The following is a 1095114-nucleotide window of genomic DNA, read 5'->3' on the forward strand; positions in this document are numbered from 1 at the left end:
AAACACCAGACTCTGATTTTGAATTATTCAATCTCATTTAATTCTTAAAACTTCCTTTTGAAGAATCATTCTCTTCTACAACTAGGAAAGAGCCTCAGAGTCACTACCTAGTAAGATAGAGCTAAGGATTTAACTCTGGTTTGTCAAACCCCAAGTCTATCTTTTTCCTATATTGCCTTACTGCTGTGATGTCACAGAAATATGGAGTTAAATGGGGACCTAAATATTTTCATGAATGCCTCTGGTGATGGGGGAGCATCTCTCAAATAGCCCATTAGATTATGGGAGAGACTTAGAAAGTAGTTCCTTATATTGAACATCATAGGGCATGGTATCTATGCCAGTTTGGATGTATTTTGTCCCCCAAAATGCCATTATCTTTGATGCAACTTTGTGGGGGCAGACATGTGGGTTTTGATTGGGTTGGAACCTATTGGTTGAGTGTTTCCATGGAGATATGACTCAATCAACTGTGAGTGAAATGTTTGATTGGATAATTTCCATGGAGGTGTTACCCCGCCTATTCAGGGTGGGTATTAATTGGATCACCGGAGTCATATAAAGGACTTCACAGACAGAAGGATCTCGGAGCAACTGAGAGTGACATTTTGAAGAGGAACTGCAGCTAAGAGAGGACAAAACACCCCAAGAGCAACAGTCTGTAGAATGCCATTTTGAAACATAACCTGGGAGCAAGCAGACACCAGCCACATGCCTTCCTAGCTAACAGAGGTTTTCCAGATGCCAATGGCCCTTCTCCAGTGAAGGTACCCTATTGTTGTTGCCTTACCTTGGACACTTTATGGCCTTAAGACTGTAATTGTGTAACAAAATAACCCCCCTTTATAAAAGCCAATCCATTTCTGGTATTTTGCAAAATGGCAGAGCATTAGCAAACCAGAACAGTATCCTTGTCCATTTGGGTGTGCGCCAATGCGACTCTATAATATGGAAAACTCTATGGAGGAAGAGGAGATATGTTCTCCCTTCTTTAGCTACCCTTTCTGGACAGCACAGCTGGTGCTGCAGGGAACATCGTCAACGTGGATCACCATGTGAATGCTGCCCCCCAGAGTTGTGCAGTGTGATGGCTGTGCCTTATGCTAGGAATCAGAACCTGTTGGGCACTGGAAAACATTGCCAGTGCTACTGCTCTGGTACAAAATGGGGGAGAAGGATGTATGAACTTACTTTGTGAAATAAAGATAATAAACCTACCTACTTCTAGGACAGTTACAGGTATTAAACAAGTCATGTTACTTACATAGAACAATACCTGTACATAATAAATATTCAATATGTACTAGACATTTCATTAATAATAATAATTTTCAGACATTCAAGTATTTTCAGAGGATACAATGCTCACAAAGACATGGTCTTGCCTTCAACCAATTTTTACACTATATTGTTCTCCATAATTTTATTGCCTCTATAAGGAATGGGATTTCCCTCACCCATACATTCTGAAGTCTAGTAAATTCTACAACTGAGAAGAATTATTATACACAGGGAGTCATAGCTCTTCACTGAAAGGTGAGCATAGAGGATTCTCCTCCATTCCACCTTGTTTCAAGAGAAAAGAGAGAATTTTCTTCCTGGGTCACTGTGATAGTGAGGGATAAAACCAAAGACTTGACAATAGCTTCATGGTCATTTCCTCTAAAGCGTCACTGCCCAAATATGATAGTCAACAGCCACATATGGCTGTTTTAATTTAGATTTATATTAATTAAAATAAAAAAAAATCCAGCTCTTCTGTTGTACTAGCCCCATGTCAAAAGATCATGGCCACGTGTGCCTACTGACTACCTTATTAGTGCAGACATAGAACACTTTCAACATCAAAGAAAGTTCTTTTGGACAGCATTATACTAAATTGATAGCAAGTCTATCAAACACTTGAAACTCCTGTATTTCATATATTCATATGAAAGTATTTTATACATTTTCAAATAGCATCAAAATAATTTTTATAAGTCTTATCTCTCCCCTGAAGATGATTAGTTTTTCCACCTATATCACTACTTGCATGCATGGTTATGCTATTTATTACGTTCTATTTCATATAGGAAAAATTCTCGTTAAAACAAGCACTTAACCTACTTACAGGTTAACCTTGTCTAGGCCCTTGACAAGAATGAGCAGAGAAGTTGGATTAAACCAGAATTTTTCTGGGGCCTAGAGTGTACAAAAACCCTCTTCCCTATCTCTCAGGATGTTAAACAGTTTTCCAGAAATAGAGGAAGTCATTATCCCTTAGTGAGTGGTATTTTGTATTTGTTAAGATTGTAAATTCAGTTCAACATTTTCAATTAGCTTTTCTAGCAGAGTTAGGGAATTCAAGGATGATTTGGAAAATTGTTCCCAAGTATGTCTGACCCCTTTACTGCTGCATGACCAGAGACCTGCCACAAGTCAAGGAGACTTCATCTTAAAGTCTTGCTCCTCCTACTTCAGAGAAAATAGAACTTAAATACATCTGAATCTAGAATTAAAATATCACTGTTCCAAGTCACAGATAAAAGGGAATAAATGGAAAACAAAAAGTCTTTCAAAATGAAGTGAAGGAAATATGCCAGAGTCTAGGTCTTGACCTTTATGAACAGCTCAGAGCCTTCATTCCAGTGGTGGGAAAATTACAAGAAGTGAAAGTAGCACAGCATCATCTGAGTCAAAAGAGTACATAATTATTGCTCCATTAGAAAGGTAAGGTGTCTATGACAATCTGCATAACCAGACATGGTTGTTTACCTTTGTTTTGGGCCGATTTATGAATTACATTGACATTTTTAATGAGAATAGACTGTTGGGAATGCCAAAATCTTCCAGGTCAGAGTCTAGGGTATTCTTATTATAGCTACTTTCCTCTGATTCTCTCAAAAAGTGTGGATTCAATTATGGATGACAGTCTCTGTGACAATTATATGTTCATAGTTTTCTTCCCTAACAATGTCTCAATACTCTCTATGGGTAACCTTGTCACCCTCAGGAATTCATCCTTCAGCACATCACATTGCTTGGTCCCATATGTGACTCGTTGCCTGGAATGGAATATCTCAATGCATTTGTTCCTTTGTTCATTTATCCATATATACATACAAGCTTATACTCCATTATTCCCATTATTCATTTTATTCTAACACGTATCACTAGATCCAAGGGACGCAACCAAATCACATGCTAATTGGGTCCTTTCTGCTATGCTGGCCTTTCCCACATCACTGGGATTTATAGCAGAAAATTTACATAGTTTCTCTCTAGAGATGAATTTTCTTTGGGAAAGCTAGGCTTCTTTGTGACATTATTTAAAACCCCTGTTGATATTCTAGCACATGCCATATATCTAGCACATATTCTAAATAATGTTTCTCCTCAAGCCTCCAATTTCATTCATGAGAGATGATTATGCCTTCTATATATAAAGATGAGAGAGGATTTCCACATGGGCCTCTGCCTCCCCTCTTCTTAATATCATGCACAGAAATGCCATGAATTGTTGCTGTTTTATTAGTGCCATGTCTTGGCTTCACAATAAGATTCCAAACTCCTTTGAAAGCCAGCACCATACATTAGCTTCTTTGGAAAACCCAGAGTGCCAAATCTAGTGCTGTGGATTAGAAAGCCAATAAACACATGCTGCAAAAAATAAATCATAGGCAAAGCTTAACTCAAGACTTACCTAGTTGCTTTCTTTCAGGGAACGTCCTGCAGAAGGACATTTGAAGTGACAAGAGGCCCCAGGACTGTGTTCTTAAAGTAGAATCCCATGATAGCACTGTGGATGGCTCAGAGGACAGAACTAAAATAAAAAACAGAAAAACTTTAAGAAGTCAAATCCCTGGATATGAATTAGAAACTTCTAACACTTAATATTTTCTTATTAAAAAAAAAAATCTGGCTCCTTCAGGAATATTCCTCCCATTGCCACAGATTCAAAACAAGATTCATGGACTTCTCCCAAAGCCATAGTGGATGATGTTACTATGTATTCAGCTACAAAAGTCAGAACACCTGGGAGTCACCTTCAACACTTTTCTCTCCCTCCTCACTACCCCACCTGATCACCCATCCAATTCATCACCAAGATCAGTTGATTCCACCCCTTGGATATCTCTCCAATCTATCCGTGTTGCTCTATCCATGTAGTCAAAACCCTCATTTTAAGTTGTCATCATCCTTTGCCCAGATTATTCCAATAACCTCCTATATCATCTCACCTCCATCCACTCTTGCTTCCCTCTAATCTATTCTCTCCACAACATCCACAGTGAACTTCTTAAAAATAAAAGTCTGATCATATCCTGGTCCTACTTAAAGTCTTCCCATGGCTTCCCATTGTCTCTTTGGAAAATTTCAACCCTTAAACTTTTGTGATGAGCCCAACATGAGCCCAACCCTCTTTCTCACTTGTCACGTAATGATCCCCTGTCTTTCTTTCACTGTTCTCCAAACACACTGGCCTTCTTTAAGTTTCTTTTACATGCCATATGCCTTCCCATGCCAGGGACTTCACACTGCTGGGTTTGATATTAGACCAGATGACTGCTAACCTTTTACCCATTTCTGTTGTGAGAAAGTTGAAATGAAATAGCCCAAAACATGAGGTCTTAGTCACCATCCAGTACTAAAGGAGAAAACAACACTACCAGGCGCTACAAGCATCAGTCACAACATGATCCAATAGAGCTCAGAAAATCTCAAATATTTCTTTGGGATCTGTGGTATTTTGAAGCTGTTATTTACCCTAGAAAAGGTCATGTTCTTTAAATCCATTCCTATGGATGCACTCCTATTGTAGATGGGACCTTTTGATTAGGTTATTTCAGTTGAGGCCTGCCTTGTTCAAGGTGGATCTTAATCCTCCTACTGGAGTCCTTTATAAAAAGATAAAAGTCACAGAGAAGCAAACAGATGAAATTAAGAGAAGCTTACAGAGAAAAGCCCCACAAAAAACAGAGAGGAAGCCACTGAAGCCAGAAGCTGAAAGCAATGAAACCCAGGAGAGAAGGACCAGCAGATGCCAGCCATGTGCCTTCCCATGTGACAAAGGTGTCCCAGAAGCCAGCAGCCTGTCTTCAGACTCCAGGTATTGTCCTGTTGATGCCTTCATTTGGACATTTTCACGGCCTAAAAACTATAAATTGTAAGTTAATAAACCTCCATGGTAAAAGCCAACCTGTTTCTGGTATGTTGCATTCTGGCAGCTTTAGCAAACCAAATCAGGATCCTACCACTTCCCTCCTTTCTTTTGCCTTAGTTTTCATTCAACTCAAAACAACCACCAACACCAAAGTCTACCAGCTCCAAAGTTTCCTCTACTTATGACTACTTATCTGGGTACCTCTGAAACTGCCTCTAAGGCTTTCCTCCCCATTCTTTATCATAAAGGTCCTTTCTTATCTCATTCTTCAAAGCTTTGTTCTCCATTATTTCTAAGTTGATGAAATAGAAAGAATGTAGGAAAGGTAAGAACATGGTTATGGAACCTGGAACACTGAGCTCATGTTCCAGTTCTATTACACACAGGCCCTGTGATACTAGATGCATCCCTCTTTCCTCATACTCTACAACTGGTTATAAAGAATCACTTTCAATTGTCCTAAGGTCCTCTATGTCTCCAAGCTTTTGTTGTTCCTTCTGTCAGGACCACTCTTCCCATAGCCCCCTTTGCTTGCCTAAGTGTTTAGAGGTAAACTTTGATGGCCCCTCCCCAGAGTACTCATCCTTCAGTCCCTAAGTCTGTGTTGGCTGCCCTCGTATGAGATCCCGTAGCACTACCCACTTCCCTCATCAGGACACTTACAAACATGGTAATTACTTTATTTAAAATTCACCTTTCCTCATTATCTCTCAACTCCAAGAGGCAGGAGAGACAAATATCTTATTTACAGTTGTCTTCTCCAGGGCTTGGCACTATGCCAGAATATGCAGTCAATATATGTTTAGTAAGTAAAAATATTAGAGGGAAACTATTCATTTATCTTTACATTCTACAGTTGCTAAGGGGATTAATTTATTATGTATTTGAATATGGGAAGAGCTATTTAGGTGTTTTCTAGCACTAAATAGCATTAATTCAGTCACTCAAATCTATTTATAACTAGCACTGTCTAAATTACTCCCTCTACAAAAATGCATTATAAGGTGACACGTACCTTTTTGGAAATGCACAGTCTTAACTCATTGGACAGAACTGAGGTATCATGGCAGCTGATTAGTGAACATCTAGTCAGGTAATCTTTTATGCCCTTGGATAACACCACAGTGGACATACCCCCCTTTCTGTCTATATGGGGATCAACCTTTGCCTAGAAGTATTCCCTGAGGTTATAAAGTAGGTGTTGAGCTACCTAGTGCAAATGACAGAGTTCCTGAGAAGGCTCCTGGTACACCTGCAATATCCATAGGAATGCCACGGGAACAGGGGAAAGGAAGCAAGCCTAGCCATGCACTGATTGTATTTGCCTATCAACCGACTGTGATCCCCATCAGAAGTGGTGGCAGTGAAGGAGAGAAATAGATTAAGCAGAGAACTTCAGCTATCAGAAAGAAGCTGACTACTTCATTTTTACTCCATTGCCTCTATGGCTTTTCCCCTCCCTGCTTCTCCCACCAGCTGTTCTCTTCTCCTCCTCTTTGCTCTCAAGTCTCCCATTAGCTGCCTTTCATCCTCCCCTCTCTGCTAACGCTCTATTTCTTCCTGCCTGCCATTGCTTTCCTTTAATCTTGTTCTCTCCCTGACACCCATTTTCATTTCAAATGCCACATGGCTAAACATGGAATAAAAGGGCAGAGAAAAAGTTAAATCTAACAACAATGAAGAGAATAAAAGTAAACCCTCGAAATAGCTTCCTCTTTCTAGGGATACAAAAGCAGATCATCTGAGGTGTCTCAACTTAAAATGGGCATAACACCTTCATTCCTAGAGCTGATGACTAAATACTGTCTTAAAGCTCTGTCCGGATACTTAAAATTGTAACACTTAATGTTAGCCTATTACGGAACTGGAATCATGTCTCTCTTTTTTCACTATTCATTACCAAAATTTTCCATTGTCCCAAATAGAAACTCTATTCATTTTAAGCCTTAAGATCATATCTTCTCAGCAGAGAAAGTTCTCAATGCAAGGGTGAGTATCAAATAGCTTCTAGCCTAAGTAAATCTGCCTCAGCTCTTAGATCCTCCTATAACTGGCTCAGAAACCAGAGAATTAGATCAGGACCTGCAGGATGGTTCCCTTGTTGATGCCTCTGTCAGTTTCAGAAAGATTAGACGGACTAACAGCCAGGGTTTAAAGACTGGGGACTGTGTTGGTTTGGAGAGTGTATGTAACCCCAGAAAATGCCACATTCTTTAAATCTGATCCTGTGGGTAAAGACCTATTGTGGGTGTGACCTTTTGGTTAGACTATTTCAATTGAGATGTGACCCAGCCTATTCAAGGTGGCTCATAATCCTTTTACTGGAGTCCTTTATGAGAGGATAAAAAACAGAAAAAACCCAGAGAGCTCAGAGAAGCTTCAGAGAAGCTGAGAGACAAGGACACACCTACAGAAGCTGAGAGAGGAGGCCACTGAAGCCAGAAGCTGAAAGCAATGAAACCTGGGAGCATAGGACCAGAAGACATGGGCTATGTGCCTTCCCATGTGATGGTGGTGTCCCAGACGCCAGCAGCCTTTCTTCAGAGAAGGTATCCTCCTGTTGATGCCTTAATTTGGACATTTTCATGATCTTAGAATTGTAACTTGTAAGCTAGTAAATTTCCACTGTTAAAAGCCAGTCCATTTCTGCTATATATTGCATTTCTGCAACTTTAGCAAGCTGAAACAGGGACCAAATCTGGGATAAAGGAAATATTTATATGAATTAGTAAGGAATGATACAAACAGAAAGAAAAGCTACTCCAGTGGTTCTCAAAATGTGGTTCCTGGCCCTGCAGATTTAGCATCCATCACCTAGGAAGATGTTAGAAATACAAATTCCTGATCCCCACCCCAGACCTACTGAATAAGAAAATTGTCACCTGACCAATTGAGAATGCCTGGTCTAGCGATAGATAGCAATTAGTGAAGGGTGAAATGGTAATCTAGTAAGAACAGATAAGTTACTGTGAGTAAATTTAATGTTCTGGGAATGCTCATGAATGACTATAGTTTGTTAATTTCTGGTGGGTATGGTAGGAACAAGTTCACAGAAATGTAGTTATCTTAGGTTATCTGTTTTTCTTATTCCTTTCCTGGGTTAGTCTGTATATTTTCTTGGGGTAGAACAGGAACATGTTGGAAGTAATGTATTATTCTAGGATATTCATTTTTTCTTATTCCATTGTTTTGGTTTGGTTTGAAATGGCTTTTTCTTGTCAGTTTTTTTTAATTTTTTGATAAAGTTAATTTAAAAAAAAAACAATGAAAAATATGCAGAGCCCCCCTGAGGAGCCGGGGGAAAATGCAGAGGTGTTGGGCTTCCTCACCTGGATGGTTGCTGATATTCTCACAAACACTGAGGACTGGCGGGTTGATGTGCCGAAGCCTCTAACACGGGACTTGCCTTTAAGAAGCCTGTTACTGCAAAGGAGATGCTAAGCCTGCTTATAATTGTGCCTAAGAGTCTCCCCCTGAGTGCCTCTTTATTGCTTAGATGTGGCCCTCTCTCTCTCTAACTAAGCCACCTCGTCAGGTGAACTCACTGCCTTCCCCGCTACGTGGGACCTGACTCCCAGGGATGTAAATCTCCCTGGCAACGCAGGTATGACTCCCAAGGATGAATCTGGACCCAGCATCGTGGGATTGAGGACATCTTCTTGACCAAAAGGGGGATGCTAAATGAAACAAAATAAAGCTTCAGTGGCTGAGAGAATTCAAACACAGTCGAGAGTTCACTCTGGTGGACATTCTTATGCACTATATAGATAACACTTTTTAGGTTTTAATGTATTGGAATAGCTAAAAGTAAATACCTTAAACTATCAAACTCCAAAAAAAAAAACACTCCTGGTATGAAGGAATCAGATATGGTCTTCAAGTATAGATACAATCTGAAACGAAGCTGAACAAATAATTAGAGCTTAGAAATAAAAAGAGAGGGGGAAATGAGTGCAGACTAAGGCCTTTTCCCCCTATATTTGTGTCCCGAGCTTTTACATTTCTGTTTTGATCCCTTGTTTTATTAATGTGATTGTTTCATAATCACTTTTTAATTCATGGTGATATATTTTGTCACAATTTTCATCTTCTCTAGGACAAAAAATTTTCTTGTAAGTGTTCTTATTCTTTCATCTATTTTTTCTTTTCTCCTTTTGTCTTGTAGCATGTTTTCCTATATTCTGAGCAGATCCTTTTTTATTAGTATTCATCTTTGATGACTTGAATTCTTCCTGGACTATTGGATGGAGGTTCTTGACAGAGAGAGTCCAAGGTCAACATTCCTTCCTAGCAATAATGTTTCTTATTAAAAAGGGTTGCAACTGAGTGCTTTTAAGGCTTATTTCTCTAAGCCAATAGAGATTAACACTGCAGAGCTGATCACAAGGCATAATATCTCCAATCCACTCAACTTGACCAACAGTTTGTTGTCGGGATAGGACTTGCTGTCTGCATCTTCTCTTAATCCTGCCTTCCCTGCCTCTTGAGACTTCAACTGAATCCAGGGAAGGTGTTTTCATCAACCTGCCCATTTAGTTCCCAATTCATAAACAGGGGATTATTAGTTTTGAGGCTTGTATGATGCCACTAATTAGGAGAGCAGTTCTCTGTCAATGTTGTTTGAGAAATACAGCCATAGCTATCCTCTCTGGTAAATCCCAACACCTTTTTTCCCTTTACTTTCACACCATTTGGCAGCCTCTGTTCATATATTATGGTTTGGAGTTACCTAGACTTTTAATTTCATGAAATACATATAGTCAAGCTTATGCTTGTTATGTTTGTTGCTTTATTATGATTTATCAAAGAGAAAACCAGAACACCAGACCAATAAACAACAGGAAATCATGTCCTATTGTGCCAGTTTGAGTGTACTGTGTCCCCCAAATGCCATTATCTTTGTGGTCTTGTGTGGGGCAGAAGTTTTGGTGCTGGTTGGATTTGCTTGGAGTGTGCCCCACCCAGCTGTGGGAGATAATTTTGATGAGATGTTCCCATGGAGGTGTGGCCCCACCCATTCAGGGTGGGCATTGATCGGTGGAGCTATATAAATGAGCTGACTCAAAGAGGAAAGAGAGTGCAGCTGGGAGTGATGTTTTGAAGAGAAGCAAGCTTGCTAGAAAGAAACGTCCTGGGAGAAAGCCGTTTTGAGGCCGGAGCTTTGGAGCAGATGCCAGCTGCCTTCCTAGCTAACAGAGGTTTTCCGGACGCCATTGGCCATCCTCAGGTGAAGGTGCCCGGTTGCTGATGTGTTACCTTGGACACTTTGTGGCCTTAAGACTGTAACTGTATAGCCAAATAAACCCCCGTTTTATAAAAGCCTATCCATCTCTGGTGTTTTGCATTCTGCAGCATTAGCAAACTAAGACACCTATAGATTCCACCTCCTTTCTGTACATTATCTCCTGTCAATTCCCATATCCTTAAATCCACTTCTTAATCCACATCTTAATCCACTTCTTACCTAGAGCTTGTAGTGGTAGCCTCTTAACTGGTCTCACTTCCTACAGTTAGGCCTTTTACCAAACTTTTTCTCAATAAATGCCAGAGTAACATCTTTAAAGTTTAAAATTATCATATTAGCCTCTTGTTTAAAATCATCCAAAGGCTCCCCTTAGCTTTCATGACAAAGTTCAAATTCCTCTACTCAACACCAAAAGCTATTCATGAATTGTTCCTGCTTAACTCTTCAACTTCTCTGCCTCCATTCATTCTTTCATTCTTTATTGAATATCCGCCATGTGTCAAACACTTAAAATTCAGTAGTAAACAAAGAATATGTGCCCTGGTGGAGCTTCTGATAGTGGAGAGGCACCAACACCCACATTTATATAACTACAAGTTGTATAAGAGCACAAAGTGGTGAAGACAGGGTGATATGAGCCAGAATAACCTGGTTTGGGAATACACAATCCAAACTGGGGAGTGATCAGAGTTTGTCAGTCTTTCAAACTGACATTTGAGTTAAGACCTAAAGGATGTCTAGGAGTTAGTAAGGTAAAGAGCCTAGTAAGAGTATTCCAAGAAATGGATGCACCATGAGAGAAGGCTTGGAAAAGGGAAAGAACTTGGCACTTCTAAAGTACTTAAATCCTCCAGAGAACTCCTAGGCCAGCTAAGTCCCAAAAATCCAGAGGCAGCAGCCTCCTCAAGAACATCAATCTGATGCGTCCCCTTTTCCCATAATGTCAACACCTTTTTTCAACAATAGAGTGGAAAAAAAATACTGCTTCACCCAAGCACTATTTCCTTCAGTCAGCAATTTTCTGTAGAGCCTCTGTCCAGTCCTCTGTCACTGTTGTATGAATAAAAGTATACAGAGCAAAAGACTACATAAGTTATAATTGCACACACACACACACACACACACACACACATATGGAACTGGAGTTTATTTTAAATTGTTGGGTTCTATTAAGAAGAGTATAAATTGATATTTTTTTCTTTAAAGAGATAGTTGATTCTTGGTGTGTTTTCTTTTAAAATTAAGATTACAAATCATTTAAGCACTTTTATGTTATGAAAAGCCTTAACATAAGGTTTAAATCGTGCTTTTTCAAGCATATTTATGAGCAGATTACTATCAAGTAAGTCTTTTACTTTTCTGACTGATCATCCTAATATTTAAATGCATCAGGGAAGAGCTTTGCTGGAAAACCATTTATTTTATGCATGACATCCTGTCTGTGCACTAAAGGCTCAAAATATGAAAACCTGCTTTGCGTTTGAAACTTTCTGACCAGCAAAGATCATAAATAAATGTTTTCTTTAAAGTAAAGTTTTTAAGTAGTCACATCCACAAAGATGTTTTATTATTATAAGAAATAATAACAATAACCATCACCATCACCATCTACTTAGCTCTTTCTTCATGCCAAGAAAGTGCTAAATATTTATAACAATCCAATGAGTTCAGTGTCAATAACCACAATTTATGCAGATAGACTTGGTAGATTCAATATAAGATACCTAGCAAAGTGCCGAAAACATAAGACCTCTATAAACTCGAGCCGTTTTTATAGCTTTTTTTTTTAAAGTAATCTTAAAGGCATAATAATGAAACAGTTCAGTGAAGGTGGTTTTCATAGGGCTCAGATAATATGTTCCAAATAAGAAGGCTTTGGGTGGGCTAACTGGTTTAAGAATAGAATTCAGAATATCTAAAAGAGCTCCTCCCTGTCTCTTACATGCAAGTCAAGTAGCAGCATCGGCCCCACATTTAATACCTATGCCTAATGATTGTTAAATATATCTCCATGTTGACACAGAAAAGGCCTTGAGAGGTTGGTGGTATAGAATTATGTACCCCAGAAAAACATGTTCTTAATCTTAATCCATTCCTGTGGGTGTGGACCTTGTAAATAGGACCTTTTAATGAAGTTACTTCAGTTAAGGTGCAGCCCAACTGTATCAGGATGAGTCTTAATCCTATCACTGGAGTCCTTTATAAGCAAAATGAAAGTCAGACACAGAGAGACAGCCATGGGAAGAATCCTGAAGTCAACAGAACACAGAGAAGCCAGGAGAGGCCACCATATGCAAGAATAGAAGAAGACACAGATAGAAGAGGAGAAACACAGAGAAGGTCATGTGGAGATGGAGGCAGAGATTGAAGTTATGTTGCCACACACCATGGAATGACTAGAACCACTAGAAGCTGGAAGAGATGGAGGAGGGCCTCCAGAAGAGTGAAAGAATAAATTAATGTTGTTTTAAGCCCAAGTTTCCCAGGCAGTCATTAGAAACTAACACATGGTGTTTCCTGGAATTACTTCCCAAACCAACTAATTGCACATGAATGTTTGTCTTGGCATCTGCTTCTAAGAAGTATAGGGTTATTGTGACACTTAAATGTATAATGAAGTCAAAATTCACTCCTACTAAATGTAGATTAGATTTTATATTCCATAACTATTCTATTCTTCTCAGAAGCCTCGAACCAGCTAGATAATGGTGGAAAGGGACTCAAAGCTTAAAAATAAGCCTAATTAATAACCAATCTGCTGGTTGATTAAAAAAAGAGACTCCTTCATATTTAAACTAAATTCCAATCTCCCACTTTTGTATCCTCTTGCTTCTCCTCACTATGTCACTAGCCAGAAGTGGTGGGATTTTTCTCTTCTTCTATATCATATTAAGAATTCCCTCAAACCCTGACATACAAAAATGCTCTCTGAATGGATACAGGCATGGCTCTTGATTAGTTCTAAAAGAAGGGCATTTAGAATTGAGAATGCTCCACAAATCTAGGATTTCAAGACCACTGTCTCAATTCATAGCTCAAATGCCGCCTTTGACCAATATGTCTGCTCCTCATCCCCGGGACCATAGGCCTCATGGCTCAGCCATGAAATAGAAGGCTGCACACCAACATAATTGCAGAGAAAATAAAAATTCATCACTTTAATGTGTTTAAAATATTATCTGTTTCACATATGTACAGTGCCTAATACAGGTCCTGACACTTACTCTTGGGATCAGTAATAAGGAAGAAAGAAACTGACAAGGTCTTGCTTTTGAGCTGAGCCCTGGAGTGAGAGATAAAATGTGAACACACAGAGACAGGCAAAGGCATTCCAAGCAGAGAGCGATCTGAGTGGAAAGCAGGACATGAATTAGCTACCAAGTCATTAAGGGGTTTTGAATTTCTGGTTAAGGGTTTTGAACTTTATTCTATAGGCCATGAGGAAGGACACTGAAAGCGGGTGTTTGAGCAAGAAAGGGACATGCTCAGAGCTTTAAAAGAAAGGCCAACATAGAAGCAATTGTAAAAAGAAATTTGTATCATTCTTATATAATAATCAAAATGGAAACATTCAGATTTCAACAGGTAAGATCGAAGAATAAAATGATGCTTAAGTATAGCATTCTTACCCCTTCTTAATTCTTGTTTTGTGCTAAAATAGGAACTGGTCAAAACACAAGAACCCAGCAATGACAGTTATTATGAAAACAGTCATATATATAGATGACAGATAATTAAAGGAGACTATATTATTCTTCATCAAAAAGTGTTCTTTTCAAAATTAACTCTGCTTTCACTGTTAATACTTTTCAAAAAGTATTTTGCAATTATTTTCAATTCTAACACTTTTACAAGAAAACATTTTAGAAATAAACTACCAACTTCCCTGAACCATTTAAAATGTATCATATCACTTGTCTAAGAGTATACTAATCTAAAGCTTACTAATCATAATAAAAGCAGACAGTCTCACCCCAGTTATCAGATTTAAATACAACCAACTAAAAGGAGAATTCACAGTACTGAGATGTCCTAACAAATGTACATGAGACACTCAGTAGCACAGAGTGAAATATTTTACACTTAAGTGTCATTGATTAAAAAAAAAAAAAAAAAGCACATTGGTGTCCTAGATTATCTGAGAGAGCTTCGCATAATTTCTAATTCACAAATTTTGATAATTGCATGAGAGGTAGTCAGTCGTAGGACTGCATAGTCTAGGGCCTATAAAAACATGTTCCAATAGCTTTCAAATGCAGCAGTCACATGAGCCAGGTTTCTTTTGTTTTAGTTTCATACTGGCTCATTTTGTACATCACAGAAAATACTTTTTTTTTTATTTGGGGTTTACTGCAAACGAAGTGCTAATAAAAAAAAAAAAATACTCTAGGCACAAAACACCTACATAATACACAGTAGAATTACCAACAGGTTTTAAAAGTTAAAGTGGACCTTGAAATGGAACAAACTAAAATCAAGTATATTATGAAAAACTAGTGATTTTAAAACAGAAGCAGAGTCATATGTCATATTTTATTGGTAATCTGTAGCTAGCTTTGAAAACATTGCACAGAAGCATGAAGGATTTGGTATTTGGGCTCATCTGAGTCAGCTCGTTATACAGACAAAAACGGAGCTACCTAAATCAGCTACTAAAGTGCCAATCTCAAATGGCTGATAACCAACAGATTTACCCAAACAACATATAACCTTTTTCAAAAATAATTGATATGTATATTCTAAACAAAAAAGTGTACATTTATATGAAACACTGTTGCACTTCGAAAGCGCGCGCGCACACACACACACACACAGTATGATCAGATATTCCATGGGAAAACAGAGTTTGTTATTTTCACCCTCCTGGCCCATAGGCATTAGAATAATGGGATGATAAATGTCTTTTTTGCTGGCTCAATATAACATTATATCAGAGGAACTCATATTATGAAATGCTTAATATATTATAATCATCAGTTATTTTTCTATTTTAAAATCATACCTCAAAATATTGGCAATATTTTTTAATATAACACTAAAAATGTGTATGCAAAAATGAGTTGTGGCAGGATGAATACTCCAGAGATATTGTCATTATTTTTTCCTAGAAAATAAATACCTGGTGAGTGGGAGTGGGTGTGGAAAGCAATTCTTATTTTTAAGTTAAAAGTAAACCCCAGCTAAATGTCTTTGGGGCCACAAGCAGTATTTCTAGGAAGATCTAAGTATTCTGGACACCTGTAGAAAGGAAATCAAGTAGGTGTGTAAAGGATATTAATTCAGCTTTACAGAGACAATCCTGAGAGAATACAGGCATTGTTTTCAAAGGACGTTGGCTTTTTTGTAACATAAAAGAGATACAACTCAGGAGGTGGAAGTTGCAACTTTAATACATATCACACAATGGAAACACCAAATTAAGCCATCACTACGTGAAATTAAAGAATGTGTCATGACACAGAGGTTCCAGGTAAAATACAAGAAGCCACCAGTAGTGCAGTAGTAGCATCCATATCTCCCTCCCTCCCTCCCTCTCTCTCTCTCTCTCTCTCTCTCTCTCTCTCTCTCTCTCTCTCTTTCAAATAAGCCACTTAAAAGTGGTGTATTAAGAAGGAAAATTGTTCATTGATACATACAGCTCTATTAAGGGTAAGCTGGCTTGGGAAAAGGAGGGCATGATAGAAAGCAATCTGAAGCTATTATTTTTTAAAAATCTATAGACACATTCATTTTCATGTTTAGATTCACTGAGTTATAAGTATTTGGGAGAACCTATTTTTAAAGAAACTATACAGATTTGATCCAAAATCTTTTAGCACAATTTGAAATAAGGTTAATATTCATGTCGAATCTGTGAATGCTCCCACTGTAGGAGGACATACAAAACAAATGAGCCACATAATTTCTATTAATGGCATCTGAGGAAATTCAATGACAAATCAGTCATAGAGATTGATAAACATATTTGGCACTACTGGTAAGAATAAAAGTTTAGGATATCAGACCTGAAAAGAAACCTAGGAACTTTTAACTATGGCATCTTTAATTTTCAGACAAGGAGACTGAGTGAGACTCAAAGTTACACCTGGGGAGAAACAGATTCACCCCTCCTCTGCCCCTCAAAATCCTTCACATCCTTCAAGACCCAACTCAACACAGAGATCCCTCGCCACTCTCTTCCGGCCTGTTACTGTCTACACATTCACCAGTTAATTACCCTGCCCAATCTCATTTCTTCTTTTTGCCGTATTGGACTGTGGGACTCTTCTACTGTTTTTTGCCTTTCTTTCTTGCTCCAACTGAATTGTGATACTGCTAAGAAAGCTGAAGCAGGGTTCTAGATCCTCAGAATATTTAGGAGCTAGAGAAGGCATTCAACAAGTAGATTTATGTGGGACCTTTGTACCACCACCAGCAGGTTCTGGCATCTCACCCTGATGTAACTAACAAGTGGGCCAGTGCCCTCTGACAACAGGAGATGGACTCTAGGATGATGAAGTCCATTCACACAGTTTGTCCATCTCCTCCTGGCCATCCGTTTGATAACTCAGGGGGCCTGTCTTGCACGTCCTCTTTATAATTCTCCTTTAGTCTTCTACACCTGTGTATGAAATTCATGTTCGCCCTGGTCATCATGGCACAGTTGTAGGTTTCTACTGGCAGAATCCAAACATACAGAAACCATTCAGCAACACTCTTGGGGGACTCATATCCTTGTTTTCTCACTTGGCAATTGTGAATGACTTCTGTTCCTTGCATCTGGGTGCACTGCTCAGTATCTAGTGGTTCAAACCCATTTAAAGTCTTAAAGCCCAACCTGTAAACCACACTGCAGCAGACCATATCTAAATCAGTAGCTCTTCTCTTACAACAAAGCATAGTACCCCAACATGTTCTCTCTTCTCTTCTTTTCCATATCCTACATCCATACCCCATTCCTAGGGACCAGTCAAGAACACCATGCTGCACCTCACAGAATCCTCATCCAGACAGAAGGATTGTTTTCAGAGCTGAAACTTCTGTGGGCTAGACACACTCACCTCTCAGCCTTCTCCAGGAACTGCCCTTGGCCAAAGAGAGCCACTGCTCCCAAGGACACACCCCTTTCCTGGAAGCACCAGGCACCAGTTGCAGCAGGGTTATGAAGGCCTGCTCCTTTCACTTCAACAGGAGACAACTACAAAGGGCCAACACAGCTGCAGAGGTCTCCAGGGGAATGTGTGAGGCCTGGGTTGTAACTGCATCAGGGCTTTGTCAAAACTGCACCATTGCTGCCCAGCACCCTCTGGCTGTCCAACCTGGCTTTCTTCCCTTCCCTGTGGGTGTTATCCTGAGAGCACTTCCAAGTAAACCACTTGCCGACAAATCTCTATCTCAGAGTGTGCTCTCTGGGGAAACCAACCTGCAATAAACCCTTAACATCCCTTCATTTTCATTCCTCATATTAGCAACATTCCCTTTATCTCCATGTTTAGTCACTCGATGAATATTATGTGGGCACCTACAATGTGCCAGGCATTATTTCAGGTGCTGGTGAGTCATCAATGGACAAGATAGAAAAAATCCTGCCATAATGGTGCTACAATTTTAGTAAAGGGAAAAGGCAACAAACAAATAAACGTAAAATTTAATGCTATATAAGGGTAAATGCTATGAAGGAAAATGAACTGGAGGAATATAGAGTTGCTATCAGGATTAATGTTGCTCTAAGTGGTGAAGACAGGAAGGTCACTGGGGTGGGGGGGTGAAATGGAGCTGACAGCTGAATGAAGTAGCAGAACGAACTATATGAAGATATATAGACAGCATTCAAGGCAGACGAAAGAGCAAAAGTTCTTGGGTCAAGAATAATTGGTATTTTGGAAAATGGTAAGAACAGTGTGAGTATAGCAGGGTGAAAAGGAAAGAAACAGATAGAAGATAAACTCAAATAAATAGGCAGGCAGTTCCTGCAGTGTCAGTAGTCCACGTTTGGAAGGTTGGCAGATTTTATTCTGAGTGTGGTAAGAATCGACTGCAGGATCTTGATCAGGGGAGGATATAATCCAATTAATGTTTTAGAAGATCACTCTAACTGTTGAGTAGAAAATAAACCATAAGGAGCAAGAGTAGAATCAGGGAGAGCTGTTAGAAAGATAACACAGCCATCTCTTGCAAAGAACCAAGAAAACCTAGCCTCATTTGGGGTTTCATGTAATATCAAAAAACTTCATAATAAAACCAAAATATTTACAGAAAGCACATCTAACATCTGGAGTGTGGGGAATGTATTTATGTTTACTTCTCCATTTTCTCCACCTCTTTCACTTTTCTCTTTCTTCACTCTTGATACAAACAGCTCAGAGCCAACCTAACTATGATGAGTCCTGATGATCTCCACTAGGACAGGAAATGAAAAAAATTAACACCCAACCTCATTTTTTAGAAAATCTCCAACAGTAAACTAAAGTGTCTGATGCTTTGGTTTCCAACACAGTGTCAGCACAAATGGATAAGAAACAACAACAAAAGGGATAGGAGACAGCAGGTATAATAAAGAAGAAATATCTGCTCTCAGGACAAAATATGGGTCAAAGAAGTATAAAGAAAAAATTTTAAATATTTTAAACTAAATTAAAATGCAAGTTAAAATTTGATGGGTACAGCTAAAGCAGTGCTTAGGGGGAAATAAATCAATATATTAGAAAAAAAGAAATATCTAAATTCAATTACTTACATTTCCTCCTTAGGAAACTAGAAAAACAAATTAAACCTAAAGCAAATATGAAAAAGAAGAAGAAATTAGAGCAGAAATCAATGAAATTGAAAATAGGAAAACAATAAAGCGAATCAATGGAAAAAAAAGTGGGAACTTGGAAATGATTAATAAAATTAGCAAAACTCAAGCCAGGCTAATTAAGAAAACCTGTCTAACTATGAGAAAAAATATCAAACAAATCTCAGTTGAGTGACATTCTACCAAATATCTGACCAGTACTATTCAAAACTGTCAAGGTCATCTCAAACAAGAATCTCTAAGAAACTGTCACTAACCAGAAGAGTCTAAGGAGGCATGATGACTAAATGTAAAGTGATATCCTGGATAGGATCCTCAAACAGTAAAAAGAACATTAGGGGAAAACTAGTGAAATGCAAAAAAAAAAAGTATGGAAATAGGTTAACATTAATGTATCAATTTTGGTTCCTTAGTTGTGGCAAATGCTGCATGTAGAATGTTAACAATAGGGAAAACTGGATGAGGGGCATATGGGAACTCGGTTCTATCTCGGCAATTTTTCTGTAAATCTAAAACTATTCAAAATAAGTGTTATTTAAATTCAAGAAAAAAATAAGGCACTGGCCTTGGAACACTGTAAAGAAAAATCTGTTCTCAGGTCGAAATAGAACAAGTAGACAATTTCCCCTCTCTGAGCTCTAGGACTACATTTCATCTTCTTTCATCTTGTCCTTGTCTAGAGCCATGGCTTTTTCCCTGTCAGGCAGTCCCTCTGCAGATCTGGTTTCCCTTTTCCTTCTCCTTAGACCTGTCCTATACGATTACTTTAGATGTTTTTCTAAATTGTATTTAAAGTTACAGCCAATAGTCCCCAAATATTCTCCTCAGTCTACCTTGTGTCAAAATATCTATTCCTAAAGGGATCCTGACAAAGATCTATATCTAGGGCACAGGGACATAGAAACTATTTATGCCTCAGGAACTCTTTAATACAAAAGAACAGGTGACAGGCAGTGAAATCCATTAATAGCCTAAAGCCCCACAGGACCAACACTCTAAGTACTGCTTACAAAACAATTCCTACAGAACTGCAAGGAGTCAATAATAACTTCCTGACCTGACTTAGGCTTTCAAAAAATGGCTCTTGGATATACAATTCTACCTTTTTTTACAATTTACAGTTCTTCTTCCCACTTTTCCCAGACTTCCTTTATTCTCAATCCATTCTTCTGTACATAATAATGGTAATATCTCACATTTATTAGTGATTACTACCTGCTACGGGTTCTACGAATTATTTCACTTAATAGTGATAATTCAATGATTACTATTATTATCCACAAATTATAAATGATGAAACGGAACTTAGGGAGGTTAAATAAGTTAACCAAGTTCACTTTTCTAAATGGTAGAGCCAATATTTGAACCAAGGTATGTATGGTTCCAGAATCCAGGCTGCTACATCCTGCTACCTCTGTTCATATCATCTCTTCCCTCAATTATTACCCTTTTAGAGACTTTTAACAGTTATTTTTTTTCTCTTACCACACAAATTACAGTGGCCAATATTTGTGAATCCATGTTTTCTCACACTATCACTGAGGTCCCAAGCATCTGATCAAAAAGACAAAGTCAGAGAAGTCGAACTTAAAAAAAAAAAAAAAAAAAAAACCCTACAGCTGGGCATCATCTCTCTCTACTCTCAACTCATTCCCTATCTCTCTGGTTAGGGCACCCAACTACAATTCTCATTTGCATTATATTCATATCTCCCTCAAAACCTACACCTCAGAAAACAATAAAATATTTTTAAAAGAAGGATAAAGCATAAAATTACAGAATAGTAACCCTTTAACATGCATTATATATATATACTCATTTAACAAGCTCTATGTGGTGTGTGTGCAAATATCTGAAACTATACATCACTCAGTTTGTATCACCATTTTTCACTTTATGCTGGTTACTACCCGATTCACCAAAATATTTAAGATAAAAACTCTAAACATGTTTAATTCCGCAAAGCTAATGAGTTTGTCAGAAAGTTCTCTCCCATTATGATTCTCTCTGATTAGAATCAGAAAGAAAATTTATCTGTTCAATTAAGAACATCTAACTAGAATTGTATTAATAAAAAATTTATGTTCGCAGTTTTATTAATTCCCAAGGTATAAATTCAGTATTATTTTAAACATATCTATTTAAAAAGCACCCCCCAATTAACTAATAATTACCAAGAAAATAATTGTGAAGAAACCACATCTCTTATTTCTTTAGATTATCCATAGAGCACAAAGTGCCTTGCTCATAGTAGAAACTCAAAAAATGTTGTATCAATAAGGCAAAAAAATTATACTGCTTTTAAAAATGTTTATGGATAATCGGGTCAAGAAAAATCCAGAGTCAAATCCAAAGTTTTTGGGACTATTTGTAATTAATTGTTAAGCAATTTTAGGAGAGGAAAAAATATATCAAATTAAAGGTCTTACTTGATCCCCTTTTCATATATTTTCATAACCTCCTCTGTAAAATTTTAAATATAAAATATATTTTTCTATGCCATACATTCTTAGTAATACCAAAATGCTCTACATTGTTCAAACACTATAATTATAAAAACATTTATCCATGTTTTATTAATTGGAGGAAGAAGTGAATTTTTAATACTACCCAACCAGATGAATCAAAACCCACTAAATAGAAGGTAACCCTATGGAGCATGGACACCTTCAGTGAATATAGATTTTCATTAAATGAACATCCAATTCAGAATCATTTCCATAACATATCCTCATCATTAGACACACCTGCCTGAAATGGAACTTAGATATCTCCTTATATGCTCAACTAAATAAGCCATGCAAAGAAGTTCTAATAATCAAGTGCTATATGGCACAACAGGTAGTCAAACTAATTACAGGGCTAAAATTACCAGCCTACAACTTGGATGCATTTTATTTGAGATAAACAGGTAAAGTTATGGTAAATCATATATCAAGCAATAGTTTTTATAATCAAAACACAATTCAATTATTTTATGTAGATTAATACTCTCAATTGATTTGAAATAAGACATTTTCCAAAATGCCATTTTATTGCTAGCTTATTTGCCAGTATTCAGAAAAATTATTTTATGTCAGTTTTGTGTCATTCAGAAACCCCACTATTTTCTTCATCCTAAGCTATCAGTCACAGCATTGAAGACACCTGACAATTACCACAGAGGGAAAAAAAAGCTAATGGGTGAACCACCATTGGAAAAGATGGCAATATACACAGTTTACAAACAATTTATCCAACAAAAAATAAATATATCTTGGACTATTATCTTATTGGTTGTTCCAGTTTGCTAATGCTGCCAGAATGCAAAACACCAGAAATGGATTGGCTTTTATAAAAGGGGGTTTATCTGGTTACACAGTTACAGTCTTAAGGGCTTAACGTGTCCAAGGTAACACATCAGCAATCGGGTACCTTCACTGGAGGATGGCCAATGGTGTCCGGAAAACTTCTGTTAGCTGGGAAGGCATGTGGCTGGCATCTGCTTGCTTCCAGGTTGCATTTTAAGATGGCATTCTCCAAAATGTCTGCATCAGCTTCCAACGGCCACATTCAAAATGTCTGTCTCAGCTCCAGCTAGCTCCTCTCTCAGCTCCTGTGCGTTCTTCAAAGTGTCCCTCTTGGCTGTAGCAAGCTGCTCCTTCTGTCTGTGCTTATATAGTGCTCTAGTGAACTAATCAAGGCCCATGCTGAATGGGCGGGGCCACACCTCCATGGAAATTATCTAATCAGAGCTATCACCTACACTTGGGTGGGTCACATCTCCATGGAAACACTAAAACAATAGGTTCCAACCTAATCCACACTAATACATCTGCCCCCACAAGACTGCTTTAAAAAATGTGGCCTTTTCTGGAGGACATAATATACACAAACCAGCAAATTGGTGAAGTAATTTTTTGCTTTTCTTTTTCTTTCATTATATAGAAAATGCATAAGTATATGTTTATTGTTAAAAAAATCAAAATTAATGCACAGGTATATAAAAATATATCTTTTATCAACCCACCAACAGCAATGTTCAACTGTACTTCCATATGCAAAGGAAACCTTTGTTTAGTTCATTATGCATTATTCCAGAGTATGTAAACAGTTCATGTAAACACACATACATGCATATAATTTCTACATTTTTAAATTTAAGTCCATATAGATAAATAAATTAAAATTTCATGACACCACTTTTACCTTCAAATATATGCAATCCAAAAGAAACCATTTAAATGGAAAAAGAAAGGGGCAATGGACGATTCACATAAGAGAGACAAAAGAGCAGTAGCATAGGGAAAGTGTTCAGCCTTGCTAATATATAATTAATGCAAATTAATATTACATTGCATCATTTTTCAGCAGTCACATCATTAAAATTTCTATTTTTCATTACATTTAGTTTTTTAATATATGCTGGCAAACATTTGAAGGGATCAACACTAGGACCTAAATGGTAGGAGAGCAAATCCACACAACAGGGCAGATCAATAATCCAGGTTGTAATTTGTGTCAAATGATTTAGCAGATTCATAGCCTTTCGCCTATTAACTCCCATTCCTAAAATAAATCCTGAGGAAATGGGAAGAGATGCACATATTTTATATGTAGATATGGTCATACTCTATTACTTATAATAAGTAATATATTGGCAAACCCAAATGACAAACAGTAGGTAAAAGGGTTACAAAACTTTAAAAACATTAAAGTGATCAAATGATGTAGACACACTTAAATTGATGTTTATGAAGAATTTTAATGACTTAGAATTGAGACTACCTGTGTCCACATAATTTAACTATTAGCCTGTGTCAACAAGACCTAACCACTATTTGTTTCAGGAAAATCTTGTCCAGAAAAACTGGACTGCAAACCAACAAACAGCTTCACACTTCAGTTCAATAAATTCTTGGAAACCAATTTGTCTGGGGAAATAGTTTGCTTATTTGGGCAAACAGCTCTTCTATCAGAGCAACAGATTGCTCATTTGGGCAAATACCTAAAGTATCAAACAAGGGCTGACTTATTAAAATTTGCTTCAAGAACCTCTCTCAATGTGCCTTCTAGTCATAAGCTATTATGAAGCAAATTTTGTCAAATCCCAATCAGATCTTCTCCATGAAAGAGCCTGCAAAAAATTGAGACTGCAAAACCATATAGGTATCCTCCGTTGACACTCTCTTCTGTGGTTGCTTTCTATTGAGTCTACTAAGACTCTGTCAAAATGGTGTTCACCCTTGGTGAAGTAAGTTTAACAAACTTAGCTGTGCTTGACCAACAGATTAAATTGGTGTTTTTTAGGGGGTGGTGGTGGTGGTTTTGCAATTAGCATATTGGAATAAACATCTTACAATATAATCTTGAAGAAAAGCACATATATAATAAAAACTTTTTTTAAAATCATATATCATATACATATGCAGGTGCATCATATTAGCTATTACAGAGTGGCAAAAATATGCTATTTCTTCTACTGTTCTGTGTTTTCCAAATTTCTTACAATAAACATATAAATATATCAAAACAAACATAATGGCAGTTAGATATTTAGAATAATGAATCAATATATTTTCATTCTCATTAACTCATTGTTCCTAGGTTTTTCTCTATTCCCAATCAAGAACCAAGTTTGAGAAATGTATTCATAGAGTTTGTTACCTCTACCATGGTTATATCACATGGTTTACTAGCGAAGAAGCATAATTTAGAATAAAAGCAATTCCAATCATCAACTGCTAATAGAAAATACTGTCAATGTACAATTCTACTACTAGCTAAATAGCACTCAAGGTTGAAGGAAATATAAAAATACTTTCAAGCATGAAAATATAGAAATTGTACTATATGCAGATACTCGAAGAACTACTAAAAGTTGTCCATAAGAGAAAACAAATCCAGAAAGAAGTAAATAGACAAAAGAAATAACAGTAGCATCTAAATAAATGAGCATATTCATAAATCTAAAAAGGCAACTAATAAAAAATAATGATAATGACAAATTGGGTGGATTGAAAAGGTGGTATTTTAAAGGCTTCTGGGCAACCAAGATTGCAGCATAAGACACTCCAAGGTGCCATGCCCCTACAGAATCTCTTAACAACTAGCACAAACTGGCAGAGTCATCTTCAATACTACAGAAAACAGTTAAAGAGATGCAGTAACTGGGAAATATGGAATCAAGAAAATTAAGCTGAAAATGGTAGGCAAAGCTCATGGCACCCTTGCTAGCCCCTCATCCAACCCCAACCCGGTACAGGATGGAGCCAGCCTGCACTCACATTATGGGACCCTGGCTCTGTAGCTCAGGGACAAAAATAACCCCTATGCACATAGTAGGCTGCCTGTATGTCAGTGCCAATTTATTGGATGGGAGCCTGAAAAAATGAACCAAGACACTTGTCTCAGGCTCACCCTCCCAGAGCATGTCCTGCAGGAAGAAGCAGCTCACAGAGCTAAAGCCATACAAGAAGTAAGTAAGTTAAAACAGTCTGGGACAAAGGAATAGCTGAATTAGGTCACACAATAGAGCACCCAGGAGGCAGTGACAGTGTATTTCATAAGAAGTAGAAAAGACATTTGATATTTGAGAGAGCAGGAGAGATTTGATTACATTGCCGAATATGAAAGGTTGAGTACTATTTCCCACACCAAATAGATTTTCTTTCTTGAGCATGCAATTCCAACAGTGGATTTAGTTTTCATAAATCTAGACATTTTCTAAATGGGTAAATTGCCAGCATGACTACTTGCTTTTTCTTTCTTGTTTAAGCCTCAACATATTTTTCATCCTTTGACTTTAATCCAAATCAGCAAGTTATGATAAGGGGTTATAGTCATGAACTCTATTACAAAATATACCTGGAATGAGTAGGAATGTTTATATTGTAAATATAAATTTTAGACACACGAGATTTATGACATGTCGTAAGTATATGGTAGATTCTTTCTTGACAAGTGGGCCTGAATGGGGAAACTGCAGCTATGATGAATTAGTTATAATTATGGTAATGTAAAGGAAATTAAGAACAAGCCAAAAAGATTGCTGTGTGTCTTCAGTGGAAAACTAGGCATTGCTTAGAACAGTTAATTTCAATATCCCTGATCTACAAGTGTGTCTACTCTTTGGATTCTCCTTTGAACTGGTTGTATTCATCTAATAATGCAATATTTCACGCATGTTAATTAAAAAAAAATAAACAGACATTTGAAAAAGGTAAATGTGGAAGACCCTAAAGCCACAAGAAAGCACAAGCCCAGGACGAGGAGCAGACTCCATACAGATCTGAATTAGACCCACGAGGACCGTGCACTTCATATTCACTTCAGGCTCATCTTATTGATAGGAGGGCTAAGCTCTGAAGGAGACCACCAGATAAAGCAAAGACAGTTTGCAAAAGACTGTGAAAAGTAACAGTTTGCATTGATTTGTTTGTTTTAGCTGCTGGCACTCAATGAAATTTCTGGATAAAAACATAAGGAAAAAACAATTTAGGAACTAAATCCCAAAGTTAACAGTTTAAAATATTAAAATGTATAGTGTGCAACAAAAGATGAAAACACAATTGAGGAAACAGGAGATGACTGACCCTTCATCTAAAGGAACAAGATAAAAATCCAGAAAGCATCAATGAAGAGGAACAGACTTTGAACATATCAGGTAAATACTTTCAAAAAAGATAAAGGAAAAAATGGAGAATGCCCAAAGAGATAAAGGAAAAAATGGAGAAAGAACTAAATGATATAGGGGAAAAAATGAATGATCAGTATGAGCAGCTCAATAAAGATAGAAATTTTATAAAGGAACCAAACAGAAATAGAAAAGTTAATGACCACAAAAACTGGAATGAAAAATTTCCTAGATCATTTCTAATGGCAGACTGGAGCTGGCAGAAGAAAGAATCAGTGAACTTAAAAACAAGACAATTGAAATGGTTTGGGCTGAGGAGCAAAAAAAAAAAAAAAAATGAATGAATAAAAGTGAACAGAGTCTAAGACAGGTGTGGGACACCATCAAGCATACCAATATATCCATTATGGGATTCTCAGAAGGAAAAGAAAGAGAGAAAAGAGAATAAAGAATATTCAAAGAGAGATAATGGTGGAAAACTTGCCAGATTTAAAGAAAGACATGAACATTTATATTCAAGAATCCCAACAAACCCCAAAAGGGGTAAATACAAAGAGAACATCTAGAGAGAATATCAATAAACAAATAAACATGCACAAATAAAAGACTTAAACAATACTCTAAACTAACTAGACCTAACATACATGTATAGAACACTTCACCCAATAACAACAGAACATACATTCTTCTTGAGTGCACATGGATCATTCTCCAGGACAGACCATATGTTAGTTCACAAAACAAGCCTCAATAAGTTAAAAATATTGGAATTTATATATATATATATATATATATATATATTCTCTGACCACTATAGAAAGAAGCTAGAAATAAATAACACAAAGTTAATTGGAAAATCCACATATATGTGGAAATTTAACAACCCAGTCTTAACCAATGGATCAAAGAAGAAACCCCAAGGGAAATTAGAAAATATCTTGAGGCAATGAAAAACCAAAACTTATGGGATGCAAAAAAAAGGTAGTGCTGAGAGAGAAATTTATAGCTCTACATACTTACCTTTGAAAAAAAAAGATCTCAAATCAGAGACACATAGAGTAAACTAAATGCAAAATTAGCAGAAGGAAGGATAACAAAGAATAGAACCAAGATAAATAAAACAATAGAGAGAATCAACAAAACCAAAAGTTCTTTGAAAAGATGAATAATAGACTGACAAAGAAAAAACCTGTGAGAATGCAAAAACTAAAATCATAAGTGAAGGGGGGGCTTTACCAACAACCCCACAGATACACAAAGGATTATAAGAGGATACTATGAAAAACTGTACAGCAACTTAGACAGAATGGACAAATTCTTAGAAACACATAAACCACCTACAATAATTCAATAAAACTAGATGATTTCTAAACAGGCCAACAATATGTAAAGAGATTGAATTAGTAATACAAAACAAAAAACAAAAACAAACAAACCAAAAACCTCCCAATAAAGAAAAGCCCAGAACCAGACAGCTTCACAGGAGAATTTTACCAAACATTACAAGAAGCACTGACACCAATCCTGTTCAAACTATTCCAAAAAGTTGAAGAGGTGGGAACACTCCTTAACTCATTACACGAGGCCAGCATCAGACAAATACTAAAGCCAGATAAAGATACAACTAAAGAATATACAGACCAATATCCTTTATGAATATAGATGCAAACATCCTCAAGAAAATACTAGCAAACTGAATCCAACAGCACATTAAAAGAGTTATACATCATCATCAAGTGGGATTTATCCCAGACACGCCAGAGTGGTTCAACATAAGAAAATCAATTAATACAATACACCACAGTAACAATACAACAGGAAAAAAAATGATCCTGTCAACTGATACAGAAAAGACATTTGACAAAATCCAGCACTACTTGGCAAAATATATACAGGACTAGAAATAGAAGGAAACTTCCTCAACATGATAAAGGGCATATATGAAAAACCCACAACTAACATTATACTTAATGGTGAAAGAGTGATAGTGTTTCCTCTAAAATTACCAACACAAGGTACAACATGGAACATGACGTTTCAGCCAGAGAATTAGGCATGGAAAAAGAATTGAAGGCATCCAAATTGGAAAGGAAGAAGTAAAATATTCCCTATTTGCAGATGACATGATCCCATATAAAATCCTGAAAAATTCATACCAAGCATCTAGAACTAACAAATAAATTCATCAAAATGGCAGGGTACAAAATCAGCATGCACTATACACTAGTACTAAACACACTGAAGATGAAATAAAAAAAAATACATTTACAATAGCAACTAAAAGTAGCAAATGTACTAGGAATAAATCTAACCAAAAAGACAAAGGACTTGTACTCAAAAAACAACAAAACATTGCTTAAAGAAATCAAAGACAACTTAAATAAATGGAAGGATACTCTGTGTTCATGGATTAAAAGAGTAAACATTAAGCTGCCAATTCTACCCAAAACAATTTACAGATTCAGCCATCCCAATCAAAATTCCAACAGCCTTCTTTGCAGAAATAGAAAAACCAATCATCAGATTTAGGGACCCCAAATAGCCAAAGCCATCTTGAAAAAAGAAGAAGATTTGGAGGACTCACAATCCCAATTTTAAATGCATTACAAATCCATAGTAATCAAAACAGCAAGATACTGGCACAAAACTAGATATATGGACAAAAGGGATCAAATTGAGAGTTCAGAAATAAACCTTCACATATATGGCCACTTGATTTTTGACAAGGATGCCAACTGCACTCAATGAGAAAAGAATAGTCTCTTCAGCAAATGATGCTGGCAAAACTTAATATCAATGTGCAAAAGAATGAAGGTGGACCCCTATCTCACACTAAATACAAAAATCAACTCAAAATGAATCAAAGACATAAGAAGGCTAAACTGCATCTGAAATGTTTGTTTAAAAAATGACCTTAAACAAATAAGGCAAAATGTAAACACTTAGCAAATCCAACTGGCAATGCATGTGTTCATTATACTCTTCTCTATTTTTCTTCGCATTGATATATTTCTTAAAATACACTTCAAAAGAATGTTTTATAATTTTCACACCCAAGAAAAGGAAAGAAAACTCTATCAATCTAATTGAAACAAGGGGAAGAGGAAAAAATAATCTAAAAAAAAGGTTAAACAAAAAATACAATATCCATTGACACACATATTTGAATACATCAGTAAACACAATAGGTGGAAATTGATTAAGCTCACTTATCAGGATTAAGCTATCAAAAATGTATTTTTATAATAATCTGTTTTTTAACTACAGACTTAGTTAAAATATATGTATAGAAAGTATTAAAATAAATGGATGATATAAGTTATACCATACAAATAAACACTCACCAAAAGAAACCGGATGAAATTATATTAATATGAGATAAAATAAATTTTAATACAAAAAGCATCATCAGGGATGAAGAAGATTATAATTTAATCCATAAAATGAAGAATTCCCCCAAAAGATGTAATTGCCATAAACTTGCATGCTCATATCAACAGAGTCCCAGTTTCCCTTGCACTGCCTTTGATATTGAGAAGGGGATTCTCTACACATTTGGTATGGTTGGTTGTCCCTGGAGAGGCATAGTCTCATGATAAATGAACAGTTTATCTGTCTGGCTTATCACTCAGTCTTCTGTGAATTTGTCTAGTGTTAATCTTTGTCTCAGAGGCTGAGCCACTAGCTAATGAATGAAATCTAGCTTCAGAGGCTGAAATGCCAAGAAGCAAGGGCTGGACTGTCTTGTAATCTTCTTATATGGAGCTTGCCTGTAAAGCTCAGGCTGAAATCATCAATCACCCTTGATCAGTCAGAATCCTTCCAAAAACAGATGGCACACTCTAACCGGCTAATTGGCACAGATGAGGGGAGGGTAATAAAGGAACTATTTATAAAGGTGTGTACAGACTTTCAGGAAATTAAAGACAGGGTGTCATCACCACCTTTATGCCTAAATATACAAGGGTTACATGAGTCTGAAGAGTAACACCTCACTGGAGTCAGGAGACTGTGTCCTTTTAGATGTACCACCTTCGGAAACTCAGCAAGGCGAGGGTCAGAGGAATACACACCCTGGACCCCTCTATTCATATATTCCAATCTCATGACAATGCCTCCCACTGAGCTTCCTGGGGCACAGAGCAACTGAAGGGTGGAAGGTAGATCTTCAAATGTAAAAGAGAAACTATCTGTTCCAGTCTGAATCTTGTATGTACCTCAGAAAAGACTGTTATTTTAACCCAATTTTGTGGGGGCAGACCTATCGTGTGTGGGATATTTTGATCAGGTTGTTTCCATGGAGATGTGACCCTGCCCATTCAACATGGGTCTTAATCAGTTTACTGGCATCCTCTATGAGAGGATAAAAGGCTGAGACATTATGAAGAGACTTCAGAGAGATGCTTAGAGAGAAAATGCCCAGAGACATTTTGGAAAAAACCATTTTGAAACCAGAGCCCAGGAGAGAAGGACCAGCAGACATCACCATGTGCCTTCCCAGGTGACAGAGGAACCCCAGATGCCATCAGCCATTCTACAGTGAAGGTATACTTATGTCAATGCCTTAGTCTGGACACTTTTATGGCCTTAGAACTGTAAATTTGTAGCCTAATAAACCCCCTTTATAAAAGCCAATCCATTTCTGGTATTTTACATTCTGGCAGCCTTAGCAAACATAACAATATCCAACACACGCCTTTAAATCAAAAGTTAAATGCTGTTACCTGGAGCCCCATGGTCTGTAGGTAGAAGATTAAAGATGGATGGATGGATGAATGGATGGATATACAGACAGATAGGTATAGATAGCTACTGATAAAGACAATGAGATGATAGATCTGTGTATAGTTTTCTCTTTAAAAGGTTAACTCTGAGGTTGTGGTTGTTTTTGCCATTACTGTTATTTTTTAAATTAAGTATTAATAAAAGTCAACTATTGCCACTTAGTAACCTTCATCCTCATAACCCTGGCCTTAGTCAGCAGGTAATGGATTCTCATCTTATAAGTGTAAGGTATTTCTGTGATGGCCCTGTGAATATTCTCCCCAGGGATTCTCCAAGGTTAAGCACAGTGTTTCTGAACTTGGTTTTTGTAGCTGAAGAGAACCAAATATCAGGCAATGTGTTCACTGCCACTTAGTAGTCTTTTCCAAATAGTTCTAAAATTTACACATTTTGCTTTTGGAAGTCCCAGCCACACTCCCACTGCACATGACCCCGCTCCCACATCATTCCATTTTTCTGCCCCCTCTTTGTAACTTCCGTCTTGATGAGAAACAAGGAAGGACTCCTCAATGAGCCACAGAGTTGCAGTTCTGCATACCAGAGATGATGGTACAAAGTTGGACAAAATAAGAACTGCAGAGTATAGCCAGGACTCACGACATTTACTGTGTTCCAGTCATAAGAAGGCAGAGCTCCTTAAAACTCTATGTATTACCTCTAAAATCAGGAACAAGACAGGGATGCCTGCTGTCACCACTGTTATTCAACATTGTGCTAGAAGTGCTAGGCAAAGCTATCCAGCAAGACAAAGAAATAAAAGGCATCCAAATTGGAAAAGAAGAAGTAAAACTGTCATTATTTGCAGATGATATATCTTATATCTGGAAAACCCTGAGAAATTGAAGATACAGCTACTTGAGCTAATAAACAAATTTAGCAAAGTAGTGGGATATAAGATTAATGCACATAAGTCAATAATGTTCCTACACACTAGAAATGACCTAACTGAAGAGACACTCAAGAAAAAGATACCATTCTCAATAGCAATTAAAAAAATCAAGTACCTAGGAATAAACTTAACCAAGGATGTAAAAGACCTATACAAAGAAAACTACATAACTCTACTAAAAGAAATAGAAGGGGACCTAAAGAGATGGAAAAATATTCCTTGTTCATGGGTAGGAAGGCTAAACGCCATTAAAATGTCAATTCTACCCAAACTCCTCTACAGATTCAATGCAATCCCTATCTAAATTCCAACAACCTACTTTGCAGACTTGGTAAAGCTAGTTATCAAATTTATTTGGAAGGGGAAGATACCTCGAATTGCTAAAAACATTCTAAAAAAGAAAAACAAAGTGGGAGGACTTACACCCCCTGACTTTGAAGCTTATTATAAAGCCACAGTAGTCAAAGCAGGATGGTACTGGCATAGAGACATACATATTGATCAGTGGAATCAAATTGAGAATTTGGAGATAGACTCCAAAATCTATGGTCAACTAATATTTGATAAGGCCCCCAAAACCACTGAACTGGGACATAACAGTCTATTTAACAAATGGGGCTGGGAGAACTGGATATCCATATCCAAAAGAATGAAAGAGGACCCCTACCTCACACCCTACACAAAAATTAACTCAAAATGGATTAAAGACCCCAATATAAGAGACAGTACCATAAAACTCCTAGAAGATAATATAGGGAAACATCTTCAAGACCTTGTATTAGGAGGCCACTTCCTAGACTTTACACCCAAAGCACAAGCAACAAAAGAAAAAATAGATAAATGGGAACTCCTCAAGCTTAGAAGTTTCTGCACCTCAAAGGAATTTCTCAAAAAGGTAAAGAGGCAGCCAACTCAATGGGAAAAAATTTTTGGAAACCATGTATCTGACAAAAGACTGATATCTTGCATACATAAAGAAATCCTACAACTCAACGACAATACTACAGACAGCCCAGTTATAAAATGAACAAAAGATATGAAAAGACAGTTCTCCAAAGAGGAAATACAGATGGCCAAAAAACACATGAAATATGTTCAGCTTCACTAGCTATTAGGGAGATGCAAATTAAGACCACAATGAGATATCATCTCACACTAATTAGAATGGCTGCCATTAAACAAACAGGAAACTACAAATGCTGGGGAGGATGTGGAGAAATTGGAACTCTTATTCATTGTCAGTGGGACTGTATAATGGTACAGCCACTCTGGAAGACAGTTTGACAGTCCCTTAGAAAACCAGATATAGAGTTACCCTTCGATCCAGCAATTGCACTTCTCGGTATATACCCAGAAGATTGGAAAGCAGTGACACGAAGAGATATCTGCATGCCAATGTTCATAGCAGCAATAGTCACAATTGACAAGAGATAGAAACAACCAAATGTCCTTCAACAGATAGTGGATAAACAGAATGTGGTATATACACACAATGGAATACTACACAGCAGTAAGAAGGAACGATGTTGTGAAACATATGACAACATGGATGAACCTTGAAGACATAATGCTGAGCTGAATAAGCCAGGCACAAAAAGAGAAATATTGTATGTTACCAGTAATGTGAACACTGTGAAAAATGTAAAATAAATGGTTTATATTTTAGAATGTAGGGGACCTAGCGATAGCAAATAGTGAAGGGGGGGATGATAATCTAATAAGAACAGATAAGTTAGGGAGGGTAAACTCAGTGTTATGGGAATGCTCAGGAACAACTATGGCTTGTTAATTTCTGGGGGTATGGTAGGAACAAGTTTGCAGAAATGTAGTTATTTTAGGTTATTTGTTTTTCTTATTCTTTTGTTGGGTTATAGTCTATTTTCTTGGGGTAGGGTAAGAACATGTTGGAAGCAATGTAGTTACTTCAGGCTAATTGTTTTTTTCTTATTTCTTTGTTTTGGTTTTGTTTGAAATGTTTTTTATTGTTTTTTTAATTTTTTGATAAAATTTAAAAAAATGAGTGTAAAAAAAGGAAATGAACAATGGGAGGGAAAGGAGAATGGAATGTTTTGGATGTTCTTCTTTATTCTAATTTTTATTTTATTTTTTTGAGTAAAGAAAATGTTCAAAGATTGATTGTGGTGATCAATGCAAAACTATGAACAACTGATTGTAGACTTTGAAGGACTGTATGTTATGTGAATATATATCAATAAAATTGCATTTAAAAAATTCTATGTAATGGTATTTATTGCTCAGGAATCTTAAAGGACCTAAATGGTCCTTTAGGTCTATTATAGTCTCCATTACAAGAGGTCTTAACACTGAGGATTAGGCTAAGTAAGATGCCAAAGAGGTTTGAAATATCTCTGCAAATAAACAAGCAAAAATAAACCACAGCACTTTCTCCCTAACTAGTAATGAGTAACAACAATAGCCATGTTGTTTTCTGGAGGCAAATTGAATTGGTAATGTCCCCTGATGTCTCTAAGTCTCATTCTCTTCAATCAGTAAAATAAGAATGGCAAAAGTACCTATTGGAAAAAGTCATTGTGACCATTAAATAAATCATCTACATAAAAGGTTTAAAACAGAGTCTTCAAAATAGTGGTTATAATTATTATACTTATTGCTGATATTATCATGTTGTTTTTCAGGAATTCAGTTTATCAAAATGTGCATTAAGGTAAGCCCAAATGTCTGATTACAAGGAATAAGAAGTTTTTTTTTTTTTGCCCTGACATCTCACTCTTTATATATATTCTCTGCTATCTGCCCAGCACCCAGAATAGCAACTGGCAAATGAAGGAATAAATGAAAGAATTAATATCTTTTAGCACTATTGCATTTTACATTATTTTCTTTCCCATCTACTTCATGGAAGCTTGCATCTTTATTGTGAAACAATGATTTCTTCTCCATTTCTTCCCAGCATGTACCAGCACACTCTAGTCTTCACATACACTGGTAGTTTTTAAAACATTTGAAATTTTAAGTGGGGCATCACCACCCCCCACAGCTGCCAATAAATGTTTTGCTACTAAATCCATTTAGCACCTCCATGAGGAGCATAAAGATGACTGGGAAGATAGGTAATAACAGCAGGCAAGCTGATCTACCTGCTAAACACGCTGTAGTTTTCTTCCACAGAAAAGATTATAGGACAACGGACCAGCACCTTAAATTTGGAAAGGCAGATCAGTTACACAGGTGTAGCCAGTTGAGTCTATGGAACAACTTTCCTGTAAACCTACTGAAGTCCAAGTCACTAAACAGAGTCGTCTATTAATCTGATTAGATTATGATCATTGCTTGTGTCCGTCCAACAGTTTAAAGTAAAAAGAAAGGAACATCCCTTTTAAAGCAGACATATCAAAAAATTTTCCTCCATTTCTCTTTAATTTCATCCTCTTTTGCTTAGCATGAATTAAAATAAAATTGAATAAGATTGTAAGTCAAGGACACAGCATTCTAAAGTCTCCTCTCTCAATAACCTCTCTCTTCTAAAACAATTCAAAAGAAAAGAGCATATTAATCCAACATTGTAAATCATTTTCACATGTTATTGAAAGAGTCAGTGCTCAATATCTAGAATCAACTTCTATGTCCTAATGATTATTTCCATTAAAAAAATTATTTATATTTGAGAATGTTTACTACCACCAGAATCCCATTCTGGTGAAAAACAACAAAAATACAAGAGAGGAAAAGGGAAGTAGAGTTGAAGCTTAGTCTGAGAAATGATGCTTTTCATATTTGGCAGGATAATGGAATTGAAGGACTTAAAAGGAGAATAGAAGGGGACAACTGACTCCTCCTGAGACATAAATTTAGAGTGTGTTTTTCCCCTCATACTTTTGAAGTGAGGAGGACATCAGATATTCTCATGTGGCACTGACAGTACAAAAGAGTTTCTAGGGCAAACACAAAAGTTACTTTAATCACCCAACTAGGATTTTTCAAACCACTGCTCTGCTACAGTCACTGATATACATAAGAAATAAATGAACATAAACATCTATTGTAATAACTGCTAAATAGTTATTTTTATACCATTCTCTAATTTCTAATTAAGCTACAGGAACAAAGGCATACTATGGCAATGATGAAAATGCACCTCTAAAAGTCCTACTGTGGGATGTATACCTGGCCAACAGCCCTAAATGCTTGCTCTTTAATCTCTTACTGTGTTTGTGATGGAACCTCACTCTCCAAAGGCTGCCCCTAACCAATGAAAGGGCCCTTTGCTGCAAGATGTGGGAGTTCTCTGATGGGCAATTTCAGCTGGAGGAGTCCTTGTTAGACTTGCTGAAGCTGTCTTAAAACTGCACTGCACCCCCAACATATGACATGACTCCCAAGGGTGTAAATCTTCCTAGCAACATGGGACATGACCTCTGGGGATGAGCCTGGACTCGGCATCGTGGGATTGAGAAAGCCTTCTTGACAAAAAGGAGGAAGAGAATTAAAACAAAATGGAGTTTCAATGGCTGGAATCAAGAGGTCATACTAGAGGTTATTCTTACATGTTTTATAGATATCCATTTTTAGTCTTTAGTGTATTAGAATAGCTGAAAGGAAATACCTGAAACTGTTGAACTTGATTCTTGAAGACGACTGTATAACTATACAGCTTACACGATATGACCATGTTTTTGTGAGAACCCTGAGACTCACACTCCATTTCTCTAGTGTATGGACAGATGAGTAGAAAAACGGGGACAAAAATTAATGGAATAATGGGGGACAGGTAAAGAGAATGGGATGTTTTCAGTGTTCTTTTTTACTTTTGTTTTTATTTATTTTATTATTATTTTTTTTTTGGAGGACTGCAAATGTTCAAAAATTGATTGTGGAGATGAATCCACAACTATATGATGATATTGTGAACAACTGTATGCTTTGGATGATTGTATGTATGTCAATATATCTCAAAAAAATTGAATTTAAAAACTGCACTGCCGTCTAAGACCTCCCTTCCTCCCTTTGCTTGTCTTTCTCCTGTCTTTCTCTTCCTGTCTCCTTCACTAGGGTCAGACTAGCACTGCAGTCTGGAAGTTCTCCCAGCCTCTTCTGGCTCCTTCCCCATTTTCCCTCACCAACATTGCCCCCCAATAAATCTCTTACACTTCTAATGCCATTTTGGCACTTGATACTCAGGCAACTGGCACATACACATATATCTCATACAGAAGAAAATTTGGATAGCTCCATTTTTTATAAACAATCATATTTTAAAGTCAATGGATATAAAGTAAGCAAGAGAACTTTTTGTTTGCTATAATCATGCCCTAACTTACGTTTGCTGAATTCTGATTTCTGCTTTTCGGCTTTCTCTCAAGCTCAATGTCATTCTACTAAATCTCCGATCTCTAATACACAAATTGTGTCCATAAAATTAAAATAAAATCATATTCAGTTTATTTTAAAATTTCAATTAAAAGAGCAAGTTTCTCAGTGGGTTTGAATAAATGAGTAAAGGGGCCTATATGATTAATATCCAAAGGAATTTTCTTTCTTTCTTTTGTTTTTCTATCTCTCTCCCACCCCGTTTTTTGTTTGTTTATTTTTGGTCAGTGTGTGGCACAGACAGCTAGCTAACCATTAAACCCCTTTCCTTTTCTTCTGGATAGACAGCAACCAGACTACATTTCCCCACCTCCCCTGAAGATAGCTATGTCCATATAACTGAGTTCTAGTCCATGAAATGTGAGTAGAAATGAAGGACCCCATTTCCACAACTGACTCATGAAAATCCCCCACTGTGATTCTCCATGCTCTTTATTTTTCCATGGAACACTGCCTGCGAGCACAGAGAATTTGGAAACTATGTGCTGAAGAGTGACAAAACAAAAGGAGCCTGGATCTCTGAATTTCCAATTGAATGACAGCTGCCTGACCAGGAACACCTGGACGGTTATATAAGAAATAAACTTCACTATGCTAAGCCTCTGATATTTGATGCATAGCTTGTTACAACAGCTAGTATTACCTTAACTAATATATGGTTTCATAATACAAGTTTACCTAACAGGATTCATAGCAAAGATTGCCCCTGCTGGGCAATGATGATATGGACAGAATGGAAGATGACTCCATGGGTGGCCATCCAAAGTTGTTGCCCTTCCGTGTGTACATGCCATTCCTCCCCTCAAGAAGTGGTTCATTTCTCCCTTCTTAAATCTGGGCTGGTCCTTTGACTTGCTTTGACCAGTAGAACACAGTGGAAGGGACTTGCGCCAGCTCCAAACTTAATCCTTAAGGGCCCAGATGGTTTCTCCTTCAGTTCTTGGAACCCAGCGTCATGCTGTAAAGAAGTCCAGGCTATCCAACTGGAGAGAGAGGCCTGGTAGAGAGGCCTCAGAGGATGAGATACCATGTATCTCCACATGGAGGAGACTCAAGACATGGAGGAGACTCAAGACTCCACAGCCACCTGCCAGCACCACGGCTCCAGAACTGGGTGAGACAGCCTTCTTGGAATTTCCAGCCCAGCCCAGACGGCAGCTGAATGCAGTCACATGAGTGACTCCTGCTGATACCATTTGTAGCAGAACTGTCCACTCAGTTCAGAGTATCATGAAAACTTATAAATTATTGTTGTTTTAAGCCACTAAGTTTTGGGAGGAGGAGGTAATAGAGCAAGAGATAACTGACACATAGGGGTTTCAAATAAAAAGTGAATAGTTTGAAGTAAGAGATAACCTGAGAAGTGATAGCTCCTCTATTGAGTTTTCTGCTCTGAAATTTCAAAATACAAATAATTATAACCTTTAGACTCAAAATATTGTCATTTTAGATGTTAAATAGACTTCTCTGCCGGTAAAAATAATGTCTTTGATTTCTACAGAAATGTAGCAATAGACATGACATTCTTTTGATCTTTTAAACAAAATCACAAATTATATATTTCCACTAAAAAAAAAGGTCAAATTATACAGCAGGAGGTAGAGTTAAAAGTAAAAATATTCCTTTCATGCTTGTTTCATGTCTCCAATTCTACTCCCCTCCCAAGAGGCAACTATTGAGTACATTTCAATTTAGTGTGTTGCAGTCTTCCAGATTTTTTGATGCAATGTTTGTGTATTTTGTAAATGTATGTGCTTTTCTGTATTTTAATATGACTGGAATCAGAACATACGTGTTATTTTGTATTCATTTTTGAATGACAGATAATTTTCATTTGAGAAATATGCTTAAAATACTGTTTCTTCAATTGTTGGAATATATCCCCGTGGGGTATGTAACAGCATCAAAGTGTCAAAAAATAACTAGATAATAATAACAGCTGTAGCAGATTGTCTCTTCTAAAGATGGTTCAATAATATCTCCTATTCCACATGTACCTCTTACAACATTACTCCTTCCACTGAAAGGTGAGATATATATCCTCTCTCCTTAAAACTGATGGGGCTGGGGAACTAAGATGGCGGCTAGCTGAGACAGGGTGAAAAAAATGCCTCTGTGAAAAACACTAGCTAAAAACCAGAAAGTGACCTAGAATACCGGTTACAGCGATGCGCCAACTGGACGAGGGCTCCTAGCTCCAGAGGGGCCGTATACTTGGTGAAACCGGGAGTCGGCATTCTGAAACAAGTAAGCTGGCTGGAAGACCCGCAGCCGCGTGGCGGGCTGGGGAAGCCAGGGATCAGTGTATGGAGACCAGCTGGCTGTTTTTTTGAAAAAAAAAAGGAGCGGCTCCAGTAACAATTGTGGGAACCACGCAGTAAAACACAGCAAGAGGGGGCTGGGCCGGCCTCTTGCCGTCTGGCCGGGAAGATAGCCCACAGCAGATACCCTTGGGTTCGGGGGAACGGAGGGGAGAGCCGGAAGCAGAAAGAAACCCCACGGCTAGCAGCTGGCTCCCGGAGGGCTGGATGAACGCCTGCCCGGGGCCATGCCCACAGCCCAGAGCCCCGCCAGTTGTCCCGGAGCTGGGAAGGAGGAACTGTGCGAGGAGGAGGGGGCTGAGACACCCCGCTTGGCCATTTTTGCTTCGGGCTGGGAGTGCTCCGCCGCACCGCATGGCCCAGCGGCCCAGGGCTTCCCTTGTGGCACGGCGCACACTGGTGACGTAGCACAGCCTTCCCTCGGCTGAGCTACTGGAGGAGCGCGGCTAGGAGGGGGGATCCGCTTGGAAACCCAGGGACGCTATGCCAAGTCCAGTGGTTTATGGATCAGCGAGGGAGAGAGGCTGGGGCTGAACTGAAATGAAGGCTTAGACCCTTGGGGCGGCCTTGAATCTCTGGGATCCTGGGGGATTTGAACATTAGAATGCCCGTCCTCCCTGGCCATCCGTACACACGCCCCATATTCAGGGCGGACAGCTCCAGCAACACACCCAAACTGAGTTCTCCAACTGAACCCACAAGAATCATATCCCCACACAAAGCGGAAAAAAGGTTGACAACTGACTCGAGGGATATAGGTGACTCACAGATACCATCTGCTGGTTAGTTAGAGAAAGTGTACATCACTAAACTGTGTTCCTGAAAAATTAGATCGATATCCCTTTTTCTTTACAACTTGACAGACCCCTATCAAGCAAAACAAATGCCAAGACGCCAAAAACAACAGAAAATCTTACTGCATATGATAAAACCAGAAGATATGGAGAATCCAACTCCAAACACACAAACCAAAATATCGGAAGATACAGTATACCTCACAAAATTAATCAAAGATCTACAATCAAGGAACGAAAACAAGGCAAAGGATTTAAAGGACATCAAGAAGACCATGGCCCAGGATATAAGGTACATAAAGAAGACCCTAGAAGAGCACAAAGAAGACATAGCAAGAGTAAATAAAAAAATAGAGGATCTTATGGAAATAAAAGAAACTGTTGGCCAAATTAAAAAGACTCTGGATATTCACAATACAAGACTAGAGGAAGCCGAACAACATCTCAGTGTCCTAGAAGCCCACAGAAAAGAAAATGAAAGAACAAAAGAAAGAATGGAGAAAAAAATTGAAAAAATCGAAATGGATCTCAGGGATACGATAGATAAAATAAAACGTCCAAACTTAAGACTCATTGGTGTCCCAGAAGCAGAAGAGAAGGGTAAAGGTCTAGAAAGAGCATTCAAAGAAATTATTGGGGAAAAGTTCCCCAACCTTCTACACAATGTAAATACACAAAGTATAAATGCCCAGTGAACTCCAAATAGAATAAATCCAAATAAACCCACTCCAAGACATATTCTGATCAGACTCTCAAATACTGAAGAGAAGGAGCAAGTTCTGAAAGCAGCAAGAGAAAAGCAATTCACCACATACAAAGGAAACAACATAAGATTAAGTAGTGACTACTCAGCAGCAACCATGGAGGCGAGAAGGCAGTGGCATGACATATTTAAAATTCTGAGAGAGAAAAATTTCCAACCAAGAATACTTTATCCAGCAAAACGCTCCTTCAAATTTGAGGGAGAGCTTAAATTTTTCACAGACAAACAAATGCTGAGAGACTTTGCCGATGAAAGACCTGCCCTACTTCAGATTCTGAGGGGAGCCCTACTGGAGGAGAGACAGGGAAAGGAGAAAGAGATATAGAGAATTTTAACAGACATATATAGTACCTTACAACCCAAATCACCAGGACACTCACTCTTCTCTAGTGATCACAGATCTTTCTCAAGAAGGGACCATAAGCTGGCACATAAAACAAGCCTCAAGAAATTTAAAAAAAAAAAAAACATTGAATGTACTCAAAGCACATTCTCCAACCACAACGGAATACAAATAGAAGTCAATAATTTTTGAACTGTAATTCCACTAGTTACTTCCTACATGATATAAAATACACAAACTCTAAGGACAAATCAGTGGTTTTGAACTCAATGTAAAACATGTAATTTTAGGCAACTATATAAAGGTGGGGGAATGAAGGAGTATAGGAACATAGTTTATGTGTCCTATTGAAGTGAAGGTGGTATCAAAGAAAAACAAGATTGATATGGATTTAAGAGGTTAATTTTAAGCCCCACAGCAAACACAAAGAAATTATCAGAGAATATAACCATAGAGATGAAAAGTAGAGTTTGGGTTAAGAGAAATGGGGGAAGGGGCAATGGGGAGTTAAGAAATGAGTGTAGGGTTGCTGTTTGAGGTGAAGGGAATTTCCAGTAATGGATGGTGGGAAAGAGCATTACAACATTCTAAACGTGATTAATCCCACTAATGAAAGGGTAGGGAGGGAGTGGAATGGGAAGATTTAGGCTGTATATATGTTTCCACAACTGGAAAAAAAAAAAAAAGTCAGTCTAACTAGATTACAATTGAATACTAAGGATGAACTTGGATGGGACAGGAGGATAGAGGACAGGTGGCTCAAAGGGACACAGTTGAGACATAAGGAAAAGGAAATATAGAATGTAAGCTTTTTATCATTGTTGAATCTATTGTACTTCTTAGCTGCGCTTAATGGGATTGCATGAAAGAATATTCTTGTTCATGGGAAGTATATACATGAATTATAGTGAATGCTCAAGGATGTGTGCAGCTAACTCTCATATGTTCAGACGACAGACCAATAGATGATGGATGATAGGGAGAGAAGGAAAGAAATAGCGATGTGACAGCAAGTTAAAGTTGGTGGATTGAGCTACCGGGGGAGGGGGGCTCAGGGTATGATGGAATTCTGTGTATGGTGCTAGTATTGTTTTTGCAATTGTTCATATAACTTTGAATTTATTTAAAAAAAAAAAAAAAAAAAAAAAAAAACGATGGGGCTTTTATGACCGGTTCAACAGAGGACAAACAAACTATGAAGCGATGCTATATGACTTCTGAGGCTAGATCATAAAAGCAATTCAGTTACCACTCTGCTGATGAACAATCACACTTTCGGTCCCGAGCCTGTATATATACAATTTGTCTGCCCTGGGGTGGGCAGGCTGTGAGGAAGCCCAAAATAGTCCATTTGGTGGAAACAAATGGAGGAGCTCTGAGATTTCATGAAGAAAGAGGTCCACCCAGCTGCCACCTGCTCCAGCCAGCCCTCCACTGTTTCAGCTTCAGCTACCTCAAACCAAAACCATCCAGTAAAACCTTTCCTAAATTCCTGACTCACAGAAACTTTGAGAGAGAATAAATGCTGTTGTTTTAAGCCACTAGGTTTTGGAGTGCTTTGTTACAAAGCAAAAGACAAGTAGAACAGTATTAATAGTTATTGAGCACATACTAAATGCCAAGCATTGTTTTTAAGAGCATTGTATGTATTCATTCATTTAATCCTCTCAAAAGCCCTATGGGGTAGGATTATTAACCTACATCCTTGGAGCAAAGAGTAGTTTTATAACTTACTTAAGGTCACTCAGCTAGTAGGTGACAAAGATGGGATTTAACCTTGAAAGTTTATTCTTGACCTAACACTCTTAAACTACAGCCTTACTGCAACATGTTGAGAAAAAATAATCATGTTTACACAGAACAAAATATTATGCTCCTTCCTGGAGCATAAATTTTATTTAATGCTAAATAATGTAACAAATTATTATATGTTGTTTATATACATACACGTACAAATATATACATATATACACACATAGAGAGAAACAGAGACAATGACTATGGTTATATTATTGGATAGAATTAAAACATTCAGAACTTTTTAAGATAACACTCAAGACATCAGATAAACATCTGCAGGAAGCTATTCATTTAGACTCTGGAAATCATGCTTCTTATCAAAGCATTTTTTGAAAAACTGTCTTCGTTTTGTTTGGTTTTGCTATTATGAACTTGTTTTTTATTGAAGGTCATTATAAAAAACCGTGATATGAAGAATGTTTCTATATAAGCAGTAAGAAGCAATACTGTAGACCTCTGTGATTGGATGAGAAAAAGACCTCTTGGAATTTCGTGTAGTACAGCATATCTAGACGTGGAAATGTTGTATCTTGTACAAGTACTTTTCTGCAATGAATTTACTTGTCTGGTTTCCCCTATTTAGGACTTTAAAATCTTAACTTTAATAATCAAGTGTGAGCGAAAAGTATCAAAGTGTAGCAATATCTGGAGGGGTTGTTTAACTTGGGAATTTATATAAGAATAAAAAGTACTAATTGAGACTTATGCTGTACTGAGAACAGCAAAGAGTTTAACGTACTGATTGAGTATAGCAAATTCTAAAGAACATGCAAGCCTCAAGTTTACAACTCCTCATTACTGTGAAAACCTCAACTTCTCTGGCTAGAAAAATGACTTCAGCAAAGGTCTATTCTGAATCCTCTTCAGTGGGCATTTGTTCTACACAGGCCCATACGTGGGTCTCAAGGCAACAGTATAAATGGATGCTCATACTATTTAGGATCCATGATCCCTTTTTTCCTTCTATTTTCTCCCTTTTGCAGTGGGAAAGTCTAGTGTATGACTGTCCCACCACTGTTTCTTGTTTTCAAAGTTTCACAGGTCTGTGGACAGAGAATAATTTTACACCAGGCTAGACCAAAGTCTCACAGATACGTGATCTAGATGATTTAGATGATGCAGTTTGGGATTTTTCCAGCTGATATGTAGATGAGATTTGAGGCTTAGAGTTAATGCTGGAATGGGTTAAGACTAGGGATGTTGAGATGGAGTGAATGTATTCCGCACGTGGGATCGACATGAATTTAGGGGGACAAGAGAGCAGACAATATTGGGTTGAACAGTATCACCCCAAAATTCATGTCCACCTGGAACTTCAAAATGCAACCTTGTTTGAAAATAGGGTGTTTTCAGATGTAATTAGTTAACATAATGTCTTACTGAATTAGGGTAGGCCATAAACCCAATATGACTGGTTTCCTTATAAGAGGGAAATTTGGACACAGAGAAACACACACAGAGAGGAGAGGGTCATGTCGAGATGGAGGCAGAAATGATTTATGCTGCCACAAGCCAAGGAGCACTGGGGCCACCAGAATCTGGAAGGCCAAGGAAGGGTCCTCCCTAGAGACTCTGGAGAAAGCATGGTCCTTCCTACACCTCGGTTTCTGGCTTCTAGCCTTAGAATTATGAGAGAATAAATTTGTTTTGCTAAGCCATGAAGTTTGTGGTAATTTATTATGGCAGCCCTTGGAAACTAAGACACTATTTTTAAAAGGTGATACAACATCTATCTCACCTATATCCCTCTCTCCCTACCCTCAGCCCAGTGGTTGCCCCCACCCCCACCTACACCTCTGGACACTCACTCTTGAAATCCAGTGCCCATATTCTGAGGAAACCTAGACTTCACAGGCCACATGTAGGTGTTCCAGGCAACAGCCCCAGCTGAACTCTTGGCAGGCATCCACCACCAGACAAGTGAATGAATGAATCTTAGATGATTCTAGCTCAGCTATTACTGAGTGAAGCAAACAAGCTATCTCCACCCAGCTAGCTCTACCCAAATGACAAATCTGTGAGTGAAATAAATGTCACTGTTGTTTTAAACCACCAGGGCAGCTTGTTATGCAGACACAGATAGCCAGAACGCAGTGTTAAATACTAGTTTTTCTAGTAGCCATGTTTCTAAGTCAGAATACCTGAGAATTTGAATCAAAGTTCCAACAATTACCACTGTATAGATATAACTCTCTTAACTTATTAGCTTCTATTTCTTCATTTGTATGCCAGGGATAATACACTTTCTTCAGACATACCTACCAGGAGTATTCACAAGGAAAATGTAGGTAGAAGCATATGATACCAGACTTTACATTTCATAAATGTTTCCTGAATCCAGATCTGACAATTCCAGATATATAATTTTGCTTTCTTCTCCAACCCTATTACTTTTCCACAAGGCAAACAATTGTTAAAAGTAAGTCTACCTCACCTGTATCTAAAAGTGTGAACAATCTGCAATTTATTTTCAAACTAAAATAAGAAATTATTGCTAGAACATTCTTCAAATACCACAGTCCACTAAACATTCTAAGAAGAAACTCAAGAAACTGAAAGATTTTCCTGTCTGAAGTCATTAAAGACCCCAGAAAGAACCATATTGTATTCCACTAAGAGTATACATACTGATTCATTGTCTGTACATGCTTTCTCACTGAACGGTATGCCCAAGAGGGGAAATTATGCATTAATGCCTGAAACAGCTCTGTAATCTATTCTTGCTATGACACTCAGATGCAGTGCATCCTAATGAATTACCCAAAAACAGAATCTGACTTGAAATGTTGATTTTTCTAGAAGTTAAATTTCAGATATACTAAGTCTTATTTTTTTCATTTTCTCTTAATGTTCTCTAAATGATATCAGAAGATAAATTTCAAAGAACTATAATTTATTTAAGATTTCACTTACCAAACAAACATAGTAAAGGATGACATTAAACATCTGCAGTTTTCAACCACACGGCTAGCAAAGAAGCACAAAATGGTTTTAGTGAAGTGCATAATTTGGCATCCTTGCCATCAAAGGCAATTTTAAACACGTAATTCAAAATTCCTATTGACAGCAGGTCTCTCTTGCTGGATATTAATCTGCCAGGATGAATCTGGAAACATCAATGTCTCTCAATTAGAAGCACAAACTTTAAAAATGAGAAATAAAATCGCAGTGGCATGAATAGGGCACAGGTGGGTAACTGACAAGCCTGCATAACATGAAAAAATCATAGGTTACACGAAAAGTCCTAACAATAATATAAAGCTTAGGGTTTGCACAGCCATTTTCCCCAAAGATATTAAAGCCCCTTACATACATTATCTTGTTAATCCCGCTGCCACCTTGTAGCAGCAACAGTGTTAGGGTAGACACCTATCAGGGCGATTCTGTGCCCCCAACATGCTGTGTGGAAGCCCACTATGAATGCTTTCACTTCCATTCTCTTTTCTGCAGTAAAGTGTGAGATTAGCATTAAAGGCACAGCTGGAGATGTAACGCAGCATCAGTTCTTAAACCAATTCATCCCATTCCCCAACTCACAATACAGAGATAACTAAAATATTTCCATCTACAGATACATTATTAATGAACTGTAACTGGGTCTCTGGAAGAGAGTTCAAAGACATCAAAAACATGTATAACTACTAATTAGAGACTTGCTTAACTACATTAAATTATTTTCAGACAACAGATCATCTGTGGGACTTGTTCCTCAACACCTCAGACACTTCAGACATTTGTTTTTTTCAGTCATTAGATTCTCACTTCCTACTAGAAAGATTATATACGCAGTACAGTGCATGTATGTACAGATCCATGAAAAAACAGGAAAAGAAAAACATTCTTTTCCTTTTATGCAGGCTAACTTTTCTGAAAGTTAGATTATCAAAAACTTATTTCATATCCCTTTACTCATTGTATTTCAAAAAATAAGCCTCTATGAGACATAACTATTTTTCAAATGCTGTTCATTCATATTATATCAATGAAAATTGTCAGCCTATAGCTTCCTTAAGGAAGAAAAAATTACTCTGATTCAGAACTCTATTTCTATGACTTACAAACCTTTTGGTCTGCAAATAACTTTACTATATTAGAAAATTCTATTGGATGAATATTTCTTTGATGATCCATCCAACAATATTTCTGTCAACTCAAATTTCCTTTGAAAATGAAATTCTAAATGTAATGTTTCCACTGACGTTTTAGATCAATGACTTTGCCTCCAAAACATAATTAAATATGCAGAAGCTAACCAATTTTTTTAATTGACAGTGAAGGACACACCTTGATTCTGGGGTACATAGCAGAAGGAAAAGGATCACACACAAACTTTCAGATTGTATCTGCATGGAGGTACTTGCTGGAACTTTTGCATAAAATAATATTGGGGAGGGAGGGGCAAGATGGCAGCATAGAGAGGAGTAGAATTTAATTAGTCCCCTGAAGCAATTAATAAACAACCAGGAACAACTAGGAAATAATCTGGAACAACTGCTGGGGGACAACCATGACTGTCCACACATCATACACTAATCTGGATTGGGTGAAATGGCTGAGATCACAGCATAAAATCTGTAAGTTAAAACTGGGGAAGTGTGCTGGGTGCCCCCTACCTCATGGCAGGCTGAGCCACAAGACCTTGCTGTAGGAGAAAGCAGCAGAACTGGAGCAAGCGAATATAGCTCAGCCCAGCTCCAAATGGGGTTTTAATTAACAAATGTGGACTGCTGAATACAAGCTACAAACAGAGAGAAACCCCTAACAAGCAGAAAGAGGCTTTTAGAGATGAATGACCTTAAAGAACCAGAAAACACCTGTGCTGTGGGAAAGGGACCCCAGGAGAAGAGATGCTGTCTCTGACTGTCAGGAGAAACTGGGGGGCTGTGGACTGGCTCTGAAAGGGGGATTTCTTTCCCCTTTTTACTCTCTCAACCTGAGTGGCTCAGTGGAGAGGGCATCAGCCATTTTCAGTTTGCACCACTCTGACCCAGACAGGGGTTGAGATAGCAGAGTCAGAGAGACAAAGGAGCAATTCAAATGCAGAAGATAACTCCCTAGGGGTGTATCTTCCCTAAGAGGAAGGAGGTGGGGCCCAGCTTTAATGCTGGCCATCCCTTCAGAACTCAGACCCCAGAGCCTGGGGGAAAATGGTCAAAACAGAAACTAAAGGGGCCACACCTCCTTACACCAGTCAGGAATGACAGGCTGACAGGTGCCACCTACTGGGCAGGTTAGGAAAAGCACACCAGCTAGAGGCCTCACAGGAAAGTCTGACATTCTTCTAAGTTACACCCTCAGGGAAACTCGAAACTGAATATAACCCCATTCTGAGACCTGAACATGTTCTGGTCTGGGAAAATGATTGGTCTGGGAAAATCAGATTTTCCCAGACCAGATTCCTAGACAACAGAAAACTACAAACTACACTAGGAAAAATGAAGATATGTCCCAGTCAAAGGAATAAACTTACACCTCAATTAAGATACAGTTGAGACATTGTTTCACTTTAATGAAACAATCAATTAAAGATCTTCAAAGAAATACACTAAATCAATTCAAAAACTAAATCAATGAGTTCAGGGAGGATATGTCAAAAGAGATGAAGGATATAAAGAAAACACTGGGTGAACATAAGGTAAAAATTGAAAGTTTGCAAAAACAACTGGCAGAATCTATGGAAATTAAAGGCACAACACAAGAGATGAAAAACACAATGAGGACATAAAACAGCAGATCTCAAGAGGTAGAAGAAAACACTCAGGAACTGGAGAACAAAACACCTGAAATCCTACACACTAAAGAACAGACTGGGAAAAGAACAGAAAAACATGGCAACGTCTCAGGGAACTGAATGACAACATGAAGCACATGAATGTACCTGTCATGGGTGTCCCAGTAGGAGAAGAGAAGGGAAAGGGGGCAGAAGCAATAATAGAGGAAATAATCAATGAAAATTTCCCATCTCTTATGAAAGACATAAAATTACAAATCCAAGAAGCACAGCATACCCCAAACAGAATAGATCTCAATAGACCTATGCCTAGATACTTACTAATCAGATTATCAAATGTCAAAGACAAAGAGAGAATCCTGAAAGCAGCAAGAGAAAAGTGATCCATTGCATACAAAGAAAGCTTGATAGAACTATGTGTGGATTTCTCAGCAGAAACCATGGAGGCAAAAAGGAAGTGAAGTGATATATTTAAGATACTGAAAGAGAAAAAACACCAATCAAGAATCCTATATCCAGCAAAACTGTCCTTCAAATATGAGGGAGAGTTTAAAATATTCTTTGACAAACATACAATGAGAGAGTTTATGAACAAGATACCTGCTCTACAAGAAATACTATAGGGAGCAGTACACATAGGAAAAGACAGGAGTGAGAGGTATGGAACACAATTTTGGGTGATGGAAGCACAACCATGTAAGCACACTGAACAAAGATGACTGTGAGGATGGTTGAAAGAGGAAGGTTAGGAACATGTGAGACACCAGAAGGAAAGAGGAAAGATAAAGACTGGAACCGTATAACTCAGTGAAACCTAGAGTGCTCAACAATTGTGACACAATGTACAAATATGTTTTTACATGAAGGAGAACAAATGAATGTCAACCTTGCAAGTTGTTAAAAATGGGGTGGTATTGGGGACAAAAATACAATCAATGCAAACTAGAAACTATAGTTAACAGAAACACTGTATTATGCTTCCTTTAATGTAACAAAGGCAATATAACAAAGCTAAATGTCTCTAAGAGGGGGACATAAGGGAAGGGTATGGGACTCTTGGCATTGGTGATGTTGTCTGACTCTTTTATTCTACTTTAGTTTAATTCCATTTTTCTTTTTGTTGCTTTTTAGCTGTCTTTTTCTTTTGTCTCTCTACCTTCTTTGACTCTTCCTCCTTCTTTGTGGAAGAAATGGAGATGCCCTTATATAGATAGTGGTGATGGTGGTGAATGCATAAATATGTGATTATACAGGGAACCATCTATTGTTTACTTAGGATGGAATGTATGGTGGGTAAACAAAACCATCTTAAAAAAAAACAGCTGATGAAGAAACCTTGAGGGCACTATATTGAATGAAATAAGTCATACACATAAGGACAAATATTGTATGGTCCCACTGATATGAACTAATTATAATATGTAAACTCATAGACATGAAATAGAACAAGTCTAAAGAGTGGGGAGCGGTTGCTTATTACGAGCAGAATGTTTAACTTAAGTGTTTGGAAATGGACAGAGGTGATGGTAGCATGTTATTGTGAGAATAACTAATGGTGCTGAGTGGTATGTGAATGTGGTGGAAAGGGGAAGCTTAGAGTCACGTATGTCACCAGAAGGAAAGCTGGAGGTTAAAAGATGGGAATGTATAAAACAGTGAATCTTGTGGTGGACAATGTCTGTGATTAACTGTACAAATATTAGAAATGTCTTTAATGAACTAGAACAAATGTATGACACTATAACTAGAATTTAATAATAGAGGGGTATATAGGAAAAAAATACGCCTATTGCAAACTATGTATTACAGTTGGTAGTATTTTAACATTCTGTCATCAATAGTAACAAATGTACTATACCAATACTTTGAGTCAATAATGGAGGGGTGGTGGTTAGGGGTATGGAGGATTTGAGTTTTCTTTTTTGTCTTTATTTTCTGGAGTAATGAAAATGCTCTAAAAATTGAAAAAAAAATTAATTGTGGTGATGGATGCACAGCTGTATGATGGTACTGTGGGTAACTGTGCACTCTGGATCTTTGGATGATTGTATGAGAACAATCTCAATAAAATTAAATTAAAAAAAGAAGGGCAAAAAAAATATCATTGGTATCCACCTAAACTATAACAACATGTGCATTTTTGGGAGAATTATCATTTTCATTAGTGGATCCCCTATGAGAAGTTGCAGAGGCATTTAGGGATAGTGATAACTAAGTTTGAGTACTCATAATTTGATTCACTTAAACACTAAGTGCAGGTGTTGTATTTATACTGAAGTTTTACTCCACTAACAAAAGGCTGAGTTAAAGTGAGGATGCCAAACCTGTCTGGCAGTTCCAGCTCTTAGTGACTGAGAATCTGCTTCCTAAAATGTGGTCCTGGGCATCACCTTGAGTTCATTAGAAATACATAATCTAGGGACCCACAAGAAACCTACAGAAATAGAATCTGCATTTTGACATGATCCCCAGGGGTGGCCATGCAAAAAAATTGGAGGAAGCACTGAGTTAAAATAGTATCAGAAATCTAGAATGCAAAATTAAAATGTTAGGAGAGTGTTTCAACATAGCTGAAGTCTCTGTAACAAGGTAATACATGGGGTTCAACCTATTTTTCATTCATCAGATCAACAATACTACCACATGCTCCCCCTCCTCCATTTTCAAAATCTGCCTTGATATAGTAGGCAAATATAACATAAATACAGCCAAAAGACCCATTATTGGTCCCCTTGTGGATTACATCAGTGACATTTTCTGCTTTGATAACTAAGAAGGGAAACTTCATGTCATAAAAAGAGAAAAAGGATGGCAAGTGAAGAGCTTTGTGTTCCCGAGAGAAATCTTCAGTCTTGCTTTGTTTCACATACTGCCTAGTTTTTGCTTTTCTCAATTATAATTAATCGGCCTGCCATCCTCCAATGTGATATATTAATGTCATCAACAGAAATAAAATGCATTTGAACTATTTCTACTCCTATAATATTTTATTGTCCTCATGTCATTTTACTATGAAAATGTCACTGAACCCTTCCAAATATTGAATTCTAAACAGAAGCTCTAAATAAAACATTAACATTTTTCTGGGTGTGAATGAATTCACAGACAAATTTGACAGAAGACTCTTATCCGGCATTGAAACGTAGAGTCAATAACAAACTGGAAATTTCCACTAGAGTAACAGAGATCCTCAAAGAGACCACAAGTGATGTCACCAAGATGGTGAAGCAAGACATCCCCTGAAAAATTTCCCCTCAGAAACATCTAATAAAAGGACAAACCTCACTTACTTGAAACTCTAGAGGAAGACAGAGACTGGAGAAGGACTCCATAAATGCTGAATTGAAAAAAAATTAAAAACACCACAACCAAAAAGAAGCGAAGATATTTTCAGCCGGAACCTGCCAGTCTGGACACCTCCCCCTTACTCGGTCTCCCGGGGCTGAAGAGTCCCACAGAGGCAGCACAGCACACTCGGCACCTGCTGCCATGGTAGCACAGAGCCACTCACAGCCGCAGATTAAAACCCCACATCTGTTCAGCCAGGGGACCCAAGGCCGTATAAATCCAGGGGAAAAACCAAGGGGCTGGCCAGCAAGTACAGACAAAAGGGCCCCAGGAAACAAAAGAGACCCCTGGTAGAACTGTTGGCAAGAGGTGCACACACCCAGCCCAGTCTCTAATTGCAGGATCGCCTAAACAAAAACAGGGCACTTTTGAATGCTGACCTCACCTGGCTCCCTAGGTCAGGATACCCTAACATGATAACAAAAGAGACCAATGGTGAAATTGTTGGCAAATGGTACATATACCCAACCCAGTCTCTAATGGCTGGAGCATCTAAATGGAAAAATGAGTATTCTTGAACACTGGCTCCCTGGAGCAGTTTAACCTAATGTGAAATTACTATAAAAGGGAAACCTCACAGAAAAAAATGGGAAAACTGAACTACTACTGGGCAAGATGCACCCCAGGACTAAAAATAGTAATGAAAGAAGGGCACTGAATCAGGGAGAACAGTTAGCAAATCACAGGAGCTATGCAGGAAAATCTGCACATGAAAACAAACAGGACTCTAGAGAAGGAACAGAGGAAAGGAAACCTCCTAGAGGTGAAGTAATTGCACATAATAAGGCAATCTTAAAAGTTGCACTGCATATCCAGGGCAAGAAACAGGTGGAGAATACTCGAGTAAAGCTCAACAGTTAAACACAGGCTACTCTAAACGTTCAGTATAAATTGGACAAAGCATTAAAGAAAAGCCATAACACACAGCCAATCTACAATAAAACCTAGGCAAGAGGGAGAAGCTGACCATCAGAGATAGCACAACAAAATATTCAGATTCCCCAATATCAACCAAAAATGACAAGCCTAACTAAGGAACAGAAAGATCTAGCTCATTCGAGGGAACAAATTAAAACATCACAAGAGACAGAGTTTGGAAAAACTAATCAAAGGAGTTCAAAAAAATCTCCTAAATCAATTCAGGGAGTTGAAGGAAAACATGGATAGAAAAAACCTAAATATGGATACAGAGCTGAAGGATATTAAGAAAACAATGTGTGAACAAAAAGAAGAGTTAGAAAGTTTAAAAAGAAACATAACAGAAATTATAGGGTTGATAAATACAATAATGGAGATTTAAAATACACTGGAGGCATACAACAGCAGATCTGAACAGGCAGAAAAAAGAATCAGCAAACTACAAGATAGCAGAATGAAAATCACGAAATCAGAAGAACAGATAGAGAAAAGAATACATAAAACTGACCGGTGTCTAAGGGACCTGTGTGACAGCATGAATCATACCAACATTTGCATCATGGGAGCCCCAGAAGGAAAAGGGAAGGGAAAGGGGACAGAAAGAACATTTGAGGAAATAATGGCCAAAAAATTCCCAATACTTATGAAACATAAATACACATGTCCAAGAGGTACAATGTCTCCAAACAGGATTAACCTTAAGAGACCTACTCCAAGACACATACTAATCAAAATGTCAAATGCCAAAGATAAAGAGAGAATTCTGGAAGCAGCAAGAGAAAAGTGATTCGTCACATACAAGGGATCCTCAATAAGACTAAGTGCCAATTTCTCATCAGAAACAATGGAGGTGAGAAAGCAGTGGTATGATATATTTAAGGTACTGAAAGAGAAAAACTGCTGACCAAAAATTCTTTATCTGGCAAAACTGTCTTCCAAAAATGAGGGAGACTTTAAGACATTCACAGAAAAACAAAAACAGAGTCATAACCTAAAGACATGCCTGCCCTACAAGAATTGCTAAAGTGGATTCTTCAGGTTGAAAGGAAAAGACAGAAGACAGTGGCTTAGAGCAGGATAAAGAAGCAAAAATCTTCATTAAAAGTAACTTAAATAGGTAAATGAAAAATCAAATAGTCCTGTATTCTAAATATACAATTATATAATTCTACTCATAAATTCCTACAAGAGTTAGAATACAATTGAATAAGAAATTGCCATGTTTCCTGATAATGGAGACATAAAATATAAAGAAGTAACATGGCACAAAAACAACATAGAAAGGGAAATGAGAGTAGAGAATGTGTGTGCTATTGAAGTTAATTTGGTATCGTTTCAAAATAGTATGTTATAGACTTAGATTGTGTAATACAAACCTCAAGATAACCACACAAAAAAAGTATTTAAAAATACACAGAAACAAAAACAAGAAAGAAACCAGACAGATACATCACAAAACATCAACCATACACAAAAGAAGGCTGCCATAAAAGAAAAGAGAAAAAAAAAGATGTGATATATAAAAACCAAAGAACAGAGTGGCTGAAGTAAATACTACCTTTAAAGTAATAACACTTGAATGTTAATGGATTATAAGTCATAGATTGACAGAATGGATAAAAAATAAAAGTATGATCTAACTGTATGTTGTTTACAAGAGACCATATTCAAATACATAATTCAGTGCTTTTAATTCTGTTCTAATTCTATTAAATCTAACCCCAGTATTCTTAGCATTATAGTGAAGCTATCTTTCCTTGTTAATTGTAAGAATATCCTCTCCAATGTCACATTTGCAAGTGCTACAAAAGCTATGAAGGTATACAATCTTTGAGAGAATATTTATCTGCCAAAGTCACTGTGGACTATTGAAAGCAAATCTTCTGAATAAAATAATGTATTTTATGAACATCTAAACTGTGATTCCCCATGTACAGAAAAATAGAATCTCTGTATACTCTGCATCCTACTAATGTCCCAATAGCTCTTACAGAATAAAATAGGGTTTAAAATGCATTAAATAAAGTAAAGGAAGTATGGAAACTATGACACTCAGCTCTCCTCATGTACAGCAACATTTCCCAAGTTCAAAATAAAAAGTAGAGACGTTTCCTCTATAAAGGGAGGCAGGAATTTCACTGCAGGAAAGTGCCATAATGAAAGTTACGTTTAAGTTTTTAAACCTTTCCAAGATTGATAGAATACATTATGAAGATATAAAATAAGAGGTTTAAACATTAATTGAAAAGATATGGGGAGAAACTGAGGGAAACTGGCCCCCAAAGGCTAGATATTAATATTACCTTCCTCAATCCGAGGGCCAGTACATATAAGGCAGCTTGGCAGGTCAACTGCTAAAGGGATCTTGAGGCAAGGATCACTGAGTATGGTCCAAGAGGATGACTGCACCAGGCCAGGTTACTTATGAAATAAAGAATTACTTAATTATCACAAACATAGAAGCTAGACATCTGAATTTCTATCACAGAAAGAAATGCTAACCTTGTATTTCGTGGTGACAAGGAGGAAGAGGATGGCACCAGAAATCCATATGAGGATGAACTAAGAAATGTTATTTCTTAGATCAAGAAGATAAGGGAATCTTCTACTTGGGGTGGTAGGATATGGTTCATGTATTTCTAAGCATGTCAACTAAATGCATGCATGCACACATACACACACCACACACAGACTCAAATCACCCTTTTCAGTACACTGTTGCAAACATACTTCAATATAGCATATAACAAAACTGTTAAATATTCTCTTAAGAAATGACCATGTTTTACATGGTGCACACACGTATGTGTGTGCGTATGCCTTATAATTACCTAGTCCATCAGTAGTTTAAAAAAAAGACCAACACTTAAATTTTTGGTTAAAACCTATCATTGAGATGAAAAATAAGTTTCTAGTAGCTAAGAGGAAAAAGAACAGGGGGCCAATAAAAAAACTTACTGCCTGTCATCTGTGTGATCTGGGTAGATAATACTCCAAAATTTGAACAGCATACTTAGGGATACTTAAACAGATGGTGACATAAGTCAGTTTTCTTAAGACTCATCAAAAGCAAGGGAGGATGAAGTTTTTGTCTGTTTATTAGGACAGTGTTAACTGTTGAAATGCAAAAAAATATAAGTCAAACACAACTGGTGTTAATTTTTTGCTTACAAGAAGTCCAAAATGGGAGGGATTATGAGGGTGCATTCTTGGTTGGTGAAATGCATCATAAAACTTCGATAGGAATACTTAATTCCCAGCCCCTCAGACTGACTTCATCATACTAACTTTGTCCTTCAAAGGGCTGGTATCCCGAGCAAACTCCTGTTAGGGCATGAAATGGAAAGTTCCCACATTGTGCCATTTTATTTTTATTAAGGCCACCATATTCTCAAACATAGTAATTTATTTCTGGTAATTCAGAAAAAAAACTTGATCTCAAAAGGAATCAAAAGTCACTCTGAACCAGAAGTAACAATCAAAATGTCTAACTGGTCCAATATGGGCACTGGCCACGAACAGATACCAAACAATTAGAAAAGAGGCTAGTCACAATCTTGAACTAGTTCATGCCAGGTGATGCCAGAACTGCTCTGGACTTTTGATGATACCTTTTTAGACACTTATTTACCATATGAGGCCCCTGGAAAGATGATGGAATAATCAGAGTAGCCCAATTATGTTGACCCACAGAGGATAGAATGAGAAGAAAAGAACTACCCTTATCAAAGAAGGGCATCATCCCAATCCGAGTGATATCTAAGGGGACTTGGTAGAGTTCAACTGTTCATACCTGGGGGAAAATACAGAAAGACTCCAGGTCCCTGGGAACTCAGGCTACAGGAGAGCATCTGGAACCTGAGGATGAGAGTCTGATCTAATATATAGAACCAGTCATTTCATCCAGACACAAGTCTAATTCTGCAGTTCCTTTAAGCAAAGACCTCTACCAGCCCCCAGGTCCTGGGGGTTCGAATGGGGATGTCTCTCAATCAGGTGGCTTCCTATCATACCTTTTCCTGTAAGAATTCCTGTGGAGTTCAGCATCCTGATAGGGAGGGGAAGGGAGATCATTCTATGTAGCAGAAGTTCATACTTATGGTTGGTGTCAGGATTCAATTACCTTACACCTGGAATATAGGAAAATGGACTTCCACACAGGCCCACCTTGTTCAGCAGTGGAATTCAGGACCACAGGGAGCTAAGCCCAGCAGAAATATATGAGCGCCCCCAATGAGATTTTTCTGTCCCTCTTCTCTCTCTTCATGAAGAGTTTTTCCCGAGTTGTCAAAGATTACAGTGGTGAGAGAATGTGTCAGGGTCACACTCTAAGTCCAAGTTACGCTATGTTGGAGTAGTGAACACCATTAGTGTTCCACTGGATCCCCTCAGATCCCTTTTATACCACTGCCATGCAACCAGACTCCCAGCTTTAGGGTGCTTTCTTCTCTACAGATACAGAGCTAGGAGTGCCTGGGAGTCTATGTTCATAGGATTAGACTTTAGCTAATTACTAATATATGTGGGAGTATGGAAGTCCAGGCACCTTGCCTTGGTTTGGGACAACTCTGAGGCATATCTTATACTCAAGCATTTCACCACAAGATTAAGGCAAAGCTACCACTGTAAAACTTTGAGAATTCATCCTTGCTTGCCTTCTTCCTCTTTCTGTCCCAGTTCCCAACATTTCATGATCTTCCTTGGGCACTTCTGCAATAAATCACTTGCACACAAATCCTTGTCTCAGGGTCTGTTTCTGGGGAACCAGACCTAAGATGCTTGGATTCTAAAGATGATCTTGACCATAAAATGGGCAGTAGCCAACACTCACAGATTCAGCAGAAAACTGGGGAATTCATGGCAGCTTTGCAGAGCCGTAAGTGACTAATCCTATTTTGGTACCTTGGAAAACACATTGAATGCTATGTAGAATTTTCTCTATAAGAATAAAAGATAAAATGACACATGTATTTTAAAGCCAACAGGATCACACTCTTTCGGCCTAGACTCTTCCATCTTTTATTTGCCCCTGTCAAGTATACAATAAATAAGAAACCCTCCACTGGAAAAAAATGCCAAGATAAATTTATCTCCTTTAGTTTCTAATGAATAGAAGTAAGAAGCTGCACCAGATGAATAGCAGATCCAAAAGGCCTTCAGGCAAATACACTTAATTAGCTCAGCTAATAGAGGGAAGAAAGGTCATATATAATCTGAACCAACAGATTATCCAAAAAATAATTTATATTTGCTTTATTTAAGCAGGTTCATTTTCCTATTTGTCTTTTCTTTAGGCAAATATCTAGGTGAGATTTACTTACTTCAGCACACCACAGCTGGGCCAAGAAAAAGACAGCCCAAAGCAATACCAAACAGTAAAGGTTTGAAAATACCATTCACCACAGAGAGAAGATGAAGCACATTTGCTTCATGTGGATCATCAGAATTGAATCCAAGTGATTTAAACATTAGAAGTGAAGATGTTAGACTCAACTTTGGTTAGGATTATTTCACAAATCCTGAAACAGAAAAATGACTTAGTGACTCTGGATACAAATTAAGTTCCCTTTAAATCAGGAATTGCTAAGATCAGAAATGGAAATTTCCATAGAGCAGCTTCATTTTTACAGCATAAAAAAAAAAATTTCAAGGTAGTATTTGGCTACAAATGGAAAATCTGACTTACGTTTTCTTTGGGTATAAAACTGTTAGCAATCTTTAAATGTTAATGAGAAAATATTTTGTGTGGCTTATGGTGATTACTTATTTTCTTTATTTAGATGATATTTTGGCTCATGATGCAACACTGGAATAGAAATTAGACTCTGTATAGTGGATATTATATTAAGCTAAAGACTGTCATTTTAAACTCAATTATAAAAATGAAAAGTTGTTTCATAAAATAATTGATTTGGAATGTTTGATTAGTGATAAAGCAGTACATCAATGAAAGCTGGTTACCAGACAGTCAGCAGAGGACTTACTGAATAGCTGACTTTCAAACTAACATTTGAGAGATAGTTAGAAATTAGCTATTAGGGTGCAGGGTGGGTGGGGGTGGCAGGAAGTGAGGACATTTTTCAGATATAGGAGATGTGCAAAGGCCAAGAGATAAGAAAACATGGCTGAAAGCAGAGATTGAGAAGGAGATAAGACTTGAGAGATAGGTAGATGCCAACATCACACAAAAATATAATACTTAATCTTCTTTCCAGCATTATCATTAGATTCTCTCTTCACTACAAGGTCTTTAAATGTAGGAGCTCTGTCCTCTATCTCTGAATTCCCCAGACATTTAACATTAGGATATATGATAGGTTAAGGAATCAGTCAATCAATCAATCATCTCTACCTTAGATATATCATATGTGTATATCATGCTCTAAAATAACTTTTAAAGGTTGAAATAATATCAGTGAAATTTCTTTTTAATATAGCTTTGTCAAAGAGCCTTCTATTATAGGTCTATAAAATTAAGGAACAATAGAATGTGTTGTTTTCTGCAATAATATCTTTAATTTACAGAGAAAAGAATAATTGTCAGTTTTCTTCCAAGTCAAAACACCAACTACAATTCAGGAAAGGTGAAATAAACACATTGAGAGCAAAAGAAAAGAAATAAAAAACAGTGTCACCATTTATTCTCAATGAAAAAAGCTATAAGCATGTACTTCAGCAGGAATGTAATTGAAACAAGAAGGAAGGAATGGGAAGCAAGAAATAATGCTGAATAAATGAAGTGGTGAATATATTGGTAAGTTAAAATAAGCATTGAATATAAAGAGGCTTTTTAATAAAAATTTAAATTTGGGAGAATTTACAAATGAGATGGAATTAAAACGCATGACAACAATAACATGGAAGATATTGGATCCAGGTTATTAAAGTAGAAACATTCTAACATTTCTGACAGGATATGGAGATATGGATATATTTTAGAATTAGTGACTTATTTGAGGGTAACGCCTGACATACAAGAAGGAAAATAAACTCTTTCCAAATCAGTAGAGGAGAACGGAGCTAAATAATACTCAAATAATCAGACTCCTGCAATCAGAAATGCCAGCAAAAACCAATAGGCACAAACAAAAAAAGTCCCAAGAAAAGCTGTTCTCCCTAGCCAAAGGAATGAGAAAGGGGCAGCCTAACAAGACAGAAAACTTTTGAACAATATGGGGGGAAATATGTCGCCCCACCCCCACCCCATTAACAAAGGCCTAGAAGGGAGCCTACACTTGCACCCCTGCCCAGCCATAAAGGGCTGCTCCGGCTTCCCCCAGGGTGAGGTGTGCTGGTTTGAATCTCTTACGTACCCCATAAAAAGCCACATTCTTTAATGCAACCTTGTAAGGGCAGACTTATTGTGGGTAGGACCTTTTGATTAGATTATTTCCATGGAGATGTGGCCTTGCCCATTCAGGGTGAGTCTTGATTAGTTTACTGGAGTCCTTAGGAGAGCCGACACAGACCCAGATGCAGACAGAAGCTGAGAGAGACAGTTTGGAGAGAAGCTAAAATATGTAATCCAGCATTTGCCCCTGGGAAAAGCTAAGAAAGAAGGACAGACACTTAGAGAGAAAATGCCTGAGACATTTTGGAGATAGCTGTTGAAACCAAATATTTGAAGGTGCTAAGCTAAGAGATGAAGCCCAGAGTTTGCCCCGGAGAAGCTAAGTGAGAACCCACAGATGCTTAAGGAGAAAGCCACTAGAATCAGAAGCTGTAAGCAATGCAACCCAGAAGCAAAGGACGAGCAGACACCAGCCACATGCCTTCCCAGCTGACAGAGGTGTTCCAGATGCCATCAGCCTTTCCTCGGTGAAGGTATTCTCTTGTTGATGCCTTAGTTTGGACACTTTAATAGCCTTAGAACCATAAAGTTGTACACTAATAAATCTCCTTTATAAAAGACAATCCATTTCTGGTATTTTGCATTCCAGTAGATTTAGGAAACTGGAACATGGGGTCAGAGAAGGACAAGTGGGGAGCCAGGACTTTCATTCCTGTCCAGCAAATGTGCAGATGCACGCATGCTCAACACAGATAGACACACATGCAGGATCAGTGGGGTCCATGTGGAAAGCCTGGACCTACACTCCACCCTGTAGTAATAAAGTGCCCCTCTTTCTTTCCTTCCCCACCAGGGTGGTGTCAGAAGAGGCTGAGAGAGAAGACCACCACTTTCACCACCCCTCAATGGTAATTATCCCCCTACCCACCCCAACCCGTCAGTAGAGGTCATGTAGGGAGCAGAGATAAGTTACCTGTTTCGGTTTGCTAATGCTGCCATTATGCAAAATACCAGAAATGGATTGGCTTTTTTAAAGGGGTTTACTTGGTTACATAAGGCCATAAAAGTGTCCAAACAAAGGCATCAACAATAGGCTACTTTCACTGAAGAACACTGATGGCATCCAGAAACCCTCTGTTATCTGGGAAGGCACAGGCACGTGGCTGGGGTCTGCTCCGGGGTTCTGGTTTCAAAATAGCTTTCCCCCAGGATGTCCCTCTCTAGCATCTAGGGCTGTTTTCTTAGTTTCTCCCAGGCAAACTTGAGCTAGCAAAAGTCTGTTTTCAATGGCCATCTCCAAAATGTCTCTCTTGTCTGCTCTTCAAAATGTCATTCTCAGCTGCAATGAGGTCCTTTTTTTTATGTGAGGTCCTTTTTTTCTGTGAGTTCTTTTATAGAACTCCAGTGATTAAATCAAGACCCACTCTGAATGGGCAGGGCCACATCTCCATGGAAATAATCTAATCAAAGGTATTACCCACAGTTGGGTGGGTCACATCTCCTTGGAAATGACCTAATCCAAAGATTCCAACCTAATCAACACTAATACATCTGATCCCACAAGACTGCATTAAAAGAACATGGCATTTTGGGGGACATAATACATCCAAACCAGTACAGTAACCTCTCTCTACCAGCCAGGGTGGTATCAGTGGACACCCGGTAAGGGGTCTGAACTTCCATCCCCTTCTGAATAAACCGTGGTACATATGTACCATGGAATACCAGTCAGTGGTGACAAAGAACAAACTATTGATAGAGGCAACAACTTGGATGATTATGAAGGAAACTAAGCAAACTATAAAAGCCATTATTAACTGTTAGAAGTGGGAACATTCTATAGGAATGTAAAAGCAAACATATTATAGAATACATGACTCAGATGGAAATAACATATACATAATAATTATGTAAACACTGTATACTGATTAAGTCTATGACATAACCATTTTGAAAGGCTGGGGGGATAAGAAATGTGTTTGTGGGTAATGGTGAGTCAAGGTGAGGGAGGGTGTGGAGAAACAGCTAAATCCTCATCTTGCAAAAGGGAAAAATAAAAGATTATGACCAAAACTGAAAAATCAAGAAGTTAGCTGTATATTGATGTCATTTAGAGAGGAAGCTGAATAATAAAATTAACAATGAAAATAATTCAACAACATGATTTAAAATTTCATTTGATATCTAAGTAGGTAAACCACCATCCTACATCAACTGAGCAGTACCACTTCTGCCAAGAATGTGGAAAACTGGCAAGAGCATTATTCCCAGAAAACAGATTATTGGTTTCTGGGGCAAGGGTGGTGAGAGAGTAGGGAATGGGGATTAGCAGGAAACGTGTATCAAAGGGGTGATAAAAATGTTTTAAAACAGATTTTTAATGATGACTACATAATTTGGTAAGTTAATTTTTAAAAATCAATTGTACGCTTGAAAGGGGTAAATTATATGATATGCAAAATATGCCTCAATAAAATTAATTTGAAGAGTGTTGCTCCCACGCTAACAATGAGCAAAAGATGAATAAACCATAAAATCAGAACTTTTCTTGAACACATGAGAGAGTGAAGGCTGCCAGTAAACCAAACAGACTGAAACCTAAGGCAATACTTGGAGGGAGGGGAATCAGATAAACTTTTTAAAGAATGGCTTAGCAAAAGCATAAGCGAGTGTAAGAGTACAGAACCCAAGAATTACAGACAAAAGAGGAGCTGGAAATCACCTGGAGGCTCTTCACCATGGACCTAGCCCAGGGCTCACAGGAAGGACTGGGGACAGGGTAGGAGAATGGAGAGAGCCTCCCTCTGTGGTAGCACTGGCATGGAGAAGGGGAGAGGACACCACCACAGTGAGTCACGAGTCTGCTCCCCACTCCTCAGCCCATGTCAGCCCATCCTCTTGCCTCCCCCACTTCCTGTCGCTGAAGGGATCCTTTTACCCTTGAAACAAAAGCCTCAGCTGCTGGATTTAGGGCATCAAACTTTGCTGCCCTCCAAAGCACAAGTGGTGACCTACTGCAACTGAAAAATGGTAAAATAAGAAATCCTCAACTCCTGAGAAAGGGATAGGAAACAATCCTAGGCCCAAATAATTAGAGATCTCCTACTATAAATAGAGGGGCAGGGTCACTGAGAAAGCTGCATATAGGAAACCCAGGCGTGACCTAGGCAAGGACAGGGGTTTCCCTGAAACTGACGTTCAAGCAGGAAACCAAAGACTTATTGTTGCAGGTAGTAGACCCAAGTTTCCAGGTCTGATTACTGTTGATAATGGGTCAGTTTCCTGGTTATTGTCCATTTTTATATTCAGTCTCTCTGTACTGTTTACACTATCTTAGAAAATATTAAGTACTTAAGAATAAATCTGACAAAGATGTATAGGACCTTAATGAAGAAAACCATAATACTTTACTGAAAGCGTTAAAGAAAAACTCAAACATAACATACCATGTTCATGGACTGAAAGATTCACTATTGTAAAGATCTCAATTGTCTCTAAGTTGATTTAGAAATTCAATATAATATCCATCAAATCCCAACATGACTTTTGTGGAAACAAACAAGCTGGCTATAAAATCATAAGGAAAGTATGAAGAGCCAAAAAATAGTCACCATACATTTTAACAAGTCAAACAATATGGGAGAGCTTGTTCTTCAAGGCAGCAAGGCCTATTATGAAAATCTATAGTATTTAAGCCACTACATACTGGACAGTGATAGTCAATAGGCTAGTGGAATGCAATAGAGTGCTGGGGAAAAAACCTGAGCTTATTTAGACCCTGGTAATATAGCAGGGATAACGGCAGATTGTTAGGAAAAGAATCACCTTTTCAATAAATGTGAAAAATTGATCTAAAAAGTTTTTAGAAGATATTATAAGAGAATATCTTCCTATCTTTAGATAGGGAAGGATTTCTTAAATAAGACTTAAAGAGAATTAACTGTAAAGAAAAAGAGTGACACATTTACTTACCTGAAAATTAAGAACTTTGGCTATCCAAGATACCATCAATGGAGTAAAAAGACAAGTGACACAGAGTGGGAGAATATTTGCAGCACATATAGCCGAAGAACTTGCATTTAAAATATATAAAGATTTCCTAAAAATTAAAAGGAAAAGACAGACAACTAAATTTTAAAATGAGCAAAACACTTGAATGGACACTTCATGAAAAAGGAAATACAAACAGCCAAAATCTTCTTTTTAAAGATGTTTTACCACAAAAGAGATCAAGAAAATTCAAATTTAAGAATAATTCAAATTAAGAAAATTCAAATTTAAGCATTACTTACACACTAAATTAGCAAACATTAAAAAGAGAGACAACCCAAATAAGGATAAAGATGTGTAACAAAAGAAACTCATATACTGCTGATGAGAGAATAAATTGCTTCAAACACTTTGGAAAACAGTTTACCATTATCTGAAAGCCTAAAGATACAAATACCCTATAACCCTGCAATTTCACTCATAACTGGGCATACACACTAGAGAAATTCGCACGTATGTGCCAGGATACATACACATAAATGCTCACTGTAGTAATGTTTTCAGTAAACAAAAATTGAAACAACCCAATTTCCCAAGAGAAACAGAATGTATTTAAAATGTGAAATAGTCATAAAGATGAAAGGTTTGGGAAGGTGGAGGAGTGGTAAAAGATGGAGCCAGACAAGCCCATACATTCTCAAAAGGAGTGATACTGCCCTTAAGGAGGCAAAATAGGAGATGAAAAGTATCTTATTCTTTTATGTCTAAAGAACATATAGTGCATATTCAAATATACAGTACATCTGTGAGAAATAAATTTCATGTGGGAAAAAACACATGATCATCTCAATTGATGCAGAAGAGGCATTAAATAAAATCCAGTACCCCTTGTTGATAAAACACTCAGAACACTATAAATAGAAGGAAACTTTTTCAACAAGATAAAAGACATATACGAAAAACCACTGCTAACATCATACTTAATGCTTAAAGACTGAAACCTTTCCCCCAAGACCAGGAGCATAACAAGGATACCCACTTTCACTACTGTTATTCAACATCATACTGAAAGTTATAGCAAGAGCACATAGACAAGAAAAAGAAATAATAGGTATCCAAATTGTAAAGTTAAGAAGTAAAACTTTCCCTATTTGCAGATGACATGGTCTTGTATAGAGAAAAATACACAACAAAGCTACCAGAGCTAATAAACTAATTCAACAAAGTAGTGAGGTACAAGATTAACATCCAAAAATCAGTGGTATTTCTATACACTAATAAATAATCTGAAAAGTAAATTTAAAAAATCCATTTACAATAGCAACTAATAGAATCAAATAGTTAGGAGTAAATTTAATGAAGGATATAAAGAATTGTACATGGAAAAACATAAAACATTGCTAAAAGAAATTAAAGAAGACCTAAATAAATGGAAGGGTGTTCCATGTTCATGGACTGGAAGATTAAATATAGTTAAGAGATCAGTTCTACCCAAAGTGATTTACAGATTCAATGCAATCCCAGATAAAGTTTCAGCATGCTTTGAAACAACGGAAAAGGCAATCATCAAATTCATATGGAAGGGTAAGGGCCCATAAATAGCCAAAACCATCTCGAAAAAGAAGAACAAACTTGGAAGACTCAAACTTTTCGATTTTAAATTTTAATACAAAGATACTGTAATCAGAAAATATTTGGTACTGGTTCAAGGACAGGTATACAAATCAATAGAATAGAACTGATAGTAGAGAAAGAAACACTCACATCAATAGCCAATAGATTTTTGGCAAGGGAACCAAGTCCACTCAATGGGAAAAGAATAGCCTCTTGAACAAATGGTGCTGGGAAAAATAGATATCCACATGCAAAAGAATAAAAGTGGATCCCTACCTCATACCATTTACAGAAGTTAACTCAAAATGGATCAAAGACCTAAATATAAAAACTAAAACTATAACATGCCTAGAAGAAAACACAAGGGAACATCTCCAGGACCTTGAATTAGGCAATGGATTCTTATCCTTTACACTAAAATTATGAGCAACAAAAGAAAAAATACATTAAAAATTCAAAATTTCAAACTGTTTATTAAAGGACTTTATCATAGAAGTTAAAAGACAACCTATAGAATGGGATAAAATATTTGGAAACCACATATCCAATAAGAGTTTACTATCCAGAATATATAAAGAAATCCTACAACTCAAAAGCAAAAAGACCAACAACTCAATTTAAAACTGGGCAAAAGACTTAAATATACATATCTCCAAAGAAGATACACAAATTGCCAATAAATACATGAAAAGAAGCTCAACATCATTAGCCATTAGTGAAATGCAAATCAAAACTACAATGAGACATCAATTCATACCCACTAGAATAGCTATTATTTTAAAAAGGGAAAATAAGTGCTGGCAAGGATGCAGAGAAACAGCAATCCTTTGTACACTGTTGGTGGGAATGCAAAAAGGTGTAGCCATGTGGAAAACAGTTTGGCAGTTCATCTGAAAGTTAAGTATAGAGCAACCATATTACCCAACAATCCCACTTCTATGTATATACCCCAAAGAACTGAAAGGACTCAGACAGACATCTGCACACTGATGTTCACAGCAACATCATTCACAAGTGCCAAAAGATATAAGCAACCCAAGTGTCCACCAATAAAAGAATGAATAAACAAAATGTGGTATATATAAACCAGGGAATATTATTCAGTCATAAAAAGGAATGAAGTTCTGATACATTCTACAATATAGATGAATTTTGAAGTCATCCTATTGAGTGAAAAAAGCTAGACACAAAAGGACAAATACTTTAAGTCATTTATATGACATCATTAGAATATGCAAATTCATAGAGTCAGAAGTTAGAATATAGGTTACCAGGGGCAGGGTTGAGGATGGGGAATGGGGAGTTATTCTTTAATTGGTACAGTTTCTGTTTGGGGTGATGGAAAAGTTTTGGTAATGGATGGTGATGATAGCACAACATTATGAATTTAATTAACACCACTGAATTGTACATTTGACAGTTGTAAAAATGGGAAATTTTATTTTGTATATATGTTACCACCATGAAATTTTTTAAAAAAACATAGAAGCATACAATACAAAGAGTTAACCCCAATGTAAGCTATGGACTATAATAAATAATATGATTATAATCATAATGTTTCCAGTTATAACAAAGTTACCACACTAATGCCAAATTTTAATAACAGGGAAAACTCTGCATATGTATGTGTAGGAAAGAGTAGCAGGTTTCATATGGGAACCCCATAGCTTTCTGCATCATTATCCTACAAACCTACAATTGCTCTATAAAAAAAGAAAAAATTCACGGTGGGGGGTTGAGGACAATTAGGGTAAAAAATGTCTAAAAAGGTTCCTTAAGGAGATGATAATGAAAAAAAGGTTAAAGAACTGGACTGGACTATGAACAGAGCTGGATGAGGTAAGGATCTGGATGGTGTGGGTTAATGAGAAGACAATTTCCTGGGGTCACCAAGATAAAGGAAGGTGTGAGGCAGAAGAGAAGTGTCATTGAGATGCAGATAGGTAATTAGTTCAAGCAATAGTCCAGAGTATTTAACCGAAGCTGTAGGATCTCCTAAGAGGACAGTTTCTCAAGTGGCTTCCTGGGAGTTTGTGTTGACCTAGGTGTGGAGTAATTCACAGAGAGCAGAAGGTGACAGGAAGATCTTCAGGGTGACCAGTATCTCCAGCATGCTGTAACTTTGACCTATATAGTAATTAGTAGTGCTGGGGACAAGTATTAGATCCAATATGAAAACTTCAATTTATAAAGAACTGTGAGGGTTATGAATGCAGGATTGAGTTCCCCAATGGGTACCCTTGAAAATGAAGAGAGAGAAACTGAAGTTGGTTAAAATTTTAATTATCTAATCAAAATAATTGACTAATAAGTGATCAAATGAGCCATTACAATAAAACCCAATGGGAAATATAATTTTTAAAAGGGCACAGAGCAAGAATTTTTGGAATAAAACACAGTAAAATGGAACTATAAGCTGAAATAAGCAATGAATAAACATATAGACTCACAAAGTAGTACAGCAAGAAGGACTTCTGGTGATAATGAAGCACACAGCAGTTAAATGATTTGCTTTGCTCATGAAGCCAGATGTCAGATGGGGCTGAACCCCTCAAATCTCCTTCTCCAGTGCTTCTCCCAGTAAATTACGCAGCCTCTCAAAATGTAGCAATCAACATTTTTGCCTTAGAGTGATTAGTAGAAAGATGTTTCCCTGTTTGTTTTTGAATTTTTATATTGAACTAGAATCTACAAATAAATTTGAGCTATTTTAAAATAACCATTCAAAGAATAAATAGAAATTATACTCACATGATAAGGACACCAAGATATTGAGAGTTTTGAAAACTATGCCTTTAATTTTCAGTAAAATATATATATAAAACTCTGGACCAATAGTTATTGCAAAACAATTCATAATAGTATATATCATATCACCTTCTATTGCCCCCAAATCTGAAAAACTCAGAAAAATGATATGTTAAAGGGAATTTAAAATGACTGAAGGCTTCCCTCTAAATAAAATAGTATGTGAATATTCTCTCAAATAATTTACATAGATTTGGGAAGAATGTATTAAGATATTCATTAGACAAAAGGGAAGGAATATTAAGTGACACTGATCTTTAAAATATAAACCAAGCAAGGCTGCAGTATCTGTGGATTAGAAACAAAATCAGAGTTGACAAAAATTTCTGATGAGCCTAAGGAAGAGCAAGTCAAGGATACAGATTTAAAATGCATTTTGGATTGGAAATGGAAACGGAAAATTTTTCAAGAGTTGTTCTTTACACTTGGCACTGCTGTTATAGCATTTTGTTGATGACGGATTATAAAGTAAAAATTGTACATAACAGCAGATGGGATATTTCTATTTATCATGGCCAGAGTTATCAATTTATTGAGCTGTTTCATAGGAAAACAGTATCAGTCATAGCAAATCGACTCTGAAGAAATTCTTCAAGACACAGAATCAGAGGGTAAACTGAGGATAACCAGGCTCCTGTTTTTAGGTAGGTGAGGTCTTCATAGTTTCTTTTGTAAATGAGATTTTTTTTAAAAAAGTCCATCAGCGGCTTATCTAAGGTGCCACAAGTAACATGAAACATTATATTAGCAAGAGAAGTGGAGGCTTAATAGTTACCTTGTTACGTGTTGACTTGATCCTTACAGATTATCAACCTTCATAAAATTTGCTGCAATGCAGAATTTTTTGCCTACAATGAAAAACTAATCAAGAGTTTACTAAATCAACACTCATCCTTGGAGCTTATCTATGCAGTTTTTGTTACCTGTGAAATTGTTATATGTAGAAAAATAAAACTGAAGGCAAGAAAAGATAACTGATTATCCGGACACTCAAGCATCTATCATTGTTAACAGTTCTTCTGCACATTATGTTAAAAATGAGTCCTTAAAAACTCATGATTGCTCCTCCTGATGCACAAAAGAATTGCTAATAATAGAGTAAATAAATACCAATTTTTTGTTGTTCCTTTTCTTGAGAAAATTCCCAAGATGAAGATAGGCTATAAATTACCTCAAAATGTTTGAAATCACTGGGATAGTATGAAAAGACTTGTAACCAAGCTTCACTGTCTTTCCTGAACTCCGCACTATGAATAAATTTCTTTGCATAAAAACTGCACACAAGAACAAAAGGACTTCAATAACTATGATGCCTGGGGTAGGGTGTCTTCTGCCTTATTAAATTTCTGATGGTCTTAGGTTTGACTGTAAACTTCTTTTAGGTACTGGCTTATTAAATTTTGCCCTGAAGTACATATTTGTAGTCACTACTATGAACATCAGTTATCCATATTGTATTTCTTAGGCATAAAACCAAACCCAACTCCTGTCCTTGAATCTACTTTATGGTAACTAAATCTCTAATGTCAGTTTATTTTCTATTTGTTTCTTGCAGTTAAAGCCAAATATAAAAATTACTGCCACTTCCAGAGTTCCAGTTAGTGAATTATTTCTATGCTGTGCCCACTTTAAAATGCTAAAATATGAGGAGGAGCTAAGATGGTGGCATAGAAAGGAGTGGAAGACTGTTAGTCCCCCCCCAGAACAATCCATAAATGACCAAAAAACTAGTAAATAATCTGGAATAACTGCGGGGAGACAAACGTGACTGTCCACTCATCAGCCACCAACCTGAATTGGGAGGAATGCCCAAGATCGCAGCATAAAATCTGTAAGTAAAACTGTGGACCCGTGCTGAGAGCCAAGAGCCACTCCCTCACGGAAGCCTCGCGGTGCTAGAGAGCAGCACTCCCTCAGCCCAGCTCCAAATGGGGTTTTAATGTTAACTGCTCAATACAGGCAGCGAATCCTCAACAAACAGACAGAGGCTTTTGGTGACAACTGACCTTGGGAGACTCAGGGGACATATCTGTCTCAGGACAGGGAGCCCAAAGGATCGGGTGCTATCTCTGGCTGACGGGTGAACCTGGGAGCTTTTCTGTCCCTTTCTCTCTCTGTAGAGAAAACCTCAGCCGTTTTCAGCCTGCAGTGCTTTGTAGTAAAGATGGCCTCAGCCATTTTAAAATCAAAACACTTTGATCAGCAGAGTCAGAGAAACAAAGAACATATTGATATCTAGATGACCTCTCTTGAGGGGGCATAACTTCCCAAGAGGAAAGGGAGGGGCCCAGCTCTACTGCCTGCCTTTCCGGAACCAGACCCCAAAGCCTGGGGGAGAAGAGCCACAGGCCACACCCTCTTACACCAGCCCGTGACAGGCTAACAGGTGCACCTGCCAGGCAGAAAAGCACAGGTATATCAATCCTTTAAGAAAAACCATCAGGGAAACCAGATATTGAATATTTCCTCCTTCTGTGACCTGAGCCTGTTCTCATCTGGGAAAACATGACTGGGGTGACCTAGGAGGTCAGATGCCTAGACAACAGAAAACTACAACCTACACTAAGAAAAATGAAGCTAAGTTCCAGTCAAAGGAACAAATGTACACTTCAACTGAGATACAGGAATTTAAACAACTAATGCTAAATCAACTCAAAAAGTTTAGAGAATATTTCACAAAAGAGACAGAGGCTGTAAAGGAAACACTGGACATACATAAGGCAGAAATCGAAAGTTCAGAAAAAACTAGTAGAATCTATGGAAATGAAAGGCACAACACAAGAGACGAAAGACACAATGGAAACATACAACAGCAGATCTCAAGAAGCAGAAGAAAACACTCAAGAACTGGAGAACAAAACACCTGAAAGCCTACACGCAAAGGAGCAGATGGAAAAAAGAAAGAAAGAACATGAGCAATGTCTCCGGGAACTTAAGGATGAAACAAAGTACAAGAATGTACGTATCATTGGTGTCCCAGAAGGAGAAGAGAAGGGAAAAGGGGCAGAGGAAATAATCAATGAAAATTTCCCATCTCTTATGAAAGACATAAAATTACAGATCCAAGAAGCGCAGCGTACTCCAAACAGAAGAGATATGAATAGGCCTACGCCAAGACACTTAATAATCAGATTATCAAATGTCAAAGACAGAGAGAGAATCCTGAAAGCAGCAAGAGAAAAGCAATCCATCATGTACAAAGGAAGCTTAATAAGACTATGTGCGGATCTCTCAGCAGAAACCATGGAGGCAAGAAGGAAGTGGTGTGATATATTTAAGATACTGAAAGAGAAAAACTGCCAACCAAGAACCCTATATCCAGCAAAGCTGTCCTTCGAATATGAGGGAGAGCTCAAAATATTTTCCAACAAACAGACAATGAGAGACTCTGTGAACAAGACACCTGCCCTACAGGAAATACTAAAGGGAGCACTACAGAGTGACAGGAGAAGACAGGAGTGCATGGTTTGGAACACAATTTTGGGAGACGGTAGCACAGCAATGTAAGTACACTGAACAAAGATAACTATGAATATGGTTGAGAGAGGAAGGTTGGGAGCATGTAAAACATCAGAAGAAAGGAGGAAAGTTAAAGAATGGGACTGTGTAACTTGGTGAAATCTAGAGTGCTCAACAATTGTGATAAAATGTACAAATATGTTCTTTTACGAGGGAGAACAAGCAAATGTCAACCTTGCAAGGTGTTAAAAATGGGGAGGCATTGGGGGAGGGATGCAATCAATGTAAATTAGAGACTGTAACTAACAGAATCATTGTATTATGCTTCCTTTAGTGTAACAAAGGCGATATACCAAGGTAAATGCAGATAAGAGGGGGGGATAGGGGAGACATGTTAGACACTTGACATTGGTGGTGTTGTCAGACTCTTTACTCTACTCTGATTTAAGATTACTTTTCCTTTTGCTACTTCCTAGCTGTCATTTTTTTTCCTCTTTCTTTTCTCTCTCTACCTTCTTTGACTCTCCCTCCTGCCTTGTGGAAGAAATGTAGATGCCCTTATATAGATAGTGGTGAAGGTGGTGAACACATAAATATGTGACCATACAGAGAACCACTGATTGTTTACTTAGGATGGAATGTATGGTGTGTGAACAAAACCATCTTTAAAAAAAAATGGGTGGATGACAAAACCTCAAGGGCAATATACTGAGTGATATAAGCCAGACACATACGGACAAAGATTGCAGGGTCTCACTGATAAGAACTAATTATAATATGTAAACTCATAGACATGAAATATAAGGGACCAAAATATAGGACGAGGCTTAAGAAGGGGAAGCGGTTGCTTAGTATGAGCAGAATGTTCAACTAGGATGAACTTAAATGTTTGGAAATGAACAGACATGTCGGTAGCAAGATGTGAGAATAACTAACAGTGCCGAATGGTGCATGAATGAGGTAGAAAGGGGAAGCTCAGAGTCATATATGTCACCAGAAGGAAAGTTGTAGGTCAAAAGATGGGAATGTATAAAACTGAATCCTATGGTGGGCAATGTCCACGATTAACCGTACAAATATTAGAAAACTCTTCCATGAACAAGAACAAATGAATGACAATACAATTAGAAGTTAATAATAGAGGGGCATATAGGGAAGAAATATATACCTATTGCAAACTATATACTACAGTTAGTAGCATTTCAACATTCTTTCATAAACAGTAACAAATATACTATACCAACACTACGAGTCAACAATTGAGGGGGTTGGTTAGGGATATGGGAGGATTCGAGTTTCCTTTTCTTTTTTTTTTTTTTTTCTCTTTTCATCTTTCACTTTATTTCTTATCTGGAGTAATGAAAAGGTTCTAAAAATTGAACAAAAATGAAGTGCGGTGATGGATGCACAGCTGTATGAGGGTACCGGGGGCAAATGATTGTACACTTTGGATCTTTAGATAATTGCATGGTATCTGAACAATCCAAATAAAAATTAAAGAGAAATAAAAATGCCAAAATATGACTTAGAAGTCAAAAGACAGAACATCTATGAAAAAAATGTAAATTTGCTTTTTACCAAGTGTTGATGCATGTGTTCTTACTGGATTGTCACAGAAACTTTATGAAGTGGATAAAGAATGGTCTTACTGTAATGAAAAACTAAAACTCAGAAAGGTTAAGTCATCCTTTACTCTACTTTTTTTCTCACAATTCATATGCAATCTGTCAGTAATTCCTGTTTGCTCTACCCTCAAAATGTATCCAGAATCCAACCACTCCTTATCACATCCACAGGCAACATCCTCCTCAGAGCCACCATCATCTCTCACCTGGATGACTAATAATAGTCTATTGATGTTTCAAGTTGCTTTTCAGTGCAGAACCAGGGCAATCGTTTTAAAACAGAACTCACCTCGTCATTCTTCAGCCCAGAACCCTACAACGGCTTGCTCTTTCATCAAGACCAAAGGCTGAATGAAGTCCTGACCATGTTTTACACGGCCCCACTACATACTCTAGTCCTCCCCTTTGCTCACCCTGCTACGGCCAACCTAGTCTGTGTACTTATGCTCTGCAAACACACAAGGCATGCTCCTGCGCTAGACCCTTTGAACTGGCTACTCCCTCTGCTGGAATATTCCTTCCTCTCCCACATATAAGTGATATGCTCAACTGCATATTTTAATTTTTTCTTGATTATTGTTATTTCTTCGTTTTGTTTTCCTGGCTAATTGGGTCAGAACAGTACTGTTAGGATCTGGAAGCTTCTTTACTTAGGATTAGTTACAATACTTGGTGAGCTAAGAAATGACTAAGAAAAGTGGAGAATATACAGTTCCCCGAAGTGGTCTGTAAACTCTACAAACAATTTGGGATTTTCAACACATAAAATGTGGTGCTGAAGTGTTTACTCATGGCCCTGGACCAGACAGCATCAAAAAAAAATCTCCATATCTCCCATAAGGTAATGTAAGAAGGTAATGAGAGTGGAATGGAAATTGGGAGAAGATTTGGGGATTTAAATTTAGGAGTTAAGAAGAGGTGATTGATTGATGTCTAGAGCACATTGCTGATCTCATCACAAGAAAATATATAGAGATACTTCCAGGCAAGTGGTCTCTGCCATCTCCTGTGTCACAGCTATGGGAGGATGGGTGGGGTAGCCATAATACAACCATTAGGAGAATGTGAGCCAATTATACCCATTGCCATTCAAAAGTGGCAATGCATTCCCATTTAATACAACCACTGCCACACCAGAGCGGCGGGGCGGGGAGGGAGGAAAAGAAATTACAAGGGTTGAATTTCCATAATGGATTCAAGGCACCCTGCATTCTAATTAATATGGGGAACCACAGTTACAGTCTCTTTAAAACATTTAAACAGAATCTTCCAATGGACTCCCTGTGTTTTTTTTTCCCTTGAAGTTTAATGAGAAAAATGATCATTTGGCTATTGAAATGACATGGCCATCTCAAGTTAGCTTTCTGACTGAAATAATGCTTAAAATAAAAAGGATGTCTTTTAACATCTAGAAAATACTATAAAATGGATTTTAGTGCTGGCAATGCACAACCCTGCAGATATTCACTTAAAAGTATACTGTCCTGATGAAATTGAGACTCTCTTCTAGTACTAGTATCTTGATTTAAGCAGACACATCATATTGGAGACCTTATTTATAAAGGAATATGTAGGAATAAAATCATTTAAGCATATCACTTCATTTTAGCCAACTACATAAAGATTGAAATTCCATTTGTTAAAAATACTGTCCAGTCAGAAAAGTCTGATTAATACAATCCATAACTAGAAAATGTGCCTAAACATTGGAAAAATGACACCCATCTGCCTAGACTTGGTCAATTTGTTTACTATATATTCTTGAAGCAAAGCATATTTTCAAATCCTTTCCCAAAAATAATATTTTTAGGAAAAACTGTCATATACTTGGTACCCATAAAGCCAACTTTCTTTAATAGGAAAAGCACGTGCGCTTTCGTGTTAGATAGACTTGGGTTCTGTCATGTATTTACCATGTAACACTATTTAACACTGAACTTCAGTTTTCTCATCTACAATATGGAAATAATAGTGACTTACCTCTATGGACTGTGATGGTGATTACAAAAGACAGTATGTATAAATCATCTTACACACAAGAAGTGCTAAAATAAACAGGAGTTATTGTTCATACCCTTAAAAAAAAATCTTATTGAGATACTTAAATACCCCAGTAGCCTAGAAGAAATGAAAATATCTCTGACAAAAGGATTATAATTTCTTTGAATTTGTTCTCATTTATCTTTCTCCAGCCCTCTGGAGACTGATGGCATCTCTCACATGATTGTGAAAATGACTTCCTACAACTCTTCCTAATCCCCACCACCCTCCAGCCCCAATGCACCTAATTAATTAGCCTCCAAATTAATCTGTATAGTAATATATCATTCTGTTCATAGTTTTCCCTATCAAAAACTTTGAGTAACTCCCTGTTACACACCAAATGAAACAGAAAATTTGGTGATTGGATATTTAAGGCTCTCTACAGGTTTCCACAAATTGCTTTTCCTGTCTCATCTCTCCAAATTCATCTAAACATACCCTACTCTCCAATCAATCTATCCTACTATTGTTCCCCAGTCATTCTCTTGTGGGGGGAGCTTAAAAAGGGTAATACAGAAATGCAATAGGGTTAAGCTATTTTGAGTACATAACTTAAGAGGCAGATGTCTAAATTTGGTAGCTATCTACCATTAATTCTCCCTCCATTGTTCCCCCTGGAAAGTACTTCCATTTGACTCTTTAGACTGCCTTCCTTTTTGTATAGTGTTCATTTGGGTCTGGGGTACAATTAGGTGGTATGAGCTGAGATGCTTAGGGTTGTGATCATGGGGTCACTGGAAACAGAAAAACACACAGAGATCTAAGTAAGAGTCTTTGCCCCAGGGTGAAAGGAACAGCTAAATCTACATAGGGGGATTTCTCCATGCTCCTTGGAAGGTGCTATAAATCAGAAAATGCCAAACATCCACCAGGGTATGGAAAAGTCACCAACGAGGGCTCAGATTGTGGCCAACGTGACAACAGTCTTTCTCCTCCCACTGTTTATGATGCCATTTTTTATTACCTTTATTATGAAATGAGTTTTATTGTCTAATTTTAGGCTAAAGTTTACTGCAAAGAATTATGGGATGCTCTTTCAACAAAACCTTTGTTGGACATCCCAAAGTAATTTGGGTGGAGAATAAAAATATATATTCAGGGCCCCCCTGAGGAGCTGGGAGAGGATACAGAGATGTTGGACTTCTCACTTGGATGGTTGCTGATGTTCTCACAAACACTGGGGACTGACGGCTTGACATGCTGAGCCCTCTGTCTTGGGGCCTGCCCCTATGAAGCTTGTTACTACGAAGAAGAGGCTAAACCTGCTTATAGTTGTGCCCAAGAGTCTCCCACTGAGTGACTCTTTCTTGCTCAGATGTGGCCCTCTCTCTCTAAGCCACCTTGGCAGGTGATCTCAGCGCCCTCCCCCCTACATGGGACCTGACTCCCAGGGGTGTAAATCTCCCTGGCGACACAGGATATGACTCCCGGAGATGAATCTGGACCTGGCACCGTGGGATTGAGAACATCTTCTTGACCAGAAGGGGAATGTGAAATGAAACGAAATAAAGCTTCAGTGGCTGAGAGATTTCAAATGGACTTGAGAGGTCACTCTGGTGGACATTCTTACACACTATATACATAACACTGTTTAGATTTTAATGTAATGGAATAGCTAGAAGTAAATACCTGAAACTACCAAACTCCAACCCAGTAGCCTTGACTCTTGAAGATGATTGTATAACAGCGTCACTTACAAGGGGTGACAGTGTGACTGTGAAAACCTTGGGGATCCCACTTCCATTATCCAGAATATGGATGGATGAGTAGATAAATGGGGACAAAAACTAAATGAAAATTAGGGTGGGATGGGGGGTATGATTTGGGTGCTCTTTTTTATTTTTATTTTTTATTCTTATTCTGTTTCTTTCTGGTACAAGGAAAATGTTCAAAAATAGATTGGAGTGATGAATGCACAACTATATAATGGTATTGTGAACAGCTGATTGTACACCATGGATGATTGTAGGGTATGTGAATATATCTCAATAAAACTGAATTTAAAAAAAAAAAAAAAAAAAAAAACCTTTGTTGGAACTCAGAGCAGTATCACTTGCTGCCACAGTGATGGCAACTCCCATATAATCTTAGAAATATGAAAAACATATTATTTGTGTTACCTGAGAAACTAGGGAAAGTCCCAGTTAGACTTACTGAGGGGCCTAACTTTGTACTAACAACACTAGGTTTGACCCTTCCAGTCTTACACCTTGTCACGTAATACCTTCTCCCTGAAACTTGCCCTGTTAAAATCCTTTCCATTTTTTGTGATCTAGCTGAGCAGCATATCCTTCATGAAGCATCCTTTTATCCCCCATTTCCCATGGAAGGAATTGTTTTCCTCCTTCAACTCCTACTTTAGATTATAGCACAATCTTGTGGTTATTTGTTCATGTTACAGTCAATTTTACATTTGAAGCAAAAAAAAGGGAGGGGGGTTTAAATTTTAGTATTCATCTACATCTCCTAGTTCAGGGCCTTTAAAGAGAAGTCACTCAATAACACTGGCTACAAAAATGAATCAATACAAAGAATGTGTTGGCTTTCCAATTCATTTTCTGGAATGGAGGTAGGGGGGACAATTGAAGTGAGTTTTGAAGATGGAGTAAACAAGAATGGAAAAAGTAAAGAAGGGGATGTATATTAGGAAAGATATCTCTAGACAGAGAATTCTATGTCCTAAGGCAGGAATGTCAGACACAGCATGGTGTGGATGGGAAACAACAGTAAATTTAGCATGACTGGAATGGAGCTAGTCTGATATGCTCAACAGAAAGTATAGTGAATGTTTCTCATGCCAGGGCTGTGATCTGCCTCATAGCCCTTTCTTGGGCTAAAATTAATAAAGCAGTCTACTCAAAAGAGCTTCCATTGTGGTTGTACACATTATGTTTCTTGCTTCTTCTAGAAATTGAAAAGCATTGATGCCACTTTCAAGCTACTACCCAGAAACCTAAAAGGCTTCTGAAATAATTGGATCACTCTTAAAACTGATTATAAGTTTTGTATAAGCCTTCTCTAATATACAAATCAGTTTTGGCTTCCAAAATATATTTATAAGTCAACTGTCTGGAACTCAGGACACAATCACAATGGAAAAGGTGGCAATTAATTTCCATGACTAATCCATGGTTTTCTCCCATTTGTACCATTTCTTCAGTCTCCCCTTACGCTTTTGTTTCCTTTTTCATTTTATCTTTCGTAGGAGTCCCATATTTTTGTTGAATGTAACAATCACTTGTGCATTTGTCCAAAGCATCATCTTATACAAGTAATACTTGGATGTGCTCACTCCCAGAAGTCAATATTTTCAAAATAATCAGTGCACATAATCCAGTGTCTTACAACATAGAGCACCATAAAAGTACATTTAACCTTTTTCACATTCATAAATTCTAGGCAAAATAAGTTCAAGGTCTCTGAGTGCTGTACTCGTGGATGTCAAAGAAATCTTCTAACCAACATGGTAGAGAAATTATAGTTGTTTTTAGATCTGTCTCATCACCCTCACAAAACTATAAGCTCCTCAAGCTTTTAGTAGGAGATGATTTTCATTCATCAATCTATGTCTCACTGTACTTAACAGCACCTAACATTTATTGAGTCCCTACCTTGTGCTACACACTATGCTAAGCATTTTCCATGTATTACCTGAACCCTGATAAATTATCACCAATATCATCCTCCCTTTATATTTAGGCAGACGAATTAAAGTTCCTGTGGTCATATAGTTTGTAAGTGGCATCATATTCAAGTCCATTGACTCCAAACATCATACTTTTTCATTCCATGTTATACTTACCACCTCTCACTTGCTGCTTTCATGACTTGCATATTCAATGATGTTTCTGAATGAAAGAATGACTGTTGAGCTAAACCAAACAAAATTCCTTATTTCATTTGCCAGCAGTGGGGTCAGGGACACCTAAACTGCCATCCCAGGCCATGTGGCAGACTTACTTAATCTCTACATACCTACAACTTAGTGTCTTAAATGAACACTGACTTTTGCTTCAGGTTGTTAAATTATCTCCCTCCAATAATTTTCAAGATTAAAAGAAGAGAAAAAAAAAAAAAACTATGCAGGGATTAAGATGGCAGGGTAGGGAGCTTCCAGACTCAGTTCAATCTCCAGGGCAGTTAGTAAATAGCCAGGAATTGTTTGAAACAATTGTTCCAGGCCTCCAGAGACCAGAAGGGAAGAGCAGAAGGAGAGACTGATAATCTGCAGTGAAGAGCTATGAGTAAAACTCTCCTCACTGCAGACACAGGTGCCCATCCCCCACTCTCATGGCAGGCTGTCCCGGGATCCAGTCCCTGACTGCAAATAAAAGTCCTCTTCCCCAAGAATGGGGGCTGGGGGTCACAGCTGAGCACGGATCACAGCTTTCAGTAAGTGAATTAGGAATTCTGGGTTCCAGCTCTGAGGGCAGCTACAGTTTCAACCAGCCCAGGACAAAAAACTGCTGGCAGCCTCTGTTTCAACCCCATGCCAACAGTGGTGGAAGTGATGGCAATTTAGAGACATAGTGACTTTTTCTTGGGGCTCTGGGGAACAATTTGCTGAAGGGGGATTCTTCCACAAGAATGGGGGGGGAGGGGTAGCGGAGTGGCACAGCCAAGCACCAATCACAGCTTTTTGATTAGCAAATATGGAACAGAACACTGGGTCCTGGCTCTGAGGGCAACTATAATTTCAACTTGCCTAGGAAAAAAGTTGCCTGCTGTCTCTGTATCAACCCTGCCCCCAACAGGGATGGAAGTGGGCATGATTAAAAGTCACAGTGCCTTTGTAAGGCTGAGGGGAACAGTTTGCTGAAGGACAGCTCTTCTCCAAGAAAAGCAGGGGGATGGAGTGCACACCCCAACAGTGTTCACAGCTTTTGATGAGTGAATTCAGATCGCTGGTTCCCAGCTCTGTGCTAGAGTTTCAACTCCCCCTGGACAAAAGTGGCTGACAGCCTTTATTTCCACCATGCCCCCAACAGGGACAGAGTTGGCTGAGACTTAAAGGCACCGTACCATCTTAGGACTGCAGAGAATAGTTTGCTAAAGAGTGCCATCTGCAGGGCAGGCCAAGAAAGCACAGATACAGGGAGCCATCAAAGACAAGCCCGGCATCCTTCTGAGTCTCCTCCCCATAGCACTTTGAAACCAATCTACATCCTTTATGTGGGTCCCTGGCCCTGTTTTGACTGTGAAATACTGCCTTGGGAAAGCCTCTCCTGGAGAACCTTCCTCCCAGAATTTGCCCTCTGGGCAAAAGCAGCTAGAAACAATGAAAGAAGTCTTAAAAACTATAGAGGCAAATCAAAAACAAATAGAAGAGATCAGCATTCCCTAAGAAGGAACAGGAGAAACGAAGCTTTCTCCTGGGGATCAAACAATTGCAAAAATAGTGCAATCTCAATAATTATACTCTATGACCAGGGCAAAAATCAGAAGAAAAAGAGCCAAATAAATGTGACAACTTAAACACAAGCTATTCTAAAGGTCTATATTAAGTTTAACCAACTGTCAAAGAAGTGTCTTAACACAAAGCCAATCAACAAGAAAACTCTAGGCAAGAGAGAAACTGACCTCCAGAGCAGACTCATCAAGATAATCAGATGTCTAGACAGCAGTAACAAATTACATGCCATACTAAGAAGATATGGTCCAGTCAAAGGAACAAATTAAAACTTCAGAGAAGACACAGAACGTGGAACAACTAATCAAACATATTGAAAACACCTCCTAAATCAATTCAAGGAGATGAAGGAAAATATGGCCAAAGAGATAAAGGATATTAAGAAGTCACTGTCTGAGCACAAAGAAGAATCTGAAAACTTTTAAGAAACATAAAAGAAATGATGAGAATGAAAGACACAATAGAAGAGATTAAAAATATATTAGAGGTATACAACACCAGATTTGAATAGGCAGAAAAAAGAATTGGCAAGCTAAAAGACAGGACAGTTGAAATCCTACAAACAGAAGAACAGAGAAAACAATGGAAAAAATTGAGCAGGGTCTCAGGGAATTGAATGACAGCACAAAGCACACAAACATATGCATCATGGCTTTCCCAGAAGGAAAAGAGAAAGGAAAAAGGGACAGAAAGAATATTTGAGGAAATAACAGCTGAAAATTTCTCAACTGTAATGAAAGACATCAATACACATGTTCAAGAAGGGCAACATACTCCAAACAGAATAAATCCTAATAGACCTACTCTGAGACACATACTAATCAGAATGTCAAACACCAAAGATAAGGAGAGAATTTTGAAAGCAGCAAGAGAAAGGTGATTTGGCACATACAAAGGAACTACAATAAATTAATTGCTGATTTCTCATCAGAAACCATGGAGGCAAGAAGGCAGTGATAGATACAATTAAAACACTGAAAAAGTACCAAGCAAAAATTCTTTATCTATAAAAACTGTCCTACAGAAATGAGGGAGAGTTTAAAATATTCACAGATAAACAGAAATGGAGAAAGTTCATTAACAGGAGACCTGCCCTACAAGAAATACTAAAGGGAGTTCTACAGGCTGAAAGGAAAAGACAGGAGAGAGCGGTTTGGAAGAGAGCGTAGAAATGAAATTATCAGTAAAGGTAACTAAAAGGGTAAAAAGAGAGATAAAATAAGACATGACATACAAAAACCAAAGGATAAAATGGCTGAGGTAAGTATTGCCTATACAGTAATATAATTGATTTTAATAGACTAAACTCTCCAATCAAAAGACACAGACTGGCAGAAGAGATAAGGAGTACAATCACTTCTCTTGTAAATGCCATTTACAAGAGACTCACTATAAAACCAAGCACACAAATAGGTTGAAAGTGAAAGGTTAGAACAGATATTCCACATAAACAGTAACCAAAAAAGAGCTAGGGTAGCTATACTAATATCAGACAAAATAGACCTTAAAGGCAAATATTCTAAGAGACAGATGAGGACACAGTATATTAATAAAAAGGGCTATCAATCAAGAAGAAATAACAATCATAAACATTTATGCACCTAACCAGTGTGCCCAAAATACATGAGGAGAAACTAACAGCACTGAGGGGAGAAACAGACATCTCTACAATAATAGTTGGAGACTTCAATACATCACTCTCATCAATAGATAGAATATCTAGAAAGATGATCAATAAGAAAACAGAGAATCTGAATAACTTGAAAAATGAATTAGACATTTACATAACTCTGCACTGCCAAACAGCAGGATACACATTTTTCTCAAGTGCTCATGGATCATTCCCCAGGATAGACCACATATTGTGTCACAAAATAAGACTCAGTAAATTTTAAACAATTGAAATTATACAAAGCATTCTCTCTGAATGTAACAGAATAAAGCTGGAAATCAGTAACAGATGGAGAACTGAAAAACCAACAAATACATGGAGGATAAACAACACATTCTTAAACAACAAGTGGGTCAAAGAAGAACTGCAAGAGAAATCAGCAAATATTTGAAGGCAAATGAAAACAAGAACACAACATATAAAAACTTATGGGAAGTGACGTCTTCAACATGATGATGTAAACAGCTACTAAAAACCTTTCCCCAGAGATTCAGTTAAAAAAAAAAAAAAAAAAAAAAAAAAGGATAATCCTCACTTGTTCAGAACTCTGGAGGAAGGCATAAATTGGAGAAAGATTCCACAAATGCTGAATCAAAGAAAGAGAAAAATATTAGGCCAGAAACTTCTGTCCTGGACTGGCCAGTCCACTCCCCTGCCCCTCACTCAGGCCCACACAGCTCAGGAAGTTTGGCAGACAGAATCTCTCCTACCTCCCATCAGGGATACAGACTATGAAATCTCACAGGAGTGACACAGATCCCCACCTATGTAGAGACACAGAGACTGAACCCTTATGCGTCCCACGGCAAGACTTAAGCAGCGGGGGAGAGCCAAATATAAAAGGGCAGCAAGGAAGAACTTCCAAAATGGAGGAACAAGGAGGGAACTGCAAAAATTTCCCAAAAAGCAGCAAGTAGTCAGGCAGAAAATAACCAAATCAACTGTTTCAGGACCCAAGGGACAGGGAAGGACATTTCAAGGCCCAGGTCAGTGAGGTACAAAGAGTCTGAGAAAATGTGAAGAGAGACTGTGTTTCCAGCCTTGGGTTCTGGTGCCCATTCCCCACCTTTGAGGAAAACAGCAGCAGGAGGCCTGATCCTTGCCTGAAGGATGGCTGCAGACTGGGGCAGCTGGGGGAATTCTCTGCCACAAGCAAAGGGGGGCAGACCCACATTGAGCCAGATTTTGGCTGGTGAAGTGAGGGCACAGGAACCCTGTAGTTTCAACTCTGCCCAATCACACTGCGAGGCTCCAGGAAGTAAACAGCTTCTAAGGATGGTCAAGTACTAAATAGCGTCATCTGCTGGACACACCAGAAAGTACAGGGGAACTGCAGTACTTTTCAGAAACCTCTCCAGAACCTATCACCAGCCCATTGGAGCTGCTCTACAACTCCTGCATGGGTACCCAGCCCTGTTTTGGCCAAGCAGTACAGATGACCCAACTGTCAAACCACTGCCCTAAAACAAATCCAGGTCTTGCTAGCTAGTGAAAAGCAGAGCATTCCTGGGCTGCCTGCTGGTTGGGGAAGTTGAACCTCCCAATCCCACAACACAAGTTCTTTCCACTCAGGAGCCTGGGAATCACCAGACACATTGTAACCACAAGCAGGATCTCAGCCAAGGTGCACAGTGCCCACCCCCTCATACCCAGAGTCAGCAGCTTCCAGTATTCATGGAGACCTGTGGCCTTTACTGGATTGTTGCCTGGTTGGGTCCCTGCCCTGCAGGATATGACATCCAGGGAGAGGTGGGGTTGTGGGGAAAAGGTGGCACAAAAGTGCCATATTCTGGGAAGACAGGGAAAGTGCAGTCTGGTGAACTGCTTTTCTGCCCAGCCTCTTAACAGACTTCTGAAAAGGGGTGCACCTCCTATGTGAGGCTCTGGTCATGGTTTGACTGGAAATTATTGACAAACCAAGGGCCAAAGGAGCCCTTCAATGCAAACTCAAGCAACTACAAAATCTTAGATGAGAAAGGGAAATCAGCATTCAAAATAACCTCATCAAGATAATCAAATGCCAAGAAACCAGCAAAAAATCACAAAGCATAAGAAGAAGCAAGATAATATGGTCAAGTCAAATGACTAAATAAGAAAGCTGGAGGAGACACAGAATTTGGAACAACTAATCAGAGATGTTCAGGCAAATCTCCTAAGTACAGTCAATGACTTGGCTAAAGAAATAAAGGCTATCAAGAAGACACTAGAAGAGCATAAAGAATTTGAAAGAATAATAGAAAAATAGCAGATCTTACAGAAATGAAAGATACTGTTATCAAATCAAAATATACTAGAGACACAAAACAGCAGATTTGAAGAGGCAGAAGAAAGAATAAGTGAACTAGAGGACAGTCAACTTAATTCGAATGTACAAAAGAACAAATGGCGGAAAAGATGGAAAAACTTGAATTGGATCTCAGAGAAACGACTGACAACATGAAGCACACAAATATAAGAAGCAATGGTGTCCCAGAAGAGTAAGGGGCTAGAAGAGTATTTGAAGAGATATTTGAGGAAAACTTCCCAAACATTATAAAAGACATAAATATGCAAATCAAAGAAGCCCAACAAACTCCAAATAGAATAAATCTAAGTAGACCAACTCCAAGACACAAATTAATCAGACTGTCAAATGCTGAAGAGGAGAGAGTCCTGAAAGCAGTGAGAAAAACAAATCACCACATACAAGGGAAGCCACATAAAGCTATGCCCTGGTTATTCATCAGGCACCTTGGAGGCAAGAAGGGAGTGGTACTATATATTTAAGATTCTGAAAGAGAAAAATTTCCAGCACAAAATTCTTTATGCAGCAAAGCTGCCCTTCAAAAGTGAGGGAGAATTTAAAATTTTCACAGATTAACAAATGCAGAGAGAATTCGATAACAAGACCTGCCCTGCAAGAAATACTAAAGAGAGTTCTAGCAGCTAAAAAAAAAAGACAGGTGAGAGAGGTCTTGAGGAGGCCACAGAATTGAAGAGTATTAGTAAAAGTAACTTAAAGGATAAAATTATATATAGAAAAAAATAGATCTGACAAATAAAAACCAAAAGATAAGATGGCTAAATCAAGAACTGCCTTTACTTTCAATGTTAATAGATTAAACTCTCCAATTAAAAGACATGGATTGACAGACAAAAGAAAAAAAGGAGTGAAGATGTAAATAAATAAAATCAGGAATCAGAAGGGGCCCATTACTACTGACCCAGAAAAATAAAAAGGATCATAAGAGGATACTATGAATAACTATATGCCAACAACTAGACAACTGAGATGAAATGGACAAAATCCTAGAAAAACACAAACAACCTACACAGACTCAAGAAGAAACAGAATACCTCAGTAGACCAATTACAAGAAAAGAGATTGAATCAGTCATCAAAAACCTTCCCACAAAGAAAAAACAATAACAAGTGTCTTCACAGGTGAATTCTACCAATCATTCCAAGAAGAATTAAAACCAATCCTGCTCAAATTCCTCCAAAAATTTGATGAGAAGGGAACACTATTTAACTCATTCTATGAAGCCAACATCACCCTAATACCAAAGACAGAAAAGATACCATAAGAAAAGGATAAAGACCAATTTCACTAATGCATACAGATGCAAAAATCATCAACAAAATACTTGCAAATCAAATGTAGCACATTAAAAGAATTATATACCATAATCAAGAGGCTTTTATCCCAGGTATGCAAGGCTGGTTCAACACAAGAAAATCAATTAATGTAACACACCGCATTAACAAACCAAAGGGGGGAACCGCACGATCATCTTGATTAATACAGAAATGCATTTGACTTAATCCAGAATCCTTTCTTGATAAAAGCACTTTGAAAGATAGGAACAGAAGGAAACCTCCTCAACATGATAAAGGACATATATGAAAAACCCACAGCTAACATTGTACTCAGTTGCAAAAGACTGGAAGCTATCCCTCTAAGATCTGGAAAAAGACAAGTATGCCCACTATAACAACTGTTATTCAACATTGTGCTAGAAGTTCTACCTTGATCAGTTAGGCAAGGTAAAGATATAAAAGGCATCCAAATTGGAAAAGCAGCAACATTTTCAATATTTGCACTGGACAAGATCTTATACACATAAAATACCAAAAAGTCCACAACAAAGTTATTAGAACTAATAAACAAGTTCAGCAAACTGGCAGGATACAAGATCAAGATGCAGAAATCAGTAGTGTTTCTATATACTACTAATGAACAATCAGAGGAGGAAATCAAGGAAAAAAATTCCATTTACAATAGCAACTAAAAGAATCAACTATCTATAAATAAATTTAACCAAGGAAGAAAAGGACCCGTACACAGAAAAGTAGAAAACACTGCTAAAAGAAGACCTAAATAAATGGAAAGACATCCCGTGTTCATGGATTGGAAGACCAGTATTAATAAGATGTCAATTTTACCCGAGTTAATTTACAGATTCAATGTAATCCCAATCAAAATTCCAACAGCCTACTTTGCAGAAATGGAAAAGTCAAACATCACATTTATTTGGAAGCGTAAGGGGCCCTGAATAGCCAAAAATATCTTGAAAAAGAACAAAGAATTTTCAGGACTCATACTTCCTGACTTTAAGCACATTAAAAAGCTACAGTGGTTAAAACAGCATGGTACTGGCATAAAGATGGATATATTAACCAATGGAATCAAATTTCGAGTCCAGAAGTAGACCCTCAGATCTATGGTCAATTGATGTTGACAGGGCTGCCAAGTCCACTCAAATAGGACAGAACAGACTTTTCAACAAATGATGCTGGGAGAACTGGATATCCATATGCACAGGAATGAAAGAGGATCCCTATCTCACAGCTTATATAAAAATTAACTCAGAATGGATCAAAGACCTAATAAATATATGAGTGAAGACTATAAAACTCCTAGAAGAAAATATAGGGAGGCACCTTCAAATTCTAGTAGAAAGCAATGGTTTCTTAGACTTTAAACCCAAAGCACAAACAATGAAAGAAAAAATAGATAAATGGGACATCCTCAAAATCAAATACTTTTGTGCTTCAAAGGACTCTTTAAGAAAGTGAGAAGGCAACCTACTCAAAGGGAGAAAATATTTGGAAATCACATAACTGATAATAGTTTAATATCCAGAATATATAAAGAAATCCTACAACTCAACAATAAAAAGATCAACAACCCAATTTAAAAATGGGCAAAAGACATGAATAGTATCTTTCCAAAGAGGAAACACAAATTGCTGAAAAGCACATGAAAAGATGCTCAACTTTATTACTTATTAGGGAAATGCAAATCAAAACCACAATGAGATATCAGTTCACACCTACTAGAAAGACCACTATCAAAAAAACAGAAAACTACAAGTGTTGGAGAGGATATGGAGACATAACAACACTCATTCATGGTAGTGATGTAAAATGGTGCAGCTGCTGTGGAAGATAGTTTAGCGGTTTCTCAGGAAGTTAAGCATAGAACTGCCATATGACCCAGATATCCCGCTACTCAGTATGTACCCAGAAGAACTGAAAGTGGAGACTTGAACAGACATTTGCACACCAATGTTCATAGAGGCATTATTCACAATTGCCAAAAGATAAATGCAACCCAAGCGTCCATCAACCAATGAATGGATAAACAAAATGTGTTAAATACATACGATGGAACATCACTCAGCAGTAAGGAGCAATGAATTCCTGATACATGCGACCATATGGATAAACCTTGAGGACATTAAGTGGAGTGAAATAATCCAGACACAAAAAGACACATACGGTATGATCTCACTGATATAAACTAATTATAGTAAGAAAACTCCGAGTTAAAATCTAGAATATAGTTTACCAGGAAGTAGAATAAGCATAGAGAATGGGGAGCTAATGCTCAATTTGCACAGAATTTTAGATTGATTGTAAATGTTTGGCAATGGATAGATGTGATGGTAGCACATTATTATCAGTGCAATTAATAGTGCTGAATTACATATGTGATCGTGTTTGAAAGAGGAAATTTAGAGTCCTGTATGTCACCACATACACGAAGGAAAGCTAGAGGATAAAACATGGAACTATATAAAATAGTGAACCTTGCTGTAGATGATGACTGCATTAATAGTACAAACATAAGAATGTTCTTTCATGAACTAGAATACATGTACATCATTACTAAGAGGTGTTAAGAATGGGGGTATGTGGGAAAAATACACCTAATGCAAACTATGGACTATAGTTGACAGTAATGTTTTAATATTCATTTGTCAGTTGTAACAAAGGTAGCAAACCAATGCTAAGTGTCAATTATAAGGGGCTTTATGGGATATGGAGTTTTTCTTTTTGGAGTAATGAAAATGTTCTAAAATTAAAAAAAAAAAAACTATGTAAAATTAAATTGTAGAACTACTCTTCATTATTTTAGAACCTTACCATTACTTCCTTCCTTGAGTTTTTAAAGGAAGCCATTTATTCTAATATCACTTTTTGCTCACAAAAGTCTACTTCCAAAACTATATGAAATTATTTTCTTAAAAATAATGTTTAACTTTCTGCCTGGTAAAGCAATTCATTTTCATTCAAGGAAGAAACAGCCCTTTATATATTTGATTTGTCAGCCAATTTTATACCATTTTAAAAAATCAGTATCATTTGAAGCAAATAAGCCTTATTTAATAGGCTTAGAATCTGCAAACAATTAGTTTTACAGATAGAGATAACACATGCATTAGCATTATGCACACTTGACAACAAAAACACATTTATTTGCATACTTATCCTGAGATTTTTTCAAACATATTCTTATTAAGGCAGTTTTATGAAAAGCAAAGCCTCCCTGAGATTTACGGTAGATTAAATCCATTCAATAATGCTTCCTTATTAGTCTTTATACAATTTTAGCTTCATAATCAAAAAAGACAAAATTATTACTGGAAACTTATGTAGCATATGTAGTTGAAAATTACAGAATCTTTAGATTGCAGACCTCATTCCACATTGTTACCGAAAGCTTGGGAAAAATGTCCTGTCCCAAAATCATATCTAATCTTTTTATCCAGCCCTTGAGATTCTGCCTCCACAAGGACATGTTTTAAAGTATAAACTGAGAATAATAAGCAAAATTTCATCTATTGTCTTTTTTCAAAGTTTATAATAGTAAGCACTTCTGATAAAATTATAGAAATATATTAAAGGAATTCATATTTTGTCTACTTCAGGGCAGGCTTGTGTCTAAATTATTAATCGACTACTTGACACTGGCTAAAATGAACAGATAGCAACTCACACCTTCTTTTTCTATTCTGACCTAACTGCATATCACTTCTCTTCCTTATCCATATAGCCATTCTAGATTTGGGTAACCACTGGTGGTCTCCAGTACAGTATTATCCTACCAAGGAAGCAGTGACAGCTACCTAATATTTATTACACACATCTAGAGTTCTAAATTCCAAATATGAAAATGTGAAACAAAGAAATAATTTTCAAATCACATATACATCTCCAACCATTTTACTTTAAAATATAAATTTTGACACATATTTCAAAAAAAAACAATCATATGATTATTTTGAAACTATACCAAAAAAGTAGTTGATAAAACTCAGCTTCTATTTCTTGATTTTATGAATCCAAAGTTACATCCTTAACATAATTTTATAAAATATACTCATGGATTAGGAGATAATGTTATGCTTAATAGTGAACCACTGGAAGCAAAAGCATTGAAATCAGGAACAAGATAAGGATGTTCATCATCAATGTCATTAAACATGAATTTGTAAGTGCTAACCAACACAATTAGATAAGAAACTGGTGATAAGAACATAAATATTGAAATGGAGGAGAAGATTTTCACAAGATTATAAGGAAAAATGCAATAAAAATTTAAATATTTCCACAAATGTAAATCTGCAAAAATACCCAATTGCAAAAACTCAACTAGTGTCTGGCAAGGAAGCAGCATCACTATTAAAAAAACAGCATAAATTGTGTGGGGATTAGCTGAGAAACAGAAGTCCAAATCTGGCAAATCAATAGCTATTTAGGGGTATTATTATACTATATAAGTCAAAAGAACAAGTTGCATGAGACACAAAATTGTAAAACACAAGGATTATAGAGACAAAAATAAACAAAATTTTAATGTAAATTACTTTCACAATACCAACAAAACTATATGAATTAAGGAGTAAATCCGTTCTAGTTATGTATTCCTATGTAATAAATCATCCCGAAACACAGCAGCTCATAAAAACAACAATCACTTTATTAACTCTCAGGAACTCAGGAAGGCCTCAGATGGAAAGCTCAGGCCCAGAGTCTCTTGAGGTTGCAGTGAGGTAGTGGCTGGAGTTGAAAGAGCAGGGCGCTGTAACAGTTGAGGACTGACATCTCTTTCTTTCTCTTTCTGTAGTGTCAGGGCCTCTACGTATGGTGTCTTCATGTGGACTAGTTGGGCTTCCCCACAGCACAGCAGTCTCAGGGCAATCAGACTGCTTACACGGCAGCTGAAGACTTCAAGAGTGAGGACTCCAGCTAAAAATGTGAAAAGTGTCATCACTCTTTCATGACCAGAGGTTATGCAGCGTCACTTCCACTGCATTGTGCTGATTACAGGTGAGTCAAAAGCACATCCAAGTTGAAAGGGAGCAGAATGAGTTTTACCTCTTGATGAGGGCATGCCAAGATTCTAGAAGAGCCTATGTTATGGGAGATAGTGTTGAAACCATCTTTGGAAAGAACAATCAGCCACAAAATGTAATAGGAACTATCCAGAACCCTTATGGAGAGAACTATATAACCTTACAAAAAGTCAGAAAAAAGAGATTTTGGTTAATAGATGTTACTGGTTAGTAAGATGATATCATAAAGATGTCAATGTCCCCCAAATAAAACCATCAATTCAAAACAATCCCAATCTAAACTCCAATGAGATTTTATTTTGAAACTTGGCAAAATAATCTTAAAGTTGACCTTAAGGAGTAAACTGCTAAACTGAGGAATTAGAGTCAGAGGTTGATGGAAATCACAAACTTCATAGGAGTGCTGTGAGGACATAGAGAATGCCTGGACTTAACAAGAACTTAGTAAACGTCAGCTATTCTTGTCATTATGAGACTCAAATAACATATTATTACCCCAATGGAACTCTCACCAAGGTGGAAAAGAGAATAACACCGGTCTAAGGTAAAATATCTGGGAATAATGTGTCCCTGTAATAAAGAAAAGAAATGGTTTGATACCTAGAAGGGAAGTGAAATCCAGAAGGAGAGTTTTAACATTAAAAAAAAAACAAACAAACAAAAAAAGAGCATATTTGTGTTCTGTATGTGAGTTCGTGGACAGGAGAAAAATGGTGATACAACAGAGTAAGGGGAAAATAACTGCAGCCCTTTGCTTGAGTAGGGAAGAGGGAATGATTATATGAATCTACAGCACAAGGGGAAGATTGGTCCTGCACCAGCATTTATCCCGTCAGGACAGTACAGTCTATATGGGCACAGGCAGCTGTAGAGAAGTATATGATCAAGCCTCCAGGAATCTGCATTCTAAAAAGCTTCCCAAATTATCATCATGCTCAACAGAATGTGAAAACCACTGTTCTATACAAACATATGCATTTGACACACGTGGAAACTGAGGCCCAAAGAAATGGAAATAATTGCCCAAGATCAAAAAGACTTCTGTAGCATAATCAGGACTAATTTCCACCCTTTTATTTTCACTATAGAAAATAATTGAGTCTTATATAGAGTTATTAAGGCTATTCAATAATCATTTAGTCATTTGCCTTAGTAAAAAAAAAATCTAAATCAAATTTTCCAGTTTTTATAATTCACTGTGAATTAAGACACTAAGTTAATGATATTCAAACCTACATTGAACAAGATTACTTAGCTTGGAAAAAAACTAGCCCCAACCCCATAAACACAAATATGAATAGTTTCCTACATTGTATACAAATAACTCCATTTAAGATTTTTGTTAGCCATGGGTGATTCCCCTTCCAAAATAAATTCTGCCAGATCTTTTTTTAAATGCAATTTTATTGGGATATATTCACATAACATACAATCCTTCAAAGTGTACAGTGTTTCACATTATCATATAGTTGTGCATTCATCACCACAATCTTTGAACATTTTCATTACTCCAAAAGATAAAATAAAAATTAAAATAAAAAAGAACATCCAAAACATTCCATTCCCCTTCTCCCCCCATTGTTGATTTAATTTTTTTAATTAAATTCAGATTTATTGAGATATATTCACATACCATATAATCATCTATGGTGTACAAGCAACTGTTCACAATACCATTATATAGTTATGCCTTCATCACCCCAATCTATTTTTGACCACTTTCCTTACACCAGAATCAGAATAAGAATAAGAAAAGTAAAAAAAAAAAACACCCAAATCATCCCCCTCATCCCACCATATTTTTCATTCAGTCTTTGTCCCCATTATTCCACTCATCCATCCATACACTGGATAAAGGGAGTGTGATCCATGAGGTTTTCACAATCACACTGTCACCCCTTGTAAGTGACACTGTTTATACAATCATCTTCAAAATTCAAGGCTACTGGGTCGGAGTCTGATAATTTCAGGTATTTACTTCTACCTTTTGCAATACATTAAAACCCAAAAAGTGTTATCTATATAATGTGTAAGACTGTCCACCAGAGTGACCTCTAGACTCCATTTGAAATCTCTCAGCTTTATTTCGTTTCATTTCACATCCCCTTTTTGGTCAAGAAGATGTTCTCAATTCCATGATGCTGGGTCAAGATTCATCCCCGGAAGTAACATCCTACATTGCCAGGGAGATTTATGCCCCTGGGAGTCAGGTCCCACGTAGTGGGGAGGGCAGTGAGATCACCCGCCATGGTAGCTTAGCTAGAGACAGAGAGGGCAACATCTGAGCAACAAAGAGGCACTCAGGGGGAGACTCTTAGGCAAATTATAAGCAGTTTTAGCCTCTCCTTTGCAGTAAGAAGCTTCATAAAGGCAGGCCACAAGACAGAGGGTTCGGCATACCAAGCCATCAGTCCTCAATGTTGTGAGAACATCAGCAACAATCCAGGTGAGGAAGTCCAACACTTCTGCATTTTCCCCCAGCTCCTCAGGGGGGCCCTGCATATATATGTTTATTCTCTGCCCAAATTACTTTGGGATGTGTTGTTATTTCACTCTAAACTATACAAACCTACCATATCTCACTTCTATCCATGGTTCCATGTAATTGTGGTGTTTGAACAAACTGAGTATAGAAGTTACATTGGTTAGAAAATATAGCTCCTACACCAAATAAACATCTCTTCCCTTGGTCAGTTTCAATCTTTGCCCTTTGGCCCAATTTGCCCTAGTCTTAACCAGATCTGCTTCATTTATATCTCTAATTGAAGTCTGGGCTCTTTTTCAGCTTCTTTTTTTTTTTTTTTTTTTAACAGTTGCTGTATGCATTAATACTGACATTCATATCTGCCGAGCTCTTTTGCTAGATCTTTCAATAAACTTTTCTGATTAGTTTAGAACAAAATTTTCTAGTTAATTAGTTTAGATAAACTTCAAGAAAATGTTTCCTAAGATGTAGATTAAATTAGCGACTTTCATTGTCTCACAAATTCCACATTTGGCTCACTCGGAAACATTATCCCTTCAGTATGGATTAATTACATGCATGCCTAGCAAGACATTATTTAATGAAGAATCTTTTTAAATATGTAGAATATAAAGTCCTCTCATCCCAATATTTAGTTAAAAATTTAGAATATATTCACCCATGCAAACCTCCATCTCAAAAGGACCATAGAGAAAGGTAAAGAATATTAGTATTGAGAGAAGAAAGTAGAAAACACAAAATTTAAAGCTTAAGTAGCTGAGGACATTTAGTATGAAGTGTCTGGGAACCAAGCAGAAGAATCAATCTCTACATGTAAGAGTTAAAATTCCTTGCACATGTGTGTTCATGTGTATAGTTCTTTTGGTTACTGATGAGATAGTCAAAACTTATATCAATGGACAATATTCCTCCCTCAGTATTAAAAAAAAAAATGGTATTTATTTCCTAGGGCTGCCGTAACAATGTACCACAAAGTAGATAGCACAAAACAACAAAAATATATTCTCTTACAATTCTGGAGGCTAGAAGACTGAAATAAAGGCAGCTTCCTGGCTTCTGGAGGCCCCAGGGAATCCTTGGCTTGTGGCACATAAACACAGTCTCTGCCTCATCTTCATACTGCAATCTTCTCTGTGTGTCTCCCTCTTCATGTGGCATTCTTCTTACTTTATGTCTCTGTATATCTCTTCTCTTTTTATAATGATAAAAGTCATATTGGATTAGGGCCCACCCTAATTCAGTGTGACCTCATCTTAACTTGATTATATCTGCAAAGGTCCTACTTCCAAATAAAGTCACAGTCACAGGTACCAGGGTTATGAAATGGTTTGTCTTAAACAGTGGAAATTTATTCGCTCATGGTTTTAAGGCCAGGGAAACATCCAAATGAAGTCGTCATCAAGGTGATGCTTTCTTCCCAAAGACCTGCTCCCAGGGATCCCACTCTGTCTCTTGACAAGGCACAGGACAGCCTCAGCTGGTCTCTCCCTTCTCTTCTGGTTTCACTGAGTTAAGCTTCTTGATTTCTCTTTTTTTGTCTGAATTTCATTCTCTCACAAAGGAATCCAGTAAAGACCCATCCTGACTGGGTGGGTCAGACCTTCACTGAAGGAGCCTCATCAAAAGGTCCTATTCAAAATGCATTCACACCCACAGGAATGGATTAGACTTAAGAACATGTGTTTTGGGGGGTACACACAGCTTCAAACTACCACAGAAGGCTAAATTCTGAAGGAAAGGACCAGCTACTGCAGGGCCAATTTGCAAAGACCATGAAAGGTGTTTTCTTCTTCTTCTTGTTCTTTGCATTGCTTTATTTTTGTTACCTTCTGGCACTCAAGAAAAATCTCTGTCTTATCCCTAGCTCAATACAAAATTAAGGAAAAGAAAGCTCAGGGACTAAATTCCAGAGTTAACACTTTAAAATATTAATGCAACAAAAGTTTAAAAGACAAATATTTTAGTTTCCCAGGCTGCTCAAAGCAAATACCTTGAAATGTGTTGGGTTAAACAATGGAAATTTATTCTATCACGGTTCTGAAGATGGGAAAATGTCCAAATCAAGGCATAATCTAGGCAGTGTTTTCCTCCCAAGACTGTGTTGGTCTGGACAGACTGCTGGAGACCCTTGTCCTTAGATTGTCACAAGGCAAGGCACATGGCAGCATCTGTTGGTCCCTTCCTTCTCTTTCAGGTTGAGTTTCTTGCTTCTTGTGGCTTTCTCTATGCATGAATTTCATCCTTTATAAAGGACTCCAATAAAAGGATTAAGACCCATCCTGACTGAGGCGGGACCTAACTTAACTGAAGTAGCTTCATCAGAAAGGCCTTCTTACAATGGGTTCACACCACACAGGAATGGATTACATTTAAGAACATGATTTTATGGGGTACATAAAACTTCAAACCACCGCACTCCACACTCTAGACCCCAAAAAAGGCATGTCCTTTCTATATGTAAAATACATTCGTTCCATCACAATATCCCAAATGCCTTAAGTCATTTCAAAAACAATGTTTAGTACAAAGACTCACCTAAATCAAATATAGGTGTTATCTGCCTTGATGTACAATTCCCTTCTGTCCTTGGACCTATGAAACCTAGAGAACAAGTTATCTGCTTCCACTATACAATGGAGAGAGAGTCATAGAATAAACATTCTCACTCTGGAAGGGATAAATTGGAAGGGGAACAGGGTCACAGGTCTCAAACAATTCTGAAACTATGCAGGGCATATTCCATTAGATTTCAAGGTCTGAGAGTAATTTATGGAATGATGCTTTGTCCTACAGACCTGATGAGATGCCAATCCTACCCTCTTTCAAGCACTTACACAGCACCAATGCTCTCCCAAAACACTGGGGTGGAGGATCTACCCTCTCCAAGCATAGGAGTGGTGGCCAGTATCTCTGCAATCCCCAGGGCACAAGCTCAACCTCTCAAAACACTAGATGGCAGTCAGACTCTCCACAATCCCACACAGGCTCAACCCTCTCAGAACACGTGTGGCAGCACTCTTGCTGAACAATGGGTTGGAAGGCCTGCCCTCTCCAAGTACTAGGGCAGATTCAACCTTTCTACACACATGGGTGGGCCTGCTCTCTTGGCCTGAAACAGTGTCTTTGATTCAGACCTCGGCCTCCATGGTTCTGCCCTTAAAGTGATTTTCCCTTTAATCTGTCCCTCTTCTGTCCCTTTTACCCTAGGCTGGCAGTGGTTCTGTTCATAGATAACTCTCAAATATGTGTCAGTTTTTCATGTAGTAGAGTCCAAACCATCAGACAAAAGAATTTTCCACAAATACTTCCTGGATAATTGCATTTGCAATTCTGACTTCAACAAAAATTGATGAATGGATCCATGTTCAGTTAAACCCTCCCATGGGGCACTAGTCTCTGGGGACTTGCTTTCTAGAAGCTCAGAATTTTCCAAACCATCAATTTCTGGTTTCTTTGTGCCCAAGATTACAGTTCTCAGCTATCCCTTTCCTCTCTCATTTCACTATTAGCTGCAAGGAGAAACCAGGCTGTGTTTTCCATATATAGCTTGGAAATCTCCTCAGTTAAATATCTAAGCTCATTGCTATCAAGTTCTGCCTTCAATCTGACATCAGAATTCAATTTTGCAAAATTCCCTACCACTTTAAAACAGGGATCATCTTTCCTCCAGTTTCTTCTAAGTCCTCATTGGAAGCACATTCAGCATCCACATTTCTAAAAACGGTGTCTTCAAAGCAATGTAAGCTTTTTCTATCAAGCACCTCACAATTCTTCCAGCCTCTACCCATTACCCAATTCCAAAGCTGTTTCCACATTTTTTGGTATTCACAATGGCAGCAACCCACTTCTGGTACCAAAATCTATTGTAGTTTCCTAGGCTGCACAAAGCAAATACCATGAAATGGGTCAGGTTAACAATGGGAATTTATTTTCTCACAGCTTTGAGGGCAGGAAAATGTCCAAATCAAGACATAATCAAGGCGATGTTTTCTTCCTAAGACTATGGTTTTCTGGCTGACAGCTGGAGACCCTTGATCCTTAGCTTGTGACATGTCAAGGCACATGGCAGCATCTGCTGGTCTTTCCCTTCTCTTCTAGGTTGAGCTTCTTGCCTCCCATGGCTTTTTCTCTGTCTGAATTTCATCCTGTATAAAGGACTGCAGTAATAGGATTAACCCATTGTTCTAGTTTGCTAATGCTGCCAGAATGCAAAACACCAGAAATGGATTGGCTTTTATAAAAGGGGGTTTATTTGGTTACAAAGTTACAGTCTTAAGGCCATAAAGTGTCCAAGGTAAGGCATCAACATTTGGATACCTTCACTGGAGGATGGCCAATGGTGTCCAGAAAACCTCTGTTAGCTGAGAGGTCACTAGCTAGCGTCTGCTCCAAGCTCTGGTTTCAAAATGGCTTTCTCCCAGGATGTTCCTCTCTAGGCCACAGCTCCTCAAAAAATGTCACTCTTAGTCACTCTAGGGGTGTTTGTCCTCTCTTAGTTTCTCTGGAGCAAGAGTCTGCTCTCAACAGCCATCTTCAAACTGTCTCTCATCTGCAGCTACTCTCTCAGTTCTGCATTCTTCAAAGTGTCCCTCTTGGCTGTATCAAGCTTGTTTCTTCTGTCTAAGCTTTTATATGGCTCCAATAAACTAATCAAGGCCCACACTGAATGGGCGGGACCATGCTTCTATGGAAATTATCTAATCAGAGTTATCACCTATAGTTGGGTGGGTCACATCTCCATAGAAACACTCAAAGAATTACAATCTAATCAACACTAATATGTCTGCCCACACAAGACTACATCAAAGATAATGGTGTTTTGGGGGCCATAATACATTCAAACCAGCACACCCATCCTTATTGAGGTAGAACACACTCTAACCAAAGTTACACCATCAAAAAGGCCTACTTACAATGGGTTTACACTCACAGGAATGGATTAGATTTAAGAACATGTTTTTATGGGGTAAATATAGCTTCAAACCACCACAACAAAGAAATAGGTAATGATGGGCCATCCAAAGGAGCAATATAAAAATCCAGAAACCTCAAACAAAGCAGACCAGATTTTGCACATACCAGACAAAGATTTTTCAAAAAAAAGATCCTGAATATGCTCAAGGAAAACACATAGAAAAACACTAAAGATTAGGAGGAAACCAACGAATAAACAATAAGAGAATCTCAAAAAAGAGAAAGTTTTAAAGGAACTAAACAGGAATACTGCACTTGAAGACCACAGTTACTGAAATGAAAAATTCCCCAGAGGATTTCAATAATAGATTGGAGCTGGCAAAAGAAAGAATTAGTGAATTCAAACACCAGACAACCAAAATGATTCAGCTTAAGGAGAAGAAAAAAGAAAAAAAAAAAAGGGAACAGAGTCCAAGACACCAATGGGACACCATTAAGCATGCCAATATACACATTATCGGTATCCCAGAAGGAAAAGAAAGAAAGGGGCAGAAGACATATTCAAAGAGATAATGGCAGAAAACTCCCCAAATTCAACAAAAAACAATCCACACAGGATTAACTCAAAGAAAACCCCATCCAGACACATAGGGGTCAAATTGCCGAATGCCAAGGACAAAGGAGAGAGTGCTGAAAGTTGCAAGAGAAAAGTGACATGCTATGTGCAGGGAGCACCAGTAAGATTGGGTGCCAATTGCTTATCAGAAACCATTGAGGCAAGAAGGCAGTGGAAAAATATATCTAAAGTGCTGAAATAAAGCAAATGCCAACCAAGAATTTTATATCCAATGAGACTCTTTTTCAAACATGAGGGTGGATTAAGTAATTCCCAGACAAACAAAAGCTGAGGGACTTCCTTACCACTAGGCCTGCCCTACAAACAATGCTAAAAGGAGTTCTTCAGACTGAAAGGAAAGGACATGAGACAGTATAAATAAAGACCTCAGATAAATGTAACCACGTGGGTAATTATAAATGCCAATAATACTGTAGTGTACTTTTTTAGTATGTAACTGTACTTTTTACTTCTTACAAGTTCTAAAATGCAAATGCATAAAACGTAATGATAAATCGATGGTTTTAGACAGGTGATGTATAACTATATAGCTTGTAACAAGTGCAACAGAAAGGTTGGGAGATGAAGGGTTATAGGAACAGTGTATTTGTATGTTATTGAGATTAAGTTCATATCAAATCAAACATGATTTTTATAGATTACGGATGTTGAATTTAAGCCCCATGGTAACTACAATGAAAAATATGTACAGAAAGAAATGAAAAGGGACTCAAAATGGTACAATACAAAAAATCAAATAAAGATGAAAAGAGGCATTAATACAAGAATTAAGGAACAAGAAAGGTATAAGACTTACAAAGACCAAAGAGCAAAATGACAGAAGAAAGTCATGCATTACCAGTAGTTACTTTAAATGTAAATGAATTAAACTGTCCTGTCAAAAGGCAGAGACTGGCAGAATGGATTAAAAAAAAAAATCACTGACTATATGCTGTTTACAAAAGACTCATCTTAAATTCAAAGATACAAGTAGGTTGAAAGTGAAAGAATGGAAAAGAATATATACCATTCAAATAGTAACCAAAAGAGAATTGAGGTAGCTATACTGATATCAGATAAAATAGACTTTAAGTCAAAAACTGTTGTGAGGAACAAAGGTCACTATATACTAATAAATTTGTCAATTCAACTAGAAGACACAATTACAAATATATATGCCTCTTATGGCAGAGTCCCAAAATATATGAAGCAAATACTGACAGATTTGAAGACAGAAATAGATGGTTCTACATTAATAGTATGATACTTCAAGACATTACTTCCAATAATGGTTAGAAAATCTAGATAGAAATCAGTAAGGAAACAGAAGACTTGAATGATACTATAAACCAACTATTTAGAACATTTCACCCAACAGCAACAGAATACACATTCTTCTCTAGCACACATGGAACATTCTCCAGGATACACTGCATATTAGGCCAAAAAACATTTCTCAGCAAATTAAAAAATATCAAAATCATACAATGTATCTTCTCCAACCACAATGGAATGAAGCTAGAAATCAATAACAGAGGGAGAGAAGGAAAAGTCACAAACATGTAGATATTATATGATGTACTCTTAAACACCAAGGGGTCAAGAAGAATTTCCAAGGGAAATTAGGAAATATCTTGATATTAATGAAAATGAAAAACCAACAAACCAAAACTAATGAGATGCTGCAAATGCAGTGCTAGCCTCAAACACTCATATTAAAAATGAAGAAAACTCTTAAATCAGAAACCAAACCTCAAAGCTGGAGGATCTACAAGAAGATCAAACCAAAATCAAATTTAACAAAATAAAGGAGGTAAAGATTAGAGCAGGGATAAATGAAATACAGAATTAAAAATAATAGAATTAATGAAACTAAAAGTTGGTTCATTGAAGATAAATAAAATGGACAAAACTTCAGCTAGACACACAAAGAAGGAAAGTGAAAGGAGGAAAATAACTAAAGTCAGAAATGAAAGGAGGACATTACTACCAACCCCACAGAAATAAAAATGATCATAAGAAAATACTATGAACAACCATATACCAACAAATTAGATAACCTGAATGACACAAACAAATTTCTAGAAACCCACAAATTACCTACAAGAAGAAACAGAAGAGCTCAACACCAATAAAAAGTAAACAGATTAAACCAGTAATCAAAAAATTCCCAATAAAGAAAACCCAGGACCTGATGGCTTAACTAGTAAATTTATGCAAAAATTCAAAGAAGAATTCACATCAATCCTGCTCAAACTCTTCCAAAAAATTGAATAAAGGGGTATACTTCCTAAACTACTCTATGAGGCCAACATCACTCGAGTACTAATGTCAGATAAATATACTAAATAATGAAAATTACAGACCAATATCCCTTAAGAATATAGATGCAAAAATCCCCAACAAAATACTAACAAACTGAAATGAACAACACATTAAAAGAATTATACACCACGAACAAGTAGTATTTATCTCGGGTATGCAAGAGTGGTTCAACATAAGAAAATCAATTAGTGCAATAAACCTCATTAATGTTCTTGTGTTAAAAAGAAAGAACCAAATTGTTGTATGAGGAGAGTCGGGAAAATGATGAATCAGACATACTTGCAACATTTCCCAAATGGGAGTTCAAAGTGAGCTAGCTCTACATAATGACAAAGTTGTCAAAAGAGCCCAGCCCCCATGGCTTTTGCCTCTTTTGTGGATTCATTTAGAAATATTGCCTCACTAGTCTCCTGAGGCAAAAGGACGAATCTACGGGAAAACTTTAACTCATAGGACTACAAGTTGAAAAGGAATTCAGAAGAAGCAAGCTCTAAATGTAAAGAAATTTTAGAGAAACTGTAACCAACTTATGCTCTATTTTTCATTGCATGGATGCACTAGAGTGAAATATGGCTAAAATTTACATCTAAGTCTAAAGAACCTTCTCTAGATTGAGGCAAATCTCAAAACCAAGACACAATTATGACCAGGGCTTGCCAGAAAGACCATACAAGCAGTTTATGGGACTGAGGACACATCTAAGACATAGCAGTTCCTTAATTAGGCCCACAGCCCTCTTCTGAAGAGTTTCTTAGGTATAGGTCTAGGGACTAAAATCCTATGCACTAGATTCTGTGCTCTATGAGAGCAAGGATAAATTTCCAGTTTTAAGCAATGAAATATGAGATAATTTGTTACAGCAGCTCCCAGAAACCAATACAAAAACAGCAGCAGAACTGCCTTGCATGGAAGGTTATGTGCATCACATCCTTGTGGAAAGCCCAGGGCCAAGCAATGGCATGGAGAAACCTAACCATCAGCCCCTTAACTCAAGATGGGACTAGATCTGTGGTGTAATGAGCCCCCCACGGGGTCAGGCTGAAACCTGTCTCCAGCTGAGGCCTTGCTTCATTCCTTCCCTCATTTTCCTAATCCAAGAGCATTCCCTCAAAACTCATGTTCCAGTTTGCTAGAGCTGCTTTTATGCAAAATACCAGAAACACACTGGCTTTTTAAAAGGGGATTTATTAGATTACAAATATACAGTTCTAAGGCCATAAAAGTGTCCAATCTAAGGCATCAACAAGAGGATGCATACACTGAAGAATGCTGATGGCATCTGGAACACCTCTGTCAGCTGGGAAGGCAAGCATCTGGCATCTGTTGGTCCTTTGCTCCCGGGTTGCATTGCTTTCAGCTTCTGATTCCAGTGTCTTTCTCCTTAAGTGTCTGTGGGTTCTCACTTAGCTTCTCCAGAGCAAACTCAGGGCTTCATCTCTTAGCTTAGCATCTCCAAGCTTCAGCTTTCCAAAGGCCATCTCTAAAACATCTCTCTAAGCTTCTCTTGGGGCATTTTGTCCTTTCTTAGCTTCTCCAGGGCAAACTCTGGGCCTCAACTCTTAGCTTAGCATCTCCAAACATCTTTCTGCATCTCCAAGAGTCTCCAAGATCATTGTCTGTGTCGGCTCTTAGCTCTCTTAAATACTCCAGTGAACTGATCAACCTCTACCCTGAATGAGCAGGGTCCACATCTCCATAGAAATAATTCAAAGTTCTCACCCTAATCAACAGACTAATCAGTCTGCCCCCACAAGATTGCATTAAAGAACATGGCTTTTCAGGGAAACATAATATATCCAAACTGGCACAACTCACATACACAAGAATCCCCGACTCTGCTTCTAGGAAACCTGCCTAAGATATCTAAGAACCAATGCTAAGCACTGGGAAATTACACAGTGGTGAATACAAGAGGTTCAGATCTTCTGCCTGGAGTTTCCAAAGTTGATAGGAGAAAGGAGATAGATATTAAACAAAAATTTAACAGCGAAGAAAGAATTTCATTATAATTTCCACTATTTCAATGAAGGAAATGAGACCATGCAATGACAGGGTAGCATCCAGGTAGGCTACAAGAGTGCAGAAGGATGCTTAGATATTAGATATTTCCCACTAAAGATGTTAAATAATTACAATTGAAGAACTAAAGGGATGCATTTTGTTTTTCCTGTATTAATTGATGACCATCCCAGGCTCCTATCTCTAACTAAGGGCGTTATTTCCTTTCCTTCATAATACAGCCTTTCTTCCTCTCATGTTAATCCTAAGAAACATATTTCAAAATAAACAATCAGAAAATTTCTGCCCATTGAATTATACATTTGTGAGAATATAGTAAATAAATATATGAGAGGAGAGGGTATGGGTGCACGTGCCAGGAAAGTCAACAGTAATAAGACCACATGTTTTCTGTAGCTTCTACAGTTTCCATGGCTCTCAGACTACTTGTGCACCCATAAGAGAATTATGGAGTTAACATTTGAGTAAAATCAAAATGTAAAGAATTCAAATTCATAGTATTGTACTGAGGAAGCTAGAGTTCCCTGGCTAATGAGATAAATACTCATGGTGATTGAGTGAAAACAGTTCCCTATTGCCTACAAATTCTTTTCAATTAAATAAGAAAAAAAGCAGTTTGGCTACCCTTCCAAAATCAGAAATATGTGAACCCCAGGAGAAGAAAAGTAGTCAATTTAAGTACAGATGCATGTGATCGTGACTACACTGAAGAGGCTATAGCAAAAGGAATTGCAGTGGGATTTGTTTGTAGTGTCCTAAAGCTAACAGCATCTTTTTTAAGCCACATTTTTAGAAGACATAATTTACTACCTATATCTGTGGGACTTCTTATTCTAAAATGTTCTGCATGTGAAAAGTCTTCCCAGAGGAGTTCACTATTACTGATTTTCTTTAGCAGAAAAATTTCTCGGAAACAGCATTGGAATTATGCCCAAGAGGAAGATTTTAGGCTACTGCTGTATTTATCAAGGCAGCTCACTCTCTAAGTAGAAATTTTAAATGCTTTTATTTTAAAACTCAGAGTTTTCACCCAATTTGAACTAGAACAGCTAGATGCCATTTTTCTTCTCAATATCCAAATCAACGGAGTGTATGCTTCCCTGTCTAGAAGAATTACAAGGAAAAGAAAAAAATGATCTCTATATGATAAAATTGAGTAGTGTAGTATCATGGATCTGGAGTCTAACAGGCCTGGGGCCAAATTCCAATTCTCCTGCTCCCTAGCTGAGAGAACTTGAGCAAGTTGCTTAACTTCTCTGTGCCTCAATTTCCTCAATTTGGAAAATGGGGATAATAATAGTACCTACCCATAGGGTGGTAACGATAATTACATGTCATCTTAAATGCACAGCACTTAGCACCCTACCCAGCACATAAGAGGCACTCAACATGTTACTTCATTTATTCAAAATTTATTTAATAAATATTTATTGGGTATCTGCTATGTGCCAAGCATTATATTGTTCCTGCTCTCATGAAACCAACTTTCTACTAGAGTATAACGTAGGGATGATGATGGTGATGGTGAAAAAGATTTGATGATAATAATGGGGTGGTGTGGTGATGATGATGATGAAAGCAAAGGACAAATAGGAAATCATTAGGTGTCCCTGAATAACCACAGTGATTTGCTCTCCAAGTTTCACCCCAAATACTCTTAAAAGTCAGGCAGTGGCATCACTGAGATTTAACTGACTCACATATTGGGATGAGACTAAGCTGAATTTTACCCCCTGTTCTATAGCCACAAAGGGCCTCCTAAATTAAGTAATGCTATAAACAAGATGGGAAGGGAATTTTGCCTGCATCAAAGAACAGTTATTTCCAAGCACTTTTGCCTATAATTTTCAAGCATCGTAACTGCAAAGTAAGCAGAAGCCAACATCACTAAGCTTGGCTTTGTACTCGTTACCGATTGCCATTATACACCCAATGAATGCTTGTCCTAGAGCTGGCAAAAGCCTACTGTGCCTCATCCTAGTTATTATGCTCAATTGAAATGGAGAAAAATGCCATAAAATATTATATACAGTGCTAATGCAAAGCCTTGAGTTAGCGCAGTCATTAATAAGACAGCTGCCTCTGGAGTCCACCTGCCTGTGTTCAAGGCCAACTTAAGTCCAGCTTGGCTGTACAACCTAGGGCAGCTAATTTAACTTTTTTATGCCTAGGATTCCTCACCTGCAAAAATGTGGATAATGATAGGATCTATCTACTATAGTTTTCAGGCTTAAAGAGCTAATCTGTGTGAATCATTTAGCATAAGGCTGGCATGTAGTAATAAGCACTTAATAGAATTTAGCTGCTACTATTTTTCAGCATGATTATCATCATTCTAACCACCAGAATCAGTGAGAAAACAGTGGTTCAGGGAACAATAATAGTTTGACAAGGAAAAAAGAGGAGTCTCCAGATTTGCAGAAAGATGAAAATGTGGTAAAAGAAAGAAATACATTCAATCACATGAAATTATACTAATGCACTCAAACAAAAGTCTCTTCGCTAAAATATGAAAAATCCTAGAAGAGAATTACACTATCATCTTTTGTTAGCAACCTACCTTTTAAAATAAATTAATGAAAAACCAAAAAGTACTTTCATCTAGATTGCCAAAAGACCACTTTTATTTTGCTAATTTACTCAGTTAAGAGAGGGAGAAAAAGAGTTGTATTTCTCATAGTCAGGTTTATTGATTCCTCCCTCTAAGTGCATTATCAAACTAAGAAGTGTAGTCACCAGCTGCCTTGCACTAGCTGACTCCAAGCAAACTAAGACCCAAGGGATCATGTTTTCTCTTTAGAAAGTCTATTTTCAAAGTCAAGGTAATTCTGTTAAGTTTTCATAGTACATTCCTCCTTTGACTGAAGCCTGGCCATCACAGTATTGACTTACCAAAGGGAAAAAAAATAATTTTAGTATATTGTCTAAATATTTTTTTAATTTTTATTTATATTTTTTTATTTTATTTTTATTCTTTTGCTAATGTATATTTCAAAGCTTCAGTGCTTTCCTTTTAACCATCCTAGATTAGGAAGACATTCAAATTCATTTTGAAATGATGAAATTCTGTAATTAAATGTAAATTACTTTAATGTAGGATTTTATCTTTGTAAGCTGAATATATTTTGGCACTTTTAAACCAAATTCCAAAAGAGCCAGAGCACAACTTTTGTTTTGTTTCATTTTTCTTTGAGCTATGGTTCCATTTTAGAGCTCCTCAGTTACAAGTTAGGTTTTTACTTCCGGGAGAATATTCTATTTGCTCTTCTCCCACTATTTTCTCTCAGGTGAAGCTGCCTTCTCCTTTAAGCTCAGAACACAGCAAATACTTGAAAACTGTCATTTCATGTTATTGTTTCTAAAATGGTTTGGGACCTGGGCAGCTTCACTTGTGCACTTGACAAATAATCATGTTTGACTGAGAAATAGGAAAAGCTGAAAACGCTTCCAGTAAAACAGATTTAAAATATGAAACTGCTCTAGTGTGACACACAGTGTAGAATAACAGCTGTTTCATGAAAAGGCACTTCAGAGTGGTAAGCGATACTTAGCCCTCATTTATCTCCTCTCCACCCAAATCAAGGAGGCAGGAACCCTTCAAAGGAGCAAGAAACCTGGCCTCTGGATTCCATAGCAGGTAGAAAGAAAAGCCTAATTAACTGGTGGCCTGTTTCTGTTAAAGAAATATGCATACCACACAGTTATGGCTGAAATGAGACCCATATTCGCCCAAGGAAAAGTTCAGGAACCAGCTAAACAGGAGGGCAGGAACAAAGATGATTAACACCAAGAACTTCTCATAAACAGAAAGAAACCCTAAAGAAAAACATTCTCTCTCCTCCACAATCATTTGAATAAATGGAAAAAGAAAATTCATATATGTCTACAAATTTTTTTAAAAGATAATTTACTTCTTTAGTTCCTTGAAGAAGGATTCTACAAATAATTAAAATAATAAAGTGTTGCATATTTAAATAAAGTAGAAAAAGAAAGGCACTGCTCTTACGTCTATAAATGTAGTAAGAATGCTCTATTTTTTTAATGGCCCTTGACATGATTTCATGAAATATCCTTAGTTCATCAGAATCTGTGTGTGTGTGTATGTGTGTGTGTGCACTTCCCAGGACTACCCTACTAAATCCACTTGAGAATCCTCAGGTATAGACATGAAAGTTTTTAACTTTTAAAGCTCTTCAGAAGATTCTGACACACCATCAGGTTTGGAGACATCTGGTTTAAAGGATATAACTAAAAGACAAATCTTCCATGCCATCATATTCTGACTCTATACTCCTTGCATCACAGATGTGGAAATATTGGCTCCCCCATTAGTGAGACCATCCAATAAACCACTCTAAATAGGTCTTGGCCAAAATAACCCATTAGCCCAGGATCAGGTAGGATCAGAGTAACCCTAAACAGGATACTTTTCCAACAAGAAAACACTGACATTTTGCTACGAAAGAGTATCCTTGTTAAATTGTACTTTACTGGTACTGAGCTATACTTTCATTATCCCAAAAGGGATTCTTGATACTTGTGAGGGCATGGTAATATGTCAAGGCAAAAATAGTTTAAAAGAGGTAAGCACCACATTCCATTGTGAAATGTGTCACAAGAAGCAGGTTAAACAGTTTGTATCTCCAACAAGTGGGGAAAGAAGGGAAGACTAAAACTAGCACTTTTTGCTGTTTATTATGTGCCAGACCCTAATTTTATGATATCATGTGTCCAATACTATTAACTCTACCACCTTTGTGAGGTTGTGAAAAGTAAAGAGAAATTGTCCACAAGAGATCTGAGTAACGTACTTTACATATATCAACCTCTAGTTCCATAATAGCTTTCAGCTCTCCCTCTGCTCACCTGCACACACCAGCTCACAGGACAGCCCTGGTTCTGTTAATTCCTCACCAGGAATAATGAGTAAAACAGCCAATTGTGCACTTCCCAGTAGCCAAAGAAATAATCCAAGAGTTCGGATTTTCACTTGCAACATTAAGACAATCTCTTGTTGTCCTGGGAGACCATTTCTGGCAGAGAAGTTTGCAAGAAAAGTTATTTTTTCCCAAAAGAAAAGAACCTACCTAAATACCTTGGAGAATACCGAAAAGGAGATTGGAAATGCATTCTGCTCTTGTTAATTACAACAGCTTTCCATGCAAACCTTCAAAGGAAGTAGAAAATTGAGAAAATGTTCAGAATAAAATTTTCAGATCCAAAGTATCTTTTCATTACATTTCTTGTTTGTTTAACTCAGATTATTCCAAAATGTATCTGTTTTCCACTTTTAAAATTGACACACACATTCTGAGTAAATTCCTTTCATGAATATTATCGGTTTGTATTTTTTCACTTCATTAGGCAAATATCTCTGAGATACATGAGATTTTTAAGGAACCAGAACAGTCAACAGCCTCAAAGAATCCATACATAAGAAATGCTCATATCACAGAAAAGCAACATTTAGATGTCTGTGCGCACCAAACCTATGGGGATATCCAAATGGTGCCCTCACATCATAATTTATGTATTTTACTGAAATTCAAAGAAAAAGAGTTCCACTAGCATTTCCTGGATTAAATGTAAACACAAATGTCAGCTGGAGAGTTGGCACATCCCTAGCTCAGCAGCAATGACAAAGCTACAAGGTGAAAATTAAAAGAAATACATGACCTTTCTGTGGAAGCAGCATATTGAATGATTGTGACACTTAACATCCTTGGGTCTCAGTCATGTTTCCCTAAAGATTAAAGAACAATGATGCGGCATCACACTTATCAAAGCACTATGAGCCAGGGCAAATATAAGCCCACATTTCCCAGAGTTTAATTTCTACTTTCAGGTTCAAAAGTCTTCTGATTTGTCCTACTGCTAGCATTTGATTCTGAAAGATTTAGAAGAAGGCATAATATAAAATTTCATTCTGGTATAATCACTGACATCCTCTATGCAGTGCTGCCCAATATAAATACAATACAAACTATATAGGCTATTTTAAATTTTCTAGTAGCCACATTTTTAAAAAAATAAAAGGAAACAAATGAAATTAATCTGAATAATATACATTTAATCCAATATATCCAAAACGTTATTTCACCATGCAATCAATATACAAAAAATTATTAATGAGGTGTTTTTTATTTTTTATACTAAGTCCAGGGCACATCTCAATTTGTATTAGCCATATTTCAAATGTTCAATAGCACATTTGACTAGTGGCTACCGTACTGGAGAGCACAGATACAGAACATTCCCGTCATCACAGAAAGTTCTACTGGGCAGTGGTGATACAGGGTATGAGGAACTTAAAATTGAGAAAACAATTCTGCCTGCTTTGAGAGGGTTGGTCTGAGGACCAGCAGCCAACAGTTCTATGGTTTTCTTAGTTCTTCCTATATGCCCAGGCTCTAGGGCTAATGATTCCATCTATATAGGGAAGCTCAAACTTTCTCACCTACAATATGCACAGCAAAGAAATAAATTAAGGGAGTTGAAACTGATGATCCCCAAGGTAGGTCCCTTTCAGCTCTCACAACCTCTTAGGCAACTGCTATAGAAATCTGCATGAACAATATTAATTGACCTTATAAGAAAGTGTTCACTTCAAAAGAAACACTTGAAAAGCACACAGCAATTTGAGATTCAATGTTCTTATCTCTGTTGTACCTTGATAGTGACAAAGAAACATTCAGCCTGAACTTGGTTTTTCTTTCCCCTTCTGCTTATCAGTGTTTTCCCGGGAAAGGACAGGCATAGAGCCCAGGAGAAGTTTTCCCTGGAGTTTATCCAGGAGTAATCCTGGCAGTACATTGTTCTCGCTCTGGAGTTCAATGTCAAACCCAGCAGCCTCTTCCCTTCCTCTCTATGTGTGCAGTTGCCAAAAGAATAACTCTTTCTGAAAAATGAATATAAGAAGAAAATGTATGGTTAAACAATTTAATTAAGTCACAAATTTATTGAAGTCATGCCACACTGGATATCTAAATTTGGTGAATTCAAACTTATACATTCAGCAAGAAACAGAAAATACCTATAAAAAGAAGTGCCAAGCTACCACCACCTGCCACTCTACTCATTGAGAATATGTACCTCACAGAAACAACTGGTCTCATTTTTCTCCACATTTGAGCATCTGCAATCTGGTCTTTAAATAAAAGTACTTTTTAGTGCAGCATGGCCCCCAGTTTCAATAGTGTCTAATTGAACTTTACTGCCTAGTTAAGGAATTTATCAAGAGTAGTTTTGATTATGCACAATTTTTGCCTTAAGATCTGATTGCGCAATACCCCGAGTGAGATGCAACCATATGTGCCAGATTTTATATGCTGTGTTTATCTAAGATGATAAAATCTAGGACCTCTTGAAGCTGACACTGTGGTAGGGGAAATAAAGGCATGTACACAGACAATTATAGAATTAGGAAGAAAATCATAATGTATGTAAGACAGTTAAAAGGAAATATGAAAGCCAAAAAAAAGAATGATTTCTTCCAGTCCAAGAGAAAAGATCATGGAAGACTTCTTAGAGGAGGTGACATTTGAGGTCATTCTTCAAGGAAAAAAAGGATTTCAAAGAACATGCATGAGATGGAACAACTTTACTGCAGAAGGAATCACATGAATGAATGAAGATGAGAAAAGAGTGTGTGCTGAAGAAATAGTATTTCAGTTTGGCCAATATGCAAGAAGCATTAAAAAAATAATAGTAAAGTAAGAGATGCATGTGGCCATATAGGCTTGGGCCCAATCCTAAAATGTCTTAGTTGAGGCAGAACGTCTATGGTTATAATAAGCCCGAATGTGTACAATGGTTCAAACATAATAGATATTTGTTTTTCATTGATATAGCAGTTTCCAGCAAAAGTTCTTAGTTTGGCAAGTGCCTTACTTCTACATGGTGATTCATGGACCCAGGCTCCTTCCACCTTGCAGCTCCGTCATACCTCAGGGCTGAGGTCAACGAATAGGTATGAATTGTTTTTGTACTGCAGTGAGCTAAGAATGGCTTTTACCATTTAAAAGATTGTAAAATAAATAAACAAATTCACAAAAGTGAGTATGTGACAGAGATTATCTTGCAAAGCCTAAACTATTTACTAAATAGCCCTTTACAGAAAAAACTGCAACCCGTGATTAGGGCTTCATTGTCTTCTGCACACATCAGCCACAAGAGGGAAAATAGTGTGGAAGGGCCTCAGCCCCTTCTTCAAAGCCTTGCCCAAAAATGACACACATTACTTCTGCTTTCAATCCATTGACTAAAACTCAGTCACTTGGCTGGGAATTTGCTTCCCTAATAAGTTCTCCGGTGACATTTTTTGCACAGTCAAGTCTGAAAGCCTCTATAGTAGAAGAATTATAGAACTACCTTCAGGACCTTAAACCATTAATAACTGGGTTAAATTTCTACTGTAGCAGGGCCTGTGATACGTCCTTGATCTAGACTCACTCATCTTAGGGATTTACTCAGAGCCCACAAGATGAGCAGGGATGGCAAATGGCCCAATGAGTATCATGGCAGCCCCCGTCATTTTATAACAAGTTATATAAACCCTTTTTATAACAAGTTACATAAACCCAACACTGGCCACAATATTCAGATATACAAATCCTCAGGGTAGCAACAGAAACACTATTTAAAATACAATAGAATGTGCCTAAGAAGAAGTGGTATCACTGGTTTAAAAATTTAAAAATCACTTTTGAAAATTTCCCTTAGTGTCTGTGGATAGCTAGCTAGGAAAAATGCCATATTCTTTCCTAATACAGCATATCACAAAGGATTTTTTAGTTTTAAAAAAACGCAAATATCTCATGCCCCGTTTCATATTCCCACGTCTCACCTTTTTGTTTAGGTCACTGTTAGGTTAGGTATAACTGTGGGCAGGCTATACCTGAGAGCATTTTTTCTGTTGTACCTCTTATTTCCAGCTTTCTAACCAGGATTTACCCATGCTGGATGCCTGCCAGAGCCTGCCAAGTGAAACGTAGAAACGCAGAAATGTTAACACCCCCAGGGAAGTGGTTTTCAAAGTGTGGCCCTTGGACCAACAGCCTTAGCTGTTGCTAGAAATGCAAATTCTCTGCCCTACCCCAAACCTTCTGAATCAGAAACTACTCTGCAAGAGAGTTTTCACAAGCTCTCCAGGTGATGCTGGTAGACATTAAAGATTACGAATCAGTAGATGAAACAGAGTCACCTGGAGGGCCTGTAAAAACACAGATTGCTAGGCCTCAACCCCAGAGTTTCTGATTCAGTAGACCTGGGGTGGTCCCTGAGAATCTGCATTTATAAAGGGTTCCCAGGTGCTATTGCTGCTGCTGATAGTCCAAGGGCCTCATTTTGAGAACTCACCCAGGGAAACCCTCAACCAATGTGGAACAGGTGGAGGTGGGGAAATGATTCCCTCTTCCATGTCTCAGTGGACAATCCTGAGGCACCTTCTATGAGAGTCCTAAAGGGTCCCCAATAGGAGCTCCAGTTGGCCACAGCAGTAACCAGTTTAGTTACACATATTTGGTTTGGCTTTACTTCCTTCTCCACTTCCAAGTCCCATGCTACAATTCCCTTGGATCATTTCCCAAAATAAACTATTTCCACAAGTCCTTCTCTCAGGCCCAGATTTTGGGGAGGAATCCACACTAAAACAGCACTTATTTCTTAATGCTCAACACAAAAGCTTACTATCTGACAGATTTCAATCTTTCTTGTGACACCCACTTGCTCAGTATGTGCCTCAAGCTCCTCTTCTTTCAAGAAGTGTCCATATTTGTTGGTTCTGATTTTCCTAATACCCTGTAAGGATATCCCAACTTCTGCCAGGTATGTGCTTAATTGTGTTACAAGAGTATTCTTTCTGTTTTCATTCCCAAATAAACACCTTCTAGCCCAAATAATCTTCAAAATTCATGGTGGGATGAGATATAATCTAATTTCCTGGGCACATCTGATAGCTACAATGTGCCCTATGAAGAGTGTGACAGAAGACAGCATATTTTGTCCCAGTGGGAATGCTAATCAAAAAGAAAGCAAGGCCCTCTAACTGAACAGGAGTGTGCAATTGTGAACTATTTCTTCCCCAGTGTCTTTGCCTTCTAAGATTTCTCCCAAGAAGAGCCCTCCTTAAGGATTTCTTTTTAAAAAGAATTTAATTATACCAATTATATCAAGATCTCCTGTGATCAAGAACAACATGCACCAGTAATGTCAAGAAAACCAATAGGAAAGTTTCAACAGCTGAGAAAGAGTGAGAAAGGAAAACCTAAAGAAATGTTTCCCCTATAGCCTGCTGAGAAATTTTAAAGCCTGCTCTGAAATGGTTGAGATGAAAGAGAAGGATCAGAAAGAAGTCTTCAAATGTATTCCTCTGTTCCTCCTCTGACCAACATAGTTTCTTAAAAGCAAAGCACAGTTTAGTGAAAGAAATAAGATTTATCAAAAAGAGTCAATGGGAAGAAAAATAATACTAAAATCAGCAATCTATTGTTGCTATTTGAGTATGAAGAAGAGGTTGTGTTAGAAAATGGAAGCCTGGTTGCAAGGGGGAAAGAGAGGGAGCCCAAAAAGGCTAAATAAGAGCAGGGAAGTATGTAGGCTGGGAGTGCTTTGGATACTGTGTGCTTAGTAATTTATGGCACCCTGGCATGAGATAAGTCATCTTACCTTTGACTGTAGTTTTTTCTAACTCATTTATTACAACAAATGACGAAATCCAGAGAATTTGATTTATTGCTCAACTCCAAAACCAACCCAGAGAGAAAACGGGGGTTTGAAAACCATCTATCATTTTGAATTAAACACTTGTTACCGAATCATGAAAATGTGTCCTTTATCCAACCTATGTCCGAGATCAATGATAAAAGGTCACGCCTTGGAACCAAGGTGACTCTGAAGGTTTCAGCTAAATCTCTAGCCTTTCATTAACTTGAGCTTCCACATTCAAAGACAATAGGGCATGCGGTTTGGCAGCAAATGATTCAAAAACCTTAATGCTCATGTGAAAATTATGATTCACTTAATTTAAGACACAGGTTCACCGTGAATATTTCAAGTTTTGTTTTGATGCTGGCTTTTAATACTTACTGATAAGTATGCAGAAAGAGATACTTGGGGACATTTTATTACCATATTGCCTATTACTGCTTCTGTGTTTAAAAAATCTGCTTATTGCAAGCACACTACAGTCAATTTGTGTATATTGAATTTAATTTTCTACTAAGCAAATAAAAATGCCTAAATGTAATTTACAGATCTTTTTTTCAAATATTGTACATGTACTTTGATTTCTGGTGCTGTCTGAATGACCCCATGCTGAAAGGATTTCATTTTGCATTTCAAAAATGTATGCAGAACCCATTAAATGAAAGAAATGTAAGCAATTATTTATATAGGAAAGAAAATGCTCCAATCATAATCCAATGATCTTATATAACAATATGTCCCTGTTCTCCTCAGTCGATTACTACACAATGAGGTCACAATTTCTTTGGTATACCCAAACTATAATACCAACATCCTTAACCAAATTGCCATGTCAGCCACTTCTTACAACTCCACCCCCAAATGATCTTCAGCTAACAGTTTCTGATTATTTCCCAGGTTGCTGCTGTAGAGCAAGTTGCTCTATGGTATGTCACAGGAACACAGGCTCAGGCACAACATACACTTTCAGCAAATGACCACTTTATTACTTAAACAGCACAAAGTGTCCAAAAGAGCAGGGAAAGAGATGCCATCATGGCCCATCTCCCAGGGAGGCCAATTGCTCCGGTCAGGGTTGGTGAATGGAGCTCCGCATGCCCCACTTCACATCAGAGAGAGAGATCAATCTATGCTGCAAGGGTGGGGTATTTATATGACCCACGGAAAGGGGACCCAGCCACTGAGCATTCCTGCCCTGATAAGCAGCTGGAACTGCTTGTTCCTGGTTTTCGGGTTTAAGGTATGGTCAGGCCTTTTCACTAAACCTAACATCTTCTCCTGCCCCCCTCCCAGGGGCTGCAAAATGAAAACAGACTAAAACATCTGTGCACAACAGAAAAGGAGGCAGAAGCAAGAAAGGCTGAGAGATGGCCTCTGTGTGTGTCCCCGACTTCTCCAGCAGCTGCTTGCCAAACCTGTGTACTGCAGACACACCCCCTGGTTCTCCCTTGCAATGTGCAAGATATCAAGCCACTGGACATGGTGTTCCTCTGCCACTTACTGCTGCTGCTATCAGCCATGTATCCTTATCTATCTTAAGGGCCCCTGGTCCTCCTGGCCTGCTCAACAGTGAGTACACACAAGGCCTCTGCTGAACTCCCCCAAATATCAACAATCTGTTACCAAAGCAAAGCCAAGTTTAGTCGAGCCACTGCAGTAAGGAAGAACACCATCTTAACAGAGTCTCAGCAGTGTTTTAGAAAGGAGGAATCAGGAGTGGGGTATTTCCAGGGCTCAAAGGATTTCAGACAGGTCTTTCAAGGTAGAGAACAGACTGAGATTGGGCCAAGTTCATGAACTGATGGTTTGGGATTGGTGGGTACAGAGAGTTGAGAGTCTGGAAGAGAATCTTGATAAGCAAGTTGTTTGCCCTGGTAAGCAGACTGCTGGCTCTGCTAAACTGAGCAGTAGGAATCTCCTGAAGAAAAGAGTCAGGACATTTATTGGTGCACAGTCTTATCTTTCCCAGACTAAGATTACTTGGAACAAATATCTAACTCATGTTAACACAGGTAAATTAAAACCTTATGTACATCTTGTTGATGCCAAACTAACAACTATCAAACACCTTCCGAACCATGTGATAGTCCCAGAACCAGCCTATGGTCTCAAACACCAGTTTCCCGCCCCACTCCAGATATGCCTCACCAGGCCGGGGCAGGTCACTGCCTTCTACCAAAACCATTCAGAACATCAGAATCAGCCCAACTGATTATATCCCCATTTAGGGGAACAAAAAAAAAAGGACACTTCCCCTTCTCCTCATCCCAGACTAAGGCCAGCCTCTCATGTTTCCTTTTTCATTGCCCAAACTTAACCCAATCATGCAAGACTGTGGTCTGGCTCTGGCTCTTATGACCCAATAAGAGGATCACAAACCAGTCTAACATTAGTACCTATTTATCAATTTCTGAGTCAGATGGCCTTTTTCATGGTCCCCTTGTAATCTACTCGACCTAAAATGCTTCTATGGCTATATTCCTACCCAGCAATGGTTTTCCTACAAAGTATCACAGAAAAGATTTACTCTGAGGAAGACAATGAGAAAATGGCCCCTTCCTGCACTACAGTTCAAACTTTGATTCAAAACAGCATGCAATTTAATTTTCATTTTAATAATCTGAAACAAAGGAAGCCTAGAATAGACAAACATACATAAATTGAGAAATTAAATACTATGTAATACATATTTTCTTTTTATTGCTTCTTTTAATCCATTTAAAGAAAACAGTCTATAACATATTCCTAAACTAGAACCATTCCTATGCTGTATAAATATGAGATGCTACCAGTTGATGCCTTCAGAATGCCTTAAATTTAAGTGCATTGCCAGGGTCATCTGACTCTAGGATATAAGTTCTGGGACTAAGGTCCCCCAAACACCCTATCTCATTACACAAATGCTTAAAATTCCAAAATCCAGACTATTGGAATATCTTGCAATTTACTCTACAATAAATACTCTCCTGGGAAAGAAATGGCAAAACAATATTATGAAAATTGCGTTACTTGAGTCTATGAGTTACTTGAGGGCAGAGCCTATCCCCAGGACCAACCACAATATAAACGCTGAATAAATATTTGATGATTGACTTACTGAATGAAGGCATGAAAGAATGAATGAATGAATGGCAATTAACCCTCTAGGGCTCAGCACTCTGAATCTGGCCTAAAGATTCTGAAACTACAGTTAGTTAAGACTGCTTTAAGTTGAAACTTTTTTGATACAGCAAATTAAAAGGAATTCCTAAGTTCCAAGGGAAGTTGATAGACCAAAACAACAAATATAGAAAAAGTAGAGTGTACCAAGTTGTCAACAGATCTGGAGGCAAGCCCTTGGGATCAGGAAGAGGGCCTAGGAAAGTTGTAGCCACGCCAACCGGCCGGAGCAACCCCTCCCTCAGGAATGAATCTCTAAAGGCAGTTAATCCAGACTAAGTTAGGCCTTCAGACACTGTCAATGCCATGGTGAATACTGCACACTGCAAGGGGTTGTAGACCTCTGGGCCCCTGCCACCCAGTGTCTGCTTTTTGGCTGTCTAATTGAGAGAATACTGAAAGGTCAGTGCTTCCAGGGCCACAAAAGAGAGAGATTCTCTTAAGCATCTTGTAGGGGTTCTAGACAATAGATTTATGAAGATCCTTGAAAGACAATTCAGTCCCTTATGTCCCAGGCATCTTGAACAGATTAGTCATATCCCCGAATGCTGCATGTTCATTAATTCTGACTTTAGTGGAAGTAAGGACTTACAGTTGTCTCTAATCAAAACCTCAGCTTCGCCCTCACATCTGTGGTCAACTGATCTTTGATAAGACTGCCAAGTCCACTCAACTGGGACAGAACAGTCTCTAACAAATGGTGCTGGGAGAACTGGATATCCATAATGAAAAGAATGAAAGAGGAGCCCTATCTTACACCCCCCTTTATACAAACTAACTCAAAATGGATCAAAGACCTAAATTTAAGAGCTAGTACCATAAATTCCTAGAAGAAAATGCAGGGAAGCATCTTCAAGATCTTGTGGTAGGCAGTGGTTTCTTAGACCACACACCCGGAGCACAAGTAATGAAAGAAGAAACAGATAAATGGGATCTCTTCAAAACTGAACACTTTGAGCTTCAAAGGACTTTGTCAAGAAGGTGAAAAGGCAATGGGAGAAAATATTTGGAAACCACATATCTGATAAGGGTTTGAAATTCAGAATATATAAAGAAATCCTGCAACTTGACAATAAAAAGACAAACAACCCAATTAAAAATGGGCAAAAGACATGACTAGACATCTTTCCAAAAAGAAAATATGAAGGTCTAAAGAGCACATGAAAAGATACACAACTTTACTAGCTATTATGGAAATGCAATTCAAAACCACAGTGAGATACCATTTCACAGCTACTAGAATGAACACTATTAAACAAAAAACCACAAATGTTGGAAAGGATGTGGAGAAACAGGGACACTTATTCACTGCTGGTGAGAAGGTAAAATGGTGCAGCCACTGTGGAAGACAGTTTGGCAGTTACTCAGGAAGCTAAGTATAGAACAGGCCATAGATGTGGCAATCCAGCTACTAGGTATATACCCAGGAGTACTGAAAGCAGAGACATGAACAGATTTTTGCACACCAATATTCATAGCAGAATTATTCACAATTGCCAAAAGACGGAAGCAACCCAGGTATCCATAAACCAATGAATGGAAAAACAAAATGTGGTATATACATAAGGTAGACTATTATTCAGCTGTAAGAAGGAATGAAGTTCTGATATATGCAACATGGATGAACTTTGAGAACATTATGTTGCATGAAATAAGCAAGAAACAAAAGGACAAATATATGATCTCACTAATATGAACTAGATGTAATGAGCAAATACATGGAGTTAATATCTAGAATATAGGTTACCAGAAGATAGAACAGAGATAGAGAACTGATGCTTACTTAATTTATGCAGGATTTTTCAATAAGGTTGATTGTAAATGTTTAGAAATGGACAGAGGTAATGGCAACACATTACTGAGTGTATAAACAACAGCGTTCAATCAGCCATGTGATTGTGGTTGCAAGGGGAAGTTTAGGGTCATATATATCACTAGAAGGAAAGCTAGAGGATGAAACAAGGGAATGTATAACATAGTGAACCTGTAGTGGATGACGAAGGTGGTTAATAGTACAAATACAAAAATGTTATTCCATGAGTTAGAACAAATGTGTGACACTATTACAAGGTGTTAATAACAGGGTGGTATGTGGGGGGAAATGCACCTAATGCAAACTATGGACTATAGTTAACAGTAATATCTTAATGCTCTTCCATCAATTGTGACAAAGATACCACACCAAAGCTAAGTGTTATTAATAGCGTGTATAAGGGGCATGGGTTTTTTCTTTGGGGAGCTATGAAAATGTTCTAAAATTGATTGTGGTGATATAAGCACAGCTCTGTGATGATACAGAGGGCCATTGATTGTACATTTTGGATGGACATATGGTGTGTGAATAAAGCTGTTTTAAAAGAAAAAAAAAAAACCTAAGCTTCAAGATGAATATATATTTCAGGTTCTATTTAAAATCTGATCCTAACAATCCCCTTAGTAGCAACTCTTGTTTGGACCTCAGTATACTTCTCTCAGTACTAGGAATAGAATAATTCTCTCCAGTGGGAAAACCCTCTTAGACATTTGTAGCATGGTTGGATCTCTGAGTATTAATCTCCATGTTCCTATATAGTTCTCTCCCATTCTTCCCTATTCCCTCCGTCTTCCCTCCATCCTCCCTCCCTCTTCCCTCTTCTCCCTCTATCTCTCTCTCTCTCTCTGTCCCCAGAGCAGTGATTCTCAACATGACAGCACAGTAGCAACATCTTGGGAGCTGCTTCTAAAAAAGTACTGATGTCTAGGCCTCACACACAGTCATGCTTATTTAAATGACCTAGTGAGGCACCTGGATGTCAAAACAATTTGTTCAAGTGATTAATGTGTAGTCATTAAAAACAACTGCCCTAGGCCATATTCCCTTGCTGAACTCAACAAAGACTGAAACAAAAATCCACAAGACACTACCCATCTGAGAGCAAGACAAAGGTCTGGCTTTAGGGCCAAATTTTCTGGGGAGATGAAAGGCTAGACCTAGAGAGGAGGAACAGAAAGGTGAGCACAGGCATTTGGGCATCTGGGAAGCAGAGGAAGTCCCTGAAGTGGTAAGCAGAAGGGGAACTTCTGATGCAGAAAACCAGGAAGAGAAGTCTTAAGGGTCTTCCAAAGCCAAGCTGGCCTCCAATACAGTCACTGCCCTCCCTCCGTCCTCTGCTCATCCCTTGAGTCTATCAGACAACCACTTGCAAGCCATCCAGAATATTGCACACCAATATTCATAGCAGAATTATTCACAATTTCCAAAAGATGGAAGCAACCCAGGTATCCATAAAACAATGAATGGAAAAACAAAATGTGGTATATACATAAGGTAGAATATTATTCAGCTGTAAGAAGGAATGAAGTTCTGATATATGCAACATGGATGAACTTTGAGAACATTATCTCCATGTTCAAAGGTAGGAGGCACAGATATCCTGTGTTAGGATGTGGGCATGAAGGGGTCCCCACCTCTGACTAAGGCGGAACTTGAAAGAGCTGGTGAGGAATTTCCCTGTGGGCTCACCTGTCTCATTCACATTTCTTTGTTTCAATTAATCCAACTCCCCCCACCATCCTAAACTTGAAGGGAGCTTCCAAGAGACGGCAACAAGTTTTCAAAATCTATAATCTTAGTATTATTTCAAGGAGTTACATTCCACATTCCTTCCCTCCACCTAAGAGGTTCTCTAGCTTAAAAAGTCTGTAACTGAGTCTGCCGATTTCAAGACCAGACACACTGAATAATGCAGTTATCCCTTCCACATCACAGGGTTAGGGGAGCAGCACTCCCACGATCTGAAAAATCCATGTAAAATTTTTTCTCAGGGTTTCAGGAAACTCCCTAGCTGCCTCTTGATAGGCAGACGCTACCTCTCCTGTTACTTTTACATTGCATAGGCTAAACTTTTTTTTTTTAATTAAAAAAAAAAAAAAAACAGCCTTTTTTGGCCTGAAAATCCATAGAGGTAGAACCTTCACCTTTATTTTCCTTTAGGAAATCATATAAGGACTTAGCCCTTTCTTGCATGATGCCAGAGTCTACCAAAATGCCTTTTCTATAAGAATCCTGCACCCAAAACAATGTTGCACTTTCTACACAAGAGAGATGCAGATCTTGTGGTTTATGTAAATGCTTTGCAGTTGGTGTAGCTGCAGCAGGGGCTTCCTGGATTTCCTTCTTTTTTTTCTTGATATGCCTTAAGGTCAACTCATTAACTCCATAATGGCAGCCAACTGCAGCAGCTGTTTTTGCCTGAGGGAAGCATATCTAATAATTCTACTTTTCCTTCAAGTTCATCACTTTCCTCTGTTTCTTGGGAGCACTTTCCAAATCACTAGGAACACTATGCTTGGTACCCATTATTTTAATAGCATTTATGGCTTTTAAAAGACACAAGATACGAGATACAAGAAACTCAAGATACAAAGATCACTGTGAGATCACCAGGAGATGTCACATGAGAGACTGCTGCAAACACCCTTCACATCCCCAAACCAGTGCATAGAACACAGCTCTTTTACTATGAATTTAAAGAAAAAAAAAAAAAAAATGTAGTGTTCATTTATGTTACTAAACAGTAAAATACATACTATACAGGTAATATTATACATAACAGGACAAACATTTAATGCATTTATGAGTTACTAAACTTTTTAAGATATCTCTACATTTCTAGTCTTTGTGTGTCATCTGCTGACCTTTGTGTGTCATCTGCAGCTTCCACAAAACTCCAAAAAGTTCCCATTTAATTTCTTATGCCAACCCGTGATACATCAAAACCATGATGGGGAAACTCATGATGTGGAAGGGATAACTGTCATTTTATATTGTGGCTACACATGTCAACACAGAATTTCTGATTACCATGGGTTAATTAGTTCAAGTTCATTGCAACCCAGAAATATTTTTGCAAGATGGCTTATTCAAATCTTATCCATTCCTGAAAACATGTTGAACAGTGAATTTTCAAATAGTGGGAGACTCTATTCCATTATTTTAAATAGAAAAGTAAGTATGCATTCCCAGCCCATCCAAAATCCCCAATACATTTCCCTGAATATCACTAAAACCTTTCAACACCCATATAATAGTCCACAAAGAAATTCTATAGAATGCAAACATTTAAAACACCAGTTACTGAATTATTGAACACTTACTCAACACATTAGTGGTTATATCTGCATGTGGTATTCAATGATTCTAAACAGTATTAGATGTAAAACACATATTTCTTCTAGTCAGCCACAAACATGCACTATATATAAATCAGCACTATATTAAAGATACTAAAGAATATGAATGCTATTCTCTAACATAGACCAGGATGGTGGGGCAATGGGGGAGTGGGAGGAGGCACTCAAAAGGGAATGAGATTAAAGGTACAATATAAAGCAATGCCTCAGTGTGCGCAACTTCAGCTCAGCCACACAGAGGCATTCTGAAACATATAGGTCACACTTCAGAGTTGTTCCAACAGCGAGTGAGGGAGCTGAAGAATTTATATACCCTCACCTATTAGTCCTTGCTTAAGGCCTGCCTTCAGAGTGAGGGATGACTAAATTGCCAGGTACTTCTGACTTTCCATGCTTTTGGGCAAAGCAGGTTCTAGGAGCCAGTGGTAGCCCTCCAACAAAGAGGTGCTGGCTGCTGGTCATGACAGCACCCAGGCTGAGCACAGTGTTGAAGATTGAATCATGTCCCCATAAGACATGTTCAAGTCCTAATCCCCAGTCCTATGGGTATGAACTCATTTCTAAATAGGATTTTCAAAGATCCTATTAAGAGGAGGCCAAATAGAATCAGGATGACCTTCAATCCAATATGACTACAGTCCTTATAAGCAAAGGAAATTTGGACATGGAAGCAGAAGCCAGAGGCGGAGACAGGAATAAACAGACTGTCATGTAACAGGCGAAGACGCAGTTATGGACACCAGCAAGCCAACACCAGAATGCTTCAGACTTCAGAGAAACCATGGCCAGCCAATACCTTGATTTTGGGCATCTAGCCTCCAACACAGTGAGCCAAATAAATTCCTGTTAAACATTTAAGCCAACCATTTTTTGGTATTTGTTATAACTCTCCTGGCAAACAAAGACACACAGCTGCAAAGATTTTCTACTCTGATCCCTTTAATGTTCAGATGCAGAAATGAGACATCAAGAATAAAGTTAACTTGTCATACAGCAACTGAGAGGTTCCGCCAGATTCAGTAGGGCTTCTGGCTTCCTACATTTTTATTTTACTAACTTTATCTCCTCTTATCTTTCTTTTTTCCCCAAATAAACATGTTCATAAATGATTGTTTAAAGCCATGTAACCCACAGAGTAGCACCACAAACCTAAGTAACTGCTAGCCTGGTAGACTTATAAGGTATGACACTGGTGCAGCGGGTTAACAACAGAATGGTATATGGAAAAACTACCCATTACATATTAAAGACTATGCTTAATAGAAATATCTTACCAGCACTACACTAATACTAGGGATGAATAATTAGCAGCTGATAAGAGCTCTGGGATATATTATATTATGATAATTGTTTAAAGTTGAGAGTGATGAGGATTGTAAAACTAAGGAAGATAATGAAAGAAACTGACTGTTTATCTTGGGATAGAACATATATTAAGTGAAATTAGGAACACACTACTAAATTAATCAAGCCCTCGACTTTAGACTTGCTCTTGTGAAACTTACGGTTGCAAATGGGAGGCTGAGCCCTCCTACAATTATGCCTAAGAGGCACCTCTAGGGAATCTCTTTTGTTACTCAGATGTGGCCTTTTCCTCTCTAAGCCCAGTAGGCAAATAAATTCATTAACCTCCTCCACCCTCCACCCTACGAGGGACATGACTCCCAGGGGAATGAATCTCCCTGGTGACAAGTGACATGACTCCCAAGAATGAACTTGGCCCTGGTAGTGAGGGATTGAAAATGCCTACTTGACCAAAAGGAGGGAAAAAGAAACATAACAAGCTAAGGTCACAGTGGCTGAGAGATCCCAAATAGAGTCGAGAGGCTATCCTGGAAGTTTCTCTTATGCAAGCTCCAGCTAGACATCCCAAAAGGCCACAGCATGCCATGCCCTTACCAAAAGTAGTCCCCAAATAACTAGTTCCCTACCTGGGATTCTACAAAATATTCACTTGCTAAGTTTTATCTCTCAGCGACTTAAATCCACCAGAGTGCTCCTATGCCAGACAAGTCCTAAAACCCAGAGGCAACAGCTCTTTAAGAAGAACAATCAGATGCAGAACCCCTTCCCCATACTGTCAACACCCCCTTTAATATGAACAAGTTAGGTGATCACTGTCTAGACACCCCTGAAGATGGAGAAAGAGATTAAGTAAGAGGAAGGGGCAGCAACAAACAAGGTAAGATTTAACAAAGGTCTATGAATACTGAAACTTTACATAAATATATATGTATTCTTGGATGCTGGTGTGTTGGAATGGCTAGAGGGAGGTAGATGACATGATGTAACTCTGACTTGCGGCATCCTTTGAAGTTTGCTCTATGGATATTAGTTGAATTGTGCTTTGAAAGTCTTCACCTTTCTGTATATACCCTATATTGCATAATGAGGAAAGAACTGAAACTGTAGAACTATAACCCATGGCAGTTTTTGAATTTGCCTATATAGCTACTTGTTGAGCTGTACATTGAGGGTTGACACATTTCTGTATGTATGCTGTGTTTTATAAAAATGGAAATGGCTGAAGTTGTGAAACTGTGACCCCTGATATTCTTTGGAATTTTCTCTCTAGCTGCTTGTTGGATCGTGCTTTGAGAGTTGTCACTGTTATGTATACATGTTAAAGTTCACAGTGGAAAAACGTGTTTAAAAAAATCCTAATTGCTTTAGTATTCACTCATACAAAAACAGATCCACCAATTTGAATGTTGTGCCGCTTTGGATATGTTATGTTCCCCAAGAAAAACCATGATATTTTAATCCAATCTTGTGGGATATTTGGATTATGTTGTTTCCATGGAGATGTGACCCCCCGAACTGTGGGTGATAATTTTGATTAGATTATTTCCATGGAGGTGTAGCCCACCCCTTTGGTGTGGGTCTTGATTAGTTTATTGGAGTCCTTTAAAAAACAGCCATCGAGGAGGAACCTAAGATGGCGAATAGGTGAGACAGAGAAAAAAACATCTCCATAGAAAACACTAGATAAAAAACCAGAAAGGACCCAGAACACCACTTCCAAAGTAGCACCAGCTGGACAAGTTCTGCTAAAGCCACAGGGAACATGCGTTTGGTGAAACCAGGAGTCTGCATTCTGAAACGAGTAAGTGAGTAGGCTGAATCCCTCGGCCACGCTGCGTTGGGGGGAAACAGTGGATTGGACTTTTTAAAAAAAATAAAAGCAGCCCAAGAACAGCTGCAGATAAGACGGGAGAGGTCTGAACTAATGTCTGGGTGTCTGGGGTGGAGGATACCCCTTCCCACACCCACTGCTGATTGTCTCGGGTCCAGGGAAACAAAGGGGAGACACACAACTTGCAGCAGTCTCCCCAGCGGGCAGGGCTATTCCTGCCCGGGCCAAACACACAGCACAGAGCTGAGCGAGAGGCCCAGCCTCGCAGCCATTACCCCAGAGGGCGGGGCTGCTCCTGCCCGGGGCCGAGCGCACAGCGCACAGCCCAGCCGAAAAACCCAGCCTCACAGCCGTTGCCCCTGTGGGCGGGACTGCTCCTACCTGGGGCCGAGCACACGGCGCAGAACCGAGCCAGGAGGCCCAGCCTCCCAGCCATCTCCCCAGCGGGCAGGGCTACTCCTGCCCGGCTGAACACACAGCACAGACCCGAGACAAGAAACCCAGCCTGACAAGTAGTCTTTCCCACAGCATCGCTCACACGACAAAATATCAGCCATGGACAGTGGCCTTGAATACACCCACGGCTGATTGTCCCTGAGCTGGGAGAGCGGAGCAGTGAGGAAAGGGGGAAGGTAACGCGTCCCATTCAACCATCTTTGAAGTGGGCTGGGAATGCCCCTACACAGCCCGGCGGCCCAGGGCTTCCCTGGAGGCCAGCGCTCACTTGTGATGTGGCATGGCCCGCCCACTCCTCAACAGAGGTCCTGGAAAAGCACAGCATGGAGGGTGGAACCACTCAGAAATCCCAGAGAACCTACGCCAATACCAAGGACTTTTGTGTCAGTGGCAGACAACAGCCTTAAATCTCCAGGAACGTCTGGGAGATTTGATTGTTAGACCTGCCCTTCCTCCCTAATCACTCAGGCACACACCCCTCATTGAGGGCAGACAGCACCGACAACACACCCAAATTAACTGCACCAATTGGACCCCAAAAGAATTAGATCCCCACATACCACAAAAGTTGGGGAGAACTGACCTGAGGGGAATAAGTGACTCACGGACGCCAACTGCTGGTTAGTTAGAGAAAGTGTATGTCACCAAGCTGCAATTCTAACAAATTAAAGACTCACAGATGCCATCTTCTGGTTAGTAAGAGAAAGTGTACATCATCAAACTGTGTCTCTGAAAAATTAGATCGATATCCTTTTTTTTGATACAACTTGAAAGAACCCTATCAAACAAAACAAATGCCAAAAGCCCAAAAACAACAGAAAATCTTAATGCATATGATAAAACCAGATGATATGGAGAATCCAGCTCCAAACACACAAATCAAGATTTCAGAAGAAACGTTGTACCTCGCAAAATTAATTAAAGAACTACAATCAAAGAACGAAAACATGGCAAAGGATTTAAAGGACATCAAGAAGACCATGGCCCAGGATATAAGTGACATAAAGAAGACCCTAGAAGAGCATAAAGAAGACATTGCAAGAGTAAATAAAAAAATAGAAGATCTTATGGAAATAAAAGAAACTGTTGGCCAAATTAAAAAGACTCTGGATATTCACAATACAAGACTACAGGAAGCTGAACAACATCCCAATGTCCTAGAAATCCACAGAATAGAAAATGAAAGAACTAAAGAAAGAATGGAGAAAAAAAATTGAAAAAATCACAATGGATCTCAGGGATACGATAGATAAAATAAAACATCCAAACTTAAGACTCATTGGTGTCCCAGAAGGAAGAGAAGGGTAAAGGTCTAGAAAGAGTATTCAAAGAAATTGTTGGGGAAAACTTCTCCAACCTTCTACACAATATAAACACACAAAGCATAAATGCCCAGCGAACTCCAAATAGAATAAATCCAAATAAACTCACCCCAAGACATATTCTGATCAGACTCTCAAATACTGAGGAGAAGCAGCAAGTTCTGAAAGCAGCAAGAGAAAAGCAATTCACCACATACAAAGGAAACAATATAAGACTAAGTAGTGACTACTCAGTGGCCACTATGGAGGCGAGAAGGCAGTGGCATGACATATTTAAAATTCTGAGAGAGAAAAATTTCCAACCAAGAATACTTTATCCAGCAAAACTCTCCTTCAAATTTGAGGGAGAGCTTAAATTTTTCACAGACAAATAAATGCTGAGAGACTTTGCCAATAAAAGACCTGCCCTACTTCAGATTCTAAAGGAAACCCTACCAACAGAGAGACAAAGAAAGGAGAAAGATATATAGAGAATTTTAACAGACATATATAGTACCTTACATCCCAAATCACCAGGACACTCATTTTTCTCTAGTGATCACAGATCTTTCTCCAGAAGGGACCATAAGCTGGGACATAAAACAAGCCTCAAGCAATTAAAAAAAAAAAAATTGAATATACTCAATGAACATTCTCCAAACACAATGGAATACAAATAGAAGTCATAATTTTTGAACTATAACTCCATTTACTTCCTACATGATAAAAAATACACAAACTCTAAGGACAAATCGGTGGTTTTGAACTCAATGTAAAATATGTAATTTTAGACAACTATATAAAGGTGGGGGAATGAAGGAGTATAGGAACATAGTTTATGTCCCCAACTGAAGTGAAGGTGGTATCAAAGAAAAACAAGATTGATATGGATTTAAGAGGTTAATTTTAAGCCCCACAGTAAACACAAAGAAATTATCAGAGAATATAACCATAGAGATGAAAAGTAGAGTTTGGGTTCAGAGAAATGGGGGAAGGAGCAATGAGAAGTTAAGAAATGAGTGTAGGGTTGCTGTTTGAGGTGAAGGGAAATTTCTAGTAATGGATGGTGGGAAAGAGCATAACATCATTCTAAATGTGATTAATCCCACTAATGGTAAGGCTAGGGAGGGGGTGGAATGGGAAGATTTAGGCTGTATATGTTTCCACAATTGAAAAAAGAAAAAAGAAAAAAAAAAAAAAAGACAGTCTCACTAGACGACAATTGAATGCTAAGGATGAACTTGGATGGGATTGGAGGGTGGAGGACAGGTGGCTCGAAGGGACACAGTTGAGACATAAGGAAAAGGAAATATACAATGTAAGCATTGTATCATTGTTGAATCTCTTATACTTCTTAGCTGCGCTTAATGGAATTACATAAAAGAATGTTCTTGTTCATGGGAAGTACATATGTGAATTATAGTGTATGTTCAAGGATGTGTGCAGCTAACTCTCAAATGTTCAGAAGACAGAGAAATATATGATGGATGATAGATAGGGAGGGAGGGAGGGAAAGAAATAGCAATGTGACAGCATGTTAAAGTTGGTGGATTGAGTTATCGGGGGAGGGGGGTCAGGGTATGATGGAATTCTGTGTATGGGGCTAGTATTGTTTTTGCAACTATTCATGTAACTTTGAATTTATTTCAAAAAAAAAAAAAAAAAAAAAAAAAAAAAAACAGCCATCACAGGCCCAGGCTGCTGCAACTGAAAGAGGCATTTTGGAGACGGCCATTGAAAGCAGACTTTTGCTGACACTTTGGAGATGCTATCCCAGAATTTGCTCTAGAGAAGCTAAGAGAGACAAGTCTAGAGACATTTTGGAGAAAGCCATTTTGAAACCAGAACCATGGAACAGAGGCCAGCCACATGCCTTCCCAACTAACAGAGGTTTTCCAGACACCAACGGCCTTTCTTCAGTGAAGGTACCCTATTGGTGATGCCATAGTTTGGAAACTTTTATGGTCTTAGGAATGTAACTTGGTAATGAAATAAATCCCCTTTATAAAAGTCAATCCATTTTTGGTATTTTGCATAATGGCGGCATTAGCAAACCAGAACAGATGTCTCAGGCACCCATTTTTGAAACTGGGTCTGTTGTATGTTGTATCTTGTCTTTCCAGCCTTTTTAACTTCAAGTGACCAGAACTGATCATATTTTAGGGAAACAAATAATGCAATTACGTACATGTGGAAAATAATACTTTCTCATTTTGTCACAGTGTTTGGGCAGAAGGCCCCAGCTTTGGGTTGACTATTTTGGTTAGAGGAGTCAACTCAATTTATATCTCAAATACCAGTCTACAACCTCTCCTGCACCTCATGCTATCAACCCCCTGACCCCCAAGGTCTTATTTAGGTCTCTTTGCTTAAAAAGCTCTCTCCAAGTCCCACTAAACTTCCTCTATCAGACATAAGTCTGACTCTTTCATCTCTGAAACTGCTTACTTTAGGAATCTTTTCTCCAAGACCAGCTTGGATGGGCATGTGTGTTGCAATAGCATGCAAGAAGGACCCTTATCATGGATTTATTACCTCTAATTGTCTTCTCACTTTATTCTCCATTTATACCATCAGATATTGAACATAAGTACTATGTCTTATTCAACACTGTATCCCCCAGTGCTTGGAACAATGTAGGTGATCTATCAGTGTCGAATAATTAATCAGCGAGAAAATCTCTTCCTGAATCATAATCAGTACTTCAAAATTCTCAAAAATATTGATCAAGATCTTTTTTCAGCCAAGGCAGAGATGGGTAAAGGTGTTCATATCTTAAGGGTAACTTTGGCTCACCTTTAAGCCTGGGGAGACACTGGCACTTATTCCCTTCAACATAGATAAAATACCGTTTCTGAACTTGACTACTGGGAAATATCTAAATCTTTGCCCTCTAATGTGTCCAAATACAATCCTAATAAAAGTGAATTAAATCAGTCCAGCAAAAGACAAAGTCAATATTCCTACTCTACTACCACCCTGACTATGTCCATGGATTTTGTCCTAAACATACACAGATTATCCACAACTACCACTTTCTAACTTCATTTTTCTTGTGAGGAAAAAAACATCTCATACAGCTCAGAACTATCCCTGGTTATATGACTGAACCAAAACCAAAGAAGGTCTTAAGATATTTTCTCTACCATTCTCATAAGATGCTCTTCAAAAAGGTGCATTCCACTGTGGCACAAGTATCATGAAATGTACTCGATCTATGAAGCCACCAGATGAAGTGCCAAGGTTATGTGCCCTGACAGTCACCTTTTAAAATAAAGGTCCAAGGTGACATTGTGATTTCCAATTCTGGTCATAAAACAGCCTAGAGAGTCAAACAAATTCCACTCAAAAATATGTCACAGCTAAACTACTCCCATAGTGATAAATTTTGTTCTCACAATCAATGCAGCCTTTGTAAGGGGTATTATTTTCATCACATATACCCTCACAGTAACCTTACCTCCCACATGGAAATTCTTGGATCTCAGCTGGCCTTGCCTGGGCTTGGCTCCAGGCTGCAGGTTCCATTCAGGTCTGATCCATGTGGCTCTCAACTTTCCAGGGCCAGTGGGCTTCCCAGGGCTTGTCGTCATGGTGATAATAGAAATTCAAGGGCATAGCCTAATTGTACCAGCCTCTGCTTCTCCGCTTATATCACATTCACTAACATCCCATTGACCAAAGCAAGTCACAGGGCCAAATGCAAAGGTAAGTGGTGGGGAAGTCTATAGTTCTCCCATGTAAATGGAGAGAAATGAGTGAACATTTGCTGAACAATGCAATCTGCCATACATGATCAGCATAAAGTCCTTAACATATTGCTGCTTTATCACATAGTAGGCTTAACAACTTGGTAGTTCAGATGTGGTTGGAGAGGTATGGAGGGGCTTGTAGGTCATGTGAAAAATAACAATAGTAATAAATATAGCTAAAACTTATAAAGGCAAGATCTTGCAGGCCATGAATAATATTAATATTTGTTTAGTTTCACCTCATTCAAAAATTTCTCCATCTACTTCAATGTCTAAGTTACATATCTTTGAACCTGAGCCTGTTCCATTCTGTCTTTCTCATTTTATCTTATCATATTTGTTGTTCACCACAAAACCCAGGTCAAGGAGGGGCAAAGAGACTGAGAAAACATGGAAGAAACTTTGTTTCCAGCCCGAGGTCTGAAAGCCCTTCTCCCACCCTTGAGGGAGGCAGCAGCCAGTGATCATTTCCTTGCCTGGGGGACAGCTGGAGTACTGGTTCAGCTGAGGGAGCACTTTGCCGCAAGTAGAATGGCACATCGAGCCAGATTTGGCCAGCAAAGTGAGCGGGTAGGAATCCTGCAGTTTCAGCATACCTATGTAGATGCAGCCTGTGCTCAGAGACAAAGCAGCCTCTGAGGACAATTAAGTTACCAAATAGCACCATCTCTGGACAATCTGGAAGGTGCAAGGCAATTGAAACACTTTTAAAAAGATTCTCCACACCCTTTTTTAGACCACAGGAGCTGGTCTACATGCCCTGTATGGAAACCTGGCCCTATTTTGGCAGAGAAATACAGAAGATCCAACTGTTAAAGCAGGGCTCTAAAACAAACCCAGGTCTTGCTGGCTGGCAGAACATAGAGCACCACTGGAAGCCAGCAGATTTGTATTACCACATACAATGAACATGCTGGGGTGCCTAGTGCCTACCTCCCATCCTGTGGCAGGCCATGGAAAGTGCCTGATTTGGGAGGGAAAACTAGGGGACAGAGCCAATCTGACAACTGGCCAGCAAGAAAAACAAAGAAAAGACAGAGATCAAAGACAACCAACAAGAAATCCCTAGGCAAAAGAGAGAAAACAACCTCTAGAATAAACTAATCAAGAAAATCAGATGCCTAAACAGCAAAAATCAGGAAACATGAAGATATGGTCCAGTCAAAGGAACAAACTAACACCTCAACTGAGATTCAAGAGTTGAAAAAATTAATTAAAGATCTGCAAACAAACCTTCTAAATCAAATCAAGTTGAAAGAAAATGTGACAAAAGAGATGAAGAATATAATGAAGACACTGAGTGACCATAAGGAAGAATTCATAAGCTTGAAAAAACAAATGGCAGAACTTATGGGAATGGAAGGCACAATAGAAGAGATAAAAAACAAAATGGAGACATACAACAGTAGACTTGAAGGGGCAGAAGAAAGGATTATTGAACTAGAGGACAAGACATATGAAATCCTACACACAAAAGAACAGATAGGGAAAAGTATGCAAAAATATGAGCAGAGTCCCAGGGAACTGAATGACAACATGAAGTGCATAAATGTTAGTGTTATAGGTGTCCCAGAAGGAGAAGAGAAGGGAAAAGGGGCAGAAAGAATAATAGAGGAAATAATCAATGAAAATTTTCCAAGTCTTATGAAAGACATAAAATTGCAGACCCAGGAAGCACAGTGTACCTCAAACAGAATTGATCCAAATAGACCTACTCCAAGACACTTACTAATCAGATTTCCAAATGTAAAAGACAAAGAGAGAATTCTGAAAGCAGCAAGAGAAAAGCAATCCATCACACACAAAGGAAGCTCAATCAGAATAAGTGTGGATCTCTCAGCAAAAACCATGGAGGCAAGAAGGCAGTGGTATGATATAGTCAAGATACTGAAAGAGAAAAACTGCCAACCAAGAATCCTTTATCTGGCAAAATTGTCCTTCAAAAATGAGGGAGAAGACATCATAAACATGGCAATGAAAACAGCTACCAAAAACTTCTCCCCACATATTCAGCAAAAAGGGGGGATAATCCTGACTTGTTTGGAACTCTGGAGGAGGGTATGGATGGGAGAAGGACCCTACAGATGCTGAATTGAAAAACAAGAGAAGTATCAGGTGGGAGAACTCCTTTTTGGGCCAGCTGGTCCTCTCCCCTCCCCCTCACTCAGTCTCCCACAGCATGGAAGGAACACAGATCCAGCAGTTATGATTCCCCTCACCTCCCAGTTGGGACACAGACTAAAAAAATCACTCACAGCAGTGAGACAGATCTCCATCATCTGGAGATCAGGGGGATAGGGTAGGACATTTCAAGGCCCAGATCAGTGAGGGACAAAGAGTCTGAGAAAATGTGGGTAGAGGCTGTTCCATCCCTGGTTCTGAAAGCCCTTCCTTGACCCTTGAGGAACATAGTAGCTGGCAGCCAATTCTTGCCTGGGGGCAGCTGAAAACTGTGGCAGCTGGAGGAGTCCTCTGCTGCAGAGCAAGTGGGAGACACAGTCCCACATTGAGTCAAACTTTACCCAGCAAAGTGAGGGCACAGGAAACCCTCAGCTTCAGCCCTGCCCAGTCTGACTGGGACACCCAGAGGTGATTCAACACGACCCAATCAGACTCAGCAGGGCTCCAAGAGAAACCTGAGACCCACTCTGCCAGACTTGGCTGAGCTCTAAGAGGTAATTCATCCCTACCCAACCAGACTCAGCCAGGCTACAACAGGCAATTTAGCCCTACCCAGCCAGACTCAGCTGAGCTCCAAGAGGTAATTCACCCCAGCAGGCCAATCTCAGCTGTACTCTGAGGTAATTCAGCCTCACCTGGTCAGACACAGCCTCCAATCCAAAAGGTAAACACCTTCTGAGGACAATTAAGTCACCAAACAGTGCCATCTGCTGGAGAGACTGGAAAGTGCAAGGGAATTTTAGGAATTCTCAAAACATCTCCAGAACTTATTCCAGGCCCAGTGGAGCTAGTCTACACCCCATACACAGGAAACTGGCCCAGTTTAAGTTGAGAAATACAGATGACCCAGCAGTTAAAGCATTGTTCTAAAACAAAAAACCCAGGGCTTGCTGGCTGGTGAAAAACAGATCACCGCTGGGTGCCAGCAGACTTCTTTTACCCAGAGAATTTTCTGTGGTGCCCAGTGTCTACCCCCCAGAGGCACACTGCTGTTGTCACCTGGTTATAGGAGGAGACTGTGGGAGAGAGCTAATCAGACAATTGGCCAGTAAGAGAGACATACAGGCAGGCCAAGAACCAGAATAACAATAGTTGAAAAATTCTGATCAGTTAGATAGAAGCTATGTTAGAGGACCAGAATAAGTTGGACTGAATGCCAAAGAACAGATAGAGAACAAACCCAACCAAAGAGGAAACCCAAAATAAAAGAAGTGAAAATGACCTCTAGAATAAATTAATCAAGGAAACCAGATGCCTAGACATCAAAAAAAAAAAAATTTATGAGTAACACCAGGAAAAATGAATATATGCCCAGTCAAAGGAACAAACTTACACTTCAAGTGAGATACAGGAGTTGAAACAAGTAATTAAATGTCTTCAAAAAATAAATGCTAAATCAATTCAAAAATCAAATCAACAAGTTGAGGGAAGATATGGCAAAAGAGATGAAGGATATGAAGAAGGCATTGGGCAAACATAAGGAAGAACTTAAAAGTTTGAAAAAACAATTTATAGTACTCATGGGAAAGAAAGGCACAATAGAAGAGATTTAAAAAACACAAGAGACATACAACAGCAGATATGAAGAGGCAGAAGGAAGGATTCAGAAACTAGAAGAAACTAGAACATCTGAAATCCTACACCAAAAAAAGAACAGATTGGGAAAAGAATGGAAAAATATGAGCAACTGCTCAAGAAATTGAATGACAACATGAAGCATATGAATATACATGTCATGGATGTGCCAGAAGGAGAAGAGAAGGGAAAAGGGGCAGAAAGAATAATAGAGGAAATAATCACTGAAAATTTCCCATCTCTTATGAAAGACATAAAATTGCAGATCCCAGAAGCACAGCATACCCCAAACAGAAGAGATCCAAATAGGCCAACTCCAAGACACATAATAATCAGATTATCAAATGTCAAAGACAAAGAGAGAATTCTGAAAGCAGCAAGAGAAAACCGATCTGTCACATACAAAGGACGCTCAATAAGACTATGTGCAGACTTCTCAGCAGAAACCATGGAGGAGAGGAAGCAGTGGCGTGATATATTTAAGATACTGAAAGAGAAAAACTGCCAATCAAGAATTCTATATCCAGCAAAATTGTCCTTCAAAAATGAGGAAGAGTTTAAAATATTTTCAGACAAACACTGAGTTTGTGAACAAGGGACCTGTTCTACAAGAAATACTAAAGGGAGCACTACAGGCAGATAGGAAGACAGGAGAGAGAAGTTTGGAGAAGAGAGTAGAAATGAAGACTATCAGTAAGGATAAAGAGGAGGGGAGGGGGGGAGAGATATAACATACAAAATCCAAAAGACAGAAATGGTAGACAATAGACATTACATCGAGTGAAATTAGCCAGAAGCAAAAGGACAGATACTCTGTGGATTCACTAATACGAACTAATATTGATGAGTGAAATTTGAGAGTTAAAGTTGAGAACACAGGTTGTCAGGAGATAGAAAGAAGTTAGAAAATGGGCATGAGATGCTGAAGGGGTACATAAGAGTAAACAGGATTGATTGTGTAGATCCAGAAATGGATAGCACAATACTGTGTGATGGTAGCACAATACTGTAAATACTCTGAACAAAGATTAGTGTGAGTATGGTTGAAAGTGGAAGGCTAGGGGCATGTATGACACCAGAAGGAAAGAGAGAAGATCAAGATGGATTGTATAACTTAGCGAAACCTAGAGTGGTCAATGATGGTGATTAAGTGTACAAATATAAGAGTGTTTTTAAAAGAGGAAGAACAAATGAATGTCAACCTTGCAAGATGTTGAAAATTGGATGGTATAGGGGAAAAAAATTCAATCAATGCAAACTAGAGTCTAGTTAATGGTAACATTGTAAGATGCTTCCGCTAATTGTAACAAAAGCAATATACCAAAGCTAAATGTCTATAAGGGCAAAATAAGGGAGTGATATGGGATTCTTGCTGGTGTTATTGTTGTCTGACCTTTCCATTGTATTGTACTGTTTTTTAATTTTCTTCAATCTTTCATATTTTTATTCTTTTTTTCTCCTTTTCCTCATTCTTTGCAGAAGAAATGGAAATGTCCTCATAGATTGTGGTGGTGAATACATAATTATGTGATTATACCTGGAATCGTTGATTGTTTGCTTAGAAAGGATTGTATGTTGTGTGAAAAAAAACTGTTTTAAAAATAAATGGAGTGACACAAGTGGTGAGAAAATGTGGAGAGAGGGCTGTACCTATTCACTGTTGCTAGGGAAGTAGAATAGGGCAGCCCATCTGGAGGGCAGTGTGGTGGTTCCACAGAAAGCTAACTATGGGGTTGCCACATGGTCCTGAAACCCCACTATTGGGTATCTATTTGGAAGAACTGAGAGCAGGGACATGAGTGGTGCATTGCACACTGGTGTTTATAGTGGCAGTATTCACGATTCACAATGGATGGAGGTGACCTAAGGGTACACTGACAAATAAATGGAATGGTGAATGTGGCGTATACATACAATGGAATATTGAACAGCAGCCAAGAAGAAATGAAGTTGTGAGGTATGCAACTAGGTGAATGGACCTTGAGGATAGTATGCTGAGTGAAATAAGCCAGAATCAAAGACAAACATTATAAACGCTTCACTAATATGGACTATAATGTACAAACTCTGAGAAATTAATCTGAGAACATAAGTTATCAGGGGAAGGCTTATGGTAAAAGTTCCTAGACTGTAAGCTCTTACAGCAGTCACATCTATTCATGAGTTGTAACATTATTTCTAAATTCTGAGATCATGAGCTGTTTGCGTAAAACCTGGTCAGTCCCTGAATTTTTGGGTATCTGTGTGACACCTGAGACCCAGAGCCAGAGTTCAGCAGCTTTGAATGTCAGCATTGCCCCATACAGCAAATGTTAAAGAAGCCGAAAAAGAGATGACGTTAATTAGAGATATTAACAAAAGATTCAGTAATTACCCTCAGGAAGATTTCAGGGAGATAGAATGATTATGAATCATCTAGAAATATTATGAATTCATCTACATGATGCATAAATAAAGTATTATAGGCAAAACAAACAAGAAACTTCTGACTTAATATAGAACCAATTTATCTACAAAAGCTACAGAACATTTATTAACATACAGCAAATATTTATTGAGCCTCTCCCATATGGAAATCCTGTTCCAAGTTCTAGGATTCAGCAGTGAATAAAACAGACCAAAAAGTACATTACAACTGAAAGTTGCCCAGTTGCCAATAGGACTGCCAATTCAGAGAACAGGCAATCAGTAAATCACTTTTGAGCAACCACTAGACACTGCAGGCAGGTGGGTTGATCTTCATTAAAGCAAAGTTTTCCAGGGCTGTGACTTTCCCAATAGTTTTTGTTGTTTTTTTCTGTTCTGTTTCCCTCAAATCAGAGCCATCTTCATATTTTATATTAGGATATACCCACTTTCAAAGGCTGTTACCTCTGTGATTGGTTTTAATTGGGTTTAAATAAATGGTGTTCCTAACTGAGGACCATTTGATCATATGAAGAAGGGTACATCAGTCCATTTGTAGGAGATCAAGACACAAAAGTTTTCACACATTTATGAGTGCCCAGAAGGAAGCTTGTAGGAGGAATCAGAGACAAGAAAAATTGAAAAAAAAGTAACTTTATAGAAATTTTTATGGAAATATTTTGTGGGAAAAATGGTTGAAGATTTCAGTAAGGAGAGAAATAGAAGTTTTGATGAAGTTACTTCAGTTAAGGTGTGCCCCAAATGAATTAGGATAGGTCTTAATCCTATTACTGGAGAAAGCTTTATAGAGAAGGCACAGAGGAGACAAAGACAGGGAGCAGCCAGAAGCTAGAAGTCAACAGAATCCAGAAGAGATAGGGGAAACCAGGAGAAGTCACCATGTGCATTGCCAAGTGACAGAAAAGCCAAAGACTAAGGATCTCTGGCTGCCAGCCCCAGAATACCAGACTTCTGGAAGAATGCATCGCCTTGAGGATGTCTTGATTTTGGACTTCTCCTAGCCTGTAAACCACAAGCCAATAAATTCCCATCATTTAAGGCAACCCATTGCATGGTATATGATTTAGTAGCTGGGAAATTAAAACAAATATCTTGTATCCATCCAGTGATGTCAAAAGGACATTAATAAAAGAGCTTCTTAGTGGTTGGGGGGTGGGGAGGATATAATTCTTTATTGCTGCATTGATACAAGCTATTAGCCCAGAGCAAGTCCCAGACCCTCATGCATATAATTATGCATTATATTTATTTGAAGCAAGAAGTAATAATCATTTCTCTTGTGCCTAAATACAAAGGCATAACCCTCTTTCCTCAGCTTAGAAGTCATCTGATCTCTGAGCAGTAGCCTGACTCCTGGCCCCATCCAGGCCTGAGTAAGTGCACACCTTATATACACTCACACCCACAGTTCTCTAAGCCCTCTCTCAGGGCACTTAAATCATGGAATCATAATTGCCTGCTTTCGTACATTTCTATCCTAGGAGCTCCATGAGGGCTGTTATGATTTCTCTCTTGTATTCTATTGTGAATAAATGTATGGCCCATGACAGGTGTTTGATATAGATTTGTGAATTAATGGGTGGATGAATGACCGTTGAAAGTAAACTCTCCAAACATGCATACAAGCACCTTCTGAGAGTGCCTGAAGGCAGCAAACAGAACCCCAGTAGACAAGGAAAGGGACTGGTGGATAACTAGACTATCTTATTAATTATTGTCTCTCAAGCTCATGGGAAATGCTTGGAACATATTGAATGGACATACAATAAATGAATGGACAGTTGACTAACTAGAGAAGATGAAATAGGACTCTAAGAGTTTACCTCATTTTAAAATGCCCCCATAATATTGGCTGTTTAACCAGCTCTGGTGCTTATCATATATCTTTATCAATCATAATTAGTTCTCTTCTCAATCTCAAATAAAAGGGCGATCAATCTCCCTCAATAATCCCCTTTCTAAACAAGTCTAAGAATGACAATGTCTTGGCTCTTACTGAAGTCCATCAGAGCAGCAATACAAATCTCTCCTTTGGGGATGCCTACAGGAGCCACCCCCATAGCCTTCTTAATCATAAGATTTTAATCATTATTCATTAAGTGATTGCTTTAATCAAAACAAGTATAAACATGCTCATCAGTGGCTATGCCTACTTTGGTCCTAATACACTGCTAGCTAAGATACTGAAGAATCTTCTGGGTTATAAACACTGCTTGCTGGTTTGAGGCTATTATGTACCCCAGAAAAGGCTATGTTCTTTTAATCCATTCTTGTGGGTGCAGATCTATTGTACATGGAACCTTTTGATTAGGTAGCTTCATTCAAGGTGGGTCTTAATCCTTTACTGGAGTCCTTTAAGAGAGCTCAAAGAGAAAAATAAAGAGATCTTAGAAAGAAAATGCCCCAGAAGAAGCAAGAAGATCCCACAGAAAATGAGAGAGCCATTTTGAAACCAGAGCCCATAGAAAAAATGGACAAGCAGACATCACCATGTGCCTTCCCATGTGTGCTGGTTTGGATGTATTATGTCCCACAAAACACCATTATCTTTGATGCAGTCTTGCGTGGGCAGGAAACATATTGGTATTGATGGGTTGGAGACTTTTGATTGGATGTTTCCGTGGAGATGTGATCACTCAACTGTGGGTGAGATCTTTCATTGGATAATTTCCATGGAGGTGTGGCCCTGCCCATTCATCGTGGGCCTCAATTAGTTTACTAGAGCATTATATAAGCTCAGACAGAAGGAGCAAGCTTGCTACAGCCAAGAGGGACACTTTGAAGAACACACAGAAGCTGAGAGAGTAGCTGCAGTTTGAGGATGGCTGTTGAAAACAGACTCTTGCTCCAGAGAAGCTAAGAGAGGACAAACACCCCAAGAGCAACTAAGAGTGACATTTTTGAGGAACTGCAGCTTAGAGAGGAACATCCTGGGAGAAAGTCATTTTGAAACCAGAACTCTGGAGCAGATGTCAGCCACATGCCTTCCCAGCTAACAGAGGTTTTCTGGACACTATCAACCATCCTTCAGTGAAGTACCCAATTGCTGATGTGTTACCTTGGACACTTTATGGCCTTAAGACTGTAACTGTGTAACCAAATAAACCCCCTTTTATAAAAGCCAATTCATCTCTGGTGTTTTGCATTCCGGCAGCATTAGCAAACTGGAATACCATTTGACAGAGGAACCCCGATGCCTGCAGCCTTTCGTCACAGAAGTTAAGTCCCTCTTGATGCCTTAATTTGGACATCTTCATGGCCTTGGAACTGTAAATTTGTAACCTCATAAATCCCCATTGAAAAAAACCACCCCGTTTCTGGTATATTGTTCTAGCAGCTTTAGCAAACCAAAACAGAATCATATCAATAAGGAGACATAACAGTCCTAAACACATCTACATCTAACAATGGAGCTTCAAAAAAATGAAGCAAAAAATAATAGAACTTAAAGAAGAAACAGACAAATTCACAATTAAGAGTCAAAAAATTTAATATCCCAGGGGACTTTCAGGAAATATGGCCAAGTAGAGAGCTCCAGGATTTAGTCTTCCCACCAAAATATAAAAAAATAAATAAATAAAAACAGACAGGACTGTCTAAAACAACTATTTTGAAACACCAGAGGCCAAAAGAACACTGTAGAGCATCTAGGGAAAAGCGAGAGGAAGAAGCTGATAAATTACAGTAAAGAACTATAATTTGCAATCTCTGCAAGACAGCTAGCTACCAGTGCCCATGCCCCACTCTCACAATAGGCTGCTGTGGGGTCCAGACCCTGGGTAGCTGCTGCTAACAGAAAGGGACACAATACTCCTCTTCCCCAAGAACAGGGATGTGCACAACCCATCAATGATCACAGCTTTTGATTAGCAAATTCAAAGTGCTGCATCCTGGATCTGAGGACAGCTATTGTTTCAACCTGCCCTGGACAAAGGCAGTGACAGCCAATGTTTCAGCCACTTCCCAGACAAAGGTGGCAGCAGCCATTGTTTCAAACCTCTCCATACAGGAGCGAAGGCAGTGGAAATTTAAAGGTGTAAGACTTCCTCAGAGCTGTAGGGGAAAGTTAGCTGAAGTGCTGCATTTGCTGGACAAGCCAGGAATGCTCAGCACTGGGGAAACATCAGACAAGATGTTGCCCTTCCTGAGCCCCCTTACCAGGACACTTTGGAGCTGGCCTGCACCCCCTTCTTGGGTCCCTAGCCCTGTTTTGGATGGGAAAGACCAAATTGAGAAAGTCTTCCCTGGGGTGACACTCCTCACAGAATTTGCCCCCCCCCAGAAGTAGCATGAGACAACAAAATGAGTGTAAAAACTCATAAAGGCAGATGATCAGGAACACAGGCCTGCTGGGTTTAGATACCCAGGAGAGGGGTGTCTGTCTCCTAGGAAACAGAGGGGATAACTTCCTTCCTGTAAAGAGGAAAATTCCAAAGCAACTAAAAATCAAAAGCCCAGGACAAGATAGAAGCCCAGTAAAACAGGGAAAACCCTGCACAGTGCATTCACCTTGGGCAGACCTTCATGATAGGAGGGCTGAAGCTCAAAAAAATCTCTGAAGAAAGAAAAATCTCTGAAAAATGAAGAAAAATACACCCCATCATACACTGATTACACTATCAAAGTGCAAAAGACAAGGAGAGAGATCTGAATGCTTCAAGAGAAAAGCAATGTGTTACATACAAGGGAATTCCGTAAGATTTAGTTCTGATTTCTCATCAGAAACCATGTAGGCAAGAAGGCAGTGGATTAAAATACTTAAAGTGCTGAAGGAAAACAACTTCCAACCAAGAATTTTATATCCAGAGAGACTCTCTTTCAAAAATGAGGGAGAGATCAAGACATTTTGAAATAAACAAAAGCTGGGGGAGTTCATCATCACTAGACCTGCCCTACAAGTAATACTAAAGGGAGTTCTTCAGACAGAAATGAAAGGACACTAGACAGTAGTTCAAAGCAGCATAAAGAAATAAAATCCTGTGGTAAAGGTAACCATTTGGGTAATTATAAATGCCGGTACTATTATATAATATTGTATCATATGCATCTCTACTTCTTCCTTCTTACAGGTGCTAAAATGCAAATGCATAAAAAGTAATGGTAAATCTAAGCTTTTGGACATACAGTCTACAAAGATATAAGGTGTAACAAGTAAACAAAATGATGGAGGTACAGAGGAATATAGAAAAAGTAATTACATGCTATTGAGGTTTAGTTGGTACCAAATCAAATGTAATTGTTATATATTTAGGATGTTAAACTTTAACCCTATGGTAACAACAAAGAAAACAGATTAAAAAACATATTCAGATAGAAATGAAAAGGCACTCAATATGGCAATATATATAAGTAAGCTTTAACAAAAGCGAGGGACAAAACTGTATAAAACATACAAAGGCTAAATAGCAAAATGGAAGAAGAAAGACCTGTGTTATCAGTAATGACATTAAATATAAATGGATTAATCTCTCCATTCAAAAAGCAGAGAGTCGCAGAATGGATAAAAAAGCATGACCCAACTATATGCTGTCTGTAAGAGACACACCTTAAAGTCAAAGATACAAGTAGGTTGACAGTGAAAGACTGGGAAAAATATACCATGCAAGTAGGAACCACTGGGATGGCTATACTAATATCCAATAAAATAGACTTTAAGTCCAAAACAGCTACAACGGACAAAGATGGTCATTACATACTAATAAAGGGAACAATTTAACAGGAATATGCAACAATTGCAAATACATATGTACCTAACAGCTGAGCCCCAAAATCTATGAAGCAAATATTCAGAGATTTTAAGGGAGAAATTGAACATTCTACATTAATAGGAGGAGACTGTAACACATCACTTTCAATAATGGATAGAGCATCCATCAGAAGATCAATAAGGAAGTACAGGACTTCATACACTAAACCTCACAGACATATATAGAACACTCTACCCCATGAAAACCAGAATACACATTCTTCTCGAGTGCACATGGATCATTCTCCAGGATTGACCATATGTTGGGTTGCAAAACAAATCTCAATAAATAAAAAAACATTGAATCATACAACATATATTCTCTGACCACAATGGAATGAAGCCAGAAATCAGTAACAGAGGGAGAAAGGGAAAATTCACAAGGTGGAAGTTTAGCAACATACTTTTAAACATCCAAGTGGCTAAAGAGGAAATCATAGTGAAATTAGAAATACCTTGAGGAAAATGAAAATGAAAATACAACACATCAAAACATATAGGAGGAAGAAAAGGCAGTGCTGAGAGGGAAATTTATAGCTCTCAATGCTTACATTAAAAAAGGAGAAAGACTTCAAATCAGATACGTAACCTCAAAACTGGAAGAATTAGAAAAAGAAAAGCAAACTAAACCCAAAGCAATCAGAAGAAAGGAAATAACAACAGAGTGGAGATAAATGAAATAAAAAAAAAAAATAGAGAAACAACAAAACCAAAAGTTGTTCTTTGAAAAGATCAACAAAATTGACAAACCTTTAGCTAGACTGATAAAGAAAAAAAGACAGAGAGAGAGGATACAAATAACAAAAATCAGAAATGAAAAAAGGGTACATTACTACTGACATTGCTAAAGTAAAAAGGACTAAAACTGTATACTATGAACCACTGTATGCCCATAAATTAGATAAACCTAGATGAAATAGTCAAATTCTTACAAACCCATGAACTAACATTGACTAAAGAAGGAACTGAAGATCTCAACAAACCTATTACTAGTAAAGAAATTGATTCATTGAAAAAAAAAACCTCCCAACAGAGAAAAGCCCAGGACCAGATGGCTTCACAGGGTAATTCTACCAAACATTCCAGGAACACCTAAATCCAATTCTGATCAAACTCTTCCAAAAAACTGAAGAGGAGGGAACACTCCCAATCTCATTCAACGAGGTCAGCATCACCTTCATATGAAAGCTGGATAAAGATACCACAAGAAAAGAAAACTACAGACAAATTTATCTTATGAATACAGATGCAAAATCCTCCATAAAATACTAGCAAACTGAATCCAAGAGCATATTAAAAGAATTACACAACATGATCAAGTGGGACTTATCCCTGGTATTCAAGGTTGGTAAAACAGGAAAATCAATTAATGGAATACACCACATTAGCAGAATGAAAGGGAAAAAAACATATAATCATCTCAACTGATGCAGAATATGCAGCACTTTTTTTATAAAGACACGTGGAGCACTAGGAATAGAAGAGAACTTCCTCAACATGATAAAGGGCATATATGAAAACCCTACAGCTAACATCCTACTTAATGGTGAAAGGCTGAAAGCATTCGCTTTTAGATCAGAAACAAGACAAGGATGCCCACCATCACCACTGCAATTCAACACCGTACTGAAAGTTCTTACAAGAGCAATTAGGCAAAGAAAAAGAAAGAAAAGGCATCCAAACTGGAAAGAAAGAAGTATAACTTTCCCTATTTGCAGATGACATGATCCTATATACAGAAAATCCTGAAAAATCCACAACAAAGTTCCTAGAACTAATAAATAAGTTCAGCAAAGTACCAGGGTACAAATTCAACACCCAAAAATCAGTAGTATCTCTATTTACAAGCAATGAACAACTGAAAGAAGAAATAAAGAAAAAAAATCCACTCACAATAGCAACTCAAAGAATCTAATCTAGGAATAAATCTAACAAATATGTAAAGAATTTGTTCCCAGAAAACTACAAAACACTGCTAAAATAAATAAAAGAAAACCTAAATAAATGGAAGCATATTCCATGCTCATGGATTGGAGGACTAAATATCATGAAGATATCAATACTACCCAAAGCAATTTATGGATTCAATACAATCCCAATCAAAATTCCAACAACCTTCTCTTCAGAAATGTAAAAGCTAATCATCAAATTTATATGAAAAGGTAAGGGGCCCTGAAAAGCTAAAGCCATGTGGAAAAAGAAGAAGGAAGTTGGAGGACTCATAGGCTTGTAAAACATATTACAAATCCACAGTAATCAAAACAGCATGGTACTGACACAACAACAGACATAGAGACAATTGGAATAGAACTGAGAGCTCAGAAATCAGCCCTCACATTTATGGCCTGCTGATTTATAAGAGCTAGAACTATCAAACTCCTAGAAGAAAATGTAGGGAAGCATCTCAGGACCTTGTGTTAGGCAATGTTTTCTTAGACATTACACCCAAAGCACAAGCAACAAAGGAAAAAAAAAAATGGGACCTCATCTAACTAAAAAACCTTTGTTCCTCAAATGACTTTATCATGAAAATAAAAAGACAACCTATGCAATGGCAGAAAATATTTGGAAACCACATATCCAATACAGGATTAATATCCAATATATATAAGGAAATCCTTCAACTTAACAACAAAAAGACAAGCCCAATTTAAAAATGGGCAAAAGACTTGAACAGACATCTCTCCAAAGAAGATATATAATTTGCCAGGAAGCAAAGGAAAAGATGTTCAATGCCAATAGCCATTAGGGAATGCAATCAAAAATCACAGAACTACCATATGACCCAGCAATCCCACTACTAGGTATATACACCAAAAAAACTGATAGCAGGGATGTGAACAGGTATTTGCACACTGATGTTCACAGCAGCATTATTCACAATTGCCAAAAGATGGAAGCAACCTAGTGTCATTCAACTAATGAATAGATAAATAAAATGTGGTATATACATACGATAGAGTATTCAGTCATAAAAAGGAATGAAGTCCTGATACATGTGACAATATGGATGAACCTTGAAAACATCATGTTGAATGAAATAAGTCAGACACAAAAGCACAAATATTGTATGATCTCATTGATTTGAAACAATTAGAATAAGCAAAGTCTCATAGAATCAGAATCTAGAATATAGGCTACCAGGAGACAGGTGGTGGGGTACATAGGAAAATTAAGGCTTAAAATGTACATGGTTCCTATTTGGAAATGTTTTGGTAATGGATGGTGGAGATGGTAGCATGACATTGTGAATACAACAGCATTGAAATACATATCTGAATATGATTGAAAGTGGAAACGTTAGATGCATATATGTTAACAGAATAAAAATTTTTTAAAAATCCATGGAACTGCACTACACAGTTAACCCTAAGTTAAACCATGGACTTCAGTTAATAGTACAATTATAAAAATATGCTATCATCAATTGTAACAAATGTTCCATGTCAATGCAAGGTGGTAATCATGCTGTGGTTTATGGGAATCCTGTATTTGATGCATTTTTGTTCTGTACACCCACAACAACTTCTTTAATAAAAGGAAAAGAAAAAGAAAAAAAATTCAACATCCCTCTCTCAGTAACTGATAGAATTGTCACACAGAAAATAGTATGGGTATAGAAGACCTGGACAACACCATCAAATAATTTGATCTAAAGGACATTGTGAGAACACTTCAACAAAAGCAAACTATACATTTTTTTCAAGTGCACATGGAACATTCACCAAATAGACCATATTTCAGGCCTTAAAACAATCCTTAATAAAAATTTAAAAGAACTAATATCATACGAAGTGCATTCTCTGACTATAAGAAATTCATTAAAATCAATAACCAAAATATCAAGTCATCTTCAGACAGTTGGTCATTAAACAACACATTTCTAAATAACTCACGAGTCAACAGGAAGTCACAATAGAATTGAAACACATTTATAATTGAATGAAAATGAAAACACAGCTTATCAAAATTTGTAGCATGCAGCTAAAACAATGCTTAAAGCGAAATTTATAGTATCAAATGCTTATATTACAAAAGAAGAATGACCTCAAATCTATGATGCAAACTTCCACCTTTCTAGAAAAAAAGAAGAGCAAATTGAATCCAAAGCAAGCAGGATGAAGAAAATAATAATGAGCATAAGTCAATAAAATTGAAAACAGTAAAACAACAGAGATGATCAATGAAAGCAAAAGCTGGTTCTTTGAAAAGTTCAATAAAATTAATAAATCTCTAGTAAGACTGGCCAAGCAAAAATGAAAGAAAACAATACCAGGAATTTCATTACCAGGAATGAAAGAGGGTGCATCACTACAGATCCTAGAGGCATTAAAAGGATTACAAGGGGATATTTTATGTCAATAAATTTGACTACAAATAAAATAGACAAATTCCTAGGGGAAAAAAAAAAAACAGATATGAAAGCTCACACAAAATGAAACAGAGAACCTGAATAGTCCTGTATCTATTAAAGAAACTGGATTCATAGTTAAAACTCAATGGAATTAGTAGTTAAAAACCTCCCAACAAAGAAAACCACAGCCCTGGATGACTGGGAAATTCTACCAAACATATAAACAAAAATACCAATTTTATGCAAACTCTTCCAGAAAATATAATAGGAGGGAGCACATACCAAATCAGTTCATGAGGCAAGTATTACCCTATAACCAATAACAGGCGAAAACAATTACTACAGATAAAAACTACAGACCAATGTCCTTCATGAACATAGATTCATAAATCCTCACCATAACATTAGCAAATCAAATCCAGTATTACATAAACTTCAAGGGATAAAAACAAAAGCAAAGGAAATTTAGAGATTAACAGAGACATATCAGCTAGAAGCTTTATGCAGATAATGTTTGGATACTGATTTTAACACCAACAAAAAAAAATCAGAGAACCTGATACAATTATTCATCCTTTGTTGATAGTAAGAACTTATTGTCCATTTCTTCAGTGTGATAATGGTATTTTGGTTAAGCTTGTTGAAGAGTACTGTAGAGACACATACTGAAATAGTTAGCTATACATATTTAAAAAATACATATCAAATGAAATAATCTCTAGGACTTGCTTTAAAATAATCTATGGCATTGTGATGGTGGTAAGGAATAGGAGGGGTTATAGATGAAGCAAGAATGGGCTATGCTGATAATTGCTGAAGCTGATTAATTATACTATTCTTTCTACTTTTGTATATCTTTAAAATTCTCCATAATATAAACTTTATAAATGACAGTTTAATAATACAAATTTAATGTATAAAGTTTAAAAATAAATGAATGAAAGTACTGCCTTCTTAATATATCCCTAGAGTTTCAGTCCATTAAAGAACAACCACAGACCTACTTTGAAAGGAAGCCATTTGAAGTCAAAGCTCCAATTATATGCCCTTCCTCCCACTGGTTTACTTTGAAAACAGTTAAAATCCTTGCAATTTTAAGGCATTTTGATATATGGTAGTAAATTAAGACTTTTACTTTCTTATTGATTACCTTCTTCTGTTCCCATCCCCTCCCCAAATCATTTGGCTATTTTTTCTTTAATACTTACTAGGCGCACAAAGTTGCATGGATGGAAAGTTGAAGATAAAAAGCATCTTTCTATCCAGTACCTACTGTTCAACAAACACTATGGGATATATCCTTTCACCTGGTGGTATTAACTTCAATTTGCAGATGAGAAAATGGGTTTACTAACTTGATTTATGGACAAAAATATGTGTTAATGTTTAAGCAACTCATTTATCATGGTAGGTAGGATGCCAGATAGTTGTATTGTTTTATTTTGTTCTACACCAGGATTAGCAAGCTTTTTCAGTAAAAGGCCAGATAACACATATTTTCAGCTCTGCAGGCATATTCTTTGTTTCACTTTTTTTGGGGGTTTTTTTTTAAGAACTTTTTAAAAAAAGTTCTCTCTCAGGCCTAAAAAAACTAAGAAAAGGTTATTTTTAAGCCTTCTCTGCTAAACTAATGCATAAAAGTAAAATGAATTCTAGATTAAAATAGATATAGCAAAATAAAATGTGACATTTTCCTTAATGTCCTCATGATCTATCCCCAACCCTCATGCCCCTCAGAGGCCTCATTTGTCCTCAGAAGGATTAGGATTTTTAGCAGAAGTGCAGAAAGAAAGAGATAAAGAGTGATTCGTTTTTTTCCATTTCTAAACCAATTTTTAAATCCATAATAAAGGCCTAAACAGAGCCAGAATTTCTGAGAGGAAAAAAAAAAATTGAGAATCCAAAGTATTTAGACCCGAAGTATGCAGGGCCTAGAGTTTATGCTATAAGCAAGTGATTAGAATGAGAAAAGAAAAAGATCCAGTCAAAAATAGATGAAACTTACTCGAGCTTCAAGAGGGAAGAGAAATGGAAGAGCAACTACTAGGGAAAAGAGTGGTGAAGCCAAGAGGATTCTTGGAAAGAAGAGCCGAATCTGCTTCAACAGAGTGCCAGTCTCTGCCTGCACAGACACTTCCTCTTTGGCACTGATGACCGTCGATGGACCCAGGCAGTCCATCAGCATGTAAGGAGCCCCAAGAGTTGTTTGTGCCAAGAGCTGCTCAGCATGTGCCTTCCATTAACAATGGTCTGCAGGTCCCTGTTGATCGATCGTCCAGCAAAAGCAGTGCCCACCGGTGCCCTGAGTCAGCACAGTCAAGCAAAGTGGGATGGATTGGAATCACTTTGAGACTCCCACTCTCCACCCACGTACCTACCCCAACACCTCAAACATACCCTCACACACGCCATCCTACAGCAAAGACAGTGTTAAAAATTTACCTCTGGATGTCATGACTAAGGTCAAAGAGTGTTGCTTATCCAAGGAGATATTGCTAGCAATCGACAAAGTTAGGTCTCAAGCCTAAGTTGGTCTTGCTCCAAAGCTACTGCTCTTATCCACATCACTATATTACCTCCCAAAACTTGTTTCAAGCCTAAATTTCTATAATTCTTTTTATGGACATCCATATGCCTAGAATAAATATAAGAATAAGAAAAAATATCATGTGTGTCCCAACTACACTCAAAGTTCCTTGTATGTGTTAGCTCACTGAAGCCCCCAAACTACCTGCAAGGCCAGCTGTAGGTAGTGTTGGAGATGGGTACTGGATGCTCAAAGAGGTTAATTAATTTAACCAAGGTCACACAGCTAGTAGATGGCAAAGCCAGGAATTGAGCCCAGATCTGGCTGATACCAAAAATGTTTCAGAAAATCTGAAAACAAACATATATAGAGAGTAATCAAAAACAAATTGCATTGTACTTTTAAAGTTTCCATTTATTTAATGTAAAGCAAGCTGTTTACTCAAACAAATGCCTGTCCGCTATCCTCCAATTTCTTGGCCTGCAGCTAAATATAAACTTAATTTTATTCTGCGTACAATGCTGATCTTTCACAAATAACTTGTCTTATTAGATTCCTGACCTCAAATATTTATTTGCACTAAATTCCCAGCACAGGATTCAGATAAATAAATAATGAGAGAAGAAAGGGAGAAGGAAATGAGTCAGGGAAAGAAAAAGGTAAATGATTGAAACTAGCAATAAAATGGATTGAAAATACCTACATAGATTGACTTCAAAAAATACTGATATTAAGTAACATCTTTAGGATTTCACAAATAAATTGTAGTCTCTTTTTATACATAAAACTCACAATTCTATCTTTTATGTTCAGTTTAGTTAGCTTTAGTCATGACTTAACTCTGTGTTGTTAATTTCAAGACCAAGTGGAATTTTCTCTAGGAACTTGCCAATTGAAGGTGAAACCACCTTCAACAGCTCTTCCAAGAGTCCACCCATCTACCACTAAAAGACTTTCTGGTTGAGGTTCAATTTTGCTCAATCTATTTGAAAATTAATTTTGTAAGGAATCTTCATTGCCATTGATTATAATCACTTTGTTAAACAGCAACTGAATAGGAGTTTTCCATCTTTGACAATGATATACATGAGTCCCCTTCATTGCTATTATGAATACACTACCAATGGATTATACAATTTTTTAAAGATTTACTAGTTCATAATATATATTGCTTCTTAGCCACAACCATAAAATGTATGCTGGAGTAACTAATGGTGTACATATGGAATTCCTCTACAAGACAAAATGAAACACATTTCCTCCATCTAATTTCACTGAATCTATTTAACAAGATCTTCTAAAGCCATGTAGTGATTACTGATACAGCATAAATAAAAGAAAGCAGAATTCACTCTGGCAAACCCACTTAGCAAGCTGCTTATCTAGCAGTCTTTAAATCACCCCTTTAGGATGGGTTGCCTTTTACCCTTTGGATGAATTTGTCAAGGTCAGTGTCAATGAAAATTGTAAGAAGAAAGTTTTGTTTCCTATTTCAATGTCTCTGTTTTTGCTTTCTGACTTCATTCCAGGTCCCTTAACACTCCCCCACCTCCAAGCCAACCTGTCCCACCCTAAATCTCGTGGATTTTTTCTCATAACTGAGTTCTCCCTTACAGTCTTAATCTAGGCCCTGCCCTCATCCTGATCCCATGGGGTCCATAGGTCTTTGTTTATTAGTAAGTGTTTAAAGGACTTTACCTCCTGGGGCATTTGAATGTTCACAGAGGCCTTTAAAAACTCAAGTGTTGATTAAGAATCCCAAAAATGTATTGACATTCCTCTACCCCATAAGGTAACCACCCCTCTCCAGCACGAAAAGTTGAAATGGTCATTGCCCAGATATCCCTGAAGATTGAGAGAATGATCAAATGAGAGGGAGGAGGTGTAACTGAGAAACTAGGATTTAGCAAATTATTATGACTACTGAATGATTATATGGATGTTTCTTTGTAGTTGCTAGTGTATAGGAATAGTCAGAAGGAAATACCTGAAAATGTTGAACTCTAATCCAGTAACCTTGATCTTTGATAATGACTGTATAACTATATAGCTTTCAGCTTGTGACCGTGTGATTGTAAAACTTTGGGACTGACACCCCCTTTATCCAGTGTATGAGAAGATGAGTATTAAAATAAAGATATGCATGAAAAAAAAAATAATAGTAGGTCAGGAATATGGGGGAAAAAATACTCCTCTGTAAACTACGACAATAGTTATAGTACTACTTTAATAAGTTTTCATCAATTGTAACAAATGTAGCCACTGTTAAAAAATAGTAGAATTACCAAAAAAAGTGTTAACATCAACTACAACAAATTTTCCACACCAATGCAAGTGATGGTGGTGGGATGGTGCATGGGGATCCTGCATTTTGTACATGATTATTCTGTAAACCACAAATTCTCTAATTAAAAAAAATAATAAAAAAATAAAACAAAACATATTGACTCAAGGATTAGGATATTCTTCAAGCCATCATTAAAGTGAGAAGGCTAGAAGCTGGCATATATCAGCACACTGTATTTTTAGAATGGCAGTGAGAAGCCACCATTCCTTTTGGAGCAGAAGAGGAGCAACCCACACATATTAAATTTGGATAAAATGCAGCTTGACCAAATTCCCCTTCATTCATTCATTTCCTTCCAGTACTAGCTGTCCACTGGATGCCCAGGCACTGTGTAGGTGCTGGGGCTACATAGATAAAAGACGCTAGACTTATCCTCAGGGAGTCATATTACAGTGGGTGGCTAGCCACATCAACTGACAATCATAATACAATGTGATAAGTTTTTAAATTTCAAGGTTACATAACCCAGATTATGGTGGGTGAACTTGTGGGGAGGAGGATACAAGGGTGGGAGATTTCATGGAAAGCTTTCCAAATGAAAAGACATCTGAAATTAATCTTTACCATACAGTGACAGAGAGACAGGTGAAGGGTGTGAGGCAGGAAAGGAGGAAGGATGGAAAGACAGAAGAATAGAAGGACAGGCAAGCACTCTTTTTCTCTTTAATTCAAGTTTATACACCCATTCCAAGGAACTCAGAAAGCATGAAAGTGGACAGAGAAGTAGGATCTCTCCTGGTTTATCCCAGAGTGTCCCAGCTCCTGTTACCCATGAACATAGCCCAAATAACTGAACCCAAAATTCCACATTTCCATCCTCCTGATACAGCCCCTCACAACCCTCCTATGTCTGATAATTATGCTGATGACTCCCACCCTGACCTGACCTGTAGAAGCTGACTATAACTCAGATCCAGAGGACTCCAAGGTGAGAACAGGGTGCCCCAGAATTTTTTCTCACAGAAGTTGCCTGCAGACAAACAGTGCATTCTGGATAACATAGAACTCCAAATAAATTCTGACCACATATTTCAGAGGGCACAAATCAATGTCAACCTGTGGAGTGTTTTCAAAAAATCATAATTCAGAGCCTACTTCCGGACTTCACCAAATCCAGTTTGCATTTCAGTTTGGTATGTACACCCAACCACCGTATCTTCCATCCCAGCAGCCCATTATACAACAGGCCCAAGCTGAAAGTCTTCTGTCAACTTCAAAAGTTGTCTTCCCCAGTAGATATGGCAAGTTGGGAATCTTCCCACTTCTGTTTGACCCCACTTCTGCAAATGATAAACCAGAAACTAGTTCCATCTGAGTAAATCAGAAGCTCAGGTTTATGAACACATTGGAAAGCCTGCTGATGAGTGCAGACCCCAAGAGTGGGCCCAACTCTGCTGCTATCAGTTCTGTGTCCCAAGAGCTGAGTTAAACAGCCCATGTAGGTTCACTTGCCAAGTGAATCTTCCTAACTACCATCCCGGCTCTTTCCTTTCAAATTCAAGAAAGAACCTCAAAAGAGCCTCCAGGCATAAATGGTGGCTACAAAATTCATCCCTTGTTTCCTTTTTCTTATATGAAATTATATTGGAAAGCTGTAGGTATTTGGAGTTTTGTAAAGGTGAGCATATCAGATTTTAATGTTAAGAAGTTGTAGAACTTTCGTCAGTTAAATAATTGCTGGATGTCCAAAATACAAGTCTTCTAAACCCATAAATCTCAAGGATTACCCTTTATTTGAAGGTAAAGGTTTATTTGACCACCATGGGATCCCTGATACATATACAGTGGCCCTCTCCATTCTTACCGGACAAGGTCAGTAATGAAGAGAATGAAATTTTTACATTTCTTTGCTCCCCCAAAACCACTGCCCATACACCCAAATTTACAACAGTCAGTTCTAAGATTAGCTAAGAAACTCAAGTGCACAGGCCACAGAAAAAGGCCTGGAGGTGTTCCTCTTATGAACAAAAAACAAACAATAAAGTATGATGTTAAAATGAGATGTTACAAAAAAATTTTTTTCATGACATGACTTATGAATATCCAAAGGAATAATTATTCATTTGGAAGGTAAGAGGGAAAAGGTCATTTTGGAAAAGCATCAGCTCACTAGCTAAACAACTCCAGACTGAAATCTAGATAAAGTTACCTCTAAAAAGTTAGATCAAGAAACCTAAGATGGTGGCTAGGTGAGACAGGGCAAAAAAAGACCTCCATGAAAAATACTAGATAAAAACCAGAAAGTGACCCAGAATACCGGTATCAGCGATGCGCCAGCTGGACGAGGTCTGCTAGTACCACAGGGGCCGTTTACTTGGTGAAACCGGGAGTCTGCATTCTGAAACGAGTGAGTAAGCTGGCTGGAAGACCTGCAGCCATGCTGCAGTGTGGGGAAGCCAGGGGTTGGCATTTGGAGACTGACTGGTTCCTTAAAAACAAAAAAAAAAAAGGGAAAAAACCCAGGAGTGGCTGCAGTTGTGACAGTGGGAACCACGCAGTAAAACACAGCACGAGAGGGCTGAGCCAGCCTCTCAGTGTTTGGCCTGGAGGACAGCCCACTGCAGATAACCTCAGGGACAGGGGAGTGGAGGGGAGAGCCGGAAGCAGAAAGAAACCCCGCGGCTTGCAGCTGGCTCCCCGGAGGGCTGGATAAACTCCTGCCCAGGGCCGTGCCCATAGCCCAGAACCCTGCCAGTTGTCCCGGAGCTGGGAAGGAGGAACTGTGTGAGGAGGGGGGGTTGAGACGCTCCATTCAGCCATCTTTGCTTCAGGCTGAGAGCACCCCTGCATGGCCTGGTGGCCCAGGGCTTCCCTTGAGGGACAGCGCGCACTAGTGACGTAGCACAGCATTACCTCAGCAGATGTCCTGGAAGATCACAGCTGAGAAAGGGGCCCATTCGGAAAACCCAGGGATGCTACACCAAGTCCGGTGGCTTGTGGGTCAGCAAGAGAGAGGGTCTGGGGCTTAACTGAAATGAAGGCTTAGACTCTTGCGGCAGCCTTGAATCTCCGGGAACTGGGGGGTTTGAATAGTAAAGCTGCCCTTCCTCCCTGGCGTCCCGGACATACACCCCACATTCAGGGCAGTCGGCTCCAGCAACACACCAAAACTGAGTTCACCATCTGAACCCCATAAGAATCATTTCCCCACACGCCACGGGGACAAGGTAGAGGAGAACTGACTTGAGGGGTATAGGAGACTCGTGGACGCCATCTGCTGGTCAGTTAGAGAAAGTGAATGCCACCAACTTGTAGTTCTGAAAATTTAGATTGGTATCTTTTTTTTTACAACTTGAACCCTATCAAGCAAAGCAAATGCCAAGAGGCCAAAAACAACAGAAAATCTTAATGCATATGATAAAACCAGACGATATGGAGAACCGAATTCCAAACTCCCAAATCAAAATGTCAGAAGAGACACAGTTCTTGGCACAATTAATCAAAGAACTACAATCGAGGAACGAAAACATAGCAAAGGATTTAAAGGACATCAAGAAGACCATGGCCCAGGATATAAGCGACAGAAAAAAGACCCTAGAAGAGCATAAAGAAGACACTGCAAGAGTAAATTAAAAAACAGAAGATCTTATGGAAATAAAAGAAACTGTTGGCCAAATTAAAAAGACTCTGGATATTCACAATACAAGATTAGAGGAAGGTGAACAACGACTCAGTGTCCTAGAAGTCCACAGAACAGAAAATGAAAGAACAAAAGAAAGAATGGAGAAAAAAATCGAAAAAATCGAAATGGATCTCAGGGATATGATAGATAAAATAAAATGTCCAAACTTAAGACTCATTGGTGTCCCAGAAGGGGAAGAGAAGGGTAAAGGTCTAGAAAGAGTATTCAAAGAAATTGTTGGGGAAAACTTCCCCAACCTTATACACAATATAAATACACAAAGCATAAATGCCCAGCAAACTCCAAATAGAATAAATCCAAGTAAACCCACTCCGAGACATATTCTTATCAGACTCTCAAATACTGAAGAGAAGGAGCAAGTTCTGAAAGCAGCAAGAGAAAAGCAATTCACCACATACAAAGGAAACAACATAAGACTAAGTTGTGACTACTCAGCGGCCACCATGGAGGTGAGAAGGCAGTGGCATGACATAATTAAAATTCTGAGAGAGAAAAATTTCCAGCCAAGAATACTTTATCCAGCAAAACTCTCCTTCAAATTTGAGGGAGATCTTAAATTTTTCACAGACAAACAAATGCTGAGAGAGTTTGCCAGTAAAAGACCTGCCCTACTTCAGATACTAAAGAGAGCCCTACCAACAGAGAAACAAAGAAAGAAGAAAGAGATATAGAGAAATTTAACAGACATATATAGAACCTTACATCCCAAATCACCAGGACACTCATTTTTCTCCAGTGATCACGGATCTTTCTCTAGAAGGGAACATAAGCTGGAACATAAAACAAGCCTCAAGAAATTTATAAAAAAAAAAAAAAATTGAATATACTCAAAGCACATTCTCCAACCACAATGGAATACAAATAGAAGTCAATAATTTTTTAATTATAACTCCACTATTTACTTCCTACATGATATAAAATACACAAACTCTAATGACAAATCAGTGGTTTTGAACTCAATGTAAAATATGTAATTGTAGACAACTATATAAAGGTGGGGGAATGGAGGAGTATAGGAACATAGTTTATGTGTCCTATTGACGTGAAGGTGGTATCAAAGAAAAACAAGATTGTTACGGATTTAAGAGGTTAATTTTAAGCCCCACACTAAACACAAAGAAATTATCAGAGAATATGACCATAGAGATGAAAAGTAGAGTATGGGTTAAGAGAAATGGGGGAAGGGGCAATGGGGAGCTAAGAAATGAGTGTAGGGTTGCTGTTTGAGGTGAAGGGAAATTTCTAGCAATGGATGGTGGGAAAGAGCATTACAACATTCTAAATGTGACTAATCCCACTAATGGAATGCTAGGGAGGGGGTGGAATGGGAAGATTTAGGCTGTATATATGTTTCCACAATTGAAAAAAAAATAAAATAAAAAATAAAAAAGACAGTCTAAATAGATGACAATTGAATGCCAAGGATGAACCTGGATGGGATCAGAGGAAGAAGGACAGGAAGCTCAAAGGGACACAGTTGAGACATAAGGAAAAGGAAATATAGAATGTAAGCTTTGTATCATTGTTGAATCTCTTGTACTTCTTAGCTGCGCTTAATGGAATTACATAAAAGAATGTTCTTGTTCGTGGGAAGTGTATATGTGAATTATAGTTCAAGGATGTCTGCAGCTAGCTCTCATATGTTCAGAAGACAGAGCAATAGATGATGGATAATAGGGAGGGAGGGAGGGAGGGAAAGAAATAGTGATGTGACAGCATGTTAAAGTTGGTGGATTGGGGTATCGGGGGAGGGGGGTGAGGGTATGCTGGAGTTCTGTGTATGGGGTTTGTATTGTTTTTGCAACTGTTCCTTTAACTATGAATTTATTTCAAAATAAAAAATAAAAATAAATAAAAATAAAAGTTAGATCAAATAGTTTAACGCTATAAACCATGGGTTTCTACCAATACTGTACTCAAAAGTGATTTTATAGCACCAGTCTGCATTCATTTACAGAAAAGTCAAAGAAGACTTAAGGCATATCTGATGTGATTTTTTCACTAATTAACTTTTTGTGATTTCATGATAGAAATGTAAAAGAATAACACTGAAGTCTAACACGATGCATGCAAAGAAACAACATGGAAAATTCAGCATGTAAATCGCAAAACCTTTAGCTTTACCACAAAAAACTGTAGTATCCAATTTACATAAGATTATGCATGTTGAATTGGGGGTGATAAAATTTGTTTTCTCCCAAAATAGGTACACCAGCCTGAAAGACGTCTGTAATTTCACACCTGCTTAAGTGTGACTTAAAAATATCTAACAAGAAAGTGTTAGAGCTGTTAGAAATCTTGGATAATCATCTCTCCCATGCCTTGACAAGCTGAAGAAACTGAGATCCAGAAAGTCCCATCCAAGTCTCCTGTCATTAGCTTCCCTCTCCTCCCCACCTTCCAGTCACTCCTCAACCCAAACCCAGTCTGAGTTCCACCTCTAGCTCCACCCCCCTCACAGGAACTCTTCTCCTCAAGTGACACTTGCCCATTCTCTCCATCTGGAAAATTCTCTTCTCTTGTCACAACACAACTCCCTGATTCTCTTATTATCTCTGATAATGTTCCCTAGAATGCTCTCCTCTTCTGCCTTCCACTTAAATGGTATCAGTACTCTGTTGTAGACCCTCTTCTCTTTCTCATACTCTCCAGTGGAAAAGTCAACTGCTCCCAAGTCTGAAAATCCCCAAATCTCTATCCTCACTCAGACCTCTCTCCAGAGCATCAGGCACAAGTCTCTGGCTGCCAACTTGACATCTCTGCCTACATATCTCACAGATTTCTGAAAATCAACATGTTCCAAAAGGAATGATCATATACCTCCCACCCCAAATCTTCTCCACCTCCTAGTCACTTGGACAAGGACATTCCTGTTGTCTGAGCCAAAAACATGAGTCATTCTAAACTTTACCCTCTCCTCTCTTCTTCAACCCCTATATCCAACCAATCAGTTAAGTCTTATAGATCTTATTTGCAAAACGATTCTCTGATCAGACCAGTCAAAATAATCTTTCTTGTTATTTAATTACTTAAATCCCTTCAGTATCTCCCCAGTGCTCTTCAGATAAGCCCAAACTCAGACATGGGTGGCAAGGCTCTGTACTGTCTCACTTCTTTTTAACTCTCCACTAACTGCAAATGACTGCCTTGGGGGTTCTCAAATACAGTATTTTTCTTTTCTTTTTTTCTTTTTTCTTTTTTTTTTTTTTTTTTTTTTTTTGCATCAGGATCTCCTGTATAAACACACTCATGATTTTTTATTTGCTTTAACACAGTATGTTTCCTTTTGCCTTTGTGCCTTTACATGCCATTAATTCTGCCACATCATCATGATCAAGCTGTTAATTCTGCACATGTACTGAAAACCAGAAAAAAACATTACTGGTTTCTAGAAATACAGCAGCAATTTTTTTCTTTTGCCATTTCTCAGTTCTACAGATAGATCCATTCACAGAAGGGGAGCTTTTACCAAAGGAAACATCTGGCATCTTTTTAGAATATGGCAGTTTTCCACAGAGAACAGAGACTAGAGGGAAGATGAGGGGACAATCTATGTCTGTGACTCCTTCTCATCATCCCCTGCGAACAACAGTCTTAGAAAGCCACAATTAACCAACCTCACATTGCCAATGGCTTGCCAAGTACCCGTTGGGGAAAAAACCCATTGTTAAAGAAAATATACCAATGCTTCTCAAGATCAAGAGATACTTTTCAGAGTGATCTGGAAAGCTTTTATAAAATAAAGATGTTCTGGTCTGATTTCTAGGGTCTCTGATTCAGTAGGTCCTAGATGAATTCAGCGAATGTGTGGTTTTAAAGTCTTCCAGGCAATTGTGATGCACAAAACATCTAAGAACCACTGAGATACACATTGGCAATCAACTCATAAAGTACTCATTGTATCCTCCCAAGTGTCAGGTTTCTGCAGTTACCTCAAGAAACCTCCCATAAGAATTCCAGAGTTCGGGAGATGAGGAAGACTTTCAGGAGTTCCACCAAGCATCACGATGCCGGTCTAACAGACAAAGCTGTCAGGAAAATAATCCACAGCTAATCCCTCCCTCAATGTATGCAACTCTGTGAAACAAGTAAAAATCTATGCCAAAAGAGAGAAAGAAAATAAATAAAGATGGTAACTATCTTTGTTGACAGGGCAAATATGTGATCTTTTCATTATTTTTTTAAAGAATGTAGGTTCAAAAAACATTGTAGGTATTTTCCAAAAATTTTGAGAATATATTAACTTTATAATGAAAAAAAATCTTTGTGCTTATACATATTTGAGATCAACTCTTTGCTCCACCACTTACCAGCTATATAATAGTGGGTAATTCACTTACTTCACTTGAGCCTCAGTCTTCCCTGTTGTAAAAATGAGGATAACTCTGAATAGAACAAGGGAAAGTTCTCCAGTCAATCAAATTGGCACACAGAACTTGCAGAAGAGCAGGGACTTACTGGGAGGGTAGGAGAAAGTGGTGAGCAAATCAGAAGTGCGGATGGGCAGAGGAGCTTTGTGGAAAATGCACTCTGTGATTGGGCAAGGGGCTGAAACCAGGGATAAAAAACAAAAATCTGTAAAAGTAGCTGAAGAAATTAACGAGCCATTCCACCCACCCTGCTTCAGCACCTAGCACAGAATTTGTGCGACAAAGACACAGCAGAGAGCTGGAAACGGGAAATGTTTTCAAAGCACTTAAAAACTTCAGTCACAGAGATAACTTAGATTTCACCTGGAGGAGTTACATCAGCAGCAAGTGAAGGAAAATGCTAAATGGGACCCAGAGGACTTACTTTAAGACACATCAAGGATCTCTCGCAAACAATAAAGATTCATGAAGTTTGGTCCAAAGACCCCAGAGAAATGGAAAGATGGGAAAGATGACTGGAATTCAGCAGTTGATGCTAAGTTTTGGAATCAAGGCCAATCATTTTCATCTTGGCCAGATCAAACTGGACAGATCTGGAGAAAATTATTTAATACTGTAGGTATGTAAAACTTTTAACACATACTAAGAATTTAAACATTGTTCTATTTTTATTTTCACACCATTTATTAAGTGGTCAGTTGCCCTGGAGTGCAATCTATTACTCTGTCATCCCACTAAACATTTTTAATATAAACAAGAATGCCAAACTAGAAACGAGAATGCTAAACCCTGGTATGGAGTTTCCAAAGAACCCATCCTGATACTTAACAGAACCTCATCTGTAGTGCTATTTTATGACTCCACTAAATCCCACTAAGAACATATTTTTTATTATCTGTCATAGGAGAAGAAAGAGACTGGTCATAATCTTCCACATAATAGCATTCTTAAAATTTAGAGAGATAACCAGACAGCAGGCCATCCAGACAGCAAATCACAGATAAATGCAAAGTATATACAGAAAGTCTTGATTTTTTTGCCTTATTCATGATCTCTGTTAGACAGCTAATACAGTACAGGTATCTATGCTTCTTTGGTGTTATTTAAAATAGTATCTCATACATATTCTGCTGAATATCCCCCCGGTATTGGGGTTATCTATTCAGCCATGCCCCCACTTTTAGGAACTTCCTTCCCACCTGTTCCAGTTTGCTAATGCTGCCATTATGCAAAATACCAGAAATGGATTGGCTCTTATAAAGGGTGTTTATTTGATTACAAAGTTACAGTCTTAAGCCATAAAGTGTCCAAGGTAAGGCATCAACAATTGGGTACCCTCACTGAAGGATGGCTGATGGCGTCCGAAAACCTCTGTTAGCTGGGAAGGCACATGGCTGGCTTCAGCTTGCTCCCAGGTTGTGTTTCAAAATGGCGTTCTCCAAAATGTCAGTGTCAGCTTTCAACGGCTATCTTCAAAATGTGTCCCTCAGCTTCAGCTAGCAGTGAGCTCCTTCTGTCTGAGCTTTTATAGGACTCCAGTGAACTAATCAGAGCCCACACTGAATGGGTGGGGCCACACCTCCATGGAAACATTCAATCAGAGGTCACACCCTAACCAAAGGTGTCATTAACAGTTGGGTGGGTCACATCTCCATGAAACAACCTAATCCCAATATCCCATGAGTTTGGATTAAGAGATCACAGCTTTTTCTTGGGGGATATAATATATCCAAACTGGCACACCATCCATCAGCATAATTAAATCCAAGGCCACCTTTTAATAGAAGGTAAACTCCACCACTGGCTCCATAAGTAGCTGCTTAGCAATCTGAGCCAATAGGTCTCTTCTCTAGGATTTTGGGACCTGGGAAAATAAAGGCTTGAGAACTGTTTCTCTCTCACTCTTTCACTCTCTCTTGCTCTCTCTCATTGTTCTGATATTTCAAGTTTCCCACTATCTGAGATGAACCTGTGTGCAGAGAGAAGAGGCAAGAAGCAAAGGTAGGGTCCTAGCAGCATTTAAGTCCCTGACTCCAGCTGTGCCTGAAGCCCAAGCTGCATACCCACTCTTCCCAAGAAATTGCTGTTCAGCTCTTCTTTTGATCCATGAGACATGCTATTATCTTGCCAATACATTTCCTTTTCTGCTGTTGCTTAACCCAGCCAGAGTCAGTTTCTGTTGCCCACATCCTAAAGAACTTTAATACTTAAATAGTAGCTGCACCTGCTGCTTTAGCAGTTATCTACTTAATGGTTCCTCATGAAGCTGGGTATGGAGTTGCCATGTTGTCTGGCAATCCCGTTACTAGGTATATGCCTGGAAGAACTGAAAGCAGGGACCTGCATAGACATTTACACACTGCTGTTTATGGCAGCATTATTCATGATTGCCAGTGAATGGAGGTAGCCCAAAGGTACATCAACTGATGAGCAGAAGGGCAAACTGTGGTAAATACATGCAATGGAATATTTTGCAGCTAGAGAAAGGAATAAAGTCATGAGGCATGCAATGAAGTGAATGAAACTTGAGGACATTATGTTGAGCAAAATAAGCCAGAAACAAAAGGACAAATATTGGGTGGTCTATGATATTGTCTGTATGTTAAAATTTGAACATCTGTGTGAGACCAAAGGAAGAGATGTTTATTTTGTCCAAAGTTTAATTTCCCTGTAGCGCACACTCTCTAATTTAACCTGTCTAGTCAGTTTAAATAAACTAGTTCCATGTAACCTAATTAAATGGAACCTAGACTAGGGAATGAGATCTTCTTATTCTGTACAGGTTAATGTAATACCCTGATAATATTCCAAAGTATTTAGGGCAGAAAACCAAAAAAGTATTTGCAAAGTCCCTTGAGGGACTGGAGAAAAAAATGTGCAACTGTTAAACTTCCACACCTGGGGAATTCCTGATATTCTTCCAAGCATAGGGACTCCCAATTTAATAAGCCAAGCCCTTGATCTTGAGGATTGCCCTTATGAGATTTATTTCTGTAATGGTGAAGCTAAGCCTACTTATAATTATGCCAAAGAGTCACCCCCAACGAATCTCTTTTGTTGCTCAGATGTGACCTCTGTCTCTAAGCCAACTCTGCAGATAAACTCATTGCCTGCCCCCTGCCAAATGGGACATAACTCCCAGGGGTGTAAATTTCCCAGGCAACATGGGACATGACTCCTGGGGATGAGCCTGGCCCTGGCATCGTAGGATTGAGAAAGCCTTCTTGGACCAAAAGGGGAAGAGAAATGAAACAAAGTTTCAGCAGCGGAGGTATTTCAAATAGAGTCGAGCAGTCATTCTGGAGGTTAGTCTTATGAAAGCGTCAGCCAGATATTGCAAATTGCACAGTATGCCAAGCCCCAACCAACAGTATTCCTGAAAACCCTAAAGAATACCCTCGGCTCTATCTAAAAAAGTTTTACCTATTAAGTTTCAGAAACTTAAAGCCTCCAGATTGTTCCTATGAAGATAAGCCCTAAGACCCAGAAGTACCAGTCTCTCCAAGAATATTAACCAGTTTCATTCCTCTACCCCCTAATATTGACACCCCTTTCCAGCACAAAGAAGTTAGAATGGTCATTGTCCAAATATCCCAAAGATTGAGAGAATGATCAAATGAGAGGGAGGAGTTGTAATGGAGAAGTTAGGATTTAACAAATGATTACTTCTACTGACTCATTATATAGATATTTCTTTTTAGTTTCTAGTGTATTAGAGGAGCCAGAGGAAATACCTGAAAATGTGTAACTGTAATCCAGCAGCCTTGATCTTTGCTAATGATTGCATAAATATTTACCTTTTATCTTGTGACTGTGTGATTGTAAAAACCTTGGAACTGACACCCCCTTTATCCAGTAAAGGGTAAATGAGTAAAAGGGTAGATGAGTAATAAAATAAACACATGCATGGAAAAATAAATAATAAATAATATGATGGAAATATGGGGAAAAATACTCCTATGTAAACTATGAACAATAGTTAATAGTACTACTTTAGTAACCTTTCATCAATTGTAACAAATATAACTACTTTTTAAAAAAAATAGAATTACAAACAAGTGCTATCATCAATTTTAACTAATTTTCCACACCAATGCAAGTGTTGGTGGGGGGGGGGTATATAGGACTCCTGTATTTTATGCATGATTTTTCTGTAAACCCACGACTTCTCTAATAAAAATAATTTAGTCAGTCCTTTTCAAAATCACCTTCTAGAAACGTTTTGACCATCTGAGCAAGTGAATTAACACTAATTATCATTTACATACTATCAGTGTAGTAGTTAAGAACTTGAGCTTTGAAACCAGACATCCTAGGTTTGAAGCACAGCTCCTGTGATATAATGAACTCCTTGACATGCCATCCAGAGCCTTCTTCAGAACTGCAGGACTTATTCTGTCAGCTGTTGGCAACGTCCACCCTCTCCAAGACTGTCCTCTACTGAAAAGAGGTATCTCATGCAAGGTCACAATGCCTTTCCAAAGACAACTTGCATCATGTAAAGACTTACCCACTTGCCCCATTTCTAAAATAACTATGCAGAGCCATTCCTGCTCCAGAATTCCCTATGGGATTGGCAGAAGTCTTTGTTGAGACTGCATTGCACTCACCTTCCCCTGCCAGACCCTGCTTCTAACTCTCCCCCCACCGCCACCCCACCATGTTGGTCCTGGGAGTACTCCCTAATAGATTTCTGAACCCAAATCTCCATGCCAGAGTCTACTTCTCAGGATACCCAACTTGCAATAACTCACCTGCTCTGCAATCTTGCAAATCACTTCATTTCTCTGTGCCTCAGTTTCCTAATATACAAAATAGGGATAATAATATGCCCTACTTCTCAGAAATATCATGAGGATTAAATGAATTAGTTACATACACAGTGCTTAGAACAGTACGTGGTAAATGGTAAGTGCTATTTTACTCTCACTATTATATTTAGTATTATTATTATTATTATTATAACCACACAGTAACTAATTGGCTCTTATTTCCCTTTTATACAACTTAAATTGATCATTAAAACTAGGCAAGTGTCCAATAGACCCTAACTTTGAACACAAAGAAGTTCAGGCTTTCAAACTCCCTGAATCAAACATGTCCCCTCTGACTTGATTCATTAAAAGTCCAAGTATGTAGGCCTTTAGAGCTCACAGAAGGAGATTCATCTACAGACTCAAGCTTGTGCCTGAGAAAGGGTGATGGGAATTAAATTTGAAGCCTGATTTTTGCCAATCTATTGTTTTTATAAGTGGTGCTTTGTACTTGTGCCCAGATGTACTAATGATGAGTGAGTTGCTTTAAACTAGACATAAAACATGTGAAATGGAGCCTAAATCATAAATACAAAAACTGTAACAGCAGGTTAGATTTTACAACTCTAATTTGTCTTATTTTGACATATAGCATTTCTCCTGGCATCACTTGTAGTGGAGAATGTAAATTAAAAGTAAATATGTGGCCAGATAATTAAATTTAGTTCTTTGTGAAGTCACTATTGATAACAGAGCAGTAACCATAACTCTTAATGAAGGAATAATTTTTTATTATTCAGTTGTGAAAGATAAGTAACATCTCATGCATTATTGTTCACCTAGAAAGTGATTAATTGAACGTTTCAGTGAATTTTTATATGAATCCAAGGCAAAAAAAAAAAAAAACATGGAAATTCTGTTAGGAAAAGCAGCAGACTCTGAACAACCCAGAATTTGCCTTCTCTGTAAGTTAGTCATTATTGCCTAAGAATCCTGATGCAACAAGGCAGAGGAGGGGATCAAAGGAGGCAACCTGGCCACCAATATGAGAAGAAATGCCTAGGAAGTAGAAATCACAGGCATTTCCTCCAGGCCTGGTTTTCCTTCTACCTCCCTGATTCCTCTTTGGTTTCTTGTCCTGGTTTATCCTATCTATGCAAACTAAGCCCAGTACAATCGCTTTAAAGACCATAAATATGTTGATAACTCCTGAATCTACATCCATGCCCTCTTCCCCAAAATATGGATCTCCTACATAAAAATTCTACTTGGGCGTCAAATAAGCAACTCCAATGTTGCATGATGCTTGATTTTTCCCCTCAAAACTGCTCCTGCCCCTATATTTCCCCATATCAGTAAGTAAATAAAATCAGCTTCTACTTTGTTGCTCAAACCAAAAATCTAGGAGTTATCCCTGATTCCTCTTTTTCTCCTACCGTTACAACCAATTAATCTCCAAAATCCTGAATGCAAATGCTACTCTCCATCTTTACCACCACCACTCTAGTCTAAGCTGTCATATTGCTCTCCTCTCCTGTGACGTCCCAGCCCCACGGGCTTTCTTTCTGTTCCTCAAACACACCACTGTCATTCCCATCTCCAGGCCTTTGCATTCATTCTTTCCTCTGCTGAGACTGGGAAGACCTCTGGTCTGTGCATCAGTAGCTCCTGCTTGTCATTCAGATTTTTGTTCAAGTGTCTCTTCCTCAAAGATACCTTCCCTGACCACCCAAAGAGGATACTAAAAACTTTTATCATAGCCCCTTATTTAAACTTGCTGCAGACTTCTCATCACTATCTGATGGTTTCTTATTTTTTGTTTATGCAGTTGATTATTGTTTACCTTCCCTACCAGAATGTATATTATAAGAGAACAAAGACCTTGCTTGCCTCTGTCCCCACTAAATCCCTAGTGACTGAAAATAGTGACCTGCCTAGAATAGGTACTCAACAAACATTTGTTGAGTGAATGAATAAGTGGTGGCCACTGAAGATTGGAGAAACAAGTCTAAAGCAACCCCAAATTGATAAAGAAGTGCATGCATAAGTAAAAGTTGGCTATGTTCTGGTTAACCATGTTAACCACTTTTATGTATAATATCTTATTTAATCTAATCAACATCTCCTTAAAGTAGATGTTATTATGCTAATCTCAAGTTTTTAAGTCAAAGAAACAAAAATTCTAGGTCAGTAAGTAATTGTCAAGTTCAAACTGCTAATAAATGGCAGAGCTGTGTCTGACTTTAAAACCCGACCCCTTTCTACTACCACACCAGTTTGCTATCAGATCACAATTCTTAAGTCATTGCCCTTTGTTCTAGTTTACTAATGCTGCCGGAATGCAAAACACCAGAGATGGATTGGCTTTTATAAAATGGTTTATTGAGTCACACAGTTACAGTCTTAAGGCCATAAAGTGTCCAAGCTAACACATCAGCAATTGGGTACCTTCACTGGAGGATGGCCAATGGTGTCTGGAAAATCTCTGTTAGCTGGGAAGGCACAGGGCTGGTGTCTGCTCCAAAGTTCTGGTTTCACAAAATGGCTTTCTCCCAGGACGTTCTTCTCTCAGCTGCAGTTCCTCAAAAATGTCACTCTTAGTTGCACTTGGTATATTTGTCCTCTCTCAGCTTTCCTGGAGCAAGAGTCTGCTTTCAACGGCCGTCTTCAAACTGTCTCTCATCTGCAGCTCCTGTGCCTTCTTCAAAGTGTCCCTCTTGGCTGTAGCTCCTCTTCCAAACATGAGTCTCAGCTGCACTGAGTTCCCTCTGCCTGTCAGCTCATTTATATGGCTCCAGTGACTCAACTTAGACCCATCCCAAATGGGTGGAGCAACACCTCCATGGAAATTATCCAATCACAGTCATCACCCACAGATGGGTGGGGCACATTCCAAAGAAACACTCAAAGAATTACAATCTAATCAACACTGATAACATCTGCCCACACAAGATTACATCAAAGATAATGGCGTTTGAGGGGACATAATACATTCAAATTAGCACACCTTTTTTAATCAATAATGAGAAATAGGCATTCATGATCAAAATAATTTTTATTTGGTCATACACTAGCAAAATTTCCTCTAATTCCAGTTATACTTTATGCAAAGAACTACCAATTCTCTAGTCTTAACTCTAATCAAGAAGTGAAGAAACTTGGAAAGTAATAAAAATTTAACAATAAAAATACATTTCATATTTACCTTTGGAAATGAGACAAATATATACTTGGCTCATCGGGCTAAGCTGTCTTTTGGCTGAAGCCTGCAAACAGGCAGCCTGGATTATTTATTCTCCCTGTCTCTCTCACTCTCTCATTACTATTGCCTTGTAGTTCATATAATATCCCATAAATGCCATTTTATATAAGCTGGGGGACCATGGGCAAGAGACTTAGTATCTCTGTGCTTCAGTTTTTTCCTCTGTGTATAACCCAAGTCTACCAAGTTTTCTGTTCTTTGGGGTGGGAGGTGGGGTAGGGGCGGTGTGGATAGTGGGAAAGAAGGAAAGAATGTTTGTGGACCATTCCAGTTTCCCTAAGTAAAAAAGATAGTTATCTCCAAAAATGAATTTCATTGCTTCCCTGCACAGTAGAAAACACACCAGATTTTACAAACAGTAGCATTTTTATCTTTTGGCCCACCACATATGAAAAGAAGGGACTGTACCAGATGGCCTCTAAGATCCCTGCTAGCACTGGCCTCCAAGGAATCAGCGAGCAGAGTAAAAAGAACACACTCTTTGAAGTAAAACAGACCCAAATTGTAACAGTGAACTTCTCTGAACCTTTTTATTCTGAAATAGAGGCATAACAAATTTGTTTCTCAGCATGACTGTGAAGGCTAATAAGGGATTTAGTACAAAGTCCGGTATATACATATTTTTAAATGGTGTAAAGTTTGATTATTTTGAGTCTAAATTGTTCCTGGTGTATTTGTATTGTTTGTCCACCTAGCAGTCAATGTTTTTCAAACTTTTCTGACAGCAAGCCTCAGTAAGAGGAATATTTTACATAGTCACAAAGCACACTATATACAACATAATACTGACCATTACTATCCAAAATGCACTCTGATATTTTCTATTCTATTCTTTTTAATCTGGTGGCAACCCACTAAATTGATTTCAAAATCCCCAGTGCGTAGTGACCCCACTGGAGAAACACTAGGCTGAATTACAAACTCCTTAAGATCAAGGACATATCTCACTTCCAATAGCACCAAACATAATGATGGACTTGTGTTAGCCAAATAAAGACCTGATGATTGATTTTTAAGGTCAAAACATATTTGAAGCCTTTTTATGCCACTACTTTGGACTTTAAATATGTGCCAAAATATTCAATGCCTAGGGAGGATTTAAAAATAACTACCAGGAAAGTATATGCCAATGACTGGCTATTCCAGTTTGCTAATGCAGCCAGAATGCAAAACACCAGAAATGCACTGGTTTTCATACAAGGGGGTTTATTTTGTTACACAGTTACAGTCTCAAGGCCATAAAGTGTCCAAGGTAACACATCAGCAATCAGGTACCCTCACTGGAGGATGGCCAACGGTGCCCGGAAAACCTGTGTTAGCTGGGAAGCCACGTGGCTAGTGTCTGCTTCAGAGTTCTGATTTCAAAATGGCTTTCTCCCAGGACGTTCCTCTCTAGCTTCAGCTCCTCAAAAATGTCACTCTTAGGGTGTTTGTCACTCTTGGGGTGTCCTCTCTTAGCTTCTCCAGAGCAAAAGTCTGCTTTCAAAGGCCATCTCCAAAATGTCTCTGTAAGCTGAAGCTCTCTCTCAGCCCCCGTGCATTATTCAAAGTGTCCCTCTTGGCTGTAGCAAGCTTGCTCCTTTTGTCTGAGCTTATACAGTGCTCTAGTAAACTAATCAAGGCCCATGCTGAATGGGCAGGGCCACGCCTCCACGGAAATTATCCAATAAGAGTTATTACCTACAGCTGGGTGGGTCACATCTCCATGGAAACACTCAAACAAAGAATTACAGTCTAATCAACACCAATATTTCTGCCCACACAAGACTGCATCAAAGATAATGGCATTTTGGGGCACATGGTACATTCAAACTGGCACATTTCACCCCCTGGACCCCAAAATGGCATGATCTTTCCATAAACAAAATACATTCAACCCATCACAATATACCAGAAACTTACATCATTTCAGTAACAATAGGTAAGTACAAGATTCCAACAAAATCAGTTACAGGGATGGTCTGTCTTAAGGCAAAATTCCCCTCTAGCTGTGGATCTGTGAAACTCAGAACACATTATCTGCTGCTAATAAACAAAGAAGGGACAGTCATAGGATAAACGTTCCCATTGCTATAAGGAGAAACAGTAAGGAAAACAGGGTTTAAAGGATCAAAACAGTTCCTAAAACCCACAGGGCAAACTCCATTAGATTTCAAAGTCTGAGAGTCATTTATCTAACAGCATTGTATCCTTGGGGTTTGAGAAGGTGGGAGTCCAACCCTTTTCAAAGGCTCTTGTGGCAGCCCTTTTCCCTCCAAATGCTGGAGTGAGTGCTCTAACCTACCCACACATTGGGGAGAAAACCTTTTCGGCCCCACCCTCCTCAAACATCAGGGAAGCACTTGGATTCTCTTCCATCTCCGGGGCACACACTCAACCCCTTCAGAACAGTGGGGTGGAGGCCAGGCTCTCTCAAATTCCCTGGGAATTTTCTCCACCCTCTCTGGGGCCTAGGGTGAGAGCCCTCTTTGTGAACATCGAGGTGGAAGGTCCAACCTCCACCTCTGGGGCAAATTCACCCTTTCCATGTGGGGGCCATTCTGCTCTTCCAGCCCGAGACCTCTTTACTCCAGACCTCAACCTCCATGGCTCCATCTTTGAAGAAAATTTTCCTTCAATTTGTTCCTTGTCTGTCTCCTCCAGTCCAGACCAGCAGCAGCTCCATCTATAAAGATCTCGCAAAAATTCTGTTGGCTTCGCATGAAGCACACAGGGGTCAAAGCCGTCAGACAATAGGACTTTCCACAAATCCTTTCTGGATAACTCCATCTCCAATTTTGGCTTGTACTGAAATGATGCTTGCGTTCCATATTTGGTTAAATCCTCACATGGCACTGTAGCTTCTGCAGTTATACCCACTGGAAGCCTGGGATTTTCCAAACCATCAGTTTCTGGTTTCTTTGAACCCAAGAGTTCAGTTCTTAGCTTGTCTCTCTCCGCTCGCATTTTACTATAAGCTGCAAGGAGAAGCCAGGGTACATCCTCCACACATAGTCTGGAGATCTCCTCAGCTAAGTATTCCAGATTGTCACTTTCAAATTCCGCCTTCCATATGACACCAGGACACAATTTTGCCAAATTCTCTGCCACTTTAAAACAAGGATCGCCTTTCTTCCAGTTCACAATAACACATTCATCATTTCTGCTTAAGGCCTTATCAAAAGTATCTTTAGAGTCCATATTTCCACAGTCTCTTCAAAGCAATTTAGGCCTTTTCTATCAAGCTCCTCACAATTCTTCCAGAATCCTCCCCTTATCCATTTAAAAAGCCATTCCAACATGTTTGGTATTTGCAAACTCAGCAGCAAAAGCACCCCACTTCTCTGGTACCAAAATCTGTTCTGGTTTGCTAATGCTGCCAGGATGCAAAATGCCAGAAATGGATTGGCTTTTATAAAGGGGAGTTATTTGGTTACACAGTTACAGTTTTAAGGCCATAAAGTGTCCAAGTTAATGCATCACCAATAGGGTAACTTCACTGCCGTGTCCAGAAAACACTGAAAGAATTACAATCTAGTCAACACTAATATGTCTGCCCACACAAGACTGCATCAAAGATAATGGTGTTTGGGGGGATGCAGTACATTCAAACTGGCACAATGGCAGATGTTTTTAGATCAAATTATTTTATTATAAAAATATATGTGGATGCTTCTTTGATACAGAGATTAGTTCTATCCTGGAAGGTATTAGCTGTCTCCAAGGGTCCTAAAGTTCCACATGCTGCCTTCAACCCCCCAAAATTAGTGTATGTACATCAAGGTCACTTATAACCATAAGGTAGTTTGTATGTTTTTCATCAGATGATATATATATATTGAGAAGGAAAAAAGAAGCTGCTTCAATATTTGATGTCACCTTAATGCATATTAAAAGGACTTCTATCAAATAAATATTAAACAACAAATGATAAACACTTTTCACTGGTGAAATAGGATGATAATCAAATGATGTATTGTACTTTTGAGAATGTCTGTGAATTTATTAGTGATCTACGTTTACTGTCTTGATAAAAACCCAAAAATAAATACAATCAATATTAGAGCAACAAATTATTATTCAGGGCTTACTATATTTGCAAGATGCTATGATTAATACAAAGTCATATCAGATCTGCTTAAAATCTAGTGGATCTTAAAACTATAAGGTTTCTGAATTATGTACAACATGATTACAAGTACAACCATGATTTCCCACCACCATCACCTCCCAGACTCACCTCTACCACCACTACCACTAAATGAACTCGCAATGAAATAAGAAGTGCAAATAGAGGTAAAACTTATATTGGCATTAAAAACTAGGACTGGTGTCATTCACATGCCAAGGGAGTTTAACCCCTTTCCCCATGCCTGCTTATGCTGAGCAGTAGAGTCATTCCATTCTGAACCCACCTAGCTTATGCCTCAAGATTTCCTCCTGGTGCTAGCAACCACACCAAGAAGAAAATACTCTTCCCATCTCTCACCTCTAACGACAGAAATACAAGCTTTGAGGCCTCATCTTAAGGGCCCTCACCATGTGTTCGCTTGGTCATATGTTTCTAAACTTTGCAAAGGTGAGATATTTTAACTGCAATCAGTTAAGACTGCTGTATGTTTCTATTCTGACTTCACCGCCATTGTATTTCCCCTTTTGTAGGGCTGCCTGGGGGTGGTCTCACGCAATTCTGAGATATAAGGGAGAACAGAATTGTGGATACATTTGGTTTAGATTTAGTGGGATCTAGTTCTGAAATTAACAGTCAACTCTGAAATGGAAAAGTTAGTCTTTCAGTGGAAGAAGGGCTTCTGGGAATTCTACTGCCCACCATGTTGAAACACCTGGCACTGTGACATGAAGTAGCAGGGCCAAGGGTTGCATCGTGATATGAACATGCCTGCAGTACCCCACAGGAGATATATGCGTGTCCTCAAGGAAAAACAGTTATTAAATGTAAAGAGCCAGAAGCTAGTCTTGGAAAATTATTTCAAATCTTATATCTCATATATGAGAAAAACTTGACAGAAGTTTTGACGAATTGACAAACCTAAGAATGTACATATCATCAATATCAAGTAGAAACTTTCCAAACAATAAACAATAAAAAAGAGACATTGCTAAACCATTAGAGAAAAGACTCACATTATCTTTCTATTCTCTTTGACAAGGTGATTGAAGAAAATACATACAAAAGATGTAAAAAGAAAAATTATAAAGGTATGTCAGGCAATGTATTAAGAGCCATAGGGAAGAACAGTGAATAGAGTCAGGCAAATGGCAGGAGATCTTAGAAAATGCAAAAAAAAAAAAAAAAAGTCCTTTCTGGAGGAAGGATTTTACCTGAAGTAAAATCTATATCCTCTGTAAGACCTGAAAGAGAAAAAGAAAATAAGGAAGAGATGGAGAGAGGCAGAAGCCCCAGGAGACACAAGTGCAAAGACTTAAGGAAGACTTTAAAGACAGTAGTGAAATATTCTGGAACCAGCAGATTTTAAATACACCAGGACAAATAATCTCCCTGAAGGAAATTTCTGCAAACAGCTAGGCCAGGAAAATCCAACTTATTCTCTATCGAGATATAAAAAAAATTATCGGTACAACCTCAATAAAACAATATTACGAAAAAATAGTGGGAAAGTGTAGCAAAACATACCTGACAAAAGGAAGACTGTGACAAAACAGATGAAAATAGTGATCATGTACTTTGCCATTAGTTTAAAAACTTATTTTCTCTAAAAAGAAAGATACAAAGTAAATGCAAACACTTTGTGAGAAAACAAAAGGAAATGGTGAGGAAAAAGGAATGAGATGAAATAAGTATTGGAAAATTTCAGGAAAAAAAATTGAGGGGAAACAAAAGCATTATATAAGCAAGGACAAAATTAAAGTGAAAACGAAAGAGAATAAACATTGTAGGAATAAATGATGATTAACCCAGATTACAGGATGAGAAAAGCAATCCAAATGAGACAGATTTAAAAAGAGTTTAAAAGAAAGAGAGAGAAATTGAGATTTTTTTTTTAATGGGCAAATGAGATCTACCATAAGCATAATTGCTGTTTTAAAAGAATAGATCAGAGCAAATATTTGAAACTGTAATTCAAGAAAATTTTCTTGAAATAAAAGAACATTTGAATTTAAGTATTGATGACATACCATATACCTGAGAAAACTGACCCAGAACAGTGAGCACTGAGATAAATCCTAATAAAGATATTGTATATTAAGGATTAAAAACATCATTTGAGTTGTCAGGAAAATGGATCAAGATACTTATAAGGGGAAGAACTAGCCTCAAATTTTTCCACAGCATCATTCAATATCAAAAAATGTAGAGCAGTATCTATGAGATCTTCAAGGGAAGAAGTGTGAACATGGGATTTTATACCCAGCCAAGCTATCTTTCTAAATAGAGGTTACAGAAAAGCAATGTTAAACCTATAATCACTCAGGGAATATTTTCCTCATGATCCCATCTTGAAAAAATATCTAAGCAACAGATTCCAGCCAACTGAGCTATGACTGAGGAAAACAACAGCAAAATGACCGGTAGCGTGCACTAAATGCATCTAACTGGAGAACTAGGATTAAAGTAACTTGGGGATTACAGCAACATCAGACTGTAAATGTTACATATGTACATATACTGTGCCAAGCAATTGCCCTCATAGTTTTATACCCTGAAGAAACTCCAGCAGATGTGTCCAAGAAGATAAGTTCAAGAATTTCATTGCAGCATGGTTTAAAATAGCAAAAAAAAAACAAGAAAAGAAAAGAAAAGAAAAAAGAGAAAACCTAATGTTCATCATAGTTTAAAAGCATGCAGAAGAGTATTATATAATATTTATGGATACCAGGGTACATAATTTGCAGGGCTTAGTGCAAAATGAAAATGTACACCCCTTGTCTTGTTCAAAATAATTAAAATTTTAAGACTGTGACAGATGAGCATTAAACCAAGCATGGAGCGCTTCTCAAAGCAGGCCCTGTGGGGCAGCGTAGGTCACATGCCTATGAAGCAGACCCCGGTGAAAACTTTGAAACACACATGTGACTCACAAACACCAAATTCAGAATAGTTTCTACCTCCAGGGAAGGAAGGAGGGAAAATTGATCAGCAAAAACTGAGGGTTTCAACCATATCTACAATAGTTTATTTCTTGAAAACTAAAAAAAAATCTGCACTAAAAAGAGCAAAATGTTAAGATTTGATTAAAGCTGGGTGATGGATATAAGGGTGTTTGTCATAGTTTATGAATGCTTGAACTATTTCAAGCATTATAAAAATGATTAATACAGTAGTATGATTCATACAGACAACAGTTTCCAATTTAAAACTAAAACAGTATTAAAAATCTTTACCTTGTACTTTAAAGCACACAAGTCTTCAAGCCTTATGATGAATTTTGAAAGCAAATTAAAAATTATGAAAAATGTATGTAGTTGTATATTTGCTTATTTTATAACTTGCCCCTTATTCTAGCATGAAAAGGAAATAAAGATTCATGATTTCCCTACATAATTTTCCACTTATTAATTTTTAATACTTTTCTTTTTTGAAACAGCAACATTAACTGTCATCTAAAGACTTACCAGCATTCATCAGTGTCAACATTTATGAGAGAATAACTAGGTAAGGCTGCTTTATTAGAATAAAGGGCAAGATTTAGTAAATGAATTAACTGCCATCTTCTGTTTTTTGAAAGTTACTATTCTTTAGTAAATGCGAGTAAGAAGAATGCCAGAAATCTTACTTAATATTACAGCCCACATTCTGGCAACAACAAGCAAGAATGACTGCCAGGTTTTAGAGGGTGTTCTCATAAGCCACAATCCCATGGGCAACACGTGGCTTTCCACTGGATTTATCTCCGGAGGGGTAGAGGTTGGGAATGGGAGGGATCTTCTGTTTGTTCCTCTAAGCCACGACCCCCTCCTCCAGGGTTCCGTGCCTGCACCACACCATGAGGCTCCCCACTTCTGACTCCTAGTGAATTTTGCCAAATGGGCAGCAGCAGCAGCAGGAAACTGGAATGAGGGAGAAAAGAGAGGCCGTGTATGTTTGCCACTGGCCACCACCCTCCTGCTTTGTACTGGCTTATCTACCTAGGACTGCAAGTCCTGGGCCGCCCTTCACCAGTTCCAGGTACCACTCCCTGCCCCTGCCCTTCACATCCAGAGGTGGAAAAGGACTCTCCACAACTGACAGCTCCAGGATGCTACACTGGTTTCCCTAGACCCTCCCCACACCTCTTTTCAAATCACCCAGTTTGAAGGTCCTAGTGGTGTCCTGCTGGGACTTGGCTGATGAAGGGAAAGACAGAGAGGAAGGGAGGAGGAAAAGTGCCCTACCCAAACGAGGAAGAGGAGCATGAACAAACGTTAAGTACACCGCGGGTAATTCCCTACCACCTTTAATTCATGTCTCTATTTTAGTGGGAAAAAATATAATTGGTAAATGTTATGCAGTTAAATATACTAAATTATTAAGAACAGACAATTTTAATTGTTCCATGCTTCTAAAACAAGTTTATATTTTCCAGAATGCTTTTTGCCCAGTCTTTAAATCATTTACTCACATATACCCTTACCCACAAAACATGTGAGCAGCTTAAGACAGATATTACCAACTCCTTGAAGAGTTCAGGAAAGTGAGCCCTGGTCTAAAATGATTCGATGATTTAGTAAAGCACATTACTGTTCATCAGGAGGTGAGAGCCTACATCTTTGGGATTCAAACCCACCACATGGATTCTTAATGGTTTAAACAACATTTCTATCTTAGCAGAACTACTACCTACAAGCTTAAATATGTCTGATTTAACACTTTTGTTAGCTCACTAAGTTAAATGATAGTTTTCTTTGCCTATAACCTAAAATTAATAATACCTGGCACTGAAAAAGTTGGCTTCCCTGTCATTCCTGCTTCTAATTATCTATTCTGGGTCAAAGGGAGAATTCCAGAAGGAATTTAGTGCCTGAATATTTTATCTTGTTCCTTACCAAACAGAGCCCAGAGTGCCCCCCTGTGTATAAAGTGGAAATAAATCTACACTGTTGCCATTACTATCAAGATAAGTTTAGGTATAAGTACAATTTGGGTGGCAGTTTTTAAAAACTATTATATTTAATAAATTGTTATACTGTTGGCATCACTGTTTTCAATTCAAGCACATGCATTGCTTTTGTTGGAGTTGGGTTATCTCAGGAATGGTGACAAGTCCAAAACACTAATATCGTTTTATTCTAAACTGCAAATTAAGAGCTCCAAATATCTAAATGATTTTTCCCAACTTATAAATAAATACAGGTTGGACCCAGGGCTGAGGCAGGCGTCCCCCTCCCTCCCGCCTCAGTGGATTATGCCCAGGGCGGCAGCAGCGGCGGTTGCGGGGGGGAAGTGACTGGGCGGTGCCGGCGCAGGAGACGATGCCGTTTCCAGTCACAACGCAGGGATCACAACCAACACAGCCGCCACAGAAGCACTATGGCATTACCTCTCCTATCAGCTTAGCAGCCCCCAAGGAGACTGACTGCATACTTACACAGAAACTGATTGAGACTCTGAAACCTTTTGGGGTTTTTGAAGAGGAAGAGGAACTGCAGCGCAGGATTTTAATTTTGGGAAAATTAAATAACCTGGTAAAAGAGTGGATACGAGAAATCAGTGAAAGCAAGAATCTCCCACAATCTGTAATTGAAAATGTTGGAGGAAAAATTTTTACATTTGGATCTTACAGATTAGGAGTACACACAAAAGGTGCCGATATTGATGCGTTGTGTGTTGCACCAAGACATGTTGATCGAAGTGACTTTTTCACCTCATTCTATGATAAATTGAAATTACAGGAAGAAGTAAAAGATTTAAGAGCTGTTGAAGAGGCGTTTGTACCAGTTATCAAACTGTGTTTTGATGGAATAGAGATTGATATTTTGTTTGCAAGATTAGCACTGCAGACTATTCCAGAAGATTTGGACCTACGAGATGACAGTCTGCTTAAAAATTTAGATATAAGATGCATAAGAAGTCTTAATGGTTGCAGGGTAACCGATGAAATTTTACATCTAGTACCAAACATTGACAACTTCAGGTTAACTCTGAGAGCTATCAAACTGTGGGCCAAACGCCACAACATCTATTCCAATATATTAGGTTTCCTCGGTGGTGTTTCCTGGGCTATGCTAGTAGCAAGAACTTGCCAGCTTTATCCAAATGCAATAGCATCAACTCTTGTACATAAATTTTTCTTGGTATTTTCTAAATGGGAATGGCCAAATCCAGTGCTTTTGAAACAGCCCGAAGAATGCAATCTTAATTTGCCTGTATGGGACCCAAGGGTAAACCCCAGTGATAGGTACCATCTTATGCCTATAATTACACCAGCATACCCACAGCAGAACTCCACGTACAATGTGTCCGTTTCAACACGGATGGTCATGGTTGAGGAGTTTAAACAAGGTCTTGCTATCACAGATGAAATTTTGCTGAGTAAGGCAGAGTGGTCCAAACTTTTTGAAGCTCCAAACTTCTTTCAAAAGTACAAGCATTATATTGTACTTCTAGCAAGTGCACCAACAGAAAAACAACGCCTAGAATGGGTGGGCTTGGTGGAATCAAAAATCCGAATCCTAGTTGGAAGTTTGGAGAAGAATGAATTTATCACACTGGCTCATGTGAATCCCCAGTCATTTCCAGCTCCCAAAGAAAATCCTGACAAGGAAGAATTTCGTACAATGTGGGTGATTGGTTTAGTGTTTAAAAAAACAGAAAATTCTGAAAACCTCAGTGTTGATCTGACCTATGATATTCAGTCTTTCACAGATACAGTTTATAGGCAAGCAATAAACAGCAAGATGTTTGAGGTGGATATGAAAATTGCTGCAATGCATGTAAAAAAAAAGCAACTCCATCAACTACTACCTAATCATGTGCTTCAGAAAAAGAAAAAGCATTCAGCAGAAGGTGTCAAATTGACAGCCCTGAATGACAGCAGCCTCGACTTGTCTGTCGACAGTGATAACAGCATGTCTGTGCCTTCACCTACTAGTGCTCTGAAGACCAGTCCATTGAATAGTTCTGGCAGCTCTCAGGGCAGAAACAGTCCTGCTCCAGCTGTAACAGCAGCATCTGTGACCAACATACAAGCTACTGACATTTCTGCGCCACAAGCAAATTCCAGTGAAAGCTCAGGGGGTACATCAAGTGAAAGCATTCCTCAAACTGCCGCACAGCCAGCCATTTCTCCACCACCAAAGCCTACGGTCTCCAGAGTTGTCTCCTCAACACGTTTGGTAAACCAACCACCTAGACCTTCAGGAAATGCAGCAACAAAAATACCTAATCCTAGAGTAGGAGTCAAGAGGAAATCCTCACCTCATAAAGAAGAAAGTCCCAAGAAAACCAAAACAGAAGAGGATGAAACAAGTGAAGATGCTAACTGTCTTGCTTTGAGTGGACATGATAAAACAGAAATGAAGGAACAACTTGATACAGAGACAAGTACAACTCAATCAGAAACTGTTCAGACAGCAGCTTCTCTGTTGGCCTCTCAGAAAACATCCAGTACAGACCTTTCTGATATCCCTGCTCTCCCTGCAAATCCTATTCCTGTTATCAAGAATTCAATAAAACTGAGATTGAATCGGTAAAAACAACCTCAGGGGTCCATAGACAATATCTGCCAACTCAACCTGTTGTCTTCAAATGCTAAAAAAAGGAGAATGGAGGGTACAAGACTAGACATGACTGAAAATGGATTTAGGTTTTTTTGGTGACCTCCCTTACTGGGCTAATCAGCACTTGATCGGAAGTCCAGGTTAGTATGTGAAGCCAGGAGTACTATTATTAATGTGTTAGCAACAGTTGCATTAACTATTTCAACAGATTACTGCCTTTAAAAAAAAAAACACCTCAAGCTATATTTGTATCCATAATTGACATCTGGATTGGGTTTATGTTTGATGCATTGTTTGGAAATTTTGCAATACAAACTGGCATAAGAATTCCTTATTCTGATGATGCACTTTTATGTATTTTTTATTAGAAAGTAGAACTAATTTTAGATTTTCAGCTTGATGGATTTTCAGTTTTTTTTCCTGAGGAATTTTCTTTACCATTAGTCTTCAAATTGAATACCATCGTGCAGTGGTAGTATACTGTTAGACTTCAGAGATGGGATAAGAGTACATCTAGTTCAGTCCCTATGAGGTTGCTGTAACCCTTAAAAATGAAATGTCAACTCTGGTATATATATTTGACATTGAAAGAATAATTAGGAAATACTTGGTTTTGATGGGGTCATGATTAAGAAATGTATATTGGTTTAATTTATAGGATTATTTTGTAGTGCATACAAATCAACGATCAAACATCAGATCTCTTCTCTGAGCTTATCAGAGCTCTGTATTCTTTTGTCTTCAATCTGTTGTCTTTGAAAGAAAAATTTTTTGTTCCCTCTTTAATTTTTTAGTTTTTTTTTTTTTTTTGTGGTTGTATGCACGAGGTAGAAGGACTTATTTTGTTTAAAAAAAAAAAAAAATGCCAGTATTTTCTTAAGCCATGAGGTGAAACCAGTGACCCTGTGGCCACATGACACAGAACACTAAATTTTGGTCCCATGGCTGAAACTTTAGGGTGACTAATAGAAATGCCTGTGAAATACATCTATCTATCTTGGATGGCCATTTGATCTCTGAATATGAGGGATTTTGTACACTCCACAGAACTCCTGACTATACTAAAGTTGATCTTCAATTTTAAACATGTGGGCAAAAAGGCATTTTCTCCAAGAATTTTAAACTAGCTTTTATTTTTAAATAGTTTAACAAAATTTGTCAGTAAATTTTACATATAGGAACGTTTTAAAAATCATTTCTAGCAATCACTTGACATTTAGTCAGCTCTCGTTTTTTTAAATTTTGTTTTATTCTATCAAAAGATTAGGAACTCTTGTTAAAGAAAGAAAAATTCCTCATAATTAAGCAGCAGAACATCCATCTCTAGGAAGTAGGGGGGATGCCAGATGTTGATAAACTTTCTTTCTTTCTTAATCTGGACAGAGCAAACCTAACAGATTTTTCTGATGAGCATGTTTTATGAATCCTCCATTGTACTCCATTCTATCACATGTGCATTGTTCATGTTAAACTGCAATTACTTAAACTCTTCCCCAACCTTCTAAATTAATTTTCCGAAGTTGGAGTGTAGTCTTTTCCCCCTTAGGCTATGCATTAATTGAGGCTTTTCACCATTACTTTATGATGTCTAGTATACGATATTTGTACTTCCCACATCTTTGCTCTGCACAGTCACCTTCTCCCTCCCTCCCAGCACCTGAGAAGAAGATGGTCATACTAACAGGTGAACTGTACCAGGTGTCTGTGTGTTTTGTGTAGCTTCAGAGTTAGATTGAAATTGCCAGGCACAGATTTAGTCTTGTCATTTTGTTTACACATTGGGGAAAAAATTCAGTTTATTAAACGTTTCATGTAACTGCACCCAAGTTTTGCCAAGCTGGAAACTTGGACCTTTTCTGGGTAGTGACTTTTTAATTCTAGTTTTCATAACCTGGAGATCAGACTGTTGCTTTCGCATGATGTACGTAGTGTCTCATGACTGGAGTTTGCTTTGTTTTATAGTATCTGTACTCCTTGTATTTTTCAAGAGCTATTTTGTAAACAGATGATGTATTTCTCCATTGAAAACACAATAAAAAAAAAAAAAAGTAAAAAAAAAAAAAAATAAAAATAAATAAATAAATAAATAAATACAATTTGAGATTAAAAATTCATAACTGAATGTTAAAAACACTTGAAAACAACATTATAACAAAGTTTACAAATCATCACCGTGGGTGTCAAAGGCTTTTTCTCACTAAGGTTCTTACCCAAATTAATTTGCCCCAGATAATTCCTTTCTGCAGCAAAGAGAAGCCCTGAGGGTTTTCTTTTTTTTCCCTAGGACTTATCATGTCATCACTTATCTGTCAAAAAAAGATTTGCTTAATGCTGGCTATTAAGCAGAACTTCCAAGCAAATTCCTAAATAAATGTCCTAAATAAATAAAACAACTTGCCCATTTACCAGCTGAGAAAGTCATCCATCACATTTCTAAAATTACACTTTGGAAGACTGGAAGCACCTGTGATAGAACTTGTTTTTAAATAGAAATACTGATAATATTATTAGAGTTGGAAAGCAATTAAATTTAATTTTGGAGAGTAAAATGTCTCATCCAGTGCAGAGAATTTATTTCAATTCACTTACGTATTCCTACATTCTCATCTATTTGTTGTGTTCTAGTGTCCTCCAATGGATATTCTCAATAGCACTGGTACTGCACAGTCTATTTAGATCTGAGAATCACCAGGAGGCTTAATGTAAATGAGCTCTATAAGCAAACAAACCCTCAAAGAAACCCAGTTCTCCCAGACTAAGCTGAAAACAATTAACATTTGTGGCACATGTTAAAATCATTCTACTTAATATAAAATGAATTTCAGAGTCATTCAGATAAAATCCTCTAATTTCTCTTGTGTACTTATCATATTGAACAATCTTGGAAGTGATGGCCCCATTTAACAAAAGCTTTTGTTGACAAATTTTAAAACAGCATGATTCAGTGACTGGAATTTAGAAACATTGGACACAGTGATAAGACTTTGAATGTCAAGTAATAAATAGTTAATATTTTTTATTAACCTAGAGAAAACCAGAAAGTATTCAGAAAATATTCCAGAATGTAGTTTAATTTAAAACCAGTTTGTTATGCAAAAGAATATAAAGAAAAAAAAAAAGTCATATTACTTAACAGTAATAGATACGAGATCAATCTGAACAACTGAAAAGTCTGAAATGGAACATATATTTTAAAGAACTGTGCTTTTGTATTTTCATCATCAGAATTAGGATGTAGATTCAATACATATTCCAAATAATAATAATACAACACAAGGCTATTCTTATAACTCGACATGTCCAGCAGGGTCTAGCAACCATATCTCCTTAATTCTCTTGTTATTTTCATTTTAAATAATCTCCCCTATTTCCACAACAGGTGTTGAATCATACGTTAGATCAAGTGTCCCAATTTTGATCCAGAAAATATGGTGACTCAAACTGTGGATGGAAGGAAGGATGCACATGATGAGGAATTCAGGTCTGTGGTAATGCAAGAGTAACTGCTTCAGCAGAGAAGAAGGTTGGCTATGCTCTGCTTCCCCACAGAGCTAGAGGACAGTTTAAATATGATATTCCAAAGGTGTATATGTCTCCCTAATGCAATTACTAGGACATTTAAAATAGCCACATATTACTATAACCATATGTAGGGACAATATTAAAGGTGTGATTCTTACACTGACCCCACCCATTTCATGGAAATTCCAAAGATTTCTTTGTGCCTGCAAAATAGGAGATCCAGAAATTTTCTATGCATTGAATGGCAGCCAGATATTCTAATAAAATGATGAGTCATGGTCCTCAGGGAACTCCAATAAGGGGATATTAATTTCAGATTATGAATACTATATTCTGAGTTGAACTCAAGTAACACATATGGCACACCCCAAAAGCAAGTACGTAATAAGCATCTATAAGTTGAATGCAAACATGAAGGTATATGGACTTGCATGTAGTTTCCAGTGGAAACCTGAGAATTACAATGATAGTGCTATAAATATAGTTCTAAATCCCACAAAGCTGTCCATCAAGAAGATTGTCATTCCCATGTTTATTTGCAATACAATCATGAACTAAAGAATGCACAGAAGAGCATGTGAAGGTCCATACATGCAAGCATGTGCATATGGATGTACATATAAATATGAAAATGATTCAATCCTGAGACCAGCAGACCCAAAATCTACAATCTCCTGGGATAAAATTCATCAAGTTTTTGAGACTCTGTATGAGTTAACTAGCAGAAATAGAAAAATAAATATTATGTCCTAAAGGTAAATAAAGAAGTAGGATCCTTAGGAAGTCAGAAGAACTTGAGCTATCACATCAGTCTAAATATCAGTTATCACCAGGAGACATCCAGCAAGGCAGAGAAACACAACATGAGAGGAAAACAGAGAAGATACCTGTAATATGGAAGCCAAGGAAGAAAGAATTTCCATGAGGAAGTGAATGGAAGACAATTTTGGGGAAAATGAATCTAAGCCACTCACTGCGTGACTCTGAGCCAGGAAATGAATCTGAGCCAAGGAAGTGCAGCCTTGGGGAGCTGTCAAAAAGGCTTTTTGGCATCTTTCCTGACCCTCTCCTTGTGGATCTATGGAACTGGTCTGTGCCCACTTCAGAGGTCCCTGGCCCTGTTTTGGCTGAGAAATACTGACTCAGAAACACTCTCCTCTCTAGAGTGACTCTCCTCCCAGAATTTGCCCTCCAGGCAAAAGCAGCTAAAGGCAAAGAAAGGAGAGTAAAAAATAATATAAATCAATAAATAAATAAATAAACAAACAAACTATAGAGGCAAAACAAAAACAAAGAACAGATCAAGATTCCCACAGAAGGAACAGATGAAAGAAGGCTTTCTCCTGGGGGTAAAGCAATTGCACAAATAGTGTAATCCTAAAAATTGTATCACATGTCAAGAGCAAGAATCAGATAAAGAAGAGCTGATTAAATCTGATCAGTTAAAAATGGGTGATTCTAAAGATCTATAAAGTTGAACCAAGTATCAAAGAAGAGCCTTAACACAAAGCCAGTCAACAATAAATCCCTAAGCAAGAGAGAGAAACTGACTTCAGAGTAAACTCATCAAAATAATTGGATACCTAGTAATCAACAAAAAAATTACAAGCCATACTAAGAAACAGGAAGATATGGCTCAGTCAAAGGAAGAGAAAACAAAACTTTGGAGGAGACACAGAATTTGGAACAACTAAAAAAAGATGTTCAAACAAATCTCCTAAATCAATTCAAGGAGATGAAGGAAAATATGGCTAAAGAGATAAAGGATATTAAGAAGATACTGCATAAGCATAAAGAAGAATTTGAAAGTATGAGAAGAAATATAACAGAACCTATGAAAAGACTACCTATGAAAAGAACCTATAAAAATAAGAGGCACAATAAAAAAAGATTAAAAATACACTAGAGACATACAACAGCAGATATGACCAGGAAGAATAAACACAGTGAATTAAAAGATAGAACAATCAAAATCTTATGGACAGAAGAACAGATAAAGAATGGAAATGTTTGAGCAGGATTTCAGGGAATTTAATGATACCATGAAACATGCAAACATACATGTCATGAGTGCCCCAGGAGAAGAGAAGGGAAAGGGTCAGAAAGGACATCTGAGGAAATAATGGCCAAAAATTTCCCAACTCTTAAGAAAAACATAAATATTCATGTCCAATAAGTGCAATATACTCCAAACAGAATGAATCCTAATAAAAATACTCTGAGCCACATACTAATCAGAATGTCAAATGCCAAAGGTAAAGAGAAAATCCTGAAAGCAGCAAGAGAAGGATTCATCCCTTACAAGAGAACCACAATAAGATTAAATGCTAATTTATCATCAGAAACCATGGAGGCAAGAAAACAGTGGTATGATATATTTAAAGTACTGAAGGAGGAAAACTGCCAGCCAAGAATTCTTTATCTGGCAAAACTGTCCTTCAAAACTGATGGAGACTTTAAAATATTCACAGATAAATAGAAACTGAGAGTTCATCAACAAGAGACTTGCCCTACAAAAATACTAAAGGGAGCTCTGCAGGCTGAAAGGAAAAGAAAAGAGAGGGAGGTTTGGAGGAGAGTGTAGAAATTAAGATTATCAGGACAGGTATCTAAAAGGGTAAAAAGAGAGGCAAAAATAAGATATGACATGAAAAAAACAAAGGATAAAATGGCTGAAGGAAATGATACCTTAACAGTAATAACACTGAATGTTAATGGATTAAACTCCACAATCAAAAGAAACAGAGTGGCAGAACAGATAAGTATGATCCATCTATATGCTGCCTACAAGAGACTCACCTCAGACCCAAGGGCACAAATAAGTTGAAAGAGAAAGGTTGGAAAAAAGATATTCCACACAAAAAAATAACGAAAAAAGACCTGGGTAGCTATACTGATAGCAGACAAAACAGACTTTAAATGCAAAGCTGTTATAAGAAACAAAGAAGGACACTGTATATTAACAAAAGGGGTACCGACCAAGAAGAAATAATAATCATAAATATTTATGCACCTTACTAGGGTGCCCCAAAATTACTGAGGAAAACACTTGCAAGACTGAAGGGAGAAACAGACATACAAGCAAAGGAGACTTCAATACACCACTCTCCCCAACAGATAGAATATTTACACAGGATCAATAAGGAAACAGAGAACTTGATTAATATGATAAATGAACTAGACCTAATAGACATATACAGAACATAGCATCCCAAAACAGCAGGATATACATTCTTCTCAAGTGCCCATGGATCATTCTCCAGGATAGAACACATGTCTATAAAAGTGAAAAAACTTTAGCTAGACTGACAAGTGGAAAAAAAAGAGGATGTAAATAAATAAAATCAGAAATGCAAGGGGGGCATTACTACTGACCCCACAGAAATAAAAAGGATCATAAGAGGATACTACGAACAACATATGCCAAAAAATTAGACAACTTAGACAAAATGGACAAATTCCTAGAAACACATGAACAACCTACATTGACTCAAGAAGAAATATAAGACCTCAACAGACAAGTGACAAGTAAAGAGATTGAATCGTTCATCAAAACCTTCTGACCAAAGAAAAGCCCAGGACCAGATGACTTCATAGGGGAATTCTTCTAATCATTACAACAAGAATTAATACAAATCCTGCTCAAATGCTTCCAAAAAAATGAAAAGGAGGAAACACAACCTAACTCATTCTATGAAGCCAATATCACCCTAATATCAAAGCCAGATAAACATACTACAAGAAAAGAAAATTACAGACCAATTTCTCTAAAGAGTATAGATGCAATATAAATCTAACCAGGTATGTAAAGGAATTATATATGGAAAATTTTAAAACATTTGTAAAAGAAATAAAAGAAGACCTAAATAATCGAAAGGATATCCCAAGTTCATAGATTGGAAGACTAAATATCATTAAGATGTCAATACTATCCAAAGTGATTTATAGATTTAATGCAATCCCAACAAAAATTCCAATATCCTTCTTTGCAGAAATGGAAAAGCCAATCATCAAATTGATATGGAAGTGCAAGCAGCTCTGACTAGCTAAAGCCATCTGGAAAAAGAAGAATAAAGTTTGGAGGACTTACACTTCCCAATCTTAACACTTACTGCAAAGCCACAGTAATCAAAACAGCATGGTCCTGGCACAAGGACAGACATATAGACCAATGGCATATAATTAAGAGCTCATAATAAACCCTCACATTTATGGCCAACTGATTTTTGACAAGGTGGCAAAGACCCCTCAATTTGGAAAGAATAGCCTCTTCAACAAATGCTGCTTGGAAAACTGGATCTCCACTTGCAAAGAAAAAGAATGAGGTCCCCTACCTCACACTGTGATAGACTGAAGTTGTACATACCCCAGAAAAGAATGTTATTAAAATTAATCCATTCCTGTGGATGTGGAATCATTGTAAGTAGGATCTTTGAGTGAGTAAGATCTTAAGATGTGACTCACCTCATTCACAATGAGTCTTAACCCTCTTACTGGAGTCCTTTACAAGACAATTAAATTCAGACAGACAGAGGGAAAGCCACAGAAACAAGAAGCTGAAAGCAATGAAACCTAGAATGGAAGGGAGAGGCAGGCACTGCCCTGTGCCTTCCCATGTGACAGAGGAGTCCAGGATCGCTGGCAACTGGTCTTCAGGAAGAAAGCATCATTGTGATGATGCCTTGAATTGGACATTTTCATGGCTTCAAAACTGTAAGCTTGTAAGCTAATAAATTCATCTACTTAAAGCCAATGCATTTTATGGTATCTACTCTGAGCAGCTTAACAGACTAGAATGCATACCATATAAAAAAATCAACTCAAAATGGATCAAAGACCTAAATAGAAGAGCTGGAATTATCAAACTCCTAGAAGAAAACATAGGGAGGCATCTTCAGGACCTTGTGTTAGGCAATGGTTTCTTAGACTTTACATACAAAGTACAAGCAACAAAAGAAAAAAATAGATGAATGGAACCTCATCAAAATTAAAAACTTTTGTACCTTAAAGGACTTTATCATGAAAGTGAAATGATAACCTACATAATGGGAGAAAATATTTGGAAACCACATGTCAAATAAAAGTTTAATATCCATAATATATTAAAAAAGTCCTTCAACTTAACAGCAAAAAGACAACCTAATTTTAAAATAGGCTAAAGACTTGAACATACATCTGTCCAAAGAAGATATACAAATGGCCAGAAAGTACATGAAAAGATGCTCAATATCATTAGCTATGTGGGAAATCAAAATCAAAATCATAATGAGATACCATTTCACACCCATTAGAATGACTTCTATATTCAAAAATGGAAAATAACAGGTGTTGGAGAGGATGCAGAGAAACAGGAAGACCCATTCATTGCATGGCAATGTAAAATGGTATAGCCATTGTGGAAGACAGTTTGGCAGTTCCTCAGAAGGATAAGTATAGAACTACTACATAACTCAGCAATCCCACTACTAGCTATATACCCAAAAGAATTGAAGGCAGGGGCTTGCACAGATATTTGCACACCAATGTTCACAGCAGCATTATTCACAGTTGCCAAAAGATGTAAGCAACTCAAGTGTCCATCAACTGATGAATGGATAAATAAAATGTAGTTTATATATATGATGGAATATTATTCAGATGTAAAAAGGAATGAATTTCTGATACATGTCACAACATGGATGAACCTTGAAGACATCATGTTGAATGAAATAAGCCAGACACAAAAGGACAAATATTGTATGACCACACTGATTTGAAACAATGAATAAGCAAACTCATAGAGTCAGAATCTAAAATATAAGTTACCAGGGGAGGTGGGGAAAGGGAATGGGAAGTTAAGGCTTGAAATGTACAGGGTTCCTATTTGGAATGTTGGATGGTGTGATGGTAGCACAACATTGTGAATGCATTTAACTGAAATATATATCTGAACATGATTAAAAAGGGAAATGTTAGATTGCTTATATGTAACAGAATAAAAAAAAAAAAAAACTCTTGGAACTACACTATACAAACAGTGAGCCCTAAGTTAAACCATGGACTGTAATTAATAGTACAATTATAAAAATGTGCTATCATCAATTGTAACAAATGTTCCACACCAAAGCATGGTGGTGGTAGTGCTGTGGTATATGGGAATCCTGTATTTTATGCATGATTGTTCTGCAAACCCAAAACTTATCTAAAAAAGGAAAAAATAAATAAATAAAATTTTTAAAGTATGTGGAAACACTGATACTTAGGCAAACATAAAAAATGACTTGTGTGGCAATTTAAAGAAATTTTGGAAAACATAATAATTGATATTCTGATAATTCATAGAATATTCCTCCATAAAAGCAGGAAGTTGAACAAGGAGCCATCCAACATCAAAAATGTATTATTTATTAAGTCTTGTACTTTCCTAGGCCAGCTTAGACAAGATCTTGGAAACATTCTAAATAAATAAAGTTTTTGCAAAGTGAAAAAGGATCAGCACACCTAGAAAGAGGGTACCAGACTCAGTTGTAGAATAATTATTCTGTGAGAAATCACTTTTAGAGAATCACTTGTGAATTTAGGTGGCACCAAATATCACTGTCATTTCAACAAGAAAAACATGAGTTATCATAAAACAGTAGTTCCCAGGGATGAGAGTAGGAGCAATTCCCTACGCTCACCTGCCTATGGATCTAGGTACTTCTATCCATGTATTTGTTAATAGTCCATCTCAACACCTAAACAATATGACATCTCTATTTTGACACAAAACATGGGGAAACTCAATTCTGAACTTCAATTACATATTTCTTAAAAATCACTTTCATTATTAACTAGTTGATTCCATTAAGAACAGATTTAAGGATGCTTGTAAAAGGAAGAAATTCTAAATTTTATGAAATTAATCTAGGAAGAAAGAAAAAACTCCCCACTGCCATCCCATTCACTAAGTTCCCTGTTCTGAAGAATTCCTGGAATTCTATGCTTATGACTTGATGAAGAGGAATAATGAAAATCAGGCTTCATGAACCAGGATGTTTGAGTGGCTAACCTCCAGTTCCTCCACTATTGCAATATCCTCCTATCTGATCCCCAAAGCTTTGTTCTCTCACTTCCCTCTCTATCTTCCTAGAACACCACTTGATAATGTCACTCTCAGAAGCCTTCAATAGCTATCCATTGGTTTCCTAAGAGAATCCAAATTTCTCATCCTTCACAATCTGACCCCAAACTACCTCTCCCATTTCTATTTCTTACTACAGTCCTCTATGAACCAAATACTGCTAAGCTGATTTCCCCTAATATAGCTTGTTCCCATTCTTCCCTCTGTCTGCCACACCCTTTCCAACCAACAGTCTTGTATATTCTAGGTTATGTGGAAAGTTGCCTAGAACAAACTTTCCCTAATCAACACTACTAAAATTTATTTCCTCCTTTTCTAAATTCCTATAGCTTTTTCTTTTAGTATTATTTTGTTCTGTCTACTTTTAAAACCCTATAATGTCATTATTTAATAGATGCATGTATTATCTCCCTTCCAAGATGGGAAGGGCGACAACCATATCTTATATATTACTCTTTCTCCCAGAGTGTAATAGACGTTCAGTAATTGCTTATGGAATAAATGAACTGCAGAGGAACTGTAATATCAAGGTTTGTTTTTGTGTTTTGTTTTGTTTTGTTTTGCAAGTTTTCAATTTACAGAAGCTAGGGGTTGATCTTTTCATAGTTCTTTGGATTTTTTCCCCCATAATAAGATTTTTTTTTTAAGTTTTTTAATGAGTCTGGTTCACCAGAAGGTTGACAACCCTGTAAAATGCTAGTTAGTTCATAGAGCCTCTTGGTTTGACCTAGACATGTCCCTACGAATATGCAGTACCAAATCTGACACCAAGTTCTTCTTCCAAGCAAACTGTTTACGAATTTCAGTCAAAAGCTAAACTGAATTGTCTATAGTACCTTCAGATGATCTGAGAGGTCATAGCTTCTGGGTCAAGTTGAGTGAAGATTTCTGTGCAGGATGTTTACTGGGAGTGCTCTCAGGATCAATACCTTTACGAGCAGAGAGGGAAGCAGGATTGGGCAGTGAGACACAGTTGTGACAAAGCCCAGATCCCACACAGAGCTCTGGGGTTGGGATGGGCAAGTTCAGTTGTTCCTCCAGAAAGAGACCTGCCTTTATACTCCTGAACTGATCATTCACTGCAAGAGGTATGTCTTGGACAAGGCGGCTCTCTGCAGTGGACGCAATTCTCAAAGAGACCTCTCGGCAGACAACTTTCCCAGCAGCTGCAGGAATAAACCCTTCAGTTCTTGAGTAGTGATCTGGGCAGTGCAGTCCAGCATCCACATGCAAATGCAAATACATCTGATGTCCTTTCCATCACTTACTAGGGATTTTTGTTTTGTTTGTTTACTATGCCTTAATTCTATAAAGCGAATAATGTTTGATACTCCCCTATTTCTCATATATTTCCCTGCAAGTCTGAAACATATATCACAACACTTTCCCCTAACCCCAGCAATTTTTATTCTCAAAACAAATTAAACATTTGTTTGTGTATCTTTTGTTTTGATGGTCATATTGCAAGAAGAACGATTAATGTAAAGATTTAAATTTGGAAAGCAATGAGGGAGAAAGGGGAGATGGATCCAGAGTCACTGCAGGAAATTTCTTTCTATTACAGTTAGAAAAGCAGCTAAGGAAATATTTTATAATACAGAGGATTCTGAAGAGTCAGCAAATATCTGGCAAATTTGAACAGGATAATTCAGGGTCCTACATCAATTTAGTTGCCCCTTTGGACTAACTTCCTGGTTTTGCCGTCTATGCTTTAGAGTCTACAAAGCGCTTTCACATACATTATTTTATCATTTTATCAAAAAATCTGTAAGATAGCCAGAGATTATAATTATCTCTACTTAAAGAGATGCAAACTATGATGCAGAGAGCTTAAGTGATCATTTTCAACATCACACAACTATCATGGCAAAGAGTGAGATCCTTAGCTTAGCTGTTCTAAGTCTGCTGACATTATCTAACATCAGATCAGCAGATGTCAACCATGGTACTGCCATCCACTGTGAGACTGTCAGAAATCATTTGCTACTAGAAATAATATGCAAAGCTTGCAAATGACTTACTTTTATAGATAAGGAATGGCTGTCTGTATAAAAATGTATCTCTTGCTCATTGCTTTCTCCAATAGAAGGAAATGGCTACACTAGAAAGAAGATTAAGGACTTGATAAACCTATGGGACTGTGTCTGGTGTATGAATATCATTTATCATGTGTGTCTTGGTGACATACTATACTGCATCATTTTGGCTCTAAGATGTATGACCACCTCTCCTCCTCTGCATTTGCTTCTATAGACATCTCCTGAATTTTGGTTTAACCTCCAGGTCTTATTCGTCAAGATAAGAATGAACCATATATTGCATCCTCTAAAACTTCTTATTAGGTGTGCATAGCTTTTTACTAACCAAAGTTAGTCCGGCATTTCCTTTCTTGTTCTCCACCTTGTCATGCCTAGTCATTTTTCTTCTTTTGCACCTAATTCTGTGGCATGACATTTCATTGGTAAAAAGTTTATGAAATTTAGACTACTAACATCAGAACTGCAAGAAGAATATTTATCTGTTAAGGATTGCAAAAGCTCTCCCACATATCAAAAACCAGTATTCCAATGGCATGAGAGATGAACAGAAGTCAGAGAAGACTGGCAACAATGATTCTCAAGGGCAAAACACCAATCAAAGGCATTGTCAATATTTCAGGAAATACATTGGTCATATTTGTCACATAATAGTGCTTTTAAAGAACAGTAGGATCACAAAGGAAAATAGACGTTTAGCCAACAAATTCTGATTGGTGTTAACAGACTGATGAACTTGGTGTAGAATATATTAGAATAAGTTCTCAGAACTCTACCTAAACTTACTTTCTTCACAGTAAATGTATACTTCTTGCTTACATAAATCTGAAAATAAATCACTTAGGATATGTTGTTACTAAAATGGAATAAAGCTTATTTTTTAACAAACTGATTTCAAAATAAGTTAAATGAACAGGCTCTCTTAAGAAGAGTCACCTATAAGGTAATTTCAAAATCTACACAGTCTCCCCTTTACAGTCTTATCTAGGGCAATTACGCTTACAGTTTAACCTTTGCTATACTGTACAGTTTACAGCTCCTGTTTTGTGAACTATCTTCATATCAAATAACAATAACTACTAATTATTGACCTCTTAGAATGTCATATACTATACTAAAATTTTATACATGTCATCTAATATAATCCTTCACAACAACTATCTGAGGTATTATTAGCCCTTATTCCAGATGAGAAAAACTGAGGCTCAGAGAGGTTATGCAACTTAAGATGCCAAGTGGTCCCGAGCCCCTGAGTTGGTAAGTGAAGAAGCTAGTATCTGCACCTAAGTCTTTCTCCTCCTGAAACCCATTTCACTACATAGTCACACAGGTTACATGATGAAGTCAATCAAATTTGGGACTTTGCACATTGCTAAAATTTGATAAACGTGTGTGGAGGGCCCACTATTTTCCAGGCACCACTCCAGGGATACCAAAATGTAAGAGACAAGTCACCTGAAGACAAGATGCAAGTCCCCAAGCGACTAATAGCTGTGAAACTGGTTCTGATTAATAACTGGTTCTTGCCAAAAGATAAATCAAGATGTAAAGGATAAAGCTTTCCTACCACTGTAGATGATTTTTTAAAGGGGATACTTAGAAAACAATGCTTCAGCTATCACTCAGAAAATATTATTAGTGATGTCAATATCACGATTACTTGAGGGCCTCCCAAGGGAAAACTTCAAGGAGGATAGCATTCATTTGGAGTTCTGTTGTATTTGTAAATTTGCAGTTATTACTTTTAGTTGGTGACAGTGACTTGAAAGGACCTTGAGCTCATGACTGTATCCTTTATTAACTGAATGGATGAATTAAACTATTCAAGAAAGGAGATTTCCTTGTGAATTTATTTAACTTGAGAACTAACTGCAAGCTGGACCAACTTGTTAAAGTTACATTCCCCTCTTCAGAGATTTTTAATTGTAGAATATTATTTTAAATGCGTATTAAATACTGATCCATTTTTACATAGCCCCAAAAGGAGTAATAACACACTATCAGTTTGATGGAGGTTGTGAAATTGCATAAGCTATTGTTAGGCTTTCCTTTCAAGTACAACCTATGGTAAATAGATAGATTTTAACATAATAAATTCATTAATGTAGCAATTATCTTAAAATTTGCCTCCATTTACAAAATTTACTTTTGATAATGGAGCCCAGGTGGATATAAAGAGCACGCAAAAGAATGACAAAAAACTGATTTGAACTGATGGTTATATACTTTCACACCCTTAAGAAAAAGAAATTGTCATTTTTCAGAAAATGAAAAGTTTTGATTTTTACAAAAAAACCACACAACCTTAACCTTTTAATAATATCACTTTCCAGAAGTGTTACAGGAGATCATGGAATTTTCAATCTTCTGAAATTAGAAAGATGCTGGGAACTTACAATTTTTGTATGAATATAGATTTTTGCTGACTTACAAACAATGGAAGGTAAGACAAATGGATTTGCAAAAATGACAACCAAATCAAAAAATGTGTTAAGACATTTTAAAATAACTCCAGTAGTAAGTGATAGGCACATCATTGTGCAATATTTACAAATTTGTCTGAGCTTTTAAAATTTATCAGTTCTAATAGCCCAGGGTCAAAGAAATGTTTTCCCCATTTGTACTTTAAAAGTTCCCCTAGTAAGTTGATGTTTTCCGTCAACTAGTCTCCTTTGCTGAGAAATCAGTTACACTAGCTTATCCCCTATTGTCACTCAAAATAATGAATTAAAGTAAGCACAACTGTGTGTGGATCACAGGAAGCTATTAAAACCTGGACATCTAAATTCTGAAAGTTATTATCCTCCCATGTAGCCCTATAATAGAATAATAACTCCTTATAAATTACTGAAATGTAGTATAATAATTTGATAATTATTACATATGTTCCTTTAGTAAATAAGGAGAAAAATACAATAAGAGCAATAAAAAGCATGACAATATTACAGATTTTTAAAATTATATTTATGTTTTGTAGTTTACCAAGTGACTCTGCACCTAACTTTATTTACAATGCCTTCCTAGAGCAGATATTTTATCGCCATTTTATGAATAAATCTGAGGTATGAAAGATAACTGGTCCAAGTTTACATGATTTCAAAATGCATCAAGAATCTGAAAATTAAATGGCTAAAACAAAGTTGGAATGACTGAAGGAGAATTATTCAAATAAGAGGTATTTAAATCCATAGGCCCAGATAAACTACATTCTTGGGCAACTAAATAATTATTCAAAGTCCTCAGACAGTCAAAAGCTGTCATTTTAAGCATCTGTGAAACTGAGACAGTATAGTGGGGTGAATTGTGCCCATCCCCCCCCAAAAAAAGTCCACATAGTCTTAACTTCCAGTACCTGTAAATATGGCCTTATTTAGAAAAAAGGTTCTTTGCAGATATAATTAAGTGAGGGATCTCAAGAAGGGTTCATCCTGGTCAGGTGGGCTACAAATTCAACAACAAATGTCCTTATAAGAAGAGGAGAAACACACAGAAGGCCAAGTGAAGACAGAGGCAGAGCTCTGAGTTACACCGCCACAAGCCAAGACTTGCCTGGAGCCACCAGAAACAGGAAGAGGAGAGAAAGGATACTCTCCCGGAGCCCACAGAAGGAGTGTGGTACTGCAGACACCTTGATTTCAACTTCTGGCCTCCAAAACTAGGAAAGAATAGATTCCTATTCTCTTTTTTGTAGTAATTTGTCATGGCACCATGAAAAATAATACAGACAGTATCTAGAGACTAAAAATATTTAAGACATATTTCACACCAATATTTGAGAAATAATTTCCCCACTAATTATAGAAATGTTCCTTTATTTTATATTTCTAGAAAATGCTGGACAGTGAAAATTAAAGTCAATGAGGCAGGAGTTTCAAAATTCTCAGGATACTTGGTAAAAAATAAACTTATTTGTAAGTGTCAAGTTAGCTCAGATAAATTTAATGTACTTCTAAATTAGCAAAAATAGGAATAAGGAAATGTAAATGGTAAAATATCTTCATTTTGATAGTTTTTTTATTGTGGTTGTTTCATTCTAAATGATGAAACTCATGTGGGAATTATAATTCAAATTAGACCACTAGGTGGTGGTATAAACACTGGAGGTCTTGTCTATAGTGAAGGATGGCTTCCAGGCATCATTACATAGCCTTTATTTTTAAATTGCTATCATCATAAAAAAAATAAACACTCATATGATCCATAGACACGTGCAACTGGAACAGGAAAAAAAACATCCCTAGAGAGGCTGGCTCTGGTCACAGGAAAAATAAATTGTCATACTGCCTGCCTTTGGCTAAAAGGCAGGGGTGGGGGAGGAAGCCCTGCCTAAGAATTTGAACATGATAAAGGAAACCCTGCAATTCCAAAGCTCTCCCTGTGCTTTCTGTACTGACAGGCCTGATACTCATGAGCAGGCGCTGAAACATCTACATAACAGTTCTTAAAACACTGAAATACTTCTCTACCAACTTATAAATAACTACTACCCTGACTGCCCCCTCCCTTTCCCCCAGCAGTCAATCACTCCAGACTTTCTCCTAGGACTACCACTCCCCTAATAAAGGATTAAACCTGGCTCAGTATGAAGCCTCTGGCATTGATTCTGTCATGTTAAATAATTTTAATATCACCCTTAAGTAGGGACCCAGAGTCAGTAGATTTGTTCAGAGCGATTTAATAGCAGTTTCTCTTTGGATTTAATCTGAGATATAAGATACAGAAAACTCAGGGTCTCTGCAGAAGCATTTAACAATAATGTGGGTGGTACAGAAAGTCAAAGAGAAGAGGACAAAGTTTTCACCAAGAAAGGGTCCCTCAGTAACATAATCCTTCGGTATGTGGGAAGGATGGCTAGGGGGAATAAAGATGTCCAGTGGAAAACTCCCTATTAGCACAGTGATAAAGGAAGTTGGAAGACAATCATGCTAATATCCAACTTTAAATTTTTGCTGAACCATGAGATAATCCTTTATAGTTGCCCTCCAAAAGGTTCATACACTGGCATACTGCAATGTGTGACAGGTATTTGGAGAAACAGAAGCTGGTGAAGTGATGTTCCATGCCTGGGGAAATATGGACTCAGTGATAGGGTAGAGGCAAAAACAGAAAATATGCTGCAACACAAAATAACGTTGTAGAAAAGCTTAGTGAACTTGTAGACATAGCAATAGAAACTATCAAAATGAAACTGAGAAGTCCCTAGATTGTAAGCTCTTGCAGCAGTTATATCTATTCCTGAATTGTAATGGCTATTTCCAAATTCTGAGATGCTGATCTTTTTGTTTTTAACTTGGTCAGTCTCTGGAACTTTGGGTATCTATGTGACACCTGAAACTCAGAGCTGGAGCTTGGCAGCTATGAACGTCAGTATTAGCAGGTATAGCAACTGTTTAAAAAGCTGAAGAGTCCAGACTAAAATGAGAGATATGAATGAAGTGGATCTGGTTAGGACTAAGGCAAATCAGGCCAAAGGGTAAAGGACAATTTTGATTGTGTTTTAAAACTTCAACTTCTGGGTGAGACCAAGGGAAGAGATGTTTATTTGGTGCAGGATCTATATTTTCTGTAGCACACTAAACAATTCAACTTGTATGGTCAGTTTATTCAAACACCATAAAAACATGGAACTTTGAATAGGAAGTGAGATCTGCTCAGTTTGTACAGGTTAGTGTGAAATAGCGATACATCCCAAAGTAATTTGGGCAGAGAATAAAAATATATTTGCCGGGCCCCCTGAGGAGCTGGCGGAAAATGTGGAAATGTTGGACATCCCCACCTGGGTTATTGCTGATTTTCTCATAAACATTGAGGACTGACAATTTGGTATGTCGGGCCCTTGATCTTGGGGCTTGCCCTTATGAGGCTTGTTACTGCAAAGAAGAGACTAAGCCTACTCATAATTGTGCCTAAGAGTCTCCTGCAGAGAACCTCTTTGTTGCTCAGATGTGGCCTTCTCTCTCTAGCTAAGCCAACTCAGCGGGTGAACTCACTGCCCTCCCCACTATATGGGACCTGATTCCTAGGGGTTTAAATCTCCCTGGTAACACAGGATATGACTCCCAGGGATGAATGTGGACCTGGCATCGTGGGATTGAGAACAGCTTCTTGACCAAAAGGGGGATGCAAAATGAAACAAAATAAAGTTTCAGTGGCTGAGAGATTTCAAATGGAGTAGAGAGGTCACTCTAGAGGGCATTCTTATACATTATAGATGTATCCCTTGTGGGTGCCCCAGGCCCAGGGCCTTCCCCAAGTGTCTTAAAGACTGCACACAGCAGTTTTCTTGACCTAGGACAGTTAATGTTTGACCTACTTTCCTTGTAAAATCAGGCCTCCAGTGCTAAATGTAATCTATAACTACCTCCTCCCTGAAACTCCCTGTGATACTGTTATCTACAAGATAATCTATAATCGTCCCCTCCTCCCTGTTGACAATCAATCCCTCCCTACGTTGCAAGACCCCCACTCCCACCTTATGATTTCATGCCCATTGGAATATTGAACCCTTAACCAGCTTGTTCAGCCCCCACAAAGTGCTGAGTATCTTCACATTGAGCTAGAACCCGACGCCATTCAGAGCAGCTCCTGAATCTACTCAGAGAAGCTCCTGAATTCAGGGCAACATGACTCGACTTCCCACCATGAAGGTGAGCCCCCAAAATAAAAACTCATGTCTCAGAACATGTCCAGTGCTTTCTTTAGTCCTTTGGCTACAAAAGCCCTCTTGGGCCGTGACATCCCTTTTTAGGTTTTAGTGGTACTAAAGAGTTTTAGTGGTACTAAAGTGTTTTAGTGGAATTAGTGGAACAGCTAGAAGGAAATATCTGAAACTGTGAACTGCCTATAATGTCCCCCAAATGTCAAATTCCATGCCTCTAAACTACACAAAAGTATCCTTTACACAAAAGTCAATTTCTCAACAAGGGGACCTCCCAAATAGCAAGATAGTTATCATGTAGGTGACTGTATAACTTATCATTGAAATTGGAACAATGTGGAAAGTGAAAGATGACTGTAAAATAATTAAAATATTATTTTTGTATTAACTGAATATTAAAAGTTTTAATCTATTTTGAGATCTATTAAAAAGTTCTAGTCCAAAAGCATTTTGAGAAAAAGAATTCTTTCTAAAACAGTAAAAATAGCATATATGTGTGACAGATAGCTAAACCAGATGGGACAATGGGAAGCACACATAAATAGGAAATGACCCAGAGGAACCCAAACATATCATCACTCTGGTTACCATGTCCCATCATCACTTCCCTTATTCAGATTAAACATCCTCAGTTCTTGGAACTGTTCTGACTTCTTCAGTAACCATTTTCCTTCATCTGAAAACATCCACATAAAATATGGCATCAAAAATAAACACAATTATCTCTGACGAGTTCTGAGCAGTGCATATTGCAATGAAGCTGTCATCTCCGTGAATCCAAACATCACATTCTCCTAAAGCTTCCTCCAGAATGTATTAGCTTCCCCAGCAGCTGCACCAATATTGTTAGCTCTTATTCAGCTTCTAATCAACTGAAATCTTTTGCACATAAAGTGCTGCTAAACTCAGTCTTCCTCTTTATGAAGAGTAACAAAGGATTTTATTTTTTAAACCTAAATTCAGGAATTATATCTCGTTAGTTTCAAGTCATCATTACAGACAATTAATACAGTTTAAAATAAATAGCTTGTCAGAAAACATATCTGTTCTTCCAAATTTTGTGACATCCATAGTTTGTTAAGCATCATCCAAATTCCTAATTAAAGTTTTACTGAATAAGGCCCAGGTTAGACTAGCATTAATGATTCAGGTTGATCTGATCAGTTAATGTTTTTTTAAACAGGTAAGAATCCACTTCACATCAGTTCCATTGGGCCCTGATATATGAACCAAAAAAATACCATGAAAGATACCAAACAAGCCAGACACTTCCTTTTGACTGGAAGATGACAGAATCCCCAAAGTCTTTTTCAAAACCATTTGCCATGACAGCCAGTCTACTCATAAGTGTTTGTCTTGTAAAGCAGTCTGAAAACTTTCCAATAATGAAAGACACCAGTTGTACAAAGCTCACCATGCAATTCAAAAGCTCAGCTGTTAAATGCTGCCTGATAAAAGCAAAAACTAGAAAGAAAAGTAGAAAGCATGTAGACTGCATTTTGGCAACCAGTTTCTCTGATTCAATACAGACGTGACATCCTCCTGTACTCTTCTTTGGAACATCTTGGTCTCACGGATGGGCCACTCTGAGTTGTTTCCTAACCAAGAATCACACTTAAGCTGATTAAAAAGCTGTAGCAGAGACCCACTGTGGCTCAATAGGAGGGGATAGTGCAAGCCAAGGATGACCAGGCAGAGACCTAGGATGAAGAGAAACCTTTGACAAGGTGGGGAAAAAGTGTGTGACTACAACTGTTGAAAACTGAAGAGACAGGACACTGGTAATCTCTATATGTCAACAAAACAAAAGCAAATTCATTAAATAAAACTCAGAATATCTGGAATATGAATCACCCTGGAGAGACAATAGTAGTCTCCATAAAATTTTTGAAAAAAAAAAAAAAAAAGGAAAATAAACTTTTTAATTCAAAAGTATTACAGAGGAATTATGACCTAGATAAAATGTGCATCAGATCTGGAGGCAAACTCCAGTTTCTTCACTTACTTGCTATGTGATGTAGGGTTTTGTCACTTAACCTCCCCAAGCCTTAGTTTTATTACATGTAAAATGGAGCCCTTTTTTTGTGCCATGCCATGTTACAAGAAAGATCTAAGTCAACTAAGGAAAATTCCTCCTTGTTCTGTCAAACTTGTTATAAAGGTCAAATGAGAAAATATAAATGAAAGTTTCATACAAATGTGTATTCTTATGATAATTAATCTTGATAGGATTAACACTTGGATACTTTTAGTGAATTTGATTAAATATTTGAAGGTCCTTGAAAGTTATGAGATAGATGACAACAGGTAGATGGATGATAGGGAGGGATGGAGGAAGGGAGGTCAGTCGATCAATTGACTGAGAGTTGTTGGCGGTTGAATCATGTCCCCACGAAAGGCATGTTCAGGTCCCAACCCCTCCCTGGTCCTCTAGGTGTGAACTCATCTCTTCAAGATGTTACTTCAGTTAAGATGTGGCTCAACTCAATCAGGTTGGGCTTTAATCCAGATTACTAGAGTCCTTTATAAGCAAAATGAAAGTCAGACGGAAAGAGAAGCCACCGGAGACAGCCTGAAGCTGGAAGTCAATGGAACCCAGAACTCAGAAGACAAAGGAGAAGACACAGCTCAATGCATTGCCGTGTGATGGAAAAACCAAGGAACCCCAAAGTTTGCCAGCCAATGCCAGAAGATATCAACCCTGGGAGAAAGCAAGCCTTTAGTCTCTGAAACCATGAGCCAATAAATTCCTGTTATTAAGCCAACCTACTGTATGTTATTTGTTTTAACAGCCAGGAAATTAAAGCAACAATAAATAAATAGATGAAAAACATATGAGGTAGATAAGACAGATGGGATGGATGGGATGGAAGGGATGGATGAGTAGATAGGTAGATAGGATAGACAGACTGACAGACAGATAGATAGATATGACATATGTAGATATATTTAAGACAGCAGAGAACTATGTTTAATGGATGCTATCAATGAAATATTCTCATAGAAGAAAAAAAATTTTGACCTTGAATAGAATCTTGTTTGAACCAAAATTCTGACCCTGAATAGAATCTTCTTTTACAATATTATCTTATGTATGAGCAAATAGAAGTTTAATGTCTTAATGGCCTGCCCAAGATCATTAGCAACAAAGCCACAGCTAAATCCTAGAATTCCAGACACCCAGTCCTATGCTGTTTCCACTCCAATAAATGCTAATTCTGTTCATGATGACACAAGATATGTCGTAGACTGCATCTTGGTGTGTGGTTTCATTGGGTAATGCAGGATGGTGAATGCAACATATAAATCTTTCCACTCTCCCTTTCTTCTCCCATGGGCCAAAATATGGCTTCATACTCTTGAAAACAATGGTTTGGGTAGACACTACTAATAAATCAGGGTTGCCACATAAGAAGAAAATTACTTACTCTTCTTAGATCTGTTGGAAAGATTTCAGAATGAGAAACAAGAAACTGAATTCTAGTCCAATCCCTGCAACTCCCTAGCCACATCACATCAGGCAGGAAAATCACAGGCATTCTGTCATCTGTAAAATAAGGGATTTGGACAAAAAGACCCCTTTCCAATTCAAATATCTTCTACCTCTATGACTAATGTCTGCAGCCAGCTTAAATGAAACATGAGAAATAAGATCATGACTATTGCAGATAAAAGTGTGTCCTGAAAGAAAATTATCTCAGCAAGTACACATGTGATTTGTGACACTTCCTGTTTTTGAAACAGATTACCAAATAACAGCTAACAGAGTTTATACTAGTTACATAGGCAAAATATCTGTAGCATCTAAACCCTAAAATGCAAGAGTTCGAACACAACAAAAGTTAAGTCCTCTCTCACCGAGCAGCCCTGACAAGCAGGTGTCTCTGATCCACACAGTCATTCAGGGACCCAGGCTGATAGAGGCTCTACAACTACAGCTTCTAAGGTCATTGTGGTAATTTCCTTTTCAGACCACAGGATGGGGGAAGAAAACGTGTAGGAGGCACACTTACAAATTTAAAGGCTTGGCCCCAAAGTGCACACATCACTTCCTCTCACAAGCCATTGCAAAAAAATTAACCACCTGGCCGTACATAACTTCAAAGTGGTTTGGAAATTGTAACACCATCCACATCCCAGCTACAATTCTATTATTATGAAACAAAGGGAGAAAAGATTTTGTTGGACAGCTAACAGTCTCTGCCATAGATGGTATTTCATTTACGGTGTTTCAATACTGCCAGGCTACAAAAGCAATTGATATAAACCCCAGCCACTCACTCAGGAAAACTGTTACTGGATATCTTTGCTTAGAAGCTATCAGTCTGCTTAAATATTAGCAAGAGTGAAATAAATCCTTTGAGTCCCTACTTTTAAATCCCTTCTACCTATGAACTCCATAGAGACCTGGCAATCAGAAATTGGTTCAATTTCACCCATGGAAGCAGATTTTTGCTTTTCATTTGTTCTAGCAACCCAAAGCAAGCAAGTCCCTTTGAATTCAGAAATTGAATCTACAGCTTTAAAGAGATGCCTTTTCCTGGTAGTTGAGGCAAAGCAATGAGCAATCGGACCGGCTAAGACTCAGTGATTCTCAATAAAAGTCTGTTCATCTGTCACACTTGGCAAAGTTGCTAATGTGCAGTGACATTATTTGTCATGTTTTTTCTTTAGCTTATGAGTTTGAAAAAAAAAAAAAGACATAGCATAAACCAGAATCACCACCACTACCACCCCATTATATCAGGTCCCTCTTCACTGAACATCAGCTCTTCTACTTGCAAAATATAGCAGATGGAATGTTAAATCTAAACTATAATGTCTCCTTCATTCCTAGCTGTCAAAACAAACCATGTGCCTCCTACTTCTCAACTATAATCCACAAAAGCAATGAGACTATTTCAGACACCAGAAGATGTACAAAACAGTCTATTTTGGATGATATTTTTAAAGTATACATGTTGAAAAATGAATGAGTGAACTCAAGCAAGAAATAAGTGTCCTGACTCAGTGAGGATTTATTGACATTTTAATTATCACTGCTCTATGAGAAACACACTTAGGCTTACTAAGGCCAGTAAATGTAAATAATTCTCAATTTGTTTTTGTGCTAAACATTAATATATATTAGGGTTGTAATAGTCTTTATTAATTGCTTAAAACAGTGCTGACCAATATAAATATAATGCAAACCACAAATACAAACCATATTTGTAATTTAAAATTTTCTAATAGCCATATTAAAAAGGAGAGAAAAATAGGTGAATTAATTTTAATATGTTTTATTCAGCCCAGTATATCCAAAATATTGTCATTTCAACATGTAACCAATATAAAAATTATAGAGGCATTTTATACTTTTTTTCATACTAAGTCTTTGAAATATGGTGTGTATTTTACATTTAAAGTAGATGCTAATTTGGACTAGCCACAGCTCAAATGTCCACATGTGGCTAGTGGCTACCATATTGGACGGTGCAGGTTTAGAATCTCCTTTTCAGGATTTGGGGTTTATATGAAAATTAGTGATAAAGAAGTGTGTAATAAGTACCACAAAGTAAATAATTGGCAGGATCTTAACCCTGAACCCTTCCCCCAGGCACACAATGGTTGTAAATCCATGTGTCAAGTCAGAAGCTACAAAAATATTTTGAATTGTATCCATGGCCAAGCATACCACATGCCCTAAACCCTCAGCCCACACTTAACAGCCCAAACCTTGAGTGTTGATAATGGTCTCTGGCTCTAGCAACTAATTCCTCAATCCTGTAGAATGCTATAAAAGTTGTAGTGGGGAAAGAAAAGACTGGGTCTTTGCCAGATGTGATGGAGTTTTGGGAAATCCTAAAATGTGCCAAGTTAATGAGCTGACCAAAACAGCACATAATCTTTGAGAAAGTTAAGAAGCCATCTTCTAGAAACCAAAGAGCACTCCTGGATACAGGGGCCAAATCCATCATATAAAGGGATGAAGAGAGTCAGGTCAGAGAAAACAGAGTCATGACACTAGGGTAAATTGTAGCAGGAATGCCACATCTAAAGATCTTCACATTCAAAATTTATAAAACACTGTGTAAAATCTTGTGTCTTACAGGGCCTTTGGAGAGGGCGGCCTTTTAGTAAGTCCTTACAGAAGGTCACAACCACCTCTAAGAAAGTCTTCCACATTTTACAACAGCATGGGACATCAGTCAAGATTTAGGAGGAAACAGAACTGAAAAAGAATCAGTTTATGTTTTAACAGCTCATCTTTGAACAATCTGAAAAATGAATAGCCTACTAATAATTTGCTGGCCCTCTTTAAGCTACTGTGCTGGTTTGGATGTATTATGTCCCCCCAAAACACCAAATTTTTTGTTACAATCTTGTGGGGGCAGACTTCTGAGTGTTGATTAGGTTAGAATCCTTTAATTGACTGTTTCCATGGAGATGAGATGCAATCAACTCTGGGCGAGACTTTCGATTGCATAATTTCCATGGAGGTGTCACCCCACCCATTCAGGGTGGGTGTTAATTGAATCACTGGAGTCCTATAAAAGTGTTCACAGACAGAAGGCCCAGAAAACAGCTAAGAGTGACATTTTGGAGAGTGCTGCAGTTGAGAGACATTTTGAAGATGGCCGTTGAAAGCTGATATTTTGGAGAACGCCATTTTTAAATGCAACCTGGGAGCAAGCAGATGCCAGCCACGTGCCTTCCCAGCCAACAGAGGTTTTCCAGATGCCAATGTCCTTTCACCAGTGAAGGTACCCTATTGTTGATGCCTTACCTTGGACACTTTTTGGCCTTAAGACTGTAACTCTGTAACCAGATAAACCCCCTTTATAAAAGCCAATCCATTTCTGGTATTCTGCATAATGGCAGCATTAGCAAACTGGAACAGATACCTCATGTGTAAATAGTAGTAAGTGGATTAGACAAGTGCTGGATTATGTTGCTGACTAAATAAACTCAAAGATGATTTTTTTAAGAGAGCCAATTCATACCAATTCTTACCCAAACTGGACCATACCAATAAATGCAAAAGTAGAAAGTTTTCTACTTAAAATGACTTAAAATGATCCTTTTGTATATATCACATGAACTGTTTCTTTAGCAGAATATAATTTTGGTAACACAAGCAAGATGCACTTGTGAAGAAATGACTTTATGTAAGCAAAGACATGCAGAGAGTGCAATGGATCTATAGTCAAGAATCATGTTTATTCAGCCCATCACTTCCTCAAAATCAATATTATCAATACTATGAGCATCATTACAGAAACTAACAGGAAGCATACTGAGTACTTGTAAAGAAATATAACCATGTAGCCAAAAAGCATTAACATTATTCTTCCTATGAAACTAACTAAGAAACAAGGTAAGACAAACCTGATTTGTTATCAAGACTTTGATATAGAAAAATAAACAAAAACTTTCTTCAAAAATTCACAAGTAAAAATCACACCAGAGAGATTCTCCAAATTCTCTGAAAGGTATCAGACTTGATAGCCCTGAAATTCATGATTTCCCATCACTGTTATAACTCTGTACCTCAGTTTCCCCATATGTGAAAAATAGAATAATACCAACCTTGTAGGTTTCTTGTGAAGATTGAGATTATCCAAAGAAAGTGTTCTGAAGAGGGCCTGGTAAATAGAAAGCATCCAATAAATATCAGCAATTATTTTTATATTGAAAGAACACCAAAGATAGGCTAGACAAAGGAGCCCAGTCTGATCTACCTAAATATGTAGAATAGGAATAGAACCTATGCTCTAGATGCCCTACAGGCTCTAAAGTGCTCAGGCTCTATTTACAGTCCAACTCTTAATGGTTGTTAATAGGTCCTTACCTTAGTTTGCCAGGACTGCTGTGACAAATACCACAAACTGGTTAACTTAAACAGCAAGAATTTATTATCTCATAGTTTGGAGTCTGAAAGTCCAAAATCGAGGTACCAAGAGGCCATGCTTTGTCCAAAGTTTGTAGCATTCTGGTGGTGGTTTGCTGGCAATCAATCTCTGCCTCTGTCACATGCCATCTGTCCCTGTCTCCTCCCCCAGCTTCTGCTTCTCCTGCTCAGGCATATATATTTCTGTCTAGATTTACTCTGCTTATAAGGTCTTCAGTCATATTGGATTAAGACCCACCCTAATTCAATTTGGCGTCATCTAAATAGGGCCTTCAAAGACCCTACATACAAATGAGTTGAGTCTACAGCCACAGGACTGGCAGTTAGGACTTGAACATGTCTTTTTGAGGGGCAGGATTCAATCCACCACAGCCCTCAATTCAGCAACTAAGTCCGCTATCTTGTATAATATTTTGGTTATGTAAAGCTGGTCTCAGGAAAGAAGACATGGCTGTAGCTTTGCCAGATATGAATGGGATGGTTAACTGTTCAAAGGAAGCACAATCTTTAAAGAAGAAATAAGTATCCAGTTTCTAGAAACTGAAGACCACTATTTGATGCAGCTAGCCTTCTGTTAAACAAACAAAAAACCGTCTGTCATTGAGGCAAATGACTGCAATAATGATGCCGTTTGTTTAGGAGAAAAAATTAAACACCCTAGATTTATTTTGAGCAATCCATAGAGGCTTAAGCAAATGGGGCAGAGCGGGAACAAGCTTTCTGAATGCAATAGTTGAGACTATTAACATTCCCATATTCTAGAACTCCTATATTTCTCTCAGATTCCCTAGCAGTTAGGTGTGACCATGTGACTGGATTCTGACTAATGGAATGTGGAGCAGAACTAATATGTCACCTGTATGTCCAGCTCCTAAAACGTGCCACATGATCTTCTACATCCTCTCTCTGAACAAGCTTAGAACTCTGTGATGACAGAGACAAAGATTAAAGAAGTACATATTCTGAGTCACTACATGGAGAAGAACATGAGTGAAAAACAAACGTTTATTGTAGTAAGCTACTGAAACTTCAGGACTGTTTGTTATAGCAGCTAGTGTTAACCATTTTCATTTATTTATTTCAGTGGTAATTTACACCCTACTTGGACTCCAGCCTTCAACCTCTTTTGTTCAAATCATCAACACTGTCCCATTCTAAACTACAGGCTTGCAGACCCAATGAAGAAATAGTAAAAGACATAAACTAGTTTTCTACTTGACTTAAGGTGCTTAATTTGCTTTTCTATTGACATTCAGACTGTTACCTTCTCATTTTAACAGCTCCTTGCCTAAATGATTGTTAATCTCTTTGGGGTCTTTTTCTCCTTCTTACCCAAGTCACCATCATCTCCCATCTGAACCAGAGAAATTTGTTCCTAGCTGGTGTTCTTATCTCCTCCCTTCCCTTTCTATAGACATTCACATGGTGGCCAGAATAAATCCCTGCTTCAAACCCTCAAACGGCTTACCATTGTAGCTATAATAAAATCTAAACTCTGAAACACAGCCAGCAGTACCCCCCTTGATCTGGCCCCTGCCTACTCTAAAATCTTATCTCTCACTCTCCCATTGGTTATTGGGCTCCAGACACCTGGTTTTCAGTCATCACCTTGAACATACCAAGTTTGTGTTTGTTCCCATCTCAGAACATTAGTACCATCTCTTTCTTCGGTTTTTATTCTTCAAATGCCACCTCCTAAGAGAAGTCTTCCTTGACTCCTCCAGCTAAAGCAGTGGCCCCATTGAACTATTTTACTTTCTTCAGAGTATGCTTCAGTTTCTAAAGTAATCTCATTTACGTTTTTGTTGGAATGACCCATCCCATCCCACTCTCTTGTTCACTGTTGTCTCCTCAACGTTTAGTCTAGTACCTGGCTCACAATACATCCTCAAAAGAATATATGTTAACTGACTGATAAAAGCATTAAGATGCCCTCCCCAAATGCACTTACAAACAAGTTTGCATATTATTTTATAGGATGTATGAACCCTCTAAAAGCCATGCTTGGGCTACCCAGTGATCCCTGGAACCCAAGTTAATATGCAAGGAAATCCAATATTTTATGGGTAGATCTGAGCTAGTCCAAATCAAACTTGGGCTAAAAGTCTGGGAATCTTTAGTAGTATATAGATCTTCTATATCCTTATTGATTTTCTATCTAATTGTCCCATCAATTATTTTCAGTGGGATACTGAAGTCATCAACTATTATTGTTTGATTATCTATTTCTCTCTTCAACTTTGTTATTTTTTTTCTTTTATTTTGGAACTATTTTGTTAGGTTCATATATGTTTCTAATTCTCGTATTTTGGCAACTTTTTAATAACCCTTTATTACAAAATGTCCCTATTAGAGGAGGGTTTTATAATCTTTATTTACATCACCTAAGGTGACACTGAAATATGAATACATTTAATTATGGAGTGCTATCCAGACCTCACCAGTGGTGTTACAATATAAGTTACTTGCACCAAATTTCCTTTCTAAAATCCAAAAGTTTCTAAATTCCAAAAAACACTTTCTAGCTCCAAAGGTTTTAGATAAGGGACATTAGGCTGTCATTTTCTTGAGGACTTCACAGGTTCCAGACACTGTGCTAAAAGCTTATAGACATCTGGATATTTAGTTTCTGAATTGGCCAGAAAATTAAGGTTTTTCCACATTTCATTCACTAGAGGAGCAAGTTGCCTCCAGTTTCCCTGTGTGGTGAGGCTAGATCAGCTTCAGAGTCTGAGAAGATCACAGTTGTCTACTCCATCTCAGACAGGTTCTAGCACTGCATGGCCAGCAAACATGCAGAATCCCAGCTACAAGAAATCACCACTTGGTCTCCCTGCTAGGAGGTACATCAGTCCCCAGAGTTGGGCTGGACAAGACCTGGGCACTGCCATCTCATCTCACAAGACCTGAATCTCTTCCTCTTCCTGTCAGGATTTTAGCCTCAAATAGTTCAACATTAAGTGTGCATTTGCTTGTTTAAATAATTTGTTTGGCTTTCTCCAGACAAGGTCAGCTATACAGAAGGACTAGAGCTGTCTGAAGTCATCGGATTTAAATAAAAGTTTTCAGATTATTTTCTATGGAACTCTAAGGTACTACAAAGCTCTTCAGTGTTCCACAAAGCCTTAATTCAAATTTTATTTTTTCACTATATTTATTTATTAATCTTTTAAATACTGTAAGAAAATCAACATATACACTTAATCGTCATTCTCAAACTGAAACACTAGAGACTGACAATACATTAATCATACAACATGAAAATGTTATTTTATGCAAACTCTGGTGTAAAAATTCTCTTTTCATTTCTTTGAGTTTAATTAGACTCCCTGTAACTGTATCACAGGGGTGATAGCTCTGCAGTGGTCTACCTTTTCATTCAAGCCTATACATGTCTATAACAAATAAAATCATTCAATTGACTTCATGATTACTAGATACGTGTGAATGTGAATCTGGATTGTCTTGATCTGCACAACAAAATAAAACAGAGAAATAAATTGGATGCAGTAATTGTCATTCATAACTCTCAGTTTCATATATTCTCTTCTCATGAAAAGCCCAATGATTTTCATTTATTAACCTTAAGTGGTCCATTACATTTGTGAATTTATATAAATAAAATTATGCTAATAAAATATTGCTGTTATCTATTTTATGCCCAACATCTACTCTCTCCTTTGTTTTGACAGGGCCCAGGTGTTTTCAGCTGTCTACTCCCTAAGTGACCTTATGGGAGGGGCGGGAAAAGTGGTATTATATATTGCTATGTAGGAAATTACCACAAACGTAGTGACTTAAAATAACACCTATTGATTTACCTTACAGTTTCTATAGGTCAGAAGTCTAGGCACAGAGTATTTGAGCTCTCTGCTCAGGATCTCACAGGCTAAAATAAAGGTGTCAGCTGGGGCTGTGATCTCATCTGAGGCTCACTGTCCTCTTCCAAGTCCTTTCAGGCTATTGGTAGAATACAGTTCCTTACGACTTGCATTTTCTGTTGCTGCATACAAACTATCACTTAGCAGCTTAAAGCAACACCTATTTATTGGCTTACAGTTCTGTGTGTCAGAAGTCTGGGCACGTTGTGGTTGGATTCTCTGCTTAGGTTTCACAGTCTGAAATTAGGGTGTTAGCCAAGCAATGCATCTTTCTGGAGATCTGGGAAAGAATCCACTTCCCAGCTCATTCAGATTCCTGGAAGAATTCAGTTCCTTTCGGTTTCTGGTTGTCTTCTGGAGACTGCTGTCAGAAACTCCAGGCCGCTCTCAAGTCCTTACCATGTGGCCCTCTCCATCTTCAAAGCCAGTGGCTAATAACCTCCCTCAAGCCATATCTCTCTCACACTTCAAATCTCTCGACAATCTGCTATTATGGAGTCTTATACAACATAATATAATCACAGAAGTGAGTATTCCATCGCCATTCACCATGTAATCTAATCTAATCAAGGAAATGACTATCCTATCATATTCACAGGTTCCACCCACACTCAAGGATAGGAGATTACACAAGGTGTATGCGCACCAGGGAGCAGCAATCCTGGCAGCCATCTTGGGATTCTACCACCACAGTGGGCAAGGGAAGGTCTATCCTCAGCTCTGGAGGAACCCTGCTTTGTATAGGCCAGCCAGAATAGTCCGTTTACCCTTATTAGTGCTGTTGGAGCCTAGCATGTGACCCAGGTGTAACTAATAAAACACAAAGTAAAGTCTGCTGGGGAACTTCTGGGAAACTTTCCTCCCTCATAAAATGAGACCAACCCATTTCCAACAATGTAGGCATTCCTAGAACTACACCTGCCATCTTGCTCCCAGTCAGAAAGTAGAAGCATCGTGCAGAGGAAGCCAAGAGAGTTCTATAAAAGTGGAGCTGGAGCCCCGCTGAACCATGCCAAAGTTTATGCTACCTCTGGACTTCTCATTACATGAGATTTATTTACTCATCTTTCAATCTACCTTGAATCAGGGTTTTATTACTTGTAGCACAACATGTTCTTGTGGATAAAGGTCCAGATAAGATTTAATTTGGGAACAAAGAAAGAGTTCAACTGCTAGAGAAAATTTTGAAAATCATATATCTACTGAATAGATTCAGACAGCCCTGGGATTCCAACTTAACTTCCAATCCAATGAGTCAAACTATTTTATCTGAAAGACAAGGAAAAGTAATTCCTATCTTTGTCATTATGAGAATTCAATGTAAGTTTTTTATATATAGCAAAAGATTTAAAGTGAAAATCAAGACTTGTTTCAAATAGCTGATTAAGACCTAGAATGAGAGGGAAGGATGGATGGGGAAGAGGATGTTTTCAACCAGAAGAAAATGGGGAAAAATTAGTTTGGTGGAGTAGGAGGAATGAAACAGGAGAGAGCTATGAGAGTCTGTTGCACTGGACATTACTCCCTCCCCAGATTGGTATCTGAGCCCCAGGGAAGGAGGAGCTACAAGCATAACTGTGGAGTTGACACGCACACACACTTTTGCATCATGTGGGATCAGATGGTAGGAGGTGGCAGAAGCCACAGTGGTAGAAGAGAGGCACCTTCAGGGAGATTCTTTTTCTCTAGGAAGAGAAAAAGAAGTGGTCCACAGTGTTGGACAGCACTCCAAAGACACATCCTAAGGACTAGAATTTGACAGCTGGCTTTAAAGAAGGAACTGGAAGACACATTAAAGCAGCAAAAGAGTGGATGGCAAGGAGAGAGTGGAAAAACATTCAGAGAAACTTGCAACAATTTTCAAAGTGTCTTCACATTCAGTTTTCAGCTCTTACTATGTGCCAGACTCTAGGATGTCATTTTGGAGCTTACACTGTTGTGTCTCCTAAATAAATGTGAATAGCGCTCCCATTTTGATTGATGAGGTGAGGGATTACAGAGTGCTTTTAGGAGGCCAAGTGTATTAGTCAGTTCTTTCTGTGGGACAAACAATTCCAAAATCTCAGTAGCTTACAACAAAGCAAGCATTTATTTTTCTCACTGCTGCGTCTATAGGTAAGCTGAAACAAGTTAGCTTCAAATTGCAGGTGAGTTTCCTATCTCCTCACAGATCTTTCACCCTTCTTGGACCTGTGGCTAGTCAGGGCAAGCAAGTTCTCCTCCGAGTGAACTGTGAGAGGGGTGAGCAGAAACATAGCACACATTAACTCTTGAGGTCTCAGCTCAGAATTGGACTATTGTCACTTCCACCCACAAGTCCACCAATCAAAAGAGGTAATGTGGCCAGGCCCAAAATCAATGCAGTGGGGGGAAGAATGCTCTTCCCACTAGGTGGGAGACACTGCAAAAAAATACGGATTGAAAATTCACTGGGATGGTGAGAAAGATTGTGAGCAATGATTCAATATACCATAGCGGGTCTTAGTGGGTATACAGAATGCACATAATCTAGGCAGACAAGAAGAAAGAAGAAAGGGAAATTAAATATTAAGGACAAAAAAAAAGTCCTCTCCTTCCCATTTTGCCTCAGGACTATAAGAGTCATTACCCTCCATGTTAACAGACATCATCCACCTTAGTTTGAAACTTCTCCCTGACCCTTACTAGCCAAATGACCTTGGGCAAATTACCTAGCCTCAGGCCTCAAATTTCCTCATCCATAAACTGAACATAAAGACTAACTGTGCTGGTTTGTATATATTATGTCCCCCAGAAAAAGCATATTCTTCAATGCAATCTTGTGGGGGGCAGATTGATTGATCTTTTTGATTAGGGTGTGACTGCTTGATTGAATGCTTCCATGGAGATTTGATCCCACCTATTCAGGGTAGTCTTGATTGATTTACTGGAGTCAGTCCTTTAAAGGGAGCTTGCACAGAGAGCAGAGAGATGAAAATGCCCTCAGGATATGCTAAGCCAAGGCCGAGACACTTGCTGAAGTTTTTGAGATGCTAGCCCAGAGTTTGCTCTGGAGAAGCTAAGAGAGGGTAAAACAGCAAAACACCCCAAGGGAAGCTGAGAGAGACTTTTGGAGAGATGCTTGGGAGCTCACACTTAGAGATGCTTGGAGATGCAGACAGAAGGACGCTTGGAGATGCTAAGCTAAGAGAAACCCAGAGACATTTTGGAGAAAGCCATTTTGAAACCAGAACCTGGGGGCAAAGCAACAGCAGACACGCCACATGCCTTCCCAGCTGACAGAGGTGTTCTGGACGCCATCGGCTGTTCTTTAGTGAAGGTATCATCTTGTTGATGCCAAATTAGGCACTTTTATGGCCGTAGAACTATACATTTGTAGCCAAATAAACCCTCTTTATAAAAGCCAACCCATTGCTGGTATTTTGCATAATGGCAGCATTAGCAAACCGGAACACATACCCTATATGATTGCTGAGTATAAGTGAAATAATATCAAGTTACTGGCTTGGAGAAGTTGCTAAATAAATGATAGCTATTATCACACACTATCCCAGGCCCCTCCTTTTGAACTGGAATTCATGAATATATTAGATACCTGCTACGTTTAGGGCAAAATGCCGAATACATACATATCAATGAAAAACCTCACAAATCATTATTACATAAAATGGTAAACAAATCATTATTATATAAGGTAGTAAACAGTGTATCTGAGATCCAAGTAAGGTTTTACATTACAGATGACACACACACAGATGACAAAGGGATTTACAGTATCTAGGAAAGCTGGGGAAGGTTTTACAAAGAGGTGAAACTTGAGCTAGGACTCGAAATTTGAATAGAAGTACCCTAGACAGAGACGTGGAGAGAGGACATTCTAGAAAGCGGATGGCATATGAATAGTTTACTGACAAGAGACCTGTTAGGTTATATTATTTTGGTAACAGCTATAAAAAAGCATCTCAGCACCCCATGTTTATACTAAATTTGCCTTCATTGGGGAATTTGATGGTGTGGTGGGAGTGGTTTCAAAAACTACCCCCTAAAGGGCACAGTTGATGCAAAATTAATGGGGCTGGTAGATCCTTTAAAGCCACTTGAAATTTCTGTTGTCATACATACAAAGACTATCATTTGTGAGAGTAGATATTATGAGAGGAAAAGCTTACAGAGTTTCAAAGCAAAATATATGCTTTCCATCCCTGGAAGAACATTACATGGAACCACAGATTCTTGGAACACTTTGCTTTACTGTGGGAAAGCTGTCTTGTTAACTTTGCCACAAGTAAATAGTCCTTTTTTGTTTGTTTTTCACTCATATCCCATAATAAACCAGACAAGCTAAATCAGATGAGACAGTTCCCCTTTTTCTTTTAACAGCTGTTGTTCTTCCCACCAACATTCTGAACACTCCACTTGGAAATGCTCCATAGGGGATTCCAAACAATAAAATATATGTGAATTTGACATTTAAAAGAAAATAGAAAGGAAGCACTGACTCATACATTCTTGCTCCTCTCAGTTAAAGAATACTTCATATGTGGTTTCTTGAGTTCCAAAAGGAACATTTGTTAAACCTACCTAAAAAGAAGGCCTGGAAGGAGCCATCAGAACAACACTCACTTGACTTCTTTTTCCAGAAGTTGTAACATTTTAATAGTACCACCTCATATTTGCACAGTGCCCTGTGTTTATATTGTCCATTTTAATCCCCAAGGAAATCTTGGATAAAAAATAGTAACATTTTTAGACATGAGGAAACTGATCCTCTAAGATCAACATGTCACTCAAGACACAACAGCTAGTGAGTAGCAGTCAGAATCTGAATAAAGTTCTCAGACTCATTCTCTACAAATTGGCAATATTTAGAATGTTCTGGATCATTCATAATCCTGACCTAGCTAAGGGAACCATTTAGTGCAGGGATGAGGGTCATGGATTTTGGAGACTTCAATCCCAGAATTACCATTTACTAGTCGTGTGTCCTTGGGAAATTTACTGTGTTCTCGAAGTCTGTTTCTTCATCATAAAATGAGAAGATGGAAAGAGTTCGTATATAAAGGTCTAAGCATGATAAACTGTACCAGTTCTCTATTACTGGTGTAACAAATTAACACAAATTTAGTAGCTTAAACAATTGAAATGTATTATCAGGTCATGGGTCCAACATGGCTTTCACTAGACTAAAATCAAGATGTCAGCAGGGCTGCCTCCCTCTCCGTGGGCCCTGGGGGAAGATCCGTTTCTTGCTCATTCAGGTTGTTGGCAGAATTCAGTTCTTTGCAGTTGGAGGACCAAGGTCCCTGTTACAGTTTGCTAGTGCTGCTGTTATGCAGAATACCAGAAATGGATTGGCTTTTATAAAGGGGGTTTATTTGGTTACAAATTTACAGTCTGAAGGCCATGAAAATGAAGGAATCAACACAAGTATACCTACACTGGAGGATGGCCAATGGCATCTGGAAAACCTCTGTTAGCAGGGAAGACACGTGGCTGGCATCTGATGATCCCGGGTTATGTTCCAACTCCTCTCTCAGCTCCTGTGCATTCTTCAAAATATTGCTCTTGAGATGTTTTGTCCTCTCTTAGCTTCTCTGGAGTAAAGTGTCAGCAAAAGTCTGCTTTCAATGGCCATCTACAAAATGTCTCTCTTGGCTGTAGCACCGAGCTCCTTCTGTCTGAGCTCTTAGAGGGCTCCAGTGATTTAATTAAGACCCACACTGCATGGGCAGGGCCACACTTCTATGGAAAGACTCTAACCAAAGGTATTCCCCACAGTTGGGTGGGTCACATCTCCATGGAAACAACCTAATCCAAAGATTCCAATCTAATCAACACTAATACATCTGCCCCCACAAGACTGCATTAAAGAACATAGCATTTGGGGGGACATAATACATCCAAACCGGCACAGTCCCCATTTTCTTGCTGGCTGTCAACTGAAGGAAAGGCCATTCCCAGCTTCTAGAAGCTAGCACATTCCTTTTTCGTGGATTCCTTCCTTCAACTTCAAAGCCAGCAATAATAGGCTGAATCCTTGTTACACTGCATTTCTCTGACCTTTCTTCTGTCATTGCATCTCTCTCTGACTACAGCTTGAAAAGATTTTCCCCACATTTAAGGACACTTGTGATTAGATTAGGCCCACCTGGATTATCCAGGATACCCGCTCCATTCTCAGGACCTTAACCTTCATCACAACTGCAAAGTCCTCTTGGCCACATAAAGCAACACATTCACAGGATGAGGATGTGCACATCTTCAAGGGCCTTGATAAAAGACAACTGTTTTCTCTTTAATGACTAAATAAAACTTTGCAAGACAGTGAACCTATGTAAAATTAGGTTGATTGGTTTAACTAAGTAGTTCCCACAAGGGAACATTTGGCAAGATCTGGAGACATTTTTGGTTGTCACGACTGGGGAAGAATGGGGGACTGCCACTGGCCTCTAGTGGGTAGAAGCTAGGGATGCTGTTAAACTTCCAACAATGTTCAAGAGAGCGCACATACACACAACAAAGAATTACCCAGTCCAAAATGTCAATGGTGTCAAGATTGAGAAACTGGTTTAAGTGAATCCTTTGGGAGAAACTAATTGATGTATATGGGAATCAAATTTTTATTATTATCAAATGAACCCTCATCCTTGCTATAGTCAAGGACCTCTTTTGTTCCAGGAAAAAAAAAAACATCTTTTTCATCAGCTATAAAAAATTTAAAAGATAGTATTCCAGAAAATCTTTCTTGTATTTGAGACATGATTTAAATAGATGGCTATATTTCTATTTTAATTTTAACCTAGTCTTGGAAAATGAGAATTGGCTTATTTCAAAGGCTAAAAAAGTATTAATTCATTCCTTTATTGAAGGCTTAGCAAGTGCCTAGCACTGTTCCAGATACACAGGATGCATCAATGAGCAAAACAAAGATTACTGCTCTTGTGGAGCTGATATTCTAGAGAGGTGAGACAGGCAATGAGCATAATAAATATATAGATGATAAAGTATGTTAGAAGTTGAGAAATGCTATGGAAAAAAGCAGCTCAGCATCAGGGAGATTAGGGTACAGTGGGATGGGGCAGGGCACAAGATGTCAATGTTAAATATGGTAGTCAGGGTAGAACTCCTTAGGAAGTACAACTTGCCTAGTTAGGAAGACGACATGCCATCTCATTTTCTTGACCTTATTTGCAAAGCATTTGCAAATTATATTTGTGAGTCATAAACAATGAGATAGCTTTGCATTTTTATGTCCACTGAATGAAAAAACCCAAGTGGAAAAGAGATGAATTTACTCAGTATCAACCCATCACAAACAAAAGCTCAGGGCTTAGAGAACAACCCTGGAGATACAAAATCGTTTTTTATTTCTCAAAGTCACTCTACCTTCTCACCACACTCCAGTGTCGGTAACAAACAGGCATAAAAGTATAATGAAACCCCAACTAGGCAACAACTTCCCCATCCTCTCAAAAAGAAGAAAAAAAAAAAAAAAAAAAAAAAAAAAAAACAGATCCAAAAACAGGTAAAGTGGTTTAGGACTAGGATTAAGCATATTGTTTATTGGAGCCATTTAATATGCATTATGCCAGTTACATAATATTTGTCATTTAAGTTGAGTGAGATGAAAATGGAAACTGTTAATTTAGTAGTTATGCATATCCTCAATCCTTTTCAAAAACAATTAGATACTTTTTACACATATTGGTCTATGTCATAAATTCTAATTTATGCCTTCAAAATCAAAACACTCAATGACTTCCTGAAAAAAAAGCTAGGACCTAAGTTGCAATATGTCCTGAATTCTTAGAGTTTGTATACCTCCATCATTTTTTTAAATTGTATTAATACTTTGTTCTGGGCTCAAACATATGGTCAAATATTTTGAGAAGCACCACCATTTACTCTTCTAACAGAAACAGGATGATCAAATTTAGAATAAATTGGGTTCCCTGTTATAAGCTGGATCTGATTATGACCATGCTATGAAAATTCAAATAGGCAAGTTAAAACTTGTTGATTTGGGACTTACAGCTTAGCAAATCAAGGAGACAAATCAATATTTTGCAAGTATAGCCTGAGGGAGAACTGCAGCAGGAGGAGGAACGGTATTCTCAACCATCTAGGGAGTCCACACAACAGAGAACACACATTTTAAAATTAACTTTCTCCAAACATCGTTTTATAGCCCACTTTAAAAATATTTCTAGTTACATATTATCCCGTAGTTTGGCTATATTTTTAATATTCTCCCTCTCCAAATTCATTCCTGTGGGGGCTTGCCTGTTGGCAGAGGAGGCCTGTGATTATCTCACTGTGTATAATTCATTTAGCAGCATAATGCGCTTTTGCAAGTGCTGCTGCAGCACAAAGAGAAACTGCCAACATTAGCATTCCAGGGTCAGACAACCCGCCCCATCAGGCCAAGTCATTTGGAACAGACCCCTGCAACAGCCTTTCCCACACTCTGCACTGCACTAGGGACGCTACCTCTACGGCTACCCAAATCTCCCTGGGGGACAGCTGTTAATACCTCTTTAAGAAACAGGAGATTGCTACAAGCTGTTAGTGACTTCACCCTCTACTGCCTCGCAACTCAATGCAAGATCCTTGAACCAACAGTCATGAGACACCACCAGAGAACGTGTTAGAAATGCAGAATCCCAGGCCCCTCTCCAGATCAACTGAAGCAGAATCTGCATTTTAGAAGATGCCTAGGTGATTTTGTGTGCACACTAAAGTTTGAGGAACTCAGTTCTGCTGAAAGGAAGCCAAGAATGCCAGAATTCACCAATGTTTTCGAAGTTAGTCCTATCATTGCTGATTTTTATCAACTATAGATTTCTGCCTACATCATGGCATTTACGATTTTCCTGCCTGGTTATAATTTTTCACATATCTGTCTTACCTACACCCCATCATATATTAAGGTTTGTCTATGTTTAAGCCCTTATTTTTGCCCACATCTTTTCTTTGACTTTGAGTTTTCCAATGACTGAAGGTGATCAAGACAATATTAAATGAGGGCAAATCATTAATTTTCCTCTTTGTTTATAGATATTCAGGGACACTGTAGTGGACCCAGCCCCTCAATTTTTCTTTGGGAAGCCAATCTCAGGTTATATGCTTCAAACATTCCTAACTGCCTGCTCCTGGATGGCCACGTGACCCAGGCCTGGCTAATCAGACCATTCATCACCCTGGTCTCTCTGACTGTCCAGGAAGCCAGTGTGTTCCAAGCCAGGGTGGTGCATGTCAGCCACAGCACACGGGCTGGAAAAGTTGCTAAGCTGGTAAGATAAAAGCCTGGAGCTGCTGGTGACCAACTCTGCCTCTTCCTAGGGAAAGAAAGCCTGCCGGAGAATGAGGCCAGCACAAAGTAAAACAGAGACTAGTGGTGGTGAAAAATTACAGAGTCCATTGCTTGAGCACTTGTGATAGATTCATTTCAGTCACAGAACTTTTTGCTTAATTCAGTTTGTTGCACTTCTTTTACTTGCAGCTCAAAGGGTTTCAAATGATCCTATCACTGTCACCTAGGGCCACTTGTCTGGCACCCAATCTATAGAAAACAAGGCCTAGACAAGTGATGCTGCTTCATGGTCTATCCTGAGGAACACTGAGGTCCGTCCACCAGACACAAGTAATCATGACATCATTGTCATGTGCTAAATCAAACAGGAGACAAATCAGGACCTGGAGAAAGATAAATCCAGGTAGACTTCAAGACCCTGAGGAAACAAACTGAAACCTGGCAAATGCCAGGCCAAAGGGGGTGAGAAATGGGAGCACATGGCCTCAATCCAGGAAAAATACCAAAGCTGCTTGCCTCTGCGTCTCAACCTCTCAAGCTGCATGGATCTGCATGCCCTCTGTGGGCATGGGGCAGTCAGCCATGGGAATGGGGCTAGGAATCCTGTCTTTGGATCTGTTTTTTTTGTTTGTTTTTGTTTTTTTCAAGAGGATGGGGAAGGTGTTGCCTAGCTGGGGCTTCATTATGCTTTTATGCCTGTTTGTTCCTGACACTGGGGTGTGGTGAGAAAGTAGAGTGACTTTGAGAAATGAATCCCAAAAGGGGCTCTCATTTGGTTCTAGGCATGCCTAAGCTGGGCCACAAGATCCCAGTTAATTCTCATGCTTTTCCTATGACTGGCCTTGGGGGTCCTAGAGCTTCACGTTGTGTGAGTGGTTTGGTTATAATAGGAAATAGCCATTCTTGGCCAGTACTCGCAGCAACATTATCACCCTCCATGGTCCTCAGCCTCCTTCCCAGGAAACCCTCCTTTATGTACTCTGCATTAGTCAGAGGAGATCACAGTTGTACAAGTTTCTTAGATGGCCAGTAAGTTTTTCCTTTGATGTGCTAGTACTATGGTCTGGAAACTCCAGATGAATACAGCATCTTATCCCTTAATCTCCTGGTAAATATCTCATGATGATGAATCATCCCCAAACACACATGCATGTTCACACACGTGCAGATGCGCACACACACAGCCCAGAGCAGCTGTCATGAATCCTCTTAGAACAGAAAATATCTTAAGTGTATCAGTAGCTGGACCTATGGAAGAAAGGCAAGTCTGCAATCCCCACTAAAGATCTTCTTAGGTTCAGCACTCAGATTCATCAGACTATCATAGGACATACTTGTCATCCATATACTAGGTTATTGAACAAAAACCAGGCTTGTCAGAAAGATATCTTCAGATGCTCTTTTTCTATGGGAGTCTTTGCAATAGTCTAACAATTCAGATGCAAGAAGAGAAGACCCATATTAAGCAGGTGTAGGATCCATCCTGGCCTGCTGCTAACCCACAGGATCCAAAGCTTCCAAGGTTCTTGCAAGAGATAAGCCCAGATATGACACACAATTTTCATGATAGCCCAAATCATAGCCTCCCCATCAAGCATTCATAGTTCATTTATAGTCCCTCACAGTCCAGATGCAATTTATTGATCCAGGGTCATTTCCATCACAAGCAATATTGTCTAGAAACATGATTGACATTCTGACACTGTCTAGTTACCAGGAGAATAGAGCTACCAAGTTAACCAAATGTCAAACTCTCATGCACAAAGGGAAAGGATTTTATAACCATTTATCCACAAAGTCTACAAAGGTGGTAAATATCCTCAGAAAACATAGGGATTCTTAGAGAATCGATGGTGGCCCATAGTTCAGATGGATATACTGGCAAAGAAATTATGTGGAAAACAAATGCAAGCATAGCCCGTTCCCTCCTGAAGAGCAAGGATTTTTCAGTGATAGGGGCAGGGTTCTCATGGTTGGAGCGCCATATATGGAATGCTCCACCTTGCACAGGCATGACTCTGTCTTTCACCACTGGACACATTTTGCCAAGGAAAATAAATGGTCAGATTCTTTTTGCCAGTTGTATCAGTCCTTCTTGTAGACACTGCACTGGGTCCTGGAAAAGGTGTTTTTTTCCTGCAAAAACATAAGAGGTGAAAGCAGATATCCACTTCTGGCATCCATGCCAATTAGACAGATTGGCATGGCCAAGGCTGACCTTCACATATACAGTGCAATAGCAAGGAATCCCTCATTCTTCCTGCAGTATGTGTCTATATACCACCAATATCTCAACTTCCCAGTCTGGCAAGAAATCAAGAATAATGTACATTTAGCTGCCTTAGAAACTTAGCATTGATAATCAAATGTGGTTACCTGGCAACCTGGCAGAAAAGCTAAGTTTACCAACAGATCATAAGGGTAGTGATACCAAGTGTTACCAATACCTATAACCACCTAAAAGCATAAGTACCATAATCAAAAGCACAGATACCATCAGCATCAAAAGCCACAAATATTATCCACATCACCATAAATATCTCCAAATACCATCATCAGTGAGCCCCCAATACCTAGAACCACAGAACTACTGTTAACTAAAACTACAATTACTATAACCCAAAGCCACAAAATTACCAATATCTACAACTATAGAGGCACTCTGATCCAGAAACATGGTTCAATTGTATATAAGTTAGTTATTACCACAATAATTCTGTGGTACAAACCAACCCAAAATTGAGTGACTTTAAACAATAAGAAGGTATTATTTCTCCTCATTCTACAGGCTGGCTGAACAGTTCTGGTCTGACACCAGTTTGGCCAGACTTACTAACTAGCTGCAATCAACTGGCTGATCAAAGATGCCCTCAGATGGAATGACTCTGCTCTCCTACAAATGATCTCTCATCTTCCAGCAGGCGAGTCGAGGCTTGTTCATGTTGAAGGAAGAAGAAAAGAGGGAGAATAGAAGCACAATAGGCCTTTTGAGGCCTAGGCTTAGAACTAATACATGTCATTTCTGTCACTTTCTGTTGGCCGAAACAAGTGAGAAGGTAATGCCAGATTCAAGGAGTAGGAAATACACACTCTATCTCATGCAAAGTCCCATTGCAAAGGATATGTGTACAGGAAAGCATGGAGAATTAGGGCCAATTTTGCAATCAATTTACCATAGAGACCCTGAAACATAATCCCACATATACTAGGAACTAAAAGTGACACCTACAGCTAAAGATACAAGTTCCACCAAGTGCCACTTTCTTTTAGTCATGAATATTTTAAATTACTAACATGTCAGCATCACATGATTAATATAATAAGAAACCATATACATCTTAATATGGACCTTCATCAGCTACCAAATCCCATGTAGCACAGAGTAGCAGATTAAAACATCTGAGTCCTCTCTCATAACAGACTTGTAAGCAAATCATGCAGTGTCTGAGCATCTCTGTTCTCCATTAAACTAAGGCCTTTGAGAAGAAATGGTACTCTATTTCAACCATAGTTGTTTTCTCCAACTCTCTCATAAACTCAAGAACATTTTTTAATACCACATCCTGACAAAGCGATCTGTGAGAGTAATAAGCAAAATACATGCAAGCAGTAACTTCTTGTATTGTTCCGCAAAATCTAAAATATCCAAGCACTGTTTTGGGGATGGTCATCCTAATGGATAATGTGTCAACTTGCTTCCTGTGAAAGGATCAAATGTATTTCTTTAGGGAATCTTACATGAGTACAATTCCAGAAAGCAAGTGTTTATTTTCTTGGTAAATAAATATACAATATGAAAAATTTCCAAAGAAGGACAAAATGAGCAAAGTTGAATAATCACCAGTTATTACTGAAAAATCAGAAACTATTTACAAAACCTAAAGTGAAATATATGTACAAAGTGAAATAATAAACTTGGCAGAAAACCAAGTTGAAGGAGTTTTAGGATATGTTCTTAGAAGAGCCAGGAATTTTCCATGAGCTCTTACATTTGCATAAGATCTGGTCCTAAAGAGGCCTGCTTACCCCTACTCAAAGAAGATGGGCCACTGGAGGAGTGAAAGCTCAAGGGCCTTCTCTATGGCTTTTATCTGGAAGAAGAGCAGGTAGCTCCAAATAAGCCAATGGTTGCCAAGATATCCTCCTACATCAGACAGATGGGATCACTGAAAGCCAGTTCTATCAGCACCTGCAAAGCCCATTGGTGATACTGATGATTCATGTGAGGTGACACCAATTGATGGGGCTAAAGACGCTGTTCCTCAGAAACAAGCTCATGTCGTCTTAGAGCAAATAATGCAGAGAGCAGTGGGAGATGTTGGCGTATTTTCCTTAATTTTAATTTTGTTTGTCCAGCAATGCTGCTATTAATCTGTCTGGTGGCCCTTTAAGATTTCATTTTGCAGCATTTACTGCTTCTTCTGGGGGCAGTAGGGATACGGTATATTATTATTGTAGGGGAATCAGAGAGTGGCCCTTGAAACTAGGCAAAGATCACTGAGGTAGGAAACCAATTTTTTAAAACTGTTCTGTAGCTGCTATTCTTGGGCCACAATGGACTGAGCCACGTTTCGTAAGTTCCAATTATAATGACTCATTCATTCAACAAATACGTACTGCAAACATACTTTGTGCCTGGAATTGTGCTATGCAGCAGTGATAAAGATAAGGTTCCTGCTCCAAATTGTATATCCAAATATTGAAGTCAGATAATGAACAAAATAATCACAGCTTCTGATAATTGTTAAGAAGGAATAAACAGATTGCTAGGATGAAAAATTATGGGAGGAGGAAGGGCAGGCCAACCTACATTCCGTAGGTGAGAGCAAACAGCACTCTAGAAGGTGACACTGAAGCAGAATTCCAAAGGATGAGAAGGAGGCAGGCATGCAAAAATCTCTAAGAAGGATGGAGCAAACCAGAAGTGTGAAGTCCCTAAGGGAGAAAAGGATCCGTGCTAGGACTTGGCAGAAGACAAGTGTGGCTACCGCAGTGGACCTGTGGGGAGAGAGGCAGGAGATGAAGTCAGAAAGGCACACAGGAGTGAGACGACACAGGGCTCGTGTAAAAGAATGCACAGTTTTCTCTCAAAATGAAAAGAAGCCTTTGGAAGGCATTAAGCCAGGGAGTGGCATGATCTCTTCTACATTTTTTAAAGATCCATCTGGTTGCCTGGTGAAAAATAGATTGTGCTTACATTATCATACTTATTTAAATATACTGATACATACCAGCATATCAACATAAGATCCCCAAAGTGATATTAATTTGGACAAAGGCCACAAATCACCTCACCTCCATATTAGAGTAAATATTGCCTTAATGTTTTGCCAAAAGCAGAACACACCAGACTTAAGTGGGTGTTAATTTTTAATTTGATGCTTGAGCTCCTCCTTGTGGCTATACGGTTGCAAACTCCTTGACAATGCCATTTTCTATATGGTGAGAGGAATCTTTTTTTATTAACCTATCCTTGTTAATAAAAAAAATGCAAAATCTAAAATGAGGCTTTGAAATTTAATTAATGCATTTGAAAAAAGTTTATAGTCTGTTACTATAGATTAGTGTGTGTATATATCTATAAATATATATACTGCATGGTATACGATATGATACAGTTACATGCTCACTAAAACTTGTTGTGTTTTGTAACATTCTTGCCAACATCTGGTGCAAATTAGAGTAAAATACAAGGAATTTGCCTCACCTTAAAGATAATTTCATCAAAAAAACAGAATTCTTTAACATATCTGTAGCAACAGAACAAAAGGAATAAATTTAATGTTCACAGTGGAAAAAAAAAGAGGTGGGACATTCATCTGCTATGGAAGACATAAATGAAATAAACCTTCTCTTCATTCATCATTATATACAGTTGCTCACTGGCAGCTTGAATTAGAGAGAAAATCCAACCATTTGGGCATCAGGGACTTTTAACTGTTATATCCTTTACTTAATAAGAATTACAGCTTTGTAAAATTGCTCTCAGAAGACACATTCATTCCAAAAAAAAACCTCATTTTCAGCCCATTTTTATGTGTAGAAAGCTCTCATGCTCTGAGATATCCCACGCAAATGTGAGCCAGGGAGGGGAGGCAAGTGAGCTCAGCCCCAGAGAGCTGGGACATTTCACTTGAGAATTAAGTTAAATCTTTACCAGTTTAATTCTCTGTATCTCTTTTCTTAGCTCTGCTTATCATTCTCAATGTATTCCCAGTGTGTTTAGAATCTCCAAGTAGAGAAAGCACGGCTGGAGTATAAGAAAGAATGCTGGGAGCTCTATGGATCCAGTGGCCAGAAAGTAACCAGACTAATGGCGCTTTCCTTGGACATGTAGGAATATTGTGATCTATAACGTTCAAAACCTAAAAATGTCCTCAAAATGTGAATTGCAGCCAACAGTAATTCAAGGTAGAATAACACATCAAGCTTTCACTAACGTCACACTCTTTATAAGTGGCTGACCAAGCCCACCAGACTACCCTGGGTGTGAGTCCTGTAATATATTGTAATTAATCAAAAAGACCTATTTGAAATAGCAATAAAGCAAACTGCTATGGAATTCTGTTTCCAGTCCCAACTCATGAGGGTGGCAGTAACCTAAAGAAAGAGTATAAATGCCTGCAGTTACTTGCAAACCAGTAACCATAATATTGGGAACTATGTTGGGCACATGGATAAAGCAATATTGCCTTAAGATGTATGAAGTGTAAATGTTTCAGTCACAGCCATCACAACATTTTGCTGTTATTGTCAAAACAGTAATAGCTCGCTAAAAAATGGGAGCCAATTACCAAACCAAACAATTTAGTTTATGCAATAAATTCATAAAATATAAAAACATTTGCAACACAAATAAAATAAGACCATAGAAAACAAGAATACTCAGAGAAAATGAATGCACTATATCTAAAATGCAGGATAATTTAAACTTAGCGGAAAAATGAAATTAAAACGCAAGTAACTGTAGATGACTTGACTAAAAATTACACTTTAAATGCTCAGAAGTAACCAAACCTGAATAATGATGTTCAAAAGGATTTTAAAATTCAACAGGATATTGAAACTATATTAACACATGTAGACTGCTTTAAAACAAGATTTCCACGTTATTTAGGAGATTAATCAGGACCCTTCTGGTGTTAATGATAGGAAACCAATTCAAACTATTGTAACTATTTCTCATAACTAGGAAATACAAGGATGAAGAGGGCTACAGGTTATAAAGATTTCCTTCTCTTCCGCCCCATTCCCTCCCCTCCCCTCCCTTCCTCTCTCTCTCCTCTCTCCCGCTACAGCTCTGCTACACTCTGAATTGTGTTCTAACTCTACCCCTACAGACTTCTTGCTCTATGCAGCAAGGTTTAGAGGAGAAAAGAAAAGGATATAGACAGAACTAGTCTTAGGAACCCCAGAGGACAGAGAGCAATTTTCTCTCACAGTGCCCCGTATTAAATATACAGAAAGGACTCCAAGTTTCCCAGCTTAAGGCATATACTCACCCTGGGATCATTTCCCAAAGCCTGGGAAATGGGGGTATTATAATTAGCCAGCCCAGGGTCTACTATGGCCTCAGGGGAAGGGGGAGGGGAACAGGATCTTGTGATTTGTTGCCCTTCTACCCACAGAATATACAAAGGAAGGTGCTGTGCCAGAAGGCAGTCATTCAGCGGGGAGAGGGGAGAAAGCTGAGCAGAAAAAAGAAAAAAGAAAAAAAAAAGGTATCCACTGCAGTATCATTAGTTGAATTGATCACCAGCTTTAGAAAATTGGTTAAAGAGAATAAGCCTGCTCCCATATGGTTTCATAGGAATTAAACAAACAAACAAAAAGCAAAGTATAGGGGCTATAGGAAGATTTCACCTCAAATCAAGAAAGAGCTTGCTAACAATTAGAGCATACCAAGTATAGAATAGGTGACACCTCTTCCCATCACATGGCACTGTCTTCTTTCCTTCAGGTTCCTTTGACTTCGGTCTTTGGCTCCTCCCCATGGATTTTTTTCTCACTAATTCTGAATTTCTTCTGCTTCTAAAGGACTCCAATAATCCAGATTAGGCTAACCTCATTCAGTTGGGCCATAACTTGACTAAAAATAACAATCTTCAAGAAATCCTATTTACAATGGGCTCCAAGCCATAGGAATGTGGATTAAGACCAAAGAACATGTCTAAATTTGGGGTACATAACTCAAGCCACTGCAGCCACTCATTTGTATTATTAAAATAACCTCCTACATGGATTTCCAGCTTCCACCCTTGACCTTTTACAATCTATTCTCCATGCTGCAGTCGGATTGATTCTTTTAAAATGTAAATTAGAACCTGTCATTCTTCTGCTGCAATCTGCCCAATGACATCCCCCTTACTCAAAAAGATTTTAAATCCTACAAAGTCTCACACCCTCTGGCCCTGGCTCCTCTCTGACCTCACTTCCTGCTACTCACCCTCCATACCCCTCCTCCCAAACACACCTTCCTGCTATTCTTTGACTACCCCAACCTGCTCCTACTGCAGAGCTGCTGATCTTGCTCGTCCTTCTGGATGGCCATGTGGCTTACTTGCTCACTTCCTTTAGGTCTCTGCCCACATATTACCTTATCAGGGATATCTCAGAACACTCCTATTTTAAAAAACTCCCCTGTATCACTCTTTGTCCCCTTTTCCTGAGTTATTTTTCCCCTTTGCATTTGACATCTTCTGACTTACCATGTATTTGTCTATCTGTCTCCCCTACTAGAAAACAACCTCCATGAAAGCAGGGGTCTTGCCTGTTTGATCACTGCTCTATCCCCAGTGCCAAGAACAGTGCCTATTACAAAATAGGTGCTTAATTAACATTTGCTTAATAAATGCCAAATACGTTATTTAATTAAGTGCTTTGTGCACTACCTGATTCATAGTAGATACTAAATATGAACTATTATCTATTATGATCATTACTTTACTAAAAGGGAACTCAACTAGGCAAGTTTATCTAGACTAGAGTACTAACATCACAAATGCAGTATTATTTAAAACTAAGTAAAAAAGAATTGTGTGTCCAATAAAGTAGCTACTAGTGGTGTGTGGCTATTTAAATTTAAATTGCAAGTTAATTAAAAGTAAATAAAATTAAAAATTTAGTTCTTCCGTGCACTAGCCACATTTTAAGCACTCAGTAGCCACAAGTGGCTAGTAGCTACCAGATTAGACAGGGTAGATACAGAACACTTCCATGGATGTAGAAATTTTGATTGTACAGCTCTGAACTAGAGTTCAGCAAATGTGCTAATGCTGGAATATTGTGTTCTAATGGGATTTCCCTTGTAGGATCAGACAATCCCGTGTTAACAGGGTAGAGTCAACCCCCCCCCCAAAAAAAAAAGTATTATCATTGTCAATCATCCTGCAAAGGGACAAATCTTGAGAAGAAAGGACAAGGATGCTAGTTCAAGTAGAATTTAGGAAAGTAGCCTTGTGAAGTTGATAGCTGGTGCCTGGACTTAAAGAAGTTTGCACAAGCTCAAGAATACTCCCAGAGGTGGGAAAAAGTTGATCTTAAAGAAGGCAATCTGAGAGCTAAACAGAGGGGCAGCCTTACGGAGCATTCTTAGAGATAGATGAGTCTGAAGCTATGGGTTCTGAGAGCAGCCAAATTAGAAGCCAGAAGTGAGGAAGTCAGGAAGTATAATTCTTCTAAGTGTAGTCAGCAATGGTTTGTAAGTAGAATAGGAATTGATGGTCCAGAATCTGTCCAAGATATGACCTGCACATGTAAAATAAGCCTCCAAAAGATACCAAGGGACCTAGAAAGAGGGAAGGGTGCTGAAGACTTGCTATCACACAGCCAGAACGCTTCTAAACTGATTAATGCGACTTAACTTCTACCTATAAACTGGTTAAGACTTATCTAGTCCCCTCTCTGCTGCATCTCCTCACATCATCCCCAATAATAAATGCAAGCCCTTTTCTAATTTAAATGGAGGCCAGCAAGTTACCACTGGAATGAGGATAACTGGGACTACGTCTTGCCTGGGCTTTTTTGGAAAATTGATGGAATGTGTCCACCAGAGGCCTGTTTTGACAGAGGAGAGATGAGGAATCCTAGGACAAAAACGTCTGAGAAGGATATAGGATAGGCCAGGCACGTCTCTGTAAGTAGAGGGACTGCTCTACCTCCACACCAATGAAAGAAGAAACAAGGCACCAAAGGCCAGGCCCAATAAGGAAGCCGGAGCTCTAAGACAGAAGGGGCAATGGATGAGCTCAGAGGCATAAACAGCTCTACTAGGAACACCTCTAGCAAAGCCTTTCACAAAAGCTAAGACGAAAGCTAGGGATTCGGCTCCATTTATCTATTACTGCATAGCAAACCATTCTAAGCTTAGTCGTGTAAAACAATCATTTTTTTATATCTCATGATAATGGAGGGTCAGGAATTTAGACCGGGCAGCATCAGGAAAAGCTTTTCTCCACTACATGGTATCTGGGGCCTCAGCTGGGAAGAACGGGATGGCGGGGGAGGGCGGTTCTAAAGGTTGGACACTGGAATTATCCAGAGTCTTCTTCATTCACATGCCTGGCTGGGATGACTCAAAAGTTAGAATCAGCTGGGACTGCAGACTTCCTGTATGGTTTGATCTTCTCCCAGCATAGCAGCTGGGTTCTGAGAGACTGTGTGTCCTAAGAGGGAATATCCAGAGAGTGACGGATCCAAGAGAGCCAGGAGGAAGTACAGGCCTTTTAGACCTCACCTCAGAAGTCAAATAGTATCATTTCTGCCATACTCTGGTCAAAGCAGCCACAAGTCCACCCAAATTCTAGGGGAAGAGACACAGACCCCACTTCTTGAAGGAAAGAATGTCAGAAAATTTGGACCCGTATTTTAAAATCATCACACATTCTTCCCCACTGTGGCTTTGCCATCTCAAGGGCTCTAGGGCCTCACTTGTGGCAGAAGCATAATTGTTTGGTGACATAGTGGTTCCCAGCATGGGCCTGGCTGGTTTGTAAACACATATGAGACATCCTCTGTGGACAATTAGAAATACTTGAGGGGTACTTCACAAGGACTTAAGATCCTGTGTGAACAGGAAAAGCAAATGCCAAGGGAATTGGCTTATTCTTAAAAATATAATTCCATTTGTAAACACAAGCTGGTGAAACCAGGGGTGAGGGCTAGAGGGGCCTCAGCCTTATGGATGGCCAGATGAAACAGGGCAACCAGAGGAAACCCAGAAGTACTGTAAGAGACATGAATTAAAGCACTACTTAATTCATTCACCACTTAATGCTGCCCAATTCTGGATGGCTGCAGACTGCAAACGAGATGAGCTATTTTGTTCTGTTGAAATAATGAAACAAGCTGTGCTTTTCAAGCTAAATCTTTAACCCAACCTTGAGTCTTCTAAAAAGAATTGCAAGCATGATGCACTTCAAAATGCCAGCCACAGATGCCGTGCAGAAATGAGGAAAGGACTTGATGTTAGGAACTGGCTTTTCAGCCACACCCCCTCACATCTTTAAAAATAAAGCGACAAAAATTATTTTCAAGCACTTGATTGTTCTGAGGGAATCAGAGGGAATTTGAGCCAAAAGGAAAAGTAGCCCCCCTCCAAAAATGATACATATCTGGCCCAAATTTATGGAGAATGCAAATCATCCAAGCAGCAGTCTACTGGCATTGGCTGTTATTTCATCTAATTAAATGGTTATACGAGCCTCAGCATGCCATGTTTCCTGCCAGCTGACCCTATTCCCACGACCTTCCCTCCACAGAGTTCAAGGTAATACGGTACATGAGAAAGACATTACATTTTAAATCTAGAGAAAAATATGGATTTTTACACGAAGGGGCGGTTAGCGGCAAGGGTTTTTCCTTTGATTAGTTTGCACTATAGAAGCTTCTTGGACAACTGTGTATGAGAAACGTAAGCTGCCCTGTTTACAAAAAAATCAGAGGGCAGTCAGCCTCACTGCTTTTTCATTGTCACTGTAGCTAAATTTGCCTGAAATATGTATCACTATTTATCATGTTTGTAAAATAAATAAACAAACAAACTAGACTTCAGCATTTCCAAGGCTTGTGTTTGCTAATAAAATCTTGACTCTTGAGCAATATTGAGTCTCCTGAGTTTTGCTTGGGCACTAGCATGGTGACCTCATAATTAGGCTGATTAGGTCTCAGCAGACACATGGGTTAAAGTCTGTTAATGGAAAATTTAATCTCACCTACCCAGCAAACCTGGAGGATGGTGGGTCCATGCAGGACCCAGCTTAGATGAACCTCCCACAGTCTGATCTCCCTCTCTCTTCTTTCCTCCTATGATACTCCATCAGTCTTTATTGTTTCATAGCTATACCCATAGATTTTTTAAATATTTTATTGAGTTGTATTAAATATTAAAAATGAAATTTTTACATATATACAACCATGTAACTACCAGACAGATCAAGATACAGAATTTCCCAACATTCTACACGACTCCCTTATGCCCCCTCCCAGTCAATACCTCTCCTCAAAGCTAACCACTGTTCTGACTTTTATCACCATAGGTTAGTTTTGCCTGTTCTTGAATATCATATAAATATATAAATTTTTGTCTCTGGCTTCTTTCATTCATTACTATGGTTTTAAGACTCACTCATGTTGCTGCATGTGGCAGTAGTTCTCTATTATATTCTATTGTATAAATACACAACAGTTTATTCATCAATTCTACTGCTGATGGCTGCCCTTGGTCTTTTCTCTCCACTTGTTATCTTCCTCAGATCTCAGCTCTAACACGGGGCGAGATGGTCAGATCCTTCTAGAAGCTGTTAACTATTCCAGGCTCCAGGAGGTAGGTGCAAAGAAGGGGATATACCCAAGCTTTTGAGGTCTTTTCCTGGAGTACATTTTTAGGTCCTTTAGATTATTCTTAGTGAAACAATCCAAGAAAAATAAGCATTCCCTTGCTAACATTGATTCCCTTTAAAGTTTGCTTTCATGTTTAATTAATGGATTTTTTTAATCACCTATTATATACCAGGCACTTTTTAGGTGCTAGGGATGAAGCAACAAATAAGAAAGATTAGGACCCTATTCTCCTGGAACTTACCGTCAAAGAAAATACCAGATAGTGCTAAGAGCCATAGTGAAAATTAAAATAGGACAGTGCAATATAAAAGTCCAAACAGTCTCTCTGAGGAGATCACAGAAAGGTAAGAAACAGCCAGTTGTGAGAGTGTCAGGGGAAGCCGTCAGGAAACAGCAGATCAATGCTCTTAAGCCAAGAATGGCCTTGACCTTCATAAAGAATAGAAGGAAGGCTCATGGGGCTAGAGTGTAGTGGGCAACACGAAAGCAACTGAAGATGAGATGGCAAGGTAAACAGAGACCAAATCATGCATGACTCTGTGGTAAGTTTAGATTGTATTCTTTCTACTTGTGATGGGAAGCCACTGGAGAGCTTTAAGCGGGAGAGTGACATCACTCTGGAAACTGAGTAGAAAATGGCTTGTATGGGGGCAGGAGTAGAAGCAGGACAACAATGATAATGCCAGTTCAGTAATGGATGGTGGTGTCATGGACTAGTACAGTAGCAGAGGAGGAAGTGGACAGAGTCTCATTATGTTTTGGAGAGACAGCATGGTATGTATCATTAAGCTAAGCATTAAGCTGTCTTCTTACCAAGTCATATTCAAGATCCTCTTTATGCACTAGAATCATGTAGGAAAGAACAAACTACATTAAAGGGAAAGAAAACCTTGACTCAGTGATAACTTCCATCAGCCCATGATATGCAGAAAGCACCCTATAAGAGAAGGAGGCAGACATGAGATCATTTTACAAATAGGAAACTAAGGATTTGAAGCTTATAATGAACGAAGTCAAAGACACACAATTAATAACTAGCTAATCCAAGACTTGTACACATTCTTTCAGCATCTGGCCCTCCTCCATTTTGTTTTTCTGAGATGTCTACTCTAATGGTTATCATAAATCTTGAATTTTATTGAGCACTTCATCTTTGCCAGACACTATGGTAATTCATGACATTTACCACCTCTTTAAATCCTGTGATGTAGGTATCATTATCTCTACCACCCTTATTTTCAGACCTGTAAACTTAAGGTTCAAGAATTTCAGTAATTTGCCAAAGCTTTCACAGCTGCTAAATGCTGTAACTAGCATTTCAATCAAGGCAAACTAGCTCCAAAGCCCATTCTCTCAGCCATAATAGTAAGCTATTATCTTAGTTAACCAGACTGCTATGACAAATACTACACATTGGTTTTGACTTAACAACAGGAATTTATTGGCTCTCAGTTTTGAGGCTAGGAGAAGTCCAAAATAAAGGTATTTACAAAATAAAGGTATCAGCAAGGCAATGCTCTCTCCCCAAAGACTATAACTTTCTGGTGCTGGCTCTCAGAAATCATCTATCCCTGCCTCACATAGCATGGTGATGTCCTCTCCTTTCTCTTCTGAGTTCCAGCCGACCTTCAACTTTCAGCCTCTCCCTGTGGCTTTCTCTCTATGTCTGAATTTTTTCTGCTTATAAAGACCTCCAATAATCTAGATTAAGGCCCACCTGCTTCAGTTGGCAACACTTAACTAAAAATAGCATCTAAAGAGACCCTATTTATAATACATTCACACCCATGGGAATGTGGATTAAGATTAGCAAAATTTCTAAATTGGGTACATAATTCAATCCACTGCAGCAAATATAGATAGAATAAGTAGATTATCTAAAAGCCAATTTGACCCTTCCAATATTAAATATCTTCAAGTAATTTCAAATATTAATATTCTCTGAGACCTTGAACAACCAACATTCTAATAAATAAAGATACATAAACATTCCAGACATCTCCCTCCTCATCCATGATCTTCATTAAAAAATCTATTTCTCAGCCTCTGTCTAGACTCTGAAAAAGGTCCAAGACATGAGATCTAATGATCTGCCCTTTTACTATTTAATCCCTAACAACATCCATCTATAGCCACCAGTGTAATTAGAGATTTGTCAAAACATCAGGGCTGTCAGCAGGGTTGATTTTATAAATTGCTGAGAAAATATAACACATCCATTACAGATCTAGCACTTTGTGATTATAAATATTTCCTGAGGGCACATAAGTTCACAATGGACACACCAACTCACACAGATAAAAACATCTATTTGTGACTCCAAGATGCTTGCACCAGTTTGTATATATTATGTCCCCCAGAAAAAACCATGTTCTTTGATGTAATCTTCTGTGGGCAGACCTATCAGTGTCAACTGGATTGTAAGTCTTTGAGTATTTCCATGGAGATGCGCCCCACCCAACTGTGATGATTCTGATTGGATAATTTCCATGGAGGCATTGGCCCACCCATTCAGGGTGGGTCTGAATTAAATTACTGGAGCACTATATAAGATCAGACAGAAGGAGCAAGCTGATACAGCCAAGAGGGACACTTTGAAGAAGGCACAGGAGCTGCAGATAAGAAACAGTTTGAAGATGGCCATTGAAAGCAGACTCTTCCTCTGGAGAAGCTCAGAGAGGACAAATATCCCAAGTGCAACTAAGAGTGACATTTTTGAGGAACTGCAGCCTAGAGAGGAACATCCTGGGAGAGAGCCATTTTGAAACCACAACTTTGGAGCAGACGCCAGCCACATGCCTTCCCAGCTAACAGAGGTTTTCCGGACACCATTGGCCATCCTCCAGTGAAGGTACCTGATTGCTGATGTGTTACCTTGGACACTTCATGGCCTTAAGACTGTAACTGTGTAACCAAATAAACCCCCTTAAAAAGCCAATCTATTTCTGGTGTTTTGCATTCCGGCAGTATTAGCAAACTAGAACAATGCCTAATGTTATTTAGCCAAGTATTAATTTAATTTTTTTAGAATATCAGATTCAGAATATTTTCTGATTAAAATTTTCTTTTGGTGTTGTAAAAACTGAATATGCTATTTGAAGGCATTCTATTAAATTATAGACCATTTAGAGTTAGAAGGACATCAGGAGCTTTATAATCTAATGGCCTCAAGTTACAGATGGAGGACCTTTTTGTTACACAAAGTTTGCTATTTGTCCAGGGTCCCCCAGTAACTTGGTGACAAAGTCAAGACCATGACCCTGGCCTCTGGCTCCCAGCAGTGATGGTATCTTACCATCCCTATTTAAGTGTTCTCTTTACTAGGATATTAATATTCTCCCCCCTCATATAAAGAGCTATTTAGAAATTTAGCCTACAGTCATCTATATAACCATATACATGAAATCATATAGTCATCAATATAGTCAGGTTTTCAAATACCTTACACTCACATAAACTCTTCCAGATTCAGTTCAAATGTGGCTGCTTCAACTCGCGAGGACAGAATGAGTTACTCTGTCATTTGTGTTCCCAAAGAATCATATTCCTATTTCAGCTATAATAGCTATCACATAGTATTCTAATTCATCTATTTAAACTTCTGCCCTCTCAAAGGACTGTGAGTTCATTAAAGCAATTTCCTTAACCTTCCTTTATATACCCCAATAACTTGCATAAAATAAATGTTCAGTAAAAGTTTTTATGAATGAATGCATGTTTGATTTAATCAGTTATTAGAGATCACCTTGTCCTCTCCCTGGGTGCAATAGGACAATTGGCTGACTAGTGTCACACAAAAATATTTTGGTACAAATACTTCCTAAATAAAGCAAAATAGACAGTTGAAGAGATTATTGCAGAGGAGAGATTGTATCTGTCTGGGTTCAATCAGGATACAGAAACCAACAATAATTAAACAGGAATAGTCTAAAATAAGTAATTTATTAAACTATGATAGGAGAGCAACTACAAAGATACAAAAAGAACTCTAAAGGATATCTTTAGACTGGGAGAGAGTACCCAACGAAGGACAAACCTGGAAGGCTGACCCCTCCCCAAGGTTCAGACCTCACTGAGGAAGGTAAGATTGCAGTCGTCTGGATGGCAAAAAAGTTTGCTGGGTTGCCTGGTCCAGAGCTGCTAGGCAAGCAGAAGAAACCCTCGAGGGCTGAGGCAAGCCATGGCTGGTTTTTGAGCATGCAGACTGAATCGGGTGCTACTGAGTGGCCAGACCTGCAGCAGATGGGGTCCACATCAAGAAAGCCACAGGATCCCAACCTCTGGGGCACAACTGAGCTGAGGCTGGTGGGAAGCTGCACAGAAGGGCTGGGGTGCCACTGTGGGCACAAGGCCTGGAGCATCCGATGTCCCTGTAAAGAGGGCCACAGCAAGGTGATCACTGGGCCCAGGCCAAGACTGCAAGGCCGCTGAGGGATTGCCCACTCTGGGTGCAAGACTGGAGCAAGGCACCACAGAACATCCCCACTGACCGACTGTCACAGGCACAGAAGAAAGCAAAGCACAATAACCAGAAAAAAGGAAGAGAAGTCCCCTCTTCATTCTCCTCCAGCACCCTCAAATGACAAAGCTTAACATCAGTCTCACCAAAAAAGGAGAAATTTTTTAAAAGGTAGTCTATTATCACAGTGCAAGTACTGAAGAATGAATTTGGAGCTGAGAGACAATAAATAGATAACTAGCATAGAGATCCAGTATTCAATAAAGAAAAAGCATTTGAACCTAATTATATTGTCCTCTAATTCTCAATTTCCTCATCTGCAAAATGAGGATAAGAACAGAAACTACCTCATATGTAGTGTAAATATTAAACAAGACGTGTGTATTTAGAATAGTGACAACATATGTGCTGTTCATAGAACAGCACATGCTTTACAAGAAGAATTCAATAAATATTTGCTATTATCATTTTCATTACTTGGAAAAGCATGACTAGAATCCTAAGACCCAAGTTTCATCCCCAGCTCTGCTATTAACTGACTGGAACAGTTTTTGCTGCTGTCAAGTGACCCTTTCCCACTTTCAACATTCCATTTTTCTACTTCACATACCAGACATCCACACCTTCTGCTCGACCACAGGGAAAGCCACCTCAGGATAGACAGGGAGACAAACCCTCAAAACTATAGCTAGAAGAAGAGAGAATATATAGGTCAGCTGCACAGAAATGCTGAAGACAGTTACAAGGCAAAAATAACAATTTAATGTTACAGCTCTTCAAAGTCTATGCATTTAGAAAATCTTCCTCGTATAGGTTCTCAGACACTTCTGCTGAGATTTTTTCAGAGCCAGCCTTGGTTGGAAGCAACGGCAAAAACTAGAAAACAACTTACATTTTGCTTAGCTGGATTAGATGATCTCTTATGCAAGACAATCAAAGGGGCATGAAGAAGGTTCTCTTACCTTAAAATTATTATCTTACTACCTCACACACACACACACACACACACACACACACACACACACAATCCTTCAGTTAATCAAGGAAAGGGAATTTTGGGCACACATAGGAAAAATATTACATGGTTATAAATTGTCATATATACCTTTGGTGTGTGGATTTATTAATTAAATGCCTTCCAAGTGGTCCAGATGCAGGGGTCTGGGAATAGCTCTGGTCAATTGGAAGGAAGAAAGGTAGGTAGGAACACCACAAGGAAAGCTGTTAGGGCCTATATAATAAACATTGCCAACTTCATAGTTTTAACTGGAGCCACCTCAATAGGAGGAGACTCTAAATGGAGAGGCTCACTAATATTTTCCTGCCAGTCTATACCAAGTGTTTAAAATTTGATTAATCTTATTCCTTGGATTAGGACAATTTTCCCAAAATCATCTAATTAAAAGAATCATCTAGGATGCTTGTTTAAAAAACAGGTTCATTAGCATTCCATTTCAAGCATGCTGAATCAAATGCTTCAAAGGAGAGGCCTAAGAATTAGTATCTGCAATAAATCCCCTGGAGGATTCTTATAACTAGGTAAGTTTGGTAAATCATGGGTTAATAAAATGTTTCCTAAACTTGCCTGATCAAATACTCACTGGGTAGACTATATATCAACAAGTTTGTGGCCCATAGAACCACTAAATCAAAATACAGAAGACCTCTCAAGCATGCCAGGTGCATATTATGGTCATTTATTTTGAAATCACTGGATAGATTATTGTTTATATGAAGCTTTTCCAAAACCCATCTAATATCAGTCATTAACTCACTGGAAAGGTTTAGTTTAACCATTGGATAGTAAGACCCACAATAAAAACAGCACAGCAAAAGTAAGTTTTAAAGGCACTTTAAAAGATAATTGGTACCACTTCACATCCACTAGAATGGCTATTATTTTAAAAAATTGAAAATATGTGTTGGCAAAGATGGGGAGAAATTGGAATCCTTGTGCATTACTGGTAGAAATGTAACATAGTACAGCTGCTGTGGAAAACAGTTTGGTGGTTCCTATGAAAGTACAGTACAGATATTACCATATGACCCAGCAATTCTACTTTTAGGAATATACCCAAAAAGAATATAAAATGGGTACTCAAACAGATACCTTATACCAACGTTCATGGCAGCATTATTCACAATAACCAAAAAGGTGGAAACAACCCAAATTGTCCATCAATAAATGAGTGGTTAAATAAAACATGGATATATACATACAATGGAATACTATTCAGCCATAAAAAGGAATGGGGTTCTGATATATGCTAGAACATGGATAAACCTTGAAAAACATCATGCTTAGTGAAATAATAAGCCAATACAAAAAAGGACAAATACTGTATGATTCAACTTATATGAAATATCTAGAATAAGCAAATTCATAGACAGAAAGAAGATTACAGTTTATCACGGAATGGAAGAGGGAGGAATGAGAAGCTATTGCTTAATGGGTACAGAGTGTCTGTTTGGGGTGACAGAAAAGTTTTGGTAATGAATGGTGGTGATAGTAGCACAATATTATAAATGTAATTAACACTACTGAAATGTATGCTTAAAAATGGTTAAAATGCATACTTTGAAAATTGCTGTATAAGTACTTGTTAAACCATACTTGGAAAGTTATCACTTTTCTGCATATATGTTACATTTCACAATAAAAAAGTTTTAAAAAATAAAGAGGAGAGAAAGATAAGAGAGTGTCAAGATGGACAACCTCTAAGGTGGTACCTTGAAAGATGAGAACAATTTCAGCGCATAGAAGAAAGTGGAGAGGGAACCGAGACAAGGGCAGCAGGCATAGGGCAAGGCGGGTGACAGCAGCCCTATTCTGTTGGGGTCCTCCCAGGTGAAAGGCCCTCTGCTAAGCCCCTTGCCTACCCCATCTCATATGCCCCTTACACAATCCTGCAAGGCGAAAATTCCTGTCCTCACTTTACAGATGGGGAAACTGAGGCTCAAGGCCAGATTTGGCCTCCAGGGTTGTGATTTCACATAGTTTCTACTCTACAAAGCTCCTCTTGATTTACAAAGGGACTGGAGGAAACTTTGGGGGGTGAATGGTAAGTTCACTAATACCTTGAGTGTGGAGGTAGTTTCCCAGGTACATACATTTGTCAAAATTCATCAAATTGTCCACTGTAAATAAGTACAGTTTATTGTATGTCAATTGTATCTCAATAGAATTGTTTAAAAAATGTTTGAAATGACAAACTTCATGTTATATATATTACGATTTTTAGAAAAAGGTAATTGAGGATTCCATCTAGGAAGACTAAAGTGGGACGTGTAGAGCAATACCATTCAGACTTTAATGCTCATAAGTCACCTAGATATCTTGTTAAAGACTCAGAAAGTCTGAGGTGAACCTGAAATTCTGTATTTCTAATTGGCTGCTAGTCCTCAGACTACACTTTGTGAGCAGAGCAGTGGAAGAGGGTATTCCAGGTACCAGGCCTTCTATGCCTGTGGAGTAAGATGTAAAAGACACGCTTTTCCAACTTAAAATTGGGCTTGGACAACTTGAAAGGTGAAATCACTGCCCTCCCCCCTGCGTGGGATCAGACACCCAGGGGAGTGAATCTCCCTGGCAACGTGGAATATGACTCCCGGGGAGGAATGTAGACCTGGCATCGTGGGACGGAGAACATCTTCTTGACCAAAAGGGGGATGTGAAAGGAAATGAAATAAGCTTCAGTGGCAGAGAGATTCCAAAAGGAGCCGAGAGGTCACTCTGGTGGGCACTCTTACGCACACTTTAGACAACCCTTTTTAGGTTCTAAAGAATTGGGGTAGCTGGTGGTGGATACCTGAAACTATCAAACTACAACCCAGAACCCATGAATCTCGAAGACAGTTGTATAAAAATGTAACTTATGAGGGGTGACAATGGGATTGGGAAAGCCATAAGGACCACACTCCACTTTGTCTAGTTTATGGATGGATGAGTAGAAAAATAGGGGAAGGAAACAAACAGACAAAGGTACCCAGTGTTCTTTTTTACTTCAATTGCTCTTTTTCACTCTAATTATTATTCTTGTTATTTTTGTGTGTGTGCTAATGAAGGTGTCAGGGATTGATTTAGGTGATGAATGTACAACTATGTAATGGTACTGTAAACAATCGAAAGTACGATTTGTTTTGTATGACTGCGTGGTATGTGAATATATCTCAATAAAATGAAGGTTAAAAAAAAAAAAAATTGGGCTTGGAGTCAATAATCTAACACCATTGCAGAGGGTAGACTTCCAAAATATTATCTGGAAGAAATGAGCTTCCAAGTTGGCAGTTCCTGAGCTCTGTTGCTCCCTGTTTTAAAAATAACTTCAAAAATACAGTAATTGAATCTAAATAACAGGTCAGATGTTATTTTAAATAATTATACTATACCATGGGCTCTCCAAATTTCTCACTTCACAGGATTCTTAGCATCTCCCTAATTTTTTTAAAGTGCCTCTAGTCCAAGAGAAATGGCCCATGGTTCAATTTATTAAGTCATTAGGTCCAAACAACCAATGCAGTTTTCTATTCTAATAGAATTTGAAAAATAATATGCATAAATGGAAAGAAAAAGTTTTATTTCATTCTTAAATGACTATAGCTACTTACTAATTGAGATGTGTATGTTTATCAGGCACTGCACAACTTCTCAAACTTTGGAATCAGATTGGACACCATAACCCTAATTTCCTGTTTCACGTTGACTATACTGCAGTACTTGCTATTTATCACAGCAACTGTCGAAAACACAGCTTCACAAATATATGACATCATTGAAAGGAAACAGAGTGCAATCTAATGCAGTAACTGTGAACTCTCTCTTGTAGTTCTTGTGGTTGTGTAGTCCAACACAACTTAAAATTCTCTGACGCCCCCCCAAGATACCCCAACTTGGTTTGGGAACTTCAGGATTATACCCTTTAGAAAGCACTAATAGTGACCAAAGGCAAAGTAACAATTGTAAAAGAAGATAGAAGCATTTGCTATATTGCAAACAATACAACAAAATTTCCCTTAGATTATAAAGAGAAATAGGTTGTTCTCTGACTTTTTAAAGCCAAAGCATATCCTTCTTAAAATATTACTATAGCTATTAGTATTCTTAAAACAAAATATTATGATCTTTAGAAGGAAAATTATCTTCTTAATTTTTTCCGGTAATAATACATCACTTTCCCATCAGGAAAAATATTGCCCATCGAATTATTATTGTTCTTTTATTTTCTTATATTCATCTCCTATTTCCTTGACATCTGATTTCAAATTAAACATGAAGAACAATTTTGAACATTCAAGCCTCGCCAAAAGAAAAAAAAAAAAAAAGAACCTTGATTGATTCAAAGTTTTACTTTATGTACCTACAATTTCCCAGTAGTCCTATTTCTCAATCAGAATTTGAATAATCTTTACAACTTGTATTCCCCCAAACTCAGATTTAATGACTCAGTAGGTTTCAGAAAGAGAAATAACAGCTGCAGTTCATCCCACTGTGCTATTCAGTAATGACAATGTTATACTGCATTAGCAATTGTGACATTAACAAAAAGAAGCCCCTAGGATTAACCAAAGACAACTGACTTTAGTCAAATGTAGGTCAGGCTTTGTTTGCTCAGAAGCTGGTAATAAATTCCCAGGTAAGTGCTCTCATGTGTCACACATATATGTCAGGAGCATAATTTCAGCCCCACTAAATGATTCACATTTTTAAGTTTCTGTAAGCCATTTCTGAATTATTGTTAAGCATTTAATTCCACTGTCAGACCTACAGGCTCCTTAAAATTATTAACTTATGTGACATTACAACATGTTTTTCCTTTAGGCAGCACTTAGGAACACCTCAGGGGGCAGTTCATGTTCACCTTCTAGATACTGACGTTCTTAATAGAAGAGGCTCAGGGGTCACCCCTAATTTATAGTATAATTATGGGGGAAATGGTGTTGATGTGTAAGATAGCCATCTACAAATTGCAATGTCATCATGGTAGCAGGAAATATCATTGTAAGTATGTTAACATTGCATTCTTAATCAAAAAGTCGTGTAGGTTCTATTTAAATAAGAAGCTCAGAACCATAAAATCCAAATTGTATTTAATAAACATTAGCACTTTGGAAAACAATTTGGCAGTTTCTTATAAAGTAAAGCATAAAGCTACCATATGATCCAGACGTTGCACCCTTAGATATTTGCCCAAAGGATATGTTCAAAATAACACTTGCAGAAAAATGTTCATAGCAGCCCTATTCATAGTAGCCCAAAACTGGAAACAATCCAAATCAATAAGAGAATGGCTAAACAAACAATGGGATAGTCATACACTGGGATACTACTCAGCAATAAAAAAGGAACTATTGATTCATGCAATAATCTTGAACAAATCTCTAAAACATTATGTTAAATGAATATAGCTAGACACAAAACAGTACAGGTTGCATGACTGCATTTATGTGAAATTCAAGAATAGTCAAAACAATCCATGATAAAAGAAATCAGAACAGTAGTCACCAGGTAGAGTGATGTGCAGGGACTGTCTGAAAGGGGCACAGAGCAACTTCTGGGGAGATGAAAATATTCTTTATCTTGACAGGGGTGATGATTATATGTATATCACATTTGTCAAGACTCATCAAACTATACACTTAAGATCTGTACTTTGCAGGCATGTACATTATACCTCAATAAATAAAATATATGTGGGTGTTCTGTAAGTTGTTCAATTTTACATTTAAACTTTAGAATGCAATATTACCAAAGTAAGGATAAAATCAGCATATTTAATGAGTCAAATACATATATAATTTCAATTAATTTACATTTTAATTCCTTCTACATGCAAGTGGCATAATTTGAGAACTCTGTGTTTATAAATTGAAAAAATCAGAAAACTATCAATGAGTAAAAATGCAATTAAGTACTTAAACCATGTTTATATTAATGTGGAGAGGCAAACAGAAAATGAGCAAAAATCTTTTGAATTTGGTTTTCCAATATTCAGCACAATTTGCTCGACTCTTCTAATATGAACTCTGCCCCTGACCCACTCTGATTCAGGCCCATTTCACCTTTTTTTTTTTTTTTAAACTGAAGCAGATTCCTGACTGGCTTTCCAGCTTTGTCTTCTCCCTTTGATCCATTAGAGCCACCAAGTTAATGTGAAAGCTCAGTTCTGAGCTTCTCATGCTGTAAATCACGACTATGGTCAGGGTCAGGCTCCCTGGCCTGACACCGAAGGACCACTGCTGGTCTTGTCTCCTTGTATCCAGTCCCGTGGGCCCCCAATTCCTGACTTTGCTCGTACTGCCTCTCTACCCGAACTTTAAATTGCTTTTGTCCCCAACTCAACAAGTCTAAATTTTACGGTCCAGTTTCAAGATCCATGTTAGCCATCACCTCCTATTCCTTATAAATTCTCATCCCATTGTATGCCCAGTTCCCTTATCGTAATCACCACTCTCTACTTTGTATCAGGAAATGGTTTGGACTCCAGCTCCAAAGGGAAACACATGCAGCCTCAAAACCTGGCTCACCAGCTCACCAGCTGTCAGAATTTAGACAAGTTACTTCATCCCTCTATGCTCCAGTTTTTCATCTGTGAAGGAAATAAAGTTAAAATAGCACTTCCCATATGATTATTGTTAAGTGGGAAAGTAGATAATGCACAAAAAGGCTTAATCTGACATACAATATGACTGCTCAATAATATTCATCCCTAAACCTGCTGGCTAAGAGAGAATAAATTCTCTAAATGGATGAATTTTATTCCAAATTTAAGAGAATTTGTAAACAGAAAAAGTTTTAGGACTATCAAGATACACTGAAAGGTTGGAGCTAAATAACTTTTGCAGCAATTTTCAAAATGGGGAATAAGTTAGGTTTTAGAAACTGCAGAATGGCGAGCCTAGTGTTAATTCCAGGCAAGAAGTTTGGTTAAAAAAGTGAAACAAAACAAAAGAAAAAAAAATGAAGTAGTCCAGGTACCAAAGATAAATGAAAACACATGTCCACACCAGGTCTTGCATATGAATATTCATAGTAGCTTTATTTGTAATAGCCAGGAACTGGAAACAAATGTCCATCAACAGGGAAATGGATAAATAAACAAAATGTGCTATATCCCAACAGAATACTAAATATAAAGGAACAAACTACTGATAGAGCAAACCATGGATGAATCTCAAAATCATTACTATCTCAGTGAAAGAAGTCACATACAAAAGAATACATATCTATAATTCCATTTATACGAAATTCTAGAAAATGCAACTAATCTATCATGACAAAAAGCATAATAGTTGTTGCCTAGGGACTGGGGATAGAAGGAAGGAGTGACTGTAAAGGGCATGAGTCAACTTGAAAGGGATGGAAACATTCAGTGTCTTGGTTGTGGTGGTAGCTTCAAGGGTGTATATACAATTTCGTCAAAATTCATCAAATTGTACACTTTAAAAGGGTAAAATTTGTTGTATATCAATTATACCTCAATTAAGTTCATTTTTTAAGAAAAAAATGATCAAAAATAAAAAGCCTTTGGTAAAAGCCTAAAAAACGGAAAGAGAGATAACTGGTACCCAGCACACATTCACTAAGAATATGTCATATTAATCTGACAGTCTTTCCTTCTTCAACAGGGCTGCTGGGTTGCATTATCTGGGAAATGCAATAGACACAAAGTACCTGGACATCAGCAGGATAGGTAAAGAGATTTTTCATGATGTACTTTTGAATCAAATGTAGATTTATGGGCTGGGCGCAAAGACAATTGGTGAATTGCATGAAGATTCCTGTGTCATCCTAGAAGACTTCCAGTGGCAGATCACAGGGTTCTATACGCAGACTGTTTACTATTTTTATCAATTATTTGCCTGAATACCTAGAGGCACAGCCATCAATTTTGTGTTGACTGAATATTGTTGGACAAGAGATAGGGATCTAAATCATTTTGACATACTAGAACAGAAGTTTAGATCTAAGAAGGTGAAACTTTACAAGGACAGCTATTAAATGGCCTCTTTGAGTCTAAAATCCAGCTTTCCTAGTACAAGATAAGGGTTCAGGACATTAGAAAAAAGCAGCCATGGGCCATAATCAACAATAAGAAGTTAGCATGAGCTTGGGTTGAATCAAGAAAAATATAAACTTTAAAAAAAAAAAAGGAGGCAAAAATCTTGCTCCATTTTCCATAATAAGCTTACATTTACAAATATTGCATTAAGTTCTTGATGAGATATTTAAAGGGAGAAAAAAGATTTGAATTAGATCAGAAAGGGAAAAAACAGTATGTTTCCAATCTATGGGTTCCTTACAAACAGGGTCATCTTACCAGCACCAGCACCTATCTCACTTCTTGACACAATCATAATTATTGTTTGTCAAGTAAATATTAAACACTATATATTGATAGGATTTGGATCAATGCCATATAAGTAGCAGAGAAAGAACAAGCACATTTTAACCTGCAGAAGACTGAAGATCTTCTGAAGAGGTGGGTGGGAAATGAGTGAAACAGGGCAGATAGGGTGACATGGGCCCATGGTAACTGTAGTGGATTATAAATGGCTGCAAAACCTTTGTCACCTTCCCCATTAAGAAGTAGAATGTAGGGAAACTGACACTGTGACTGTGCCAATTCCAGGCCTGGTCTTCAAGAAGACTGGTAATTTCTACTTCTTCTCTCTTAGAACCCAGCCACCATGCTTCTACAAGCAGCTACACAGACAAGTGCACATGTAGTACATCAACAGCCCCAGTCAAGCTCCCTGCAACAGGGAGCACCAGGGTAGCCCATGTAAGTGAGCCAGTTGGAAATGGATCCTTACGTCATCAGGCCACCCCAATGGACACCACATGGAGCCAAAATGAGCTGTCCCCACTGTTCTGTCAAACTGCAAGTTCATTAACAAATAAATTATTGTTGTGTTAAGCCATTAAGGGTTAGGGTAGTTTGTTACACAGCAAATAAATAACTGAAACAATAACCGTCTTCAAATATATGAAGAGTTATCACATGCATGGCCCATAGTTTAGAATCAGGACCAACATGCATAATTACAACCAATATGCATAATCAGAGAGACTTGCTGAGAAGCAAGCTGGAACTGCAAATATAAGACAGGACAGGATAATCCAGAAAAAGAGAGTACCAGAGTTGTGGAACTCATCTGGCTTTAGGACTGTCCTCAAGGAAATAAGCCAAGAATGTAAATGAGAAGGCCCAAGAGATCACATCTAACTCAGGATCAACTTAGGAAGGCATCAGTTCCCAAGGGTTCCATCTGCAATGGCAGATGTGGGCATCATAGTGCCAGGGGAGGACATTCAGGTTAAACAAGATCCTATCCATCAAATGGTTACCATTATGAAAAGGTTGGCAGATTGTCAAGACCCAGCCAAGGTGAGATGCAGAGCAGGATACCAATCCCAGAGGGATCCTGGAGTAACAATCCAAAATCAGAAAGAAGCAAAGGCACAAGGGCTAGGCACACAGTGGGGGCTTGAAGGGTGTAGCCTGGAACAGGGGTACACCTTAGGCCTCCCAGACACCAAACATGGTCTTGATTTCACCATCTGATGGGAATGCAAATGCTAATGTATCATCAGACTAGTTTAGGATTGGCTCAGAAATCAGCTAGATGAGGAACTGGCTCAGGAACTGGCCCTGGAACTGGGATAGGCAAAGCATGCAGCAGGAAACTCTTCAGTATCCTTTGCTGGATGAGACTAGGATGAGGATTCTGAAGAAGCTAGAGGAAAGCAGGTGTCAGTTTAACACAAGGAATAACTTTTCTTAGAGGGGTGTGCTTCCATGATTGCAAAAGCCAGAATTATCACGTATCAGGGGATCTACAGAAAAGCTGCATTCATCTAATAAGAATTACATCAAATAACTTTTAAATTCCCTTCCAATCTGAGATTTCCTGACACTTAAAATACACTAACTGCTTGCACAGGGTATACAGGTGCTCAAAAAGGGACGGATGGATGGATGGATGGATGGTTGGATGGATGGATGGATGGATAATACAATCTGACATCCTCAAATTCTCAGCACTCTACAGAAAGTTAGCTGTATGAAATGAACTGGATTCCAGAGAAATGAAATTCAAATGTATTTTTGCCTTAAAGAGTTTGTCAAATATTTATTGACTACCCAATACATGCTAAATTTTTACGCTTATCAAAGCAATTTCTTAAGAAAATTAGAATTTCATATAAAAATCTCTTCATTTTTTTCAGACTGGCCAAGTCTCAGCAGAGATTACCATGATCCTGTCTCATAATGGACTCTGGCAAATTTGGCACAGCTCTGCTCTGACAATCAGGAACCCCGAGCTCCAGTTGCAAAAGAAAAGGCCTGAGCAACAGTGAAGCAGTGACTAGGCAGTGTCCATAAATTCTACTCTTTCTTCTCCCAACTGATGTCACATCCCACCTTTGGCTCTACACACCTTGTACCTATTCTTTAACCATTGCTCCCCTCACACACTCCCAAATATAGGACATTTCTGCAGGCTCTGACTCAGATTGTATACTGTCCCCTCAATAAAAGACTCTTCATGGCAAGGATTTCACTTAATAGACGCTAAAACCTTCGTGCACAGAGAAAATCTTTCCTCTAAGGCAGAAAATGAAACTCTGAGTTCTAAGGAGTGTTTCTGCAAAAATTTTAACTACAACTCAGGGTCACAAAAATATTTTGCATCACAACCTAGCACAGAAAATACATATAAAACAATATTTACCTTAGTATGTGCCAGGCATTCCTGTATTTTCTATTCTATTTCATTTTTTAGCCCATTGGTCAGAACCCATTAATTTGACTTTGTGACACACTAATGCACTTGGTCTAGCAGTCTGAAAGCACTGCTTAAGGGATAATTATTGATTAGTATTTACAGGATATGTGGCAGTGAGCCAAGTGCCCCAAAACTCTGTTGTCAACATTGGAAGCAAAGCCCAGAGCCACTAAAACCTATAATATTATCATTTTCTAAAAATGAAACTAGTAAGAGTTAATACATAATGGATGAGATTAGCTAAATGTAGAAATTAATCCAAGGAAATGTAGAAGGGATTTGAAAATACTGAAGTCAAATCAAAGCACACAGCTATGTACAATATGACATAAGTCTTATTAGATGTAATTCTAATATAAACATTTATAACTCACAGTTTTATTTTGCCTTATCTGAGGAATCTGTTGATAAAAAGAACTGACTACATTGGAGTCTTTCAAGCAGAAAGTCAGAAGACAGGGACTTTTTAATGACTCTCCCATCCAGGGGAAAGGATACTCCAACCACTGAATGCACATACCCACTCTGCTTTGGAGTTCCAGGCCAAGAAGGAAGTGGAGCATCACACTTCCATAGTTCAACGTCACTCATCCCCTTTCTATTCATGTAGGTCCACTAAGCAACTTATGATTATAAACATTGGTTTCCTATATATGTCTTCCTAAAGAGGAGACAACACACTGTCCAACTAACATCAATTTCTCATCTGCTTGCCACTTACATTTCTCATTGTAAATTAATAGACAGGGATCTTGGTTACTATACATCAGTCTGTGGGTTTGGTTACATGATCGTTTCTTTGCTGAATGATCAAGTCGAGACTGTGCAAAGCAAACAATCAGATCTAGATTAGGGCAGCACTGATGGGATGATGGCAATTGAGAGAGAGCCTTCCTGGGCAGCCAGCCAGTCTGTCTCAAAGAAATCCCTCTCTCAACTCTCTCTACCTATAACAAGATGTTCAGAAGTTTATAAATGACAAACCAAATAAAAATGTGTTGCTTTCATGGAGAAAGCATTGATCTAGCATTCCTTTAGACAGCTGGAGTAAAGGAACATTATGGAGATCCTGTCAAGAGTTTCCTTCCCACACCCAGACTGCTCAGTCTTCCTCAGACTGAAGTTAATATTTTCAAGGGAAGATGAAACAATTTGTATCATAGGTCAGGTGGCCATGTCATGCCCCTGTATGTCAAATGAAATGTTGGATCTAGCTTTTCATTGATCATCACGATCATTCATTCATTCCACAAACATATCATGAACACCCAGATTCAGAGGTAATAAAAGAGGTAAGAGCTCTGCCCCCATGAAGTTCAAAGTCTAGAAGCGGAACCAAAGGATAAATAATTATATGTTAGTGTGAAAGAGAGTATTATATGCAAAACACAGTTGTGGCATCAAGTAGGATCAATTCATCCTGAGGGAGGAAGGGGAAAGATTTCACCAGGGAGAAATTTGAGGTGGGTCTTGGGGGAAAATTGGAGGTCATAAAGCAGACCAGTGGAGAATGATCATGCTGGGAAGAGAGAGGATGCACAGGGCCCTATAACACCAAGCAGCAGAGTGAAACAGAAAACAGTAAGTAGTGGGGGGAAGAGATGGAGCAGGGTGAACACTCAGGGTCACATATGGAGCACCTCACATCCCACACTAAGGAGTTTGAACAGGCTTGATTATAAAACTCCCATGAGTTTCAAGATGACTTTTTGTCATTGCAGATTTGTTTTATTTCTAAGGAGAAGAGTACATGATCAGACTTGCACTTTTTAAATGCCCTTCTGGCAGAGTGGAGGCTGGACCAGAGAAGCTAGCAATAATAGCATCGGGGTCTAATAAGACCATTTAAGAGTCTCTGGGGGAGTTGTCCAGGAGCAAACACATACAAAATAGGACTACTGAATTGGGTTTGGTTTGGTTTTGTCTTATCTTGTTTTGATTTCTTACAAAATTGGACTTAAAACTTGCCATAGGAAACCCAAACAGTTTGGTGATGATCTGTTTTGTTTTATTTCTTTTTCCAAAGCAACCCACCATGATAGACAAATCTTTTTAGTAGGAAAGCACTGAACCTTTAGCTAATTTTTTAACACATGATTTGTCTCTTTTTGTATACTGTTAGAATGTATGATGGTGTAAAGGGGGACACTCATTAGAAGTGGTAATGCCTGGCAACTTTCTGCTCTGTTTCCTCAATTATCATGCATAGAAGGAACAGTCTCTGCTGATGTCCAGTTCCCACTCCCAGATTAGTGAGAGCCCAGAGCCCTGGGGGCCGAGCCGGATGGTGGCTGTCAGACCACCAGTGGGGTCTCGGTGATTAGTGATACACAATGGAGATCTCAGGAAAGGCTGCACAAGGAACTGGGTCATCGAGCCCACACAGTCACAACAGACAGGAAGGGTTCAGGCGTGCAGACAACAGGACTGAGGCAGAGTCCTGACAGGAGGGATGGTTCAAAGCCAACAATGTGAGAAAACACCTGGAATCAGTCCTGCACCAATGACAGAACAGGAGCAGCAACTTTTTATGGCATGAAGTGGTTAAAAATATATTCAGGGAGGGGGATGCATAGAAGAGATTTTCCCCTCACAGTTAAAAAAGGATTAGTGTTCCTGTCAAGTGCAGGTGTTGCATATTACTTTATAAAAGCATACTCTTACTATGATATAAGAAATAAACATAGTCAAGTAAATTTATTTCTAAAATCAAAGTTGCGAGGACCTGAGGGCAAGGAGAAATCACATTTTCCTAATTATCCCAAGTTTGAGATCTCTTGTAATTTTTCATGAGTCACTGATACACATAAAAATTAACTCTTTCTGAGCAAGATTATGTTAATTCTGTTACAATGTCTGAATATGGTCAAACTGCCACTATTTTTTAAGCTAGTTGTTTTACTTACCCAGCTGCTCAAGTAAATGGGTGAGCTTAAACAGTGAGAATTTATTAGCTTACAGTTTTGAGGCTAAAAAAAGTCCAAATAAAGTTATCATCAGGGCAATGTTTTCTTCCTGAAGACAGGCTTCTGGGGCTGGCTGCCGGTGATCCTTGGCTCCTCTGTCAATGGCAAGGCACATCGTGGCATCTCCTGGTCTCTTCCTTTCCTTCTGGGTTCCGGTGATAAAGCTTCTTGCTTCCTGTAGCACATTCCTTCTCTCCCTCTGTCCCTCTCTCCCTCTCAGAATTTCAGGCCACTTATGAAGGACTCCAGTAATAGGATTACGACCCATCCTGACTGAGGTGAACCACACCTTCTTAACTGAAGGAGCTGCATCAAAAGGGCCTACTTACAATGCATTCACATCCACAGGAATGGCTTAAATTTAATAACATGTTTTTCCAGGGTACATACAGCTTCAAACCACCACACTATGCTTTATCTTTTTGCTTAGATGTTTGTGTGTGTATACCTCTTTCCAAGAAGAACTGGAAATGGCTTGTTCAAGTAGCAAATACAAAACTGTCTGCATACCATCTTCTTATACTATAGTTAAGATGGCTCATTGATGCAGTTAAAAAATATTTAAATCAAAACATGTACATTTATATTTTAAAACAAGTATATTTATATAAAAATACACTTTAAATATATTTTTAAATAGTAAGGCATTCACCTAACTTAATGCTTTCATGGATACGTGCCCATAACTTCACAAAGTTGTTACCTTTCCACTTGTATATTTAGCATACAAATGATATAGTGTAGGAAGTCAAATGCAGAGGATCTCATTTGTGTATTCAAAAACCAGATAAATCAATACAAAGTAAAGACCTCTCTAGAAGTTCCCAAATTAACATACTACATAAGTGTAAATTCAGGGTTTATAAATTATTTTCATAGTTTTCCAGGAGTTTTAAATTTAAAATGTTAGTGCTAATAAGTATCATAAATTATTTTTCATTTCAGTTCCATGTTTGTTCTTCTATGCTATGTTTCCTGCTGTTCCATAAATATGCCATCCATGTCCAAGTAGCAGCTACACTATAACAGCAATACAACTAGCTTTAGATTTCTATGATTGAATAAGCAATACTGTTTTCACTGATTTCACTCACAGACACAACTTCAAAGCAGTTAAAGTATTCTACACATTCAAAAACAGAAATAATAAGGTAGTTGATTGCACTGTGCATTTTCTCATACATACATGAGTCTATTTGAAAACCTACATTTTATTCAAGGATTTATTGATGTTTTACTATAAGAACTCATCCTTCGTATTTTTAAATTATCAAAAGAATTTAGAGAAAAAGTTGAGATTTCATTTTTTTGTTTAAAAGCTGATTCTAATATTACAATTATTACCTTTACCCGTGATTTATATATGAAGGAAAACCTTGCAAATATTTTCCCTATTCTAGGAGAACTGATACACTTTAAAACTGCTTGAGATCACTGTAACCAGACTGGTGAGACTGTGGTCAATTAATAGTTAATTATCACAAAATTGATAAGCAAAGGCACCTTCTTTAAGGGACAGCCAATTTTACAGAAGAGATCTTCTGCTCTACCACAGTAATTTTTGCAAATGTAGTTTACTGTAAGAAACATTAGTAGCCTTGATATTTCAGGTCAACATTCCTTTGATCTATTGAAGAAACCTCTCAAGATAATAGAAAACTTTTTGCCACCCCAGTAAACATATTTTAGACAGAACCCCAAATATATAAAGACAAAATAAGGAATAACTATGAAATTAACTTCAATGTTATGAGAAATAGCATATAAATATTTTCCATCCTCTTTAAATAAAGAGCAATGACTAAATCAGTGCTTTGCATTTCCTGAAGTCCTATGTTAATGGTTTCTTTACTTAAGTTTTCATTATGTGACAATGAAATTATTTCAACTCTAATTTTAACCAAAAGCAGAATCAAAGAATCTGGAACTCACAATAATTTATTTCTGCATTAGCAAAGATGTTTTTTTCTTTAGTCATAAAAACTCAATTGAAAAGGGCACAGTAGTACAGCCACTTCTTATCTATTTCTGATGAGTGAATAAATTTTTATATCCTTTAAAAAAGGCAATTTGAGTATATTAAGAGCCTTATATTAGTTATCTACTGTTGTGTAACCAATTACCCCAAAACAACAGACATTTTTATCTCTCAGTTTCTATGAGTCAGGAGGGATTCAAGAGCTGCTTAATGTTTTAAGTGCATACAATGAGAACATGAATGGAATAGGATGTGTGGAGACTGGGTGTAAGGGAGGAGCAGGAGGATGGTCTGACTGTTCACACCCCAGCATCCCATTCCTGAGAGTGATCCCTTGCAGGTCTGCTTTGTGGAAAGTCTTCAGGGGAAAGGACAGGAGAAGGGCAACATGAGTCACAATTTGAGTTCATAAGAGCTCTATTGGCGCAGAGTCTTGCTCCCATCCTGTTCCCATCCATGTTCTCATTATGTACACTTGTAATATACTGTCCCCTGGAATTCTTTCTTGTTAGTTCTGTGCATCCATCCCCCAGCTTCCAGGCGCTTTGCTTCTAAGGGCTTGTACCTTGCAACTTTCTTCCAGGATTTCCTTGGAGCTACTGGACTACTTTGGCTGCAAACAAGAGCTGAAAGTGCTTGGGAGGTCACATCTCACCCACTCATCCTAAACACCCTCATGATTCTCACACACACACACACACACACACACACACACACACAAACACACACACCAGCAGCAACAGCCCTTAGCCAAAGACTGACGGACGTGGTAATACAAAAGCCCAGCTTCCTTGCCTCAAGGCAGGGCAAACTCTGAAGTGTAATCTATGTTCCAGAGCTCCTCTGGGGATCATACTGAGAGTGGGACTTGGCCTGAAATATCACTCTTTCTTGGTGTCTTCCCCTGTCCCTTCCCTACCCTACTTCCCAGTGCCCTTTCCAATTCTCCTGAGAGCTCTTCCTTAATGAACCCTTTGCACATAATTCCTCTCAAGGAATTTAGTTGCCTGGAGACCAAGGATATTAAAGGTCTTCATTGCAAAGAACATCCCACACAACAAAAACTGTGCTGCCCAAAACAGCTGTATCTCTCTGACCAAGAAACAATGGGAAAGAACAACCGAAAAAGAATGCTCAGTCAGGACCAAAACCACAGAAAGTCGAGTTGTTTGGATTTGGTAGAGGAGGAGGAGTCAGCTAATCATATTGAAAGGGAGTGGCCAGAGAGAAATAGGGAGAAAACCAGGAGAGTGTGATGTATAGAAACCAAGAAAGGTGTTTCAAAAATAAGGGGATGTCAGCTGTGTTGATTGGTGCTGAGAGGTCACATCAGGCAAGAACAGAACAAGGGCCACTCAGTTTACGCCACTGAAGTCAGTAGTGCCCTTGATGAATGCAGTTTCTGAGGAGTGCTGAGAGTGAAGCCAGATTAAAGCCAGTTGAACCATGAATGGACTTAAATGAAGGGGAGATAGTTCATGTGTTTGGCCTTGAATATGTGCAGAAAAACAGGATTGGAGAGGAATTTGGGACAAGGGGAAATTTTTTTAAGAACATGTTTGCACAACAATAGCTAGGAATGATTCCGCAGAGGAGAAATAGATTGCACATGAGAGAGAGAACAGACGAACATAGCCTGAGCAAGTAAGAAGGGATGGTTGTCCCATCTCCCAAAATTTATTCACCCTTTCCCAAATGCCAGGTTGTTAGCAACATAATGCCTGTACCCCTCCACACTCCACTTTTGACCTTTCCATTGGGGAAAGGGAATGCATTAATTTTTCTCATAATGACTTGCCCTCCCCAACACTTCCTGCTAAGGCATACACAAAAAATATAATACCCACCCACACATACACACCATGCATTCACTTCTAATATCTTGTGCTGTCTTTATTGCGCTGGGCAGGTGGAGGGTGACCTTGATTTTTTTTTAATCAGAGAAGTTGTGGGTTTATAGGACAATCATGTATAAAATATGATTCCCATAAATCACCCTATTATTGGCACCCTGTATTGGTGTGGTAGATTTCTTATGGTTGATGAAAGCACATTTTTATAATTGTACTACTAATTATAGTCCATGGTCTAACTTAGGGTTCACTGTGTCATGCAATTCCACAGATTTTTTAAATGTTTATTCTAGTAACATACATACAACCTAAAATTTCCACTTTTAACCACATTCAAATATATAATTGTGTTGTTACATTCACAATGTTGTGCTACCATCACCACCATCCATTACCAAAACTTTTCCATCATCCCAAATAGAAACTGTACATTTTAAGCCTCAACTCCTTATTCCCTACCCCCACCCTGCCCCCAGTAACCTATATTCTATATTCTGACTCCAAGATTTTGCTTATTCTCATTATTTTGTTTCAGTGAGATCAGACAATATTTGTCCTTTTGTGTCTGGCTTATCTCATTCAATAGGATATCTTCAACCTTCAGCCATGTTGTCATAAGATCAGAAATTCATTCCTTTTTGTGGCTGAAAAACATTCCATTTTGTATATTTACCACATTTTGTTTATCCATTCATCAGCTGATGGATACTTGGTTGCTTCCATCTTTCGGCAACTGTGAATAATACCTCTATAAACATCGTTGTGCAAATATCTGTTTAAATCCTGCTTTCAATTCTTGTGAGTATATACCTAGAAATGGGATTGCCAAGTCAGATGGTAATTCTATACTTAACTTAAAAGACAAATTCCTCCACCCTTGTCTCCTAAATTCTCAGTGGCATCTATGGAGGTGTATGTTCAGATCTTTTAAGGGAGAACTTGCTGCAAGGTATGCAGCTGCTGCACGTTTGGGATCCATCCCTGCACTCACACCAAGGGCACTCTCTGCCCAGGCTTCTCCCAGCCAATGCTGGGAGAATATCAGCAAAGATATTAGAGCTGTGGGGATCCTGCCAACACAAGACCCTCCAACTGGCAACCTTTACTCTGAGGCTTGGCATCAGCCCTATCTATACTTTCTCAGAATGGCACAGCAGTCTATATTTCTTCCTATAAGTCCTCCTTTCATGGGATCAGACCTGAATCACAGTCTACAGGTTTTCTCTGACTGCTTCTGTTCCCTCTCTTTATCTTTCACAAGAGTTTCCTACAATCAATCTCTTGCACTTCTAATTCTATCTTGCTATCTGCTTCCTGGAGGGCCCAAACTGACACAAATTCCTCCTTTTGACATCCAAAACAAACCCGACTGAGATCTTGTTAGTTCACTGATTTCATTCTTGAAATGCCACATGTATAGCATTTTTCAGCCAAGCACTTAGCATCTGAACAAATATTAAATCAAGTTTTTGTGCTTTCATGAGGTAGATGATTAGTAAATTGTTGTTATTATCGATAGCAATGTTAGTTTTATAAATGATTGTTACAACCTCCAAGGGATCTGGCACCAACTCATATCTGTTTGTTCCCTATTGAATAAGCATAATTCAATAGATTGTTATTCTCATTATTTACTCTTTCCCAACAAAGAAATCACAGTGCACGGTTGCCAAATGAATAGACTGGAATAATGTCATGATACAAATAGAGCAAAGAATGCCACCCAGGCATTCTGTATCAGTAGGGTCCTTAGTTACAAGCTAAAGCTAACTGAAGCAAAAGGGAATGATAGGAGGCAGGGGGAGAGGGACTCAAGAATCAACAGGAGGACAAGGCACCAGGCTTGGGAATGACTTAGGAGAACCAAGGAAGGGGGTGGGGGGGCCTGAGTGTCAAGAAGCAGAGAACGGGACTCAGCAATAATTTCATGGTTGGGAACTCCTTGCCAGGACGATGCTCCCACTGCTTCCTAATATGTGACAAGTCACCTGCAACCATCTCCCACATCCCTGTGCCCAGCTGCTTGGGCCCAAGCCAAACAACTGCCACCTGACTGCACCAGGGGACAGGAGAGTGGAGATTCAGGATGGCTGTGGAGGAGAGAGCAGATGCCACTACCACCAAGGCTATGAACAAAGGAAAGGGGAAATCTCTGAAATTAGGAAGGCATTAAGAAGGGGCTGGGTGCTACAAAGACAGAAAAAAAAAAATTAAAAGACAAATCCACCTTTCTGGGTGTCAATTGTTTTAAGCCATGGGAAGTATGTTCAAAGAAAATGTTAGCTTAGTGGTTCTCAACCTTGGCCACATGGAAGAATCACCTGGGGAGCTTTTACGAATTCTAATGACCAGGTCACAACCCAAATAAACTAAATAAGAACTTTGGGGGTGGGACCAAGGCATCAGTATTTTTTCAAAGTTGCCCAGGTGATTCCAACGTGCAGCTGTATTAGTAGAAAGCCCAAGAGAGAAACAGATAAAGCAAAGCTACTCCAGTTGGGTGGGGGAGTTGGCACCTCCTCTAACCCCCCATTGATCCCTTAGGCACCTCAACAGAATCTTTTTTATATCAGCACTTAAAACATTCTGTAATTATAAATTTGTTGACTCCTTTATTTTTCTCACACCCCAAATACAATCTCTCAGATTGGCTCAATCTTCAAATGATATTAAGAATCCAACTACTTCTCACCCCCTCCACTGCTGCCAGTGTGGTCCAAGCCATCATCATCTCTTGCAGGAATTGCAGCAATAGCTTCCTCAAAGTCTCTCTGTTTCTATACGTGCCCCCTGAAATCTGTAAATAAACAAGCCTGGCTGTGCTCCAATAAGATTTTATTTGTGAAAGCAGGCAGCTGGATTTGGCATGAAATCTTTAGTTTGCAGACCCTGCTCTACAAATCAGACACCCTATTATAGCTCCAGCCCGATACCTTCCTGCTCTCCTCCTTGCTCTCTTCTTCCCTGTCACACTGGCCTCCCTGAACATTCCAGGCACTCTCCTGCCTTCTGCACCAGATGCTTTTCCCTTAGCTAACTCCCTTGCCTCAGTTAAGTCTTTGTTAAAATCTTACCTTCTCAATAAGTTCCATGATGACTGCCCTAATTAATACAGCAACCTGCCTCCCCACCCCACCCCTTTGGCACTCTGGACCCAGCTTGCAGTCTGATTTTCTTTTTTAAACAAACTTTACATCTTTTAAACAAACTTTTAAACAAACCATTCATCTTTTAAACAAACTTTACAATTTACTTATTTTTTAAGTTGTTTCCTGTCTGTCTGGAATGTAAGCTCCATGAGGGTAGTGTATCTGTTAGGGGTCAATCAGAGAAGCAGATCCATTAAGCAAGATAGAGAATAAAGGATTAATCACAGGGATTAGTCATTATGCAATTGTGAGAGCAGGTGGGGCAGGATGTGCAGGCTGTTGTCTCTGCATCTCGTGTGAACCCCAGAGTAGCCATAAGTCAACCACTCCAGCAGTCAGAAAGGAAACTTGGATGTGGATGAAAACACAGATACACCAGAACTCACAAGGACAACAGGAACCACTAAGGACAAACTGGAGCCTACATCTGTCTCTCGCTGACTCCAACTTCAGTGCTGTGGGTAATCTGCAGGGAAAGCTGGTGCACTTTGCCACGAGTTGCACCCACACCCGCACTGCACCCGCACTGCACCCGCACTGCGCCTAGGCCTCCAAGAAGCAGGAGGAGATCCAGCAGGACCTGAAGGAGCTGTGGGCCTGGCCCTGCCATCGCAGGCAGGAAGGTAGTCCAGTGGATCAGCTCCAATCAGCAAGCACGTGCTGCAGCACTGCCTGGCACCACACACTGACCTTTAGAGACTGAAGGCTGTCCTCTGCTTCTGCCTCCTGATCTTATGCAAATTTATCTTCTAGCCAACATCAGCCCAGAATTTTACAGGGCAGGAAATTCTGGGAAATGCAGTCCCAGCTTAGATAGGTCGGCACAATATAAAGGCATCAGTGGCAAGAATAATATTATTTATTGGTTTTACTGCTGTATTAGAATCCCAAGAACCTAAAACAGGGTCTGGCACATTGGAGGTACTCAAAACATAGTTGTTGAATGAATGAATGAATGAATGAATGAATACTTTGGCGGTTATTTGATTAATATCAGCTCCTCTACTAGTATGTAAGTTTCATGAGAGTGGAGACCATGTCTGTGGTGCCCACCGTAATATCCACAGTCTCTAGCACCACATTCAGTTTCTGTGCAGGTTTGCAGGCTCTATATTCAAGGAAACATTGCTCAGCAATAAAAAATAACTAGAGAAATTCCAATCCCAATAGCTTCTCTACAAAAATCCCAAGGGGCTCTCACACAGTCCCACAGCAACACTTCCTAAAATCTTTCTCCAGTCCTCAAACCCTCAGTACCTCCTGTACCTGGAAAGCCACTCCAAGGCTTTCTCATCCCTCCTGTAACACCACTGAAATTACTCCTTTGCACTGAAATCTTAGCTTTCCAATGTAAATCTACCTTTACACTCAGTCCCACTCTACCACCAAGCACCCTGACAAGCCCCCAAAATGAGCTTGCAATTTCAATCTCCCTTCGAAGATTCTATATGTGTATATATGTATGTATTCTACATATGTGTATATATGTATGTTATATGTATTATATGTACATATAAATGTATATATGTAATTTTAATATATTCCTTTTCTCCCTGCCACTGAAAGAATGAAAGGACAAAAGGAAGAACAAATTAACAAATAAACAAATCAATCAATAAGTACAGTTTGAAAACCACTGGCCTAAACTACTGTTCTTTTCAGCAGCCCTCCAATTGCATGATCTGCTTACTGGCAATAGGACCTGAAATGAATGATTAAATTAAGTCCCTCTGGATACTAATGAAATAGAACCAAACCAAATGATATTTCACAGGATATATGTTTATTTTATATGTATACCTATATGCTGATGAGAATATTCTAAAATACAACAGGATATTAACTTGAGAAAAGTACACATATGAACCTGTCATTTAAAATCTTTCTAAAGTATGCCTTTGTTCTTATTTAACATATGAAACAATAGTAAGACAGTTAAGTCAAAATTTTTCATTTAATAAAGGTACTAACAATAAAGAAATGGATAATATAATAATATTTTTATTTGGTTTTGAAACGCATTATATAATTTTTTGCAGCAAATTCATAGTTCTATTGATTTTGTACTAGTACTGAAATGAGTTTGCATTTCCTAGCACATATTTACATTCGGGAAAGATAGTCTAAAATTTCCCACTGATAATTCACAAAGTTGGTAATCCACAGGCAAAAATAATCCACTTTTAGCCTTCCTCAAACAGAAAATTAAACGTTCTCTGGATACAATAAACAATAGAGGACAAAGAACAGGGCTGTGCGCCTCTGACACATCCAGAGCAGGGCAAAGAAACTCCCAGGAAATCCCCAAGCTTCTGCCACATTTATTCTGAGTAAAGGTCAAATTTAGCAGGGGGTAAAACACACCCTTAATACTTCCTGAAACTTATTTCCCATGAGAAAATATAGACTTTCTTTAGACCTCACCCCCAAATCAGGCAACCACCATGTATTTTCTAAAATATGATCCAATATATGTGAATGATTAAGGCCAAGGGTAAAAATCCTACAACCACCAGGATTTGTGATAAACTGATTCTGGAGTCAGGCAAGTCATAAAAACCTCTGCCTAGAACATCCTGGATCAGTCTTGGTCTTAATTCCCAATGTAGAACAAATCTCATTCATTTAAGAGCTTCTGGGATAAACAATTCAAGGTGTCCTTGCTGACAGGCCTGCTAGTTTTCCAATCACTCTAGAGTGGCTAGAATCAGACACAAAACCACTATCTACTCTTCAACTAAGTCCCTGCAATCACAAAGCTGACCTTGTTTCTCTATGGGGAAACAGCCTTGCTCAGCAGTGAACTTTAGATAAAGCCAACACTGTGGCTCATTTTTAGAGCACTCATTTTAAAAGAATCATGGTTATGAATCAATTTGCACCAAATGCTCTATAAATAAACCTAACTCACTTCAATGCATCATGTAAGTCCAGGAGAATAAAGTAAAAAAAAAAAAAAAAAAAAAAAATTAAGAAAGAAATCACACTAATATGGAGGACGGGGAGAACGTGGTATGATTTAACTACATTTCATGGTGTTATGTTTAGAAACTAGGAAGGACACATTGTTTCTTTAGGTACTATAATGGTCAGTTTTGTGGGTCAACTTGACTAGATTATGGGGTTATTTGGTCAAACACTGGCCTAGATGTTGCTGTGGTGGTATTTGGCAGATGTAACTAGCATCTGCAATCAGGTGACTTTAAGCAAGGAGATTCCCTCTTAATGTGATGGAGGCCATAAGAGCAAAGAACTGAGGTTTCAAGAAAGAGAAGAAATTTTGCCTCAAGACTACACCCTCTACTCTTGTTTGAGTTTCCAGCCTGCTAGACTCACCAGTGGATTTCAGACTCAAGACTTCAACATAACCTCTTACCAGAATTGCCAGCCTTATCTAGAGAATTCAAACTTGCCAGTTGCCACAATCATGTAAGCCAATTCCTTAAAAGAATACACACACACACACACACACACACACACGTCCTGTTTGTTCTGTTTCTACAGAACCCTGACTAATGCAGGCCCATTGACATGGGGTACTGTTACTTGGTGAAATATACCTGTCTGCCTTCCAAGTGTCCATCACTTCCTAAATTAGTATGAACCAAAATTTATTTGCTCAGTGCACACACCTCTTTGAGCTTATAATAATAATTACTTGGAAATAATGAACTTGACATCCACTTTGCAATAACAAAGCTTTTTGTTTCTTAGGCATAAAGGGAAGACAAAATTTCACTTTACCCTCTTTCATTTTCTGCTTTTCCCAGAGGAAGGAGGAAATGATTCAGCTTCCTCTAAGTACTGGCCATCCCCATTCTCAAATTTATTTTTATATGAATGGGGAGGATCCTATATTCATTCAGCACATATAAGGCATATACCATGTGCCAAGTACTTTAGACAAATCTACATAACATACTATCAAATTTATTGCTAGATATGTTTCTTCCAAATTTGTTTCTAACATTTTCATTTGGTATAAAACCATATTTGCAATAATTATTTAAATTTAATTTGTATATAACTTGTGCTTTATGCAAGCTCACTTGTCTGTAATTTTCCCATCACTGAGTTCCCTATCTTCAGGTCAGCTAGGGTTCACTTTTGTGCTACTTTTTTCAGAGAACTGTCTGTGATACCTACTTTGCTTACTGTCTTAGTTTTTATTTCAGCAAAATTATGTGTGTGTGTGTATCACATTCCAATTCTGAAAGGGTAAGTGTGGGAGCCATGTTCTTTATGGGTTGGCTTAAACAACAGGAATTTATTGACTCACAGTTCCAGAGGCCGAAAGTCCAAAATCAAAGCATCATCAAGGTTATGGTGGCCGAAAACTGTAGCGTTCTGGTGTTGGCTGCAGACAATCCCTGGGTTTTCCAGCTATCCTGTCACATGGCAACGTCCTCTCTTCTCCCTTCCAGGTTCCTGCTGATGTCTGGCCTTCTCTGACCCTGGCCTCTGGATTCTTTTCTTTATAAGGCCTCCAGAAACCAGGATTACTCAGCTGCAGGTGGCCAGACCTTAACTAAAAATAACATCTTCAAGATAGTCTATTTATATAGAATTATATAGAATGGGAGTTTAAGAACATGCCTCCCACACTTACTCTTTCAGAAATGGAATGTGATACACACACACATATATATTATAATTTTGCTGAAATAAAAGTCTTATATCAATCTTTGCCTCACCTATCCCTATAACCTATACTCTTTTAAACTTTATTATAGAGAAGTATGATTTTCCCCTTTGCAGGCCACCTAATTTTCTCCCTGGATGCTTTGGAAGTATTTGTAATTTAGAAATATCATCAGGATACGTGCAAATTTTTTTCATTAATATAGATGAGTGTTGCATTAGCCATTTCTATAGAGCCCTCAGCTCAGGCAAGTTTTATTCTATTATATATTTGAATGTTACACCCATCCTTTTGCTCTGGTCTCTTTTTTAGAAACCTCAATTATCTCTGTTTAATCACTACCCTCTGCTCCTCAGCTGCCTTTTTGTCACTATTTTTAACTCTTGTCCTCTCTCTATATCCTGAAAAGGGTGTTCTCCATTTTTCTGCTTCAAGGTCTTTTCAATAGCTACTCTGTTTTTCCCTTACTTATTTATCCTAGAGTAAGGTAAGGCTTACTCTGTCTTAGAGTTTCTTCTGCAATCAGAAAGGCTGGGTTCACCTATTTCTCCTGATTGTCCTTGGGATCTTCCACTCAGGTTATGATCCAGAAGACTGGTTGGTGTAAATGTATATTTCCCATTCAGCCTGAAGAAAACGTTATGCAGTGGGAGCCAAGGGCATTCCCAGCAGAGAAATGTCTTTGCACAGCTTCTTCCCAGTGTTGATGAAACTGCAAAGCCTCCAGCTTTCTGCTTCTGGCTTGTTATTTTCCAGGCCTCCATGCCAGGTAACAGCTGTGCCTCTGCCTGCCCCCTTCTTGGTCCTGCTGCCAGTGGAATCGGGCACAAGCCTTTCCACTCTGCTGGATGCCTTCCCTGTAGCTGCTGTGTGAAACCAGCTGCCTCCCGGTGCTGCTAATTTCAGCTCTCTGGGCTGCAGAAGTGGAAGAGAAATCCAATAGTGTGTTCTATATGACCCCATGACACAATCTGTACTGCTCCAGCCTGTATTCCACAGATTGGGGGTGTTAATGGGGTCTCCCAAGGTCTCCTCCACTGCGTCTGCATCCCAGTGAAGCTCCCCCTGTTGTGCTGTGTTTCCACTTATGATAGCAACAGCATTTAAAAACCCTGGAGATTCTCTTTGCCACTAACTGATGCTGATCTGCAACTACAAAACAAAATCTGCCATCTATATTTTAAAACTTGTATTCCAATCAGCTTAACATACCTACCATTCTAGAAAGCATATTAGAGCACTGTATTGCAATGGAGTTGGTTCTTGGTGCACAAGAATATTCTCCCCTCGGAACAAGTGACAAAGCTGGAAAGTTGTCTTTCTCTTTCTTTGCCAAAGCGATGTTACCTTCCACCTAGTCCTAAACCCAACTGAGGTGTCTTAGGTCAGAAATCCATAGCCCAGCCCTCTGCAAAACACAGACAACCCTTTGCAACAGTAACTCACACTTTAGGAGTTTGCAAAGAGCTTTGTACATATGCTATTTCACTTGCTTCTTACCAACTCCATGGAAGACAGTATGGCTATTACCTCTGTTTCATTAATGGTAGGAATATGCTCAGCACCATTTGTTACTCCGCCCCACAGACATCCTTTGCCCTGAGCATCCTCTAATAAATTCCCAATTACTTGAGTCCCCCAGACTCTTTCAATCTACCTCCCAAACTTGTTCAGTCTTGCAAGCTCTCTGCTTCCAATTCTTTGGATCCTATTCTTACTCCCTGCCAGCTCCTTGGATGGGGCATTTTAGCCTCCCCTTGCTTGCTGCCTGCCCTCCTCTGATCCGAGGCCCCTCCACATCCCTCAGCTGTAGGCCAGCTCTGCTTGCTCCCATGCCAAACCTGGAAACTCAGTCAGAGCAGAGCCCTGGACTACCTGATTACCTAGGAAAGGATGACAATTATAGATGAGGAAATTAGACTCAAGAGGAGGCAGAATACACAATGCATATATGGTCTGCCAGGCCAGGAAGCCCAGTTTTGAACTGCAACCAAGTCTTCTACTAAGAGTGTAACCTTGAACAAGTGTTTTAATCTTTTTAAGCCTCTAAGCCTCAACTACAAAAGAATATAATAAAAATAATACATTCCCCCTCAATTGCTTTTCACAACTATTAAATGAGATGGATATAAGTTAAGTGCTTAGCATCATGCTTGGGACCTGGTAAGCTGTCATAAATATTAACCATCATTATTACTATTATTAATTAGATCAAAGAAAGAATAAGTGGCAGAGCTAGGAGTTAAATCCTTCTCCATCACTTCATTTCATTTTTAATAGCACATAATTATAGAAAATTAGTTTATGATAGTAGACAGAAATTGCCACTAAATAGCTTTGACTAAATGTGGAGATGCTTGATTACTTTAACAGCTTACTAGAGGTCAGAAAAATATTACTTTTCCTAGATAAATTATACTTAGCCATTTCTATTATTTTATTAGACTTCTCTGACTGTGAGCAATAAAGGAAATCTCACTGCCAATAGGTGACTGCAAACACATTTTATTTTGTCTTTGTTTTGTAAGCAAATACACATTAATTCCAAGAACTTTCTCTGTAGACTCATGATAGCACACCACTAAAAGTATTCCAGGGGGAGTTTTTCTCTCCTGCAATTAAGCTCTGGAATCACTGCACATGGTCATCTATTATTATACGCAATTTTACGGTAGCTTCCTTGGAAGCTGAACATGGATTAAATATGGCCCCTGACATAGGGTTACTTCAGGATTTTTCCTGAGTAATAATATCCCTTTAGTGTGCATGGTCAAAAGGCAGGCTTTCAAAGCAGCCCACAACACATGTCCCAAGGTCCATCCGGTAATTACGTGTGTAACACTTCCGTATTAGCACTTCCAGTTTTTCCTCAATAGTTTTTTAAATCCTATTTGATGGACAAATTGGTCATCGTGATTACTGTAGGCCACAATTTTTATGGATTTTGACAGATTATCTTTTGATAGTTTCCAGCAGACACTGCTATAGGAGAGGTGATGTGTGTTTGCTCAGAAGCTACACTTCTCTTACATTTTGGAAGCTTTTAAGACATGCTTCCAGGTTTTCTGGCAAGGAGATAAACTCTGGGGGCAGCTAGAGCTCTGAATGGATCCAGATAATCTCTCTACATAAAATGCTTAGTTATTGTTCCTCAGGGTTTAGCAAGGGTAGTTTGCACTCCATTATCCAAAGGTTCAACTGGGTGTGCTTTTAATCTGCTCATTCTGAAAATGACCTTTAAAAGACATAAAATCCATGGCAAATTGGAATTAGGCAAACAAAAGTAATCTAGATAGCAAAATAGCTACTCTGGGCCAGGGACTGTGATAAATGCTGCACATTCATGAGCTCATTTGATTCTCATTATGACCCTGTCATGTGGGTGCTATTATTAAACCCATTTAAAGACAAGGAACCTGAGACTCAGAAGGGTTAAATAATGTGCTAACACGAATCTGGCAGGCAAGCTGAGGGGGAGGACTTACCCAGACTCCCTGATCCGGGGACCCCAGCCGTATTTGCCCTCCTTTCTTCTGATTCTGGAACACGCCAAAACAAATTCCACGTTAGGGTCTTTGCCGACCTGTTGCCTCAGCTGTGAACACTGTTCTCACGAATGGCCTCTTTTTGTCTGTCACAGCTCAATGTAAATATTCTATGCTTGGAGAGGGCTTCTTTTTCACACAGGATGCTCAGAGTTGTCTCAGAGGGCAAGAAAGCCAGTGTATTTACCCATCAGCTCCCATCAGTCACTGGTTGAGGGCTGCCCTGGGGGCTCCTGGAGGCTCCGGAGGTCTGCTCCCAGCATGAGCTGGGTATGCGCCTGCCGCCAGAGGCAGAGGGTTGCTGATGGGGCTGTAAGAAGTTAAGCCCTGAGGGAATGGTGAGTAGAGAAAAGCAGGTTTCAAGGTTGATTGATCTAGGGGTTCACTGATTTACTCAAGAACCAGATGATTTCCTTCTCTACACTCAGCTATCCACAGAGTTTCGGGAGGATTCACTCAGGGGCCACAGGCCGAATGCCAGAAACAAAGGAGCATATTGCATCCTTGTTCACATCAAGTAAGAAAGACAGAACACCTCCTCTTTTTGAGTGCAGAAAACTTCCCAGACGTCCAGAAAACTCCCCTGCTCATCTCATTGGCTCAAACTGGGTCATATGCCCACTCCTGAGCCAATTTCTGTTGCCAGGACAGTGCTATATGCTGATTGGCTTAGGCCCCGATGCTTAGACCAATCACTAGAAAGGGTGGGGGTGTGGCGTTATTATGTCCAGGTGATAATAATCAGGGCGCGGAGCAGAGGCTGGGTCTCTCAAGTCATGCCTGGTATGACGTGTGGGTAATTGGGAAGCTGTTTGTTTAGAAGGAAGAAGGCCATCAAGTATCCACTTCACGTAGCATCCGTGCCGCCATCTGAAGACTTTCCTAGGTCTCGGGCATTAATTGCCTAAGCAAACAACTACACCTCCTCTGATGATCCCTCTGAAGCAACCACACTACCCCTACCCGGTCAATTTAACTTGTCCTGGTTTTATTTACATCATTGCATTTATGACTATCTAGTGTATACTTGTTTAATTGTTTATTCACTTCGTCTGTTTTCACCACTAGGAAATAAGCTCCAAGCCCTCAACCATAAAATAATGTCTAGAACACAGTGATGCTTGATAAATGTTTGCTGAATGAACTCATGAACTAATAAATGAATCAGTCTGTAAATACTGCTTTTACTGCACAAAGCCAGGATGTGGGAAGTAGGTTTGTTGAAGCCATCTGTGAGGGGTCCCTCAGTTCCTGGCAGTGCGGAGTGACAGTGAGCCTGGGAGAGAGCTAGCAGAGGGGAATCCTGCTGCCCAGGTATGGGGTTTGGGCCAGGTGAAACCAATCAGGCTAATTCCTGCTGGATATTCCTGGTGAGGAGAGGCTGGAACTAGGGTGGAGCATGGTAAAGGCCATTCTCCCTTCTTTGGAAGATGAAGTAGCTGTTTAAGAGGCTGAACAGCCAATTCAGGGGAACATTGCTGGACAGTGGGATCCCATGTCCCAGAATGACATACTAAAGTTCCATGCCCATACCTACACCCCAGCCATTTATGCCCTCAGACTACTTTGCTTCCTAAAAATGCTAGATTTCACCCAGGCCAAGAGGAGGTGCTGCAGAAATGTAGACAAACAGCACAGATCCCATTGGCCTGGACAAACTGACCACTGTGAACATGTTGAAGGTCTAACCCATTAATCACTACCAAAGACACTAACCATTTCAAACACACTGGTCACTCTAGACAGAATGATCATATCCAAAGCATGGTTCTGCCTGGCCACATGGACTAGTACAGATGCACTGACTACTGTCAGAATACTGATGCCTTAGACAGCAGTAGTGGTCTCCAGCTTTCTATAAAGGGGAGCATTAGAGGTGGCAACCTGGTTAGAGATGGAAGCTAAAGAAATTCCAATGGACTGTAGTGGGCATGCCATTTTTACGTAGAGAGTATGTTATTTGGGGTACCAAATCTGGCACTATTACACACATTGACACACTGGAATTCTGACTACTCTATACACATGTCAAGTCTGAGTCAGCACACGCTTTCTGCTCACCGATAATACTCTGTATACAATGCTTTATTTTTGCAGGCTGTAGTCTCCTAAACAATGAGCTATTGCTGGCCCCTTGCACTGTACCCCAGCCCCAGTATTTTCTAGGATATTGCTCTCTTGATTTAGAAGCATTGATTCCACTAGGGGAACAGGGAAGAAAAAACTCTCTGCCTTAGAAAGCAGTACCTGTACAGTAGAAGAAAAGCTGCCTTGAACACTGGTTTGTAAAATCCTTGCATTCAAGGAGGCAGATGAGGGTTGGGATGGAACTCCTCCTTCCAGACTTTCTGCTGGGCATATGGAGTCTCTTTCTGTTGGCACAGCTTGGATGGGCCATCTACTGCATGTTAGAAGCAGATCCATTATCCTTGTAGGTTGCTGAAATTTCTCCAACATTCTGGCCCTATGTTGAATAACAGCCCCAACTTTTAATGCCGCTTTTTCCTTTGCTTCATAGCAATTATATAGAGGGCAGTAGGCATGGACTACATGAGAATCTATTGGATTTCCCAAACTGAGCTCTTCGATACAAGCAAATATATTCTAAGATGTGCTTAATTTTCAAAGATATGTTCTCCTATCATCTTGAAAGAAATAGTCCTTTGCCCTTTTCCTTTTAATGTGTATATTGGGTTTTCATTCTTTTAACCCAGCCATTTGTTTTGATTGTTAATTGAGGTATAACTTAAAAACAAAAAAGTTCAGTCAACTTAACTGACCAGCTTAATGAATTTTGTCATATGTGTACTCACTTCCTAGATCAATGGATAGAATATTTCTATCACTGGAGAATTGTCCCTTGTGCCCCCTCTCTTTTACTACCCTCTCCCTCAAATATAACCACTACTCTAACTTCTAGCACCATAGATGATTTTGAGTCTCAGTAACCCTTCTTAAATTTTTCTAGAGATGTAGTATTCCAGGCTTCAGGGAACTGCAATTTGTTTGCCTTGACTTCCTGTTATAAAAACTGGTATATTTGAAAAGAGAGGCTCCCATGGTGACAAAAGAGAGCTGGGACAGAAGGGAGGCTCCAGGCTTGGGCTAATCTACTCATTTAGAGCAGTGGCTCTCAATAATTTTTGGTTGTCACAATGGGGGGTGACAGTGGAGACTGCTACTGGCATCTAGTATATAGAGGTCAGGGGTGCTGCTAAACATTCCACAATGCACAGGAGACAACCCCCAACAACAAAGAATTATCTGGCCCCAAATGTCAAAATGCCAAGTTGAGAAACTGATTTAGAGGATGGCTACCTTTAAATAAGGGTTGATTAAGATCTCTTCCTGTCATCTTTCAGCATCTTTATACAGTTCTGATTCAAAGTGTGGGCAGGTGGTATGTAGTTCAAAAATATGATTCTTAATCCAACTCCATTTATGATACTTACTGGAAGTTTCATCCAAAATTTGACTTGCTGTCTTCCCTTTTAGTTTTCTCCTCTGTTGCCAGTTTGTGTCCTTTCTGTGATTCTTGTCAGAGTACTATAATAGAAGTTGGGAGAAGTGGTGTCAGGCACACTAGCCTGATACAGTAATTACCCAGAACACTATGTGTAACATTTATATTAAAAGTGCAATGGATATCAACATTACTATTTTTTTAAAAAAGTAATTTTATGACTAGGAATTAGGGAGCAATTTTACCTTTGGGAATACCAAGAGAGCAGATGAAATTGAGCAAATTGTTTTCTTGACTGTCGCCTAGCTTTTTCCAAGGAAAGGCTATTAGCAAAATTCTCTTTTCACACTGTATTATTGATCAGGTTCCCAGGGAAATTTGCTAGCTCTGTAAAGTAGGTCAGACTCACAATTTATAAGACCACTATGCTTTTTTACCTCTAAAATAACAAATGCTGCAATCAAAGGCAATGCATTCCAATTTCCTCTCCTGGATTTTAAGCAAGAGCATCTCTTGAGCCTTGTTTTCATTAAGATATAAATTGCACAATTTTGTGAAAAATACATTTAGAAAGAAAAGGCTTGCAGAGCCAATGACAGTTTTGCTTTATGTCCATTTAATCAAACAATAAAAATTTTACTGGAAAATACCCATATTCTCTTTGCTCCCATTCAACAGCAGATTCTTCATAGAATAAGACCTCCTTTTATCAGGCATTATTGGGAAATGAGATATTTCACATAAGCAAAATTTTCAGTTAAGTGAAACCTAACCTTTTAAGCAGGAAGACTTTTGTTTATTTTTTAAAGCATGGAATTTCCTATTTCTACCAATAGAAATTTTACCCATGCTTTAAAGCCCATTCTCTTCCTTCATAAGAAGCTTATCTTATTGATTTAATCATAAAGAATCTCTTCCTACTCAGAATTGCATTTCCAAATGTTGCAGCTACATTGAGAGTCACTCCAAGGACTTGTAAATATAATAAATGAGTTTGCTCCCTCAGATAAACTATCAAACCAACATATAATGGACAAAAATGAAGATAAAGAACAGCATTTTAACAAGGATTACATTAGTCAATGCATTTATGCAATTGGAACTGCCTGGCATATCATAAGCCCTAAACAAATATTAGTACTGTAGTTATTGATTTTCTTTATTGTAATTAAACAACATTGACTGCTCCTAGAGAATAATACTTGATTGCAGCAGAAAAGAATGTGCCCATCAGATGGAGGGTTGGCCATCATTGGGAGCCCAGAACAAGGGAATGCTAGAGGCAAATATTGCCTGGACCAGTCCCAGTAGCATCCATAGATGAGGATGTCAGTGCCAGGAAATATCCTGTCTGACCCATGGGTAGGTATATCCCATATGGTGGAGCGGTGATTCCAGGAACTGAACTCTTTTCTCTTTCACATGCTGTCCTCATTGAGCAAGATTACAATAAGCTGGTGTTCCCTGTTGAGAGGCTTCACAGAAACTACATACCATATGGACTGACATGTGGATATATTTTCTCAAAAAACAGAATTAAGTGGCATTCAAAGGATAATTTGGCTTTCTTTGTGGTGTATCCATGGCAGAAGGTGACAGTTGGAGGGCAAGTTTGGACCCTTTGCCTCTTCTAATCTCCCTATGAATTGATAATTTGGTTTTCTACTTCAGGCTCCATGAGTTTAGTTTTTGTGAGTCTATTCCTGAAAAGCAGTACTACTCAGTGAGCTAACAAATTGGGTTTCTGAGCCTGTCCTATTGGCTGGGAATAATTCATCCAGGCTCCTGGGAGAAAGCATAAGGTAACACCCCTCCTCATTGCCAGGCACAAGTTATTACTTCTGCAAGTAATTAAAATGTACAGAAATTAAAATGTATTTTAAAACTAGCATTATTTAATACTGTGATGAAGGAACAAGAATACAAAAGCAGCTTTTTAAAAATTCATGAAAACACAGAATGATTTTTATCGCCATCTATTACAGATATTCGTATACTTGATAGCATTCAGTTGTAAACTCCCATGAAAGCAGTAATTATTCATTACTTAATATATGAAGTGTTAATGAGGGGGTGGAAATGGATATTTTTACACATTCTTAGTGGGCATGCCAATTGGTAAAGACATATGTAGAGAAAAATTAGGAAGTTTCTATCAAAATTTAATATGTGTATATCCTTTGACCAATTCCACTTATCATAATCTACTTTAAGAAAAAGTTTGCACGTGTGTACAAGGAAATGTATATAAGGATGTGTGCTCACATTGTTTATAATAACAAAAATTTGAGGCACACTACATGTCCATCAATACAATGGACAACTAACGATAGTGTACCCATTCTGTGGAATACCAGTCAGCAATTTAAAGAATGAAGTAACTCTAATGTCTTAGCATGAAACATCTCTAAGCCAAATTTTTGGGAGATAAAAAGCAAAACACATGCAAAAAATGTGTACTGTATGATCTTATTCATATAAACAAAAAAATCACAATGTGATTCCATATGTCTACTCTGGGTACATTACACATGCAGAGATGAATAGAAAATTTTGGAGGGGTAGACCCAAAATTTCTAACTGTGGGTAGCCCTATGGAGCAGGAAAGGTTCATCTGAATTTAGGATTATAGCCTTATATATAGTCTCTTAATTTTTTAACAACAAGCAGGTATTCATATATTAATTTTGTAATTATAATTGATTTTTAAAAAGACACAAAATTACAAATTACTGAACGACATGAGAAAATACAGAATAAATGGGGAGATGTATATCTATGAAAAAAACTCAATCTATACAGAAATCAGTGTCCCTTGAATTAATTTATAAAATTAAAGCAATTCAAATCAAAATCCTAGGGTTTTTTGTGTTTTTTTTGGTGGGGGGTGGGCGAGTTTACAAATAATTATATGAGGAAAGGGTTAAAATTGCCTTGGGAAAAAAAAGAATGATAAGAGTAACATTATTGTCAGAAATTAAAATGTATTTTAAAACTAGCATTATTTTAATACTGTGATAAAGGAACAAGAATACAAAAGCAGCTTTTTAAAAATTCATGAAAACAAAAAGCAAAAGAATATTAGGGTAGGAAATTCAAAGCATATATCAAGGAATTTCATTGGTGTGAGAGCTTTTTTTTAATGAATTCACTTTAATGATTCCTTTTAAATTCAAAGCAATGTTACAATTAAAATAAAAAGAAAATCAAGGGACGTTTTTATAAGTTGAATACCTATCAGTCTTTCACTTTTTATTGAACTCTAGCATGCTACCCAAAAGTGTGTAGATCATAAGAGTACAACCGAAGAAGTATCACAAACTGAAGAAATCCATGAAACAACCACCCAGGTCCAGCACCCAGAAACTCCCCTCTATCTCCTTTCAAATCACTAGAGCCCTTTACTCACTCCCCAAGGTTAACCACTATTCGGACTTCTAACAACATCCTTTGATTTCATCTTTTTTAAAATTTATAAAAAATGGAATCAGACAGTATGTTTTACTTTGCATCTCACTTTATTCATTTAACATTATGTCTTCCAGATTCAACTACACTGTTAACTGAACTTATACTTCATTCTCATTGCTGTATAGTTTCCCACAGTGTATATACACCATTACTTATTCATCCATTTTATTGTTCATGGGCATGGGTTGCTGCCAGTCCTACCTAGTAAAATTAGGTAGAGCAACAGACACACTCAAACACTGTTGTTGGGAGTGTTAAGAGATTCAACCACTTTGAGAATCTGTTTGGCTTTATGTATCAAAGTTGAACACAGCATTACTTATGATCCAGCAATTGTGCTCCAGGTATACACCCAAAAGAAATGTATGAACTGGCTTACCAAAATAAATGTACAAGGATGTTCATAGTAGCATCACTCCTCTTTTTATTGTTATTATAATAAGCATGGCAATTGATATATCTGTCATGAATTTGAGATAAACATAATAGATATATATATTTTTAGAAACATTGCTTGAGAGGCCATGAAATGAAATGCTTTATATGTTATGTGACTTGGCCAAATAAAATCATGACTAGAAATGAACTAAATATTACACTTAAGCCTGCTGGAAATAATATGGTTCATGAGACTGTAATCTGTCAATCTTGTTACTGCGCTGCTTTGTTAGAAGAGCTACACATCACCCAGCTCACAGACTTTGCACAGCACTTGGACTTAAGATTTTATTTCATCATGAGCTTGAGGGTTCCAGTAAGCTTTTCATTTAATAATTAGCTTCACTAATGATTGTCATCTTAAATTACTGTTAACTGAACCTGAAATCCACTTCATTAACTTTAAAAATATAAGGCCACTGCTAAATTGAATTTTAAATGTCAGCAGCTAAAATAACAAAGAAAGATATTCACTCTGTGAATTTCAAACCTCCTGTTCCACAGAAGATTTAAAAAAAAAAAACATAGATATAACTCCATGTGTTACATATTCTAAAAACATCATTTAGAGAACATTTTCATTTTACAGACATTTTTAATCAAATCATAAATTAAGCGCCAAGAAAAAATCTATGACCATAGAGAAATTATTTCCCCATATTTGAAACAATGAACTGCAAACACATCTTAAGTAAGTTAAAACTTCAAATTATATAACAAAAGCTAGTTTCACAATTTATATTTAAAAGCAAAATGATCAAAATTATTTGACCATTTGGAAATGAACAGGGGTGTTGGTAGCAAGATGTGAGAAGAACTAACAGCGCTGAATGGTGTGTGAATGAGGTGTAAAGGGGAAGTTCGGAGTCATATATGTCACCAGAAGGAAAGTTGGAGGTCAAAAGATGGGAATGTATAAAACTGAATCCTATGGTGGGCAATGTCCATGGTCAACTGTACAAAAACTAGAAATCGCTTCCATGAACCAGAACAAATGTATGACAATACAATTAGAAGTTAATAATAGAGGGGCATATAAGGAAGAACTATATACCTATTACAAACTATATACTACAGTTAGTAGTATTTCAACATTTTTTCATAAACAGTAACAAATGTACTATATCAATACTACGAGTCAACAATTGAGGGGGATTGGTTAGGGATAGGGGAGGATTAGAGTTTCCTTTTCTTTTTTTCTTCTTTCATCTTTCACTTTATTTCTTGTCTGGAGTAATGAAAAGTTTCTAAAAATTGAACAAAAATTAAGTATGATGGATGCACAGCTGTATGAGTGTACCCAGGGGCAAGTGATTGTACACTTTGGATCTTTGGATAATTGTATGGTATCTGAACAATCTCAATAAAAATGAAAAAACAATTATTTGACCAATTTATCAAAATAAGTCATAGGTAGCTTGTTCTGATTTTAGTTGAAGATTTTGAAAATTAATGTTAAACAAAGATTTACCAAAAGATTCAGCAATTCTACTCTTAGATATCTACCCAACAGAAATAAAAATGTATGTTCACCCAAAGACTTGTATGAGAATGTCTATAGTAGTTTATTCGTAATAGCCAAAAACTGGAAATAATCAAAATGCCCATCAATTGATGAATGGATAAACAAAATGTAGTATATCCATACAATGAAATACTGTTCAGCAACACAAAGCAATAAGTAGTGATGCATGCTAAGTTATGGATGAGCTTCAAAAACATTACACTAAGTGAAACCAGACACAGAAGACAATAAACTGCATGATTCCATTTATATGAAATGTCCAGAGAAGGTAAATTTATAAAGACAGAAAGTAGATTGGTGGTTGCCCCAGGTGGAGGTGGGAATGGGAAGTGACTGTCACTAGGAACGAGATTTCTTATTGGGGTAATGAAAATGTTCTAAAATTAAATATACTAAAAATCATTGAATTGTTCACTTAAATCAGGTGAATTTTATGGTATGTAAATTATGCCTTAGAAAAGCCATTTTAAAAGTAAGATTGAATTTTGAAAATAAGCAAGACTATTACGGACTAGTTGCAGCTCGACATCAGTGCATGTGATTTCTTTCTGTTGGTCATATCAAAAGTTCTATTGTCACATCATCTAATGTTTTCAGAAATTAAAGCCCACTATGCAAAAAAACAATAAAACATATAAAGATTTTCAGTTAGCTAATATAATAGAGGATCAAGCTGATTTGAGGTGATATTTATAGACAAATATATATTTTTAAAAATATATATCCATAGGAAACAGAATAATTTGAGAGGATTTTTTTTTTTTTTTAATTTATCTCCTCCTTCACCCTCACCTACAGAATTCCTTCTCCACCCAGGTTTCAGAGAAGTTGTTTTAAAACATAAATCAGATCACATCACTAGGCTGTGGAATGCCTTCAGCAATGAGAACAATCTTTAGCTGGCCCTTTGCCCCAGTCTGTAAGGCCCTCCGTGTTCTTGCCTTTGTCTGTGTCTCTGCACTTGGTTTACGTGGTATTACTCCTCCCTAAGGAAACTCCAGCCACTCTGCCCTTCTTGCTGTCCTTCCAAAAAAAACACCCAAGCCTGATCCAGCCTTGGGTCCTCTGTACCAGCCACGCCTTGAAAGGCAGCAAAGCAGGAGACAGCGGTCCCTGTGGCCCCAGACTCCCTGGTTCCTGCCTAGGTTTAGATACTAGCTGTGTGACTTTGGGTGACTTACCCCCATGCCTCAGTTTAATGAGAATAATAACTATCTACATTATAGGGCTTTGGGGAGGATTAAATGAATTAATATTCGAGAGGTACTCGTAAGAACTTTAATATAAAATCTTCTTAAAAACTATTTGCCTGAAATGATCTTGCCCCGATTCATTCAGAACTTGGTTCAAATGTCCTCACCTCTACTTACCCCTCATTAAGTAGTCTCAAACCGATTTATTCAATACGCATTTATTAAATGCCTTATTGTGTGCCAGACACTGTTTTGTTGTTGCTGTTGTTGTTGTTGTTTGGATCCAATTCGCCTTTAATTTTTTTTAAATTCAATTTTTTTTAGATATATTCACATACCATGCAGTCATACAAAGCATACATTCAGTTGTTCACAGGACCATTATATAGTTGTGCGTTCATCATGAAAATTAATTTTTGAACATTTTCATTATCACACATACAAAAATAATAATAAGAAGAATTATAGTGAAAAAGATAATTAAAGTAAAAAAGAACACTGGATGCTTTTTTTTTTTTTGCTCCCATTTTTCTACTCATCTATCCATACACTGGACAAAGGGGAGTATGGTCCACATAGCTTTCCCAATCACATTGTCACCCCTCATAAGCTACATTTTTATACAATTGTCTTCAAGATTCAAGGGTTCTGGGTTGCAGTTTGATGGTTTCAGGTATTTACTGCTAGTTATTCCAATTCATTAGAACCTAAAAAGGGTTATCTATATCATGCGTACGAGTGCCCACCAGAGTGACCTCTTGGCTGCTTTTGGAATCTCTCAGCCACTGAAACTTATTTCATTTCCTTTCACATCCCCCTTTTGGTCAAGAAGATGTTCTCCATCCCACGATGCCAGGTCTAGATTCCTCCCGGGGAGTCATATTCCACATCAGGCACTGTTTTAAGTGCTTGGCATACATCATGAAGGAAACGAAGATCCCCGCCCTCATGGAACTTACTAGTGGGGGGAGACAGATGATAAAGAATTACCACAGCAAATATTATAGCAACAGCAAATAAGAAGGGATGCATGCTGTGGAAGAAAAAAGGAGAGAGCAGGGTAAGGGAGATGGGGAATGCAGGAATAGGGTGGGGAGGAGTGGCTGGCATCATTATGAAGCAGTCAGGGACTCTGAGAAGTCATATATAACAAAGTTGAGGCAGAAAAGTATTCACTGAGAGGCCATGTGCAGGAAGAGCGCTCGGTGTAGGGGGAACAACCAGAGCAGATGCCCCGAGGCCGGAGACTGTCTGGTCTGTTTGAGGACGTCCGAGAGGTCACTGGGCTGCAGAAGAGGGACAAGGAGAGAGTGGAGGAAGCTGTGGGCAGAGAGGTATTAAGGGAGCAATCACGCAGGGCCTCGGAGGCCCTTTAAGGTCTTTCTTTTCCGAGTGACGTGGGGAGTGAGACAGAGAGACACCAAGGAAGACTAAGATGGTCTTCGACCCTAAGGAGGGCAGATAGACAATTCCCAACAATGCCCCTCTATCCCAATTGTCTCCAACTCTTTATCCACAGAAACTGTGAGAAAACAGATGTGTATTATTTTAAGCAGCTGGCTTGTGGAGATTTGTTATGCAGCAAAGATGACGTATATAGGCGCCACTGAAGGGTTTTGAGCAGAGGAGTGAAGTGATCTGACCTGTGTTTTAGAAAATTCTGGTTGCTGTGCGAAGAATAGACTAAAGAGAGCAAGCATGGACTCAAGAAGCCCTGTTAGGAAAGTATTGCAATAATTCAGGCAAGAGATGGTGGTGGCTTTGATGAGTGTGTGAGGTCATGAGGAGCATTCACATTTTCTCTTTCTCATAAAATTTTCATACTTTTTGTTATCATAATCATCTTCCTTTCCTGATCCTACCCCTAAATGAATGAAAGTCCTATGAGGACAGGAATCTTGTCCCTCTTGTGCATCCTTGCAACCACTGCATCTGAAGCACATAGTGGGTACTAAGCAAATGTTTGTGGAATGAGTGAAAAGAAGAACGAAATATTGTATGAATGAATGGATGGATGAGTTCATATCCACATTCTATCTTTGGAGGGGTACACATATAATTTTGGTATATCATAAATAGGACATTTCAGATTAATGAAAGCAGTGTTATTTTTAATAATTGTTACTGGGAGATATTGCTATTTGAAAAAAATTAAATTAGATGCTTATCTTATGCTATACACTAGAATATATGTTCTAAAGAGTTTAATATAAAAAAAGAAACCGTAAAAGAACAAAAAGAAAATATAGCTTAATTATTTCAATATGGGAAAGGATTCTCCAATGGCAATGACTTCAAAGGAAAGATTTATAGGTTTGATAACCCCCAAATTTTTAACTTCTGCACAGCAAAATCATCATAAACAAAATCAAAAACCAAACAACAAACCTAAACAAACATACAAAAATTGTTACCACCTGTAGGACAATAGGATAATATCCTTCACACATAAAGGCCACTTACAAATATATAAACAAAAAAAAGTCCTCTGTAGAAAAATTTGACTAAAGTTTAGGAAGAAATAATTATATGTCATAAGAAAGATATATAAATGTTCAGTAAACATAAGAAATATCCAACCTTACTAGGAATCAAATATATGCACATTAAAACATAATAAAATTTAACACTTTTCACCTATCAAATAGGCATTAATTTCTTTTACGGCTAATACTTAGTGTTGGCCAAGTCACTGGCTAATGGGCATTATCATACATTTTTCTCACATTAGTATAAATTGATACAACAGTTCAAGGCGAAATTCAGTAATACGTAGCAAATATCTTTAAAATGTCCATAGCCATTGACTGCCTAATTCTACTTATTTTAAATAAATTATCCCAGAAACACGTAAGGTTGTATGTCCGCATGATAGATTCCTAGAAATATTAAAAATGTTATCATTGTAGGAAAAGTATTAATTATATTGGAAAATGTTCTCAATGCAGTATATTGTTAAAAGGAAAAAAATTATAAAGCAGATTATGCAGACTGATTCCAATTTTTTAAATGTATACATATAAAATTTCAAATGGGTGGTGGTTACATGGATATACATATGTGATTAAATGACATAGAACCATACACACACCTTGTACCAGTGTCAGTTTCCTGGTTTTTGATATTGTACTGTGGTTGTGTAAGATGTAACCATTGGACTTAACCCAGTGAAATTTACATAGGACAGCTCTGAAACATTTTTGAAATTTCCTATGAATCTATACATCTAAAACAAGAACTTTTTACTGTACATACACATTTTAGAGTATGAGGAAATACAACAAAATGTTAATAGTGGTTAACAGTGGTTTATGGGATTTGGGTGATTTTTATTTTCATAACACTTTTTAACTTTTTTGCAATGAGAAATCAGAAAATGTTTCTATAATTTTGTAATCAGGAAATGTTTTTATATTGTTTTAAATAATGTAAAAACCTAACGCTATCCCAAGAATTAAAACTTTTTTTGATTATGTGTGTATCAAAAAATATATACACATAGATAAATATTTAGATATACCTATATATACACATATACATATATATATTAGATGTACATGTAAGGATAGATAGCTAGGTAGATAGACAGACAGACAGACAGACATGACTATGAAACATATGAGATGTTGGAACAAATTATCACAAAAATGTTTTTGATTTAATGTAAAAGAGCATGGATATGTGAGCAACAGACATAGCTTTCGTATGAATTAGTGGTTAGCTCCTATGTTTTTAAACAAATTCAGTTAATAATCATTTATTTACATTTTAGGTTTTTACATTGTTTCAATTTATATAATTTTGTAATATACATTATATTATGATCAACTCCAAATCCAAATGTCATCATCAACTAAAACAATCCTGTTTCTTCTCGCCTGTCTCTCCATCAGTGCAATTTCCTTACCTGCTTCCCTCTTTCTTGCCCTCAAACATTACGTTGTGAACAGTTTAAAACGGAAGAAATCACAGTTTGAATCTACTTTCTTCCATTTAGTGTCTGCGGGTGTGGACAAATCTCTTATCCTTGCTGGGCCTCAGTGAATGCCTCTGTAAAATGGAAATACTAATACCTACTTACAGAGTGGTTGAATGAATTAACTAAGAAGATACGAGCCAAGTGAGAGGGACTAGTGGGTTCTCAGTCAATGTGAGCTCCCTCCTTTTCTTTCTCCATTTACTGCCCATTTCTTGGCCCCTCCTCATTGCCAACGCTTTCAAGTCCTTATTTTCTGAGAAAACAAGAAGATGAAAAAATGTTGCATGGACTGGGGCACTCTCCTCTGTGAGTTCCCATTTTAAGAATTAAGCATTACTGAGAGCCCTTTTCTTCTTCGTGTGGGATGGGAGGAAGTGAAGACAAACATTTGCTTTTACCAAGAGTGCAGTGCTACAAGGAGAGCTCCCTCTCCCAGTTGGAAGAATTGTTGGAGATCCAATTTTACTGAACCATCCAGGAGCACATTTCTCAGGAAGAACGCCTAAGAACTCTAAAGAAAGCTGGGAGCAATTCTATTCTTGAAGCACTGTTTCTTCTCCATGTCATTTTAAATGCTGCTGAATGCTATTATGCCATGACTTCAGTAGAAGACGGCTTTTCAAAATGGCATATTTTCTCACCTATCTCCAAGAATTCACCCTATATTTCACATGGCCTACTTTCAAGCTATTATATCAGTCAGACTAACACATGGTTTCACACTTGGCAGTTTAGGGGGTGCAGAAGAGGGGGATGAATGGACCTGATTTTCACTGTGATATAGCCTGGCTTTAAATCCTTAGGGACTCCGCACCCTGGGGTCACCCCCTCTGCTTTTCCACATTCCCATGGACTGACATTTTGCATTCAGGATGTCCAGTCCTTATTTCCAGCTAACTTTCCCATCCTTCAAATAAATAACAAAACATGTGCTCCATATACAGCAATAAATGAAAAATGAAAAACTGCCTGTTTTATGTCTGACTCAAAATGCAGCAAGCTGAGGAATCTTTAGTATTCTGGTCTCATTATGTAATAACCCTCTGTTTCTGAGCTGCTGGAGTCCTTCTGATTTATATCAGGGTCTGAGTTGTTAAGCTTTTACCATTTTGGCATGGTAGCGCTAATCTAAAAGAATAGAATAGATACTACAGAGTCAAGCAGGTAGGCCTAATTTTTAAATATGCACATATCTAGGTAGAAAACTCCAGTGCTTCATTGTCATGTGCATTTGTTTTCCATTTTCTGAGCCTGGTTGTCCAGCTCTCAGGATGCCAAAGTTTCCAGTAAACTCCTGTTCTGTGTAGTTTGGACAGAGTCAGTTTCTGTTGTTTGTAACCAAGAACCATGAGGGACTTTAAGAAAGAATAATACATTCTAGTAATATAAGATAATGGCAATAGAACAATCTGGAGAACTTTAGACAATGTGAGTACTAATAAAATGTATACTTGAAAGAAAAATGTTTATGAAAATACTATTGGGGGAAAAAGCAATTTACAGAACAGTGTGTACAGTATGGTCCCACTTTTGCAAAAAGAAAATATGTATGTATGTATCTACATGTCAAAAAGACTGAAGGGATATCTACCAAAATGTTAATAAAGTGATCTTCATTAGAAGGACACACTTGTGATTTTTCATTTCATTCTTTTTGTCTCTCCATATTCTCTATATCTTCTGCAATAAATATGTACTCCTTTTGCATTATAAAAAACGATAAATATGTATGACACCAGAAGTAAAGATAGATGATAAAGACTGGGACTGTATAACTTAGCAAAAACTGGAATGGCCAATGACTGTTACTAAATGTACAAACATAAAAATGTTTTTACATGTGGTAGAACAAATGAATGTCAATCATGCAGAATGTTGAAAAAAGGACGGTATTGGGGTACAAACATAATCAAAGCAAACTGGAGTTTATGGTTAACAGTAACATTGTAATATGCTTCCATTAAATGTAACAAAGGCCATATACCAATGCTAAGTGTGTATGAGAGGTTGATATAAGGAAGGGTATGGGATTCTTGACAGTGGTGGTGTTGTCTGTCCTTATTGTATGACATTTTACTTTTTACTTTTATTTATATTGTATTGTATGACATTTTACTTTTCTCTTTATTATCTTTTTTATTATTTGTTGGGGACGCTTGCACCTTCTGGGACGCTTGCACCTTCAGCGATGCCAGAAGCACAACATGGCCGCTAGAGCTAAGAATAACCTTGAATAGCGTCAGCCTTCTTTACGGAAGTAGTAGTTCGCGCCAAGAGTTCGCGCCTAAACAAGTAGCCGCCCATCTACCATCCACCCCAGCAACAGCTACCACCAATCCCAGACCCCCAGCAACAGCTACCACCAATCCCAGACCCCCAGCAACAGCTACCACCAATCCCAGACCGCCACCTGTCCCTATTAGCCACCCCCTCTCCCTCCAGGGCATATATACCCTGCCTTTTCAATAAAGCTTTGCAGCTTGATCAGGATACTTGTCTTGCTGTCATTCTTCGTGTCTCTTGTCCCATACCATTCCTCCCTCACAGGTATCGAGGTCCTAGTTGATCGTCCCGCGGGCCGGGACAACTGGCGCCCAACGTGGGGCTCGAGCCTTGTGAGGGACGGAACGCTGCACCAGAAGAGGCCTCTCACACCCACCGTGACCAGGATCGCCGTGAAGGGACTCGCTCGCGAGATAGATCCTCTCAACGATTGATCAGTGTCAGCGAAAGAAGAAAAAAGAAAGAAGAAAAGGTAAGCCCCCACCCCCACCATGGGACAAGCAACTTCCCAGCACCAATTATATATTAGTCAGGTCAAAGAATCGCTCAAGGCACGAGGAACTAGAGTTAAGAAAAAAGATCTCACACACTTTTTTGATTTCCTACTAAAAACTTGCCCCTGGTTCCCTCAGGAAGGTACTATAGATCACCAATGCTGGCGGCGGGTCGGAGATTGTCTAAAAGACTACTTCTGAACCTTCGGTCCTGAAAGGGTTCCTGTCACTGCTTTTACCTACTGGAACCTGATTGATGAAATCCTCAAGGTCCATTCTCTGGCCCTAGATATTCAAAAACTCTGTAAACAAGGGGAAGAAGCACTGAGGGAGCACTCTTGCCCCGCTTCAGAAACCAATTCAGTAATTATTAACATGTCTGATGTGCCTCTAAACGATGACCCAATCAAAAGTAGACCAAACACCCCTATCAGTCAGGTCTGTCCGCTAGCCAATCAGTATAAGGTTGAAACAAAGTCTGAAAACTTACCTTCTGTAGAGGATAATCCCCTTCCTCCGTTTCGGCTACCTCCTTATGCGCCTGGTCTTTCAGAGCCAAATCCTCAACCATGTCCTCAATTTTATCCAGTTACATCCCTGCCTCAGTTCCACGCTTTAGAGGAAACCGCGGAAAATCTCCGGCTACACGCCGATCATTTCAAAGAGGCCTTCAATCAGGAGCGCCTGCGGGCTGCCAATTTGCTTGCTGACCTCCGGTCGGCAACTCAAAGTATTACAGCCCTTGCACTCCCAGAAAACGTCCCCTCATCACGTCCCCATTGCACCCACCACACCTACGCCTTTCCAGTCACACGTAGTCGAGCCCAACCCCCATCCACTAGATCTCAAGATGGCGCTGCTGAATCCCAAAATGGCGGCGAGTCCACAAATGGCGACTCCAGCAGTGAAAGTGAGGAAGATAATAAGTCAGAAGCCCGTAACTCTAGCGAAGAAGAACAGGAAGAAGCTAGTACCACCTCCATAGCTAAATATAAAAAACTCAGTTTAAAACACTTAGAAAAATTAAAGAAGGCAGCGAATGATTATGGCGCTACCACCCCCTTCACGCTTGCCTTATTGGAAAACCTCAGCGAAAAGGAACTTATTCCTAACGATTGGTCATACCTAGCCAAAGCCGCCCTGTCCGGCCACGATTTCCTATTATGGAAGTCAGACTATGAAGAGCATTACAAAAAATATGCCATACACAATGCTCGAAAAACTACTTCTAAAACCTGGACATTAAACAAATTTTTAGGTCAAAGCCCCTATCATCAAAATAATAAGCAAGCTCAATTCCCTCCAGGTCTTCTTGCACAAGTACAAATGGCTGCGCTTAGGGCATGGAAAAAACTTCCACAAAAGGGCGCCGCCACTTCCTCTCTTGCCAAATTACAGCAGGGGCCCGATGAACCATATAGTGATTTCCTCAGCCGCTTACAAAACACAGCTGAACACCTATTTGGGGCTAGCGAAAATGAAAGCGATTTTATTAAACACCTGGCCTATGAAAACGCTAACGCTGCCTGTCAAGCAGCAATTCGCCCTTTCCGCAATACCGATCTTAATAATTACATAAAACTCTGTTCTAGCATTGGATCCACTCAAACTTTAGGGATAGCTATCGGTGCCGCCCTTCAAAACCTTACAATGCAACCAAAATCTCCAACATGTTACAACTGTAAACAACCCGGCCACTTTTCAAAAAATTGTCCCGTGCCATGAACCAACCCCCCTTTGCCCGCTATCAACAGACCCCCGTTACCACCATCTATTTGTCCCCGCTGTAAAAAAGGATTCCATTGGGCTTCTGAATGTCATTCTCGAGCAGACATTAACGGCCAACCCCTAAAACCCAAGCCCAAGGGAGCTCCTCCTGGGGATTCAGCGCAATCCTACATCCTCCCTATATTAGGCCCCTTAATAACCATACTCCTTATAGTTTCCTTCGCACCCTGGGCAATCAAAAAGGTTATTCAACTAGTCAAAGACCAAATTGATTCTGCGCTAGGCAAGCCTATTCAAGTGCATTATCACCGGCTTCACCTCGCTGACCAAGGTGTGGATTCAAACCAGGATGTTGCCTCCCCAACTGGGTAAGCAACCCCCTCCTACGGGAGCAGCATATCACTCGAAAGTATGCTTCTAGCTTATGCTATGATTGGTACCGCTGGGTGCGAGGCAAAGCACTGCAAAGGAGGGCCAAAATACAGTCAAAGGCCGTTTTCAAGCTCCTTGAGAAGTACGCCTCACTTGCATAGGGGTTGCTCTGCACAACATCCCCCTTCCCAGGAAAACAGAGCCACAAGCAGCTTGGGAAGTGAGGCCTCTACTTCCCCCAGCAGGTTAATGCCAACGAAATGCTTGATCAGCATTTCTCTCTCCATCCTTTTGTAAAACAAAGGGAGGAGATGTTGGGGACGCTTGCACCTTCAGCAATGCCGGAAGCACAACATGGCCGCTAGAGCTAAGAATAACCTTGAATAGCGTCAGCCTTCTTTACGGAAGTAGTAGTTCGCGCCAAGAGTTCGCGCCTAAACAAGTAGCCGCCCATCTACCATCCACCCCAGCAACAGCTACCACCAATCCCAGACCCCCAGCAACAGCTACCACCAATCCCAGACCCCCAGCAACAGCTACCACCAATCCCAGACCGCCACCTGTCCCTATTAGCCACCCCCTCTCCCTCCAGGGCATATATACCCTGCCTTTTCAATAAAGCTTTGCAGCTTGATCAGGATACTTGTCTTGCTGTCATTCTTCGTGTCTCTTGTCCCATACCATTCCTCCCTCACAGGTATCAGAGTCTCCGTTGACCGTTCCGTGGGCCGGGACAATTATTCACTAAAAAAAACACAACTTTTTTTTGGTAGTAATCAGTATGTTCAAGTGCCGACTGTGGTGATAAATGTACAACTATATGATGATACCATGAACAACTGATTGTACACTGTGGATAATTTTATGGTATGTGAATATGTATCTACAAAATTGTAGGAAAAAATATAAATAGGGATAAAAGTGCTGGACAAAACATGGAGAGAGGGATGTACCTATTTACTGTTGATGAGGGGCAGAATGGGGTAGGCTTTCAGGAGGTCAGTGTGATGGTTCCACAAGAAGCTAAGTATGTGGGGGCCATAAGATCCTGCAACATCATTATGGGGTATGTACTTAGAAGATCCGAGAGCAGAGATATGAATGGACATTTGCATACTGGTGTTTATGGAGCCAGTATTCATGATTTGCAATGGGTGGAGGTGGCCTAAGGATACACTGACTAAGGAACAGAATGGTGAATTGTGGTGTATGCACAAATGGAATATTCAGCAACTACAAGAAGGAGTGAAGCTGTGAGACACACAATGCAATGAGGTGAACAGATCCTGTAGAAAGCATTTTGAGTGAACTGCGCCAGAAACTAAGGCAAACATATAATGCCTCACCAATATGGACTAACTACAATGTGTAAACTCAGAATTAAATCTTAGAGCACAGCCTATCAGGGGAACGATTACTGTAATGGTCCCTAGATTGTAAGCTCTTACAGCAGTCAAATCTATTCCTGAATTGTAATGGCTATCTCCAAACTCTGAGAGGCTGATCCCTTTGTGTATAACCTGATTGGTCTCTGGAATGTTGGGTATCTGTATGACAGCTGAAACTCAGAGCTAGAGCTCAGCAGATATGAATGTCAGTATTAACACATACAGCAACTATTAAAAAAGAAGATGAAAAAGAGCCCACACTTCAAGTAGAGATATGAATGAAGCAGATTTAAGACTAGGGCAAACTGGGCCAAAGTGTAAAGTTCGAAACCAACTGTGTTTGAAAACTTCAAATTCCATGTGAGACCAAGGGAAGAGATGTTTATTTGGTGCAGGATCTATATTTTCTAAACAATATAACTCCTACACTCAGTTTGTTCAAACACCATAATTACATGAAACTTTGAACAGAAAGTGAGATATGGTAGGTTTATATTGGTTAAAGTGAAATAGCGACACATCCCAAAGTAATTCAGGCAGAGAATAAAAATATATATGCAGGGACCCCCTGACTTGCTGGGGGAAAATGTGGAGGTGTTGGACCTCCTCACCTGGATTTTTGCCTATGCTCTCACAAACATTGAGAACTGACGGCTTGGTATGCCAAGCCTTCTATCTTGGGGCTTCCCATTATGAAGTTCGTTACTGCAAAAGAGAGGCTAAACCTGCATATAATCGTGCCTAAGAGTCTCCCCCTGAGTACCTCTTTGTTGCTCATATGTGGCACTCTCTCTCTAGCTAAGCCAACTCGGCAGGCAAACTCATTGCCCACCCCCCTACATGGGACCTGACTCCCAGGGGTGTAAATCTCCCTGGCAATGCAGGATATGACTCCGGGGGATGAATCTGGACCTAGCATTGTGGGACTGAGAACATCTTCTTGACCAAAAGGGGGATGCAAAATGAAACGAAATGAAGTTTTAGTGGCTGAGAGATTTCAAATGGAGTTGAGAGTTCACTCTGGTGGACATTCTTACACACTATATAGATAACCCTTTTTAGGATTTAATGTATTGGAATAGCTAGAAGTAAATGCCTGAAACTATCAAACTCCAACCCAGTAGGCTTGACTCTTGAAGACGATTATATAACAATGTAGCTTACAAGGGGTGACAGTGATATTGTGAAAACCTTGTGGATCACACTCCCTTTATCCAGTAGAAAAATGAGGAAAAAGACTGAACGAAAAATAAGGTGGGATGGGGGGATGATTTCAGTGTTCTTTTTTACTTTTATTTTTTATTATTCTGATTCTTTCTGGTGTAAGGAAAATGTTCAAAAATAGATTGGGGTGATGAATGCATAACTTATATGATGGTACTATGAACAGATGATTGTACAGCATGGATGATTGTATGGTACATGAATATATCTCAATAAAACTGAATTTTTTAAAAATGACAAATATTATTCTAAGGAATGCATGCTAAAGGATGAACATAAAGAATAATTAGGGGTTAGCTATTGATTGAAAACTATGTGGGCAATTCATGAAATACTATTCCAAGGAACCGCTTTTGTAGCAACTCTTGAATTATAATGATACCACTGGAGTGTATCACTTATTCTTACTCAGTCCTCAAAACATGTGCAAATAGGTCATGTTATTAATCATGACTCAAAAAGATGAATCACAGCATATAACACACACTAGTAAAAGGCAGTTTAACATATTACCAATCTGCACAGGTAAAATTATCTGTACTATTTTGAGAACCCAAGTATTTTTTTTAAATGATGACTACATTGACTTAGTTTTTGAACAGCTATTTCTTCCTCATATCGTTAAAACATCTTACTCTAATTGCTAGCAATTAGCAATAGTAAAGAAAAATATTAATAGAGGAAATTAACAAAGAATTAATGTAGCTAGATTGTAAACTTAGAAAGCCCCCTTTAATTAAAAAAAATTTAAAAAAATTAAAATAGGAATCCTTTTTTGAGCCCTCTACCACAGGATTTGCCCTTGGGAAGACTGTTGCTGCAAAGGAGAGGCTAGGCCTCCCTATGGTTGTGCCTAAGAGCTTCCTCCCGAGTGCCTCTTTGTTACTCAGATGTGGCTCTCTCCCTCTAGCTAAGCCAACTTAGCAGGTGAAATCACTGCCCTCCCCACTACGTGGAATCAGACACCCAGAGGAGTGAATCTCCCTGGCAACGTGGAATATGACTCCCGGGGAGGAATGTAGACCCGGCATCGTGGGATGGAGAACATCTTCTTGACCAAAAGGGGGATGTGAAAGGAAATGAAATAAGCTTCAGTGGCAGAGAGATTCCAAAAGGAGCTGAGAGGTCACTCTGGTGGGCACTCTTAAGCACAATATAGACAACCCTTTTTAGGTTCTAAAGAATTGGGGTAGCTGGTGGTAGATACCTGAAACTATCAAACTACAACCCAGAACCCATGAATCTTGAAGACAATTGTACAAAAATGTGGCTTATGAGGGGGAACAGTGGGATTGGGGGGGCCATGGGGATCACACTCCCCTTTGTCTAGTTTGTGGATGGATGAGTGGAAAGGGGGGGGGGTAGGAAACAAACAAACAGACAAGGGCGCCCAGTGTTCTTTTTTACTTTAGTTGCTCTTTTTCACTTTAATTATTATTCTGGTTATTTTTGTTTGTGTGGTAATGAGGGTGTCGGGGATTGATTTTGGTGATGAATTTACAACTATATAGTGGTACTGTGAACAACTGAATGTACGATTTGTTTTGTATGACTGAGTGGTATGTGAATATATCTCAATAAAATGAATATTAAAAAAAAATAGGAATCCTTTTCAAAGTTTCAGAGTTAAATCCAAACTTATCCCATGTATTTTAAAAGACTGGCATTATACAGGCACAATAATTTATTCACCTCACGTCTATTCTTCTACCAAAATTCTTTAGAAACATTTGTCTGATTTTTTTTTTCTTTTCATTACTTATTCAGCATTGTGTCTGGTTTAGCTTAAAAGGTTTGAGGCAAAACTTTCAAGTGATCTTAGAATTTATTTATTCTCCTTCCAAAGCATTTGGGATAAAGCATGTATAATGTGATAGTTAAGTTAATGTGTCAACTTGGCTAGGTTATGGTGTCCAATTGTTTGGTCAAGCAAGTACTGGCCTCATTGTTACTGTGAGGATATTCCATGGATTTAAATCATCAGTAAGTTGATTGCATTTATGGCTGATTACATTTAAAATCTACCACGGAGACTGCCTTCAACAATGAGAAAAGTCTCATCTAATCAGTTGAAGGCCTTAAAAGGAGAAGTGATGATTTCAGCAGTCAAAAGGAAAAATTTGCATCTCTACTTGAGCCAGCTAGCTTCTCATGGGGAATTCAACAAAAGCCTTCATCAGAGTTCCCAGATTGGGCCTGCTATATAGAATCAGACTTGCCCATTCCCAAAGTTGCGAGAGCCAATTCCAACAATAAATCTCATAAGATTTACATTATATATTTACATTATATATATATCCTGTTTGTTCTGTTTCCCTGGAGATCTGTAACTAATACAGATTTGGTACCAGGATTGAGGTACTGCTATTGCAAATAGCAAAAATATGGAGATGGTTTGGTTTTGGAATTGGGTAATGGACAGAGGCTGGAAGAATTGTGAGGTGCTTCATAGAAAAAGCCAAGACTGTTTTGCAGAGACTGCTGGTTTCTTCAAAAAGTTGATCTCTTCAAAGTGTGGAAGGTTTCTCCTTGGATTGAAAGGGACAAAAAAAGAGAGGAATTGAAGGAGAATGACTTCAAGGGCAGAACCATGGAAGTCGAGGTCTGGACCAAAGATATCTCCTTAGGCCAAGAAAGCAGACCCACCCATGTGTGCAGAAAGGGTAAATCCACACCTGTGCTTGTAGAGGGCATGTCATCTGCCCCTGTCCTTGGAGAGAGTAGGCCTTGTGCTCCATTGTTCAATGAGAGTGCTGCTACTCCTATGCTCAGAATTGGTGGGGCCTGTGCCCCAGCATTCACAGAGAGCCTGGCTACCACTCCAATGTTCAGAGAGGGTGGGGCCTCTGTCCCATCATTCACAGAGAGCCTAGCTGCCTCCCCAAAGCTCAGAGAGGATGAAGCCTTCGCTCCAGTGTTCAGGGAGAGCATAGCCGCTGCACAAGAATTTGGAAGAGATAGGGCTACTGCTCTATCAGCCTTGAAGGAAAAAACAATGATCCATAGATGATTCTCAGACCTTAAAATCTAATGGAGTTTGCCCTGCTGGATTTCAGAATTTTGGGGACCCATGACTCCTGTTTTCTTTCCAATTTCTCTCTTGTGGAATGGGAATGCCTAACCTATTCCTGTCCCTCCCTAGTATATTGGAAGCAGCTAACTTGTTGTCTAGGTTTCACAGGTCCACTGACAAAGGGGAATTGTGCCAAAGGATAGACCACACCCATAACTGATTCTGATGAGACTTTGTACTTGGTATTATCACTGAACTGATGTAAGGCTTTGGGGATGTTGTGATGGAATGAATGTACTTTGCATGTGGAAAGAACATGTCTTTTTTGGGGTCCAGAGGATGGACTGTGGTGGTTTGAAGCTATGCACCCCAGAAAAACATGTACTTATATGTACTACATTCCTGTGGGTGTGAACTCTTATAAACAGGACCTTCTGATGAGGTTACTTCAGATAAGGTGTGGCTCAGGATGGGTCTTTAATCCTATTACTGATGATTTTATAGGCAAGGTCATTGTGAGAGAAAAAGCCACAGAGGGAGCAGCCAGAACCTAAAAGCCAAGGTAACTCAGAAGAAAACAGAGAGGCCAGGAGAGTCTGTTCATGTGACAGAGGAGCCAAGGATCACCAGCAGCCAGCCCCAGAATGCCAATTTTCAGGAAGAAAGTGTCACTGTTATGACACCTTGATTTGGACTTCTCCCAACCTTAAAACCATTAGCCAATAAATTTTCATTGTAAAGCATCGTATTTGCTTTAGCACTGGGGAAACCAAGGCATTTAATAATATAATCTGTTAAATGCTAACTGATCATTTAGAAATTCTACATCTCTTGGCAGCACCCTTTCCAAGAGTTTGGTCCAGGCCCTCTTCTTTTACATTATTGGTTCTCAACATTTTTTGTCTCAGGATCTCTTCATACTTCTAAAAATTATTTAGACCCTAAAAAGCCTTTTTTTTTAAGTGAGCAATATCTATCAATGTGTACCATATTTAAAATAAAAACTGGGAAAACTTAAAAATATTTCTTTAATTTCATTTATAAATAACAATAACCCAGTATATGTTAGCATAAACAGCATATTTTTATGAAAAATAACTATATGTTCCCCCCAAATTAGTGAGAAAATAGCATTGTTTGACATTTTTGCAATTTCTTTATTATTTGGCTTAATAGATGACAGCTAGATTATCCTTTCTGCTTCTTCATTCACTTTGTTGCAATGTAACACATGATTTAGCCTCTAGAAAACTCCACTATACACTCATGAGAAAATGAGGGTGAAAAGGGCAAATAACATCTTAGTATTAGTATAAAATAGCTTGACTTCATAGAACTGAAAAGATATCAGGTCACTCCCTCCCCCCACAGGGCTCCACAGACCACAGATTGAGACCCATTGCTCTAGGAGACATAAATGAGTTAATGTCATCTCATGGTTGTGCAAGAGTTAAGCCAGATATTTAGTACCTCATACTAAATATTTTGGGGTTAAGAAATACTTTCCTGATGGCAGTTGCCAGAGCAATAGATAAAGATTACCTTGGACCTTTCACTGGGATACAAACAGTTGCCCGACCTCCCCTATTTTCAGCTAGGACAGAAATCAGGGCTACAGGCAAAGTGGATTCTCCTTTTGGACCACTCCCAACTCTGTCCCTCTTTCTCAGAAAGAGAGGCAGAGAGTGTTTGTCTCTAAGTAATCCAAAGATCCCAAACATCCTTCAGTAAAGGAATATCCTTCATTCCCATCACAGATGATATGATCCCAACGGCAGATGATGAGGCTGCCTTAACTTTCTCATTAGTCTTCAAAGGAGAGAGTGCATCAAGATTCTGCTAAAATATCTACCATGGGCCGTACAGCATGCCAACTATTTACAAGCATCTTATTTAATGCAAAGGGAATTCTGACCTTTCTCTATGAAACATCATTATTTGATGGAAACGTTTAGTTGTCATTTTTAATGCAATAAGTGTTTCAAAGATCCATCACAGTCAAACCAAACTCTGCATCATGTGAGCTAGAAAACTGAGAAGAAAAAAAATGAATATAGAATGTTAAGAATAGAAGCAACCCTTATAATATCTTCCACTCGCCCACCCAATCACAGATCAGCAGGTGCTCTCCCAGTCCCTCCAGAAAGCACACTGAAGTCACCTACGGTATGTTGTCACCTTCATGACCAGTATATATACCCACCCCACCTAACTGACAGTTAAATTATATTTTAATAAGTCAGCTATGTTTGTTTCAAAATTATTAATCCCAGTTATGCTTTATTATAATTATGTAATTTACTTAAATATTCTGTAAACAGATACATATGAGGATAAAGAGAGCGTTCTTTCTATGGCTTCACAGCTGAATGCTTTGGAAAGTTTCAGTGAAGGCAAGTCCCTTAAAAATCTAGAGTCAAATCAAGTGTGGGTGTAACAACTTTAAAGGACTGGGGCAAAAGGTAAAATGCTAGAAGGATTCTGTTCTACAGAGCATCTTCAATATCTTCCTCTGCTTTAAAGATGTTGGAAGTTGCAGGTGACTCATAATGGGTGAATTTTATACAAGAATGACAAAATGGTACTTCAAGCAACAAACTCATACTCCAAGAACCTTGCCTTACAATAAAAGATCAACAAATGAATATCGATTTACATTTCAAATATAAATAAAATGTTTAAGATATGTTTGTAGCTTTTCAAAAATGAGTCTTCTCTTTAACCAACTTTTTAAAGAATTTCTTAAAACAATCATTACTGTTCAGCCCATGGGAATATATAAAGAATATATAACTTCTATTTGGAAGAAGCTTTGCTCATAAAACAATTAGAAAATAAACAAGTTAGCCATAATCGAGTGCTAGTATATTGATAGTAGTACTGTAAGTTAGAGTGTTGATTATAAATGCTCTAAAATTCAGAAAGCAAACACCACACTGGGCAGGAGTCAGGAAGGCTCCATGAAGGAGGTGAGACGTTGAGCTGGGTCTTGCAGGATCCATGGGGAGTGGTTCCTCTTTCTGCAATTTGTGACTTCAAACAATAAGATGAATTCAGTAAATCACCCATGAAAATCAATGGCATTACTTCATAGCTACACCACACCCTTATTCTACATTTCTCATCCACCAAAATCTAACAGCTAGTAAAACACCTTATGTCACTGCTTGTTTATTTCCGCCTTTGATTTTCTCACGTGCCTACATTATTGTTTTCTCTATGCAAATTCCCCTTCCTTATAGCTCTAACAGCTTTCACTTTGCCAATTCCAGAGGCCTGGATCTTTGGGCATTCTACAATTCAGACATCTTTTTCCTAAACTTGACTGCCTTTTTCCCCCTGATTATAAAGAGATGTCCAAGTAGCAGAATGACTGTTCTAATATTTTATGATGCAAGTAAGAAGGAAATAAAAATCACAACGTTACCCTAGTATATTCCATTTTCACAAAAACTATTCCCTGAATCCACATCCCTGAGCCCCTTGAGAGCAAAAAATTTGAAGTGTTGTCTGTACATGTTCTTTTCATTTCCACACCTCTCATGTTCTTCCCCTGACTATTCAAATGGCTGGTTCATTTCCCTCCTACAATTGCCAGATTAACTATCACCTCCTGAGAGAGGTTTTGCCCAACTCAACAGCCTCTGTAAGAAACCCCTGCCTCCACCCTATTATTCTATGCCATAGCATCCTGATATGCTCCTTATTTCCTTAATACTTATTAATGATGTCCAATTATTTTTATTTGTCTATTTACTTGCTAAGTGTCTGTTTTTCCTTGAGACTTTAAATGCCATAAGAGCAGGGAGCATATCTGTTTTGTTCACAAATACCTACCCAGAGCCTGCAGAGAACCTGAAATGTAACAGGTATTGTATAAACATTAATGGAATGAATGAATGAATGAATTCATAATTTTTGTTGCTAAGAGATAGCCAATGTTAATCTTTGGTGAATACACTTTCAGAGTTTTTCCTATACTTGCACATATTTATTTCTTGTCACAAAAAAATAGGATCATGCTATATGAATTGTTCTGTTATCTTTTGCGCACTTAAAATTTCTCACAAACATCTTTTTTACAGCAGAACCTGCTGACTGACATGTTCATTTGAATGCATCAGAAGTTTTCATTATATAGAAACTAACCAATTCTGTATGTTGAGTATTCAGAGTTTTTTATTTCCAACTAATTCAAACATATTGAACTCTTTTCTAAATGTGAAAGAAGTACTTTCTTTTACAGCTATCCATTCATTAACTGTAATAATTTTCTCTTACCTTATGCAATCTAAAACTATTGTTTTCTTTTCCTTTATATTTACAAAAAGTGTTGTGCATTTTATTTTAGTACAGCTCTTCTGTATGTTTTATCATATCTAATATTAGTTCAACAAGGGAAATAATAGTATTAGTCCTCTCAAATAGCAAGAGTTTTCTACTTAAACTGCAAAATCTATTCAGACATTCTATTTGACACTTATTCTCTTCACCTTATATTAATCGTTAAATTTTTTATCTTCCTCACATTTCAATATTTCCATTGAGATTTTTACTTTTACAGAAAGTTCTTCTCCCTTTCCTACCAGACTTGTCACAAATATGCCAAGTGAATATCTTATTTAAAGTATGTGTCCCCTTTTTATATTGGCCATATTATTATTTTTACAAATAAAACCCATAATTTTTCTTTTTGTGCTGTATCAATGGTTTGATTACCACTTAAGTGAATATCTTCAAGTCCCAGTAATATTTTTCAAGAATTATCTTAAATTCCCAGTTAAACTCTTTCACATCGCTTTGCTCTAGAATCTCTCCCTTGTGGCTCTGTTCTCCATACATGCTTTTAGTTTTCTTCATTTATTTCTATAATTAAAACAAGCGCAAAATGTGGTCTTTAAGCACCCAAATTACAAAAGCAGACATTCTGTGAGAGCCAAGGAGAAACTGAAGCACCAAAAAAAGAATGATGACTTGATTTACATTAATTCCCCCAGGAAACTATCTGAAAAACTGTGACTGCATTTTACAAGAAAATACAGTAACAGTAGAAAGCAAGAAAGAAAAAAAGACAGAAAATCTGCTAGGTAGTTAGGTGGATACATACAGACAACTAGATGATAGCTGTTAATATCAAGAGATGTCATGATCCCCAAAATCATATAGAATTCTGCTCACTTGGGGAATATAAAATGTATTTGGCACATTTTATAGAGCAAGGTGTATATTGTCCTGGTGTAAAAGGGTTTATTTGAGTTAGAAAAATATGAATGATATCACATATCCAAGGTGGATAGGAAGTCATCTGCTGTGGAAACATGAGGTGGTAAATCCAACACAACTCAAAACGGAGAAGAAAGGGCTACTCCATTTATAGCAATCCTCTATCCATTAAGAAACACTTACTTGGAATTGCTCAAAGGAACCTCTCTTCCATAATTTCTTCATTTTGACTAAAACAAGAAATTTACCTACTTTCTTGCTTTTTTGTCACCTACACTCAACTCTTTAACTTTCTTACCATATATCTATGTTATTTATTTGTAAGTTCATAGTAATTATGTACAAATATCTTAGCTATTAAAATAATTACCATTTATTGAGAACCTACTACGTACCAGGCAATATTAAGCACTTTCTTTACATAGAATTTCTTATCTTTCGAACAACTATATGAAGCAGGTATTGGGTGATTATACAGAGGAAGAAATGGAGACTGAGGTAAAGTAACTTCACAAAAGTCTCCCAGTTAGTAGCAGGTAGACGAAGACTTGGAACTTAGGTGTGCACTCCAACATATATACATTTTCCACATTATTTATTCTTCCTTGCCTAGAAGAGTAATATTTTGACAGCACACAAGTTAGGCGTGTATTCATTCATTGACATGGAAAAGTAGGTTTAATTTATTTCATAATTACTGAACTAAATGCAAAACAATTACATATAATCTAAATTTATAAGGGAAATATAACATTTCTACAAAGAAGGCTTTCTACTTTTGCAATGCACGGGACACTGATAAAAATCCACTGTTATCTGCCTTTTAAATCTTGCCATTTTTCTATCTGAAGCATTTAGGGCTAAGGCAGAAATTCAAACCAAATTTTACGAGAAAAAAGGCAAAAACTTCACCTGTGTTCACTAACCCTTAGGGCAGTTGGGCTTTTCCCTTCCCATTGATCCACTGCAGATATTTTTGCAATCACTTTTTTCTTTTGTTATATAAAAATAAGTTGGGCCATGCCCAGCAGTGTATGCACTCTCCAGCATGCTTATGCTCAGGTGTACCCATCTGAAAGTAGATGGAATTAATGGTCATAGTTCTTCTAGACAAACTCCTCATCTAGAGCCAGTTCAAAGTCAAAAGTGCCATGCTGTATCCTATCCTGTACAATTGCCTCTTTCTCACAATAGGAGAAAAACTTTGCTCACCAGCCAAATTATTGTACCACCCACTGGAAATTGCCTAATAAAATTATCCACCCTCATGATAACAAAGCTGGAGTCAATTCCATTTCTCCAAAATGATAGCCATAATAATTAGCTACAAAAATGATTACAGAGTTTGCTTTTATGAAATAATGCAAAAATAAAGATTATTAATATTAAACCATTGACAACTTCCCATTATATCCATTTAAAGAAATACCCACAGTGGATGTCTTCACTATATTTAAACTTGTAAAATTCCCTTCTCTACTTACAACAGCTAAACCATGCCTAAATAAACATTAAACTGGTATTAAAAGAGTAAACTATTTAAAAATAAAATAACAGCCATACTCTGACATAGTAAAAATTGTACCTTTTAAATGGCATTTCAATTCTACTCAATGGTTTTTCAATTACTCAAATGAAAACCAGGGAAGTTGTTATTTTTTATTTTACATATTTTCAAAGGACATTAATGTGGTTAAGTTTAAGATCATTGTGGAGGGCATACTAGTGTATATTAAATATTTGTGAAAACAAAACAAAACAAATACAGCGTCACCATTCTCCCAAATGAAATTAATAGTGGGAAAATACAACTTTATAGGTATTAAATTTCAATATAAAATATTCTTTTTTATAATTATTCTCCACATCTGGAGATTTTCCTGCAACATGTATTTCAGTCCAACTCTAGCCAATGTCAACATTATACAGTGAACCTTAGCATTAGAAATCACCACCCAGTTCTACAAACTAGGTGTAAGAATTCAACTATGCTTGGCATCACGAGGCACTCAGAGATAAACAAGACATTCTACCTGGTAGCAAGATGTTTATTAAATAAGAAGGATTCTAAAGTGTGTGTGACAAAATTATTAAGCTTTTAAAAGAACCATAAAGAAACTGTCATGAGAAAATGTAGTACTTATTTCAGATGAGGAAAATCAACAAAATCTTAATCAAAGACTTAGTTTTGAGACTCTGAGTTTGGATACGGTTTCAAAAGATGGAAAGGACAGAACATGTGAGCACAATATGAGTATAGGAGAGGAAAAGATAGAAATGACTAAAGCATTAGGTTACAAAAGGAACAGAAATGGGGACATTGAATGTAAACTTAGACAATGCAAACTTAGACAATGCAAGCTTACTGTATGGGCCTAAGATGCTTCTGAAGGCTCTCATTAGTCTTTGAAACCTTTGAGCAAGAAGGACATGCTCAGACTTGTCCTCAAAGAAGTCATTGAACAAAAGGCCAAGATAAATGATTTGGAGAAATGACAACTGGCAAGGAGACGGCTGGAACTGTAAAAGTCAGAAGTTAAAAGAACCTGAACTAAAGCAATTACCAAGCATATAGTAATACGAGCTACTTAATTTTTCCATCTCAGTTTACCAATTCGTTAAATACTTACAACACTTATGTTCCATACTGCAGCTGTCTCCTCATTTGAAACAACAATAAAAAGAAATGTACATTAACTACTTTCAGGATTTCAAAACAATGCATTCAAAATGAAGGTACACTGTAGAAACTTAGCAAACCTCTTAGAAATTTAGTTTGGGGCATCTATAAAGATTTTAGAACTCTAATAATTTTCTACAACAATACTGAACTGATTTTGAAAGTGAATTTGAGGTAAAATTCTCTAAGCTATATATTAATTACGCTTAAATTCTCCAGAGCTAATGTTCAGTTATCATCTTATTGCAGTAAAAATTGCTTACATTTACTGTGAGCTTTGGAAAATCTAGGGCTATTCAATCTATATGGAATTTATTTTTGTTGTTTTAGCACTGGTGTTGGTCTGAGAAAATTTATGTATATGAGGTTTTTATTTTATAGATAATTTGTATATATGGATTTTCTTTCCTCATAAAGTTATTATGGGATGCCACTAATGTTTGGTAGAATATAAAGTTTAAAATATTAAGGTATAAATTGTGCTGCTATCACTTAAAAATACATTTTTTATATATGAAGGTATATATGGTCTTAGAAGTGGAAGCCCTTCATACATTTATGAATTGACAATACACTATATAATATATAACTATACATTAATGTGAAATTATCAGTTCAGCTACTATGAATACAAATATTAGAGAAAAAAATTGAGATACTTTGAAATATAGCTTAGAATGAATTTGAGTTTAACTTTGCTAGTGATTTTTCAAAATGCAAGCAGGAGTAATTCTGCCTGTCCCTCATCTTATCTTTTCATAGCAAGCATAAAAATTTCACGATAGCAATGGCAAAATATTTTTAATATAAGGATAAATAAGAATTGTACAAGGCATTGTGAAGAAACTTTACAAATACAATAAAATACTTAAATAAATATACTTTAACCAAATTTCTGGATTGGTAGATTCAAAATTGAAAAGATATCAGTTCTCTACAAAATAATATGTGAAGATAAAACAATACCAAATAAAATCCTAACACAATTTTGGCGGAGAGGGACCTTGAAACACACAATTCCTAAGTTTGTTTGGAAAAATAAATAAGAAAATTGAATATCCAGGAGTTTTATGAAAAAAAGAAGCATGATGAGGTAAAACTTATATCAGATAGTAAAATTCATTTCAAAAGTACAAAAATTAAAAAGGCTTGGCAATGGAGCTAGAATAGATATATAAATCATTAAAACAGAACAGAATAAATAAATAGGTAATGATGATAAAAATGGTCCTTCAAATCAAAGGAGAAATGGTAGGTATTCAATAATTGTTTTGGGGAAAACTGGATGAAAATCTGCAATTAAAGAAGAAAATTTTATCCCTAATTCATGTATTCATTCACAATAAAATCCAGATTGATTAATGACATAAATACTTTAAATGCAATTTTAAACATACAAGAAGAAAACATGGGTGAATATTTATAGAATGGGGTGGGGAAGAATTTTTTAAACATGATATAGCAAACAAAAAATCAATAAACCTCACTGCATAAAATTATTTCAAACCAAGCTGCAAAATGCTAAAAACAAAGTTAAGCAACAAATTAAGGAAAAAAATTGTAATATCTGAGAGGCAAAATATCATCATTAAAAAATGAATTATTATTTTTTGCATCGAAAAGTCAGGGTCCTGGTAGGAAACAGAGGGCACACTCATGCGGGTGACTGAGAAAATTTAATTAATAAAGGGACTTTTTACAGAAGTGAGGGCAGGTTTAAGGAAAACCAAGCAGAGATGGTGAAGCACCCCAGGCTAGCAACAGCCCCAGGAGGCAGCCATTTCCCAAGTCTAGGTCTGAAAGAGCAAAGAAGGGAGCAGTCACTGGGACCCATTGTGAGTAGAGACCACCAGACACAAATTGCGGCTTTTGCTAGAATATGCAGCTCATCCACCATTAACCTGGCAGAGAAGGAGCAGAAGAATAAACACCTTGACCTCACTCTGCTCCCACCTGCCCAACTCCTGCCGATGCCACAGAGCGCAAGGAGCCCACTGATGCTCCAAAGTGGAGTGAATCTGGTTATGGAAATGGAAAATTTGCCATTGTTAGACATTAAAAGAATGGTTAATATGGTGCAGTAGAGAGTGTGGAGAACTGGAGATTCCAGTAAACATTTGTGGTTGTGTAAATATGTCTACCCTTCTGGAGATCAAGAGGACAATATGAAATTTAAAATGTGCATATCCTGTAACCCAGAAATTCTACTTCAAAAGATCCCCCTTTGGAAATAGTCAAAGAATAGTCAAATCATATGAATATTTATCACTTACTATTTATTATAATGAATATATTATTATATTCATACAATGGAATAGTATGCTAACATTAAAACTGATGGTTTAGGCCTACATTTCTTAATAAGGATAGATAGTCATAATAAACAATTAAGTGACAAAATTAATTCACAGACCAATGAGCATGTATGTACAGAAAACAAATCAAAAAGGATATATACCTTGAGGAGAGTGGTGAATTCTGGGTGATTTTGATTATTATTTTTATTTCTGGTTATGTATATTGTCCAATTTTTGAACAATAAACCTGAATTATTATTTAATAGCTTTTAGGTTTTTTTTTAAAAAGGAGACATTTTAATGTAAAACCACCTATAATATAAGATATTGTTGGTTCTTTTCAATTTGGTTTCTTACTGGTTTCAAAAGAAAAATGTGTGTCCTTTATTTATCAAAAAACTAGATAGAGCTCTGCATCAGGGTAAATGAGTGCCTCTGTAATAAAAAGCCTGGGGAATGGAGAGCTATAAATATTTATGAAAGAATTGTATTTGGTGAGGAAAGGAGATACTTTTAATGATAAAAAAAGGTACATTATAGAGTTGCTTCAGCAACAAAAATGACAGGATCACCAGTCACCAAACTCATCATTTTCTCCAGCTTCTAAAATATAGCATCAACTTCACAGCATGAAGCCCATTATAAATTGCAGCCCTAATTTTACATTAATATCAAAATAAAACCAGCAAAATTTAAGTGTCAAGCAGAATAATGCACACAGTATTATTTATGTTTCATAGATAAAATGAAGTTTTAAAAACTCCCTCAGTATCAATTAGATTAACTAGTTGCTCTTAGCTGTTAGGGGAAAGCAATTTATTCATAAAAATAATCAGAAAATTAGTCTGTGAAATAAAACTAGGTCCCAATCTGGAAGCTGCATTGAAAAATACAATTACTGGCTTCAATTAAAGATGACAGATTGACCAAATACATCTCTCTCTTCCCCACTAATTATAGTTGAAGGAATAAAAAATATGCATAACCCCACCACAAGAAAGAGACCAGGGAGAAAATTGTGAGAGACGGAAAGGAAGAGCAGTGGGGAAGGAGACAGCATAATACGTGCATAGAGGCATATATGGAAAGAAGGACATGAAGTTGCGTGACTCCTTGACAGAACCTAAGAAGGTCTTAGAATTGGAAACCAAAGTATTTCAAAGGGTGGGAGTAACACGTAGAGCTGAAAACAAGAGGATGAAATGAAAGTCAACGTGGCAGTTATCTTCCAAGATGTCCCCCAAAGACCCTTGTCTCCTGGAATTCACACCCTTGTTTACTCCCCTCCCATACTGAATAAAGATGGCCCTATATGACCAATAGAATATGGCAAAAGCGACAATGCGTGCTTTCTGAGCCTAGGTCATAAAAGACTGTAGTTTCCAACTTGTTCCCATGGATTATCACTCTGGAGAAGCCAGCTACCATGCTATGAGAATACTCAAGTAACCCAGTGGAGGGTCCCGAGTGGAGAGGCCCCCAACCAGTACCAATTTTCCAGGCATTTGAGTAAGCCATTCAGAAGTGGATCCTCCAGCCTCAGTCAAGCCTACAGATGACTGTAGCCCCAAGTCTTAATCACCCATCTGAGTCACTAACAAATTTCTGAGCCACAGAGATCTTGAGAGATAATAAATGATTACTGTTGTTTTAAGCTACCAAGTTTTGGAGCTATAATAGTTGGAATAGTTGATGCATGGATGAATCAGGTACCACAACCCCACACATGGAATGCCACCAGGCATCCACTTTCCCAGGCAGGAAATCAGAGGTAGAGTACCTCCAAGTTTTCACATTTGGGAGTCCCCCAGAATCCCCATGTGGGTTGGTTCCTTACTCAATCCATTTACATCCAAAGGCACCAATCAACAATCCCCAACCTTGCAAAGAACTCCCAATCAACTTCTAGCATCTCATTTTAAAATAGAAACAGACAATCAAGGATCACCAAACTTAAAGTCTTCCAGATGAAAGAGAGAGGTCAGTATTAACATAGAAGAGTTCATTTTGAAGACTCCAGGAGAAACAAGTAGAGCTGAGAATAAAAGAGAGCTTCAAAAATCTCTAATTGGTGGCTTCAGAGAAAATTGACAAAATAGTGCATCTATTTTAAAAATGAGGATGATATAAAACAAGTAAAGCTCTTTGAAAATTTAAAAATTGTTGCCAAAATTAAAAATTCAATAGAAGAGATGGAAAATAGAGTTGAGAAAATTCTCCAAAGAATAGGACCACCGAAAGGTGAAAAACATGAGATAAAAGATTAGACATAAAAGATCAATCTAACATTTAGTTTTCCATAAAGAAAACTATTAAAAACAGGGAAGTTTGTCAAAGAAATAAAGAAATTTTTCTAGAACTGAAAAATTGAAAGGGCTCACTTCTACAAGTATGAAGGGAAAAAGACCTATATCAAAATATATTATCAGGAAATTGAGAACACTAGCAATAAACTTAATATCCCAAAAGCTTCCAGAGAGGGGAGAGAGGGAGGGAAGGAAGGAAGGAAGGAAGGAAGGAAGGGAGGGAGGGAGGGAAGGAAGGAAGGAAGGAGAAGAATGTGCATAATGCAATGGTAGTGTGGATGGTTTTGGATTGTCTCAAAAGCAAGCAATACTGGACACTAGACATAATGGGGGAATGCCTACATAATGTTGAGAGACAGTGTGGTGGTTATGAGCATGGACTCTGGAGTCAGATCTCCTGGGATTGAATTCCTTCTGTTGTCACTTACTAACTGCAAGACCTCATTTTAACTACTTTTCACCTGTTCCCAGGTAGGTATCGATGGTCATGGGGCAGTCAGATACAGGATGGGCAAAACAGAAGAAAGGATCAGGTCAGGTTAGACCACATAGTTAACAGGAGTAAAGCCAATCCCAGGCCTAGGAAACAGTGCTGACAGCAAGCAGGATACAGGACTGGGTCCTCAATTTACCACCTGAAGTAGAGGGCTGGCCTCAAGACAATGGAAACCAAAGCTAATTCTGCGGGACACTGGCCTGTAGGGATCAGGAAATTGGAAGGAGGTCTCCAGCTCCCCTTCCTGAGACAGAACGAGCAGAGCTACCACTCAACATGGGTTGGAAGGACCAATTTGGAAGACTGGCTCCATTGGGTGGGAGTTAGATTACTAACTCTGATGCATCACCAGACCCAGACACTAGATCCCTGGAAAAAGACTATTTCTAGATCTTGCTTCCTAGAAAAAAAAGGCAGAATTATCACTTTCAGGACAAGGCCAACTTAGCCAGCAAGCATCATAAATGAGCATTACTATACTGATTCCACCACTAATTTAGTAGTCGCCACTACTAAACTGTGAGAGCTTTAGGGTGAGAGATACAGCTTGTTCATCTCTATTCCCAGTGCCCAGCACCAGATCAGCACTCAATAAACAAAAGAAAAAAAATGCATGCCTCGTTCTGTGAATGAAAGGTGCTTTTTAGAGGCCACAGAATCAAAGACTGAAGGACTGAGATGGCTATCCAGCCTCAGAATTACCTTTGTTGCCCAGCTGCAGCCTCTCCTTGGAGGCCCTGTCACTTCTACTATTCTGGTTTTTGCACTTGCCTTAAGTATATTCCCTCTGGCCACTGCCCCCTGCTGGCCACCCAGACCACATGTGCCATCTGAAGCCTGGACTGCTCTAAAAGATGCCCAATCCCTGGTAAGGACATAAATGTCCAGCCATCCACCCTGACACAGTTTATCAGGATGGCTAAGCCTGCCCAGGTTCCCCCATCTCCTTTCCTCAGGCATGGGGATCTGTTCCACTCCAGGAGAGCACAGAACTCCAATTTTCTTGATTTTTATCTGACTGCCTGTTGGGGATTGAATTATGTACTCCAGAAAAGATATGTACAAGTCTTAATCTGCAGTCCTGTAGGTATAAACCCACTTGGAAATAGGACCTTTGAAGATATTATTAGTTCAGGTGTGGACTCATTTGTGAATAGGATCTTCAAAGATCCTATTTAAATGAGACCAAACCTAATCAGGGTGGGCCTTAATCCAATATGGCTGAAGTCCCTGTAAGCAGAGGAAACTGGACAGAATTCTTTAATCTTCCAAGAGCATATGCCTCCACGGTCTCTCTCTTTCCAGAGGGAGGAAACCTTCAGTCAGAATCTTTATGCCCTATAAATCCTGAACTACACTTTTGTTTCATAAAAGTCAATCCAAGCACACTTCTTAAAAACACTTAATTTATTTTTTTGTATTTATCCTGAAAATATAGCTTCTAGCTTCAATGGAAAAAGCAAAATACCATAAATTTGGAACAAATTCAAGGGACAAGCCTGGGTAGAATGAGAAGTAACATAATGATGGTGCACATTTTCAAGGAAATGAAGCTTCATCTTGGTCACATTCATATATTAACTGAAACTGGACATGCCAATCATCCTTGAGAAGATGAATCTAATTTAATGAATAGATAAAAATTATTCAAATTAGCAAATCAGAGCATCAATCTAAGTCATCACATGGCACAGATTACAGTCATTTCATTTTGTCTACATAAGCACAATTACTGACATTCTTTAAATTATTTATTCTTCATGGGGAACAAACATCTCTTTCTATAATCTTACATTATTCATTCACTTAGCAATATCCTTTTTTTTCTGGATATTGCAAAGGGAAATCTTAAAGCCCTTTCTGAACTTTTAAATTGATCAATAAAACCAAGATTAGTGAAATTTTTATATAATGCCTGAATTATCTGTGTATATTCTAAATAAAGGCAACATCTTGATTTTTAAGTATTTTCCCCATGGGGCATTCATAACCATATATTTGCTAAAAAAATTGTAATGCCCCAATATATTACTGCTCCTTTAATTAATCTCATTCATCTTAATTAGGTGATTGTGTGGAGAATTTGTCTATTTTGATAATCTTTTCTAAAGAAGCTGCTTTAAACTATAATTTATCTTTCCAAAGTGGTTATTTTAAATGTTATATGAGTTACAATATCTTTTTATAGGTCGTTTGATTTTGTCATTCCTCCCTTTTAAAAGTATTCAATGGTCATAATACCAGTTATAGCCAAGAAAACCATGTAATTTATAGCCTAAACCGGGACACTTGTGAGAATGAAAGCGGCACTATTAATAAATACACCAGGGGAAGAAAGATGGCGGTAGCCATGCAGCAGGACTTGGCCCAGCTCATGAATTCGAGCGGCTCTCATAAAGATCCGGTGGGCAAGTATCATAAGATCCTGGAAAAAGCTATTCAGTTATCAGGGGCAGAACAACTTGAAGCTTTGAAAGCCTTTGTGGAAGCAATGGTCAATGAGAATGTCAGCCTCGTGATCTCTCGACAGTTACTGACGGATTTCTGCACACATCTCCCTAACCTGCCGGACAGCACAGCCAAAGAAATATATCATTTCACCCTGGAAAAGATTCAGCCTAGAGCCATTTCATTTGAGGAACAGGTTGCTTCAATAAGACAGCATCTTGCATCTATACATGAGAAAGAAGAAGAATGGAGAAATGCAGCCCAAGTGCTGGTGGGAATTCCTTTGGAAACAGAACAAAAACAGTACAATGTAGATTATAAACTGGAGACTTACCTGAAGATTGCTAGACTATATCTGGAGGATGATGATCCAGTCCAGGCAGACGCTTACATAAATCGAGTACCATTGCTTCAGAATGAGTCTACTAATGAACAGTTACAGGTACATTATAAGGTGTGCTGTGCTTGTGTTCTTGATTATAGAAGAAAATTCACTGAAGCTGTGCAAAGGTACAGGGAGCTCTCTTACAAGACAATAGTCCACAAAAGTGAAAGACTAGAGGCCTTAAAACATGCTTTGCACTGTACCATCTTAGCATCATCAGGACAGCAGCATTCTCGGATGCTAGCTACTCTTTTTAAGGATGAAAGGTGTCAGCAACTTGCTGCTTATGGGATCCTAGAGAAAATGTACCTAGATAGAATCATCAGAGGAAATCAACTTCAGGAATTTGCTGCCATGCTGATGCCCCACCAAAAAGCAACTACGGCTGATGGTTCCAGCATCTTGGACAGAGCTGTTATTGAACACAATTTATTGTCTGCAAGAAAATTATATAGTAATATTACTTTTGAAGAACTTGGAGCTCTTTTAGAGATTCCTGCAGCTAAGGCAGAAAAGCATCTCAAATGATAACAGAAGGACGTATGAATGGATTTATTGATCAGATTGATGGAATAGTTCATTTTGAAACATGAGAAGCCCTACCAACATGGGATAAACAGATCCAATAACTTTGTTTCCAAGTGAATAACCTTTTGGAGAAAATCAGTCAGACAGCACCAGAATAGACAGCACAAGCCACGGAAGCTCAAATGGCTCAGTAAACCCTCACAAAACTTCTATGCACACTGCATCTTTTTCCATGTTGTACAAATTAATTTTACTATGTCTCCAAATCATTTGCATCATGACCTTACACTTTTCAATCCCTTTTATACTGGATTCCATTGAAGGAAGACATTATTAGAGCAGGAAACACAAGCATTTAAAAATACGTAGTTCCCATATTTTCAGGGTCTCTGTGTATCAAGCTAACTCAGATGTTTCAGAAGCTTTTTCTTTAAGTGGAATAAGTGAAATATCTGTGGCTAAAAAGTTTGGGATTTGTGCTTTGTACCTCTTCAAATGTGGGTTATTCTAATAAATGGAGAAATGAGCCAAAAACAAATAAATAAATACACCAGGCATAAATGGGTTTTGTCCTAAGCAAACCAGGAAATATGAACAGGCCAGCCCAGTAATCCCCATCTTGAGAATGCACCCTGAGTAAAATTTTTTCAAAGGACAAAGCTAAATGCACAAAGATTCTCATTGTTATAAAAAACATATTAGTAAAAAATGAGAAGCATCCTAATACGGGAAAAATTAAGTTAAGGGATAGGAATGGTTAACTTAGTTATAGTATATGACTAACTGAAGATTATATAATCATTAAAATTGATCATCATGAAGATGGCATAATAGCATTAAAACAGAATGAAAAAGTATGTATGATATAATTTTGAGTGACAAAAAGCACACAAATTCGTATCTGCGCTGGAATCACAGCTATGCAAAATTATATACAGACATACACATGTATATATGGGTATGACCAACTATATAATTTGTGGGTCCCAGTGATAAATGGAATGTGGAGACTCTTGTTAAAATTATTAAGAATTTCAAGACAGTGACAGCAGAGCATTGAACCACATGTGAAGCCTAAGCCCGGGGCCCTGTGGGATGTGGAAGTCACAGGTCCCGAGGCCTGGAAAGAGAGAGAATGAAAATGAGTTATCTGTAAAGGTTATGGGACTTGGGGTGTGGGTGGGTGGTGGGGTGTTTTATTTTTGGTATTGCTATTATAAAAATGTTTTTTCCATAAATTGAAAGAAAATTTCAAAATAATGGTGGGCTCATCTTTAGGTTAACATCCAGTGAAATAAACTTTGTTTTGACACTGCGAGCATTTTCTCACACCCTGGAAATAGACACGTTCTGGGGCTCTAGTTCTCATTCCTGCCTGCACATCAACATCGCCTGTGCAGCTTTATACATTCCAAATGCCCACGCCTCCCTCTTAGAGATTTTGATGCAACAGGTCTAAAACAAAGCAACCAATACCTGGCTATGTTGCATTCTAAACTGTCCTTTCCAACAGAAGGATTTCAAGTGTTGGTTTTGGCCTTCAGGAACTTATTTCAAAAATAAAGTTTTCATGACTTAATCATGATGACAAGTTCAAGACAATTTGAAGTTTTTTGGGGGGATGGGATATTGGTTAGTCATTTTAATTTTTATGTTCTGGTTTTGTTTTCCTTTGCTTTGTCTGTCTTCAGTCACTAAACCTGGAGATTCTCACCATTAGGTCAGCCTTCAAAATGATAAATACACAGAAAATTTGACGGTAAATGATACGTTTATAAGAAGACCAAGAAGAAATTATTAGATAAACAGAAAGGGAAATCTGTTTAGAGAATTGTTAAGCTTTTCCCTACTATATGTTTTCATGAAAAGATCTGCATAGCTTTATACGTGGTTTGTTGTGGCAAACCATGAAACTTATTAATAAGAAACACTGTTCCAGATAATAGGTAATCAGCCAAAGATACATGGACAATAGCTTTATCCAGATGGATGGTACAACCCTCAAGCAATTCTTAGCATAACAATACAGCATATGAATTGCACAGATTTCATTGCCTATGCCAACACTTTCTGATTAGTAATGTCTGTCTGGGCACGGCAGGATCAAATTAGGGTGATGTAAGCAAAGACCCAGGGTGCAGAATTGAAGGAGGCACTCACTGTCAGGGGCCAACCCTGCACTCACACGACCCCTTCGGTAAGTGCCTCCTCCAATTTAATGCCCTAGGCCTGTGTTAGCCTCACTCTAGTCTGGGCCTTGGACACAGGAGTCAGGATTTATAGCATGTGTGTTATATATATGCTTTCTTGGCTCTAGATCCAAATAAAAAATGTTTCCCTTAATAGTTTTTTAGAGAAAATTCTCAATTATCAGTAAGGAATTATTTTATTTGAATGGTACCATCAGTAAATCTGATTTTTGAAGGTTCATTAATAATGTATCAAATTAGACTTAAGTCCTTTGATGACATAAATAACATCTCTGTACTATTTATTCTGTTCCATTAAGACCTAAATTTACCTTTAAACAAAATATTACCATTACTTCTCCATTCTAGAAAAGATAAGAACCAATAATCCTATACAGATAAGCTAGCTCAACTTTAGTATGCTGGTCTTCATCAATCTGAGAGGTAAAATAGAGTGAGGTAAACAGAATTCTTGCAGAGGGAAAAGAAAGATGGAGATGCCGGTTGTCAGCCCCTGGCAGTCCACACCTTATCTCAGCTGTAGGCATTGACACTTCAGCATACAGCCTCAGTCCACCAAGTTAGGTACTCCATCTCTTGCAACTCGATATATGGAAGAAAAATGGTGCATCAACAGCATGAGCCTTACCTGGGAACGTGTTGGAGATGCAGAATCTCAAGCTCTACCCTATACCTCCTGCATTAGAACCTGCATTTTAATAGGATCCACAGTTGATTTGTACACACATTAACATTTGAGAGGCATGCTCTATTCCAGTCCCTTCCCTTCCCCTGGAGAGGTTTGAATTAGAGTTTGTGTTATAAGCAATGAGACCAGTGTGCCAGAGTGACCCTAGGCTTGCCTGTGTCCACTAAGCTGAAGTCTCTACCCTAACCCTTCTAATGGGTCGCTGCCATGGTTACTTATTAGCAGGCTGGGACTAGTCTATTCATGCTCTGATAGATTAGGATAGTGATTCTAATATAAGGCAGTATCCCACCCTAGACTCCAGAGCACTTTGGAAATTTGTAGGGGCATTTCTGCCAGCCCTAGAGGAAGTTTAGGCAAACAGATGAGACTGGAAGAAGTCTTCTTAGAATCATCGTAGTTGGGGATGACAGTGGGCCAAGGTATGCCCCCAACAAAAATGAGAATAGGTGCCATCCTTGTCAGGAAGAGGTATATAATTTTGACAAAGGACTATCAGTACCCACCAATGCTGAATGGAAGCAAGCCCCTCATTCAAGAAACAAATTGGCACTTGCACCATCCTCACTGAGCTCACCAAGAGCTAGCACAGCATATAGAGCCAAGCAAGTGAAGGCTGAAAGCAAGTCCCTCATCCCCTCACCCCTGCAGAGCCAAGCAGCAATAGCCACACCCAGGCCTGGCCTTAGCTGGGGTTGGGGAGGAGAACCTCTTTGAACCACATTTAAGACTGAACTTTTAAAACAGATATAATCCTAAATACTGAAAGGAAACCATTCTAATAACTGAAACTAATAGGAAAAAGTTACAGAAAGTGACCAAGATTTCATTAAGGAACTCACTCACCAACCTATGATAAAGAGAAATGTGAAATGTCACAGTTGAGGGAAAGCCATTTTTTAAAAAATTAAATCATTTCACGTTTATGTTCCAATGGGTTGGTGCTCTTCAATAATTCATCTTCTTATTTTAAAAATTAAATATATACATAGATGCAAATAAAAAGTATTGGACGGCCACTTATCAGATCATCAATAGTAACTACATATGTGAGGAAGAGGAAGAGTATGGAAAGAGGCAAGGATTAAAGGTAAGTTTTTTTCTGTTCTAGTCTCTCTTCTTTGGTATTTGAAATTAACAAGAAGCAAGTATTTGTGTATTGCTTATAGATTTATTGTAAGCAAAACAAATGCTTTCTTGTACTTTTTCTACATGGCCTTGTGAGCTTACATTGTTAGTCATATATTGTGGGGCTTCGTGGAGCTGACACATGCAAAGCCTTTAACATAAGTCCTGGCACAAAAGATGTTCACTTAGCTCCCCTTCCTTGGCCCTCACATCACTGCCTTTATCATCAGCATCTTACACTAAATGGGGCAGCCCAAACATCATTTCATGTTTAAAAACTTGTAGTTAATAATGCAAATGCACTTACTACCTTAGTTTTTATTCCTTTTTAAAATATTTTCTCCATAAATGAATTTAACACTTTTCTCAGGGTTTCCAATGTCTTGATACTTATCCAATTCTTATTAGGTTCCTTTTACAGTCTTCAGAAATGTGTTCTCTGGTCACCTTAAACACATTTATGACTCAAGACTTTCCTTTCTCTCCTTCGACCCGACGTGCATTTATCCAGTTCAGCCTCACCTGTGGAGCCCCTTCACTGTGCCTCTCAGAAAAGCACACATGAATTTCTGAAGGCCAAAAAAAGTCAGCGGCGGAATTTACCAGAAAACCTCAGCAGCTTCTCCTGTGGTTCTATCTCCCATTACCTCATCAGGTTTCACCTGCTCCCATCCAGGGCTCATACTCCAGATTACAAATCCATGCTCTCCCTGCTGAGCTGGTAATGCCACTAAGGCAATGCCTGGCATTCCACCCTCCGTTCTTCCCACAAACATTTACGGAGGACCTATATGTGTAAGGCCATGTGAGTAATTAGAGAGTAACAACAGCAAAATACAGCTCTAGCTGGCCGCACACTGACCTACAGCCTTCCATTGCTTATGCAAGTCCCGGCTTTGCCAAGTCCCGTAGTTAGGCTCAGCATGAACATCATCCCTCTGTCTTTATAATTTTCAAGAGTGCCTGCCATGATGAAGTTTGCTGTTCACATCATACTTTAAGTGGGTTGGCAAAAAAAAAAAAAAAATCCAAGGGGTTTTAGTTCATTTTCTTTTATATTTGCTGCCTCTTTGGATCATAAAGTGTTAACCTAGTAATCTTAATTTTATGAGCAGTGAAAGCTGGTAGCCATAATTTTTAAAAGATGTTTATTTAACATAACAAAAACCAGACTGGACATGACTGTGGTAGTGGGCCTCTGTCCAGTAGGAGATTTACACAACACTTAGAATGTTGTCACAATTGCCACTAATTGTTGAGTGGGTTTAAATCAGCTTTGCAAAGTGAACTTTTCTGGCATAGATAATGATTCTTGTGGGATGTGAATGGGAGAAGAGGTTTAACCTTTCCCTTAACTATACTGCCTGTAAGTCTACCCTCCCTGGAAGCCTACAATGTTGGGACTTGATTTTGAAATAACTGATTCCCTGTTATTGTCCCAGCCTTCTGCTTATTTGTGCCAACAAAGTTAATATTAATGTAGCAATTCAGATACAAGCTCATCTTTATTTACTTTTAATTAATTCCTCTCTTATCAAAATAAATCCTTTAATAGAATTGCTTCTCTACATTTAGTTTCTTTTATTTGAGAAGGAAACAAAACAAAACTTAAAAGAAAGACTTTAAAGGCTAGAAGAGAGATTAATAAGCCCATGGCATGTGAAACTCACCTCTGAAACTGGCTACTGGGATCAACTCTCCTATTGTTTCTGTTGAGAGAAAATTGTAGGTCATCTTCAGAATCATGCTGGGGAATAAATAGTCCTGCTTCAACATTTCAAAATCCTGGATAGTATGTTTACTTGAATTTTCTGTTGCAATAAAACTGATTATCAAAAATGTAAATAGCATGCTATGCTATCATGCTGAGTTAAAACTAAAACCAAAAAGCTTATTTTCAGGTAGTGTGGAAATGTGACAAGGAAATTTATTTGTTGTTTTAAAATCACTGCTTCTTCTGAATCTTTAAAATCTATTGCCTTCATTCCCCACTCAACTTGAAGCTGACCCTTATCTACTGTTACTCGCTCAAGTCACATTCCTTTTAACTATGAACCCACTCAACTCTTGCCGCTCCCCCAAGCAACTTCTCACCACACTATTCTTTAACAATATTTCAATCCAGCTAGAACAAAATTCCAAGAGAAAGAATGTGACTCCAAGCCAGTATCTTGTCTTTTTATAGAACAGAGTAGAACCCACAGCTATTTGACTTATACTGGCTATCACACAGAGCCAATGTCACCGGCATGAGAGCTTAATAAGCCAATTTTATGATGATATACCCTGGGCAACAAAAAGCCACAAGGAAATGCCAGAGAAAGGAGCAGGGCCAAATCCTGCAGCGAATTTAATTTAACCTCGAAAATCACAACATGTAATTGATAATAGCAATGAACAACAACAAAAAAGCACAAAAGTGAATCCTTAGTCACTATGCTCGTGAAAATAAATTACAGCATTGAAAATACATATAATAAAAAGTTAGTGCTTTTAAAACTGTTAACCTTTTCAACACCTATTGCACTTCTCCTAATAAGCCTAATAAGGGCAGTGAATAGAAGTCCTTGTTCATTTATAGCTCAAAGTACAGGCCTAACATCCTGCAAAACTAGATATTGCCAATTCATCATTTTGACATAGTCACATAGACCATGTATACATACTGCCTCTTCTTTCAATCCCTATAAAAGCACTCCCTTAGTGTGGAAGTATCACTTATTCATAGCATCACTGATTAATAATCTTTGAGAAATTATAGAAAACAAAAGAAATGCCAAAAGGTAGGAGACTGCCAGATATGCCCTAAATTTTTAAATGAGCTAAGAGGTAGATTCCAGAAGTTCTAGACAAGTGCTGTCCAATAGAAATATTGTAGCCACATAAAAAAATGTTAAAAGAGCCAGGAGAAATTAATTTTAATAATATATTTTATTTAATTCAATAGAGACAAAATATTACCATTTATTCATGTAATAAATATTAAGAATTATTGAGATACTTTACATCTCTTCAAAATCTGGTGTGTATTTTAAACTTACACTTCATTTCAAGTGCTCTATAGCCACATGCAGCTCTTAGCCAACACTGGACTGTGCAGCTACTGATCTATAAGCTACTGAGCCCAGAGCAACTCTATAACTGATCATTATGTCTTGGCAAAGCCTGAGACCAAAGTATGTGCTACTACTTTATTAAAGGTGCAATCCTCAGGAAATAGAAATGAGGCAAAGGAGGAGTGAGGCAGGAAAGGAAAGAGAAAACAGGGAATTGTACTACTGAGTTGGCCACTGCTTGGTAACAAGCACAACTACTTTCTCCATCTCATAGGATTGTCTTCTGAGAGGCAACATTACCTAGTACATCTCAGCGGGAGGAAAGAAGAATTTACTGCTAACGTCCATCTCACATTGACCAAAGTTCACTTCCCAGAACATTAACGCCCTCACACTTTCAGATTGCATATGCATGATGTGAGTTCAGATCAGATGGCATCTCAGGCCAAAGGGAAAGCCTGGGCAGCATGCAGGAAATGTACAGCAGGGGCAGGAGGCAGTTCACTATTGGGTTGTGCTCACGTGAGTCTGTTGCCACAGCAGCTGGAGAAAACAAATGGCCAAGGGCCCCAGGGATAGGAGTGTAAAAGAGGATGTGAGATACTGTATAAGAAATGTCTGATGCAACTCAGAAAAGAATATGAAAATGACTACAAGTCACTGCCAGTTCACCCAGACTAAGTCATGTCTAACTAAATTCATACTAGGCTTTGGTTAAGCCACCAGACAGGTATATCATGTTACAAGCTGCCTGGATCACTACTCATCCATCATCCATCTAATCTTCAAATCTGATGCAGCTTAATTTCTTCCTACAAACCAATATCGGTCTGGGTACTCCTCAAAGTTGGGTGCCGCATAGAAAGAATTTAAAGTTCATCAAACCAAAAGCACAACATCCGGAGAGCCTTGCCCTGATTGTCCTCTGATTCTAAGACCCAGTTCTGGTGATGAGTTCTCTTCATTGTTTTTGAGTTCTTACCCTGTTTTCCTGTATTTCCTGAGGCTTTGATCATACTACCTGCCTCACTTCCATCACTTTCTTCCTTTATTACTTTGCTTCCAGAGTGTTGATCTGCCTAGAAAACAGAAGACACACCTTATTGAGCATCTCCCTGTTAGAGATGGCCCCCCTATGTGTCCCTGTCACCCTGGTCTCAGCACACTGCCTTCCACCAGCTTTGCAGGACTTCTTTCTAATGCCTGCAGCTTGATCTCTCAAGTATTGCTTCTACTCTAAAAGGACATCTCTTCCCTAGGGTGCAATGATCTGCCATCTTTTGTCTTTCTTATCTAGGCCCTTCTCCAGGGGCTTCTGTTAGCCCATCCTGCAATTTGTACACCCCTCCACCGGGCAGACACAGCCCCATACCAGGGTTCACAATGTGGTGAGCAAAAGTGCCCTTGTGCAAGATATAGCCTGCCCAACTTCACTTTTGCTCCCTAGAGCACATTTCCTCCATGCTCTTCTAAAGGCTTTCTTTTTATCCTCCTAGTCTCTTACTAAATACTCACCCTCAGAGAGGCCCTCCTTGACCACCCAACTCAAGTAGGTTCTTGTTACCATATCACATAACACCTCAGAGCACTTATCATAATTTATAAATCATATACCCATCTGTTTATTTACTTATCAGTCTTCCCCTTCAGAATATAAGCTCCATGAAAGCCGAGAATAACAATATATATCCAGCCCCCCTCAGAGTACCAAAATACATATTTGTTGAGAGAAGGAATGAATGAATGATCTATTTATCTATCTGTCAAGCTCCTATACTGAAAACTCAAAGGATCTCAAAGGAGTCAGGAGGGTTGCATAATCATGCAAACCACTAAGTTATGACACTAGCAAGAGGCAGGGCTTGGGGCAAACTAGAAGAAGTCCACAGTTCTTAAGGATGTTCAAATTCAAATTTCAAATACAACCAGGGATGGCAGTGGGGGTGGGGACTGGGGAGTTAATACTTATGTTTCTGTTTGGGGTGATGGAAAAGTTTCCGTCATGGAAGATGGTGATGGTAGCAAAACATTGTGAATGCCATCAACGCCACCCAATTATACACTTGAAAAGCTTAAGATGGGAAATGTTATGTTTTATATATGTTTACCACAATAAATTTTTTTTAATTTCAAATACATTCTACCAGCCCAACAAAACGCACCTTGGCCTCAGCACATTGCCTTCCAGCAACACTGTTGGACTTCTTCCCAACTCCTACAGCCTGATGGCCACCATATGGGCCACTAACTCATGAGCCAATGGACATAGTGGTACCTTTAATTCTTTTGTAATAGCTCTTTTGGAAAATTAATAGGGAATTTTACCTCCAAGTCTTTGCATATGCTATTCCCTCAATTCCTTTCACCCTCCACCTTCACTTTGCTAATTCCTACTCACCCAGAGATCTCAATTTAAAGTACCCTTTATCAAGGAGCCTTTCCTGACCATGCCCCAGTTTCTCCTTCCCTGCATGGTCCCACTAGGCCCTGCACTCCTGTTAACCCATTTGTCTACTTACCATATTCCGAAGCCTTAAAAGAAGGGACTGGACTTGTGCCCTGCTGTATCCGTGGAACCTAACACAGTGCTTGGCATGGAATAAAAGCACAACATATTTAAACAGTGAACAATGACTCCACTGCAGGGATTCCTAGCTGGTTGAATCATACTCCTATAGCAAGTAAGAATGGATCTAGATATATGGGAAGGTCTCTAATGCTATGTCAAAAGGCTCCATACTATTCAATATTTTAGAATGACTTGGCTCAAACAGAAGTTTTAATCTGACATGTCAAGAATGCAAAGCTGGGAGGGAGAGCTGATGTATTGGGAAATAGCCAATGTATTGGAGAATAGCCAAAGGAGAAGAGATAAGAGACTGTGGCTGTGATGAGTGTGGGTTGAGGCCTTGATTTTGTAAACAAAGTCTGAATATTTTTTGAGGGCTGGTGTGTAGGAGATATAGAAGAGTGTGGGGAGGAAGTGTGTTCAAGGTAGAATGTACATCTGTTTATTGTGATTCACTCACTGGTGGTTTTATAAGCCTGAGGTTGGAGCAGTTCCAGTTGTTTCACATTTGTTTTGCCAGAGAGCCCATAAGCACTATTTTAAAAGTAGCACTGTTGAAAGGATTCTGTAAATTGACCTCTGCATACCTTTCTCACCCAAGTTCTTGGTTTAAACACTCTTGGTCGGAATTTGGCTTCCTCTCTTTCCTCATCCTATACACATGAATCCAACTGGTTCATTCTCCCCTCTAAATAAATGTACTGATGTTTGCTTTATTCTTAAGTTTGATACCAGGATTGCTAAATATCTGCTGGAAGTTTGGGGTGTAGAATTGATATAAATGGGGCCAAGGAACCCATATACTAGATCATAGTAGGATCTAGTATAAAACTTGGGATGCTATATATAAATTATATATGTCACTTTATTTAATTCTCACAAAAACCAAATGAGATGGGTGCTTGTAGCTGATGATGTCAGTACCCCACATATCCACTAGAACTGTGCTGTCCAAAATGTTTAACCCCTAGCCACACATGGATATTAAGCACTTGAAATGGGGGCTAATCCAAATCAAGATGAACTACAACTGTAAAGCACACACTGAATTTCAAAGACTTAGTCTGAAAAAATGTAAAATAGCTCATCACTAATTATTACATTGATTTTTTAAACTTTATTTATCAAAAAATTAAAAAAAAACATTCCAAACAAAACAAAACAAAGGACTAAGAAAAACAAATATCCTGAAATAACTACATTGCTTCCAATATGCTCCTACCATACCCCAAGAAAAGTAATGAACCATAGTCATTCCTGAGCATTCCCATATCATCAAGTTTACCCTCAATCTCTTCTCTGTTCTTATTAGGTTATCATTCCCCCTTCACTAGTTGCTGTCTATCTCTAGGTCCCCTATATTCCGCAATATAAGACATTTGTTTTACATTTTTCACAGAGTTCACATTAGTGGCAACATACAATGTCTCTCCTTTTGTATCTAACTTATTTCACTCAACATTATGTCCTCAGGGTTCATCCATGCTGTCATATGTTTCACGACCTCGTTATTTCTCACTGCTGCGTAGTCTTCCATGGTATGTATGTACCACAGTTTATTTATCAACTCATCTGATGTAGGGCATTTAGGTTGCCTCCATCTCCTGGCAATTGAGAACAATGCCCCTATGAACATCGGCGTACAAATTTCTGTTCATGTCACTGCTTCCAGGTCCTCTGGGTAAAATTCAGAAAGGAAAGGATGTAAAGGAAAATTCAGAAGTGCTGACGAGTTAATGCCCCCAGAAACAGCCCTGAACCAATGATGACAGGGGAGATAGTGAACAGAAGCCTCAGATCCCTAAACCCTCAGCTGGAATAACTCTGGGGTAAGTATTCCATGCTGTCTCCCAGGGTGGTAATTTTCTTGATAACACAAGCCTCACTAGCTTCATATCCTTTCCTTTCTCATTCCCCACTCCTCTACTTTTGATTCCTGGGATTACCCTCAAAATAAACTATTTGCACTCAAATCGTTATCTCTGTATTGCCTTCTGGAGATATACAAACTGAAAGACTTTTGCAATTATTTTTTATTTACTTATGAAAAAACTGAGATCAGAGAAGTTAAATACATTTTCAAAGATCACACAGAATATAAGCAGCAAAACAAATAGTCAAGCCCAGGTATCCCTGACCCAAAATTCCCCACCATCAATTGGATTAGCCAAGTGTGGTAGACAGGTTCTAAGATGGTCCCCAATGATCCCCACTTTCTAATATTCTTATCCTTATTTAATTTTCTTCCCTTTAGCATGGACTAAGCTTATTGACTCACTTCTAATGAATAGAATATGGCAGAAGAGATGGGACATCACTTCCAAGATTAGGTTATGCAAAGATTATGGCTTCCATCTTGTGTAATCTCTCACTCACTCCCTCTCTCTTGGATCTTGCCAGGTCATGAAGTATCATGTACAAAGGCTTACATGGAAAGGGACTGAGGTTTATCAAAACCACATCAAGTGAGCTTGGAAGAAGATCCCTTCAGTCAAACCTTCAGATGAAACCACAACCACAACACTGGCTGACAGATTGCCTGCAATCTTGTGAGATATCTTGAACCAGAGGCACACAGCTATAATAAATGTTTGTTGTAATTATTTAGGTACCAATAATTAATATAGGTTGCTAAGTTGTTTGGGGGGGGTGATTTGTTATTCATAAATAGATAGCTGGTATGTGGACACAATATGCAATATCAAGGGATCAGGAGGAAAAAATGGTTAAGCAGAGAGTCAGCTCCAAGTGTATTGCCAAAAAAACCAAAAGAGTCAGAGTGAGAAATAACAAATTTGAGGGAGAAGCCAAGTGAAATAGACACAAGGAGGCAAAAACAAGAAATAGCCAGCTGGGAAGCCATTTTAATAAATACCAGAACTAGGGGTTCTAGCCTGAGGCTATACTTCCACATGCTTCAAACTGAAAGGTGTACTTCCAAATATCCATAACCAATGGATAAGGTGGTGTCTTAGTTTGGGATACCCCAGAAGCAGATTCTGAGATAATGATTCAAATGTAAGTAGTTTACTTGGAGGTAATCCCAGATAATACCAATAGAGGAGTGGGGGTGTGAGGTGAGAAGGAGAAGAAAGCCAATAAAGAATGCTTTATCATGCAAATTATCACCATGGGAAACTGAAATGTAATGCCACTGGGTAACTCTGGGAGACAGCCTAGAACATTCTTCTCAGAGTTATCCCATCCAGGGGTGAGGGAACTGGGGTATACAGCCACCAACTCCTGGCAGTCATTGACAGAGAGGAGGGGAGCATTAATTCCTCAACACCTGCAGCCTATAAGACATGCAGATGCCACCAATTAGGAGGTGGTCAGTGTGCATGGTAAGTGCCAAGGGGATGTGGACAGGATGCTGAGAGCATCTGCCACAAATGCCTCCCCCCACCTCCCAAGCAGCCTGTAATTATTTAGGTACCAACTACATACACTCTTTCTAAATGAAATCACTAAAAATCTTTGAGAAAACTTGTCAAAATGAAAAAGGCTGTTAGGCCTTTTAAGAGATTTGAAGAATAGTGTTTGAACTCAAACTCGAACTCAAACTTGCTTTAAAGTCTTGATTTGAGTCAGAGATCTTTGAAAAGTTACTTAATTTCTCTGAGCCTTGGTTTTCTTATTTGTAAATTTGACACTATAATTCCAACACCCTTGATAGTTGTGAGATGAAGTGTAAAAGAGCTAGCAAAGAGGAGATAATCAGTTTAAATTTTTTAATTGCAATGATAATTTGAAGATGCCAACTTTGCCTTTATAAAGAATTGCTCAAACAAAAAAAAATACCATTTAAAAGTCAGTGTTAGTTTACTTAGGATAAAAAGCTCAACAATGCCTACAAATATGGAAATACCTAATCTAGGAGACATTATGTAAGAAATACTTCTTACCACTTTCTTTCACATTCCAGTGTTTAAATAATATTAAAAACCTAATGCTGTTTTCAGGTATATCCAACCCAAATTTTGTTATTACTTCAAACCTGCTTTTTCTGTAAAGCTTTCTTTACCAAAGCTGACATATATAAAGGGAACATACAATCAAAATGAAGAAAATTTATCTAAATAAGTTGACATCATTAGGTAAAAATGAATTTAGAAGTTTAAAAAACAAAATAACAGAAAATGAAGGAAAAGCCCTCCAAAATTGTGATTTTTAAATGGTAAAATCATACTGGCACACATAAAATATATCAGTATATGAACTAGTTGTTGAGAGTGATCATTTTTCTTGGGTTTGCTTCTAGAAAACTCAGAGCTAGATATAAAACTTAAATTCATGAAAGACTGCCAAACAATCTAAGCAGGCCTAATTGGCCAAAAATAAACAAACTCTGAGAAATGAACAGAAATATTGTACATTCTTGTAAGTATCCCAGGGTTCATAAAAATAGTACAAACATCCTAAAATCTCTGATAAACAGATATGTTTTTAAAGTCACATATAAATTGGCAATACCATAGAAGGCACAAAATTACCAATATATGACAAACTTCTATGTTTGGAAATTTTTATTTTCAACCAATTTGTTATTTCAGTCAACTCATTTTCAGTCACTTCTTCTGGAGTCTCTGGCACTGTCTGACACATGGTAGATGTTTGGGAAACATTAGCTTTCTATTTATCAGTATGCCTACATTTCTATTCAAGGAACAAAATGCTGACAAAGATCTCTGAGATGCATTTCCAAGATCAAACCACCCCCCAATAGGGCTTATAAGTAAAAGCCCCATAAAGGGAAAGCAAACGGAGCTTGCTATGAAACTCCAAGGTAGTATATAGAAGAGTGAAAAAGTAACAGAGGCAAAGATCAGACACTGAGAGAGCCAATCAAATCATCAGATTGCACAGTGGTCCAATAGTGTAGGTTGTACACTGCAAAACAAAAACAAAACAAAAAGGTCTAAGAGGCCCGGAAGCAGAGCTTGGAACAAGCAGACAAAATGGAATGGCTGAGAAGCTAAGTCTGTGAATGCTAAGTCATTGTTTTTACTAAAACAGGTACAATACCAGAAATGAATCCTTAGCATGGTCAGAAAGGCTCTACAAACCCCACCTGAAGTCTCTGATCTGTATCCCATGTATAATCTTACAATGGAAAAGGATGAGTCAATAGTCCAACATGACTCATTGAATAGGTTTTTAGGAAGATGCAATTCCTTTCACCTAGATTTTGCATTCATCAGACCTTGATTATTAATTTTTCCCAAAGATCTTATCACTAAGAATGGGATACACTGAGCAGTATACATAAACGTTCTGGTTTTAATGGCCTAGATAAACAAAATTGTGAATTATGACTTGTATTCCAGTTTACTGCCCATTGGTTGAGCCTGACAACAGCTGAATGAAAACTCATTGGGAATCCACATTCAAAGGCATAAGTCACTATGCCTTGACTGTCCTCCAAATCTCAACACCAGGCTAAGCCCAAAACAACTTGCCTGCTTCACATGCCTACAGATATAATCTATGCTTGGATGTCAGCAGTTGCCATCAAACTCTCTGAACCCATTAATCAAATTCTTTTCACATGGCTAGAGGCAATTCTGTTTGGGGAGTTGCTAAGCAGCTTTTTTCCCCCTTCCTGGAAATACATGATTTAGTTGTTAAATGTCTTGGTCATCTTTGATTCGTTGGTTGGGGTGGGGCTGGGGGTTTGTGGAGAGCTGCCCTTTGTTAGGCAGTGGGACAATATCTGTACCCCAGATAATAGCTGTGCTACCTCTCTTTGAGAGAGCCTGTTGCCAAAGTTTCTTGCAAAATGGGAGAAAGGAGAAGGCACTGCTAATTTAGCTCAGTATTTCTCTTAAAATAATTTAATTTGCAAAACTTTTCTCTAAGATTTAGAGAAGGTCTCTGCCCTAGTAAAAATAAACAATGACCTTATCCGGTGGCTCCATGCCATCAAGTCAGAACTTGTAGATTAGCCACTAGGGTGTGCCCAGTCTTCAAGGGGACAGAATTAGGCCTTGGATGATTCATGCTTTCTTTACCCAGATAGCATCATCAGTGCCAGCACAGTCAGCTAGCTTGCTAACAGCAGAACCCAGTCTGCTGAGTGGCTAGTGGTATTTGTTTTGGGTGGTGATGAGGAAAAGTTTCTAGTCAAAATGTGTGATTTGTGACCAAAACATTCACCTGATCTCCGCTCTCACAACCTCGGCATGAATGAATAATCAAGCATATAAAAACAAAGCCCTCAGTCCTCAGGACCAGACCTCATTTTAAAACAGGGTGTTAAATCACCACCCCAAACATCCCAGCATGCAGCACCATCCCGTATAAATAGGGCCAAAGTAACAGGCTATCTGCTTGTACATCCTTTCTCACTCTGCACACCATGACTTTAGAATCAGACAGATAGTTTTAAGCTGAGATCTACCACCTACGATCTTTGAGACACTGATGAAGTCACAAGTCTCTCTGGAGCTTCAGTTTCTTGTTTGTAAAACTGAGATAGTAAGATTCATTTAACAAATATTTATTGAATTCTTAATAGATAGCAATCATTCTTTTAGCTGCTGCGCATACAGATGTAAAAAAAAAGATAACATTTTTGACCATTATGAAGCTTACATCTATATTAAGTGGAGGTGATAAGAGGAACATTATGTTATACTAAATTATTTCAACGTTTTTTGAATAAGAAGCAATGAATCCTTCCAACATATTGCCATTTTGGTGAATAATATTAATTCTGGGAGAAGGATAAAATGGGCCAAAATTACCTCTATCAATGTTCCTTTATGCCTCAGCAGGATAATCTTGGCAGTTGATCTAATATATTATATATTGAGGACCTGTTCTATACAGTGCCCTGTGTGAAAAAAGACATGAGCCCTGCCTCAAGGAGATGACAGTATAAACCTTCCCCCCACCCGAAGACGTATGCAGCTACCATAATACAAAAGTGGAATGCGGTAAGAGCTCTTAGAACAACATAGGCCAAGTGTTATGGTAGAAACAACAAATGGAGAAGTAAATACAGATGAGGAGAGTTGGGGAAGGCCTTGGACACCGGGTAGAATTCCACAAGCAGAAATGGAGGAAAGGGCATAGCCACAGACGGGAGGGGGGCCAACACAATCAAGGAGAAAAAATGGCTATTTATGAAGCTTATATTTTCTGCTCCTTAAGATCGCTCAGAAGAATAAAAAGAGAACAAAGCAAATATAAGTACTTAATGTGGAGAATGTATGAAAGTAAGTATTCAATTAACCTAGAAGTCAATATAGCCCAACGAAACTCTGAAACAACAGTGTAAAAGTTATAAAGAAAACATGGCAGCTATAAAAAAAAGAGACAAAAACTAAAATAGTTCTTATCCAAAACCAATTTTAAATAAAGAATATTTCTTATCCCAGATTCACTGAATCAACCAAAATAAAGTCAACTACAGTGTCTGATACTCAACAAGTATGTGTGATTGTAGAAGAAAAACCCCATTTTCTTTTCTTCTGGACCCTAGCTTGACTACATTTCCATAATTTCCTAGCACCTTTTGCAGGTCTTTGGGCCATGTGGCTGAGTTCTGGATAGTAAATTGGGGATGGAAGTAATAAATTCCAAATCCCTTCAGATTTGGTCCACACAAACCTTTCATGCACACCTCTACCCTTTTTCTTCCCCTTTCAAAGGCTGAATGGAGAAAATTCTGAGAAACTGAAGGAGGGCAAAAGAGTCTGAGTCCATGAAAAACTTCATAGACCAAAAGCAGTGTGCAAAAAATATGGTTACCTATGAAAGGGGAATTTATAAGCAACCTTTTTTTTTTTACAGCTTTTAATTTCCTGTAATTATCAAATTTTGTATAATAACCAAACATCATAAAATATTTCTGTTTTATGATCTAATAAGTTAGTAAAATACTAAACAAAAATAGCTGCTCTTTCTAAGATAAACTATCAATATTCACTCCCTTTGGTAACTCCATGTGGCCCTGGTGGTTTTTGGTATGCTTGTACATTAATATGTCCCCATCACTGAGGACAGGGCCTGGAACACTGTCAGCACTCAATAAATGTAATTTGAAAAAATGAATAGTTTCTGGTATCCTCAGCATTCTTCTTATTCCATCAATATTCCTTTTAAAATGCAACAATTTCAACTAAATAAAACACTTGAGACAAATGAAAATACATCAGTCATCTTCTTCATGGTGTAAAGTACCTTACTATACATGAGAACCATTTTTCTACAAACATAGCCCAAGATTGCATTTGAGGTTTTTTTTTCCATTGTTTTCTTTTTATTTGAGAAGGAGCATCACACTATTGGATCATATTGATCTTATAATTAACTAAAACCCTCAAGTCTTTTTCATATAATTTGCTGTCAAGACTGATCTCCCTCATTCTGCACTTGTACAATTGATTCTTTACTCCCAAATGCTGAGCTTTCAATTGATCCTTGTTAAGTTTTATCTTATTTGTTTTGATGCATTATTGTAGTCCTTTGAGATACTCTGATCCCCCTGATCCTGCAGTCTTGTATATTATCTATCCTCTGCATATGTCTTCTGATAACTGTATTGCTTCTAAGTATCCAATGTTGAGGATAAAACTATTAAGCAGAAAAGTACCAAGTGAGGAAATCTGCTGAATGCCATTAGAAATTTTATTCAGGGTAACACTCTTGGGACAGGTATCTTAGAATGTTAGATTTGAACAGAATATTCAAGTTCATCCAGTCCAGCTTCTAAGACTTGCCCCAAACTCCACAGCCTATTGACTGTTCAACACTTCTATGAACCCACGGCTTCAGATGTGCCCATAACTTCCTTTCTACCCCCATTCCACTTTTTAGAAAACGTACCCTAGTCAATACTTGAGGGAGAATCCCCATTTACTCATGTGACTTCATCCCCATGACTTCAGCTGATTGTAATAAGGAGTAGGCCTACACAGAGAAACTAGTATTCGTTCACTTATTCAACAAATACCTACTGAGCATTATCTACCAAGCATTGTTCTAGGTACTTGGAATAAATTAGTGATAAAGACAGCAAAGATTTCTGCCCTTGTTGAACTTACACTCTAGCAGAGGGAGAAAAATATAAATTAAATATAATATGTAAGTAAACTATAATAAATCCTATGAAAAAGGAAAAAATAAAATGAGACAAAGAATATTGGGAATAATGACTTCAATTTTAAATGGATTTGTTAGGGCGTCCTTGAGCAGGTGACATTTGAGCAGAGTCTTGGAGGAGGTGAAGGAATGAGCCATGGAAATCTCTAAGGAAAGGGGATTTGTGCAGGGGAAACAACCAGTTGCAAAGATGCTAAGGTAAAAGATGGCAGCCTTGTTCAAGAACAACAAGAAAACCGAAATGGCTGGAGCAGAGTGAATAAGTTGAGGGAAAGACTAGGAGACGAGATCAGAGATGTAACAGGTGCCATCATGAGGACTTTAAATGATACTTTGAATGAAAGGGAAAGCCACTGTATGACTCTGAACAATAGGGTGACATTATTTTATTTCCATTTTAAAAAAGATAATCTTGGCTATTGTATCTAAAGTAGAAAAGTAAAACCTATTAGGATGCTATTGTAGTAACCTAGGTGAGAGCTGATGGAGGCTTGGACCAGTGTGGTAGAACTGAGGAATGATATTGGTGAGAAATGCTCATATTCTGCATTTATCTGGAAGATAAAACCAACAGGATTTGCTGATAGATTACATTTGGTTATGAGAAAAAGAGAAGATTTGGCCTGAGCAATTGGATAATTGGAGTTTCCATCAATTGTGATGGAGAAGGCTAGAGATAGAAGCAGCTGGAATACAGATAGTTTTTAAATCCACAAGACTCGTTGAGATCACAAAGAATGAGAGTAGATCCAAGGGCTGAGCCCTGAGGCACCTCAAAATTGAGAAGTTAGGGAAAAATAGGAAGAACCAGAAAACGAAATTGAAATGGAGCAATTGGTAAGGTAGAAAGTCAAGAGTGCGGTATCCTGGAAGCCAAATGAAACAATGTTCTAGAAAGAGGAGGGAGCACTCAACCAGCTCAAATGATGCTGTCAGATCAAGTGCAATGGGGACTGAGTATTGGCGATTAAATGTAGATGACAAGAGTGGTTTCAATGATGTCATAAAGCTGAAAACTTGACTAGAGTGGCTTGAGAGAAAGTAAGAAGAGGAACTGGAGACAACAAACTTAAATAATATTAGAGGATATTGTTCCAAAGGAGAGCAAAGAAAGGGGGCAAAAAATTTTGGTATCTATATCATCAAGAAGAGGGTTTTTAAGTATTAAAAAAAATTTTTTAACGGGAATTATCCTATAAAGAGGGAAAAACTTGATGGAGGATATTTGCAGGTGTGAAGCTGAAGCAGGAAGTGAGGGAATCTAGTTCTCATGTAGAAAGAACAGTTTTGGACAGACACATGAATAGTTCAACTATGGTAATAGGCAAAGGTAAGGCAGAGTAGGTGAGTTCAAATGTTGGTAGGTGGGTAGGTGTGGTGGTGGTAGGGAAAGTTCTAGGGAGATTCTCTTCTAATTGCTTCCATCTTCTCAGTGAAGCCAGAGACAAGCTAAGAATGAAAAGAGGGGAGGGGAGGTTGGAGTTTTATGGAGAGACAGAAGGTAAAATAGTCATCCAGAAAAGTAGAGAATGAATGGATAAGGAATTTATGATTGCCTGACAGAATTAAAGATTCTTAATCCTACACTAAGATTCTCAATCACAAATTTATAATGTGACTAGCCAATGTGTTTACAAATATTTCTCCAGCCTTGTCCAGCTGCACTGGTACAAGTTTGGAGTATTCAAAAAGATGGATTTGACCAGGATTATATTGTTTGCCAACTGAGTATAAGGAAGCAAAATATAGGCAAAGGAGATGAGGCTGTGTTCAAGAAAGTGATTATAATGCTTAAATGTGCAATTTCACCTTGGTAAAGAGAGGTGAGTAGATGTCAAGGGATTCAGGAACAGTAAAAAAAAGTGATAGAATCAATCCATTGGAGGGGGAGGGCATTGAAAACTCCTTGGAGTAGTGCTACTGAAGGATATAAACTATAAAATTTTGAGATAGTATAAGACAGTAGGATGCATGAAATAGAGAGTGTGGGAGGTTTGCAGTTATCAGTTAAGACAAGTTCTAGAGGATGATAATGGAAAGAAGTGACTGAGGTAGATTAGAAGACAAGATTTAGAAAAGATGACGCTAAGGAGTTAAAAAACCAAGGAATTGAAAGATCAACTAGATATATATTAAAATCACTAAGACATAAGAATTATATTAGAAATGGTGATAGTGGGCCAGAGTCTGAAAAGATCAAGAAATTCAGGAAATCACCCTGTGGTCTAAACCAAGTGGATAAGAGGTAGTAGGTGATACAAATTTGATGAGTGGAGATTTATAGTGGAAGGGAAAGGGGTCAAGGACAAGGAAGAAAATGGTCTACAAATGGTAACAAGGAGCAAAGCAAGGAAGAAGATCTAGAAGTAAGAGGGTAGTGGGAGAAAAAGAGTCATTACTTGTGAGGGCTACAGAAGAAGCAGCGTCCTCAGGAAACAATCAGATTTCCATTAAAACAAAATGGTGAAAAGCACTTTGAGTAAAGAGGTAAGAAAAAAAAAATACCATACGATATTTTGCTGATGATGGACCATGAAATCCATAGGGCACTGTAGAAGAGTTTCAAGATATAAGGAAGGGTGAGGAATGAGAACAGAATAGAGAATGTTCGGGGCCTTATGAGCATTAGAGTGGAGGAGATAGAGTTGCCCTACATATCTGAAGGTTCTTGAAGTGACCCTTATAAGCAGAGATAAAAGATATAATAATATTTGTCTTTGTGGATTCAAGGCAGGGAGTGGTGGGAAATCTTGTGAGGGTTGAGTGATGCCAAGAGGAGAATTTCAAGGGCTCCTTTTTCACCCCGGGTGATGGTGATAGAGGTCTGGGGAAGGCAGGGTCTTAGTCCCAGTGAGCAAGCCTCCTCTCAACTTCAAATGATGGAAATAGAAGGATTAGGGGAGGTGGTCTTAGTCCCAGGGAACAGATTCATTTAGACCATTAAGAAGGCAGGTGCTCCATTTTGACCATTCCTGAAGGGTTTTTCATTAATGGCCCACAAGATTTGCTCATCTAGAGTCTGGAATAGGAACCTGGAGAAACTGGGTACAGATATTCAGCATGTGAGGGGCAGAATCAGAGGATACCATCATTTGGAAACAGCTATGATGTTCCATTTACAGGAAGAGCAGGGGAAGCCACAGCTTTCCACAGAGAAAGACAGAAGAATGGATCAGTTTAATGAGAAGTAGAAAGATAGAGAGAGAAAGAGAGTGTGTTTCCTTGGTTACTGATGACTTACTCATAATTTATTGCCCTTGGATTTTATCAACATATTTCTTTCTAAGTACTAAAAATCATTTGGCTAAAAACCTGCTCAAGTTTTTCTGTAGAAAGGCTACAGAAGCTCATGTCTTCAGTTTTTTGAAATCCATATTTTCCCCTTTTGTCTCTCTCAGGGTCTTCAAAGATTATTCCACAAGATTAAACAATTGCCTTTGAAAAGTCCCTCAGAATCCTGGAGTAATTTACCTGAACCTGTGGACAATTACTTTTTAAATACCCCTTATTTCTCACCATCTATCCCAGGCATCAATCCTCTCTTAATCACATTTGACAATTATTCTATTTAATAATGAAGCCAGAAGTATACCCGGAATTGAGCAGTCTTGCTTTCTCTCTGTGATCTGTAAATATTACACCATATGCCTCAAGCAGCTGTCCTCTTCCCCCTTTGTTTGTTAGCCACATAGCTAATCATTATCCTTTGCATATTGTAAGGCCCAGCTGTTATAACTGGAGTGAGCCTGGCCATGAGGCATGCCATGACCTCAGATGCAACGGAGAGGAGGAAGCCAGATCTGTGACAGGAGACCTGCCCCAGCACTAGGGCTAGCACTTAGATGGGAATAACCTGTAATCCAATACTGAATATACAAAGGGTTATGTCAAAGTCATGCTTGACTGGAGCTGGTGTCAGTTTTGGAGAGTTTCTAAGCCTGGGAGTTTAGCTTAGCAGCCGAATATTCAAAGCCACGTGGAGTTCCCCCTTCATCCCTGATGATGGGGGATGGAAGACCTAGAGATGGCAAAGTCTCAGTCCTCAAGTGCCAACCTCCCAGATGATGGTGATAGAAGGCTAAGCAGAGGTGTGGTCTTAGCCCCAGGACACAGATTCATTCCTGACCCTTGAGAGAGAAGCTGATGGGATTATGGTTCAGGATAAACCTTTCAAACGTACCCCAGCATTTGTATGGGATATAGGGGCCATGACTTGTCCCCAAGAAGAGAGTGACAAGAGCTATGCAGGGGCCCAACCCCTCACCAAACTGGATGGGGTTAAAAGTGGGAAAATGGTCCAAGATAAAGTAGAAATATTACATTAAAAAGCCAAAACAGTGGACCTCTCAAGAGGACTGGGTCCCTATGGCAGAATTAACCATTCAGATGGCACCCTTGCACCTGGGCAACAACTGCGTAATCAACGACTGCATAATCAACACTAGACTCCACTCACTAATGTGATGGAAGCTCCAAATACACTCCCTGCTGTAGATAAGAAAACCACACATTGCATCCACTCCAAAAATCACTGAAAGTTTCCTATTTCCTGGGTTTCAGATAAAATTATATTCTTTTATGATTTTTCCTTAAAACTACTACAGCAAACATCATGCAGGCCTGACTAAGCAGTGAGAGAGTAGAATCTCTGCCTCTTCAAATTTGCATAGTACACGACTTCCTTTCTCTCTTAATCTCTGCAAGATGTTGGTAATTAGGTCTGCCCACCCTATAAAATTTGTATCAAGTCCATCCAATTCATTCTATTTTAAAAGGTACCAACCTAATCCAAGCCATTTTCAAATAAACATTGGCCTGGACTGGTGCAACGATCTTCTACTTGGGGCTACTCTATCTACCTGTGATGAGGGACCACTGTTTTCTGTTTTTGTTTTGTTTTCATTTTTAATCCATTTGAAATTGATACTTTGTTACATATAACAAAAATAAATTACTAGGAAAATGACCATGTGCTTGGTCTTGCAATAAGGTCAAAGTGCTATGAAAGTTTCTAAATGCTTCCTCTCAGTTTCTGTACTTATTACATCAGGAACTGGTAACCCAGTACCAGTTACAGACCACACTCTGGGTAACACTGTTTTAATTGATATCATCACTTCCACTCTTTCCCCCATTCTTTCTACCAAAATCATCTAGAATGACATTTTTAAAAAAGAACTTATTTTGAAATACTGTCAAACTTACAGGACAGTTAGAAAAATAATACAAATCTTATACAGAGAACTCCAACACACCCCTATTCCTCCAGATAAACAGATTCACCAATTTTAACATGTTGCCACATTTGCCATATCATCCTATCCGTCAGTCTATCAATCCAGCTATCTGTGTTTATTTATCAGTCCATCTTCTGATCACTCAAATGTAGGTTGTATACATCATACTCCTTGAACACTTAATACTGCCATGTATATTTCCTAATAACAAGGATATTCACTTATGTAACCACCTTAAGTGCCGTTTTCCTTTTCAAGTAATTTAACATTTATATAAAGCTTACAGTCTATACTCTAGTTTTTTCATATGTCCCAATAATGTCTCTTTGAGCCTTTCCTTCTCCCTTGTTAGATCCCATCTGGAATCATGTATTGCATTTAATTGTTGTTGTCTCTTTAGTTGCTCATTCTTTTTTTTTTTCAAACTGTGCATACATATATACAACATAAACCTTCCTTTCTCAACGACTCCCAAGCATACCATTCAGCAGGATTAACAACATTCATAGTGTTGTGGTACCCTCACCACCTCTCTACTAAAACTTTCCATTTTGCCCAACAGAAACCCTACACCCATTATGTGTTAACTCCCTATTCCCCTGCACCCCTGCCCCTGGCAACCTGTATTCTAATTACTGTCTCTATGAGTTTGCATAATCTCTGATATTTTCTTTGCAGTTACAATAGGACTTAAATTTAACATTCTGAATCTATTTGCTTAAATACCAACTTAACTTCAATGGTATATATAAACTATATTCCCTTATCCTCTGTCCCCCCACCTTTATGTACTTCTTGTCACAGATTGCATATTTATACATTATGAGTCCAAAACCACTGATTTGTCTTTACATTGTATGCATTTGCCTTTAGATCCTGTAGGAAGTAAAGGATGGGGTTACAAATCAAAAATATAATAATACTGGCATTTATATTTACCTAAGTCATTACCCTCACTGGAGATCCTTAGTTCTTCACGTGGCTTCAATCTACTCTATTGTCCTTTCCTTTCAACTGCAGCACTCTCTTTAACATCTTATTGGGCTAGTCTAGTGGTGATGAACTTCCTCAGCTTCTGTTTATCTGGGATGTCTTAATCTATCCCTCATTTTTTGAAAGAGAGTTTTACCGGATATAGAATTAGTGTCTGGCCATGTTTTGCGTTCAGCATTTTAAATGTGTCAGCCCACTGCTTTCTTGCCTTCAGGGTTTCCAATGAGAAATCAGCACTAATGAGGCTCCCTTTTACACGACACATTGCTTCTCTCTTGCAGCTTTTAACAGTTGTTTGACTATAATGTTTCATGGTATGGTCTATTTGGGTTTACACTGTTTGAAGTTCACTGGGCATCTTGGATGTGTATATTCATGTTTTTCATTAAATTTGGGGAGTTTTCAGCCATTTTATCTTTGAATATTCTCTCCTCTCCTTTCTCTCTTCTCCTTCTGGTATTTCCACGATGCATATATTGGTACACTTGATAGTTTTCTACAGTTTCCTCAGGTTCTGTTCACTTTTCTTCATCCTTTCTTCTTTCTACTCCTCAGACTGAATGACTCCAATCGTCTAATCTTCAAGTTCACTGACTCTTCTGCCAATTCCAATCTCTGTTGAACCCCTCAAGGGAATTTTAAATTTCTGTTACTGTGGTCTTTAGCTCTGTTTTGTTCCTTTTCATAATTTCCATCTCTCTATTGATGGTCTCTTTGTTTTAATCTACCATTTTCCTGATTTCTTTTGATTCTTTGTCCATGTTTTCCTTTAGCTCTTTGAGCATATTTAGGACCTTTTTTTTAAAGTTTTTGTCTGGTTTGCCCCAGGTCTGTCCCTCCTCATTGATGGTTTCTAATGCTTTCAGTTTCTCCTTTGCCTGCACCATAACTTTCTGTTTCTTTGTGTGTTTTGTAATCTTTTGTTGAAATCTGGACATTTGATATTTTAATGTGTTACCACTGGAATTTGGAATCTGAAGAGGCATCTCTTCCTTAAGCTTGTATCCAACTAGTGTTATGACAGCAGATTGACCTGGGCAAGTGCTCTCCTTCAGAGTTTATACATATAGTGAGTTTAGAGAATAGCTTCAGGTCAAATTGTAGGGGCTTCCGTGAACCTTTCTGCTCATGCATCTTGCCTTGGGCATGTGCTTATGGTCCTAGGTATTCCCCTGTTTACAGAGAGATGAATGTCTTCATTCCCCTAGGAAACAGTTTCCACTTGCTCTCAGGTACTGCACTGTATATCCTACAGCCAGGAATCCGTTGCTCCAGGCAGCCACTGGACCATTGTCCCACAGCATTCTGTAGAAGAACTCTGTGAACTGCCTTCTTCACACACAGGGTAAGTTCTGGAATAGCAAGTCCCTCAGGCCACCGCCAGACAGAATGGAACAGACAGACATGCCCCCAGGGTGTGCACAAGGGTTACTCTGCTCTCCCTGGAACCAGGACCAGGGATCCTCACTGGGAGCACGGTCTGGCTCCACACCAAGCTGGTGAGGGGAGTGGGCAACTAAGGTGCCAGAAGAACCTACTACTTTTAAGTAGCCTTTTTCCTGATTCAGGACTTGTCCTGTTACTGTGGTCTTTTAACTTTTCTGGAGCTTTCAGAAAGATGTTTCTGCTAGTTGTTTCTGGTTATTCAAAGCTTGCATTGGGGTCTGGAGCCCTGAAGCATCTCACTCCCCATCTTGGTCCCATCTTGATTGGGGTGGGGCCTAGAATGACCATTTAAAATGTAAAATGAATTGTGTCAGCCCTCTTCCCTTACAATACGTGAAGGATAGTGGAGTGTTAAGAATATGGACTCCAGACAGAGCCAGAACTGCCTGGTCTAAACACTGTACCACTTACCAGATTTGCATGATGCTGGGCAACCTACAGAATTTCTGTGTACCCTATTTCCTCATCTAAAAGTGGAGATAATAATAGTAACTACTTCATAGTACTGCTGTGAAAATTAAATGAATTAATTTTTATGAAGGGCTCAGAACAATGTCTTAGACATTGTACACTGTATATACCGCTTCTACTATTATTCTTATGGCCTACAATTTTCCTCCCTATCTCTCCAGTCTTATCTGAAACACCATGGTGTCAAGCCAGCCTACCACCAGACAATAAAAGAGCAATACATTAAAGACTGTAAATAGATCATTTGTGGTAGTGTAGATCATTGTTCAACAGATACTCACTTCCTTTTCTCCACCTCCTTGGTGACTCCCTTGACTTTGCACTTGGTCACTTGACTTGCTTCAGCCAAAGGGATGTTAGCAAACATGGTAGACTCAGAGGCTAGTGAAGCTGGGCTATGCCCTTGAGTTTCTGCCATGGCCATGAAAAGAACAAGCTCTGAGAAGCCCAACAGCCCCAGAAGATTGACAGCCACATGGATCAGTCTTGAAAACTCCAGGCAAACTCAGCTGAGATCAGCACAGCAGCCCTAGCTGACCTCTTTGTCTCAGAAATTTTGTGATTGTTTCTTAAACAGCAAAAGCTGTTCACATAATCCTACCTCTATCCTTTTTTTCTTTTTTTAAAATTCTGGTTTATAAGAATTCTGCCCCATATCATTGCCAGGGAAGCCCTGCTCCTATACACAGTGGTGTGTTTTGAAGAAGCAGCATGCTGAAACAATAACATTATACATATATAGTTCCTAGCCCAACCCATGATTTCAGAACTTGGGGAAGCTCTTGATGTCTTACTTTCATGTTTGGCCACTCTAAATGCCCAGTTTTTTAAAAACTAACATATAATACAATATATAATATAATATAATATAATATAATGTAATGTAATATAATATAATATATAATTATATAAGTAGGCAGAGGCAAAGGGCTCTCATCAGGCCAGTGCTTGCTTGACCAAACAACTGGCCATCATAACTTCACCAAATTGACGTATGAAATTAACCACCACAGTCTCCATGCCAGAGGACCATTCATTCATAAGCAAAAAAGAAAGAACTGAAGTTATCACTTTTATTCCTTTCCTCTTACATATTATACAACAGAAGCTAAACAATCCTGGAGAGCTTAGATCAAATCTAAAATTAATTCTCACACATGCCAGCAATATTTGTTTGAAGCAATATTCAAATATTTACTTTATATTAGTCTCCTAAAATGTTTTAATAAACATGGGCTCTGGATCCTATCACAGAATTGTGGAACATTTTGGGCTTTCTTTTCTTACCTGGATATAGTAAAGTGGTTACAGTTCAAGTTTCCTAGGCTTCTTGCAGACTAGTCCTCTGGATATATGTAATCTTGGTCTAGACTATTGTAGTTCATTAATTAGCCAGTTCACATCTTTTATGCATGTTCTTAACATCAACTTGTTGCTTACTCTAAAAGCTTAGACTATGACTTCAAAGTTTATTCCCATGTCTCAAATACACAACCATTTGAGAAAACATTTTGAAGTCTGAACTAAGATAGAAGCTAATGATGAAATGGGCCAATCAGGACCTTGTTTATTTTTTCTAACCAAGAAATACCCTATTCCTTTATCACTTGCTTTTTACCTTATAAAATAATGGCATTTCACCTAGGACTTGCCTTTTAGGGAAAAAAAAAAAAAACTGGGCTAATTTGAGGTTAATACTCCTCACTTTTATAATTCATTGACCTATAAAAATGAATGCTGAAATGGTTTTTTAATCTAGACTTCAGAGTTTTTTTCAGTGTGGCTTTTGGCCATGACTAAGGTTCACTGGATGTATATTTGCTTTGTAAAATATACAAAAATTCCTGCATGAAGGTCATCACCAGGCTAATGGCATAACAACTATATTGCAACGTGCTCAACAATCCACAACTAAAAGACCGAACTCAATTTACCTTCCCTCTGAAAGAGCATGTCAATTCTACTCCTCCAATCCTACTAAAACTAAGGCAAGTGAGGAGTGGGGAGGGGAGGCTTGCTTCAAAAATTCATTAGAAAAAGTACATTAAATCTAGAAGCTACTGGTGACATAGCATGAAAAGTTACAAAAAACCCACAAAACTCAGGGGATTAAAACGCAAACAACCTGATTGATTCTGCAGATCAGCTTCTATTGCAAGTAAGTTTCCAGGAGATTTGATGCCTGGAATTAGTTGAGAAAGCAGAGCTTGAGAGTAATGGTTTACAAAAAGTCTGTGCCAAAGTCTTCCATAAAACACTGAAAAGCATATATCATCCATCTTGTCTCCTCTAAGCATAATTTAGAGACATGTAAGGGAATTATGGGGGAGTGATATTGGTGGTAATGAAATTTACATATTTTTAAGAACGAATTCTGTCAGATAAAAAAATGCTCACTATAGAAGTCTCTTTTCCATAAATAAAACATACAAGGTTGAAATGGCTATTTTAAGATACATGTGGCAAGACTTTCGAACTTGCAGTGTAAAATTATCAGTCAAACTGAAAGCTGCAATGTCTGTTCAGAACAATTCTTACCAAAAAATAAAAGATATTTTTAAAAACGAGACTCATCTTTGGAAAGTAGTATATATCTGGCAAATGAACTATGTAGATTGAAAATTCTAAAATAAATGTTTTTTTTGAGCAGTATAATGTGGAAGAAAAGGTCCAGAGAAGAGGAGAACACTGAGCTGGGTTTTGAGTGGCCAAATTGTGGCCTTGGTTCTGCCATTCGTTGGGCCTTGGGTAAATCAAGAGCAGCTTGCCTTCACATATAGATCTACTGATCAATAAGTGCTTTTATGTGTATCACTGTGCTGGATTGTATTCTTGTTCAAAATCCTTGCTGTCCCTCCCTTCAGGCAATTCCTACCCCAGGGAAGATCATCCTTCCTTCTTTGTTGTGAGGCTTAGCCTATGACTTCTAAGCAGAAGCTTTAAGTGCCAGTATTTGCTTCATCGTGATCCCTTTACCCCTGCCTCAGCCCGCAACATGCCAGAAAACTGCTGCGCTCTCGGCCTGGTCCCAAAGTGAAAATATCATCTAGCAGAGTCACAGCTGACTCACAGCATAAGCAAATAAAGCTTGGTTGTAAACCACTGAGATTTAGGGGTAATTTACTGCTATAGCATAACGTCCTAAACTGACTGATTCAATCAGACTGATGCAATCTGAGTTTTAACTGAGGTTCACAGAAATTAAATTGGGTATACTTAAGGTCACCCAGTTGAATAAACCAGTATCCTTTCCCCCTCCCAGGACTGCCTGCGATTTATATTTTGTACCTTCATTTTTCCATCTCCATATTGAAAGAGTTGGAACAAATAATTTCTAAAATTCCTTCCAAATCAAGCATTCTACGTTCACCTGATTTCTCCTTTTAACAAACTGTTGAGCTTTGCAAGGGTGTCTTGGGTGATATTTGCTACTGAGTGGTTATAGTAGATACATTCCTTTGGATTGGAATCCAAAATATTTGCATATTATAAAAATTCCACAACTATTACAGCAAAGTTCTAGAGCATATTGATTTGAACTCCTTGATACCTTACTTTGTAAATATGTTATTTAGTTTTTATATATTTGCATATCCCCTTTCCAATTAAATTGCAAGCTTCTTTGTAAAAATGAAAATCATTTCTTTCTTTTACCTTACTGCTTACCATGCCTCATCATATTTTGTTAGGCACTTAATGAACTTGACCTTGACCAATCTTTTTTTTTAATTCAAAAATTATGGGAAAAATTATGGAAAGCAGACCTGGCAAAAGGGTAACGCATTCATCGTAAATATTTATAGATGGCAACAAATTCTATGATACTCTTCCCGTTGAGAAGTGGACTCTAATTCTCCTCCCTTTGAATCTGGGCTGGCCTTAGTGACTCGATCGTAACCAAGAGAAGGTGGCAGAAGTGGCATGCACGCCTTGTGAGCATAGGTTAGAAAAAAACATGCAGTTTCTACTTGTTCATTGGAACACTCATTGTTTGAGCCCCAAGGTGCCCTGTAAGAAGTGCAACCACCCTAAGGTTGCAGGAAGCCCAAGCCACAAAGAGGCCACATGGTAGGCACACCCACGGACAGTCCTAGCAGAGCCAGACATACGAGAGAAGAAGCCCTCAGATGACTCCAGCACCAGCTGCTAATGTCACCCAGGTTGTTTGAGTCTTTCTGTCAGGGGCCCCAGACCTTATGGAGTAGAGACAAGCAATCCCCGCTCTGCCCCAGATAAATCCCTAACCCACAAAAATCAACAATGAAAAGGTTGTTGCTTTATGTCACTATATTTTGGGATGGTTTGTTATGCGGCAATAGATAACTGGAACATATGGTATCTCTAAAAAGTCAGCCTGAGCCACAGCGTCTGCCTAGACAAGGGTCATACAAAGAAGGGTATGCAACCGTATGTTTTCCTGCTTTGTTTGTTTTCGTTAGGGAGTAGCAACCCAGTGGTGTAAATACCTCTCCAGCAAGACAATCTGGAAGACGGGAGTATTAAAACATCAGGCAAAGATACGATCAAATTATTATCAAGCAATTGCAACATAAAACGAGTAGGCACTGATAGAATCTCAGAGCCTATTACTTCACCGTGCAATTGCAACATAACAAAAATACCAGTCAGAGATGCAATCACAAAGACAAGTGGAATCAATACTGACTGCAAAATACATTATGGGCCATTTTAAAATAAATATGTAAAATGTGTTTCAAATTGATTCTAGCTCAGCGTGGAGCAAACCACTGTAACAATTTTTATATACAAAGCCCAGAGAAAAGCACAGGGAGTGGCAAGCTGGAGCATTGACAGCTTGTTGTGGAGGAGATGTTCTTCCATTTAAAGTCCTTACTTTACTTTGTAACATGTTGTCCTTTATACTCAACAACGGATTTCACCTTATGGATCTCAAAAGCTCTGCTCTGGGAAAGAAAAACCAACATGTTCAAACCATAATAGCCAGAGAGTTAAAAATAAAGCCAAGTGTTCTTTTATCCCCATGCAGTTTCCTACGAAATATGCACTGAGGGAACAATGAAAAGGGCTAGGTTTCTTTTTTGTTGTTTTGTTTAGGTTTATTTGTTTGTTTTGAAGCCAAGTATTATATTAGTTATATGTACTTAACATAGACTTAATAAAATTTTCTCTGTGTTATCATTGTAGACATCATGGAGATAAAAGATACATTAAGGCAGAGCCTTGCCCTAAAAGCTTTTACATGTTAGCAAGGAAGAGACAGATTGTCTAAAAGTAACCATTGCACAAAGTAGAAACTACTAAAAGCAGCAAACAAGATCTTTTTGCTAAACCTATATCAATAAGGTTTGTTTGGGCATTAACTAATCCAAATCACCCCTGGTTGTTTTACATCCATGACCACAAATTCACCCCTCATTTCCATACTTCCCTTCCAAGATGGAAGCCTCCCTAGACAAAGAAACTTTGATTACAGGTTTTAAAAATTCCTCACCATGCCCTTCAGGTACCTTGCTCACTAACAGGGCTCCATAAGTGTTCATGGAATTAGCGAATACAGTATGTGAGATGCAAGGCCTGCCACTAGAAAGGAGCAGCCCAAGAGAATTTGGATTTTGGGGTCCCAACCTCTCCCTGCCCACTTCTGTGGTGCCAATTACTCTTGCTCTCATCTTCCCACCTTTGAAAGTGCTCTGAGGAGCTACTAAGTGCCCATATGGTTTCAGTAAAACTTGAAGTATCACTTCAAGAATTTTGTATTTTAAACTTTATCATAAATTGTGCCTTAAAAAAGGTTTGGTTGTGTGGGCAAGAAAATGTACTTGCAATCATACCACGCATAGATGACCACACATTTCACCTACAAATGACAAGAGTCCTGGCTTCATTATCCTCCTTCTGGCTATAAAGCTACTATGGCCCCAGATGCACAGGGCCTAGGTCCTATCAGCTTTGCAAGGGCCTTGGAAAAGTTTTGAGATCTGAAGAAAGATTTATTGACTCCAAAATATGAAAAGAAACCTGCAAAATTGAAGTGAAAAAAATGGTTCATTAAATGCCTTCAAAACACGTTGTATCACTTAAATGACTGTTCTTCAACTCTCACATAGTTATACAGAAATAATATTTAATGCAGCCAATGGATACCGTTTAGTATATTTGATAGGGTATAAACTGTTAGGATGCAGTGGAAACTGTTATTTGCTTCCCCAGCCTCCATTTCCCCCTGTTCTTTCCTGACAAGTCTCAACTTTTGTTCAATATCCACCTCTTCCCCAAGCAGCCTTGTGCCTCAGGAGAAAGTGATCCTATCCCCAGCTTGAGCAACAAACCTTATTAGTCTAATGGTGATATCATTTTCTTTGCCAGTGATTGGCTCAGAAATGTGCATACAACTCATTTCTGACCAATAAGATATAAAAGGGGTTCTGCTGGGGGGTGGGGCAGGGTGTTATAGAGAAAGTTTCTCTCTTCTATAGGAGAGGCAATCCCTTACCTGCGAAGTTTGTTCTATGGGGCTACTTCAACGATTTTACTGAAGCCTGAAGAAAAACCAACACTGAGGGTGGTAAAGTGGAGAGATGGAAAGAACCAGGGTCCTTGGTAACATTATCAAGCTGTTAAATCAACCTATCCGAAGCCCATCCTACCTCTGAACTTCCTGTTCCATTAGGTGAAAAATGTCCTCTCTGTTTAATCATTTCCTTCAGGGTATCCTCACTGCTTTCCAGGTATCTTGTACTCCAAGCCAAGGAGAAGACATTCCCTTCCTACATTATCCGTTTCTGTCATGTTCAGCTCAGAGAACTACCAAATGCCTTTCCCACCACTGACTATGTCACTTAGGACCAGGATCATGGCACACTGCTTCCAAACCAGTTAGTGGAAAACATTTCAAAGAAAGAGATTCCTCCCGATATTGATGTTACACATGCATTCATGACAATGGCCAGGCTCAATAGGCTGTCTATTGGATATAATCTAAGGATCACTGGGAAATCTCATGGACAAAAATATCTCCACTAGATTTCTGCCATTAAAGTCAAGGCAGGGTAACATACCAATCAAGTTATCAGTAACTTTAACCTAAGTCTTAATTTGTGAGCCACCTGGACATCTACCTACAGGACTATGTGGTAAAAAATGGGTGTCATTCTTAGCCACTCAAATTAAGTTTATAATAATTTATTACACAGCATTAGAAAATAAATAGTGTGTAATAGAAGTCATAAAAAATTTTTAAATATACAAAACTGATAATATATGCTAGGGGTCAGCAAACTGCAACCTACAAGCCAAATCCAACCCATGTACTCCATATACTATTTTTTTGTGGCCCACAAGCTAGGAATGAATGGTTTTTATATTTTTTAAGGTTGTAAACGTTACCAAAAAAAAAGGAGGAGGAGGAAGAGGAGGAGAAGGAGGAAGAGAAACATAAGAAGGAGGAAGAAGAGGTGCTGGCGGTAAGGGGAGGGGCAGGGAAAGAAGAGGCAGAGCTCATATGTGGCCACAAAGCCTGAAATATTTACAATCTGGCCCTTTACAGAAAAAGTTTGCTAACCCCTGCTATATACTACTCATTATATTTTTATGCATGGGTACAAATATAAATAATAGAGTTTTAGTACAAATACTATGGTGGATATCTTACAATTGCCTCCCTCAGGTCCACTTCCTAACCTTCTCCTTGCCCTTGGTGGCTGATGTGTGGACCTGGCTAGATGTGGCCAATAATGGCCCTGACAGGAGATCCAAAAGCAGGAGGAAGAGACTGGGGTATTCGTTTCCCTGCTCCATCCCTACAGGGTCGCCTCAGGCAGGCTCCGCCCCTCAATCCAAGGACACAGCTCCTGTGAAGGCCACTCCCTCCACACAGTTCTCCTCTTTGGAATCTGTTAACTTCCCTTCACTCTCCCTTCACCCCTTTAGCCTAGGGGTGTTAGCATCCGGATATCCATTGTCATTTCTACATTCTGCCCACATCTGTGTAATGGCCTGTTGACCGAACTCTCCACAAATTACCCATCTTGGATATGACATCTGTTTCTGCTAGGACCCTGATGGATAACCCCGCCAAGTTAATTATAAGGTTACCTATGGAATGAAAGAGGGAAAAGCATGGGAATCAGAAAACTTCAACTTGATGTGTAATGTTGTCTTTCTCTCATTTATAGAACTTGAAGCAAATATGACAAACTTAATAATGGCTGATTCTGGGTGGAGAAAACAGAGACATATTATGCTTTTTCTTATATTTATACTTCTTTAATCTTTCAAAAAAAAAAGACTTTACCAGTCACACTGATTGATTATTGCTTATTAAGACTGTCAAAATCATCTATCTGAATCAAATCATATAGTCTGCCTGACTGCCCTCGTCTTGACTGATTGACAGGCATGGCCCGAACTAGTTATGTCCTCATCACGACTTTCAGCACCAAAATCCCCACTGCCTGCTCTGCTCATCACCACCCAAGGCACGAAGTCACAAAGGAGATGCAGACGAGCAGCACTACATTCAGCAGTCCTCCCTGATGTGCAGTTCCAACGGCTCCATTTTCTCCCCAAGACCTCCTCAGCAGTTCTCAGTGCTGCTTTGGGAATGAAGTAACAAGCCTTCACTGCCAGTGCTTATAAAATGTCCTGGCTTTATGGGATGGTATCTCTCTCTGCTTTGGATGCAAGTCCAGTTTAAGCAAAGACTCTGGAAGCAGAGTGAAAAGACAGTTTTATAATCATTGCACTAAGGATGGTGGAAAAGAAAATTTAGGCACAGTGAAAAAAAGCTCATCTTCAGAGCAAATATGAAAAAAAAATAGGACTGATTGTTTGGATCTGTCTGACTGAAATTATACACATGTGATGTTTAGATTAATCACAAAAGTTTGACCTCTATTAGAAGACATTCCTCCACACAAACAGTCACAAAAAGATATGTCATCACTCCACCCAGTACTATGAAATACCTGCTCATCACTTCACGGTCATCATTTACCTCATATAATCTACCTCCCTTATCTGAATTCTGACTTTTAGTAAGTGACTTTTGTGAGTTATGGATGTTCTGTGGTTTTACATGTACTTCATTTTTTATCAGCTGTGACAAGATTTTTAATCTTGAAACAAGAAAAACCAAGCCCGTGCAAGAACAACCTGTCAGGAATACTTACAGCCTTGTAGTTACCTCTCTCTTGAGTGTGATTTAATCAGCAAGGTGCTGCTGACGATGTGTAATAGAACATAGTAAAAGCTACAGGTTAACACCTCCAACGGTGCCAGAGGAGATGACACAGAGGGTATAGCAGTGAAATGAAAAAGATTGCGATTCAACATTTACTCACCTTGGGCAGTATGCTAACGTCTAAAGAACACAGCATAGACAGACGCAGGTTATCTATAAAGTTCCATTCTTTCCTTAACAAAATACAGAAAAGACTTTTATGATTCTATCTCTGTATAACATGAACTAGGAATACTAAATTCCAAAATAAAGTCCAAAAGGACTTTTGATGTTTATGTCCTCAATCTATATTCTGCTTTTATATATAGCACAATCTTGGGTATCTAGACCAAGAATCAGTAAACTACAGCGCACGGGTGCACCACTTACATTTGTAAATAAAGTTTCATTGGAATACAGCAAATCTGTTTGTTTACAGATTGCCTACAGATGTTTTTTCACTCAAACAACAGAACTGAGAACTTGCTACAGGGATTATATGGCCCACAAAGCCAAAAATATTTACTATTTGGCCCTTTACAGGAAAGTTTCTGACCCTTGATCTAGGTTGGCATGAGGAAAACATGATCCAGATGTACAATGGTCTAAAAGTTACTTATTTTTGTATTGTATTGTAAATACATTTGTATTGTAAAATACTAATGTATTTATTCACATTAATTAATTCATTCAAGATAAAAATTCAATTTAATTTTTTTATTCATAAAGCACAGATGAGATGCCTATTCTTTTGCATATTTGGAGAGAAATGTACATTCCACAGTGAAGGCTGGTATATCACCTCTCTACAACAAAGGCACTCTGCCCTGGTGGAACTATAGGAGATTCTTGCAGGGCAAGCTAGTTTCCCTAGCTAAATGTTTGAAAAAGACCGGAGATCCAGATAGAGGGTTGAATGGAGGATATATAAAATTATACAAGACTCCATTCTACATAGGATATTGGTCCATGGTTTAATTTCTAGAACTGTTCTAAATAAGATTTGAAAACTATTTGGACCATTAAGACATTTACTGATCTTATTTCAAATCTAGTAACTCCTTAATAAAAGAAAAAGAAAAAGAAAAAAACCTCCTACAAGGTACAGGAAGGCTTCTACTTCCTGATTCTGTGGTTATAGTACATTTGAGCCACACAGTCAATAGTGTGATAAAAATCAAAAGGCATTTGTTTATTCAGAGACCACAAATGGCTTTCTTGATATGAAAACAAATATGTTCAAAAAGTTCTAGCCTGAAGGGTTGCTTTTTAAGTCTTCTTTGAACAACCACTTTTAGCACACTAACAAATGTGGACATAGGAAAAATATACTTTCATCAGAAAAGGTCTATAAAGGTGTTTAAATTTCCCACATGCACAGAGAAAATGTAAGTAGCCGTTTTCCAGCACATAAGTGGTGCTTCAAATGGATACTGTATTTTGTTCTACGAAAACAACTTTATGACTTAATCTTACCTGCTTAACATCCAATGTCTGTTCTGGGTTTTTGGCAGCTAACATATGCTCCCCATGACAACTGTATAACATCATATATTAGAAAAGGGGGAAAAAATCCAAACTTTTCAGGCCTAATCACTTCATGAAACTGTTTTAAAATTCAAACTGAACCAAATTGCTCTATTGCTGTTTACAAGCATCTTTCAATTTTACAATTTTAAAGGAACCATTCTGTTTGATATCTTTCACCACCAGGAACTGTGAATAAAAATAACTTTTTCACAAAGAACTATAAAGAAACCATTCAGGTTTGTAAAGAGAAGTGATCAGGGATCAAACTAGCACTAAATAGAAGGGTCAGAATTTGCTTTCTAGACTTGGCTCTGTTAACCAACAAGATGAATGCATGACCTTGACAAGTCACTTTCTTTTCTGGGTTTTATTTTCCTCTTCTATAAAAGCAGGTGACGTAAATCTTTCACCTCATTTCTATGCATGAGAGAACGTCAGAAAAAAAATCACAGAAAACCAAACATGAATTCGATTCTCCCCTTCCCATTTGGAAGGAGTCGTTAAGATGCTGCTGAGCCACAGAGAAAGAGCATTTTCTTTGCCTTTCTTCCAGCACTTCATACAACACTAGACATAAATCTGTTGTTAGTTTCTCTGTCTATATCATTTAGAAGAGTAAAAACAAAGAATGATTTTTTAAAAAATAATTTACGGCTACTTAAAATATTATGGATCAAACACTGGCACACTGCAGAAATAGTTTTAATTACCTAAAGCATGATGCCCCGGGTAGCTTGATAACCTGTCCTTAAAAAAGGATGGGGCTTTGGCGGGTGAACACACTGCCCTCCCCCTACATGGGACCTGACCCCCAGGGGTGTAAATCTCCCTGGCAATGCAGGCTGTGACTCTAGGGATGAATCTGGACCCAGCCTCATGGGATTGAGAACATCTTCTTGACCAAAAGGGGCAAGTGAAATGAAATGAAATAAAGCTTCAGTGGCTGAGAGATTTCAAATGGAGTCAAGAGGTCACTCTGGTGGACATTCTTACACACTATATAGATAACACTTTTTAGGTCTTAATATATTGGAATAGCTAGAAGTAAATACCTGAAACTACCAAACTCCAACCCAGTAGCCTTGTCTCTTGAAGATGATTGTGTAACAATGTAGCTTACAAGGGGTGACAGTGTGATTGTGAAAACCCTGTGGATCGTTCTCCCTTTATCCAGTGTATAGATAGATGAGTAGAAAAATGGGGACAAAACCTAAATGAAAAATAGGGTGGGATGGGGGGGGGGTGTGATTTGGGTGTTCTTTTTTTATTTTTATTTTTTTATTCTGATTCTTTCTGGTGTAAGGAAAATGTTCAAAAATAGATTGGGGTGATGAATGCACAGCTATAAGATGGTACTGTGAACAGTTGATTGTACACCATGGATGATTGTATGGTATGTGAATATATCTCAATGAAACTGAATTTAAAAAAAAAGGGATGTGGCGTCATTGGACCCTCAGATATTGCTGATGGAAGTAAAAAATGGTACTACTTTGGAAAGCTGTTTGGTAAATTTTTATGAAGTTAAATACATACCTATCTTATGATTCTGCCAGAATATGGCTATTGAAATTGCAGCCTTTCATACAAATATAAAATGAATGTAAAATACATCATAGCGCTTCAAATAAAAACCTCTCTCATAAGAGCTCTGAAAACTTTTCTGGAAATAATATTGAGTATCAAATTTTGATAATGTTACAAGCCTATATATTAAGATTCATTGAAAAAGAACACAATAAGCACACAGTCTTTTAGAACAATACTTAGGAAGAATTAAAGGTAAAGGTATGTAGAAAATAGTTATAAACTAAATTTTTAATGACCATGTTGGGAAACTTAGTGAAGATAACTAAAAACATTCAATGATTCCTAATATCAGGAAGGAGTATCCAAGCAAAAAAGAAAACAGTTAAGCAGACCTATCTTTTCTTTTATATGATGAAAGGCCCTCCAGGAGTTAAGGGGTCCCTAAGAGGAGCTGACGGTGTAGGAAGTAATTAAAAGCAATGAAGCAAAAACTGCATATTGGCTATTTTCTAGGACTTTTTTTTTCTAATTTTACCTCAGAGCATTGAGGGAAACAAAGAAAATAGTAATATCCCTAAGCAGCAGTAATTTCCTACTCTTCAGTAATCTCATGCAGCATAATAAACCTAGGAAGGGGGAAGCATCAGTGAAAATGGGAAGATGTTTGATGATGTCTCAGACCAAGCCCATAACAGGCAATGTGATATGAATGACTCAGATAATATCCAAATATTTTAAGCCCAAGGTACCAATTTTATCTGAAAAAAATTCCAAACTCTTCACCCAGCCTACAAAGCTGGGCACAGCTGGCTTTTATGCACTTCTCGGGCTTCATACTTGTGTAACTCTTCTAACCACTATGTTCCAGTTGTTCTTAAAACTCCCTCCATTTGGTTCAGCCTCCAGGGGGTTGCACCAGCCCTGCATATCAGCATGACCTTGTGTCTTTCGGCTCTCAGCTTAAAAGTCATCTCTACTTCTCTCTGACCATCCAAGCTATGTAAATTTTCTTTCCCCCTTATCCTAGGTGACATTTTCTCATGTCTGTTTATTATCTCTCTGCCCCAACTAGAATTTAAGCTCCATGAGAGCTAGTAACTTGTCTGGCATATAGTAGGTACTCAAAAAATATTAACTGAATGAATGAATGAAATCCCCCCAAATTAAAATGATAGATTCGCTATTTAAATTTTAATTGCAACACTTTTCCATTTCATTTTGCAACCATAAACACTAGAAATAGGGCTAAACAAGGAAAAGTCAGGAAATAAACTCTTTACTCCCTTGCAAAGTAAAAAGAGTAAATCTTCATAATTAATGGTACTTTTTGCTCACTTATTTATTCCTCAAATATCTATTGAGCGCTCACTATATTGTGCTGGTCACTCTTCCAGGCATGGGCAGACAAATCTAAAGGATATATTCCAGCCTTTAAGTTCACTGACCACTAAGGGAGTTCACTGTCTACTAAGTGACATCAATAGGACCGGGTATAGAAAATGAACTCAGGGTAGCTGAGATGGGTAAAGGGCAGAGGGGGACCCCTGATTGGCAATGAGGCAGGCAGAAGAGAGACTTGGGAGGTGGAAAACATGGTAAGAATTTTCCAAATGAAATGCCCTATAATGGACTTCTGTCCAAAACCCTGTCCATCTTTCACTAAATTGCAAAACCCAAGATATGCTTGCTGTGATTGGATTTCTTGGGAATGCCAGCAAAGGGGCCAAATTCATGCAGGGCCTTAGAGTCGGCCAAACAGACAAAGGGACAGTTGCACTTCAGGGTATGTTAATAAATTGGAAATCATGACTCTAAGTAAGAAAAATTTTAATCTTACTATTCCAGGTCTGACAATGAAGAAAAAAAAAAAAATACCATAGATGCCCATAAGAATATCATAGTTGTTCCTGATGAATTTGGAGGTATGAAGTAGACGACATCTTCACGTGAGCCCAGTGCTGCTTCAAAAAAGCTGATCATGTGAATTGCAATCTCAAGGGTTTCAGGTATATCCAGAGAGGAGTGAAGAAAAGTTGGGGGGCTCACTCCAAATGCTATTCTTTGGGGCTCTGTCAGTGGTACCAAGGGTTAATGATACAACTTAAAATAATATTTGATAAGCCCTGTGTGCTTTTTAATGTTCATATAACCGATACCTGAGTTTATTATATGTCCTTTAAATAGAGGGGAAAAAAAAGGATTTTTTCCAAAATTTTAACTTCATCTCAGGAGCATCAAAACCTAAAGCTTACTAGGTGATCCTAAACAGTAAAAGCAGAAAGGCTGATAAAGATCAAAATAACAGAGGCGATACACAGTGGCAATGACTTGCAACACATGTTCATTTAAAAATTGTGCTAATTAGAAGCTCTGCTTCTTCCTTGTGAAAGCAACTAATAAGAAGTTGATGACAGCAGAATCAAAACCTCACAAGGAAATTACAGATGTAATAGATACCTCTGGGTGTATATAAGACTTTTAAATCTAAATTGAATCTTTATTTAGAAATCAATTTATGTGGCTAGACTCTTTGCCCAAGGGTATTTGTTTGTTTGCTATTTTATGAATGTTTCAAGCCATCAATTTTTTCCTTAGGGTTATAAATTCCTCTGAAATAAATAAAGTATGATATTTGTATAATAAATATGTCTCTGATATTATCTATTTACTTGTCCATCTAATGTACAGGCTTTATCTAAAATGGTTATTTAACTATCAAACTTTCTATTTTATGATATAAAGTTTTCTATAAATGATTTATTTTCCCCTTTGGTTTCCAAAGGAACTAAAATTGTAGACTTTAATTTATCCCAGAGATTGTGAGGTCAATCTTATCCCACTTCCAAATAAAGTAAGGTACTCAGATTTATTTAACCTCTATTACATGTATCATAATTTAACACAGTTTATTTTTTTTTAAAAGTCTAGAAAATTCTCTCTGAACTTTACCACTTTCTCCTTATTAAACCACATTTCCATATCCTGACATTAAAAATACAAATGGGGTCATAATTCAGGCAGGATTATTTCTTTAGGCCTAGGCTGGTGGGAAAGGAGAGACTCCCTGAATCAGACTGAACCAGGCATTGGGGAACCGCCTCAGCCTGCAGTGAACACTAAAGCTGATGATGCTCAGCGGTCCACGCTACAGTTTCCACAAGAATAGAGTGAATGTGGATTTGACCCGGTTGATTTGGGTACTCAAGGAGTTTGCAGCCATATGTTCACTCATTGGTGAAACAGGATGTCAAGGGGTGACAGCATCACAGATCTATGTGAGTCCAGTGGGTTTGGGAAAGGATTCCAGCCAATAGCAGGGAACACGGAGAACAGAGTACAAGTCTCAGAAAAAAAAAAAGATTTATTGACATATATATATAGCTGGAATTTAGGGCAAGATTCCAGTCCCAGTGAATTCCTATCGAGAATCAAGGGAGAACCACATTCATACTGGCTAGACAAGGACAGGTATACACAAGGGACTTGAGATACATAAACTGTGCAATCTCTCAAGCTACTGCTAAAGATGGGCTCCTAACTCTAATCTCTGCATTGGTCAAATTAAATCCTGAAATTGAATAGGGTTATTCAGTTGTGCCTCTTGGATTCCCTGAACTGGTACAACAAATAGACTTTGTAAAATAAAGTGAGAAAAACTATCCAAGGAAAAATAATATGGAAATCACTGGTGCAACAGCTATATCAAATAATAAGTTAATGATAAAAAGATAAACATTTTTCACTAAAATTATTACAGATTTGAAGAATGAGGTGTTTTTTAGCCCCTCACCCCCAATGTCAAGCTTTAAAGGTAGCCTTCAAGCTTCAGTTTCTCTTGAGCACAGAGTTTCATGATTAAGGATCTCTTTTCTCGGAAAAAAAACTCCTGCTGTGCTTGAGAATTTCTTAATTACATTCTCAAGTTTCTGCTATCATGGCAGAATACTACAGAAGGTAATTATGGAGCTAATAAAAAGAATGAAAAACTTTTTTTCCCCAAAGCATTCAACAATGCAAAGTTGTAAACACATACTTAAATGATTCACTCCACATTTGTCTCAGCAAATTAAAATGCCATCTACCTCTTAAGAAGAAAATGTAGATAGTGAAAACAGGGCCCAGCAAAGTAAAGAAATAAGACTATAGAGTTTCAATCCAAACTTACTGTGGGATTAATTTGAAGCTAAAATTTAACAAGTCTAGGTAATTTTCAAAACTGCCTGTTTTTTGTGATTAAAAATAAAGTAAATTATGGTAGATATTTTGGGAAAAATACCAAAGAGAATTAAAAAAAAAAAAACCCAAAAGCTCAACAATCAAAATTAGCCAAAACTAACATTTGAGTTTATATTCTTCCACTCTTTTTCATAAGCATAAATATGCATCTTTAAAACTGAGTAATCATAGTATTCTTAATTTTTTACAGAGTAGCTTTTTACCTAAAAACAGATTGTAAAAATTCCTTCATGTCATTTAATATTCATTTAGAGTATTATTGCTATTGATTGCAGGGTATTTTATTATAGGGCTATACCACCATTTATTTTACTAATCCCCTATCATCAGATATATAGTTTGTCCAATTTGTTCCTTATTATGTACAATGCTTTAATAATTTCCTTTTATATACATATATATATATATCTATCTTTCTGTACAACTGGGACTATTTCCTCAGGTTATAGTCTTAAAAGTAAGTTTCCTAGCAGCTAAAGCAAATACCATACAATGGGTTGGATTAAACAATGGGAATTTATTGACTCAAGGTTTTGAGGTTAGGAGAAGTCCAAAATCAAGGCTTTGGCAAGGCAATGTTTTTTCCCTTGAGATGTGGCATTCTGTGGGTCGCTGCTGGGGATCTGTGGTCTTTGGCTTTTCTGTCACTTGAGAGTGAACATGATAGCATCTTCTCCTTTCTCTACTGAGTTTCTTCGACTACCAGCTTCTGACTACTCCCTCTGTGGCCTTCTCTACAAAACCTCCAGTAACAGGATTAAGACCCATCTTGATTCAGTTGGGCCACACCTTAATTGAAGTAACCTCATCAAAATGTCCTATTTATGGGTTCACAACCACAGGAATGGATTAAGATTAAGATCATGTTTTTCTGTGGTACATAACTCCAAACCACATGGTAACATTGCTATATTAAAGAATATGCAAATGTTAAACCTTTCGCTATATGTTCCCAAAATGCTTTCCACAATGGTCATACCAACTCATACTCACCCTCCCTACTTCAGCATAAATGAGAATGTTTATTTCCTAGTACCACTGATAGCACTGGCTTTATTACTTCTATCCAGTGCCAAACTGATAAAGGAAAAAATAGTAACCTTTTATATTTGCATTTTGTCTTAAACTTTTAATTTTTAAATAATTTCAAACTCACAGGACAGTTGCAAAAACAATACAAAACCCATACCAAGAATTTCAACTTACAACCCCCCAGATACCCAGACCAACCAATTTTAACATTTTGCTGCATTTACCAGATCATCCTGTCCATCTATATATTCATCCATTCATTTATGTACCTCTCTATTTTCTAAACATTTGAGTAGGTTGTATACATCATGTTCCTTGATATATTGGCACTTTCCCAACTACTAGTCATGCTGCCTATTCCTTCATGCTCATTAGCGATGTCAATTTCTTCTTTTTCAAATTGCTCTTTAAGTCCTGTTTACATTTTTCTACTAGGATGTACAATTTTTTCTTAACTTAAGAGCATTGTATGTATTTTGAGTATTAATCCCCTTTATATAATATATTACAGATGTTTTTATCCAGTATCGCGTTTGACTTTTAATTGTCTTTCAGGTAGTTTTTTGATATACAGAAGGTTTTGCCATTTTTAAATACTTAGACCTATAAATATTTTCTTTTATATTCTTCTACTTTGCGTGTATGCTTAGAGAGACCTTTCCTACCTCAGATCATACAAATAATTACCTAAATTCTCCTCTTTAAGTTTGTAATGTGTTTTATTTTTTACAGTTAGTCCACCTCAAATTTATGTCAGCATTATGGCATTATGGCATAAGATTTTAACTTTATTCCTCTCCACATAATTAAACACTTGATCCAATACCATCTGTCTGTGGTTTTTCAAGTTCCTTTTTATAACAGTAGAGTGCTTTTTCTCAAACAAAATCTTAATTAAGAAGTCATTATATATATTACAAATAAAAGTGGAGCTGTGTAGGGATGGGAGAAGTTAGGTGGATTTTTTGCACCTGTCTGCAATACTCCACAGAGCATCATTTGCAAATCATATATTCTTTCTCCACAGATTTGAAATGTCACTATTACACAGACTATTTACCTGTACTTAGGTCTGTTCTGATCTTCCTGTTCTATTCCGATGATCTATCCATCTGTGCTTTCACCAGCACCCTGCTGTTTTAGGTATTATAACTTTAAAATATACTTCCATATCAGAACATTTAACTACACACACACACACACACACACACACACACACACACACAATTCTTTATCCAAATATTCTTGAATACTTTGCCCATTTATTTCTCCATATGAACTTTTTAATGAATCCATTAGTTCTATTGACCCCCAAATATACCAATAATATTTTACGAATATTACATCAAATTTATAAATTAAATTAATTTAGGGCTAACGGACATTTGAATATTGAGTCTTAAGATACCTTTCCATATTTCAACTCATCTTTTCCTTTAAGAAAGTTTACATGAGCTTTGTACATTTCTCATTATGTTTTTAACTAGGTATTTTTTAAGTTATATTACTGTTTGATTGCATTTTCAAACTGGTTATTATCACTTTATAAGAAAACTTGATTATTATTCTCTTAATGATTTTAAAAATTTTGGCTGATTGTTTGGGTTTTTTAAGACTTTAACCAAATCACCATCAAAAAGTTGTCTGGCCTATGCTGCTTATTTATTTTTCAAATCTAATTGCACTGACTAAACATTCCAGAGGAATTTAAATAGTAGAGATGCTAGTGAGGACCCACCTTTTCACCCTGATTTTGACAGGGATGCCTCATGTAGCAACCATTAAATATATAAACTGTTACAGATAAACATTCCATAACATGCCCCTGACCACTCTCGGTGGAAGACTCTGCAGACCCCCTGAGCCAATCCTAAGACAGGAAGGGTAATAACAATCTTAGCCTCCAGTCAGGGATGCCTGGAGCCATTTCCCTGTGCATAGGCTTGCTCTGCTGAGTGCCCAATGGCCACCAAGATACAAACTTCCCTTAACCAGACCAACCAGCCTCTCATACTCATCCCTGCAGTTTCAGGTGAGTATGCAGCTATCTACATTTTGTCTGCCTCTCCTGGGAAACAACAGGTCTGGCTGGGCAAGAGGCTAGAGCTGCTGCTCCATCAGATCAGTTTTGTCAGCTGCCTTTGGGTACTCTGCACCCAAGAGCCAACAAACTTAGTTGGGTAGACAGGATCAGAGGGAGGAAGGGGCAACCAACCACCTCCCCTGGCAGGGTCAGCTACTCTAGCATAGGACAGCACCCTTAAGTACCCACCTGTAGCTCAGCAGTGGTTCTCAAGGTGTTGTCCGAGGATCAGCAGCATCAGCATTACCTGGGAACTTGTTAGAAATGCAAATTCTCAGGCCCTACTCCAGACTCACTGAGTCAGGAATTCTGCTGGCAGGGCCCACCAATCTGGGTTTTAACAAAGCCTCCAGGCAATTATGACCTGTGCTAAAGTTTGAGAACCAGTGTATATTAAGGCCAGATTGCTGCCAGGTCCTCTTCTGTCTGGCCCTTCTGGGTACCCTCTTGAGGTGGTCTCCCCTGTGTCCAAGCTGGCTCACTTTGTCCTGCTCACCTGATTCATTCTCACTGGCTCTTTTCTCTCCTCTGAAGGAGGCAGAGGTCCAGCCCCCTCCATGCCTGTGCCCCCTCTTCCAGAGTAAGAATGTCCCGTGGCTGGCTTTGTGCCTTCTTCAGCAGGGTTAGGTGTATTGCTGGCAAGAATCCTCCCCTTCTTCTTACAACTCAAAATTCACAGCCTCAAACAATTATTTTCACCACTACTATCAACACTAATTTTATCACACCTTTATTATACATTACGTTGTTCTCCACAAAAGGCGCAATACTCCTCGATTGTCCTTCATCCCTATATGGATTTGTGTACCCATTTTCTGGCACTATCTTCCACCACTCCCTAACTTCTGATGCACTTCTACCAGGCCCTCAGGAATACATGGCCATCGACAACAAAATCCCTAAAACTCAATCCCCTCTCTCAATGTTTGCTTCACCTTGCTGCTGCAACTGAACGCTCTAGCTTGAGGACTCTTAAGTGGTGACACTCATACCATTCGCCTACTTCTCATTGCCACTTCCAGCCTCCTCCTCCTTTGAACTCATCACCCACTGCCATCCATTTCCTCTCCTTATGACAGTCATCTACCCACCTCCAATTCACTCCTACCCATTCCTTGAAGATTTCCACTCTGGCTCATAACACTGCTGTCACAATATTTTCAGGATTTCCATATTCACACAGATGATCTTTTCAATAACCTGATCTCTCACTTCCTTGATCTCCTCACCTGTGATGATTTTATCATCCACCTTACTTCAGCCACTCACTTTCATGGTCATCTCCTACACCTTATAATTACTTGTCCCTTCTGTGATTTCAGTACATCCCATGCTGATGGCTTTTTCCTATCTTTCCAATTCACTATTACTCCAATTCCAACAGTCCTTCTGCTGCACCAGAACCTCATTCACCTCATGTTGTTGCTTCCTTTCTTAACCAGCCTAAGATTCATGGTCCATTAATTTAATTGCACACATCCTCAATCCTTCCCTCACCTCAGGCTGCCTGGTTGGGAAAACTGCCACACTGCTTAAATCCAACTCTCCCCAGTCATACCAATCTTATTATAACACATGGGCTCTTAATGCTGCCCAAAAATCATATTGCATTTCTCCTGTCCATTCACTCTCCCACCCTCCCAGACAACTGCTTCATATTTTATCACTCTTCAAGTCTCCAACACTTGCCCCATCATCCTCACTCTCAGTTAATGACTGCCTCCTATTTCATTGAAAGATAGAAGCAGTCAAGAGAGAACTTGTAAAGGCTCACACCACCACATCTACTTGCCTTCCAGCATCTATCCCCATATGTTCCACATTTTCTCTCACTACTATAGAGGAACTAACTATGGGTTTGCCTCACTAAGGTTAATCCCCCCACATGTGCACTGGGTCCTATCTCTTCTCACTTGCACAAAGACATTGATCCAACAACTTCCCCTCTCTATACTATATCATCCATGTTTCCCTGTCTATTGGATCTTTCCATCACCCTACCCACATGCTCCAATTTTTAAAAACCTTCTCTTGATTCTACTTACCCTTCTAGCCACTGCTTGATTTCTCTTTGTCTCATTACAGCTGAAGTCCTTGAAAGACTTATTTCACACTCACTGTGTCCAATTCTTCTCCTTCCATTTTCTCTGCAACAAACTCCAGTCAAGCTTTTATCCCAACCACTCTCCTAAAACTGCTCTTGTCAAGGTCCACAATGATCAATACTTAGTCGCCATCTTACTTTGACCCAAGAGATAATTTCTCCCTTGTGCTGGTTTGGATGTATTATGTCCCCACAAATGCCATGCTCTTTAATGCAGTCTTGTAGGGGCAGATGTATTAGGTATTAGTGTTGATTAGGTTGGAATCTTTGGATTAGACTGTTTCCATGGAGATGTGACCCACCTAACTGAGGGTAATACCTTTGATTAGATTATTTACATGGATGTGTGGCCCTGCCCATTCAGTGTGGGTCTTAATTAAATCACTGGAGCCATATAAAAGAGCTGACAAACAGAAGGAACTCAGTGCTGCAGCTTAGAGAAACATTTTGAAGACAGCCGTTGAAAGCTGATGCTGACATTCTGGAGAACGCCATTAGGAAATGCAACCTGGGAGCAAGCAGATGCCAGCCATGTGCCTTCCCAGCTAACAGAGGTTTTCCAGATGCCAATGGCCTTTCTCCAGTGAAGGTACCCTATTGTTGATGCCTTACCTTGGACACTTTATGGCCTTAAGACTGTAACTTTGTAACCAAATAAACCCCTTTATAAAAGCCAATCTATTTCTGGTGTTTTGCAAAATGGCAGCATTAGCAAACTGGAACATCCCTCATTGAAACCCTTTCTTCCAATGGCTTCCAGGACTTTTCTCCCTCTTGGTTTTCCTCCTAGCTTATTGGTCACTTCTTCCTTTACTAATTCCACCCAGCACTAATTCCATGGTCTGGTCTATTTTATTTAATGCCCTCCCTAGCTAGACATCAATGCCTATTCAAGGCAGGTACAAGTTTCCCACACACTGTGCTGTGTCCCTCGGTTTTTTGAGTGCAGGCAGTCTCCCTCAACAGACGATCACTCCTGCATTCAAGTTGTTCCTCCAAACCTAGTTCTGCATGATCTGTCTTCTTTGGTTCTCTACTAGCCTACACTGCTGAGGTCCCAGCATGCCTGCTTCACCCATCCTATAACATTAAGAAAGAAGGAATGGCATGGAAGCCTAAGGTGAGAATGTTGGCTAAGTGTCAAAAGGCAAAGGATGATAAAAAGGGTCACTTCCTTTGGATTTTGTAATTATATGGACAGATTGGCATGTTTTTTCTTCCTCCCTACCCACAGATGAGACAAGGGCACCCTCAATATGCCTAGCCCAGAGAGTGAGGCTCTGCCAGGCCAACTTTTTTCTCTCCTCTTCCTCATCCCCAGTCTCAGATCCTTGGCCATCTTTGCCTTCTGTTTAGCTCCCATTGGATTTGATGATTATTCCCCCTCTCTCTGACCTCACCTTGTTCCAGAATCTGCCTTTGTTCCTTGCTTCCCACCACATACTCATGAGCCTGAGACTTTCTGTCTCCCCACTTCATGTCCTGAACCCCCATGGTCAGAATGTATATGGCATATATTCTTGAAGAAAAGCAGTTTGCAAGGAATATAAAAGGGAGGAGTGCATTACAAGATGAACAAATAAAGAAAGACATAATCTGAAAGTCAAGGAGAATTGAGAATTTTTAAGCTAGGATTGGCAGAGCTTGTTTCAAGATAGAAAGGAAGGTGAAAAAGAATAAGAGATTGAAGATGCTAAAAGAGGACATAAATATGACATTTAAATCCCCCAGGAGGTAGAAGGGTAAAAGACTGCCTTCCTCTGATATTTTAAGGAAAGATAAAGTGGCTAATATTAATTGAGCATTTTGTTTGAGCCACACACAGTTTGAAATGCCTTACATATATTGACTCAGTCAATCCTCATTCTAATCCTATAAAGTAGCTTCTGTTATCATTTTATTTTACAGATGATGAAACTGAGGCACAGAGAGATTTAATCACTTGCTCAGGGTCATACAAGTAGCAAGTGGCAGAGCCAGGATTTGAATCCAGGTCATCTGGCTCTAGCACTCTTCTCTTAACCACTGCATAATGCCGGCTATGAGAGAAAAGAGATAGGTACAATGGCATGCCAATATGAAGAATGGGGTAAGCATGTGGGAACTCACTCTGAATAGTCCCAACTTTTTCCTTAAAGGAAGAGGGCAAAGTTCTAGGGAAGTGCTGTCCAATAGAAATAAAATGTGAGCCACAAATGTGAGTAACGTATATAATTTAAAAATTTCTAGCAGCCACATTAAAAAAGTAAAAAGAAACATACAAAATTAATTTTAATTAAACCCAAATATGTCCAAGATATTATTTCAATATTATAGTCAATATTACAATTGTATAATAAACAATATTTTATCAATTGTTGAGATATTTTAGATTTTTTTCCACACTAATTTCCATAATAAATCTTTGTATATTTTAAATTTATAGCAAATCTCAATTTAGACTAGCCACATTCCAAATGTTGCCATATTGGACAGTACAGGCCTAGAGAGTCACTGGTTGGAGGAATGAGAGTGAATGGAGGGTATGGATGGAGATTAGATACTTAACAAGAGGGGGCAATCTGAAATACCTGTGGTTTGGTCTATCTTGAGTAGCTGACGAGAAACAAATGATAAGGCTGACAAGCAGAAGCCAGATCTACATGGAAATAAGACAACATAAATCTTGAGTGTGTATGTTTATGTGTGTTTGTGAGTGTGTGTATGTACATGCACACACATATATTGGGTATAAGCAGATTTAGCATCCATGATTAGTGGGCAAACAATTGGCATAATTTGACATCTGAGAATGTAACCTCGCCCCTTAAAGTGTCTTGGGCTTCTTAGAATAGAAGTCTTTGTTAGGAAGTTAATTCCTTGTTTTTTTCTATACCTTGTCTCATTTCCAATCATGCGATTCCCAGTTCTTGGTCATTTGCAGTCTCCTCTCCAGTCGAATCCCTCTAACCCTTTTCTGTCCCTCACCTTCCTCTTCATTCTGTTGAACTTCTGTTCTCAGGTTTGGATACATATGGACTAAAATCCTGATCGTGGACTCTCTTTGGCACTGCCCTGGCCCTTCCCACACTCACGACTCTCCCACAACCAATATTCTTACTAACAAGAAACAGGGTCCTGTGGAAGGACACCAGAAATCAGCCCATTAAATACCCACCATTCAGTAGGGCATCTTTTTTGTTTTAATGCCTCCCTTTTTTTGAAGTTTGTCATCTCCTGAGTAGCAAATGTACATTAAAGATCAAGGATTCAGAGAATTGTTTAACTGCCATTTAGATTAAGAATCACAGGGCATTTTAACCAGAGGCCAGATTGGAAGACAGGAGGTGGGAAAGAAAATCAAAATAGCTGAGGAAATGTATATCCATAAATATATTTTTAAACTACATAGTGATACAATAGCTATGAAATTGAGTCTTCTTCCCTAGGGTAAGTAGGTAACAGCATATCAGAGGCCTTGGCAGCAAAATAACCCCCTTTTCCAAGTTGGAAGATATCATCCTTTGATCAAAAACGTAAGATCCTTTCATTTTCTGCGCTATAGTCAGTGCTTCAATTTCAAAGGCCACTCGCTATTTCTGATCTGTTATCAGTCAGGCAGACTCAATACACATAAAGAAAGTCACTTTAGGATAAGCTGCTGCCTCCTTTATCACAAAGGCAAACTTAAGGATTCTATCCTGCTAAAACTGTACAGCTGAAGACAAAAAGGTTGGAATGGGGTCAGGGAGAAGCCAACTTCATGTTGGGAAGTTGCAAAATCTATTGAGAGGAGGAGTTGTTGAATGTAGGTGAAATACAGACAGTTGCCTAATGTGACCAGATAAATCCCTTTGTTTCTGAGCCTGTTTCACTCCTGAGATCAGGATTTTCAATAGAAAAATACCAAGATGGTGTTGGACAGGGATAAATATGCCATTGCAACTAAAATGGAAGGCGTGTTAACATTCTCAAATACCTAATATAAGCCAGGCACTGTGCTGCTTTTTTTAAATACAGCAAACATTACAACCACCTGTCCAGGAGGAAAGTGAGGCTCAGAGAGGGTAGACACATGCCTGAGTATAACCTGAAGTGGAGGAGATGTGAGTTCAATCCCTGCTTTCCTACCCTAACACCTGGGCTTTTTCTTTGATTTTTTTTATTGGTTTTCTATTGTTTTTTTTTCCATCCTCTTTCTTCTAAAACACACTGCCTCCATAGAAACAGAGGGAGCTAGAGCATGTTTGTGGACTGTTTCAGCCACAAGGAAAATCCTAACCATGCAAACATTTGTTTTCATTTATCTGTTCTGGAAACATCATAATTGTGCACCCCTCATAAAAAGCTTTTGTCAAATAAATGCAAGACACATGAAAACATCTCTGCTTCATCCCCACAACATAAATCATATTTGCCAAAAGATATTAAAATTGCAAAATCAGTGGTTCATCAGACTTAAACTACTGATCTACTCGCAAGTTTAGCGTCAATGGAAACACAATGCAGTATTCTTCACCTGTTTTTTTCAGGGATGCTTTATTTCACTCATTCAACAGCTCCATTTAACAAATCAGCAGACAGTTGGAATTGAATGACAAATTGGAGTTGAGCTGAACATGAACTACATCTTCCATCCAGTAATAAATGTTGTTTCCCAACTAGTTTTATTTCAGACTTATGTCACTCCTCTTTGTTTCCTTGCAAGATTTTTTTGTGTGAATTAGTTCATTTTAGTGGGTTTTAAAAAAATTATAAAACTAATGTACACTCACTCTAGAAATACAGACCCGATAGAGTCCTTGTGTTAAGTTTGGTGTGGATTCTTCCATATCTGTTTCCATATGCTATACAAACATTTATAATTACATGGAGGATTTTTTCTACTCTTTATTAAAAATAATGTCTATTCATTCTACTCAACAATTTGTATTTTGTCCTTAAATAGATATCATGAGCATCCCTCCAGATTAGTATGTATAACTTATACTGGTAACCTCATTTTCCATTATTTTTATATCAAAATATATTTAACTATTAATATTTAACTATTCCTCTAAAAATGAACATTCAGGTTGTTTCGAAGTATTAGGATCTTGTTGTGTTATTGTTTTACTATAATAAGTACTGTTAGTTCAATACATTTAGTACTCTTAGTACATTTAGCTAGCTACATTTAGTTAGTTATATTTAAAGTACATTTAGTTCAGGGAATATGCACACATTTTTACTAACAATATTATTAAGATAAAAATAATTATTACTAGTCAGTTTTGACAAATGCATACCCTCATGGAACTCACACTCCTATCAAGAGACAGAACATTTCCAATACCCCAGAAAGTTCTCTTGCACCCCTGCCTAGCCAAATCTATCCCCACACCCCAGATCAACCATTGATTCAATTTTGCCTGTTCTAGAATTTCTTACAAACTGAATCATACAATTTGCACGGTTTTGTGTTTGGCTTCTTTTGTTCACCATAATGGCTCTCAGTTCATTCCTTTTTATAATGTGACTATATCACAATATTCATTCATTTTTTATTATATGAGTATTCCACAATATATTCAACTATTTTTCTACTGACAGGTATGTGGGTTGCTTCAGGTATTCTTTTCTTATAACAAATGATTTTACAATAAATTTCCTTATACTCATGTCCTTATTTCATCATATCAAGTAGCCCCCAAAGCAGAATTTTTTAATTCTTTAAATTTTTTATTTTATTAATTGGTGTCAGATTACATTCTTAATAGGTGATAGCAATTCACAATCGCAGTAGCCCATTCCCCTACACTTTTTTAAATCTGAAGGAACTCTTTGGATATCAGAATATTAGCCCCTGAATTTGAAACAATCATTGAATGTGGCAGCCGCCTATTCAAAATACATGTATTAAGCACAAACTTTGTGTCAAGCCTTTTGCTGGGCACTGATGATAAAAAGTTGAATAAGGTCTGATCCTTGTTCCTGATAAGAACAAGTCAGATAAGAAATCAGTACAATTAGTACAAGGATGAAGGTTTTCATGGGTGCAACAGGAGAGGAAATTTAGGAAAATCAAACTGGGAGGTCTGGAAAGGCATGCAGTGGCAAGTAGCTGTAAGCACTAGCTTGAAGAAATGAGAGTGAATTGGATGAAGGAAGATGGAAGGAGTATGCCAGGCAGACAGCAGAGACTGGGAGATGCCATGGAGACGTGAAGAAACCTAATTGTCCAGATTAAATGAGACTAAATAGACAGGACAATTAACTTGCAAAGAGTGATTCAGACCTGGATCTTAGAGCACAAAAACATATGCTAAAAAAATTGGCAAAATATGACTAGGATCTGTAGTTTGGGTAATAGTATTTTCTCAGTATTAAATTTCTTGATTTTGATAACTGTCCTGGGTTAGTATAAGGAAATGGCTTTGTTCTTAGGAAATTACACACTTAAGTATTTATGGATAAAAGGGGCATAATGTCTACAACTTACTCTCAAATGTTTCAGAAAATAAATAATACTAGATAGATATAGGGAGATGAGATAGATAGATAGATAGATAGATAGATAGATAGATAGATAGATAGATAGATATTGATAATGCAAATGTGGTAGCATGCTAATAGTTGGTAAATCTGGGTGAATAATATGTGGGAGTTTTGTGTACTAGTCCTGCAATTTTTCTGGAAGCTTGAAATTTTTTCAAAATGAGTTTTTTGCATTAATATTCAAAATACAGTAATGCCTTCATTGACCTTTAGTTAATGCAAAAACATAAAAAATGAATGATGTAAATGCAAAGTGGTGAGCTCTGAGGACAGAGAAGCAAGCAAATCCTTGAAGGGCCTTGCTCTAAGATGAGAAATCTGAACTTTATCCTGGAAAGCCATGTGGAATAAGGCCATGATACAATAAAATTTGCCTTTAGAAAGACACCTTCAGCAGCTTTGTGCAGAAGAGCTTGCAATGGGACCAAATGAGAGGTAGAAAGAGCAGATAAGAAACTGCCACATTAATGCAGATGAAAGATAATGAGGACCTCCTTAAGGTGATGGCTGTGAGAATGGGAAAAAAGGGACAGCTACCAATCTAACAAGATTCGCATACCCTAGAAAGTAAAAGATGTGGAGGATTCTGGCTCGCAAAACTGGTTAAATGGCTGTGCATACAAACACAATAGAGGTGGATAAGAAATCTTGGGAAGAAGAGTGATGAGTTCTGAGTTGGCTATGTTGAATTCGAAGTACACGTGAGAAATTCAAGAGGAGGCCTCTAGAGCCTAGCAGAGAAATCCAGACAGGAGATACTGACTTTCAAGTCATCAGCATGTAGGTGGTTTGGGCTCTAATAAAAGATTGGTCCTTAAATCTTTTTACATATTTCACCACTACCAAAGTAACATCTTTTGAAAGCATCCTATTTTTAAAAGGAGGCTAAAGTTAAGAGTTATCCTACAATACCTGGATGCACTTTTTTTTTTAATTAAATTCAGTTTTATTGAAATGTATTCACATACCATACAATCATCCATGATATACAATCAACTCTTCACAGTACAATCATATAGTTATGCATTCATCACCACAATCTATTTCTGAACATTTTCCTTACATCAGAAAGAATCAAAATAAAAAATAGAAGTAAAAAAGAACACCCAAACCATCCCTCCCATCACACCCTATTTTTCATTTAGTTTTTGTCCCCATTTTTTCTACTCATCCATCTATACACTAAAGGGAGTGTGATCCACAAGGTTTTCACAATCACACTGTCACCCCTTGTAATCTACGTTGTTACACAATCGTCTTCAGCAGTCCAGACTACTGGGTTGGAGTTTGATAGTTTCAGGTACTTACTTCCAGCTATTCCAATACATTAAAACCTAAGAGGTGTTATCTATATAGTGCATAAGAATGTCCACCAGAGTGACCTCTCAACTCCATTTGAAATCTCTCAGCCACTGAAACTATTTTGTCTCATTTTGCATCCCCCTTTTGGTCAAGAAGATATTCTCAATCCCACGATGTCAGGTCCAAATTCATCCCCGGGAGTCATATTCATATCCTGCATTGCTGGGGAGATTTACACCTCTGGAAGTCAGGTCCCACGTAGGGGGGGAGGGCAATGAGTTCACCTGCCCAGGTGGCTCAGTTCGAGAGAGAGAGAGGGCCACATCTGAGCAACAAAGAGGTATTCAGGGGGAAAGTGTTAGGCAAAATTATATGCAAGTTTAGCCTCTCCTTTGCAGTAACGAGTTTCATAAGAGCAAGTCCCATGATAGAGGGTTCAGCACATCAAACCGCCAGTCCTAGTATTTGTGACAACATCAACATCAGTCCAGGTGAGGAAGTCCAAAACTTCCACACTTTCCCCCAGCTCCTCGGGGGGGGGGGGGGGGGTGCTGTAAATATATTTTTTATTCTCTGCCCAAATTACTTTGGGATGTGTCACTATTTCACTCTAACCTATACTAATCTACTGTATCTTACTTCCTATTCAAAGTTCCATGTACTTGTGGTGTTCGAAGAAACCAACTGTAGAGTTATACTCTTTAGAAAATATAGATCCTGCACCAAATAGACATCTCTTCCCTTGGTCTCACATGGAAGTTGAAGTTTTAAAACACCGTCAGTTTTGACCTTTACCCTTTGGCCTGGTTTGCCCTATTCTTAACCAGATCTGCTTCATTCACATCACTAATTGAAGTCTGGGCTCTTTTTCAGCTTTTTTTTTTTTTTTAAGTTGCTATATGCACTAATACTGACATTCATATCCACTGAGCTCTAGCTCTGAGTTTCATGTGTCTCAGAGATACCTATTGTTCCAGAGACCAATCAGGTTATATACTAAGGGATCAGCATCTCAAAGTTTGGAGATAGGCATTACAATTCAGGAATAGAGTTGACTGCTGTAAGAGCTTACAATCTAGGGACCATTACAATAATCATTTCCATGTTAAGCCGTGTTCGAAGATTCAATTCCGAGTTTACACATTGTAGTTAGTAGATATTGGCGAGGCATTATAGTGTTTGCCTTTATTTCTGGCGTACTTCACTCAAATGCTATGTATAGGATCTATTCAGCTTGTTGCATGTCTCAGAGCTTTACTCCTTCTCGTAGTTGCTCAATATTCCATTGTTTGCATATGCCACAGTTCACCATTCTGTTCCCCAGTCTATGTACCCTTAGGTCACCTCCACACATTGCAAATCATGAATACTGCCTCCATGAACACCAGTGTGCAAATGTCCATTTATGTCTTTGCTCTCAGATCTTCCAATGACATACCCCATACTGAGGTTGCAGGACCTTATGGTCCCCACATACTTAGCTTCTTGTGGAACCACCACACTGACCTTCAGAAAGGCTACACCATTCTACCTGATCACCTGGATGCACTCTTGCAGGTTCCCATAGAAATAGATCCACCAAAAGCATATATTAATGTGTGTTCTATGTTAAAAGAAGCTAAGTGTCATAATCTAGAGGTGTTTCTATTAAATGCAGCAGTGGTGGGCTGTTGTACTGAGCCATGTGAGTGAGAAGTGCATGCTTAGCCCTGAAGAAAGGTCTGATTCATCTCTCCTGCTCTACCCTACATCAGACAGGAGCTTCACAAACACAAGAAATACCCAGCCACATCAACTACACCCTTCACTATCACCACCCAGGGACATAATTTCATGAAGCTGCTTGAGTTATACCACATTTTCTAAAGCCATTTGGGGGAAAATTCATTGTTTAAAAATGGAAGAATTGAGGGGGAAACAGTATAAGACTTACAAACACAAAATAGGAAAACACCAGTAGGAAGTCCTGGTTTGTCAGTAGTTACTTTAAATGTGAATGCATTAAACTCTCCAGCCACAAGGCAGAGATTGGCTGATTGGACAATAAAGCATGAGCCAACTATTTGCAGTTTACAAGTGACTCACTTTAAATTCAAAGACATGAGTAAGCTGAAAAATGAAAGGACGGGGAAAATATACTATGCAAATAGTAATCAAAAGTGAGCTGGGGTTGCTGTACTAATACCAGATCAAACAAACATCAAGTCAAAAACTGTTGTGAGGGTCAAAGAAGGCCACTATATGCTGATAAAAGAGTTGCTTCAATAAGAATACAAAACACACATAAATAATATACACCTACCACCAGAGCCCCAAAATATATGAAGAAAATTTTGACAGATTTGAAGAAAGGAAGAGATTGTTCTATATTAAAAGTAGGAGACTTCAGTACACCACTTTCAAAAATGGATCAAACATTTAGGTAGAAGACAGATAAGGAAATAGAAGACTTGAACAATACTCTAAAATGTAGCAGAGCAGTAGAATGCACATTCTTCTCTAGTGCACACGGATTATTCTCTAGGATAGACCATACGTTAAGTAACAAATCAAGTCTCAATAAATTAAAAAATATTTAAATCATGTAATACATCTTCTCTGACCACAATGGAATGAAGCTAGGAATAAATAACAGAGGGTGAAATGGAAAATTTACAAATATGTGGAAATTAAACAATGTCCCCTTAAAAAATCAATGGGTTAAGAAGAAATCACAAAGGAAATTAGGAAATATTGTGAAGTGAGTGAAAATGAAAACACAACACACCAAAACTTATGGGATAAAGTGAAGGCAGTGCTGAGAGGGAAATTTATAGCTCTAAATGCTTCCATTTAAAAAGAAGAAATATCTCACATCAGAGATCTAATATCACACCTGGAGGATCTAGAAAAAGAAGAGCAAATTAAACCCAAAGTCAGCAAAAGGAAGTAAATAACAAAGTTTAGAGGAGACATAAGTGAAATAGAGAATAAAACCACAATAGAATTATTAAAACCAAAAGTTCATTCTGTGAAAAAAACAACATAATTGACAACCCTGTAGCTAGACTGACAAAGAACAAAAGAGAGATGATACAAATAACCAAATTCAGAAGTGAAAAGGGGGATATTATTTCTGATCCCACAGAAATTAAAAGGATTACAAGAGAATACTATGAACAACTGTATGCCAACAAATCAGATAAAATGGATAAATTCCTAGAAACACACAAACTACCTACACTGACTCAAGAAGAAATGGAAGATCACAACAGACTAATAAGAAGTAAAGAGATTGAATCAGTCATCAAAAACCTCCCAACAAAGAAAATCCCAAGACCACGTGAATTTTACAAACAATTCAAGAATTAAAACCAACCATGCTCAGACTCTTCAAAAAAATTGAAAAGGAGGCCAACGTCACCTTAATAGCAAAGCTAGATAAAGATACTACAAGAAAAGAAAATTACAGATCAATATCCCTTAGGAATATAGAGGCAAAAATCCTCCACAAAATATTAGCAAACTGAATACAATATATTAAAAGAATTATACACCATGATCAAGTGGGATTTATCCCATATATGCAAATGTGGTTCAAAATAAGAAAATCAATCAATGCAACATACCACACTAATACAATGAAGAAGGAAAGCACATGATCATCTCAATTGATGCAGTAAAGACATTTGATAAAATCCAGCACCCCTTCTTGATAAAACTTAGAAAATTAGTAATAGAGAGAAACTTCCTCAACATGATAAAGAGAATATATGAAAAACCACAGCAAATATCTTACCATGGTGAAAGACTGAAATCTTTCCTTCTAAGATCAGGAACAAAGCAAGAATGCCCACTGTCTCCACTGCTATTCAACATTGTACTAGAAGTTCTAACCAGAGCAATTACATAAGAAAAAGAAATAAAAGGTATCCAAATTGGAAAAAAGAAGTAAAATTTTCCCTATTTGCAGTTGACATGATCTTATATAGAGAAAATTCTGAAAAAAAATCCACAATAAAGCTACTAGACTTAATAAATGAATTCAACAAAGTGCCAGGGTACAAGATCAACATGCAAAAATCAACAGTGTTTCTATACACTGGAAGTGAAAAATCTGAAGAGATAATCAATAAAAAGTTCCCTTTACAATACCAACTAAAAAAATCAAATATTTGGAATAAATTTAACCAAAGATGTAAAGCGCTTATACACAGAAAACTACAAACCATTGCTAAAAGAAACCAAAGAAGACCTAAACAAATGGAAGGACATTCCATGTTCATGGGTTGAAAAACTAAATATTGTTAAGATGTCAATTCTACCCAAAGTGATTTACAGATTCAATGCAATTCCGATCAAAATTCCAAGTCTTTTTTACATAACTGGAAAAGTCAATCATCAAATCGACAAGAAAGGGTAAGTGACCCTGAATAGCCAAAAATATATTGAAAAAGAAAGTAGTTGGAGGACTTCCTAACTTTTAAATTTATTACAAAGCTTCAGTAATCAAGATAGCATGGTGGTGGTCTGGGACAGACACAAAGACCGATTAAATCAAATTGAGAGTTCAGAAATAAACCATCACATCCACAGTCAATTGATTTTTGACAATAATGCCAACTCTACTTAATGAGGAAAAAAATAGTCTCTTTAACTTATAGTATTGGGAAAACTGGATACTCATATGCAAAAGAATAAAGGTGGAAAAAAAAAAGTAATGAAGATGGACCCCTACCTCATACCATATGTAAAAATTAACTCTAATTGGATCAAGACATAAATAGAAGAAATAAAACTATAAAACTCCTAGTAGAAGATAAAGAGAGCTTCTTCAGGATCTTGTGTTAGTCAATGGTTTCTTAGACTTTATACCAAAAGTATGAGCATCAAAAGAAAAAATGGATAAATGAGACTTCATCAATATTAAAAACTTTTGTTCATGAAAGGTCTTTATCAAAGACAAACAACCCAATCTGAAAATCGGCAAAAGACTTGAATAGATATTTCTCCAAAGATATACAAATAGCCAATAAATACATAAAAAGATGCTGAATATCATTAGCCATTAGGGAAATGCAAATTAAAACCATGAGATACCATTTCACACCTATTGGAAGGGCTATTATTTAAAAAACAGAAAACAACAAGTGTTGGATTGGATGTGGAGAAATAGGAACACTTACTCTTTGTTGAAAGGAAGGTAAAATGGTGCAGCTGCTATGGAAGAGTTTAACAGGTCCTCAGAAAGTTAAATATAGAATTATCATATGACCCAGCAATCCTACTTCTAGGTATATACCGAAAAGAATTGAAAGCAGGTACTCAAACAGATTCTTTCACACTGATGTTCAAAGTGGCATTATTTACAGTTGACAAAAGATGGAAACAACCCTAGTGTCCATCAACCAATGAATGAATAAGTAAAATGTGGTATATACATACAATGGAATATTATTCAACCATAAAAAAGTAGGGCATTCTGACACATGCAACAACATAGATGAACCTCCAAGACATCAGGTTGAATGAAATAACCCAGACACCAAAGGACAAATACTCTGTGATCTCACTGATATGAAATCATTAGAAGAAGCAAATTCATAGTCAAAAACTAGAACACAGGTTCCCAGGTGCCATTGTGGTGTAGGCAATGAGAAATTAAGGCTTTAATACAAGATTTCCCTTTATGCTGATGGAAAAGTTTTGGTAATGGACACTGGTGATGGTAGCACAACATAGTGAATGTAATTAACACTACTGAAGTATGTATGTGAATGTGGTTAAAAGGAGAAATTTTAGGTAGTATATATATTCCTAGAATACAAAATTTTTAAAAAACATAGGACTCTACAAAACAAACAGTGAACCTTAATTTAAACTAAGGGTTACAGTTAATAGTATAATTACAATTGTCCCACCAATTGTAACAGCCACACTAATGCAAAGTGTTAATAGGAAAAGCTTTTGTGTGAGGGGGAGCATATGGGAACTCCATATTTTCTGCATGATTTTTCTGTAAACCCTCAACTAATATCTCAAATAAAATATAATATATATATTTTAATAAAATAGTATATATTTCAATATATAATAATATATTATATAAAATATAATGTATGTATAAATCTCAAACCGGTGATATAACCTCCACCCCAAATCTGGAAATTATAAGCTTCTTAAAGGTGCAAATTCTATCTTTTAATTTTTTAAGTCTCTGTAACCCAAACTCTAATGTATTAATTCAGTAAACATTTACTGAGTACTAAATGAGCCTGGCACTCAATAAATGTTTAGAAAGGGAAAATGGAGGGAAGAAAAGAAGGAAGATGGAAGGTAGGAAGGTAAGACAATGGTAGGAAAGAAGGGAGGGAGGAAGGAAGAAATTCTAACCAAGGAAACACAAATCTAAACTACAATGAGATCCTATTTCTCTTCTGATCTACCAGATTGGCAAAGATTAAAAAGCTTGACACCATACTGTTTTTGAGGCTGAGGGAAAACAGGCCTTTTCATACATTGCTGGTGAAATGCAAAATGGAAGAGAATTTCTCAATGAGAAGAATTCGACAACATCTAACAAAACTACCTTTTCATTTACCCTTTGGCCCAGCAAGCTCAATACTAGGCATTTGTCCTGAATATATGTTTCCAGTAATATGAAGTACATATGCACAAGGTTACTCATTTCAGCATTATTTGTAATTGCAAGATATTGGAAACTACATAAATGTCCAAGCATAGAATATGGGTTGGCTGAACTAGGGCATATTATCACAATGGAGTACTATGAAACTGTAAAAAGAACAAGGAAGGCTTCTATGAAATGGTACGAATTTATTTCCAGAAGACATTGTTAAGCCAAAAAAAAAAAAAAAAAAAGAGCAATAAAGTGTGTATTTACATATACAAATACATACTCCCTTTAAGGAGTAAAGAAATAAATTAGATAGCATACATATTCCTATTATCTTTCCCAAAAGAAACACAGGAATTATAAGTTACAAAACAAATATGGGAGGAGATGGGGTGGAAGGGATACAGGAAATAGTGATATTTCTACGAGCATAATTTTTGTGTAGTTTTGAACTTTGGAAGCATGTTACTGTTCTACGTATTCAAAAATAACATTAAATCAAAAAGGATGAGAAGGAAAAAATTAAAAACCTAAAACAAAGCAGTCTAAAACAATGAATCCTATTGTATTTCAAATGAATACCATATTCGTAGGAAAGGGTTTGGAAGAAAAAGAAAAAAGAAAAAGACTCCAAGTAACATATGAGCAGAGTATTTGACTACATACCCTGTTTTGATTGAGGTTGTTGAGTGGGGGGGGGGGGGTGGAATTGAATTCTCTTTTTGTAGGCTTATTAAAGTGATGTGGGCAACGTAATTCTGAAACTATTTTGTATAATAGAAGTGAAGAAGTAAATGTGTCACCATTGTTGGGAGCCAGGGTTTTCACTCTGGAAGAAGAAAGATACAAATATGGAATAGGCAAAGCTAAGAAAGAACCCCTTGGAGAGGGACTGGATTTGGAAATACTGGTGAGCTCATGACTTCCAAACTATACACATATATACACGTGTGTACATGTATATGTCTACATGTACATGTAGTTGTGTGTGTGTGTGTGTGTGTGTGTGTGTGTGTGTGTGTACATGTGTATTAGTTTTCCAGTCTGCTGTTAACAGTACCACAGACTACTTGGCTTAAACCATGAAACGTTTTCTCACTCTTCTGGAGGTCAGAAGTCTGAAATGAAGGTGTGGACACGGTCACGCTTCCAAAGCGAGAATCCGTCCCTGGCTTCCGGTGGGTGGGCGTCAATCCGTGATGTCTTGGTTCGTGGCATAACTTAATTCGTGCCTCTGTCAGAAATTAATGACTCTCTATGTCTCTGCCTATCTCTCTCTCTCTCACCGTCCAAATTTTCTTTGCTTAACAGACACCAGTCGTATTGGACTAGGTCCCACCCTAATCCAGTTTGCCTCATCTTAACCAACAACGTCTGCAAAGATCCTGTCTTCAAGTAAGTCCACCTTCACAGCACCAGGAGTTAGGATGTGAACACATCTTATGGGGAAACACAATTCAATCCATAACAACATGGGCATACATTTCCCAGCTCCATCTGCTGAAAAAGCCTACAAGCAAAGACAACTCAGTAGGTAAACAGGTTGTATCAATATATTTACTGAAGTTTTAACTGTACTGTAGTTAGGGGAGAAAGTATCCCTATTCCTAGGAAATGCATACTGTGTATTTAGGGGTAAAGAGTCACAGGTGTGCAGCTGTCTCTCAAATGATGGAGAAAAAACATCTCTCTATCTCTATCTCTCTACCTATATACATACACACACACACACACATACACAGACATACAAACACACACATACACATACACATACCATATTCATAGGAAAGGGTTTGGAAGAAAAAGAAAAAAGAAAAAGACTCCAAGTAACATATGAGCAGAGTATTTGACTACATACCCTCAGTTTTGATTGAGGTTGTTGGGCGGGGAGGTGGAACGGAACTCTCTTTTTGTAGGCTCATTAAAGTGATGTGGGCAACCTAATTCTGAAACTATGTTTCAGAGAGAGTTCATGCAAGTAATAAAACAAATGGAATAAAACAATAAAATATTAACAACAGATGAAACTTGATCAAGGATATATGGGTGTTCTTTGTGCTGTTCTTATTCTTGCAACTTTTCAGTATACTTGAAATTATTTCCAAATGAAAAGTACTTTGTAAAGAGGGTAATATCAAGTTGATTTAGAAAAGACAGAAGAATGAATTTAGCTTAGCCCAAAATAGTATACATTAATATCAAAATAAGCTAGAAATTCATTTTTTTTTGTTTACAGCAGATTTATTTGTAATAGCCCAACATTGTAATAACCAGATATCTTTCAAAAAGTGAACAGTTACACAAACTGCTGTATATCCATACTATGAAATACTTTGGCAATGAAAATGAATAGACTACTTACAACACAACAATTTAGATGTATCTCCAGAGAATTATGCTGAGTTGAAAAAAGCCAGTCCCAAAAGCCTATATATCATGAGTCCATTTATAGAATATTCTTGAAATTACCAAATTATAGAAATGGAGAAGAGATGAGAGGTTGCCAGGGGCTAAGAAAGGGCTGGGGGCAGGAGGTGATGTAGCTATAGCTACATGGCAACATGAAGGATCCTTGTGGTGAAGGAAATGTTCTGTATCTTGACTGCACCAATGTCAATATCCTGGTTGTGATATTGTAGTTTAGTTTTGCAAGATGTTACCATTGGGGAAAACAGGTGAAGGGTACCCAGGATGTCTCTGTATCATTTCTTTTTTTTTTTTTTTTTTTTAATTTTTTTTTTTTTTTTTCAGGATCTATTGCTTTATTTTTTTTATTATTTTTTTTAATCATCATTTTATTGAGATATATTCACATACCATGCAGTCATACAAAACAAATTGTACTTTCGATTGTTTACAGTACCATTACATAGTTGTACATTCATCACCTAAATCAATCCCTGACACCTTCATTAGCACACACACAAAAATAACAAGAATAATAATTAGAGTGAAAAAGAGCAATTGAAGTAAAAAAGAACACTGGGTACTTTTGTCTGTTTGTTTCCTTCCCCTACTTTTCTACACATCCATCCATAAACTAGATAAAGTGGAGTTTGGTCCTTATGGCATTCCCAATCCCACTGTCACCCCTCATAAGCTACATTTTTATACAACTCTCTTCGAGATTCATGGGTTCTGGGTTGTAGTTTAATAGTTTCAAGTATCCACCACCAGCTACCCCACTTCTTTAGAACCTAAAAAAGGTTGTCTAAAGTGTGCGTAAGAGTGCCCACCAGAGTGATCTCTCGGCTCGTTTTGGAATCTCTCTGCCACTGAAGCTTATTTCATTTCCTTTCACATCCCCCTTTTGGTCAAGAAGATGTTCTCCATCCCACGATGCTGGGTCTACATTCCTCCCCGGGAGTCATATTCCACGTTGCCAGGGAGATTCACTCCCCTGGGTGTCTGATCCCACGTAGGGGGGAGGGCAGTGATTTCACCTTTCAAGTTGGCTTAGCCAGAGAGACAGGGCCACATCTGAGCAACAAAGAGGCATTCAGGAGGAGACTCTTAGGCACAAATACAGGGAGGCCTAGCCTCTCCTTTGCAGCAACCGTCTTCCCAAGGGTAAAACTTATGGTAGAGGGCTCAACCCATCAAACCACCAGTCCCCTATGTCTGTGGTCATGTTAGCAACCATGGAGGTGGGGTAGGCGAATACCCCTGCATTCTCCACAGGCTCCTCAAGGGGGCACTACATCTTTTTTTTTTTTTTCCTTGTTTGTCTTTTTTCCTTTTTTTTTTTTTTAACTTTCCCTTCTTTTTTAAATCAACTGTATGAAAAAAAAAGTTAAAAAGAAAACAAACATACAATAAAAGAACATTTCAAAGAGACCATAACAAGGGAGTAAGAAAAAGACAACTAACCTAAGATAACTGCTTAACTTCCAACATGTTCCTACTTTACCCCAAGAAAGTTACATAATATAGCAACATTTCAGTGAACTTGTTCCTACTACATCCATCAGAAATTAACAGACCATAGTCATTTCTGGGCATCCCCAGAACGTTAAATAGCTTATCTGTTCTTCTTGGATTATTGTTCCCCCTTCCTTAATTGCTCTCTACTGCTAGTTCCCCTACATTCTACATTATAAACCATTTGTTTTACATTTTTCAAAGTTCACATTAGTGGTAGCATATAATATTTCTCTTTTTGTGCCTGGCTTATTTCGCTCAGCATTATGTCTTCAAGGTTCATCCATGTTGTCATATGTTTCACCAGATCGTTCCTTCTTACTGCCGCATAGTATTCCATCGTGTGTATATACCACATTTTATTTATCCACTCATCTGTTGAAGGACATTTGGGTTGTTTCCATCTCTTGGCAATTGTGAATAATGCTGCTATGAACATTGGCGTGCAGATATCTGTTCGTGTCACTGCTTTCCGATCTTCCGGGTATATACCGAGAAGTGCAATCGCTGGATCGAATGGTAGCTCTATATCTAGTTTTCTAAGGAACTGCCAGACTGACTTCCAGAGTGGCTGAACCATTATACAGTCCCACCAACAATGAATAAGAGTTCCAATTTCTCCACATCCCCTCCAGCATTTGTAGTTTCCTGTTTGTTTAATGGCAGCCATTCTAACCGGTGTTAGATGGTATCTCATTGTGGTCTTAATTTGCATCTCTCTAATAGCTAGTGAAGCTGAACATTTTTTCATGTGTTTCTTGGCCATTTGTATTTCCTCTTCAGAGAACTGTCTTTTCATATCTTTTGCCCATTTTATAATTGGGCTGTCTGTACTATTGTCATTGAGTTGTAGGATTTCTTTGTATATGCAAGATATCAGTCTTTTGTCAGATACATGGTTTCCAAAAATTTTTTCCCATTGAGTTGGCTGCCTCTTTACCTTTTTGAGAAATTCCTTTGAGGTGCAGAAACTTCTAAGCTTGAGGAGTTCCCATTTATCTATTTTCTCTTTTGTTGCTTGTGCTTTGGGTGTAAAGTCTAGGAAGTGGCCTCCTAATACAAGGTCTTGAAGATGTTTTCCTACATTATCTTCTAGGAGTTTTATGGTACTTTCTTTTATATTGAGATCTTTGGTCCATTTTGAGTTAATTTTTGTGTAGGGGGTGAGGTAGGGGTCCTCTTTCATTCTTTTGGATATGGATATCCAACTCTCCCAGCCCCATTTGTTGAAAAGACCATTATGGCTCAGTTCGGTGACTTTGGGGGCCTTATCAAAGATCAGTCGGCCATAGATCTGAGGGTCTATCTCTGAATTCTCAATTCGATTCCATTGATCTATATGTCTATCTTTGTGCCAGTACCATGCTGTTTTGGCAACTGTGGCTTTATAATAAGCTTCAAAGTCAGGGAGTGTAAGTCCTCCCACTTCGTTTTTCTTTTTTAGAGTGTCTTTAGCAATTCGAGGCATCTTCCCTTTCCAAATAAATTTGATAACTAGCTTTCCCAAGTCTGCAAAGTAGGTTGTTGGAATTTTGATTGGGATTGCATTGAATCTGTAGATGAGTTTGGGTAGAATTGACATCTTAATGACATTTAGCCTTCCTATCCATGAACATGGAATATTTTTCCATCTTTTAAGGTCCCCTTCTATTTCTTTTAGTAGAGTTATGTAGTTTTCTTTGTATAGGTCTTTTACATCTTTGGTTAAGTTTATTCCTAGGTACTTGATTTTTTTAGTTGCTATTGAAAATGGTATCTTTTTCTTGAGTGTCTCTTCAGTTTGTTCATTTCTAGCATATAGAAACATTACTGACTTATGTGCATTAATCTTGTATCCCGCTACTTTGCTAAATTTGTTTATTAGCTCTAGTAGGTGTATCGTTGATTTCTCCGGGTTTTCTAGATATAAGATCATATCATCTGCAAACAATGACAGTTTTACTTCTTCTTTTCCAATTTGGATGCCTTTTATTTCTTTGTCTTGCCGGATTGCCCTGGCTAGCACTTCCAGCACAATGTTGAATAACAGTGGTGACAGCGGGCATCCTTGTCTTGTTCCTGAACTTAGAGGGAAGGCTTTCAGTCTCTCACCATTGAGTACTATGCTGGCTGTGGGTTTTTCATATATGCTCTTTATCATGTTGAGGAAGTTTCCTTCAGTTCCTAACTTTTGAAGTGTTTTTATCAAAAAGGGATGTTGGATTTTGTCAAATGCTTTTTCAGCATCTATTGAGATGATCAATTGATTTTTCCCTTTCGAGTTTTTAATGTGTTGTAATACATTGATTGTTTTTCTTATGTTGAACCATCCTTGCATGCCTGGAATGAACCCCACTTGGTCATGGTGTATGATTTTTTTAATGTGTCTTTGGATTCGATTTGCAAGTATTTTGTTGAGGATTTTTGCATCTATATTCATTAGGGAGATTGGCCGGTAGTTTTCCTTTTTTGTAGCATCTTTGCCTGGTTTTGGTATTAGATTGATGTTAGCTTCATAAAATGAGTTAGGTAGTGTTCCATTTTCTTGGATGTTTTGAAAGAGTTTGAGTAAGATTGGTGTCAGTTCTTTCTGGAAAGTTTGGTAGAATTCCCCTGTGAAGCCATCTGGCCCTGGGCATTTATTTGTGGGAAGATTTTTGATGACTGATTGGATCTCTTTGCTTGTGATGGGTTGGTTGAGGTCTTCTATTTCTTCTCTGGTCAGTCTAGGTTGTTCATATGTTTCCAGGAAATTGTCCATTTCTTCTATGTTATCCAGTTTGTTGCCATACAGTTGTTCATAATATCCTCTTATAATTTTTTTAATTTCTTCAGGATCTGCAGTTATGTCACCTTTTTCATTCATTATTTTGTTTATATGGGTCTTCTCTCTTTTTGATTTTGTCAGTCTAGCTAGGGGCTTGTCAATCTTGTTGATCTTCTCAAAGAACCAACTTTTGTTGATATTTATCCTCTCTATTGTTTTTTTGTTCTCTCTGTCATTTATTTCTGCTTTAATCCTTGTTATTTCTTTTCTTCTACTTGGTTTGGGATTGGTTTGCTGTTCATTTTCTAGCTTCTTCAGTTGATCCATTAGTTCTTTGATTTTGGCTCTTTCTTCCTTTTTAATATATGCGTTTAGCGCTATAAATTTCCCCCTTAGCACTGCTTTTGCTGCATCCCATAGGTTTTGGTATGTTGTGTTCTCATTTTCATTTGTCTCTATATATTTAGCAATTTCTCTTGCTATTTCTTCTTTAACCCACTGATTGTTTAGGAGTGTGTTGTTTAACCTCCAGGTATTTGTGAATTTTCTAAGTCTCTGATGGTTATTGACTTCTAATTGTATTCCATTGTGGTCGGAGAATGTGCTTTGAATAATTTCAATCTTTTTAAATTTATTGAGGCTTGTTTTATGTCCCAGCATATGATCTATTCTGGAGAACGTTCCATGAGCACTAGAAAAGTATGTGTATCCTGGTGATTTGGGATGTAATGTCCTGTAGATGTCTGTTAAATCTAATTCATTTATCAGATTGTTTAGGTTTTCAATTTCCTTAGTGGTCTTCTGTCTGGTTGATCTATCTATAGGAGAGAGTGATGTGTTGAAGTCTCCCACAATTATTGTGGAAACATCAATTGCTTCCTTTAGTTTTGCCAGTGTTTCTCTCATGTATTTTGTGGCACCTTGATTGGGTGCATAGACATTTACGATTGTTATTTCTTCTTGCTGAATTGCCCCTTTTATTAGTATGTAGTGGCCTTCTTTGTCTCTCAAAACATCCCTGCATTTGAAGTCTATTTTATCTGAGATTAATATTGCTACACCTGCTTTCTTTTGGCTGTAGCTTGCATGAAATATTTTTTTCCATCCTTTCACTTTCAGTTTCTTTGTGTCCCTGTGTCTAAGATGAGTCTCTTGTATGGAACATATTGATGTTTCATTTTTTTTGATCCATTCTGCGAATCTATATCTTTTAATTGGGGAGTTTAATCCATTTACATTCAACGTTAAAACCGTGAAGGCATTTCTTGAATCGGCCATCTTATCCTTTGGTTTATGTTTGCCATATTTTTCCCTCTCTCTATTAATATCCTTTATTGTACCCATACCGAATCTCTTTAGTACTGAACCTTTCTCCAAGTCTCTCTGTCCTGTCTTTGTTTCTCTGTCTGTAGGGCTCCCTTTAGTATCTCCAGTAGGGCAGGTCTCTTGTTAGCAAATTCTCTCAGCATTTCTTTGTCTGTGAAAAATTTAAGCTCTCCCTCAAATTTGAAGGACAGCTTTGCTGGATAGAGTATTCTTGGCTGGAAATTCCTCTCACTCAGAATTTTAAATATATCATGCCACTGCCTTCTCGCCTCCATGGTGGCTGCTGAGTAGTCACTACTTAGTCTTATGCTGTTTCCTTTGTATGTGGTGAATTGCTTTTCTCTTGCTGCTTTCAGAACTTGCTCCTTCTCTTCTATGTTTGACAGTGTGATCAGTATATGTCTCGGAGTGGGTTTTCTTGGATTTATTCTATTTGGAGTTCGCTGAGCATTTATGATTTGTGTATTTATGTTGTTTAGAAGATTTGGGAAGTTTCCCCAACAATTTCTTTGAATACTCTTCCTAGACCTTTACCCTTTTCTTCCCCTTCTGGGACACCAATGAGTCTTATATTTGGACGTTTCATATTATCTATCATATCCCTGAGGTCCATTTCGATTTTTTCAATTTTTTTCCCCATTCTTTCTTTTATGCTTTCATTTTCCATTCTGTCATCTTCCAGGTCACTGATTCGTTGTTCAACTTCCTCTAGTCTTGCACTATGAGTGTCCAGAATCTTTTTAATTTGGTCAACAGTTTCTTTAATTTCCATAAGATCATCCATTTTTTTATTTAGTCTTGCAATGTCTTCTTTATGCTCTTCTAGGGTCTTCTTGATTTCCTTCATATCCCGTACTATGGTCTCATTGTTCATCTTTAGTTCTTTGAGTAGCTGCTCTAGGTGCTGTGTCTCTTCTGACCTTTTGATTTGGGTGCTTGGGCTTGGGTTATCCATATCGTCTGGTTTTTTCATATGCTTTATAATTTTCTGTTGTTTTTGGCCTCGTGGCATTTGCTGAACTTGATAGGGTTCTTTTAGGGTTTGTAGACCTACTGAAGTCCTTATCTCTAATTTATCAGATCTACAGCTTCGTGGAGTACACTTTCTCTAACTAACCAGCAGGTGGCGTCCACGAGCCACCTGTTCTCCACAAGCCAGTTCTCCCCTGCTTAGCCTTTTTGGTGAGTGGGGGAGTGAGTCTTGTGGGGCCCAATTGGTGTACCAAGCTTGCGTGTGTGGTTGGTGTTGCCTGCCCTGTATGTGGGGCGTGTTTCTGGGCAGTCGGGGAGGGGGGGTGGCCCTAACAATCAAATCTCCCTGATGATCCTAGAGTTTTAAAGGTGCTGCAATAGTCTAATCCTTCAGTTCAGTCCTGCCACAGTTTGTCTCTGCCACTGACCCACAAGTATTTGGTATTGGCGTATGGCTCCTGAGACTTGCAAGTGGGCCCCTCTTCCAGGCTGTGCACCCCGGGTCCTCTGTTGAGGGATGACTGTGCTATGTCACAGGTGAGTGCCGTCCCCCCAGGGCAGTTCTGGGCTGCTGGGCTGTGTAGGGAGGCTCCCAGTCTGCTCAAATGATGGCTGAATGGGGCTTTGTTAATTCACACTGCTCCACCTTCCCAGTTCTGGTACATTCAGCTGAGGTTGCAGGGAAGGCTAATGTCCACGCCCAGTTTTGTGGTGTGTGCCTGTTATTTGAAGCACTTCCGTCACACTGGGTTGTCTGGGGCAGCTCTGGGCTATGGGGCTGGCGATGGGCAGGAGTGTTTCCTGTCCACCAGGATGGTGGCTGTGAGCGGACACCCCCCTTTTCTTGGGAAGTTGTGTTGTTTATTGAATTTTCTCAGCCACTGGATTATTGCCTTTTGTCTCAGAGCTCTCTTAGTTCTGCTCTTGACTTGACGTGCCCAAATTGCAATTCTTTGAAGCTTTCTGTATTGGGCTTCTTAGAGTAATTGTTTTAGAAAAAGAAAAAAGGATTTAAAAAAAAAAAAACAACAAAAAAAAACGGGCCCTCCTCAGAGATCTAATGGGTTATTGAAATGCTAATACACGAAGCAACCAGGGTCATTAAGGAAAGGTCCACAGGGCAGAGAGATCAGCTTTTCTTCGGGATTTGCATATGCGCCTCAGGGCCTGAGCTCAGGCTTGAGCTCTGCCCTTCCCCCTTCTATGTTCACCAGAACTCCAAAAATCTTCCGCTTTTATTTTGGAGTTTTTCGTGTTGTTTTTTTTCTCTGCCTGTCTCCTCTCTGCTGGGCTGGCTGCTCTCAGAGTCTCTGGTGTCTGGTCTCAGTCTATCTATGGTTGGAGTTTGAATCAGTAGAATGAGTTTCCGATAAGAGCAGCCACTGCACTTCTCCCTTCTCCTTCCCGGAGCTGACAGCCCCTCCTCCCACGGGACTGAACCTGGCAGGGAGGGGCGCGGGTCCCCTGGCCGCAAAAACTTACAGATTTCGCTGATCTCAGCAGTTCCACGTTTTCATGAGTGTTGTATGAAGTATGCCCAAAGTCAGATTGCTCTGTGGTGTCCAGTCCACGCAGTTCCTGGCTTTTTACCTACTTTCCTGGAGGAGTAACTAAAACTTACAGCTCACCAGTCTGCCATCTTGCCCCGCCTCCGCTTCCTTTAGTTTTGCCAGTGTTTCTCTCATGTATTTTGTGGCACCTTGATTGGGTGCATAGACATTTACGATTGTTATTTCTTCTTGCTGAATTGCCCCTTTTATTAGTATGTAGTGGCCTTCTTTGTCTCTCAAAACATCCCTGCATTTGAAGTCTATTTTATCTGAGATTAATATTGCTACACCTGCTTTCTTTTGGCTGTAGCTTGCATGAAATATTTTTTTTCCATCCTTTCACTTTCAGTTTCTTTGTGTCCCTATGTCTAAGATGAGTCTCTTGTATGCAACATATTGATGGTTCATTTTTTTTTTGATCCATTCTGCGAATCTATATCTTTTAATTGGGGAGTTTAATCCATTTACATTCAACGTTATAACCATGAAGGCATTTCTTGAATCGGCCATCTTATCCTTTGGTTTATGTTTGCCATATTTTTCCCCTCTCTCTATTAATATCCTTTATTGTACCCATACCGAATCTCTTTAGTACTGAACCTTTCTCCAAGTCTCTCTGTCCTGTCTTTGTTTCTCTGTCTGTAGGGCTCCCTTTAGTATCTCCAGTAGGGCAGGTCTCTTGTTAGCAAATTCTCTCAGCATTTGTTTGTCTGTGAAAAATTTAAGCTCTCCCTCAAATTTGAAGGAGAGCTTTGCTGGATAAAGTATTCTTGGCTGGAAATTTTTCTCACTCAGAATTTTAAATATATCGTGCCACTGCCTTCTTGCCTCCATGGTGGCTGCTGAGTAGTCACTACTTAGTCTTATGCTGTTTCCTTTGTATGTGGTGAATTGCTTTTCTCTTGCTGCTTTCAGAACTTGCTCCTTCTCTTCTGTGTTTGACAGTGTGATCAGTATATGTCTCGGAGTGGGTTTATTTGGATTCATTCTATTTGGAGTTCGCTGAGCATTTATGATTTGTGTATTTATGTTGTTTAGAAGATTTGGGAAGTTTTCCCCAACAATTTCTTTGAATACTCTTCCTAGACCTTTACCCTTTTCTTCCCCTTCTGGGACACCAATGAGTCTTATATTTGGACGTTTCATATTATCTATCATATCCCTGAGGTCCATTTCGATTTTTTCAATTTTTTTCCCCATTCTTTCTTTTATGCTTTCATTTTCCATTCTGTCATCTTCCAGGTCACTGATTCGTTGTTCAACTTCCTCTAGTCTTGTACTATGAGTGTCCAGAATCTTTTTAATTTGGTCAACAGTTTCTTTAATTTCCATAAGATCATCCATTTTTTTATTTAGTCTTGCAATGTCTTCTTTATGCTCTTCTAGGGTCTTCTTGATTTCCTTCATATCCCGTACTATGGTCTCATTGTTCATCTTTAGTTCTTTGAGTAGCTGCTCTAGGTGCTGTGTCTCTTCGGACCTTTTGATTTGGGTGCTTGGGCTTGGGTTATCCATATCGTCTGGTTTTTTCATATGCTTTATAATTTTCTGTTGGTTTTGGCCTCGTGGCATTTGCTGAACTTGATAGGGTTCTTTTAGGGTTTGTAGACCTATTGAAGTCCTTATCTCTAATTTATCAGATCTACAGCTTCGTGGAGTACACTTTTTGTAACTAACCAGCAGGTGGCGTCCACGAGCCACCTGTTCTCCACAAGCCAGTTCTCCCCTGCTTAGCCTTTTTGGTGAGTGGGGGAGTGAGTCTTGTGGGGCCCAATTGGTGTACCAAGCTTGCGTGTGTAGTTGGTGTTGCCTGCCCTGTATGTGGGGCGTGTTTCTGGGCAGTCGGGGAGGGGGGGGGTGGCCCTAACAATCAAATCTCCCTGATGATCCTAGAGTTTTAAACCTGCTGCAATAGTCTAATCCTTCAGTTCAGTCCTGTCACAGTTTGTCTCTGCCACTGACCCACAAGTCTTTGGTATTGGCGTATGGCTCCTGAGACTTGCAAGTGGGCCCCTCTTCCAGGCCGTGCACCCCAGGTCCTCTGTTGAGGGATGACTGTGCTATGTCACAGGTGAGTGCCATCCCCCCAGGGCAGTTCTGGGCTGCTGGGCTGTGTAGGGAGGCTCCCAGTCTGCTCAAATGATGGCTGAATGGGGCTTTGTTAATTCACACTGCTCCACCTTCCCAGCTCTGGGACATTCAGCTGAGGTTGCAGGGAAGGCTAATGTCCACGCCCAGTTTTGTGGTGTGTGCCTGTTATTTGAAGCACTTCCGTCACACTGGGTTGTCTGGGGCAGCTCTGGGCTATGGGGCTGGCGATGGGCAGGAGTGTTTCCTGTCCACCAGGATGGTGGCTGTGAGCGGACACCCCCCTTTTCTTGGGAAGTTGTGTTGTTTAGTGAATTTTCTCAGCCACTGGATTATTGCCTTTTGTCTCAGAGCTCTCTTAGTTCTGCTCTTGACTTGACGTGCCCAAATTGCAATTCTTTGAAGCTTTCTGTATTGGGCTTCTTAGAGTAATTGTTTTAGAAAAAGAAAAAAGGATTAAAAAAAAAAAAAAAAAAAAAAGGGCCCTCCTCAGAGATCTAATGGGTTATTGAAATGCTAATAGACAAAGCAACCAGGGCCATTAAGGAAAGGTCCACAGGGCAGAGAGATCAGCTTTGCTTCGGGATTTGCATATGCGCCTCAAGGCCTGAGCTCCACCCTTCCCCTTTCTGTGTTCACCAGAACTCCAAAAATCCTCTGCTTTTATTTTGGAGTTTTTCGTGTTGTTTTTTTTCTATGCCTGTGTCCTCTCTGCTGGGCTGGCTGCTCTCAGAGTCTCTGGTGTCTGGTCTCAGTCTATCTATGGTTGGAGTTTGAATCAGTAGAATGAGTTTCCGATAAGAGCAGCCACTGCACTTCTCCCTTCTCCTTCCCGGAGCTGACAGCCCCTCCTCCCCCGGGACTGAGCCTGGCAGGGAGGGGCGCGGGTCCCCTGGCCGCAAAAACTTACAGATTTCGCTGATCTCAGCAGTTCCATGTTTTCATGAGTGTTGTATGAAGTATGCCCAAAGACAGATTGCTCTGTGGTGTCCAGTCCACGCAGTTCCTGGCTTTTTACCTACTTTCCTGGAGGAGTAACTAAAACTTACAGCTCACAAGTCTGCCATCTTGCCCCGCCTCTAGAAATTCATTTTAATCTAGAGCTGAGAAATATTACAAGATAATTTTTTTTAACTCCTTCATTATTTAACATTTATAAGACCATTTACTGAAGTAGATTTAACAAAATAGCTTACAAACCTTAATACAACTAATACAGTAGAGGATATTTAATAAATAATGATGATTTAATAAATAAAGTTGATTAGCTGTGTATCTTCCTGTGAATCTCACAAGGAAGATCTGCCTATGATCAGAAAAGTACTGGGGTGTGTATTAGTTTTTCCAAGGGCTGCTAAAACAAATTACCACAATCTTGGTGGCTTAAAGCAACAAGAATTTACTCTCTCACAGTTCTGGGGGCCAGAAATCCAAAATCCAGGTGTCGGCAGGGCACACTCCCTCCAAGGCTCTAGGGGAGAATCCTTCCTTGCCCTGTCCTTCTGGTGGGCGCTGACATTCCTCGGCGTGGGGCAGCAGAACTCCAATCTCTGTCTTCGTCTTTCGAGATTGAACTTCTTCCCTGTGTGACTGTCCCTTTCTGTCTCCATGAGGAATTCTCACTGTATTTAGTGCCCACCTAATTCTGTATGGACCCATCTTGATTCTTCCCTCAGTTATATCTGCAAAATCCCTATTTCCAAATAAGACCACATTCCAAGTTTGCAGGTGGACACAAATTCAGAGGGACACTATTCAACCCCCTATAGGGTATCTAATCAGCAGCCTTTATAGGTTTGAAATAAAATTTTCTTACAACATCACTCTTAAAATTATATCACATTTCTTTTTCTTGCTTCAAAATAGTATCTTGAGACTCAACAGTAGTGTCTTTTTAATTTCACATTTTTATTGCTTACCTTAACTTGGATATTAATATTGAGATTCTGAGGGGAAGGATACAGAAATTAAATATTTCATGCCTGTGAAAATTTAGTGTTATTTAGTTCACTTGGAGATACAAGGCTGACATCATGACATTTTTATTTCAATATTTGCCTCTTGGGGACTAATATATAATCTATTATAACCTCAATATTCAGACAGTCTATGTTTGCAGGCCTGCTACATACTTGTTCAATGTGCTGAGATTGTTTGACCAAATTGATCCCAAGAGTTGTTTCACAACGTATGACCTCAGGCCTTTCATTTCTGTTTTGTTCCTGTGCTGTTTTATTTTAATGAAAGCTAATTTGTTATAGATCTGAGATATTGTACTTTAGAAGCTTCCTGTTAATGCACTGTAGCAAAAAAGCACAATTTACTTTTTCATGAGTAATTTGCTATTTGTACTTCAAACAAATTAGTTAATTGTTCACTTGTTTATCTAATAGGCTAAGACTAAATAGCCATCAGTGGCTATTAGTAAATGAAATTATATTTGCATTTTTAAAGTTTTTTTTTAATTCCACCCTGCATTTGACATGAAGTGGCTTTATATAAACACTTCTGAAGAAGGCATGACTTTAGGAAGTTAACATTTAAGTTCTTGTAATTGCCTGTATAAACAAAAGGAAAATTCATAATTTATAAATTTTCAAGTAGACATCAGGTCATGTCCTTGAAGTTGCAATTTACTTGGCTCTATTAGTAGCCTGCAGTTTCAACATTGGAAGGGAGATAAAAGGGAGAATTGAATGTATGGAAGGAAGAAAGTAAATGCAAGGAGAGAGAAAAAGAAGAAAGAAGAAGAAAAGAAGAAACAACAGAGGAAGGAGAAAGAGAATGTCAGTGGGAAAGAAAATAGAACAGATGTTCAGAAAAAGATAAGAAAGGGGAAATGAGAATGAAGGGAAGAAAGGGAAATGAGAAGATGAAAAGCTCTCCCTCACCTAGAGAGGTGTTTCAACCTCTCAAGATTCTGAGCTGGAACCACCTCATTTACATTTTGGTAAAAGGAAGTATTAAATTCTTCATCAGAGAAGACTATTTCCTGTATTTCACATTGCATCTCTGTTTAATGTAAGGTTTAAAAAAAAAAAAAACTAAGATAAAATTTAGTTTGCATGAAAGTATTCTTTAATACTTGTACAAGAGTTAAGCACTTGCTTTAGAGACAGAAGTTAAAATGTTAACTATAATAGATGACTCAGCTGAGCAGAGGCTGTGCAACATGCCTGGAATTTGTAAGAATTGCCAACTATTAGCAAAGCAGTTTTCTTCCAGTTGTCACTGTGTGCCATTCTTTGAAGCATTCCCTGAGGAATATTTTTAAACAAGCTTAGATAGAACTTGTCATGGTATCCTATAACTGCTATTGAGCTGTTCTGAGCTTTGAATCAGCCATGTATCCTTTGTGTGAAAAAGAAAAACAACCTGTCATAAAAGTCCATGAAAGTTGACAAGACTTTCTCTAACAGCTATATCCTGGGTATACATATTTATGAATGCTTTTAAACCCTAGCTTGATAAACACAGACTACATTCTCACATTGTTTAAAACATGAACCACTGACCTTAACAATCACTGCAACTTACTTTGCAGATAATCCTGTGGTTTTCTGACCGTCAAGCAGCCTATAAAGAAAGAAAGAACCCATGTTTATTTTTCCTTTCCGTATTTCAATTTATGATTAAGTATATACCTAATGCATAATAACTCTTGCATCTTGCTTAGTGTTTATTTAATTTTCCAAAGTTCATCAATTTTTCTCTAATGGTGTATCATTATAGATTGATGTCAACATGGTTATTTGAAGGAATTAGTGGAGCAAAAATTAACTCAGATCATTTTTCCTTCCATATAAAAATTATTTTTCTCTTTCAATTCTTACAGTTAATCTATATAATTTTTAATGGAAAGTTGTCTTGGTTTTAAGGGTACTGACTTAAGGGCTGAGTAACAATGCTGCCACAGAATGATATATGAATGTTCTTAGGACACATAAAATTTTAAAGGAGAACATGTGATGACTATATTTGGGTTTGCCGAAGCACCTAGAATAAATGATATCCTTACTTTTAATTTATGATGGAGTTGATTTCAGGATTCTCAGTCTGAACACACAGATCTCTAATACAACACCCTACTATTTTTTATCCTTAACAAGAGGCAATACAATTCCATAAAGAGTGGTTTTCATATGCTAGCACTCATAAATGTACCAGCATCGTTGCATTATTTATTTACATAACATTCATAATTGCATCCCCAATTATCTGCCTTTTAAACAGGAGTTATCTGAGGCAAAATGATATTAAAGTAACTTCTCTACCAATTAATTTAAGGTTCATTGTAATTCATGAACTTTTAATTCCTGTAAAGACACTAAGATACCATTTCCTCCCATCTCTGTGACATTTATCTCAAATAAGAGTTAAATACCAAGATTAGCTTCAATATTAAGACCAGAATCAAATTGGGTTAGAATGCAGAAGCACTGATAAGGAACCATAGAATTTTAGAGCTAAAGAAGATTTTAAAGATTAGGTACCCAACATTTTAAAGAAAACTGAAGTCTAAGGATGTGAAAAGATCTGCCAAAAATCACATAGCTAGTTGGGGATGAGACGCTCATGGGAGAGCAAATAGTAATGAGGCTAGGTACATTTGATACGTACATAAGAAAGGGTAAGTGAATAAACAAAGTCTTGGCAATGTAGGTAACTAGACAGCATTCCCATGGTACAGAATGGTTTATGGAACATTCCGCCCAGGAATAACCTCTAACATGGTTGTATGCCTGAAACTAATCTGCTGAGGTTGCTCCTTCACCACAGGCAATAGCCCAGTCTTTTCACCACTGCTTTGGATATAAGGATCCAAGTTATTATAAGATACACTCATAAGCAATTTTACACTGGACTACTACAGTTGCAAATTTTTTTACCAACAGAAAATGCCAGCCTTTAATCAAATGCAGCGAAGAAATGTTTCAAATAAAAAGGTATATTTCCTGATGTTTTTAAAAATGTGAGTAAGGACGCAGAACTGGAAAGATGCGTCAGGGACAGTATAATCTCTATGACTGAGAGTAAGGAGGGGAAACCTTCTAGCCCTGAAAGTGAAAATCCCCTTCTATTTTAAGGAACAGTCCTTTACTTTGAAGAATCTTTCAAATGAGTCATTAGTGTTAGATCATATTCTCCCAGGACATTTAGTTTCCAAAGAATAAGCTTTTAATGCACCAATAAAAAGGAAAAACATAGTCTAACCAAGAAGGAAGAACCACCCCTTTCTGATGCCATCTGTTCTGTTTTTGTCAGCGTACAACATCTAAATGGCAAAGGCAGGAAATATAGGTCTCTACTTTATGGAGATAAAAAGACTCAGACATGAGTTCTCTGGTCTCAGGGTTTTAAATGGCTGCTCTTCTGTGGCTATTGATGCTGCAAAGCCTCTACTTTTCCTTAACGCAATGTGTCTTGGGGGTAGAGAAGTAGACAATATGGTGCTTTGAAAACTTTCAGCTTTCAGGGAGAAAAACATAATTGTGTACTTTAAGTTGGGCTAGAGAGAGACATATATGAATAGCTGCTGTTTTACTACTCACCCATTTAAAATGCAAATGATAGCACCAAAAATTACCAAAGTCTCCACTCCAGATGTTCTAATTATTCACTATGACTTTTTTTACTACACACCCTCTCCTACACGTCTCTGAATTTGTTCCACTACATAACCCTCCTTGTGAAAACTCCTACTTGTTTCTTAAATAATTTTGTTTTATATATTTAAAGAGTTAGAATCAAAAAATAAACTCTCATTTTCCCAAGTAATGAGGAAAACAGATCTTCATTTCCATACCCCAGAAGTCAATTATGTAAAAATAAGATAACAATAACATAAAGTGGCAGACAACCTATTTATGATGCTCCAGTGATTACTCTGTGGAAACAAAAGTGTCCCAGTTTTCAAGAGCATGTGCGGAGAGGTCTCTTGTAGGACCTTAGGAAGGAAGTGAAGTTCTTTGATTGGTGCCCACCTCCACCCCCTGAGATTGTTTAATTCATTCTCCTTGAACCTGAGAGAAAACGCACACACACAGACACACACACACATGAACACACACATACGCACAAAGAAAGCCCAGTCTCTTTCTGCATGAAAGAAAGCCCCTATTGCTAGGCGTGAACTGTAGGATATGGTTCCCAGGAGAGCAGCAGATAGAATCATTCCTCATTCATTCATTTATTCAACAATCATCTGTTAGCAATTTCTATGTATAAGCACCATACTAAAATGAGAGAGATGTGGTCCCTACCTTAAATCCAATGGAAGGAGACAGGGAATACACAATTAACCATTCTGTTGATTAGGATTCTTTGCATTACAATTCATAGAAGCCTACTTCACCAGGACATATTTGTTGGGAATTTATTGACTCATGTGATGTAACTGAAGGTTCTGGGTGTAGATTTCAAGCTGGATTAAGAGAAGTCAATGGGTGATCCATCTCCCTCCACTTTGGGGCTTTGCTTTCCTCTGAATTGATTCCATTCTCAGGCAGGTTCTCACAATGTGGTGCCAACAAGGCCACCAACAATTCCAGGCTTATTTGTCACCAGCTTAGGAACTCGTGGAAAGAGAAAGTTTTTTGCCCAATAGTTTTAGTGAAAGTCCCAGAACTGATGCTAATTTTTCTGACTTGGGTCACGTTCCCACTCTTGAGCCAATCTCTATTGGCTACAGTGATAGAATATGTTACTTAGCCAGCCCAGTAGATTGGGAGTGTGCATTGGATGGTCCCACTAAGGAAGGGGGAGGATTTTCAAGATGGGGAATGGATGCAGGAAAAAGCAAAGATATCCATTGCAACAACCTTACAATGCTGAGTGTGTAAAGAGCTGAAACAAAAGTAGCAGAGAGTGCTAGGGGAGTATAGAGATATTTAATTGTGATGGGAGAGAGATCTTGGGAGGTGAGTAGATGATTGTCAGCATCACAGAAAAAGTGACATTTAAAAAGGATCATGGAAAGACAGGTAGAATTTTAACAAGTATAATCTCATGCCAGTGCATATGAGACATAAGTGAGTTAATTCATTTGTTTGATAAATGTAATAGAGTTGTATGAGGCTGTAGAGGATGCTGTGGTGCACTGCCCTGACCTTCCCCTCAGCACTGAGAGATTCGTTCCCCCAGCTGCTGGGCATATGCCTGCTGACAGCTCTCAGCTGATACCCCTCTCCAGGAATGGCCCTCAACAGAAGGCTGCCTTACCCAAGGACACATCCCCTCCTGCAGCCAATAACTGGTTGATATTAGGGTATAAAAACCCAGTCTTCTTACTCCAAATCTGGAGAATTTTGAAGGGTCATCAAAACTTCAGAGCTCACCATTGGGTTGGTAATCTGTTGTGATTGCATGACAGCTCAACATCTTCCTCTGCCCACTACTGTTTCGTTTCCTTTCCCCACAGGTGGTTGATCTCTAGGGTACTCTCTACTAAACTTTCTGGGTGCTAATGACCTTTTAAGAATCTGCTTTCCATGGAACTCAATCTGCAACAGATGCATCGAAGGGATATTATTAAAGGAAAGACCAGCAAAGTAGGTTTGGGCTGAACTTTAAAGGGCCTTCAATGCCAGGTTACAGAATTTGTGCTTTATCAGCATATAGGAATGACATGGGAGAGGCAGCTCAGGCAGCCAGGTGAAAAATGATGTAGAATGAGGCAGAGAAATGATAGGGATACAAATTAAAAGAAAAGATCATTCCAGGAGAATAGACAAAAGACAATGGGGATCACAAATAAGACTATGGTAATGAAAATGGAAAAAAGGAGAGAAATAGAAACCATAAAGAGAATCAGCTGGGTCTGGTGAGTGATGAAGTGGAAAATAGTAAAAAAGATGAAAAAGACTTCATGGTTTCTACATTGCAGTTCGCTAATAGTAGGACGAGTAGCACAGTGGTAAGGTAGATCAGTCAGGGGCCAGTCAGGAAACAGAAACCACACTAGTTATTTTAACTGAAAGAATAAAATACAATTTAACCAGGTTTGGAGAACCACAAGGCAAAAAGGGAACAATAAGTTATCACGGAGGTAGCGACTGCAGGAAACAGCTGCCATCCCTCAGACTGGGGGAAATGAAGAGAAGAGATTACAACTATCAAACAGAGGAGGGGATGCTCTCAACTGGTGCTGTTGTTTCTGAGTCTGGGGGGTGGTCTCCAAGGGGCTGGAGCCCAAATCTTTGAGAGGGGGGGTGCTAACCAGTGATACTGGTGTGGGGGGCAGGGAAGGTAAAATAAAGATAGTACTGCAAGGGTTAGAAAAATTGCAAGCTGGCATCATCTACTTACTAGAACAAACCATCTCTATTAGGGTGAAGGAGAGTTGCAAGGATGGATACTCACAGTTACAGGAAGCAAAGAGGCCAGAAAAAGTCCCTTCTTTGCCCTCCAGCTATGTAATCTCCCTCTAGGGCCCCTGATAGGCATATCCTGTGTACCCTTGAGTTAGCCATTCAATTTCCTTAATCCTCATTTTCCTCATCTATTAAAGGGAACTCACATTAGTCCCTATCTTATAGTTATCAGGGAAGTCAATGAAATACATATCATATGACATACAGTGAGCTCTCAGCAAACAACTTTCTCTAATTATTATTAAATATAGGGAACTTAAGAGGAGAGAGGGAAGTTGAAGTTGTTTTGTCTTATAGATAGTTTAGGTTTCTTTAAATGGTGGGAGCAAGGAAGAGTGGGTTGTTGGGGCTATGTTCAGTTTGTGGATTTTATAGAAAAGCTTTATTGAATGTCAAGAGAGTTGGAAATGTATGTCCAACCTCAACTGAGAGGTCTGGTCTAAAGGATGAATATGAATGTATTTGTAATAAAGCCATTCAGCTTGGTTAACAGAACTTTTTCTGGCAATAGCCAGCTATGCAAGACCTTGAAAAGAGAAAGATGAGTGTGCTCAATGGTCAGGTGGAAGCTTGTGAAAAGATGCTTAACCTAAGGTTCTCAAATCCTAGCATGCATCAGAATCACCTGGGGGGAGGGGGGGCTTGTTCTCTCTCCCCCCCTCCCCAATGCTGGTTTCTGGTTCCATAGATCTGGGATAGGGCCTGAGAATTTTGCATTTCTAACAAGCTCCCAGCTGATGCTATGCCACTGATTCAAGGACCACATTTCGGGTAGCATTAGTCCAAAGAGCTAAGAACAAAGCTGCAATCATTGTAAGCATCTACATAAGACTACATAAGAAAGGGGAAGAAAATTATTGAGTACATACTAGAGTGGGGAGTTTCACAGGTATTATCTAGTTTAATGAGCTCAACAACCCTAGGAAGTAGATGTTATATATATTTTTTGACAAGAAAATTGCAATTCAGGGAAGTAAGGAACTTGCCCAAAGCTATATGGCTAGGAAAGCAGTAAGGCTACTACTCTGACCCAGATTGGTCTGAGTCCAAAGCCCATAATTTTTCTACCATGTCATGCTCTCAACTTTTCTCTGCAAGTAAAGTCAGGAGGGGGCTGGGAGTCTTGGAGGAGAAGAAGAACCTACAGGTCACAATGAGTTTAAAGGACCACCTAGATACCAATAACTCCCAAATTTATCTCTCCAGGTCAAACTTACCCCTTGAAATCCAGTTCTTAGCTGCCCACCTAACATCTCCAACCTCCTTGTCGACTTGTCCTAAATTGAACTTTTAATATTCCCCTCAAAGCTTCTTTGCCTCAAAGCTGCTTCTCTCCCTTCTCAGCTGATGGCAACTCTCTCCTTTCAAATGCTATGGCCAAATATATTAGAATCACCCTTGACACTGTTCCTTCTCTCGTACTTCACATCTAACCTGTCAGCAAAATTTTGATGGCTTTCTTTAAAATAGATCCAGATTTCCAACCACTTCTCTTTACCTCCACTGCCACCACTCTGGTCCAAGCCACCTGCCTCTCTGGCATCGACTACTGCAATATCCATACTCTCTGCTTCCACCCTTGCTCCTCTAGGGCTTATTTTCAACTCTGACTGATCCTTTCTGCTCTAAACCCTCCAATGATTACTCATTTTGATCAGAGTAAAAATCCAACTCCACGTAATGGCCTACATGACGTAGGCTCCCATTACCTCTCTCCTACTACTCGTCTCCTCATCTCACCTCCTACTACCTTCCCCTTTCCTGTCTTCACCACAGCCCCACTGACCTCTTTACTGTTCTCTAAACACTGCCAGGCACACTCTTGCATAAGGGACTTTGTAATGGCTGTTCCCAGTGTCTGAAACACTCTTCCCCCACATATCAAGACTTCGCTCAAATTTCACTTTCTCAGTGAGGCCTATTTAAAATTGCAACTACCACTTCTCAGGAACCCTGAACTCCTTCGCTCTGTTTTTTTCCATTTTTCCTCACAACCTTTCTAAAACACCATATGATTTACCTGTTTATTATATTATTACTTTCTATCTGTCCCCCAACCCCCCACTAGAGTATAAGTTCTATGAGAACAGGGACCTTTGAATTTTGTTCGCTCGTATATCCAAAATGCCTCAAACAGTGCCTGGCACATAGGAGGTGTGCAATAAATACTTCTGAAATGAATGAGGAGTAGAGCTGAGTTCAATGGAAATGAGAAAGTGGAGGACAGGCAAAGTTAGAGAAATGACGTCAGAGAGAACTACTTCAGAATTAGCGCTCTTGGAGATGGCATGGATCCTAGAGATGAGGGAGTCTAAGGCTTGTGGAAGTGGCGTGGAGCAGAGGGATGGACTGCCAGAAGGACAGTGAGAGAGAAAACCATAGACTCAAAGTAAGAGAGTTTCTCTTACCATTCTCATAAGAAAAGAAATAAAGAGTAAGGGAAAATTGGAAAAATATTTTCCTTTTGAAAGTGTTCAAAGTTTCATAGTACCCTTAAATATATGTATTATTTCTCAAACTAATGTTAGTTTCTTTACCATACTTATCGATCCTTGAAGAAGGAAATAAGACTAACTTCTACCTTAAGAACTGCTGTCATTTTCCATAGTTTGGGTTCCTACACTGTTTCTACTTGAACCAGGTGGGCATAAATAAGAAGTTCTTCCTAGACAGAAACCAAAAAAGGCTCCATCCGGGGTCCAGAATTCCAGGGTCAGTAGTTTTTGGGTTGGCAGTGACAGGAAACTCAACGAAGACTGCCATAAACAAGGGGGAGAAAGACGTTCATTGGCTGTGGAACATAAAAGTCCAGGGTTGAGTTGGTTTCAGGTATGGCTTGATCTAGGCACAAACACACAGTGCTATCAAGTACCTGATTTCCTCTATCAACAGGTTCTGCTTTCCTCTGTTAGCATCATTTCCTGCAGCCTTTCCGTAAATATGGCCTTTGGTCTCCCCAGCTGAAAGAACCTCTTGGCCAATCATTCCAAGATAAGTTCTAGGCCTATCTCTCCATGACTTGATTTAGTTGTGTCCTCTTCCCTAAATCCAATAGCCATGGCCAGGTATGCAGTTATATTGTCTACTCCTAGTCTTACACATGTCCATTCCTGGAGCCAAAAGATGGGTCAGGCCCTCCATGGACTGATTATGATGAGAGGTGGTTCCCAAAAGAAAAGTTGGGACTCTTCTATCATGAAAGGGGAAATACAAGCTAAGCAGGCTGCAAAAGTGTGTGTGTTTCTTCAAAGTGTTATAGGAGAGAATCTTACTGCTTATATAACAATGATTTTAGGAATATGCAAGAAGTGAAGGGTAAAACCATTCTCTTAATTAAGAAAGTCAAGAAGTTATATTCAGTGACTGCTATAGTTGAGGACAAGTGTTTTCTTTTTTTTCAAACAATCCTAGCCACTGCTGAGTCCTGTGTTATCAACCCCCTTAGTGGACAGACAGCTGGTATTTCCCAAATTAAGGGCTAGACATGAAGTAAAATATGGACAGAGGCAAAATGTGCCACCATGTCCCTGCCTTTCCCTATGTCCACAGCCATCTATTTAGAAGCCCCATCAAATGGCATCATCTGGAATACTCTGTTTCCAGGTCTTCCACTCATCATGACCCATCATTCTGCCCAGTCCCGCCATCCAGAAACTTCCTGCAGTCATGAAAAGTCTGTGAAAGTCAAAACTGCAGTCATGAAAAGTCTGTGAAAAGGCTTTGAAAGAATTGAGACCTTCAGACCCAACCTCAGAAAAGCAGAAAATTGTCAGAAGTGCCCTCCTGTGACTGCTCGCAAGTCTGATCCTGCCCCTGACATGCCTCTGAAATCCAACAAGAAAATCCTCAAGCACCAGAGAAGACTTTTTTTTTTTTTTAAACACAATTGGGCAAGCAGTCATGATCCCCTGGGGCAAGGAATTTCAGTGCTAGAAATAAATTCAGTAATCATCTACTTTGGCCCTGTATCATCTTAAGCAGGAAAAAAAAAGGCTTGCAAACAAGCAGTGGAGTAGAGAAGGCCTTCCCCACCGCTGCTGAGACAGCCCAAGTGGTGGTGACTCAGAACAGCAGCAACTGGAATGAGGGGAAAGAAGATGAGGAATCAGTTCTCCCAATCTGGTCTCTCACCCTTTGTTATTCTAAAGCCTTATTTTTTTCTTTTATTTATTCATTTATTCTTTCAGCAAATGTTTATTTCATAGCTATCATGGGTCACATTCAAGGCAGGTCCCAAATGAAAAAGGTCCCATCCCTCCTTCCAGATGCTCAGAGTCTAAAGAGGTAGACAGACACGTGCTGGAATGTGCACAGTAAGTGCAGTAACAGAACTGACAGTTACGGAGGAGATTAAGGAAAACGGCTCCTAACCCAGCTCAGGAGCAGTGGGAGTGCAGGGGAGGGGGTTCTCGGGGAAGGCTACCTAGAGGACATGAAAGTGAGCTGAGTCTTAAAGAATGAGTTAGTTTGGAGTTGGAGGAGGGGGCAGAGCATGGTTGGTAGAAAACATTTCAACAGAAGAACAACAGCAAAAATCAAGGCAGCCAGGATGTAGCTCAGCAGGTATAAGTGCTGCCTGGAGAGTACAACAGAAACCAGATCATGCAGAAAATTTTAGGCCCAGTTAAGAAACCTGCCATTTATCCTGTAGGTGATGCCCAGGAAAAACTATCAATTCATTTTTATGCATGGTATAAATGTGTTCCAAATTTCATTTAAAAATTTTTTTATTAGGGAGGTTGTGGGTTTACAGTCCAATCATGCAGAAAATACAGTGTCCCATAAACCACCCCACCACCAACACCTTGCATTGATGTGGAACATTTGTTAAAATTGATGATGGCACTGTTTTACTAATTTTTCTAACAGTAGTTACTTTTGTTACAATTGGTGAAAAATTATTAAAATAGGACTATTAACTATTATCCATGGTTTACATTGGTACATTTTTTCCCATATACCACCCTATCAACTCCTTGTATTAGGGTCATACATTTGTTATGATTCATGAAAGAACATTCTTGTACTATAAACTACAGTCCGTCATCTACAATAATGTTCATTGTGTTATACAGTCCTATGATTTATCCTTTAATTTTTATTCTAGTCGTATATTTCATCTAAAGTTTCCCCTTTTAACTGCATTAACCTATATAATTCAGTGCTTTTAATTACACTCACAATAATGTGCAACCATCACCACCAGCCATTTCTGAAACTTTACAATCAACCTAAATAGAAATTCTGTACAAATTAGGCATCAATTCCCCATTTTCTAACCCCAGTCTATCCCCTGGTAACCAATATTTTAGATTCTAACCATGAGTTACTTATAATTAGTTCATATCAGTGAGATCACACGATATTTGATCTTTTGTGTCTGGCTTCTTTCACTCAGCATAATGTTCTCAAGGCTCATTCATGTTGTCACATGTATCAGGACTTCATTCCTTTTTATGGCTGAATAATATTACATTGTATGTATATACCATGTTTTATTTATCCATTCATTAGTTCATAGACACTTGAATTGCTTCTGTCTTTTGTCAACTGTAAATAATGCCACTATGAACATCAGTGCACAAATATCTGTTCAAGTCCCTGCTTTCAATCCTTCTGGGTATATACCTAGTAGTGAGATTGTCAGGTCATATGATAATTCAATATTTAGCTTCCTGAGGAACTGATAAATTGTCTTACACAGCAGCTGCACCATTTTACACTCTCACCAGCAACAAATTAGTGTTCCTATTTCTCCACATCCTCTCCAACACTTGCAGTTTTTTTTTTTAAAGTAGCCATTCTGATGGGTGTGAAATGATATCTCATTACGGTTTTGATTTGCATTTCCCCATAGCTAGTGAAGTTGAGCATCTTTTCATGTGCTTTTTAGCCATTTGTATATCATCTTTGGAGAACTGTCTAATCAAGTCTTTTGCCCATTTTTAAAATTGGATTGTCTTTTTATTGTTGAATTATAGGAATTCTTCATATATTCTGGATATTAAATCATTATTGGATATGTGGTTTCTAAATATTTTCTCCCATTCAGTAGGTTGTCTTTTTCTTTAGTGACAAAGTCTTTTGATACACAAAAGTTCTTAACTTTGAGGTCCCATTTATCTGTTTTTTCTTTCATTGCTTGTGTTTTGGCTATAAAGTCTAAGAAACCATTGCTTAACACAAGATCCTGAGGATGACTCCTTCATTTTCTTCTAGGAGTTTTATAGTCATGGTTCTTATATTTAGGGCTTTGACCCATTTTGAGTTAATTTTTGTATATGGTGTGAGATAAGGGTCCTCTTTCATTCTTTTGCATATGGATATCCAACTCTCCCAGCACCATTTGTTGAAGAGACTATCCTTTCCTAGTTGAGTAGACATGGCAGCCTTGTCAAAAATCAATTGGCCACCTAAGGGTACCTCAACTGCTCAACAGAAGGGTAAACTGTGGTGTATACATATGATGGAATATTGGGTGGCTGCAGAAAGAAATGAAGTCATGAGGCATGCAGCTAGGTGAATGAACCTTGAGGACATTATGTTGAGTGAAATAAGCCAGAAAAAAAAGGACAAATATTGTATGGTCTCACTAATATAAACTAACTATAATGAGCAAACTCTGAGAATTGAATTCAAGAGTTTGGGTTATCAGGAGATAGAAAGTGGGCAGAGATTGGGCAATCAATGATTAAGGAATACAGAATGTTCGATATGGGTCATTGTAAAGGTCCCTAGATTGTAAGCTCTTAAAGCAGTCACATTTATTCCTGAGTTTTAAGTGTTATTTCTAAATTATGAGATACTGAGCTCTTTGCATATAACCTGGTAGTTCCCTAGAACTTTAGGTATCTGTGACACCTGAGACTTAGTGTTAGAGTTCTGCAGCTCTGAAAGTCAGCATTACTCCATACAGCAACTGTTAAAGAAGCTGAGAAAGAGACCAAACTTCAATTAGAGATATGAATGAAGTGAATCTGGTTAGGATTAAAATCAATCAAAATGCAGGGTAAAGGATAATATTGTCTGTATTTTAAAACTTCAACTTCGGTGTGAGACCAAAGGAAGAGATGTTTATTTTGTCCAATATTTAAATTTTCTGTAGTACACCACCTAATTTAACCTGTCTGGTCAGTTTATTTAAACAACTTAATTACATGGAACCTAGAATAGGGAATGAGACCTTGTTATTCTGTACAGGTTAATGTAATACCCTGATACATTCTAGAGTATTTGGGGCAGAAAAAAAAAAATATTTCCAAAGTCCCCTTGAAGGACTGGAGACAAAATGTGGAACTATTAAACTTCCCCACCTAGGGAATTCATGATATTCTCTCAAACATTAAGTACTCCCACATTAATCAGCCAAGCCCTCAATCTTGAGGCTTGCCCTTATGAAAATTATTTCTGTAATGGCAAAGCTAAACCTACTTATAATTGTACCTAAGAATCACCCCTAAAGAACCTCCTTTGTTGCTCAGATGTGGCCTCTCTCTCCAGGCCAACTCTGCAAATAAACTCACTATTCTGCTCTACATGGGACATGACTCCCAGAGGTTTAAGTCTCCCTGGCACCATGGGACCTGACTCTTAGGGATAAACCTGGCCCTGTCATCATGGGATTGAGAATGGCTTCTTGACTAAAAGGAGGAAAAGAAATGAAACAAAATAAAGCTTCAGTGGCTAAGTCATTCTAGAGGTTATTCTTATGCAGTATATAAGTATTTCTTTTTAGTCTCTAATGTATTAGAATAGCTAGAAGGAAATACCTGAAAAGTGTTGAACTGTAATATGGTAGCCTTGATCCTTGATGATGACTGTATAACTGTATAGCTTTTATTGTGTGACCATGTGATTATGAAAACCTTGTGACTGACACTCCCTTTATCCAAAGTATGGGCAGATAAGTAATAAAATAAAGACAAAAAAAAATAGTTGGGGATAATGGGTATGGGATGTTTTGTGTGTGTGTGTGTGTGTGTGTGTGTGTTTTTCCTGGAGTAATGAAAATGTTCTAAAATTGATTGTGGTGATGAATGAACAACTATATGATGATACTGTGAGCCATCAATTGTATACTTTGGATGGATTATATTGTGTGTTAATATATCTCAATAACATTGCATTAAAACACACACATACAAAGATATGTCAGGGAGGAAAATAGATGAATGACTGAACTAGCAAAGTGGTAGCAAGGAAAATTGGACGAAATACACTTGAGAAATATTTAGGAAGTAAAATCAGAATTACTTGAGAATTTATTTGGATGTAGGGAATGAAGAAAAGCGTGAACACAGAGGCTGGGTCTGCTTACTGGCTGGTGACTATGAATAACAGGAGGCTGGCTGGATCCATTTGTTATGGAAGGCAAGGAGACAGAACAGTATATGGAGAAATCTGCACTCTCACCATTCAATTGGCAAGGATGCATGTGTTTTCTGTGGATTAAGTGGATTTCATGGAAGGTAAGTGGGTTCAAGCCATCTTAATGGGACCTGCTAAGTAAGTAGCCTATGGGGGAGAGGGAACGTCAGGAGTTAGAGGCTGGAGGATAGACTACCAAGAGAAGAGCTGAGGAGGCTGGACCCAAGAGGTCCGTAGTACAATGCATCACCCATGTCATGCTGGAACTCCCCATAGTGGTTTCTCCAAAGAACCCACAATTGCCCCATGACAGACCCAGAGTATGAAGGCCTGCCATAACAGGGAGTGATGGCCAGATGGTATACCAAGATAGAATAATAGCAGCATCAGTAGCAAAAACAGACTCTTGTCTTTCTTCCTCTAACTGAGAAAGGCTGAGAAAGAGGACTGTTTAATTACATAAATGAGACATTTTATATAGTTGAAAGTGACTAGAAAAGCTATGGATTTGTCCTAGATCTATAAAACAACAAGAAGGGGAGGGATGTGCCATGGTTGAGATGAATGTTTAGAGAAAAATAAAGCCAATTCCTTATTGTCTTGTTTCACTTGAACTTGTTCTACCAAGCTCATCCCATTCTTTAAAACAGTTATAGCAATTTCTCAGTGCCCCATTATCACATAAGGTAAAGATCAACCTTAATGAAATTAGATACATATCTATTTCATATTCGTCTTGCTAATGACAATTAATTTTGGCTGACCTTATCAGATCTAGTTCAATCATTATCATCATATTTTTATCTCAAGTGACTCATGAAGAGTTTATCTAGGAGTAGGAGAGCTGTCGGCGCCATCATTTTTTTTTCTTGTTTGCTTGTGCTTGCATTTAGTATAGTCTTCAACAGTTTCCTTGTAGGAATATTTTTAATCCACTGATTCATTTTGTAAGGGTTAGTTTAGTTAAAACTAGAAGTAATAATTCACAAATGCACTTTATATGGCACTTTATAAGTAAACTACAACAAATCACAATTCTCTGAAAGCAAATGAGTGAGTGTCAGGACCAATCTCTCCCCAACATAGTGGAGCTCCCACTCTTGCCTTAAGATGCTTTGATGACTTGTAACATATAACCATCTGACACACACTAAAGGTACACATGTCAATAGGTATATTCATTAGTAAAGCTTAATTTTAAATGAAAAATTGGAAGTTCTAGCATTCTCTGCCCTCCTCCCAGGGAGTCTTCTAGTGAAGTGCCTGGGGAGCGTGCTCTGCACCTGGAGATCATTTCTGTGGTCCTCTCTCTTCTCTGCAGACCTGTCCTGGGCATCTGTGCTCCAGGCTCTGGCTGCTTTCTCTCCACTGCTCTGTGCCCCTTAAAAGCCCTGCTGCCCTTGCTTAGGCCCTTGGAAACTCCTGGATACTCTCAGGGAGCCCACAGGGCATGGTGGCTCACCGTTTTTTACGCTGAAACACAAAATTCTTTGGTGGGAGTGGCAAGTTGGGAGGGAGATGTCTTATGTGACTCAACTGTGAGGCATCTTTTAAAAGGGTACCATGTGTCTCTTACTGGTGTAGAGATGGAGAACAGGTTAAGCTCTGAGTGAGCATTCTGCTACATGTGGAAGGAGCAATCCTTGAAGGATCAGGTTTGGTGAGGGCCCAGGAAAGCAAGTCAAGTCAAGGGTCCAGTTCTGGGAAAGGATTGTTTATTTATATTTTTTCTTAAGCAAGCAACAAGGATTTGGGTTAGCTGTGAGCTACAGGAAGTTGTACAGTAGTAGCAAGGACCTTCTTCCAAACCTGTCTTAAATTCTGTCCCCTTAAAAGTTTCTGAACTCTTTTCTAAGTAGAGTCTTCTTGTTACCCTCAGCTTCCTTCTACATTGAAAGTCCCTTTTGATCCTGGCCCTTTACTAATTCCCCTGAGGTTATCTCACATAATTTTGTCTACCCCGGAAAACCCTTATCTCTCTGATCCTTTCTAAGCTACTTTTATTCTGAGACTCTTGGTAATTTTTTATATACTCCAGCTCACCTTCAAAGTCTCCCAAATCTCCTATTCCTCTATCCTTGAGGATATTTTTGTAGTTATTGTAGGGAAATATGTTTTGTATTTCCAATAGAGAAATGTACTTTTTATTCTGGGTTCAGATAAATGTTTGAAAATATTTTGATATTGTATTATACATATTTAAGATTTTTGTGTTTGTTTCATATACATAACTCTTTCATGCCTTTTTTAGTACATACATCTAGAACAGAATTCTGGAATAATAAAAATAATTAGTAGAAGAACAAAAAGTAAAAAATAATAAATCATACTCTTAGGTATATCATACATTATTGAGTTAGTTTTACAAACTGAAAAGAGGTAAGAAGAGTAGAGATAATGTTTAATTTTGGTAAATCCCATCACATTATCATATGCAAGATGTTGTATGAATTCCAATCTGCTTTTCCCTTAATCCCATTTAGGTAGCAAAAGCCATTTCCATTTTAGTGCTAGCAGCAAAATGGATATGAAATGACACTGTGTGGGGATTACACATATATATACATATATTCTATTTAGCTGTAAAAAAATCTACCCCATTCTTCTTGCCATCCTATCTCATGCCCAGCAATGCCACCCACCCACACACATATACCAAAGTAGTCACCAATACTAGTTAAGAAGTTTCATCTACCCTCGGTACACTCAGGCTAGCAGAATTTCCTATGTAGACACCTATAATCTATTATATTAATGTTGGTAAAAAACAAATTCTCTATATGCGTCCAGCCAGCTACTGTTTAATTGTCATTGTTCATAGTACAATGAAATCATGGATTGTTTTTGAATTTGGAAGTTTGTTTTTTAATATGAACTTTAAAAATTGACTATAAAAACTAAAGTCACCAGGTCTATCTATGCATTGCAAGTGTTGTTAGTTTCTACAATTTCTTTCCAGAGTATTCATTTGAGCAATATACTTTAATGTATCAATTCTCCCATACTCATCAGTTTCTTTTATTTAAAAAAAAAATCTAACGTATCAGGGGTTACAAATATTATTTCTAGATTGTTTTGCCTTAAGAAAATTCATGAAGACCAAAACTCTAATTTCAGAGATAGGAAATGCTATATTACCTGAACTTCTAGATTTCTTTTCTCCTACATTTGATTTTTCATTAGAAAACTTGGGTCAAGTAATATGACTGAAAAGCTCACCGAGCTTTCAAGACTCCTTTTAACATTTAAAAGAAACCTTATGGGAAGTCTGTGTTTTCTGCATGATTTGCCTGTAAACCTACTTCTCTAATTAAAAAAATTATATTAAAATAAATAAGTAAATAAAATAAAAGGTGACTTGTTACTGTGTATCCTGTAATGTAAATAAAGCCTACATTGCTGGGCCTGTGACCGTGTCCCATGCTTGGCAGCCACACATCTCTTTTACCTAAATTGTCCTAGATGTCGTGAAGTGTTCTGGACAAGGTAAAGCTTTTCTTCTTCATTAAAACCTCAGCATGTCTCCTTGGTCGGAATTATTTGCTTTCTATCTAAGATAAGTCATATCTTATCTTACCATGAAAAAAGAGTATCTGACATGGTTGTTCACATTAAATGAGATTTTCTCATAAATATTTCTTCTTAGTTTTAATGAAGTCACCCTGTCCAACGTTATAGTATTTCTGTTAGCTGGTTGTGATAAACGATGTTTAATGTGAAAAGAAACTAAAATGTCTTCATTTGATGTTCAAAAAACAAAAGCAGCAGCAGTTTGTAGTGGGTGCTTTTGGTGTCTGCCCGGATCCCCTCTGCTTGCTGATATCCCCCATCATGCAGCTGCAGAGTGTTGGCTGCTAATGACTCACAGCTGCTCTCTTCTGAGCATTACCCTCAGCCAAAGAGGAACCATCTCACCCAGAAGGATATGGCCCCAGTCCCTGCCAGGGATAGGCCTCAGCTAATGAACGACTGGTCCTTGAGTATCAAGGCTATCTCCCTTGCACAAAGATAGAACTAAATTTGTAGTGCAATTTGTATTCCAAAGCTTTTTGCATGGGATTAGGTTGAAACCAGGCCACAAGTGAGACCACATCCTTGCTTAGCTATCTTGCTTCCCACACTCCACTTCTTCTAGGAACATTCCCCCAATAAATCACTCACATCACTCACATCACATCACATCAGGTTCTGCTTCTAAGAAACCTATCAATGCATCATCAGAGAATCTTAGTGCAGCAATGAGCTCCAGGAGAAACCCCTTACTTTTTATGTTTGTTTTTTTTTAAAGTAGCAAAACCTTTCAAGGCTGTATTTGGAAGTGGGCAAAGAAGACAGATGTACCAATTTAAAATACTCTGCTTTGAGGAGCAGTTAGACTTTATACAGGAGCAAGAATTCTGCTGCTAAAGAGTATCAAAAATATATCTCTGCAAAATTTTTAGACAACAATTGTGGTTTCCTAGGCTTCCCTTCAGTCTGTCAGTAGTTTCTAACTATACTTCAGCTGCATGGAGCACTTAAAAGTAGTTAGGGTGTCTGGCCAAGTCAGAGAAAACAGGATGATAATTAATCACCTCAAACTTGGACTGAATTCTCAATGTTGTTTTAATGGCTCAGCCCTCCTTTGAGCTATCAAGTCCTTTTACAGAAGGAAGGAAATATGTGTAGCCAACTGTCAATTTCCAGCTTTAATGCAAGGGCTATTCATTCCACAAATATTTATTAAGTTCTTGCTATGTGCATGGCACTTTGTTAGATACCGGGTAGAGCCCAGAGGAGTAAATAGGCACCAAGGATATGAACTGTATTTGGCATTGGAATGCCATGCTTTGGAGGACCTCAATACAAGTCCTTCTGGAAACGCCTACCTTCTCTGTCTTCTCCCCTTCTCCTTTCTCAGTTCTATTTTCTACCATACCTTGTTTTTTTTCTTCATTTGTTTTACCTTCTCTCTGCCAAATTAGAGAGAAAAATTGCTTCTTAAAGAGGTGAACAGCAACCTGAGCTTCTCCTTTTATTCTGTTTCCCCTTCATGATGCCCATCTAACCCTATTTCTTTTATGCTTCTTAGGGACAGGAGAATAAATAATAATTAAGCTATTTAGTCTAAAAAAACATTCTTGATTGACTACTCAGGGATAAAGGAGGTGCTATAGCCTTGATTCGGAGAAAATCCCCCAATTGCAAGAAGACCAAACAGTTCTTTTAACATTCCTGAACTTCGCAATTGTTAAAGAGGGATCTGGTTCATTGGCAGAGTGATTGAGTAGACGGAATGACCCCTTATAGCTACCTAGTGTTTGGGGCTTGGATTTTTGTTTGTTTGTTTGTTTGTTTGTTTTCTTCATTAAAAAAAAACTTTTTAATTTGAAATACTTTCAAACTTACAGGACAATTGCAAAAATAATACAAACCCCATACATGGGTATCTGTGTGTCTATTTATCACTCCGTTTTCTGATTATTTGAATGTAGGTTGTATACATCATGCTCCTTGAACACTTAATACTGCCATGTACATTTCCTAAGAACAAGGATATTCACTTACATGACCATCTTAAGTGCAGTTATCAAGTTCAAGAAATTTAACATTGATTTAAAGCTTACAGTTTATATTCCAATTTCTTATATATCCTAATAATGTCCCATGAGCTTTTTCTCTTCCCTCCTTCCTAAAACTTTCCCATCTCCCTAAAGAGAACCTACGACCCATTTTCTCTGTCCTTTGCCCCTTCAACCTATGCTATAATATCTGTATCTATGAACTTGCATATTCTCTAATATTTTCTTTGTAGTTACTTTGGAGCTTAAATTTAACATCCTAAATCTATAACAATCTCATTTGCTTTGATGCCAACTTAACCCAAATAGTATATACTATGTTCCCAAACCCCTCTGTCGCCCCACCTTTATGTAGTTCTTGTCACAAACTACATGTTTATTCATTATGAGTTCCAAACCACTGACTTCTTATTATATTTTATGTATTTGCCCTTTATATCCTATAAGAAGGAAACAAACCATAAATACAGAAGTGTTTATATTTACCATGGCATTTATATTTACCCATGGCATTAACGTCACTGGAGAACTTTACTTCCTAATGCAGCTTCAATCTATTGTCTATTTTCCTTTCTTTTCAACCTGCCAGTCTCTTTAACATCTCTTGTAGGGCTGATCAAGTGGTGATAATTCCCTCAGCTTTTTTTAATCTGGGAATGTCCTAATCTTTCCCCTATTTTTGAAAGACAGTTCTATCAGATACAGAATTCTTGGTTGATAATCCTTTTACTTTCATCACTTTAAGTATGTCATCCCACTGTCTTCTTGTCGCCATGGTTTCCAATGACAAATCAGCACTTAATCTTATTGAGGCTCCCTTGTATGTGACATACTGCTTCCCTCTTCAGGCTTTCAGAATTCTCTAACTTTGGCATCTGACAGTTTGATTATAATATGCCACAGCATACATCTATTTGGGTTTACCCTGTTTGGAGTTCATTGAGAGTTTTATTCATGTCTTTATTGAATTTGGGAAGTTTTCAGTCATTATTTATTCAAATATTCTCTCTGCTCCTTTCTTTCTTCTCCTTGCTGGTGTCCCACAGATTCCTCAGGCTTTTCTTCATTCTTTCTTTTTTCTGCTCCTCAGTCTGAACAATTTCAATTGTCTTATCTGCAAGTTCTCTGATTATTTCTTCTGCTAGCTCCAATATGCTGCTGAACTCCTCTAGAGAATTTTTTATTTCTGTTACTGTGGTTCTCAGCTCTGTTTGGTTCTTTTTCATAATTTTCATCTCCCTATTGATACTTTCTTTGTGTTCCTCTATCATTTTCCTGATTTCCTTTAGTTGTTTTTCCATATTTTCCTTTAGCAATTTGAGCATATTTAGGACCTTTTTTTAAAGTTTTTCTCTGGTATGTCCCAAGTCTGGCCCTCCTCATTGATGTTTTCTTATACTTTAATCATCTCCTTTGCTAGGATCATCACTTCCTGTTTCTTTGTATGTTTTGTAACCCTTTGTTGAAACCTGGACATCTTGATATTTTAATGGATTAATGCTGGAATTTAGATGCTGAGGTGTTTGTTCCTTAAGCTTGTATACAGCTAGTGCTATGATAACACTTTCCTTAAATGCCAGGAGCTAAGAAGAAGGAAGAGAAGGAGAGAGGAGAGGAGAAGGAGGAGAAGGAGAAAAAGAGAGAGAGAGAGAGAGAGAGAGAGAGAGAGAGAGAGAGAGAGAGAGAAAGAAAGAAGGGAAGAAAGAAAGAAGGAAGGAAGGAAAGAAAGACCAACCCTTCCCAGTTTTTTACAGATTGACCTGTGGAAGTGATCCTCTTCAGGTTTATCCATAAAATGTGTTTGGAAAATAGCTTCAGGCCAATGCGTAGGGGCCTCCGCAATCCTTTCTGTGCATGTGTCTTGTCTTGGGAGCATGTGGCCCTGGAAATTCCCCCATTTATATGGTTGGAATGTACATTCTTCCCTAGGAAACAGTTTCCTCACAGTCCCAGGCATAACACTGTATGAGCTACAGCAAGCAATCCCTTGCCCCAGGCAGCAGGACTTGACTGCTCTCCCACAGCATTCTGTACATTCTGTAGAAGAGCTCTGTGAGTCACCTTCTACATGCAGGGCAAGTTCTGGGACATCATGTCTCTCAGGCCACCAGGAGACAGAATGGGCCAGACATATATGCTCCCAGTATATGCATGAGGATTACTCTGCTCCATCCAGAACTGGACCAGAGATCCTCACTGGCCAGCTCCACCCTAAGCCAGACAGGGGTGGGGGTGGGCCAGCCAGGGTGCCACAAGATTCTACGGCTTTAAGTGGTCATTTTCTTGATTCAGTGTTCACTCTGTTGCTGCAGTCTTTTAACTGTTTTCCAGATTTTTGAAAAAGATGTTTCTGCCAGTTCTTGCTGATTGTTCAAAGCTTCTTGGGGAGATGGAGACCTGAAGCATTTCATTCTGCCCTATCTAGTGTTTTAAAGTTTACAACATTCTTTCCCATACATTACTTTATCTAATCTTCTCAACAATCTTGTGAGGTTATCCTGCTACAGCAGAAGAAACTGGAGCTCAGAGAGGTTAAGTGGTTTGCCCAGAGTCAGCATGTAGTACGAAGCAAAGCTAAGGCTTGTACCCAAATCTTTCAGCCCAAGTTTTTCAACTACTCCAGCATTACCTCCCTTGTGAGAGCCATACATTCCTTAAAGATTTTTGTCCTACCAATCCCCCTCCCATTTCTCAACTCCAACCGCTGCTGAAATTAGCAATATTAATTGTCCTTCATAACAGCCAGTCTTCAAATGTCACAATTTACTCTATACTGCTCAGTTCTTTAGAAGATTAAGACAGATAACATACGGACCATCACTGTAGGTAATTACATTCTCTCTACTTGTCAGGAAATGAAGCTGCTAGACACAATATTTTATTAACCAAATTGGTCAGTAGGAACTACTGGGATTGGAATAGAGAAAGTTGATATGAAGCATGTCTTGCAAGGATTCATGTACTGTTTTTTTAAGCACCCAAGTCCACTATAGGGAGTTACTTTAGAACTAAGTAGCAAGAACCTCACATGATAAAACATTTGGGGTTCTGAGTGGGTGCCTTGTCTTGGTATCTATTCTATGACTTAACTGTTTGCTTCTTCAAATGAATAATGATGGGGCTAGAAATTAATGTTCTCACATTGGATTGATCAATCAAATCTCCTGGGCATCTAATTTTTTAAGACAGTAGCTTAAAGTTTTCATTCATATGTATTCTTACATAAGCATATTGTTGCATCAATATTCTTTTGTATTATTCTTGATGATCAATGCCTTGATCTATTGCTGTTGATGACCATTGCCTAGATCCATTGACTCATTAGGAGTTGCAGAATGGTGGTATTCTAATTCTAATGTTCCTTCAAACATTATTCAAAAAGCTGAAGGAATTAAACACACATACACATGCATAAGAAATGGTATGCACAACAATAATCAAACATAAGTACTTAATTCTCTTTTCAATTTAAAACTTCATCTGAAGGTAATACCTGAATCTGTTGAACTGTAATCCAATAGACTTAATTCTTGATGATGATTGTATAACTATATAGCTTTTATCATGTGACTGTGAGATTGTGAAAACCTTGTGACTGACGCTCCCTTTATCCAGTGCATGGGCAGATGAGTAATAAAATAAAGACAAAAAGTATATAAATAATAGGGGGAGATAAGGGGTATGAGATGTTTTGTGTGTTCTTTTTTTAATTTTTATTTTTTTCTTTATTTTGGAGTAATGAAAATGTTCTAAATTGATTGTGGTGATGAATGCACAACTATATGATGATACTCTGAGCCATTGCTTGTATACTTTGGATGGATTATATGGTATGTGAATATATCTCAATGAAACTGCACTAAAAAAAATAAATAAATAAAAAGTAAAAACAAAAAAACAAAAAAACCCTTCATCTAAGCCAGGAGTCAGTAAACCTTTTTCTGTAAAGGGCCATACAGTAAATATTTTAGGTTTTGTGGGCCAAAAAGAGTCTGTTGCAATACTCAACTCTTCCACTGTAGAGTGAAGGCAGTCATGGAGAATACATAAATGAATGAGTGTGGTTTATTCTGTCCCAATAAAACATCATTTATTAAAACAGGTGGCAGACTGGATTTAACCTGAGGGCCGTAGTTTTTCAACCCTTCATCTAAGCAAAAGCCTTTGCATTTTTTGAGACAACTTTTTATTTTAAACTTTTTATGGTGGGAAATGTCACTAAACACAAAAGCTGAAAGAATAGTGTAGTGAATTATATCATACATCCATCACCAGCTTCAGCAATTATCAATTTAGGGCCAATTCCCTGGAATTATTTTAAACAAATTGTTTTATTTTATCAATAAACACATTTCCATTTTGTCCATACATATTTTGGTAGGTATATTTAAAACATATCCACAGTATAATTATCACACTTAATAATTTTTTTCACAATTTGTGAGATCAAATCAAGAGATTAATAAGATCCGGTTTTAATTGATAGGATGTCTCTTAAGCCTCTCTTGCTCTGTGAGATCTCCCTCCATCTTTCTCCCCCTTGCAATATATTTGATGAAGACACTGGATGATTTGACCTGTAGTTTTTCACAGTCTAGATTTTGATTACTGAATCCCAGTAGTGACATTTAGCATGTTCCTCTGCCATCTCTACTTTCTGTCAAATGGAGGTGAGATCTAGAGATTTGATGAGATTCCAGTTTAATTTTTTTGGAGAAAGTTCTCCGTATGTAGAGCTGCATACTTCATCAGGAGGACCATTTTGTGTTGTTCTCAGGTATTGATGATCATTGTCTAGATCCACTGATCTATTAGGAGTTGTAGAATGATGATATTCTAATTCAAATATTCTTTCAATACTTCCATAAAGATAATTTTTTCCAAAAAGCTATTTAATTTTCCTGAAATATAGCTGGTAAATGAAGATGAGGATGAATATATGATTTTCCCCCTTTATTTTCCAGATTTCAAAATAATGAATTGTTTCCCTAATATCCTCCAAAGGTGACCAATGAATTTCTTCTTAATGGACATTGCCCTAAAAGTACAGATGCCCAGGCCTTACCACCAGGCTGACTGAATCAGAGTCTCCAAGGGTGCAACTTAGCCTCTGAATGTTTAAAAATCTCCTTGAAGAATTCTGAAGCACTAGTCTGCAGCCCAGCTATTGAGAATGTCTGGACCATGTGACTGCTAAGGTCCAGCCCAGCACTACCTTCTATAAGGCTATAATGTGCAATTAGTTATAGATTGCCTTTATTGCTACCCTTTGTTCTCTTCTCTCTAATATGGCTGGTGAAATTGTGCCAACCATATGTCCAGAGAACATACAAACATTCTCAATAGCTTAGCAGCCAATTCCCTTAAGAACAACAAAGCTGGCCAGGGATACTTATTTTTTACCTAGAGGGTAGAGGTGGGTACCTTCAGAGTCACAAATAGTTCAGGATTTCCCTGATGTTCTTCATCCCCCAATTCCACACACTCAAAGATCATGAGCACATGGTTTCAGAGTCTGAAATGGGCTCTTCTTGTCATGAAGGTCAATGAGAGCAACACACAAGGATGAGATTCACGGGGCAAGCCAACAGGAGAATCACTATGGTTATCCACCTATTAAAATATAAGACATTTATTGGGTCTAGAGGTACATTCATTAAAACCCTGTCTCTCACTCTATTTGGGGGCTTGCCCCTATGAAGCTCATTACTGCAAAGGAGAGACTAAACCTTCTTATAATTGTAACTAAGAATCTCCCCCCTGAGTACCCCTTTGTTGTTCAGATGTGGCCCTCTCTTGCTCTAGCTAAGCCAACTCGGCAGGTGAACTCACTGCCCTCCCCCTACATAGGACCTGACTCCCAGGGGTGTAAATCTCCCTGGCAATGCAGGATATGATTCCCATGGATGAATCTGGACCCAGCATCGTGGGATTGAGAACATCTTCTAGACCAAAGGGGGATGCAAAATGAAACGGATCAAGTTTCACTGGCTGAGTAATTTCAAATGGAGTCGAGAAGTCACTCTGGTGGACATTCTTATGCACTATATAGATAACCCTTTTTAGGTTTTAATGTATTGGATAGGTCGAAGTAAATACTTAAAACTATCAAACTCCAACCTAGTAGCCTTGACTCTTGAAGGCGATTGTATAGCAATGTAGCTTACAAGGGTGACAGTGTGATTGTGAAAACCTTGTGGATCGTACTCCCTTTATCCAGTGTATGGATGGATGAGTAGACAAATGGGGACAAAAACTAAATGAAAAATAGGGTGGGATGAGGGGGATGATTTGGATGTTCTTTTTTACTTTTAAATATGATAGTACTATAAAGTTGATTGTACACCATGGATGATTGTATGGTATGTGGATATATCTCAATAAAACTGAATTTAATTTAAAAAAAAAATCCTGTCTCTCCCATTTACTATGTTACCTAATCTCTTTATGCATCAGATTTCATTGCCTCTAAATTGGGAATAACAATACTAAGTACCTCATTGAGTTAGTCTGAAGTTTAAATAAATTTAATACATATAAAGTGCTGAAAACAGTGTTTTACACTTAAATTTCTTACCACTATTATGACTTAGAGTCAGGAATGTGACCTGTGTGATGACTTAAAATCAAGAACAGAATGGCTAGGTACAAACAGATCACTAATTGTGCTTTTCCAAGAAAACCTCAACCAATATTTTAAAGACTCCAGGATTGAGAACCAAGTAGAATGTAATTCTTTTTCTGTTATAAGAGTGGGCACATGAATATTGCAAGTTGGAGGAGGGGTAGGGATCACTGTATCCACATATCTTAGCAAAAATTTATTCAAACCACCACCACTCCTCTGATTCCTCAGCTTATAGAAGTTCAAAGCCTCCCTTCCACTGCAACAATACTTTTTGAAATTTTTCATGACAACCTTAGACCCCAGCCTCTTGCTTTTAATGTACATCCCGTGTACCGTATCATATTGACTCAGGTGAGAAATGCAGCCTTTTCTTCAATGTACACTCACTCCCAAAGAGCATTCATGAATTTAACAGGTCTCTCCGGCAATTTGGGGAAAAGATGAAAGGAAAGGTTACCTCACATCAGTGAAAACCACCACCCCAGGCATACTGATACAGTCATCCTTAGCCTATCATTTGGCTCAGTGCCATCCAATAGAACTTCTATGATGATGGAATATTCTACTTCTACACTGTCTGGTAGAGCAGCCACTAGCCAAAAGTGGCCAACAAGCACTTGAAACATGGACAATATGACTGAGAAATTGGATTTTAAATTTATTTCATTTTAATGTAAAATCTAAATAGCCATATGTGACTAGTGGCTACCAAATTTATTGCACAGCTCCAGCCCTTTCCCTTTCTCCTCGCAGTCTTTTATCCTATGTAGTCCCACACTCTCTGCATCTTTCTTACTCTAATCATTTTTTCAGTCCTTTCTTAATTAGTGTCAAGTAGTCTGCCCTTCTATCTTCATGCCCCAGCACCTGCTGACAGCCATGTTTGGGGGTCTTTATTTACTATGTAACTTGTGGCAAATTACTTAATCTCTTTGTGCCTCAGACTTGTTGTCTATAAAATGGGGATAATAATAGTAACTATCTGATGGAGTTAATCTGAGATTGTAAAAAGTTAATACATGTAAAGTGTAACACATATCCTAAATGGGCTTAGCACAGGTCATCCCAAAGAAAGATGTTTTCATACCTAAAAGTAGTTCTAACAATAGCTGTTTAGAAATAAAATTTTCACCTTGTTAGGTAGTTATAGGCTGTACTGTCCAAAGCAGTATCCATATGTGGCTATTTAAATTTAAATGAATTTAAATTCAAATTAAGTTCGTTAGTTGCACTAGCTACATTTCAAAGGCTCAACAGTCACATGTGGCTAGTGGCTACCTTATTGGACATGACAGATGTAGGAAAGTTCTGTTGGACCACGGGGGAACATTATTGTTATCTTCTTATACATAAATTCAGGGGATAAGCATTGCCACGGTAGGTCACACTGTTTAGACTGGGTGAAACCAATCAACAGCAGGTTTGACCCCTTTATCAACCTCACTCTCATTCTTGCCAGCCAATCTATATTCCCATATTTCATTTTTCCCTTTTACTATTTTACTATTTCCTTTCCCATCCTGACAGTACTAATGAAATGTACTTAATAAATATCAATAAAATATTGTAAGTACGATTTTAAATGTTATCAAGAATAATTTCTTCAGCATTTATTGTCTTCTAAAGCTTCATAACAAAAGAGATTATGTCTTTCTTTCTATTAATAGTGTGTCATATCTAGCAAAATGCCAGGCATAATCGTATTTATTTTCTGCAGCCATAGCACAGTTACGCTCAACAGATTACTTAATAAACATTTTTATTTAGTTCTATTTGTTCATAGGTTGACAGAGCCTGATATGAGATGGTGAGGGAAAAGAGCTAGGATCCACTGTGTGTGTGTGTGTGTCCATGTGTGTGCATATGTGTTATGATTCACAGTGTTCACACCCATGTATAGTATATCTCTTGTCATTAATTGTAATCAACAGGAACTTGTTTGGGCAGTTACTGAAAGTTCTTCCATTAAGATGTTATTCTCTTGGGCATCTGCTCTGAAGCAAAATAAAATCATTGGTGCATAATGGGAACTTTCTCCCACCTATAGAAGCTTATCGTGAGAGGGTGAAGTATTACTCTGGGTATTTTTCTGAATATTGCCTGCCAGAATACTACTGTTTTGATCTTGGTGAGGGCACAAATAAAGAGAAGTGTATTTGGTAAAGAAGAGGTTAAAATGGCCTATCATCCCGAAGAGTGTTTAGTTAGTCCTTATTTTCATTAGAAGAAAATAAAAACAAGTAAATAAAATAATTTTTAAATGCTGTTAAATAAAGAAAATAAAAACAAGCAACTACTGCCCTTCAAAAATTAAAGTTAGCCATATGTTTGGGTGTTTATTGTGCAAATGGAAAGGGCTCCGCATTCAAATCCAGGTGGTTCAAATCCATCGTTACAAGCTATCTGAACTTGGGCAAGCCACTTTACCTCTCTGAGCTTTTGTGTCCAGGCATCTCTAAACCTTGAGCTCAGGTATTCCATACTCCCTCCCTGGGAGAACTGGGTGACATCCACCTCAAAAGAGGAAGACCCAGTTCATTTCCCTGCCCTGGGATAAGCATCCATTTCCTTCAGAGGGAAATCCCACTTTCCACCCACACGGGTGTGTGGTTTGACCTCCATGACCCAGACAAGGCAGTTGCGAGGGTCCACAGTGAACCAAATATGTTAGAAGGGGCTCCCTAGAAACAGACCTTGAGATGAGGATTCGTGTGAAAGTGATTTATTAGGAAATATTCCCGGAAATAACCGTAGGGAGTGGGGAAGTAAGATCAGGAAGGGAAAGAGGCCAAGCAAGGGTCTCAAACAAAGTCCCATAGTGAGTAACTTTGGTTCAGTTCCACACGGGAGCTTTGGGGACAGCAGAGGCACTGCCTCAGAGTTGTCCCCTACAGGGGACAAGGGAGCTGGCATATTTATACTGTTGCACCCATCAGCCATTAGTTAGGGACTGCCTGTGGGAGGAGAATTCCCAGGCACTTCTAACTATCCATTTGCAGGCAAATTGGAATCCAGCCATCTGGGGGCAAGCCTCCAACGAGCACATACATGCCGGCTCCTCTGGAATGGGTAACGGGACTGGAGAAGGTATGGATGGTGTAGATATGATGCTGCTGTATCATCTAAAGTCTGGACTCATCAGTGTTTGATAAACTCACATGCAGTATTATTAAATGTGGTATTGTTATTTAGGTGGGAGCTGAGCCTATTTTCCCAGTTCCTTGACACTATCTATGCTCCAATATGAGAGGAGATAATCAAGTTTGCTTGTTGCTTCCTCCTTGGCTTACAATCCCACACATTTATACTTCTCCCAAATACAAGCAGTAATTTTTAGGTCAGGGCAGTCCTGATCCAGATTAATGAAATGTAATATCAGTGTCATGACTGGAACTAATTTTGGATTCATCTAACAGTGTTTCAGATATATCATCTTCACTTTTAAGCTGGGTTTTGAAACATAGCACTTTAAAATTCATGTATGATGTTTTTATTAGAGACTTATCCTAAGTCCTAAATGCCTATTTGCATAGCATTAGGAAGATTTCTTTTTAGTTTGTCCTTTAAGCGTATACTAGTGATATCCTCAAGGCAATAACTTTCTGAATTGCTGTTTTAAGTGATTTTTAAGAGCTCTTAACAATGATATCCAATTCTTGTAATTATGTGGTTATATCCTCAGTAATAGTTACAATATCTGAGTTGAATTTCTTTGCCTCCTTCTTAAATTTTTTGCTTATTTCGTCAAGTGACTTCTATCAGCATCCAAGACTCATGTTAATGAGGATCATTTCAACCTAATATATCATTCCCAAATAGTACTGTTAGTTCAAAATTGAAAAATCAACAGAGATCCCCAAAATAGGAGAAACATTGTAAAGACTTGAATATTAGGCAACTTTCTCTTTTATGGGGGAAATTTGAGGGTAAAATTCTTACTTTAGATGATAAACAAGATTAAAGGAAGCCAACAATAACCAGATTTAGGTGTTGGTGCTAGTGTGGAAGAGGGGTTATGCTTCATTAGACCTGCTGTAAATAGGCTTTCTTTCTCCTCCTTCAGTTCTCCTGTGACTTTATTGATCCAGTCTAGATGTATAACACAAAACACATTTCTATAAAAAGCTAAGGAAAAGAGAATATTCTCTTTCACTATATGTCTGTTTTGAAGAAATGACAGTATCAAGGAGCAACTTCAATATCATACTAAAATGAAATACTTATTGATTATTTTACCATCTCAAAACAGAAACTAATAATAGACTAGCTCTTGTTTATGTTGTCTAGTAAATAAAGTGCACAAATGCACTTATATATTTAGATTTGATCAGGTACATGCAGTTTAATAGTATTCAGGCAATTTTCAAGAAAAATTACAATTGAAATTGGAAGGTATACGGAGATTACCTGTAATTTGTGGAGAATTAGATTACATGCTCAATTTTCTTAACATTCAATTTTGGCATACTTGCTTTGTTTCTCAATATCTTATGATTAAATTTATAAATTACTATGAAACAAAAATTCTAATAACTAAAAACGACACTGAGTTCAATCTGGGCCTATTATAACTCAAATTTCTTATCTGCAGAAAGGAGAGACACAGGGTCTTGTTGCCTACGTTTTATCTGATTTTGATTGGGAGTCCCAACTACGTTTCTCATTCTGTTGAAGATATACTGAAACCAGACAAAGGATCTCAAGGTAAAGAATAGGAAACAGGTATTGATTTCCTTTATCCACTCAGTCTCTTTGTATCTTTTTGTACTGTACTATGATGGATTAGGTGGACAAGCCAGCAAATGTTTCACGTTTGCTACCAATTTGATGCGCTTTGGAAAAAAGGAATTGAGGCAAATGCTAGTAAAGAGAAGAATCCTTAAAACCAGGACTGGGTCAGTGAGATTAAGTACAAATCATGTATCCCCTACTTCATGTATCCTTCTTGGGGAGGGGGCCCAGGAATCCACATTTCAGCAAAGGAGTTTTATGCACATTTAGGTTAGAAAGTCATTGCTATGGATTGTTACATGAGATTTAACTGGCAAATTAAATAAACTAAGGTACAGCCTTTCCAAGAGCTATTGATACCCATCAAAAACATACAAAACAAACCCACAAGAGATTAAGTCGAGGTGGTAAACCAGCTTCCCTGGCCTCTGCAACATCCCAGCCCCCTCCTCCCTACTCCTTTAAAGGCTTTTGCTTTCTTCTCTTCCTCAGCAGTAAATTATTTACAATGTAATTAAGCAGACATTGTCTCAATGTTTCCAGCCCCTCATCCTATCCCACTCTACCTTTCAATTTTCTCTTGACACTCTCTTTCTCAATCCCTTTAGGAGAGTGAAGTTCAACAAATTGGAAAACTAAAAGTAAACTAATTATGGTAGAAATGTAACCACACAATGAATGGCTCTCAGCCAGATAGCATCAGGGGTAATTGGGCAGTAGGCAGTCTGTTTTAGCCTCCCTCCATTCCCGCCTCCATATGTCTGACTTCTTCAGCATTTGCTCCCTTCCCTCCAGTTACCCAGAGGATGTCCCCAAAATGGCAGGTCACCCAAACTTTCTTCTACAACAATCCATCTCCAGGATCATGCCTTTTGTTTTTCCTTTCTTCTCATAAAAACATTCCTGTTCTGCCTTCCAGGTTAACAAAAACTAAGAACAAACTAATCACTAAGAATATTTTCTCTTATGGTATTTCTCATAATATATATATATTTTTTCATTTTAAATCAACTTTTTTGAAGTATAATTTACATACAATAAAATGCATCCATTTTATGTGCACAGTTCAAATTTTGACAATATACATTTGTGCAAACCTCTTCACAATCAAGACATATAAACTTACCATTGTGACAGTCCCTGGCCTAAATGAAACAGGCCTGCAGACCTTGGCACACAGCAGTCTGCATGACCTAGGCAGCTATGTTTAACCTATCATCTTTGCAAGCCAGTAAAGAGAAAAAGCGTAAATTATGACTTTAAATGGGAAGTAGGCAGGAGGTGAGAAACTCTTGGTCTCATGAAAGAGCAAGAATGTTAATCTAGTCTGCTTGCTTCCTGGCTCCCAAGTGTTATCACCCTTGTGGTTGTTTACAAAGCCCCATCCTATAATTCTTTCCTTCCTGCACCACCCCCATGTCACAGGATGCTCTCCCACCCTTAGAAATGTCTTTGTCTTAAACCCTTATAACTGACTTGCTGTCCTCTTTCAATCATGCGGCCAACTTCCCTGAGAAAGTGGTACCTGCCTAAAGAAAAAAAAAAAACAACAAAGCTGTTTGATTTCTGCCTCCCTGTGAGTAAGCCCCAAATAAAGTTCATGTTTCAGAAAATTCTCAGCATCTTCTTTGGTCTTTTGACTGACAAAGCCCCCTCAGGCTGTGACAACCATCAACCCCACTCCCTGACATTTCCTTCTGCCCTTTTGTGGTTAACCTCACCCTCCACTTGACCTCTCAGCCCCAGGCATCCCTTGACCTGTCTTTGGTCACTATAGACAAATTTTGCCTGCTCTAGAGTTTCATATAAATAGATTCACACCACTGGTACTTTTTTGTCTGAATTTTTTCACCAACATAATATTTTTGAGGTTTATCCACGCTGTTATGTGTTTGGATATACCACAGCTTATTAATCCATTCTCCTTAAGATAGACATTTAGGTTGTTTCCAAACTGGAACTATGATGAACCAAGCTGCTATCACCATTTATCTGAGTACAATTCTTTGTGTGGTACATATATTTTCATTTCTCTTGGGTAAATACCTTGGAGTGGAATTACTGGGTCATGTGGTAAATTTATGTTTAACATTATAAGAAACTGCCTGTTCTTCAAAGTGGGGTTGTAACACCAGCAATGTATGTGAATTCCTGTTTTTCCACATACTCACAGATACTTAGTATTCTCAACATTTACAATTTTTAACCATTCTAATAGGTGTGTAGAAGTATCTCATTGTGAATTTAATTTGCATTCCCCTGATGACTGATGATGATGAGCATCTTTTCATGTGCTTTATTCCCATTCCTACAGCTTCTTTTCTGAAGTGTCTGTTCAAATCTTTTGCCCATTTTAAAATGGACTATTTGTCTTTTTATTATGTATTAGGCACAGTGGTGAAATGTGGAGTCTATTCTTGTATAGGGGAGATTTTACCCCATATAAGCCAGTAAAGTACTGGAGCCCAGTATTAGTATTTCCCCTGCTTTATTTCAGTATATAATAATGGTTAGGCACACAGACTGTGGAGTCAATCAGCCTGGTTCACATACTGGCTCCACCACTTACTAGATGCATGAGCTTGGGCAAAGTGTCCCATCATTCTTTGTCTGTGTCTTCTGCTGTCAAATGGGGCAATGATAATAGTTACCTCCCAGGGACATTAGACTATTTAAAGCACTTTGAAGAGTCCTGATACATAGAGACACTGGGTAAATGTTTGCTGTTATAAGGATGAGGAATCTTTCTGGGTTTAGTCATTAGGATTCAACCAACAACCTTCTTTCCAGAATCCTTATCGCTACACTATCATCTCTCTTCAGTCTTCAATTCTATTTCTACAACTATTTTCTAGATCGGTAATATATGGAAACTAATTTTCCTCTTGCTCCAGGTGATTTGAAAAAAAGCAATGGCAGAGAAGGAGGTGGATGAGGTGGGTTTCAACTGATTAGGTTTACATTTAAATTTACTGATTTGTTCCTTGGAAGTCTAAATCTTTTTAGAATATTTCAACAAATCTCTGAGACAGTTAAAGTTCAAGAGAGGGAAGAGAAACTAGATTCATCCCAGCAGGAAGCTGGGAGTAACATTTGATAGTCAAATTATTTTATCTCAGGACAGAAAATGAATTTCCTCCAGGACAAACAGAGGAAGTGAAACTTTAACAACTTTGGCTTTGAATTTCAGGAAGCCCCCCAAATTCCAAAAGCAAATATTTAAATTTTAAAAAAAGAAAGAATTAAAATGTATTAGATTAATAAAATAAATAAACAAATCATCATCAACATCATCAACAGATGAAGAAAAAGCATTTGACAAAATCCAACACCCATTCATAATAAAAACTTTCAACAAACTAGGAATAGAAGGGAACTTCTTCAAACTGATAGAGGACATCTATAAAAATCCCATAGCTGACATGATATTTAATGCTGAAAGAATGAATGCATTGCCTCTAAAATTGGGAACAAGATAAGAATATCCACTTTTATCATTTTTATTCAACCCTATACTGGAGTTTCCAGCTAGTGCAATTAAAAAAATTCAATTTCTTCCTTATGATGGCCTCCAATAACGCAGATCAAGGCCCACCCTCATTCAGTTGGGCCACAACTTAACTTAAATAACATCCTCAAGAGATCCTAGTTATAAGGGGTTCAAACCCACAGGAAGCAGATCAAGTCCAAGAACAATTCTAAATTGAGTGATAATTCAATCTGCCACAATCTCCTAGGACTGAACATCTTGGGGATGGCTGATGATGAGTCAAGAAATAGTGGTTTGCAGTATATGCTTTCGAGACACTCATGGTCTAGTTATACATAATGGGCAAGTTATACATAAGTAAATCATTACAAGATATTGCATAAAGGAGAATAATAGAAGTATTTGTGGGGCACACAAGTGACACGTGAGATGTGATGATTAACTCTTGTTGTGAAAATGTTTAACAAAAAAAGTAATGTTGGGAAAATGCTTCACAAAGAGGGATGAATTGGGCTTCATAGAAAACCAAGAGGGGAAGGGGATTCAAGACAAAAGAAGTAACATATCTGTGGCATTTACCATAAATGGCTACAACAGTATCTCAGCCCCTAAAAGCTTTTAGAAACTTTCTTGTTCTCCTATCAAGAAGTGACTTTTAAGTCCCTTCTCCTTGAATCTGGGTGGATTTATGATTGCTTCCACAAATACAATGTGGGAAAAGTGACACTCTGTGACTTGTGAGACTACATTAGAGAAAGTTAGGTAGCTTTGGTCCGGTTTTCTTCCGATGCTTGCTTTTGGAACCCAGCCACATGTTGTGAGAGAGCTCAAGCAACCCATGGAAAGGCCCTGATGGAGAGGAATTGAGGTGTCCCTCACCTCCCCATGGCAACAGTTGGGCCCCTAGCCCACAGTCAATGCCAACATGCCAGCCAGGTGAGCCAGCCATCTTGGAAGCAGGTCCTCCAGCATTCGGTAAAATCCCCCCAAGAGACACTTTGTGGAGCAGAGGTGAGGCATTCCCACCAAGTCCTGTTCAAATTTCAGATTCATGAGCAAAATAAATGATTGTTGTTGTAAATCACCAAATTTTGGAGCATTGCTTTTTTTTTTTTAATTGCAGTGATAGAATCCTGGGACAATGTCTGAGGGGTAAAGAGGTGTGCAACAGTGTGGTGTTTTAAATCATGACACACATATCAGGATTTGTTTGTGTATAACTTAGCTATTAGAAATAAAAACATGAAACTATGGGAAATGTTTGGAATGTTGAATTTGTGATATGGAGGGGAAAAATAAGTAAACAAATCATTAATAGTATAAATGTAATGAAGTTTTAATGTGTGGTTAACCATGCTTGCATTAATTATTATTCATGGCTCTACCAGAAAATGTTATAGATATAAATGTAAATGTATATATATGGCAAAGTTTTCTTGCTAGAAAAAATAAATTCTTATTGAAAAGAAATACCAAAAATCTGCTATTGGGTGTACTCTATAGATGAAGTCCAGGTAGAGAATTTACAAAAGGAATTAATTTATAATTCCACCAAAGTGGAAACATGAAACAATTTCAGAAACAAATAAAAAACTTATCTCAAATCTTCCTTAGAGGATAAGACCCTGTCTTCTTGGGGTAAAATCATGTAATTTTGAACTGCCATGAATACCCTTGTCTTCCCCTAAATGCATATTTCTAAGAGAACCAACTAGGAGTTTCTGAAAGAGGTAAAATTTATGACCCTTCTTCAAAGCTGAAAATTTTATTTTCTGTAGGCCTGAGTAGTGGGTGCATGCTTATATGAGACATAAAGATTTAGAATGTACTGAATTAATATGCCAAGATTGTTTTCTGGACATACAGGTCTCCTAAAATTTCTTTTTTATTCTTTTGGCCATAATCTATTGTGTAGTTGAAAAATGATATCCCCATGCAGCATGGGAATTTTTATTGTAATTTAGCAGCTCAGAATTGGAGATTCCTGGGATGGAGATAGCAGGTAACAAATAGCTTCCTTCTGCTCTCAGCTGAGCCAACTTCTCTGGTTCTCTAGTTCAATTTCTGACACCGTATTTTAAGGGAAACACAGACAAATCAGAGTGTGTTTGGAAAAGAATGATTTGGATGGTGAGGGAACACGAAAGTTGTTTCACAAGAGGGATGAAGGAAGAAAAGGGAGATGTTTACTTTAGGGAGGAGATGACTCAAGGGGCATGTTAGCCATTTTAAAATAATGAAAGTGTTTCCCTGCAGAAGAACTGTTAGGTTTATTCTTTAGCCCCCGAAGCACATGGAAAAATGGATTGGAAGGCAATTTTAAGGTGAAGAAAGTTAAAGCTGTCCAACGATGGAATCAGCTATCAGGGGAGGTAGGAGGTCCCTGTCCCTGGAGACATTCAAGCACATTTTTTTGGAAAGCATTCTAAATCAAATGGTGGTTGGACTCAACATCCTGCAAGGTTCTTTTCATTGCCAGAACTTTGACCTCCTTCAGAATTCCCCCTACCTTCACTTTTGGGAGTCACCAGGTATGCTCCCAAATGCTCTCATGATAGAACTCATTCCCTTTCTTTCCACTTCAGGCTTATCAAAAGTGGTGGCATTTCTCCCTGGCAACGTGGACTATGACTCCCGGGGAGGAATGTAGACCCGGCATCGTGGGACGGAGAACATCTTCTTGACCAAAAGGGGGATGTGAAAGGAAATGAAATAAGCTTCAGTGGCAGAGAGATTCCAAAACGAGCCGAGAGGTCACTCTGGTGGGCACTCTTACGCACACTTTAGACAACCCTTTTTAGGTTCTAAAGAATTGGGGTAGCTGGTGGTGGATACCTGAAACTGTCAAACTACAACCCAGAACCCATGAATCTCGAAGACAGTTGTATAAAAATGTAGCTTATGAGGGGTGTCAATGGGATTGGGAAAGCCATAAGGACCACACTCCACTTTGTCTAGTTTATGGATGGATGAGTAGAAAAATAGGGGAAGGAAACAAACAGACAAAGGTACCCAGTGTTCTTTTTTACTTCAATTGCTCTTTTTCACTCTAATTATTATTCTTGTTATTTTTGTGTGTGTGCTAATGAAGGTGTCAGGGATTGATTTAGGTGATGAATGTACAACTATGTAATGGTACTGTAAACAATCGAAAGTACTATTTGTTTTGTATGACTGCGTGGTATGTGAATATATCTCAATAAAAAAAAAATTTCAAAAAAAAAAAAAACAAAAGTGGTGGCATTTCTTGAAGCCTCCAAAGCCTATGAAATCCCCAGAGGTAATTTGCTCTCTACCACTGACAAAAGGGCCTGTGTCATCCCTCACTGATGGGGCCCCAGTATCACTGGGCAAATGCTTCCCTGTGCAAAAGTTGCATCATTGTGGCAAGCTGCTGACCCTACTGGTGTTACTTCCTACTGTATCTGTCAATTCCCTCAACATGGCAGTACCTGATTTCCTCCCTCTTTGCTTACACTGTACAATTGTCATCAAGCCAGGATCCCAGGGTATCAAACTGATCTTGTGAACAAACAGCTATTATTTCTTAACCATAGACTTTCTTCCCTTGGGCTTAGCTACAAGTCTACGGGGGCTGAGTTGGAATCACCTAGGAGCAACAGATGTTATGTAGTGCTAAAAATTGCTTTTATCCATAATGATGTGCTCATTGTCTTTTAGCACATCTTCCATGCCTTCCTTCTTTGTTTCCTTAGGGTCATTTCTTCCTGGATACAACCTAGTCCCTCATTTAAATATCATTCTCCCCCACTAAGGCTTTGCCCTACCACCCCTCAGTATCTGTCTGACCTTCTGAGTCCTGGGTTGAGACTGATAAGACTCAAGCTGTGGTCCTTCCATCTTCCCTTTCCCTTACCCTATAGAATTCTATGACTGAGAAGTGAGAGCAGAGAAAGAGGAAAATAAAGATAATAGATGAAGAAATGTTTCATGAAAGGGGAGGGGAAAAGAACTTTGTGGCGGGATGGTTTAATTAAAAACTTTCAAGTGAATTTTTAAAAAAAGTTCAGTATGATGCTTATACTACTAAATACTGTGACTGAAAAAGTATTCATACAATTTAGCAGTAATAATGAGATTGTTCCATCTTCCATAAAGTTTCATCAATTTAAATCTAGGCTATAAATCAGGGGGAACTCCAACAGCTTGCTGAAAGTAGTACAAAACAATTTTTATTACTCATTCAGTGTTAATTATATAAATTTCAAGAATCCAATTAAGAATTGTACATACATTGTATAGTGATATTTACACATACAACAGGTGGATTAATTGCTACCCTGCAACTCTGAGTTAAAAAGCGGCCTGTTACAATTGTCCTTGGCAAAGTTATGGCTGAGGACAGGTGGAAGAGAGGAGAGCATGCATCTGCTCTCCACTCTGAACTAGCAGAGAGATAAACTATCTTTAGCTGTTCCTTCTCAACCTTCTTTGGAAATGCATAACTCCTTCAAGGTTGTAGTTTTGGTATAGGCTAGGGGGTTGTGGGGGTGAAGTAACCTGTGTGAATTCAGAACATACTGCAGCAGACCTTTTTCTTATCTTTAAAAGAGAGAGAAATGATACAAGTTAATAAAGAAGCTAATAGTCTACTCAATCTAACTTTAAGCCTCAGAAAAAGAGGACAGGCATTTTGTTTTGATTCTCTGAGTTCAGTCTAATTAAATTGGAGCACAGCACAGGATCAAATATATCAACTATTAAGCAAATAAAAGAATTAGGGACAGGGTATCAGGTGTGATCAAAAGCACAAAGCTCATAACCTAGATTAAAGTAGGGATGGCAAACAATAGCACAGTGAAAGAGGTCATCCAGTTATCCAGGCCAAGGCAGAAGGATAAACAGAAGTCAGGGGTCAAACTATGTTCATGAATGTGGAGCTCTAATGACAAAGGGGTGAAGGGAGTGCACAGCTATCCAGATGCATGGCTTGGATTGCTCTTCAGGAAAGAACTTGCCAGTCAGTTGCTAGGAGTTCAGTTAGCTGACAGTTTCCACAGGAGTCAACTTAGTTTTTAAGCCAAGGCAATACTGTTTCCACATAGTACCAGCAAACGGCTGAGCATGATGGAGCAGTAGGACCTGACCTTTTCTGTCCAATGTGGGACCCCTCTATGGGCAATTTTTGCACTGGAATTTTCTGTTTAGTTGGGGCAGAATTTCTCAGAGTAGTTCTGTAGTCTGAAGATCTTCCTACACAATCCTCCTTTCTCCTTTCTCTCCTTTTCAAGTTGCCAAACCTGCTTTATAGCCTGAAGGATTTCCCTGCATACTCCTGTTCTCTTTTTCCTTTATCTTTCATAGGCAAAGCCCCCATAAATCTATTGTACTTCTAGCCTAATCTTTGTATCTGCTTCCTGGAGTACCCAATGAATATGGGGGGTGGGGGATGCCAGTATTTCAGTTACACAATCTGAATAGGACCAGGACAGTAAGGTAAATCACCACCTAGGGGCCTTGACACTTGGCTACTCTGATGGTGCTACCTTTTCATTTGACCTCGGTTTGCATATTAATAGGACACCTCCCCCCCAATCCCCAAATTGCTTACCTACAGGGTCATCATCATAAGCCCAGGTCAATAGACAAATATAACAGAATAGGGAGAAAGGGAAAGACAGCAGAAGAGTCTTTATTTTTCTTTACTCAAAAAAATTGTGCTCTTCCAAGTACAAAAGGGAGTACTAAGATGAATAGTAGAGGAAAATAAAAGTAAAAGGTAAAGACAACTAATAAAAACTTTTTCTGTTTAGTTATGCATCAGGAGATTTCACAATTTCTCTTCATGGAACCTGCAGACAGCATAAGAGGGTCCATGAAGTGCTGGGAAATAGTCATTATTATACTTTTTCAATTTGTAAAAATAGTAAAGAAGCTTATGTGTTCTTTGAAATGGTTGTTGATATGAACATGGAGCAAAGGCATCTAGCCCCCAAAGTTCCATAATTTGAGGAAGTGGCAATTGTAAAAGCAGTTATGTTTGTTTGTTCATTCATTCATTCATTTATTCATTTGGCCATCCTTTATGGGGTGCCTAGTCTTTATATCAAGTTCAGATATGGAGATAAGGCATAGCCTCTGCCCTTGAGGGCTCACAGCGAAGAGTAGGGAATAGGCTTTTAAACAAAGTACAGGATGCAGGGAGATGCCTGCTGTGACTGACCTGGGAGACTATGAGAGAAAGTGGCATAATTATGTGAAATAATAACACCTGGATTTGAGGATGACATGCCTTCCCACTTAACAAAGCACTAGGAAGGCTGGGAGCTCACACATTGATATAAGAACTCTATTCACATTTCAAATTGCTTACCTATATTAACTCTTTTTATCTTCCCCACTAACCCTACATAAGTATTAGCTCTTAAAATAAGGTCCATATATAGAAGAGGATTCTAAGGCTGTGAGAGGTTAAGGAAAACTTGTCCACCATCACATAGCAAGGAAGAGATAAAGACAGGATCATGAATCCAGTTCAGCATCTCTCTACGGCCTAAGAAAGGCACAAATCAGGACAAGGCTTTCCTATCTTCTATCTTTGCTTATTTCCTTCTGAGGTTTCTCTAAATTAAAATTATTTTTATTTATTATACTAATAATAGTATATAACTATAACAAAGAAAACCTCATCTATAATCTCATTGTTCTACAAATCTCTGACTCTCCTATGTCATTATTCTTCCCTTTCTGTTCTGACAGTTTCTTTCAGAGCAGATTCATCCTTTCTTACACCTGTGGTGTCTAAAGATGGCCCTGCTGAACCACTTTTCCTTTTTTCCATTTCTGACCTATGCTTTCTTAAGACTCTTTACCTGTATCTCAGGACCTTCTTAAGCCCCTCTGTTTGTGTTTCTGAGAAATTGGATGCAACAGCAAATTGCAGGAGCGAATGGAACGCCTCATCCTGCAGGAACTGCCACAGCAATAGCATCCTTATATGTAGGGACCTGAGGAGGGAACGTCATCATTAGAGAGCAGAGAGCATGGTGTATCAATGCTCTATTGCTGCATAATGAATGACTCAAAACTTTGTGGCTGAAAACAATAAACATTTATTATCTCACAGTTTATGTGGGACAGGAACTCAAGAGTGGCTTAGCTGGATGGTCTGACTTGGGATCCTTCATGAGGCTGTAATCAAGATGTTGACCTGGGTTGCAGTCGTTTGAAGCTTTGGCTGGGGCTGAAGGATCTGCTTCCACGCTTACTCATGTGGATATTAGCGGGAGACCTCAGTTCCTAGCCTTGTTGGCCTCTCCATAGGACTACTCACAGTATAGCAGCTGGCTTCCCTCTGAGTCAGTGATTTCAGAGGCGGAGGGGAGCACATCCAAGATGGAAGCCATAATGCCTTTTATAAACTAATCTCAGAGTGACATACCATCACTTCTCAGTGTTATACCAACCCTGGTAAATGTGGGAGGGAACTACAAAAGGATGTGAACACCAGGAGGCAGAGATCATTGGTAATTTCCTGGAGACTTACAACCACACATGGGCAGGGGCTACAAGGTGGGAGGAGCATCCGAATCTCTGTGTTTGCATTGTAACTTATGTGACTGGTGCCCAGTGAAGTTTTGCAGTGTACCACATATACAATCGTACATACAGGCCCAGGTGGCAGTCCCAAACCAAATGCAACAGTCAGCATTGTTCTATTCCCTGTTAGGAATTCATTCATTTAGTCATTTATGCAACAAACATTTTTGAGCTCTTGCTCTGTGCCCCTGTCTCAGTATTGAATTAAGTAATGGGGTCCTTAGGGCCTCAGCCCTAATGGAGTTTCAATTTTCCCACATCAGTGCTGCCTGTCTTAAGTAGCCACAACATTCAGAGGGACTGCAGGTGCCTACAGCTCCCTTCAAGCCAGGCTGAAGGAAAAGATCATTGTCTTCTATCCCATTTTGTCAGGGTCCCAATTTTTGGTAAATCTGCACTAATATGATGCTTCTTCCAGGGGAAAAAAATACTTAACAACCACTGATTGTTGGGTGCCTAAACAAGAATGGAAGCTGGTATTCTACAAATGTGCTGTGTTTGCTGATATCCAGCCCAGTTTTCCCCAGAGAGGTCTTTTCCATCTCCTTTCCAGGCAGACTGGAAAACTAATTGTGAGTCTATCTAATCAAAAAGTTGGCAGTAATAAAAGCTGTAAGAAGGGCCCTTCAAAAAACTTTCCCACCTGCCAATTCTAGGGGAAAAATGTAGACTCTATATTAAAGATTAGAAATAACAAGTGTAGGAAAGGAGAGAGTGAGTTTATGATGACAGATTGATGGATCAGAGCAGGAAGGTGAGCTATTTGTCTAGGAGACCAACTTTGAGTCTCAGGGGAGAGGAACATGGAAAATCAAGTAAAATTTATGTTTGTAACACTGGACTCATGACAAAGTGTTGTGAAGTTCACAGACTCCAGAGCCAAACTGCTGATTTCAAATTCCAGCTCTGCCACTAACTAGCTGTGGGCAAGTGACTTAATGCCTCCAAACCTCAGAGTTCATATCTGTACAATTTTCTCATCTCAATGTTCTCATCTATATGATGGGGTTGATTATAATGAAACCAACCTCATGGGAGGTTGTGAGCTAGTATTTTAAAGAGCCTAGAACTTTGCCTGGCGCAAATTGAGAACACAATAAATGCTGATTATTATTATTATTATTATTATTATTATTATTACCGGGGAAATTAGAGCAATGTTTATTATGTCATCAACTGGAGAAGTTCAATTTCATCCATTCAAACAATACTTATTTAATATATATAACCATGAACTCCAACGAACAAAATCCATGTCCAAAAGGAGCTTATATGTGGGCAAAGGGAGGGAGGAAGGCTAAAATAATTAAGTTAAATATATTTTATGCTAGATGATGATCGTGGAGAAAAATAAAGCAGGGGAGGAGGATGGGAAGTGCTCGGGGGTGGGGTGGAAGGGAATAATATGTGGAGATAGGGAATAGTAAAGTAGGGAAATCTTGAAGCTGATTAATGTTTGATGTGTTTCATAATAACAAGGAGGCTAGTGTGGCTGTAGGGAGATGTGGGTGGAGTAAAGTCATACAGTGTGAGGTCAGAGGAGTTCTTGGTAATGGCAGGCAGATCATGCAGTGCTGTGCAGTCATTGTAAGAACTTTGGCAGTGGCCCTAGGAAGGGAAAACACTGGATGTTCAGAGGCAGGAGAGGCATGATCTAACCTATGCTTTAAATGATCACTCAGATTTCTGTGTGTGTGTGTGTGTGTGTGTGTGTGTGTAGGGGTAGGCAGGGGAGAAAGATCAGGTAGGAGGTTGTTGTGGGTTGAATTGTATTCCCCCAAAAGACACGTGGAAGTCCTAACCCCCTGTAGTTGTGTATGTGACCTTGTTTGGAAATAGGGTCTTTGCAGACATAAGCAAGTTAAGATGAGGTCGTACTGAATCAAGGTGGGTTCTAATTCAATATGACTGGTGAATTCAATATGATTGGTGACTTTAGAAGAGAAGAGCCAGAGAGACAGGTGCATAGAAGAGAACAGCTCCTTTTGATAGTCTTGAGTGATTCACGTAAGAATGAGCCCACTTTTTGCTCAGTGATGTTGCCAGAGGCTAGAGGTCAATAGTTGCTTTTGGCAATTGTCAGGGATATTATAAAGTAATATCCAGTCCCTGAAGAAGGCGTTTGATAAAAGGATTTTCAGTTCTGGATCTTGATTTGCTGTTTTCTGAGGTTTTATCGCACTGAATTCTTCAGGGTGCTTGAGTTGCTCTGGACTCTGCTCGTTGTCCCATGGTGAGCTTAGGGCACTTGGTCTGCTAGTTTCCCTATCTAATTAAGTGCCTAACTGGGCAATATTGTTCAAGTGCCAGCACACTAGGTCTATTCCTTTTCTTGAGGGGCTATTTTCAGCCCTGTCTGGACAGAACACCCCATCCACATACAGCGACAGCTCCAGAGTCTGTATATAGGCTGGATTTAGGAGCAGCAATCAGTTGGCAAGAGGGGCTGGGGCTGGGGGTGGGAGAAATTCCCTGGAAGGTGAGTTTGCATATCAGGCACACTTTTATTGTAAAATGGTTATTTGGGGTGAAGATTAAAGGAGAACCTAATGTTTCCTAAAGCCACTCGCAAACCCTCCAAGTGTGCTTGAAGATAGGAAAAGTGCAGCACCCACCCATCTGCATCCCCAATATTTCAAGGCTAAACGGCCTGGAATTCTTGGCACGAACAGGTGTGCATTCTGGGCCACGGCGAGTCAAAAGGCAGAGGGACCTCCGTATTGCAGTGTCGTGTGAAGAGTCATCCTTAGCCTGGGAGAACTTTTCAGGCCAATGCGGAGTTTTCGCATTTGGGTGCATGTGGGCACCACGCGTCCGAGCATGGGTTAGTGTGTCAATCGGGTCAATACCCAAGGCTATTTCGCGTATGCATCGGGGCGAGTGTGAAGTCAAGGGCTACGGTGGGTGGAGGCGGGGGTTGTGAGACAACGCCTCCCCACCGCCAACCTCCCCCTCACCAGCATCTTTAGGACGATCTCCACTTCTCAGCCAGCATATCCCTTTAATGCGCGTGGCCGTCAAGGTCTCCGCGCCCCCTCCCTCAAGCCGCCCCGCCAGCCTCGGTTTCCCCACCTCTCCTGTTCCTGCCATTCCTTCACCGTGGACGTCCCTCGCCCAAACCAGCCCGCTACCCGCGCGCGGGACTCTGCTGTCACTTTACTTTTCCGCACCGCTTCCCGGCCCTCTCGCCCGGCCGGCGGGACAGCCGGCCCGGGCGCGCGCCTGCCCCCTCCCCCTCGCGGCCGCGCGCCGGGTGGAGGAGGGGCGGAGCGCGGGGCCGGTAGAGCTGGCGCGCGGCGCGACGCGGACGACGTGGGGTTCGCGCTCTCGCGGTCTCTCCCGGGCGGGCGCGCGGGCTCGCGCACTGTCGGGCTCGCGCGCGGACGGGCGGGCGGCGGCGGCGGCGGCTCGCTGAGGTGGTAGCTTCACTTTCCAGGACTCGGGGGCGGCCACAGCGGCAGCCGCGGGCAGCAGCCTCGATATCCGGAGCTGGAGCGGCCGGGGGTGGCGGCCGCGGCGTTGAGGGTGAGTCCAGGCAGGCGCGAGCTTGGCGGGGGCAGGCGTGGCCGGGCGTCGGGTGCGTGGGTCTGGGTTTCGGTGACTAGACGGCCCGCAGGGGACAGCAGATCCCCTGGGCCTCTCCTCCCTCCGCCCCCACCCTCCCTAGCGCACCGTGTCCTCCCTCTCTCCCCGAGCTTCAGCTCGAACCCGCGACCTGAGCGGACGCCCCTCCCTGAGGTATCCGTCCGGGCTGGCGTCCCTTCCCCCATGCCCCCCACCCCAGCCACCCTTCCACGCTGCAGGTCTCTGCTTACACTGCCTGCGCCCTGGTTCCTCCCTCTCTGCTCCCCGGCGTGGCTCATTCCTCGCGTCCCCTCCCGCGAGCTACTGCCCCCGTTTCTCGCCCTTCTCACCCCTCCCCCTTCTTCCCATGCCCTCCTCCGGTCCTGCCCCTTCCCTCCTTGCACTTCTTCCACCCACCTCGGTTCTCAGTTCCCTATCTTTCGTCGCCCTCCCGGCCCCTGCCCTCTCCCAGCCTCATCCTGGAACTAAGTCTTTGCAAAAGTACAGGATAAATGTCACGGCGGAAAGTGCCGGGCTTGATCTTTTGCTATTTTCCCTAATTGCATAATTGCTTCACATGGTGTCTTTCCTGGCGAGTGCCGGGTCTGTCTGGCCCGCCGCCGCCGCCGCCCCCGCCGCCCCCGTGGCCCGCGGGGAGAAGACCTTGTGGGGTGTGTTTGTGTGTGCCCTGGTGTAGGGTGTGTGTTGTATAGGTCTTTTGTGATGCCTCGCGCTTGTCACCGTTTGGAGCCGAAGCCCATTTTTCTCTGGTTTCTTCTCTGCAGCCCACACCGGCCTGGTTTGAAACTGGATTCCCTCTGTCCCCCTCCTCCTCCCTTCCCTTCCTCCCACTCCTCTCCCTCTCTTCTCTCATAATGTTTTGATCTTTTTGCCCTTTACCATTTCTAATGAAGATAAAGTGTAGCTTCTTGTGGCTTTTTTTTTTTTCTTTACCACGACCAACCAGAAATGTCCAATCCATCTTCCCTTAAGGAAATTAAGGCCCCTTTAGAAAGGCATCATCCAAGGCTCGGTGTATGTTTTCAAGCTTCTTCGTTATATTGTGTATTCTGTACAGTCTACTCATTTTTGTTTAAAGGTACAAAAGGAATTGTTAGAGCTGACCCTCATATTTTCTTGCACTTCAGAAAAATTTTAAGCACTCTTGGTTTTTATCCCTGACTTTTAAAAAAAGTATGTTTCTGAATGTGATAATTCAGCCCGGACCTTGGGAATCTAAATATTTGTTTTTGCTCCGTTTGGATGCTCCTTGGCTCTGGAGTTTTGAATGTGGGCTGGTGCTGATGATGGAGTGTTTTCATATGTCAAACCCCATTTTCTCTGCCCTAAGACACAGCACCCTTTTCCTTCCATTCTGTGACCTTTTCTCATTTTAAAAAATCGGTTGTTCCACTATTGTTTCTTGCATACATGTCTTTACAGTTAATAGTTGATATTGCTGGAGGATGTGTATATACCATAAACTATTTTACGTTACATTTTAGGAAAATTTAGAAACGTGGGTAGGGAGACAGCCAGATACCAAAAGACAGAATTCAGCATTTTCCTGTTATAAAAACTGAAATGGATACTTGCTTTTGCAGTTTAATGCCTTGAGATAAGATTTGTCTGGATGGTAACCTGGACTCATGGAATGTCGCTTTTATCTCATCAGTAATATTTATAGCCAAATCATTTCATTTTTATAGAACACGTGCGTTTCATTGATTATATATTGGTAATTACCAGGACTGTAGTTACAGCATAAAGTACATAGTTAATACAAGCTTAGATAATTACTATGTATGAGAAGAAACATGTAAACTCTTAATATAATACGTTTTAGGAAAGTCTGCCTTATTAGTTTGTTTTTGTTTAGGAAACCAACTTTTTGTGGTTCAAAGTAAAAGTACCAATATAAATAATTTATTATCCTTGAAACTATCATTGGAGAGTAGGTTGTGTTTATAACCCTGGGATTTAAGTTTATCTTTTCCCTAGATTAGATAATTGGATCAGATTAGCTATTTAGGAATTAAGTTTAGTAAAAGATAATTAAAAAATGTTAATTTAGAAATTAATGTTTAAAGAGTTTTAATTCAGGATTTTCTATTCATTTTTACTTTCAAGAGAGAACACTAAGTTTATACTTATAACTCATTAAAATGACTACTTTCCTTCCTAAGAATTAGTTGCTCCTGAGTGGTACAATAATTTTTCCTCCAAACTTTTTCTGTAGTCAGGCATGGAAAAAACAAAGAAAGCAGAAATTTCACTTACTCTTGATATTTTAAAAAGAGATATGAAAACTTCATTTGTAAACATTTCTTTAAGTGGTTATCTGTGACCTCTGATAAATTTGTCATTTGGTTGGTTAAGATTTGGATAGAATAAGGTATTTTGGGTCAAAAGTAGAAAAAACATATTCTTCTTTATTGTGAAACTATAGAAATTATGCATCTATTTGGGTATTTTTTTTTTCTTTAAGCTTTTTATTTTGAAATACTTTCAAACTTAACAAACTTACTATTTGCAAAACTAATACAGAACACACAATTCTCCAACATCCTTCCCTCCCCCCTTACCCATATCCACCAATTTCAACATTTTGTCGCATTTGCTGTATCATTCTATGTATCTATACGTCTGTCAGTCCATCTCTGTCAATTTTCTAAACATCTGAGAGTGTCATGCTCCTTGAACACGTCATACTTCCATGTACATTTCCTAAGAAAAAGGATATTTATTATCTAACCACCTTAAGTGTAGTTACCAAGTTCAAGAACTTTAACAATGATATAAAGCTTTCAGTCTATATTCCAGTTTTGCATATGTTCTAATAATGTCCTTTTGTGCCTTTTCTTCTCTGTCATTAGATCCAGTCTAGGATCCTGTATTGCATTTAATTGTTGTCTCTTTAGTTAATCTTTTTTTTTTTTTTTTTTTAAAGATGATGGGAACATGGAAACAAACTTTTCCATCTCAGCCACTCACAAGCATATCATTCGTTGAGATTAATCGAATTCACAACACTGCTACCCTCACCACCATCTATTACCAGAACTTTCTATCTGGGCATTTTTTAATAGTATTTTTAACACTTCTCTAGTGACACTAATTCCTAGTTTAGTTGTCCTCTGATATTCTCCAGCAGTGTATGAAATTTGGGTTTTAGATTATGACTCAGATTGTATTATTGACTTGTTTCTTTTTTTAAGAAATTGTAGAGTTGTGGCATGATTAGATATAGTATGTAAAAGCACATGTGAATATTGAGAAGAATGTTTAGCTTAATGACTAATGTAATATAGAACTGAAATTCTAAGCAAGATTTATTAAATTATAGTTTATTATGCTGAAGCCTCAGTAAAAAGTTTTCATTTAGAGTTGTGTAAGGGATTGCTTCTGGTTTAAGATATATAAAATGATTTTTCACTCATTTCACATTTCTTAGAATATTGCTGGCAGCATTTGCTATATCTAAGGGCCTTTCCCTGAGAATGGTTCTCTTTCTCATTCCGATGAATATGTGTTCTAACATCCCTCATGTACATACTTACAAAGTTTTAAACTTCTGCTATATTTAACTGAAAGAAATAAGTTGAGGAAAAGTCAATGTTAAATCTAAGCTTGAGAATTAAAGTGAAATAAAGATAAAAAAAGCAAGAAATATGTTAGGACTGTTAGAACTAGACATGAAACATACTGATATAAAATTTCAGTGTTCTATTAAGTGACTTTAGTGTTCATAAAAAGATGTCACAGCTGTGGAGACTAATGCTCTCCATTTATAGAATAGGTAGAAAAGTAAACGTTTCCTGTCCGTTTCAGAGCTGCAGGGGAGGGGTTAATTTAGTTTGGCAGTGTGGTTGAAGGAGGGGTAGTGGTGTATGTGTGGGGGCAGTTGTCTCAGTGAAGGCATTCAGTATTTTCTGTTAACTCTCTACTTCTCTGTGCTTCCAGATTCTTAAAACCTCTTGCAATCTTTTTGGTGTCTTACCAGAAAAATATCAATCCACTAAAGGTCTGTATTACAGAATCACTTTGGTATAGAGCAGTTTACAAGTTAAATCTTTGGCGATGATGAATTTTCATCAGTGTCAACTAGCTATAATTTGGACTAATTAATAGTCATAAAAAACAGTACTTTATTTGATTATCTTTTTTTCACCAATTGATTCTTCTTAATCATATCAGAAACAGATTTATCTCAAGTCCTAATTTGATTAAGAGTAATATAGTGTTCTTTTCAAGAGGAATTTGTTCAATTTCTCTCTGATTTTTAAAGATATATTTTTTGTTAAATATTCTTAAATATAGGTATTTTGTTTTTTAAATATTAGTTTGAAAGAAACAGAAGAAACTCCAATAGCTTTGATCTGTATTTGTGTTTGTGTTTTTGCATTTAAAAAGGACGGGTGTCAGAGAAGGTAGCTGCAGGGTGCCTTGGTGGAAACAGGGCCATCTAGAGTCTGGGCATTGACTTTGCTGCTTTGGCTCAATTTGTCAGTACACTCTAAGCTAGTTTAATCATAAGGTGTTTATTCACATGATCAGACTCAGAAATTGATTACGCCAGAATGACAGTTGAGAGGTGATAATCCCTTTTCACTTACTGGAATTTTTTGAGTCTGCTATGTAGGTTATAGCTGCTAAGTAGGTATCAAGGTTTGGAGGAAGAAATTGAGTTGGTAATCAAAGAGCTGTTTGGGGAGCAGGAACTCAGAGCAAAGGGAAGTTGAAGGCCTTGAGGGATATTTCATCCAGACTGAAAAAAAAGAGAATGAATTCTCCAGTATCTTAATAGAGTCTTCATCTCTCGAAATTTGGTTGCTTGATATATTGCTGGATCAATGCTGACACCATCATACTGTTCAATTTTTTATTTAGAATCCATGTAGCCCTCTGTGTTCTTCTGTTATCATAAAGTTTACTTAAAACAGTTGACTGGTTTAAAGGATTTTAACCCTAGCCCAGCCCTGAGGATGTATTGATTGGATGTAGATACCAAGAAATCATCCTCACTTTTCTGTTCCTATGGCTGTTTGCACTGACCTTTGTTACAGCTGTTAGCAAGTTAGCTTACCCACTAGACCAGATTTCTCATGGTTGTGGGACCAGTGGGCTAGCATAATGCCCGTTAGAGAGTAGGCCCTCAATTCTTTTAATCCTTTTTTTTTTTTTCAATAACAGCTGTATGGAGATGTAATTCACATATTATAAATTTCACCCTTTAAAATTGTATAGGTCAGTAGTTTATTTAGACTATTTATAGAGTTGTACAACCTCACTATTTATCTAATTTTATAACATTTTTGCCTAAAAAGAAAGCCCATTAGTGGTCATTCCTTAGTCTCCCTCACCCTGAGCAACCACTAATCTGCTTTGGTCTCCGGATTTGCATATTCTGGACATTTCATAAAAATGGAGTTATTTAGTCTGTGTACCTTTGTGACTGGCTTATTTTATTTAGCATGATGTTTTTGAGATTCATCAATATTGTGGTATGATTAGTACCTCATTCCTTTTATATGGCTGATTAATACTCCATGGTGTAGCTATAGCACAATTTGTTCATCAGTCAGTAGATGGACATTTGGATTGTTTGCACTTGTTAGCTATTAAGAATAATGTTGCTATGAACATTACATGTACAAGTTTTATGTGTTTTCACTTCTCTCCTCAATACATTTTGAATGGGTGAAAGAAAAATTTAGTAACTCCCAAAGTTGTGTATTTTGTAAATGACCAACTTATGCTTTTTTCCTGATTTAAAAAAATTTTACAAAATGTTCCATTTTGATGCTAATCTTATTCTGAAGGTACCATACAGTGCTCTTCCCCAATTGAATAAATAATTTTTGATTCTTTAATATAGGCTATAAAATGTCCACTGAGGCACAAAGAGTTGATGACAGTCCAAGCACTAGCGGAGGAAGTTCCGATGGAGACCAACGTGAAAGTGTTCAGCAAGAACCAGAAAGAGAGCAAGTTCAACCTAAGAAAAAAGAGGGAAAAATATCTAGCAAAACAGCTGCTAAATTGTCAACTAGTGCTAAAAGGTACCCAAATAACTGTAACCTTTTATTTTTAGTATCAATTTATCATCTTAAGTTCTATTTTTCTTTTTCATTTAAATATTTTATTGGGTGTATGTCATGAAATTTGTGGATTTTCTTTGCCTTCTCTCATTTACGTGGTTTTAATTTCATGGTGTGTGAACTTTTTGGTATTTAAAGTCAATTAAACATCATGGCAAATTCATAAAATAAGTAAATATACATACTGTGTTTGTGTGTATGTGTGTGTTTATGTATTGTTAGGTAATCAAATACAGGGCATGCATGCAGAAGTATGATGGCTTGATTTATAGTTAACTGACCATAAATACTTTACTCTGTTCAGTAACACAGCATAGAGAGGAGGAATCCGTTGAAATAATTATTAGAATGATAGTTCATTTTCTAGCACTCCCTGTTAGTATAATCAGAAATGCTGGACTTAGCTACAAATGTGTTTCAATTTCATTATTTTAGGCAGTGGGTCAGTGTTGATACACTTGGCCTTTTTCTCTAGAGAATTGATAAATCTTGAGGTAGGTGTTTGAATGATTCTCTATTGCCACATCAGTCACTTATGATGATTGGCATGTCATTGGACTCAGCAGAGGGAATCTGCTTTAATATTATTTGAATATCTCTTAGAAAATAATTTGTGAGGTAAATTAAATTTCTAGTCTTTCCTGATCTGGTGACTTTTTATATTTTTGCTTTGTTTTAATACTTTTTAAATGTCAAATTTGAAGTATAAATAAAAGCATTGTCTAGCTTTTATGTTTGATGAAATGTCAATGTAGATTGATAACTTTATGTGTTTATTGGGTGGTGTATGTTAGGGGGAACTCAAAACCGTTATGTTCTGGTAGACTTTGCTTCCCACTGCTCTAGGCAACCCACAGGGTTAGGAAGAACTTTCTCAGGCCCTCTGATGGGATGTGACTCTCCAGGAAGAGATGTTGGGATGCTGGTGAGTGGTCAGCAACCCATTCCAAGGGACTAGATAACAATTTCTCCTTCTCAGAGGTAGGTCACTGATCCTTGATCTCTGTTAGAAGGAGTTTTGTGGAAAGTTGGGAAAGCCCAAACTTTTTTTTATACTAGGAGTTACTAAAGATGAGATGAAAGGGTGGGGAATGGAGAAAATACATTGAGGTGAAAGAAGGGAAATTGGATGGGTGTGGGTATAAGAGATGTTCAGGTACAGATTGTGGCCCTATGTAAATGTGGAAGCTCTGGTTTACTTCTCAGCCTCTGATAGTCAGGGATTCCACAGGGCCTCTTCAGCTTGTCAGAAAAGGGCTGTCCAGACCTGTTGGAAGCAGGGTCTGCAGAATGCTTTTGCTGGGCCCATTCTCTATGGAACTATGACTTCTAGTTAGCAAAGACTCTTGTCTACCTTTGTGAGGTCCTGCCCTTTCCCCTGGTTGGTAGCACCACTATAAATTATCTCAAAATCATGTTTCTTGGATAATCAAAGACCATATTCTGCCTCTGAGAGAGAGTGTGCTGTATAATATGCAAATATGAGAATTGAATGACTTTTTCAAATGGTTACCTTTTACTTCATTTTACTACAGTATACAGAAGGAGCAGATTATACACTCAAAGCTATTGATAGATTTCATGGAGTAAAAATAAGGAAAGAAGATATTTTCCTCCTCTTTAAATAGGAGATAAAACCTAGCTAGGATGTGGTTAATAGAAATTTAGAGATGGTGTGTTTAAAACATTCAGAATAGTACCTGATTGGCACTAAATAGAAATTGGTATTATTGTATTGGTAAAAGTAAGACATCTTTTGAGTTGCTTCCTGGCTAAAGAAATCTCTCTGGGTGGCAAACTGATTCTTGTGAATTGTGATTTCCAAACTGTGACTCATGATCTTTCCGGAAGATCTCCTGTGGTTTATGGATATGACAGTTTCTGAAGTGAATTAGTCCTTTGCTGTTTGTTTTAAGTATAAGAATGCTGCTTCATTCTTAGTTTTTAAAATTAAAAACAAGGTTTAATTCTTCCCTTGCCCCTTTCCCAATTCAATTGATAGTGAAGTTAGTTTTTTTCCTTTTTCCCATCTGCTTAAGTTTTAAGAACTGAGGAAAAAATTTGGGAGTTACTGTCCATCAGAACAGAGTATAAGATTCATGACAGCTGGGTGTCCATGTCTTTTTAATTCACTGTTATATCCACAGTGCCTACCATAGGGTTACTGTATTTGTTGACTGGTTTCCTTAGAGCACTGAGCTTACTGTGGGGCTTGGCTCTTCGTTGGGTTAGGATCCTAATATTACTGTATTGAGATGATTCAAAGTTAGAAGTAGTTTCACAATAAAATTCTAATTTATGCTTTATTATTGATAGTTGATTTTTATTCAGATGAGGAGTCTTTACCAAATAGTGTCATTTTGTGAGAATAAACAGTAGCAGAGAACAGCTTAGACTCTAGAGGCAGGCAGATCTGTGTTTGCTTCTAGGTTCTGACATTTAGTGGCTCTGTGATCTTGGATGCATAATTTCACATCTCTAAGTCTGTTTCCTCTTCTGTAAAATGGGCACAATAGTTTTACAGGACTCTGATGAGGACTATGATAAAGCATTTACTTGGCTCATAGTAAGATCTCAAAACTGAAGCTGTCGGTTATGTACTTTGTACGCATTAAAGTCTGAAATGATATCTTTCAAGTCTATTTTATAGAAAACTAGAAAAATGAGGTATATGTTAACCTCTGGGAACTTAATGCTATTGTTAATTTGATTTAACATTTTCTTGAAAATCTTAGTTTTCAAGTATTACTGAAAAACTGATGTATAATATAGAAAACAGGTACGTGGTTATTTTATTTATTTTAAACAATTGTATAAATAAATTTCTGGGTTTTTTTTTTACAATTAGGAGGAAGGATTATGCTTACTTTTCTGATATCCTTTGCTCTTCTCTGGCAACAATTTGTTTCTTAAAAAATTGACATGTACTTAGCACTGTCTGTTCCCTTGATATGTATATATCACTCTTATATTTGTGTGTAGCTGGAAAGTAGATCTTGAAGTCAGACAATGTCTGCAGTGACAAATTTTTGATGATTTTGATTAAATTGACTAACCAGTTCAGTAAAACATTTGTTTTGAGATGATCTTGACTGAATTGACTCTCCTGCTTATTACACATGTTGACACTTCCTTAAATGTGAATTTTAAATCAGATCGATTCCAAATTAACTTTGTTCAGGGTAGACAGTATGATTTTGTAGGACAGTCAGTGTAATACTGTTATGGGAATGACATTTGGTTTCAGACTAAATTTTTATTAGGTTGAAAGATTTATTTTGGTGTACACCCATGTGAACTTTTATCATATGGTCTCATCTAAGTTTAAGGCTTTCCAGATGAGAATGAAGTACTACTGTTTATAGAAAGAAATAATCTTTGTAATTGCTGTATTTTCTTGATTCCAAAATGAACATTTTAAAACTTTTTCATGTTTATGAAATTAGGAGACATCTTAAAATTGATGTGCACAATCATTTAATTGATGGTGAGCCATAAAATCATTGGTCTCTTAGAATCACAGAGATATAGTAATTTATCACCATTCAGAATTAAACTCTAGGCTTATTATTTACAATGGTAATATGTTTTCTAGGCTAATTTAGAGACCACTTTGAGACTTAAACGTTTTGAGAAATTAGTTGCATGATGTTTTCTTTTTGTGGATAAGTTTGTTTTGGAACATTTTGGCCAGTTGATTCAGTTAGTTAAAATAGGTTCCCAGGTGTTTTTGTTTCCTAGGCTGTGTAAAGCAAATACCATGATAGATCTGGTTAAACAATGGGGACTTATTCGCTCTTGGTTTTGAGGAAGAGAAAATGTCCAAATCAAGGCGTCATCAAGGCATTCTTGGCTCCTCTGTCACATGACAAGGCACATGGTGACATCTGTTTCTCTTCTGGATTTCGTTGATTTCAGTTTCTTGCTTCAGTGGCTTTCTCTCTCATAAAGGACTCCAGTAATAGGATAGACTCATCTTAATTGAGGTGGGACACACCTTAACTGAAGTAACCTCATCAAAAGGTCCTACTTACAGTGGTTTTATAGCCACAGGAATGGATTAGATTTAAGAAAATGTTTTTTCTGTTGCATACAGCTTCATACCACCACATTCCACCCTCTGGGCCCCTAAAGACCTGTAAAACCTAGAAAAGAAGTTATATGCTTCCAATATATGAAGGAAAGACAGGCATAAGATAAATGTTTCCATTCTCATAGAAGGAAATTGGAAGGAAAATGGGTCATGGGTCCCATGCAATTCTGAAACCCAGCAGGGCATACTCCATTAGATTTCAAGGTCTGAGGGTCATCTGTGAAACAGCGTTTTGTCCTTTGCTTGATGGAGTGGCAGCTCCACCCCTTCCAAGCACTTACACAGTGATCATGCTCTCTCTGAACACTGGGATGAAGGCTCCACCCTCTCCATCTTGATTGTGGCCAGGCTCTCCACATTCTCTGAGGCACAGACTAACCCTTTCAGAATGGTGGGATGTCAGCACTCTTCCAGAACAATGGGGAGGAAGGCCTGCCCTCTTCAGTGCCAGGGCAGAGTCACCCTTTCCACACACATGGGTGGTCCCACTCTCTTGTCCCGAGAAGATGTCTTTGGTTCAGACCTCAGCTCCATGGTACTGCCCTTGAAGTGATTTTTCCTTCAATCTGCCCCTTTGCTGTCTGTATTAGTCCAGGCTAGCAGATATTCTGTTCATACAGATTGCGAAAAAAACTTGTTGGTTTTGCCTTTAATACACAGGGGTCCAAACCATCAGACGAATTTTCCACAAATCTTTCCTGGGTAGCTACACCTCCAGTTCTGACTTGCACTGAAATGGCTGACGGGATCCATGGTCAGTTAACTCCTCACATGGAGCACTATTCTCTGGGAACTTGCTCTCTGGATAATCAGAATTTTCCAAACCTTCAATTTCCAGTTTCCAGGAGTTCAGTTCTCAGCTTATCCCTTTCCTCTCTGATTTCACCCTGTCTCCTCTGTATATGGCAAGACAAACGGAGGCATCTATCTGTTTCTCTTCTGGGTTTTGTTGATTTCAGCTTCTTGCTTCAGTGGCTTTCTCTCTCGTAAAAGACCCCAGTAATAGTATTAAAACATCCTGATTGAGGTGGGACACACCTTAACTGAAGTTACTTCATCAAAAGTTCCTACTTACAATGGGTTTATGCCCACAGCAATGGATTAAACATATTTTTATCGGGTATATACAGCTTTAAACCATCATATCGGGTGACTGAGGAATGCAGTATGCAGGGGAATATAGAAAGTCATCTAGGTGGGATGAGGGCTTATTTTTGGAATAACTGGTAAGAAATCACTTTTGTCAATCCCCATGTTCATATATTCATGTTCTAGCTGGCTCTGAGTGAATTAATTGAATTTTCTTTAATCCAAAGTGTGTGTGTTTTAAATACAGTAATATATAAACACTACATTTTTCTGAACCATTTATCCGGTATGTTGATATTAAAATTAGTGGTTCATGTATCTTCTCCAGTGCATATAATTTTGGTACCATATTCTTCACTTAAGTCAGATTGAATGAATCATGATTATGATCCTTCTTTATTTTTTTTTTAAAGCAAATGACAGTTACTCAGAGTACTCTTATTGTACCCTTAACCATTCCTAAAATAGTTAAAGTATCAAGTAAAAGTCATGCAAACTGAAATTTAGTCTGTATTTTGTTCCTGACTTGTCTCAGCAACTATTTGCAATTTCTGACTTCTGTATCTTGATAACCTAAGTAGTACTGCTAGATGAAAGTTGAAAATTTAGGAAATTGTTTAGTCGATTTATGTCTAAAAAAATCATCTTTGTCTTAAAAGTTTTGGTAAGTGAGGGGTATTTTTGTTTGTTTGACTTAGCAAGATAATTGCTTTGGTCTTCCACTTTACCAGTATACAATAACTAGCCGTAGTTTTGTTATCTTGTAGTGGGGACTGATAAAGCAGTAATACTAGAGAATTCTATGAGATTTATTTAATTCACTTTTAATGGTCTAAGATCATGAGATGAAAGGTACACTGTAAGTGTGAATTACTGGTTCTTTCTGATTTTTCCTCAACATGAAGACAGAGCCTGAAATAGCTACCATTCTTATCCCACATGTCAAGACTGAGAAACTTAATACATGCCATAATCACAACTTTTGAGATAGAATTGAATTGCTGTCGTTGAAAACAGCAGGACATCTTGCAACCATTGAAACAGCAATTCATAGTCTAACCCTTACTTTCTGGAGAAATACAGCCATTCGTAGGTAACAGTGGTTTAAAATATTTTGTAATGTATTGACTCAGTGCTCAGTGTTGTCAAATTTATCAGTAAATTGCTTTTTGTATTGAATAATATAGATTTGGAGTTATAAATCTCTGGAGGGATTCAGGTTCGTTATAGAATTCTATGACAGAAAATTATAATTTACCAATTTTTAAAAAGGGCAGTATAAGCATTAAAGAAGATGTTTTTCTTATTTGAAAATGCCAGATAAATTGTTTTATGTTAAAAATTGTTTTCTTTGATGCTTTAAGATACACATTTGAAAGCCTATTTTGGTTCTTTTAGTTTAAAAACAGGTGGAGTTGGAAGCTCCAGGATTAGTTCCTCCACTAGAAAAACTATTAAACAGGCAGGAATGGTTTAAATCAACGATTTTGAAACTCTGGAGTCCAGTAGAATAGCATCCAGGAAGACCAGGAGGAAGGGGCTGGTGAATTATGGTAAATACCAGTAAATTGTTCTCTCTGTGCAGTGGTTACCGGTACCCATCCCCAACACTTGCGGCTGGCCACAGTGGGATCCCCCCATGGCATAATTCGCTGGTGCCAGTAAGGGACATAAAAACCCAGTTCCCCAAGATCCGGGGTGGGCATAGGCTGATTGTTGATTACAGCTTCTGATTAGTGACTTTGAATTTCTCGGGTGGGGTCTGGCTCTGAGGGCAGCCATTGTTCCATTCTGCCCTGGACAGAGGTAGGGGTTGAAGCCATATGCTTCCTCAGAGCTGTAGAGGACAGTTGAAGCATGTGCTGGGCCAGTCAAGAAAGCGCAGCTTTGGGGAGTTATGGAAGAAGCTCATGGTGCCCTTCCTGACCCTTTCCTCATCTCCTCTCCAGGGCAGTTTGGAGGTAGCCAGCACTCCTTTTGTGAGTTACTTGCCTTGTTCCAACTGGGAAAGACTGACTTGGGAAACTCCTCACCAGTGTACCCCCCCTCACTGCCCCCCACTACCCCCAACTTGCTCTCCAAGCAAAAGCAACTTGAGACAATGAAAGCACTGTAAGGAACAATTAAGGCAGGGGGCCTATGGCTTACCTGCTTTCAGTCATTTAAGGCTGTCAGTGGGACACCACCAGGAGAGGGAAAAGGTCTGTCTCCTGGGAATTATAGGGAGCATTCAAACTCCTGTAAACAGTGGAACTCTGAAGCCACTAGCAAGCACAAGCCTAGGATAAGACAAAAGCGAGGGGGAGGACTTGGGCAGACCTTCCTGATAGCTCTGACATTCAAGAAAATATCTGTCATATCAATAGCTGGTTACAAGCTCAAGAAACAGACATCTCAGGGAATAAATTTCAGAGTTATTAAGATTTTAAAAATATTAAAATGTACAATGTGCAACAAAAGATTATAAGACAAAGAAGCAGGAAATAATGGCTCATCCAAAGGGAGAAGATTAAAAATCTGGAAAATATCAGTGAAGACCAGACTGTGGACATACTGGACAGAGACTTTAAAAACTGATCCTCAGAATGCTTAAGAAGGTGAAGGAAAATACAGAGAAAGAACTAAAGGATATCAGCAAAATAATGAATGAACAATATGAGGATTTCAATAAAGAGAGAGAAATTTTATAAAGGAACCAAACAGGACTACTGGAATTGAAGACCACAATAACTGAAATGAAAAATTCCCAGGAGGATGTCAAGAGCAGATTTGAACTTCCCCCAAAAGAGCCTAGGTGGCTTCACAGGGGATTCCTATCATAATTCCAAGAAGAATCAATTCCAATCTCTTGCTCAAACTCTTCAAAAAATGAGCAGGAGGGAATGGAACACTTCCTAATTCATTCTTTGAGGCCAATATCATTCTCATACCAAAGGCAGGCGAAGATACCACAAGAAAAACAAATTACAGAACAAATTATAGTCTTATGACTATAGATGCAAAAATCCTCAACGAAATACTGGCAAACCAAAGTCAATAGCACATCAAAGAATTATACACCATACTCAAGTGGAATTTATCCCAGGTATGGAAGGGTTGTTCGACATAAGAAAATCAATTAATGTAATATACCGTATTAACAGAACAAGGATGGTGGGAGGAACACATGGTCATCTCAGATCATGCAGAAATTGTGTCAGACAAAATCCGGCACCACTTCTTGATAAAAACTCATAGAAAACGAAGAATAGAAGGAAATTTTCTTAACATGATAAAGGACATATATGAAAATCCCACATCTAACATCCGATTTAATGGGGAAAAGCTGAAAGCTTTCCCTCTAAGATCAGGAACAGGATAAGGATGCCCAGTGTCACTACTGTTATTCAGCATTGTGCTGGACTGTTTCCATAGCAATTAGGGAAAAAAACTAAATAAAAGGCATCCACATTGGAAAGGAAGAAGTAAAACTTTTCCTACTTGCAGATGATCTGATCCTGTATTCAGAAAATCCTGAGAAATCCACAGCAAACCTCCTAAAGCTACTAAGTGAATTCGGCAAAGTTGCGGGGTACAGATCATCACCCCCTTATCAGTGTTTCTATACACTAGTAATGAACAATTGGAAGAAGAAAGCAAGGAAAAAAGTTCGATTTACAATAGCCACTAAGAGAATAAAGTATCTAGGAATAAATCTAACCAAGGCTGTAAAGGACTTGTACACAACTGCAAAATATTGCTAAAAGAAATCAATGACTACCTTAGTAAACGGGAGGATATTTCATGTTCATGGATTGGAAAACTAAATATTGTGAAGATGTCAGTCCTACCCGAAGTGAATTACAGATTCAATGCATCCCAATAAAAAATTCAGCAATTTCCTTTGCAGAAATGGAAAAGCCAATCATCAAATTTATGTGGAAGGATAAGGGACCCCATATAGCCAAAACCATCTTGTAAAAGAAGAATAAAGTTGGATTACTCAACATTTCCTGATTTTAAAACTTATTTCAAAGCCACAGTAATCAAAACAGCATAATACTGGCACAAGGACAGACATATAGACCAATGGAATTGAATTGAGAGCTTAGAAACCAACCCTTACATTCATGGCAAAATGATTTTGTCAAGGGGGCGTAAGTCATTAAATTGGGGAAAAATAATTTCTTTAACAAACAGTGCTGGGAAAACTGGATCTCCATTTGCAAAGGGATGAAGGTGGACCTCTATCTTACATCATATAAAAAAAATCAACTCTCAGTGTATCAAAACCCAAACATAAAATCTAGAACTATCAAACTTCTAGAAGAAATGTAGGGAAATATTATCAGGACCTTGTGTTAGGCAGTGGATTCTTAGACTTTACACCCAAAGCATAAGCAACAAAAGAAAAAATGGATAAATGGGACCTCATCAAAATTAAAACTTTTGCATCTGAAAGGACTTTATCATGAAATTAGAGCGACATGCTACTCAATGGAAAAATATTTGGAAACCACATAATTGATAAGGGTTTAATATCCAGAATATGTAATGAAATCCTTCAACTCAAGAACAAAAAGTCAGACAACCCAAGTGAAAAATGGGCAAAATACTTGAATAAATATTTCTTCAAAGAAGATGCACAGATAGCAAAAACGAACATGAGCAGATGCTGAAAATCATCATTCATTAGGGATGTGCAAATAAAAACCACAGGTTACCATTTCATATGCACTAGAATGGCTACTATTAAAAAAACCAGAAAATTACAAATGTTGAAGAGGATGTGGAGAAATAGCAACACTCAGTCATTGCTGTTGGGAACGTAAAATAATGCAACTGCTGTGGAAGACAGTTTCGCAGTTCTCCAGAAAGATAAGTACAGAATTACCATATGACCTGGCAATCCCATTTCTAGGTATAGACTCACTTGAAGGCAGGGGCTTGAGCGGATACTGGCACACTAATGTTCATAGTAGCATTATTCACTATTACCAATAGATGGAAGCAACCCATGTGTCCATCAACCAGTGAGTTGATAAACAAAATGTGTCATATACACATAATGCAGTATTGTTCAGCCATAAAAAGAATGTGAAGTTCTGATACATGCGACAACATGGATGAACCTTGAAGACGTTATGTTGTGTGAAATAAGGCAGACACACAAGGACCAATGGGTATAATCTCAGTGATATGAAATAATTAGAATAAGCAAACTTAAAGAATAAGAATCTTGAATATAGGTTAACGGGATGAGGTGTGGTTAGGAAATAGGGATTTGAGGCTTAAGATGTGTAGTTTCTGTTTGGGATGATGGAAAAGTTTTGGTAATGCTTGTGGTGATGGTAGCACAACTTTGTGGATGTAACTAATAGTGCTGAATTATATATTTGAATGTGGTTAAACGGGGAAATTTTAGTTTGCATATATGGTACTAGAATAAAAATTTTAAGAAAAGTCCATGAAACTGCATAACACAGTGAACCCTAAATTTAAACCACAACTATATAGTTAATGCTACAGTTATAAAAATGTGCTTCTGTCAGTCATTACAGATGTTCCACACCAATGCAAGCTGTTAATAATAGGGTGGTATATGGGAATCCTGTATTTTATTCATGATTGATTTTTTCTGTAACTCAAAACTTCTCTCATTAAAAAACTTTTTTTTAAGTTTTTCATGTTTCTGGTAACAAATTAAACACAGAAATGTTTATAATGGAAGGCAACATTCTTTTGTATAATCTCTCCCTATTTCCATTTCCACTTCTTTGAAGCAAACTCTTAGTCATTTTTATTTTTAGTTCTTTTGTTGGTTTTCTGCATAACTCTAAATAAAATATCTTATTTGTTGAATTTTTAATTTGAATAATATCTTTTGACTCTCTGCTTTGGCATATGAAGATTTAATTTGTTAACTTGCTCTTCTTTACTTTCCCCTCCTCCTGGTTAATGATAGAAAATAGATTATCAGTTATCTTTGTATTCTAATATATTTAAGCATCAATAGCTTGTTTCTTCAAATTTCAACAGTTATTCTTGATTCTACAGTTTGTAAAATGGGGATATTGATACCTTTGTTCTTCCTTCCACCTACTCACCTCTCTCTGCTATCCACTTTTAGCTGGTTTCTATTAATCACACTTAATTCTACATCTTTAAGGCAGGTATGTTTACATTGTGTAGTGCAACTATAACTTATTTTCTGTTCTTCATGTATAAGTAAAAGACCAATAAACTGTATTATTGCCAGACATAAGAGCATGCTAGAATTACGTTTACTTGCCTGCGTGTGCATTATCATGATCCCGGCTAGGTGGCCTCATGAGTCTAGCATTTAGGTGAATTTCAGATCAAATCTCCTTAATTTTCCCTTAACATCCTTTGCTTGATTAAAGTTATTTTCACATCTTATTTTACTTTATATTTGATCTATGATTCTCTTATGTGGCTTTTTTTTCCTTCTGAGATTTCCGATTGTTGTTCTTTTTTATTTCTCTTGTTTAATGTCTTTATTATGTACTTATACACTGTGCAGCCCCCTCTTGGCTACACTGTCTTGTGTGACTTAACACCCATCTACTTTGTCTTCTAGAAATGTACTGGACTTTCCTATCCTTTGGTGAGCATCCCCCTTTTTGCTTTTATAGGTTTATTCCTTTTTGTACTTCTGTACACCCCTTCCCCCACTCCCGACCCCAGTGGAGTCCTAAAGGGGTGGGAGGTGACTGTTTGTGTATGCTCAGTTTGCCATCTTTAAACTGGACTTATCCGTATAGTTTTAAAATGCCTGTTTTATACTTTTGTGTGTATTCCATAAAATGTGAGTCTTCCATCGTTTAAGTATGGGCCAGATGTATTTCATGCATGTAGACATCATAGAATCCGTGTTAGAAGGAAATTGTAGTGCTTTAAAGATAAAGTAGATTATGGAATTTATCCTAGTTAACTTATTTTATAGGATAGAAAACAGAGAGACTAGGTGTAAGAAGTCCTTTTTGCTTAAGGACTCTCAATGACATAGCAAAATTAAAATGAGAGTTTTCTTTTTTTCTTTGAATTTGTTGGTCTTGCTCTGCTAAATAATGCCCCTCCTACCTTGAACCATATGGTTTAAAGAAGTGAAAATTGTATTAGTATTGTGCAATACCTTTGGGAATCCTATCTTTTTAGGATAGGAATTAGGATAGGAATCCCATTTTATTGCAGGAATCATTTATTCTAGTTCCATTTGTTTTCTTCCAAGAAATGTAGAATGAAATTGAGAGGAAATGTTTTTGGCCAAATTCTTGTTTTTTTTTTAAAGGGCTTTAGTCAGGTATCACCCATGTGCTATCTGAATAATTAGCAGATAGCAGTTATTCAGCTTTTAATGAATCTCATATTTAAAAGTCAAGACAAAGAGAAGTGGCTTTGAGATTTTTTTTTGTCTTTGGTTTAACAAAGCTTAAATTGAGAAGTTGCTAAGTATAATCTTAGCAAACAGTGTGGCACTGTTAACTTTTATATATGTACATGGGGTTTTAGATGCAGTTAAAAAATCAAAGTAGAAAATAAGAGCAGGCTTTAAAAAATACTTGTTTTTCTCTGCCTGAAGCTTATGCAATGACAATAAAATTATTCACGTATTAGTAGGAAAATTCTAACAGAAGGAGTAGCGTAAACTTGAAAGCCCCAACCTGCTCCAACATAAGAGGCTTCAGGGTATTTGGGTAGCACTTTCATTTGTTGGAATGAGACCATGATAGTCCTTTCTTTATCAACTGAGTAGATCAAACAGGATGCTTGGATTCAGCTTAATTTGATCTGCTTTTCATTGTGTGTACAAATAAGAAGTTAAAGTGACCCATGATTTGTGCAGCAAAAGTTTCTAGTTTAAACTAGAAGTGTTGGTTAGTGCTATCAGTGGTTTAGTCAAGTTTTTTTTTTTTAGTTTTAACATGTATACAATGTAAAATTTCCCATTTTAACTACTTTCAAGCATGTGATTCAGTGGTATAACTATATTCACAATGTGTGCTACCATCAACACCATCTGTTACCAGAGCTTTTCCATTACTCCAGACAGAAACTATGTACCCATGAAACATTGACTCCCCAGTCTCCTTACCCTGCACCCCTGGTAACCTGTAATCTATTTTCCTTCTCTTATGAATTTTCATATTCTGTTTAGTTTAATGAAGTTATACAACATCTGTCCTTTTTTTTTTCTGGCTTAATTCACTCAACATGGTATCTTTAAGGTTAACCTACACTGTAGCAAGTACTAGAACTTCATTCCTTTTTGTGGCTGAATAATATTCTCTGTGTGTATATACCACATTTTGTTTATCCATTCATCTGTTGATGGACACTTGGGTTGCTTCCATCTTTTGACTGTTGTGAATAATACTGTTCTGAACATCAGTGCACAAATATCTGTTTGAGTCCCTGCTTTCAGTTCTTCCAGGTACGTTTCTAGAAGTGGGATTGCTGGGTCATGGTAATTCTTTATTTATTAATGACGTTTTAATTTGTCATTGCCTAACCTCAGCAGATGAAAGGCACTAGTATTGCCAATTTCATCACCCTTTGTTGCTGCATTCTCAAAATCATGGCAGAAATTACTGCTTTTTGTTGCTGTTGTTCTATATGATGTTATACTATATTAGTATTTCAAATTAAAAGCATACAAAGGGAGATACTAGTGTGAAATTATGACATTTTAATGAAATAGATTAATGTTGAGAATGAAAACATACCCATTTTAACATAACTTTCTTTGTCTTTATTTTAAAGAATTCAGAAGGAACTTGCAGAGATTACATTAGACCCTCCTCCCAACTGTAGGTAAGTACTTATGGATTTTTATTTACTTGTATCTTTTGCAGAAGGTATATTTGAACTGTTGGCCTCATGTGCCAATATTTGTTGGCAACTGTTGTTGAAGTCTGATTAATTGGTAAAAACATCATTGTGGTTTGTATTTAAATGATAGTGGACCACAGTAGTGGTTGTTGTCTCTGTTCAGAAATGGAATATTCAGCAACTGTGTTTGTAGTGCTAGAGTGGAGTTGCTAAAAATAGAGTAAGTCAATAACAATAAGATAATGGAATTACAGGGTAACAGATAGGTTTATCTTTTAGTAGAAGAGGAGGTGTTAGAGACTTAAATGATTTCTTTAATGATTGAATAATAGTGTGGGCAAAATATTTGCTCTTTGATAATTGTTGAATTGTTCCTTCTTGGAAATTGATATTTTAAAATATAGTAGAAAGTATTTCTTCATGGTTTACATGATTTCTTATGGTTGTCAGTTGTTAGTAAGAAGGGTGATTTGAGATCAATGATGTTAGATTTTAAACACTCCTTGATAACTACATGGTTTCAATTTTCTGGTCAGTGTTTACTTATAGGAAGTAAAAATACTTGCCTGGAAATGATTGATACATCAGTGCATAGAGGAATAGAAAAAAAAATAACTTTTACCTTATATTCTTTGGTCTGGTGCAATATTTAGAAGATGACTGTGGCTATTCTAAGGCATTTATTTGTGTTTTGATAGGAGGCCAGTGTTGGAACTGGGCCAACATGGAGTTTTTATAGTTTAAATTGATACTTTCGAGCATTGAAGGTGAGGGAGCAGGTTAAATGAAAATGTTTCCAGTGTTGAATGGAGGTAGAGTTTATTGTTTGTATGATTTTTGACTATACTAATCTTATCTTTATGTGAAAGCACAGATAGCAGCTACTGGTAATAAGGTGAAAATTCTGCAGATGACTATCTTGATAGTTGGCTAATTGAGAACTATTTTGGATAGGAAAAATTCTTAATAAGGCTTATTATATGTGTGGTGAGTCTAATATGGTTCTTTACACAAGAGTCATGTACAGTATATAAACACGCAATAATAATATTCAAAGAACAAACATTTCTTTGCTAGGTAAAACTGTTTAAGGGTAAATCTCTTTTCACACTTAAAATTATGTTACATCAAAGCCGTTTCAGCTGGCAGATCGCTGTTTAGGCTTTGGTGGCCAATTAATATAAGTGGATTGATTTGTGGAAAAACTCCAGTTTGAATTAAACATAAAACTCCTTGCTTCTTAAGTATGATGCGTTTTAATGGTCTGGATCTCTTTTTTTTAATTAACTGTATTTTATCACATTATTTTTGTAACTTTCTTACAAACAACTGAATTGGTAAATATGCGACATTAATTTATACAATTCTTTGCTTAAATTTAAACAACGGATTATTGGCAAAATAAACTAATGTTTAAAGTATTATGTAATTTTTAATTAAAAAAATAAAATTAATATTTTAATGACCTTGCTTAAGGCTCAGTCACACACATGTAATATTGTGTGATAGACCATTTACAACTTTGCTATCAGGTATTTTACTTTCTGATACATTAGATGGTCTAATTTAGTCTTGAATTATCACAGATAACAATTTAACTTTGATTAAACCAATATTGTAAGCATGTATGAGCACTGAAGAGACTGAGAAAAGGAATTACAAAATGGTTATTTAAATAAATGAAAATATTTAATCCATAGTTCTACTTAAAATAAAAAATCTGAAATCTACTTCCTTAGTTAAGGACACTGTTATCAGTTCATATGTAAGCTCTCTATAACTAAAGAAAATATACACAATAGTTTTTCATTTTTAACTATGGAAGTCACCCATGATAAGCCCTTTAGACAGTTTCAGGAAAGGTACCTACTTGGGTTAATTTGCTTATTTACGGGAATTTACAAGGAAATCCATTTGCAGTCTGAAGACTTCATAGCTGATAAATTTGCTTTAGAATCTTGGTCTACAGTGCAATGGCTTTGACTTATCTTTTTGATCCCCAGATAGCTGCTGGGATTGGGTCAGGCAGAGGTAAAGCTCATCTACCTTTGTGTGGTATTCCCCTTTGTTAAGCAAAAAATCTTCTGTGCTGCGGCTGATTGAAAAGTGATTATTTCAAATTCCTATGTGCTTGTGCTACTTAAGGTAGATGTTTTTCGTGCTTGTTAAGTGGATTACTGTGTTCTTTAGATTGTTTGGAGTAAAATATTTGCTTGTGGTTTATAGTAAATCTGCCTGTCTGAGAATGTGAGATAGTGAGAATGTGGTTTTATCATCTTCAAAAAAAGAAGTTAGAACATATTTTTAGTTTGGTTTTTTTTGGACACAAAGTTAACAATGCTTTTGTGGTTGATCTTTTTAAAGTTCTAAGCTGCCTTTATGTTTGGCCTGATGACTATAATGAATTAGTATATAGAAATATAGCAAATTAAAGCTATCTGCCTAATGAAAGGTATCCGAGTTCCTTACTTAATTAGTAAGGTATATCTAATTTCAGAACAGATCATTCCCTTAGTAGTCCCTTTGTGTGTTACCTCTCTCAACACACATACCTCTCAAAACCCTTTCTTTTGGTTTCTTGAATAGTTGTTAGTCTGCTGTCACAGATAAAGATTATGTGTGAGGGAACATCTGGGGTTTTACCTGTTTAGGCAATCAGAGTGTGGAGAAGGATTTCATCTATTAATTGTCAGAGGGATAGTTGGTTCACATTCCACTCAGAGTGTGGTTTATGCTTATTGTCTGGAAACTTAACAGGCCAATATAGCCCAGTCTTTCTGTGTGTATGTCAGGTTAGAGATCAGACCTCTGAATTTTGGTGCATCTCCTACGAGATGTCTACTTAAACAACTCTTGGAATCATATTAAAGGAGTTAGCATGTGTAAATGTTGTGCAAGTCTGTCATTTGAACATGTTGAAAATATAAAGTCTCCCCAAATCACGTCACTCAAAGTAGATAGATATATTTATGTAAAGCATTTTTAGAGGATATTACTTTACTATAGTATTGTTTAAAATTATTTTTAGGTTTTGAATAAACTTAAAAATTATTTTAAAAGAGCATCCACAAAATGTTTGATTTATTAGATTGAATTAGTTCTTGTCAGAAACATGTGCCTTTGTATTTTTCACTTTTAACTTTTTTGTTGTTTTTGAATGAAGTGAAAATACAGCAGTACAGTTTTATTTGTGAAGCTGGGTTAAATTCTTTACCTTTTTTTTTTTTTTTTTAATTCACGGTATAAAGAGTTCTTGTTTAAAACAGTCTAAAAGTTTCTGGTACATCCAAGGAAAAAAGTCTGTTCATAAACTCATAGGGTCTGTAGGGCCATAGGCTTAGAAAATTATACATGATTTTGATGGAATTTGGTATATACTTCAACTATTTCCTATAAATAGAATATTTTTTGCTTGCTTTTAGCTCTTATATTGGATAACACAATAGATCTGTGACATTTACAGGGCTACATTTTGAGGTTTCTGCAGAATCCATAAATGCTCTGATACTTTGGGCTAAGTTGAGGTGTTGGCTTGTTGGCTAGAATTGCTCACTGCCTGATCTTGGATGCTAACTTAGCTAGATGGAGTGATTCAAATTCATGCTATATCCTTACAGAACTCTAATAGGTAGAATTGCTGCCCCTTAAAACTGATTGTATGTTGTAACTCTCAGGACTCTTCACAGATTTTCAAAAGCCCGGAACTTAAGTCTATGAATGCGAATGGGTCACTTATATTTCTTTGGTGCGAGTGGAAAACTGGCAGCTAGTGGGCCAGAAAATCTCCACATTAAAAATAAGACTTTTGTCATCCAAAGGATAATTTGTTCCTCTGTCAGAGAAGCTGAATTCAAATTCTGTTATGATCTGATATTGCCCAAGTTTGAATTAGCTTTATGAGCATGGGAATGAAAGAGAATCCTTATTAATTTTTGAAAGTAGAGGTTAAGGTAAAATGATTCGTTTGATTTTGATTTTTTTAATCTAGTAATTAAACAAGTAAAAGAAGGATATAAGCCAAAAAAGTGGATGTAGTGCTGTTATAGTAGCAGTTTTCACTTTTCATTTGTATGTGTTTCAATGATTTGCTCATTGAACACTGGCTCTGCTGTACTTTTTTTTGGTAACAGTTTATTGAGATATAATTGACATGGTATATAATTCACCCATTCAAAGTGTAAAATTCAGTGCCTTTTTTTGTATATTCACAGAGTTGTATAACCTTCATTATCTGCAAAAGATACTCATGTTTTAGCAGCCATTCTCTCCTCATTTTCTCCCAACCCTCCCCCCCCATCCTCCCCAGTTTTAGGCAGCCATTAATTTACTTTCTGTCTCTATAGATTTGCCTATTCAGGACATTTCGTAAATATGGAATCATATAATATGTGCTCTTTTGTGACTGGCTTCTTTCACAGAGCATGTTTTTAAGATTTATCCATGTTGTAGCACGTATCAATATTTCATTCCTTTTTGTTGCCAGATAATATCCCACTGTATGAATGTGCCACATTCTGTTTATCCATTAGATAAGGGAATGAGTGCAAGCAGAAACATGAAGGGGGAGAATTAGTAATGTTAGAACAGTGAAGTCAATGGATAGGCCTCCTTTCCATGTGGAAGGCAAGATTTGTTAGAAGCTGACTGGGAAAGATTTTAAAACTACCAGCCATTTTAATTTGAGATTTAAATATTGAGTAAAAAAGAGAGGACTTGAAAGTTTGATAAAAAATTGTTTCATAGAAAGATTAATTTGATAATGTCTAATGTGGAGTGGAGGAGGAGGTAAGGGTGTGGAAGATATCAAGAGTTGGGGAATCTAGTAAGAAAATTGTTGCATGACTACAGGTTCTAGGTGATAAAGGACCTAGTCCAATGAGATTTGCCTATTCTAGAATGAGCAAGAGGAAGGAAAAAAAAAAGCAATAGTAATGGGAAGTGTTTTTGAACTGGCAGACCTTATTGATGGTTTGGTTTTGAGGGACAGAGTTGTTAGGGATGACTCTAAAGAGTGTGATCTTTGTAGTCTAGGAGAATGATGGTACTTTTGGCAGAAACTGAGGAGTTGTTTACTGCAGACTGATTTTATTAACTTAAAATATGCATAATTAGGAAGGCAAACAGATGAAAACTGATTTGTTTCTGTCTATGGCCACTACAAATCTTAACAATAATAATGCTTCACTCCTTACTTTGGCTTCCCTGACGCTCATAACCTTATTTCCTTCCCAACTTTAGTAATTATACAGATCTTAATTAACCACATTTTGTTTAGAAACCTTAACTCTGGTTTTATTTTCCTACCTTTATTTTCCTTCTTATATCGATATTTTCATTTGGCACTTTTATACTACATGAATCTTTATATGCCACCTCAGAGTCTTTTAAGAGCAATGCCAATTATTAGTAAATACACAGTATGAATAACTGAAAGTTGATGTGAATGTGTATTTCCTACTAGAATGCTGGTGTGCCTCTAATGAGAAGTCATTAACATGATAAAATTTAAATACACAGTGAGGGGCTATCTTATCCAGGTTCTGAATTATTCATATTCATTTCTCCTTTCTTTAGTAATGATGATTGTGGAATATTTTTTATTCACTTCTGTGAGTTCTTGACTCCATTATTGCAGTCTTGAGTGAGTAGTTTTGGACTTTACAATTACAGAAGTCTTAAAATAACATTAGAAAGGCACTAAATGGCTAAAATAGCTGAAGAATTGTTTGGTTAACACCTGTTCGTTGGATAGCCATATTCTCTGAATGAGAAAGCATGGTATTGCCTTATGTTAAGACTTTAAAGTTCATTTAAGTTCTTGTTTCTGTACCTTCTTTTATTGCTTTAAAGATGAGCTTCTTAATGAAGCCAAGAATTTATTTATGGTTTTCTTTCTGCCTTTGCCTTGAGGCCATCCTTTCACTTGACACAACCAGCCTAGAACCTAAGAGGGCTGGCTACCTGTTGTTTTAGTTGGGGAGCTTTATTTGTTAATGTTTGTTTTTATGTACCTTCAGTTTCAAATGTACCTCCACTTTCAAATGTACCTCATACCTTCACCTGCTCTCTGGAAAGACATATCTGAATAAAATCACCAAATCCTTGTTTTATTATTTCAAAATATTATTATATTTTTGTCTGCATTTAACTATAGATTTAAAAATGTTTATTTGCTAATAAAAAGAAATGTTGAATGATAAAGTGAGTTTAGTATCCATTGCTTATAGTCTTTTGATGTTTTCTGCTTTAAACAGTACACAAAGTGTCTAAAAAGAATATATTAAATGTTTGCACTGGGATTATATTTTATAATAGCAACAGAGCATTTTATCACTTACTTTACTTTGCCCACCTTTATAACTTGTTATTATTTCAGAGTTATACCTTAGCACTTTAGATAGAAAGTGCTGTATTCCTCTTTAACATGTAGTATTTTAATTCCCATAGCTCTTTTATCTTTTAACATGTCCTGAAAACTTGTATTCTTTTGAGCATCCAAAGCATTTCTTTGTAGTGATTATGTTCAGCAATCTAAATATTTTTGTCAAGCATTATTGCAAATGACAAGTAAAACTTTATTTTGTTAGTATATTGTATTTTGAGAACAATGCAGATTTTGATTTTTAAATTTATGTTGACAGAATTTGCCTTTTTTTATTTTTTTATTTTTTTAATATTCATTTTATTAAGATATATTCACATACCACACAGTCATACAAAACAAATCGTGCATTCAATTGTTCACAGTACCGTTACATAGTTGTACGTTCATCACCAAAATCAATCCCCAACGCCCTTATTACCACACACACAAAAATAGCCAGAATAATAATTAAAGTGAAAAACAGCAACTAAAGTAAAAAAGAACACTGGGCGCCCTTGTCTGTTTGTTTGTTTGTTTCCTTCCCCCACCTTTCCACTCATCCATCCACAAACTAGACAAAGGGGAGTGTGATCCCCATGGCCCCCCAATCCCACTGTCCCCCCTCATAAGCCACATTTTTATACAATTGTCTTCAAGATTCAGGGGTTCTGGGTTGTAGTTTGATAGTTTCAGGTATCTACCACCAGCTACCCCAATTCATTAGAACCTAAAAAGGGTTGTCTATATTGTGCATAAGACTGCCCACCAGAGTGACCTCTCGGCTCCTTTTGGAATCTCTCTGCCACTGAAGCTTATTTCATTTCCTTTCTTTTTTTTTTTTAATCTTCATTTTATTGAGATATATTCACATACCACGCAGTCATACAAAACGAATCATACTTTCGATTGTTCACAGTACCATTACATAGTGTACATTCATCACCTAAATCAATCCCTGACACCTTCATTAGCACACACACAAAAATAACAAGAATAATAATTAGAGTGAAAAAGAGCGATTGAAGTAAAAAAGAACACTGGGTACCTTTGTCTGTTTGTTTCCTTCCCCTATTTTTCTACTCATCCATCCATAAACTAGACAAAGTGGAGTGTGGTCCTTATGGCTTTCCCAATCCCATTGTCACCCCTCATAAGCTACATTTTTATACAACTGTCTTCGAGATTCATGGGTTCTGGGTTGTAGTTTGATAGTTTCAGGTATCCACCACCAGCTACCCCAATTCTTTAGAACCTAAAAAGGGTTGTCTAAACTGTGCGTAAGAGTGCCCAACAGAGTGACCTCTCGGCTCCTTTTGGAATCTCTCTGCTACTGAAGCTTATTTTATTTTCTTTCACATCCCCCTTTTGGTCAAGAAGATGTTCTCCGTCCCACGATGCCAGGTCTACATTCTTCCCCGGGAGTCATATTCCACGTTGCCAGGGAGATTCACTCCCCTGGGTGTCTGATCCCACGTAGTGAGGAGGGCAGTGATTTCACCTTTCAAGTTGGCTTAGCCAGAGAGAGAGGGCCACATCTGAGCAACAAAGAGGCATTCGGGAGGAGGCTCTTAGGCACAGTTATAGGGAGGCCTAGCGTCTCCTTTGCAGCAACAGTCTTCCCAAGGGCAAATCCCGTGGTAGAGGGCTCAATCCATCAAACCACCAGTCCCCTATGTCTGTGGACATGTTAGCAACCATCGAGGTAGGGCAGGCCAATACCCCTGCATTCTCCACCAGCTCCTCAGGGGGGCTCTGCATATTTTTTTATTTATTTTATTTATTTTTTTAACCCTTTTCTTTTCCTAAATCAACTGTATGAAAAATTAAAAAATAAAAAAAAAATTAAAAAAAACATACAATGAAAGAACATTTCAAAGAGACCATAACAAGGGAGTAAGAAAAAGACAACTAACCTAAGATAACTGCTTTACTTCCAACATGTTCCTACTCTAGCCCAAGAAAGTAACCTAATATAGCAACATTTCTGTGAACTTGTTCCTACTATACCCATCAGAAATTAACAGACCATAGTCATTCCTGGGCATTCCCAGAACATTAAATTTACCCACGATAGCTAATCTATTCTTCTTGGATTATTGTTCCCCCTTCCTTAATTGTTCTCTATCGCTAGTTTCCCTACATTCTGCATTATAAACCATTTGTTATACATTTTTCAAAGTTCACATTAGTGGTAGCATATAATATTTCTCTTTTTGTGCCTGGCTTATTTCGCTCAGCATTATGTCTTCAAGGTTCATCCATGTTGTCATATGTTTCATGACATCGTTCCTTCTTACTGCCGTGTAGTATTCCATCGTGTGTATATACCACATTTTCTTTATCCACTCATCTGTTGAAGGACATTTGGGTTGTTTCCATCTCTTGGCAATTGTGAATAATGCTGCTATGAACATTGGCATGCAGATACCTGTTTGTGTCACTGCTCTCCGATCTTCCAGGTATATACCGAGAAGTGCAATCACTGGATCGAAGGGTATCTCTATATCTTGTTTTCTAAGGAACTGCCAGACTGACTTCCAGAGTGGCTGAACCATTATACAGTCCCACCAACAATGAATAAGAGTTCCAATTTCTCCACATCCCCTCCAGCATTTGTAGTTTCCTGTTTGTTTAATGGCAGCCCTTCTAATCGGTGTTAGATGGTATCTCATTGTGGTCTTCATTTGCATCTCTCTAATAGCTAGTGAAGCTGAACATTTTTTCATGTGTTTCTTGGTCATTTGTATTTCCTCTTCAGAGAACTGTCTTTTCATATCTTTTGCCCATTTTATAATTGGGCTGTCTGTACTATCATTATTGAGTTGTAGGATTTCTTTATATATGCAAGATATCAGTCTTTTGTCAGCTACATGGTTTCCAAAAATTTTTTTCCCATTGAGTTGGCTGCCTCTTTACCTTTTTGAGAAATTCATTTGAGGTACAGAAACATCTAAGCTTGAGGAGTTCCCATTTATCTATTTTTTTCTTTTGTTGCTTGTGCTTTGAGTGTAAAGTCTAGGAAGTGTCCACCTAATGCAAGGTCTTGAAGATGTTTTCCTACATTATCCTCTGGGAGTTTTATGGTACTCTCTTTTATATTGAGATCTTTGGTCCATTTTGAGTTAATTTTTGTGTAGGGTGTGAGGTAGGGGTCCTCTTTCATTCTTTTGGATATGGATATCCAACTCTCCCAGCCCCATTTGTTGAAAAGACTATTATGACTCAGTTCAGTGACTTTGGGGGCCTTATCAAAGATCAGTCGGCCATAGATCTGAGGATCTATCTCCGAATTCTCAATTCGATTCCATTGATCTATATGTCTATCTTTGTGCCAGTAACATGCTGTTTTGACAACTGGCTTTATAATAACCTTCAAAGTCAGGGAGTGTAAGTCCTCCCACTTCGTTTTTCTTTTTTGGAGTGTCTTTAGCAATTTGAGGCATCTTCCCTTTCCAAATAAATTTGATAATAGCTTTTCCAAGTCTGCAAAGTAGGTTGTTAGAATTTTGATTGGGATTACATTGAATCTGTAGATGAGTTTGGGTAGAATTGACATCTTAATGACACTTAGCTTTCCTATCCATGAACATAGAATATTTTTCCATCTTTTAAGGTCCCCTTCTATTTCTGTTAGTAGAGTTATGTCATTGTCTTTGTATAGGTCTTTTACATCTTTGGTTAAGTTTATTCCTAGGTACTTGATTTTTTTAGTTGCTATTGAAAATGGTGTCTTTTACTTGAGTGTCTCTTCAGTTTGTTCATTTCTAGCATGAAGAAACATTACTGACTTATGTGCATTAATCTTGTATCCCGCTACTTTGCTAAATTTGTTTCTTAGCTCTAGTAGCTGTGTCATCGATTTCTCGGGGTTTTCCACATATAAGATCATATCATCTGCAAACAATGACAGTTTTACTTCTTCCTTTCCAATTTGGATGCCTTTTATTTCTTTGTCTTGCCGGATTGCCCTGGCTAGCACTTCCAGCACAGTGTTGAATAACAGTGGTGATAGCGGGCATCCTTGTCTTGTTCCTGATCTTAGGGGAAAGGCTTTCAGTCTCTCACCACTGAGTATTATGCTGGCTGTGGGTTTTTTATATATGCTCTTTATCATGTTGAGGAAGTTTCCTTCAATTCCTACCTTTTGAAGTGTTTTTATCAAAAAGGAATGTTGGATTTTGTCGAATGCTTTTTCAGCATCTATTGAGATGATCATTTGATTTTTCCCTTTTGATTTGTTAATGTGTTGTAATACATCAATTGATTTTCTTAAGTTGAACCATCCTTGCATGCCTGGAATGAACCCCACTTGGTCATGGTGTATGATTTTTTCACGTGTCTTTGGATTCGATTTGCAAGTATTTTGTTGAGGATTTTTGCATCTATATTCATTAGGGAGATTGGCCGGTAGTTTTCCTTTTTTGTAGCATCTTTTCCTGGTTTTGGTATCAGATTGATGTTAGCTTCATAAAATGAGTTAGGTAGTGTTCCATTTTCTTCAATGTTTTGAAAGAGTTTAAGTAAGATTGGTGTCAATTCTTTTTGGAAAGTTTGGTAGAATTCCTCTGTGAAGCCATCTGGACCTGGGCATTTATTTGTGGGAAGCTTTTTGATGACTGATTGGATCTCTTTGCTTGTGATTGGTTGGTTGCGGTCTTCTATTTCTTCTCTGGTCAGTCTAGGTTGTTCATATGTTTCCAGAAAATTGTCCATTTCCTCTACATTATCTAGTTTGTTGGCATACAGTTGTTCATAGTATCCTCTTATAATTTTTTAATTTCTTCGGGATCTGCAGTAATGTCACCTTTCTCATTCATTATTTTGTTTATATGGGTCTTCTCTCTTTTTGATTTTGTCAGTCTAGCTAGGGGCTTGTCAATCTTGTTGATCTTCTCAAAGAACCAACTTTTGGTGTTATTTATCCTCTCTATTGTTTTTTTGTTCCCTATGTCATTTATTTCAGCTTTAATCCTTGTTATTTCTTTTCTTCTACTTGGTTTAGGATTGGTTTACTGTTCATTTTCTAGCTTCTTCAGTTGATCCATTAGTTCTTTGATTTTGGCTCTTTCTTCCTTTTTAATATATGTGTTTAGTGCTATAAATTTCCCCCTGAGTACCGCTTTTGCTGCATCCCATAGGGTTCGGTATGTTGTGTTCTCATTTTCATTCGTCTCTATATATTTAGCAATTTCTCTTGCTATTTCTTCTTTAACCCACTGATTGTTTAGGAGTGTGTTGTTTAACCTCCAGGTATTTGTGAATTTTCTAAATCTCTGATGGTTATTGACTTCTATTTGTATTCCATTGTGGTCAGAGAATGTGCTTTGAATAATTTCAATCTTTTTAAATTTATTGAGCCTTGTTTTATGTCCCAGCATATGATCTATTCTGGAGAAAGTTCCGTGAGCACTAGAGAAGTATGTGTATCCTGGTGATTTGGGATGTAATGTTCTATATATGTCTGTTAAATATAATTCATTTATCCGATTGTTTAGATTTTCAATTTCCTTATTGGTCTTCTGTCTGGTTGATGTATCTATAGGAGAGAGTGATGTGTTGAAGTCTCCCACAAGTATTGTGGAAACATCAATTGCTTCCTTTAGTTTTGCCAGTGTTTCTCTCATGTATTTTGTGGCACCTTGATTGGGTGCATAAACATTTATGATTGTTGTTTCTTCTTGTTGAATTGCCCCTTTTATTAGTATGTAGTGGCCTTCTTTGTCTCTCAAAACATCCCTGCATTTAAAGTCTATTTTATCTGAGATTAATATTGCTAACACCTGCTTTCTTTTGGCCATAGCTTGCATGAAATATTTTTTCCATCCTTTCACTTTCAATTTCTTTGTTTCCCTGTGTCTAAGATGAGTCTCTTGTGTACAGCATATTGATGGTTCATTTTTTTTTGATCCATTCTGCCAATCTGTATCTTTTAATTGGTGAGTTTAATCCATTTGCATTCAGTGTTATAACTGTGAAGGCATTTCTTGAATCAGCCATCTTATCCTTTGGTTTATGTTTGTTGTATATATTTTTCTGTCTATTAATGTCCTTTAATGTACCCATACCGAATCTCTTGAGTACTGGACCTTTCTCCATGTCTCTCTCCCCTTTCTTTGTTTCTCTGTCTGTAGGGCTCCCTTTCGTATCTGAAGTAGGGCAGGTCTCTTGTTAGTAAATTCTCTCAGAATTTGTTTGTCTGTGAAAAATTTAAGCTCTCCCTCAAATTTCTAGGAGAGCTTTGCCAGATAAAGTATTCTTGGTTGGAAATTTTTCTCTCTCAGAATTTTAAATATATCGTGCCACTGCCTTCTTGCCTCCATGGTGGCTGCTGAGTAGTCACTACTTAGTCTTATGCTGTTTCCTTTGTATGTGGTGAATTGCTTTTCTCTTGCTGCTTTCAGAACTTGCTCCTTCTCTTCCGTATTTGATAGTGTGATCAGAATATGTCTTGGAGTGGGTTTATTTGGATTTATTCTATTTGGAGTTTGCTGGGCATTTATGATTTGTGTATTTATGGTGTTTAGGAGATTTGGGAAGTTTTCCCCAACAATTTCTTTGAATACTCTTCCTAGTCCTTTACCCTTTTCTTCCCCTTCTGGAACACCAATGAGTCTTATATTTCGACGTTTTATATTGTCTATCATATCCCTGAGGTCCACTTTGATTTTTTCGAATTTTTTCCCCATTCTTTCTTTTGTGCTTTCATTTTCCATTCTGTCATCTTCCAGGTCACTGATTCGTTGTTCAACTTCCTCTAGTCTTATACTATGAGTATCCAGAATCTTTTTAATTTGGTCAACAGTTTCTTTAATTTCCATAAGATCATCTATTTTTTTATTTAGTCTTGCAGTGTCTTCTTTATGCTCTTCTGCGGTCTTCTTGATGTCCTTTATATCCTGTTCCATGCTCTTCTTGCTGTCCTTTATATCCCGTGCCATGGTCTCATCGTTCATCTTTAGTTCTTTGATTAGTTGCTCTAGGTACTGTATCTCTTCTGATCTTTTGATTTGGGTGCTTGGGCTTGTTATCCATATCGTCTGGTTTTTTCATGTGGTTGAATATTTTCTGTTGTTTTTGACCTCTTGGCATTTGCTTAACTTGATAGGGTTCTTTTAGGATTTGTATACCAATTGAAATCCTTATCTCTAATTTGTGAGATCTGCAGCTTCGTGGATTACACTTTCTGTGACTAACCAGCAGGTGGCATCCAGGAGCCACCTGTTCCCCTCAAGCCAGTTCTCCCCCTCTTTGACTCTGTGGTAAGTGGGGAAGTAAGTCTTGTGGGGTCCAGTTGGTGTACCAAGCTTGCGTGTGTAGTTGGTGTTGCCTGCCCTGTATAAGGGGCATGCGTCTGGGCGGTCAGGGAGGGCGGCGGCTCTAACAATCAAATCTCCCTGGTGTTCTTGGAGTTTTAAATCTGCTGCAGTAGTCTAATCCTTCAGTTTAGTCCTGCCACAGTTTGTCTCTGCCACTGACCCACAAGTCCTTGTTATTGGCGTGTGGTGCCTGAGACTTGCGAGTGGGTCCCTCTTCCAGGCCTTTCACCCCTGGTCCTCTGTTGAGGGATGACTGTGCGATGTCACAGGTGAGTGCTGTCCCTGCAGGGCAGTTCTGAGCTGCGAGTCTGTGTAGGGAGGCTCCCAGTCTGCTGAAATGATGTCTGAATGAGGCTTGTTAATTCATGCTGGTCCACCTTCCCAACTCTGGGACAACCAGCTGAGGGTGCAGGAAAGGCTAATGTCCATGCCCAATTTTGTGGTGTATGCGTGTTATAGGAAGCACTTCTGTCACCCTTGGCTGTCTGGGGCAGCTCTGGGCTATGGGGCCGGCGACGGGCAGGAGTGTTTCCTGTCCACCAGGATGATGGCTGTGAGCGGACACCCCCCTTTTCTTGGGAAGTTGTGGTGTTTAGTGAATTTTCTCAGCCACTGGATTATTGCCTTTTGTCTCAGAGGTCTCTTAGTTCTGCTCTTGTCTTGACCTGCCCAAATTGCAAGTCTTTGAGGCTTTCTGTATTGGGCTTCTTAGAGTAATTGTTTCAGAAAAAGAAAAAAAGATTAAAAAAAAAAAAGAAAAAAAGAAAATAAATGGGCCTCCTGGCAGATCTAATGGGTTATTGAAATGCGAGGAGACAAAGCAATTAGGGCTATTAAGGAAAGATCCAGGGGGCAGAGAGATCAGTTTTTCTTCGGGATTTGCAAATGAGCCTCAGGGCCTGAGCTCTGCCCTTCCCCTTTCTATGTTCACCAGAACTCCAAAAAGCCTCCGCTTTTATTTTTGAGTTTTTCTTGCTGTTTTTTGCTATGCCTATCTCCTCTCTGCTGGGCTGGCTGCTCTCAGATTCTCTGGTGTCTGGTCTCAGTCTATCTGTGGTTGGAGTTTGGATCAGTAGAATGAGTTTCCGATAAGGGCTGCCACTGCAGTTCTCCCTTCTTCCTGGTGCTGACGGCTCCTCCCCCCATGGGACTGAGCCTGGCAGGGAGGGGCACGGGTCCCCTGGCCGCAAAAACTTACAGATTTCGCTGATCTCAGCAGTTCGACGTGTTCATGAGTGTTGAATGAAGTATGCCCAAAGTCAGATTGCTCTGTGGTGTCCAGTCCATGTAGTTCCTGGCTTTCTACCTACTTCCCTGGAGCAGTAACTAAAACATACACCTCACCAATCCGCCATCTTGCCCCGCCTCCTTATTCTGGATCATGATTTTTAATGTACATGTAGAACTCTCTAATAGAATGTCTGCATACTTCAGGGGCTTACTTTAAAGTTGTATCTAAATCCTTACTTGTGTAGAAGCAGCACATTATCTATAATATAAAATAGGTCTAAATGTATAATAGGTAGAGCCAAAAGATAAGATTCATTTTATTTTCTAGTACATAGCTGAATAGATTTCTCTCTTTACCCAAACCCTCACATATGTGGAAGATGAGACCTAGTATTAATTCAAAACAAGTAAGAGAGAGACAGTTCTCATACCGAAGTCAAAATTTCTACCTTGCACTTGCTGTTCCCTCCACCTGGAATCCAGCACCCCTGGCCCAACACCTCATTGCTGTCAGTGCTCTTGACACTTTTTATTAAACTGTTTTTTCTGTTTCACCTACCTGGGTGGGAGCTCTTTCTTTAATCTGTGTATTTCAATCTTATAGTTGAAATCTTAGCATTCAGTTGATGCTCAATATGCCTATAAATAAATAAATACAGTTAATTATAGAGGGGCCTAATATTTTGGTGTTTCCTGTGTTTGAGGCAGTGTGCAAAGTGCTTTATCTGCATTGTCTCATTTGATCTCTTGGCTATCCTTGAAGTAGATACTAGTTTTAGATAGTATTTTATAAATGGGAGAACAGGGAGGTTCAGTAATTTGCCAGAGGTTACAGAACAAGTAAGTGGCAGAAATAGGATTTCAGCCCTGGTGTGACTTCAGAGCCAAGGTGTTTTGAGACTGCTATGCTGTCTTGCCTTTGTGAGATAGACTTAGGTGAATCAATCTGTTCTCCTGTTCAGGAGAACTTTCTGCTATGATGGAAGTAATCATATCTGTGCTTATCCATATGTGACTGAGTACTTGAATTGTGGCTAGTCCAACTGAGTCACTAAATTTTAATTTTACTTGGTTTTAAGTAATTTAAATTTAAATAACTGTGTTTGGCTAGTCTTACCATATTGGACAGCATAGATGTAGAAAAATAAGAACTTCTCAAGGTTAAACTTATATTTAAATTTTGGGTAACAGTAAGTAGGTTAGTTCGACTTTGTTTGTTGGGGCTTGTGTTCCTACTTGTAGCTACGTATTTATTTGCCTCACTGATCTTTTCTTCTCCCCCAATCACTACTATATGCTAAGATTCTAGGTCAAGGACTCTTAAATATTTTTATATCTTAGAGTATCAAAGACAGTGCCTTACATGTGGGAGGCACTTATTAAAGTAAAAGATCCTTATAAATATTCACATTATAAGGTGTAAATGGTCTATTTATTTTTAATTTCTTACCAAATGAAAAGGATATTGTAAATCATTGCTTTTAGATAGTCTCATAGAATGTTGAAGCTGGAAAGCTTCAGAGGGAAAATGGGACTTCCCCCAAGGACATACAGTTTAATGGCAAAACCAGGACTAGCAGTCAGTCTTGGTAGTTCAGTGTGTTCCTTATTTCATTGATAGAGTGGACACATTTTATATACTTACAAAATTTAGATAACATTCATATGAACAAAAAAAATTTGGGAATTCTTTTCCATGATCATGAGGTACATTTGAAAGGAATTAGAGTTATTTTGCCTGAGGAAATTAAGGGTGCCACGATAGTTTGTTTAAATGTTTTCAGGACCCTAAAATGGAAGAGAAGGTAAATGTTTTCTTTATGATTTCAGGGAGCAGAACCAGCACTTTTGGGTTAAAATTAGAGGGAAACTATTTTCAATTTGATAGTAAGGTTTCATATTCAGTCAGAACTGTCCAGAGAAATAATGGGTGACTTTGGGAAGTAATGAGTACCCCATCTCTGGAGGAATTAAAAAAGAATCTGTTTGCTTATTTCAGCAGGGTTTTGGGTGTCAGATGGGTGGTAGTAATGGTATTTCCCAGCTAGTGGACCCTAGATCAATGAAGGATGTTTTTACCAGCTTTTGTCCCCCTTACTCATGGATTGTGTTCTAGTTTGCTAATGCTGCCGGAATGCAAAACACCAGAGATGGATTGGCTTTTGTAAAATGGGGCTTATTTGGTTACACAGTTACAGTCTTAAGGCCATAAAGTGTCCAAGGTAACACATCAGCAATCAGGTACCTTCACTGGAGGATGGGCAATGGTGTCCGGAAAACCTCTGTTAGCTGGGAAGGCATGTGGCTGGCATCTGCTCCAAAGTTCTGGTTTCATAATGGCTTTCTTACAGGACGTTTGTCTCTAGGCTGCGGTTCCTCAAGAATGTAACTCTTAGTTGCACTTGGGGTATTTGTCCTCTCTTAGCTTCTCCAGAGCAAAAGTCTGCTTTCAACAGCTGTCTTCAAATGGTCTCTCGTTTGCAGCTCCTGTGCTTTCTTCAAAGTGTCCCTCTTGGCTGTACCAGCTTGCTCCTTCTGTCTGATCTTATATAGTACTCCAGTAATTTAATTCAGACCCACCCTGAATGGGTGGGCCAACACCTCATGGAAATAATCCAATCAGAGTCATCACCCACAGTTGGGTGGGGCACAGAGAATTACAATCTAATTAACACTGATAGGTCCACCCACACAAGATTACATCAAAGATAATGGCATTTGGGGAGACATAGTACATTCAAACTGGCACAGATTGTGACTCATTTTTCCTCTGTTCTTTGCCCTCTTGGAGCCCATAATAGGTAATTTATATATTAACTGGCCTGATTATTTAAAGCAATCTGTTAACAGTTCCATATCTGAATTGATAAGTGGAGTTTTTATTTCCTTCTTTACTCTAAGTTTTAAATTCATAAGAAGAGGAAGATACATGAAGAATATGAGGAAATAACCTCACCTGTTATGGGGTTGAGGGATGTAAATTAGTATCCATCATTTTGATAGGTCCCAGATTATTATATATTTTTCCATTAACTCTGCTTCCTGACATAATCAAGAAATGAAAATGTTCCATTAATCAAATGTTAACATAAATTGAGCTCATTATCTAATGCAAATCTTTTGAGTATTCATTTGGCCATTATGTACACCTTCAAGTTTATTAAACTATGTAACAAACTGTTACAAACATGTCTCCCCTACCCCCTTTGGTTCTAGAAAAAATATTATATCCTTAGAAATTGAATAAACATTAATGAAAAAGATTCATGACTTATTTGGGACATAATTTTTTTTCTGACATAAATATTCCGAGAGTCAAGAATTCTTAGGATTAAAAGGTAAGAGAACTTTTGCAGGGAAGGCAAACTCGTATCTGGAATATGTGTCTATTCCATTTAGAGCAAAAAGCCAGTATCTAATAATCCCTGAAATGCCCGATCATTTCCTTTTCTTCAGTGCACAGTCACCCTGGTGAAAGGCGGTGGGTCCCTTTGGGGAAGGCTGGGAGGAAGATTAGCAGTATGAATTTTTGGCTTTGTAGCAGGGTCTTTGCCCAAGGGGATCCAGCCTTCCCTTCATTCAAGGGGTTCTGGATCTGTAAACTGTCTCTAATCTGGGAACTGATTGAGGAGCCATGACCGTTTTGTGATTATAATTAGACTTTTGTTCACTTGACCTGGAACTTTTCTGTTTATACAGATCAAGGAAGGAGTTAGTAAACTGCCTATCTATTTTTCTTTTAAGATCCTCATGATCTATTAGCCAATGCCTTAGGTCTCTGTGCTTCAGACTATTCTGATTACTGCTTTGACTGCTGTCCATTATGGTAGCCACCTTGCCTTTGGTGATTAAGTGTTGCTAATTGGCTTCTGCCAACCTAGGATCTGATCATCATGTATTTTAAGGATCCAAGTTCAGTGGCAGCAGTTCCCAAAGTAATATTTGACCTACAGAGAAGAGTAACCACAGAACTCTTCAAGGATAATCAAATTAATCTCACAAATTTATTCCTTACAATCCTCATGAAAGGTATGTCCTCTGGGCATTCCTGGGTTGGGTGAGCAGGTCTTACATGATAAATTCACTTTAACATTCCAGTCTCTCTAAGCCTTTGGTTCTCCCTGTCTGCATTATACCAGAGCGGTAGTGGCATTTTAACTTCAGGGAACTTAAGCCATCCATTCAAACAAACTGTTACAGTCCTTGCCTTGCGCTACAGCAATGAATCCAGAATCTCTGCTTAGTGGGTCCACATCTATAAATTCAGTTTGATTCAACTTTATATTCTTTCTCCCACTATCATACACCCTTAATATCCATTTCCACACATATTCCTTTAAGTTCTGTCTATATAAATTGGAAAAATCATGCAGTTCTTTTAGAGTATAGCACATCTCCTTATGGGTCTCACTTTGTACCTCATCTTTTGGGGTACAAAGTCTAATTAAAAGTCTGGAAGAAAAGAGGGGTGGCGTTGGAATGGATCATGAGAGGAATTAGCAGTCTTTTGCAAGCCAGCAAAGAGATTGCATTCCATTGCCAGTTTCTTCTGGTGTAGCTTGATTAACTCTTCAGACAGAGTGTGAGGGCTGTTTCCTTAGGGGAGGCAGTTACAGGTTTATCAGGCACAGCAATGTTAATCTTTTCAAGTGGAGGCTGGATGGCGTATTCCCCAGGGTTGATTAGAGGTCAGGAGACTAGTTCCTCAGGGAGGCTGAAGGTTGGGTGGCTGATTCCTCAGGGCACACCATTGCAGGTTATTTTGACAAAGAAAACTCAGCAGAATCTAGGGTTTCACTGTCCCCACCATCAATATTATCAGCCCATATGTCCCTATTCCAGTTTTCAGGATCCGTTTCCTTTCCATTTGACACTTTCACTTCAATAGCAGACATCCTGCAGTGTTGGGAATTCAATTTATGTTTTAATTCAGCCACTTGCACAGTGGAACTTGGGGTCTGGTGTTCAGAAATCTTAAATCTGCAGCTACACAAAATAAGAGTTTTCTTTCAGGGCATGCATAGACACTTTCATGTCCTTTATGTTGTGTTTAAGCTAGAAATTTGAAGCCTTAATTATCCAGCAGATTTAGGAACAGATAGCCAGTGCCATCATACTTCTTAACTCCACAAAACTCTGTTAAGGTATCAAATACACTCTCATCCAGAGCCTTAGCTCTTAAAAGTCTTTGAGTAGCAGTATTTAGCGGTGATATTTTTGCTTATCTCTATTGCCAATTCGTGCCATGGACTTTCAGTGCCATCTTGATCATTGGAGTAGAGTCATTAGTGCCTTTGAATCTAATCAGATTAGGGAACCAATTCCAAAAATTCCAGAACCAGCTCAGAGATCTTGTCCTTAAGATTCTGTTTCTCAAGAACCACTCTTGGTCTAAAATCTGTACTAGCCAGGATTCTTCAGGGAAACAGAGCTGACAGGATATATATTTACATACATATATATAAATATTATGAGATTTATTATAGGAATTGGCTCACATGAGTATGGGATGGGCAGGTCTGAATTCTGTAGGACAGGCTGAAAGCTGGGAACTACAGTGAAGGTTTTTGATAAATTCGCCAGGAAAAGTTGGATAGTTGAAGTAGAGATGGGAATTCTTCCTTTTGTTTACTGAAATCATCAGTTCCCCTTTTAAGGCCTTCAGCTGATTAGATGAGACTTCTCTCATTGTTGAAGGCAGTATCCTTAGTTGATTGTAGATGTAATCAGCCATAGATGCAGTCAACTTCTTGATGATTTAAATCTACAAAATATCCTGACAGTAACAGTCAGGCAGGTGCTCGCTTGACCAAACAACTGGACACCATAACCTAGCCAAGTTGACACTTGAAGTTCACATCACAAGAACTAAAGACTTTAAATATTACAAATGATATAGTACACTAATGAAGCCATCACTGTTCTTTATACATATGTGTGGAATGCCTGTTTCAATTATTATCTTACTTACTAAGAAAAAACTTATTTTAAACATTTATCAAAAGGTGACTGCCATGTTTGTAGTCAAGGCCTAATGCATCAGAGCAGAACGATTGGAGAAAGTGGTAAACTGGAAGAAGGTGACAAATTCTGTTATAAGTGCAGAAGGAAAATCCTTGCCTGATGCCAGAAGAAAGTTTCTGAAGTTACACAACTGCTCAGTGCTTTAAAAGATTGACATTTGGATGTGAGCCTGAAGTTTGTAGGCAAAGGGAGCCCAGTTTATGCAGTGTTTGGATTCCAAGTGTCCAGGCAGCGAGTATAGGGTTCTGCAGCATGGGGACCGGCACTAACCTGAGCCTGCAGGGAAAGGGTGAAATGATCTAGAATCTGGAGAAGTTGAGCAGTAGGAGACTGGGAGTCAGGCCCCCTTGACTGATGTGGGACAGGAGTAGTGTCTCTCAGTTTTTTCTGAGTTAGTTATCATATTCTGCAGCTTATAAGGTAAAGGATTTGCTTTCTTATCCAAGCCCTTGTGCATCACTTCAGAAAATGCATTGCAACAGCCTGGCTCATGAATCATATTAAATACCATTATGGTTCTACTACTTTGCAAACAACTGGAATTTGAGGGTGGGGGAGAGGGACAGATAGTTTGCCTTTTAAGAGGAAGCAAACAAAGGAGTTAAATTTATTATCCTTCTGCATTGTTTTCAAGTCCTTAGAAATTTTCAGAGTTCATATAATATTTTGTCCTTTAGACTGTTAATACATTGGGACAAAACCTTGTGCATTTTGCTCTAAATTTGAGTTTGGTTATAAGGCACTAGTGGGACTATCCAAATGGCTTGAACTATCTCCGTGTTACTTTAGTTATTGTAGTACCAGAAGAACTTCATTGTAAGTTAGCTTTGTTTAAAAGGTAAAATGGACCTCAAAGACAACATTAGAAGGAGCCTCCACTACTTAGGTGGTTAGACTTGTTCTGTTGTTGATTATCTGCATTGATGGAAAAGGACAGGGAAATTAATAACTCATGCAGTATAAGGTGAAAATATGTCATTTAAAACCACGGAATATGAATCACAGATGATATTCTGCATGTATTATAATGGGCAGAGTGTTTTAAATACTAAATTCAGGGTTTAAATAGATTATCAAATATGTAAATATAGGTATCAGAGAATACTTAATAAATATGTATCACAATTATTCTTTGGTAGTTGTCTGAAATTTTCTTTCTCCTTCCTCAAATTATGTATGGGTCAAATGTGTCCAGCTTTCAAGAGGGGAAAAGCTGTTTAACATTTCTTTCGAGTCTTGAGCTCACCATGGGTGTGGTTTAATGGATTGGTTGGTGATAGAAACTCTGTTCAGGGAATAGAGTTGCATGTGGTTTCTGATGTCATCATTCTCCATGCTTGAAATACCCTTTCATTCCTCTGCTTTGCCATCATTTTAAGAAGTAAACTGTTTTTAGTGGGGCATGACCAAATTGATTGTAGCTTTGTAATCAGCAAGTTGGAGACTTCTGACTAGATTTTGGAGGTGGTGAATTTTAGTTGAGCAGATTTTCAGTCTTCTATGTGGAAGGTAGTCTGACATGTGCATGTAAATGCATCTAGTGACCTTTATCTCCTCTGTGATCAGTTCCAGATAGCTGGGAAGTACTGAATTATCTACAAAGTAGACTGTTTATTTTAGTAAGCATATTATTCTAGCTAAGAGATTAGGCAGTTTTAGATTGATATTTATGTGCTTACAATGTTAACTTTATAAATTAGACATAGGGGCTGTTGGGATTGAAGCCCAGTAGTCTGCTGGAGGCTTGGGAAGGATTGATCCCTGGGGATTTAGGGTAAATGTGTCTTTCTAGGTGCTTGTTATTGAGTTAGGGTAAGATGGAGCAGCAATGCATTTTGCCACATTGTTAAGAGGTGAGAATTTGTCACAGGGTCAAGAATAGTCTTCATGTCTGACCAAGCAGCTGTTCAGAGATTAATAGGGATTAATAGCCCATGTGTATGCTCAGAATAGTACTGGGGCATGGAAAACAGCAAAGTAAAATTACATTCTTGAATAAGAATGTGTAAGGTGCTGTTCAGAAAATAACTACTGCTTGGTTAAGTGAATAATAAGATAAGTTGAGTAAGAGATACTTTGAGATTATTTTTCATTTAGCAGTAAACAAATATTTTCTGAGTGTCTATTATGTAATCAGCATTGTGCTGGATACTGGGGGATGCAGTGAGGAACAAGCTAAATGGAATCTCCATCCCTTGTGGGGCTTATGTTTCATCTGTGAAGACAGACTGGGAACTGTTGAAAAAAAAAAAAGAACGGAAAGAAAAAAACAAAAAAACCAACACCTTGGGAAGGAGAGGAAGATGTAAGCAGACATCATAATTGCTACAAAGGAAACAAACAAGCAATGAGTTTTAGAGTGGGGATCTACTTTTAGGTAGGGAGGGTTGGGAAGACTTTTCAAAGGAGGTGACATTTAAACTGAGAACTAAATGAAGAAAAGGTACTAACTACGTGAGGCATTGAGGACCATGAGCATAGCAAGCTGCATGTGCTGAGGCTCTAAAACAGAAATGTGCTTCTGGTGTTCAGGGAGCTGGAAGAGGTCTGGTGTGGCTGGGTTGAAGGGGAGTGTGGGGTGGGCAGGGGAAGGCCATGGCACAAAATAAGGTTTCAAAACGAGATTGGGGCCAAATTAAGCAGAGTTTGACTTGTATGAAGATTGCTCTGGATGCTGGACTAGAGGAGCTCCAAATAGTCATCCAAGGGAGAGGATGATATTCTGGGTCAGGGTGGTGGCAGTGGAGACATAGAGAGGAGGGTAATTTGAGGTATATTTTTTGAAGGCGGATTAACAGGACTTGCTGATGGATACTTGGTGGAGTTGGGGGACTTGTTAAAAAAAAAAAGGAAGAAATCAGGGTTCGTGTTTCTATCTGTTGGGGAATGGTGGTAACTTACAAGATGGGGAAGATTGGTGGAGGGGAATGGTTTGGAGGATTAAGAGTTCTGTTTTGGAAAAGTTAATTGTGAAATGTCTGTGAGACATCTAAATGGAAATTTGGCAGTCAGTTGAATATAAGATTGGAGTTCAGTGGAGAGCTAGAAATACCAATTTGAAGTTGTCATCATAAAAATATTTAAATCCACAGGAAACTGATGAATTGATATGTGGAAAGAATATAGAAGAAATGAGGCACCCAAGAGCAAGCTCTCTGACTATAGCATTTAGAGGTGGGTGAAGGAGAAGGAGCCAGCAAAGGAGACAGAAGGAGGAGTTCGCCATCCCAGGGAGTAGGAGGAAAACCAGGAGAGAAGTTTCCATCAGAGTGAATGCATACTGTTCTTGAGTTGGGTCTAAAATTGATCATGAATAAAATTTTCAAGTGAATAAAAAGTGGAATAAGATTGTTAATTACCTACTTTCCTCAACAGGAAAGTAATAAGTGAATAAAGATTATCAAGTTTTATTGAGATTGCAAGAGTAATTTCTTTTGTAATTTTCTAAGATTATCCATATTATCTGTTCAACTAGACTCTATAATTGGGCTCAGGAGGGAAGGCCTTCCCCTTGGGAAGTAGGTTCTGCTTATCTGAATGTTGCCCCATCAGGCTCAGGGACCAGCTTAATTAGGAACGCTTTTAAGGATTCATAGGTCCTTTTTTTTCTATGGACTGAACAAAGTTGGTTGTGCTTGTGTCAGTATTTGTTGTCTTTCTCTTAATCCACTCTTTTTCTCAGTGAAGAAGTTGCTGGTAGCTTGGTCAATTTACTTAAGTCTAGCTCCCATCTCTTGGAATGCACAATTAAATATGGTCAGCATATACTCTTCACCATTTCTTTGGTAAAGAGAAAGCTGTCAGGAATGCTACCTCTGGAGAACAGCAAAAGCTACGCTGAAAGCTAGGATTGGGTTAAGTGTACTCTCAGAGAAACATTTTTTGTGGATGTATGGACTGCCTGTCTCTGTCATTGCTTCTGCCTGTGTCCTGTGTCTGTAGAAGCCAGAGAGGAGTAGCAGAGAGAAGTCTTTCTGTATACATATACACAGGATTGACCTTTTCAACATTTTTTCTATTTGGATATAAAGGCCTAGCTCAAATTTCACCTCCCTTCTATAATTTTCTCCAGTCAGAATGTCCCCTTATGCTCTCAGGGCACCCACAGCAACTGTGACTTTGCGTTAGAGAGGCAGTATTACACAGTGGTTTCTTGTCGAGAGGACTTCCTGGGTTACGTAAAACTGCATGGTCTAGTTATAGAGCCTCTCTGTGGCTCAGTTTCCTCATCAGTAATATCTCATGGGGTTATGTGAGGCTTACATGACTTAATATTTATAAAGTACTTGGAGTGGTGCCTGGCACATAAGGGTTTAATAATTGTTAGTTATTGATGCTGTTATTATTATTTACATGGCTTGCTTGCATCTACCATTATTACTTTTGAGGACAATGAAGGCATATGACATGTATATTAGTCATTATCTTCTTAACATTGTGTATAGTAAGTAGTCAAATATTTTTACATAGTTAACAAGGTGGGGAACTTCTAAATCTTTTATTTTTCTCTAAAAAGCAAAACATGTACATAAGTTTCTTGTTACTTGTATGTGACACTAGATTGCTTCATTGTCAGTATCTCTTGATAAAGATTTTCCATTTCTGCTCTATGTAGAAGTTTCATCAGCTGGGTTAATGTCAGTTAAAAGAAGATGATTAGAGAGTTCATTATGAGATTGCACTGATTATTTTATTACTAAATTAGCTCATTAGTTTTTCATGTTTACAAAATTCATTAATTGGGGTTGGTTTATTGTCAGCAAAATATTTTTTCTTTAAAATGTAATCTCCAGTGTTTTTAAAAAATTTTTACACAATTTTTTATTATGAACTTTAACATATGTACATAAAACAGTGATAACTTTCGAAGTACGATTTAACAAGTAGAGAGCAAACATCAAAGAAAGTTGATGGGTTACAGTTCCATAATTTCAGTTATTTCCATTATTGTAAAATATGACATATATACAGAAAGGTGTTAACTTTCAAAATACAGCTCAGTGAACAGTTACACAGGTAATTTTAAAAAATGTTATGTATTATAGTTCCATAGTTTCAATTCTTTCCTTATTGTGAAATACAGGATATATGCAGAAAGTTGCTAATTTTCAAAGCAAAATTCAACAAATAGCTATAGAGCAAATTTCAAAGAATGTTATAGGTTACCATTCCACCATTTCAGTTATTTCCTTCTATTCTAATATATATATTCTAAATATAAGTATATAAACATATATTATATATAGTAATATTTTGTATATTGTATATAATGTATTATATATATTGTATATATTTTATATAAAGTTTCAGTATTTGTAATCCTTTATTAAATCCTATCTTGTCTGTTGCTACTCCTTCCTCGTGTGTAATCACTTTCTTGATCTTTAGGGGTGTCTAGGCAGTAACCACCCTAACTTGTTCATATTCAAAGGGGGTGTCAACATTATAGGGAAGGGGGCTGCTATGATTGTTATTCTTAAAGAGGATGTTGCCTCTGGGTTTTAGGACCTGTGTGGCATGCTCTGGTGGATTTAAGTTTCTGAGAGAGAAAACTTAGTGAGAGAATCTTTTATAGGATCTCAAATAGGAACCTAGATATTTCAGAACTACTGTTGATAAGTACATGGCATACTGTAGCCATTTGGGATATCTAGTTGGAGCTTGCATAAGAGAAACCTCTAGGATTGTCTCTGGACTCTGAGATCTCTTAGCCACAGTAACTTTATTTTGTTACCTTTCTTTTCCCCCTTTTAGTCAAGTAGGCATTTTCAGTCCCTCGATGAAAGAAGTCATTCACAAAAGGCCACATTTTTTGTCAGTAAGTCCTTTTGCCCCAGCCTTCAAAATATATCTCGAGTCCAGCACTTCTCACTTCCTCCATTGTTATTATTCTGGTCCTTGCCATCTTCATTTTCTGCTTCAATTATTGCTACAGCCTCCCTCTAGGTCTCCCTGCTTTTATTCTTCCTTCTCTATACAGTGGTACCTTGGTACTCATAATTAGTTGGTTCTGGGAGGTGCAATGAATACCAAAAACTACAAATACCAAACAAATTTTTCCCATAAGGAATAATGTAAATAAATTTAATGTGTTCCCAAAAGACAATGACATTTTAAGGCAATATGTAGAAAGATATGGTTGTATATCATTACTTTACATGAGAGATAAACCTATAAATTAATAAATACTTAGTTTAAATAAAATGAAAACTTTACTTTACCTGTACTGACAAGAGTCAGTGGCCTAAGGGGATGGTGGGAGGAGAGTGGTGAGGAGGAGAGGTTACATGGAGTGTTGCTTGGAAGAAGAGTCTTCCCTCCAATAGAATATTGGGCACTTGCGCTTCAGGTGTTCTTCCTCTTTTCAACTTGCACCGCAGGCTCTAACACGCTCTTTGTCACCTTCACTAAAAAGTTATCCAATGAGGACTATCTTCTTTTCAGAATTCATTGAAAATGTGAAATTCTTTGGTTCATTCAATAAATTCACATTTCTGCCTGTCAGAGCTTTGTCCCGATGGCAATTCTCCACAAAGTTTTGAACTTCTGTCCATTTTGCGTGCTTCTTTTATCAAGGAACTGGGGACATCCTCCCTTATCTCCTCCTCACCTGAAGAAATCTCTTCAGCTACCTCTTGTTGCTGCTCCTTCTGTAGTTCCTGCAGCTCCTCAGTGCTGAGCTCTTCATGATCCACTAACTCCACAACAGCAGCCTTTTTTTAATCACTTCTTTATTCTTAATGATGGTGGAGACCATTGTTCTAGGCATACCGTATTCCCTAGCAAGATCAGTAATGTGAATACTGCTCTCATATTTTCCTGTTACTTCTTTTTTTTTTTTGCTCAATGGTAGTGCGAAGTAATTTTCTTTTCTTTTCTTTTTCTTTCTTTCTTTCTTTCTTTTTTTTTTTTTTTTTTTTTTTTTTGGTAGGCAATAAAGCTTAGCTTATTAGAAGGTTCAGATTCCAGTAGAGGCTAAGGAGGCTTGTGAAGTCCCAAGTTCCCTTGAAAGGCAGAGGGGGAAAAAATAAAAAAATAAAAAAAAAGAAAGGCAGAGGGTGGAGGGAAAAAACATGGGTTCTGAGGCCAGAGCACATTGGATTTGATGGCCTGATGGTCTGATGATGCTGGGAGTGTTCATTAGGTATATCCAGTTCTGTGTCCTCATATTGCTGTGCTACTGTCTCCCAAAATTGTTTTCTAGACCTCTCTCTCCTGTCTTTTCCTTTCTGTCTGCAGTGCTTCCTTTAGTGTTTCCTGTAGAGCAGGTATCTTGTTTGCAAACTCTGTCATTGTTTGTTTGTCAGAGAATATTTTAAGCTCTCCCTCATATCTGAAGGATAGTTTTGCCGGATATAGGATTCTTGGTTGGCAGTTTTTCTCTTTCAGTATCTTAGATATATCACACCACTTCCTTCTTGCCTCCATGGTTTCTGTTGAGAAATTCACACATAGTCTTATTAAGCTTCCTTTGTATGTGATAGATCACTTCTTTTCTCTTGCTGCTTTCAGGATTCTCTCTTTATCTTTGATGTTTGATAATCTGATTATTAAGTGTCTCAGCATAGACCTATTCAGATCTGTTCTGTTTGGAGTATGCTGCACTTCTTGGATCCGTAATTTTATGTCTTTCATAAGAGATGGGAAATTTTCATTGATTATTTCCTCTATTATTGCTTCTGCCCCTTTCCTCTTCTCTTTTCCTTCTGGGACACCTATGACATGTACATTCATGCATTTCATGTTGTCATTCAGTTCCCTGAGATGTTGCTCATATTTTTCCATTCTTTTCCCTATCTGTTCTTTTGTGTGTAGGCTTTCAGGTGCCTTGTTCTCCAGTTCCTGAGTGTTTTCTTCTGCTTCTTGAGATCTTATGTTGTATGTTTCCAGTGTGTCTTTCATCTGTTGTGTTGTGCCTTTCATTTCCATAGATTCTGCCAGTTGGTTTTTTGAACTTTCAGTTTCTACCTCATGTACATCCTGTGCTTTCGTTATACAGTTCAACTCTTTCGCCATATCTTCCCTAAACTTTTTGAATTGACTTGTTATTAGTTGTTTAAATTCCTGTATCTTGGTTGAAGTGTAAGTTTGTTCCTTTGACTGGGCCATAACTTCATTTTTCTTAGTGTAGGTTGTAGTTTTCTGTAATCTAGGCATGGTTTCCTTGGTTACCCCAGTCACGTTTTCCCAGACCAGAATGGGCTCAGGTCCCAGAAGGAAGAAATATTCAGTATCTGGTTTCCCTGAGGATGTGTCTTAGAAAATTGTTACACCCTGTGTTGCCTCAGGTCTCTCTGCTTTTCTGCCCAGCAGGTGGCACCTGTTAGCCTGTAATTCTTGACTGGTGTAAGGAGGTGTGGTTGTTTTTCCCCAGGCTCTGGGTTCTGGGTTCTGATTTTGAATGGAAGGCAGGTAGTAGAGCTGGGCTCCACCCCTTTCCTCTTAGAGAAGATAAACCCCCTAGGGGGAGGTCATTAGCATTTCACTGGTTTCTCTCTGCATGTGCTGTCTCCACCGTGGTCTGGGTCACATCACTGGGAACTGAAAATGGCTGAGGCTTTCTCCACTGAGCTGAAAAAGAAACAGAAAGTCCCCTTCAGAGCTAGTCTAAGGCGACCCTCAGGCTCTCCAAGGTCAGTTGTCACCCAAAAGCCTCTGTCTGCTTGTTGGGTATTCGTAGCTCCTAGCGAGCAGTTCACACTTGCTAATTAAAACCCCACTTGGAGCTCAGCTGAGCTATATTCGCTTGTTGGGAGAGAGCTTGTCTCTGACACCATGAGGCTTTGCAGCTCGGGCTGTGGGGGGAGGGGTCTCCCAACTTGGATCCGCACTTTTTACTTATAGATTTTATGCTGTGATCTTGGGCAGTCCTCCCAACTCAGGTTGGTGTATGATGAGTGGATGGTCACGTTTGTCCCCCTGCAATTATTCTGGATTATTTACTGGTTGTTTCTTTTTTTTTTTTTTTTTTTTTTCGGTTGTTCCAGGGGGACTACTTAGCTTTCACTCCTCTCTCTGCTGCCATCTTAGATCCTCCAGCCAGTAATTTTCTTTTCTGCTCAGTGCTATCACTACTCATTGTCTTAGGACCCATGATGAGAAAATAAAGTGCGGAAGTACACAAAATGATCACAGAAGCTAAGATAAGACCAAAAGGGGATGTGCCCAGGGCAAGAGCTACTGCGTGACTAATGTGAGATCCTTTGTTTCGGCTGGAAAGGGTAGTGAGTTGCGAGGCAACTGATGCTTGCGCATTGAGTACCAAACAAATGACTAGTACTGGGACAAAATTTTCACGTCAGAATGCATCAAGTACCAAATTCAACAACTTTCAAAGCAGTCAAGTACTGAGGTATCACTGTAGTTTATTCTTTACGTGACAGCCAGAATGATCCTTTTAAAATGAAATTCAGTTCATGTTACTCCTTGGATCCTTATTCCAATGGCCCGTGAAACGAAGTGATCTTGTCTCTCTTTATCTCTCTGACCTCACCTCCTACACTTTTAATCACTTTGTCCCCTGGCACACTGGGCTCTTCCCTGTTCCTCAAACGTGCCGGACTTGTTCCCACCTCAGGCAGAGTCTCTGTACTGGCTGTTTCCTCTGGGTGTATTGTTCTTCCTCCAAATAACTGCATGACTTACTCTCTCTTCTCAGTTGTTCCTCAAATGTCACCCTACCTCAGCATTAGTAGTCTATTTTACTCTGTTCTGTTTTTTCCCCATGGGATTTACCATCTTCTAACACTTCTATCATTTACTTGTTTATTATTATGTGTATCACCTATTTTCTCCCATTTATTATTATGCATATTGTCTATTCTCTCCCATTAGAATATGAATATCCTAAAGGCACTGATAGCTTGAATAGTCCATGGAACAGATTAAGTGTTCAGTAAATTGCTACTAAATGAAAGAATGAGTTAATGTTTTCCTCTTTGAACTTCTTGGAAAGACAAAGGATTCAGTGACTTGCATATCACAAAATTGAAAATCATAAACCATTTCATGATACCTTGTCACTACCAGCTTCAAGGTGGTAAACATGGAAATAGTTAGGTTTCTGTGCAGGTTTTCAGAGGGAAAAATGTATGTGAAAACATGGGAAATCACTGGGTGCAGTAGGTACTACCTTATTATTTTTTAAAAAACCATTTTGAGAAAGACATTCAGGAATATTCACTGGGGAATCTACATTTCATTTTTCATAAGCGAGTGTATTAGGTGGGGTTCTCCAGAGAAACAGAACTAACAGTGTATGTACATACAGTGTGTGTGTGGCGGTGTGTGTATAAAAAGATTTATTATAAGGAACTGGCTACTGTGACTGTGAGGGCTGGCAAGTCCAAACTCGGTAGGTTAGGCCACAAGCTGGAAACTGTTAAAGGTGGTGTTAAAGTCCTCAATTGAATTCCCCAGGGAAGCTGACTGGTTGGTCATTACAGCAAGAGACAATGCTAAAGTTGAGGCAGAAATTCTTCTTGTGACTTTTGAAACCCTCAGTTTTGGCTTTTAATATCTCTAGCTGATTGGATAAGGAGACTCCCTGCATTGCTTTGTTGATTGTAAATGCAATTCTTCATAGATTCAAATCCCATCTAGGAAATACCCTCACGCTAATAAGCAGACCAGTGCTTGACCAAATAGTTGGACACTATAAGCTAGCCATGCTGATACACAGTAACCATCAAAGTGAAAATTTACTAATGCAAACTTTTTTCTTAAGTTTTAAAAATGTATATTAATTTGCATTGTTCCTGCAAAATGTAATCCTCCTGTTATTCCCTTTCATGAATTTTCTGTCAGACTTTTTTTCTATTAAGGAAACAGAAACTTCACAGATAATGAAAGGTTGAAAGTTCCCTTCACAATCAGTGGAAAGTACCCTTATAAATTTTAAATGTTTCTATACAGTTTTTAAATTGATATTTTATAAATATCCATAACAGCATATAGTAACTGCTTTTTGAAAATTTTTACTTAAATACTATCATTTATCTGAAGCATTATGTAGCTTACTTTCTTCATTCAATGTCATTTTCTCAATCTCTTTCTTAATACCTCAGATCTTGTACATTTGTTTTAACTGCTGTAGGTTATTCCGTAAAATGAATATGTAACAATTTTTCCATTCTCCTTCTGTTTTGGTTTGCTAATGCTGCCATTTTGCAAAACACCAGAAATGGATTGGCTTTTATAAAGGGGGTTTAAAGTTGCAGTCTGAAGGCCATAAAGTGTCCAAGGTAAGGCATCAACCATAGGGTACCTTCACTGGAGAAAGGCCATTGGCGTCCGGAAAACTTCTGTCAGCCAGGAAGGCATGAGGCTGGTGTCTGCTTGCTCCCTGGTTGTGTTTCAAAATGGCTTTCACCAAAATGTCTCTTGGCTGCAGCTGCTCTGTGTCTGGGCCTGTGTGCCTCTTTTTGAAGTACTCCAGTGATCCCGTAAAGACCCATCGTGAATGGGTGGAGCAACACCTCCATAGAGATAATCCAATGAAAGGTGTTGCCCACAGTTGATTGAGTCACATCCCCATGGAAACACTGAACCAGTAGGTTCCAACCTAATCAACATGAGTGCATCTGGCTCCACAAGATAGCATCAAAGAACATGTCTTTTTCTGGGGGAAATAATATATACAAACAAGCATACCTTCTAATAGATGTGAGGATTGCATCCAGGATTTATTTTTATAAGCAAAGCTGCTTTTGTGTCCCTTAACATCTTTCTTGTATTTTATGTTTCAGAGTTTCTCTGTGAAATGTGTCTGGACATGAAATTGATAGGTCCTAGGGGATGCATATTTACTAATTTTAGATAGATATTGCCAAATCACCCATCAGCAGTGAATGGCACTTTGTTTCCCAGAATTCTTTCCAACAGTTGTTATTGTGAGACTCTAACTTTTACTGGTCTGATTTTTAAAAATAATTTTATTATGGAAAATTTCAAATACATGTAAAATTTGACAGAATATTATAATGAACTGCTGTGTATTCATTGCTTGGCTAATCTTGTTTCACCAATACCCCTACCTATTCCACTCTCTTCTATATTATTTCAAAGCAAATCCCAGATATCTTATTTAAAAAATTTTTAAACTGAATTATAATATATACTTATAATCTGTGTATTTATGTATTATGTAATATATAGAAGTAGATATAAATTTTCATAGATTATGTATACTCAAATAATATTCAAATTAAGAAATAGAACACTACTAGCACCCCAGAGCCTCCCTCATTTTCCCTTCCATTTATACCTCTCCTCAAGTCTGATAGATTTTAAAGTTACTTTTCAATATGATTAGATATCATTCTCATGCAAATAAAGATCTACTGCAGAGTAGTAGTCTGTTACATAGAGCTTTGTTCTTCAGGCGAGATTTGATTAACCAGATATTTTACCTTGTATTTTCCAGTATAGTCATGAGCAGTTCATAAAGCCAAAATGTATATTGGAACAGAAAGACTATTTGTTGAGTTTATGGAAATGTGCTTTATTTTGTTTCTACCATCTTATTTGTTTCTTACAAAAACAAATATTGGAGGGATGACAGCCTTTAGATTTTACTAGAAACTTTATGATTTAGATGATCTTATTGCATTAACAGTGTGGAACACTTTGCTGATGGTTATCAGGCTGTCACTGAAAGTGAAGCAGTATATTCTACAACTCATGAGTATTCTGCTGAGAAAAATGTAATTACCATTAAAGTAGTATTAGGTTAAATTGAGAGTAAATAAGCAATATTACAATTCCCAAATTTCTTGTAACTTGCTATCACTGTTTTTGCTTGGAAATAGTTATCACTGAATAGAAACATCATAAAGAAGATAAAATAACTATCAAAGTTTGAACTAAAGGAACTGCAAAGAAAGCTACGAAGATACTATCCTAGTTGCTTACTTTTTTGTTGAACAAAATTCTTTACCTGCTACACTATCCAGTAATGTGGACAAATGATTTTCATTATAATAATATCAGTTATTGAACACTTATGTATCAGATCTCATGCTTCATCTTTATGCTCCCAACTGTCCAATAAGGGCAGGTATTACAGTTCCATTTTACTAAATAAGCTCCATTTCTGAACCTCAACTTTCCTATCAGACCTCATATCTTGGAGCCTTCACCCTTCCCCACCGTACCACTTAGCTTGTTCTTGCTTTTTAAATTTTGTGTTTGATATTTTGAACTTCTTCAAACAGCTACATATATTCATTTTAAAACTAATGGCTTTATTTAAAATAATTTAATGTTAAAAATAATACAGTTTTTTGGTTCAGCCAAAAAAAAAAAAAAAAAAGAAAACCCAACAAAACCTCATCTCCCATTAGTTTCAGTGTAATCATTTGGCAAATTTTCAGCCTTTTTTGAAGGAAGTACCTTTGTGAATATGTGTTTGTTTAACTTTTTATTTTGAAATAGTTTCATACTTACAGGACAGTTACAAAAATAATATACCCCCTATACAAAGAATTCTAACATTCCCCTACCCCCCACATCCACCAGTGTTTTTTAACACTTTGCCACCTTTGTTGTAATAGTCTCTCTAACCATGTATCTGTCACTGTTTTGGTTTGTTAAAGCTGCCAGAATGCAATATACCAGAAATGGGTTGGCTTTTAATAATGGGGATATATTAACTTACAATTTACAGTTCTTAGTCTGTGCAAATGTCCAACTCAAGGCATCAACAGGAGAATACCTGGACTCTGAAGACAGGCTGCTGTCATCTGGGATATGTCTGTCAGATGGCAAGGCACATGGCCAGCATCTGCTGGTCCTTTGTTCCCAGGTTTTGTTGCTTTCAGCTTCTGGCTTCAGTGGCTTCCTCTCTGAGCTTCTGTGGGTCCTTTTCTAGCTTCTCTGAAGCCTTTCTCTGTGCTTCTCTCAATTTCATCTCTTAGCTTCTGTATGTGTTTTATCCTCTTATAAAGGGCTCCAGTAAGGGGAACAAGACCCACACTGAATAAGGCGGGTCATATCTCAATCAAAATAACCTAATCGAAAGGTCCTACCCATAATAGGTCTATACAGTTCATAACAGCTTCAAACTACTGCAGTCACTGTCTAGTTATCAGTCCATTTTCTGAATACTTGAGTTAGGTTGTATATATTATGCTCTGTGAATACTTAATATTGCCATGTACATTTCCTAAGATTAAGAATATTCACTTTTGTAACTATCTTAAGTACAGCTATCTGGTTCAGAAAATCTAACATTGATATAAAGCTTATAGTCCATATGGCAGTATGTCCCAATAATGGCCTTTTGAGCCTTTCTTCTACCTTGTTGGATCTTGCCAGGATCATATATTGCATTTAATTGTCATGTCTCTTTAGTTATTCAACTCCTCTTCATCATCATCTTCTTTATTCTTTTATTGTGGAAGCATATGTACCTTCCTATCTCAACCACTCCCATGCATGCCATTCAGTGGGATTAATCATGTTCATAATGTTGTGGTACTCTCACCACCTTTCGTTATTAAAACTTTCCATTAGCCAAACAGAAACCCTTATCTTTTGTTTTAGTTTGCTAAAGCTGACGAAATGTAGTATACCAGAGATGGACCTACTTTTAACAGTGCGGTTTTATTATCTTATAAGTTTATAGTTCCAAGGCAGTGAAAATGTTCAAATGAAGGCATCAACAGGATGATACCAGCAAGCTTGGGCTCCTCTGTCAGATAGCAAGGTACATGGTGACGTCTCCTGGTCCTTCTCTACCAGGTTTTGTTGCTTTCATCTTCTTGCTTCAGTGGCTTCTCTTTCAGCTTCTCTGTGTCCGTCCTTGTCTCTCAGCTTCTCTGGCTGTCTTAGCTTCTCTGGGTCTTTTTTTTCCTGTCTTTTATCCTCTTTCAAAGGACTCTAATAAGAGGATTAAGACCCATCTTGAATGAGGTGGGTCACATCTCAGTAGGAATAACCTAATCACGAAGTCCAACCTACAATAGGTCTGTACCCACAGGAATGGATTAAAAGAACATGATCTTTTTTGGGGTATATACAGATTCAAACCATCACACCCATTATGCATGAATTCCCTGTGCCAGTTTGGATGTATTAGGTCCCCCAAAATGCCATTATCTTTTATGCAATCTTGTGCAGGCAGACGTGTTAGTGTTGATTAGATTGGAATCCTTTGATTGAGTGCTTCCATGGAATGTGACTCAATAAACTGAGTGAAATGTTTGATTGGATAATCCCCATGGAGGTGTTACCCTGTTCACTCAGGGTGGGTGTTAATTGGATCACTGGGGTTGTATAAAGGAATTCCCAGACAGAAGAACCTCAGAGAAACTCAGAGTGACATTTTGAAGAACAGCTGCAGCTAAGAGAGGACAAAACGCCCCAAGAGAGAGACATTTTGAAGAATGCCATTTTCAAATGCCATCTGGGAGCAAGCGGACACCAGCTACATGCCTTTCCAGCTAACAGAGGTTTTCCGGACGCCATTGGCCATCCTCCAGTGAAGGTACCCTATGGTTGATGCCTTACTTTGGACACTTAATGGCCTTAAGACTGTAACTTTGTAACTAAAATAAACCCCCTTTATAAAAGCCAATCCATTTCTGGTGTTTTGCAAAATGGCAGCATTAGCAAACTCGAACACTCCCTATTCCCCATGCCCCTCCTACCCTTACCTTCCACCTTCTGGTAACCTGTACTGTAATTTCTGTCTCTATGGTCTTGCATATTCTCTGATATTTTCTTTGTAGTTATTTAGGGGGCTTAAATTTACATCCTAAAACTATAACAATAGCATCTTCTTGCATATTCTCTGATACTTTCTGTGTAGTTATTAGGGAGCTTAAATTTATATCCTAAAACTATAACAATATCATTTGATACCAACTTAGCTACATTAGTATACACAAACTATGTTCCTATATCCTCTGTCCCCCCACTTTTATGTGGTTCTTGTCACAAATTGCATGTTTGTACATTGAGTCCCAAACTGCTGAATTTTCATTACATTTTATGCATTTTTCTTTTAGATCCTGTAGGAAGTAAAAAGTGGAGTTAGAAACCAAAAACACAATAGTACTGGCATTTATATTTACCTGTGTCATTACCCTCACCTCATATGACCTTGCTCTATTGTCTACTGTCCTTTCCTTTCAACCTGCAGAGCCCTCTTTAGCATCGTTTGTAGGATCATTCTAGTGGTGACAGATTCCCACATCTTTTGTTTATCTGGGAATGTCATACTCTCCCTCATTTTAATTTCTTTTTTATTTTTGTTTATTTTTATCTATCTATCTATCTCCCTCATTTTTGAAGAAAGTTTTGCCAGATATGGAATTCTTGGTTGGCATTTTTTTGCTTTTAGCACTTTACATATATCATCCTCCTGCCTTTTAGCTTCCGTGGTTTCTGATGAGAAATGGGCATTTAATCTTATTGAGGCTCCCTTGTACATAACAAGTTGCTTCTCTCTTGAAGCTTATAGAATTCTCTCTTTATCTTTGGTTATTAGACATTTTGATTATAATATGAACAGTGTGGGTCTTTTTAGTTTATCGTGTTTGAAGTTCGTTGAGTGTCTTGGATGTGTATGTTCATGTCTTTTGTTAAATTTAGGAACTTTTCAGCCACTATTTCTTTGGATATTTTTTGCCCCTTTTTCTCTTTCTTCTCCTAGTGGGACTCCATAATGAGTGTATTGGTACCTTTGAGCATATCCCAGAGGTTCCTTAGGAACCTCTTTATTTTCTTCTTTCTTTCTTCTTTTAGTGCCTCAGACTGGATGATTTCACTTGTCTTATCTTCAAATTCTCTGATTCTTCTGTCAACTCCAATATCATGTTGAACCTTTCTAGGGAATTTTTTTTTATTTCTTTTATTGACATCTTTAGCTTTGTTTGGTTTTATTTTATAATTTCCATCTCTCTATTGATATTCTCTTTATGTTAATCTATAGTTTTCCTGATTTTCCTTAGTTTTTTGCCCATGTTTCGCTTTAAATCTTTGAGGATATTTAGGACCATTGTTTTCAAGTCTTTGTCTAATATGTCCCAGATCTGGTCTTCCTAATCGATGGTTTCTAATGCTTTTACCCTTCTCCATTGCCTGGGCCTTTGCTTCCTGTTTCTTTGTATATTTACAGTTGTTTTTGTTCAAACCTGGATTTTTGATATTTTAAAGTGTTAGTGCTGGAATTTAGACTCTGAGGTGTCTGTTCTTAAGCTTGTATCCAACTAGTTTAATGACAGCTTTCCTTAAAGCCTGGAGCTAACAATAAAATAAAATGAAGGAAACACCTTTCCCAGTTTTTACAGACTGAGTTGTGCAAGCACTCTCCTTCAAGGCTTATCCATCCAATGAATTTAGAGAATAGCTCCAGGCCAAAGCATAGGGGCCTTCCTGGTCCTTTCTGTGCATGCATCCGTGTCATGGTCATGCACGTGTAACCCTAGGAATTCCCTCTTCCCTAGGAAACAGTTTCCTTGCCATTCCACACACTGCTCTGTATGCCCTACAGCCAGCAATCCCTTGTCTCAGGCAGCTACAACTCTACTACTCTCCCACAGCATTGTGTAATAGATCTGCGGGCTGCCTTCTACACACAAGGCAATTTCCAGGAGGGTGAGCTTGTAATGAGTATCCTGGTTCAGACCCTTAGGCCACCACCAATCAGATTGTGCTACATATACATGCTCCCAGTATGTGTACAAGGGTTATTCTGCTTCCTCTGGAATTGGGAACAGGAACCCACAATGGGAGCATGGGCTGTCTCCATGGCCAGTGAGGTTGTGGGGGTGGGGCCAGCCAAGGTGCCATGGGATTCTGCTGCTTTTTAGTATCTTTTCTTGACCCACCACTCACCCTGATTCTTTCTGCAAGCCTTGAACTGTTTTCTGGAGTTTTGAGAAGGTGTTTCTACTAGTTCATTTTGGTTATTCAAAGGTTCTGTTGGGGATGGATCTCTGAAATTCTCACTGCCATCTTGTTTCAGGCAGGCTCGTAGTGTTTAAATCTGAAATTGGCTTTCTGTAACTAGTATTTCTTTTTCTTGGCCTTGGGGCTTTAGTAATGAGATTTTTTTTTTTTTTTACCAAGTAGTCCTTCTCACCAAAATACTTAGATTAAATAGGATGCAGCAGAATTTATTTTACCTAATGCCTATTTAGAGACTATTTTTTTTTTGCCTTTTATATGAAGATTATGATTATTCAGGATCTTTCTTTAGCCTGAGTAGTTATTAATTCATTTTGCCTCCCATGGTATTTTAGCTTCCACTGCATTTCAGTGGCTTAGCCATGATGATTTTTGTTTCTCCCATAGTTATTTTTTTTGAATTCTATACAGCTTTTTCTCTTCTTTCTGTTGTATCAGTTAAGGATCATGTAATATGTAGAAAAACATACCCTCAGTTTTATAGAGAAAAAAAGAATAAATTGTTAAAAGGGAAAATTTTAAAGAGGATGCTTAGGTTGTATTTTTTTAAAAACATGCTTATGTAAAATAGATTTAAGATGAATATATCTTTTACAGAAATTTTAATGGAAAAGGGCTAAATAACCTTCAATAATTATATTCCCTCCATATCTTGACAGATTCACATTTGCACACTTTTTTTGTGAATAAAGATAACTTTGTGTCTGGCTTTATTTGAAAACTGTTAGTATATATTTTTTCCTTTTAAAAAGTTACACATCTCTTTTTTGCAGTTGACCTTTCAGTATTAGTGTTCATTAACCTACTCAATGAAGACTTTTACAAAGTGGAAGAGGGCCAACCTTTAATTGTTGGAGTAGCAGAATAATTAACTATACAAAGTTTGTTTATTATAGCTGAGTACTAGGACCGCCTTCAAAGAGGGAAAGATACAATGAACATGAGTAAATAACAGCAATGTGTGAGACTGGTCAATTGTAATAATGCTTTGGTTGGGTGGTTCTTGAATTTGTAAGCACATGCTTCCATTTTTCAGACAATAGGGACTAAAATGTCTAATTTTATTTGCCCTTATGCCCTTTTGTTTTTTGAAAATAATGGAAATTTTGCTTGAATAAATGACTTTATTGGGGTGTGTTATATATACTTTGGTTTTGAAAGACTTTGAGCTTTTGTTTGCAAATGGGTAATGTTAGAAAGATAATGAAGAGTCACTATAAGGTACAAATTATATGTATGATTTTGTTGAATCAGACCTAAATAAAAAGGATACATTTCAGTAATTAATTTAGAAGGCTTTGTGCGACTCACATTTTCTGAGAAAGTCTTGATTTCAGATACTCCTCCTCGTTTTCTTTTTATGTCAGTACATTTGTAAGCCAAACTGTCCTTTTAGCCTATTTATCATAGTCTAATAAATGTGGTTAAACAAGATTTTAGGTACTGTGGGGATACACCAAAGAAACAGATGAGATGTTGAAAGATACTGAAGTTTTGGTTCCATTTCCATAAAAATGGTGGGTCAGAGGTGAAAAAAAAACCAGAGGATTTATTTATTGTCTGGTAAATTACAAGGTTATAAACTGTTTGAAGGAAGATGAAAAGGAACTATGGAGTTCTCACATATGATAGACATTATGCTGAACATTGTCATATTCATTTTCATTTATTTAATCTTTACAACATAGCATCTGTTCCAGGTAAGTGTCATTATCACTCTCATTTTACAGTTATGGAGACTGAATCTCAGAAAACTTAAATTGCTGAAGGTCATATAATGTTAAAATTCACACCCTAATTTTAAATCTCATTTGCTTTCTACTAAATGGTAGTAAATGATTAGAAACCTCAAAGGATTTCATGTATTAGAACTTGACTGAATTGGCATAGAGTATTGAGTATTTTTAATTAAACACTGCAAATAAATTTAATAAAATATTATAAGCCTTATTAGGTTCTTAAATGTACCAATTTAAATCTAGTTATTCAGATGTTAGGGAACTTTTATGGTCCTGATCCCTATTTTATTAATAGTTTTTTTGTTAGAAAAGTTGTAAGTTTACAGAAATATCATACATAAAATATATAAAATACAGAGTTCCTGTATACCACCCTTTTATTAACACCTTGCATAAGTGAGGTACATTTGTTATAATTCATGAAAAAAAATTTTTATAATTTTACTATTAACTGTAGTCCATTGTTTACAGTAGGGCTCATTATGTTGTACAGACCTTCATGTTTTTTTCTTTTTTTATTCTGGCTGGCAATGTATGTACAACCTTTTAACCACCTCCTAATAGATATTTAAGTGCTTTTAATTATGTTCACAATGTGGTCTTTTGTCACCACCATACATTACCAAAACTTGACCGTCAACCCCAATAGAAATTCTGTACAATGTAACAATCAACTCTCCATTCCCTGTCCCCAACCCAGCCACTTGTAAACGTGTATTCTAGATTATGACTTTATGAATTTGCTTATTCTAATTATTTCAGTAATTAGATCATACAATATTTGTCCTTTTGTGTCTGGCTTATTTCACTCAACATGGTATCTTTAAAGTTCATTCATGTTGTCGCATGAATCAGAACTTCATTCCTTTTTAATGCTGAATAATATTCCGTTGTATCTGTATAACACATTTTGATTATACATGCATCAATTGATGAACACGTGAGTTGCTAACGTCTTTTGGGAATTGCGAATAATCCTGCTGTGAATGGCAGTGTGTTATTATCTGTTCAAGTTCCTGCTTTCAATTCTTTTGGGTATCTACCTAGTGTTGGGATTGCTGGGTCATATGGTAATTCTATATTTAATTTTCTGAGGAACTGCCAAACTGTCTTCCACAGTGGCTGCACCACTTTACATTTCTCCCAGAAATGGCCAATAGTCCTATTCCTATTTCTCCACATTCCGTCCAACATTCACAATTTTTTGTTTTTTTGAGTAGTAGCCATTTTGGTGAGTGTGAAATGGTATTTTAATGTGGTTTTGACTCGCATTTCCCTAATAGCTAGTGAAGATGAGCATCCTTTCACGCATTTTTTTTAGCCATTTGTATATCCTCCTTGGAGAAATGTCTATTCAAGTCTTTCCCCATTTTTTAATTGGGTTGTTTGTCTTTTTATTGTTGGGTTGTAGGATTTCTTTCTTTATATTACAATTTATAATATTCTCGATATTAAACACTTATTGAATGTGTGGTTTCCAATTTTTCTCCCTCTGAGTAGGTTTTGTTTTCACTTTTGTGAAAGACTCCTTTGTTGCACAAAAGTATTTAATTTTGCTGAGGTCCCATTTATCTATTTTTTCTTTTGTTGCTTGTACTTTGGGTGTAAAGTCTGAGAAACCATTGCCTAACAGAAAATCCTGAGGATGCTTTCCTACATTTTATTCTATGAGTTTTATAGTTCTAGTTCTTATATTTAGGTCTTTGATCCATTTTGAGTTAACTTTTTTATGAATTGTGAGATAGGGATTGTTTTTCATTCTTTTGCATGTGGATATCCAGTTCTCCCAGCACAATTTGTTGAGAACACTGTTCTTTCCCAATTAAGTGACCTTGTCAGTCTTGTCAGAAACCAGTTGGCCCTAGATGTGAGATCTATTTCTGACTCCCAATTTGATTCCATTGGTCAGTATATCTATCCTTGTATCGATACTATACTGTTTTGACCACTGTAGCTTTGTAATACGTTTTAAAGTCAGGAAGTGTGAGCCCTCCAATTTCATTCTTCTTTTTCATGATGTTTTTGGCTATTCAGGGTCCCTTACCCTTCCAAATAAATTTGATGATTGGCTTTTCCATTTCTGCCAAGAAGGCTGTTGGAATTTTGATTGGGATTGTGTTGAATCTGGAAGTCATTTTGGATATAATTGACATCTTAACAATATTTATTGTGCCAGTTTGAATGTATTATGTCCCCCAGAAAAAGCCATATTCTTTGATGCAGTCTTGTGGGGCAGACATTTTGGTACTGATTAGATTTGCATGGAAATGTGCCCCACCCAACTGTAGGTGATAACTCTGATGAGATATTTCCATGGAGGCATGGCCCCACCCATTTAGAATGGGCCTTGATAAGTGCAGCCATATAAATGAGCTGATGGGCAGAGGGAATTTGATGCAGCTGTGAGTGATGTTTTGAAGAGGAGCTACAGAGAAGAGGGACACTTTGAAGAAAGCACGGGAGCTGCAGATGAGAGACAGTTTGAAGAGTGCCGTTGAAAGCAGGCTCTTGCTCTGGAGAAGCTGAGAGAGGACAAATATTCCAAGTACAACTAAGAGTGACATTTTTGAGGAACTGCAGCCTAGAGAGGAGTGTCCTGGGAGAAAGCCATTTCAAAACCAGAACTTGGAGCAGACGCCAGCCACATGCCTTCCCAGCTAACAGAGATTTTCTGGACACCATTGGCCGTCCTCCGGTGAAGGTACCCGTTTGTTGATGACTTACCTTGGACACTTTATGGCCTTAAGACTGTAACTGTATAACCAAATAAACCCCCTTTATAAAAGCCAATCCATTTCTGGTGTTTTGCATTCTGGCAGCATTAGCAAACTAGAACAACTTACTTTTCCAGTCCATGAACATGGAATGTCATCCCATTTATTTAGGTTTTATTTAATTTCTTTTTGCAGTGTTTTGTGGTTTTCTGTGTACTAGTCAATTACATCATTGGTTAAGTTTATTCCTAGATATTTGATTCTTTTAGTTGGTATTGTGAATGGAGTTTTTCCCTTGATTTCCTCCTCAGATTGCTCATTACTAGGATATAGAAACCCTATTGATTTTTGTGTGTACCTCACCACTTTGATGAATTTGTTTCATTAGTTCTAGTAGCTTTGTGGTAGATTTTTGGGGGACTTTCTATATACAGGGTCATGTCATATGCAAATGTTGAAAGTTTTACTTCTTCCTTTCCAATTTCAATTCCTTTTATTTTTTTTTTCTTGCCTAATTGATCTGCCTAGAATTTCCAGTACAGTGGTGGATTACAGTGGTGACAGTGGCATCGTTGTGTTATTCTGCATCTTAGAGGGAAAGCTTTCAGTCTTTCAGCATTGAGTATGATGTTAGCAGTGGGTTTTTCATATATGCCCTTTATCATGTTGAGGAAATTTCCTTCTGTTCCTAGTTTTCTAAATATTTTTACAAGAAAGAATGCTGGAGGAGGCGGGGCAAGATGGCAGACTGGTGAGCTGTATGTTTTAGTTACTCCTCCAGGAAAGTAGGTAAAAAGCCAGGAACTGCGTGGACTGGACACCACAGAGCAATCTGTCTTTGGGCATACTTCACACAACACTCATGAAAACGTGGAACTGCTGAGTTCAGCGAAATCTGTAAGTTTTTGCGGCCAGGGGACCCGCGCCCCTCCCTGCCAGGCTCAGTCCCGGGGGAGGAGGGGCTGTCAGCTCCAGGAAGGAGAAGGGAGAATTGCAGTGGCTGCTCTTATCGGAAACTCATTCTACTGATTCAAACTCCAACCATAGATAGACTGAGACCAGACACCAGAGAATCTGAGAGCAGCCAGCCCAGCAGAGAGGAGACAGGCATAGAAAAAAAACAACACGAAAAACTCCAAAATAAAAGCAGAGGATTTTTGGAGTTCTGGTGAACACAGAAAGGGGAAGGGCGGAGATCAGGCCTTGAGGCGCATATGCAAATCCCGAAGCAAGGCTGATCTCTCTGCCCTGTGCACCTTTCCTTAATGGCCCTGGTTGCTTTGTCTATTAGCATTTCAATAACCCATTAGATCTCTGAGGAGGGCCGTTTTTTTTTTTTTTTTTTTTTTTTTTTTTAAAATCCTTTTTGCTTTTTCTAAAACAATTACTCTAAGAAGCTCAATACAGAAAGCTTCAAAGAATTGAAATTTGGGCACGTCAAGTCAAGAGCAGAACTAAGAGAGCTCTGAGACAAAAGGCAATAATCCAGTGGCTGAGAAAATTCACTAAACAACACAACTTCCCAAGAAAAGGGGGGTGTCCGCTCACAGCCACCATCCTGGTGGACAGGAAACACTCCTGCCCATCGCCAGCCCCATAGCCCAGAGCTGCCCCAGACAACCCAGTGTGACGGAAGTGCTTCAAATAACAGGCACACACCACAAAACTGGGCGTGGACATTAGCCTTCCCTGCAACCTCAGCTGAATGTCCCAGAGCTGGGAAGGGGGAGCAGTGTGAATTAACAGAGCCCCATTCAGCCATCATTTGAGCAGACTGGGAGCCTCCCAACACAGCCCAGCAGCCCAGAACTGCCCTGGGGGGACGGCACTCACCTGTGACATAGCACAGTCATCCCTCAACAGAGGACCCGGGGTGCACAGCCTGGAAGAGGGGCCCACTTGCAAGTCTCAGGAGCCATACGCCAATACCAAAGACTTGTGGGTCAGTGGCAGAGACAAACTGTGGCAGGACTGAACTGAAGGATTAGACTATTGCAGTAGCTTTAAAACTCTAGGATCATCAGGGAGATTTGATTGTTAGGGCCACCCCCCCTCCCCAACTGCCCAGAAACACGCCCCACATACAGGGCAGGCAACACCAACTACACACGCAAGCTTGGTACACCAATTGGGCCCCACAAGACTCACTCCCCCACTCACCAAAAAGGCTAAGCAGGGGAGATCTGGCTTGTGGAGAACAGGTGGCTCGTGGACGCCACCTGCTGGTTAGTTAGAGAAAGTGTACTCCACGAAGCTGTAGATCTGATAAATTAGAGATAAGGACTTCAACTGGTCTACAAACCCTAAAAGAACCCTATCAAGTTCAGCAAATGCCACGAGGCCAAAAACAACAGAAAATTATAAAGCATATGAAAAAACCAGACGATATGGATAACCCAAGCCCAAGCACCCAAATCAAAAGACCAGAAGAGACACACCTAGAGCAGCTACTCAAAGAACTAAAGATGAACAATGAGACCATAGTACGGGATATGAAGGAAATCAAGAAGACCCTAGAAGAGCATAAAGAAGACACTGCAAGACTAAATAAAAAAATGGATGATCTTATGGAAATTAAAGAAACTGTTGACCAAATTAAAAAGATTCTGGACACTCATAGTACAAGACTAGAGGAAGTTGAACAACGAATCAGTGACCTGGAAGATGACAGAATGGAAAATGAAAGCATAAAGAAAGAATGGGGAAAAAAATTGAAAAACTCGAAATGGACCTCAGGGATATGATAGATAATATGAAACGTCCTAATATAAGACTCATTGGTGTCCCAGAAGGGGAAGAAAAGGGTAAAGGTCTAGGAAGAGTATTCAAAGAAATTGTTGGGGAAAACTTCCCAAATCTGCTAAACAACATAAATACACAAATCATAAATGCTCAGCGAACTCCAAATAGAATAAATCCAAAAAAACCCACTCCGAGACATATACTGATCACACTGTCAAACATAGAAGAGAAGGAGCAAGTTCTGAAAGCAGCAAGAGAAAAGCAATTCACCACATACAAAGGAAACAGCATAAGACTAAGTAGTGACTACTCAGCAGCCACCATGGAGGCGAGAAGGCAGTGGCACGATATATTTAAAATTCTGAGTGAGAGGAATTTCCAGCCAAGAATACTTTATCCAGCAAAGCTCTCCTTCAAATTTGAGGGAGAGCTTAAATTTTTCACAGACAAAGAAATGCTGAGAGAATTTGCTAACAAGAGACCTGCCCTACTGGAGATACTAAAGGGAGCCCTACAGACAGAGAAACAAAGACAGGACAGAGAGAATTGGAGAAAGGTTCAGTACTAAAGAGATTCGGTATGGGTACAATAAAGGATATTAATAGAGAGAGGGAAAATATGGCAAACATAATCCAAAGGATAAGATGGCCGATTCAAGAAATGCCTTCACGGTTTTAACGTTGAATGTAAATGGATTAAACTCCCCAATTAAAAGATATAGATTCTCAGAATGGATCAAAAAAATGAACCATCAATATGTTGCATACAAGAGACTCATCTTAGACACAGGGACACAAAGAAACTGAAAGTGAAAGGATGGAAAAAAATATTTCATGCAAGCTACAGCCAAAAGAAAGCAGGTGTAGCAATATTAATCTCAGATAAAATAGACTTCAAATGCAGGGATGTTTTGAGAGACAAAGAAGGCCACTACATACTAATAAAAGGGGCAATTCAGCAAGAAGAAATAACAATCGTAAATGTCTATGCACCCAATCAAGGTGCCACAAAATACATGAGAGAAACATTGGCAAAACTAAAGGAAGCAATTGATGTTTCCACAATAATTGTGGGAGACTTCAACACATCACTCTCTCCTATAGATACATCAACCAGACAGAAGACCAATAAGGAAATTGAAAACCTAAACAATCTGATAAATGAATTAGATTTAACAGACATCTACAGGACATTACATCCCAAATCACCAGGATACACATACTTTTCTAGTGCTCACGGAACTTTCTCCAGAATAGATCATATGCTGGGACATAAAACAAGCCTCAATAAATTTAAAAAGATTGAAATTATTCAAAGCACATTCTCTGACCACAATGGAATACAATTAGAAGTCAATAACCATCAGAGACTTAGAAAATTCACAAATACCTGGAGGTTAAACAACACACTCCTAAACAATCAGTGGGTTAAAGAAGAAATAGCAAGAGAAATTGCTAAATATATAGAGACGAATGAAAATGAGAACACAACATACCAAAACCTATGGGATGCAGCAAAAGCAGTGCTAAGGGGGAAATTTATAGCACTAAACGCATATATTAAAAAGGAAGAAAGAGCCAAAATCAAAGAACTAATGGATCAACTGAAGAAGCTAGAAAATGAACAGCAAACCAATCCTAAACCAAGTACAAGAAAAGAAATAACAAGGATTAAAGCAGAAATAAATGACATAGAGAACAAAAAAACAATAGAAAGGATAAATATCACCAAAAGTTGGTTCTTTGAGAAGATCAACAAGATTGACAAGCCCCTAGCTAGACTGACAAAATCAAAAAGAGAGAAGACCCATATAAACAAATAATGAATGAAAAAGGTGACATAACTGCAGATCCTGAAGAAATTAAAAAAACTATAAGAGGATATTATGAACAACTGTATGGCAACAAACTGGATAATGTAGAAGAAATGGACAATTTCCTGGAAACATATGAACAACCTAGACTGACCAGAGAAGAAATAGAAGACCTCAACCAACCCATCACAAGCAAAGAGATCCAATCAGTCATCAAAAATCTTCCCACAAATAAATGCCCAGGGCCAGATGGCTTCACAGGGGAATTCTACCAAACTTTCCAGAAAGAACTGACACCAATCTTACTGAAACTCTTTCAAAACATTGATAAAAATGGAACACTACCTAACTCATTTTATGAAGCTAACATCAATCTAATACCAAAACCAGGCAAAGATGCCACAAAAAAGGAAAACTACCGGCCAATCTCCCTAATGAATATAGATGCAAAAATCCTCAACAAAATACTTGCAAATCGAATCCAAAGACACATTAAAAAAATCATACACCATGACCAAGTGGGGTTCATTCCAGGCATGCAAGGATGGTTCAACATAAGAAAAACAATCAATGTATTACAACACATTAAAAACTCAAAAGGGAAAAATCAATTGATCATCTCAATAGATGCTGAAAAAGCATTTGACAAAATCCAACATCCCTTTTTGATAAAAACACTTTAAAAGGTAGGAATTGAAGGAAACTTCCTTAACATGATAAAGAGCATATATGAAAAACCCACAGCCAGCATAGTACTCAATGGTGAGAGACTGAAAGCCTTCCCTCTAAGATCAGGAACAAGACAAGGATGCCCGCTGTCACCACTGTTATTCAACATTGTGCTGGAAGTGCTAGCCAGGGCAATCCGGCAAGACAAAGAAATAAAAGGCATCCAAATTGGAAAAGAAGAAGTAAAACTGTCATTGTTTGCAGATGATATGATCTTATATCTAGAAAACCCTGAGAAATCAACGATACACCTACTAGAGCTAATAAACAAATTTAGCAAAGTAGCGGGATACAAGATTAATGCACATAAGTCAGTAATGTTTCTATATGCTAGAAATGAACAAACTGAAGAGACACTCAAGAAAAAGATACCATTTTCAATAGCAACTAAAAAAATCAAGTACCTAGGAATAAACTTAACCAAAGATGTAAAAGACCTATACAAGAAAACTACATAACTCTACTAAAAGAAATAGAAGGGGACCTTAAAAGATGGAAAAATATTCCATGTTCATGGATAGGAAGGCTAAATGTCATTAAGATGTCAATTCTACCCAAACTCATCTACAGATTCAATGCAATCCCAATCAAAATTCCAACAACCTACTTTGCAGACTTGGAAAAGCTAGTTATCAAATTTATTTGGAAAGGGAAGATGCCTCGAATTGCTAAAGACACTCTAAAAAAGAAAAACGAAGTGGGAGGACTTACACTCCCTGACTTTGAAGCTTATTATAAAGCCACAGTTGCCAAAACAGCATGGTACTGGCACAAAGATAGACATATAGATCAATGGAATCGAATTGAGAATTCAGAGATAGACCCTCAGATCTATGGCCGACTGATCTTTGATAAGGCCCCCAAAGTCACCGAACTGAGCCATAATGGTCTTTTCAACAAATGGGGCTGGGAGAGTTGGATATCCATATCCAAAAGAATGAAAGAGGACCCCTACCTCACCCCCTACACAAAAATTAACTCAAAATAGACCAAAGATCTCAATATAAAAGAAAGTACCATAAAACTCCTAGAAGATAATGTAGGAAAACATCTTCAAGACCTTGTATTAGGAGGCCACTTCCTAGACTTTACACCCAAAGCACAAGCAACAAAAGAGAAAATAGATAAATGGGAACTCCTCAAGCTTAGAAGTTTCTGCACCTCAAAGGAATTTCTCAAAAAGGTAAAGAGGCAGCCAACTCAATGGGAAAAAATTTTTGGAAACCATGTATCTGACAAAAGACTGATATCTTGCATATACAAAGAAATCCTACAACTCAATGACAATAGTACAGACAGCCCAATTATAAAATGGGCAAAAGATATGAAAAGACAGTTCTCTGAAGAGGAAATACAAATGGCCAAGAAACACATGAAAAAATGTTCAGCTTCACTAGCTATTAGAGAGATGCAAATTAAGACCACAATGAGATACCATCTAACACCGGTTAGAATGGCTGCCATTAAACAAACAGGAAACTACAAATGCTGGAGGGGATGTGGAGAAATTGGAACTCTTATTCATTGTTGGTGGGACTGTACAATGGTTCAGCCACTCTGGAAGTCAGTCTGGCAGTTCCTTAGAAAACTAGATATAGAGCTACCATTCGATCCAGCGATTGCACTTCTCGGTATATACCCGGAAGATCGGAAAGCAGTGACACGAACAGATATCTGCACGCCAATGTTCATAGCAGCATTATTCACAATTGCCAAGAGATGGAAACAACCCAAATGTCCTTCAACAGATGAGTGGATAAATAAAATGTGGTATATACACACGATGGAATACTACGCGGCAGTAAGAAGGAACGATCTGGTGAAACATATGACAACATGGATGAACCTTGAAGACATAATGCTGAGCGAAATAAGCCAGGCACAAAAAGAGAAATATTATATGCTACCACTAATGTGAACTTTGAAAAATGTAAAACAAATGGTTTATAATGTAGAATGTAGGGGAACTAGCAGTAGAGAGCAATTAAGGAAGGGGGAACAATAATCCAAGAAGAACAGATAAGCTATTTAACGTTCTGGGGATGCCCAGAAATGACTATGGTCTGTTAATTTCTGATGGATGTAGTAGGAACAAGTTCACTGAAATGTTGCTATATTATGTAACTTTCTTGGGGTAAAGTAGGAACATGTTGGAAGTTAAGCAGTTATCTTAGGTTAGTTGTCTTTTTCTTACTCCCTTGCTATGGTCTCTTTGAAATGTTCTTTTATTGTATGTTTGTTTTCTTTTTAACTTTTTTTTTCATACAGTTGATTTGAAAAAAGAAGGGAAAGTTAAAAAAAAAAAAGAAAAGAAAAAAGACAAGGAAAAAAAAAAAAAAAGATGTAGTGCCCCCTTGAGGAGCCTGTGGAGAATGCAGGGGTATTCGCCTACCCCACCTCCATGGTTGCTAACATGACCACAGACATAGGGGACTGGTGGTTTGATGGGTTGAGCCCTCTACCATAAGTTTTACCCTTGGGAAGACGGTTGCTGCAAAGGAGAGGCTAGGCCTCCCTGTATTTGTGCCTAAGAGTCTCCTCCTGAATGCCTCTTTGTTGCTCAGATGTGGCCCTCTCTCTCTGGCTAAGCCAACTTGAAAGGTGAAATCACTGCCCTCCCCCCTACGTGGGATCAGACACCCAGGGAAGTGAATCTCCCTGGCAACGTGGAATATGACTCCCGGGGAGGAATGTAGACCCGGCATCGTGGGATGGAGAACATCTTCTTGACCAAAAGGGGGATGTGAAAGGAAATGAAATAAGCTTCAGTGGCAGAGAGATTCCAAAACGAGCCGAGAGATCACTCTGGTGGGCACTCTTACGCACACTTTAGACAACCTTTTTTAGGTTCTAAAGAATTGGGGTAGCTGGTGGTGGATACCTGAAACTATCAAACTACAACCCAGAACCCATGAATCTCGAAGACAATTGTATAAAAATGTAGCTTATGAGGGGTGACAATGGGATTGGGAAAGCCATAAGGACCATACTCCACTTTGTCTAGTTTATGGATGGATGAGTAGAAAAATAGGGGAAGGAAACAGACAGACAGAGGTACCCAGTGTTCTTTTTTACTTCAATTGTTCTTTTTCACTCTAATTATTATTCTTGTTATTTTTGTGTGTGTGCTAATGAAGGTGTCAGGGATTGATTTGGGTGATGAATGTACCACTATGTAATGGTACTGTAAACAATCGAAAGTACGATTTGTTTTGTATGACTGCGTGGTATGTGAATATATCTCAATAAAATGAAGATTTAAAAAAAAAAAAAAAAAAAAAAAGAAAGAATGCTGGATTTTGTATAATGCCTTTTCTGTGTTAATGATGATGATCATGTAGTTTTTCCCCTTTGTTTTGTTAATGTGGTGTATTATATTAATTGGTTTTCTTATGTTGAACCACCCTTGCATACGTGGGATAAATCCCACTTGATCGTGGTGTATATTTTTTTTTCATGTGCTGTTGGATTCATTTTGTTAATTTTTTTGAGGATTTTTGGATCTGTATTCATAAGAGAAATTTATCTGTATTTTTCTTTTCTTGTGGTATCTGTATCTGTCTTTGGTATTAGGATGATGTTGGCCTCTTAGAATGAGTTATATAGTGTTCCCTCTTCCTCTTCAGTTTCTTGAAAGATGTTGAGCAGGTTTGGTATTAATTCTTCTCGGAATGTTTGGTAGGGTTTATCTGTGAAGCCATCTTGTATGGGCTTTTATTTTTAGGGAGTTTTTTTTTTAAAAATGCCATTTTATTGAGTTACATTCACACACCATATAATCCATCCAAAGTATGCCATCAGTGGCTCCCAGTATTATCACATAGTTTTGCAGTGATCACCACAGTCAATTTTAGAACATCTTTGTTACTCCAAAATAATAATAATTATAATAATAATATAAAGTAAAAATATAAAAGGTAACCCAAAATATCCCATATCACTTATCACACTTATTGTGACCCCTAATATTGGTGTGGTACCTTTGTTACTGTTGATGAAAGAATATTAAGATATTACTGTTTGGGTAGAATTGACATCTTAATGACATTTAGCCTTCTATCCATGAACATGGAACGTTTTTACATCTTTTTTAGGCCCCCTTCTATTTCTTTTAGTAAAGAGGTGTAATTTTCTATGTATAGGTCTTTTATATCCTTTGTTAAGTTTATTCCTAGGTACTTCATTTTCTTAGTTGCTATTGAGAATGGAATCTTTGAGTGTTTCTTCAGTTAGGCCATTTCTGGGGACTAGGAAGATTACTGACTTATATGCATAATCTTGTACCCTGCTAGTTTGTTAAATTTGTTTATTAGCTCAAGTAGCTGTGTCATCGGTTTCTCAGGGTTTTCCAAATATAAGATCATATCATCTGCAAATAATGACAGTTTTACTTCTTCCTTTCCAATTTGGATGTCTTTTATTTCTTTGTCTTGCTGGATTGCTCTGGCTAGCATGTCTAGCACAATGTTGAATAACAGTGGTGATAGCAGGCATCCTTGTCTCATTCATGATCTTAGAGGGAAGGCTTTCAGTCTCTCACCATTGACTACTATTCTGGCTGTGGGTTTTTCATATATGCCCTTTATTATATTGAGGAAGTTTTCTTCAATTCCTACCTTTTGAAGTGTTTTTATCAAGAAAGGACACTGGATTTTGTTGAGTGCTTTTTCATCATCTATTGAGATGATCATTTGATTTTTCCCTTTTGATTTGTTAATGTGTTGTATTACATTGATTTTCTTATGTTGAACCATCCTTGCATGTCTGGAATGAACCCCACTTGGTGTATGATTTTATTAATGTGTCTTTGGATTCGATTTGTAAGTATTTTCTTGAGAATTTTTGTGTCTGTATTCATGAGGCAGATTGCCTGTAGTTTTCCTTTTTTTGTAGCATCTTTACCTGGTTTTGATATTAGAGTGATGTTAGTTTCATAAAATGAGTTAGGTGTAGTGTTCCATTTTCTTCAATTTTTTGAAAGAGTTTAAGTAAGATTGGTGTCAGTGTGGTAGAATTCCCCTGTGAAACCATTTGGCCCTTAGCTTTTATTTGTAGGAAGCTTTTTGATGACCGATTGGATCTCTTTGCTTGTGATTGTTTTGTTGAGTTCTTCTATTTATTTTCTGGTCAGTCTGGGTTGTTCATGGATAGGCAGGGTAAATGTTGTTAAGATGTCAGCTCTACCCAAACTCATCTACAGATTCAATGCAATTGCAATCAAAATTCCAACAATGTACCTTGCAGACTTGGAAAAGCTAGTTCTCAAATTTATTTGGAAAGGAAAGATGCCTTGAATTGCTAAAAACATTTTAAAAAAGAAAAATGAAGCTGGAGGATTTATATTTCCTGACTTTGAAGCTTACTATAAAGCTATAGTAGTCGAAACAGCATGGTATTGGTACAAAGATAGGCATATTGATCCATGGAATCAAATTTAGAAATCAGAAATAGACCCCCAGATCTACTATCGACTGATCTTTTTATAAGGCCCCCCCCAAACCCACTGAATTGGGACATAACAGTCTTTTCAACAAATGGGGCCAGGAGAGCTGGATATCCATATCCAAAAGAATGAAAGAGGGCCCCTACTCACACCCTACACAAGAATTAACTCAAAGTGGATCAAAGACCTCAATATAAGAGACTGTACCGTAAAACTCCTGGAAGATAATGTAGGGAAACATCTTCAAGACCTCGTATAAAGAGGTCGCTTCTTAGACTTTACACCCAAAGCACAAACAATGAAAGAAAAAGTAGATAAATGGGAACTCCTCAAAATTAAAAGCTTCTGTACTTCAAAGGAATTTGTCAAAAAGGTGAAGAGGCAGCCAACTCAATGGGAAAAAATATTTGGAAACCATGGCTCTGACAAAAGACTGATATCTTGTATGTGTAATGAAATCCTATAACTCTAAAGACAGTACAAACAATCCAGTTATAAAATGGGCAAAAGATATGAAAAGACATTTCTCTGAAGAGGAAATACAAATGGCTAAAAAACACTTGAAAAAATGTTCATCTTCACTAGCTATTAGGGAGATACAAATCAAGACCACAGTGAGATTTGCACACCCATGAGAATGGATGCCATTCAACAAACAGGAAACTGCAAATGCTAGAGAGGATGTGGAGAAATTGGAACTCTTACTCATTGCTGGTGGTCTATATAATGGTACAGCCACTCTGGAAAACAGTCTGGCAGTTCCTTGGAAAACTAATATTGAGTTACCCTTCGATCCAGCAATTTCACTTCTCGGTAGATACCCAGAAGATCTGAAAGCAGCGACACAAACAGATATTTGCACACCAATGTTCATAGTGGCATTATTCACAGTTGCCAAGAGATGGAAACAGTCCAGATGTCCTTCAGCAGATGAGTGGGTAAGCAAAATGTGGTATACACATACGATGGAATACTGTGCAGCAGTAAGAAGGAATGAGGTCATGAAACATGACAACATGGATGATGCTTGAAGACATAATGCTGAGTGAAATAAGCTAGACACAAAAGGAGAGATATTGTATGTTACCACTAATGTGAACTCTGTGAAAAATGTAAAATAAATATTTTATATTTTAAAATGTAGGGGACCTAGAGATAGACAGCAACTAGTGAAGGGGGAACGATACTCTAATAAGAACAGATAAACTGTTGAGGATAATCTAAATGTTATGGAAATGCTCAGGAATGATTATGGTTTGTAAATTTTCTTGAGTATGGTAGGAACAGTTTGGAAGCAAAGTAGTTATTTTAGGTTATTTGTTTTTCTTATTCCTTTGTTTTGTTATGGTTTGTTAATTTTCTTGGGGTATGGTAGGGACATGTTGGAAGCAATGTAGTTATTTTAGGTTATTTATTTTTCTTATTCCTCTGTTTTGTTTTGAAAATTAAAAAAAATTTTTTTGATAACAAAAGTTCAAAAAAAGGATATACAAGAAAAAAAAGATATTACTGTTAATTATAGTCCATAGTTTGCTATAGATACATTTTCTACCAAATACCCCTGTTATTTACTCCTTAAAATAGTGTCATGCAGTTGCTCTGTTTCATAAAAGAATTTTTAAATATTTGTACTGTTAATTACAGTCATTGTCCACCAGAAGATTCACTGTGTTATACATTCCCATGTTTTCACCTCTAGCTTTTCTTTTGGTGACATGCATGACTCTAAACTACTGCTTTTAACCACATTCACTCACAGTTCAGTACTGTTAATTATACTCGAAATTTTGTGCTACCATCAGCACTATCTGCTTCCTAATGTTCTAAGTTAAATCTGGTTAAACATTCTGGACGTATTAGGCAGTCACACCCCATTCTCTAGCCTCATTCTATCCCCTGGTAACCTGTATTCTAGATTTTATATCTTTGAGTTTACATATTTTAATTAGCTCGTAATAGTGAGATCATACAATATTTGTCCTCTTGTTTTTTACTTCAATTCAACATGTCCTCAAGTTTCATCCATGTTATTGTGTGCTTCATGACATCATTCCTTCTTACAGGTGGATAGTACTCCATTGCAAACAGACATTGCACCACCTATGTTCATAGCAGAATTATTCACCATTGTTAAGTGATGGAAACATCCCAAGTGTCCATCAACCAATGAATGGATATACAAAATTTGGTATATATATGTGATGTATGGAGGTTTTTGGTAACTAATTTAATCTCATTACTAGTTATTGGTCTGTTGAGATCTTTTATTTCTTCTCGAGTCATTGTAGGTTGTTTGTGTGTTTCTAGCAGTTTGTTCATTTCATCTAGGTTGTGAATTTTTGGGTATACATTTGTTCCTATTATGTGCTTATGATCCTTTTATTTCTGTGGGGTCAGTGGTAATGCTCCCTTTCTCATTCCTGATTTTATTTATTTGCATCTTCTTTCTTTTTTTGTCAGTCTAGCCAAAGGTTTGTTAATGTTATTAATCTTCTCAAAGAACCAACTTTTGGTTTATTAATTCTGTTTTAATTCTCAATTTTATTTATTTCTCCTCTAATCTTTGTTATTTCTTTCCTTCCTTTGCTGGTTTGTATATATTATGCCCCCAGAAAAGGCCATATTCTTTAATGCAATCTTGTGGGCACAGATTGATTAATCTTTTTGATCAGGGTGTGATCTCTTTATTGAATGTTTCCATGGAGATTTGGCCCTGCCCATTTAGGGTATGTCTTGAATAGTTTACTGGGAGCTCTCACAGAGAGCAGAGAGAGGAAAATGCCCTGGGATATGCTAAACTGAAACACACAGACATTAGACACTTGGAAGCCAACAGAGTTGCTTGCTGACACTTTGAGATGGTAGCCCAGAGTTTGCCCTGGGGAAGCTAAGAGAGGAAAAACTGCCCCAAGAGATGCTTGCTGACACTTAGAGATTCTTAGAGATGCAGACAGAAGGACATTTGGAGATGCTAAGTTAAGAGAAACCCAGAGACATTTTGGAGAAAGCCATTTTGAAATCGGAACCTCAAAGCAAGGAATCAGCAGATGCAGCCACATGCCTTCCCAGCTAACAGAGGTTTTCTGGACACTAGCAGCTGTTCTTCAGTGAAGGTATACGCTTGTTGATGACTTAGTCTGGACTCTTCTATGGCCTTGAACTGTGACTTTGTAACCAAATAAACCCCATTTATAAAAGCCAGTCCATTTCTTATATTTTGCATAATGGCAGCATTAGCAAACTGGAACACTTTCCTTGTTTTGGAGTTGGTTTGCTGTTCTTTTTTTGTTTCTTCAGGTTTGCAGTTAGGTCTTTAATTTTCACTGTTGTTTTTTATTTTCCTGATTGTATTTATTTGCATCTGCTCTCTCACGTTCTCTCTTCCTCTTTCTCCCTCCCTCTCTCCCTCCCTCCTTTCTCCCTCTCTCTCCATCCCTCACCTCTCCTCTCTCTGTCCCTCCCTCCTCCCCCTCCCCCCTCTCTTCCCTCTCTCATTAGCCTAGCTAAGGGTCCATCGATTTTATTGATTTTTCTCCAAGAACCAACTTCTGGTTTTGTTGATTTTTCTGTCTTGTTTTCCTGTTCTCAGTTTCATTTATTTCTGCTCTAACCTTTGTTATTTCTTTCCTTTTGTTTGCTTTGGGGTTGGCTTGGTGTTCTTTCTCTAGTTCCTCTAGGTGAACAGTTAATTCTTCAATTGTTGCTCTTTCTTCTCTTTTAATATAGGCATTTGGGGCAATAAATTTCCCTCTCAGCACCACCTTTGCTGCATCCCATAAGTTTTGATAGGTTGTGTTTTAATTGTCATTTGTCTTGATATGTTTACTAATTTTTCCTGTAATCTGTTCCTCCACTGGTTGTTTGAGAGTCTGTTTTTTAGCATCGATATATTTCTGAAATTTCCAATCTTCTATCTGTTAGTGATTTCTAACTTTATTCCATTATGATCTGAGAAAGTGTTTTGTATAATATCAGTATTTTTAAACTAGTTGAGACTTGCTTTGTGATCCAACATGTAGTCTATTCTAGAGAATGATTCATGAGCACTTGAGAAAAATGTGTATCCTGCTGTTTTGGGGGTGTAGTGTTCTATAAATGTCTGTGAAGTCTAGTTCATTTATCATACAATTTTAACATCTTGGTTTCCTATTGACCCTATGTCTAGATGTTCTATCCATTGATGAGAGCGGTGTATTGAAGTCGCCAACTATTATTGTAGATGTATCTACTTCTCCCTTCAGTGTTGTCAGTGTTTGTCTCATGTATTTTGTGCACTCTGGCTCGGTGTATATTTATGATTGTTATATTTTCTTTATGAATTGACTCTTTTATTAATATATAGTGTCCTTCTTTGTCTCTTTTAATTATTTTCGTTTAAAGTCTTAATTTGTCTGACATTAATATAGCTACCTGCACTCTTTTCTGGCTTTTATTTGTGTGAATTATCTTTTTCCAATCTTTCACTTTCAGCTTATTTTTGTCTTTGTGTCTAAAGTGAATTTCTTGAAGACAGCATACAGAAGTGTACTGTTTTTTAATCCATTCTGCCTATGTCTTTTTATTGGGGAGTTTAATGCATTAACATTAATGTTATTACTGTAAGAGCAGTAGTTTCTTCTACCATTTTGTCTTTTGAATTTCATATGCCATATCTTTTTTTTTCTCTTTCTCCTTTTACTCTTCCTGATAATCTTAATTTCTACACTATTCTCCAAACCTCTCTCTCCTGTCTTTTTCTATTAATCTGTAACACTCGCTTTAGTATCTCTTGTAGCTCACGTCTCTTATTCACAAACTCTCTCAGTGTCTGTATGACAATATTTTAATCTCTCCCTCATTACTGAAGGGCAGTTTTGCTGGTTATAGAATTCTTGGTTGGCAGTTTTTGTCTTTCAGTATCTTAAATATGTCACAGTCTTCTTGCCTCCATAGTTTGGAGAAATCCATACATGGTCTTATCAAGCTTTCCTTGTATGTGATGGATCGCTTTTCTCTTGATGCTTTCTGAGTTTTCTGTCTTTGACATTGAAAAACCTGATCAGTAAGTGTTTTGGTCTTGGAGTAGGTCTGTTAGGATCTTTTCTGTTTGGGATATGCTGTATTTCTTGAATCTGTAATTTTATGTCTTTCATAAGAGTTGGGAAATTTTCAGTGATTATTTCTTCTATTGTTATTTCTGCCCTTTTTTCCTTCTCTTCTCCTTCTGGGACACCCATGGCATGTATATTCGTGTGCTCATGTTGCCATTCAGTTCTTTAAGACCCTGCTCATATTTTTTCCATTCTTTTCTCTATCTGTCTTATATGTGTAGGATTTCAGATGTCCTGTCTTCTAGTTTACTGATCCTTTCTTCTGCCTCTTGAAATCTGTTGTATGTCTCCATATTGGTTTTCATCTCTTGTTTTGTGCCCTTCATTCCCATAAGTTTTGCTATTTGATTTTTCAAGCTTATAAATTCTTCTTTATGGTCATTCAGTTTCTTCTTTATATCCTTCATCTCTTTTGCCACATTTTCCTTCAGTTCTTTGATTTGATTTAGAATATTAGTTTGGATGTCTTTAATTGTTGTTTCAATTCCTGTATCTCAGTTGAAGCATTAGTTTGTTCCTGAGGCTGGTCTATATTTTTGTGTTTCCTAGAGCAGCTTGTTATTTTTTAGCTGTCTAGGCCTCTGATTTTCTTGATTACCTTATTCTGGAGCTTGTTTTCACTCTTACTTTGGGTTTTCTTGTTGGTTAGCTTTGTTCTCTATCTGTTCTTTGGCATTCAGTTCAACTTATTCTAGACCTGCAACATAGCTTTTGTTTAGTTGATCAGAATTTTTTTGCTCTTGTTTTTCTGATTTTTGTTCTGCCTCTACGTAACCTTTTTGTGAGAGGGTCTTCCCAGGTATCATCGACCCCAATCAGGTTTTTCCAGTCCAGACAGGCCCAGGTCTCAGGAGGAGATTGTAATCCACATGAAGTTTCCCTGAGAATGAGACCCCTGCAGGTTGTGATGTCCTCCTGTGAACCCTCTAGACTCTGTGCTTTTCCTGTCCTGTCCAGCAGGTGGAGCTTGTCAGCCTGCAGCTCCCCACCCCTCTTTCTTTTTAAATGTAAGCATTTAGGGCTGTAAGTTTTTGTCTCAGCACTGCCTTCACTATATCTCATCAGTTTTTGATATATTGTGTTTTTTGTGTGTGTACTCATTTTCGTTTGTCTCAAAATATTTACTGATATCCATTGTAATTTCTTCTTTGACCCATTGATTGTTTAAGAGTGTGTTATTTAACATCCATGTGTTTGTCGATTTTCCAGTTCTCTGGCTGGTATTGATTTCCAGTTTCATTCGATTGTGGTCAGAGAAGATGCTTTGTATAATTTCAGTCTTTTAAAATTTATTCACAGTTTTTGTTTTGTGACCTAACGTGTTACATCCTGGAAAATGATCTGTGTGCTCTTGAGAAAAATGTATATTCTGCTTTTTTGGGGTTCAGTGTTCTTTATATGTTTGTTAAGTCTAGTTCATTTTTCATATTATTCATGTTCTGTTTCTTCATTGATCTTCTGTCTAGATGTGATGAGAGTAGCATATTGAAGTCTCCAACAGTTATTTTAGAGGTATCTTTTTGTCCATTTTGCTTTGCCACTGAATCCATCTTGTACTTTGGGGCACAATAGTTAGGTACTTAAATATTTATGGTTGTTATTTCTGCTTGGTGAATTGCCCCTTTTATTAATATATAGCATCCTTTTTTGTTTCTAGTGGGAGCTTTTGGCTTAAAGCCTATTTTGTCTACTATTAATATAGCTATTCTAGCTCTTGGTTATTATTTGCATGGAGTATCTTTCATCCTTTCTCTTTCAATCTGTTGTATCTTTGGGTTTTATGGGGAGTCTCTTTTAACCAGCATATAGTTGGATTGTGCTTTTTACCTGTTTTCCCAGTTTGTGTCTTTTGATTGGGCAGTTTAATCCATTAACATTCACTGTTAGTACTGTAAAGGCAGTACTTACCAGCCATTTTGGCCTTTGGTTTTTATCTGTCATGTCTTTTTTGTCTCCCTTTTCCTTTGTTGCAGCTTCCTTTTATGTATAGTTAATCTTTTCTCATGTGTCTGTCTGGATCATCTCTTTCTCATTTCTATTTCTGTATAGTTTTAAAATACTTCCTTTGTTAGTGTCTTGGGATTTGTATTATATAACCTATATCTATAAACTAGTAATTTGAAAAGATACCAACTTAGCTTCTATACCATACACATTCTCTGTTCCCATAACTCTCTATTTTCCCTCTTCATGTTGTTTTTGTTCCACTTTATCACTTTATATTTTACATGTCCATTATCAAGTAATATGTGTTTTTCTTATCCAATTGTATTCTGATTCTTATGTGAACTAAACGGTGGAGTTGTATATTGAGGATATAATACTGTTGGTTTTGCATTTACCCTTTTAATTACCCTGACTAATGATCTTCGTTTCTTCACACTACTCCAAGCCTCTCTCTCCTGTCTTTTGCTTTCATTCTGCAGAAACTCCCTTTAGTAATTCTTGTAGGGCAGGTATCTTTGATGAACTCTTTCAGTTTCTGTTTATCCATGAATATTTTAAACTCTCACTTTATCTGACAGTTTTGCCAGATAAAGAATTTTTGTCTTGCAGTTTTTCTCTTTCAGTACCTGAAATATATCATACCACTGCCTTGCCATCTCCATGGTTTTTGAAGAGAAATTGGCCCTTAATCTTATTTAGGATCCCTTGTATTTAATGAATTGGGTTTCTCTTGTAGCTTTCAGATTTCTCTCTTGATAGTGGGCATTTAATATTTTCATTAGTACGTGTCTTGGAATAGGTCTATTAGGGTTTATTCTTTCTGGAGTACGTTGCACTCTTGTACATGTGTATGTATGTTTTTTCATAAGAGTTGGTTGTTTTTCGGCCATCATTTCCTTAAATATTCTTTCTGCCCCATTTTCGTCCTCTTCTCCTTTTGGGACATGCATTATGCCTATGTTTTGCTTCATGCTGTCACTCAAGTCCATGAAGCACTGCTAAATTATTTGTGTTCTTTTCTGCGTGTGTTCTGACTTTTTGATTTCAATTGTCCTGTTTTCTTGTTTGCTGATTCTTTCTTCTACCTCCTCATAACTGCTGCATTATGCTTCTAGTTTGTTTTTATTTTTAAACAATTTTTATTGTGAAATATATATGCAGAAAAGTGATAAATTTCAAAGTGCATTTTAACAAATAGTTAAAGAGGAAATTTGAAATTATGGTATTGGTTACCGTTCCACAATTTCAGGTGTTTCCTTCTAGCTGTTCCAATACATTAGAGACTTACCTACATAATGATTCAGTGTCATAATCAATTGTTAACTCCTGTCTTCTCTGTTGCAACTCCTCCCCCTCATTAGTTCATTCTCTCACTTTTCAGGGATATTTGGGCAATGACCATTCTAACTTTTTAATGTTGAGAAGGGGTGTTGACATTGTGGTGTAGAGGGATGCAACTGGTTGATGTTCTTGGAGAGACTGGTACCTCTAAGTTTTCATGCGTATCTGGCATAGGAACCATCTGGAAGTTTTAAGTTTCTGTAAAATATGCTTCATGAGTGAAACTTTTATAGCATCTCAAATAGAGCCCTAGGTATTCTTTAGGGTTTTCAGGAATACTGTTAGGGCTCGGCATACCATGGCAATTTGCAATATCTAGCCGAAGCTTGCATAAGGGTAACCTCCAGCATAGCCTTGCGACTCTATTTGAAATCTCTTACCCATTTAGTTTATTTAAAATCTCCATTATTGTGCCTTTCATTCTCATAGTTTATTTTTTTTCTTACTGCGAAGTATACACACAAAAAGGTGATAACTTTCAAAGCATGATTTAACATGTAGTTATGTAGGAAATTTCCAAGAATGTTATGGGTTACAGTACCACAGTCCTTTTTTAATTGTCTAAATTCTTTATGCTCCCATATTGGCTTCTTAATATCCTTATGTCCATATCCACCATTAGTTTATCTCTATCCATACTTCCTTTCATTTCCATTAATTAATTTAGAAGATTTGTTTGAACTTCTTTTGATAAGTTGTTCCAAATTCTGTGGCTCCTCTGAAGTGTTAATTTGTTCCCTTGATTGAGCCATATTTTCCTGTTTCTTAGTATAGGTATCAATTTTTGCTGATATTTGGGCATCTGATAATTTTGATGTGTTAACTCTGAAGGTCACTGTCTCCCTCTTGCCTAGGATTTTATTATTGTTTGACTATGTGTTAAGATTCTTCTCTGATGCTTGTTCTAGCTTATCCTGAACCTTTAGAGTAGTCTGTGTTTAAGTGTTAAGACTTTCTCAGCTCTTTTGCATGTGAGTCTTGCCCTGGACATGCAGTACAATTATTTAAGATTGCCTTTTCTGTGTAATTGATTCACCTCCAGGAGAAAATTTCCTTTCTTTTGTTCCTTCTGTAGGAATCTTGATCTGTTCTCCTTGTTTTTCTGCAGAATTTTCTCCCCAGCTGCTATGATTTGTGTACATTTTCCCTCTCAATCATTAGCCCCTTTTCATTATACTTTGCAGTTCTGGAATCCATCCTGTCTTACAGCAGTTCAGTTTCCCACCCCACCCCCTCTTTCTGTTTTTCTGTGTGGCTTTTCTGCCTCTGGTTTCTTCCCCGTTATAGTATTCTGCCCTGAGGAGCCAGAAGAGGTCAATCCAGAAAGGTCTGTTTTGAGTTAGATGGTCCACCAGCAGAGACTGGATTGTGTGTGTTCACTTCTTGCCAGCAGTTCTGCTGTGGTCTGTTTGTCCCCTTGGGGCACTTTTATATGTTGCACTCCTTAGCTGCTTATGTTCCATTCTGTGTCTCTGCAGACTTGGGTCCTTGTGCCTTGCTATGCATGGGGTTCTAACTTTCCGTGGTGAGTGGCTCTGTGGTCTGCATCCGTGACAGGAGGTACCCAGGCCGTTGTGCCGCTGTGCAACTCCCAAGCTTCATGGGACCGAGTGAATGGGAAGGGTCTGTACTGTTGGGTACAGGATGCAAATTTCCTACCTACTTTTGGTGTTTGCTTTTCTTTTTCTTTATTGCAGCATTTGTAGAGTTCTTTTCCAGTCTATTTTGTACTTCAGAGATACAAGCAAGTTTGATTTGTCCTTATATTAGTTAATTCTAAGGTTAGACTTTTCCAGGGGATGTCATACGTCACCAGTGTGATAATATCACTATTAAGTGAGTTTTGATTATTCATAATAATTGCATGAATAGTTGAAATCATCAGGAAAATCAGGTAATTTTGTTTAATAATAATATGTTACGTTAGAATAGCAGTTACAGTTTTAAAGGATGCCCTCAGATCTGTATCTTAGCACCTTAAATCTTCTATGAATATACCAAATGATTGTTTCTTCCCCACTTGACTTTCCTCTATTGAAGAAAAACTGTACCTCTTTGAGTTTGGGAACTGTCTTTTGCATGTTTACATACATTTATCTTTTATTCTTCCACCAACTATTCTACCTGAGGTTGGGAATTTATGAACAAATGGATATATGAATAGATAAATAAAAGTACAGGTTTCCAAAGGGTCAGAAGCAGGAGGCCTCAGATGGATGTCTACCCACAAATTGTTGAAAATAGGCAATAAAATGTATTTTGAGCATAGACTATTTGATAGAATTAAAAATAAAGTATTTTATTAGCTTTTTCTATCCTAAACCATAGTGGTATATATGTATCTTCCCCAAAAATTATACTGGAGTGCCTCACAAAGCCTCTAGAAAAGGTTCCCAACATATTGTAGGCATTCAGTTGACTTATTGATTGAATGTATAAACCACAAAAGAGGCTTTCTAGACCCTTTTTTTCCCTTCAAAAAGCCAGTTTCTAAAGAACATAAAAATTAAAAGAATTTATTAATTGCTGAAGTATTATAAAACTAGACTGTTTTTGTGTTGTATTACTCTGATGATATATTGTCTTGTTCTTTATTGTCTGTATTTAAATCGGAAAATAACTTGGTTATGTATTACTTATGTGTATCATATTTTATACAAAGGTATTTGGGCCTGAAGAGAATATATTTTCCGAAAAGTATGGAAAAGACATTTGTTTGACAATGGGCTGGAATTAGAGGCTCACTGGAGTTCTCACTGCCCCTCTCCCCCAGAATTTTAACTTATAATTGTGTTGACATTTATTCCTTTTTTCCCCTCCCCTTTATTCAAGAGAGAAAATAGCTTGTACAGTGTCACACTTCAAAATTCACTTGTAGTTTTTCATCTTATACCCAAATAGCAACTCTAAAGACTACACTGTAAAAGTCTTAGTATTGTACTTTAAAAGGATATTATTGCCATGAAAAAATTTTGATCAGCATAAAGATTGAGTCCATTGCATATGCCAAGCAAGTACATTTTTGTCACTCCAGTAGCTTCCAATTCTAATAAATTTTGTCCTCATTTCTCACTATTGCAAAAATATAGATCATTTTGCACTTTTTTTGGTATTTGAATACATTTTCCTACATTAAAAAAATGCACTTATTCGCCTGATACACCCCAGCTTTTCACTTTTCTGTAGATGGTTCCATCAGGTGCCTCCCTTAATGACAGGAATCTGATTCCATTTTTGAAAGTGGGGCAAAATGGCCTGAATTACCTCACTTCCTCACTGGTGTTCCTTTCTGTTATAAAGACAGGAAAAATTTCTCTCGCATTTTCCTAAGATTGCAACTTAATCCCCCACTGTAATCCCTGGTTGAAGGAGGGGGTTAGGAGGATAAAGTGGAATTGAAAGTGTTTTACAGAATCCATATTCAGTCAGCTAAGTGGCATATTGAAAATTTAGAACATTCAGCACAGAAACATCTGACCAACTTGCTTTGTAATGGAAACCTCAAAAAAGGATGTTCTGTATTATACAATTAATAATACATAAACATTCAAGTTATATGACATCGGAACCACTTCTACAATTTTTAGTGTAACCACTACCTCACATGCAGTGGCATTGCTTCTTATTTAACTTATGTGAATTAAACTATGTATACTTAATCTCTCCTACTAAAAGGAGAGAACATGCTTGACAGAAAAATAGTTGACTAGTGAGTGCCATTTAACAATTCTTGTCATTCTGATCAATGAATATGTCCCTGAGTAAGAGATGGAAGATGTTCTTTCACTCAATTCTTCATTGTTTGATAGCACAAATAGCTGTCTTTCCTGAGTGTGATTTTGATATTAGTCTTTCCTAAACAGCTACTTCATCTGGTATTTAGCTGAATGAACAGTGATCTGCTGCAGTGTTGGAGGAAAACTGGCTATGTTGTCCTTACTCAGGGATAGTACTTTACAGTGTGATTTAAGAAATACTTAGAGGTAATGTTGACTATGTGTAATTTTTGCCTTTTACAATGATTTTAGAACCTAATTTTGGAATAAGATGCAACTTTGCTGTCACATTACATAAATTAAAGATTAACCAGAACAATAGAGCTGAAGCCAAATGAAGCATTTCAGAACAAACAGCTTTGAAAAATACTGAATGTCTAGTTAAAATATATGTAGAGAAACATTTTAATCCATCAATTTTCTTTAAAATCTGCTTAGTATATTTCCCAAATTCTTAAAATTTGAGCTACGAGTACAAGTAGGAAGCAAGGGGTTGATCCAAGATACATGTAGTTAAATTAGCAAAGATTAGGGATTCCTGTGGCTTTGAAAATAAATGTCTAAATTAATTAAAATTCAGGCTGTTTTTTTAAACCAGCTTTTTAAACTGACTTGTATATTGTTCTAGTTTGCTAATGCTGCTGGGATGTAAAACACCAGAAATGGATTGGCTTTTATAAAAGGGTGTTTATTTGGTGTTACACAGTTGCAGTCTTAAGGCTGTAAAGTGTCCAAAGTAACACATCAGCAATCGGGTACCTTCACTGGAGGATGGCCAATGGTGTCCAGAAAACCTCTGTTAGCTGGGAAGGCACGTGGCTGGCATCTGCTCCAGAGTTCTGGTTTCAAAATGGCTTTCTCCCAGGATGTTCCTCTCTAGTTGTCACTCTTAGTTGCACTTGGGGTATTTATCCTCTCTCAGCTTCTCCAGAGCAGGAGTCTGCTTTCAATGGCCATTTTCAAACTGTCTCATCTGCAGCTTCTGTGCTTTCTTCAAAGTGTCCCTCTTGACTGTGGCTCCTCTTCAAAATGTCACTCACAGCTGCACTGAGTTCCCTCTGCCTGTCAGCTCATTTATATGGCTCCACTGATCAAGGCCCACCCTAAATGGGTGGAGCCACGCCTCCATGGAAATATCTTATCATAGTTACCACCTACAGTTGGGTGGGGCTCATTTCCATGCAAATCTAATCAGCACTAAAACGTCTGCCCCACAAGACTGCATCAAAGAATATGGCTTTTTCTGGGGGACATAAGACATTCAAACCAGCACATATATTAAACCAGATTTTTAAACTATACATTCTTGAGGAATTGTATCATAGCTACATTGTCTTAATATAAGTTATCCTAATAGCTGTTTAATCTGTTTAATCTTCACAGTTCCAGGTGGGTGGATAGACAGAGGTCTTTGTAAAAGTTTTGTATATTTTAACACATTTAATTCCCAAGAACTCTACCAGGGTAAGGACTGTTATCACAACCTTACAGATGAGAAACTTCAGTGTATCAATTAGAAACTTGCAAAAGTCACATAACTATTAAGTAGATGAGCCAGGATTCAAACTCAGACCGACTGTACTCTAAATCTGTTTTCAATGCTGAGTCTTTTTTTTTAAATGCAGTTTTATTGAGATATGTTCACATACCATACAGTCATCCACAGTATACGATCAGTTGTTCACACTATCATCATACAGGTGTGCATTCATCACCACAATCAATTTTTGAACATTTTCATTACTCCAAAAATTAAAAATGTAAATAAGAATAAAAGATAAGTTAAAAAGAATACCCAAAATATCTCACACACCCTCTTCCCCCCATTATTCATTTACTATTTTTCTACTCCTCTGTATACTCTGTATACACTGGATAAAGGGAGTGTGAGCCACCAGGATTGCACAATCCACTGTCAACCATATAGCTGTGTAGTTATATGATCATTTTGAGATCAAGGATGCTGGATTGCAGTTCAGCAGTTTCAGGTATTTCCTCCTAGCTATCCTAATAAACTAAAAACTAAAAAGGATATCTATATAGTGCATAAAAATAAGTTCCAGAATGATCTCTCAACTCTAAATTTGAAATCTCAGCCACTGAAACCTAATTTTGTTTCATTTCTCTTCCCCCCTTTTGTCCAGAAGTCTTTCTCAATCCTATGATGCCAGGCCCAAGCTCATCCCTGGGAGTCATGTCCCACATTGTCAGGGAGATTTGCACCCCTGGGAGTCATGTCCCGTGTAGAAGGGAAAGCAGCAAGACCACCTGCTGAGTTGACTTAGAAAGAGAGGCCACATCTGAGCAACAAAAGAGGTTCTCTGGAGGTGACTCTTAGGCACAGTAATAAGTAGGCTTATCCTCTCCTTTGCTGTAAGAAGCTTCGTAATGGCAAGCCCCAAATTCAAGGGCTTAGCCTACTAAATTGGTAGTCCCCAATGCTTGTGAGAATATAAGGAATTGCCCAGGTAGGGAAGTTTAATATTTCCACGTTTTCCCCCAGTCCCTCAAGGTATCTTTTCAAATGCTCTTTTATTCTCTGCCCAGATTACTCTGGGATGTATTTGGGCTTCACACTAACCTGGAGAAACATAGCAGATCTCACTCCCTAATCAAGGTTCCATGTAATTATGGTGTTTGAATAAACTGACTATACACGTTAAATTATATAGCATCTTTGCTGAGTCTTGATTCTCTATTGCATTATTGTCTCATACAAAGATTTAAGATGCCCACTTCAGTTTATTGAAAGTGGCTGCTTGGATCATCATACAGTGTTGAGGATTCTGAGACCAGGTCTGCACTCAGCAGGGAAAATTTCCTGATTTTGTATTGGAGGCTTCTGTGGGCATGAGATTGGAAAGGGTGGCATAATTTCATCTCTACCCTTGCGTCAAACTAGATCAGAAAAAGTGCTGGATCCTATATTTTAGTACTATTCTCTCTAATTGTATCAATCTTTTTTAGATGGAGTTAGATGAAAAATATTTCTGTATCTCCTATAAAACTGTCCTCAATAGGACATTGTCCTCAATAGGACATTGTCTCTTATTGTGTTTAGTGTTCCCCTGATAAGAATTCACATGATAAATTCTTCAAGAATTTTGTCTCAGAGAGTTTCTTTCCTTATTATCTGGCACTTTCTTCTGTCAGCCATTGAAAATTATATATAGCCTTTTGTGTTTTCCATTAGCTTTGGCTATAAGGAAGCTTGAAGTTGTGTTTCAGTTACAGTAACTTTGTTAGCCTAAATTTTTTATGTAGATAATGTCTTCTCCAATTCTCTGTGACAGGAGTTTTAATCCATGTTCTGTTACTGGCTTCAGGGAGTCCATGAACCCTTCTGAGGATATGTAAAATCGAGTGCAAGTGGAAATCTGGAGGAGTGTCCTTGTCTTTTATAGAATTTTCAGTGATTCCCTAAAAGATAAAGAACATTGTTTTCTGGATTTGCTTCTCATTCATGTATATGTATACACACACACACATTCTCACACATCTGTGTATATATATGTATTTTTTATTATTAGGGAAGGTTTAAGTTTACATAAAAATCGTGCCTAAAATATGGTCATTTTATATATTAATGGTCTAATCGTATAGAGTTTCTTATACGTTGCTGCTACCTATTTTGGCAGTGGTTGCACTATAAATCAAACTTTACACTTAAGCCATCATCCTATTTCTTAATATTGTCAGAAAGTTAAAACAGAGCCTCTCTGTAATTTTAAAAAACACTCAGTCTTAGATACTTAAGAGTGGTTGATATTTTCATGCAAACTATGTGCCTCCTACGTTTATTTCCCATTAAAGGAGCTTGCCTCTCTTAAATTTATTACCTTAAATAGGTAGTAGTAAATTATTGGTAAAGTGATTCATTATTAACTTACATTTAGAATTGACATATTCAAACCATAAAATCTATATATATAAACAGTTTTCTTATATCTTCCTTCTTTGTTTGGGGATTTTGTAGATTTTAAGATACCCATCATCTCTCTGGGCTTTTTATGTGGTAGGAGATACAATTCTTCCAAAATTCATAGGATATAGTTACCAGCAATTATTTGCCATACCCAAACATATTTATAGGTTAAAGCTATAACCATTAGATGAAAATAAAGTCATTGCTGCTAAACTCACTATTCAGATTAATTTACACAGCTGTGATTTTACCAATATTGTTACAGCATTTCGAATGCAAATTATATTAGTAGGTACTCTACGTAAGTGCACTATAATCCAAGGGAGCACATTTGTCATATTTTTGATTGTAGTAGTCGTTGGCCTAATTGACTGTTTCCCTAAAACAGAATAAAATTACAGTTACTGAAGTTGGAAAAGAGTAATAAACTGTGTGCTCTTTACTAGGCAGTGTCTTGGTTATTTAAATCTATAAATTGTGTGTGTGCATATATACACACATACACATTTTTTTTTGTTGAAGGGTTGATGGCTGACTAAAAGACTACCAAGGTGTCATTATAATGAAGGTAGTTGCTTCTGTGAGTTATTATACAGTAGTGTAAGTCATGTTGTGAGTTTGAGTAAATTATTCAGTAGTTCATTTCACAGTTTGTGCATAATAGAGTTCTGAGGACTGTGACTTAGAAAAAAAATAATACATTACAGCTATGCTGTAGGCTATGTATATGAAAAAGAAATTGTATGACTTAACCACAGACGTTAAAATTTGGTTTGCCAATTGTTCATGTTTGCTAAATGCTGCCGGAATGCAAAATACCGGAAATGGATTGGCTTTCATAAAGAGGGTTTATTTGGTTAAAAAGTTACAGTCTCAAGGCCATGAAAAGAGTCCAGGGTAAGGCATCAACAATAGGTACCTTCACTGAAGGATGGCCATTGGTGTACAGAAAACCTCTGTTAGTTTGGAAGGCACGAGGCTGGTGTCCCCTTGCTCCCAGGTTGCTTTTCAAAATGGCGTTCTCCAAAGTGTTGCTCTTAGGGCGTTTTGCCCTCTCTTAGCTGCAGCTCCTCTTCAACATGTCGCTCTTAGTTCCTCTCAGCTCTCTTTGTGTTCTTCCAAGTGTCCCTTGTGGCTGTAGCAAGCTCGCTTCTTCTGTCTGAGCTTATATAGTGCCCTAGTAAACTAATCAAGGTTCACACTGAATGGGCAGGGCCACACCTTCATGGAGATTATCTAATCAGAGTTATCACCTGGAGTTGGGTGGGATGCATCTCCATGGAAACACTAAATCAAAGAATTACAATCTAATCAACACTAATACGTCTGCCCACACAAGATTGCATCAAAGTTTATGGCGTTTGGGGGGACATAATACATTCAAACTGGCACACCAATTAAAACAGGTTTTCATAAACCATATGATTTATATTCCCACAATTGAAAGAAAGAAACCAAATCCTGCAGCATTGTCTTACCATTCATTATAGAGTGCATTTTACTTTTGTATCTGAATTTATTAGTTTGTAAAGAGACTAGTAAGATTATAACAATAGCTAATATTTTAATTTCATCTCTTAATGAATATTTTTTAAAACATTTACTGAATGCTTAACATGTGAAAGGTACTGTAATAAGTTCCATAGGGGCATGTAGAGATGACAGATTCCTTAACAATGGGTTAAAGAGTTCAATATAAATGAAAAATAAAGCTAGGAGAAAATAATTTTAGGGGATGGCTTCTAGAATTGAGAGAAGAAATTGTAAAGAAAAAAAAACCCAATTTGACTATATAAAATTGCAAACTAAACTAACTGCTTTAAAATGTTTGTGTGTTAGAGAAGGCAAATAACAAACTGGGAAAAATGTATTTACAGTAAATAAGATAGGCAAAGGATGACAAACCAGTAAAAAACCATGATGACTGTGTAGGTAAATGCGCATAGTACACAAAACAGTGTTCACAAAAGAGGAAAAATGGTTAGTAAACACACATATGGGAAATGTTCAACCTTGCTAATAATCTAGGAAAGGTAGTTTAAAACAAGAAGGAATCATACACATGCTGGTGAAACTACTGCTCTTACTGGAGGACTGTGAAAGATACAGCTGTAATTGAAAGCATGTTGGCACTGTGCTTCAGTAGCAATAAAAATGTTTGTTCATGATCTTTAATTCAATAATTCAACATAAGGGACTCTAGCCTATGGAAAAATGATTTAAAATACAGACTATTACCTGTAATAATGAAAATGTGGAAGTAAACAATATTATGCCTAGGGAAATGGATAAATAAATTATGGCTAAACTGCCCATTACACAGTAATGTATTCAATAAAAATAAATGGGCAAAGTATATGGTATTATGAAAAGATGCATATAAAAAGGAATAGGCTAACTTACATATACTCTATGATAATAAATATAAAATATAAATATGTAAAAACACTTGGGACACTTGGGGAAAATTTAATTTATAGTCCTCTTTTTAGAGTAATTAAGTTATACGTAATCTCCTTCTCTTGCCTTTCTGAAATTGTTACATTAATTTTAAAATGTAAATGTAGTTTGATATTTTTAAGAAGATCTAGTTCTTGTTCTCAAGGGACCGCAAGTATAGTGGGATACAACTACAGTAGAGAGCAATATGCTATTGACATGAAAGAACAAATGCTCTGGGAAGAATCTTGAAATACAGTGTTTTTACATTCTGGATTCTTAAAAAGTCTTCAAAGTCAATTTTTCAGAATGAAATAAGCTATTTATTTTATTCACATTTTGATTGGAGAAGCATTTATTTACCTTTTTTTTTGCTACAAAGGCTTCAAAATAGCTGACTTTGGAATTAAACATCATTAAATTTATGGAGTGCTTCTAAATCTTCCAGGCATGTATCTTGTGGGTGAGAGTGAATGAAGATGAATGACTTGATCCTTGCTCTAAGGACCCTCTGCATTAGTTGGGGAGACTGATCTTTTAAACTCTGATACCAGCCATGATTTATTAAAAACTGATGTTTACATTAAAAATGACTTGGAAACATGGTGGCGAGAGGTAATTTTGTCTAAGAGATGCTGAGAAGACTTTACAGAGATCGTGAAAGGTTACTAAGCCTTGAAGAATGATAGAAGATCATGAAATAAGTAGTGTTTTTTTTTTTTCAGATGTGGAACTTTGAGGTCAGAAGGAAGATACGAAGTAAAAGCAAGATGAAACAAGATTCCAGGTATAGGGAATAGCACAAGAAAAGGCATAGGAATTTATACATATTAAAGCCCAGTTAAGGGAACAATCAGGTTACTCTGTGTATGAGGAGATGTGGGTAGCTGTTTGTAAGTTAATGATAGGAGAGTCAGTCGTCAGTGTTTGAGAAATTGTTCTGTGCTGTTTATGCAAGTGACTAGGGATACAGACATGAAAAATTCTTGCTCTCAGGGAACATGTAATCTGTGTAGGATCAATAATTAACTAAAATCCTGTTTATTGGGTTGAATTTATATGTTAAGGTTTATCTGACTTTATTAAAATGCATACGTGCAAAATTCCGATTCTAGACATTGTGCTGTCCTAAAGGAAATTATAAGATGTTATGGAATTACATAGGGAGGTGTTTGATTTCGACTGGGCCAGTAGGAGGTGGGAAGGAGTGGCTTAGGAGGACTTTCTGTAGGAAGCCATGTGTGAGCTGGGTTTTGATGGATAAGTAGAAATGAGAGAGGATGGGAGTGAGGAAGAGCAAGCTGGAAAGGTAGATTGTTGCCATACAATTATCAAAATACTTATATAATCTTACAGGGATTTGGAGATTCTGTCAGTTTCTTTAAGGCATAGTTTCCTTTTGCTTGATGACATGTTTAAAAGAAATGTGGTAATGAAAAGCCGGTGCTGTGTAAGTGGTTTATGAACTCATATAACCTGGTTGTCTTCAATATATCTTACTCAAAAACAATTTGTTGTGAGACAGATGAGGGCAATTTCAGGTTTAACTTTTACTTAACTATTAAGTAACACAATTTAAAAGGGAGGTAAATGGTAGAGGTTAACTATTAATGATGTGCTTATATGAACAGAGAGAGCAAGAATTCAGGGATTTAGTGAGGCAGCTAAAGTGTATTGAGAATGTAACTATAGAAAGAGTCAAAGTAAAAGAAATGGCATTCCCAGATAATTGATGTTGGTCTAGGTGGGATGTGAAAATTATGGTTGATAGGTTTAAGCTTTCTTCTTTTTTCTATTTTACAAAATTATGAATCTCTGAACATTTTGCTTTTTATCACATGTGATGCCTTTGTTTCAATTTATAGCAGATTAACTTCTTTAAATCTAAAGAATTGTTTGACTGTTGGATAAATTTCCTAGTAGCTCGGAACAAAATACTCTTAAGAGAGCACCATCTGAGAGAATTTATTAGTAAACAAGCTTTCCCAAACCAGCCTTTTTTTTTTTTTATTAGAGAAGTGGTAGGTTTACAGAAAAATGGTGTTAAACAGCGTCACCACATACCGCTCTATTATAAGCACTTTTCATATTGTGGTACATTTGTTGCAATTGATGAAAGAACAGTTTTATAATTGTACTATTAACTATAGTCCATGATTTACTTTAAGGTGCACTGTATTGTACATTCCTGTGGATTTAAAAAAATTTTTTTTTATTCCGGTAATGCATATACAACCTAAAATTTCCCCTTTTAGCTACATTCCAATATATATTTCAGTGTTGTTAATTATGTTCACAACGTTGTGCTGCCATCACCACCGTCCATTATGAAAACTTTTCGATCATCCCAAATAGAAACTCTGTAGGATTTAAGTGTTAACTCCCTATTCCCCTGGCCTCTGGTAACCTGTGTTCTAGTTTCTGACTCTCTGAAATGACTTATTCTATTTATTTCATATCAGTGAGATTATCAATATTTGTCCCTTTGTGTCTGGCTTATTTCACTTAACATGTTGTCGTTAGGGTTCATTCATGTTGTCAGTGTATCAGAACTTCATTCCTCTTTATGGCTGAATAATATTCCATTGTGTGTATATACCACATTTTGTTTATCCATTCATCAGTTGATGGACACTTGGACTTCTTCCATCTTTTGGCAATTGCTGCTATGAACATCAGTGTGCCAGTGTCTATTCAAGTCACTCTTTCAGTTCTTTTGGGTTTCTCCCTAGTATTGGGATTGCTGGATCAGATGTTAATTCTATGTTTAAATTTCTGAGGAACTGCCAAACAGTTGTTCACAGTGGCTGCTCTGTTTTACATTTCCCCCAACAATGGGGGATATTTCTTTTACTATTTCTCCACATCCTTTCCAACACATAATTTTCTGATTTTTTAAAATAGTGACCATTCTAGTGGGTGTGAAATGGTATCTTGTGGTTTTTGATTTGCATTTCCCTAATGGCTAATGATGTTGAGCGTCTTTTCATGTGTTTTTTGGACTTTTATATATATAAGTATCTTCTTTGAAGAATGTCTATTCAAGTCTTTTGCCCATTTTTAAATTAGTTGTCTTTTTGTTGTTGAATTCTAGGATTTCTTTTATGTATTCTAGATATTAAGCCCCTATCAGATATGTTGTTTCCAGATATTTCTCCTGTTGTGCAGGGTGTCTTTTTACTTTCCTGAGAAAATCATTTGATACACAAAAGTTTGTAATCTTGATGAGGTCCCATTTATCTGTTTTTTTTTTTCTTTTGCTTGTTCTTTGGGTATAAAGTTTTAAGGATTCATTGTTTCATGCAAGGTCCTGAATATGCTTCTCTCTGTTTTCTTCTGAGGTTTTATAGTTTGTACAGATTTCTGTTTAGTATACATATACTTTCAGTATTTTATGGGAAGTATTTCAATGAAATTAATAGGGTTGTATTTATAGTCTCATTTTTCTAATTGAAATGATAATTGTTTAGTGTAGCTATTATATTTGTACATCTAAGCAAAATAATGACACCATCTTGTCATATTGATTGCTTGGGGATTTATAGAACTATTTTTATTTGTTCTTTATTTTAATGGCTATTCTCTCTCTCTCTCTATCTCCCTCCTTCCCTCCTCCCTCTCTCTCTGCTGCCACTATCTCTATCTCTGTTTGTCAGAGTTTTTCTTAGTTATACATAAACTAAAGAAACCTTAGCATTTTAACCTTTGACAAAAAAATAGCATAATTCAAACCATATTTCTGATGTGTATGTTATTTAATCAAGAACATTTTAATTTTTAATTGCTGTATTAATTTTAAAAAGTGAGGAAAAGATTTGTTGAGGTTATGTCAGTTTCTTTCAAAGCAATTAATAAAGTCCTCTTGAAATTATTAGGATATTTAAATTCTTCAAAATTTATAATACTAAATTAGGTCTGTAGCATGGCTGCATTTTTTGCATTATGTCCTTTCTACATTTTAGTGCATTGCATTAGGTATTGCTTTGATTTTTTGTTTTTATTCGTTTGGTATTTATTGATTGCCATGTGCCAACATGTTCCAAACAAGGTCTTAAAATTTTAAGGTAATCAGGTATAAATAAAATGTGTAAATCATATTCTTTCTTATTAATGCTGTTATATCAACAAATTTAATTTTCTTAATATAAACTCTAGACCAGATATAAAAAAATAATGATTCTAGTAACATACAACCTAATAGTTCCTCGTTTTAATGACATTCAAATATATATGTGGTCCTAGATAAAAATAAAAAAAAAAAAGTTTACAACACAAACAGTGAACCCTATAGTGGACAATGGACTATAGTTAATAGTAGATTCTGAAAATGTTATTTCGTGAATTGTAAGAAATGTAGCACACTAATGCAAAATGTTAATAATAGAGTGTGATATGGGAATTCTGTATTTATGCATGACTTTTCAGTAAACCTACAACTTCTCTAATAAAAAAATTAATGGTAAAAAATTTCAAGGAAATCCAGTAAAAGTAAAACATGTTACATTTTTCTTACTACATGCCTGTTATAGCATAATATTGCTTTTAAAAAAGTAGGTATAATAAATCAACACATTAAAATTACTCCCATTCAATTAACAAAATTTTTTTAAAAGATGCCTGTTACTGGAATAAATCTAGATAAGATTATTTGTAAGAATTTATTCTAAGAAATAAGCTGTAAAGCAGATAGTTACTGCACTGAGATGTTCATTGCAGGGTTAATTATATTAAGGAAAAACTGGAAGTAGCCTAAATGTCCAACAGCAGGGTAATAGTAAATTATCCTTTATCCTAAGTGGGATGTTATGCACGCATTAAGGGTGGGGTTTTAAAATAATTTAAATGAAAAGGGGAAAAATTGCAGTTGAAAAGAGCATTAGTAATCATGGAGTCCAGCCTACTCATTTTTTTTTTTAAGTTTAAAAAAATTTTTAATGCAATTTTATTGAGATATAATCACATAACATACAATCATTCAAAGTGTACAGTCAGTTCACAGTATCGTCATATAGTTTTGCTTTCATCACCACAATCAAACCTTGAACATTTTCATTACTCCAAAAAATAAAAAAAAGATTAAAATAAAAAAGAACATCCAAAACATCCCATTCCCCTCCTCCCCCATTGTTTATTTGCTTTTTCTTTTTTAATTAATTCAGTTTTATTGAAATTATTCGTATACCATACAGTCATCCATTGGTGTACAGTCAGCTGTTTACAGTACCATCCTATAGTTATGCCTTCATTACCTCTATTTTTGATATTTCCCTTACATCAGAAAGAATCAGAATCAGAATAAAAAATAGAAGTAAAAAAGAACACCCAAATCCTTCGCGCCATCCCACCCTATTTTTCATTTTGTTTTTGTCCCCATTTTTCTACTCATCCATCCATACACTGGATAAAGGGAATGTGGTCCACAAGGTTTTCACAATCACACTGTCACCCCTCGTAAACTACATTGTTATACAATCATCTTCAAGAGTCAAGCCTACTGGGTTGGAGTTTGATAGTTTCAGGCATTTACTTCTAGCTATTCCAATACATTAAATCCTAAAAAGGGTTTCTATATAGTGTGTAAGAATGTCCACCAGAGTCACCTTTCGACTCCATTTGAACTCTCTCAACCACTGAAGCTTTATTTCGTTTCATTTCGCATCCCCCTTTTGGTCAAGAAGGTGTTCTCAATCCCATGATGCCAGGTCCAGATTCATCCCCAGGGATCATATTCTGCATTGCCAGGGAGATTTACACCCCTGGGAGTCAGGTCCCACGTAGGTGGGAGGGCAGTGAGTTTACCTGCCGAGGTGACTTAGCTAGAGAGAGAGGACAACATCTAAGCAACAAAGAGGTAGGGGGAGACCCTTAGGCACAATTTATGCAGGTTTAGCCTCTCCTTTGCAGTAACAAACTTCATAAGGGCAAGTCCTAGGACAGAGGGCTCGGCACATCAAACTGCCGGTCCTCAATGTTTGTGACAACATCAGTCCAGGTGAGGAAGTCCAACTCTTCTACATTTTCCCCCAGCTCCTCAGGGGGCCCTGCATATATATTTTTATTCTCTGCCCAAATTACTTGGGAATGTGTCCCTGTTTCACCCTAACCTATACAAACCTACTGTATCTCACTTCCTATTCAAATTTCCATGTAACTGTTTTGTTTGAACAAACTGACTGTAGAAGTTATACTGTTTAGAAAATATAGATCCTGCACCAGATAAACATCTCTTCCCATGGTCTCACATGGAAGACTGAAGTTTTAAAATGCAGTCTGTTTCAGCCTTTACTCTTTGGCCTGATTTGCCCTAGTCTTAGATCTGCTTCATTCATATCTCTAATAGAAGTCTGGGCTCTTTTTCTTTTCTTTCTTTTTTTCTGTATTTTGAAATAAATTCAAAGTTAATATGAACAGTTGCAAAAACAATACTAGCCCCATACACAGAATTCCATCATACCCTCACCCCCTCCCCTGATAGCTCAGTCCACCAACTTTAACATGCTGTCACATCACTATTTCTTTCCCTCCCTATCTATCATCCATCATCTATTGCTCTGTCTTCTGAACATATGAGAGTTAGCTGCACACATCCTTGAAGATACACTATAATTCACGTATACACTTCCCATGAACAACAACATTCTTTTATGCAATTCCATTAAGCGCAGCTAAGAAGTCCAAGAGATTCAACAATGATACAAAGCTTACATTCTGTATTTCCTTTTTCTTATGTCTCAACTGTGTCCCTTTGAGCCACCTGTCCTCTATCCTCCAATCCCATCCAAGTTCATCCTTAGCATTCAATTGTCATCTAGTTAGACTGTCTTTTTTTTTTTTCATTTGTGGAAACATATATACAGCCTAAATCTTCCCATTCCACCCCCTCCCTAGCCTTCCATTAGTGGGATTAATCACATTTAGAATGTTGTAATGCTCTTTCCCACCATCCATTACTAGAAATTTCCCTTCACCTCAAACAGCAACCCTACACTCATTTCTTAACTCCCCGTTGCCCCTTCCCCCATTTCTCTTAACCCAAACTCTACTTTTCATCTCTGTGGTTATTGTCCTAGTTTGCTAATGCTGCAGAATGCAAAACACCAGAGATGGATAGGCTTTTATAAAACGGGGGTTTATTTCACTACACAGTTACAGTCTTAAGGCCACAAAGCATCCAAGGTAACACCTCAGCAATCGGGTATTTCACCGGAGGATGGCCAATGGAGTCCGGAAAACCTCTGCTAGCTAGGAAGGCAGCTGGCATCTGCTCCAAAGCTCCGGCCTCAAAACAGCTGTCTCCCAGGACGTTCCTTTCTAGCAAGCTTGCTTCTCTTCAAAACATCACTTCCAGCTGCACTCGTTTTTTTTTTTTTGAGTCAGCTCATTTATTAGCTCCATCAATCAAGGCCCACCCTGAATGGGTGGGGCCACACCTCCATGGGAACATCTCATCAGAATCATCACCGACAGCTGGGTGGGGCACATTCCAAGCAAATCCAACCAGCACCAAAAACGTTTGCCCCACACAAGACCACAAAGATAATGGCATTTGGGGGACACAATACACTCAAACCGGCACATTCCACCCCCTGGAACCCAAAATGACATTATCTTTCCAAATACAAAATACATTCATTTCATCACAATATCACAAAAACTTAAATCATTTCAGTAACAAAAGTTAAGTACAAGATCCCATCAAAATCAATTATAGGCATGGCCAGTCCTAAGGCATAATTTTCCTTTAGCTGTGTATCTGTGAACCTAGAACAAGTTATGTGCTTCCAATATACAAAGGAGAGACATTCATAGGATGAACATTTCCATTGCCATAAGGAGAAACAGTAAGGAAAACAGGGTTAACAGGAACAAAACAGTTCCTAAAACCTGCAGGACAAACTCCATTAGATTTCAAAGTCTGAGAGTCATTAACAGAACAACGTTGCATCCTTGGGGCTTGAGAGAGCGGGAGTCTAACCCTTCCTAAGGGCCTTTCTGGCAGCCCTTTCCTCTCCAAACACTTGGGTGAGTGCTCCAACATATCCACACATTGGGAAGACCACCTTCTTGGCCCCACCCTCCTCAAACATTGGGGCAGCTCCCGGATTCCTTTCCATCTCCGGGGCACATGCTCAACCCCTTCAGAACAGTGGGATGGCAGCCAGGCTCTCCCCAATTCCCTGGAAATGTGCTCCACCCTCTTTGGGACCTGAGGTGGCAAAACTCTTCCAGAGCATCGAGGTGGAAGGCCCACCCTCGACCTCCAGGGCAAACTCACCCTTTCCATGCATGTGGGCTGCTCCACTCTCCCAGCCCGAGACCTCTTGACTCCAGACCTCAACCTCCATGGCTCTGTCTTTGAAGAGATTTTTCCTTAAATTTTTTCCTTGTCTGTCTCCTCCAGTCCAGACCGGCAATGGCTCTGTCTATAAAGATCTCGCAAAAATTCTGTTGGCTTTGCATGAAGCACACAGGGGTCAAAGCCATTAGACAACAGGACTTTCCACAGATCCTTTCTGGATAATTCCATCTCCAATCTTGGCTTGTACTGAAATGGTGGCTGGGTTCCATGTTTGGTTACATCCTCATGTTGGGCTGTAGCTTCAGGGATTCCACCCCCTGGAAGCTCGTAATTTTCCAAGCGATCAGCTTCTGGTCTCTTTGAACCCAAGAGTTCAGTTCTAAGTTTATCTCTTTCCGCTTGCATTTTACTGTAAGCTACAAGGAGAAGCCAGGGCACCTCCTCCACACGTTGTCTGGAGATCCCCTCAGCTAAATATTCCAGGTTGTCGCTTTCAAATTCTTCCCTCCATCTGACACCAGGACTCAATTTTGCCAAATTCTGTGCCACTATAAAACAAGGATCGCCTTTCTTCCAGTTTACAACAACATATTCATCATTTCTGTTCAAGGCCTCATCAGAAGTATCTTTAGAGTCCATATTTCCACTAACAGTCTCTTCAAAGCAGTTTTGGCCTTTTCTATCAAGCTCCTCACAACTCTTCCAGAAACTCCCCATTATCCATTTAAAAAGCTGTTCCAACATGTTTGGTATTTGCAAACTCAGCAGCAAAAGCACCCCACTTCTCTCGTACCAAAATCTGTTCTAGTTTGCTAATGCTGCAGAATGCAAAACACCAGAGATGGATAGGCTTTTATAAAATGGGGGTTTATTTCGCTACACAGTTACAGTCTTAAGGCCACAAAGCGTCCAAGATAACACCTCAGCAATCAGGTACCTTCACCGGAGGATTGCCAATGGTGTCCGGAAAACCTCTGTTAGCTGGGAAGGCAGCCGGCATCTGCTCCAAAGCTCCGGCCTCAAAACGGCTTTCTCCCCGGACGTTCCTCTCTAGCAAGCTTGCTCCTTTTCAAAACATCACTCCCAGCTGCACTCAGTTAGTTCCCTCTCTCTGAGTCAGCTCATTTATATAACTCCACTGATCAAGGCCCACCCTGAATGGGCGGGGCCATGCTTCCATGGGAACATCTCATCAAAATTATCACCCACAGCTGGGTGGGGCACATTCCAAGCAAATCTAACCAGCACCAAAATTTCTGCCCCACACAAGACCACAAAGATAATGGCATCTGGGGGACACAATACATTCAAACTGGCACAGTTATATTCTCTGATAATTTCTTTGTGTTTACTGTGGGGCTTAAAATTAACGTCTTAAATCCATATCAATCTTGTTTTTCTTTGATACCACCTTCACTTCAACAGGACACATAAACTATGTTCCTATACTCCTTCATTCCCCCACCTTTATATAGTTGTCTAAAATTACATATTTTACATTGAGTTCAAAACCACTGATTTGTCCTTAGAGTTTGTGTATTTTATATCATGTAGGAAGTAAATAGTGGAGTTACAGTTCAAAAATTATTGACTTCTATTTGTATTCCATTGTGGTTGGAGAATGTGCTTTGAGTATATTCAATTTTCATTTATTTATTTACTTATTTTTTAATTTCTTGAGGCTTGTTTTATGTCCCAGCTTATGGTCCCTTCTGGAGAAAGATCTGTGATCACTAGAGAAAAATGAGTGTCCTGGTGATTTGGGATGTAAGGTACTATATATGTCTGTTAAAATTCTCTATATCTCTTTCTCCTTTCTTTGTTTCTCTGTTGGTAGGGCTCCTTTAGAATCTGAAGTAGGACAGGTCTTTTATTGGCAAAGTCTCTCAGCATTTGTTTGTCTGTGAAAAAGTTAAGCTCTCCCTCGAATTTGAAGGAGACTTTTGCTGGATAAAGTATTCTTGGTTGAAAATTTTTCTCTCTCAGAATTTTAAATATGTCATGCCACTGCCTTTTTGCCTCCATGGTGGCCGCCGAGTAGTCACAACTTAGTCTTATGTTGTTTTCTTTGTATGTGGTGAATTGCTTTTCTCTTGCTGCTTTCAGAACTTGCTCCTTCTCTTCAGTGTTTGAGAGTCTGATCAGAATATGTTTCAGAGTGGGTTTATTTGGATTTATTCTATTTGGAGTTTGCTGGGCATTTATGCTTTGTGTATTTATATTGTGTAGAAGGTTGGGGAAGTTTTCCCCAACAATTCCTTTGAATACTCTTTCTAGACCTTTACCCTTCTCTTCCCCTTCTGGGACACCAATGAGTCTTAAGTTTGGACATTTTATTTCATCTATCGTATCCCTGAGATCCATTTCAATTTTTTCGATTTTTTCTACATTCTTTCTTTTGTTCTTTCATTTTATGTTCTGTGGTCTTCTAGGACACTGAGATGTTGTTCAGCTTCCTCTAGTCTTGTATTGTGAATATCCAGAGTCTTTTTAATTTGGCCAACAGTTTCTTTTATTTCCATAAGATCTTCTATTTTTTTATTTACTCTTGCAGTGTCTTCTTTATGCTCTTCTAGGGTCTTCTTTATGTCACTTATATCCTGGGCCATGGTCTTCTTGATGTCCTTTAAATCCTTTGCCATGTTTTTGTTTCTCGATTGTAGTTCTTTGATTAATTTTGCGAGTACTGTGTCTCTTCCGATATCTTGATTTGTGTGTTTGGAGTTGGATTCCCCATATCTTCTGATTTTATCATATGCATTAAGATTTTCTGTTGTTTTTGGCCTCTTGGCATTTGTTTTGCTTGATAGGGTTCTTTCAAGGTGTAAAAAAAAAAAAAAACAAAAGGGATATTGATCTAATTTTTCAGAAACACAGTTTGGTGATGTACACTTTCTCTAACTAACCAGCAGATGGCGTCTGTGTGTCACCTATATCCTTCAAGTCAGTTCTCAACCTTGTTCCCGTGGTGTGTGGGGAAATGATTCTTGTGGGTTCAGTTGGAGAACTCAGTTTGGGTGTGTTGCTGGAGCTGTCCGCCCTGAATGTGGGGTTTGTGTATGGGTGGCCAGGGAGGAAGGGCAGTTTTAATGTTCAAATCCCCCAGGTTCCCAGAGATTCAAGGCTGCTGCAAGAGTCTAAGCCTTCATTTCAGTTCAGCCCCATACCCTCTCTCTCACTAATCCACAAACCACTGGACTTGGCGTAGTGTCCCTGGGTTCTCTGAGTGGGTCCCGCCTCCCAGCCGCAATCCCCCAGGAGCTCAGCTGGGGGAATGCTGTGCTACGTCACCAGTGTGCGCCGTCCCTCAAGGGAAGCTCCGGGCCTCCGGGCCGTGAAGCTGCACGCTCTCAGCCTGAAGCAAAAATGGTTGAACGGGATGTCTCAGCCCCCTCTTCCTTGTACAGTTCCTCCTTCCCAGCTCCGGAGCAACTAGCGGGGCTCTGGGCTGTGGGCACGGCCCGGGCAGGAGTTTATCCAGCCCTCTGGTAAGCCAGCTGCTAGCCGCGGGGTTTCTTTCTGCTTCCGGCTCTCCCCTCCGTTCCCCCAGACCCAAGGGTATCTGCAGCAGGCTATCTTCCCGGCCAGACACCGAGAGGCCGGCCCAGCCCCCCTTGCTGTGTTTTACTGTGTGGTTCCCACTCCTGCAACTGCAGCCGCTCCTGGGTTTTTCCCTTTTTTTTTTTTCAAAGAGCCAGCCGGTCTCCAAACACTGAACCCTGTCTTCCCCTCACCGCTGCGTGGCTGTGGGTCTTCCAGCCAGCTTACTCACTCGTTTCAGAATGCCAACTCCCGGTTTCACCAAGAATACAGCCCCTCTGGAGCTAGCAGCCCTCGTCCAGCTGGCGCATCACTGTAACCGGTATTCTGGGTCAGTTTCTGGTTTTTAGCTCGTGTTTTTCCCGGAGGCGTTTTTTCGCCCTGTCTCACCTAGCCGCCATCTTAGTTTCTCCTGGGTTCTTTTTCACCTTTTTTTTTTTTTTTTTTTTGAGCAGTTGCTGTATGTGTTAATACTGACATTCATATCTGCTGAGCTCTAATTCTGAGTTTCAGGTGTCACACGGATACCCAGTATTCCAGAGACCAATCAGATTATACACAAAGGGATCAGCATCTCAGAGTTTGGAGATAGCTGTTACAATTCAGGAATAGATTTGACTGCTGTAAGAGCTTACGATCTAGGGACCATTACAATAATCATTCCCCTGTGTTCCAGTTTGCTAATGCTGTCAGAATGCAAAACACCCAAAATGGATTGGCTTTTATAAAAGGGGGGTTATTTGGTTTTACAGTTACAGTTTTAAGCCCATAAAGTATCCAAGGTAAGACATCAGCAATTGGGTACCTTCACTGGAGGATGGCCAATGGTGTCTGGAAAACCTCTGTTAGCTGGGAAGGCACGTGTCTGGCATCTGCTCCAAAATTCTGGTTTCAAAATGGCTTTCTCTCAGGGCATTCGTCTCTAGGCTGCAGTTCCTCAAAAATGTCACTCTTAGTTGCACTTGGGGTATTTGTCCTTTCTCAGCTTCTCTGGAGCAAGTGTCTGCTTTCAACCACCATCTTCAAACTCTCTCTCATCTGCAGCTCCTTTGCTTTCTTCAAAGTGTCTCTCTTGGCTGTAGCTCCTCTTCAAAATGTCACTCTCAGCTGCACTGAGTTCCCCGTCCGTCAGCTCATTTATGTGGCTCCAGTGACTCAACTTAGACCCACCCCGAATGGGTGGAGTAACACCTCCATGGAAATTATCCAATCAGAGTCATCACCCACAGCTGGGTGGGGCGCATCACCACAGAAACACTGAAAGAATTACAATCTAATCAACAAGATTACATCAAAGATAATGGCATTTGGGGGACACAATATATTCAAACTGGCACACCCTGTTAGGCTGTGTTCTAAGGTTCAATTCTGAGTTTACACATTGTAGTTCGTATTGGTGAGGCATTATAGTGTTTGCCTTTGTTTCTGGCGTACTTCACTCAAAATACTGTGTACAAGATCCATTCACCTCTTTGCGTGTCTCACAGCTTCACTCCTCATAGTTGCACAATATTCCATTGTATGCATACACCACAGTTCACCATTCTATTCCTTGGTCTGTGTACCCTTAGGCCACCTCCACCATTTGCAAATCATGAATATTGCCTCCGTAAACCAGTGTGCAAGTGTCCATTTGTGTCTCTGATCTCACATCTTCCAATTATATACCCCATAATGAGGTTGCAGGACCTTATGGCCCCCACATACTTAGCTTTTTGTGGAACTACCACACTGATCCCCAGAAAGGCTACACCAGTCTGCCCTTCATCAATAGTAGATAGGTACATCCCTCTCTTCATGTTTTCTCCAGCACTTTTACTCCTATTTATATTTTTTCCTACAATTTTATAGAGTTATATTCACATACCATGCATTTATCCGCACTGTAAAGTCAGTTGTTCACGGTATCATCATAAAGTTGTACATTTATCACCACAATCAGCACTTGAAAATATTGATTACTACAAAAAAAAAAGTGTTTTTTTTTTTTACCAAATAATAAAAGATGATAAAAAAAAATAACAAGCCATACAATACAATATAATAGTAAGGACAAAACAACACCACTACCAAGAATCCCATATCCCTTCCTTATATCCCCCTCTCATACACATTTAGCTTTGGTATATTGCCTTTGTTACATTTAATTCAAGCATATTATAGTGTTACTGTTGACCATAGACTCCAGTTTGCTTTGATTATGTTTTTTCCCAAGTACCATCCTTTTTTTAATGCTCTGCTTGGTTGACATTCATTTGTTCTTCCACATGTAAAAACATTTTTATATTTGTACATTTAGTAACAGTCATTGGCCACTCCAGTTTTTACCAAGTTATACAGTCCTGGTCTTTATCATCTATCTTTACCTCTAGTGTCATACATTCCCCTATTCCACCTCTTTCAGCTTTACTCACAGACATCTTTGTTCAGTGTACTTACAATATTGTACTATCATCACACAGTATTATGCTGTCTATTTCTGGATCTATACAGTCAATCCTGCTGAACATTATGTAGTCCTTCAGCATCAAATGCCTGATCTCTGCTATCTTTCTATCTCCTGGTAACCTGTGTTGTCAGCTTTTATCTCTCAAAGTTTGCTCATTAGTGTTAATTCATATTAGTGAGACAATACAGTATCTGTCCTTTGGTTTCTGGCTAACTTTACTCAACATAGTGTCCTCAAGGTTCATCCACGTTATATGTCCATGTCTTGTTCTTACAGCTGCATAATATTCCATCATGTGTATATACCACAATTTGTTTATCCACTCATCTGCTGACAGACACCTGGGCTGTTTCCATCTCTTGGCAGTCGCGAACAATGCTGCAATAAACATTGGTTTACAAGTGTCCGTTTGTGTATTAACTGTCAGTTCCTCTGACCATATATCTAGCAATGGAATAGCTGTGTCATATGGCAGATCTAGACTTACCTTCCTGAGGAACCTCCACGCTATCTCCCAGAGTGGCTGCACCATTGTACATTCCCACCAACAATGAATAAAGTGCCTCTTTTTCCAATCCTCTCCAGCAGTGGTAATTTTCTGTTTTTTGGATAATGGCCATTTTGGTAGGTGTGAGGTAATATCTCATTGTGGTTTTGATGTCCATCTCCCCAACAGCCAGTGAAATTGAGGATTTTTTCAGTTTTTGAGCCATTTGTATTTCCTCTTGAGAAAAGTGTCCATGTCTTTTGCCCATTTTTAAATTGGATTGTTTATCTTTCTGTTGTTGAGTTATAGGATCCCTGTGTATATTCAGGATATTAAACCCTTATCTGATATGTGGTTTCCAAATGTCATCTCCCATTGCATAGGCTGCCTTTTTTGACAAAGTCCTTTGATGTGAGAAAATGTTTAATTTTGTGGAGATCCAATTTGTCTATTTGTTCTTTGGTTTCTTGTCCCTTGGTTATGAGGTCTAGGAAACCACCTCCTTCAGAAGATCTTTAAGATATTGCCCTGCATTTTCTTCTAAGAGTCTTATGATCTTAGTGCTAATGTTTAGGTCTTTGATCCATTTTGAGTTAATTTTTATATAAGGTGTGAGATAGGAGTCCTCTTTCATTCTTTTGGAAACGGATATCCAGTTCTCCAAACACTATTTATTGAAGAGGCTGCTCTGTCCCAGTTGCTTTGGCGTGACTACCTTATCAAAGATCAATTGTCCATAGATTCGAGGGTCTACTTCTGAACACTCAATTCGATTCCCTTGGTCGGTATGTCTGTCCTTATGCCAGTACCATGCTGTTTTGACTGCTGTAGCTTTGTAATATGTTTCAAAGTCAGGTAGTGTGAGACCTCCCACTTTTGTTCCTCTTTCTCAAGATATTTTTGGCTATTCTGGGCACCTTCCCCTTCCAAATAAATTTGGTTATTGGTTTTTCTATCTCTGTAAAGTAAGTTGTTGAGATTTTAATTGGTATTGCATCGGATCTATAAATCAATTTAGGTAAAATTGCCATCTTAACTATGTTTAGTCTTCCAATCCATGAACATGGTATGTTCTTCCATTTTTTTTAGGTCCTGTTCGATTTCTTTTAGCAGTTTCTTGTAGTTTTCTGTGTAAAGGTCTTTTGTGTTCTTGGTTAAGTTTATTCCTAAATACTTGATTCTTTTGGTTGCTTTCATAATTGGAATTTTTTTCTTGATTTCCTCCTCTTGTTGCACATTCCTTGTGTATAGGAACACTACAGATTTTTTACGTGTTTATCTTGTAGCCTGCCACTTTGCTGTATTCTTTGACTAGTTCTAGTAGCTTTGCTGTAGACTTTTCTGGATTATCTACATACAGAATCATGTCATCTGCAAAGAGTGAAAGTTTTATTTCTTCCTCTCCAATTTGGATGCCTTTTATTTATTTATTTATTTGTTTTTGCCTAATTGCTCTAGCTAGCATTTCTATCACAATGTTGAATAACAGTGGTGACAGTGGGCATCCCTGTCTTGTTCCTGATCTTAGAGGGAAAGCTTTGAGTATGATATTAGCTGTGGGTTTTTCATATATTGCCTTTATCATATTGAGAAAGTTCCTTTTTATTCCTATCCTTTGAGGTGTTTTCATCAGGAAAGGATGTTGAAGTTTGTCAGATGCCTTTTCTGCATTGATCGAGATGATCATGTGGTTCTTCTGCTTTGATTTTTTGATGTGATGTTTTACATTAATTGATTTTCTTGTTTTGAACTGGCTTTGCATACCTGGAATAAATCCCATCTGGTTGTGGTATATAATTCTTTTAATTTGCTCCTGGATTCGGTTTGCGAGTATTTTGTTGAGGAATTTTGCATCTATATTCATTAGAGAGATTGGTCTATAAGTTTCTTTTTTTGTAGTATCTTTGTCTGATTTTGGTATTAGGGTGATGTTGGCTTCATAGAATGAGTTGGGTAGCTTTCCCTCTTCTTCAATTTTTTTGAAGAATTTGAGCAGGATTGGTATTAATTCTTTCTTTAATGCTTGGTAGAATTCACATGTGAAGCCATACTTTTGTGGGCTTTTCCTTTTAGGAAGCTTTTTAATGACTGACTCAATCTCTTTTCTTGTGATTGCTTTGTCGAGGTCATCTATTTCTTCTTCAGTAATTGTTTTGCTAGAAGTTGTCTATTTCATCTAAGTTGTCTAGTTTATTAACATGTAGTTGCTTATAATATGTTCTCATTATCTACTTTATTTCTGCAGGGTCAGTAGTTATGTCTCCTTTCCTGTTTGTGATTGTATTTATTTGCATGCACTCTCTCTCTCTTTTTTTTGTTAGCCTAGCTAGTGGTCCATCAATTTTATTGATTTTCTCAAAGAACCAACTTCTGGTTTTGTTGATTCTCTCTATTGTTTTCCTGTTCTCAATTTCATTTATTTCTGCCCTGATCTTTGTTATTTCTTCCCTTCTGTTTGCTTTGGGGGTAGTTTGCTGTTCTTTTTCTAATTCCTCCAGGTGAACAGTTAATTCCTCAATTTTTGCTCCCTCTTCTCTTTTAATATAGGCATTTAGGGCAATAAATTTCCAGTTCAGCACCGCCTTTGTGGCATCCCATAAGTTTTGATATATTGTGTTTTCATTGTCATTTGCCTCGAGATGTTTACTAATTTCTCTTGTAATTTCTTCCTTTACCCACTGGTTTTCTAAGAGGGTGTTGTTTAGCCTCCATGTATTTGTGAAGTTTACCACCTTCTGCCTTTTACTTATTTCTGTCTTTATTCCCTTATAGTCTGAGAAAGTGTTTTGTATAATATCAGTATTTTTAAAGCTGTTGAGACTTGCTTTGTGATGCAACATGTGGTTGGTCCTAGAGAATATTCTGTGAGCACTTGAGAAAAAAGTGTATCCTGCTGCTGTTGGGTGGAGTGTTCTATAAATGTCTGTCAAGTCTAGTTCATTTATCGTACAATTCAGCATCTCCATTACTTTATTGATGCTCTGTCTAGATATTCTGTCCATTGATGAGAGCAGTGTATTGAAGTCTCCAACTATTATTGTAGAGGTACCTACTTCTCCTTTCAGTGTTCTCATTGTTTGCCTCATGAATTTTGGTACATTCTGGCTTGGTGAATAAATATTTATGATTGTTATGGTTTCTTGATGAATTGACCCTTTTATTAATACACAGCATCTTTCTTTATCTCTTAATTGTTTTACTTTTGAAGTCTAATTTGTCTGATATTAATATAGCTACTCCCACTTTTTTCTGGTTGCTGTTTGCTCGAAATCTTTTTCCAACCTTTCGCTTTCAGTCTATTTTTGTCCTTGTGTCTAGAGTGAGTTTCTTATAGACAGCATTTAGATGGGTCCTGTTTTTAAATCCATTCTGCCAGTCTGTGTCTTTTTATTGGGGAGTTGAATCCATTAACATTTAGTGTTGTTACTGTAAGGGCAGTACTTTCTTCTACCATTTTGTCTTTTGGATTTTGTATGTCATACCTTATTTTTTCCTCTCTCTCCTTCTATCTTTCCTGATAATCTTCATATCTGCTCTCTTCTCCAACTGTCTCTCTCCTGTCTTTTCCTATCACCCTGTAGCACTCCCTTTATTATTTCTTGTAGTGCTGATCTGTTATTCACAAACTCTTTCAGTGTCTTTTTGTCTGAAAATATTTTAATCTCCCTCATTTTTGAAGGACAGTTTTGCCAGATATAAAATTCTTGGTTGGCAGTTTTTCTCTTTAAGTATCTTAAATATATCATGCCACTGTCTTCTTGCCTCCATGGTTTCTGTGGAGAAATCTGTATATAGTCTTATTGAGCTTCCCTTGTATTTGATGGATTGCTTATCTCTTGCTGCTTTCAGAATTCTCTCTTTGTCTTTGACATTGGACAATCTGATCAGTAAGTGTCTTGGAGTAGGTCTTTGGGATCTGTGCTGGTTTGAATGTGTTATGTCCCCCAAAACGCCATTTTCTTTGATGTAATCTTGTGTGGGCAGATGTATCAGTGTTGATTAGATTGTAATTCTTTGTTTCTGTGGAGATGTGCCACACCCAACTGTGGGTGATGACTCTGATTGGATAATTTCCATGGAGGTGTTACCCCACTCATTGAGGGTGGGTCTGAATTAAATAACTGGAGCCATATAAGTGAGCTGACAAACAGAAGATACTCAGTGCAGCTGTGAGTGACATTTTGAAGTGCAGCTGAGAGTGACATTTTGAAGAGGAGCTGCAGCCAAGAGGGACACATGAAGAATGCACAGAAGCTAAGATAGTAGCTGCAGATGAGAGACAGTTTGAAGATGACCATTGAAAGCATACTTTTGCTCTGGAGAATCTAAGAGAGGACAAATGCCCCAAGAGCAACTGAGGGTGACATTTTTGATGAACTGCAGCCTAGAGAGGAACATCCTGGGAGAAAGCCATTTTTGATCCCAGAACTTTGGAGCTGATGCCAGCCATGTGCTTTCCCAGCTAACAGAGGTTTCCTAGATGCCGTTGGCCATCCTCCAGTGAAGGTACCCAACTGCTGATGTGTTACCTTCAACACTTTATGGCCTTAAGGCTTGTAGCTGTGTAGCCAAATAAACGTCCTTTTATAAAAGCCAATCCATTGCTGGTGTTTTGCATCCTGGCAGCATTAGCAAACTAGAACACGATCTTTTCTGTTTGAGGTATGTTGTACTTCTTGAATCTGTAACTTTCTGTCTTTCTAAGAGTTGGGAAATTTTCAGTGAATATTTCTTGCATTATTCCTTATTCCGCTTTTCCCCTCTCTTCTCTTCCTGGGATACCCGTAACACAAATATTTGTGTGTTTCATGTTGTCACTCAGCTTGTATTTTTCTATTTTTTTCCACCATCTGTTCTTTTGTGTGTATAAATTCAAATGTCTTGTCTTCTAGTTCACTGGTCCTTACTTCTGCCTCTTCAAATCTTCTGTTTTGGCCCTCCATTGTGTTTTTTCATCTCCTGCATTGTGGCCTTTATTCCCATAAGTTCTGCCATTTGTTTTTTCAAATTTAGAAATTCCTTCTTTGTGGTCATCCACTGTCTTCTTTATATCCTTCATCTCTTTTGCCATATCTTCCCTCAGTTCATTGAATTGATTCAGCATTAGTTGCCTTAACTCCTGTATCTTGGTTGAACTATTAGTCTGTTTCTTTGGCTGCTCCATATTTTTGTGTTTCCTAGTATGGCTTATTATCTTAATTTGTCCTGGCATTTGATTTTCTTGATTAGTTTATTTTGGAGCTCATTTTCACTCTTTTTCCTAGGGGTTTCTTGTTGGTTAGCTTTGTTCTCTGATCTTTTTTGTTCAGTTCAACTTATTCTGGACCTCTAACTTAGGTTCTATTTAGTTTATCAGAATTTTTCACCTCTTATTTTTCTGTTTCTTGCCCTGTCTCTGTGTGGCCTTTTTGTGAGAAAGTCCTCTGAGATATGGTCGACCCCAGTCAGGTTTTCCCAGTCTAGAGAGGCCCAGGTCTCATAAGGGGGATGTGGAGTTTCCCTGAGAATGAGACCCTCCTGTGAGGCCTGTAGAATCGGTGCCTTTCTTATCCTTTCTGGCTGATGGCACTTGCCAGTCCACAGCTCCCCCACCAGTATAAGGAGGTATGGGGCTTTTAGTTCTCCTGGTGACTCTGATCCTGTCAGGGACATGGCTGACTGATGCTGGAATCTGAATTGTAGTCTCTCAGTTCTGAGTTCCCAGAAGGAGGGCTGCCTGTTGAGCTGGACCTACCTACACTCTCCACTTTCCTCCCAGGGGCACTATTCCCTTCTTCCCTTTCTTCTTTGGGGCGACTCCAGCTTAATTTCTTGGACAGCATGAGTTGCCAATTAAAGACGGGGGTGGAGACCTTCTTCAGAAGTGAATCTGGAATTCAAAGAAATTCTGGGTACTCTTTCTCCCCCCAAGACTAGCCTAGATCTTCAACTTGGGCTTTCTTATAGAAAATCACCACATATGTTACTTTTAGATTAAAAACATAAAAAAGAAAAACAAGAAAAAAGAAAGAAAAAAAAGGAGTCCCTTTCAAAAGCCTTTCCCAAGCTTGGATGTTTTTTCTGTGTCAGAATAGAGCATTTAAAGGTGTACTTTGGGTTATTGTCTGATAATTACTCTCCAACAACTTCGAAGTACAAAAAGATAAGGAGTCACTGGAAAAGGAGAAGGGACAAAATGTAGGTGGGGGGAAGCTTTTTTGGAGGCTGAGAATGGGTGCCCGCTTTTATGTGCCTCCCCCCCTTTCTTGGAGCTCAGACCTTCTTTAGCACCCTCAGCTCCAAAAATTAAATAATTTGTTAATTAATTTTGCAGTTGAGGCTGGGTTGAGCCCCCCTTCTTGCCCTCAGCAGATTGTTGTTTTTATTCTTTCCCTTTCAGTGAGCCAGCTGCGAAGACAGTTGGTGGGGTCTGGGTGGTGAGGGGCCCCAGTACCCTGGTCGGGGGAACTAGTGTTTTCTGTGATCTCAGCTTTTCCTCCAGTTTCAAACTTGATGTGTGACTGGCCACTGGAGACCCTGAAAACACAGTTTCATACAGTTCTTGGGTAATTACCAGCTGCTCTAGAGGAGAGACTAAATTCCACGCCTCGCCACTCTGCCATCTTGCCCCGCCCTCATTGCTTTGATTTTAATTGTTCACTTTGAAGATTTATCTACTTGGAGCTAATGTACACATACCTACACACACATACATGTAATATTTAACTTTCTCCTTATTAATGTCTGTTACTGTCTTTCTCCCTAGAGGTTGCTAGAGTGGCATCTGGTCTTGCTTAATATTCAGTGTGTTTCAGTACTTCCATTCACAAGTGTATATTTTTTTTCTTTTTCATAATAATGCACATTTATGAAAAGCAGTTTTACACATATACCAGCATGTTTTGATGGAACACCAGACATTTAAAAAGATTAGTAGCCTATTTGGAAGGCTACCAATAGGAAGGAAGTGATAGCAATTTACTCTTTTCTCCATTTTGCCACCTAAGGTTTTAGGGATATGATGTTATTATGGAACAGGTACTTTTTTTCCTTTGGATGGATGTGGCTTATGAAAGAAGCTGTGTTAATGACTCCTGAACCATGGCTTCTCTGTGGTTTTCATTCAGCAGGAAAGGCAGAGCCAGAACAGTTAGACTAGGACACCAAGTTATCATCTAAGTGAGATGAATGTAATGACAGCCACAGCACATGGCACAGGGTAAGACCTTTCTTCATGATCTTCCTCAACCCATCTTCTCTCCATCAGGCAGTACCAGCCCTTCGCTGGTCTCTTGCCTCCAAGACTGTTAAATCAAACTAGGAGCTCAGTTTTTATTCTTATTTCTAACTGCCAATCTCAGAAGGGGGCTCTGATTACTGTTACTTCTACTGTCTTATCTTTCTTAAGGGAAGACATGCTTAATATATTAGGGCTTTCTTTCAGCTGTTTACTTTTTTTTGATTATTGTACATTTTAAGTCAAAACATAACCCAAATACTAGTCTGCTATATGTGAGCATCACCTTTACCTCTTTTTTTTTATTGAGAGAACGTAACAGTATTTTGTGGAAAACTTTGTAGTGTACATACTGACATTTATTTTCCCTTCTTTATTCTCCAGGATTCTAAAATAATCAGAATTTTAAGATGTCTCCTATCATTGTTGTAATTTCTCATGTTCTGTATTTTTGCTTTTCTTCATTTAAATCTGCCTCTTTCATCTATTCAGCAACTGCCATTAAAAGAAAAATTTCTCTTCTTAGGAGAGGTAAGTGTTAGAAGTGTATTTAAAAAGAGAAGGCTAATGAGACAAGATGACAGTACATTAATCATGTGATTGCTCTATAAAGTATGAATTAATTTTACTGATCACAGAGAGTAAGCCTAGCACTGTGATGGGATCAGAGCTCTAGCAGGATGGAATGGCAACTGCATGTGCAAGTTTAGAGCATGTAATTGAGCATACTTGTGATATGACCAAGAACTTAAATTTGATTAGAAAGGCAAGACCAAGGGGTTTAGCAAAAGACTGGGTGCCTCACAGGGGACCAAAGATGGTGACTAGTAGATATTTTCAGTAGGACAAAAAGGAAAAAATGTCACCAGCAGTTGAAAGTAGAATGATATGAGAGAGGGTAAGTCATTACTTTGGAAATGACTGGATGTAAGTGAAGTCAGGAATGAAGAAAAGCAGCTTAAACATTTCTGTGTCAATTTTAGTGTGGCCTATTGAAAAAGTCACCTGTGTTTGAATGGGCTTCTTTTAAATATTTTGCCTTTCTATGTCAGTTTCCTTAATAATAACAGTAGAATGGGCTTTCAACCATAAATTATATGATTATATTGATGCTAATAAATGTTTATTTTGGTGTACTGATCTTATACAAATGGTTCCCTAAGAAAGGAAAAGTATTTGTCATAATGTTTTGACTTGCATGAAATAAGACTTTTACTGAAACGGGAGAAATTCCTTGTGGTTTATTCCTCTAGGGTGACCATTTTTATGCAGGTGAAATCTTTTATTAAATGAACCTGATAGTAGAAAAGAAGTCTCAAGAATTCACCTTAGATTGTGGAAAATGTATGGAACCAGGACATGAATGTTACTCTGCTGGTTTGACTCTGTTATGTAACTCATAAAAGACTATGTTCCTTTAATCCAATCTTGTGAGGGCAGACCTTTGGGCAGACCCAGAAGGGTGGGACCTGTTGATTCGGTTGTTTCCACAGCGATGTGACCTTGCCCTTTAAAGGTGTCTCTCAGTCATCTTTATTGGTATCCTGTATGAGAGGATAAAAGACAGAGACATTTTGAAGAGAGCTCAGAGACTCTTAGACAGAAACTCCTTGGGAGAAACAAGAGAGAAGCTAAGAGAAACAGAAGCCCAGAGACATTTTGGAGAGAAGGGCCAGTAGTTGTTGCCATGTGCCTTCTCATGTGACATTGGTCTTTCTTCAGAGTCAAGGTGTCTTTGTCTGGATGCCTTAATTTGGACATTTTCTTGACCTTATAACTGTAAAATTGTGAACTAATAAACCCCCATTGTAAAAGCGAATTCATTCTGGTATTTTGCATTTTGGCAGCATTAGCAAACCAGAAAAGTTACCAACCAACACCTTTGTGGAATTTGTAGAGTTACTATAGAAGAGCCACTGAAGCCCCCCGCCCCTTAAAATAAAGGAGCGTAGCCTCTGTTCCACATCCATTGAAACCCCCTAAATCACTATCTTCTTCCTTGGTTGTCCTTCTGTGTGTGTGTGCCCACTGGTGTGCTCACATTCATATGAACAGGGTGTTATACTAAGAGTAACTCGGTTCTTTTTTTTTTCCCTGCTTATTTTTAAAAAGTCATATTTAAATTATCCCTTGGCCATGGTTTTACAAGGAATTGTTGTTTTCTCCTTTTTTCCTAAATATTTAGGGACAACATTGCATTGTGTGTCACTGTACTATTTCTTCTCATTAAAAAAAATAGTATTTAAAAAATCACCTGATTCAAATATTGTAATTTTTCTCACAGTAAAACTTACGGACCAACTTATATATTATGTGTATATGTAACATGTAGAAAAATTACCTTACATCATATGTAACCTGTAGAAATTGTTTTGACAATTCAGTATGTTTGAAGAGCTTGGTGGAGACCTAGTTCCTCAAATGAAAATTTTCTGTGGAAGATTTGATGGTGAAAGGGTTCTAGAGAGTTTTCCCAGTTTAGAAACAAAAGGGGAATTCACTAATTTTGTTTACTTTCTCTGTGATAGAGTGTCCACAAAAGGTATGGGACTGAAAATATATGGAATCACTTCAGTAGACTGCAAAACACAATTTAACTTCATTAAACATTTCTGTGTCCGCTAACTTTAGTATGACCTCTTAAAAAGTCACCTTAATGTGCTCTCGAATTGGCTAACCCCCCCCCCCACCTTTTTTAGACAAGTTGTGGGTTTACAGAACAATTATGCATAAAATCCAGAATTTTCATACACCACCCCACCACCAACAACTTGCATTGATGTGGAACATTTGTTACAATTGATGATAGCATATTTTTATAGTTCTGTTTATTAAAATCCATAGTTTAACTTAGGGTTTATTGTTCATGCAATGTACTTCCTTGATTTTTTTTTTTTTAAATTTATTCTGTTACCATATATAGAATCTAACATTTCCCCTTTTAATCATATTCAGATATATGTTTCAGTGCTGTTAATGACATTCACAATATTGTGCTGCTATCACCACCATCCATTACTAAAACATTTCCATAATTCCAAATAGGAACCCTGTACGTTTTAAGCCTTAAGTTCCTATCCCCACCCCATCCCCTGTAACTTATATTCTAGAATCAAATCTATGAGTTTGCTTATTCTGATTGTTTCAAATCAGTGAGATCATACAATATTTGTCCTTTAGTATCTGGCTTATTTCACTCACCATGATATCTTCAAGGTTCATCTATGTTGTTACATGTATCAGGACTTCAGTTTTGTGGCTGAATAATATTCCATTGTTTGTATTTACCACATTTTATTTATCCATTCATTGGTCAGTAGACACTTGGGTTGTTTCCATCTTTTGGCTATTGTGAATAATGCTGCTGTGAACAATCGGTGTGAAAATATCTGGTTGATTCCCTGCTTTCAATTCTTTGGGGTATATACCTAGAAGTGGGATTGCTGTAATACAGTAATTCTAAACTCAGCTTTTGGAAGAATCACCAAAATGTCTTCCACAGCAGCTGTACCATTTTACGTTCCCACTAGCAATGAATGAGTTTCCTGTTTCTCTGCATCTTCTTCAACACTTGTTTATCTTTGTTTTTTTTTAATAGCAGCCATTCTAGTGGGTGTGAAAAGGTATCTCATTGTGGTTTTGATTTGCATTTCCCTGATGTCTAATCATGTTGAGCATCTTTTCATATGCTTTCTGGCAATTTGTGTAGCTTCTTTGGAGAGATGTGTCTTTGCTTGCCTGATAAAGTGCTTTGAAGAATAAAAATTTGTGATTTTTGATGAGGTCCCATTTATTTGTTTTGTTGTTGTTGTTGTTGTTGTTGTTGCTTATGCTTTGGGTGTAAAGCTTGAGAAACCATTGCCTGCCACAAGGTCCTGATACTCCTACTCTACTTTTTCTATTAGGAGTTTGATAGTTGTAGCTCCTATATGAAGGGAGCTACATTTTCAGTTGATTTTTTTGATCCATTTTCAGTTGATTTTTGTATATGAAGTGAAGTGTAGGGGTCCTCCTTTTTTTTCAAATGGAAATCCAGTTTTCCCAGCACCATTTGTTGAAGAGACTATTCTTTCCCAATTGAGTAGTCTTTGCAACTTGTCAAAAATCAGTTGACTATAAATGTGAGGGTTGATTTCTGAGCTCTCATTTCTATTCCATTGGTCCATACATCTGTCCTTGTGCTAGTACCATGCTGTTTTGAGTACTGTGGCTTTGTAATAAGTTTTGATATTGGGAAGTGTGAGTCCTCTAACTTCATGCAAGATGGCTTTAGTTATTCAGGGCCCCTTACCCTTCCGTATAAATTTGATGATTGGCTTTTCCATTTCTGCAAAGAACGTTGTTAGAATTTTGATTGGGATTGCATTGAATCTAAATATCTTTGAGTAATAATGACATCTTAACAATATTTAATCTTCCAATCTATGAACATGCAATATCCTTTTATTTATTTAGGTCTTTAATTCAATTTAGCAATGTTTTGTAGTTTTCTGTGTACAGGTCCTTCACATTCTTAGTTGGAGTTATTCCTAAATATTTGATTCTTTTACTTGCTATTGTGATCCTTCACATCTTAGTTGGAGTTATTCCTAAATATTTGATTCTTTTACTTGCTATTGTGAATGGAATTTTTGCCTTAATTTCTTCTTCCAATTGTTCATTGCTTGTGTATAAGTAACACTACTGATTGATTTTTAGATGTTAATCTTGTACTCACCACTTTGCTGAATTCATTAATTAGCCCTAGGAGCTTTGCTGTGGATTTTTAAGGATTTTAAGTATATAGGATCATAGCATCTGCAAATAAAGTTTTACTTCTTTTCAGTTTGGATGCCTTTTATTTCTTTTTCTTGCCTAATCACTCTAGCTGGAACTTCCAGTACAATGTTGAATAACAGTGGTGACATTGGGCATCCTTGTCTTGTTCTTGATCTTAGAGGGAAAGCTTTCAGTCTTTTACCATTAAGTAGGATGTTAGCTGTGAGCTTTTCATGTATGCTGTTTGTCATGTTGAGAAAATTTCCTTCTATTCCTAGTAATCTAAGTGTTTTCTCAAGAAGTTGTGCTGAATTTTGTCAAGTGCCTTTTCTGCATCAATTGATCATTTGTTTCCTTCGTTGTCTTAATATGGTGTATTACATTAATTGTTTTTCTTATGTTGAAGAAACTTGAATACCAGGAATAAATCCCACTTGATCATGGTATAAAATTCTTTTAATATGATGCTGGGTTTGGTTTGCTAGTATTTGGTTGAGGATTTTGCTTCTATATTCATCAGATATTGGTTTGTAGTTTTTTTCTTGTGATATCATTATCTGGCTTTCATATAAGGTTGCTGGCTTCATAGTATGAATTAGGTAGTATTCCTTTCTCTTCAGTTTTTTGGTAGAGTTTGAGCAGAATTGGAATTAAGTCTTCCTGGAATGTTTGGTAGAATTTCCCTGTGAAGTCCTCTGGTCGTGGGCTTTTCTATTTTGGGAGGTTTTTGATTACTGATTCAGTCTCTTTACTATTAATTGGTTTGTTGAAATAGTCTGTTTTTCTTGAGGCAGTGAGGATAGTTTGTGTATTTCTAAGAATTTGTCTATCTATTCTAGGTTGCCTAATTTTTTGGCATACAGTTGTTAATAGTATCATCTTCTAATCCTTTGTATTACAGCAGTGTTGGTAGTGATAACCCCCTTTTCATTTCTGATTTTTGTTATTTGTATCCTCTTTCTTTGGTGAATTTTCATTGATCTTTTCAAAGAAAAAACTTTCGGTTTCATTGATTCTCTCTATTGTTATTTTTTTCTATTTCATTTATCTCTGCTCTGATCTTTATTATTTTTTAACTTCTGCTCACTTTGGGTTTAGTTTTCTGTTCTTTTTCTAGTTCTTTCAGTTTTGAGGTTAGGTCTCTGATTTGATGCCTTCTTTATTAATGTAAGCATTTAGGGATATAAATTTCCCTCTCAGTATTGACTTCACTGCATCCCATAGTTTTGATATGTTGTATTTTCATTTCCATTTGCATCAAGATATTTCCTTATTTTGGTTGTGATTTTCTCTTTAACCCATTGTGGTTTAATGGTGTTTTTAATTTCCACATGTTTGTAAATTTTCCATTTCTCCCTCTTTTATTGATTTCTGTCTTCATTCTTTTCTTGTTGGAGAATATACATAGTATAATTTCAATATATATGAATTTGTTGAGACTTGTTTTGTGATCAAACATATGGTGTATCTGGAGAATGATCCTTGTGTACTTGAGAATAATGTATATTCTGTTTTTGTTCTGTGTGCATCTATTAGGTCTAGTTGGTTTAGTGTATCATTCAAGTCCCATACTTCCTTATTGATCTTCTGAGTAGATGTTCTATCCATTATTGAGAGTGGTGTGTTAATGTCTCATACTATTAAAGTAGAACAGTCAATTTCTCCCTTCAAATTTGTCATTGTTTGCTTCATGTATTTTGGGGCATATATATATATATGTAATTATTTTATTTTCTTGTTGAATTTGTCCCCTATATATAATGACCATCTCTGTCCATTCTAACTGTTTTAGGCTTATAACCACTGCAGCTCTTTCGGTTAGTACTTGCATAGTATATTTTTTTCCACTCCTTCATTGTCAGCCTACTTGTGTCTTTGACTTTAAGGTGAGTCTCTTGCAGACAGCATATACAAGGGTTATGCTTTTTCATCCATTCTGCCAATCTCTGCTTTTTGTCTGGAGAGTTTATTCCATTTACATTTACAGTCACTACTGTAATAATGCAGGCCTTTCCTATGCCATTTTACTATTTAGCCTTTGTAAGTTGTATGCCTTTTTTGGTCCCTTTACTTCCGTTAAAACTTAGTTTTATATTTATTTGCTTTTATGTGTTGTGCCATATTCAGTGCCTTCCCATTTCTATCTGGCTACATTTTTCCTATGTTTTCTTTGTGGTTACCATGGAATTAAAATTCCATCCAAAATATATACAGCCATATTTGGTTTGACACCTACATAACTTCAATAGCATGCACATATACTTCTCCTATACCTTTTTGTCTCCCTACCATTTTTTGTACTTATTACCAGTTATATCTTTGTATATTGTATATCCAGAAACCTAGGTTTATCACTGCTTTTTGTGCCTTTGCATTTTACCGCCTATAGGAAGTAATAAGTAGGATTACATACTAAACAATACAATACAATAATGGCATTTAAAATTACCCAAATGTTTACCTTTACTGTGGGTTGTCTTTTTTTATGCTGGTTTGAACCACAGTTTAATGTCCTTTCCTTTCAGTATGAAGAATTCACTTTATCATTGCTTGTAGGACAGGTCTAGTGTTGATGAACTCCTTCAGCTTTTGTTTATCTGATAATATCTTAATCTTTCCCTCATTTTTGAGAGAGAGTCTTGCTGTATATGAAATTCTTGGGTGGCAGTTTTGTTTTTCTTCAGCATTTTAGGTATTTCAGCTGACTGCCTTCTTGCCTCCATTGTTTATGATGAGAAATCGGCCCTCTTTCTAATTGGTACTCCCTTGTAGGTAACACATTGCTTTTTCTTGGAGCTTTCAGAACACTCTCCTTGTCCTTTGCATTTAATAGTGTAATCAGTATGTGACTCGGTGTATTTTTCTTGATGTTTATCCTATTGGTGTTCACTGAACTTCTTTGATGTGCATTTCATGTCTTTTGCTAAGTTTGGTAAGTTCTCTATCATTATTTCTTTGACCATTCATTCTGCCTCTTTCCCTCTTTTTCTCCTTCTGGAACTCCCTTAATGCATGTAATCGTGTGCTTGATAGTTTCCTGGAGGTGACTTAGCCAATTTTTATTAGAATATTTCTTTTTCTTTCTTCTCCTCAGCCTGATTCATTTCAAATGTCTTGTCTTCAAGTTCACTGATTCTTCTGCTAGCTCCAGTTTGCTCTCGAAACCCTTAGGGCAGTCTTCATTTCTGTTATTGTCATCTTCAACTCCAGTAGTTCTTTTTGGTTCCTTTTTAAAATTCCTATATTTTTACTTAGACTTTCACATTGTTCATTCATTATTTTCCTGATATTCTTTATTTCTTTCTCTATACTTTCCTTCATCTCTTTGAGCATTTCTAAGGTCATTTTTTTAAAGGCTTTGTTCGGATTGTTTACATTCTTGTCGTCTTTGTTGTTGTTTTCTGCATTTTTATCCTCGTCTTTTTGAGGGCCATCATTTCCTGTTTCTTTGTTTGTCTTGTACTCTTGTTGCACACTGTACATTTTAATATTTTAAAATGTTAACTCTGAGGCTTGCTCCCTGATATGTCTGTTTTGTAAGCATTTGGTGTTAAGATAGGGATTTTCTTGAACTTCAGCCCTCCTATCAGGAATGTCTGATAGACAAATGCAATGTGCAGGGTTTTCCCTGTCCTTCTGGGCCTCTGTCTTGTCCTGGCCTTTTGCTTGTTAGTTATTTTGGAGTTCTTCTGTTGATAGGAGTTTGAGTATCCCCTCTGTTTCCCAGGAGATAGACTAGACCCCCTTCTCCTATTAGAAGCTTGCAGGCCTTTGTCCCAGACTATCTGCCTTTATAGTTTTTTTTACTCTCCTTTACTTTTCTCAGCCTGCTTTTGCCTGGAGGGCAAATTCTGGAAGGGGGTCACCCCTGAGAGGACTTTTCCAAGTTCGTCCTTCCCAGCCAAAACAGCTATGGACCCAAGAAAGGGGTGCAATCCAGCTCCAAAGTGCCTTGAGGAAGGGTGCTTAAAGTTTTTGTAATGACTCCTCAAAGCTGAACTTTCCTCGTTTGTCCAGCAAATGCAGCTGTTCAGCTAACTTTCCCCTACATCCCTGAGGAAGTATTATGTTTTTACATCTTCACCACCTCCACCCCTGTTTGGGGAGGGTAGAAACAATTGCTGCTGCTGCCTTTGTCCAGGGCAGGTAGAAGCAGCAGCTGCCCTCAGAGCTGGAATGCAGTGATACAAATCTGTTAATCTAAAGTTGTGATTAGTGATCAGCTGTGCCCACCCCTGTTCTTGGGGAAGAGGGTTTTTATGTCCATTTCTGTCACCAGCAGCTACCCAGGAACTGGACCCTGCAGCAGCCTGCTGAGAGAGAGAGAGAAAGAGAGAGAGAGAGAAAGAGAGAGAGAGAGAAAGAGAGAGAGAGAGAGAGAGAGAGAGAGAGAGAGGCAGGTAGTCCCTGCTTAGAGTAATTTACCTTTCTTTACTGTAATGTATTGGCCTCTTCTTCCTTATCTTCCTGGATGCTGTTTAGTGTTCTTCTGGCCTCTGGAGTTTCAAAATAGTTGTTTCGGACACATATTGCCTATTTAATATTTGTTTTGGTGGAAGGACAGTTGAGTCCTTGTGCTCAATACTTGGCCATCTTCCTGATAGTCCTCTCTGAATAGACTGCTTTTTAATATACTGCTTTGGAATAAGCTTCTTGCCTGGAATTCTTTTTTCTTACAAAAATGCATATCTTTCATAAACAATTAAAATGTTATTCTTCGTTTTGTGTGATTTAAAAACATTTTAGAGTTAAATCTTTCCTTCCTGGTTTATTTTATATTCATCACAGTAGAGTTCTAGGTATATGTGTAGCATTGTGTTCAAAATCACTGATCTCTGTGTCTTTGGAGGCATGTGACTTATGAAGGAGATTTCTAAGCTATTAATCCTTTTGTTTGATAAGTTATTTATTAAGCATCATGAGCATGATTGATACATTATACAGTTTAAAAACAGTATTACCTAATCCATTTATTACATGTGTTCATTTACAATTTCATAATTTTTTTTTAGAATTGGAAAACAGCTCTAAATCAGCCTGTGCCAAATTGTAGTTGAATTATTTTCAGTCTGCCAAGAATATTTCAGAGTAGTTTTTATTAAAATAATACATAGAAAAAACTCCAGAAAACATAAAATGTATGTTTTGAAAATAGTTTTTTAACCAATTTTTTAAACTGTGTATAAAATTGAACCTTTTCTTTGGAAAAACAAGATATTTCACCTGTGTAAATCCATATAATTTAATGGAACTCAGTATTTAGAAACAATGTAAAGGTATTGGTAGAATTCTTTGTAACTATGATATTCTATATTAGAAATGCAGTATAGTTTTGAAGAGATTGGTTCTGGAAAAAGTTTTTATCTTTGTAGAAGTTAAAGTGAACCACCGAGATGGGCATGGCATATAAACTTGACTGTTTTTCAAATTTCGCTATACAAAGTCTTTAGCTTCAAAATAGCTACAGTCTCTTTTGGAATTTTGCTGGCTTGTTTTCTAAGTGTCCAGAGGAAAATAATTTTCCTCTAATGGGATAAAACAGGCATGAAGTGTATGCTTCCAAATAGAGTTGTGCCTACTGGACCAATGTCTCCCTTTTCTGTAAGGAGGACAGAAGGAACAATTAACTATTGGGTGTGAGGTAGAAGTGTGTTCCTACCTGAGCCAGAGCATGAGTTTGGGATACAGCAGTAATGAACACTTAATAAACTAACTCTTTTGGCCATTCAGACAGCTGAATTGGTTAGGGGACCAAAGAATCAGGGTTTTCTGTCCTTTAGTTATTTAATTTTTTTACCTCAGGTCTTAGTTTGTAAAGGCTGTTGTTTATATATGAGAGCCATATATAAAGATACTCTGTTTAATTATTTACCAAACAATCTTTTGTGTGTTTGGATTGAACTTCTGAGTTTATTAAACGAGTTACTTTGTTGAACAGAATTTCTGAAGAGCATCTGCCAGTACAGAGGTTTTGGCTTTGGCGTTATTGATATTTAGCTGTTCTGACAGTAATAGGCTAACAGATACAGCTGTTTCTTGAGTTCCTTTTTGGAACCTAGTAATAGGGTCATGTTGTCAACATATTGGAGTTTGCTTAACTTCCTTTTTTATTATCGTAAGTGGAGTGCTTTCATTTAAGAGCCGTAATGATTTGTTAGGTATGTGTTAAAAAAAAAAGGGTGATTGGAACATAGCCCTGCTTAATTTTAATGGAGTGTAATTCCTTTATAGAAAGACCACTTTTCAATCATTTCAATTTTTATAGTATTTTTGGTAAAGGCTTAAAAGGAACATTAAAAGCCTGAAGTTTACACTAGTATTATACATCTTGGTTCATGAAGAGTTGATTTCTTGGATTCAGGCTAAGATTTTATATATAAAAGCTACCAAAAATTACAGTGTTCTTTAAACCTTTTATTATTTTAAAATTTTGGTGAAACAACATAGCTCATTGGTACCTTAGAGTAGGGCAGTCTGAACATCCGTTTTTCTTACAAATTTTTTAGATTGGGTGGTCCAAACCACAGTTTTTTTTCACTCCATCTCATTCCACAAAGGATCTGAGATGACTGAACATGATAATGATTAAAATGATAAAGTGCTTGCTATGAGCCAGGCACATAATCTTATCTAATCCTTACACCAGCCATACTGTGTAAGTACTACTGTTATCCCTGTTTTGCAGATGAGAAACTGCCGGTTTGCATGTATTATGTCCTGCAAAATGCCATTTATCTTTTTTTTTTTTATCATCATTTTATTGAGATATATTCACATACCACGCAGTCATACAAAACAAATCGTACTTTCGATTGTTTACAGTACCATTACATAGTTGTACATTCATCACCTAAATCAATCCCTGACACCTTCATTAGCACACACACAAAAATAACAAGAATAATAATTAGAGTGAAAAAGAGCAATTGAAGTAAAAAAGAACACTGGGTACCTTTGTCTGTTTGTTTCCTTCCCCTACTTTTCTACACATCCATCCATAAACTAGACAAAGTGGAGTTTGGTCCTTATGGCATTCCCAATCCCACTGTCACCCCTCATAAGCTACATTTTTATACAACTGTCTTCGAGATTCATGGGTTCTGGGTTGTAGTTTAATAGTTTCAGGTATCCACCACCAGCTACCCCAATTCTTTAGAACCTAAAAAAGGTTGTCTAAAGTGTGCGTAAGAGTGCCCACCAGAGTGATCTCTCGGCTCGTTTTGGAATCTCTCTGCCACTGAAGCTTATTTCATTTCCTTTCACATCCCCCTTTTGGTCAAGAAGATGTTCTCCATCCCACGATGCCGGGTCTACATTCCTCCCCGGGAGTCATATTCCACGTTGCCAGGGAGATTCACTTCCCTGGGTGTCTGATCCTACGTAGGGGGAAGGGCAGTGATTTCACCTTTCAAGTTGGCTTAGCCAGAGAGAGAGGGCCACATCTGAGCAACAAAGAGGCATTCAGGAGGAGACTCTTAGGCACAAATACAGGGAGGCCTAGCCTCTCCTTTGCAGCAACCGTCTTCCCAAGGGTAAAACTTATGGTAGAGGGCTCAACCCATCAAACCACCAGTCCCCTATGTCTGTGGTCATGTTAGCAACCATGGAGGTGGGGTAGGCGAATACCCCTGCATTCTCCACAGGCTCCTCAAGGGGGCACTACATCTTTTTTTTTTTTTTTTCCTTGTTTGTCTTTTTTCTTTTTTTTTTTTTTTTTAACTTTCCCTTCTTTTTTAAATCAACTGTATGAAAAAAAAGTTAAAAAGAAAACAAACATACAATAAAAGAACATTTCAAAGAGAGCATAACAAGGGAGTAAGAAAAAGACAACTAACCTAAGATAACTGCTTAACTTCCAACATGTTCCTACTTTACCCCAAGAAAGTTACATAATATAGCAACATTTCAGTGAACTTGTTCCTACTACATCCATCAGAAATTAACAGACGATAGTCATTTCTGGGCATCCCCAGAACGTTAAATAGCTTATCTGTTCTTCTTGGATTATTGTTCCCCCTTCCTTAATTGCTCTCTACTGCTAGTTCCCCTACATTCTACATTATAAACCATTTGTTTTACATTTTTCAAAGTTCACATTAGTGGTAGCATATAATATTTCTCTTTTTGTGCCTGGCTTATTTCGCTCAGCATTATGTCTTCAAGGTTCATCCATGTTGTCATATGTTTCACCAGATCGTTCCTTCTTACTGCCGTGTAGTATTCCATCATGTGTATATACCACATTTTATTTATCCACTCATCTGTTGAAGGACATTTGGGTTGTTTCCATCTCTTGGCAATTGTGAATAATGCTGCTATGAACATTGGCGTGCAGATATCTGTTCGTGTCACTGCTTTCCGATCTTCCGGGTATATACCGAGAAGTGCAATCGCCGGATCGAATGGTAGCTCTATATCTAGTTTTCTAAGGAACTGCCAGACTGACTTCCAGAGTGGCTGAACCATTATACAGTCCCACCAACAATGAATAAGAGTTCCAATTTCTCCACATCCCCTCCAGCATTTGTAGTTTCCTGTTTGTTTAATGGCAGCCATTCTAACCGGTGTTAGATGGTATCTCATTGTGGTCTTAATTTGCATCTCTCTAATAGCTAGTGAAGCTGAACATTTTTTCATGTGTTTCTTGGCCATTTGTATTTTCTCTTCAGAGAACTGTCTTTTCATATCTTTTGCCCATTTTATAATTGGGCTGTCTGTACTATTGTCATTGAGTTGTAGGATTTCTTTGTATATGCAAGATATCAGTCTTTTGTCAGATACATGGTTTCCAAAAATTTTTTCCCATTGAGTTGGCTGCCTCTTTACCTTTTTGAGAAATTCCTTTGAGGAGCAGAAACTTCTAAGCTTGAGGAGTTCCCATTTATCTATTTTCTCTTTTGTTGCTTGTGCTTTGGGTGTAAAGTCTAGGAAGTGGCCTCCTAATACAAGGTCTTGAAGATGTTTTCCTACATTATCTTCTAGGAGTTTAATGGTACTTTCTTTTATATTGAGATCTTTGGTCCATTTTGAGTTAATTTTTGTGTAGGGGGTGAGGTAGGGGTCCTCTTTCATTCTTTTGGATATGGATATCCAACTCTCCCAGCCCCATTTGTTGAAAAGACCATTATGGCTCAGTTCGGTGACTTTGGGGGCCTTATCAAAGATCAGTCGGCCATAGATCTGAGGGTCTATCTCTGAATTCTCAATTCGATTCCATTGATCTATATGTCTATCTTTGTGCCAGTACCATGCTGTTTTGGCAACTGTGGCTTTATAATAAGCTTCAAAGTCAGGGAGTGTAAGTGCTCCCACTTCGTTTTTCTTTTTTAGAGTGTCTTTAGCAATTCGAGGTATCTTCCCTTTCCAAATAAATTTGATAACTAGCTTTTCCAAGTCTGCAAAGTAGGTTGTTGGAATTTTGATTGGGATTGCATTGAATCTGTAGATGAGTTTGGGTAGAATTGACATCTTAATGACATTTAGCCTTCCTATCCATGAACATGGAATATTTTTCCATCTTTTAAGGTCCCCTTCTATTTCTTTTAGTAGAGTTATGTAGTTTTTTTTGTATAGGTCTTTTACAACTTTGGTTAAGTTTATTCCTAGGTACTTGATTTTTTTAGTTGCTATTGAAAATGGTATCTTTTTCTTGAGTGTCTCTTCAGTTTGTTCATTTCTAGCATATAGAAACGTTACTGACTTATGTGCATTAATCTTGTATCCCGCTACTTTGCTAAATTTGTTTATTAGCTCTAGTAGGTGTATCGTGGATTTCTCAGGGTTTTCTAGATATAAGATCATATCATCTGCAAACAATGACAGTTTTACTTCTTCTTTTCCAATTTGGATGCCTTTTATTTCTTTGTCTTGCCGGATTGCCCTGGCTAGCACTTCCAGCACAATGTTGAATAACAGTGGTGACAGCGGGCATCCTTGTCTTGTTCCTGATCTTAGAGGGAAGGCTTTCAGTCTCTCACCATTGAGTACTATGCTGGCTGTGGGTTTTTCATATATGCTCTTTATCATGTTGAGGAAGTTTCCTTCAATTCCTACCTTTTGAAGTGTTTTTATCAAAAACGGATGTTGGATTTTGTCAAATGCTTTTTCAGCATATATTGAGATGATCAATTGATTTTTCCCTTTCGAGTTTTTAATGTGTTGTAATACATTGATTGTTTTTCTTATGTTGAACCATCCTTGCATGCCTGGAATGAACCCCACTTGGTCATGGTGTATGATTTTTTTAATGTGTCTTTGGATTCAATTTGCAAGTATTTTGTTGAGGATTTTTGCATCTATATTCATTAGGGAGATTGGCCGGTAGTTTTCCTTTTTTGTAGCATCTTTGCCTGGTTTTGGTATTAGATTGATGTTAGCTTCATAAAATGAGTTAGGTAGTGTTCCATTTTTTTCAATGTTTTGAAAGAGTTTGAGTAAGATTGGTGTCAGTTCTTTCTGGAAAGTTTGGTAGAATTCCCCTGTGAAGTCATCTGGCCCTGGGCATTTATTTGTGGGAAGATTTTTGATGACTGATTGGATCTCTTTGCTTGTGATGGGTTGGTTGAGGTCTTCTATTTCTTCTCTGGTCAGTCTAGGTTGTTCATATGTTTCCAGGAAATTGTCCATTTCCTCTACATTATCCAGTTTGTTGCCATACAGTTGTTCATAATATCCTCTTATAATTTTTTTAATTTCTTCAGGATCTGCAGTTATGTCACCTTTTTCATTCATTATTTTGTTTATATGGGTCTTCTCTCTTTTTGATTTTGTCAGTCTAGGTAGGGGCTTGTCAATCTTGTTGATCTTCTCAAAGAACCAACTTTTGGTGATATTTATCCTTTCTATTGTTTTTTTGTTCTCTATGTCATTTATTTCTGCTTTAATCCTTGTTATTTCTTTTCTTGTACTTGGTTTAGGATTGGTTTGCTGTTCATTTTCTAGCTTCTTCAGTTGATCCATTAGTTCTTTGATTTTGGCTCTTTCTTCCTTTTTAATATATGCGTTTAGTGCTATAAATTTCCCCCTTAGCACTGCTTTTGCTGCATCCCATAGGTTTTGGTATGTTGTGTTCTCATTTTCATTCGTCTCTATATATTTAGCAATTTCTCTTGCTATTTCTTCTTTAACCCACTGATTGTTTAGGAGTGTGTTGTTTAACCTCCAGGTATTTGTGAATTTTCTAAGTCTCTGATGGTTATTGACTTCTAATTGTATTCCATTGTGGTCAGAGAATGTGCTTTGAATAATTTCAATCTTTTTAAATTTATTGAGGCTTGTTTTATGTCCCAGCATATGATCTATTCTGGAGAAAGTTCCGTGAGCACTAGAAAAGTATGTGTATCCTGGTGATTTGGGATGTAATGTCCTGTAGATGTCTGTTAAATCTAATTCATTTATCAGGTTGTTTAGGTTTTCAATTTCCTTATTGGTCTTCTGTCTGGTTGATGTATCTATAGGAGAGAGTGATGTGTTGAAGTCTCCCACAATTATTGTGGAAACATCAATTGCTTCCTTTAGTTTTGCCAGTGTTTCTCTCATGTATTTTGTGGCACCTTGATTGGGTGCATAGACATTTACGATTGTTATTTCTTCTTGCTGAATTGCCCCTTTTATTAGTATGTAGTGGCCTTCTTTGTCTCTCAAAACATCCCTGCATTTGAAGTCTATTTTATCTGAGATTAATATTGCTACACCTGCTTTCTTTCGGCTGTAACTTGCATGAAATATTTTTTTCCATCTTTTCACTTTCAGTTTCTTTGTGTCCCTGTGTCTAAGATGAGTCTCTTGTATGCAACATATTGATGGTTCATTTTTTTTGATCCATTCTGCGAATCTATATCTTTTAATTGGGGAGTTTAATCCATTTACATTCAACGTTAAAACCGTGAAGGCATTTCTTGAATCGGCCATCTTATCCTTTGGATTATGTTTGCCATATTTTTCCCTCTCTCTATTAATATCCTTTATTGTACCCATACCGAATCTCTTTAGTACTGAACCTTTCTCCAAGTCTCTTTGTCCTGTCTTTGTTTCTCTGTCTGTAGGGCTCCCTTTAGTATCTCCAGTAGGGCAGGTCACTTGTTAGCAAATTCTCTCAGCATTTCTTTGTCTGTGAAAAATTTAAGCTCTCCCTCAAATTTGAAGGAGAGCTTTGCTGGATAAAGTATTCTTGGCTGGAAATTCCTCTCACTCAGAATTTTAAATATATCGTGCCACTGCCTTCTTGCCTCCATGGTGGCTGCTGAGTAGTCACTACTTAGTCTTATGCTGTTTCCTTTGTATGTGGTGAATTGCTTTTCTCTTGCTGCTTTCAGAACTTGCTCCTTCTCTTCTATGTTTGACAGTGTGATCAGTATATGTCTCGGAGTGGGTTTTTTTGGATTTATTCTATTTGGAGTTCGCTGAGCATTTATGATTTGTGTATTTATGTTGTTTAGAAGATTTGGGAAGTTTTCCCCAACAATTTCTTTGAATACTCTTCCTAGACCTTTACCCTTTTCTTCCCCTTCTGGGACACCAATGAGTCTTATATTCGGACGTTTCATATTATCTATCATATCCCTGAGGTCCATTTCGAGTTTTTCAATTTTTTTCCCAATTCTTTCTTTTATGCTTTCATTTTCCATTCTGTCATCTTCCAGGTCACTGATTCGTTGTTCAACTTCCTCTAGTCTTGTACTATGAGTGTCCAGAATCTTTTTAATTTGGTCAACAGTTTCTTTAATTTCCATAAGATCATCCATTTTTTTATTTAGTCTTGCAGTGTCTTCTTTATGCTCTTCTAGGGTCTTCTTGATTTCCTTCATATCCCGTACTATGGTCTCATTGTTCATCTTTAGTTCTTTGAGTAGCTGCTCTAGGTGCTGTGTCTCTTCTGGTCTTTTGATTTGGGTGCTTGGGCTTGGGTTATCCATATCGTCTGGTTTTTTCATATGCTTTATAATTTTCTGTTGTTTTTGGCCTCGTGGCATTTGCTGAACTTGATAGGGTTCTTTTAGGGTTTGTAGACCTATTGAAGTCCTTATCTCTAATTTATCAGATCTACAGCTTCGTGGAGTACACTTTCTCTAACTAACCAGCAGGTGGCGTCCACGAGCCACCTGTTCTCCACAAGCCAGATCTCCCCTGCTTAGCCTTTTTGGTGAGTGGGGGAGTGAGTCTTGTGGGGCCCAATTGGTGTACCAAGCTTGCGTGTGTAGTTGGTGTTGCCTGCCCTGTATGTGGGGCGTGTTTCTGGGCAGTCGGGGAGGGGGGGTGGCCCTAACAATCAAATCTCCCTGATGATCCTAGAGTTTTAAAGCTGCTGCAATAGTCTAATCCTTCAGTTCAGTCCTGCCACAGTTTGTCTCTGCCACTGACCCACAAGTCTTTGGTATTGGCGTATGGCTCCTGAGACTTGCAAGTGGGCCCCTCTTCCAGGCTGTGCACCCCGGGTCCTCTGTTGAGGGATGACTGTGCTATGTCACAGGTGAGTGCCGTCCCCCCAGGGCAGTTCTGGGCTGCTGGGCTGTGTAGGGAGGCTCCCAGTCTGCTGAAATGATGGCTGAATGGGGCTTTGTTAATTCACACTGCTCCACCTTCCCAGCTCTGGGACATTCAGCTGAGGTTGCAGGGAAGGCTAATGTCCACGCCCAGTTTTGTGGTGTGTGCCTGTTATTTGAAGCACTTCCGTCACACTGGGTTGTCTGGGGCAGCTCTGGGCTATGGGGCTGGCGATGGGCAGGAGTGTTTCTTGTCCACCAGGATGGTGGCTGTGAGCGGACACCCCCCTTTTCTTGGGAAGTTGTGTTGTTTAGTGAATTTTCTCAGCCACTGGATTATTGCCTTTTGTCTCAGAGCTCTCTTAGTTCTGCTCTTGACTTGATGTGCCCAAATTGCAATTCTTTGAAGGTTTCTGTATTGAGCTTGTTAGAGTAATTGTTTTAGAAAAAGCAAAAAGGATTAAAAAAAAAACAAAAAACAAAACAACAAAAAAAACGGCCCTCCTCAGAGATCTAATGGGTTAATGAAATGCTAATAGACAAAGCAACCAGGGCCATTAAGGAAAGGTGCACAGGGCAGAGAGATCAGCTTTGCTTCGGGATTTGCATATGCGCCTCAAGGCCTGAGCTCCGCCCTTCCCCTTTCTGTGTTCACCAGAACTCCAAAAATCCTCTGCTTTTATTTTGGAGTTTTTCGTGTTGTTTTTTTTCTATGCCTGTCTCCTCTCTGCTGGGCTGGCTGCTCTCAGAGTCTCTGGTGTCTGGTCTCAGTCTATCTATGGTTGGAGTTTGAATCAGTAGAATGAGTTTTCGATAAGAGCAGCCACTGCAGTTCTCCCTTCTCCTTCCTGGAGCTGACAGCCCCTCCTCCCCCGGGACTGAGCCTGGCAGGGATGGGCGCGGGTCCCCTGGCCGCAAAAACTTACAGATTTCGCTGATCTCAGCAGTTCCACGTTTTCATGAGTGTTGTATGAAGTATGCCCAAAGACAGATTGCTCTGTGGTGTCCAGTCCACGCAGTTCCTGGCTTTTTACCTACTTTCCTGGAGGAGTAACTAAAACTTACAGCTCACCAGTCTGCCATCTTGCCCCGCCTCCCACCATTTATCTTTAATGCAGTCTTGTGGAGACAGATTTGTTTGTGTTGATTAGGTTGGGATCCTTTGATTGTTCCCATGGAGATGTGACCCTCACAACTGTAGGTGATAACTCTGATTTTATGTTTTCATGGAGATTTGGCCCTACCCATTCAGGGTGGGTCTTAATTGGATCACTGGAGTACTTTAAAAGAGCCACACAGGCCCTCATGCTGCTACAGCTGAGAGACACATTTTGAAGGTGGCTATTGAAAGCAGACTTTTGCTGACATTTTGGGGATGCTATCCCAGTGTTTGCTCCAGAGAAGCTAAGAGAGGACAAAATGCTCCAAGAGCAACATTTTGAAGAATGCACGGATGCTGAGAGAATAGCTGGAGCACAACCCAGGATCAGCAGATGCCAGCCATGTGCCTTCCCAGCTAACGGAAGTTTATCGGATGCCAATGGCCTTTCTCCAGTGAAGGTACCTGATTGTTGATGCCTTACCTTGGACACTCTTTGGCCTTAAGACTGTAACTTTGTAACCAAATAAACCCCCTTTATAAAAGCCAATCCTTTTCTGGTGTTTTGCAAAATGGCAGCATTAGCAAACTGAAACAATGATGCTTTAAGGAAATGTTCAAAATTTAACATATTCAGGAAGATGGAGCTAGAAGACAAACCTAGGAAGTCTAACCTTTGTTTCTAATCTGACAGAGGAGAAATGGAAATCGAGATAAATGTCCAATCCAGTAACAAAAAGAAAAGTCAGATGTTCATGTCTTTAGGTCTCACAGCCATTATGGCTGGACTATGAGTTTGGCTCTGAATAGGAAAAAAAAAAGTTGTTGAGGGAAGAGTGGAATATGAGGAAACAAAACTCTTTTCTGAGAACTTAATTCTAAGATAAAATCCCCTGTCGAAGGTTCAAAAGGGGCTTCTGGGATATGTTGGGGATTATTTTTTCAACAACATTCCTATGTTACATGTGATATTGGGTTTAAGAGACTGCTTCTTTTTGATTCTTTAATGAAAGTTGAGGCCATAATGCCAAAGCATAATTTTAGTAAGAATAATTCTGTTAGAGGTCATGATGATGTGGTCCAAGCACACATGGTATGATATATATACATATATATATATATGTATATATATATGTATGTATCTCATATATGTATGGAATATAGATCATTGATGTGGCAAATGGATCAGCTCTACTGAGAAGTAAGGGTGTCTGTCCCTTTCCACTCACCCCACTACCCACTGTTAGGGAGAAATACAGATTTGCCTGAGGGGGATTAGTTTATATATATATAGGTATATATATATATATATATATGTGTGTGTGTGTGTGTATATATATATATATATATATATATATATATATATATATATATATATATATATATATGTAAATAAAATCCATAATAATTAAGGAATGGAATGGATGGCCTGAACATTTCATAGTGTATCCTGGTGTTTGGATATACTTGAGAAATCAGATGAACAGATAAAGTTAACATCTTCATTGTGAAATTAAAAAGTACAAATAAGGAATATAGTGGTTAAAACCTTGAGCTTTTGAGATCTGACTTCATTTTAAGTTCTGGTTCTTCCAGTTATTTCTTAGGTGCCTTAAGGCAAGTACCTAAACTCCCAGTTTCCATTACTTTTTTTGTAAGGTGGAGATAATTGTTCATATTATTAAGCTCACACCTGGTGGATGATTATTCCAAGCTAGGGGAATATCATGGAAGCCAAGAAGGTGAATTTTCAGCAAGAAGGCATTTTTCAGTCCTGTGAAATATGCAGCATAGAGATGCTAGGACTGAAAAGTGTCCACTACATTTCTGAGACAGATCTTGATTATTTTATCAAGAACAAAATCAGTGGTGTGTTGCAGAGTAGAAGTCCCATTATATTGAATTCAGGAGTGAAGGGAAGATGAGGAAGTTGCAACCCTGTACATAGACTTCTTTTTGTAGAGGCAGGTGTAAGGGGAAGAGGAGAGAATGAACGGATCTGGAGTTGAAGGAGGATATTTATTTGTATGTTTAAATTTTTTTTTGTTTGAGGAATGGAAGAGGCCTTAGACTGTTAAATGCTAAGAAGAAGGAACTAATGGAGAGGGAAAAGTTGAAGATTAAAAAAAAAAAAAAAAAGATGTTTTAAGGTGGAGGTGGGTGGGTCTGAAAGAGATGGAATTTAGATCATTGATGTGGCAAATGGATCAGCCCTACTGAGAAGTAAGGGTGTCTGTCCCTTTCCACTCACCCCACTACCCACTGTTAGGGGAGAAATACAGATTTGCCTGAGGAGGATTAGTTTAGAAAGGCAGATGAAGTCCAGATCTGACTGGAGAGGTAACTGGGACCAGCAGCAGTTATCTCCTAAACGCTGAAAATGAGAGCAATTGTGGGAGTTAAAAATAAGGCTTGCTAAAGGGGAGTGGAATAAACTAGAGAGTGATGGAGAAACCAAGAATCCTAGTAAAAATGAAAACGCATTCCTTTTTGCTACATCTCCTTTAGTGGATTATTTTGTTGTTCTACCTACTGGACTCACCCAGCCTCGGGCTTCCTTCCAGGAATGCATATGTTGGAGGTGACAGGGAGTTGTTGACAAAGAAGTTGGGTTTGTCATCTTCACATAGGAAGCTTGTTTTAGGTGGGTCTCAAGTACACTAGAAACCTATTTATAGTTGGCATGTGGAATTGAAAGCTAAAGTTCAAAAGCCTTAGAACCTGTGTTGCTGTTGGAGACACACTGAAGTAAGGAAATGTAGAAGCTGCTTAGAGAATGGACCATTTTTATTACCCCGAAAGAAGAGCTGTTTACCAGAAAGTCAGCCATCACCTTCCAAAGGAACAAGATTTTCTCAGGAGTTGCAGGCGTAATGGAAGGGAGGGAAGCACTTTCTGTCATACAAAGGGCTAATTAAGAGAATCTCAGATACTCTGAGCACCAAAGTGCAACTTTAGGTTGACATTTGAGCAGATGCAATAGTAGCAGAAACAGTGCTATATGTGCAGAGCACTAGAACTCTTCATTGGTAAAGACCAGAAAGCGCGTGGCAAAGGAAGCAGTAGTAGAGAGAAATCAGAGGCAGGAAAATGATGTGAAGGCTAATGTGGTAAAGGACCTAGAAAGAAAAGACGGAAAATATTGTTCACTCCATTAGTAAGTGAACAACATGTTTTCTGAGGCCCTAGCCAGCCTGGGGTGGGGGTGGGGGGCTGGGGGGCAAGAATCAAGGAATAAGGATCACTGTTAATACTAGGAATCAGAAATCCCTTCAAAGTCTTGGATTGGCACTCCATCTGTATAACTGTGAGAACCCCAGAAATGCCTTATTCTGGTGCAGACCCTAAGTGACTCATGCATTTGCCTATCTGGCTGGTTACCCCAGCAGCAATGGGCCAGGCAGATAGCTTATCTTTGGGACCTTAACTCTGTGGTCAAAATTCCTTTCCTTTTGCCACGTCTTCCAGTAGATGATTTTGCTCCTTTTATCTAGTGGGTGCCTGCTGCCACAGTGTTTTCATCATTAGAGTCAGGAATCTTCCTTTCCTTATGCCACTCTCAGTCTTCAGTTGGGTGGCAATATTGCTTTGGGTGCAGGGCATGAGTTAGGATGGAGTATTTATGCAGATAGGACTCAGCTGAGCTTGTCTGTTGCTCTCCATCCACTTTTCTCTAGGAGAGCCCTAAGCCTCAGTTACCCTGCGTCAACTAGGAGGGAGCCTGGAACCAAGGCTTGATAGTCATGGAAAGCAACTCAGTCTGGTTTACAAACACACTGGGGCTGAAGCTTCTCCCACCTCCCTGCAAGGGTTGGTGCTACTGTCCTCCTTGACAAATTTTTGTGTTCAGATATTCTGGCCCTCGGGAATCATTGAGTACGTACAGACATGCAGAAAGAACAGGCTCTGATACGTGTACCAACTGAGGATTTGTCTGTGTAGCTGTTTGTCAGGTGGCTGTAACAAGTACTACAGACTAGTTGGCTTAAACAAGAAGAATTTCTTGGCTCATGGTTTTGGAGGCTAAAAGTCCAAAATCAAGGTTTTGGTAGGTCATACTTTCTCCAAGTTCTCTAGAGTTCTGGTGGTAGCTTGCTGGCAATGCATAACTCAGTCTCTGCCTCTTTCACATGGTCATCTGCTTCCCTTTGTCTCCTATACCCTGTGTCCAAATACCCTCTGCTTGTAAGGACTCCAGTCCTATTGGATTAAGACTTTTCCTAAGTCAGTTTGGCTCCTCCTTAACCAGTAACTTCTTTGAAGATCTTATTTATAAGACAAATGGGTTCACATCCACAGGACTGGCAGTTAGGATTGAACATGTCTTTGTGGGAGACATGCTTCAATCCATAATAACAGCCTTTAGTTTCTAAGCCCCTGGCAAAAGAAGAGAGAGATGGTTTAGTGAGCAAGATGTAACTTCTTGTATCTTTAGCTCCTTGTGTCTGAAAGTTCCCTTTCAACTCTCATTTGTGTGGATATATGGTACTAGTTACATTGTTTAATAACTCTTTTTGAAATTTATTTAACAGTTTCTCCTAGATATGTAGTTGTTTTTCTCAAGCAAATCTGGTTTCTGATCACAGCTTACGGAGTAAGAACCTTTACTATCTGACGTTCGATAAAATCCTCTTGACAACTGCATTCATACCATGTTTGTTAACAGGCTGTTCCTGATCAAATCTACCGGTACGTGCTCTAACCTGGAAGCAACTTGGAGGAAACAGGCTTCATATTAACTTATTCATTCTTCTGTTCCCAATCCTTAGCATGCAGTGGGCAGGCAAAAGTGAAGATGTTAGCAATAATGACGAGAGGCATGGACCTTGAATTCCTGGAACTTCTATTCTGACTGGCCTTCAAAAAATGTTGCTTGTTAGTGTGTTGGTGTGTGCATGTAAGTGTTGGTGTTTGGGGGGGTGGATTTGAAGTGGTTGTGGGATGTTTACAGTCATAATAGGAATTGTCACCTTTTTTTTCCCCTAGAATAGAATTTTTCTTTAGTATTTTTGTGTCTTGCTCTGCTTTTCCTAAAACAGTTTCACAATATAAAAATATATATAATTTTAAGCATCACGAAATAAGTGCATGAATGAACTCTAAAATTGTTGAGTTACAAATCATTCTCCCACTTTCTAGGATTATTCTTATTTGAAGTTGAAATAGTACAAGCTGTTTAAGAATGTGATTCATATATCCACAGATGTCACTTTTCTTACTGATTGAATTATTCTTGTGCAGAAACCCACTGATTTAATAGAAAAAAAGTGTAGTTGATTAAAAAGAAAGGTCAAATATTACAGACAGGGCTGTTGATAAACAATTTTTTTTAAAGCACAGTAGGTATGGATTGTTGTAAATGTTGTATATTTTCTTCCTGTATATTTCTTCATCTATATTTTTCATAATTTAATCTAATCTCCTGTCAGAATTCTTTACTTTTAAAAATAATGATGCATTGACTATCCTTGTTTATAATATTCTGCATAGCTTTGATTATTTCTTTACAGTAAATGTCTAGGAGTAAAGCTGTGTCAGTTTTTGAACAGTTTTGATAAATATTGCCTAATTGCCCATATTTACCCACTCTTATATAAAAGCAATATTAATAACAACAGCTAACAATTATTGAGTGCTGGTCAGGCTCCAGGGCCTTGGGCTTTATGTGGACTATTCAGTTTAATCTTCAAAATAATCTTTTGAGGGAGGTGCTATTAATAGTGCCATTGGGAAACAACTGAGTGCCTAGTATGTGCAAGGCACTGTGCTGATCAGGAAGACTAGCTAGAATAATGAGCAAAACAGCCATCCATGGTTGATGCTCTCATGTTCTAGAGGAAATGACCGAGTGAGAGTCAACAACTATTCTCTATTTAATTGTAATAGTGAGAAAGTCTTATGAAAAGAAATAAGGATGCTATGAAAGCACATCAGACAGGGTTTGGGGAGGAGTGGCAAAAAAGAAATTATCTTTGAAAAAACACCTTTAAAGCCTAGCACTGAAGGATGAGTAGGCAGAGTGGGGGAAAGAAGTGTTTTAGGCTGAGGAGGGAGCAAGTGTGAAGACCTTGAGATTGCTAAAAAAATGGACATATTCTAGGAACTGAAATTAGACCAGATGTGACTGAAATCTTGAGGTGTCTGGACTAGAGTGGCTCAATATAGGACTGGAGTTAGATAATACAGGGTCTTATTGACCAAATTAAAGATTTTGGTCTTTTTTCCTAAGAGCAATGGGAAGCCTTTGAAGTGTTTTATGTGGAGGAGTCCCAACGGAATTTACTTTTTAAAAAGAACACCTTGGCTGCTATGTGGACAAAAGGTTTTTAATGTATAAAATTTTCTAATGCCCTATAGTCTTATTAATCTTATTATTGTCAATTTGATAGGTAGGGATATTTAAATTTCTTAATTAAAAAGAAATCAGAAACTTTAAAAAAGAATCACCTGGAATGGGGTTGGGGAGAGAAAGGGAAAAATTGGTGATTCAAGGCTAAGAAGTCAGAGAACTCCTGTTTCCTTTTTGTTACAGTGTCTGGAAGACTAAGTTTGTATTTGAAGCAGATTAAGTTTCCCAGCAGACTGAAATTCATTAAAAATTACAAATTTGAGCTTTTTTCTGTTCATGACTTTGCTTGCCTCCATCTCATCTGATTTCTAAAAACCACATTTAAGAGGATGTCACTTAAGGGACTTACAGAAAGATACTGGAGGCTTTGTAGATTGATAAGACATAGTGTGGGGGAGAAAAGTTAAGATAAACTTTATTTATTTATTTATTTTTACAATTTCTGTCCCTTTTTATTTGCCTTGTGATACCAGTGAAAGTAAGACAGACTAACTGCCATGTGTATATCAGTTGCTAGAAAAGCTCCATGATTGTCAATTATTAATTTCCTTTACATAGCTCCTTCAATAAGTTACTTACCTCCTACCGTTTTTCCTTAAGACACAGACAATAAATCACAACCCATTTCTTAGAATTGTGATTCTGTAAGAGGCAGTTTCATTTATTCTTTTAAATTTATGTTGTAGTTTCAAGAAACAAACCTTTTAAAACTGAACACTAAAAAACTAAAATTGTACTGCCCTTGGGTAAGTTAAAAGTGATTTTGACTGAAAAATTCTAATGTATAAACCAAGGAGAAATTAATTATCATTATCATAGAACTCCCTTTCATTTACCTTCTTTGAATCTTTTCATTTCCTTAGAAGAAAAAAAAGTGGACAGTTTTTTAAAAAATTAATATATTCCATAGTGCTTTCTGCCTTTTAAAATGTTTATATCTAGTCTTACAGCAGGATCATGACAGACTTCTGTTTTCAAATAATCATGCTGCTTTTTCTTCTGATTCTCTAGAGTTAAGCTTGAGTGCAGCAAATCTGTAAAAATGATAAGTAGATAGTATGAATTGTGTTTTGAGGTCTTTTACCATTAGTACAAAAATAAAACAAAATTATTTCAAGATACTATTTGGGATACTATTTTACATTCTAAATATATTTGTACTTGTGTAAAACTGTTTTTATTTCTGATTTTACTGAGATTTTGAGTATATTTACATTACATAAACAAGGATTGATAGAGAAAAAGAAATAGTTCTTCATAGTATTAGTATTTTAACAGAATAATATTTTTTTGTACCTACTAAGGAAAAGCTAATTTAAGTGGTTGTAGTGTTCTTGGAAAGCAAAGGCTTTGTTTGGTGTACATGCTTCTGTTAGTAGACAGTGTGACCAAATCATGTACGCCTTCTTAATGCCTGGCATTATCAGATTGATTAACTCGGAATGAGGTCTAATCAGATTTAATTATGGTGGCAGCTCTGTATTAGAAGAATAGTAATACAGTGGGGGATAGAATCAATTTTAAAATAAACTGTATTTAAATACCAAAAAACCCCATTAAAACTGTTGTATTCACACAGTAGCCTTCTCAAATCCATGCTGACTTATATTTTCCAAAGTTTGGCTACCACCAGAAGCTAGATGTGATGATAATAAGATTTTCATTTGGTAATTGATGGTGTGAGTTTCAGGCAGTTATGATTTCCTGCAATCTTCAAAGGTTAGTATTTCTATCTGCATATTGTATTTCCTGGGTAACCTCATAGATTATACAACCCATCTAAGAACTAGAATCAAAAAAAAAAACAACAAAAACACTGCTTACTTCTCTTAAGATCAACGTAAACATTTCTCTTAAGAAATTAGTCATTGGAAAAGTAATTGTTTCCCCTCTTGCTTTTTAAAAACATAATCTTTGGATTTTAATACATGATACATAAGAAAAAGCTCTAAATTAGAGGTTGTGATTAATTCTAATTCTGGTATTAACTATGGCCTGGACCGTAGGGTTAAATTAGATTTCATTTACCGCATTTTTAGTGAATGCCTGCTATGTACCAATCAATCAGAGCCTTAGGGCTATGTTAGTGACCAAAACAGTAGAGAGATAAGTCCCATTCAAAGTGCTGTTTTAATGTGTGGAAAACCCCTATTGAGGATAATGGCCATCATTAATTACATAAGCATTGAGGATTAATATACATATTATTGAGAAATAGGCATAACAAAAACAGTATGAGTTTCTAAATTGTGTTATGTAAAGTGTATGTACAGTATTGCTATATTCCAGTAGATGTAACACCCAGCTTTTAGTCAGTATTCTAAAGATAATAAAGCTTTAAATAAAAAATCAAATAGTATCCAATCAAGTGTTATCATTTGAGATTAAGGTAACAAAATAGCTGATAAGAGAGTGGGAAAAGTATCTGCAAGTGATTTGGATTAATATTCACCTTCTGGGAGAGCATTTTTCCAAATAAACATGTTTTGAAATACACTTAGATGCTAGCACACATAATAGTCAGATTATATACAGTAAGAAGAAATCTGTATTAAATTTCTCATGCTGCTTAGGATTTCTGACTTCATTAGTACAGCATTTTGGCTGGATTGAATGCAGACAATTAGGAATGTATTTAATATAGGAAAAAGAAACGATTTCTGTCATTTTAATGTACAGTAGCTGCTAACAGGTCTTGTAAATCAATATGGTAGGTTGAATTATGTACCCCAGAAAAAACATGTTCTTAATTGTAATCCATTCCTAGGGGTGTGAACCCCCTGTTCACAAATAGGACCTTTTGAAGATGTTATTTTTAGTTAAGGTGTGGCTAACTATTAATCCAGGTTACTTAGAGTCCTTTATAAGCAGAATGAAATTCAGACAGAGAGTGAAAGCTACAGGAGGAGTAGAAGCTGGTAGTCAGTGAAACCTGGAAGAAAAGTCAAGGAACCACAAGGATTGTGGGCCAGCCAAAAGATACTGACTCCAGAAGGAAGCAAGCATTCTAGCCTCTGAAACCATGAGCCAAAAAATTCCTGTTGTTAAGCCAATCTATTGTATGGTATGCTCGTTTGGATATATTATGTGCCCCCAAAAGCCATGTTCTTTAATGCAATCTTGTGCGGGCAGTTTTATGAGTCTTTTGATTAGGGTGAAACCTTTTGATTGAGTGTTTCCATGGAGATATAACTCACACAACTGTGGGTGATACCTTTGATTAAATTATTTCCATGGAGGTGTGGCCCATTCAGGGTAAGCCTTGATTAGTTTACTGGAGAATTTAAGAGTATTTCAGAGAGAAGCTAAGAGCCAACATGGACCCAGATGCTTGCTGATGCTTGGAGACGCTTGGAGATGCGGACAGAAGGACGTTTGGAGTTCCTAAGCTAAGAGATGCTAGCCCAGAGAAGCTGAGAGAGGAGTGAAGACAGAAGCCAAAGATGTAGGGGGAAGGGTAGTAAATTAATTTGCATAGTTGGCTTAGAGATAATAGGCCACATCTGAGCAACAAAACAGGTTCTCTAGGAGTGATTCTTGGGCATAGTAATAAGTAGGCTTAGCTTTGCCATTGGAGAGATAAGTTTCATGAGGACAAGCCTCAAGATCGAGGGCTTGGCTTATTAAGTTGGGAGCCCCTATTGCTTAAGAGAATAGCAGGAATTCCTCAGGTGGGGAAATTTAATAGTTCCACATTTTACCTCAGTCCCTCAAGTGGACTTTTGTATGCAACATATTGATGGTTCATTTTTTTTGATCCATTCTGCGAATCTTTATCTTTTAATTGGGGAGTTTAATCCATTTACATTCAGTGTTATAACCGTGAAGTCATTTCTTGAATCAGCCATCTTATACTTTAGTTTATGTTTGTCAGATATATTTTTCCCTCTCTTTATTAATACCCTTTAATGTACCCATACCTAATCTCTTTAGTACTGAACCTTTCTCCATGTCTCTCTCTCCTTTATTTCTCTGTCTGTAGGGCTCCCTTTAGTATCTGATGTAGGGCAGGTCTGTTGTTAGCAAATTCTCTCAGCATTTGTTTGTCTGTGAAAAATTTAAGCTCTCCCTCAAATTTGAAGGAGAGCTTTGCTGGATAAAGAATTCTTGGTTGGAAACTTTTCTCACTCAGAATTTTAAATATGTCATGCCACTGCCTTCTTGCCTCCATGGTGGCTGCTGAGTAGTCACTACTTAGTCTTATGTTGTTTCCTTTGTATGTGGTGAATTGCTTTTCTCTTGCTGCTTTCAGAACTTGCTCCTTCTCTTCCATGTTTGACAGTGTGATCAGAATATGTCTTGGAGTGGGTTTATTTGGATTTATTCTATTTGGAGTTTGCTGGGCATTTATGATTTGTGTATTTCTGGTGTTTAGAAGATTTGGGAAGTTTTCCCCAACAATTTCTTTGAATACTCTTCCTAGACCTTTACCCTTTTCTTCCCCTTCTGGAACACCAATGAGTCATATTTGGACGTTTTATATTATCTATCATATCCCTGAGGTCCATTTCGATTTTTTTTTTTAATTTTTTCCCCATTCTTTTTGTGCTTTCATTTTCCATTCTGTCATCTTCCAGGTCACTGATTTGTTGTTCAGGTTCCTCTAGTCTTGTACTATGAGTATCCAGAATCTTTCTTATTTGGTCAACAGTTTCTTTAATTTCCATAAGATCATCTATTTTTTTATTTACTCTTGCAATGTCTTCTTTATGCTCTTCTAGGGTCTTCTTGATGTCCTTTATATCCTGTGCCATGCTCTTCTTCATGTCCTTTATATCCCATGCCATGGTTTGATTAGTTGCTCTAGGTACTGTGTCTCCTCTGATCTTTTAATTTGGGTGCTTGGGCTTGGGTTATCCATATCGTCTGGTTTTTTGATATGCTTTAAAATTTTCTGTTCTTGGCCTCTTGGCATTTGCTTAACTTGATAGGGTTCTTTTAGGATTTGTAGACCAATTGAAATCCTTATCTCTAATTTGTCCGATCTACAGCTTCGTGGAGTACACTTTCTTTAACTAACCAGCAGGTGGCGTCCATGAGCCACCTGTTCCCCTCAAGCCAGTTCTCCCCTGCTTTGCCTTTGTGGTGAGTGGGGGAGTGAGTCTTGTGGGGTCCAATTGGTGTACCAAGCTTGTGTGTGTAGTTGGTGTTGCCTGCCCTGTATATGGGGTGTGTGTCTGGGCAGTCAGCAAGGGTGGGGGGCGGCTCTAACAATCAAATCTCTCTGTTGTTCCTGGAGTTTTAAAGCTGCTGCAATAGTCTAATCCTTCAGTTCAGTCCTGCCACAGTTTGTCTCTGCCACTGACCCACAAGTCCTTGGTATGGCCCCTGAGACTTGTGAGTGGGTCCCTCTTCCAGGCCGTGCACCCCCTGGTCCTCTGTTGAGGGATGACTGTGCTGTCACAGGTGAGTGCTGTCCCGCCAGGGTGGTTCTGGGCTGCAGGGCTGTGTAGGGAGGCTCCTAGTCTGCTGAGCGGACGCCCCCCTTTTCTTGGGAAGTTGTGGCGTTTAGTGAATTTTCTCAGCCACTGGATTATTGACTTTTGTCTCAGAGCTCTCTTAGTTCTGCTCTTGTCTTGACCTGCCCAAATTGCAAGTCTTTGAGGCCTTCTGTATTGGGCTTCTTAGAGTAATTGTTTTAGAAAAATAAAAAAAAAAAAGATTAAAAAAAAAAAAAAGGCCCTCCTCACAGATCTAATGGGTTATTGAAATGCTAAGAGACAAAGCAATTAGGGCTCTTAAGGAAAGGTCCAGGGGGCAGAGAGATCAGTTTTTCTTCGGGATTTGCATATGAGCCTCATGGCCTGAGCTCTGCCCTTCCCCTTTCTATGTTCACCAGAACTCCAAAAAGCCTCCGCTTTTCTTTTTGGGCTTTTCTTGCTGTTTTTTGCTATCCCTATCTCCTCTCTGCTGGGCTGGCTGCTCTCAGATTCTCTGGTGTCTGGTGTCAGTATATCTATGATTGGAGTTTGGATCAGTAGAATGAGTTTCTAATAAGAGCCGCCACTGCAGTTCTCCCTTCTCCTTCCCAGCACTGACAGCCCCTCCCTCCATGGGACTGAGCCTGGCAGGGAGGGGCGCTGGTCCCCTGGCCGCAAAAACTTACAGATTTCACTGATCTCAGCAGTTCGATGTGTTCATGAGTGCTGTATGAAGTATGTCGAAAGTCAAATTACTCTGCGGTGTCCAGTCCACGCAGTTCCTGGCTTTCTACCTACTTCCCTGGAAGAGTAACTAAAACATACACCTCACCAATCCGCCATCTTGCCCCGCCCCCCTCAAGTGGACTTTACAAATACTTTTTAATTTTCTGCCTAAAATATTCTGCAATGTATTGCAGTGTTACATTAGGCTTTACAGCATAACAAGAACTCATTCCCTGTTCTAGGTTCCATGTAATTAGGTTGCTTAAATAAACTGATCAGACAGGTTAAAATTAGATGGTGTGCTACAGAAAATATAAATTTCATACCAAATAAACCTCTTGTTCTTTAGTCTCACACAGAAGTTGGAGTTTTAAAGTACAGTCAGTATCATCCTTTACCCTGTATTCTAATTTACCTTAGTCCTAACCAAGTTCGTTTCATTTGTATTTCTAATCGTGGTCTGATCTCTTTTTCAGCTTCTTTAACATTTGCTGTATGGAGTAATGCTGACTTACAGAGCTGCAGAACTCTAACTCAATCTCAGGTGTCACACAGATACCCAGATTTCTAGGGAACCTTATACACAAACAGCCAGCATCTCAGAATTTAGAAATAACAGTTAAAACTAAGGAATAGAGCGACTGCAGTAAGAGCTTACAATCTAGGAACCTTTACAATAAGCCTTATTGAACATTCTGTACTCCTTAATCATTGATTGCCCAATCTCTGTCCTTGGTATATCCCCAGATAACCTCTGCTCTCAAATTCAATTCTCAGCATTTGCTCATTATAGTTACTTTATATCAGTGGGGCCTTCCAATATTTGTCCCTTTGTTTTTGCCTTATTTCATGCAACATAGTGTCCTCAAGATTCATTGACCTAGTTGCATGCCTCATGACTTCAGTCCTTTTTGCAGCCGTTCAAAATCCCGTTGTATGTATACTGAGTTTGTCCCTCTGTTCATCTATCGATATTCTCTTAGCCCACCTCCATCTGTTGCAAATTGTGAATAATGCTGCCATAAACCTCAGTGTGCAAATGTGTATTTGTGTCCCTGCTTTCAAGCCTTCCAAGTATATACCACCTAAAGGGGTTACAGGATCATATGGCAGCCTTACACCCAGCCTCCTTTGGAACCTCCACATTGTCCTCCAGAGGGGCTGCACCATTCTACTTCTCTATCAACCATGAATGGCTATATCTCTCTCTCCATATCTTCTCCAGGACTTCTGTCTTTCTGTTTACTTTTTTAAACAGTTTTATTCTCACAGTATACAGTCCATCCTAAGTGAATAATCAGTGGCTCCTGGTATAATTACGTAGTTATGCATTCACCACCACAGTCTGTATGAGAAAATTTCCATTTCTTCCACAAGTAAAGAAGAGAAAAAAATAAAAAAAGAATAATAGAAAATAAAAAGGAGACAAAACCATATCAACAACAATCCCATACCCCTCCATTATATCCCCCTCTTAATGACATTTAGCATTGATATATTGCCTTTGTTAGAATTAATGGAAGAATATTACACTGTTACTGTTAACTATCAACCCTAGTTTGTATTGATTGTATTTTTTTCCATATACCATCCCATTTTCAACACCCTACAATGGTGACCATTCATTTGTTCTTTCTGATGTAAAAACTTTGTTACATTTGTACATTTAATTACCATCATTGTTTGCTCTAGGTTTCGTTAAGTTATACACTCCCAGTTTTTATCCTCTATCTATCCTTCTGGGGTCATACATGCCCCTAGCCTTCCTTTTTTCGACTATGCTCACAAAGCTTTGTTCAGTATATTTACAGTATTGTGCCCCCATCAGATAGTATTGTGTTATCCATTTCTGGATCTTTACAATCAATTCTGTTGAACATTCTGTACTCCTTCAGCATCAAATGGCCATTATTCACCCTCTTTCTATATCTTGATAACCTGTGTTCTTAACTTGATCTCTCAGAGTTTGCTCATTATAGTTAGTTATATTAGTGAGACCATACAGTATTTGTCCTTTTGTTTCTGGCTAATTTTGCTCAGCATAATGTCCTCAAGTTTCATCTACATTGTTATGTGTGTCATAACTTTATTCGGTCTTACAGCTCTGTAATATTCCATCATATGTATTTACCACAGTTTTTTTAGCCACTTATTCATTGATGGACATTTGGGCTGTTTCCATCTCATGGCAATCATGATTGAAGCCCTCATTAACATCAGTGTACAGATGTCTGTTGGTGTCCCTGCCTTCAGTTCCTCTGAGTATATACCTCATAATGGGATTGCTGGATCTTATGGCAATTCTGCACTCAGCTTCCTGAGGAACTGCCAAATTGCTTTCCAGAATGGTTGCACTATTGTACATTCCTCCCGACAGTGAATTAAGTATGTCTCTTTTCCACATCCTCTTCAGCACTTGTAGTTTTCTTTTCTTTCTTTCTTTCTTTCTTTTTTTTTTTTTTTTTGTTAATGGCCATTCTACTAGGTGTGGGATGATGTCTCATTGTGGTATTAATTTGCGTTTCCCTAATTGCCAGTGAAGTTGAACATCTTTTCATATGTTTTTGAGCCTTTTGTATTTCCTCTTCGGAAAAGTATCTGTCCATGTCTTTTGCCTGTTTTTTAATTGGGTCCTTTCTCTTTTTGTTGTTGAATTGTATGATGTCTTAATGTAGTCTAGATTTTAAACCCTTATCTGATATGTGGTTTCCATATATTGTCTCCCATTGCGTAGGTGAAGCTTTCTTGTGTGTGACTCATTGCCTCTCTCTTGTGGCTTTCAGGATTCCATATTTATCTTTTGTTTTCAACAGTTTGATTATGTCTTTGTTTTTGTTTATTTTGGTTTATCTTGTTTGAGTTCACTGAGTTTCTTGGATGTGTGTATTCTTGTGTTTAACTGAATTTGGGAAGTTTTTAGCCATTATTTCTTCATATATTTTCTCTACCCTTTCTTTCTTCTTCTGCGACTCTCATGATGTGTATTTATACACATCAGATGTCCCACAGGTATCTGAGGCTATGTTAGCTTTTCTTCCCATTCCTCAGATGGAATGATTTTAATTGTTTTATCTTCAGGTTCACTATTGGTTTCTTCTTCCAGCTCCAATCTGCTACTGAACCCCTCAAAGGAATTTTTTTATTTCTGTTACTGTGGTATTCAGCTCTATTTGGTTCTTTTTCATGATTTTGCTATTTTTATTGACACGCTCTTTGAGGTCATCTATCATCTTCCTTATGTCCTTTAATTTTTTTTGTCCATATTTTCCTTTAGCTCTTTCAGCACATTTAGAACATTTTTTTAAAAGCCTTTATGTGATTGGTCCCAGGAATGGTCCCCCTCGTTCATGGTTTCTGATGCTTTAATCTTCTTTGCATGGGACATTGCTTCCTGTTTCTTTGTATGTTTTGTAATCTTTTGTTGCATCTTGGACATTTTGATATTTTAATGTGTTTTATCTGGGATTTAGACTCTGAGGTGTCCTTTAATCTTGTATCCAGCTAGCGTTATGACAGAGCTTTCTTTTAATGCCAGGAGCTAATGGAAACAAAAAGGAAAATAATGCCTTTCACAGTCTTTGCCCATTGTCCTCAGGGAGTCTTGTCCTTTAGCGCTTAGCTATACAGTGAGTTTAGAGAAAATCCAAAGGCAAAAGCTGAGAGTACTTCCTGGTCCTTTCTGCCATACATCTTGTCCTGGGCATGCATGTGTAGCCCTGGGAATTCCTTTGTTTACATGGATACAAATGTTCTCATTCTCCTAGCATACAGTGTGTCTTCATAGTCCCAGGTGCTTCACTGTATGTCTCACAGCTGGCACTCTTTTTTTCTCAGGCCACTGTGATTTGACTGTTCTCCTACAGCATTCTGTGAGAGAGCTCTGTGAGCCACATGTAGCTAAAGGGCAATTTCTGGGAAGGTGAGCCTATGTGTGTCCTGCTTCAGTCCTTGATTCTCCCCCAAGACAGATTGATATTGACAAACCTGCATTATAGTATATACACAGAGGTTACACTGTTCCCTCTGGAAATGAGACCAGGGATCCACACTAGGAGCACACGCTCGCTCTGTGCTGAGCTAATCAGGTGATGGCGCAGTGGCCTGCAAGGACCCATGAAGTTTCCCTACCATTTTTAAGTTGCCTTTGTTTTCTGATTTTGCATTTGGTCTGTTACTGCAATCCTTTGACTGTTTTCTGGAGCTGTGAGAAAGATGTTCCTCCTGCTGCTTATTCAAAGCTTCTCTTTTCTCCATCTTTCTTGGAGTGAGACCTTGTTACATTATATTTTGTGAACTTTCATTCCAGGTCATTCTGTCACCCATATGTAGTTGGCAGTGGGTGAATATTTGTGGATGATGATGATGAAGTTTAATTATTCTTTTAATGACAGGTTTTCCTTCTAATGTAATTACGTATCAGCTTCTATCCTATTATAAATAATTTTCTTTATTGTTCTCCCACAAGATTTTTGTTTCAGTATAAGCAGTGCACACACATAAAATTCTCATGTTGTCAGCTGGTGGATTTAGAGGGCCTTATAGAAGATACACCCCATCAAGTCTGAATTTAGTTTAAGTTGTAAATAAAGTTTGCTTTGTATGCTGTAATCTAATACTGTATTGATTATGCCAGACTTTGGATTTTGTACTGTGAAATTTAGAGTTTTATCGTTTTTCAAAATAAATATTCTTTTTTAAAATATGACAACAAAAGTGATTTAAATATTAAATTGAATTTTAAAAATACTGGCAGTGTATCATCAAAACTATAGAATATGAGTTTACCTAGGTTTAGTTTATTATACTGGATTCATGTTATGTAACAAACCTTTTAGAGAAGCAAAGGTAAAAATGCAACAGTGAATTAATATGGTAATGAATGAGGTTAATTTGAGGAGAGAAGGCTCAGCTCAGGATGGGTGTTGGAGTTTATGAGAGTGTCATGAATACGTCAAAACAAGCAGAATTTGTAGAAGGCTAAAGTTCATCTTTTATCAGATTGAATGGTAGCATAGTAATAACTCTAAGAAATTGATACACGCTAAGTTTGAGCCCCAGTTAATTCAGAGATAGACCTTAAAGTGTGCAGGGTAGCTAGAACAGGCTGATTTTTGTCATTAAATCTCTTATTCAGAGATAAGCTAATAAACACCATCTTCTACACGCTGTCAGTACAGATTAGTAGATGAAGTTTGAGTGTCCTTACAGGAAAAAATAAAAAAGAAATTTTTTTCTAGAAGAGATTGAATTTTATTGACTCAGCAGGTGAAACCCAGGCTTTGAAAAGTGGACACTTGTTCCCAAAGCTTTATAACTAGCAAGGGCAGAGCAGTGAGACTTGAATCCACCTCCATCTTATTCTAAAACCCATGCTCTTTCCTCTGTGCTGTGTGGGGCTTAAAACAAATACTTCTGTCTGTGATCACTTAAGTATGCAAATTTTTAAGGCTTTGAAAACTTAGATCACAGTTTCTCAAAGTGTAGTCTCCAGATCAAAATTGTAAGTATGACCTGGGAACTTGTTGGGAATAAAATTATCAGGTCACATCCTAGACAGACTGAAACAGAAATTCTGGGGTGGACTCTACAGTCTGCGTTTTAATAGGCCCTCCAGGTGATTCTGATGCATATTAAAGTTTGAGCACCACTGGCGTAGATATCTTTGCAGTTTGAACCCCTGAGAATATAGAAGACAGGGGCTTTGCACAATATAGGGCTTTTTCTACTTAGAGCAATTAATCTGGTCATGTTTGGGGCAAATTCGTTTGGTGCCTCTTTCATTGTAATCTGGGTACAGCCTGAATTAACCCAATTCCAATCCTTGGTCCAAGTGCTAAATTTGGTCAAATTTAGGTTTATCTCATTTACAGTTTTAAAAGCATCAATCAGCCATAATGTTTCTATTAATTTTAGATTTAGCTATGTTGAGAGCAGCAGATTTTGGGTATGAACTACATAATATTTATATTCTTCAATGAAGCAGCCTCCTCCCCCCCTTACATTTAAGAAAAGTACAATATTTAATTTTAAAGAATTATGTGTGATTATTAAAATGTATATATTTCCTTATTGGTATTATTCATACTCCTAAAATATTTAGGCATTTTATCAAGAGATTTTGCTAAAATAGTGTAAGGTGACTTTATTATTTCCCAATGCTTTGGTTAATACTCAGTAAAGAATCTGTTTGAATTCACTAGATATTTGATGAAATTAAGAAATTATTGTTCATTTGTGTGTGGGGTTCAGGATGATACGTTAGATATGTTTAATAGAGTTAGTTAACTTTGTCTTTTGAAGATACATACCATTTAATATAAATATTTCAGTATGTATCTGGGATTCACTTTAAAATAATGGAGTGGGGGTAAAAAAGGGTTAATAAGTGGGAGTAAAGTGGAAACATGGTCAACGGTTAGCTGGTAGGTTAGCTGGTAATTGTTGAAGCTGAATGAGAGGTATATGAGGATCATTATACCTCTTCTCTACTTTTGCATGCTTGAAATCTTTTATAATGTAAAGTTGAAAAAATAAAAACAACAATGATACCGGCTCAACACCTTCCTTACACAATGAAGTTTTGTTACACAGGCTGGCATTTGTGGCACACATATCTTACAAAGAAAAAAGAAAACTTTTCTGAGCAAAAAGCAGTTTGATACATTTCCACTTCCATATATAACTTTTCAAATGTTGTGTGTGAATAAGACATTGCACAAACAAAAGCAAATTGGGAGGAAAAGCTGTTAAAAATGTCACTTGAAGATACCATACTATGTTTCTATAAATAAAATAGGTTGCATTTTCAAATCTTTACTACATTTAAAACATCTTTTTGATGATTTTTATGCTTCTCCTTTATACTTTGAAATATACATAATAGTTGAATGCCAGGTATTTTAAATACTTGTATTTAGTTTCAAAACATTCCAGTATTTCTTAATATCTAGTTGAACTGAAGTTATAAAATGGTAAAGGAATGGTGCTTTCTGGTGACATTATAATTTAGGCCTTTCATTATCAAATTGTAATAAGTTATTTAATTTTAAATTCTATTTTTGGAACAGAATAGTTTTATGAAAGTAATTTTCCTTCATGCGATATAATTTTTCTTTAGAATACAATCACACTTTTGAATAAAGGATTGATAGAGTGTTTAAAATTATTTCTTTTATGATATGCGTGTGTATTCAAAACTGGTTAAAAGTATTCTTTTATTTCTAAAAGAAAATTTGAGTTCACAAAAGGGTGAATATAAAAGATAATTTAAGTCAGTAATTAAACCACTCAATAGTGTGTTTTTGAAAGGTGTCTTTTTAGAACATATATGTAGGAATTATTTGTCACAACAAAATTCAATTATGGGTGTAACCTACTTAACGATTAGATTGATAACTACAAGGTAGTAGCTCCTTCCTCTAATTAGATGAGTAAAACAGATGAGGGTAAGGGGGACTGAAATTGAATTGTGGGCCCTTTCTTGAAGCTAGTCAGGTCACGTGGGCCCAAGGGTTGCTCATCTCTACTAGTCTGGATCAGTGTTTTTCATATTTTAATGTAAGGATGAATCATCTGCAGAATTTTGTTAAAGATGCAGTGTTTGTATTAGTAGGTCTGGGGTGGGGCCCAAGCTTTTGCATTTCTAACAAGTTCCCAGGTGATGCTAATCAAGGTCTGAATATCACTCTGAGTAGCAAGGGACAAGTTTATCATAGTTGTGATTTAGAATTTAAAATTCCAGATGAGATATGATTATAGATAATGTATTTCCACAGACTGTAAAACATTTCAGATTTTATTTTCTTGGACATAAAAAATGTTATTTGCTTAGGGTTGCTGCTAGCCTACACAACAGCTTTGCTGATTAGCTAAAGATACTCCTTGGGGCACACGCACAGCTTGGCTAGTAGAGGAACCTTTCTGTGAATTAGTAAGAGTCTTCTTTAAGTAGATGCAACTCTCAACATAGAGGGCTTGAATTTCAGTCCTTACTTACTCCCTCCTCTGGGAGCCTTTGTGCATTATACAGCTTCACAGATGAATTGGTTGATCCTGCATTTGTTTTACTCTTGGGCACAAAGGGATGGAATAGCATAGACTTTTGACAGGTGTTAACAATTAATTAGAGTGATGATAATATCAACTATTTTAAAAGTCTTCAAGGAAACAAGAAATCTTATCTCTTCATATGTTGTTATGACTTTTCTCCACAATTTAAATATATTTGCTATTTAAAAAATTAGTATTGTTGCTGCAAACTCTGCTAATAGGTAAAATAAAAGGCAAAGAACATACCAAACACACTACTGACAGTATTAATTTAGAAAATAGCCACATTCCCACATTAGCAGAGTCTAAGGCATTTTTCCCCAAATTTGTGGTAACTGGCAAAATGAGAAAAATAAGGCAACATGATGAGATTTTCATATATATGTTTTTTTTTTTAAGGGATTGTTCTTTTCCATTGTTATTATAGGGGTTAAAGTATCTTCGCTATGAAACAATGTTAATAATATATAAGAAGTATATTTTTGTTTGTACCTGTGTACAGGTGTGCATGCCCATGCTAATCTTATTCCTGGACTTAACGTTTTCAAAAGGTGAAACAACTGCTCTTCTTAGTCTTTAACTAAGGAAGGGAATACTGAGGCTTAACCTGGTAAAATTTGGAAGAAGAGAAAATGGTAGTGCTCTTTCACTTCTTTTTGACTCTCAGAGTCCCTCTCCTCTGTCTCCCAGGTATCTCAGTGTTTTTTGTTGCAACGCTTCATGAAAATTCATCTCCTCCTGGTAGGATTTCAGGCCTTCAGAGTAACCTCCTGCTAGCTTCGAGTAGAGTAATGGTTAAGAGCTTGAAACAGACAGTCTCAACTCTGACACTTAATGTCTGTGTGGCCATTACACAACCCTGACAAAGTTGCATACCGTCTTTGTGTCTCTTTTTATTCATATTTTAAATTGGAATGCTAGTACACACCTCACATTAAGTGGTTGTGCTCCCTAAGCATTTTGGCACAGTGCCAGGCATATAATAAGCATTTAGCTGCTTCATTGTTGTCACTCTAGTCTCAGTTGTTGGGTGGAAAGCCACAGATTAAAATAACTACAGATTCCCAGTCCTCCCAATTCTATTTCATTCTCTCTCTGTTAGCTGAGCTTTTCAGGTGGTTCTTAATGTAAAGCATTTAGGAACTGTTACCCTAAAGACCTTCTCATAGTGAAATTCATGTAGGAAGGTCTTTGGATTTTTGATGAAGCTATCGAGCTACATGCCTAAGCTATTAATGACATTCATACACTCAAACATGAAAGGGCAGAGACCTTGTCCATTTTGTCCAACACTGATCTTCAGTGCTTAGCATCATGCCTGGAATACAGTAGATGTTCAGTACATAGTTGTTGAGTATGTGGTCAAACCTCATAATTTTATAAGATAGCATAGTCTTAAAAAAATGAGAACAGTCATTGGTTCTAGAAGTTTTGGAATCACTTCTTGGCCTTTTGGCTAAGATCAAGTGTAAAAGTTATGGAGACCTTAATGGGAATTCACTGAAGTATAAGAAATTCATCATCTGGGCATATTCTTCCTGTGCCTTTTTATAAAAATATCCAGCAAGCTATATTAATCTCTAGAGTAAGACTATCAACTGTCATTGCAATCTTTTCTCCTTTTATTTTGGCTTTAGAACAGTCTTGTTTTTTGTTTTTTGTTTTTTTGTTTTTTGTTTTTTGTTGTTTTTTTTCCTTAGAAGAAATGTAATTTACTTTTCTTTTTGTCAGATTTAAATTTTCATGTTTTATTCAACTTTAGAAGTCATACAGTAATGTTTCTTTTGAATTAAGAAACAGTTCTTAGGCAATTAGATTATTCATAAGTATAATTTATAAAGTAGAAACATGTTTTGCTTACCTTGAATACATAGATCACTAAATAAAAATGCTAAGTAGGTAATAGTCCCACAAGAATAATTGTACATTAATCCTATTTCTGAGTGAAGCATTTTCAACTAGATGTTTGTAGAAGAAGAAATGTAAATGTATTTGCTAGCACATTATCCAGGTCATAAAGATAGGTACAAAGTAATTCTTACTGAGCCATCATAATAAATTAATGTCTTTGGTTAAACTAGAAGAGAGAGTAATATTTATTGTATGTTCTTCTTGATATGATTTGTATATATATGGTCAACTAGTTTTACAAGAATAGATTATTTGACATAGTTTATTGATTGGAACTCTTGATTTCCAATTGGTTTGATGTTTTCTTCTACCTTCCTTGAATACAAGATATGAAAAGATGATTAAGAAAGGACTTATCTGATTTCCATTTCTCTTTAGCAGCTATGTATTGAGTTCAGATGACTCATTGTATCTTTTTATTCCATCTTATTTGCTCTGAAGATACTTTACTCAAAATGTTTATGATAAAAAATATAATGAGGCAGGTAATTATTGTATCACTGTAAACAATTACCTTGTAGAGCCAGTAAGTGCTGAATACAAGAACTTCATTCTTTACAGCTGCCTGAGACTAACACCACTTCTTCCTACTTGCTTGCTGTTCACGTAAATCTCTGCAGTTTAAAAAGAATCTTCTTACAAAGCTATTTACACATGATGTCCATCTCTCTTTTGTTGCTATTGCCATTTTCTGTCTCTGTAGTACTTTTAAAATCTGTGGAATGAAAGCTGTCAGTGACTGCCTTGCTAAAAATTTTAGTGCTCACCTTTGCTCTCTGAAATCATCATCTCCCTTGATTTCTGTAGCACTATACTTTTCTCCTCTGTCCTCTGATCCTTCTTTCCTGATTACGTTTTCTAGTTTCTTTTTATGACTCAAAGTGTTTTCTAAAGCTGAGGTGTCAGGCCTCTGCTTCTCTTCTGTCTTAGAGTTTCAGATTCAAAGAATGAGTAGGCCAAGTAGGGACACAAATATTCAAAAAGGACAGCACTCTTTTGCTCTGGTTTATTATCAAAACTAAAAAGATTTACTGTAAGCAGATCTTCTAATTAATCAAAAGGCATATGGGAAGTCTGTGAAATCTCCCATATTTTGGATGTTGGCAACCAACATAAGTTTGTGAATTCCCAAATAAGGGGGGAATGGAGCATGGCTTGGAGTTCTCTGGTTGGGAGGGGGTTTATGTAGCTTTTACACCATGCAGTTGGAATCATTGCTGACTCATGTCCATTCATCCTCCTGGCCTTGTTATTTCTCCTTGTAAATACATCTCATGTCTATATATTTTCCTCTATCCAGGACTTCTTGAGGTGTCGCAGCCAAAGTTACTGTCCATCTTATCTCCATGCCTCCTCCAGTCTCTGTCCCCAGTCCATGATGTTCCTTCCAGCCATTTCCAGTCTACCTTAGACAAAACTGACCACTCTACTTCTCTGTTCAGAAGCCCCCCCGGTTCCGTTTTCTTAACAACTGTTTATAAGTTTCTCTTTTAGATTTTTCAAAGATCCTGTAACCTTGCTCTTACCCTTCCAACAATATTTCTCACTATGAAATAATTACTCTTTACTCCAAGTTAGGTAGGTGCTTTATTACCAAATTATACCTCCTGATTTTGTTGCTATTTCCCATCACTGAAATAGCTTGGTCGTTTAATCCTCGAGTGAAACCCCACACATCCTTAACAAACAGTTCAATTCCATGCCTTTGAAGAAATCTGTGGTGACCCCAGTACACACTGACTTCTTTCTTTGGATTTCTGTTATACCTAATGAGGGCTGCATGCCTTATCATCTAAGATCACAGATACTTACACAGCAGGAAAATATCTTAGAGATCAGCTGTCATTTTGAAATGATAGAAGAATTGTGACTTGCCCTTGATCATATTCGTTAACAGCAGGAATCCAAACTAGACCTCTCATATAGCTTCTGTGTTTTGTAGTGCTGTTGATGTGCTTTGTCTTTGTCTTTTAAGAGTTTCTTAGTGACAGGCCATACCACGAGAACCTCATTGGTAGCGTCCTGACATAACACAAATCCCTTCTTTCCTTTCCTGTATACTTTGGTGCTGTGTGCAGTAAAAGCACACAGCCCATATAGGGCGATCTCCCCTAGTTTATTACTGAAAGTAAAGTACGAAAGTAAATGAACTGTGGTTAAGAAACTATCAGAAAAACATGAAGTCATGATGAGTCAAGAACCCAAACCAGGGAGTATGCATTTACCGACTAATTGTCACCCTGATTATTCCAGTGGTGGAGCTTGGTGTGATCTGATGAGTTTTGTAAATGCTTTCATAGTCATGTCTCCAGGAGTATCATCAAACTTGTTGTTTTATGAAATAACACAGTCTTCTTAACTTAAAAAACAAAAACAAAAAACAAAAAGAAACTAACCATTGGTTCTAGAGACAATGTTAGGAAAACCTTAATGGGGAATTTGTATGTTATCACTTAAGTATCACTAATTATTCATCTGTGTTTATTCTTCCTGAGGCTTTTTATTAAAAAAAAGCAAATGAGATATGTTAAAATCATAATATAGATCTTTAAAAAATCCTAATGTATACTTTTTTCTTTAGAGGAAAGATAATAAATATTTTTAACTTTGTATACAAGATCTGTCACAACTATACATCTTGGCCTAGGTAGTGAGACAAAGTAGGGAATGCACTGTATTTTATTTTATTATCAGGTATACATTTTCATGTTTAATTCACCTTTAGCAGTTGTACAATAATGTTTCTCGTGAAATTAGAAACATTGCTTTTAGGTAATGAGGATGCTTTAAAATATAATCTATAAAATAGATGTATGTTTTGCATGGATGTGAAGTAATGCTTTTCTGATAACTAATCTATCACTTGAAATCTGCAGAATTACTGTTTTTCTCATATCCAGATACATGGAATGAAATAGAGAGAGATGAAGTTACCAAACCAGGATCACAAAAAAATTATTACAAAAGCTAGAACAAGAACTCATCAGCAATTTGCTTTGTCTGCCAAGTCCATTGAGTTACAGTAATTAACTGCTGACCACTCTGGCCTTTCAGGTTCCTATTGCTCTCCTCAGAGGAATAAGACTGTTGCCCTGTTATCCTGGTGAGAGTCCAACCAATGTAATTATATTGTTAGTCTTACCTGGATTCCCTCTGTAGAATATAATTAATTATCTGAAGTGGATTCTAGCCAGGGCACTAGGTTTAGCACATCTACTCTGAAGGGATCTCCTTATCTTTGGTCCTTGGCTCTTGGATAACTTCATGTCTCCTGCTTAACAATTAACTGCTGTTCTCCATGGAAGAATTGGTATTTCATGGTTCAGTGTAATATATATTTGATTTCACTCTTTACTTTGTATAGGAATAAAACTGACCCTTGCAGGTGAGTTTGACTTTGAGTAGGTCAAAGATGTAAATTGATGAAATTGTAGCAAAAGGGATAAACCTTTTCAAATAAAGATATTGAATCAGTCTTAAAAATGTATAAGACCTTTTGATTTTTGGCAGTCAAATACTATTTTATGCCACGCTGTTAAACCAACAGTTCTCAAGCCTTTTTGTCTTAGGATCTCTTTTTCACTCATACAGTTTATTGGACTATAGCTATTAATATTGCTTTATTAGAAATTAAAACAAACTTAAATATATTTATTAATTTGTTTAAAAATAGCAGTAATAAACCCACTATTTTTTTTAATTTTTATTTTGAAATAATTTCAAACATATAGAACAGTTGCAAATATAGTACAAACCCCATACAGAGAACTCCAACACCCCCCCACCCCCAGGTATCTATATCTACTGATTTTACATTTTGCTACCTTTGCAGTACCTTTCTTTCTCTTTCCTTCCTTCCTTCCTCCCTCCCTCCCTCCCTCCCTTCCTTCTTTCCTCCCTCCCTCCCTCCCTCCCCCTGTCTCTTTCTTTCAACTATATGTTTTATCTTTCTATCAATTATCCATCTACCCATTTATCAACTTCTGAAAATTTGAGAGCAGGTTGCGTATATCATACTCCTTTAACTCATAACACTTCCATGTACATTTCCTACAAACAAGGATATTCACTTATGTCATTAACTGCAGTTAATTCAAGAAAATTAATATGGATATAAAGCTTAAATTCGATATTCCAATTTCTCCTTATACCTCTTTGAGCTTTTCTCCTCCATTCTTAGATCCTATCCAGTATCATATATTGGATTGATTGTCATTAACTCTTAATTAACTTTTTTTTTAAATTAACTATATCAAAAAAAAATAAAAAAAAAAAGACATACAATTAAAAGTTTCAAACAAACCATAGCAAGGGAGTAAGAAAAAGACAACTAACCTAAAATAACTGCTTTACTTCCAACATGTTCTTTCTCTACCCCAAGAAACTAACCTAATACAGCAACATTTCTGTGAACTTGTTCCTACCATACCCATCAGAAATTAACAAACCATAGTCATTCCTGGGCATTCCCAGAACGTTAAGTTTACCCACAATGCTTATCTGTTCCTAATGGGTTATTGTTCCCCCTTCATTAATTGCTCTTTATCACTAGTTCCCCTACATTCTACATTATAAACCATTTATTTTAGAAGTGTGTTGTCTAACCTCCAGGTGTTTGTGAATTTTCTAAGTGTCTGATGGTTATTGACTTCTAATTGTATTCCATTGTGGTCAGAGAATGTGCTTTGAATAATTTCAATTTTTTTTAATTTACTGAGGCTTGCTTTATGTCCCAGCATATACGGTCTATTCTGGAGAAAGTTCTGTGATCAGGAGAGAAGAATCTGGTAATTTGGGATGTGATGTTCTATATATGTCTGTTAAATAAAATTCATTTATCAGATTGTTTAGGTTTTCAGTTTCTTTATTGGTCTTCTGTCTGGTTGATCTATCTATAGGAGAGAGTGATGTGTTGAAAGTCTCCCACAATTATTGTGGAAACATCCATTGCATCCTTTAGTTTTGCCAGTGTTTGTCTCATGTATTTTGTGACACCATGATTGGGTGCATAAACATTTATGATTGTTATTTCTTCTTGTTGAATTCCCCCTTTTATTAGTATGTAGTGACCTTATTTGTCTCTCCTAACATCCTTGCATTTAAAGTCTATTTTATCTGAGATTAATATTGCTACTCCTGCTTTCTTTTGGCTGTAGCTTGCATGAAATATTTTTTCCATCCTTTCACTTTCAATTTCTTTGTGTCCTTGTGTCTAAGATGAATCTCTTGTATGCAACATATTGATGGTTCATATTTTTTGATCCATTCTGCCAATCTATATCTTTTAATTGGGGAGTTTAATCCATTTACATACAGTGTTATTACTGTGAAGGCATTTCTTCAATCAGCGATCTTATCCTTTGGTTTATGTTTGTCAGATATATTTTTTCCCCTCTCTCTCTTAATGTCCTTTAATGAACCAATATTCAATCTCTTTAGTACTGAACCTTTCTCCTTATCTCTCGCTCCTTTCTTTGTTTCTCTGTCGGTAGGGCTCCCTTTAATATCTGAAGAAGGGCAGGATTTTTATTAGCAAAATCTTTCAGCATTTGTTTGTCTGAAAAATTTAAGCTCTCCCTCAGATTTGAAGGAATGTTTTGCTGGATTAAGTATTCTTGGTTGGAAATTTTTCTCTCTCAGAATTTTCGATATGTCATCCCACTGCCTTCTTGCCTCCATGGTGGCCACTGAGTAGTCACTACTTAGTCTTATGTTGTTTCCTTTGTATGTGGTGACTTGCTTTTCTCTTGCTGCTTTCAGAACTTGCTCCTTCTCGTCAGTATTTGAAAGTCTGATCAGAATATGTCTTGGAGTGGGTTTATTTGGATTTATTCTATTTCTATTTATTTGGAGTTAGCTGGGCGTTTATGCTTTTGGTATTTATATTGTGTAGAAGGTTTGGGAAGTTTTCCCCAAACAGTTTCTTTGAATATACGTTCTAGAACTGTACCCTTCTCTTCTCCTTCTGGGACATGAATGAGTCTTATATTTGGATGTTTTATTTTATCTATCATATCCCTGAGGTCCATTTCAATTTTTTCAGTTTTTTCCTCCATTCTTTCTTTTGTTCTTACATTTTCTGTTCTGTGGTCTTCAGGGTCGCTGATTGGTTGTTCAGCTTCCACTAGTCTTGTAGTATGAGTATCCAGAATCTTTTTAATTTGGTTAACAGTTTCTTTTATTTCCATAAGATCATCTATTTTTTTTTTTTTGTTTACTCTTGCAGTTTCTTCTTTATGCTTTTCTAGGGTCTTCTTCACGTCCTTTATATCCTGTGCCATGGTCTTCTTCATGTCCCTTATATCCTGTGCCATGCTCTCATTGTTTGTCTTTAGTTCTTTGATTAATTGCTCCAAGTACTATGTCTCCTCTGATCTTTTGATTTGGGTGTTTGGGTTTGGGTTATCCATATTGTCTGTTTTATCATACACTTTTAAATTTTCTGTTGTTTTTGGCCTCTTCGCATTTGCTTTACTTGATAGTGTTCTTTTAGGATATGTAGGATTATTCAAAGACGAATCTCTAATTTTAGTCAGATCTATAGTTTGGTGGCATACACTTTCTCTAACTAACCAGCAGATGGCGTCCGCAAGTCACCTATTCCCCTCAAGTCAGTTCTCCCCAACTTTGTCTTTGTGGTGTGTGGGGGTCTGATTCTTGTGGAGTCTAATTGGTGCACCAAGTTTGGGTGTGTTGTTGGTGCTGTCCGCCCTGAATGTGGGGCATGTGTCTGAGTGGTTAGGGAGGGAGGACAGCTTTAACAATCAAACCTCCCAGCTGTTCCTGGAGATTTAAGGCTGTTTCAAGAGTCTAAACCTTCATTTCAGACTCGCCACAGATTGTCTCTGCTGCTGACCCACAAGTCTTTGGTATTGGCGTAGGGTTGCTGGGATTTCTGAGTGGATCCCTCTTCCAAGCCATGCCCTTCTAGGGCTTCTGCTGAGGGAAGGTTGTGCTACGTCACAAGTGCATGCCATCCCTCAAGGGAAGTTCTGGGCTGCCGGGCCGTGTAGGGATGTTCCTAGCCTGCTGAAAGGATGGCTGAATGGGGTGTGTTAATTTCCCCCTTCATGCACAGCTATGCCTTCCCAGCTCTTGGACAATTAGCTGCAAGTGCATGAAAGGCTACATGTCCACACCCAATATTGTGACATGTACGTGTGTTGCTGGAAACACTTCCTGTCACACTGGGGTTTTTGGTGCGGCTCTGGGCTGTGGCTGTGGCGCCGGGCCGAAGCATTCCCAGCCCACCGGGAAGATGGCTGCAAGGGGTGTGGTTTTTTCCCCTTTTCACTAACCTCTGCCTTCCTCGCTCCAAGACACTTAGCAGTGGGTGTAAGAAAGGCTGTCTTCCACAACAGATACTGAGGCGTTCGCACAGCCTGTTCCTGCCATGCTTCACTGTGCGGTTCTCACTGCCATATCTGCAGCCACTTTTGGGTTTTTTTAAACAAGAACTAGTCTGCCTCCAAATGCCAACCCTCGGTTTCCCCACACCGGAGCATGGCTGCTGTATATTCAGCGGCTTACTCACTCATTTCAGAATGCAGACTCTGGGTTTCACAAAGTGCACGGTCCCTGTGGATTTAGCAGACGTTGTCCAGCTGCTGCATCCCTGGAACTGGTGTTCTGGGTCACTTTCTGGCTTTTATCTAGTATTTTTCATGGAGGTGTTTTTTTGCCCTGTCTCTCCTAGCTGCCATATTAGTTTCTCCTCAAAACCATTATATTTTAACATAAAAAACATATCTTGTGAAAAATGACTGTTTTGAAAAGTGTGAAGAATGGCATTTTTAATTTGCATACTTAAAGAGTTAAAGTCTGACTTAATAGACAGCATTTGGAGTCTGCTTCTGTATTCACTGTAGTGATATGTTTTTTGCTTGAAGTACATGAAAAAAAATCCTCACATATATATGTAGTTGGAAATAAGAGTGTTTTAATAGCTTTTTTGGGTAATTGTAGATTTTTTTTTAATAATACACCAAAGATGAAAGTGGTAACTTTTATGGGTTAATTGCATTGTAGGTCCTGAAACTGTTCAATAAAGTTGTCATATTCTGTTACACTGAAAGCCATTAGTCAGTTTTACACTGTTTTCATTCATTCATTTATGCATGCATTCATTCATTCAGTTTTGTGTGTGTGTGCATGCAACTTCTAGTTATTATTTTTCTTGTACTTTGAATGAATCTTTTACCCATCTATGATTTTGAAACCTCATATATTGATCATTTGGTTGTCTGAGTTATGCAGTCCTTCCAAATGTTGATACATTTCATTATGCAGTATCAAAAATTCTCATTCTTTAAGATCATTACTGATCTTATCAGAAAAATATTTTCATATTGGTGGCAGATATAGGTTTTCCAAAATTCTGATTTTCACTTGAAATGTCAAATTTTATCACTGGCAGTACTGTCAGTTGTTTTTCTTGATGTAGCAGGCTCATTTCACTCTTTAGTTTTAGAAAATATCTGCCATATACCCAAGTCTGAGTAAGTGTAGTTTGTCTGTCAGTCACTCTTTCAAGGAAGAAATACTTTATGCATACTCAAGGACAAATTTTTAATACAATTAATTATTTTATTGCTTTGTCAAAAACATTCTTAAGTCAAGCTGTCTTTTTTAATTTTTTTTAACTGTTAGTACTACAGTTTGGTGCCACTGCCTTGATTCTAGAGAAGGTACCACAGTTTTATTTACTGTTATGTTTTCATTATCATTACAAATGTCAGTACAGTGAAGAAGGCAAATGAGGTCTTGGTTTTATCATGAAAATAGTTTTCAATCCATTGTCCCCCTGAAAGTGTCTGGAATGTTCAGAGATTTGTGTACCACACTTTGAGAACTGCAGTTATAACCCCTGTAGAGGACAGTATGTAATATTACCTTTTACTTTCTATAGAATAGCTTAACCTTTCTTTTATCTTACCCATTTCTTTGGTATTCTCGAAGAATATTACTGTGGAAACTTTCATTTTTCTAGGGCCAGGCTTTGTTATTTTGTTCACGTGCTGATACAACAGCCTTATTAATAGTTATTATGGGATGAACCTTGAGAAGTTAGGGTATAGATTTAAAAAAAGGAAGATGAGGAATACAAAGTGTTTAGTTAAACTTGTATTAGAAGACTCCCTAGCTCCTAAAATTGTAAAATAAACCAAAATCTGATATGCCTTTTTATTTTAAAATAATGATTGAGAATCAACTGCTTTGAGTGCTCAAATCGAATTCCAAAATCTGTTTACTTTGTTATTCTGAGCAAGTTATTTTACCTATGTATTCCTCACCAGCTCTGATATTTTGTAATTCTGGGAACTGAAGGAGACCTGGGAAGAAACACAATCCTTTACTTAAACCCACTAATGATATTTTAGTTGTGGATTGAATTTAAAGAGCAATATTAGTCAGTTCAGTATCTAGTCAGTCTTTTTTTTTCTTCTTTTTTAGAGCGCATGTATTCATTTTATTTGCAGAAATGGTTAAACTGCTAACCATTGTATTTGCAGAAATGGCTAAACTGCTGTATCTATCAAAAAGATACACATGTTCAAGTTCAGATTATAGATATCAGTTGGATTCCAATAAAAACAAAGAGGTGAGTAAATCATTTAGTTACGTTCATTTTATTTATACTGCAAACATCACTGTTGCACTGATTTGTTATTTATGGCCAGACATATACACATTTTCTCCACTTCACTACTCCTAATTGGCTTTCTTATAGTACCATTCTTCCATCTGGAATGACAAGCAAATGAACCATTGGAAACCTACAGAGCAAGAGCCACCATTGAACCATGTACACTGATTTTGGAGCCTGGCTCTACTGATAAGTGCACAATGTAGGGCAGTTTTATTTGACTGTTTTCCTATTTATTTGACTATTATCCAGACAGACCTATGTACTCATTTTTAGATTTTCTTTAAACTAGATTATTTTATGAAATATTAATTCATTAAGGAAATGAAGTTATTTTTGATTTAAGTGATTAAGGAAAATTCTCTTTTCATAAGAATCCTTTTGTTTATTAATGTAAAGACATTGTAGGCTTTGTGATGTAAGAAAGAACTTCAGAGAATATATTATATATATTTAAATATTTTACTGAATTTTACCTTTCTTGGGTGGTTTTTTATTTTGCCTAAAAAAGTGCAAGCTCACTCAGGTGGACTTCTAATGTTTAGGTTGTCACATTAAACACATGAAGATGAAAGAAGAGAGAATCATAAATTCAGAGACACCAAAGAATCCTCAAGGTTGTAATGTTATTTTTTGTTCAAAGAATGTTGCATCCTTCTGGTACCTGCAGGCTGCATTGTAACTTGCTTTCCAGATAAAGAAGCCCTACATTATTTTGTAATAGCTCTAGGAAATAAAGGTCTGTAATATTCTTTAAGACCCTTGCTCTTTTGTAGTTGTGGTTCTCAAACCCTATACATCAGTCACTTGGAAACCTGTGGAAGATACAGATTACTGTGCCCTGGGATATGCTGTTTTAGGTCTGAGGCGAGGTCCAGGAATCTGTGCAGTGGATATATATATTATTTTGTACATACATTATATTAAATATATATTAAATGTACTATATGTTAGTTATATTTTACAGTATGTGTATATTGTGTATGTGTGTGTGTGTTTTATTCCCAATGTAGTTCTTGAGCAGCTGAGTCACATTACTTCACAGACTAATTTTTGGAATCATTGCTCTAGTATTTTGGAATCATTGCTCTGGGTATTTTCTCCTACAATAAAGATTTCATCAGATGCTAAACCTCTAATAATTTTTCATTTATACTCTAGTGCCCACAAAGTAAAATTAGAAAGAAAATCTTTGAACTCTGGGAGTATGAAATAGGCTTGCTTATCTCTTGTACTTCCACATTTGATGGAGCTGGAGGTATACTTGCCTGTCCTCTCCAAACTGGGCCACTGGGGTTGAGTGTCACCAACTACCTGACAGCATGTACTCGTCCTGCCTCCACCACTCACACTCAGGTGTATGTGCATTATTGCTGCCTCTCTCTCCTACATATGTGATTTGGCACTCTATGAAATATATACTCATGTATATGTATATACAGATACACATATGCATATGTATAGGCAAGTGTATATGTATATCTCTACTCTTAATTCTTTTACTCTGACCACACTGCACTATTTATTGGTAAGTTTCATCTTTTCCGCTTGCCAGACTCAGTAATACTTTTTTTCCTCTTATATGGGCAGATCTCCCATCTGCCTCTTCCTCTCTCAAAAGCCATACTAGTTTTATGGTCTGCCCTCTAAGTTCCTTTATTCTTTTTTCTCTTTTCATTTGGAGAATATGGATGCTTGTTAAGATCAAAATGAATGAATGATTCATGCATTTGTCCACTTGGGTTACAAACTTCAATACTTTTCCATTTTTTCCTGATTTACTAATCAGGTAGCCCCTTTTAGAGAAGTGAGTTTCAAGATCCTAAGACTTGTTATTTTATAAACTCCTCCAAATATAGTAGTAATATATGGCCTTGGGACAATTAATGGAATGTACACCAGTGTTGGAATCAGATGTACCTGGGTTTAGATCCTAGCTACATTGTTTTTTAGCTGTGTTTCCTTAAGAAGGACAAAATGTAAAATGTACTACCTTTTATTTTGGAATTGTTGTCAGGATTAAGTGAGACAAAATATATATAGTACCTAGAACAATGCCAAACACTCAAAGATTAGTTTTCTTTCAAGTCTACTATCAAGGTTTTTATTCTTTCAGGATGATGGATCTCTATTCTCCCATCATTTTCCCATTGCCTGTGGTTTATTTATATTTACTATGTTCATCTCCCCCTGACCCCCCAATGTAGTGACTTAAACATTTATCATCTCTTAGTTTCTGTGGGTCAGGGAACTTGAGCACAACTTAGTTGGGCTATTTTGGCTAGGGGTCTCTCATTAGTTTGCTGTCAAGATGTCCCCTGAGCCCCTGAGGCTACAGAATCTGCTTTCAAGGCGGCTCAGTCTACACAATGCCAAGTAGGTGCTGGTTGTTGGCCAGAGGTTCTTTTCTTCCCCATGTGGACCTTTCCACAGGTAGCTTGAGTGAACCACCACATAGTGATTATCCGAAAGAGCAAGCATTTGTGAGGAAGGAAAGGCAGGAATGGAGGAATGGAGGAAAGGAAGGGATAGGGGCAGACTCAGAAGCTATTTTAAAAAATATAGCCTTGAAAGTCACATTACATTAGTTCTATCACATTCTTTTTGTAAGAAGCAAGTCACTAAGTTTAGTCCACATTGAACAGGAGTGGAATTAGATACTACCTTCTGAAAGGAGAGGTGTCAAAGAATTTATAGACATATATTTATATCACAACAATAAAACATCTTCTCCCAGGTACTCAATTTCATAGGTATCAAGGTTGTAGTTACATTCAGTATTACCTAGAAAGCATTATCTGTCACTGAATCATAGTTAATGTAAATACCATAATGCAGTGAGACAAGGGCTATAAAACCAACACATGTAAAAGGTGTGCCCTTTTTTGATAACGTTGCTAATTTGGGACATTTTTGACTTGGCTCTTCTGCCATCTATAACCAGACTCATAAACCATATCCCCAAACCAGCTTTCTAACTTTCTGTTTGTTGTTGTTACCATTTTTCAGTGAATCCCCTTGATTTGAGGCTGAGCCACATTTTAGGCACCACACTGCAAACAGTCCTCTAGAATGGCTCTCATCCAACCTTTCAGTTCCCATTTCTTGTGTCCTAATCTCTCACTACCCCCACCCCATCCCACTGCTCCATAACTCAAAGGATGAATTCTTACCTCCATAGCTGTTATATTCTGAGACCTACTCCTAGTTTCTCCTTCCTGTCTTGTCTTGTTCTGTCCTGTCCTGTGTTTTCAACCCATTTCACAAGTCTCCCCATAGAAACTGGAGAGATTTATCCAAAGGGAGATGTTAGAAAATGCTCTCAATATGCTTAAATTGTATTCTTATGGGATGAAAAAATAAGGTACTGTATTAGTTAGGGTTCTCTAAGTAAACAGAATCAATGAGAGGTGTCTATGACTATAAAGTTTATAAAAGTGACTCACACAACTGTGGGTATGCACGAGTCCAAATTCTGTAGAGCAGTCAGCAAACTGTCAACTCCAAGGAACTCCTCAGGAAACTAACTGGCAACTTTGACGAACTCCTCAGGAAATGAACTGGGATCTTCGATGAACGTGTTCGATGAACTCCTCAGGAAACAAACTGGCAACTTCAACGAACTCCTCAGGAAATGCTTCACTGGGCAGCCAAAGAAGAAGTGAAGGTCCTCTATCTGTCTCACTTATAAGTCTTCAACTGATTAATTGGATTAAATCCAGCCAATTGTATTCTCTCATTGTGGAAGATGCACCCTTTGGTGCGTCATCAGTCACAGCTGTAGTCAGTTGACTGAGGATTTAATAAATCAGCCTGTTGGTTTATTAACCAGCCACAAACATCCTCACAGCAATTGTTAGGCCAGTGTTTGCTTGACCAGACAGCTAGGTAATATCACCTGGCCAAGTTGACACATGAACCTAACCATCACAGGTAGTATAGCCAAATAATTCTTTTATACCTGACAAAGGAAAATAGACTAACAAGCTTACTGTATTGTGGAGAACATTAGAGGAGGATAGGGAATGGAGAGGAAAGAGACAAGATTTCTTTGGATGAGGCAGAGGGGAGACGTTGAAGCATTCAAGTTGAAGGGGTAACCTCAATTGGCAGAATGAATATAAAAGCGCTTAGAAAACTATGAAGAATTAGAAAGGTTAAGAGAGTGATAATTCCATTATTCCCTAGGAGCCTAACCCAGATGACTGAGAAGTAGCTTGTAGTAGCATGATTTTCAATAGAGTAGAACACTCTACAGTGAGGGAACAGAGAAACATGTGGAATCATTGCTGCAAGAAGAAAGACTTGGATTGCCAGTGGCAGCTCGTGTGACCTTAGTCAAATTGGTTAGAGTCTCTGGACTTAATTGCTTCTTAATCTGGGAAAAGAAATGAGTTGGACTAGGTAATTTCCAGTGCTAACATGTATGTCTTTGGAAAGAATTTATAATTGAAACAATTTGAATTTATCTAGGCTTTTCAAAAACAAATTTTTTCCCTACCTAATGAATGACTCTGAATTTCTCTAGTGTTTTTAATTTTTAGAAGAAATTCTACTAAAAGGTAATTCTTAATCGTCACTAAACATTTATAAAATGGTAATCAGTAGCAAATCAGTTTATTCAATTATGACTAAAGTTGCTATTCAATTAATATATATCTTTAAAAATACACTCTCAGATGGGTTTTTTTTAATTGAGATTGTGTGCATTCCAAACAATTATCCAAAGATCCAAAGTGTACAATCAGTTACCCACAGTACCATCATACAGCTGTGCATGCATCACCATAATTAAATTTTTTTTGAATTTTTAGAACATTTTCATTACTCCAGAAAAGAAATAGACAAAAAAAAAAAAAAATCCTCCCATACCCCTAACATAGTACTGATATAGCACATTTGTTACTGTTGATGAGAGAATGTTAAAATACTACTAACTGTAGTACATAGTTTGCAACAGGTATACTTTTCTCCCTATATGCCCCTCTATTATTAACTTCTAGTTATAGTGTCATACATTTGTTCTTGTTCATGAAAGAGGTTTCTAATATTTGTATAGTTAATCATAGACATTGCCCACCACAGGATTCACTGTTTTATACATTCCCATCTTTTAACCTCTAACTTTCCTTCTGGTGACATATGTGACTCTGAGCGTCCCCTTTCCATCACATTCACACACCATTCAGCACTGTTAGTTATTCTCACAAAGTGCTACCGCTACCTCTGTCCATTTTCAAACACTTAAGTTCAACCTAGTTGAACATTCTACTCATAACAAGCAACCACTCCCCATTCTTTAGCCTCATTTTATATCCTGGTAACTTATATTTCCTGTTTATGAGTTTATATGTTATAATGAGTTCATATCAGTGAGACCCTGCAATATTTGTCCTTATGTGTCTGACTTATGTCACTCAATATAGTGTCCTCAAGGTTTCTTCATCAACCCATTTTTTTGTTCACCCACCATACCTTCCATCCTAAGTAAGCAATTGATGGTTCCCTGTATAGTCACATATTTATGTATTCACCACCCTCACCACCATCTATATAAGGACATCTCCATTTCTTCTACAAAGAAGGAGGAAGAGTCAAAGAAGGTAGAGACAAAAGAAAAAAGAAAAAACAAAACAAAAGAAAACATGACAGCTAGGAAGTAACGAAAGGAAAGATAGCATTAAACTAAAGTAGAATAAGGAGCCAGACAACATCACCAATGCCAAGAGTCCCATACCCCTCCATTATGTTCCCCTCTTATATGCATTTAGCTTTGGCATATTGCCTTTGTTACATTAAAAGAAGCATAAAACAATGTTTCTATTAATTATAGTCTTTAGTTTTCATTGATTGTATTTTTCCCCCAATACCACCCTATTTTTGACACCTTGCAAGGTTGACATTCAATTTTTTCTCCCTCATCTAAAGACGTATTTGTACATTTTATCACAATTGTTGAGCAGTCTAGGTTTCCCTGAGTTATACAGTCCCAGTCTTTATCTTTCCTCTTTCCTTCTGGTGTCCCACACGCTCCTAACCTTCCTCTTTCATCCATATTCATAGTCCTTTTTGTTCAGTGTACTTAAATTGCTGTGCTACTATCACCCAAGATTGTGTTCCAAACCTCTCACTTCTATCTTTTCCTATCGTCTGTAGTGCTCCCTTTAGTATTTCCTGTAGCGCAGGTATCTTGTTCACAAACTCTGTCAATGTCTGTCTGTCAGAAAATATTTGAAACTCTCCTTCATATTTGAAGGACAGTTTTGCCAGATATAGGATTCTTGGTTGGTGGTTTTTCTCTTTCAGTATCTTAAATATGTCACACCACTTCCTTCTTGCCTCCATGGTTTCTACTGAGAAATACGCATATAGTCTTATCAAGCTTCCTTTGTATGTGATGGATTGCTTTTCTCTTGCTGCTTTCAGGATTCTCTCTTTGTCTTTGACCTTTGATAATCTGATTATTGTCTTGGCATAGGCCTATTCAGATCTATTCTGTTTGGGGTATGCTGTGCTTCTTGGATCTGTAATGTTATGTCTTTCATAAGAGATGGAAATTTTCGTAGATTATTTCCTGTTTTAGTTTGCTAATGCTGCGGAATGCAAAACACCAGAGATGGATTGGCTTTTATAAAAAGGGGTTTATTTGGCTACACAGTTACAGTCCAGGGTAACACATCAGTAATCGGGTACCTTCACTGAAGGATGGCCAATGGCGTCCGGAAAACCTCTGTTAGCTGGGAAGGCATGTGGCTGGCGTCTGCTCCAAAGTTCTGGTTTCAAAATGGCTTTTTCCCAGGACGGTCCTCTCTAGCAAGCTTGCTCCTCTTCCAAAATGTCACTCACAGCTGCACTGAGTTCCTTCTCTTTGAGTCAGCCCATTTATATGGCTCCACTGATCAAGGCCCACCCTGAATGGGTGGAGCCACGCCTCCATGGAAATATCCCATCAGTTATCATCTACAGTTGGGTGGGGCACATCTCCATGCAAACAATCTAATCCAAACGTTCCAACTTAATCCCCACTATTATGTCTGCCCCACAAGATTGCAGCAAAGAATATGGCTTTTTCTGGGGGACATAATACATTCAAACCAGCACATTTCCTCTATTATTGCTTCTTCCCCTTTTCCCTTCTCTTCTCCTTCTGGGACACCCAGTACATGTACATTCATGCATTTTATGTTGTGATTCAAGTCCCTGAGACATTGCTCATATTTTTCCATTCATTTCTCTGTCCTTTTGTGTGTAGGATTTCAGGTGTCTTGTTCTCCAGTTCCTGAGTGTTTTCTTCTGCCTCTTGAGATCTGCTGTTGTATGTCTCCATTGTGTCTTTCATCTGTTGTGTTGTGCCTTTCATTTCCATAGATTCTGCCAGTTGATTTTTCGAGCTTTCGATTTCTGCCTTATATTCGCCCAGTGTTTTCATTATACACTTCATCTCTTTTGCCATATCTTCCCTAAACTTTTTAAATTGATTTAGCATTTGTTGTTTCAGTTCCTGTATCTCAGTTGAAGTGTAAGTTTGTTCTTTTGACTGGGCCATAACTTCATTTTTCTTAGCATAGGTTGTAGTTTTCTGTTGTCTAAGCATTTGGTTTCCTTGGTTACCCCAATCAGGTATTCCCAGACCAGAATGGGCTCAGATCTCAGAAGGGGGCAATATTCAGTATCAGGTCTCCCTGAGGGTGTGTTATAGAAGATTCACACAGCCCCTAGCTACTGACTGGTGTAAGGAGGTGTGGCCCCCTTAGTCCTTAGTTTTTGTTTTGGCTGTTTTCCCCCAAGCTGTGGGGTCTGGTTCTGAACGGGAAGCCAGAGGTAGTACTGGGCACCACCTCCTTCCTCTTAGGGAAGATACACCCTCTAGGGAGTTTTCATTTGCATTAAAATAGGCTCTTTGTGTCTCTGGTTCTGCTGTCTCCACCCTTGTCTGGTTCAGAGAGCTGTGAAGTTAAAATGGCTGTGGCTTTCTCCACCGAGCTGCCCAGGTTGAGAGAGAGAAAAAGGGACAGAAAGCCCCCCTTCAGGGCCAATCCATGGTCCCCCTAGCTTCATCTGCTGGCCAGAGATAGTACTCGATCCTCTGGGCTTCCTCTCCCAGCACAGAGAAGTCTGCCAGCTCTTTAAGGTCCATTGTCACTAAAGGCCTCTGTTTGCTTGTTGGGGATTTGTGGCTTGTATTGAGCAGTCTACTTTTGTTAATCAAAACCCCAGTTGGAGCTGAACTGAGGTGTATTCACTTGTTTGGAGAGTGCTGCTGTCTATCACATGGAGGTTTTTCATTTCGGGTTGCCATGGGGGAGGGGCTCTCAGCACGGGTCTGCAGTCTTTACTGACAGATTTTATGCTGTGATCCCAGGCATGCCTCACAATCCAAGCTGGTGTATGATGTGTGAACAGTCATGTTTGTCCCCCAGCAGTTATCCCAGATTATTTACCAGTGGTTCCTGGTTGTTTATTAGTTGTTCCAGGGGGACTAACTAACTTCCACTCTTTGCAATGCCACCGTCTTCTTTCTCCTATCTCTCAAATGGGTTTTTTATTTTTATATTCATTTTATTGAGATATATTCACATACCATGGAGTCATACAAAACAAATAGTACATTCGACTGGTCACAGTACCGTTACATAGTTGTGCATTCATCACCAAAATCAATCCCTGACACCTTCATTACCCCACACACAAAAATAACAAGAATAATAATTAAAGTGAAAAAGAGCAATTAAAGTAAAAAAGAACACTGGGTGCCTTTGTTTGTTTGTTTGTTTGTTTGTTTCCTTCCCCCATTTTTCTACTTATCCATCCGTAAACTAGACAAAGGGGAGTGTGGTCCATATGGCTTTCCCAATCCCGTTGTCACCCCTCATAAGCTACATTTTTATACAGTCGTCTTCAGATTCATGGGTTCTGGGTTGTAGTTTGATAGTTTCAGGTATCTACCACCAGCTACCCCAATTCATTAGAACCTAAAAAGGGTTATCTATATTGTGTGTAAGAGTACCCACCAGAGTGACCTCTCAGCTCCTTTTGGAATCTCTCTGCCACTGAAACTTAATTCATTTCCTTTCACATCCCCCTTTTGGTCAAGAAGATGTTCTTCATCCCATGATGCCGGGTCTAGATTCCTCCTCGGGAGTCATAATCCATGTTGCCAGGGAGATTCACTCTCCTGGGTGTCTGATTCCATGTAGTGGGGAGGGCAGTGATTTCACCTGCTAAGTTGGCTTAGCTAGAGGGAGAGGGCCACATCTGAGCAACAAAGAGGCATTCAGGAGGAGGCTCTTAGGCACAATTATAGGGAGGCCTAGCCTCTCCTTTGCAGCAACAGTCTTCCCAATGGCAAGTCCTGTGGTAGAGGGCTCAGTCCATCAAACCACCAGTCCCCTATGTTTGTGAGCACATTAGCAGCCATCGAGGTGGGGCAGGCCAATACCCCTGCATTCTCCACCAGCTCCTCAAGGGGGCTCTGCATATTTTTTCCTTGTTTTTTTTTTTTAATTAACTTTTTTTTTAAATCAACTGTATAAAAAATTTAAAAAAATTTAAAAAAATTTTAAAAAACATACAATAAAAGATCATTTCAAAGAGACCATAAGAAGGGAGTAAGAAAAAAACAACTAACCTAAGATAACTACTTCCAGCATGTTCCTACTCTACCCCAAGAAAGTAACCTAATATAGCAACATTTCTGTGAACTTATTCCTACTATACCCATCAGAAATTAACAGACCATAGTCATTTCTGGGCATTTCCAGAACGTTAAATTTACCCACGATAGCTTATCTATTCTTATTGGATTATTGTTCCCCCTTCCTTAATTTCTCTCTATCGCTAGTTCCCCTACATTCTACATTATAAACCGTTTGTTTTACATTTTTCAAAGTTCACATTAGTGGTAGCATATAATATTTCTCTTTTTGTGCCTGGCTTATTTCACTCAGCATTATGTCTTCAGGGTTCATCCATGTTGTCATATGTTTCACGACATTGTTCCTTCTTACTGCTGCACGGTATCCAATCATGTGTATATACCACATTTTATTTATCCACTCATCTATTGAAGGCATTTGGGTTGTTTCCATCTCTTGGCAATTGTGAATAATGCTGCAGTGAACACTGGCATGCAGATATCTGTCCCTGTCACTGTTTTCAGGGCTTCCAGGTATGTACCAGGAAGTGCAATTGCTGTTCATTAGAGAAACACTTTACAAAACTACAGGCAAGAAAGAGTTAAAATTTCCATTGTATCTATATAAGTAGCAGTCTGCTTGTACATTATCCTATAAATCAATTTTTAGAATAGTTTTGAAGATTATTTTAACATTGGATCCTTACTACTGTTCCAGTTGTTAAAAAATATTTCTATGAGAAAGGAGACCCTGTGTTAATTTAAAGAAGTGCATATATGTTAAATGGAGAGAATGGATAGTCTGTTATTTTACAGGGAATAAGGGATTTTTATGAAGCATTACTTCTAGTTTTAAACTGGAAACCAAACTTGAATTATAATTAATCCAGACTTACTGTGTTAACCAAAATTTATAAAAGCCTGGTTATATAAACTTTTATCTTCTAAAGGAGACAGGGAAGAGTGTGGTTTTTCCCTGCTTTTAGCAGGACAAGAGCAAGATGATCTTTATTCTGAAATGGGCTTGCTGTCCTGTCAAAACTTATTCTTGGTGAGAAGAGTTATAGGGAATCTCAACCTCCTTAAATGTACTAATCTTTACCTTCCTAGGAACAGTGTTTACGTGTTGACTTCAATAATACACTATAATTCTCTTCATTTTATAGCTAACATTTATATGATGCTATGTGCTAGACACTATTCTGAGCTCTTCTATGTATGTTAACGTATTTAATTCTCCAAACAACCCTATGACTGAAAACTTTAATTTCCCATTTTTTGCAGATTGCCCCTCTCCTTTGGTTCTCAAAGCTGATAGCTGATATATAGCTATCATAGGATATAACTATCATAGGATATATCTGAGATCACCAGTATCTGGCTAGCCTTGGTGGTTTATACCCAGTGTTGGATTCAGAGATCAGTCTTCTTTCAAGAAGTAGGCTTATCACATAGCCTTAGCGGCAGCTATATCTGAAAGCATCCTTCTCTGGGAAAAACTAGTTTCTAGGGTTGTCCCAGTGCCTAATAACAAGGTGACCAAAGCAGAAACCTGGAATTCAGCCTAGCCATCTTTCTTCCCTTAATTCCTCGCATCCAATCTTAAGTACTGTTAGTTCTACCAATGCAATATTTCCCTTATGTTGTGTCCTCATTGGCATAGTTCAAGCTCTCATCATCCCCTGTCTGATTGCTCTTCTTAGGTATGCTCCACTTTAAAGTTTTGCAAGTCGCAGCCTTTGTAGCTTCTTTTTAACAGCTTTACTGTATAACTCACATACTATACAATTCCGTTCAATGTTTTTTAGTAGATTCACAGAGTTGTGTAACTGTGATCCCCAGAAGAAACCCAGTACCCAAATAGCAGTCATTCCCCATTCCCTTCTCTCCACCAAACCTAGGCAACCACTGATCATCTACACTCCATCTCTGTAGATTTGCCTATTCAGTACATTTTAAATAAATGGAATCATACAACATGTTTTTGTAAGAGACTTCTCTTACTTAGCATAATATTTTCAGGTTCATTCTTCAGGGAGGTTGCATGTAGCTCAGACAGTCCCTCTTGTGGTTGCTCCTCAGAAGGCACAGCCTTGGCATGTGTCAAGTCTTCTGGACCACCAGGGACTATTGTGGTTTTAGCTGGGTTCTCCTTGACTGCTTTTTCCACCCCTGGTCTTAAGCTTTTAATTGTCTGTGTCTATTTATATCACACCCAGTGGTTGGCCTCTGCTAATTCTTCTCTCATTGTTCTTTTGTTTTCAGTAATGCCCAGGAGCATAACTTGTTCTATAGTCTGATCCTTACAATGTCTGGCCTTTTGGCAGGACTAGGGTGCTGTCAGTCTTTTGAGAGCCTTGCATTGTGGATCTGGAACTGGGGTGGGGGTGGGGCATTGGTGAAGAGCTGGCTCTTCACCAGTTGTCCTACCTGAATCCTCCTGTAGAGCAGGAGTTGTGTATGGGGTCGGGTGGGGTGAGGTGGGGTTAGGGTGAGTGTAGTGATGAACGTAGGGATGGAACTGGTGCTGCCACCTGACATAGATCCTTCACAGCCTGATTTGAGAAGTAGGAGTTGGGTAAAAAATGGGCTCTGGCTGGCTGTTGCCACTTGCTTGATACAGGTCTTCTGTTGTATAGTTTTGTGGGAAGTGTTGTCTTCTCGTGTTTCCTGGCTGCTGCATCCACTCAGAATAGCTCTTTTACTCCAGGGATCTGTGGCAGATGGGAACTGCTGCTCAGCTGATAAACCCACTACAACATCTTTTCTGTAATACATAGTTGTACGGGGATGGGCACAGACCCTACCTTGATTGCCAAGCAAAGCATTCTACCCACTATTATTAGCGAGTTTCCACTTTTTGTATATTTTATTAAATAAATGCTTCTGATTTGTTGCAAGCCTTTTGATCAATTTCCAGAGACTGTGAATCATTGTCTTAGCTAATTTTGGCCACTTAAATAGATGTTTGGCGGTAGAGGCTTCTCATATTGCCATTCCAGAAGTCTTGCCCTTGAATAGTTTGTAAAGCACCACCTTCAAGATTAGGGTAGGGTAGTAAAAATAGACACAAAATTGGGATGGCATATAACTAACTTATCAGGGAATTTAGGCCATAGGAAAATGATTTCCATTAGTGCTTGATACTACCTTTGATCATATTCAGCTATTGAAAAGTTTACAATCCTTATAAAGACTGAAATTATTTTTTGATTTAATAGCCTGTTTTTTATACCTACATACAAAATACAGAAGAAAACTAAAAAATAAATGATTTGAGAAGAATATTAATGTCCATTTCAATAAATAAAGTTATTCTTGAAATATTTCATAGGCTACATTATGTCAACCAAGTCTTCATTTAGCTGTAGGCTGAATTTTTCATAATGAACTTATAGCCCATCTCTTTCGTGGGTGTTTATTTGATGTAAATGTCACCATCTGGGCTGCAAATTTTTTTACTTATTCATTTAATTGCAAAGGGCCAACAATCTATCTCAAACTATTTTTAAAACTCTAAGGGTATGTCTGCAGGGTAAGTGTTTGTGTAGTGATTGGTTTTCTCTCACCTGAGTACTAAAATTAGAGATGCCTGAAACTGGAGGCTGTTAAAATTTCTATTATTTCTCCCAGACTGAAGTGCTGCTTTTTAGACTAGGAAATTAATTCTGACTTCATTGGTGGTAAGGAATAATCACAAGATTTATTTTTAGTGTTTTCTGCGAAGTTTTATGGGCTGTATCTTACTTTATAGGAGCAGTAAGTACTTCTCTGTATATGTTCATTTGTAGCTATTTTTATTAGAATTTTAGAGATGACTTGAACCTTAGACTTCATTTAGTCCAGCCCTTTCATTTTAGTGAAGTAACTGAGGTCCATAGTGGTTATATTAATTTCTAAGCCTTAGACACTAAGGTTACACATAAAACTTTAAAGACAAGAAAAAAACCTTAGCACTTCCTAAAATCTGAAAAGCAACATTAAATCTTCCTTTTGTAGAACACTTTGGAAAATATTTTTTATTTTTCTTCATGATTTAATATTACAATAATTATTTTGACTAGCATTAATTTGCCATTTATGCCAAATAATTTGACTTTAAGCTTAACTATGCCATAGAGACCTAAGAATTTTTTTTTCTAGTAGACAAACTTTTCCTTTGTCTCCTTTCTCAACCTTTATGGTTCTATCAAACAAAACCACTTGTCACTAGTTAGTATTAACATAAATATAAAATAAAATCTTATCTATGCTCCTTACTTAAATTTATTGAATTCATGAATCAAAAATTAATTAACATTGCAGAGTTCTTGGCTTATAATTGTAAAATTAGCTTAGCAAGGGTTACATGATAATTCATGAGGAAATCACTGCTTTCCTCCAAGATTAATATATTGGAAACATTTTACATTTGTGCACAGAAGTGGCTTCTCTTTCCCGCTGACCATGCTGTAATACATTTAGAGCGCATCATAGAATTCCAATAAAATATATTTTATCATTAAAAAAACTTTCCCCTTGGCAGTGTCCTAAAAGATTTAGGGTTTTCAAGCAGTTAAGTCTAGAGGAAAGGGGTAGGGTATTATATTCCACATAAATATTTTGAAGGTTGAAATACTGAGAAAATAGAATATAATGAATTTGAAGAATTCTAAGTCTACAGATGTACTTCTGTTAAGGGCTGAGTTCCTTTTGGGTGGGTAAAATAAAATAGACGTAAGAAAGAAAGATGTATATATACTCTAAAACTGAGTATTTAGATTGACACAAATGCTTTATGGTCTTGATTTTTTAAAAAAGTCATCACTTCCTGTGAACAGCACCAATATTTTCCTCAAGGTAATTTGACTATAAGAAAATAAGGCAAGTTTTTGGAGTTCTTATTTTTAATTATAATAAAGTGATAGCTCTGTTTTAACTTGATATTTTGATGTTTGACACTGTGGAGCTAATTGAAATCTTTGTTCTACTACTAAAATTTCATAAATTGAATTATGAATGTGACTACTATTTTGATCCACAAAAGCATTTTCAAATGGGTATTCCTTGAATTGGTAACAGATTGCAGTGAAAAATGGTATATAATAGAAGTTACTAAAACCTGTTCGAAGTTTGCAGTTTACAAAATTACAGTTGGTCCCATTGTTCATAGCCTTGGCTTCTTTTTTTATTTAAGCAATTTTTTGTTTATTTGTAGTTCTTTATTTTGGTAGCTTTATTTGTAAAACAAAAGATGGATATTAAATAATGCTTTACTTTTGTTTTGCCTTATATTTGATAAAGAAGTTTCCTATATTATTGTATTTAATAATTCTAATAGGTATCTTATGAAGAAGATAGCTTGGATGGCTTATTTTATCTCCATTTAATAGATGAAGAAACTTAGGTTTGTAGTTTAAGTAACGTGCCTAAAACGTTTAACCTTAATTTACTCCTGCAGTTAGCCTTTGCATGTCACTGGTTAGTCATGGTAGTACTTACTGTCTTGTTTCTTCCAAGGAATGCGAAAGTCCTGATAATTTTTATTTTAGAGAATTTAAGAGGAATAATTTGGGTCATTTGGTGTGGCCTCAGAACTACCCCAGGTAAAAGGAACGTAAGTTAAACTCCCTTTAGTGCCAGGATTCCTTTTCCCCCTTTAACAAACTCCTGTCCTCTCACTTACAGCTCTGTGATACCTGTCCTTTCTTTCCCTGTACCCTTTTCACCAGAGGCAAAAACCTCCTCTGGGACTTTTAATGAACCATAGTGGATACATATTTTTAAAATAAATGGAAGAATGAATATTTACATGCTTGGTATGTGTCTGTAAGGTGTATAAGCCAAACAGTATTTACTCCCTGATTCTGGAATAACTGTGGAGTGTTAAGTTTGTCTACTATATGATGTTGTTGGTTTTTGCTGCATAAATTTTCTGGAGTCTGCAGTTGCTGCTGGCCTGGTGTACAAATACTTCACCTCATCACATAACGTTTATTTGGGAGCTGAATGAAGCAGTTTCATTGTAATGTTGCATTAGTTGAATCTGTGGTTTTATTAAAAACAAGAAGTATTGTTCAGGGCATTTAATTTTAATTTCTTACAAAATTGAAATTTCACTGCTTGAGGTCAGTCATATTTGTCTAAATTTGTTTAAATAAAAATCTTAGTAAACTCTTGATTATACCAGAAGCAAATTTAAGAAGGACCAAACTTCCTTGTAAATTATAAAGGGAGTTTAAAGGTGGATGTATCCAGGAAAGTGTGATTAGGGTCTAATTAACCAGTTCCTGTGTATTCTGCTTTTCTCCTCTTCCCTGCAACATCCACCTTCTGACCATGTCACTATTCATTAACTTTAGTACCAGAAGGTGGAATAAGAAATAAGGTTCACCTCTTTCAGATTTGTTATGTTAGCAGATTCTTTAAATTTAGGTGTGAAGAAGAATGAAAGTAATTTGTGCATCATCCCTGTTATTTCTGCCTCCCATTAGTGATGACTTATCTATAATTGACTAAAATTGCAGGGAAAAAAAAGTAGTTAAAAATGCCTCCTCAAGTTTTCAAAAAAATTTTTTCATACCTTTCTTTTGGAACAAGAAATAAAAAAAAGAGAACTAAATGGATTTTTATTATTTTCCTTATCTATTGTATTTTGTTTTGTTAAATTGTGTTATATAATGAATAGTAGAATAGGGCTCAGTTGTGAATTACAGGAAGTTGCACATATGATAAAGACTGTGGTTTTATAACTGTTCAAGAAACCACTGTGCAACTGAAATGAAACCATAAATATTTTAACAACAACAATTGCTTTCTGCCACCAACCAGGACTAGATCTGATGAAAACCTGCTGAAACAAAATTAATGGGAAGCAGGACAGGAAAGGTCCTTATTTGTTATTAGGCAAACTTTAGCAGTTTTGAATCTGCTAGGCACATGTTCATTTTGTTCACTAAGCATACAAACATAAGAATATTTTACTCTTAAGAATTGAAGTAGCCATAATAGAGCTGTGGTTTCTTTTCTTTGGAACAAAGATTTAGATTTAATAATAAAATGTGTATGGTATGTAGTGGATATTCATGAAACAGTAACATATAGAAAAGGAAATAAAAATACTCAATTTGTATACTCTTTCCATGATTTCCATTACCAGTCTGATGCTGGGCTAGAGGAGGGAGATGAGATACACTCTCCGGTTTATTTAGCTGCCAGGGTTATACCATATTTTCAGGAGGTTTTTTGTTGTTGATGTGTGGTGTTTTTTTGTTTGTTTGTTTTGGTTTTGGTTTTTTGGATAGTGGTGATGGTTAAAGATTTGACCACTCTTCAGGTCCTTTAATACTATATAAAGACTATTAGAATATATTTAACAGAATAGTCCAGGTAATTTCTGTTCTCATTCTTTTCTAGGATTTTTAAGTCAGACCTATAGACTTAACAACCTTTGCCTTTGTCCACAGAAGTCAGAAATTGTACAGCTACTTGTGTTACCATGAAAGTCCTTTCAAATTTATTTGTTCGTTCATTTCCAGCATAGTAAGTCTTGAATATTTAGATTGTACAAGCTAATATGCTACTGAGAAATACAGTAATGAATTTCTAGCTCCCTCATTGCCATTGAACTTCAAGTCTAGTAAAAGAGAGAATTCTTTGAATAACTAGGATACTTTGTATCCTCACATAATTATTGATAGCATCCCCTTTCACTTTCAGATGTCCTGGTTGATTTGATGATAAGTAATGTTGTTACCTGATGAATATATAAATATCAGGCCTTGTTTAAGCATTAGACTACTTCAAATAAAGCACTGTGGGAATTTAGAAGAGGTGGAGATTAATGTAGGTAGGAATGGAGAAAGAGCAGCTGTCTTAAACCTGATACTTTTTCTCAATTCCTGTTTAGATGGCAAGGTATTGTCATTTGACCCTTGGGAACGCTGGTATTGTAAAAGTAAGAATATCACGCTCATTTTCACTTCTTATAGATATATGTTTCCTGACTGTAATCTAAAAGAGATAGAAGGGACCAATTCTCTGGCTTTTCAGTTTTTTTTCTTCTGGTGGTTGGGACTGTCCCTTTGAGCAGCTGTTGAGATTTTTGTTTTTAAGTGGGTTAGACTAAAATAAAAATCTAAGATGTTTCTATTTCTTGCTTTTTTCTAAACCACTTAAGTAGGAATATTGATTAAGTGAGAGGAAGTTTATGATTAATGTCAAGTATATTTTTTAAAAGTTTGAGGTTATATATGGTTTTGGCTTCAAAGATTTTCCAAAAGTCTTTTAATTGGCAAATAAAGTTTAATCTGCAATACAGAATCTGATATACTGCTGCTCCTTTCCTCCCATACTCTTCCACTCCATCTCACTAATGAGAAATGCTTTAAGCAGCCTTATAACTAGGAGAAATACTTTTATAATCCAATACAAATTAGATTGCTTATTGTATTTACAGCCAGCCTTGTTTGTGGCTGCAGTTAGTATTGGAGACTGGCAGCCATGAAGTTATTCTGTAATTGCTTTTTGTATCCTTTCAGACGATGGAAGTATATGACTTCTTTCTCTCTCTTATTTTCCCTCTTGGCAAGGCAAATACAGCTGCCTAGTAAAGTGCTCCTTGTCTCTTCTTGGCCATACATATGGTAAAAATAATCACTACTGAGTACTTAGATAGTAACATTTTATAGAATTGTTGTATAGGCATCAGGTAGGGAGATTGGGGTGGAGCCAGTGCTGAGAGTAGGAATACATTCCTTCTGAAGTCATGAAAACCAATGATGACCTAAAATAAGAGGATGTATTCTAATGAAATCATTGTTATGAATTATCAAATATAAGCCATAACTCTAGTTTTGTTTCATCTCATCAACTCTAGGGAAGACTGGAAACAATCTTATTATTGACTAATGAAACCTTTTACAGGTGTGAAAAAAGTATTGTGAACCTGCTCATAAGATTCTGACAAAATTTGCTTGTAAATTGAGAGTTGGTATGGTCTAGGAGCTTGTGAAGATGAGCCTTTGTAGAGTTCTCATTTCATGCATTATCATTCCAGGTTTCTTTTAATCTCAATTGTAGGATGATAGGAATATACTGATTTCTTGTTTGACAGTGATTACTGAGTGCAATAATTTATTTATTTATCTCTTGGTTTATTACCATAAGATAGAACACTGGTCATAATACAGATAATGAAGGAGATCAAGTGTTTTCTTTTTTTGTGATAGAATGTGAAAAATTAATGCAATATTTCAGAATAATTTGGTTCAGTAAAATAGGAAAAGAAAAATGAGACATGCCAGTGCTTATATTTTGCCAAAGTACAAGGCAGAGTAGTAGTCAGAAAATTGGTATGTAGACAGGCAAAAGGGCAGATTCTCTGCCAAATAGTTCTGAATGAGTTGATGCAAGGAATTTAAATATTAGGTTTTGATGAGAGATTGTTGAGTTTCCTCAGTGGTGCTGTTTCCATTGGTTTGCAAGCTAATTAGACAACAACTAATTGAACAGTGGCTCAGACAGCTTGCCTCCATTGGCAGAAGTGATGGAGGGTGGCACAGTTGGCCTCACTGCTGACCAGGCAGACTTGCATCAAGACCTAGCTGTAGTCATGCCTGGAGATCCTTCATGGTCCTCTCTGGTGAGCCTTGTTTTTCGTGGGCCATTGTTAACAAGGGGCTATCCCAGGGAATTCACACCATCTTCACTGCCTGTGGCATTGATGTAATTTGTACTTATCCTCTTAATATGGTTTTGCAATCTCAAAGCTTCTCCCCTTCTTGAAAAATAAAGAGATCCTCTATTTGACAAGAATAAAAATCATTATAAAGCATCCTGCTTCTACATTAAGTGGTAGCTCAAAACAGACCAGCTGATTTCAGTCTTAATTGTACATTACATTGTAATAGAGTGGAGTCTGCCTCCTAAAATGTTCAGAAGTCAGAAATGATTTTTTAAACTAAAGTGTTTATAAATGAATTTAAATTAATTTTGTCCTTTCACACCTCTAAATATCGTACTATTAATTACATGAACTCTTTAGTTTCTATAGCACACTTCCAAGCTTTTCGAAATAGGACTTTAAACCAGTTCTTTCCTTATTGTGTGAAAAATAGGAAATTCTCAAAACTAAATTTACTCTAGATAGCTGATTAAAGTGGTAGAAAGGTGGTAACTGTCTTTAAAATTTTGATACATGAGTACAAGAGGGATTCGAGTCCATATAGTCCACATTAAATACTGGATAGTGTAGAAATGACAAAGAAGAGGGATTTGGGTGCCTCCTAATTGAGCCATTTGAAATTAGACAAGGCAAAGTGCCTTCCTTGGAGGTATACACACAGAATCCACATGACTGCTTTATGTACAGCAGCATTATGCATTGGAATTGGACAAGATAAATTCCAGGATAAATGATATAAGATTCTAAAGTGCTCTGAATTCTCCATTTCTGTATATTTGCATAATTGCTTCTAAGATCAGATAAAATTAATATCCTTTGCTTGGAAAACATATTTCAAGCCACACATCTTTGCCCAAAGAGTTTATTTATTCTTCCTCAACACAAGTATGTAAGTTAAGAAAGGATTTAACGTATTTGAAAAAGCTAGAACAATGTTATACCAAATTTATTTATAATCCTCCTTTTATGATTCTGTAGCATCTAGGTAGTTTTTCATATAGTTGATATGTTAGTTGGCCACCATGTAATTCAGTTAGTACTTACATCTCATTTTCGAAGTTGAAAATGTTAATTTAGGGAAATGTTTGGCACACATTTTTTGCACTACTACTACTATTTTTTTGATTTTTTTTCAAATCCAATTTGTACTCCAACATTAAATATCTTAATGGTTTCATTTAAAACAAACCAAAAAAATCAGTTCAGTTAAAAAGTCCTTTCCAAATCTGTTCATATGCCACCCATTTATAAAGTAGTTGCCCTTTAGTTTTTTGTTTTCAAATAATCATAACATTTGCTAACATTTATTGATTATTTGTGCCAGTCACTGCGCTAAGCTCTCATTAATCCTTAGCACTGATTCATTATGAAAGAAGTTAATCTATTCGATATATGACTTTCCTTTTCATTATATGTCTATTTAGTTCTATGCAGTTTTGTCACATATGTCGATTCATGTAACCACCACCACAATCAAAATATAGAACTGTTCCATATAGAATGTTATATATGTGGAGTCGTATGTTATGTGACTTTTTGAGATTGGCTTTTTGCACTAAGCATAATTCTCATGAGATCCATCTGAGTACTGTGTATCAATAGTTTATTCTTTTTTCATTGCTGAGTAGTATTTCATTCTGTGGTGTATCACAGTCTGCTTAACCATTCACCTGTTGAAGGACATACGGGTGTTCAGTTTTAGGCAATTAGGAATAAAGCTGCTATGAACGTTCTTGTACATTTTTTGTGTAAACATCAGTTCTCATTTCTCTGAGATAAATGTCGTAGAGTGCAATTACTGGATTGCATCATAAGTGCAATTTTAGTTTCATAAGAAACTGCCAGTCTATTTCTATAGTGGCTGTACCATTTCACATTCTCTCTAGCAATGTATCAGTGATCCAGCTTCCCCGCATCCTCACCAATATTTGGTATTGTCAGTATTTTTTTATTTTAACCATTCTGATAGGTGTGTAGTTGTATCTCATTTTGGCTTTAATTTGTTTTTCTCTGCTTGCTAATGATGTTGAACTTTTTTCATGTGTTTATTTGCCATTTCTGTGTCTTTTTTGGTGAAATCTCTTTTCATGCTTTTGCCTGTTTTCTCACTGGATTTGCTTTTTGTTTGTTTGCTTTTCCTGTTCAGTTTTGAGAGCTCTTAATATATTATAGGTACAAGACCTTTGTTGAATATGTGGTTTGCAAATATTTTCTTTTCATACTTTTACTTAATAGGGTCTTTCGGAGAGCAAAAGTTTTCAGTTTTGATGAGGGCCAACTTACTATTTTTTCTGTAATGGACCATGCTATTGGTATCAGATCTCAGAATTCTTCTCCTGGCCTTAGGTACCCAAGATCCACCCCCCCCCCCTTTTGTCCTAAAAATTTATAGCTTTACATTTTACATTTAAGTCTCATAATCTATTCTGAGCTAATTTTGTATAATGTGACGTTTAGGTTGAGGTTTATTTTTTGTGCCTATGGATGTCCAATTGTTACACCACCATTTGTTGAAAAACTGTCCTTTCATTTGCTTGTTTTTACATCTTTGTGAAAAATCAGTTGGGCCTGTTCATGTGGATCTATTTCTGAATTCAGTATTCTGTGCCAATGTTCTATTGCTCTGCCAATTCCACACTTTCTTTATAGCTGTAGTTATTTAGTAAGCCTTAACATGGTATAACAGTGATTCTTCCCACTTTATTCTTTTCCTTAAAGGTTGTTTTGGCTATTCTAGGTTCTTTGTCTTTAGATATAAATTTAAAAATAAGCTTTTCTATGTCTACAAAAAACCTTGCAGTAATTTTGATGGGAATTGCCTTAAACCCAATTGACATCCTTACTACGTTGAGTTTGCCAATCCATGAATGTGGTATATCTCTCCACTTATTTAGGACTTCTTTGATTTCTTTCATTGACGTTTTATGATTTTTCAGCATGCATAGTCTCTAAATATTTTGTTAAATTTGTACCTAAGTATTTAATTTTCCTGGTAGTGATTGGAATTTCATTTTGCATATGTTCAACTTCCATGTGTTCCACATGTTAGTATATAGAAATGTGATTGATTCTTGTGTACCCATCTTTTGATCTTACTGAACTCATTTACTAGTTCTAGGAGTCTCCCTCTCCCTGCTGCTGCCTCCACTACCCCTCTGCCTTGGTAGATTTCTTGGTGTTTTCTAAGTAGACAGTTGTTTACAGATAGGGGCAGTTTTATTTATTTCTTTCCAATTTATATGCCTTTTATGTCTTTTTCATGCCTTGCTTCAGTTGCTGGAACTTCCAATACTATGTTGAGTTAAGAGTGGTGGAGCAAAAATTTTTGGGTTGTTCCCAATCTTCGGTGGAAAACATTCAGTCTTTTAACATTAAGTATGGTGTTAACTGTATGTTTTTGGTAAATGGTCTTTATTAAGTTGAGGAAGTTCTCCTTTATTTCTAGTTTGCTGTGAGTTTTTACTACGAATGGGTGTTGGATTTTGTGATTCTAACATTTCCCTAGTCCCCTTCTTCCAGTTACTCAGCTCCACCGTTTTTAACATTTTGCCACATTTGCTGTATCATCCTGTCTATTTGTCCATCTTCCTGTTCATCTGTCTATTTATCAATCCATTTTCTGAACACTTGAGTGTGGGTTGTCTACATCATACTCCTTGAACACTTAAATACTGCCATGTTCATTTCCTGAGATCAAGGTGGATATGTGAATCCACCTTAAGAGCAGTTGTATCAAGTTCAAGAAATTTAACTTTTATGTAAAGCTTACAGTTATGGCCGGAGAGCACACTCTATATGATTTCAATTCTTTTAAATTTTTTGAGGTTTATTTTATGGCCCTGGATATGGTCTGTATTTTTGAATGTTCCATGGGCACCTGAAAAGAAGTGTGCTTTGCAGTAATTAGGTGGAGTTTTATATTTATTCCAGTTACTTCTTGTTGGTTGATACAGCCATACCTAGGAGGTATTGCGGGTTTGGTTCCAGACCACCACAGTAAAGTGAATATTTCAGTAAAACAAGTCAGATGAATTTTTGGGTTTCCCAGTGCATGTAAAAGTAATGTTTACACTAAACTGTAGTCTATTAAGTGTGCAGTAGCATTATGTCTAAAAAAGAGTACATACCTTAGTTAAAAATACTTTATTGCTAAAATATGCTAACCATCATCTGAGCCTTTAGTGAGTCATAATATTGTTGGTGGAGAGTCTTGTCTTAATGTTGACCATGTAAGACTGAGTAGGGTGGTGTTTGCTGAAGGTTCTGGTGGCAGTGACAATTTCTTAAAAAACAAACAAAAACAATGAATTTTGCTGCATTGATAGATCTTCCTTTCAGGAAAGATTTCTCTATAGCATGTGCATTCTATTGGATAGCATTTTACTCACAGTAGAACCTCTTTCAAAATTGGAGTCAGTCCTCTCAAACCCTGCTGCTGCTTTGTCAACTAAGTTTATGTCATATTCTACATCCTTTGTTATCACTGAGACAGTGTTCACAGCATCTTCACCAGGAGTAGGTTCTGTCTCAAGAAACCACATTCTTTGCTCATCCATAAGAAGCACTCCTCATCCATTCAAGTTTTGTCATGAGATTGCAGCAATTCAGTTACATCTTCGGGCTCTCTTTCTAATTCTCTTCTCTCGGTATTTCTACCACATCTGTTTCCTCCATTGAAGTCTTGATCCCCCTCAGAGCCATCCATGAGTGTTGGAATTTTCTTCCAAACTACTGTGAATGTTCATATTTTTACCTTTCTCCATGAGTCACAAATGTTCTTAATGACATCTAGAATGATGACTCCTTTCCAGAAGGAGTCTTTGCTCAGATCCAACAAAGGACTCATTCTTTATACCAGCTATATATAGCCTTACAAAGTATATTTCTTAAATAAGACATGAAAGTGGAAATTACTCCTTGATCCAATCATGTGGCTGAATTACCAGTGAAGGCTGTTGTTTCCCAGTTGGCTGATGGATGCATCAGAATTAGTTTTGCTTTTTGGAATACCTAGAGAGAGAATAGAAGAAGACTTTTTCTGGGGTAAAAAATAAAAGGTGTTTAAGAGGCAAGAAAGGTCTTACATACTAAAAGATGTTCGTTTGGTTTCCTTTGTCCCTGGCAGTTATGCACTATTGTCCAGAATGCCCCTTTGTGCTGAGGTTGGGCTATAGCCTTCATAATCTTTCCAAGTCAATCCTCTGGAATCAGATTGGGAGAAAGACAGCTGTTCCCATTCGTTAGGTCAATTTGACTTGCGCAGTGAAGCAGGGATAGGATTTAAACAGGTGCACTGGCTCTGTGGCCTTTTCTTAGAGTGAAGGGGGAGACCCAGTGGAATAACAAAGATGGAACTTCAGTGAAAGTTCAGCCTGAACTTTGACTTTGAGATTATTCTGAGAATACTACCAAACTAGTTAATCTCTGCTGCCTCTGTCCACACCATGTTTTACCACTTTTTTGAGTTACATAGATTAAATTGAATGCCAGCAGGATAATAGAAGAATAATTCTAGTTACTAAAATAAAAGGCTGCCATAACAGCAAACTCTTGCCTTCCCTTCTAGTACCTGCTATGTTGTGGCTGACAGTAAGATAAGCAGGTGAGAAAGTTGGAGAAGATAAATGCTAAGCAGCAATCTGTCACCTTTCAGAAGGTAATCAATCCATAAAACAGATTGTAGAGAGAAGTTTCGTCATTCCTTATAGAGCTGGCTTCTTTCTCATTTTCCCATTGCATAAATTGTTCAACAGGATTAAACTAATCCCTTTTATTAAATTAAATTTTTTTTGTGTGTGTGGTGACATATTGTAGCACAGTTTCCCATTTTGGCCATTTTCGTGTGTATCATTCAGTGATATTAATTACATTCACGATATTGTGCTACATACCATCAGCACCATTCATTACCAAAACTTTTTTTCTTCACTCCAAACAGAAACTCTCTACCCATTAAACAATAACTATCTGTGCCCCCTTTTCCCAGGCCATGGTAACCTGTAATCTATTTTCTGTCTCTAGGAATTTGTTCATTCTAGGTATTCAATATAAGTGGAATCATACAATATTTGTCCTTTTGTGGCTGGCTTATTTGACTCAGCATGTCTTCAGGGTTCATCCATGTTTATAGCATGTATCAGAATGTCATTCCTTTTTATGGCTGAAAAATAGTCCATTGCGTCAATAGATGACATTTTGTTTATCCATTCATAAGTTGATTGGTGTTTTCGTTTCCTTAGTTGCTCAAGCAAATACCATGTAATGGGGTAGCTTAAACAATGGGAATTTATTACTTCAGGGTTTTGAGGCTAAAAGAAAGTCCAAATCAAGGCAACGCTTTCTTTCCGAAGACTGGAGTCCTGGGGCTGGCTGTCAGCGATCCTTGGTTTTTGGCTCCTCGATCACATGGCAATGCATGCAGCGGTCTCTCCTGGCCTCTCCCTTCTCTTTCAGGTTCCATTGAATTTCGGCTAGTTTGTATAATGCTGCTATGAACAGCGATGTACAAATATCTGTTTCAGTCCCTGTTGTCAATTCTCTTGGGTATGTTCCTAGAAGTGGAATTGCTGGTTTATATGGTAATTCTATACTTAACTGTCTGAGGAACCATCAAGCTGTTTTTCACAGTGGCTACATCTTTTTAATTCCCACCAACAATGTACGAGTGTTCCTATTTCTCCACATCCTTGTCAACACTTTTAAGCCATTCTCGTGGATGTGAAGTGATACCTCATTGTTGTTTTGATTTACATTTCTCTTATGGCTAAAGATGTTGAACATCTTTTCATGTGCATTTTGGCCATTTGTATTATCTTCTTTGGAAAAAAAAAATGCCTATATTCAAGTCCTTTGTCCATCTTCTAATTGGGTTGTCTTCTTGTTGATTTGTAGGTGTTCTTTATATATTTTTTATATTAATCCCTTATCAGATATATGGTGTGGAGGCCCAGGGCCCAAGATCCCCCTCCAGACAGAGGGTAAGTCATTGATGTAGCCACCTACATGACCGGGTCAGAAGTTAAAGGTCAGCAGATTTCCTCAAGGAGGAAAGAATGTACAGATGGTATCATAAACCACTTATCTTGTAAAGCATTGAAACTCCCCTCACCTGATCACTGTTGATAACAAATCTCCAGACCCCTGTGTCGTGAGACCCTGCTGAAACTCTGTCTCATGCTCTATGGAATGCCTTTGTCCTAAAGCCTTATAAGCTGTCTCTTACACTCTTGCCTTTGTGGAGTGTTGACTTCTCTAATGGCCGCCACTGGGAAAAATCTTCTCCTGTTGGTAATTCCTAATAAAACTCACATCTGACTCTGTGCCTAGCAAGTACTTTGGTCTTGGAGCTGTGCTGATCCGAGCCCTTCAAGAGCTGGTGGAACATATGGTTCCCGAATATTTTCTTTTGTTTTGTAGGTTGTTTTCTCAGTTTCTTGGTAGTGCCCTTTGATGCACAAAAGTTTTTAATTTTGATGATATCCATTTTATTTGTTTTTCTTTTGTTGCTCATGCTTTTCGTGCTACATCTTACTGAAAAATAGCAAATGTAATATTGGAACAAAGCAGAGATATAGCCTCATTCATTTGTTAAGTTTATTGGTCATTAAACATATATTCTTTAAATACCTGTTATGTGTCAAGTATTGTTTAAGTTTGGAGACACAGTAATGAATGAAAGAGAAGGGGAAAACATGCTTGCATGGAGTTTACATTTTTTTAGAGGAAGAGGAAAGTGAACAAATAACTGTATAGTGTGTCAGAAAATAATAAATTCTTTGCAGCAAAGTCAGGTTGGGAAAGGAGCAGTGATAGGTATTACCAGTGGATGGAGGATTGTTGAGGTTGTAATTTCATATAGGATGATCATGGTGGTCTCTCTGATAAGGTGACATTTGAGCTAAGACATGAAGATGGTGATGTAGCAAGCTGTGCTAATTTCACTGAGAGAAGAGTGTCTCAAGCAGAAAAGGGCATGCTTAGCACCTTCGAGGAACATTAGGGAGACTAGTGTGTCTGGAGCAGAGTGAGCCACAGGAGAGTGGAAGGAGATGACGCCAGAGAGGCAGCAGCAGAACTAGGTCATGTTGAATCATGTGGGCCATTTGTAAAGATTGTGGCATATGTGAGCTGGGAAGTCACTGAAGGCTTTTGACAGAAGAAAAGGAGCACTTGATATTTTATATATGTTTTTCTCCTCTGCTTTAGAAAAGACAGTAGGAAGGTGGAAATTTAATGAAATTGACTTCTTATACAATTTTAAATAAATTTTACAGAAGAGGAAGTTGAACTGAATAATTCCAAAGTTTTTTTTTTTTTCCAGGTATAGTCCCTATGCTTCTTTACATGGCTCTACAGTAATTTATCTTTAAATTTGAGAAGTGTGGGGAGTGTTGTGCAATAATTATATTGTTGAAGGACAAATTCGAATTGAATTTGCAGATTACAGCATTTTATTCGGGATACCAGAGTTTTGCTGCAGCAAAGAAGAACCACATCACTTACAAAAATAGAAGCAGCTTCAAGCTTCTAGGGATGGCAGATGAGTTTTATAGATATAAAAAGGAACTCAGCTTGATTCCTATTGATTGAACAGGAGTTTGTCCATCTTTTAGAGGAGAGTTTAAGGACAGGCAGGCTTTTATTTTGTATTGGGTCAAACATAATGAACTACGGTCTTAATTGGCTATCTGGGTCAGCCACCTTAGTGGAGATTTCAAATTTCAAAAGATATGAAGAGGATGTTCAATATAGAGATCAAAGAGAAAGTAGTTCATGGATTTTTTGTTTGTTTGTTTTGGTTCTAAGGGGTCCCCAGGGCTTTATCTATATAATTCTATCAATATCTACAAATGCTATTGCTTTATGTTTGGTATATTCACTGCTTTGTTAGTTATATCTTGCCACTTATGAAATGGAAACACATACAGGACAGTCATTAAAATAAAGATAAATCATTTAAAAAACATTAAAAATCATGTGGCTATTTAAACCTAATCCCTGGATGTAATAAGACAGTTAAAAAAAGAAAAACTAAGCAAACAGGGCCTATGTAATGAAAGGAAGAACCACAGTTGTGGCAGAAAACTGGCCTAAGGAGAATTATTGCATTTGAACACTGAGCTATCTAGAGTCAGTGGTTTATTTTATTTATTTTTATTTTTATTTTTTGTTTTGTTTTGCTTTTCAAATATGGGTAGCTCTGTCTAGGAATTTTTTATTTGAGGAAAGGTATTTAGTTACCTAGAGGCCCACTGAAAGGTGTCAACCAAATGTATTTCACTAACTTTTGAAGTCACTTTGATAATAACTTTCAGAGACAACGAACATGTTCTACAGACTCCTTTGGCACTTTCAAAAAAAGTCTTGACAGGTGTGCATGGCTTTTAGCTCTGGAAAATACAGCTATGCATTTCCTTACATAGTTGATAAAAATATTTATTGAGAAGTAAAGATTTGTGAAAAAGGATTAGGATAAGTATTTTACTGCTTTCTTCCTACTTCTTCCTCCCGTCCCCCCCTCCCCATCTGCAAGTACCAATACTTGTCAAATATATTTATTTATCTTTGTTCTTTTGGTATAGTGCTAATCTATAAGAACAAATTAAAGGACATTTGAGTGACCAGCCATGGACATTTTATTTTCTTAGAGATATGTGAGAATTACTAGGGCTGAAAGAGATTTTGATATTACAGATCAGCAACAGGGAAGGAGAACCCTAGGACAGGTGTTCTGGCCCCAAACAAACCACAGCAGCTATCTACATGATTCATATTTTTTTTTTATCTGCATGCAAAAAAATTACAAAGACCCCAAAAAGCCTTCTCAGCATTTGTTTTGATTAAAGTAGTCAGTATGGTCAAAGACAGTGTTAAAATAACTGAACCATTTATAATCCTGCTTATTCTTGTCATTGCTAGTAATATCTAATAGTAGAAGGAGTATATGGTAGTGGATAGCTTATGGTTTAAAGGTCATCACCCCATTTCCCAGATGGATAAATCAAGCCTTATAGTAGTTAAGTAACTAGAAATTACTTATTTTACACACTAGTGAGCACTAGAGCCTGTGACTCAAAGTCAGCTCATGACTTCAAATCCCATGTTCTTTCAGCTGTATCATTTGTTAAAGAAAAGTTTCATTGGGTGCATTTTGTCTATACAGAAAGATCAACATTTCCTTGACTTTTTATATTATTTAGAAAAGAATCAGGTTCTATCCCTTCCCAGACTTTTCTTAAATTGAAAGATACACCAATACATACTGATTTAAGTAATAAAATAATATGTACAGGTTTTTCAGTTTAAAAGGTTTCCTCATCTTTATTCTGATAAAACTCTTCCTAGTGCTTTTGGAGTGATTATTTTCATTGATTTGTTTTTTGAGCTTATGAGGAAGGCTTTCAAGTAATCTCTTTATCCTAGGATTTCTTCTGAGCCCTCATAACCTCTTTCTCCATCTCTAATGATGGGGCTTAGCCACTAGTATGTGAATATACTACATTTAAGTATCAGTGGTACCTATTCATAGAAAAGTATTTCCTTGTACAAAAAACAGACAGAACATTCATGCTTCACTCTTTTTCAATGACCCAAAATTCCAAAATTAAAATAAAAAAACAGTAAGTGAAGAAATTATAACCATAAATTTCAAGTATTTGAAAAATCATCTAGAATGATTTGAACCAAAGGAATACATTTCAAATAAGAATGCAAACAAGAAAATAATGGCATTCAATAAACTATATTAACATTTTTAATGTTAAAGATAAAAAATATTATATTTTCCTTTCTCCTGAGGTGACATTTTTCAGACCTCCAAGATAAGCCCTTCTAATGTATTTTTCTGGAAGCAAGCACATTCAACCACAGGCTCTGTAAAGAGTCAATTAGCTGTATGATTCAAGCCAAGAGATATGCTACTGAAATGCTAATTATCCAGATTAGCTCTCCTGATTAAAATTAAGCTGATTTGTTAGTTCTTTTCTTTTGCTCTCTCTCTGTAGATTTTTATATTATGATACAATCAGGACTTTTATTGTGTGAGAATTTGAGAGAATGGAGGCTTTTGGGCCTTAAAAGCTCTAGCATATATCACTGATTAAATATGCACATAAATGAGTACCATTGTTAAATGCAAGGACCCATTTATGCTTGATCCAGAAGTCTCTGCACCCATAACAGTTGTAAACGGTTAAAGTTTCTGTTTATTGGTAATTAGGAGTCATGATATGGTTCCAAAATCCACTTAACATTTCTGGCAGTATTTTTTGTTCATTTATTTAGGCATCCATTCAGTATTAATTGAGCCCTGTTTTTGTTCTGTGTACTCTGCTGGGCACTGGGAATATAACAGTGGGCAATACAGACAAAGCCCCTGGCCTTATAAGGAGTTTATCATCTAGCTGGACAGACAGACTTGGAAGAATTCCAAATATGTGTGCTATAAATTACCATTGAGAAATGCCACCTACTTTGGGATGATTTGACAATTGAGTCTAACCCAGATGGGTAGTTCAGGAACAACTTTACTGAGGAAGTGATGATGTTTAAGTTGAGACCTGAATGGCTTATGGAACTTAGCAAGAACAAGAGGAATATAGGGACAAGTAGGAACACCTTCAGGGTACTGGGGAAAGTACGTGCAAGCTCTGGAGTGTAAAAAAGGAATTGAAAAAAAAAAAAAAAGGCTATTCTAGATCGAATGTAGAGAAAACGGGGGAGAAACTATTGTAAAACTTGAACCTGGAAAGATTGATAGAAATTAGACCATGCAGGGTACTTTAGGTCATGTAGAGAATTTTAGACTTTATTGAAGAGCCCATGGTCTTTTAAAAAAATTCTTTTTTGTCTGTTTGGTAATCAGTTTTGTTTTGTTTCGTTTTTAGTTTTTATTATGGTAACATAGATACAACATTCATTTTTCCATATTAACCATTTTCAGATACCCGGTTCTGTGGTGTTAATTGCACTCACAATGCTGTGTTACCATCAGCACCATCCTTTAACAAAACTTTTCTGTCATCCCAAATAGAAACTCTGTACCAGTTAAGCATTAACTCCCTGATTCCTCACCCCCATTCCTGCTCCTGGCAACCTGGATTTTAATGTCTGACTCAAAAAATATTCTATTTAATTCATACATATGAGCTCATACTATAGTCTATCCTTTTGTGTTTGCCTTATTTCACTCAATATGAAGTCTTCAAGATTCATCCATGTTGTCCCATATATCAGAACTTTATTCCTTTTTATAGCTGAGTAATATTCCATTGTGAGTATATATCCCATTTTCTTTATCCATTCATCTGTTGATGGATACTTGGATTGCTGTTGTGAATGCTGCTGCTGTGAATATCAGTGTGCAAAAATCTGTTTGTTCTGGTTTGCTTATGCTGCTGTTTTACAAAACACCAGAAATGGATTTGCTTTTATAAAGGGGGTTTATTTGGTTACAAAGTTACAGTCTTAAGGTCATAAAGTGTCCAAGGTAAGGCATCAACAATCGGGTACCTTCACTGGAAATTGGCCAGTGGTGCCCGGAAAACTTCTGTTAGCTGGTAAGGCATATGGCTGGTGTCTGCTTGCTCCCAGGTTGTGTTTCAGAATGGCATTCTTCAAAATGTCTCTGTGTCAGCTTCTTGGCAAATTCTGGGCTAGTACCTCCAAAGCATCAGCAAAACTCTGCTTTCAACAGTCGTCTTCAAAATGTCTCTATAAGTTGCAGCAGCAAGCTCCTTCTGTCTGAGCTCTTATATGGGGGTCTAGTAAACTAATCAAGGCCCACACTGAATGGGCAGGGCCACACCTCCATGGAAATTGTCAGAGTTATCGCCTACAGTTGAGTGGGTCACATCTCCACGAAAACAACCTAATCCAAAGGTTCCAACCTAATCAACACTAATATTCCTGCCCTCATAAGATTACGTCAAAGAATGTGACTTTTTCTGGGGGACTAATATAGCCAAACCGACACAGTATCTGTTTTCAATACTTTGGGGTATATACCTCAAAGGGTATATGATTGATGTCATATAGTGATTCTGTAAACTTTTTGAGGAACCACCAGACTGTTTCCCACAGTGTCTGTACCATTTTACATTCCCACCAGCATGTGCAAGAGTTCCTGTTTCTCTGCATCCTTGTCAGTACTTAACTTTTCCATTTTTCAAAAATAGCCATTCTAGTGGGTGTGAAATGCTATCTTATTGAGGTTTTGCTTTGCATTTCCCTGAAGACCAGTGTTGTTGAGCATCTTTTCATGTTTATTGGCCATTTATATTTCGTCTTTGGAGAAATGTCTGTACAAGTTCTTTGTCTGTTATAAAATTGATTTCTATGTTCTACATTGTCCTTTTTAATTGAATTGAAGGAGTTCTTTTTATATTCTCTTATTCTCTAAATTAATCCATTGTCAAATATATGGCTTCCAAATATTTTCTCCCTTTCTGTAGGTTGTCTTTTCACTTTTTTGATAATGCTGTTTTCACAGAGGTTTTAAATTTTGAAGAAGTATATTTTATCTTCATTATTTTTTGTTTCTCATGCTTTGGTATAAAGTCTAGGATTCCATTGCCTAATATAAGGTCCTGAAAATGTTCTTCCATGCTTTTTTCTAGGAGTTTTATAGTTTTGGTTCTTATATTTGGGTTTTTGATTCATTTTGAGTTAATTTTGTTGTCTGGTATGAGGTAGGGGTCTACTTTCATTCTTTTGCAAGTGGAGATTCAGTTTTCACAGCACAGTTTGTTGAAAGAGACTATTCTTTCTATTCTTTCCCCATTAAGTGGTCTTGGCACCCTTGTCAAAAATCAACTGGTAATAGATATGAGGGTTTATTTATGAACTCTCAGTTCTACTCCATTGGTCTATATGTCTGTCCTTGTGCCACTATCGCTGTTTTGATTACTGTAATTTGTAATAGGCTTTAAAATCAGTAAGTGTGAGTCCTCCAAGTGTGTTCTTTTTCAAAATGCTTTTGGATATTTGGGGGCCCTTCCCTTTCTTAGGAATTTGATGATGGACTTTTCCATTTCTGCAAAGAAGGCTGTTTAAAGTTTCATTGGGATTATGTTGAATCTGTAAATCATTTTGGGTAGAATTGACATCATAACAATATTTAGTCTTCCAGTCTATGTATATAGAATGTCCTTCCATTTACATACATGATCCTTAATTTCTTTCACAAGTCTTTTGTACTTTTCCATATGCAAGTCATTTATACTCTTAGTTAAATTTATTTCCACATATTTTGTTCTTTCAGTTGCTATGATAAATGGAATATTTTTTCCTTGGTTTCCTTCTTACATTGCTCATTCCTGGTGTATAGAAATACCAATTGAATTTTTTTTTATTTTAAATTCAGTTTTATTGAGATATATTGAAACACACTAATTTTTGCATTTTGATCTTTACCCATCCACTTTGCTGAATTCGTTTATTAGCTCTAGTAGCTTTCTTGTAGATTCTTTGTGATTTTCTATATATAGGATCATGTCATCTGTGAATAGGGAAAGTTTTACTTATTCTTTTCCAATTTGGATGCCTTTATTTCTTTTTCTTTACTAATTGCTTTGGCTAGAACTTTTAGTTCAATATTGAATAGCAGTGGTGAAGGTGGATACCTTTGTCTCGTTCCTGATCTTAGGAGGAAAGCTTTCAGTCTTTCATCATTGAGTAGTATGTTAGCAGTGGGTTTTTCGTATCAGCCCTTTTTCTATTCCTAGTTTTCTAAGTTTTTTCTTTTTTTTAAATCAAGGAAGTTGCTAGATTTTGTTAAATACCTTTTTTTTGTTGTTGTTGAGTAAGATGATCATGCAGGTTTTTTATTTCATTGTATTAAATGTGGCATAATAGATTTTATGTTGAAGCCCCCATGCATTCCTGGGATAAATCTGATTTTATCATGTTGTACTGTCTTTTTAATGTGCTTCTGGATTCAATATGTGTTTTAGTTTATTAAAGCTGATGAAATGCTATATACCAGAAATTGGTTGACTTTTACAATGGGGATTTTATTCACTTTCAAGTTTACAGTTCTGAGGTCATGAAAATGTCCAAATCAAGGCACCAATAAGATGATACTTTCACCCTGAAGACTGACTACTGACAATCCTCAGCTACTCTGTCACATGGCCAGGTATATGGCAATATCTGCTGATCTCTCTTTTCTCTCCTATGTTTCTTTGCTTTCACTTCTGGCTTCAGGGGCTTTCTCTCTGTTTTTTGTGTGTCCTCTCTCAGCTTCTCTGGGGCTTTTTTCAGCGTCTTCTGTGTGTCTTTTATCCTCTTACAAAGGACTCCAGTGAGAGCATTAAGACCCACCCTGGATGAGGTGGGTCACATCTCAACTTAAGATCCTACTCACCAAAAGATCCTACTTACAATGGGTCCACACCTACAGAAATGGACTAGTTGTAAGAACATGATCTTTTCTGGGGTACATACAGCTTCAAACCATCACAGTGTGCTAGTATTTTGTTGAAAATTTTTGCATCTACCTTAAAAAAAGATGTCAAGCTGTAATTTTTTTTTTCCTTGTGATATCTTTATCTGGTTTTGGTATTAGGATGATGGCCTGAAAGAAAAAATTAGTAAATGTTGTTTCCTCCTTTTCAATTTCTTGGACTACTTTGAGCAGGATTGGTCTTAGTTCGTCTTTGAATGTTTGGTAAAATTCACATGAATTCATCTGGTCCTGGACTTTTTCTTTGAAGGTTTTTGATTATTGATTCATCAAATCTCTTTGCCTGTTGTTATTGGTCTGGGAAGGTCTTCTAGTTTTCTTGATCTAGTTTAACTCATTTGTGTGGTTCCTAATAATTTGTGCGTTTCATCTAGGGTATCTAATTTGTGTACATTGTTCATATTATCCTCTTATAATCCTTTTATTCTTTATTTCATTTATTTCTGCTGTAATCTTTTTATTTTCTTCCTTTTGCTCACTTTGGGTTTACTTTGCTCTTTATTTTTCTAGTTCCTTCAGGTGTGAAGTTAGATCACTGATTTGATATCTTTCTTCTTTTTTAATGTAAACATTTAGAGCTAAAAATTTCCCTCTTAGCATTGCTTTTGCTGCAACATGTAAATTTTGGTAGGTTGTGTTTTCCTTTTCTCAGTCATCTCAAGATATTTCCTAATTTCCCTGGTGATTTCTTCCTTGACCGTTTGGTTGTTTACGAGCCATTTAATTTCCGCATTTTTTTAATTTTTGAGTTTTTCTTCTGTCATTGATTTCTAACTTCATTACATTGTTGTCAAAGAAGATACATTTTATGATTTCAGTCATTTTAATTTACTGTTTTGTAAACTAACGGTAATCAGGTTTTCAGAGTGCAAGATTGTCAGCACTTATTTACATTAAGTTTTTAGCTAAAATATAGATATAGAGTAATTATACATTGGTTTTGGACAGTGAAATTTTAAAAACTATTTGTTTCAGGACAAGTGGGGAAAATAATTTGTATACTACATACCATAGTGTTTTCTTGTGAAGTGTTTGCAGGTGCCTTTCTTGTTCTTGAAAAATAAGTATGAAGTCTGAATAGCTAACAATTATAAGAATAAAGGTTGCCATTATGAAGCACAAAATCACACCTCGTCCTTCTTAAAATAAATGTGCTTAGCTACTTTACACTAAAATACATATTTACATGTCTACAAAGAAAAAAAAGATACTTGAAAGATATGTTTTTGAGGGAAAGCTGCTGGGTGGTATATGGTGGGAATTGGAAAAACAAAATAAAACCCCCAAACCTGAAAACCCTTTTCTTTATACTGAAATAATTACACCTTGGAAATAAATTTCCTCAGGTAGCCTGTTGCAAATAAGTCAAAAGAGGATAGATTGAATGCCAGGAGCAATGGGTGTATTCATTAACACTTAAAACTGAGAGCCAGAAACATGAGTCAAAGATGATCTGTTAGGATCTTTAGGGCAGACATATAAATCATTTGTTTATCTTCTTTTCAGGGAATGCATTTTTTTTTTTTAATATTCAGATTCCTAATTTCCCACACTTTCTTTTTGTGTATGTTCTAGTCTTTGAGCACCCCCTTACCCCACTCGTAATTCCACTGGAGACCAGGAGTAATTCGTCACTACCAGGGGTGAGGTAAAGGTGGGGGGGAGGGGGTGGCGGTGGTGGTGGTGGTGGTTCATTTTCCTGGTATTCCTTTTATTGTTATGCAATGCAAGTGAACAGGTGAGGTTATCTTTACCCATGAAAATGATGAAAGTACCTTGAAACAATAGAGACGATTGTTCCAAGAAGAGTATGATCACATTATCGGAATCTTTGGCTTGTAAGGATGTGTCTGGCAAGAGCCTAAAATTAAACTTGTTTATCTTACTGCAGCATTAAAATTGGATCTAGAGTCCAGTCTGGGAAGCCACAGATTATTTTCTTAGTGGTAATATTACTTGCAATAACAGTGGTGAAATTTTTAGAGCACTTACTTGTGCCAGGCACTGTTTGAATATGTATGAACTCATTTAATCTTCACAATCTTATGTACTAACCATATCTCCATCTTGTAGATGAGGACACTGAAGCACAATTAAGTAACTTGACAAAGCCAAACTGTTGAGATTTTACTTGCCAACCACAAATTAAAAGTTTAAGTTTAGGAATAAGGCCCAAATTCAAGCAACTAAACCAGCTGTGCACTATGAAAAGAAATTAAGAGGTAACATTTTAAAACTTTGTTTCTCATACAATCACTCCATCTGCATGACCTGTATTCTAAAGACTGATCTTTTCCTCCTTTTCACTTTCCCCTTCTCCTCTCTTCCCTACCTCCTTTATTTTCTAAGAATATTTTAATAGTCACTGATCAAACTATTTCCAAAAGCATCTCGCTGATTTTTCCTCCTCTTGAAAAGTAAAAAGGACTCAGCTGTGTATCATTTTATCTTAACTCTCAAAAGGAATTAGTAAGATTATGTAATTATTATGAAGAAATGAAGACCCAAGCCACAAAAGATCTTATAGACTAAGTAACTGTATGTATTTGGTTACTTATAAATCTAATAATTGATAGTAAGGGAAGTGAAAGGGAAGAAACATTTGTCAACTTCCTGCCTATGATTAGGCATTTTGTAAAACTTACTGTTTAAAATGGAGGCTTTGAATTTGAAATTCCAGTCTGGTCAAGTGAATAGGGGTGGAAAGGTGTTGATAGCAGCACTGTCTATTTCTGTCTGGATTGAAAGGGGAATGTAGGCATTATGGAGTACTTTCTCTTGGCTGATTTGATTACATAGTTTATTTAGTATAGTAGGTGTAATGGTAGGAGTGGTAAGAGCCCCTCCTTCCAAAGATAAAAACTCACCCTTCATTGCTTTATAAACATTTCAGTTTAGTATTTTTGAGATTTTTTGAACTATTCTGTGGTCATTGACTAAATTTTAGCACTACATAAACCATGCATCTGGTTATAGAATGCAAATTCTATAATGCACCATTATGTTTTTTATAGTCAAGTTTATTGTTTATTCATATATGCATATTTTTAAATTCCTGGCTGATTTTGTTCTTTACACCAAATAGTATTTATTTATATATACTTTCATTGGAAATGCTATATAATGTAAATTAATTGAAATTTAGCATCAGCCTGAATTGATAAGGTGAATTTGCTAGGAGAGGGAAACTTCGCTTGATAAGTCCTAATGCCAATTTTTAAAATTGTTTTCCCTACTTTATAACTGTGGAAAACTATAGTAACCAAGGCCATGTGGTTAAAAGAATTGATGTTTCAGGACAAATTATAAAGAGAAGTATTATTTCCTTTAGAAAACGTTTCCCTTATTTTTACTCTTACTCTGCTAGAAAAATGGTGAAACCTGTTTTAGGCGGCGTAAGTCTAGTGGTCTGATATGGGAAAGCATTGAAAAGTTATTCTAGATTAACTAACTGGTTAAAAACCTGTCCATATTAGTTTATATGTGTGTGAATGCATACACACACACATACACACATATACACACAATAAATATTTCCTTATTTTCAAAATATCTTAAAACAGTCAAGGTGCGTGAGTTAACATTTATGTTCATGAAACATTAAATAACATGAGAATATGCTTGACTTTGTGTTAAATCAAAAGAGCAAATTTTTTTCTGAAATTAGTAGGTATATTATTTTTTGGGTAAGCTTTTGCGTGTATGTTGCACATAAGAAAAGTACACAGTCATAAGTGTACAGCTTGAAGAATTCTCCTGAAGTGAACACACCCATGTAGCCAGTGCCTTCTATGTCCCTGTGCCGGTTTGAATCTATTACATCCGCCACAAAAGCCATGTTTTATAATGCAGCCCTGTGAGGGCAGACTGATTAGTCTGTTGATTAGGGTGGAGCCTCTGATTGAATTATTTCCATGGAGGTGTGGGCTCCATCCGTTCAGGGTGGATCTTACTTAAATCACTGGAGTTCTGTAAGAGAGCTCATAGACAGAAGGAGCTCAGAGCAGCTGAGAGAGACTTTTGGAAAGATGCTTGGGAGCTGACAGAGATGCTCAGAGATGTTTGGAAATGGCAACAGAAGGATGTTTGGAGATGCTAAGTGAAGAGATGATGCCCAGAGTTTGCCCCAGAGAACCTAAGAGAGGACCCCAGATACTTAGAGAGAAATGCCCTGGGAGAAAGAAGCAAGGATGCACAGGAGCTAAGAAAGAGGAGCTGAAACACAGCCCAGGACCAGCAGACACCAGCCACATGCCTTCCCAGCTGACAGAGGTATTCTGGACGCCATTGGCCATTGTTCAGTGAAGGTATCATCTTGTTGATGCTTTAGTCTGGACTCTTCTTGACCTTATAACTGTGGCTTTGTAAACTAATAAATCCCCCTTTTCAAAGCCAGTCCGTTTCTGGTATTTTGGATTCTGGCAGCATTAGCAAACCGTAACAGTGCCCATCTAGTCACTGCCTCCTGCCTCCTTCAAACAGCATCCAATACATCGTCTTCTAACCACCATTGATTAGTTTTGACTATTTTGAGTGTATGTAATGGAATTAAACAGTATGTACACTCTTGTGTCTGTCTTCTTCTACTCAAAATTGTTGTTTGTGAGATTCATATTTTCTGTATTTTCTCTAGTCCTAATTTTTGCATTCTTATTGCTGTGTATTCATTGTGTGAATATATCATAATTTATCCTTTCTTTTGTTTTTTTTGGCATTTGTGTAGTTTCCAGTTTGGACTTAGAACATTTATTACTTTTATAATTAAAAATGGATTTTTTTTTCCAAAAAACAAATACCAATGAAATCTTGTTTTCAAATGAACAGTTTTTAATTGACAAAATGATTTACTATGCTAATTATTCCATCTTTCTGATGCTTTTTTGCATTTTTTTTTTTTTTTTAACTCTTTTGATTTATCAAGAATCTGCAGATTTTGGGATGTCTAACCATGTCATTGATTAGGTTCAACCTGTTTTTCTTCAAACATAATTACTTTTACCTACCCGGTTCAGAGATTTTCATTCCCTCTTACTTATCATTTCACGCTACCCCTTTTCCAACCTCAGACTCTTAAAAACCTGTCTTAAAAACCTTGCTAAACACTTACCCAGATATTACTTATTGGGCGGTTCCCACTGTCTGTAAAGAAACAGAAGTGCATGTAAAAACTTTCAGAGCCACAAATCCTTGCATCTTAGTCATAAGGTAATTTTGGGTGAATTTTATAAAGCAATCTAATGCCTTGGAATTTTTTTTTTTAACTTGCCTCCATGCTTAACTTCACTTCCCATTTCCCTCTGAGTTTCTTTCCCTGTAGTATCCCTTGCTAGAATGAGTGAATGAAGGAAGCTATTGAGAATTAAAAGTATGGGTGTTAATGAGATAGCATAGAGTGAGTTAACTGATGTTTGAAGTGTGAAGTGTGAAGGAATGCAAAGTGAAGACTCTGTATACACTCTTTATTGGAGACAGTCTTCACAGTGGGATCCTATGCAAATGATTGAAATGTCATTTAAGCACATTCAGAGAAAACTTCTCAAAGCTGTCTCTTAAAGGAAAAGCCTGCTAGTTATACCAGTTGCCACCTTAGTAAATATGGAACACTTAGCTCAGGATTTTTGTAATGATTTCTGAAGGCACTAGCTCTTGTGAGACATTAATTCTTTTACCTTTTCCACTGTCTTGTAGACCTGCCACACTGTTTTCTAATTGTTTCTTAATATGTCTGACTCTTCTTCTAGACTGAGCTCCTTGATGGGGTGGGTATTGTAATATTAAGTTTTTGATACCTGGAATCTAGCACTTCAACTGGCATGTATGTGATTGGTAGATATCTGATGAATGAAAAAGCAAGAATTAAATGAGGAAAGATTTTGAAAAAGAAAAATGTTTGTTAGGAGGAAAAAATAACATTACTTTTGTAAGGTACTTAATGTTCTGAGTTCAACTATAGACCCTCCCCCAAGTCTGTAATCTTGGATGATGAAAACAATATCCTCAGGAGATCCTAGAAGAGAAGGACAGAAATTTTGTCCCTAAACAGGTGCTTGTCAGTTCAGCTGCACTTCTTTGCACAGGTGTAATTCTGCCTCTGACAAGAGATGAACCTACTGTGATAAGTTTGAGTTTGGAGACCACCTGGCTAAAAGTGCACTTCAGATTGCCCGTGACATTGTAAGCTGGTTATAAATGTGATTGTAGCATACAGTAAACTGAATAGTTGTTTTGCCTCTGGTCACCTTGAATTAAACTCCTAAGAGAAAGAAGATGGAGGCATAGAGAGCAGTGGAGGTTAGTTAGTCCCCCTGGAACAACTAATAAACAACCAGGAACAACTAGTAAATAATCTGGAATAACTGCTGGGGAACAAATGTGACTGTACATATCTTCCACCAACCTGGATTGGGAGGAATGCCTGAGAATGCAGCATATAATCTGTAAGTAAAGACTGCGGACCCATGCCGAGAGCCCCTCCCCCATGGCAGTCCAAATTGCAAAACCTTGCTGTGATAGAGAGCAGCACTCTCTGAACAAGTGAATATACCTCAGTCCAGCTCCAACTGGGGTGTTGATTAACAAACGTGGACTGCTCAATACAAACTACAAATCCCCAACAAGCAGACAGAGGCTTTTAGTGACAACTGACCTTAAAGAGTTGGTGGACTTCTCTGTGCCGGAATGGGGAGCCCAGAGGACTGAGTGCTATCTCTGGCCAGCAGGTGAAGCTGGGGGGACCGCGGATTGGCCCTGAAGGGGGCTTTCTGTCCCTTTTTCTCTCTCTCAACCTGGGCAGCTCAGTGGAGAAAGCCACAGCCATGTTCAGTTCGCAGCTCTCTGAACCAGACAAGAGTGGAGATAGCAGAATCAGAGAGACAAAGAGCCTATTTTAATGCAAAAGAAAACTCCCTAGAGGGTGTACCTTCCCTAAGAGGAAGGAGATCATGCCCAGTACTACCTCTGGCCTCCCATTCAGAACCAGACCCCAGAGCCTGGGGGAAAACAGCCAAAACAGAAACTAAGGACTAAGGGGGCCACACCTCCTTAACCAGTCAAGAGCTACAGGCTGACAGGTCACACCTGCTGGGCAGCTTAGGAAAAACACAGTGACTTGAGGTATCACAGGGTGTATCAGTCTTCTAAGACACACCTTCAGGGAGACCTGATACTGAATATTGCCCCTTTCTGAGATCTGAGCCTGTTCTGATCTGGGAATACCTGATTGGGGTAACCAAGGAAACCAGATGCCTAGGCAACAGAAAACTACAACCTACACTAAGAAAAATGAAGTTATGGCCCAGTCAGTGGAACAAACTTATACTTCAACTGAGATACAGTAATTGAAACAACTAATGCTAAATCAATTCAAAAAGTTTAAGGAAGATATGGCAAAAGAGATGAAGTACATAATGAAAACACTGGGTGAATATAAGGTAGAAATCGAAAGTTTGAAAAAACAACTGGAGAATCTGTGGGAATGAAAGGCACACAACACAAGAGATGAAAGACACAATGGAGATATACAACAGCAGACCTCAAGAGGCAGAAGAAAACACTCAGGAACTGGAGAACAAGACACCTGAAATCCTATACACAAAAGAACAGATAGGGAAAAGAATGGGAAAATATGAGCAACGTCTACAGGAAATTAAGGACAAAACAAAATGTGTGAATGTATGTGTCATGGGTGTCCCAGAAGGAGAAGAGAAGGGAAAAGGGGCAGAAGCAATAATAGAAGAAATAATCCATGAAAATTTCCCATCTCTTATGAAAGACATAACATTACAGATCCAAGAAGTGCAGCATAGCCCAAACAGAATAGATCTGAATAGGCCTCCACCGAGATGCTTAATAATCAGATTATCAAATGTCAAAGACAGAGAGAATCCTGAAAGCAGCAAGAGAAAAGCGATCCATCAAATACAAAGGAAGCTTGGTAAGACTATGTGCAGATTTCTCAGTAGAAACCATGGAAGCAAGAAGGAAGTGGTGTGATATATTTGAGATACTGAAAGAGGAAAACCACCAACCAAGAATCCTATATCTGGCAAAACTGTCCTTCAAATATGAGGGAGAATTTAAAATATTTTCTGACAGACAGGCAATGACAGAATTTGTGAACAAGATACTTGTGCTACAGGAAATGCTGAAGAGAGCACTACAGACAAATAGGAAAAGATGCAAGTGAGATGTTTGGAACACAATCTTGGGTGATGGTAGCACACCAGTATAAGTACACTGAACAAAGATGACTGTGAGTGTGGTTGAAAAAAGAAGGTTAGGAGCATGTGGGACACCAGAAGGAAAGGGAAAGATAAAGACTGGGACTGTATAACTCAGTGAAACCTAGAGTGCTCAACAATTGTGATAAAATGTGCAAATGTTTTTACATGAGGGAGAACAAATGAATGTCAGCCTTGCAAGGTGTTAAAAGTTGGGTTGTATTGGGGGGAAAATATAATCAATGCGAACTAGAGACTATTAAAAAAAAACAAAAAAACAAAACTCCTATTGGCTGTTAAAATTTAGGACAGTTTAATGAAGACAGTATTTTACAGAATCTAGCATTACTCAGTACAGTAGATAAAATACACCTTTTTGTCTATCATTTTTTATATGATGATCATTTACCATATGTGGTTTGAAAAATAGCATGATAAAATACTGTACTCTTCAGAATTTTTTTGCAATAACTGATATCACAAAATCAACACATTTGGGGTATTATGTTCCTTTAAAGGAACTTGAATTTCATCTTCATTACATTGACTAATTACTCACAAATAAATAGTCATGGAAGAAAATGGGTATTGGAAGAATAAGTCACAGAAATTTAAAAATATAAAGACATCAAAGATTAGAATTTGTCAAATCAACTTGATAAATTATTTTGTTTATTTTCAGGTTAAACATTTAAAGATTTATAAAATATCCTTCACAATAATTTTGAGCCACAGTTGCTGCTGTATATTTGCTTAATATATAAACTAGGTACTAATATTCTCACTTTGATTGTTAAAGTAGTTTGTTTTGTTCTTTTTAGTTCTGTCTTTAAGGTTAGTAGAGTCGCAGGCACTGTTTGGGTAGGAAAATGATAAACTGAAACTAGAATACAACAAAGAAAGAAAAAGCATCTCACCAACAGTGCCAGCAGCAGCTAATGATTTTCAGCTGTTGATGATCTAATTGATCCTGGTGCTATAACACAAAGCAGTTCTGTGTGATTCACATGTTGTTCTTTTGGAATGTATTCTACTCCCTTGTTATTTTTAAGTCTCCTTAACTCTGGGTTTCCCTTTCCTTAAAAGGCTGTTTCTAGCAGTGTGCTTCATTTAAAGCTAATAATTAACAGTGAAAGAAAAATTGTCAGCCTGCTAACTTTCAACAAAGTTAAGTCTTTTGTTAGACATAGAAACATAATACTCTTTATTTTATTAAAATAAAATACTTAACTACACAGAAATTTGTCCTACATTTGTTAAATGCCCTCAATTGAATTGTTAATATCCTAGAATAGTAAAAGATTGGTACCTTTCATTTATAATTAACCTATTAGGTACAGATTTTGCTTTCAGATACTATAAAAATATTGTTACACATAGGTTGAAAACGGCATTTCCCCAGCATATCATGCCACAACTTTCAGTGAAATGTGCTTACCTGTCGGAGGTCTGCAAGCAGTCTACTAACTGAGATGTGAATATTTTGACTGATGACCAGTGAAGTTTTAGTTGTACAAGTGTACATACTTATAAAGGATTCACTATTTCATTAAAAACGGTGTAATGCATTGCATATAAGATTCATGCAAGATGTTTAAATTCTTTAATAAATATTTTCCTTAAACCATATTTAGTGGTGTTTCTAAGATTGATAAATTTTTAATAATTTAGTCAAAACACTAGAAAATTATGGAACTTTTCCATATTTTCAGCATGTTTCGCCTATGTTATTTTTGTTTTTTGTTTTTTTTTTAACTCATTATAGAGTCTTGAACAACTATGGAAGAAAGTTTTTTAGTTCCTGGAAAACTTGGTTCCTACCCAAATCCCTTGGTTCATACCCTTCTCCCCTGAAATGGTACTGTTACCTGATGGCTCTTTAGTAATTAGGACATTATAATAGCTTCTTGAATGTTCTCCAGTGCCTTTTTCTATTTTAGTCATATTGTCATTCCCCCCCCTTCCTTTGCCATTCCCCCCACCCATCGACATCCCCCACTTTTTGACATTAAGACTGGACCATGAGGCTGAAGCTTGTTGCTAGAGATGCACCTAGAACAGGAAAGCTTAACTTTGAGTTTGAAAGTAGATTTTATTTTTAGTCCTAAGGTAGACAGTACTCTTGAAAGTGAGGCTTTCAAGTGGTTAAATTTTACCTGAACATTTCTAAAGCTGGGTTTTTACATAACAGGAATCAAATTTGGAGAATTAACTATATGGTAATCATGGTGAGATATAGTTAATTCAGATACTATGGAAAGGAAATGTCATCCCTTTTTTGTCTGGAAGGGTTGAGTACATAGAGAGATTCAGAGGGAATGAGTCTAGAGACAGATGAGGATCTACCTGGGCCCTAAGGAAGGACCAAGTTCCTTTCAGCCTCCTTGGCTTTTCACACAAGAAATGGAGCAAGATAGTGGAATGCCCAGAAAGACTAAAGAGTAATCTCTGAACATTCAGTCTGGTACTTCCTTTTGGATAGCCCACAAAGATCACAGGCCTTTCAGAAAAGTTCTGTTTGGGGCAAAATGCTATGCCCATGATAGCAAGTAGAAATGCATAGAGGAATGAAGTATGAAGAAGGTTCCCCAGTTGGTGGGGACACACAGATACACTCAATGTGTTTCTGGGTGATTCTCCAGGGCACCTGACTTCCAGGCTGCTTCAATCTTATGATGCTACAATTGCTATGGTAGGGAAGGAGAGCATGGTAGGTCTCACATGAGCAATTAAATGCTGTTAGTGACATGTTATTTCTGTCCAAAAACCATTGGCCAGAAATAGTTGCTTGGTCTTGTTTAACTGCAAGGAGGAGTGAAGTATAATCCTTCAATGGGCCATTTTGGGGAACCAGAATGGAAAAATGCTTATTAGCATACCTTGCTTGGGCAGTGAAAGGTTTGTATACTGATTATTGACTTCTGAGAAGGAAGAAATTAAAATGATATTTATTACCCTAAGTGCTTTTTTCTCTTACTTGTAGGCTGATCACTTAATTCCTTCTTCTAAAGGGGCCAGTTATTGTTTATTGAGTTCTGAGGATGCCAGTGTTTGGGGACATACATATATATGTATGCATATATGCACATGCGCGCGCGCGCGCGCACACACGCACACACACACATATATGTATACACATAAATGAGATTGTAAGCACATCCATGGAAATATTTAAGTAAATATTTGATTCCTTTTTAGTTCTTTATATTACCTAGTATGACAGATTCAGGGTATTTTTTTTAATCTGATTGTATTAATTGTATTTGTGTTATTACACTCTGAAGTGGATTTGAGGAGTTTGGAGGCATAACTTTTTCATTTAAAGCCATTACTTCTACATGAGAGATCTCAATTATAGAGCAGCTTTTTTTTTTTCCAGAAAATAAATATACCAGAAGGGAGAGATCACTAAAAGAACTAGAAAAGCATAGGTATATCTCTGAGGGGTGATTTGACTCTAGTGACACTGGTTGACTCTTACTTATTTGTAAAAATCTGTGTATTTAGGTAAAATTCCTCTCCTTCTGAAGCTATTGCATCTTTGAAGACAGAAGGAAATCTATTTTGAAAGGTGGAAGAAAACTGATACCAGGACTACTTGAAAAATATTTATCCTCTCCAGCTAGCCGTTTGTTGTTCTGTCAGGGTTTTTAAATTTGTTAGCTGTTTTTTTTGTGTGTTTGTTTGTTTTAGTTTTTAAAGAAAGTTCTGTTAAAGTGCCCATATGATGGACAATATGTAGTTATACTCTACCTTGTTGAAATGGCTCAGATCAGAAACAAACAAGGTGAACTAAGCTTTTAAAAAATAATTTTATGTATGATGTTTCATAATCAACTCATAAAAAGCCTTGCCGATAAAATTAGTCTAGAAACGTTTAGTATGTCTGTTGCAATAAAATATTCTATAGAATAAACCTCTTTAAAAGAAGTGGTGAAAATTATTTTCTAACAGTGCCATCAAATATCAGTAAATCCTTTGGCAAAAAAACTGCACTAATAGCTGTGACTTTTACTTCACTATGTTTTGTTTTTTTTTTAAAATATCTTTCAGAATCAAATTTGTGTTCCTGGTCTACAACTAAAAATTATGAAGTAATTTATTAAGTTGTATGGTTGAAGACAATCATGCTTTCCTTTCTATTTTGCTTATATCCATCTCCTTTATTTAAAAAATAACTGTCACAGTATTGTACCATAAGGGAACTGAAAATAGATTTTAAATATCTAAATACTTTTTGCTGAAGGATAACCAAAAAGTGCATCACATACTTTAAATTAATGTACCACATTAACCTAACATGGGTAGACCACCTGCTTATGCCAGGCATGGCAACCTACTTATTATATATGATATCTCATTTAATTCTAATATAGCCTTGTGAGAATTGAGGTTATGTTCAACACATTTTCCAATGGTACATAACTAATAAATATTTGAAGCAAAATTTGAACTCTCTTTTCACTATACTTTGCTGTTTCTCAGATTTGGGGTGGGTGAGGGTGCTGGGGACAAGGGGAATGATCATGAAGGAGCCATGATCTGTTCCCATTCTTTATTCAACCCTCTTTTCAACTTTCATCATCATGAGCCTTATATTCCTTTCAGGGTTCCTTCTTTGTTTATTTTCATAGGATCTGGACAAGTTACTACTTCTCTGTCTTCACCCAGGTTTCTTCACCTACCTGGACTACCTTTTTGTCTTCTCTATTGTGCCCACTTCATAACTAAATGTTATATTCAGATAGTTGCCAGAATGGGAGTATATCTTCACAGAAATTGCTTCTTTACTAGCATCATTATTTAGATTTTATGCAACACATTGTTTTTAGAAAGTACTGTCATTATCATTTTGTTAGTTAAATCACACAGACATATGAAGAGGAGTTATTACCATTGTACAAAGACTCACAAGACTTTAAAAAATAATTGAAGAAACTGTAGAGGATTCAGAAGAAAGCAATGAAAATGATTAAGAGTTAGAAAACAACACCCTGAAAAAAGATTAAAGAATATGAGATAGTTAAATTTGGAGAAAGGACAACTTAGGGATGACTTAATGACTATCTGAGAATGAGATGAGATATTAGACTGTGAATGATATTAATGCTCTATAGTTCTAAAGAAGGAGTGTGTCCTGATTTGAATCTATTATGTCCCTCTCAAAAGCCATGTTCCTAATTCAGTCTCATGGGGCCAGACTTAGTAGTCTGTTGATTAGGGTGGAACCTTTGATTGGGTTATTTCCATGGAGGTGTGGACCCTGCCCATTCAGTTTGGATCTTGATTGGTTCACTGGAATACTTAAGAGCACTCAGGAGCCAACACAGACGCTGATACTGATGCTTGGAGATGCTTGAAGATGCAGATAAAAGTATGTTTGGAGAAGCTTAGCTAAGAGATGAAGCCCAGTGTTTGCTCCGGGGAAGCTGAGAGGACCCTCAGATGCTTAGAGAGAAACACCCTGGGAGAAAGTAGCAAGGAGGCACAGGAGCGTAGAGAGAGGAGCCCAGAGACATTTTGGTGAAAGCCATTTTGAAACACAACCTGGAAGCAAAGGACTAGCAGACTCTGGTCACATGCGTTCCCAGCTGACAGAGGTGTTCCAGATGCCATCAGCCTTTCTTCAGTGAAGGTATCCTCTTGTTGATGCCTTAGTTTGGACAGTTTTACAGCCTTAGAACTGTAAATTTGTAACCTAATAAATCCCCTTTATAAAAGCCAATCCATTTCTAGTATTTGCATAACCACAGCTTCAGCAAAATGAAACAGAGTGGGGGGAGGGGAAGGGTAAATTGAAGATTAAACAGGCAGAACTTTAAATAGAAGTCTCATTAGAAAGTTTTGCCAGACGTCTACTGGAGCCATGTGAGTGGTGTCAGTGATTTAGGAGCTTCCTCACTAGGAGCAGATATTCTGTCTCACCTAGTCCTGAATATTTATTTCATAGAGTTCAACATTGAATGGATTATCCCATCATCTGCCATTATAAATGAATATCATTTTAAAGAACGACTTTTTTATTTTTAAAGCATTCACACAAGAGTTTTCAGTGAACAGATATGGTTCATAAATTAAGAATTCCAAGGATTCTAGGACATGCTGCTTTGAAAGTGTTGTTAATTAGAGCTACCAGTAAATTAAAAGCAATTTCTATAACCAGATGCAAATATATAGCCACATATATATTTAGGACATCAGTGTATATGTGTGCACATGTCAAATGTGAATTCTGAGCCTGCTTTTGCATTTAAATAAGAACTTCAAAGGGAAAAATTTGTTTTTCATTTACTTTTCCCTTCTCAGTGCTTCCAGAATTGCCTCTTTTGGGTAATATCAAGGGACTGAAATCTTACATCACTCAGTTTTTAGTCTTTTTGGTGACCTCAAAATTTGAGTGTCTTCATGATAATTATTGTTACAATATTATAGTTACCAATATTGTTCTGAAGGTTTCATTTCAAAAGTGGAGATTCCCTCAGTGTCAAGGAATGTGAATGGGTATTCTGGTTTGCTAATGCTTCCATCATGTAAAACACCAGAAATGGATTGGCTTTTATAAAGGGGGTTTATTTGGTTACATAGTTACAGTCTTAAGGCCATAAAGTATCCAAGGTAATGAATCAACCATAGAGTACCTTCACTGAAGGATGGCCATTGGCGTCCGGAAAACCTCTGTTAGCTTGGAAGGCACGTGACTGGTGTCCGCTTGCTCTCAGATTGCATTTCAAAATGGCGTTCTCCAAAATGTTGCTCTTGGGGCATTTAGTCCTCTTTTAGCTGCAGCTTCTCTTTAAAATGTCACTCTCAGTTACTGTAGCAAGATGTCACTCTTAGGTGCTCTTTTTGCCTGAGATTTCTTAACTCCAAACCTCAATTTCCATGATTCTGTCCTTGAAGAAATTTTTCCTTCAATTTGTTCCTCTGTCCCCTCCAGTCCCGACCGGCCATGGCTCGGACTATACAGTTCTCTCAAAAATCTCGCTGGCTTGGCATGAAGCACACAGGGGTCAAAACCATCAGGTAATAGGACTTTCCCCAAATCCTTTCTGGATAACTCCATCCCCAATCCTAGCTTGTACTGAAATGGCGGTTGGGTTCCATGTTTGGTTAAATCCTCATGTGGGACTGTAGCTTCTGGGGTCTCACTTATTGGAAGCCCAGAATTTTCCAAACTACCAGTTTCTGGTTTCTTTGTACCCAAGAGTTCAGTTCTAAGTTTCTCTCTCTCCGCTCGCATTTTACTATAAGCTGCAAGGAGAAACCCGTCTACACTTTCGATATTTAGAGTCAGAATCTCTTCACCTAAGTATCCCAGCTTATCGTTTTCAAATTCTGCCTTCCATCCGACACCAGGATTCAATTTTGCCGAATTCTCTGCCACTTTAAAACATGGATCACCTTTCTTCCAGTTGGCAATGACGTAGTCATCATTTCTGTTCAAGGCCTCATCAGAAGTATCTTTAGAGTCCATGTTTCCACAAACTCTCTTCAAAGCAATTTAGTCCTTTTCTATCAAGCTCTTCACAATTCTTCCAGAATCTTCTGCTTATCCATTTAAAAAGCCATTCCAACATGTTTGGTATTTGCAAACTCAGCACCAGCACCCCACTTCTCTGGTACCAAAATCCCAAACCATCAGACAATAGGGTAACTTCACTGGGAAAGGCCACTGGTATCTGGAAAACCTCTGTTCGCTGGGAAGGCACGTGGCTGGTGTCTGCTTGCTCCTGGGTTGTGTTTCAAAATGGCGTTCTCCAAAATGTTGCTCTTGGGGCGTTTGGTCCTCTCTTAACTGCAGCTCCTCTTCAAAGTGTCGCTCTCAGTTGCTCTCTGGTCCTTCTGTCTGGTAACTCCTTTATATATCTCCAGTGATCCAATTAACACCCATCCTGAATGGGCGGGATAACACCTCCATGGAAATTATCCAATCAAACGTTTAACTCACAGTTGATTGATTCACATATCCATGGAAACAATCAAAGGATTTCAATCTAATCAACTCTAATATGTCTGTCCCCACAAGATTCCATCAAAGAACATGGTGTTTTGGCAGGCATAGTGTATTCAAACCAGCACAGTGGGGATGTGGCAAATTAGAAGAGAAAATTCTTTCTGCTTAACTTGCTTTCTGCTGTCTAAGTAGTGGTTCTAGAGAGGATTTTTGGGTATGAGGCAAATATAATCCTGGTGAAGTATCAGAGCCAGTGCTCTTGTGCTGTTCTTATCTCCCCACTACCAGTTCCTCTGGGGGAAAGGATGGCAGTGATTTTTAGCAGAGAAGGAAGAAGGTAAAAATCACATTCTTTCGGAATCATGTTCCATGTCAAATGGTGTTGCTAAGTTGCTAAGGGTATTTACCTTAAAGTAGTGGCAGAGTATTGGTTCTATCATCTCTAAGTGCTGGCATCTGCTTTGAGAAACATTGTTCTGTCAGTAACCACCCCCCCACAATTTTATTTAGCTATAGTGACATACCATACAGTCATCCAAAGTGTACAGTCGTTTGTTCATAGTATCATTATATGGTTGTGCATTCATCACCACAGTCAATTTTTGAACATTTTCGTTACTCTAAAAAAATAAAAAATAAAAATAAAAGTAAAGAGGAATACCCAAAATATCCCATCCCATCTATTATTCATTTACATTTTTATCCCCATTTTTCTACTCATCTGTCCATACACTGGGTAAAGGGAGTGTTGGGCCACAGCTTTTCACAGTCACACAGTCACACAGTATAAGCTATATAGTTATACACTTGTCTTCAGGAATCAAGGCTACTGGATTACAGTTCAACAGTTGCAGATATTTCCTTCAAGCTAGTCTAATACACTAAAAACTAAAAAGGGATATCTATATAATGCCTAAGAATAACCTCCAGAATGATCTCTCGACTGCATTTGAAATTTCTCAGCCACTGAAAGTTTATTTTGTTTCATTTCTCTTCCCCTTTTTGGTCAAGAGGCTTTCTCAGTCCCATGATGCTGGGTCCGGACTCATCCCTGGGAGTCGTGTCCCACATTTCCAGGGAGATTTACACCCCTGGGAGTCATGTCCCATGTATCGGGGAGATCAGCAAGTCTGCCTGCCAAGTTGGCTTAGAGAGAGAGCTGGTAAGTTTTTAAGATGTGAGTTGATACAGGTTAGGTTTGTACCTGACTTTCATAGGCAGTGGGGCTTGGAGAGATCACCTAAGTTCCTCAAGCCTGCAGTCAGATATGAGTGTGCTGGAGTTTGCTCATTGTGCAAGTTTCTTTTCTAAATAAAACCTATCCACTTTTTCTTCCTGTTCGAATTAAATAAAAAGTTACTTTTGAATAACTTCTCATAACCTCTATAACTGGTATCTGTGGACTTTGAAAACTGCTTTGATGGTAGCATATTCTACAGACATTTGTAAGTTGTTAGAAACCAATACTTGAGATGTAGAACACTTCTTTTTTGCCCACTCTCTGGACATTGCAAAATGATACAGTTTTTATCTTTGTGTAATTCTGAGCTGAGTACTAAGTTTTTTATGTTTACATAATTAAGCATTTTAATTATGTAAAAAATTACACTTGCATCATGAGGACACTTGGAAAATTTGGAATTCTAGTGTACTCAGAAGGGGAAAATTCATGGAACGTAGATGGTAGTATTAAATGTGATCCAGCTTTCTAAACTCTGAATATAGGAAAAAATCTCTGAATCTTTAGGAATATGAAAAAGACCTGATCTGTTACAAAGCCAGCCTCCCTCATTTGATACCTTAGGAGTGACTCAGGACAGCCCTCAATGTTTAGGTTACTGCTTTAACACTCTTGTTTAACTAGTTTTCCTTGGCAACCTTTACTTCTTTCTGCAGATTAGAAGAGGCATCCTCAATTGTAGAAACGCCAGATAGGTGAATTCATGGAAAGGGCAACATAAAGATTTGAACAACATTGGAAAACATTGTAATTGATGTCCCAAACTATGTCCTATAGTCATCCCAAATGTGTAGCTGTTTAGTTTATTCTGCACAATAAGAAAAAGAAGTGATTTATATAATTTAGACAGATTACTGTTAAAAAGTCAGCATTTAAAAAACAGAGCTCCCCTTCACCCTCTGTATTCCTTTATGTGAAAAGATAATTACATTTCTACAGTGTGCCACACCTATACTGAATTCTGTGCACACAAAGATGAAAAAAACATGCTCTTTGCCCTTGAGTTTGCTTTATAATGGTTGAAATAGACATATTAGCAAATAATTAGAATACTGTGTAGTACTTTAATGGTTGCCTTCAGAATACTACTGGGGAGCATAGAAAAGACGATAATGAAATCTTCCTGTAGAGGTATTGGGGGTTGGGATTGGCTTTCAGAACCAGCTTCAGATTCACATTGAATTTTTCAGCTAATACTTCATTTTCTGGTGGTGTCTGATAAATGAGGTGCAACTATATTTTGAAAGATTAATATTTTGGCATTTAATGGTTATTCCTTTATAATATTTATTTTTATCTATTTGCTTGTTAAGTGAGGATAGTACAGATTTTGTTCCACCTTACATGATTTTAAATTTTAAATAATTTTTATACAAACTTTATTTCTTATATAGTAGGTACTTACCTGAGGATAATTCTGTGAAAATCCTCCTTAAAGTGAGTACACTTAAAATTGGAGTCATTCAGAGTAAATTGTGAAAAATTAAACTAAAAAATTAGGAAAATAAGCTGCTTTTAGCTCATTTAAGAAAGTTTATATTATAATTGAAACTGTTCTAATTAGCAGAATAGTGAAAATTGAGTGTTTATTTTATTGGCATAATTATTTTATAAATCATAGTGCATTAGGTTTTTTGCTGTGTATTGGACTTTTACAGTATGATGGCACACCGTTCTTACAGAAAATGTTAAGGTACATCATAAATTTTTCTGAGGGCCTGTCTTAATCTCCTTTTTAAAAAACTTTTTAAATTAGAGAAGTTGTAGGTTTACAGGAAAATCATATTAAAAAATACAGCATTCCATATATCCCTTTGTTGACACTTTGCATTAGTGTGGTATCTTTGCTACAATTGATGAAAGAATATTAAAATAATAGTATTAACCATAGCCCATAATTTACATTAGGTGTATTTTTCCCATATACTACCCTATTAATACCTTGTATTAATGTACATTTGTTAGTATTGATGAAAGAAAATTCTTTGACTTGTTCTGTTAACTATAGTCCACTGTCTTCAATAGGCAGTGTGTTATACAGTCCTATGTTTTATGTTTTAATTTTTATTCTAATAACATATATAACCTAAAATTTCCCCTTTTAACCACATTCACATTTACCTGTTTTTTTTTTTTAAATACTGATCATTCTAGTGGGTGTGAAATGATTTCTTATTGTGATTTTGATTTGCATAATAGCCAGTGATGTTGAGCATCTTTTCATGTGCTTTTTAGCCATTTGTATTTCCTCTTTCAAGAAATGTCTTTTCAAATCTTTTGCTAATTTTTAAATTGGGTTGTTTTTTGTTGAATTGTAGGATTTCTTTATATATTCTGGATATTTAACCCTTATCAGATTTGTGGTTTCCAAATATTTTCTCCCTTTGAGTAGGTTGTCTGTTTTATGACAGGGTTCCTTGGTACACAAAAGTTTTTTATTTGGAAGATGTCCCGTTTATCTATTTTGCTGTTTTTGCTTCCCCTTCAGGTGTACTGTGTAATAAACAGTTACCTCACACAGATCCTGAAGATGCTTTTCTACCATTTCTTCTGGGAGTTTTGTAGTCCTGGTTCTTATATTCAGGTCTTTGATGCATTTTGAGTTAATTTTAGTATATGGTGTGCAATAGAAGTCCTCCTTCATTCTTTTGTAGATGGAAATCCTGTTTTCCCAGCACCATTTATTGAAAAGACTTTTCTTTCCCAATTGAGTGGACTTGGCAGCTTTGTCAACAGCCAGTTGACCATAGATCTGAAGGTCCGTTTGTGAACTCAGTTCAATTCCATTGGTCAATATGTCTATTCTTTTGCCAGTACCATGCTGTTTTGACCGCTGTAGCTTAGTAACATGCTTTAAAGTCAGGACATGTGAGTCCTCCAATTTAGTTCTTCTTTTTCAAGATGGTTTTTGGCTATTCAGGGCTCCTTACCCTTCCAAATAAATTTGATAGTTGGCTTTTCCATTTCTGCAAAGAAGGCTGTTCGAATTTTCATTGGGATTGTGTTGAATCTGTAAATCATTTTGGATACAGTTGACAGCTTAACAATATTTACTTTCCAGTCCATGAACATGGAATGTCCTCCCATTTATTTTGGTCTTCTTTGCATTCTTTTTGCAATGTTTTCTTGTTTTCTATGTACAAATCCATTACATCCTTGGTTAAGTTTATTCCTAGATATTTGATTCTTTTAGTTGGTATTGTAAATGTAATTTTTTTCTTGATTTCCTCCTCAGATTGCTCATTACTACCGTGTAGAAACACTACTGATTTTTTGCTTACTAATCTTGTATCCCACTACTTTGCTGAATTTGTTTTATTAGTTCTGATAGCTTTGTTGTAGATTTTTCGAGACTTTCTGTGTATAAAATCATGTTATCTGCTAACAGTGAAGTTTTACTTCTTTCTTTCCAATTTGGATACCTTTTATTTCTTTTTCTTGCCTGATTTCTCTTACTGGAACTTCTAGTACAGTGTTGAATAATAGTGGTGACACTGGGCATCATTGTCTTGTTCTCGATCTTAGAGGGAAAGCTTTCAGCCTTTCTACATTTAGTATGATGTTAGCTGTGGGTTTTTCATATATACCCTTTATTGTGTTGAGGAGTTTCCCTTCTATTTGTAGCTTTCGAAGTGTTTTTATCAAGAAGGGGTGCTGGTTTCTGTCAAATGCCTTTTCTGTGTCAATTCAGATGATCACATGTTTTTTCCATTAGTTATTTTAATGTGGTATATTCCATTAATTGATTTTCTTGTGTTGAATCGCCCTTGCATACCTGGGATAAAACCCACTTGGTCATGGTGTATAATTCTTTTAATGTGCAGTAGAATTTGGTTTGCATTTATTTTTTTGAGGCTTTTTACATCTATATTCATAAGCGAAATTGGTCTGTAACTTTCTTTTCTTGTAGTATCTTTATCTGTTTGGTATGAGGCTGATATTGGCCTCACAGAATGAGGTAGGTTGTGTTTCCTCCTCTTCAGTATTTTGGAAGAGTTTGAGCAAGAGTGGTATTAATTCTTCTTGGAATGCTTGGTAGAATTCACCTGTGAAGCCATCTAGTCCAGTCCATGAAGCCCTCTAGTCCAATCTAGACTTTTCTTGTTTGGGAGGATTTTGATGACTGATTTAGTCTCTGTAACTGGTCTGTTGAGGAATTTGTCCATTTCATCTAGGTTGTCTAATTTGTTAGCATACAGTTGTTCAGAGTATCCTCTTATGATCCTTTTTATTTCTGTGGCATCAGTAGTAATGTCCCCCCTCTCATTTCTGGTTTTATTCGCATGTTTTCTCTCTTTTTCTTTGTTGGTCTAGCTAAGTTTTTTTTCCTTCCAATTTTATTGATGTTTTCAAAGAACCAACTTTTGCTTTTTTAAATCTATTTTTTATTCTCGGTTTAATTTGTTTCTGCTCTAATTTTGTTATTTCTTTCTTTCTACTTGCTTTGGGATTAGCATGCTTTTCTTTTTCTTGTTCATCCACGTTTAGTTGGGTATTTGATTTTAGCTCTTCTTTTTTAATGTAAGTGTTTAGGGCTATAAATGTCCCTCTCAGCACTGCCTTTTCTGCATCCTATAAGTTTTGATATGTAGTATTCTCATTTTCATTCATCTCAAGATATTTACTGATTTCCCCTGCAATTTCTTCTTTGACTCACTTGCTATTTAAATTCCATATATTTGTGTATTTTCCAGTTCTCTGCCTGTTACTGATTTCCAGCTTCATTCCATTATTGTCAGAGAAGTTGCTTTGTATAATTTCAATCTTTTAAAATTTGTTGAGTGTTCTTTTCTGACTGGACATGTGCTCTGTCCTGGAGAATGATAATGTACACTTGCGAAGAATGTATATTCTGCTGTTTTGGGATGCAGTGTTCTGTATATGTCTGTTAGGTCTAGTTCATTTTTCATATTCTTCAAGTTCTCTGTTTCCTTATTGATCTTTTGCCTAGATGTCCTGTCTGATGATAAGAATGGTGTTTTGAAGTACTCAACTATTATTGTAAAGGTGTCTATTTCTCCCTTCAGTTTTGCCAGTGTTTGCCTCATGTATTTTGTGGCACTGTGATTAGGTACATAAATATTTATGATTGTTATTTCTTCTTGGTGGAATGTCCCTTTTTATTAATATATGGTTTCCTTTTTGTCTCTTGTAACTGCTTTTGAGTTAAAGTTTATTTTGTGCAATATTAGTATAGCTCCTCCAGCTCTTTTTTGTTACTATGTGCAGAGTATCTTTTTCCATCCCTTCACTTTCAACCTATTTGTGTCTTTGAGTCTAAGGTGAGTATCTTGTAAACAACATCGATTTGGATCATGCTTTTTTACCCATTCTGCCAATCTGTGTCTTTTGAGGAATTTAATCCATTAACATGCCGTTTTTTTCTTGGGTTTTTATATGGTTTTTTTTTTTTTTTTTTTTTTTTGGCCTCTCGTTTACTTTATTGCAACCTCCTTTTCTATATAGTTGATCTTTTATGATATATCTGACTGGTCTGTTTCTCATTTATGTTTCTGTATATTTTTAAAATACTTTCTTTTGGTTCCCTGGGTTTCATATTACACAACCTACATCTGTAACCTACTAATTTGAAAACATCCCAACTTATCTTCATTACCCTACACCTTGGCTCCAGTAGCCTTCTATTCCCCCCCTTGTCTTAATCCTTTTATAGTCACATCATTCTGAAAACTTAATTTACCATCCTTATTGATTTTCTCATTTATCAATGGCTTTGAGTGTGATCCCAGCAGTTCTTATCATCCCTTTCATTGATTTCATGAAATCTTCCATGTATTTCAAGTCTCAGTCTATAATCAAATTGAATTTTCCTTGTATTTGTTGAGAAATCTATGTCTTTGGTAGAATGGGCGCAAATACAGATACTAGTATTAAATGGAAAAAACAATTGATTTGGGACTGATTTTGTGAGTCATCACTTCTTTAGTCAAAATTTTTATTATGCAATGACTTCTGTTTATTGTATTATTTTTTAGTTGTAGGAACTGGCATAGATTGATCTTTTTGAACACTTGCTAGATCACTTTATTTATAAATCTCTTTCAATTATTTATATCATTAAAATGGTCCTCACTTCATAAAAATTATAGTCTTTCCTTAAAAGTCAGATAGATTATGAAATGACAAAGATGATGATGCCATGTACAATCATAATGCCTGCCATTTGTGAAGATCATACTCTGTGTCACCTGCTTTAATAGATAGTTTATATAGTAATCCTTCTCACAGTTTAAGATTAGGTAGTTGTTAATTATCCAGACTTTATGGATAAGTCATGGAGATGATGAGCCTCTTAGGAGTTAAAGACAAGCCATTCTAATTTTCAAATTTTTGCTCTTTGCTGTCTATATCTTTCTTTAGTGTAAAGAAGCATTCCCTTCAGAGTTTTCTCATAAATTAAAATATATCTTTTTGGTGCCTATAATTAAAATTTAATTTAATTCATAAATATTTGATTAGTCTACAGTTGAATACATTCAGTAGGTTTATAGATATCTGGTATTAAGAATCTTAGAAGAATTATGTTTTTTCCTTCTATTTGTTATTGAAGGTGTTCCACAAATACATACCCCTTCTTCAGCAGATTCAAAAATCTAAATGGAATGGAAAATGTAGAATTGACCAGATTGGGTTTTCAAAACAAAAAAACCTCATGAACCATTAAAAGCAAACAATTCCTTTTAGGAATTAGGAATCTGAATATAGTAATTTTTTAACCAAATTGCTTAACTAACCAAAGTACATCCAATTCTAAGAGCTTATGTTCAAAGAGAGAATGGTGTACCATTTCTTATCATGATGTGCATCATGGAAACCTGTAATTGCCATTGGAATTGCAGGTGTTTTACAGTGTGTATTTTTGTTTAACCCATTTTTATGCAGTATCAGAATGCAGCATTGGTGTATGCATGAACTGAAGGGAGGAAATATAGATGTTTTGCAGTCTTCTATAGCTGTGGAATCTGAAATTCCAGAAACTATTGTCAATTTAGCCTATGGCATGTTTTTGGTTTGAAAGTTTTATTTCTCATTCAAAGAGCAACTTTAATCAGGACCCTTGGTCAGGGATGCTTTTGGTATTGTTTAAAAAAAAAATCCTTCAACATCAAATATTATATGAGGAAGGAGTCCAAAATTAGCCCTTTAATGGGACACAAAGAAGTTAATGGTCCCAGGAATGATGACCTTATTTGAAATAAAGGTCCTGAAAACAGTAAAACTTCAGGAATTATTGCTTTATTGTCTTGGATTTTTTTTGCCATTGGCCTATAGCATGTATGATTAAATAATGATACATTTTTATATTTAGCCATAAGGTTTCACTGAGATGTCTTTCAGGCTTAGATCTTTTGAGTTTTTATATTCTTTCCTAAGAAAAATGATGGGGTCACACTCTTTAAAGCTGCCCATTTCTTGCAAGTTATTATTTCACATACATGTCATCACACTTTTGGTACATGTCCCCAGGGACTTGCCTCTATTGTTATTTCTCTCTCAGCATGTCTCAAAACTACCAAACCTGCTGATGCATTAAGCATACTCTTTGGATATGCTCTTAGGGATATGAGAATTGCCATATCAAAGTTAGCCATCTAGCTATCATGTATAGTTTTCTGCTTTAGAACACATTTCTGTCTTGCATTAGAGTCAGGCATTAAAGTTCTGTGAGTCTGTTATTTGAGCAATACTGTACAGAAGGGAGAAATTTCATTTTGATTGCATCCAGTGATCTTTTATGCCCTGGAGCATGAGAACTGATGTTTTGTAATTCTAGCCTAGTCAATGTAATTGCAGCGATATTTATATTTATAGAGGTCCCTCATCCTTAAACCAAGCTTCTACTGAGGGAACATAGATTAGTTTTATGTCATCTTAAAAAGTCATCCTCTCAAATATCTTAGATATTTTATATCTGTTGCTGTTTTAAGATACTGGTATCTACTTGTGGGGAATGGGAAATATAAACTCTTCCCAGTGTTGATCACCTACCTTAGACCTGTGTCAACTCAGTCACCAGAATGTATTTTTGCTGTATTACATCTTTGTTTCCTCATCTTTTTACCAAAAGCATGCTTTTTTAAATATTTCATTTTCTTTTGTTTTTGTGGCCCCAATGACCCTGCTTCTTAAAAAAATCTTTCTCTTATCCTGTCCACATTTTTTGTAAAATTTTTTGTCCTCACTTGTGTATTGCTTTTCCGTCATAGATTTCCTTTTCTGCCTTTTCTTTAGTTTGTCCCAGTTTTGAACTATTCCTGTGGCACTCTTCAGAGTGAATTCAGTGGGCATCTGTCCGTTCCATCTAGCAGTTTAGAGAGAAAACATAAAACATTGAAATAGATTATCTATAGATAATATTGTTTAGGTAATTTAAAAAATGCGTTAGCTAGTTACATTCAAAACAAAGGAGTTAAAGTCTTTCTAAACGAATTTTATTGTATTTTCATAGGAAAGATTTAAAAGGAAGAATGGATAAATGTGCTCTATAAAATAGTAAGAAAACAGGAAATTGTGAGAACTGCATTTTAATATTGAAGGACCTGAGATGAAGATGGAGGAAATCGTAATTGCTCCACCAGTGGTGCAGGTGTAACTCTTGGAGCCATTTGAATATGAAGAGAAAGGATGTGATGAGTCCTGGAGATGGAAAGAAGAGGAGAGATTAGGAAAACAATCAAAAGATACTTTAGTGGAAAATATCAGAAGATGAGTAGGCAAATGAAAGGTGGACTTGAGTGTAGCTTTCTTGCAAAAAGGAAGGAGTGAAAGTGGAAGCAGAAAAGAAAAATAAAGAAATAAATGCTTATGAAAGTTTAAACATTTTTAAAAAATGTACTAGGAATATTAGTGAGAGTGACTAGCACTTTTCATATATAACAGAATCTACAAACAGTTGTGAACATATTTTTAATGGACTTTAAAATATTTGTTGAGCACCTGTATCCTACAGTTATGGGCATTTTTGTGTTTTTCCAGTCAATGTCATTCATTGGTTCTTTATATTTACTCAATTAAATATATTCTTGAGCAGCAACTTTTCTACCATGGCCACTATGTCATTGTTCTAAAATTATTGACTGATCTGTGAAATAATAGCTATTTTTCATTTAGGATGTGGGTGAACAGGACCACAAAAGAGAAGAAAATTGTTCTGAAGTATAGAGAGGAAGGTTGAGGGCACAGGGAGGGGGTGGCAGCAAGCCTGAAATTTTGAAACAGATATGGTAGTTTTCATGGAATTGAAGGTGAGTTGAGAATATCTAGAGAACCAGAACTTCTGAAGAATTATAGAGGTGGTCTGAGAGGCATGAGGGAACTTTCTGGGAGGATGGAAATGTTCAGTACCCAAGTGCTGCTTGCATGGGTGTATTCCTATCTTAAGTGTCATTGAACTATACTCTTAAAAGTTACAAATTTTTCTGTATGTAAATTATATCCCCATATTTTAAATGCAGGGATATTTCAGACTGAGATATTCTGTTTTATTTTTATTCTAATGAGTGCTTCAGACTGAGATTCTGTTCTATTTTTATTTTATTATGTCTACTGGATATACATCTAGTATCATCTTTGATGTTCCTCTAAAATGTTCTTCAAAGTGATGACCTAGGAAGAAAAACTAGCCAATAAATTTTATTTATAACTGTCAGGAGTTGAAATTTCCCCAACATTAACCTCTGTTTCAGATTCCTGCTGTTGTTGCTGCACTTCTAGTTGGTGCCAGCAGGGGGTTAACAGGACTCAATTTAACCTTGCTATTTGTACTCTGTTTTGAATTTTTGTCTTTTTCCTCCTTTAACTTCCTTGTAGGCATTCCCCATTGTAAAGTTTGCACATGCACCATGGGGTGTGGACAGTGGAAGACTGTACTGCAGATAAGCACACAATAAAAGCACATTTAAAGATAACAGGAACCTCCCTGCCCTTTCTTTGTGTGTGTGGGGGGGGGGTGGATTACAGTCATTGCTGTGAAAATCATTGGAAAAGGGAAAAACAGAGTAAGCCTCGTGCTGTAATTTTCTGCAAGGATTATAGAACTGTTTAAAATAGATCTACTTAGGTGTGGATTAAATTACAGGTTATGTATCCAGGTATAGGAGCATCTCAGTGACTGTTTGGCAGCTAGACATAGACAAAGGGGCATATTACCTGGAGCCCAACACTCTCCACCCCCACCCTGCCACTTAAACTATAGAATCTGTTATGACCTGGGACCATATCCACCACCACTCTCTGAAATCAGCCCCCATATCTGGCCTCCCTCTCCCCTCCTTTGCTCTTTTATTCTGTCCATGCTGAGCCCTTGTTCAAAACACAGTCTTTAGCAGCAGGAGAGGGAGGAGTGGCTAAACCTCAGATTTCTTTTTCCTTCTGCAAGTCTCCATGGAATCCTGGTCAACTTAAAGACCATTGAACTTATGAGTAGTCTTTATATTTTTTTGAGTGAGTACTGAGTAAAACACCAGATGGATGGAAATGATAAGGATAGAGGGCTCACTCAATTCTGAGGATCCTGTAAGAACAGGAATAATGGGACATTCTTTTTTGAGGTTTAAACATGAAGGAAATTCTACATTCCCAGTTCCTCAGCCCCCAGCCCCCTGCGTTTGCAGCCACTGCTTTGTACAACTCCGGCACACCCTTCTCGTCTAGAGTCTGGGATTCCCATCTGCATGTGCTAGGCACTGTGCTAGGAGATGGAAATGCCAAAGTAGAAAACAACCAACCACCTTCAGTGGCTGGAAGTTGAGGGCAAGTCCATATCTCCCTGTGTGTAGCAGGGAGGAATTGCATTCCTTCTCTCTCAAGTGGTAATTCTGAAAGTATTCTCCAGAGATACATTGCTTTCGTGATCAGGGAGACTAGTAACTTGGGTATTATATCATAATATTTTAATAGTCAACTATTATATTAGGGTGACATACATCCTAGTTTACACAAGCTGCTGTAAAATAATTATTAATAATAGCATTTCACTCCCCAAAAGTTCAGACAATAAATTATGTGGTTACTCTAGTCATAACAAAAATAGGCTTTTTAGGAGAGAGAGGGATTGTCTAACAAAAGCCCAGACTATAATCATACAGAATTAAGTATTTCAAAATTAATGTGCCAATGATGTTGAAAAATATTCTAACTCTGTAAGAAATTTCACTTTTAACAATAAAATTAATTGTTTAAATTTTTCTTGTTTCCAGTTCTTTACAATTAAAGTTAACCAATCCTGGGCCTTCATTGAACATTATTTTACCTAGATTAAACAAGTAATGATGAAAAACAGGTATTGATTTTAGGAGACGAATGTTTTAGGAGACTTTCTCTGTCTCTGACCATTTTTAAAGACAGATTACTTCATATAAATTATTCTTCACATTTATATGTATGGGGATGAAATTGAATAAAACATGTTTTAGTAAGAAAATTTATTTTCTGATTTAATACTGATCAGCCATTTGAATGTGCTATGAAGTCCTACTTAAGAGAGATATTGATTCCAATTATTAAAGTTAATGACCTCCAGTTGCTTCATCTTGTCTTAGTTTAAGACGTTGAACATGTAGAACCTATAATTTCATTAAGATCTGTTAATATTGCCTCTAAGTTCACTTCTCTGCTTTCAGGATGAAGCTTCATTAATGAGTCAATTGAAAACCATTATGTTCCTACTCAAAATACCAGCTTGCTATCTGCACCCATGGTATACAGATTTTCCTGGACTTTCATGATGGAACTTACTGCCTCTTGCCTTTAGGAATTGCTAAACTAAAGGAAATTATTAGTTTTGCCCATTTACCATTCTAATTGTTAAAAATCTCTAGACTATATAAAGGTTATAGCTTCTTCCCTTAACATATTAATACCTTAAAAACCATTAGAAGAATGGAGAGTTACGCTATTCTACAGAAATAAAGGCAATAATTAAAAGAATTCTAGACTCTAATTCCTGTTTGGAAATTATTGGGTGGTAACAAACATCAAGAAATGTAGTGTAGCAGGAGGATAAACTTATAAAATTGCACTGGAAATGTACAGTTGACTTACAGGAACTTATTAGAAGCTTTGTCCCCTGTACCCTCCTGATATATATATACCATTCAACTGAAATCTAATTGTGTCAGTTCACCCACGGGAATTGAACTCTGGGAAATTAATTTGTCCTAACTTAACTCACAAGAGCTTGATTTATAAACCAGTAAATCACTTTTTAATTTATCATGGGAATGCTATCAGTTCCAAGAACCAGAAAAATTATCTGATGTTTTTGAGTTCCCACTACTTTCAATGCACTTATTATAGTGAACACAAAGTTGAGAAACAGTTTGTCCCCACCATCAGTGAATTTATAATCTGGTGGAATTTAGACAACAATTTGTAATATACACATCAGACTACAATAAAGGAGTACCTTTTTTGCTAGGTAAACTCTTATAGTTAGGAAAACAAATTACAAGATGGATTTTTAGTGGATGTATGTGTTTTTTGTACTTTGAAAAATTTATATTGTGGTAAACATATACAACACAAAATTTCCCATTTTAACCACTGTTATGCATACAATTCAGAGATATTGGTTGCAGTCACCATCCATTACCAAAACTTTTTTAACATCCCAAACAAAAGCTCTGTACTCATCAAGCATTCTCTCAGCCTTTATAATCCCTTCTTTGTGTCTAGGTATTTGCTTATTCTAGGTATTTCATGTAAGTAATGAAATCATATGATATTTGTCCTTTTGTGTCTTCTTATTTCACTTAATATAATGCTTTCAAGGTTCATCCATGTTGTGGCTTGCATCAGAATTTCATTCCTTTTCATGGCAGAATAATATCCCTTTTTATGTATAAATCATATTTTGTTAATCCATCCATCCATTAATGTTGGGTTGTAGTCACCTTTCAGCTGTTGTGAATAATGCTTCTTTGAAAATTGGCATACAAATATGCGGTCCAGTCCCCATTTTCAATTCTTTGGGTATATTCCTAGAAGTGAAATTGCTGGGTCATGGGGTCTTTTTAATTTCCTTCAGCAGTAGTAGATGTACTTTAAGGCATTTTTGGTTAATAAATCATTCCCTTTTCCTGGCATATTTCTGTTGTAAAGAAAACAGGACCAAAATGTGGATTTACAAACCAAAAAATACAATATAATAGTACTGGCATTTATAATTATCCAAATGGTTGCCTTTACCTAAAGTATTTCTTTTTGCTACTTTGAACCACTGTCTAGTGTCTTTTCCTTGCAGTCTGGAGAACTCCCTTTAGTATTGCTAAACTTCCTACGGATGCTGAAATGCAGATGCATAAAACGTAATGATAAATCTATGGTTTTGAACGTAGAATGTACCAAGATATAATTTGTAACAAGTACAGAAAAAGGTGTGGAGTTGTAGGGGTATAGTAACAGTGTATATGTATGCTACTGAAGTCAAGTAGGTCTCAAATCAAATGTGCTTGTCTCATATTTATGATGTTTAATTTTAGCCTCATGGTAACCACAAGGAAAATATATGAAAAATATATCAATTTAGAAATGAGAAGGAACTCAGTATGGTAAAATACAAAAAGAATATGAAATTAGGCATTCATGGAAGAATTTGGGGACAAAAAATGATATAATACTTACAAAGACTAAAGAGCAAAATGGCATAAGAAAGCCCTGCATTATCAGTAGTGACTGTAAATGTAAGGGGACTAAACTCTCCAGTCAAGAGGCAGAGATTAGAGAATGGATAAAAAAGCATGACCCCACGGTATGCTGTCTTCGAGAGACTCACCTTAAATTTAAAAACATAAGTAAATTGAAAGTGAAAGGATGGAAAAAAGTATACTGTGCATATAGTAAAAAAAAAAAAAAGAGACCTGAGGTAGCTATACTAATATAAGACAAAATAAACTTCAGGCCAGATACAGTTACAAGGGACAAAGATGGTCATTATATACCAATAAAGGGATCAATTCAACAAGAGAATGTAACAATTATAAATATTTATGCATTTAACAGCAGAGCCCCAAATATATAAAGAAATGCTGACAGAGTTGAAGGGAGAAATTGTTGGTTCTACATTAAAAGTAGGAGACTTTAATACAATTCTTCTAAAGTGGATAAAACACTTTAGAAGATCATTAAGGAAATACAAGACTTGAATGATACTCTAAACCAATTAGACCTGTCAGAGATATGTGGAAGATTTCACCCAACAACAACAGAATACGCGTTCTTCTTGAGTGCGTCATTCTCCAGGATAAACCTTATCTTAGGTCACAAAACAAGTCTCAAATTAAAAAATAATGAAATCATATAATGTATCTTTTCTCATCAAAGCAGAATGAAGTTAGAAATCAGTAGTAGAGAGAGAAATGGAAAATTCACAATATGTGAAAATTAAACAAGTTACTCTTAAAAAAAACAGTGGATTAAAGAGGAAATCATAAAGGAAATTAGGAAATATCTTGAGCTGAATGAAAATGAAAATAAAACATCAAAACTGATGGGATGCAGCAAAGGCAGTACTGAGAGGGAAATGCTTACGTTGAAATGCTTACATTGAAAAAAGTTCGGAGACTTAAACTCCGAACAGGAAGAACTGGGGAAAGGAAGAGCAAACCAAACCCAAAGTGAGAAGAAAGAAGGAAATAACTAATACAGCAGAGATAAATGAAAGAGACTAAAAACAACAACAACGACAAAATCAAAACAAAAAAAAGTGGAGAGAATCACTAAAACCAAAAGTTGTTTCTTTGAAAATATTGATAAAATTCACAAACCTTTAGCTAGAATGATGACTAAAAAAACATAGAGGATACAAATAACTGAAATAAGAAATGGAAAGGGGAACATTACGAATGACCCCAGAGAAATAAAAAGAACCATGACAGGATACTGTGAACAAGTGTATGCCAACAAATTAGATAACCTAGATGAAATGGACAAATTCCTAGAAACACACAAACTACCTACACTGACTATAGAAGAAACAGAAGATCTCAACAAATCAATAACTAGTAAAGAGATTGAATCAGTAATCAAAAATCTCTCACCAGAGAAAAGCCCAGGACCAGATGCCTTCACAGAAGAATTTTACCAAATAATCCAAGAAGAACTAACACCAATCCTGTTCAAACTCTTCAAAAAAACTGAAGAGGAGCGAACACTTTGTAATTCATTCTGCAAAGATAATGTCACCCTCCAACCAAAGCAAGATGAAGACACCACAGGAAAAGAAAATTAGAGACCAATATCTCTTATGAATATAGATTCAGAAATCCTAAACAAAATACTAGCAAACAGAATCCAACAGCACATTAAAAGAATTATACACTACGAACAAGTGGATTTTATCCCAGGTATGCAAGGATGGTTCAACATGAGAAAATCAATTAATGTAATACACTACATTAACAAAATGAAGGGTAAAAAAAACCACATGGTCATCTTAATCAATGCAGAAAAGGCGTTTGACAAAATCCAGCAACTCCTCTTGATAAAAACTCTCAGGAAACTAGGAATAGAAGGAACCTTCCTCAGCATGATAAAAGGCATACATGAAAAACTATAGCTAATATCATACTCCATGGTGAAAGACTGAAAGCTTTCCCTAATCTCAGGAACAAGAGAAGGATGCCCACTGTCACCAGTGTTATTCAACATCGTACTGGAAGTTCTCTTATTGGGGAAGACATGATCCTATATACAGAAAATCCTGAAAAATCCACAACAGAGCTCCTAGAGCTAATAAATGAAATCAGGAATGTGGCAGGGCATAAGATAAATACCCTCAAATCAGAAATGTTTATATACACTAATGATAAACAATTGGAAGAAGAAATCAAGAAAAAAGTTCCATTTACAGTAGCAACTAAAAAAATCAATATCCAGGAATAAATCTAACCAAGATGTAAAGAACTTATACACAGAAAATTACAAAATATTACTAAAAGGAAAAACAAAAGGACCTAAATAAATGGAAGGGAATTCCATGTTCATGGATTCAAGACTAAATATTCTTAATATATTAATCCTACCCAAAGCAATTGACAGATTCATCAAAATTCCAATAGCTTTCTTTGCAGAAATGGAAAAACCAATCATCTGATTTAGATGGATGAATAAGGGGCCCCGAATAGCCCAACTTATCTTAAAAAAGAAGAATGAAGTTGGAGGACTCATGCATCCCAATCTTAAAATTATTACAAAGTCACAGTAATCAAAAAATATAGTACTGCCACAAGAACATGTTGTCCAGTGCAATCAGATTGAGAGCTCAGCATTCACATTTATGTCCTGTTGATCACTGATGAGAGTAAAGACATCTCAGTTGCAAAAGAATAGTCTCTTCAACAAGTTTTGTTGAGAAAACTACATCTCCTTTTGCAAAACTGTGAAGGTGGACCTGGACCCCTACCTCAAACCATTTAGAAAAATCAACTCAAAATGGATCAAAGATATAAATATGAGTCAGAACTATAAAATTCCTAGAAGAAAATGTAGGGAAGTATTTTTAGGACCTTGTGTTAGGCAGTGGTTTCTTAGACTTTACACCAAAGCACAAGCGACAACAGCAAAAATAGATAAATGAAACCTCCTCAAAATTTTTGCCTCAAAGTACTTTATCATGAAATTAAAGTGACATCTACACAATGGGAGAAAATATTTGGAAACCCATATCTAATAAGGATTTAATATCCAGACTATATAAAGAAATCATTCAATTCAACAAGTCAAACAACCTAATTTAGACATTTATCCAAAGAAGATATGCAAATGGCCGATAAGCACATGAAAAGATGCTGAACATCATTAGCATTAGGGAAATGCAAATCAAAAGCACAGTTTGATACCCTTTCACAGCCATTAGAATGGATACTATTAAAAAACAGAAAATTTCAAGTGTTGGAGAGGATATGGAGAAATAAGAACATGCATTCATTGTTAATGGGAATGTAAAATGGTGCAGCCTCTGTGGAAGACAGTGTGGCAGTTCCTCAAAAAGTTAAGTATAGAATTACTGTAAGTCATGACAATCCCACTTCTAGGTATACACCCAAAACAATTGAAGGCAAGTACTTGAACAAATATTGGTACTCCGATATTCAGAGGGACATTATGCACAATTGTCAAAAGATGGAAACAGCCCAAATGCCCATCAACTAAAGGTAGATAAACAAAATGTGACACACAATGGTCTACTATTCAGCCATAAAAAGGAGTGAAATCCAGATACATGTAACATCACGGTTGAAGCTTGAAGACATCATGTTGAGTGAAATAAGCCAGACACAAAAGGATAAATACTGTATGATCTTGCGAATATGAAGTAATTAGAATAAGCAAACTCATGGAATCAGAATCTTGAATATGGGTTACAAGGAGATGGGGTGGTGAAAAGGAATAGGGAGGGAAGGCCGAAAACATACAGGAAAGAAGAAAGGACCAGCCATATGTGATTAGGATACTTTGCTCATGAATACCCGGTTGACCGTCTATCAAATTTTAAAAACTCTAACATGTCCAGGACCATGAAAATTCCCTTTCACTGCACTTACTACATCATCCTCTTTGTTTAGATTATATATGACTTTTGTAAAACAATATTTAGCCACACAAATTTCCACCTTTAGGAAACCAGAATTTGAAGGATTTCTTCAAGCCTTGATTTGAAAGCAGATCTAGGACTTGAATTTAGAATGATTAGTTTCCCCATGTAGTAGATTGGTCAGTGGTATGTTTATCTATGAGATCATGGCCTTTTTTCAAAATGTTAAGGAAATCTCATGAAGGATGGTTTTTAGGATCCAGCATTAAAAGTGTGATGAGCTCAAACTCTGGAATCTAAAGATTGGGTATGAATTTTACCTGTTTCGCTTACTGGCTGGGTGACCTCCTGCAAGTTACTTAAACTTTCCATGCTTCAGTTCCTTATCTGAGGGTTTAGGGTTTGAGATAATTAAATAATATAAAGTGTTTACCACAGTATTTGGTGTATGAGAGTTTAATAAATATTACTTGTTTTTTTATCTTAGTAATATTTGGAATTTTAAGTTTCGGCAACTTTTATGTGTCTCTCTTATATGTGCATGTGTATTGGCAAATGGAAACCTGTAGTTAATTTGATATTTCTTTCTAGGAACGACTACATATATGCTCATGAGGACACACATAATCACCACCTCTCCTAACATCTATATTTTATATCTTAAAGTTAATTACTTATCTTACTGTATTTTCCTAATCTACTTTAATGTGAGGTATATGTCTACAGCTGGTAACTATTACAGGCAAGACAGAAAACCACACAAGTTTCTTAAAACAAAAATACAAAGTGAGCTTAGACATATGCTGTGTATATAGGTAAATAAAAAGGAAATGTAGTGAGTAAACAGAATAATGCTAATGGCTAACCACAAATGAGGAGTAAAACAAATACTACAGTTTACTCTAAAATTACATCTTGCATTCATTTGTGCACATAGAAATTTCATTGTAAATTGCTTAAAAGAAAAACTCAAAGCTATATGTGCTCTAACTCAATAATTGTACTGTGGTATTGATTATATTGTAAAACATACATGTCAAGCTAAAGCTGAATATGAGGTGCTCCTTTGTTCTTCTAAACCATGATAACATGCATGCCATGTAGCCAAACCCTATCCTCTGCAGGAGCCAGCAAGTCAAACTTACGTTTCTCAGAGTTTGGTATGTGAGTTGGTGGCACATGCATGTGTATGCAAACTGTTTGTAGATAGCTCGCAAACTTTTTTATTGATGCATAATTAACTGCAAGTGAGCTGGCTTTTTTCTTATGAAGTTACCCTTTAAAATATATTTACTTACATTTTATGAAAGTGAACTGCTTAAAATATTCAGTATGAAAATTGTTATGGGGATATGGTAAAAATCACAAATGTTTTGCTCAACTGACTGAGGTTTTGGAGACTGAACTAAACAAAGGTGGATAATTGATAATTTAAACTTGAAACATTTGTTTGACATACTCTATATTTTACCTGAGAGAAGAATGACCATATTACTTGTCTTGTTCAACAAATCTGTTTGACTCTCTCTCTGTTTCATTTTTAGTAGCAGCAATTGATTGATATTTGTGCAAATCTTATGTTGTGATCCCCTTATACTCAGTCACTGAAGTGTTTTCTTATAGTTAGTGCTGCTATGTATATCTCTTTGGGGGGGGTGCCCTTTCTAAAAGGCATACTGATTGACTGACTTGTCATGAGTTTGAATATCTTTAATCAGTAAAGTATTAGAAATTCTAAAGTACATAATTAAAAAGTAGCTCTTCACACCTAAAGAAATGTTTCACAGAGTTACCTTTATGTTTCTTTAAGATTATGTATTTATTGAATGCTAATTACATTTCAGGCATGATGCTAAGCTCTGAATATAGTGGTGAACAAAACAGACATGATTCCTATCTTCCTGAACCATTCAGCTAATGGGAGAGTTGAAAATCTGAAGGGGGAGAGGACAGGTAAGATCCCAACTGAAGGGTCATATGCAGATTTGGTACAGAGAGGAGTTGGGTCTGTCAGAGAAATTCCAAATAGACCTGTGTAGGGAGATCTTAGTAAACGAGAAGAGTAGTGAGGAGATGAGGTTAGAAGGTGTTCTAGTTTGCTAATGCTGCCAGAATGCAAAATGCCAGAGATGGATTGGCTTTTATACAAGGGGGTTTATTTGGTTACAAAGTTACAGTCTTAAGGCCGTAAAGTGTCCACGGTAACACATCAACAGTTTGACACCTTCACTGGAGGATGGCCAATGGTGTCCGGAAAACCTCTGTTAGGTGGGAAGGCACGTGGCCGGCATCTACTCCAAAGTTCTGGTTTCAAAATGGCTTTCTCCCAGGATGTTCCTCTCTAGGCTTCAGCTCCCCAAAAATGTTACTCTTAGTTGCTCTTGGGGCATTTGTCCTCTCTTAGCTTCTCCAAAGTGAAACTCTGCTTTCTTAGGCCATCTCCAAAATGTCTCTGTAAGCAGAAGCTCCTCTCTCAGCTCCTGGGCATTCTTCAAAGTGTCCCTCTTGGCTGTAGCTCCTCTTCAAAATATCACTCACAGCTGCACTGAGTTCCCTCTGCCGGTCAGCTCATTTATATGGCTCCAGTGATCAAGGCCCACCCTGAATAGGTGGGGACACGCCTCCATGGACAGTTGGGTGGGTCACACCTCTATGGAAATACTCAAAGGATTCCAATCTAATCAGCACTAAAACGTCTGCCCCACAAGATAGCATCAAAGTACATGGCTTTTTCTGGGGGACATAATACCTTCAAACTGGCACAGAAGGGTAGGCAGGTGTTGTCACTTTATAATAAATCACTTTTCTGTGAAACCAGTATAGAGCTAGAGTTGTTACTTTACCTTGAATGTATATACTTTACCTTGAATATAAAGGGAGAAATATTAAGAAGATTTGAGTACCCTGAAAAATTCCATAAAATTGCTGACTGTTTCCATTGGTAATAAAAACAACAGCAACATTATTTTGTTAGAACTGCTATAAAAAGAGTCTAATTTGCTCAACTTACCCAGCTTGCTGCAGGCCAATGACCACTTAGGAGGTGCCACAGTGTCCATTATTTAACACTGCTTTGAATTTCCCTCCCAATCCATTTTGCCAGCTGTCGTCTGTAACCACAGTGCTATACCTACCATGTTTCCACTTGAATCTAAGAAGGAGATGCACAACTTGGTCTATGGTAACAGGGCTAACGATAGTGACAAGTTCAAAGAGGAAGGAATGGAGAGAGGCTATGCCAGGACATCCTCTCTCTTGTACTCAGCCCTTTCACATTTCTTCCTCAACGGGGCTTCCTGCCCTATGCATTCTGTTTCTGTTTAGCACACAGGCCCCATTTTGTTCAGTACTCTGCAACTTCAGGCAGATAGTATCTTCCTGAGAATGGCCTCCCTGACCTTTTTCCTCTGTACTTCCGTTTACATCTTCCTTGGTCGCTGTTCCTTACTTCAGCCCTGCTGGAGTGCTTATGCACTTGATATCGGTGACTTTTTCTGGGAGTTCTCAATCCAGATAAACAGTGTTTCTTCCTTTTATTCCACCTTTGACTTGCTTTCCTTTAGTTCAGAATTGGATTCTCTAATGATATTCTGTATTTCAGGTACATTATGGGTTAAATGATTTTTTAATGAACTATCATAGAATCTGAGAACCATATATAAAGTAACTTAACTGGGGTAGGTGGGTTCTGGACTCTCAGCAGCTAACTTTTGAAATGGAATGAGTTTAGAGGTTGGGAACTGCTTGAACAAAACTGTGTTTTCTTTTTTGGTAACCTTGTTCTGTGATTCACTGTGAACATCCCCAGTGTTGTCATTGATATTTTTGTGGTGGTTAGTGAATGGAACCTTCATGTCTCCTGCCCTCCTAACTGGGAAGGGCACTTTAATTCTTCTTTTCTCATGAAGATGTTTGGATAATATTCCTATAAATACACTTTTGATCTCTCTTGTTTTGTTTCTATTTTCTCACATTAAAAACAGTCTGAAGATTTTATTTTCAGGGTATTTGTATAGGCTCAAATTAAAACTAGGAAGGGTAAAGTTTAAGGTGTAGTTTAGCACTGAATTCAAATCAGATGGTCATATATAATTTCTTTCAAGGGAAATTGGAAAGAGATGTGTAGAAATATACCCTGGCAACAAAGTGAGAAAAGCTATTCAGAACTCTGTTAAATCTATAAATCTCACTGTCCACGAAGAAGAGAAAATGTCAAATGATCATAAGCTATTAATTTTTGCAAATGTCTCAGAGGAAGATAGGCCTAAGGGTGTTTTTCAAGTATAGGATCACATTTGTTTAGAGGAAAATCTCAAAGGAATGAGTTTACTTTTAGTCATTCTTTCAGAGCTCTGCTTTGCTTCTCAAGACCTTCCTGCTGGTACCCAGGCTGACTGAAATTCAAGTAGATAGAGCATCTCTTGCCCTCTTGAATTATACTGTCAGCCAGGAAGGGGCAAATTATTTGTTAAAAGATACTGTATAATATCTTACAAATGTCATTTAGAAGATACCTGCTGATATTTTTTGCCATAAAAGTGAATGCAGAGAGATCTAAGATGGCGGCATAGAGAGGAGTGGAAGCTCAGTAGTCCCCCTGGAACAACTTAAAAAAAAAAAACCAGAAACAACTAGTATACAATCCAGAATAACTGCAGGAGGACAGATGTGAACGTCCAATCATCATACACCAACCTGATTTGGGAGGAATGGCTGAGATCATAGCACAAAATTTGTAAGTAAGAACTGCGGATCCAAATCGGGAGACCCCTCCCCCATAGCCCCAGCTACAGAGCCTCCTGGTGCCAGAGAGAAGCTTTCTCCCAGTGAGTGAATATAGCTCAGCTGAGCTCCAACTGGGGTTTTAATTAGCAAGTGTGAACTGCTCACTACGAGGTGCGAATCCCCAACAAGTAGACAGAGGCTTTGGGTAATGACTAACCTTGGAAAGCCAGAGGGTCTCCTCGGACTAGCTCTGTTCCTTTTTCAACTCAGTGGAGAGAGCCTCCGCCATTTTGAGTCCCCAGTTCTGTGACCCAGACAAGGGTGTGGCACAGGCAGAGAGAGACCATTGAAATGCTGACCTCCCCCTAAGGCATCCATCTTCTCTAAAGAGGAAAGGGGTGGGGCCCAGCTTTACTGCCTGCCTTTCATTCAGAACTTACGCTAGTCAAGAATTACAGGCTAATCTTTGCATCAGGCAGACAGCCTCCCTGCACAGCCCGGCAGCCCAGGGCTTAGCTTGAGGGACAACGTGCACAGCCTTCCCTCAGCAGAGGTCCTGGAAGATCACAGCTGAGAAGGAGTGCCCACTTGGAAAACCCAGGGATGCTATGTCAATGCCAGTGGTATGTGGGTCAGTGACAGAAAATCTGGGGCAAAACTGAAATGAAGGCTTAGACTCTTGCAGCGGCCTTGAATCTCCAGGAACCTGGGGAATTTGAATATTAAAGCTGCCCTTCCTCTCTGGCCACCCAAAACGTGCCCCACATTCAGGGCGGACGGCTCCAGCAACACACCCAAACTGAGTTCTCCAACTGAACCCCACAAGAACCATTTCCCCACACATCACACAGAGTTGGGGAGAACTGACTGGAGGTGTATAGGTGACTTGCAGATGCCAGCTGCTGGTTAGTTAGAGAAAGTGTATGCCAAGAAACTGTGTTTCTGAAAAATTAGATTGGTATCTCTTTTTTTACAACTTGAAAGAACCCTATCAAGCAAAGCAAATGCCAAGAGGCCAAAAACAACAGAAAATCTTAATACATATAATAAAACGAGACGATATGGAGAATCCAACTCCAAACTCCCAAATCAAAATATCGGAAGAAGCACAGTACTTAGCAAAATTAATCAAAGAACTACAATCAAGGAACGAAAACATGGCGAAGGATTTAAAGGACATCAAGAAGACCATGGCCCAGGATATAAGCAACATAAAGAAGACCCTAGAAGAGCATAAAGAAGACATTGCAAGAGTAAATAAAAAAATAGAAGATCTCATGGAAATAAAAGAAACTGTTGGCCAATTTAAAAAGACTCTGGATATTCACAATACAAGATTAGAGGAAGTTGAACAACGTCTCAGTGTCCTAGAAGTACACAGAACAGAAAATGAAAGAACAAAAGAAAGAATGGAGAAAAAAATTGAAAAAATCGAAATGGATCTCAGAGATATGATAGATAAAATAAAACGTCCAAACTTAAGACTCATTGGTGTCCCAGAAGGGGAAGAGAAGGGTAAAGGTCTAGAAAGAGTATTCAAAGAAATTGTTGAGGAAAACTTCCCAAACCTTCTACACAATATAAATACACAAAGCGTAAATGCCCAGCGAACTCCAAATAGAATAAATCCAAATAAACCCACCCCAAGACATATTCTGATCAGACTCTCAAGTACTGAAGAGAAGGAGCAAGTTCTGAAAGCAGCAAGAGAAAGGCAATTCACCACATACAAAGGAAACAGCATAAGACTAAGTTGTGACTACTCAGCGGCCACCATGGAGGTGAGAAGGCAGTGGCATGAGATATTTAAAATTCTGAGAGAGAAAAACTTCCAACCAAGAATACTTTATCCAGCAAAACTCTCCTTCAGATTCGAGGGAGAGCTTAAATTTTTCACAAATGCCAAGAGACTTTGCCAATAAAAGACCTGCCCTTCTTCAGATTCTAAAGGGAGCCCTACCAACAGAGAAACAAAGAAAGGAGAAAGAGATATGGAGAATTTTAACAGACATATGTAGTACCTTACATCCCAAATCACCAGGACACTCATTTTTCTCTAGTGATCACAGATCTTTCTCTAGAAGGAACCATAAGCTGGGACATAAAACAAGCCTCAAGAAATTAAAAAAAAAAAAAATTGAATGTACTCAAAGCACATTCTCCAACCACAATGGAATACAAATAGAAGTCAATAATTTTTGAACTGTAACTCCACTATTTACTTCCTACATGATATAAATTACACAAACTCTAATGACAAATCAGTGGTTTTGAACTCAGTGTAAAATATGTAATTGTAGACAACTATATAAAGGTGGGGGAATGGGGGAGTATAGGAACATAGTTTATGTGTCCTATTGAAGTGAAGGTGGTATCAAAAAAAACAAGATTGATATGGATTTAAGAGGTTAATTTTAACCCCCACAGCAAACACAAAGAAATTATCAGAGAATATAACCATAGAGATGAAATGTAGAGTTTGGGTTAAGAGAAATGGGGGAAGGGGCAATGGGGAGTTAAGAAATGAGGGTGGAGTTGCTGTTTGAGGTGAAGGGAAATTTCTAGTAATGGATGGTGGGAAAGAGCATTACAACATTCTAAATGTGATTAATCCCACTAATGGAAGGCTAGGGAGGGGGTGGAATGGGAAGATTTAGGCTGTATATATGTTTCCACAATTGAAAAAAAAAAAAGTCAGTCCAAATAGATGATAATTGAATGCCAAGGATGAACCTGGATGGGATTGGAGGATGGAGGACAGGAGGCTCGAAGGGACACAGTTGAGACATAAGGAAAAGGAAATATAGAATGTAAGCTTTGTATCATTGTTGAATCTCTTGTACTTCTTAGCTGTGCTTAATGGGATTGCATGAAAGAATGTTCTTATTCATGTGAAGTGTATATGTGAATTATAGTGTTGTTCGAGGGCGTGTACAGCTAGCTCTCATACGTTCGGAAGACAGAGCAATAGATGATGGTTGATAGGGAGGGAGGGAGGGAGGGAAAGAAATAGTGATGTGACAGCATGTTAAAGTTGGTGGATTGGGCTATCGGGAGGGGTGTCAGGGTATGATGGAATTCTGTGTATGGGGTTAGTATTGTTTTTGCAACTGTTCCTATAACTTTGAATTTATTTCAAAATAAAAACAAATAAATAAATAAATAATTTTAAAAAAAGTGAATGCAAGTCATAGTCAATTCATTCTCATTGGAGCATGATTTCAAAGTCTTAGGTTTCATTTACTTTGATTTACTTATAGATAAAAATAAAAATAATAAAAATGAAATAATAAAAATAATAGATAAATATAATTGGTTATGTTAAAAATACCTTTCTTTAATGGCAGTTTTCTAGTGTTTAGGGTCACTGTGACTCAAGAGTGGGGAAAGGTGGTATAGACCCAGGAGGTAGGGTTGCTGCAAATAACAGGTTCTCTCACAAGGTAGTGTTAGTGAAGTCTCCATGGTCTAAGGATCCTTCGCCATCCTTCTCCTCCTTCCCTGTCCTGGGGACAGTGTGTTCTAACATGAAAATTAACTATATAAACCACCTTTAAAAACAGAGCTGTTTAACTTGAGAGATTGTTAATTTTACTGATCATTGACAATTTACTAGAAGTTAACAATTTTATTACTTATAGCTTATGAAATATGTCCATAAAACAAGCTAGTTTAAGTTACACTACTATTCATAAGTACTAATACTTTAAAATCTTAACCGCCGGTTTTTACCATGAGTATATCAGTGGCATATTTGGAGGAGTTGTTGATACTCAGTTTTAAAAATGACTCCAAATTTTGGTTTTCAGAGAAATAGTATTTATTACACATAATTCATTATTTTACATTTACTGCTCCTAATAAAAATTGTCTTTTGAAATCACAGCATTACTTGGGAGCTTCATTTTTTTATGTAGTTAATTAAAATCCATGGTTTGAATATCATTTAAGGCCTATGTCTCCTCTTAGATAACTATTATACATTTCTTGTGTGTTTTTCTTTATTTTCTTTATACATTTAAAAGCATGCCTAAAGGGCCAGACATGAGAGAAAATGGCATTTTAAAAAAAAAAAATCAGATTGCTAAAAGATTAGCTGTTCCTTGTACTGAGGTAAGAGGCTATAGGGATGAATAGGTGCAAATTCATTTTAAGGAGTTTATCTTTATCTGAAGGTACAGAAGAGCAGTTGAAGGTAAGAGTAACATTGTCAGGTTGAAGTTTGTGGAACTACTGGCAGAATTTGAAAGATGCCTTTGAAGAAGAAAAGTAGAAGTAGGGAGAGCAATTAGGATGTTATTTTATCAATATGGATGAGAATGAGTGTATGGATGTAGATGTTGAGGGGAAGAGGTCAGGGATGGTGCATATGTTTTTGCTTTTGTTTCTTTGAGGGCGATAGAGTAATAAATTCAGCTTTATACTTTCTGAGTTTTAGGTGTTTTCAGGACATCCAAGTGGAAATGTTCAGTAGGCAGTTGAACACATATACATTAGCAAACTTAGAAGAAAGAACTGGGCTAGAAGTATAGATTTGGAAGTTCAGCAAATAGATGGTTGAATACAGGAAAGCAGATGAAATCGCAAATGACAAGTATGTGGAGGAAGAAGTCAACTTGCTTTTAAGAGATGGGCGGAGGAAGAAGTAAGGGTTTCTAATTGCCCCTTATCAATGAAAAGAAAAGTATTTTGAAGATGAATCATAACTTCTAAAATATCCCTTCTCTCATTCCCACATAGATTTCAAAACTGCCCCCAAAGTTTTCAAATAAGTCCTCTTCCACTCTAATTATTTTTTCTAATTAGATGTCCTAATTAATAAATTAGTCTTTTTCACACTGCCTATTAAAATTATCCTTTTATTTGAATTGCAGCCATTATTTGTACACCCTGTCCTGTTTGCAAGCAATTGTTTTAGAATCATGGTCTTTCCAGGGACTTTGCTGATTTCTTACTTTATTATATTACCTTACTTCTTCGATTTTTTTTTCTGTTTTGTTTAATTACTAGTATGTATTGCAGTTGTTATCTACATTTTTCCATTGCTACTATAGATTATTTTAGGTACATTATGGATGAAATTGGCATCTCTGGGCCAGTCTGTGAACCTAACCATTATTTATTGTTTATTTGGGAAAATGCATTCTGAGTTTCCATTACTTAGTTTAAAGAAGTACTTGAGGTCTAACCTGCTTATAAATTAGGAGACTATGTCCGAATATATATTTTTTTCCAGATCCCTATTTGTCCCAGTCTTTCACCATTTCTTAAAATTTGTGGACATATACTGTGTTACAGAACTTTTAAACTAAATTATTCTATATTATTGTACCAATATGATTTACTTATAGGTGGATAAACAGGGAAATAGTCTATGTGCTCATCAATGAAATACAGTATTTCTAATGGAAAAAAAACCACAGTATTTCATTTACTGCTTAAAGTGTTCTGTTATACTAGAGGTGGGAGGAATATTTCCACACTGGAAAATTTGCCCTTTGGGCACTTGACATTCCTTTTTAAGCCAAGCTAACATAACTTTAAATTTTGTCTTCTATGAATCATTAAGATTGTTTGTGCTGTGATAATAAAAGGTGGCGTCTCTAATGATGTTTTTGAATGGCTTTTGAAAAAGGAACTAATTAATCTTTCTAATGATGTTTATATTAAAATGTCCTTTGATTTAGGTTGCAACTATTATTTGTATACTCTGACCCTCTTTGCAAGCAATTGTTTTAGATTCTTGTTCTATTCAATGGCTTTGCTGCAAAGGAATCATTTCATTTCTGATTTGGGTTTATAGTAACAGTTGTTTCCTGGCTGGCTGTCTTGAACTGTGTTTTATCATTTGCTACTGTGATTCGTTGTGCCCTTAACACATTTCTTCTGTCCCCCTAGTTTGTGGTCTTCCCATTTCACATCACCATGCGGTAGCTGCCTTGGATAGCATTCTGCCATCTGTCTTGAGCATTGCTACAAGAATGATATCCAGGGCATGTGCTGTAATTCTGCCATGCTATTTAATGTATGTGTATCTCACAGCTGACTCTGATGAAATGCTTAAGAAATCAGATATGATCTTTAGCAGAGCCAAATCTCATTTTCATATGCAAGGGTAGGTTCTGTTTTGATCAGTTTCAGGGCAAATACAGTATTTCAGAATTCATTCTTTAATGTCTAACATTTTTCCACTCATTAATCCATTCTCTACATTCTGATATTACATTTCAAAATGTGTAGATCCAACCTTTTAACATTAAAAAAAAAAACTATTTTGAAATTAACTTTATTTGCCAATTCTACTGGTTTCTGCTTAGCATCCTAACCAGCCGTGGTAAGAATGGGAACTTAAAATCTTTGTTAATTTGGACCTGCTTGTAGGAAACTGAAAAACATGTCAAAGTGCTAAAAAGAAAGTAAGTTGCTTTAAATCACAGACAAACAGAGTTGAGTTGTCACTATCTTTACTGGCTACTGTACAGCCTGTACTTACCCATTATATTAGGGAAAATCTTGTGAATAATTGAACAAAAAATGTCTTGCCTTTTATTTATTGAAAAACACAAAGCTTGTTGAAAGTGCTTCTAACCTGAAGCAAAATTATCTAATTTGAAATTTATTACATCTTATCTGCACTTTGTTGAGGTAGAAATGAATGATTAAATAGCACAAGCTGACATAAGGAGAAGAAAATCAAGGGCACGGATAATTGACAAATACTCAGTTTGCCCTGAATATTTGAGGGTTGACTCTTATCATCAAATGATTCCCACCTTTAGGTCACCTTTGACATTGTTGCCAAATTGAACCATTCAGTTTCTAGTGTTTCTCATTAGTAACTTTCTAATAGTTTAAAACAGTCCGTTAAAGGATGTTGCCACAGTCATGTCATTAATTGCTTGCAAAATGTGGGTTAAAAGTCACAATTCAAAGTTGTTACTTAAATTGTTACTAAGGACAGAGGGGTCTTTTTCAACCTTTCCACAGATTAAATGTTCTATTATTCTTTAACAAGTAACAGATAACCCAAATAAATTTTTCCAAGTCATTTAGGTGTTATATTAATGAGGTTTTGTTATATAATTTTATGATTATTATCAAAGTCATAAAGCAGTTTCATTTTGTGAGGAAGAGATGGCTTGGGTGGGAAGCCAGAACAATTTTTAAGAGAGAAGATTATCTTTTGTGCCAAAGGTTTGCAAGCGAGCACCCCTTTCTTTAATTGCTATGTAGTTGTACATTTTATAGTTTGATTTTAGTATTCCTTAAAGGAGGCTGTTTTATGCTAAGGGTCAGGATGATCCATTTTTGATCCGGACTTTTTTCATCAGTTTACCCAGCATCTTCACTTTGGTGAACAATATCACATATTTATAGAGAATCCATTATGTTCTCAATGACACTTAAGCCGTTTAACCTTTCTGTACTTTAGATTCCATGTCTATAAAATGGATAGAATGTCGACTATTCCAAAACCTTCCTGGTTGTACAAGGATGATTACTCCAAGTACTCTGAGTATCTTGAGAGCTCTGTTTGGAGTCAGAGAAGTGTTTTTCTGGTCAGCATGACCCTAAAAATGATGGAGCTATTGGAGTTAATGGGACAGCTCACTACTAAAAAAGTCACGTAAAATTTCTTACATTTATGCTGAAAAACCTGGTGAAACTGTATCAGGGAGTTTGTTACTGGACATTAACATTTTAAAGATGTTTTCTTTCTTCAAGATCAGCTTCAACTTTGTGTCTTGTGAACTGGACTCTTATTGGGACTTACTAATAAGTTGTTGAGGTCAGGAGGATATTCTGAGGAGGAGGATCAATTGGAAGCATTCTTGTAAATTAAAGTGACAGAAATCCTAATAAACATTAAGAACAATATGGGGGAATCAGTAACTGTGTTCTTTTTGAATATGTTTCCCAGAGGTGTGCTATGGAGTAGGAAAGAGAACACAGTATTGACCCATAAGGAGCTTATTGTTAGGAAAGAATAGATTTACAAAATAGCCAGAAAACTTCTGAAGTCTTACTTTGTAAAATGCTAGATTGTGTTGGTAACAAAGTTGGTCACAGTAACTCAGAGAAGCCATCAGCATAGGCTTATCATTGTGAAGGAGGCTTCTTTGCAGATTGTGGCACTTGAGCACCTCATATGCTGGATGAATAGAAAGGTTTTCTGACAAAGGAGAAGGATATTCCAAGAATAGGTAACAGCATAATCTGGCACATATAAGTGGTAGCTGCTATAATCACCATCATTATTATTTTATTTTTATTGCTGTCAGAATTAGAGAAATTGGGAAGGAAACTTGGTTTATAGGTTGGGGTGGGTTGTTTAAAAATATATTGGATTTTTTTAAACTCATTTGTTGCGAAGTTAGTTCACTAAAACCACGCAAAATCACAAGCACATTTTTTTTTTCCCTCTGGGTCAGGGCTGAAAGCTCAGGCTATCTATCTGACATTATTTGATGTCAGTAGCTGTCTTTAATAATCATAGAGTGTCCATAAAGCAATAAAAATGATTACACAGGAGAGGAACCTAAGATGGCGACTAGGTGAGACAGAGAAAAAAACACCTCCGTGGAAAACACTAGATAAAAAACCAGAAAGGACCCAGAACACCACTTCCAAAGTAGCACCAGCTGAACAAGGTCTGCTGAAGCCACAGGGAACGTGCGTTTGGTGAAACCAGGAGTCTGCATTCTGAAACGAGGGAGTGAGTAGGCTGATCCGTCGGCCACGCTGCAGTGGGGGGAGTCGCTGGGCTGGCGTTTTTTTTTTTTTTTTTTTTAAAGAAAAAGAGAAGCCTGGGAACAGCTGCAGATAAGACGGGAGTGGTCTGGGCTAATGCCTCGGTGTCTGCGGTGGAGGATACCCCTTCCCACACCCACTGCAGATTGTCTTGGGTCCAGAGGCCGAGCACACAGCGCAGAGCCAAGCCGAGAGGCCCAACCTCGCGGCCGTCACCCCAGTGGGCAGGGCTGCTCCTGCCCAGGGCTGAGCACGCAGTGCAGAGCCGAGCGGAGAGGCCCAGCCTCGCGGCCTTCACCCCAGCAGGCGGGGCTGCTCCTGCCCAGGGCTGAGCACATAGCATGGACCCGAGCCGAGAAGCCCAGTCTTGCGGCCTTCACTCCAGCGGGCGGGGCTGCTCCTGCCCAGCACCGAACACACAGCACACAACTGAGACAAGAAACCCAGCCTGAGAGGGAGTCTTTCCTGCAGCACCGCTCACACGACACAATATCGGCCATGGACAGTGGCCTTGAATACACCCATGGCTGATTGTCCCGGAGCTGGGAGAGCAGAGCTGTGCAGAAAGGGGGAAGTTAATGCGTCCCATTCAACCATCTTTGAAGTGGGCTGGGAACGCCCCTACACAGCCTGGCGGCCCAGGGCTTCCCTGGAGGCCAGCGCTCACTTGTGACGTGGCACGGCCCTCCCCGCCTCAACAGAGGTCCTGGAAAAGCACAGCAGGGAAGGGGGAACCGCTCGGAAATCCCAGGGAACCTACGCCAATACCAAGGACTTTTGTGTCAGCGGCAGAGAACAGCCTTAAATTTCTGGGAACACCTGGGAGGTTTGATTGTTAAACCTGGCCTTCCTCCCTAACCACTCAGGCACATGCCCCTCATTGAGGGCAGACAGCACCGACAACACACCCAAATTAAGTGCACCAATTGGATCCCAAAAGAATCAGATCCCCACATAACACAAAGTTGGGGAGAACTGACTTGAGGGGAGTAAGTGACTCACGGACACCATCTGCTGGTTAGTTAGAGAAAATGTATGTCACCAAACTGCAATTCTAACAAATTAAAGATCAAGTAAAGCAAATGCCAAGAGGCCAAAAACAACAGAAAATCTTAAAGCATATGATTAAATCAGACGACATGGAGAACCCGAACCCAAACACTCAAATCAAAAGATCTGAAGACACACAGTTCCTGGCAGAATTAATCAAAGAACTACAGACAGGCAAAGAGAGCATGGCACGGGATATAAAAGACTTGAAGAAGAGCATGGCACAGAATATGAAAGACATAAAAAAGATCCTAGAAGAGCATAAAGAAGATATTGCAAGAGTAAATAAAAAAATAGAAGATCTTATGGAAATTAAAGAACTGTAGGCCAAATGAAAAAGACTCTGGATACTCATAATGCAAGATTAGAGGAAGTTCAACAACAACTCAACCTCCTCGAGGAGCACAGAACAGAAAATGAAAGAACAAAAGAAAGAATGGGGAAAAAAATTGAAAAAATCGAAATGGATCTCAGGGATATGATAGATAAAATAAAACTTCCAAATTTAAGACTCATTGGTGTCCCAGAAGGGGAAGAGAAGGGTAAAGGTCTAGAAAGAGTATTCAAAGAAATTGTTGGGGAAAATTTCCCAAACCTTCTACACAATATAAATACACAAAGCGTAAATGCCCAGCGAACTCCAAATAGAATAAATTCAAACAAACCCACTCCAAGACATATTCTGATCAGACTGTCAAATACTGAAGAGAAGGAGCAAGTTCTGAAAGCAGCAAGAGAAAAGCAATTCACCACATACAAAGGAAACAACATAAGACTAAGTAATGACTACTCAGCGGCCACCATGGAGGCAAGAAGGCAGTGGCATGACATATTTAAAATTCTGAGAGATGAAAATTTCCAACCAAGAATACTTTATCCAGCAAAACTCTCCTTCAAATTTGAGGGAGAGCTTAAATTTTTCACAAACAAATGCTGAGAGAGTTTGCTAATAAAAGACCTGCCCTACTTCAGATACTAAAGGGAGCCCTACCGACAGAGAAACAAAGAAATGAAAGAGAGATACAGAGACTTTTAACAGACATATATAGAATATTACATCCCAGGTCACTGGGACACACGTTCTTCACTAGTGATCACGGATCTTTCTCCAGAATGGACTGTATGCGGGGACATAAAAACAAGCCTCAATAAAATAAAAAATATAAAAATGAATTTGTTCAAAGAACATTCTCTGCCCACAATGGAATACAAATAGAAGACAATAACCATCAGAGACTTGGAGAATTCACAAACACCTGAAAGATAAAAATGAGGAGGAGATGAAAACATTCCCGGACAATCAAAAGCTGAGGAACTTCATCATCAGTAAATCAGTTCTAAGCAGGCTGAAAGGAAGGGACACTAAACAATTGATTGAAACCACATGAAGAAATAAAGATTTCCAGTCAAGATCACATGGTAGATGTAAAGACCAATACTACTGTATGGTTGAATTACAACTCCACTATTTACTTCCTACAGGATCTAAAATACATAAACTGTAATGATTAATCGGTGGTTTTGGACTCAATGTAAAATATGTAATTCTTGACAAGAACTACATAAAGATGGGGGAATGGAGGAGTATAGGAACACAGTTTACATGTCCTATTGAAGTTAAGTTGGTTTCAAAGAAAAACAAGATTGTTATAGATTTAAGAGGTTAAATTTAAGCCCCATAGTAAACACAAAGAAAGTATCAAAGAATATGACCAAAGAGATGAAAAGTAGAGTAGGGGTTCCAAGAAGTGGGGGAAGGGGCAGTGGGGAGTTAAGAAATGAGAGTAGGGGTTTTGGTTTGGGGTGAAGGGAAACTTCTAGAAATGGATGGTCAGAAGGTGATAGCATTGCAACATTCTAAATGTGATTAATCCCACTAAGGGAATGCTAGGGAGGGGTGGAATAGGAAGATTTAAGCTATATGTATCTTCCCAAAATTGAAAAAAGAAATAAGACAGTCTAAATAGACGACAATTAAATGCCAAAGATGATCCTGGACGGGATCTGAGGCTGGAGGAGAGGAGGCTCAAGGGACACAACTGGGACACAAGAGGAAAAGAAAAAAAAAAGGAAATATAGAATGTAAGCTTTATATCAATGTTGAATTTCTTGAACTTCATAGCTGCATTTAATGTGATTGCATAAAATAATGTTCTTGTCCATGGGAAAGGTATATGTGAATTATATTGCCTGTTCAAAGATATGTGCAGCTTGCTCCCATATGTTCAGAAGATAGAGCAATAGATGATGGGTGTTAGGGAGGGAGGGAGGGAGGGAGAGAGGGAGGGAAAGAAAGAGTGATGTGACAGGATCTTAAAGGTGATGGATCAGGGTATCAGGGAAGGGGGGTCAGGGTATGATGGAATTCTATGTAGGGGGTTTGTACTGTTTTTACAACTGTTCCTGTAAGATTGAACTTATTTCAAAATAAAATTTATTATTAAAAAAATGATTACACAGTAGTTTGATGCTTAAAAGACATAAGTTTATTCTGAAGATGAATAATAAAAAATATTTATCTACTAAGTACAAGAGCAGACTGTTCAGCTACTACTATTATTTTCATAGGTTTATTTAATGTATCATGGATTTTTAATATGCAGCAGGCATAGTTGAGTGAGTTTTCACGTATTAAGGGCCATTGTTAAATTATAATTTTGATAGCTACTACTGCTGGAAGTAGGCTAATCAAGACATCTTACTCAGATATTTTACAATTTAAGATAAAAGTAAATTTTACTCTGTGGATATGAAAGGCTTATGTCTTGGATTTTCTGGTGATTCAATTTTCATAGATTCTGACTTGTTGTCAGACCCCATATCTTGATATTTGTTTCATAAAATATGGTTATAATTTCTATTATCAGTGGTCCTGCTGCCTGACCACCTCATCAGTTACAGTTTACCCAAGACATTGAGTCAGAATGCATAATAGAGTACTTGCTATTTGAAGAGCATCTTTGAAAGATTATGAAAAGGTAACCTATTTGAGGCTGATACCTGCAGAGATTTTTTTTTTTTTTTTTTTTTTTTTTTTTGGTTTAGGGATGGAAAGTGGGGTTCACAATGTAGTCAGTTTAAGACATGCATATGCAGATGTCTCTAGAAGGACATTTTGATTCTGAGTAAGATTTAAATGTAGTTCATGTTTGTTTAAGTAGACTGTGGTTATAGAACCCTCTGGGTGCAGGGAAGCTGTTTTAACAAGCTGTGAGCTCATCTTCATGTAAAGCACAGGGTATTGTTCTGTTCTTTGTATTTAGTCTTTAGTTCTTTCCAAAGGGTGAATTAGATTGGATTTTGATCATATCTTAGATGAATCCTCTACTTTGAACCTCTGCAAAACCTACTTTTTTTTAATTATGTAAACCAGTCTTTGCTTGTCACTGCAAAAGGGAGGCTAAACGTGCTTATAATTGTGCCTAAGAGTCTCCCGAGTGCCTCTTTGTTGCTCACATGTGGCCCTCTCTCTAACTAAGCCAACTTGGCAGGTGAACTCGCTGCCCTCCCCCTTATGTGGGACCTTATGTAAATCTCCCTGGGCTCAGAGGATATGACTCCAGGGATGAATCTGGACCCGGCATCGTGGGATTGAGAACATCTTCTTGACCAAAAGGGGATGTGAAATGAAACAAAATAAAGTTTCGGAGGCTGAGAGATTTCAAATGGAGTCGAGGGGTCACTCTGGTGGGCATTCTTATGCACTGTATAGATATCTCTCTTTAAGTTTTAATGTATTGGAATAGTTACAAGTAAACACCTGAAACTATCAAACTCAACTCAGTAGCCTTGACTCTTGAAGACTATTGTATAACTATGTAGCTTACAAGGGGTGACAGTGTAAATCACACTCCCTTTATCCATTGTATGGATGGATGAGTAGAAAAATGGGGGCAACAACGAAATGAAAAATAGAGTGGCATGGGGGGTGATTTCTGTGTTCTTTTTTACTTATATTTTTGATTCTTATTCTTTCTAGTGTAAGGAAAATGTTCAAAAATAGATTGGGGTGATGAATGCACAACTATATAATGGTGCTATGAACAGTTGATTGTAACTATGGATGATTGTATGGTATGTGACTGCTGGTCTATTTGAAGTGTTGGCGTTTGGGGGATATTCTTTATGCTAATTAACATTGCTTGTTCTCATACATCCCTAATAATAGGGACCCCTGCTAATTATAGAAAACCTTATGCCAGTATGTAGTGTCTATTTATGACAGAATTTCTATTGAAATGTAAGCTATTTTTAAGAAAAATTCTGAGGAATTTTAAAGCTTTTAATAGTACTTTAAAAATATGCATAGTATTTCTTTATTTTATTGAAAAGCTAAAATTTTGTTGAATTTAAAAAAAAAGGTTATATTGGGAGGAGAAAAAAACAGTCTTTGTACATTTGCTGTTATCCGTTAATACCTTATTGTGATTTCCTTCATCTTAAGGCATAATTTTTCTCATGTTTATCTTTTCTTCTCACAGTCTTCACTGAAATTTTGTAAGTGAAATGGACTACCAGAAAATATTATGACAAGGTACAGAAACACCATGGCAATATGAAATTGTGTAAAGTTAATCTGTTATCAATTGCTTATGTTTTTTTCCTTTCTTTACCATCCCTAATTATTTATGTGTGTTTTCACTATTAGGTATATTGTTTTAAGCATTCAGCTTTTATAGTGGATATGAAGTGCCTGACAATCCATTGAAAATAAACCAAGGTAAATTACAGTTGTTGTAGATGTTCCAGTCATTGTTATTCTTAATATGATACCATCAGTGCCTCTTGTGAATTCCTTGAGATGTTTAAAATGGCCTGTAAAACTTCTTAACAGAAATGAAGACGCCCCCTTGCCCCCTATGCTTCTCTTAGGGGTAACATCTAGAATTGTCTTTTAATGTGACCTAAAAATAACATACCATAAAATTACACAAAACAGACATTTGAGCAAAAACAACCATGTATTTCCTTGAGAATGTTATAGGGAAGAATAGTCAAGAAAGGAGACAGAAAATTAATTCCTGAAAATTGAAACTGAGCTTCAAATGAATGGACTGTGACCTTACTTTCAGTTATTCCAGACCACCTGGTAATCCTCAGCTATCTTGAGAAAAATTACCAAACATATTTCAAAGAAATCAAGATTGTAGAAATCTGTGTTTTATTACCATTCTTTACAATCTTGATTCACAACTACTTACGCAGTAACTGCTGTAAAACTATTCGTAAATTAGAGCTGCCTACACTATTTAAACAATATTTCTCAATATTTGCCTGCTTCTATAATTACATTGTAATTATTTTTTATTGTTGAACAGTAAGATATGTAGCATATATTGCAAGTGGAATTCTCACTGCTCGTCTGTTTGAAGTATTGGCGTTTGGGGGATATTCTTTATGCTAATTAACATTGCTTGTTCTCATACATCCCTAATAATGGGGACCCTTGCTAATTATAGAAAACCTTATGGCAGTATGTAGTGTCTATTTATGACAGCATTTCTATTGAAATTTAAGCTATTTTTAAGAAAAATTCTGAGGAATTTTAAAGCTTTTAATAGTACTTTAAAAATACACATAGTATTTATTTTATTGAAAAGCTACATTAATACTCTAGTGCTAATTAAATATTTCAGATTATTTTATTTTTATATTTGGCATTTTATCAACTTCCATTCTATTTACTTAAGAACTGAGCTATTACTTTGGAAACAAAATGGAAATATGCTAAAAAGGCATAGATCAGAGGTGGTAGATTATTTTTATCATTGGTTTTGATCTCTGTATGTGTTACTATATTGCCCACTGTTAAATTTACTCATTATTAAACTTAAAAAACTTTTAAAGTACTGTGTAACATTCTTTTGTGAAGTCTTGTACAGTCATTAGTTTCTTTGTGCCATTTAGTAACAGTAAACATATGTATCTTTATTAACCCAGAAGAATAAATCACTTTTCAGTGCAATACAACAGATACCCATTGAATTTACCTCAGATGTTTATACAAGTGTTCAATGTAGTTATCTTACTTTGAATGCTCTCGGTATTTTAAACTGTGTTCCAGGGTATGCAAAAAATGATTTTCCTTGTTTGGGACACTTAAATATTTCTTATCTGAACTTTAATTTTTTAGATTGAAAATAATACACAAATGTTTAGTATTGCAGAACTGAAATTTCGGTATTAAATTCCTAAGACTACAGCTAGTAACTGAATTAGATGCCTATATCTTGTCTCTCACTTTCAGGTTCTGTCAAGTTACTAAGATTTTTTCCTTTTGCAACTTTTAAACTAAAAGTCAAAATTCTAGACATTCTCTCTCTAAGCCAACTCTCCAGGTAAACTCACTGCCCTCCCCCAACGGTGGGACATGACTCCCAGGAGTGTAAATCTCCCTGGAAATGTGGGACTTGACTCCCAGGGATGATCCTGGTCCCAGCATCGTGGGATTGAGAAAGCCTTCATGACCAAAAGGGGGAAGAGAAATGAAACAAAATAAAGTTTCAGTGGCTGAGAGATTTCATATGGTGTCAAGAGGTCATTCTGAGGTTATTCTTATGCATTATATAGGTATCCCTTAGTGTATTGGAATAGCTAGAAGGAAATACCTGAAACCATTGAACCTGTAACCCAATAGCCTTGATTCTTGAAGACAATTTTATAACCATATAGCTTACACGGTGTGATTGTAAAAACCTTGGGGCTCACACTCCCTTTATCCAGTGTATGGACAGATGAGTAGAAAAATGGTGACAAAAATTAAATGAATAATAGAGGGGATGGGATGTTTGGGGTGTTCTTTTTTACTTTAATTTTTATTCTTATTTTCATTTTTTTTTGGAGTAATGAAAAGGTTCAAACATTGATTGTGTTGATGAATGTACAACTCTGTGATGGTACTGTGAACAATTGATTGTACACCTTGGATGACTGTATGGTATGTGAATATATCTCAATTTAAAAAATGGAAAAAAAATTCTAGGCATGTTACTTTGCCAGAATACAAACTGAAAAATGATTGAATGAACAGTCGAAGGAAAGAAAACGTTAGAGGCATTTCTATCCAAACCATAACAGCATATCCCCTGAATAGAACTAGAGATTAGTTTAACTTACCACATATGTATTAAAATTCATTTTCTCCAATACAGAAGAATGGATCAGAATACAGCAGAATATAAAAGTCTTGGAATAGATCCAAGTCCATATGGAAATTTGGTATATATATAAAAAATGTTGGACATTCCTTGTGGGTTATATTTTAAGGACATATCACTGTAAAGAAACCGTGAAGCTTTATTGTTAGTAGTAATGTTAGTTTTGTAATTTTTAAATTATTTAAGTAGTAAAATAGATAAGTAGGTTATTAGAAGCCAGGATATTCATTGTGAGAGAAAATTACAAATATAAAATCAAAGAAATCAATTCACATTTGTAATGTCAAATTTGAATTGGTAATATCGGTATGGACTAATGATATTTTAAAAAATGTATTATTGGCTCTTTCAAGGGGCCCAGAAGCAGTGCTGTCCCAGTAGCAAGAAGTATACCAGTATCAGGATCTTGCTCTCTAATTAACATTCGCTATTAAAGAAACCAGGATTGCCTAGAGACACAACTGATTTCAGACATACTGGTAGTGAAAGTGTCAGGTGAGCCTGGCCTATCTTGCACAAGGAAGGAAACACTCAAAGCCCAACAAAGTATGTTAAAAGAGCATAGGCATCCCACTTTCTAAATTTTGGATAATTTGTAATCAGAGGGTTAATGATTGCAATTCATTTAACATTGGATAAACAAAAAATCCATGAGTCTTTCTTAGTATTCAGAAGCAAAGCTGGCAAAAACTTTATTTCCCACCATTGAAGGTTACTATGATAATACTTCCTTTTTCCTTATTTTGAAAATTAATATATAAAGGGGAAAGAATTTCACTCTAACCCTACCTCTTCAGGTTGATGAAAGAAAGCTTTATTAATAAGAATATCATCTAATAAGTATGGATGATATGATAAGAGTTGGAAAAAAGTCACTGTTTTTAAAAAGTTCCATGCCCCTGCATGGTATAGGCCTGGTGTTTTAATATCTCAGAGGTAATTTGTCTTCCTTTAGACTCCCATGCCAGTGGGAGAAGTTATCTGATGCTCTCTTTTAAAGGACGGAGCATTTTTGGAGGCTCTCAGCTTTTTGCAAGAGTTTCACTTTTGGCCTCTCCGATCCCTGCTGTCTGGAGGACAGAACTTCTGGATGTTTGTCAAGGCATGTACAAGACTATCTAGTTTAGCTGCCCTATAGGTAGCCACACTGGAGGATTTCAGTTTCTTTTGAGATATTTATGGATATTTTACCAAGCATATCTATATATTGTTTTATGGGAGGATCCCTGTGCTTCTGTCTTTTCCACTATGTTGTTACAAGTCCTGCTGGCAAGTCAGTCCTTAGTCATGTTTTTCACCATGTTGCCTGCAGGGATCCATTAAGATTGTAAAGTAGAACAGGTAGGTGTTAAACAGTAGGAAGTGGTGGGATTGTTGTAGCCTGGCGAGCACATACTCCACCAGAAAGCCACTGTGCCGCTTTGAATGTATTATGTCCCCCAGAAAAAGCCATATTCTTTGATGTAATCTTGTGGGGCAGATGTTTTAGTGCTGATTAGATTGGAATTATTTGAGTGTTTCCATGGAGATGTGCCCCACCCAACTGTAGGTGATAACTGATGAGGTAATTTCCATGGAGGTGTGGCTCCACCATTCAGTGTGTGCCTTGATTACTGGAGCAGTATATAAGCTCAGGCAGAAGAAGCCAGCTTGCTACAGCCAAGAGGGACACTTTGAAGAAAGCACAGGAGCTGCAGATGAGAGACAGTTTGAAGATGGCCATTGAAAGCAGACTCTTGCTCCAGAGAAGCTAAGAGAGGACAAACACCCCAAGAGCAACTAAGAGTGACGTTTTTGAGGAACTGCAGCCTGGAGAGGAACATCCTGGGAGAAAGCCATTTTGAAAGTAGAACTCTGGAGCAGGCGCCAGCCACGTGCCTTCCCAGTTAACAGAGGTTTTCCGGACGCTATTAACCATCCCCCAGTGATATGTTACCTTGGACACTTTATGGCCTTAAGATTGTAACTGTGTAACCAAATAACTCCCCCCTTTTATAAAAGCCAATCGCTCTCTGGTGTTTTGCTTTCCAGCAGCATTAGCAAACTAGAACAGCCACTGTGCAATTCAAACCAGTTATTGCTAAGTAGGAACCCTGGTCTAGTCTTTATAAGTCTCTTTGGTGGTGTTTTTTTGTTTGTTTGTTTTTTAAGAAAAGTTAGATATGCAATGTCTTTATGAGAAGTCCTCAGATGTAATTTTGGCAACTCACACAATTAAAAAAAAGAAATCCCACTCTGATTAGACAGAATAAAACAGCCTCTGAGCCAGATGTGCTGAATTGTACAGTTTTTATAAACCAAGACATTTATTCATATCCCCAGTTCCTGGCACAACATCTGAAGTACAGTAAGGCATCAATAAATGTTGGAAGAGTTCATTGTGTGTCATTGTATCTTTCACTCTTGTACAAACTTTTAAAAAAATAATGATTCTGATATTAATGATCTTTTCCAGCTTTGTAACATATGTAAAGTTACAGTTTTCTTTCATCAAAATTATTTGATGTGTTAAAGTGGACTGGGCAAGGTTCAAAGCACTCTGTACATCACAAGTTGGTCTTAAACCACTGATGAGCACTGTTTGAGTTTGGTTCATCAATTAGCTAAGAATCCACATATTTTTCTGTCTTGAATATCATATGATGGCTGTGCCAGATGTCTTGCAGAAATTTCCGTATACCATGTCTCTAGAATTCCTTTGTCAGTCTAGTAACCAACTCTATTAAAAAAAAGAAAATTAGAATCATTTAGTGTGACTTCTTTGAAAATATACCTAGATCCTAGTATTCATTACTCCTTTTTCTAAGGGTAGTTAAAACCCATCTTTTTGGAAACTGAAGCGTTTGCTTAATTTCTAGCTGTTGGCACTGTGAATTTCTCCATAGTTCTTTGAAGAATATGTTTTCCCCATGTAAATTCTTTCAGTCTGTGTGAATCATTTTAATCAGAATGCTTCATCAGCTACTGTGCCAAAATCAACTATCTGAAGAAAGAAAAATGTTTTTGAGCACAAATAAGTAGTTCAAGCCAAGACAATTCAATAGGGGCAGTTGGCCTAGCCACTGAAAGGCTTGGAGGACTCAGTGAGCTTTTTGGATAGCATGGGATCACCATAAGACAAGAGAGAGTTGACTGACTGAAAGTGTTTGACATTGTTTTAGTTCCCTCGCTGCCAACACAAAAACCATGCAATGGGTTGGTTTAAACAACAAGATTTATTGGTTCATAGTTTTGTGGCTAGGAGAAGTCCAAAATCAAGCTTTCATCAAAGTGATGCCTTTTTTTTTTTAATTAAATTCAGTTTTATTGAAATATATTCACATACCATACAACCATCCATGGTGTACAATCAGCTGTTCATGGTACCATCGTATAGTTACGCATTCATCAAGGTGATGCTTTTTCCCTGAAGACTGTGGTGTTTTGAGGCTGGCTGCCAGTGATTCTTGGTTCTTGGCTTTTCTGTCACATTACAATGTACATGGCAGCCTCCCCTGGCTTCTCTGGGTTGCATTGTCTTCTGGCTGCTCCCTGTGGCTTCTCTCTCTGTGGCCTTCGTTATAAGGCTTTCAGTAATAGAATTAAAGTTGGATTACACCTTAACTGTAGTAGTAACTTCATCAAAAGCTCCGATGTACAGTGGCACATCTAGACTGGCCTTACATGCTGAGGTCTCCAAACCAAGCATGCTGATTTATTGGAGATACGTTATGAAACTCTGAATTCCCCTATTAATGAAGTGTTGCACCATTTTTTTTTTGGGTGTTTAGCTGAATCATTAAAATATACTATCCTAAAAAATTAAATTATTTCCCAATAATTCTAAGTCTAGAATTTTCCTTCTGTGAAATTTCTAAAGTTGTTTAATTTTTCTTTAACTTTTCAGTTTGTTTTAGTATTATCAACTATTGGCAGTTCACAATACTTTCATCTAGAGGTTCTGTAAAATAGCTCTGGTGGGAATGACTTCCTAAGAATATGGAGATTTTTTCACTTTTTTTTTAGCAGACATAGTAGTTGTGTCTGAGTGAGTGATTTATCAGACTCCAACAAAATTATTTGCCTTAAAACATCTTTAAAAAACACTTTCTTGTTGATCTTTGTAGATAACTTTTCTACTTTAAATAGCCTACCCACTGAAAGGGTATGTAAATCTCTGGCTTACAGTGGTTTTCTATTTGTCATGTACTAATGCCAAGAAATGTCATTGTATCTTTACTTCAGGCATTCATATCACCTTAATCTAAATAACAATAATCATCCCATTTTAATAAATTAATAAATAATAATATAGATACAGAAGTTTATAATTGTATATATGAGTTATATAGCATCTCATGCTTATTGGATGCTTACTTACTGTTTCCTTATTTGCTGAATGCTGTCTGCTTTGTATACACTGGAAACATTTAATCCTTACAGTAACCTAAAGTGCTGGTATGTCATCCCCATTTTGCCAATGACATATCTAAAGTTGACGTTATCTAAAGTCATACAGCTAGCCATCAGTATTCTACCACATTCCATAGCCAAGCTTCTTAACTACCTAACTGTAAGTTAAACAGGCAATTCCTAGAAATCAAACTGAGTTGCCAGTTATATCAAGTAGTCCTATATTAATAGTAGGTTTTAGGTAAATTTAGAATATATGTGTAAACCCTAGTTCAGGAATAAGGACACTGCATTGCCCATGTGTTAATATATTAAGCACTCATCACAATATATTGGGCGTCGGCTGTGTGCTGGGTACCAGGATGACACAAAGAATTGGGGGATGGGGTACATGTTCACTGCTCCCAGAAGGCTTACAGTGTAGCTACATGTTTCTCAACCCTTTTGGCCCATGCACCTCTTGGATATATAAAAACAGTAACATGCCTTCCTTAATGTGAAACCTCAAAATAAATTCAAGTTTTCCTTGCCAACTGATTGTTTGGTCCTTACTTGTAGAGTAAGGTATACCTCATTATCCAAATATATTTGGTCCCTGAGTGTTGGATACTGATTAACAGTGAAAGCTATAATAGCAAAGGAAAACAACTCCATTTCAAAAAGTTTATTTCCTGAGATTGGGTAGGGAAGTTCAGTTAAGGAGTGCTTAGATTGCGAGGGACATGTATAGCATCACTAAAAATAAGAAATGAAAGTAATAGAATAAAATGGTGGTGTGTTTTAACATATCATTACTCCTCTGTCATTGTAGTGAGTATAAAGAGATTTCCCAAGAATACCTATTCACTCTAAAAATAATTGTCACAGAAATTTAATAAGTAGATTATGGTATATATCTTAATGTTCTACTTGTGCTGGCTTACATTTATATCTATTAAGTAGGTGAAATGTACATTTAAATATTGGATATGAAAAACATTTAAGGACTTGATCCATGTAACAATAAATTCAGCACTTAATATGTACCAGGCTCATCTGCATGATCCCTGTCAGGTGGAACTTAAAGTCTGGTGAGGTTCTCTACTGTTCAAGAGACAGTATTTACAGTCTAGAGGCAGAGGTCTTGAATTTGCATTCCTGTTTTCCCCCTTACTTTCTGCTTTACCTCGGATGAATTAGTTAACCTCTTTATGCCGCAATTACTTCATGTATTGGGAAAAAAGAGGAGAGAGGAGGAAGAGGAATCTGGTCCTATCTTCCTAATGGGGTTTTGTGAAAAAATAAGTAAGCGAATCTATGAAAAGCTTAAAGCAGTGCCTAGCATAATAAATGTTAGCTATTTTTATTTTTATTTTAATGGGGAGACAGATACTTACAAAAAATTGCACATTAAGGGGATGTTGGTCTGGTCTAGAGAGATCAGGATCAAGGATGACTTTCCAGATGGTGTGATTTGGGCCTGAGAAGTGAAAGGTGAATAGTATTAACTGGTTGAATAAGGAGAGAAGTGGAGTAAGAAAATCCTGTGCTGAGACCAATGAGTATGAGGGGCAGGAAGGAACCTGGTTAGAGTATCTCAAGGACAAGGATAGACCAGAAGAGATTCAATGTGAGGATGAAGCAAGAGAGAGGATAGAGACCAAATCTTGCAGGGTTTTGGGAAGGCTTTGAAGAGTGGTTTTAAGGAAGGAAGTGACAAGGTCAGATTTTCATCTTACAAAAATCCCTCTGCATGCATTCTGCAAAATGTATTGAAATGGAGACAAAGTAGATGTGAGGAGCACAGTCAAAAAGCTGTTGAAGAGAAGTTTGATAGCTTGTTGAAGATGATGGCAGCTTGGAATAAGATGGGAAATGGAGATGGAAAGAAGCAGATAGATCAAAATATACAAAATAGACATGATAATGTTTTATTGGATATGAAGGATGAGGTAGAGCAAAATGTCGAGGAGGACTCCCAGGGCAAGAGGTAGAAGACAGATTGCACTTAACTGAAGAAAGTGGAGGGAATGGTCTAAGAAGAGACTAAGGATATACTAAGTTTGCTAATGTTATTGTGGAAGTTATAACAGTGGTTCTCCAAATGTGGTCTCTTAAAGGCTCAAAAGGACACAATTGGGACATAAGGAAAAAAATGAAATATAGACTGTAAGCTTTATATCAATGTTAAATTTCTTGAACTTCTTAACTAAATGTGATTACATAAATGAATATTCTTGTTCATAGGAAATGTATATGTGAAATATTATTTGTTCAAAGATGTGTGCAACTTGCTCTCATATGTTCAGAAGACAGCAATAGATGATGGATGATAGGGAGGGAGGGAAAGAAAGAAATGGTAAAGTGACAAAATATTAAAGTTGGTAGATCGGGGTATCGGTGGAGGGAGGTTGGGGTATGCTGGAGTTCTGTGTATGGGGTTTGTATTATTTTAGCAACTGTTCCTGTAAGTTTGAATTTATTAAAAAAAAATGTGGTCTCTTGACTAGAAGCATCAGCATTACATGGGTATTTGTTAGAGATCCGTATTATCTGGTCTCCCCAAATCTGTGTTTTCCTCAAATATGTTCACTATGACTAGGCCTTAGTGGTTTGTTTGGATGAGATTCAGTCTTTACATGGAAAAAAGTAAAAACTTTGGAAATTTTTACTTTTGGTAATGGTGGATAAGCTTGTTGTAGACCAGCCTTCCTGCCAAGAACAACCAAAAAACCTGGGCAAAACAAAACAAAAATCTGTTTTAAGGCACTGAGGGGTTGAGGGTTAGGATCCCAAAGATGGGAAGTACAGAGAGAGGAGCTCAATATTGGCATTACTCTCCCCGTTTGGTCATTTGCTAATTCTCAGCAAAGGCTAAGAAGCTGAGCAGAGCTTCTGATACTCTTTGAGAGCTGGAGGTTAAAATTGGAATCCAGACCTGGCTAAGGAGTGGTTCAGGTAAATACCCCAGTCTTTCACTTGAGACCCCTAAAAGGTAGAGCGGTACTGAGAATGTCCACAGCCTGAATCCAGGTACCTTGGTCCTTGATTGTATTAAGATGACTGCCAGAAAATTGCTTTGTTATTATTATTATTGCACTTGATTCTAAATCAGATGAAGCAGTTGAGCCTAGTAATTAGGTTTTTTTGAATGGGTCCTGGGAATAACCAAGCCACTGGGAAGGAAAAGCCCTCCATTTGGAAATAACAGAAGAGGGGAGAGAAAGACCATTCAAGTGAGTAAAACTGCCGCTTCTGGTGCCATGAAGGCTAAGGGTGGGAAGCCCGTAAGAAGCCTAAGACCTACGTGGTCGGGAGTAGGGGCTCCTGTTTGTTTGGACGATGGGTTGAGAAATACTTTGATCCCACCAAACTTTCCTCTTAACAGCAAGCCAAATAACAGAGAATGGGGGCCAGGCAGCAATCAAGTCAGGATTCTAGTTAGATTATTTCCTGACACCAACGATATCCTTCTTGAGTCTGAGTCCCAGAACTTAAAAATCCCCTGCCTTGGAAGGGATGTTCAGGGCAAGAAGAAAGGGACAGGCAGTTGGCATCATTTCTGTTTTTTCCCTTTTCCCAGAGTGGTTAAAAGTACTTGATATGTTTGAAACATGTACATAGGTTATGAAGAATTAAGAGAGGCTGTGTATAAATTACCCAGACTGTTCCAGAAGCTTTTTACAATTTTTTTGTGTGTTTTGTTTTTTTTTTTTGGGGGGGGGGGTTTGCTCACAGGCAGATTCATCTCTGTTTATTTTTTTCCACAAGAAAACTAAAAATCACATTCAAAATATTTGAGAAGTGTGCTCAATCACAGTTAAAAGCTTTAGGTAATTTGTAGCCACTATGTATTTGGGTGAATGAGAGTAAAATTAATCTCTGACTAGTAGACTTTCTACTCATAGTCATTCTGATTTGTGAAATCCTTGCCTGTGTTGTCTCTCTAATCTACATTTTGGAAAACATGGCCTTTTTTTTTTAAAAGAATTAACCCAGAATCTTTTTTAACTTGAATCACAAGAAGGGCAAAGTCTTAAAGTTTTTTTTCCCATTGACATATTCTGTGGTGGTAACTTTTGGTGCCAATAAGGGCAAAGTTTAAGTTTTCTTTGACTACGTTCTGTGGTGACCTACAAAATGAGAATGGGGAACCTGGGTGTCAGTGCTCTCTGATCTGTTAAATCACATAACTAGTAGCATAGATGGGTAATAACAGAGGTGTGTGAGCATTAATTCAGAGCAAAGAGGAGAACTTCAAGGAAAAATTCATGTGGATGTTTTCAATTTGATTAAGCTTCACTAAGTACGTGAGTGAATATAATGAAACAAATTTTTATGCAACTCAGATTACCTAATTTATTACCATATTCATTATCCAACTTTTATAGGCAAATTGGGAAGATTTTCTTACACTGTTATTTTAAAAATAATGTGTTCAAATTAATCATCATCTCTACTTTTGAAGAATAGTTCTCTTTTTTTGATTAATGTACTTTTTAATGTAAGTCTTTTCTATGTAGTTCCTATATTTTTTCATTTCATAAATTATAATGGCTATAATTATAATAATCTCCAATATATGGCAAAACTTAATTTTGCCTATGAATTTATAGGTAAACATTTCCAGAAGACAGAATATCTCAAGATTTCATTAAAACTTGGAATTTAGGTCAGGATCTAACTTATCTTCACATTTTCAGTCACTTGTAAAAAATATAATCCCCAATTAGATTTTACTAAGCCCCCTGAGATCTTATGGCTCAATAGAACAGCAGTATTTAGTGGAAAGAGCCCGATTTTAGGAATCTAGTAGATCACCATTCTTGGGTTAGGATCCCAGATATGCCATTTCCTATCTATATGACCTCAGGCAGGTTACTTAGCTCTTTGTACCTCAGTTTCCCTATAAAATAGAGATAACGATAGTACCTTCTTCATAGGAGTACATAAGATAATGCTAGATGTAAAGTACTTACAACAGTGCTGGCCCTTGTGTAAGCACTCAGTAAGTGTTAGTTATTATTGTTTTTGATAATAATAAAAATATTTTTATTTCTTCATTGCTGCTATTTGTAGGCATTATGCTGGATACAGGAAATAACAGTCACAGCCCAAATTGGGTGGATGCGTGGAAGGTAGAAAGGTAAACAGTACAGTGTGATACATACTGTAGTACAGGTTTGTGCAATGTGCTTGGTACCTTAGGTGAGAAATGGGTAGCTCACGTTAGCCGCATTTCATCTTCCAATTTACAGATTATTCCCATTTGTAGATCCTGAGAGAGTAGTGGTTATAACTTCAATCCTCATACCCCAGTCTTGTGTTCTTCTTTTATATTATTCATGCTATAATTGATGGTGGCAGGTAAAATAAATTCAGTATTTTTTAAGCATTAGCAAAGCATATAAAGCAGTATGTTACTCTTTGTGGGAGAATACACAGGAAAGAGACAACCTACTGTGGAGTGAGTTGCTACACTATATGTTGTGGGAACACAGATCTGTGGAGCGAATTGCTACACAGTGTGTCATGGGAACACAGATGCAGGCATGACTGAAACTTTCAGCAAATGACCACTTTATTACTTATACAGCACAAAGAGCAGGCGAAGAGATCCTATCATGGCCCATCTCCCAGGGACGCCAACTGCTCAGGTCAGAGTCAGTGGATAGCAGCTCTGCTGCCCCACTCTGCATCAGAGAGAAGTGACAAATCTGTGTTGTCAAGGGTGGGGTATTTATACAGCCTAGGGGGAGGGGGCCCTGCCACTGAGAGTTCCCACCCTAATAAGCCTCTGGAGCTGTTTGTTCCTGGTTTCCAGGTTTAAGGTATGGTCAAGCCTTTCCATTAGATCTTACATCTCCCCTCATGCTATGGATGGAAACAGACTGAAACATCTGTACACAATAGAAAAGGAGTTGGAGGGTAAGTGAGGGCTGGGAGATAGCCATTGAGCATGTTTGTGAGAATCTTATACATATGGAATGGCTAAATAATAAATGAAGCCAATGCACGCTATGGGAAGATGATGACTACTTATTGTTACTATTTGTAAACTTTGTAAACTTTGTTTTTAACTTTGAAAAAAATTGTGAACAATAACACATTTAGAAAAGTGAAGTCAACATAAATGTATAACATAATGAATTATTACAAAGTGAACACCCATTAACCACCACCTGGGACAAGAAATAGAACACTGTCAGCTGCCCATACTCTCAGTCACAACCGATTCCCAGTCACTACCATTTCTCTACCCCCAAAGGTAACCACTCTCTTGATTTTATGATTATTACTTCCTGGCTTTTCTTCATTGTTTTACTATGTCAGTGTGCATTCCAAAATATAATTTAGAATAACTTATTTTTTAGCTTACATATGTGGGATCATACACAACATTTGATGTCTGGTTTCTTTATTATTTATTCTACTGTCAATGAGTATTTACATGTAATGGTTTCTTTAAGCCAGTGATTCCAGGAGATGCCTGTTTCCTTTTCCATTCTCAGACATTGCTACTTCCATTCATTTGAGGTTATGTTTATCTTTCACACATACTGAAAAACTGTGTGGCCTAATTTATACGTAATTCTTTCTAAGTACTATACATTTTTCTTTGCATACTATACATTTTTCTTTGCATATCTTCCTTTCTTATTTTCTTTTTCTTTACAAAGATATAACAAATTGTTCCTTATAGGAACACAGGTTCAACTTAGGATCCAAAGATATCTGCCAATAAGTTTACAAGGAAAATAGGCATTTTACAGTAAAAAAATAAATAAATAAATAAATAAAATCACAGAACACACAAATAAACCACTGTGAGAGAGAGTAAGCAGAATACACCAGAAAAACTGGATAGAGTGGAACTATCAGACACAGAATATAATTATATAATATATACTATAATTATGCATATATAATTTATATAAATATAAGTAACAGTATTTTTAAAGAAATAAATGAAATTACAAGGAAGTAACTCTAAATTATGGTGGAGACTTGTGAAAAATTCAAGTAGACCTTTCAGAAATGCAAAATATAATAAGAATTAAAGTTGGAAACTTAGACACAGCTGCAGTTCAGAACAAAAGTAACTTGATTCATAGGTATTATGATTGTCTAGTTAGAAAACCTCAAACAATCTAGAGATAATTATAATTAATAAGAGACAAGTAAAATTTCTGGATTATAAAATTAATTTTCAAAATTCAATTATATTTCTCAACACTGACCATAATCCATTAGAAAATGTAAATTTATATATCCCATTTGTAATAGTGCCAACAATGTGTAGTTTCTAGGAACATATCTTACAAAAAAAATTGTCAAGGCTTTTGTTATTTTAAAAAAGCTAAATAAATTGAGATACATGTCCTGTTCTTTATGTGGAAGACTTAGTATTATTAAAATGTCCACCTTCACCAAATTGATCAATAAATTCATAAGGACTCCATCCAAAATTCCAATGTGTTTTTCCTTCCCCATGAAACTGGAGAAATTGATTCTAAAATGTATGTGGAAGAACAGTATTTCAGTAGTGGCTGAAGAAGTATTGCAAGGTATAGGACTTGGTCTGCCAGCTATTGTGACTCCTTATAAAGTTATAGGAGTAACTTGGCTATGTGTTAGCTGGTGCTTTCCTTCAGAGCTTACCCCTCCTAACAACAAACCAGAAGAACAACCTGAGGTGAAAGTGCAGGGTCCTCTCCTGTCCTTTCTGAGCATCTATCTTGTCCTGGGCATGTGCTTGTGGCCTTAAGAATTACACCATTTACACAGATTCAAGTGCCCCCTCTTTTCTCTGTGAGTCTTTCCTCCTAGCCCTAGGTACTTTATTGTGTGTTTTAAAGCTGTTTTGTCCCAAGCTGCTATGGTTTGATTGTTTCTTGCACTGATTCAGCTGCCCACGAGCTGCTTCTATAGGCAGGTAAGTTCAGGGACAGTGAGCCAGACATAGGTGTCATTGTTCAGTCCCTCAGGCTGCCACCAGATAGACTGGTAAAAACATACATGCTCCCCAGTATGTGCTTAGGTGTTACTGTGCTCCCTCTGGAACTGGGACCAGGGACCGTCAATGAGAGAATGAGAGCTCAGGCTGGCTCTGCACCAAGCTGGAGAGAAGTTGGGGGAAAGACCAGCAATGACTCCAGCAGCTTTCCCTTCTGTTTTAGGTTGTCTTTTTCTTGATTTTGTGCTTGCCCAGTTACTGTAGCTCTTTAACTGTTTCCTGGGTCTCTTAGAAAGATGGTTCTAGCAGTTTGGGCTAGTTATTTATAGATTCTTCAGGGACGGCAGAATCCCAATGGAGTTCTCACTCTGCCATCTTGGTAATGTCCCTTTATTTTTTTTTTTAAACAGCTTTATTCACACACCATACAATCCATCCTACATGTACAATCAGTGGCCCTTGGTATAATCACATAGTTACTCATTCATCACTGCAATCAATATGAGAACATTCTCATTTCTTCCAAAAAAAAAAAAAAAAATCCCATACCCCTTTTACTGTCCTATTTTTGACATGTAGCATTGGTACAGTGCTTTCATTATAATTAGTGAAAGAACACTAATAAGTAACATTGTTACTGTTAACTGTAGAACTTAGTTTGCATTATTTGTATTTTTTCCCATATACCACCCTATTATTCACACCCTGTAATAGTGACATACATTTGTTCTAGTAAGAACTTTCTTAACCACTGTCGTCATCCACTCTAGGTTTCTCTAAGTTGTATAGCTTTCGTTCTGGTGACATATACAACCCTAGCTTTCCTATTTCAACCATACTCACACTCAGCATTGCTAATTACACTTACAGTATTGTACTATCCATTTCCAAATATTTATAATCAGCCTTATTAAACATTCTGTTCTCCATAAGCATTGTTTGCCCAATCTCTACCTTCTTTCTATCTCCTGATAACCTATTCTCTCAAATTTAGCTCCCAGTTTGCTTATTATAGTTAGCTCATATTAATGAGACCAAACAATGTTTGTCCTTTTGTTTCTGGTTTATTTTGCTCAACATAATGTCAAGGTTCGTCCATGTTTTTGCTTGCATCATGACTTCATTCCTTCTTACAGCTGCATAATATCCCGTTGTATGTATATATTTTGTTTATCTACTCATCATTTGATGGACATTTGGGCTTTTCCATCTATTGGCAGTCGTGAATAATGCCGCTATAAACATTGGTATGCAAGTGTCTGTTCATTTCTCTGCTTTCAGTTCTTCTGAGTATATAAATAGTAACTGGATTACTGAATCACATTGCAGTTCTATACCTAGTTTCCTGAGGAACTGCCAAACTGCCTTCCAGAGTTGCTATACCATTCTACATTCCCACCAACAGTGAATAAGTCTGTCTCTCCACATCCTTTCTGGCACTTGTAGTTTTCTGTTTTTTTCTGTTTTTTTTTTGTTTTTTTGTTTTTTTATATATATATATATATAATGGCTGTTCTAATATGTGTAAAACGATATCTCACTGTGGCTTTGATTTGCATTGCCCTAATAGATAGTGAAGTTAAGCCTCATTTCATATGCTTTTTAGCCATTTGCATTTCCTCTTTGAAAAAGTGTCTATACATGTCTTTTGCCCATTTTTTAAATTGGGTTGTCTTTTTGATGTTGAGTTGTAGGATTTCTTTATTTATGCTGGGTATTAAACCCTTATTGGATATGTGGTTTCTGAATATTTTCTCCCATTGATTAGGCTGCCTTTTACTTTCTTGACAAAGTCCTTTGGTACACAAATGTATTCAATTTTGAGGACCTCTCATTTATCTATTTCTTCTTTCGTTGCTTGTGCTTTGGATATAAGGTTTAGGAAATCGCCTACTACGATAAGATCTTTCAGATAAATCCCTACATTTCCTTCTAGGAGTCCTATGGTTCTAGCTCTAATGTTTAGATCTTTGATCTATTTTGAATTAATTTTTGTATAAGGTGTGAGATAGGATCTTATTTCATTCATTTGTTGAAGATGCTGCTCTGTCCCAGTTGAGTGGACTTAGCTGCCTTGTCAAAAATCAATTGGCGGAGGAGAGGGAAGATGGTGACATAGAGATGAGTGGAAGCTAAGTAGTCCCCCTGGAACAACTGGAAAAAAAACAGAAACAACTAATGAATGATCCAGAATAACTGCAGAGGGGCAAACGAGACCGTCCACTCATCATACACCAACCTGAATTGGGAGGAATGCCCGAGATCACAGCATAAAATCTGTAAGTAAAACCTGCTGATCAAGTCATGAGACCCCCTCCCCCATAGCCCGAGCTGCAAAGCCTTGTGGTGCCAGAGAGATGCTCTCTCCCAGAAAACGAATATAGCTCAGCTGAGCTCCAACTGGGGTTTTAAGTAGCGAGTGTGAAGTGCTCACTACATGTACAAATCCCCAAAAATTAGACAGAGGCTTTGGGTGACGACTAACCTTGGAGAGCCGGAGGGTTGCCTTGGACTGGGTCTGAAGGGGACTATCTGTTTCTTTTTCGGCTCAGTGGAGAAAGCCCCAGCCATTTTCAGTTCCCAGTGCCATGACTCAGAGAATGGTGGAGATAGCACATGCAGAGAGAGAGATCATTGAAATGCTAATGACCTCCCCCTAGGGGGTCTATCTTCTCCAAGAGGAAAGGGGTGGGGCCCTTTCCATTCAGAACCAGACCCCAGAGCCTGGGGGAACATGGCCATGCCTCATCACACCAGTCAAGAATTATAGGCTAAAAAGGAGAAAAAAATGCACAACTTGCAGCTGTCTCCCCAGCGGGAGGGGGCACTCCTGCCCCAGGCCGAACCCACAGCACAGAGCCACGCCAAGAAACCCAGTGTGACAGGGAGTCTTTCCCGCAGCACCGCTCAGATGCCACATCAGCTGTGGACAGTGGCCTTGAGTACACCCACGGCTGATTGTCCCAGAGCTGGGAGGACAGAGCTATGCGAAAGGGAGAAGTTAACGTGTCCCATTCAACCATCTTTGAAGTGGGCTGGGAATGCCCCTGCACAGCCTGGCATCCCAGGGCTTCCCTGGAGGCCGGCGCACTTGTGACGTGACACAGCCCTCCCTCCCTCAGCAGAGGTCCTGGAAGAGCATAGCAGGGAAGGGGGAACCACTCAGAAATCCCAGGGAACCTACGCCAATACCAAGGACTTTTGGGTTAGCAGCAGAGAACAGCCTTAACTCTCCGGGAACACCTGGGAGGTTTGATTATTAAAGCTGCCCTTCCTCCCTAACCGCTCAGATGCACGCCCTTCATTTGGAGTGGACGGCACCGACAGCACACCCAAATTAAGTGCACCGAGTGGACCCCAGGGGGGTCAGATCCCCACACACCATGAAGACAGGGTTGGGGAGAGCTGACTTGAGGGGAATTGGTGACTCACGGATGCCATCTGCTGGTTGGTTGGAGAGAGTGTACGCTACCAAGCTGCAATTCTGACAAATTAAAGATGAAGTAAAGCAAATGCCAAGAGGCCAAAAACAACAGAAAATCTTAAAGCTTATGATAAAACCAGATGATGTGGAGAACCCAAACCTAAACACCCAAATCAAAAGATCAGAGGACATACAGTACTTGGCGCAATTAATCAAAGAACTACAGACAGGCAACGAGAGCATGGCACAGGATATAAAGGACATGAAGAAGAGCATGGCACAGGATATAGAAGACATACAGAAGACCTTAGAAGACCATAAAGAAGATATTGCAAGAGTAAATTAAAAAAAATAGAAGATCTTATGGAAGTAGAAGAAACTGTTGGCCAAATTAAAAAGACTCTGGATACTCATAATACAAGATCAGAAGAAGTTGAACAACAAACTCAGCCTCCTTGAGGACCACAGAACATAAAATGAAAGAACAAAAGAAAGAATGGGAAAAAAAATCGAAATGGATCTCAGAGATATGATAGATAAAATAAAACATCCAAATTTAAGACTCATTGGTGTCCCAGAAGGGGAAGAGAAGGGTAAAGGTCTAGAAGGAATATTCAAAGAAATTGTTGGGGAAAACTTCCCCAACCTTCTACACAATATAAATACACAAAGCATAAATGCCCAGCTAACTCCAAATAGAATAAATCCAAATAAACCCACTCTGAGACATATTCTGATCAGACTGTCAAATACTGAAGAGAAGGAGCAAGTTCTGAAAGCAGAAAGAGAAAACCAATCCACCACATACAAAGGAAACAACATAAGACTAAGTAGTGACTACTTAGTGGCCACCATGGAAGCGAGAAGGCAGTGGAATGACATATTTAAAATTCTGAGAGAGAAAAATTTCCAACCAAGAATACTTTATCCAGCAAAACTCTCCTTCGAATTTGAGGGAGAGCTTAAATTTTTCACAGATAAACCAATGCTGAGAGATTTTGCTAATAAAAGACCTGCCCTACTTCAGATACCAAAGGGAGCTCTACTGACAGAGAAACAAAGAAAGGAGAGAGACATATAGAGAATTTTAACAGACATATATAGAATATTACATCCCAGGTCACGGGGACACACATTCTTCTCTAGTGATCATGGATCTTTCTCCAGAATGGACTGTATGCTGGGACATAAAAACAAGCCTCAATTAAAAAAAAAAATGAATTTGTTCAAAGCACATTCTCTGACCACAATGGAATACAAATAGAAGATGATAACCATCAGAGACTTGGAGAATTCACAAACACCTGGAGAATAAAAATGAGGGGGAGGGGAAAACATTCCCAGATAATCAAAACTGAGGGACTTCATCCCCAGTAATCAGTCCTATAAGAAATGCTAAAGGGAGTTGAGCAGGCTGAAAGGAAGGGATGCTAAACAATTGACTGAAACTACATGAAGAAATAAAGATTTCCAGTAAAGATCACATGGTAAATATAAATACCAATACTACTGTATTTTTGATTTATAACTCCACTATTTACTTCCTACAGGATCTAAAATACATAAGCTATAATGATAAATCAGTGGTTTTGGACTCAGTGTAAAATAGGTAATTTTAGACAAGAACTACGTAAAAGTGGGGGAATGATGGAGTATAAGAACATAGTTTATGTGTCATATTGAAGTTAAGTTGGTATCAAAGAAAAACAAGATTTATAGATTTAAGATGTCAAATTTAGACCCCACGGTAAACACAAAGAAAGTGTCAGAGAATTTGACCACAGAGATGAAAAGTAGAGTAGGGCTTCTGAGAAGTGGGGGAAGGGGCAAAGGGGAGTTAAGAAATGAGAGTAGGATTTCTAGGTGAAGGGAAACTTCTAGAAATGGATGGTGTGAAGGTGATAGCATTGCAACATTCTGAATGTGGTTAATCCCACTAATGGAATGCTAGGGAGGGGGTGGAATGGGAAGATTTAGGCTGTATATATGTTTCCACAATTGAAAAAAAAGACAGTCTAAATAGATGACAATGAAATGCCTAGGATGATCCTGGATGGGATCTGAGGATGGAGGAGAGGAGGCTCAAAGGGACACAGATGGGACACAAGAAAAAAAAAGGAAATACAGAATGTAAGCTTTATATCAATGTTGAATTTCTTGAACTTCTTAGCTGCGCTTAATGAGATTGCATAAAAGAATGTTCTTGTCCATGGGAAAGGTATATGTGAATTATATTGTTTGTTCAAAGATATGTGCAGCTTGCTTTTATATGTTCAGAGGACAGAGCAATAGATGATGGATGATAGATAGGGAGGGAGGGAGAGAGGGAGGGAAGGAAAGAAATGGTGGTGTGACAGGATGTTAAAGGTGATGGATCAGGGTATCGGGGGAGGGGGGTCGGGGTATGATGGAGTTCTGTGTATGGGGTTTGTACTGTTTTTGCAACTGTTCCTGGAAGATTTAATTTATTTCAAAATAAAATTTATTAAGTAAAAAAATCAATTGGGCATAGATGAGTGGTTCTATTTCTGAACTCTCAATTCAATTCCGTTGGTCAGTATATCTGTCCTTTTGCTGGTACCATGCTGTTTTGACCACTGTAGCTTTGTCATATGCATTAAAGTAAGGAAATGTGAGAATTCCAACTTCATTTTTCTGTCTCAAGATACTTCTAACTATTTGGGACCTTTTCCTTTCAAATAAATTTGATTATTAGTTTTTCTATTTCTGGAAAGTAAGCTGTTGGGATTTTGATTGATATTGCATGGGATCTGTAACTCAGTTTGGGTAGAATTGATATCTTATCTGAATTTAGTCTTCCAGTCCATGAACATGGTATGTTCTTCTGTCTATTTAGGTTTCCTAGATTTCTTTTAGTAATGCTTTGTAATTTTCTGTGTATGGGTCCTGTGCATCCTAGGTTAAATGTGTTCCTAGGTAGTTAATTCTTTTGGTTGTTACTGTAAATGTATTTTTTCCCCTTGATTTCTGTGATGGTAAGGTTCATGTGTCATCTTGGTCAGATGATGGTGCCCAGTTGTCTGATCAAGCAAGCACTGGCCTAACCATTACTGCAAGGACATTTGTGGCTGGTTAATAAATCAGAAGGCTGGTTTATTAAGTCATCAGTCAGTTGATTGCAGCTGTGGCTGATCATATCAATGAAGGGCATGTCTTCTGCAATGAGAATTCAATCAGCTGGATTTAATCCAATCAGTTGAAGACTTTTAAGGGAGAAGAGAGAGAGCCTTCACTTCTTCTTCAGCCAGCCAGCCTCTCCTGGGGAATTCATTGAAGACCTTTATCAGAGTTGCCATCTCACTGCCTGCCCTATGGAATTTGGACTCATGCGTCTTGCCCTACGGAATTTGAACTTGGCATCCTTCCCTATAGAATTTGGACTCACAGTTGTGTGAGACACCTTTATAAAAACTGATATTTACAGGTATCTCCTGTTAGTTCTGTTTTCCTAGACAACCCTAACTAATACAATTTCCTCTCAAATTGCTCCTTACTAGTGTATAACAACACTACTGATGTTTGCATGTTGACCTTATGTCCGGGCATTTACATTAACCTGTACAGAATAATAGGATCTCATTCTCTTTTCTAGGTTCCGTGTATCTGAGTTTTTTAAATAAACTGACCAGACAGGTTAAATTAGTGTGCTACAGAAGATTTTAATTTGGACCAAATAAACATGTTTTCCTTTGGTCTCACACAGAAGTTGAAGTTTTAAAATACAGGCAGTATCATCCTTTAACCCTGTATTCTGATTTACCTTAGTCATATTTCTAATTGGAGTCTGATCTCTTATTCAGCTTCTTTAGCAGTTGCTGTATGGAGTAATGCTGACTGTTGGAGCTGCAGAATTCTGAGTCTCAGGTGTCACACATATACCCAGTGTTCCAGGGAACTTAGGTAGTTTTATTTTTTATTTCCTTATTAATCGTTGGTCATCTGAAAATTGTTAAAAATGTTCTTTCTGCTATATAACAGATTCTGCTGTTTTATACAGTGACTTCATATAGATGATGCGTCTTGTTTCTTAAAATAGACTGACTTTAAACCTTGAAATCAAGAGCCAAAAACACAAAACTTCATGAACCAAGTACTTTATTAAATATTAGTATTATGATGAGAAAACTAGTAGAATACTAACTTTTTCTTCTTAGATAAAAATTGAAGTTATGTATGTTGAACTTAGAAATAAGAGAAACATTTAAAAAGTTAACATTTAAGAACCAATTCAAACATTTACAAAGCCGTGTGTACAGCTTGATTTTTCTTCTGCTAAGCAGTAACTTTAACATTATCACTGTATTCACTATTTGCACTGTAAAAATTTTTATTTACATTAATGTATTGCTAGTGTGAAAATGAAATAAAAAACATAGATTATTTCTGGACTCTTCCTTTCTTTGCTGAAGTGATTGCATTGTTGTTTGGCACCTGAGAATTACGTTGACAGCAGGCCAGTTTTAAAGGATATCATAATACTTTGGAGTATGTAAAAGGCAGCATATCTTTGAGAATGTCTCAGCTATTGTGGCCACTCTTACCATTCCATTGATAAAATACTGAAAGAAATACCACTGACATATATAAATCCAGTAAAAATGTTGCTCATAAAGGTCTTATGAGGCTCCACTAATGTAGTTTTGCAGGGATTCTGAGCTTATTCCTGTCTTCCTTCCTTCCCTCCTCTACCAGTGTTTGTTGGGTACTTAGAACCAGTTTGGGGTGCTAGAGTTATAGCTGTGAACCAGTCACTTTTAACATTGGATTTATATTCTGTTGTAATGATACAGACAGAAAGACAAACAAATGAATAAGAAAATATCAGGTGTGAATATATACTCTCTAGATAATTAAATCTTCTGTTAAAGAATGACTGCTATGTTGTTTTCTTAGCATGGGTGGTAGGAAGGCCTCTCTAAGGAGGTGATATTAAAGGTATGGTCTGAATGTCTTAGAAGAAGTCATCATGAGAATGTCCTGGGGAAGAACATTCTAGGCACAGGAACCCACTTTGCTCAACGTGTAACAAGAGACCACATGGCTGGAGTGTGGTGAAAAGATAGTACAGCATGAGCCTGAGGAGTAAGCAGGGATTAGACTGTGAAATGCTTTGAAGGTTAATAATGATGTATGGATGAAGATAATCAAAATAATAATAATGGTAGCAGCTATCATTTATTGAATAGCTTTACTAGGTGCTAAGTACTTTGCGAAGCATATTACCATACATTACCCAATTTAATTCTCATAGCTCTGTGAGGTAAATATTGTCATCCCCATTATTCAGATGAGAAAACTGGGGCTCAGAGAGCATCCATTTTCTCAAGATCACACATTTATGGAAAAAGGGAAAGTGGAATTTTATTTGAGTCTTGGTCTGTTGTATACTCAAAACTATTCTCTCAACTACTGTGCTGTAAGGAGTGTAAATAGTTCTTAACTTTCCTCTCCTTTCCCCTTCCTTCCCCAAAATAATGTCTTCTTCAATTTTGCTGGTCCAAGGACATGGCAAGAGAAGCCCATTATATTCCAAGGTTAGAGTAGTGTATGACTCCATCCAACCATAATGAAAGTTTGATTTGGAGTTCCAAAGTAGCATTATCCCCAAGAATACAAGTAAGTCTATGAACAACATTCAGAAAGGGTAAAAACTAAGCTTGGGTGTCATTTTGAAGCTGTGTTAAAGTGGCAGAAAAGCAATTGGATTTTTATCCTCAGATATGTGTGAGATTGAATTGAGTAATATCCAGAAATGTATTTAGATGAATGACTTTGTCTCAGAAATTCCATCCCATTTTTTACTCTTTACTAGTACAGGATGAATAAAAAAGCTGAAATCTGGAAGGAGATATTTATCACCTTATTGTTAAGAGTTATACACTTAATAGAGAACTGGCTTCCAAGTTTATATTCAATTTTATTTTGTTTCTCCCATCACTGCAAGTCCCTTACTTGATAATTTAATTACACTGTCTTTATTTGTGAAGAATATAAGCTTAGAACAAGACTGGAACATTACAAAACAACTTCTAAGTAATGTCAGTCCCTGGGTGGTGATACTAACTTGATAATCACTAGTACTTCAGAATGAAGTTTGTCAGGAGAGAATACATCAAAAACCCATTTGACTGGAGTACTTTGAAGTTTTCTGGTTCCATCAAAAATTAGTACATCCTTCCCCAAAACAAGTACTAGATGGTGTCAGGATTGATAAAGTTTAAAGGCTGTTTTTAAGAACTTTCAATTCAGGAGCTGATATTTAATATTTCAAAAATATATTTGTATTTTAGTCATAATGCTCTCAGGATTTTCAGCCATCTTTAGTTTGGAAATTATTTGCAAACAACATAAATGACTACCTTTCATCAGATACAGAACAAAAAAAAATCATTTAATCTAACATTTGTCCCTAGGTATATATATAGCTGTAATGGTATCAGGATTACAATATATTAAATATTGGAAATATTCTAGTTATATGCAGTAGCACCAGGGCTCATTTTAATTTCAGTAACTTTCCATCTATGGTATGATCCAGCACAAGACCCTAGTGATTGTGATACTTTTGAAAGCTCAGGATGAGGCTGTGACCTTGATCCCGATGCCTGTTGAGATACTAAATCAGAGATGTAGAGATGTAGTTGAGCCACAGCCCAGCCACCTTTGACATACCTCAAGTCTGATAGGCCAAATGCTGCTTCACAAGAGGCATGGGGCGGGGTGGGTGCATGTCAGTCCTACGTGCAGGATGGATTCTACTTTTAGAAAGTTAGTGGCAGTCTAATATTCCTTGAAGGTATTGGATCTTGCTATTTAAATGATTTATACTTTCTCAGAGTTAAATTAACAAAAAATTGTTTCATAAGATTAGATGAAGGTGTAAAAGTTTAATGAAAGTAAAATGAATTTGACTTTTTAAACAAATGTAATTATTTTGCACAGTTATCACTTAACTTGCACTTTGCAGTACTTGATCTAAGCATTCAGAGAAATACTTGTAGGCAGGATTTCATGGATGTTGCAGTGACTGTCAGAAATAGATGAAAATTTCACATCTTTCAAACATCTTCAATTTCACTTTTCTGAAATCTAGTAAAATGAGTCTTGTGCCATTAATTGACATAGTCTTATTTTTAAATCCATCCTTCTGTTTTGTTTGTAAATTGTCTATATCAAATGATACAGCACTCTGTAGAAAAGATACGTGTTGGATCTGAATACATGTGTTTTGTTTTTCTGGGAATAACCTTGCAGCCATATAACAGTACCCCGTCATCAGCATATTAAATCCTCCTAGCGGACTAGGATATAGTAGATATCCATATAGTAGGATATGCCATAGAAGGATATAGTGACTTTAAAAACAAAGAGAACAGAGAGTACTTTCTACTTCTGGCCAAGAGGAAGAATTAAACTTATCAGTAATCAAAAACTAGATCATTGCTGCAACTATCATTACTGCTTCTCTTGTGTATCTCTTTCTTCTTGCCTTCCCCCTGGCATCTTTTTTCTCTGCAATCATGAGCACGAAGTAGATGCACCGTCCTAATGGCTGTAATTCCTGAAACAGAACCCCCCGGCCCCTATTCTCTTGACTCTACTCCGTTTACATCACTTTCTGAGAGGGAGAAGTTGGTAACTACACACACATGCATACATGATAATACATTTGTTTATAAACTCAGCAGCAATGAAATTCTGCATGTTGAAATATCATATAAGAGAAATATCTATATTGATATTTATTGAACTTTAGCTATTTATGTCTGTAAGATTTGAAGCCAGTATTCCTATTCCTGCCTCGCCTTCCTGCAGCACACACAACACACTCTGCCCTTAGCTCTCAATATCACAACCATCCATTAAAAATAAATGCCTGAATCAATGGAGTGTTTCTGTAGCAAGTAGCAATGACCTTAGTCTTACTACCCATATTCCATGAACTCTTATTCTTTATCAGATAACCCGATTGTTTTCTTCATTAGTAGAGATGGAGCTGTGAGTTCAGTTTTCTTGTTGTTTGATGAATAGGAGCTCGTTTTTTGATAAATAGATCACCTGAGTGACTATTAGAAATAGCGTTTGGAATCAAACAAGTGATAAGTTAAGACCTACTAATTTTCTTTCTTTATTCTCTTATATGTTTGTTTACAACAGCCTCAATGTACCTTCTTTTGCATAGATTCTTGTTGAAATTAGCATTCTTTTCCAATTTTAAAAACATGATTTTTATAATTCCTGTTTAAGAAAATGCCAACTCTAGCATTTAAATATTTGCCAGCTTAATGTTTGTTTGTGCTCAATAATCCTATGGCAAAGGGCAGACAGAATTTACATATAAATTTCCATAACTGTTCTGCATTGTTTAAGTATATTATACAGTTGAAGGTTTGTTAAATTGAGATATAAGTAGTTTACTGCAGTCCAGTTCCCACTACTCTATTTTAGGTGAGCCTCTTTGTTAGCATTAAGAAATTTGGTTTGTCTACTTTGACTCTGGTGTGAAGGTGTTTTTCTGATGCTGAAATAAAGAGTGGAACAAAGCTGCCACTTAACTTAAAGTTGATACTGCTATAATCATTATTATTTTTGAAAATATAGCAACAGTTTCCTACACAATATCCTCTTGAAGATTTTACAGATGAGAAATGACATAAGACAGTATAATGTGATTGACAATTCTAGATTTGAATTCCTCATCTGTCTCTTAATGGCTTTGTAAACTTGGGCAAAGCATCTAACCTTCTGAGTCTTTATATCCTTTTTTAAAAATGCAAATGATATAACCTAACTCATTGAACCATAAGAATGAAATTAGATCATGAAAACACCCACATGAGTGTCTAAACCTTTAGTCCTGAAGTCTCAGAACTTGTTAGTAGCAGAACATCAATCAAAAGTCAGGTTTTCTGACACACATAAGTGTTTTTCCACCCATATCACATGGTCCATTTTTACTGATTGTGGGTAGTTTGGCGCTGGCAAATGATTGTACAGAGCTACAACTCTTTTCAGATAATTTCCTCCCATAAGATTCTTCTAAAAAGTCAGTAAGAGTTGAAAAGAGGGTTATGGGAGTCAAGAGATGTCCAGGCTTTTGACTGGGTAACTGTTGATAATGGAATAGTCAACTGAGAAGGGAAACCCAGGAGGAAGAAAAACAGGCCTGAGTGGAGCTTGGGTGAGTTCATTTAGCAGAATCTTTAACACCACAGTGAGGACCCTTATTTAAGAACTTTTATAGCCCATATTATATATTTTAAGGAATTCATAAATTTGCATGATTCTCCTTTTGAAGATGCCTCTTTGTCCTCAGTGCAAGCGTAGGTCAAAATAACAGAAATTCCATGGCAGTTCTATTTCTGATGTTGTTAGTCGGTCACTGAAAAGAATCGACTTTTGTATTGAATTACTCCACATCTAGGACCATGTTAAAATCTCATTCTCTTCTAAGGACACTTCTTTCCATGAATATTTTGTCAATAAGGATCTAAGTGTTTGTTAAAAAAGGGGGGGAGGGGGAGTGGGTGGACAATAACTTGAGTATAAAGCAAGGTCACTTAAAAGTACTGTAGTTTTATATTGATTACCTGAAGAGTGGAACCGAACAGTAAGAGAATATGCCTTTGCAGACAGTGTTACACAGTCTTCATCCAGTTCTCAAAGGTTTGTAAAGGATTTTCCACAAACTTTCTTATTTGTTTTTCTTGGTACCTTTTTGTCATCACCCCCACCTTTTTTTTTTTTTACATTTTTTATTGTGAAGTATAACATATATACAGAAAAGTGATAACTTTCAACGTACAATTTAACAATTGGTTAGAGAGCAAATTTCAAAGAACATTATGGGTTATATTTCCACAGTTTCAGTTATTTCCTTGTGAAATATAACGTGTATATAGAAAGGTGATAACTTTCAAAGTGCAGTTTAACGAGTAGTTATAGAGCAAATTTCAAAAAATGTTATGGATTACAGTTCCACCATTTGTTATTTCCTTCTAGCTGTTCTAATATCCTAGATCTAAAAAATATGTATATTTATATACAGATTCAGTATTTGTAATCCTTAGTTAAATCCTATTTTGTCTGTTGCTACCCCTTATACTCATTTAATTATTTTCTCGTAATTGAATCTTCAGGGATGTCTAGGCAGTGACCACCCTAACTTGTTCAAATTGAAAAGGGGTGTCGACATTATAGGGAATGGGTCTGCATCTGGTTGATGTTCTTGAAGAGGCTGTTGCCTCTGGGTTTGGTGACTGATTCCCTTTCTTATTTCTTCCATTTGTGGAAAAATGATGCCGCATACTAGAAAGGGCGGTCAGCAGACCTAAGTTCAGTTATTGGGTTTCACTAGTTGTGTAACTCAAACTGATTGGTTTAACTTTCTGATCCAGCCTCCATTTTCCTACCTGTAGATGGGGAGAATAATACCTACTTTATGAGGTTGTTGGGAGAAGTGAGAAAACAGATTTAAAGAACTCATTCATTTAATAAGTAGGAGTTTTGATGGTATTTTTATTGTTATTCATCCAGTTGAAGTTGTACAGAGTAATAAAACATAATGAAGCTTAAATAAATAAATAGATAAATGAATAAATGCTGATTTATGGGTTGCCTAGGGTATACATTTTTGGTTAAAGAGGAGATTGAAATTAATAGTTAAAATGATGTTTCTAAAATATGATCTGTGGGGTTATTGCTGCTAACCCTGTCTTTTGTGAAACAGATAACTGAGTTGACAGTAAGAAGGATGGAATGAGGAAACAATTCTGCCAGCTTAAAGAAAATTTGTATGCCCAGGGGCAAGCATGTCCAACGTTGTTGGAGAGTGTTTTAAAATTCAGCCAGCAGTACTTGAGACTTCCCTGATGATGAATTGCCTGCTAAACTGTGCCACAGAGTATTCCATTTAATTCACTTATCTCTCTTGGCGTAGCTGAGGGTTGGGAGGAGGTGGTAAAGTTCAGCAGGGAAGCCTATTTCCATATCATAAAGTAACCATACTTAGTGATATTTTGAATTCATGGACAGTTTTCTTCCCAAATTCCCCACATGTTTTGGAGATATTTTTTTATTGAGCTTCACATTCCAAAGGAGATATCATCAAGATGGTATTTTTTCTCTGGAGAATCCTGGTTTCAGAATGGCCTGAAAAGGAGGACTTGACCGCTATACAAGTGGGCATAGAGATTCATACATTTTCTCTCTCCCTCCTTCCCTTTGGGATCTCTTATTCAAACTAACCTGTCACTTTTTTTTTTTTTCTGATTTTCTTTTGGAAAGAATTTAAAGACTCAGGTGAGATCTGAAGTAGCCTAGTATAATGGAAAAACAGCCTTAGTTCTAGCAGCTTCATGTCTGTTTAGCTCTGATTCTGTGATCTTAGCTAGGATCTCAGTATTCTCAAATGTAAAATATGTCTTGACATTATCTTGACATCTTGATTAATCAGAGGGTTCTTTTAAAAAATTTTGAACTTTTAATTGTGAAAATGTCTAAACATAAACAAAAGTATAGAGTTGAGCCTCCATATACCCATCACTTGGCTTTCACAGCCATCAACATTTTGCCATATTATTTCATCTGTCTTATTTTCATCATTCCTCTCACCTTTCATGGGTTTTTTTTTTTTTTTTTTTTTGTGGAGTATTTATGAAAAAATCCTATTCTCCATGCCACTTCACTCATAAACTTCATTATACATCACAAATAAAACCTATTGTATTTCAGATTTTCTACTTCTGCCCTCCCCAACCCCTCTTGGAAAGAATTACCAAAAGTACAAGAAACATAAAAAGTTCTGTTTTCCAAAGATTTCTTATACAGCATTAATCCTACTTTAGCAATTCTTTATTTGAGGTTTATGGAACCCCTTGGTGAGTTTAGAAACCTTCTGAAATTAAATGTAATATTTTTTTGTATTGTATTTGTGCTATTTTTGGTAGGAGGATGAAGTATCATTTATTCAAGTTTTAAAGGAGTCTCTGGCCCAAAGACTCTGAGGTTTGGCACAGAGTAAGTAGGGCCTTCACCTAATTCTAGAGTCCTGCATATATTGAAGTATTATATGTAAAAGGTTGTATAAGTTTGGTAAAAAAAAATCTATAGAAATAACCTAAGGCATCAAGTGATAGTATCTTCATAGAGTAAAACTGAGCTCATTCTCCTTACAATTCTGTATTTAGTAAGACAAGGGTATTTAGAAACAGACTATAAATAAATGCTATATACATAGTTTTTGAGAAGAATTATTTAAGTTCATTTATTTAGAACTAGATATGATTTATTTGTGGCCTCAAGATAAAGTTATTAGTCTCTTATAATCCTATACAGAACTAAAGCTTTCCTCCTTTTTTTTTTGAGCTAATGAAAATGCTTTCAAAAGAAGATCTTTTATTATTGATTTGAATTGGTTTAATTCAGTTGTTAAAAATGAGTATAATTTATTTGGAAAATCATTTAATCTGGGTTATACTAGAGACCTAAATCTTTAAATGAAAATATATTCTGCCACTTTGCTTCTGCAGCTTTTTTCCCTGTGAAGAGTCAGATATAAGTTTAAAGCTAGTAACTATGCCAATCCTTGGTAATGCTTTAGATCTGTTGAAGTGTATGGCTCTCTGATGGCTAGCTCGTAGAAGTCATATATCTTTTTGTTAAGGATCTGAATTAGAAAAGAAGTTTTGCAAATTTAAATCCAGAGTTGGAAATTCGTAGCTGATTTTTGAAGACTGTGGAAGCTGCTTACTTGAACAGTGCCCATCTAGGTCACATGGACTTAATGTGAGTCATGGTTCACACAATAACTAGAGTTTTGCCAGTGTTGTAGTTTTGTTTTCTTTTTCTTCAGGAATATACTTGGAGTATGCTTGTCTGCTTTTGTTCTTTTGCTTTACCTGAATGTAATAAGAAGAGCAAATGCATAGAGTTTCCCTCAGGGATTATAAATAATGCTATCGGAAATCAGTATTGATTTTGTGTAACTCAAAGAACAGCTCTGTGTATTTGGAGTAATGCTTCATTCCTACTTTTGTACGAAGTCATTAGATCTGAGCAGCCATGGTAACCAAAGTAGATTAATGATTATACCATAATAAGAGTAGTTCTCTTCATACTTCATAATTAAAGACGATGATGCTGATGAACTTATTTGTTGGACTACACTTCTGACTTTTTGTTTAACTTTCTCAGAAGTAAGGAAAATGGATTGTGCTGTATCATCTGTTCTCTTTTAGCCACCTGCCCAGGGATGAGTGTAGGTTAGAAAGGCAGAGTGCTGTGTGTTTATAGCACCTTTAAACATTCGACACATCAGTAAGGCAGGAAAAACAGGAGAGGAAAGGAGAGAGAATAAAGGAACATAAAGGAGAACGTTACATGATTGGCTGTTAAAAAACAGATTTTGGATCAAAAAATGAGAAATTTCTGTAATTGTGATATACTGGCGAACCAAAATTAATGTGGTTTACAGGTGAACATGAAACAGTCAAGTATTAATAAGATATAGATAGAACATAACCCTTGGGTAGAATTTTCCAAAAATTAGGCTTTGGCTGCTTCCTGATTAACGTGCTCTTACTTGGGTGGAAGATGAAAAGACAACATGAGGTCCTTCCTTATAGTGGAAACTATCCCCCAAATATTCTCTAACTATGTAAGGCAGCCAAAAAAATGATGCTGTGGCTATTTCTCTAATTGTACTCTTTCTCTATTACTGATGGGTATTCCTCTTTAAGAGGCCATGCTCAACACTAAGCAGAAGTGTAAGTTTTCAGAGTACATTTGGTGTTAACGGTTTTGATTTCTTCTTGATTTTAGGGTAAAAATGTTATTTGCAGAATTAAAAAGTGGATATCAATTCTTCTTAAAGTATAAAGGAAACTTTTGTTAAGTGATAGGTGATTGTCCTTCATATGGAATATTTTGTTTGGTTAGATTTTGTGTGTGTGGGTGTGGAGGGGTTATGTATGTTTTCTCTACAACATTTAAATGACAGTTTTAACCTTCAGGATATGATTCCTTGATTTTTCCTTTCTCACTTTTTTGAAACAAATTTTCCACACCAGAAATACATGTCAAGAGAGTAAAGACAGGGTGAGGGAGGACTAGGTGCCAACCCTATTGTTTAGCATACTCATAAAGTAATGAGGCATGTATATTATGAATATTCTAATAAACCTCGTAGTTTATTATAGGGACTGGGATTGAAGAATAATATTAATTATGAAGTGTGTATGGTACTTTCAGCTTTTCTTTCTACTGACTAATTTAATACTTGCAGTAGCCTTTTGAGCTAAGTTAGAATATATATTCTCTCTATTTAAAAGGTGGAAAAACTAAAGTATATACAGAATGATATTATGAATCCTCTGCAGTGGACCAAGAGAAGGTAATATGTAGATAACATCAAAGTAGAAAACATCAAATAGCCCCTACTCTCAAGGTGTTTATAATCTGGTGAGGAATGCACACAAATAACAGGCATTTGTTTATGATGTAGTATTAAGGATAGAGGTACCTATGAAGTGCTGTGGAAGCAAATTGGGAATTTTGACACAAAAGGAATGAAAATTCTTGAGGAAAAACACTCAGAGCGCCAACAAAGACCATTCCTTTCTTCCTCTTCCTTTCCCTTTTCCTTACGATTTTTTTGTTTGTTTGTTCCCTTCGTTTTCTGAAACTGGGATATAGTTTCTGAATTTTAAAAAGTTTAGTGAACAAATGATAAAAGATCACTTTTTCAATTGATCATTGCAGAGTACTATGTTATGTTCTGGAAGATCTAGTGAAAATATTTCACATCACAGAACAAAACACAAGGGTAGGACAAGACAGTGTGTATTCTAGGTCTAGAATTCCTAGAGAACCAGCAATCAGGCAGAAAACTGTTCCCCTCAATTGAAGCCATGAAGTAGCCCTCTCTGTTCCTAAATTACACATTGCATTCAAGGTCAGCAAGGTCCAGAAACAGTTTGGCCTATGAGAGGGTCATCCAGGATCATGGGGAATGCACCCTAATGGGGTCCAGATGTCTCAGCTTGGGATCCCCCCAAAACTGCTGGTCTTTGTTCTAGGCTTCTCAGCTTTGGGGAGAGGCAAGCCTTGTCCTCTACTGTTGGTCCTTTGGCCATTGCATGATGAGGAAAATGAAGCTTCACTCTAAATTTTATTGAGATATATTCATATAATATATAATCATTCAAAGTGTACAGTCAGTTAGTTGTTCACAGTGTTGTCATAAAGTTGTGCACCACAATCTTTGAACATTTTCATTACTCCAAAAAATAAAATAAAAATTAAAATTAAAAGAATATCAAAACATCCCTTTCCCCCTCCCTCCCATTGTTCATTTGCTTTTTTTAAAATATGGTTTTATTGAGATATATTCACACACACTACAGTCATCCACAATGTACAATCAGTTGTTCACAGCACCATCACACATTTGTATGTTCATCACCAGAGTCAATTTTTGAACCTTTTCCTTACTCCAAAATAAAAATAAAAGCAAAAAAAAGAACACCTAGATCTTTCCATCCCCTCCATCCCACCCTATTCTTCATCTAATTTTTGTCCCCATTTTTCCACTCATCTGTCCGTACACTGGATAAAAGGAGCACGAACCACAAGGTTTTCACAATCACACAGTCAGTCACAGTGTGCTACAAAGTTACATAATCGTCTTCAAGAATCAAGGTCACTGGGTTGCAGTTCCACAGCTTCAGGTATTTCCCTCTAGCCATTCCAACACTCTAAAAGCTAAAAGGCAATATCTTTATAGCACATAAGAATACCCTCCACAGTGACCTCTTGACTCCATTCGAAATCTCTCAGCTACTGGAACGTTATTTTGTTTCATCTCTCTTCCCCCTTTTGGTCAAGAAAATCCTCTCCATCCCACAGTGCTGGGTCCAGGCTCATCCTCAGGAGTCATTTCCCGTGTTGCCAGGGGGATTCACACCCCTGGGAGTCATGTCCACGTAGAGGGGAGGGCAGCGAGTTCATCTGCCAATTGGCTTATCTAGAGAGAGAGGGCCACATCTGAGCAACAAAGAGACTCTCTGGTGGGGACTCCTAGGCACAATTATAAGTATGTTTAGCCTCTCCCTTGCATCAACTAGCCTCACAAGGGAGAGCCCCCAGATTGAGGGCTCGGCCCACTAAATTGGCAGTCCTCAATGTTTGCGGTAAATTCAGCAATAAAGCAGGTGGGAAAGTCCAACATTTCCGCATTTCTCCCCAGTTCCTCAGGGGGCCCCGCAAATACACTTTTACTGCCTGCTCATATCACTCTGGGATGTATCGGGATTTCACCCCAGCCTGTATAAACTTATCAAGTCCCACTTCCCTTTCACAGCTCCGTGTACCTATGGTATTCAAACAAACTGATCATACAGGTTAAAGCATCTAGTGTGCTACAGAAAATATAGATCCTGCACCAAATAAACATCTCCTCCCAAATAAACATCTTGCACAAAAGTTGTAGTTTTCAAACCCAGTCAGTATCATCCTTTACCCTTGGGCCTGATTTGCCTTAGTCCTAACCATATCTGCTTCATTTATATCTCTAACTGAAGTCTGAACTCTTTTTCAACTCTTTCAGCAGTTGCCTTATGGGGTAATACTGACATTCATAGCTGCTAAGCTCTAGCTCCAAGTCTCAGATATCACACACGTACCCAAAGTTCCAGAGGTTGACCAGGTTATACACAAGGAGCTCAGTATCTCAGGATTTAGAGATAACCATTACAATTCAGAAATAGAGGTGACTGCTCTAAGAGCTTACAATCTAGGGACCATTACAATAAGCATTCCCCTGATAAGCTGTGCCCTAAGATTCAGTTCTCAGAGTTTACACATTATCGTTAATCCACATCAGTGAGGCATTATAATGTTTGTTCTCTTGTTTCTGGCGTGCTTCACTCAAAATGCTGTACTCAAGAGCCGTTCAGCTAGTTGCGTGTCTCACAGCTTCATTCCTTCTTGTAGCCACTGCATTTTCTATTGTATGCATACACCAGAGTTCACTATTCTGTTCATCAGTCAGTGTACCCTTAGATGACCTCCATCCATTGCAAATCGTGAATACTGCCACCATAAACACCAGTGTGCAAATGTCCATTCATGTCCCTGCTCTCAGATCTTCCAAGTATATACCCCATAGTGGGATTGAAGGACTTTGTGACACTCACATACCTAGCTTCTTGTGGAACCACCACACCATCCTCCAGATAGGCTGTACCATTCTACTTCCTCACCAGCATTGAATACATACATCTCTCTTTCCAAGTTCTCTCCAGCACTTGTGTCCCTCTATTTATTTTTTTCCCTGAAATTTTATAGGGATATATTCAAATACCATATAATCATCCACAGTGTACAGTTGTTTACAATATCATCATATAGTTGTGCATTCATCACCACAATTAGCACTTACATATATTCATTACTCTGAGAAAGAATTGAAACAAAAGAATATAAAAAGGATAAAAGGAAAAGTAAAAAATAAGATCAATACAGCCACAAAGAAAGAGGAAGAGGCAAAAAAATAAAAAGACAAAGGAAAAAGAAAAAAAAGAAAAAATAGCAACTAAAAAGCCACAAAAGAAAAGATATAAATAAAATAAAATACTATAAAAAATATCAGACAACACTAATGCCAAGAATCCCGTACCCCTCCCTTTTGTCCCCCTCTTACAGGCATTTAGCTTTGTTGTATCGCCTTTGTTACAATTAAAGAAAGTATGTTGCAATGTTCCTGTTAGCTATAGACTCTAGTTTGAGTTGATTGTATTTTCCCCCATACCATCCCCTTTTTAACACCTTGCAAGTTGACATTCATTTGTTCTCCCCATGCAAAAACATATTTGTACCTTTTATCACAATCATTGACTGCTCTAGGTTTCATTAAGCCACACAGTCCCAGTCTTTATCTTCTGTCTTTCCTTCTGGTGTCCTACATGCCCCTAACCTTTCTCTTTCAATCATACTCACAGTCATCTTTGTTCAGTGTACTTATATTATTGTGCTACCATCTCCCATTGTGCTCCAAACCTCTCTCTCCTGTCTTTCCAATCTGTCTGTAGTGCTCCCTTTGGTATTTCTTGTAGAGCAGGTATCTTCTTCACAGACTCTCTCATTGTCTGTGTGTCAGAGAATATTTTAAACTCTCTGTGCCGGTTTGAATGTATTATGTCCCCCCAAACGCCATTATCTTTGATGTAATCTTGTGTGGGCAGACCTATCAGTGTTAATTAGATTGTAGTTCTTTGAGTGTTTCCGTGGAATGTGCCTCACCCAACTGTGGCTGGATAATTTCCATGGAGGTGTTGACTCGCCCATTCAGGGTGGGCCTTGATGAGTGGAGCCACATGAATGAGCTGAGAGTGACATTTTGAAGAGGAGCTACAGCCAAGAGGGACACTCTGAAGAAAGCACAGGAGCTGTAGATGAGAGACAGTTTGAAGACGGCCGTTGAAAGCAGACTCTTGCTCCGGAGAAGCTAAGAGAGGACAAATACCCCAAGTGCAACTAAGAGTGACATTTTCGAGGAACTGCAGCCTAGAGAGGAACATCCTGGGAGAAAGCTATTTTGAAACAGAACTTTGGAGCAGATGCCAGCCACATGCCTTCCCAGCTAACAGAGGTTTTCCAGACACCATTGGCCTTCCTCCAGTGAAGGTACCCGATTGCTGATGTGTTACCTTGGACACTGTATGGCCTTAAGACTGTAACTGTGTAACCAAATAAACCCCCTTTTATAAAAGCCAGTCCGTCTCTGGTGTTTTGCATTCTGGCAGCATTAGCAAACTAGAACACTCTCCCTCATATTTAAAGGACTGTTTTGCCAGATACAAAATTCTTGGTTGGTGGTTTTTCTCCTTCAGTATCTTAAATATATCATACCACTGCCTTCTCACCTCAGTGGTTTCTACTGAGAAATCTGCACATAGTCTTTTTGATCTTCCCTTGTATGTGATGGATTGCTTTTCTTCTACTGCTTCCAGAATTCTCTTTTTGTCTTTGTTATTTGATAATCTGATTGTTGTCTTGGTGTAAGTCTATTTGGATCTATTCTGTTTGGAGTTTGCTGTGCTTCTTGGATCTGTAATTTTATGTCATTCGTAAGAGATTGGAAATTTTCAGTGACTATTTTCTCCATTGTTGCTTCTGCCCCTTTTCCCTTCTCTTCCCTTTCCGGGACATCCATGACTTGTACCTTCATGTGCTTCATGTTGTCTTTCAGTTCCCTGAGACGTTGCTCATATTTCTCCATTCTTTTCCCCATCTGTTCTTTTGTGTGTAGAAATCCTGTTCTCCAGTTCATGAATTTTTTCCTCTGCCTCTTCAAATCTGCTGCTGTATGTCACCATTGTGTCCTTCATCTTCTTTGTTGTGCTTTTCATTCCCATAAGTTCTCCCAATTGTTTTTTCAAACTTTCAATTTCTTCCTTGTGTTTGCACAACATCTTCTTTATATCCTTCATCTCTTTTGCAATATCTTCCCTCAACTCATTGAATTGATTTTTGGATTCATTTTTTAATTGATTTAGGAAGTTTGTTTGATTAATAATTAGTTGTTTCAATTCCTGTATCTCTGTTGAAGAATAAGTTTGTTACTTTGACTGGGCCATGTCTTTGTTTTTCCTAGTGTGATTTTTTTGTCTTCTGTTGTCTAGGCATCTGGTTTCCTTGATTGCCCCAATCAGATTTTTCCAGACCAGAGGGGCTCAGGTCCCAGGAAGAGGCTGTATTCAGTATTATTATCTGAACTATTTCACCCATTCTGGGCTGGTGTACAATGTGTGTCCATTCACAGATTTCTCCCAACACTTGTTCCAGATTATTTACTAGTTGCTCTAGAGGACTAACTATATTCCACACCTCTCTGTGCTGCCATCTTGAAGCTTCACTCTTGTTCTCTTCCCTGGAGATCTCAGGAGAATTCAAGTCCTCACCAGCATATCTGTTGGTTAATGAGGATCTCCTAAGAGGAGTCAGGAGAAAGGAGGTTCAGGCCAAATTTATATTTGCTAAATTAAATATTTTAATTGTTCCATATTACAAGTTAGAACTACTTCAGTAGTTTCTTCTTCTATAATGATGTCTCAAAAGCATGAATGAAATGTGCTAGCTGTCTACTTGATAGCTGTATCAATACATTTGGATGAGAGTATGTACTCTATATGTAGCCAATTTGTGTTCAAGGAAATGACAAGCTCCTTTGACATGGTACAGAATAAACTACCCATTTTTATAATCATGTATTTTAAATAGATAGGATGTAACTATAAATGTCTGTCAGTGTTGACCTTAGCTGATAAAATGTAGCACTGTAGTTGTTTATAATTTACATTTTCATTGTCTTAAAATTTCTTTGCTCTATATTGTAAGAAAAGATTGTTGTCCATGTTAAAAATCCTTTTGCCTAATAAGGGAGCTTATTTGTACACTAGATCATTTTATAAATGCATAGTTACATTTAATAATAATGGCAGCAGCAAGACTAAATTGGTTTCAAGGAGCTTTCAAAGGCACAGTGCTCTTCTCAGCTAATGTTTCTTGCTGGACATTTTTGAAAAGCTGAATCTATTTAACCACTCTTTGTGAAGTTAGAGGTAGGCTGTAATTCTCCTATTTCATAAGTAGAACAGTAAATTCAAATAGGAAGATTGGATGCCAGTTCTTCAAGATGTTTGGAAAACGTAATTTAACTCAGACTGAGGACTTGAATTACATTTGGCCACCTGGCTATTATTACCCTTGTTAAAAGACACAATTTCAGAAATGACACTACTTTCCTCATCATACTTTTGCTCACCTACACAGACAACATGATACTCTAGTGTAGTGGTTCTTAAGGTATGATCCTTGGACCCCAGCGTCAGCATCATCCAGGAATTTAGAAATACAGATTCTTGGGCTTTACCCTGATGTACAGAATCAGAAACTCTGGGTCTGGAGCCCAGCAGTCTGAATGTTAACAAGGCTTCCAGGTGATTCTAATGAAGCTTTGAGCATCACTGCCTTTTATCGTTTTGACTTTTAGCCAATTTGATGGAATTTTAATCAGGAAGAACTGAGAAACTAGTGGAATTATTGCTTTACAGATGAAGAACCAAGATACTTATTGAAAAGTTAATTTAAACTTTAGCACATCTCATGTAGTTAACACTAATTAGGTAAAAGTTTTTCTTCAGTTCTGTAGCAGAAATGAATGATGTGTTTCAACCATTAACATGAAATGTATATGATAATGATCTTTTAACTATAAACCTTCAGGGAAGAGATTGGAAGTGTTAAATTTCAAATTCCAAATATAGTTATTAAGATCAGTCTAGCCTATTTCGTTTAATGCTTCCCTCTGCCCTTGCCCTCCAAAGCCTTAGCCAGTCTAAACTGCGTTTAGTTCCCTTAACTCCTATTGCTTCTTCACCTTTTGTTCCCTGTACTTGGATACACCTCACTTCCAACCCATACACCCCATCCCCACCCCAGTCTTCTCCTTGGCCTGCTCATCCTTTAGGTTTTAGCTTAGATGCACTTTCTTGATGTAAACTTCCCTTACCTTCTCTGCATTCCCACAGACCCTGTGCTTCATGTCTCATAACACCATGCCACTATAGAGTAATTGCCTGTGTATTGCTCTGTAGACCCTCATATACTTACATACTATAAGAGCAAGGATTGTTTCTCTCCAGCTGCTGGCACAGTCCCTGGTACATGTCAGGCATTCAGTACATACCTAATGAATTGAACAAATGAGTAATTATTTCATCAGATAAATAGCAACTTAACATTCAAGAGAGCAGTCTGGATACATATATGTATGTGTATATATGCTATTACCATGTATTTATATATTTTGTTTTTTACATTTTTCCTTCTTTTATATGCTTTGAGAGGAAATCACTGAATCCCTTTCATAGAAACTCTCCTTAACACTTACATCATCCCATTTATCCATGGTTTGAAAAGGAAAAAACAGAACCCAAATGGAGGTTTATCCCAGTGTACAACTCAGTATATGAAAGTTCCATATAACAAAAGTATTACAGTCTAGAAGAACTTTTTAAATCTGAGACTTGCTTTTATGAATCTCATAATGTCCCTTGAAGAAAACATACTGTCCAATTGCTTCCAGCTGTCAAGGGAAACCTCACTGGCAGGAAACACTCAATATGCCTGACCTTGTTTTCAGTGAGTAAAATTATCTTCAAGCCCATGCAACACTTGAAAAGCAACTAACACAGCCTGGTATACTGAAAGTGGTAAATAAATGTGAATTGCTTCCCTTCCCTCTTTTGTGCTTTCAGAAATAGATAGCATACCATTTCCATGAAGAGGAGGCACTGGGAACATCAGAAAATGGGTGGATAGGTATACTTCTAAATGCTATTGATTAGATGTTCTTTTGTAATTTCCAAATTAAATTTCATAGTGTGGATTTTGTTTTATCATGTTTGGCCAAAAAAAAAAAAAAAAAGGTTATGGCTTCAATGAATAAATGTCAATAGTTCAAGAGACGGTATATTATCCATTAAAAAAAAATACCTGCATGGATTTGGAAAGTTACACTTCCCAAATTGACAAGTAAATCCAGTCATCCACCTCACTGTTATTATTAAAGCAGCCCCACAGGAGTTTGGTGTTCATTCCTGGAAAGAAAATAATTAATCTTTGCTGCTTTTATGTCACAAATTTGTGTTTCAAACATGAAGTGTTTTTAATTAACCAAACCAAATAATAAAGCAGGAGACCCAGAAAATACCAAATATCAGTACTTGGCTAATCATGTTGGCAAAAATCAAAAAGGTAAAACCCAGTTTGTCCAGGATGTAGTACATAGGCAGCATCATACACTGTTGGTGGAATTGTAAATTAGTATAGTCTTTCTAGCTGGCAGTTGGGCAGAGTGTATCCTGTGAATCTGAAATTACAAGGGAAATAATTGGAGAAGTACCCAAAGATGTTGTCTATGGCTAGTCTTGCAGCATTTTGTTTATCAGTAGCCTGGATTTCCAGCAGTGAAATATTAGTAATGTAGATTATGGTTTATCCATTCAATAGAATGAATAGGCAGCCATTAATAAGCTGTTATACATATGAACATGGAAGGATTTGCACAACATGTTAAGTAGAAGGACTGAGTGGTTATGTAGCTATATGTTACTTATGCAAAGAAAAAAATTACAGAAAGAAATACACAAAAATAACAGCGGTTATTTCTGAGCACTTTCTTCTCCTTTCTACCCTTTCTCTTATCTGCATTTCCTAAAGTTTCCATAATGGATATGTAGTAGTATAATAATTATTATTACATTTTCTTCTCCCAAAAAGGAAGCTGTATTAAAATAGCATTGGGTTCTTTCACTAGAATTTCCTTTTGGGAATATCTCATTATTGTACTTGGCATGCTCAAAATTTAAATTCTCTTTGTCTTTCCAAAAGCTCTTGTTTTCTTCATTTTCCATAATGATTGTCTCTAGTTATTGTGTCTCAGACCTTACAATAATTGTTTTTACTTCACCATCTTTTATATCTTCTGCATTCAGACACAAAATTCTATAAATTCCTCTTTAAAAAGTTTTACCCCTTTCTCCTCATTCTCATTTGCCTATTTCTAGGCACTTAGGACCTCACAGTCAGGTGATTACCAAGCTTCTTAGTTGATGTTGCCAGCCAAACTTTTTAAAACTTTGCCACTAATTAGCCTTTCTGAAACACCTATTTCTTTCAGTCATTTCCAGTCTTAACTCCTTTATGAAACTGAATTTTTCATCAATTCCTCCTCACTTGATGTCTCTTCCTAGACACTACTTCCATTACAATGATGGTATAATATATTTAATATTTTTTGCTACTTAGTCATGCACTTTCTTAACTATTTTGGGGATTTGTTGGTGTCTTCACTTAAATTTCAAGTATTTGCTGAGTTGAATTGAACAACACATTGTATTTTTTCTCTTCAAGTAGTTGTGTAGAGTAGTTTAAAACAAATGTTCTGAATTTGTGTCTTTCCCACAAACTTCTAAGTTAGTTGTTCTCAAACTTTAGTACAGTCAACAACCTTTCAGATTGCTTGTTAAAAATATGTTGATTGCCAGGTCCAAACCCCTGAGACTCTTATTAGTCTGAGATAGCAATGATTTCACACATATAAGATAGAGCAGTGATTTTCAGGCGACGCTTCAAGTATGCTAAGACTGCCTAGATGCTTTAGCAATGCCACGTAAACTATTTTCTGCCAGACAGATTTAAACTGCTAGGAACTTACTCATGGTGTTTATCTGTTTTTACATATCAGGGTGGTAGGGGAAGATTCCTTTGAATAAGAACTTCTGCTATCAAAAAAAAAAAAAAAAAAAAAGTTTGAAAACAACAGAGGAATACCAAAAATTAAAAAAGTAAGAAATGCAGTTTATTTCTGTTACATGAAAAGATGAAACAGATTTTTCAGTAATATCTCATTTTAAAAATCCACATTTAATGTGACAAAGGATGCACCCATTATACATTATGAAAGAAATATTAAACTTGTAACTTGACAAACGACGCTATTTAGGACTCAAGTTTATTACATTTTCTATTGGGATTAGAATTTTTTTCTTGATAGAATAGAACTTTCAACTCTTTCATTATAGGCTGTTTTCTTCCATCCTATTTATTCTCTTCTATTTGTCAAATTTTAGTTCAACACAGCATCTGACCTCTGTGGTTTGAAAAAAAAAAAATAGTATAGGAAGATACTAAAATAATTCACTGGAAAGAAACTGAGATAGTGATTTCAGAAGCTAAAAATTATTCATTGAAGATTCCTATACACAGGTAAAACACGTTTCAAAGAAATTAAGTGTTTGATGAAAAAATACTGATTTTTCTATTATATGATAATTATATTGACTACAAATAAACATAACCCTTCTGTTGCAAGTTGATCAAAGGCAGTTTGGTCATTTGTAATTTTTCAAATTCTTTGATTAACTGTCACAGCCTTGTTATAGGTGAAATAAAGTCTCTGACCAAATTCTCTCATACCTATAAGCCTTTATTGCCAAGCAGTTACAAAAATAATCATAGAACCCTGTTTCATAAGCCAGTAAATTCTCTACTTTGTCCTTTTAAACATACTCTGACAAGTATCAAGACACGAAAAGTAACATTGTGATGGTAGGATCAGATAACTGTCTAGTTTGATCAGGCATCAGAATCTTCTAAATTGTGGGAGGGAATTTGGCACAAGAACAAGACTTGAAGACTTTCTTGGCCTTAAATGCAATTCAAAAGGTGTTAGGCTTCTGGGTTTACTAGATAATCGTACTCCATTTGTGTAAGGGTGGAGGAGCTTGTATGATTTATCTGACCAATCATGTATTTTGAACATCTTTAATTTCCCAAATAAAATTTATTGCTAACATCTTTTGTGCTCATAGATGAACCCTCTATTGGAGATGCAGGTAAAGATAAAAGATATTGGATCTAGCTGCCTTTGAAGACCTTATTAAAGTCTTCATATGCTAACCAATCATCCTGGAGTGATTCCTGATTAGGTCCTTCAGATGCTAATTTGCACACAGAGATACATCATAGTCTGTACCAATATTTTTTCAAACTCCAGGTCTGATCCATTAGTGAGTTGTGAAGTCATATTGGGACCAACATCTTGCTTACCACAGGCTAGGCTAGGCCAAGAGTGCATTGCATGTAATAAGTATTATTTTTTGAACTTTTTGTTTCAGTTATATATGTATGCATCATTGGGTAGTGATGAAAAATATATTTCTTACTGTGGGTCATGGTCAAAATGGTTTGAAATCAGCAATTAGAATTAAACTTATAGAAGGTGTTCACCTGTAAGTTTAGTCAATCCAAGGATTATAAGGAATGAAATTTGACATCTTGAGGGTCACCTCAGTAAATAAAATCTAAATTTTTCTCATGTTTCTGAAATTACATTATTCTTGTACAGAGTCATTATTAGCTAAGAAAGTAACTGAAAAAGAAGTTTTGGTTGTTGAAAGGCAGACCTTAAGCTAGACATTCTATCAACAACAGACTATCTTCTGGAGGTGTTAAAAATCACTGTTATGATAGAACTTTCATGTTAACATATAGTGAGAGTCCCATTACAGCACTAATGAGTCTAAGTGCCAGATTTAGTAGTATTTAAGTCATGCTGTTAACTTTGCAAATGATAGGTTAGTATGGTTAAATTACCCTTGGCAGTAAGGACGTTAGATTAAAGGCCTTAGCACCTGTTTTAGTCTTACTGATTTTCCCTTTCACAGATGTTACTTTTCTAATTGACCCTTCATAATGCTCAAGCTTTTCTGTCTCTGGCTATGCAGATACTTGAAATAACCATTCATCCTCAGAATGTACTCTCTGTGTTCTGCCTGTACAGTGACAGGTTGTCAGCATGTGGCCTACTCTATCTTATCAAATCTTCCTTTGGTCCAACACAGCAATTCCTTGAGCAGGAGTCACTCAGGAGTTGAAATAACACAGGGAAGTACCTCATTGAATCACCTGGGAAGCTTTTAATAAGTTGTGGGTATTGCTTTAAAATTTGTGTTTTATTTCTAGGGGCTCTTTGGAGATTATTCCCACTTGGCTGCTGTATAGCCTTGAGAGAAACCCATCTGTGGAAACAGGGACATGTCCTTTTCCTTAATGTTGTGGCTTTTGTGCTTGGTAGTAACTGACACATTAAGGCACTCAGTAAATATTTGTTAAATGAATGAATGAATCATTGATTTATTGACATTTGCTTCTCCAGGTACCTGCTCAGCTTATTTGTGCTGTGTGATACCACATGCAATGGGAAGACCTTTTCTCTTGCCATGTCTGCAGAAATCTGAGGACTTCTGCCCCACTCCTCAGTTAAGAGGTTTTCTCATTAGCAGTCACACTTTCATGGTGCTGACAGAATACTGTCTGCTGGTGGGGCTGCTAAATCTGGATCTGCAAATACAAGAACAATTAAAACACTTTTTTAGGCATTTAGATGGAAAAAGATGATTAAAAGAAGGGGAATCCATGGTGAAAAATTAGAACAGGTAGCCCTCATCTATATCTCTAATATAGAATTTAAGATTTTCTAACCTGAATTATCGTTGCTTATAAATTAATTATATTAATTTCCATTATCTGCTAGATTCCTTGAGGACAGGATCTATGTCTATTCATATTTGTAATTCCCCATAGAATATAACAGTACATTGCACATAATAGGAGTCCAAGAAATGCCTAATGAAGGCAGAAATGATCGGATTGTTCAGAAGGAATTCTATAAATGCTTATTGCATTTTCTTTTTAATAAAATGAAGGATTTGGCCTAGAAAGCTTCTAATGGAGGTACCTTCTGTCTTTCAAGTTTTATGATTCAGTGATTTGGAAAAATAATTTTAATTGACAACCCCATTGTCAGAGTCCCATCGTAATCTTAAGATGTCTATATTGTTTAAAATCCAAACAAGGCTCTTTTATATGGATGTTGGAAATGAAGCTTAAATTGTAAATACTAGAGGATGCAAACCCTTCTAATTTACAATAGGTGATAATCAGTCGATGACTATTTTGTATCTTTAGTGTAGGGACAATTGATATTCATAGTTGTAATTTCTAAGACATGGCAAGGCTTTGGTCTTTACAGTATTCACCATCTATAGTGAAACAACCTGTAAAGAGGCAAAAATATTTGCTAAATTTTGAATCATGATATATCTATTGATATATATACTTGAAGGTTTAGTTTAAATCATGCTTCTGAAGTCTTTTCTGCTGCTACTCTCCTTCTCTCCCCAGGGAAAGAGTGATCTTTAGGCCTCTGTAATTAGGCCCACAAAACCCCCTATTTCTAGGTGTAATTATACCCATATTCTAAAACTAATCCTGCCCCCCAAGAGAGAAATTATAGTGCCTAAACCCATTAGTATCTAAGGCCAGTTCCTTGGTCTTCCTCCTCTTTTTTGCTGCTGGAGTCTCTCCCCATACCTACTCTCCCTCTACTCGGATAGCTGTATCTGCCTTGCAGGTTGACTTGGTGTACCACCACATAAACCTCTCTGGTGCCAGTTACTTCCTTTTTCTTATCTTGAACAGTGCTGTAGAGCCCACTTAGAGTTAGTTTTATATTCCTTTATGTACAATTTTTGGATCCTGCTTATCTCTCCTACCAGTTTCCACATTCTTTGAAGGAAGGGACCTTGCTTTATTAATTCTAATTCTTCTCCACTGTACTCATCACATAGCTGATATTCAATAAGAAGTTATGGAATGAATATATCAAAAAGAATGAATTGAGACTTGTGCAGTTTTAATATTAAATATATACATCTTAAAATGGCTAATAAACTGTGGTATGCGTTTTAAATTGTGTTAACTATATGTGATAAACCCTATTTCCTGACAGACCTGGAGAATAGCAAGACTTGCCTGTATATGTTTTAAACTGTAAAGCTGTACCCTCAAATGTTGAAAAGGCTTGGACTTCTTTCTAGGAAAAAAGCTCCTCTATTAAAAAAAAAAAAAAAAAAAAAAGCCATCCTAGTTAAAAAATAAAATAAAATAAAACCACCATAATAAATCATACAAAGCAGTTGCCAACTTGTGAGGCTAGGTTTGGCAAAAGTACCTCAGAAGAATGCCTCCTTTCTGTGTTCTCACTTCCTGTTGAAGGTTAAGGGGATTGATCTTTGAGTGTGTCATGGTTGACAATCTCTCTCAGATCTCTTTTTCTCCCCTTCTTCCCTCTTGATTTCATCTTTCCAGTTTTTCTTCTCTTGCCCTCTGCAATCTATGTATCCATCCCTGGAAAAAGATGGAGCCATCTCATTATTAGCCACTTATATTTACCAGCTGTTTACAGCTGTGTGCCCTTGGGGAAGTCACTTAACCTCTCTGAACCTTAGTTTCTTTGGTAGTAAATCAAGAAATGATAACAGTACCAACTTCCATGGGATCATTGGTAGAATTAAATTAAATTAACGAGAAACATTGGAGTTCTAGAACATATCTAGTGGAAAGTGACCAAAGTACATGATTTGGAAACCTCTGTGTCATTGAAGAACAACTGAAGGAGCTAGTGCTGCCTTGTCAGAAACAGGAAACTTGAGGAAGATTTAAGAACCGTTTTCACACTTGTAAAAAGAATGTGTCATGTGGATTATGTAAAAGTAGTAATTATGTAAAAGTAGATACTAATAAAGAAAAGTATCCTTATTCCTTTTACTTTAAAATACTCAAGTGCAAAAGTTATAAAGGGAGATTACAATTTAGTATTAGGGAGGACTTTACTGAAAAGTTAGAATTCTTCCAAAGGGACCTGGTCTACCTTATAAGTGCATGATCTAGTAGTGTTTAAGCATCTGATAAGAATTTTTACAAGGGGTATTTCTGTTTTAACTTGGAGGTCACCTAAATGACCTGAGACTCTGTAATTCTTTAGTGCAATAGAAGGTATTTTAGTACATGTTTGTGGTTGGCACAAATTCTACATAAGTAGGTAATAACTGGTATCTATTACATTGTAGTATTACATGGCTTAGGAGACTAGACATATTTACCCAAAAGATGAAACTTAACAGGAATAAATGCAAAGAACCAAGTTTGGCTTTCCCAAACAATGCGCAAGTATTGAATAAGAGAAATGTGGTATAATTTTAGCAGGAGATTTGGGTACCAGTAATGACTGAAGACCAGATTTGTTCAGTGTGTCAACATTAATGGGGTGACCAAAAATCTCATTAGGTGTTATGTAATATATTCATATTCCAAATCAAGAGAGATAAGTGGAAGTTGGTACTTGATATTGACCAGTTCACGCAGAGTATTGGGTTATTTTAGGAGGTGTTCGGTACTTTAAGATGAATATTGGCAAAAGAGAGAAAGAGAGTAGGAATAAAATGGCTATTTTAGATAGCATGGGCAGGTAGGTTCTTTCTAAGAAATGATACTTAAGCAGTGGTGGGGAAACAGTGGTGAACTGCAGCAGACTGCCCCATCTAAAGGGAGAATCTACTCTGCCACTGCTCAGCTCCAGCACACTGTCACCTGATCTACGATTTTCAATAGAACCCCAAGACCTATGCTTCTTAGTCAAACTTTTAAAAAATGAAAAGGCAAACAAACTATGTGTAGGGAGTAGATTTTCTTCTCCAGCTATCAGTTTGTGACCTTTATAATGAGTTCTACTAGGTCTGCATCCCTCTGCAGAAATAAAGGCAAAGAAAGTTTTGGGGAACCTGGATTGTTTAGCCTAGAGAAGGAACAGACAGCTGCTTCAAACACTTGCAGGTTTCAGGTAGAAGACATATTTGGCTTGTTTTGTCTATTTCCCAAAAGTAGAACAGAGACTAGTAGGTGGAAACAGCGAAGGGGCAGTTTATCACTCCGAAAGGAAGCATTAACTATTAGAACAGTCTAGAAATACATAATCTGTTTGAAAATTCTTCTGTTTCTAGAAGGTGGTGTTTTAAACTGATGTTGTTTGATACATTTTCAGGAGTGTTAAATAAAGGGTGTACACAAGATGGCATTTAAGTTCCTTCCTGTTCTGAGATTCTTGAATCACCAAGATCAAGGTCCCTATTTAGCTGTTCTCCAAATGCTCACTTTCATGTTCACAAGTGAGTTAACACTCTCCCATGCTGGGTAAGTCAGTGCATTTTTCTTAAGGCTTTGTTTTCCTTTCTGTGTCTCCTTCTAATATGTGCTGAAGATCCTTTGATTTGCAGTACTTGTTTTAAAAAATGTTCCTTTTATGTCAAAATCTCAAGAACAGCTTCAGTGTCTTTGAAGCTGTAATTATTTTATTCTCCAAACTACATATAGAACAGTTTGATAGCAAGTAGTTTAATTAAAGCTAGTTTATTTAAGTGCTAACCCTGCAGATCTCTTAGGGGGCTGGTACATAAGCAGTGTAAAGTAGATTGAACTAAAGATAATATTTTTTAAAGTCTTAACAAGAATTGTCTCACATTTTCATTATTATTTATCTTAACAGTAAAGATATGAAAACAAAGACCTGCTATTTCGTTTTTCTTTTCTTAATATACATAAGCTTTCATCAAGTTAATATGAGATTGTGTCTTTTTATCATAACCCTTGTTTACAATTGTTTATTAATTATCAGAATGACAATATTTTGCCAGCCTAGATAAGAGCTCTTGATATGCTTTTCCTTATAACTGCTTTTAATTACTTTTTAACAGATTAATGCTGTAATCTGTATAATGCATGCATAGCTGGTGTATATATTCATTTCTATATCAGTTATTGTAAGAGGTACTAGGTGTTTAAAACACATATCTTAAACTAGAATATGGGCAGTTACATTTTTTCAAAGCTTATGAAATCTTTATTATGGTCCTCATGAATGTTGTCAGTGAGAATATGGTAGTAAATCCTACACGGCTTATTGAATCTAAGATCAAACGTACATAGGACCTGGTGTCACCTATCAATCTGAAGAGTAAAGACCATGCCTTAGCAGTGGGATACTGAAAGCAGGGTCTCCTTCCTCTCATGGTGCTTACCCAAGGAGGCTCATTTTGTCTGGTGTAGTTAGGTGTTAAGTCTGGTGGTTGGCCTCTTTGAATAGGATGGAAGGGGCACTACTGAAAATTTTGAGTACTGAGCAGAAGTAGATGTTTTAAGAGTTTCTCTTCAACCTTTTTTTCCTGACTAGTTTGGAAGTATAAGAATTGTTTGGTAAATGTATTTAATTCAGCAGTTATTTACTCTGCCAGGCTCTACAAAGGATACCAAAATGAATTAAGACAAATCTTAATAGGAGTTTTTCTTTTTTATATTCAACTAGACAGTCTAAGAAATAAAGCAAAGATCACATAATTTGTAGGATAATATTAATGAAAAGATAGCAAAGGCTTACAGCTATCATATTTAGGTACAAATGATTTCCTAACTGAATTCATTTATCTAAGATCAGGCACTAAAGAAGCAGTCAGGTGGGATTATCTACTTTGGTAGGAAAGCAGGGATCCTTTCTCAGTGGAGAGCAAACATTAACTGATTTGAATACTTTTGATTTTCCTGTGTTTGTTTTAATTGATACTGAATTAGATGGCCTTTTCTTCTAGTTTATAAGGTAAAATATAGCAAATTTAATCCTTCTGTTTAGATTAATGAGCATTCTTTTTACAACCTTGTGTAAATTGTACTGTGAATGGAAGTTCCTCTGATGCAGGCAGAATATTTCATTTGAGAATGAAAAAGCAAATTGAGCTAATATATTGTGTAAGAGGTTTGTAGTTAAGTGTGGAAAATGAGTGTTGGCTTGATCTTAGCTAGAGCTAAAATATTCTGATAGCTTTGAGTTGTATAAATAATGAAGAAATTTAGAGATATGATGACTGTGAGCTTTATATAAATAAAGCAGTTTGATTTGTAGTTGGAAAAAGTAGGCTTTATTTTCCCTTTCTATGATTTGGTAGACGTACTTAAGCCAAGTAATTTTTAAGTGAATATTAACTTTCAATGCATGTTTTCTTAACAAGCCTTGTTTTGAGATTATCAGTTCTTTCTGTAACAATGAGTGGATCATGTTAAAATGGACAATTGTTTCATTCTTTTCTGTTTTTACCATGCTTTAAACCTTTGATTATGAACATTTTCAATCATTTACAAAATTGGAGATTACTAAAATGAAATCGATTTTCCCATCACATTTATCAACACTTGGTCAGTCTTGCTTTGTCTATGCCCCTACCTCCAACCTCAACTCAGATTTTAAAGTAAACCCCAGGTGTCAAATAATTTCATTGTAAATAGTTCAGTATCTAATTCTATAAGTAAGGCTCTTTTTTTTTTCCTTTTAACATAGCTACAGTACCTTTAAAACTGAGCTACTTTTTAGTTGCAGAATTAGTGAAGGATTATAAATTTCCAGCAGAAAGTAGGGAATCCTGGGTCTAAAAAGGTTCTGAGGACATTAAGGGGTTCTAGGTACTTAGATAAGTCACTTAACTTTTCCCTCCCCCTCCTTTTTTATCTTTTTAAAAAAAGGAGATTCAACTAAATTGCCTCTAAAATCCCATTGTATTCAAAATTTATAATTAAAAAAATTATGACCTGCCTTTTGCTGTATCAGTATTTTCTTTCTTATTCTCTTTTGAAAGAGCTGTGAAATAGTCAAAAGGAGAGAAAGAAACAATTGAAGAATATGCATGATAAATTGAATAATGAATTTGTATTGGGGAAAGTCAACTGGTTAGCAATTTGTGCTATTTGTAATATGTGAAGTTTTTTTTAATGCAATTTTATTGAGATATATTCACATATCTTACAATCATCCAAAGTTTACAGTCAGTTCACAATATCATCACATAGTTGTGCATTCATCACCACAATCAATTTTTTCAACATTTTCATTACTCCAAAAAATAGAATAAGAATAAAAATAAAAGTAAAAAAGAACACCCCAAAAATCTCATAATCCTTTTCCCCCCTATTATTCACTTACTTTTTGTCCTCCTTTTTTCTACTCATTTGTCTATACACTGGATATAGGGGGTGTGAGCCACAAGGTTTTCACAATCACACAGTCTCACTGTATAAGCTATATAGTTACATGATCGTCTTCAAGAATCAAGGATACTGGATTGCAGTTCAACAGTTTTAGGTATTTCGTTTTAGCTATTCTAGTACACTAAAAACTAAAAAGGGATAGCTATATAATGCATAAGAATAACCTCCAGAATGACCTCTTGACTCCATTTGAAATCTCTCAGCTACTGAAACTTTATTTTGTTTCATTTCTCTTCCTCTTTTTCGTTGGGAAAGTTTTCTCAATCCCACAATGCCGGGTCCAGGCCCATCCCCGGGAGTCATGTCCCATGTTGCCAGGGAAGTTTATACCCCTGGGAGTCATGTCCCACGTAGTGGAGGAGGCATTGAGTTTACCAGCCAAGTGGGTTTAGAGAGAGACAGGCCACATCTGAGCAGCAAAAGAGGTTCTCTGGGGGTGACTCTTAGGCACCATTATAGGTAGGCTTAGCCTCTCCTTTGCATTAGCAAGCTTCGTATGGGCAAGCCCTAAGATCAAGGACTTGGCCTACTACAATGGTAGCCCCCAATGCTTGTGAGAATATCATCAGGTGGGGAAGTTTAATGTTTCCACATTTTTCCCCAGGCCCTCGAGGGGGCTTTGAAAATACTTTTTATTCTCTGCCCAAATTACTCTGGGATGTATCAGGGCTTCATGCTAACCTGTACAAACCAACCTGATCTTACCCCCTATTCAAGGTTCTATGTAATTACGGTGTTTGAATAAACTGACCATGCAAATTAAATTATATAGCATGCTACAGAAAGTATAGATTTTGCACCAAATAAACATCTCTTCCTTTGGTCTCACACAGAAGTTGAGGTTTTAAAACACAGTCGATATCATCCTTTTCCCTTTAGTATGGTTTACCTTAGTTTTAATAAGTCCGTTTTGTTCCTATCTCTAATTGAAGTCTGATCTCTTTTTCAGCTTTTTTAACATTTTCTGTATGGGGTAATGCTGACATTCATAGTTGCCCAACTCTGGCTCTGAGTCTCAGGTGTAACACAGATGCCCAGAGTTACAGTGACCAACCAACTCAGCATGTCAGATTTAGAGATAAGCATTACAACTCATGAATAGATGTGACTGTTGTAAGAGCTAACAATCTAGGAACCTTTACCATAAGCCTTCCCCTGATAACCTATGCTCTCAGATTCAGTTCTCAGAGTTTTCACATTGTAGTTAGTCCATATTAGTGAGGTGTTTTAATACTTGTCTTTTTGATTCTAGCTTATTTCGCTCAACATGCTGTCCTTAAGGTCCATTCACTTATGTGCATACCTCATGACTTCATTTCTTCTTACCGCCATTCGGTATTCCACTGTGTGTATACACCACAGTTTACCATTCCTTTTATCAGTCAGTGTACTCTTAGGCCACCTCTATCCATTGTGAATCGTGAATATGGCGGCTCTAACCACCAGAGTGCAATATCCACTCATGTCCCTGCTCTCAGTTCTTCCAAGTATACCCAATAGGGGTTGCAGGACCATATGGCAACCCCATACTTAGCTTCCTGTGGAACCACCACACTGCCCTCCAGCAGGGCTGTGCCATTCTACTTCCCCACCAACAGGGAATAGGTACATCCCTCTCTCCACATTTTCTCCAGCACTTATATTCCTGTTTATTTTTTAACAGTTTTATTCACATACCATACGATCTACCCTAAATAAGCAACGAGTGATTCCCAGCATAATCACATAATTATGCATTTAGCAGGGGTAAAAAGGAAGAATGAAAATAGAAAAGAAAGAAGAAAAATAAAAATAAAACACAATGAAAGGTCAGACAACATCACATTCATATTGGGACACATTCATATTGGAGTAGTGGTTATTTATTCTGGAGAGGCTAGGTTTTGAAACTGAAGGCTCTTGGATGATAGATTGAAGAAGTCTGTGTAGGGCTTAAAAACATCCACTGGCTGTAGACTGCCTGAGCTTAAGTCTTATCTCTACCACCTTCTAGTTATGTGACCTAGAGAAAGTTACTTAACCTCTCTGTGTCTTGTTCCTCATGTGTCAAGTGGGGATAGTAATAAAACTTTACCTTGTAGGTTTGTTATAAGGATTAAATGAGTTCATTCATGTAAAACTCTTAGAACAGTGCCTGGCTTATATTAAGCACTAATTACATTGGCTATCTTTTGGTGGTGGTGCTGTTTCCTTTATTTTATAATAAGTAGTTCACAAGCTTCTGTGTACATAAGAATCAGATTCTTCTGCAAGCAGCTGACAAACCGCCCTTTGAGAAACTTCAGAAGATCATAAAGAATCAATGAGGAATTGTTTTCACTTTGGCCAGGTTTTTCTAAGTATAAATTAGAAAGATAGAACTTAACTGACATATACCATTCATTCAGAATTTCTTTACCTATTTCTTTAACTATTTTGTTTGTTGTACAGTATAATCCAGATTAAGGAGTTATTTGCATCATAAATCTTGTATTGCTGATTGCCAACTTACAGAAAATAAAAATTTTTTCATGGGTAAAGAAAAGAGTCAATGAGGGCTTTACAGCAGTTGAGTAAGGTGAGACTAATTGTCACTTAGGGAAGTTGCTCACTGCCTTTATGGGGAATTGGAAATTGGGGAGTAGAAATAAAAAAGATAGGATGAAGGAAACACTGACAAGCTTTGGAGTAAAATACAGCTTTGAGGTTTTGAGCCTAAGTTACTCAAAGAATGATGGTACCATTGGAAGAAAAAGAAAAAGTATTTAATAGGGTGGCTAACACAATACTGCTTAACTATGCTTAACAGAATTTCTTTGAAATCTGTGAAAGAACTTTTCATTAAGATACTGTAATTTTTTTTTCCATGTTGAAAATATAGCAGGTGGGTGTTATTGATGAGTTGTGAGTAACAAATAGATCCTAACATGTCAATTTTATCTTTTAATGAAGAATAGTTATTTGAATATTTTAACTTGTACATCTATATTTCATGTTCTAACATGAGACATCAGATTCATTTATTCTGTTTTAGTGAATGATGTACATTTTTCTCCAGATCATTGCTCCTATTCCTCCTTCCTGCCTCTTCCCCCACAAATAAATTAACATAAGAATAAAACTTTTAAGGATAGAAAAGCAAAATCTGATCATTAAAAATTTTAAAATGGCTTCATTTCTGAAAAAGAATTAATTTATTTGGGAATAAGGAAAATTCCTGAATATACAGTTTATGAATCATTCAGAAAGTTTCTAGCTGAATTCCAAATATTCAAGACTTTTTAATATATTAGTCAAAGTATTTTTATATAATAAGAATTAAAGGTATTGTCTAAACACCGAGGTAAGAATGTTTAATAGGGCCTTCTGAATTAAGTAGAGATTATTTACAAGCTAATAGACTATTGATATATTTTCAGGAATTTGTGAGAGATGGAAAAGAGTCTGAGAACTCAGTCCTTTCTTTTATTTTACTGCTTTAATGGAATTGGATATTCTTTAAAGTTCCTGGAAAGAAAGTAGTCTATAAATATTTGATTTTTGTTCCTCATAAGCAATAATGGAAATATGAACAAAGATAATGCTAGCACTTTGCCTGGCTTTCTAGAATCTCTAGTATCTTTACTGTCAGTGTTGCCACTCTATTGAAAAACAGAGCCAGAGTCTACATATAGTAGTGGAGTGAACCAAGTGTTGAAGTGACACTGATATTTGCGTATGGTTCTTGAAAACCAATTTTGTTAATTTAGAATCATACTTTTTAATCTGTTCAAACATTTAAGGGTCAGTGCATGTTCTCAACTTGGATAAGCCGTAATGTTTAAAGTGAATTGCACAACAGTGTCATAGCCTCCTTTCCTTTCCTCAACTCGTTTCCACCTCTCATCTCCAATCTTTCTTTCACTCACTGTCTTTCTGTCAGGTATCTGAAGGTTAGAGAATGTGAGGGTGTAACTAGCAGTGGGTCAGGGTAAAACAGGAGAAGGGGGGAAAAGATCAAATTTTTGATTGTTTAAACTTTTTTGTTTAGCTATGGAACCCTTTGTTTAAACAATATTTGATCCAGAATCCCAGAACTTGTAAAAGCTAGGCTTCTGTTTCTGGAACAGGAATACAAAGTTGAACCCTCCTCACTAATAGACTCCTCTTTTGAGTAAAGATAGGGAGAGAGGGCAAGGGAGAGGCTTTTAAATAACTTCCAAGAGCATCATTTGAAAAGCATTGCTCTGCACTGAAGATTCACACTTTGTTCTGGTATGTAAGTTGAGTCCAGTGTAGGGGGAGATAATTTTTATAGTTAAACAGTCAATGTTCAGATCACAGCATAATGCTACTTCATAAAAAGAAATCAGCAAGTTTTGTTTGGGAGCCTAATATGTGCCAGGTATTGAAAAACCTAACTGAATAGATAGATAGTATTTTTCATGTTACTTCCTTAAGATTGTCCCTTTTCTCAATAAGAGATACAGTCTCCAATTTTTGTTGCTTTTGTGAAATTGCATAAATACAGTGTACTAGATTTACTGTGGATAGATTTCAATCGTTAAAATTCTCTGATGCCTCTTCAGTTGAGGTGTATATCAACTGTTAATTTTCTTATCCTTTCTTTAGATATCCTATTAATTACAGCTACCTTATAAGTTGCATATGGGGTTTGCTTATTCATCAATTCTGACGTATTGTTGAATTGCCCTCTAAATAGGGCCTTACAATTAGAATAAAATAGTATAGGCAGATTTTTAGCCTCTAAAAACCACTTGATTTGCATTAACTGCTATATACAGAAAAACCTTCCAGTTCTTATATAGTATGCTTTTGTGTAACTAAGCCCACCAAACTGTAGTCAGAGGCCTGAATTTGGTTGTGTTATCATAAATGATACCAATTATCCCCATTGTGTTTAAGGATTACAGCTCATTGACAGCAGTTCCCACAGTAATATCTGACCTACAGAACTCTTTAGGGTTGACAGCGCTAGTCTCAAAAATTTATTCCTCACAGTCCTAGTAAAAGGTGTGTCCTCTGGACATTCCTGGGGTATTTGAGCAAGTCTTCCATGATAAATCCACTGTAACATTCCAATCTCTCTAAGTGTTTGGATCTTCTCCTCTACATTATCCAGGGCAGTTCTGACATTTCAACCTCAGGTAATGTCAGCCACCTTTTGATCCATGTTTCAGCCAACCACCCAAACAATCTGTTAAAGTCCTTTCTCACCCCTTGAGCTACAACACTGAATGCAGAATGAACCAACTTTGTGTTCCTTCCACCATTATCCCACACCGTTAATATCCATTGCCACACATATTTCCCTGATTTCTATCTATATAAACTGGAAAACTCATGCAGTTCTTTTGGAGTATAGTATACTTCCTCGTGGGTCACACTTTGAACCTTGCCTTTCAGGGCTTGTTGGGAATTTAGTCTAGTTTTAGGCCTGAAAGAAAAGAGTAGGGGTGGGAATGAGTCATGAAAAGAATTACAAGTATCCTTCAAGCAGGACATTCTGTTGCAGTTTCATTTGGTGAAACAGGGTCAATCTCTCCACTCAGAGGAGTGAGGGAGGGTTGCTTCCTCAAGGGAAGTGATTACAGGTTTAGCAGGCACTGAAGGCTTAATCTCTTTAGGCCTAGGTTGGATGGCAGCCTCCTCAGGGCAGACTGGGGGTCAGGAAGCTGTTTGCTCAAGGCAGGGTGGAGATCCAGTAGCTGTCTACTCAGGGCAGGCTGAAGATTGGGTGGCTCTTTCCTCAGGCAGGTTGGAGGCAGGGGGCAGGGGTGGAGGCATTTCCTCAGGACAACTACAGAACTCTTTAGGAATTACAGAGGGTAGATCTAGCAAAGACTCAACAGAATCCAGACTTCCAATGTCCTCACTGACATCATTATCAGCCCCAATGTCCCTATCTCAATTTTCAGGATCTTATTCTTTTCCAATCAATGCCTTCAGTTTAACAGTAGACACCCTGCAAGATGGAGATTTTAGTTTGTGATGTAAATCTGCTATTCACACAATGAGACTCTGGGTCTGATTTTCAGAGATCTCAAGTCTGTGGCCATAGGAAATAAGATCTCCTTTCAGGACACACATGGAAACCTTTACATGTTTCATACAGTGTTTATGTTGCAAATTTGAAGCCTTCAGCTCTTCCGTTTCTCTTATGACTGTATCCAGCATATCTGAGAACAACCAGCCAAAATCATTATACCTCTTAACTCCACAAAACTCTATTAAGGTGTCAAAAACACTGTCACCCAGAGCCTTGCCTCATATAAGAGTATGATTAGGAGAATCAAATGGTGATCTTTTGCATATCTCTATTGCCAGCTCACACCATGGACTGTCAGTGCCATCTTGATTATTGGAAATAGAAAACCAATTGTAAAAGCCCATTTTAAGATTCTGTTTCTCAGGAACCACTCCTGGGGTACCAAGCTGTATTAGTCGGGGTTCTCTAGGAAAACAGAATCAACAGGAGATATCTGTAAATATGATTTTATAAAAGTGTCTCAAAACTGTGGGGATGCATGAGTCCAAATTTCAGAGGGCAGGCAGTGAGCTGGCAACTCCAATGAAGGTCTTTGATGAACTCTGCAAGAAGCTGGGAAAGTTCTCTCTCTTCTTTAAAAGTCTTCAACTGATTGGGTTAAATCCAGCTGATTGAATTCTCTCATTGCGGAAGACACTTCCTTCGTTGATGCAGTTAGCCACAAATGCATGAACTGACTGATGATTAAATCAACCGGCCTTCTGGTTTTTTAACCAGCCACAAATGTCCTTGCAGTAATAATTAGGCCAGTGCTTGCTTGACCAGACACCTGGGCACCATCACCTAGCCAAATTGACACACGAACCTAACCATTATACCCCCCATTATTCATTTAATATTTGACCCCATTTTTATACGCATCTGTTCATACACTGGATAAAGGGAATGTGAGCCACAAGGTTTTCACAATCACGCAGTCACACCATGTAAGCTATATAGTTATACAGTCGTCTTCAAGAATCAAGGCTACTGGGTTGCAGTTCAGCGGTTTCTGGTATTTCCTTCTAGCTATTCCAATACACTAAAAACTAAAAAGAGATATCTCTATAACGCATAAGAATAACCTCCAGAATGACCTCTTGACTCCTTTTGAAATCTCTCAGCCACTGAATCTTTATTTTGTTTCATTTCTCATCTCCCTTTTGGTCAAGAAGTTTTTCTCAATCCCACAATGCCAGGTGATAGAGTTTTTAAAGGGTCTAATAAAGTGTTTTAATGCAGTTGAATGGTTTAGACTGATTCCTTGTGGGGTTTTTGTTTTTCTGTTTGTTTGTTTTGATAAATTGATGCAGACATGTATGGGCTGATGACATCTTATTGGCTATAATTAACCGGAATATGCAATATCTGAATGTTGAAATGACCATGCAGTGTTAAGTAATCAAAAAAAACAACTTGTCTTTGGCCTTTTTTTGTTGATGTTGTTTTGACATTTAGTCATGATATAGGTTTGTTTTAATACTTCCAAGCTCTTTGGCCCAAGGGAAAGACAGAGTTAATAACATGAGAGTAAATGAAAAATCTGGCCCATCAGTGGTATCCTGTTGTAAATGTACATCCTTAGAGAAAAACTAATTAGTACAAGCACATCAGTCTTGCTTTTTCCCAAGACATAAAATATGGTAATACACAGAGACTAGGGATGGTAAAATTTTTAAACTACCTTGTTTGTAAGGAAAAATCAGATTTCCTTTTTTCCTCATTTACATTTAACATAAATACTCAATTTCATATATAATTATTTCTAATATAGTGAAAACCGTTTTTCTTTGAATATACAACGTAAAGTTTTCCAATAGTCTGTAGCTAATATGTACTGTATGAAGCTAATAGATTGGCCAGAATGCCAATCACTGCTGTCTGAGTAGAAGTTAGTGCTTTTGAGACTAGCTAATACACTTAACTGTAGTGTATGAATAGTGGGTGTTCTGCCTATTTTTATTACAGGCTTTAGCACTGTTCAATTTTCTTCCAACATGTTTACAATAATCCACTTTAAGCTAATGCTTAAAATGTGGTAGCCAAGAAGTTATGTTTTAAAAAGTTACATTCAAAAATTTTATCTGCGTGACATCCAATTGCTTACTTAATAATGACTTAAATTATAGTTTATCTCAAGTTTTATTAATAATAAGTAAAATTTCAGTGTCAACCTAGAATTCTGAAGAGAATAAAGTTTTCACCCCAGATGACACAATTGTGTTTCAGCTCTATTAAACTATCAAAAATCTAAAGTTGGAAATTCTTGGTACAAACATAGCTTTATTCTATAGACACTGAAAACCTGTTGTTCTGGTTTTAACAAAGGATTGGCAGAAGTAGTACTCAAAATTAGATAATACGTTTCTTTCTTTTTTCTGTTGTTACAAATTCCTTGACTCTTAAGTTTTAAAAGCTTAAAAAAGACAAATGTTTTCAAAATATGTGTCAGGCACGTTTACTAGCTGTACAGATTTTGAGCTTTTATTTGTTGGTACTAAGTAAATGTTGTAGCATTGTAAAAGGCAATTGGTAATAAGCAGCCATTCAGCTGTTAGTCATGTACTCTTTATGTTAGTAATATCCCATTAACGTGCCACACCTGACTATTCCCATGCCGTTAAAATCACCCTCATTATCATATCTGTACATATTAGATTATCATTCCCCATTCACTAGCTTCTGAGTATCTCTGGTCCCCATATTCTACAAATAAGACACTTGTTTTACATTTTTTACAGTGTTCGCATTAGTGGTAACATACAATATCTCTCCTTTTGTGTCTGGCTTATTTCACTCAGCATTATGTCTTCAAGGTTCATTCATGTTGTCATGTTTTACGACCTCGTTCCTTCTTACTGCCGCATGGTATTCTATCGTGTGTATATTCCACATTTTGTTTATCCACTCATCTGTTGAAAGACATTTGGATTGTTTCCATCTCTTGGCAATTGTGAACAATGCTGCTATGAATATCAGTGTGCAAATATCTGTTCATGTCACTGCTTTCAGATCTTCTGAGTAAATGCTGAAAAGTGAAATTGCTAGATCTTAGGGTAACTCGGTATCTAGTTTTCTGAGGGACTGCCAAACTGTCTTCCAGAGTTGCTGTGCCATTATACAGTCCCACCAGCAATGAATGAGTTTCAATTGCTCCACATCCTCTCCAGCATTTGTTGTTTCCTGTTCGTTTAATGGCACCTGTTGTTATTGGTGTGAGATTATGTCTCATTGTGGTCTTGATTTACATCTTCCTTATAGTTCTAAAATTTCATTTTTAAATGCATATATATGTATAAGATATGTTTTACAATTTCCCTTCTTTCCAAATACATAAATATATAAACTTATGTAAGTTAGATAATTACTTAAAAATCGAAAGTGATATAGATGTACATTTGAATTTAGGAAACATTGTGGCATTATGTGCATGTAGGTATGTGTTTAAACAATTTATAGCAATTGATATGTGATGGAGAAGAAATTGAGGAAAAGGAAATTGTCCCCTAGCTCTATTTTTTCCCACTCCCTAATCTGAGGCAACAAATTTTTTTCATTTATTTTAAAATCAAGTATTTGCACACAGAATGTTTGTTAAAAGGCCTTTTATGTAAATTATCTCATCATTTGCATTTCTGTTATAACAAATCAGTGTACAATAGAACCATGTATTCAGTATCTCTTAGAAGCAGTCTTAGTTTCACAACTACTTTCATTATTTGCCCAAAAGTATTATAAATTTCCCTTGTTGTTATGGTGGCTGGAATTAAAAATAAGCTATTATTTCTGATAAATAAGCTAGTTTGTTTTTTAAACCAAGTCTGGCCATTCTGTCATTTATATCTCCACCTACAGTTTCAAACTCTTTTATTATTAATTTTAAATTTTGGATGTTTTAAATTGATAGTAATAGTTGGTGATAGGGGAAGGTGACGGGATGGTAAGCTATTGGCAGAATTAACCATGAGTCTAGCACTGCCCAGGGCAGGTCACACAGTGCTCACAATAACCTGCAAGATAGATGTTAACTCTGTTTTATGGATTAAAAAGTTTAGAGATAAAAGTTAAGTGACTTGAGGCCTAACTCACATATCTAGTAAGTGGCTAACCGGGGATTCTAACTCTGACTCCAGTGCCCATGTTCATTCCACCGTTATGTGGTATTTCTTCCCCTTGCTGGATCACATTTTATCATTAAGTACTGTCCTTTCACTTGGCATTTTTTAATTGTTTTCTTAAGAATTCATACACTGTCATATATATTGTGTTCCCATAAAAACTAGAGTACTCTTATTTTGGAAAGGAATTTAGGAATTTTTTTTTTCCTTTTAAAGGAAATCTGGATATAAGTCCTATTTTATCTTGATTTAGAGTTTTCTTTCTCATAGATGAGATGTTTTCTTTAAAAAATTCTACCCTCCTTCCACAAAACAAAGTCATTTCCCTGTATTTTGTGATGGTGCTATTAGAACTTTTTACTTCCCGGTACACCTATAAAACTGGCATACCACAAGTCTGAAATGCTCCCTTGCCTCTCCAGTTTCATCTCCTATATTAGACCTTGTCCAGCCACTCCTGCCCACATTGACACCCACCCTATCCTTTATCTCAATTAGCAAGGCTGTTCTAGTTTGCTAATGCTGCCAGAATGCAAAACACCAGAGATGGACTGGCTTTTATAAAAGGGGGTTTATTTGGCTACACAGTTACAGTCTTAAGGCCATAAAATGTCCAAGGTAACACATCAGTAATCGGGTACCTTCACTGGAGGATGGCCAATGGCTTCTGGAAAACCTCTGTTAGCTGGGAAGGCATGTGGCTAGCGTCTGCTCCTAAGGTCTGGTTTCAAAATGGCTTTCTCCCAGGACGTTCCTCTCTAACAAGCTTGCTCCTCTTCAAAACATCACTCACAGCTGCACTGAGTTCCTTCTCTTTGAGTCAGCTCATTTATATGGCTCCACTGATCAAGTCCCACCCTGAATGGGTGGGGCCATGCCTCCATGGGAATATCTCATCAGAGTCATCACCCACAGCTGGGTGGGGCACATTCCAAGCAAATCTAATCAGCACTAAAACGTCTGCCCAACACTACTACATCAAAGATAATGGCGTTTGGGGGACACAATACATTCAAATGGCACAAAGGGTTTCATAGAGTGTTGCATAATACTCTGGGCTGGATGCTGCAAGTGATAAAATAAAACATCGATGAGTACTCTTGTGGAGAACAATAAATAAGCATTATGTAATGCAAAGCTAAATAAACAGAATAAAACCCATACTTCTTATCCAGCCCCACAAAGCCATCCATGAGCAGGCTTCCACCTAAATCTGCAGCCTTATCTTCTGCTACGCTTCCTTTGTTTCACCTGGCTTTGGCCACAACAGCCTTCTTTCCAATTCTCAAAATACCAGGCTTTTTCTCATTGCAGTGCCTTTCTCCTTGCTGTTTTCGCGTCCTGGATCACTCTTCTATACATGTCTGGCTGTTTTCTTCTTTCAGGTCTCATCTCAAAGGTAAGCTACTAGGAGAGTCGTCCTTCTTTGAGCATGATACCCAAAATTGACCCTTCTGATTGTTCCATGCATAGTGATTCATATGTCAATTACTTACCACCTGTGTGATTTTTCCAAGATAGTTAATCTCTCTGTGCTACAGTTTGCTAATTTGTAAAATGGGTTTAATAGTTGTTAGGAGAGTTAAATATATCAGTACATGTAATACGGTAATTATAAGAGTCCCTGGCATATAGTGAGTCCTCAGTAAATGAAATCAGTCTCTTGGATCATCATCACTAAGGATAAAAGGAGTAGTATAAATCATAAGTGCCATAGGAATTCAAAAAGGGTAGAAATCCCTGAGGCAATCACCACAAAAAGCTTCCTTCTAAGGACAGAATTGAACATCACTGCCTCTTTAGTTCTTCCTTGTTTCCCTTATACATGTAAGCCGTCTTCCTCCTTTGGATTTCCATAGCCCTGTTGGGTCTTCTCCAGCGATACTGACCATGATTTTCCTTGTGTCATAGACTGTGTTTGTTTGTTTGTTTTTTCACAGAAGAGGTGCTCTTGCCTCTTTGCATCCTGGCCACATTGTGCCCTGCACACTGGACAATTGACCACTTACTCAATATAAGAAAAAGTTGTAGAGGTGCCATGAAGTCAGCAAGTTTAAAATGTTCTCACTGTGGGTAGTAGATGCAATGTGAGCACAGTGGCTCCAAAGATCAGTTGCTAGAAATGATCCAGTGGGGTGCAGAATGTTATGGAGTCTCGAGTTGGCTGTAGAGTCAGTTTAATTCAACAGACATTTGAAAAGCATTATTTTATGCCTATGAGCTGTGATAATGGGAGCATATACATGAATATGCATAGGTTCCCTTAAAGCATTTTTAATTGATGCAGGTAGTACTTGAGTGGAGAGAAAGAAAAAAGGTGTTCCAGGAGAGAAAAAAGAAAGGTAGGCACGATGTTGGGAAGTTCAGGAATTCATTTGTCTTTAAGATTAAGGAAAAAAAAAAAAAGTTTCCTTGTTCTGAAGCCCTAGGAGTAAATGAGGGTGAAGAGAGGGGGCCTAAATTATGGAGGATTTGAGGTACCAGAACTAGAACATGGCTTTATTCTATAGACACTGAAAAACCTGTTGTTCTGGTTTTAACAAAGGATTGGCAGAAGTAGTACTCAAAATTAGAAAATACATTTCTTTCTTTTTTGTTGTTACAAATTCCTTGACTCTTAGTTTGACATGCTTAAAAAAGACAAGTGTTTTCAAAATATGTGTCAGGCACGTTAACTATTTGTACAGATTTTGAGCTTTCATTTGTTGGTACTAAGAAAATGTAGCATTGTAAAAGGCAAATGGTAATAAGTGGCTATTCAGGTTTTAGTTAGGTACTCTATGTTAATAATATTTAAAATATTTAAATTTTTCATTTTCATTATGTTTTATGCATTTTGAGCTTATATATTCTTGAAATATTTAGTAAATTAGATACTGTTCCATGTGACCTTCCTACATACAAATGGCAAAGAGAAACTTTAACATAGTTCATAAATTGAAACATTTGGTTTCAACTATACTCATATTGAAACCGTAAAAGAAACAGAATGACTGTCAGTTCAGGAAAGTCATATTTACTGCCATACCTACAAATTTTTTAATAGTTATATCTCAGTATTCTTGGAAGGAAGGTTTGTAGTTTCTTTGCAAATGTTTTTGAGTACTCAACATACCCAATAATGGTTAATTATTGTTGTCTCCATTTTAAATAAGGCGTGGATATTATTAGATTTTCTCACAAATAATTATTAGATTATTTCCATCAGGAAGGAAATCCAAGTATAGTACAAGATTTAGAATAGGAGCACAGTGATATTTATAGGTTGATCAAAAGAACTGTTTTCTGTTTCTTGACATTGAATTTGTGATGTTTGGCTTTTTAAGTGTTATTTTAAAACAAAACAAAACCCTGTTATTATATAGCGTATTTTTCTGGATAACATGAGACTCTTTCCTTTGCCCCATGCAGATACTTCATGTACCCTGCAGAAGGAGGCCATATGACTGAATTCCTTACTAATTGTTATTTTGGCAGATGCCAGTAATCCAAGGACTAAAGGGATACATTGCACCTGTGCGAGAAGAGGCTTCCAAACTAAGAAGCACCCTTCCTCTGAACTAGAATTGTGCTAGTGGTTGTCATGGATAAATGTTTGGATTAAAACAGATCTGGGAAATGGAATTAGAGTTTTAAGTGAGCCCTGCATCTGGCCCAAAGCCTTGAAGACCCCAGGGGATTATGAGAGGGAATCTTGAGAGATCTGGAATGAATTATATACACTCCTAAAATAAGCCTTTTCTAGCCTGCCCTCTAGTAGCTGTCTGTACTCCCACTTTCAAGCAGTTTGGAATCCTTATCATCTGACACAGCTTTTGAGAAGGGAAAGATACACTTTTGTTTTAATGCATTTTAATAGATTAACACCTTCAACCAAAATGCATTGTATTTCCCACCCCATCCCCCAAGCCAGATGTATAATTAAAGTACTGTAACACTCTCAGTGATTAGCCTAATTTGTGTTTAAACTCTGGAGTTTAAGCTTTCCAGGCCAGGAAGTCCACCTAATCTCAACCATTTATTTGAATGATCCACCAATGGAACCAGAGAAAATATATTTATTAATTATAGACATTATCATCTTCTTTTATAAATGATAAAATATAAAATAATGACCTACATTATCTCCAGATTAACATTTCTACCTCAAAGTCTACAGACCTAGGTTCATACTAAAGGAACAGAAATCTTTTAGTATCAAAAGAGAAAATTGTGTTCTCAATAGAAAGGAAGTGGTCACAGATCATGCCAGCCAAACAAATTTGTCAGAGCTTTGAAATACAGAGCTGTTAGGTGAGATGAGATAAGGGATAAAGTAAGATCAGCCTAAATGTTTCAGTCTGGTTACGTTGATTTATATCAAATACTTAGAAATTTCACTTTTAGGAGAACAGTTTCCAGATTTTAAATCTGAGTTATTTGATTTGGATTTTTTTTCTAATGTCCTAAAGGATTTCCTGCAATTTCATCCCCCCTTATTCCTTTCCTGCTTTTTGTAGAAGTGACTTTGGTTGACTCTCAGCAGCATAACTGGCTATTTGAATCCTGAGAGACTTGCTTGTTGTCAGGCAGGTCAGCAGTCTGCTGAAACAAGCACAGGAAATTTGAAACACCTAGGGTTTATTTTAAAAACCCCTTGCTGCTGACAGAATTCTAAAGAGAGAACAGATTATTTGGATACTGAGCACTAGTGGTGGGGTTTTTAAACTGGCTTTAAAACCACTGAAGTCATTTGACCTGGTGTTGTGTCATTTGGGAATTGTGAAGCATTAAATGAAAATTAATGTCCACTTGTGTTGGCAGGCAGCTATTGTACCTATGAATGAATTAAAATTGTTGGAATACTATCTGTGTACTTAAGCATGGATCAGAAAATTGTGGAAGGAAAGCTTTATATGTGGAGGATATGCAGCCATCTCTGAGACAAATGGTTGTGTTATTGCAAAGGAGCATGAACTTCATTAGAGGAGCGCACTGACTTGGTTCTAGTGCTCTGGTGGCCTGAGCAGGTCCCCAATATTGCTAATAGGCATCATTGATTCTTACTTTAAGTATGGCATATTCCACATAGCTTTTTACTATTATTTTTTTAAAGTAATTATACAACACTTGAGGCAACATTATGTGCCAAAGATTTTAAATACATCATGTTTTTTAGTTACCGAAAGCAATGACAGAAGGTAAAACTCTCCACATGGGTCCTTTGAAACACTTATATTCTCCATTTCTGTGACACTTATGTTCAAGAACATTTCATATTTATTTAAATACTTTGAGTGTTGTTACAAAGCATTGCTTTATGGTTTAAATGGAAGTTCCTCAGTGTTCATATTGTTAGTTATAACAATCTGACTTTGTTATTTATAACTTTTGACTTAAATGTGGCCTCCATAATGCATGCTATGAAAATAAAACTGCCTGAAATAAAACAACATACATGTTCTTCAATATATACCTGGAGCATTATTGCATTCATTAAACATTAAATATTAAACATTAATAACAATAGTTAGAATTATTGACTGAAACAGATAGGAATATTGACTGAAACAAATAGGAAATTAGGATGAAAATCAGGCAGAACTGATTTTTCTTTTATACTGATTTTTCTTTTATACTGAACTAAATTAATTGGGGAAGTTTTAATGAACTAGGAAACAACACCAAAATATTTCTAAATCTAAAAACATTAAATCCTGCAACTGGTAGATATATGTACTTAGTTTTCAAATCAGGACTATCTGTCCTCCTGTAACAGATGACATTATTTCATACCTTGTAGCCTTATTGTAAATTTTAAGTATTGAGGAAGATTTGACTTGTGATCCTAAGTGCTCATAAAGACATATAAAGCATTTTTATATGCTCTCCTATGTGTAAGGAAGAAAATATTGCTGTGAAATATAGTTTTAAATAGACTAAAGTGCCTTATTCAGGGTGCTCAGCTTATGTGTTTTTTTCTGTATCTCATGATATATGAAAGCTTGCTTTATGAGCCTTTTTCTTTTTTTTCTTTTCTTTTTTTTTTTTGGTCTATACTATTTTTAATCTAAAAGAAATCTTAAAGGTAGAATTTTGTAAATGAATAAATTAGCTGACAAGATCATCTTCTCTCCAGTCTATATCGACTACTAGTCTGTCCTCCAGAAACGCAAAGAGAAGGGTGTCTGGTTTCTGGTTACTGATTCCTCCATTCTTCTATAGTTCTGCCTGGGGTTTCCCCTCAGAGGAATGTGGTTTGACAAAACTTTCTTCACCATATGTTTATTTGCATGTTATTTTCTTTGCTAATGCAGCATGTCAAATATCAATAGCAGTCAGAATCTAACCACATTTAGTAATTGATAAACAACAGCTTATTAGATATTTATTACTTTTGTGGCCTACTAAACTCCCTCACAATGGCAGTAATAATTTTCAGTTTTCCACCCACATCTCGGGCCACTCTTCAGTCTTTTTATCTGGCCATTTTCCTCCTCATGGCCATTAATGAGCCAAGCGCTAGAATTTATGCTTTTCTCACGCTGTCTCCCTCTCCTAGTGATCTCATCTCTCCTGTTGTTTCAGTTATCACCTGTGAATGACTGCTTACATTTTGTTAAAGCACTGCAGACTCATCTGTGCTAGCTTATGTCTTAGTTTGCCAGAGCTGCTTTGACAAATACCACACAATGGGCTGGCTTAAACAACAAGAATTTATTGGTTTGCAGTTTGAAGATTAGAAGCCCAAAATCAAAATGTCAGTAAGGTCATGCTTTCTCCTGGAGTCAGCGTTCTGCTGATGACAGTCTTCTGAGATCTCTCTCTCCTCCCTGACTTATTCTGACTTCTGGCTTCTACTTATTCTGACTGTGTCCAAATTTCTTCTCTTTATAAAGTCTCCAGTCATATGGATTAAGGCCCACCCTGAATCAGTTTGACCACAAACAACTGTTTACAAATGGGTTCACAGCCACAGGAGCATGGATTAAGATTTGAACATATCTTTTGTGGGGTACATAATTTGATCCCCAACAGGTTAGGTTCCCCAGAAAGAAGAGCCTGAAGCATAGGGTTATGTGCTGTTACTTTTTTTACAGAGTACAATTCCCAGGAAGTAGAGTGAGGGACAAGGAGTATGTAGTTTGGAAGGAGGGAGGGCCACTATGAAGATAGCTGTCTGTCACTACTTAATCCTACAGGATCATACTCTGAGAAAACATATAAACTGTGATTTAAGACTGTTGAGGGGCAGAGAGGGGAGGAAGAATTTTTCTGCTAATATCAGTCTCCCATTGGCAAAAGTTCACCCTACAGAACAATAACTCCTCTGTACCTCCAGATAGCTGATAGTGTAGTGTGCAAGTGGAAATCCAAAGCAGGATCAATGCAGATGCCATGGAGTAGGAGTCAAGAGCTGCCACCCATCCCCTGTTGCTGCCCCCCCGCCGCCTCCAGGCATGAGGCAATGTGCTGTCAGATTATACCTTTACGAAGTTAGTGCTGGAGAGTTAGCTGGAATAAAACACAGTGATGCCAAGAGCATCTGAAGTGGTATGTGAAAGGTGTCCAGTACAATAATACCCCTCTTACCACTCAGAACTACTCATGCCCTAATAATATTTAGCTTCCACACTGCAATATAGGCCCTCCCTGAGATCATAGGTAAAAGCACAGTTAGTAACTAGGTTCCTTTAGAAGTGGAATCCTTTCATATCTATAAAAGACTTAAGGCAAGAGGGTTAGTGAAACAAACCACAGTCCCTACTGCTGCAGCTGACCCTGAAACTGTAAGTGGTATTCATCATCTCCTTGTACCACCTTAGATTTCCTTCTAAGGGTAATACCAGTAACTAGGTTTTTTGCCCATTTTGGATTGTTTGCTTGCTGGGGTGACCCAGACAGGTATTTGAGCCCTTAATTGCCCTGTTCTTGTTGGACATAGTTGCTGAATTTCCCATTTACTGGCTGTGGAGCACCAAGAAAACCCAATGAATCCCCTGAGTTCTGGATATATTCCTTGCTCCCTGATTAGGTAGCTGCAGTCTTTGCTTCTCATAGTGATCAGGATTGAATGGCTCCAAGAGTAAGCTGACTTTTTTTTCCCTACTGGTGTACTGGCATGGCACATGGAGACCTAAAGTGACCAATTGATAGTCAGAACTTCAACCTTTAGTGGAAATCTTTTGTGTCTCTTGGAGAAAAATAAATCACCTCTTACCCCCACCTGGCATCAGGATTTCTAATTTGGCAGAGACTAAAGTTGCAAGGATGGGAAATGTAAATTCTGCAGTGGTCACTGGGAGTGATGATATGAGAGGTGATCTTACTTTCATTCTTTGGTCCTCAGACCCAAGTATTCTAGCTATTGTTAACACAACACCATGTTGTTGACCATTGGTTTGATACATGTTCCACATTCTAGATGGAGGTGATCCAACTCCACAATAGGTTCTCTTCAAGATGTATCTTTAGTTGACCCTTAACAGGCCACTCTGCCTACTTACTAGGCCAGCTGTTTCTTTGTGTTGGAATACATGGTAACAATAATGGATTCTAAGCTTCTGTGCCTGTTGTTACCCATACTTTTTTATAAATTGGAATAAAATGGGGCCTTTGACCTGAGACACTTTTGTATGTGATACAATGTTGATAGGTCAGTTATTTTGTAAGTCCTGAGATGATGGTGGTAGCAACAGTATTTGGAGCTGGGAATCAAATCCATGTCCAGGGTAGGTATTAATTCTGGTAAAGACAGATCATTGCCCCCTGCCATGTAGTCAAGCTTATGTCAAGTAATTGACTAGTCTCCTTGAGTAATTGTGCCATACCGAAGACTTGACATCAGTATCTGTTGCTGGCAGATTGGGCATTTAATAGCAGTAGCTGCATTAGCATTGGTGAGAGGGAACATCTTGGCCACTCTGTTCATGGGCCCATTCTGCAAGTGTTGTGATGGCTGAGTTGGAAAGCTGGCTGGTAACTATAGGATGAGTCATCTTACTCACCTCATTGTTGAGAGTCTGTATTTTGGCAGATGGTTTCTGGTGGCCATTAACATAAGACACAAAGATACACATGATCTGTGCTCAGTCCATCTTCCCCAGACTTCTTATCACCTCATCTTCCACTGTTTCTCTGCACCCCAGAACAAAAAGCTAAACAAGTCATTCACTGCTGCCTAAAAGTCAGGGTATATCTTAGCTCAGGCCATTTCTCCCTCCATTTAAAGTGGATGACCAAGTATGCTGCTCCAGCTGTTCCCACTAGTCAGACTTCCTTTAGCACTATCCTTTAGGGCCACTCCTGAATAGGACTATAATACAGCAGTGGTCCATTTTTTGTCTATGTCTTAATTCCTTTTTTCTCTGCCAGTTGGTCATAAAAGAGAGAGGCATGGGAGTCTGGGTTACCTGTAAGTATAGTTTACCTATGCCTTCTGAATATGCGTCTGATCCCAAGTATGTTATTTCTGTTATTCAAAGGTTTGTTTATAGTCTTATGAAATGTTTCTAACCTTATTGCTTCTAACTTAACCATCTAACCTTACAACTCAGTGGACACCACCACTGACAGAGCCAGTTATTGATCCATGGTCAGGCATCTCTAAGCTGGAAAGTGAGTCAGAAGAGTTAGACCCTGAATGTGAAGAAAGGAGTTTTAGTAATCAGATATTTTATTATTATTTTTTTTTTACTTTTTATCCTTTTTGTGCTCAAAAGTAATATATTTTGTCCTGTCAGTATTATAGAAAGGGCCATTTCAATAGGTATAAAATAATTTTTATGTGACAAGAAATCATTATATTACAGTTTAATTTGGCAAGTTTTTTTTTCTTTCTTAATGGTTCATAAAATAATGGTACATTTATAATCATTTTTCAGTCAATGAAGTATGGTGTTGTGGGATTGTCTATAGTGACTCTGTTAACACATAAGGTGTTTCATATGAATTACACAAAGGAATTAAACATTCCTTTCTCCAGGCCAAAACAGCCTTGCAACTGGATGTGAGACATGATGTGAGAAACAAAAGCTAGGTATCAGTCTCCTTCCCCCAGATGTCTTTTGGTAAGAGGATAGCTGTATAACTATGTGAGGCATATTCCACTATCCTTAACGTAATATCAGTTTTATAAAGAATAGTTTTATCTTAGAATTTGGAACAGGGCGTATATATAAATATAGATATTTTATATATTTATATATAAATATATATTTTAATTTATGGATTATTGTTTTATGGTTTATAAATATATATTTATATTTTTTCATAAATAGTATTAGGCATTGCTGTCTCTTTTAATCTAAGGTGATCTTTTTCCAAATGGATAAGCCCTATTGTGTAGAAGATTTTAAATCTGTGACTATCAGGGTATTTCTGGATAGACAGGAAGCCTAGTAGAACTTAATTTTGACTAAGTCCATCTGGGTGGTCAGTGATCTCATTATCTTTTCAGAGTATACCTTTTCCTTCTTATGATTCTTTTCTCCATCCCCCATCCCCATTGTAGTGTAGACAGTGAAGTGCAATTTGCAGTAACCTGACCTGTAAACTGCTGTTTGAGAGCAGAAGCAATTACAAGAGATTAGAGGGGGAAAGCTGCAACTCTAGAGTTTAGAATGTTGTGCAGAACCAGAATCTTTGGTACCTAATGGGAAAAATAATGAGTTCAGTTTTGGTTCACAACTACCTTCTATTAACTTCTTCCAGCATTTCCTGTCTTAGAGTTCACTGCAAACTTAAATTTTCTAATTTTTGCAGTGTGCTGTAGAAGTGTAATATATTGGGCAATAGTTATCCAGAAGAATCTTCAGGATCCTATTGCACTAGACCCCTCACCTAAACTGCCCAAAATATATTGGCAGAAAGAATTTAAATTGGAGGAACTTAGAATCACTATGAAGAAGTTCCAGAATGTCAGTAGAAATATACTTGCCTTCCATATTGTAATTGTGCATATTATAGCTAAAACAATGTAAATGTTCATCTTGTAGAAGTAGATATTGTGTGAATGAAAGGATTCATGGGGGATTTTTATTGTTAGCCATATTTTTAGTTATCAACAAACTGCTTACATGGATTTCTTAAAATTTGTTTGAACAAAAACCATCAGGTCCTTATTTCTTTTGGCCATTTCATCACCATTAATACCAACTCACAGAATGGTCATGAGAAGTAAATGGATGAAATGCAGACATTTACTTCTCATTTTCAACTCTAGTTTTAAAAGTTTGGATAGGGTGAGAATGAGAAGGGATGGAACTTCGTGAGGTTTTCATTATATCTGATTATATTTGCTCTTCTCTGTAGTGGTGATGAGAAATGGTGACTGCCCATTACTGATAATTAAAAAACAACCTTATTTTTTATCTTGATTGGAAAAACCATTACCTGGTTCAATCTAATCTTTTCAATATAGGACTAGAGCTAAGATTCTAAGACAGTTGCAATAATATTGCAGGTTATTTTCTCTGGGGACTTAGAGGCAGGCAGGTGGAATCAGTCACACATCATGGATAATCAGTTCTAAAGTTCATCTCATATAACCCTACTCTGAATTAACCACATTATCCAGTAAGCAGTGTTTTTACATATCTCAAAGGGGGAAAGTTTCAAAGCTGGCTAACAATGAAATTTCCCATTTTTCACTGGCAGGAACCACAGCCCCATAATGGGGACGGTCCCACCAGTGCGAAGGCCCCACATGGGGATCCCTTCCCTAGAGGAAATGTACCCCTGAAGAGGAGTCCTCCTGGCCACTGGTCCCACTGCTACCCTGCCACGTGAGTACAGCAATAGCTTTGAGGACCTCATTAATTTTTCCATTTCTTGGTGGCCAGTTGTCTGATGTGAGAATTGTCCAGGCCCTCTTCCTTTTCATGCTCTTAAACATTTCAGAAAAGGAGGTAAAAGCTTCCTTTAACTTCTTATTTCTTTTTGCAAGCTTAATAGAAAGAATTTGTTTGGGTAAGAGGTTAGGACTGTTGGTTAAGTCTTCAGTTGAGTGTCATTAGTAAACCAATCTGTTGCTGTCTAGTGCAATACTGTTAAATGGACCAGTGATATAGATATTTTGTATCTGTGCTGTCCAATATGCTACATGTGGCTGCTGAGCCCTTAAATGTGACTAGAGAAACTGAGGAATTTGTTTTTTTTTCAGTTTGCCGTATGTGGGTAGTGGCTACTAAATTGGACAATACAGTTCTACATTTAATGCTGTATGCCTGAGATATCCAGCTTCTTTGAACATTTCTACAGATGTCCCTCTTCTATTTCTTTAACATCCTAGAAAAATTTGCCTTGTACTATTTTATTATAAACATCATTCTTTAATGTTAAGAAAAGACTTAAATTTAAAATTCTCATCTCAAAATTTTTCACCCATATTGCCCTTATGTGATTTTAATTACTTTATATTAAGAATATTTATTCAATCTTAAAATTATAAAGTAATATCTATTTAACTATTCCTGCTTTATTTTCTACTTTACATGCTTTAATTTATGACTTCAATATATATGTGGAAGTAATTATGAAATAATTACACATATTAAAATAACTCTTTCATTTTATTATTCCTTTTTAATGAGCCTATAAAATATCCTACGTTAGTACAGTATGTGCCATGCTATTACCAAAACATTAAATTTAGTATTCACCAATTATAACATGTTGCTACTAAGTTTCTAAGTTTGGTTCTGCTAGATGGATTACAGAAATTACATATCAATTAGATCTTTAGTTTTACCTGCTTAGAATAAATGTCTTTTCACAATGTGCTACCATTAAATTTTGTCATGCTATCCATTTATATTAATTAATTTAGCTATGTATGCACCTATAATAAGAATTATCAAATCAATAATAGCTAGTACATAAATCTCATTACATGGCATCCTCAAAATATCCCTTAAGGGTACTATTATCATAATTTCACAAATGAAGAAGCTAAGGCATGGAATAACAAATAAATTGACCAGGGCTACTCAGCTGTTAAGTGGCCAAGCCAGGACTTGAACTCAGGTCCTGAGTCAGTGCTTTTACCACTATACTATATAACCTCTAACAGCATTTTCATTACTCAAAATGAGGTTTGGTCTTTCTGCTATCAAGAAATCCAAAAATAAATTAAACACCTTGATATTAAATTACTCCCAGAATTTGAAAAATATGAGATATGCTTTATTTCTGCTACAATGGTTCAGATTTTATTCTTATACAATGGTTAATTATTATGAGTGAGGAATAAGTCCATGTATTTTCTCCATGGGAAATGTCTATTCATAGATGTGTGTGTGTGTTTTTAGTTTATTTTTCTTCATTAGGATAGCAGTCAGGAATGAAAAAAATAAACGGAGGAGTACTGAAAGGGTATATATGGTTGGTTATTTAATAGAAACAATTTTTTAAGGAACTTGGAATAATAGCTTGCATATTTTTATGGACTTATTACAGTATTGTTTTACCATATACCTTTTAATGTTATTCTTACTGGACATCAAATTATAGATGTTTGTTACATTTTACATATGGGAAAGATTGGTGGTAAATTTTCAATATTTCTTTTTTGTTTTTTTTTTCCCTGAGGCTTGGAAAGTATTTCTTTAGCTAAAAATAGAGGAAGAGGAAAAAATGAAATTAGTTGCATAGTTCAAAAATTGTTGCAGCTGGAGTATATTAGTTCATCTCTTCAATCAGTGAATGTTATATACCTATTGGTGGATTAACACTTCCAAGAGCATGATATGTCTAGCTGTTGTAAGGATTTAAGGTCATACATTTACTTGTCAACAAAAGACATACAATAGGAAGTGCATCATGAAAACTTGAATCACAAACAGGCACAATTCTTACAGAATTACTCCTTTTTTTGTTATGTGTACACTTTTGAACCAGCTAGCAATCCTCCAATGACTCTTACAAATTATTTGAATATGGAAGATGATGTTTTCTTGCTGAGAATGTATATTTTAGAATCTCTTATTAAAAATTTGAGAGATTGTAGAAAGTTCAGGGAAGAGGGTCATTTTGCAAAATAAGGGAATTTTAAATTCTAGTACTCATTGACTAATTAAAACTTAGATTTAGATCATTGATTTAGAATGACACCCTAACTTGATCTAGTTATCATCTTTATTAGAGCAGGTGATTCATGTTTTTGTAAGGTAGGTGAGTTGCTACCACATGCTTCTGTGTTATGCAAGGAGTGGGGCTTCATCCCTGACAAGACAATGACATTTTAATGCTGTCATTTTTCTTTTTAAACGTTTATTTTTAAATAATTTCAAATGTACAGGACATTTGCAAAAATAATACAAAACCCATACAGAGAATTCCAACACTGCTTCCCGATACCTGATTCCACCTATTTTAACATTTTGTCACATTTCCTATATCATTCTGTCTGTCCGTCTCTCTATCAATCCGTCTGTGTGTCTTTCTTAATCAATTTTCTAAACATTTAAGAATAGGTTGTATGTATCATGCTTCTTGAACACGTAATACTTCCATGTACATTTCCTAAGAAGAGGGAGATTTTTAAATGGTGAGAGTTGTGATGAGGGCAATAAGTAGGAAAAAGACTTGAAAGACTGTAATTTAATCCAAAATGACTACCATCCAACAGATAACCTTAGTATAGACAAGTTATTTTAATATCAAAGACACCCTTGTTGAATTCTGTTCTCCGCAGCACATAGCACACCCCTATATCCTAGATTTTCCAAAACAGGCCAAATTTCTATTATTCCATCATATTTTTCCTATAAATGCACTTGTACTACTTAGACCATATGTCCAAATTTTTAAATAGCATATACAGAAAAATAACTACTACACCAAATAAATGATAGGCAAAGCATTTTGGAACATTTCACATTGGGAAAGTAACTAAAGCATATGTAAGACTTAAGTCTGAATCTGCCTTTTTAGAATTGAAAAGGTTACTTTTAATGATGGTAGAGTATCCTTATTTAAAGTATACCATTTTAAGTGTTTGTTAAGTCATTCTAGTTGGGTGTTTTCTATATGTTATTAAAAACATTGAAACTTTTTGTTAAAATGAACAGAATTTTTTTTAATTCGTCCATTTCTGTGGGAAACTATGCTCTCAAGCTCTCAATTTATCTTTGCTTTTATTGGTGAGCAAAAGATAAAGTAATTTATGTCTTTAATCTTTTTTTTTTTTAGAGGAGGGTAGTTTGCAACTGGTTTAAAGGAAGTTAAACAGAATAAATATCAAAAGTTTTAACGAAAGAAAAATCAAAGCTTAAGTTTTAGCATACTTTTTCTTCCTTCTCATTTAAAATGGTATTCACTTCTCATTTTAAAGTGGTATAGATATTAGAAGACTAGTACAAAAGTGCATGGAACTATAGTTTTACAGTTTTTTAAACTCCTTTGTATGGTTTTCTGAGTCTGGAAGCATTATACATGAAGACCTTATGTATAAACCACTTTATGAAGCAAACAGTGAGTAAATTTGTCCTTACAGATTTTCTAAGCCTCTTGCAGCCAACAGAGATTTCTTCTAGGGTAAAGTATTACAGCTGTGTTTTCAGGATGTCTTTGCACATTGCCCCAGAAAGCATCTCTTAAGTGTTAAAATGTTGCTAATACGTTGAATAGGGAGTAACAACTTCTCCAGCTTTCATCTCTTAAAGATAAGCATCTGAGAATGTCTGCTGTGAAAATAACCCAAAATCACAGTTTTATGTACTCTTTAGCCTCACGGTAGAGAGACAACATTTTTGAGATATTTGCAAATTGTGTAAAATTATAATGCTAAGTCCAAGTACTTCAAGTCCAGGCTACTATAACATAAAGGGACGAATAAGAGATGCTTAGTTTTGTTCAGCTTGGATTTTTTATAAGCAAATGAATTTTTTAGATGCTCATTAGTCACCTTTAAATTTGACTTGATTTTGTACTTTGTAAACTGATTAAAATTTTTTAATAGTACTTACATGTAAAAACATAGTTATCTGATCATATGTTTATTAGTTATTAACTTATAGCAGGATCTCTATTAGAAAGAGGTTATTGTTTTAGTTTTTGCTTTGAAAAAGAAAGGTTTATTTTAAGAAGTGCTACCCATTAAGGAAGTGCCTATTTTAAAAGCTGAGATCTGGATTAGACCTTTTACAGGGTCATATCAGTGCATTCAATCTACCTGTTGAAAACTGATTTTAAGTCTACTTTGTCTTTTCTTTAGTCTCTTAGAGAATTGCAAGACAAGAAATTATGGACTAAATTTCAGAAAGCCCAAAACTAACAGAGTTGTAGGCTAAAGGAAGTTAGTAAGCAGATGTGATAGGAATAAGCATTCTTCATTGTAGCTTCACTTACACACAGTACAACGAGAAATGTCACCTCCTAAACCAGAAAACACAAAATGTGCCCCAGCCTGCTAACAGGCTAGTCTGGCAGCTCCCTTCCATATATGGGTCATGTGTGGGTGTGCTTACATAAGAAATAATGATGTGTAAATGCACCTAAATTAATGACTCTTTTAGAGCTGTGTTTGAACTGTGTGAAAGTCTCAAGATGCCAAACTATTTTTTAACAACATGCAAATATTAAAATATAATACTCCCTCTCTGTTACTCATTACATTGAGTATTTACTAGTTTAGTTGCAGTTAAACGCAGATTCTGAACTTTGTACAAAAAGTGTTAGGAACTTTTTTTTTTCCCCCTGCTTGGCTTATGTTTTGCAGTGTGCTTTGATACTTTATGGTTGTGTCAGAGATTCAGAGAAGTCATTGAGGCCGGGTGTGGAGACTTGATTCCTAAGCAGTCTGAAAACTGACTAGAATTGTCCTGTTTTCATACTTAATCCAGGTCTTTGCCCTGCCCTTTCTGAAATCTTTCTGAGAGACCTGAAAAGTTTAGATTTCAAAAACTTCCCAGCATGTGAAGTAAGTACATGGAGAACTGTCAAAAAAAGCTATAATTAAGCAACTTGACGACATAACTACTTAACCGGAGGAAATGCCCTTTGTGTCTACTAAGCAATTAGAGTAAATATCAGAAAATCAGAAAGTAAGGTAATCATGAATTGCCTATATTTTTTAATACTCTGATTTGATAATTCAGATTTCATCTCATAAATTGCAAATGATGGTTTGAACTAGATCTCCATTTGGATTCAATTTTCTGCCTTAATTATAGGGCCACACACATTTAAACTACACACAGATCCTGTGTGGTCACAAATTATTGACCTCTATTATGTTTTCAAAGCCTGCCAGAGTGCTTTTAAAAAGTAATGATACCATGGGAAATTGCATAAGGGCCAGACTTTGGCTTCTAAGAGCATTGTTCTTGAAATTTATTTTTCATTGTTTAGTGATTTCATAGCTAATAGAACAAATTTTTTTTTGTTTCATAAGCATTCTGCTCTTGAAAAGGCCAGTGTGATGAAGAGAGATGAGAAACACTAAGAGCCAAACTTGTAACTGATATATATAGTTGAATTACACCCAACATTAAGTCAACAGTGATTAAAGACTGCCTAATTGGTAACTTTCAGTCCTTGTATTAGTTAGGGTTCTCTAGGGAAACAGAACCAAAAAGAGAAATCTGTAAATATAAGATTTTATAAAATTGTCTCAAGCAACTGTGGGGATGCACGAGTCCAAATGCCATTGGGCAGGATGCACAAGTTCAAATTCTGTAGGGCAAGGCAGTAAACTGACAACTCGGATGAAGGTGTTTGATGAACTTCGCAGAAGATGCTGACTAGCCGAAGAAGAAGTGAAGGTTCTCTCTTTCTCCCTTAAAAGTCTTCAACTGATTGGATTAAATCCAGCTGATTGAATTCTCTCATTACAGAAAACACACCCTTCATTGATGTAATCAGTTAAAGGTGCAGTTAATTGACTGATGATTTAATAAACCGGCCTTCTGGTTTATTAATCAGCCACAGATGTCCTTGCAGTAACAGTTAGTCCAGTGCTTGCTTCACTAGACACCTGGGCACCATCACCTGTCCAGGTTGACACATGAACCCAACCATCACAGTCCTTCTCCAACTTCTAATCATAAGAAAATAAGTGAATGGTGAAAGAGTTGTAATGTTTTTACAAAAGGAGACACCTTTATGAAACAAAGTGTAAACTAAAAATATGAGGGAAAAAAGCAAATGCAGTTTTACAGTGGCATAGCTATACAAATACCACCAAGACCTCTACATTAACCCTTCTATTACTCTATAGTCTGCTGCATAAAATCATCATGTGACCAAATTATTCTTGCCTCAGGCCATATTAAGTTGTAAGGGAGGCCTGCCCCGCGCCGGCCAACGAGAGCAAATCCAGTGACTCACCTCCGCCCCGCTAACTCCGTGGTTGTTCTCCCGCTCACACACTCTCACACTCGGCCTGAGATGGCGGCAGCGGCGGCGGCGGCGGCAGGGGACTCCGACTCCTGGGACGCGGACACGTTCTCCGTGGAGGACCCGGTGCGGAAGGTGGGGGGCGGCGGCGGCGGCGGCGGGGACCGCTGGGAAGGCGAAGACGAAGACGAGGACGTCAAGGATAACTGGGATGACGATGATGACGAAAAGAAAGAGGAAGCGGAAGTTAAACCAGAAGTAAAAATTTCAGAGAAGAAAAAAATAGTAGAGAAGATCAAAGAGAAAGAGCGGCAACACAAGAAAAGGCAAGATGAAATCAAAAAGAGGTTAGAAGAACCCGAAGAACCTAAAGCGCTAACACCAGAAGAACAATTAGCAGATAAACTGCGGCTAAAGAAGTTGCAGGAAGAGTCAGACCTCGAATTAGCAAAAGAAACTTTTGGTGTTAATAATACAGTTTATGGAATAGATGCTATGAACCCATCTTCAAGAGATGATTTCACAGAGTTTGGAAAGTTACTGAAAGATAAAATTACACAATATGAAAAATCACTATATTATGCCAGTTTTTTTGGAAGCTTTAGTTCGAGGTGTTTGTATTTCATTGGAAATTGATGACTTGAAAAAGATTACCAATTCATTGACTGTGCTTTGCAGTGAAAAACAGAAGCAAGAAAAGCAAAGCAAAGCCAAAAAGAAGAAGAAAGGTGTGGTTCCTGGAGGGGGATTAAAGGCCACCATGAAAGACGATCTGGCAGACTATGGTGGTTATGATGGAGGATATGTACAAGACTATGAAGACTTCATGTGATATTTTATCTTCTCCTGGTGTCTTCTTTCTGTTGCCCACAGTCCCTTCAACATGTAGCACAACTTCCTTTACTTTCAGTTCTGCCAAATGCTACAATCAGAAGCGCAGTATCTTTGTGCTGGTTACTTAACCCCTTGACACTTAGGTGCTAATGTGCATATGAGGGTACTTGGATCTTGCTGCCAAGGGGTTAAAAGCGGGCACCTCAGTTGCTAAATCATAGTTTAAAAAAAAAAAAAAATCCTAATAATGTTGTCATTGTTGCTATCTGATTCCATAGCAGCAGTCACTAAATTGGAAACAAAGGTTGCAACATGACAAAAAAATTGTGTTGTATTTACCAGCACCATTCAGTAATACAGCCTTAACCATACCTCCTTGAACTACATAACTTGTCAAGAAAAGCACTTTGCAGCACGGGCATGTGATGTGGCACCTAGTATTAAAATTGCTTTGTCTAAAAGTTGAGCGTGAGGATATTAAAAATACATTGTGAAGAAGACTGCTTATCTCAGAGTGAAGATACTATGGCTGAAAAGCCACTACCAGTTTGAAACTTAAAAAATTAAATGACCAAAACCCTCCAACTTTGAAGCTGAAGAAGGTAAACCTCTCCATTATTGCATTACAAGTTGTGAAATCTCTTGAGTGCACAGACTGTCTACTTTATATTTATCAGAATCTTTCTACTGATGGAGCGCTTCAGATGGGGGAGGGAAACTCTTTACCTGTTTTAATTGCCTGATTTAAGTGTCTGAGAAACAAATCTCTTTTGTTCTCCTAGGCTGCGATGGAACAACTTTAACAGGGTTTTGGCATTTCCTTTCCTTTATAAAACATGCTCAGCAAACTGCACCAGTTAACTACAGTTTGGTAAATTGTTATGCTAACAATTATGACATCTGCAGTGTTTTATAAAGCAACTAATTTAATAAAATCACTATTGTGAGGACTTAATTTTTTGTGTTACCTCCCAAGAGGTATTTTCGGAAAGCATAGAACAGCTCTTGGGACTAGAGTTCTTCGCTATATTCTTACTAAAACTTAATAAATTTGACCAGTAGTCACAGCTTTAAAAGAAAAATGGTTTTCCCCAGGTTCTTAGTAGTGTCACCCTAGGGCAACAACATTGTAGTGCTGCTGCCTTATTATTTACTTGGGAAAATTTTGTTTAGCTACTAAGCCCTAATTGGCTAGAAGCGCTATTTATTTGGAGAAATTGAGCCTCTAACTCAGGTTATGGCTGTAAGCACAGACTGGGGGATGGGTTGTTAAGGAGATTAAATATACAATCAGTCAATGAACAACTGGTAGTTAGTGTGGCCTTGTAGCCTTAGAGGAATCTTCTTTAGTATCTATCTTGTCTTAAGCTATTTAACCAAATTTGTGGTTTGAATCTTTTTTTTTTTTAAACCTTTACAGAATTGAAAGTAGGATGAGAAAAAAAAAGTTTTTAGTTTCTCTTATAAAGTAAATAGGAACTTCAATCAAAGCTTTGTAGACTAAATGATTTGAGGAATTAACAGAGAGTGCTCACTACACAGCAATAATTAAAGCAAATAAAGATTGTTTTAAGGCAGAAAAAAAAAAAAAAAGTTGTAAGGGAAGTTTCTGGAGAAGGTCCATCAGCTGGTGTGAGAGCCATTTTGCCTATCTTAATTGCATATTCCTTAGAACCTCTGTGAGCTGCAAAAAAACCATAGGCCAGAGCGAAGACCCTTTTTCACAGCATACTTTTTATATAATAAATTAAAATATTTGTGTTAGCTTTAGATGTTGAAAACGGAAAGAAAAAAGCATGACATAATTTCCTCATGCCAAATAGTTTTCTTCTGAATAACTGAAAGTATTTTTTCCCCTTAAATTCAAATCCTGTGAGTTTGGGTAGGGTTCAAATGCTTATCTCCATTTTCCAGATGAAGACTCCCTGGCAGGGAGGTTAAATGACTATGCCAGCTGCCATAGTACGTGGCAGTGCTAGGCAGCAGCAACGCAGTGGATGACATTTCCTGAGTTATTTTTATTATTTGCACCAGATGTGACTGGTTGGCACTTTCAGTCATTGAGCTGCCTCTCAGAGGTCTTCTGGCATGAAGTTGGAGTGGTGTGAAAGCCAGAGATACAAGATACAACATTTCAGAAAACACTGGAGTTGAATTTAGAAGACCTGGGTTCAGATGTGCCAAATCAGGTTCAATTTTCTGCGAAATTAAGACTGACCTCAGTGACCTTGTGGAAATTGTGCCTTTATTACCCACCAAACAGAATATTTATTATGGTGTACTGTAGCTTAGCACTTGGGCTCAAATCCTGGCTCAACCACCTTTGTTGTCTGTTTCCTTATCTGTAAAATGGTAATGTTACCTACCTCATAGGTTACACGTAAGGCTCTTGGCAAGAGTTTTGCTGTGTAGTAAGCAGCCTATAGATGGGAGCAGCAGCAGAAGCTGCACACAGTGTGCTATAAACTGTGTATTAATATATAATTAGAAGAGATAAAATACATAAATACCTGTAATATAAGGTAGAAGGTTATAAATACCATGAGCATAATCTAAAGTTCTTTGGTAATTAAGAAGAAATACCATCTGGGTGTCATGGGAGGGTTCTTGGAGGAGAAGGTTTTTAAGCTTGGCCTTAAAAGATAAGAAAGATTTGGACATGCCAATGCTGGAGAAATTGAAAGTGGTAACTGTTACTATATTGAAATTAATAAATCTTTAAATTTCATTTGTCTTTTGTCTGTGTATCCATGCCTATGTAAACATAGCCTGGTGTTCTAGATACTGGGAATTCCTATAGTACCTTGTAATTCACAAAATACTTTTAATATCCACAGAAATCCAGTAAGATAGGTTTTGTAATTTCCATTTTATAGATAAGGAAACTGATGCTCTCACAGCAGTGATTGGTAAAGGGGGAGAACTGGTGTGAAGAGCTAAATTTCATGTATTTCCACAGCACTAGGTTGTCTTTGTTAGACCAGTTAGAAAGTTATTTCAAAGCCACCAACCATATCCTTGAGCCCCAAGTTGGTTTCTTAAAATGTGTACCATATTCAGAAGGGCTGGAAAAAAAGTTCAGATGATCCTATGTAAATGCAGCACCACTACTATAACCATTACCCCAAAGCCACAAATAAATAGCTAGTGATGAGACCTAGTAGGTAGCCACACAGTGAGTGTTTTAGTTAACACCAAGTGTATCTTTGCTCCATTTTGCTGGTTAGCCAAGCTATTGACTGAAATTTGCTAGATAGCTCTGATTTCGTTAGGCCACTACATAACTATTGGAGGTCTCTGGAAAGCCAGTCATCCACTTTCATCTTAAAGCCAGGTAATGAATTTGTCAGGTATCCTAATTAGCAGAAGTAATGAGTCCTTTTGTGGTGAAAAGTTTCGGTACTACTCGTTTTTAAATTATTTCATGACAATAGGTCTTTTAGAAATTTATGGCATTCGGGGGATTTTAATACGGGATGAGCTGTAGCTAGTATGATGTATATTGCCTGATGAAGCTAGTGGACCCGTCTGGACTCTGGAATCACACAGACCTCAGTTCAATTTCAGCTTTATCACTTATTAGCTGTGTGACTTAAGGAATTGGAAAATTCCTTAAACAATTCTGCTTCAGTTGCCTAAATGGGGATAATTCCCTTACCTAGCTCATAGGGTTGTTGTGAGGATTAAATGAGATGATATGTACATATAGTAAAATAGTAGATATAAAAGTAGAATAATAGAAATAATAGAATAGTAAAATTAATATGTATAATAATAGTAAGAATTCAGTGAAAGTTAGCTATCAGTTATATGAGGCTTTGAAAGATACAAAAGTTAAAATGGAAATTCAGATTTCAGTAGAAAGCTCAGGTTATAACATGCTTGCACTTCAGAGGATGTTAGGTAAATGATCTTTAAAGAAACACATGCATAGCTGCAATCTAGAGTCCAGTTGCTAATTTATATTTAAGACAGCATACATTTGGAAAAACACTTGGTAATTAATGAAGCATTTTTTCATGTATTATCTCATTTGATTCCCACCACAAACTGGAAGACGTAAGCAGTACAAGTATTATTCACGTTCTATAGATAAGAAAATTGAAGTTCAGAAAGGTTACCTAATTATCTCACAATTACAGTGATTGGAGCACTACTTGTTCACTACATCAACCCTGCCTCTCATAATTTTCTATTAGTTTCACATTTTAAAGTAAAGAAATGGGTATTATATTACTAAATTTCAATTTAAGGTTATTGTAAATTTGTTTTGCTTTGAATTTTAAGTGGAATTTACTAAATATTTTCTTGCACAGAAAGATAAAATTACCAAGTGAACTTTTTGAATATAGCTTCCTATTTAAAAAAAAAAAAAATCCCTATTAAGTTCTAGAATAATATCTTGGCTTGGAACATCCTAAAAATAAATTTAGAAATGTATGTCAATAATTAATATTATTCATATGCTAAAAAGAAGTCCTTTCTAAATTTATTTATTGTTCTACAGGGAAGTTACTCTAGAGCACTGCATTTATACTATACTGTAGCTAAGGTGTTTTAACTGAAGGTAAAATATTGTTTTATGTTACCTCCTTGGGAAAAACTAGTGAGTACATTTAAATAATAGATTAAACAGTCAGTCTACCATAAATGATATAAAATACTTTGACAGTATTGCTGACTTTAGTGGCCAGGGTCCTGCTTACCCTTCAAAGACCATCCTTATTACTACTAGAGATGAGTGATCACTTGTACTGTTATTAGACTGAACTCCTCTGCCAGAATCATTGATTTTCTGCTAAATGTAAGCCAGGGCTTATGACCTTTAGAGGTGTGAAACAGCCACAACAGTGATATGCAAACATTGCTATTTTAAAATGAAACCCAGTGTCACAGTTCATATGTACTGTACATTGTAATTTATCAAGAACATTATGACCTTTAATATATTATTTAAAAGAGGCTTAATGAAAATGGCTCACCTTAATCCCTCTACTTCTTTTGAGCTGCAAACACAGACCATGCTATGTTACAATTAATGACAATCACAAAGCATGAATGGAGTTTAGAACTACATTGGAATAAATTTAAAATGAGTTCAATCTGATATATACTTAGTAACTACATTGCCAATAGTTACTACATTATGCTGGGTGGTAATTAAGCAGAAGTAATAAGCAGTTTATGTACTATATTTAGATAGCCAGCCAAATATTTTACAGAAACAATGGGGAGGGTAGAGAGCAGCTCCTCAGATCAAGAAGTTACTTTGCGGTCCTCTATCTGCAGACTTCTGGGGACCCAGGAGGTCAAGCTCATTTCAAGCCACTAGTAGGAGCATCCCATGGCATAAACGTCCCATGGGGTGATGATTGTGACTACTCTAATTATTAGGAATTAATACATGGTAGACACTGAGATTTGGACCTTACTGATTACAGTAAGAAAATATCTTCTCAGATATAAGAAGTTAAACTGATTTGGGCATCCAGTTTACAGGCACAGCTTTGCCTTCCTAATTCCAAGTTGCCTAGAATTTCACCAGTTAAGAAGCCTTAAACAGAAAACATTTCTCAGGTGAAAACATTAATCATTCCTGCCTTAGTATGTTTTAGTGAATTTTAATAGTTTTTCTCTTAACACTTTTACTAGGATGTACAATGAAGAAATTCAAGTTTAAGGGGGAAACTAACTGAGGGGTAATTTTGAGCAACAGGCACTTAGAAGAAAAAGCCTATGTAACTTTAGGTTAAATTTTCCCGTTTGTTCCAAGAAAAGAGCAAAGGATACCACATTTGATATTCTGGCAGCAGATAGTAAATGCATTTACTATCTCCATACATGGCCTTGACCATCTAATTTGTAATAATATTTTATTAAAATACTGCTGCTGCTAACACTTTTATAGTGCCTACTGTATGCCAGGCACTGTTAAACACACTTTACATCCCAGCTAGGATGGGGTACTGTCTATAGCACACCATCCCAATTTTAGAGGCAAGGAAACTGAGGCACACACAAAGATTAAGTTACTTGCCCAAGGTCACACTACTGGTGAATAGCACCCGAGTCCCTACTGGTAACACCTTTAACTATAAAAGAACTCTTCTGGGGGCAAGATGGAAGACTGGTGAGCTGTATGTTTTAGTTACTCCTCCAGGAAAGTAGGTAGAAAGCCAGGAACTGTGTGGACTGGACACCACAGAGCAATCTGTCTTTGGGCATACTTCATACAACACTCATGAAAATGTCGAACTGCTGAGATCAGCGAAATCTGTAAGTTTTTGCGGCCAGGGGACCCGCGCCCCTCTCTGCCAGGCTCAGTCCCGTGGGAGGAGGGGCTGTCAGCTCCGGGAAGGAGAAGGGAGAACTGCAGTGGCTGCTCTTATCAGAAACTCATTCTACTGATCCAGACTCCAACCATAGATAGACAGAGACCAGACACCAGAGAATCTGTGAGCAGCCAGCCCAGCAGAGAGGAGACAGGCATACAAAAAAAAAAACAACACGAGAAACTCCAAAATAAAAGCAGAGGATTTTTAGAGTTCTGGTGAACACAGAAAGGGGAAGGGCGGAGCTCAGGCCCTAAGGCGCATATGCAAATCCCGAAGAAAAGCGATCTCTCTGCCCTGTGGACCTTTCCTTAATGGCCCTGGTTGCTTTGTCTATTAGCATTTCAATAACCCATTAGATCTCTGAGGAGGACCCCCTTTTTTTTTTTTTTTTTTTTTTTTAATCCTTTTTTCTTTTTCTGAAACAATTACTCTAAGAAGCCCAATACAGAAAGCTTCAAAGACTTTCAATTTGGGCACGTCAAGTCAAGAGCAGAACTAAGAGAGCTCTGAGACAAAAGGCAGTAATTCAGTGGCTGAGAAAATTCACTAAACACCACAACTTCCCAAGAAAAGGGGGGTGTCCGCTCACAGCCACCATCCTGGTGGACAGGAAACACTCCTGCCCATCGCCAGCGCCATAGCCCAGAGCTTCCCCAGACAACCCAGTGTGACTGAAGGGCTTCAAATAACAGGCACACACCACAAAACTGGGCGTGGACATTAGCCTTCCCTGCAACCTCAGCTGATTGTCCCAGAGTTGGGAAGGTGGAGCAGTGTGAATTAACAAAGCCCCATTCAGCCATCATTTGAGCAGACTGGGAGCCTCCCTACACAGCCCAGCAGCCCAGAACTGCCCTGAGGGGACGGCACTCACCTGTGACATAGCACAGTCATCCCTCAACAGAGGACCCGGGGTGCACAGCCTGGAAGAGGGGCCCACTTGCAAGTCTCAGGAGCCATAAGCCAATACCAAGGACTTGTGGGTCAGTGGCAGAGACAAACTGTGGCAGGACTGAACTGAAGGATTAGACTATTGCAGCAGCTTTAAAACTCTAGGATCACCAGGGAGATTTGATTGTTAGGGCCACCCCCCCTCCCCGACTGCCCAGAAACACGCCCCACATACAGGGCAGGCAACACCAACTACACACGCAAGCTTGGTACACCAATTGGGCCCCACAAGACTCACTCCCCCACTCACCAAAAAGGCTAAGCAGGGGAGATCTGGCTTGTGGAGAACAGGTGGCTCGTGGACGCCACCTGCTGGTTAGTTAGAGAAAGTGTACTCCACGAAGCTGTAGATCTGATAAATTAGAGATAAGGACTTCAATAGGTCTACAAACCCTAAAAGAACCCTATCAAGTTCAGCAAATGCCACGAGGCCAAAAACAACAGAAAATTATAAAGCATATGAAAAAACCAGACGATATGGATAACCCAAGCCCAAGCACCCAAATCAAAAGACCAGAAGAGACACAGCACCTAGAGCAGCTACTCAAAGAACTAAAGATGAACAATGAGACCATAGTACGGGATATGAAGGAAATCAAGAAGACTCTAGAAGAGCATAAAGAAGACATTGCAAGACTAAATAAAAAAATGGATGATCTTATGGAAATTAAAGAAACTGTTGACCAAATTAAAAAGATTCTGGACACTCATAGTACAAGACTAGAGGAAGTTGAACAATGAATCAGTGACCTGGAAGATGACACAATGGAAAATGAAAGCATAAAAGAAAGAATGGGGAAAAAAATTGAAAAAATCGAAATGGACCTCAGGGATATGATAGATAATATGAAACGTCCAAATATAAGACTCATTGGTGTCCCAGAAGGGGAAGAAAAGGGTAAAGGTCTAGGAAGAGTATTCAAAGAAATTGTTGGGGAAAACTTCCCAAATCTTCTAAACAACATAAATACACAAATCATAAATGCTCAGCGAACTCCAAATAGAATAAATCCAAATAAACCCACTCCGAGACATATACTGATCACACTGTCAAACACAGAAGAGAAGGAGCGAGTTCTGAAAGCAACAAGAGAAAAGCAATTCACCACATACAAAGGAAACAGCATAAGACTAAGTAGTGACTACTCAGCAGCCACCATGGAGGCAAGAAGGCAGTGGCACGATATATTTAAAATTCTGAGTGAGAAAAATTTCCAGCCAAGAATACTTTATCCAGCAAAGCTCTCCTTCAAATTTGAGGGAGAGCTTAAATTTTTCACAGACAAACAAATGCTGAGAGAATTTGCTAACAAGAGACCTGCCCTACTGGAGATACTAAAGGGAGCCCTACAGACAGAGAAACAAAGACAGGACAGAGAGACTTGGAGAAAGGTTCAGTACTAAACAGATTCAGTATGGGTACAATAAAGGATATTAATAGAGAGAGGGGAAAAATATGGCAAACATAAACCAAAGGATAAGATGGCTGATTCAAGAAATCCCTTCACGGTTATAACGTTGAATGTAAATGGATTAAACTCCCCAATTAAAAGATATAGATTCGCAGAATGGATCAAAAAAAATGAACCATCAATATGTTGCATACAAGAGACTCATCTTAGACACAGGGACACAAAGAAACTGAAAGTGAAAGGATGGAAAAAAATATTTCATGCAAGCTACAGCCAAAAGAAAGCAGGTGTAGCAATATTAATCTCAGATAAAATAGACTTCAAATGCAGGGATGTTTTGAGAGACAAAGGCCACTACATACTAATAAAAGGGGCAATTCAGCAAGAAGAAATAACAATCGTAAATGTCTATGCACCCAATCAAGGTGCCACAAAATACATGAGAGAAACACTGGCAAAACTAAAGGAAGCAATTGATGTTTCCACAATAATTGTGGGAGACTTCAACACATCACTCTCTCCTATAGATAGATCAACCAGACAGAAGACCAATAAGGAAATTGAAAACCTAAACAATCTGATAAATGAATTAGATTTAACAGACATATGCAGGACATTACATCCCAAATCACCAGGGTACACATACTTTTCTAGTGCTCATGGAACTTTCTCCAGAATAGATCATATGCTGGGACATAAAACAAGCCTCAATAAATTTAAAAAGATTGAAATTATTCAAAGCACATTCTCTGACCACAATGGAATACAATTAGAAGTCAATAACCATCAGAGACTTAGAAAATTCACAAATACCTGGAGGTTAAACAGCACACTCCTAAACAATCAGTGGGTTAAAGAAGAAATAGCAAGAGAAATTGCTAAATATATAGAGACGAACGAAAATGAGAACACAACATACCAAAACCTATGGGATGCAGCAAAAGCAGTGCTAAGGGGGAAATTTATAGGACTAAACGCATATATTAAAAAGGAAGAAAGAGCCAAAATCAAAGAACTAATGGATCAACTGAAGAAGCTAGAAAATGAACAGCAAACCAATCCTAAACCAAGTAGAAGAAAAGAAATAACAAGGATTAAAGCAGAAATAAATGACAGAGAGAACAAAAAAACAATAGAGAGAATAAATATCACCAAAAGTTGGTTCTTTGAGAAGATCAACAAGATTGACAAGCCCCTAGCTAGACTGACAAAATCAAAAAGAGAGAAGACCCATATAAACAAAATAATGAATGAAAAAGGTGACATAACTGCAGATCCTGAAGAAATTAAAAAAATTATAAGAGGATATTATGAACAACTGTATGGCAATAAGCTGGACAATGTAGAAGAAATGGACAATTTCCTGGAAACATATGAACAACCTAGACTGACCAGAGAAGAAATAGAAGAACTCAACCAACCCATCACAAGCAAAGAGATCCAATCAGTCATCAAAAATCTTCCCACAAATAAATGCCCAGGGCCAGATGGCTTCACAGGGGAATTCTACCAAACTTTCCAGAAAGAACTGACACCAATCTTACTCAAACTCTTTCAAAACATTGAAGAAAATGGAACACTACCTAACTCATTTTATGAAGCTAACATCAATCTAATACCAAAACCAGGCAAAGATGCTACAAAAAAGGAAAACTACCGGCCAATCTCCCTAATGAATATAGATGCAGAAATCCTCAACAAAATACTTGCAAATCAAATCCAAAGACACATTAAAAAAATCATACACCATGACCAAGTGGGGTTCATTCCAGGCATGCAAGGATGGTTCAACATAAGAAAAACAATCAATGTATTACAACAGATTAAAAACTCGAAAGGGAAAAATCAATTGATCATCTCAATAGATGCTGAAAAAGCATTTGACAAAATCCAACATCCGTTTTTGATAAAAACACTTCAAAAGGTAGGAATTGAAGGAAACTTCCTCAACATGATAAAGAGCATATATGAAAAACCCACAGCCAGCATAGTACTCAATGGTGAGAGACTGAAAGCCTTCCCTCTAAGATCAGGAACAAGACAAGGATGCCCGCTGTCACCACTGTTATTCAACATCGTGCTGGAAGTGCTAGCCAGGGCAATCCGGCAAGACAAAGAAATAAAAGGCATCCAAATTGGAAAAGAAGAAGTAAAACTGTCATTGTTTGCAGACGATATGATCTTATATCTAGAAAACCCTGAGAAATCGACGATACAGCTACTAGAGCTAATAAACAAATTTAGCAAAGTAGCGGGATACAAGATTAATGCACATAAGTCAGTAATGTTTCTATATGCTAGAAATGAACAAACTGAAGAGACACTCAAGAAAAAGATACCATTTTCAATAGCAGCTAAAAAAATCAAGTACCTAGGAATAAACTTAACCAAAGATGTAAAAGACCTATACAAAGAAAACTACATAACTCTACTAAAAGAAATAGAAGGGGACCTTAACAGATGGAAAAATATTCCATGTTCATGGATAGGAAGGCTAAATGTCATTAAGATGTCAATTCTACCCAAACTCATCTACAGATTCAATGCAATCCCAATCAAAATTCCAACAACCTACTTTGCAGACTTGGAAAAGCTAGTTATCAAGTTTATTTGGAAAGGGAAGATGCCTCGAATTGCTAAAGACACTCTAAAAAAGAAAAACGAAGTGGGAGGACTTACACTCCCTGACTTTGAAGCTTATTATAAAGCCACAGTTGCCAAAACAGCATGGTACTGGCACAAAGATAGACATATAGATCAATGGAATCGAATTGAGAATTCAGAGATAGACCCTCAGATCTATGGCCGACTGATCTTTGATAAGGCCCCCAAAGTCACTGAACTGAGCCATAATGGTCTTTTCAACAAATGGGGCTGGGAGAGTTGGATATCCATATCCAAAAGAATGAAAGAGGACCCCTACCTCACCCCCTACACAAAAATTAACTCAAAATGGACCAAAGATCTCAATATAAAAGAAAGTACCATAAAACTCCTAGAAGATAATGTAGGAAAACATCTTCAAGACCTTGTATTAGGCGGCCACTTCCTAGACTTTACACCAAAAGCACAAGCAACAAAAGAGAAAATAGATAAATGGGAACTCCTCAAGCTTAGAAGTTTCTGCACCTCAAAGGAATTTCTCAAAAAGGTAAAGAGGCAGCCAACTCAATGGGAAAAAATTTTTGGAAACCATGTATCTGACAAAAGACTGATATCTTGCATATACAAAGAAATCCTACAACTCAATGACAATAGTACAGACAGCCCAATTATAAAATGGGCAAAAGATATGAAAAGACAGTTCTCTGAAGAGGAAATACAAATGGCCAAGAAACACATGAAAAAATGTTCAGCTTCACTAGCTATTAGAGAGATGCAAATTAAAACCACAATGAGATACCATCTAACACCGGTTAGAATGGCTGCCATTAAACAAACAGGAAACTACGAATGCTGGAGGGGATGTGGAGAAATTGGAACTCTTATTCACTGTTGGTGGGACTGTATAATGATTCAGCCACTCTGGAAGTCAGTCTGGCAGTTCCTTAGAAAACTAGATATAGAGCTACCATTCGATCCGGCGATTGCACTTCTCGGTATATACCCGGAAGATCGGAAAGCAGTGACACGAACAGATATCTGCACGCCAATGTTCATAGCAGTATTATTCACAATTGCCAAGAGATGGAAACAACCCAAATGTCCTTCAACAGATGAGTGGATAAATAAAATGTGGTATATACACACGATGGAATACTACGCGTCAGTAAGAAGGAACGATCTCGTGAAACATATGACAACATGGATGAACCTTGAAGACATAATGATGAGTGAAATAAGCCAGGCACAAAAAGAGAAATATTATATGCTACCACCAATGTGAACTTTGAAAAATGTAAAACAAATGGTTTATAATGTAGAATGTAGGGGAACTAGCAGTAGAGAGCAATTAAGGAAGGGGGAACAATAATCCAAGAAGAACAGATAAACTTTTTAACGTTCTGGGGATGCCCAGAAATGACTATGGTCTGTTAATTTCTGATGGATATAGTAGGAACAAGTTCACAGAAAGGTTGCTATATTATGTAACTTTCTTGGGGTAAAGTAGGAACATGTTGGAAGTTAAGCAGTTATCTTAGGTTAGTTGTCTTTTTCTTACTCCCTTGTTATGGTCTCTTTGAAATGTTCTTTTATTGTATGTTTGTTTTCTTTTTAACTTTTTTTTTCATACAGTTGATTTAAAAAAGAAGGGAAAGTTAAAAAAAAAAAAAAAAAGAAAGAAAAACAAGGAAAAAAATATGATGTAGTGCCCCCTTGAGGAGCCTGTGGAGAATGCAGGGGTATTCGCCTACCCCACCTCCATGGTTGCTAACATGACCACAGACATAGGGGACTGGTGGTTTGATGGGTTGAGCCCTCTACCATAAGTTTTACCCTTGGGAAGACAGTTGCTGCAAAGGAGAGGCTAGGCCTCCCTATATTTGTGCCTAAGAGTCTCCTCCTGAATGCCTCTTTGTTGCTCAGATGTGGCCCTCTCTCTCTGGCTAAGCCAACTTGAAAGGTGAAATCACTGCCCTCCCCCCTACGTGGGATCAGACACCCAGGGGAGTGAATCTCCCTGGCAACGTGGAATATGACTCCCGGGGAGGAATGTAGACCTGGCATCGTGGGACGGAGAACATCTTCTTGACCAAAAGGGGGATGTGAAAGGAAATGAAATAAGCTTCAGTGGCAGAGAGATTCCAAAAGGAGCCAAGAGGTCACTCTGGTGGGCACTCTTACGCACACTTTAGACAACCCTTTTTAGGTTCTAAAGAATTGGGGTAGCTGGTGGTGGATACCTGAAACTGTCAAACTACAACCCAGAACCCATGAATCTCAAAGACAGATGTATAAAAATGTAGCTTATGAGGGGTGACAATGGGATTGGGAAAGCCATAAGGACCACACTCCACTTTGTCTATTTTATGGATGGATGAGTAGAAAAATAGGGGAAGGAAACAAACAGACAAAGGTACCCAGTGTTCTTTTTTACTTCAATTGCTCTTTTTCACTCTAATTATTATTCTTGTTATTTTTGTGTGTGTGCTAATGAAGGTGTCAGGGATTGATTTAGGTGATGAATGTACAACTATGTAATGGTACTGTAAACAATCGAAAGTACGATTTGTTTTGTATGACTGCGTGGTATGTGAATATATCTCAATAAAATGATTAAAAAAAAAAAAGAACTCTTCTATCAGATATGGGAAGATAATCAGGAATATAAGAGATCATGAGAGGTACACAAGATGAGATGAGAGGGCGTCAAAAGCAATTTTTCTCCTTTGAAATTTGGTCCAGAATTAGTTTAGTCTTCTTTTTAACATAAAGGTACCCAACTATCACTTAACTCTTGTCTTATCTCTAATCTCACTCATTTCCTCCTTCCTGCCTGGACTTGTGTGTACCAGGTAAAGGGGGCAGGGAAAGAACCGTTAAGGTTCTCTGAGCTGGAGTGGAGGAACCTGAGGAATCAAGGTTGGTCATGAACAAAAAACAAAGGTGTGAAATGATTTTTTCATCACACATTATCACATACCTATGTGGATTGATAAAAGCTATTAGTGGAGAATAGGGTAAAGATGCATTGGACTTTTTAAGTAAATTTAACAGTTTCTGGAATCTGTTCCCATATAATGAGAATTAGTTTTTTTAAACACTGTACAAGTGTCCTACACAACAAGACTAGCAGCTTGAAAGCACTACTTCACTTCCAAAATGGAAACATGTTTTTAATACTAGCTACACACTGGTAACTAAGGCATATATTCACACACAATTCTTAGCAATATTAATAATAAGCAGCATATAAAGTTCAAAAAGTGATAGACAATGAAGGCTACAAATTAAAATTAATACAATGTAGTGACAACATCACAGAGACATTTTTAAATTATGCTGTATAAAAATATAATACTTCATACAGAATGATGCTAATCTTATATTATTAAAAATGAAAAATATGTTACAATACATGCCAAATCAATTCCATAGTGATATATTTATGACAGATCACTTCAGCTCACTCTGTAGTTTATAACGCAACCAGAACTGGATGGAATTACAGTTTGTTATAATTTCAGGAAATTATATGGCAGATTAAAATCACATTTAATATAAATGTCACTTTATATAGTCCCATTATTCTTGAAGTAACAGATTTATTGGAGTAGTTTGAGTTTTCAGAATATGCAATGTAATCAAGACATTTCAAGCAGAAATATGTTAACTTCATATTTAAAATGTAGCAGACATGCAATAACATGATCATGGGAAACAGGCTATATTCTTCTAATACCAGAAGTACCTGTCTTAGAGAGTTGATTAAAAGGCAAGCTTTTGTAGTTTATTATATTAACTAAAATATATTATAAATGCAAGTCATGATATATTATCTACATCTAAAAAAACCCTGAATGAAAATGTTATCAACAGTAAATAGAAAACCCCTCAGAGTACTGTGGACTATGAATAAGTACCTATTTTAATGATTTAACTATTATGAATTTATAATTTACTAATACTGATAAATAAAAATTGGAAATATGGCCAACCAGTCAGTGGTAGGTCATAATGTATATGTGCACTATGCTAATTCCTACCTTCACTTTTGCTGCTCTCCAGGGCAGGTATACAGAAGTCTCTCTTCTCTACTTCTCCAGTCTCACTCACTAGTCAGAGGCTCAGCTTTGGCACTACTGGATTTTTTCCTTAACTAATGAGAAAAATAATGACATATTTAAAGAAATACTTAAGCCATTTTTTAAAAATTCAGTTTTATTGTGATATATTCACATATCATACAGTCATCCATGGTGTACAATCAACTGTTCACAGTGCCATCATATAGTTGTGCATTCGTCACCCCAATCTATTTTTTGAATATTTTCCTCATAACAGAAAAAGTAAAAATAAGAATAAAAAATAAAAGTTAAAAAGAACACCCAAATCATCCCCCCAGACCCTATTTTTCATTTAGTTTTTGTCCCCATTTTTCTACTCATCCATCCATACACTGGATAAAGGGAGTGTGATCCATAAGGCTTTCACAATCACACTGTCACCTCTTGTAAGCTACATTGCCATGCAATCATCTTCAAGAGTCCAGGCTACTGTGTTGCAGTTTGATAGTTTCAGGTATTTACTTCTAGCTAGTCCAATGCATTAAAATCTAAAATGGGTTATCTATATAGTGTGTAAATGGAGTGAAATTTAGTTAGTCCCCTGGAACATCTAATGAACAACCAGGAACAACTAGTGAATAATTTAGAATAACTGCTGGTGAACAACCGTGAGTGTCCACACATCATACACCAACCTGGATTGGGAGGAATGCCTAAGATTGCAGCATAAAATCTGTAAGTAAAGACTGTGGAACTGTGCCGGGAGTCCCCTCCTCCCACGGCAGGGTTAGCTGCAAAACCTCACTGTGGTAGAGAGCGGCACTCTTCCAGCAAGCTAATGTAGCTCAACTGAGCTCCAGTTGGGGTTTTAGTTAACAAATGTAGACTGCTGAATGCCAGCTACAACCCCCCAAAAAGAGGCTTTTAGTGACAAATGACCTTAAAGAACCAGAAGACCCATCGGTCCTGGGAGAGGAAGCCCAGAAGACTAGGTGTTGCCTCTGGCTGATGAGTGAAATGGGGAGGCTATGTACTGGCTCTAAAAGGGGGCTTTCTGTCCCTTTTTCTCTCTCTCAACCTGAGGGTCTCAGAGGAAAGAGCTGCAGCCATTTTCAGTGTAGAGAGCCTCAAGCATTTTCAGTTCTCAGGGCTCTGACTGACCCAGACATGGGTGGAGATAACAGAGTCTGAGATACAATTCAAATGCAAATGGTAACTCCCTAGGGGGTGTATCTTCCCTAGTTGTAAGGAGATGGGGCCCAGCTTTCCCTTCAGACTCAGAACCCAGAGCCTGGGGGAAAATAGCTGTTCTAGTTTTCTAATGCTGCCAGAATGCAAAACACCAGAGACGGACTGGCTTTTATAAAAGGGGGTTTATTTGGTTACACAGTTACAGTCTTAAGGCCATGAAGTATCCAAGATAACACATCAGCAATCAAGTACCTTTACTAGATGATGGCCAATGGTGTCTGGAAAACCTCTGTTCGCTGGGAAGGCATGTGGCTGGTGTCTGCTCCAAAGTTCTGGTTTCAAAATGGCTTTCTCCCAGAACGTTCTCTCTAGGCTGCAGTTCCTCAAAAATGTCACCCTTAGTTGCACTTGGGATATTTGTCCTCTCTCAGCTTCTCCGGAGCACGAGTCTGCTTTCAACGGCCGTCTTCAAACTGTCTCTCATCTACAGCTCCTGTGCTTTCTTCAAAGTGTCCCTCTTGGCTGTAGCAAGCTCACTTCTTCTGTCTGATCTTATATAGTGCGCCAGTAATTTAATTCAGACCCACCCAATCGGCGGGCCAACACCTCCATGGAAATTATCCAGAGTCATTACCCACAGTTGGGTGGGGAGCATCTCCATGGAAGCATTCAAAGAATTGCAGTCTAATTAACATTGATAGGTCTGCCCACACAAGATTACATCAAAGGTAATGGCGTTTGGGGGACATAATACATTCAAACTGACACAACAGCCAAAACAGAAACCGAAGCCAAAACTCATCTCTTTACACCAGTCAGGAGTGACAGGCTGACAGATGCCACCTGCATTGCAGGTTAGGAAAAGCACAGTGGCTAGAGGCCTCACAGGAAAGCCTGTCATTCTTCTAAGATACACCCTGAATATAACCCCATTCTGAGACCTGAACCTGTTCTGGTCTTGGAAAATCTAACTGGGGTCACCAAGGAAACCAGATGTCTAGACAACAGAAAACTACAATCTATATTAGGAAAAATGAAGATATGGCACAGTCAAAGGAATAAACTTATATACCTCAATCAGGATACAGTTGAGATATTGTTTCACTTTAATGAACAATCTATTAAAGATTTTCAAAGAAACATGCTAAAACAAAGCAAAAACCAAATCAGTGAGTTCAGGGAAGATATAACAAAAGAGATGAAGGCTATAAAGAAAACACTGGGCAAACGTGAGGTAGAAATCAAAAGTTTGAAAAAACTACTGGCAGAATCTGTGGAAATGAAAGGCACAACACGAGATGAAAGACACAATGGAGACATACAACAGCAGATCTCAAGAGGCAGACGAAAACAAACACTCAGGAACTTGAGAACAAGACACCTGAGATCCTACACACAAAAGAAAAGACAGAGAAAAGAATGGGAAAATATGAGCAACATCTCAGGGAACTTAAAGACAAAACAAAATGCATGAATGTATGTGTCATGGGTGTCCCAGAAGGAGAAGACAAGGGAAAAGGAGCACAAGCAATAATAGAGGAAATAATCAAAGAACATTTCCCATCTTTAATGAAAGACGTAAAATTAAAGATCCAAGAAACTCAGCGTCCTCCTAACTGAATAGATCTGAATAGGCCTACGCCAAGACACTTAATAATCAGATTATCAAATGTCAAAGACAATGAGAGAATCCTGAAAGCAGCAAGAGAAAAGTGATCCATCACATACAAAGGAAGGTTGATAAGACTATTGCAGATTTCTCAGTAGAAACCATGGGGGCAAGAAGAAACTGGTGTGATATATTTAAGATACTGAAAGAGAAAAACTGCCAACCAAGAATCCTATATCTGGCAAAACTGTCCTTCAAATACGAGGGTGAATTTAAAATATTCTCTGACAAACAGACCATGAGAGAGTTTGTGAACAAGATACCTGCTTTACAGGAAATCTAAAGGGAGCACTACACACAGATAGGAAAAGAAAGGAGTGAGAGGTTTGGAACACAGTTTTGGGTGATGGTAGCACAGCAATGTAAGTACACTGAACAAAGATGACTGTGAGTATGCTTGAAAGAGGAAGGTTAAGAGCATGTGGGACACCGGAAGGGAAGAGGAAAAGATACAGACAAGGACTCTATAACTCAGTGAAACCTAGGGTGGTCAACAATTGTGATAAAATGTACAAATATGTTTTTACATGATGTAGAACAAATGAAAGTCAACCTTGCAAGGTGTTAAAAATAGGGTGGTGGCATTAAAGGGCCCCGAGGAGGGCGGGGCAAGATGGCAGATTGGTGAGCTGTATGTTTTAGTTACTCCTTCAGGAAAGTAGGTAGAAAGCCAGGAACTGCATGGACTGGACACCGCAGAGCAATTTGACTTTGGGCATACTTCATTCAACACTCATGAACACGTCGGACTGCTGAGATCGGCGAAATCTGTCAGTTTTTGCGGCCAGGGAACCCGCACCCCTCCCTGCCAGGCTCAGTCCCGTGGGAGGAGGGGCTGTCAGCACTGGGAAGGAGAAGGGAGAACTTCAGTGGCAGCTCTTATCAGAAACTCATTCTACTTATCCAAACTCCAACCATAGATAGACTGAGACCAGACACCAGAGAATCTGACAGCACCCAATCCAGCAGAGAGGAGATAGGCATAGCAGAAAACAGCAAGAAAAAACTCAAAAATAAAAGTGGAGGCTTTTTGGAGTCCTGGTGAACATAGAAAGGGGAGGGGCAGAGCTCAGGCCCTGAGGCTCATTTGCAAATCCCAAAGAAAAACTGATCTCTCTGCCCCCTGGATCTTTCCTGAATGGCCCTAATTGCTTTGTCTCTTAGCATTTCAATAACCCATTAGATCTCTGAGGAGGGCTTTTTTTTTTTTAATCTTTTTTTTTTTTCTGTTTCTAAAACAATTACTCTAAGAAGCCCAATACAGAAAGCCTCAAAGACTTGCAATTTGGGCAGGTCAAGACAAGAGCAGAACTAAGAGAGCTCTGAGACAAAAGGCAATAATCCAGTGGCTGAGAAAATTCACTAAACACCACAACTTCCCAAGAAAAAGGGGGTGTCCGCTTACAGCCATCATCCTGGTGGACAGGAAACACTCCTGCCTGTCGCCAGCCCCATAGCCCAGAGCTGCCCCAGACAACCCAGTTTGACGGAAGTGCTTCAAATAACACGCACACACCACAAAACTGGGCATGGACATTAGCCTTCCCAGCACCCTCAGCTGGTTGTCCCAGAGTTGGGAAGGTGGAGCAGTGTGAATTAACAAAGCCCCATTCAGCCATCATTTGAGCAGACTGGGAGCCTCCCTACACAGCCCAGCAGCCCAGAACCGCCCTGGGGGGACGTCACTCACCTGGGACATAGCACAGTCATCCCTCAACAGAGGACCAGGGGGTACACGGCCTGGAAGAGGGACCCACTCGCAAGTCTCAGGGGCCATACGCCAATACCAAGGACTTGTGGGTCAGTGGCAGAGACAAACTGTGGCAGGACTGAACTGAAGGATTAGACTATTGCAGCAGCTTTAAAACTCCAGGAACACCAGGGAGATTTGATTGTTAGAGCAACCCCCCCTCCCTGACCGCCCAGACACACGCCCCATATACAGGGCAGGCAAGCTTGGTACACCACTTGGATCCCACAAGACTCACTCTCCCACTCACCACAAAGGCAAAGCAGGGGAGAACTGGCTTGTGGAGAACAGGTGGCTCGTGGATGCCACCTGCTGGTTAGTTAGAGAAAGTGTACTCCACGAAGCTGTAGATCTGATAAATTAGAGATAAGGACTTCAATTGGTCTACAAATCCTAAAAGAACCCTATCAAGTTAAGCAAATGCCAAGAGGCCAAAAGCAACAGAAAATTCTAAAGCATATGAAAAAACCAGACGATATGGATAACCCAAGCCCAAACACCCAAATCAAAAGATCAGAAGAGACACAGTCCATAGAGCAGCTAATCAAAGAACTAAATATAAACAATGAGACCATAGTACGGGATACAAAGGATATCAAGAAGACCCTAGAAGAGCATAAAGAAGACATTGCAAGACTAAATAAAAAAAATAGATGATCTTATGGAAATTAAAGAAACTGTTGACCAAATTAAAAAGATTCTGGATACTCATAGTACAAGACTAGAGGAAGCTGAACAACAAATCAGTGACCTGGAAGATGACAGAATGGAAAATGAAAGCACAAAAGAAAGAATGGGGAAAAAAATCGAAAAAATCAAAATGGACCTCAGGGATATGATAGATAATATAAAATGTCCAAATATAAGACTCATTGGTGTTCCAGAAGGGGAAGAGAAGGGTAAAGGTCTAGGAAGAGTATTCAAAGAAATTCTTGGGGAAAACTTCCCAAATCTTCTAAACACCATAAATACACAAATCATAAATGCCCAGCTAATTCCAAATAGAATAAATCCAAATAAACCAACTCCAAGACATATTCTGATCACACTGTCAAACACGGAAGAGAAGGAGCAAGTTCTGAAAGCAGCAAGAGAAAAGCAATTCACCACATACAAAGGAAACAGCATAAGACTAAGTAATGACTACTCAGCAGCCACCATGGAGGCGAGAAGGCAGTGGCACAATATATTTAAAATTCTGAGAGAGAAAAATTTCGAACCAAGAATTCTTTCTCCAGCAAAGCTCTCCTTCAAATTTGAGGGAGAGCTTAAATTTTTCACAGACAAACAAATGCTGAGAGAATTTGCTAACAAGAGACCTGCCCTACTGGAGATACTCAAGGGAGCCCTACAGACAGAGAAACAAAGAAAGGAGAGACTTTGAGAAAGGTTCAGTACTAAAGACATTCGGTATGGGTACATTAAAGGATATTAATAGAGAGAAGCAAAAAATATATATGACAGACATAAACCAAAGGATAACATGGCTGATTCAAGAAATGCCTTCACGGATATAACATTAAATGTAAATGGATTAAACTCCCCAATTAAAACATATAGATTCGCAGAATGGATTTAAAAAAATGAACCATCAATATGTTTCATACAAGAGACTCATCTTAGACACAGGGACACAAAGAAACTGAAAGTGAAAGGATGGAAAAAATTATTTCATGCAAGCTACAGCCAAAAGAAAGCAGGTGTAGCAATATTAATCTCAGATAAAATAGACTTTAAACGCAGGGATGTTTTGAGAGACAAAGAAGGCCACTACATACCAATAAAAGGGGCAATTCAACAAGAAGAAATAAGAATCATAAATGTTTATGCATCCAGTCAAGGTGCCACAAAATACATGAGAGAAACACTGGCAAAACTAAAGGAAGCAATTGATGTTTCCACAATAATTGTGGGAGACTTCAACACATCACTCTCTCCTATAGATAGATCAACCAGACAGAAGACCAATAAGGAAATTGAAAACCTAAACAATCTGATAAATGGATTAGATTTAACAGACATATACAGAACATTACATCCCAAATCACCAGGATACACATACTTCTCTAGTGCTCACAGAACTTTCTCCAGAATAGATCATATGCTGGGACATAAACAAAGCTCAATAAATTTAAAAAGATTGAAATTATTCAAAGCACATTCTCTGACCACAATGGAATACAAATAGAAGTCAATAACCATCAGACTTAGAAAATTCACAAATACCTGGAGGTTAAACAACACACTCCTAAACAATCAGTGGGTTAAAGAAGAAATAGCAAGAGAAATTGCTGAATATATAGAGACAAATGAAAATGAGAACACAACATACCAAAACCTATGGGATGCAGCAAAAGTGGTACTGAAGGGGAAATTTATAGCACTAAACGCATATATTAAAAAGGAAGAAAGAGCCAAAATCAAAGAACTAATGGGTCAACTGAAGAAGCTAGAAAATGAATTGCAAACCAATTCTAAACCAAGTAGAAGAAAAGAAATAACAAGGATTAAAGCTGAAATAAATGACGTAGAGAAAAAAAAAACAATAGGATAAATATCACCAAAAGTTGGTTCTTTGAGACGATCAACAAGATTGACAAGCCCCTAGCTAGACTGACAAAATCAAAAAGAGAGAAGACCCATATAAAGAAAATAATGAATGAAAAAGGTGACATAACTGCAGATCCCGAAGAAATTAAAAAAATTATAAGACGATACTATGAACAACTGTATGGCAACAAACTGGATAATGTAGAGGAAATGGACAATTTTCTGGAAACATATGGACAACCTAGACTGACCAGAGAAGAAATAGAAGACCTCAACCAACCCATCACAAGCAAAGAGATCCAATGAGTCATCAAAAATCTTCCCACAAATAAATGCCCAGGGCCAGATGGCTTCACAGGGGAATTCTACCAAACTTTCCAAAAAGAGCTGATACCAATCTTACTTAAACTGTTTCAAAACATTGAAGAAAATGGAACACTACCTAACTCATTTTATGAAGCTAACATTAATCTAATACCAAAACCAGGCAAAGATGCTACAAGAAAGGAAAACTACCAGCCAATCTCCCTCATGAATATAGATGCAAAAATCCTCAACAAAATACTTCCAAATCAAATCAAAAGGCACATTAAAAAAACATACACCATGACCAAGTGGGGTTCATTCCAGGCATGCAAGGATGGTTCAACATAAGAAAATCAATGTATTACAACATATTAACAAATCAAAAGGGAAAAATCAAATGATCATCTCAATAGATGCTGAAAAAGCATTTGACAAAATCCAACATCCATTTTGATAAAAACACTTCAAAAGGTAGGAATTGAAGGAGACTTCCTCAACATGATAAAGAGCATATATGAAAAACCCACAGCCAGCATTGTACTCAATGGTGAGAGACTCTACGATCAGGAACAAGACAAGGATGACCGCTATCACCACTGTTATTCAGCATTGTGCTGGAAGTGCTAGCCAGGGCAATCCGGCAAGACAATGAAATAAAAGGCATCCAAATTGGAAAAGAAGAAGTAAAACTGTCATTGTTTGCAGATGATATGATCTTATATCTGGAAAACCCTGAGAAATCGACGATACAGCTACTAGAGCTAAGAAACAAATTTAGCAAAGTAGTGGGATACAAGATTAATGCACATAAGTCAGTAATGATTCTATATGCTAGAAATGAACAAACTGAAGAGACACTCAAGAAAAAGATAAATAGCAACTAAAAAAATCAAGTACCTAGGAATAAACTTAACCAAAGATGTAAAAGACGTATACAAAGAAAACTACATAACTCTACTAAAGGAAATAGAAGGGGACCTTGAAAGATGGAAAAATATTCCGTGTTCATGGATAGGAAAGCTAAATGTCATTAAGATGTCAATTGTACCTAAACTCATCTACAGATTCAATGCAATCCCAATCAAAATTCCAACAACCTACTTTGCAGGCTTGGAAAAGCTAGTTATCAAATTTATTTGGAAAGGGAAGATGCCTCGAATTGCTAAAGACACTCTAAAAAAGAAAAACGAAGTGGGAGGACTTACACTCCCTGACTTTGAAGCTTATTATAAAGCCACAGTTGTCAAAACAGCATGGTACTGGCACAAAGATAGACATATAGATCAATGGAATCGAATTGAGAATTCAGAGATAGACCCCCAGATCTATGGCCGACTGATCTTTCATAAGGCCCCCAAAGTCACTGAACTGGGTTGTAATGGTCTTTTCAACAAACGGGGCTAGGAGAGTTGGATATCCATATCCAAAAGAATGAAAGAGGACCCCTACCTCACACCCTACACAAAAAATTAACTCAAAATGGACGAAAGATCTCAATATAAAAGAAAGTACCATAAAACTCCTAGAAGATAATGTAGGAAAACATCTTCAAGACCTTGTATTAGGCGGCCACTTCCTAGACTTTACACCCAAAGCACAAGCAACAAAAGAGAAAATAGATAAATGGGAACTCCTCAAGCTTAGAAGTTTCTGCACCTCAAAGGAATTTCTCGAAAAGGTAAAGAGGCAGCCAACTCAATGGGAAAAAATTTTTGGAAACCATGTATCTGACAAAAGACTGATATCTTTCACATATAAAGAAATCCTACAACTCAATGACCATAGTACAGACAACCCAATTATAAAATGGGCAAAAGATATAAAAAGACAGTTCTCTGAAGAGGAAATACAAATGGCCAAGAAACACATGAAAAAATGTTCAGCTTCACTAGCTATTAGAGAGATGCAAATGAAGACCACAATGAGGTACCATCTCACACCAATTAGAATGGCTGCCATTAAACAAACAGGAAACTACAAATGCTGGAAGTGATGTGGAGAAATTGGAACTCTTATTCATTGTTGGTGGGACTGTATAATGGCTCAGCCACTCTGGAAGTCAGTCTGGCAGTTCCTTAGAAAACTAGATGTAGAGTTAACATTCGATCCAGCGATTGCACTTCTCGGTATTCACCTGGAAGATCGGAAAGCAGTGACACAAGCAGATATCTGCACGCCAATGTTCATAGCAGCATTATTCACAATTGCCAAGAGATGGAAACAGCCCAAATGTCCTTCAGCAGATGAGTGGATAAATAAAATGTGGTATATACACATGACGGAATACTACACGGCAGTAAGAAGGAACGATCTCGTGAAACATATGACAACATGGATGAACCTTGAAGACATAATGCTGAGTGAAATAAGCCAGGCACAAAAAGAGAAATATTATATGCTACCACTAATGTGAACTTTGAAAAATGTAAAACAAATGGTTTATAATGTAGAATGTAGGGGAGCTATCAATAGAGAGCAATTAAGGAAGGGGGAACAATAATCCAAGAAGAACAGATAAGTTATTGTGGGTAAATTTAACGTTCTGGGAATGCCCAGGAATGACTATGGTCTGTTAATTTCTGATGGGTATAGTAGGAGCAAGTTCACAGAAATGTTGCTATATTAGGTAACTTTCTTGGGGTAGAGTAGGAACATGTTGGAAGTAAAGTAGTTATCTTAGGTTAGTTGTATTTTTCTTACTCCCTTATTATGGTCTCTTTGAAATGTTCTTTTATTGTATGTTTTTTTTAATTTTTTTTAAATTTTTTTATTTTTCATACAGTTGATTTAAAAAAAAAAAAAAAAAAGGAAAAAAATATGCAGAGCCCCCTTGAGGAGCCTGTGGAGAATGCAGGGGTATTGGCCTACCCCACCTCGATGGTTGCTAACATGACCACAGACATAGGGGACTGGTGGTTTGATGGGTTGACCTCTCTACCACAAGATTTACCCTTGGGAAGACTGTTGCTGCAAAGGAGAGGCTAGGCCTCCCTATAATTGTGCCTAAGAGCCTCCTCCCGAATGCCTCTTTGTTGCTCAGATGTGGCCCTCTCTCTCTAGCTAAGCCAACTTGAAAGGTGAAATCACTGCCCTGCCCTCTACATGGGATCAGACACCCAGGGGAGTGAATCTCCCTGGCAACGTGGAATATGACTCCCGGAGAGGAATGTAGACCTGGCATCGTGGGATGGAGAACATCTTCTTGACCAGAAGGGGGATGTGAAAGGAAATGAAATAAGCTTCAGTGGCAGAGAGATTCCAAAAGGAGCCGAGAGGTCACTCTGGTGGACACTCTTACGCACAATTTAGACAACCTTTTTAGGTTCTAATGAATTGGGGTAGCTGGTGGTAGATACCTGAAACTATCAAACTACAACCCAGAACCCATGAATCTCGAAGACAATTGTATAAAAATGTAGCTTATGAGGGGTGACAATGGGATTGGGAAAGCCATAAGGACCACACTCCACTTTGTCTAGTTTATGGATGGATGAGTAGAAAAATAGGGGAAGGAAGCAAACAAACAAACAAAGGCACCCAGTGTTCTTTTTTTACTTTAATTGCTCTTTTTCACTTTAATTATTATTCTTGTTATTTTTGTGTGTGTGCTAATGAAGGTGTCAGGGATTGATTTAGGTGATGAATGTACAACTGTGTAATGGTACTGTGAACAATCGAATGTATGATTTGTTTTGTATGACTGCATGGTATGTGAATATATCTCAATAAAATGAAGATTTAAAATAAAGAAAATAAAATAAAAATAGGGTGGTATTGGGGGAAAAATACAATCAGTGCAAACTACAGACTAGAGTTAACAGAAACATTGTATTTTTATGCTTCCTTTAATGTAACAAAGGCCATATACCAAAGCTAAATTCATTTAAGAGGGGAACTTAAGGGAGGTGTATGGGACTCTTAGCATTGGTGATGTTGTCTGACTCTTTTATTCTACTTCAGGTTAACTCTGTCTTTCTTTTTGTTGCTTTTTAGCTGTTGTGAGTTTTTTTCTGTTTCTATTTTCCTTTTCTTTTGTCTCTCTACCTTCTTTGACTCTTCCTCCTTCTTTGTGGAAGAGATGGAGATGTCCTTATGTAGATAGTGGTGATAGTGGTGATTACATAGATACATGACCCTACAGGTAACCATCAGTTGTTTACTTAGGATGGAATGTATGGTGGGTGAACAAAACCATCTTAACAACAAAAAAAAAGGATTGAGGAAGAAACCTTGAGGGCACTACATTGAGTGAAATAAGTCAGACTCATAAGGATAAATATTGTGTGGTCTCACTGATATGAACTAATTATAACATGCAAACTCATAGACAGCAGATGTAAGTTACCAGGATATAGAACGAGGTTAAAGAATGGGGAGCGGTTGCTTCATTATGAGCAGAATGTTCAACTAGGTTGAACTTAAGTGTTTGGAAATGGACAGAGGTGATGGTAGCATGTTATTGTGAGAATAACTAACAGTGCTGAACGGTATGTGAATGTGGTGGAAAGGGGAAGCATAGAGTCACATATTTCACCAGAAGGAAAGTTGGAGGTTAAAAGATGGGAATGTACAAAACAGTGAATCTTGTAGTGGGCAATGTCTGTGATTAACTGTACAAAAATTAGAAATCTCTTTCATGAACTAGAACAAATGTATGACACTATAACTACAAGTTAATAATAGAGGGATATATTGGGGGAAATATACCTATTGCAAGGTATGTACTACAGTTAGTAGTATTTTAACATTCTTTCGTCAATGGTAACAAATGTACTATACCAATACTGAGTCAGTAATGGAGGTGGGTAGTTAGGGGTTTGGGAGGATTTGGGTTTTCCTTTTTTTTTTTTTTTTTTTGTCCTTATTTCTTTTCTGGAGTAATGAAAATGTTCTAAAAATTGAAAAAAAAAATTGTGGTGATACATGCACAGCTGTAATGATGGTACCATGGGCAAATGATTGTGCACTTCAGATCTTTGGATAATTGCATGGTATGTGAACAATCTCAATAAAATTAAATTTAAAAATAAAAGGTCATACACCATGACCAAGTGGGGTTCATCGCAGGCATGCAAGGGTGGTTCAGCATAAGAAAATCATCAATGTAATATAACATGTTTACAAATCAAAAGGGAAAAATCAAATGACCATCTCAATAGATGCTGAAAAAGCATTCAACAAAATCCAGCATCCTTTTTTGATAAAATAACTTCAAAAGGTAGGAATTGATGGAAACTTCCTTAATAGGATAAAGGGCATATATGGAAAACCCACAGGCAGCATAGTACTCAACAGTGAGAGACTGAAAGCCTTCCCTCTAAGATTGGGAATGAGACAGCAATGCCCAATGTCACCACTATTATTTAACATTGTGCTAGAAGTTCTAGCCAGAGCAATCTGTCAAGACAAAGAATTAAAAGGCATCCAAATTGGAAAGGAAGAACTAAAACTGTCATTGTTTGCAGGTGATATGATCTTTTCTTTGGAAAATCCTGAGAAATCAATGACACAGCTACTTGAGGTAATAAACAAATTAACCAAAGTGGTGGGATACAAGATTAATGTGCAAGTCAGTAATGTTCCTATAGAACTAGAAATAACCTAACTGAAGAGACACTGAAGAAGAAATTCCATTCATAATAGCAACTAAAAAAGTCAAGTACCCAGGAATAAACTTTACCAAGGATGTAAAAGACCTCTACACAGAAAATTATATGACTTTATTAAAAGAAATCAAAGGGTACCTAAAGAGGTGGAAAGATATTCAATGTTCATTGATAGGAAGGCTAAATGTCATTAAGATGGCAATTCTACCCAAACTGATCTACAGATTCAGTGCAATTCCAATCAAAATTCCAGCAATCCACTTTGCAGACTTCAAAAAGCTAGTTATCAAATTTATTTGCTCGAATTGCTAAAAGGATTCTAAAAAAGAAAAATTAAGTGGGAGGACTTAACACTCTCTGACTTTGAAGCTTATTATAAAGCCACAGTCATCAAAATAGCATGGTACTGGCACAAAGATAGATGTAATGATCAATGGAATTGAAGTGAGAATTTCGATAGACCCCCAGATCTGTCGTCGACTGATCTTTGATAAGGCCCCCAAAACCACTGAACTGAGACATAACAATCTATTCAACAAATGGGGCTGGGAGAACTGGATATCCATATCCAAAAGAATGACAGAAGACCCCTGCCTCACACCCTATACAAAAATTAACTCAAAATGGATTAAAGACCTCAATATAAGAGACAATACCGTAAAACTCCTAGAAAATAATGTAGGGAAACATCTTCCAGACCTTGCATTAGGAGGTTACTTCTTAGACCTTATACCCAAAGCACAAGCAGCAAAAGAATAAATAGATAAATGGGAACTGCTCAAACTTAAAAGCTTCTATTCCTCAAAGGAATTTGTCAAAAAGGTGAAGAGGCAACCAATTCAATGGGAAAAAGTATTTGGAATCCATGTATCTGACAAGGCTGATATCTTGTATATATAAAGAAATCCTACAACTCAATGACAATAGTACAGACAGCCCAATTATGAAATGGGCAAAAGATATGAAAAGACAGTTGTCTGAAGAGGAAATACAAATGGCAAAAAAACACATAAAAAAATGTTCATCTTCACTAGCTATTAGGGAGATGCAAATGAAGACCAAAATGTGATATCATCTCACACCAATTAGATTGGCTGTCATTAAAGAAACAGGAAACTACAAATACTGGAGAGGATGTGGAGAAATTGGAATTCTTATTCTTTGTTGGTGGTACTGTATAATGGTACAGCCACTCTGGAAGACAATCTGGCAGTTACTTAGAAAACTAGATATAGATTTACCATACAAATCAGCAAATGTGGTATATATAATCCAATTAATGAACCGTAATTACCCCTGTCCATTCCCATACCTATAAGTTCACCCTCATTATCACGTCTGTACATATTAGGTTATCACTTCCCCTTCACTATTTGCTTCACAATGGAATACTACACAGCAGTAAGAAGAAACGAGGTCATGAAACATGTACAGCATGGATAACCTTGAAGACATAATGCTTAGTGAAAGAAACCAGGTACAAAAAGAGAGATATTGTGTGCTACCACTAATGTGAAATTTGTGAAAAATTTAAAATAAATGGTTTATGTTATAGAATGTGGGGGACCCAGTGATAGCAAATAGTGAAGGGGAAGTGATAACCTAATATGTACAGAAATGATAATGAGGGTGAACTTATAGGTATGGGAATGGACAGGGGTAATTATGGTTCATTAATTGGGTTATATGTATCAGTGCTGCATTGAAGGCAAACATGATGGAAAGTGGTAATTTACACAGGCATGTAACCCACAGAGTAACACTACAAATATAAGTAAGTGTTTGCAAAAAATACTTCTGAAGTATGACACTGAGTACAAAGAGTCAACAACAGGGTGGTATATGGAAAAACTATCCATTACGTATTGTAGGCTGTATTTAATAGGAATATCTTACCAGCACTGCACTAATACTAGGAATGAATATTTTGCAGGTGGTAAGAGCCTTGGGATGTTTTGTGTTATAATTGCTTAAAATTGAGAGTGATGATTGTACAACTAAGTGAAGATAATGTTAGACACCGATTGTTTATCTTGGACAGAACATATGCTTTGTGAAATTAAGAACCCCCTACTTAATAAGTCAAGCCCTCAACCTTGAGGCTTGCTCTTGTAAAACTTAGGGTTGTAAATGGGAGGAGGCTAAGCCTTCCTGTAATTATGCTTACGAGACACCTCCAGAGAATCTCTTTTGTTGCTCAGATGTGGCTTTTCTCTAAGCCCAAATTGGCAAATAAATTCATTAACCTCACCCCTTTGTGGAACATGACTCCCAGGGAAGTGAATCTCCCTGGCGACATGGGACATGACTCCCAGGAATGAGCCTGGTCCTGGCATGGAGGGATTGGAAATACCTTCTTGACCAAAAGGAGGAAATAAAGGTAACAAAATAAGGTTATAGTGGCTAAGAGATTTCATGTAGAGTTGAGAGGCTATCCTGGAGGTTTCTCTTATTCCAGCTCCAGCTAGATATCCCAGATGGCCCCAGTATGCCATGCCCTTACCAACAGTCTTCTCAAAATACCTAGATTTCTATCTGAGATTCTATAAAAGTTTCACTCACTAAGTCTCTCAGAACCTTAGTATCAGAGTGCTTCTGTGCCATACAAGGCTTAAAACCCAGAGGCAACAGCCTGTTTAAGAACAACAGTCAGATGCAGCTCCCTTCTTCATAATGTTGGCACTCCTTTTCAATATGAGCAAGTTAGGGTAGTCTCTTACTAGACAGCTGGGATCAAGAAATTGATTAAATGAGAGGAAGGGGTAGCAACAGACAAGATAGGATTTAACACAAGATTACAAATACTGAATCTTTATATAAATATATATATTTTTAGATGCTAGGGTATTAGAATAGCTAGAAGAAAATAACTCAGATGGAACTGTAACCCATAACATTGTTTGAAATTTGCTCTATAGCTACTTGTTAAATTATACTTTGAAAGTTATCACCTGTCTGTATATATCTTATATTTCACAATAAGGAAAGAAAGGAACTGAACCATGGAACTGTAATCCATAACATTCTTTGAAATTACCCATATAACTACATTTTAAATTGTAGTTTGAAAGTTATCACATTTCTTTATATATGTTACATTTTACAATAAGGAAATAACTGAAATTGTGGAACTGTAACCCATAACATTCATTGAAATTTACTATCTAATTACCTCTTAAATCGTACTTTGGAAGTTATCTCTGTTATGTATGTGTTAAATTTCACAATGAAAAAAAAGTATTAAAAAAAAAAGAAAACTGTTGTTTGCACCTGTATTCTAAACTAAGAAAACTGTTGTTTGCACCTGTATTCTGCTTAAATTAAAAGCAAAACAAATTAACAGTAACCTTAAATCAAAATTTAACTGATGTAACACCCATTTCTTTATTTGCAATGAGTGAGATTTGGAAAACATTGGCTTACATATGCATGGTTAGCTCACAGCCAGTTTTCTACAGTGTAGTTTCCTGTGTAACAAACTTTTGATGATCCTATAACAAAAACATGGATTGTTTCGTCATTGTGTTATATTGAGCTACAGAATATTTTGTCCTGCTTCAAAATAGCAATGATCTCTAAATCATGTTATTTCCCTTATAACAATGTATTTATTATTTACTAGCTCCTTTTCAATGAGAGAGGCTCCATAGAGTTTACCATGATGTGTTTGTAAAATAAATGCAAAGCAGCAATTTTAAATTTTTATTTTTTCGTAATTCAAATGAGATCTCACTAAGGAATTTGAGGTAAGAATGCAAAGCAGTATTTTCCCCCTAAAAACAATTAAGTATTCAGTAAATATTGTTGACCACAGGAATATGTAAGTGCTCTGTAAATATGAAACGTATGTGTCATTGGGATATCAAGGTAACTGTCGATCAGATAAAATGCTTTATTACATGTGTTTATATTTTTCAAATTTAGCTACATGAGAAACTTTAGCTTAAACGTTTTATTTTCTTGGTTTTTGATCTGTTGAATGTGTTTTCCCTTTTGAGGTGTGTTTGAAAATAATTTAAGTTTATTAAAGCCTAAAATTTGTGCCTTGGAAAGTTTTTTATTGTTTAATATGTTGGTTTTAATTGAGAAATCACTGCTAGAAATAATGTGAGTTTCAGAATCCTGGTCTTCCACTCACGTGCTCTGTGATTTTGGACAAGTTGACTAAATGAGCCTTAGTTTCATCACCTGGAAAATGAGCCTGATGGTCATTGCCTCTTAGGGTTGAGATCTTAAAGTGGAATACTATAAAGGGCTTATTGCAGTTTTGCAACAGAGTAAATAAATGGTAGCGATCTGTTGTTTTTTTTCCAACCATCTAAGTGACTCCATAGACTACAATCATACAAAACCCATCATCCAAGCTTTACTTTACTTCTAGACACCCTTGTTTCCTGGAACTTGCCCTACAGTCTCCTTATTCTTACTCCCCATAGACCATTCTGGATTTTGCTACTCAACAACTATCTGTCTTCACACCATTTCTTCCACGTTCCCCCATTCCAATCCTTCCTGTCTGTCTTGCAAATCATTTTCCCCTTGATTTTCAGTCTTTACTTCTGTTTTCTCTGGACTTTCACTTGATAGCACACAATTTAGCAGTAGTTTTTTTCTCTGCTTCCTCTATACAATTCTTATTTCCCCAACCAAATTAGAACTATTCAAGGACAAAGAAGACTTTATCCTATATTTTTCTCATATTAGCCTCAGTTGCCAGAAACAAAGAGAGCATTAGATCAGATCCATTGAAAAAATGCGTAAGTGGTGGTCCTATAGTAAAATTAAGAGCATGACACATTCTAATACATTTAGTTTAGTGATAGTTATACTGCATTGAGCATCTACCATAGAACTTTACTTGTAACAATCATTTAAAAATAGTCATTTAATTCTTGTTGATTGGGAGAGGTGCCTAACTGCCTAGTAATGAAAAATTCACTGGAGAAGAGGAAATCATACTAAATCCCTGATGTCAGAAGACATGGATTCAAATTCTACTACTCTAACTGCAAATCACTTAACACTAGTTGTGATGGGAGCAGGGTGGAGGGAGACCCAAACCAAACAACAAAACAGAGCAGACTTGGGCCCTTAAGATTTAAATCTTGGCTCTGTATATGTGTTCTTGAACAAGGCATGCAGCTCTTGACTTCTTTATCTTTAAATATGTCTGTGTTGATGTTTGGTATATACTGGACACATACTAAACTTGTGCATATTTTCAAATAAACCTCTTTGAGTCTACCCTGCCTCATTTGAAAAATGAGAGACTTGAAGTAGACAATCACCAAAATTCCTTTGAGCTATAACATTCCATGAGTCATTCACCTCAGAGAGAGGAATAACAGGTAAAAGATGGATAGTGTTATTTTTAAGTTCATTAGAGAGTCCTAGTTTACCTAAAAGAAACAGTTGTAACAAATAAAAAGAAAAAAAAAAGTCACATCTAAATTAAATAAAGCTCTAGTAAAATATACTTTATTATTTACATTATGGCTTTACCTTTATGGTCATATTAGTGGACATCTGAGGCATTTTTCCCCCTGGTTTTTGATCTTCCATTCTGCCCAGAAAGAACTGTGTATTGCACTCTTGAGATGATCAAGTTCCTTCCTCAGTAATAACTTAAAGCAAAGTTGAACCTATCAAAAGTTGACAAGCAGTTGTCTGGCAGAAGAAGAGCAATATTTTATAATACATATGCCAGGTTTGTACTTCTCCTTAATATTATACATGAGTAAACAAGTTCCAAGAGATTATAACACTGATTCACTCCATTTTTCAGTGAATGATTTTGCTTACTGAAGAGAAAAATGTAAAAATGCAATCTATTGCCAGTTTGAATTTTTGTACTTGTAATTTCTAAAGTAAACACAAATCCACAATTTCCTTTTCTGTCATTTACCCAACTTTTGTATACAAAATATACACACACAAACACCTAGAAGATGGTCCCTTCATAAAGTTTTCATATTACTATGTTTCTGAATAAGATTTATATGCCTTGTTTATCTGGCATGCAACTATGTTAGCAAATATTACAAGGGCTCAAGTAGTATTAGTGTGAATCTTCAGGTAAAAAAAAGCTGATTATCTACCAGGCAGAGATTGGAAAACTTAACAACATTACAGGTAGAAGGTGTTTTCCAGAAGGCCATGTCTACTAGTAAATCATATCTGGAGGCTCCTAACTAACAGATTAGAATCCACAAATAATTCTCGAACTTGGGCCTTGCAAGTCTCCAAAAGAATTATTACTGCTGTGCCCCTACCCTTTCCCTTCCTGGTTTGCCAAACTTCAGTATGGTACTGCTCCTCTTGCTTCCTGGGTATGTCAGAGTCTAGGGAAATGAAAAGTTGTCTGCTCACAAAAAGACTCCACACCTTGCCCCTTTGATCCAGGGTCCTGACTGACAAGTCCACATAGTCTGAGTCCATGGGTATATAATGTATAGAATAAATGAGAATGTTTACCCTTCCCCGGAAGAATCATTGTCTTCCTCCATAAACCCTGGCATATAGGGATTTTTTTTTTCTAAAGTTGTTTTAAACATTTCATCTGTAGCATCTCTATGGGAAATTGAAACTTTAAATAGATAAGACAGCACAAAATCTAATTTGGTTGATTATTTCTAAGATTAATTTAGCTTTAGATTAAATTTTCCCATTTGTTCCATGTAAGCAAAGGGTACCACAATTGATATTCTAGCAGCAGATAGTAAAAAGGAGAAAAATAAAACAGTAAAAACTATTCTTAACAGAAATGTATGTAAAGGAATATGATGAATGTATACTTTCTCTTTAAGCCTTTGACAAACACAAGGGATTGTTTTTACAAAGATATGTTTTTTGCTTGAATTCTGGTGTAGTTCTTGGCCCTAAATGGTCTCTCTGAATACTAAATCTGTTCTGTAATAGTCCTTTCACTCACATTAGGTTAGAAGTACTGATTTTAAAAGATGACAACTGAACAGTGGTGGTGTGATCATTTTAACCATGTAACCCTTTCAGCAAATAAATGTGGTTATGGAAGTACAATATCCACAATGTCTAAAGTGTATCTCCTCTGTTTGAAGTGGGGTGAAGAAAGAAAAATAGAAGTGCACATACACAGACATGCACACATATATGCATAAATTTCACTGGTTCCAAAAACTACAGTTTGAGAATCGCTGACACTTGGGCAACAACTGAGAAGAGGAGATCCCTCAAATTGCCAACAAGTACTCACTGGAAAGAATAGCACATCAATTGCAGAACAGCCACTGAGAGTGGGGGGCTGTTTTGCAGGATCTGATTGATACACGAATATAAAGGGACTGGTGGTGCACGATTGCTTTTGATGGTCCTGGCCCATTGTGGACCTTTAAAACTCTTAAAGCAAACAAGCCTATGCTCCCTTCCCTTACAAACCCTTGCACTGAGCAAAGTTACTCTAAGTAGAATACAAATTGAGCAGGGCAGGGCAATAATGTAGAGAAAAGGGAAAGCCCAGATAGAAATTGGACAAGGACAACAGAGGAGGCAATCCCACAATATAGACCATATATTTTTAATCACTTTGAGAAAACAGCAGAAGAGAGTCATGAAGCTGGAAAAAACTACTCTAAGCTTTCCTTTACAAAGTACCAAAAAAGTTATTTCATTTTTAGAAAGGAGCAAATTAAAAATAAGAAAAAAGAAAAAGGAGCCAAATAATGTCCGTATAATGAAAACATGCCACAAAAATAGACAAAAACTGTTATCTGTTATTTCAAAATGAGCTAAAAGAAATTAAGAGATGACAGGATAGGAAAGAAAGCATAAGTTAGAATTAGAAAATCAGAAATTAGATGATTAGAAAAATATCAATAGAGAAAATCAATGGAGTAGCATATTTAGGCATGGACCACAGATTTTTTATCCAGCCAAATTTACCTTCAAGTAAATCAGGAATTGGGAAATTTTTCTTGTGAAGTCTTGCCAAGCAATCTGCTAGTGAATGAGCTTCAGACAACCAAAACAAAAAACTGGAAAGGCATCAGAATAAGGTAAAATTATTTATATTTTTATATATATAATTATAATATTCATAATTATAAGGTGACTGGTCAAATTTTACATTTACATTTCTCCAACTTCCAACATCCATATGACTGAGTTCTGGCCCCTGACATGTACTTCCAGGCATCATCCTCCACACTCTCTTCACTGATTGGCCAGCCATGTACACAGAGTCCAGCAAAAGATTCTTTGTTACTGACAGAAATCACATTAGAGTTATTTAGCTATCTCAAAATAATGTTAATACTTTATTACTTCAAAAATTACAATCATTATTTGACTTAACAGATTAGTTTTGATTTAATAATCTAATAAAGAAGCACGTCTGTAATACAACTTTTTAGTGCTTTGGTAACTATTTCAGCATAATCTGTTTCCTTTGTAATCTTATACATTTTATTATGCATTTGAAAGCGTTAATCTGAGAAGTGGTTCATGGGCTTAACCAGATTGCCAAATGAGACCGTAACAAAAAGAAGATCTTAAGAACTGATTTAAATGGAAGAAGACTGGGTCTTTAAATTGCTTTGAGAGTGAATACCTCCTCTCTACTCCATCAACACACATTGGAAATGACTTGAGCAAATAAATAAACTTGTGTATTTAAATGAAAAAATATATACAAACATCTTTTAGTTCAGAGGAAAATTCTTTGATTTTATCAAAATGCTTTTGTAGAAAGAACATTAGTGTTTCTGAATGTTTTAGTAGCTTTCTTTTTTTCAAAATCAATTTACATGTCCTTTACTGAAGTATTTCCAGGGGTCAAAGAGGCATCACAGCCTGTCTTCAATTTTTGTGGCTGGGCAGACTAGACCAAAGTGGACATGTCTGAGCTACTCAGTGATTCTCGGTTCTCACTTAAAAATGCAAATTTGTTTTGAAGTGCTCTTCCCCGAGGGGACTGTTAGGATTTCAGACGTGAGTAAGTACATTGCATTATACCAGCTACAGTCTTCCATCTTCCTCCTCTTTCCTGCTTTCTTTCTGTTAAAACAGAAGAGGTGTCCTCTCTTATCTCCCCTCAAGCCACATTTAACTAGACCTCTTGAAGGAGAAACAGATTCTCTCCTTCCCTCTCTCTCTCATTTTTTTTTTCATTCCTTAACCTACAGTCAATGCCAACCATTTCACTTAAACTACCCTTCTCAAGGACAACAACGACTCTATTTCCCTGAAACCAGTGGACCTTTCTCAACCTTGTTTTCTTCACCTCTCTGCCATACATTGTTGACCACTTCTTCCCCCTTGAAGTTCTGGATCTATTCTTGTCTGGTTGTTCTTTCTGTCTCTTCATCTTCTACCCCTGCCTTTAATGTCAATGTGTCAATGTTTCTCCAGAGCACTCCTTCCTAATTTGTTTGTTTGTTTGTTTGCTGCTGGTTCTCTCATAACCTAATCCACTCCTGGAGTTTTAAAGACCCACTGTATATTGTTGACTTAAAATCTGCCCCTCAACACAGCTCTTTTACCTGCTTTTCACACCCTGTTGAGCACTTCCCTAAGATATCCTACAGGCCCTTCAAACTCAACATGTCCCTTTTGTGTCTCTGCTCTCAGTTCATCTACTTCTTTTCATTCCCCTATCATCACTAGCATCATCTTATACCTTGATTGCTATAAATCTACTCAACTGATTTTATTTCCCCAGTCCCAGCCTCACTGCTGTCACAGTGATCTTTCTAAAATGAAAATCTGTTCATGTTCACTTCTCTTTCTAAAACCTATCAGTGGTTCCGTTGCTCTTAGGATAAGTTCACTTTAGCATAACATAAAAGGTGCTTTATTCATCTGGCCCAGATTACTTCTCCAACCTCACTATTTGCCACAGCATCACTCACTGCTTAGTTTTCTCAAAGAAACTTCCTCTTCTCTACTGCCTCTTGGCCTTTGCCTTTGCCTTTCCCCTATCTGCCCTTCTTCTCTCCCAACCCCATCTCCCTTTTTCTCTCTACTCCTGGCTAACTTCTTGAAATCTTTCAGGTCTCATCTCTCATGACTAGATTGAGGAGCTTTTCCTCTCTGCTTCCATAAGCACTTTGTGCGTAATCCTATTATAGATAGTACTTATCATAGTGCATTGTAATTGCCTGTAAAACTTGTCTGTCTCCAATAGATGGTAAACTCCTTGAGAGGGGCAGCTGTGTATTATGCATCATTGTGTCCCTAGGATCTAGCATCTGCTATTTCTTTTAATGGATGAATTAATATACCGTTTTTCATTTAAATGAAGGCATTTTATTTTCTTTACTACATTGGAACTAAAGCTAAGACTCAATTAGTCTTTGGAATCCATTCCATATCTATACCTTATTGGTGAGACTTCAGCCCTCTGAAAAAAACTAAGTAATCATATAAACTCTCTTTGATTTGTGAAACAAATAGAATAGCCATTTTCCATTGTACTAAGTTGTAATAAGGAAATGCAGACTTCACAAAGCTTTAGATGTGTGAAAAAAAATTATCTTTAGTAATTCCATGAAATTTCCCATGAAAATTTTCTAAGTTGTTTCTTTTTTTTTTTCCTATAATCCCAAGAAAAGATTTTCGTTTTCTTTCCTTTCCACGGCTATGTATATATTTCTTTCCATTATCTCATGCATCTGGCTACAGTGAGTCTGAATTAATTAAAATGAATAATTGAGAAACTGAAAAAAATCAAATGATGTTTATTATATTGATATATTTGTATTTAAATATTGTCTAAAAACAGGAGGTTAAATCTCAGGAAACAAATATAGGCAAATTTTGAATACAAAAATTATCCCATTTCATGCTTCTAGATAGGATTCCTAAAATTCCAGTTGACATTGTTATGTATTCCACCACTGATATAAATTGCTTTGAAATTTAACTTTGGTACTTACATGTGAAGGAACATAAAATTTTAATGTTCGTGGATGCTGACAATGATTTGAGAGAAGAGGACTTAAATCCTAACACCACCCAGTGTATATACTCTTTGAATACTTTCTCTCACCTTCTTGGTGACCAGTCATTTTGTAAGTTGAGCCTGGGTACTCTGCTCAGTGTCTTTTTCTCTGTTTATCCCCTCTTTCTGATCCGTATCAGCCTCTGGTCTTGCCTTCCCATGAAGTTTCTTCTCAGGGGTAATCTTATGATAATTGCTTTTGTTTCCCCTACTTCTCTCTTGTTGCCTTTGCTTTATCATCAGAGGTATGTTTTCATCCTGCTCGTCATTGCTATGCTCAGATCCCTGAGACGATTCAAGCCCTCTTGATATTTCTGTTACGGCATCAGAAAAGCCAAGCAAACCAAACAGAGTCTCAGCTAAATTTTTCTATTGTTGGTATTCTTCTTTTCTTGGTCTTAGTGTTTCTACTCTTTGGAAGTAAGCAGATCTCACAGCTTTTATCTCTGAAATCATTTTTCTAATTGAAGTCCTTTAGCAATATTCTTAAAAATGACTATCCCATTCTGTTTTCAATCCTCCTCCTTTTAATGTATTCCTCTTGGTCTGTATTTATAACTTCCTTTATAATATGCAGCATAGTTAAATGGAATAAAGTCCATTTCTTACAATTCTAACTAATAAATCAAAATCTAAGCCAATTTGGTGGTTTGATGGTTAGGTTCATGTGTCAACTTGGCCGCATGATGGTACCCAGTTGTCTGGTCAAGCAAGCACTGGCATAACCGTTATTGCAGGGACATTTTGTGGCTGGTTAATAAAACAGAAGGCTGGTTTATTAAATCATCAGTCAATTGATTGCATCTGTGGATGATAACATTTACAGTTAACTAAGGGAGTGTTCAAGACTTTTTCGGGGAGAAGAGAGAATGTTCACTTTTTTTCTTCAGCCAGCCAGCCTCTCCTGGGGAGTTCATCGAAGAACATCATTGGAGTTGCCAGCTCATGGCCTGCCCTACAGAATTTGGACTTGTGCATCCTGCCCTACAAAATTTGGACTTGTGCATCCTCATGGTTGCATGAGACACTTTTATAAACTATCATATTTACAGATATCCCCTGTTGGTTCTGTTTCCCTAGAGAACCCTGACTAATACAGGGGGCTATGAAGAGAGTACAACTTGCCAAGATATGAGTTTGAGCTTTTCAGAGTTTGTATTTTAAATATTATTAACTATAAAAGGGAACTAGATCTCAATTGTTTTATGCTGGATTTTTCAATGAGACATGCAGCTTCTTTTGAAATCCAGTTTCAAACTGAGACCAGTTGACAAACACATTAGCAGGTCTTTCATTCTTTCCTGGCATTGAAAATGTGTAGTAAAAAGAAAGAACACATTGATATCTAGTTATTCTAAGAGAAATATACTAATAAAGCATAATATCATAACTTCTAAAACATAGATCCTTTTCTCCTCTACTGCTAGTTAATGACCATACAAGGCCATTGAGTTGGCAAGCAGAGCATTACAGGTGATCCTGTGGTAATCATGTGTCTACAACAAATTCAGCCCTTTTAATGGAGGAGATTAAGAATGAATTGATCTTTTATCTTCCATCTAAATAAGATTCTTAATTTATAATTAGAGAGGTCACTTAGTCTGTGGTGATATATTGGAGTTTGGAAATAGACTACTACTAACCTAAGCACAAGTGGGGAATACTGAACAATTCTTTTTGATTCAGTGTATGAGTTATAATTTATTTTGTAGTGTTTGAAGTTCATCTGTGCCTTCCTTCCCTTTCCATATTGTTTTCTGCATTGCCTAAGAGACCCAGAAAGCAAATTTACTTTGTAAAGTGGATTTCTGTTCCTTTATACAATATGCTTTTGACAATATTGGTTTGCTTTTGTCTCTGCTAACACTTGGGATTGCCACCTGTCTGTGATGTTTTTGTTGTTGCTGTTGGTTTTGAAATTTACAAAAGAGCATTGGTGGCTTGACAACTTGGGTATTTTCTTAACACTGATAGTATGTCTGTGGGCATAGACATTAAATATAATTATTGTGCTAGATACTATAACATTTGTGAAATTGGCAGTAGATTATCACTGAAAGTTACTGACCCATGAGTTAGATTAACCATTTAATAAATCTAAATGGTTTGATTTGCAGTTTTACCATGTTTAGTGTTCAATGTTCAATATCTGCTTCTTGTATTACAGTATATAACCTGTGTATAATAAAAGCTGTCACGTGTTTGTGGCTATCCATATCATACATTAAGTTACAGGAATAATTAAATTGGAACTTACCATCATTAACTGGATACCCTAAGGGTTTTTGTCTCAGCAAATACAGCGGAATTCAGTATTTTTAATGGTAATATTGATTTAACTCTGGAAGTTTAAATTAAATTCCTGATTATTTCTTTTATTAAACATAGAGCTGGTGGCCATATCCTTGCCTGGGGGATGGCTGGAGTACTGGGTCAGATGAGGGAGTGCTCTGCCACAGGTGTAGACCCACATCAAGCCAGATTTTGTCCGGCAAAATGATCCACTGGACAATCCAGAAAGTTCAAGGGAAAGGAAGCCCTTTTAAAAAGATGATTCAGACCCTTTATTAGGACCACAGGAGCTGTTCTACATGCCCTGCACAGACATTCAGCCCAGTTTTGGCTGAGAAATACGGACTACCTGTCGAAGCAGGGCTCAAACAAACCAAGGTCTTGCTGACCAGCGGAAAACAGAGCACCAGTGGAAGCCAGCAGATCTATATTACCACATACAGTGAACTTGCTGGGGTACCCAGTGCCTGCCTCTGTTCCCTGTGGCAGGCCACAGTGGGGGCTTGATTTGGGGGGAAGACCGGGGGCAGAGCCAGTCTGACAACTGGCCAGTGAAATAAACAAAGAAGTATAAAGAAAACCGAAGGCAGAAGAGGGAAAAACAGCATCCAGAATAAACTAATCAAGAAAATCAGATGCCGAGACACACAAAATCATGAACAACACCAGGAAACATGAAGATATGGCCCAGACAAAGGAACAAACTGTCACCTAAACTGAGATTCAAGAGTTGAAACAACTAAATAAAGATGTTCAAACAAATCTTCTAAATCAAATGAACGAGTTGAAAGAAAATGTGGCAAAAGAGATGAAGGATAAAAAGAAGACACTGGGTAATGATAAGGAAGAATTTGTAAGCTTGAGAAAACAAATGGCAGAACTCATGGGAATGAAAGGCACAATAGAAGAGATGAAAAACACAGTGGATATATACAACAGCAGACTTGGAGGGGCAGAAGAAAGGATTACTGAACTAGAGGACAGAAAATCTGAAATCCTACAAATGAAAGAATAGATAGGGAAAAGAATGGAAAATTATAAACCGGGGCTCAGGGAACTGAATGACAACGTGAAGCACATGAACATAAGTGTTACAGGTGTCCCAGAAAGAGAAGAGAAGGGGAAAGGGGCAGAAAGAATAATAGATGAAATAATCAATGAAAATTTCCTAACTCTTATGGAAAGATGTAAAATTATAGGTCCAAGAATTTCAGTGTACCCCAAACAGAATTGATCCAAATAGACCTACCCCAAGACACTTACTAATCAGATTGTCAAATGTCGAAGACAAAGACAGAATTCTGAAATCAGCAAGAGAAAAGCTATCCATCACAAAGGAACCTCAGTAAGACTATGTGTGGATTTCTCAGTAGAAACCATGGAGGCAAGAAGGCAGTGGTATGATATATTGAAGATACTGAAAGAGAAAAACTGCCAACCAAGAATCCTATATTCAGCAAAGCTGTCCTTCAGAAATGAGAGAGACTTTAAAATATTTACAGGTAAACAGACACTGAGAGTGTTCATGAACAGGAGACCTGGTATGAAGATACCAGGAGATAGAGATTAAAGATTGGGCATTTGTTGATGACGGAGTACAGAATGTATAGATCCGGAAATGGATAGCACAATATTGGGTGATGGTAGCACAATGTTGTAAGTACACTGAACAAAGATGACTGTGAGTACAGTTGAAAGAGGAACGTTAGGGGCATGTAGGACACCAGAAAGAAAGATAGTAGATAAAGACTGGGACTGTGTGACTTAATGAAACCTAGAGTGGTCAATGATTGTAATTAAATGTACAAATATAAGAATGTTTTTATATGAGGGAGAACAAATGAATGTAAACTTTGCAAGGTGTTTAAAATGGGATGGTAGTAGGAAAAATATGCAAACAATGCAAACTAGTGTCTGTAGTTAACAGTTACATTGTAATATACTTCGATTAATTGTGACAAAGGCAATAGACCAAAGCTAAATGTCAATAAAAGGGGGATATAAGGGAGGGATATGGGATTCTTGGTGTTGGTATTATTGTCTGACTTTTTTATACTGTGTTTTATTTCAATTTTATTTTTTCTTCTGTTCCTTTTTGTCATTTTTTTTCTTTTTTTCTTTTTTTCTTTTTTCTCCTTTCTTTATGAAAGAAATGGAAATGTCCTCATACAGATAGTGGTGGTGAATCCGTAACTGTGTGATTATACAGGGAACCATTGATTGCTTACTTAGGATAGAATGTATGGTGTGTGAAAAAAAGTCTAAAAAATAAACAGTAAACAGAGGGATACAAGTGCTAGAGAAAATGTGGAAAAACGGATGTACCTAATCACTGTTGATGGGGAAGTAGAATGGTGAAGCCCATCTGGAGGGCCGTGTGGTGATTCCACAGGAAGGTAAGCATGGCATTGCAATATGGTCCTGCAACCCTGTTATTGGGTATATACTTGAAAAAAGGGACGTGAATGGACATTTGCACACTGGGGTTTATGGTGGCAGTATTCATGATTTGCAGTGGATGGAGGTGCATCAACTGATAATCAGAATGGTGATCTGTGGTGTATACATACAATGGAATATTGAGCTGCTACAAAAAGGAATGAAGTTGTGAGGTGAACAGACATTGAGGACAGTTTGTTGAGTGAAATAAACCAGAAATGAAAAGAAAAGCATTATAATGCCTCACTAATATGGGCTATCTATAATGTGCAAACTCTGAGAATTGAATCTGAGAGCATAGGTTATCAGGGGAAGGCTTATTGTAAATGTTCCTAGTTTGTAAGCTCTTAGTTACATCTATTCCTAATTTGTTATGGCTATTTCTAAATCTGAGATGTTGAGCTCTTTGTGTATAACCTGTTCAGTCCCTGAAACTTTAGTTATCTGTGTGACACTGGAGACTCAGAGCCAGAGTCTAGGAGTTATGAATGTCAACATTACCCCATACAGCAAATGTTAATGAGTTTGAAAATGAGATCAGACTTCAGTTAGAGATATAGATGAAATGGACTTGTTTAAGAATAAGGTAAATCAGAGAAAAAGGTTAAGGACCATATTGACAGTGTTTTAAAAAAGTTTTAAATAGGATGGTATTAGGAAAATATGCAAACAATGCCTCATTTAATTTTGCTGAGGTAGGAGTGAAACCAAGTTTTACAAAGTGACTAGCTCTGAGAAGATGGCAACTTAGGGACCATCAAACAAAATTTAAACAAATATATGACAGAGAGTGAAAGCAAAAATACTGGTGATGTTTGAAAGAAACAAGAGCAGTGAGAACAACTATATCCGATGGTAACTAATGACAGATAGAACAGAAGGATTTCCAGGACCCAGCAGGGAACAAGTTCAATGTAAGTCAGCAGTTAGTTTTCTTATTTTAAGAACTGATGTGAAATAGGAAAATATTAAGAATACAATCTGCAAGAACAAAAAAGTAATGTTTCTATTCTTCTGCATGAGAAGCTGGTCTTTATTAAAGTAGCAATTCCAGTCCTGTTTTTATTTGGCTAAACTTTCACCTATTATCTGCATAGAGTCATCTTTAAGTTAGATATACCAAAAGCTAGAAAAGATCCAGAGAACCAAAAGAAGCATGAAAATTGAAAATGAAAGTCTTTTTAAAAACCATAGCATGCTGAATATGGAAAAAAAAGATTTCTACCTTCCTGACTTTCTAGTAACTGACAGTTTATTAAATGGGCAATGATAGTATGTTTTTTTTTGAACAGAAGATGAAAGGACCTTAAATTTAGCAAAATAAAGTAAAGCATAAGAAAAAACTTCCTATTGTAAGAAAAACTGAACACAAATGCTACAAAGGAAGGATGTATAAGGCTCTCCATTCCTAAAATTTTGAAGTCAGTAATGGAAGAAACTACCCTCTTGGATTTAGGATAATGTCATATCCTTTGTTGGAGGACTAGAAACAGAGAAAATTGTTTCCAATTATTCAAATAAAAAGGTTTCTCTGGTTTTAAAATAATATTAAATGCTCACAGTATTTTAGCAAGTATATAAAATATGGCTGTTTTGTGATCTCAGCACCTAAATAAAACGGATTTGGATTTGGGAATTTCCAAAGGAAAATAAATCCAAACACAGCAAAGAACAAGCCCAGCTGGCATAAATACTTGACAGATTCAAAAAAAATAGGGTTTTCCTATAATATATTCTATTATTAACCTTTTGTTTCAGATTTAGCATTTCTATCCCTTCAAATGCTACTCCAGACAGTCCACCTGCATCAAACAAATAATAGCTTTTTATAAGTAGTAGTGTTTTTTTTTTCTGTATGCAGACAATAACGTGGTTATCTTTAGAAGTTACTTTTTCTTTAGAATCAAACTATCCTTACTTTTTCATTTAAACTAATTACTTGATGTTTTCAGAGCTTTGCTTTTTGTATACTGCATATACTATAGCACACTGTGTCCTTAGCATTTGTTTCAGTGCAGACAATTAGCCTTTTTCATGCTTAGTTCGCTCACAATTAAAGCTCTCCTAATGGTTAGAGATTGGTCTTTCCAAGGCTGAGAAGGTATTTTTAATTATTCATTTCTCAGTTTGTTTCTTACAGCAGCCTCAGCTGTGCTTTATTATTCAAAGGTTAATGCAGACTGAAAAGTGGGTAAATTAAATCTACTTGGCAGGCAACAACCTGATGTATTAGCAGACACTATAATAAGGGGATGGGCAATGTAAGTTTTCCACTATGGCAGCACTTCCAAAAGCAAAAACCACTAACTCCCTCAATGATAGCTCATGTTGAAAAGAATTAGTAAGGGATACTATAAATTGCAGACTCTTAAGCAGCACGTATTCTACAAAATCTGTGTTTGTTTTGTATACAAAGAAAGAGGGCATTGACTGAAATCTGAAAGGTAATAATAACTGTGATAGAAAATTGATGTAAATAACATAATTAATGAATTTTGTATAATATCAAATCACTACAATGAGTGCTGGAAGTCATTTCTATAAATGTTTTACAAGGGTAGGCTGCAAAACCTCATGCAAAAGCTAGTTATCATGGACCATTGTTAGCCAACTAAGCAGTTAAGTAATAGAGTATGACCTAATACGAGAGTGCTGTCGTGACCCGTCCCTTTGTAAGTGTTTTGAGGAACAAAATTATCTAGATCCTTTCTTTTGCTTCCTTTTTAAAAATGTATATTCCTTATTTATACACTCTTAAAGATGCCTGATAGAAGTATTGACCCTTAAATGATTGGGGAGGAGGGAGCTCATTTTACCAGGAAAATAAACTTTATGAATGTCACCAAAAGACAAAAAAGTAATTTTTTAGTCTTCTGTGGGGCTAGTCTCTTAAAAACTGGCTTCCAGCTGGGGCAGTAGTTCTGCCAAAAGCCACCAGAGCTCAGTCAAATACATTCTATCCCTTCTCTGTGAAGAAACTTATGCCATGCTGCCTGCCCTGTTCTTGCATCCTTTGACCAAACACCCGTCTGTCTCCTGATCTTTGCTGATGAGCTGAAAGGAAGAAGGAATAATTGGAGATGAAATTGGTACAAGCCTTTAAGGGCCTGGATTTTTTTTTTTTTTTAACACAAAGTCTGATTCTTTGGTGAAAGAGACTGCAAGGTGTTAGGAAATCCAGGTTTATGAGATTAAATAGGGCATTAAAGGAGGAAAAACATAGTGGAGGGATCTCATTTGAAAATAATAATCCTATCCCATATAGTTGTGGGGAAGGTTAAGGAAGATAGTGCATGTGAAAGTGCTTTGTCAACTCTATAAATATATCCAGAGTTTAAATATTGACACTGTCTATGGTGTGTTTGACTAAATTGCTAAGTGTTTAGATGCTGTTGAAACATACATATATTTTCTTCAGGCAAAAATAACTCTAACCTGCTTGTCATTGGCACTTGTTCTCTTGGCCAATTACAGTCCTTTAAACAGAAATGTAGGGAACTGATACTGATACCATTTAGTTTATTATCATGCTAGTTTCTCACTTAGCTTAAAAATGATAATGGTATAAACTTATATATCCCTTGCTATGGGCCACACACTGTTTTAAGCACTTCACAAATATTAACTCATTTCATCCTCACATCAGCCCTATGAGGGTCGGCCCTTTGTCAAAGAGGGGTCTAAGACTTCAAGAGGTTAAATAGCCTGCTCTAAGTCACAATATGGCAGAGTTAGGATTCAGACCATCCTTCTCTACATCTTTGATCTATATGATATACTAATAGAATAGTATTTTACTAAAGATATTTACTTGTTCTTCAACAAACATTTATTAAGTATCTGTGTGTGCGGTTTACTTTTTCCTTTGTTCTTCTGGTTGACTTGTCTAACTTTTCCTCATCTGTGCCAACCTTGGCCTCCACCGTAGCCTGGTAGAAAAGAAGAGTGATGATTGGTCTTGGAGCCAGATGGCAGTGCCAGGTATACAAAGATAAATTATTAGATTGTAGAATACCACATCTCACCTTTTTAGGAATAAATTAGGTGTTGTTACCATTTTTGTTCTCAGCCAACAAAAAGTATATTGGGAGTGTTTAACCTACTTAGAAAACTCATTGCTTTGATAGTTATTCTACATACAGTCTTAAGTATTCTGTCTATTCCCTAAGATTTGCTCCATCTTAACTTTTAAATGGAATTTTTACTTTGATATACTGTAAATGTTAGCAAATAGTAAAGCTGCAATTGGAATGCTACTGGGGAACTCTACATTCTGTCCTTTGTGAATGGTAAGTTTTTTGAGAATTGAAATTTGGGGGGGAAGGATATGGCTTCCTAAAAACTGTTAAGGGATGGTAGTGGCTTGCACTCTTGTCAAAAGCTTGTTTATCTTGCAGATTAGACCAGCAGACACGTTAAAGCCCAACAGCCTTCAGTGTCTAATAGTGTGGGAGGAAAATTTAAATAATAAAGAAACATTACTTGTTACATTGGCATGTTCACATGCCAAAATTGTTCTTAAGTACAGATGAAAGAAACTAATTTTGGAAGCCCTGAGTACCCTGAGGCGTTTCACTTCCAGCACAGGTGAGAGAAAAACAACAAGAGATGGGGGTAGGAGGTGGGCAACAAAAGCATTGTTGCAGGAAGAAGTGATAGATTCGTTTACAAAAAAAAGAAAGAAAGAAAGAAATGGAGGGAGTAGTCAAAGATAGCCATTGAGTGTCTAGTTTGAAAAGCTAAAAAAAGAATACAGTAGATTAAAAAAAAATGTTTACCAAACCTCTGAAGCTAGGCCTTTGAAGCTTGCTCATAATGAAAAAGTAAAAGATCTAGATGTTAGTCTTGATCTCTGGTGTCCTGTCTTAAGCAATGCAGTTTATCATAATGGTAACCATATAGTTTTTTGTTTGTTTGTTTGTTTGTTTTGGTTGAGTCTTCATATTTCAATTGGCAATTATTGTGACAGAATAAGAACCTCCACCTTGGTATCAGATGGCTCAGGTTTTCTTCTACTGGTATGGCTTTGGGCACAGCACTTCACCTTGTTAACCTTTCATTTTATTGCCTTTAGAAAAGGAAGGCTTTGGATTTAAGTGATTCTCAACTGGAGTGCGGGGTGGGGTGGGGAGGCATTTTCATTTTTTCAAAACATTGTTTCTTACCCCCTCCCTTTTGCCCCCACTTCCTCCAGAACACATTCTGAGAGTCACTGCTAAAATGGGTCATTGTTACTGAGTGTATACTGGGAAGGAAAAAAGTTGACAATCACCTGATGAGCTCATTTCTAGAATCCTTTCAGCTAATTAAAGGATTAAAAATTTTATAGGTCAGCATTTTAATTCTCATTGATTTTATGCTCAATTGTCCAATTCAGTGAAATTCCAGTTTAATTCTAAGGCTTCTAGGTTAGAAAAAAGCTGAAGTAGAGAGTTTCCAAAGCCTTTAAAATGGTAACCTTGTTTCTAACAACCCGTATATATTAAAATAAGATTTGGTTGTGATTGACTTTATGACTTGTTTTTGTGCTTATGAACTTACTGAGAAAGTATCAGACTCAGTGACTTACAGAAAGCTAATTTACTCACTAGGCATGCTATCTTGCTAGCTACTGCCTTCCCTAGGAAAAGGAAGTCCTCTGATTATCAAGTTGTGATTTTGTTTAAAATTCCTTTTTCTTCCTGTTCTTCTTTCTTTGCTAAAATGTTGACAATGTTAACAAAGGATGCGAACAGAGGAGACGATAGTAGTCATTTTAAAGTAAGATTTTGTGAAAGGTAACTATAGTTAGCTGAGATAATTTTTTCCATGTTTATATCACAAACTGTGAAGTATGATTGAGGATAAAGATCCTTCCCATTTCTTAAGCACTCATTCACAAAAATTATAAAATAATTCCTTTTTTTTTGACACTTAAGGATTAGAATGAAGCTGTATGAGGGAGATGCATATTTGGCAGAAAGATTAACAGTCCAGTTCTGCTTGGAGCTTTAAGCAGAAAGAAATGTTTTCTGTCTGCACTATTTTAACTTCCTGAGATGCCTTCTCACCATCGAGTTGAGTCCTTTTTTCCTGTAATCCAGATAATTCTTTTCCATAATATTTCCCATACTTATCTCGTTTTTATAATGCTTATATTATCATATAATGTTACCACTCCCAAAGGAGAACCTATTGCAGACTTTAGGGGGAAAGGAGCATGTCCTGAAGGAAAGCATAGCTAAACTAAGACCTAAGGGACAAATTGAATGGTGAGACACAGGGAGCAAAGCCTGGATGCAAGAAAGAGCCTGTCCCTTGGAGGTTCTCTGAATAATTCCACTATGATTGGAGAATAGAATTGAGGGGAGAGGAGTGGCAAGGGGTCAGGGCAGAGATGTAAGCTGGATTCAGAGCTTTATGAAAGATAACTTTGTATGCTACTGAAGAGTCTGGGCTTGGTATTAAGAAATCAGAGAAAGCAGGGTTGGAAATGATCCTATTTAAAAGATCTTCTGGAGATTGCCCTGTCTGCAGCATAATGGATGGATCAGAGGGAGGCAAGACTGAAGACAGGGAAAGCACAGAGGATGCTGGTGTCATAATCTGAGTGAAAGCTCATGGAGACATTGGACAGATTATGGAGATAGGGAGTTGAGATTCAACAGATTTGGGGGAAACTAAAGAGAGGAGGAGAAATAGTCAAGGATGAGTCTCAAGTTTCTGACTATATTAGAGATTCTATCAATGTTCAGTAGGTGATTGTCAAAGGTGGAAAATGAGAAACCCAGAAAGAGGGTGAGATGAAAAGGTGGCTGAGGGTGGAACTCTTAGGGAGAGAAACATTGAAGAGGACAAAAGATTTGGAGGAATATCCTAAATTAGAGGGCAACCAAGAAAGAGAGGAGACTCTCAGAGATGCCTGGGGAAAAGGGTTTTTCAGGAATTGGTGTGAGAGCTACAGAGAATTTTAGTAAGATGAAGACAAAAAGCACCATTGGATTTAGCAACAAATAAGTCAGCCTGTGGCCCTGATGAGAACACTGAATATATTACCTCTCTTGATTCTCTCTACCCCTGCATGTTTTTTTCTCATTTCACTCAAACCATTTTGAGGAATTTGTTTTCAATGGCCTTCCTTCCATACTCATCTGTAACTGACTTGGGCCTTGCCTTCCCATTTTCTTTTCAGTTGTGGGTACTTTCCCTTCCTTCCAGTCTTATACTGGGGAAATACGTACATTATTGTACTGTAAGCCAGAGTTCAGTATTCTTAAAAGTGTTCACCTACTTATTTTTTTTTGTGATGGGCCATACATATGGGGGCAGAGGACTTATTTTTTTCATTTTGTCAAAATAGGTATTTACTGACAAGGCTTCAAGAAATGTAGTGTTAGAAGATTTTTTAATGTATAATAAAATCTATGATTTTTGTACAGTCTTTTTTGTATGAGGTATTTGATATATACTCTGAATTGTATTTCCCCATGTAATTTCAAATGATGTTTGTAAACAATTGGACTTTTTCCTAATATGTTGGGATACTGTAATTACACATCTAGCGCAAAACAGCTAAAATTTTAAAGAAGTCACTTATTGGCAAAAGTTTGTTATAGAAGCAAACTAATTAATCACTAGCAATATTTTGTTTTCTTTTAGCAAATGGAAGAGATTTTTCAGTAATCACCCTAAAATTTGTTACAGACAGTGTGTACTTGCTGTTTGCGCCTACTCAAAAGAATTCACATAACTTAAAGGGGAAGTCATTGTGTATATCAGCTTATATGGCTTGGACATATAGTTTTAATATAATGCATATTCATCCCGTGTGCTCTTTATACTTTCTTACAGCAGTTACCAAGTCCTTTGCTTCTACTGGGAGTTTGTGTTATAATTTGTTCTGAATTTTATAAAGTTTATATACTTTTAGAAGGTCCAGGGAATGGGTGAAATGAACTTTAGAATTATCAAATTTATCTGACAGAGGTGCATGTATAGCCTATATATTTGTATATTGACTTACATATAATCTACCACTCACTTAAAAAGAAATGCCACAATTTGATTAAAAAAAATAAAAACTATTAAAAAAAAAAAAAAAAGTGTTCACCTCCAAAAGGATTTTGGACATAGGTTCACATTTGAGTGTAAACGACTTGCCTCCCCTCTTGAAGGGATGAATTGAGTTACAGGGAGTCTCATATAAGCAGGAATTGCTAGAACTCCTGAGAAATGCCTTGGTACCATCCCTGTCAATTTCACACCAGTCTCTGCCCCAAACAGCATCCTTACTTAGAATAAATTTGAAACTGCAGTGACTGAACACCAGTTCTTCAGACAGGATAACCTGGTCTGTCCCCCACACACTTTTAGATAATCTTTCTGGTTCTTAGGACTCAGCAGATAGCGACTCTCATTTGCTATGCTTTGGTTTCTAAATACATGGTTCAGGTATCCATTGCAGTTAAAAATTTTATTTTTAACTAAGCTGTTTCTTAGCTACTAATTTGTAAAGGCCCATTTCCATCTGATTTCTCCTAGTTATGCCATCAAAACTATAATCCTTTATAGTCAACACTTAGGCTACTATGAATAGCTCATTTTTATTTAGCACTTACTATGTTCAGGCAGATTTCTGAGCACTCTGTATTGATTCAGTTAAACCTCTCAGCAGCCCTTTGATTTTACATTTTACATATGAAGGAATTGAAGCACAGAACGGTTTAGTGAAAAGTGTTAGCACATCAGAGATATTCTACATAGGCAAGTTCCTTGTTCTCTGGAACCAGGATTATTGTCCTGACAACCTTCTTCTTTATATGTTAGGGTTGCATCTTTAGGGGAAAAGACAGCAGACACAACTGAAAACTGTTGGACACAGAGTTGTAACTTTGGCTCAGCATATCGAAAGTACTCAAATATAGTTAAATTATCTTTTGATCTTAAAGGCAATGAATGTCTAGTCCTTTTTGTCATTTTTATTGTGAATATATAATATTATAAGCTGTATATAGGGGTTCATCCACTGTAGAGGAGCAGCATGGGAAGCTGAACACAATTTATAACATTGATTCTCTACCAGAATTTCTCCAAGCTGCAACACTAACCAATGTGTAGTTTACTAACTGATATTTGCATTTTAATAGATTTATGCAAACGTGTTTTTATTTTGAAATTTGAATCTGAATGTTAGCTGTGTTTCTTTTTGTTCTTTAAAAATAAAAACTGAAAATTAAAAAAAATTGTAAGGGAATTCATCATTAATGATATTGCAAGAAGGGGAGCATTAAATAACTTCCTATCTGAAAATCCTGATTTTAACTAAACGTTCTGTTCATTAAAAAATTGGATTTCTTGGGAGTGGTGACTATGGAATCTGATGATTTCCAAAGTTCTGCCCTACCCAAATACAGGTAAGATTAAGCTGTTAGTTTTTGTTTTGTTTTGTTTTTTTTAATGCACAGGTCTTGATAACTTGTTGTTTAGTCCTAGGATCATGAAACTCTTCTTATAAGTTCATTGGAGAATTAACTTTTTGAGGTTTTGTGAATGTCTGTATCATCTACAGGGCTAAAATTTGGAGGCTTCCTTACTGTTTGGGCTCCTAAGGGCCCCATATTCCAAGCTCTGTGAGTACAATTCTAAAACTTTCACAGTTGCTCCACAATGTTGGTGCTGTAATTATCCAATTTTGCATACAAAGAAACTGAGGCATAAGAAGTTATATATTTACCAAGAGTCACACAGGTTTTAAGTGGTAGGACTAGGATTCAGACCAGCAAATCTATTTCTGTTCTTAACCACTGCTTTATACTACGAGTGTCCTCTGGTACTTTTATTTGATCAGCTTGAGGGAGAAGTGATTATTAAAGCAGTCTGCATCATCTGCTTCTCACTTCTTTGGTTCAGTTAAAGCACATAAAGGCCCATCTCCTGTCTTTTATAAATCCAAATAATTATGGTGTTAAAAACCATTTCAGTCAATATGAGCTACTCTAGATCAAGTAACCACTAACCATTAACTTTATATTTTATATTTGTTAAAATCAAATGAGATTGGAAATTCAGATCCTTAGTCTCAGTAGCCTCATTTCAAATGCTCGGTGGCCATATGTGGCCAGTGGCTATCATATTGAATGCGTATGAGCAGACTAAAACATTTCCATTATCACAGAAAGTTTTATTTGAACAGTGCTGCTCTAGAACATAGGTCAAGTTAAATTTAATACTATATTTTAGCCCAATATATTACATATTATCATTTCAACATTTATCAGTAAAAACTAGTGTGAGATATTTTACTCTCTTTTTTATTAAATCTTTCGGTTTTTGATATATATTTTACATTTACAGCATATCTCAGTTGGACTAGCTACACTTCAAGTGCTCATTGGCCACATGGCTACCACCACTGTAAGCTTTAGAATTGCAATTGATAAAGAGACATGTTATTTTTAAGGTGTTAGGTTCAGAGCCGTTCAAGAATCCACACAAACACAGCGAGTCATGGTTTAAGTAGAGAGTTTAAGGTTTATTAGAGGAAGAAAGCAGAAGTAAGCAGGTGGGAGCCATCAGAAAGGAAAGAAAGGAAAAATGGCTCCAGCCCTCTATCTGAGAGCAGCATTTTTTTAAAGGAAAAACCCACGTGGGGAGGGAAGGGTGTTGGGGGAGAAGGGTGCCTGCTGAGTGCATCCTGTGCCTTGATTGGGTGGGTGTCTGTCAACTTCTAGGCTGATAGGTTTTTAGGATTCTAGCCCATTATTCTTCTCAGAAAAGCAGCTACATTATCCATCTAGGGAGAGCAGGCCTTTTCAGTTGTTTGTCCTACAGAAATATCTGATCTTGCTTTTACCCGCCTTTTGGGGTTGGGGCACCACTATGGCTGGGACAGCCTTAAACAGCCTTCATTCTTTGGTTTATGGGGCGCCTGTTTTCTGTGAGATAACCTGCAGGGCCTCTGGGTTAGAAACTCCCTCTACATGTTAGTTCCTTTCTTTCTGGGATCTAACATAAGGTATTCGAGGAAGTTAGCTAAGATTCAATTTTTATATTGAGAAAGTTGTATTAGTTTTAAATGTACTTTAAAATGCCAATCTGTCAGATAATAAAAAATATATTTACAGCCTCCCCCTCCCCAGCCCCAAGGATCTGGGGGAAGGTGTGGATGTGTTGGACATCCTCACCTGGACTGGTGCTGATGTTGTCACAAACATTGGGACTGGCGGTTTGATGTGCTGAGCCCTCAAGCATGGGACTTGCCCTTATGAAGCTCATTACCACAAAGGAGAGTCTAAAGTTGTATGTAATGGTGCCTAAGAGTCTCCCCCTGAGTACCTCTTTGTTGCTCAGATGTGGCCCTCTCTCTCTCTAACTGAGCCATCGCAACAGGTAAACTCGCTGCCCTCCCCCCTTACGTGGGACCCGACTGCCAGGGGTGTAAATCTCCCTGGCAACGCAGAGTATGACTCCCGGAGATGAATGTGGACCCGGCATCGTGGGACTGAGAATATTTTCTTGACCAAAAGGGGGATGCAAAATGAGACGAAATAGTTTCAGTGGCTGAGAGATTCCAAATGGAGTCGAGAGGTCACTCTGGTGGACATTCTTATGCACTATATAGATAACACCTCTTAGGCTTTAATGTATTGGAATAGCTAGAAGTAAATACCTGAAACTACCAAACTCCAACCCAGCAGTCTGGACTCCTGAAGACAATTATATAATAATGTAGATTACAAGGGGTGACAGTGATTGTAAAGACCTTGTGGATCACACCCCCTTTATCTAGTGTATGGATGAGTGGAGGAATGGGGATAAAAACTAAAGGACAAATGGGGTGGGATGGGGGGATGATTTGGGTGTTTTTTTTTTTCACTTTTATTTTTTATTCTTGTTCTGGTTCTTTCTGATGTAAGGAAAATGTTCAGAGATAGATTGTGGTGATGAATGCATAACTATGTTATCATACTGTGGACAGTGGATTGTATATCATGGATGATTGTATGCTGTGTGAATGTATTTCAATAAAACTGAATTTAATAAAAAAAAAAATGCCAATCTGTTTTCAGGGTAGTTTGTCATTACTAGTAAAGTATTTCTTAAACAGAAACAAATTGGTAGCATGTGTTAGCTGCATTGTTTAGTCCACTGTTTAATAACTTCATATTAAACAAAGAGCCAGATAAAACTTGTAATTGGCACAAATTGAGTTTAATTTATCTGCAGCCAGTGCCCTCCTTGATGAGATATCTCCTGCCTTCTAATTCTGAATGTCTTCATGGTGGTACTGTTTGGTGATTCCTTACATTAACCTGCATTATATAACTAACTGTAGCTACTATTCTTAGAAAGTAATCTTAAATTTTCTCAAAGTCTGAAAGTCATACTCAGGGAAATTATATCTTGTTATTTGGGAAATGTGTCTTTGCACATTGTTTTCATAACTGTGTGCTCTGCTATGCGTTTTTTTGTTTGTTTTTACTTTGAAGTAATGTTTAACTACAAACCTACAATTTACTTCTAAGCTGTTCCTTCTGATAAACTTACCTGTTCATACTGGGTCTAATTATAGCTCAGTGTGTAACCAGTGTATTATTCATTTGAGTGAGTGAGCTTGTCTGGTAAAAGGGACTTTTGTTGCCAAAACTTCACTGTCTTCTGGCCTGAATATATTCTGTTAATGCTGGACTGTAAGCTCCAGGAGAGGTAGTTGAAGGGGACGGTAAAGCAGAAATTCTGCATTCTGGTCTCTTGCACCACTTCTTCTCCATATTTTTCAGCACTTTGCGATAAGTTTGACCAACTGTGATTTTATTCTATTCTTTTACTTCATCTTTTTCTAATAAGAGAAATCAAACAATAGAGATAAAATTGAACTCTCCTTCATTCCCTATTTCCAGATCTATTTCCATCCATCTCTCTATTCCCAACTCTTTCCTGCTCCTTGCATAACTACTATCATGAATTTAGGTGTATTTATTTAAAGACTTAACATTTCTTAAAAAACTTTTATGTTTCTTAAAAGACTTTTACATAAATATGTACCCATAAAAATATATTGTTTTATATATTTTTAAATCACATAAGTAGGATCACACTGTACATATACTACAACTTGCTTTTCTCATGTATTATTTTGGTAGCCTTTTTTGCATCCTTTCTTAATATAAAAATTTTATATACATGAAAGAACACATCTAACACATAAGTAAATTGTGGAGCCTAGTAATAAAACAGATACTCCTGAATCCACCACACACACTAAGACATAGACCATCACCAGAACCATTGAGGCTCCTCTGTGCTATTCCTTCATGCTCTGCTCCCACCCATGAAGCTACTCTCCTAAGTTTTTTGTCATTTGTTTTCTTGCCTTTTGTTATGGTTTGCTAAAGCTTCAATGAAGAAAGGCCGATGGCATCCAGAACACCTCTGTTAGCTGGGAAAGCAGGTGGCTGGCATCTGCTGGTCCTTTTGCTCCCAGGTTCTGGTTTCAAAATGGTTTTCTCCAAGATGTCTCTGGGCTTCTGTCTCTCTTAGCTTCGCTCTCTCAGCTCCTATGCATGCTTGCTGGTTCTCCCTAAGCATTTCTCTCTAAGTATCTGAGGATCCTCTCTTAGCTTCTCTGGGGCAAACTCTGGGCTTCATCTCTTGGCTTAGCATCTCCAGACATCTTTCTGTCTCCATCTCCAAGTGTCTCCTAGCATCTGGGTTTGTGTGGGTTCTGAGCTCCCCTCAGGAGTCCAGTGATCTAATTAAGACCCACCCTGATTGGGCAGGGTCACATCTACATGGAAATTAATCAAAGGTTCCACCTCACAAGATTGAAATAAAAGAACATGGCTTTCTAGGATCCATAACAGCTCCAAACCAGCACACCTTTCATTGTAGTTCACCGCATATATGTGTCTCTTATTCTTGTTTGCTTGTTTGAAATTTTGTAGAAATAGTATCATAAAGTATATTCTTTTTAGACTTGCTTTTTTTATTCAATATTATTTTTAAGATTTATCCATGGTAATCTATGTTTTCACTGCTGTATGATATTACTTTGGTTGAATGTACCACAATTTGTTTATCCACTTATTCATCAGTGGACATTTGTGTTATTTCTACTTTTTGCTATTACATTCTTGTACATGTGCAAGAATTTCTCTGGGGTATATACCTAGGTGTGTAATTGCTGGGTTGTAAGTTAGGCATATATTCAACTTAACTAGGTAAGTTCACTTTCTTATCCAAAGTGATTGTTCTAGTATACACTCTTATCAGTAGTGTATAGCAGTTGTTTCCATATCCTCATCTATACTTTGTTGTGTGAAGCTTTTATTTTTGCCAGTGTATTTTGTAAAATAATATTGAATTGGGATTTGAAATTTCATTTTCCTGATTTTAATGAGACTGAGAATTTTTCATATTATTGGCAGTTCTTGTTTCGTCTTTGAAAATGCTAATCCATTTTTTATTAAATCATTAGTCTTTTTCTTATTAATCCATAGGAATTTGTATATTACGGACATTTTATTCTTTTTTCTTTTTTTAATGAAATTTTATTGAAATATAGTCACATACCATACAAATATCCAAATATGGACATTATTAATCCTTTGTCAGTTCTATATAATGCAAATATTTTTTCTCAATTTATGGTATGCCTTTTCATTCTCTTTAGTCAAACACTTAAATTTTTTACTTTTGCATTCAAGGCTAGTACACCTGTAATTGAGTTTTGTTTACTTATTGAGATAGAAAGCCAATTTTTCTATTTTCCAAGTACAAAAACAGATTTCCCAACCCCATCAGTTTTGACGTATGTCAGGTTTCCATATGTGTTTAGAGAAAGTTTGTTGACTTTATTTGAGTTTCCAAATAAATTTTAGAATCAACTTGTCGAGTTCCATTAAAAATATCTGTTGAAATTTTCATTGGAGTATCATTGGATCACTTTGGGGAAAATTGACATCTGTAGGCTTTTTGATCTCTCTATCCGTAAATTTGGTATCACTCTCCATTATTTAACTCTAAAATGTATGTTAGTAAAGTTTTATATTTTTCTCCACAGAGATCTTATATATGTTTCATGAAATTCTATTTTTTTTTAATTTTTTTTATTAGAGAAGTAGGTTTACAGAAAAATCATACAGAAAATGCAGAGTTCCATATACTCCCCCCCACACACAAACACAGACAATTTTTCCTATTATTAACACTTTAATTAGTGTGGTACCTTTGTTACAATTGATGAAACAGTATTATTATACTGTTAACTAAAATCCATAGTTTACATTAGGGTTCATGGTTTGTGTTCTACAGTCCAATGTTGTTGTTGCTTTCTAAATTTCTAGTTAACATATACAACCTAAAATTCCCCCTTTTAACCACATTCAAATATTTAATTACATTCACAATGTTGTGCTAAGATCTCAATGATATGAAATAATTAGAATAAGCAAATTCATAGAGTGCCATACTAGATAAGTTACCAGGAGCCGGGGTTGGGGTAGGGAGTGGGGATTTAATGCTTAATTGGTACAGTTTCTATTTGGGATGGTAGAAAAGTTTTGATAATGGATTGTGATGATAGTAGCACAACACTGTGAATGTGATTAACATCATTGAATTATATATTTGAATGTGGTTAAAAGGGGAGATTTTAGGTTGTATATGTGTTACTAGAATAGAAAAATTTTAAATTTCATTCTTTTTTCTGGCTAAATAATGTTTCATTGTATGTGTATTCCACATTTTGTTGAAGGACACTAGGGTTGCTTCCATCTTTTGGCAATTGTGAATAGTTCCGCTATGTGCATCAGTGTGAATCCTTCATTAAGTTTAATTGTAGGTCCTTAAGATGTTCATACATATAAACATATAAAATGTTATCATACATTTTATAATTTTGTTGGTGTTGAGAAATGCAGGTGAGCTTTGAATATTGCTCTTACATGCAGCCACTTTGCTAAACTCTTTCAAGTTTAGTAAATTGTATATAAATTTAGGGGAGGGTGGCGTTCTCTGCACATAAATCCTGCAAATCTTGAGAGTTTTATTTCTACCATCCCAATCCATATACCTTTTATTTCTTTTTTCCTTGTTTTATTTATACTTTTATGAATATGCTCTCTTGTACAATATGATTAGAAATGGAGACAGCAGTCATCCTTGTCTGATTCCTCAATTTAGAGGGAGTGCTTTTAATATTTTACAATTGAATACAATAGTTGCTATGAGGTTTTTGGTAGATGCCCTTTATCAGGCTAAAGAAGTTTCCTTCTTTTACAGTTTTGTTAAGAGTTTTTATCACAAATGGATATTAAATTCTATTGAAGACTTTTTCTGCATTTATTGAGTTGTTTTTTTTTTTTTTCTCCTTTTATCAGTGCAATGTAATACATAGAAACATTTTCTGTTATTAAACCATCCTTGCATTTTGGGAATAATCTCAACTTGATCATGATGTATGCTCTTTTTGTATTACTGCTCAACAATGAATTTTTTTGTAGATATAAACTGATTTCAAGATAAGAGAGAAAAGAAGCAAAATCATTGTTGGCAATAAAGTCTTTCCCAAGCACCTTATAGAGTTGTCCATTTTGCTACAGGGTATGAGGAGAATTTCTGGCTACTCAATGTAGGTCACAGCTTGATATAGCAAAAAGGGCATTGAAGATCTAAGTACTAATCTCATTTTGGCCTTCATTTCACCTGAGAGAATTAATAGAGTTCATTTGACTTATGTGGGCCTTATTTCCTCAGTGAATTTTTCTGACACTTAGGGACATATATTTGCTTCTGGAAATCATATGACTTCACTTGATTTGCCATTAATCCGTCATCATCCAACAAAAATTTACTTACTAGGCACAAAGGAGAAGCCATAATCTATTCCTCAAGGAACTATTGTTCCAGGAAGGGGTAGAAGAAGAAAGCATTATAAAACACAGTTGTAAAACAAAGTGATACATCTTATCATCTACAGACCACACTGATCTTAATGGGCTTTGGGCAGGAGAGCAGAAAGAAGATTCAGATGGGATATAATATTTGAACAATTGAGTCTTATGGGTTACTGATCTCCATGGACCTCATTTGTATTCTCGTTTTTTAGCAAAGGGATTAGGCTAGTTGTTCTCTTGTGGCCTTTCTAGCTTTATGTGAATGGCATAAGGGAATTCTTGTTTTTTTTTCATTAAATAATGCCAAAATATTTCATTTACAGATGATATTGACATATGAATTGTTATATAAATTAACCGATTCGTTTTGTTTTCATGGAACTGCTCAATTTATTGTTACTATAGATTTTTTTAAATTCCAGTCTTTATGTAAATTTATCTGTATGTTTTATTTCAGTGCTGGACCCAAAGGAGACAACATTTATGAATGGAGGTCAACTATTTTGGGACCCCCAGGATCTGTGTATGAAGGAGGAGTATTCTTTCTTGACATTACCTTTTCACCAGACTATCCATTTAAACCCCCTAAGGTCAGTATGAAGTATTCATTCATTGTCAACAATATATAATGTTGTATTTGTATATACATATACTTATCTTGGAATACATTCCTATTCTATAATCATAGACAACATCCCAGTGTTGATTGTGTTTATTTCCCCACTCTAGACCTTTACTCATAATTCGTTGCTTTTTCTCGTCCTTTCTTCATGTCTTTTCTCAGTCTTATATGTTTCAAGGTAACCTAACACAGTATAGGATGAAGGTGGAAATAAGGGAGTGAGCCTGGGCCAGGACCAGCCCTAGAGCCCAGAGAAAAACCAGACATAGCCTAGAGGTGGAGCAAGAGCCCAGAGCAGGAGCCAAACTAAATGTAGAGCCTCACCATGGCAAAATTTATGGCACCAACTATGGAGCTTTGAGTTTTGATGCCTCCAAAGTTCAACTGCCCACACAAAGTACACATGCACTAGAATAGAAAGTGTGATCCACAGAGACTTAAACACGTGCCAAGAAAGTTTAGTAAACAAGTGTTTATAATGACCCATTAATAATACTGATAAATTAATTAAAAGTCCCTATGTCCATGTCTGAACAGAGTGCAGAGTGTAAGAGTACTGTATTAACCAGAACATGGAGGAAGAACTCTCCCTTATTTAAGCCCAGATTATATATTTTAAGAATTCTTCACCTTCCTTTCTACTGCCTCTAAGTTAGTCATTTCACTATTTTAAATATCACCTATATTAGTTTCTATTCTTCACTCTGGCAGAGGAAAAGACTCTAAAGATACTGACTTCATATATTGCACATCAAGAAAAAATTCTTGGAGGATTGTGGGGAAATGGCAGAGAAGACAGCTCTAGGAAAATGTCTTTCCACCAGAACAGTTACTAAACAGGCAGAAATTGTCTGAATCAACTATTTTGAAACACCGGAATCTAGTAGAACACTGTGCAGCATCTAGGGAAGAGCAGGAGGAAGTGGCTGGTAAATTGCAATAAATACTGGTGAATTTCATTCTCCATGCATTGTGTACTGTTTTCCATCCCCAGCCTAGTTCCCCAAGATCCAGGGGGATGCAGTCTGATGATTGCTGATCACTGCTTTGAGGGCAGCCATTGTTCCAGTCCACCTCAGGCAGCAGTGACAAAGGAGTTTTAAAGCCAATCCCCTTCCTCAAATCTATGGGAAACAGTTAAAGGGCTGCATTTATTGGGTAAGTGCTGGCAGAATCAAGAAAACGTAGCTTCCAAAAGCCATAAGAGAAGCTGTTGGCACTGTTGCTGGCTCTTCCTTCACCCCTATCCCAAATTTGCTCTTCAGGCAAAGGTAGCTTGGTCCAGTGAAAGCAGTACAAGAAGAAATTGAGTTGGGTGTCCTGTGGCAAAGGCTTGCCTGTTTTAAATCCTGTGGGGGAGCACCCAGAGAGGGAAAGATCTGTTTCTAGAGAAGAGAAGGGACATTCAAATTCCTTTAAATAAATCACTAGCAAGCATAAGCCCAGAACAAGATACAGACTCAGAAAAAAACAAGAGGACCTTGCACCCTGCATTTACCTTAGGCAAACCTCTTTGAGAGGAGATCTGGACTCTGAAGGAGAGCACCAGCCAACACAAAGCCAAATTGCAACGACTGAGGTATTTTTTGCATAGGTTTGTTTGATTTTGTTAGCTTCTGGCCCTCAGGAAAATTTCTCACATATCACTAGCAGGATACAAACCCAGGAAACAGCTCAGGGACTAAATCCCAGAGTTAACATTTTAAAATAGTAAAATGTACAAGACAGACAAACGAACAAACAAACAAAAAAATATGGGAAATGATGGTGCATCCAAAGGAACATGTTAAAAATCCAGAAAACATCAATGAAGAAGACCAGACTGTGAGCATACCAGAAAATGACTTTTAAAAAAAAGTGATCTCCAGTATGCTCAAGGAGATGAAGGAAAACACAGAGAAAGAACTAAAGGGTATCAGGAAACAATGAATGACAATATGAGAATCTCAGTAAAGGGATAGAAATTTTATGAAGGAACGAATCAAAACTACTTGAATTGAAGACCATGATAACTGAAGTGAAAAATCCCCAAGAGGGTTTCAGGAGCAGGTTGGAGCTGGCAGAATAAATATTCAGTGAACTCAAAGACAATTGAAATGAGTCAGGCTGAGGAACAGAAAGAAAAAAGAATTAGGAAAAGCAAAAATAGCCTAAGAGACCAGTGGGACACCATCAAGCATGCCAATCTACACATTATAGGAGACCCAGAAAGAGAAGAAAGAGAGAAAGGAGCAGAAAGAATTTTCAGAGAAATAGTAACAGAAATTTCCCAAAGTGCTGAGAGAAAACGATTGCCAACCAAGAATATTATATCTGGCAAAACTTTCTTTCAAAAATGAGGAAGAGATGAAGACATTCCCAGATAAACAAAAGTTGAGGGAGTTCATTAACACTAGACCTGTCCTACAAGCAATGCTAAAGGGAGTTCTTCAGACTGAAAAGAAAGGACTCCAGACAGTGAATCAAAGCAGCATAAAGAGATAAAGAACTCCACTAAAGGTAACCATATGGGTAATTATAAATGCCAATGCTATTGTATTTTTTGGTATGTAACTCTCCTTCCTCCTACAGATGCTAAAATGTGCTTGCATAAAAAGTGATGATAAATCTATGGTTTTCACATACAGTGTGCAAAGATATAATTTGTAATAAGTATGAAAAAAGTTGGAGTCAGAGGGATGTAGGAACAGTATATGTAGATGCTATTAAAGTTAAGTTGGTATCAAAAATTAAAAACAAAAAAAGAATTATTATCTGGCCCTGACTTAACCATTCAGTGTAGAGAGAAGTAAAACTTCTTTGAGTTGTAGGTTGGAGTAAAGAATTTTAAAAAGCAAGAATAAAACTAGACTTTAACCATCACTTTCTGTAACTACCCTCCTTCCGTTCATCTCTTTCTCCCTTGCTATATCACTTACACTATCCCTCTTTTATCGCATCTTTCTAACTTCCTTCCTTTCCATTGATGCTCATATCAAAGCAAAAATAAATAGGTTATAATAATAATAGGAGCTCACATTCACTGATGTTATACATATTCTTGATGCCATTATAAGCACTTTACATATACTATGACATTTAATTCTCAGCAACCTGTGAGCTAAGTACTGTAATTATCAATAATTATCATCACTTTACAAATGAAAAAACCATGGTATGAAGAAATTAAGTAACCTCTCCAGCATCATGCAGGAAGCAAATAGTGGTGCCAGGATTTAAATCCTGGAAGTCTGCCTCCAAAGTCCATGTTCTTTATTCTCTTACTCAAAACATTTTATCCAGGCTGACAGGGCTGGTGGCACTAGCAACCACACAGAGCTGCATTTGGTAGGTTTTCACCAATGAAACCACAGTTAATCTAATATTTATTTTTTCCTTTTATGGAGTGAGAACCTTGTGTCTTTCCAATCTGCCTTGGACCAGCACATAAATCACCTGGAGTACTGTGGTGGTTTTTAGCTATGAACCTCTGAAAAACATGTTCTTAAACTTAATCCATTCCTCTATGTGTGGACCCATTTTAAATAAAGATGTTACTTTAATTAAGGTGTGGCCCAACTCAGTCAGGATGGGTCTTAATCCTATTACTAAAGTCAGTATAAGCAGAATGAAATTCAGACAGAGAGAAAAAGCCATTGGAAGCAAGAAGTTGAAGGTCAGTGGAACCTGGAAGAGAAGGGAGATGCCAGGAGAGGCTGTCATGTCCATCGCAGTGTGACAGGAGCCAAGGACCAAGGATCACCCTCAGCCAACTCCAGAATGTCAGTATTAGGGAAAAAAAAGCATCTCTTTGATGATGCCTTGATTTGGACTTTCTCCTGGCCTCAAAACAGTGACCCATTAAATTCCCATTGTTTAAGCAAACTCACTGCATAGTATTTACTTGAGCAGCCAGGGAAACTAAAAACGAGTACCCTGTTGCACTACCAGTGACAAGAGAACTTTTTTCGAACAGCCTCTGCTGTAAATGATGTACAGAGTGGGGAAGAGGAGGGAAAACTTAGATCAAGCAGTTGTGCCTGCTTATAAGTCGAGTATAGTTCATTCTGTGAAATAAATGTCTCAAAAAATGTATGGTCTGTTCCAAGTTTTGCATGACAGAAATTTACAAATTAAACAAAGCTCGGAGGGAGAACTAATAAGTTGGATAAAAGAATTCAGTTTCCAAAAAGGCCTTGACAGTTTGGAAGGATGGGCCAAAACTAACAAGATGGGATTTCACATGGCTAAATGTGTAGTGTTTCATTTAGAATCAGAATAAAATCATGATACAAATATAAGCTGGGAAAGAAAGCACTGCTTCATTTTCATATAAATAAAGTTTGGGGGCTTTTGGCTGACAAAAATTCTGTAGGAACTTGAGGTCCTTGTAGCCTGTAGGGGAACATTTGTAAGAATATAATTTCCAGCACTCTAAACCATTTGCACTGTATCTGGAGTGTGTTGTTCATTTCTAAGCTTCTCATTTTAAGAAGGGCAAGCAAATAAGCTGGAGGGAAAGAATCATTAGCATTTGTTGAGCTTCTTCACTGTACTGGGCAAGAGCACTGTTACCTCATTTTTGCTCCAAGATACCCTAGGTAAGGCTAGGATGTTCCCCTTTCACAGATGAGACTTAGATGAGGCTTAGAGAGGTTTTCCAAGAATTTACAGGCAGGCATCTATTGAACTCTAACTCCTGGGGCCATGTACTTTCACTAAATATAAACAGTTGCCCTCAAGATGTTTACCAGTAAAAAGAGGACATGGGAGGAATGTGATATTGAACCTTAGATGATTCTAGACTTATAGTGTGGTTGATGTTAGACTTTACTCTGGATGGCTGTATTGGACAGAAATAGAAGTAGAAGAGTATCAGTTACAGGAGGTTAGATTTCAATTCGATCTGAGCAAAATGTGATCCATAATTGGATCATCTGCTTTTGAATAGCTCTACTTCTGAGACACTGTGTTTGCCTTCATTGGCAGTGCTCAGATGTTTCAGGAAAAAATTAAATCCTTCTTCTAAGTTAACTTGACTAGACACTTCAAAGGACAGAGGAAAATCAAACTTTGGTAACGGGCATCACATTTTAAATGCACATTTAATAGAAACCTGTGGGAAGTTTTTCAAAGCAAATTATCAAGTCCTAATTTATCAGATTTTGTAGGCAGATATGTTACTATAGAGGGAAGAGTTTGTGGGCACTCATGCAGGCTCTTAAAAACAAACCAAAAAAGGCTTTTACTATTAATGGTTTTCAAGTACCGTGCCCATTCCTTTCTAATTTACTACCTTAACAAGTCCATAATTGGGGTTATCCTGAAGTCTTGCTTTTTTTCTCTGTTGCCCTTATTCTTTGCTCTTTCCACCACCTTAGCCACTCATTTTGATTGATGCATCATTTCCTGGATATTCTGAAGAATGAACCAGGGAAACAATAGGTGTTGGGAAATTTTTGGTGAGAGCAGGGGTGCACAAATAAATCTAATTGGCTGTCAAATCCTTATCTGTAAATATCAATATCATAAAATTAATCTATCACATGACTGGATTCATGAGATGATTTTTCCAAACTCTCATTCCTACCTCTCTTCATGAGGACTGTGTTTTAAGTATGCTGCTGAAAGTAGATACCATGAAATGGATTGGCTTCAATGATGGGAATTTATTAGCTTACAGTTTGAAGCCAAGAAAATGTCCAAATCAAGGCATCATCAAGGCTATACTTTCTTCCCAAAGACCGGCTGCTGGCCATCCTTGGCTCCTCTGCCACATGGCAAAGCATGTGGTAGTGTCTGCTATTTTCTCCCTCTCTTCCAGGTTTCCTTGCTTTCAGCTTCTTGCTTCCATGGCTCGCTCACTCACTCTCTCTCTTTCCCTCTCACTCTCACTCTCAGTCTGGCTCTCTCTTTTAATTTCATTTGTAAAGGACTCCATTTATAAAGGATTAGTCCCATCCTAAATAAGGTGGGACACACCTTAACTTAAGTGGCCTCATCAAAAGGTCGTACATACAATGGGTTCACACCCCACAGGAATAGATTAGATTTAAGAACATGTTTTTCTGGGGTACATACAGCTTCAAAGCATCACAGACTGTTTAGACACTATAGTGCTCTAATCTAGCTTCAAGGTTAGTAGAGCAATTTGGAATGCCTTTTCTTGCCACAGGAATTTTTGGGGAGTAGGGCCACACTCCAGTAGCTAATTTTTCAAAGTCAGAGATGAGCTATTTCAATCATTTCTTCCAGAATCACCTAATTTCTAATAAAACAAGCAAAAACTATTTTTAATTATTTAATGTTCATTAAGCTTAGTATACTAGTTTAAATAGGTTGAGAACTAGCTGTACTTTTCAAATTCTATATTTTAATACAGTTGAGTTTGGTACATCGAATTTCTTATATAACTAATATAAGTATGATCTTTTCTAAATATGCAGAGAAAAGAACTGTTTCAAAGTATTAAGATTTTACATTGTATCCTTGCTTGAATGACATTACTAACTGTATCTGATGTACCTGATACCAGGTCCTTAGATGAATACTTAGCCACAAATAATGATATTATTTCATGGGGAAAATATCTGCTTATTGGAACTTTATCTAGAAATAAAACATTAATGGCCAAAAAGAAAATCATAGTTGTTGGTATGGCCAAAAGTTTTTTAATACCACATTTCTTTTGCAATGTAGATATGTATTTTAATGTTTAATTCAGATATCTATCCATTTGTGAAGCAGAAATTGCATTATGACTTGTCAAGGATTACATTTTCTTATTCATATTATAGACAATTACACCTATGCTCAAAACCTGCCCTTTTTTAATAGTTTAATGTGTAAAAATTTAATGTTTTTAACTTTACAAAGTCTACGTATTGCTTATAGAATGAGACGCAATTAAAATTAAGCAAAAAGAAAAAAATTTGATTATAATCCTATCCCAAAAGTGAATTATTCAAATCATCTTGGTATGTTCCTTTTGAGGTCTTTTGTCCTCTCCATACATATTTATGTACATTTAAATATGTGTGCATATTTCCTTTTACCAAATTGGCCCATCCTTCCCATGGTTTCATAATTACTTTTTTTACCTAACATAATGTTTTCACCTAACACTAATATACATTTATAATAAACATAACTGCATTACAATTATAAAGGCTACATAATGTTCCATTGTATGAATATACCAAAATTTAATCAACTTCCTGTATTTGGACTAAATATTTAGGCTCTTCCCAATATTTCTGTTATAAAAGTGGTATGATGAACATCCTTAAATTACATATTTTTGTATACTTGTCTGATTTTTTCCTGAGTCTAAATTTATTGACATCAAATTGCTGGGGGGTTTGCACATATTTATAGAGCTTTGATAAAGGTTGACAGAAAGATTGTATAACTTACATCTTGGCCATCACACTCTCCTTAGCTCTGAATATCCTGAACTTTTTTTTTCTCTGCTAGTGCAATAGATGAAAAATTGGTATCACATGGCTAATTTAATTTCATTTATTTGTCTACCAATGAGATGTGGAATATTTTTCATATAAACTGTTGTCCAGTTATTTCTCTTTTTGTGAATTTGAAAGCCCTTATAAACAATAAACACTCTAAATAAAATTAACAGGAGTACTTGAAGAATTCAAAAGCAGAACAGTGGAAGTATACTATATTCTTATGTATAGGACTTCCCCAAACCACTCCACAGTTGGGCCTTTTGAGATTCTGAAGAAGGAGACACTGGATGCTAGGGCCATCAGCCCTTAAGCACTTATTAAGGGAACTTATGTACAGAGAGCTGCAGGTACTTCACAACAGACAGTGAGGCTGGCAGGAAGTTCAATTGAGTATGTCCACACTTACGGCAACAGTTACAGCTGAGGGACAAAGGTGGCTAAGTGTGAGGGACTTGTGTGCAAGTAGTGGGAAAACATTTTGGTATGTGTTCTTTTATCAAAATAAGATGTGCTTGGTGCAGGCAGCATTCAAGGTTGTAGCATCCAAAGCACAGCGTGCTTCCAGAGAGTTATGGGGAGGGATACCTGAGGAGGGGGCAGGGGCAAGGTCAGGTAGGAGATGCGATATGTATCACACAATCAGCTAATAGGAAATGTCTTTACCACTTTCAGACAGTGAAATAGTTAGGTAATTTAGGTCCTCAGATTTTCAAAATCTTTATTTCATTTTTCTCATTAGATTTTAACCTTAAATTGATATATCAAGGATACTCATGAATGAAGTAGCTAATTAATTATAGTAGGAGGCAATGATATCCAGCATTTGAAAGCCAGAGAAATGTATAACTGAAGTTCAGTAACAAGTTCCACAACTTTATCCTAACTAGATTTTTATTTATTTGTTTTGTTCTTATTGTTGTTGCTCTTGCTGCTGCTGCTTGAAGAACAAAATTGAATGTGTCTTCCAGAATTTTCAGAAAGAGCAGAGATTTGCATGTGTAAACCCCTGACTGCCACCCCATTTACTCTCTGACCTTGGAGAGGGAACACACAGTTGGCATGATGTAACATGAATTAATTTGTTTGTAATTTGAGTTCATACCTTGATATACATTTTGACCATGGACCAAGTGTTCATATATATTGAATTGCCTATTTGACATTTGCACTTGAATATCTAATATTTATCTCTAACTTAACAGATCTGAAACCAATCTATTGATTACATACCTTCACCTCCACTCCAATCAAACTAGTTCCTCTAGTCTTCCCCATCTCAACGAATGGCAACTCCGTTTTTCCAGTTGCTGTATCTAATAATTTTTCTTTTTAGTCCATGCCTCTTTTCTATAATCCTGAAAAAAAAATTCCTGCTCTCCTTTAATGTTGTTTGAAATTTCAAAATGAATATGTATTATTTTTAAAAGCATGAAGACAATTACCATTGTTTAACAATTTCTAAGAAATAGGATTGGATTTTGTCTGTTTTCACGGCAAGGAATACCAACTTCATTTTTTAAAAACCAAATTAAATCTGCATATAAGCTGATAGGATATCAGCCAGTTGATTGACAGGAAATTCAGTTTAGTCGTATTTCAGAGGATCCTTCCCTCCCAGCTTTCTATAGTCTAATATAGTTCCTGAATTTGGGAGAAGGGCCTCTGGCCTTTAGCTTATCATTGTCTACTCTGAGATGCTTATTGTCTAAGCCAATTTAATCTATTCAAGTTGGGTCAACTCAGCCATACCTACATACCTTTGTCTGAGCTCTGATGGAGGTGATGTTTAATTAGCCCCTCTGATATCTACTCACACAACCCCATCAGAGTAGAAGTGGAGGTTTCTAGCAAATATTTTGCTGTGCCCCTTCATGCTTTGGAGTTCCTCCCTCTATGAAATGTGACCTCACTCTATGTGGGAGTTGGCATTTGTTGATATTACTGTCAACATAACTGAGAGGAGTGCTCAGGCCTGAATTCCTTCACAAAGGATGTTCTCCTACAGGGAGGTTATGTGAACGGAGGAGACTGCAAGGAGACATACATGTGTTTGAAAATGAGGAGCTTGCTTGTCTTTCAGCCAGCGAAGGGTGGCAACTCACTTATCTGAGAGAGGTGACTCCAGGGAAGGGTTCACAGATGTCCACAAGTGACCCCTTCCTCTTACCAGGGTTTCTTGAGGTCAGTAACTCTTTGAGGTGAAGTCTTCAGGATCCCAAACATCAAAGGGTAAAGATAGACTAGCCCAGAGGGTTCAGAGACAGTACGCTGATTTAAAGAAAGTGTCTTCAACATCCTACAGGACTGCAATGGAAAAAGCTTCAAATGTGGCATTTTCCTAACCTTGTAGAAAAGAGCCCCTGATGGGACCAGATCAAGCAAGGAAAAGACACCCTATGTTGATTTAACAGTCTGTAAATTATAGAACAAATCATATTTTATTACCCTCTTGAGAAATGGGATGGGGAAATGGTATTCTATATGTAAGAAAAAAATGTAATATTCTCTATTATATTTAAAAGTGTTAGTGGCTTAGATAGCATGTAATATTATTTTGGTCAAGCTTGAAGAAAGTGTGCAGGTCTGAAATAATTTATATGACTGCCCGCCAAATACCAACCCATTTATGGCATGTGATCAAGTTTCCTTGATTTATTTTTCTTAGAGTTGGAGCTGGATCTCTTGATAAGGAGCAGCCTCTTAGGAACTTGCTCAAGCAGGTTCTAGGAAAATGAAGTGGAGAGAAAGGAATGTTCTCAGTTCCCAGCTGGTCAAGATCAGAGTTAGTAAGTAATCAAGGGTTGAGACTGAATTAGAGAAAAGATAGGATCAACTGGGCTTTTCAGGTATTGTGCAAGTCTTGCCCTGTAGAAGATGAGAAACAAAGTCAGAAAGGAGGTAAGGACTAAATAAAATGGATCTGGAATCAGATAGCTACACTGATTGATCCAGGTATAGCTTTTCTTAGCAGTTAGGTGTGTTTTTCTTATGATATCCATATGTTAACAGAGACCTGCCAACTTCTTTTAATTTGCATTTTAAAAATCTATTTTAAGGCTGATTTATAAAGCAGAAATTTATTGAGCCCCTGCTACTTTCCAGGTCCTTGATATATAAGGATGAATAAGAAAAAGCCCTGGGGAGCCTAGAGACCGAACAATTGGGGGCTAATATGATAGTCCAGACTAGAAGAGAATTAAAACTGACAGTTGGGATAAAGACAAGAGGACTAATATCTGAATTCTTTTTACATTCCTTTATTCAGTAAATTTTTATGTACCCTGCAGTGGTTCAGGTATTGAACATACCTATAGCAGTGAATAAGATAATGCTTCTTCTGGCATAGAGTTTACATTCAAGATGTGTTAGAATGGGGTTTCTCAACCTTTGCATTGACATTTTGGGTCAGGTAATCCTTTCTGCCAGGGATGGGGGTTGGGTGGAGAGGATGGACGGAGGGCTTTTTGCATTATAGGATTCACAGAAGCATCCCTGATCACCCCAGGTTGAAAACTACTGTGTTAGAGGTAACATCTGTATCTACTGATGAATGATTTGAGTCGTCTATAAAGACTCTCTGGTTGCTGGTCTGAATTACCAGGTGGAGACATCTTGCATATAAGGAACCTGTGGGGCATCTGGGTGGGAGATGTTTAGTCAGCAGATTTATAGATCTGGAGTTCGAGAGATGTGAGAAAAAAAAGTTCTTATTTGTTAATCATAAAAGCATGAACAATTAAACCAGTCAAATAAATTAAAGTTTCCGCAAGTGCCTAAAGCCTGGGGAAAAAAATCAAGCCTAAAATAAATCAAAATATCTACCTCTGAAGTGTACTCCTGCAGAAGAATGGATTAAATGACTTCTATCAAGCTTCTACTGAGACTTTAGTTTCAGTTTCAAATTCTGTTGACATTAAATTGGATTTGGAAAAATGTGTACCAGACATTATGCTTTGTACTTATATTATTTCACTTGATCCTTTATCTTTGAGAGACAGGTTTCATTATCAGAGGAAACTGGAACTAAAAGAGATTAAGTAATATAATTAGGATCACATAGCTAGTAAGTGCCAAGACTGGGGTTAGAACTCCTGATATCCAGTCCAGCAACTGCACCCCACCCCACCCCCACCTGAAGTAGGTGAGCTGTGAAGTGATCCTGCTAAACACACAGTAATTCAGTTTATTAGTAACAACTACATTTTAGATCTTTCTCTCTAATTTTATAATTAGGTTAAATAAGATTTTTTTGGTGTACCATTTCTCGCCCAGACATCCCTATTTTTGCGTTTGCTTTTTTCATTTAACATTTTCAAGATTATCCCACATTCATTCTTTTCTGCTTCATTCTTTTTTATGATTATGTAATATTACATTGAATGAATGTACCATAATTTATTTTACCGATTCCCTGTAATGGACTTACAGGCTATTTCCAGCCTTTTGCTATCAAAATAATGTTACAGTAAGTATCTTTGTACGTATTGTCTTTGTAGAATTCGGCAAATGTATCTGTACGATAAACTCCTAGAACTGAAATTGCTAGGGTAAAGAATATGTGCATGTTCAATTTTAATAGATATTACCTAGATTGTTCTCCAAAGAAGTTGTACCAAGCTGTACTCCCAACTTAGATGAGCTTTCCCTTTCCCTACATCCTTGCCACTGCTGTATGATATCAAATGATTGGTCTTTCTAATTCAACAGATAGGAAAGAATGTGTCTAAAGGTTGGCTTTTTTCTTATTGAAAAAAGAAGTCAAGAAACCTATATTCTTGGCCCTTCTATGATACTTTCCAACCACGTAATTTTTGATGACTCTAAACTTGCTGAGGCTTAGTGTTTTCATTTATAGAAAGATAAGATTTAACAGTCTCTGAAGATTTACATCTCTGTCAGTGATTTTGTCATTGACTCTGCCGTTAAGCAGAGTAATCTTTTCAAAAACAGATTAGATAATGTCACTCCCCTGCTTAAAACTCTTCAGTAGCTTCCCATTTCACTTAAAATAAAATAAAATCTCCCCACCTTGGCCTGGGAGGCCCTACATGATCTCTTCCTACACTCCAGCCCTCCTTGGCCTCCTTTTTGTTCCTCAGGACCTTAGAATTTGATGATCTCTTTGCCTGGAACATGTTTGTTCCAGCTTCCATGTGGCCACACCTTCTCATCCTTCAGGCCTCATCTTCAGTGTCATCTCATGAGAGGTGCATCTCCTGACAACCTTATGTAAACAGGCCCACACTGGTTATTTGTCATATCATTGTGGCGATTTCTTTTCAAAATCTGGCATTTTTATCTATTTGTTGGTTGATTTTATTTTGAGAACAAAGAACCTGTTTATCTTGTAGTGCCTGGCATATACAGGATTCACTGAAGTAAATGAATATTCATTTTTGCTTGCCATATCCTTAACACTCTGAAATCTGTTTTTGCTGTGTTCAGTTAGAGAGAGGGAGGGGGAAGGTTTCATGGTCTCTTCCACAGAATTTGAAAACTCTTGGAGATCAGAGTCTTTTCTACAAAGATGATTAAGGGCATCCAGTAGAAATAGAAAGTAATACATTTTATTTTAAAACAGTGAGAGGTAATACAGTTTATCTTAAAATGCTTAAAATTAAGTGTTAAAGATAATTGACGTAAAAGTTGGTTGGCTCAGTAAGTCATTAATCCATGTAAAAAAATTTAAATTTTTATTTCCACCTTGTTTAAAATATGATAATCTTGCTTTTAGAAAATATCTAGGCTATATTTTGCACCAACCATCTGTTGATATAAATTATAAGCAAATTACTTGTATCTTTAAATTTAGATTCAAATATTACTACATGGGCCAAATTTTGCAAAGCAAGACACTGTAATCCAAGAATCAAGTACCTTTTCCTCTAGATATCTTCTTTCAGTTATATCTTAAGCATATTCATTTTTGTATGCTATTTTCACAGCTTCAAAGTTTGAAGTCACATTGTACAAGCCAAATCAATGCCTGTGCTTGTTTTCAAAGCCAGACTTAGGCACAGAAAGTACATAAACTTTATCTTTGCTACCACCTTGTCACATTGCACAACTGTCTCTTCTTAGCTTTATTTAAACGAAATTACTGGGAAAAAAATTAATCATGTGTAGTCCAATTCTCAACATTTTAACTTGTTGGAGGCACATGATCTAATACTCACAGGAAGGCAGTATTTCTAATATCTCTTCCCATGCCTCTTTTTCTCCATTTCCCCTTAATTTCTCCATGTCCCCCTGCCTACCTCCTTAGCCTTACCGTCCTCTCCCTCACTGATACCATATCATTTCCATTTTCTCTTCCGTGGGTGACATGAGTGAGGGACAGTTTCAAGGAAGGAATGGATGTTATTGGTATTAAAGAGTCAGGTCTGACAGGTAATCCTATAAATCGGATCCCCCTTGATTTTTTCTCGCAATTCCTGCCCCCAGACTCCTCTTAGAAATTAAAAGAAAGTATAAAATAAAACTCCTAGCCCACAAGCTCTTAATAAATGATGCTCTGCATTTAATTCACCTATCCCCCATATGCATTTCTTCTCACCCAGCAGCAAAATTAAAAACCCTAATGTCTTTATTGAAAAAAAGATTTGCATTTTTAACAAGTCCCCAGAAGATGATGCTTATCCTGCTGGCCAAGGGACCACATTTTAAGAAGCAGAGTAGATGACACTAGCCAGTATGAAATACTACTGTTGGGCAATGTTAGCATAATCCAGGGTTAAAGATCCTAAAATATTGAAATTAAAATTTAATACAAACCAAATAGAAATCAGTAAATATGGTCAGGAAAAAAAAAAACTTTTCTCCTTTGCTTCTTCTCCCATCCCTGGTTGGGGGTTGAGCAGGAACACAAGCATTTGATAGTAAAATTCTAACAGAGAATTACCATTTGTTTATTCAGTTAGTAAATATGTATTGAACCCCTATTAGATATATGGCAGTACTTGGTACTATGAAAATGGATTGCAAAGAAATCTCCTACGTACCCTGCACTCAGATCGCCTTCAGTCTCTGTAGCAAGAAAAGCAATATATACATGCACAAAAAGTAAGTTAAAATGTGATAGAAGTTCAGAAAAGGGACAGAGTGCTGTAATCTGGAAGTAGAAGGGGAAGGCTTCACGAATAAGTATCCATAAAGGGTAGATAGCATTTCAGTGGGTGAAAGAAAATATTGGGTTTTCAAGATACAGGATGACAGAAGTTTGGAAAAGGCAAGTTTGTTTTTCCAGCCATGTCTTGAGCATGATAGAAGGTCTAGTAATCTATTGCATATATGGAACTTGAACTCAGAAGGAAATCACATTTAGAGAACATCACATTTAGAGGTCATTTGAAGCTTTGAACATAGAAGAAATCTCGACATAAGGAGTAAAGTAAAGGTTAGGGTACTTTATCCCACAAAGAATGACAGGTAGGAGACCTGGCAGAGTAGACTGAGAAGGAGAAATAGGTGTCTCAGGGGCCACATCTTGCTAAGACAAATCTCTTTTCCAGTCTGGTCAAGGGGAGAGATCAACACATAAAAGTCAGTAGTGTTCCTATACACTAGTAATGAGCAACATGAGGAGGAAATCAAGAAAAAAATTCCCTCTACAATAGCAAACGAGAGTCAAATATTTAGAAGTTAACTTAACCAAGGCCACAAAAGACCTATAAACAGAAAACTACAGGAAATTGCAAAAAGAAATCACAGAGGACCTAAATAAATGGAAGGACCTACCTTGTTCATGGATTGAAAGACTAAATATAGTTAAGATGTCAGTTCTACCTAAATTTATTTATAGATTCACTGCAATACCAATTAAAATCCCAACAACTTACTTTGCAGAAATAGAAAAACCAATAACGAAATATATTTGGAAGGGCAGGTTGCTGCACATAGCCAAAAATATCTTGAGAAAGAGGAATGAAATGGGAAGACTCACACTACCTGACTTTAAAGGATATTACAAAGTCACAGTAGTCAAAACAGCATGGTACTGGCATAAAGATAGATATACTGACCAGTGGAATCAAATTGAGTGTTTAGGAATAGACCCTCTCATCTACGGTCAACTGACCTTTGATAAGGCAGTCAAGCCAGTGCAACTGTGACAGAGCAGCCTCTCCAATAAATGGTGTTTGGAGAACTGGATATCCATATCAAAAGAATGTAAGAGGACTCCTATCTCACAGCATAGACAAAAATTAACTCAAAATGGATCAAAGACCTAAACATTAGAGCAAAGACCATAAAACTTTTAGAAGAAAATATTGGGAAATATCTTTAAAATCTTGTGATAGGAGGTAGTTTCCTACACCTTACACACAAAGCACAAGAGGTGAAAGAAGAAATAGATAAATGGGATTTCCTCAAAATTGAACAGTTTTGTGCATCAAAGGACTTTGTCATAAAAGTGAAAAAGCAGCCTACACTGTGGGAGACAATATTTGGAAACCACGTATCAGATAAAGGTTTAATATCCAGAATATGTAAAGAGATCCTATAACAACAACAAAAAGAAAAATTGGCAAAAGATATGGACAGACACTTTTCTGAAGAGGAAACACAAATGGCTCAAAAACATGAAAAGATGCTCAACTTCACTGGCTATTAAGAAGAAATGCAAATAAAAACCACAATGAGATATCATCTCAAACCTACTAGAATGGCCATTATCAAAAAAAGAGAAACTTTCAAGTGGAGAAAGAGGCACATTTATTCACTGTTGGTGGGAATGTAGAATGGTGCAACCACTCTGGAAGACATTGTGGCAGTTACTCAGGAAGCTAAGTATAGAATTGCCATATATTCCAGCAATCCCATTACTAGGTATATACTCAGAAAAACTGAAAGCCAGGACATGAATGGATGTTTGCAAACTTATGTTTATAGCGGCATTATTCACGATTGCCAAGAGATGCAAACAGCCCACATGACTGTCAGTGGACAAGTGGATAAACAAACTGTGGCATATACATATGATGGAATATTATGCAGCCGTAAGACAGAATAAAGTCACAGAGCATAAAACAATGTGGATGAACCTTGAAGATGCTATTTTGAGCTAAATTTGCCAGAAACAAAAGGACAAATAATATATGGTCTCGCTGATATGAACTAACATTAATGATCAAACTTTGGTAGTTAAAGTTGAGAACACAGGTTATCAGGAGATAGAAAGAGGATAGAGATCGGGCATTTGATGCTGAAGGAATATAGAATATTCATTAGGATTGATTGTATAGATTCAAAGATGGATAGCACAATACTGTGTGATGGTAGCACAATGTTGTTAAGTACACTGAACAAAGATTACTGCGAGTACAGTTGAAAGAGGAAGGCTGGGAGCATGTATGATACTAGAGGGAAAGATAGAAGATAGAGGGACTGTATAACTTAGTGAAACCTAGAGTGATTAATGATGGTGATGAAATGTACAAATCTAAGAATGTTTTTCCATGAGGGGAAAAAATGAATGTCAACTTTTCACAGTGTTGAAAATGTGATGGTATTGGGAAAAAAAATACCATCAATGCAAACTAGAGTCTATGGTTAACATTAACATTGTAATATGCTTCCATTAATTGTAACAAAGGCAATATACCAAAGCTAAATGTCTGTAAGAGGAGGATATAAGGGAATGGTATGGGATTCTCCGAGGTGGTGATGCATTGTACTGTACATTTATTTTTTCTATTTTTTTCTTTGACTTTTTTTCTTCTCATTTTTTCTCTTTTTGGTTTTATGGGTTTTGTGTGTGTGTGTCTTTTTTCTCCTCTTACTCTTTCTTTGAGGAAGAAATGGAAACATCCTCGTATCTATTGTGGTGGTAACTGCATAAACACGTGATGTTACCAGGAACTATTGATTGTTTACTTAGAAGGGAATGTTATGGAATGTGAATAAAACTGTTTAAAAAATAAACAGAGGGATACAAGTGCTGGAGAAAAGGTGGAGAGAGGGATATACCTAATCACTGTTGGTGGGGAAGTAGAATGGTGCAGCCCATCTGGAGGGCAGTGTGGTGGTTCCACAGGAAGCTAAGTATGGGGTTGCCATATGGTCCTGAAACCCTATTATTGCTTGTATACTTGGAAGACTTGAGAGCAGGGACATGAATGGACATTTGCACAGTGGTGTTTATGGCAGCAGTTTTCACAATTGCAATGGATTGAGGTGGCCTAAGGGTACCTCGACTGATGATCAGAATGGTGAACTGTGGTGTATACATACAATGGAATATTGAGTGGCTGCAAGAAGAAATGAGGTTGTGAGGTATGCAACTAGATAAGTGGACCTTGAGTACAGTATGTTGTGTGAAATAAACCAGAAATGAAAGACAGACATTATAACACCTCACTAATATGGACTAACTATAACGTGCAAACTCTGAGAATTGAATCTGAGAGCATCAATTGTCAGGGGAAGGCTTATGGTAAATGTTCTTAGATTGTAAGCTCTTACAACAAACAGTCACATCTGTTCCTGAGTTGTAATGGTTATCTTTAAATTCTGAGATGCTGAGCTCTTTGTGTATACGCTGGTTGGTCCCTGCCTGGAACTTAGGGTATCTGTGTGACACCTGAGACTCAGACCTGGAGTTCTGGAGCTATAAAAGTCAGTATTACCCCATATAGCAACTGTTAAAAATGCTGAAAAAGAGTTCAGACTTCAATTAGAGATATGAATGAAGTTGATCTGGTTAGGACTAAGGCAAATCAGACTAAAGGTTAAAGGATGATATTGACGGTGTTTTAAAACTTCAACTTCTGTGTGAGACCAAAGGAAGAGGTGTTTATTTGGTGTAAAATCTTATTTTCTGTAGCACACTATATAATTTAACTTGTGTGGTCAGTTTACTTAAACACTGTAATTACATAGAACTCTTCTTTTTTAATTCAGTTTTATTGAGACGTATTCACATACCATACAGTCATCCAAAGTGTATAATCAGTTGTTCACAGTACCATCATATGATTGTGCATTCATCACCCCAATCATTACATGGAACTTTGAAGAGGGAGTGAGATCTTGTTGGTTTGTACAGGTTAGTGTGAAGCCCCAATACATCCCAGAGTAATGTGGGCAGAAAATAAAAATGTATTAGCAAAGCCCCCTTGAGGGACTGGGGAAAAATGTGGAAATATTAAACTTCCCCACCTGGGGAATTACTGATATTCTTACAAGCATTGGGGACTCCTAATTTAGAAGGCCGAGCCCTCGATCTTGGGGCTTGCCCTTATGAAGCTTGTTAGTGCAAAGGAGAGGCTAAGCCTACTTATAATGGTGCCTAAGAGTCTCCCCCAGAGAACCTCTTTTGTTCCTCAGATGTGGCCTCCCTTTCTAAGCCAACTTGGCTGGTGTGCCGGTTTGAATGTATTGTGTCCCCCAAATGCCACTGTCTTTGTAGTCTTGTGAGGCAGACATTTTGGTACTGGCTAGATTTGCTTGGAATGTGCCCCACCCAGCTGTGGGTGATGATTTTGATGAGATGTTCCCATGGAGGCATGGCCCCGCCCATTCAGGGTGGACCTTGATCAGTGGAGCTATATAAATGAGCTGACTCAAAGAGAGGGAACGGAGTGCAGCTGTGAGTGATGTTTTGAAGAGGAGCAAGCTTGCTAGAGAGGAACGTCCTGGGAGAAAGCCATTTTGAGGCCAGAGCTTTGGAGCAGATGCCAGCTGCCTTCCTAGCTAGCAGAGGTTTTCCGGACGCCATTGGCCATCCTCCGGTGAAGGTACCCGATTGCTGAGGTGTTACCTTGGACGTTTTGTGGCCTTAAGACTGTAACTGTGTAGCAAAATAAATCCCCGTTTTATAAAAGCCTATCCGTCTCTGGTGTTTTGCATTCTGCAGCATTAGCAAACTAGGACAGCAGGTAAACTCACTGCCCTCCTGCCTATGTAGGTCATGACTCCCAGTAGTGTAAATCTCCCTAACAGTGTGGGACATGACTCCCAGGGATGAGTCTGGACATGGCATCATGGGTTTGAGAAAGCCTTCTGGACCAAAAGGGTAGAGGGAAATGAATCAAAATAAAGTTTCAGTGGCTAAGAAATTTCATATGGAGTCGAGAGATCATTCTGGAGATTATTCTTATGCGTTATGTAGATATCCCTTTTTAGTTTTTAGTGTATTGTAACAGCTAGAAGAAAATACCTGAAATTGTTGAACTGCAACCTAGTAGCCTTGATTCTTCAAGAGGATTATATAACTATATAGCTTACACAGTGTGACCATGTGATTATGAAAATCTTGTGACTCACACTCCCTTTATCCAGTATATGGAAAGATAAGTAGAAAAATGGGGACAAAAATTAAATGTAAAATAGGTGTTCTTTTTTATTTTTATTTTTATTAATTTTTTTTGAAGTAATGAAAATTTTTTAAAAAATTATTCTGGTGATGAATGCACAACTATGTAATGGTACTGTGAAGAGTTGATTGTACACTTTGGATGACTGATATGTGAATATATCTCAATAAAATTTAATTAATAAATGAAAAAAAAAATTCAAAGAGAGAGGATTGTGGGAAGATGGAGTAAGGTGCTCCAGAACTCAGTCTTTCCACTAAAATAGCTATTAAACAGGCAGTAATTGTCTGAAACAATGAGTTTGAAACTCCTGAGGCCAGCAGAACACTAAATAGAACACTGAATCCAGAGAAGAGCAGGAGGAAGAGGCTGATAAATTACAGTAAAGAACACTAAATTGTTCTCTGAGTGGCAGCTACCTGTGCCCATCCCCCATTCTCACAGTAGGCTGCCATGGAGTCCATTCCCTGGCTAGTTCCCTGGGGACAGAGGGGGATGTAAATATCCTCCCCCCAAGACCAGGGTTAGGCATGGCTGATCAATGATCATAGCTTTTAATTCACGAATTCAGATTGCTGAGGTACTGGCCTTGAAGGCAGCCATTATTTCAGCCTATCCCAGACAAAGTTGATGGCAGCCATTGTTTCAGTGCACCCTGGACAGGGGCTGTGGTGGAGATAGAGACTTAAGGACCTTGTGCTTCCTCAGAGCTGGAGGGATGGTTAGCTGAAGGACTGCATTTGCTGGGCAGGCCAGGAAAGATCAGCCTTGGGGAGCTGTTGAAGAAGCTTTTTGCACCCTTCCTCATCCCCTCCTCAGGGCATTTTGGAGGTGGTTTGAGCCCCCTTCATGGGTCTCTGGCCCAGTTTCAGCTAAGAAAGACCGACTTGGGAAAGTCCTCTCAGCATGCCCTCCTCCCAAAATTTGCCCTCCAGACAAAAGCAGCTTGAGACAATGAAAGGAGTGTAAGAAAGTTTAGAGGTGGACACTAGGACAAAGGCCTGTCTGCTTCAAACACCCAGGAGAGAGGTATGTATCTGGGAAATTGGCCAATCAAGCTCTTGTAAACAGGAGAACTCCAAACAAAAAAAGCAAAAGCCCAGGACAAGATGGGCCCAGAAAAACAGGAAAATCTCTGCACACTGCATTCACCTTGGGTAGACCTTCTTGATAGAAAGGCTGAAGCTCAAGAAAAGCTGTCTTATCACCAGCTGGTTACAAAAATCAAGAAACAGACATCTCAGGGAATAAATCCCAGAGTTAGCATTTTTAAATATTAAAATGTGCAATGTACAATAAAAGAGTACAAGACAAAGAAATAGGAAATGATGGTCCCTTCACAGGAAGAGGATAAAAATCCAGAAAATATCAATGAAGATCAGAGTGTGGACATACCTAGCAAAGCCTTTAAAAAAACAATCTTTAAAATGCTCAGGGAGATGAAAGGAAATACCGAGAAAGACCTAAAGGATATCAGGAAAATGGTAAATGATAAATGTGCAATATGAGAATCTTAATAAAGAGCTGGAAATTTTTAAAAGAAACTAAACAGAACTACTGGAGTTGAATACCAACATAAGTGAAAAGAAAAATTCCCAGGAGGGTTTAAGAGCAGATTGGACTTGGCAGAAGAATGAATCAGAAACTCCAAGACAAGAAACATTCTTGAAATGAGTCAGGCTGAAGAGCAGAAGGACAAAAGAATTATTAAAAGTTAAAATAGCCTAAGACATGTCTGTGACACCATGAAGCATACCAATATATGCATTGTGGGAGTTCTAGAAAGAGGGAAAGGGGCAGAAGGAATCTTCAAAGAAATAATGACAAAGAACTTCCCAAACTTAGCAGAAGACATGAATATGCACATCCAGGAAGCCCAGAGCACACCAGCAGGATAAACATGAAGAAAATACACCCCATCATATATTGATCACACTAATGAATACAAAGGACACGGAGAGAGTTCTGGAAGCTGCAAGAGAAAAGTACAAGCTAGTCACAATTAGACTGAATGCCTTTTTCTCTTGAGAAACCATGAAGGCAAGAAGGCAGTGGGTTGAAATACATAAAGCACTGAAAGAAAACAACTGCCAGCCAAGAATTTTATATCCAGTGACCCTTTCTTTTAAAGATGGAGAGATTAAGTCATTGTCAGATAAAAGCTGAGGGAGTTCCTCACCACTAGATCAGCCCTATAAGCAAAGCTGAAGAGAGTTCTTCGGACTGAAAGAAGAAGACTCTAGACAGTGGTTCAAACCAGCGTGAAGAAATAAATAAAGACCTGCCCTAAAGGTAACCATTTGGGTAATGTATTATTGTAGTGCCTTGTTTGGTACATAACTGTACTTTAATACTTTCTATGAGTGCTAAAATGCAGATGCATAAAAAAGTAATGATCAATCTTTGGTTTTGAACATACAGTGTACAAAGATATAAATGATAACAAGTACAGAATGAAAAAAGTAGGGGAACACAGAGGTATAGGAAAAGTATATGTGCATGCTATTGAAGTTAAGTTGGTGTCAAACCAAATATGATTGTTACACACTTAGAATGTTAAATTTTAAGCTGATGTTAACCATGGGGAATATAGATGAAAAATAAATCCAGATAGAAATGAGAAGGCACTCAATATGGGAAAACACAAACAAGGAAATAAATATAAAAGTAGGCATTAATGGAAGAGAGGGACAAAAAAGGTAAAAGACTTAAAAGGTCCAAATAGCAAAATGACAGAAGACATTCCTGTATTATCACTTATTACTGATTGGATTACTAATGGCTTAAACTCGCCAGTCAAAGGCAGAAATTGGTAGAATGGATTTGAAAAAAGTGTGACCTGACTTTATGCTGTCTGCAAGAGACTCTAAATGATACAAGTTGGTTGAATGGAAAGGATGGGAAAAAATGTGCCATGCAAGTAGTAACCAAAAGAGAGCTGGTATTTACTAATATCAGATAATAAAAAAAAATGGCCATTGTATACTGATAAAGGGGACAATTCCACAAGAATATGTAACAATTATGAATATTTATGCATCTAACAGGAGAGCCCCAAAATATATGAAGCAAATACTGACAGAATTGAAGGGAGAAATTGATGGGAGAGCCCCAAAATATATGAAGCAAATACTGACAGAATTGAAGGGAGAAATTGATGGTTCTATGTTAATAGTAGGAGTTTTTAACACACCACTCTCAATAATGGATAGAACATCTATTCATAAGATCAGTAAGAAAGTACAGGATCAAATCAACTAGACCTAACAGATACATAAACACCACACCCAACAAAAACAGAATATACATTTTTCTCAAGTGTGCATGGCTTGTTCTCCAGGTAGACCATATGTTGGGTCACAAAACAAATCTCAATAAATCAAGAAATATTGAAGTCATGAGATGTATATTTTTTCACTGCAACAGAATGAAGCTAGAAACCAGTAACAGGGAGAAATGGAAAATTCAAAAATATGTGGAAACTAAACAACATACTCTTAAACAACCAATGGGTTAAAGAGGAAATCACAATAGAAATTATAAAATATCTTGAGGTGAATGAAAATGAAAATATGACATACCCAAACTTATGGGATGCAGCAAAGGCAGTGCTCATAGGGAAATTTATAGCTCTCAATGCTTACATTAAAAAAGAAGACTTCAGATCAGAAACTTAACCACAAAACTGGGAGACTAGAAAAAGAAAAGCAAATGAAACCCAAAGTCAGCAGAAGGAAGGAAATAAGAATAATCAGAGGAGAGATTTTTTAAAAAGCAGAAAACAAAACAAAACAAAAAAAAACAGACTCAACAAAACCAAATTTGGTTATTTGAAAAAAAAAAATCATTAAAATTGACAAACATTTATCTAGACTGATGAAGAAAAAGAGTATGCTAATAACTAAAACCAGAAAGGAAAAGGGGAACATTACTGAACCTGCAAAAATAAAAAGGGCTATAGGAGGTGTGCTGGTTTAGAGCTGTTATGGACCCCAGAAATCCATGTTCTTTTATTCCAATCTTGTGGTGTGGGATCTTTGTTTAGATTATTTCCATGGAGATGTGACCCCCACCCATTCAGGGTAGGTCTTAATTAGATTCCTGGACTCCTTAAGAGAGCTGAGAGCCTACACCGACCCAGATGCAGAGAGATACTTGGAGATGCAGACAGAAAGAAATTTGGAAATGCTAAGCCAAGAGATGAAGCCCAGAGTTTGCCCCAGAGAAGCTAAGAGAGGACCTCCAGATGTTTAGAGAAACGCCCTAGGAGAACAAGCAAGAATGCACAGGAGCTAAGAGAGAGAAGCTAAGAAAGAAAGAAGCCCAGAGACTTTTTTTTAATTTTCCATTTCTTTATTTAACTCTCTTGTGTATGGCATGGTAACCCAGTAACCCTGCTCCTAATAAAGTCCTGATGTCTGGGTCTTCAGCAGCCATGATGTGACCCTCAAGAGACAACCTTGAGAATGGAAAGCTAACACTGCAAAGATGATAGATTAGAAAGCCAGAAAGTGCCCAGGTTCTTGAGGACATTGTGAAGATCTTGGGACCAACCCTGATAATATCTCTCCCTGGTCTGTTTGGTAATAAACAATACATGAATGCATATCCTTACTTTTTAAAGCTACTCCTCACTGATACATCCCTAAACTTTAGTCTCCCTTTGAACACTAATATGCAGTTAGTCTTTGGAAGCCCTGTCAAGTTTTCCTTCCCAGAGACATTTTAGAGAAAGCTATTTTGAAACCAGAACCCTGGAGCAAAGGACCAGCAGATGCAAGCCATGTGCCTTCCCAGCTGACAGAGGTGTTTCAGACCCATCAGCCATTCTTCAGTGAAGGTATTCTCTTGTTGATGCCTTAGTTTGGACACATTTATGGTCTTAGAACTGTAAATTTGCAACTAATAAATCCCCTTTATAAAAGCCAATCCATTTCTGGTATTTTGCATAACGGCAGCTTTAGCAAACTGAAACAAGAGGATACAATGAAGGAACTTAATGCCAATAAACTAGATAACCTAGATGAAATGGACATATTCTTAGAAATGCACAAATTGCTACATGGACTCAAAAAGAAATGGAAGATGTCAACAAACCAATAACTAGTAGAGATTTAATCAGTAGTCAAAAACTTCCCAACAAAGAAAAGCCCAGGACCAGGTAGCTTTACAGGGGAATTCTACCAAAGCTACTTAAAGATAACAGAAGAAAAGAAAACCACAGACCAATATCTCTTATGAATATAGATGCAAAAATTCTCCACAAAATACTAGCAAAGGAAATCCAACAGCATGTTAAAGAATTATACACCATGATATAGTGGGATTTATCCTTGATATGCAAGGTTCGTCATAAGAAAATCAATTATTGTAACATACCACATTAATAGAATGAAGGGAAATAAACCACAAGATCATTTCTATAGATGCAGAAAAGGCATTGATGAAGCAGCATTCTTTTTGATAAAAATACTTTGAAAGATAGGAATAGAAGGAAATTTTCTCTAACATCCTACTTAATGGTGAAAGACTAAAAGCATTCCCTCTAAAATCAGAAACAAGATAAAGATGCCCACTGTCATGACTGTTATTCTACATTTACTGGAAGTTCCTGACAGAGCAATTAGGCAAGAAAAAGAAATTAATGGCATCCAAATAAGAAACATAGAAGTAAAACCTTCCTTATTTGTAGATGATATGATCTACAATAGAGAAAATAGAGAAAATCCTGAAAATGCCACAACAAAGCTCCTAGTGCTAATAAATGAATTCAGCAAAGTGGTGGGGTACCCAATCAACACCTAAGAATCAGAAGTGTTTATATACACAGGCAGTGAACAATCAGAAGAAGAAATGAAGAAAAATAGCAACTTTAAAGAATCAAATATCTAGGAATAATGCTAACTGAAGATGTAAAGGACTTGTACATAGAAAACTACAAAACACATTGCTGAAAGAAATTAAAGAAGGCCTAAATAAATGGAAGTACATTTTGTGTTCATGGATTAGAAAACTAAATGTTATTAAGATATCAACCCTACACAAAGGAATTTATAAATTCCATGGAAGCCCAATCAAAATTCCACCAACCTTCTCTGTAGAAATGGAAAAGCCAATAATCATATTTTTATGGAAGGGTTAGAGGGCCCCGTATAGCTGAAACAGTCTTGAAAAAGAAGAAAAGTTGGAGGACTCACACTTCCCAATCTTTAAATTATTACAAAACCACTGTGGAAAACAGTTGGGTTTTCTGTTTGTATGTCTTAAGTATGACCTGGTTACCCCATTACTCAGTATATACCCAAAAGAATTAAAAGCAGGGACTGAAACAGTTATTTTCCTACTGATTTTCAGTAGCAGCATTATTCACAATTTCCAGGAGATGGAAACAACCCAAATGTCCATCAACTAATGAGTGGATAAACAAAATGTAGTTTATACATGCACTGGAATACTGTTCAACTGTATTCATAATCCTTTGTTAAATTCCATCTTTTCTGTTGCCACCTCTTCCTCTACTTTAATCATTTTCCCTATCTTCACAGATGTCTAGGCAGTGATTACCCTAAATTATTCATGTTGAAAATGGGTGTCGACATTATGGGAAAAGGGGACACATCTGGTTGATGTTCATGAAGAGGCCATTGCCTCTGGGTTTTGGGACTTAGCTGGCATAGAAGTTTGCTGGAGGATTTAAGTTTCTGAAAAATAAACAGTGAGTGAAGCATTTATAGTCTCAGATGGGGATCTAGGTATTCTTTAATGCTTTGGGGACTGTTGTTGACTTGGGCTTATCATACTGTGGTCCTTTGGCATATCTAGGTGAAGCTTAAATAGGAGTAACCTCCAGGATAGCCTCTTGACTCTATTTAAATTCTGTTAGCCACTGATAACTTATTTTGCTGCCTTTCTTTTCCCCTATTTGGTCAAAAAGGCATTCTCAATCCCTCAGTGCCAGGATCAGGTTCATTCCTGGAATCCGTGTCCCATGTCACCAGGAAGGCTCATTCATTTGGGGGGTGGGGAAGTTTTGTCCCATGTTGGGGGTAGGATGATGAATTTATTTGCAGAGTTAGGCTTAGAGAGAGAAAGTCCATATTTGAGCAACAAAAGGGTGACTCCTAGGCATAATTATAGGTGGCCTTAGCCATCCTTTATGACCATAAGTTTCACCCGAGCAAGCCTCAAGATCGAGGGCTTGACTTATAAAGTATGAGGTTCCTAAGTTCATGTAGCATGTGTTATGTCCAAGATAATCCATCTGTATCTCACATTATCATCACTTAGTTGTACAATCCTTATCACTCTCCATTTTAAACAATTATACCCCAAAACATCTCATAACTTAATTATTTGTCCCTAATATTTGTGTGCTACTAGTAAGGTATTCCTATTAATTATAGTCCCTACTATGCAATAGGTAGATTTTTCCCAAAAACCCTTGTTTTCATCTATCTCTGCTACTGTCCTCTTTGAAGTATGTCATACAAGCACCTATCTGTATTTTTTGGTGCTGTTCCGCCGGAAACATGCCTTCAGACAACCCCTTTCAATCCTGTAAGCCTTCAGTAAAACTCTGATACTTATAATGCCATTAACAAACAATCATCACCCCATCCATTCCCATAACTTTGAATTCACCATTAACATATCTCAACATATTAGATTATCATTCCCCCTCACTAACTTCTATCACTAAGTACCCAATATTCTACATTATAAGACATTGATTTTACAGTGTTCAGAGTTTACAGAAGTAGTAACATACAGTATCTCTCCTTTTCTGTCTGAAATATTTCACTCAGCATTATATTTTCAAGGTTCATCCATGTTGCTATGTTTCAAGACCTTGTTCCTTCTAACTGCTGCATAGTATTGCATCGTATGTATATACCACATTTTTATCTACTCATTTGTTGAAGACGCTTGGATTGTTTTCATCTCTTGACAATTTTGAACAATGTTGCTATGAACATCAATGTACAAATGTCTGTTCATGTCACTGCTTTCAAATCTTCTGGGTATATACCAAGAAATGGAATTGCCAGGTCATAGGTTAATTCAATATCTAGTTTTCTGACAAACAGCCAAACTCTCTTCCACATCAGCTGTACCATTATACATTCCCACCAGCAATGAATAACAGTTCCAATTTCTCCACATCTTCTCCAGAATTTATTGTTTCCTGTTTGTTTAATGGCAGCCATTCTAATTGGTGTGAGAGTTTGTTTAATGGCAGCCATTCTTATTGGTGTGAGATAGTATCTCATTGTGGTCTTAAATTGCATTCTCCTAATAGCTAGTGACAATGAACATTTTTTCATGTGTTTTTAGCCAATTGTGTTTCCTCTTCAGAGATATACCTTTTCATATCTTTTGCCCATTTTATAACAGGCTGTCTATACTATTGCTGTTGAGTTGTAGGATTTCTTTATATATGCAAGATATTGGTCTTTTATCAGATAAATGGTTTCTAAATGTTTATTCCCATTGAGGTGGCTGCCCCTTCACCTTTTTGATAAAGTTTCTTGAGGCACAGAAGCTGTTGATTTTGAGACGTTCCCATTTATCTATTTTTTCTTTTGTTGCTTGTGCTTTGGATATTAGGTCTAAGAAGTTACCTCCTATTACTAGGTCCCGAAGATGTTTCCCTATATTATCTTCTAAGAGTTTCATTGTGCTGTCTCTTATATTGAAGTCTTTGATCAACTTTGAGTTAATTTTTGTAGATGGTGTGAGGTAGGGGTCCTCTTTCATTCTTTTGGTTGTGGCTATCCAGTTCTCCCAGCCCCATTTGTTGAAAGACTATTCTGTCTCAGTTCAGTGGATTTAGGGGCCTTATCAAAAATCAGTCAACCGTGTATCTAAGGGTCTATTTCTGAACTCTCAATTCGATTCCATTGATCAATATGTCTATCTTTATGCCAATACCATGCAGTTTTGATCGCTGTAGCTTTATAGTAGGCTTCAAAGTCTGGAAGTGTAAGTCCTCCCACTTCGTTGTTTTTTAGGATGTTTTTGGCAATTCGAGGCCCCTTTCCCTTCCAAATAAATTTTATAACTAACTTTTCCAAGTCTGCAAATAAGTTTGTTTGAATTTTGATCTGGATTTCATTGAATCTTTAGATCAGTTTGGGTAGAATTGACATCTTAACAATGTTTAGTCTTCCTATCCATGAGCATGGAATATATTTTCACCTTTTTAGGTCCTTTTTTATTTCTTTTAGTAAAATTTTGTAATTCCCTGTGTAGAGGTCTTTTATGTCCTTGGTTAAGTTTATTCCTAGGTACTTGATTTTTTTTAGTTGATATTGTGGCTGCAATTTTTTTTATTGCCTCTTCAGTTAGATCTTTTCTAGTGTATAAGAACATTACTGACTTAAGTGCTTTAATCTTATATCCGGCCACTCTGCTGAATTTTTTTTATTAGCTCAAGTATCTTTGTTGTCAGATTCTCAGGATTTTCCAAATATAAGATCATGTCATCTGCAAATCTGAGAATTTTTCCTTTCCAATTTGGATACCTTTTATATTTTTGTCTTGGTGAATTGCTCTGGCTAGAACTTCTAGCACAATGTTGAATAATAGAAGTGACAGCAGGCATCCTTGTCTCATTCCTGATCTTAAGGGGAAGGCTTTCAGTCTCTCACTTTTGAGTACTATGCTGGCTATGGGTTTTTCATATATGACCTTTATCATATTGAGGAAGGTTCCTTCAGTTCCTACCTTTTGAAGTATTTTTATCAAAAAGAGATGCTGAATTTTGTCAAATGCTTTTTCAGTGTCAAACAAGATGATCATTTGATTTTTCCCTTTTGATTTTTAATGTGTTGAATTACATTAATTAATTTTCTTATGTTGAACCACCCTTGCATGCCAGGAATGAACCCCAGTTGGTCATGATGTATAATTCTTTTAATGTGCCTTTGGATTCAATTTGCAAGTATTTTGTTTAGCGTTTTTACATCTATATTCATTAGGGAGATTGGCCTGTAGTTTTCATTTTTTGTAGTATCTTTATCTGGTTTTGTGTTAGTGTGATATTAGCTTCATAAAATGAATTAAATAGTGTTCCTTTTTCTTCAATTTTTTGAAAGAGTTTTAGCAGGAATGGTGTCAATTCTTTTTGCAAAGTTTGGTAAAATTCCCCTGTGAAGCCATCTGGGCTTTTATTTGTAGGTAGATTTTTGATGACTGATTGGATCTCTTTGCTTGTGATTTGTTTTATGAGTTCTCCTGTTCTTCTTGGATCAGTCTGGGGTGTTCATGTGTGTCCAGGAAATTGTCCATTTCCTCTAAATTGTCTAGCTTGTTGGCATACAGTTGTTCATAGTATCTTCTTTGATTATTTATTTCTTTGGGATCCGTAGTAATTATCCCTTTCTCATTTCTGATTCTCTTTATTTGGGTCTTCTCTCTTTTTGACTTTGTCAGTCTAGCTAAGGGTCAACCTTTTTATTTTTTTTTTCCATCCTTTCACCTTCAGTTTCAGTGTCACAGCATCTATGCAATGAGTCTCTTGTAAACAGCACATTAATAGGTCATACTTTTTAATCCAGTCTGTATCTTTTAATTGGATAGTTTAATCTATTCACATTCAAAGTTATTACTGTTAAGGGAGTTTTTGAATCAGCCATCTTATCCTTTGGTTTTTAGTTGTTAGAGCTATTATTTTTTTTTCCTCTTTCTGTTTTTTTTCCTTTAAGTTACCCTTACTAATACTCTTCTGTGCTCTTCTCCAGCTCTCTCCCTCCTTTTTTTTTTTTTTTTCTCAGCTGGTAGAGCTCCCTTTAGTACTTCTTGGAGGGTAGGTCTTTTGTTAACAAATTTTCTCAGCATTTGTTTGTCTGCGAAAGTTTTAAACTCGCCCTCTGTTTTGCTTGAGAGCTTTGCTGGATAAAGAATTCTTGGCTGGCAATTTTTCTCTTTCAGAATCTGAAATATGTCATACCACTGTCTTCTCGCCTCCATGGTGCCCACTGAGTAGTCATTACTTAGTCTTACGTTGTTTCCCTTGTATGCGGTGAATTGCTTCTCTCTTGCTGCTTTCAGAAGTTTCTCCTTCTCTTAAGCATTTGATAATCTAATCAGTATATGTTTCAGAGTAGGTTTATTTGGATTTATTCTATTTGGGGTTCATTGGCCATATTTTACTTGCATATTTATGTCATTTAGAAGGGTTGGGAAGTTTTCCCCAGCTGTGTCTTGGAACACTCTTCCTAGCCCTTTACCCTTCTTATCTCCTTCTGGGACACCAATGATTCTTATATTTGTTCACTTCATGTTGTCCTTCATTTCTCTAAGATCCAGTTCAAATTTTAACTTTTTTCCCCCATTTGTTCTTTTTTGTGCTTGAATTCAATTACTCTGTCCTCAGGTTCACTTATCTTTTCTTCTGCCTCTTCAAATCTATCACGTGTCTCTAGTATATTTTACTAGAGTTTCTAGTTTCTAGTCTCCACAGTGTCTTTTATTTCCATAAAGTCTGATATTTTTTAATTTACTCTTTCACATTCTTTCTTATGCTCTTACAGAGTCTTCTTGATCTCTTTTATGTCTTTAAGCCATCTCATTGAAGTTGTTTTGGAGATTTGTGTGTACTTCTTTAATTAATTGCTTCAAATTTTATGTCTCTTCTGGCTTTTTAATTTGTTCATTTAGTGTATCCATATCTTCTAGATCCTTCAAGTGCTTTGTAATTTTCTGTTGGGTTCAGTGCATTTGTTTGTCTTGATAAGGGTATTTTAGGAAATGCAGGATTGTTTAAGTATTTATAATTTGGTAAAGCTCTAGCTTGCTGGAGTGCAGTTTCCCAATCCTACCAGCAGGTGTTGCTGTCAAGTTAGTGTTCCTCAAACTTCTCCTGGCTGCTAGGTGGAGTCCAAACTAGGTGGGGAACCAATCAGTACACAGTTCTCTGTGTGTACTGGGGATTGCCTGCCCTTGGGCTGAGATATGGCTTCTGAGCTGGTAGGCAGGGAGTCTGCTCAAGGGTACCTCACAAATGGAACATGGGCCCTGCCTGCCTGCTCCATGCCTGCTTTGTGCCCACATGTCTCTGGGGTGTGTGTGTGTGGGGGGGGTCTCCTGATCATCAGTATGGCATCTCTCCCTTCCCCACTTCTTGCTGGTGCACCCCACCCCCAGCTTCCATGGAGAGAGAGTAAACTCTGGCTGCCAGGTTCTCTCACAGGAGCTCCCTGCTGTCTGACTGTGGAGGGTTACCCCCTGCCCCCCCCTCCCGCCAGCCAGCTCTCCAGGTAGGTGCACAGGAGTGGAGAGCCCCTGCTCACTCCCTTGCCTGGCAGCAGTTTTGGTGCTGCTGGCCAGGGGGATATCCATGGGAACAAACTCACCCCATCCCTGGAACTGCATTTTTGTTGGCATTCCCTCTGTGTTCGGTGGGGAACCCTCTTTGGTCACACTCTGAAATTGCGGTCCTGGGTGTCCTCCAACCCCTCTCTAGTTACTTTCACCCATGAGAAGCCTGTTCTGCCTCACCTATTCCTTCCATCTTCCCACTGGAGAAAGCCATGATCTTTTAATCCAGTCTTGTTGGGTGGAACCTTTTGATTGTTTCCTTGGAGATATGATTCACCCAATTGTGGGTGAGACATTTGATCAAATTATTTTCATGGAGATTGACCCCACCCATTCCATGTGCATCTTAATTAGATCACTGGTGTCCTTTAAGAGAGCTCACAGAGAGAAAGAGACATTTTGGAAAAAAGCTATGACATGTAATTCAGAGTTTGCCCCTTGGAGAAGCTAAGAGCTGACACAGACCCAGATGCTTGGAGATGCAGACAGAAAGACATTTGGAGATGCTAAGCCAAGAGATGAAGCTCAGAGTTTGCCCTTGAGAAGCTAAGAGAGGACTCCCAGACACTTAGACAGAAATGTCCCAGGAGACCCAAACAGAGAGCTGAGAGAAGCTAACAGAGACAGAAGCCCAGAGACATTTTGGAGAAAGCCATTTTGGAATCCAACCTGAGAACAATGAACCAGCATATGCCAGCCATGTGCCTTCCCACCTGACAGAGGTGTTCTGGACACCATTGGCCATTCTACAGTGAAGATATCCTCTTGTTGATGCCTTTATTTGGACAGTTTCATAACCTTAGAAGTGAATTTGTAGCCTAATAAATCCCCTTTATAAAAGCCAATCCATTTCTGGTATTTTGCATAATTGCAGCTTTAACAAACTGCAGCAGTTTTGTAAAATGAAGTTGGCCCTATTTAAAAAAAAAAAGACGTATAAGATACAATTGCTTGCTTTTAAAAGGTAATATTTGTTGTTGTACTGCAGCAGCCAATTTTCTCCAATACAGAGATGATGTTGCAAATTATAGGGAAAGTACAGAAACAACCCACAGTGTTTATTTAAGATACTACTTCATATTTCTTTTAGGGATAGGAGAGTCAGACAGCAGGAATAGAACATCAGAAAATGGGAGTGTATTTTTTTTCCACGTAATTCTGAATCATTGCAATTTGACTTCTTTTTCTTTTCTTTGTTTTTTTTCTTGCTTCTACCAGATACATTTCCAGATAGGCTTAGGGAAAATTAACCTGGTATTTTTAAGGGCTATAGTCTTACTGAGAATACTGGAGGGAAAAAGACCCAAAATAATGGGCTTCAGAAACCCTGGTGTGTGAATGAAGCAACGTAACCTAGAAGGTAGAAATAGAGACTGGAGAAGTTATGTCAGAAATCACAGAGTGATGGCAGAGATCAGATCATATACAAGTAAGAAAAGGAGAGAACAGGAGGAAAGAGATTGCATGGATACAAGAAAAGCAGATATAAAAATTTAAGTGAGATAACAAATCCATCTAGTTATCATTTAGATAAAATTTAAGCTATCCCTCATGGTACTAAATATTCCTTCTGTAAATCTAACAAGTAAGTCTTAATACTTGCCAGGAAAGCAAAAAGAAGTACGTTGGGGATAGTCCTTCACTTCTTCAATTAAGTTGAGAGCCAGTTTACCTCTTTTAATTGTTTTTGAGGAGGGAGATATATCCATCCTTATAAGGATGCCTCAACCCAAAGAGTCAGAATGCTTATCTTAGGGTCTTCTCTTACATATTTGCTGTCTTGCTTTCCTTCTCTCTGATCTTCTCAGCAGGTGGGTTTTAGGGGGTAGTGAAGGTCATAAACAGAAATGGCCAATTCTGGTTGCTCTTTACCCGCAGTGCCTGGTCCCTCCTGTCCTCCTTACCTGCTTCAGATTATGCATTGAGTTGCCCATCTTTTCTCCATTTCCTCCCTCTTTTTTTCTGGTTCTTTCTGTCTTGTTTTGGTCAGCTAAGACAATGAACAAAGAAATGTGTCCCCATTGTTGATCATATAAAAGGCATTTTGTAAATTTAGGAATAAGTTAGTGCCATCAACCACAAAGGATTCATTTCACAAGAAGCTAGTTTAAGAAGGAAGATTATGTGACAAATTTATTCCAAATTCCTAAAATATCTCTTTCATCAGTGGGACTCCCCTTATAAAAAAAAATACAGTCTAAGAGATTTTCAGCTTCTTAGCTGGGTCAGGTGAATAGGGAGCCATTTTCAAAAATCACCTTGGGCCGCTTATGGGAAGAGCCCTTCTTTACTTTTCAAGTAAGCTGCCTATTTAGCTATCAGTTACAGTACTGATTATCAGGTCAGTTAGTTATATCTACTCACCTCAAGTATTTAAAGAATAGTCACTAGAATATTCTAAATGCTGGATTTAAATTATTCAAAAATTAGAGAAATGTTAAGTGACAGTTTTCAAGTCATGTCAAAACAATTTTTTTTTATGTTTTTTTTTCGTGTTTAGTTTCTCTTGACTTCGGTAATCTCAGAGATGAGAGGCTGTTCAGCATGAGATTCATAATAATAGTGAATATCATTATATTCGTAATAATAGTGAATATCATTAAAGATTTCTTCTCTTTGCTAAACACTTTATGTGCATTCTCATTTTATCTGAATAAATAAGCAAGCTATTGAATCCCTATATCATTAGCTTGCTATCTAAACTCAAATTATTGCAGTCTAGGAGTCATATAAGTTTCTTTATTCTATTTCTGTTTTATCTGTCATTTTCAAAAAGCTCTTTCAGAGTGTGAATTGTTTTCTTATGTATTTGTTTTGAGTTTGTTTTAGTTTCTTTCATATTTTCCTTCCTCCCTATAACTTCTTTAATTACTATTGGAATTGCCTTTAATATGAGCATTTCAGTTCCCTCTGAACTTGTCTGTGCCTCAGTTTCTTTATCTCTAAAATGGAGATGATAATAGTACCTACCTTGCAAGTACCTACCTTGTGAAGATTAAATGATGTAATAAATATAAATCACATAGAACACTGCCTGGCACAATTACATAATTGTTAGCCAGTTAAAATTTTTATTATTTTGGTTTACAACTTTCTATGATATACATAAAGTGCTTTAAAACTTCATGATACAAACACAGGGAAGAATTATCATTGGGTTCCCTATAATACATGCAAAGTTTGGAAACTTTTATGGTACTTATGAACACTACCCCTTTCAAAGAATGTCTCTTTTGTCTGTTATATAGCACTTGCCAAGAGAGTGGGCATTCAGCCAACTTCATAATTGCTGTTAATTTACTGTCTTATTAACAAAATTAGTCATTTCATTTTAGATAGTGTTAAAATATAGTTTTCTTTTTCACTGTTGTGGGCTATATTAAAAGCCAAATCTTCTTTTTTTGCGAGTTATAACAAGTGCTATATATTGTGTCGTACATATGTTAGATTTTCAATCTCTTAAGATAAATACTGCCACTTCATATGTTTACAAACATTAAATTTCTTACTTCTTTTCAGAAGGATGAAGGAAGCCTGTATATTATTTCCGTTTTTACATTTAGCAAATATGGAAATAGACTACATCTTATATAATTGCTCAGGTGGCACGAGACCTGTAAAATATAAAAAAATAAATAGAAAGTGGGATATTTTCCTTCCATATTTGTTTATGTCACTGTCTTTAATATAACAAAGAGAGTTATTTATTAGGCTCTTTATGTGGAATCCATTAAGTGTCTCAGCTGTTGTGCTTCCTAATTAATTGTTATGTATGGGACACTTTTGTAGTTGTAAAGCAGATATGAATCATTCTGTCTTAGAGATACAGATTCATTGGTCATCTGTTAAATTGTGTCTCCTCTATACGGTACTACTTAATAAATAAGTATTATTGGATCAACATAGCGCTACATACGGTTTTATGTTCAGTGTTTAAGAGTCCCCAGATCTGTCTAATTGTCTGTGTGTGTGTTTGACAGAGAGAGAGGGAGGGAGGGAGGGAATTAAAACAATGAAGGTGTTGCATACATGTTTAAGCAAGATTTCAGGTCATTTTCATTTCCATCTCAGTTGTTTGGGATTCACTGGTTTTTTAATCCATGTATGATTGTTACTGAGAAATGTATCCCAAACCATGAAAATCCATAAAGCTTCCCCACCCCCCAATTCTTTTGGTGCTTACTGTATTGCTTTTAAAGTGTTCTTTAAAAGGCTTGTTAAAATCCAGCCTTTCAAATTGTGTAGTTATATTCCTAGGAATGCTGTATTCCTGGGGCTGTGTTAAATTTCTGTATCTTCTTTTTTTTTTTTTTTTTTAAAGCCAGTTGATGAAGGAAACCTCTTTATGCATGCCAAACCACCATTGATTGAGCTGGTTTGAGGCTACTGTTTCTTTACCAGACAGAATTTGGTTCAAAATAAAGTAATTGAGACATTGTCTGTAGTATGAGAGATTTTATAAGGATTTGAATATAAGTCCACTCTTCTTTTCCTGAGGGATGTTTTTTTTTTCCCTTAAATTGAGGCATCTTTGGTTCAGTCGGTCTCATACTAGTGTTATCCTTGAGGTCCATCAGGAAGCAAATGGAAAACCCCTGCAACAATCCAAGGCATGTGGGACTTCTACAGAAAAATAAACACCCTTCACTGTGGATGAGCTCACATTCAGATTACAGTCCACACAATGATATGATCTACAAGCAAGAATCCTGCTTTACAGGAGTTGGGAATAATTAACTGATGTAGGCTAAGATGGGATACTAGAAATTAAATAAGATGCTCTCATCTTCTAAGAAACTTGCTACTCATTTCTCTCTCAGAGAAATTTTCTACTTGCATGTTTATTCTACATCTATACTTAAACTGAGAAATACTTAAAATTTAAATATCTACACTAAAAAGGTTTTTTTTTTTTAATTATATTGGAAAGCTTTAAAAATGTTGCTATAGCCTGCAGTCAAACATGGCATACTGTGAAGTCATTTATAAGTGGGTAGGTGTTATCTTTATACATCATAATTTCTGGGTGATACTGATTTTAATTCTTTTTCTGCCAGTTATTCAAGGCCAACTGTATTTACAGGCTTTTTGTTTTGCTTTTGTATTTGTTTGCTGATATATATTTCTTAGAATCAGTTCAGAATTTGTGATTCTGTCACAGTAGGCTTTTCCAGTTTTTGTGGAATCGCTAATATTTAAGAATAATCTTAATGTGTTCATTGTTGATGCAGTGCTCTTAATTCAGTTTTAAAGAAAAGATCACTTGAAATCCCCAAAAGAGGGATGAGACTGATATTTTTAAAGTGTATTAACAACCTGTTTGGCTCAACTACAGTTTAATAGTGAGTCTAAAGGAAAGATTCATTTGAATGATGTTAATAACCCTGCTATTTTTGGACTTTAGTTACATGATTCACTGATTCATGTCACAGGGTCTTCAAGTACTTCCTTTTTCCTTTCTGGGTCTCCATGGAAAAATACCCATTTTCTAAGAGGAATGTATTTCTCCTTTATCTCATACTTTCTCAGTAAAATCACAGTACCAGTTGCCTCCTGGGAATAGAGGCTATCATTAGACAATTATTTTTAAATGATAATTTTAATAGGACCATCAGAATTAGTTTTCCAGTTTGGAGGTGTTTGTTTACCATAAAACATTTTCCTAAATTGTGTAGAATCACTTTTTCAGAAATACTTTAAAATATTTTCTTCTGTATCTATACTCATACCCTACATGATCTCTCACCCTTTACAAAACCACTTTTTATCTGTATGTGGAGTGTTGTCTGTACCATAGAGCAAGAGGGTGATATAAAGAAAATACATTTAAAAATACAGGTGATAGGGGATTGGTACATGGGCACGTACATACATTCTCAAAAGAAGGGATGAAGGGGAGAAAGGAGGAGACTAACGATTGAGTTCCTGCCGGGTGCCAGGCATGGGATTAGAACTTTTTATGTGCTTAAGTCTTCACAGCCACTCTGGGTATAGCTATTATTTGCCCCATTTATAGATGAGAAGGCTGAATCTCAGAGATGCTAAGTGATTTACCTGAAGTCAAGATTTCAGCCCAAGTCCAACTGATTTCCAAACCCATTTTTTCTTTCCACAGTATAACTCCTTGATCTTAGAGCTAGAATGGATCTTAGAAATATCTAGTTTGTTTTATTTTGTCAGGAAATAGAGACTCAGAGTAGCAAAGTGACTTAACCAAGATCAGTTACTACTTAATAGTGTTCTTTTGTCCTATGGTCAACATAAAGAATTGTGTTAACTCTTTCTAAAATTATTTTTAAAGGGAGTTGATACTGTACAGTTCAGAAATAGCACAGCTCCATTTTAAAGTACTTTTTAAGATAAAGTAATAAGGCAACTGAGGAATATACATATCCCCTATATTAGTTTCCTATAGCTATTGTGACAAATATTGCCACAAACCTGGTGGCCTCAACACAGAGTTGTTACCTTCCAGTTCTGGAGGTCAGAAGACTGAAATAAAGATATCACCAGGGCTGCATTCCTTCTGGAGGCTTCAGGGAAAAATCCATTTCCTTGCCTTTTTCAGCTTTTAGACGTCACCTGCATTCCTTGGTTCAAAGCCCCTTCCTCGCATCACTTCAACCTCTTGCTTCTGTTGTCACATCTCTTACTTACTGACCCTGATCCTCCTGCCTCCATCTTACAAGGACCCTTGTGATTACTCTGGGTCCCAGATAATCTCCGCATCTCAAGATTTTTATTACATCTGTAAAGTCCTCTTAGCACCCAAGTAACATATTCACAGGTTCCAGGGATTGGGATATGGACATCTTTGTGGGGTCCATTATTCTGTCTACCACACACTTGTCTATGTGGGTGTTGTATGTCTCATGTACATTGAAACCTCTCTCATCCAAAATCATCTGGGAGTTAGCCTTTCTCAATAAATAAGTTTTCTATATCACTTCATCCAAATCATGTTTTTAATTTTTCATTATATTTGAAAACTGTTCTAAAATGCACTTTCTTCCCTGCTTTTGGAAACAGTATTGTATTCCCAATATAATTTTACCTCTCCTTTAGGAGTGACAGATATGACTGTAAGTGTCAGTTATTGAGCGTCAAATACAGCCATAAATGCAAATACAGGTGTAGATTGTGTAATACACAGAACTCAGTGGATATTAACCCCTGCAGTGGGAACAGAAATTTGCTTTATAGGTCATTTTTTATCACTTGTCTGTTTGTTTGGAAGGTGAAGCGAAGATGTATAGCTGCCTAGCCCCCTCACTCACCCAGCAAGTTAACATGGTAGGTGTTCCTAAATACTGAATCAGAAATCAAAGCAGCCTTCTGTGGGGTAAGGGGTGGGGGGGGGGGGAGCATGTGCTTTCTTGGCCTCTAAAAATCTCCCAGTTTCTATTTTTGTCAGTATTGAAAACATCGTTTCCTATTTCTGCATCATTAATGTCTGGACTGCAGACAATTCCTTATCAGTTTACATCTATTCTTCTCTCTCATTTCTACTACTTTTGTTGATAGAGTCTGGAAGAAAATGCTAGATGTTTCAAGCACATTTTTGCCTTGATTGTGGTTTATGTTTTCGTGTTGGGGGGATATAAGACAGGTACCTTACAATAATACCTACAGTTTCTTCCCCACAAAAAGTTAATACTTTTGCTGATATAAACAATTTTTCAAGTTCTCTTTAGTACTTAAATGGACAGTAACAACAGTTAAAATTTTTTGTGTTGCAGTACACAGCATAGATTGAATATGTACTCAATAATAATAATTAATAATTTATAAATAAATGAAGTAACATTATGGGGCAGAAAGATGTTTAAAATGCCTCCTACTTCTTCAGGATAGTCTCCACAGTTTTCCAACTTTCACTCTACTATCAGTTGTGGTTTTCAATGTTACTTTACCTTAAGAATAATAAGACGTTACAGCCCCTTGGGGCTACTTCTCTTTTGGAGCGCTAGCCAGTGTGTGTTAGCATTTGTTCAACAAACAGTGGGCTCTTTCTCTGTGCCAGGCACTACATTGGACATTGGTTGAAAATAAATACTTGCCTGAATAGTTGACAGTCTGGTGAAGAGGTCCTGTGGGTAACAGAAGTATATGATAGGGGAACCCAAAGAGGTCATGACTTATATAAACGCATGATACGTCTTAGAACTCTGGTATCATGAATTTTCCTAGCTTCTAAAGGTGGTATTTATGGGATAAGACATGCAAGTAGAGTTAACCTGCATAATTTGGTGTGGTTTAATTCACGAACACCTGTTGGAAATTGACAAACATCACCAAAGTAGATCCTTTTTATCAGCATTTAAGACATTCAAGTATAAAACAATCTCTGTCCAAAAAATCCACAGGATTCTTTGCCAGTTCATGCTTTATTATTTTTCACCCAAACTCTTCTAATAAAATATCTCCATTTGAAACACTATAGAGTAGACAGTAAAAAACAATCTAATTAGATTATGGGTAAAAGACATAACTAGACATTTCACTGAAGAGGATATCCATATAGCAAATAAGCACATGAAAAGGTGTTCAACATCATCAGTAATTAGAGAAATACAAATAAAAACCACAGTAAGCTATCACTACACTCTAACAGAATGGCTAAAGTAAAGCCAAATGCTGACACGGGTGCAAAGAAACTGGTTTGCTCATACTTTGCTGGTGGGAATGTAAAAATGTACATCCACTCTGAAATGATTATGACAGTTTCTTCTAAAACTAAATAATACGACTCAACAATTGCACTCTTGAACATTTAACCCAGAAAAATGAAAACTTATGTTCACACAAAAATATAGACACAAATGTCCACAGCAGCTTTACTTGTAATAGTTAAAAACTGGAAATAACCCATACGTCCTTCAGTGGGTAAATCGTTAAACTGTGGTGCATCCATACCAAAAATACCACTCAGCAATAAAAAGGAACAAACTATTAATACATGCAACAGCACTTACATAGATATTAAAGGAATATAGCAGAATGAAAAAAAAACAGTCTCAAAAGGTTAAAAACTATATGGTCCATTGATATAGCATTCTTAAAATTACAAAAGTATAGAGATAGGAACAGATCTGTGGTCAACAGATTAGTGAGAGAAGAAAGGGGGAACGTGACTGGCTATTTAGTACAAAGGATTTTTGTGATGGAACTGTTCTGTATCTTGACTGGGGGGATGGCCACATGGATCTACAGATGTGATAAAATTGCATACAACTAAATACTCATACATATGTGAGTACATGAAATCTGGAAAAGTTAATGGATTTTGTCAATTTCGATTCCCTGTGATATCATACTACAAATATGCAAGATATTACCATTGGGGAAAACTGGATCAATAGTAAATGGAATCTCTGTGTTATTTCTTACAACTGCATGAGCATCTACAATTATCTCAAAGTTAAAATTAAAAAAAAAAAACAGGCTTGGAGGCTGCATAGGAGAGTGTGGCTTTTTGTATTAGCAAAACCGTTCCAATTCTGGCTCCACCACTTACCAACTTTCGAACCTTAAGTTCTTTAACCTCTCTGTGCCTCAGTTTCTGCATTATTTAGTTAGTTATTTTAATTGTGGTAAAATATATATAACATGAAATTTACCATTTTAACCCCGTAAGTATACAATTCAGTGACACTAATTACGTTCACAATGTCATGCAACCATTACCACTCTATTCCCCAAATTTTTTACCACCCAAAACACAAAATCTGTATACATTAAGCACTAACTCCCCATTCCCCCACCCTTCTCCTGTTGTATCCTGCAACTTTGCTGAATTCATTTATTAGCTTGTGCCAGTTTGAATGTATAATTCCCCCCAAATGCCATTATCTTTGATGTAATCTTGGGTGGGCAGACCTATCAGTGTTAATTAGATTGTAATTCTTTGAGTGTTTCCATGGAGATGCACCCCACCCAAATGTGGGTAATGACTCTGATTGGATAATTTCCATGGACGTGTTAGCCCGCCCATTCAGGGTGGGTCTGAATTAAATTACTGGAGCACTATATAAGATCAGACAGAAGAAGCAAGATGCTACAGCCAAGAGGGACACTCTGAAGAGCGCCCAGAAGCTGAGAGAAGAACTGCGGTTTGAAGACGGCCATTGAAAGCAGACCCTTGCTCCGGAGAGGCTGAGAGAGGACAAATATCCCAAGCGTACCAAAGACACATTTTTGAGGAACTGCAGCCTGGAGAGGAACGTCCTGGGAGAAAGCCATTTTGAAACCACAACTTTGGAGCAGACCCCAACCATATGCCTTCCCAACTAACAGAGGTTTTCCGGACACCATTGGCCATCCTCCACTGAAGGTACCCGATTGCTGATGTTACCTTGGACACTTTATGGCCTTAAGACTGTTACTGTGTAACCAAATAAACCCCCTTTTATAAAAGCCAATCCGTCTCTGGTGTTTTGCATTCCGGCAGCATTAGCAAACTAGAACATAGCTCTAACCAGTTTTTTTGTGGTTTCTTCATTTTTGAAGTGAACACAATAATACATACCACTTCCATCATTGAGTCATTTTGAGGATAACTTTGCTCAGAGTAATCAATCAGTCATAACTGATAGGTTTTTCATATATCATTATTATAAATGCACTCTTCATTTACATTTAATCAAAAAAGTATTTTGTCTTTTCATCTGGTACTTAAAGGTGTAGGCACTCTGACTTCAGAAGAGATTTTAATATTACTGGGTGTTCCCTAGTTCATTAACTTTTGTTCATGTCTTTATTTCTTTCTACTTTCATGGGGTTTAGTCTGATGTTCTTTTCTACCTTCCTGAGTTGGACACTTAACTCATTAAATGTCTTCTTTTCTAACATGTGCATTTACAACGGTATAGCATTTATAACTGTACATTTCTCTTTTTGAATTGTTTTAGTTGAATTACAAATTTTGATGTTGATAACCCAACATTTTCATTGTCATTTGCTTTAAATATAACTGATTTTTTTTAAATTCAAGAATTATTTGAAAATATATTTTTTCAGTATCCATATAGGATGGGGGGATCTTTTATGTGATAGATTCTGATATTTCATTACTTTAATTGTTGAGTACAGAATTTATCTTCAATATAGTGATTTTGTTAATTTGTTCATTTCTTCAGTATTCTTACTAATTTCTGTTCCAGTTGATCTATCAGTTACTGATAAAAGAGTCCTAAAAATCTCCCTGTGTGACTGTGGATTTGTTGTTTTGTTCTTATTTTTCTGCCAATTTTCACTTTCTATACTTTCGACTATGTTGTTAGGTGCAAGAGATTCAGAATTGTTATATTTTGCTGATGAATTGTTCATTTTATTATTAGTGTTCCGATTTGCTAATGCTGCTGTTTTGCAAAACACCAGTAATAAATTGGCTTTTATAAAGGGGATTTATTTGGTTGCAAAGTTACAGTCTTAAGGTCATAAAGTGTCCAAGGTAAGGCATCAGCAATAGGGTACCTTCACTGGGGAAAGGCCATTGGCATCCAGAAAACCTCTGTTATCTGGAAAGGCATGTGGCTGGCGTCTGCTTGCTCCGAGTTAGCGTTTCAAAATGGCGTTCTCTCCAATGTCAGTGTCAGCTTTCAATGGCTGTCTTCAAAATGTCTGTCTCAGCTGCAGCATGCATCTGGGCCTGCGTGGCTCTTTTATATGGCTCCAGTGATTTAATTAAGACCCTCTGAATGAGTGGGGCCACATCTCCATGGAAATAATCTAATCAAAGGTGTTACCCGCAGTTGGGTGAGTCACAGCTCCATGAAAACAACCTAATCCAAAGATTCCAACCTAATCAACACTAAATATATCTGCCCCAGAAAATTGCATTAAAAAACATGGCTTTTTCTGGGGGACATAATGTATCCAAACTGGCATAGACAGTGTCCCTTTTTTGTTTCTAACAATGCTTTTTGCCTTAAATATATATTTGAGCTGATAGTAACCTAGTCATTTGAGCTGTCTTTTAGTGTTTGGGTAGTATATATGCTTAGGATTTAGAATTCTCAAGGGAGACATCCCGTCCAGACCCCTGGCTTTCTCTGGCAGTTTCCTTGTTATCTCTCCCATAAGCATGTCTTTTCAAGTCCATCCTTTTACTGAAAGTCTAGCTGTTCAAGTGTCCTACTTTATGTCCTTATTATGAATTCTAATCTAGCCTGCGAGTGGTGCCATATTGTTCAACAACTGTAGAAGATTCTGAATCTGTCCTTTCTGAGACTTGACATCATGTAAATTAAATAATTCTCTTGATGTTTAAGTGGATGCCAGATGCCCTGGTGTGTGTCAACACCTGCAGAGATCTTCATGTGTATTTCTTGATTCAGAGCCATTTTGAACTTGAGAGTACCAGAAGACTGGTTTTTAGAACACTAAGATTTTTATATGTTTCAACTTACAAATAGACTTCTAAAATAGAGTTTTATCAGAGTTATAAAACTGGTTTGCATTTAAAGTTCTTTTAAAATGTGATAACTGTTTCAATATTACACAAGAGCAAAGTACTGTGGTGATCTAGCTATCATAGGATGAAAGTAGGCTGCACTAATTACATTCAAAATATAGAATTTAAGGAGGAAAGGTTTGTAAGTTATAACTAATAAAAGTTTTTTGAGGCATATTATTTACATGTATCCTAATTAATATTTTTAACCCATGACGTAGAATAATATGTTTTCACTTTTTTAGCATTCCCACATTTTTTAAAGTTTGGATTTTATAAATGTACAAAATCCTTAAAACAACTGGAATCCCATGGAATTTCCTTTGACATTTTTTATTTTCTTAATTCTAGATCTCTACTTCAAAATATTTTCAGAGGTCAGAGTCAGTGTTCCTGTTACGAGTAGTCCTATAATTTCATCAAGGTTAAATTCAGCCCCCCTATATATTAGTTAAATGGCAGAACTCTTATCAGAATCAGGATGTCATGGTTTTTACAGTTGGGGTTTTCTGTGTCCAGATTGGTAAGTTCCTTAAATTATGGTTTCTGTTTATTGATTTTTCTCATGTGCCTAAAGAAATATTTTTTAGTTACGTTTCAACCAATGTCCCTTGGATTATTTTGTCTAATAATAACACCTGCCTATTTAAAACACCTGTACATTTTCCTCTAGGTTACCTTCCGAACAAGAATCTATCACTGTAATATTAACAGCCAAGGTGTGATCTGTCTGGACATCCTAAAGGACAACTGGAGTCCAGCCCTAACCATTTCTAAAGTTCTCCTCTCCATCTGCTCACTTCTTACAGATTGCAACCCTGGTAAGAGACTTTAAATTCAGTCTTGAATTGAAGTTTTTCAGGCCTTAAGTGTCAGACCTTTGTACATTGTGTAATTTGCTACTACTACTGTTATTATTATTGGGTTTTAATTTCCATATTATGTAACCTGCTTTCCTTTAAATAGAGCTCTCTCTAGTCTTTTTATTTTTTATTTTTTATTTTTGTTAAATGCAGTTTTATTGAGGTGTATTCATATAACATACAATTCTCCAAAGTATACAATCAGTTAGTTATTCATAGTGTCATCATATAGTTGTGCATTCATCACCATCTCTAGTCTTTTTAAGACCTAATATTTACTGGGAAGGAAATAGCATGCTATAAATTAATGAAAAATCATTTTAGATGGGAAAGTACATTTAAAGAATGCAAGAAATTCTGCAGCTAAATAACAATATTCAAATTGAAGAGCTTAATCTTTAATTAGATGCCTACCAGAAGATGTTGATTGAAAAATGTGGGCTGTTAAAATCCAATAACAACTAGGTAGCACCACAGAGACCTGACCTCTTTGAAATCTTAATAAAGTGCATCCTGACAAGCTATTCGAACAAAAAAGCTGAATGGTCCTGAACTAGGAAACATCCAAAAAAGTAAACAAGGAAATACAGATTCCCAGGAAAACTAAAAAATAGTTTATGGCCAGGCCTTTCTGGCTTCCTGTGGAGTGCTTAGAGCTGAAAATTCTTACTTCCTGTGTGTTCCTGGATGTGTCGTTATGTGTCTTCGACCACCTTCTTTCGACTAAACGATAAACCAGCTACCAATTTTACATCTTTGGATCTTTGATGTTCTCAATGGAAACATCTTTCTTTGAGTATTTAATTAATAGACTTAATATTTTGTAAGATTCCGTCTTCCATTTTCGGGAATATACTCTGTTTACTACATGAGTGAACTTCTAAGCAAAAAAGAAAACTGACAATGGAGACCAGGGTCTCTCTTAGGCTCCCTCTTGATTCATAAAACAAAAAGAAACTATAATCTTTCCTACTTTTCTGTTTGTCATTTTTCAGTAATAAAACTTTTTAATGAAGAAATGTAAAAACAGAATTTAATAAAATTATTACATATTTACAGTTATGTGTAACAAATTAATGCTTTTAATACCAGAAATAAGGTATGGTTTAACAAGATCATTATAAAATGTTTTTAAAATTAATTCCTACTTCACCTCAGATAGTGAGGCCCAATAATGCAGTACTAATTTAAAGTTGAATGATAAATGCTTTGTTCTTTAATTCCATTATTCTTTTTCAACTGAACCCCTTTGTCTCAGTGACTGTTAAAACTCATTTGGAGGTGATGTCAATAAAATGGTCCTCATGGAACTACTATAGGCATATGTCACCCTTCCTCCTACCCCCCACCCCCAAAAAGTACTTTTTTGGGGGTTTTTTGTGTTTTGGTTTTTTTTTCCTGAAATTTTAGAGGCAGAGGTTGTGGTTTTTTTAAGAGAAAATTTTATTTTGAGAGATAAGTCACTTATTCAAGAAACTTTTGACACCCTTCTGCTTGATGCCCTTATGGGCACTAAATGAATGAGTCCTCACTTCTTATACACGGAATAATGCATCACCCCATGCTTAGAGAGAAAACTCCGTACTGAGAAGAAGTCCAGTTGTAACCAGGACCGACCTGCTCTGCCTGTCAGGCAGCTGGAATGAGGCCTGTTACCTTGAATCAGCTTATATGTGAGAGTCTTGTCTTCTTTACAGGTATCCTTGCTTAGAGGAATGGGTGCATCCAGCAAAGCCTTCTGTTGGCTATCAAAAAGATTTCTGTGCAGTGAGTTAAGGTTTTCTTTTGCCATGTCTCAGAAAATTACTGGTGCATTCTGTAAAATATATTGACCCCTGGCTCAAGCAAAATTGTGTAAATAAAAGAAATAGATCTGGTAAATAATGATATTCAGGAGAAAGAAAAAGCCTAAAAATAATAATATCTCTTAAATTTCAACAATTAAAGACAAGCCTATCTGATATAGAGTACTTGTAAAATATATGCTAACAAGTAATTGTTCACACTTTAACACATATAAAAAGGTTTCCTAATTGTCACATCATTTATATACATGTTGACACTTCTAGAGCCTTATAAAGAACTGTTTATCTTAAGCAAGTCAAAAAGTCCATTCTTTTATTTAATGAATTTATTTCATACTCTTACCTGTGAGATTTTTTCCCCTAGATTTAAGTTAAATTTCAATCTGACCTCTCTTCAGATTTTCACAAATATAATTTTGGTAGAAGATGAGTATATAAGATTTTCCTATACTGAATCTGTAGAGCTATTTTAAGCACCAAAAATGCTGTCAGCTCATAACTAGAGCTTGCATATAGTTTTAACGGACTTAAAATATTCTTTTCATTCTTATCCTCACATAAACTGATTAATTTTACCTTTTTCATTCTCTCTCAAATTTTTACATTTGTTTCTTTCAGGAAGTTTTTGGTTTTTGCTATACATCTTTATTAGCATATTTGTAGTTAGCAGGTCAGATTTAAAAACCGGCTTCACTGTTTATTAGTTGTGAGGTGTTAAACCCAGTCACTTAACTTACTTTGGCCCCAATTTCCTTGGGGATTATCGCCAGCTCTACCTAAATCACAGGACTCCTATGAGTTTAAAATGAGGTGGTGTATGTAAAAGCCCTTTGTAAACAGTCGCACACTTTGTTGTTGATGTTATTTCCCAGAGCATGTAGGGCACCAAATGGGCATACAGTAGATGACTGATAAATACCCACTAAATTGAATTTTGTTGAAAGAAGATAGCATTGAATAATCTCAAACCATCCCCTCAGCACTGACACTCTTAAATTATATTATCTAAGAAAAAGCCTAATCCTGAATTAGTATACCTATTGTATTGTCTCATGGGAAGATTTTCTCTCTGGTGGCAGTGTTGTGGCAATGTCCAATGGTTATCAGCCACTTGATGGTATACCAGTGATGATGGTGTAACAGTAATGATCATTCAATTCCCAATGCAGTGGTCTAGGTAAGTCTGACTGCTGGCCTTAATTGGGCTGTTCACACCCACAGTGATGTTTATTGAGCCTGATGTAGCGCTCTTATTTGTCAAATATTACCTAGCTTTCAGAGTTTGACTGTGACACACAGTAGGAGATTAGAGTGGCAGCAGAGATAAGTAGAGGATGATAAGCTCAAAAGGTCAGCACCACACTCCCAGATTCTCTAAATTTAGTCCTGCTTGGTGAACATGATTTAATTCACAAACTGCTAAAATTTAGAATACTGTTATGAAATCGAAATTCCATTAATCATGAAATGTTATTTGTAAATACTCTCTTCTCAAATATTTATACAGGATATATAAAGTTTAAGTTCTGTTCTATTTGGTTTCATCTTTCAGTTTGCTGCCTTGTGGTAGCTTTTTTAAAATTCTTAGATGCCATGTCATATTCTTTATATGAAATCTGCTTCTTTAAATGTTATTTAGCATGTGCCTATATTGTGGTCTCCTGATCTATATAGAATGGGTATTTTCCCTAATACAAAATCAGCTATCCTGAAAACACGATAAACAAGGAAATCAGTCATTTTCCTATACTGGGTGGTTTCTTTACAGAGAATATCTAGAAATAGCCTTTTTTCCCTTTCTTTTTCTATGCCTATCATCTGTCATCATCTTACTAATCTCTGTTCTACTTCCTGACTATACTACTGTTACTTGCTGAAGTATTGGTAGCATGTTTCTTTCTCTGATCTTTATCATCAAAAAATTTCCCCCCAAAATTTATTACTCATGTGAGACAATTAGAAATTTGAAAACTGACAACTGATGCTGAGGAATTATTGCCGTAACATTTTAGACATGATAATGTTATTGTGATTATAGATTTTTTTATATGTCCTTGTCTTTTAGAGAGATATACTGAGCTACTTGCAGATAAAATTCTTTGGTACCTGAAATTTTCTTCCAAATAATCCAGGAAGATTGGAAGTGGGTAGGGAGTGGAATATATCAAGATTGGCTATAATAATGTTTAATCTGGGTGATGAGTACATGGGGGTTGTTCTAGTTTGCTAATGCTGCTAGAATGCAAAACACCAGAAATGGACTGGCTTTTATAGAGGAGAGTTTATTTGGTTGCACAGGTACAGTCTTAAGGCCATAACGTGTCCATCAACAAAGGGTACCTTCACTGGAGAAAGGCCACTGGCATCCGGAAAACCTCTGTTAGCTGGGAAGGCACGTGGCTGGTGTCTGCTTGCTTCCAGATTGTGTTTCAAAATGGCGTTCTCCAAAATTAGCTTCCAACGGCTGTCTTCAAAATGTCTGTCTCAGCTCCAGCTAGCTATGAGCTCCTTCTGTCTGAGCTTATGTAGTGCTCCAGTAAACTGAACAAGGCCCACGCTGAATGGGTGGGGCCACACCTCCATGGAAATTATCCAGTCAGAGTTATCACCTACAGTTGGGTGGGTCACATCTCCAGGGACACTGAACCAATAGGTTCCAACCCAATCCACACTAATACGTCTGCCCCCACAAGAATGCATCAAAGAATATGGCTTTTTCTGGGGGACATAAATATACACATCGGCACAGGGGTTCATTATTATTATTTTGTCTACTTTTGAAAATGTTTGAAATTTTCCATAATAAAGAGTCTGTTTAATTGCCAAAGATTAGATATACAAGCAGTATAACCCAGTATAGCCTGTAAAAAGTAAGTGATTTAGCTCTCTTTTTCGCTCTGTGAAAGAGTCATCAGTCTCTGACCCTGGTCCTGTGAATTTCCTTCCTTGTCATCTGCATTTAGACCATAGGCTGCCTCTTGGTACCCCCTGGGCCAGCTGGAGCCTGCATTCATATGCAGCCGTGAAGTCTTTGTCCGCCAGTCTTCAAACAGGCAAAAATGCACAGACCAGGTCAAATGAAAAAGCCCTAGGCATACCCAGACGTCAACACTCAATATAGATGAGCTTCTTCCCCTACCCCCAGTACCTTCCAAATAAAAATTAAGTATCAGTTACCCCCAGTGTTAGATTTATGCAAATCTTTATTAGAACAACAAATAGAGCTAAGAATGGCAGCTAATTAACTCTCAGCCTTAGGCAGCCATTAAGCTGAGGGTGAGCACAGCCCTAGCTTCATTGACAAGAGTTTTATTGTTCGCAAATAGACTGAGCAAATGTTAAGAGGAATATGTTGCCAGTGGCTCCTGTCACTCACAGGGTGGTCTACAGAAAGCTAGGAGAGAATCTCCTTCTTCCTTCTCAGACGTCACAGCCCTTACTTTCAGATTACTTAAGTCCTTTTTGTTTTTTAAACTAACACAACCCTACTACATTTGAGAACAATTCCTTTTCCTGTAATTCAGGTAAAACTGTAAAAATGGTCAGACTATTTTCAAAGCAGACTATAATAGGAATAAAAATTTTTTTTTCTAAAACCACAACTACAGGTTGCTAAATAGACATCAGGTATATGTCATCATCATATATCAGATATATGACATCAGGTATATGCTACGTAGCAACTACAGGTTGCTACATAAACATCAGGTACTGATGCCTATAGCTTTTTTAAAAATGAGGAATTTATAAAGTAGGAATACATGGTACAGCATATAGCTAAATTCAAACTGTTTTCTATATTTGTGAAGAATTAGCTTCTCTTCTAGATTATTACATGCTGAATTCCAACTGTCATTCTAATCAATACTCCCAAATGTGGATGTAGATAGACTATAATTACAGCAATTTAACTTCTCTGACACCTCCTACAAAGAAAAAAAGAAAGTTATATTTATATGTAGTTTACATCTTACCCTGTGGATAATTATAAACATTAACTAGCTGCTGTTAATCTAGCTGAAATTTTTATAAAGGATTTAGGATTCTAGCTTAATATTATTTGTAGAAGTCTAGGATACTGGTCCCCTCTCACCCACACAGTCTTCCTCAGATCAATTTTCGTACTGTGAAGGTTCTGGAAAAATTGAGTATTCATAGAGTGTAATGGTCAAGGAATATGTATCATTAAAGTGGAGAACATTTCTGTTTTGTGAATTAAAGAAGCTTCACAGAAGTGATTCTGTGCCATCATAAATGTGTTTTAAGAAACAGAACATATCTCTGAGATACCTTGACCTTTGTGTATGTGTTTGTAAATTTGTACTGAAAGGATTGTTTCCCAATTTTGTCAATTCTATAAAAATTAACTCTAGTTTTCTTACAAGGTATACTGGAATATGATAATGCAAATCAAAAGATCCAATTATGTAGCACTTCATTGAATATGACATTTTTTGAAGAATGATTTTATAGGAAATATAGAATGAAAAAAGGAAGCTGAATTTACCTGGTCATAGGTTTTGACCTTGGATATCCATGCAATAAGTGAAAAAGATTCCTCTTTGAGTCAAAGAGTTGCCAGGAAAAGATTGACGAAGTGTTTCTCCACTTAATTCTTTTAAGAGTTTTAGTGCATGGGACATGTGGCCAAAAAAAAAAAAAAAAAAATCGCAAAAGCTACCAGGTGCTTCCCAGGGTTTAGTTGTATAGCTGTATCAAGACTGGGGATAGACAAAGAAGGTCACAATTAAAAGTTGTGTGACACCCAGACAAACAGATCATGTTCACCAGGTAACTCTTAGTTGATCATAAAGCTGACCAAAAACACATAAGAGCTTAATTAAAAAGAAATTCTGCGTAAGGTTATTATATAGCCCTTAGTATTTCTGCTTTTTATAGGCAGATCTTTATTTAGCATGACCATCACTTTGATACCTTCCCTGAACATCCAATTTGCCTATGCAAAAAAAATTTTTTTTTCAATTGTATTATCTTGATAGTTCATTGTCTGAAAATGCTTACCTACAACAACTTTTTACTGTCAGGTTTAAATGTATCTCCTTGGTAGGTTTGATTCTTTTAAAGATGGCACAAACTAGACTTTACCATATTTGCTAATAATATGAAATACTTTAAAAACATGCCTTTAAAGTTTGACTCTCATTTCTTACCTAAAGAAGAAAAGGACTTTGGGAGAAACTGCTCTTGTTTGGTAAAGAAGAAAACACAATGTTGTGTTTTTCATTCTGATACTTCTTTTTCCCACTTCTGTTTGCTTATCGCAAACCCAAGGAATAGCTGTGAACTTTGCTTGACCTCTGCAATGCCTCCAGCATTATTAAAGTAGGAAGTTAAATCCCTGAGGTGGTGATCTATAATTTCTTTTGTTTTTGACTATCATAGTGCTGTCTACTCTCTTTTGTAGGATTTTGATTGGTGTGTCCCATAACAACATGTACCATAAAATCTCCCCAATTCAGTATAATTGAGAGGTGAGCCTGATTGATTATTTTTAAATGAATTGTAGGAAATTGTGTATGAATGAAAACTTAATACTTTTAAGTACTTGTAAGAAATATTAGTCAAATATCTAAACTAAATGGCCTCTAGACTCTGCTTTATCAATGAAAGGGTGTAAGTGGGTTTTTCACACACAAAAGTTGAGAGAATTGTTACAGTGAACCCGAATGTATCTCTCACCCAGCTTCAAATCATAACCTATATTTAGAGCTTAGTATTTTTCAGGTTATCACGGACTCTTTTTAGGCAGGCTAAATATTCTCAGATAATATTGCCATTGATTTTCATGCCAACCTTTTTGAAAAAAATATGGTAAAGTTCAAAATAGTTTGCTGCATCAGAATTGTTAATACTAAATTAGCAAGTGTTAACTTGATGTTACTGGAAGGTAGCATGTGTTGCTGCTGGAGGTAGGCCACTGAGTAAAGTCATTTTTTTAAGGAGAAATGAAGATAAAATATTTAAACAACATTTTTAAATAATAGATACTTGAAATCATAATAATGCACTGTAATGTTTTCATGTGGAAATTTGAGAATTACAGACCAACATAATAAAATTCCTCTAGTTGCCCAGAAATTGACTTGTGTGGGCAAAACACCTAGATGATTGAATAACATTTTCCCTTTTTTATTTGGATATTTAGGATCAGATGATGTGTCAGGAAATATAGCACTTGTGAAAATTTCAAGAATTAATGTAATCCTACCAATATCTTGAGTCTGGAGCCTTTAACAACTGAACAGTTAGCATTATTTTTCCTTCCATTCAATGTCTGGTGTGGACAAGGTGTTGCTAATAACACTGACAGCGATTACAATTCAAAAAAGAAGATGCTTCTGAAATATCAGACTATTCTTATACCACTGCTATAACTTCATTCTGTTTTCTTCGCTTCATATTTATCTTTATGAGATCCTGGAGCTTAATGCTTATAATAGATATAGAACTATTATGTAATGTTGGTGAAGAATTCACCTAATAAGGAATACAGGAGTTTCTTTAAACTACAGGCATATTTCTTTAGACCACAGTTGTGTTTCTGGAAAAAAAAATTGCAAATTAAAATATTTTAAATGTATTTGAAAAGCTTTCTGCTTAAGAGTACACTATGGAGAAACCTGTTGCCAAATGAAGTAATTATAAATTTGAATAATGAATGCCCCTATTTATCTTTTTTAAAAAATACGAGGTTTTTTTCCTCTAATTCAGTACTGCCTTGCCTCTGAAGGCATTTTCCCAAGTGAGTCATATGTTTATGACAGCCAAGTACCTAGATCAGCCAGCAAAAGTCTGTTTAGCTGTGCATCTCTAGGCAGGTGTGGGAAGTCCCTTTTGTGGCAGCTGCTCACACCAGTCAAGTATACACCATCTTCCCTTTATTCAGAGCATCATGGCCACACATATACTACAGTGACTGACTTTCTTATCCAGACTTACTCACATGATGGAAAGCCAGTTCATTCACAGTCTAATTCAAATATAGAAAAGAAGTTAAAAGGAGTAGAGACCTAAACTAGATATTTTTAGTTTTTGTAGCTTTGGATACCAGTATTATATTTTTATGAGAAGAACTCAAGAAAACAGCACTCAACTGCAGTGCATATGTAATATAATCCTGCTTCTCTGGGGCAAAGGCACATAGAATGCCAGCCACACCTGGTCCTCTGTAGAAGGATGCATCTACCTGGGGGATGTGCATACTTTTTATCTTGTTAAGGATCTGATAGGGAGGGTGTATTTTAACTTTAGCTTTATCCAGAATGGTTCTGTGCCTGCAATATGCATCCTTTCCGTGGATTCACATTCAAATTACAGTATTGTGACTAGCTTAGAGTTGGGATTAATCATGTGAGTTTGAAAAGTTTAATAGTCCAAGTCCAATTTGGTAAAAGTTTTAAAGTGAAAGATTACTGTTTGTGGGAGGTTGTTTAATTCTCTGGAATTCTCTAGAAAAGTATTTAGAGTCTCTGTTATTGTAACTGTGCAAAGAAGCCTTTGATTTATATGTAGGAGTTGCATTTGGGGAACTTGGGCCATAGGTACATTCATTAGTGTTTATTATGGTAGAGTTAGGGGTAATGTAAGGTGAGAAAAAGGATTCTCGATGTGCTCATGGATAGTGTGTCTGAATTGGCGTTTTCTTTTTTTTTTCAAAATGGAAATATCTTGGGTTTGTTTTTTTTTTTTTCCTAAAAAAAAATACATGCTTGTTTAAATTTCTTATATCAACTATCCTTTAAAGATAAGTTGTTAATTTTCATTTGAGGCTCTTTGCTCTACAAACTCAAACTTGGTGAAACTTAGTGACATATATTTATCAGTTAAGTTTGTCTTATAATCTTGGTGTAAATTTAGACACAGTGACCAACTTTTAGCCCTGGCTTTAACCTACTTTCTAGTTAACATGTCCATGCCTATTTTATTGCCCATAATTAATATAAATCTAGACATAGATTAACTACTACTACAGATTTTCTGTTAATGAAGGCTAAAGCTTTGTCTCTACAAAATAATCTCTAATTTATTACTTTGGAAGTTGATCTCGTTAAAGGGCCACTGTACCTTACTTAACTTGTGATGAAAATGCCCTTCAGTTAATTTTTTTTTAAATATTGTTTTGGAGTTTTCCTTCTTAGAAACCACCAATGATCTTTTCTTTTTTTTTTAGAGAAACTCCTAAGAAAGAAATGATGGAGTGTTCAGTTTCTACACTCCCACAAAACTGAGGTCTTCCTCCACTAAAGTGAATTAATAAATGTCTTTCTCAGTTTTCAAATTTAGTAAATTTTCTGTATTTTATTGTTTTTCTCCCCCTAAATTATCTTCAACCCTTTGGCATCTGTTTTCGTTTAGCAGTACCCCTCTTTCCCATACCAAAAACTGTTTTTAGTTTCCCAGCTGCTAAAACAAGTACCAGATAATAGGTTAGCTTAAACAATGGGAAATTATTCGCTCACAGTTTTGAGGCCAGGAGAAGTCCAAAATTAAGTCATCAGCCAGGTGATGCTTTCTATCCAAAGACTGAGGCATTCTGGGACTGGCTGCTGACAATCCTTGGTCTTTGGTCTTTCTGTCACATAGCAATGCATATGGAAGCATCTTTTCCTTTCTCTTCTGGGTTTTCTTGACTTACGGCTTCTGGCTGCTCCCCATGGCTTCTTTTTCTGTGCCAAATTTCCTTTGCTTAGAAGGACTTCAGCTGTATTGGATTAAGGCCCACCCTCCTTCAGTTTGGGCATACCTTGACTAATAACATCTTCAGAGATCCTGTATACAAATAGGTTCACACGCACAGAACTAGGAGTTGTGACCTGAACATACCTTTTGTGGGGGACATGATTCTTAGGATTCTTTAAGGATGCTCTGGGAATTCGTTAAGGCTTTGAAACTGCCTGATCTGTCGTTGTCAGTGAAAGGCTTTGAAAACACAAACAAGAAAATAGAAAATGAAACAAATCCTCAATATAAACTAACACCATTCCTAAATCACATGTGAATGTATCTTTACCCAAGATCATCTTTCTTTCCTTTACTTGAGGAATTTCTGAAGAGTCAAGAATATTTAGTCTAGGTTTTAATTAACTTTTTCTTTATTGCTTTGTTTTGTTTTGTTTTTTAATGCAATTTTATTGAGACATAGTCACAGACTATGGACCATACAGTCATCCAAAGTGTACAAGCAATTGTTCCCAGTACCATCATATAGTTGTGTATTCATCACCACAATCAATTTTTGAACATTTTCATTGCTCAAAAAAATAAAAAGGAAAAGAACACCCAAAACATCCATACCTCCCATATACCCCTATTATTAATTTACTTTTTGTCCCTATTTTTCTACTCAACTGTCCATACACTGGATAAAGGAAGTGTGAGCCACAAGGTTTTCACAATCACATGGTCACACTGTATAAGCTGTAGAGTCATACATTAAAAACTAAAAAGGTGTATCTGTATATTGCATAAGAATAACATCCAGAATGACGTCTTTACTCCATTTGATGTATCTCATCCCCTGAAACTTTACTTTGTTTCATTTCTCTTCCCCGTTTTGGTCCAGAAGGTTTTCTCAATCCCATGATGCCGGGTCCACACTTATCCTTGAGAGTCATGTCCCACATTGCCAGGGAGATTTGTACCCCTGGGAGTCATGTCCCATGTAGGGGGAAGGACAGCAAGTCCATCTGCCAAGTTGGCTTAAAGAGAGAAGCCACATCTGAGCAACAAAAGAGGTTCTCTGGCGGTGACTCTTAGGCACAATTTTAATTAGGGTTAGCCTCTCCTTTGCACTAACAAGCTTCATAAGGGCAAGCCCCAAGATCGAGTGCTCGGCCTTCTAAATTGGTAGTCCCCAAAGTTTGCGAGAATATCAGTAATTCCCCAGGTGGGGAAGTTTGGTATTTCCACATTTTTCCCCAGTCCCTCAAGGGATCTTCACAAATACATTTTTATTCTCTGCCCAAATTACTCTGGGATGTATTGGGGCTTCACACTAACCTGTACAAACCAACAAGATCTCACTCCTGTTCAAGGTTCCATGTAATTATGGTGCTCAAATAAACTGACCATACAAGTTCAAGTATATAGTGTGCTACACAAAATACAGATTTTGCACCAAATGGACATCTCTTCCTTTGGTCTCACACAGAAGTTGAAGTTTTAAAACTCCATCAGTATCATCCTTTACCCTTTAGTCTGATTTACCTTAGTTCTAACCATGTACATTTCGTTCATATCTCTAATTGAAGTCTGAACTCTTTTTTTCATACTCCTTAACATTTGCTAAATGGGGTGATGCTGACATTCATAGCTGCCCAACTCTGGCTGTGAGTCTCAGGTGTCACACAGATATCCAAAGTTCCAGGGGCTGATTATGCACTAAGAGCTCAGCATCTCAAAATTTAGAGATAACCATTACAACTCATGAATAGATGTGACTGCTGTGAGAGTGTACAATCTAGGAACTTTTACAACAAGCCTTATAACCTATGTGCTCAGATTCAGTTCTCAGAGTTTGCACATTATAGTTAGTCTGTATTAGTGAAGTGTTATAACATTTCTCTCTTTTTGTTTCTGGCTTATTTCACTCAATATACATTCCTCAAAGTCCATTCACCTGGTTGCATGCCTCACATCTTTATTATTTTTTAAATGAGGTAGCTAAAAGATAATAAAGATACGGTGGTGAAAGGAACTTGATTATTTCTTTTCACTCAAGAGTAAAAACGTTTTTTAATGGTAGGGAAAGAATTATGCAAGAATTATTTATTTTCGATACATCAAAGGTCTTTCCAATTCCATAGGTAATGTCTCATTGATTTTTGTTTTGTTTTTGTTTTTACAGTTTAGGACCATGAAGAAGTTTGTCACTCTTGAAAATTAGTCTTCTTTCTTTCTGTAGTCACATTTTCTATTTTCACCTTGACCGTCAGGTAGCACTTCACTAATTTAACATGTAGTCACAAAACTACATTATTATTATATGCTAACTATACATACCTCTTTCCTATGCTTGCATCCATTATTTTTTATGACCTGAATTTTTCTTTTTCTGTTATAGCTACTTCATGGAACATATGTATTTTACTGCAAAATTTTTTTACTCCAGTTTAGCAGAGTGAGGTGTATGAATAAGAGATTTAAAACTTTGGTTGTGGTAGTTTTGAGGAGCGCATTTCATAACTACACAGTACTCACTATTTGGGTTCATTTAAAACTTCTTTCAGGGTAGGCATAACAGTGGCAGACTAGCCAGTTTCATTCCAACAACAAGACTTATTTTTCCTATGTCTATTGCCCAGCTGTTTGATAGTCTCTTGCTCTCCATCCAAACAGAAAGATATCAGGTGTTTTTCACAGGCAGGATGTGCCACAGGTGTATCTTTTCCACCATTTAAAATACCTGGAAATAATGAGATTTTAAATAGCCAACTGTGGACTATATAATTCTTATAATTCTTCACTCTAAATGCTACTTCTTTGTTGATTAATTTATTATACAAATACAGACTTCTGCTCCCATTCAGTTCATATCCATAATGTGATGGTTTTTCAATACCATAAGCTTATTCTTGGTGAAATGAAATCAGGATAATGGTATTTATTGTCAGAATTGCTTGTTCCTGGTTTATAAATAACAGATCCTGGATTTTACTTTATGTAAATTTTTGACTGCTTTCTAGGCTGTCGATTGCCTACCATGCACTCAGAAGGATACCACAGTCTAGAGGCTGTGGTGCCCTCATCTTTTCTTCCTAAACAAGAGACATTCTTTTCTATCTCACTACAGTTCCCCATGTGGCTATCATGTTCCCTGGTCCCAGGTGACCCTTCAGGGTGTATTACCCTCTGAGACCACTGACACCACCCATACAGCACTCTCCTTCCTGCAAATAGAAAAAGCTCTGGGTTTTCCTTACTTTCTCACATCAGCTTGTTCATTGCTGCCTTCTGAAGTCTGCCTCTTTTAGGAATCATAATAGAAAAAAGCTATTAAAAGAAAGAGAATGAAAGACAGCATTTAGAGCAAAAGTGGTATAACCCATGCCATTTTCCACAACAGATATTATAACATCATGTAAAGCTATGGTTCACAGTCTTTTGTACCCACACACCCTGCATTGCTTTCTAACTCGTTTTCAACCTATTCCAATTAGTCCGGTGATTCTGTTTTACTTCCTGTAGTTTGTAATATAAAAACAGTTGATCTATTGCATGTGTGTTCGAGTACATATACACAATACTCCACTTTCACCCCAGGCTCTGATTTGACTCCACCTCTAGGCAGCAAGTGTAGCCCCATCCTCCCTTAGAATCACTGAGCTGTAGCTAATGGCGAAGTAAAGTGGACCAGTGCATATGGTATTTATTTCTTTAGAACAGAGCTTTGTGGTATATATATGTTCCTTCTCCCTTCTCCCATTAACTAATCTTTTCTCTCTGCATTTCCAGCCTCCTGATTTTTCTGCTGCTCTTTCTTTTTTATTATCCTTATTAGTCACATGCTACTCTCCCTCTTACCTGTTTTTTTTTAACCTTTTTCTCTGAAATATTAAAAAAACAAACAGAAGAAAGTCCAGACTTATTTATTATCTTAAAAGAGCTTTATTTATTAATATCCCCATAACCATCTGACTTAGCTTATAACTTCTGTTGGCCTAGTATAACCTTAAAATATTCCATTTCACTTCCTATGTCAAATTGGTGACTCCCATTCTTCTGGTGTGCCAGGGCAGGAATGGCTGCATCAACTCTGAAAAGGGATATGGTGTCCAAGCATAGGAAATGTGTCTGAACACTGTGAGTAATTTTGGAGTTGTTGCCATTCTCAACCAAAACACACCTTCTTAATGCAATGGCCTCTTTCCCCAGTGAAACACTTTTTTTTTTTTAACCTAGTTTGGAAAATATATTAAACGTAAAGTCCTATACTCTGTAAGCAGCATTGCCAAAAGAATATCATGTACATAGCACTACAATCTCATTTTGCTATTCTGAACTTCCTTGTCCTTTATTTGGGTAACAAGGTCATAAATGTAAACCCAAGAGTCAATCCATAGTATGAAATGGTTTTATATTGTTTAACTCTCACTGTTTCCCTGATCTTCATTCATTTACGCTTGACTTCTCTAAGTCCCTACATGCATCTTCTCAGTAAACTTTATCATTCCCCATGGAGGATTCACCAGTAGCAGACTGATTATAAGCACAATGCCATGTTTAAAAAGATTAAGTCAAAGGAGCGAAATTATACTGAGTTTAGAGGATGTCAGGAAAACCAGGTACTTGACCCAGCTCACTAACCAGCTTGTGACCTTGGGTAAATCGGTGCCCTCACTTGTGAACGGAAGGCTATGCTTCCAGCCCTATATTGCAGCATTATTGTAAAGATAAAATGGTGTGTATAGCTTTCTGTAAACACTTTGAAGGCTATGAGCATTGTTATATGGAATGAATGGCAAAGTAAAGTGGACCAGTGCATATGGTATTTATTTCTTTAGAACAGAGCTTTGTGGTGTATATATGTTCCTTCTCCCTTCTCCCATTAACTGATCTGATTCTCCCATTAATTGAGGGCCATTGTAGCTCTGTAGAGTGTGATGACCTGGCATTTGAGATGTCTAAAAAGGAAATTTCATTCCTTACATAAAATCTTTGAAAGCTGCCTCATAGGTTCTGTGAATTTGGAGTTGCCTATAAAAGGAATGTACTTTCTTTTAAGGAATAGTAATAGAAAATTGAATTATACATCTATTTTGACTTAATGATTTTTATTTGCTTTAGGCTTTTGCCTTTATAATGTTGATAATGTAGAAATTTAGGGTTATCCTCCATTGTCTATAAAATGATACATCTGCTTCTTTATTCTCAGCACTCATAATGTGCAAACTGTAGCCCCTCACACAACTGCATCTAGCAAAAGGACTCCTAAGGAAGATATGCTTTATTTCAAGCCCAATCCTTTATTTGACCTTCATTCCCACCCCTTTGTTCCTTTGCTCACCTTGTATATGAGGTCTCAGGCGTGAAAGACAACTTAAAATATGTCAGCATATTATATTGGACAACAGACTCCTAGAGGTCAGGGACCATGTCTAGCTAAAGTGAAAGGTGGTATTTGTAGTTAGTTTAATAAATTTAATTACTGAGCTAGGTATTAGATATACTTTATTATCTTAATTGTTTGTAATGTTTTTAAATTACATTGAAGTAGACTTCCGCTTCTGACTATAAAGTAGTAACAGGAATAAGCCAGATACAAAAGGACAAATACTGTTTGATCCCACTTACATGAAATAAACAGATATACTTATTTATAAAGTCAGAAACTAGAACTTTATAAAGTCAGAAACTAGAGTACAAGTTATCAGGGACCAAAGGGGCGAGGAATAGGCAGTTCATGTTTAAGTAGTGTGGAATTTCTGTTTAAGGTGATGGAAAAGTTTTGGTAATAGATGATGGAGATTGAGGCACAATATTGTATATATAATTAACAGCACTGAATTGTATATTCTAAAAGGGAAATTTTAGATTTCATATGTTAACATACACACACAAAACCGGTAGAGCTGTACAGCACAAAGAATGAACCCTAATGTAAACAGTGGGCTAAAGTTAATAGCATAATTGTAATAATATTGTTTCGTGAATTGTGACAAAGTTACCCATGCAAAATGTTAGTAATAGGGAAAACTTTGTGTATGAGAGGAGGGGTATATGGAAACTCTATACATTTTGCATGATGTTTCTGTAAACTTACAACTGCTCCAAAAAGAAAAAAAGAAAAAAAACAAGTAACAGGATCCAAATTTACACTCCTACCTTAAGCAACTAGAAATCTACACATTAGACAATGAGCAGTCTCTGAGAGAAGAGGAACAAATAAAGTGAGTTCTATGATTGTCCCAGCTCACTGTCTAGAGGCAGTTTCCAGGCTGCAGTGCAGGGAGGGGAGTTATTTCACTGAGTTAAAGAGACAGAGATAAGAATTTGGGAAGACCACAGTGACTAGAATGTGTGAGGCAGAGACCGAGAGAGGAGGGAACTATATATAGAGAAAACTCCAGAGATCTGCAAAGGGATTTTTGAAAATTTGGGTATGTGTCTTTGTCAAAAGAAGCCATCTAGAGCTGGGGAAAGAATCGCCACAGGGCAGTTAGCTGGACAATTCCTGGAGCCCACACAAGGCTCTATGTGAGTAAAAAGACTTCATAATACATGGGAAATTATGTGGTTCTCAGAGGTATTTCCTTAATAGTGAGGGTAAATTAGCACTAGACTAAAGACTGCTATGAACTCACCTAACAAAGCTTAAAAGCAAGCCTTGAAAAGATCAAACTGTTCCTAAGTAACCTAACTGCATGCTGGAACAAAGTCCAACATTCTTTAAGAGATATAACAAATCCCAGCACCCAACAATGTAAAATTCATAATGCTTGACATCTAATTTAAAAATTAGCAGGAAAACAAAACCCATCACAAGGAGAAAAATTAATCCATAGAACCAGACCTAGAAATGGCATGGATGATGGCATTAGCAGATAAGAACACCAAAACAGCTATTATAAATGTATTTCGTATGTTTAAGAAGGAAGAAAATACAAATATGATGACAAGAGAAATAGAAAATATTAAAAAGATGCAAATCAAGCTTCTACAGAAAAAAAAATGCAGTATCTTATGTAAAAGTACACTGCATATTTGCCACGGTATACCAAGCCCCAACCAACAGTATTCCTGAAAACCCTAAAGAAAACCTAGGGCTCTATCCAAGACTCTATAAAAGTTTTCCTTTATTAAGTTTATTTTTCAGAAACTTAAAAAAACTTCCAGACTGTCACTATGCCAGATAAGCCCTGAAACTTAGAGGTACCAGTCTTTCCCGGAACATCAGCCGGTTCCATTACCCTATCCCGTAATGTCAACACCCCTTTTCAACATGAAGTTAGATTGGTCATTACCCAAATAATCCTGAAGATTGAGAGAATGATCAAATGAGAGGGAGGAGTTGTAACAGAGATGTTGGGATTCAACAAATGGTTATGACTACTGAGTCATTATATAGATATTTCTTTTTAGTTTCTAGTATGTTAAGACAGTCAGAAGGAAATACCTGAAATTGTTGAACTGTAACCCATCCTATACTTTGAAATTTTCTCTATAACTACTTGTTAAACTGTACTTTGAAATTTATCACTTTTCTGCATATATGTTGTATTTCATAATAAAAAATGTTAAACAAAAATAAAGTACATTGCATAGGATTAACATCAGATTGGATACAGCAGAAGAAAGGATCAGTCTGAAGACAGAGTAATAGAAACTCTTCATAATAAAGAGAAAAAAGTCTGCAAAAAATAAAATGCACAAAAATCCCCAGTGAGCTGTGGGACACTGTCAAGCTGTCTAACAGTTGTAATTGGAGTCCCAGAAAAAGGGGTCAGGAGACAAAAATGTTTGAAGAAATAATAGGGGGAACTTCTGTTTCCAATAACAGGTTAGAGTAACACATATGAGATTTACCCTCCTGCCTGAAACAACCAAAAAACCAGACAAAATATATGAAACAGTGGTTTTCAAGACACTGGACTCAGGCAGTGAAGGACAGTAAACCAACAGAAATGGAAAACAAATGAAGTGAACCCTACTCACTGCCTTGAGATAGTTTCAGGCTCCAGTGTAAGAAGGGGAACCCACATGGAGCCCAGCAGAGTTGAGAAAACAGAACTGAGAATATAGGAAGACCAATGCATATAAAGTTCACAAGACAAAGTACCAGAGAGGAGAGAGATGCAGAGAGAGAGAACTCCAGAGATCTGCAGAAGTATTCAGATCGAGTATACCCCTTAGGTATTCAGCAGAGTAGTGCGCTGCATGTGCATGTAAGGAAATTACTCAAGTCTGGGGAAAAAATGCATCCAGGACAATTAAAGGGTACAGAGCCAGCACTCACAGAACAAGGAACGATGCCTCTTCCCACCAGCCAGACTGTAAAAACTCTTAATTCACAGGGCTTTGGATACTCAGGAAAGTCCTGCTTTGGTTGTGGAAAATAATAGGCCCTAGACTAGGCACTGCCCCAGACCCACCTAACAAATCATAAAAGCACCAACCTCAAGAAATTGAACTGTCTCCAAGAACAAAACTCAAGAATATTCATAACAATATAAAAATATTTAGCATCCAATAAGGTGAAATCCACAATGTCTGGCTTCCAGCCAAAGATGACCAGCATGCAGAGAAGCAAGAAAACATGTTCCATAATGAGGAACATAATCACTGAATCAAAACCGACTCACAACTGACACAGATATTAGACTTAGAAGAAATAATGACTGAAAATTTCCAAATTTGATGAGAACTGTAAATGCACATATTCTTGATGAACCCCAAGCAAGAAAAAACATGAAAAAACCACACCCAGGCACATCATAATCAAATTGATGAAGAATGGTGAAGAGAAATTCTGAAAAGCAGTCAGGAAAAAAAAGTAACATTACTATAGAGGAACACAGATAAGAATGACAGTAAACTTCTCGTCAGAAACTCCCAACCAGGAGAAGTTGAAAAATACCTTTAAAGAATTAAAGGAAAAAAACTGTAACCTAGAATTCTTTATCAAGTGAAAATTGCTTGTAAAAATGATATTTTCAATGGAACATATCAAAGCTTATATACCTAAGGTAAAATTCAGGATTGGGAAAGGCTTTTATAAGGAAGATACAAAACCTATAAGGCATAAAGAAAAAAAGATTAACGGATTTGACTACATAAAAAAGTTTAAATTCTATATAACAAAAAACAGCATCAGTAGTCAAAAGATAAGCAGAAGTCTTGCAGCATATGTAATGGACAGAGAACTATATCACTAATATACAAATAATTATAAATCATCAAGTAAAAAACTGACAGTTCAGTAGAAAAATGGAAAAATAAGCAAGCAGTTCACAGAACTGAATGTCATCAAAAGAAAAAAAAAAGGAAAAGATGCTCAAACTCAAGTAATACTAACTAAAATGATTTTTTAAAAATCATTGGATTAACAAAAATGTAAAAGATTAATGACATCCCAAATGGGGAAGTTGTAAGGAAAAGGCATGATTTATACTGCTTGTAGGAAGATAGATCGGTGCAATATTTTTGGAGGAAAATTTAGAGGTACCTGTAAAAATTAAAGATATATATAACCTTTGACCAATAATCTCACTTCTAGGAATCCATCCTACTGAAATACTCTCAAATGCTCTTGTATGTACATACAAGGAGTACACCATAACATTATAAATAATAGCAAAAAAAAAAGTTCTAAATGGCCATCATTACAGGAATGTTGAAATTGGTGCTACACAGCCTTTTAAAAGAAGTAAAGAGGAAAAGGAAAATCTACCATAATGTAATTACCCCACACTTACACAAACATTCTCACATAAACATATATGGAAATATATATATATAACTATAAATGCTTAGACAAAGTGTGGAAAGATACATAACCAAACTTTACTACAGTTGGTCTCTCAGGAGTTGGAATATGAAGGTGTAAGATAGGAGAGAAGGATTTTCATGGTTGACTTTTAAATCTCTTTTGTTATTTGAATTTTTAAGACTTAGTAATAATTTCAAATGTTATATAATTAATTTTTTAAAATTGTTAATAAATAAAAGTGGAAACAACATTCACCCAAGAAGAAATAGACAACCTCAACAAACCAATCACAAGTAAGGAGACTGAATCATCAAAAAACTCCCAGAAAAGAAAACTCCAGGACCAGATGGTTTCACATGTGAATTCTACCAAGAATTCAAGAAAGGATTAGTACCAATCCTGCTCAAACTCTTGAAAAAAATTGAAGAGGAGGGAAAGCTACCCAACTCATTCTATGAAGCCAACATCACTCTAATGCCAAAGCCAGACAAAGATACTACAAGAAAAGAAAATTATAGACCAATCTCTTTAATGAATAGAGATGCAAAAATCCTCAACAAAATACTTGCAAATCAAATCCAGCAGCACATTAAAAGAATTTTCACCACAACCAAGTGGGATTTATTCCAAGTATGCAAGGCTGGTTCAACACAAGAAAATCATTTAATGTAATATACCACATCAGTAAGTCAGAGCAGAAGAACCATGTGATCATCCCAATTGATGAAGAAAAGGCATTTGACAAAATTCAACATCCTTTCTTGATGAAAACACTTCAAAGGATAAGAATAGAAGGGAACTTTCTCAATATGATAAAGGCAATATATGAAAAACCCACAGCTGACATCATACTCAATGGGGAAAGACTGAAACCTTTCCCTCTAAGATTAGGAACAAGACAGGATGCCCACTGTTACCATTGTTATTCAAAATTGTACTGGAAGTTCTAGCTAGAGCAATTAGGCAAGAAAAAGAAATCAAAGCCATCCAAATTGAAGAGGAAGAAGTAAAACTTTCACTGTTTGCAGATGACATGATCTTATATGTAGAAAATCCAGAAAAATCTACAGCAAAGCTACTAGAGCTAACCAATGAATTCAGCAAAGTGGCAGTCTACAGTATCAACATGCAGAAATCAGTAGTGTTCCTATACACAAGTAATGAGCAACATGAAGAGGAAACCAAGAAAAAAATTCCATTTACAATAGCAACCAAAAGAATCAAGTATTTAGGAATAAACTTAACCAAGGCCACAAAAGACCTATACAGAGAAAACTACAAGAAACTGCTAAAAGAAATCAAACACGACCTTAAAAATGGGAGAACTACCATGTTCATGGATTGGAAGACTAAATATAGTTAAGATGTCAGTTCTACTTAATCTACTTATAGATTCAATGCAATACCAATTAAAATCCCAACAACTTTGCAAAAATAGAAAAACCAATAACCAAATTATTTGAAATGGCAGGGTGCCCCGAATATCCAATAATATCTTGAGAAAGAGGAACAAAATGGGAGGTCTCTCACTACCTGACTTTAAAGCATACTGCAAAATACAGTGGTCAAAACAGCATGGTACTGGCATAAAAATAAATATACCGACCAATGGAATCAAATTGAGTGTTCAGAAATAGACCATCTCATCTATGGACAATTGATCTTTGATAATGTGGTCAGGCCAAAGCAACTGTGACAGAACAGCCTCTTCAATAAATGGTGTTTGGAGAACTCCATATCCATGTCCAAAAGAATGAAAAAGGACTCTTGTCTCACACCTTATACAAAAATTAACTCAAAATGGATCAAAGACCTAAACATTAGTGCTAAGACCATAAGAAAGAAAAAGAGAAGAAAATGTAGGGAAGTACATTAAAGATCTTGTGATAGGACCTTACACCCAAAGCGCGAGCAGTCAGAGAAGAAATAGAAAAATGGGATTTCCTCAAAATTAAATACTTGTTTTTCAAAGGTAGCCTATGCAATGGGAGACAATATTTGGAGACCACATATCAGATAAGGGTTTAATATCCAGACTATTTAAAGAGATCCTACAACTCAACAACAGAAAGACAAACAACCGAATTTTAAAATGGGCAAAAGATCTGGATAGACACTTTTCTGAAGAGGAAATCCAAATTGCTCAAAAACATATGAAAAGATGCTCAATTTCACTGGCTATTAGGGAAATGCAAATCAAAACCACAATGAGATATCATCTCACACCTACAAGAATGGCCATTATCAAAAAAAAAGAGAAAATTTCAAGTGCTGGAGAGGATGTTGAGCACGAGGCACACTTAATTCGCTGTTGGAATGTAGAATGGTGCAACCACTCTGGAAGGCAGTGTGGCGGTTCCTCGGGAAGCTAAGTATAGAATTGCCATATGATCCAGCAATAGGAATTACTCAGAGGAACTGAAAGCTATGACACAAACAGACATTTGTAAACCGATGTTTTTAGCAGCTTTCTTCATGATTGCCAAGAGTTGGAAACAGCCTAAATGTCCATCAATGGACAAGTAGATAAACTGTGGTAATGCAATGGAGTATTATTCAACTTTAAGACAGAATAAAGTCATGAAGCATGTAACAATGTGGATTAACCTTGAGGATGTTATGTTGAGCCAAATTAGCCAGACACAAAAGGACAAACACAATACAGTGTTTGTCTATGAATTGACATTAATGAGCAAACTTGGAGAGTTAAAGCTGAGGACACGGGTTATCAGGAGATAGAAAGAGGGTAGAGATCGGGCATTTGATATTGAAGGAGTATAGAATGTTCATCAGGATTGATTGTATAGATAAAGAAATAGCACAATACTGTGTGATTGTAGCACAGTATTGTAAGTACACTAAACAAAGATGACTGTGCATACAGTTGAAAGTGGAAGACTAGGAGCATGTAAGACATTAGAAGGAAAGAGAAAATAAAGGCTGGGACTAACTTAGTGAAAAATAGACTGGTCAAAGATGGTGATGAAATGTACAAATATAAGAATGTTTTTACATGAGGGAGAACAAATGAATGTCAACTTTGCAAGGTGTTGAGAATGGGATAATATTGGGGGAAAATAGAATCAGTGCAAACTAGAGTCCATAGTTAACGGTAACATTGTATATGCCTCCGCTAATTGTAACAAAGTCAATATAACAAAATTAAATGTCTGTAAGATGGGGGTTTAAGAGGTGGGTATGGGATTCTTGGTGGTGGTGGTGGTGGTGATGGTGTCTGAATTTTCTAATGTATTTTCTTTTATTTTATTTCTATTTTTTTTGTCACTTTTTTCTTTTATTTTTTTTCTTTGGTCTTTTTTCTCTTCTAACTCTTTTGTGTGTGTGTGTGTGTGTGTGTGTGTGTGTGTGTAAGAAATGGAAATGTCCACCTATAGATTTTGGTGGTAAATGCATAACTATGTGATTATACTGGGAACCACCATTTACTTAGGATTGAATGTTTAAAAAATAAGGGGTACAAGTGCTGGAGAAAATGTGGAGAGAGAGATGTACCTAATTACTGCTGGTGGGGAAGCAGAATGATGTGAAGCCGATCTGGAGGGCAGTGTGGTGGTTCCATAGGAAGCTAAGTATGGGGTTGCCATATGGTCCTGAAACCCCGTTATTGGGTATATACTTGGAAGAACTAAGAGCAGAGACATGAAAGAACATTTGCCCACTAGTGTTTGTGGCAGCAGTATTTAGGATTCGCAATAGATGAAGTGGCCTAAGGGTACATCAACTGATGGTTAGAATGGTGAACTGTGGTATATACGTACAATGGAATATTGAGTGGCTGCAAGAAGAAATGAAGTTGTGAGATATGCAACTAGGTAAATGGACCTTGAGGACAGTATGTTGCATGAAATAAGCAAGAAACAAAAAGACATTATAACACTGCACTAATATGCACTAACTATAATGTGCAAACTCAGAATTGAATCTGAGAACATAGCTTATCAGGAGAAGGCTTTTTGTAATGGTTCCTAGACTGTAAGCTCTTACCGCAGTCACATTTATTCATGAGTTGTAATCGTGATTTCTAGATTCAGAGATGCTGACCTCTTTGTGTATAACCTGGTCGGTCCCTGGAATTTCAGGTATCTGTGTGACACCTGAAACTCAGAGCTAGAGTTCGACAGCTATGAATGTCAATGTTACTCTGTACAGCAAATGTTAAAGAAGCTGAAGAAGAGATCAGACTCCAATTAGAGCTATGAACGAAATGGGCTTGGTTAGGACTAAGGTCAATCAGACTAAAAGGTAGAGGATGATATTAACTGTGTTTTAAAACTTCAACTTCTGTGTGAGACCAAAATAATTTCTGTAGCACAGTGTATCATTTAACTTGTATAGTCAGTTTATTCAAACACCATAATTACATGGAACCTTGAACAGGGAATGAGATCTGGTTTGTTTGTACAGGCTATTGTGAAGCCCCAGTACATCCTAGAATAATTTGGGCAAAGGATAAAATAGTATCTGAAAAGCCCGCTTGAGGGACTGGGGAAAATGTGGAAATTTTAAATTTGCTCACCTGGGGAGTTCCTTTTATTCTTGCAAGCATTGGGGTTACCAATTTAGTAGGCCGGGCCGTCGATCTTGGGGCTTGTCCTTACGAAACCTGTTACTGCAAAGTAGAGACTAAGCATACTTATAATTGTGCCTAAGAGTCACCCCCAGAGAACCTCTTTTGTTGCTCAGAATGTGGCCTCTCTCTCTCTCTAAGCCAACTCTGCAGGTAGACTCAGTGCCCTCCCTCCTAAGTGGGACACGACTCCCAGGGGTACAAATCTCCCTGGCAACATGGGACATGACTCCTTGGGATGAGTCTGGACCCAGTATTGTGGGATTGAGAAAGCCTTCTGGACCAAAATGGGGAAGAGAAATGAAACAAAGTAAAGTTTCAGGGGCTGAGATACTTCAAATGCAGTCAAGAGGTCATTCTGGAGGTTATTCTTATGCATTATTTAGATATACCTTTTTAGTTTTTTTATGTATTAAAACAGCTAGAAGGAAATACCTGAAACTGTTGAACTGCAACCCAGTAGCCTTGTTTCTTGAAGACGAGTGTATATCTGTATAGCTTGTATGGTGTCACTGTGTGATTATAGAAAATCTTGTGGCTCATACTCCCTTTATCCAGCATATGGACAGATGAGTAGAAAAATGTGGACAGAAAAGTGAATGAATAATAGGGGGTGTTCTAGTTTGCTAATGCTGCAGAATGCAAAACACCAGAGATGGATAGGCTTTTATAAAACGGGGGTTTATTTCGCTACACAGTTACAGTCTTAAGGCCACAAAGCATCCAAGGTAACACCCCAGCAATCGGGTACCTTCACCAGAGGATGGCCAATGGCGTCCGGAAAACCTCTGCTAGCTAGGAAGGCAGTTGGCATCTGCTCCAAAGCTCCGGCCTCAAAACAGCTTTCTCCCAGGACGTTCCTCTCTAGCAAGCTTGCTCCTCTTCAGAACATCACTCACAGCTGCACTCCCTTCCCTCCCCCTGAGTCAGCTCATTTATATAGCTCCACTGATCAAGGCCCACCCTGAATGGGTGGGCCACGCCTCCATGGGAACGTCTCATCAGAATCATCTCCCACAGCTGGGTGGGGCACATTCCAAGCAAATCCAACCAGCACCAAAGCTTCCATCCCACACAAGACCACAAAGATAATGGCATTTGGAGGACACAATACACTCAAACCGGCACAGGGGGAATGGGAGATTTGGATTTATGGTCTTCTTTTTTACTTTTATTTTTATTCTTATTTTTATTTTGGGGGGAGTAATGAAAATGTTAAAATATTGACTGTGGTGATGAATGCACAACTATATGCTGATACTGTGAACAGTTGTACACGTTGGATGATTGTATGGTATCTGACTATATCTCAATCAAATTGCAAGGAAACAATAAAGAGATAAATACATACATACATACATACATACATAAAAGTGGAAAAGTCTTAAGTTCAAATTTTAGGTGGTAAATGGGCAAGTTTTTAAGTTTCCTGAAGCATTATAGCTTTAATTAATATTTTCAAATTTATTCAGCTCTTACCTTCATGAAATGTGAATGGCTTAAGAATTGACTTAAGATGTCTTTTACTTAACCAGAAACAAAATATTAAGTTGGATAGAAACTAATGTTGGGTATAGTGGAAATGTACCAGTATTTATACCATTTGCATTTGCAGTCAGTTGTTACCATGACTGTAATTCGTAAATGTTTCCTATACCCCTTTATAGTTTTAAAGCATCAATCTGTTTCCTTTCACTCTGGTTACAGTGGTTCATTCCTGAAATTGTGGAGTTTCCTTCTTTGTCTTGAGGAATTACTTCTTTTTTGTGAATAATTAGTAATATGTATATTTACTGCTTGCTTGTGCTGTGTTACAGTTACAGTGGTATCCAGAAACACAAGACTTAAAAATAACACATTTCTGAATTAAAAGTGAATGAGTTTCCACTTTCTTCAAGAGGTTTCAGTAAAGTTGTGTGGCTTCAGCTTCACTTTGATATATGTTAATATAGCCCCCAAATGCTCTACATTTCCTTTTTTTAAAATGATAGAAACTTTTGGCAAATACTTCAGTAGGGACAGAAAAGCAATATCAAGAAGCAATATGATAAGACCTTATATTTAAGATAACTGCAAAGAAGCATGACTGTGGGCGTGGAGTGAAGCACTTTCCCAATGCAGATAAGTTCATCAGGCTACTGATAGCTATAACCATGAAGCCTTTGTTTTTGTCGGTAATTTTTATCTACAATTTAGGTGAATAAAGTGATATAGCTCTTTAAAGTAAATTATTCATTAGCCACTCAAAATTGGATATTGATTCTGAAGGAAATGGATTGATTTTTTAAATGTCTCTGTTAATTTATATGTATTTCTTGTCACTGATAATAGTTCTTTGGATTTTTTTAAGACATGAGGAGGCTTGTTTCAAAAGCTGCACCTGGCAAGACAGGGCTTATCTCAAAAGTAGACATGAAAAGAAAGGAGATTAGAATTGTTGATATGACATACGCATTAAAAGATCAGTTTGATCCTAGAGTTAAGGATGAAGCCAGTAGTGGGGGTATATTCATTCAGTTTGGTTTAAGTTAAGAGTCACTCTGAAAATGACTTAACCATTGTATCTTGGAATCCAGCATTTCTTCGTATTTATACCATCAATACTTATATTTTAAATTAACTCATAAAAATCCTACACCATTTTATAACAAATGCTAGCATTCTGTGATCCAGAAATAGAACACACAGAATTTGTATGTTCTGTAGAATTTCTTTTCTTTCTTTACCAAGGAGTTCTAACCTTATCAGTAATATAATTCTATAATTGACCATATTCCCTCGATTTTCCAAAAATAAAGAGCATAGCAGGATCATCTAATAACTCTTTACACATGTAGTGTCCTCAGTTATTTATTAGCAAGGACACCCTGTCACTGTATTCTCTACCCTCTTGTCCACAAACCAGCTTAACTACCCTTCCTGGGAGTTTATAGGGATCTGACAAATTCCATTAGACAGCCAGATAAGCTTTTGTCTCTGTTGACATCAATACACTAGGTCAGCCCATGTCTGAGAGAGGCATGTTAGAATGGCTGTCTTACTGCATTCTCATTGTTATTCTCTGGGGTGATAGCCCCTGAAGGTCATATTGTAGATCAGTTTATCAAAAGCATGTCAGCAATAGTACCAGGCAAGGGTTGGTTCCACCTAATGAGATTGTCCTCCAAAGTCCACTAATACAGCTTGAGTGCCCTAACAAACCTGGTTTGCCTAAAATACTTCACTATGGCTTCAGGCTAGTTTCCAAGACTCACCATGTCTCATCTGTACATTCAGTCTCATGAGGACCTCAAAAGTTGCATTGTTTAGTATCTTTTATTCTGAAATGTAGAATGAAAACCCAGATAAAGTTTACAGTAGTTCACTTTATTACTTACTGCTCCTTCTCTACCCCGTCTCATTTATACATCTATGTAGGTACATACACACAGACTATCTCTAGGTATATACATATATGTTTTTCAGTTTGATGCCTGAGTCTCAGACTTATTTGAGAGCAGGTCTGATAAATTAGTCCAGGCTGTGATGTTTGGGATCATCTTGAAGCCAGTCTCCAAGAAAAGGTGTTTTAAGATAGAGCTCATCAGATTTTCCCTCAAGTGGGAAACTTTCTTTTATAATGAAAAAAAAAAAAAATAGTTTAATGAGTAAATAGCATCTAGGACATCAAATAGGTTATTGGCAAAAATGCATCTTTATACATGGTTGGCCTTGCCATTGAGGATCCAGTATTCGGGGTGGAGGGTGAATGCATAGAAGGTTTGTAAAGAGGGAAATTGTATGACTAGGTTTGCGTTTCAGAGACAAACTTAGTGCATCTGAAAGTGCAGAGACTGAAAATGGAGATATTAGAGGAGATAATTTGGTGGCCCAGATAGGAGATAACAGAGTCCAAGAAAAAGGGAAGGGCCAAGAGATATTTGAGAATCAGAATCCCTAAGACTTGGTTTCCAATGGTGGCGTTATTAGTGAACGAGAACTTGACTGTGCTTGGTCTCCCACAGATTTCCAGGCCAGTCTTGGTAAACTAGAAGGATGTACTCCAAGACCAGTGATAAGATTTCTTTATTTCATGGCATCCAGTTGGTTAACTCTCCTGTCACCCCACCAAGCCATCCCTCATTTTTTTGCTTGCAGAAAAATGGAAAACAAGATTCACAACTTACCACTTATGATATGTTAGGATTTATTCAGATAAGGTTTTTACCTCTACCAGAAAGGTACAGTAAGAATTTGAATCCTGTAAATAGATCTGCCCACTTGGCTGAAGCAGAAGTAGGAGAGAAGCAGACAAGGTTTGGTTGGTGGTAGAATATGTTGTCCAAGGGGTTAAAACAATAGTAGGTTCAAGTTCAGGCAAGATGTCAATAAAATAAACTGTTAAGTGCAAGAACCTTTATAAATTATATGAATTGAAAGTTTCATGGATTGGAAGAAGAAATAATAGGGAATACAAGACCTTTATAAATTATGTGAATTGAAAGCCTCAGGATTGGAAAAGGAAATAATAAGGAAGATTGAGGACAAACAAGAAGTCAGTTATAGGAAATGGATCGTATTGTCTGCTTTAGATCAAAGCAGAGATAGTTAAACAGCAAACCACACACACACACACACACACGCACGCGCACACACACACACACATACACACACACACACATGAGACTGGATCTGCCCAAGTGTTTCCCAACTAAAATCAGTGGCTTGAAGAGTACCTGATCCTACAGGTCATTTAGGCATAAGCATGGGAAGGAGAACGTATGCCCAGCCAGGAACCTGGCACCACCTACAACTAAATTCATCCTGACCAGTGTGTCTAATCACTCATTAATTCATTTATGAATTATATTTATTGAATGATTATCCATAATACCCCAGACACTCTGTGGTTTTCTGATACAACACTGAAAGAGAGACACTGCTACCTTTAAGGTGAGGGAGAGTCAGTAAACAAACAAAAGTGATAAGTGCTCTCCATGATAGAGGTAATGGTTTGTTCCCGTTTTAGCAGATGATTCAATATCACCCCTCTTGGAGGAGAGAATAAGAACAAGGGTTCAGGCCAAAGCCCACACCTTCACTGGAAAGTCATTCCTCAGCATGGACAATAGTTTAGTTTCCTTGGCAGCTCAAGAAAATACCATGCAGTGGGTTGCCTTAAACAATGGGAATTTATTAGCTTACAGTTTTGAAGCTAGGAAAAAGTTCAAATCAAGGCGTGATCAAGGTGATGCTTTCTTCCCAAAGACTGACATTCTGGGGCTGGCTGCTGGTGATCCTTCATCCTGTCACATGGCAGTGTACATGGCAGGCTCTCTTAGCCTGTCACTTCTCTTGCAGTTTCCACTGACCTTCAGCTGCTTGCTTCGCTTGGCTTTTTCTCTCTGTCTGAATTTCATTCCGCTTAAATGGATTCCAGTAATAGGATTAAGACTGATTGAGGTGGACCACACTTTAACTGAAGTAAGCTCATCAAAAGGTCCTAGTTACATTGGGTCCACCTTCACAGAAATGGATTGGGTTTAAGAACATGTTTTTCTGAGGTACATAATTCCAAACCACCTCAGACAGCATCCATATAACTCATTAGGCTGCCACGACTACAGATTCCCAGCATTCAAAGGCAGGCAGAATGATCTAGTAAACTGAAACCACTGAGGGCTGAGCCAAGTCGTTTATGTCTCTGGGCCCACGTCCAGATTCCCACATACAGTAGAGACTCTGGACATCTGTGATGGTATGTAGAGCATGACTGTTGTATTCACACTCAAAACTGTCTCCTGTCCCATTCTTAACCACTGAAGAGGAGTGTGGATAAAAATACTGCTTGCGGAAAAGTATTGAAGTATTAGATAGAGTACTAATTTCTAGTGGGTAGACTACATTTAAGAACGGTGGAAAAAAATTCTAATTTTGAAGAAAAAGTGTATATAGCAAACAAGTCTCATTAGATGATTGTTGTCATTTTTACTTCCATCAGGGGCGGAAATAGAAGAGAGAGGATCAAGGTAATCTCTGTCTCTCACAGCCAGAGACTGTGAGAAAAATAGTCCAGTTTAAGAAAATATATTTTTCATGATTGACAGGAGTAAATTTTGGTAGAGAAAATATTTCAAAAACAAAAGCAAAAAAAACAAATAAAACTGAATACCTAGTGGGTGCAGGTCAATGGAGCATAAGCTCTCTCTAAAAGTCTAGCTTCTGCAGATAACAAGTATTGGTTAAGAATTTGGAGAATCAGAACTCTCACAAATTGCTGGTGGAATATTCAGTGGGGCAGTTCTTTAGAAAACAAGTTGGCAGTTCCTTTCAATGTTAAACATAGAGTTGCCACCTGACCTAGCAATTCCACTCCTAGATACATAGCTGTGCCAGTTTCAATATATTGTGTCCCCCAGAAAAGCCATGTTCTTTGATGCAATCTTGTGGGGGCAGACTTATTAGTCTTTGATTATGGTGGAACCTTTTGACAGAATGTTGCCGTAGAGATGTGACTCATCCAACTGTGGGTAGGACCTTTGATTGGGTTATTTCCATGGAGGTATGCACCCTGCCCATTCAGTATAGGTCTTGATTAGTTCACTGGAGTACTTAAGAGAGCTCAGGAGCCGACACAGACTCTGATGCTTGGAGACTCTTGGAGATGCAGACAGAAAGACATTTGGAGATGCTAAGAGATGAAACCCAGAGTTTACCCAGGAGAAGCTAAGAAAGGAATCTCAGATGCCCCAGGAGAACCAAGCAGAGAGCTGAGTGAAGCTAGCAGAGACAGAAGCCCAAGCAAGGATGCGCAGAGGCTGAGAGAGAGAAGCTGAGAGACATATTTTGGAAAAAGCCATTTTGAAATGCAACCCAGGAGCAAAGGACCAGCAGACACTGGTCATGTGCCTTCCCAGCTGACACAGGCATTATGGATGCCATCGGCCTTCCTTCAGTGAAGGCATACTCCTGTTGATGCCTTAGTTTGGACACTTTTATGGCCTTAGAACTGTAAATTTGTGCCCAAATAAATCCCCTTTATAAAAGCCAGTCCATTTCTGGTATTTTGTGTAACAGCAACATTAGCAAACCTGAAGAATACCCAAGAGAAGTGAAACTATATGCCCACATAAAAACTTGTGTGTGAATGTTCATAGCAGCTTTATTCATAATAACCAAAAGTGGAAACAACCCAAATGTCCATCAGCTGATGAATGGATAAATAAAATTGGTATATTCATACAATGAAATATTAATTAGTAATAAAAAGCTTTGAAGTACTGATACATGCTACAGCGTGGATGATCCTTGGAAACATTACTTTGTGAAAGAAGCTAGTCACAAAAGGCCATATATATGATTCCATGTATATGAAGTGTCCAGAGTAAGCAAATCTATAGAGACAGGAAATAGATTAGTGGTTGCCTAGGGCTGGAGGGTTTGGGGAAAGTGGGGAATGACTAATGGATATTGGGTTTCTTTTTGGGGTGATGAAAATATTCTAAAATTGATTGTGGTAATGGTTTCACAACTTTGTAAATATGCTTTTAAAACATTGATTTGTACAATTTAAATACATAAATGTACAATATGTGAATTATATCTCAATAAAGCTGCTTTAAAAATCTAGTTTCTGGTATCTTGGCATCTTTGGCTCTTTCCTGGACTACTTACTGCAGCCACTGTTTTTTGCAGTGGTATTTTGGGGAAAGAAAGTAATATGTGGATCTCTGGCATCCTTAGTTCTCTACTGTAAGGATATTTTCTGAGAGTTCATTGGTAATTATTACTTAACTAAGCCTGGAGTTGCAATCTGATAGCTTCTCGGTAGGAATGCACCAACAATGCTGTTCTTTAGATGAGTATATTCTAAGAAAACACTCTATTATATTTCAAAACACACATCAATATATAGCACACTATGTAGGCTTATGAGATAAGTTTTAAAGTCTTTTTAATATTTTATCAAGTGTATACTTTAGGTTATATCCAGTATAGCTGTTTACTCAGCAGTCTTGACTTGGGGCATTAATATGAACTGCTTTTAATTTTCTCCAGCCACTGCCTTAGGCCACATTTTGTTGAATCTCCCTTTGTTATCCCTTAACAATATCTAGCAGAACTCTTGGCATTCGGGTAACTTTCAGTTATTAGAAGGTCAATCTGGTCCATTTTTAAACTCCTATCTCATATCTGATTTAAATCTTATTTCCTCCTTCCATTTCATCAGGGCGGGTGGTACATGGTTTAGTTCTCAGATACCTCCTTTTTCTCCCTTTTTAAGGCCTAACTTCTTGAGAGTAAGGGCTAAGTAATGATTGAGAACAGTGTCCCTTTACCTAATTCCCCATGGTTACCATCCCCTCTGCATCTTTGTCATTGTTTTGCCATCCTGCCTTTTGGATGTAGTGGCAAAATGCTGCTTGCTATTGGGTAATTTGGAAAGCTAACTGCCAAGTTCCCTGAAATGCAAGACCCAACCCTGGCTCTACCTCCTTAACCAACCACTTCCCCAGTAGTATATGTGGTGTACTGGTAAATGTTTAACAACCAGCAGACGGCATAGTGGGGTGTACATATGTAAATGCATAAGTTTATTACACATTTTGCCCCCAGAAAGAATACGTAGTACATAATTTACAATAAAATAAGCAGTATTCTCTAATGTAAATTCCATACAGCCAATTGATTCTCCCAGAAGACTTTCATGGATTTTTGCCAAACTCTTCTATCTGTAACCATCCTATGGTGGCAACTGACAAATGAGTATAGCTTCAGAATGAATGTTGTTTGATATTTTTACTTAAGAAGTAAGTCAAGTGAAACAAAGAAGAAGTGTGTTGGAACAAAGAAGAAGATTGTGTTCAATGTCACAAACAACTTATTTGCTGATTCAGGTTAATAATTTTTAAATACTGGAAGAATATGTCCTGAAATTTCTGTACTATTCACAATGTAAGGACTATAGACATGATACACATTTGAGTTTAATCTGCGTTATTAGCATTGTCTCCATCACTTTCTTAAGTCTAGACAATCAACGAAACAATAAATCAAGCCCTGATTGTAGCATTTGCTGATTTCAAGCTACCAGTACTTTACTGAATGTGTAGTTGCGGCAGATGCACAGTAACACACTGTTTTCTACCATACAGTTTGTAAACATAAAAAAAAAAAAAAAACTAAAAGTATCGATAATAATAGTAAAATGTAGTAAAATATTTAAGAAGTGATGAGTTTTGAGTGTTTATTACCTTTGTTTTTAATATAATTTATTTATTGTAAGCTTATGTAACTTGATTTTCCACTTTTAACCACATTCAGATATATATTTCAGTACTGTTAATTACATTAACAATGTTGGTTTACCATCACCACATCCATTATCAGAACTTTTGCATTGTTCCAAATACACACTGTAGAATTGTAAGCCTTAACTCCCGTTTTAATATCCCCATCCCATCTCCCAGTAACCTACATTCTATATTCTGACTCTATGAGTGTGCTTATTCTAATTATTTCATATAAGTGAAATCATATAATATTTGTCCTTCTGTATCTGGTTTATTTCACTCAATAGACTGTCTTCAGTGTTCATCCATGTTGTTGCATGTATCAGAACTTCATTTCTTTTTACAGTTGAATAATATTCTATTGTGTTTATTTATCTCATTTTGTTTACCCACTCATCATTTGATGGATTTCTTCCATCTTTTGGCAATTGTGAATAATGCCTCTATGAACATCACTGTGCCAGTATCTGTACGAGTCCCTGATTTCAGTTCTTTTGGGTGTATACCTAGAAGGGAATTGCCAGGTTATATGGTAATTCTATACTTAACTTTCTGAGTAATCTTATGCCAGTTTGAATGTATTATGTCCCCCCAAACGCCATTATCTTTGATGTAATCTTGTGTGGGCAGACCTTTTAGTGTTAATTAGATTGTAATTCTTTGAGTGTTTCCATGGAAATGTGCCCCACCCAACTGTGGGTGATGACTCTGATTGGATAATTTCCATGGAGGTGTTGGCCTGCCCATTGGGTGGGTCTGAATTAAATTACTTGTGCACTATATAAGATCAGACAGAAGGAGCGAGCTTGCCACAGCCAAGAGGAACACTTTGAAGAATGTACAGAAGCTGAGAGAGTAGCTGCAGATGAGAGACAGTTTGAAGACGGCCGTTGAAAGCAGACTCTTGCTCTGGAGAAGCTAAGAGATGACAAACACCCCAAGAGCAACTAAGAGTGACATTTTTGAGGAACTGCAGCCTAGAGAGGAACATCCTGGGAGAAAGCCATTTTGAAACCACAACTTTGGAGCAGACGCCAGCCATGTGCCTTCCCAGCTAACAGAGATTTTCTGGACGCCATTGGCCATCCTCCGGTGAAGGTACCTGATTGTTGATGCATTACCTTGGACACTTTATGGCCTTAAGACTGTAACTGTGTAACCAAATAAACCCTCTTTTATAAAAGCCAATCCATCTCTGGTGTTTTGCATTCTGGCAGCATTAGCAAACTAGAACAAATCTCCAAATGGGCATCTATAGTGGCTGTACCATTTCACATTCTCACCAACAATGAATGAGTGTTCCTATTTTTCCGCATCCTCTCCAACACATATAATTTTCCTTTTTTTAAAAAAATAGCCATTCTAATGGGTGTGAAATGGAACCTCACTGTGGATTTGATTTGCATTTCTCTAGTAACTAATAATGTTAGGCATCTTTTCATGCGCTTTTTGGTCATTTGTATATATGTTTTTTTGGAGAAATGTCTATTCAAGTCTTTGCCCATATTTTTGTTGGGTTGTTTGTCTTTTGGTTGTTAAGTTGTAGGATTTCTTTATATATTCTGTATAGTAAGCCCTTATTGGATATGTGGTTTCCAAATATTTTCTCCCATTGTGTAGGTTGTGTTTTTACTTTCACGATAAATTCTTTAGAGTCGCAAAAGTTTTTAGTTTTGATCTGATTCCGTTGCTCTATTTTTTCTTTTGATGCTTGTTCTTCTGGTATAAAGTCTAAAAAAACCATTGTCTAGCAAGGCCCTAAAGATGCTTCCCTATGTTTTTTTCTAGGAGTTTCATAGTTTTGCTTCTTTCATTTAGGTCTTTCATCCATTTTGAGTTGATTTAGGTATATGTTGTGGGGTAGGTGTCCACCTTCATTCTTTTTCAAAGCAATGTTCAGTTTTCCCAGCACCATTTATTAACAAAACTATTTGAGTAGTCTTTGTCCCCTTGTCAAAAATCATTTGGCCGTAAATGTGAGGGTTGATTTCTGAGCTCTCAATTCTATTCCACTGGTCTGTAATACTGTCCTTGTGCCAGTAGCACACTGTTTGATAACTGTGGCTTTGTAATAAGTTTTAAGAGCAAGAAGTATGAGTCTTCCAGCTTCATTCTATTTGGGATCCCTTATCCTTCCACACAAATTTGATGATTAGCTTTTTCATTTCTGCAAAGAAGGTTGCTGGAATTTTTATTGCAATTATGTTGAATCTGTAAGTTACTTTGGGTAAAATTCTCATCTTCACAGTATTTAGTCTTCCAATCCAAGAACACGGATTTGTCCTTCTGTGCCAGTTTGAATGTATTATGTCCCCCAAAACGCCATTATCTTTAAAGCAGTCTTGTGGAGGCAGACACATTGGTATTAATTAGATTGTAATTCTTTGATTGAGTGTTTCCATGGAGATGTGCCTCGCCCAACTGCAGCTGATAACCCTGATTAGATAATTTCCATGGAGATGTGGCCCTGCCCATTCAGCGTGGGCCTTGATTAGTTTACCAGAACACTATGTAAGCTCAGACAGAAGGAGTGAGCTTGCTACAGCCAAGAGGGACGCTTTCAAGAATGCACAGGAGCTGAGAGAGGAGCTGCAGCTTACAGAGACATTTTGGAGACAGTCTTTGAACGCAGTCTTCTGCTCCTGAGAAGCAAAGAGAGGACAAATGCCCCACAAGCAACTAAGAGTCACATTTTTGAGGAGCTGCAGCCTAGAGAGGAACGTCCTGGGAGAAAGCCATTTTGAAACCAGAACTCTGAAGCAGACAGCAGCCATGTGCCTTCCCAGCTATCAGAGGTTTTCCAGATGCCAGTGTCCGTCCTCCGGTGAAGGTCCCCGATTGTTGATGACTTACCTTTGACACTTGATGATCTTAAGACTGTAACTTTGTAACCATATAAACCCCCTTTATAAAACCCGATCCATTTCTGGTGTTTTGCAAAGAGGCAGCATTAGCAAACCAGAACACCTTCCATTTATTTAGGTCTTTTTTTATTTCTTTTAGAAATATTTTGTTGTTATCTCTGTACAAGTCCTTCACATCCTTGGTTAAATTTATTCCTAGATATTTGATTCTTTTAGTTGCTACTGCTAATGGAATTTTTTTTCTTGAGTTTCTCCTCAGATTGCTCATTACTAGTGTATAGAAACAATTCTGATTTGGGGGTGTTGATCTTGTACCTCACCACTTTGCTGAATCCAGTAACTTTGTTGTGGATTTTTCAGGATTTTCTGTATATGGGATTATGTCATCTACAAATAGTGAAAGTTTTATTTCTTCCTTTCCAATTTGGATGCCCTTTATTTCTTTCTCTTGCCTAATTGCTCTAAGTAGAACTTTCAGTACGGTGTTGAATAACATTGGTAACAGTGGGCATCCTTATCATGTTCCTGATCTTTGAGGGAAAACTTTCAGTCTTTTACCATTGAATATGGTAGTAACTGTGGGTTTTTCATATGTGCCCTTTATCATGTTGAGGAAGTTCCTTCTATTCCTGGTTATTTAAGTGTTTTAATCAACAAGAGATGCTGGATTTTGTCAAATGCCTTTTCTTCATCAATTTAAATGTTGATGTGGGTTTTTTCCCCCTCATTCTGTTAATGCAATGTATTACATTTATTTTCTTATGTTGAAACACCCTTGCATTCCTGAGATAAATCTCACTTGACCATGTTGTATAATTCTTTTGATATACTGTTGTATTCTGTTTGCTAGTATTTTGTTTAGGATTGTCGTGCCTATACTCATAAGGGATATTGGTCTGTAATTATCTTTTCTTGTGGTATCTTTATCTAGTTTTGGGATAAGGGTAATATTGGCCCCATATAATGAATTAAGAAGTGTTCCCTCCTTTGCAATTTTTTGGAAGAGTTTGAGCAGAATTGGAGTTAAGTCTTTTTGGAATGTTTGGTAAAAACCCCCTATGAAGCCATCTGGTCCTGGACTTTTCTTTGCTGGGAGGTTTTTGATATACTGATTCAGTCTCTTTACTCATTATTGGTTTGTCAAGATCTGTTTTTTCTTGAGTTAGTGGAGGTAGTTTGTATGTTCCTAAAAATTTGTCCATTTCATCTAATTTTTCTAATATTTTGGTGTACAGTTATTCATAGTATTCTCTTATAGTCCTTTTTTATTTCTATGGGGTAGGTAGTAATGTCTCAGTTTTCATTTCTGATTTTAGTTATTTGTGTCTTCCTTTTTTTTCTGTGTCAGTCTAGCTAAAGGTTTGTCTATTTTACTGATCTTTTCAAAGAACCAACTTTGGGTTTGTTTCTTTTTTGCTTTTGTCCATTTTTCGTTCTCTATTTTCTTAATCTCAGCTCTGATCTTTGTGATTTCTTTCCTTCTGCTCACTTTGGGTTTAGTTTACTCTTCTTTTCCAAATCCTCCTGTTTTGAGGTTAGGTCTCTTAAGTCTTTCTTCTTTTTTAATGTAAGTATTTAGAACTATAAATTTCCCTCTTAACCCTGCCTTTGTTGCATTCCGTAAGTTTTGGTATGTTGCTTTTTCATATTCATTTGCTGCAAGATATTTCTTGATTTCCCTTGTGATTTCTTCTTTGACCTTTTGGTTGCTTAAGAGTACATTGTTAACTCAAAACTGATCAAAGACCTAAATATTAGAGTTAAGACCATAAATCTTTTCTAAGAAAATGTAGGGAAATATCTTAAAGCTCTTTAGTAGGAAGTGGTTTCCTAGACCTTGCCAGCACAAGAAATGAAAGAAGAAATAGATAAATGGGATCTCCTCAAATTGAATACTTCTGCATGTCAGAGGACTTTGTCAGGAATGTAAAAAGGCAGCCTACTCAATGGGAGACAGTATTTGGAAACCAAATATCAGATAAGGGTTTAATATATAGAAAATATAAAGAGATCCTACAACTCAACAATAAAAAGACAAACAACCCAATTGAAAAATGGGCCAAAGACATGAATAGACACATTTCCAAAGAGGAAATACAAATGGCTCTAAAGCATATGAAAAGATGCTCACCTTCACTAGTTATTATGGAAACGTACCTACTAGAATGGCCATGATTTAAAAAAAAAAAGAAAACAAAACAAAACAGAAACTACAAGTGCTGGAGAGGATGAGGAGAATAGGTACACTTATTCACTGTTGATGGGAATGTAGAAAGGTGCAGCCACTCTGGAAGGTAGTATGGCAGTTCCTCATGAAGCTAAGCATGGAACTGCCATATGATCCAGCAATCCCATTTCTAGGTATATACTCAGAAGCACTGAAACCAGGGACAGGAACAGACTTTTGCAGACCGATGTTTATAGCAGCATGATTCACAGTTGCCAACAGGTGGAAACATTTCAAATATCCATCAGCTGATGAGTAGATAAACAAACTGTGGTATATATATGACAGAATATTACACAGCCATAAGAATAAAGTCATGATGCATGCAACAACATGGATGAACCTTGAGAACATTATGTTGAGTGAAATTAGCCAGTCACAAAAGGACAAATATTGTATGGTCTCACTGATATGAACTAACTATAATAAGCAAACTCCTAGAGTTAAAGTTGAGAACACAAGTTATCAAGAGATAGAAAGAGGGTAGAGATTGGGCATTTGATGCTGAAGGAGTATGAAAGGTTTAACAAGATTGATTGTGAAGATTCAGAAATGAGTATCACAATAGTGTGTGATGGTAGCACAATATTGTAAGTATAATGAACAAAGCTGAGTGTGAGTATAGTTGAAAGAGGAAGGCTGGGGGCATGTATGACCCCAGAAGGAAAGATAGTGGATAAAAACTGGGATTGTATAGCTTTGCCAAACGTAGAATGGACACTGATAATGATTAAATGTACAAATATAAGAAACTTTTTACGTGAGGGGAAATAAATGACTGTCGCCATTGCAAGATATTAAAAATGCGATGATATATGGAAAAAATACACTTAATCCAAAGTAGAGTCTATAGTTAATATTAACATTGTAATATTTTTTCATTAATTGTAACAAAGGCAGTATACCAAAGCTAAATGTCAATAAGAGGGAGATATAAGTAAGGGGTATAGGATTTTTGTTGTTGCTGTTTCTCCTTTTTTTTTTTTCTTTCTCTCTTCTTTGCGGAAGAAATAGAAATGTTCACATATAGATTGTGGTGGTGAATGCATAACTATATGATTACACCAGGAGCCATTGATTGTACACTTAGAGTGTATGGTATGTGAATAAAACTGTTTAAAAAATAAATAGAAAAATACAAGTGCTGGAGAAGATGTGGAGAAAGAGATATACCTATTTACTATGAGTAGGGAAGTAGAATGGTGTAGCCCCTCTGATGGGCAGTGTGTTGGCTCCACAGGAGGGTTAAGTATAGGGTTGCTGTGCTGGTTTGAAACTGTTATGTACTCCCAGAAAAGGCCATGTTCTTCTAACCCACTCTTGTGGGGGCAGACCTATTGTGGGTGGGATCTTTTGATTAGGTTGTTTCCGTGGAAATGTGACCCACCCAATTGTGGGTGGGACCTTTTGATTAGATTATTTCCATGGGGATGTGACCCCACCCATTTAGGGTGGGTCTTGATTAGTTTACTAGAGTCCCTAAGAGAGCTCAGAGATAGTTAGAGAGAAAAAATGCCCAGAGACATTTTGGAGACAGCCAATGAAACCAGAGCCAACACAGACCCAGATGTTTGATGATGCTTAGCTAAGAGATGAAGCCCAGAGTTTAGCCCCAGAGAACCTAAGTGAGAACCCACATATGCTTAAGGAGAAAGCCACTGATATCAGTAGCTGAAAGCAACACAGCCCAGGAGCAAAGGACCAGCATTTGCCAGCCATGTGCCTTCCCTTATGACAGAGGTGTTCCAGATGCCATCAGCCTTTTCCTCAAATAAAGTATCTACGTCTTGATGCCTTAAGTTGGACATTTTTGTGGCCTTAGAACTGTAAATCAGTGAACTAATAAACCCTCATTGTAAAGGCAAATCTATTTCTGATATATTGGATTTCGCCAGCTTAGCAAACCAGAATAGTTGCCATATGATCCTGAAACCATCTTATAGGTATATACTTGGAAGAACTGAAAGCAGGGACAGGAATAGACATTTGCACACTGTGTTTGTAGCAGCATTATCCACAGTTGCCAATGGATGGAGGCGGCCTAAGGGTACACCTGCTGAGGAATGGAAGGGCAAACTATGGTGTATTCATACAATAGAGTATTGTGTGGCTACAGTCCAAAGGACTGAAGGTTTGAGGCATGCAGCTAGGTAAAATGAACCTTGAGGATATTATGTTGAGTAAAATAAGCCAGAAGTAAAAAGAAAAATATTGTATGGTCTTACTAATATAAACTAATTATAATGGGCAAACTCTAAGAATTGAATTCAAGAGCTTAGGTTATCAGGAATTAGAAAGTGGGCAGGGATTTGGCAATCAATGATTAAGGAGTACAGACTGTTCAATGAGGCTCATTGTAAAGGTTTCTACATTGTAAGCTCTACAGCAGTCACATTTATTCGAGTTTTAACTGATATTTCTAAATTCTGAGATGCTGTGCTCTTTATATATCACCTGGTAGTTCCCTGGAACTTCAGGTATCTGTGTGACACCTGAGTCTCAGAGTTAGAGTTCTGCAGCTCAGAAAGTCAGCATTACTCCATACAGCAACTGTTAATGAAACTCATAAAAAGATCAGACTTCAATTAGAGATATGATTGAAGCAGATCTGGTTAGGACTAAGGTAAATCAGAATACAGGGTAAAGGATGATATTGTCTATATTTTAAAACTCCAACTTCTGTGTAAGACAATGGGAGAGATGTTAATTTTGTCCAAAATTTAAATTTTCTGTAGCATAGTATCTAATTTAACCTCTCTAGTCAGTGTATTTAAACAACCTAATTACATGGAACCTAGAAGAGGGAATGAGATTTTGTTACTCTGTACCAATTAATGTAATACCCTGATACATTCCTGAGTATTTTAGCCAGAAAATAAAAAAGTATTTGCAAAGTCCCATGAGGGATTGGAGGAAAAAATGTGGAACTATTAAACTTCCTCACCAGGGGAATTCCTGATAATCTCTCAAGCATATAGGGACTCCCAATTTAGTAAGTCAAGCCCTCGATCTTGAGGCTTGCCCTTCTAAAACTTACTTCTGTGATGACGAAGCTAAGCCTGCTTATAATTATGCCTCAGTCACATCTAGAGAACGTCTTCTTTTGCTCAGATGTGGCCTCTCTCTCTAAGCCAATTCTACAAATAAACTCAGTACCCTCCCCACTACGTAGGACATTGACTCTCATGGGTATATGGCTCCCTGGCAGAGGTGAGACATGACTCCTGGGGATGAGCTTGGCCTTGGCTTCATGGGATTAAGAAAGCCTTCTTGACCAAAAAGGGGAAAAGACATGAAACAAAGTTTCAGTGGCTTAGAGATTTCGAATAGAGTTGAGAGATCATTCTGGAGATTTTTCTCATACAAGCTTTAGCAAGTGTTTCAGTTTGCTAAAGCTGCCAGAATGCAATATACCAGAAATGGATTAGCTTTTAACAATGGGGATTTATTAAGTTACAAGTTACAATTCTAAGGCTATGAAAATGTCCAAATTAAAGCATCAAGAGGAAGATAACCTCTGAAGAAAGGCTGCTGGCATGTAGGGCTCATCTATCACGTGGGAAGGCACATGACAATATCTGCTGGTCCTTTTCTCCTGGGCTCTGTTTTCAATGGCTTTCTCTCTCAGCTCCTGTGGGTCCTTCTTGCTTCTCCCAGAGTGTTTTGTCTCTAAGCATCTGTGGATCCTCTCTTAGCTTCTCCAGGGCAAACTCTGGATTTCATCTCTTAGCTTCTCTCCTGGTTCTTGTTTCAATGGCTGTCTCCAAAATGTCTCTCTCAGTTTCTGTCTTTTATCATCTCATAAAGAACTCCATCAAGAACATTAAGACCCACCTTGATTGGGCTGGGTCACATCTCCATAGAAACAACCTAATCAAAAGGCCCCACCCGCAATAGGTCTGTCCCACAAGAATGGCTTTTCTCAGATACATAACAGCTCCAAACCAGCACAGCCAGATATTGCAGATTGCCACAGTATGGCAATCCCCAACCAACAGTATTCCTGAAAATTCTAAAGAATATCCTAGGCTCCATCTAAGACTAGAAATGTTTTAATTTTATTTTTTTTAAAGAAAGCTTATCGTTTCAGAAACTTAAGGCCTCCAGATTGTTCCTATACCAAGTAAGCCCTGAAACCCAGAGGTACCTGTCTCTCCAAGAACTTCAACCGGTTTCATTCTTTTACCCCAGAAGGTCAACACACCTTTCCAGCATGAAGAAGCTACAATGATCATTGCCCAGATATACCCGGATGATTGAGAGAATGATCAAATGAGAGGGAGGAGGTGTAACTGAGGAATTAGAATTTAATGTATGATTACGACTACTGACTCATTATATAGATATTTCTTTTTAGTTTCTAGTGTATCAGAATAGCCAGAAGGAAACACCTGAAATTGTTAACTGTAATCCAGTAAACTTGATCTTTGATAATGATTGTATAACTATATAGTTTTAATCATGTGATCATGTGATTGTAAAAATTGTGTGACTGACACTCCCTTTACCCAGTGTATGGGTAGATGATTAGTAAAATAAAGATGCATGGGTAAAAGAGTACATTGTATAATTTCCACATATTTGTGAATTTTCCGTTTCTCTCTCTGTTACTGATTCCTAGCTTCATTCCATTTTGGTTGGAGAAGATCCGTAATATGATTTTAGTATTGTTTAATTTATTGAGACTTGTTTTATGACCTAAGATATGATCTATCCTGGAAAATGATCCGTGTACACTAGAGAAGAATGTGTATTCTGCTGCTGTTTGGTGAAGTGTTCTGTATATGTCTGTTAGGTCTAGCTGGTTGAGAGTGCCATTCAGGCCTTCTAATTCCTACTGATCTTTAAAAATGTGTAATACTTCACAAAATTGCCCGTTATCCTTGCACAGGGGCTGTGCTAATCTTCTTTGTATCATTCCACTTTTAGTATATGTGCTACCAAAGCAAGCACTAAACACCTGTCTTGAATGTTGTTGAATTAAGATATTGAGTGTGCCCAAGTTTTACACTAGGCTTTGCATTCTTGACTACCAGGAATTGGAACAAGATGCTCTTTTCAAGGGTAGAGAAATGTGACTCAGACCTTGTGTTGGCCCTTTAGACTCTAAGGTCTTAGTGTCAACTGAAGAACTACATTTTTAAAAAGTGTGTTTTGACCATCTCCCAGGTATTTTTGTGTCTACTTTCAGTGTTGCTGGTTTAAATCTTCATGAATCCTGTCTGGGCTGGCTTATGTGGTAGAGTTTTTATTTCAGTATTTAGGCAAGTGAAGGAGAAAAATCTCAAAGAGTATGCAGAGAGGCAAAAGTTCTGAACAAACCCATGTATCAGGTATTCTATTAATTGTCATGTAAGTGCATATAAGAAACTGGCCCCTCCCTAGAATAATTATTAAAAGTGTGGCTCAAATCCAAGAAAAATTAAGGTGTTTGGGCCGGGCTTTTAAAGGCTTTGTTATCATCAGCCTCAGCAGATCAACTAAATGGTGTTTCTATTATACTTTTATTGAGAAGGCATGACTGAATATCTTATTAGCTTAACATCTCAGAATCTTCCCAGGTTATCGCTAATGTTAGACCACAGGCACATTACTGTATCTTTACTTTTTTTCCATATTTAACATTCGCTTTTGATGATTTTTTTCTCCTTTTCCTTTTTTATTCTTCTTATCTACCTTCTCTAATCCAAGTCTCCACACCAAAAGTAGGGGAAATAAAAATCAAGGGAAGAGTGACAGAGAACTGGAGGGAAGGGGTTGATTCTGGGACCAGGAAACTAAATTACTTTCATTTTTTATTGCTTTGATTTTCTTTAAACATTGTTCTTCTCTGGATGAAGAATAGTCTCTCAAGCACTTTGTGGTTAAGGCTGTGGGCTCAGGGCCTTGCTCCACCCTTGTCTTGGGTAAATGGATTACCCTCCTTATGCTTCAGTCTCCTCATGTGTCAACTCCCTCAGAGATGTGTGTAGTTAATATGTTAAAGTTTTAGAACATGGTAAATCAGTAAGTTTTAACTATTGTTAATATCTATTACTTTTATAATGATGAGCTATTACTTGGATTTTTTTGGTGCTCCCCAGATAAGTGTCTCTAACAGCTGTTGCTTGATTGTGTTCAGATGAGCTCTGAAGAGTTAAGCAGGTGACTAGAATAAGCCACTGCCTATGGCAGTAACCAGGGCTAGAAGAGTTGCTGAGGAATCATAACCTCTTCCAATGGGATCTCCATCAAGGACTTTGGAGTCCCCTTCGCACATCCCACCTGCATTTTCTCAGTGAAATACCTATTGAAAACAATGAGAGTAGGGTGAGAAATGTGTGGTGGGGACTAACAGGGAAATAAAGATTTGCCAACAAATGTGTCAAGAAGTACCAGTAAAAGCACAGGTAGACGACTCTTCAGGCCGCTGATGTGAAATGTGATCTTGGCTCTTGGTGGCAGGTCACTGGTTTGGCTTCAAAGGCATTGTTCCAGATTAGAACCAGCAGCCTCTGTCCTCCTTGAATAAGGACCTCCTTTCCAGACACTCCTTTCCCTCCCTGACATAGAAAGAGGAAGAGGTGCTGGTATTTACTGACTCCCGGCTCTGCTTCCCTTCCAGCGGACCCTCTGGTAGGCAGCATTGCCACGCAGTACATGACCAACAGAGCGGAGCACGACCGGATGGCCAGACAGTGGACTAAGCGGTACGCCACATAGGGACCTGCTGCCTGCTGCCCCTGCCGGACCTGTGCAAGCACATTCACCAAGTGCATCGATAGCCCTGCCGTACCTAACCCCTCTCGACCTCAGTTATTTCCTTATTTTTAAGTTTTGAATCATTTTGTGATGGTATGTCATCACACACACACATACACTTTCTCTTCTCTCCTTCCCCTCCCTCTCCTGCCTCCCCCTTTCCCTCTCTTGTTTTATTCCCTCTCTGATTTCTGTTAACTTGAAAGAAAGATTTGGGATTTTTATTTCCCCACCTCAAAGTAGGTGGGAATTTTTGTTTTCAGTGCAAACAATGTTGGATCTGTAACAGTAAGAACTTTCTTACAAAGCTTTGTATTACTGTGTGGCTTTGTTTATTTGATGTTGTTTGTTTTATTTTGAATTTGTTCTTTTTATGTGATCTTCAGGAAACACACGAATTCAGAATTATATCTCATTTCTACTTTAATGTAGTGCTAGGATTAATTTTTTGTACTGAAGTCTTTATTGGTGGGTGCATGCTACTGGGAACAAGTTTTTGTACAAAAGCTTAAATCAGAATCACTGTGCATTACTGAAACTCTGTTTATCACTAGTCTTCTGTCCCACACACAGAAGACTGTTGGATTGAACAAAATAATATGTATTTTGATTTACTTAAAGTGCTTGTAAATTTCTTAGGGACCTGCCACTTTTGACTGTGGATCAGTTGATGTACACTTGTATTATTAAAGCACTCAATAAATCACTGTGGCTGATACATGCACTTCTGGAAACCCACCATTTGCTTTGTGTCCTGGTGACTGGCATAGCACTACATACAGTAAGGCTTGTCTAATTCAGTTACAAGTTAAAGTTTATTTTTCATCTCAAATCTCTAATATTTCTTTGCAGTTGAATTGCTTAGCATGTGGAATCTCTCCAGCTCTGTATAGACTGATGTTTTTATTGTTGTTTCAGTAGTTATCATTGACCTGACATTGCTTTCTCATAGTTATCCTTTCTGTTACAACTTTCTTTACTCAACAATTAAAATATATGTCTCCAAAAATAATCCTCTAGTGAAAGTGAAGTCTGAGCTGATCATTGTGATTGTGTTCAAGCATGTTTGAGTTTACTTTTCTCTTCCTTTTTCTCTTTAAATTGTGATAGTGACTACACTTGAGTGTTTTTTTTTTAATTAAATTCAGTTTCATTGAAATATATTCACATACCATGCAATCATCCATGGTGTACAATCAGCTGTTCACAGTACCATCATATAGTTACGCATTCATCACCCTAATCTATTTTTGAACATTTTCCTTATACCAGAAAGAATCAGAGTAAGAGTAAAAAATAAAAGGAAAAAAGAATACCCAAATCATCCCCCCATCCCACCCTGTTTTTCATGTAGTTTTTGTCCGCATTTTTCTACTCATCCATCCATGCACTGGATAAAGGGAGTGTGATCCACAAGGTTTTCACAATCACACAGTCACCCCTTGTAAGCTACGTTGTTATACAGTAGTCTTCAGGAGTCCAGGCTACTGGGTTGGAGTTTCATAGTTTCAGGTATTTCTTTCTAGCTATTCCAATACCTTAAAACCTAAGAAGTGTTATCTATATAGTGTATAAGAATGTCCACCAGAGTGACCTCTCACCTCCATTTGAAATGTCTCATTCACTGAAACTATTTCGTTTCATTTCACATCCCCCTTTTGGTCAAGAAGATGTTCTCAATCCCATGATGCTGGGTCCAGGTTCATCCCTGGGAGTCATATCCTGCATTGCCAGGGAGATTTACACCCCTGGGAGTCAGGTCCCATATATTGGGGGGGGGGGGGGGAGAGGCAATGAGTTCACCTGTTGTTTTGGTATTTTTTTCCCTCCATAATTTTAGTGGAAGACATAAACTCAACTTTACCAGTTACGATCAGCACATTCAGTGACGGGTATGTCTGCCTGACTTTGACCTTCAAGCTATTTTAGGAATGCAGCCATAGGAGGCAGAATAGTGAAGGGCGCAATTGAAAAAACACATTGACATGCTGACTGATGTTCAGGGTTCTTTGTGTTACAAGGCATGTTGGAAACTACTCTTGTACTAATTATGTTACAGGTTCACCATACAGCATGGTTTCATTTAAGGAACCATTAATATCTTTACTGCCTATTTACAAGTGTAAGTCATTCACCTCTAACAATTTAAACATTTCAAGTATCTGATTCAAAACATGGTTTTTGTTTCTTGGTGGTTAAAAAGATATCTTAAAGAAAATATATTTAAATATTAGAAATGCCACCTGTAAACCAAAGTATCTGGGGATGTTTTTCCTATTTTTAATAGCTTTTTCACCATTCATATTATTTTAAAACATTTTCAACCATGTCAGATGTTTCTAATTAGTTTAAGTTGGGGGTTAAATTTGGTCCAGATGGAGGTCAGATATAACACAATGGGATTCCGAGTCCATAGTGCATGAGAAGAGAGAGTGTGTTACTCACAGGTCCCTGAAAGAGAGGGCTGCCATGAGGGGAAGCGTGATTCGCTCGGGGGGTTATGCCTTTATAGTGGTCCGGGGCTAGAGGTTAGTAGATTTCCCATGGGAGTCCAGGATTGGTTCATTTAAAGCAAACACATGAAGAGGGAAAGGAACTGGGAGTCCAAAGGCAGTGGGTACGGTTAGCTTATCTTTTGGGACCAGCTGTGGGTTTTAGGTGAGGGTTGTGGGTGGTGGCCACAGGTGCAAGTTTGAGCTCCGGGGGAGTTTGTGCCCCAAGATGGATGCCAAGGCAACACACACACAAATTAGATAGTTGTGACACCAAAACACTGCAGTCTCTGTTGCAGCTACTCAGCTCTGTAATCATCGTGAAAGGAAGCACAGACAACCCATAAATGAATGGGCATGGATGTGTTCCAATAAAAACTTTATTTTCCAAAACTGACAGTAGCCAGATTTGGCCCACGGTTATAAGGTCATAATTTGCCAACCTCTGACTTAGACAATCATGGTGGGGAGGGGAATGTAGATAACTGTGTAAGATCTCTTTCTTTAAAAAAGATAACCTTTAATTAATATATTTCAATATTTAATTTTTAGAATATAAACCAGAATGTTTTATTGCCTACAGACTTTTCTCACCACAAGTTATTAGTTTTAGTTTAATGCTTTAGATTTAAAAATTCAACTCTAATAGCATTGAACTATAGTAATATGCAGTTTTATTAACTGCTTTTTTTTTACTTTTGACTAATTAAACCTGGCCTATGAAATTAATACTGACTTTTATTGACAGAGTTTAAATTCAATGTGTCTTTCTTCTTTTAAAATGTCAACTCAATTGGACACACATTTTAGATAATATATCTGAAATAGTATACTCTTCATCTCATATCTGGTTGTATTTCACATCATTTTAAAAATGTGTGTTATTTAGTAGGCAGAGATCATAATAATTCCTGTAGTAAATCCTGTCATAAATCTGTGTTTGCTTTCCTCTGAGGCATTTTTAAGGTTTATGACAATTGGTGATTTGAAGAGGCTATAAAACCTCTTTTCCCACTTTTATGAACTCTGAATACTTGAAGACAAACAAATGTATCCTGCCCTCAAAATGTAAAAACTTACAGAAATCCCAGTCTGACGTTACCGCTGTAGACCAACAAACTTGTGTTTGAGCCTGCTAAGTCTAGATTCCAAATAATATGGCAACTTTACTTGAAATCTTTGATCACAGCAGGCAATACAATTCCAATAAATTTTCAGCAGTGTTTGTAAAATAAGATTTAGGAGTAATTTTGCTCTCAGAAAGCTAAATAGTTTTGCTAATAATTATGGGGAAAACACTTCTAAAACTCAGAAATGCTTTTGTGTCCTTTTAGCTTTCTGCATCAATTATTGCTAGTTATGGTATTTTGCAGCTGTGTTAGATAAAATGTTGGCAGATCCTTGACTGAGGCAGGCCTCTTGGTCATCAAAAAAGCAAAGTTTGAGATGATATCTATTGCTCTTATATAATTCAGAAGGGTATGGCCTTAATTTGTCATAAAACTACAAGTGGAACAATCTTCATTTGTTGTTCTATAGGAATCCGTGGGGAATAGCAAGTCCCCAGGTTGTAGATTTCTTATTTCAGGATTAAGAAGTAAACTTAGAAGTTCATCCTGAAATACTGGTTTGGGAATGAAGAAGAAAGGAAATATTTATTGAGAACATACTGTGTAACAGGCCATAAGTTATCTAAAAGGAACCTCAGCTTCACTCTTTCAGTTTTACCCGGCCCTCAGTCACACACAGCTAGAAAGGTGCCAAAGTGAGATTGCCACCCAAGCCTGTGACATCAGAGCCCTTGTCTCAACCACAAAACCGCATACTTTCTTCTTACTATGAGGCATAGTACTATGAAAATATATTGGCATAATTCGGTCTTAGGATCGAGGTGCTATACAATTCCTAGGTGAATGGGTTTTGCTGTCTTCAATAAATAGGGGAAAAAATGTTTAAGGAGGTGTGGACCTGATCAGAGAACAAATAGCAAGAACCAGATTTCTAATCTTAGAGGTGCTTTGTTAAATTTGACCAGCCATGGGGAAATGTATCACTTGGAAAACCCCTGAACTTCTTTTCACCTAAGTACTTGGAATAAAGGAGGATATTAATTATTAGGCATGACAAGTTTTTAATGTCTGTATAATATTTGTGCTCTAAAAAGAGATGTTTCTACTTAAGACAAACAGTTGAATTTCACACACAAAAAAAAGCCCTATTAGAGGACACTGACTTACCCATTTATTTTATTTCAAAGTGGTTTTTTACCTCTGTCAAAATGTCCCTTTTTTATAGGGCTCTCTGGTATGTGGGCCAGGACCTCAAGCCTTCCAGGTACACCCTGTATCCCAAGCTAGACTGGAGAAAATCTGGAGCAGGCCTGGTTGTATTCTGAGCCATAGCACACTTCAGGCTATACCACAGCTGGGTTTGAGACCTTCAAGGGACTCAAAGCAGCTTAGCCTCTGAGGAACTTCCATGGTGGCCAGGCACTCCTTTTCATCCATGCTCCCCCTACCCCAGGAAGCTGATTTCCTTGAGCCTGGAATATTCCTTCTCTGCCAATCGCTCTTCACTCTCATATTCACCCTGAGTGCTGGTAAAATGAGTTAGGGTGGCCAATTTCTCCCAGTCTGCTCAGGACTTTCCCAGTTTTAAAATAAAGTCCTGAATCTCAGGACCCCTTCAGGCTCAGAACCAGGTCTGTTGGTTCACCCTATGTGGACTTACGTGCTACGGCTAAATTTCAGCCTAAGGTCTGAAATATCACATAGGGCCAATTTGGCCCATAGAAATGTTTTACCTAAGGAACAGTGTTTAATGTGATGCCTAATGATCCTTTTAAAAGAGAGGTGCACTCTACAGTTTGAAGAACTCCTGCTACTCTCTGTGGCTTTCACACCCAGCCCTCTTCATTTATTCCCTGGTTCTGAAGGCATTTGAGTAATTTAAACCAACTGAAGTCTTCATTTACATCTCCAAACACGGCTTAAGGTATGTATGTCTTTCTCAGAATGAGTAGTATGAATAATATGCATTTTGAGAGGACTAGAAAAAAGGAAATTCCTGAATTTAAAAAAATTTATGCATGAGACCCACACAGAAAAATGAAGAAGAGAATGTGATCACTCATCTTTCTTACCTGTGTATAAATCCATATAGTCAAAGTGGGGGCCAACCCAAACATCAACGGCTCCAGAGCACCAAGTATCGGGGCTTTCAGTTACCAAAAAAGCCTTAACCCAATAACTTTGACCTCTTTCCAAGTTCTTGTAAGCCCTGTTCCCACTGTCATGTCCTCCTCCTCCTCCCACTTGACATTGCCTTCCCATCCATCTTTTTAAAAATTAGATGAGAGGTCAAAGTTCAGGATGACAATCGCATCCTGTTTGATAGGAAACAGATCTTCTGAGAAATTCTGTCAAGCTATGCAACAGAAAAGTAACAAATGCTTTACAGTCAGTGTCACTTTGCACACTGAGAAACACCAAGCAAGATTCTTAATCCATAGTGCAAGAACAGTAGAAAGCAGCAGTGAGAGGTCACACGTCCCCGGTACAGCCTATCTCTGTGCTGAAATGGCCTAGGAGTAATATGATGACACCTTTTCTATCATCTATAGAGTCCCCACTATGAAACTACTGACAAGCAAATAAATAAATGAAGACGGCCACCACAATGAACTTTGGCAGTTTATGCCTCCATCCTTTAACTAAATAGCTGACTCTATGTTCATCACCATACAGTTCCCAAATAGTGTGATTTAAAAATTAAAGCATTATACGGACAATTATTAGAAACATGTTGAGAAACACCAGGGGTTATTAAAAATCCCCTAGAGACTCCTTTCACTTTAAGAACATATGGAAAAATTCTTTTGAATTCAAGCATAGCTGTGTATCTTTATTTAAATGTAAAACATGTTCATATTAATCCAAAAATGCCATGTGTTCTTCATGGCATGTAATAAAATACCAGGACGCACTTGTCAGTCCAGATCTGGGCTGCTAGATTTGAGGAGAATGGTATTGTTTAGTTATTGTTTGGGATTTTTGTAATAGTAGAATGGGAGGGGGGAAAAAAGTAGATTTACATAAAAATGCTGCCTTGATGGGACTGAAAAATAACTCAAAGACTATATATATTAAACCCCCAATACGTTTGTAAGGAATTTATCTTTATTTGTTTTATGGATTAAGAGGGCAAGGAGTAAGTTGCTGGGTCAGAAAGATCAAGAAAGAATAAAAAATATGCCCTAGTAAAGAAAAATAGAAATTCTGTCAGAATAGTAGTACTTACTGTAAGAGATTGAGAGTGCATCCTCAATTTAGAAAGGGAAGATGAATAGGGAGCTATAATTCCTCTGAAACTGTTTCTGTAAATTATCTCTAATATCCATTCTCCCTTTCTTTCTTTTAGTAAGAGAACCACTAGCATTTTAGCTGGGCATGTGGTCACCCGACTAGGAACCAAATTCCCTAGTCTCCCTGTGATGGCCCCAATTTTCAATCCTTCTGGTATCCACTTCCTTTGCAGCTGCTGCCATGAAAAGTTGGAGTCTTTTTCCCCACCCCTTGAATCAGGACTAGCCATGTGACTTGTTTTTGTGAGTAGGCTATGGCAGACGCAGTCATGTGCCAAAGGCCTTGTGCACTCTTGGACTCCTTCTATTCCTAGAGAGTAAGCCCCAGGCTAGCCTGCTGGAAGATGAGAGATGATATGGAGAAGAGCTGAGACAATCCTAGACCATCCAATCCCCAAATATACGAGAACATCCAGCCAAGATCAGCAGAGCCACCTACTCAATGCACAGCTGATGACAGTGAAATATATCAACCTAACCAAGACCAGATGAACTGCCCACCTGATCCTTGTCTATGTGAGCAATAACACATGGTTACTGTTTTAAGCCACTAAGTTTTTAGGTGGTTTGTTACACAGCAATAGCTAATTAAATCACTCTCTTACAGTCAGCTAGCAATAGCCATGGCACTGAATTATGACCAAAGGAATTTAGCAGAAGTGATGGTAACAAATTCTGGAATTTGCTCATCTTGTAAAAGGAAGCTGCTGACCCTCCACTTCTTTACCCTTTCCTGTGGTCTGCAATGCAGGTATGGTAGAGATGAGCCTGCTGGGACCATGTTGATGAAAGCAATACCCAAGGGAATGTGGAGCTACAAGACAAAGTTCAGTTTTGAACATACTGAGTTTGAATTGCCTTTGAAACATTCAAGTAGATATACTTATTTCACAAGCAGGAAAGCTCAGTATCCAGGATTAGAGGTATGAAGTTGAGAATCATCAGAGGAGGAAAGGAATGTGAACATGGGAGAGGATGAGATCACTTAGGGAGAGGGAGTATAGAATGAGAAGAGAAAGGAGTCCAGAACCAAGCCTTGAGGATGAACCACATGGATTCCACCCACTTAAACATTTTATGGAAGACATTTTAACATATTTTTTAATGTTTATTTTTAAAATAATGTATTCTGGTTTCAACAAAAGATCACAAAACTTACAAAAAAACAGGAAGTGATAGTCCAGGCAAAGAGAAAATTAAAGCATTAGAAACCATCCATGAGGAGGACCAGACCTGGAACATACCCGACAAAGACTTTCAAAACATGGTCCTAAATATTCTGAAAGTGCTAAAGAAAAATACATACAAAAACCTAAGTCAAGAAAACAATAGATGAACACAAAATATCAATAGAGAGATGGAAATCATGGAAAGGAACCAAAAAAGAACTGAAAACCACAGTTATAGAAATTTAAAATTCCCTAGACAGTTCAACAGCAGATTGGAACTGGCAGAAGAAACAATCAGAGGACTTGAAGACAATTGAAATCATCCAGTCTGAGGAACAGAAAGAAGAAAGAATGAAGAAAGAAGAGCTGACCCCAAGGAACCTGTGGGACACTACCAAGTATACCAATATATGCATTGTGGGAGTTCCAAAGGAGAGGAAAGAAAGGGACAGAGAGAATATTCAAAGAAATTATGGCTGAAAACTTCCCAAATTTAATGAAAGACATCAATATACACATCCAAGACACTCAACAAACTCCAAACAGAATAAACCCAAATAGACCCACACTGCACCATATTATAATCAAACTGTCAAATGCCAAAGAGAAAGAGAGGATTTGAAAAGCTGTAAGAGAAGGAACATGTCATGTACAAGAAAGCCTCAGTAAGATTAAGTGCCAATTTCTCATCAGACAGCATAGAGGCAAGAAGGTAGCAGATTGACATATTTAAAGTGCTGAAAGCAAAATTGCCAACCAAGAATTTTATATCCAGCAAAACTGTTCCCAGATACACAAAAGATGAGAGAGTTTGTCACTGCTAGGAAAGGACAACAGACAATAAATCAAAGCTGCATAAAGAAATAAAGATCTCTGGGAGAAGTAATAGCACTGGATAAAATACCCAACAAAGTAGAAAAAATAAAGCAGACTGCTTTATTGTTGGGACTGAGTTCCATCGGGGCATTTTGCTTTGATAGAAGAAAGGTGATTAAACATGAGATGGTTGAGGACAGAGAAGGGGAACCTCCATTCTTACCAGAATATTTTGACCAAATTCTTCTTGATGCTCCCTGTAGTGGGATGGAACAGAAACCAAACATGGCTTATACCTGGTTTTTGAAAGAAGTGACACTGTATCAACCATTACAGTGAAAACTCTTTATTATGGCAGCTTAGCTGCTGAAGCCGGGGGTATGCTGGTCTACCACAGTGGCATAGTGACTCTGGTGGAGAAGGAGGAGCAGGTGGCCTGGGCCCTCGTGACATTTCCTCACCTTCAGCTTCAGCTCCAGGAACCAAGGATTGGAATAGAAGGCATGGTAGGAGTTGGCCTCTCACTTAAGCAACTGAGGCAGCTGCAGCAATTCAGTCCCTCTGCTGAGCCATTCATTGACTCTCTCAGAGATATCAGGGGAAAAGACATGATTTGGCTGGCAAATAAGGATGTATAGGCTTTTTTATTGCAAAATTTGTAAAATGCAAAAGCACATAGGGAAAGAATCCTCTGAAATTTAATTTCCAAACATTAAAAATAATAATATATACTATTGAGGAAAAAAAAGAGTCCATTAACAGATGAAATACTCTGAGGAATTATGGAAAGAAAGAAGCAAGTGGAATTATTTATGGAGCCATAAGCAGAAGTGTGCACAAAGTAAAATTCACATGAGGGAAGATTTTACAGTTGTGATAGCCATTTCAGGGGTATACCCCTCCTGATACTGAAATGCAGAAGTAATTGCAGCAACTGGCACTGCTGCTTTGGACTGTGAGATACTGGAGCTACAAGACAGTAGGAACCTAGGTTTTGGATACCATAGAGCACCAAAACTCCTTGGACATCCACCCAGACTTTCATGCAAGAGAGATGTCTCTTTGTACCTCCTTAAAGCCACTGCTGTGTTAGGGTTTCTGATACTTTGAGCTGATCTAAGCCTAACAAATACATACCAGCCTCACACTGATGGTTGCCTTTGGAGAGGGAAGAAAGCACTACGGAGACAAACAGAAAAGATTTCTATTTTATCTCTAATGTTTGTTTCTTTTTTTATATAGCAATATAATGATAATACACATGACAAATGATACATTCTGTATGGTTGAGTACAAAATGGTTGGTTTATTATCATGTTTCCTCATCTAAAAATTGGGAGGTGATTTCCATATGTAAGTATTTTTCCATACTAAAAAAAAATTGATTTGAAAAACAGATTGCTTAAACAGATTACCTGAGGATAAGGGTTTAGTTTCTGTGTGATATGTTTTGGTAAACGGATTTTTTAAAATGAGTATGTATTATTTTTCTAAATAGAGAAATTGAGGTAGCAGTTTTAGGAGATGTTTGATCAGAAAAGCTTTTAAAATGGTAGATACTAGAGCCTACTTAAATGATGCTAAAAGTGACCTAGTTCTGAGAGGTGGTAATTCAAAGAATGAAGCCTTGAGAAAGAAAGAAGGAATAGGAATCTAGTCTTGCTACACAAAGTGTGGTCCACAGAACTGCAGTATTGGCATCACCCGGGAGCTTGTTAAAAATGCAAAACCTACTCAGAGCTAAAGTTCAGCAGCTATAAATATCAGTATTCGCACATACAGAAACTGTTTTTAAAAAGCTGAAAAAGAGATCAGACTTCAATTAGAGATATGAATGAAGCTGATCTGGTTAGGATTAGGGCAAATCAGACTAATGGGTCAAGGACAATATTGATGGTGTTTTAAAACTTCAACTGTGTGATACCAAAGGAAGAGATGTTTATTTGGTGCAAAATCTATACTTTTTGTAGCAAACTATCTAATTTAACTTGTATGGTCAGTTTATTCAAACACCATAATTACATGGAACTTTGAATAGGGAGTGAAATCTGGTTGGTTTTTTTTTTAATCATATTTTTTTATTGTAGAATATAACATATATACATAAAAGCCTTCTTGACCAAAGGGGAGGTGGGGAGAAATGAGACAAAGTTTCAGTGGCTGAGAGATTTCAAATGGCATCAAGGAGGTTATGCTTAAAAATTATATAGATATCCCTTTTTAGTTTTTAGTGTATTGGAATAGCTAGAAAGAAATACCTGAAACTGTTGAACTGCAACCCAGTAGCCATGATTCTTGAAGGCATTGTGTAACTATGTAGCTTACACAGTGTGACTGTGTGATTGTGAAAACCTTGTGACTCACACTCCCTTTATTCAGTGTATGGACAGATAAGTAGAAAAATGGAGACAAAAATTAAATTAATAATGGGGGTATGAGGGAATGGGATGTTTCGAGTGTTCCTTTTTACTTTTATTTTTTATTCTTTTTTTTTTTTGAATAATGAAAATGTTCAAAACCTGATTGTGGCGATGAATACATAACTTATGATGGTACTGTGAATAACTTGATTGTACACTGTGGATGACTGTATGGTATGTGGCTATATCTCAATAAAACTGAATTTTTAAAAAATGCAAAATCTCAGGCCCTGCTCCAGAGCAACTAAATCACAATCTGCATTTTAACAAGACCCCCAGGTGATTCACATCCTCGTTAAAGTTAGAGACATGCTATGATGGAGACAAGCTTTTGAGGGGATGGGGCACTTTCTCTATTATAGCAGGTCGGAGGATCCTGCCAGGAAGATTTATTGATTTGATCATAGAAAGATGAGGAGTTGCCATCCGATAAGTTTCTGTTTTCTCAGTGAAAAATGAAGCAAGATCATCCTTTAGAAGGCTGGAAGGGAATGTGGGAGATTTGAGAATGGAGAAGAAAATATGAAATGATCATTTTAGAAAGGGGAGAGTGACCTTCTTATAGAAACATGGTAGGCTTGCTGACCAGTGTTGAGTACCCACGTCAAGATGTGTGCTCATGAGTTAAGTGAAGCTGAAACTAGTCAACCAGTCATATGACTTTGTCCAGCAACATTCAGCTGCTCTGATATGGGCAAGAGAAAGCAGATAGGCAAGCAAGAAAGGGCTTTGCTGGGCCATCAGCAAGGCAGCGAGAAAGACAAGATAATTAAGGGTATTTACAAGGAACTGATAAAATGGTGGACCCTAAAATCTAACCTGGTAGTAAGGGTCCAAACGCAAGGAAAGGATGGAAAGCAGTGGTTACAGATTAAATAATAGGCAGCCTGGCGTTAATGCATTTCACTGTATGGTTAGTCTTTGAGGCTTAGCTCTTGACAATATGGTTAGTCAAGTTACTGTAAGCAAAACTTCTCTGGGAGAAGTTGGACTTAGTGGATGATCATATGTGCCAACAAGTGGACTTGGGCTGGCACACACATTGCACAGTTCTGCCTACATTTTAGCTAACAAAGTAACAAGACACCCTAGGCAGTACATTCTTGGATGGTGATGTGACTTCTGAAGTGGAGGGTCTCAAGAATATGGTAGCATTTCTTATCTGTAGATTAAAAAAATATCTTGACTTTCCAACTGGAGAAAAAAATTCTTTTAGAAGTACTAATTGTAAAAGGCTTGAGATTCTAGAAAGCAGTAAAAAATGCATACCTTTGGACAATAAAAACGGATTCCTGTGGCAGAACATTTAGGACTTCTTTATCTCCTTTGTTGGCTCTTTTTCGTTTTGTGTTTAATGAATAAAAAGGGCAATCTACTGGTACAAAATTCTGTATTATTGTTATCATCATCACCATAACTATTCCTATTACCACCCCTTTTGAATGTGGATACAGTAAATATTCAACACAAGGGCATGAATTAATTATATTTAATATAATTTAATACTTTTTATAATCCAGTGATCATGGTATGTCTATTATCCCCATCATATAGATGTGGAAACTGAGACTCAGAGATTTTAATAGATCCGAACTCATATACATGCTAAATGGTAAAGCTGGGTCTCAAACCCAGGTCTCTGTGGCTGCAAAGCCAATGCACTTAAGCACTAGGCAATATGACCTCCCATTCCAAGTAAACTTGATATATATAATATGAATTTACCGAATTGAAGTAGGAAGTTATTGGGCTTCTACAACCAAAACTCTTGAATGTAAGGAATATTCAACCTGTGTTAAAGGGACCTCAAGTAAAGCAAAATATTGCAGGCAGCCTACTAGACTTAATAGTCCCTCAAAAAGAAAATGATGGGAATGAAGGGGGAGGAAATTAAAGCAATCCTCATAGTCTGGGGTGGTGTTTGGAGGAAGGAACACAAATCTTAGTCCCAGAAAGCATGGAGTTGTCTACACATCACCTCTACACATCAAAAGCCAGCCAGTCAGCAACATGTCCAGTTCTTCCCTGCCTGGAAGTATGTTTTTCTTCTTTCTTTATTTTTTTCTTCCCCATGGGAAATTTCCAGTCATTTTATAGCTCAATTCAGTGGAAAAATAATGTTTACTCACTCTGCAGCCAATTTGGGAAGTACACATCTCTATTCCATAAAATGAGGCATTGATACATTTATGATTCAGAATCGCAGGCACATTCCTTGAGTACCGTTGTGTTTCAGGCTGAATAAAATTAAAATATCACTTTCTTTTTTCTTTCCTGTGGATTCACTTGAGTTGCCCTCATTAAGCAGAACTGATCCTCTTGGGAAAAATGCCAGGCTTCACAAAAAAGGCCTGGCAGGTCTAATCTCATAAACTCACAAAAAGGCACAAGGTGAACATAAACATTAAGTGGATTTCTGTCTGTCTCTCTCTCTCACACACACACACACACACACACGCAATCTGGCTTCTTTTCTGCCACTTGACTGAAGCCATTCTCTCAAAGATCACCCTTCATCAGTCAATAGCCTCTTCTAGAAGCTCATCTTCAGGCTCTTCTATTTTCTGTCCTCAGCCTTCTCTCTTGTTTGGTGATCTTTTATTGTTTACTGATGACCTTTAAATCACCCATCTGCCCAACTCTCACAGTCAGCTCTAAATTTTCAACTTCCTGCTAAAAATTCCACGGGCACATCAAGCTCTGCATTTTTTAAGTTGAACTTATACACTCACAATATGCAGTTATTGTATTCCTAAACCATGTATAATTACAGAAGAACCTGAGATTTAGAAGACAAAGCTCATCTTTAAAGGACTAAATCTTACTGATACCTTGTATATTTGTTCCACCAAAAAGAAATAGTTGCAGGACCCACCAAAATTCCCTGTCCAGAAGGAATAACAGTCAAGAAAGTAGGGGCTTTGGAATTAGACAGAGCAGGGTTTTAGACAATTTACATAATCTCTCTCACCCCTGTGTATCTACCTACAAACTGGAAATAATAACACTCACCTTATGAAGTTATATTTATAAAGTGCTTGTCAAATAGTAGGTGCTGAATAAATGTTATTTTCCACCTTCTTTCCCTTCCCAAACTATCATTCTGCCCAAGTTTACTGGTCCCCTAATACTGTGCCAGGGAGAACCTTCTTTATGAGCCAATGATAGTGGCTGACGCTACCTGCCATATTCCTACCCTGTATTCTCAACCCAGAAAAGTAGAAGGGTTAACATTTAATTAAAAGGGAAAAAGAAACAAGAAGATGAGTTAAATAGGGGCCAGAGTAGAAACACTGGGTCAGTGGAAATTGAGGGTTTTACCCATTGTTAAATAATTCTGATGAAATTTGTTTCAGATATTTCATTGGTGCTTTCATTTAAACTACCACTCCACCTTTATATCTTGAGAAGGATACGCAAGTAACAGTGACAGCAATTGCCTCTAGGAAGCGAATTGTGAGATTAGAAGTTAGAACTAAGATTAAAGCTTTTTACCTTTTCGTGTTGTGTGAATTTTTAACCATGTGGATGTACCACATTTTCGACAAAAAGGAACAAATAAAACAACACAATTCTCTTCAGCAAACATTTCAAGGACAATTAAGAGAATTGTCTTAACCCAAAGTATACTTTTGATAATAACAAACCAAAATTAGCTTGTAAAGATGCATGATCAACGAGAGTCTGCAAATGTCTGGTGTTTCCTAACCACCCACAAGACACAGCACAGTTTCACTGCAGACCTCAGTTCTAATCTTTTGCAGGATACAAAGAAACGGGCCCAAGCCCTGGACATTGCAGGTGTGAGTGCCAAGGGTTAGCTAAATTGCAGTGGAAGTGGAAAGTCAGGGGACTGTGTTATACCCTGGGCCCTGGTGCTGAGTGGCTGTCACCTCTCTATGGCTGACTTGTCTCATCTATAAAATGTGATTTGTAAGGTCTGACCCTCTGCTCTGTGGTATTATGTTGATGCCTAGTTATCACACCTCACATCCCCTCCCAACTCCCTATATGCCACACCTTTCTCTGTTACCAGCCCATCAAAATGCCTGAAATTCTCATTCTGAAAGTGATGTCTTGGCTTTAGGTGTTGCTTCTAGAAATTCCCCCAGCCCCATCAAAATTAAACATAGCGTGTGTTTTTCAAAAGGTGTTTGCAGCCAGAGGGAATAGGAAAATGATTTGAGGTGTTACACTGACAAACACTTATTTTAATAGTTATGTATTTATATTTATTGTTATGTTATTTGTGTTTATATTTATATATTATGTATTATGTTTACCATTATCTTCCTTATGCCATGTGATACTGGTTTTCCATTTATGAGATAAAGTATTATGGTATTAGGTAAAAAATAAAAAGAGCAAATAGCAAATATATAGGTGACATAAAATTTATGAGAACATTAGCAAAGGTGGCTTGAAAAAATGACAGGAATTTAAGGAACACTGCCATAACCTATCACTCTTGCCCTTGGGAAGTGGGACAAAAGGAAGATATGGAGGTAGAAATAAGGAAATAGGAGGTGTCTAGAGTTTGGGGAGACCCCAAACTGCTGAGTGTTCCATCAACCTTCGGCACCCATGGCCCCAAGAGAGGGTGTGTTGCCCACAGCTGGAGGGCACAGGTGACTCCAACAAAGGTTCTAACAGATAATTTCACTTGTGCTCCTGCTCTGGGTTTGTTTAATTTGAGGACTCTGCGTCTCCAGGGGCCAACTCACCACTGGCCTAAAAGATTCTCCTCTGTAGTAATTAGAAGGTTGGACCTGAACTGGAGTTCTTTAGAATCTTTATGGCTTCATCCCTAACTTTACCAGAACCCCACATCAAGAACTAACAGACATTTTTTAAAAGTCATTTTAATAAGTTTTCAGCTACCACCATCAAATGGACATGAGGTTCAGAAACCGTGTTCTTTTTTCACAATATTTTTTAGATGCCATTAAACTCAGTGCTACTTTCTTTACTCTGAGCTACACTGAGCACGAGGACAGTGTCCCAGCCTGGCTCATTCAAGCCTGGACAATGTAGAGAACTTAGAAATGGGAAGACCTGGGCCGGGCCCCTCACAGGCTGTGTGCCCTTGTACAATCTGAGCTTCTCTGTGCTTCAGTTTCCTCATTTATCACAAACAAATCACAACTTCTGCTCTTGGAGCCTTAACAGTTTGCTCTGAGGATCTTTGGCTTTGAAATTCTCAGAACAATAAGAGTTATTTGCCAGATATTTGTTGAGGGCTTCCTAAGTGCATGACATGAGGGGAATACAGAAATGTATAAAAATCCTTTCCCTCTGGGAACATATACTTTACTACAAGAAGTTAACACTTCTCAAAAACACCTATCAGAAAGAAGCTTTCTGTATTTTAAACAGAGTAAAGTTGAATTAAATAAAGAGTTTAGAAGAGGGAGGAATCGCTGCAGGCTAGAAGGTCAGGGAAGGTTTCCTGGGCCCTTGAAACACGGATGCCATGGAAGAGAGTCTAATTTAGGTAAAAGGACTAATACAAACAAAGACGCAGGGCTGGCATGGAGCAACCAGAATTCCAGGTGAGTATGAATGAAAAGAAGCCAGAGTGGGAAGAGCCTTGTGTTCAGGAGGAAGGACTTGGCTGGATTTTAGGCAACAGACCCCACAGGCAGAAGAATCCTCTGGGAAACCTCTGAAAATGTTCAGGAGACTAGGACTAATGGGGCTGGGCCAGGGTGTCAGGGAGAGCCTCAGGATGACTGGGCTGACTGGCGTGGAGGTGGCACAAAAATGCAGAATGGTGACAGCATGAAGTATAGAGGGGACTTCATGGTTGCACTTAAAATTACTCTTTTCAGAGAAGGAGAGGAGCATAATACTTGTTTATCACTTACTAAGACCTCTGTGGGCATTAGCGCATTTACTGGTCACAGCACCTTATGGGTTAAGTACTCTTATCATCACTGGTTTAGAGCTAAGAGTGCTGAAGCTAACCAGGGTTAATTAACTTGCCCAAGGTCTTACAGCTGGGAGCTGTGGAACTGGAATTCAACCCCAGCCCTTCAAATCCAAAGCCTGTAAAATTTATTCAGGCACACAAGTAATAACAATTTAATGAAAAAGAATCTTTTTTCTTCCTTTATGTTAAACTTTTTAAACATACAACAAAATGCACAGATCTTAGTTATTGGGTTTGAATTCTGACCACTGCATACACCAGCGTAAGCAACACCCTAAACTGGATACAAAAATTATTTCCTTCATCCCAGAAAATTGCTTCATGTTCCTTTCCTTTCATTCCTCTCCCAAACTGCCAGGTAACAGGTTCTGATTTCTATCTCCGTGGACTGATTTGCGTATTGTAGATTTCATATAAATGGAGTCATACAGCATATATTCTGTCCTGCTTGGTCCTTTCACTGAGGACGTTTGGGGGATTCATCCATGTTTTGCATGTATCAGTAATTCAAAGAACTATTTAACTCGGATCCCCTGAGAAGCCAGTAGGCATTATATTGGCAATCTTTTGAAAAGTGTCATTGAGCTGTTCTCCTTTTGCTCTCTGAGACATAACTTGCATTCCTGTCACTTGAAGCATCAGCTAGCCAGAGAGGAGTTTAGGGTCCATGGAGGAAGAAAAGTCAAGAAAAAGAATAAGATAATACAGATTTTCCTCACATAATTACTGTTGGCTTAACTTTTCAACATTAATGGCTCTCGAACCACTTTTTTTTTTTCAGTACACTTTTAATCCAAAAGCACACTAAATAAATATGCTACCACAGTGGTATTCTGACATCCGGCAGGAAAAAACACAGTCACCAATTTACTGTTCACAGCAGTGTCTTACAACAGTGTCTTGTCAAAGAATACCAAATGGAACTGACGTGAATTGTGCACCATTTTTGAGAGAACCCAAAACATTTTGCCCTATGAACGTAAACTAGGCAAGAGGTAGCATCTTCACTTGTGCTATTCTCTCATTTCCAAGCACTCTTGTTTTCAGCCTTATTTTCCCCTAATGATGGTTTTTCTGTGTTATAATTGAAGTATGAGGACAGGATAAGCTTGAGTTCAAGGGTGGAAAATTAGGGAAGAAAAAATGAAGAAAGAAAAATGAACTTTCCATAGAACAACTTCCTCACCATCTGAGTCTATCAATCACTACTCTGCTCCTTTGGTGAGTCCAAAAAAACCTTCATTATATTTTATGTACAAAAGTGATTTATTTAGCTTAAGATGTTGCTTCATTACTTTTATAAATTTATTCTCATTGTTCAATTGATAGGTTTTTGCCTGCAAAAGTAGTTCAGTTGTCTTGAGTTGGTAGAGAATGCATCGTAATTTTTTCCCGTTAAGACTGCTGGAAACTTTTTTTCATTGAATAACTTTTCCCTTAACAGCAAGATTTTCAGGAATGAATGAAGGTGGTTAATCAGGGATAGGTGGTGGTAGACTTCTGACTTTCAAAAACAGGGTTTTGCAGCATGACATTAAACTTCAATGGCCTAAATCACTCGATCCCTCTGGCCTGTCAATGGGCAGAGTCTCACATAAAAGCAATCCCGACAGAAAGGGAAGTAAAGGAACAGCTGACACCGTGTCCCGCCCAGTGGTAGGAAGGAAAGGGACTAAGACGCGCAGAAATGGCACTTTCCCTCCTAGGCTCTGGTTACTTAGGGAAGGGAGGTGATGCCGAGAGGGAAGGGCGGGTTAGGGCTCTGGCTGCCTCCGTGTCAAAGTGGCATTGGCCGCACCGAAGGGAGCAGGCGAGGACGGGCTGAGGGAGGCCCTGGTGTTCAGCTTTCCTGAGTCAGCCTCAGATTCCATCGGAAGGGGCCTGGCCAGGGCCCACCTTGGCATGGGCTGAGGGGTTTTAGCTTCTGGGAGCTGAGGTGTGGGCTCCCCCGGCAGGGATGCTGCCGGGCTCTGAAGTTTCAGGAACCGGAGTCACAACACCCGCAGACTTCAGGGGACATTTCCTTAGGGGCCCAGGGGAAGGCCCTCACCCAAGGACCTCCATGCAAGCCCCCATTCACTCCCTTAGAGAGCCCTCCAATGTCCCAGGCCCTCAGCTGGGCACTTTCTGCTCTTGAGAATCCCCAGTCGTATTGCTGAGGGAGAACAATCCCCACATGGGGACTGCTGACATAAGGCGCCCAGTGTCGGGACAGAGGGACTGTCAAAGTAAAATGGTTGGGGGGCAATCAGCAAAGTCCAGTCAGGACACATGACCCATGTTCTTCAACAGAGAAATGGGCAGGTGGGAGAGGGAGAGAGAGAGAGAAAGAGGCTATAAATTAAAGCTGGCTTAGGAAGCAAATCTATCCTTTGCAAAGTGTGGCCCTTATTTGGATCCTCATTTGAACAAACTAAAATAAATTTAGACAATAGGGAAAATTAGATGCTCTTCAGAAATTAATTATCTTTGGTATGATAATTGTATTGTGGTTATGTTTGTAAAAGATACACACTGAAATGTTTGCGATGAAATGATATAATGTCTAGGATTTGCTTCAAAATGATCCAGTAGAGAGGAACTGATAGGCAGAATATGACTGGCCGTGTGTTCATACTGTTGAAGCCGTGTGACAGGAACAAAAGAGTCTATTATACAATCTTGTCAACTTTTAACTATGTTTGAGACTTCCCACAATCAAATGATAAGGAAGGAAAGAAAGAAGGGAGGAAGGGAGAGAATGGAAACCCAGAAGATTTCATTATGGCTGGGGAGAAGTGAGGAAGCCATGAAGGACATTTGTGTCTCAAGCTTGAATACTGACTGGGATTCTCAACTCACTGAAAAGACAGGGCAGAGCTTTAGGAGGAGGGGCTAGCTCAGCAAAGGGAGACTTGGAGGCCCACCTGGGGCACAGCACATCCCCAGGGCTGGAGGCAATCCCTTGGGGCAGGAGTGGAGGGTGGGGGGTGGGGCACAAAGGTTAGGACAATACACTTGGGCCAGGTTGTAAAGGGCTTTGGGGTTGTATTCTGCAAGCCACCCCAGATTACAGGTGATTATCCCACCAAGCAGCTGGGCTGAGGATGCACCTGGGGCGGGCGTGCACATGGAAGCCGTCCAGCCAGCTGGGGGCTCTTGTCTCCTGTGCCTGAATCAATATCCCCATTTGGTCTGAATTATCCACCTTATTACCTGCACCTGCTCATGCCACCGGACTGACACAGATATAGCCAGACAGAAAACAGAGATAAAGATTTACAAGGCCTGAAGAAAAATTAGATACAAACTACAAAGGATTCTTGGTATGGAGAGACTTGGGGGCAGGGCCAGAAGGAGGGGAGTGGAAGGCAGAAGCCATTAATTTTGCTCGGTGAGAAACGAGACCCGAGAGAATCTCTGTTCAACAGCCGCGCGAGCGCCAAGCCTCAGAATTCAGTGCGGTGTTGAAAAATCCCAAGTGGAAACTCAATATCTGAATTCAGTTTAAAATCAGCTTTGATGAGTAAAAACTTGTTTTAGCTTTTACTATTTATATATTTTGGATTTATTCACCACCCATTTCTAAAAAGAATTTAAGGACTTAGCTAATATGAATTTGCTATTTTCTTGGGAAATGTTTAGATTTTGAAACATTTAAAATAAACATCCGTTTTGGCCCTGGAGAAAAATCACTTCCTGCTAACTTATTTATTATTATGATTATGCCTATATGCGGACAAATACCTGAATCATTTAGGCTCCAAGAGGTGCTTCAATATCAAGATAGTGAAAAAGAAATGAAAGGAGAAACTATCTGTATTCTACCTACATTTTTCATGGCCTGAAATTCCATGGCTCAAGAACTTGAGACTACAAAGGAAGAAAATTTGAAATCAACATCTACGGAGACATCAACACTGTCTTCTAAGTACAAAGGAGGTAAGTCTAGCAAAATAGGGGAGTCAGTTCACAAAATAATTTTTAGTGTCTACTACATGAAAGGTAGACTTTGCTCTCCTCTGATAGCAATTTATTGATTGCATTATTTTCTTTCTAAAATTTAAGAGAGTTTGGCAATTCCCTTAGCCCTTTGTTGGAAGAGTTAGGAGCATTGCTTTGCCAACTCTCAGTACATAGCACCTCATTACAAATAAGGGGTCAGCCGGGGCCTTCGGTGACCTCCTCTCAGTCTCCAAGGCCTGGGGTGCGAGGCTCCTTTAAACATTCAGTTCTCTGGGGGGTTGGAAATGCTGCCTATTTCTTAGGGGGCTGGGCCATATGCCCAGACACCCCAGTGGGTTTTGGATTCAGGTGAAACTTAATGCCTGGCTTTAGTTTAAGGAGGTTATTTAACCTCTAGGTGTGCAAGGATTAAATGAGAAGATTTCGGTTAAAGAGCCCCATTTTGGGCACATTGTAAATGCTGAGTAAATGGGATGTGCTGTTGTTATTATTCATTGTTATTATTGCTAGCTTTATTATTTTATGGGCATGATGAATGGGCTGGCCATACTAGTACAAAGTCCGGCCAGAATTTGACAAGGCCAAAATAAAACCATGCCCAGCAACCCTGTAAAAGAGCCTGTGCTTGACAGGCCTTGGGAATGTGTTCCCCAGCTGTAAGCCAGCTGCCCCCCAGCTCCTCCCAGCTCAAATGAAAAAAGGTTTTATGATAAAGCTCCTTTGAAGCTGGTAACTCACTTTTGGGCCTGTGCCTAGGGACAGCCCCTAGAGCTGTTTTTTTTCCTATGCTGTTGATAGTCTACAATATACATATCAGCCAAAGTAGTTGTTTTTTTCCTTTTGGGGCCTGCCCAAGGAAGGCCTGGTTTAAGTCTTGTTCAGAAATTTGGGAACTGGTAGGTGGTCTTGCATTTGAGAAAGATTGTACATGTGAATGACAAGAAAACGCCTACCAAAGCAAGGGGTGTGCCGTGGGCTGTAGGTTTGTCATATGCTGCCATTTTGGAACATAAAGGAGTCATCACCTGGTGAGTGTATTTAACTGAAGGAGGTACACCTGAGCACACGTGCTGGGTGAGGAGGCGAGGGGCGAGAAGTACAGCCAGGTCAGTAAAGAAGCACCTGTCCCTCTTCTCACCCCAGGGTGGGCCACAGAGCAGGTGTGGACATTAACTCTGCTGGGGATCTCGAGTCAAAACGCCCACACGGGGCTGGTGCCAAGTAACTGGGGGAGTCTGAGGTCCTAGGGAAGACGCAGGTCTGCGTGGAGCAGGTTTAAGGGCTGCGGAAAAGTCTTGTCCTGTGGGAGGGTCACTCATCACCTGCTCAGGCAAGACCCCTGTGTCCCATGGGGAACAGACATCTCTGGAACTTTATCCTGACAAGCCCCAAAGAAACCCACTGGCCGAGCCCACTCCAAACTGGCAGTGGCTCGGAGGAAATCCCAGGGCCCTGCATCCTGGACTCTGCTCAGAGCCAAGGCAAGGAGGACCCGTCTTTCTCTCTCACTTCTCACACGTTTTAGAGATGGATCTAAATTGTTCTAGGGAAGCTCTGTTTTGAATTATTAGGCTCTGTTTAATAAGAGAGAAGGAGGGAAAGGGAGAGAGAGAAGCCTGGCAGACAATTTGCTCTTACTTAGCTTATTTAAAATTTTATAAATAAAACTTCTCAATCAGAAATTTAGAATTAAAAGAAAAACAAAAGACAGCTGCTTCAGTGCTTCACGTGGGGAGGTGAGGGAGTAGCATCAAATATGAATGCATGTGTGTATAACTACTGGTGTCTGCTTTCATTGCTAAAACAATCCTTATAAGATCTGACAGCTCATCACCTCCTCATGGGGAAGTGAGTTTATTTCATTTCAGGCGCTCACAAATGAAAAGAAACAGGGCCATAATGACCTTCTATGAAATGAATGAAAAATATTTTGTGTAGGTAATTTGAACACAGCCTAGACTTCACCAGGTGATTTTATATCATTTCCATAAACTTTTAGTGAATGAAGATAATGTTTTGAATTTATATCTCATTTCTTTGGAGGGAACAAAGCACATTCATATATATTTCCTTGATTTTCAAAAATCCCTGTGAAGTAAGACCCAGCAGGCACCATCATTCCTATAAAATAAAGCCTGCGTGTAAAATGTTTTTGCCTTTCTCTTCAGTCTATGCAGATACGTTTGAACTCTGTAAGGAATTCTTTTAGTCACAAAAGACTCCCTTCATCATTGTTAGCAGAACTTTAATTTTATTATGTGATACCATTTTATAACTTCCAGATAGCTTCAGGAATTCCAGCTTTGAAGCTGCAACTTCTTAAATCCTTTCTCCATTTAAACATCAGTTTCAGAAATACTCTTTTTGAATATTTAAAAGATCAGAGGAACTGTTAATCACTCTTTAAAACAGAAACAGGAGTGTGAGACAATACCCTCTTCATCAGATGCTGCAAACTATAAAAGAAATTTCTTGCCTTTTCATTAAAAAAATAACGATTTATTACACACTATTCCAGTCACCCTAGTGAACAAATTTGAAAGGTGTAGTATTTTTCCTCTTTGGGGGTTTGCAAGAGGAAAAGAAAAAATCGTTCATGGAAGTTACTGTTGTCATAGTCATCAAAGACTGTGTGTGGATGTAAGCTTGAGTGCAAATGTCTTCCCAAAGAGTTTTTAAATTGAGATGTAATTTACCTTCCATAAAATTCCCCTTTTTAAAGTGTATAAGCCATTGGTTTTTAGCATATTCACAAAGTTGTGCAACCATCACCACTGCCTATTTCCAGAACATTTCGTAACTCCCAAAAAAGAAATCCCAACTCCATTAGCAGTCACTCCCCTCCTTCCCCCTCTTAACTCCTGACAACCACTAATCTACTTTCTGTCTCTCTGGATTTGTCTCTTATGGACATTTCATATAAATAGGATTAGACAATGCGTGGCCTTTTAAGTCTGACCTTTCACTTAGCATAATATTTTCGAGGTTCATCCATGTTGTAGATTGTATCTATTACTTCATTCCTTTTTCTTGCCAAGTAATATTCCATTTTATGGATATCCCACACTTTGTTTATCTATTCCTCAGTTGAGGAACATTTGGGTTGTTTCCACATTTTGGCTCTTATGCTGCTATGAATATTCATGTCCAAATTTTGTTTTTTTAACATTTTTATTGTAAAATATATATACAGAAATGTGATAACTTTCAAAGTTCTGTTTAACACGAACTTATAGAGCAAATTTCAAAGTATGTTATGAGTTTCAGTTATTTCCTTCTAACTGTTCTAATACACTAAAGACTGTATATATATCAGTAATCATAATCTTTTGTTAAATCCTATCTTATCTGTTCTACTCCTCCCTCTCATTTGATCATTGTCTCAATCTTCCGGGATATCTGGGCAGTGACCACTCTTAACTTGTTCATATTGAAAACGGGTGTTGACATTATGGGGAAGGGGAATGCATCTGGTTGATGTTCTTGAAGAGGCTGTTGCCTCTGGGTTTGGGGACTTATCTGGCGTAGGAACAATTTGGAGGTTTTAAGTTTCTGAAAAATAAACTTAGTGAGTGAAACTTTTCTAGAATCTCAGATAGGGACCTGGGTATTCTCTAGGATTTTCAGGACTACTGTTGATTTGGGTTTGGCATACTGTGGCCATTTGGAATATCTGGCTGAAGCTTGCATAAGAGTAACCTCCAGGACAGCCTCTTGACTGTACATGTTCAAGTTTTTGCATGTACATATACTTTCCACTTCTCTTGGTATGAGTGGAATTGCTGAATTGCATGGTAACTCTGTGTTAAAAGACTTGAGGAACTGCCAAACTGTTTCCCATAGTGGCTACACCATTTTATCTTCCCACCAGAATGTTTACAAGGGTGCCAATTTCTCCATGTCTTCAACTCTTATTACTGTCTGTATTTTTGAATACAGCCATCCTGGTGGGTGGGAGCCTGTAGTTCATTGTGTAAAGAGAGTATTTGCAGTGAAATTAATTTGTTTCAAGCTACCCAAGGACAAAGACTTTGCCTTCATTTTCTATTTCCCAGCAACTGCCCACAGTAAATTTTCAGTAAAAGTTTACAAATAAGATGTAATTATTTTCCCCCAGAAGACCAAGTATTTGCTACTTAATTGCATATTCTGCAATTTATTTCTCAATTCTTCATTTTAGCAGAGCAAGATGTGTCTTCTGTAGTTGTTACAATCTGTCTTTGACATCTCACTGAAGGAAAACAACTTGCTGAATAATGGCAACTAGATCTCAGAGGCGACTGTCCTCTTGGCTACCACTTCCTATGCTCAGGTATCAACCACAGCCCTAAGTGGGGTCCACCAGCTCCACACACTGACAGCTGTGGCTGTCACTGGGTGACTCAGCGCTCTCCATCCAACTGGTTAGAGACCAGAGTCAGATCAAAGCACCTGCCCAGGTTCCCCCACTCAGCTAACCTTTTAGCCAACCCTGGCTTAGAGCCTCCTGCATCTGCTGGTGTTTGGCAGATACAGGTAAAACATGCTGCCCTGACAATGAGTCACCAGGAGTGACCAGTGAGGCTTAAGGCCCCTGAAGAGTGGTGGAACCAGCCCATCCTCTGCTTGAACACTTCCTGCCTGTACTGCTCACTTTCTAATTAATTATGGGCAGCTTTGGGTCTTCTCCTGTATTGTTAATTAATTCCTACAGTGTTAATTTTTAAATATTTATCTCTGGTCATTTTGGTTAAGGTTGTAGGCTTGAGAGCATGAACTTCACAAGATGATGTATAATATGTTCCGTTTGTTTCTCTAAATCAAGTTTAATCTGCTGAGTCCTACCCCTGCTCACTGTGGAGTGAGTCACCAAGGGACACTGTCTCTCCCCCACCACCACCCAGGGTCCTGAAGGACACTCAGCAAGGATCCTCTGTTTTTTTGGCCCTCACTGGTCATTACTGATAACCCACTGTCAGGGTCAACAGTGGTCACTGAAAATGGGGGCTCTGCTACTCCTGGACCAAGTTTGGGCATGGGGGACTTTGCCGAGACTGAGAGTCCTATTGCCTTGGGTTCAGCGTTCCTGACTGCACCCCAGAGTGCCTCCCAGGGGACCCTGTAAGACAGCTGGTGTCGACCACATTACCTCCAAGACGTTGTCCACTTCCTAGTCTCTCCAACTCTCTGCCCTGCCTGGCCATTCCACCTTCCCTCCATCCCCTTCCCTCCAGGCAGTTCCTTCAAACCTCCCCCCATGCCGGTCTCTTCTTGGAAGCTGAGGTGGTGGAGGAGACACTAATGCAGGCCAGTGCTTCATGAGGGATTCATTCTGTTAGACATCCTCTCAGTAGACAATGTGGCCTAGTATTTCTCAAGAGAGGGGGGCAAAGTTGGCTTTTAATCTGGATTTCCCTGGGGTCCCAGGTTGCCTTCCTAGGACAATAACTCCCATGTGCAGAGCAGTATCTTATGGTGGGGGCTTTCCAAAGGCCATTACACAAGCCTGGAAAGGGGTGAATCTTTTTCATTTCTGATTTTAGTTATTTGTGTCCCCTCTTTTTCTTTATCAGTCCTGCTAAAAGTTTGTCAATTTTATTGGTCTTTTCAAAGACCCCAATGTTTTGTTTTATTGATTCTCTGTATTGTTTTGTATTCTCTATTTTCATCTTTGTTATTTCCTTCCTTCTGCTTGCTTTGAGTTTAGTTTGCTATTTTTTTAATTTTACCTTTTTTTAGATCCTCCAGTTTTTTTTTTTTTCCGTGTTACTCAAGAGTCCTTTTATTTCTGTTTTTTCATAGCAGTGATCTATTCTACATATGCATAGAATTATATTTCTGTCCCGGCCCGCGGGACAATCAACCAAGGCTCCGAGTCCTGTGAGGGAGGAATGGTATGGGACAAGAGACACGAGGAATGACAGCAAGACAAAGATTCTGATCAAGCTGCAAATCTTTATTGAGGAGGCAGAGCATATATACTCTAGGAGAGAGGGGGCGTGGCTAGCAAGGGCGGGTGGCGGTCTAGGATTGGTGACTGCTGTTGCTAGGGCGGATGGCAGATGTAAGGCTAGCACTCTTGGCGCGAACCTTTGGCGCGAACTACTTCTGTAAAGAAGGCTGAGGGCAACTTAAGCTGTTGTTGCATCAGCCCTGGTGGCCATGTTGCATATTTCCGGCATCGCTGAGGGTGGATTTTATACATGCTACCTTAATTGTCCCCAACATCTCCTCCCTTTGTTTTTCAAAAGGATGGAGGAAGAATGCTGATCGAGCATTCTTTTGGCATTAACCTGCTGGGGGAAATAGAGGCCTCATTCCCCAAGTTGTTTGTGGCTCTGTTTTTCTGGGGAGGGGAGTTTTTGGCAGAGCAAACCCCTATGCAAATGAGGCATATTTCTCAAGGAGCTCGAAAATGGCCTTTAATTGTTTTGGCCCTCCTTTGCAGTGCTTTGCCTCGCACCCAGCGGTACCAATCATAGCATACGCTAGAAGCATATTTTCGAGTTATATGCTGCTCCCGTAGGAGGGGGTTTCTTACCCGTAAGGGTGGGTAGCAGTCAGCTGATCTGGATCCAGACCTTGGTCAGCGAGGTGAAGCTGGTGATAATGCACTTGAATAGGCTTGCTTAGGGCAGAATCAATTTGGTCCTTAACTAGCTGTATTATTCTTTTTATGGCCCAAGGTGCAAAGGATATTATAAGGAGTAGGGTTATTAAGGGGCCTAGTATAGGGAGGAGGTAAGGAAGGATTCCATTGAACCCCCAGGAGATACCTCCTTGGGTTTCTCATTCACGTTTGCGGTTTGCAATTCCTTCCCTAAGTTTGGTCATGGAATCCTTAATTACGCCAGAATGGTCAGTGTAAAAGCAACATTCCTTGCCTAGTGCAGCACAAAGCCCTCCTTGCTTAAGGAAAAGCAGATCTAAGCCTCTCCTGTTGCCTAGTGCAGCACAAAGCCCTCCTTGCTTAAGGAAAAGCAGATCTAAGCCTCTCCTGTTTTGGATAACAACCTCCGATAGAGACGTAAGGGATTTTTCAAGATGGGTGATGGAGGTTTCAGTGCGGGCTAAATCTTCGTCTATAGCAGCTCTTAGGTGGGAGAAGCCTTGGTGTTGGAGAATGATAGAGGTGATTCCGGTGCCCAGGCCAGTAACACCTGTAAGTTGGACCTTTCTTGGTTGTTGGTTATGTATAGGTTGGTCGTCTTCTGGGCAGGCTACAGTAAGACCGGCGACGTGCTGGAAGAGAGAAAAAAGAGGGGGGTTCTCAGGGAGAGGTTTGTTCCCTGGAAAGGTTATTATCAGAGGAAAGGGGGGATTTAGGGTTTTGTTGTGACAGTGGGGGGTTAACATGCCTCATTAGCCTTTCCGGAAGCCAGCGAGGGCCTCCTTTATCTTGGTCATATATGCAAGCAGAGCCTCGTTCCCAAATGATAACGGGGTCAGGCCCGTTCCATTTTGAAGTTGCGGGGCAATTTTTTGAAAAATGGCCAGGTTGTTTACAGTTATAGCATGTTGGAGGCTTTGTTTGAGCTGTAAAATTTTTATGCTGCGCTGCAAAATTTTGAAGGGCGGCGCCAATGGCTATTCCAAGAGTTTGAGTGGGCCCGATGCCAGAACAGAGCTTTATGTAATTGTTAAGATTGGTATTACGAAAGGGGCGGATTGCTGCTTGGCAGGCAGCGTTAGCATTTTCATAGGCCAGGTGTTTAATAAAATCACTTTCGTTTTCGCTGGCCCCAAATAGGCGCTCAGCCATGTTTTGCAGGCAGCTAAGGAAATCGGTATATGGTTCATCAGGTCCCTGTCTTAATTTAGCGAGAGAGGCAGTGGCGGCGCCCTTTTGCGGAAGTTTTTTCCATGCTCTAAGCGCCGCCGTTTGTATTTGTGCTAGGAGACCTGAGGGGAATTGAGCTTGCTTATTATTCTGATGGTAGGGGCTTTGACCTAAAAATTTGTTTAATGTCCAGGTTTTAGAGGTGGTTTTACGGGCATTACGGGTGGCATACTTTTTACAATGCTCTTCATAATCAGATTTCCACAACAGGAAATCGCCGCTGGACAGGGCAGCTCTGGCTAATTGGGACCAATCGTTAGGAGTGAGTTCCTTTTCACTAAGGCTTTCTAATAAGGTGAGCGTGAAGGGGGCGGTAGCGCCATAATCACTCACTGCCTTTTTTAATTTTTCTAAATATTTTAAACTGAGTTTTTTATATTTAGCTGTAGAGGTGGTAGTAGCCTCTTCTTGCTCTTTTTCGCTAGAGTTGGGAGAATCTGATTTGTTATTTTCCTCGCTTTCACTATTAGAATCGCCATTTTGGGAACTAGCGGCGCCATTTTGGGAATCGGCGGCGCCATTTTGGGAATCTTGGGTCTGACTACGCGTAACCGGAAAGGCACAGGCGCGGCGAGTGCAATGGGGACGCGATGAGCGGGCGTCCCCAGGAAGCGCAAGGGCTGCAACGCTTTGAGTTGCCGACCGGAGGTCGGTGAGCAAATTGGCGGCTCGCAGCCGCTCCTGATTAAAAGCTTCTCTAAAGTTATCGGCGTGTAGCCGGAGGTTTTCTGTGGCCTCTTCTAAAGCGCGAAACTGAGGTAAGGACGTGACTGGATAAAAATGAGAATATGGTTTTGGAAAATCGGGTGCGTAAGGGGGTGGCCGAAACGGAGGAAGGGAGTTGATCTCCAAAGAGGGAGAGATTTTAGCCTCCAGTGCCTCCAAAGGGGGAGAAATTTTAGCCTCTGGTTCGATTTTGTGCTGATCGGGCAATAGACTAGCTTGACTGGTTGGAGTATTTGGCCTATCCCTGTTGGGGTTTTTGTTTAAGGGATATTCAGGCATGTTAATAATTACTGAGCTGCATGCTGAAGCGGGGCGAGAGTGCTCTCTTAAAGCTTACTCTTAGGATTTCATCAATTAGGTTAGTAACCGGGACCTTTTCAGGACCGAAGGTCCGGAAGTAATCTTTTAAACAGTCCCCGACTCTTAGCCAGCATTGGTGGTCTATAGTACCTTCTTGAGGGAACCAAGGGCAGGTTTTTAACAGAAAATCAAAAAAATGTGTGAGATCTTTTTTCTTAACTCGAGTTCCTCGTGCCTTGAGTGATTGTTTGACCTGACTAACATATAATTCGTGTTGGGAAGTTGCTTGTCCCATGTTAGGGATGGGGGGCTTACCTTTTTTCTTTTCTTCTTCTTTCTGCCTTTCGCCGGCACTGATTGACTGCTGAATGGATCTGTCTCGCGACCGAGTTTATTCGCGGTGATCCCTGGTGTGGTTTTCTTTCTTTCTTTGACTGCTGAACGGATCTGTCTCGCGACCGAGTTTATTGGCGGTGATCCCGGGTGCGGTGAGTGTGAGGTACCTCTCTCCTTGAGTGCGGCGTTCCGTCTCTCACAGAGCTCGAGCCCCACGTTGGGCACCAGTTGTCCTGGCCCGCGGGACAATCAACCGAGGCTCCAAACCCTGTGAGGGAGGAATGGTATGGGACAAGAGACACGAGGAATGACAGCAAGACAAAGATTCTGATCAAGCTGCAAATCTTTATTGAGGAGGCAGAGCATATATACTCTAGGAGAGAGGGGGGAGTGGCTAGCAAGGGCGGGTGGCGGTCTAGGATTGGTGACTGCTGTTGCTAGGGCGGATGGCAGATGTAAGATTAGCATAGGATTGGTGGCTACTGTTGCTGGGGTGGATGGCAGATGTAAGGCTAGCACTCTTGGTGTGAACCTTTGGCGCGAACTGCTATTACTTCCGTAAAGAAGGCTGAGGGCAACTTAAGCTGTTGTTGCATCAGCCCTGGCAGCCATGTTGCATATTTCCGGCATCGCTGAGGGTGGATTTTATACATGCTACCTTAACTGTCCCCAACATATTTCAACCTATTTCCAACTGTGAGGCAGTTTTTTAAGGAACTTCCAATATGTTCTTGGTACCAATAATGCTTAAATGACAATTATTTCAGACATACGTGGGACTTGTTTGTCCCTTGGATTTTCTTTTTCCAAAATAGCCAAATTGGAAAGTTAATTGGTGCAGGTTTGACGTGAGGATTTTTGAATCTAACAAGCCTGTGGGTCATCCAGTTTCTATTCTGATCAGGCAGCTGAGTGGCAGCTACTTCCCCCTCCTTCTTCTGTGCCTTCTTAGCAGGCTTGCCAGATCTCAAGGAGTTAGGTCTTACAGAGAAGATTTTAGTTGAGGTGTTTCCTTATAGAATATTGGTTCTCAGTTTTTTCTGTGTATCAGAATCATCTGGAGGGCTAAGAATGCAGATGCTTCGACTCTAGGAAGTGGGACAGGTCCTGGGCTTTTGTGGCTTTACCAAGTGTTCCAGTTTGCTAATGCTGCCAAAATGCAAAATACCAGAAATGGATTGGCTTTTATAAAAGGGGGGTTATATGGTTTCACAGTTACAGTCTTAACGCCTAAAGTGTCCAAGGTAATGCATCCACAATCGGGTACCTTTGCTGGAGGATGGCCAATGGCATCCGGAAAATCTCTTAGCTGGGAAGGCACATGGCTATCGTCTGCTCTGGAGTCCTGGTTTCAAAATAGCCTTCTCCCAGGATGTTCCTCCCTAGGCTTCAGCTCCTCAAAAATGTCACTCTTAGTTGCTCTTGGGGTGTTTGTCCTCTCTTAGCTTCTTCAGAGCAAAAGTCTGCTTTCAAAGGCCGTCTCCATAATGTCTCTGTAAGCTGAAGCTCCTCTCTCAGCACCTGTGCATTCTTCAGTGTCCCTCTTGGCTGTAGCAAGCTCACTCCTTCTGTCCGAGCTTATACAGTGCTCCAGTAAACTCATCAAGGCCCATGCTGAATGGGTGGGGCCATGCCTCCATGGAAGTTATCCAATCAGAGTCATCACCCACAGTTGGGTGGGTCGCATCTCCATGGTAACACACAATCTAATTAACACTATTACATCTGCCCACACAAGATTGCATCAAAGATAATGGCGTTTTGGGGGACATAATACATTCAAAGTGGCACACCGAGTTTCCCAGATGATTCTGAAATGACTACTATTCAATACCCAGTGCTTTAGAGTAGGAGTTGGTAAACTTTTTCTGTAAAGGATCAGATAGCAAATAATTTCACCTTTGTGGGCTAAACGGTCTCTGCACATTACTAAACTTTGCCCATCACAAGTACTCCTCTCTGCTGCAGCCATCGATAACACGAAAACAATTGAGTGTCTGTGTTCCAATAAAACATTATTTATAAAACAAGAAGACCAGAGGAGGATGAGCTGAGCTTATAAACAGAGGGCTTTTGAAACAGTGCCTGACCATGAGGGCCATAACATTGCCATATTACTGTTAGGTAACATGTCTATGCTGGTGATTGGGAGAAGGGAGGCATTTTGTGGAGTAACAACTCTCAGTCCCTGTTTCCTGGCACACTGAAGTCTCCAAGTTCATGAGAAAACACAAGAGAAAGAGCAAAACCTCCAACCTGGGTAAAGAAGAAGATCTTACTATTCAAAGCAGCATAACCCCATCCTAGGAAGAGGCTTCCTGGAGATAATTAAATTCCTCTATAAGGTAAAACCCCAAACAAGCAACTAGTCTTTAATTAGCCATTAAAGGAAGAGTCAATTTCCTGTTGGGTGTTTTGTTCCTTTACCTAAGAGTCTGCCAACTGGGAGAGAGCTGAATTCCCAAAGCTACACAGGGACATTTAACCAAGGCAATTGTCTTAGTTTGCTAATGCTGCAGAATGCAAAACACCAGAGATGGACTGGCTTTTATAAAAGGGGGTTTATTTGGCTACACAGTTACAGTCTCAAGGCCATAAAGTGTCCAAAGTAACACATCAGTAATCGGGTACCTTCACTGGAGGATGGCCAATGGCGTCCGGAAAACCTCTGTTAGCTGGCAAGGCACGTGGCTGGCGTCTGCTCCAAAGTTCTGGTTTCAAAATGGCTTTCTCCCAGGACATTCCTCTCTAGCAAGCTTGCTCCTCTTCAAAACGTCACTCACAGCTGCACTGAGTTCCCTCTGTTCATCAGCTCATTTATATGGCTCCAGTGACTCAACTTAGACCCACCCTGAATGGGTGGAGCAACACCGCCATGGAAATTACCCAATCAGAGTCATCACCCACAGCTGGGTGGGGCACATCTCCAAAGAAACACTCCAAGAAACCTAATCAACACTGATAACATCTGCCCAATCAAGATTACATCAAAGATAATGGCATTTGGGGGACACAATACATTCAAACTGGCACAGCAATAAAATATTTTTCAACTGGAAATGAAAAGACATCAACTAAAAATGAAAGACACAAGGAAGAATAATAGCATTTACCTGCAGCAAGTTGGCAGGGGTAATGAGAGGGTAGTGAAGTCTCCATCGCTGGGGACCAGGAGGGACATAATCTTGGGCCACTCCCCTAAGAAAGAGTCCCCCCACCCCAAATAAAGATTCTGCCCCTTCACAAACTCACACAACTGTAACACCCTGGTGCAAAGTGTTCCCACCTTTATTAATTAGCTTCTTGCATATTTAAAAGCAAAGACACAAAAGACAAGGAGGCAGAGCCTGGAGAACGCCCTGTACAAGCGCACAGGCCAGGCAGGGCTCAGGGAGCCATGTGAGCAGAGGCTGGCAGCCCCCTGCGGGAGTGGGCCCAGACCTGGGCCAGGGGCAGCCGCTCCAAGGGCTGGTATCTGAGCAACTTGGAGACCAGGTCCTGGGCCTCAGAAGGCATTAATGAGGGAAACCTCGCGTCCACCATGAGGATGCATTTGTAGGTCTCGGAGTGTCAGGCACTCTCGAAGGGTGGACTTCCCACCAGCAGTTTGTAACAGAGCACCCCAATGCACCACAGATCCACCTCATCGTATGTTCTCCCCTCAACCATTTCTGGGGGTAAGTAGTCAAGAGTCCCGCACATGGTTTTTCTCCTCCGAGAGTGAGTGTGCACAGACCAGCCAAAGTCTGCAATCTTAACCTCACCCCTGGGCCCCAGCAGCAGGTTCTCTGGCTTAATATCCCTGTGAATCACCTTCTTTTCATGGCAGTAGGTCAGGGCATCAGCCAACTCCTCCATTATCGTGGCTGTACGCTGTTCATCTAACGTGTGCCTCCTCTGTAACTCCTTGTAGAGCTCGCCTCTTGGAGCATATTCCAGAATCAGGTACACCCGCCGGACGTCATAGAAATAGTTGTACAGGTGCAGGATGTTGGGGTGATGTAGATGGGCCTGGATTTCAAGCTCCCTGCGCAGCTGGTGCTCCAGCCCTTCCTTCTCTATCTGGGACTTGAAAAGGACCTTCAGGGCCACGATGAAGTGGTTTTCCTTGAGTCAAGCCAAATTTCCCCTTGCCCAGTGGGTGCCCAATTTCAAAGTCATCAATTGTGAAGCATGGCCGTCACCTGCGGGCCGAGCGCCGGCCGACGACATCGCAGGTCTCCCGCGGCCCCGGAGGGGACGGAGGAGGGTGGCGGTGGGGACGGGTGCTAAGGTTCAGGTGACCCTGAAAAGGATAGATCCTCCAGTTTTGAAGTTGGAGCTCTGATTTGAGATCTTTCTTTTTTTAATGTAGCATTTAGGGCTGTAAATTTCCCTCTCAGCACTGCCTTTGTTAAGTTTTGGTTTGTTGTGTTTTTATTTTCATTCACTTCAGGATATTTACTAATTTCTCTTTGTGTTTGCCTCTGACCCATTGGTTGTTTATGAGTACGGATTTAATTTCCACATATTTGTAAATTTTCCATTTCTCCCTCTGTTATTGATTTCTTGCTTCATTCCACTGTGGTAAGACAAATTCCATTGTATGATTTCAATATTTTTTAACATATTGAGACTTGTTCTGTGACCTAGTATATGGTATATTCTGGAGAAAGATCCATGTGCATTTGAGAAGAATGTGCATTCTTTTTCATCGGGTAAAGTGTTCTATATGTGTCTGTTAGGTCTAGTGGGTTTAGAGTATCATTCAAGTCTTCTATTTCCATATTGATCTTCTGTCTAGATGTTCTGTCGATTATCGAAAGTGGTGTATTAAGTTCTCCTACTATTAATGTAGAACCAAATATTTCTCCCTTCAAATATGTCAATTTTTGCTTCATATATTTTCAGGTTCAGCTGTTAGGTGCATATAGATTTTTATATATCTTATTGTTTAATTGTCCCCTTTATCAGTATATAATGATCCACTTTGTGTCTCAGAACAGTTTTTGACTTAAAGTCTCTTTCTTTTATCTGATATTAGTAGAGTTACCCTAGCTCTCTTTTGGTTACTACTTGCATTATATATTTCTTTACATCCTTTCATTTTCAAAGTACTTATGCCTTTGAAATTTAAGTGAGTCTCTTGTAAATAGCATATAGTTGAATTGTGCATTTTTATGCGTTATCCAGCCTCTGTATTTTGAGTGGAGAGTTGAATCAATTCACACTTCAAGTCAATGAAGGACTTTTTCTGCCATTTTGCTGTTTAGTCTTTGTGAGTCTTGTACCTTTTTGGACCTTTAATTCTTCCATTAATGCCTACTTTCATATTTATTTGTTTTTTTGTTTTTGTTTTTGTTTTGTATTGTACCATTTTGAGTCCCTTCTTATTTCTTTCTGGATATATTTTTCATATATATTATTTACAGTTACCATGGGTTTAAAATTTAACATCCTAAATATATAATCATTTTTTAATTTGATACAAACTCAACTTCAATAGCATACACATACACTGTTCCTATACCCCGCTGTCCCCCTACCTTTTTTTGCACTTGTTAAAAATTATATCTTTGTAACTTGTATGTCTAAAACCGTAGATTTATCATCACTTTTTATGCACTTGCCTTTTAGCATCCATAGAAGTAAGAAATGGAGATACATACCAAAAAATACAATACTATAGTACTGACTTTTATAATTACCCATATAGTTACCTTTACTGGAGGTCTTTATTTCTTTACGGTGCTTGGAACCTTTCCTTTCAGTCTGAAGAATTCCCTTTAGCACTGTTTGTAGGCAGGTCTAGTGGTAATGAACTTCCTCAGCCTTTGTTTATCTGAGAATGTCTTAGTTTCACCCTCATTTTTGAAAGTCTTGCTGGATGTAAAATTCTTGGTTGGCAATTGTTTTCCCTCAGCACTTTAAGTATTCCAACTCACTGCCTCCTTGCCTCTATAGTTTTTGGTGAGAAATTGGTACTCAATCTAATTGGGGCTTCCTTGTAAGTAACATATTGCTTTCTTCTTGGAACCTTTGAAACTCTCTCCTTGTCCTTGGCTTTTGACAGTTTGATCAATATATGAAGAGGTGTGTTTTTCTTCAAGTTTATCCTGTTTGGTCTTTGTTGGGCTTTTTGTTTCTGTATATTCATGTCTTTTCCCAAGTTTGCAAAGTTTACTCTCATTATTTCTTTATTTTTCTTTTTTTTTTCAAGTTTTTTATTGTGGAATATAACATATATACATAGAAGTGATAACTTTCCAAGTAAAATTTAACAAGTAGTTAGCAAATTTCAAAGAATATTATAGGTTATAGTTACACATTTTCAGTTATTTCCTTATTAGGAAATATAGCATATATACAAAAAGGTAACATCTTTCAAAGTATGATTTAACAAGTAGACATATAGGAAATTTCCAGAGTTGTTTTGAGTTATAATACCATAGTTTCAGTTATTTCCTGTTGTGAAATGTAACATATATACAAAAAAGGTATAGCTTTCAAATTGCAATTTAACAAATAACTGTAGAACAAATTTCAAAGGATGCAATGTGTTACAGTTCCACCATTTCAGTTTTTTCCTTCTAGCTATTCTAATACCCTAGCAACTAAGAAAAAGAAAATTATATAAAGATTTAGCATTCATAATCCTTTGTCAAATTCCGTCTTGTCTGTTGCTACTCCTTTCTCTGGTTTAATCACTTCCTGATCTTCAGGGATGTGTAGGCAGTGACCACCCTAACCTGTTCGTGTTGTAAAGGGATATCAACTTTATGAGCAAAGGGGACATATCTAGTTGATGTTCTTGAAGAGGCTATTGCCTCTGGGTTTTGGGACTTAGCTGGCATAAGAGCACTCTGAAGGATTTAAGTTTCTGAAGAATAAACTGCGTGAAACTTTTATGGAATCTCAGATAGGGATCTGGGTATTCTTTAAGTTTTTCAGGACAGTTGAAGCTTGCATAGGAGTAACCTCCAGGACAGCCTGTTGACTCTATTTGAATACTCTTAGCCACTAAAATCTTATTTTGTTGCCTTTCTTTTCCCCCTTTTGATCAAAAAGGCATCACAATCCTTTGATGCCAGGGCCAGGCTCATTCCCAGAATCCATGTCGCACATCTCCAGGAAGGCTAATTCATCTAAGGGATCCTATCCCACGTTGAGGGGAGTGTGATGAATTTATTTGCAGAGTTAGGCTTAGAGACAGAAAGTCCACATTTGAGCAACAAAAGAAGTTCTCTGGAGGTAATTATAGGTGGGCTTAGCCTCCTCTTTACAACCATAAGTTTCGCCTGAGCAAGCCTCAGTATCATGGGCCTGACTTATAAAGTAGAAGGTTCCTGAGTTCACATGCCATATGTTATGTCCACGATAATCCATCCATACCTTACATTATCATCACTTAGTTGTCCAATCCTCAGCACCGTTTTAAACAGTTCTCATGACTCAAAACATCTCATAGATCTTGTCAGCCCTTAATTATTTGTCTCTGGTATCTGTGTAATACTAGTATGATATTCCTATTAATTGTAGTCCCTAGTATGCAATATGTACATTTTTCCCATATACTCTTCTGTTTTCAACTCTATGTGCTAGTGTCATACATTAGAAGTATATCATCCAAGCACCTATCTATATTTGTGGTGCTGAAATGTGGGAAACACACCTTTAAACAACTCATTTCAATCCTATTCACCTTCAATACAGCTCTGATACTTATAATCCCATTAACAGACATTTGTCACCCCATCAAGAATTATTTAAGCATTGATACATAATTTGGTTTCTGGAGTACACTTTTCCAATCCTACCAGCAGGTGGCGCTCTCAGGTAGATCTTCCCTGAACTTCTGCTTTGCAGTGGGCAGAGGCAAAACCGGGTGGGGAACCAATCAGTGCACCAGTTTGCCATGTGCACTGGGGAACGCCTATCCTGGGGCTCTGATGCGGGCCCTGAGCAGGCATGCAGGGAGTTTGACCAAGGGCACCCCACAGGTGGAACGTGCGCCCTGCCTGCCTGCTCCCTGCCCGCCTTGCTTCAGTGAGTCTCTGGGGTGCGGGAGGGGCTCCCAGTCACTGGTATGGCGCCTCTCCTTTCCCTGCTTCTCACTGTTGCACCGCACTCCACACCCCACCCCCACTGCATGGGCGGAGAGCAAACGTTGCCTGCCGGGTTCCCTCACCAGAGCTCCCCGCTGTCTGACTATGGAGGATCACCCACCCCCCAGCAAACTGTCAAGGTAGGTACCCAGGAGTGAGGAGCTGCTGCTCACTCCCTTGCCCAGCGGCGGGTTTGCTGCTGCCAGCTGGAAGGTGGTCCAGTGGGAACACACTCACCCCATCCCTCCAGCTGCCGTCTCTCTCCTCCGTTTTTGTCTGTGTCCCTCCACATACTGTGGGGCCCCCTCTATGGCTGGTCACGCCCTGAAACTGCAGTCCCTGGTGTCCTCCAGCCCCTTTCTAGTTACTTTCATGCAGGAGAAGCCCATTTAGCCTCACCTGTTCCACCATCTTCGTGGACCATTATTTCTTTTAAATACTCCTTCTCCTTTCTCTCCTTCTCCCTCTGGGACTCCCATAATATGTATATTGGTACACTCGATGGTGTCCCACGGTTGCTTAGACTACTTTGCTTTTCCTAATTCTTTTTTCTTTCTGCTTCTCAGCCTGACTCATTTCATTGGTCTTGTCTTTGAGTTCACTGATTCTTTATTCTGCCAGCTCCAAACTGCTATTGAAACCCCTCTGGGAATTTTTCATTTTCAGTTATTGTGGTCTTCAACTCCAGTAGTTCTGTTTGGTTCCCTTTTAAAATTTCTGTCTCTTTATTGATGCTTTCTTATATTTCATTCATTGTTTTCCTGATGTAATTTAGTCCTTTCTCTGTGTTTTCCTTTATCTCCTTGAGCATACCAAAGACCATTTTTTAAAAGTCTTTTTCCGGTATGTGATCAAGTTGGTCCTCTTTGTTGATGTTTTCTTGATTTTTATCCTCTTTCTTTGGATGGATCATCATTTCCTGTTTGTCTTGTAATCTTTTGTGGCACACTATACATTTTAAAATTTTACCTCTGGAATTTAGTCCCTGAGCTGTCTGTTTCTTAAGTTTGTATTCTGAGATTTAGTGTCTTAAATGTTTGTTTGTTGGGTTTGTATCAAGATGGTGATATGACAAAGATTTTCTTGATTACCTGGAGCTAACAAAACCAAAGAAACCAATCCGGAAACACCTTTCACAGCCTTTGCAAATTGGCTTTGTACTGGCTGGTGCTCCCCTTCAGAGTTGAGCTCTACTATAAAGAAAGTCAGCTCAAGACAAATGCAAGTGCAGGGTCCTCCCTGTCTTTTCTGAGCCTGTGTCTTATCCTGGTCTTGTGCTTCCTAGTGGCCTTAGGAGTTCCCTGTTTACAGGAATTTGAATGCCCCCTCCCTAGGAAACAGATCTTCTCTCTCTCCTGGGTTCTCCCCTGCAGGAACTAAGGCAGGTAAGCTTTTGCCCAGGCTGCTCGACACAATAATTTCTTACTTACACAGCTTTCATTGTCCAAAGCTGCTTTTGCCTGGAGAGCAAATCCTGGGAGAGGGACTCCAGTGGAGAGGAGTTTCACAGGTCAGAGTTTCCCAGGCAGAAGGAGGTCAGAGACCCACAAAGGGCTCCCCACACTGCCCTGGAGAGGTAGGGAAAGAGAGGCCAGCAAGAGTGCCAGGAGCTTCCGTGGATCTTTGAAACTGTTTTCTTGATTTGGCACCTGCCCAGTTAATGAAGCTGTTTAACTCTTTTCCATAGTTTCGAGGAATGGTACCATCTTTAAGACTTCTCTGCCACTTTTTTGGAACAATGGCCACCCTCAGAGCTCAGCCCCAGCATTCTGAAGTAACTGATCAAAAGCTGTGATCAGCGATCAGACCACACATCCTCCGATCTTGGGAACTAGGTCTTTACTTCCCACCCTGGCATCCGCAAGTTGCACCAGGGCCCTGGGTTGAGGACCTGACTGCAGCATGTGCTGTAAGGTTGTGAGTAGGCTATGGTAGCCGCTGAAGGGGGATTCAAATTCATTGATATTTATGGCAGTTTACCAGCCTCTTCCTCCCACTCTTCCTCAGATACTGCGCAGTGTTCTACTAGACTCCAGAGTTTCCAAATAGTTGAATCAGACAGTTCCTGCCTGTTTACTAGTTGTTCTGGTGAAGGGACCGATTCCTGGAGCTGGAGACAGGCTGAGATGGGCACCATCAACTACAGGAATGTTTGTTAAAACATTTTAAAATATAGAATCAATCTTGATTCCACTGGAAGGGGGATGAATGTTTAGAGCAGGGGTCGACAAGCATTTTCTCTAAAGGACCAGAGAGTAAATCATTTGGGCTTCACTGGCCAGCAGTTTTCTGTCACAACTACTCACCTCTGTCGTTATAGCTTGAAAGCAGTCATGAACAAGACACAAATGAATGGGTATGGCCGTTTTCCACTAAAACATTATTTGCAGATAAAAGATGGCAGGGAAGAAAATTGTGGGAAGATTGTGGAGTAGGAAACTCTAGTAATCAGAGATTAGCAGATGTTAAAAACATACTGTCTCTATACAACAGAACACTACTCAACAATGAAGAGTAACGAACTACAGATACATGCCTCAACATAGGTGAATCTCGAAAACTAAGCGAAAGAAGCGAAACAAAAAAGATCATATTTTGTATGATTCCATTTAAATGAAATGTCCAGAAAAAGCAATTGTATAGAGACAGAAAGCAGATCATTGGTTGCCTAAGGTTGGAGGTGGGAATGGGGATTGACTGTGAATGGTTTCAGGGGAAATTGAGGGAACTTTCTGGGGTGATGGAAGCATTCTGAAACTGGATTGTGGTTACTATTGTGAAACTGTATAAATTTATTAAAACTGATAAAATTTTTCATTTAAAATATGTGAATTTTATGGAATGTAAGTTATACCTCAATAAAGCTGTTTAAAAAAAAAAATGAAAAACGACATTTATGTTCACTCTCTAAGTCAGAGTTAGCTTCACACACCACCAGTGACAGCCTTGCCGTGCTTTGGGAACTCTGGCTCTGAATGGCCATTCCCTCTGGTATGGTCTGTACCTCAGCCAGTCCTTGAAGCCAAAGGACAAGGGGGTTGAGGTGACATAAACCTTCTGGAGCCAGGCAGTGGCTGCTGCTGTACATCCTGTACACAGGCCTCAGGAAACACCCTATTTCCAGCTTTGCTGAGGACTCCTTAGGCAAACAGCTCATCTTCTGGGAGGTTTCTCAGAAAGGCCTTTTGAAGTCAGAGTGGATGATAAGATGAAAGTCTGTGGTCTCTTTTGGAGAATAGACCCCTCCTCAGCAAAATATTCACTTTGGTACTTGTGGTAGATTGTGTCAGTGGACCAATTTTCTCATCCCTCCCTGTTCCCATACACTTTGCCATGTGACTTCAAAGTTCTGTTCACTAAAGAAGCAAGTCTATTTCTCTGTCCCTTGACTTCATGTACTTGCTTTGGTCAGTGGCATGTTAGCGTGGAGTGACAGAGGCTTGAAGAGCACTTGTGAGATTTGGTTTCCTGTCTTGTGCTCTGCCATCTCCCTGAAGAAAGCTTGCTTAGGTAACTGCTGCCCCAGCCTGGGATCTGGAATGATCACATGTGAAGCAGACCTGAGTCAAAACCTCAGAGAGTAGACAAGCCCTGCCTACTTCTTCACCCTGAAGTGGAGCTGCCCAGGAAGCCAGCCTAGGTCACCTGAGCCCCACCAACCTGCAGACATAGGAGCAAGCATAAATGGTTATTTTATATGCCACTGAAATTAGGGAACTGTTGTTATGAACCCAAAGTTCTCTGATCAGGTGCTTCCAGTCATCTTAGTGTAGGAGCAGAATGAATTCAGTCTCTCTCTAGTTCCCTTAAATACCAATTTGTCAGATGTGGGACCTGAAAGAAAGGGCCTGTATTGGGGTGGGAGGGAGGGGTGACAGGCAAACCCAACCCTCATTGCTGCTGGGGAAATTTATGCCAAGGCCATGGTAAAGAATGAAGGAAGATGGCTGCTCTTCACCTACTGAGACTTTTTCTGCATCCTTCAGTTTAGCTCCATGTTCAAAGGAGAATGTGGGCATTCAGGGGACTTTGCTCTCCCTGCTGTGCTCGGGGCTCAGCACAGCAGGGAGAGCAAGTGGGAACCCCCACATCATTGCAGCAGGGAAATGGGGTATTGGTGTTAAACTTTTACTTGTGGCTTCAGAGCTCTTTGGTGGTTTCTAATCACATACTTGTGTAAATATTCGAGACATCTTTCTTCTCCATGAGGGTTCGCCATGTCAGTTTGTTCACTGCTGCCTTCCCAGTGCCTGGATCAGGGCCTGCTACCTAGCAGGTGGTCAAAAAATATTTTCCAAATTAAGGAAGTTGTAATCTGGTCCTGCAGATACTTGGGGGTCTCAGATTAGGATGACCAACCATCTTTGTTGGCCCAGGGCTGAGGGGATTTTTCTGACTCTGTGCTGAAACCAGGTAAGTTGTCTATCCTACCCACATCCCACCTTTTCCTTCAGACTTGTTTTGTATAAAGTGAATTCTTGATGAGAATGTAATGCTTTTTCACATAGTTGCAGCATTATTTATTTTAAAAGGAAAAAATCACCACCACCCAGTTATATATTCGTTAAATTGCTTAATGAATTCCTCCCTTTGCTGAAACTCGTAGAATTCTGGAGACAGCAGAAAAAGACAAGTGAGGAAAGGAATGAAGGCTGAGGCCATCCCTCCAGGGGGAAGTGTCCCTCTCACCTTCGCTGCCTTTAGCTTCAGGAGTGGAGCCGTGTCGGGAGGCTGGAACTCTGGGGCAGGTTGAGGTGATCAGGCTGAGCGTTTCTGAAGGTTAAGAAAGATCATTGCCAATCTGATCTGGGGGTGTGGGTGGATGAAGCTGCACTCACAGTGCTCTAGTGACTGTCTTTTCCTGACAACACAAATAAGGAAAGAAGCAAAGACATTTCAGATTCAGGTAACAGGACTGTGTAAGTCATTAGAAGCCCTGGAGAAAGGGAGCCAGGGGCCATCTCCTGGGCTCCCTCAGTTTGGCCTTTTCTGGAATTCTTGGGTTCTGGGCAGCCAGCAACCCCTGGTACCTCAGGTGAGATGCTACTCCTTATCCCAGGTGCTGGAGGATTGTCCCAGGATGCTTTTTGCATCCAGGAAAGTTCCTCCTGTGGTCCCTGGAGCTTCAAGCCCACACTGAAGCTTCCTTCTGGAACATTCCCTTCACTGGCATCCCTGGGAGCAGTGAGTCTGGGATAGCACATCCCATCCCGGGTGCTTTTGTAGCCTGGGAAGTCCCCTCTGAGTGCCGCTCCAAAGTTTTGTTTGGTTTACTTTTAAATGATTCAGAGGAGTTCAGGGTCCAGAGTATGGATAAACGCATGCAGGATTCCCCAGAGCAAGAGACCGAATAAGAAAAACAAGTGAGAAATAGGTTTAAACTCCAAGTTGAGTGAACCAGAGTCCAGAAGAAGAACTAGAAACAGGGACTGAAACCAAAGTTACACCTGACATCTTGTTGTAAAGAAGAATCATTGGTATTGATCAATTTGAATATTAAGTAACAGATAATCTTTGGAAAATTTATTCAGTAGGTTCTTAGTTGTTTTTTTTTTTTTTTTCTTCTTTAAGTAAAACTCAAAATTTTCTTTTTTGGAGGTTGGGGGATGGGATGAGGATTAGAAGGTGTTTTTGAGCATACATCAATTTATTTCTTCTTTTTTTTCAGAGTTGGGAATATTTTATTACTTAAAAAATTTGAAACAAAATCAAACCGAAAAAAGTTACAAGTACAATATGAAGAACTTTTTCCTGAACTATTTGAGAGCAAAGAACTGATATCTCATCCCAAATAGTTTAGTGTGTATTTCCTACACAAAAGACATTCTCCTTCTTAATCATAATGAAGTAATAAAAATTAGGACATTTCTATTGATACAATACTATCAGTTAATCCTCAGGTCCCATTCAAGTTTCATCATTTGCTTAATTAACCCCTTTAAAGCAAAAGAATCCACTGAATCACTTATTGCACCCAGTTAGGGTGTCTCTTTAGGCACTTTTAGGATCAGGAATTCAGTCTTTCCTTGACTTTCGTGATTTTGACACTTTTGAAGAGTACAATCCAATCATTTTGTAGAATGTCCCTCAATGGGTTTGTCTGATGTTTCCTCATAATTCAATTCATGTTATGCGTCTTTGGCAGGAAGGTTACAGAGCAATGCTGTATGGCATCTGGGGTACCCTTGTCACATGGGAAAGCACATGGCTGGAGTCTGCTGGTTCTCTCCCTGGTTTAGTTTCTGGTTTCCATGGCTTTCTCCAAAATGTCTCTGGGCTTCTGTCTTAACTTCTCGCTTAGCCTTTCCTAGGGTAATCTCTGGATTAAATGCTTTAGCTTCTCTCCTGGTTCTGGCTTCAATAGCTGTCTCCAAAATGTCTTTCGGCTTCTGCCTCTCTCAGCTTCTCTGAGCTCTCTCTGTGAGCTCTCTTAAAGGATTCCAGTAAAGGATTAAGACCCACTTTGAATAGGTGGGGTCACATCTCCATGGAAACAACCTAATCAAAAGGTCCCACCCACAATAGGTCTGCCCCCAAAGGTTGGATTAAAAGAACATAGTCTTTTCTGGGGAACATAAGTATCCATCCAGAGTTTCTAACAATTCACAAAATTCTGTGTGGAATATGTAGGATTTTTTGCCTACTTAATTGCAGACTAAATACGGAATTACCATATGACCTGGCACTCCTGCTACTATCCATATGTTTTTCTTTTAACCCATATACAACCCTTTTATTAACTCCTTGTATTATTGTCATAGATTCATTATGATTTGTGAAAAAACACTCATACTTGTAAAGAATAAGTTTATTCTTATAAACTATAGTGTATTATCTACGATAGGGTTCAGTGTGTTATACAGTCCTATGCTTTATCTTTTACTTTTTATTCTAGTAAATAACCTAAAGTTTCCTCTTTTAATCACATTAACCTGTATAATTCAGCACTGTTAAATACACCATCTACATATATATATAATCACCACCATCTATTACCAAACCTTTACAATCAACCTAAATATAAATATATTATTGTAGAGGTGTCTGTTTCTTCCTTCAGTTTTGCTAGTGTTTGCCTCATGTATTTTGGGGCACTGTGGTTGGGTGCATAAATATTTATGATTTTTGGTTCTTCTTGGTAGATTGTCCTTTTATTTTTATTAATATATAATGGCCTTCTTTGTCTCTTATAACAAATTTTGACTTAAAGTCTATTTTGTCTGATATTAGTATAACTACCCCAGCTTTTCTTTTTTTTTTTTTTTTCGTTATTGTCTGCACAGAATCTTTTTCTGTCATTTCACTTTCAATCTATTTGTGTCTTTGGGTGTAAGGTGAGTCTCTTGTAAACAATATATATTAATATATTTGGATCATGCTTTTATATCTATTCTGCCACTCTGTGTCTTTTGACTGGAGAAAATAATCCATTAACATTCAGTGTTATTACTGTGAAGGCAGTACTTCCTTCAGCCATTTTGTCCTTTGGTTTTTATAGATCATATCTTTTTTTTTTTTTACTCTCTTTTATTTTAATGCAACCTCCTTTTCTGTATAGTTGATAGTGCTGTATCTGACTGATCCCTTTCTCATTTCTGCGTCTGTATATTTTTAAAATATTTTCTTCATGGTTACCCTGGGGTTTATATTACATAGCTTACTAATTTGGAAAGATAACCAACCTAGTTTCTATACCATATCCCTGCTCCCATATCCCTCTGTTTCCCCTTTTTATGTTATTTTTAACCCACTTTACCACTTAATATTTTGCATATCCATTATCAGGATATAAGCCATTTTCTTGTTCAATTGTATTCTGACTCTTATAGGAATTAAAGAGTAGAGCTGTATATTGAGGATACAGTACTATTGGGTCTTGCATTTACTCTTTTAGTTACCCTTATTGATGATCTTAATTTCTTCACACTACTCCAAGGCACTCTCTCATGTCTTTTCCTTTCTACCTGCAGAACTTACTTTAATAATTCTTGTAGGAAAGGTTTCTTATTGACGAACTCTCTCAGTTTCTGCTTGTGAGTATTTTAAACTCTCCCTCAATTTTGAAGAATAGTTTTGCCAGATAAAGAATTTTGGGCTTGCTATTTTTCTCTTTCAGTACCTTAAACATGTTATACCACGATGTGCAGGTTTGAAACTGTTATGTACCCCAGAAGAGCCATGCTCTATTAATCCAGTCTTGTGAGTGCAGACTTATTGTGGGTGGGATCTTCTGATTAGATTATTCCCATGGAGATGTGCCCCCCCCATTCAAAATGGGTCTTAATTAGTTTACTGGAGTCCTTAAGAGAGCTCAGGGAGAGAGAGAGGGAGCTCAGAGCTGACACAGACCCAGACTCTTAGAGATGCAGACAGAAAGACATTTGGAAATGCCAAGCTAAGAGATGAAGCCCAGAGTTTGCCCCGGAGAAGCTAAGTGAGAACCCACAGTTGCTTAAGGAGAAAGCCACTGGATTCAAAACCTCAAAGCAATGCAACCCAGGAGCAAAGGACCAGAAGACTCCAGCCTCATGCCGTTGCATCTGACAGAGGTATTCCTGATGCCATTGGCCTTTCTTCGGTGAAGGTATACTTTTGTTGGTGCCTTAGTTTAGACATTTTTATGGATGACCTTAGAACTGTAAATTTATAACCTAATAAATCCCCTTTATAAAAGTCAACCCATTTTTTGGTATATTGCATTTTGTCAGCTTTAGCAAACCAGAACACACTACCTTCTCACCTCCTTGGTTTCTGATGAAAACTATGTGCTTGGTCTTATTGAGCATCCCTTGTTTGTGACAATTGCTTTTCTCTTGCTGCTTTCTGAATTATTTTTTTTATCTTTGGCATTTAACATTCTGATGAGTATGTATGCTAGTTCGGATATATCATGTCCTGCCAAAAGCCATATTCTTTAATGCAACCTTGTGGGGGCAGACATGTTAGTGTTGATTAGGTTGGAATCCTTTGATTGTTTCCTCGGAGAAGTGACTCAATCAACTGTGGGTAAAACATGTGATTAAATTATTTCCATAGAGATATGGACCCCACCCATTCAGGGTGGGTCTTGATTTAATCACTGGAGTCCTATAAAAGAGCTAACAGAGCAGAAGAACCACAGAACAGCTGTGAGAGACATTTTGGAGACAGCCACTGAAAGCAGACTTTTGCTGACACTTTGCTCCAGAGAGGCTAAGAAAGGACAAAATGCCCCAAGAATAACATTATGAAGAATTTACAGGAGCTGAGAGAGTTGCTGGAACACATCCCAGGATCAGCAGATGCCAGTCACATGCCTTCCTAGCTAACAGAGGTTTTCCAGATGCCATTGGCCTTCCTTCGGTGAAGGTATACTCATGTTGATGCCTTAATTTGGACATTTTCATGGACTTCAGACTGTAAATTTGAAACCAAATAAACCTCCTTTATAAAAGTCAATCCATTTCTGGTATTTTGCATAACGGCAGCATTGCAAACCAGAACAGTATGTGTCTCAGAGTAGGTCTAATAGGATTTATTCTGTTTGGAGTATGTTGAGCTTCTCAGACATGTATATTTATGTCTTTCATAAGAGTTGGGAAAATTTGGGCCATTATTTCCTCAAATATTCTTTCTGCTCCCTTTCCCTTCTCTTTTCCTCTGGAACACCCATGATATGTATTTGTACACCTCATGCTGTAACTTAAATCCCTGAGACTCTGCTCAATTTTTTCTTTTCTTTTCTCTGTCTGTTCTTCTGACTGTATGAGTTTGATTGTCTTGTTCTAATTTGCTGATTCTTCTGTTGTCTCTTTGTACTTACAAATTCTTTTTGCTCACACATTGTCTTCTTAATATCCTTTATCACTTTCTGCATATTTTCCTTTAATTCCTCAAGTTGATTTAGGACATTTGTTTGAACATCTTTGATTAGTTGTTCCAACTTCTGAGTCTCCTCTGAAGTTTTAATTTGTTCCCTTGACTGAGACATATCTTTCTTTTCCTAAGTATGTGTTTTGGTTTGCTATAGCAGATGAAATTCAATACACCAGAAATAGGTTGGCTTTTACAATGGGGATTTATTAACTTAGAATTTACAATTCTTATGCCATGAAAATGTCCATCTTAAGGCATCAACAAGATGATACCTCCTCTGAAGACTGGTTACTGGCAAGCTTGGGCTTCTCTGTCAGATGCAAGGCACATGGTGATGTCTGCTGGTCCTTCTCTCTCAGGTTCAGTAGCTTCCTCTCTGTTTCCTGTGGGTCTTCTCTTAGCTTCTCTAGGGATTTTCTCTAAACATCTCTGGACTTTTCTGTCTTTTATCCTCTTAAAAAGGACTCCAGTAAGAGGATTAAGACCCATATTGAATGTGGTGGGTCACATCTCAATTGAAACAACCTAATCAAAACGTCCCACCTACAACAGGTCTATACCCAAAGGAATGGATTAAAAGAACATGACCTTTTCTGGTATACATACAACTTCAAACTACCACAATATGGCTTGTAATTTTTTGCTGATGTCTAAGCATCTAATTATCTAGATGAGTTAACTCTGAAAGTCAGTTTTCCGCTCTTGTCTAGGGTTTCATTGTTATTTGACTTTGTGTTACGGCTCTTCTTTGATGCTTGGTCTAACTTATTCTAGATCTTTAGAATAGCCCATGTTTAACTGTTGAGATTTTTCTCAGCTCTTCTTCATCTGATTCTTGCCCTGGATATGTGGTAAAATTTTTAATATTGTACTTTTTATGTAATTCTTTGCCCTCCAGGAGAAAATTCCTTTCCTCTGTTCCTTCTCCAGGAATCTTTATCTGTTCTGTTTGTATTTGTGCAAAATTTTCTTCCCACCTCTTATGGTTTCTTTAAATTCTCTCCCACACTCTGCCCAAATTTCCTTATTCTTTTCCACTCTGGGACCCTCCTGTCTTACAGCAGTTCAGTTTAAAGCCCCCCCCCTTTTTTTTCTCTGAGGCTTTTCTGCCTCCCGTTTCTTCCCTGTTAGAGTATCCCACCCTGGGGAGCTAGATGGGGTCAATCCAGAAATGTGAGTCTCTCCAGAAAAGTCTGTTTTGTGTTTAGGTTTTCCAGACAATAGCAACTGGATTGAGTGAGTGTGGCACTTTCCAGCTGCAGTTTTACTGTGGTCTCCCCCAGCCCTTCATCACCCTGTGGGCCCTTTTGTATGCAGCACTCCTCAGTTGCTTGTGTTCTGCCCTGTGTCTCTGTGGACTCGGGTCCTTGTGCCTGGATATGTGTGGGATTTGATTGCAGCTGATCCCAGTGCGGGGGGGGGGAGCGATCTGGGTCACGTCCTCTGAGCAACTCCCCAAGCTGTGCCATACTGAGTGAGGGAGTGGACCAGCTGGTCTAGGACAGAAGATTCCTACCGCATATTTTCCTTTTTCTTTGATTCATTGTTTGTGGAATCCTTCTCTAGCCTATACCAACCTCTAGAGTTCTAAGCAAGTGGGATTTAACTTTTCATTCTCAACCATAATGTTGACTCTCCCCTTAGACATCCTCCTGTCTCCACACAAATCTCACACATACCCACCTCCCAAGTCTTTCCATCTGAGTAAATGGCATCGCTATCCATATACAGTTGCTCAGTACTGAAACCTGGGACTCATCATTAATTTCCACCCACACATCCAATCCCTCAGAAAGTCCCCGTGGCTCAGCCTCCAGTCCCAGTGATATCCTGAGTGTGTTGACTTCTCTCCAGCTCCACTACTGCCACTTGCTGGGCTTCCTGTTTCTTCTGCTGCAGCCCAGTCTCCAAACTGCAGCATTCCCCCTTGGCCAGCCCTCAAGCTTTCTCTCATTCCTAGAGCACACCATGGACAGCTCCATCTTCTCAGAGTTGTTTCTCCCACTGTTCTTTTCTTTCAGATTTAATATCACTTCCCGGGAAGCTCCTTTCATTCCCAGTGTATTTAATGTGGATTTATACAGCACCAGGTCCTTTCCTTCATGGCACTTGCCTCATGCCTTAATTGTTTTAGTTATTTGTTTGCTTGATTATTATCTTACTCTCACTGGAAAGTGAGTTCCTTGAGGGAATGTGCCCTCTCTGTGTGGTTCATCTGATTCTTGTCCAGTGCCTAGCACATGGAGGTTTCTCAATAAATATTTATAGAATACAAAATTATGTTTTCCAAAGAGCAGCTTGTGTTTTAAAGGTCCACATATTAGCTGGCATTTTTGGCACAATAAATGCTACACATTACATCTTCCTTGAAAAAATACGTTTTTATAATTTCCTATGTATTTTTTAGACTTTGTTTCACAAATCCTTATGTACAGGTCAGATGTGGTTTTGTGTGTGTGTGGTTTTATGGGATTTCTATACTAAATAAAAATGTTCTAATGAACCTTTAAAAGCTGCAAAATTAAATGCAGAGATCTTTTCTAGGAGCTATTGAAATACATAGTTGCCCTGTGAGCCAATGTGGTGGAGGCTTTATAAGGTCACTAGTGTTAGGGAAATCTTTTGGGGTTGGAGTATTCATAAAAACATTTGTTTTTTTAAACAATAATGAATATTTCCCGAATTACTCAAAATCTGGCAGAGTGCTTATATGCCACTGACGTGCAATAATGAATAAATAGATGCATGAGCTGTTGGAATATGACTAACAATCCTCTTTTAGAGGCAATTTCTCTTAGTGGGTAAAGTGCTCTTGGAAGTAACTCTTATATGTGTTGACATATTTCTTCAGTACCTCATGTTACAGTTAAGATGTCGAAGGAAAGCTGCTCCAGTTGACTTCACTGGGTGTGAGGATGTGGGTATGTGGAGAACCCTGGGAAGACTTGCTTTCCTGGTAAGAGTTAGATGCAACAAGTGCAGCCCTTCTTCACCCCCTTTTCCGTTCTCTAATGTGAATGGGGTTGGGCAGGAGCTCTGTTGGCCTATTAGCAACCATAGGGAAAGGCCCAAAGAAATCGCAAAGTTACTGGTTGTGTTAGTCTAGGTTCCTTCAAAAAACAAATGCCATGATGGGATTAAACATACAAGGATTTTATTAGGTGAAGTTCCTGTGTGAGGTAAAATAGGGAGGAAGATGGAGAAGACTGGAAAAGCCATTATGTTATGATTGACTTAGAACCCAAGTGAAAAAGAGGGAGATAAGATTGGATGGAAGCACTCAAGATTGCTGTGCAGTCTAAAAAAGGTTCAGCAAAGCTGTCTGGGAGTCTTCAAACCAAACTTGGCTATAGGAGGAGTCCACATCTCCCAGAAACAGGTCTTCTTGGTATCTCTGCTGCACTGAGTCATTAACTGGGAGCTGCCTGTGGGAGGCATGGCCTTGGCACAAACATTACACTGGATTTTAAACAACAGCTAGGGCTCTCTGTCAGTTATACTCCCTGTAGCTGGAGGTCTGTGAGGCCCCACACTGGTCTGTATCATTAAACCAATGCCAAAAAACAACTTCTTCTGGAATACTTACAAGGTGGGGTTGGGGGGAGCTCCTGTTTGTCTATGCCTGTGTTCCATTTTCTGTGAGTTGCAACTGAATACATTCCTAACGGATACATCCTTCACTCCAGTTAAATCCCCACTTCCCACTATTTCAGGACTGCCCTCTTCCCTCCTTCCTTCTCCTTTATCTTTCTCTCCCCCATCCTCCCTTCATCTTCTCATGCAGAGCAGCTTAATTCTGTCTGACACTTGAACTTCTGCCAGAACCCAGCCCTCAGCATTCCACCTTAAACTCCAAATGGCTTATCAAGTTGTTGTCCCAAGACAAACACTATTCTCTTCCTATGAAGAATTCTGGTGCCAAGTGTTAAAGTAAAAATTTCAGCTTATTGCACACATGCACACACACACACACAGAGAGAGAGACACACATGCATATCACAACTGTTCCTTCCTATGTGAACAACTTTAGAACTGAGATCATATCTTTTTTTAAATTCAGTTTTATTGAGGTATAGTCACATACCATACAGTCATCAGTGGTGTACAAACAAATGTTCACAGTATCATTATATAGTTGTGCATTCATCACCACATTCAATTTTTGAACATTTTCATTACCACACACACAAAAAAGAATAAGAATAAAAGTTAAAGTAAAAAAGAACATCCAAAACATCCCATACCCCCATCCCTCCCTATTCATTTACTTATTCTTCTATTAATCTGTCCATACACTGGAAAAATGTAGTGGGAGCCACAAAGTTTTCACAATCACATGGTCACACTGTATAAGCTATATAATTACACAATCATCTTCAAGAATCAAGGCTACTGGGTTGCAGTTCATCAGTTTCAGGTATTTCCTTCTAGCTATTACAATGCACTAAAAACTAAAAAGAGATATCTATATAATGCATAAGAATAACCTCCAGGATGACCTCTTGACTCGATTTGAGATCTCTCAGCCAATGAAACTTTATTTTGTTTCATTTCTCTTTCCCCTTTTTGTCCAAGAAGGCTTTCTCAATCCCGTGATGCCAGGGCCAACACCTTCCCCTTGAGTCATATCTCACATTGCTAGGGAGGTTCACACCCCTGGGAGTCATGTCCCATGTGGGGGGAGGGCAGTAAGTTTACCTGCAGAGTTGGCTTAGAGAGAGAGGCTGCATCTGAGGAACAAAAGAAGCTCTGTGGGGGTGACTCTTAGGCACAATTTTAAGTAGGCTTAGCCTCTCCTTTGCAGTAACAAACTTCATAAGGACAAAGCCCCAAGATCAAGGACTTGGCCTTCTAAATTAGGAGCCTCCAATTCTTATGAGAATATCATTAATTCCTCAAGTGGGGAAATTTAATATTTCCACATTTTCCCCCAGTCCCTCAAGGGGGCTTTGCTCTGGCAGGTATTGGGGCTTCACACAAACCTGTACAAACAAACCAGATTTCACTCCCTATTCAATGTTCCAATTGTAATTATGTTGTTTGAAAAAACTGACCATACAAGTTAAATGATATAGTGTGTTAAAAAAATATAGATTTTGCAGCTAATAAACTTCTCTTCTTTTGGTCTCACATGGAAGTTGAAGTTTTAAAAACACCATCAAGAAAAGTTGGCAGCATAGAGAAGTGTGGAGTTTAGTTAGTCCCCTGGAACAAATAATAAACAGCCAGGAACAACTAGTAAATAATCTGGAACAACTGCTGGGGGACAACCGTGACTCTCTACACATCATACACCAACCTAGATTGGGTGGAATGGCTGAGATCACAGCATTAGAATCTGTAAGTAAAAACTGCGGAACTGCGCCGGGAGCCCCCTCCCCCACAGCAGGCTGAGCTGCAAGACCACACTGCAGGAAAAAAGCAGCATTCCCGGGGCCAGCAAATATAGCTCAGCCCAGCTCCAACTGGGGTTTTAATTAACAAAGTGGACTGCTGAATACAAGCTAAAACATAGACAAACCTCTAACAAGCAGCCAAGTACCCTGAGATTTCTCCCAGTAGAGAGGAGGTGGGGATGGCGGAGAGAAAAAAAGTTAATTAGAAAAAGAAAAAAATATGGAGACTTTTAGAGACTGACCTTAGAGAGCCAGAAGGCACCTGTGCCCTGGGAAAGGGAGCCCAGCAGACTGGTTGCTGTCTCGGGCTGATGGTTGAAGCTGGAGGGCCATGGACTGGCTCAGAAAGGGGGTTTTCTCTCCCTTTTTCTGTCTCAACCTGAGTGGCTCAGAGGAGAGAGCCTCAGCCAGTTTTTGGTTGGTGGTGCTCTGATCCAGATGGGTGGAGTTGGCAGTCAGAGAGACAAATGAGCTATTCAGATGCAGAAGATAACTCCCTAGGGGGTAGGGGCCAGCTCTAGGGCCTGCCCTCCCTTCAGAACTCAGAGACCCCAGAGCCTGGGGGAAAACAGTCAATCCAGAAACAACCTGAAAATTAAAGGGAACATGCCTCTTTACACCAGTGGGGAGTGACAGGCTGACAGGCACCACCTTCTGGGCAGGTTGGGAAAAGCACGGCAGCTGGAGACCTCACAGGAAAGTCTGTCAATCTTCTAAGACACACCCTCAAGGAAACCTGATACTGAATATTGTCCCCTTCTGAGACCTGAACCAGTTCTGGTCTGGGAAAATCTGATTGGGGCAATCAAGGAAACCAGCTGCCTAGACAACAGAGAAACACAATTCACACTCGGAAAAAACAAAGCTATGGCCCAGTCAAAGGAACAAACTTACATTTCAACTGAGATACAGGAATTGAAACAACTAGTGCTAAATCAATTTAACAAATTTAGGGACAATATGGCAAAAGAGATGAAGGGTGTAAAGAAAACACTGGTGAACATAAGGTAGAAATCGAAAATTTGAAAAAACTGACAGAATCTATGGAAATGAAAGGCACAACACAAGAGGTGAAAAACACAATGGAGACATACAACAGCAGATTTCAAGAGGAATCTTGTGGTGGACAATGTCCATGATTAACTGTACAAATATTAGAAACCTCTTTCATGAACTGGAACAAATGTATTACAATGTAACTAGAAGTTAATAATAGAGGGGTATGTAGGGAAAAATACAACTATTACAAACTATGTACTACAGTTAGTAGTATTTTAACATTCTTTCATCAACAGTAACAAACGTACTATACCAATACTATGAGTCAATAATGGAGGGGGTTGGGTTAGGGGTATAGGAGGATTTGAGTTTTCTTTTTTGTTTTTATTTCTTTTCAGGAGTAATGAAAATGTTCTAAAAATTTGAAAAAAAAAAATTTAGTTGTGGTGATGGATAAACAGCTATGTGTTGGTACCCTGGGCAATTGACTGTACTTTGGATGATTGTATGGTATATGAACAATCTCAACAAAATTGAATTTAAAAAACAAAAAAACAAAACAAAACAAAAAACTCACTATGAATATCACCCTTTACCCTTTAGTCTGATTTACATTAGTCTTAACCAGGTCCCTTTCATTCATATCTCTAGTTGAAGCCTGATCTCTTTTTTCAGACTCTTTAACTTTTGCTGTATGGGGTAATGCTGATATTCATAGCTGCCAGACTCTGGCTCTGAGTCTCAGGTGTCACATAGATACCGAAAGTTCCAGGGATCAATCAGGTGATACTGAAAGAGCTCAGCATCTCAGAATTTAGAAATAGCCATTACAGCCCGGGACTAGATGTGACTGCTGTAAGAGCTTATGATCTAGGAACCTTTACAATAAACCATCTGCTGATAACCTATGCCCTCAAACTCAATTCTCAGAGTTTGCACATTATAGATAGTCCATATTAGTGAGGCATTATAATGTTTTTCTTTTCATTTCTGGTTTATTTCACTTAACATACTGTCCTCAATGTACATTCACCTCACAACTTCACTCCTCCTTGTAGCAGCTCAATACTTCATTGTATGTATACATTACAGTTTGCCATTCTGCTTATCAGTCACTGTACCCTTAAGCCACCTCCATCTACTGCGAATCGTGAATACTGCCACCATAAACCCCCCTGTGCAAATGTCCATTAATGTTCTTCTTTTCAGTGCTTCCAAGTGTATACCTAATAACAGGGTTGCAGGACCATATGGCAACCCCATGCTTAGCCCTCCAGATGGACTGCACCCTTCTACTTCCCCACCAATGGTGATTAGGTACATCCCTTTCTCCACATTTTCTCCAGCACTTGTATCACTTTGTTTATTTTTTAGACAGTTTTATTCACATACCATACATTCCATCCTAAGTAAACAATCAATGGTTCCCTGTATAATCACATAGTTATGCATTTGCCACCAATGTCTATATAAGGACATTTCCATTTCTTCCACAAAGAAAGAGAAAGAGGTGAAAAAAGAAAAAGAAAGAAAAAAATGACAACTCAAAAGCAACAAAATAATAAAATTAAAATAAAATACAATAAAAAAAGTGAGACAACACCACCAAAGCCAAGAATCCCTTACCCTCCCTTATACCCCTTCTTATAAACATTTATCTTTGGTATGTTGCCTTTGTTAATTAATGGGAGCAGATTACAATGTTATTGTTAACAATAGACTCTAGTTTGCATTGATTATATTTTCCCCCATAGCACCCCATTTTTAACGCCTTGCAAATTTGGTATTCATTTGTTCTCCCTCATGTAAAAACATTCTTAAATTTGTATGTTTAATCACAATCATTGACCACTCTAGGTTTCACTAAGTTATACAGTTCCAGTCTTTATCTTCTATTTTCCTTCTGGGGTCCTACATGCCCCTAACCTTCCTCTTTCAATCATACTCACAGTCATCTTTGTTTAGTGTACTTACATTATTGTGCTACCATCACCCAATATTGTGCTCCAGACCTCTCTCTCCTGTCTTTTCCTATCTGCCTATAGTGCTCCCTTTAGTATTTCCTGTAGAACAGGTATCTTGTTCATAAACTGACTCATTGTCTGTTTGTCTGAGAATATTTTAAACTCTCCCTCATTTTGAAGGACAGTTTTGCCAGATACAGAATTCTTGGTTGGCAATTTTTCTCTTTCAGCATCTTCAATTTATCATACCACTCCCTTCTCACTCTCATGGTTTCTACTGAGAAATCTGCACATAGTGTTATTGAACTTCCTTTGTATGTGATAGATCGCTTGTCTCTTGCTGATTTCAGAATTCTCTCTTTATCTTTGACATTTGATAATCTGATTATGAAGTGTCTTGGCATAGTTCTATTCAGATCCATTCTGTTTGTGGTACGCTGTGCTTCTTGGATATGTAATTTTATGTCTTTCACAAGAGAAGGGAAATTTTCATTGATTATTTTCTCCATTATTGTTTTCTTTCCCTTTTACCTTCTCTTCTCCTTCTGGGACACCTATGACACATAAAATTCATGTGCTTCATTTTGTCATTCATTTCCCTGAGGCATCGCTCATATTTTTCCATTCTTTCCCTATCCTTTTGTGTGTAGGATTTCAGATATCATGTCCTCCAGTTCGTGAATATTTTCTTCTTTTTCTTCAAATCTGCTATTGTATGTCTCCATTGTGTTTTTCTTCTCTTGTATTTTGCCTTTCCTTCCCATAAGTTATGCCAATTGTTTGTTCAAATTTTCAAGTTCTTCCTTACGTTCACCCAATGTCTTCTTTATATCCTTCATGTCTTTTGCCATATCTTCCCTCAGCTCACTGATTTGATTTTTGAATTGATTTACCATATTTGTTTGAAGATCTCAATTAGTTTTTTCAAGTCATGTATCTCATTTGAAGTGTAAGCTTGTTCCTTTGACTGGGCCATATCTTCATTTTTCATGATTTGACTTGTAATTTTTTGTTGTCTAGGCATCTGGTTTCCTTGATTACCTCACTCAGATTTTCCCAGACCACATGGGTCTGGGTGTCATGAAGAGGGTGTGATCAGTATCACATTTCTCTTAGGATGAGACCCAGAAGGTTGTCAGACTTTCCTGAGAGGCCTCTATATGCTGCACTTTTCCTGTCCTGCCCAGCAGATGGCACTTGTCAAACCACAGCTCCCCACTGGTGTAAGGAGGTGTGGTCCCTTTAATTCTCAGTGTACCCTGTCCTGGTCAGGGGCTGAGGGTGTCAGAATCCAAGTTTAAGTTGTTTCTGTCACACACCCCTAGGCCCTGGGTTCTGAATTCTCTGAGGGAGGGCAGATCCTTGAGCTGGGCCCCACCCACCCCCCTTTTGTTAGGGAAGATACACCCTTTAGGGAGTGTGCCAGTTTGTATTATGTCCCCCCAAATGCCTTTATCTTTGATGCGATTTTGTGGGGGCAGATGTATTAATGTTGATTAGATTGGAATCCTTTGATTGTTTTCATGGAGATGTGACTCAATCAACTGTGAGTGAAATGTTTGGATAATTTCCATGGATGTGTTACCCCACTCATTCAGGGTGGGTGTTAATTGGATCACTGGAGTCATATAAAGGAGTTCACAGACAGAAGGACCTCAGAGCAACTGAGAGTGACATTTTGAAGAGCAGCGGCAGCTTAGAGAGGACAAAATGCCCCAAGAGCAACATTTACAGATTGCCATTTTGAGACACCACCTGGGAGCAAGCAGACGCCAGCCACGTGCCTTCTGAGCTAACGGAGGTTTTCCAGACGCCAATGGCCATCCTTCACTGAAGGTACCCAATTGTTGATGCCTTACCTTGGACATTTTATGGCCTTCAGACTGTAACTTTGTAACCAAGTAAACCCCCCCTTTTATAAAAGCCAGTCCATTTCTGGTGTTTTACAAAATGGCAGCATTAGCAAACCGGCAGAGGGAGTCATCTTCTACACTTGAATTCCTCCTTTATCTCTGTGATATGCCTTAACTCCATCCTTGCCTGGGTCAGGGCTGACAATTGAAAATGCCTGAGGCTTTCTCTAATGAGTTACTCTGAATGGGAGAAAAAGAAAAGGAAAAAGAGAGAAAGTTCCTTTTCAGAGCCAGTCCCCAGCTCCCAGTTTTGCCGGTTGACCGGTGGTACCCAGTTCTCTGTGCCCCTTTCCTTGGGACACAGCCATTTTCCAATATTCTCCAGAAGCTTCTGTTTTATTTATTTATTTATTTTTCCATCAGCCCTGCCTCCTCCCTGCTGTGAGACACCTCAGGGTCCCTTTCCTGCTTGTTCCTGGTTTATCTGTGCTTGTAGCTTGTATTCAGTAGTCCAAATTTGTTAATTAAAACTGCAATTAGAGCTTGGTTGAGTTACTTTCCCTCGGTTCAGGTAGCCTGTTTCTTTTTTCCACAGGGAAGTGTTACAACTCAGCCTGCTGTGCTGGTGGGGGAGAGGTGTCAGCGCCACAGTTTGGGGAGCTTTACTTACAGTTCTGTGCTGTGATCTCAGCAATATTCCATCCATTCCAGGCTGGAATATGTGTTGTCACAGATGTCACAGATGTCCTCCGACAGTTGTTCCAGACTGTTTACTAGTTCTTCCTAGCTATTTACTAGTTGATCTAGAGGACTAACTAAATTCCACACCTCTTTATGCCACCATCTTGCCCCACCCCAATCACATCTTTTTGCATTTCATTTAATTTTATTATGAAGTATTTCAAACATAGAAACATATCAAGAATAACATAACACTCATAAATACACCACAAGGATTTAACAAATGTTAACACTTTACCATATTTGATTTTTTTGCCACTCTATTTTTCTGTGTAAATTTCAGTGGTGTTAATCACATTCACAATGTTGTGCTACCATCACCACCATCCATTACTGAAACTCTTCCACCACCCCAAACAGAAACTCTGTACCCACTAAGAGTAACTCCTCAATTACCTCACCGCTAGCCTCTTTGCGTCTTATTTGAAAAAAACAAGTTTTTACAAATAACAATAATTACAGTAATATTAACACTTACAGAGTGCTGAAGATGTGCCAGTTCTGTTCTAAATGCTTCATATATATATATTAACTCCTTTAAACCTCATAGGAATCTGTGAGGTCAATATTAATATTGTCCCCATTTTACAGTCGAGGAAACTGGGGCACAGAGATTGTAACTTGCCCAAGATCACACAGCAAAAAGTGGCAAGATTTGAACCCAGGCAGCCTAGATGCAGTCTTTGGGTCATATTTTATTTATTCTTATGCACAGTGCTTAGGGTATAATAATTACCCAACAGATATTTATTGAAAGAATGAATAAATGAACTCATTTAGTGTGTAAAGAAACACATGACCGACTTTGGTACTAGGAGAATCAGGCTCAATGAGGTAACCAAATTTTATTGTGAAACAAACCAAACCATAAATTTTCTGTTGAGATACTGTTGTCTTAAGTCCTAGCATATTTGTGATGTCCCCTGTCTGGTGGTTTCCTACCTGGAAGGGGCATCGATCTTGTATGTTCTCTATTGCTGCATAACAAATTATCTCAACACAAAGTGGCTTAAAACAATAGACCCTTGCTATCATTCATGGTTTCTGTGGTTCAGGGATTCAGATAGGGCACTGTGGGGACAGCTTGACTCAGCTCCACAATGTGTGTAGCCTCAGTTGGACAACTCAAAGAACAGGGCCTGGAATCATCCAAAGGTTCCTTCACTCATGTCTGGCAATTGATGCTGGCTGTTGCCTGGGGGCCTCACCAGGACCAGTCAGCTTGGGCTTCCTTAAAATAGCGTCACTAGGTTCTAAGAGCAAGTGACCCAGAGAGACAGAGAGCCCCAGAAGCTATTGCCTTTTATGACCTCACATCGTGTCACTTCCACCTCATTCTCTTGGTCAAGGCAATTTCATAGGTCTTCTTGGGTTCAAGGGGAGAGAACGTAGACCCTCAGTGGAGGCCTGTCACATTGTAAGAGAAGCAGATAGGATGGCATATTTATTGGTGCAGCGTCTTTGGAAGATACAATCTCTCAGATCCTGAAAAACAGTGTAATAGGGATCCATTCTACCATGAAAGGATGGTTGATTATTTTTAACCAATTGGAGCCCACTAGAATACATGAGAATGGACTTGACCATTAGTATCCGTTATTAAAGCAAAACAGAAGCAAAAATTATTGTTCAAGTTTTGTGTAACCAATACCATGCTTCTTCCTTTACCCATTCAAATGTTATCAGTCCTTAAAACACTGAATATGTAGGAAGACTTTAAAAACCTAGCCAAGTTTCATTTTTTAAAATTCTTGAGTACTTTTTTCTCTGATGATGCATATTGGTTCCTCCCTTGCCTCATGTTGTCTCATGAGTCCACAATCTACAGGTCAGTAAGGGGCCTCAAGTGTATCAGCACTAGCTTTCTCCACAGTTTCACAAATAAACACTGGTAACTCAGTAGATTGGACTGCTACATTGTTCTTGCAAACATGTAAAAAGTACTATTATCTGGCTGCTTTATGATCCTTGGGTGAAGCACATGTAATTCATACCTTAAAGAACTAAAGGCAATATCCTATTTGACAGTTCAAAAGACTTATTCTCCTTGTCTTGAGAGAAAATAACTACTTCTCAGAACTGAGCAAGAAAACATGATAAAGTGGAAAAGCCTCCTGAAGAAGAGGTTATGGCATCTTTGAAAGAGAATGGCAGGTCACTTTTAATGGTCACATCTGTTCTTCTAGAGAGAACAGAGATAAATCGAGTAAACCCTTAATATTGTCTTCAGTTGCGACCAGAGAAAGTGCTAAGTGCGCTGAGTTGGAAAACATCTCCTACTAAGGTTTTCAGTCTCCTGTGTTATGTACAAAGCATCAAAGAGTGCAGCAGTTCCTGTCTTATCTGGAAATGTTCAAAGGGTGAGCAAGGTGAGGTGGCTGTGACTCGAATGCATCGATGGTTCTTTTTCATTACAGAAATGACGACTTTCCCTCCATTTCCTATGACTGCTCGGTTTCTACTGTTGCTGTATAAATAGTTATGTGATTTTGGTCATAATTTCCTAAGGAATGTGTTATTTAAATTCTCTAATCATCCTAATCTTTCAACGTTGATTTAATGAAGGAAAGTAAAATGTGTTTTCTTTTTGTTAGTATCCTTAACTGCCATCTGCTTTTAAATGTGGATATAATCAGCCACTGGAAAATATGAGAAACAGATCATGTTTATAAAAAAATTTCTCTCCTTTTAAAAAGTGTGTGAATAAAATTTTTAAATCCCCATGAGGGGATAAAAATCTGCCAGAATTTTTAGTTGAAAGAGATTTCATTTCATAGCAAGAGCTGGTAATGTAACGTGATCCCTCCAAATATAAACCCACAGCTTCCTGGGAATTGTATTATTTTAAAGACAAAGTACGTTCTTCTAATTTATTGTTTTCCAGAAACTCTTTTTGCAGTCTGTCTGGTAGCAGTCAATGGTCTTACATTTAAGCCACGTGTTCCCGTGCGTTTTCCATCTTCTGTATCTGGAAAATCACTCTATTCATCTTTCCCCAGTAAGGGTTGTTCTGGAAGAATAAATACTGCTCTTACATTTGTATGAATATTTTTTGAGTAAGGACATGAAGATTTTAAAATTATTTGGAAGATTGATAATGGGTTCTTTCTTCATCAAGGAAAACATGTTGACTTTTTAAAACAACTTTACTGAGATATAAACAACATCCCATACAATTCACTCGTTTAATGTGTATAATTCAGTGTTTTTTATTATATTCACAGGGCTGTGCAACCATCAACATAATCTACTTTTAGAACATTTTTGTCCCTCCAAAAAGAAGCCCCAACCCCACTAGCATTCTCCTCTCTCCGCCTTGCAGCCCAAAGCATCCATAATTTATTATCTTTTTTTAATGCATTTTTTGTGAACTTTAACATACATACATAACAGTGATAACTTTCAAAGTATGATTTATCAAGTAGTTAGCAAATTTCAAAGAATGTCATGGGTCTCAGTTCCACGACTTCAGCTATTTCCATCATTGTAAAATATAACATGCATACAGAAAGATGTTAACTTTCAATGTACAGCTCACCAAGTAGTTATATAGGTAATTTCAAAAATTGTTATGGGTTATGGTTCCACAGTTTCAGTTCTTTCCGTATTATGCGATATAGGGTATATACAGAAAGGTGAAGACTCTCAAAGCATAATTCAACAAATAGCTGTAGAGCAAATTTCAAAGGATGTTACAGGTTACATTCCACCATGTCATTTACCTCCTTGCAGCTATTCCAACACCCCAGCATCTAAAATATATATATAAAGTTTCAGTATTCATAGACCTTTGTTAAATCTTATTTGTTGCTACCTCTTCCTCTCACTTAATCCCTTTCTCCATCTTCAGGGGTTTCTAGGAGGTGAACACCCTAACTTGTTCATATTGAAGGGGGGTGTCAACAGTATGGAGAAGGGGGCTGCATCTGATAGTTGATCTTAAAGAGGTTGTTGCCTCTGGGTTTTAAGACTTGTCTGGCATAGGAGACTCTGGTGGATTTAAGTTTCTGAAAGATAAAACTTAGTGAGCAAATCTTTTATAGAATCTCAGGTAGGGACCTAGATATTTGGGGACTACTTTGGTAAGGGCATGGCATACTGTGGCCATTTGGGATGTCCAGCTGGAGCTTACATAAGAGAAACCTCCAGGATAGCCTCTCGACTCTATTTGGGATCTCTCAGCCACTGTGACCTCAACTTGTTGCCTTTTCTTTTTCCCCCTTTTGGTCAAGTAGGCATTTTCAGTCCCTCGCTGCCAGAGCCAGACTCATTCCTGGGAGTCATGTCCCACGTCACCAGGTAGAGTCATTCCCCTGGGAGTCATGTCCCTCACGGGGGGGAGGTTAGTGAATTTATTTGCCAAGTTGGGCTTAGAGAAAGACCACATCTGGGCAACAAAAGAAGTTCCCTGGAGGTGCCTCTTAGACATAATTTATAGGAGGGCTCAGCCTCCCATTTACAACCCTAAGTTTCACAAAAGCAAGCCTCAAGTCGAGGGCTTGATTTATCGAGTAGTAGTCTCCCAGTTTCACTTTTATATATATTCTATCCCTAGATAAATGGTCACTTTCTTACATTATCTTCATTTAGTTGTACAATCATCGTCACACTCAACTTTAAACAATTATTATGACATACAACATCCCAGAGCTCTTCTCAGCTGCTAATTATTCATCCCTAGTATTAGTGTAGTGTTGGTAAGATATTCCTATTAAATACAGTCTTTAATGTGTAATGGGTCATTTTTAACTCTGTTGTTAACCCTCTGCACCGGTGTCATACCTTATAAGTATATCATGCTAACACTTATTTAGGTTTGTGGTGCTACTCTGTGGATTACATGCCCTTAAGCAACTATTTATGATTATGTTCACCTTCAATGCATCACTGATACTTTTAATCCCATTAAGAAACCATAGTCACACTTGACCATTCCCAGACCATTAAGTTCACCCTCATTATCATATCTGTACATATTAGGTTATCATTGCCCCTTCACTAGTTTCTGTCTATGTCTAGGTCCCCTATAGTCTACATTATAAAACTCTTATTTCACATTTTTTTAAAAGAGTTCACATTAGTAGTAACATACAATATCTCTCCATTTATGTCTGGCTTATTTCACTCAGCATTATGTCTTCAAGGTTCATCCATGTGGTCATATGTTTCACGACCTTGATTCTTCTTACTGCTACGTAGTATTCCACCATATGTATATACAACATTTTGTTTATGCACTGATCTGTTGAAAAACATTTGGATTATTTCTTGGCAATTGTGAACCATGCCACTATGAACATTGGTGTGCAAATGTCTGTTTGTGTCACTGCTTTCAGATATCCTGGGTATATACCATGAAGTGAAATTGCTGGATCCTAGGGTAAATCAATATCTAGTTTTCTGAGGAAACGCCAAACTGTCTTCCAGAAGGATTGTACAATTATACAGTCCCACCAGCAATGAATAAGAGTTCCAATTTCTCCACGTCCTCTCCGGCATTTGTAGTTTCCTGTTTCTTTAATCGCAGCGATTCTTATTGGTGTGAGATGATATCTCATTGTGGTCGTGATTTGCATTTCCCTAATAGTTAGTGAAGATGAACATTTTTTTATGTGTTTTATAGCCATTTGTATTTCCTCTTCAGAGAAATATCTTTTCCTATCTTTTGCCCATTTTATAATTGGGCTGTTTGTACTATTGTCATTGAGTTGTGGGATTTCTTTATATATGCAAGATACCAGTCTGTTATCAGATACATGGTTTAAATATTTTCTCCCATTGCGTTAGTTGCCTCTTCACCTTTTTGACAAATTCCTTTGAGGCATAGAAGCTTTTGATTTTGAGGAGTTCCCATTCATCTATTTTTTCTTTTGTTGCTTATGCTTTGGGTGAAAGATCTAAGAAGCGACCTCCTAATACAAGGTCTTGAAGATGTTTCCCTACATTATCTTCTAGGAGTTTTATGGTATTGTCTCTTATAGTGAGGTCCTTAATCCACCTTGACTTAATTTTTTTTATTGAGTGTGAGGTAAGGGTCCTCTTTCATTCTTCTGGATGTGGATATCCAGTTCTCCCAGCCCCATTTGTTGAAGAGACTGTTCTATCCCAGTTCAGTGGATTTGGAGCCCTTATCAAAAATCAGTTGACCGTAGTTCTGAGGGCCTATTTCTGAATTCTCAATTCAATTCTATTGATCATTATGTCTATCTTTGTGCCAATACCATGCTATTTTGACTACTGTGGCTTTATAGTAGGTTCCAAAGTCAGGAAGTGTAAGTCTTCCCACTTCATTTTGTCTTTTTTAGAATGTTTTTAGCAATCTGAGGCCCCTTTCCCTTCCAAATGAATTTGATGACTAGCTTTTCCAAGTCTGCAAAGTAGGTTGTTGGAATTTTGGTCAAAATTGCATTGAATCTGTAGCTAAGTTTGGGTAGGATTGAAAATTTAATGATGTTTAGCCTGCCTATCTATGAACATGGAATAGCTTTCCATCTCATTAGGTCCCCTTTTATTTCTTTCAGTAAAGTTATATAATTTTCTGTGTAGAGGTCTTTTATATCATTAGTTAAGTTTATTCCTGGGTACTTGATTTTTTTTAGTGGCTATTGTGAATGGAAACTTTTTCTTGAGTGTCTCTTCAGTTAGGTCATTTCTAGTGTATAGGAACATTACTAATTTATGTGCATTAATCTTGTATCCTGCCACTTTGCTGCATTTGTTTATTAGCTCGAGTAGCTGTGTCATCACTTTCTCAGGGTTTTCCAAATAAAAGGTCATATCATCTGCAAATAATGAGTTTTACTCCTTCCTTTCCAATTTGGATGCCTTCTATTTCTTTGTCTTGCCAGATTGCTCTGGCTAGAACTTCTAGCACATTGTTGAATAATAGTGGTGACAGCGGGCATCCTTGTCTCATTCCTGATCTTAGAGGGAAGGCTTTCAGTCTCTTACCATTGAGTACTATGCTGGCTGTGGGCTTTTCATATATACCCTTTTATCACGTTGAGGAAGTTTCCTTTATTTCCTACCTTCTGAAGTGTTTTTACCAAAACAGGATGCTGAATTTTTTCAAATGCTTTTGCAGCATCTATTGAGATGATCATTTGATTTTTCCATTTTGATTTGTTAATGTGTTGTATTACATTGATTGATTTTCTTATGTTGAATCACCCTTGGATGCCTGGGATGAACCCCACTTGGTCATGGTGCATGATTTTTTTAATGTGTCTTTGGATTCAATTTGCAAGTATTTTGTTGAGAATTTTTACATCTATATTCGTTAGGGAGATTGGCCTGTAGTTTTCCTTTCTTGTAGCATCTTTATCTGGTTTTGGTATTAGAGTGATGTTGGCTTCATAAAATGTGTAGGTAGTGTTCCATTTTCTTCAATGTTTTGAAAGAGTTTAAGTAAGATTGGTGTCAGTTCTGTTTGTAATATTTGGTAGAATTCCCCTGTGAAGCCATCTGGCCCTGGGATTTTATTTGTAGGAATCTTTTTTTTTTATTATTTAATTCAGTTTTATTGAAATATATTCACACACCATACAATCATCCATGGTGTACAATCAACCATTCACAGCACCATAATATAGCTATGCACCCATCATCACAATCTATTTCTGAACATTTTCCTTACTTCAGAAATAATCAGAATAAGAACAAAATACAAAAGTTAAAAAGAACACCCAAATCACCCCCCCCATCCCACCCTATTTTTTCATTTAGTTTCTGTCCTGTGGCAAGCTTTTTGATGACTGATTGGATATCTTTACTTGTGATTGGTTTGTTGAGGTCTTTTATTTCTTCTCTGGTCAGTCTAGGTTGTTCATCTGTTTTGAGGAAATTATCCATTTCCTCTAAATTGTCTAGTTTGTTGGCATACAGTTGTTCATAGTATCCTCTTAATGATTTTTTTAAATTTCTTTGGGCTCCGCAGTAATGTTCCCCCTCTCATTTCTGATTGTACTTATTTTGATCTTCTCTCTTTTTGACTTTGCCAGTCTAGCTAAAGGGTGTCAATCTTGATCTTCACAAAGAACCACCTTTTGGTTCTATTTATTCTGGTTTTTTTTTTTTCTTTTTTGTTCTCTATATCATTTATTTCTGCTTTAATCCTTGTTATTTCTTTTCTTCTACTTGCTTTAGTATTAGTTTGCTGATCATTTTCTGGCTTCTTCAGTTGTTCTGTTCTTTGATTTTAGTTCTTTCTTCCTTTTTAATGAGTGCATTTAAAGCTATAAATTTCCCCCTCAGTACCACCTTCACTGCATCCCGTAAGTTTTATGTTCTGTTCTCATTTTCATTCATCTCTAGATATTTAGCAATTTTTCTTGCAGTTTCTTATTTGACCCACTGATTGTTTAGGAGTGTGTTGTTTACCTCCAGATATTTGTGAATGTTCTAGGTCTTTGATGTTATTGACTTCTAGTGGCAATCCGTTATGGTCACAGAATGTGCTTTGATTAATTTCAATCTTTTTAAATTTATTGAGGCTTGTTTTATGCCTGAGCAAATGATCTATCCTGGAGAAAGTTCCATGAGCACTAGAGAAAAACATATCCTGGTAATTTGGGAAGTAATGCTCTATATATGTCTGTTAACTTTAATTCACATCGCTTTGTTTAGCGTCTCAATTTCCTTATTGGTCCTCTGGTTGATCTATCTAGAAGAGAGAGTGGTGTATTGAAGTCTCCCATGATTATTGTGGATATATCTATTGCTTCCTTCAGTTTTGCCAATGTTTGTCTCATGTATTTTGGAGCAGTTTGATTGGGTGCATAAACATTTTTGATTGTTATTTCTTCTTGGTGGATTGTGTCCCTTTTATTAGTAAATAGTGTCCTCCTTTGTCTCTTATGACATCCTTCATTTAAAGTCTGTTTTATCTGAAATTAGTATTGCTAACCCTGCTTTGTTTTGGCCATCCTTTCACTTTCAATCTTCTAATCCATGATTTGGATGATATTGATCCATTAGTTTCTCTTCTTTGATTTCTTTTGACATTGTTTTATAGTTTTCGGTATATAAGTCTTGAATCTCTTTTGTTAAAATGATTCTTAAGTATTTTATTCTATTCAGTGCTATTATAAATGTAATTGTTTTCTTAATTTCATTTTTTATTAGAGAAATTATGGATTTATAGAACAATCATGCATAAAATACAGGATTCCCATATAGTACCCCACCACCAACATCTTGCATTGGTGTGGAACATTTGTTACAACTGATGATAGCACATTTTTATTGTACTATTGATTAAAGTCCATGGTTTAACTTAGGATTCACTGTTTCTATAGTGTAGTTCCATGGATTTTTTTTTCAATAACAAGAGTGTATAGAGATTTTTATTCTGGTACATTTTATAGGAATTTAAAAATATATACACAATGTATTTATATTAATACATGCTTTTATTAGTTTTTCATGTTGGTTTATAAAACAATTATGAACTTCTTAAAAAATAAAATCTATATGTTATAGCTTTTAAAATGTTCCATAGATTTAAAATTATTTTTTATTCTATTACCATATATATAATCTAACATTTCCCTTTTTAATCATATTCAGATACATATTTCAGTGCTGTTAATTGCATCCACAATGTTGTGCTACTATCACCACCATCTGTTACCAAAACATTTCCATCATTCCAAATGGGAACCCTGTATATTTAAGCCTTAACTTCCCATTCCCTTTCCCCACCTTTTCCCCTCATAACCTATATGCTAGATTCTGACTCTGAGTTTGCTTATTCTAATTATTTCATATCAGTGAGATCATGCAGTATTTGTCCTTTTGTGTCTGTCTTATTTCACTTAACATGATGTCTACAGAGTTCATCCATGTCGCATGTATTAGAACTTCATTGCTTTTTACAGCTGAATAATATTACATTGTATGTATATAGCATATTTTATTTATCCATTCATTGGCTGATGAACATGGGTTGCTTCCATCTTTTGGCAATTACAAATAGTGGTGCTATGAACATTGGTGTGGAAATATCTATTCAAGTCCCTGCTTTCAATTATTTTGGATGTATACCTAGTAGCAGGATTGCCACATCATATGGTAGTTCTTTACTGAGCTTTCTGAGGAACCACCAAATTTCTTCCACAGTGGCTGCACCATTTTACATGTTACTTTCTGTTTTTTAAATTGTAGCCATTTTAATGGGTGTGAAGTGGTATTTCATTGTGGTTTTGATTTGCATTTCCCTGATGGCTAATGATGGTGAGCATCTTTTCATGTGCTTTTTGGCCATTTGTATATCTTCTTTGGAGAGATGTCTGTTCAAGTCTTCTGCCCATTTTTTAAATTGCACTGTTTGTCTTTTTGTTATTAAGTTAGAAGGATTTTTATATATTCTGGATATTAATCCTTTATCGATATGTAGTTTCCAAGTATTTTCTGCCACTGTGTAGATAGTCATTTTACTTTCATGATAAAGTCTTTTGAGTCACAAAAATTTTTAACTTTGAATTGGTCTCATTTCTCTATTTTCTTCTTTTGTTGCTTGTGCTTTGGATGTAAAGTTTAAGAAACCATTACCTAAACAAGGTCCTGAAGATGCTTCCCTACATTTCCTTCTAGAAGTTTGATATTCTGGCTCTTTTATTAAGGTATTTGATGGATTTGAGATCAATTTTTTTTTTTTTCAAATAGAGATCCAGTTTTCCCAGCACCATTTGTTGAATGTCTTACCCAATTGAGTGAAATTTGCTACCTTGTCAAAAATCAGTTGGCCATATATGTGAGGGTTGATTGCTGGGCTCTCAATTCTATTCCATTGGTCTAGGTATGTCTGTCCTTGTGTCAGTACCATGCTGTTTTTTTAATGCAATTTTATTGAAATTTATTCGTGCACCATCTGACATCCAAAGTGTACAACTGTTCACAGCACCGTCACATAGTTGTGCACCCACCACCACAATCAATTTTTGAACATTTTCATTACTTCAAAAAATTAAAATTAAAGGACACCCAAAACCTCTCATACCCCCCATCCCTCCCTATTATTTATTTACTTTTGTCCTCATTTTTCCACTCATCTGTCCATACACTGGGTAAAGGAAATGTAAGCCACAAGGCCCTCACAGTCACACAGTCATACCATATATGCTGTACAGTCACACAGGCATCTTCAAGAATCAAGGGTACTGGATTGCAATTCAACAGTTTCACATATTTCCTTCTAGCTATTTTAATAAACTAAAAACTAAAAACTAAAAAGGGATATCTATTTAATGCATAAGAGTTACCTCCAGAATGATCTCTCAACTCCATTTGAAATCTCTCAGCCATTGAGACTTTATTTTGTTTCATTTCTCTTCTCCCTTTTGGTCCAGAAGTCTTTCTCAGTCCTATGAAGCCAGGTCCAGGCTCATCCCTGGGAGTCTCGTACCATGTTGCCAGAGAGATTTACACCCCTGGGGAGTCATGTCCCACATAGCAGGGAGGGCAGCGAGTTTACCTGCCGAGCTGCTTAGATAGAGATGCCACATCTGAGCAACAAAAGAGAATTCTTTGGGGGTGACCCTTAGGCACAATTATAAGATGGCTTAGTCTTTCCTTTGCAGTAACAAGCTTCATAAGGGCAAGCCCCAGGATTGAGGGCTCAGCGTACCAAACTAGTTGTCTCAAATGCTTGTGAGAATATCAGGAATTCCCCAGCTGGGGAAGTTTAATATTTCCACATTTTTCCCCTGTCCCTCAAGGGGGCTTTTAAATACTTTTTCATTCTCTGCCCAAATTACTCTGGGATGTATCAGGGCTTCACACTAACCTGAACAAACCACCCATATCTCACTCCCTCTTCAAGGTTCCATGTAATTATGGTGTTTGAGTAAACTGACCCTACATGTTAAATTATATAGTGTGCTACAGAAAATATTGATTTTGCGCCCAATAAACATCTCTTCCTTTGGTCCCACACAGAAGCTGAAGTTTTAAAACACAGTTAATATCATCCTCTATCCTTTAGTCTGATCTACCCCAGTCTCAACCAAGTCTATTTTGTTCATATCTCCAACCAAAGTCTGATGTCCTTTTCAGCCTCTTTAAAGTACCATGCTGTTTTGATTACTGTGGCACTGTAATAAGTTTTAAGATTGCAAAGTGTGAGTTCTCCAACTTCATTCTTCTTTTTAAGGATGGCTTTAGCTCTTCAGGGCCCCTTACCCTTCCATATAAATTTTATGATTGACCTTTCCATTTCTGCAAAGAAAGTTTTTGGAATTTTGATTGGGAGTGCATTGAATCTATAAATTGCTTTGGGTAGTATTTACATCTTAATGATATTTAGTCTTCCCATCCATAATCATGGAATATCCTTCCATTTATTTAGGTCTTCTTTAATTTCTTTTAGCAATGTTCTATAGTTTTCTGTGTATATTTCTCTTACATTGTTGGTTAGATTTATTACTAGACATTTGTTTCTTTTGGTTGCTATTGTGAATTCTTTTTCCAATTGTTCATTACTAGTTTATAGAAATAGTGCTCTGTTTAGAGCAAGGTTTTTAATTAAATTTTGGAGGTTTTCAGCTGTTATTTCTTTGAATTTTTTTTTATTGTTCCTGTATTAGTTAGGGTTCTCTAGGGAAACAGAATCAATGAGAGGTGTCTATGACTATAAAATTTATAATAGTGACTCACGCAACTGTGGGTATGCACGAGTCCAAATTCTGTAGAGCAGTCAGAAGACCGTCAACTCCAAGGAAGATGTCCAATGAACTCCTCAGGAAGTGAACTGGGATCTTCGACGAACGTGTTCAATGAACTCCTCAGGAAACGAACTGGCAACTTCGACGAACTCCTTAGGAAACAGGAGTTCCAAAGAAGTGAAGGTCCTCTATCTGTCTCGCTTATAAGTCTTCAACTGATTAATTGGATTAAATCCAGCCAATTGTATTCTCTCATTGTGGAAAACACGCCCTTTGGCAAGTCATCAATCACAGCTGCAGTCAATTGACTGATAATTGAATAAACCAGCCTGTTGGTTTATTAACCAACCACAAACGTCCTCACAGCAATTGTTAGGTCAGTGTTAGCTTGACTAGACAGCTGTGTACTATCACCTGGCCAAGTTGACACATGAACCTAACCATCACAGTTCCTTTCTCTCTTCTCTTTCTAATACTTCTGTTACACATATATTGATGCACTTAAGACTGGCCCACATTTCTTTGAGATTCTGCTTATTTTTCTTCATCCTTTTTTTTTTTTACTGTGTTCTTCAGATTGCATTATTTCTATTGATCTGTCTTCAAGTTCACTGATTATTTCTTCCACCAGCACAAATATCTGGTTGAACCCTCCCAGTGAATTATTCATTTCAGTTTATACCTTTCAAATCCAGAGTTTTCATTTGGTTCTTTTTAATAGTTCTGTCACTCTATTGATTTTCTCTATTTGATGAAACATCATCATCATACATTCCTTTAATTCTTTATGCATGGTTGTCTTTATTTATTGGATCATATTTACAATAGTTGCTTTGAAGTTGAAGTCTTGGCTAAATCCACCATCTGAGCTCTTTCAAAGGCAGATCCTATTGTATGCTTTCTTCCCTTTGAATGGGTCATTTTTCCTGTTTCTTTGTGGATCTTGTAATTTTTTTGTTGGAAAATGAATGTGGTATATTGAGTCACCAACACCAACAAAATACATAATCTTAATCCACATTCCTGTGGGTGTGAACTCATTTGTAAATAGGACACCTTGAAGATGTATTATCAGTTAAGGTGTGGACTCATTGTTGAATAAGCTCTTCCAAGATCCTATTGGTATAGCCAAACTGAATCAGGATGGGCCTTAATGTGTGTTACTAGAGGCCTTATGAAGAGAAGCCAGAAAATGGACAGCCAGAAGTTATAAGTCAACTGAACCTGAAGAACTGACACAAGGAGAGAGAGATTGCCATGTGATGGAAGGCAAAGAAGCAAGTCAAGGAAACTCAAGTATTGCAGTAAGCCGGCACCAGAGCATTACAGACTTGGGGGAGAAAGCATAGCCTTGCCAACACCTTGATTTGGAATATCAGGCCTCTAAAACCATGGACTAAAATTCTTGTTGGTTAAGCAAACCTATTCATTGGGTGGTGTTTGTCATAGCACTTCTGACAGACTAAAATACTGGACATTTCAGATAATATTTTGTAGGAATTCTGGGTACTGAAATCATCCACAGAGTTGGTTGTTATGGTTGTTGTTGGCTGGGTCATTTGTTTAATTTGTTTGATGACTTGGCTGAACTAATTCTGCGAAGTGTATTTCCCTGCAGTGTGTAGCCTCTGATGTCCCTGTTCGGAATTCTTTTCGCCTTGTTTTTATCTTTTCGCCTGGCCACATAGGAATCACTTCAGGGTCAGTATAAGCCACTTACTGCTGAAGAGTTGTACTTAAAACTCTTTAACCACTTGGACTTTTACCCTTTACTGTTGCATGTATAAGTGTGTGGCTTGAAGGTTGCTGTTGCAGTCCAGGGATTTTATGTTTTTTGTCCTGCATTCAGCCAGGCACTGTATCTTGGAAGTTCCCTCTCGTCACTCCCTGGGCAGGTGCAGCCCTGGGCATGTGTGCAGTCTTCCGGACTGCCAGGGATGACTGTGCTAGTACTGTTAAGCCTGGCTTCCTAGGAATTCACTTCTGGACCAGAGTTACTTTTTGTTCAGTCAGTGTTTGGTCATAGATTGTGTTTAAGCCAGTTGTGCCTGTGAGGCTTCTGTTCTGTGTTGATGGGGCTGTTCAAGACTTGAGGGGTGCTTTAAAATCTACCCCATGTCCTGCTCTAATTGCTCCAGAGTGGGGGCAGCCTTGTACCTATACACAGTATTCCTAATCCCCAGAATTAACTGTGATCCCAAGAAGGCTGTTCTTGGCTGTCTCATCCTGGTTCTTTCTATTAAACTTCTGGCTGCTCTACTGTTTTGCTTTTATCAGAAATACCAGCCTCCTCTTTATTACTCTCCATCAAGAGCTCTATTTTTTAAAGCAGTTTTATTGAGATATATTCACATATATAATCAATCCAAAGTATACAATCAATGGCTTTTAGTATGTTCAAAGAGTTGGGCATTCATCAAAACAATGAATTTTAGAACATTATCATACCCCTTAGCTGTCACCTCTCCATCTCTCTATCCTTCCCCAGCCCTACATAACCACTAAAATATTTCTGTCTGTTAGATCCAGTTCATTTATCATATTATACAATTTTTCTTTTCCTTATTGATCATCTGTCTAGATGTTCTATCTACTAATGAGAGTGGTATATTGAAATCTCCAACTATTATTGTAGAGGTGTCTATTTCTTCCTTCAGTTTTGCCAGTATTTTCCTCATGTATTTCAGGGCACCATGGTTAGGTGCATAAATATTTACAATTGTGATTTCTTCTTGGTGAGTTGCTCTTTTTGTTTTTTGTTAATATATAGCATCCTTCTTTGTCTCTTGTAACAGCTTTTGACTTAAAGTGTATTTTGTCTGATATTAGTATAACTAACCCAGCTTTTTTTTGGGGGGGGGGGGGTGTTACTAGTTGCAAGGAACATCTTTTTCCAACCTTTTACTTTCAACCTATTTGTGTCTTTGGGTCTAAGTTGAGTCTCTTGTAAACAACTTATAGTTGAATCATGCATTTTTATCCATTCTGCCACTCTGAGTCTTTTGACTGGGGAGTTTAATCCATTAACATTCAGTGTTATTACTGTGAAGGCAGTACTAACTTCAGCAATTTTGTCCTTTGGTTTTTATATGTCTTTTTTTTGTGTGTGTGTGTACTGTCTTCCTTTATTGTATAGTTGATCTTTTGTGATGTATCTGGTGGATCCCTTTCTCATTTCTGTTTTTGTATATTATTAAAATACTTTCTTTGTGGATACTGTGGGATTTATATTACACATCCTCCATCTATAACCTACTAACTTGAAAAGATACCAGTTTAGCTGCAGTAGCATAAACATTTTCTGCTCCCATATCCCTTTGTTTCCCCTTTTAATGTTGTTTTCATTCCTCTTTACCACTTTATATTTTGCATGTCTAATATCAGGAAGTAAGCTTTTTTCTTATTCAATTATATTCTGACTCTTATAAGAATTAAGGAGTAGAGGTGTATATTGAGGATATAGCACTATTGGGTTTTGCATTTAACCTTTTAGTTACCCTTACAGATGATCTTCATTTTTTCACACTACTCCAAGCCACTTTTCTCTTGTGTTTTCCTTTCAACCTGCAGAACTCCCTTTAGTAATTCTTGTAGGGCATGTCTCTTATCGATGAACTCTCTCAAGTGTCCATCTGTGAATATTTTAAATTCTCCTTCATTTTTGAAGGACAGTTTTGCCAGATAAAGAATTCTTGGCTGGCAGCTTTTCTCTTTCCGTACCTTAAATATATCATACCACTGCCTTCTTGCCTCCATAGTTTCTAATGAGAAATTGGCACTTTTGTCTTATTGAGGACCCCTTGTGTGTGAAAAATCACTCTTCTATTGCTGCTTTCTTTATCTTTATCTTTGGCATTTGACATTCTGATTAGTTTGTTTCTCAGAGTAGTCCTATTAGGATTCATTCTTTTTGTAGTATGTGGAGCTTCTTGGACAAAAATATTTATGTCTTTCATATGAGTTGGGACATTTTCAGACATTATTTCCTCAAATACTTTTTCTGCCCCCTTTCCCTTGTCTTCTCTTTCTGGACACCCAAGATACATCCATTTGTTTGCCTCATGCTATTGCTCAAATCCCTGAGACACTGCTCAATTTTTTCTATTCTTTTCTCTATCTGTTTTTCTGACTGTATGAGTTCTATTGTCCTGTTTTCTAATTTACTGATTCTTTCTTCTGCCTGTTCAAATATTTATTGTATGCCTCTAGTATATTTTAATTTCCATTACTGTGCTTTAATCCCCATAATTTCTGTTATGTTTCTTTTTATACTTACAAATTCTTCTTTATGCTCACACATTGTCTTATTAATATCCATTATCTCTTTATTCATTTCCTTGAATAGATTTAGATTTGTTTGAATAGCTTTGATTAGTTGTTCCAACTTCTGAGTCTCCTCTGAAGTTTTAATTTATTCCCTTTTCTGTGCCATATCTTTCTGTTTCTTAGCAGGGTTTGTAATTTTTGCTGATGTCCAGGCATCTGATTATCTTGATCAGTTAACTCTGAAAGTCAGTTTCTCCCTCTAGGTTTTTTTGTTGATTGGCTTTGTGTTAAGGCTCTTTTCTTTGACACTCGGTCTAACTTAGTCTAGACCTTTAGAATAGCCTGTGTTTAACTGTTGAGATTTTCTCAGCTCTTCTTCACGTGATTCTTGCCCTGGATATGAGGTGCAATTTTTAAGACTGCAGTTTTTGTGCAGTTGTTTCACCTCCAGGAGAGAGATTCCTTTCCTCTGTTCCTTCTCTGGGAATCTTGATCTGTTCTATTGGTTTTATGTGTAGACTTTTCTCCCCAGCTCCTATGATTTGTTTAAATTCTCTTCTTCACTCAGTGTCCTGTTTTCCTTACACTTTTCAGTTCTAGGACCTATCCTATTTTATAGCAGTTCAGTTTAACTCCCGCACCCCCACCTATTTTTTTCTGTGAGGCTTTTCTGCCTCAATTTTCTTCCCAATTAGGGTATCCCCCTGAGGAGAGCCAATATGGTCAATCCAGTAAGGTGTGTCAGAAAAGTCTATTTCTTTGTTAGGCCCAGACAACTGATACTGGATTGAGTAAGGGTACAACAGTTCTTATCATCCTTCCTATTATGGTCTCTCTCTCTCTCTCTCCCTCTCTCTCTCTCTCTCTCTCTCACACACACACACACACACACACACACACACACACACACACACATTTTTTTCCCCCTGGGGGCCCTTTTGTATGCAGGACTTCTCAGTGGCTTTTGTTCCACCCCGGCTCTCTGCAAACTTGGGTCCTTGTGTCTGGATATGCCTAGAGTTCTAACTCGCTGCTGTGAGTTACTGTACAGTCACAGTCTGAGGTGGGAGGGACTTGGGCTGTGCTGCCCCTGTATGACTCCCAGGCTGCACAGGACTGAATGATTGGGAGAGGAATGGGAACCGACTGGGGTCCAGGATGGAATTCTCCTAACTGACATTTTCCTGTTTCTTCAATTCAGCATTTGTGGGGTCCTTCTCCAGTTTCTCCCATCTTCTAGAGTTCTAAGCAAGGGGGATTTGTCCTTTTATTCACTGTATCTCTGGGGAGGGTTTTCAGGGGATGTCTTACGTCACCATGTTGATGATGTCACCTGGCTCAATTCTCTTGTGCCTGTATCCTTCCCTTCAGATATTTGACTGTTACGTCATTATCTTCACAGGGGAATCTGATGAAGGAGATGGATGGTATGCCAGAACATGCAGAAGAACTGCCAAAGTTGGTTCCTGGCAAAAGCAGTCCACTCTCATCTGTTTACTCATGCTTTGAATTCCTGAGCCTGAGCCAGATTCTGATGTTCCAGAATGAAAGTGCAGGCTGTAAGTGTAAGTCCTCCCGTGTCAGTCCAATGCAAGGTGGGTGGCTCTTCTAGTGGTTCTCCAAGCAGTGATTCAGGAACCCAGATTCATTCCATCTTGTCTGCTGCCACCCCAACATGTAGACTTTTTGGTAAGGGTGTCCTGAAAAAGCCAAGGCCTGTCTTCATGGAGTTAAATACATACGAGCAGAAGAACCTAGGGGAAGTAGAGCAATAAGTGCAGCCACTGCCTTAAGCCAACGAGGTGTGAATAAGCCAATCAGCTACAAAATGGTTACTTGATCTCTGTTTTTTCTTGATGGCACTCTTAGGCATGAAGTTCTCCAAGCTCTGTTCCAAATGAAGTCAGTTCTTTCAGGTAGATCTGTGGAGCTCCTCCTCTTGACCCTGGGCAGAACCCTTGTACCATGGCACAGGAGCTAGGGACAGGAACCCACTTTCCCCAGATGATAGCTCTCCTCTATGAATGGGTACTAGGTGTGGGGGCTGTGGCAGCCCCTGGTCTTCTTGATTTGTCCCTTTCAGTGTGGAACCCCCCCCCCCCCCCAGTATGAACAAGTTGAGGCAGGGTAGTCAGTCTCCAGCATTCTCAGACTTCTGCATCTGTAGTAGATTTTCCACCTATGTGTGAGTGGGAGTAGGGTTGGGGAAGGGAGACTGGTCCTGTCTAGAATAGAGCCTCTGTAACACAGGGTGGGGGAGCAGAGAAACACCGGCAGCCACCCCTTCTAGGACATAACCTCATACTGGGAGCTGGGGCAAGGGGAGCCTGCATCTTCTTGGCTGCACCTGCCTGGAGTGGAAAGCCCAATGTAGTCTGGAGCTGGGGGTACCGTTGGTAAGGGAGTGGGTTGTGGCTCAAATGCCATAGACTTTTGCTATTCTAACTAAGGTTTGGTAGTTTTATTTGAGTGAATGTTTCTCCATTTTCTGTATGCTCTTATGCCAATTTCCAGGAAATTTAATTGCTTGCATTTAAAAATAATTTTCACCAGTTAAGTTGTTTTTCTGAGGGAAGGGTTCACTGAGCTCCTTGCCTCACTATTCCAGAAGTCCTGCTCTAAACACTGATTTTTTTTTGTTTCCATATTTAATGGGATTGATGAGTCCTTGAACAATGTATTTAGGAGGACTAAAAGCTAAGAAGGGCATTAAAGGCTATGAGGGTGGGAAATAATGACTTGTGCATTTTACCTGAAAATAGCAGTAACAGTGCAAACTCCGGTTGCCTCTCACAGTTTCAAATGATGAGGCGTATTTTACTCTCCTGCCTTCTCCCCTCCTCCTGCCGAATTATCAAAACAGAATGGTAGGTCACTTTCATTTTTATATCATGAATATGTGACATACAGCATTTTTTTAAGTTCGAAGGGGACATAAAGCAAGCAAGGATATAAGTCCCAAGAGGACAGAACCTGCTATTCCAGTTTTCCGTTTCTCTATGAAATAGGAAATGGTAGTCAAGCAACAAACGGTATCTTTAAAATGGTATTTTCAAATCAAGTCGTGTTTCTGGAATAGCATGAATTATTCATAACTCAGCAGGGTCATAACCAAGCTTTATTCAGAAGAACACATTTTCTTTCCCAAGACACAGGGCCAGTAGACAAGAAGCTTAATTAAGACATTCTTTCATATCAGCAAAAATTTTGAAGTTTTGGTTGGAGGAAGAATGCAATTTGATATCTAAAGGCACTCAAATGTAAAATTTTTAATTAGAGAGATAATTCTCTAGTTAAAAACAGTTATCTTGTCAGTTCTGTTAAAAAACTAATCATATTTAAGAAATGTTTCTTTAGGGATAACACAACCACAATATTTAATAATCTATGACATACTTGTTCCTCTGGGATAGCAGCGCCTGATTCTGGTGGCTTGTAAATTAGTTCTCAAAAAATATTGATATAACTCTAATGATGTACTTGAATATATTTCCATTCACAGAGATTCCAAGCTTTTTTTTTAATCTACAGAAGAGTATGATATATAGAAAAGACCAAAGTTTATTGAAGATAATTTTAATAATTTTGTCCATTTCCACGGCCATATGCACCTCGGCCACAGGTGATTGGGCAGCTATTCTTAGTGCCCAGTGGCATTCTGTAAACATACGTAGAAGTGAGAGAGTTATACAAAATCATAGAATGCTAAGATTGCAACCCCTGGCTAAACTGAAGCACAGAGAGATGAAGTGATTTTTCCCAAGGCCCAGAGTCAATAACTGGTAGAGGTAAAACTAAAGCTCCAGTCTGCCAGTTTCCTGTGGATGCCCTTTCACCTGTTTTGAGTAAGGTGCATTATATCCTGAAATGATAAGGAAAATTCTAGATAAGCAAACAGACATTTAATAATAATTTTCAGCACTTTTCTAAATTTTATCTTACTAGAATCCTAGTGGTAGAAAGTAGTAGTAGCAGTAACAATAGCAGTAGTAATAGTAAGAATATTAATAGTTTCACTTTGGGGATGAGAAAACTGAGGCTCCCACACAGGCTCTGGCATCACACGCCGGAGAACAGGGGAACCAGGACATAAACCCATGTGACTCCATCTAAAATTGTGTTCTAAAAACAGAGTGAAAATCAGTAGGATGGAACGCTGGTCTCCGAGGGGTTGCAGGAGATATAAAGATGAAAATGATTCACATGCCAAGCCATGCCCCCCGGCCCCAGTTCTTCCTATTACACACAATGTCCACTCTGCCACTAAGGCTGGACTCAATATTGACATCCAGAAATGTAACAGCCTTGTCCGGCCCTGATCAAGATGGTGCAAGGAGATGCTTCAGGGCTCTACCCCCACACAGATGCTTTGGACAATCAGCAAGAACTGGCAGAACTGTCATTCTCAAAGCTCCAGAAAACAGTTAAAGGACTGCAGTGATGGGACAAGCACAAAATCAAGAAAAAGGCTACTTGAAAGCAGTAGGATCTCATGGTGCCCTGGCTGGCCCCTTCCCCACCCCGCCCCAGCTCAGCACAGAGCAGCCCGTGCTTCCAGCATGGATCCCTGGTCCCAATTCCAGGGGGAACAGAGAAACCCTCATGCTCATACTGGGAGCATTTCTGTCTGGCCCAGTCTGTCAACCGGTGGCCTGAGGGACTCGCTGTCCCAGAACTTGCCCTGCATATAGAAAGCAGCTTATGGAACTCTTCTACAAAATGCTGTGGGAGAGCAGGCAAATTTTGCTGCCTGGTACATGGGATTACTGGCTGTACGTCAAATAGTTCAGTGCCCAGGAACATGAGTAAATAGTTTCCTATGGAAGCGAGGACATTTGAAACCTTGTAAACAGGGAAATTCCTAGGGCCACATGCGCATGGCCCAGACAGGACACCTGTGCAGGAAGATCAGGGAGGCACCTGTGCTTTGGCCTGGACCTATTCAGCTATTATCTGAACTCATGTTATGGCTAAACCCTGAAAGAGAACACCTGCACAGGTCAGTCTGCAAAGACAGAAAGAAGTTTTCTTTTTTTTCTGTTGTCGTCATCTTCTCTTTCTTCTTTTGTTAGCTTCTTGCAATCAAGGAAAGTTCTGTCATAACACTAGCTGGATACACACTTAAGGAACAGACACCTCAGAGTCTAAATTCCAGCGATAACACATTAAAATATCAAAATGTCCAGGTTTCAACAAAAGGTTACCAAATATACAAAGAAACAGGAAGTGATGACCCAGGTAAAGGAGAAGATTAAAGCATCAGAAAACATCAATGAGGAGGACCAAGCATGGAGTACACATGGCAGAGACATTTTTTAAAATGGTCCTAAAGGAAGAAAGAGCCAAAATCAAAGAACTAATGGATCAACTGAAGAAGCTAGAAAATGAACAGCAAACCAATCCTGAACCAAGTACAAGAAAAGAAATAACAAGGATTAAAGCAGAAATAAATGACATAGAGAACAAAAAAACAATAGAGAGGATAAATATCACCAAAAGTTGGTTCTTTGAGAAGATCAACAAGATTGACAAGCCCCTAGCTAGACTGACAAAATCAAAAAGAGAGAAGACCCATATAAACATAATAATGAATGAAAAAGGTGACATAACTGCAGATCCTGAAGAAATTAAAAAAATTATAAGAGGATACTATGAACAACTGTATGGCAACAACTGGATAATGTAGAGGAAATGGACAATTTCCTGGAAACATATGAACAACCTAGACTGACCAGAGAAGAAACAGAAGACCTCAACCAACCCATCACAAGCAAAGAGATCCAATCAGTCATCAAAAATCTTCCCACAAATAAATGCCCAGGGCCAGATGGCTTCACAGGGGAATTCTACCAAACTTTCCAGAAAGAACTGACACCAATCTTACTCAAACTCTTTCAAAACATTGAAGAAAATGGAACACTACCTAACTCATTTTATGAAGCTAACATCAATCTAATACCAAAACCAGGCAAAGATGCTACAAAAAAGGAAAACTACCGGCCAATCTCCCTAATGAATATAGATGCAAAAATCCTCAACAAAATACTTGCAAATCGAATCCAAAGACACATTAAAAAAATCATACACCATGACCAAGTGGGGTTTATTCCAGGCATGCAAGGATGGTTCAACATAAGAAAATCAATCAATGTATTACAACACATTAACAAGTCAAAAGGGAAAAATCAATTGATCATCTCAATAGATGCTGAAAAAGCATTTGACAAAATCCAACATCCCTTTTTGATAAAAACACTTCAAAAGGTAGGAATTGAAGGAAACTTCCTCAACATGATAAAGAGCATATATGAAAAACCCACAGCCAGCATAGTACTCAATGGAGAGAGACTGAAAGCCTTCCCTCTAAGATCAGGAACAAGACAAGGATGCCCGCTGTCACCACTGTTATTCAACACTGTGCTGGAAGTGCTAGCCAGGGCAATCCGGCAAGACAAAGAAATAAAAGGCATCCAAATTGGAAAAGAAGAAGTAAAACTGTCATTGTTTGCAGATGATATGATCTTATATTTAGAAAACCCTGAGAAATCAACGATACACCTACTAGAGCTAATAAACAAATTTAGCAAAGTAGCGGGATACAAGGTTAATGCACATAAGTCTGTAATGTTTCTATATGCTAGAAATGAACAAACTGAAGAGACACTCAAGAAAAAGATACCATTTTCAATAGCAACTAAAAAAATCAAGTACCTAGGAATAAACATAACCAAAGATGTAAAAGACCTATACAAAGAAAACTACATAACTCTACTAAAAGAAATAGAAGGGGACCGTAAAAGATGGAAAAATATTCCATGTTCATGGATAGGAAGACTAAATGTCATTAAGATGTCAATTCTACCCAAACTCATCTACAGATTCAATGCAATCCCAATCAAAATTCCAACAACCTACTTTGCAGACTTGGAAAAGCTAGTTATCAAATTTATTTGGAAAGGGAAGATGCCTCGAATTGCTAAAGACACTCTTAAAAAGAAAAACGAAGTGGGAGGACTTACACTCCCTGACTTTGAAGCTTATTATAAAGCCACAGTTGCCAAAACAGCATGGTACTGGCACAAAGATAGACATATAGATCAATGGAATTGAATTGAGAATTCGGAGATAGACCCTCAGATCTATGGCCGACTGATCTTTGATAAGGCCCCCAAAGTCACTGAACTGAGTCATAATGGTCTTTTCAACAAATGGGGCTGGGAGAGTTGGATATCCATATCCAAAAGAATGAAAGAGGACCCCTACCTCACCCCCTATACAAAAATTAACTCAAAATGGACCAAAGATCTCAATATAAAAGAAAGTACCATAAAACTCCTAGAAGATAATGTAGGACAACATCTTCAAGACCTTGTATTAGGCGGCCACTTCCTAGACTTCACACCCAAAGCACAAGCAACAAAAGAGAAAATAGATAAATGGGAACTCCTCAAGCTTAGAAGTTTCTGCACCTCAAAGGAATTTCTCAAAAAGGTAAAGAGGCAGCCAACTCAATGGGAAAAAATTTTTGGAAACCATGTATCTGACAAAAGACTGATATCTTGCATATATAAAGAAATCCTACAACTCAATGACAATAGTACAGTCGGCCCAATTATAAAATGGGCAAAAGATATGAAAAGACAGTTCTCTGAAGAGGAAATACAAATGGCCAAGAAACACATGAAAAAATGTTCAGCTTCACTAGCTATTAGAGAGATGCAAATTAAGACCACAATGAGATACCATCTAACACCGGTTAGAATGGCTGCCATTAAACAAACAGGAAACTACAAATGCTGGAGGGGATGTGGAGAAATTGGAACTCTTATTCATTGTTGGTGGGACTGTATAATGATTCAGCCACTCTGGAAGTCAGTCTGGCAGTTCCTTAGAAAACTAGATATAGAATTACCATTCGATCCAGCAATTGCACTTCTCGGTATATACCCGGAAGATCGGAAAGCAGTGACACGAACAGATATCTGCACGCCAATGTTCATAGCAGCATTATTCACAAATGCCAAGAGATGGAAACAACCCAAATGTCCTTCAACAGATGAGTGGATAAATAAAATGTGGTATATACACACGATGGAATACTACACGGCAGTAAGAAGGAACGATCTCGTGAAACATATGACAACATGGATGAACCTTGAAGACATAATGCTGAGCGAAATAAGCCAGGCACAAAAAGAGAAATATTATATGCTACCACTAATGTGAACTTTGAAAAATGTAAAACAAATGGTTTATAATGTAGAATGTAGGGGAACTAGCAATAGAGAGCAATTAAGGAAGGGGGAACAATAATCCAAGAAGAACAGATAAGCTATTTAACGTTCTGGGGATGCCCAGGAATGACTATGGTCTGTTAATTTCTGATGGATATAGTAGGAGCAAGTTCACAGAAATGTTGCTATATTAGGTAACTTTCTTGGGGTAAAGTAGGAACATGTTGGAAGTTAAGCAGTTATCTTGGTTAGTTGTCTTTTTCTTACTCCCTTGTTATGGTCTCTTTGAAATGTTCTTTTATTGTATGTTTGTTTTCTTTTTAACTTTTTTTTCATACAGTTGATTTAAAAAAGAAGGGAAAGTCAAAAAAAAAAAAAAAAAAGAAAAGAAAAACAAGGAAAAAAAAAAAGATGTAGTGCCCCCTTGGGGAGCCTGTGAAGAATGCAGGGGTGTTCGCCTGCCCCACCTCCATGGTTGCTAACATGACCACAGACGTAGGGGACTGGTGGTTTGATGGGTTGAGCCATCTACCACAGGTTTCACCCTTGGGAAGACGGTTGCTGCAAAGGAGAGGCTAGGCCTCCCTATGGTTGTGCCTAAGAGCCTCCTCCCGAGTGCCTCTTTGTTGCTCAGATGTGGCCCTGTCTCTCTAGCTAAGCCAACTTGAAAGGTGAAGTCACTGCCCTCCCCCCTGCGTGGGATCAGACACCCAGGGGAGTGAATCTCCCTGGCAACGTGGAGTGTGACTCCCGGGGAGGAATGTAGACCTGGCATCGTGGGACGGAGAACATCTTCTTGGCCAAAGGGGGGATGTGAAAGGAAATGAAATAAGCTTCAGTGGCAGAGAGATTCCAAAAGGAGCCGAGAGGTCACTCTGGTGGGCACTCTTACGCACACTTTAGACAACCCTTTTTAGGTTCTAAAGAATTGGGGTAGCTGGTGGTGGATACCTGAAACTATCAAACTACAACCCAGAACCCAATAATCTCAAAGACAGTTGTATAAAAATGTAGCTTATGAGGGGTGGCGGTGGGATTGGGAGGGCCATAGGGACCACACTCCACTTTGTCTAGTTTGTGGATGGATGAGTAGAAAAATAGGGGAAGGAAACAAACAGACAAAGGTACCCAGTGTTCTTTTTTACTTCAATTGCTCTTTTTCACTCTAATTATTATTCTTGTTATTTTTGTGTGTGTGCTAATGAAGGTGTCAGGGATTGATTTGGGTGATGAATGTACCACTATGTAATGGTACTGTAAACAATCGAAAGTACGATTTGTTTTGTATGACTGCGTGGTATGTGAATATATCTCAATAAAATGAAGATTAAAAAAAAAATTAAAAAAAAATAAAATAAAATAAAATAAAATGGTCCTAAATATGCTTAAATATCTAAAGGAAAACATAGACAAGAACCTAAAGGAAATCAGGATACAATAGATGACAACAAACAGAATATCAATAGAGACATGGAAATTATGAAAAGGAGCCAAATAGAGCTGCAAACAACAGTAATGGAAATTCAAAATTGCCTAGAGAGATTCAATGGCAGATTGAGGCTGGCAGAAGAATCAGAGAACTTGAAAATAAGACTATTGAAATCATCCAGCCTGAGGAGCAGAAAGAAGAAAGAATGAAGAAAAATGAAGAGCCTGAAGATCCTGTGGGACCCCATCAACCATGCCAGTAAAGACTTGTGGGAGTCCCAGAAGGAGAAGAAAGAAAGGGGAAGAGAGAATAATCAAAGAAATCATGGCTGAAAACTTCCCAAATTTAACAAAAGACATGCACATATACATCCAAGACACTTAACAAACTTCAAACAGGATAAACATCCATAGACCCACACTGCAGCATATTAAAATCAAACTTTCAAATGCCAAAGATAAAGAGAGAATTCTGAAAGCCCCAAGAGAGAAGCAACGTGTCACAAGGGAGCCTCAATAAGACTAAAGGCTGATTTCTCATTGGAATCTATGGAGGCAAGAAGGCAGTGGGATGACATTATTTAAAGTGCTGAAAGCAAAAGATTGCCAACCAGGAATTTTATATTGGGCAAAATTGTCTTTCAAAAATGGGGGAGATATTAAGACATTCCCAGATAAAAAAAAATGCTGAAGTCACTTGTCACTCCTAGACTGGCCCTACCAGAGATGATAAGAGAATTCTGTAGGTTGAAAGCAAAGGACAATAGACAATAAGTCAAAGCCACATGAAGAAATAAAGATCTCCAATGAGGGTAACAACATGGCTAAGTATAAATGCCAGTACTATTGTATTTTTGGTTGGTAACTCCACTTTTTACTTCCTACAAGATCTAAAAGTCAAACTTATAAATGTAACAATAAATCAGTAGTTTTGGACGCATAATGTATAAACATGTAATTTATTATAAGAACTACATAAAGATGGAGAGATGAAGGGTTATAGGAACACAGTTTGTGTATACTATTGAAATTACTTTGGTGTCAAAGCAAATGAGATTGTGGTAGATTTAGAATGTTAAATTTAAGCCCTACAGTAACTAAAAAGAATATATTGGAGAATATGCAAACTCTAGAGACAGAAATTAGAGTATAGGTTGCCATATGTGAGGAGGGCAGCGGGGAATGGGAGTTAATGCATAATGGGTGGATCTAAGGTTTCTGTTTGGGGAGATGGGAAGGTTTTAGTAACGGAAAGGTACCATAATATTGTGAAGTGAATGGTATGCTTGGGAATGGTTGAGTTGGGAGTTTATGTTGTATGTATGTTCCCACCATTAAAAAAAAGAAGAAAGAGCAACTAAAGAAACAATGACAATTAATTGCAATACATGATCCTGGATGGGATCTGAAAAGGATGAGAAAAGGCTCAAAGGGACATTATTGGGACATAGGAAAAAATTAGAATATAGACTATAAGCTTTATGTCAATGTTAAATTTCTTGAACTTGATAACTTGCTTAAGGTGGTTATATGGTGAATATGCTTGTACTTAGGAAATGTACATGGTAGTATTAAGTGTTCAAAGAGCATGACATATACAAGTATACACTACACTCAAGTGTTCAGAAAATAGATTAATAAATAGATGACAGATAGATATAGAATGATATAAAAATTGTGGCATAATGTTAAAATTGTTAAATTGTTGGATCTGAGTATCTGGGGGGTTGGTAGGGGTAGATAGGAGTTCTCTGTATGGGGTTTGTATTACTGCCCTGTAAGTTTGAAAGTACTTCAAAATAAAAAGTTAAAAAAAAAGACAATAGAAATATAACAGCCTCACCTAAAGTCTACTAATGCTTTGACGTTGAGCAAGTTATTCAACCTCTCTTGTGCCTTGACTTTCTCTCTATTAACAAAGATACCTTCCTCTCAACCTCAGCATGATGCAGAGAAGGTCAAATGACTACATAATAAATGTGAAACTTTAAAGAGCAAGAGTTGTGTGTGGTACTTCTATTGACATCCTTACTTCCAAGTTTCTCTGTGTAACAATTATTTCCATATCCTCATAGATGGACTATTATAGCAGCACACGTGTGTCCAATTACCACATAATTTTTCCATATAATAAATATTGCCTCCAGTCTTTTTCTATGCATCTCTCTATTGATAAATAACCTATTTATATAGTGTCTACACATTATTTCCCAAAACATCATGGGATTTAAGAATGAAGGCTGGGAAGGCAAGAGGACACATGGGCTGTAAGAAGTCTCCCATGCTGCTTTTGTTCAGTAATTGAATTCGCCTCTCTTTTCTTTGAAGGAAATCATTCCATTCCCTAACATTGATCTTAGTACAGGGATTGAAGTATTGGTATCAAGAGTAGAAAGAACAGAGGAGGATTGTAAGTAGGAAATGGCGTTTCACTTCTCTAATGCTGCTTAATAAACACCCTCCAAAACTTAAGGGCTTAGAACAATGATGTATTATTTCTAGATATTCTGTGGTCTCAGCTGGGGTCACTTGAGTGACCATAAGCCACAGCTCTGCTAGATCTTTGGCTAGGGCATCTTGGTTCTCCTCCAAATGGCCTCTCCACAAGTCTAGCTTTGGCTTCCTCACAGCATGGTGGACTCAGGGGTTCAACAGGGCAAAAGTGGAAGCAGCCAGGTCTTTTAAAGGCTAAACTCTGGTTGCATTCTATTGGTCAAAGCCAGTCGCTAGAGTCAACCCAGATTCTAGGGGACGGGAATAGACTCTACCTTTTAATGCAAGAAGTGGCATGCCCATCCAGGATTGGAAGGGATTGTTGGTGACCATCTTTGGCGGCAACCTACTACAACGAGTGTTATAAAATAGACTTATGACTTCTATTTGGAAACTTCAGAATGCAGAAAAGACAAGTGAGCCAAAAGATGCTGTGTGGGGTTGCCAGGGGTCAGGGCATCAGTGCCATTTCCGAAGAGGTCAGGTAAGTGGTCCAAGTGTAGTGAAGGAGTGGTCTGGTCTCAGGTTTTCTGGGAACATTCTGCTCTGGACATTCTACAGGTAAGACATATCCAAACTCCCACTTCTCTCACCTTTGGGGGTGTTGTGGGTTGAATTGTGTTCCCTAAAAAGATATGTTCAGGTCCTAGTCCCCAGAACTTATTTGAATGTGATCTTTTATGGACATAGAGTCTTTGCAGATATAATTAGTTAAGATGAGGCCATGTGAAGTAGGGTGGGCCCTAATCCAAAACGACTGGAGTCCTTATAAGAAGAGGGAAATTTGGGTGCAGAGAGAAAACGACCATGTGAAGACAGAGGCAGAGACTGGAGTTGAGATGCCACAAGCCAAGGAACACCTGGGGCCACCAGGAGCTGGAAGAGGCAAGAGCGGATCCTCCTGTAGAGGCTTCAGGGGGAGCACGGCTCTGCTCACACCTTGATTTGGGACTTCTGGCCTCCAGAACTGGGAGAAAATAAGTTTCTGTTGTTTGAAGCCACCCAGCCTGTGGCACTTTGTGATGGCAACCCTAGTAAATGAATACAGGGAGGAACCAGGCAACTCTAAGACTGAAGGGGACAGTAAAACCAAAACCCACATCAATGTCAAGATCTAAAACATGGGGAGGAATGCTCCAGGGCTCACCAAACCTGAGGTGCCCAGAGGTGGGTTTTGGACATTGGTGCTATGAACACAGGGCTTCTGGAGACAGAAAGGTGGACGTGCCAGGGAATTGGGAAGCTCTGGACAGAGTTCATCACCTGGAGACTTGGCACCAAGTCTGTCTTGTGGATTCTGCTACATTTTTATAGAAATAGTTATTAGTTGCCAACATTTAGAAACCAGGAGCTTTTTTTTCTTTAAAAAGAGAAAACAATCAGGATGTCGGTTTGCTAATACTGCCATTATGTAAAACATCGGAATGAACTGGCTTTTATAACGGAGGTTTATTTGGTTACAAAGATATAGTCCTAAGGGCCATAAGAGTGTCCAAACAAAGGCATCAACAGTAGGAAGGCCAATGACGTTCAGAATATCTGTTAGCTCAGAAGGCCACATGGCTGGTGTCTGCTCTGCTCCCTAGTTGTATTTCAGCTCACTCTCAGCTCCTGTGCTTTCTTTGCAATGTTGCTTTTGGGGCGTTCTGTCCTCCCTTAGCTTCTCTGGAGCAAAGCGTCAGCAAAAGTCTACTTTCAATGGCTGTCTTCAAAATATCTCTCGGCTTCTCTCCAAAATGTCACTTTCAGCTGCTCTGAGGTCCTGCTTGTGAACTCTTTTATACCACTCCAGTGATTTAATTAACAACCCCCCTGAATGGATGGGGTAACACTTCCATGGAAATTATCCAGTCAAACATTTCATTCAGAGTTGATTGAGTAACATCTCCGTGGAATCACTCAATCAAAGGATTCCAACCTAATCGATGCTAATATCTCTGGCCCCCACAAGATTGCATCAAAGAACATGGCATTTTGGGGGACATAATATATCCAAACCAGCACACAGGATTTCCAGCTTCTCTTGAAAAATTGAAGACCTCCATGGTTACAGGGGTGGGGCTTTGTGGTTTTTTGCATTTGAATCCCCATTGCCCAAGTGTGTGTTTCCACTACAGAGTTTTGTGAATAACAGGTGAGAAAAAGGCTGAGCATGTTCTATCAAATTGCATTATTTGAAATTTGGGACTCAAAAGTCTTTAAGGTAATTTATGTCTTGACATTATAGTAGAGAGTGTGATTCACCAGCTCTTTGTTCATTGTGATTTATGGTGAAGGAAGTTATATAATTGGCTGTATTCAGAAGAGGTGGAATCCTCTAATATCCCTGGTAGGGCTGTTAGAGTTTTTGTGATCTTAAACTGAGTTTTTATAGGTGTTTCTATTTCCGGAAGACATTGGAAATAGCTTTAAGTATACTGTGTGTTCAAATTGCTTCTCACTTGACATTCGTAGATTCAGCAGCTTGTAAATTCCTACTTCAATGTAATGAAAAATCTCATTATAATTTGCACATCAAACAAGAGGACCCCAGTTACTCTTGCTAGGGAAGCTTTGATTGAATGTCTAGGCTTCTGAGAAACTCACAGCACTACCAGTTGTTAATGCTCTTTACACATAATATCACAGGCAGAATTAGCATCAGAATTACTTGTTCATTTGGGTTGCCTTTTTTTAATTCCAAGGCACTTTGCATATTTGAAAGAGGATTCTCCCTGTTTCCAGGTTAAATTAGGCACTTGGAGAAGCTGCAGTCTCTCTTTTATGGGCTCTGGGTTCTTCATTTCCACCCGGGGCAGCTGATTCTAGGCAAGTGACGGTACCTGGCTGTCTATACCTGGCTCTCGTGAAGGCACGAGGACAGAGCCCCTGACGAGGCTGCCGGGACCTCAGTGTCTTTTGTTCCCCTTGCCCCATCAGCCTTCCTTTTCTTTTTTTTCCTTTTCCTTTTCCTTTTTCTTTTTTTTTTTTCTTTTTTTAGTTAGTGAATTGTTTTTTATTTTTTTAAATTAAATTCAGTTTTATTGAGATACATTCACATACCACACAATCATCCACGGTGTACAATCAACTGTTCACAGTACCATCATACAGTTATGCGTTCATCACCCCAATCTATTTTTGAACATTTTCCTTACACCAGAAAGAATCAGAATAAGAATAAAAAATAAAAGTAAAAGAGAACACCCAAATCATCCCCCCCTATCCCACCTTATTTTTCATATAGCCCTTGTCCCCATTCTCCCACTCATCCAGCCATACACTGGACAAAGGGAGTGCGATCCACAGGGTTTTCACAATCACACTGTCACCCCTTGTAAGCTACATTGCTATATAATCGTGTTCAAGAGTCAACTATTGGGTTGCAGTTTGATAGTTTCAGGTGTTTACTTCTAGCTATTCCAGTACATTAAAACCTACAGAGGGTATCTATATAGTGTTTGAGAATGTCCACCAGAGTGACCTCTCGACTTTGTTTGAAATCTTTCAGCCACTGAAGCTTCACTTCTTTTCATCTTGCATCCCCCTTTTGGTCAAGAAGGTGTTTTCAGTCACACAATTGAAATGCTGGGTTCAGACCCATCCCTGGGGGTCATATCCCACGTTGCCAGGGAGATTTACACCCCTACGAGTCAGGTCCCACGTAGCGGGGAGGGCAGTGAGTTCACCTGCCAAGTTGGGTTAGCTAGAGAGAGAGAGGGCCACATCTGAGCAAAAAAGAGGTACTCAGGGGAAGACTCTTAGGCACAATTATAAGCAGGTTTAGCCTCTCCTTTGCAGTAACAAGCTTCATAGGGGCAAGTCCCAAGACAGAGGGCTCGGCATAGCAAACTGTCAGTCCTCAATGTTTGTGAGAACATCAGCAACAATCCAGGTGAGGAGGCCCAACACTTCTGCATTTTCTCCCAGCTCCTCAGGGGGCCCTGCATATATATATTTTTATTCTCTGCCCAATTACTTTGGGATGTGTTTCAGCCTTCCTTTTAATGATTCCCCCTTGCAGACACACTGCCTCCACAGGCCCCCTCTCTACTGCTCTTCAGCTCTTCCTGAAGGCAAAACACACTGCCCTGCCCACCCTGGAAAAATACCCCTGATCCAACCTTTCCCTGCTTTTGGGCACTCATCCTCTCCAAGCTGGCTTTTCTCCTCTGGCTGGTCTAATCCAGGATCCATCAGTAATGTCATGAAAATGGTTGTCCCCGTGCCACCTTCTAGAAGTCCTGCTTCACTCCACTGCAGGCAGGGCTCCGAGGGGTGGATAGACACCGGCATGTGCCCGCTGCAATAAAAACTATCGCCAGCAGGTTTATAAAGGACCCAAGGTGGAGTAGGCTCTGTGCTAAGGGCTCTCCATAGGCTAGCTCACTGCAATCTCACTGCTGGACACTGGGGGAAATATATCCTCCCCATTTTATGGGTGAGGAAACCAAGGCACCATCTTGCCCAAGGTCACACAGTGGAAAATGACAAAGCTGGTTGTTGAACCAGTCTGGCCCTAAAAACCTGAAGCCATACCTGCACTTACATGAATGGCCTATATATTTAGTTATCATGCTTTGTTCCAGAAAGGATTTGTGATAGTTCAGAGAAATACCTAAAGATAAAATTTAAAATCAACAGGAGGGTAAATCAGGTCAGCAGGAAAAGTGAGGACAGGACAGACTAAAGGAAGCCAGGGATGAGTGAGCTCTGTACATGGAATAAGAACCAGCAGCGTTTTGTCTGTGCCACAGCTGTAAAGTTACTATTCTATCTGTTATCAGAGATACTTCTGAGCACATCTTATCTGCACAACTGAACTGCTGGCTACTCCAGGGTGGAGCAGGCCATCGTCATTTTTGTCTCCCCCACATTTCTTTTCATATCTGACAAATATACATACATGAATATAATTGTGTAGGAGGAGACAGACTCTCCCTCTGCCTCCCTTCATTCCTGCTAGCTCATGAATCACAAATTTCCACTTCTCAGAGGTCCCAAGGAAGGAGTTTCTACTGTCTCTGCACCTCCCACTGTATCCACCCTTGGGGAGAGGAGTGATTCAGCTGCCAGCGGTGGGGGGAGCAACAGGTGGCCCATTGGTCCACATTTCTTTGCAGGGTGGAGTTAACTCCCAGAGGGTCACTGTTCCCTGTGGTGTGTTCTCCAGCTCCACTGGCTCTTGCTCCTGGGGTTGACTGACTGTGAGGACCGAGGCTCTCTTCCCTGCAGGCAGGCCCCACCCCTGGTGTGCTGAGGGTGGCAGGGGTGGGGGGTGGGGAGGGAGGCCTCAGATGCCTAAGACCAGTTCAGTGGAAAGTCATGGGATGCCCATTCTGACTTCAGGGCCAGCTTTTGCAATAATCAAGTTAATGTTTTGATAGCTAACTGACTTGTAGATCTGTTTCTCAAATGGTTCAAAATCTGGGAGGAAAAGAGTGTGATTTTTTGACACTTTAAAATATAAATTAATGATTTACTTTCTCACAACATTTCTATTTTAAGGGGATCTTTAGGAGCTGAATCAGTTAGGAAAGCTTAGGACTGCAAGTCACAAAACACACACACACATAAAAATACACTATAATGGCTGCATTTAGTTCAGCTTCTCTGAAAAGCAGATGCCAAGATGGGATTAGATATGCAAGAGATTTACTGGAACAATGTCTGTGAAGGATAAAAAGAAGGGAGGCGCAGAAGGAGAAGACAGCTTCCAGTCCATGATGTGGGTCTGATCCCTGTGAAGAAAAGAGGGAAGGAAGGTGGCTGGAGCAAAAAGAGTCTCATACTACAGCATGTGTACAAGAAAGTTTTGGCCAAGCTGTTGGGGAGTCCTTGATCCAGCCTTGCTTGTTGAAGCGTCCCCACATCTCAAAGAATGAGCCTGCATTAGTTCATTGGTTGTGCTCAGTCATTCCCTTGGGTGGGAAGCATGGCCTGGGCATGAAGGTGGTGGATCCAGACAGGCAGCAGCCAGAGCTGTTAACCATCCCCCCAGGGAGGAGAGCTAAGTGGTGCATTTTCATGGCCATTGCAATGGCTCAATCCAATAGGAGTTTGATTGCTCACATAATAATAGGTTTGAATTAAGTAGGCATCTGCTGGCATCATGGCTGGCATCCCTGCTATACCTTGGACATGCCATCATGGTCTAGAGAAACCTGCAGCCTCTCCAGCCATCCTGTCTGCAGTCAGAATGGAGAAAGGTAGAGAGGCAGCATCTATATCAACACAGCAGAAACTTCCCTGGGAGCCTCACGGCAGCCTTCTCTTACACTGGCCAGAGCTGGGTCATGTGGGGTTGGGGAAGGATGTAGGGTCAGCTGCCCTGTTGTGTGTCTGCCACAGAGGCCTATCACTGAGGCCCAAAGTAAGACCCTACCATTGGCATTTCAGGTTCCAGGCAGACACTATGTTAGGCCAGGTAAACCTGAATCCCATGATCCCTTCAACAGAAGCTTCCTGGTGTTTCTGGTAGTCAAGTCTTCATATACTCCATTTATGTCACATGGAATACTTTAGTAGCTCAGTCTAGTGCAACATATCATGCAAATTATATAATGCTTTTTCTCCCTCCCATAAAATTATTTAAATTTTCTTTGGAGGGCTGAAACTACAATTGGAAGGGAAATGGTGTATCATCCCATTTAATCTTCCTAATGACCTTGTATATGACATGTATGCTGTTGGGGGCTTCGGGGTCTTTCTCCCTCCGTCCATTCAGTCCTCCCCCATTGGGTAGAAGCCAGGGAGGTTGAGATGTGGAGGCCAGATCCATTGGGTGGTCCAGATTAATCTAAGCCAATCAAGTAATCTTGTTCCTTTGGCAGTGGTGGCTTCCAAAGGGGTTTTTGGCTAATTTGGGTCAATGAGATACAGAGGAAGGTTGCTGAGGCTTCTGGGGAAATTTTTTCTTGGACTAGAGAGAAAGCAACAAGAAGAGAGAGTTTGTATCGGCAGTTAGAGGTGAACAAGAAGACTAGGAGCCTTAATTGCTTTTGGCTGCCATCCTGTGACCCTGAAGGGAACCCAGTTCAGAGTGAAGCCACACTCTGGACTTCACTGTGGACTTCACTATGGACTTCACTATGGACTTTGTCTATGGACAAAAGCATAGAGTCAGAAAGAACCTGGGTCCCCTCAGGACAGCATTAAGATGCTGGACCATTCACCCTGGAGATCTCACAATCTGCAAATTTACTTATTAATAAAGCCAATTTGGTTGGCTTTTCTATTACACTGAAAGCATCCTAAGTGCTCCAGGTGTTATCCCCATTGTAGAGATAAGGAAACTAATATCCAGAACGACTAAGTAACTTGCCCAAGGCTGTACCCCGGGCACAGCGCTGGGCTTGGAACCAAAGTCTGCTCTTGGCTCCACACCCTGCAATTAATCTGGCTTTCACTGGGATGGCTGACTCACATGTTTCAAGATTATAAGAACAGCTCAGACATGCTTAAGTTACTAAGAAACTTGTATTTGACTTTTCACACTTCCTCTATGAGTTCAGAGCTGGGCCATTTCCTGTATAATAGGCATCTCCAAGAACATCAAAAGGCTGTTACAAATCAGGCAGACTTATTACCAGTTTTAGGTTGACATCGTTACTTTTTCTCCATTATTTAAAGTAGGAAGTAATGATGACAGTATGAAACAAATATATCCTGGGTAGTGGCTCCCAATTTTCCCTTATCACGGTTGACAAATATCCTCTACCACATAGGAAGCTGTGCGTGTGTGTGTTGGGGGAGGCAGGTCCTGAATCTCAGCAAAATTCCATACTTGGGATGAAAGTATTGTGATTGCTGCAGTGTAGTGAACAAAAGAATGGGACCTTTTTTCTAAAACAACTTAAAATCTTAGAATTGGACAGAATTTGGAGGGCCTCTGATCTTGTCTCCCAGCCATGGCAGGCAGGAATCCCTTCCATAACGTCCTCCAGCTTTTCCTTGAAAATGTTCCAGTGGAGGGGGATACTGTTTTCCAATCTTGTTGCTAGGAAGTTCCTGACATTGCACTGACTTCATATTTTGTTATAAGCAAAGTCACTGTTCTTCAGGCCATAATGGATACCAGCTTGTTAAAAGACAAGTGGTGACAAATTATTTTTGGCACTATATTCTACTCCCAAGATGTTCCCATGAGCAACTAGTGACAGATCCTTCAACAGGGTGACCAAATCCACTTACCCCTTCACTCTTTAACTAATTTTGGATAGAAACGGGCTACACATTCTGGCTGTTAATTTGATGCAACCCAAAAAGAGACAAAGGGTAACTTCCAGGTTTTGTGTAGCTAAAGGTGGCCTTCAAGGAAGAAATGACTTTGTTTACAATTTATTTTTATTTTTATCAAAAGCACATTTGTTTAGTTTTAAGAGTTAAATACTACTACAAAGCTAATAATGAGAAATAGCAGTCTCCTACCTTACCCTCCCTATCTTTAAATCCTGGTCTCTAGAGATAACCACTTTCAAATCTTCTAGCGGTTTCCTCTGGTGTTTACACTCATATTTCTAAATAATATGTTGATACTGTAATTTCTTGATTTTTCAATTTTAGACATCATCCATCTCCTTCCTATTTCAGAAAATGGGGATTTAGCACTATTATACCTCCCCTTCTCCCTCTCTGGTTCTACCCTCCCACTCCCCCCCCCCCCCCCCCACTAACAAAAAAGCTCCCCTCTCCCATCTTCCCAATATAGTTTTATCACAATTTTTGGTTGAGTCAACAGTTAGCATTTACATTTTTATGCTGATGTAAATCTTGTTCACAACTTAGCCATGCAAAGAAATCCAAAAGGAATAAAGAGGTATAACTTGACCTCTAGCAGAGAGAAGTTGGGTGCAACCTCAGGGTGCTAAAGCCCACCCTGGAGTGTTTCAGATCAAGTAACTCAGACTCTGGGAAAAGCATTGCTAGGGCTCATTTGTCCTGTGTCTGCACAGCTTGGGGAGAAGGAGTCTGATGCAAGACCAACTCCTGAGGGTAAGGGGTGAGGTTTTCCTTCCTATGGAGGGTGGAGGTGTGGAGATTTTCACAGTGGATAATTCAAGAGATGAAAAGAAGAAAGGTGAACCCAAAGCAGCAGAACAAAACCATAAACTAGCCTATCCCACGTGGGAACTTTTCTGAAGAGTTTAATTTTTTTCCCTTTCCCTTGACTCTGGGAACAGTCATAGTAAGCAAGCATCCTGTATAAATGTGTTTCTCCTTCAAGGCAATTCCTTCCAGTTATTCACAACCACCTTATTTTTGTGATGAGTTGACATTGTGCAAGGGATGAGGCAGTAAAGGAAACTTGGTGTACTGTTCTAGTTTGCTAGGCTGCTGAAAGCAGATACCATAGAATGAGTTAGCTTTTAACAGTAGGAATTTATTAGCTTACAAGTTTACAGTTTCAAGGCTGAGAAAAATGTCCAAATCAAGGCATCATCAGGTGATGCTTCCTCCCCAAAGACCAGCAGCCGCCAATCCTGGACTCCTCTGTCATGTGTCAAGGCACATGGCAGCATCTGCGGGTCTCTTCCTCCTCTTCTGGGTTCCATTGCTTTCAGCTTCTTGCTTCCCTGGCTTTCTCTCTTTGTCTGAATTTCTTTCTCTTATAAAGGACTCCAGTGAGAGGATTAAGACCCACCCTGAATGAGGTGGGTCACATCTTAACTTAAGATCCTACTCACAAAAGATACTACTTACAATGGGTCCACACCCACAGGAATGGATTAACTTTAAGAACATAAATTTTCTGGGGTACATACAGCTTCAAACCATCACAGCATACCCATATCACTGCTTTGCAAACTTCTTGTTTTCTCCAGAGTGTTCCCTGAGACTGGGCCTGTCTTAGATTGCCAGGGCTACTATGATGAATACCACACAGTGGTTGGCTTAAACAACAGGAATGTATTGGCTCAGAGTTTTGGAGATTAGAAGTCCAAAATCAAAGTGTCAGCAAGGCCGTGCTTTCTCCTGGAATCTATAGCTTTCTGGTGCTGCTTGCCACAACCCCAGGATTCCTTGTTTTGCAACTCTGCGTCTGTTGCATGATGATCTGCCTGATTCTCTGGCTTCTTCTGACTGACTGTGTCCTACTTTCCTCTGCTTAGAAGGATTCCAATCATATGGAATCCAGCCCTGATTCACTGTGGCCTCATCTTAATAGGATCTTCGAAGATCCTATTCACAAATGAGTTCATACCACAGGGCCAGGGCTTAGGACTTGAACGTGTCTTCGTGGGGGACGTGATTCAGTCCACCATGCTGCCCTTCCATCCCCTCACCACGGGCAGGGACCCTCTTCCCTGCTCCTTCTCCCTGGAGAGACAAAGCCTTCAGTCTGACTCCAGCTGGTTACAGGGCACTCGGGGAGCCGCTGCTCCTGTTGGGGTAGCTTATGTTTGCCTTCCCTCTTTCAGGAGCAGTCACGCTGATTGTGTTTTTAAACTACTGTTGCTAGTCTTCCTAGGATTAGGCATTCAAACCCAAACATAAATTTCTCAAATTTCTACCAAATACAATAGACCCAGTCTTTAAGAAGTTCCTACTGTTTCTCCATATGTTTGTATAATGAGATACAGTCTGTGTGTCTTAACATTTTTATTTCTGCCCTAAGAAATTTTCCTTATTGTTTCTGAGTTTTTAGTATAAAAGTCCTTGATGGAGAAATAAAACTCTACAGGGATTTTAATTACAAATTACATTTCAAGGGTTACTTTTCAAGATGTAGAGAAAGGAGCTGGGCCCAGGAAACCCCCATTGACCTTTTTTCCTATTAATGGAAATGTTTAAATTACTTAAAACAAAACAAAACAACAGAAAAAGAAGCACCTGAGGGTCTGTTTACATTTTCAAATTTTCAGCTTCAGTTTCTAGTCCATGAAAATTCTCCACCTCTGAGACTCTCAGTTACTTCTCTAAGCAGTTTCATTTGACACAGTTCAGTTTTAGCTGCTTTCCTTTATGGGTCTGTAAACTTTTGAAGATTTAGATATGCAAATGAGGTTACAAGTGTGGTCTTCAAGGAGAAAGCCAGGAATGGATGTGAAAAAACCAGCTGAGCCATTAGGGCCATTTTCTGAGAACGCTGACCCCCTCTTGTCTTCTTTGAAGATTAATATGTCTCCATTTAGAGCTTGGAGATCTGTCAGATTTAGAGCTTGTCCTTTGCAGTTGGGCTTCACCAAAACTCAGCCAGCGGCAGAGGTGACTAAAGACTCGATTTTAGATATAATTTTAAACCATGTGATAACAGCTAATATTTGAGTAGGATTTTACTGCTTGCAGATGGGCTTTTATGTACATTTTTAAGTGTAGTCCTTAAAATAACTACATGGTGATAATAAGAGTAGCTGATACTTTACCAAGTGCTTATTCTGTGTTAAGTTCTGATTATGAGCCTTACGTGGGTTAACTCATCTGACCCACACAATTTGTCTTCTAAACTCGGTATATGTTAGCATCTCCTTTACAGGTAACAAAACTGAGGTCACAGGGCTAATAGGTCACTGAGCTGGATTTGAACCCAGGGAACCAGATTCCAGAGTCTACACTCATAATCACAACACAACAACTCCACCCTTTCCTCACCCAGGGGGTAGTCACTGATCCCATTTTACACATGGGGAAACAGAGACCCACAGCCTATCTCACAGCAGGTCGGCTAGTGAGGGGGCAGAAAAAGGATTTATAACTCAGGCCTCTACTTCCGGGTCCTGCATGCCCTTACATATTACACCACCTCTTTTGCCATGCGAATTACCCAGGCAAAACTGCAATGATCATGTTTGACAAGGATGAGGCAAATGAGGCATGTACCTCATGCACAAAATTTAAGAGGTCACCAAAAACGTAAGGAACAGAATAATATTTGAATGAAATTTTTTAAACTTTAAAAATCAAAATTAATACTGAAAAATCCATGCTGTGCAAAATATCAAAATTTTACAATGACAATGGGCTTGGTTCCTTAGCAAATTCCTTTTCAAGCTCTTCCCCCAATTCTGGCAATTCTTGTTGAGTCTAACTCCTTCATACCCCAGGTATAAAATGCAAACACCCCTGGAACAAATAAGTTATTTCTCAAGACTTTAAAGTAATTTTTCAAGAGCTAGGCATGGAGGTTTTTTGTTTGTTTGTTTGTTTCAGAAGATGGTTTGTTTTATTTTGTCTTGTCTGGATAGCTTGATTTGCTCCTTTGGATGTTCCAGGTAAAGAAAGCACAGGATGTAGAGGGGTCATTCCCCACCATTTTCATCTTCACCATAAATAGAGAGAGCAGCATACCTGCTTGCAGAACTGAGCTTGGAGGCTGGATTTTCTTCTGTTCTCTAACTCAGCTGCAGATCTAGCATCTTGATCCTTTTGGCTATCTTTCCTATCAGACTGCTTCCAGTGATCCTTGCTCTCTCCATATCCTGGACCATGGTTAGTGTTCCCACTTTGGCCTTTTTGGGACACTCTCCCTATCTCCTTTTATTTTCTTCTCTCCTTGCTTGTCCTTCCTCAGATGGTTGAGATAAAGCTACCTATCCCACACCTGTAGGAGATCAGTGCTCTGTGAGCTCTGAGATGAAGCAGGAGGATTAGAACTGGAGTCTCCTTTGGCAAGGGGCTGGCATGACCTTTGAAGGCTGGTCAGGTTTGCGAGGTGTAGAAGTTGGAAAGGACAGTCTTTTTTCCTACTGTTTGATTTTCCAGAGACTTCTCGCTCACTCTCCTGCATCCTGTCTGACTGACTTCTCTCAGATGTGGTTGAGGTACCCGTCTGTGATGACTCACTTCCTGTCCTTGACTGTTCCTTTTCCTGAGTTTCTTCATGTTGCCAGCTTGGATATCTCTCCCAAGGCTGTTCTTCTAGTTTGGGCTCATCCAGCTGATGCTGCAATTTCTCTTGTTCCTTCTATAGTTGCTCTTCTGCTTCTCATTCTCTAGCAGCTGTGTCAACAGACTTTGTCCTTCCAGAGATGGAAGCTGCCCAACTGGTCTGGGAGGTGCTAGCAGAGGACTCATCTTCCTTGGGAGTCCTCTGAGGCTTTAGATTCAGTTTGCGTCTTTGGGGAGGACTTTTGTCATCACACCTATAATTGTCTCTAGAGTAATCATCTCTGGAGCTCCCCAACTGATGGTTCCGTCTGTCACGCTGGTCTTCATGGCAGTGCCCTCCTCCTCTATAGTCATCATCCCCATAGTACCCACCACCAAATGCTCTGCTGCTGCTGCCTGTCAGGAGCCATAGCCTCTATCAGTCTCTGCTTCCTCAGTCTTCATGGCCATCTGGGCATCTGTATCGATGGATATCCTGGTGTGGACCAACATGATACCCATCTTGATACCCATTATGATAGCCATCTTGATATTGGTCTGAATCGTAACAATCGTGATACTCATCTTCAAAGCCATCATCACCTTAAGAATTTTAAGTGTGAATTTGATCAACTTTGGCATATGTATACACTTGGGAAAACATTCCCACATCAAGATAACATTTCCATTATCCCCCAAAGTTTCCTTATGCCCTTAGATAATCCATCCCTCCTTCCACCTGTCTCCAGGCAACCAGTGATCTGCTTTCTGTTAGTAAGGATTTTTTTTTTTTTTACATTTTCTAGTATTTTTGTTTAGTTTCTTTCACTCAATGTAATTATTCTGAGATTTATCCATGTTGTTGCATGTACAATAGCTCATCTTTTTATTGTAAAGTAGTATTTCATTGTGTATCCATTCATCTGCTGATGAAGGTTGTTTCCAGTATCTTAATTTTTTAATGTACATAAGTAACAGATTTTTATGAACACAAACCTGCTTAAAAATAGTGTGTTCTTCCTGAACTCCTGATTACCCTTGTATGGCAGAGTTGATGTTACGTGTTCACCCAAATCTTGCTTCATATTCCTCATTCCTGGGATCTCAAAAAATATACTTCTCAGCCCATTTGCACATGACTAGTTTTAGCCAATACAGCCTGAGCAGAAGAAGCCATTTTCCAGCAGAGGCTACACAAAGCCTCTGTACAGTTCTCCCATCTGTCTTCCCCTTTGGCTGCAATTGAGGTAGTGAACCAACTGGATGGAAGTAGGTAGAGCCACTGAGTCACTGAATGGAGAGTCAGTTGACCTACAGTGGACTTCATGTCAGTGAGAAATAAGCTTTTTTTTTTTTTTTTTTTTTTTTAACGATTGAGGGGTGTTTGTTACTGCAGCACAAGCCTAGCCTCTCCTAACACACTTTTGCTTAGCAGACCCTTTCTCTATAGATACCATGGGGAAATGTTCCTAGCCAAATTTCTATAAAGGCTGTCTAAGAAAGAGACTGAAATTACATAGCTACAGACTACTTTTATCTTTGGTGCATGGAAAAGAAATGTAAATATTCAGAAGAGGCATATGGAGGTAGGGTAAAGAAGGGAAAGGAGAAAAAAAACCACTTTCTTAAGCAACTCACCAACATAATCTTATTTCGTCACAGCAATTCTCTGAGGAGTTACTTATAGTTTCATTTTTACAAAGGCAAAAACTGAGCTACACAGAAGTTCCCCTGGATACACTGCTGGTAGGTAACAGTTTAGGAATTAAAATCTAGATCTGGCTGACTCCCAATAGCACAACAGCCTTAGCTTTTCCTCAGCTAAGGAAATGAAAGACGTGAGAAAAAGAGCTCCTGCCCAGCACCCCCTCTACCCTGATCACTTACTAAGGCCAGTAAACGTGTGTAAGCAGACACGATCCAGAGCCCAGCTATGGATCTATCCACCTTTGGCCAAGCTGCTGCAGTGAGGTGGAGGGTGGTGTGAGGGAAAGGGTGCAACTTGGAGGCGGAGTTCCCTCAGAGGCCTCACTCTGCCCCTTGGGGATTCTGTGACCAAGGACAAAAGCACTTCACCTCTTCAGGCTAGGAGCTCTTCAAAGTAGGGGCGAGGTATAGAAAGCAGATGGAAACCCTTGAAGCGCTGTGTAAACGTGGGCTTGTCCCAGTCTCTTCTGCCTTGACACGGCCCCCTGGGTGACCTTCAAGGCACAAACACAACCCTGCAAGGCCTGTGGCGGGACCTGGGGACTTGAGAGGCCGTCTCCGCGCTCCTGTCAGGCGCCTCGGGGCGGGTGACGTCATTATCGAAGGAGCCCCTGTTCTCTGTTCCAGTCGGTTTTTCAGTGAACATTGTGCAAATTTCAGTTCTCCCACTGTTATTAGTAAGAAAACAATCGCAGCAAACCTCCAGATGCGCTGAGGTTGAAAACCATTTCATCCAGCTCTCATCCTCCGAAGGTGGTCTCCTTGTTCAACTTCCATCCAGCTCTCATCCTCCGAAGGTGGTCTCCTTGTTCAACTTCCGTTCCAAAGAATATAGGGCTGGTAATGAGGCCAGGTGTGAAGCCCTCCTGCTCCGGGAAGATTTGCCCATTTCTGTAGGCGAGGCGCCCCCAGGCAGGGTTGCGAGGGAGCGGTCTCTTTGTCAGCCAATAAAGAGCCACAGCTCTTCTGCTCTGTGAGGCTCCTCAGCCCAGGGCAGGGAGGCTCAGCTAAATATATTACAATTAGCAATTAAGCATCTTGCTTTTACATAAATCAAGACATAGCTATATTACGTATTAAATTTATGAAATTGCTGCCTTTGTAGGTTAAAAGCAGTTCAACCTAATATATTTTATCATTTGACAGCTTCCAGGAACTAAAATGTTCTCTCAGTAGCTTTAATATTTCTTTCCCCATTCTTCCATGGTTTTTCCTTCAAGAACACCCAGTATGAGCGAAAAGAAGATGAAATAAAATACATTCTTAAGTAAATTTTAATCTTCTTCAATAATAAATAAAATGTAACTTTTTGCCTGTTAGATATATGGAACTGTGCTAAATGCTGGGAATAGGAAAAGATATACAATCATAGGACTTGTTCTAGTCTCAGAAAGAAAAGACATAAAAAAGCAAAGCTGTTAAGTTGCTTATATGAAATAATCTGAAAAAATATGAGAAACTAAAATTAAATATTCCCAGAGTTTCTGTTTGGGTTGATGGAAACTTTTTGTAATGGATGACGATGATGGTAGCACAGCATTGTGAATGTAACTAACACTGCTGAATTATATCTTTGAATATGGTTAAAAGGTGAAATTTTAGGTTGCATATATGTTACCAGAATAAAAATTAAGGAGAAAAACATAGGGCTTTACAACACAAACAGTGAACCCTAATGTAAACCATGACCCATAGTTAATAGTACAACTATAATAATACTCTTGCATCTATTGTAACAAATGTAGTACACTAAGGCAAGGAGATAATAATAGGCTGGTATGGTATATGGGAACTCCATATTTTATGCTTGATTTTTCTATAAACCTACAGCTTTCTTTAATTAAAAAAATAAAATATAAAATTAAGCATTCCCTATCCGTCCTCCCCAAGCCAAGACAAACCCCTCTGAGCTATCTGAATAATAGAACTAAAGAAATTTAATTATGCAACAAAGATCCTGGTCTCTGGATTTTATTATTGGGTATTGTACACCATAGAAACAAAAATCATTGGCCAATTACAGATGTATTGAAGCATAAAATACTTTATTAAGGCTGTGATTATTTAAGTGTGTTTTCTGAGATGCCTGCACCTTGATGGGTTCATTTTCACTGGCTTTATTCCATCCTCCATGGCACTTCTAAGCTATTCAAGTAGTTAGCACATTATGTATTTAATAACAAATTATTGGATCTATTATATTCTTAAGTCCTTCCTATGACCATGTAATTAGATCCCTGGGTCCTTTAAAGGAGAGGAGCTTCATATAAATACAGATAACGCAATAAAAGTGCCTTAGCTTCCCTGCCAGTGCGTTTTACATTTATAGCACCCAGCGCTGATACCCAGTGGGCATTTAAGGAATGCAGGTACTGATGATGGGGAAGTTTTATGTTGGAGACATTATTAAATTCACCCAGCCTCTCTGTAAGTCAGCATAAAAGGATTTAAGTAGAAATTGATAATATTTTAAGAAACTCTGAGGTGAAGTAAATAACGGGATAATTTTATATGAGCAGTTATGAAAATCCTGGTCACAAACTCCTAGAGATAAGGAAAAGTGAGTTTAACCCTAGACTCAATTACTAAAGGGAAAAGAAGAGAAACTAGGTGAAACCATGAACTGATAATAGGCTACAGGAAGCGAAGCTCTTGGTTCCTGGTATAAATAAACGTTAATTAAACATATGCGACTGTTTGGCAGAGAAGCAGAGACGTAGCCTTGGTCTGAGTCCCCAGCTATGCGGTGAGCTCTTCCAATGTTCAGCAGCGTTGCCAGAGCAAGTCTCTAAACCAGCACCACTGGGGATCTTCCTATCCCTCTCCATTCTCTTTCTTCTTTCCTTTACTTTTTTTCCCCAAGCACTTATTTTTAAATATGTTTTTTAATATATAATTCAGTGCTATTAATTACACTCACAATGTTGTGCTACCCTCACCACCATCTATTTCCACAACTTTACAATCAACCAGATAGAAATTTTGTACAAATTAAGCATTAGCTCACCATTCCCACCCCCAGTAAACTATATTCTTGATTCTAGCTATGAGTTTGCTTATTTCATATTAGTGAGATCATACAATATTTGTCCTTTTGTGTCTGGCTTGTTCAATACAACATGATGTCTTTAAGGTTCATCCATGTTGTCACATGAATCAGAACTTATATGTATATACTACATTTTATTTATCCATTCTTCACATGATGGACACTTAAGTTGCTTTCATTTATTGGCAATTGTGGATAATGCTGCTATGAACAATGGTGTGTAAATATCTGTTTAAGTCTCTGCATTCAGTTCTTTTGGGGTATATACCTAGATGTGGGATTGCTGGGTCATATAGTAATTCTATACTTAGCTTTCTGAGATGCTGCCAGACTGTCTTCCACAGTGGCAACCCATTACATTCCCACCAGCAATAAATGAGTGTTCCCATTTCTCCACATCCTCTCCAACAATTGTAATTTCCTGTTTTTTCAATAGTAGCCATTCTAGTGAATGTGAAATGGTATCTCATGGTTTTGATTTCCAAGCACTTATTTTTATCTAAATAAAAAAAATCCCATAAATGTTCTAATTTGAATTCCCTTGGGCAAACCTCAAATTGATTCTCATTGTTTATTTTCAAAGTTCCTAGGTCGATGTAACACTTTGTTTAAAAATTTTAAAAAAATAAAACACTGAGTTAAAACACCAGCACTCACATACCCCCACCCAGAATGAACAAATATTGACACTTTGCCATTTTAAAAAATAATTAAAAGGAAGATGTTACAGATAAAATTAAAGCCCTTTTGCCCCCACTTAGTCTCACTCCTCCCTCCCAAAGGCATGCCTGATCAACAATTTAGTGTGTGTCCTTCTAGTTCTTGTTTTATACTCTCAGTACATGTATAATATTACAAACAGTGTCCAGTCTTGCCTTGTTACTATTTTCTATTCTACATAAATATACACTTCCTCCTGTAAGTCGCTCTTATCACTCAGCTTTGAGAACCGACTATGAGGGCACTTATAGACTGAGTTCATTCCTTTTAACTGCCCTATAATGTTTCACCATATGAACTTTCCTCAGTGTATCCGTTCTCATCTTGATGGCCCTTCAGGTTGTTTTCAAACAGTGCCGCTCCTCCATGGAGCACACATGGGTTCAACTTTCTCAGGTGTTCCCAAATTGCTCTGCAGAGTGATCTACAAATTTACACTCTCAATGCAGCGTATGAGAGCTCCTGTTTTCCCACATCCTCTAACTCGGTTTTGTCAGACATTGTGATTTCTGATAATCTGATGGGAGCTCTTTGTGGCTTTAACTTTTATTTCCCTGATGACCGGGGACGTTGAGCACATGCTTATTAACCATCCAGATATCCCCTTAGGTGCGTTGTTTGTCCCTGTCCTTTGCTATTTTTCTGTTGAGTAGTTTGTCTTTTTCTTACTAATTTGTAGTTCTTTGTATATTCTGAATATAATCCTTCATCTGATTTATTTGTTGCAAATATCTTCTCCTAGGCTGTTAATGGCCTTTAACACTTTTATGGCAACTGCTATAGTACAGATGTTTTTCATTTTGATGAACTCAGATGTACCCATCTTTAAATTTGTGTTCTGCTTTTCTGTGTCATGTCTAAGAAATCCTTGCCTGTCCCTAAGGTTATAAAACAGTTTCACAGTTTTGTTTTTTTTCCACATATAACTCTTCAGTCCCATCAGGAATTTATTTCCATATGGTGGAGGAGATGGGGATCTACTTTATTTTATTTTTTCCATTTGAATAGCCAGCTGTCCAAATAGCCCTGATTTGCAGAACCATTGCTTTCATACCCCAAGCCCCAAATGTACTTTGGATGGTTTCTGGGTTCTCTATTCAGTACCACTTTTTTTTTTAAAAAAAAAAAAAACACTTCTCCTACCTCTTCTACATAGTTTATCCACACAGCTATTGGAATATAGTAAGTCTATGAAGTGGTTATTTAATTTAATTAAAATTTACATGGCAGTGTTAAGTAATTTTTTGGCTTAAGGAAAGTGACTGAAGAAGGTGAGGACTGCACTTCTGTTTAACATTAGTAAATGTTAAATAAACAAAGAATTCAATTAGAGGGATTGGGGGTGTGGGAGAAAAGGATTCAAATTTGCTTAACACCTAAAATGTGCCAGGCATAGTTCTGGGCTTGAACTCATTAATTCATTTTTTCTTCTTAGTAGCAATTTGAAACAAGTTTCATTTTGTTCCCATTTTAAAGATGGGAAAACTGGAGACCCAGAGGACTTAAATAACTTGCTCAAAGTCACAAAATTAAACTATTACATTAAATAACAAAGTTAAAAGAGTCTGCTCCAAGTGGCTAACACAATTGACATTTAAGCATATCTATATCCAAAGAGCTTTAACTTTTTACGTTGCTAATGAAAGGATGTTTGGAGGACCGGGCCATCTCCTCTAGGAAACTGAGGCTCAGAGATGAAGAGTCACTTTCACCCCAGTTCACAACCATATGAGTTCAGGGCTCGGACTAGATCATGACCTTTAGTGGGGTTCACCTATGCTGAGCATTTGTTGATGTGCTCCAGGAAGTTTGCCTACATGATCTCATTACTTCTGCAGCCATTCTGCAAGATGGGAATTGTCATTCTACAATTTCAGTCCAGGAACATGAGCTTCAGAGAGTGTAAGCTTTCCCAAGTTCACACAGCAACTCATATGTACTACCAGGGCTGCAGCTGCCCATATGCCTTCTTATACATTAGATTAAAAAGACAGCCTCTACCCTTCTCTCCAGGGTAGACACAGCCTGGCTGACAGAGTGCAGGCTGGACTTCAGCCACCACAGGCCCCTCTGCTGGGTACCCCTTGTGTAGCAACAACCTGGCGATTGGTAGATGGCAGCCTTGAATAGTTACAGGGCTTGATCCTAGGTTGGCCTGATTCCAAAAAAAAAAAACTGGTTCTCTTTTTCCTACATCCCATTATTTTAGTCTAGTGCCTCACAGACTTTTCTGGTTCCAGCCCATTTAGTTGAGGTGAAAGACTCCAGTGGCCTACCCATTTCAGCCTCCCAATGGAAGAGCAACTAGGTAATAACAAGGAATTGTTACTTTATGCATAAGTGAATATATTTTATTTAGCTGTAGCTTCCTGCAGTTAATTCATGTTTGATCGACATGCATACTAGATCATAACATCTTCTTTAGAAAAAAAAAATGTCGAAAATTCTGTTGATCCAAACGTGCATCACTACACACTAAGACCAACGTGTGAACTGATGCACTGATGAGCTTGCAGCCTTGTCAGAAATTGTGGGGGATTCCAGCACATTCTGTGTGCTGTGTGTAAAGGGAGTTTGGCAGATATGCCAAAGGTTTTCATGGCCAGACCTCTTAGGAGAGGAGAAATCTGCATCCTCTGTACACTCGAGGACGGTACTAATTTTAAGTTTATAAATTACTAGTAGGTGGGCCTGAATGGTATATAAAAAATGAAAGTTAATGAAAAGAATTGCATTTTTGGATTAGCTCACAGCCACTAGAGTCTTCACTTTGAGAACCACTTCCTTAAACAAAAAGAAAAGTCAGACCATGTTGGCTTTCTCTGAATTCCCAATAGAAATTTCTAGTATGGAAATCTTCAGGAGCATTTATTATTGACTACATACCTGAGCTATTCCCCATTCTTTCCAGTTGTTGACAATTCTCTGAGCTAAAAAAGAAGTACATGTGAACAATCGAATGTACGATTTGTTTTGTATGACTGCGTGGTATGTGAATATATCTCAATAAAATGAAGATAAAAAAATTTAAAAAGTACAGACATAAGTCTGAAATGACTGCAGCCCCCTCACATATCTAGAAAGAGGTCATCAGGATGTAGAACTAGAAGGGGCTGTGAAGATTGGAATCAAATTATCCTAGAAAGGAATGAAAAAATAGTTGTAACTGTGCCAGAAATATGATAAGCTAGAAGTGGAGGCAAATGATTTGACTGAAGTTCTAGGGAAAAAAAAGGGGGGGGGGGGGTTCTATGTGTCCTAAATCCAAATATTGTTCTCAAAAGACCATGTTTAATAGCTAAATGGAACAAAGAACAAAATGATGTCCTTGAGGGAGAAATAGAAAATTTGAAAACAATAACTGCCTGCTCTACGTGTATGGCTTTTGCTGACTGAGTAGCTATTGGCTCAAACTCAATCAAATGAAGACATTTGCTACCACATTTTCTTTTTACCTTGCCTCATGTCACCCACTTTTGCTAATTCCTAGAGTTTGGTTCATCCTTCAGGAAATCCTTTAATGAAAAAGGCAGCAAGATGACAAACTTTGCTCTTCCTTTCTGGACAAAGAAACGACAATTTCATTTGACTATTGGAGAGGGAATCCTCTTACTTTTTCTTCAGTTCCCACCATGGCCAAGAGAAAAATGTGCAGCGCCTGGATTTGGTGATTCCGATATTCTGTGACACCAAATTCATTCCTCCAAAATTCCTTTTTCTCTTCACACTGAATGCCACAGCTTTCTTTCTTGGTAGTTGTGCCAGTTTGAATGTATTATGTCCCCCAAAATGCCATTATCTCTGATGCAATCTGTGTGGGCAGACGTATTAGTGTTGATTAGATTGTAATTCTTTGAGTGTTTCCAGGGAGATGCGCCCCACCCAACTGTAGGTGATAACTCTGAGTAGATAATTTCCATGGAGGTGTGGCCCCACCCATTCAGAATGATCCTTGATTAGTTTACTGGAGCCCTATAAAAGCTCAGACAGAAGGAGCGAGCTGGCTGCAGCCAAGAGGGATACTTTAAAGAACGCACAGGAGCTGAGAGAGGAGCTTCAGCTTACAGAGACATTTTAGAGATGGCCTTTGAAAGCAGTCTTTTGCTCCAGAGAAGCTAAGAGAGGACAGATGCCCCAAGGGCAACTAAGAGTCACATTTTTGAGGAGCCTAGAGAGGAACATCCTGGAAGAAAGCCATTTTGAAACCAGAACTCAGGAGCAGACACCACCCACGTGCCTTCCCAGCTAACAGAGGTTTTCCGGACGCCATTGGCCATCCTCCAGTGAAGGTACCTGATTGTTGATGCATTACCTTGGACACTTTATGGCCTTGAGACTGTAACTTTGTAACCAGATAAACCCCCTTTATAAAAGCCGATCCATTTCTGGTGTTTTGCGAAAAGGCAGCATTAGCAAACCGGAACAGTAGTACATGTCCCTTTTCTAATTCTCAGTTTGCTGCTGTTGGCTTTCCACGGATCACATTTGCCAACAGTCTGTGTCCTGCATGGGTCCTGAACAACACCTCAACCTGATGGGACTTGGCCTTTGTTTATTTTAGTCGCTCGTGTGTTAAGAATGAAGGCTGTGAAAGTCAGTTCCTTGGAAATTGTTAACACAGTCTCCTTCCACAGGCACAACTTTGTAGTCCTTTGCTATCCTCATCTGTAGCAGACCAACCCAGAGTTCCAAACTGGCTTTTATAAAAGAGCCTGGAATTGTTTCCTGGCAATGAGCACTAAAACTTGCCATCTCTACTCGCCAGAAAAGATGAGAAAATATTTCTTTCTTTAGCTTGCCCTTCTCACTGAGTTCCTGTCTCACCAAAGGTTAAAAAAAAAAAAAAAAGAAGTAAAATCTAATTCATCTTGATTAATATGTGACACTAGCATTTTTACTGTTTTGGCCAAAGAAATCTCCCCATCAGATAGTAAACAGGCCAAATAAGGAAGTGATTCATCTTGCCAAGTTTCCTCACCATAATTTTGTTGGCAAGTCTTATCTGACATGGAAGAGATTTGAAAAGTCATCTAGTCCAACCATCCAATGTCTGAATGTTCTCTATGTGGCAGTGACTTTGAAAACTGGTTGCACATCAGAATAACTGAAAGCACTTGTTCAAAATAAAAATCATTTGTCCTTACACCTGTGAAATCTGGATTCCATAGGCCTGGGGTGGGGCCTAGAATGTTTATTTTGAACAACCTCCAAATGATCCTGGTGCAGCCACTTCACAGAACAGTTTTTTGTGGGAACCGCCACATAGTATCATAGTATTTGGGGACTCGGCCAAGTGTCAAAAGCCTTTGCTTGATCTTCTCCGGCACCTGGCCTCATTTCCTTCCAAAATAGCTGGATTTGAGCAGCTCAGACTGTTGGAAAATTCTCCTCAGTATGAGCAGAAAAATTTCTCCTTATAATGTCTTCAAACTGATTCTGCTCTTATCCCTTGAAGCTGCAGAGAACCAATCTAGTCACTGATGCGCCTTCAGGTATTTGAAGATGGCAATCATGCAACTCTCCTGAGACCTCGTCTCCAAATTAAACATCCTCTCACTCCTTTAACAGTTCCTGTGTGTATTTGTTCTGACCTTCTGCCCAGTGGGTTTCCTCTCTTGAGGAGAAACCCGACTTTGTTCTTTTGAATTCAATAGACTTAAATTTTAATACAAGCTCTTCTTCTCACTAACTGTGGGATTTGGGGCCAGCTATTTAGCCTTTGTGAACGTCCACTTTGTCTTCTGTAGAATGGAGATGAAACAGGTTGGTTGGTAGGGTCACACAGCCTGTCCCAAGTCAGACCCCTTCCACCTTCTGGTTTATCCATCTTTCTCTCAGAGCATAGTGTTTAAGGCAGCACTGTCCAAGAGATATGTAATGTGAGCCACATATGTAAGGTTTTTTTCACATATGTAATTTTAAACTTTCCAGTAACCACTTTCAAAGAGTAAAAGGAAAACAGATGACAGTCGTTTTAATAATGTTTCAACACAATCAATACTGAAAAAACTATTAGTGAAATGTTTTACATTCTTTTTGTTCACTGTAATTCTTCAAAATCTGGTGTGTATTAGACTCTTACAGCACAACTCAATTTGGACTAGTCTCATTTCAAGTGGTCAAGACCTATATGTGGCCGCCATGTTGGACAGTGCAGGTTTAAAGGTATGTTTATTCCTAACCTATGCTTCACTTCTCTACTGTCAGGAACCTCATTCCTTCTGCTCCTGCCCTTGAAAATTTTAACTGTCTGTGGTATTTTGAAGCTGCACGTACCCCAGAACAATATGTTCTTAAATTTAATACATTCCTGTGGGTGTGAACCTATTATAGTAGGACCTTTGATAACTTCAGGTAAAGTGTGACCCACCTCAATCAGTATGGATCTTAATCTTATTACTGGAGTCCTTTATAAGAGAATGAAATTCAGACAGAGAGAGAAAGAGGGAGAGAAAACCATGGAAGCAAGAAGCTGAAATCAACGAAACCCAGAAGAGAAGGAGAGCCCAGCAGATGACACCGTGTGCCTTGCCATGAGGCAGAGGAGCAAGGATGGCCGGCAGCCAGTCTTTGGGAAGAAAACATTGCCTTGATGGTGCCTTGATTTGGACATTTTCCTGGCTTTAAAACTGTGAGCAAATAAGTTCCCATTGTTTAACCCAGCCAATGCATGGTATTTGCTTTGAATAGCATAGGTAACCAAAACACTGTCTCTGAAGGTTAACCTCAGGCCTAAAGCCTCTCACAAAAGGCATCATGTTTTTAAACCCTGAGATAGTCATTCAGTTATTTGTAGTCACTTGTTGAGCACCACTATAGCTAAGAACTGGGGCACACTGTCATTTACAAGGCACAGTCCCTGCCCCCAGGGAGTTGAAAGTCCAGGTAAGATGCATATGCAAAGAACGAAAAAATCAAGACAGAATTATGTGTATGTAAATACATATGCACATATATGTATGTATAACAGACATTTTACTGTTTTAACGACTGACAATGGAATTCCTCTTGGAGGTTGTTTTCATTGCTGCTATGTAAACCCTTCCCCTGCTTCACCTACATTCCCAGATCTTTAGCCACCTACACTTACAGTTGTCTTATGAGAAGTTATTTTCTTTGGCTGGGGGTAGGGGAGAAACTCAAAGAAGTAGCCAGGCTGATATGGTGTGAACAGAGACAATATGTGCTCTGAGGGAGGAACTCAGAGGAAGAGGACATGGTGAGAATGAGCCAATTCCCACCTCCCCACCCCTGCTCAAGCCAGAAATTCAAAGCAGAAATCTCATGGAGGTCTTGGAATTTCACGGATGATGGAACAAGTTGGACTGATCATACTCGGGCCACTGGTTCTCAAATTTTGCTGTATATTAGAATCACTTGGGAGCTTTTAGAAATCCCAATGTCCAAACTGCACCCCAAACTAATTAAATAGAATATCAGGGGGTGGGACCCTGGCACGAGTAGGTTTTAAAGCTTCCCAGGGGATTCCAATATGCAGATAAGGTTGAGAACCAGTGATCTTCAGTGGTGCTTCTCAAACTATCATGTGCATACAAATCACCTGGGATCTTGCTAAACTGCAGATTCTGTTTCAGCAGCTTTGGGGTGGGGCCAAGATTCTGCGTTTCTAATAGACTCCCAGGTGAGACCAATGCTGCCGATCTAGAAAGTTAGCGAGGTCTAGATTTCCAGGAGCCAGGAGACCCCAGCTGGTAGGTTAAGTGAAGTTCGCAGAGCGTTCAGAGGCTGGAAAGTTTACTTCCAACTGGGAGGACGTGAGCAAGGCTCAGGAAGAGGAAATAGTAAAGCTGGAGCACAAAGACAGGTGGGATTTCCAAAGATGAGAAGGGGAAGAGCTCACTTCAACAGGAAAGCAACCATGTGTTATCCCTACGGAGAGACTCAGAGGGTGGAAGGGGACCCGGAAGAAAGCACCAAGCTAAGAAAGTCGATATGGATCTCTGGCTTAAGTGGGAAGCCTTGGAGATTTTCACTTGAAGTTCTGCATTCTGGAAACCATCTAGTGACTTATCTTTGCAACTAAATAGCTACGGATGGAAATAGACCCACACATTTATGCAATGAGGGCTTTGCAAACAAAGGACTTTTGGATGTGAAAATAGACTGAATAAATAGAGCCAGATGAGTTTGGAAAAACACTGAACTGGAGTTATCACTTCAGCTAATGCTTCAGGAGTGGGCTGGGGGAGAAACTGACAAACTCAAAGTAGTAAAAATACTGAACACCTACTTCTTTTGGAAAGAAAAATGTAAGTTCCCCTCTCTGACCTCCCCTGTTGTACTATCACTATAAACCAGGTCCAAAATCCTTAACTAATACATCCAAGCAATTTAGCAGGCCTCTAAATTAAAGCCGCGTGTTTCATTTCATTTCCCCATAAGGCCCCTGAAGATCTCAGTGCCTCTGCCTTCAAGCCTTGGAGCATTTTAGGATTAGAATATCTCATCTTTCTCGGACCTGGTCCCCATCAGCTGCCCTCCATCGTTCAAGCAGATGCTGGGCACACAAACCACAGGCCCCCGTGTTCCCCCACATTGCCCTCCGGAAATAATAAAGTCTGTGTTGGCTTTCTATAAATCTGCTCTTTCCATCCTCAGTGCACATAGCTTGCCTCTCATTCTCTGGCCCCAGTTGTTTAATTCCTATGCATTAACTCTTAATCTTTGACTTTCGAATTTCTTTGGATGCCAATCATCCTACATTCCACTGTATGTGTCTGGAGGGCAGGTAGGGACCACCTCCCATTACAGAAGAGAGGAAAGGGCAGATTCTTGCCTCATTCCTGCCCTAAACATTAGTTTGTTGACACATGAATTGGTTTGGCAAATCAGACACCCCTACACAGGGCTTTGAATCTGGAAGGTGGAGGCGAAGAAACCCAGAGAGGAAAATATCCTTTCAATATATTCCTTTTCTGCTAAAGTCAGTAAGAGTTGGTTCCCGTTGCTTGAAAAGTCAAGGTGTTCACGGCTTTGCTGGGAAAGCAGGCAGGGGATGCAGTCCCAAATCCCACCTCTCCATGGCCTCTGAGAGCCCAAATAGGGTGACCGAACAGCCCCTTTTGCCTGGAACCAAAGGGACTTGCAGAGCTAAAACTGGGCTGTTCTGAGCAGGCTGGAATAGTTGGTCACACTAGTCTGAGCCCCGTGGGCTTAAATGAGTTTCGGCATTTCCCTTGGCTGCAAGTAACTGAAGAGCCATACATCCTGGAGAAAAAGAAGGATCCAGGAATGTCTTCCCCAGAGAGGGCCTTCTGAAATCAAAGCTCTCTGAGGAAATGCTCTGTGGAAATCAGTAATTTTATCAGACACTCACTCAAAATGTTTTGTTGTGAACGGATTCACCTGGAAGCTAAGGGAGCTTGACCTTCAAAGGCCCTCATTTGCCTTGGTAGGTCCTGGGCAGGGCATAGTCAATGGTCACACAATCATGTTTTTTTGTAAATTTTACAGAAGTAAACTTTGTTTTGTTTTGTTACTGCAGTGGGTTAAAATGCCTATCTCTTTTCTTTCTTACTTCTCTTCCCTGTTGGCTAATGGGTGTTGGAGTGTCCAAGGGCATTTGTGGAAATTTTGCTAAGGAACATTAAGCTTAGGATACATTTAATTTGGGGGTTATTGGAATATATTTACATAGGACAATCACTTTGTTGTGTAGTTAAGTCCTTGCTGGCTGCACTGGTGTGGAAAATGCACATGCCAGCCTTGAGCATTTTATCTGATGTCAAATGCGATGTGCTTGTTAAACACCCAGGGAAGATGTGTTGAATTATCCATAAGCTTCAAAGCCTGAGAGTGGATGTGGGGAGGGAATTAATAGAAAACATTGAGAAAAGATGGGAACTGCTTGCAAAGTCAACCAGGGATCTCTCACAAAAGAGGAAAGAACTGGAATAATCAACTATTTCTATCTACACCAGGAAGACTGTTTGAGAGCAGACACATTCCCACGGACTTGAATTATTCGAATTTGAAACTGCATTCTAGTTGGGAGATACAGCAAGTTTGGGAGCTTGAGAGTATGATAGAAGCTAGCTACACATGAGATAGAAGGTTGAGGAAGAGTGTACATCAGTTGGTGCTAGTTTTATGATGCCAGAAATTATATTAGGAGAGAGAGCATGTTGCAGTGGAAACAGGGCACCTTCCCCCAGATGAGATCATGCTTCTAGCATCACATCCAGCTTACCCCTGCACTGCTAGTAAAAACTGCATTTATCACATTCTTTGTTCCTTGCTGCCTGGGAACTCCTCAAGGGCAAGTTTTACTGATGTGTTTGTATCAGCAGCACCTGGCAGAGAGCCTGAACCCAAAAGTAGGCGCTCAAGAAATGTTTGCTGAATTTAATTAAAATATCACACAGTTAAGGAAAATGTTCAGAGATAGATTGTGGTGACGAACGCATAACTATGTTATCATACTATGGACAGTGGATTGTATATCATGGATGATTGTATGGTGTGTGAATGTATTTCAATAAAACTGAATTTAATTAAAAAAAAAAAAATCACACAGTTCTCTGACCGCTATGACCTCCAATGCCCTGCTGCTTAATCAAGGTTAATAACAATAGGGTGCTCTTGTTTTAAAAGGCTTCATAGACAATCAGCTGAAGGGATTGGATGGTGGGAACACAGATCCCACACCCCCCAACCCCAACCCCGCCCTCCGCCCCCCCCCCCCATGCCTGGACGTCTTCCTCTTGGGAGGGCCTGAGACAGACACTGGATGTGACTGAGGCGGGGGGCTCTGTGGGGGTTGCCACAGAGGTGGGTAGCTAGATTTGCTTCCTTGAGTAGAAGTCAAGTAGGGCAAGAACAGTGCTGGGGAGAGGGGAAGGAAGAGGAGGGGAGGGGAGGGGAGGGTAGGAGGGGAGTGGAGATGACAGCAGTGGAAAACAAGCAAAAGAGGAAAGAAAAACAATTGCACTGTAATTAAATGCATGTATATCATCACTTGTGTGCATTTAAGTAAAATTGTATAAAATGATATAAAAACAGATTTATTAAAGCTCTTAGAGCATGATCCTAATGAATAAAGGTATGAAAACTATTGGGGCTACCACTGAGGACATAGACTGTTAGAGCAATCCTCTCCCAGGTGGAACATTGAGCGCTGAGGGTCTGGGGATCAGATCTGGGAATTGGTCTAGAGCTGGTCCACACCTTACTTAGAGCAAGAAGAGGTGGAGTAAAATGTAACTAATTTAGGAAACTGCCCACAGGTATGTAAGAAGATATGTGAGGGCAGTGAGAAGTTCTGAAGGGCCACCAAGGGAGTGGGCGAGGATAGTGATGGCGATGAATATAATTAAACCCACTGAAGCACGCTCTGAGATGGGACGTGCCTAACCAAAGTCTAGGACCATCTCTTGGGATATAGTCTTGGTGTTTCCTTCAAGTAAAATTTATAACTTTCTTGGCTTCCCTGGGATTTTTATTGCCTTTTTCCTTCTTTTTCTATTTTGAAATAATTTCAAATTTACAGAAAAGTTACAAAAATTGTACCCTGAGTCATCAGTTGTTATTTCCAAATTTGCTTTATCGTTTTCCCTCTTTGTGTATACATATATTTGTTTCTGAATTACCATATTTAGTTGCAGACCTCATGTCCCTTAAGTCCCTGAGCACTTCAATGTGTATTTCCTGAGAAAAAAGGACATCATTTTACATAATTACAAGTATCAAAACTAAGAAAATTAACATTAATAAACAGTATTAAAAAAGATACACTCCATTCCAAATTTTGCCAATTATCCCAAAATACCCTTTATATTTAGCAGCACCATCCAATAGGACTTTCCACAGTGGTAGAAAAGGGTATTAAGCACTTAAAATGTGACTAGTGTGACTGACGAAGTCAATTTTTAAATTTAATTTAAATTTCAGTACCCACATGTCCCATGTGGCTAGTGGGTGACATGCTGGGTAGGGGAGCTGTGTCTCAAATCCTCCCTCCCCACTCTTGTTGCATATTCCTCGGTTTCAAATAAAAAAAGTTTGAAACTCAGAGTTCTGCTTTCTCAGAGGTCACAAGTTGTTGACCCACCAGCTGAATAAGATCAGGTGTGCTTTTATTTAGCCAGCATGGTATTTTTGGTTAAAAAAAAAAAAAAAGACTGCATTGTCTGCATTTAAAAACTGCAGTTTCACATAACGTTAGGGATGTCTGGCTTTTCGTGGAAGATTGGAAGGCCGGGGGACACAGCCACCTCCTTCCCACATGGCTCTGCTCCTCCTTTCGATGGCCGTGTCCTCTTCAAGGCCCTTCCCAGCCTCCACCTCAGGCTGGACTTGTGGATTCAGCTTAATGCCCCGAGGTCTGCTCCACGGGGCCTTCATTTGGGCCTCGTTACCCTCTTCTCTCGTTTTGGGGAAAGGCAGGGGAAGGCCCCACCAACCCACCACAACACATTTCCCAGGTGGTGGACCCGGTTTCCCCTGAGGGGGTGAGAGAGGCGCTGCAGTGTGGGCTACACCTGCTTCCCCCTGAGTGAACCAAAGTTCTTTTCTCCAACGAGCCTCTTCCCCTCGTTCAGGCTAAATTACAAGAATTCCCTGTTGCGCAGATGTTCCTAGGAAATGGGTGAAAAGTCACAGTTTGACACCTTGGTCAGGTAAGAGCTACATCTTCTCTCTAAACTCTCACCAGGTTGTCTGAATTCTGCTCCCTGAGAGGCGGCTCAGAATCCCGGCTAGGCCAAGCGTTCCACTGATAGGCCACAGGGCAAGATTCCCCTCTCAACACAGGCCCGTGCTGTGGAGGTGTTTTTTCTTTGTTTTTTAAGGAACTTATTTTAAAACAGCTTTAGAGTTATGGCAAAATTGCAGAGTTCCCATACAGCCCACACCAAGTTTCCACTATTACTAATATCTTACATTAGTGTGATACCTTCTCTATAATTAATGAACCAATATTGAAACATTATTATGAACTAAAGGCCATTCTTTATTCAGATTTCCTTAGTTTTCCCCTAATGCCCTTTTTCTGTTGCAGGATCCCATCCAGGATACCACATTACATTTAGTGCTTGTATCTCCATAGGCAAATCCTGGCTGCAGTTTCTCAGACTTTTCTTGTTATTGCTGACCTTGACGGATTTGAGAAATACTGCTCAGATATTTTGTAGCAAGTCCTTCAATTAGGATTTGTTGATGCTTTTCTCAAGTAGATGGGGGCATCTGGGGGAGGATGAAGATGACAGAGGTCAAGTGCCATCCTTACCACATCATGTCAAGGGCACATCCTTTCAGCATGACTTACCCTGACCACCCGGCTAAGGTCGTGTTTGGCAGGTGTCTCCACTGTGAAGTTACTCTTCTCTCTCCCTTTCCATATTCTTTACACTTAGGAGGTAGTTACTATTGTGCTGCCCACCCTTAAGGATTGGGAAGTTATGCTCCCCTCCTTGAGGGCAGAATAGCCATGTAAATCATTTCGAATTCTTCTGCATGGGAGATTTGTCTGTTCTCCCCTATTCATTCATTTATTCGGTCATGTATATTGTATGGACTCGTGGATACTTATTTTATATTTTGGGTTATAATCCCATTCTACTTTATTTACTTTCTTACTAAATCATTCCAGCTTTGGCCATTGAGAACTCTTTCAGTTGGCTCCTGTGTCCTTTTGACATACTCCCATATTATGAGGTTGCTTTTGTTTTATTTGAGCACATCCTTACTTTCTGGCACTATTCATTTTGTTTACTTCCTGCTGCAGTCCTCAAGTCAGTCACTTGGACAATGGTATTAGAAATCAAGATCTTGGTGCTAGGTGGGTGTGGGCTACTGGGGTGACATTTGTTTCTAGGCTCTCTCAGCTGCCAGAGCAAGGAAGCGTGTATTCTAACCCCAGGTGTATACAAATATTTCTGTGTGTAACCATCTATATCTATACTGAGCTGTCAGAAATTTATCTCGTGAACTTTGCACTAATAGGCACTGGATAGCATGGAAGATGGTGCTTTTAACCACAGTTTTACAATGGTAGCAACATGTTTCAAGCAGAAGTTCCTTGTATCTGCCCTCCATAGAGCCAGCCACCTCTTCTTTCCAAGAGCGGTGGATTGCAGAAATGTGATACTGAGAGGAGTAGCATGTCCTTCTCTAAAGAATTTTAGAATAGCCATGATGATCTAGGCATATTAAACCCTGAGAAATACTTGTGAATTAAATTGGATGAAGACGGTGTAGACACTATGTTAATTATATGGTGTTGGCCTGGTTGGCTTCTCCAAGTTGTTCTGAAATCCATTCTGGTTCTCTCATAGTGACCCGTATGAGAATAAAAACCTTATCTCCTGCCACTCCAGGAGATTTCCTTCCCTTCTGGCTCTAACGTGGAATTTCTTACTTTTCCTTTTGCCGTTCTTTGGAGAAGAGTCAAACTTTTAATACTTTTTTTTCAGTGTTGTGATCTATCTCTGCCAGATAGAGAGTCTCGGATTTGAGAGAATCTTTGAGATTGGGATCTCCTCGCTCTGGGTTTTCTTTTGTGATGGCTGTGTTGTGTGTACAGGAGTTATTGCTAGGCAATTACCGTTCACCTAACAACTGTGGAATGGAGCCAGGTGTTTGGAATAAGTACAATAAGCATAACTCCTTTACGTGGAATTCAAGGGAGCAAAAGATTCTTGATAATATTTCAAATTAATTTTCCACAGTGTCACTGGAAGACAGGAGAATAGTGGAAGGAAATGCAGTGGTCTGACAGGCCAATTTGCCTGTCTCAGGGGCTAGAGAGAAACAAGTGAACTAGTACTGCTGCATGCCCTCGTTTTTATAAAGCTGCTATGCAGGGTGCACTGTCAAAAAAAAAAAAACACAACAGTCTCAGTAGCTATTTAGAACGCTCTTTCCAGAGTGTCCATCTATACCAATTTGCTGCAAAACTTTCCAAAGCTAATGAGATATTAAATGTGTTTTGCTGAGGGACGGAGCTGATTACTCTTTGGTTTGATTTTTAATGCAATTGGCAAGCAAAGGTAGACGGCTTACATTTTGGAAGTGATTTCCATTCAGAGCCCTGTGAAAACATGATTCAACTCATGAAGGACATGGAGAGCTGTGCCCACTTGGCTGGAAACTTAATAGCAGTTGCAAAGCATAACTTCTCTGGATTAGGCTCATCAAATGTCCTTTCCTGGAGCTTGTAGGGGGAGGCCCTTGCCTCTCGTTTAGATCCCTGAACATTTTATTTTCCATATATGGCTGTCATGGCTTTCAAAGCCTGTTCTCATTCTGGGAAGAGTTCTAGAACTTGGGACTTCTTAGATAAACCTTTACATGTGATTTATGCTGATAATACTTCAATTAAACCTCTAGATAGCCAGTATGGAACTCTGTTTTATGTAATACACAAAGCTTGTTAATGTAGGACATTTGGCCTTATGGAACCAAGGGGACTTTAAAATCAGTGTGAGATGTTCCTTTATAAACGGCACCAAACCAAACTCTTATGTTCCCATTTAAACAGGGTGGGTGGGAGATACTTTCAAGAGTCCAAGCTTGGTTTAACCTGGGTGGGCTTGAAAAAGACAATGATATGAGTTTTAAAAAGGGAGTCTCATTTTTTTCCCCCAATATTTTCAAGCCATATTTGGACAATTACTTTATAAGGTTATATATTTTGTGTGTGTAAAATTCCCATTTTCTTGGGATACTAGCTGTTTAATCCAAACATAGGTTAGCTAGATATTCCCCAAGTTCCTGTCATGTCCTTTTTTAATTTTTCCATTGCAGTACTATTGCTTAACTTCAAAATCATTTCAGCATTTAAACACACCAAAAAGTAGCAGAACATTGCAAATTGTATTTAAGTAGAGAAAGTTCTTGAACTTTCATTGACACAGTGACTCTTCTCTTTGCAGACAATGAAGAGTTCTACAGTTTATTTTAAAACAAAGTTTTAAAACTACTGCACTTAACTAAAAAAGAATCCAAACACTTCTCTTGCCAGCTGACTCCCCTTTCCCATAGCTATGAACGGCATGTCTTTCTAAATATAGTTAGGTATTTAAATTGTCATATGGCAGATTAACCAGGTAAGAATAAAAATAGACAATGCATCTGTGAGACAATTAAAATGACTTCTAATCAGCAAACCTATCTACACACCAGAAAAAGGGATTGCTTGTAACTAGTGATCATGGTTGTCACAAATGTCAGAATTCAAGAGGAAACATGTAGTGCTTCACATTCAACAACATCTTGACTTGGTTAAACAAATGGGGACAAAACAGGAAAAAACTTTAAGCTACTTGTATTAGAATGTAAGAAGCAGACAGGCAAAATCAAATGCACTCTGGGGGCAGCACAAATGTGTGAAGTAACAAGTACATGAAATTAGGGGAAGAACGGTAGGGTAAAACCCTGCCTAAGGGCATTTAAATTTAAAAATACTAACAATCCACTGCCCAATACTTCTCTACTGGCTGAGTTTGGCCAGAGAGCCACCAGTTGAGACCTGGTAATAGAGGAATAGGAAGTAAAGTCAAATGGTTAGGTCAGGAGAAAAGAGTTGTGTTGGCCGGTGTTCAAAGCCTCAATCCCCCATTCACTGGCCGCATGATCCATGGAAAATTACTTCACTGATGTCCCAAATCAGGGTCATTGTGAGGATTAAATGAGATAATATCTGTAAAGTATTTAGCTTAAATGCCAGCAACAACAAAAATTTGGTTTGTGATATGAAAAAGGGAAATAGTTTATTTTATGCCCTAATCAAATTCTTCAAGTAGACTGCAAAGGGATTTTTTTTTTTTTAAATCAAAAAACAGCTCCTCTAAAGGATGGCCTTGATTGAGGCCATGAGGGAGAGTTGGAAGTACAGAGTGTATATGAACCACGAGTGAACAGGCAAAACTTACCTTCCTTGTTCTCTAAAGGGAAAGAAACTTTGAGGCATCTTTCACCTGCTTAACCAGTCTCAAACCAGGACTTAGATATTCACGGGGAACAGGTCGTGGGGCTAATAAGCCAAACTCAGACCTGGCTGTTGCTTCATTGACTCATTTGTAACGCTGACTGCGGGACACTGTTATCGAGTTCCGACTTGGCGGGCCTGGGCCAGGGGAACTGATCAGCCCCTAGGAAAGGTAGTGGGGGCACGGGTGGTAGCGCCCTCCACGGCCCCCCGGGCCTGAGAAAGTGGAGCCGAATGCAGGCCCCATTTCCTCACCCCAAAGTACAACCGTTGGGGAGGGCTTGCCGGAAACCCCCCCCCCCCCCCCCCCCCCCCCCCGTGCCTTACCCACACCCTCCACCCTCTTCGTTACCGGAGCAACTCCCGCCCCTTTTCAAACAACCTCCGCGCCCTCTCAGAACCAATCCAAGCCTTTAACCTCTACAGCTACCCCACCCTCTAAACCGCCCGATATAAGCTTGTACTCTCCCCTAATAAACTCTCTTGGCTTCCTCACCCTCAAAGAAACGTGTCCCGCCTGTTTCCTCTCGCCGCCCTCCACACCTTGCAAGCCACCGCCGGGGACCGGGCCCAGTCCCCCGCCTCGCCCTCGCCTCCGGGAAAGAGCCCCCACCGCCGGTACCCTCCGAGCAATCCCGAGAGCCTAGGATTTAACAACTGGCCGCCACACCCCCCCAGACGAGTCAACTGCGACCGCAGCTGACGATACATAAACCAAGGACAGTTTGCTTGGTAAGTTGTGAAGGCTTTGCTCGAATATTCACAAAAGAAAAGCTCAGCTAAAATGGACATCAATACCAGCTATTTTGTCAGAAATAGACCTTTTAGCCATGTTAGGCAAGCAGTTTATGGGATATTGTCAGTTCCTAAGATGATTGTGTTTTTATTGTTTTCATACTTCTGAATGGTTTCTGGAGAATAATAAACATATTCCTAAATATAGGATGTAATTTCACCTAAAAAGTTGGTACCCTGTATTGAGATTCTTTTTGCACTACATTTTTAAAAAATGCTATGATTAGGAGTTTCCTGGAACTCTTCTTTTCCTGCCCTTCCCCACCACCCAAGAATTGATGAAATTTATTTTGTTTAATTATCTGTGTTTATCTGTGTAGTCTCTGAGAACTACATTGTTATCCTAAGGGTAGGTACTCAGTGACAGGTAAATGAAAAGGAACTTACAACATTCATCTTCAAATTGCCTTCATTTAACCATAAACTTTGGGTAAGAGTCTACCAAGTGTCAGCTACTATGCCAGGTCTGGAAATACAAAAATAAAATAAGGTTCAGTCTCTTGTCTTCAGGAAGATCTCATTCTAGGACTGAAAACACTCAGTCCCAAAGCTCTGTGACGAATGCTTCGAGCCAGTGCTTTTCAGTTGCCTGCACATCTGAATCACCTAGAGGGCTTGTTAAAACCCAGATTGACTATTGAAGCCCACCCCCTGTGTTACCGCTTCAGAAAGCCTTGAGGAGGGCCTGAGAACTTGCCTTTCTAATAAGTTCTCAAGTGATGCAGCTGTTGCTGACTGGGGGCCATGCTTTGAGGACTGCTCTAAGAGAATAATTTTGAAACACTGGCTGGAAAAGAGCAGGAGCACCACAGAGGAGTGGTATTTGAGCTAGATCTTGGAGGATGGGGGGGGGATTATCAGCAAATGTTTTAGTTTCTAGCTGCTACAACAAATATGGTGTAATGGGTTGGCTTCACAAAACAGGAATCTATTGGCTTACAGTTTCAGAGGCTTAAAGGCTTGCTTCCTCCCTGAGTCAGTATCTTCCAGCTGGCAGACAATCTCTGGGGTTCCTTGGCTTTTCTGTCACATAGCAATGCACATGGCAGCACTGTCCTCTTTCTCTTCTGGGTTCTGTTGACTTCCAGCTTCTGCCTGCCCCTCGTGGCTTCTCTTCTGTGTCCAATTTCCTTTGCTTATAAGGACTTCAGCCGTATTGGATTTGGGCCCATCCTTGTTCAGTTTTGGCTCTTCTTCACTAATAACCTCTTCAAAGGTCCTATTTACAAATGGGTTCACACTCACAGGACCAGGGGTTGGGACCTGGCATGCCTTTTGTGGGGCCATGATTCAATCTCCAAGGTTAAGGCATAGGTAGAGAGCATATTCTAAGCAGTAAGAATGGCTTGTTCTGAAGGCCCCACTCATTCCTCCTCCTTACCGTCCAAACTCTTTCACAGAACACAGTGAAAATCACTGCTCTGGGCACTGGAAAGCCATTTGAGATTACTGATGGGGAATGGCCATTGGGTGATAACATAGACAGGGCTGGGGAGAGAATAGAGGCTGGGAAAGGCTTCAGGATGCTACTGCAGGTGTCCATGCTTGAGACAAAAGCACAGGTTACAAGAGTGAATGAATTAAGAAATAGATATAACAGAGATTTGATCAATAGAGCGTGGTGACCCCATGGAGGGTAAGCCCTTGATTCTCAAGAATTTCACTAAGTGACCTGCTCGCTTCCCCCAGTGCTATGTCAAAGCTAAGGAAAAGAACTGACTTCCTTTTAGCAAACAAGACCCACTTGAATTCACCATCCCAGACCTGGCATGGGAGTTAGATAGATGGTGAAAGAGTTTCCTATCTCTAGTTGTACAGAAAACAGGGAGTAAAATGACAATAGATTAGGAGACACTTCCCTTGAAAAGCCCTGGCCAGATATCCCCAAACTGATGTGGCCTTATTAAGCAGGACTCTCTCTATGGTATCAGTTCTTTGGCTTTTCTGGTTCCATATTCTCCTAGTTTTCCTCCTGACTTTCTGACCATTCCCCCTCAGACTTCTTTGCAGTTCCTCATCCTCTATCCAGTCACAAAGCCAGCCCAGATTCAAGGAGAAGGGAAGTAGACCTGCTTGTTCAGTGATAGACCTGCTTGTTCAGTGATAGGAGTTAGCAAAGGTCATGGATACAGGTAGGGGAGAAGAACTAAGGCCATCAGTGTCATCAGTCTACCCTAGACGTTTTGTGGGCACCACAAACTAAATATTTACAATATTGAATTCATAATTTCCCATCCCCCAATCTTCTCTAAGTCTTAGCATGGCACTCTCATCTCCATGCCTGGATCCAGCTAAGAGCCTCGGCATTATCTTTGCACCTCACTCCCTTCCCCCACCCTGCAAAGCTTCACTAGATCTGCCCCACCTCTTGCTAGGCATCCCTTCCTCCTCCCTTCCTTCATGTGCCCTGGCAGCATGGGCTTTCTCTCCAGCCCCTGGCATCTCAGGGCCTTTGTGCATTCTACTCCCATTGCCTGTAATGCTTTGCCCCTTTCTGTTCATCCATTGGTTAAGCTTAAGAATCATATGGCCAGAAAATCAAGCTGAGTTAGGACCCCCTACTATGACCCTACATAGCTCCCTGTATTTTTCCTTCCTGTCCTTTGAAAATATGAACATTTGTAATTAATTGCTTCCTGTTTTCCCTGTTGTATTGAAAGCTCTTCATGGTATCCCTAGTGTTCACACAGAGCCAGGCACATAGTAAGTGCTCATGAAGACCTTGTGGACTGTGATGTAGAAAACTGGAAGGATTCCCAGAGAGCCTTATGTACAGGTGGAGGCCCAGAGAGGTTAAGGAACCTCACTAGGGTCAAACAGCAGCTTTTGGTCCCAGGTCTTCTGACATCAAACCAGATATTCTTTTCCCTGCACCTGTGGCTTCCAGGTTCCTTCTCAAGTTTCAGAGAAGAATCCCAAGTGTCCCATTCTGAGTTGGATGTCTTCTTCTTCCTCATTAAGAAAGTCAGGAAGCCTCTCTGACTGTCAGTCTCCAAACTTATAAAACAGAATTCATGGGAGGAGTCCCCATCCCACTCAAGATAGCAGAGTGAGATGTATCAAGTCTCCATTCCCCCACGGGAGCTTTGAACAACGAGCAAGACCTGGCAGAAACGTCTTTCTGAAAGTTTCAGAAAACAGTTAAAGGATTACAGTAGCAGGGAGAGTGCAGAATCAAGAGAAAGACGTCTTAAAAGCAGTAGGCTCTCATGGCACCCTGGCTGGCCCCTCCTCCATCCCTCACCAGCTCAGCGTGGAGCCCACTCTTGCTCCCAGTGTGGGTCCCTGGTCCCAGTTCCGGGGTAGGGGGTGGGGGCAGAGTAACCCTAGTGCACATATGGGAGTGTGTATGTCTGGCCCGGTCTGTCTGGTGGTGGACTGAGGGTCCCGCTGTCCCAGAACTCACCCTGGGTGTGGAAGGCACTACTGAACTCTCTTATAGAACATGTGGGAGAGCAGTCAGGTGGCTGCCTGGGACAAGGAGTTGCTGGCTGTACCATATACAGTGCAGTGCCCAGGCTGCAAGGAAACTTTCCTAGGGAAGAGGGGAGGTTAAGAACTGTATAAACAGTGGAATTCCTAGGGCACAAATGCATCCCTAAGATGAGATGCCTGTGCAGGAAGGATCAGGGAGGTCCCTATGCTTTGGCCTGGAGCTATTGTCTCCACTGATTTTATGGATAAGGGCTGAAGGAGGGCACTCACACAGGGCAATCTGCTTGAAAACAAAAGTAATCTCTTTTTGTTAGCTCCGGACAATCAAGGAAAGCTCTGTAATAATATTACCTGGATACAAACTAAAGGAACAGATGCCTCAGAGTCTAAATTCCAACAGTAACACATTAAAATAGCCAAATGTCCAGGTTTCAACAAAAAGTCACAAAACATACAAAGAAACACAAAGTGAGAGCCCAGGTAAAGGAGAGAATTTCAATGAGGAGGACCAAACCTCAGACATACCCAACAAAGACTTAAAAAATTGTCCTAAATATGCTCAAAGAGCTAAAGAAAAACATGGACAAAGAACTAAAAGAAATCAGGAAAATGATAGATGACCATGAAGAGGTGGAAATGATGAAAAGGAACCAAACAGAACTGAAAACCATGGTAACAGAGATTTAAAACTCCTTAGAAGGGTTTAACAGCAGATTGGAGCTGGCAGAAGAAAGAATCAGAGGATTTGAAGATAAGACCATTGGAATCATTCAGTCTGAGGAGCAGAATGAAGAAAAGTAAACAGAGCCTAAGGAACTTGTTACACACCATCAAAAGTACCAAAATATTTATTATGGGAGTCCCAGAAGGAGAAGAAAGAGAGAAAGGAGTAGAGAGAATATTCAAGGAAATATTGGCTGAAAACTTTACAAATTTAACAAAAGGCATAAATATATATGTACATCCAAGCCACTCAGCAAACTCCAAATAGGATAAACCCAAATAGACTAACACCATGGCATATCATATTCAAAGTGGCAAATGCAAAAGACAGAGAACTCTGAAAACTGCAAGACAGAAGCAACTTGTCACATACAAGGGAGCCTCCATAAGATTAAGTGCTGATTTCTCAATGGACACCATGGAGGCAAGAAGGCAGTGAGATGACATATTTGAAGTGCTGAAAGCAAAAAAATTACCATCCAAGAATTCCATATCCAGGAAATCTGCCTTTGAAAATGAGGGAGAGATTAAGACATTCCTAGATAAACAGAGCTGAGGGAATTTGTCACCACTGGATCAGCACTACAAGAGAAGCTAAAGAGAGTTCTGCAGGTTGAAAGGAAAGGACAATAGACAATGGATGGAAGCCACATGAAAAAATAAAGATTGCTGGTGAGGGCAATAAAATGGGTAAATATAAATGCCAGTACCATTGTATTTTTGGTTTCTATCTTTACTTTTTACTTCCTACAGGATCAAATAGGCAAATGCATACAATGTAATGATAAATCGGTGGTTTTTGACTCAATTTGGAAACATGTCATTTGTGACAAGAACTACATAAAGGTGGAAAAGGTGGGGGCATGGAGGGGCATAGGAAGACAGTTTGTGTGTATCACTGAAGTTAAGTTGGTATCAAAGCAAACAAGATTGTTATAGATTCAGGATGTTATATTTAAGCACCATGGTAACTGCAAAGAAAACATTAGAGAATAGGCAAGCTCATAGAAACAGAAATTAGAGTACTGGTTGCCAGGATGGGAGGTTGGGGGAATGGAAAGTTAATGCATATTGGGTGTAAGGTTTCTGTTTGGGGAGATGGGAGAGGGTTCTGCAACATAATGAATGTAATTAATCCCATTGCTTGGGAGTGGGCAGAGATGGGAAAATCTGCATTGTATATGTGTTCCCACAATTTAAAAAACAAAAAGAGCAAGCAACTAGAGAGACAATAACAAGAAAACACAATACATGGGATCTACAAGGGAGGAGAAAAGGCTCAAAGGGACATTATTGGGACATATGAAAAAATCAGAATAGAGCCTGTAAGTTTTATATCCATGTTAAATTGCTTGAATTTGATGACTACACTTAAGGTTCCTTGTTCTTAGGAAATGTACATGGCAGTATTAAATAGTCAAGGACTATGGTATATACAACTGTTCCGGTTTGCTAGTGCTGCTGTTCTGCAAAACACCAGAAATGGATTGGCTTTTATAAAGGGGGTTTATTTGGTTACAAAATTACAGTCTTAAGGCCATAAAGTGTCCAAGGTAAGGCACCAACAATAGGGTACCTTCACTGAAGGAAGGCCGATGGCGTCCAAAAACCTTTTAGCTGGGAAGGCACATGGCTGGCATCTGCTTGCTCCCAGGTTTCTTTTCAAAATGGCGTTCTCCAAACTGTCCATGTCAGCTTCCAACGGTCATCTTCAAAATGTGTCTCAGCTGCAGCTGCTCCAAAATGTGACTCTTAGTTGCTCTGAGTTCCCTCTGTCTGTCAGCTTGTTTATATGGCTCCAGTGATTTAATTCGGACCCACCCCAAATGGGCAGAGTAACACCTCCATGGAAATTTTCCAATCAAAGATCTTGCCCACAGTTGACTGAGTCATATCTCCATGGAAACAATCAGTAGGTTCCAACTTAACATAATACGTCTGCCCCCACAAGATTGCATCAAAAATAATGGCGTTTTGGGGGACAAAAGACATCGAAACTGGCATAACAACCTACCCTCAAGTGTTCAGAAAACAGATTGATAGATTGATATGGCAAATGTGGCAAAATGTTAAATTGGTGGATCTGGGTACCTGGTGGGGGTGTGGGTAGGTCAGAGTTCTCTGTATGGGATTTGTATTTTTGTTACTGTCCCGTAAGTTTGAAAGCATTTCAAAATAAAAAGTTAAGAAAAAAATTCACGGGAAGAGGGAATTCCTTCTCACCGGTTAATATGACAGGGCCAGTGGATCAAAGGTAGATACCAAGAGCTACATTCTCCACACCCTGAGCCCACTCGCTCCCTGTCTGTCTCATAGTTTTAGTAATATAAAACAAAGGAAAATATACAGCACATGCTTACTGTGTGCTAGAGAGTGTTCTATGTGCTTTGGGTGCATTTTCTCATTGAAGTTTCACCTACTTATGTACTAGTATCAGCCCCATTTTAAACAGGGGGAAACTAAGACATGCAGAGTTTAATTAATTTGACCAAATCTTACAGCCAGTTAATTGTAGTTCCAGGATTTAAACCGAAACTGTCAGAATTCAGAGCCTGTGTTTTTAACATCTCTACTCCTAAGAGGGGTGAGCATTGAATGGGTCTAAAGCAGGGCTGCCCAATAAAACAAAATGTGAGCCACATGTGAGTCACACATGTAATTTTAATTTTTCTAGTAGCCTCGTTAAAAAAATAAAAGAAACCAATGAAATCCATTTCAATAATTTTATTTAACCAACAGATCCAAAATTTTACCACTTCAACAGGTAATCAATATAAAAAATTAATGAGATAGACTACATTATTTTTTTCATAGAAAGTCTTTGAAATCTGGTGTGTATTTTATGCGTCTCAATTCAGACTAGCTGCATTTCAAGTGCTCATTTGCACTTGGGGCTAGGAGCTACTGTATCGGACAGTGAGGGTCTAAAGTACCGCTCACTGTCGGCCCTGGACACTCGAGTAGCCAGGCTCCTCTTATTTCCTATTTGCAATAAAACCTTCACTGTCCCAATCAGGGACAGCCAAGCTATGGCCACTTTAGAATGCAAATCAGAGAATACTTTCCTCTCAGCTCAGTCATGGGGGTGGGTAGGGAGGGAATACTTATCACCATCCTCCATAAACTGCAGTTACTCAGGGATTGAAGAATTATCCAGATTTCGCAGTCCTGTCTAGTTTAAGTTCTTGGTTTGGCACGGGCAGGCGGCTGCTTCTGTGAACTCACCCTGAGCCTCTCGCTCCCCCACTGCCTGGAATAAGTCCAGCCTAGTGAGTCAGGACACACGTTATGAATAACCCAGAAGGCCCTGGAACAGTTGTCTTCCTGCCTAGCTTTTGAGACACCCAATCCTCTCAGGGATCAGATCAAGTTGAGGGGGTTCGTTTTGCCCACCAGACCAGGGCTCCCTGCCGAGTTTTCTCGCCCAGCCTCTCCTTTCCTTGTTGGCTCCCAGATAGTCCAGGCATTTGGCAGAGGGTAGCTCAAATTCTCTGGAATTGCTTTTGCAGGGAATTTGGAATAAGCTAATCAGCTCCTTCACATGGCTTGCGTTCTCTCAGGGTTTTTGGTTACCGTGTGTTGTCAGCTTCTCACCTGAGACCAGTCTCTCCACCTGAATCCTCACCTGGAAAATTCTGCAGGTTCTGCTTGCAGGCCCTTCTGTCCACGGGATTTTCAGAGACTCTTGTATGCTGGTGCAAATTTTTTAAATGCTTGCAAAAGAAAAAGTGCTCCAATCCCAGAGGGACTCTAATGTTGAAAACAAAATATAACAATGGAGTTAATTAGCATTGCATGGCTCACAAAACCCCCTCGAGGGGTTCCTTCTCAGATTTAAATCAGGGTTTGTGTGGGAGATGGAATAGCTCCCTTCCACCTACTCTAACTGCTCTGACCACCGTTTGTCAGCCTTCTTTTTTGGCTCTGGAAGAAGTAGCAGCTGAGGCTGGCTCTGGGCAGCATTTACCAGCTGCATGCTAATAGTGCCCAGCCCGGACCCCTGCCCCAGCTCACCTCCCGCCTTGTTTCCCTGTCAGCCCTTTGCTTCTTAACCTTTTAGTCTCACAATTAGACCGGACCTGGGTGTGGCTTCAGGACTTTTTCCAGCAGCCTTAGATGAGCCTGGACTTTTCCAGGTAGGGGAGGAAGGCAGGAAGGCCTTTCACTCAAGCTCTCTCACACCTCAGTTTAAGGAGGGGTATCCCTGCGATTTTTTGCACGTTGGCTATGAGCTAGATGTTTCGTAAATTCCCTGCATGCTTTAGAACAACCCTGCCTGGTAGGTATTACAGTCCCCATTTTACAGATGAGAAAACTGAGACTACGAGACAGTAAGTATGTTTTAAGGTTGAACCAGTGTAAGAGGTAGTCCTGAGATTCCAACCCAAATCTGTCTTGCTCCAAAGCCCTGAGCCAGGCCTAACGCTCCTCACCCTTTCCGAGGCCGGCTTGGTAGAGAGGCCGCTGCAGCTATGACTACTACTGGGATAGTCGTCATAATAAGAGCAGCTGATACTTGGTGACAGATTGTATTTTCCAAAGATGGATAAATATATGAATATAGCACAGAAGGCCCTGGTCAGGGCTGTTAAGAGTTGGTGGAAAGGGTCTGCTCTGTTCAGCTGTTCCATCTCTCACACAAACCCTGATTTAAATCCTAGGAGTTCCCTGAGGGGGGTTTATCAGCCATGCAATTACACACACACACGCACACACACACCCAGATATAGCAACCGTTGGCAAGCTCTCTTTTGACAATGTGACTGACCCTCCTCCCATTAGAGGTAGTCTATTTCCCTTCCCCATAAACCTGGGTGGGCTTATGACTGCTCCAAATGATAGAATATGGTGGATGTGATACTATGAGGCTTTTGAAATTAGGTCATAAGGAAGACCTTTACAAGGCTGGATTGGGATTTGATCCGCATCCAAGCTCACTCGCATGGCTCAGGGACCTCAGTTCCTGGCACTGTAGGCCTCTCCACAGAACTGTGCCCAGCATGGAAGCTTGCTTTCCTCACAACAAGGGCTCTGAGAAACGAGAGAGTGAACGCAAAAGTGGATGAGCAAGATGGAAGTCACATTCCTTTCGTAACTAATCTCGGAAATGGCCTCCCACCATTTTTGCCACTTTCTATTTGGCAATTGCTAGATCCAGTTAGGCAGACTGAATACTAGGATGAGGGATCATTGAGGGCCATTTTTCCTTTCTTTTTATTGAGGTAAAATTCACATAACATAAAACAAGCTATTTTAAAGTGTTCAGTGGCATTTAGGACATTCATAAGGTTATACAACCACTGCCTCTAAATCACTTTCATCCCTCCTGGAAGAGACCTCCATCCATTATTCTGCGCTTCCCCAGCTCTTAGCAACTTCTGATCCGCTTGCCATCTTCTATGGGTTTACCCAACTGGGGCCATTTTAGAGGCTGCCTGTACCACAGCCTCCTTTACTGATCCTTTCAACTAAACGGTGCCCATTTTACGGATGCAACACTTATGCACATAAGGTTAAGTACCTTAGATGGTTATCCATGGCAAACAGGTGGTAGAACATATATCAATATAAATATTTTGGCTGCTTTGCCGCCTTGGGAATTTCAATTCCAGGAATGATTTTCCATAGAAGACACAGATTTCATTTAATTATTTTAACCCTCAATAACTTCTCCAAACTTACTTTGCATTCACTTTTAAGATCCTAGGTTTGTATAATCCTAAGCCCCCTTCCTCTTCTCTTCATTTTAAGGCTGCACTACAGTGAATAGCACTGAGAGAATTTCCAAGCTCTAGTCAACTTCTCCATTGTGGCTGCACTTGAGAATCACCCGGGGAGGTTTAAAATACCCCATGCTCAGGCCACACCCCAAACTAACCCCATCGGAATTTCTAGAAATGGGACCCAGGAATTAAGATTTTCTTTAAGCTCTCCAAGAGATTCCAAAGTGCAGTCAATGTGATAGCAATTACAAGGGGATTTTGGTAAAAAAGAAGGATGCAATTAGCTCTCAGGTGCTGCTGCTGGTCCAGGGACTGCACTTTGAGGATATCACTGTTTTAGAGCAGTGGTTCTCAATCTTAGCTGCACATTGGAGTCATTGTGGAAGTTTGGAAAATACTGATGCCTGGGCCTCAGTCCCAGAAAATTTCATTCTATTGGTCTGGAGTGAGGTCTTGGCATCAGAGTTCCCCAGGTAAATTTAATGTGCAGCCATGCAGCAGTGCTCCACTGCTCTTTCTCCTAGAGTCTCCCCCAACCTCATCTCTAACGCCAGCCCTCCAGCCTCCACTCCTAAACTGCATCCCCACCAACTCCTTTTTTTTCCACAGATACTGTTCCCCAGATGAAGGCAGCTGTTACTACAGTGTGATTTGGCAGCAGAAGGGAAGGTGTCTAGGCTTGCAAACATCTGTCTCCAGGTGTAGAGATTTCCACCATTAGGGATGCATCTCTGTGTGTTAAGCCTCACTCTCTCCTTGAGGTCCTTTTAAAAATGTAATATTCCTGAGATTAGTAACATATTAAATCTCTAATGAATCCTTAGAAAATGCTCCTACCTGGCATCCCTGCTTCCAACTGATCCTCCTCCCATCTAATGTCCAAAATGTAGCCTGAAAGGTCTTTTTAAAATGTAAAAATCAAGTTACACCCTTGCTTAAACCTATCCCATACCTCTTGACGTTTACTGTCCACATTCAGCCACTGGATTCTGTGCAATCCCAGAATCTGCCCAGCTCCCCTGGTCTCTTCCCTCTTCCAATGAGGCCAACACTCCTGCAAGACTCAGCTCAGCTGGCCCCTCCCAGGAAGTTTCCTTGACTCCACTCCTCCAACCCACACACCTGAGATGGCAGGTTCCCCACTAACCTGACTCACCGTGTCCATGGCACTTAGTAAAATAACTACTCAAAAAATGCTTGAGAAGGAAAGGAGGAAGGAAGGAGGGGAGGAAAGAAAGGAATAAGTTGGGCACTTGAATGGGGGGTGTGTGTTTAAGTTTCCTTGGCTGCTCAAGCAAATACCATGCAATGATTTGGCTTAAACAAAGGCAATTTATTAGCCAAAGTTTTGGGAATAAGAGAAAGTCCACATCAAGGCATCATCAAGGGATGCTTTCTCCCTGAAGGTATTTGGGGCTGGCTGCTGGCAACCCTTGGTCCTGGGCTCCTCTGTCACATGACAAGGCACATGGCAGCCTCTCCTGTTCTCACCTTTTCTTCCTGGTTCTGTTGACCTTCAGCTTCTTGCCTCAGGTGGCTCTCTCTCTCTCTCTCTCTCTGTGTCTGAATTCCACTCTCCTTATAAAGGACTCCAGTAATAGGATTAAGACCCACCCTGATTGAGGTGGGCCACACCTTAACAGAAGCAACCTTATCAAAAGGTCCTATTTACAATGGGTTCACACCCACAGGAAGGGATTAAGTTTAAGAAAATGTTTTTCTGGGGCATGTACAGCTCCAAACTACCACAGGGGTGATTAATAGAGGAAGAGAAAAAGGAAGAAATGGGAACGAGAGGCTCACCCTATAGAACCCTAATTAAGAGTTTTGTAGGGTCATTCCATTCTGGATCTTCAGGATTATAATTCTTCTTTGCACTCTGGCTTACACTTCTGAGGTTTTCTTGAAGGGCCACTAGAAAATGAAAAGGTAGTTTAACAAACTTACTTGCCAAACTCATCCACTCTGTCTGGTAACTCTCAAAAGACTCTAGTCCTAATTAAAAAAATAGTGACTCAGCTTCATAAAGTAAAGAATGGAAACATTTTTCACTGGAAATGAAAATGCAAGTACCACACTATGATGGGATGACCTTTGAACCCCTACTTTGGGGGACTGTGTCTCTAGAAGACAGCCTTTCTGCCATGCTGGAGGGGAGTCCCACAGGAAGATGAAGTAAGCATTCCTTCCTCTCTCCCCCACTCCTCCCCTTCTCTCTCCACTTTTTCTTTTCTCTCTCCCTACAGCAAACTAATTATCCCCCTTTCTCTCTCCATACTGCTGGCTTCCTTTTAAGGTTTCTTGGTATAACTTGATTCAAACAGAGCCTTTGCCTTGCTTTTTTTGGGGGTGGTGGGGGGTGGGCTGTTGAATAGATAACTTAATTTTATTATGGAATACTATTAATATTCATGAAATATTATGAAATAGATAAATAGAATGCAATATACTAACCACCTTAGTAAGGGTAATTTTATATTTTGCCACATTGCCTTCAGTTCATTTTAAAAATAGCAACTTTATTACTATATTCACATATTATAGTATTCACCAATTTAATGTGTACATTTTGAAAGTTTTTGTTTAAATTCAGTTTTATTGAGATATATTCACATACCATACAACCATCTATGGTGTACAATCAACTGTTCATAGTACCATCATATAGTTATAAATTCATCACCCCAATCTATTTTTGAACATTTTCCTTACACCAGAAAGAATCAGAATAAGAATAAAAAATAAAAGTAATAAAGAACACCCAAAGCATCTCCTCCATCCCCTCCTATTTGTCATTTAGTTTTTGTCCCCATTTTTCTACTCATCCATCCATACACTGGATAAAGGGAGTGCCTTGCCTTGCTTTTACAAATGACCACATGTTCAGCTTTGAGACACCCCTGTCCTGCCAGGTGAGCTGGCTGCCCTTTGACCTGTTCTTCTGCCCAAGATTGAGAGTGAGCCCCATTCTTGCCACACTCCAGCAAGGGTTCTCGAGGCCATGGCCCATTCCCAGTAAGCACATGTGATACATGCAAATGAAAGTGACATTGTGACCCTTCTAATATGTGAGAAACAAAAGCCAATCATTTGCCAGCTGTGATGCTTTAGTTGTCATTAACAATGGACTACCTGTGACTTTCCTTAATGTGCATATGAAGCACCTTTGAAAATGTACTTTAATTGATGCTTTCTCCCTCCATGAACAAGATGCTCAGGGACTTGCTTGGGATAGGCATGCCGTTAAAAATACAAAATATTTTCTAGATTTTAATACAAGTAGAGTAGATGATGTGATTCCTTTTCTGAGCACAACGTACAACTGGGTGCTCAGTAGTGATTAATTTAATAAAATAATCCATGAATGTGGGTCTGTTTAGGAGGGGGAATTTGCCTAGCTGTCACACAGCACCGTAATTTGTTGGGTATCTGTCTCATGTGTGAGCTCCTTGGACAGCACCATAGCACTTGACAAACAGGAGGACTTCAATAAATGTTTATTGAACTCAACTGCTTATTAGATGGCTGAGTCAGTCAAGCAGATGTAAAAAGAAATAGTCTCACTCTGAAAAATTTCTTAGGGTTATAACCACAACTCCATTTCAGCAAATACTATTAGGATTAAAGATATACTTATTCACAGGAAAAAATAAAATGTAAAGTCACTCTCTCTTTTTTTCATTGTGTTAAAATAAAGTCTGAAATCCTCCTCTGCCATTTCTTATCCATCAGCATTACATTAACATGATGTGTTGTTGTGAAAATGCCTTCCTTAAACACATCAAATGGATTAATGCTGGCACTTTATCAGGTACAATTTCTGCTTCCATAAAACATCTTTAGACACATAAAATCGACTTAAGTGAGAAGGAGAAAATCCTTCCCTTCTCCCATCATCCAGTCGACTAGGTGGAAAAAGCTGACATTTCTAGAGCTCTGGCTTTGTTCCCATGGGACCCGTTGCTTTGTGAAGGGGCCAGCTCTCTCCCTGTGAATCTCTCTCTCCTCAAGCACTACAACAGCCTGGAGAGCAGAAGCTGGCTGGCTAACAGGGCTTTCGCGTGGACCAGGGGGAGGAGGGGAGGAAGAGAGCAAGGGAGGGGCCACAGCGGCTGAGCAGGATTGGCTCCCTGCCAGTTGCTTGGAAACCCTTCCTCACACCCATCCTTGGAGGACACTGGGGAAATAGGGCAGAAGCTAATGTGGTGATCATCCCACTGGACACCCCAGAAATGCAGCCAGTCCACCTGTGTAAGTCATTGTTTCCCTCCTCTCCTCACCCGTGTCATTAATTCTTAGCTTTGGAAGCAGAAGGAATACACTAGACGACTGGTTCTCTAAGTGTGGTCTCTGGAACAGCAGTGTCAACATCACCAAATGCTAATTCCCAGGCCTACTGCTTCAGCAATCTGTGTGTGAACAAGCCTGTGTGTGAGAACCACTGTTCTAGGCGAGACCCGTAAGGAACATTTCTCCTTTCTCCCTTCATCTGGCAAGGATTCCCCTCAGTGCTTCCAATTCACTTCTTGTCCCCACCGGCAGAGAACTAAGTCCATCCTTTGTTATAACTCTGAAGGATTTTCAGGACAAGGGAAAGAAAATAACATTAATTGAGAGTCTTCTGTGGACAGATACCATCAGAAATCTGTCAGGTTTCCTTTAATCCTCAAAACAACCTTTCAGGGAGATATTACCCTATTAAAAAAAAAAAAAAAACAGACACTAATGAAAGCTGTACCTAACCCTTATCCAATAGTCCGCCTCAGTTACATTGCAGGTATATCTCATTTATTGTGTTGGTCTCATTAAAAGCCCCCGTTGTCCAGGTAAGGCACTGAGATTGGGAGAAAGAAGTGATTTGCCCAACCTGATGCATCCGGTAAGTGGTAGAGACGAGTTTTGAAGCAGGGTTTTGAAGCAGGCTCCTGGCTCCTCCCACCTCTCCTAAGCTGAGTACTTAAGGTGCATTAATGTTTGCAGCAATTCATGTGCATCCACGGCACTTGTTATCCCGATTTAAAGATAAGTAAACCAGGTTTACTGGAAAGGGGATTTGCCCGAGGCCACACAGCTCGAGTTGCAGAGCTGAGCATTAAGCCCAGGCCCCCTTTCTTTTGCTGAACTGAATCCTACCAAGGAGTCATTTTCCCCCAGCTATGTTTGTATTTTCATGGTCCTGAAAGCTTTCAAGATTCAAAGGAATACATCTTTGATGGATGAGTTTAACAGGAAGCAGGAGGAGGTGCATGTCAGGACTAAGACACAATTGCGACAATGTATCACGTGATTCCTGCCTGCCAGGCACTGTGCTGTGGCTGGATTCCATCCTGCATGAAGTGCCCACGCTCCTGCCATCTCCGTGACAGAGAGAGGAGCGAGGAACGATAGAAGGGCAGCAGATCTGGCTCCCTGGCATGCTAGCTGGAAGACCTGGACAAACTATTGAACCTCTCTGTGCCTCAGTGTCCTCGTTGGTAAAATGGGATGGTTGTGATGATAATTGCTCCTGTTTCCTGGGGCCGTTGTGAGGAGCCCGCAAATTACTGTGTGCAGAGTGCTTGGAATTGTATCTGGTGGGTGGTAAAAGTTTCGTAAGTATTTCCTGCTGTTATTGTAAGACAGACTGAAAACTGCCTCTGGTCTCTTGTCAGACAAGTTCTCGGGATCTTCTATTCAGCCTTAGGTTGTCAGGGAGAACTGTACCAAAAACGAAGGATGAGCTTTATGCAAGCCCATGTAAACTCATTTCTAAGAGCCGCATAGAAGGGAGGTTGAGAGAAATTGGCTTTAAAACCTGCACGATGTGTCTATAATTATCTCTTGCAAACCCAGACTTTACAATTAGTAAATAGTGTTCTAGCAAAATTAAACTACAAAAAGCCCCCAATTTTTTCTTGTTTCTTTCCTGCTAAGCCCCCATCATAATGCTCAGTCTCTGTAATATTAATAATTACAATAATTACAAGAATGATAATGTATGATTTACACATTACATGTTAAAACCATGAACTAATGACAACAGAACAGTATAGAAGTGTATTTTGCAACCCCATGTACATATCGGTGTGTTAGTGATGTTGTTATTGATGATAAGTGAGGAGAAAATCTATACCCCTAGTGAAGGGATAGGATATGTGGGGCAGAAAGAGAAATATCAGGGAAATACTTGGACATGCACCAAAACCTGCATCCAAGAATATTCATTATTTATTGCAGCACCAGCAGCACCTTATGTGCCCATCAATATATGACTGAATAATAAAATTATTGTACATCCTACAGTGAATGATATGCAGACAGAGAAAATAATAAGATGGATGAATTCATGCTAATATGGACCTGAGATAAATGATACATAAAAAGGCAAGGCATACTTTAAATGTGTGAATTGTATGGTATATGAATTATATCTCAAGGGTGTTACATTAAAAAGAAAAGCAAGGCACAGGAGGGTGTTGGGTACTACCATTTGTCTTTTTAAAGGTGTGTATACTGTATACAGTATACACACAAATGTATACTGATGACATTCTCTGGGAGGGGAAATGAGGAAAAGGGGATTTGGAGTAGAGAGACTTTCTTTTCAGTAATCCATTTGTAAGTTTGATTTTTAAAAAATCATGTTCATGTATTTCCTGTTCAATCAATCAATGAAAAGAATAGTTTTGTAAACCAGAGGAAGGGAAGAGAACATTTATTGAATGATACCATATACTAGATGCTGGTCTAACCACTTTACGTGTATATTGTCATTCAATTTTCATCACACACAGCCAAGTATCATTCTTACTAGTCCCATTTAACAGGGAGGTTAAGTAGCTCCCCCCACAGCCTCACAGGCAGGGCTTTCAGCTGGTGAAGTCTGCTGAAATTCACCAGCTCTCTCTCCCAGCTTCCTTTGATTTCTGAAATCCTAGAGAAAATGTGCTATTCCCCTAGGGAGTCGTGCAGGAGTTTTCTCAAGATGAAACAGGCTAAATTATTTCAAAAGGGGAAAATATTTCACAAGTAATCCTAAAGCCCCCGGCTGAAGGTGACCAGCTGCATCTAAGTTGTGTTTGCTCAGGAAACCACACTCTGGGCCCCCAGCAGGCTGAACTGGCAGCGTCCCCTGAGCCCTTTGAACAATGGGGGGGAGGGGGGGGCTCCCCGACTGTTCAATGGAATCTTCTTGCCAGGCCCACAGAGGAAGTTTGCCTGAAAACTTGCTATAGCACAGTGCAGCACACCCTCCTGTCCCTCCTGTGGGACCATAAATGGGTGTTTAATTACAACACAGGTGGAAAAACTTTAGATTAAGGGGTCAGGCATTTCCATTGCTTAACTTTACATGAGAACCGCTAGATGACACCACAGATTGGCGGCTCACCGAGCTATTTACATTTCCTCTGCTTGAGCTGAGTTGCCAGGCTGCTGAGAAAGAAGGGGACATTTTCTTAAGAAAGGGGAAATGCCCGGGGCCAAAGCTGGCAGTAATTCTGAGAAAGTACAGTTTATCAGTCAGCAGCAATGTTTAGCAATTTCTGCAGGAAAAACAAATATTGGGCTGGGATTACGGTCTCTTGGCTTAATGTCTAGGACTAACCTTCACTGAGGACCTATATGTCAGGAGTTTTGTATTTTATATGCATATGATTCCATTTAGTTCTTAAAACCTGTAAGGAGGGGTTGGAAATTGAATCCTGTCCCTAACAAATGGCATTTTCAGGTCTCAACCCCTGGTCCTGTGAGTGTGAACCCATTTGTAAATAGGACCTTTGAAGAGGTTACAAGTGAAGATGAGCCCAAACGGGTTGAGGGTGGGCCTGAATCCAATGTGGCTGAATCCTTATAAGCAAAGGAAATTGGACACAGAAGAGAAGCCACAGGGAGCAGCCAGAAGCTGGAAGTCAACGGAACCTGAAAGAGAAAGAAGACGCTGCCATGTGCACTGCCACGTGACAGAAAAACCTAGGAACCCCAGGACTGCAGACCACACAGAAGATAGATGCAAACCTTCTAACCTCTGAAACTGTGAGCCAATAAATTAAATGGGTTGTTTAAGCCAACCCATTTTGTGGTATTTGTTTTAGCAGCTGGGAAGTTAAAACAGAAGATGTTAGGGAATTGTTGCTTTCTTCAAGTAAATTAAAACTCGGGGCACTTCCTGGTTGGTTCCAGAAGGGTGGAGAGGACCCCCCTTCCCCAGGATTGGCATGCTGGCTTCTTGAGGGGTGGACAGCTCCTCTGAGCCTCCGCCTTCCTCTTATTACTCTGTAGAACTGCAGGGACAAGGCTGGAATGTTTAAACAAGAGTCACTAAGGTCAAGGAAGACAAAGGGAAAGAAATAAAGTAACATGAACCCAGAATTGCAGCTTATAGGATGCAGTCTATTCACTGGTGCTCATAAGTCACTTTGAATCCACATAGGACCCCCAAAAAAGATAATCCTCATTGTATTCCTTTTTATTTCCATTTAGGATCCCCATTTATTCACTCATTCATGCATTCAGTTATTCAAAAAAATATTTGCTAAGCAGCCAAGATATACCAGGCACTAAAAATAAAGACTTGACCAAGACGTGAGTCTTGGAATTTTTATTCTGGTAGAGAGGTGGATATGCAAGCATATAAATACACACATAAAATAATTTCAGATGATGATAAGTGCTATACAGAAAATAAAATGAGGTGATGTGGCGAAAAGCAATCCCTAAAAGGCTTTATTAATCAGCCGTTTAAAGCAATGTCCTCACAAAATGTATATTAGTATCCCCATTAGATAAATGAAGAAATTGAGGCTCATATAGGCTATGACTTGACCAAAGCCACCGAGAATCCAAGTCTCTCCAGAGCTCTAGTTTTTCTCACTTTATTCTGCTGACCAGATTGTCTGGTCAATGGTGTGTTTGAAACCCTCCTGCTCTGTGGGTCCAACAGACTGGATTAGCACTGAGCCCAGGGCATCTGGTTCACCTAGGAACAGTGACAAAGACAGTGACAAAAACGCGGCAACACCTGCTGGGGACTCACCCACGCCATGCAGAACCTGAGATAGGAGGACTGGCGAAGTCAGACACCCGCAGATGTAACAACATTGCTTACCTCAGAGCCTTACGTGTAACCAATGTTCAGTAGAAGCTGGTGATGCTCATGTGTTCCCTGCTCAGAACTATTCACCTCCACCCCCACCTCCCTTCTGATAACAACCTAAGAGATTGTGTTCTTGACCTCAGGCTGGGCCCATTGTGGGAACTCATCCACCTGTCCACAGTGATGTCTATGGGCAGAAACTCAACCCAACCTGACCTATTAGATTCTCTCTCCCAGGAATTTGAAATGTGAGTGGAGTCTCCCACATTTCTAAAGTGGCAGAAATTTTGGGAAAAGTTCTGAAAACTCCTACAGTATTCATCACTCCTGTCCTTGCTGAGACTTTGTGGTGCAGCATTTTCTTTGATTGCCTCAACCTACCTCCTTTTATAGCTTATACAAGCCAGAGGGGTTTCTATTGCTTGCAACCCAAAAAGTACTGAATAATATATAAATACCACTCTAAAGGTAGAGTAAGCAAACAAGGAAATCAATATATGATTACAAAATGTGATAAAGTACCATGACAGAAAAAAATAAGGAACTAGGAGAGACCAACAATGGAGGCCAACTTTAGATTGGATGATCAGGAAAAAGAGTCTTTGGGGAGACTATATTTAAGTTGAAATCTTAAAGACGAGGAGTGAGCCATTTGAAGAGTGGAGGAAAGATTATTTCAGGCAGAGGGAATTATGAAAATGCTGTAGAGCAGGGAAGAGGAAAGAGTGTCTCAGGCAGAGGGAAGGCATGTGGAAATGATCTAGAGCAGGGAAGAGCTTGTTGCATTCTAGAAACTTAAAGGAAGTAAGCATGGCTGGAGCAAGTAGAGAGAGATAAGATTTATTCTCTGAGTCTAGTCCAGTGCAGCTTTCCTCCACGTAGTCTTTAGTTTTTTTCCCTTGAAAATGGGCAAAATACATTTTAGCATTTAGCTGTGCCATTGTGTGTGTGTGTTTTCTTCATGATAATATGGAATCCCTTTTGGGAATGGGCAGGTTTATTCTCCATATTTTACAGGATTTTACAGGATTCTCTCTCGGACTAGGAACTTGATTTCTTCAGGATTAACTTTAATAAATCAGATAATAGAGAATGTGTCCTGCATTTGGTAGATCCTTTATGGACCAGAGACAGATGGTGTGTGTGTGGTGGGTGGTGGTGGGTGACGGTGGGTGATGGAGGAAAGTGGGACGGGAAGAGGCGTGACAGTGGAGAGAGTTGTATCTCTGTGATTGCCCTGTGCACTCCAGTCCAGTTCAATAACGGGTGTATGTTAGTTATATGTTGTGTAACAAATTACCACAAACTTAGTGATTTAAAACAGCACCCGTTTATCGGCTTCCATTTCTGTAGGTCATGAGTCCAGTAAGGCATGGGTGGGTTCTTGCTCAGGGAACCCCAAGGTTGAAATCAAGATATTGGTTGGGGTAGTGATTCTCCTCTGGACCCCATAGTCGTCTTCCACACTCACTGGTTGTTGGTAGAATCCATTTCCTTGCAGCCATAGCCCTGAGGTCCCTGTTTTCCTGCTAGTTCTGGGTCTGCTAGAGGTGGCAACACCCTCAACTCCTAGTCAGCACCCTTCTCCATCTGCAGTTTGCAACATGGATGTTTGCTTTCTTCCAGGCCAGCTGGAGTGCATCTGTCTTTTTGTGCTACCAGTCGGGGGGGGGGGGGGGGGGGCGGATTTCTGCTTTTAAATGGCTCCTGTGATTAGGTTAGGGCCATCCAAATTATCTCCCTATCATAGATAGGAACTTACTTACATCTGCAAAATCTCTTTTTCCATGTAACATAACCCAGAAGGTGGGTTCATGGGGGTGGCTTGGAAGTCTACATACCACTGGATTTCATCGCTAGAAGCCAGCTAAGTCTTTGTACACTGACTTAATTCCTAGTCGAGGAGGATAAGGAAAAGGAGGGATCAAGGCTCCTTGGGTATGAAGCTTAAAAAAATAGTTCACCTTCCTCCTTATCTCTCCCCACACCTATTACCACACTGCATTAGTTTCCTGTGGCTGTTATAACACATTACCACAACAGAAATGTATTCTCTCAGGGTCCTGGAAGCCAGAGTTCAAAATCAAGGTATGGGCAGGGCCACCCTCCCTTCAGATTCTCTGCCGGGGACTCATCCTGGCCTCTTCCAGGTTCTGGTAACTGCTGCCATCCTTGGCTTGTGGCTGCATCACTCCAGTCTCTGCCTCCAATTTCACATCTCCATTTCCTCTATATCAGTCTGTGTCAAAACTCTCTTGCCTCCCTCTTATAGGAGACACATGATTAGGGCCCACTGGGATAACCCCAGATCTCTCAAGACCTTTAGCTTAATCACGTCTTTTGCCACATAAGATAATAGGTTTCAGGGGGCAGGACAGGGACATATGTTTGAGGGGCTATATTCAACCTATCACATACACTGCCCCAATTCCCCATTCCCGTGTCCTGGGTCCTAAATAATTGTCAGATGACAAGTGTTTGTGACGTCTTTACCCATTGCTCACTCTGGGAGGCTGAAGGTGCTTTGTTTCTCTCATTACCATGAATAAGAAAAAAAAAATTGCTTGATTCCAAATATGATGTTTTTATTTACCTCTGCAACCACCCAATCTTGTTGGCAAATCTTGAGGACAAGTCACGCCAGGTTCCAAACTCTCCCTCTGGGGGGTTGTAAGAACCTCCCTCCCAGCTCCTTTGGACTTGGAAACCTACATCTGCCTGGACCATGCAAGGTCTTCACCAGATTCCAAGATACCACAGGGCGATTTGGGAGCTGGACCCTGGGCTTTTGAGGACTCTTTTTGTAATGCAAAAGCAGAGTAAGCTACAGGTCTACCCTTGCCTTTTTTTTGTTTGTTTGTTTTTTTCCTTTTCTCTTTTAGTCTTCTATCTAAAAGATCTATTGTGGTTTCATTTAAAAGCTATGTCTTCAAGGGGGAAAGCCCTAAAATTCAAAACATGCACACAGACTACTTTCACCTCATTTCACAAGAAGTGATTTGTAAGAACTCTTAAAATATGATGATGCCTAGTTAAATCAGAGGTCTTATTATCCTTATCTACCACCTGGAAAATCTGTATGAAGAAAATCTGTAAGAAGATGAGAAAAAATGACGTCCACCATAGAATTAAATCACATGTTCTACAAAGAGCACAAACTTGTAAAAAGCAGTCATTGGAAGGAATTCTAAAAAGGGTGGGGGCATTCTTATCAAATTAGACAGGGTGGTATTTGGTAAGAATGTTCTTTGTCAGTAGCACTGCCTGTTAGATTCACCTGACACAGTATTATTTTTAATGCTTAAGGCATATTTATTTTCATGACAGAGTTTAAATAGTCTTTGAGGAACAAGTCATACAAAAGAGTGTATTTAATATATTTGTAGAGCTTAAGATTAATAACAAACTGAACATAAAGCAGTTTTTAAAAGAAAGCAGCAGTAAGCATATAAAGGCTCATATCACTGGGGTATGAAATATTTGACATTCTGTTGTGGAATGCCAACACACAAATTATCCTTGTTCATTTTTATTGCTGTTGGCTCTACATTTCCCCATATAATGCTGTGAAAAACATTTTATCAGAAATGGTGGAGCAAAGAAAACCCATTGTTAACCACACCTGATAAGTAATTTGGTTGCTGCTCTAACGCTTTTGCAGCTGGATGGATTTGTTTGTTTTCTATACTCCAACAAGGGGCAAGAATAACATATTGAGGGTGGTTATAAAGAAGCAAGTGGAAGTTTAAAAAGGCCAATATGCCATAATATTTCCACCTCCCTGGTTTCTTGCTGTTTGAAGCACATTAGGAAAATATTAGAGCGGCACAGCTGGCTGATGATCTGGGACTTGAGCACAGTCTGTGAGTGCTGGGACCTGATAGATCTTGGACAGGCGAGTCCAGTGGGGAGGTCACAGGCAGGGGTGGGCCCCGACATGAATCAGACCCTGGTGCCCCTCTGCTTAGAACCCGAGGCGGTGTGGGGAAGTGGTTAAAGAGGGGGCGCTGGGGCCAGACCTCCCGATGTTCTGCTGCTCGAGGCTCTGGGAACCTAGGAGAGTTCTCACGTGTGCCTCCTTGTGCCTCAGTTTCTTCATCCGTAGCAGGAGGAGGTTACTGATAGAAGCCTTCCTCTGTTGTGAGAATAACATAACACACGAAAAGTCCCTGGGGTAGTACCTGGGCCACAGTAGGTGCTGGTTAGGGGTTGCTGTGTTGGCATCGTTAGCCACAGCTCCTCGCCATGGCCCTGCCTGCCTCTCTGGCTTCCTGCACTTCCCTGTCCTCTCTCACTCCCCTCCAGCTTCACCGGCCTGCCTTCTTTACCTCAGACTTCCCTAGTTTGTCTCACCTTGGGCCCTGTGGCCTCAGCCTGCACACTCCTTCCTGGACCTCAGGCCTCAGTTCCAGGGTCATCTCCTCAAAGAGGCCGTCCTCGGTCACCTGTCGACAAAAGCCACCTCTGTGCGCCCCAGTCACTCAGTACCACGTGATCCACTATTGTTTCCTTCATTGCATTTATCACTATCTGAAATTATTATATTTGTGTATTGTCTGTCTTCTCAGGTAGGGTGACCAACTTGTCCCAATTTGCCTGGAACTGTCCCAGTGTTAGCTCTGAAAGGCCCCCCACCTGCGACCCCTTTCAGTCCCAAGGAAACCGGGACAGTTGTTTGCCCTCACAGAGTGTGCGCTCTATGAGGACAGGCACTTTGCCTTATTCGCCTCTGTATCTCTGGTGCCTGAACAATGCCCAGCACATAGTAACCCCTTAATAAATACTTGTGGAATCAATGAATGAATAACTAAGCAATAGGAGGAAAATGGAGGCATAGTAGAAGGAGGCTCACTCTAAAGCTATAGTTGTCCCACCTGATAAAGGAGAGGCCTGGGAATCCTGCTTTCATCATTTGCAACACATACCAAAGATGCCAAATCAATCCTGATGGTGTTTTGCCTCCTAAATTCAGCCGCCTGCTTCCTGACATTCTCAGTGATGTTTATATTCATCTCCTGTCTCCACAGTGACTGGGTTGCCTCAGAAGCCAGCAGCTGTTTTGCATCCCAGGATCAACACACAAGTGTCTGGAGACCCTTGGTGATCAAGGCCAGGTGGATGTTTTGGAAGCTGACACGGTTGCACATGTCATTTCCTCATGGGCCAAATGCCTGGAGCCATCTTGTCACAGAATCAAACTCAGCTTGTCGGGGCCCTGAGCTCTCTCTCAGCCTGTGAGCTGTAGACACAGAAAGGATTTAGAAAGAATTATTCTAAACAAGAGCAAGAGAGGTTGGAAGGAAGAAAACAGAGGTGCCTGGTGTTTGGGAATGAGTGGGGGAAACTGCAAAACTGGATTTCTCTTTCCCTATGATAAAGAAGCCCTGGTATTTGGCTTCTGCTTATGGGAAATACATGTACAGAGATGAAAAGGAAATCTGGAATTAATCCTTTTCCAAAGTGATCCTCCTTAGGAAACTATGTGTAGGATGATCTGATGAACACATTATTAGGCTAGAAATTAGGACCTCTCTTGTGTGACTATAAAGCTTGGACTTAATTTTCTCCATTTATTAAGTGGGGATGGTAATTTCTACCCCAGATTACTGATGACAGTGTCACATTATTATGTGATAATCAGCCTGATCCTATGGTTTGAGTGAAGTAAACTGCTCCCTCTCAGGGGATGTGCTAAGTGGGTTGGGTCATTCCAGTTGAGTGAATAAATCAATTTCAGTTGACAGGTTGGTTTCCTGCTGCTCCAAAAGTTTTTGCAGCAGGGAGAATTTACTTTCTCTTTATCAACAGAGACAGCTGGCAATCAGAACTGCTTGAGATATTCCAAAGAGACAGCCTGAGGAATCGTGATTAAACTTAACATTGGTACACATACGAGTCATCCTTTAAGCTATCAGAGTAAAATATTTTAGAACCTAACTTAATCAGAGGGCTGGGGCAGCCGGGCATTGAACTGTACATTTGGGGCATCAACCATAACCTTGTTACTCCTCCAAGGAAGTGCTTCTGACTCTCTGAGCCCTTACCTCACACAAAATCATGACCTTCTCTCTCCTCCCCCTGCACATCCTATGCTCTGAGGCTACCCTCCCACAACACCTTTGCTTGCCCTGGTTCCTAGACTCCCTTGATCTCCCGGAGGCCATTACTGAAGCCCTTTCTTTGTGGCCCAGCCCCAAATGCTGCCTCCTCCATGAAGCCTCCCTAGGACTTCTCTGCCAAGGTGCATCTCTCCTTATCCCCTCCTCCAATTGCTGCTACCACCATGCCGGTCTTTTTTGGTCTTTTCTCACATTATAGCAATTTGTACATGTCCTTCCCTTCTAAAAAGCAAACGTCCTGACTGTGCATCGTTTTTTATTATAGTCCCCTAGAGGCTATCACGGTATGATGAGCACAGTGGGGGCATAGTGATTGTTTGCTGGATTGAATCCAGATGGGAGCGAGCTTATGAAATCTGCAAGAAACATGTAAGCGGGAGCGTGGGTTGGGAGAAAGCAGAGCTCTGGCAGCAGGCAGGCCAGTGTTATCAGTGGTGAGGTCAGCCACGGTGCTCAGAGGGGCAGGCCATGGTTTTCTGCCAATACTGTTCTGCATCCCATGAACACATCATGCACATTTGGTTTGTGGTATCATTTATCTGGAGGTGCAAGATATTAACTGACCAGTGTCCCTTTTGGGAACCTGCCTGTGCGCCAAGGCACGCCTAGGACTGAGCCCTGAGGAGGGCTCAGGAACCAGGCCTGTTTAGGTTGCATCTTGATGTCAGGGGAACAGGAACGAGGGATGAAAGAGCCCTAGGGATTTGTCTGATTATGAAAAAATCACAGGGGAGCAAAATCTATCTCCATGGAAAACTTATACTCTTCCCCAGCCAGCTGTGTGAGTGCAGGAGCTGTGGGGAAATTTGTAATAGTTTGCAAGTTTGGCCTGAGGATGGAGTTGTGTCATTTTTCCTGCAACAATCTGTGTGGTTGGCTGACAGCATGGAATTTCTTCCTAGATTGGGCTGACATTTAGTCATGAAAATAGCCAATTAGGCTGCCCCAACCCAAAAACAGTGGCTTGCCTGATTCTGCTAAAGTGAGAGACAAGTCAGGGGTGGACTGCAAAGCGGCTGTTCTATGCTCTGACCTCCTGCAGAGTTCGGTTATTATCTCTGATTTCATCCAGCCTGCTGGCTTCACTGGGGTCTCCAGCCGGCCTGACCTCTTGACAGAGTCTTTGGACAACCCCTTCCTGGGCCCAAGGCTGCCTTCTCAACCCTCCCCACAGCGCCTTTCCCTTACAGGCACCTCCGAGACAGATGGTGCAGTAACCTGGGAAATGCTCCCTGGATCCAAGCAAAAGGGATGCAGGTTTCAGATTGTTCAGAGGGATGCCCTTGTGGTACCCACGGATGTTGAAAACAAAGAAGCCAGGGCCACCCAGATGGACTCCGGATTTTCGAGCAGTTAAATAATAAAGCTGAAAGAGATCTCCCCCAACCACTGGCAAGCCACTGAGCTGTCTAGCTTGCCACCCCTTTCTTAATGTTCCAGGCAGCTTTTTCCCTGACTCAGTTGCTCTAGGAAAGGCTACCTCAGAAATTTAAAGCCTTACCATGTAAATACACTTGATGGAGAGTAGAGGAAATGACTTCTTGTTTTCTTCTCTCTCATTTTCAAGACTAGCCCTCTTTTACACAGGTGTTTTCTGCATCGTTTGCATCTTGCCAACCTGCCAGAACAGAGTTTGCCGGGTAAAATACAGGACGCTCAGATAAATATGAATTTCAGATAAATATTGCATGGGACATTCTTATACTAAAAAATTATTTGTTGTTTATCCAACATTAAAATTTAGCTGGGTGTCCTGTATTTTTGCTTACTAAATCTGGCAGTCCTAGCCAGATAGTCCCTGAATCTTTTCATTACCCCAGTTGTCAGTCATCTGTTTATCCTAATGGCAAGAGCTTCTATGGCATGATAAGTCAGTTGGCTATTGCCACAAAAATGCTGGTAAACAACCACCCCAAAATGCAGTGGCTTAAAACACTAGTTATTTATTCTCATGGATTTGCAGGCTGGCTGGGAGTCTGCTGATCTAGGCTGGCTTGGCTGGGGTGTCCCTGCTCCAAGTCTCTTGTTTCCTCTTTCCAAGACCCATGAGCTAGCCCAGGCATGTCCTGGTCCTAGTGATGGCAAGGGTACGAGCAAGCAAGACACAATGCACAAGCACTTCTCAAGCTTTAGGCCACATCACACATGCTAACATTCCTTTAGCAAAAGCAGGTCACATGGTCAATCCAATTCAGGGCAAGCCACTGTAAAGGGGTGGACACAAGGAGGGGTGAAGAGTTGGACCATTCATTCTCGTACTTGGAAAAGGCACACTTGGAAGCTATGTAAGCCTAGGGTCTAACCCTACTTTGCCACCTACCAGCTGTGAGACCTTGGAGAAGTCACATATTCTCTCTGAACCACATTTTCTCATCTGTAAAATAGGGCTGTGGTGAGGGTTAGAGCAATTTTCACTGAGTGATCACTAAATGATAGCAGCTATTATGGTCAAGAATAGATTTAATGTGGGAAGGCCATGGCATAGCCATGACTTACAGCTTCTAGCTCCTAACCCCTAAACTTCTGGTACTGCTCCAAAGATTCCATGACAATGTGGCCTGTGGGATACACTGAAGAACTGCGGGGAGTGGATGCAATTGTGAAGCAGGTGGGCATCGAGCCACTGTTCTGTATCTGCTGTATCTGCCCCCTTACCTTGTGTGTTTTTTCTCCGTTATTGTCAGCACCATTGCAAAGCACTGCCCTGCAAAGCTCCAGCCTGACTCCATTGCAAATGCTTAGCTGAGTTTCTTACAGTTGAATCTGTTTCTGAAATCAGCACTCTTTCCTTCTCTATAAAAGGATCTGTTTACAGGATCTGAAGACTTCTTTTGTGAAAGCTCCAGCTCTGGGTTCAACTCTAGGTTTCTCTACTTCCCAGCCATGACCTTGGAGAAATTACTTCATGTCTCTGTAAAATAAACATAATAAGAGAACCTACTTCCCAGGATGACTGTTTTGAGGATTAAATGAGTTAATAATATACAGACCTTAGAATAGTGCCTGGTACATGGTACAACTCCATAAATGTTGGGGAGGGGGCAGTGGTTTGTAGTTATTTTCATTATCACTATTATTACATCTTGTATCATGGTTGTGATAGCTTCTCTCTTCTCTCTGAAGATTTAGTTCCTTTTTAATTTAGTTTCCTTCTGGTCCCAAATACTCCGTTTTCTCAGAATTCCTTTGTTTCTCTTTGTTTGTTTTGGTCTCTGTTTTCATGTTAGGAACTTTTCTCTAATGCCTGTGATCTTTGGCTCTACTCATACTAAACAGAAGGTTGGAAACTCTGGGGGTCTGGCACAGGCTTAATCAACAGGTGGACATTATCTTAGGGGGATTGGGCAGGGACCTAGTTATTTTATTGGGAGATACTCCAAATGTCTGTGGATCTGTCCTCTTTAGCTGGTTGGCAACCCCAAAATAGAGTCCTGCAGTCTCCTGAAAGGGAACATGAGCCAGGTTGGCAGGCTTTGGAACTGAAAAAGGGAAGTGGACTAAGGGGAGGCTGGGTCTCAGTGTTGAGTGTATAGACTTGCACTTAATCCCTTTATTTCCACCAGGGCAACATTCCCTCCTCCACCTTGGCTATGTCTAGGGTAACTAAATCTAGAGAGTAAACTGTTTCCAACTCAGATGAGAGAGGTACAGTAGCCAGTCTCCAAGATAGCACCCAATGATTTTTGCCTCCCGGTATTTAGGATGCTGTGTAGTCCTCTCCCATGTTGAATAGGGCTGTTCTGTGTAATTAACGTGATATTTTAGAAATGATGGCGTGTGACTTCCAAGTCTGTATCATAAACAGTATTTCTGTTTCCACCTTGCTGTCTGTGGCCACTCACTCTGGGTAAAGCCACTTGCTTTGCCATGAGGACACTTTAGCAGCCACACTGAGAGGTCTGTGTGGTGAGGAACTGAAGTTTCTTGCCAATAACCAAGGTTCATTTCTTTCCAGGCATGCGAGGGAACCATCTAGGAAGTGGATCCTCTGGGCCTGGTCAAGCCTTGAGATGACTGCAGCTCCAGTTGACATCTTGACTGCAACCTTATGAGAGACCCGAGCTAGAACCACCCAGCAAAGCTACTCCAGAATTCTTGACTCACAGAAACCATGAGGTAATAAGTGCTTATGTTTGTTTTAAGCCACTATGTGTTGAGGTAATTTATAATGCAACAATAGATGACTAAAATACAGGAAAAGTCGTTGACTGGATTGGAGGAGGGAATCTGATGTCTACTCATTAAGTATACTTTCAATCAATCCTGGTTTTGCCCCACCTTACACTGCAGCATTTAGAAGTACCTGGTCCTTCAAATCCTAAGGCTTTCTGGAGTTCTGCCAAACAAGTCTGCCTCTGCACCCACCCCCACCCCCCTCCATTTACAAGAATTAGGTTTCACTGCCTCTGTTCTGCTGAGTCAGTTATCCTTCCTCCATTTGCTTGCCCTTCTCCAAAATTTTATTGGCATTGTTTATCTGCTGCTGACTCCTCTCTTGTTCTCTTTGTCCTTGTGGCTTTATATCGTTGTTTTTCATTTACTGTCATTTTAGCAGGGTTTGGGGAAAAGGGGAAGAATTAATGTGTGTGTTCCTTCTGTTACATTTATTAGGAAGTCAGAGGTGTCTTTCATCATTTGGAAATCTTCCTTGGCTGCTAGAGAACACAGCTATGGAGCCTCTGTTTTTAGAAGGTTGGTTGTGTAGGCAAACAGAGCTGAGAAAGTAGTTAAAGGACGTGGCAAATCCTAGGGACCTCTGTCTGCCTTTGGTGGCTTAGAGAAGGGAGAGGAAAAGATCTATCCCAGTCCTTTGAGGAACAGCCATGTGAAATGACTGAAAGGAGAGGCATGGGCAGATTCCAAGAACAAAAACTATGAATCAGAAATGGGTTGGAATTTGAAGTGTAGGGAAGGCATGTGAAATGAGGGTGTGCATGTGATATAGCCCAGCTCAATTCTGTCCTCAGGATCCCTGACATGAAAGGCTGCTCATGGTTCAAACAGCATCATACTGTACTTCTACAGAAGCTGTGGAAGAAAACTTAACTACATATAAGACATTTTGATAGTTTATTTTAAAGTGCATGAGTTAAAGAATAGTTTATATTTCACTTAACTGCACTATTAGCTCTAAGTAGGTTTCTTGAGCCAAATAGAGCAATTATATGTATTTTTCCTTTCTTTTGAGGTTTGCCCATCCATTCCCATACTCCTGAACATTGATCGATGGAGGTAGGTCTGGGATCTTGGAAGAGTTATTTGGAAGTAAAACACCTCCTACTATGGAATGTCATGTATCAATTAAAGGGAGTGAGGTGGAACGATGTGTACTGGCATGAAAAGGACTCCAAGAAAACTGATGAATAGGAAAAAAAAAAAAAAAGAAGACAAATTAATGTGACTCGTATGCTACAGTTTATATAAGCACAATGTCAAACATTTTCTATAGGTTTATATATATTAGGCTGAGTCATGAAATTGCTGATATTCAACCATTTTTGAGTGACAGAAAATGGTAGTTTCCTATGATTCAACCTAATATTATGTCATTGCATAGAAAAAGTTCTGGAAGGACTGAGGTTTGTGGTAGAGGTTAAAAGGAATTTTAACTGTAATGTTTTAGATTTTTATAAAGAAAAAATATTCATGCACTGCATGTAGTATTTCTGTAAAATAATGAAACAAAGCAAAAACAATGGACGAAGCTTTTTAAAATTTATTGTAACATATATACAAACATAAAATATGCCATTTTAACATTTTTAAGCATACAACTGTATGGCATTAATCACATTTACAATGTTGTGCTACCATCGCCACTATCCAATATGAAAAGTTTTTTCATTATCCCAAACAGAAACAGACATGTGTGCATTCTGTCTCTATGGATTTGCCTGTTGTAGGTATTTCATATACATGGCATCATACAATATTTTTCCTTTTGTGTCTGACTTATTTCACTCAATATGTCTTCAAGGTCATCTGTATCTAGCATGTATCAGAAAATCTTTCCTTTTTATGGCTGAATAATATTCACCATAATATATTTCATATTTTATTTATCCATTCATCTGTAAATGGACACTTGAGTTTGGGTGAAGCTTTTTAAAAGTGATGAAAGATCCTTTGGGTACCAGCCGGACACTGCAGACTCTACTGCCAGGAACTATGGGACTGAGTCCCCAAGACGGAAGTCACTTACCAGCTGTAAGTTCTTCACACAGAGCTCAAGCCTCTGACTCTTCAGCAAGAGCTGACCTTCAGCCCTCTCTCTTCATGTACTTGTCTGAGTAGACTTACACCCACCAGGAGTGAATTCACAGCTGGTCCAACAGGAACTGGAAGGTTCTTGGACATGTGCCCCTGTTGCTGTATATCTTGGCACTGAAAACATTAATTCTCTGCTTGGCATTTGCTGGAGTCAAAATATACTAAAGGAAAAGATTGGAAGCAAAATTACAAAGCCTGGAGGCTGAATAGAAGAAGCAATCAGAGAAGAAAGATAACTAAAGGGAAATCAAAGATTTTGCAATTTGAATGTCAGCATGAATGGGCTCCAGATGAGACGAGAAGAAAGGTTTAATTATTGAGTAATGTGTCAGAGGATAAACTTTCAATCTATAGCTTTAATTTAAAGTAACATGACTTTTTTCTATGCTTTTAAAAGTAGTATTTTGTTTACCAAAAATAAAATGTCTTTGTGAAAAAAAAAAAAAAGAAAGTGATAAAGGACAGGGCAGAAGGCATGTTTGTGGGAGGAAGCTGTCTCCCCGGGAGGCTATGGGAGCCCTGTGATCAGTGAGCTCATCTGCTCACTCTGCCGGCCTTGCAATCCAGCCCAAGATGTGGCAGCCATGGCACCCCAAGGCTTTGGATCCACTGCACTGATCAGTCAGTGAAGGGGGATTGTGAAGGGGCAGCTTGGGCTGTGTAGAGGAGGGTGGAATTGGGTCTGTGAAGCCCTCCCGGATGCAAACTGCTGGTGATCGATGACTCAAGTCCAGCCAAACCAGTTCAACTGTGATTATAATGCAAGGCATAGAGTTTACATTCAGGCTCCAGGCTTGTTTATTTGATTAAAAAATTGAAGGCTTGGATCACATCCTGTATTGTCAGCTGGTCTCCAAGCCTGCCAGTCTTCAGGACTGAGGGTACCAGAGAAAAAAAGACACGACAGATGAAACTACATCTCCAGCCTTCTCTTAGGCCTCCATCATTGAACATATGATGTTCTTTGAGGCATTTAACTTGTTGCAGCCCACCCTCTTTTCTAAGAGAGATGGGCTATAAGAAATCTCAAGTTCAAGGGGAAACCACGTCAACCAAAAAACATGTCTAGTGAATGAATTTGGAGAGTTGAATGTAAATAAACCTAATGTTACTGAAAGTGGTTCTACTCAGCATTCTGTCAAAATTCTCTCCTTTGTTTCTGTCTTTATGATAACTCTCATTCTTCAAATGAAAGAAGTCCACTTGTAAGGAGGAACTTTGTGGACAATTAAGTTAGAGGGCAAAGTACTAAAGAAGTCTGCAGCACTATTTTCCAGTTGTTAATATGCTCATCCAATTTTATCAAGGCATTCAAAATTAGTTTCTGGAATACCAGTCACAGAGAGACTTGATTTTATAAATATAGCAAATGTAAGAGGTTAAATGTAAAACAAACTAATGAGGAAGGAGACAAGGGCATGTATGTTTGCACACATATAATTCTAGAGAAGTGTGATAACGTTTCCATTGTCTGACTCAAACATCATTAGAAACACAAGTGCAGTAGACAGAATTCCTTGATAACTAATGTTTTTAATTAGAATAATCAGGAATATCTAAGACCTATTTTAACCCAACAGACTGATTTTGTGAGAGTGATTATATGCATATATTGAGCATGTATGTGTATTTATCTTTTACTTTGGAAATGAGTTAATTTACCTTGGAAGCAATGATATCATTGGTAAGGAAAAAGCTGTAAAAATTCAGTGTATGTACTTGTTTGAAATAAACTCATGGTTTGTGAGGGAGAAAGTTTAATAAATCAGCCACCATATCCAAAAGTTGTATATAAATTACGGTGTTTGGGAGAATGATGGCTTTTGTAATAGCTGTATGACAGGGAATAAATTTCTCTAATCATTTTGTAAATTTCAGAACTTTCAACTTCTGTATTCAAAAGCAATTTCTTTACTAACTTTCCAAACCGTCATTTGTTTTAAGAGAAGAGTACAAGCTCACATGTAATTGTTCTGGAGAAGACCAACATTTCTTTAAAAAGTTTAATATGGGGAATAGTTGTTTTGTGAACCTGCAAATATATGTTAGATAATATAATTTCTCTTTGAAAATGCTTTCCTAAGCCTGTGGAAACTTAACTTGCATAATGTCTCCCTCCAACAGTCATTAAAATTTATAGCCTCTCCAAACACGCTTGCCTGGATCTTAAAAACATCTAGTTACTGAACTTTTGTTTCTCCTCTTGTAACGTTGGCCAAGTCCCTACATTTGGATCGTCAAAGGCCAGAGGAAGCCTTTGGTGCATTTTTCAGAGTCCCTACCCATATCTAGCTCTACGTAGAAAAGCTACAAGCTTCCAGATATCATTTTTACTTCTTTTTGGTGAAGCATGGCTTTTCCTGTGATCTTCTTGGAAATGCAAATATGCCAGGGAGAGAGTGTAATCAGATTGCTATCCTACCATACTAATTTCCTCCATGACTTTCAGGATGAAGGGTGGATAGGGCAGGGCTGCTTCATGGACAACTGTCAGCAAAAGAAGGAGAATAGGGGAGCCTTGGCTTGTGTGTCATTTAGGATTCAATTTGACTACATGAAACAAGAAACTCTGAAACAAGAATGGCTTATACATGATAGAAACCTATTTCTTCCTTACATAATGGAAGCCCAGAGGCAGGCATACAGAGCTAGTAGGACCTAGACTCCTTCCATCTGTCTTCCTGCTGCTCTGTCAAGCATATGCTTTCCATCCTCAAGGTTGCCTCATAGTCCAAAACGGGCTGCTGGAGCTGCAAGCCAGAAGAAGAAGATAAAACAAAAAGCAGCCCCTCTCTGCTGAGTCAGCTCCCTTTAAATTTCCTTTCTGGAAGTCATACAGAATTCATGTTATTTTCTAGAAACAAGTCACATGGACACATTTAGCAGCAAGGGAGGCTGAGAAATCAGTATTTAATTCTTGATCACAATGTGCCCGGCTAAAAATTGGAGTAAGTAGAGAGGAAGTGAGGAGGAAGTAGAGAAGGTACACTGAGGGTGGCAACGAGTCATCTCTATTTGGCAGTACATGAAGTTCAGGACTGGGCTTGAAACAACATTTAGGACTGGAGTTGTTCTAGGCTCTCAGAAGAATGCTGCTCTTCCCTGTTTCACCCAGGGTTTTTCTGGGTGGAGCACAATTCTAAGGGTGGGAATAACCTGGTCCTGACAATTGCATTTATTTGTCCAAAGACCCCAGACCTAATCAGTATAAATGCACAAGGATTCTTTGAGCATGCTCTGTGTGGGCTGCATTGATGCAGTAATAATGCAGTGGGGCTGGGGGTGGGGGTGGGATGCTCTTCCCTGAGTGATTTGAAAGATGATAATTTAGCTAAGAACAGGGCTTCTCAAACTACTTTTCCAATCCTTAAGCAGACTGATACGTAGTCCTTCTACGATGACCACAGAAGTTCAACAATACCCAACCTAGGCTATTCTTCTTGTTCAAGAAGACAAATCCAGTGATCACGTACTTGGATGTCACGGCAATGTCAACTTGCTGTACAGGTGGTTTCCAGGTCTGCTCTCAGTTTCTCTTCTTATCTCATTGTGACCAGCAAACATGGACCAGAACTAGTCCTTGGACCACACTAAGTAGCACTGGCTGGAAAAGATTGTCCTGCTTATATAACCAAACCCATTAAAACAAACTCCTCAAAACTTTTCTGAATTTTCATTTGTGGTTTCAAATAATGTTTAAAACATGTAGGTATGTGGAGCCTGAAATAGTTTTGTTGTACAGATACTTTTATTATAATGATATTCATGGCCAAGATACTTGACTGGGAAGGCACTGTGTATCAATTGGTGCTAAGAAAAATATCACATCTTAAAACCATTTTTGTGGAGGTGTAATTTACATATACTAAAATGAATATACATATACTAAAATGAACATATACTAAAATGAACAGCTTTCAAATGTATAGTTTTCAGATTAATAAGTTTTGACAAATGCCTATACTTGAACAACCACCTCTGTAATCAAGATACCAACACTTCCATCAGCCAGAAGGTTCCCTCATGCCCTTTCCAGGCAATGCTCCTGGAACCCACTTCCCTGCCCCAGAGGCAACCACTGTTCTCATTTCTACCACCATAGCCTGGCTTTTCTTAGACCTTCTTATCAATGGAATTGTACAATATATAACCTTTTGTTTCTGGTTTCTTTTATTCAACCTAATGTTTTGAAAAGTATCCATGTTGTAGCAATCATTAATTCCTTTTGATTGCTGAGAATTCCTCTGTATGAGTATTCCACAGTTTGTTTACTCATTAATAGTGGCTTCTATTTCTTGAGTATTCACTAGTTCAAAACACTATGCTAAGTGCTTCCCAGACCATATCTCATATACAACCAGTGGAGGGTAGGTGTGAAGACCATTTGAGAGGGATTTCATTTGTGATCTTGTCTTTTGCTGTCCAGTATCAGCCCACAGTCCTCCTGTTGTGTGGTCTTGGCAGGAGGCAAAGCACAAGAAACCAGATCCGCCTTCTCCATGGTAGAGCTGCAGTGAGCGGTGACTTGGCCTGGCCAGTCAGACACTACCTCAGGGACTCGGGCACCGCGTACAGTAAGGTCCCAGGTGTGGTTGGAGACGTCAAAGGCAGGGGGACCTGCAGCGTACAGAGAAGCTTATTCCATCTGTGTGGCCCCAGCTGTGGCTCCTGCCTCAGCCTCCGGAGCATCCTAGCTTTCTGCCCATTTTCCACACTTCCAGGCTTCCATCCATTCCAACAGCTTCCCTTTTTGCTTAATTTAGGCTGACTTGGTTTCTGCTACTCGCAAACAAGATTATTACTGAAATACTGGGTGTTACTCCTGTTGTACAGATGAGGAAACCAAGGCCCAGCCTCAGTGACTCTCCCTGGTCCACGGGCTACTTTGCAGCAGGATGAGGATTAGAGCCACGTCAACCTCACTCCATGTGAAGGGTGAGGCGAAGTAGAAACTGATAATGGTAAGCCTCCCACCCGCCCTGTGACTTTGTCTCCAACCGTTTGCACCTAGGGAATAAACACAGGCAGTGAAATTCACAGGTCCCTTTCACAGCTCTCTGCTTCTCTCTACAAGGCCACCTAGGGGCTGGAGATGGTTCCATCTCCCCTCTCCACACAGCTGAATCCTGCATTTATCCCACTACTCTCTTCTTCAGACCAGAAATAAAAACCCAGTGCAGAATGCAGGACCACCTTCCACGCCTTTCTTTGGCTTAGTTGAGCATTACTTTCAAACGCTTATTCTGATCTTTGTTTCATGTTTACAGATGTGGATTCCTTTTATTCCTTCCTCTTGACAGAAATAATCCCTTTGGAATTTAAGCTTTTAAAGAGTAGCTCCTTGGGTTATTTGAAAGGCAGCCCTTGGGGCCTCCTCCTGCAGAGAGGAGAGTCTGTGTCCAGGCCAGGACTGCGTGGGGACACACATCTGGATGAATTGTGAGGTGTGGCAATTTCAGGTCACCCTAGGGAAGGGCCTGGGATTTCAGCTCAGATGTCCCCCTCCTCTTGCTTCCCCCTCTAGGTCTATGTAGTCAACATCAAAGGCCACTCTTGAAAGGAAGAGGCAGTGGCTGGGGTGGGGGAGTGGGGACTGTCAGCAGGAGGGAGAGGGTGGACAGAAGACGATGACCCTGGAAATGTCACCTGCAGCCAGGCCACCGTGGGAAAGGGCTTCTCATTTTTGGAGGTTCCGGATATTGAAACATGAAGGCATGCTCGAGGAGGATTACAGAGTGCTATGGACACGGGATGTCTCCAGAAACCCCTTCAGTGAAGGACTTGTCTCCTAGCTGCTGGGAGGGCTGTTGGTGGACAGTGTCAGCTGTCAAACCTGCAGGGATTGCCTCAGCTGCAGAGAGCCACCTCGAACAGGGTAACACATCCCAAGACTGATGGCTGCAGGGGTATAAAAGCCTGGCCCTATCAGCCCAACTTGAGACATCTCAGAAAGGTCACTTAAAGCTCCCTGTGGGGTCAAAAAAGGCTAAGATTGGACCATATCACAGCTCACTTCTCACTCTTCCCCCTCCTTTTGCTCCCTCCTGCTGGTACAGATCCCAAGGGCACTCCCTAATAAACACCTGCACCTTAACTCCATCTCAGAGGCTGCTTCCTGGGGAACCCCACCTGTAAACGGAGATTGCTTACATGTAAGTTTACACTCCTAACACACAAAATTACAATGCAATAGAGCTGTGCTTTCACATGATAATTATAAGATTACTTTTTAAAATATCCACTGTGTATGGCATCAGTGAATTCCTTCAATCCTCCATGCATATCTCTGTGTATATCATTTGGAGATTAAAAAGAAGTTTTATGCGGTAGTTACTCCTGTTATCTGTTGGGGACAATTAAGGTAGCATATATAATATTCACCTTCAGCGATACCGGTAACATGCAACATGGCCGCCAGGGCTGATGCAAGAACAGCCTAAGCTATAATTAGCCTTCTTCAAGGAAGTAACAGTAGTTCCCGCCTAAGCGGTAGCTAGTTCGCGCCAAAAGCGCTAACCGTACATCTGCCTTCCACCCTAGCAACAGCAGCAGCCAATCCTAGACCTCCACCCGTCCTTACTAGCCACCCCCATCCTACCCTAGAGTATATATACCCTGCCTCTTCAATAAAATTTTGCAGCTTGATCAGAAACCTGTCTTGCTGTCGTTCCTCGTGTCTCTTGTCCCATACCATTCTTCCCTCGCAGGAGTCAGAGCCTCGGTTGATTGTCCCGCGGGCCGGGACAGTTATCCCCATTTTACAGATGAGACAACCGAGAAGCAGAGAGGACAAACAACTTGCCCAAGAACACACAGGTATGGCAGAGTCAGGTGTGAACCCAGCCTGGCTGAGTCCAGAATCTGTCCTTTAGACACTAACTCACTCACCCGTCATTCCTTTACACATCTCTGGACTGTTTCTTCCTACAGGGCTGGGTCATGGGATCAGGTTCTGTGTCTCAATTAAATACATCAGGGTCAGGAAGCTTAAAGAAAGAAGGGTGATGAATAGCACAAACTTGAATACAAATGGCAACTCTCAGAGTAAAGTTTTAAAAAGTTAAAAGCATGGCTATCTTAGAAATATGAAGTTAACATATGCTAAATGTTTATTTAACTCACTGAATTAGTTTCCTATGGCTACTTTAGCAAATTACCACAGACTGGTGGCTTAAAATGAAGAAATTTATTCTCCCACAGTTCTGGAGGCCCCAAGTCTGAAATGAAGGTGTCGGCAGCTGCACGCCCTCTAGAGGCCCTAGGAGAGAAACTTTCTTGCCTCTTTCAGCTTCTGGAGGAGCCACGCTAGGCATTCCTTGGCTTCCTTGGCTTGTGGCCACATCTCTGTTCCCTCTCTCCATCTTCACATCTCCTCTCTCTCATAAGGACACTTGCTGTTGGATTTAGTGCCCCCACCCCATAACCCTGGATGACCTCATCACCAGATCATTAACTTAATTACATCTGCAGACTCTTTCTCCATAGAAGGTCACATTCACAGATTCTAGAGATTTGGATGTGGACATAATTTGGGGAGACCACTATTCAATCTGCTATACTCATTAATGAAGGAGCTACCAGGAGGGTCAAGTTAATTCACAGGAGAATTTGAGGAGCAGAGGTTTATCTAGACATCCAGGAAAAGCATGCTGAAATAAGTTTGCTAAGTTAGAGACAAATGCCTCACAGAGCAATAAAACTGTAATAACCTTTGGGGTAATCTTTTCCCCCAGACAGAAATCTACTTGGCAAAATCTATAAATCAGCATGTGACCTAATCAGTAATAAAGAGATTCTTGGCCCTAATCAATAGCAAATAGTAAGTCAAACAAAGGTATATCCCCTAGAGCAGCAATAGGACTCTCTGCAGTGATGGAGATATTCTATATTTGTCCAATTCACTAGCCACTAGCCATATGTGCCCAGTGAACACTGGAAATGTGGCTTGTGCAAAAGAGAAAGCTAATTTTTGTTTAATTAATTTTAAGGCCAATATAAAGAAACTACAGGTGGCTAGTGACTACTACCATATTGGACAGCACAGCCCTAGAATGTTAAGTAATCTTTTAGCAGGTAGACCATGCTCTATTATGAGATTGAAAGGAAAAAGCTGTTGCCTTATTCTAAGTTTTCATAATTTTTCTTAATACAATAATAGCAGACCTTAGGGCAATAATGGGGAGTGGTGGGGATTCTAGAGTACAGGCAAGTATGCTCATGTACTCAGGAAAGATTTCCATTTACTTCCAAACAAGTGTTGCATGCTGCCAGAATTATTGATTTTTCAGGAGAAGTCAGATGTGGATTTTTATGGAAAATCTCTCAATACATAGATATTAGCCAATTGGTGATCCCCGCTCTAAAAGAAATTTGCACACACTAATTAACCTCTTGTAACCTCCTTTATTTCTAGTTACTCTTGCTAATATGTCACACCAATGGCACTATGCCTGGCACATATTAGACCCCCAGTAATGCTGTTCATTTCAGCCCAACAAACATTTTTGAGCACCTACTGTATGCCAGAGACTAGCCAGGGAGCAGATCATATAGGATGAAGGAGATGGTACCCATGCCCTTCCAGACTCCCAGCCTGACAGAGGTACAACCCCTCAAAGTCCTTTGTCAAACATAGTGATGGGGCTAGCACCAGCTGTACCTGAATCAAGGTAGACCTGGTTCCAAGCGGGCGAGTAGGGGAGGAGAGGCTGACAACTGAGCTGAGTAAGAGCCGATCAGGCGAAAGGAGATGAGAAAGGTGTACCAGGCAGAGGCATCAGCAGAGCTGGAGAGAAATTGACTATTACTATGGCCCAACATGATGTATGAGGGAAACTTCAAGCAGTCAGCATGACTAGAGCTTAGAAATTTGAGGTCGGAAGTGGGTAAAGGTAGGAGGCGAAGGTAGAAAGGAAGCAAGGGTCAGATAATGGAGGGTATTATGGTCTGTGATTGAAGGGTGTTTTATCTCTGGCTAATCAAGACTGAAATAACTGAGTGGATGAATAAATTCACCCAACAAATATTCTCTATTGTTTGGCACTGAAACACTGGGGATACAGGTAACTTAAAATAATGAGGCCTCTCTTTTCACATTTTAGCTGGGTGAGACAATTGGTAAACAAGTAAACAAATGCACAAATAAGATAATTCTAGATAGACTCCTTCAGCCTTGAAGAAAAAGAAAACAGAATGTGGGGGGAAATGATTGGGAGCTGGGGATGGGGGTGTTAGGTAGCTGCTCAGGGAAGGTGGTATTTGAGCTGAGACCTGACTGTCAAGAAGGAACCAGCAATCTAAACAATCTGATTTAGATTCTAGAAGAACAGCATTCCAGGTCATAACTCTAAGAATCATATAGTAAGATTTTTTCTAGTAAAAAAAAATCGAAATAGCAAAATAATTAAAGAACATTTGAAAACAAAAGAAAAATCACCTATAATCTTGCTACGTTAACACCACTTCTATTTTTAGAGTGGATTCCCTTCAATCTGGGTTCACATGCATATGTATTTTAAATAATTGATCATAATCAACCAAATATACAATTTTGTTGTCGGACCTTTTCACTTAAGATTATAAGCATTTTCTTTGACACTATATCATCCTGACCATTATAATTTTCAATTTCTGCATTATAATCCATCATCTTGGCCTAACATATATGTAGTATCTGACATTTCCCCTGTTGCACATTTAGTTTGTTTCACAAATTTCCATGCTTATGAATAGAAACAATTTTGCACCCATGTATTTTTACTCTTCTTCTTTTGAATAAACTTCCTTAAGATAAACGGAAGTAGGGGATTCCTGTGTCAAAGGGAATACTTAAGCTTCAAGTTTTTGTTACAGGTTGCCAAGTTGTTTTCCAAAAGGTTTAGAAAAGGAGATAGTGGCAGGAAGTGTGTGTGTCTGTGTGTGTGTGTGTGTGTGTAAGAATACCAGCAGGCAAGAACACAAGTCTGGGAGAATAGGGACCTGGCCTGTTTTGTTCATTATTGTGTGTGCGGCTCCTGCCACACAGTAGGAGCTCAATAATGGAATGGGTGACTGACTTCCAAGCTCAAGTTTTACAGCTCAAGATTTGCTGAATTTGTTGTTGTTCTCCAAAGGACAGATTTACCTGTCAGGGGCAAATATTTTGCATCCTCTGCTTTCTTAGCTTTGGTTTTGGATTAACAAACAAACAAAAAACACCAAGTAGATGTTTAGGGAGATTAGAGCACATTTTCTATCCTCCCCCTCCAAATCCCTAGAAAGACTTCAAAGATATATATGTCTTATGTTATCTATCCATGTATATGTGTGTGTGTTCATGCATCTCATTCAGCCCCAGAGCCCTCACTGGGCTCAGGCTGTGGTGAAGAAATACAGTATTCACAGGAGTTTTGACTTTAAGATGAGCCCTGTCGGGCTGGGCTCTTATAAACAACTCCTGAGATGAAGAATTGTGGGAAGCTGATTTTTACTCCGGGGAAGAACATGCAGGGGGTGGGGGAGCGGGGCCAGGAAGGGCAGGAGGCCACCCAAGGGAGCGATAGCAAGGAGACTCCCTCAGAGGATAACACTGGCTTAACCCGCGGAGCCCAGAAGTTTCCCCATCAGTGGGTGAGGGAGCCGGAGGATTTATATCCCGTTGCCATCAGTACAGGGACGTACACTCCCAGGCATTTCCGACCCTCATCGTGCACTGGCAAAGGACTCCAGCAGCCTGAGGGCTGTCCTGTGACAAGGACACAGGTGCTGGCTGTGGGGAGTGAAAGTGCAAGGAGGGGTGAAGGAAAGATGTGGTAATGGTTGATGGTGATGGTAGTGAATATACTTAACAGCACTGAATTACATATCTGAATGTAGCTAAAGGGGTGAATTTTAGGCTATATATATGTTACAAAAATACATTTAAAAAAAAAACGACCTAAGTGTAGTGTTATTGTCAACTTTAAACACACCATGTTGGTAAAAAAACAGATTTTCACATAGTAAACATTCAAAACATTTACTTCTCATCCTATCTCCTTATTTTTTAAACCTCTCAAGCGTGCCAATTAAACAAAACTACGTATATGTCAGAAGGAGGAAGAGGAGGGGGAGGAGGAGGGGGAGGAGGGGAGGAGGAGGGGGAGGAGGAGGAGAGGGAGGGGGAGGGGGAGGAGGAGGAGAGGGAGGGGAGGAGGAGGAGGAGCTGGAGGAGGCAGAGAAGAAGAAAAGGAAAAAGAGAGGAGGAGGAAGAATAATAATAAGGCAGGGAGACCATTTACACTAAAATGGTAAAGGGATTTGAGGGCAGGTGGAGGGAACCCTGACAGCTCCTCCTTCAAGCTCACAGGACTCTCCATGAAAACTAATCCTCTAAGGAGACATCAAATTCAACAAATAAGCATTTGAGGAAACTGAGTTAATTGAAAAAGACAGCACATGACTTGAGAATAATTTTAATCAATATCTTCATGGACATAGAAGCAGGTATTTCTTCCATAAAATTGAATCAACTAGAGATCTTGAAAGTAAAGTTTTTGATCACTGACATTTAAAAAAAAATAGATGGACCAAAGTTAATAAAATATATGAGTCTGCAGAACAAAAGTGCCCAACAAGACCAAAGCCGGAAAAATTAAAAATGCCACAATCATAGTAGTGACTTCATGATGAAATTTCAGAACATCAAGGACAAAGAGAAAGTCCTAAATATTCCCAAGAGAAAAGCAGAAAAGTGGATCATGCACAGAAAAAAAAAATGATAATAATATTAAGAGTAATATCACACTGACCTCATACTTCTTATCAGCAATAGAAGTACCAAAGAGAGTGAAATTGTTTCTTTAAAATTCCATTTGAAAAGAATGATGAATACAGAATTCAAGTGAAAATAACATTCAAATAGGAACAAATCTAGGCATTTTCAAACAAGCAAGAACTCAGAAAAATGCACCATGTACAAACCCTAGGTGAAAGGACTGGAATAAAATGTACCCTTCTATAAAGGAAAGAATTGAAATGGTGGAACTGAACCCATAACATTCGTTGAAATTTGCTCTATAACTACTCGTGAAATTGTACATTGAAAGTTATCACCTTTCTGTATACATGTTATACTTCACAATAAGGAAATAACCAAGACTGTGGAACTCTAACCCATAACATTCTTTGATATTTGCTCTCTACTTGTTAAATCACACTTTGAAAGTTATCACTTTCATATATATGTCATATTCCACAATAAAAAAATGAAAAAAATGTACCCTTCTACAAAACAGCAAAAATTAATTTAAGAAGAGCCGCAGAATAAACAAGCAATAGGAAATTGTAGTGAGAAAATAAACTGGTAGAATGTAACGTTAAGAAAAACAAGTATTAATCTGGATTCCCACTTACTGAACCCTTATTGTGCAAGCACTCATTTGACTTTGTAAAGTGTGCAACAAATAGTACTTTTGCACTAATGATCATCTTCAAAGAATGTATTCAAATGGATAGCGTCTACAACATTACATAAATTTTCATTGAAAATTAGTAAACCGACAGAGAGATGTCCAACATCCTCAGAATCGCTAATACACCCTAGGGTACGTGATCACGACATGATGCACTGAATCCATATGGAGGTGTGAAATTAGGATCTGGGTAGAGCCTCGTGCCTGTTTGTCTTCATTGGGCCAGCAGTCTTGATCCATTGAAAAACCTCCTGAACTAACCCACTCCCGCTGCTCCGTATTCTCTCTTCCCAAACCACAGCTTCCTTATTTTGTAAGACTTTCGGTTCTTCAGAATGAATTTGTATCATTTGCCCTTCTGGTCTTTCTATTAGAGCACTTAAATCATATCACTGAAACCTGCCAAAAGCTTTCAGACCTTTTGCATTGACTAGGAAGTAAAACTGAATCACAAATGAGCTCAAGTCATAAGGGGAAACTCTATTTAGAAAGAAAAGGACTGTGCCGCTTTGAAACAGTTTTGCTTCACTCCCCCTTAAATAACACCTCTTAGAAGTTAAAAAATAATTTGTTTTTCGCGGATTGATTTGATCCTTTTGAATTTAGCTGCCTTCTTGGGCATGCTTTGTTTCTGTATCAGGGACTTCAGTGATAGCCGTTCTCCGGAGGGATTAGAGATTGTTAATTACTTTCTGTAAAAGAGGGAGCCCGCAGCACTGCAGCCTGGCAGGTTCTCTAAAAATAGAGGCTATAGGTTATTTTTAAAAACCGTCATAGTGGGATCATGACCGTGAGTCACATTTATCTCGGGAGTTTGCCTGCTGAAGGAAAACCGCATAGCTCTGTGGACGTTTTAAAGCTTCCTGAAAGGTTGCCACCTCTGCAGAACAAACAGTTACATCAACCCACTGATGAGGAAATGGAGAAGAATTTGTGCAAGTGGAATTTTAAGACGCAATTTAGTTTAAAATAGATATTCTGTGCCCAAAGGATATGAACTTTTTTCTCCGCACTAGCTCTTACTGTTTGCCAGACTGCTTGCTGTACAGTTCTTTTTACTTATTGTTAGCTTTATTCATTTCCTTTTCCAGGAATATTCATAATCTAATGAAGAAATATTTGCTGAGGAGGGGTTCCATGGCAGGGGAGGTATGAGTCTTCTCATAGGCATCAATTTCATTTGCTTACAGAACATTAAAAAGAAATTGTAAGTGATAAATGCATTAATCTGCAGCTACTTATGATTAGGCTGTTCTGGCTAAAATGGAATACATTATCTATAAGACATCTTTCATACTCCCAAGGCACTTTAAAATAATGAAAACATATAAAATGATATCTAAGTAATTAAAGTAATGGCAAATAAAAACTTAGCATTATATGGAAGTGCCTATTGGAGTAATATATCTCTTTTTACAAGCCCTTTGTGATATCGCTATTAATTTTTAAGTAACAAAATGTTGCTCCTGAACCAAAAATGGGATATTAACTAATACGTACACTATTGATTGCTTTGCAAATGCAAAGTGCTAAATTCTAGTTTATAAAAATAATCTTGAGTGTTTATCTAATAAAATTTATATACAGTGACCACTTCTGAATCATCTAAGCAGTGGAGGAGACTCCCCAGTTGAAGCCATAAAAAACGCTTCCTAAGACCCTGGGTCACATCTGTGAGTTGATTTTTGTGCATTAGGAAGTCTGGTTTTGTCAGTCCTTTCTCCCCACCTCACTTAGTCATTCTTTCCTATAGCCTAGCCCCTTCCTTGATGACTCAGATATTTATTTTCCCATCCCCTTCAGCTAATGGATTGTCTGAGCCACAAAGTAACACCATGCTAGCACTTCTTAAAATTATGTCACTTTCTTGCAGATGATGTTCTGTCCTCAGACCCAACTGTTCTCTTGGCAACTTCCTGCCATCATGATGTCTTTAGCCCCTGACACTGTTCTGTGGAACAGGCCTCTTGGCCTGATCTTTCTTTATCTGCAGGGGTATGAATGAATCAGCCCATCCTGATTTACTAAGTGAGGACCAGGACCGAGACAACCAGAGCACATAATTTAAGGAAACACTCACTCTTGAGTCTTGGAAGTGCAGGTTGGCCCTTGCACGATGCCATGACCATGGAACCTCTTGTGTGAGGGGCATCTGTTACCATCATACACAAATGGTTCTGAGGAACTCAGGTGGAGGAGATTGGGCGTTGGTTACAATGGGAGACATGGATTCTAAGCCTGCTCAGGAGCAATGGGATTCTGTGCTCTTATTCACCCTGTTCCCAGATTTGTAAACTGAGGGGGTCGAACCAGATAAAGTCTTCCAGCTGTAAGATGCATGTTCCCTATGACTCATCTCTTCCTTCACTGGTGACCACCCTCTCCTGGTGGGTCCCAGGGGGAAAGGAAATCTTTATCTACAGATGTTTACAGCTGAAGGTCAAGAGTGAACATTGATGTTTCATTTTAGCAGATGCCAAGGAAACAATCTCATGAAATTTGCCCTCCTTAAATATATCAGAAATCGAGGTAAAATCAAACAGAGGAGTAACTGAGCAGTGCCATCCCGTTAGCTAGCTCAGAGGCTGAGAGGTTTTTTAGGGGCTCCCAGGCTGAGAAATACCAATACCAGAAAGACTTGCTGATGCTGCAGTCTCCTAAGCTTTTAAATAATTTTGATAAGTCTCAGTTTTCTGATTCTGCATCAAAGTTTAGTGACTTCAGTTAATTCCAGCTTCAAGCAAACCTTGGATGTTAACACTGATTAATTGTCAACCTAATCTTTATTCAAATACATCAATATTTTTAAGGCCAACATGAAAAGGCAAATATTTGCCTCTTGTGCTAAAGTAGCCAACTTTTAAACAATAAATAGACTTTGCTTGAATCACTAATGACCACTTATCATTTTTCTCCCACGTTTTGCAAGACCTTGTCTAGCGAACTGTAGTTACTAAGTAATCATAATTTGTTTTCTTTTTTAAAATATTAATGCAAAACACATCACTTGGCTGTCTTCCCAGCCAATAGCAAAGACACGTGTTATCTGAGTTATAATTATGCATTGTTTTAAAATTTTTTGTTTATTCTGTTTCATTGTAGTTTATGTACGAACTTTTACGGCTCTGTTTAACAAAATATCTATTGAATGCTAATGAATGCTGTACTGCTGCTGCTGAAAAGGGGCTTAAGGAATGGAATTCAAGCACGTTTTAATTGATTCACTCATTTGTTTTTGTTTTTGTTTTTTTTTTTTTTCCCAATCTTCAGGGATGTCTAGGCAGTGACCATCCTAAATTGTTCATGCTGAAAAGAGGTGTTGACATTATGGGAAAAGGGGACAACAGCTGGTTGATGTTCTTAAAGAGGCTATTGCCTCTGGGTTTTGGAACTTAGCTGGCATAGGAGTTCTCTGGAGGATTTAAGTTTCTGAAGAATAAACTTAGTGAGTGAAACTTTTATAGAGTCTCAGATAGGGATCCGAGTATTCTTGAGAGTTTTCGGGACTACTGTTGACTTGGGCTTATCATATTGTTGTCATTTGGCATATCTAGCTGTAGTTTGCATAGGAGTAACCTCCAGGACAATCTCTTGACTCTATTTGAATTCTCTTAACCACTGAAACCTTGTTTTGTTGTCTTTTCTTCTGCCCTTTTGTTCAAAAAGGCAATCTCAAACCCTCGATGCAGGGTCAGGCTTATTCCCGGAATCCATGTCCCACATCACCAAGGAGACTCACTCCCTGGGGGGGTCCTGTCCCACGTCAGGGGAAGGGTAATGAATTTATTTAGTTTTCAGTGGACTGCTGTGGGACCTTTCCTTGGAAATTTCATGTCCCGTGGAAATTTCCCATCCTTGATGTAATAAACCTGTTACCAAGATCCTAAAATATTGGAAGAGAGCGCTTATTAAATGCAGTTCCAAGATGCTCCGCAATAGCCCTGGCCCCACCCCTGCAAGTGAGCCCCAAGCCCCCCTCCAGGCCCTTGCTGCAATACCTGCCCCTGTTGGGATGGTGGTTGGGTTGGAAAGTCCCCAGAGGGGGATCGCCACCCCCCCACCCCCCACCCTCACCAAGGCAGTGGGGTACAGGTATGAGCCCTTTGGGATTCAAGGTTTTCTTTTATGAGGAATCAGATCTATTACTTTTTTCCCCAAAACCAGTTAGCTGGTGGTACCAAGTGTCAGGGAGACGCTGAAAACAAAAACATATGGTCCTTGTTTCCTCTAGACCC

At 38.1% G+C, this 1095114-nt stretch overlaps 3 protein-coding genes, 1 non-coding gene and 5 pseudogenes across 6 annotated transcripts; 6 read left to right on the forward strand and 3 right to left on the reverse strand.

Moving 5' to 3' along the window:
- Window positions 1–178881: 178881 nt before the first annotated feature.
- LOC119541600 (poly(A) polymerase alpha) lies at window positions 178882–181382 on the forward strand. 2 transcript variants are annotated; one of them, XM_037845686.1, is made up of 2 exons: window positions 178882–180981; window positions 181045–181382. In XM_037845686.1, the coding sequence occupies exons 1-2, from the start codon at window positions 178996–178998 to the stop codon at window positions 181213–181215; spliced, it is 2157 nt and encodes a 718-aa protein (XP_037701614.1). In that variant the 5' UTR covers window positions 178882–178995; the 3' UTR covers window positions 181216–181382. The 2 variants fall into 2 exon arrangements, with proteins under 2 accessions (XP_037701614.1, XP_037701606.1); XM_037845678.1 differs by having other exon boundaries at window positions 178882–181382.
- A 127378-nt stretch (window positions 181383–308760) lies between these two features.
- On the forward strand, window positions 308761–309900 carry LOC119527828 (COP9 signalosome complex subunit 4-like). The gene is made up of 2 exons (XM_037828281.1): window positions 308761–309762; window positions 309832–309900. The coding sequence occupies exons 1-2, from the start codon at window positions 308761–308763 to the stop codon at window positions 309898–309900; spliced, it is 1071 nt and encodes a 356-aa protein (XP_037684209.1).
- A 123644-nt stretch (window positions 309901–433544) lies between these two features.
- On the forward strand, window positions 433545–923525 carry UBE2E2 (ubiquitin conjugating enzyme E2 E2). 2 transcript variants are annotated; one of them, XM_037845691.1, is made up of 6 exons: window positions 433545–433677; window positions 439595–439778; window positions 453763–453813; window positions 831295–831427; window positions 876673–876820; window positions 922671–923525. In XM_037845691.1, the coding sequence occupies exons 2-6, from the start codon at window positions 439603–439605 to the stop codon at window positions 922766–922768; spliced, it is 606 nt and encodes a 201-aa protein (XP_037701619.1). In that variant the 5' UTR covers window positions 433545–433677; window positions 439595–439602; the 3' UTR covers window positions 922769–923525. The 2 variants fall into 2 exon arrangements, with proteins under 2 accessions (XP_037701619.1, XP_037701627.1); XM_037845699.1 differs by lacking the exon at window positions 433545–433677 and adding an exon at window positions 437716–437740.
- LOC119541613 lies at window positions 768783–770118 on the forward strand (annotated as a pseudogene).
- On the reverse strand, window positions 920913–921019 carry LOC119510380. Its single transcript, XR_005211910.1, has one exon. It is a non-coding gene; the product is annotated as a U6 spliceosomal RNA (small nuclear RNA).
- Window positions 923526–930285: 6760 nt separating the features above from the next.
- On the forward strand, window positions 930286–933381 carry LOC119526408 (annotated as a pseudogene).
- Window positions 933382–956512: 23131 nt separating this feature from the next.
- Window positions 956513–957290, reverse strand: LOC119526417 (annotated as a pseudogene).
- Window positions 957291–1023318: 66028 nt separating this feature from the next.
- On the reverse strand, window positions 1023319–1026190 carry LOC119526424 (annotated as a pseudogene).
- Window positions 1026191–1076289: 50099 nt separating this feature from the next.
- Window positions 1076290–1078688, forward strand: LOC119526431 (annotated as a pseudogene).
- The last annotated feature ends 16426 nt before the right edge of the window (window positions 1078689–1095114 follow it).

Source organism: Choloepus didactylus, chromosome 1, assembly GCF_015220235.1.
Source record: "Choloepus didactylus isolate mChoDid1 chromosome 1, mChoDid1.pri, whole genome shotgun sequence".
Classification (NCBI taxonomy): Eukaryota; Metazoa; Chordata; class Mammalia; order Pilosa; family Megalonychidae; genus Choloepus; species Choloepus didactylus.

Coding starts and splice junctions, on each gene's coding strand:
- LOC119527828 (XM_037828281.1), top strand. CDS start 308,761: ATGGCGGTAGCCATGCAGCAGGACTTGGCCCAGCTCATGAATTCGAGC. Junction 309,763..309,831: donor TAGAGATTCCTGCAGCTAAG/GCAGAAAAGCAT, acceptor TTGATGGAATAG/TTCATTTTGAAACATGAGAA.
- LOC119541600 (XM_037845678.1), top strand. CDS start 178,996: ATGCCGTTTCCAGTCACAACGCAGGGATCACAACCAACACAGCCGCCA.
- UBE2E2 (XM_037845691.1), top strand. CDS start 439,603: ATGTCCACTGAGGCACAAAGAGTTGATGACAGTCCAAGCACTAGCGGA. Junction 453,814..831,294: donor GACCCTCCTCCCAACTGTAG/GTAAGTACTTAT, acceptor GTTTTATTTCAG/TGCTGGACCCAAAGGAGACA. Junction 831,428..876,672: donor ATCCATTTAAACCCCCTAAG/GTCAGTATGAAG, acceptor ATTTTCCTCTAG/GTTACCTTCCGAACAAGAAT.